Consider the following 1,153,433-nt stretch of genomic DNA (forward strand, 5'->3'; position numbering starts at 1 on the left):
GGGGCTCCTGAGGCAGCTCTTGGAGACCATAAAAACTAAGGAGGCTGTAGTCACGGGGGACCCAAACTACCCAGACATCTGCTGGGAGACGCAGACAGCAAAGTCCCACCGTTCTCACAGGTTTCTATCCTGTGTACAGGACCTCCACCTGACGCAGGAGGTACATGGTCCCACTAGGGGGAATGCCTTACTGGACCTGGTATTGGAAACGGGGGATGACATGGTAGGGGACCTACAGATCAGTGGTCACCTGGGGGACAGTGATCACCAAATAATAGAATTTATCATAAGACGTCGAGTGGGTAAGGTAACTAGTAGGGTGAAAGTGCTAGACTTTAGGAAAGTTGATTTCAATGAACTCAGGTGATTAGTCAAGGATGCACTGCAGAGTAGGAGTTTTGAAGAGATGGGAGCCCAGGAAGGGTGTCTGTGCCTTAAGGGAATGATCCTTCGGGCACAGAGGGAGATGATCTCGATGTGAGGAAAAAGAGGGAAAGGGGCCAGAAAGCTTCCCTGGCTGACCAGAGAAATCCAGAGCAGCCTACGGGCTAAAAGGGGAGCATATAAAAAGTGGAAACAGGGAGAGATTACCAAAGAGGAGTATACCTCCTCTGCTCACACTTGTAGGGAGGCAGTTAGATGGGCCAAAGCTACCATGGAGCTGAGGATGGCATCCCAAGTTAAGGATAACAAGAAATTGTTTTTTAGATATATAGGGAGTAAAAGGAAGGCCCAGGAATAGGACCCCTACTAAATGGGCAGAAACAATTGGTGACGAACGGGGGGGACAAGGCTGAACTCCTCAACGAGTTCTTTGCCTCAGTGTTCCTAAGTGAGGGGCAGGACAAGGCTCTCACTGGGATTGTAGAGAGGCAGCAGCAAGGTGCCAGACTACCATGTGTAGACCCTGAGATGGTGCAGAGTCACTTCGAGGAACTGGATGCGTTTAAGACGGCAGGCCCAGATGAACTCCATCTGAGGGTACTGAAGGCACTGGCTGACGTCATTGCACAGCCACTGGCGGGAATATTTGAACACTTGTGGTGCACGGGCCAGGTCCCGGAGGACTGGAAAAGGGCCAATGTGGTCCCCATTTTCAAGAAGGGGAGGAAGGAGGACCCGGGCAACTATAGACCAGTCAGTCTCACCTCCATCCTTGGCAGTCTTTGAAAAAATTATCAAGGCTCACATTTGCGAGAGCCCGGCAGGAAAAATTATGCTGAGGGGAAACCAGCACGGGTTCATAGCAGGCAGATCATGGCTGACTAATCTAGTCTCTTTTTATGACCAGGTTACAAAATGCCTGGATGAAGGAGTAGGGGTTGACATCATATACTTAGACTTCAGGAAGGCCTTTGATACGGTATCCCACACCATACTGGTGCACAAGTTAAGAGGCTGTGACTTGGATGACTACACAGTCCGGTGGGTGGCGAATTGGCTAGAGGGTCACACCCAGAGAGTCATAGTGGTTGGGTTGGTATCGACCTGGAAGGGTGTGGGCAGTGGAGTCCTGCAGGGCTTGGTCCTAGGACCGATACTCTTCAATGTCTTCATCAGCGACTTGGACGAGGGAGTGAAGTGTACTCTGTCCAAGTTTGTGGATGACACAAAAACGTGGGGAGAAGTGGACATGCTGGAGGGCAGGGAACAACTACAAGCAGACCTGGACAGGTTGGACAAATGGGCAGAAAACAACAGAATGCAGTTCAACAAGGAGAAATGCAAAGTGCTGCACCTTGGGAGGAAAAATGTCCAGCATACCTACCGCCTAGGAAATGACCTGCTTGGTGGCACGGAAGTGGAAAGGGATCTTGGAGTCCTAGTGGACTCCAAGATGAACATGAGTCGTCAGTATGACGAAACCATCAGAAAAGCTAATGTCACTTTATCATGCATCAGCAGATGCATGACGAACAGATCCAAGGAGGTGATACTTCCCCTCTATCGGGCGCCGGTCAGACTGCAGTTGGAATACTGCATTCAATTTTGGGCACCACACTTCAAGAGAGATGTGGATAACCTGGAGAGGGTCCAGAGAAGGGCCACTCTTATGGTTAAGGGCTTGCAGGCCAAGCCCTATGAGTAGAGACTGGGGCACCTGGACCTCTTCAGCCTCCGCAAGAGAAGGTTGAGAGGCGACCTTGTGGCTGCCTATAAGTTCATCACGGGGGCACAGAAGGGAATTGGTGAGGTTTTATTCACCAAGACACCCCCGGGGGTTACAAGAAATAATGGCCACAAGCTAGCAGAGAGCAGATTTAGACTAGACATTAGGAAGAACTTCTTCACAGTTCGAGTGGCCAAGGTCTGGAATGGGCTCCCAAGGGAGGTGGTACTCTCCCCTACCCTAGGGGTCTTCAAGAGGAGGTTAGATAGGCATCTAGCTGTGGTCATCTAGACCCAGCACTCTTTCCTGCCTATGCAGGGGGTCGGACTCAATGATCTATTGAGGTCCCTTCCGACCCTAACATCTATGAATCTATGAATAAGACAACTTTTAAGATGAACTGTGGCTTCTGCATTCTCCTGGACTCACTGAATTTGAGGCATTTGCAAATGCCTCTTTCATTTAGCTGACCAGGGTATTGCACCCTGTCTAATCAGATAGGATTCTCACTGGATGTGATTGTGTCTTCCTGAGGGCTGGATCCCCCGAAGTGCTGTGTATTTTTCCTGGGATTCAACAAAGTGCTTAAGTATGTGCCTAAATACTTTTCTGGATTAAATCCAGAGTGACCAACACTGTACTGTAGAACCAGGCCTTAAAGGCCCACAGGTTCCACTCTCTCAGTGGTTCCCCAATGAACACCAGACCAACTCAGGATTTCAGACTTCATATTCAAAGGCTTTGCTGGGATTGATGAATGGAGACCAGCCTGTTCTACTTGATTATGACCCACCACAAACCCATGTGGCCTCAGGGCATTATATTGATCACAAGAATAAGACTCTCATTCTCAGTCTGAACTTCTCTTAATGCAATCTAATCCATCTACTGAAAAAAAAAATTATTCAAAAACATTTATATGAGTAAAAGAAGGAAAGAAATGGAAGGGAGTTTTGAAAAAAGTAGACACAAGACAAAAAGTAAAATAAATAGCTAATTTGTAAAATGAGACCAAAGATGATTAGCATCCTGGAATGCAAATAGTAAACAGCAACATAAACAAGAACAAAGCATTATTTTCTACGAAATTTTTATCTTGTGTTCATTGCCAGTGTTAAGAAAATGTCAATAGATTGCTCACTTACACTCTTCATTTTTATAAGTATATTTTTAAATTTCTTCTGTGTTTGTATGTGCTGTAATTTAGCCAAACTCACTTTTTTTCTCTCCCAGAAATAATGTGTCCTTTGTTGAGGGGGAGTGAGGGCAGTAAAGCCAGAGAGGAACTTGTGTTCTTCCAGGCTTTCTGTAAGTTAGCATATTAAACAGTTTCTTGTATCCCTAAAGACAGCAAAAAGTGCTGCTTCGGGCCTGGCCTGGTTAGTAGGGTTGTGTTCCCTGGCATGCTGTGAAGTTGTTCTTCAGGCTAGAATGAAAGGCCTTTTCTTGCAGATTCCATATTCCTGTCAAGCCTGTGTAGTTCACTGGTAATAATACAGTGCAAATGTGTTCCAGCAAATATGCCTCTGTGTTTTAGTTTGCTTTCTTCGGCATAACTGGAGAGATCAGACTGTAAGATGAAACATAAATCCATTTTTGTTGGCTTGACTCCTCTGTATATTATGACAAGTGAATTATTGTAGGCTTTGCAGGAATACATTATGGGCTATACTGTGGCCATGTGAGCCTGTGGAGAACTGGAGGAAGTGGGCTATTTAGCAACTATGCAGGCCAAGCAGTCTTGCCAGGAAGCAGTATGTGTAAAATGAAATATCTTCAGGGGCACTGGGACAAACTTGCTGTGCAGTGACATTTGAGCTCCTCAGCTCTGGCCTTGCAGTGCTGTCTGGAATGTGGGCCCTGAGTGCATGCAACTGGTCAGCCAAGCCATACCTCTTTTAGCCTGTGACACACTGCCAGCAGCCCTGCTGTCTGTCACATATTGAGTGCAGAGATCCATATCACGGCTGACTTGCATAGAAGCAGTTGGAGAAGGAAGAGCATACTCTTCCTTCCACTCATGCTTTTCAGTCCTGGGCAGGGGCAGAGATGCACTGGTCTTTTTGGGGCATCATTGTATACTGCATCTTTTACTACCCAGTCATCTGATGCAAAATGGAAATACAGATCCTGATTTTTGTTCCTCTAATAATCTTAGGCAGGGCTGGTAACAATATCTCTTGTTAAGGTTGCTCGACACTTCCCTCTAGAACAGTGATTCTCAACCAGGTGCCTTGAGATCTTTCCAAGGGTGTCCTGGGATGCTATGAGATGTCAGCACTGTTAGAAGTGCAAACATGATTCATGAGGTAAATCCAGAGATTTCAGCTAAGACTCTATAGTGTCAAAAATATTTTGACCTGTTGTAGCTTTTCTGAGTTCTTTGCAACAGAAAAGAAAACCTCTATTACTTTTCCCTAGTCAAAAAATGACTGAAAATCAAGAGCCAGCATTTTCTGAGGGGCGCCTTGAGACTAATGAGGGGTACCTCAAATCTAAAAAGGTTGAGAACCACTGCTCTAGAAGACCCCACTTTCATTTTCCGGCACATTTTCCACACTTAAACATTCAGGCTAACATTGTCCTTGCAAGATGTTTGCCTTGGAAAATATTGCCCAAAATAGTTCAGCCATTTAAGAGAACAAAACTAGGAAAAGATTCATTGTTTTTAATACTAGATAACCCCCTCCCTACTGGCCTTGTCTTTGGAACGCTCAAATACTCCAGACTTTGGAGCAGGGACTAGAAATTGGGGTGGAGAGAGGTTACCTTTTAGGCAGGGATACAGTCCTCTGGGAAAATTCAATCAAATTCTGCCAAGTTGCAAGCCTTTGAAAAATCACAGATTGCACATGTTGAGACAACACTTGCTAGAATTTAACAGATAAAAGTTCTGCAGCACACTTGAGACTGTAATGATATCCAGTGCTGAACAGTCTGTGCAGGTGCTATCCCCAAAGAGCAACTGAACATGCTCCAGCTTGGAGTTATGGAGACATGGTCAGCAACTCCCACCCGCTGGGGTTAGGGGTAGAACTGGATAATGGAACTGAGCCCATTTTTCCAGCGCTCTCATTAACCTCAGGGCAGTATGGAAGAGGAAACTGTGCAACTCAAAAGCAGATGGGAGATAGATTTCAGGGGGGGTTTCAACCTTTCTAAGGAGTGTACCCCTTCTGGTGGGTACCCCTTCTGGAGTGTACCACCTTCCAGACCTGGAGGGGAGAGGGGAGTGCTGATGGCCAGCCAGACGCGAAACCAGAGGGGCACAGCAGCGCAGGGAAGTGGTGCGGAGTGGTGGATGGCAGTGGCGGGGGGTGGGGAGCTCACATGTGGCAGCCACCATTGCCATTCACCACTCTGCGCCACTGCTGCGTGCCTCTTCTTTGCACCACCTTGCATAACCCCTGGGGCCATCTAAGTACCCCCCCGGGGTACGCGTACCCTTGGTTGACAACCCCTGAGCTAGGGCAGTGGTCTTACACTTAGACACAAGGCACCCCTTATTAGACCCAAGGCATCCCTTGAAAAATGTCAGCTCTTACTTTTCACTCATATTATGACTACAGAAAAATAATGGAGCAATTTTTGTATTGCAAAGGACTCAGACCACAACAGATCAGAATGTTTTAAATGCTATGAATTCTGATTTGAAATCTCCGGGTTTATCTTGTGACTCATATTTGCACATCTAATAGTTCTAATATTGTGAGGTACCCTTGAAAGTACCTGAGGGAACCCCAAGGTGCCAAGGCACCATAGTTAAAAATCCCTGATCTAGGGTATTCTGGGAGGAGGACTGGGGGACTAGTTTGAGATATGGAGCCTGCTGGCAGAAGGCATCCAGTCTCAACTGATGGAATGGAAACTATTTCTGTGAGCCAGAGTGGTAATAGAGAGAGGAAAAGAGACACGGTTAGGAGTGGGAGGTTAAATGCGGGGCCAGGAGGAGACTGGGACTGGAGACTGGAAGGGCAGGGGAAAGAACATGCTGTAGAGCAGGGAAAGATCTGAGAAGGAGCAGGGGAGAACTGACTGGGCAAAGAACTGGGGCCAGGATATTGAGATTGGATGAGAAGGCTAAGGAGGAAGACTGGTAATAAGAACAAGGGCAAATGCGGCATGTGATGAGGGAAGAATGTGCCTGGCAGGCACAGAAGAAGAAGAGAGAGATTAGGAAATGGAGAAGGCAGCTGGGACCGGAAGGACTTAGGAAACACAGAGGAAAGAGCCAGGGAGTGAGCAGGTGAGGGGAGACTTGGAACGGTTAGGCATAGAAGCCTGTAGCCAGGAGAGAGGAGGGTCTAGGATGGGGAGTCTGAAGGAGTGAGGTGAGGACTTACTGGGCAAAGAGACAGAGGTTAGGACCACAGAAAATCTGTGCATTCAGGACAGGCCCCTTCAGAACCTGAAACGTAACCACCAGTAATTGAGTCTCACTTGCTATTGAGATTGGCTATCCTTGAGTCTCTCTTCTTGCTATTAAGCAAATATCTGTGAAACCAAAAGACAAAAGGTCACATCTTCCTCTAGTGCTACACATAGAAGACAACATATTACTGCTGCTGAACCTGTTAGCTCAAGTGACAGAGCTATAGGTGTTCCAAACTTGCTGATGAAGCATAAAGGTATCAAATGATGCCACTTGATGGCATTTTGAGTTGGCTTGCCTCTTTTAAAAATTTAGGAAATTAGATGCAAACTGTGTTAAAAGAACATGATTGTAGTTGCAATATTAACTATTCCAAAGTTAGTAAGCGCCTGTTTTCACTTGGAGCCTATTGACCTTAGTGGAACTCTGCATGCAATAGCTTGGCTTTACAGGTATGATTTCTGACATAAAGTTTTCACTATTGCTGCTTACAATGACCAAGCACTCTGAGCTCCAGAGTGGCTTTCAGATCGAACATGAAGCTTCTGCTACAAAACCAGAAACCCTACCATTTGGCTTAAAGGAGAATCTTCTTTACAAATACAGAGCCATCAAATCCACATACATTTTTTACAAATCACAGAAAAATTCAAGATCCCAGCCTCCCTGAATCTGGCAGTCCAAATCTATCTGTCTCCATTATAGGAACACATTGAATTTGCTGTTTGGAGTTTGGATGAAAAGCAATATATAATATTTAGGTATTATTATTTTATTATAGTACTGCTCCATAGGTAGCCATAAAAGTATGGGAGCCAAGTTATTTATATTGGTGCTGCTGTCATGAGTAGCATGACAACTGTCTTGCTTTTCTTAGTTCCTTTTGCACACCTGGCAAGTCCAGGAACTGAAACATAATGTCTTTGATTTACTTGGCTTACTACCAAGAGCTCATAAAAAGACAATGACGTATCCTACAGTGCTTTGTTCATACCAACGTTTGAGCCAACAGCAGGGATAATGGATTACATATCCAGCTGACAGCAGGGGGAATGGAACAGATATCTGTAAGAGGTCTCTTTTCTCTGTACTTCTATAATTCAGTTAATCTCTATCCATGTAGAACTATTTTGTTTGCTTTCATTATTAACCAGAAAGACACTGATGTGACAGTGTACAAACCCATGTGCAAAGGATGGCACAGCATATGTATGTACAATTTATGGGATGTGCTGAGATGGAACAAAAGCTTGAACATGTGGAAAAGTTCCATCACGCACTCTCACTTAAGCTCTTCTGTGAGATTGACTACACCAGGACTGTTTCTTTTCATTCTTATGACACACAGACATGGAGATATATATTTAAAACTGGTACATTTAATTAATTTCCACTTCATAATCCCCCAGAGCCTCTTCTGCACAAGTGCGGTGTGCTAAAACTCTCAATTCAGTGTTAAATTTCACTCTGTGGTTGTACTGCTATCTAGTTGCATGACTCTGTCAGGTCTCAGGCTTTGGGACGTGTCTTCCCTTCTAGCCTCCACTGTTCCTGTTTCAAATAATGAGTATTTAATATATCTTAACTGCTCTCTCCCTCTCCTCGCTGCATCTTATCTGGAGTCCAAGCACTCAGAAATGCTGAGGAATGCTCTCTGCTGCTTCTGCAGTGCGTCCTCTAAATGGACTGGTGCCCCAGTGCAGAAATATTAACTGGCTGCTTGAGAGCAAGACCAGACCAGCATGCTGAGTGATGATGTCAGCAGCACCTAGGTGAAACTGTCTGCTGGTGAATGGAGCCTTGGGCCAGCATGTTGCTTGCAAGTCCACAGGGTCTTGTTGACCTGAGTTAGAACTGATGCCAAACCCTTTCTTATAGTTCTATTTTTCTCCTTTTTCCAAAGCTGAGGAATGAAAATTCAGCTTGTTTTGCATAATTCTCCAGCAGTAAATTACCAGTTTTCTTAACTCCAAGTTTTGATGACTCAAGTCTGTTGCCCTCTCCTTTTTTAGCACAGGACTGAATTACCTGATGGTTTTCAATATCACTTTTTTTTAAGGATTGCCATGTCTTGCTCTGACATATGGTTTTTACTTTAAACATAAAATGCTGCTCAATAGGCAGCTGGTGAGGTCCCAGAACACATGCTATTTCAAAACACAAAATCCTAGAAGACATTAATTCCCAATAGAAAGGTTCCTTACATGCAGCTGTAGAATAGCTGTAAAGTTTTGGGGGAAAAAAATCAGCTAGCATGGTGAGATCATTAAAGTAATTTTGATTAGTTTCTTGTGTCTGACTGCAGAATATCCCAAACAATGACTTATGAAGTTTTTCTTAAAATTGTATCTATATGTACTTAAACAAGTAATAATAATTAATGAGTCAGAGGAAGAATTGGGGAAAGTGTCTCTATATTGCCACTGCTCTCTCTCAACTAGATTATTTGGACAGAATTTGAAACAAATAGGTTACAGCAAGGTAAATGGTTTGACAAGAGGTTTGGTCCACAGTTTGAAATCTGGGTTGAAGCAAAAAATATGTTTGTTAAATAGGAAAGTAAGAAATTTAAAGCTAGCAAAGTAACCAAAAACATGCCCATAATTGTCTCTGATTTTTATCCCCCTTGAGTGCTGCAGGAGAATGTATGTATTGTGAAATAAAGGGAAAATATGTTTGTTCCTCAGCAAAGGAACTGCAATTGTATCAGGCTAATATAGTTTATTGTTGTACACACACACTCATTTTTTCCTGAGGGAAATCTGTCCTACTGCTGCTTATTCATAGATTCATAGATGTTAGGGTCGGAAGGGACCTCAATAGATCATCGAGTCCGACCCCCTGCATAGGCAGGAAAGAGTGCTGGGTCTAGATGACCCCAGCTAGATGCTTATCTAACCTCCTCTTGAAGACCTCCAGGGTAGGGGAGAGCACCACCTCCCTTGGGAGCCCATTCCAGACCTTGGCCACCCTAACTGTGAAGAAGTTCTTCCTAATGTCCAATCTAAATCTGCTCTCTGCTAGCTTGTGGCCATTATTTCTTGTAATCCCCGGGGGCGCCTTGGTGAATAAAAACTCACCAATTCCCTTCTGTGCCCCCGTGATGAACTTATAGGCAGCCACAAGGTCGCCTCTCAACCTTCTCTTGCGGAGGCTGAAAAGGTCCAGTTTCTCTAGTCTCTCCTCGTAGGGCTTGGTCTGTAGGCCCTTAACCATACAAGTGGCCCTTCTCTGGACCCTCTCCAGGTTATCTGCATCCTTCTTGAAGTGTGGCGCCCAGAATTGCACACAGTACTCCAACTGCGGTCTGACCAGTGCCCGATAGAGGGGAAGTATCACCTCCTTGGACCTATTCGTCATGCATCTGCTGATGCACGATAAAGTGCCATTGGCTTTTTTGATGGCTTCGTCACACTAGACGAAGCCATCAAAAGCCATCAAAAGCCATCAAAAGCCATCAATAGGTATGGTACAAGCCATTTTTTGATGGCTTGTACCATACCTATTGCCCATTCTCTGAAGTCCACTTCTCTTTACTACTAGGTAATTTGCAAGTCATTTAGCCAACATTTGTGCACTTAAGGATGAAGATTTAGCTTCTGAGAACTCAATGTTGATATTCACAACAGTGTATGTTGGCAATTGACCATCCTATAAGATCTGGGACGTGTGGACTGTGGGCTTTTGTAGTAATGAAGTTGTTTATTCAGCTGAACAAATTTCTATTTAAATTTTTAAACTAATGAGGGATAAATAAGACCATTTATGGAAAGTGTGGTTTTAACTGTGTCTTTTTTTCTATTCCATTTGTAAATAAAAACATGCTCTTTGGATGGTAAACATCACAACATTTATAGTGTATTATTTTGCTGTAAAGTTTCCTATGGACACTAATGCCTGTGCTCAGTATAAAAACCAGGTCCCACATAGAAGCAAAGGCACTCAGCATCATTTTTATAGAGAAGAATGCTCACAAGGATCAAATAGACCACTCTAGTGGCATCCACTCATTTCAGCTGTGTATGAGACATGATTTCAAAAACTGATGTAGCTACAATCAAGGGAAATTTTCAACTCTGTTCCACTACTTTGACATCACTTGGGCATTGGAAAGTAGTGAAAAACTAGAAGACTTTCCCTTGATCTCACAGACTGTCTGGCATGTCTCTCTCCTTAAGGCTCTGATGCAGAAGTATATACTTTATTAACTCACATACCACATGTACCTTTTTCCCAAAAATCAGCCCCCCCAAATTGGAATGAGTGTCTTAAGCAAAGAAAATTATTTTCTGACCATGGTAGAAGCACTGTGCTTTGATTCATGCTTCACAATGCAGCAGCAAGGGCTTTCCTATTCAGGCAGCTGAGGGAGTCAGTTGACTTAATGGTTCATTGTTCTTCACTCCAGAAGTGTTAACCAGTGTCTCTCCTTTTTAATGGTCTCGATGTTCCACTAATCAAGGTAACCTTTCTTAGGGCAGTGTTCTGTTTGCTAGCTGCTCATGATTTCTCATCTTCTGTTTCAAATCCCTGGAAACTGTTTAGGTCTTTTCACAATCATAGGTCTAGCCATAGAGACTAATCTTTAGCAGCAGCTAGGGTTTCAGCTTTTAGTTTATCAGGAAAGGGAGGGTGAGTCGGCTGAAGATTAGACTCTGTCCCTGTTGTATGCATCCATAACTCTGGAAAATTCTTTTTTCCTTCCTTCTACCTTCCCAAAAAGTAGGTGTGTGTCTTTGAGGGCATATTGGGGGTGTCTTTGAGGGCATATTGGGGGTGTATTTGAGGGCATATTGGGGGTGTATTTGAGGGCATATTGTGAGTACACAGTGGGTGCATCTGCACAAGACAACGAGCAGTAGACTAATTCTATTGTACATTAGCATGGCATGGCAAAAGCTGTGCTAATGTGCAGTAGAATTAGTCTACTGGGCATTAAGCATCACAAAAAGATTGTGCGTTGGTGCTACTGCGCAGTAGCAGTTACTATGCATTTAGTTAAGACCACATATTAGAGGTACTAAAAATGCTCAGTAACAACAACACATTAATGCATGTGTAGATGTACTCAATGTGTTGTAGATAAGTAAATCACTTTGTTGCATATATGTCCTGTTGGATTCTATCCCCAAGTTGTACTGGGGCAAGGACATTGTGTCACAGAACTATGGCATGTTGCCTCCTAACATCCCTTTTTTTGGTCTCTCTTTTGGGCTGCCCTGGTTTAAGAAATGACATCAGCTTTTGCTGTGTGCTGTCCTAGGCTCAGGTATATCCATGTATGCTTCTAATCAGGTCCCCCTTGGGTTTTCACAACCTGACAGGTGGCAACCAGCACTACTGTTTCTTTCCTTCTCGTGATATAGCAGGCAACCAGAGGGGGTGCTGCTGGGAGATGGTTCTGACAAGACTGATTGTAGCACTTCAGTTTAAAAATGGAGGATACACTTTTGATTTTTGAGTAAATTTATTCCATCTTAGCAATACATGACCCTGAAGTCACTGACTGGACCAGAGGCGTATCGTGACACCTGAGCACCCTGGGCAGCAGCACTGCACAGGGCAGCTTTGTTGGCTGCCCTGCTGGTGGCACAGCTATGGCTGGCCTGACAGTGCAGCTGCTTTTGCTTTTTTTGTCACTGTCACTATTATTTCTTTGTCACTGTATGCAGTACTTACACCACTGGTTCTCAGCCTTTTTTAGACTCAAGTCAACCCCTGAAAAATGCCAGCTCTTAGTTTTCACTAATTTTTTTACTACAGAAAAATAATAGACCAAGTCTTCTGTTGCAAAGAACTCAGAAAGATCACAACAGGTCAGAATGCTTTTAACATTATGGATTCCTCTGTGAAAACTGAGCTTATCATGTGAAATGTGTTTATACACCTAACAGTGCTAACATTGTGTAGCACCTTGGGACACCCTTGAAAGGATCTTAAGACACCCCAGGGTGACATATCACCCTGGTTGAGAATCGCCTTCATTTTTGCTTTGTCATATTTACATTTTGAGTAGAGATTGGAAAAGAAGACGATCATCATGGGCACAGTGACATTTCGACAACCCAAATGAAAAGATTCAAGGATGAGTTTTCTGCCTCTGTTCCTAACTGGATTCTAGAACTTCCCAGCTCCTCCTATTAGACAAGAGAATGTCAGTGTTTTGAAAGATTTGAATCTCACTGGTCAATATGAGGGGGAAGAGGCAGTAAAACTGGCCGGGTAGTTCTTGTCTCTTGTAGAGAAAAGCTGGTTCTTTGTCATGTGACAACAAACATTGCTTTTTGTTAATTCATTGAAGGCTGCAAATACACTTTATGGGATAGTATTTTTTAAGATTAGATGTAGACAAATAAAACTTCAGTTTTCCATAGAGGAACAAACCAAATCATGTTTTTTATAATGCTTCAGGTCTTGATAAATTTGATAGTTAAGTTTCTGATTAGCAGGGCCAGTGTTTTTCTTTAAAATCTCTGCCATAAAGTATCATGTAGTAATTAAAATTGTAGCACTTGTTCCTTCTCTCTTATACAGGTTCCCTTGCTTTACGCTGTGCATGCGTTCCTGGAAAATGGTACATAACTCAAATTCACACAAAGGGAACCAACTTTACAATGTAACAAATAGGGATACATTCTAAGACCTCGACTGTACTGACCCCCAAACCCATTTCTACCACTTTTCCAAGCCAATTTTGATACTCACCAACAGCAGATAGTACACACAAACACAGGGTGGTGGTGGATGTTTAGTTGGTGTGAAGAGAGGGTGGTGAAGGGTGTTAGTATTAGTGAAGGTCTCTTGCACTTTGATGGACCAGGGAGAGGGGTAGGAGATAAGCTAGTGGGATGCTTAGAAGCCATAATGGGGTGGGGTGGCAACTACAGGAACACGTGTCACAGAGAACGAGCAAGGAGCAAAGATCCACACAGGGGACTATATTTTGGTGCGTGTCACTCCCACAGTGCATTGCACAAAGCAGCTGACTGCGGGCTTCCACCACACTGATTTCATAAGAGTGAATTTACCTCACAGATAACAAATTGTTGGTATAAAAAGGGTCACAGCACATGAATTCACACATACAGAACCTGCACAGAGTGAGGGAAACCTGTATTACATTTTTGCAGAGGCAAAAGAATTAAATTTTGAAAGCTTAGAGGAAAAAGTACCAACCATGTTGGACTGGATACAAACTGGTGTTTGAAAATTGTAAATATGACATTGAGGCCATAAAACATTATACGATTTTTTAATACAGAAGGTTTTAAAAAAACCTAATTATTTTACTTAAGTTTTACAAGCTTTACATGCACCTAAAAAAAGGGGTGTGAAAAATCACAGGTATCTGCTTTCAATAAAACAAACCAGGAAATTTGCAATAAAATCTTAAAAATATGCATGCACAGCAAGTGCTGATATCAACAATGATGTTAAAATACAATAAAAACTTGCACTGTTGTGCAGAAGTTACGTACATCTAGAATACAGCCCTTGGAAATGCTTTGCTACCTATTGCTAGCTCATGCAATAAAGAGTTTCTTTAAATAAGGGACCAACGTCACGTTGCGATTCATATCATTGAACTGCATGGGCACAGAGGTTCTCTTGTATTTCATTTTTATTATAATTGTGCTTACCCAAGGGCAAATCTTCCTGAAATCATCAATACAACAATAGCCTGGTTTATCTTATTCAGTGTAGGTGTTGCCCCTTCAGTCAGTAGCATTATACCAGCAAGCAATTTAGCGTTTTAGTCACTGAGAAAATGCCTTTGTCCCGTTATGAGATGTTGAATTTGTTGGTAAGATCGGGAAGAGCAACTTTGTACTTTCTGTACAGCTCATGGATGTGTTAATTTAGAACTGTTTGCAAACTGACTCTCAATGGTGGAGAGTGGGTTCACAGCTTCAGTGTTAAGTGTGAAACAGTTACAAGGAAATGCTGTTATTTTCAGTGCACAATAACAAACTCGCTTAGGGCCACTTTTCCTTTCAGTTAATGGAAAGACTCCTGTTTCAGAGGAATGGCCATGGGTTTGGGCACCCTCCCATTAGCTCTTGGGTGCTGGGGAAAGGATGGAGCAAAGAGAAGAAGTAACTTGGACCAACAGATTTTTAAGGAAGATAGCAAATGGGTTCAGTAGTTTTAAGAGGGAAAGAGTCTTTTCCTTGACATGAGTGATCCATTTGGCTTGTTTGTCTCAGCCTTTGGATCACTTCTATGGGGCTGCTTTCTGATAGCATGTTTTGCCTTTTCTTTTTTTTTGTTACCTGAATTATTTGCTAATTACTTGGACCCTTACAAGATTGGATAAATCATATGTGCAGACAGGAAACTCCCCATCATCCTTTGATTCCATGCATCCTCCTCCTCAGTTCCTCCTGGGTTTAAGAACAAACGTTTACATTCTCAAGTAACATTTAATAACTGTTTGGTATTAAAAATGGATTGAAAACCACCACTGATGTACCGTATTTTCTGCAGTGATATATGCTCCCATTTTTTTTAATGAATCTTTATCCCAGTATATGGAATATTGGCCTATCTCTAGTCCTCAGACACTGTAAACCCACCTGTGATCCCCATTTCTTTTCCTCATGAGTGCCAAAGACAACCTGCATAATGGGTTACACAGTGAAGTAGCATTTTAGTTGTCTTTCTACTGCTATGCTGCTAGTAAATGTGTGTCCCAAACAGGCAGCCTAGGAAATTGTTACTGTGGTCAAGGGGGCTCTGTGTATGGTTACCATACAAGAAAATGCCCAGGGTCTCTTTCCTGTTGGTGAAAAATGGATTTCATCATGATACAATTCAAAAGTTTTCAGGGAAAAGATGATTACACTCTACGAACGAAAGGTCCCAAACTAGAGTGAGAGGCCTTGTATTTCCGGTATCCCTTGATGGTACATTTGAAACTTTCCATGCCACTGAGTTAGCAAACTGGAATATAATGGTGCTCATTGCACAGATTTTGCTGTGCAGGTTGCAACAAATTTGTTTTGTCTTTTCCTTAAAAACTTTAAAATCTAACCATTAATCTTTTGGAAGAATCAGAGTTGCTTTACAGAGGCTTTCTCTAAGAGCAGCAGGCAGGAAAGTGTAAATGGAACAGCTGTAAATGATTCCACCATGAAACAGGTCTTGGCAAGAATCTGAAGTTTACATATGGTCTGCAGTTCCCTTCTCTGTGAAGAATTCAGTCTTTCTCTATGCACTTGGTCCACGTAGCTTTAGAAGCCCACAATGCACATTCAAAAGGAAATAATGTTTTTTTAAAAAAAGCAGTCCATTTTTTAAAACTTTCATCTGATAAGTCCAACAATCTATTAATGAATATTTATTCCAGCTGACTAAAAAGCGGGCACTTTTCAAAGTCAGCTAGCAGGGAATTAATGAGTAATAAATCAGGGAGTTAATAATGAGAAACAAATACACTTGATTTTTATATTAGAAAGTGTAGGTAAGACATTATCAGAAAATAAAAGTCTTAGATTAGAGTAGGCCTACATCTCCAACCTCTTCTGTTTCATATTTCTTACTCCCCCAGTCCTTCTGCTTTGCAAGTGATGCCATTTTCAACACCCCCTTCATATCTTCCCACTAACACCTGCCTTTTCTATCTGTCCCATTCCCTGTGCATGAAATACCTCCTGTGACGACAGCAATCACAATGACCTTAGATCAAGAGGCCAGCTGTAATAGAACTGAAGTCCTGTGATCTGTAATTCTATGACTTTGGGGGAAAACCCAGAACCTTTTACCCGAAGTTATCCCAGGGACCTGTATGGACTGGGAACCTTGTTTTGAGAAGGACAGTTTTGTTGCTGTGTTTCAGAGTAAAGCAGGGCTGCCTGAGATTCCTCAAAGTTCTTTGCTGAAATTATTTGCATCTATAGAAGGACTGGTGTGAACAGCTAGGAAACTCAAACTAATCTATGTGAAGAGAGGGGGTCTGTTTTTGGCATGTTTTTCAGTCAAGCACCTGCCCTGGGCACTGACTTAGAGAGATCACCACAATGCGCCCCCCTTCCCCTCCCCGCCAGAGTCTTTGCTATGGCAGGCACAGCCCAGCCACAGAAGCTGGGTAGCCCTGTGCCCAGTGGTGTATAGGCTGGGGAGGGGCTGAGCAGAATCACTCCTCCCTAGGATTTGTGCTGTGAGGGATGCAGCTCTTCATCCAGTAGCATTAGGTGGAAGGTGGGAGCTAGTGATCAAGGCACTGGGGCAGCCCTTGGGGAGTCTGCAACAGAGGGCTGTTGCAACACCACAGGCTGCAGCAGGTATGTGGGGAGTTTGCTCTCTAACTTCAGCAGCAGTTGCCACCAGGCTGCAGAGAGCTGGAACAGGTAGGAGACACCGCTACCCACCTTCGCTCTCCAATACTAGGGAACTGCTGGACTCACTATACCTCTGTATCACATGTTGGTAGGCCTAAATTAAGGGAAAGAACTAGTTTCTTGAACACGCTGCAGGTTATGAATGTAACAGCAAGTCAACCTCTGTACTACAGTACCTATTTAAGCCTAAAGTCTAAGCCAGCATTCTTGCCTCATTTGAGTCCCTTCTGAAGAGAAAGTGTTGCCATTAGTATGAGTGAACTGATTTAAAATGGTAAACGAACATGAAGAAGCCCATATGATCTATGTAAGTCACGATCAGATTCCTGTAACATTGTCCTCCCTTCTTGTTTGTTCTTTTACAATTATGTAGACAGGAGAGTGAATTCTTTCTTTCTTCCTTGAGGGAAAATGAGGAAAATGTGAGAACATTTTCTGACATCTGAAAGTTAAAGAATATTAATTTTTGAAGTATTCTGGCCTTTACTTGTGGCATAAGTTGCTGTGGCAGACTGGGTTATAGAAAAAGATCAAAGAAACACCTTGATACTGTGTAGCTGTAATGGTAGCTGTACTACTTAGTCCTCTACCATGCATTGAAACGTTTTCCCTTGCCTCTCTTCCTGGGTTTCCTGTATCATGTATTGATGGAATAATAACTACTGTATTTCACTGTGTATAAGTTGAGTTTTGAAGCCTAATTTTTAACTCTTAAAATTCAACCTCAACCTATACACCATATCACTGTGCCTTGCAAGTGGCAATGAGTTCAGCATTTGACGTATATGTGATAAAGAAAAGAAAGAAAAATGACCAAACGCCAAACGTAGGAGCAAGTTGTGCTCATGGCGTGGGGGAAGTAGTGGGTGCGGCCTGACAGTGGCGGCCCTGGCCCGTGCTGATTGGCAGAGGGCGGGGGAATGCAGCTCGTTCAAAAAGGTGAGCGCGCCAAAAGAAGGGATGGATCCACGCATCAGTTTAGAGAGGCCTTTCCAGGATCCTGTGTCCACGAAATCCCTTCCCCTCAGACACCCCCATCACAACTGGGTATACCATCCGAATGTGTTTGGAGCTCTCAAGTCACCAGCGAGTTTAATGGTGAAACAGCTGTTAATAAGTTTTTTTTCTGCCTAAACTGTGAGTAAAGCATTTACTTATCTCACCGCCTCCTTGGTGTTTTTCTGTCGATGGAAGGAGAGACAGAAGAGGGAGGAATAAGGCCCTGAAAGCCTTTTGTCCCCGGCCTGTTCGCATAGTCTGGGTCCAACCACCCATTATCAGGTTGAACATGGCGTCACGAACAGGGTCCCCGGGGCAAAGGGGGAACAAAGGAGATGTTGATGAGTTAATCAGGCATTGCCCATGGGGAAACCATCACCGGCCCCCGACCATGAACGCCGATGATGTACGGGCCCATGTGACGTATCATCAAGCTGGGCAGGACGGAAAGATGGGAGGCTATGTTTCCATCTGCCCGACCGAGGGTAGCGAGGAGCCGCTTAAAGAATGGGTCGTATCCGGCCTCAGCCCCGCAGCCTTAGGATGCCTCCTTTCCAGTCCCGCGGTTCTTTACCACCCGCCTGACAAAAGACCAGAGGCATTACTTAGCCGTGTCAAGCCCGCAGGCACAGATGACCGTACTCCCGCAAAAGAGTATGCTAGATGCATCCAGTACCTAAAAGAGGGGAGCGGCTGCAAAATCCCTCCCGATAAATTCAAATGCCCCGATCTCAATCCCGGAGGTGCCAAAGATGAAATTCTAATGGCACTCCGTGAGAGTCTTGAGACCGATGGACAGGATGCCACAGGGTGGACAGGGCAAAAGTGGAATAAGGGAAAAATGATTAATATCCTGTTTCACTCGGTGACCACCTTGCTACGACATGCAATGAACCAAGCCAGTATAATAGATATGCTGACTAGAACGGCCGCACAGCAGAGTGCCGCACAGCCCGAGCCACCGCTTAAAGATGGCGCCGTGGGTAAAGAAGAGGGCATGGCCAAAGAGTCCCGGGCGGGAAACCCCGATGTTAGAGAAACCCCGTCGGCCCCGCCCGAGGAACCGCCTCTGTACACCATTCCGCCGGAGCTATGCTCCGCCCTCCCCGCCGACGCAGGCGCACCCATTCTACATGCAAACCCTGTAGCCTTAGTGAAAACTGTCATCAATGGCATGGGAACCCGCACCCTCACTACCTTCCGCACGCGCACCAGAGGGGAACTCCAAGAGCTGACAAGAGATACCTGACTAAATCCGGGTGAAACACTGGCAATATGGCTAGGATGACTGATATTAGAGCACGGGTCATATTTGGTAGACCCAGAGAAGTGTGCTATCCTAATGCGCCAACCCGCATGGAGTGGAGGAGCGTGTAGCGACACGACTCAAGTACTGCGCAATCAGGCTTGGCCAATCCCATTGTGTGCTGCCGCGGTCCCAGCGCTGTTGAACCGAGCTCACGCTTGGCATGCGGATCCGCCTGATGATCCATCACCCGCACAGCTCCTGTATGCAATAGCAGGAGCCAGTTACTTAACCTGGGATGCCAGACGGTATCCACTGACCCTGACTCCACACCAGGCAAACAGTGTTTGGCCGCATCGTTGGTGTAACGATCCTGGCAAGGTCCCTGTATCCACGTCAGCAGTGGAGGCCTGCGTTGAGATTTATGGAGGTATGAATACACTCATGTTCTGCTTGTTATTACACCCACTGGTAGGGGGGCTGATAGGGAACATTCTAAGTAGTCTGGGAAAGCTCACCACAGCGCGCAAAGTAGAATCCAAGCCCACCCTGCCAGCAGTGGTACAGGCGGTGGGAGTGTGGAAAGCAATGCCTAGAAAACCCCGAACTGATCGTTCACCGTGTGGACGACCGCTGGACCGAACACTTAAAGAGCGTGCTATGTTTGGCTTTCTGCTAAGCAAAAGCGGTCTGACAAAGAATCAGCTTCATGGGTTAGGGGATGAGGGACAAAAAACACTGGCGCTGAACCTAGGCTTTAAGCTAAAAGAGCAGGAGCCAGACAGAGAAAAAAATGAGTAGCGGCCATCGATACGGGCGACGAAAGCCGACCCACTAATGACGAACGCCCGTACGCAACTTATGATGTGAGCGCAACTGCAGACTCTACCCCTATCCCTACATACTTTTTGCTAGACACAGGAGCTCAAGTAAATGTGTTGAGATCTGAAACACCCCATGTTAAGACATCCAAAGTCATCTTTGTACAAGGTCTAAACGCCATGACATCTGCGCCCACGGTCAAGTTCTGAATCAACAAAAGGGTACTGCATGGAGTCTTAGGGGGCATAAATATCTTGGGTATCCCTGCAATAAAGGTGTTAGCTTTAAAGAATGCCATATACCTAGCACTCCCGTTGACTGTGGCATCAGGTGAAAAACACCAGCCAGTGCTAGCAAACCCTACACCCTGGCGGTACCAGCCAATCCTGATTTGCACTGACCTGCAGTCCCAAATCCGAAACCTCTTAGCTGACTTGTGCAAGCGAGAGTGCATTCAGCCTGTAAAATCCTCCACCTACCTTTTGGCCGGATGGGGAATCCCTAAACCAGGAAAGCCGACAGAAGCTCGTCCAGTGGTGGACTACCGACAAGCGAATCGTCGCAGTAAACCGCTCCAAATGCCCGCCGCACAAACCATCTCAGACATCCTCGATGGCATGACCAAAATACAGAGGGGCGGAGAATGGTTTGCTACCACATTAGACTTAAAGGACATGTTTTATTCAATCCCTATACATGACCCGCAAGGAATCCTTAATATGTGTGTAGGTGGACAAATATTTTCCTGGAAGGTTTGTCCACAAGGTTATTGCAACGCACCAGCCTTAGCAGTCACAGCGATGAATGGGACGATCGACAGCTTTGTTCGTCCCCGCCCAAAGACCGCAGACGTTCACATCTGGACCTATGTCGATGATGTTGCCATCATGGGGCACGACTGTGCCGCGGTCCGCGCCACCATTGCGGACCTAAAGGACCACTTGAGCAACCAAGGATGGACAGTAAACCTGGCTAAGTCCATGAGTGAGCCATCCTCAGACATTACGTTTTTGGGGACACGATTTACAGGACAATGGCGATTGGGGACAGCACACAATGCTACCCCTGAGTTGTCCTCACTTTGGCCGACCACGCAGACAGACTTTCAAGGCCTGCTAGGCCAGCTAAATTGGTTCCGCAATTTTATGACGCCAGTGCATTTAAAAGTTATCCAGCGTCTGCAACACCAAATTCGCAAGAAAACACGACGCAGAGTCCCATGGAGTGAGAGTGACCAAGCCACATTGGAAAAGGTTATGACAATGGTTAAAAAGATGCGTCTGATCGCACCCCCCACCGGCAGTCTCCTGAAAATTCATGTAGGCTACACCACGGAGCATATCTGGCTTACAGCCAATGACAACAAAACAGGGGAACTTGCGTACACTGTTCACCGCACACTCAAAAGCCACCAACATCGGTATGGTTATTTAGGGAAGGTTATGCTCGCGGCTCAACTAGGGGAACACCTCGCGGCGAGCCCAGGTGTACTTGTTGCACCGGCGGCACCACGCTAGGATTGCTTAATCCTAGCAGAATCCACCCAGAATATCAGGGCACGGAGAAAACTTGGAGCGCCCTGGTCCTTCGTCACCAGTATCACTGGTCGGCGTGGCAAGTCGCTGATGGAGAACTGATTCCAGCCGCTGAAGAGGATGACCCCATTGTATTGCAATTGTATGGGATCACATCCCCGGCATGGATAGCCTCAGATGGTACATCCTGTGATGGCGGAAGATATGGATACTACTGTGACCCTTGTTACGATTATGAGCTCAAAATGTCCCATCCAGGAGAGTCAGTTCAAGCATCTGAACTACGAGGTTTTCAGCTAGCTCTTGAACACGCTTACTGTCACCACGACGGGACGCTTCCGGTACCTGTCATAGCCATAGACTCAGAATATATATACAGGATTGTTACCGGAAAGGCACAAGTTACAGAACACATAACCCTCTGGGACGATGTCAAGACCATTTTATCGCATTTCTCTGTTCGCCCCTTAATTAAGAACACGCGCTCTCACCAACCTGATATGGACCCCATACATGCCATCATAGATCAGCTACTGGCACGCCGAGGATCCATAGATGAAAAGGACATACCCCAGTTACATGTCACTGACGTTATAGACACCGACCCCTTTCTCTCTTGGCTCCACGAACATTGGGGACACCTCGGAGCAAAAAGAGCGCAAGCTCGTTGGAGGGAACAAGGCAACAAAGGACCAAGCGTAGAACAGTGGAAGAAAATAATCCAAGCCCGCTTTGCCTGTGCACGAGAAAAACCGGTGCACCACAAGCACCAAAAGGGTGTCTATGATCCAGCGCACTTTGCTCCAGGGAAGGTGTGGCAAGTGGACCTGCTTGGGCCACTCCCAGGAGCCAAGGCATCGAACAAGGGGCTAGTAATTGTAGACCTGGGAACCCATCAAATCCTCGTCCTCCCCACGAGGAAGACCACTGCTCCCCTGATTCAAGGATGTCTACAGCTTGCTTTCGCCCATTGGCAAGTGCCCCACATCATACACTCTGATGGAGGACCACCCTTCAACTCCAAAGGCTTAGAATGGTTCGCGGTAGAGCATAACGTTCAGTGGCATCACCATTTACCCTATCACCCGCAATCCAATGGCGTCGTGGAGCGCCAAATAGGATTATACAAGGAACAGTTAAGGCTGAGGGAAAACGGATCGTTCAAGAACTGGACCAAGTACAACAATGATGTATTAATTGCCATGAATGCCACTAAAGCTTTATGGGATGAACGCACTCCGGTGCCACGTCTGCCTTGGAAGCCATGTTACTCATCCCAAGAAACAGTATGGCTAACCATTCCCACAGCTACTAGTAAACGCCCAACTCCAGCTCCCGGTGTTGTACTTAAACCCGGCGAGTACCTGAACACCTATTTTGTCTCCCTTGAAACAGTCTCACCCGTATGCACCATCTTGGCCCATCATAATGGGCTAAGTCGACGCAGCACAGTTTAGTACATATTATTAATGAATCCCAAGTTTTGTTTTTCAGCCCGAAATGGCATGAAGTCGCCGGTGCATAACGTAGTGTGAAACTCGTCGCCGCAAGTGAATCTATTGGCGACAGCCCCGGCAAAAACGTCGTGCTGCATCCGGACAGACACAGTTGGACTTACCCTTGATATCGTTGTTTAATGTTTTATTATGTATTTGTATTAAATGTTGTATTTTGACTTTGTATATATATATATATATATAAGGAAGGAAGTTTTCGAGCCTAAACATGTTTGAGATTGGGATTTGGTCAAGGGGGCATGTGATAAAGAAAAGAAAGAAAAATGACCAAACGCCAAACGTAGGAGCAAGTCGTGCTCATGGCGTGGGGGAAGTAGTGGGCACGGTCTGACAGCGGCGGCCCGCGCTGATTGGCAGGGGGCGGGGGAATGCAGCTCGTTTAAAAAGGCGAGCGCGCCAAAAGAAGGGATGGATCCACGCATCAGTTTGGAGAGGCCTGATCACCCTTTCCAGGATCCTGCATCCACGAAATCCCTTCCCCCCAGACGCCCCCATCACAAATGGGTATACCATCCGAATGTATTTGGAGCTCTCGAGTCACCAGCGAGTTTAATGGTGAAACAGCTGTTAAGAAGTTTTTTTTCTGCCTAAACTGTGAGTAAAGCATTTACTTATCTCACCGCCTCCTTGGTGTTTTTCTGTTGACAGAAGGAGAGACAGAAGAGGGAGGAATAAGGCCCCAAAACCCTTTTGTCCTCGGCCTGTTCGCATAGTCTAGGTCCAACCACCCATTATCAGGTTGAACAGTATACTGTCCCCTGAGCACCCTCACTGCGGGCTGGGCACCTGGAGGGTGGACATATGCCATAGTGTCACTCGCAGGGGACGGGCCTGGGTTCAGTGCTCAGCTGGCATGTCCCCATCCCCTGTGAGTGGTGCAGCCTGGGCTGTACCAGATGAGTGCTGAGCCCAGCACTGCTTGCAGGGTGTGGGGCTGGCCCTGTCTGCTGCGAGCTGACTTATGTAAGCTTGTATTCCCCTGACTTTTTCTTGTCTTCCCCTGTTGCCTTTCTGTCACATCTGTTGGACATGTGGTATGGTCTTTGAGGCTCATGTACCTCTCACAGCTTCATTAAATTTTGTGAAACAGAGCCTGAGCTTGGGGATACCATCACGTTTCTTTTAAAACAGGGGTTGCCAAACTGTGGTACGTGTGGTCCTGGGGATATGCAAGACATCTCTGTGGGTATGCAGGAAAAATTGTGTAATGGCAGATTTAATTTTCATTATAATAATTGGCATTTAAGGGGTTAAATTATAAAACATATGCTGGTAGGGGTATGTGGGCAGCTGGTAAATCTGGAAGTGGGTACGCAATACGAAAAAGTTTGGGAACCTCTGTTTTAAAAAGCAGTGTTTAGTCTGGCATTTTCTGATGATTGAATAAGCAGGTGTGTGGAGTTTGCTGGCAGATGGAGGTGGTTTATGATGGAATCAGAAGGGGATGAGTCTCAGGTGCATTTTTATAGAGAAGAAGTGGTAAGTTATATAACATTATTTTCAGCATGTTTTGTTCAATAATATTCTTCCTCAATATAATGTGACTAGCCATTTTATAATTATGTTGACTTGATATTTGCAGATCTCCCTTTCATCCAAGGATCATAAATCATTCAATACACCTATTACAAACTAGATATGGAATTTACTTCATCTGTCACAGAGCTCATCACTGAAGCACAGTCAATGCTGGGGTGGGACAGAGTATCCTTAATAGGATGCAACAGCACTGTATACAATTCTGGAACAGAAACTGAAGAATTTTAACCCATTTCGATTAAGGGGGAGTCTTTCAGTAAACAGAATATGAGTCTACTTGAATTTAGCCTTGATTACAATTACAAAAAGTTCCATTATAGTTTGAAAACCCATGGATGGTCCAACTTTGGCTTTAAGAAATGGCCAAACTACCTGACCAGTTATCAAGTTAAAATGCCATTGCCATGTTTATATTAGTTGATTATGATCTGTCAATATATTTGATTAATATTGATAGTGGATATTGCAGCTTTTTCTGGCCTTCAGAAAAATTGCACAAGTCAACTTGATTAGCAGTTGCCACATTTGCCTGATTATGGCATGATTCACATGGTGTAATTCAGAAACAGCTCACATTCCTACAACAGAACTAGCTAGATACGTGTGAAAATGCATTAAACTAGCATTTAGCTTTCAAAAACAGAAGTGATCAGACAGTGCATTTTAGTTGATAAAAGGAGACATGGCACACACTGAGCAGTTTGCACTTACACCTGAATTCAGATATGGATTCTTTATAATTTTATTCTATTCTACATAGGTTCTTATATCATGCTTATGACTGAAATAATAGTGCATTAAGCAATGGGGCTAACATCTATCATATGTTTGTTCTTTCATCCTCTCCATATGAGAGCTGTGCAATGGAATGTCATGTTTTGGTGGGACACTAGCTTTTGTACTTTTTCTCTTAACTTTTGAGGGACACCTTTATTTTGGGGAACTGTACATTTACTACAAAATCCAGAATGAAATTTAGTGGTTCATACATTTGTCTAGTTAAAGCTTTAAGTAGTTTTTTCTATCAAGTTCAGGAGGGAAAGTTTCTTGGAAAGGTCCAGAATATGTTATGGAAACCACCAGATATATTGTCCCCTGTGGAGGGCCCTACTATTCTTTTATTGCATCTATTACACAAAGATGAGCTCAAAACAAGTTTTCTATGTGCTGTTATTAAAACAAAACAAAGCAATCAGGATTCCTACAGTGAACAGACAACTGTAGCCAGAATTTGAACCCAAATAAAAATAAATTGAGCTCTAGTAAAGCTTAATGCTAATGTCTGAGCTAATCCTGAAGGTTCACAAGCCTAATGGTCTGGTATTTTTTCTTGTGTGCCTTGCATTGTATCTTTTTCGTAACAAATTTGGAGACTCCTGAAGCCTTTAGTTTATCTCAGGGGTAGGCTATATTTTTGACTAGAGTGCCAAAAAAACCACAATGTCTACCTTGTAAGGTGCCAGAGTGCTGGCAGGCCAGAAAAACAAAACTGGTACAGGGGGTACATGGCAGGATACACTGCATATTAATATCATTCACAATAATAAATATGGCTTTTTTACAGTAAATACCATGTTTTCTAAAAATTCTAAACCTGGTGAGAATAAATAAAACTTCATATACTACCTATGTTCTTGTGTATTCTTTTTTTCTTAAGTATGTTGTGATGGGAGAGACTTTTGACCTTTAACAACTTTATTTCACAAAAGATCAGGTACAGAAAGCAAAAAACCATCGAACCACACCAAAGAGAAACCATTCCAGGACATTCAGAACATCACACCGTGACAAACACCTTCGTAGTAATACACATCATGTCTAACATGCTATATATAAGTGCCAACTAATGGATGGCGACCGCCGCTCAGCCTCAGACCCAGACTGATTAAAGGGAGTTCATGGGACTGCTACCCGGTTTCACTTGCCTAGGGTGTCTACATGGTCGGAACTTTTAAAGCCGTCTCTTCTCCCAACCTGAACATGCCATATATATAGCCCTCGAGAAACGAACAATTCCACCCTTCCCTGTCCCATAGTACACATACAAAAACCTTCAACATTTCACCCCGAGAAAATAAACAAAAGCAGCCTGGTGAGGGCCCAGGGCACGGCACAAGCTGGAAGCCACAGTCCGCCACCGCGCCCGCCTGGTCGCCCAGACCGGTCAAGACATCAGAGCACATATTTGAGACGGCCGTCCTCCACATGGCACAGCGCTCCCTCAAGGGCCCAGAGTGCCTCGAAGGCGGGCACCCCCCGCTGGAGCACAGCGTGCTCAAACTCCAGCGAGAGGCGCGCCAGCACTAGGAGGCCGAAGAGCCGCGGGGCATCGTCTGAGCCGGTGCCGGCAAGCCAGTTACGGCAGCTCTTGAGGACGGCCATCTTGGCCTGGCCCAGCAAGAAGTTGGCCAGGCAGATGGCGCCCCACTCGGCCGCCCGGTACGGGTAGGAGCATACGTAGGTGGTTTCTGAGAGGCTCCTGCCCAGCGCCCGCAGCGGCGGCTCAAGGGTGGCAAAGAGCGGCCACAGGCGGGGACAGTCCAGGAAGGCGTGAAAGAGATCCTCCTCCACGCCCCCAGGGCAGAAGGGGCAGGCCGTCAAAGCAGCTGGGTCAAAGTGGGACGCAAACGTGCCAGTGGCTAGGATGCCATGCAGCAACCACCACTGCAGGTCGCCAGTCTTCTTGGCAGTTGGTGGCTTATACAATGTGCGCCACGCTGGGTGGGCCGGTGGGGAAGCTGGTTGCCCCAGGCGCCGTCGCCATGGTGTATCGGGGCGGCCCGCCAGCACCTGAGCGTGGCGGACGCAAACCACCCAGGCATACAAGCTTCTAAGTGATAGAGAAGCAAAGGGACAACCCGTGTCACTATCGGGAGGCATGGGGAGCCTCAACAGAGTGCCCTGCCCACTGGCCAACTCCGCGGCCACAGCCGGGGTGACCAGCAGCGGAGGGAAAGCCTCACTCGCGGCATCCGTGGCCCGTGGGATCTGGCGTGCCCGGAGATGTTTGTCCAAAGCGGCTGCCGCTGGTGGCGGGAGGGTGGCGCGGATGTCACGCAGGAGATGACCCATGGTGCGGACGGAGCGCATGCCCAGCCGTGCGGCCAGTGCCTCAAGCAAGAGCCAGGTTGACCGAGCGGGGTCAAGGAGATGGTACAGGTGGAGGACACGCGCCTGGATGAGGGTGGCTGTGAGGCTGGCAGAGGCCAGGCTCGGCACAGAGCACGACAGGGCTGAGTTGTGCACCAGAGGCTCCCCCAGCAGCTGCGGGAAACACAGGGTCCAGGCTTGAGGCTGGAGGTGGAAGGTGGCCTGCCAGGCTCGTACCACACTGCGGTAAAAGGCCAGAAGCACCGCCCAGTTCAGGAGCGTGGGGGTCAGCAGAAAGAGCTCCCGGTCAAAGCCAAGGGCGCCGACCCTCTGCAGGAACCGGCACGCCAGTTGTTGCCAGGGCAGGTGCTCCTCGCTGTAAAGCAGTCACTGAAGGGCCTGCAGGCGGAAGGCTGCCACCCTGCTCGCCAGGTCAACCAGACCCTGGCCCCCCTCGGCAACAGGTAGGTGAATGACGGCTTGCGGGAGCCAGTGGCGCCCATCCCAGAAGTCTACCAGGTTGCGCTGGAGTCTCTCAAGTAGATCCGGTGGGGGGTCGAGCATGGCGCACCGGTGCCACAAGGTCGCTGCCGCCAGGTTGTTGATGACGAGGACACGCCCCTGGTAGGAAAGGCTGGGCAGGCGCCAGCGCCACTGCTGCAGGTGGGCCTCCACCCCCTCCTCGAGATTGTCCCAGTTGCGCGCCATGAAGGTTGGTGGCCCCAGGAACACGCCCAAGACCTTGAGGCCCTCGTGGCGCCAGGTGAGGCCCCCCGGCAAATCTGGGGGGAAGAAAGAAAAAAAAAGGAGGGAAGAGAAAGAGAGGAGAGAAAAAAGAAAAAGAGAAAGAGGAAAGGAGGAAGAGAAAAAGAAAAGGAGATAAAAGAGAGGGGGAGAGGAAAAAGAGAAAAAGAGAAGAGAAAGAGAAAAAAGAAGAGAGAAAAGAGAAAGAAAAAAGGAAAAGAGGGGAGAGAAGAAAAAAGAAGAAAAGAAAAAAGAGAGAGAGAAAAAGAGGAGAGAGAAAGAAAGAGAAGAGAGAAAAAAAGTAAAAAGAGAAAGGGTGTGTTCCTTGCTGTCCACATCTCCCACTGCTACTGGCTGCAGCATGGACCTGCTGGTCCAGGGCAGTGTCCGGAAGAAGGCAACAACACCCCAGCAGCAGCCGCCACGGTCGGGGTGCTTGGGCCTCCCTAACGATCCTGGAGTGGGGAGAGCCCAGGCCCAGGGCTGGGAGGAAGGGCCTGGCCAGGGGTTGGGCAGACAGATGCCCCATCCCACCTGGGCGAGGGCAGCACTGAGTGCTGGGGCTAGGTGCTCAGGGCAGGGCTTAGGCAGGGGGGAGATGCTGTGGGCAGGCCGGCCCTGCCAGGCACTTGAGAAGGCAGCAGCTGAAGGAGACCGGGGCTGGATAGGGAACATGAGCTGCCCTGGGGCTCTGCAGACTCAGGCCACAGTGGGCAGGTGGGCAGGGACACCCAGCAGCACCCAAGGTGGGGCCTGGCCCACACAGCTCCACAGGAATGAGCTGCAGCTGCCCTGCCTGCAAGGGGATACTGCCTGGTGCAGTACAGTGGGCTTAGGTGGCTCCCAACTTGGCCTCCCTGTGTGCTGGGCAAAGAGTGAGCAGGGTAGAGCCATCCCCCAGTGTGGGGAACAGGTGCCACGGGCAGTGCTTGGGGCTCAGCTGCCCAGGAGCCTCCAGTGCCATGGCCCTCCGTAGTGCCTGCCTGGGCTTCAGCCCTGCCCCTGCCTGTCCCAGGTGCCTGCAGTGGTTCGGTTTGGGATTGAGAGAGAGGTCGGGGTGAAAAGGTAAGAAAGGCTTATTGATCTAACAAAGATGTAATTACGCAAAGCTTAACAACACAACAAAGGCATACAGTAAATCTCCGAGTTGGCAACTTATCGGCAGCCCCCTTTTATGCCTGGGATATGACAAGCCTCTTGAAATCCAGCGAAGTCAGGCGTCCCCAATCTACGCTGTCCAAAGGGGTACCGGGAAGGACCCTAGTATTCAGTCTTTGAGCTTCTCAGGAACCACTGCTCCGCTGAATCTAGGTCTGCGGCTTATCTTTCACAATGATAGCTTCCTTTACCATGCCAATTTCCTTCAGCTAGTTTCCGGATGCACTAGCAAATTTATAGATTTTTTTTGAGCTAGCTGTTGGCTTGCAGCCAATTATTGTTCTATACTGCAAACTTTCCTTATATGACCAACCAATAGCAGTACAAGCCTTTGTGTTTTCCTTATATGATTAATTTTAGCTGCGCCATCGCTAATGAAGCTGGCTTTAAACTATGGCAAAATGCATTAATAAAATACAGGAAATGGCTTCCTTTTACACTCTTTCTTCTAGCTATAAGCATTCCGCAATGCATAGATAAGCAGCAGAAAACCAGGTTTAACCCCAGGATGCCTCAGCAAGCACTCTTTTAATCAGACACTATTTGTTGTCGAGAGATATGACCAAGTCATTACCACAACTCCCACCCACAGCTCCACTCCAGGGGCCAGGCCCAGGGAGGAGGGGGGTGCAGCCTGGGCCAGGGGGTGGGGTCACTGTCCCTGCCTGTGTTCTTCTGACTCCACCCCTGCTGCCTGCCATGGAGCCAGGACACGTGGCTGCTCCAGAGAGCCTGAAGTAGCAACTTAAAAAAAAAAGGTTTTAAAACAATTTCCTCACACACTTCCTGGTGTGCCGAGGTAAAAGTCTCCATGTGCCACTAACTGGCACGCAAGCTGGGCATTGCTTATCCCTGGTCTATCTGTTCAAAGGGCAGTTCTTCACCACAGGGCACACCACTTCTGCAGGGCTTCACTAATCTTTTCCATACTGTGAGCTCACAGCTAGCTCAGTTGGTTCTCCTGAATTAAGACCCAGAAACTTTTGAGGAGTTACCCATAAGCACTTCAAAGGAAGTTTTGATTTGTAGGGCTTCATAGGAAGCTTCACTGGATTCAGGACAAGGGGTTTCAAAACACACCTGGCATCTGGGGAGGACTGTTTGCAACTGCCTATGAAAATCAGCTTTGTTGAAACTCTGGAAACAGGGCATATGAGTTCAGCTCCTCAGCAGGTCTTTAGCTCATGGCCTTCTGATTGTCAAGGGATGCCATTCTCCAAAGATATGATAGATGCAATATAGACTGTACAATAATTATCAACATACCCAATGGTTGGAAAGAAAATATTCCAAGTTTGGTAAATGTGCGTGTACCAGGGGTGCAGACAGAAGAGCAGCTCCCAGCTATAACTCAGAAGGTTTTCTGCCACGTGTTCTGAGTTACAACATTACCACAGACCAAACAGAAGTTCAGTGTTGGGTCCAGGGGGAGGGGAATCTACCTACCAGCTTAGAGCCTGCAGCCAGGTTCCCATAGCAACAGACAGGCTCTCTTTCAGTGCTCACTGTTTTCAGAATGGGAGGGGGGAAAGACAGTGGAGGGAGCTCGTTCTTGGGGCTCAAATACCTGGGGGTGGGGGGGGCTCCAATACATCTGCCCCACCCTCCAAGGTGAGACTGAAAAAACCCCAGACTGCACTTCCTCCTTCCCCTTTCCCCCCTCCCATTCTGAAAACAGTGACAGGCTGGGAGCTCTGCAGATGCAAGTTACAGAAGACGCTACATTTTGAAAGGTTTTTATCTAATACCTCATGTAATGAAGGGTCTGATTTTCACTTAATCATCCCTTTTTAAGCTGTTTGCAGTCGTGCACTTCTGTTTGGTCACAGCTATAAACTGCTTTCTGTGACCAGATCGGATAAAAATTGTCACTTGTGTCTAAACCTTCAATGTATTGTGGGATCAGTACTGATCTTACTGAGAGAACTGGCAAATCTACAATCAGTTTCAGTAGGACCCAGATCTGGCCCTATATAAAGCTGATGCAGAAGAATATCTTATGCATAAGGGGTTCAAATACTTTCTTCAACCCTTGAACAGTTGCATTCAAATGCTTAAAGGGTCATGCTTGGCTGCACAAGCCATAGATTATCCATTTTTTTCACTAAAATTAAATATTAGCACAAAAACGTATCCATAAGGAAAATTTTTAAATGTCCTTCCGTCCTTAATAGACTTGTGCCCTGATGATTTGGACCTTAGCCTGAGTTTAAAGGTAACACAGTACAAAACACTGATTCTATAGTTGGTCTGGAAGGCCTCACACTGACACATCACCACTGAGTAGTAAGCATATGGCAATGCAAGGACATGTTTACAAACTTCATTTACCAAAGAATACAAAATCCTGTTAACAGAAATCAACCTCCCCCTCTGCTTCACTGTCTCTCCAAAATAAGTTGTTACTGAAATTTTTCTCCAACAAAACAGAGTGAAATCATTGCAATGTCAGATCCTTGGCAGTAAGGAAGTCCAGGACACAGGCATGTTAGGTTTTGTCTGTGTACTACAGCCTGGGGTTGCTGCCTCATGAGCTAGCATTCTAATTAGGAGAGAGGCTGGAAGTCTAATACCAACTCCATTTCAAAATCATTCTATGTTACAAGGCACAGTACAACATCATGATGTGTTCTGAGCACAGAGGTGGTTAGTCAGCAAGTCCATTCATTGTATCTGACAAAGCAGTTTGTTGCCTATGAAAGCTCATTCTCCTCTGAACTAAATATCAGTTGCCACCCTGCCAGTTACAGAACAACATTTCTGAGCCACCAAGGGAGATAACAAACAGTCTACTATTACTGAAACTGCCTGTTACTGTAATGAAAAAATCATTAATGCTTTCTGCATCAGATGTGCTGTTCCTAAATGAGCATTCTAATTAGTTGCTTTTGTTTTAAGGGAAGTGGAAAGCCTCCATGGGTATTATGGGACCTGGTGTGTGTCTGAAAGAGCATACTTTTCTTCTGTTTAAGGTTTCATACACAATCTACCATAGAAAGCATGGTAGAAATAATTATTCTGTTGAATTGGTAAAGTAGCGTGGCCAGCAAGCCAATAACAGGAAATGTTTGTGGAGTTGCTTGTTAAAGAGGTAAATTTTAAGGTTAAAGAAAAGTTTTAAGAGTCCTGTCTGTGTTGCTGGCAGCCTGTTTCCAGACACAGATTTAGCCAGTTAGCATACTGTTTACAATACATCTGGCAAGTACATCAGGGGAGAAGAGGAAAAAAACCCCCAACTTTAATGTACCTATGCACAAAACTGATTCTTCATTTCTCTTTTCAAAGAGAACTAGATCCTCAGCTTGTGTACAGTGGGGAAGTCCATTCGTTTTCCTGGAGTATGATTATAATTAACACTATTTGAGGATGTCTCCCAAAGATTACCCATGTTTGAATATTCTGGAAACCATGGAGTATGAGCATTCTTTTCAAACAACAGAGGTAGTAGCCTGGTAATGATGACTTCCTACAGTGGATGCCACAGCAGGGACTGCAGTGAAATTGGGATTTAAACTGGCTTTAATTCAGAGGCAGCCCATCTTTTCAATCCAGTGATGGATGCTTTCAATGGGGAACTATGAAGAGCAACTTTGGAAGGGAGCATCAAATGTATCAGAGTGACTGGCACTGTCTATTTTTCTATTTCCGTTTCCACTCCAGCCTGGTAGAACCTCACAATAAATAACATACATGAGGATTTCATTCTACAAAAGGCTGTCTCATTTGAACAGTGATTATGTTGTTCTGTAATTGATAAATACTGGCAGATTATAAGCAATGGGGATCAGCCTGTTGCAGAACTGAAGTTAAATGAGTTCTGCAAATAGGAATTTAAAAATCATGAGCCAGACTAAATCACTGGATGAAAGAAGGATAAAAATCAGGTGGCACTGAACCACATATTAACTGAGCTGGGATCCTGAGAGCTTTAATAATAACTATATGTTGCTATATGCTCCATAGAAAGTATCTGATTTAAGCTTTTAATCAGTAAACACAAATAAGGATAGAAATATGTAAATGGCTACTTGAGTTACATTGACTTTGTTTATATGTGCAATGTCCCTGCCCAGTGGTTTGTTCCAAACATAAATTCATGCTGAGTATTTTAAATCCTCCCACCTGCTGAGTGGTAGCAAATTGTTGGATGTCTACTAGATACTTTGCAGACACAGGGGCTGGAGCACACATGTACGATTTAAAAAAAACAAACAACTTTATTACAAATTGTGAAGGCAATTAAAAAACTGTCTCACTGAGCAAACCCCTCAGGTTAATAAGTCAATGGTTGCTACAACTGTTGATGAAGACAGCTAAAAAGAGAAGGTTTTAGTGTGCAAGTACTATAGTATTTTATATAGATTGTGTGAGGACACAATCCCCTTAGAAAATGGCAAACATATTTCTATGATATTATCATTTTTATTATTAAATATTAGTCACTTTTATAATACATACATGTGCTATAAAAACTGGAGGCCTACTGCCAGGAAAAGGCATGTAAAATGCACTAAGAGCTAAACCAGGAGGCCCAATAAGAAGGCCATAAACTATAAACTACCAAGTAATTCACATAATGCATATAACAAAAAATCCAATAGAACCTATTTAGTAAGAAATTTTGAAAAGAACCTGTAAAAAAAGTATTAGAATATAGAAAAATTTACAGCCCTGGAAAGCTCTAATTTTGGACATCTGCACAAAACTAAAAATGGCTAAAATAGCCCTAAAAATGGAATTTATAAACACCAAAAATAATAAAACAAAAGTCCCCCCCTCAAAAAAAACAAGCAAACAAACAAAAAAGAACCCCAGAAGCCTTTGCTCAGTGTTATGAGGAAGACTCTTTGAAGTACAGGTAGTCCTTGGACTTAGGACACTATTGGTTTCTGAAAACCGTGTCTTAAGTTAAAAGTTTGTAACTCAGAACCGATTTTTCTATAGGAGCAATGTTATAAATGGGGGATTGGTTCCTGAAACAAGGCCTGATACCCTATTTTCACCAAAAATAACCCGGAATGTTGTACTCAATCAATTATAGATGAGTAATATAGCTACATTAATGTATTTCTATTGTAAATAGCAATCATATTGATTTGGAAGGACTTCTTTGAGGTGACTTTGCTGGACTTTTTGAAGGGTTCTTGGCTGGAGTCTTCTCAGGAGTCTTGGCTACAGGATTTTCTGGAGTCTTGTCTGCTTTCTTAAAGAAAGTGTCCAAGGAAGTTTGGACAATGTTCTCCAGGGAGAACTTGTTCACTGGTGTGGCATCACGCTGAATCAAGCGTTGTAAAGTCGAAACTGATGTCAGAAAGTCAAAACAGGGTGTCAATTTATAAATGTTGTAAGTGTTGTTTGTTGTAACTTGAAACATCTTAAGTCGAGGACTGCCTGTAGTTGTTATGAATCTATGAAATTCACAATGATTAGCACAATCCTTATCTTTCAAACTTATGCTTCTGCTGATCCCCACTGGCTTCAGGATTGCACTCTGGGCACTTATACATGTGATAGGGTTTTAGTTCTCAGGGTTTTATTCTGTGCTCCCTAAATTGAAATGGTGGGTTTTTAATCAAAACCCACCGTTTCAATTTTCCATCATGTTATGGTCAGGTGACTGATCCTATTTTTTTTTGTGTGTCAGAGCCAGAGCCTGCCTGCAGCTGGGGTGGAGCTGCTGGTGGGCCAAGTGGCCCCTGAATTGTAGGAGGCTCTGGTCCTTCCCTCTGTGGTAGCAGTGCCCCACCGGGGCCTCCCAGGCAGGCTGCTGGCAGGCTGGGTGCTGTTCTAGCTCGGAGGCAGCACGTGGCTTGATCCAACCAGTCCCCAAGTCTGCCCAGGGAGCAGTGGCTGGTGGGCTTCCAGCAGGCAGGCTTGAGGAACAGTTGGATCAGGCTAAGTGCTGCCTCTGAGCTGGGGCAGCACCCAACCTGCTAGCAGACCATTCCTGAGAGGTGCCATCACTGCAGAGGGAAGGACCTGGGCTCCTTGCAGCTCAGGGACCACTCATCCCACCGGCAGCTCATCCCCCAGCCATAGGAGAGGTGGACAGGCTTTGCTGAAAAAGAAAAGGATTGGGCCCCTCACTGCTATTGCCTTCAGCAGGTTCTTGCAACTGCCAGGATGGTGGGGGGCCACCTGGGAATGGGCTGGCTTGCCCCTGCAGCAGCATGGGAAAGTGGCAGGAGGATGGCTGGGTTTGCTGGTGGCCAGAGAAGGCAGCATGGATGGCACATGGGGCGCTAGAAGCCTGGGTGGGCTTGGAGAAACATTGGATTGGGTGCCTCTGAGTTGGGGCAGCACCCGGCCGGCAAGCAGGCCACCCAGGCTTCCAACACTCTGTGCACCATCCCCACTGCCTTCTCCCACTCCCAGCAAACCCAGCCACCCTCCTGCTACCTTCCAACACTGCCCCAGGCGCAAGCCAGCCTGTTCCTAGGTGGCCCCTGGTGTCTTGGCAGTTGCAGGAGCCTGCTAAAGGCAGAAGCAGTGAGGGGCCCAATCTTTTTTTTCTGCAGAGCCTGCCTGCCTCTCCCATGGTTGGGGGGTGAGCTGACAGCTTCATCATTGTAATTTGCAATGTTGCAAACTAAACTACATTGGGATGTAGTTTCGTTTGCAATGATGTAAACTCATTTTAAACCCCCAAAACTCTTGCATGTGTACAGAGTGATGCCATTAAGCCACACAAAGTGATATTTTCGTCATGTGTACATGGTAATTATGTGAAGTGTAGAAGTGCCCTCTGTGATTAAGGATGTCAAAATGCTTTACAGCAGGGTTAGTATTGTCATTTCACAGCTGTGGGCAGTGAGGCATGGCGGGGTGGGGAGGGAATGCTAAGCAACTTTCCCAAGGTATTGGTAAGTCAAAGGCAGAGCTGGGAAGGGAGCCCAGGTTTCCTGACTTCTATTTGTCCCTCCAGAATGTTGTGTGTTAGCTTTTTTAAAGGGTCACTGGGTAGGCTTAGCAAGACTTCCATCATGTTTTAGCAGTGGGATTTGTTGTAAGAACAGCAGTATGTATTTTAACTAACATCCACTTTTAATTGTGCAACAAGAATGATCCAAGGACAATGTTATAACAACAACAACAACAACAACAACAACAAAGTTGGCTAAGGAAGTTGTGGGATCTGATACGCTGGAGGTTTTCAAAAGAGGCTGGACAGGCATCTGTCAGGGGTGGATAAGGAACAGCAAATCCTGCATTGCGCAGGGTGTCAAACTAGATGACCTTGAGGTTCCTTCCAGCCTTAGGATTCTGTGATAACATGTTCTTTTCTTTCTGCAAGTGCTGGATGATCACCCAAGCTCTGAAAATCCTGAGAGCTTTAAGGTTTATCAGTGTGTGCACCCAAAATGATAATAGAAAAGCAACAAGAAATGATGCCAACTTAATTTACATAATCTGTATTCCACAAACTCTTCTTCACGAATCAAAATTTTTCTTGCCAGTAAATTATAGCACTAGAGAGTGGGCCAACACCAGCGTATTGTGGCATAAAGATGAATCTGAAATAAGAGAGCTCCTGGATAATGAGAACTGTGGCTAAAAGGTATGCTGCATTTTAGTCTTGAAGACTAACAATCACAGATACTAAATTCTTACATTTATCCGGCACATCCAGATGAGCACACATGCACTTTGCAGCAGCTCAAATCTGTTTGAGGTGCTGCAAACCACATGCAGCACACATGCAAGCATTCACTGTGCTGCTAGTTGGAACACAGGCCAAAATTTGATACCAGAAGGCACACGTGGCAGCAGCATGTGCCACCAGAACTGGAACCTGGCCATCCAGAGCCATGCTCTGGCTGACAGCCAGGCTCCATGCAGTGAGATCGACACCACTGCTGCCCTGGGAGCCAGGTAAGGCTGCTGGGGTCAGCACTTGTGCTGGCCCCAGCCTCCCCTACTGCCCCTCGGACAAGTTGCCCTGAACCAAACCTCATATGCAGGGACATGTGCAGTGGCAAAAAGCAGTGCCACAAATTTGTGCTGCTGCTATTTTTGACACGGCAAACACACACCCTGCATGTGGGAACTCAGGTGGCCATCACAGAGGACATTCCAGTTTTCTTCTACTCTGTCCTCTACTGATATGAAACCAGACGCCTTTATGTCCTCTATTTTTCTCTTGAAGACAAAAGTAGAGGACATAAAGGCTTCCGGTTTCATATCGATAGAGGACAGAGGACAACCGGACTGTCCTCTATTGGCCACCCTAGTGGGGATGTACCTATCAGATTTAAAACACTGTTTGCCATGTGACCTGCCTTTATCAGCAGGCCCTGTAATGGTATGTAGCAGACTGCATCTGAATCTGGGTCCAGGTATCCTGTGTAAAGAATAATTGATATGTATCCTTCTCCTAAAGGGCCTTTTGGGATCCAACAGCTGCTTTGTTAGGGGTCCTTGGAGGCCACCCCCTGAAGGCTGGCGTAGGAGAGAAAAACAGGAAGTTTTATTCATCTTACTTTCTCAGTTTTCCAAGTGACAATCTCCAGCTGTTTACATCAGCTTTGTTTGCTGAAAAAGGACTCTGTAGAGAATCGTAAGTCACAATCTTCCTTTAAAGTAGCCCTTTGTTGAATTATGTTGTCATTTTTTTTATTCCGGAGTCATCTCTCTCTTTTCTTCTTTTCCCAAAACAAACATTTCTTACTCAGCTTCCTTTTTCTCTGCAAGAAAACAAACAAACAACACCCCCCACCCCAAGTGAAGAAAGGGAGACTGGGAGGAAGTAAGTTTGTTTATGTCCAAGACTAGAAATGTGAATATGTAATACCAAACTTTGAGACTGTGTCACATGTGACAAGTGAAAACTCACTGGCAACGTCTGTTGGCCAGTGGTGAAACAGTGGTCAATATGGGAGGAAGTCTTCCAGTTTTTCTAAAATGAGCAGCATCTCACAGACAATTCCCAGATGCAGACTGCACCCATCAGTATTCTGAAGCTACTGGGCAAGATTTTCATGTGGTATTAGTTGCATCTTATTTATTCGTATTCCAGGGAACCGTAACTTCTGTTCCTGAGTGGAAAAATCACGTAGATTCTTCTGTACAGACCCTGGCTGCATTTTTACTGGTTTCCTTTGCTATGGGACTAGAGCAAGCAGAGATTAGGGCCAGAAACTACTTGTATTGCTGGGCCTTTTCTAGTAGTCCTGGTCCCTTGAGCCCATGAAATTATGGGCTACTGATTGGTTCTCTTTGTGACACTCTGAGGGAAATGGTTAATAAGGTTGTTTCTTCCTCTATCTATCTCTTTCCTCATATTTTATGAATCATGTGGCATGTGTGGTAGAGCACCTAGAAGGAAGGGTAAGGAACTACTTTTCCCTTTTGTATATTCACTCCCACCACACATTTTCTTTACACTGCCGCAGAAAGTGAGAAAGCATATGATCGTTATAGGCAACAATACATCCGTATTTAATTCTCCAGTATTAGATTATAACTTTCCTTGTTTATGACTTCAAAGGGAGCCCTGAATTTATAGTTAATGGTAGTATTTGGTCTTTAATGCATCATCCTGTATTTTAATATATCTTAGGATAACATTTATCTTTACTATACAATGCTGTATATATGTACACAGCAGGTACAGATACAATGCAAGGATTTATGCATCAGACTTTTGTTCATATTATAAATGGTTCAGCTAGCACCACCTATTATTTCCTGATACTTGCTATTATAGTATCTTATAATTCTGCTAAATGTCACCATTTGGGCTGGGTTTGCTTAAGGTTGATGATTTTTTCTTCCTAAAATGTGTCAGCCAAAACTGCTCAGCCATTGTTAAGAATAACGCTAAGGAAAATAAGATCTAAGGAAAACAATTTTTGAAGAACTATACTCGGAGCAATTCTGGGTTTCTCTGGTTTGAAGGGGGTGGGGGATAGAAGGGCTTTGTGTAAGGGCATGTCTTTTGCCATCACTACAAAAGTCTACCCAAATTTGGCCAAATAATAAATCTATGAAAAATTTCAGTTTGTGCATGCTCAGTTAATCATACTCAGTGGAGATTTATTTGAACTTAGGAGCATGTTTTAGTATCCTACAGATCCTAGTGCTGACTCTAGTTCATGTGGACTTTCCCCACAGAGTGACTGAGGAAGCTTCAGACAAGGGCTACAGGCACCAGGCTAGATTTTGCCTGTAAGTTCTGCTCCCAGCTACTCATTGCCAGTTCTCTTGATTCTACATTGTATCTTCCAATATTTGATGCTTTTCACGAAGCCTCAGCTGTTGGATTTACTTGATTATTCAAGCATCTCAGACTTAATTAAAAAAAAAATGGGTGGCATCTTCATTCCTCACACCTGGAGGATTACACCTGGGAGATTTCTCTGGGGCAGAGACAGTGGAAGCCTCCCAGGACCCTGATATCCAATAACTCCTTTACAAGCCTAAGAATGGGGACTGTGCTGGAGAAACCCAACAGAGAAACCAGCGGAGTGTCTAAGGTTAGAAACAAGAGTGCTGTGGCATTATTGGGCCTGGGACATGCAATTATTCATAGTCTATCAAGGTATGTTCACTTTTAAAAACTCAATAGAAAAATAATAGACTAACCTCAACAATGGTTTGCTTTTGCAAAAGTCATGCTGCAGAATCCAGATCTCTCTCAGCGTAGTGAGCTCTGACACATTCAGTCTTTCCACTGTCATGTTGGACAGAAACCAAAAACTAAGTACCTGGAAAAATAAATACATGCTTAAGAATGTTTGTTTTTAGTCTGTGAGTGCTTTTGGCAGGCATGTTTCTTGCTATTCCTGCTTTCACATTTTATTGGCTCTCTGCTGATGTAAACAAATCTGAAAGGGGGAAAGAATTAAGACTAACTAATAAGCATGCAAGCTACAGAAAGGAAATGAAGATGAATAGCTAGTGACCTTGTTCTTTTCATGATCTTTGTTATAAGTTAACAATGGATTTTTCAACTGATAAAATGGTTTTGTTATATCAGATCCCAGTGGTGGAAGTAAACAGTAAAGTAGACATGTATTCCAATAAATTTGGGAGGCCAATGCATGCCCAGCAGTCCGTGCGTCCTGTCTGTTTTTCTGTATGTTGGAGTCATCTGCAGTAATTTTAAGAGCAGACTTTGGTTAATTGGCCTTTTGGGTGAAATTGAAAGATCTCAGGCCTTTGATGACTGTGCTTGATTCTGAAATAGAGAAAGTGGGAGTGAGAGCCCTTAAGCCAAAATGCTATCAAAAGTGGATTTTCACCTCCCAAACTGCATTACAGCTGATTTCCACTGTGTTATGTGGAGACATTACGGCATCTTGTGCACTTTATCTAGATCTTATTCTCCAGCTGTTGTAACAGTATTTTCTTGTTCTATGTTGAACTAAGACCATAGTCAGATTTATGTCACACTCTGGCCAACAGAATGATAATTAAAAAGTTTGGCACCAGATGCTGATATCAGTTATGCTCATGTCAATCTAGAGTAATTCCACTGATTTTGGTAGTTACTTTAGCTTTTATACTATTTTGCAAAAAAGGTCAAGGGATAGATTATTGTCCATTAATATAATTTAGTAATAGTTCAGGCAATGTGTTGTGCAGTGTTGTCAAAGCAGTTTCTCTCTAGACTTCCAAAGCTTTTGAGAATTCAACTGCTCCCAGGATTGTGGCTAGACCACAAAGACACAGGGGGCGCATCTACATGAGATGCTACATTGGCATAGCGATAAGCTACAGTGATGTAGCATTGGCAGGCACAACCTGTAATGCCGAAGCTACTGCACAGTAGGGTTGGAAATGATCCATGCACCACTGGGACCACACAGTAATGGTGGTTACTGCACAGTTGTTAGCACTTGCTGGCAAAGCAAACCAAACTCTGACGTGCATCTACCGATGCATCTCAGGCAAAACCAGGGATGTCATCCTTCCGTTTTACTCAGCCTTGGTGAGGCCACAGCTGGAGTACTGCATCTAGTTTTGGGGCCCCCACTTCAGGAGGGATGTGGAGAAGCTTGAGAGAGCAGAGGACAGCCACTCGTATGATCCAAGACCTGGAGGGCAGGCCATATGAGGAGAGGCTGAGGGATTTGGGACTCTTCAGTCTGGAAAAAAGGCAGCTCAGGAGGGACTTGGTAGCAGCCTACAATTATATAAGAGGGGTACATCAGGACCTTGGAGAACAGCTGTTCACCAGAGCTCCCCAAGGGATAACAAGGTCTAATGGCCATAAACTTCAGGAAGGCTGATTTAGACTAGACATAAGAAAAAAGTTATTTACAGTGCGAGTGTCCAGGATCTGGAACAGACTCCCCCCAGAGATGGTGCAAGCACCTACTCTAGGCTCTTTCAAAAAACAGCTGGATATGTTTCTTGCTGGATTCACTTGATCCCAGCTGACTTCCTGCCTATGGCGGGGGGGGCGGGGCTGGACTTGATGATCTCTTGAGGTCCCTTCCAGCCCCTAATGTCTGTGAATCTATGAAATCTGAACATGAACATAACTTACACAGCTGATATTAAATGACAGTTTGTTTTTAGTAAAATAATTCCACTTTCGTTTTTGGACTGACAGTATGCAAAACAACACATTTAAGTAATATTGTACTTTTAGCACCTTTTCTTTATTTGTATACATTCTGGGCTCTCTTGCTACTTTCACAGCCAATCCTATTTAGATAAGGCCCCAAGTGCTATAAAATTATGAAATGTTCTGTCTAGATAACTCACTTCATTCTGTTGCTGGATATCTGTTTCAAAACATCATAGGAAGAGGAGCCTCCAAAATCCTGCCAAATGTCTATATTTCTGTTTTTATTCAACTACATGATGTGAAAAGCTTAGGGCTTTATACTGCGAGAAGGAACTCATTGGCTTTAACGTGAATGGGGCTTTTCAGAATTGGATGTATTAATAGTAACAATAAAACCAAAATGTTTTCTGTGCCAGTAAGAAAGAAAAAAGTAATTGGATGAATATAAAGCAACTGAGAATAATATGGAGCTAGAAAAGTACACTAAAATTCTTTTAAATGTGCACTAAGGAATTTGCATGTTAAAATATATGACAAATGCAATTGCTTAAAGTCTTTATCACTTTTATTATTTTGCTAGTAGTACCTTATACAGATCTGTTGGCTAGCCTCATTCTTGCACTGTAGAGGTGCATATGCCAAGAAGAGCTGGCCAAGAATGAATTCTGCAGAACAACTTATTTTCATTCACAGGGAACATTCAGCCTATCCGTGATTTGATGATTCATGTGTGAATGTGAATTACTCTTCCAAAGACTATTACTATGTGTTCAATATTCTTTAGCAAAAGCACCACTAAACACTTCTTAAATAGTGTCTCATGCCTGAGAAAAAAAGCAAAAAAAGAAAATAATCTTAGAATAATAGTACAGGAAAGAAAACCTAGTAATTACAAGAACTGAATGTCAGTATTTATTATTTATATTGTGGTAGCCCAAAAAGGCCAGGGCTGTGTTGTGCTAGGCATTATACAAACATAACAAATATTCATAAGAACTACATTGCAGTTTATTAGTTTGAAGCATTTTGAATGAAAACCAAAGTTGAAGTTAATTAATACATTGTTTAATGAATGTCATAAAAATCCTATTATATGAACAAGTCTGTTCAAATGGCATTGAAGCACTATAATGAAATGTATTTTATAACCATCTGAATAAATATCTAGTTGGGGAAATCTGCTATTTATACATGTATGTGATCCCAAAATCCCTGTTTCATTCCATAACTGAAATGCTGAGAACCCCACATCAAGTTTTACCACCTACTTAGTCGTCATTATATATTTGCCAAAAAACTACATCAAAAAGACATTATTAAGGCTGCAATTATACACTCAAAAGTCAAGAAGTTCCAGATTAAAGATGCACCTGTGACCTTAATTCAACCCCCATTTATGTATGCATTGTGATGCACTCCTTAATTAACATGACTGGAGAACTTCTCACCAAGTCCGTGCCTTGGAATAAATAGGTGATGCTAAATGAATGATCTGCTGAACAATATTTTGCTTTAACTGAATTTTTGAATGTGTGCCCTTCTGCAGACTTTGAAACTGAATTCTTCGTTTTTGTATGGGCTTTCTGTGTGGTATCAGTCACTGTCCTATCTGAATGCTTTATCAATACTAATTTATCTTCCCTAATTCCTGTAAGGTTAGGTAGTGGTTATACATCCATTTTGCAGAAGACAAAATGAGGTTTAGAGAGAATAAATTCTAAAAAAGCATTGATATACCATTTTTTAAATGCTTAGGAGCCAATTTTTCAGATGGCTTAGCAATATGTTATGTAACACTTGTATACACCCCTCCTCCCCCTTCGCATTGACTGCAGTTGAGTTAGTAAGTGCTCAGTATTCCAGCATATCCTACCCAGAATCACAGTTTGTGCAGTCTGAAAATGTGGAACATTAGTGACCATATGTGAAAAAGTGTAGTGCCAAGTGACTTGACTAAGGGCACTGTCTTGGAGAACAGTATTGAGCTGTTCTGCACGAGGGTGTAGTTACATGTTATAATTATCACATGCTAATTCTAAGGGATGTTAGTGGTATTTAAGTTAGCATATGATGTGAGCAGTTGCACGTACAGGATTAATACTCTCTAACATGCACAGGTCAGACCTGCAGCTAGAGAGCTGCCGAGTCTGCTGCATGCCTGCTCTGCTTGCTAGCTCTCTAGCAGAGCATAGACTCCAGGATTGGCCTCTCACTAGCCTGGATCAGGCCCAGGGTTCGAATTACACTCTGACTCTTGGGGCGGGGTGGGGGGGGTCTGTGGTGGTGGCAGCCAGAAGTCGGAAGGAGCCACCACCTAAGCTGCTTAGAAAAGGTGTGGGGTGGGCTGGAGGCTCTTGTCTCTTCTGGGGGTGGGGAGCTCAGCTCCCCCCCCAGCTCCCCTGTATTTCAAACCCTGATCAGGTCCATATCACCACAACTGACCTGGATTGGGCTCACATCCCCCTAGCTAGGCCCTGCAACTGCCAGCAGCTCCCTGCAGGGGAAGGGAGAGAGGACAGGGAGGAGCGAGAGGGCAGGTAAGATGCTGCTGGGCAGCTGTGGGGCCTGGCAGAGGTGACATGAGCCTGAACCAGGCACACCAGAAGCTGCTGGGTCCACCCACAGCTGCCTGGCAGCTACCTGGTCACCTGCCCCTCTGATAGATAGACTAAGGACCTGGCAGCGGAAGCATGGGTTTAATCCAGGTATGCATGGAGCTGCTCAGTAGCTCCCTGCCCAACTGCTTCCCCACTCCCTGCTGCCTCCCTTTTCCCCTGTCCCCACTTCCTTCCCCTTCCCTCAGCTCTTCTCACTCCAACATCTTGTCCTCTGCCTCTTTTTCCAGACTGTCCCAGGTCCCAGTCCTTCTGAGGCTTCTCATTTATTTTAAGCTTCACATTTCACTCATTTACTGGTTTATTGTTCTAGGTCGGTGGTTACTAAGCGGTCAATCGGGATCAACTGGTGGATCCTGGAGCCTCTTGAAGTCAATCCTGGGCTGTGGGGACTGAGTGTGTGCATGCATGTGCGTGCGTGCACCCTGCCCCCCCCAGCCCAGCAGGTCAGTCGGTGGGGGAGGGAAGGGGCGGAGATCTGGGGGGCATGTGCAATGGGGCTCAGAGTGCAAAGCCCAGTCTGCTGTGCACAGATCAGGGGGGCATGTGCCCCCCCCCATGCAGGGCTGCACCAGCTCAGAGATAGGGCCTGCCCCAGCCCCACTTCCTACACTTCTGGGGCAAGGTGAGCATCAGAGCCATGAGTGGCTCATCCAGAGGGTGTGGGGACACATGGCCTGAGAGGGCATAGGGGGGTGCATGCCCCTGGATCTGCATTCAGGGTGGGACATGGTGGACTGGGGCTGGAGCAGCACCGGGGTCTTCCTGGCTGGGCTGTGCTCAGGCCAGGCGGTTGCAGCAGCAGTGCTGGGAGCAGGGCCATGGGGGGGGGGGGTTTAGCCCCCTCAACCCCCACTCCCAGTGCTGCCACTGAGCATAGCATGGGTCAGGCCCAGCAGGAACAGACTGGTGCAGCCTTCCTCTGCCATGGGGGAGGGCAGGCTGCAGCTGTGGGCTGGAAGGCTGTGCTGGGCTGTTCCCACTGGGTCTGGCCAATGCTGTGCTGACCAGCACTGGGAATGGGGGTTGGCATGGCTACACCCCTCCCTGTGGCCCCACTCCCAGCACCACCCAGCCTTAGTGGAGCCCAGCCAGGAACAGCCCGGCCCACCCTGCCGCCTGCCCCACCCTCCCCACAACCCTCTGTCTCCTGCTCCCCCCAGCTGTGCAGGGATTGCCCATTCCTCACCACTGCTGGGGGAGGGGGCAAATCGAGGCCCCAGTAGTGAGGGAAGGAATGGGGCTAGGGCTGGTGCCTCGATCTGTCCCATCCCCCCCACAGCCCTTTCCTCTACCTCAGAGTAGTGCCAGTGAGTGAAGTGCTGCCCAGCCTATAGGTATGATGTGAGATTCTTTCTACTGAAGTGGAGCACCTTGCATTTCTCTATGTTGAAGGTCACCAGGATTATATCTGCCCACCTTGCGAGCCTATCTAGGTCAGTCTGTATCCCCAGTCTATTCTCCAATGTAACCGTGCTTCCCCATAGTTTGGTGGGGCAGTCTGCTTAGCAGTCCACTTCTGACACTTGTATGTCTGAGAATGAACCCTTAAGTGGTCTATGCAGTTCTTTGCTATCATATAGTCTTTCATCAGTCACTGTTATCTTACTCATTTGATATTTGTCCAAACTTACAAAAATATACATGAAGAGCTAGAAACAGTTATGAGGTTATGAAATAACTAATGGAGTTTTATAATCTTCTCTTGTAACCTTCTGATGTATTTAATAACCTTCAGGGCATTTTGTAAGAGTCCTTCATTTTCCAGGGCATTTCCAGTAAGCATGGAAGGTTGATTGGGATTAGAGAGGATGATAGGGAAATGGTGTAGTCTTTTTAGAGATTATTTTAAAATGTCTTTTGAACATGTAGGTGTGATCATTGCCCCTGTTCTAACTTAAGTTGTATCTAGAAAAGCCCTGGTGTAAGCAATGTGTAAATCACTTTTATGTTTACTGTTACCAAAGACCTCCTAACTGCAGACTGCCTGTGTGATATTTTTACATTTGCATATTAGATGCATTTAATAAGTAACTTTAGGAAAACTACATTGTGAATTAGCCCCTGTTTTTCACAGAAAGTCATTCCAGTCACTGAATTCATTACTAAACCAACAGCTCTCATCAGCAATGAGAATAAATTGGTTCTCTAGCAAAGGTGGGAGGTCTGATGCAGCAGGCTGCTAATTGTGATTCTCCTACTGCTGCCATTTCTTTTGCTTCACTGTCCTCTCTTGGTGCCAATGAATGTTCTTGTGATAAAGCCTAGGGGTATGTGGTGCCCAGAGGGTGGCTGTTAGTGCATATGTGATAAAAGGGGAACCCGACATTGTATCACTAGGTGTTAAACTGGTAAGTATAAAAGTTATTGCTGTATTACAAATATATGTGGGTAGGTTGCTGTGGAAGATTCAGATAGTCTCAGATAGAGGCATTCTGTACAGAGCTTGCCATTTTAGCAAGAGATTGACTAACCCAAGGAACTCAAAATGTTGAAACAATGCATTCCCAGTCAGTTCATAATTACAGTTGCTAAAGGAAAATAGAGATGTACTCGAAAACATTGCTCTCAAGTGATTGAAATAATTGGATTTACTGTAGCTAAAGTGCTTGAAAAATTAACCTCTCTTAATGTAGGATAATACAGAAGAGCCAGATGCCAAATGCTCCGTTAACTCCTGCACGTTTTTAACTCCTAGTGACTACTGACTCTCTCACAGAATCTGCCTATAAGCTATGCTACATTTGCAAAACCAAAGAATGAGGGGAATATATATCATTTATTATTATTATACAATGCAGTAGATATGTGCACAGCAGGTACAGATACAATGCAAGGATTTATGCATCAGACTTTTGTTCATATAATAAGTGGTTCAGCTAGCACCACCTATTATTTCCTGCTACTTGCTATTATAGTATCTTATAAATCTGCTAAATGTCGCCATTTGGGCTGGGTTTGCTTAAGGTTGGTTGATGATTTTTTTCTTCCTAAAGAATCCCTGGATATATATATCCAGCAAGGAAAACATTTCCCAGCTATTATATAGCAGCTGTCAATTCACATAATCTGTCAGCTTCAAATTCTGTTGATTATTTGGATAGATTCAAATGATGAAATATGTACCTGTAAGTGGCTCTGAATCCCAGCTTTTCTGAACAGAGCAGGTTTAGGGTGGAGTGTTTGTTTTAGTACATCACTGAGAACTGTCAATTTCTATGTGTGGACACACATCCATATTTACCCCAAGACAAAGGTTTTCTGATCTAAACCCATCTCTGATTTAATGTTTAAAGTTCAGTAAATGCAAAAAATGATTGAAACAGCAGAGGGCAGCAAGAGACAAAGAAGGTGATTTAAAAAATAAGGTCAAATTCCATTTTCTGACTCTTGCTTTTATAAACGTTTAAATGTAGTTGTTCAAAAAATCTCCATAAATTCTTGCATGTTTTTCATACCCCCAGAGTTCTGTATCACAGTTTAACTAAACTTGATAAACTGTAGGTATAGGCTGGATTTAACCTTGGTGTGATTGTCAAAATGCTAAGAGGGAGTTTGGCTTACTATGCCCCTTGTCTCAGCATAAAAGGAAGATGGATTAGAAAATAAACTGTGTTGAATTTTTTAAATATATAGATATGCTTAGCTCAGTTACAAAGACAACATATGGCATCTTATCATGCTTCTTATAAGGAGCTGAACAAAACTTAAATTAGCTGTGGTTAGCATTCACCACACAGCAACATGTATTATTTCAAGTTTGACCTAATCATTTCTTATGCAGTCATGCAAGTTGATGAATTACATTATAATACTTTGAAAAATTCTGAAAAGAAATTAGTGTTTTGAATATGTATTCCAATAATAATATCAAGCTCCACTGGGATTTTGAGGTTTTAATAAGAAAGATTTTATATTTTTTTTCAAGCATATCTCATTATCCTTAGAAACTGGCATTCCATTATTTCTCTAGGCACAGATCAGATACAGCACAGAAGAAGCAAGTTTCCCTATTTTCCTGACAATATATGCTTTTATCCTGATTTGGAAGGAAAATCTCTATTTGGGATGAGAATTTTCATACCCCATTCAACATTATTCTCTTTGCTGACATTGCTGACTAAATCGACACTAATAATATATAGTTATAAATGTTTTTAAATAAGAATATCTGTTCCCTAATAGACTGAATGACTTTTTTTTCTGCTCTACAACATTAATAAGTGTCTCTAGGCAACTAACTTGTCTTCTTTCTCATCTAAAATGTGCCTAATGCACTATTGGTGATAAATAGATAGTAGGGCTTTGCGAAGTTCTGACGGGTGTTTTGTTTTGACTCGTTTTGAGCCTGAAACAGCAAAATCAAAATGAAATGAAGGGCTTCGAAACAGCCTTGAAATGAAATGAGGCCAGTTGAAACGTTTTGAAAGTTTTGGAACGTTTTGAATTTCGAAGCAGCCAGCCAGGTGGTGGGAGACAGGGGAGAGCCAGGGCTGCGCTCCCTGCTGCGCAGCCCTGGCTCTCCCCACCTCCTGCTGCCAGATGTGCTTTGTGGGGCTGGTAGAGCCAATGGGAGCACAGCGCTGGCTCTGTTGGCCTTCTTCCACTGGGCTGTGCTCCGATCAGCTTCGTCAGCCCCATGGAGCTCAGCCCAGTGGCAAAAGCCGAGCAGAGCTGGCACTGCACTCCACCTCCTGGCACTGGGCTGAGATCCACAGGGCTGTGAGCCACTGGGAACTGAGCTCGGTAGTGGGGAAGTGCCTCCCACCACCGGGCTCAGTTCCCAGCCGATGGCAGTGCTGGGGAACTCAGCTGGGCTGAAGGAAGCCCCTCCTGCAGCCTGGCTGAGTTCCCAGCCCATCCTAGCACTGAGGAACTCAGGTGGGCTGGAGAAAGCCCCTTCTAGTTCATTAAATACAGTGCTTGAATACAATTTCCTGTATTGAGCTCCACTAATCTGCATCACACTATAAGTGTGGACAGCCACAGTTTACAAACAAAAGGTTGTTTTTTCATTGAACTTAATGGCTGCCGATGCATGTGCTCTTTCATGTTCTAATTAGAATGCATCAAGGCAGACTCAATTAATTGAGTCTGCTCCACGTTCTAATTAGAACACTGCAGCATTACCTCAGCCACATGTATTAAGCCCCCACACATTTTTAAATGGCCATGAGGAAGCTTTATCTAAACCTTGTTGAATGAGGTTTAGATAAAGCATCCCACAGCCATTTTTAAATACGTAGGGGCTTAATACACCTGACAGTGGGGTGTTTTAATTAGAGTGGCTGTCCAGGAACTGCTTTAATTAAAGCATGCCCTCCCCCTCCCCCCCTTGCCCCCCGCCCAAGCACATGTATATTTGTACAAAATATTAGAATATATATTTTTACAAAAAAAAAATCTATTACTATATATATATATATATATATATATATATATATATATATATATCACGGTGATTATACCATACTATACATATACAGATATTCCTGTCATAATATCTGCACTGCACCCTCACGTTCCCGCATGTCCACGCATCTGCATGTCCATCACCATCACCTTTGCTCATCACAATGATGCAGCCTCACCCCTAGCCCCTCTTCCTCCTCCCCCCGCAACTCTTGTCTGTTTCCCAGTCCTTTCACTCATCACTATTATTGTTGTCATGCTTGTCTTCTTCTCTCTCATTGACTCCGCTGCTGCCATTTCAGTACTGAGAAAGTTGGGTACAAGATTAAACTGGGAAAAAACAAATGCTTATTTCAAATTAGGAGCTGTCATCCTTTCATTTGAGACTAGATATCATTTTAAAAAGGTAAAGATAGTTATAGATCTAAATCTAGATAGATAGGTATAGGGGGTGTTATGTACCTCTGATGGATAAAATACAAGGAGAAAATAAACAATGGAACTCAAGGGTACCACCAAGTTTCATGGATGTTTCTTAAGAGAGAATTTGACCTTATAAGTTCCATGAAATTGAATGCACTCTAATATTTTGCAACTTGGCTGCAAAATACTCACATTTTTTTGCCATACTTTTCTTTTACAACTTTTTTCCATTAAAATGATGTCTTACCAAATAATTTCCAGGCTTGTTTGCTTACTGAAGTATCTCTGCATGGTGAAAGACCCTGCATGGCTGTTAGTGAGATGGAAAAACTGTCCTCTGCCCTTGCCTCGAGACATAACAATATAATATCATTCCACACTACTAACTGCTTACAAAATGTTCCTTTCTCTTGCTGTTCATGGCATGGATTACAGATTACTGGCTAACATTTGTCTTCTCACCTGAGGCAGGAGTCTGCTGCTTGGTAAATCTCCAGAACATGTCACCCAGACTTCAAAACATACCCCTCAGCTAGAAAATCCCTTTCTCCGTCTGGAATGTAACAGTGATTGATTTCTTACCCAGATGAGTAACTCCAAAATGAATTAAGAATTTGACTTTCTTTCCCTTTAGGAACCATGTGGAATAGGTGTTTTAATAACCACCCCTTTGTGTCAGCCTAGCATTATAAACAAGTTAAGTTTCTCTCGGTAATTGTGTCCACCACTTCCAAGCTGTATTATATTAAATACTGAAAGCTGCATTAGAACAGTGTGAAAGGTCAGGATGAAAGCCTGCTAAAGCAAGAGCATTCAGATTTAAGAGTCCTGCTCTGACTTAAGAGTACCACTCAAGATGGAATGTCAAAGATCATTTGCTTTTCTGGGGCCTCCTGAGAAAGTGAGATTATCAAACTCTTGTACAGGAGATTGAGGTTCACTCATTAAGTGGGCTTGACCAAGTCACCTGGATCAAGATTTGATGAAGTACCTATTCATTCTGATTGCCTTTGTCTTGCAGTGCTTCATTTCAAATACCCAGAGGAGTGGATTTTGAGAGGGGCTGATCAAAAGGAGCTCAGAGCCTCTGAAAATCAGGTCTAGCAAGTTCGTAATCTTCCCAATCAAGGCCGAAAATCCTTTCCCGAAACCAGCTCCCCTAGCCCATATACTGGGTTTTTGCCAAAGCCACAACCTGTCTTCAAGTGAGGTAAATTGAGTTCTGCAATTCAATTAGCCCTGTGGTTTTTCTGCTGCAGTTTGGTAATGTCATTAGAACAAAGATTTCAAAACATCAGAACAACAAGAAGCCTGTTTTTCACATAAACCATTCACCTTTAAAAAATTAACCTTCCTAGGTTAAATTAAAAGAATTAACCTAACCTTCTGCCACAAGCCCTGACTGCCTGAACCTTCCTAGGTGTAATTTTTAATGGTTCCCAGATTTGCAGTATTGAGTACATTAGAAATGCATGAGAGAATGAACCAAGTCCTGCTCACTTGAACACAAGAGGGGCCAAACAAGAATTTTTTCTGCCCTGAGTCCCAAACCTCTTTCAACCAGTATAACAGCTTTGGTAAAGCTTCAGTTGATGCCAATTCTATGCTATGTCTGGGTCCCACACATTGGATTCATATGCTCTTGAACTTCCTTTGGTCTGAATAGACATTGTCACTGTCTACTTCTTTGGCTCTCTGGACATAGATCAAGTTTAATTGAAAGGCATTCAGCCAATTACTTTTCTGTAAATTCTATGCCACATCACACTGTTAGCAATGTTCCCCTCTGTACTCTCCAATGTGGCATGCATTAGACTTCATCTGCTTTTGTAGTGACAGGTTTGAAACTAAGGCTGGTCCCCTGCGCTGCATGCAGTGTGCGCAGCCACTCCAGCCCCACGTGCTGCTGCAATTCCATTCCTTTCCGTGAAAGATTAAACTCTGGTGCCACACAGAGCACAGAGGAGTCCAAGATGCCAATAGTGGCCAAAGGCTCTTGCAGTACCAAGCTACTGATGAGAAAATATGCCCAGAAAATTCCAGCAGGTGAACCATGCCCTGTATTATAGAGTAAAGTAAACAGTGTCTGTGGTCACTGCCAGCCTGATCTCAGGCAAAAATGCCTTCCTGACCCCAAATAAAGAGCAAGACATGCCCACCTGGCATTGAAAGCAGAGAAATGGTTCTCACCCCCTCCCTTTGCCATGTCCCATCGTGCAGATGTTGCCAAGCTACATGTAACTGTTGTACATTGGTGAAAGCAATTTCTCTTTGACCTCTGCAAGTGACCAACTGAAGCCCTGAAACATGGATTTGTTTTTAATGTTTGGCTTAATGCAGAGCTGTGGCTGTTATGAACATCCTGAGGCAATCCTGTTTTTCCCCATCCCTCTGGAGGGAAAGGAGTAAATAGGATGATAGAGGGTGTGTCTACATGTTGCCACATGGTGATGGTGCTATGGTGCTGTGCTTTTGGCGCAGTACAGGTGGTTACTGCACTGTATGCACAGTGCATGCTTGGATTTCACTGCTACATCGCTGTAGTGGCATGCTATACCAGGGGAGCATGCTGTTCTGGTAACATAGCTGCTGATCACACGTAGACCCACGTGATCGCTACATCCACCTCTGGATCCAGGCGGCGGGGCTATTCTCTCTATTCCTGGGAAAATGCTAGAGAAAATAATCAACGAACACATTTGTGCAGGCCCAGCAAGGGAAAGGATGCTGAGGGGAAACCAGCATGGGTTTGTCACAGGTAGATCCTGCCTGACAAACCTTGTAGCCCTCTATGACCAGGTCATGCACTGCCTGGATGTGGGAACAGAGGCTGATGTCATCTTCCTGGACTTTAGGAAGGTCTTCGACACAGTTTCACACCCTATCCTCATTGGGAAGCTAGCAGGCTGTGGAGTGGATGCCTACATGGTCAGGTGCGTGGCCAACTGGCTTAGGGACCGCACCCAGAGAATGGTGGTGGACGGTTCCTTCTCGGCCTGAAGGGAGGTGGGCAGTGGGGTCCCGCAGGGTTCAGTCCTTGGACCGATATTATTCAATATCTTCATCAGAGATTTGGACAAGGGCGTGGAGAGCACCCTCTCCTAGTTTGCTGATGATACCAAGTTATGGGGGAAAGTTAGTACACTGGAGGGGAGGGAGCAGATTCAGGCTGACCTGGACAGGTTGGATCAATGGGCAGAGAGAAATAGGTTGCAATTTAATAAAGATAAATGTAAGGTATTCCACCTGGGATGGAGGAACCCACAGCACACCTATAGATTAGGGAGTGTCCTTCTCAGCAGCTCAGAGGCAGAGAGGGATCTTGGAGTCATAATTGACTCCAAGATGAACATGAGCTGGCAGTGTAACGAGGCCATCAACAAGGCCAATCACACCTTGTCGTGCATTAGCAGGTGCATGACTAATAGACCAAAGGAGGTGATGCTCCCCCTCTATGCAGCACTGGTCAGGCCGCAGTTGGAGTACTGTGTCCAGTTTTGGGCTCTGCACTTCAAGAGGGACGCGGGGAATCTCGAGAGGGTCCAGAGGAGGGCCACTCGCATGATTAGTGGCCTTCGTGATAGACCCTACGGGGGGAGGTTGAGAGAGCTGAATCTCTTCAGCCTTCACAAGAGACGGCTGAGGGGAAATCTTGTGGCCGCCAATGAATTTATTAGGGGAGGTCAATGCGAAATAGGGGAAGCGCTGTTTACTAAGGCACCCCAGGGAGTGACTAGGAATAATGGGTGTAAACTAGTTGAGAGTGGATTTAGGTTAGATATTAGGAAGAAATTTTTCACAGTAAGGATGGCCAGGATCTGGAATGGGCTTCCAAGAGAGGTGGTGCTATCACCTAGCTTGGAGGTCTTCAAGAGGAGGCTAGATAGTCACCTGGCTGGGGTCATCTGACCTCGGTCCTCTTTCCTGCCAGGGGGAGGGGGTTGGACACGATGATCCATTGTGGTCCCTTCTGACTCTACAATCTGTGAATCTATGAATTGCCGGAGCACTCCATACAGTGACATAGCACATCACTACACCACCATAGAGCGATATGTAGACGCGCCCATAGAGTCACAAATTCCAAGCTGGAAGTAACCACTTCTCCAACTTAACCTCTGCACAAACACATCTTAGATTTCTTTTAGAAGCTGGATTTAAAAGATACCTAGTATTATTTTACAGACAGTTAAAAATCATGTTTCCAATCACACTTTCTAGTAATTTGTTCTAGTCTTGAACTACTCTCACAGCTAGGAAAGTTTCTCATTTCCAGGTTGAAGTTGTCTCAATTTAAATGACATCCCTTACATTGTGTTATGCCAGATCAGCCAGTTTCGAAGGTTCTCCCATCCCCCACCCACCTCCACAATGGTTTCACAGTCCTTTCACACAAATCCCCTGAAGCCTCACATCATAAAGCTTGTTTTCCAACTCTCCTCCTTGAGGCATGAGCAAAAGAACTGGACATATTATCCTAGTCATGGCTGGATTAATGTGGTGTGGAAGCAAGATCCCTTCTCTCCTTCTACTTGACAGTTCCCTTTTCATTTTATTCATCGCATTGTACCAAAAACTGATGTGGGAGCAGTTAGCTACAATGACACCCAGTTTCTTCTCTGGCCATGTCTACGCAATAAATGGACCACACCCCAGAGTGGTGTCTTCAGACAACCTGTGCTCCAAGCAGGCTGTTTCCACATGATGCTGCAAGTGGGTTAATTAGTATGGGGGCAAGCTATTTTTTTGCCAGTGTCAGCCAGCAGAGCTAATTAGCCCACTGAAGCAGTGTGCAGATGCCACTGCACTTTTTTGGCCTTGCAGATAGTCTACATGCAGGATGCTTAAGGATGCTATTCTGGAGCATAGTAAGTTCACCATATTAGACATGGCTCCTGAGTCCCTGTTTTTCAAGACAGCCCCCAATCCTGTAAGGAGTGTCCTTGTTCTTGGTTGCTTTGCATTTGCTTGTATTAAAGTGCATTTGGTTGGATTCTGACCATTCAGGAGGCAGTTCTAATAACAATGTAATAATCATTGTCTATCTTATTTGCTGCCTAACAACCTTTGCTTCACTTGCAAACTTTACCAGCAAAGGCAGTGTACCATTGTCTAGACCAGTGGTGCTCACGGATTTTGCCCCATGGGCCAGATGAATGGCACTGGGTCAGGCCCTGCACCAACCTTGCCTGGCTGGGATTGGGCTCAGGGATCCCATGCTGCCCCTGTCAAGTCCCCATGTGCCAGGGTCAGGCCCCATGCTGTACTGCTTACCAGATCTAGCCTGTAGGGCTCCCCATACATCCTTTTGATACCCTGCAGGCTAGATGACAGTGCCAGGGGCTGGATTTAGCCCTCATACTACAGTTTAAATACCCCTGGTCTAGACTGTTTGTAAAATATTAAACCACAGTAGGCCTAGGACTGATCCCTGTGGGAACTTTCTAGAAATGGCCCCACTCACTAATATTTCCCCATTAACAACTACATTTTGAGATCTCAGTGTGCCCTGTTAATTCCTTATACCTTTTCTAAGAAATGGTATAGAAAGGTTTGCGGCAATACATTCTATAGTCTATACACGCTATATTAAGTAACAGATTTCAGTATAGGTTCAACGGAATGAAAATTGCCTAACTTGGACTCCTAAAGTAGATACTCAGTAGTTTGAAACATTACCCCAGTAGTCAATTAAAATTCTGGAAAGAGAGTGGACTTGCTTCTAAGGCCACTGGTTCTACTGTATTACTGGGTATCTTCTTTGAAGGGAAGCCTTTCTTTCTTAGCTTTTATCTTGAGTAGATCTGAAGTCTTCAGGACAAAAGATGAAAAAATAGATGATGTTGTATTGCTTGCATTCCTTTATCCTCTATTATTATTCCAAGCAGTACCTCAGATAAAGGCAATTTAATTAACAAAAAGAGGTAAATGGAAAGGTAACTCAGAGAATCAATTGGACCTAGAACATATTCACCAACTGCTATAAAAAGGTGCAGACAGAAGTTACAATTTTTGCCCAATGTAGCCCCTGAAAATGCTCTACAGCCATGACCAAACAGAAGTTCACAGCTGCAAAGTGCTTTAAAAGGGCCCAGTCCCACAAAAATCTGAACCCTTGTTGCATGAGATTCAGATGAAAACGTTTCAAAACATTACATCTTCTGTAACTTGTGGCTGCGCTGCCTCAGCCTCAGAGCTGTTTTCAGAACGGGAGAGGGGAAAGGGAGCAGAGGGAGTTTGGTCTGGGGTTTTTCCAGTGGGCACTAGAGATTGGGATGGGGGAGCTCCAATCCAACCACCCCACCCTCCTGCCCTGGCTGGGGAACCCCTGGAATGAGCTCCTTTTCCCCCTTGCCGTTCTGCAAACAGTGCCTGACTGGGAGAGAGGACGGGGTGCTACGGGGAACCTGCTGCAGGCTGTTTTTCTTAGAGTTAGAGGCAGGGTAAGCCCAGGCCTAAAATAACTGGTTCATCTCTCTCTCTTTTTTTCCCTAGGGGATGTTTTACAATTATCAGGTGTTAGGGGCCTCTTTTTTTAACTTACCCAACACTAACAATTGCCAGCATGTAATAACAACTAGCTGGAGGGAGATAGCACAGTTCTTCTCTGCTTTGCTGAATCCAGTCTTGGGGCAGATTAATAGCAGCTGAATAGGCTGAAAAAGGTGGTGGCAGAATATTCAGCTGGGCACCAAGGAGAGCTGCAATGTGGTTTGCTCTGCAAATTGATACTGGAGAATAGCTCCATCTTGCTAAGTACACAGTCATAACTGTTCATGGTGGTTTTACAAAGCAAGTAAACATCAAGTCTCCATTTCAGAGAACTGGCAAGAAAGTAACCAGACGAAGAAAAGCATAGGGAGATTGTGATGGCAATGCTTCTATCCAGCAAACCACTTACATCTGTGCACAAACTGACTTCAGCAGATATACAGATGTGTTTAATGTTACCCATGAACTTATGCTCGGTGCCAGTGTGAGAATATGGTCCCTTAGAACAACATGTATTTTTGTAATTAAGGCTCAAAGCAGTTATATAACACATACATGTATTACTCTGATTTCTAATGATTACAAATCCAAAATAAAATAATTCACAGTCAAAATATGATTGTGTTTGACTTAAAGTGAGAAGCAGCCTTGAGTAAGTCTCCTTGAAAAATTATAAGAATTTGACGGACAAACAGAGTGCCAATGCCACAACCGGAATAAAATAATGTAGACGTACACATAATAAACTACAATAGGAAATAAATAAATATAGAACTACCGTATACAAGCATCAAAGCCAAGGCTGGCCAGAGCCTGAAATAGAATGCTGATCTATTTTTCTCCTTATTTATTTAATGTTGCTTAAACGAAATTGTAGGATTGCATAACCCATCCTTTGAAGACAAAGTCTTGAGACTGAAAAACATGTATGTAACAACACATTTGCTAAATTGGTTGGTTGCACAATCTCTTTATTAGCTTCATTGCTCTGTGACTCCTTTTTCCTTAGTTGCACTGAAGCAGGGAGACTTTATAGTAAGTAGCATAGTGCTTATTAATTTGTTGTGTGTTAAGACTAAGGTTGGTACGTGTTCAGCCTCCTTCAAAATTCACTGGTTAGCCCCTTTGAAAATCCCTACCTTATTTGACATGCCAGGAAATGGTTCCAATATGATAGTCCACAGCCCGTTAGCTCAAATTGTGAAGTTAGGATGGTTCAGTTAGTGACTTTTCATACCACTTGATTTACTCTAGTATCCCTGTTTCTTGAAGGCAGTACATGCATTTTTCAGCTCAAACAAGAGTAACTTGAGAAAGGGAAATGGAGCAGAGATCATATTTAACTACTTGAGTGAGCTAGTAGAGTTTCCTCCAGTAGCCTTGCTTGAAAAGCTCTGATAATACATAATGGAACCAATGTGTTAGATGACATACATGATGAAAAATACTTATGTTTGTTCTGCATTGTGTACTTCCTGAATTTGATTACAAGTCTGTGGGAACAGGTCATACTTACCTCAGCCCTTCTATTACAGGAGAACATGATTGGGCTGCCAAATGTTATTTTATCATTAGGTCACTGGATCAAATGTTGTCCCAGGTGGTTAGTACTTAAAATTGTTACCATTAGTTTTGTCTTTAATGTTGAGTAGTCATTTGCAAAAGGAGCATGTGGTTTCTCTCTGATTTTTAGTTCACAAGAATCCACATCACAAAAATGCCCACCATAGGTAGCCAGTTGGTAAAAAGTATGAAGACATGGGTAAAACACACCTTGTCCCATGAGGTGTGGTCTTCTCAGGGTGTTGTTCCTTTTTCAGAAGCCTTACAAGAAAGTTCTGTGCCCTGGGCAGCAGTGGTGGCAAGGGCAGTGGTGGGGCTAGTGGCAGCAACAACTTCATTCTTGTGCCTCCTCAAAGCCAGCGTCCAGGCCTTATGTGCAGATTACCCACACATAGTTACAATACTCAGAACCTTGCACTTTCTTCTGCCAACAACACTGCACCTCTCCTGAGCAATATATTTACTTTAATTACTTATTTTTCCTTCTATTTTTAAATAAAAAGGTTGCAGAACAAGTAACCTACTGCATAGCAAGAGGGAGATCCTCAACTGGCATTAATTGTCATAGCTTCAGTGGAGTTAAAACAGTTTATACCTGCTAAGGATCTGATCTCAGGCAATTAGACTACTGAAAATATAGTCTCATAAAAAGATTACATGATGACAATTAATTGTTACATTAGTTCCTGGGTAGAGGTGCTTGATTATACTAGTTGATACCTAAATTAAAGATGTGGAGGTCACTCATAGATGAGAACAAGTGTAAACTAATCTAGCTCTTGTTCTCCAGTGTTTGCAGAAAAAGAGATGTTATTCAAATTGCCAATTGCTCAAATCACAAGTGAGACTCTGAAAAGGGGCATAAGACAGAATGCCTCGTGTATTGCTTACATGAGTTAGACATAGAGGTTCGGACACACCGTTTATACAAACACACAGAAGTCATCATACGCATCATTATACACCGGCATACACATACACAAAACAACCATTCTATCCACATGTGCACCAGATATAGTTACCAGCAATAGTTGCTCAATATCAGCCCAGGGTGGCCAACCTGAGCTTATTGAGTATATGATGATGATTTGAAGATAGCAGATTTGAAGATAACAACTGGAGCGGGGTGAACAGATGCATCTGTGCTCTGATGAAACAGCAGTAGAGAAAGAGACTCACCCAACTTGGCATTTTTTAAGTGTTCTTTTATAGGGATTGGCATCCTTTGTTTCAGTGCTTTGGGATTTTTCCATATCCAGCTTCTGGTTTTGTGGTTGTTCTTTTGTCTTCAGCTTATCTCAGCCTTGGAGTGTTCTTGCTGCCCATCTGGCAGGATAGGTGCATTCCTTCTCCTCGTTATCTTCTTTGTGCCCTAGGCCTAAAAGGGATTCTTCAGCCATTCATTAATTAGTTTACTGACTGGTAACTTACATTTGGTGCCTTGTTGCTTACATAAACAGTTATATCTTCTTCTCCTGTCTCTATGCCATTCTCTTACCATTCACCCTTTTACACACACTCATACATAAAGGCTATGCAGAGTTCATTCACTTATGTCAAGCAGAAGGATACAAAACGGAGTTTTCAAGTTGCTTACAGGACAAGACAAACATGGTTACAGTTCACTATTATTACATTCTATGTTAACATCAGCTACATTAGTTCAGATCATGCTACAGAGATGCATCTTCATTTTAAAACAACACTGTTTGAAAAGAATCTCTCTTCTTTCCTCATTCTATAACCCACAACTCCATAGAAGGGGCACTATGTTTAGAGATCTACCATCTTGAATAAGTATTGTATAAATAAATATTACAAACTTGTTTATATAAGATATGCTGACCTCCCCTCTCCCATTGCTAGTCCATCATTTTGCCATGGAAACCAAGGGAGTTTTATACAATCATATTTTATGAGAGATTACTTCAGAAAATCTGAGATGTGAAGCTGAAGCACAAGCCTAGCTTTCCTGCAGACTTCAAAGACCACAGAGAAAGTCTTTGAGTATTTGCTCATCTGTTTTATATTCATGACTAAAGCTGATGGACGAAAAGAAACCGCTTAGTAAACTGTAGCCACAAAAACAATCACTGCTTCTTATGCTATCACAAACTTTTAATAATTAGTCCCTAAAAGCCAGCTTAATATGATGGAAATAGATGGATAATTAATGTATTTAGACCTCTGACAGATTGAAAGTTTTGGTCATGTGTCAGCCTGCTTTTTTGGACTTTGATTCTTCACATGTATTATAGCTGTAATTGCTGAAGTAACTTTTTATGGGAACTGACGCAAGTATGGAACTGAGACATCCCTAAGCATTCAGATTTCATGTATTCATCAAGACAGATCACACATGCAGATATATTCGTGTAACCGGTGTTGGTTATTATATAGCAAAACAATGCATAGGATTATTGTTTTGAAGATTTTTGGGCTAAGTACAGAAGTTCAGAAAGCCTGAGGCAAAATCGATTCAAACTTCACAGGTTTTTCTAAGATGCATAGGTTGAACCGATAGCAAGCTGAACTGATGTTCAGTGTTTGGGTAGCAAGGACAGGCAGAAGCCTGCACTGGCCAAGGCCAGGAGCTGGGTGATGCTCCTAAGGCTGCTGGACCTAGCTCAGCCATACCTCAGGCCTGATTGTCTGTTGGCTCTACTCTCCACTGCTTATAAGAGGTGTGTGGGAGGGTGCCCAGCAGCTAACCTCTCCTCAGCCCCCACCTTTGAAGGAGGGGAAAGCCACCCCCAGGCTGGCACTGCCCCCACCTCCAGCCAGGGTCTGCACAGTGTGGGGAAAGCCCTCACTGGGGGAATTTTCACCTTGCGGCAGCCAGAGCTAAGCAAAGATTGCCCCAGTCCTGTTCATTCATCAGCCAGAGGCCTCTGAGGCAGTTGTGGGGGAAGGTGGAAATGCTTCTACCTGGCCTGGCACCAGACCCCCACCAGGGGTCTCCAGGGTATAGGGGAAAGCCCCACTGGAAGGGCTTTTTGCCTTGCTGCAGCTGGAGCCAGGCTGGGGTCACCACACCCTAGCCGCCTCCTCAGCCAGAGGCTTCAGAGGCAAGAGTTGGGGGTGGGAATGTGCTCCCCTGGCCTGGCACAGGACCTTCATCCAGGGTCTCCCCTACATGGGTGGGGAAGCCCTTACTGGGGGACTTTTTGGCCTCTCACTCGCAGCCAGGCTGGGATCACCCTAGCCCTACCCACACCTCAGCCAGCACCAGGGAGCGGTGGTGGCTGGAAATGCACCCCCACCACCCGGCACCAGACCCCCACCCAGAGACAGCCGAGCATGGGGTAAAGTCCCCACTTTAAAGTCTTTTTAAGAGTGATAGTGATCACTTTACAGTCTTTACTGTAAGATCTTTTCACGCTCCCCCCCTCTGCCTTCCCCCGGCACAGCTCAGAGCTGGGCTGAAATTACCCTAGCCCCTACCTCAGAGGCCTCTGGCTAAGGAGGGGCAGGGTTGAGGTGATCCCAGCCTGTCTACAACTGTGGTGGGGCAAGCCCCACAAGCCAGGTAGTTCCCAGGTGGGGGTTGGGTGCCAGGCTGGGGTGGGCTATGTTCCCACCCTCCATGTCCCACTCAGAAACCAACAGCTAAGAATGGGGTGGGGCTAGGGCATGGGTGACTGGTGCCTCCTGCGTCTGGGGGGTACCAAATTGCTGACAGGGAGGTGGCCCCCAGGTGCCAATCACCGACTGGGGGAGGGGGTCTCCCAGTGACCAATCACTGACCAGGGGGGAGGCGGTCCCCCAGCACCCGATTGCCAAGCCAGCTGCAAAACCGGAAGTGCACTTCTGGATGCACTTTCGGTTTTGCGGCTGGAGCTTCCAAGGGGTGCACAGCTGATCTCAGGGGGTGCACATGCACCTGTGTGCACCCCCTACACATCACCAATGGGCTAGGGTGATCCCAGCCCAGATCTAAGTGCAGTAGAATGAAAAGCACCCCAGTGGGAGCTTTCCCCCTGCTTGAGGGAGACCCTGGGTGTGGGTGTAGAGCTGGCCTTTCCACTCTTCCACCCCGCCTGAGAGGCCTCCAGCTGAGGAGTGGGGGGCTGGAGCAATTTCAGCTGGCTCCAGCTACACGGAAGCAAGCCCTGCATGCCAGGCAGACCCAGGGTGGGTGTCTACTGCCAGGCCAGGAGGGTGCATTCCCACTCCCCACCCCTGCCTCAGAGGCCTCCAGCTGAGGCATGGGTGGGGCTGGGGTGATGCAAGCCTAGCTCCAGCTGTGACAGGGTGCCAGCGGACCCTGGATGGGGATCCAGTGCTGGTCCAGGGATGGGGGCTGTTCCCTCCCCCACCCCAGTATCAGAGACTCATAGCTGAGGAGGGGGTGGGACTGGGGCAATCCCAGCCCAGATCTAGCTGCAGTGGGATAAATAGCCATCTTCTCAGTGGGTACTTATACCCACTCTGGGCAGACCCAACTGTGGAGCCAGTGCCAAGGGAAGGGGGTGTGGGGTGTTTCCCTGTCAGATGCAGATGGCTGGGTAGAGGGTGGGCCTAAGCCTATCCCAGCCTGGTTCACTGGGTTGCAGGGAGGGTAGGGAAAAAGGGCCTACTCCACCAGGGCTTTTTCTCTCATTGCTTTACTGACAGGGCTGGGGGCCCTAGGGAGTTCATTCCTCTGCCCAGCCTGCATCCTAGTGGGCTGACAGGCAGGAAGTAGGCTGGGGAGCAGAGGCTTTACTGTCTCAGCTCTGACAGCTGGGGTGAGGCCAGCCCATCTCCACTAGAGCAGACAGCATAGCCCGAGACAGCAAAGCATCCTGATATCCTGGGGGACTGAAGTTAACTTGAATTGGGAGGGGATCTGGGACAAAAGTTCAATAAACCAGTTTGATCGTAATCAGTCAAGTCTGATACTACATCCAACCAGGTTTATCTTAAATGGGTTTCAGCCATTTTGAAAGTGGTTTACGTGCACTGAACTTCTGTACTGTTACGTGGTTAAACCAGTTTCTGATCACTTAAACTGCTTTATGCATAACTTCTGTCCCTAGCCTTGTAGACTGAGGAAGACTGGAATCTACCTTTTGTTTTCTGTATTTATTATTTGTGCAAAATCCAAACAAGGGGTCCTAGTACCTTGAAATCTACTTTCAATGGCCACGAAGGAGACCAAAAAAAATTGGGTGCTTAGAAAAAATATTGATTAAACAGTATTGTACTGTTTGTGAGCAGGTAAGACAGGCATGTATTGCCTACTCCACACATTCTTGCTTATATCTCACGGGATGGGCATCTTAAAATATGCAGGGAAGGGAGCAATCAGAAACAGACATGGTGACCAGCGCCCTAAGAAATCGGCTGACCATTCTGCAGCATAAATTGATCAGAAAAAGATATAACGTGAAACTGTCGATGCAAATAATCAAAGCGGTCTTATGGGAAATCTACTGCAACTTTCTGGTATTGTTCAAGGGACATAGAAAGGTCTTTGAAAAACCATTTTGGTGAGAGACAAGTTTAATGAACCTGTTGCTCTTGTTTAGTCCAGTAGACTTAGAAATATCTTCGGTAGCCAGCAGGGAGAGTGTGGGGTCTTGGGGGTCTTGCTGACATGGTTGCCCTCCAAAACTAAGGGCTTGTTTACACCACCTCAATGCCATGTCTGGAAACTCCACCATGAAGCAAACCCTATCCAATTGCTCCCACTCAATGTTGTCCACATCCCTCTTGAAATGGGGTGCCCAGAACCGGACACAGTACTCCAGCTGCTGCCTGACCAGTGTTGCGTAAAGGGGGAGGATCACCTCCTTGGCCCTACTTGAGATGCACCTGTGGATACACGATAAGGTCTGGTTAGCTCTGCCGACCGTGACCTCGCATTGTCAGCCCATGTTCATCTTGGAGTCAATGATGACTCCAAGATCCCTTTGCCTCTGTGCTCTCAAGAAGGAAGTTTCCCATCTTATAAGTGTACTGCCGGTTACTACTGCCCAAGTGCAGCACACTGCACTTGTCAGTATTGAAACGCATCCTATTTTTGTTAGCCCACCCCTGCAACCTATCCAGGTCTTGCTGCAGTCTTTCCCTCTCTGCTAACGTGCCCACCTCACCCCAAATTTTGGTATCATCAGCAAATTTGAACAGGTTGCTTTTCACCCCGTCGTCCATATCGCTGATAAAGAAATTGAACAGCGCGGGCCCAAGGACCCAGCCCTGGGGGACTCCGCTGCCCACCTCCCCCCAGGTTGACTATGACCCGTCCACCACCACCCTCTGAGTATGACCCTTCAGCCAATTCACAATACATCTGATCGTGTAGGCATTGATGCCATAGTCACCTAGTTTTTTAATGAGGATGGGGTGGTCGACAGTGTCAAAGGCCTTGCTGAAGTCCAGAAAGACTACACCCACGGCAACACCTGCATCCATTGCGTTTGTGACCTGATTGTAAAAGGCAATCAGGTTGGTCTGACATGACCTGCCCCTAATGAAACCATGCTGGTTGCCCTTGAGCATCATCCCCGATGCCGGCCCATCACAGATGTGCTCCTTGATGATCTTCTCACAGAGTTTCCCCAGGATTGAGGTAAGACTGATGGGCCTATAGTTGCCCGGGTCCTCCCTCCTCCCTTTTTTAAAGATGAGGACCACATTGGCTATCCTCCAATCATCTGGCACCTGGCCCGAGCACCACGAGCACTCGTAAAGCCGTCCCAAGGGCCCTGCAATAACCCCTGCTAGCTCCCTCAACACACTGGGGTGGAGAGCATCTGGACCTGCTGATTTGAACACGTCAGCCCCTCCAGAAGCACTCTAACCCGGTCCTCCTCAACCTTAGGTCTTGAGGCATTCCCTTTGAGTCCATCTTGAATCACGGTGGGGGAGTCCCAGTCCCTGCACAAGAAAATGGAGGTGAAGAATTTGTTAAAGAGGTCTGCCTTCTCCTCTGGCGCAACCACCAGATTGCCCAGCGTATCTTGCATGGGCCTCACATTTCCCGGCGCCTTCTTCATCCTCCCTATATATTTGAAAAAGGACTTATTATTTTTGACCTGCATAGATTGAACTGATAACCAATAGGGCTGTGAGAGGCTTCCATTCCTTATTTGATTCGGTGGAGATTTGGCCCAATTCAGTGGCTGAATCCCTGAATCCAAATTGAATCAGAGGACCCTATAATCTCTCTTAATTGAATCAGAACCCTTTGAGTCGATTTGGAGAGATTCGGAAAGAATCAGCGATTCGGACATAGATGCAGCTTTAAATATTTTTTCTACATACCTTTATGTAGCAGCCAGCTCACGAACACTGTGATGCTGGGGCACATGGAAGGTCCCACAGAAGCACGGGGCGGGGGTCCCCAGCGTGTTTGGCAGCAGACCTGGAAGTGGACCACCAGCACTTCTGGTCCACTTCCACATCTGCCAGGGAGCATGCAGGGCCCCCCTCCCACCCCTCCCCCCTGTCTCTCCCTGACTAGGCGACTGGTGCCTCCTGGGTCTGGGTTACCACCTGGGGTCCCCCTGCGGCTGATCACTGAGCCGTGGGGCCATAGGGGGGCCCCCCTGTGTGCTCCCCAGCAGACCCAGGAGTGTACCAGAAGTACTTCCAGTCCACTTCCGGGTTTACTGCTGAGCACATGGAGGGCCCCTGCACTCCTGTGGAGCACTCCACGCACTGCAGCATAGCAGCATTCACAAGCCATGCTGGTACCTCGAGGTATGTAGAAAAAACATTTAAAGCTGTGTCTATGGCCTAATTGCTGATTCAGTTGAACTGGTGTTGTCAACTGTTGTGCTGAAGATGGTAGAGATTTACAAATTTACTTGGCTTCCTGCAGGTTATTCACATCTGTGACATAACTAACATTATAGCTGAGTTTAAGAAAAGGGGGTTTCCAAACTGCATTAGAGGCCCATAGTATACATTCCTGTTAACTACAAGGGGCATTTGCTCCTTTGGTCATCAGGGTGGAGCACAGGGAAAAGTTCTTACATATAAATGTCAGATGCATGCTGGCAAGGTGCATGATGCCAAACAGGTAAAATTCTAAACAGATAAATGATCTTATTTCCTCCCAATGGTATTGCTATCAATGGGAGCCAGATGCCTATAATTATTTTGGGAGAACCCCATCCCCCATCTCCTCCTGACATGGCTTATGAAGTTCTACCTTAAGAACCTGGGGCTATATATATCATTCAATTAGCAGTTGCAGAAATGTGGTGAAGTATACATGTAGAAGGCTGAAGGCATTACCATGCTGCCCCCAAAATCATACCAAACACAGTACATTGTATTGTGCCCTGCAATATCCTGCACAGCAGCTGTAAAACTAGATGTAAATATTTTCACATGGAGTTGGCACTTGAACACTGATGGACTCCTGATCTGATTCCCGTAACTAGAAAGTGCTCCCATAAGAAACACAGGCAACAGGTTAAAGGAGATTAGGGAAATTAGGGATGCTGCATATGTTCACATTTGTGTCATGTATGGTAGATCTAATGAGCAATTGCCTCCTAAGTCATGTGTTACTTCAGGGTTACCAGTTTGTAACAGGACTTGGAATTGCCTTTTGTAATTATTTTCTAGATCTCTAGATGAAGGGGCTGCTGATGTGCATGAGGCTTTGTGTACCCTGCTGGAGGGTAAAGGGTTGATTTGTCTGCTTATTATATGTCAGCATTATAAAAGTGGCTTCCTATGTTAGCTGTCATAGAAAGTGGTTGTGGGCTAGTATTGCAGTGGATTGTGTAGATTCCTATGTCTGTCTTTACACTTCAGCAGAATCTTTTTTGCAAGTCCCAAGCTCCCCCTACTTCTTATAATTGGGTGATTGGCAGCAACAGGTTAAAAAAGTTCCCAGACATGAACAAAGATAACCTTCAGAGAGCAAGCAATAAATAAGTTGGTATTAAAACAATGGTATGATGTGCAAACTGAACCAGACAAGACCAACCAGCCAAGTCAACTAAGAAAAATAAGCAATCTGAAGTGCACTTTATGAAATGACTGGAAGTTGCATGAGGGATAATGATACAGGCTGTCTGCACCCTCTTACCCCTTCTGACCTTGTTCTCTTCCCTTCCTGACTTTTCTTGCCCATGTGGTATGGTTCAGGGAATGGGCTACCCATGTTCTGCCAAGGGTATGTTCATGAGTTCCATCTCCTATAGTTCACTGCAACATGTGTGTGCAGCTGGGGGATCAGGGACCAAAGAGCTCCTGACCATATTAGAAACTCAGACATCTGGCACTGGTGTGAAGACACATGTGTGTTTGGGTGTCTATAGTCATGGTTGCCAAATGTACGTAACTTTGCATACAGTCTGTAAAAAAACAAGCCTAAAAATGCCAATCCATAAAACAAAATGGAACAGTTCATAAAAATCTAAGAACCCCTAAGATTGATTGAAAATCATCAGAATGAGACTGGAGGCAACCTTGATGCACAGACAGAGCAGAGCAGAGTAGCACCACTTGGTGTCTGAGAAGAAGCTCAGCACCCTGCACAGAGCATTCTCTCGGGGCTTTGTAGCCCATCACACCCTCCCTTGCCTCCCATGTGCTGCTGCTACAACTGGTTGCCTGCTTGTAAAATTGCTGGGTCACAGGTAGGCAGACAGTAGTTTTTCTTTGGGGATCCATGCTGGGATGGCAGGGTGAGGTCAGCAAGGCTAAGGCTGGTGGGGGAGGGGAGCAGCAGAGTGTGGGATGTGGTCAGAGGGACTAGGGTGTGGGAATGAATAGGGAACCCCTGGTATGCAGAGTAACAGGGAGCTAGAGGCTCCCATTACTTTAAAGGGAGAAGCAGTCACAGGGAAGTCCCCAGGTTAGGGAGAAACACTGTCCATTATGGACAGGCTGCAGGGAGTAGGCAACCAGGGATCCATAGGCTACAGGTGCCTAGTGCAGAGCTAGTGGCCCACCAATAGGACAGTAGGGCAGAGAAACGTTTGGGCAGGGAAAGCACTGCTAAGGCAGCTAGAGTAGCAGCCATAAGCTGTCCTGGAGGCTAGCCATCAGGCCCAAAATGGAAACTCCTGTGGGTGACTGGGGAGTCACCTGACAGGAAGGGGTGGGGATTTGGAGGCGCATAAAGCCAGTGCCTGGGACCAGGTAGGGAGTCTAGCCCTGCACATGGCAGAGAGAGGAGCTGCTGAGCAAAATGACTGCAGGTGACAGAATGATTGATACCTGAGCTGAAAGTAAACAGGTGTAGTTTGCAGAGAGGTTTGGTTCTAGCATAGGGATTTTTAGATAGATGGGCTTGTAGTTTTGGTTAAACTGTAAGGACCAGGAATGGCTATAAGGAGTGATGAGGAGCCCACAGTAGGGTGCCTGAGGGGAGCACCATAATTTAAGTCACAAGAGTGCCCATGGGGCATACGGGTGTTTTGAGCCCTGCCAGGGGCCAGGCTAGGGCTGGAGCCTGATGGAAGTGAAAACAAGGACCAGGGGCCCATGGCCCAAGAGGAGCAAAAACCAGGGTCAAGAGCTCATAGCATGAGAGGAGCAAGACAGGCACTAGAGCCCTTAATCCAAGACCCAGTGAAGTGGGCCTAGATTAAGGGGCCCAGCTATAAAAAGGGGTGGACATTTTGAAGGTGGAGGCCCCAACAAGGGTGTGGAGGTCTGAGGATGACTGACATTGTACTGAGGGTTAAGTGCCCCACAGAAGTGATAACTGGTAACATCTGCGAGGTATGGGTGTAGATGCAGGGGTGGAAGGAGCCATGAATAGCTCTTCTGGTAACCCGTGTCCTGGAGCATGGACAATGTCAGGAGGGCCCTATGTAGCACTTAAGGGCAGGACTGAGGGCATCAGGATCTAGGAGGGACCCATTAACCAAAATGTAGATAAGGGCTCACTCTGGGACACTGGGGGAAGCCTTTCTTTTCATAAAAAATAGTTCCATGAAAGCATGGCAGGTGAGAGGAAAGGGAGGCTACCCATAGAGCCAGAATAAGGAATGAGCTGTGTGGCCACCAGGGGGTTCAGTCCTGTTGCATGCAGGTAGCATGGTGTAAAACCATTGCTGTAGGTGTAGCAGAGTTGTCATCCCCCAAAAACTTTTTTTTTATTGACTATCTGCAGACTTTTTACTGACATCCAAACTTTTTTTTACTGTGGTTGATGTTAAGCCTCAAAATTTGAACAAGGCCCTTGTCCAGAGCCTGGTAGAAAAGTTACATTTACATTATATGAAACATATATCAGTAAAAATGTTTGGTTGACAACAAAAAGTTTGCAGATTCTTAGTAAAAAAATGTGTCTTGCATTGGCAACCCTGTCTACAGTGCTGTATAGGGGCCTGGACCACCAATTATTGCCTTGTGTAGGTGCCTAGTCCAGTCCTGTGTCCCTGTAGTGATGGCAAGTAAGGTCTGCAGAGGTATCCAATAGAGGTGCATCAGTCCCATATCAGATCAGTACCAATATGAGGAAAATTGAGAGCATCAGCAATTGGCTTTTTCTGTCTGATGTGACCGATAAATGCCTCGTGCATGTGCGCAGCCACAGCACAGCATACAGGCAGCCAGGAGCACAGCCTGGCAATGTGGAGAGCAGCTGGGTCGATGTTGTAGGGGGAGGAAGGGGCATGGTGGAGGGCAGACCGAAGCCCCAGTGGTGAGGGAGGGAGTGGGTCTGTCACAGGGCCAGGGGCAGGCACTGCACAACCGGGCAGGGTCAGGCATGGGACTGCTCCATGGCTCATCTGGGGGGCATGGAGGTGGGGCAGCTCCTGCCGCTGCGTGCACCCCAGGAGGGCATGGGGGCACGTGCACAGGGCGAGGGTGAGTTGCCACTGCAGGCTGGTGCTAGGGATGTGCCAGGCTCTTCCCAGAGAGGGGCTGATCCGGCTGTCTTTGGGGTAGGTGGTGGTGGTACTGAGAGCAGGGGTTGGGGGGCTGCAGCCACCCCAAAATTTGCTGTAGGCCCCCTCCCAGTGCCGAGTGCAACCTGGCTTAGCCCCCTGCTGGGAAGAGCCTGGCACAGCCCCAGCCCCAGTACACAGCAGCAGCTCGCCCTTGCCCCATATGCAGATCAGAGGGCATGTGCCTCCATTCCTTCCCGGGGTGCATGCAGTGGTGGGAGCTGCCACCCCCCACACCCTCCATATGAGCTGTGGCTCTGTCCCATGCCCCGCCCCACCCCAGCTGGGCAGCCCCAGCCCCAGCATCAGCCCCACTCCCTCCTTCACTCGTGGCCTCGATCTGCACCCCCCCCCACCCCACACTCCTTCCCTCCACCTCCCCCTTCCCCACAACAGACTTACCAGCCAGACACCACTCTCCATGCTGTGGGGCTGCATATCAGAATTGGATTGGTATCGGCTGATATGGCTCATTAAAAATCCGCTATTGGTATCAGCCCAAAAAATCTCTATCAGTGCACCCCTAGTATCCAGGAAGGCCCTATAGTGACTGTACTGAGGTCTGCAGTCTTGTGCATCTGATTATGCACAAATGTACCTTTTAACTGCTTTAAAAGGAGAAGGTAAGCCATGCCTAGTATAAGGGTGCTGAACAGGAGCGAATATTCACGAAAAGTACACAGAGATTTATCAAATGTATTGATTACCAGTGATAGTGCTAAAAGCTATTACAATGTCATTGTTATGTCTGTATGATACTGTAACCAAACTTCATTAAGTATTTCTTTACAAAAAGCTGGTAGTGTGTCTTTGTACACATATAGATGAAAAATATTTATTCATTTTCAAGAAACAAGTGTCACATATTCAGGAAAAGGCAATTAGATCTTTCTTTTCTGCAGGCATGATTCCTTCCTTTTTAATTTGAAGCAGAGCTAATAACCACATTCTCCACAATAAAAATAGCTCCTGAATAACATTGGCATGAACACACACTCAGTCAGATGCTTGTTAATTTGCTGAAAGAATATGGAGAACAAGAGGAACAACAACTGTAAGTGACAAGAGGGGGAAGAATGTTACTCTACAACATAATGTGACTTTCCCTGCCACAAGCTGTTTCTCTGGAAGATTTGGTAACTTCAGTACTGTTGACCTGGAAAATCTGCTGTGGGGCTTTGACCCCAAGCACGTTAAGGAAGTACTGGACCAATAGAATGTAAACATTTTAGTTGCCTAACAGAAACTTTGGGATACATTGTGCAAAGTAAGAGGCATGTAAATTAGTATAAAATTACATTCATAAGCAAATTAGCAAAGAAGCTTATACCAAAGTCATCCTGTGAGACAGATGGTTGTGCAGTCAAATTCAAAGTATAAGAATCTCTTTAAAAAAAGAAATGTGTGAAGCCGTATTAAAATATAATTTTTAAAAACCTTGCTCTGCTGATGTATTTTTTGTTGTGTAATTCTGTGGGGCTATTGCTGACATTTTTTGGTTTCGTCTGGTTCTTTAGAAATCCTGTTTTCACTTATGCAGAGGTAAATCTAAAGATGTGCTGCTGAAGTCAAGAGAATGACGTCAGTAGCGCTCTGAACAAAATGGGAATTTTTTGGTCATAATAAATACAGATGAGGGGGAGGACTGAAGAGGGGAAATACTTTTTTTTTTTTTTTTTAATGAAGTCATAGCTGTTTAAATGTGGACAGATTCGCATTTAATGGGTTCCAGATGGATGTACCATTCTGGACTCTTCCCTGGACACAAGGGATGGAGGAGGTGTGAGGCTGATTAACTGCTTTGCAGTCTATTCCATAACTGCACCTATAGTCAAGTATTGGAAAAGACACATATGTCAGTGCTCACACACAGACAGCAGATCATATAGAAGTGTAAGATGGTGCACATTTATGGCATCATTATAGCCCAGTAAGCTGACACAACGAACAGTATGTAATATAAAATGATTAGTTGGGTGAGAAATCAGAGGAGGACATAACTAGAGAAGGACTTGGAGTGAATCCTGCAGCTGATTGTTTTATGAAGCATCTACAGATCTTCTGAACAATAGCAAGGATAGTATGGGAAAGATGTGGAGCTGAGGAATCTGAGCAGTAGTATTCTCCTCTTGCTCTAAGCTAAATCTGCCTGTTGCATCCTTTCCCTTGTTATCAAAGTGATTATTAGCAGTTAAACAATAATTTTAGCTGTGTTTTCTTTCCAGGTTTGGCTGTTCCTACTGTCTACCTTGTATGTCTCCTCCTTCCTTTGGTATCCAGGGAGGAGTTAAAAAGCCACCCCTGCCACATTTAATAAGCAGGAAGCTATTAGCATTAGCATCTTTTAGCACCCAACAGCTTGGGTTAATAAAGAAATTCTGCTTTTCTGTTACAAAAAGGTGTGCCTAAAATGTAAAAGCTGAAGAATATGAGGGAGGGAGAGTATTCAGTTTCTTAAACAGATTGAAGAGTTTGCAAAACGCAGGAACATCTTAACAAAAAAATACAGCCAAGAAGCAAATCCATAGCCTCTCCAAGGGCTAGATCCTACAGATCTTATATGAACAGAATTTCCATTGAACTGGAATGGTCAACAAGAGGATTAAATATGGATGAGATAGTCTGACAAGGGTGGCAGGGTTGCTAAAGATTAATTTTGTATGTGAACACATATATGTAAGAGGTAGGGCTGGTCCCTGGGATTGTATAGGCATAATGATTCTTTATACTTGACATAATTGTACATTTCATAGATTTCATAGACATTAGCGCTGTAAGGGACCTTGTGAGATCATTGGGTCCAGCCCCCTGCCTAAGGGGCAGGAAGTCAGCTGGGGTCAGATCACCCCAACAAGATAAGCATCCAAGCCTTTCTTAAAGGTATCCAGAGTAAGTGCTTGCACCACTTTTGTGGGGAGTCTATTCCAGACTCTGGAGACTCGGATGGTAAAGAAGTTTTTCCTTATGTCCAGTCTAAAATGGTCTTCCAGAAGTTTGGACTGTTAGACCTTGTCTTCCCTTGGGGTGCCCTGGTGAACAAACATTCTCCCAGTTCCTGATGCACACCCCTTATGTACTTATAGGCTTCCACCAAGTCACCCCTGAGCCTTCGCTTCTCCAGGCTGAGTGTCCCATGCCTCTCAACCTCTTTTCATAAGGCCTGCTCTCTTGACCTCTAATCATGCGCGTGGCTCTCCTCTGGACTCTCTCAAGCTTCTTCACATCCTTTCTAAAGTGTGGAGCCCAGAATTGCGGCCTCACCAAGGCCGAGTGAAGTGGGAGGATGACTTTCTGGGTCTTGCTTGAGATGCATTGGTAGATGCAAGCCAAAGTTCTGTTTGCTTCGCCAGCTGCGGCATCATGTTGGTGGCTCATGTTCATCTTGTGGTCAATCGTGACCCCCAAGTCTCTCTTGGTTGTGGTGCTAGTGAGTGTAGCACTGCCGAGCCTAAATGTATGATGTGGGTATTTTTTTCCGAGGTGGAACAGCTGGCATTTCTCCATGTTAAAGGTCATCAGGTTTATATCTGCCCACCTTGTGAGCCTGTCCAGGTTGGCCTGAATTGCCAGCCTATCCTCTAGCATGACTGCACTTCCTCATAATTTGGTGTCATCTGCCAATTTAGCCAGTCTGCTTCTTACACCCGAATATGAACAACATGTAACTTAATATTACTTATTTCTGTAAAATATAATGGAACAGATTATATATGAAAGAATCGGTACCAAGCCCAGCTCTATTGTGTAATTTGCTCTAACTGACATTGAGAGGGGCAGGTGGGAGGTGGTTTCACCATTGGGCTTTCAGGGAAATGTGCCTCAGCCCAGAAGCTAGTGAACCAATTGCAAATTTGGTGAAAACTATCTTGTCTTAATAGGATTTACACCAGCCATGAATTTGATCAAATCTTTCTATGTAAATAAGTACATATATAAACGTAGTTTTGTCACTCACTATTGAAGAGGCTTCTGTGAGAATTTCAAAACTTCACAATGGACTGAGATATGAATAGTCTTGAACATCCACTTGTGCTTTCAAATGTATACCTCTTTTCCCTTTTTTTTCCCAGCAAAGCTGGTATTAACTTGCATCTCACCTACAGTAAATGCAGCAATTAACTCAGTCATGGCATGTTTCAAAGAACATGTTGTATCGAGCTTGACCATTAAAATATCAGAATTATTAAGTTCACATCCACTTATGCAAGCAATACAAAGCCTTGAAGAAAGAATGGTTATTAAAAGCTAGTTTTATATGGTTTCCATGGTGACTGTTATTGCTAATGGTACAAAAGGCTTAGATGTGTTTTTATTTAGGATCATCTTTAAGTGTGCTTATATTGTTTAGGCATGCTGTAAGTTGTAATTTGTCCCAAATGACCAATTATACATCTTAAATCAACATGGCAGTATTGTTCCGATTATTTCAGTAGACCACCAAAATAGTTGTAAACTTGTTGCTAATTATTTGTTTGTCCAGACCTAACATACCTATTATCCAAAAGGGGAAATAATTCTACTAACTTGTGTCACATGTAATCTACAGTTGAAGCCACAATTTTTTACCTGAGTTGCCTTCCAGAATATATTTTGGCCTCATATCTTAACAAGATTCAGAATTTTATGAAGAAGCACCTAAACTTCAAGACAGTGAAAGAGTTTCCCAGGCAACCATGTGTCATATGTTTTCATACACTGTTAAAGGGGGAAAAAACAGTGCTCACAACCATGCAGTTCACTTGTACATAAGTCTTCCTAAAAATGAATGGAAAATGCAGCTGCTTTGAGTTCATCAATAATAAACGGCTTTAGGTAATAATGTTTCTACTCATTCCATAGTTATGTAGTATAATGAAGATGAGGATTGCCTCAGTGACATGCTGCAATTCTGGAGTCTGGACTTTGAGGCTCCTAGAACTTACTACATCTGTTACAGCAATTCACAGTTGAGTGCATGATAAAAACCTTTCAGTGTATCACCATTGGGTATTTGAACAGGTTCTCATCATGCTTGCCTCTTAAAGCCAATACAGCACTTTAGCATGAACTTAACTTTAAATGTAAATAATCTCATTTGCTTCAATGGATGTGCTTGATTGCACAGGCTAAATGCTTTCCTAAGGTATTAGTCCCTATTGGCAAAGCTGGGATACCATTAGTAAAGTTTATCTTTCTCCCCATATCAGAAGCCAACATGTTGTACCTGCTACAGCTGTTCCTGGTGTGTCAAAAACTAGGTTACATTATTACTGTGAGTCACAGGTCTGACTTAAAAGTAGAGGATCTGGGGTCTTGATCCTTCTAAGTTGCTCACAGCTTGCATTTTTGACTGACTTGCTATCCTGCAAAACCAGACACTTGATGGTCAGGATTTATCCAAGGTTTTCAGTCTTCAGTCTGAAACACCGCTAAATTAAAAATGGGCCCAACAGAATTTTTAAGTTGTTCTTCAGCTGTGAAGTAGAAATGCTACAGATAGGAAGTCTTTCCACAGCTCCACTCCAAGAAAAGCACTGAGCATGAGCATGTGTAAAACTGATCTTTGTTTATGAACTCTGGCTCCGAGGCAGTGGGTGTTCAAGGCAAACTTCTGTGCTAGACTCCTCTCTATTGCTATTCCTCTTACAGACTGCTCCTACACCATTTTCCTGCTGTAACTGGGAGATGCCTGCTGGTTTTTTTGTATAATTCCCTGTGTACTTTGGATAGCCACAAAATAGGACTGAGGAGATTGTATTCTGAATTAAAAAACACTCCTGGGTGCCTTTTTCTTTTTCAGAGAAAAAAAAAAATAGTAGGCACTTTCTAACAGAAATGAGGGACAAATCTTGCTTCTCCTTGTATGATATATAAAGTGCAGCTGCTACGAAGGGGCTGACGGAAAATTAGTGCTCTGTGATAGTTCAGTACCTGTTAGCACTAAGGAAGGGCTGAAGATAATCTAGTCATGGCCCCTCTGGGTCATCCCTCAGGGAGAGTGCAGGGGCTCCTGTGTAGATAGGAAGTTTTTGTTTTATTTTGTTCCAACCTAGTTTGGTGCTTGTACTGACCCCTTGGCCAATGCTCAGTTTATTCAGGCTTTATGTAAGGGAACATAGTGGCTAGGGACAGAAGTTACACATAAATTGGTTTAAGTGATCAGAAACTGGTTTAAATTGGTAACAGAACAGAAGTTCAGTGTACACAAACCAGTTTCAAAGTGGCTGAAATGTGTTTAAGATGAACTTAGTTGAATGTAGTAGCAGACTTAACTGATTTGGGTCAAACTGATTTATGGAACTTCTGTCCCAGATCCCTTCCTGGTTCAAGTTAAATCAGAGCCCCCAGCATCCTGGCATGCCTTTTGGCCCCGGGCTGAGCTGTGCTGTCTGCTCCAGAAAGCAGGCTAGCCCCACCACTCTGCTCTTTAGCTGGAGCAAGGGTGGGGCTGTGGCCAGACACCAGCTGGCATGGCACCCTAAGGCACAGGGGCAGGGAAGGGTTTATTCCCCTCCCCTCCTTTCTTTCCCCAGGGGACCACAGCCAGGGTCTGCCTGGCCAGGGTGAGCAGCCCCTGTCAGGGCCTGCCCCCACTACTCCGGCAGCAGGGGTAGGGGCATGGCTAGAGCCAGCTGGCATGGCCTTGCCATCCTCCTGCCTCACCTGGGGCTGGGGCTGCGGGGATGAGCCAGGCAGGCCCGCAGGCATGGAGGTGCTTGCCTGGGCTGCACCACAGGGGCAAAGCCCTTCCCAGCTGGCTGTGGCTTGGGCTGAGACTGTGAGAGCTGTGCTTCTGGATTGCTCCCAGCTCCCTGTACCCAGGCCAAGCCGAGCTGTCATAGAGTCACAGCTGGCTGGGAAGGAGCTAATTAGGCAACTCCACAGTAAACATTTTGTGTAGATGCAGCCTGTGGGGAAGGGAGAGGGAGAGAAAATAACATTTGACTACTTCATGTTCTCATGATATATATGCAGGGGTGGGATTCAGGGCGTTGCAGGGGTGGGATGCAGGGGATTGCAGTGGTGCAGTCATATTACCTCCCTTTGATTCCTGGTCTACCCAAAGCTTGTTGTGTTGTTAAATATAATAGGTGACATAGCAAATTAATGAACATTGCAATAAATTTATATTTGTTTTTGCTTCAATCTTGAACTGCAAATATATCTAGGCCCTTAGACTATTAGTGAAACCTATAGGTTCTTTTTACCTGGAGAAAAATGTACATTGTGTTATATGTGATGATGCATCACATCATCTGCACGCTCCCCTTTTCAAAATCTTAGATCCTCCCATGTATGCATGTCAATTCACATGTTTATCAGGATGAAAGGTCTTTTTCTGTGTTAAGATGTAAGCCAGACTCCCATAATGCTCCATCACTTGTATTAGCTAAACTTTGTCTAACTTTGAGGTTTGCAAACTCCATTTACAAAGTGCTCAATAAAGGGTTGCTCTTTTGTACCAGTCATGGATTATTTGTTTGGTTTTGGATTTTTGTATTTCCACCTTCTAGATTAGTAAATGGATGCCAGTACTAATGATTTGTGTGTCTGGTACTTTGGCATTTTTGTACTTCTGCTTTTAAAATAAGCTGATGGCAATTAGTAAATTGATGGGAAGCTGATGGGTATTATATATATATGGATTATATGTGTAGTATTATTTGTATATCTATGTATATCTATATCTATATATATCTATATATGGTGCTTTATACACTCCTTTGCAACTGTGAATGGTGTGTTAAATTCTCAATCCTAACTCTCTTCTTGTCAACTGTAGCACTTCCAAAAACTGAAAATCGGTATCATATACTTTACATATCTAACTAGTTATAATCTTAATAGCCCTAATCAAATAAATTAAGTTATGTCAAATTAGTCTTGTTGGGCTTAATGCATATTAAAAAGAGTTAAGTCAACAAGTTCATTGCCTACTCGGTCATGATAGCAGAACCATTGTGCTTACATACCTATACAAGATGCTGAAAGATTTACCCAAATCAGCTTTGCTTTAGTAAAGTGCTTATATTTTGCATAGTAAATACCACATTTTCTTGCATATACACCTTGTTTTTGAAAAGCAGAATGACAAAAATATATGTATTTTGGAGTTATGGCTGCATAGAGAAGGGACAAAACCTAATCTTCAGTTGACCCACCTTCCCTTGTCTGCTTAACTAAAGCTGAAACCCTAGCTGCTGATAATGACAGGTCTCCATGGGTAGGCATTGATTTTGAAGAGCTAAAGAGTCCCTAGGGCTGTGAAATAGGAGAGAGATCAGGAGCAGCTAGCAGACAGAAAAATTCCCTGAAAAAGGTTGGCCTAATAAGTGCTATAGAGACCATTAAAAGGAGAAACAATCATTAACTCCTTTGGAGTGAAGAACAAGAAGAGTAATGTCACCACTGTTGCAGTGTAGAGCAGGAATCAAAGCAGGATGCCTCTATGCTGGGCAGAAAATCAGCTTCCCTGCTTAATGCATACACATCCATTTTGGGAGGGCTGGCTTGGCAGGAGGCAGGATGCATGTCATATGTGAGAAAACACACTAAATATATCTATTTGGTGGGCAGCCATTAAGAAAGAAAAGACTGCATTTCTTTTCATGGTTAGATAGATCTGCTGATTGGTTGAGGTGTCCCAGTTCCTCTTTGCTGGTTCCTTTGGGATGTTGTACTTCTATCACCCACCATTGCAGGGGTAGGGTTTCATATCCAAAATTCTAATAACAGTAGCAACATTACTTCAAGGGATGTTTGAAGACAAAAGGAGCAGTCTTTGGACTCTCTCCAGTTCTTGAATCTTCATCCAGCTATGAAGCTTTGTGGATCAGAAGACTTGTGATGCCAAGCATGGGAGCCAGTGCTTTTAATAGTTGGCTGGGTGGGGAAGTTCTGAGCAGCCAGAGAAATATTTTATGAGTTTTTAAATTATTTTTTCTTTAAACAAAACAAGACACTTAATATGTGCTTATGAAACCATTCTTTGGAGTCTTTGCACTAGTTTGATTGACCAAAAGACTTCTCAGTGTTGTGTCTATCCAATATTCAATTTGACAGTATTTTCTCATATTTGAGGGTGTATGGTATAAGACATGTATCTTGCCTTTGGCAGGCAGAAGGTTGGAAAATATTTTTCTAGAATCATGGCTGACTTTGTGGCATAGAGTAAGTCCTTTTGCAAACACAGAGAGTCCTGTAAGTGTGGCATCCCAGTAGACAGTCTGGGTGAGGCAGCAGGAATTGCTTGCTGTGGTAGGATAACAACAAGGCAGATCCAAATTTGATGTACATTCTCAACTTTCCTCACTTTAGTATCTATTCTAACATTCATTTTGATTAAGGGAAAGGAAAAAAATACTGGACTGTAAACAGTTTGTACTTAAACTCTTGGTCTTATGTTTTTTCCTAAGCCAATAAACAATATTCAGTAATGCATATATATAATATATTCACACACAAGGAATGTTTGCTAAGACAAGGAAATTTGGCTCAGCAATTATTCAATGTGATGTAGAGTCATGTGTCTGTGGTCTGCAGAATGGGGTATAAATAAAGGTAGCTCATGTAGTATAGAAGGTAAACCCTGCCTCCTGGCTTTTGCTAGACACCATTTGCTGCAGCCCTCCTCCCCCCACGGAAGAGCTGGCATTGCTGGTGGCTGGCGGTCTGCCCATGCTTCATGACTGGGGCTGAGGCTGCAGAGTTGTCAGGGCAGGTATTGGCCTGGGCTCCCTGAGCTGTTGGTGGAGGCTACAGGTGAGGAGCTCAGTGGGGAGCTCAGTGGGACAGGCTGCTGGTGCCCTGAGGAGCCCTCCTCCAATGACATATCACCAAGGATACCAGGCCAGGACAAGGGCTTGGGCAGGCCACTTAAGCTGCTGTACACAGCACGGATCTCTGTCAGTTGCCGAATAAAGGGCATGAACTTGCAAGCACTCCCCAACTGATGATTGTGGTTGGTAATGGTGACCCACTGGGCCCATAAGGTGTGGCCTTTATGCGGCACTGTCATGCCAACTGGTCATGCCTGCATTCCTGCATCTGGCCTGGTAGCCCCTCATACACCTGGGTGTTGGAGCACCCACCTCCTGCAAACTTGCACTGTACCTCTTCCTTGCCTCGCAGTGCCAAAAGTCGCCAATCTCCTCCAAGGATCTGCTGGGGCCCCGGGTGGCTAGCATGGTTGTGGGCAATGATGAGGCCATCAGGGCTCCTATACTAGCTCTCCAGGTGTCTGCACAGCTGTCCCTGTTCTGCTGGGCCTGGGCAGCTGCCTGCAGCACCCTGCGGAGGGGCACGTCTCAGGACTGGGAGCTGCATGGCAAAGCAATGTCCCACAGCACCTGAAGGCTCCTTGCAGGCTGCTGGAGGTGGGCTGCAGGCAGATGGAGCTGGTCCTGGTAGCCAGGAGCTGGCTGCAGCTGGGCCTGGGTGCTGGCAGGCCTGTCAGGAGCCTGTAGAACTGGACAGCATGGGCCTGGCAGGATTGTGGCACTGTGGTGCCAGACAGTGTGCCAGAGTGCAGACAGGTTGGTGCAGATGGCCTGTGTTCTGCATAGGGGGACATAGGTGCCTGGAGTGGCCTCAGGCTTCTTTAACATGTCCCAGGGCTCAAAATGCCTGCAGGCTTTTAAGGGTCTTGAGGCTGGGGCTAGAACTGGCCCAGCCCTGGGGCCGGAGAGGCTCCCAGCCCCAGAGCCCTGGGGCTAGCCTCAGGCTGGCCCCCAATGGCAGGGCTGACTGGGGGCAAACCTACTCCTGTCTGGTGCCTACATGTGCATTATTGCACAGTAACTACTCTCAAGTAAATTTGCTACTTGCATTTGAAGGTACCAAATTTACTCGTGAGTAACATCATTTACTACACAGTAAGCATATGCATGTGTAGATGTATGCGCTTACTGTGCAGTAAACTACTCTACTATGCAGTAAAGCATCTCATGTAGACACACCTCAGTCAGTACTTAGAAAACCCAAGGGTTATTTGCTATAGGGCAGTAATTTTCAGCCTATAGTCTGTGGACTCCCAGGGGTCTGCAGACTATGTCTAAGGGTCTGTGGAAGATGACTATGATCAATCAAAAGCATATGAATACCCACACTTACAATTCAAAGGGGCCTGCATCTTCATTCAAAATTTTCAAAAGAGTCTGCACCTCCATTTGAAAATTTTTATGGGTCCACAAATGAAAAAAAGTTGAAAACCACTGCTATAGGGTTCTATAGCAGTGCTGCTGCTTCTCAGGGTCTAACCTATCCACAAATTTGGGGTTAGGCAGGAATGTTTCCTAAGTAAGATTGGCACAGGCTGTGGTGATTTTTGCCTTTCTGTGTAGTATGCATTATGACCCTTTTCCTAGAGATACAGTTCGCTGGAAGGTAGACTTGCACCTTATCAACTAACCAAAGTAGGTTGTATCTCTGTCTCTCTCTCTCTCATATATATATCTATATATCATAAGCTTTCATAAGCTGAAACTTACTGTACTGCTTTCAGATGCTGTGAAAGATGTGCAACAAGCAGTGTACAAGAAGAAGAGAAAGAACAGAATTCAAAAGACAAGGGGGAGGGAGAGAGATAGGGGAAAGGGGGCAGTGTTGGAGAGGCAAACAAACAAGCAGTAAAACCACAAGAAGAAAGGGTGCCTAGACACATGCAGCAAGGCTGCTCCAATGTACTCTAATTACAGAGCATCAGAGCAGACTCGATTAATTGAGTCTGCTGGAGTATGGTAATTACTGCACTCCAGCAGATTCCAGTCACATGTATCAGTGTCCCTGCACTAAAGCTCACTAAACAAGTTTTAGTTAAAGCACCCCCACTGCCATTTTTCAGCACAAGGATGCTGATACATGGGATGCTCCAGGCACTTTAATTAGAGCAGCTTTCAGAGCTGCTCTAATTAAAGTGCTTCCCCTCCCTCCCCACTTCCCTTCCTCCCAGAGCATGTGTATAAACGCCCAAAGGTGTCACAAAAGATCATCCTGGTAACGGGATAAAAATCCATAGTTTCCTATTATAACCATACTTAACACAATACAGTCTGTGGATGATTTGTTGTTCTGCGATTTCCTGTTCAAATCTGTTTTTATAAGTTTGCTAAGAACAGCCACCTTCTGGTCAGCAATGGAGTGTCCAGGGATGTTCTGCCACAGGCCTGTGTTTTTCTGCACCTGATGTCAGAGCGGTATTCACTCATTCTGTCACATAGGGATCACCCCATCTGTCTGATGTAGACAGCAGAGGGGCACTATAAGCAGATGTGAAGTTGCAAGTGAATGAACCTCAGATGTTATAATTCATGTTATTTGGTCTAGTGATGGTGTGGTCTGTATTGATGTTGCAACAGACCCAGATCTCATGTGGGTCCATTGCAAGGCTTGGTACCTCAGTGAGACTGGGAGTCCCGTTGCTTGAGAGATGCTGCTTGAGCTTTGGGGGCTGCAAGCTTGTCTACTGTGACTACTTTGAGACTGCCATCCTTTTCCAAGAGGAGGTTATTAATGATGTGTCTAAGGTGTGCAAGCTGAGGCTGTAGGTGACAATCAGAGGGACTCGGTTGCCCTTGTCCTAGCCTTGTTCCAGGCTTTGTTGATTTGAGTAGCTACAATTTTGGGGTTTTATTGTAATTGTAGGAATTCCTGCTCTGGCTCCTTAAGGTGTGCATCCCGATCAGAGCAGACAGATGCAACTTACAGCCTAGCTTTGGACAAGGGATCTAGCAGTGTGCTTACGGTGAAAACCGGTCATGTGAAGGTAGTTGTGACAGTTGGTTGGGTGCCAATACAATGTGGCATATCTCTTCCTTTTCCTAGAGTCTTCTGAGCATATATTAACCAATCACTACTTTGCCATTACAGTAACATGGCATTGGGAGAGGCCTCATTTCCCCTGTGTTTACCTTTGTCATGTTATATGATGGTTCTTGGTGTTTTGACTACTGTGTCTTGCAGTGGTGTGTGAGGGGTTGAAGTGGTGAGTTTAGGGATTCCTTGGGTTCAGGATTGCCTGCAAACACAGGGGCTCAGGAGGCTCCTTCCAGTCCTACATTTCTAGGGTTTTTTCTTTTTTTTAGTTAAAAAATCGCATCATTTCCACTGTGATTCTTTCATCCTTGTCGCCAAGGGAAAGGATTGCCGTAAGGAGGTCATAGTAACTGTAGCTGTAGAAACTTGGCATATTTTAATAACCAGTGCTTTGTAATTAATTTAAAATTACACAGGAACTCTTTTAATTGAGCACAGAAACAAAGTGCTGTTAGCTTGTTTACATAATACAATATGTACCACAGTTTCCTTGAATTAGACTTTCCTTGGAAATACACCAGTGCACGATTATAAATAGCAGAGGCAAGTTTAATGACATGCCCTTGTTCCCTTACTGTCTCCACAATAACAACTTATGTTTTGTATTGCCATGTTTTTATGACCACTTCAAACAAAATATTGTAAGAATCTCCAAGCATAATTTTTATCCTTGGGATTTTGATCTTATGCAGCTTTCATTATTGGCTAACATTGTGACTGTTGTAACTCAGTGCATAGAATGATAAAAGCAAACAGCAGAGCAAACTCACACAGCTGTTTTTGTCTTTTTATTGCTTCAAAGATTTGCCATGTCAATTGTTTCAAATGCATTTTTTTGGAAATGCTCTACTTATCTTTTTTTATATTTGAAGTATCTGTTCCTTTCTTCTGCTTTTGCTTGAGGACCTTTAAGCTATTTGAAAGACCCGAGCCACATCTCTCCCTCCCATAATCAAACAGAGGATTGGAAAGAGCTGCAGTTTAAGGAATATGCTACTCAAAGCCCCCCAAAACTTGCTACATTTCTAAAGCAAAATAGAAGGAAGAAAAGATCTGGTATTTTGACTTCAGTGAATCCAGGATTTCATTCCTAATTACATATTGATCTTGCAAGCATATGTGTGCTGACTTAACTTTGAACATTTGAGGAGTATCATGGCTAAATGTCTGCAGAACTCTAACTTCCTAACCATGCAACTGGATCCACAAAGGAAGAATGCTGCACTTATTAACTTAAATGGGACACTATACAAATGTAGGGTTCCTCCTGCATGAATCATTCAACGTGGATAAGAAGTCATTCAAACCTACTCTTCCATTAACTAGCAGATGGACATTTTGTGCTGAAACCTACCTCAGAGAAATCAGAGGCCCCATCTACACGTTACATTTAAGACATGATTAACCAGTTTATCAAGTTTTAAGTTGTCACCCAGCCACATGTTCAGCCAATTAATAGTGTGATAAAAGAAGGAATAAGCCACAAAGTTATTTCATAACATGTGTAATAACTTTGTGGCTCCTTACTATCATGCCGTTAACTGAATGTGTGGCCAGAGGCCCCTCTGGCTGGGAGCGCAATCAGCTGATGGGAGCTTCCAGCCAGGGAGCTCACGTGCACCTCAGAGCCTTGGAGCTCACAGCTGATAGGGCTTCCAGCCACAAGGGGTGCCTTAGGCACCTTTTGGCTAGTGACAGAAGTTACACATAAACCAGTTTAAGTGATCAGGAACCAGTTTAAACCTGTAACAGAACAGAAGCACAGTGCATTTAAACTGCTTTCAAAATGGCTGAAACTGATTTAAGATAAACCTGGATGAATGTAGTATTAGATTTAACAGATTAAGGCCAAACTGGTTTATAGAAATTCTGTGCCAGGTCCTCTCCCTGTTCAACTTGACTCACAGTTCTCCAGCATCCTAGGATATTGTGCAGCCTTGGGGTGCTGTCTGCTCCAGAAAAGCAGGACTGGCCCAGCCCCTAGCTGTCAGTGGAGGCTTTTCCATATCCCCAGGAGCCAGGCAGATTTCTCCTGCCCCACCCCCTTCTCAGTAGGGGAAATCAGCCCAGCTCCCAGCTGGGGTGGAGGGAATAAAGGCCCCACTGCAGGTAGAGCCCAGCTGGGAGTCCAGAGCTGGGTGGCGGAGCACTGTTTCTCCCCTGCACTCCTCCCCAGCCAACTTGCCAGCTGGGGAGGGGCATGGCCGGGTGATCACCCCAGCTGTAGGCACCTACTCCATGGGTACTCCAGGGCTCAAGCATCCACTGAAAAAAATTAGTGTGTGCTTAGCACCCATGACCTATGGTTGTTTTGGTTTTACATGTTAGAACTCTGTGTCTGCTTGCAGACATTTAAGAAAAAGTGGGGGGAGGGCTTACGGGAAGAAGCAAGGCATTGCTTAAACCTGGCTCTGCAGCATCTATAAAGATCAGATGCTTCAGGGGGGCTTTTGGGTGCTTTTAGCTAAATCTGCTTCAATCAGCTTTAAGATAAAAGCACCAAAAAAAGCTTGCAGTGGGGGCTTTACTCATCCCTGCCTGAGCAGGGAGCCAGGGCCATCACCTGACCATGCTGCCTCCTTGACCAGCAGACAGGTTGAGGAGGGAGTGGGAAGGGGGGAATAGTCCCCACTGCAGGCTCCCTGCCCACCCCACTACTCCCTTAGCCAGCCTGCCTGCCAAGAAGGGGGACATAGCTGGGTGATCAGCCCAGCTCCCTACTCCAGGGAGGAGGGGGGAGAGGGAAGAGTGAGAGAAATGCCCAGCTGGGGGCTTCTCCCCTCCCTCGTTCCTCAGCACTTGGGAGATCATGGCTGGGGGTCTGGTGGGGGGGGGGGGGTCCCCCCCACACCCCTTTCTCAGCTAGACGGAGGCTGAAGAAGGGGCATGGTTGGGGGAATCGCCCATCTCCCGGCTCTCTGCAACAGCTGGCATGCTGGGAGGTGTGCTCTAATTAGGGTGGCCATTCATCTGGTTTTATAGAGGACAGTCTGGTTTTCTGCTACTTTGTTCTCTGTCCTCTTTTGATACGAAACAGGCCGCCTTTATGTCGTCTATTTTTCTCTTGAGACACCCAACCTTTCAACCTATAATTAAACTTTAGATTCTTTGTTTCAATCGGTTAATATATTTGTCATTTAATTAATCCTGTGTTTGTATTGGTCCTGCAAATGCCAACAAAGATCCTATTTGTCATGCTTCCTAATGATGTCCTTACGTTACGGCTGCTGCTTGCCGCAATTAAACATTTGTTTTCAGAATCAGTTTGACATCACCCTTCATTCAAAATGCCCAAGCAAACAACGTCCTTCAACTCAGAATGGTCAAAAGAACATGATTTCATAGCGAAAAGCAGAAAGGGTGAATATCACGCCTTCTGTACCCTGTGCCGCTGTGATAGCTATGTCAGCAGCCATGGAAAGGGAGCTCTACATCAGCACATTTTGTCAGAAAAGCACAAACTGAACATTTAACTTTTTGGTAGTCTTTATAGATGTGGTTATTATGAATTAGCACTAAATTTAGTTTTAAAAAAATCACTATGCACTAAATGCAACTGTCCTCTATTCTTGAGGTACTAGGATGGCCACTCTAGCTCTAGTGCCCCCTGGCACCTGGCATGTGCCACTGCAGGGGTCTGGCTGCCTTTCAGGTTTGAAAAGTGAATGTCAGTCCACTTTCTTATCGGTTCAATCTAGGCAGTTTACAGAAACCTGCAAAGGCTGAATCAATTCAGCCTCAGGATTTTTGACTGTCTGTTCTTATCCTTAAAGTGGTGCTGCTTGGCTTTTTTTCAAATTTAAATTCAGATCATTTTGGGAATGTTGCTGCATTTTGTCAAAACAATGAGATTTCATTTTTATTTACATACAGGTCTCTTCACGTTGCCAGAGTGGCATAAAGGGAAATTATTGTAAATGAGAACTGGGCCAGATGCTTTTAATTTGATGCCAGTTTTTCAAATGGGCATATGGTGCTCCCAGCACCTTGTGCAAGTAAGCCATAAGACAATACTCCTTAAGTAAACATAGAAAATCTCTTCAGTATAGGAAAAAATGAATTCAAGGAACCTACAGTCTTTGTGATCACTAATTTATGAAAAAATATGCTCTTAAGAAACTGAAGTAATTTATTTGTCTGTTTTAGTAATGCTGCAAAGACTGGTGACAACTGAACTAACTGATGGTTTTAGTTTACATTAAGCTATCCAGTTGATTGAGAGAGTCATTGGTTGGGGCTTGTTTGTTTGTTTTGTCTAGTGAGCAGAACAGGTAACATAAAAATATTAGTGATTTTTGTGAATGTTTTATTATTTTGGTAACAACTAATTTGGTCTTTGGCTGTTCCCAGATGTGTGCCTGTCCTGTCCTTGTTATAGGGATAAAAAGGCTCATTGTTGCTGCTGGCAGAAGAGATTATGTTTATACACATACAATTTTCAGATTATACTTCCACATATTCAGTTTGCTGAATGGTTATGATGTTCTTAGAGAATTATGGAAAATAGAACTTCTGAAGCATGAGATTGGTTTTGTTAAAGGGACAGTATCACGAGTTTACAGCTGTTGAACTACCTTGAAATGTCAAAATCTGATTTGGAAGTCTTCTGGATTCTAATGTAAAATCTCTAGAAGTAGATCCTCAGACAGTATCAGCTGCCCTAACACTACTGTAGTCAGTGGGACTTTAACAATTTATACCATCTGCAGATTTGTCCCCTAAGCTACAAACCTACTATAAAGCTTTTGAAATATTCTAAAGCAATTTGAGGAACTCACTCTTTCCAGGAGGAATCCAAAGTAGCAGTCAAAATGTAGCAGAAGCTGAGCAAAGCCTCTGTTTTGGTGTTTAGACTGACCACAGTGTTCAAACTTTATTAGAGCATAGGTCAGCAACCTTTCCGGTACCGGCAGTGGGCTGAATCAGTGCAGCTCAGTCCATCTCAGGTTCCATGCAGCTGGCAGTTGATGGAAGCAGCCACTAGATGACACAAGCATGTTTGGCAGGCAGGATAAAATCTCAGGGGCCGTAGGTTGCTGACCCCTGCATAAAGTATATTTCTGGGTGTACTGGAAAATCTTAAACAAAAATATTCTTTCATTTACTGTTTCTTCACTTATTTATTTCACTAAGTTATTCCATAGCAATGTCTCCTGCTATTCCAGGATTGGTTGTCTCTCAGAAAGACTGACATTTGTGCCATGCTGTGAAGTGTTATATGAAATGTGATCTTACATTAACAATGCATCTCAAGAGCTACAAAATCCTGCAATATAATATTTTTGGTAGTTGAATCTTGTAAAAGAGGATATTTAAATAAAGAAGTTGACATCCTGATCTACAATGAACAGACTGTTAAAGATACCACAATTTTCATCGCCAGAACTAACTACACTATGGCTTACAAATTTTATGAGTCAATTTATGGCTTTTTTTTGTATATACCTTGTGTAGTTAAGTCTCTACAGTAGTTTCCAATGTGACAAACTTGATTCTGCCTCTGACAGTTGCAGTTAAATTAGTTTAATTCTGTTTTAGAGAAAGGGGAGCAATAATTTTATAGCAGTGAAATAGAGCATGTAATTAACAGAAACCTACAGCATATAAAACAATGGTAGACAAGAAATACAGTTTTTATTGTAAACAATAAAATACTAGCCAAAAGCCCTTAACACAGTAATAGCTTTCTGCCCTTAGCAACAGCTCAGAGCCCTTCAACACCTGTCATATAAGCAAATCTTATATTACAGTTCCTAGACATGGTTAAACAGTGATGCAGAGAGGTAAAGGACTTTAGCCCTAAACAATTAAATCTGTGACCCTTGGAATGAAGCATCCCTATACAGTGCATGGGGGAGAGTTAATTATCTTTAAATAAAATCCAAAATAGTCAGCACCCTCAGCACAGACAACAGGGAAGTACTGAAGACCAGGGTGAAACAAATCCCTGCAGACAGAATGGTCCCTCTCTCCATTTTAGATTCACAGCCAGAACCTTCTACTGAATCATAGTATCATAGAGTTGGAGGGGACCTCCGGAGTCATCTGGTCCATCCTCCCGCATAATGCAAGAATAAAACCCCTAAATCATTAGTGCTGTGTGAGGCTTCGGTCACTGATTCAATTCAGCGGAGATTCAGCCTGATTCAGCAGCCAAAACTCCGAATCTGAATCAAATCAGGAGACCCTTTAATCTCTCTGAATCAGATCAGTACCCTCCAAATCAATTTGGAGAGATTCGATGATTTGGACATAGACACAGCTTTAAATGTTTTTTCTACATACCTCAAGGTACCAGGCGGCTTCTGAACGCTGAGATGGTGGAGCAGATGGAGCACTTCCAGTTCACTTCCAGGTCCACCGCCAAGCATGCGGGCAGCCCCCCTCCCTCTTCCCCCCACCGCGCTTCTGTGAGACGCTTCATCTGCCCCACCATCTCAGCATTCACAAACCATGCCTGGTACATTGAGATATGTAGAAAAAACATTTAAAGCTGCGTCTATGGCCAAATTGCTTATTCTCCCCAGTTAGCCTCCCCTAGCTACTCTACTGATATGTGTTTGCCTACTGACTCAGGTGGCTAAGTCAGAGGAAGTCCCAGTTTCTGGATCCCAGTCAAGATTAGGTGTGAACCAGGCTTTGAGCTGTTCATCCCCATCAAATTTGAACCACTTCTGCAACAATACAACTTCTAGTTACTTAGGCCACCTATGGGGTGCCCCAGGGTCACTTGCAGCTGAACTGGCATTTTCAAGATTACAATTCTGGACTCTGGCAGTATTTAAACACTTAAATCTCATTTTAGATGTTTAGATCTGGCCATAAGTGACTTATCCAAGAGCATTCACTGATTCAATACAAAAGCAAAGTATCACACAAGATTCTTTGTGCAATCTCTAATTGTTGAACATTATTCTTCTAACTTCTGCTTTATAGTAAACATGAAGTATGGGCTCTTCTATAGTGTTTAGGGTTGACCTAACAGTGTTCCTCTGAAGTTAGTCAAGTCAGTGGTAAACCCTTTTAAAAAATCTCATTCATATTGTATACATGAAATAGGAAATTCTGTCTGAGACTTTTTTTTCCACATTTTTAAAGATCTTATTACAGATTTTGACTCCAATATAAATAATTATGAGGGGTCCTGATTTCTCTTTTCTTGAATATTCACATTTTAAGTGCTTCTTGAATAAGATGGCAAGTTCTCTGGTGAATTTCATTTTGCTGTTCATCTGAATGCATAATTTTGTACTAAGGTTTATTCCCATAACAAAGTAAAATGTTTTAAATTCATGCCACTGCCTCTTTTGATTAATATTTTAATTCCAGTGTTTCTACCAGAATCTAAAACCAAAATAAGAACACATTTCAGAACATTCTGTAGGTAAGGGCTCCCTGCTCAAACTTCAAATTCAACGCAATTCATAACTCTTCAAAATATTTATTTATTCCTTATTCAGACAGCTTGCCTTCTGTAATTTCAGTTAGAGAGCTGTCTGGGTGAAGAAAACAGCTACTAAAGTATCAACTTTGCTGAATCTGTGAGAGTTGATTGGTTATATACATTGTAACAATCTCTAAGGAATCCTTAAAAGAACCCTAGCACTGAGGTTAAAAGATACTGTGGGCAGCTGACTCTAGTGTAGGTAGAATGCCTGCATGCTTATCTGTAAAAAATAGATTTTGAGGTTATAAATGTAAATACATTGCATTTTAAGAAAATGCTTTATATAGTATCTGAAGGATTTCATAGATTTCATAGACATTAGGGCTGGAAGGGGCCTCGGAAGATCATCGAGTCCAGCCCCCTGCCCAAAGGGCAGGAAGTCAGCTGGGGTCATAGGATCCCAGCAAGATAAGCATCCAGTTTCATCTTGAAGGTGTTCAATGAAGGCGCTTGAACAACCTCCGGTGGCAGGCTGTTCCAGACCTTGGGGGCTCGGACAGTAAAGAAATTCTTCCTTATGTCCAGCCTGAAACGGTCTTGTAGTAGTTTATGACCATTCGACCTAGTCGTCATCCCTTGGGGCGCTCTGGTGAACAAACGTTCCCCCAGATACTGGTGGTCACCCCTGATAAACTTATAGGTGGCCATCAGATCACCCCTGAGCCTACGCTTTTCCAGGCTAAAGAGCCCCAGGGCTCTCAGCCTGTCATCGTAGGGTCTGCTTCCCTGACCTCTGATCATGCACATGGCTCTTCTCTGGACTCTCTCAAGCTTCTCCACATCCTTTTTGAATTGTGGAGCCCAAAACTGAACGCAGTACTCCAGCTGCGGCCTCACCAAGGCTAAGTACAAGGGGAGAATGATGTCCCGGGATTTGCTTGAGAAGCATCTATGGATGCAAGCCAGCGTTTTGGTCGCTTTACTAGCCGCAGCATCGCATTGCAGGCTCATGTTCATCTTGTGGTCAATGATGACCCCCAAGTCTCTTTCTTGCATAGTGCTAGCCAGCATAGCACTGCCGAGCCTATAGGGATGCTGCGGGTTTTTCTTCCCAAGGTGGAGAACCTTGCATTTATCGGCGTTGAACACCATCAGATTCTCATCCGCCCACTTGCTGAGCCTGTCCAGGTCAGCCTGGATCACCCGCCTGTCTTCTGGTGTGGATGCTTTGCCCCAAAGTTTGGTGTCATCGGCAAACTTGGCCAGTCCGCTTCTGACTCCAGTGTCCACATCATTAATGAAGATGTTGAACAATATGGGTCCAAGGACAGAGCCTTGGGGGACCCCACTGGTCACAGGACACCATGATGAGTGACTTCCATCAATTACTACCCTCTGGGAGCCAATTTTCCAGCCAGTGGATCGTGGAGGACCCAAGGAAACAATTGTCCAGTTTCACCAAGAGGTGATCATGGGATACCAGATCAAAGGCTTTTTTGAAGTCAAGATATATGATATCAATCTCTTCTCCCTTGTCCAGGTGATAGGTCACCTGGTTCTAGAAGGAAATGAGATTGGTCAAGCAAGACCTACCCATAACAAACCTGTGCTGGCTATCCCTTCAGATGTTGGCATCAGCCAGTCCATTAAGGATGGCCTCTTTAATAAACTTTTTTAAGATCTTCCCCGGGATAGAAGTCAGGCTGATGGGCCTATAGTTAGCCGGATCCACTTTCCTCCCTTTCTTGAAGATAGGCACCACATTGGCCTTCTTCCAGTCTTTGGGCACTACACCAGAGAGCCAAGAGTTTTCAAAGATCCATGCTAGAGGCTGGGCTATGATGCTCGCCAGCCCCTTGAGTACCCTGGGGTGAAGATTGTCAGGGCCGGCTGACTTGAAGGTATCCAGCTTCTCAAGATGTTCCTTCACGAGGTTAGCATTAATGGAGGGCAGGGGATCACCCTCTCCCGGACTTCCCTGTCCCGTAGCAGGCATGGGCGTCCCATGGGACTGATGAAAGACCAACGCGAAGTACCCATTTAATAGGTTGGCTTTTTCCTGGGCGTCAGTTGTCAGTTGCCCCATCTGGTTTAGCAGGGGTCCAATGTTGCCCCTGCTTTTCCTCCGGCTCCCCACATATCTGAAAAAGGACTTTTTATTGTCCTTGATGCTCGAAGCTAGTTGGAGTTCAGTTGCAGCCTTGGCTTTCCTGGTATGCTCCCTACAGAACCGGACCAGTGCAGAATAATCCTCCTTGGAGGAGACTCCCAACCTCCATCCTTTGTAGGCCTTTCTTTTTAGCCTCAGGAGGTCTGCTAGGTCCCTGGAGAGCCAGGGGGGCTGCTGTGCCTGCTTGCTGCCTTTCCTCCGAGATGGAATAGACTTAGTTTGTGCATTGAGGATCCCTCCCTTGAGGAGCAACCACTCTTCTTGCATTCCCCTCTCCCTGGGGTCATGGTCCCTTAGGGCCTTACTGACAAGCCTCCTGAGCTTGTCAAAGTCGGCTTTCCTGAAGACAAGGACTTCCGTGTTGCTGACTGACTTGCCAGCTTTTCAGCGGATGGTGAAGGTGATCAGCTCGTGGTCGCTGTCACCCAGCTTCCCATCAATCACTAGGTCGCCGACTAGGTCATCCCCAGTAGCCAGTACCAGGTCGAGCAGTGCTTTGCCTCTCGTTGGCCCATAGACTTCTTGAGTCAGGTAGAGGTCATCCATGCACGAGAGGAAGCTTTGCGACCGCTTGGATTTTGCTGAGTGATCCTCCCACGAGATATCCGGGTAATTGAAGTCACCCATAACAACCATGGTCCTGGAGCATGCGGCCTCAGCCAGTTCCTGGGCAAACTCCTGGTCAAGCTCAGGACTTTGGATGGGAGGTCTGTAGTAGACTCCCACCATTGTGTCCCCTGTGCCATGTTCCCCAAAGATTTTAACCCAGAGGGTCTCCAGTCGTCCACCCTGGTTGCCAATATCGGCTTGCAGGGACGTGTAGCTTTCCTTAACATAGAGAGCTACACCCCGCCCCTTTTGTCTACATGATCCCTCCTGTACAGGGTATAGCCATCTATACCTGTGGTCCAGTCATGGGTGGAGTCCCACCAGGTCTCCGTTATCCCTATGACATCATAATTATTTGCATTGAGCAGGAGGATGAGCTCCTCCTGCTTATTCCCCAAGCTCCTGGCATTTGTGTACAGGCAGGCAAGTGTCCCCTGGGGGGCTCCTTCCTTGCCCACAGATTTTACCAGGGCTGGGGCAGGGGTGGGATCCCTGAAGCGCCTTGACCTGCTGGCTTTGCAAGGATTGCTCAGTGGGCCAACAGTGGCGGTAGTCCCCTCCGCCCCCCAGTGGGCTTAGTTTAAAGCCCAGTGGAGCAGGTCAGCCAGTCTGGCTGAGAAGAGCCTCCTCCCTAGGGGAGAGAGGTGGAGGCCATCTTTTCCCAGCAGCTCGCTGCCTCTCTCACCAAAGAGCGGGCTGTGGTCATGAAAGCCAAAGCCTTCCCGACGACACCAGTGCCGCAGTCTTTGGTTGACCATGTGGATCCTCCTCTTCCTCCTCAGCCCATAGCCTGAGACTGGGAGGATCGACAAGAACACCACCTGTGCCCCCAGACCGTTTAGCCCCGCTCCCAAGTTCCTGTAGCGCCTCATGACCTGGCTGGGAGCGCTCTGAGCCATGTCATTGGTGCCCACATGAATAAGAAGCATGGGATAGTGGTCTGTGGGTTGGAGGAGCTTTGGGATCCTCTCTGCAATGTCCCGGATGCGGGCCCACGGGAAGCAGCAGACTGCCCAGGCTAAGGGGTCGGGGTGGCAGATTGGCCCCTCCGTCCCCCTCAGGAGAGAGTCTCCCACAACAAACACCTTACGTTTTGTCTTGGGGAGAGCAGGGGTGGGAGCTGCAGTTGGGCCCATGTTGCCTGCGGGAGCTGGCAACTCAGCAGGCTCTGCTGGAGCAGCAAGAGGTGCGTACCTGTTGCTCAGCTCTGGTGGGGCAGGGGCCTTGGTGCGGCGGGCCTTAGGGCCCTTGACCACCTTGGTCCATGCCCCTGGCTGGACACAGCGGGAGGTCCCGGAGTCCTCCTTTGGCCTGGGGGGAGACTGTGGTCTACCCTCCGCCTCCCAGGGGAGAAGGGCCTGGCAGTAGGAGTCTATCTCCTGCTCGCAGTCCCTGATGGCACGCAGTCTCTGGACTGTGGCCTGGAGCTCCTCCAGCTGGTGCACCAGAGACCCCAAAAGGGAGCAGACCCCACAAGGGGAGGTAACCATGCTCCCAGGCCCCAGAGCCTGAAAAAGGGACAGGCAGCCCCCGCAGCCGAGAGCCAGGGGCTCCGTCTGCGTGGAGCCCGGAACCAGGGCCTCCGTCTGGGTGGCCGTCTCTGAGGTGCCAGAGGGGGGGGCCGCGGAGCCCGAGGGGACCCTCAGGGTGCGGCGCGTGCCCATCTGTGTCATGCCTTTGGGAGGCTGGCTGCAGCTGTGATTGTCTACCCTGGGGGGTGCGCAGGCAGGGTCTTGGGCCCTCCCATGAGCCCTCCCGTGCAAACTCCGCGCTAACTCGCGCCGGCAGAGAAGCATGCCTGTTTGCGCAGCCTGTTCGCATGGCTCCCTGGGGGGCTGGGCAAAGTAGGGGCCTGGGCGGGGCTTGACCCAGCCCAGCTCCACTCAGCCACCTCCTCCCACTCACTAAGGAGTTAGCCCCCTCTCTCCATGGGCCCCGCTTACCTCCGGCTGTGCTGGGGGTCGGCAGGGGGCTCCGCGGCTGCTGGAGGGTTTCTGGGGGGCTTTGTGGGAGCGGGGGCGCAGCGGGCTTTCACCCACACATCTCTCACCGCTTCCGAGCCTAACTGAAGGAAAATAGTTTTAGGCTCAATTTCAGGCAAATAAATGTGTAATGATTTCATAGAGTTAGGATTCCATGCCTTTTAAGAAATCCAATAAGGGGAGTTAACATCACTGTTTTACCATCTAGGAACACGTATAGCATGACTTGTGCTGTAACCACAAGCATATGGAAAGTGGTGACAGTAGAAGCAAAGAGCACATGATCAGTAAACATGAACCAGTAAACATATTCTAGGGATCAGTGGGTTTTCAATGCTATACTACTGTCAGATGATCTTTGAAGGAGAAGAGATCAGGTTGGAGGATAGCCTATATGTAGACGTTCTACCTTTAGAATAGAATCATAGGAAAGTAGGGCTGGAAGGTCACCTAGTTTAGCCCCCTGCTCAAGGCAAGATCATCTCTGATTAAAACATTCCAGGCAACTACCTGTCAACCTGATTTAGAAAATTTCCAGGGGTGGAGATTCCACAATTTCTCTAGGTAGTCTGTTCCAATGCTTTGATCACCCTCATAGTTAGAAAATTCCTTCTGATCTTCAGCCTAAATTTCCCCTGCTGCAGCATGAAGCCATTGTCCCTCATCCTGTCCTCAGAGCCACTCTAATTAAAACATCCCCCCTCATTCCTGGAGCACATGTATAAATGCCCAAAGATGTTAAACAATAATGGACCCAGGAAAGACCCCTGGAGAACCCCACATGATACTGCCTCACAGTTAGACACTGAACCATTGATAACTATTCATCAAGCATGATGATCCAACCAATGATGTATCCACCTTGTGGTACTTTTGTTCAGTCCATATTTCCTTAGCTTGTTAATGAGAATGTTGTGGTAGACAGTGTCGAAAGCCTTAATAAAGTCAAGATATGGCAAAATGACTGTTTTCCCATCATCCACAGTGCCTATCACCTCATCAAAGAAAGAAATTAGGTTGGCCAGACATGATTGGCTCCTGGTGAATACATGCTGGCTGTTCCTAATCACCTTGTTCTCTCCTATGTGCCTCACTGTAGATTCCTGGAGGACCTGCTCCATGATCTCTCCAGGTATCGAGGTCAGGCTGACTGTTCTCTGGATTCTCCTTCTTCCCTTTCTTAAAGATAGGCACTATATTTAACCTTTTCCAATCATCCAGGACCTCAACTGACCTCCATAAATAGATTCAAAACTTTCTTGACAGTTGCTGTGGTGTTGTTTTTTTCTTTTAGCTGACATGGGTTTGGGTGGATTTCTCACCCACAAGGAATATTTTTGTGGTTTGTCACGACTGCAAGGCTGTAGGCACTAAACAGCATGAAAAATAGCACTAACACATTTGTTTTGAAGAAAGACAAAGCATAAAAATTACAATGAGTTTGCAATTGCAAACAGATGTTATAAAAAAGGGGAAAAAAGATCAATTTTGTGGCTTTTCAAAATTGATATTTTTCACTGAAAGGATAATTACAAGGAAATTTCTTTCTTGACATTTAGGCTGGAATTAAGAGAGCAATTTCGTAAAAACTTCTTATGTATCTTTGGTGTAATTATATTAAAATCAAGAGAGGTGTACTGACTTACCGTTCTTTCTCAATAAAACTTTTTTTTTAAATGTAATAGTTAAATAGAACCCAAAAATACTATATTGAAATTAAAGTTTTTAAAAACTTTGGAAAGAATAAAAATTCCCTGACAATCTCCACTGGAATTAAACCACCATGCATCTGCACACCATTCTGTCTCTTGTATGCCACATAGTATTACATCCAATTTTTTGTTGAACCATGCTCTACATGTTATGTATATTAAGGTTTGACAGGTAAGTAGCAATATAAACAATTAAATATGGAATGGGTTTCAGTTGGTTTCTTGGGAAATGGCTTTGTTTTAATCTTAATATTATAAAATTTTAGATGGCTGAAGTCAGAGAGGCGACCCCCCTCACTTGCCTTTTCCACTGCCTAGCTGATCACTTAAGTTATGCAGGAGTCCACTTTCCATTATAGTGTCAAGTAGGGTTGCAATGACAGGTATGCCAGACTACAGAAATATTATCCTACTTGTCACAGTATGACAACACTTCTGTTCATGTTTAATGCTTAGGATTTCCTTCTTTGACTCAAAATGGGTATTGGAGTTTGGCATTGAACAATGTTTTCATTTCTTTTTTCAGATATCCCAACAATAACTTGTGCTCTAGAAAATCTAGAAAATCTGCAATGTATCATGCCCACCACCTGGAAACTTTTCTCAAGCAAAATATTTACATTGATCCAAAATTAATTCTAAGAGCAGAAGGAACTTGACAGTTGGATTTGTCTTTGAACACATGTATATCCCACAGGCTGGCCTGGATAGGCTTGGAAGGTGGGCGGATCAAAACCTGATAATGTTCAACACTGAGAAGTGTAAGGTGCTCCACCTGGGGAGAAACAACCCTCAACAAGCTTACAGGCTCAGCAGTGCTACACTTACCAGCACCAAAACCAAAAGAAACCTGGGGGGTCTTGACAAACCATAGAATGAGCATGAGCCACCAATGCAATACCATAGGCAGAAAAGCAAACAAAACACTGGCATGCATCTACCGATGTATCTCAAACGAAACTAAGGATGTCATCCTTCTTCTTTTCTCAGTCTTGGTGAGGCTGCAGCTGGAGTACTGTGTCCATTTCTGGGCACCACTTTTCAGGAAAGATCTGGAGAGGATTGAGAGAGTCCAAAGAATTACTACACACGTTTAGATGTATGAAGAGCAGGCCATATGATGAGAGGCTGAGAGACATGGGTCTGTTCAGCGTGAGAAAGAGAAGACTCAGAAGGGACTTGGTGGCACCTTATAAGTATATAAGGGATGCATGTCAGGGACTGGGAGAACATTTGTTCACCAGGGCTCCCCAGGAGAAGACTAGGACTAACGGTCATAAATTGCTAGAAGACCAATTTAAATTAGACATAAGGAAAAACTTCTTTACAACTCAAGTGTCCAGGGTCTGGAATAGACTTCCCCCAGATATGGTACACTCTAGGGCTGTACAAAGCTTCAGTCGCTGATTTGATTTGGTGGAGATTCGGCCTGATTTGGTGGCCGAATCTCTGAATCCGAATCGAATTAGGAGACCCTTTAATCTCTCCGAATTGAATCAGAACCCCCTGAATTGATTTGGAGAGATTTGGAACGATTCGATGATTTGGACATAGACACAGCTTTAAATATTTTTTCTACATACTCTAGGTACCAGGCAGCTCATGAATGCTGAGATGGTGGGGTGGATGGAGCATCCCACAGGAGTTCGGGGTGTTCCCAGCACACTTGGCAGCAGACCTGGAAGTGGACCAGAAGCATTTCTGGTCCACTTCTGGGTTCTCTGGGGAGTGCGTAGGGGGCCGCCCTGCCCCCCAGCTCAGTGACTGGTGCCTTCTGGGTCTGGGAGTGCACTTGGGGTCCCCCCACAGCTGATCACTGAGCTGGGAGAGCGGGGGGGACTTGTGCACCCGGCAGTGGATCTGGAAGTGGACTGGAAGTACTTCTGGTCTATTTCTGGGTTCACCACCAAGCACGCGGGGACCCCCTGTGTTCCTGTGGGACGCTTCATCCACCCCACCATCGCAGGGTTCATGAGCCATGCCTGGTACCTCAAGGTATGTAGAAAAAACATTTAAAGCTATGTCTATGGCTGAAGTGCTGATTCTATTAATCAGCATCAAATCTTCAGATTTGGATTTGGCTGAATCAAATCGGGACAGTGATCCAAATCAACAAATCAAATCACTGTCCCCAATTCGAGCCAAATCCGAATTGAATACAGCCCATTTCGCACACCCCTAATACAATTACCTACTCTGGATATCTTAAAAAATTGTCTGGGTGCTCACCTATCTGAGGTCATCTGACCTCAGCAGTCTTTCCTGCCCAAGTGAAGGGGGGCTGGACCTGATGATCTTGAGAAGTCCCTTCCAGCCCCTAACATAGCTGAATCTATAATTTTATTTTTCACAAAACTCCTTGATTTGTTGTTTGTACCATTTTTCTGGGCACTGTGTAATCTTGTAGAAAGACATGATCCTTGTTTCAGAGCTCTTATAACCTACACTTGTTTGATTTGCAGTTATTAAAAGGGACCTGCTAATTCTCACCCTTGATTCTTACATAAAAGCCCTTTGAGTTTGTGGCTCCTACTGTTTCCATCTCCCATTATTTTTTCATTTTTGCTCTCCACTGCTTCCATGAGCTTTAGCACTCATTATTTTTCTATGCCTCTTGTCAACTCCAATACTTCGTTCACTTTACAAATCTTCAGCCTTCCTCACTCTACTCTCTCCATCCCCTTGCCACCCCCCACAACCCTTGCTGGCAGGCCCTTCCTTTCTTTGGCCAATCTTACCCCTGCCCTACCTTTCCATTCCCTCACTCCCAATCTCTCTGAAAAGGCCACCTAGCTCTAAAAAGATAACCACCATCCATGTCCTCTTTATCTCTTGCTCCTCCCATAACTCAGGACTTGCTGACACACGTTTCTCTTCTCTTGCATTGCCTTTGAGCTGTTCTCTATCACAGTGGCTTCTCTTTGAATGCTCTCTGTCACTTGCAGTCTGCTCTCATTTGTTTTCTCTCTCTAGAACACCACTTCATCAAACATGGTTCTCTTCTCTCTTTCTGTGACTCATCACCTCACTGACACCCCCATACTCTCTCTCCTCTGACTTTGATGCATGGCTCTATCTCTTTAGCAAACTCTACCCTTATCCTCTGGGTAACACTGAGGACTATATTGTACCAAATTTTAAAAAACTGTTTTTGAAAGGGTGTCAGAGGACATAAGAGTCAATCTGCATTATAAACATCAACAAACTTCCTCAGTTGAATTATAGTCTCATTTGGCTTTATCCAAAGAAGTTAGAGATGAAAAAGACCAGGTCAGAATATGTGGCCTAACCTTACTAGTCCACAATTATATCTTTGAATGTTTTTACTGGTTTTAGATATCTCACTTAATTACTTCCGTAGACTATTCCATAACCCAGCAGATCTATTTATCAGGAGAGATTTCATAGCATTTAGTTAAGTTGAATTACTATGGACAGTTCATACTAAGGATCTATTGGCTTGTTTGTTTGTTGGGGGGGTTGTTTCTTTGTTCGTATGAGTGTAGCACATTGGGGTCTCAGGGGCAGCCATGATGCCCCCTGGTGGCTCTGCAACTGTGCTCCACTCTGACTCTAGGGTGTCCTCCCTTCTGTCTCGCCCACATGCCTTGATGTAATTATGCAACTAAAAGGGAGGCTTCCCACAGGCCTTAGCATGAGCCCTAGGCCAGCCAAATCCCCACTGGGGTGCCATTGCACCCCACTGGTCTTGACTACGCCCTCAGGCTCAGTGGGCCCACACAGCCTCACTGTGCCTCTACAGGGCACCTACAGCCTTAAGGGCTAATTGGGTGTCTCTGTTCCTCCCCTACACTATGCCCCAAGCCATGGGGGTGTCACTGTTCCATCAAGCTGTCCTGTTGGGGCTTTGGCCTCCTCAGTCTTTGCCCCTTTTCTCTAGCTGAGCCTTCCAGCCTGGGCCCACCACATTGGACCTGGCTTTGAGGCACCAGCTCTAATCTTGCTCTTTTGGGCACCTGGCCCCTGTCCACTGGGCCCCTGGCTCCTGTTTGCATCCCTATTGGGTGCTGGGAACCTGGCCCCTGTCTGGGCTCTGTGGCCCCTGCTCTGTCCTGCTGTGGGCTCAGCACTTCCTCGGACTTTGAGCCTGCCTTAGCTCTTCTTTGATCCACATGGTAGATGTTGCAAATGAAAGAAATGTTAAGACCTTGTCCATTGGTGAAGGGTCCTGTATTAGATAGGAAGGGGAGATAACCAGAAAATACAGTAAAATTTTCAAATAAACTTAAATTGTAAAATGCGCAGAGAGAAACAAGTACCACTTTATTCATGTTAGGGTGGGTTGTCCTGGCCCCCGTCAGAGCACCATCTGTTTTAGATTAAAGCTGAAAGACTTTCTCTAAAATGATGTTCATGCATAGGGTTCACAGCTGCAGAAATAACCAAGTTTTTTTGTGTTTGGTCCATCCAAAGAGATGCTTACCTAAGATATTTTTAAATTAATTTATTTGCAATGCTGGTGAACTCAAATAGGTTCTCTTCTGATCCTAACAATTGATAATATTACAGCTAACATCAGATTTTGCCACTCAGCAATGTCAGAAAGGGGGCCGACATGAGTCTGCCTAGCTGTCTGACTGCCTACAAAAATGTCCTCTACAATACAACTGGAATGCATTTTCCTTTAGCTTTTAAACTTCTCATTGTAAAATTATTAGTGGCCTCATCAGATTAGCTAGTGCAAGGAGCCCCCAGAGTAGAAAGGCAAATCATCTGCCTTCATAACAACTTGTGCATCTTTCCTGCTAAAGGAAGATATGATATGAGAACAAGTTACCTTCTAGCCTTTTCTATTATATAAAACAAAAAACAGGTGCTTGATCAATAATTTATGATTAAGCATTTGACTTGAACTAAAAGGCATAAGTAGAGGGATACAGAGCAACATTAGTTCATTATCACTCAAAAATGTAGCTCAAGGTAGCCACGTTATAATTTTCTGATATAGATATTAGTTTTGCAGTGGAAAGGTGCCATTGTCTTGCACAGTTGTCCTAGGCTGTCCCTTGGAGCTTACTATCTAATAACCATCAGAAAAAAAACTGATTTTACAAAATCCCAGGGGAGGACAAGAAATAATGGGCACAATTTTATTGAAGATTGCTTCAGGCTAGACATAAGAAAAAACTTCTTTACAAGTCGAGTGCTGAAGGTTTGGAACAGTCTACCCCCATAAGTGGTACAGTCATCCACCCTGGCAATCTTCAAAAAACATCTTGATGCCCATCTTGCTAAGGTCATCTGATCCCAGCAGTCTTTCCTGTCCAAGTGAAGGGGGTCTGGACCTGATGATCTGTAAGGTTCCTTCCAGCCCCTAACAACTATGAAACTATTACTACTACAGTGGGTCAGCCCTGCTCAAACTGATTTCAATGCCATGACTCAGGCCATGTCCAGAAAAGCACGGACATTCGATTCCCTGGGGACAACTGGGGGCATCTTGTGCCACTGCTAGCTGTCCTTGGGGAACATGCATGCCATGCGCCCTCTGGCATGTGGCAGGTTACCTTGGGTGGTATAGAGGAGGGTGGGTCCAGCAACTGTGCTCAGCCTTACCTGGGGCCCTGGGGGCAGGGAAAGGTGCAGCTATGTCACTCCTGCAGCTGGGAGCCTGGCTGGCAGCCGTAGCGTGGCTCTGGCCAGCTAGGCTCTGGTTTTGGGTGGTGCGTGCTGCCTCCATGTGCACCACCCTGCTTTTTTTTGTGCAGGATTTTTGATCCCAGGATCTACTGGAGTCAGCCCCCCTCCACACACACATGCTGTAAGGTAGCAGTGCAGGAAACACCTGAATGCGCGGTGTATTGTGCTGCAGACAGGTCTGCAGCACCACATACGGCATGGCTGCACTCTTCAGGCTGCAGCCTCACTGAGCCATAAGGCCCATCTTGCTGAAGACAGATGTGAACATGGGGTAGTGCCCCTAGTCCAATATTGATTTAAAAAAAATTAAATCCTGCCCATTAGAACAGGAACCCACTACTCAGATGTCATCTAGTTGCTTGACTTCAATATTTGATTGCCTGTATTTCTCTCCTTCAAACCTTGATCAGCTCAAATTGGTTCTGCTCAAATTGCTAGTCTGAGCTGTTGTCCCTGGGAGGAGGTACCCTGACAGACCTACCATTGTATGCTGACCCTGTGAACTGATAGCAAGATTTTCTGCTTTGGAGTACTCTAGTTTGAAAAAAGTGCCAGGTGCAGCTTTTCATTTAACTAATGTAAGTCATACCAATTTAAAAGAATGACTTGGTTGTACCACAAGTTTTTTTTAATACATTTATTTCTGTTTTCCTAAGAAGACTCTGCTAGCTTTGGTTTTCAATTTAGGACTCAGAAAATTTACTCCTTTACTAAAATAGTTACCTTAGATCTGAGAGTTTTCTGTTGTATTTTGTATCTGCTGAACTGAGGATAAGTTTATTTCTACACTAAATATTCACATGAAGACCTTTTTTCTTTTCTCAGGCTTAAAATGTTTTCACCTGGAGCAAAGGCAATGTTTGGATGCCTAAAAAACTAAATATTTTACAGTAGCTTAAAGTGACTGTGGCATTGTACAGGTCCCCCCACCCTTCCCCCCAAGTTTCTCCCACTATCAGTAATAAAATATTCTAATACATCTATGATCTCTTTACTGCAACCATCCATTTTGTCTTTATTAGGAAGGAGGAGAAAGGCCCAGTCCATTTCTGCAAAGCTTTAAGCTTGTAAGTAACTTTATGCATGTGAGCAGTCCCACTGAAATTACTCAAACCACTTGTGATTACAGTTTAAGCATGGTAGAAGTGTTTGCAGGATCCGGGCCAACAACGTAAAAACAAGTAACACCAACAATACTCTGAGCTCATTATGGAGATCTCAGATAGTTTGCTTGCATGGGAGAGTCAATCATGAGTTCACAGGGCTTTCCAACTCTGCAGCAGGGAACCTAGAAGCCCTGAGAACCCCTGTCACAGAGCCAAGAGCCTGGAAGTCTTGAAGTGGTCTTCAGGCTCCACTGCACAGCTGTTGAACTCCATGGCTCCCAGACTCCTTAGCCTATCAGCTGCTCTGTTGGTTTGATTCCCACTGCATGAAGAACCAGCTATCCCAAGAACTTAAAAGTCCTAGGACAGTCAGCCTCATAGGGCTGCCCTAGAGCCACACGCCCTAGAAACGTGGCCTTCCAAGCTGCTGCCTTTTCAAGAAACATTTCAGTTCTGGCAAACCAGTCTTTTCAAGCAAAATCACATTCCTATCAAGCTCTCAGTTGTGAAGGAAAAGTAACAATAGAACAGATATATGTATGTGACCGATGCAATTGTTTAGGTATTTGTCATTCTTGTCAGGTGTATGAATGTGTAGATGTATTTCAAGTGAAAAATAATTTCAAAAATAGAAAAATAGAATTTTAAAACAGTATCTAGGGAACTAACTTGTGGGCTGATTCTGGTAAGGTCAGTGGAAGAAACTCCTGACTTCAGTGAGAGCTAAATGATGCTAAAATGATGCTAAAATGTTGAATCCATCATCCACATATCCACCTCTCTTCATACTCTCATCTTCAACATGTTCTTCCAACATACATTTCCATACTTCTTTCTTGCTAATTAAAGAGAAAAGCAATATGAGAAAGATAGTGGATTCTTTTAACACCACAAATGACGTCAGTAAATCACCCACTTAATTTCTAGACATTACCCAATAATGCCCAGTATTAATTTTTTTTCTTAACTTACACTGTACTTTACCTGTAATGATCTTGAACTTTGATGTGTTGTAGGACAAAATAGGTTCGATCATCATCATTCTTTTTCTCTCTTCTTTCCTTGGTATTTCTTTCTTCCTAATAAGAAACATGCATAGCTTATTACCCATTATTTCCCATTTTCTACTATAAGGGTTAATCCTTCTATGGTTCCAAAACTATTCTCAGGACAATTACTTATACTTCAGATGTGATTATATTTGTTTCCTATGCATTATTAAGCTTTATTATAAGAATTCCACTAACTGGGCATATCTATATGAGACATTTACTGCAGTTGCCTAATTAGCTCCACATTAAACATCTCAGTGTCTACACATGCAGGGCTATTAAGCTGGAGTAAACTAATAAATTCTGCAGCAGGGTAGTACTTGTAAATACAAGTACTATACTGTTGCAGAGTTTTTTACTTCATAGGACCAGATGTAGAGGCTGACATGACTGGCTGGGGCATGAGAGTGCTTCACTGCACCTCCACAGCATGTTGAATTGGGCTGGGGTAGCTCTGGGCTAGCAAGCTGACCCCATGGACCTCCTGCCATCTAGGTCTCCTGTGAACTGGCTCAATGTGCTGTGGTCCCAGGTGCATGTGTAAATGTGGCATCCAGGAGCAATACATTCCAACATGATCTGCGCCAGAGCCTACTGTGTCACGTTAATATGCACATGTAGACACGCCTATTGTCTAATTTATTTCTTCCTAGGCTTGTTTTTCATAGAATTAAGAAAAATATGTATTTGAACAGTTATTCTGTTGAGCTGGAATTTTGAATCTTCAATCAATAAAATCATTTAGAAATCAAGCCTTGCTTGCTTGACCCCATCATATGATAAGCATTAATTTAAGAATCGGTTCAGAAAAATGTGTTATTAAAATGAATGAGTGAATGATCTTCAGTGATAAAATCAGTATAAGATTAGATCAGGATAAAGGCAGGGACCAAATCACTATCCAGTAACCAGGAGTGTCAAAGACAGTGTTGAAGGTACCTACTCCAGTAACAAAGGAAAGATAGGATACAGTTTAATATGGATTTAATCATGAAAAGGAAAATCAGATCATGGCATACATAATGCAACTTTTCCCAGTACACACAGACAAACACTCAAGCAAAGTACCTGGACCTGTTTTATCTATCCACTCCAGTGCTATAGTGTTGCCTTGCAGACATGGGCCATATCCAGACATGCAGGCACATGCAGTTTATGGTGCCACAAACTGCACATATGAAGCATTAAAACATGCCCCACACTGCAAATTTGCAGCCTGGGGACAAAATTTGCTACCAGAATTTCCTGGTAGCAAAAAAAAAAAAGCACCAGGGAAAAAAAGCCATACATAGCACATGAAAATAGTGTGTGCTGGAACAACAGAGGCTTGGTCCTCCAGTGAGATGCTCTGGCTGCTACCCAGAGAAACTCTACTACTTCATTTGTGCTCCTGCTGCTCCAGCATGCTGGAGGCAGGGAGGAGCTGGGCAATGGCAGTTTGCCTAAAATGAGACAGTTTATTCCACAACAAAGCACATGTGCAGGGGCATGTACTGAGCACAAAGTAGTGGCACAAATTTCTGCCACTAGTATTTTTGCTGCTGTAAGTTTGTGCCCCTGCATGTCTGGACACAGCCATCAAATACAAGCAGAAATACCTGATCTACTTTTAAACCAGGTATCTCTGGTACTGTGTACAATGTAGCTGTGATTGCATCACCTGAGTATTTACTTAATTTTCAAATGCAGCTATGCAGCTTAGCATTCACTAGTTAGCAGCCAGATAGAAAGACCTGATTCTTTGAAAGAAATTCTGAAGTTATGATCTTTGTAACTGTGTGAATTTTGACAGTTGTCCACCACTTGTCTCAAATCAGTTTCCTGTTCTCAACAGACTTGAGTCCCACTTTGTTGAGTGGTGCTGTATTGTTCATGTATTGTTGGTTGTCCAAGAATTATATAACAATTTAGGAAGTCTACTGAGCTACACAGCAGCCATGACTGATGAATTTCTGTAATGCATGGACTGTCTGTCACTAGTTGCCAAAGACATGTTTTCAGAGGGCAGAGGAAAAACAGAATATAGTGGGCATCTGAAGGTCTTGATACACGTGCAAGTGACTTATCCAAAAGTGGATTCAACTGCATCTGATTTAGATGCATTCCCATGTCTAGGGGGGTGATATATGTACATTTGGTTGTGTGTTGTTATGTATCTCATAGCACCACTGGATGGCGCTTACACGCCATGATGTTTTTTACAAAGTAGATTCATGTACTTTGAATTCTCATGCTTCAAGTGGCGCTGTTCTAGACAGAAAATATATCTATTTAATTTTAATTTAGCTGTAATTACTTAGCTGTAATTTAAATACTCCAAAAGCTTAAATATTTAAATACCTTAAATAAGTAAATGAATATTAAAAGCTTAAATATTTAAGATTTAAATAGTTAACTTTAATAGCTTAGCTTTAATTTAGCTGTAATTAATAATATATATGTATGTCTGTCTGTCTGTATGTATAGAAAATAAATTAAAGCTTTCCTCTCTGTAAAGAATAACATTTATTTGCTTGCTATTCTGAGCCTGGTTTCTTCTTGGGGGAGGGACAGTTAAGGGGTTAAATCCCACCACTGTTTGTGGTCAAGGGGCTACTTGACTTCACAGTGGTACCAATTACCAAGTTGATTGCTCACTAATTGTTCCTATGTGCTAGACCACTGGTTCCCAACCACTGGGCCCGTGGCCCAGTGCTGGGCTGCAAAGGGTTGGCTGCTGGGTCATGGCATAGTGGGGCAGCCCCAGAAGGGAGGCAGCCAGCTCTGTGCACCCTGTCCCGTTCCCACCACCATGGCCATGCCCGGTGAGGCACTGCCCACGCAGCAGGTACTAGGGCCCACACAGCAGGTACCAAGGCCCGCGCCAGGCTGGGCAGGACCCCCCAGCCCCACCTGCGGCTGGGAGCAGGGGGATGCAGGCAGGGAAATGCCTGGGGCAGAGGGTGGGGAGGAGGCTCTGCTGCTTGCTTCTAGAGAAGGCAGTGGAGCCCCTTCTTCCTAGGCAGCCCCACCTGGGTCCTGCTGGGCCACCTTCTGCACAGCCCGCTCCCTGCAGGGTCCCCCAGTGCCCATGGCTGTGGTGCTCCAACCTGATCCAATCCTTACAACCCCCCCCCCCCACATAAAAAATAAATGTAAATATGTAAATGAAATATCAATGTGTAAATTAGATACCCAATCTGCCAAAATTCTTCGAGTGAGTTTGCCGGTCTGCAGTATAAAAAAGGTTGGGAACCACTGTGCTAGACTTCCAGGTTCTATCCATTTGCTTGTGAAATTTAAAAGCTGTGTGGATATTCTTATTTTGCCTATAACAACTGTATTTCTAGTTATCATAAGGGTAAAATTATAGCAGGTTAACATGTGGGTAAATTTAACAGGGCATAATGCATAGGACCATGAAATCTCAGCCACCTCTTCATTGTAGCTTAGCTGAAAAAATGCTTTAGGGCCTCAGGGGGTCACACTGCACAAACTGCCAGCACAGACTGAAGGGCCTGAGCAAGGCTGGGGGGCCCTAGGGCTCGAGTGTGAGCTCCCAGCCCCCAGCCACCCTCCTGGACCCTAACACCCATGCTGCCCTCACAGGTCCCCAGCAGCTTGGTGCCTGGCTCCCGCCCTGGCTGTTAGTCACACACCTCACTTGCCACATTCCTCAAACCATGAAAGGCATATAGAAATGAACTACATGAACAGGGATATTAATTAGAACATCTGCTGAACAGGGAGTGCTTTCCCTCAGGCCCAGCCAAACTGGGGGAGGAGGGGAGAGGATGGGACCCAGGACCTGAGAGAGCTTCCCCAGGGTTGGGGTGAGATTTTTAAAGCTACCCCAGGTGACCTACGGGGTTTGTCCTCAGACCCAGCTCCGAAGTCCCAGTGGCCCTTGCATTCAGCTCCTTCATGCCACCAGTCTGCCCAGCACCTGTCTCAGAGCTGGCTCTAGGTAAGTGAACTTTACCCTAAGAGCAGAAGTGAAAACTGCTCAGGCGTTGCCCCTTCCCAGAACGGCCAGTCCAGCCCACATGGCTCTAACCCCTCTTGGGGTGCTTTGTCTCACATGTGAAGCGAGTCTGCCAGTTCTCAGCCTTAGCAAGCAGGTGGCCCTGGCCACTGAAATATATTGCCTCTTGCATGATTCCTGGAATACCACAGCTATAACATCAATCTAACATTACCATAACTTGCGTAATTACATTATACAGACATGAATTCTCTTTCAATTTCAAATGCAAATTCTCTTCCTCAGTTTCCCGTCCTAAATAACCCTGTGGTATTGCTGTGTTGTACAGGCAAATACAGTTGTACTGAGTAAAGCTCAATGTTACTCAGAAGCTCATTTTGAGGCTTAATTCTGTCTACAAAATGCTTTGAAATCCCTTGTATTTTACACTTCTGGGGTGCATGTCGCCGCTATTCACTGAATCAGACTAGAAAACAATAGAGATTAATTATGCAGGAAATCTATATACTTTTCTTCCTATCAAAATATTAATTCCTCACACTGCACACTACACAAAAAAGATATTAAGACAAAATTCCTTCATTAGGAGTGCTTATGCTTCCAGCAACCTACATCATTTTTACCCCTAAAAAAAAACAACAACCCCCCCCCCCCGCAGTCTTTTGCTACAACTTAAAGGGAGCTCATGCTATGATTGTTTCTTTACAGAGCTAAAAGCTTGTTTTTTCTTACCTTAACATTTCCTTCACTGAACCTAACATGGACTCTGACTTTTTTATTAGTATAATAAATGGAAGTTTTTCCCCTTCCATTGCTGAGACCATAACAATCTTGAATTATATCTGTATACATACTTGAATTTTCAGCGTTGGTACAGTGCTGGTAGCAATAGAACTGTCTCTATTTGGAGGACCCAAGTTTGCAGAACTTGCCATGATTCCTGGCAGAGAACTAGCAGTTTCAATACATGTCACACTCCAGCTTAAGTTTGGTCTTTAAACATACCAACCCCCACCGCCCTCACCCCACCCCAAGAGTGATTGCTTGGAGGATGAGAAGGAAAGCTCCTAGAACAATGCATTGCCCATCCCACTATTGTATATGTCAAGCAGCTACTTTCACTGTTGGCAAATACCAAGGTTAGGGTTACCATATGTCCGGGTTTTCCCAAACGTGTCCTCTTTTTTGGTCCCCTGTCCTCCTGTCCAGGTGGGTTTTTAAAATGCAAGCAAATGTCTGGGTTTTTGCTCTGCCTCTGGCTTTTCCTAGGTACTTCCAGTTTGGCTGCTTGGGGCTAGGAGCAGCAGGGCGAGGCGATTGGCTGTTGGGGGATCATGCACTGCACACAGGCCCTTTCAAGCTGTTTGCAGGTAAGAGAGCCAGAGAGAGAGAGAGAGAGAGAGAGCATGCACTTGGGAGCTGTGTGGGCAGCAGGGCTGAGGGGGCAGGGGGCTGTGGGTCAGAGTGAGGGGCACTGGCAGGGCTGGGGGGCACAGGAGCCTGCAGGTCAGGAGCAAGGGACACCACCAGGGCTGGGGGGTGGAGTAGAGTGGGTCAGGAGTGAGAGTCAGCAGGAGGGCTGGGGGGGCTGTGGCTTAGAAGTGAGGGGTAGGGGCAGCACATGGGCATATCACTACCCTCCCATCATATACCCCTTTACCCTCTCTACCCCTCCCCACTGCCCCCTCTCTCCCCTGCTCCCTCCTTCCCCATGCTCTCCCCGCCCTGCCCCCCAACAGGTACCCTCTTTTTTGATACTGGAAATATGATAACCCTAACCAAGGTGATAGCTGAGCAGTTTATACGAACAGCAACAGAGCTAGTAGGCAGGACACTGCTGTGCCCACTATCAAGCTAATTTCATATCAAGCCATGGCTACCTCGGGCTGATCATAGCCTTAATCAAGTTGGAAGAGAGGGAGATGGAAGTTGAAGAGGCAGAACTGGAGTTACTCGAGTTAATGAACCCTTGGGCTCTGGTATCACTAAGTTTAGGAGCTGACAAAATTTTCTGGCTGGTTACTCCATACTGTTAAAATTGGCAGGCATATACCGCCTCCAATGCCATAGCTGCAGGCTTCCCCAGCTCCCCACCCCCTCTCAAATTTCCTATCACATGCCATGATTGCAGGCAGAGGACTAGGAATTTCATTACACATGTCCCCTTACTCCTATTCAGCATGTCCCTGCTTGTGCTTCTGAGGAGCCCTATTGGACACAGCATCATAGCATGAGCTTATGTTTGTGGATTATCTGTGAGAAGCTGCCACACCACAGCTTTCCTAGCTCAGAATGCCCTCCTCTTGCAAGTATAGCTGGCATTGTTCATGCCTTCTGTTATGCCATGCTGAAATGCATGTTGTGTTTGACTGTGTCCTGCTTTACCAAGTGACCCAGATCAGTCTGGACCAGTGACCCCCACCCCAACCTGAAGACGTACACTTTGCTATATAAAGCACTAATAGATCTCTAACACCCAGACCTGTATGTTTACACTGAGGCACTGGAATTATAAATCATCCTCTGTTTTAAGAAGCACCTTCCTCTGAGCCCCTGAGGACACTGTATGAAGTGAAGGACTTGTAGTTCTGCCATTATTTGACTTGCTCACACTGTTCAAATCAAAGTTAATGGAAGCAATTGTGTTGCCTAGAAACATGCAAATGCACACACGCATGTGCACATGCACACAAACACACCCCCCACAAGCTCCTGGGCTCTATTACCATCTCTGTCACAGGCTTACAGTGTGCCCTCCAGTAAGTCTCTTCCCTGGGATACATCAGCTCATGAAACAAACCTCTCAATAGGATAGGTCCTGCATCTCAGAAATGTCACATAGAAGAGGAAAGCCTGAAGGTGACAATCCTGGTCAGGTTCCATGGTGCTAAGCATTAAACTTGTGCCTTCAGAGACGCTTCCTGCTCTCCTGAGGATTTGGTACAGGGCTTTAGTGATCCTGAGATGAAGGATGATATAGAAGGGCAGAACCAAGGGTAGATTATAGACCATTAGGTTAGCAGAGTAGGAGGCCGTTAGAACTTCTGGCACAGTCATGGGCAGGAATTAATTCAGTTCACAAAGCAGCAGTGAATATCTCATTCGTCTACAATACTTTCCAACTCAGTGCTTAATAGAATGGGAGAAGTTCTCCTCCTCTGGTGCTAACTCAAGCACTGAGGGAAAGGGACGTTCCCAGCACATTGGGGTCAAGATGCAAGCAAACAGAGCAATCAGATCCCAATTCACATGATTTTAGCAGCTATACCAAACTCCTCCATGTCGTTCAGAGGATTGGAAAGACACCTGCTTTCACCACATTGTAATTTCATTTAAAAAAAAGACTGATTAGTCCCCCCACACCCACACTCCATCTCTGTTTCTTCACATCCTGGCCTAGACAGAGACAGCCCTTGGTCTGCGGAACAAATGGCATTTCTTTTTTTGGAAGATCTGAGTTTGCAGACCTTTCTGGCAGAGAACTAGCAGCTTCAGCACATGCTTATGCTTGGGCTATAAATGTGCCACCCATGGAGGATGAGAGGTAAATCGATTAGCTCCAAGAGGCTACTTTAATTTTCAAGTTGGCAAATACCAAGATGATAATTGTATACTTTGCAATTCCAGCAACAGAACCTGCTTTATCTATTAACTTCACTCAAACCCACCTGCAACAAGGAAGTGTGGACATAAGAAATTACAGACTCTGGAACTACACCTGGTGGACAAACCATATAACTCTCAACGTAGACAGACCCTAAATCACAGTTGCATGACAGACATTACAAAACCAGTCACAGAACCTGGTTCAACTACATCTGATTCAGCTAAACTACATCCATCAACCTGTAGATATCACATGAGGATCAGGCCCCTAAACGAGATTTAACCCCATGCATATGTATCATGTTATGGGTTGTAACACATTATCGGGTTGTAAAGTGTAATGTCTATCATGGCTTTCCAAGTAGAACAAAAAAACTGCATGTGGCTAATTCAAAATCAGGCTTCAACAATTCAATTCTGCATGAAATGAGGGAGCAACATGAAAAATGCAGCATTGATTTAGAATGGTTTCCAGCAGATGCTCTCTGTCATCTGTTAGTTATCAGACTAACACTTCCTGCACCTGGGACATTTTATTCTATATTTCATGACTCAGTACAGGAAAGATGCAAAAGGAAACAGACTTTAATGAGTAGCTGGATGGCATATCTACCTACAGTGCACATGGAACATGACATAGACAAAAGTCTGGCAAAATGGACATTTTAGGTAAAAATCCAAAAAATGGTACAGATATCCCAGAGTATGAAGTCATCTAAAAACTGGTGGGGAGCTAGACAGGGACAATATATTGAAATATATACTTTTTATTTTGGCACAGGAGGATGGGGGAAAATCTGTCTAATTGTTTGCAGCTGTGAATGTTAAAAAAAATTTATAAGGCTTAAATGATAACTCCAGTCTCCCAAATTACTAGCTCTTTTGGACAAGGTTTATGTGAAATCAGTAGTTTTTAACAGCTAGTCCTGTGACCCTACCAGTCTGGTCTCATAAAGCTTCATTGTACTGTTCAGAGTAGCATATAATCACTACCATACATCTGGAAACCATGTGTAAAGAGTAAAAGAAATGGTAGAGTGGAGAATTCACTGTGCACAGAGGAGGTTATTTCAAGTTTCTTTCTTGCTGTGTGTTCAAATGGGATGAAATAGAAGCAAGGAGTGAACTGATACTTAAAGGTGTCAGCAGTTTTGTTTTTTTGTGGTTTTTTTTAACTGCAGTCTGTATCTATACAGTCAAACTGGGAATGCAATTCTTTGTGTCTGAGAAATTAAATCAAGCAATTTATACTGTGAACAATTTACAACAGAGCATCATTATTTTCTTGACAGTAAGACTTAGATTGCAATTCTAGACACCATATGATCAGGAACTTTTAAAAAGCCCCCTCAGAAAATATCAAATGGGTATATAAACTCTGGGATGTATTATCTTATCAGGGCCAGAGAGAAAACAAACAAGGCCAGCTGTAGGTTTTGTGAAGGCCCATCCATCTCCCTAGTTGCACATGATAACCAAATGCATGTAAAGTCTCCCACACGTTTAAATACACCTTCCTGTTTGCAATCTCTTTTAGATAATGGTAACCCCTTTGAGCCCCTATAAGGTTCTCTGCTTCAGTTTACCCTCCCTGCATGAATCAGGAAGCCAGATGTAGAGACAAAATGCATTTTTTCCAAGGGAGAAGCAGGGAACAAGAAGTTGAAGAATAATAGTTTTTTTCTGATCAATCTATGTGGAATCAGCTGGGGAGCCGTTTGTGGCTCTGAATCAGGTGCATGTAGTCTGAAGACCCCAGAAGAATGTGACTGCAGGTGATTACACAGGCTGTCTGCCTGTACAACTTACATTCCTGCCTGCAGAAGGGATGGAACAAAGGATGAGGAAAATAATTGGGATAGAACATAAAATTAAATGAACAGGCAGGACTCATTAAGATCTGTCTAGTGAATCTAGTTACTGCCTCCTGCAGCCTACTGTCCATTATGTTAAGTCAGTTGAAATTGTTTCTCATAATCAGGTATCTATCTGATTCTTAAGTCTCTTAAAACACAAAAAGGCATTTTCTGAATAAAATGTTTTGATGTTCTTTACCTGACTCCATCCTATTGTTAGTCAGATACAAAACTGTATATTTGCAATAAAACATATACTCCCTTGCTGTCTAAAAGCTGATGTTGATTTAAAGTTTCTCCAACCATTTGGAGAAAAATGTAAAGAACCACTTCAGTGAATCCCAACTACAAGATAATCTGGAAATAGTTAAGGTACTGGAAACAGATTGTCATTATTATTATTAATATACAGTGTATGTACTACAAAACAAAATGTAGTACATGCTCTCTTCTGTGGTGTTAGTTACTGGTTCTTCATTGCTTACCTTGGTGGCACTGAGGATTACATCAAAACTTAAAGCCCAGTTTGGGTTCTTCTGACTAAATATCTCCTGCCGCAGATGCTTTGCCATTTCAGTGGTAACCTGGAAAACAACAATCTTGTAGTCTCCGTAAATGACACTTCTGTTGGCAGTAGCTACCATTGCCCCCTACCAACCTCCCAAGTTGCACTGCACAGTCTTTGGCAGAAGTTGAAATCTAATAATTTTAGAAAACAGTTTCTGGCCCTTGTGCTTTATACGGCACAAAATTTAATCATCACTTCTGTAAATCCTGATGAAGGCTCCATAGACCATCTGTTTATCATCACGCTCAAACTTGTTTTAAACAACCCCCATGAACTGAAATGTCCTTCTGATAGACACAGAATAGAATTGTACATGAAAATACTGAGTGTACATTAATTTAAAAATAATTAAATAATTAAAATAAATTGGTCAGTTAAGACAGAAGAGTGCCTAATAACAGTGGTGATATGTACAGGTTTCACTGTCTCCTTAAGAGGAAATTAAAAACATTATAAATATTTATTTTTTGAACCACTAAACTGCTCATTGGACTTTTGATTAAAATTTAAGGTTTGACAAATATGTCTGTAAACTAAAAAGTTTTTACTCAGGAAAAAAACTACCATTAACATGACTTCAATAGAACTTTAAGTTTTAAAAGTTAAGCACATGCTTAAATACTTTGCTGGGTTGGGTCACTAATTTTTCCTGACATATTTACTGCATTATCTAACCATTCTCCATCTACTCCTCAATCTAAAATATATTTTTAATAATACTGATCAGTAGAAACTGTAATGAAAATAGTTAAACTACAGCACCTTGTGAATATTTTAGATTTTTTTATTTATTGCAGTGTTCTACAAATATTCCTAGGAGTAGAAAATAAAGCACTAGAAAGCAGCTAGGGCTGAAAGGAGAGCAAAGGGCAAAGTAGAATGTCATTCATTCTAAAAATTTGCAGGCACAAAACAAAACAAAACACAATTGTCAAGTTGTATGTGTATAGTCTAATCCCCAGACAACATTAATCACCCAGCATGAATTAAACCTGGTACCCAGTGAGGCATGGTATGTAATTTCTTTTTTAAAAATTCTTATGACCCATACTGCTGCTCTTGGACTCTACATGGTAGGAAGGTAGGAATAAGATAGGAAGCATGTGTTTTGCCCTCTATGGATTCATTCCAGAACCTTGAAATAGTCTTCATTGTTAGTACACATAAGCAAGAGCTGCTTACAAAACAAAAACATTCAGAAAAAGGAAAATCATGACATAGAGTAGATCTGCTAGAAGCCTCGCTAAAAAGCAGAGTATAGCACCTTCCTTGTCTCCTGAATGAAAAAACAGAATAGGCATGCATTTGTGAAACAGAATAATCAGTATCGTTCTTAGAATCTGTCAGAACTTTTCCAGTGATGTGTTTATATTTTAATTGGTGAAAATATCTGTTTAATAAATAAATATCTGTTTAATTTTAATTGAAATGTGTTGTGGAGATGAACCAATTTTGATGACATCTTATTCTGAAAAAAAAATCAAACTGAATGAAGCTCATTATTATTATTATTATGGTAAAATGTTCCATTTTGACATAGTCCAAATGAATACTTTGATTTTTCACTTAGAAATGACTTTCGCCTCAAGGGTTTAATTAAAAAAATTAGGAAAACTCAGAATATCTCTTTTTATCTGAATTAAACATTTTGCTTGGAAACAAATGTGTTTCCACATATTCATTCAAGTTAAATGTCATTGCTTTTATTTTTAATCTGATTTAAAACAAAACCAAATGTGAAACCTCAAAGTTCAAAGAATAGAAATCCTGGGTTTCAGTCAGTTCTATTCTTGGATTGGTATCTGATTTATTGTTCTGAAATTTCTGTGGGATGTCACAATGAGAGCAGGACAGTATAAGGAAGGATATAGTGATCTAAAATCCACAAACTTGTGTTCTTCAAGGGCCTGTGTACATTCTCACTTGAGGGAGTCAATACTACGTGGCAACTCCTACAACTGTGAATGTGCAGAGGTGACTCAAAAAGCATTTAAAATTTGAAATAGCAGAGAAGAGGATGCAGTAAATTTCCAGGCAAGAGAGTGGGGAGTTTAAAAAGGAAAGGCTATAGACAATATGGAAATCCCTATAACTTATTTGGAGATGTGAAATATGCTGGGACAGATAAAGATTCCTTGGACAGAATCTGGGATTCCAGCATGTGAACTAATAGTTAGAAATAACTAGGGGTGCACCGATGGAGATTTTTTGGGCTGATACCAATTGCCAATTTTAACAAGCCATATCAGCTGATACTGATCCGATTCAGATATGTAGCCAGGCAGCTTGGACAGCAGCATCTGCTGGTAAGTCTGTTGTGGGGGAAGGGGGTAGATTGAGGCCCCACAGTGAGGGAGGGATTGGGGTTGGAGCTGGGGCAGGGGTAGGCGCTGCACAGCCGAGGTGGGGCATGGTATGAAGCTGTGAGCGGCTAACCTGGGTGTGCAAGGAGGGGGGTGCTCCTGCTGCTGCACGCACCCCAGGAGGGTATGGGGGGCATATGCCCCCAGATCTGCACACATGGTGAGGGTGAGCTGCCGCTGCAGGCTGGGGCTGGGGCAGTGCTGAGCTCACACTGGGCTGGGCTTCACTAGGGGCAGGTGATGGCAACGCTGGGAAGAGGGCTATGCGGGGGGGGGAGGGGGTTGCAGCCACCCCAAAATTTGGCATAGCCCCCCAACCCCTCCTCCCAACCCCTCCTCCCAGTGCCACTGTCGCCCTCCCCAAATGCAGCCCCAGCCCAACCCCCGCACCAGGAAGAGCCCAGTGCTGTCCCTGGCCCCAGCACACAGCAGCAGACTGCCCTCACCCCATGCGCAGATCCAGGGGCACATGCCCCCCATGCCCTTACGGGGTACATGCAGTGGTGGGAGCCATTCCCCCTCAACACCCCGTGGACAAGACACTCACAGCTCCATCCCGTGCCCTACCCTGGCTGTGCAGCACCTGCCCCAGCCCTAGCCCCACTCCCTCCCTCACCATGGGGGCTTTGATCTGCCCACCCCCCCCTTCCCTCACAACAGACTTACCAGCCAGACACGGTGGCTACTCCACACTGCCGGGCTGCGCTCCTGGCCACCTGCATGCTGTTCTGCATCTGCACGCATGCACAGGGAATTTGTTAGCCACATTATTGGCCACATCAGCCAAAAAAAAGATTGCCGATACTGTCAATTTTCCTTATATCAGTGCCGATCTGATATGGGACCGATGTATTGGTGTACATCTAGAAATAACCTGTCTGGCTGTTGACCTTCTATTAGCAAGTGCCAGTTACAATTTATCTATGAAACTTGCTCCTCAGTAAAAAGTTCCATCTTCACCACAAGAGTTTTAACTATGCCACCCCGAAAGTAGCATTCACAGTGCTCCACCGTCTATCTCCTACAGACAGGATTGCATAACATTCTTGTCAGCTCTCCTCTCATGAGACCCTACAGTGAATGAGTGGACAAAGTCTGGCCTGTGGGCTGGATGGCGCTCACAGTGGACTTCATTTCCCAGTAGCCCCTGTGTGCATTGCTGCAGCTGGTTTCCATTTAGACCCCAGGAGTGGTGGGGCTATGACAGTGCAGGGCCAGGGTTACCATGGAGACTGCCCCCAGCAATGCTGGCAGGGCACGTGGCTGAGTGGGGAGCTGCTCTGCAGCAGTGACAGCATGGTCTGGAGATAGCGGATCGCAGCTCTGCCTCAGCTCCAGCCTGCTCTGTCACAGATGCAAGATCCCAGCCCCAGCCCCGGCGCAGCTCCCCATCCAGCCATGCACCATGCCAGTGCTGCTGGGGCCCGTCTTCATGGAAACTGTGGCACTGCACTGTCATATCCTTGCCACTCCTGGGGTCTCCATGGGAACCAGCCATAGCAGGAGATGCTGGGAAATGGAGTCCAGCCACCTGCCATATTGGCCATTTTGCCCACTCCTGCTATAGTGGCTTTGTCAGGAAGGAAAGAATCTACCTGAGAAAGGGACAGTCACTTTGCCTTTACCTCCCTCTTCCCATCCTTGAACTTTGACCTCAGATATTTTTTGTTTCTAATTCAAGGTGAACCTTTAAGTATTGTTTTTTAAAATATCATTCTGGTAGCAGTGTTGACAGAAAAGGACAAAAATCAGAAAAAGTGTAGTGCACTTTTACTCTGAGGGCTAAGTTACCATATGAGAGCTCTTGTTTACCACGGGGGCATGAACAGGTACCAGAGCAGCTGATAGGTATCAAGACCCTACTCACTTTTGCTCTGCAGGACCTTGTTTGTGGGCTTATATCCAGTTTTTCAGTGCTAATTTAAGAATAAATTTAAACTAAGTTTAAATATGAAAGAAGCAATGAGAAAAATAGGTTTTGTCATATCCCAGCACAGACACAGTGCTAGTATAATGTTTCCCTTTCCATTACCCAAAGCAAAATATTTAATTTTCTGTGGGTCTGCTCCTGATATTCTTACAGTCCAGGCCTCAAATTCCTGTAACTGGGAGTTACACACAGAGAAACAACTTGGCATGAGGCTCTTGTTTGTCTATAATTTCCTGTTTTGTTTTGCTTTCCTTATCAGAGACAAAATGGACGACTTCCTCAGCCACCCTGTATCAGTGCAGCTCCCTTTACATTTTTGTTTGCCCAGATCTTCATCTTGTATAAAGTAGCTTAGATTAGCTTCTTTTGGCCAGTTCTTCAGCTGGTGTTAACTGGCACATCTCTATTGCAGGCCAGGTATGAATTTTAAATTACCTCCCCTTCCGTTTACATTGGGTTGCACCATCACATTGATCCAAACCTCTCAACTTGTGGGGTCCTGAACATCCAGATCTGGACCTAAATCAAAATTCTGTGGCTTGAGTCCATCTCTCAGTGAAATACAACTCTCTGTTATGAATTGCTTTTCCCTGTATAAATTTTCTGATTTAATTTATGATTCTAGTATTCCAAGTACTTCTCTAAAAGTTTTGACGTGCAGCATCTCTCTTATGAAGCACCAACCCCTCTAGTTGGGCAATGTATATTTTGGAGCTTTGAAGCAGAAACTATTTGACTTTTCCTAGACAACAGATAAATATGGCATCAGAACTACAATTTTTCTTTCTGCCAAGCCAGTGAAGTTAAAACTTTCTAACCTCTGTGAAAAGATCAATGTTTCTTTGCTGTTTTTGCAAAGCCCTATTAAACAAAAAGCAACAGCAACAAAAAATATTGCTAATATTGTTTAATAAAAACCAGAACATGGCAGCAGAAAACATACTGAGAATGACTGTGGATTAGATGAGAGGAGGAAAGAGGAGAGATTTAAGACCTGTCATTTATACAATCAAAAGAAGGAATGTTTAAAGTTTGGGCTTGAAGAAGAGTCTAATAGAAATATATGAAAAAGTTAAGTGACATACAATAAGACCTCCAAGTATAACTACTTTCAGCACTGATAGTACAATGGGAGGGAGTCACAGATTTTCAGAAGAAACAATTCAGATTATACCACAGCAGGGGAAAATATTCTGAGAATACTGAAAATATAGAAAACCCATTTGACAAAAACTGAATTTTTTTGTAAGAGAAAAATATCCGTTAGTGTAAAAGGGGAAGTCAACAAGGTGGCTGCTGCCTGGGCTGCCCCTCCCCCCAGTTAAAACACCCCTCATTGTCCAGAAAAGCAACTGGATGCTGTCTCATTGGTGGAATTGTGAATCTAAATACAAATCTAAATGGGAGTACAGGCAGGAAGAAAAACAGCTGTTTCTGAAAGAAGGAATGAAAGAAGTTAGTTGAAGTGACCCAGGCAGCCATTTAGAACCAGACACCTCAGAAATGAAAACTGTCACCCTCAGTGGTGAAATTCTCCTGTATCCAAGATCAGTGCTTTAACTGCCGAGCTATTGGCTATTCAGGGATGGGTGAATCAGCTGCTCTTTTTTGCCTTCAGACTGCACCCCATACACACGACACCCACAAAGTTCTTGGATTTATCCCGATGTGGAATGCAAGCATGTTTTAAATATCAAAGTTTGGTGGGATGGGAGAGCCATTTGCCACTCAGCTCTAAACAGCAGTAAACCACTATACCTGTTCTTTCTCCTCCATCTCGTTCTACCTCTCGCTCCATACCAAGGATGACCCGGGGGAATTATACTGACTTCAGGCTGTTTCTCTGAAGCACAATAGAAAGGTAAACACGCAGCTTTGAATGTGTCCAACTTGAAGCTGTTTAGGCAATAAAGTATGTTTCTCCTTAACACATTACATAGAAGACCTTTTACCTACACAAACATGCTTTTAATTAATTTACACAGTTAATTCAACCAGAGGGTAAGAAAAACAGGATGAAAGAAATTATTTCAGCTTCAAAGAATGTACAGTTGCAGTAACAACAAAAGAAACGGGATATCAAGAAGAGGGGGCTTCCAATAAAGAATTCTTCTTGTGGGTGCTCTCTATGGATTTTTATGGGCACTTAAATAATTCTGTCCTTACATTTTTCTATTCCCCGGATTTAGAGAAATAATTGTTCTTTTTTTTTGTTAGTTTGACTGAGTTTAACATCCATCTAATCATCTGACCCACTCGTCCTAGCATTTATTTCTTGCTGTATTATTAATTCTGCTAGGTTGTTTGTGCTATAACTGGTCCTACTTCATATTAATGTGTGGCCATTTGTCTTTTTGGGGGGATTTTTTACCATTTTATTGCTTTTATTATTTTATTGCTTTTATTGCTACTTTTATTGCTACTTAATCATTCTTATCTTTGCCTCTGACCTTTATCATGCCATGCATGCACTGCCTCTTTCTTTTTACTCACCTACTAGCCTTTTACAGTCTGTCATCACACCAGGGGGCTCAGACAGAACTGACAATTTTCTCTATATGAAAGTGGTCTACAGCTGAGACCAAACAGAAGTGTATGGCTGCAAAGCACTTTAAAAGGCCCCAATCCCACAAAAAACTGAAGATGTTTCAAAACATAGCATCTTCTGTAACTTGTGTCTGTGCTGCCTCCCAACCTCAGTGCTATTTGCACAAAGGAAGTGGGGAAAGGGAGAGAAGGGAGTTCAATCTGAGTTTTTTTCAGCTGGTGCTGGAGAATGGGGCAGCCGGATTGGAGTCCCTTCCTCAGATTGGGGGGCTCCATGCCACCCAACTCACCCTCTAGCATCAGCTGGGGAACCCCTAGAATGAGCTCCCTTTGCTCCCTTCCCCCCCTCCCATTCTGAAAACAGCACCTGGGCTGGGAGGGAGGAGGGGTTATTACTAGGGGAAAACCAGCTGCAGGCTCAGTGAAGCTGGATTCCCCAACCCTCCCTGCCTCTGCCTCCCACTGGGACCGAACAGTGAACTTCTGTTTGGTTTGGGGATCACTGGAACTCATAATGCTTTGCAGGAAGCATTCTGAGTTACAGCAGAGAGCTGCTCATCTTGTTCTTATTTCTCACTTCTTTCTGTACTTGCCCTACTCACTTTGCTTCCCTCTAATCTACCAGACACACTGCAGCTGTAACATTATCTTTTTAGCTTCCTGAACCAGGCCACAGTCCTCCTTGATTCTAGATATTTCAAAGCTATTGTGTAAGTTGTAAACAGTCGCTCTCCAGTTTTGGATCACAGACACTTGTCAGTAGAAAAAGGAGAAATGTTACAGGTCAGGATTTAGGAACATTGGTAAAACTATGTAAGAAGCTTCCGTGGCGCCTGCTTGTACCACGTCTGACTCTTCCCAGTGCCCTGGGTCCATTTATTTCATTAGCACTTAAAACCTCTCTCACATATTTATAAACCTTCATTGGGTGTTTCTAAGAGACACATATTATATAACCAGCCTTGAAATAACTCCACCAAGATATGTTTATAAATGTAGGTTTTAGCCTCACTGAAAAGTTTAGAATCTCCTTTTGAATGACATAAGTTTATATTAAGATAGATATACAAAATTAAAGAACAGGCTCATGCAAGAAGTACTATTCTTGCCTGAAGTAAAACTTCAGAAGTAAAGTAAACACTGAGTGGTATAATTAGGAAAGGATTCTTAACACAGTGCTTTCCTTTAGGTTCAAACTATGTCCTGAATAGAAGCTTATTGACAAATATCACATCTTTTATCACTTGTTTGCCTCCCTCCACACTACATCCCTGCCCCTCCTCCCCCCCTGCCACCCAGAGATAAGCAAATGTCATTAAGATTCACATATGTATACTGAATTATATTAACACCATGGACGTAAAGTTTTAAGGGGCTCCAAACAGTTTTATCTAATTTCCTTTTGCTCATCTATAAATACAGGTTTTGATCAGTGTTCTGAAGAGTTGTTTAATGCAGTGGGTGACAAATGGTCTAAATTTAAAGTACAGAAGCAGTCAGTTCAAATAGCCAGCGCCTTCTACCGGAAGAGTAAATAGGCAAGGTGAAGGCGAGGATGAGGATGATACCTGTTATTGCTGACTTTCATCCCTGAGCAAGTGCAGGGGCATTTGTAAATGTACTGCCATGTGGACACCAGTAGCAGAATAGATCAGGATTTTTTCCAATGAAACAGGTTTTTAAAATGAAAAACGTTGATTCCCTAAAACCAAAGTTGTTTACAGGAAAAATATGCGACAGCTTTTACAGGAATAGAATTTTTGGTTAATATGAGAGAGAGAGAGGAACTGAGACATGTCAAAATAGTGACCACCAATCACATGGTGGTAAAAGCACTTGTTGGAGATTCAGGTGACCATGCTTTAAATTCCTGTTTTGCCTGATTTGGCTAAGGGACTCACACCTCAGTCTTACACATCACAAATAAATGCCCTAAAGCTAGACTGCTGGCTAGTCTAGGATGGGTTGAACAGGGACTTGAATCTGGGTCTTCTGCATCCCAGGTGAGTGCTTTAACAACTGAGATATTGGTTATTCAGAGGTGGGTGAGTCAGTCACTTTCTTTTTCAGACTTCACCCCAGACAAATACGACAACCTCAAGGGTCTTGGATATATCCTGATGCAGAATGCAAATATTTTTTAAATAACAAACTTTTGTGGGGTGGGACAGCTATTTGTCACTCAGCTCCAAGAAACAGTAAACCATTATGCCCTTCATTTCTCCATCTTGTTTTTCCTCTCCCCACATAGGAAATAGGACTCAGGGGAGTTATACAGATTCCAGGTTGCATTTTTCTGAGGCACAACCTGGTAACACCCTGAGTGAGTACAACTTGTGTGTTCCCTTTGCTCAAGGCTGTGCCTAAAGTGACAAAATAGCCCTGGCATTGTTGTAAGTGGTTATTGCACAGATTTTCCAACACGGCAGCACAGACATTAAAACAAATGGTTCCAGGAGTTACTCCACTGTGCCAAAACAAAATTGTGAATTTCCTCATCTTCATAAGCCTTTTATCCCACTCATAACATTCTTTCATCACCCTTTTTCATTCTAGATTTTCCCTTTGGTTAAACAGCTTCAGAAATTTGAACTACCAGATGATGTTATGCAACTCATTTTTATCTGCCTGTTTCTCAACTGCTCCAGAAAGTCAAATCCTGCAACGGGCAAAGAGATCATTACAACTTAGAGTTTCTAGACAGCTACCCTTGCATTGACTCTTACGATTAAATAGAAACACTGCTCCTTGAAGGAAGTGAATCCATTGCGAGCAGGTCATCCTATTATGGCCTTAGGAGGACACATTGATAGGCATATTATATAAATAAAGGTATGCTCCTTATCTTCTAATCTAAACACTGGATTTCATAATTCTTAAGGGTCAGATTCTGCCACTGTTAACCCATTGATTATGTTGGACATAACATGGCTTAAGGATCCTCACAGCAGGAGTCAGTCTGGCAGAATTTGACTCTGATCCAGCTCTTCAAAGCTATGTAGGCACTATTCCCATCGATCTGGGATTTACCTAGGATCCCATTGATCTGGGCACCTGATAGAAGGATTGGGTGCTAAATTAAATCAAGAGCACAACTAATTGTTTGATTCCTTGGTGAGTAGAAATAAATAAAGGGGGTTGAAAAAGACATCCACAGACAAGAAGCATGGTAAGTGTCATGTGCCCCCATGTAAAGCATAATATAAGAGGCAATTTGCAGCACTTTTTTGTTAGCCACTTTGTATTTGTATTAGTTTTTTAAGATATGCCTAATATTTAAAGATTTAGTACTGTAGTGTATTGTCTCATATGTCACATGCCCCCGAATAAATTATGTACCTTTTATTTGGGAAGACAGAGTGAAGAAAAAAAATTGCCAGAGTCAGGGCTGAATCCTGACTGAAGGGGATCCTGATCTTTGCTGCTCAGTCAAAAGCTACAGTTCTAACCCCCTCACAGCCACTGACATACTGGAATGAAGAATGCACTCCGCAGCATCACAGTTAGTTTTAACTGTTTCACAGCTGCTACCAAGTTGGCAGCAGCTGCAAGAGGGTCAAAACCAACTGTAATGCTACAAAGTGCACTCTGCCCCTTCCTCTGCAGCCATTTCAGAGTCGCTATGTTTCTATTCCAGTGCAGAAATCAGCTTTTCTGCTTAAGAGATGCATCCCAGTTTTGGTGGGAGTGAGTGAGAGAGGTGATTTTTGGGAAAGGATGCATCTGGCATGCAAGTAAATATAATATTTGGTGGGTTGTGATTGGAAAGGCACTATGGTGTTTCTAAAGGAGAGTTGCCCAAAAATGAGGGGGAAAGAAAACAGAAATTAGTCAAGGAATTCAAACAAACATGTGGTCCCAGCGCAGGGGAGAAAGAGGGAGAATGTTTTGACAGTAGCATTCTGGATAGGAAGGGTGAAAGAGATGATAGTGACACATGTAGGCAGATTATTCCCTAGTGGGTGCAGAACAGTAAAGACAGTAAAACCTGAGTTGAGTGCAATTCTGAGCCTCCCACAGAGATCTCTAAAGACTTGCTTTTGAAGAATAAGCAGAAATAAAATCCAGGGAAGCACTATAGCAACAATCTCCAGGGATACTGTGGCAAATCTGAAACACGTTGATCCAGACAAATTACAAACCACAGAGTGGGATGACAGATATGGAGACAGTTTGTGAAAAGCCAAACATGAGTACCTAGTAATACCTATGGTATGCAAATACAGCACATCTGCACCAGAACCAAACAAAGCTTTTTTTTAAAAATGAGCTATTGCATTCCATAGAAATGGGTATAACAAAAGAACGTGGATTCATAGAAATGCCAATAAACAAGAAAGTGCACAGCATGTGCGAGGGATAAGCAGGTTGGTATGACCATCTTAGTAAAATGAAAGGGACAGAACTAGTCAGAAAGCTTAAACTAAAACAAGTGTTCAGTGGTTTATAAATAGAAAATACATTACATCCAGCTATTAAAACAATGTCATTATGTGCAAAGCAAGTTACATCATATTTTGATTTGACTCTTGTAGAAATGGTTCAATGTTATTGCATTCATGTTGGTGGGGTGGAAAACAGGACTAGAAAAGAAAGGTCATATCTACACTATGTTAGACCACTGGAGAGTACTGTCATAGAGACACATCTCACTCATCAACATATCAAGCACTATGGAAAAAAAGGCCAGCCTTTAAAGCAGTGTTGGGCACCTAGGAGCCCCAGATGCTTAGGGCCCCCCTAGATGCCTAGGGAGACCCTCTCATACCTAGGTTCAGTCTTACCAGGTACATGATTAGTATGCCTCAATTTTGACCCAGTTCTCATTCACTCACTGGCAGGTCACAGTGAGCAATATAAAGCAAAAAAGATTACTTATTTGTATATACTAAAATATGCAAATAAATGTGCAAATAAGTCATCTTATTTACTTTATATTGCTCACTAACTTTCTAGTAGTGAGTGAGAACTAGGTCACACACCTCCACAGGAACAGCACCAGGAGGGAAATTGGTTGGAGGCCCCCCCCCCAATCCTCTTTATGTCTAGGGCCCCAAAACATCATAATCCATCTCTGAGCAAGATGCAGATTCAGAGCCTGAGAGCAGCACTTAGTACTCCCTGGGTGAATGACGAAAAAGGACGTGTTGCATTTTTTTCAGCAAGAGCAATTGAAGATGGTATGTTTTCATGACTCTGGTTCCTGGATGTCTATGTGGTATAGACACCCAAACAGATAGCAGAGAGGGAGTCAGAAATGATATAGAGACAGGCACTACTTAGTTTTGTTCTCTTTACCATTGACTACTTTTGTAGCCTTGGGCAAATCACTCCTCATACATCTACTTCAAACATTGTGTCTACTTCAAATGTTTTCTGTAACTTCCATAATTCATATTGGTATTTGAAGAATTCCTAGTTAGCATTGGTACACTGATTAAACATGTGAAGTGTTGTAGTACTAAGTACTAGGTGACACAGTGGCTGTATCAAGATAAGATTCTACTGTGCATTTATTTAGTACTTGTATAAACAAATACTAAATAAATGCACAGTATTCAGAGTTACTGTGCAGTGGTGTGATGCTACTGTGCAGTAGTGTCGCATCATAGTTTTTGCCATGCAATGCTACTGCATAGCAGTATCAGGCTACTGTGTAGTTAGCATCTTGTGTAGATGCTCCCAGTTTGTTTATGTGAATCAGAATAAACTTTTCCATTATATATGGCTTTTTCGTCACTTTGTATTTAGCCTATACTGCTCATGGGTCTCCTGTTTATTTTCCTCTGAGCTTTCCAGTTGTGTGCAATTCCTGACTAACATGTATATACTTAAATGTTCTACTGCAGCATAGATGTAGGTCAAGAGTGGATATCTTTACTTATGTTGAGCAGTATCTGACTCCATGAGTTAAGTCATGGCAGGAATTAGCATTTTTTGTGAGGCAAAGGATCAGAATTTGGTTCCTAGAGTCTAATCCTACTGTGGCAAATGGTCTCTCCTTGCTGATAGTGAGTTTCAAATTCCTGCTTCTTGCATTAGGGTGGAGAAATCTCATACAAACTTCGGTGAAGCAGAAATTTACCCCCCAAAATCACATCATTCAACCTTGCCATTAAATAAACATTCCAGTGGCCCATGCATCAGCCCTTCATCTGGGATCATCTTTCCCTTGGGGTCTGGCTTATTCTTGGATGAGATTCAGGCTCAAGGACAGCCAAGGCCAACAGGTCACTGTCTGCCCATTCCTCACCATGAATCTCAGTCTCAGCATGCCATCTTCCTGCAGCAAGATGCACCTTCTCTGTCCATACATTGCTTTTGTAATGCATTCCCATCATCCAATCAAAGAAAACCTTGCATCAAGAAGTATAAGTGAGATTTCCATCCAGCTCTCTAGCTCACAAGAGGTCAACTCTCATAACCCATTTGATCAGCAATGCAGAAGCAGGACCGTCTTCCGCAGCACTGTGTCTTGCAGGGCTCCACAAATCCACCTGAGTAAAACTCTACTAAAGTGCAATTACTTCCTAATCAGATGGCAAGTAGTAATTCATCTTGTATATAATTCATCTTGTATATATTCTCATGATTAATTCTATCAAAAATTAGGAGCAATTTCCCTTAATCTGAATGCAGGTTATCCAAAAGTTAAAGACAGAACCAAAAAGGTTATTAGACACCTAAATCCTATTTATGTACTTACACTCCCATTTATTCCAATTTCTGATGATTTGAATTAAACAAGAGCTAGGCACCTAATAACTTTTTGACCTTGGGGCATGTTTACAGCACCCCCTGGATGCAAAGCAGTGAAGAATCATCCATGCACTCTGTGTGCGCCAGATCCCAGAAACGAACATCTTAGAGCAGTACTGAGCACATCTCAATGAGCATTTGCGCCACGCTTTTTGGATTGGATCACAATGCCAAGAGCCTCTGAAGACTTTTTTAAGGTCCACAAAGCACATAAAAATCCCCTTCCTTCCCCTTCCTTCTCTAAGACACATCCCCTTCCCTCCCATTTCCCCATCCCTGCCAGCTCAGAGGCACATCCCCTCCTCTCCTCTTTTCCCCTCATCACCCACCTGCTGCTACTGCTTTCCTTGCTATCCTGGGGCCAGGAAAGCTTAAAAGCTGGTCCTGTGCTCCAGCCAGGCTGCTCAGGGTGGGCTTAACTGGGAACATTGACAGCAGCAGAGGCAATGGGAAGGGGAGATTTTCTGTACCCTGCTCCTGCGGAGACTGGGCAGGGTGGTGGAACCTTCCCCCAGCCCATCTCTGCTGCTACAATGATCTCTGTCCCAGCTTAGACAGCTACCTTCTAGCCTAGCTGGGGTGAGTAGGAGAATCACTGAAACTTCCTCCACCTTGGGGACAGCTTGGAAAGCAGTGGCAGCAAACACGGAAGGAAAGGGAAAAGGATGTGCCTCTGAGCACAAAGGACAGTTCTTAACTGCTTTGGAAACTTTGAACAAGTTCCGAGAGGCTCCAGGCATGTTCTGCCCACATCCAGAGCATGGAACACAGGGAATAAGACTGGGAGTGGTTCATGTAGCCACCCCTACAGCATGGGTAGCTGCTCCTCCACCCCACTTCACCAAATCCTGGCTCCACCCTGGGCATGCTTGAGGCAGAAAACCAATGAGTGACAGTGGGTGCCCAATTAATTCCTCATTTTAGGGAGTTGGCACATGCAGAACAGGAGTTGGGTCAGCAAATCAGAAAAGGTCTCCCTCCAGTTGGCTTCTTCATCATCTGTATCAAAAAGTTGTTCCCAATATAATTGAAGAACTTGTTGACATCTTTCTGCACTGTTATGTTACCAATCCTGCAGGTACCTTGGTAGTTAAAGTCCTTCATCCACACCAGGCTCTATGATTTGCTTGCTTTAGTTAGCTGTATAAAGAAATGTCATCTACCTCCTTTTTCTAATTTTATAGTCTGTAATAGACATGCATCATAATGTCATTTTTGCTATTTTCCCATTTTAACTTAAGGAGAGAAAAAGGTCTACCTCCCACTTCATTCTGGACCTCAGAACAAATGGATATCTTTAATCTACAAAGCAACACCTATCTTTCCCCAAACAAGGTATACCTCTCTATGTAACTGTTTCAGTCATGTGTGTCAAGTCATGCCAATTAACCCATACTTTCTTCTTTCTTATTCCCCATTATTCTTACATTAGTATGTAAGACTGTTAGATGACTTGCTGATTGTACTCTACTAGTAATTTCCTTCTTATGTTTCCTTAAGATTCCACATATTTCTTCTTCTTGCTAGGCCCTTGTTTAGGTCACTTGCTCTTTACTTACCATGTGCTTTTGTCTCCATCCGTCTTTCTTCCCTATTGAAACTAGTTTAAAGCCCTTCTTACAAGGTTAGCAAATCTGTATCTGTTTTGATATCTATTTGATATAATTTTCTTTAAAACCAAATATACTATATAATCTGATATCTTGGCTGTTACCATACTGTCTTGATACCATTTCTATTGCATGCTATGTTTTTCAACTTTAGATGTTTGTAAAATGTGTTTATAGAGTTGAAAAAAATGGAATATTATAAGTTAATTTCCCCATAACTTCACTATCTACAGAAGTAAGCACTTGCTCCCTTATTTCTGAATAGATGTCCTCTTCATTTCTATCTTTTGAAATATTATTGATACGAATCTCCACGGTGAACAGAAGAGACCGGTCCAGGAAAGCACATGGTACTGAAATTTTAAAATGTGCTTAAATTGGAGTCAGTGGGAATTATCTTCCTATTCACTGGGACAGAATTTTCAAAGGCATCTATGAGCTACTAACAAATTCAAGAAACAATTATACACAGAGGGCAAGTAATACAGATACTGCATTCTTAGCAGCAGCTCTCAGATAGCTAAGATAGAACCTTTAACCTTTTACTTGAAAGAGGTTTTTGGTTGTTTACCAAAACAAAACGGAGACCATAAAAGCTAAAGAGGTGGTAGTCATGGGACGGAGACCATAAAAGCTAAAGAGGCGGTAGTCATGGGTCGGAGACCATAAAAGCTAAAGAGGCGGTAGTCATGGGAGACCTAAACTACCTGGACATCTGCTGGGAGTCACAGACAGCAAAGTCCCACCGCTCACGCAGGTTTCTAACCTGTGTACAGGACCTCCATCTGACACAGGAGGTACACGGTCCCACTAGGGGGAATACCATACTGGATCTGGTATTGGCAACGGGGGATGACATGGTAGGGGACCTCCAGATCGGTAGCCATCTGGGGGACAGTGATCACCTAATAATAGAATTCACCATAAGACGTCGAGTGGGTAAGGTAACTAGCAGGGTGAAAGTGCTAGACTTTAGGAAAGTTGATTTCAATGAACTCAGGCGATTAGTCAAGGATGCACTGCAGAGTAGGAGTTTTGAAGTGATGGGAGCCCAAGAAGGGTGGCTGTGCCTTAAGGAAACGATCCTTCGGGCACAAAGCAAGACGATCCCCGAGTGAGGCAAAAGAGGGAAAGGGGCCAGGAGGCTTCCCTGGCTGACCACAGAAATCCAGGGCAGCCTAAGGGCCAAAAGGGGAGCACATAAAAAGTGGAAACAGGGAGAGATCACCAAAGACGAATATACCTCATCTGCTCGTGCTTGTAGGGAGGCAGTTAGGCGGGCCAAAGCTACCATGGAGCTGAGGATGGCAACCCAAGTAAAAGACAACAAGAAATTGTTTTTTAGATATATTGGGAGTAAAAGGAAGACCCAGGAAGGAATAGGACCCCTGCTAAATGGGCAGAAACAATTGGTGACGGACAGAGGGGACAAAGCTGAACTCCTCAACGAGTTCTTTGCCTCAGTGTTCCTAAGCGAGGGGCACGACAAGTCTCTCACTGGGGTTGTAGAGAGGCAGCAGCAAGGCGCCAGACTTCCATGCGTAGACCCTGAGATGGTGCAGAGTCACTTGGAAGAACTGGATGCCTTTAAGTCGGCAGACCTGGATGAGCTCCATCCGAGGGTGCTGAAGGCACTGGCCGACATCGTTGCAGAGCCACTGGCGGGAATATTTGAAAGCTCGTGGCGCACGGGCCAAGTCCCGGAGGACTGGAAAAGGGCCAATGTGGTCCCCATTTTCAAAAAGGGGAGGAAGGAGGACCCGGGCAACTATAGGCCAGTCAGTCTCACCTCCATCCTTGGCAAAGTCTTTGAAAAAATTATCAAGTCTCACATTTGTGAGAGCCCGGCAGGACAAATTATGCTGAGGGGAAACCAGCACGGGTTCATGGCAGGCAGATCGTGCCTGACCAATCTAGTCTCTTTTTATGACCAGGTTACAAAATGCCTGGACGCAGGAGGAGGGGTGAATGTCGTATACTTAGACTTCAGGAAGGCCTTCGATACGGTATCCCACCCCATACTGGTGAACAAGTTAAGAGGCTGTGACTTGGATGACTACACAGTCAGGTGGGTGGCGAATTGGCTGGAGGGTCGCACCCAGAAAGTCGTGGTAGATGGGTCGGTTTCGACCTGGAAGGGTGTGGGCAGTGGGGTCCCGCAGGGCTCGGTCCTTGGACCGATACTCTTTAATGTCTTCATCAGTGACTTGGACGAGGGAGTGAAATGTACTCTGTCCAAGTTTGCAGATGACACAAAGCTATGGGGAGATGTGGACATGCCAGAGGGCAGGGAACAGCTGCAAGCAGACCTGGACAGGTTGGACAAGTGGGCAGAAAACAACAGGATGCAGTTCAACAAGGAGAAATGCAAAGTGCTGCACCTAGGGAGGAAAAATGTCCAGCACATCTACAGCCTAGGAAATAACCTGCTGGGTGGCACGGAAGTGGAAAGGGATCTTGGAGTCCTAGTGGACTCCAAGATGAACATGAGTCGGCAGTGTGACAAAGCCATGAAAAAAGCCAGTGGCACTTTATCGTGCATCAGCAGATGCATGACGAATAGGTCCAAGGAGGTGATACTTCCCCTCTATCGGGCGCTTGTCAGACCACAGTTGGAGTACTGCGTGCAATTCTGGGCGCCACACTTCAAGAAGGATGCGGATAACCTGGAGAGGGTCCAGAGAAGGGCCACTCGTATGGTTAAGGGCCTACAGACCAAGCCCTACGAGGAGAGGCTAGAGAAACTGGACCTTTTCAGCCTCTGCAAGAGAAGGTTGAGAGGAGACCTTGTGGCTGCCTATAAGTTCATCACGGGGGCACAGAAGGGAATTGGTGAGTATTTATTCACCAAGGCGCCCCCGGGGGTTACAAGAAATAATGGCCACAAGCTAGCAGAGAGCAGATTTAGATTGGACATTAGGAAGAACTTCTTCACAGTTAGAGTGGCCAAGGTCTGGAACGGGCTCCCAAGGGAGGTGGTGCTCTCCCCTACCCTGGGGGTCTTCAAGAGGAGGTTAGATGAGTATCTAGCTGGGGTCATCTAGACCCAGTACTCTTTCCTGCTTATGCAGGGGGTCGGACTCGATGATCTATTGAGGTCCCTTCCGATCCTAACATCTATGAATCTATGAAAAGGTATTTATAAATTTTGCATGGCTGCACATGTTAAGGAGATCAGTAGGTATCTGGATCTGTCTTCTCTTAGAAGAAATTCTACAAGCCATTTTATAGCAAACAGGAAAGGGGAATTGGATTTTTTTTACCATGTTATTGATTGCCAAAAAGTTTTTATGGATAAACTTCTGAAGAGTTTCTTTACATAAATGAATGCTCCATTTTTTTTTTTTTTTTTGTGTAGATGTGATATCTTTTAATTGACCAACTGATTAGTTGGATAAAAGTTCTTGGCCACTCATGTGATCTAATAAAGATATCACATCTACTCACAAAACCTTGCCTGCCTATATCCTTAGACCAACACGGCTACACCCAAACCCCCCAAAAATTGTTGTAACTTTTATGTCTGAAACTGGAACCATATATATTTAAGAGCAAAAGAATCAATGGAAGAATGTGGCACTATATTTTTTACATTTGGTGTAAATTGGCAATGTCCCACTGACTTCATTGGAGAGATATCAAAACAGTCTGGTTGACAAATTTACTCCTTAATGGCTGTTAAAGCAATCCAGTTAAAGTCTGAACTTGCTCCCTTTCTGACAATCTACCATATACATGGGCACATCTGAAGATGTGGATTTGTGGAGGACTGCAAAATTTATAACATAAATTGGGTTATAAATAAAATTGGGAGATCATGGCTTCCACAGGAGAATCCACAAAGATGCACAGTGCAAACCCAATTGCAGAATATGGAATTACAGAATTATTATTTTTAAAACCATTTCTAATCCAGGAATTTTTTCTAGGAAATGATCTTTAGCCTGATTTAAAGAAAAATTTGCAGATACTTATTTTGCGCACAGAATGAAGAATGAGAACACTCACTGTATATACACCGATACCAAATCAGCCACCAGTAAATAGCCATCTTCCTGATAAAGCACCTAAAGAAATACTGCTTTTATTCTTTAGCTGTTTTTTATCATTCATTCATTCATTCATTCATTCATTCATTCATTCATTCATTATTTTAATATCCTTCCTAGTTTATACACAGAAAGGTTTAATCCAAGTTCTCACTTAAAAAAAATTCAGAGAGGCCTCTCAATAAAAGTACACATTTTATAATAGCTTGTTTTCTTCTATGTAAAGTATAGTTATGGCCTGAAAAACAACTGTTTAAGAACTGCGCGCCCAACAACTATATGTTGTTCCTTGTGTTGTAGAGCAAAACAAACTCTTAATCCTGAACGGCCCATGCAAGTATGGAAAAACCAGTGGTGTTCTGCTAGATCAGTGGTACTCATGCTCAACCTTTTAGTACACTGGGCCAGATGGGTAATGCCCAGTCCCTCTGTAAGCCAAATACAGCTGGTAGACCCAATCTAGTACCCAGAGCAGGCATGACAAGGCCCCATATGGCTTTGCTGAGGGGGATGGGGTGCAGCCCAGCCCCAATCTAGCCATGCGGGGAAAGGGGGCTTGGCCTGGACCTAACCCAGCCCCACAGGGAGAAGGGAGTGTGACTTGACCCTGCAGGCTGAAGGGGGCATAGCCTGGACCCATAGGGTTAGGGACAAAGGGGGGCATGGATTGGTTCCAAACCAGTTGTGCATAGGGAAGTGGCCCAGTCCCAATCAGCTGTGTGGAGGAAGGGTTGTGATTTGGCTCTGACACACCCTGTGGAGCTTGGGATCTTGACCCCAGGGAGGAGTGGCAGTATTAACAGCAACTGCTTCTCTGCCATCAAATATCCTGACTCTTGGGGAGCCCCACAGGCCAGATTCCAAGTCTCTGTGGGTTATATTTGGCCCACGGCTTGGAGATTGAGTGCCCCTGTGCTAGATGAACAAACAACATTTTAATAGTTGACACTTGCATATAGTGATCTCAAAACACTTTAGAAAAGCCCTTAATCACTTTTATTATTGTTCTACAGATGGAAGATAGATATACAGAACACTTAAATAGTTAGCCTTAAATGACAAAGTGACCTAGTGGTATTCCTGGGAATAGTACTCAAGTCTCCTGACATACTCATTATTCCTTGTTCTAAACAGTAGATGACAATGTTGGTGTTAAAAATGTCACCTCCTATAATAAATTTCAACCAGACTGAGGTCTTGCTGTTGCTTAAGTTATAAACTCCTGAATTTAGGAATGTACAATGGAAATATTGGCACAAAGTTTTATATCTTTTTATGGGCTTTCAACCTATTACTTAATTGCAAGGTTTAGTACTCCTCGTATAGTAGACTATTAAGTTAATCTTTTATTTGCTTTGATCAGTCATCTTGGGGGAAAAAAATAATTTCATTTGACTGCATTGTCAGTCAAGATACAATCAGAATCTAAAAAGATATCTACAACTGGAGTTGTCTGCAATGAAGTTTCATTTGTAAAATATAAAGATTCCAGGTTGAGCTCAAACTTAGAGTTTTGTTTTTTAAACTGTACAAAGTTGAAAAAAAAATGATTGAGAGAGAAAAACTATAGAATCCAAGTGACAATTTTCTAAACCACAATTACATTCTAACCAACTGCAATATTTTATAGACTCATATAACAATTGAGTAAAGTCACATTTTTGTCAGTCTTGAACTCAATCCTTCTCTTGCTTAAGTACATAGAAATTGTTTCACTGGCCTCAGAGAAGTGAGTCCACCACCACCACCACCTTCTTCCTATAGGCCTGATCCAACCTTTGAAATTCACCAAGTAGGAGTGGGCCTTTTGGAAATATAATCTAAAACATACTTTTCTGTTAGAAAAATGGAACCTAAGATTGCATCTTTCACTTAAATTAGGTCATTCTTATTTAAATAAGTTAATAAAAAGCAAAAACATTCAAAATAATTAAAATATATTGAAAGATATTATCCAATTTTGTTCTACAGTGAAATTAATATTGCATTTCTGAAAAGAGATGCTCCTGAAGGAAGCATAATTTCCTAGTGAAATGTTGGAAATCTGCAATGTTGACCGTATGCTGGAATTTATTTTCTTCCTATTTGTATTCCTATACTGAAGGAACCATTTAATAACTGGTATTTGGCTCTATGACCTGTACTTTCCAAAACAGGCTTTTGGCATCACAAACCTAATGGGGTATTTAGAATAAAATCTTCATTCTATCTAAACTAAAATATCTGTCTTAGAAGCATTTACATTTATCACAATAATAGTTCTGTTTGTACTGCATACTCAGCTGAGCTATGAGACTAGCACTTTAAATATAGTATCTTTATCTGTCGCATTATGCCTGTAAACCTTCAGCTGGTTCAAGCTGGTTGAAGGCTGCTGCTTTAGCCCACTTGGATAGCTATTTTTATTTACATTGCCATGGTTTATAACAGTAATGGCCTGCAGGTTCAAGTGTCATGGTATTGTTTAGTGATTAGAGCATGGTTTTGGGAATTAGCATCCTAATTCTGGGAATTAGGTTCTAATGCAACCTTTGTCATTGACTCAGCATATGACCCAGGGCGAGTAATTTATACTGACTGCTTCAGTTTCACCACTGATAAAATATTTATTCACTTCATGGATGTAAGGTGTGATTAATTAATAGCTGTAAAGTGTTTTGAGGCTTTGTAAAGAAATACAATGTGTGGTACAAATTCAGTGCGCCTCTGGAGGTACCCATAATGCCCCTCAGTAGCGTAAAGGGGGAGAACTGTGTCCAACCATGCTGCCATGGAAATCTACTTTAATTCCAATTTCTTAGTTTTAACATGGAGATCAGGCTTTGGTGCTCAATACTTTTTTCCTGCTCCAAAAGCAACAGCAGCCACTATCTTTTTCAAATTTAACAAATGAAATACTGACTACATAATTTGCTGGCATCTATAAAACACAGCATATACAGTCAAAACAGAAAGTTTTGCTCCTTTGTATGTTGCTATGGAAATGCATACAAAAGACTCTTGCAGAGGACATTTTTAGTAGTTAGTTTAAAGGTTGATGATTTATGTGATAATGAAGAAAGACTTATAAAATAACCAGAGATCAATTTCAGTTTAACTATTCAGCTTTCAAATTTTTCATCAATGGAGAAAAGAAAATGGCCAGCAAAATGTAGCACCCAAAGTTAGAAGTAATTTGCATGTGCCATTATGTTAGAAAAGCAAAAATATTCCATCAGAACAGGAAAAGATTTGTGTGTTTTGTGAAGTTTTAGTGTATTTATACTGATGTCTCCTCAGCTTTCCCTGTCCCCGAAGCCAAAAGAGATTCTATCACCAAGTACATTCTTTTTTAGATTTAGCAGCTTGACTTGCATGAGAGGTTAGAGCTCAGCAAAAATGAATGGGGTGGGGGGGAGAGGTAAACAAACAAAAACCCCACTGACCTCCAAAACCAATTGCTCCATGGTAAGCTGAACTCCTCTTTCAAGTGATGTTTCTTGATTAATCTTAGTTCTTTTATCCTTTTCACACCCAGGTTGTCTGGAAGTTGTTTGTTATGAAATATGAGGCAGAAATGATATAGGCTAGGTGCAGACATTCAAAAAGCCCAAGGCAGAATCATTCTAAGTTATGCTGTGGCAGACCAATGGGGAGGAGGAGAGGGGAGGGGCCTGGTCCCTGGGTGTCAGCCTATGTGACCAGGGCCGGCCCATCCTATCTATGGAACCTGTGGCCGTGGGGGGCCCCAAAGAGCTGGCATTGGTGGCTGTGTTTGTTGTGTAACTTGCCTGCCTGCTCCATGGGTTGGGTGTTTACTTACCTGTTTTGGGAGGAAATTCCGGCTACTACCCCTCCCCCCATGTGTGCCAGGACTTTCATTTCCTTCCTGGCCAAAGCAGAAAACCAAACAGGGCCAGGGCGGGAGACTTTAAGTATTGCTATGAGAAGGGGTGGGGGGGCACAAATGCAAGCATTAGCCCCTGGGTGCTGGAGACTCACGTTACATCACTGAAGTTGTATGATTTTCTGTAAGTAGTGTAGTTTAGATCAGTAGTGAACAGAACACACATTTGCCCTTGACATAGAGGAGGTGGGAGGGGCAAATATTAGACTGGGCTCTGCCATTTTTAAATGAGTCTGTGTGCTCCAAACTTCTGTTCTGTTACAAGTATAGGTCAGTTTCCAATCACTTACACTGGTAAAAATGTAATGTCTGTACGTGGCCAAAAATGTTTATGACCTGCCAAACATCATATTCTGCCAGGGTTCAGGTTATCTTGGCTCACACTGATTGTATTTTCAATGCAAAAATATTCAGCCAGTCATGAGATCCCATAGCCAGTTCTGGCAATGCAGTGGGATATACCCTGCTCACATTTACACTAGTGAAAACCCACTGAAGTCAGGGGAGGTTGCACTGCATAAGAGAACAGAATGCAGCCTACTTGCTTGCATCAAATAAACTTTGAATAAGCACAGGGGTCAATAAATAAACAGCATCATTTGGAGGTTTGGGATGTGAGGTTTGTTTTGGGCTAATCTTTAATATAAACACTTTCAAGACTGCTATATATATTTTGCCTATTGATGTTGTGAAATGCATCTTAGGAAAGTACAGCAGGTTGTATCTAGGGTTGTGTGAAGCAGGTCCTATTTGATTTAGATTCAGCCTGAATTGGGGACAGTGATTTGATTTGTTGATTTGGATCACTGTCCCTGATTCGATTCAGCCAAATCCAAATTTGAAGATTTGATGCTGATTCGGAGAATCAGCAATTTGGCCATAGACACAGCTTTCAATGTTTTTTCTACATACCTTGAGGTACCAGAATGGCTTGTGAATGCTGTGATGCTGGGGTGCATGGAGCGTTCCACAGGAGTGCAGGGGTGCTCCATGTGCTCGGTGGCGAGCCCAGAAGTGGACCAGAAGTATTTCTGATCCAATGCCGGGTCCGTTGGGGAGCGTGCAGGGGGCCCCCCATGCCCCTTTGGCTCAGCGATCAGCCATGGGGGGACCCTGGGTGCCCCCCCAGACCCAGGAGGCACTAGTTGCCTAGCCAGGGGGATATGCGAGGGCCCCCTGCATGCTCCCCGGCGGACACAGAAGTGCTTCTGGTCCACATCCGGGTCTGCTGCCAAGCGCACTGGGGACACTCCACATGCTTCTGTGGGATACTCCATGCACCCCAGCATCACAAGGTTCATGAGCCGCCTGCTACCTAAAGGCATGTAGAAAAAACATTTAAAGCTGCGTCTATGTCTGAATCACCGATTCTTTCCTAATCTCTCCGAATCTACTTAGAGGGTTCCGATTTGATTCAGAGAGATTATAGGGTCCTCCGATTTGATTTGGATTCAGAGATTCAGCCACTGAATCAGGCCGAATCGAATCGGGACCAAAACTTCGCACAGCCCTAGTTGTATCTGAGAGGTGGGAATGATGCACTGAGAACACCTTGAAAGAGGATGAAAAAGGTATTTTCAACATGAACTAGCCTGATATCAAAATCTATTTGCCAGCGATAAAATGTACTGTACTGGATATATAAGACTTTGGGTTTCCCTGTAACTATAGTGGTTCTGTTTTGATGATTACTCATTTGTGCAATGCAGATTGAAAAACGCTATTGTTATAATGCAATTGGATGTGCAAAGGTTTCAAGAACAACCTGTAGAAATCATGAACTGACAACAGAGCATCGAGTAGAATTCTAATTAGCCCTGAAGAATATTCTGAAGTGCAAGGATACATGCCAAGAGGCATGCGCCTTAAGTAGTCATCCATCAGTTCTTTCACTACTTCATCAAGTATGTCTTGAACCTTAAAGACAGAATATTTAGTTGTGAAAGTCTGACTAACAAATAGAAGCAGATGATTATTTTGCAGTGATAAAGAAGAAATCTTTTATGTTCAGAGACTCTTGTGAGTATATCATCCTTCATCTTATGTTTGTCTGCCATTTTTTCTTCAGTTTTAGACAAGTTGACCTAAAAAATGAACAAATATCATATTTATCCTAACTTTATTCATTTACACTAGGTACAGACAGTGCACATAAGCTAGTATAAATGATTGGAAACCTGTCTACATCTGTAACAGAAAAGAAATTCAGCACACACAGACTGGCTTGAAACTGGCAGAACCTGGTTTAAGAAAGACCTGGATGGATGTAGTATTAGACTTAATTATTTTAGATTAGAGAGGTATATTGAATTTCTGTCCCAGATCCCATAGCAAATCTCCTTAATTTGCTGTCCTCCAGCATCCTCTCACGGTCGCATGCTAGCCTCAGCTGGTGCTCATCTGCTTGGTGAGCACTGGGCCAGCCCCACCCCCAGGTTGTCACAGACAAGAGCCAGAAAAGTCTGTCTCCTGCCTGCATGGCAAGGTGGGGGGATGGGAGGAACAGAGCCCCCCTGCCACATGGACCTGGCCACACACCAGCACAGCAGAGTGGGGGCCCACATAGTGCAGTGGAGGTCTCAATTCCCCCACCCCTCCCCAACCTTCTTGACAGCTGCGGGCAGGAGCCATGGCTTAAAGCCATATACTGTCTGCAGCACTAGGAATTGGGGGTAGGCAGGTGGGGATCAGAGACCCTGCCATGTCCCCCCCCCCCCCAGCTTGCGGTGTCAGGGCTGGGAGGTGTTGGTCCTGGTCTGTGTAATGTGGGGGGCTCTGCTCCCCCCATCCCTGGTTCCCAGCACACAGCTCCAAGCCATGGCTCCTGGCTGCAGCTGTCAGGAGGATAGGGTGGGGGGCAGGGGAAAAGAATGGAGCCCCCCACCATACAGGCCCAGCCCTGAGCTAGCACCACCCCCCTGGTTCCCAGCATGGGGGAGAGACAGCTGTACGGCTCCAGCGCTGGCATCCCAGACCCAAGTCAGCATAGCTGGGGTGGCGCTGCACAGTGGGGGCCCCTGTTCCTCCCCTCAGCCTGCTTCTGGAAGTCAACAGTTGGTTGGGGGGGGCTGCGCTGCCCAGTCAGTGGTGACTGGCTTCTCAGCCAGTAGGCTGCTGGGAAACAAGTGAGAGCGACCCAAGCCTGCTGGCCTCCTCCAGTACAAGCTGCTGCTGTGCCCTAGTGATGAACATGAGTTCTCTTCACTCCTGAACTAATCTAGGGTGCTTAGAAAAAGCTGCAAAAGTTAGTGCAAATCTGCCTTGGGCTTTTCGAAACTCTGTACCTTGCCTTAGCTTCCATCTATCATTTCTCCTGAAACAATGCACCTTACTAATGATGAACCCAAACTCCAAAATTTATCAATGGATGCAGATCTGAATCTGAGCTCTCTGAAAGTATTCAGATAACTGTTTTGATTCAAAGCCATCTCTAATCTGAAGCATCTCAAATAGAATCAAAGGCAGGGGTTGCTCATATTGCACAAAATAAAAATGGCACTAGAAATTCGAAGCACAAACCATTTTCATGTCTTGTAGTTGATAGGGCTCAGCACCAACTGTCAAGGACTCTCCGATATAAGGCCTTAGCTTCTTCTCCCTTTCTATATAAAGCTCCCCCCTGTACAACAATATAAAATTAATTATACAGGTTTGCTTCACTTTATCAAAAGTATCAAAATGGGTCTTCCTGTTGTTTATCTTAAATGGTTCTTTTCTTTCCATTTTAATAAAGAACCAATAGTCTGTCTATAGCTAGCTCTGGTACTAGAAGTGGTCTAGCTGCATTAGCATAGCACTCCAATGAGGCTAATATACCCTGCTTCTCAGAGTATATTTACCCTTCTCAGCAGGCATAATTAGTCTGGGCAGAGCACTTGACTAATGCAGCTAGACTGTTTCCAGAACGAGTTACCTCATTCAGAGCTAACTTGTCTAGCTCTACAAGGCACTGAATTGTGCTGTACTGAATTACCCTAGGTGTCATTGTATTTATAGAGTAAACAAAATAATAAATTAATCTAAATCCAAACACTTGTTCCTGCTAAAATATCTATTACCAGCTTTTGGAAAAAAATAGTTGTTCTTTTCCAAAAGTTGTTCAATATTTTTGGAAAAGAATACAAAACATTGCCAGTGCCAAATGGAAATAGATCATATAATCATGAAAGTCAGAGAAGGAAAACTAGTTATTAGATCATTCAATCCGTTCTCCTGCCAATCTAGAACATCTCACTTTAATACGCCTTCTAGCATTTTGTTCAGTACCAAGCAGTGGGTTTTTTGTGAAATTATTGTATAATTAGCTGACATATTTCATTGTACTGTCACATTGGGCACATCTACACAAGATACTTTACTGCACACTAGACTAATCTAATGTGCAGTAAAGAATTACCACCACAGGCACCAACTTTTATGTTTACTGGAGCAGGGCCTAAAATGATGGGCATATGGCAAGTTTTACGCATTTCAAGTGACAGCCCTCTCGAGGGGGGCCAGGGTCCTCAGGCCCCCCCATGTACTCAGCACCATGATTACCATGTGTACAGCAATTACTGCACAGATTAGTCTGATGTGCCATTTTATAGTACCTGTGGATACAGGTACCGAAAATTGCTACATTAAACTAATGCACCAAAGTTCATGTGTGGACATGGACTGGATTGCTCTTAGTCATCTTAGGCAGTGGGGGGCCACAGGGAGCAAGGAGAACTCTCGGTTCGGTGGGATGCTGGCTACCAGCCACATGGAGATCAGGACCTGTTCTGATCTCCATGGGTCAGGGAGAGCTGTCCTGGCTGCCAGGCAGCTGCCTCCCAGCCATGTGGAGATCAGAACCCAGCAGCAGCTGGGACAACTTTCCCCAACCCTGCAGAGGTCAGGACCAGCCCCCCATGCCTCCTGCTAGCTCAGAGCTCCCCCTGGCTGCTGCAGTCAGGGCAGAGCAAAGCAGAAGCAACCCTAGACTGAATTGTTCCTGTTGGGATCAAATTTGTTCCCGACAGGTTCACATTCAGGTGCATGTAGAGGCACCATTTAATGCATCTGAATTTTCTGTGCAGAAAATTCAGGTGCATTAATTGCACATGTGTACATGCCCACTGAGGCCAAAATCATCTTCTTACCAGGATAATTTTATAAAATCTATGCACAGGGTGTGGCTGTGGGATTGTGCCATTGTTATTCAGTCAAGACCTATCAAAAAACCATAAGGTTTTAGGAAAGCCTTCAACAAATGTAACACCACAATTTTTATTTCAAAAAAGAAAAATCAAGTGTCTATTTACCTGAGGTTCTGGACTCTGGCCTCTAGTTCAGGCAGATTTTCCACTGTGGAGTGAATTCGACTCTGGAGAGTACCTTTATTTTCCCTGTCTTGATAAGACACTTTAAACAATCAAAAGCACAAAATAAACTATTAGAGGGACTTTAACCTTCTGCACTGTCATAAAAATGTGCACACAGTGGTTTCTCAGAAGTTCAGCCATGAGATTCTTTAAAAAAATTATCTGAATTCACTGTTTGTTAAATATACCAGTTTAGTAGCCCTTAAGACTTACAACCTTTACTCATAGACATTAATCTACTGAAGTTTCATCATATTATAAAGGTATAGCAGCTGTGACATAGAGGGACCATTTCTGGAGGGGAAGAGACTCTCTAAACTAAGATTGGTGCTTCTGCTGAGGCTGTAAATAAACATGCCAATCAGGACCCATTGTGGCAGGATTTTTGAAAGTTTTAATCTCATCTGTTGGGAAACTGGACTGACTGATGCATTATTTCATCTAAGGTAAAAATATAACCAGGGATAATAGTAGCTTGTAGAAACCTGTGGCCTGTGCTGCATTTTACCTGGCAGAGTAGAGGTGAAGATTCTTTAATCCATTACAAATCCCTGGAGTCATCCAGACCCTATAACCTAACAACTTGATAGTGACTTATGCATATATTCAAAAGGTGATTACAAAGTTGCTCAGTCTGAGCCCTATTCTACCATGCAAGGGAGTATGAAGCATACCACTCTCCTTGCGTTCCTGGAGCCTGTGTGGGAGACAGCAGGGGCTATTGGGCTACTCCTCTCACCCAGTTTCCTACTTCTGCTCCTGGGGCAGTCTCTGAAGTGACTTTGACTCCAGCGTGCTGGTTTTGTTCACTAAAAGCATTACAAAAAGGGAAGCAACTATGTAAGTCAAAGGCTAGAAACAGCTGATCAGGAGTCTTCTGTTAAAATGCATTTCTGTTGGAAATTGCAGTTTTAGTTTTTTAGAAATTTTCTGCTGGGAAATTTAATATTGTTTTTTAAAAATTTATTTTTTCCTTTGATAAAACAGAATGAATTATTGTGTTTGAGGTTGGTTTGACCTAAATTGGAATATTTCCTTTTGTTTTGTAACTGACCTACAACATTTTTTTTCCAAATCAGTTCCACAAAGCATTAAACTGCATTTCCCTAGCAGCTCCCTGGGAGCTTTTAACTTTCCCTGGGCCAGCCAATTATCCTCATCAGCTGGCCCAGTCTTTCTAAGCAGGCCTGCAATTATTTTCTTACTGCCTGCAGCTGGGCTGTAGCCCTTGAGGCATGTAGTGCTACAATGGGTTAAAGAGGAGGGGAGATGCAGTATCCTTACTCCCTTGTGCAGGTGTGCAATCTGAGTCTCTACCTTTCCTTTTATTATTCACTTGTCTCAACTGAGTAATATTGAGCCAGATTCTGCCCTTAGTTGCAACCTCATGGCAATGGGACTTATGATAGCTGAGAGCAACTAAGGCTCTGGTCCTGCAGGTAAGTAGACATATGGTAGCTTCAGCAGGACACTGCACATGAGCAAGATACTTCACATGTTTGAAGCACATGCACATTTGTTTGCAGGATGTGGACTTAAACAGGTATTATTTACAACATTCATATGCAGAATAAACAGCAGAAGAAAACTATTAATCCAGAAATCTCAGTCAGACTCAACATATTTGGTGTTACAGGCTGTACATAGGAAGATATAATGCAATGCAGTGTGAGTGATACCATACCTTTGCCAAACATTTTCTTTTCTAACTGTAATTTCTTAAGCACTTTCTCCAGCTGAACTTTTTCTTCATTCAGCTTTCTGAAAAGCCAAGGCAAATTACAATTTCTACCATTCTTAAGAAGTTGCATTTTATTGAACACTTTCATTAAGTTGTGTGGATACAATAATGGTACTTTTCCGTTACCATTTCTAGATTGACACAGATTGACTTAAGGGGTATTTACCATAACCAATCACCTACCAGTTCTGGGTGAAGAGAGTAACATTTTTTTTTTCATTTTTTTATAGGTTTTTACTGTGTAGGTGCCTGCTACTGTCAGACTTCCAACCCCTTTAGAGTCTGTTTCGAAGGGTAAAAGCAAGATTAAGAACACCAGATCTTTGGCTCAAATGATTTCTTCTATCAGGATGCCAGTAACAGACTACTCAGACTTCTTAAAGGATCAAACTATTTTCCTGGATTAGTGTGTGACCCATTTCTGCACTTACTAACTGTGGGAAGAAAGCTTAAACTTTCTCTGCTGGCCTGGGCAAATATGCTTTCTTACAAAAAGAACTTAGTCTTTTCTTGAAAAAAAATTAAGCTGATACAATTTTCTATATAGAAGTCACATAACATGTAGGTAGAGATGGTAAAGAATAAACTTCTGGGAATTTCAATATATATTAGTAAATACTTTCAGAAGTAACCTTACAGAAAGTTTGAATAAATGATTGGTGTTATTACTTTTTCATTTCATCCCTTTGTTTTTTCATCTCGTGTTGTTGTACACTTCTCCTGGCCAAGATGTTGTCAATCATTCTTTGCCTCGGGTATGACAGTACAGCATTTAACTGGCTTCCTAAAGGGGTGAGAAAAGCATGAGTAATTTTACAGGTAGTACCCTTTTTAATAGTGTAGGCCTGATCATATATTCCTTATGCACCTGAAAACTCCTGTTGACTTTACTGAGAATGTTGAGTGCACAGAGAATGCAGGATTTGACTCTTAATATAATCTGTTTACAAGCCTATATGAAAAATATAATCCAACCCCAATTTTAATTTCACTTTCACACATGTAAATCAGGAATAACTCTGTGGAAAGTCAGTGGATCAGCACAAATGGATTGCTTTCAAGTCCTATACTGCTATGCTGAATAAACACAGAAAAGAATGTAGCATTCCTCATGCTCAGAAACTTATATTAAAATTAACCATTTATTCCAGAAGTGTAACAAGAGGGTTATCCACCCTATATAGTAGTGGCAGCATAGGCACTAGTGATAGCTCCATTCTTGTACCCCTCTCTAAACTGTTCCAAAAGGCCTTGTCCCAAATTTTCTATTGCATTATCCTGTTCTTATTGGGTTGCTTTTGTTGTTGCTAAAAGGTTATTCTTAAAATCTTTCCAGCTGTCAAAGATCATATTTGGGGGTCAGGCTAGATGATCTGATCAGGTCCCTCCTGACCCTAGTTACTATGAAACTATACTGTAGGCAATAGAGTAGATAATGAGGTAACAGCTCATCATTTCAGGAAAAACTGGAACATTTTCAAGGGTGACCTCCTAATGAGTATTATTTAAATGAAATTCCATAGACAAATTATGAAAAAAAATCTAAGCAGAGAATATAGTGGACTGGATATTTCTGTGAAAATAACCATCAAATCTGAACTGGTACCTTTACAAAAAGCAATAATTAGCTGCTTGAGTTCAAGAAGGAACTTCCCCCCATAAGCCAGTTATTCTGGGGTTTGTTTCTTTCTTCCCCTGACACTTCTAGGGCTGACCAGTGTAGGAAACCACACGCTGGAAGGAAGAGATGATTGGCTGATCTGATATGACAGCTTCTATGTTGGGTTTCCTGTTATTCTTCGCTCTTTCCCATGACTCTGAGTGGGGTCAGGATTGGGCCATATTGCTTGGAAGGAAATCTACCACTCACCCTTCAGTAACTGCTCAGAGTACATTTGCCTCATAGACTGTATTCCTGCAGGTCCATAGAGCTTTCTCATCTCTTTGTAAAGTTCTGTTCCCCTCAAGTGCTTGTCAACTATCTTTTCAGTCTGTGAATCTTCACTGATGGAAGATGTGCTGTATTTATGAAAGTAAGGCACCTTAAAAAAATCATAAAATCCCTGTTTTCTTCCCCTTGTGTTACCAATTTGCCAGATTTCTAGTTTGCATCTGTTTCTTAGGACAAGGAATGGTCTTTGTGTGTTTTGTAACAGCACTGAGCTCGTTGCTTAACAAAATACATTCAGCTAGCAACAACTGCTTTATGTAATGATGTCAGGGTTTGGGTTTCTTGTATAAATAAAGGAAGGTATGATAATATAACAACAACACCCATCCCTGGCAATGAAGCAAGCTTTACATGGGCACACAACCGGAGATCTCAGCCCAGCTCTACATTTTACTGTAGCTTAACCTCAGAATAGTTCCCTGAGGAAAAGACTTATTTTTATTTCATAGATGAAAACAATCAAGACAAGGAGAGATTGCATTATTAGCCCAATGTGGCAAAGAAATGACACATAGGCAGAACTGAAATTAGAGATGACAGATTCTCAATTCTGAGCCTGACACTTAGGTTAAGGCCCTGTGAATCCATGTATTAGAATTTGAGTGGCTTCCAGGGAGTGTGCCTATGATCTCTGAGCACTTAGAAAACTTATTGAAGTTGCCCCTAAATACCAGAATCAATTCAATACTGCTTTGTTGATTGAGGGCTGAAATGGCAGAAGCCATTATCCAAATCACAAACCTATATGGCAAACCTGGAAGTAGGTGCTGAGCCAGATGGTCTGAGAGGGTTCCTTTTGGCATCTGAATGTAAACTCAGAGGGCTGGTTGGTGTTGGAAGAGCTGTGTTTGTGTAAGAATCACAAAACACTCAGACACAGCACAAAGAAGGATGAGGAGGCTAGAGAAAGTCAAGGCAACAGCTATGTTGTAACATGGCATTTGAAAAAAAAAAAAAAAGCTAAAATATAGCTTTTATGGGCAATGTGTTGGGATTGTGAAAACGAAAACAATTTGCTTCCTATTGCGCTCAGGAAAACAGGACATTGTGTCATTCTTTTCAAGCATTTGTGATTTTAAGGAAATACCTGACTTCAGGATATCCACCTAGAGGAAACAACCCTCAGCACCAAAGCTAACAGCTTAAATCACATTATGTATGAATGGAACTCTCATATGTGTGTAAGAGTTGTCAAAACTGAAGAATCCCAAAATCATTTTTAAGCTACTATATACAACTAGAACTCATTCATCCAGGTAAATCATGTAGATGGAATTTCAAGTTAAATAAGCAACATCTGAATGCATGTCTGCAAATATAGTTCACTTTCAGGTGGTGTTTTTGGATAATATTTGCTTTGGATAAACAGAATTCCCTGTCTCTGTGGGGTGGGGGATGGCTGCTAACTCTTGAAAGCCAGAACAACTGATTAAATATAATAGGGGAATGTAATCCCTGAATGGGTCTCTCCTCTCAGTATATTGCCATAACAGGATTAATACAGTAAACCAAGCTTGATTATTCTGTTACTACATGCATACTTACTTATACTCTTGCTGAAACAAGGAATTATGGAATACTGCCTATTCTTGTGATGCAATGTTAAGATTTTGTTGGTGGAGAAAAGGGTGATACAATAATTTAAGAGAGAGAGGCTAAGGAGGGAGGGTTAGAAATGATGGGGGATAAGGTCTCTCCTTCCAGCTGTCTAAAAGAACAAATCTTTTTCCTTCAGAACTAAGAAGGAACAACAAATTTTGATTCCCTTTGGAGGTAGTTCATGGAGGATTCAAGGACTGTATGCCACAAGGATTAATTGGACCTAGCTATGTCTTCGAATGATAACAGACTAAAGAAGTGATGTGCAATGTACTGTGGATAAGTAAACTTTCAGGTTATGCAAAAGTTAAGTGTTGAAGAAGAGTGCATATGCTGAAGTGATATGCTGACTGAAGTTCTGTACTAACTGCTATAGTGTACACATTTCTTCATTTCTTTTATCCTCCCTTATGTTAACAATGGAATCAGTGCTCGAGTACATAAACTATTGATGTAAACGACAGTAATGAGAGTCCTGGTTACCTTTAGGGTTTGATTTGCCAGCAAAGCCAATTTAGAGGCAGCTCGAAACCCAGCATGGTTTTGTAGTTGTTGGTCTAACCCACTGCCCAAGCCATTCATTCCCGAGCAGGAATTAAGAGTCAATATTATGATAACTTTACAGGATCACAGAATACTTTTGCTGGTTTCAAAATATAAATAGAAACACCCAGAACTGGGATTAACCACATGAGTTCCACCTAGAATTTCCTTTAGGGTGCCTGTAAGGTCATCAGCTATTTCAAAGAATAGACAGACTCCCATACTCAAATCTTGGAAAGTAAAAGTCATCTTAGTGCAAACTCACTGCCTTGACTGATCCTGGGAGAGAGAAGCTGTTTCTTAGACAGCCAGGGATCAAGTTATATAGGGTTATATTGCACAAAATCAACACCTTGAATGGCATCCAGAAGGGAATAAGGTCATCAATGCAGCTGATGAGAAACTGGTGAAACATGTTCCTCCTGGCTAACCCTACTTAACTGAAAGCCAACCACATTCTGTGCAAGCCATGAGATATATTAAGGCTTAGATTGATATTTATACAGCTGATTAGGTTTCTATGATTTTGTTCAGCTTAAAGTGTGGGAAAAAAATTAAAATTAATTTCATCTTCAACTTTGAAGATGAAAAATGCCACGTGATCATTAAATTAACTAGTGATTAAAAGTATGATTACATATAAGCTCTTGAGTGGCATTTTCAAGCAGCAGGGCTAACTTTCATTTCATTTTCATCTAATTACAATTTGAAATCTATTTCAATGCTTAGTGTTGCACATAATAGCATAATATGCTAACACATAAGACCTACAATTCCCTATACTTAAAACCTTGTATTGTCCTTGTAAGCAGTATTGTGCCAGCTTTCTATTCTCATTTATCCTCATCTGAAGCTGTAAGTATATACATAGAAACTCCAGATTTACATAGATGTAACTGAGTTTAGTCTTTATCAAATACATTGCGTGCTGGTTTAATATCTGTATTCTAGAGCAGAGTGGGAACTGGATTTTCTGTTTTGAAGGAAGCTGCCATCTCAGGCTCTGCTATTCTGAGAAGAAACAAAAAAAAAGAAACATTTGAAATTTCTGCCAAACAAAATTCTGAATAAAATTGTTGGGTTGAGCAAAGCTTTTCATTTTTCTAAACTTGAAATGTTCCACTCCAATTTTAACCTCTTTGTTTGAAATTGATGGTGATTTGGGTACTCCACTCTATGGTATGGCTTACCAATTTTTTATATCTGGGTCAGATTGTAAATTCAGATTCAAATGGGAGGCTTGATTGCTGCCTTTTATCTCCATATTAAACCACATGAGGTACACAGGCAAACATTCTGCATTTGGCACAAGGTTAACAAGGTAGCCTTGTTTAGCTAGAATAATTTTCCATTTAAATTGAGCACCTAGGACAGAAATGACTGCTATTGAGGGCAAACCAGTTTTTCAAGTCCAAACCCTGGTGGTGGTAGCTAAGCAACAAATCACCAGCTGGGACATTTTTATCACCTGACAAGGCTGATCTGAGAGTCACCTGCCAAAGGGGACTGGATGTTAAAAAAACCCAGAGAGAATGAGAGAGAGAATATTTTGCTGACCCTTGGAGAGAAAGAAGGGAAAAGTTTGGAGAATGGGGAGTGAGGGGTGGAAGGAGAAAAAGAGAGTTACCATGATTCAGAGGAGAAGCCAAGCACAGGAGTGGGGATTCGGGATTCCTCAGATGACTTTAAAGGGCTCTAAAGAGGCTGGGAAAGTGAGACAGAAATGCATGCAGGTGTTCTTTGTTTTGTCCAGATCTGCACACTACTTATGCTAACTAAAGTAAAATGCTGAGGTTTTGAAACCATCAGAAATCCTGTATGTTGGTTTTCTGTAGTGTGCCCCTGAAAAAAATGAACCATGAACCCCCAGTACCCAAAAGGTGGCATTTGGGGGAAAGGTGTCACTGGGGAATCTGGGGATCAACAATGGTTTGGGGAGCTAAGGCAGCTGGCTTTAAATAGTGGTGGCCACTGGCCAACCCTTCTGGCAGCTGTGCCACAAGTTAAGCCCTTGTCCCTCCCCCAGTGCTGCTCTGATCCCTGATAGACTTTGCACCCCAGGGCACTGGCATGGAGGCAGGGGGCCTTTAGCTATGATCACATGGACTGGTGCTGCTGCAAAAGGAGGTGTCACCGCCAACTGCCAGGTTAACCCATCCCTGGCCCCACAACTGCCAGTGTTATGGCAAGCAAGGATTCAAAACCCTGAATTAGCAGAGCCAGGAAGAACCTGGCTCTTGGTGTTGACACTTGACACCTCTCCAGCAGTGCCCTGCCCCTGCTTAGCTCCACAGAGCTGTCCACTCCCTGCCTCTGTGCAACACCTCCCTGGACTGAGCACCCAGGACTACTCGCACAGCAGCAGCCTGTGCCACTTGTGGCACCCGTACTGTGGGTTGGCCACCCCTGGGCTAAGAGGTTTGATTTCTGTCCTGGAATTGCGGGGTAGATTTGCACCTTATAGACTAACCAAAGTAGTGCGCCAGAGAGGCTAAGGGAAGCGATTCAGTTGCCACCTACACAGTCCAAGAGAAGTTTAAACTGCCTCGACTCAAATACAGCAGCCCAAGAAAAGGAGCGCGCAGAGGGGGGAGTGAGCTTTACCAGGGCTGTGAGACAAGACTATGTTATGAAATATACCATTTACAACAACAGAAATTCATGTTGTAACAGACTGTTGAAATGCTCTGTTCCAAAAAGGCCAGAATAAAAAATTAGTAGAATATTTATTCCATTTTCACTACACAAAATTTAGCCAAAACCAATACTTTCTGCCAAATGTTTTGCTTTGGATGAATAAGCATTTTCCAAACAAAAAAAATGTTCCATCAGAAAATTTCTGACTAGCTCTATTAGGTTGACTAGATATTCTTTAACAGTTAGACGCGTTACAGTATTTCCACAAAAATATACCTTCAGCTGAAAATATAAAGGCAGTAAAAATAGCTCACAGAGATTTCTTCTATTTAGATCAACCTCTGACAATTATGGTTTTCTCAAACAACTATTTTACATGACCACATCCAAAAAGATCACTTGAATGATAAAACCACTCCCCACACTGAAAGAAAAAATGTGAAAATGCAACAACAGGACAAAGTGGCATTGCCGTCTGTGCAAACAGCACAATGATTTAGACATTTTACCTTATGTTTATGTTCCAAGGTTGAGGACGCTAAAGAAAACTAGGGATGCTGCTTAAAATAATGGTAGTTCCTTCACATATCCCCAGCTACGGTTTAACTGGATGGTGTTTAGTTAATAGTTTTAGTTGCTAAGGGTGTGTACTGTAACTTGCATTTTGTAAGTGTCCTCATGGTCCTATTGCCTGGCAGTATTTATTATGATATATTATATTTTCAATACCATCCAGTTTTGCAAAGAAATTAGATGTGACCACAAGGCTCTTAGCAAACATGTTCCTCATGTCATAACCCAGTGATTTTGGTGCCTTGGCACTATGGAGTTTTCTTGTCACATGAGAGCCTCTTGCACAGCGAGGGTTTTGCTGCATAGAGAACCCGCGTGCAAGAGAGAGTTCCCGCCAATTTGCAGCTGTCTTTGCAGGATGCATTTTCCCTTTGCAGCACAGGAATGCACAGTGCAAAGAGTTCCCACTATTAGAATGCAAATTTGTGTCCCGCTATTGGCTAGTGCTAAATTATTCACACGTGGCGGCCGGTAATTGGCTTGCTGGCTGTTTAAAAATTAGCGCGACTTCCACCCAAGTCGAAGAGCTTTGAGCACGCTACAGAGTGCCTCAAAAGAGATCCGACTTGCGGCTAGCTGGTCGATAGACTGATCACCTATCGATCCTTCTTCCCGTCGCCGAACACAATCCCAGACATACCCTTTTCCCGCCGGCTTGAGTTACGGACGGATTTGCTGGCTTTGGCCTCGCCAGCTGGAGCAACTCACATTGTTGTCCAGACGACCGAACAGTTTCCGTCGCAGCCACCCGCGATGTAAGTAAAGTTTTTACAACCATTAAGCCTTGTCAGCCTCTCCATTCACCAGCCCACCCTGACGAACGAGTAATTTCTGAATCACCTCAAGTCGGCTCAGCCTGGCCGAGACACCTCAAAGTTCTGTGTGTCTTTTTATGTCTAATGTATGATATGTTAAGTCAGAGTGAGATATTTAGCTGATGATACTAATATTTTTCTTAACACCCTTTTATTTTTATCAAAATTAGATATTTCCAGCAGATTATTGTTTCCCAAGTGCACGGGAAACAACCAGCCTAATATATAATATTATATCCAAAGATAAGAAGACCATTTTGGCTGAATGTCACATTGGATATTACCTTTGGATAAATTAATTTCTCTTGTGAGGACAATTCTACCAATCTCAACAGAGATGTGTCCACAAAAAGCAGAAGTGATCTTGTCCACAGATTATCCTGTGTAGATCACTTGGTTCTTCTGCATTACATTCTACGAATTTTACATGTTAAAAATAACTAAAAGGAATTTGATTTTACTCATCTTCCATATTTAAATATCTAAATATGCTTATATATTTAAAAGCTTGCTTTCTAAGAAAAAAAAGGATTGTAATTCAAGATTTTTGTCTTCAAAAGAATTACATGTCTTAGATGTGCAATTCTTTGATGTTTTGTTGTGCCATTAATCTGGTAGCATGTTAGCTATAAATTTAACATATAGTCTGACACCTATTTTGATTTTGCTTCTCTTTGGAATCCCGACAGAACAAGAATTCATTTAGACAAGGCTAGAAACTCCAGATTTGGCTTTGCCTGACAGCATAGAAAGTAAAGTGTTTGCTAATGTATAATTTTGAGAAAGAGAGAAGGCTGAGGGGATCTTCCACTTTGACATGGTTTCAGACTCCATGCGCAAACATTTCCCTGCACTACTAGTCCCATATAAATCCCATACCTAAGATTGGATTCTAGTTGTTCTGCTGATCAAATGTGAAGACAATTCTTACTGCTTTTCCTCCTGTTCAGTTTTAGCTCTTCTCATTAACTTTGGGAAGGTCAACTGTGTGATTTGAATAGGTACTGTTAGGTTATGGAACGATATGCATATTTCATCAAAAAGACTGAAGTGCTGCATACAAAGATCATTTCCTAAAACATTTCAAACGCAGCAAACTCAAATGATGAAATATTCTCTCTCAAGCGCATCATGTAAAAGGCAACAAACAGTTCTACCGAAGAGGAAAAGCCCCACATGTCAGACGCTTTCATAATTCTGCATTCAGAAACATGTCATATACTAAATAAGTCTATTTACATAACCAGTGTGCTCATACTGAATTGAGAGCAAGCTCTCAAGCCTCATTAGAGAGAAATAGGATCAGATTTTTTTTTATTTAAATATACATACAAAAGCCTCTGCAAAACAACCCAAAAGAATTGGTTGAGGGAATTCATTTTATTTACAATGTAAACATGTTAACACAGGAAAAAAGATTGTTTTCTTGGTTACTCCTTTGATATCAAACATAGATATGCATTACAGTTCTGTGGATGTTGTAGGTTTTAAATACATGTAAAAACAACTATAAAACATGACTGTTACATATAAATACAGATCATAACTGTATTTTTGTATACTGTATGCTCAGTAGATAACATACACATATGTAATATTTCACCTTGCTCAGTATTTTAAAGCTGGATCATAAATCAATGTTAATAATATTAACATTTCTTGCTCCATTCATAACTTAGATACCAAAGTGGATATTGTGCATGGAAATTATTGAAATAGCTTATTTTGACTGCATCCCTTAGGAAAGAAAAGAACCAGAAACAAGGAACACAGTTAAAACCTTCTGTTTTCTTGTCTTCGGTCAAACTGACCATTCCACAACTAATACCTCTAATACTGGAATTAATGACATGAAGGCAATCACAAAGCATAACAAAAGAAAGCATGATCAGTCTTGAATCAGCATGAAAAATTTATATGGGTGAAACAGATAAAGGAAAAAATGGCCATTATTAAACATATCCTGTAAAGACCCCTCCTGGTTATAAAAAAGGACTTCTTACACTCTAGAAATGTTTAATGCTGAAAAATGGTTTTCTTTGAGTTTGAGCTGCTGAATTTTATAATGAATCATGAGACAGAATACCTAAATGTGTCCCCTCATGCAGATGTTCCAAATATTACCTCAATTTTCAGCAGCAGCTTGGCAAGTTTCCCTTTTTTAAAATTTTTATATTATTTATTGCACTCATAGTGCTACAATAAATAATTCTTATATTCACTACTTCAAAATCAGACTGAAGTTGCCTCCCCCCACAATCTGAATGGTGTTGTGGAGGAAAACGGGCTTTATATCCAGATATCCACAGGGGCAGGTCCTTGAGCTCTGAGCTCACCAGCTGGTTGGCTCAAGCTGTGGCTGCAGACCCTGATTTTACATAGCTCTATAGCCCAAGGGGCAGTGGCCATGTGTAGGGGGTGCACAGGGGTGCACGTGCACTCCCTGACAGAGCTGGCACACCCCCTGACCAGCCGCACTCCCCACTTAGGTGCTGGGCAGGGGGGGCAGGCAGAAGCGCCAGTGCCCACCCTGCGAGCACTGGCCAGTGAGTGGGAGCGCTGGATGTAGCGCTGCGGCCACTTCCAGAAGCACTGTGGCCGCTTCTGGGAGCAGTGCGGCTGCTTCCCGGTTGGTGAGTTCTGCCGCAAGGTAAAATAGAAGCCAAATTGCAAAATGCAGGTCTGTGAACATGCAAATATGTGACAGTGAGGATCTGAGGGATTGGGAGACAATAGGTGTGAGACAGGTTGGGGGGGAGGGAAGGAGGACTGTAGAACTGGTGACAGAATATAGCTAGTAAAATGCAGACAGGTTACTTGGGGTTATCGGATGGCAGGCTGGTTATAGTGGAACCCTCAGATCATCACTGCCACGTAATTGCATTTTCACAGACCTGCATATTGCGATTTGGTTTCTGTTCTACTCAGGAGAGCACACAGACACCAACAGACTCACCCTATGCCTGAAGAAGGGTGCTTGTGCCCGAAAACTTGCAAAGAACAATTTTTCCAACTATTTAGTTGGTCTAATAAAAGATATCACATTTACCCAAAGAACCTTGTCAGCCTATGTCCTTAGACCAACACAGCTACAACCAAAAATCCCAAAGAATGATAGTAACTCTAAGACTGTGAATAAAGGGAAATATGTTTGGTCTCAGATCTAATTGCTCAGACAAATCCAGTAAGCAAACCTCCTGGGGGAAAAGAATCATTAATGTGTAAAAAACACTTAGGATTAGCCCAGATGGCCACAACAGGAGGGTGAATGCCTTCTGACAAGTATCCTGACCTTGTATGCAAAGGTGGTATGTTAATCTAATAGGTTCCTGTATCCAGAAATAACTCAAATTATTTCTTTGAAGTACTGTGTGTTAACTGGAAGAAAATTTAAAAGGCTATCTGTCAGAGCTTCTTCAGCAACATTTAGAAGTTAGGTGCTATGTTAAATCATGAAGAAAAATACCAGTATGTAGTTGAAGCTGTTATAAATGAGAGACATTATGGTCTTTTCACTGCCCAAAAACAAAGGACATTATCCAAAATGGTACTAAGATTGTTCTAAGCAATATTATAAACAATGGACATATGCTCAGACAAGAAGAAAGAGCTTTATTGGCATGGTATGTAGGGCGTGTTATACTAATCCAAAGATAGCATGGACACTGACCTAAAAAAAATGTCGTGTCTTTGACAATCTTTTACCACAAGACTTCTCTTACCCAGTTATCTCTTGTCTCTGTGTGTACAGACGGCTTGGGGAGGAATGTGCAGAGGACAGAACCACTGCCAAGTACAAGGGACAATGACAGTTGTAGTTCCTTAGCTTAAAACATTAAAAACTGCCAGGTGCTCAGATACAATGGCAACCCGGAGCCATTATACATATGATCAAGTAATTTTTAGGTAGATAGGGGGAGAAGAGTGGCAAGTGTAACTTGGGAGGAAAGGTATTAATGTATATGGGAAAAATAAGTAAACATTTCTGTGGAGTTGATTTTTTAAATGGTGGCTATTTGTAGCTGTCTGGAATATTCAGTCCCTTATGGATTGGCAGATGTGGGGGGGAAATATAATTTGATTGATTCTACCACCGAACATATGATCAGTCTAAAGACTGACTTTAAGTTTAAAAGCTAAATGTGAGTAATACTTCTAATATGTGTGTATTAAGCATAATCAATACTTATTTTATACATAAATTCATACCGTGTATTATTCACATTTTGATTCTAGACTTGAAACCATCTTTTGACTCACTAGGAGAATCACAGACGTACAACTCAAATGTTACTGTGTGCTATATTTCACAGACAATTCTCTAGATAGAGAATTTTTTTTACAAACTTTATTTCAGAGGCAAAGGCAAAGTGTTTGATTGAAGTTTCACAAGATTGACATTATTGCTTAAAGTGCTTGGGTTGATTACATTAAAAATCAAAGTACATATCAATTAAAACATAAGGCTAAATAATATTAGCTACACAAATTATTATAGAAATAAAGTAAATAGCATGGTTACAGAGAAATAAAAAAGCAAATAAATTAAAAAATTACACTGACAAAAGATACTAGAATATAGCAGGTATAAAGACAAAAATCCTTAAAACTTCTAAACGCATAAATTATAAAAGATAGTGCCCAAACTCTTTGGCCACAAAACAGCAAACAAGACACCAGGCATTAAGAGCCTGTTGCTGAGAAGTGCTGAATAATTGGGAGGTGCAAGTTTTCAGCAGCTCTCAGGATCAGGCCCCAAACACACAATACTGTAACATGAATACAAATGAGAATGCAATGCAATGCAATGCAATCTCTGAGGACAAAAGCCACATGTAGTCAAATGCTAGAACCTATTATAATATATAACAGAAATTCCAGTTACGTTTTAGTTCAGGTATGCCTGCACCAGGTAAGAAGATGCTAGGGAATACTGCCATGAAAACATGCCCCACCCACTCAGTTCTACTCCGTGCATACATACAGCTAAAAACTAGCATGTAGCTGCTTTCTGACACATGCTTAGGGTTAACCTAGAGCCACTCTGAATTTTAGGTGTGCTCTATTCTAGTAGCAGCTATGCAATTTTTTTCAACATGTGGTACATACAGAACAAGAGCAAGTTGGTGGGGCATTTTCAGAGCAGTGCTCCCAAACATGCTCCAGCACTGTGTAGACATGTTACTGTCTTTACTGAATTCAGTGCATAAGAGACACTTGTTGCTTTTTCTTGCTGCAGCTGCTAAAGGAATCAGACTTGAAAATGTTATTTTATTGAAATACACTTGAAATCCATTGAAATGGCATGGGTGGCTGGGATGGTTGTGGGTGTTTTATTTTCAGCTAAATATCCTGCTTTCATTAACCTACTTCTTCTCTAAGCCCTTCTTCTATTGCCAACTACTATTCTCCAGAAATAAAATACTGACAGCTTATTCTATGACATATAAAAGTTCAGTTTTGAGCTTACCCTCTATGATAACTGATTACAGAGTGTACTAAAAAGCTTCCTTAGGCTTAGTGGAATAGAACCAAAAGTGTTCTTTCCTATAAATAAGAACATTGCAATAACACATATTAATATACAACTAACAAGAAAAGTGTTACACAGAAAATGGATCTCATGCAATGGCATGTGACACAAATAATGAACTTCAGTTATCTTTTGACTTAATCTAGGCAAAGCTCAATACACTAAGAACTGACACTGCATAGGAGCACAAAATGTTGTTGAACATCTGTGCTACAATTTCTCTTTTATCCCCACTCTCCTCAGTTGTTGGCTAGAAAAGCTTTGATTGTCCCAGATTTTTTCAAGTCTTTCCTGATGGGTTGGAATTATGTATATAAAAACATGTGGAAAAGGCATTATGCATTTATTAGCAGCTGAGTATCTTGGCCTCCATCCAGCAAAACACTTAAGAATGTGCTTGACTTAAACCAAGCAGTGTTTCCACTGACATCTGCCTAAAATAGCGCATGGTTAAGCAAGCCAGGATCAAGGTGTTTTGGTGTCTTGTAGGACTAGTTTTGAACCAAGGATAATAAAAAAAAAATGAAGTTATGATTTTATAATCACCAGTCAAAACAAGGATTCCCTGTTTTAACTGGTGCTAAAACAAAATTAGTATCAGCATCCTGTACTTTACAGTCTTTACAAGGCTGATGTCAGGCTATTGATTTTTGGACTTGTATCAAAGTTTTAAATCTTTTCTTGAGCTAACATAAACTTTCTGATTTAACATCCCTGCAGCATGTTCATAAAAATCCTTTGGGTCTCTACTAATGTATCACAAAAATGTTGATAGACACTTTGTTTTATTCATTTTTCATAAAATGTGAAAAATCCTATCATAATAATGTTACTGTCAACTAGCATACTGTAACTATCTATATTTATTATCCACCATTAGTCTTGTCTTGTATCCAGAGAAATTAAAAAATTAGCAGATGTAGAATCCTAGATTTTATTTTGTAAATATTGCTTCAGTATTCAGAATTTAACTAAATAAAAATATTTTTCAGTAAAGTAAATCCAAATATCTAAAGCATTTCCCAAAATTTAGCTCCACTTTAAATCATCTCTAAATGCAAAACTGTTTTTCATACATACATGAACCCTAAATATTCAAGTTATACATTGGTGGTGGTGGTATATTTTAAAGTTTAACAAAGCTGCTAGAACGCGTTTGTGAGAAAATTGCAAAGTACAGAACATGTGTCTTACTAGTTAACTTTGATTTAGAAAGTGCATTTATTCACAACTAGAGTATAGTCTCAATCACCAGGCAAGTTGTAGATATATTAATTATACAGAAAGATATGAATGTTCATTAAAATTCCATTACAGAAGACAGTTTTACTCACTTCAGCAACTAATGCAACTCCATGGACATCAATGGAGAAGGATCTCATTGACTTCAAAGACAACTAACAAGCTTTATTAGGCCAACCCAAAACTAGTATTTGTCTTCTTTGTTGAAAGATAGACATTTGTATCTCACTGGGCACATGTATACATGCAATTAGTGCGCCTGAATAAACTCCAGCACAGTTCACATCAGAATTAATTGCTCCTGGACGCACCATTTGCACAGGTGCCTGAGACTGCAGCATGCTGTGCTGGAGTAGCTGAGCCCCAGCTGGCAGGGGGTCCCAGGGGTCAGCCTGCCAGCCTGGGGCTGCTCTGGCCCAACTCAACCTGTTGTGGAGGGGCTGGCTGGAGTAGAAGGGTGCTTCACTGTGGGGCTAACTGACAGGCAGGCCCAATGCTGAAGCACCCTCATGTCTCAGCCAGCCCTGTCAGTGTCTATACATGCATTGTAGAGGAGTAAATAACTCCATTATAGGATAATACTTGTATCAGGCAGTACTATCCTATGGCAGAGTTAACTAGTTTACTCTGCCCTAATACCAATGCACTTGTAGCCACTGACATTTTACTGTGGAGCTAATTAGGCAACTGCATAATAAATGTCTTATGTAGATACACCCTTTGTGAATAAAAGAAAGAAGTGTCTATAACTTTTTTAACCTAATTTCCCAATCTTTACTTGTATGAGAGCTCCTATTAGAACACTGGGATTACCATATAAATAAAGGCCGTAAGGCTGCATTGTGGGTCTGCTCTCTCTAACAGCATGAGAAATAGTTTACACATTTACAGATGAAAAATCCACGTTTGTTTTTTTCCCCTCCACTGTAAAGTGCTGTTTCCTTATGTTACAAAATGGCCAGTGATCATTTCAAATAAGCTTCAAACCATGTTATATCAAAGGCTAATATTGCATGTTCACTATAAAGTAATAAAAAATAATTTCACATTCACAGTAGTCGTGTAATGCCAGGAAGGTTTTTCACTCTCATAAAAGAAATGGAGATTCAAGATTCAACAGTATTTTAAACAATATATCTAAAAAAAAAAAAAAGAAAAGATTCAGCCATAAAATTGCAGTCAGCCATCTCAAAAGAAACTACTAAGAACAAGAATTTCTACTACATACATATTTACATACATACATACAAAGTGAAAATAAGTCAAAGTAAATACTGTGAAATGATGACAGTTTCCACGGGTACTGAACTCTCCTATAGGGCCAAATCCTTCTTCTAAAGATAATGGGAGCTTTACCATTGACTTCACTGGGAACAGGATTTGACCCTTAGGGTAAGTCTCCATTGTTTCCTCAGGAACACCAGTGAGAAGCATGACCCACCCACCTACTCCTGCTGTGCAGGTGCCAAACCCAGAAATGAGACAATGGAGCCACTGCAAGTGCACTCCTGAGCTCTCTTGTCTTACAGTGGTGAGAGATGCTCCCATTTCTGAGGCTGTTGTGCAGAGCAAAAGCAGGTGGGTAGGATATGGCTTTTGGCAGCACTCCTGAGAGTGCCTCAGAAGCAGTAGAGACCTTCTTTGATTTGGGTCAGCTATCTGATATAAAAGGTTAACACATCATCAATCCCTTCTCAGACCCTACTGAAATCTCCATCTTTCCTCCTTCCTAGCTAAGTATTTCTAGTATTACTTGCAGAGTGATTTAACAGCTAGAACATGATGACTTCCAGCCAGCTTTGAAAATGCAAAACAATTAACAGTCACACAATACCTCTTGATAGCTCTGAAATCATGTTTTCACCTGAACCTGTCTAAGATATCCTGGCGATCAAGATGTTGACAAACATAACTATTGATGCTGCATGTAGTTAACCTATCACTACAAGTATGAATTATTAATTATATTATTTTAAAGGTGCTCTAAATTGTAAAAGCATGGTCCCCATCCTAGCAGGTGTCAAGCATCTACAGATCCCACCGATGCCAACTGAAGCTGTTGGTACTCAGCATGCTATGGGATCAATGTTATAGACCATGCCAGCAGCATCACTTAACTAGGTTGTGAAATTGTAGCCCTGATTTATGAGACATGTTTTGTGCAAACAATATTGGAAGATCTGCAAATTCAGCTATGCAAACAAAGCATCATATTGTTCCTTTTAGCAGAAAGATAAGATCATTCTTTATACAAGTACCTCAGCTGTGTCATATACAGAAGAACTTCTCTCTCACTTTTCCCCACAAAACACTCAGCGCCTTTCTAGGCCTTGGAATCAAAAACTGTCAATCACCTCATCTGTACTATTTCATGAAAAAAAGAAGACCAGGTGCATAGTATTATTTTGTTCCACTGTGATTTAAATCTCTTTATATGGATTTTAGTCTTGAGGTTACCCATTTAAAGTTTTAATAACCCAAGATTAAAGGATTTGGGAAGAATATCTTTCTAGCAGTGGAAGGTAATGTGACAAAATCCCTTCTACACTGAACACTGGTAACTACATTTTAGTATCTGTTCAAAGGAATGCTTTTTAATTTGACACTTCAAAGCCATTTAGAAAGTTTAAACAATTTGCCCTACATATAATGCACACATCCATAGAAAAAGTGATTCCAGCTCAGTTGTATTTAACAGATGACCTCAAATCCTGTTATCTGTAAATATTAGTCCATATAAATTCTACTAAGATCTGACTGCAATTAACTCTTGAGTCAGACTAAAGAAACCCAAAGCGCTGCATGTCAAATTGAATGGTTATAGTTAAAAACACATCAACTATTTAGTAGGAGACATGGTAGGTAATTGTTCAACCATACAAGATGTAGTCTATTAAGATGTGGTCAGTTAACAGTGCTGATCAGTTTCTCCACTTGCAGCATTTTCACAGTTCTCCAAGTCATTCTCGTGACTGATAGAATAAAATATAACCAGATTCTGAATTTTTTGATATATCAGAGGTCAGACCATAGAATTCTTCAATAGCTTGAGCATCTATTTTCTGCAAAAATAGACAGAGGTTTTTTTAAATACTCACTGGGAACAAAATACTAAGCATAGATTAAATTGATCTCAAAATGCAAAAACAATTGTGTAATTATATGCCTTAGGGTAATGAATAGCAAGCTTTGTTAGCAATTCACAAAGTACAAACTTTTTTTTAATGGCTTAGAAGCCAAATTCTTCTAGCTTCAATCACTGAAGTCAATGGCACTGCTTGTTTGAGTAAACCGAGTGGGGTGTGCCTCTAGGTAGAGAAGCATTCTTTACATAAATGGAGATTCTTTCCTTGCTAGACAATAGCAAACATAGGTACAAAGAGTAAATATGATTTAAGGTTTCTATAAAAGTAAGGGGAGAATAATCCTAAACACATTGAACTTTGGTTTTCTCCAGAGGTACTCTAATTCTTCCTTTTTTTCCCAGTTTTTTCAAGTTACTGCAATTCAAAATTTGCCATCTTTACTGACATTTAGGCCTACAAGTTGTACCACTGAAATCAATGGACTATTTAAGAAGTTAAATACTGGCTGTCAGTAGAGATGAGGCAAAAATTGGCTCAAAGCAGATATGGACATTGTTCCTTGCAGAGTTCGTTAGTCAGCCAGAGAGATCACTATACAGTGTCAGGATGTGCTCCCTCCTTCCAGACAATGTGTGTGATACTGATCTCACAATACTCCATTGATTCTAATGGATTTGTTCCTGACTTATATTGGTGTGAAATCAGAATGAGGCCCCTAGCCCTGGGAGCATACTGAAGTTATTTTGTAGTGTTTGCTTAGCACTGTACTGCACTGCACTAAGTATGGGCCACCTTCTGTTCTAATTTACCCCCAAGTAAATCCAAAGTGAATGAAGAAGCCAGCCTTACTTTAGTGATGTAATAACTTTTTTTTTCTCAATTTAAAATCCCATAACTTTGAAATCTGAAAACTGACACCAATGTTGCAGTCCATGCTAATTCAAAACAGCCAAACACTGCAACATTCGTTTCTAGCCCTCAGCTAAGTGCAGACATTGGGCGGGAGAGGCAGGGCTGGGGGTTAGATTGGGTTAAAAAGGGCCACCCAAACTAAAAGTTTGCACAGGTGTAGACTTTACACTTACACTTGATCTCAATGATTGGAAATCAATCTAAACCTGTAATAGTACAGAAGTTCTGCACACATAGACAGCAGGCCTGTGCAAAGAGAAATATTCGATTCGGATTTGGATCTGGCTGATTCACAGGACAATGATTCAATTCAGAGATTTGGATCACTGTCCCAAATCAATTCTGCACTGATTCAGAGAGATTCGGTGATTCAGCCGTAGACTACAATGGGGAATCACTGAAATACCTATAACTTTGTCATTTGGGGGCAGATTTGGATGAAAACAGTAGGGATTGTAGCCCCTTCTGAGGACATGAAGCCTGTCAAGTTTCAAGGACATAGATGGAGGGGTTTCTGGGAAACTGCACCTCAAGATGCTGAAAGCAAAACTCGTGTCATGTGTGTATGTTAAGGCAGATTTGGATGAAAACAGCAGGGATGGTAGCCCTTTCTGACGGCATGAGGCCTGCTCGGTTTCAAGGAGATAGGTGCAGGGGTTTCTGGGAAACTGCACCTCAAGGTGCTGACAAGCAAAACTTGTGACATGGGCGAGTGTGTGTGTTAAGGCACAGCAGGATGGAAACAGCAGGTATGGTAGCCTGTAACAGGGGGCCCAATGCTCAGGTAGAAACAGCTCACAAAAGGGACAGAAAGGCTGCAGACAGAGGCTGATGTGCTGTTTCTATGTCCTTCCCCCAGAGCACTGTGACTGGAAGGGGACTCAAAGAAAGATCACAGTCACTGGCCAGCTACAGATATCAGTCCCGTCCTCCCCCCCCCCCCCCCCCAAAGACTGCCTTCCGAATTGCCAAATCTCCAAATCTTTTTCCGAATTGATTTGGAGGCTCAAAATTGATTGGGGTTGTCTCTCAATTCAATTTGGATTTGGTGATTTGACCTCCAAATAGGGCCAAATCTTCTCTGAATTGTATCAGTGACCGAAGCTTTGCACACCCCTAATAGAAAGGTCTAAAAATGATGGAACATGGTCTAAGATAGATTGATGTACACACAAACTTAATTGATCTAGGTTACACTAGTTCATGGAACTTCAGTATAGTTACCTGTGCAGCCTCATGACTGGTAAAGTCCAGCTGCTGGCCCCAGTCCCAGGGCTGTGCTTTTCATACCTGTCGCCCTGGCACCAGGCTATTTTTAGTCCCCCAGCCCTTTGCCATGTCCCCACATAGACCAGCCAGCCCCCGCATTCCAGAGGTCACTCCCCGTGCCAGTTTTATCAATGCTGCTGCCAGGAGCTGACCAAAGTATCAGTAGGGAGAGGGGTGGGAGGTACAAAGTTGCAGGTTCCCTGGGGAGGATGTTGGGGGGCTAAACATAGCCTATGGTTCCTCTCAAGCTCCCTCACAGACCCTGTGAGCCCCTATGATCCTCCTAACCCTCCTGGACTCCACCAACAACCTCATGGACCCCATTTACCCCAGCTGATCCCACCTGCCCCCAATCCTTCCTGTGGATCCTGCTTGTGCCCTGATTCTTCTGCAGATATTGCCTGTCTGCCACCCCTTCAATCACTCCTATGGACATAGCCTGCCTCCCTCCACCCCCACAATCGCTCCCGTGGATCCTGCCTACCCTCCCCACCCCCCAATTGCTCCTGTGGACATCATTTGTTCCACACCAATCACTCCTGCAGATCCTGCCTGCCCTCCTCACTTCCCCTACTTGGTCCTGCAGATGCCACCTGCCCCCCACCCCCCAATCACTCCCACATATGCCATCTGCTCCCCATACCCACAATTGCTCCTGTGGATCCTGCCTGTTCCCTCCCCCCCCCAAATGCTCCCATAGATCCTGCCTGCTCCCCACAACCCCCTGATTGCTTCCATGGATCCTGCCTGTTCCCCCACATCCCTTCCACATACCCCCAATCTCCCCCAAACCTGTTTGCCCCTCCAACCACCCCCCAGTACCACTCCATCCTGACTAACCTTAGATCAAGTGGCCATTTTTAACATGATCTAACCCGCCCCCCTAACCTCCCAGAATGTCTGCACTTAGCCATAGGTTTTAATGTATTTTAACTTGACTTGATTAGATTTAGAAAACCATTCAAAAATAAAATAAATATCTGGTCTAAAAACATTTTATGTTTATCTGAGAGAAAATAAACACTGTTAACATCAATGGGAGTTGTTCTCAAGTAACCATTTCAGGTTTAATCCTTTTGTTCATAATCTTACTTTTTAATAGAGATGAACCCGAACCAAAACTACATCACAACACACTCTGCCTTTTTACAGAATTACAATCTAAACCCAGATCAAGGTCAGAATTTAATGGATGAAATGTAATAGTGTGAAGTCAAGCACACAGGAATGAATAACAAGAATTGCTACTATACTCTTGGAGGCTTATGAGTTGAAAACAGAAGTAGAGAAACAAAGACGAGGGGATTTTAGTCAATAGCACACTGAGTGTGAGCAGTCAGTGCAATGTGGACAGAAAATGGATAAGTGAACAAGTGTATTGCTAATAGTCATAATCAACATTAGCATACTGACCTCTACAATGTCATCATCAAACAAAAGCCAAAATCCATGACTTTTTACAATGGTAATATAATGACCACGATTAGGTCCACTAAAAAAAAAAAAATTAAAGCATCAGGGTATATCATGATAAGTGATATGTTGAAAAATACATATTTTGATTGAAGTTTCTTATGAGATAACCCATATTCCTAAGCAATCATGTCATCCTCCTTTCCTTTTTATTGAAATGTCTAAAGTGAATCAGTTAACTGAAAATCCAGTGTCCTCTTACTATTGACATTATAGTAGTTTACATATCTACTTCAAAAGTATTTGGCAGTTTGTTGGTGGCAGGCAGAAACTATTGCAAATATTTTCAAAAACTCTGAATAAAATTTAAATAAAAAAAAAGCTGGTTGATATTATATATAAAAATAAAAATAATTATCTCCTACTGGATGCCAAAGGCAGGCAATAGCTCACTTTTCAATTGGTTCACTAAGCTTCTTCCTTATTCTCCATGCTTGGCAATCTCCAACTCTTGTAGTCCCCAGTTATAGCTACCTTTCTTCATTCAAACCATTCTTCTTTCAGTGCTAACCAATCCTTAAAATTAGTCAGATTTCTAAACCACTTCTAAGCCACTTAGTAAAAAAAAAAGTATATATAAAATCTCTCCTGCTAAAATTTAACTATACTCTCTATATGTGTTTCTAACCTTGGTGGCCTTGGGAATGGAGAAACAGAGCCAGATTCTAATTTTAGGTATGCTCACATAAACCTATTTAAATTAGACTGGATTTGTCCCAGCTTAACTGAAAAAAATCTGAGTGAAGCCAGAACATTATTCCCCATGGTTTTGGGCTGGCTTGTAATTATATATATGTATTTTACATACAGTGTGTTTCATAATAATTCACTTTTACATAACCTAAAATAGACCACAAACATGCAAACAGATTTACCAGGCAGATTCTTATTCCCCTATGTTTTCTGATATCATAGTGACTCAGCACAGATCAAACCCAAAGCCAAAATTCTGGATATGCCTGTACAGTATTGGCAAAGAAATTAGGCAATGCCTTCATACATAATTTCTCCTGTCTCATTTCTATAGACCACAGGTACTAGTTTAAAAAAACCCGCCCTGGAAACAGAATTTTAGTCCTGGGAAACATTTTTCATTTCAGATTCTTTTGTAGAAAAAGTTGGAATCTGGAAGTTTTTAAAAGACTTATTGGACACATCTACACATGTGCTTTAATGCACAGTAGCCTATTTTACTGTTCAGTAGAGCCACATCAAAACCCATACTAATATGCTAATGTGCAGTAAAATAGGCTACTGCACATTAAGCATCACTAAAAAAAGCAAGCACTTTCGCTACTGCACATTAGGGCAGCCTAATGTGCATTTATTTACTACCTTACATTAGAGGTACTAAATTAATGTGCAGTAGAAAAAGTACATTAATGAACGTGTAGATGCGCCCATTGTATTTAAGCCAATCTTGTGACTTTACGGAAATTTCTTCTGAAAGCTTCTCGTGGACATCACTTTTGATATAATAATAATTTAGGGTATACTCAAATGCACTTTACCTGCCACAGTGAACAACAACAGCCACCAAGTCATACATGCGATCCAAGTTGATAGCATCTCCAGATGTGTTGAAGAGACGCAGCTCCAGAGGAAATACCACACGGTAAGACAGCTTAGTATATCTGTGTAGCTGTTCCATGTATTTGAACCTCTTAAGGTGCAATGCAAGGATCATTGGAAGCTTTTTTACTCTCATCCTATGAAATTATTAGTAATGGTCTTAGAGTGTATATCATGAAACTCTAATAATTTCAGTGCTATTCCTACCTCAGTCTTACAATTAAACATACACAGAATTTTCTGGGGAATGGTGTTTAGGTCTAAGACATTTGGCTCCACCTCTTAAGTTTCAAAGTCCGTTGCCCAGGAGAGGTATGGGAAGAATTAAAGACACCTGTGCACAAGGAGGCCTGTATTCAGGATGCCAAACTCAGGCTTGAGATAAGCACAAATAAGTGGGAATAAATGGGAGCTGTGCTGTCTCACATCAGAATCACATTGGATTCTATGAAAGTGTGGGCATAAAGCTGCAACAGCCCAAGTGCCAGTTGTATCAAAGAGGTGGTAAAATCCCTCCTCTCAAAAATGATCCAAAGGAAAAAGTGGTATTTCACATCAGAGGCAGTTTACTTGAACAGGGGTTAAATTGCACTGATCTTTACCCACCTTTTCTGGGCCTCTTGTTTACTGCAGCAAGTTTCACAGTAGTATTTCTGTTCGCTACATAATGTTTCTGTGTTGCTGAAATCCCTGCAAACAAAGAGAATGCTTAGATCTTAAGATTTCTTAACATTCTTCCTTTAATGGCATGCTTACACTGATCAAACTAAAAACAAATTAGACACAGTGCATGAAATCCTGCCTTTGCTGAAGTCAATGGGAGTTTTATCCAGTTTCTAAAACATGTATATTATAAACTTTTATCATATACATTATAACATATTCTGATGCAGCAAAGCATTCAGGCCCTGATTTCCAAAGAATCTTCTTGGTCTCTGTGACAGAATCTACAACCTTTCATTAGCCACCTAAGCTCCCCATGAGTGGGGAGAATTAGGCATTTCAGAATGGAATCCATAAAAAAAGGCACGCTGGGTAGGGAGCCACCCAAACTACCGAATATGAAATGGCAAGGACCAGGGGAATATTAAACCCTACCTCTATCTGGGGCTTTGATTTTTTACTCTAGCCCTCCTAGGAGGTGCCTCCTGTCACTCAGGATGCACAATCCTGAACCTTCTCCTTGAGTTGGGCTCCTAAGTCCCAGGGGTCCCTCTTTACTTTTAAAGACAGGAAGACCCAGTGCTGTTGCTCCCCTTTTGTGCACCTTCACTTCCTGCCACTACATGTTTGCTGAACTCAATCTGGTAGGCATGATCTAAGAATACTTTCTTGATTAAGCCCCTCAGGTGATATATGCAGAAACATACCCAGTTTTTTAATGGCAGTGAGTTTTAATGTGAGACACAGCTTTTGAGCTAACATCCATCTGTGTCCAGAAACACAGCTCTCAATACCTGGGAAACCATATTGTAAAAAACTGAAGTGCAAACCAATGGATTTTAGGCACCTATAGGATTAGGCTACATCTAAAAAAGGAGTTTTGAGGACTGCAGTTGTGGCATTAGCCACCCAAGTACTACTTAAACCCTTTCATCTAGGCCTTAACAGCACCTATACACATGATGGATGTCTGCTCTGACGTGAGCTAATTAGCACGTCGAAGCAGACTCGAGTCTGCTGGAGCATCTTAATTAATGCGCTCCAGCAGCTTGTGTGTCACTTCTATTCAGCGTCCCTGCACTTCAAAATGGCTGTGGTGACACCTGAACTAAAGCTTATCAAACATGCTTTAGTTCAAGTGCCCCTGCCACCATTTTGAAGCATGGGACACTGAATACACGTGACACTGTGGGTGCTTTAATTAGAGCAGCTCTCAGAGCTGCTCTAATTAAAGCGCCCACCCCTCCACCCCAAAGCACGTGTATAGACACCCTAAATGTGTACTTAATTTATATGAGTATACCCTTTGACTATCTGTGTTTAAACATCAGGATGTTCTAAAGTATTTGCTGGACTAGGAGCAAATGGGTAGTATCTCAAGTCAGGGAGCTATGAGAGTATTAAGAGGTTTTGGTGCCATTATCCTCACTTTCGCTATTATTTTACCAAATGAGGAATAGTATTTTATGGAGTAGTATTTTATGGAAATTTAGCACTTAAATGCAAATATCTCCTTCTGGGATTCCAGCAAGATTTGTATGCATAAGGATTGCAAGAGTGGGGAAAGGTATTTCCAACCACTGCTATACTATTTTCAAGACACTTTTAACACTTTCTTTTAATCTTTTCATTAAATGGAGAAAGATTTGATTGAATTATATTTATATTATTTTCAGTACTAGTCTTATTTAGAACTTCCCATAGTTCTTTTTTGTGAGCTCTGTCCAGCAGTCAAAACATCCATCTGTGTCCAGAAGATGGACAAGCTTGCAGGTGTTATTTATTTAAGTGCCCAATAAAAATAGGAACATATTTAGCGGGGGAAAAAAATTTTGTTTAAAAAGACTGTAGCTAGAAGTCAGGATCAAAAGCAGCGAGTCAAATGGTCTTTACAACTCCTTGAGGAAATAAAAATAATTGACGCATAATTTATTTTGTTGTTAGAGGAATTTTTCTCTTGCAGTTTGCCAGATCTTTTACCCAGTGGAAGAGAATTATGTTGCAGACTTGTATTCTTAGGAATGCTTGTAGTGAAAACATTTTAATCTGAAGAAGTGAAAAACATATTTTACTGAAATATTGCCCCTAGCAATATTTCTATTTTAGTCTGTTTTTCAACACTGTATTCATATTGTAAAGATGCACCAAAGTGATTATTTTCATAAAAGATAGCCAGGTAAGCATAGTAAAATAATAAGAGTTCATGTTCCCTATAGACAAAGACTGCAGAGTCATTTATGTCCATTTTCTAATGAAGGGTACTGTATTAAAAAGGGCAGGAAAAATCCAGATTCCAGCTTTATTTATACTTATTAAACAGAGATTTTTCTTTGTTTAAAAGGCCATCTCAAAAGATAGTGGTTGCTTATTCTCTGCCTTGCACATTTTGTAAGTAGCAATCTGCAGCTACCTTCAAAAAAAGATTTGTATGATTTTGATCCTGTTTTATTCCTGAAATGGAAGATGGAGAAGATTCTTAAATTGTGTAGTTGTTACCTGTAGATGGCTTTGTACTATAAAGTAATGTATGTATGGGACTGGCTATTAGGAAGGATCTCTGAAGAAATACTGAATGCTGAAGGAGAACTCATGGAGGTCAGTTGAGGTCCCAAATGACTGAAAAGTGCAAAGATAGTGCACATCTTTAAGAAACAGAAAAAGGAGAATTTCGGGAAATATAGACCGGTCAACCTGACTTCAGTACCTGAAAAGATCATGGAGCAGGTCTTCAAGGAATCTATTATGATGCATGTAAGGGGAACAAGGTGATCTGGAACAGCCAGCATGGATTAATCAAGAGTAAGTCATGCCTGACTAACCTAATTTCTTTCTATGACAAGGTGATAGGCTATGTGGATGTGGGGAGAACAGTAGATATGATGTAGTTTTTGACTTCAGCAAGGCTTTGGAGACTTTCTCCCACAACTTCTACATTAACAAGCTAAGGACAATCCTGTCTTGAGCAGGCAGCTGCACTATACATGATCTAATGAGGTCCCCTCCCAACCTACTTGGCAAGATTATCTGACCATAGGAATCTCAGGTTCAAAATGTACCCTTTTTAAAAAAAGAACTGCTAGAATGCTCCCTTGGAAAAGAGAGCCCTTTTTAAGCAAGAAATGTTTTCTTAGCTTAGCAATTAAACTTATTACACTGATGGTGAGATGTTCTGAAGGTGTGGATCACTACAAAATCCTATGATAGGATGATACTGAGAGAACAACCCTAAATCTAAAGGTTTTTAAAATGAAATATTAACTGCCAAGATGTTGGCAGTAGTTCTCTGTGGAATGGATCACTTCTGTTTGGTTCAGGAAGTTGTTCACTCCTCACTGCTCTCTTTCTGCTCAATTTTAGTTTGTGTGCAACGTTAAGGAGGTCTCCCTTAAACTCTGAAGATTTTTTTAAAATGTATTTTTAAAAGTTCAAAAGTAATTCTAGAGCCTAAAAGTAAATTTTGGTCTGTTGATATCATTGGATTAAGCAAAACATAGTGTTTAAATACAGATATTGATTTATACGACTCAGTGCCAAGACTCAAGATATTTAAAATCCACCCAGTACAACCAGCCCTTCTAAACATGGCATTTAAAATGCAACTTTCAGGGATAATAGTTAAAAAGTTGTCAGATTCTGTTGTACTACAGCTTTGCTACAGAATGGGAACTTGCAAATAAACAGGATTACTTTTCGCCTTTAATTGCAGAATAATACACAAAGCAACAGATTTTTTTTTTTTTTAATCGCTTGTGTCTAGGAGCTAGGCTGCCCGTTTAGCACAACAGATGCTTCAATTTTGGTACACGCATAAGTTTTAACCAGCAAAGTGCTTGAGCACTAAAGTTGAGCAAAAATCCCAAAGAATCCAACTGTTATTCTGAAGGATCTTTTTCTTCTCTCTCCTGCACTCATGGTAAGATACCAAACAGTAAAATATATTCTTATTCGGTATTCCACTGTTATACGAATATCCTATTTAGTCTCGTCTACTGCTGCTCAGAAATACCTTGTTAAAAATGCTAATAATAGCTTTTATTTTGTCTCTCCTAGACTAGCAGAACTTAGCAGAGTTGAGTAGAAATATCAAATCTATTTATGAAACTACCATTCATTTACCTTAGACAGTGAGTAATTGATGTGTTTTGCTCCACATCAACAGAAAGGTCAAGAAAATCTTCATCTTTGCTACTAACCTGTAACAAAAACCATATATGTAAAATATACACAGTAAGAAGACACATTCTAAATGTATCAGAAACTTAAGTACATAGTTTACACTTGGAACAATTATTACAGATGTAAATAGCAAAAAACTAACTCATTGTAATCTCTTCTGAAAAAGATGTCTGGGTTTATACAAGTATATTCACTGTATTGGTAAACCCATTCACCCGGTTTTTATACCAACCAGTTCTGTGTCTGGCACCTTTTCCATACGCTGATCATACTCAAGTGACCACTACATCTGCTCATATGGCTTCTCAGCACCATATTTCTGTAGCAGCCAATTTTCAGTTAATTTATGACCTTTAGATGCTCATCCAAGAAGCAGCAAAATGAAAAATAGATTTAAATTTAAAATACAAGTTGTTGCTTCTACATGCTCCTAAACTTCTTTTTTATTGTTCTAGGATTAGTTTAAAAAAACCCACAAAAATAATTTTGTCAGTTTTGACTGAGGCTCAGATCACATCACAACTTTCTTAAAATATGTAAAATATGCTGCATTATATGCATAAATTATAATCCTGCATAGGCATTACACAGTTGCGGATAACAATGCAATGATACTATGTAGGTTTGTGTAAAGTGAGAATAAACATGAATGAAAAAAGTATTCAATAAGGCAAAGCCTGTGTAATTTAGCTTTTTCTCATCTTTATTGACAAGTGAGGAAGTAAGCATTCTTGTACCAAGTATTTAATCTTTTGTCTACAGCTGGTCAGAAAATCTTTGGTGGAGGAGTTTTCCATTGGAAGAAACCTGTCAAGATGTAAACTATAAAGTCGTGTTTATTTCAATGAATGATGTTCAGGAAGAAAAGATGGAGAAAGCGATTCTGACTATATTGAAATGTTTTGATATTTTCAGAAAAAAACCCTATTTTTTTGAGGGAGATCTCCAAAATATAGAAAGGTGGTTATGTACTAGGTAGTGTTGAGGTGATGTTGTTACTGTGATGGTCCAGGGAATTTGTGAGGGGCAAGAATTAACATATTTTATTGGACCAACTGTATGGTTGGAATAGGCCATGCAGTGGTCCAAGAATTCTTGTCATGTGCTAGGCAGCTCTGAAAGAAACTGAGTTTGCAGCAGGATTACCCTACAAGCTGATTTTGGCTACTTTTGTAAAAAACAGTCTTGTTTATACAAACAGCGCACACAGACAGAACATTCTGAACTGCTGGGAGTGGCATCTGGAATAACTAGAGATGGGACTGAAAAGCAAAATTCAAAGACAGACTTGGATCCAAACTTTTCCAAAGTTGGAGAGGAACAGAATTCAATATTCTAGAATAAATGCCAGAGTTGGTTCTGAGCCATGGAACTCTGATTCAGATCCCCAAAATTCAAGGCATTACAGAATCAATGTTCTACTTTGGACCCATCTTTGCACCCTCAACCCTACTGACATGGTGAATCTAGCCCAGCTCAGCCCAGGACCTGCACACTGATTGTGAAGAATTTTGATCCAACTGAAGATGCATAGAGTTACGAAATATATCCAAATACAATGAACTGCACCTCTTCAAACAAAAGTCTCCAAGATGCAATTGCATCCTAAATACATACATAGGAAACCACAAAACTGGCAACATCTTAGGGCAGTGTAAACATTGAGCTAGAATTCAAAAGATAGAACATCAAAACTTCAGAGAACATTGTGTCTCTGCAGCTGGAATGAAGAGTAAATCAAGTCCTGTTTGGCTTACCAAATGTTAAGAACAAGAGTAGGCATCAAACCATTCACAGGGTTTAGTGCCTGGTCTTGTTGGCATGAAAGTAAGTAGGAATTTTGCCAATTGTTTCAATAGGTGCAGTACCAAACATTCAGAGAAAGTGTAGGGGAGACTTCCAGTCTGGATCCAGGGAACAGTATATTGTAAAGTGAACGGAAAACTGGATTCTATCTACATTGTTAACAAGTGATAATATGAGAGCTGGTATCTGAATATTTATACTACAACAGAGATAAATGTACATCTATTAATCTGTTCTGCTGCTTTCCAAAGATTGAGACCAACAATACACAAAGATTCCATCATACAAGCTAGAAAATACATTCTTCCTGCAGCCTTGAGAAGCTACAGGATCAATCTTCCTACCACAGCAGTCTTAATGAGCAAATTTTCCTACTGCTGAATCACTAGGACATTACACATATGGCATTTTGCAGTTCTGCAAAAGTTGGCTTTAGTGGCCACATTCAGATGAGCACGGCCATTTGTTTCCTCAGGGACGAGTGCCATTGCTACTTGTCCCCAGGGAATGCCTGTGCCATGTGCAGCCTATCGCATAGCAGGTTACCTTGGATGGGGTAGGGGAAGATGGGGCCAGCAACTGTGCTGACCCAAGCAGCCTTACCTGGGCTTCTGGGGGCCTTGGGGAGCTGCAGCCATGGCACTCTTGCAGCTGGGAGCCTGGCTGGCAGCCAGAGCATGGCTCCAGCAGGCCAGGCTCCAGTTTTGGGCAGCGCACGCTACTGCCACATGCACTACCCTGCTTTTTTAAGGCATGGGTTTTTTTGACCCCAGGTTCTCCCAGGGCCAACCCCCACCCATGCTCAAGGTAGCAGCACAGGGAATGCCTGCAGGTGTGGCATGTGTCACCACAGACCCGTTTGTGCGCGCCACATACTGCACGTCCGCACTTGCCTGGGAACAGCCAGTGGGAGCTTGCCTGAGTAAGCAATGAATGTACGTGCTCTGCAGAATTTAATGAAGTGAGCTCATGTTCACCAAAGCTTTGATTTAGTTAGTTTATAAGGTGCAAATATACCTTGCTTTCTACCTGACTTCAGATTAACACAACTAAGTACCTCCCTCCGCTCTTGTAGGATTTGGCCATACCAGTCTAAAAGGAGACTGTCAACTTTTAAAAAAATCACCTTTTATTTTGGGGGGGATTTTTTAAACTTGTGATTCTTACTAGTATTATTATAAGTGAAACAGATTAGAGCAGAACAAGCTTTTTTCCCAGATGTTTCCAGTCTAATTTCCCGATTATTTCCTAATTTTTCCAGTCTGGTTTCCAGATTCTGATCCACTTATCTCCACACTACTTCCCCAGTGCTTCTGGGTAGCTGTTTGCAAACATGACCTTCCCACCTACTTTTACTCTGTACATGCCAAACCTGGAAATAAAGCTGTGGTGATGGCAACTGAACACAGAGATGTTGAGAGCAGTAGAAGGGGATGGAGGACCACCATTCACCGCCATTACATTTTCAAGTTTGTTTCATGCAGAGCCAAAACAGATGGGAGCGGTGTAACTGGCAACGGCACCCTGGGAGCGTCAGATAGCAATTTAAACAAACCCTTGAGCATGCTGAGTAGCAACTTACTCTCCACTTCCTGTGGGATTTTGGTGGAGAACTGTGCTATCTTGTGATTGGGAGGGATCAGATTTGGTGCTGTGTACATCTGGCAGCACCAGTGAATAATCTATTTTCATTGTTCCCTCTTGCATTCATTTTCCCCTGTTGTTTATGGGGTCCTCACATACAACAGTAGCCGAGACAGCAAAATTTATTAAAATAGGAAAATGTGACTAAAAAACCACAAAAACTGGCAGGGGGTGTACAATCAGGTGTGGTGCTGGAACTATCTTGTACTCATTTTTCAAACATATGAGACTTCAAGTTGAAAGCGTCCTTTAAAACACTGAATAAAATAACACAATACAATCCATCTGTGCTAATGACATTCCTAGGATGAATTAACACAACTTAATCTCCACTTTGCCACTTGTGAGTTATGCAGTTATCCCTAACTTATGGAATAACAAGGCAAATTCATTGCCCATGGCTGCAGCATTCTTATCTGTTTTATTTATAAATATGGTAGGTGATAACAGGAAGCACCAGATCAGCTAATGAGGTATCTAACTATAAAGATATATATTTATGATTGCAAGGTTTGGGGCAGGGTAGCCAAGTTATGCTTATAAAAATATACTTTTAGAAAAGAATATACTCACTTCAAGAAGTAAAGAAAATACAGGAATATTCACATTTCTCAGGTGGCTGAATAGATTCACATATTTTATACATATATTTATCTATATGTGTAAAAACAATGTGTAAGAACAACCACCCCAATGCTTACGGTTTCACAGTTCAAACATCTAGTTTCGTTAGTCAGTGTTCCCTGAAAAATCTCATGCACCCAGGTGAGTTCTTGTTTATTGTTCTCTTCAGTTTCATTCATGTTGCCATTTTTTAATTTTCCATTTTGCTTTTCCTGCTTCTTCTCCTCCTGTAGGATGTCTGCAATGGTGTTTAGCAAGTAATTTAAAAATTCGTGTGCATCTTGCTGCATGTAGTTGTCAAAGAGATCTGCAAAAGACAAAGTCATATGATTGTGCCCATCTCCAAATAGTTTTTTTCCGTGCAGAAATGAATATGCCTAAATTCAGATTTTCTTCCCAAATATGCTTGCCAATTCAACAAGGCACATAAAACATACATAACTAAAGCAGATAAGTAGCCCTACCAATTTCAACAGAACTAGTCAGACGCTTAAAATTAGGTACGTATGAAGTATGTTACTGGATTGAGACCTAGGTTTAATAGAGCTATTTTTATTTTATGTACCGCTTTCATATTGCAATCTTGGAGGTACACTGCTCCTGAAGACACTTTCTGAATCATCTTGTCTGCCAGTAAAAGTCAATACATAATGAGCCACTTTGCCCCCACTTACAAGAAACATGTGGGAGGCATCCCTGAAGAAAAGTCTAAGAAGATCCAGTTGCAGAATGTCCACCAATACTTTTTTTCCTACTGGGGGCTTGGATATCCCCCATCTCCTCTTTCTGATGAAGCAGGTATTTCAGTTCCCCAAATAGTTGTATTTTTATCCCTTTAATGCCATTCTTACCAAGGCACATGCGGCTGTCCATCAGGCATGGGGCTATAGATATATAGACCATTTTCCTTCGTATCGTCTGTGGGGCCGTCACCCACACTGATACGGCTCCTAAGCAGAATTAAACCGTGTTATCAAGAACTCTCCTATTCTCACAAGCCCTTACACACTGAACAGAGTAGTTGCTTAAAATGGAGTACACACCTCTTACCAACAAATAAGGTCCAGTCCTCAGTGAAACTGGATTACTGCCACTACTTCTGGGAATGAGGGGAAGCAGCAGATGTAGCTTTCTCTATGCATATACATACACCACCAATGCCTGTGGTGTTTTGTACTAACAGTGTTCACAGACGTAATGTTCACACTTTTCCCACCTCCCCACAATATCCCTTTCTGTGATCCCTGACAGAAAACCCCTGCAGAGAGGTGCTTGATACAGGTCCCTCTATCTCCCCACTCATGGCTTACGCTAGGTTGCTATAGTCTTGCCCTTACTGTAATAAAAACTTCTTAGACAATCTATGTGCCCATGGAAGATTACAAACTGGGTATATTTTTCATAGATTTCATAGACATTAGGGCTGGAAGGGACCTCGGAAGATCATTGAGTCCAGCCCCCTGCCCAAAGGGCAGGAAGTCAGCTGGGGTCATAGGATCCCAGCAAAATAAGCATCCAGTTTCATCTTGAAGGTGTTCAATGAAGGCGCTTGAACAACCTCCGGTGGCAGGCTGTTCCAGACCTTGGGGGCTCGGACAGTAAAGAAATTCTTCCTTATGTCCAGCCTGAAACCATCTTGTAGTAGTTTGTGACCATTTGACCTCGTCATCCCTTGGGGCGCTCTGGTGAACAAACGTTCCCCCAGATACTGGTGGTCACCCCGAAAAATTGTAGGTGGCCATCAGATCACCCCTGAGCCTGCGCTTTTCCAGGTTAAAGAGCCCCAGGGCTCTCAGCCTGTCATCGTAGGGTCTGCTTCCCTGACCTCTGATCATGCGCGTGGCTCTTCTCTGGACTCTCTCAAGCTTCTCCACATCCTTTTTGAATTGTGGAGCCCAAAACTGGACGCAGTACTCCAGCTGCGGCCTCACTAAGGCCGAGTACAAGGGGAGAATGACGTCCCGGGATTTGCTTGAGAAGCATCTATGGATGCAAGCCAGCGTTTTGGTAGCTTTACTAGCCGCAGCATCGCATTGCAGGCTCATGTTCATCTTGTGGTCAATGATGACCCCCAAGTCTCTTTCTTCCATAGTGCTAGCCAACATAGCACTGCCGAGCCTATAAGGATGCTGCGGGTTTTTTTTCCCCAAGGTGGATAAACCTTGCATTTATCGGCGTTGAACACCATCAGATTCTCGTCCGCCCACTTGCTGAGCCTGTCCAGGTCAGCCTGGATCATCCGCCTGTCTTCTGGTGTGGATGCTTTGCCCCAAAGTTTGGTGTCATCTGCGAACTTGGCCAGTCCGCTTCTGACTCCAGTGTCCACATCATTAATGAAGATGTTGAACAGTATGGGTCCAAGGACAGAGCCCTGGGGGACCCCACTGGTCACCGGACACCACGATGAGTGACTTCCATCAATTACTACCCTCTGGGTCCGACCCTGGAGCCAATTTTCCAGCCAGTGGATCGTGGAGGACCCAAGGTGACAATTGGCCAGTTTCTCCAAGAGACGATCATGGGACACCAGATCGAAGGCTTTTTTGAAGTCAAGATATATGACATCAATCTCTTCTCCCTTGTCCAGGTGATAGGTCACCTGGTCATAGAAGGAAATTAGATTGGTCAAGCAAGACCTACCCACAACAAACCCGTGCTGGCTATCCCTTCAGATGTTGGCGTCGGCCAGTCCATTAAGGATGGCCTCCTTAATAAACTTTTCTAAGATCTTCCCTGGGACAGAAGTCAGGCTGATGGACCTATAGTTAGTCGGATCCACTTTCCTCCCTTTCTTGACGATAGGCACCACATTGGCCTTCTTCCAGTCTTCGGGCACTACACCAGAGCGCCAAGAGTTTTCAAAGATCCATGCTAGAGGCTGGGCTATGATGCTCGCCAGCTCCTTGAGTACCCTGGGATGAAGATTGTCAGGGCTGGCTGACTTGAAGGTATCCAGCTTCTCAAGATGTTCCTTCATGAAGTCAGCATTAATGGAGAGCAGGGGATCACCCTCACCCGGACTTCCCTGTCCCGTAGCGGGCATGGGCGTCCCATGGGGCTGATGAAAGACTGATGCAAAGTACCTATTTAATAGGTTGGCTTTTTCCTGGATGTCAGTTGTCAGTTGCCCCACCTGGTTCAGCTAGGGTCCAACGTTGCCCCTGCTTTTCCTCCGGCTCCCCACATATCTGAAAAAGGACTTTTTATTGTCCTTGATGCTCAAAGCTAGCTGGAGTTCAGTTGCAGCCTTGGCTTTCCTGGTCAGCTCCCTACAGGACCGGACCAGTGCAGAATAATCCTCCTTGGAGGTGACTCCCATCCTCCATCCTTTGTAGGCCTTTCTTTTTAGCCTCAGGAGGTCTGCTAGGTCCCTGGCGAGCCAGGGGGGCTGCTGTGCCCTCTTGCTGCCTTTCCTCCGAGATGGAATATACTTAGTTTGTGCACTGAGGATCCCTCCCTTGAGGAGCAACCACTCTTCTTGAACTCCCCTCTCCCTGTGGTCACAGTCCCTTAGGGCCTCACTGACAAGCCTCCTGAGCTTGTCAAAGTCGGCTTTCCTGAAGTCAAGGACTTGCGTGTTGCTGACTGACTTGCCAGCTTTTCGGCGGATGGTGAAGGTGATCAGCTCGTGGTCGCTGTCACCCAGCTTCCCATCGATCACTAGGTTGCCGACTAGGTCATCCCCAGTAGCCAGTACCAGGTCGAGCAGCGCTTTGCCTCTCTTTGGCCCATAGACTTCTTGAGTCAGGTAGAGGTCATCCACGCACAAGAGGAAGCTCTGCGACTGCTCAGATTTTGCTGAGCGATCCTCCCACGAGATGTCCGGGTAATTGAAGTCACCCATGACAACCATGGTCCTGGAGCAAGCTGCCTCAGCCAGTTCCTGGGCAAACTCCTGGTCAAGCTCAGGACTTTGGGTGGGAGGTCTGTAACAGACTCCCACCATTGTGTCCCCTGTGCCGTGTTCCCCACGGATTTTAACCCAGAGGGTCTCCAGCCGTCCACCCTGGTCGCCAATATCGGCTTGCAGGGACGCATAGCTTTCCTTAACATAGAGAGCTACACCCCCGCCCCTTTTCTCTACACGATCCCTCCTGTACAGGGTATAGCCATCTATCCCCGTGGTCCAGTCATGGATGGAGTCCCACCAGGTCTCCGTTATCCCTATGACATCGTAATTGTTTGCACTGAGCAGGAGGATGAGCTCCTCCTGCTTATTCCCCAGGCTCCTGGCATTAGTGTACAGGCAGGCAAGTGCCCCCTGCGGAGGCTCCTTCCTTGCCCACAGATTTTACCAGGGCTGGGGCCAGGGTGGGCTCCCTTGAGTGCCGTGATCCGCTGGCTTTACAAGGATTGCTCAGCGGGCCAGCAGTGGCGGTAGTCCCCCCGTCCCTCAACGGGCTTAGTTTAAAGCCCGGTGGAGCAGGTCATCAAATATTATATTACATGCACATATATACATGCTGTGAGTATGTAGATACACACACGTGCACACAAAATAATTCATATCTAAGAAGCAGAAAGTACTAAAAGCTTATTAGATATCTAACTGAATATTTGATTAATTTAGCCACACTGGTGATTCTTTTCACCAATTTCACCTATTACATGAATTCCTAAAAAGTTTCACTCACCATTCTCCTTTCGTAACCTTGAAATGAACTTTTTTGGTGGAATCACTCCAACTTTCTTCTTCTGAGTGGCAATACTGTGGAAAAGGTCTGCCAGGCAAGTCAAGAGATTTTCCTTCTTTTTCTGTTGGGCTTTGTATGCCAGCACATTCTCCCTAAATGGCCGGCAAAAATACAATGCCTGCAGCACGGAGTTACAGTAGCAGGTGTTCCCAAACTGCCAAAGTAAAAGCAAAAAAACCCTTAATCCTTGTGCAACGGAACAATCTAGTTACTTGATTGTGTCCCTTGTAGCAGACCACCCTAATGACCACACAGCTATCGATATAGGTCCCACACCTTGTATTGACAGCCACTCAGGAAAAACAAAGTATAAATGTGACTATTATTTATCTGACTAGTACTGGAAATGAAAGCTTAAAATGTAAAGAAAATCTTAAAGTATTAACTGCAGTAGGAATATCTTTGGTAATCATTCCCATAAACTAGTATGTTCTCAAGGGGCCCCAAATCAGTAGTAAATTCCCACTGATACTGATGCAAACAGTACTTGCTTGAGTCTCATTTATGTATTAGTTAGGCTGTTAAAAAAAACAACTTTTGGAATGGTCTGGTCTTCAGAATTGTAACTGGTCTGAAGTATTTGATACAGCTACAACTCACTTTAGGTACGTTAGCCAAAATTCTCCCTGGAACAAACTGAACCCCACAGCAGTGTTAAAAAGGAAGTATATGAAATTAAAACTGCATCAAAACAACAAAAGAATCTTTATGGTCCTCAAAACTATGGTTCACTATAAAACAGTACATGGTTCACCTTACTGAAATGGTACTTACATTGACCAATCCAAAGTAATGTTCATTGATTGGAAACTGCTCTGGGCCAATGTCTTTTTCCAGAGCAGAGGCATTGGTGCCCTAAAAGAGAGGGGAAAAAAAGCCAATTATTCTCCATTTCAAATTGAAATTCCAAAATAAAAGTGTAGACTAATAAAATAGAAACATCATCTCTTCCCATGAACATGATTAATCAAGCTAAAAGAGATCTTAAGGATGAACAGGGGCTTAGGCTAGCAAGAATATCTGAAAATCTTAGGTCTGGTCTGGCTTAATTGAGCTAGAAAACTCAGCAACGGTTGATGTGAGGTGAATTGGATGGTGGTCCATGATCAGAACTACCATGCATACAGAAATTCATAGAACTCAGGAAAACGCAGAAGAAGCAATTTCCTTTAGTTATTTTCAAGAGTAAAGTAAGTAAATAAAAAGCAGAGTGCATCACCCCACCTCTTTGATGCAGGGAGTTGCAACTGATGAACAAGAAGTTCCCTGCTATCCTTACCGATTAATTTATCATCAAAAAGCCCAGCTTCTTTCTTAGCTCTATTAAATAAGAAAAATAAAACAAAAATTCCAATATTTAAGAACAGAAGGGACCATTAAATTATGTAATCTGACCTTCTGCATAACACAGATCATCAAATTCCATCCCATGAACCCTGCATCAAACCCATTACTTCTGGCTGAACTGCAGCATATCTTTATGAAAAACAGATGGTCTTGATCTAAAAAGATCAGAGTCTGGAGAATCTACCAAATCCCTAGGTAAATTGTTCTAGTGGTTAACTGCTTTCAGTTTTAAAAATCTGGAACTTATTTCAAAGTTGAATTTGTCTGGCTGCAGGTTCCAGTCACTGGATCTGGTTATGATTTGCCTTCTACATTCAGCATCTTTATAATATAAGAAGTGTTCTGCCCATGTGCAGATACAGGCTGTGATGAAGTCTTTTCAACCTTATCTTTCAAATTTATTCTGTAGGTGTGAAGCACATTTTCTAATAATTATTGTAGTGCTTTTCTGAAGCCTTTCCAATTTGTCAACATCCTTAGTAAATTGTGGGCATCAGTACTGGATGCAGTTTTCCAACTCTTGTCTCACTATGCCACATATAATGGTATTGGTCTGTAATGCTTAACTGTTCTTAGCATTAGTTACCAATCTACCAATTTCTTTCACCTGAAAATTTTTACCAGAAGTGATTTTAGATAACTGAAATGATTTTTGAAAACCCTGAGCTAAGAATAGATTCCTGTGGAGTGCCCACTAAGCCTGCCCTCATTGGATGATAACTTTTCCTTCACAATTACTTTTTGGACCAGGCCATTCTATCCAGTCCGTGGGGCCCTTAAAATATTTAGAAAATTAATATTTATCTGCCCTTGGCTGCCTGTCACGTGGCCCTCAGTGGCTTGCCAAAACTCAGTAAGCGGCCCTCCTCCCAAAAGAATTGCACAGCCCTGTTTTGGATCTAATCAATGAGCTTCATCAGTTTCATAGGCTGTTATTAGCCAAATTCTTATAGTGTGTTAAGATACTGTATATCCATCACTTCCAACAAACAAGCTGTATATTAAGATTGGTTGACAGATCTGTTTGTCATGAAATTAAGTTGATTGGCACTAATTATGTGATCATTCTTTAATTCCTTACTGATTGCACTCCAAAGCAGGTTTTCTATAGTTTTACAAAGGGTCAATGTCAGGCTAACCTGGCTATACGTACTCAGGCTTTCCTCTTATCCTTTAAAAATATTTGCACAATATTACTTCTCTTCCAGTGCTCTATGGTGTTCCAAGATTTGTTTGAAACAAACAACTTTGGCAGTAGGAGCACCTGAGCCCAAACCTTCAAGCCTGTTGGTTATAGGATTCTGTGGTTTTGAGGCTATTCCCCCCATAATAAATAGATGGTTCCGCCCCATAAATCTAATCTACTTTTTCTTACTTCTGCCACCAGTTTTGCCATACTGGATTATCATCTCCTGTCACTCACTGAAAATTGTATCTAAGTGAGTTGAATCAGCTATATGAAAATTGGCACAGCTGCTATTGGAGACTTTTCAGGCTTTAAAAGACAACTTATTTGGAGTCAGTAGCTTCCGTAAAGCTTCACGTACTTAACTTCTCATACTTCTTATTAGATCACCCCTCCTCATTACACATGCACATAATTTCCAAACTACAAGTATGTGTTTAAATACTGTTGCTAATTCCTGGACATGCCATGTGAAAACAAAATCCTTCATTTTCTGCAAGCCACACGAGGCTCAGTCCTCCAGTTCACATAACCAGATTGTGGACTTAGAAATGAGAAAGGATAAAGGCTTTCAGGGATAGGCTGAGGTCCCTTAATTATCATCACCCTTGCCCTAGCAGAAGTTAAAACAATAGGGGATTTACTCTAACTTCTGACAATGGAGGACCAGGAGTAGCAGAGATTCACCCAACCCTACCCCATCCTTAACATGCTCTGGTCCTCTATCCAGAACTCATAGTCAGCCAAACAAAGAAAAATGTCCATACAGTGCGACTGTAGGCCTACATTTCAATGGAAGTGACATGCACCACATGAAGATTAGTTCTTTTGCTGGCTATAACAGGCTTACCAAAGACTCTGAGACTCAAAGTAAAAAACAGCTATTGCTGGATGGAAGAAATTAAGCTGCTTTGTTGCACCTCCAATCCAACCTTCAAATATTCTGCACAGGGCACTGTTTCTGATGTTGGTGTTGCCAGATCTTGTAGGGTGCTAAAGGGCATTTCAGGAGACGATCCATGGTTTGCTTCTTCTGCCAAATACATTTGTTAGTTGCATAGAGGCCCCATGATTTCATGAGAAAGTTGCATTGTCCGAGATCCACTTTCGATCTGTTCAGGCTTTGCCATGTGTGCCATTTGCAGTTGGAGCCAGATGTTAACTCCTCACTGGGGTTAATTCCTCGCCAGCTCCATTCAACAGCTTTGTTGCCTAGTTTCTACCATTCTTTTTTGCCAGAGGGCAGTTCTGACTGATTCTGGTGATGTGGTTAATGGTGTGATAGAGGACAAAAAGCTATTTCTCGATGAGAGATGATGGTGCACTGGTTGATGTCCATATAGCAGGTGGCGGTAGTCTGACTCTTATACCTGACAATCAATATTGCCCGCTACTTTCCTCCTGCTATAAGGGGGCTATGCCAGCACGATGCCAGATAGCGCATATAAGCAGGGGACAGGGGTGGGTTTTCAGCCACCTATTATTATAATTCTGCATGTATCATTTAGAGTGGTGTCAATATGTTTACTGTGACTTGAGCGTCCCCAGGCGGTGCAGGCATATACAGCCACAGCCACAGAGAAACAAAGTGATAAGGTAGATGGATGTGCTCCCCATTTGGAATTTGCAAGCTTATGCAGAATGTTGTTTTGTGTGTTGACCTGGGCTTTGGTATTTAATATGTGCTTTTTGTAACAAAGTACAGTAAAAGCTACGCTATCCGGCATTTTACAAGCTGGCATGCTCCATTAACTGGCATGCCGGCTTGAAAGATAAAATGAAACTGGAAGTGCCCACTGAGGCACTTCTGGTTTCTCTGAGCCCCCACGGCCCTGGGCAAAGCAGCCTGTGCTGCTGAGCCCCCATGGCCCAGGGGCATAACAGTCTGCACGAGGCTGTGCAGGGCCCGCCTCCCTGTCCTGTGGGGCCCGTGGGACGGACGGCGATGCCATGGGAGGGGCGGAGGGACGCCCCAGACATGGAAGGAGAAGCGGCGGCCGGGGCCACTCAATTAGCCGGCATATTTTGTTATCTGGCATCCCCCATTCCCGGGGGATGCCAAATAACTGAGCTTTTGCTGTATACAGTCCAGTGTTACCCCTAAGTAGACCAAGCGTTTCTTGGTCGAGACTCTAGTCATCCGGGTGATATTCAGGTGTTGTTCTGTATCCCGGTTCCTCAGATGGAAAGTGCAGATTTGGGTTTTGCTTGGGTTGGGTTCGAGATAATTATTTAGGTAATAATCTGACATCTCATTCAGTGCCCTCTCCAGTATCTTCTGCTGTGTGGACAGACTCTCAGCATAGATGAAACACTGACATTCGACAGGAAGTAGCTGATCATTAACATAGATGTTGAATAAAAGTAGGGTGAACACACTGCCTCGTGGTATGGTAAGCCATTCTTTTGGGAGCACCTTTGTAGCAAAATCCCCCTGTTTTTCCTTTTTTTTTTTAATTTTAAAATGCATTCCCTCCCCTTACCAACCATTTCTGACTTTTTCTCTCCCTCTCTATTCCTTATAGATAGGTATAAATGAGCTCAGACTTAGGATAAGCTTTAAACATTTTTATTTTGGTAGCAAGTTTTTGGTTTTGGATATCCCCTGTTGTATACTGTATTATTATTAGGTTTGTATTGATTTTTACTGTTGTATATTGTATTATTATCATTTTCATATTGATTTTTATTGTTTCATATGGATATTGTATGGTTTAGGCCTGTGTTTGTAAGTGAACCAAAGTCATGTCAAGTTTCCATTTTATATGTCAAGCCTCCATCTTCTGTCCTCTGCCTGGGCATCCCCTGTGTTGCAACTGTATGAGTCACGTATCCCTCCCACGTAAATTGGTTCCCGGATGAATGTGTGTGATTGGGAATGATTGAAATACAATGGTAGCAGGCCTCTACTGAATAGCCTGTAATGACTGGGCCATCACCTCACATTGATTCACCCAGGAACCATGGACCTCACCCAGGAACAGAGACAAGACCAGTATTTGAAAGACAAAAGACTCTGCAGAACCAGCAACTCTCACCACTACAGACACCCGAAACTGCACATCCCTGCATGGAGCACACATGCTCAGTATGCCAGGGGCTGACCCTTGCCTGGGCATGCCTCCTGTCACTAGGGTCATACAAGGTCTGCCTCTATAAAAAGGGGCAGTGAAGACAGACCCAGTGGGATGCCCTCTCCATCTGGACCAGCACCATGCCACACCACCTATCCACCCAGAGGCCCTGCCAGCGCCCCCCCTCTGGACAACACCTACTGGACAAGGACCCCTTTCCAGCCTGGATAAGTAGATATTACCTGCACACCTCCTCCTACAATTTGGGCTCTTTCTCTCTCTCTGTCCTTCTCTCTCCTCCTGGACTTCAGTGGACTTCAGCCCCTGCATCAAGCCTCTCTAACCCCTGCTGCCATTGTGTGTGCATGCGTGTGTGTGTGTGGGTGCAAGGGAAGCAATTTGACATTGTGTCACCACCTCCCTTGTTCAATAAAACCACTGTCATTTGCAACCCCGAGTTTGGTCATGTTTTACTGAATCCCAGTTCCTCCCTTATCTTAAATTCTAGCTTCATTCTCTCTCTCTCAGCTCTAGCCCCCAACCCTCTCCACTAGTTTCCTGATCTCCTCTCAATTCCTACTGCCTTTTCCCTGCAACTTTCTGCTGCCTTTCTCTGCTTTCCTGCTGCCCTGCCACCTGCTGCTTTTCCTGTGATTTTCTGCTGTCCGTCTCTCTGTTTTCAGGCTTCCCCCGCACCTTCTGTAATCTTCCCCCCTCCCCTGCAGCTTCCCAGCTCCTCTTAGCTATCCTGCAGTTTTCTCCAGCAGCTGGAGCCTTTCTCCAGCTTCCAGCACCTACTGCCACTCCCTGCAACTTCTCTAGCTGCCCCAGAGCCATCCTCTGGCTCCCCACACCCAGATCCCTCTTTAACATCCATACTTTCCCTTAGTCCCATTTTCCCTGTCCCCATCTACCTTTTCAGCTCCCCCGTAGCTCTGGCTCCAGTTCCAGACTCTGTGCTGGCATGCTTCCCTGTTCTGCAGGCTTTGGGCATTGTCTTTTAATCAATTAACCTAAAGTTAGCCCCGAGCCTCAGTTCCTCAGCCCAGGCCCCTCTAGTCTAACCCTTCTAATCCTGGTCCTGGTGACTTTAATTTCCAGCAACTTTTACTCCCTACACTTCTACTTCCTTACCTTAACCTTTCCCCAGGTATCCCAAGTACACCAAGCACATACATACATACACATCACAATACCCAACTTACGAACTCACTTGTGAGTCAAGCCATTTCTCCTTGTCAACAAGGAGAAATGCAAAGTGCTGCACCTAGGGAGGAAAAATGTCCAGCATACCTACTGCCTAGGAAATGACCTGCTGGGTGGCACAGAAGTGGAAAGGGATCTTGGAGTCGTAGTGGACTCCAAGATGAACATGAGTCGGCAGTGTGACGAAGCCATCAAAAAAGCCAATGGCACTTTATCGTGCATCAGCAGATGCATGACAAATAGGTCCAAGGAGGTGATACTTCCCCTCTATCGGGCACTGGTCAGACCGCAGTTGGAGTACTGCGTGCAATTCTGGGTGCCGCACTTCAAGAGGGATGCGGATAACCTGGAGAGGGTGCAGAGAAGGGCCACTCATATGGTTAAGGGCCTGCAGACCAAGCCCTATGAGGAGAGACTAGAGAACCTGGACCTTTTCAGCCTCCGCAAGAGAAGGTTGAGAGGCGACCTTGTGGCTGCCTATAAGTTCATCACGGGGGCACAGAAGGGAATTGGTGAGTTTTTATTCACCAAGGCGCCCCCGGGGATTACAAGAAATAATGGCCACAAGCTAGCAGAGAGCAGATTTAGATTGGACATTAGGAAGAACTTCTTCACAGTTAGGGTGGCCAAGGTCTGGAATGGGCTCCCAAGGGAGGTGGTGCTCTCCCCTACCCTGGAGGTCTTCAAGAGGAGGTTAGATAAGCATCTAGCTGGGGTCATCTAGACCCAGCACTCTTTCCTGCCTATGCAGGGGGTCGGACTCGATGATCTATTGAGGTCCCTTCCGACCCTAACATCTATGAATCTATGTATAGGTGGGTGGTATGTGTGTAAATTAGTGAATGCACATATATATACATATATAGATATCATTGTGTGTGTGTGTGTGTGTGTGTGTGTGTGTGTGGTATATGAATTAGTAATCCACATGTGTATTGAACGTGCAGGTGTTGGTAACTGGTAACTGATTCTGTTTAAATTTGGTGTGTGTAGCATGTATGGGCTTAAACTGGTGATAGGTGTGCATGAATCTAAACTAGTTATTTTGAACATGCGTGTATCTGAGTTGCTAGCGTGAGAATGTGTGCATCTGTGTGTGTGTATATACATATATATATGGCATTGTGTGCATGATATACGAATTAGTGATCTGTGTCTAACTTTTGGGGTGTATAGTGTATGTGCTTGAATTGGTAATAGGTATGCATGTGCCTAGGCTGGTTTGAATGTGTATGTGCCTGAGCTGGTAGTGTGCATGTGTATGCACCTAATTGATTTGTGTGTTTGAATATGTTCAATTGTGTTACACCCTCCTATCTAACAGCGCAATATTCAGATCCTGAGAGTTGGCCTGACCCCTCAGGGCAATACCATCTATTTTTCTGGCCATTTAGTTCCATGTAGAATATATACTAAACTAAAATATGCAAAAGGCTAGCAGGAAAGCAAACTGTCAGTCTTAAAACTTTGACTGATAAAATAAAACGTTCCCATGGCATAAATAAAGGTTCAACAAGGACAAATGCAAAGTCCTGCACTTAGGACAGAACAATCCCATGCACCAGTAGAGGCTGGGGGCTGACTGGCTGGGTAGCAGCTCTGCAGAAAAGGACCTGGGGTTACAATGGACAATAAGCTGAATATGAGCCAGCAGTGTGCCCTTGTTGCCAAGAAGGCTAACGGCATACTGGGCTACATTGGTAGGTGTGTTGCCAGCAGGTCCAAAGAAGTGATTATACCCCTCTATTCAGCACTGGTGAGGCCACATGTGGAGTACTGTGTTCAGTCCCCCGCCCCCAATACAGAAAGGATGTGGACAAATTAGACAGTCCAGCAGAGGGCAACAAAAATGGTTAGGGGGCCAGGGCACATGACTTCTGAGGCCAGACTCAGGGAACTGAGAAGACTGAGGTGGGATTTAATAGCAGCGTTCAGCTACTTAAAGGGTGATTCCAAAGAGAATGGAACTAGACTGTTCTCTCTCTGTCTTTGGAGGTTTTTAAGACCCAGCTAGACAAAGCTTTGGCTGAGATGATCTAGTTGGGGATGGTTCTGCTTTGAGCAGGGGGGTGGAGTAGATGACCTCTTGAGGTCCCTTCCAACCCTCATTTTCTATGATTCTGTATGGGAGTTTAATGTTCTGAACCAAACTGTATTCATCTTGATAAATTACTCCTATAGTATTCAGATCTAATCACAGATATAAAGGTTCAAAGAAAGAAAACTAGCAATTTACATTCATCTGATTGACCAATAGAAGATGTAACATTCGCCTGCATGTGACTGCCATGAAAATCAGCCTTCCTGTCACAAGATGAGTCAGATAATTTTTGTCAGTTTTTGCAGTAAGTTTCTTAGCACTAAAAATGTCAAAGGGTCTCAGTTGTGGTCTTAAAGAGTAGTATTTCACTTTTATAACTCACCCTACATGGAGGGTGGGTATGTCATTAGACATATGCTATAAATTGGTTAATATGGTGTTTAACATTTTTATGTAATTAAAATGGTCTGTGTTGTGTCTTCACTAGGAGTTTTGGAGAAATGTCCTGTTAATGTTAATAGCAATTCAGTTCCAGTCAAAGCAGCAATGGGAAGCTCATGCTATAAGGAGACCCTACATGGCCTGACAGAAGTCCAGGTTTTTGAGATGGTAATTTCCTTATGGCTGAGGTTAGCTAGGTTCAAGACTTTAAAAAAAGAAGAAGAAAAAGAAGACGAAAGAAAAGGAGAAAGTATGATAAAGGAGTTATGGTAGTCAGAACTCTGGACAGGAAGAATTGGTGAAGCATAGCAACTGTCTATATAGTCTGCACTCTAAATTAGCCCTGGTCCCATTGAAGTTAATGGAAGTTTTGCCACTGGCTTCAATAGAGTACAGGTTTCACCTTCAATATTTTTAAAATGTACTGATTATTAAAAGAAAAGATATAGCTTGGGCCTCTTGCCAAGTTTGTGTCAGTCTCAGTTAAGAAAGGACTTCTGCAATGCAATTGTTCCTGCTGAGGGTGCTTTTGATTCAAACTTACCCAATGAGGAACTTTTTCTCGTGTTGTTTTGCCTATAGCCCTGATACGATTGAGTTTGCAGAAGTTAATTTCAACTACAAATTCTGATAACATAGTTAAAAGTTTTACTTGATTATTGCACTTATGGACCATGTAAAACAAAATAACAGCAGACTGACTACTATGCGTTCTCAAATCTATTGTTGAAGTAATTAAATTAAACCTCTAATTTGTTTTTGGGTATGCACAAACTACCCGGATAAAATCTCGTAATACATTACTGTGATTAAATAAGATTAGATTATAAACTTTGGGGTTTAGAGAATACTTTCTTTGTCTGCAAATACCTAGAATACTTTTGAGGGCTATATAAACTTTTAATAGAATAGAAAATGAGGATTGGAAGGAACCTCAGGAGGTCATCTTAGTCCAACCTCCTGCTCGAAGCAGAACCATCCCCAACTAGATCATCCCAGCCAAGACTTTGTCTAGCTAGATCTTAAAAACCTCCAAGGATGGAGATTCCACCATTTCTCTGGGTAACCTGTTCCAGTGCTTTACTATCCTCCTAGTAAAGGAGGGAAGTAAAGAGACGAGGAGTGAAATGTACTCTGTCCAAGTTTGCAGATGACACAAAGCTATGGGGAGAAGTGGACATGCCGGAGGGCAGGGAACAGCTGCAAGCAGACCTGGACAGCTTAGACAAGTGGGCAGAAAACAACAGAATGCAGTTCAACAAGGAGAAATGCAAAGTGCTGCACCTAGGGAGGAAAAATGTCCAGCACACCTACAGCCTAGGGAATGACCTGCTGGGTGGCACAGAAGTGGAAAGGGATCTTGGAGTCCTAGTGGACTCTAAGATGAACATGAGTCGGCAGTGTGATGAAGCCATCAGAAAAGCCAATGGCACTTTATCGTGCATCAGCAGATGCATGATGAATAGGTCCAAGGAGGTGATACTTCCCCTCTATCGGGCACTGGTCAGACCGCAGTTGGAGTACTGCGTGCAATTCTGGGCGCCGCACTTCAAGAGGGATGCGGATAACCTGGAGAGGGTGCAGAGAAGGGCCACTCGTATGGTTAAGGGCCTGCAGACCAAGCCCTATGAGGAGAGACTAGGGAAACTGGACCTTTTCAGCCTCCGCAAGAGAAGGTTGAGAGGCGACCTTGTGGCTGCCTATAAGTTCATCACGGGGGCACAGAAGGGAATTGGTGAGGTTTTACTCACCAAGGCGCCCCCGGGGGTTACAAGAAATAATGGCCACAAGCTAGCAGAGAGCAGATTTAGATTGGACATTAGGAAGACCTTCTTCACAGTTCAAGTGGCCAAGGTCTGGAACGGGCTCCCAAGGGAGGTGGTGCTCTCCCCTACCCTGGGGGTCTTCAAGAGGAGGTTAGATAAGCATCTAGATGGGTTCATCTAGACCCAGCACTCTTTCCTGCCTATGCAGGGGGTCGGACTCGATGATCTATTGAGGTCCCTTCCGACCCTAACATCTATGAATCTATGAATCTAATGAGACAGTTCTTCCTAATATCTAACCTAAACTTCCCTTGCTGCAACTTGAGACTGTTGCTCCTTGTTCTGCCATCTGCCACCACTGAGAACAGTCTAGCTCCATCCTCTTTGGAACCACGCTTTAAGTAGTTGAACGCTACTATTAAATCCCCCCTCAGTCTTCTCAGTTCCATGAGCCTGTCCTCAGAAGTCATGTGCCCCAGCTCCCTAACCATTTTTGGTGCCCTGTGCTGGACTCTCTCCAATTTTTCCACATCCTTTCTGTAGTGGGGAGGGTCCAAAACTGATTCCAGTATTCCAGATGTGTTCTCACCAGTGCTGAATAGAAGGGAATAATCATTTCCTTCAATCCGCTGGCAATGCACCTACTAATGCATCCCGGTATGCTGTTAGCTTTCTTCACAACAAGGGAACACTGTTAAATCATATCCAGCTTATTGTCCACTGTAACGGGTCCTTTTCTGCAGAGCTGCTGCTTAGCCAGTCTTTAGCGGTACTGGCATGGCACTGTTCTGTCCTAATTGCAGGACTTTGCACTTGTCCTTATTGAACCTCATGAGATTTCTTTTGGTCCAGTCCTCCAATTTGTTGAGGTCTCTGAATCCTAACCCTACCCTCCAGCCTATTGACTACTGCCCCCAGCTTGGTGTCACCAGCAAATATGCTGAGGGTGCACTCCATTCCATCAGCCAGGTCATTGATGAAAATATTGAACAAAACCAGCCCCAGGACCAAACCCTGGAGCTCTCCACTTGATACTGGCTGCCAGCTAGACATTGAGCCATTGACTACCACCCTCAGAGCCCAATGATCCAGCCAGGTTTCTATCCACCTTACATTTATCCAACCCATACTTCCTTTGCTTGCTTGCAAGAATGTTATAGGAGACTGTATCAAAAGCCTTGCAAAAGTCATGTTCACTGTTCTCCCTGCATCCACAAAGCCAGTCATTTAATCACAGAAGGAAATAAGGTTGGTCAGGTATGACTTGCCCTTGGTGAATCCTAATCATCTTCTCCTCCAAGTGCTTAGATATGGATTCCTTGAGGACCTGCTCCATGATTTTCCAGGGACTACGGTGAGGCCGACTGGTCTGTAGTTCCATGGATCCTGCTCTTCCCCTTTCTTAAAGAAGGACACTAGATTTGCCTTTTTCCAATCATCCTGGACCTCTCCCAATTGCCATGAATTTTCAAGGATGATGGCCAATAGCTCTGCAATCACAGTGGCCAACTCCCTCAACACTCTCAGGTGCATCACATCCAACCCCATGGACTTGCATACGTCCAGTTTCCTAAATAGATCCTAACCTGCTTTTTCACCACTGTTGGCTATTCACCTCCTCTCCAAACTGTGCTGCCAGGTGCAGTATTCTGACAGCTGACCTTTCTTGTGAAGACTGAGGTGAAAAAGGCATTGGGTACTTTTGCCTTTTCTGCATCTGTCACTAGGTTGCCTCCCACATTTAGCAGAGGACCTACACTTTATCTGAGCTTCCTTTTGTTCCTCACATACTTGTAGACACCTTCCTTGTCCTTGTTTTCCCTTCACATTCTGTGCTAACTGCAACTCTAATTGTGCTTTGGCTTTCCTGATTTTATCCCTGCATGCCTAAGCAATCCTCTTATACTCCTCCCTAGTCATTTGTCCAAGTTTCTACTTATTGTAAGTTTCCTTTTTATGTTTTACCTCAATGAAGAGTTCCCTGCTAAGCCAAGCTGGTCTTCTACCACACTTGCTAGTTTTCCTGTGTGTTGGGATGGTTCATTCCTGTGCCCTCATTAAGGTTTCTATAAAATACAACCAGCTCTCCTGGACTCCTTTCCCCCTCATACTGGCCTCCCAGAGGATCCTACCCATCAGTTCCCATAGCGAGTCAAAGTCTCCCAAGTTGCGATCCACTACTACATCCCCCTGTTCTTGAGCAGCAGGTCAAGAAGAACATGGCCCCTAGATGGCTTCTTCAACACTTACACCAGGAAGTTATCCCCAACACTTTCCAAAAACTTCCTGGATTGCCTGTGCACTGCTATATTGCCCTCCCAGCAGATATCAAGGTGACTGAAGTCCCCCATGAGAACCCTCATCCTTCTAGTCTGGTGGTCTATAGCAGACACCTGCTGTTGACCAATATTTTAAAAATCACCAGCCTCTGTTCAGGGTCAGGTGCAACCAAAGACCAAACATGACCCATCCATTCAATTGCAGGGGGCTTTTATTGATTCACAGTAGCAGTATGTGATGATTAACAAGGAAGGCTCTCACCACACACTGGGCTTCTAGGAATACTTGCAGGAGGCAGATGCCTGGCCAGTATGCTGATTGCCGATCTGTGGTCTTTGGTAATCTCAAATGCAGGCTGATGCCAGGAGAGAAAGCACACACCCTTTGTTTTCCACTCCAAGTTTATACCCTTAATTCATGCCATCTGTCTCGCACTGGTGTTCGATCATTGATGTGTTAAGTCTGATGCACCTTGTCAGCCAATAAGGGGACTGTTCAAATGTGCTGAACTTGTTATTCACACAAAGTGCCAACAAAACAATGTTGTTATGTCTAGCTGCACCTTTAGCTTGATGGAATGCATGAGAAGTTCCATCTGGGGCCCATTACTGTCTGGGAAAGATACTCCTTCCACCTGCATCCTCCTTATCTTTGGAATCACTCCTATCAGGTTTCCACGAGGAACCTTTCCACTGTTAGTGATCTCATTCTTTTGGGCATTCCTAAATACTATCCTTTGACAAGCACTTGACATACTTAAGTCAAGCAATATATATTACTTATACATGCATATATGTTCTGTCAGGTAGCATATAGTGATATTTCAGTAGTGAATAATAACACATTACCTACATATATGTATACTGAAGAGTAAATAGGTCTAAACCCAAAATTCAGCCAACACCTATCACAAAATCACCATTGTTGCTCTCCCTTTTGACCCTAACCCAGAGACTTTTAGCAGGGTTTCATACTGTAGCTCTGGGCAATCATATAGCTCTTTTATATAAAAAGCAACTCCTCCTCCTCTTTTCCCCTGTCTGTCATTCCCAAAATGTTGTACCCATTCATGACAGTACTCTAGTCATGCAAACTATCCCACCAACTCTCTGTTATTCCACTCGTGTCATAGTTCAGGACTGTGCAAGGACTCCCAATTCTTCCCGCTTGTTTTCCAGGCTCCATGCATTCATGTAGAAACACTTGAGGGAACTAGCCAATTGCCCTACTGTCTCAGGAAGAATGAAAATGCCTCCCTTATTGCCTCCTCCTGTTTGTGCTTCCTCCAGGTCACCCACTTCTCCACTTACCTCAGGGCTTTGGTTTCCATCCCCTGGTGAACCAGTTTCAAGTCCTCCTCACTAGGTTAGCGAGCCTGTCTGCAAAGATGCTCTTCCCTCTCTTCATCAGATGGATCATGTCTCTTCCTAGCAATCCTTCTTCTTGGAATAATATCCCAGAGTTGAAGCCAAAGCCCTGCTGGTGACAACATCTGCACAACCATGCATTGATCTGCAGGATGTGTCTGCTCCTGCCTGGGCCCTTCCCCTGACTGGAAGGATCAAGAACATCACCTGAGCCCCAGTCCCCTTCACTCTTTCACCCAGAGCCCTGTAGTCACTTTTGATCTGCTCAGGGTCTCCCCTGGCAGTATCACTAATGCCCATGTGGATGAGAAGCATGAGGTAATAGTCAGAGGGCTGGATAAGTCTCTGTAACCCCTCAGTGACATCTCCGATCTGGGTTCCAGGCAAGCAGCAGACCTCCCAAGACAATAGGTCAGGCCGGAAGATGGATGCCTCCATCCCCCACAGAAGATGGTCTCCAACCACCACCACCTATCACTTCCTCTTGGTTGCAGTGCTCTTGATCCTTCCAACCTTGGGGATGCCTGGCCTCCTCTACCAATGGAACATGCTCCTCCTCTTCTGTTGCTAGGGCTCCATATCTGTTCTCCAAGCAACTACTACACATGGAGAGGAACGCTTCTGCTTGCTGCCAGAGGTCACAAGCTTCCAGCTTCCACCTTCCTGGGAGTCCATGTCCTCTTTCTTCTCTAGCACTGCCTTTGGCATTCCTTCCTCCACAGTCCTAGAGGTCTGTTTCAGCATCCAATCTATGAAGGATGGCAGAGGATACTTTGAAGCCTTGCCATCTCCTCCTGTAGTTTTCTTGCCTGCTCCCTGAGGGATTTTACCAGGAAGCACCGCAGCACTCCATCATCTGGCCATCACTGGAAGGAACCTGAAAGCCACAGTCTCCACAGTGCCAAACCAGGACCTTGGTGGAAGCCTCGATGGTTAGTGATCCTGCCTGGAAAGACACCTCACAGGTGCAAGCAGAGGAAGAGTTGACAGTGGCAGTGGCTCTGGCATTACAACATCCTCCAGCCATTTCTCTGGGTCTCTTCATACACTGCATCCCTCTTCCTGTCCCTCTTCCAAGCAGACCCTCCCTAGCAAAATCCCCTGTAAACTGGTCTGTTCACTGCTCCTTGGTCCTGAAAGGTTCCTTTTTCCCTGCTTTCTTTCATCAAGCTTACAGTGAAGAAAGGTGAGAATTTTTAGGCAAACTCCCTAGCAAACTTCCCTTTGCTCAGGACTCTGGTTAAGCAAGGGACTTAAGTATTGGTCTAATGCCTGAGTTTTAGCTACTTACATTAAATATAAATAGATTAGCTATTTTTAATTAAAAGAAAGAGTTTACCTTAAAGGCTCCCCTTCTAAGAGCAGGGTGGCCAACTAATCTGCAAACTGCCCTGTGAACTGCTTGCAAACTGCTGTTTGCTGTCCCTGTTTGTTGAAGTTGTTTTGCCTCATCCAATTTAATCATAGTCTTCACTTTATCTATTATAGCCCTATAATGCGGTTGGCTATCCCCATTATGAAGGTGCATAGAGAAGCACCACTGCATCTTTGACAGAGGGTTCTTTAATCTACACCTCTTCCAGCTCAGTCCCCTAAGGACTATAAGAGTGAGTGAGCCAGGCCACAGGAATCAATTCTGGTTGTGGAGGCAGGAGCTCCTAGCACAGGAAGTAGTACTAGATAGCTCCCAGTGGGAACAGAGGAGTAACTGTAACTGAGTGGTCTAAAGCAGTGTTTCTCAATCTGTGGGTCGCATCCCAAAAGTGGGTTGCAAAAAGATTTTAAAAGGTTGTGGGGAAAGCTAAGGGAAACACTGCAAGGCTGCATGGAGCTGGCACACAGCAAGGGGGTGTAGTGAGCATGCAGCAGGACAGCTAAAGCAGTGGGAAAGAGAGGGAGGCGACTGGATGCAGCAGATGGAGAGAAGGGCGGGGACAGAAAGAGAGGGGGAGAGAGAGAGAGAGAGAGAGACTCTGTGGGTTGGGGACTGAGAGTATGGGTGACGGCAAGCTGATAGTTATGCTAATGGGTCCCAGTGTGAAAAAGGTTGAGAACCACTGGTCTAAAGAATGCAGAGGACTGAGCTAGGAAGTGGTCCAGGGGATTTTGTAGAGCTGTGAGAGAAGTATGGCCTACTGGGCAATCCTCATAGCTATTTAGGCTCCTGAACTAGGATCTGGTGGAAGGGGTTGGCCCAAGTTCCTTCTATTTCATTCACATCTAACAAAAGGAATCTTTATATTGTTAACAAGTGGAACCTGAAAAGGAAGTGACCGTGTTAGCAGTGCTAACCACATGGGAATGTTCAACAGACAGGACAGGTGAGCATTATCGCCAAGAGGACAGTCTATGTGTAAACTACCCAGAGACTGCATAGTAAGGAGATCCTACCTTCCAGTCTTTTGTGCAATACTGTCTAATTATAAAATTATGTGTATGCCCTTTGATAGAACAATGTGTCTGCTACCTTCAAGGCACAGCTTGTCTTCTGCCATTGGATGGTGCAGTCTAGGTGAGAACTAAATAATTAATAAGGACTCTCAAAAACAATATTAAGAACTGAATTCCACTGAGAGAAATATATTCAAAGGTTCCCTTAACTTAAATGGCAAAGGATAGATTAGAAGACTTTACAAGATTCATGTCTGATTAATGATCAAGAAAAGATATAATTGACCAGTCATGACAAAAAAAAATTCTATTAAAGAATATAATTACAAAGTAGCTGTTTGGAAAATCTAAGCCAATGCACTTTAGTTAAAATAAATAGAACATGGATACAGGCGGTCCTCGACTTAGTTTTGCACTTGCAACGTTTATAAATTGACACCCTGTTTCAACTTTCTGACATCAGTTTCAACTTTACAACGCTTGAGCCGATGTGACACCACGCCAGCGAACAAGTTCGTTATGTCACCCATCTCACTGGAGACCATCTGTCCAGACTTCCTTGGACACTTTCTTTAAGAAAGGAGACAAGACTCCAGAAAAACCTGCAGCCAGGACTCCTGAGAAGGCTCCAGCCAAGAGCCCTTCAAAAAGTCCAACCAAGAGCCCTTCAAAAAGTCCAGCAAAGTCACCTCAAAGAAGTCCTTCCAAATCAACGTGATTGCTATTTACAATATAAATACATTAATATAGCTATATTACTCATCTATAATGAGTACTTTTGGTGAAAATAGGGTATCAGGCCTAGGTTCAGGAAACAATCCCCCACTTATAACATTGTTTCTTATGATAAAACTGGCTCCAAGTTACAACATTTCTCCTAAAGACGTGGTTTTCAGGAACCAATTGTGTCTTAAGTCTGAGGACTGCCTGTATTCAATAAAAGCTAGAAAAATATATGCAATACATGAGAACAGATAAGACATGATTTTACTGTGAGACAACTATCAGAAAGACCAATGCATCTTTAGGCCCTAATGCTACAAATATGTACATGCTTAGTTGTAAGTATATATGCAGTTCCACTGAAGCCAATCCAAGAGAAAAACTAAAAGTATCCCAAAGCTAACTACAGAGGACCCCCAAAATAGACATTCTTCTGAGAAATTAATACAGTAGATCTGTTATCAAAGTATGAATGACCAGGCACCAATATAAGAGAAAATGAGGAGTAAAAACAGGACTGCAGGGCATAAGATGGGGAAAGGAAAATTTAAAAAAATGGTTAGAAAGGCATATATAGAAATGAACTATGAAAACAAAAATTTAACAAATATATAATTTCATAGATTTCATAGACATTAGGGCTGGAAGGGACCTCGGAAGATCATCGAGTCCAGCCCCCTGCCCAAAGGGCAGGAAGTCAGCTGGGGTCATAGGATCCCAGCAAGATAAGCATCCAGTTTCATCTTGAAGGTGTTCAATGAAGGCGCTTGAACAACCTCCGGTGGCAGGCTGTTCCAGACCTTGGGGGCTCGGACAGTAAAGAAATTCTTCCTTATGTCCAGCCTGAAACCATCTTGTAGTAGTTTGTGACCATTTGACCTCGTCATCCCTTGGGGTGCTCTGGTGAACAAACGTTCCCCCAGATACTGGTGGTCACCCCTGATAAACTTGTAGGTGGCCATCAGATCACCCCTGAGCCTGCGCTTTTCCAGGCTAAAGAGCCCCAGGGCTCTCAGCCTGTCATCGTAGGGTCTGCTTCCCTGACCTCTGATCACGCGCGTGGCTCTTCTCTGGACTCTCTCAAGCTTCTCCACATCCTTTTTGAACTGTGGAGCCCAAAACTGGACGCAGTACTCCAGCGCGGCCTCACTAAGGCCAAGTACAGGGGGAGAATGACGTCCCGGGATTTGCTTGAGAAGCATCTATGGATGCAAGCCAGCATTTTGGTCGCTTTACTAGCCGCAGCATCGCATTGCAGGCTCATGTTCATCTTGTGGTCAGTGATGACCCCCAAGTCTCTTTCTTCCATAGTGCTAGCCAAAATAGCACTGCCGAGCCTATAAGGATGCTGCGGGTTTTTTTTCCCAATGTGGAGTACTTTGCATTTATCGGCGTTGAACACCATCAGATTCTCGTCCGCCCACTTGCTGAGCCTGTCCAGGTCAGCCTGGATCATCCGCCTGTCTTCTGGTGTGGATGCTTTGCCCCAAAGTTTGGTGTCATCTGCGAACTTGGCCAGTCCGCTTCTGACTCCAGTGTCCACATCATTAATGAAGATGTTGAACAGTATGGGTCCAAGGACAGAGCCCTGGGGGACCCCACTGGTCACCGGACACCACGATGAGTGACTTCCATCAATTACTACCCTCTGGGTCCGACCCCGGAGCCAATTTTCCAGCCAGTGGATCGTGGAGGACCCAAGGTGACAATTGGCCAGTTTCTCCAAGAGACGATCATGGGACACCAGATCGAAGGCTTTTTTGAAGTCAAGATATATGACATCAATCTCTTCTCCCTTGTCCAGGTGATAGGTCACCTGGTCATAGAAGGAAATGAGATTGGTCAAGCAAGACCTACCCGCAACAAACCCGTGCTGGCTATCCCTTCAGATGTTGGCGTCGGCCAGTCCATTAAGGATGGCCTCCTTAATAAACTTTTCTAAGATCTTCCCCGGGATAGAAGTCAGGCTGATGGGCCTATAGTTAGCCGGATCCACTTTCCTCCCTTTCTTGAAGATAGGCACCACATTGGCCTTCTTCCAGTCTTCGGGCACTACACCAGAGCGCCAAGAGTTTTCAAAGATCCGCACTAGAGGCTGGGCTATGATGCTCGCCAGCTCCTTGAGTACCCTGGGATGAAGATTGTCAGGGCCGGCTGACTTGAAGGTATCCAGCTTCTCAAGATGTTCCTTCACGAAGTCAGCATTAATGGAGGGCAGGGGATCACCCTCACCCGGACTTCCCGGCCCTGTAGCAGGCATGGGCGTCCCATGGGGCTGATGAAAGACCGACGCGAAGTACCTATTTAATAGGCTGGCTTTTTCCTGGGCGTCAGTTGTCAGTTGCCCCATCTGGTTCAGCAGGGGTCCAACGTTGCCCCTGCTTTTCCTCCGGCTCCCCATGTATCTGAAAAAGGACTTTTTATTGTCCTTGATGCTCAAAGCTAGCTGGAGTTCAGTTGCAGCCTTGGCTTTCCTGGTCAGCTCCCTACAGGACCGGACCAGTGCAGAATAATCCTCCTTGGAGGTGACTCCCATCCTCCATCCTTTGTAGGCCTTTCTTTTTAGCCTCAGGAGGTCTGCTAGGTCCCTGGAGAGCCAGGGGGGCTGCTGTGCCCTCTTGCTGCCTTTCCTCCGAGATGGAATAGACTTAGTTTGTGCATTGAGGATCGCTCCCTTGAGGAGCAACCACTCTTCTTGAACTCCCCTCTCCCTGTGGTCACAGTCCCTTAGGGCCTCACTGACAAGCCTCCTGAGCTTGTCAAAGTCGGCTTTCCTGAAGTCAAGGACTTGCGTGTTGCTGACTGACTTGCCAGATTTTCGGCGGATGGTGAAGGTGATCAGCTCGTGGTCGCTGTCACCCAGCTTCCCATCAATCACTAGGTCGCCGACTAGGTCATCCCCAGTAGCCAGTACCAGGTCGAGCAGTGCTTTGCCTCTCATTGGCCCATAGACTTCTTGAGTCAGGTAGAGGTCATCCACGCACGAGAGGAAGCTCTGCAACCGCTCAGATTTTGCTGAGCGATCCTCCCACGAGATGTCCGGGTAATTGAAGTCACCCATGACAACCATGGTCCTGGAGCAAGCTGCCTCAGCCAGTTCCTGGGCAAACTCCTGGTCAAGCTCAGGACTTTGGGTGGGAGGTCTGTAACAGACTCCCACCATTGTGTCCCCTGTGCCGTGTTCCCCACGGATTTTAACCCAGAGGGTCTCCAGCCGTCCACCCTGGTCGCCAATATCGGCTTGCAGGGACGCATAGCTTTCCTTAACATAGAGAGCTACACCCCCGCCCCTTTTCTCTACACGATCCTTCCTGTACAGGGTATAGCCATCTATCCCCATGGTCCAGTCATGGGTGGAGTCCCACCAGGTCTCCGTTATCCCTATGACATCGTAATTGTTTGCACTGAGCAGGAGAATGAGTTCCTCCTGCTTATTCCCCAGGCTCCTGGCATTAGTGTACAGGCAGGCAAGCGCCCCCTGGAGGGCTCCTTCCTTGCCCACAGTTTTTACCAGGGCTGGGGCTGGGGTGGGCTCCCTTGAGTGCCGTGATCCGCTGGCTTTGCAAGGATTGCTCAGTGGGCCAGCAGTGGCGGTAGTCCCCCCGTCCCCCAGCGGGCTTAGTTTAAAGCCCGGTGGAGCAAGTCAGCCAGTCTGGCTGAGAAGAGCCTCCTCCCTAGGGGAGAGAGGTGGAGGCCATCTCTTCCCAGCAGCTCGCTGCCTCTCTCGCCAAAGAGCGGGCTGTGGTCATGAAAGCCAAAGCCTTCCTGACAACACCAGTGCCGCAGTCTTTGGTTGACCACATAGATCCTCCTGTCCCTTCTCAGCCCATAGCCTGAGACTGGGAGGATCGACAAGAACACCACCTGTGCCCCCAGACCCTTAAGCCCCGCTCCCAAATCCCTGTAGCGCCTCATGATCTGGCTGGGAGTGCTCCGAGCCGTGTCATTGGTGCCCACATGAATAAGGAGCATAGGATAGTGGTCTGTGGGTTTAAGGAGCTTGGGGATCCTCTCCGCAATGTCCCGGATGAGGGCCCACAGGAAGCAGCAGACTGCCCGGGCTAAGGGGTCGGGGTGGCAGATTGGCCCCTCCGTCCCCCTCAGGAGGGAGTCTCCCACAACAAACACCTTACGTTTTGTCTTGGGGAGAGCAGGGGCGGGAGCTGCAGTTAGGCCCATGTTGCCTGTGGGGGCCGGCAACTCAGCACGCTCTGCTGGGGCAGCAAGAGGTGCATACCTGTTGCTCAGTTCTGGTGGGGGAGGGGCCTTGGTGCGGTGGGCCTTAGGGCCCTTGACCACCTTGGTCCATGCCCCTGGCTGGACACAGTGGGAGGTCCCGGAGTCCTCCTTTGGCGTGGAGGGAGACTGTGATCTACCCTCTGCCTCCCGGGGGAGAAGGGCCTGGCAGTAGGAGTCTATCTCCTGCTCGCAGTCCCTGATGGCATGCAGTCTCTGGACTGAGGCCTGGAGCTCCTCCAGCTGGCGCACCAGAGACCCCAAAAGGGAGCAGACCCCGCAAGGGGAGGTCGCCATGCTCCCAGGCCCCAGAGCCTGAAAAAGGGACAGGCAGCCCCCGCAGCCGAGAGCCAGGGGCTCCGTCTGCGTGGAGCCCGGAACCAGGGGCTCCGTCTGGGTGGCCGTCTCTGAGGTGCTGGGGGGGGGGGGCCGCGGAGCCCGAGGGGACCCTCGGGGTGCGGCGCATGCCCATCCGTGTCATGCCTCTGGTAGGCTGGCTACGGCTGGGGCTGTCTACCCTGGGGGGTGCGCAGGCAGGGTCCGGGGCCCTCCCGCGCAAACTCCGCACTAACTCACGCGCTGGCAAAGAAGCGCGCCTGTTTGCGCAGCCTGTTCGCGTGGCTCCCTGGGGGGCTGGGCGAAGTAGGGGCCTGGGCGGGGCTTGACCCGGCCCGGCTCCACTCAGCAGCCGCCGCCTCCCACACACACACTAAGGGGTTAGCCCCCTCTCTCCAAGGGCCCCGCTTACCCCGGCTGTGCTGGGGGTCAGCGGGGGGCTCCGCGGCTGCTGGAGGGTTTCTGGGGGGCTTCGGGGGAGCGGGGGCGCAACGAGCTTTTACCCACGTGTCTCTCGCTGCTCCCGCGTCTAACTGGGCTTTTTCCCAGTCGGCGGGCCCTTTTAAACTGCGCGCATGTGCAGTGGGCCTGCCATCGAGGAAGCTGCTCTTAGGGCAATAAGGGGGCCCTGCCCGGGATTTGGGGGACCCTGCCCTACTGAAGGGAGGCAGGTGAGTACCCCCCCTCCTCTCTCTCTGTCCCTGGGGGGCTGGGCCAAGTAGGGGCCTGGGCAGGGCTTGACCCGACCGGCTCCACTCAGCCGCCACCTCCCACACACACTAAGGGGTTAGCCCCCTCTCTCCACGGGCCCCGCTTACCCCGGCTGTGCTGGGGGTCAGCGGGGGGCTCCGCGGCTGCTGGAGGGTTTCTGGGGGGCTTCGGGGGAGCGGGGGTGCAGCGAGCTTTCACCCGCGCGTCTCTCGCCGCTCCCGCGTCTAGCCTTTCATTGACTTCTGGTCTAAGGACCAGAGGTCAATGAAAGAAAACCAGGGGTCCACTCAGAACTAAAGATCAGCTGTGGCTGGAAATTAAACAATATTTTTGTTTTAGTATTCAGGGAAAGCGAGAGAAACATGCTAGAAATAGAGACATTTCCTGGGGGAAGAAACTGAAAACTTAAAGCAAACTCAGAGCGACACCAGAGTCACTAAAAGAGAAATCAGAGTAAAAATAGAAATGACTTCAGGCCAGAAACCCTGTGTCCCAGAATTTTGAAAGTGGTAGCATGTGGGGTAGAAGAAAAAAGAGAGACTGACCTAGCTCTCTCTGTGAGGCAGATCAGCCAGGCCAGCAAAGGACAATGCTATGCAATTAGAGGGAGAGGGCACAGTGGTGTATAAAATCAGATCTCCTCTGTGACCAGAGCCAACATGAGTGAGAAGGGGCATGAAGAGAAGTAAAACACTTGACATAACCAGTTCCTTTTGACAGACACACAAAACAGCACTGTCTCCAAACTTTGCTCTTGCCTCTACTCAGTGGCAAACTACTTTCATCAGTCATTGGCCAGTGTGACAGAGCACCTTTGGGTGCCTGTCACTTTAAGGGCCAGAGCAGGTATCAGGACAGGCAGCAGGTGTGAGCTGGAGTGACGAGCTGGTCACACGACTGCAGGAGGGTCTTGGGATTGGAGGAGGGGGCTGAGCAACCTCCACTTTAGATCCAGGTCCTCAGGGCTGAGGCAGCAGTCTGCTGCTGGCAGCTGGAAAGACACCACCTGACTGAGCAGCTGCTCAGGAACACCTTGGAGGTAAGGGCAGGAGCTATGGGGATGGCAGGAGGCTCTTGGTCCTGGTTATGACTGAAAACTACACCCTGCTGGAGAAAGATGGCCTGATGGCACTGCCTGCAGTGGGGCAGTTTCCCAGAAATGCCAGGCCATTTCCAATGAAAAAGGGTAGGGACACCTTATAGTAGAGCGGAGTGGGACGAAGCACACCTAGAGAGAGGCACCCAAGTCCATGTGGTGTAAGACCCCAAGGCCCCAGTGAAGGGGATAGAAGTGTGTGGCTCAGGGAGATGCTAATGGCTGAGTTCAGCCCAGCGTGAGGCTTAAGGCCGGTGGCCATGTAGAATGCATTGCAGCGCCTGAAGGGCTGCATGTGGACCAACCGGAGAGTAAGTAGGGAAGCCTTAAGATCACAGTCACAGAGTAGGGTGGGTTGAGAGTGGCCCGGTGAGGCGCAATATGAAAGAGGCTCTGTAAGAGGGGGCGGAGTGCAAGAGTAGAATGCTAGAGGCCCAACAAGGGACAGAGTTTAGCTTGGCTCTGGACCGGTGCTATAACCTATGGATTCCATCTGCGAGGCATGGGATACAGTAAAGGAAGGTTGGAGCCATATACAAACCCCTTGGCACTGGGCTATTAAATGGGCAGCCTCCCGCTTATTGCATCAGGTTTAGTCCAACAAGTTGTGGCAAGCGACACAGGGAAGACTGCCCTAGACAGAGGGGAGGCCGGTATGGCGACCAGCCATAAGTAGGCTCCTTTTGTCATAGCCAGCAACTGTTATAGTTGTCTGAGCATGGGCAGAGGCAAACTGAGGCTTATATCAGCTGAGCAAGCTGATAACAGAATTCTTGTCCCAGGAGAAATTTCAATATTTCAAAATTTTTGCACCCCAAATTTGGATGAAAATTTAAAACTTTAGATTTTTTTGTGAGATGCTGCAAAGAAATGTCCTGTCAATTTCATTAAAAAAGCTTTGTTTAGGCAGTCCAGGTGTTTCATGTTAACTTTTATTATAATATATACAAAATAAAAAAGTAAAAATGACCAAGTTGAAATGTTTCAATTATGTCCTATTAAATATTTGAACAAAATAAAGTTCATTGAATCAGCTTGTCTGATCAAAATATGTTCCAGTGGAAAACTGTTGACCATCTCTACAGCTGACCTGTTTATTTGAGATTAACCCCTTTGCGAAACTGAAGAGGAAGTCACAAGGTTCAAGAAATAAGAGAAATAGGAATAAGAAATAAGAGACCAGAAGTCTCCCTGGTCCACTACCATATGCAGCAAAGCTGTCTCCTAAGCAACTACCTCTGGCTTGGCCCCTTATGTTTCAAGAGGCTTCCCAGTTCTCTCCATAAAACCTTGTTGCCTCTGAGCCCCACAGAAATGGATTCAGTGGTTTCCTCTCCCTGATTCCATTTCCCCTTTCCTGCCTTCCTGCTTCTTGATGCAGTACATTCATAGGGGACACTTATCATTACAAGCAATGGAACTTTTAGCACCAGTGCCTAAAGGGTGAGAAAGGGCCACAGGCTGAAAAAGAAAAGATGTTTTGCTGTCTATAGACCTTATACAAAATTCAGTTTCTCCTAGGAGAGTTGCTGCTCTCCCAGGAGAAACCGCAAGTGCAGAAGTGTTCACATTATTTGTCACAGAGTAAAAGTCTCCATTCCAAGAGAAAAATAACCTAAGAAACAACCAGGGTTAAATCACTCCCAGTAAAGTTTCTTATGAGAGCACTAATATATGTAAATCCCATGCTTCTCTAAGAAGAACACATAATTCTCCAGCATTCCCTTTCACCCCCACCCCAGGAGACAGCGTATCACTTGCTGGACTCCTGCTCCCCTTCACTATCCCTACACTGAGCTGCAGGAAAACACAAGTTGATCATGGGCAGTCTGGTTCAGCCAACCAGAGCTGCCCTATGCACTGCTGCCATCTATCAGCAGGCAGACTAAGGGAGCAGTCTGAAATGTGCATGCTGAGATGTGTATGCTGAGATGAGCAGCCAGAAGGAGCCTGTGTACACAGCCTCAGCACCAAATATGGTGCCTATAATGGAACAGAAACTGAAGGAGAAAAAGGAAGGCTTGTAAGTGTCCATAAGAGAGAGAGGGGGAAAAAAAAAAAATCACAATAGGCAGAGCAGGGAAGGAAAACTGGTCATAGTAGAAAGGCATAGAGAGGAAAGTTACTGAAGGGACTGACTGAAAGTATTCCATGTGTCCATTAAATGAGGTTGACACTCCTCTTCTAGAATGATGTATCAGTCACAAAATAGGAATGCTGAAACAGAGACAGTTGACTAGAATCAGTATAAAACATAGTTTGCTTGGGTTTTTTTCCCCTCAGTAGCATTCTAACCGTACCAGACTTTTTTATTTCATAATCTCCAAATTATCTCCCTAGTTCAAATGAAGGAAGTAGAGGCAACAATAAGTTTTTTTAAAAAAATCTGTGCCAAAGACAAGGCCAAGAAATTAAAATGCAATTGCCTAAAATTAAGCACTTGCTAAGGGTGATTTGATGTCTCACAAATAAATGAGAAATGGAGCTCTCATTGGAATTAATACATATTTTAGTTTATCATTAAAATAATATCTACATATTTCATTTCAAAGTTTTATTAATAGGTATTGAAAAGGAATGAGAAAACAAGATGCTTCATTATTTGTACTCTCATTTATAGAGGAAGAATTTAGAATGCTAGCCCTATTAGTATACAAGGAATTTGTCCATCTCAGAACCATGAGAATTCATAACCAAAAATATTATCCACAATCCAAAAGGGTCATAGCCAATATTGAAAAGATATTAACTTAAAAAAAATAATTTAATCTCTAAAAGTATTCAGATCATTAGATCAATCCTTTTAATAGTTAAATATTTTAATGAAAAGGAACCTATAAAACCACCAGTTTCTAACCAGTTCATTTATTGAATGCATGCCATAAGCACAAAGGCAGTCATGTAAAGTGAGCAAAAATCCTTTGTTGCGTATTTCCCAAGAAACAGATGCTTTAGCCATTTTAAAGTGGTTAGTGATTTGCAGTGTCTTAGTACTCAACCTGATATACCTTAAGAAGCATGATTTTCTCAAAATATCAAGTGATCATCTCCTAAAGATGAAGCCCTTGTAAAACGTGATACGTTGGATACTCAAAGCTACTAGTTGCTTTTAAAAGTACTAGTCCAGTTGCTCTTGGTCCTCCATACCATCAATGGCTTCAGAATATTTGCCAAACTACAACTTAGTATTTCACACAAACATTTTTTCTATGTCCCCAGACACATTCTTTTTCTTCTTGGACTGGTGATGCCCAAATCTTATTTGAAGCCATATGCAATATTTTCACCTGGCTAAATTCCATCATCGGATATGCCTATTTAGCCCAAGTGCAGGTAGCACAAAAGAGACTGGAGGCTGGTTATAAGATTTAAAATTACTATGCTGGTTATTATAGTTATTATATAGTCATTATAGTTCCTTTCTTTTAAGGATCTATCCAACACTACAGCATACATTATCAGAACAGCAGCCTCCTCATCATAGAAAGAGTATGCCCAGAAACATACGTATAATTTAAGCTTTGAAAGTGGAAAACAGCCACACTTCTTTTCCAGTAGCATCCAGATACTATAGTGGTAAGTACCTTAAATGTACATAATAATAATAATAATAATATCAGTAGTAAAACAACCAAAGATAATTTTATTTCTTCTGGCTAAGTAAAGTTCCTCAGACGAAACAAGTCATGCAGAAATGACAAGTATAGAAATGAAGCATTCTTAAGACCACAGTTTTAAGATGGGAGCCAACACTGTGCTCGCAACTATATTTTTATATTTAAAAGTTAACAGTATTTTTTAAAAATCTACTGAGCAATAACTACAAACAGGGTGCATCTACATGTACACTTTACTGTAGAGCTGAGTAATTAACTCTGCAATAATATGTCACTGTCTACATGTGTGCTCTTATTAGGGCAGAGTACATTAATTAACTCCATTTTGTAAGATAGTACTGTCCTATGGCAGAATTACTTAGTGCATCGAAATGCATGTGCAGATGGTGACCAGGGCTGGCTGGGGCATGAGGGTGCTACAGGGCGGGGGCTGCCTGCCGGCTAGCCCCACACTGTAGCACCTTTGTGCCTCAGCCAGCCCCTCTGCAGCATGATTAACTGGGAGGCTGACCCCCTGGAGCTCCTGCCAGCTGGGGCTGCCCTACCCCAGCTCAATGTGCTATGGTCCTGGGCGCACGTGTAAATGCAGCGCCTGGAAGCAATAAACTACAGCACAAACTGTACCAGGGTTTTACTGCATGCTAGTTGCACATGTAGATGCACCTACAGTTAGTTTATTGCCTGGGCATGTGATATGCTCTCTGGCAGTTTTCCTTGTAAGTAGAAATTTCCAAAAATCAAGTGTTATTAAGAATATTAACATATTCTATAATATTAACATATACTTTGTTCTGTAATATTAACAGACCATACATACTGGTATGTTCCCATACCAGCTTAAGCTCATAGTACTAAATTCTGCACTTCAAGTACAGTAGTGCTGCAAGGAGAAAAATTGGGCACATAGGGTGCCTGTACACAAGCGTGGAGGCTGCTCCGATGCACTGATTAACTGAGTCTGCTGGAGTGTGGCAATTACTATGCTCCAGCAGCCTCCTGCATCTCATGTATCACTGTCTCTGAACTTCAAAATGGAGGTGGGGGCGCTTGAACTAAAACTCATCTAATGAGCTTTAGTTCAAGTGCTCCCACCTCCATCTTGAAGCATGGGGATGCTGATACATGAGATAGTGCGGTGCTTTAATTAGAACGGCTCTCAGAGCAGCCCCACCCACTCTTAGAATACCTGTAAAAGTGCCCTAAATCTTTATAGAAATAGAAATCTATATTTCCAGATTCTGACAGATTTTAAATCTGCTTCTGTGGCCCTTCATTTAAAAGAATCTTTAGTTGGGCCCCCAAAATAAATGTTGGGTTCTTTTTTATTTGACTTTGTGGATTTGGAGCCTTTTGTATTTTCCAGCTCTCCTCCACAAATACGAAGGCTAAGCACTTTTTATGAAGAATAAAAGCTAAGATTTTCATGTATTCACAAAATTCCTGGAGTTGAGGTTACAAGACAAACACCAATAATTATGAGCCTTATGGTAAAATCGGAAGAGAAGTTGGCAACACTATAACTGTGAAACACAACCAAATTAACTTGTTCTTTTTTAAACAGTGTAATTTTTATTCAATTGATATCTGTACATCTTACAAGATTATCAAATAACTGCTTCCGCTACAATATATGAGATGTGATGCATTGAATCAAAGATCATAACAAATTTAATTATGTTAACACTGTGCTGTTGATTAAACTGGCACAGATTATCTTGCAACAGTGATCAAACTATTTCAGACTTCATTGAAAGGGGATATTAATGTGTTTGTATCAGTAAAACACTAAAAGGCGTTTTTTTCCCCTTGTTCAGAGGACAACTGGTCCTAAAAGATCTTATTTGTTCTTTATATACAGTAATATAAAATAATTTTTAAAAAGATCAGAAAGTGTTCATACACTCAACAGTAATATTCTTTATGCTCAAACTGCAACATGCATTTAGCTCCAAGCCCTAGCCTGAATCAGAAGATCATCAAAGAAATGAACTGCCAAGGATTTCAGTAAGTTACCACTCCATTCTAGCAGTCTTACTTCCCAATGAAGATTGCAATGTGTATTTAATACTGATAAAATATGAACAAGATCAAATGCTGAAAGTCCCTAATTTTGCCTGGACTTCCTTCTAGGGGTACCTTTTAGGACTGAGTATCATCTAGAAAAAAGTTTTTCTTTTTTAAGCAATACTGGTAATTACCTATTTATACCACCTGACATGGGTCAAAAAACTGTGCAGACATCTATTTATGAAATCTCAGTAACTGTAAGACTTTTAAGACAGGCTTGGATCCTCATCCTACATGTACTCTAAGGTTGTTTACACAGGTGTTCCACTAGGACATTAAACTGTACAAAACCAGGCATAGTAGAAGGGTCTTGCACTTCACCTTCCCATAATAATTTTTTGTAATTGTGTGGAGAGAACTGGGAACTAGGAAAACAAAGGTCCTTCTTTGGTCTGGTCTGGAAGTTGTGGATTTGCATTTTAATAGGAAGGCAGCTACTCCTGACTTATTCTCTTTTGCCCATTAAATGTACTGGACTAGTATTTTTCAAACAAATGTAAAGTGTTCTCCCTCACATCATTGTTTTCTGTTTTGGCCTCCTCTCAAAGAGGTCACAGCCTTACCCTTGCATCAGGAGAGCAGAATTACAATTTGAGATACTATATCCTCAGACAGTCAATTAAACAACAGGCATTCTTTGCTTGAGTAAACCTGTTAGATCCAGCCAGTTTCACCCAGCTAATCCTCATCTTATTTGCTTTCTTCAGAACACAGTATCTACCAAAGAAAAATATGTGTAATTAATAAAAGACTACCATCCAAAATATGTAAGCACTGTGACAAGCAATGCCTGCTTTTGAAGAACTAGTACTTTTTTTCATTTCAGATTATATAAATATAAAAATAAGCAAGGTGATATTTTGTGTCTGCTAGTGTTTGGGAGACAGATGCATGCCTTCATATCTTAGATGAAAGGAGAAATGAGAAGGATAGAAAGAAGAGGAGGGCAGATATTTTAGGTTTCTTTTAAATACAAAATCAATTCCAAGATACTTTAGGTAGTTAATTCTTAGACCAATGGTGCTCAGCCTCTGGCCTGTGGGGTTCCCATGGGTCTGGAAATTTGGCAGCGTGGGGATAGTGGTAGCATTAATTGTTGCTCCCCTGCTGCCAAATTTCTGGATCTGTGGGGAGCCCTGCAGCTTGAACAACTTGGCCCTGCCTGCTACATCATACCAGTCCACAGTGGGATCACTCTCCAGGTGATACAGTGTGTGAAGTTGGACTAGCATACAGCCAGATGCAGCACGTGTGGTTAAGAGGGCTCATAGCTAAATTCATTTTGAGAGGTTGGGCCCGTGCATGGCCAGATCTGGCATGTAGGGTTGGACCAGCATGTGACCTAATCTGGCACTTGGCCGTATCCAGCACATGGAGTTGGGCTGGCAGGCAGCCAGATCCAACTTGTGGACTGGCTCATGCCATTAATTTGGCCTGCAGACAGAGGGCTGAGCACCACTGTCTTAGACCAAAGACTTGTGTCCAGCCTTTCAAGCACTGAGTTATGGTCTGAGATCATGACCTAGGAAAAAATAATTCTGGCTGTAAGTCATACTAGCAGATCTTTAGGGACGTCTTAAATCAAACTAGTAGTGCCAGACTTCCTTATCCTCCTCCACAATGCAGCATTTACATTTTTAATGCCTTTTGTTTTAATGCATTCATTTCTTGCCTTCCTTGTTTCTGCATTTACTATAAATAGCAACAAAGAAATAAGACTGAAATAAACCTGCTGGTCATCAAATACAGTCCTTTGCTATCACAGGCAACCCTGTCACACAATCCCTTTCATAGATTGGGATTAATAGACTGTGAGGGGCTAGAAGGGACCTTGCAAGATCATTTGTCCAGCCCCACTCTACTAGGCAGGAAAGACAACTGGGGTTGGGTGGCCTCAAGCAAGGTGACCGTCCAGTCTCCTCTTGAAGATTTCCATGGTAGATGACTGCAAAGGTACTAAAGCCCAGTCTTAAAAGCAGTTAGGTATTTTCCTTCCCCCTTGCATCAATGAGAAGGCTGTTCCATAACCTACTTGTTCTAATGGTTGTGAACCTTCTAATTCACAGCCTAACTTTATTCATGGCTAGAATAAACCCATTTGTGCTGCCAACATTGTCCTATAGCTGAAAGAGCTCTTCTCCCTCCTTGTTTACTTCCCCAGTATATTTATAGAAAATAGATTTTATAGACATTACAGCTGGAAGGGACCTCGTGCGATCATCGGGTCCAGCCCCCCGCACAAGGGGCAGGAGGTCAGCTGGGGTCAAATGATCCCAGCATGATACTCATCCAAGCATTTCTTAAAAGTGTCCAGAGGAGGTTCTTGCTCCACTTCTGTGGGGAGTCTATTCCAGGCTCTGGGGACTTGGATGGTAAAACAGTCTTCCAGCAGTTTGTGACCATTAGACCTTGTCTTCCCTTGATGTGCCCTGGTGAACAGATTTTCTCCCAGTTCCTGATACATACCCCTTATATACTTATAGGGAGGGCCAGCCCACAATTTTTGGGCCCCCCCTACAAGATATAGTGTTTGGGGCCCCGACACGAAGAATCCGGCAGCAGACGGGGGGGGGGGGGAGGGAGGCAGATGTGATGCCAGCGGCGGTGGCAATGTGGAGTGGTGGCAATCGTCCACCTCCCCTGCTACAGCACTGATTAGTAATGTTCACGGCCACAGGGGGACCCTTGGCTGTGGGGCCCCCTGAGGCCGCAGGTTCCACAGGGTAGGATGGGCCAGACCTGCTTATAGGCTGCTACCAAGTCACCCTTGAGCCTTCACTTCTCCAGGCTGAAAAGTCCCATGCCTCTCAGCCTGTTCTCATAAGGTCTACCCTCTTCTCCTCTAATCATGTGCATGGCTCTCCTCTAGACTCTCTCAAGCTTTTCCACATCCTTTCTAAAGTGCAGAGCCCAGAATTGGATGCAGTATTCTAGCTGCGGCCTCATGAAGGCCAAGTAAAGTGGAAGGATGACTTCCTAAGTCTTGCTTGAGATGCATTGGTAGATGCAAGCCAGTTTTGTTTGCTTTGCCAGCTGTGGCATTGCATTGGTGGCTCATGTTCATCTTGAGGTCATTCATGACCCCCAAATCTCTTTCAGTCGTGGTGCTAGTGAGTGTAGTACACAGTTATATCCACACACAGCCTTTGTTTTACAAGGCTAAGCAAGCGAAGATCTTTTAGTTTCCTCTCACTAAATAGGTTCTCCATTCCAGTGATCATCATAGTAGCCCTTCTCTGCACCTGTTGCAGTTTGAATTCCTCCTTCTTGAACATGGGTGACCAGAATTGTACAAATTATTCTAGATGAGATCTTACCAGTCCCTTGAACAATGGCACTAATGCTTTCTCCTTTGTACTGGTAGTGCCTCTGCTAATGACATCCTTATTTGTATTACTCTTTCTCCACCTTACTATTTTGTTTTCTTCTTTTTGGGAGTCTTTTAGATCTCTTGGCTCCCCCTGCAACAGAGTATGTATCACAGAAGTCATCTTATTTAGGGTTGACCTAGGTTCCTCTAGGGTCCACTGATATAGCTCCTTCGAGCAGCTATGCTCATTTTCAGAGGTCCAGTAACTAGAGCATCACCAACTCTTATAGTATTTTATGTCTTTCTTAAATTCTCTTCGCTTCCTGGAATGCTGCAAGAATCTCAGCTTTCTTTTTTTCCCAAAAGAGGTTCTAACCTCTGTGGCTATAGTGGTCAAAGCTTGTAAACAGAACTAGAATCACCCAAAGATGCAAAAAGCAGAATACAACAATCCCAATATTCATTTCCTTTTAAAAACCATTATTTTTGCATCAAGCTTATGACATGTAGATATCTGAATTGTAGTATTTTTACACTTTGTGTTACCCATGCTGAATACAAATGCATCCTTTCCTCAAAGGCTGAGTCTGCTCCTTCCACATTCTTGTCACCCAGGACACCAGGAAGAGAGTAAGGAACCAAACTTAGTCCTGAAGTATGAGTTGTTCTCACTTGTTCTGTTCTTGTTCCCCCTTTTCTGTTTGACTGCTTCATTGCCCTCTTTAATTCCTCCATTATATTAAAATGCTACTTTTGCAGATGTCTATTGATAGTAGTAAGAGCAGCACTAGCCTGAATTAATGCAGGCCTAGTTCAGTTTTGTGTGATGCCCTCCTAGACCCCGAGGGAGAAATATTATGCAAAAGCTTGTCTATATGGAAAAATCTGGGCACGTGTTATGAAAACAGAGGTTTCTTAAGGCTGCATGCCAATGTTAAATCTTTGTAACCAGCTATCAATCTCCAGCTTCCCTTCATGTGATGCTTTGTTATGCATTTTTATGGTGATCACATCCACCATTCATCAACAATATAAACTGAACGCTGCCTATAGGGTAAGGTAAGTAAATCCAGGTTTTTCTCCCCCAATACCGCATGGTTTCCTAAATATTTCTTTGCAATATGCTTGCCTCTTGTCCCATGTGGTTAAAAAAAATAAGTGCAATAAAAACTTTAGAAAAATCACATAATATTGGAGAGGAAAGGTAAGAACCCAGATTATCTTACCCCAGGGATTCTCAACCTTTTTCATAGTATGATCCAAGTCCAGTCCTCCAGTAATACACCTCAGCACAGGTGCTTCAAAGGTGGTAGTGAGGACCTGGTAGAACTGTGGGTGGGGTGCTCCTGGCATCCAAGAATGACTGGTTGCAAGCAAACCCACTTCAGTGGAAGACTGGACCCAGACTGAGAGCAGGCTCACAACCCTCATCCCCCTTGAACAACTGCTGGTGGCCCCCATGGAGGTCACAACTCAGAGGTTGAGAACCACTGCCTTACCCTATAGGTAGGCTCCATTCTCCAGTGCTGATGAATGGTAGGTGTGACATCACCAGCAAAGGGTATGCTGGGGCACCACATGGAGGGAAGCTGGCGACTGCAAGTAACTGCTCTTGAAGAACCTGAAAACAAGGGGGAAAAGCATAAACTAAAACAACAAAGTGCTGGAATGTGCACTTGCCCTATTTGTTTTGGACATTTAACACTTCCTCCTGACATGGATTTATTTTGTTTGACTGCTTTCATTCTAGAATTACTGAATAAATCGCTCGCCAGAAAGTCTTAGAGCCCCCAGATAACAAACATCTTAAAAATCCACAGGCAACGTGGCCTAATAAACCAGCCTTGACAGTCACAGTGTCAAAATGAAAAGTATACTTGAATGTACACTGCACAACCCTCCCTGTCCTCGAGCAGTGGGGCTGCGGGGGGCAAGGACCCAACAAAACAGAGACAAAATGTTCCTGTTTAAATGCACTTTTGGGATCTTTTAGAAGACCATGGGAAAGGTGACGTGTTTCAAAATGCACTACAAGGATCATATGGGGCTGAAAGCAATGCCCATTTGCATCCACTGAAATCCCAGCTGGGTGGGGGTTTGGAAATGCCTTACAGGGGGTAGACTAAGCAGGCGGACCTGGACCCGCAGCTAAGATTTTAAAGCTGGTGCCCAAGTCCATAATGAGGTGCTTAAAGAAGCACCTGGATTTGGTGAAACAATTGAGTGTGGGTGACTGCAGCGCGGGGGGGCGGCTGTTTGGGAAATGAAGCTGCCTACTCTAGGAGCCTACCCAGGGATTTAGGATCCTGACTCGGGCCTCTTTCTTGGAGGTCCTGGCGCCAGGGGCAGGGGGCAGCGAGAGGCAGCCCCCTCCCCCGGGGCATTGGGGGCGGAGTTGGAACCCTTCGGCCGCCCGCCCCCTCCCGGCCCGGCCGTGCGGGTACTCACCATATTACAGATGGAGGCGATGTTTCTGACAGTCATGAGTCTAAAGGTTGCAGCGATCGCCCACCGCCATCTTTACCAGGGGAAAACAGAAGGGCTCATGGCTGGGGGCAGCAGGAGCAGCACCAGAGCCCCCGGGCAGGCGGCGGCGGGCGGCGGAGCATGGGCTGCCGGCCTGCCTCTGCCCTCCCCGCGGCGGCTCCTCGGAGCAGCCGATTCAGCAGCACTGCACGGCCGGCCGCAGCAGCCCCCGCCCCCGCCCCCGCCCGGCGGCCCGGTTCCCTCGCTCCATCGCGGCACGGCGCAGCTTAGCGCAGAGCCCGCGGCAGCGCTGACAGCTCCGGGCAGCGCGGCGCGACTGGCATCCGCGCCTGCCAACCCGCCGCCCGGGCTGCTCGTGCGGCAGCCAATGGCGAGGCGGGGAGGACGGGCAGGTGCCGCCCCCGAGCCTTGCGGGCGGCGGGGCGGGGCGGGGCGGGCTCTTGGCCTGGCCGCAGCTAATCGCCTTCGCGGCTCCTGCGGGGGTGGGGGCGGGGCGGGGTCCCGGCGGCGGCCTAATGAAGCCGCAGGGTTTTGTTGTGTATGAAACAGCGTGAGGTGTCGGGAGCTTTCCAGACCCCACCACGGACTGCCCTGCGCTGCGCTGTCCCCTGCTTCCCAGACACACCTGAAGGTCCCTGGGGACTGTGCCTCCGCACGTGGGGCCGAAGAAATAAGGACTGGGCGTTGGCGCTGCCATAGCACCTCCTGCCCCGGGGTCAGAGCTAGGGCGGCCATTTGTCCCGTTTCATAGAAGTGGTCCGGTTTTCTGGTCCTCCGTCCTCTATTGATATGAAACTGGATGCCTTTATATCCTCTATTTTTCACCAGTTGGCACCCCCTGCCCCCCGTAGTGCCCTGCAGGAGCTTGCCACTCAATGCCACCACGCCCCGCCACGGCTGCTTGCAGGGGCTCAGGGTGCCCCCCAGCTTCAGGAGGCACACGACATTCGTGGTGGGCCTCAGTGCAAGTGTCCTCTTTTCTTGAGATACCTTAATGGCCACCCTAATCAGAGCACTTGCCAACCATCAGTGAACTGAGGCCCACAACATACTGGGAACATGACTATGCTGCTCCCGTACGGCACGACAAAGACTTGTGTTGAGACACAATGCGCTCACACTTTCTCCCCAGAAATGGTGGGTGATGGCCCAGGACACCATGGTCAATGGGGTGCCACACACACACATGTGAGCAGTAGGAGCCCTCACAGCAGCACTTCCCCTGTCCCACCCCGCCCTGGCAGGAGGAGCAGTGCCCAGTCTAGCCTTCCCACCACCTCCCTTCCACCTCCAGCTGTTGCTCAGGTAGGGTGGCCATCATAAAGGACATTTCGGTTTTCTGCTACTCTATTGATACGAAATGACCAAATCGTTGATTATCCAAATTAGCATAAAATCTTAGGATTCGGTTAAATCTAATCAGGGACAGTGATCCGAATCAACTAATTGAATTGCTGTCCCTGATTCAGGCCAAATCCGAATCGATTTGAATTTGGCCTGTTTCACACACCCCTAGTACTAGGCACTTGCCTTGCTGGCACACACCCAGTTCTGCATTAAGGCAACCACTTTACCCCCAGAGAATTAAACACTGCAAGAATAACTATACGGGGCAAAAGACATGTTTTTCTCTTCATCTCCCTCTCCCTCATTTCCTCCTCCTCCCTCCTCAAAGCCTGAAAGCTAATTTGGGTATACTTTTGACCACAGTAGGATTCTAGACAATAGCAGCTTCACTGTGCTGGGGCCTGAACCCACAGCATTTAGGTAGGCAAAACACCCTAAAATCAATGGAACCTGTTTTTTTCCAGAATAAGGTCAGGTCTGCGATCATTAATAAAAGATCAAGAGGACTGAAAATGAAATGTTACCAGCAGAATGCTGTTATTTGGTTTTAGTAATATATGTTGCTGGCCACAGGCCACTTCATAGTGAACGAATGCCAATATTACAAAAGTCACCATCCAAATCGACACTAATTTGGTCTGCTGACAGTTTCAGTGGAGAGGCCAAGGACTGAGATACTGTGGAGACGAACTACTGTCTTATCCCTAGTAGCCTGAATTCATCGTTACTAATCAGAGTAAACACATGTTAATGCCATGGTGGGGGAGTGGGGGAACCAGATGTTAAGTTCCACCTGTATGTTTACCAGAGCTATTAAGCCAGGTCCCCCAATAAGTACAAAATTTACTTTATATAAAACTCAAATAAACACAGAAGCAAATTTGTCTTTCATCCTCCATTGACTTCATGGAATTACACACGGATGAATTCAATCCTGTGAATTGAATTTCATTAGACCTAGATTCTCAGCTGCACCAGAGCTATGCCTAACCCAGCTAAGGGGAAGCTGGTGGGAATCAAGAGGTGACATTACACACCTCTCCACTTGGCTGCTGGATCAGTCAGGGCCTGGAATAGACTCCAATGTGCATGAGAAGCCAACTAGTAGCTCTAAATCATACAGATGAGCCACATAGGTATCATTTTATCAGCCACTGATCATTAGAGTGCTATGCCTTTTGCTGTCCCTAGCCTGCTTCAAACATGTCACTTTCCTTTCGTAAGGAACAGACGGCAAAGACCTGAGTGCTGGCTTTATACTGTAAAGGGATTCCTACGACATTGACAGTGCCCCACTGCCACTTTCAAGACCTCTTTCAATTAGTGGAGCATCACGAGGATTCGATCCAGGCTAATAATCTGGCCCTAATATTATTTTAGCTCACTTTTTTAGTTCATAATGTGTACATGTGAAGGCATGCAATAATTGCAAATGCAACACTGATTACTGCAAACATCAAGTCAAGACAGAAGGTAAGACTTTAAAAACAATCTTTAAAAGTCTTGAAAAAATAGCTATCATGGAATAATCAGCACACAACATTTAGTTATTATTTGATTTTTCTACTGATATAAGTGACTAGCAGCATTGTAAAACTCCTCATTTAGCTTTTAACATTAAAAATAAATACCACATGTATCAATCATGAGGTACCGAAATAGTTCATGTTTCTCCCAATCAAAATGGTTTGTGTTAGCGGTGCATTTCAGGAATAGGAATAAGAAAGAAATGAATCTGAAACAGTTCAAAGTAATTGTATTGAGATGAGACCAAGTAAATCTGGTCTCATCTCAATACAATCTCTGGTCTTTATTTGCAAGTAAATCAAGAAACATGAAAAAATACTTCTTTAAATCTTAAACATTTTAACATTAAAAAAGCCAAAGTCTGTCTGTCCATAACGCTTTATTCACACTCTGATTGACTATGGAAACAGGCAATCAGAGTGCTCCAATCATGGGGGAGCACTGCCATGATTCCAAAGCTGCGCTGAGGCCTGGACAGAGGGTGGGGGAACCAAAGCCAGCAGCGCTCCCTGCAAGCGGCACCAAGGACTGGACAGGCGGTGGGGGAGCCGAGGCCAACAGCACTGGCCTCAGCTCCCCCATCCTGCTCCCTGGAAGAGGCAGAATAGTGGCAGCATGGGGTGTTAGGTGGCAGCACTCCATCCCAGCCCCCTCCCCCTTGTCATTCTTGATGGGCAATTGGCTAGTTTCATATAAAAGTGATGATGAGATTAGGGAAAAGACGACTGGAAGGAAAGATACAACAATGGATAAGACAATGTAGAAACAACTTTATAGAATGCCAAGTAGTGCCATAGAAAAAAATATTTAGTAGCAGAATTATGGATTGATTCAACAGTCTACAGCCTGAAAGAATGCTGTGAAATGTTTGTAGTTTATCAAGAAAGGATACCAAAATAGTTTGTTTGGCACTGGGTAATTTACAAGGTTTGATTGGCATCTGTGCCCGCCTCCGCTCTATTGTACGCTTCCGCGCCACCTTTGCCCGAGCAGCTGATCTTGCTTGCCAGGGACCTACGTGCAGACCGCAGAGGGCACCTCGGCTGTCTTCAGGGTGACCTCCTAACTCACCTGCCACGACTCTGAGTGGTTCTTTAGTGTGGGGGGGGGTCCCCTTTGAGGGTGCCTCGAGTCCTCACGCATCTTGGCGGGCGTTCACGGGGCTCCAACCTCCCCTACACCCAATGTGCCACCCTTAGAGACGGGCCTCTGAGTCTTTTTGCGGCTATCCCCCTACTGGTGTCTTCCCTGGTCTCTGCGTTGCCTCTCGACGATGACCACCCAGGGCCCTGGCTGAACCTCGGTGGGAGGGTCTGGAGACCCTCAGCTTTTGGGCTTGTCTTCTCCAGTGCCCTTAGCCCTCTGTGTCTGCTGGCAGTAGCCGCCAGTGCGTTCTTGCGTGGCTCCTCTCTACCCCTTTGATGGGGTCCTAGCCACCCTCGCCTGGTGCTAAGGACTCCACTAATCTACCCTCAAAAGGGGACCAAGATAGACGAGCCCTAAAAGGGAACACTATCAATGTCTTGATCCTAAACCCCTTTGCCCTAAAACACCCGACGTGAAACAAAAATGAACAAAACCAACACCGTGACCACCAGAGAGGTGTGACAGAAAAGAAAGAAGGGAGGGAGAGTGCTAAAGGAAACGGAGCACCCACAGTGAGAGCTCCATACACCCTTAGCCCCCAACGCCCCTAGGCTAGGGAGCCCTTTGGGTCGAGACCCGTGCTTTCACCCCAGCCGGGGTCTGCCTCTCCTCCTCCAAGCTCCGTCTCTGACCGGGAGCTGCAGCCCCCATTGCCTCTGATTAGGGCTCTCACACCGGCTCTCCCAGTGGTCACTGCGGGTCTCTCCGCTGGCTCCTTCGATCCCTGCTGGGCTTCTCCGGCTCAGGGTTCCCCACAGCTCTTGCTGCAGCCGCTACCGTTGCCGGCCTCCCTGCCGGCGTCCTCAATCCCCACCTGTCTTCCCCGGCTCGGGGATCCTTTGCAGCTCCTGTTGCCTCCACCGCTGCAGCAGCTGCTGCCACTGCCAGCTGCAGTGGCTGGATGCCTTCTGCCCGGTGGTTCCCCACCAGTCCTCCACTCCTTGGCGTCCACCCAGCGCCTTTGGAGCCACTTTTTATCTCCGCCGGGTGGCGTCTCCTTGTGATGTCACCTGGTCACAGCTGGATAAGGGCGCGGCTGACAAACTGCGTGGGCAGTTTCCCACTGCACGTTTCCTCGCTCCTCCCGGCCTCTACAACAGGTATGTTGTTGTTTTCTTTTCTTTTTACTTTGGCCTGGGGTTTCCTGTGAACACGGCTTCCCCCTCTCCTGGTCCTGTGCCCCTAGGACAGCATCTACTCAAAAATAAGTTGAAAATAAACTGAATTAGGCTATAAGAATGGTTTACTACCATTTTCTAATGCAAGGGTCTTTTTCCCCTATGCAAAATTTTGTTCATTCATTCTCATTTGTCTTAATGAAAGAAAGATATCACAATAGGTACTTATGGACTAGATAATGCTCTTGGTAAAGGAGTGTAAGAAGAATGAATGGATTTTGCAGTTCATTAAAAACGAAAGTGAAAAAATGGTTTGATGTTTGCAAAAGCCATTTAACTGCAACTGTATTCCAATACTATGGGTATTATTCCTATTTTACAACAAAAGTAGTAACTCAGACTGTAAAAAGGAAAATGGTAAGCAGTATTTTTCTTGCTTCTGGAGATTTTGAATGTTTCATGGTACAGCCTTTTTGGGTTTCCCCATTATTTCATGTTGGGGTAAGATTTTCAGGCCACCTACTTGAGCTTGAGGCTAAACTTTTCTTAATTATCTGGAGGAACAGTCTGTTGAATGTTTTTGGACACACATTTTTTTTTATAAGATTTCACTCTTAATTGGTGGAAGGATAATTTCTGGGACCTAGGAGATGCCAGACTAGATCAGACCAATAGTTCATCCAGTCCTTTTCTTGGGACAGTACCAAATAGTTCAGCAAAAACATCCAAAACACTCAGGTGACAATTTATTAGCATTTAGTCATCTAAGTGGCCATTGAGTATAATAGCCTGGATGAAATAGAATCTGGATGACCAAATAGTAACAGAACTTCACCGCCAGTGGACAATTTTGCCATATGGAAAGTTTCTTCAGACTTACCCTCATTTAGAGATTGTCTTATATGCTGCAACATTAAGGGCCATATCCTATTCCATCTTTTGGACATCTAAGTGCACTTAGGCTTCTAAGTATCTAAAATGGGTATGTGGGTCCTCTTTCTCTTTATTGGGTTGTTTTTTGTTTTTGTTTTGTTTTTTGGGGGGGAGGGGAGGGACAAGGGCATGGACTCACAACACTTACAATGGTTTAAATGAAGTTTATACCTCAAGTAGACAGGTATACATGCCCACTAGCCTGGTTTAAATCAGCCTGGAACATTTCAAAAGTATACCTAACAAATCAAATTCTACTTTGAACTGGTTCACTGTGTTTAGTGTTATGTGAACACCAAACTTTCTACAGCATGGGTCTGGTCTGTCCTCCAGGCACCCCACACCACCTTACTTCTTCCCCCAACACATAGGGTGCCTATACACGTTCCAACACATTCTGATTAGAACGTGTTGGAGCAGACTTAATTGATCAAATCTGCTGGAGTGTGATGCAGCATCGTCTTGTGTATTCAGCATCCCGTGTTTCAAAATGCAGTGGGGTGCTTTAACTAAAGCCCCCACTGCCATTTTGAAACATGGGACACTGAATACACAAGATGTTACAGCCTTAATTAGAGCAGCTCCCAAGAGCCACTCTAATTAAAATGCCCCCTTCCCCCATGCCAGAGCATGTGTATAGGCACCCTTTTAACTGCCCACTGGTGTACAGCCAGAACTCTACTGCCCATTTTCTTTCTTCTGTTGGCACATTTTAATCCATGAGCTCCCTTGCACAGCTTGGTCAATAAAAGCTACCTAACAACCAGCTGTGCCCTCACTCCCTACTCTAGCACAGCCCCTCATCATGCTCCCTCCAACCCCGCTGCAGCCCCTAGGAACTCAAAAGCATGGGTTCAAACATTTCCCAACATGTCAGGCAAGCATACCTCAGACTTTGGTCTGTTGCAGTTTACTGAATTTTATTTAACTTGTATTTAGGAAATAAGGGAAAGCACAAAAGTGACAACACCCCTAGTCACAGTCAGGCACCCACTTTGAGACCCCTAAAGTGGAATATGATATGGGCCTAGGTTTGATCCAAAATCTCTAAAAGGCCTATCTAATGTAACTGTAGATATTCTCATTATATGTAAACTCTTACAGAAATGCTAAATTCAAGGCTTCCAATCAATGGTTAAAATTTTCTTTTCCAATATACAAGACATATTTCTAGCTGCAGTGCAGATCTTTACTGCATATTCTGTAATCATTCCCTGAATCAAACTTGCATTGACATCAGTGGGAATACTGCAAGAAGAATATGCAATAGCAAGATCTGAAATATGGTTCAGAGAGAATTTTGATTCCAGTGACTCTGTTTGTAAAATTGTAGGAAGGCTTTTCACACCACACTGATTTCAGGCTATAAGATTTTGTGGATTCACAAAAAAGGGAAATAATTCTGATGTTCATACTCCTCTAACTGAAGCGTACTTTGATTTCATTGTTCTTCAGTTACAAATACTTTTAAGGCAGGAAAGAAGCAAAGTAAATATAGTTGTTTAACTGGATTATAGGTTCTTTTCTTCTCTTTTCTCTTTTCTTTTCCACATCTATAGAATTTTGTTCTTGTGGTTTTTAGTGATAATATCTTTTTAATTACAAAGAAATGATGAGACCAGCAAACTCTAATTCCTAAGCAATATAGCAACTATACAAATAAACAACAGTGAACAATTGTTTACACTGTATTAAAATACAAAGCCCTGTCCTATCTTTCCATAATAAACAACTAACCCAGAGTTTCCCTTCAGAGTAAAATAAAGAGAAGTAAAACAAAGAACAATTTATAATACAACAGTGCTAACATAATTTTTGTTGAAAGGTCAAAAGAAACCTCTGAATTTCCTTTTATATCAATCTTGTTCACCTGATTATATATTTCAGCCCTTTTATTTTACTATATAAAATATGTTCCAATTGCAAATATCCTACCTGGCTCTTATTGGCTCTGGATTTCCAATATATTTTCAATATGATATTTTCAAAATACTTTACAAACACAGCTAATCTGATTAAGCCTCACAAGCAGCAAGGAAAGAGTTCTTTTATTTAAAAACATGAGAAAATATGAAACAGATAAGTTAGTCATTTGCCCAAAGTCACACAGGAAAGTCTGTGGCAGTAGCAGGAATAGATCCCAGAGTTCATGTACTACATTCACAAAACTCTTCTCCACCATAAACATTCTACTTAAGAGGATTTTTGTACATTTTACCTGACACAAAACATTGTTCAGAAATAAGCAAGCATCAGTCAGCCAGCTTTACTAAATATAGCTAAACAAGAATCAAAATAAGTATACTTAAAGGATCCAGTTCCAAACAGTTACAATAACATTTTATTCAGCAGCTAAAGCATATTTTGGGAGAGGTGGGAACATAGGCGGCAGATGGGGAAGGCTAAGAGGGCTTAGCCCCCTCAAATGTGGGGCAATGGTAGGGCCACAAGGCAGCCCGGCTGCAGGCTTCCAGGGGTGAGGGAGTGGGGCTAGGGCTGGGGGAAGGGCAGGCGCTCAGGGCAGGGTGTGGAACTGAAACCTGAGCAGCTCATAAGGGGCTGTGCCGCCTGCTGCTATGCATACCCCTGGAGGCATGGGGGGGCATGTGCCCCTGGATCTGTATGGGGCAGTGCAGGCTACAGATGTGGGCTGGGGCCTGGCTCTTCCCAGGAGGAAGAGGGGAGGTGGATTACGGTCGAGGCAGGTTGTGACAGCATTGGGAGAGGGCTGGGGTGGGGCTGCAGCCACCCCAAGATTTGGCATAGCCCCACCTGACCCCCCCTCCCAGCACCACTGCCACCCGCTGGGAAAAGCCCGCAACTGCCCCAGCCCAGCCCAACCCAAAAGGCACCCCTGCGCAGATCCAGGAGCATGCACCTCCCCATGCCTCCTGGGACACGTGCAGCAGCAGGAGCTGCTGCCCCACCCCGTGCCTCCCAGATAAGCCATGGCTCTGTCCCACCCGCTGCTGTGCAGGGCCGGGCAGGGCAGGTGCGGGGGTCCCAGGGGCTCCATCCCCTCCAGCCTGCTGGTGCAGCTGAGGATGGCCCCACTCTGGCTCACAGCTCCAGGCCCCCACCCCCCCAACCTGCGGGCAGTGCAGGGCCGGGGCCAGGGGCAGGGAAGCAGCTGGAGCCTGGGACAGGGCCAGCATGTCGCTGGGCAACACCACTCCCCCCCACAGCCTTTTCACCTCCTCCCACCCCTTCCCCCCACAGACTTTCCCCCCTGGGAAGGGGGGAGTGAGCGCACATGCTCAGCCCCCTCCCCCCGCATTATTTTCTTCCTCTGCCTATGGGTGGGAAACATGTATGTCATTGGACAAGAGTATAGGATGGACTGTTTAGAACAGTGGTCACCAACAGGTCGATCTTGATCAAACAGTCAATCTCAGAGCCTCTTGGGTTCAATCTGAGGCTGGAGGGGGGCAACTGACCGCATGCATGCATGAATGCACATGCGCACCCCACCCCCAGCCCAGCAGGTCAGTTCATGGAGGAGGGAACAGGCAGGAGCCAGATCAATGCCCCCGCAGTGAGGGACAGAATGCCACACGAGTGGGGCCTTGGCCGGGTGGTTGATAGGAGGATTGAGCCCAGGCAGCTCATCCAAGGGCATGGGGTGGGGAGAGGGGGGCTCACGCCACTGTGCGCAACTGACAGCACAGTTGGCCCCAGGGGGCACATGCCACCCCATCTGTGCACGGCAGAAGCAACTGCCATTGCAGGCTAGGCTTTGCACTGAGCCCCACTGCAGCCCGCCTGGGAGCAGCCTGATGCCACATGCGTCCAGCCACTGGGCGGGCAGGGGACGAGGTTCAGCCCAGCGACAGGACATGCATGGTGTGGGGGCGCTCCCAAGCCAGCTGCAGCAGGGCTTGGGGTGCAAAACCCAGCCCACAATGGCAGCTGCCTCCTCTGCACACAGATGGGGCAGGCATGTGCACTCCCTCAAATGCTGGGCAGTGCAGGGGGTTGCAGCAGCTATGAGGGAGGGAGTGGGGCTGGAGCAGGGCCAGGCCCTGCACAGTTGGGGCACGGGACACAACCACGAGTGGCTCATCTGGAGGGGTCCAGGCGGGGGGGGGGGGGGGGGGGGAGGAGGAGGGCCGGGCCACGCAGTCTGGGAGGGCATGTGGGGGGGGTGACCCTGCATCTGCACTCTGGCTGGGCAGGCTGCCACTGTGGCTAGGGCCAGGCTGCACTAGGCTGCAGTTGGACTGGGTGGCGGTGGCACTGGGAGTGAGGCTACAGGGGAGCTGCAGGCACCTGAAAATTTCCTAAAGGCCCCCCCGCCCAGCGCTACTGCTGCCACTCAGCCCAAGCACAGTACAGTCCAGCCCAGCCCCCACCATGAAGAGGTGGTGGCCCCAGCTACTAGTTCTCCCTGGCTGCAGATCTGGGAGGAGCTGAACAGGGTCTTTTTGCCCCAAGTGGCACAACTTGCCTCACACCAAAGTACATGTCCAGGCACGTGTGCTGAGGCAAAAGTCTCTGGCACAAATTCATACCGCTCCTATTTGAGCTGCTGTGAGTGTGTGGCAGAAGGCCACCTCTGTTTCTACCCAAAAACTCTGCTCTGTGACAATTTGGTTAAGATGGGCCCTGCAGAGGGTACACACCTTACCCTATCTCTTTAGGTAACCTGAGCTGGGTACATTACTGAGGGAGGGGGGAGCCTGCTCCCTTTGCCTACGTGACTAGCATCACGTACCTGGGTGAGGGGCTTGGGCTCCCTGGGGAGCTAGGAACTGCCAGTCTGCCCAGCAGCTAGTGATGCATTTCAAATTGGTTGGCTGACAGCCAATAGGTGCTGGCCTCCATTGGGCCAGGTAAATGAGGTCATAAGAGCTATACAAGTTAAAGACTGCCCAGGAAGAGGGGGAAGCAGTCATGAGGAAGACTCAAAGTGAGAGAAGAGCTGGACCATCTGAAACTTGCTTTCTCTCTCAAAACTCATGATCAAGGAACTGCCTGCCTCCCGAGGGAATCTCCACCTGCCTCTAGATGATACTTGTGAGTAAGCTACCTGAGATCTAACTAGATATATAGCTTGCAGTAACTCAGATGCGTGATCAAAGGCTACCCAGCCATGCCAGTTTGCTCTATGGGATTTCGCTGATATTGCTCTACCCTGTACCCTATTCCAACCCTACCCCTTTTAACCAATAAAGTTCTCCTTTGTACCTAGCATGGGAGACTTATTGGGTGTGGGTCTAGATTATGCCTTGGGGTCCCCTTGGTTCGGCTAAGGAAGACCACTACTTGTGCTTCTGACTGAGGGAAGCACCCCCAAGTGCTTGAAGTGAGTCAAGTACCCTCGAGGGCTACTAGGTCTGTGTTACCCAGGGGACGCAGAGCCAGAATCAAGCCCAGCCCTGGGTGGTGGCAGTTTTTACCCCAGGCTAGCGGGTGTGCTCCAGGAAGGGGGTCGACCAGACGTGAGGCACCCCTAGGGAGGGACTCGGATCCTGGAAGGTGATTGGGTGCAGTGAGGTGGGTGGGCCAATGCAGGAGCACCCCCTACTGGCCCACCACAGAGTGCACATGCCTGCATGTGTGGATGTGCCCTAGATGTCTCCTGTAAGTTGTCCATATCTCAGCTACATACAGCAAAGCGGGGATCACAACTGCTTGATAAATCATGAGCTCGTTTTTGGATCTGATGTCACAATTTTTGAAGACCCATTTCTTCAGACATCTAAAGGCTGCACTTGCACATTTGAGGCAATGTTGGATTTCTTTGTTGACGTCAGTCTTCTATGAGATGGCTTCCAAGGTATGGGAACTACTCAGTGTTCTCCAGTCTCACTATGGATGTGGATTACTGGAGATGGGGAGTGTTCATTAGGAGCTTGTTGGTGAAAGACCTTAGTTTTCTGAATGTTAAGCATCAGTCCCATTTTCTTGTATGCTTGAGTAAAGATGTCGAAGACTGCCTGAAGGCCTGCTTCCAAGTAAGCACACACTACAGCATCATCAGCATACTGGAGCTGAACGATTGAGGTCAGGATGGCCTTGGTTTTGTCTTGGAGTCACCCGAGATTAAACAACTTACCATTCATTCAGTAGTTTAGCTCCATTCCGGCTGAAAGCTTGTTGGTGGTCAGATGTAGCATCATGACAAGAAATACTGAGAGGAGTGCTGGAGCAATGACTCAGCCTCACTTAACTCCCATTTTAACCTCAAAGGAACCTGTGATAGATCCATTACTGAGAACCACCGCTCACATACTGTCATGGAGCAGGCAGAAAATGGTGACAAATTTTGGTGGGCATCTGTATTTCAAAAGGATCCTCCACAACACTTCTCAGCTGATGGAGTCAAAAGCTTTTGTGAGGTCCATGAAGGCCCTGTAGGGCAGCTTATGTTGTTCCCAGCATGTCTCCTGCAGCTGGTGAGCAGTGAAGATCATATCAGTTGTGCCTCTTGAGGCCCTCAACCCACACTGAGATTCCAGGAGGAGTTCTTCAGCAAGTCAAAGGAGATGGTTCAGGAGGGTTCTTTCAATGATTTTTCCTGTGGTGCACAGCACAGCAATCCCTCTGTAGTTTCCAGTCGGACTTGTCATTTTTTTTTTAAGATTGTCACAGTCATAGTCAGAGTGTTCCTGAAGCTGCCTGGGATTTCCTCATAATTCCAGATCCTTAAGATGAGGGCATGAAGCTGTGATGTGAGCTCCTCTCCCCGCTGCTTGAAGATTTCTGTGGGGATTCCATCTGCTCCAGATGTCTTGCCATTCTTCATCTGCTTGATGTCTTTCCTCATCTTGTCGTGGGCTGGAGGGATTCTGAGATTATCTCTAACCGGGTGTTGTGGGATGGAGTCGAGGACACTCTCATCAACAGTCTTAATTGAGAAGGTCCTCAAAATGCTCCTTCCAACGGGCACTGATGGCTCCCCTTTCCTTGATGAGGAGGCAGTTAGACGGGCCAAAGCTACCATGGAGCTGAGGATGGCATCCCAAGTAAAGGACAACAAGAAATTGTTTTTCAGATACATAGGGAGTAAAAGGAAGGCCCAAGGAGGAATAGGACCCCTGCTAAGTGGGCAGAAACAATTGGTGACGGACAGGGGGGACAAGGCTGAACTCCTCGACGAGTTCTTTGCCTCAGTGTTCCTAAGCGAGGGGAACGACAAGGCTCTCACTGGGGTTGTAGAGAGGCAGCAGCAAGGTGCCAGACTACCATGCGAAGACCGTGAGATGGTGCAGAGTCACTTGGAAGAACTGGATGCCTTTAAGTCAGCAGGCCCGGATGAACTCCATCCGAGGGTGCTGAAGGCACTGGCCGACATCATTGCAGAGCCACTGGCGGGAATATTTGAACACTCGTGGCGCATGGGCCAAGTCCCGGAGGACTGGAAAAGGGCCAATGTGGTCCCCATTTTCAAGAAGGGGAGGAAGGAGGACCCGGGCAACTATAGGCCAGTCAGTCTCACCTCCATCCTTGGCAAAATCTTGGCAATTATCAAGGCTCGGCAGAACAAATTATGCTGAGGGGAAACCAGCACAGGTTCGTAGCAGGCAGATCGTGCCTGACTAATCTAGTCTCTTTTTACGACCAGGTTACGAAACGCCTGGACACAGGAGGAGTGGGTGGATGTTGTATACTTAGACTTCAGGAAGGCCTTCGATACGGCATCCCACGCCATACTGGTGAACAAGTTAAGAGGCTGTGACTTGGATGACTACACAGTCTGGTGGGTGGCGAATTGGCTAGAGGGTCGCACCCAGAGAGTCGTGGTGGATGGGTCGGTTTCGACCTGGAAGGGTGTGGGCAGTGGGGTCCCACAGGGCTCAGTCCTTGGACCGATACTCTTTAATGTCTTCATCAGCGACTTGGACGAGGGAGTGAAGTGTACTCTGTCCAAGTTTGCAGATGACACAAAGCTATGGGGAGAAGTGGACATGCCGGAGGGCAGGGAACAGCTGCAAGCAGACCTGGACAGCTTAGACAAGTGGGCAGAAAACAAGAGAATGCAGTTCAACAAGGAGAAATGCAAAGTGCTGCACCTAGGGAGGAAAAATGTCCAGCACACCTACAGCCTAGGGAATGATCTGCTGGGTGGCACGGAAGTGGAAAGGGATCTTGGAGTCCTAATGGACTCCAAGATGAACATGAGTCGGCAGTGTGACGAAGCCATCAGAAAAGCCAATGGCACTTTATCGTGCATCAACAGATGCATGACGAGTAGGTCCAAGGAGGTGATACTTCCCCTCTATCGGGCGCTTGTCAGACCACAGTTGGAGTACTGCGTGCAATACTGGGTGCCGCACTTCAAGAGGGATGCGGATAACCTGGAGAGGGTCCAGAGAAGGGCCACTCGTATGGTTAAGGGCTTGCAGGCCAAGTCCTACGAGGAGAGACGGGGGCACCTGGACCTATTCAGCCTCCGCAAGAGAAGGTTGAGAGGCGACCTTGTGGCTGCCTATAAGTTCATCATGGGGGCACAGAAGGGAATTGGTGAGGTTTTATTCACCAAGGCGCCCCCGGGGGTTACAAGAAATAATGGCCACAGGCTAGCATAGAGCAGATTTAGATTGGACATTAGGAAGAACTTCTTCACAGTTCAAGTGGCCAAGGTCTGGAACGGGCTCCCAAGGGAGGTGGTGCTCTCCCCTACCCTGGGGGTCTTCAAGAGGAGGTTAGATAAGCATCTAGCTGGGGTCATCTAGACCCAGCACTCTTTCTTGCCTATGCAAGGGGTCGGACTCGATGATCTAGTGAGGTCCCTTCCGACCCTAACATCTATGAATCTATGAATCCTCCATCCTTAGGTCTTAAGGGGGTTGCTCATTCTCATGAATGTCATGAGACATTCATGAGAATAAGCATTATAAAGCTGCACTCAGTCAAAAGCAGTGGGCTTACCACAACTTGCGAGCTATAGGCAGTTTAGGGGAGTCAAGACAGGAACTCTAAAGCTGCAGAAAACTGCAAGCAGGTGAGCCGGAGCAAGCTGCAAAGAGAAAGAGGAATACAGGACACAGAGTTCTAGACAGCTAGTGAGGTAATGGCCACAGCATAGCTAAGTAGGCTACAGCAGAGCAGAGCCTACTTAGCATTGGAGCAGGCTGCAGCAGAGCGGAGGCTACTTAGGACTATTGGGCTAAGGATAAACCCCTGTCTCTGGTTGAAAGACCACGTGAGTGGAAGGGGAGCCCAAAGCATTAGAAGCCTGGTTTCTGGCCTAGAGAGATCAGCCTTGAAAGGAAAAGAGCTAGAGGGCCCTCTGAGAGCTGTAGGGAGAAGAGCTCTCTGGAGACCAACCTACTGACTCATGATCCACAGAAAAAGGAAGATACAGTGAGGAGCTGGTGGGAACCAGCTGACTGGGGACAAGAGTTTTCTGTGTTAGAGGAATGAAGTTATTTTGGGTTAAGGGCTAATTTATTTATTATGGCTGTTCTAGTGCCTCAAGACTTACTCTGGTATTCTGAGGGCAGACTCACAAATTTATACTTACTGACCATCAAGTCATGGCAGGTAAGGACAGGCCAGTATCCTGGTGGGAGCTGGAGCAAGAAATAGGATTAGTGGGGCTGCCAGAGGGCACTACAGTCCCTGTTTGGAAGTGGGTCCTGTTATAAAGGATTGTCCTTGGCTGTAAATAGGCAGTAATGGAGTGCTAACATGAGGGAAAGCCAAGACTTTTGAATAGCAACGACATGACCTTGGGGAGTAAAAATGAGCAAAGTATATTATCAGCAGCAGCAAGCCAACTCGCATATCAAGCAACACTGAAAATTTTGTCACAAAGGTATTTATTGCGCATAAGCCTTCATAACCATCTGCATCTGCACACCCACTATGCTTGATTCATCCATCCCTACTGTTCTCATCTTCTAGGAAACAGCAACAACAATGACCATTTCAAGCATCAGTTGAGAAGGAGAGGCACACTTCAGCATCCATTCACCTTTTTCCCCAAATGTAGATTTTTTTTCCCCTTGAAATAGGCATCTGATATTCTTCTACATTCCAAGTTAAATCAAAATGAGAAATTATGTATTTAGATAAATATGAGCCCGAATCCTTTACACCAAGGGTGTCAAACTCATCTGGCCCCACAGGCTGGATGAGTGGCATGGGACTAGGCCATGGGCTGGATGAAACATGCAGGGCTGGCCAGATAGAGCCCACGAAACACCCCCTCACCTCCCACCGCATGCTGGATCCAGTGAATGTGGCGCCCACTCCAGGTGGTCAGGGATGGGCACCACATGCAGTGTGAGTGCTATAGTCCCACACAGGCTAAAGCAAGTGCTGGATCTGGCATTCAGGAGACCTCCAGACCCTCTCCCCATCCCCCCACGTTGGATCCAACACCTGGTCTGGCCAGTTTGGGACTTATACTACTGCACATGATTCATGTCCTGGACTGGCCAGAGTTGGTGCCACATGCAACACAGTCCCAGATCAACTGAAATAGGCATCAAATGTGGAGTGTATCCCAGGCCCTGCATATGGAGCTGGTCTGGTGCATGCCACATAGGTCAGCTATTGGACCCCAGGGCAGCACTGGAGCCTAGATAAGGAGCTTATGTGGGCTGGATCCAGCCTGTGGGCTATATCTGTGACCTCCTACATTAGACCTTGTGTACAGTCATATCATACCATCAGTTTTAAGTATATTTCATAATTCATCATTTCAGTGGGACAGACTAGGTCCCAGCATTTAGTCCATAGGCCTACTGAAGTAGTGAGAATTCTTCTCAGTGACAGTAAAATTAAAAACAAAGGGGTAGTTCTCCTTTATGCGAAAAAAAAAAACCTAAGGGAGAGGGTCTAGACAAATGAAAAATCTGTTTTCTTTCAAGGAGTTCCTAACAGACTTTCCTTGGGATTTGGGCTTACCGAGAAATACTAGATTATCAGACCAGCTTCATGGCAGCCTGTAATCTCAACAGTCTTTCTCAAAGAGTCTTAAAAAAATAGCCATTTTCCATGACTCACAGAACACTTATCTGCTAGCTTTAATGCTTTCTTTCCAGCTAGTGCTAAAATTAGCAAGGCAAATTGCCATGTATTATAGGCACACTGCTATCTACTGTAGTTGAATATGATTCACAGAATCACACATCAGTGGTGGAAAATTTTGCCAGATTCAACTCTGAATTTTACCTTGATTGGCACAGAAATGACATTTCATGGTAGTGAAGAAATACTGATGGGCTTTTTCTTCTTTCCCTCAGATCCTGCTAACTTCATAAAGGAAACAAAACAAAATTATAGTGTCTAAGGTTTTTATCATTAAAATATAACAAGATTTTAAAAGTAAAGCTAAAATGAAATAGATTCAAGTTTTCATCTGTTACATATAACAAGGCCTGACTGAGCAGATGAAATGAGTTAACATTCTTAAGGCAGTAGCACTTATGGCATTTATTCCATGAACAGTCTGCTTTACAATCAGTTTGTTTCTCTATAATGCCCTAGGGGTGTGATTATCTTATAATATAACTACTCCTCTTCTACCTTTCTGCTTAATTACACTCTATAAACTTGTATTCCTTTTGTAAATTAGTAGCTTTATACATACAGTAACAAAGAAGCAGATTTCTATATGGAGTTACAGTTTAATCTGTTTATACAGAATTTATCTTTACTGGTACACAACTCAACTACAAATATTCCCTGACTGCTATGGGTTGGAAGCTTGTATATGGTTGCAGAAGTGGTGTCTTCACCAGATAGTTTAATAATCACCAAAGAAAAATAATTGGTGAATTATTGCCACTTGTTTTTCAGATATACAAAGTGCATTTCAAATAGGAAAAATGCTATGTACTGCTAATTATTAGGTATCTATCATGAAAAGATGACCAAAATGTTTAGAGTCATTGAGTTATACATTTTAAAAACAATGAAGAATAATTGAACAAAAATAACATATAACTACATTTCTAACAGAATTCCAATGCTATATTTGTCTCTAGAAAGGATATATCAATTTGGTTTGCCCTTTTCCTCTCCTGCAAAGTTATATTATTATTATTATTATCATCAACATGCGCTAATTGTAGTGAACATAAATTCTGGGAACGAATTAAAGAGGATATTGTGACTGTTACGTGGGCTACAAATGGAATCTGATCTATTTTGAGTGTGAATTTAAAATTACTTTTAAGTGTATGTAAATTGTGGTATACATTCACCAAATTATTTATGATTAAACCTGGAGCCCTAAACACTGGATCCCTCCATTTTAAGACCTCAACCCCCCCCCAAAATTATTCCACCTGGGCAGACCCCTGGTTGCATCTGTATGGGCACAGAAGCTGCTCATATGGAGTACCTTCCAGAATTGAGCCTAAATTTGAAATGAAGCCACAAATATACAATGGGTGGTGGTCCACTGGCTCGCACAGCATCTGAATGAGACCTGGGGGTCACGACCGATTGGAAGATGAATAAGCCAACCGTTGACGATAACACCAAAAGGGCAAACAAAACTCTGGTGTGCATCAGCCACTGTGTGGCCAGTGGATCCAGGTAGGTACTCTTCCCTCTCTACTCGGGGGCAAATCCAGAGTCAAGCAGCAGTTGAATGGAGGTTTTCAGGATCTAAATTTTGGATGTAGACATTTAAATTCCACTCTAATCCTTTTGTGAACCTGGGCTTTGGCTCCTACCTCCAGGCCTCAGGGGAATGCCTCTGTTGGTTTGGGTTCTGCCACAAACCCTCTCTGAGCCAGGCTCATCCTTTTTTGCAAAAGGCAGCTCTTTTTATCCAAGTGCTCGGGGTTACGTCACTCACACAGTGAGCAGAGGCAAGACCTCCATTTCTCTCTGAAATGGGATTTGAAGCCCATTGCCCAGTCAGTGGGGGCCGGCCTTTTTGGCGGGTGTCCCACAAATTAGCCTTGCATCCTGCGTACCTTGAACCCCTTCCTCTGCCAAAACTGCTTCTCTGTCCCCTGCGGCTTCCTGCCTCATCTGCTGGTGCTCCTCGTTCCTATCCTGCGGGGAGGCTCTGAACACCTCTGCCAGGTCAGGCTTCATACAAAATGCAACAGCAGCCGGTTTTCCCAAAACCCAACACGGTGCTGCCATGCTCTCAAGTGCCACCTGCCTTTGGGGCAGCGACCCCCGCAGGACAATGCCGCCGCTTGGCAGGCCCCGGGAAGACCCCCGGTTGGAGCAGGGGTCCAGTGCACCCAGCACCCAGCCCCCGGCTCAGCCGGCCCCAAAGCCCGCAGCGGCGTCCGAGCACGGCGGTTTCTCAGGGCTGCGCTGCCCGCCGGCCGGCCAGTGCCACCCAAGCCCCCGTGGTCCTCCGGCCCCGCCCCGCTCGGCGCCCGGCAGCTACAGCGCCTTCCGCCCCACCCCCACTCCGGCGCCGCGAATCACGCACTCCCTCCCCGCCAATAGCGATGCGGGCAGCCCCTTCCCCTCCCCTCCCCACCGGACGCGCGAAGTCTCGCGAGAACAGCGCTCTGCTATTTAAGTGCCGCGAAGGCCTAGTTTTAGCCTCTTCCCGTGGTCGTCCTGGGCGTACGCGGTAGGTGGTGTGGGGCTGGACGCGGCATCCTGGGGGGTGGCCTCGCCTCGCAGCGCGCCCTGGGGGCCACGTCGCCGCCCTCCCCCCCCCCAGTGTCACGAGGGTCCCCAAGGATGCCCCCGGCGGCTTCATCGGGATTCGCGTGCCCGCCCGCGGAGGTGGAGGCCCAGAGCCGGGCCTGCCTGAGGACCTGGCTGCTTCGTGCCCCCAGGTGGGGGAGGCAGGGAGAAATGCACCTTTGTAGAGGTGCTACCTCGGCCTTTGTTCTGGGCAGGAGCTGTGATGACCCGAGGTTCAGCGCTAGTTCAGGGTGTCTAACAGTGTGGAAGAGCTGCTTTCATGTTTCTTCTTTAGTCCTCTTTAAAAATGTATTTAAGTTTTCTTTTGCAATGTATTTCTCTCTAATGCTGAGATGCTGCCCTTCTGCACGTGGGGTTTGTTACAGGCTGTGAGACACTTTGCTCATCGATTAGCTGGTCACTGGCAGGAAATGGAATGGCTGCCTTTATTGTGGTGCCAGTGCTGTCAGATCCAGCAGTCATAACTGGGGATAAGTGCGGACTGCTTTGGAGCAGGTCTGCACATGGGATAAAGTTGGAAAAGCTTTTGAGTGGAACATGTTCTTCCTTGGGCACCCATGAAGCGGTTCTGAGGAAGAATCGCATGTTCAAAAGCTTGTTTCACCTTAGCCCAACTACACAGTCCAGTAAAGAAATCCTTTCCAGTGTGAAAGAACTAGATCTCATCAAAGATTCAAGTTCAATTCCAGTTAGTATTAAGACACGTTGTTCCTCCCTGTTTGAATGGCAGGGATTGGTAGCAAGTATTCTTCATAAGCTTGAGCCATGTGACTTAAAAGCTAGCCTGTTATTCATGGTTCAGTTTTATACAAGGAGTCTAAACTACAATGCTGAAATAAGGTCTTTGCTTTCACTAGGTAGATGTCTGTTTTAAATGTAAGCAGGTAGTTTTATATTGCTTTGGTTTTCTTCTGGAAGTTTGCATTTAAATCTTTTTAAGGCAGCATGGTTATGGGTTTTTACATCTTAATTTTTTTGCAGATAAATGGCCACACTTGAACATTTACCAAGGCACTTCATTCAAAATGTAAGACTGCTCCTCTGCCAGAAGGTAACAGATTCTGATGGAATGAGAATTGGCCATTTGCTTTGATTGTGACTTGGCAATAATTGATGTTTCATAAATAAAAGCACTTGAGATTTTTTTTAATTGGTAAGAATGAATGCCTTGTGGAAAGAGCTTATGTTGGGTAACATCCCCTTCAGCTTTGCCCTCTTAAGGCTGTCTGTGTCTTAAGTGGCCAACACAGAGGGGTATAGTAATCCTCTCTGAAACCCAGAGGTGAGCTTTAAAACTCTGCTTTGGATCCTGTCTGGAGGGACAAATATATGAAATCCATTACCTCTCCAGTTCTATATGTTAGTAACTGAAGACAGGGAAATTTACCGTGGAGCCTTATTATCTTAAGGCTCGTTGGTTTGAACTGTTAATGTTACCATATTTATTGGTCTTTTGCTTTAGCGTGTGACTTAAGATCACATTAAGTTTCTCTTTATTTCAGAGTTGTCAAGAAAGCATCTGCATTCATTAGATGCTGCAATGCGCTTCATGGGGTTTGTAGGATGCTTGACAGGAGAAAACTGCTGTCCATAGATGATGAATTTCTGGGTATGTAATGTAAATATGAGCATGTCACTTCCCCTGAATGACAACTTGAGCTAACTATTGTTTTTAACTTTTGCATGGTCCTCAATGTTTCAGAAGTTTTTTGTTTTTGAATAAATTATTCTTAAAACTGTGTCCCTGTTCTGCTTCTTTTCAGACATGGTTACTTGGATTATATTAAAGTTTCTCTTCATATTTCTTCCTGTATCTTTTCTTTCCATATAAAAGACAAGTGTGCGTATAGAGATTCTAGTAGAGATGGACCTGAGCCTCAAAGCATTCTAATAACATAAAAGCACAGGGAGAGAGAACTCAGAATTGAGATCTGGAAACCCACTAAAAATACCTGTTGGATGAAGACTAAATGTTTGGGGAGTTGAAGGAGGTTGCTTAACTTAAAGACCAATAGACCACCTGCAGAGTTGCTAGCTCAGAGATCCCTATTTTATAGTGCAACTCCTTAACTTGCCATGGGTACTGCTGTTGCTAAATAGAGTCCTGGAGCAGGAATGGCTAATCTGGCATAGGCAGCACAGCAGCATATTGGCAGTGGAGTGAGGGCCAAGTGGCACTCAAGAGGGTATGGGGCTAATATATGGCATGCCTATCATATGCATGCACCTTTTTGCCACCCCTGCTTGCTCTCTCTGGTATGTCCTTTTCAGCCCATCATAGTTTTCTTCCACCCCTGGTTTGCTTTTATTCTGAAAAACATCAGTAAAAGCTAAACAAAAGACACTATTGGAAATGGGAAGTTTTATAGATAACATCCAGTTTACTGCAGGATTTATAATGGGATCAAAATTGGGTACAAATCTTAGCTTGCTAAATCCTAAAAGGACTAATATTCAAAAATTTTCTTGCCTTCCAGTAAATTACGGTTGTGCTATGAATCAATTTGTTCTCTGCCCTTGTAATGTATCTTTGCAAGAAGCTGAGTAATTAGTTTTAAATCTGTATGCAGTTTTTGACATAACTGTCAAAGTTTTCCATATACATACTATGGCAGAGTTTTTAGTTTGATAGCCTTACATCAATAATTTCTGGTGCGAGAGTTAGTTGCTCCAGATTTTATCTCTGTTTGATTGATTAGTGTTTGGCCCCTACCACCACTCCCTGCCACCAGATTACCAAGCCTTGTGCAGTAGGATGTGGGCCAAATCCTACATCTGGCTTCTGGACCAACCTGGCACTGCTCACATAACTCTCAGGGCCAAAAGGTTGGGCACGTGCACATGGATGTGTACATGCATATGCATGTGAGTATCATGCTGTACACGCACCTTGGTATAAATCAAATGTGCCACCAACTTTTAATCTAGAAAAACTTGTGATTCCCAGGGCACAATTTCTGGGAAATGCTGTTCTACCAAGTATTTTGTGCAGTTCTCTATCCTGTTCAGACTGTTTTACTTCTCTGAAATACTTAAATTTTAACAAGGCTAGTGAGAATTTCTGGCTGTTGCAGCTGGCCTGACTCCACTGAATATTTAAATATATGCTTTATCAGGAGAAAATAAGCAAGCCCTACCCCAGAATCCAGTGGCTAGGGCACACCTGGGGAGTCAGATGACTGAGTTCACTTCTTTGCTCCAAATCAGGCAGTGTGTGGGTTCCCCACCTCCCAAGTTCAGTCTTAATCACTGGTGTATTTCCTTTCTGCTTTATGTGAAGCCTAATCTAGGAAGCTTGTTCTGAAAACACCTACTGGGTTCAGTCATAGAGGCATGGCAAATAAAAACACTGCTGAGGATCCCTACAGTGTTAAGGCACTAAAAGCATAAAATTTTCAAGCCTTAACTGACTTTGTATGCCCAGCAGCAGAAATGTAGGTACCCAGTGGGTATGTCTACATGTGTAATTCAGGTTTATTAAAGTGTACTCACCCCCTCCCAGGAGCAAATTGTACCTTACAGGAGCAGGCTAGTCCAGAGCTGCTTCAGCTCTACTTTCCTCCCCCTGCAGCAGTGAGGGAGAGCTTCAGGCTCCAGCCCTGTGTTTGGCGGGGGGCATGGGAGCTGGTCCCAAACCCCACATGGCTGGGAGAGCCATCCCTGCTCAGTGCAGACAGTGCCAGCTAGCCATGTGGCAGTTGGGAACCTCCGGGCCACCGGCATGCTTACTGATCAGCTGCTGATTGTCTGAACCCTCCCAACCTGTTATGCTTTCCTTTTTTTTTTTTTTTTAAACCGTACCAAAGGCTGTTGAGTTTGTGGAGGGAGCAGAATGGTGGTTGGGCAAAAGCAGGGGCTACATGGAGTTCTGCAAATGTTCTAAGCATACATGGCTTATGCAATGGATCCATGCCAGATTACTTGCAGAAAGGCAGTTTCTATGGTAGGTATACATGTATTCATATTTGCACTTATTAAATCTCTATTTATAATATGCTTAGACAAAAGCTTTTTACATCTTGCTTCTGAAACAGCTATTATTTTTTTTTTTATGCTTAAGTTACTGCTTCACTTTTTATTTGCAAAGGCTAGAGGCTGGCTGATATTCGCTGAAATGTACTGCTGTGAAGGCTTTTCTGTTTAGAGGCCTTTGATGTAAAGATCAGAGGTGATTCTTTCTCATCCACATGCCTTGATGTTTAAGTGCTACTGCTGTGATTCAGCAAACACTGCATGTGAAAAGTATTAATGTCTTCAGTATTACATGGTCATGTGAAAAATTGGTACAGGCTGAAAACAGTGATTTGCTACTTACAAATTGAGAATGGGCTTGTAAATACAAACTAATCTGGTAGCATCTTACGAGCAAATTTGGCTGTAACTTGTGGCTAAATTCATGACTAAATGTCAGTTACTTTAACTTGGTAAAGATTCATATTGTCAAGATTTTTACTGACCTCAGACAGGTGCCACTGGATGACATTCACACAGATTAACATGCACAAATCTGCAGTAAGTGAAAATTACAATAGTTCTGTCCCACACACATCTGTTTTAAGGACACCTTGGTAACTTAAGGGTAATTGATACCTTTCACATAGGCAAGTCAGCAGAATCATTACTGCAGGACCTATTTCTGTTTGTAGTTCCTTTGAATCAGATCATCCAATCATTGTAAGCAGGGTGAAGCCACAGCCATTTAAATTCCTAATCAATTTGATCTGCTTCTAGTTGTTGCAGGACAGTCTTACTTTGGCCACTAGATCTGAACAAATTCAAAGCAGTACTTTTTTTTTACTTCCTAGAAGTCCAAGTTTGGGACTCTAGAGCAATTTGGGTTAAAACAGGAGCAGCTGCTTCAAGCGCAGCACATCTAGGCAGGCCTCTGGCAACAAGAGGATTAGGTAAGTCATCAGGAAAAAATATACAAATGCCTCATGGCACTCACCAATACTGATCAGGCAGCTCATCCCATGTAAGCTGTCATGTTCCTACCCAGTCCTTGTGACAGTTCAGCAATGCAGACTGAAATCTGTGGCCCCTGCTCACTTGATAAGCCACCATGCCAAGCAGATTCCATGGAATGGAAGCATAAACAGGCCAGATGTGGAAGAAAAAGCAGATAAGTATTTTCTTGGCTCACCCTCTACTGTGAAAAAGCAGCTGTAATGGATGCAATTGTAGGTCACCTCTTACTCTGCTATCTAAGGTATTCAGAAAGAGAAAATGGCTGTTCAGACTGAAGATATCCTCTTCCCCCATGTTAGGGGTGGCCTCAGAAAGTATCTGTAATATTCAAAAAGTCCAATAGGGCATCATCTTAGAAAAGTAACTTCAAGTCTCAATTCTTCACTGGATAAGCACAGCAAGGTCTGAAGCTCATCCAGGTAGCCCTTCTCTGGATACAAGGTAATCCTCTATGAACATTGCAGCTGATCAATTTTGGGGAATGTTACAGGCGTTGCTTGGCAAAACACTTGATTTGGTGCAGATGGACCTCTTCCAACTACTTGACAGGCCTGGCTGAAGCTGCTGGATTTGCTGTTTCTCTTGATCAACGAACAAGAGTTTAACTTCTCTCCTGTCTGTCTACTTCTATAGCTCAAAATAGTGACATATTCAAAAGAGGAGTGAGTAATATTAATGATACCAAATATGGATATTTAAAAAACTGTTTAATCCTTTTTTTAACCTTAAATTCCTCAAGAGCATCTTATGGTAATCAGTTCCCTACAGTAATTATGCATTGCATGAAGAAATTTTAACTACCTTTTCCCTTAACTACCTTTTGCTTTTCCCACTGTTAGGTCTCACTGGAGTGAGATTTCCACCCCCAAACAGTTTCTCCTCACTCCAACAGTTTTTTTTGCAGTATGTGGGAAGCAGGTGGTTTAATTGCTGCTATGGCTGATAGCTGGCTCTGAATGACTCATCTTGAGCTCCAGGCTCCTCACAAAGGTGGGGAGCTTGGGGATATGGTTGTCTCTGACACAAGTCAGATCTCTTCATGCATTATGATAAAGATCTCAGAGAAATGACTAGCCCCCATCATCTATGACCTTCATATGTAAAATCTTTAATATGTTTTGCCTGCTGCAAGCTCTTTAGCCAGTTGCAAGAGTTAGATGATAACTTGACGGAGGATGCTGCTGAAGATACCTATAATCTTCTACCTTACCAAACCATCTTCTAGGCTAAGCACAGACATTTGGGGGCATTAGAGGGAACTTCAAGTCAGTTGAAAATGGCTGCCCAGTATCAGGTAAGTCAGGATGAGGTGGTGGAGGGTCAGCAGGCTGGAAGGGATGGGGGATCTGCTGCAGGGCGGAGAGACGTGATCTGTGACTGGGTCAGGGTGGGCAGGTGCAACCCATGGTGGACTCAAACTATCTGCAGCCCAGGCCTAGAGGTTGGGCCTGGCTTTTCCCCTTTGTTTCTTTTGATAGTCCTTTGCTCCAGCCAAGCTATGTGGTTGGGCCAGATGTAGCCATTAATTAACTTGGCTTCTTTTGGAGTTTGTCCTGCAGTTTTGTTTCAGCAGGCCATATAATCCAGCCCAGAAGTTTTGGGGTGCGTGCATGCTGGCTGGAGCCACAGTCACTCCCCGCATACACACTTAGCCTCTCTGTGGGAGCAAAGATCAGCATGCTACCACTTTGCCAGGAAAAATGGAGCCCCGTGCAAAGCAGAAGGATCTATGCTCTTCAGCAGCTCCCCATAGTGCAGTGAACCCAAGGAGAGGCTCAGAGGGGACTGGTGTGTGCCCCACCCCAGTCCATTGGTGAAGGGCAGGTATAGGGGTGCCTGTTGGGGAGCCCCAAGTCCCAGACTGCCTAGGTATGGGTGAAGTCCTCCCCCAAGAGGGTGCCACCTATAGACTTTGTAGTTAATAGTGTTTTTAAATTATATTTCATGGGGTTTTTTTTTTTTGTTTTGTTCTCTGTAATGTGGGTGTTTGTGTTGACCCTGCTTGTGGGGAGGGTTCTTTTTGTTTGTTTGTTTGTTTTTGTTTGGGATGCCCCAGCAAATTTAGTGTTCCCACTTGAACACTGAGCTTGAGCCACTGGTATAATTTATAAGGTACCCCAAAATGTGAACCTGGCTGTTTTTGCTGCCAACCGGTTTCCGGCAGAAGGATTACATTTGTTTTGGGTTTTTTGTTGGGTTTTTTGGTGGGGTTTCTTTTCATCTCACACTCTTTGTCATGATAGTGCCCCTCCTTCGAACACTGACAGCTCTCTGGTGATGATCAGAGCAGAAGTCACGAGTCAGTGTCTCAGACCAGGGAAACGGCCTCTCTTCCAAGATTACATGTCTTGGGATGAGTTGCCCTTTGAGAATGGGGTTGTTGTACAATCAGCTTTCAGAGATCCTCAGCTGGCTATGAAGTGGTGTGGAAACAAATGGTTATGTTGACACTATTCCTTTTGGTCTATTGTCTACATTTACTATGAGAGAGTGATCTGCCCACCTCTTTCCCCCCACAGCTGGAATACATTAGCTTTTGGTCTACCTTGGGGCTGAGAATGTGTAAAGGATCACAAGTAAGCTAAGAATCAAAATGCTGATCCAGAAGCAATTAATTATTTTGCCTATGTGATTTTAAAAAAAAAACAACAAAATCTCTAGATATTGACCTGTATGCTGTGACTGCTTTTTCTGTTACTTTGATGTAGTCCTATGACATGAGCCATCATACAAAGATCAGCTTCTCACTCCTTCCTGTCAGACCCTTATTGCATGCAAGGCAGGGAGGGCAGGTCCTGATTTCTGCCCTTCTCCCCACTTCCAACACACATTAAATACATCAAGGCCTATGTCTGGGTTAAAAAAAATAAAAACAAAAACTTAAAAGCCCCATAAATCAACACTAACTTGTATCCAATTTGAAAGGTGAAGCAGAACCAGAGCTACCTGCTGTTCTATAGAAATCTTTCATAAGAAGCAACTTAGAAACATTATTGCTATTGATCTCAGGTTTTTAACATCACACTCCCTCATTTTCTTGTGCTATTAATTTTTCTCCGATTTTTCTATGATTTTTATACATGCACTATAATTTCTCCAGCAGAATAAAATATCCAGGGAAATACAATCTGTTTCTGGGGGAAGAGAATTTGTTTCTCTATCCAGTAGAACTGGACCCAAGATGCCAAGTTCAGGTCCAGACTCCAACTCCCAAAATACAGAGCATTAGAGATACCAGGGTTAGCTCTAACACTCCAGGAGTAGACCCAGAGTAAAACTCTATTGACTAAATTTTTTTAAAAGCCCATTTACATAGTGAAGAACATTTAATTACACATTGGTGTGGTCTTGAAGTAATTAAAGCAGGAGAATTAAAAGAAGACTCCTTATTCCTCCCTGTTCTTTAAAAGCAAAGCCTATTTTCCACTTGAATGTTTTCTCATTTTTCCTACCCACTCAGTATTTATTGGAGTTTTTTTAGGAATATGAATATCTTAGGGTAATAAACAGAGGCATGTTGTAACTATCCCCAAAGCAAGCATTATAAAACCAGGAAATTCAAAGCTAAGGCAAAACATGTAAGAAATCCAAACCTGTGAAAGTATAGAAATAAATAGGTAAGGTACTCCAAAACTTTTTGTTTTGCCTCCTAGTAATTCCAGCAATTTTGATTAATACATGTTAGTATTTTGTGATCCCAGGCATGAGACATTGATGTCTGCAGAAAGTTTTTCTTCTTTTTCTATTTGACTTTACCATGTTGCCGCAGGGTTGTTTGGGCTGCTAATGAAATATGTGTCTTAGTGGAAGGAGGGAGAGAAAGAGACTGCTGCTGTTGTCAGTGTTCTGTGATTAATTTGCAGCTCTTAGTTTATGCAATGTATACACTTTGCTGTCTACATTTTGTAAGGCTTCTCAAACAAACTGCTCAATTTCTGTAGATTTCTGGGGGTAAAACATGTCTATAGAGAATTTGCCATAGAGTATTGAGGACATGAATGGCTTTACTTGCAGAGTGATAGGGTTGAAAGTTATTCTTTGCAAACTATGGACAGACTACTGTTCGGTGGCAGCTTTAATTATAAGGAAGTTACCATTTCTTCCTATTAGAGATGCACTGGATATAAAATTCATGTAGGTACAGTAACAGGTAAAGTAGGGGTGATACAATGTCTTTAATACTCCCAGTATCTACAATTCAGTAGCACCATATAAGCAATTAAAGGCTTACATGCAGCCCTTAGATCTAAGCTTTTATACTGGGGGTTCTCCAACTTTTTGGACTCGAGGCACTCTATAAGTTGTGAACTAAATGGCACCCAGTTTCAAAAACTAATTTATATGTTATGGTGCTTCTATCCTTGCAGAGAGGCCAGGCAGTACAGGTGGGGGATCATCCAGACAGGGACAAGCTTGAACCTGTGCTTGTCTGTTCTGATTATCTCCTTACAACTCATGGCATCCTTCAAATGATCTGATGGCAGCATAGGGTGCCCCAGCACCCCGATTGAGAATCGCTGTTTTTATACAGATGTGAACTTATGGACAGGGCACTTTGGTGTTTAGGCCATTATCACTTTATTTAATGGCTCAATTGGACCTTATTCCTGATCCTAACAATTGCACTCCCTATCATGCCACATGTGCATGGGATCAGATTCCAATGGTGCCATTACTGCTTACCAGTGCAGGGGGAGCCTTGCATGATCCTGCCCCTGTCCTGTACCAGCAAGTTGAAAGTGGGTGCCTGCAGCTGGGCATGAACTGTGGAGTGGTCTCGGGGTTGGGACCAACAATTATCTAATTGTTGTTCCCAAGCCCAGGACTGCACCAAAGTCTGGAACTGGCTCCAATTTGTCACACATTCAATTTAAGATGTGATGGAAACTAGCCACAAAAATACTACACGTTTTGTGGAATATTTTTGTGGCTTGTAAATGTGGCAGGTTACTATTTATGGCACAGTTAACAGAGTAATCACATCTTAGGTGTAACATTTGCCAAGGGGCTTAGGTTTTGTTTTTTACCTTGTTGCAAACAATCAGGAAAGTAGGGCAGGAGGTCATGTAGTCCAACCCGCAACTTCAAGGCAGGATCACCCCTAAACCATTCTAGCCAAGTATTTGTTTAACCTAGCCTTAAGTACTTTCAAGGATGGAAATTCCACAACCTTTCTGGGTAAGCTACTCTAATATTTAACCACTCTCATAGTGCGAAATGTCTTCCTTCTTTAAATTTCCCTTACTGCAATTTACAATAATTGCTCCTTGTCCTGTCCCTGTGGCCACAGAAGCTTATCATAATCTTTCTAAACACTTTCAGGTATTTGAAGACTTATCAGATCCCCTTCTATCTTCTGTTCTTCAAAATAGTCCCAGTTCTTTCACTTTTGTCCTTGTAAATCATGTTACCCAGACCTGTAATCATTTTTGTTTCCCTCCATTAAATTCTACTTTGTCTACATATTTTCTGAAGTACAGTGCGCACTTTACATTGTATTCTTCATCAGATGAACAAGGTGTTTGCTGCTTTGCGCCCAAATCATAGTATAAGAAGGGAATTCAGTTTTCTTGTTCATTTCTGAGGACCTCCAGTTAGATCTTACTGGTACATCATGTCAAGGTAACTTAAGACTTCCACAATTAAATTGTGGACCATGTATTCACCAGGAGCTAAACATCAAGAAAACAGCTCAAAGGCAGAATAAAACAACTCATAGGTAGATCCTCAGTTGGTCTGAACTGACATGCTTTTACTGGAGTTCAATGAAACTCTGCAGGTTTGGAGCAGCCCAGGATCTGACCTTTCTATCATGTGCTTGCAAACCTGACCACAGTACTTAGATTAGTATTTGCAACAATGTTAGGCACTTATGATTGTGGACACTGGAGTTCAGGGTGACTTGACTCTGCTCTCAAAAGAAATTCAAAATTCTTTTCACTGCAGAATGCCACTTGATATATCCTCCAGTGTTCTGAAGGCACACTGGTTATATAAAGTGGGTTATTTATAGTCTCTCACTCTCTTCTTGCTCGGAGAGAGCTGTTAATCTGAATTCATTTCTGATCCATTTTGGCAGCGTCATAGGTTCTAACTTGTTTTTCCCTTTATAGACTGTCATTTTTATTCTTCTGTATTGATAATTAATCTCTATTCTGTTACTGTGTTGCCTTAGTTCAATTCTGACTGTCAGGGAATTACTGTGTTTCTTCTGACCTGATCACTGGCAGTTTTTTTGTGTTAATTCAAAACACTATTCCCACTTCTTTCCTAATCGTTTTGTACTAATTATTCTATATTTGTCATCTTACCACCGCGCGCGCGCGCGCGTGTGTGTGTGTGTGTGTGTGTGTGTGTGTGTGAGAGAGAGAGGGGCTTGCATTTTGTATCTGAAATCTCTCTCCCTCTTCCCCAGCAGTTACAGGTGATGGAGTTCATGTCAGACCTTGACATTGTTTATCACGCTTTTATTAACTCAGGTTTTGAGTACACTTGGACTGCTTAAAAAGTTTTGCATTATCTTAAGTAGTATAAAACAGGTGATATCTTGCTGAAAAATAAGCTAAGTAGTAGGTAAAAAGACATTTTTGCCACATCGATTAAAAAATGTCTTTGTACCTACCACTTATCTTATTTTTATTCAAGAAAAATTTGAAAGGCAGATAAAAATAGATGGGGATGTGATCAGTAAAGTATGCTTGCCCAGGGCTTTGAAAGCATTTAGCAGCACTAGAGCTGTTCCATAGTTTCATAGTTGGTAGGGTCGGAAGGGACCTGAGCAGATCATCAAGTCCGACCCCCTGCCATGGCAGGAAAAAGCACTGCGGTCAAACAACCCCAGCAAGGTATTCGTCTAACCTCCTCTTAAAGACCCCCAGGGTAGGAGCCAGCACCACTTTGCTTGGAAGTTGGTTCCAGATCCTAGCCGCCCTGACAGTGAAGTAGCGCCTCCTGATGTCTAGGTTGGATCTACCCTCTGCCAGCTTGTGACCGTTATTTCTAGTCACTCCTGGTAGTGCTTGGGGGGAACAGGGACTCTCCCAATGCCTGCTGGTCCCCTCTGACTCATTTGTTGACGGCCACTAGATCCCCCCTCAGCCTTCTTTTGTGGAGGCTGAACAGGTTCAGGTCCCTCAGCCTCTCCCCATAGGGCCTGCCCTGCTGACCCCTGATCATGCGAGTGGTCCTCCTCTGGACCCGCTCCATGTTGTCCACATCCCTCCTAAAGTGTGGCGCACAGAACTGGATGCAGTACTCCAACTGCGGCCTGACCAGTGTCGCATAGAGGGGAAGCATCGCCTCCTTGGACCTGCTCAAGATGCATCTGTGGATGCATGACAAGGTGTGGTTGGCCTTCCTGACCGCATCCCCACACTACCGGCCCATGTTCATTTTGGCATCAATAATGACTCCAAGATCCTTTTCTGCCTCTGCACTGATGGGAAGGGAGTTCCCCAGTCTGTAGGTATGCTGCTGTGTTACCAGATTTGCCCATTACTTTGTGGTGTGCTCATTTATTAGGGATAGTTTCTAGGGTCTTGGTAATTCTGTCAATCTGCTGCTTGTGTTACTTGTGTTTCTATACAGAGCTCTATATCTCCCTTCTGCAAGTCATCACCCCCAGCAGAGCTATCTTGCAGGACTCGGTTTCAATGAGGCTGGGTTCCTCCAGTCACCAAATCAGTCATACACACAAACGCACACACAGATTAACGTGACATGCCTGACCTAGCCAGGTTGATCAGCATGGACAGGCTGATACCCTCATATGCCAAGAATCAGTTTGTCAGAGCAACAATAACCTGCAGTCGGACACAAGCACACAGGTAAGCAGAATCCCTCTGAATCTGGCTGCGTGTCCAGCTGACACCCTCATGGGCCAGCATTCAGTTCATTAGGGCACGTCTGAGCCAAACTGGGTTAATCGGCCTGTACAAGCTGATCCCCTTATGTGTTTCAAACTCAGCACGTCCCAATCTTTAGCCTCTTGATGAGCAGACCCCACAGTATTTTTGGGGTTCACAGGGACCTTTAGCTTAGGTAAAAGAAGTGTTGCTGCAGAGCAAGTAAGGAAGGAGAAGTAGAGAAGGAAAAATGTACCCAGTTACTACCAGTTCGGCTATAAAAGTTATTTATTGCTAAGTATATGAAATATATAATGGTACTAATAGTAATAGACATGCAAAGGAAAAACAAACACAAACCATTACAATACTACCCTGGTTTCACTAAGTATTTGGGGAAACTTAGCTCAAGCTTAACTAGTACAGTTCAGGTTCAGAAATTTATGCCTAGAGAGAAAAGAGAGAGAGATCGCTAGGATCTCACCAGTCCAAGGTACTCGGGTTGCAGAGCTGACAGGTAAAGTTCATAACACAATCCTTGAAGGGAGATTATATGTTTCTTCCAGCCTCTTGAGAAGAACAGCGGATGGTGTCAGCGCACACACTGCTGCTTTTTTTTTTTTTTACAGATTTTTATACCCTCAGTTCAGTTTCTTCAAAGCATTCTTAATAGTGTAAATCATTGTCTTTTCTATTGACAAGGGGTTATCTGGTTTGGAACACCTCAAGAAACTGATTGATAATCAGGAAACACGTAAGGTTAGGGAGTAACCAGATACTTGGGAGCCAGCTTGAAATTCCTATGGATAGCAGATATACTGATGGGATATCTCATGATTTCTTCAGAAACAATAGATAGCTTGTAGCATCAGGATTTTGGATTTTTACTTGTTGTGAACAAGCCTCAGCTTAGCATGACTTTTCCAGATCTTACTATAGTCTTTTAACAGACTTATGAACACCCCAATAATTGCCTTAACCTTTGGGCAGGAGGACTTCCACCAGTCATCCTGGGAAAAATATGACAACACTTGTGGTCAGGGTTCCAATGCGCTGGATGCTGTGATGAACCCCTTTACCATTGTTCAAATGTTGCCCATACCCCCTCGGACTTGGTCTCTTTGCCTCAGCATTCCCTAACTCGGCAACCAAGTTTTAGCCAATCAAGTTTAAATAGGCCTCCCATAGTGGGACTGGGGAATGTACGGCCCAAGATGCCTACTGAACTTTACTTCTGCTTAGAGGTGTGTGTGTGTGTGTGTGTGTGGAGGGGGGGGGGGAGTCCTTTGTAAATCCAGATTAGAACTGGTCTGATAAATGCTGAGCTGGGTGTGTGTAAACATGGGTTGATTAGCATTTGGAGCACAGATTCCCCATCATGCAGTGCTCCCCTGCTTCTCTGATCCCAGAATTCACTGCAGTCTCTGCGTCAGGCTTTCTGTTCTCCATCTCTCATGTAAATGAATGGTAATCTGGTTCCATCTCGGATGCAAATGAGACCTAGGGCAGTTGTTTCACTCTTGTCACCCTTATCTGGAGGGTCTTAGGTGTGTTTCTCACTGCATTAATCAGTTAATCAGTTTTGTTTAGGTGGTGGGGGGGGGGGCAGGATTCTTTGTGGGTCAGACAGATTGTGTCCTGTGCCAGGGTTCCCCAAGAACACACAGCTGAGAGGTAACAGCTGGTTCTTCCTCCCCAGATGCAGCACCTTGCACTTGTCCGTGTTGAAACCCATCCTGTTCTCATCCACCCACCCCTGTAACCTGTCTAGGTCCTATTGCAGCCTATTCTTCCCTTCTAGCATGCCCACATCCCCCCCGCATCCTAGCGGCGTCAGCAAATTTGAACAGGGTGCTTTTTACCCCCTCGTCCAAGTTGCTGATGAAGATGTTGAACAATGCGGGTCCGAGGACCGAGCCCTGGGGGACCCCACTGCCCACATCCCTCCAGGTCAAAAATGACCTATCCACCACCACTTTCTGGGTGCATCCCTCTAGCCAGTTAGTGACCCATTTGACTATGTCCCCTAGTTTTTTTAATGAGAATGGGATGAGAGACAGTGTTGAAGGCCTTCCTAAAGTCCAGAAAGACTACGTTCACCGCTACCCCTACGTCTAAGGATTTTGTGACCTGGTCATAGAAGGCTACCAGGTTGGTCTGACAGGACCTGTCTCTAATGAACCCATGTTGGTTGCGCCTAAGCATAACCTCCCCTGCTGGCCCCTCGTGGACATGTGCCAGGATAATTCTCTTAAAAAGCTTACCCAGGATCGAGGTAAACTGGCCTAGCTTACCCTAGTTTCCTGGGTCCTCCTTCCTTCCTTTTCTGAAAATGGGAACCATATTGCCCCTTTTTCAGTCCTCTGGCACCACACCAGAGCACCACGAGTGCTCATAAAGCCATGCCACAGGTCCCACAATGACCTCTGCTAATTCCCTCAGCACTCTGGGGTGGAGATCATCCAGTTTGCCCCAGCTGGCAGGGGGTATCCTCTTATCCATACCTGCTCCCAGGGGATGAAATAGCAAGTCATTGTGGCTTTTAACTAGCAGGATCTTGGCATATCAGTTGTTGACAGATTCAGAGATGAAGACCTCCTTGTCTCCATCAGCCCACTGGATGACAGTGGGACTAGTTTACTGTGCTAGTTTTTCAGATTCCTCCAGATCTGGCTGCCAGTCTGGGAAGCTTGGAGTCATGAGTAATGAAGATATTCTGGTCAGTGGTGCTGCCCACCGTGATCTTCTGTGCATGCTGTCCCACCATGCTTTTTCAACTTGTCCTGTCCCTAGATGAGTCCAGACCTGGTTCAGCCACAGGTGGGCAGGAACAATTCTGGTGCTTCTCTTGCCCCTGAGACAGTGAGGAAAGCAGCAGCTGCAGGTAGGAGGAAGGCATGAGGGAGGAAAGGGGAGAGGGGTTTTCACCTTCTTTAGGGACTTAAAGTCCCTGAAGGCTCTCCAGGGTGGTCTGCCTGCATCAGTTGGGGCGAAGAAGGCTGAGAGTAGGATTTGCAGCCACACCTAGAGTGTGGATTGCTGCTCCAGCACCCCACTGAGAAATCCTGGATTTGCCCCTGCCTTCCTTTGTTCCTGAATCCTAAGTCATTGGTAGTCTTTCATCTTGTGAGAGGGCCCATCATCAATATTTTGGCTGATGTAGTTGGATTGGCACATCAGAATTGTCAATGGCTTAATTTGGTATTAAATCATGAAGTCAAAGCAAAAAAATATGCTTAATTCCACTGTAAGATGGAATGTTTTCTATAAACCAGCATGAGTGCCTTTTAGCGAGTCTTAGTTCATGTGTTTGGTATTATTATTGGGAGTGGTCAGATTGGGCTGTTTAGACTGTCTTGTTTCTATAGTTTATTTGAATATGTTGGAAACAGATTTTGGAAAACTTTATTGTCATTCCTTTTTCTCTCTCTGGAATGGAACTGTTGTGTACAAGTTATGCCCACACGAACAAAAGAGAGCACATTGTATTATCATGTTGAGAATCAAATTGACCATGGATGTAATATTGTTTGTTTTTGCAAGATGGGCTTCATACAGTACATTTTGTGGAAAAATTTAATTATAGTGTAAAAGTGCTCTTGCAGCGTTGTGTTGTTAGTACCCCTAGTTTAAAAAAAAAAAAAAAAAAAAGGCACCTTGAATAAAGTTATTTAGTTGTATTTAAAATGCAGACAAAACTTAAAGGAAGAGCAATAAAAGAAGATCTGTCACAACTTGATGTCTTGAAGAAACTCCAAGAATATCTTAGAGAGGAGAAAGAAGGGCATTTAGATAATGCATTGTCACTGCAGAGGGAGATGCTACTATTCCAGTTTTATTTTTTGAGCTATAAAACTCCAATATAATAAGGTATACATTGGATTGTTTGAGTGATGCCAAAGAACAGAACCAGAAGGCAGTGGGCTGACATATTTCACATAGTGTAAAACCCATGAGCACTAGATTTGATTGCTCTTGGCTACTGAATTAATGAAGCATTTCACTAAATGCTGGAAACAGAATGTATTGCCCCCCAGGAACGTTACTCAAAAATTGGAATATGTAATGCAGAGTAAACAGCAAAAGTTCCTTGCTTTACAACTGGAGCCTCCCCCCCACAAAAAAAAATACAGGCAAGATTGCCTGTATCTAAATCCAGCATTTTATTCCACCCACAAGCTAATCATCTAATGTGAATTATAACATCACATTCATCTTATGTGGGTGATCAAAATTAATCTAGGACTACCGTATTTTTGTGCATATATCCTGCGGGGTATGCGCGATTTTACAAAAAAAATGGATGGGTGAGGGCTATCGACGGACTTTTTTCCCTCAGGGGCCAGGGCGCCTCCCCGCTGGGCCCGGGCAGGCTGGGCTGCGCTGCGCTGTCACCGCTGCTGGGGCTGGGGCAGGCTGCGCCGCCTCCCCTCTGGGCCCAGGCAGGCCAGGCTGCGCCACTGCTGCGGGGGCCCGGGCAGGCCAGGCTGCGCCACCTCCCTGTGTATATGCCACCGCAGGGAATACATGGGTGTGGTGTATACAAGGACTAACTTACGAAAATACAATTTTCCGCAGGTTATATGTGGGTGCGGCTTATACCTGTGGGCGGGCTATATGCACGAAAATATGGTAATTTGAAATTGTGTGCTGCAAAGAAAATGGTGTAGCTCATATGAGAATACAGATAAACATCAGATCTCTATTCTATTGATACCAGAGTTCCATATTTAAGAAACACCTTAAATACTAAAAATATATATAACAGCAAACCTTTTTTATACTGTTGGGTGTCAGTTCATTCAGCAGACAGTAAATTCTGTATTCAGCAACATTTCTGGGTCCAGAAATATACATCATGGATAACTGCAATGCAATAAAAAAAGCTATTAAAAAGTACAATCTTCATTAAGCAGTATGTTTATATATTTTCCTCTTTTGTTAAACTTCTCCAGAGCATCACATTTCCTTAGTCACATACAGGGATACTAACTACAGTCAGATCATCTAAAAATGCTTCTTTTAGTGTTTCCTGTTTGAGTTACGATTGAATAAAGTCAATAATTCTTAGCACAGAGTATCGCTTTCTAAGTTCACTTGATTTTTTTTTTTTTTTTTTTATCAAGGATTTTATCCCCATAAAAATTGTTTGCAGCCAATTATTCATTTACAGTAATTTCTGTTACTGTGGTTGGAATCAGCAGGGATAACAAACACTGCTTCTTGCCAAAGTGTTTGTGGAAAACAAAACAGTATCTTTGAGTTTCCAAATTATACTATTTTCTGGCTGGCTATGATATGTCCCTGTCTTATTAACTAGGAACAGTTGATTTCATAGGTTATGATTCTCCACTCTACATTCAACTACCTTTGGGATATGATGCACAATGTCCCTTGGGATATGATGCACAATGGGGATTTTATGAGAGTTAGAAATGCAAGTTTTTGGTCTATGATTTTTCTTAGGGAACTAATGCTGCATGGATGAAGCCTGAATAAACGATGAGTCCTTTTTAAGGGCTTTGCTTTCAGTGGGCACATCTACACATGCATATTAATGCAATTGTAATAAACTCCAGTGCTTATCGCACTGGAGTTTATTGCTCCCAGGTGTACATTTACACGTACACCTAGGATCACAGCATGCTGAGCAGGGCTGAAGTAACCCTGGCTGTTAGGAGGCCCAGGATCAGGCTGCCAGCCCAGGGCTGCTCCTCCCAGCTCACCGTGCTGCAGAGGAGCTGGCTGGGTCATGAGGATGCTTCAGCATGGGGCTAACTGGCAGGAGGGGGCAACCTCTACACATGTGGTGCTGCAGTTTTTTACTCTGCAGCAGGCTAATACTTGTATTTACAAGTACTATCCTGCTACAGATTAAGGGCACAGACAAAAGTGACAACTTTTGTCCAGTCTGGCCACAGAAAGCAGTTTATAGCCATGACTGAACACAAGTGCACTGCTGCAGACAGCTTGAAAAATGACCGATCAGGTGAAAATCTGACCCCTCATTGCATGAGGTATCAGATGAAGATGTTTCAAAATGTAGCATTTTCTGTAACTTATGTCTGCAAAGCTCCCAGCCTGTCACTGTTTTCAGAATGGGAGGGGGGGGAAAGGGAGTGGAGGGAGTTCAATCTGGGGATATTTCAGCCCCTCCCCGAGGATGGGGTGGGTGTACTGGAACCTCCCCTCCCAGGGGGCATGGGGCTCCAATTCACCCTCTCCACCATTCAATACCAGCTGGGCAGCTCCAAGAATGAGCTCCCTTCACTTCCTTCCCACCTCCCATTCTGAAAACAGTGAGCACTGGAAGAGAAACGTTACCATTGCTATGGGAGCCTGGCTGCAGGCTCCCAGCCCACAGCTAGATTCCCTTTCTCCCCTGGAATCAACAGTGAACTTCTGTTTGGTCTGGCGTAATGTTGTAACTTAGAATGCTTTCCAGAAAACGTCTGAGTTACAGCTGGGAGCTGCACTTCTGCCTACATCTGATATTAGTTTATTCCAGCTTAATAGGATGCATGTGTAGATATGCAACATTTACTGTGCAGCTAATTAGTTGTCTCATGTAGATGCACCCTGTGATGTCTAGGGGGTAGGATTAGAGTCAAGAATCCAGAGAAATGCAAGCGACTATTCTATAGGCAAAACAGTATGTGATTTCTCTTCCTTTCCTAGATTTCTCACTGGGCTTTCAAAGTGTTGGTAGTGTTGATTCTTGGGTATTTCAGCTTGCCTTTCTCATGTTTAAAAGATGTTGAACCATTTTTTTTTAATCTTGTGTGTTTATATGATATTGTATAAATCGGAGCATCTCCCTCTACCCACGCTTCTGTATTTAGCTTGTCACCTTACCCTACAAGTTCTCTGGGGCAAGGACTGGATCTGAACAGCAAGAAGATGCTTATTGAGACTGTAGGGATCTGGCATAGTGAAAATACTGAAGAATTAACTAAAAGATAACAAGATGCCACTTTTCACTAGTCCTACACAGATGGTTTGTGCTCTCAGGTCTTTCATAATGCTTCTGGTTGTGATAGTTTTCATAGTGTTTGATAGGCTGTTCTCTTTCAAAATGAAAACTACTCTGCACCCAAAGTAATTTAAGGTAGGGTTATCCCAGTTGTCAAATCAAATTTCAGTGCATAACACTTATGAGAGCTCAAGTCATTATCAGTTTTATTTGAAAATTGTAACTAGATTGAAAATTTGGAAATGTTTTGGTATGGCTGAAGGATTAATCACCTTTAAAAGGAAAAGGAACAAGCTGTTACAGGAGTTCTGTGACTGAGAAAATCTTACAAAGGGATTGTCATTATGGCACTTTTTTACTGTTTCTCAGTTCAGAAGTCAGTGCAAATGGATATGATTTCAGTTTCTACTTCTTCAGGACCTACTTCTGAGGTTGGCAACCATATTGACTATTTTCACAGGACACCACACAGTGGCAATAAAGAGTCCTATCAATTATTTCTAGACTGAGTTTTAAAACTAGAAATGCAGCATGAAAATGGAATCTTAGTAAGTTTAATTGGACCTGAGTTAAGATTTTAGAAACAGGTACTTGAAGTTCCTAACTAATTGTTAGATTGTGGCTGATCCTGTCTATAAGGGGAAATGGGCCAAAATACCTCTTTATTCCAAAGTACAAATTTGCTATACAGTAGGTGAGCTACAATGAGTAAAGAATGGAGAGAAGCCGCTGTGGGCAATTGCACCCTCCCCTTTGACAATGGAGTAGACGAGATGTGCACTGGGATGGAACCCAGTGGTTTGAATGCCTCTGGAGAGGTAATTTTATTCGAAGCATAGGAGCCATGCACCCAAACCCTGAATCGAAGGGGAGTATGAGGGTTGTTCTGAGAACTGACTGTCTTAGCTGTTCTGGGGGCTGTGCAACTGCTATCTCAAGCAAGGGCCTAATAACAAAACAGTGAATGAATATTAAGCAACCTGATTTTCATAAGCACAAAGAATCCAGTACAAGTTCAGGAACACAAAATTACTGCATTATGAAGGAAAATATTGTACTATTGAATGTAGTGTATGCAGTGTATACAAGAACATCTTCCTTTCATCCTGCCATTAAAAAGTAGTGGGTTTTACTTTGTTGAAAAACACAGTTATTTCTGTTGTTATTTCAGTAGAAACATCAAAACATCCTCACTACCTAGGAATGTGCCTGATTATTTTTAGATGTCCTTAATAAATAGGACACAGGACATCTTGAAGGTTTGTGTATGGTAATAAGGTCCTTCTTACCAGGAGAGTATTTATCTTACCAGGCTTACTGTTGTTTGAGGCAGCTTGACAGAAGCCTCATCAAATTCAAGAATAGAAACATCTTGGTGAAAATAATTATGTAGATTTTTGAGATCTAATGAGTCTTGTTTAAAAAAAAAAAAAAAAAGGAACATCTATAATATGAATTCTAAGACAGTGACCTTCCCTAGAAGAACTGTAACATTTTACATCATGGGCTTTAATTTTTTTTTTAAATCTAACTTTAGTGTTCTTCTGTTGTAATCGTTTGACAAAATGAGAATTAACTTTTATATCTCGGTGGAATGGTTGGCAATTCACTTAAACTATAACACAGATGTCTTTTATGACAGTGAGAAGTGTCAGTTAAGTGAAAAACTTTAGTAGCCATGGCTTAGGAGATTGGTTATGAAGCATAAGCCGAATCATTGGCCATAAATCCAGATGTGTTTAATCTATAGCCGTAGTCTTAGAGGATGACCTAATTTTAAAGGCACCATACAAAATAGCATGTTACGCTATTACAGACAAATCTAAGAAGTCCCTCTCAGTTGCCATAAGTCTGTATTTGCTTGTAACTGTACCTTCACAGAGCTTAACTGTTTCTACAGAAGTAGTTATGACAGCCTTGTTTCTTGCTACTGATAGCTGAGGAGGAAGAAAAGTGGCAGGGGAGAAAATGTAGAATAAGTAGCAAAAAGATTGATTATATCAATGATAGAAACCAAAATATTTTCATTTTTTTACTTTATCAAGTAAGAGAAGAGAAGAGCCTGATATTAATTACTATAAAATACTATAATGTTTTCTTTGGAAAATTAAGCATTTATAATGCTTGATTCCTTTTACTTTTAAAAGGCTTTGAGAAATACACAAATCAAATAGATTAAGGAAAATGCAACCCAAAGGGATATTTGGAAATAGTGTGTGATCCCACTTATGTCATATCTGAAAGTGATGTAGGTTCTCAAACCACCACTAATCTGATTTAGGATTAGTAGTGGATGACAACTTCTGTTTTGCAATGTGATATGGCAGTGAATTAAAACCAAAATCAAAACCAAAATTTCTCTTCTTTTGGGGGTCTGTATGCTCTGTACAGTCCTAGAGAGGTATCACATAATTTTCTATTCAGATGCAGAATAACAGGAAGTTTCAGGCAAAGACAGAGCAACAAAAATGATGAGGAGAATTTGATTTATGAAGGAACAGCAAGAGAACTATATGTCCCCACCAAAGTAATCATTTAGTCAAGACATGCAACTGCCTACAAACGCTTTAATGGTATAAATACTAGGAAGGGAAAAGGATTGTTTGAATTGGTACAAGTGAACTAGAGCAGGGAATAATGAAATGATAGGCTGAATGCCCCTCAGAACCATGACATCTACTTCACCATGGAATAGCTTTCCAAGGGAAATAGTAGAAGTTTTGTTACTTGGGACACTTAAAACTAGATTAGAATTTTGACCAAAATCTTGTAAGATTTTCCTTCTTTATGTAACATGGTTCCTAAAATCCTACTTTAGGTGCTCTAATCTCTGGACTCTTCCTCGTTCACTCTTTTGCCTGTTCTGTCTAGGCCAGTAGTTTTCAGCCATGTAGACTCAAGGCACCACTCAGGAAATACCAGCTCTTAGCTTTCACTTGTTTTTTGACAATGGAAAAACAGAGCAATTAATCTGTTGCAAAGAGCTCAGAAAGACCACAACAGGTCAGAATAGTTTTTCCTAATGAATTCCTATTTGAAATGTCTGGGTTATTCTTGTGAATCGGGTATTTTGCACACCTAACAGTGCTAATATTGTGTGATGCCTTAAAAGGATCTCATTGTCCCTCAGGGCACCCTGGTTGAGAATTACTAGTCTAGGCCTTTCTGAGGACTTCACTGCCATCTGGGCCAGATTGTTGAATACTATTGCTACTACTGTAGATACTTTTTATGGGGGAATCTCCTAATAACTTTCCCATTTAGGCAGGGGTATTTTCACTTAAATAGATGAGGGATCTAGTAGCCCTCCCTTCACATTACTCAGCTCTTGCTTGTAGTGTCACCAGGGCTGGTTTCACTTTATGCCCCCTCACACAGCTGAGGTCAGCTCTCTTCTAAAGTTAGTCAAGCTGAGAGCTTCTCAACTGGGGCTCCATGAAAATCAGAAAAGTTATGGAGGGGTGCCTTGAGACTAAAAATATTGAGAACCATTGCTCTAAATGGTCACCTAATAACTAATGTCAGCCTATTTTTAGGATTAGTGGGGATTTGACGTAGAGGCTGGTGTTTAATTAGACCATTCCTTTATTGTGTGTTTCTGCCCTGTGTGGATCAACTACCTGTGTGTATTGATACCGATTTCTACTCACTATGTTCTGCAAACCCTTAAACTTAGGGAAAGAAGTTACATCTCTATTCACAGAATCTTTTTTTTAAAAAAAAGGCTATCAGGTCACAAGACCCTGATCTTTTGCTGCCTGAATTCAAGGCACTTTATCATACTGCTTCGACAACTATTTTCCCTTCCATAAAACATCTCACTAATGGATGGAAAAACACTGAAGGCTTTCCTGCCTGCTACACCATGAGGGCAGAAGATTCAAAAACCTTAAAGTGTAACCTTAAAGATTATTTTTCAGTTGTAGCTGAAATATTGAAAGAAGAAAGTAAGAACTGAATGTGTATGTAAATCATCCTGCTGTATGTATATACAGCAGTTTGACCATCTACTGTCAAAATGGTCATATGTTGCATGAAATACTTAAATATTCACATAAACAAAGAGAATAATTCCATAGCTGTGTGCAGTCACCTGTGAAATGTGAATTCCACTCTGTGCTCCAGTGAATTTTATATACAAAGTCCAACAAATTTAATAGAATGCTTTATATCCCAATGGTTATCAATCCCTCATGTGGTACCTCAGGGTCAAGTGTTTGTGCTAAATTGGGATTAGGCTGGATTGGTATCTGGATCTCTTTCCCAAGTGGGTGTACAAACCACTGGAAATTTGGGCAGTTTTTTTGTTACGAGTAATTGAAACTCAGTCACCAACAATATTCCAATTGTTTGTTGATAAAGTTGGCATTCAACTTGATGGTGATGTGCCTAATGGTTGGTTTCTATGGATGATATCTGAAGAGCAAACTACAGTAGATGTCCAGAGACTGTGCATTCCTAAGTGAGGCTTTTTGCTTGTTTGATTCTAATGATGACAGTCGACTATGGAAGAAAATATGCACATTTGCAGTTAATGCGGAAAGGCAGAAGCAGAAATAAAACAGACTTTCAGAGGAAAATGTAACCATAAAAATAAGACAATGGTAGGATCATGAACATTAGATCTAAGTGATGCCACTGCCTGACTGTGTTTCTTCTGTGACACCCCCCCCCCCCCCCCCGAATGGCACCAGAAGTGATTTGGCTGCTGATACAGATGTTTTCAACATCTTTGCAGAAAGCACACTGGACATCATGTTCTGCCAGGGCTGTGAGATGCTTTTGGATAGGGTGGTAAACATAATTATTCTGACTAATAATCCAGAAAGGGCTCAACTGTGTGTAGCACCAGATTGAGAAAGGAGTGTTGTTGGCAATAGTTGTTGAGATTAGTTACCTAGTTTAGACAGGCGGTTGAAACATTGGGTGTGCTTGTTACTGAGGAAATGAAAAAATTAACACAAGTCCAGACCTACTCCTTATGTGTCTCTATTCAGGGACCTTGCTTTTTTGTCTTCCATGCTACCAAACAACCAGCTCTTGGATGCTGGGCACAAATTCCCTCTGAGCAAGCAAGTGGACTTCATTTTGCCTGACTTTTCTCCTGTCTGCTATAGAGAGCTCACAGAGCTGGTTTGGCACAGGTGCTGCGTGCAATGCACACTCCAAAATGACCCTGTGCTATTGGGCCACTCCATGCCCCATGCACACAAATGGGGTTGATCCAGAGATCCACAGGCTGGATCCAGCCTGTAGACCATATATTTGAACACTGGCTTTCCCTGGGTTACAGTATTGCCTGCCCTCCTATCAAAAATCTCCCATGTACAATGATTATTCTCCCTTGCCACTTTCCCAAGATGGACCCAGCCAAAATGAGGAAAAAGTGGCTCCTGGTGGTAAAGACCACTTGGGGGAGAGCCAGTGAGCTAAGAACTTACAGGTGTTCTTCAAAGCCTTTTATATGTTGCATTGTTTGTACACTTGAATTTGCATGTAAATTCACTTTGAATTTATATCCAGTTATAAATTCTTCTTGATATCAATTGCTCAGCAGTGGAATGTTCTATCAGAGTATCTTGGCAAGGTGAGAAGACAATCTGAATTGCAAAATCATTTCTGTTCACAATAGAGAATGTTTTTATTTGTAGACTTTGGATGAGAAAATTAGTTCCATTGTTTGCATTTCTAAGCAATTGCTGTTAAGGTAGACCGTGATCTATGAGTACAAGAATGCTGCCCCCTCCCTCATCACCCATTGGATCAGCACATTCTGTTGTGCACCTGTGCAATTTTTCTTGATAAGACTGATCTTGATTCTTTTACCATTTTGTGTGAAAGAATATGCATGTCAGCATGAAATCTGCAGTACAACAGTTTCATTGTATCACTAGATTAAGATATAAGCAATATATCAAAAGGAAAAACTGCTTCAGGTTTTTTCTTTGCAACTACAGTAGTATGTTCTGTGTATGTTGAGGGTGGGATGGTAGAATTGAGAGAGGCACCCAGATTGAAAAGTCTGGATTTGGATTTTGAATGCAACAGATCTCAGAACCTATAGAGGGGAAAAATGGCTGGGCACACATCTGATTCAGATTTGAGGCACACTTAAAATACATGTTTTGATTAGGGTTAAAAGGGAGACTCATTAATCTGATTAATTATTTGAAAATTAGTTTTCCTCCATAGCTCATAATACTTTTAACCATAAGAACCATCAGAACCAGTAGAACCATTAAGAAATTGCTAAACATTAATGTGCGATTAAGATGCATCAGTGGCATTTTGTGAAAAGCAGTTCTAAGTTTTCAACTTGGAGCCTTTTTCATGAAAACCGTGTGTTTCTTCTTCCTAATGAAATATAGTAGTTAATTCAAATATGAATCGGAGAGAGAGAAGCTCTGCTTGAGTTGCAAACATGCCAGCAAAGGCAAACGTACACGGCTTCTCCACACGGGCTACTTCCTGTATTGAAGCAGCGTGTCTGCTTCTGTAAGGTGTTACAGTGTGCGTCTACATGCGCTTTAATGCAGTTTTCCTTATGTGCATTACATTTAGTACCTCCAGTGTGAGGTACTAAATAAATGTGCAGTAGTGAAAATGCACACTTTTTAAATGATGCTTAATGCGCAGTAGCCTATTTTACTGAGTATTAGCATATTTGCATGTTTTTTTTATACAGCACTTTAATGAGCAGTAAAATAGGCTATTGTGCATTAAAGCACACATGTATATGTGCCCACAGAGAGGTTAATTACCACAGTTAATGACAATACCAGTTAGCTCACCCCCACGCTAAATAACCCACTTGCAGCACTGTGTAGACATAGCTACACTGCTTCCAATTCAGGAGGAAGTCTGCAGTATATCATGCTTGAGGGCCCTGCTACCAAGCGTAGGAAGTTTGCTATAGTTAATAGGAAACATTCTTATAATTTTATTAAGTATACCCAAAAGTAATTTATTTTTAAATATACTTAGCACTAAGGCCTCAGCTGAAGTTTGGGTCCCTTTCTGCCAGATTCTCTACATACTTGTAATGAGACAGTCTCCATCTTGAAGAATGCATAATATAAACACAACAGACCTAAAAGGGCAGCAGAAAAACTGTTCTTTCAGTATGGGTCATTATGGCTCTTGCTGCAGATACACATGCTCCTGCTGGAGTGATTAAAGTGCAGAGCAACTTTGACCCTCCCACCCTTCCCTATCGGAGCCTACAGGCCAGAACCCTTCTTTAATATTTTTGAGCTAACAGCAGGGGTGTGCAAAGCAGGCCGTATTTAATTCGGATTCAGATTTGGCCTGAATCGGGGACAGTGATTCAGTTAGTTGATTTAGATCACTGTCCCTGATTCGGTTAGGCCGAATCCAAATCTGAAGGTTCGATGCTGATTCAGAGAAATGGTGATTTGGACATGGACACAGCTTTAAAAGTTTTTTCTACATAACTCAAGGTACCGGCATGGCTTGTGAATGCTGCAATGCTGGGGTGGATGGAGATGTCCTACAGGAGAGCAGGGGGGAGAGGCCCTCCATATGCTTGGTGGCGAACTTGGAAGTGGATGTGGCACTTCCATGTCTGCCTGGGAGCGCCCCCCCACCCGACTCAGCGATCAGCTGCAGGGGAATCCCAGGTGCCCCCCCCCCCGACCCAGGAGGCACCAGTCACCAAGCCCATGGGGGAGGGGGGACCCTGTGCAGTCCCCAGTGGACCCAGAAGTGGACCAGAAGCGCTTCTAGTCCACTTCCAGGTCTGCTGCCGAGTGCGCTCGGGATTCCTCTGTGCTTCTGTGGGACATTCCATGTGCTTCAGCATTGCAGCATTCATGAGCTGCCTGCTACGTAGAGGTATGTGTGATTAAAAAAAAAAGAGAAAATATAAATGACCAAACGCCAAGCATGAGAGCAAGTTGTGCTCATGGCATGGGGGAAATAGTGGGCGCGGCCTGATAGATCGGCAGTCCTGGGCTGATTGGCAGGGGGCGGGCGGATGCAGCCCGTTTAAAAGAAAAAGCGCGCGCACCCATGCCATATCAGAGAGGCCTGATCACCCTCACTGGAGGTCCTGCGTCCACGAAATCCCTTCCCCCCTGGACGCCCCCATCACGACCGAATTAGAGCTCTCGAGTTAACAGTGAGTTTATTCTTGAAACTGCTGTAAAGGAAACCACCTATACGAAAGTGTGAGTAAAGCATTTATTTGTTATACCGCCTCCTTGGTGTTTTCTGTCGATGGAGAAAGAGACAGGAGAAGGAGGAACAAGGCCCCGTAACCCTTTCGTCCCTGGCCTGTTCGCGTAATACTTTTCTGGGTCCAACCACCCACCGTCAGGTTGGTCAGTATGTAGAAAAAACATTTAAAGCTGTGTCTATGCCCGAATCTCCAAATCTTTCCGAATCTCTCTGAATTGATTTGGATGATTCCAGTTTGATTCAGAGAAATTAAAGGGTCCTCTGATTCGATTCAGATTCGGACATTCAGCCACCAAACTGGGCCAAATCTCCGCTGAATCAAGTCAGGGACCAAAGCTTCACACAGCCCTAGCTAATAGCTATCTTGTGAAGAAATTCACCATTCCTCTATTTAGTTTTCATTTTTCACTTATATTTGGAGGCTCAAAGGAAAGAAGACAGCTCAGGAAGAGATCACCCTCCCCACTTCCTCCCTCCCTCCCTTTGTACACTGTCCCATACAGTGAGATTAAATGACACTTATTCTCTCTGGGCAAAAATACCTGCCTCTCAGGAGATGGTTTGATGGGATATGTAAAATTTTGTTCATGGGGGACAGCATGAATCTACAATGCAATACCTTTATGTTCAATAAATGTATAATATTGTCTTATACATACAAAGTGACAATAAAGAGAATCCATGGTGTAATTCATGCTTGAGTATGACTTAATGCAGCTGAATTCTTACCAATAAGATGTCAGGCCATCTCACGTTGAACATCTCCTAAAATAGTCGATACATTAGTATCAATTTGAGGGCACGGGGGACCATATTACTTGCTGACTTACTAAGCCCATTATAGAGGACATTATAATTATCCTTAGTAGTGGATTGCATGGCTGCTGCTAAGGTTTCTCAGTTGATTACCACTTAACAGTCAATAGCAGCAGATTTGCCAGTTAACTGGCCACAATTTGGAAGTCCCTATGTGTGGACTGCACTTTGGGAACCTTTTGCTTGATGGGTGTTAGTGTGTCCGTGGGGTACCGTCTGTTCCCCTGGTTCTCGCCTGCCATGACTTTGATCTTATTAAACAAAAGGGGAGGGAAGAGATGTCACTATGATCAATACCAGTGGAAAAACCATGCTTGGTCTATCTCATGATTTAGGTGCTTTTATTCTTTCTTTTACAGAGGACCAGATGGGAGGCAGCAGCTCATCCAGGCTGTTCCTCGGATCACCCGAGTGCTCCGAAGAGGATCCCCAGCGGCTCAATCTATACGGTAAGTGCCGGCAGATGTTTCACTGGCTTATGGCTGTGCCCGTAATCAATCCCAGCGGGGTTCCAGCTCTATACCAACTGCCCTATGTAGGGTGTCCCCCGTCTGCCTCTTATATGGGTCGCTCGCTGTAATCCCCTGTGTTCAGTCATTGCCCGCTCCAAATAATAAAGGAAAGGGAAAAAGATACAAAAGGTTTCTTTCTTCGCCCAGCATCTCAGCTCCCCGCTGCCAATTAACTCATTAGCAGCTCATTACAGGCGCTGCTCAGTCTCTTTGGCCGCGCTCTGTGCTGACCTGGATCCAGGAATCTCCCCTCAGTCGGGTTCACAGACCTCAGACCCAGCTCCCCCATCCCCTTGAGTTCTGGGTGATGGGCAAGGTCTCTTCTGGGGTCTAGGCTTGCCGACCCCCTTTTGCTTCAGCGTTGCCTCGCCGCATCCCTGTGTGGAACCACGGCTTCTCCCAGCATGGTGGCTCAGTTTTCCCCGGACTCACCACCACTCCTGTAGGCTCCTGGTAAGTAGCAAGAGTGGTTTGCCAGCCCCAGGCTCTGGAGTCACTCAGTCAGCGCTGGTCTTGTCGCAGATCCCTCCTTCGGATCCTTCCTCGTGGAAGTCCCCAGCAGCTCCTCTCTTCTCTCCTGGTGCCTGAAGGCATCTTTCCCAGGGCATCATCCTCATATCTCTGGATGCAGAGCCCCATTGGCTCACCACAGGTGTGGGGCGTCTCCCCGCCCTGCCCCCACCGGGGTATTATCATTGTCAGCTGCTGGAATTTTCTGAAGTAACAGGGCTCCAGTCGGGAACCATGTTACAATGGGTATTCAAGTTTTATCCACAGCTTGAGTACTGTATCAACAGTTTGAATACTGTGCCCAGTTCTGGTCCCCACACCTGAAAAAGGATATAGAAGAACTAGAGAAGGTAAACATAAGGGCAACAAAGATGATTAGCAGTATGGAGGGGCTCCCATATGAGGGGAAACTAAAGGGCATTTATACACATACTTTTTTGTCCCACGACACACTGGAGATCCGGCAGGTCACAGCAGACTCCGTCAAGTCTGCTCTGTATGTGAGCTGATGCGCACTGCGCCACTTTGCGTGCAGTTGTACAAGCGGCAAAATGCGCATCAGTGTACAGAAAATGGTAGTGGTATGCTTTTGAACTAAAACATTTCTGATGTGTTTTAGTTCAAAAGCACACCAACGCCATTTTCTCAGTGCTGATACGCATTTCACTGCTTATACAATTGCATGTGCTGCAGCGCTGGGTACTTTTAAAAGTGCCTGGTGTAAGCATGTGCACAAATGCCCAAAGAGGCTAGGCCTATTCAGTTTAGAAGAGATGCTTGAGGAGGGACATAATAAGGGTTTACAAAATACTAAATGGTGAAGAGAAAGTAAATAAGGATTTGTTATTTAACCTCTCTCACAATACAAGAACTCAGGGGTTGTAAAATGAAACTAGTAGGTAGTAAGTTTAAAACTAACAAAAGTAAGCTCTTTCACAACAGTATGTAATTAAGGTTTGGCACTCACTGCCACCAGATGCTGGGGAAACTGACAGTTGAGCTAGATTAAAAAAGTAATTGTAGACATTCTTGGAAGAAAGGTGCTATTGAGCATGGAAGTTAGGGATACAGCCTCCGAATTATAACTTCCTAGATCTTAAATGCTGGAGGCTGCAAGTGAGAAAGGAACAATGGAAAAGAAAAACCTTGGTCATACTAAACTCACCCTCCCTTTCAGCATCCAGTCTACCACTGTATGACAGGATACTGGGCAAGATGGACCTATGGCCTGACCCAGTAAGTGGCAATACTTACATTCTTATGTTCTTTTCCTTACTTAGGTAGTTGGCTGATCAAGGAAAGAACTTTCCAAGAGAACACTTAATACTTACATAATGTCTTTAAGAAATTTTTAACTAATTATTTTAATTAGATGTACAGTGACACCTAGAAGCTCCAGATAGGATTCTGTCCCACTCTTAATTGTTGAGTACCATCTCATCTGACTTCTGCACTGAGTTATATATCCATATAATTAAAGACCGTAGCATAACACGGGCACACAAGGGGAAGAATGTTCTTTTAACATAGCTTTTCTATTTTATAGAGTTTCATAGGTTTGAAAGAAATAAATTCCATCACGTGCATCTATAACACGAGTTATCAATAAAGGTCTTTTCCGGGCTTTTCAGATCAACAGCATAAATCTCTACTACTAGAGTTGAAAGAGCAGCTCTGTCAGCTGGTAGTTGTAGTAAGTTGTTATTCTCTCTGTAGACCACCCACTAGAGAAGGTTGTGACAAAAATGTTGCTGTGGTCCTACATAACTATTTCCTGGACAGCATTGGCAACACGTAGGGGGTACATGCGGGTGCACGAGCACCTGCGGAGATTGGCCATGGTCTCCCAGGGAGAAGCGCCGGTGGCTCTTCCAGTGGCACTTCCAACGGTGGCAGCGTTCAGTTGTTGGACGACCCCTCCGCCCCAGTCGACAATCAGCTGCTGTTGTCGCCCCAGTATTAGGAGGCACCAGTCACCCATGCTAGATAGCATTAGAATAACAGAAATCAGGATTCTTTGTCTGTCTCTGTCTCTGGTGGGGGAATGTTGTCTAGAGTTTAAAACAGGGAACTGATAAAAGCTGATTGGGAACTTTCCAGCAAAACAGTAGAAACTTTGTCTGTAGCTAGAAAAGTCCAATCTGTGCATTTTGTGAAATGTTTCATGAAAATATCTCTGGTTAAATTAGATTACAGGCAGGTTTTGATGGAAACCAACCCGGTCTTCTGGCAGACTTCTGTGAAGTTGAACTTCTATGACACCTAGCTCTGAGGCAGCTCCACCACGTGGTCTGTTCTGAGGTCGGAAACTCCAAGACCTTCAAGGTCCACAGCTCTGAACCAGCCCTGCTATAGTAGGGCTTTTAATCCTGAGTTTACTTGGGTTTGGTTCCTGGATCTACAGGACAAAGCTTGGAACTCCTTACAACCTTAGCTCGGACCAAGGCTTTAGGCTTCCTGGTTCCCTGCTGTGGAGTAAGGAGTCTAGGATCAGCTCCTACATCCATAGCAGGTAGCCTGGAAGCCCTCACCGCCTCAGTATATGCCACAAACGCTGGGACCTTGAAAGCTTCTGATTAAATGAGCAGTGAATGAACTGTCAATAATATCCATTTCACTCTGAGGGAGCATGTTTTGTTTAAAAAGCATTGTATATTCATGTTTTGATGCAACTCCCCCCCCCCCCCCCCCCGAATTTCCAGTTCATGAGAGAGCTTGAAAAATTATAATATATTTCTGTATCAGATCAACCCAGGCTTCAGTGTTTTGAAATTTTCCCCAGATGTGGAAATTCCAAGTGTCTGCCTTTTTCCTTAGTCCTGTTTGTTAACCAAGCCTTGCATTTGCATGCTAGTCTTTTATTGCTATATCTCAAAACATTTTGTAAAGGTTTATCTTCAATAATATTGCAGATGCCACAGCCATATTTATTCTGAGAAGCTGTGTGGATAGATGAATGAAACTTAAGTTTTCCATGTAATGGAACCTGGGTTCTCTAATCTTAGCTGTGCCTAAAGTAGCTCATTAGCTACTTACAAAAGCTTGTATTGGTTTTATCTATGTTCTGTGAATAGAAACAACTCTTCTATCTTCCAGGGATGTCAATCTGGCAACATCCACAAGTATTATCTTCACTTAGAAAAAGGTTTAAGGTCTAACTATTTTCAAATGACTCATCTTACTGCTTCTACTCTGTGTATAAAACTGTTTGTGTGTATGTAGACTAGGTACAGACGTTCAAAAAGCCTGAGGCATAATTGGTCTTGGTTACAAGGTTTTCTGTAAGTGGCATAGTTTAGATTAGTAGCGAACATAACACATATTGGCCTTTTGGTGGGGGGTGCAAATATTAGGAACAGGTTCCCCAATTTTTAAACCAGTCTGTGAGCGTGCCTACACATGCATTTACTCTGGCTTAAATTTCTTGCACAGTAAATTACTGTGCAGTAAGCAGGAGTGGGCCAGTTTCTACACATGCAGACCACCTGGGACTAAATTTAGTCCTAAATCAGAGTAGCCTGCCATGTGCCCCTGTGGCCACTGGGGGGAGCTTCAGCCTCCAGTCACATGGCTGCCAGCATTTGGGACTAGCTTTAGCCCCAAATTTAAGCCAGAAGAGATGGCCAGCCAGAAGTCCTGGGACTGGGCTCAGGCCAGGCCACTAGTGGCAGGGCAGACCCAGCAGGGAGGCCCTCTGGGTTACTGAACAGTAACGCATTACTGCACAGTAACTAATTGGGTCTAAATTTGATATATGCATGATGCAGGTATCAAATATACACTTAAGTTAGCATAAGTCACCATATTTACTGCACAGTACAGGCATGTACATGTAGCTGTGCACCCATACTGGGCAGTAATTTTGGTTACTGCGCATTAAATGCACACATGTAAATGCCCCCTGTGTGTGCCAAACTTCTGTTTTGTTATGGACATAAAACAGTTTCCAGTCACGTATACTGGCAAAAGTGTGATGTCTGTACATGGTCATATAGTTTGTTGCTTCTTGCTTTCTGCTTCCCTTCTGGAAACAATGACATCCTGTATCTCAAAAACAAAAAACAAAAAAACCTCTTTCACAATAGATATTTATCATTCAAAAAATCTACTTTGAAAAGGATAGAAAAGGGTGGCTTTTTTTAGAGAGGAGAGGGCTAAGTTAGAAAAGCTTGAATCAATTTAGGCAACCAGAATTTTTTTTTAAAACTATCACTGAATAATAATAAGTGTGTGATGTGTTTATTTTATATATATGCATGTCACAAACGCTGGGACCTTGAAAGCTACTGATTAAATGAGCAGTGAATAAACTGTCAAGAATATCCATTTCACTCTGAGGGAGCATATTTTGTTTAAAATTTTGTGTGATGTGTGTTTTTTATATATATATAATATAACACACATCACACACTTATTTATAGTATATATTTATAGTGAAATGGAGATAACTATGTCCAGCCTAATTATTAAACCTCCTAATGAATGAGTGTCAGCATGCTGGCAGCAATATTATGAAATAATTTAACACACTTATTCAAAACAAAACTGACAGAAACATTTCAAATTATTTCTGTTCAATCTTTCTCCCAGAACTATTACCCATTTTTGTAGCATGAAGCCAAAGAGATGACAGGTGAGGAGACAATAGAACACATTGTTTTACAGACTTTTTTTCTCCATATTATACAACTGTAAGTATCTGTTCCAAGCTAAATTTCTTTGCTGCCAGGATGCTCTCTTGTATGAAAGTGAATTTAAAAGAGTCCTGCTGTGAAATGCTCTCTGGGTCATGACCACTGTGGCCTCAAAATGTATAGCTCTGACTTGGATAAATCATATCCCCACAAATCTCTTGCCCAACACGCATACCACAATAGTTACAAGAGTTCAAAAAGATACAAGTAATGAAAGAAATCACAACAAAGTTTACATCCATGTGTGATGTATATGCCCTGCTGTTGGAAGAAATCTTGAGGTCATTTAAAAAAGTGGGAGGATCTATCATTACAGTGCACCTGGAAGACAGCGGATACCAAACACATCTCTCTCACTCTCACCTCCCCCCCCACCTCCTCTCCACCTTTAGGGGAAGGGGTGAGGTTGAGCCTCTGTCACAGACTACTGATACTATGAGATTTTCTCACAGATTGGAGGTTTCGTTTTTCCTAATTAGCAGTGGTGATCAGAGGAGTAGCTGTTCTGATACAAATTGAGATATTCAAGGAGAGAGCAGAATTGGATCCACTGAGTTTATGGCATGAAGCTGACCTTATTTTTAAATACAGATGTGCAACCCAGGTAGCTGCTGAGACCATGGTGAAACATTGTGTACCAATGTAGCCTTTGGGCTCCTAGCAAGTTACACAACTGTCCATAGGATAAAGCTTACATGGCCCTGCTTTGTGGGAGGGATGAACTTATAAAAAATTGTAGCATGAAAGATAATTAAGTCTCTGAGAATTTGGGAGATTATAATTGCTTAAAGAGATCATCAAGAGATTAGTTCTCCATTGCTCTAGGGCCCCTGTACCACAATGACAATAAGGTAGTGGATCTTCTCACTAGGGAATATGGCTAATAGAGGGGCTTCCCTGAAAGACATAAGGCTGGTATAGCTGACTGAATACCCTTCCTTCCAATACCTCCCTCCTCCCCCTGCTGTCCTGCCTCCGACCTAAGGATTGGGTTGAGGCCATGCCAAGAATAGGGACAAGGCTAGAATTCTGGTTTGCTCTGGCTAGTCTCAGCTGAGACAATGGCTCCAGGGGTGACCATTGTTACTGGGCCTAATGAACTGAATATAAATTCATTCAAAACACTGCTGTAAAGATCATTTCCCTCCCTTGTTGCTTTGACTGCATCAATCCTCTTTTGTGTGCTTCCACTGGTTTCTCCTTCTTTGCATCAAACACAAATGACTTCTCTTTGAAGGTACTTCATGACTTATCCCCCTCCTTTTTTTAGATGCTGCTGAGAAGTCAATTCCCACTTTTGCTTTGCCAGTCATGCCTGTGTTGATTGCTCTCTGGTCAGTTTTTCCAGCAATACCTCTAGTGTTTTTCACCCTTGTCACTTTGCTATTCTTTGTAAAACTGCTCTTTAAACTTTGTAGCTGTTGTAATGCCTACTAAAAGTTGGCAGCTTTTCATGTTCTTAATTGATTGTTGATGTCTCCTTTTTCCCCTTTCTGTTGGTAGTATCTCTATTTATTGCTTTAGGGCCTGGACACACAACATGTTAACACCAGGTTTGGTGCATTGATGTAAATTATACCAAAATCTAGGGCAGATAGAAGACCAATTATCTCAGGGTAGCTGTCCCAGTATGTGCAATGACGCTGCCTTGCTACAAGGTGGCAGAAGAACAGGCAATATTCTGTTGGCATTGAGTAAGTTACCTCAGGATAACTGTAAACATATCTACTAGAGGTGTATGAAGTGGGCCCTATTCGTTTCTGATTTGGCCTGAATTGGGGACAGTGATTCATTCATTGATTTGGATCACTGTTCCTGATTCAATTCAGCCGAATCAGCGACTCGGATATAGACACAGCTTTAACTGTTTTCTACATACCTCAAGGCACCAGCGAGGCCTGTGATTGCTGCAATGCTGGGCAGATAGAGCATCCTACAAGAGTGTGTGGGGGGGGGGGAGCCTCCACATGCTTGGCAGTGAACCCAGAAGTGGACCAGAAGTAATTCCAGTCCACTTCCGGGTCCGCTGGGGAGTGCATGCCTCCCCCCCGCTCATCAATTGGTTGCAGGGAGACCCTGGGTGTCCCCCCCGGACCTAGGAGGCACCAACTGCTAAGCCAGCAGGGGGGGGGGGGGGGGCGGGGGAGCCCTGTGCACTCTCCGGTGGACCTGGAAGTGGACTGGAAGTGCTTCTGGTCCACTTCTGGGTCTGCTGCCGAGTGTGCTGGGGAGACCCTGTGCTTCTGTGGGACACTCCGTGAGCCACAGCATCACAGCATTTACGAGCCGCCTGCTACCTAGAGGTACGTAGAAAAAACATTTAAAGCTGCTTCTGTGTCCGAATCTCTGAATCTTTCTGAATATCTCCACATGGATTCGGAGGGTTCTGATTTGGAGAGATTAAAGGGTTCTCTGATTTGATTTAATATTTGGAGATTCAGCCACCGAATTGGGACGAATCTCTGCCAAATCAAATCAGGGACCGAAGTTTCTTACAGCCCTAATATCTACACTGGTGTAACTTACATAGGTGTCTTTTTTTCTGGTGTAACTCTATATTGGATTCTAGTAAGTGACACCTGTGTAGGCTATACATTGTGTATCTGCTCCTTTTTAACATTGGTGTAAATTGCCTTTATACTAATGTGAACATGTTGTGTCCATGCCCTTAGGTTGAGAGTTCTTCGGGTCAGGAACCATTTGTTATGTGCTTTGTAAAGAGCTTTGTACAATAAGGCCCTGAACCTTGATTGTAGCACCTACATCTTACTGCAATACAAATAATATAATTAACATGCATTAAAACCCCTCTAGTTTGTGCCAGGGACTGACTTTGGAATCTGAATAAATGGAAAAGTTACTGAATCTGAATAATTGGAAAAGCTACATAAAAACACTTCTCTAATCTTCCTTTCCTTAACGTTCACTTGGCTGGAACAGACAACTGAGCCCAACAACAGACCCTTTAATTATATATGAGCTCATTCCTTTCCCTGGGTTACTAGTAATCCCCTTGGACATAGAAAAACCAACTGTAGCTTCAATGTACTTGTCACCATTAATGTTCTTTGTTTACTTTATAACCTTCGTTACCGAGACTGAGAGAAATATAAGGGGGTCAGTTTCTTTTATTTTGGGCTGTTTCACTTTCATGTTCTTAGTTCCAACATTTGGGAGCTTCAGCCACTACAAGGGAACAGTTATTTGTTTTAAAACAAAAGCTTTTAAAATTAAAAAAAAAAAAAAATTATATTGGGCTTAGGGTTTAATCTTTGGCCAAATATAATTTGGTACTGTCCCTTTAAAAGATCAAACTACAGCACACATCCTATACATTACGTACTGCTTCCCAGAGACTTGGCATGACAGTCGATATATATATATTCACTTTCCCATACCCTGAAGTTAAATAAACTTTTTTAAAACAAATGCTCCATTAGCTTCTGCCTATCAATCTTAATACATTAATTGGAGCTGTTTTAAGCCAGATAGATTCCCCCCACCCCTTTTTCTATTAAAATATTTACATTGTAATAACTCAGTGGACTTTTCTCTAAATGGAAAGCCTATAAGTGGGTGAAAGTATTTTAGAGCAGGGTGCGACTGAAGGGACATGACATGTTATTGAATTGAAAGCCCTAGAAGGTGAGGTCTGTGTAGTCATAAATTCCAGGAATGCGGATGTGACTCTCTGAATGTGTATATGAAGTTGACAGAGTTTGACAGCTACCATCTGTGAACAATAATGTATAGAAAAGCAAGACTGCATGATGCAGACTGGAATGTACCTATCAGACTCTAAGGACTATAACAATTTACTGCTCATTATCAGTGACCATGGTCATGATTAGCTTTAGGGTTTGGAATGAAACTTGGAAATTATGAGAACAAAGTTCTCCTTGTTAAAATAGAGTAATTAGCTTAATACATATGAGGAGTAAATGGGCAGGAGACTTCCTTTTTTTTTTTTTCTTCCCCTTTTATTAAGTGTTTACCATCTAAACTCTGCACAGGAGCACCAAAAGGCTACAGACTGAAAATGGACAGACTGTTACTCATTTTTGGAACCTCTTTAACAGAAAAAAAATGGCAATTTTGTAGTCTGGCTCTTTTATTAGTTCAGCAATTTTCTTGGGATCATACCATCTTTGCAGCAGAAGATATCAAATCAGTAATATGTTGATAAACGCACTTGTAGTACATTAGCTGATCAAAGTGGGGTTTTTTTGTCATTCTAATATTATGTTTGCTGGGAGCATTCTGGTCCAAAATAGTCTTGTTGAGTAAGAAGTTTTTGTAAGGATGGTCTCCATCCTAAGCTGATGAAGGGATACTTTCTATTTCCTCAGTTCCATATACTAGAGGCAAATATTTTTTTCTGATTAAGTTTTATTGAACCAACCGTATAGTTTGGAGAGCTATTGGACACCTGAGAGAGAGCACTTGATTCCCAAAAGTTTGTCCAACAGCTCTTGCAACTATACTGCTTGTCCAATAAAAATAGTTTAATGATATCTTTGCCTCTGACATTTTCTGGACTGTCACTGCTACAAAAACACTCCAACCCTACTACTTCCATAAAATAGAAATTCTTCCAGGTTTGCCTGCCAGATTTTTGCTACTTAGAGAGTGCTAGATACCATGGTGATGAGTGTAGCATGAACTGTAGGAAAATATACTCAATTTACAGCTAAGGTTTCTTAAGTACCCTTCCTACCAAAACATTTAAGGGCCAGCTTCTCAGCTCTTGTGAGTTGGCATACTTCCATTGAAGCCAATAGGTTTTCTACACCCACTGAGGGTCTAGAAATAACTGGCTAAGACAATATTCAAGTCATTCTCATGCTACTTATCTCTACCTTCACTGATCATCACACTCATTCTCATTCCTTCCCCCCCACAATATATTTCTATCTTATAAAACTACACTAACCCACAATCTACATGAGTCCCATAGTCAAACAGAAAAATCAAATTCACAATCCCACTTCCAACACCAAAGAACTGAAAAAATTATAGAGAAGACCTTTGACTCACAAATAGTTATTTTAAGATGTATGTAAGAAGGAGAGGAATAGCAGGCAATCCACTGAATAAGAAAGAGATACTGAGTTCTATTTTAATTGAAAGGGGAAAAAAAAGAAAGTTGGTTTACAAAGAATATGTGAAGAGGTAGGAAAAAATGTAGTAAACAGTATACGTGAGACTGAAGAAGGTGAAGATAGAAAAGATTGCGTGCTAATTCCTGTGTATGTTAGAGTATTTGTGTAAAACTGCATGTGTATGCATACCCACACATATACACACTTACATGTTTATGTGTATATGTATATATTTCCTGAGGAAAGGAAGGATGGTGCAGAGTAAAGACCCTGGACTCCAGATAAGCAGACTTTGACTCACTCAGGGAACTCATGGGTAGGATCCCCTGGGAAGCCAGACAGATTTCATAGACATTAGGGCTGGAAGGGACCTCGGAAGATCATCGAGTCCAGCCCCCCGCCTAAAGGGCAGGAAGTCAGCTGGGGTCATAGGATCCCAGCAAGATAAGCATCCAGTTTCATCTTGAAGGTGTTCAATGAAGGCGCTTGAACAACCTCCGGTGGCAGGCTGTTCCAGGCCTTGGGGGCTCGGACAGTAAAGAAATTCTTCCTTATGTCCAGCCTGAAACGATCTTGTAGTAGTTTGTGACCATTCGACCTCGTCATCCCTTGGGGCGCTTTGTTGAACAAACGTTCCCCCAGATACTGGTGGTCACCCCTGATAAACTTGTAGGTGGCCATCAGATCACCCCTGAGCCTGCGCTTTTCCAGGCTAAAGAGCCCCAGGGCTCTCAGCCTGTCATCGTAGGGTCTGCTTCCTTGACCTCTGATCATGCGCGTGGCTCTTCTCTGGACTCTCTCAAGCTTCTCCACATCCTTTTTGAATTGTGGAGCCCAAAACTGGACGCAGTACTCCAGCTGTGGCCTCACCAAAGCTGAGTACAATGGGAGAATGATGTCCCGGGATTTGCTTGAGAAGCATCTATGGATGCAAGCCAGCGTTTTGGTCACTTTACTAACCGTAGAATTGCATTGCAAGCTCATGTTCTTCTTGTGGTCAGTGATGACCCCCAAGTCTCTTCCTTCCATAGTACTAGCCAGCGTAGCACTGCCGAGCCTATAAGGATGCTGCAGGTTTTTTTTCCCAGTGTGGAGAACCTTGCATTTATCGGCGTTGAACACCATCAGATTCTCGTCCGCCCACTTGCTGAGCCTGTCCAGGTCAGCCTGGATCATCCGCCCGTCTTCTGGTGTGGATGCTTTGCCCCAAAGTTTGGTGTCATCTGCGAACTTGGCCAGTCCGCTTCTGACTCCAGTGTCCACATCATTAATGAAGATGTTGAACAGTATGGGTCCAAGGACAGAGCCCTGGGGGACCCCACTGGTCACCGGACACCACGATGAGTGACTTCCATCAATTACTACCCTCTGGGTCCGACCCCAGAGCCAATTTTCCAGCCAGTGGATCGTGGAGGACCCAAGGCGACAATTGGCCAGTTTCTCCAAGAGACGATCATGGGACACCAGATCGAAGGCTTTTTTGAAGTCAAGATATATGACATCAATCTCATCTCCCTTGTCCAGGTGATAGGTCACCTGGTCATAGAAGGAAATGAGATTGGTCAAGCAAGACCTACCCGCAACAAACCCGTGCTGGCTATCCCTTAAGATGTTGGCGTCGGCCAGTCCATTAAGGATGGCCTCCTTAATAAACTTTTCTAAGATCTTCCCTGGGACAGAAGTCAGGCTGATGGGCCTATAGTTAGCCGGATCCACTTTCCTCCCTTTCTTGAAGATAGGCACCACATTGGCCTTCTTCCAGTCTTCGGGCACTACACCAGAGCGCCAAGAGTTTTCAAAGATCCGTGCTAGAGGCTGGGCTATGATGCTCGCCAGCTCCTTGAGTACCCTGGGGTGAAGACTGTCAGGGCCGACTGACTTGAAGGTATCCAGCTTCTCAAGATGTTCCTTCACGAAGTCAGCATTAATGGAGGGCAGGGGATCACCCTCACCCGGACTTCCCAGCCGGAAGATGGGGAAAGGAGTCCAGCAGAGCTGGCTGTACTTTAAAGAAGCCTTAATGAGAGTGCAGGAACAAATGATCCCAATGTGCAGCAATACTAGCAAGTATGGCAGAAGACCATCTTGGCTTAGCAGGAAACTCTTCAGTAAACTAAATCACAAAAAGAAGCTTATAAGAAATGGAAGCTTGGACAAAGAACTAGGGAGGACTATAAGAGTATTGCGTGGGCATGCAGGGATGAAGTCAGGAAGAACAAAGTGTAATTGGAGTTGCAGCTAGCAAGGGATGTGAAGGGTAACAAGAAGGGTTTTTACAAGTATGTCAGTAACAAGAAGATCAGGCAAAGTACGGGTCCCTTACTGAATGTGGGAGGCAACCTAGTGACAAAGGATGCAGAATAGGCTGAAGTGCTCAATGCCTTTTTCACCTTAGTCTTCATAGGCAAGGTCAGCTACCAGACTACTATACCTGCAAGCACAGCTTGGGAGGAGGTGAGCAGGCAACAGTGGTGAAAGAACAGGTTAGGGACTATTTAGAAAAGCTGGACATATGCAAGTCTATGTGGCTGGATGGGATGCAACAGAGAGTTGTGAGGGAGTTGGCTGATATGATTGCAGAGCTGCTGGCCGTCATCTTTGATAACTCATGGTTATCACAGGCAAGTATGGCCTGGATGAATGGACTGTAAGGTGGATAGAAAACTGGCTGGACCATTGGGCTCAGAGGATAGTAATCAGTGCTTCACTGTCTAATTGGCAACTGGTATCAAGTGGAGTGCCACAGGGGTTGGTCCTGGAGCTGATTTTGTTTAATATCTTCATCAGTGACCTGGAAGATGGCATAGAGTGCATATATGTAAAGTGGGGTGTGATTTTAGTACGAGCTCTCTGCTGCCATGACTAGACTGCTTCTACTAGTTAGCTTGTTTAAGTGACTGTAATGTAGGCATACTGCAGTCACATCTCACTTTATTTTGATAACCGTTATAGGAATAGTGTTTAATGCAGCAAATTGCTTTATAACTTAACTCTCATGGCAGACCTGGTAGTCTTGAACAGCAAATGGAATGCAGGCTTCCTTTACAGCCCTGGTACTGTGCACTGGTACTGTTTTCGAAAGACCATATGAAGGAAGTGATGCAGGTTCAATTTATTTTCACATCTTTATTTCTTAGCTAGGAATCTCTGCAAGGATGCCAATTAGTGCAAATAGTGGGGTCCATTTGTTTATTCCTCATATGCTCTAATTTCTCTTGGAAAAGAATCATCCTTCTGTTTTGTATTTGTACAGTGCCAACACACTGTGACCCCAGTTTATGATTGGGCCTCCTATGTGTTACCACAGTACAAATAAATAATTATAAGCTACACAACAGCCATCAGCCAATACAAATGTTGGGTCTCTACTTTCTGGATCAGATTTGAGAAATGAACTCTCTAGGGATGAATGTTCCCTTTGGCTAGGTACAGAGAATCAAAAAGCCTGAGGCAGAATTGATTCAGTCTTTGCAGGTTAGTCTAAGCTCCACAGATTCAATTGAAACAGAAGTGAACAGACATTTACCTTTGATTCAGGTAATGCAGCCACAAGAATGCGGTGGCCCAGGCCAGAAGCCACTAGAAGGGTGCTAGAGCGTGCTTCTCTGCCTGTGTTCATTTCCTCTTCCTGATGCCCCTGATGTCTCTGATATTTGCAGTCCAGAGTTACAACAAAAGAACTCTGCAGGATTGCTCATCAGTTCTTCCTGCTTCCAGGTGCCTCTGGGATTTGTAGTCCACAGTTGCAGCCAGCAGTAAGCTTGAGTGAGTGAAAGGGTGTTTAACTCCCCCTCCCTAGCCCCAGACCCCATCTGGGGTTTGCTGGGGGGGGGAGGGGCAGTCCCACCACTGTAGACAGGGCTGCATCCGCAGCTAGGCTTCCGTCCCCCGTCCCCCCCACCTCTTTGTCAGTCTGCCCTCACTGCTTCAGCTAGGGAGCAGAGGGGTGGGGCCAGCCCTGCTCTCTGGACCAGACAGCACAGCCCAGCCCAGCCCAAGACTGGAAAGTACTTTAGGATGCTGGGGGACTGTGATTTACCTTGAACCAGAAAAGTTCAAGCTGATGATCAGCAGCTGATCAAGGTGCCGGAGGCAAAACCAGAAGTGCCACTGGCACTTCTTTCAGTGCTGCCAGCACTTCTTTAATCTCAGGGGGACACACCCTGGCCGGTGAGGGCCAATCTCAGGGTGGGCACATGCTCCCCCTTATACGTTGCCTATGTCCTGATGCCATCTTTAATATAGTTAGCACAGGTAATAATCAAAGTTAAGACAGAGCAGTGAGTTTTATTGACCCAAATACATAATCTGGTTGCTACACTGTTCTGAGGCCTATGCTGCTTTCTTTAGGACTTTGAAGAAATGTAATACATGAAACAGAGTGGGGTGCTGAGAAAATAGTCAATATATCATTGAACGAGCTCTGTGTAGAGGTGCACCAATTCATTGGTCCATATCAGATCAGCACTTATAAAAGGAAAATTTACATTTTTGGCAACTGGCTTTTTTTGGCTGATATGGCTGATAAAGTCCCTGATTAAATGCCGTGTGCATGCATACAGCCAGGAGGGCAGTCCAGCAACTTGGAGTGTAGCATCTGGCTGGTAAGTCTGTTAGGGGCAAGAGGCAGGGAAGGGAAGGGTGTGGGGGGTGCAGATTGAGGCTCATCTGGGGAGAGAGGGAGCAGCTCCCACCACTGTGTGCATCCCCCAGGTCTGTGTGCGGGGCAAGGGCAGGCTGCCGCTGTGGACTGGGCCTGGAGACTGTGCCAGGCTCTTCCCGGCAGGGGGCCTGAACCAAGGTTGTGCTTGGGGTGGACAGTGGCAGTGCTGGGAGGGGAGGATATGGCAAATGTTGTGGTGGATCTAGCCCCCTCCCCTCCCCCCCCCTCCGGGGCTCCTGCTTCCAGCGCTGCTGCTGCTTACCCTGCCTGGCCCAAGCACAGTCCCAACCCAGCCCAGCCCAGCCCCAACCCAGGAAGAGCCCAGTGCAGCCTGCGATCACACAGCAGCAGCTTGCCCTCACTTTTCAAACAGATCCAGGGGTACACACTCCCCCATGCTTCCCTCTGGGGTGCACACAGTGGCAGGACCCACCCCTCCTCCCCACCTCACCCTCTGCAACCCCTGGATGAGCTGAGACTCCATCCTGCACCCTGCCCCAGCCCCACTCTCCCCCTCACTGCAGGGACTTCAATCTGGCTCCCCCATACCCCTTCCCCCCCACAGACTTACCAACTGGACACTGCTCTCCAAGCTGCTGGGCTGCATATCGGCAATCAGATGGGTATTGGCCGATATGGCTGGTCAACAACTGGCCATCAGTATTGTACCAAAAAGTCTTTATTGGTGCACCCCAGTTAAATGTATTTTAGGATATCTGCAGAGGAAAGCAAAGGCATACCTCTGCATTCCCTTTAATATAGCCAGCAAGGGTACCAATAGTGGAAGAGAGCTTCAGAAGTGCTCAGTGGGTGCAGCTACACAAGATGTTTACTGCGCAATAGAATAATTAGCTGCACAATAAACATGGTGTGTCTACATATGCACGCCAATTAGGCTGGAGTAAACTAATTTACTCTGCAGTGGGATAGTACTTGTAGATCAGGGGTGGTCAAAATGTGGCCCAGGGGCCGAATGCAGCCCATCAGGCCATTCTGTCTGGCCCACAGGGTCCCTAAAAAATTTAGAAAATTAATATTTATCTGCCCTGGGCTGCCTGTCATGCAGCCCTCGATGGCTTGCCAAAACTCAGTAGGCTGCCCTCTGCCCAAAATAATTGCCTGCCCCTGTTGTAGATACAAGATACAAGTACTATCCCACTATGAAGTAAAAAACTGCAGCAGCACACTTGTAGATGCTCTCCTGGCTGGCTCAGGCATGAAGGTGCTTCACCGTAGGGGCTGCCTGCTGACTAGCTCCGCCCTGAAGCACCCTCATGCCCCAGCCAGCCACTCTTCAGCACACTCAGCCAGGGGAGCAGTCCTGGGTTGGCAGGTTGACTCCCTGAGCCCCTGGTAGCTGGGGCTGCTTCAACCTGGCTCAACATACTGCAGTCCTGGGTGCACGTCCAAATGGCAATAAACTCCAGAGTTTATTGCTCCTCATTAATTGAATATGCAGAAATGTCCAGCTTTCATTTAAATCTGCTGCCATTGAAATCAATGGTTAAATTTCCATTGATCTTCTCTTTGTTAGCTTTGTTTGCTTGATGTCGTGGAGTGTTTTTTCTTCCCACTGTAAGTCATCCACCTACTCGTGTCTGCACAAAGCTAGATGGAAAGCAGGGTTTAATATATTGTTGTGGGGATATTTTGTTTTATTGATTTTGAAGTTCATGTTTCATGTTAATGTTCCTTTTTTCTAAATATAATTAACTGAAACAACTGTTTTCTTTTGAGATCTGATATTCCAGTTGTTTGTACGTGCTAAAATGTGTGTGAACATGGACAGGTGTTTATAAAAGTGTGCATATGGACTTTCATTGTGCATAACTGAAGCATTTATAAAGGTGGCATTGCCCATCCTCAGATGTAATATAGTGCTTAATTTTCTAAGTGCTGTTGCTTATTTGAGGTTAATATACTCTGGAGCCATCCATGGGAGTTAAGTGTATACATTCAAGGGAAAAAACTGACTCTTATCAAGGGCTCTGAAAATGAAGAAATGATCAGTTGAAAATAAGGGCTGCATGAGATGTCTCTAGCTGGCAAGCCAACGTCAGTGACAGCATTCCTGAGGAGAGGGACACATACAAGCACACTGTCCTATTCCTAGACTCTGTTGGCTCCAGTCTCATTGCTGAGAAGGTAATTGAACTTGACCTTAATTCTGTTCTCCAAGCATTTTAGTGGTCTGGATCATTGTCAGTTTCAATCCCTTGCTGGTTCTCAAGAACAGTTAGCAGGGGAGAGAAAATGAATGGCACAAAATGTGTGTACTTGTCCATAAGCTTAACAAATTTAGTTCCTTGAACTGGTTATTATTGGGTTGCCTGGCATATGAGCTGGGATTTTAACAGCCTTTGTCTGGTAGAGTGGAATAGACTTCTAGTTGTCATATTTTAGGGCACAAAAGAGATATCTAAACGCATCATTTAATTTTTATTGTAATAATCGTCACCATTTTATAATATATTTAGGGTAACAAACATTCTTCCTTGTGTATTCATAGTGCCTCACATGGCAGAGCCCCAATTCTAACAGAGGTGTCTGAACACTCCCACTACAAACAGATTGTTATTTTCATTATAAATATTGACTCAGCCATAAGCGTAGTATCATTTCTATAACAAAAGAAAAGATGCTAAATTCATCAACAGGAAAATAGGCCAATACCTTTCAAGTTATAAGTGCTAATTAGTCATTATTTCATCTTTGTTCTAGCTGTATTTGGCATCACAGCAGCATGCACTGAACTGTTATATTTAGAGAAAATCTTTTATTTTTCAGTAAGCCAGGAGTCTGCTTATGCTAATTACACTCACAGCTGGGATGAGGACTCCTAGGAATTAAATTCCTCTTTAAGTTAGGAATTGGCAAGTTCCACCAGTTCTGATCCATGTTTAGATTTAAGGGAATAAAGCCTCTTCATTTCATGAGATGGTATTGATTGATTAATTTAGAACTCGGGGGGGAGGGTTCAGATGAAACAATTTAACAGTTGAGAATTTCTGAATAGTTTCAGTCTATTTGAATATGAATTTTTCACAGTTAGTAAAAGTTTAATCCACAACATTAGCATGATTCAAATTATTTATGGTTCCATATGAGCTTTATTTATTTTCTTATCATCATAATAGCCCAAGTACCCATAACAGTTCTTCAAAGTGCTTGGTGCTGGGTTCTATCATCTGGACTTTAAGCAAGGTGACTGATATTTGCCTTGTGTGGTATGTTCTTTCTCCTTCTAATCTCATTACAACTCTTTGGGTGTGTCCCTCCAGGTAGGGTTTACACCATTTTAGCAGTGTTGGAGTGATGTTATAGCCATAATGGTCTGGAAAATATGCAAGAGGCAAGGATTTTTGTGGGTGATCTATTTTATTGAACCAACCATTTTACCACATATTCTTGTACCCCACCATTTCTTTCAAGGAGGGCAGTAGGAACTCTTGCTTGTCAGTGTTGTGCTGTAGAGAGTTCCCAAAGGATGAGAATAGGTGATCTAAATAGTGTACCAAAAGCTGTTTCTATCCCATTTCTTGGCCTACATACAGATTATGCTAGGTCAAGATAATACTTTTCATTTGAGCTTCAAGTTAGCCTCTGGATAACTTTTATACAATATGGCTTGGGGGACCAGGTTTGAAACTAGATGGTTTTTTAGCTAGAACCCATGTAGGGAAGCTAACCAAGGGAAGGTTGATTGTACTACTGAATGTTTTAAGGATGGAGAGGAGATTCCTGCTCTGATTTAAGCATGTGGTACTGCAGTCAGGAGTGCCATCACTTATTCACAATTCTCTTTCCCCAGCTAGGAAGCGCAATCAGATTGGTAGGTCTTGAGCTGAGACTTTTTTACAGTGTCCAAAACTTCCTGAGGAGTGAATGTATGGAGCTGTGGAAATGCAGACAGAAAGTTTGTTAGCTCATTCTTAGCAACATACTACCTGAAAAACCTTTCCAGGTGTGCATGATGTTTGTGGTGAATAGAATGACAGTTCTTCACAGTATTGCTGCTCAGTTCTATTATGGGCACTTGGGCTTGGCAAACATAGCTTATTCCCTAATTACTTCTCTGGGTGAGAACTAGCAGATTCTGGTAGGAAGCCGGTAGGAAGGTTCTCTTGGTCTGTTAACCAGCCTAAGCATAATATTGGAAAATTGCTTTGCTTCAGCGTCTCTGTGTTTCTGCTATTATTTTTCACCACTGACACCTGAGCATCTGCCCCTCCCTCTCTGTTGCAGGGTGTCAGAAAACCAAAGAGATCTTTGTCAGCAATGAGAAAGGTAGGGTTAAATGAGAGCCTGAACACTGATGACTGAGATTCGTGTACGACGATAATTTGCCACACCCTTGACTCTTTGTCTTGCGAGTGCCATGCTCTGTTCTTAAATTTGCTTTGCAATTTCATGTTGTCCAAAAGTCAGTATGGTTACATCAGGATCACGGGTCTTGTTCAGTGGGTTTCACATGGGCTCTGACTGTTGCCTCATTCTAAAACCATAACTGGGTTGTATGTCCTTTTTATTGACATCTAATCTGAAGAGCAGGTCCAGGCTGTTTCCAGTTACACAGGTTGGATCAGAAAAGGTCTGTCAGGATCCTAGGGAGAGAAGTGAGAAGAATGTGTGGTTTTTATACTCTTAGTCTTGTCAATTTGAATGTTGACATTTCCCTGTACAGCAAGACTGGGGTGTTTTTATCACAACTGTCAAGTTGTGAGCTACTTTATGCATCCTTTATTCTGTGGTGGTTTGTAAATGAGCATAAGATCTATATTAGTTTTGGCCCTGGTTTCCACTGTTGGATGAGAGCATTTGAATGAACTTGTTGTCAGATTTTGTAACTTCTGTCACTGCTTTCCTCATCTTCCCAGCCCCCATATCTTTGGTTGGAATTCTGGTATGCAACATCCTGCAACAATGCTCCTCAGTGTATTAGGACAGCTATCTGTCTCTAAGTCTCCTATAACAACTCTTTACAGGGGTCCTGTGTTTCATTTCTCCGTGGTACTAGGTGCTCAGTTGTATTATAAAACAGTGTTGCATCTATACACTGAAGGCAAAAATCTTTCATTCATTTGAAAAGGCCAGATTGGGCCCGCTGAGATCCAAACATGAATTAGTTCTGATGCATAGAGAAGAGATGTAAGACTATGCCACCAAAGCATATTCTTCATTCTTCACACAGACGATCACCATGTGATTTTCACCCTTGCAGAGAAAGGGCAGAATTGGGACAGAAAAGCATGTGGTACGTGCACAGTACTATAAGTGAGGTGAGGGTGATGGGGGCAGCAGCATCGGATCATGACTTTGAGGGGGGTGCAGAAAAAACAGACACTACTGCTGCTAGCTGGCCACACTGCTATCACCAGCTGTTGGAAGCTGCTGCTGCCACATGTGCATTGCTGCCCAAGGTGCAGAATTGCCCTGTTGCTCCTTGGTGGGAGCATATTTCCCCCTTCATCTGGCCAAAAACATGTCCAAAGATGTGGGACCTCAGAGAGTGTGTCCCAGAATCTTCCATTGGACCAGCTCCTGTTGAAAACCAAGAGGAGGGTGCCAACAAGGACCAGAGCTACTCCAGGAAATATAAGGCACTGATAGAACTGATGTTTAGTTGCATGATCGGCCCCCTGAAAGTGCTTTACAGCCATGCCCTGACAGATGTATACAGCTGCAGAGTGCTTTAAAAGTGTAAAATCATGTAACAAATGAACCCTCATTACATGAGGGTTCAAATGAAGGCTCCAAAGTGGAGTGATATACTCCAAAGTGGAGTGCCTTCATTAACTTCTGTCAGTTCCTTCATGAGAGGAGGGATGAGCTGATACAGCCCAGCCCCACCCCAGTTTCTGTCTTCAGGATGGGAGAGGTAGAAGGGAGAGAATGAAACTCCATTTGGGGTTTACCCAGACTGTGCTGCAGGGTGGGGCAGGTGGATTGGAGGCCCCTCAGGGTGGGGCCCTCCAATTCACCTGCCCGCCTCCCCCCCCCCCCCCTCCAGCGTATGGTATGCAAACCTCAGACTGAGCTCCTTCCCCTTCCTTCTCCCTCTCCCTCTCCCATCCTGAAAGCAAAAGCATGGTGTGGGGTGAGGGGGAACAGGCTAGGGAGGAAAGGCTGAAGACATGCAACTGGCTCCAAAGTAGAGCTCAGTCTCCCCCAGACCCAACAGCAGATGTCTGTTGGATCAGGTGGATTGCTGTAACTCGTGGCACCTTTTTTTGAAGTGCTGAGAGTTACAGCAGAGAACTGCACATCTGTCAGTACCTATAGAGCAGGCATGGGCAAAATGTGGCCTGCGGGCCGGATGCGGCCCGCCAGGCCATTCTATCTGGCCCGCGGGACCCCTAAAATATTTAGAAAATTAATATTTATCTGCCCCTGGCTGCCTGTCATGCAGCCCTCGATGGCTTGCCCAAACTCAGCAAGCAGCCCTCTGCCCAAAATAATTGCCTGCCCCTGCTATAGAGCCTTCATAAGGAGTCCTTGTCCTCCCATAGATCCTCAGGTAATCAGAAAACTTGAGGTGTGGCTTTTCTATATGGGCAAACCCTTGTCTTTCTTAGTGGGGCAATGCAGGGTAACTATGTAATTTCATTTGAAGAAAGCCTCAAGCCTTCTACCCTTAGACAGAATGGTCTGGCCTAAAGCACGTGCTAAACATCTTCTGGTTTAAAGACAGCACATCACACAACCTGTTAAAAACACTTTGTAGCCATCAGTCTGAAAGCACTTTACAAGGATGGGTGAGCAGGATTATGCTTGTTATACAGATGGGAACAATTAGATACAAAATTGTTAAGCCTGCTTTTGATATAATTGAAAATTGGGCACACTGTGATGGAAAACCCAAATATGCAGTTTAATAATTATGAACAGCCAAAGGGATCCCAATAAAGGTTTTGTCACTTAAATGAATAGGGGATTTTATTTATGACCATGTTTATATGTACTTTTTGTTTCTCAATTACAAAAGCATAAAAAGAACATTATCAGTCTCAGATTGTGAATTGTGTGTTTCTGATTTTCCTGAGAACAGGAAATCAGCTGTTTGTACCAAATGCTCTATTTCTAATTTTATTTTTTTGCACAGCAAGTTTCCCTTTGGTGCAACTGATTGAAAATTGGGGATTCCAATGCTTTTATGCAGTCCTCTAACAAAGACTTTGGCAGGAAGTATAAAGTGTATTCCAGGGTAATGAGGCTGAGCTAAGCACTCATATGGTTCTTGTATCATTGTTTGGCATTCCTCATATTCTCACTGATCCCATTCTGGCTTTTCGGAGAAACACTCTGTATCATGAAACAGACTGTAAACTGGAACTTTGTGAAACAGCACATATTGTTTCCATTTGTCTACTCAAAGGACACTGTATATCTTTACCTGCAGTTTGTCTTCTCTTTGTAGTGTTCTGAATATTTCTGATCTCACAGAAGCTTGCATTAATTCTGTCTCCAAAGGACTCCAGTTACGTCTGCTCTTTCTTCCCAAAGGACCGCAAGGCATGGCACATCATTTGAATTTGGCAGGCAAACAAAAACCATTTGGAAACTATCAGGAATACAACTGCTACACAATTGAAAAGTCTTTCTGTGAATGACCACTCTGATTCAGAACATGCCCCCTAGCATTTCACAGCAATGCTCTTGTTTTTGAGAGCAAAACTGAATGATGAAGCCAAAAATAACCCTTACTGCATGGCCATTTTAAGATTGTAATAAAGGATTAGCTTTCTAGAAATGAAGTATTTATCCTTACATGATTTATGAGGAAATATAACTTGCACAGTAGTGTTATTTCAAATCTTGAGACATTTTAATGAGAGCCATCATGCTGACATTCCTAACCAGGGCCTACCAGCCCTACATGCCCCTACCCACTATCCCGTTTATGCAGCATACCCTCATTGCCCAGCAACAGCGTCACGTGACTCTATGGGCATTTGTACACATACTTTTTCATTCAGCGATGTGCTGGAGACTGGCCACTTCTGAGCAGACTCAGTTAATCAAGTCTGCTCTGCACGTGAGCTGATGCACACTGCACTGCGCCACTTGCAATTGTATAAGTGGCAAAGTGCACGTCAGCGCACAGAAAATGGCAGCAATGTGCTTTTGAACTTAAGCACCTCCAAGGTGTTTAAGTTCAAAAGCACACTACCACCATTTTCTTGGCACTGATACACATTTTGCCGGCAAGCATCACAGCTCCAGGTGCTTTTCAAAGTGCCCAGTACTGCAGTGCTTACATATGTAAGAATGCCCTACAAGCTCCAGCATGCGCACACCATTTTCAGCAACCAGACTTCTCTACCCCTTTGTTACTGCAAACTAAAAATGGCTTTTAGGTCCTAGCTAGGACAAAATAAGAAACACTTAACCAGTGGATTAAACACAGGATTGAGAAATAGAAACTCCTGTCTTCAGATCCAAGTTCTACCGTGGATTAGCTATAATAGTGTCTAGCATGTCACTTAACTTCCCTCTGAGTCTGTTCAAAAGTCTATTAAAATGGCTTCCACAGGTTTTGGAGCAGGTTCTTTATGGAGATTCTATCACTGTAAGAAAAAATATAGTGTCAAAATAATACTGCTCTATCCCAGTGCTATTATAATGCTCCACTAATAGGGCTCTGAGGATGTAATGTCTGAGATAGATGTGAAATAGCATAAGATCAATCTATGTGAAAAACCTACATATTGTAAGATGCAGACTCCAGGTTGGACCTGTCTTTTCTTGTGGCCTTTTAGTTCTCTGTATAGGTATATAAGTCTATAAGTAAGACACCTTATCATAATTTTCCCTTGTTCATGAGGGTTTCATTTTATTAAAAGCCAGTCAGGCCGTGTCCCACACTTTCAGCTGTTCTCCGCACTGCAAAGGAGCAGTGCTCGGGATGGGGGGGTGGGTTGATCCCTGGATATCCAGGGGTGAAAAAATACCCATGCAAAGAAAGAAAATCAGAGCACATATAAACAGAGCCTGGCCACCCAAAGCCAAGCTCCAGCTGCCAGCCAGGCTGTAAATAGTTGGATCACTGTTGCTGCAGCCTCAGGAGAACCCCAAATCCACAGGTAAGGCTGCTGGGGCCAGCTCAGTGCTGGCCCAAGCATCCCCTACCCCACCCAGGGTAACCTGCTGCTTGTTACAGGGCGTATGGCACAGGCATTCCCTGGTGACATCTAGCAGCAGCACAAGGTGTCCCAATGCTAGTTGTCCTGGGGAACTAAACATCCAAGTTGATGTACTTGGATTGGAAACTGGCTAATGTGGTCTCTATTTTTAAGAAGGGGAGGAAGGAGGACCCAAGTAATTATAGGCCTGTAAGCTTCACCTCGGTGCTCAGGAAGATCTTGGAGAGAATCATCAAGGAGCACATCTGTGGGTGGCCTGCAGGGGAGATCATGCTCAGGGGCAATCAGCGTGGGTTCACCAAAGGCAGGTCCTGCCAGACCAACCTGATTGCCTTTTACAACCAAGTAACTAAACCCTTGGATGATGGTGTCGCTGTGGACATAGTCTTTCTAGACTTTAAGAAGGCCTTTGACAATGTCTCTCACCCCATCCTCATCAACAAATTAAGTGACTGCAGCATTGATGCCTGCACAGTTGGATGGGTAAAAAATTAGCTGATGGGGCGCACCCAGAGAGTAGTGGTGGACGGGTTGTACTCAGCCTGGTGAGATGTGAGCAGTGGGGTACCCCAGGGCTCGGTCCTCGGGCCCGCACTGTTTAACATCTTCTTCAGCGACTTGGACGAGCGGGTGGAAAGCACACTGTCCAAGTTTGCTGATGACACTAAGATGTGGGGCGAGATGGACACAGTTGAAAGGAGAGAGAGGCTGCAACTAGATTTAGACAGACTACAAAAGTGGGCAGATGAGAATAGGATGGGGTTCAACGTAGACAAATGCAGGGTGCTGCACCTTGGGAGAAGGAATCCACAGCATACATACAGGCTGGGGAGTTCCCTTCTTGAAAGCACAGAGGCAGAAAGGGATCTTGGAGTCATTATTGACTCCAAGATGAACATGACCGCAGTCAGCAAGGCCAGTCATACCTTGTCATGCATCCAAAGGTGCATCTCAAGCTGGTCCAGAGAGGTGATACTTCCCCTCTATGTGACTTTGGTCAGACCGCAGTTGGAGTATTGTGTCCGGTACTGGGCACCGCACTTCAAAAGGGATGTGGCCAGCCTGGAGAGGGTTCAGAGAAGGGCCACCCGCTTGGTGAGAGGGCAGCAGGACAGGCCCTACGAGGAGAGACTGAAGAACCTGAACCTGTTCAGCCTCAGCAAGAGGAGGCTGAGGTGGGACCTGGTGGCTGCCTACAAGCTCATCAGGGGGGATCAACAGCAAATAGGCAGAGCTCTTTTCTCCCCAGCACCACCTGGGGTGACAAGGAACAATGGTCATAAGCTGATGGAGAATAGGTTTAGGTTAGAGATCAGAAGGCAATATTTTACAGTAAGGGTGGCCAAAATCTGGAACCAACTTCCCAGGGAAGTGGTCCTCGCCCCTACCTTGGGCAAATTTAAGAGGAGGTTGGATGATCACCTGTCTGGGGTCTTGTGAACCCAGCATTCATTCCTGCCTGTGGCAGGCGGTCAGGCTAGATGATCTGTTCAGGTCCCTCCTGACCCTAGCTACTATGAAACTACTATGTGAATGCAACGTTAGAGTTTTTCTTTACTCAACTTTTTCAATTACCCTCTTCAGATCTGCTGCCTTTCTCTCCTTCAGTACTTGACAAGTGTATCCCTGAAAATATTTTAGGACACTCTTTCAAATGCAGAGGAACCATCAGTCCCCAAAGTTTGCATCATTTATCTTTGTATTCATATTTTATTTACAACAACAGGACATGATAAATAGATATTCTGCTTATTTTTTAAATATCCTTGCTAACTGGGGACAGTTTGTTCCAGTGCAAGGAAAGTTCATAAATGGAGACATCATAGCTGAGTTTGCTGTAGAGTTGCCAGGTACTTTTTTAGACACAATTGCTTAATATAACTCACCAACAATATTTTCAGTTTGGCCAGTAAAAATATATGCTAACCAAAGAATTTAGAACAGTGACTTAAAAAAAAGCAGCATTGCTTTATAAAATGCTACATAGGAATTCAAATAAATGATGTTGTATTATAAGCATGCCTTTTTGTCTGTTTTCAAGTTGTACCCTGTTTTGGGTATTTTGAACTTGGAAGGATTTTATCTTGGGAGAGGAGAGGCAAGAATTTCTTAGGGTGATATCTTTTATTGGACCAGCTATGTAGTTGGGATAAAGACAGAAACACTTTCCAATGCAAAACAATATTTGTCAGATGCCGGGGGAGTGGGGGGCAAAGGATAATTTAATTTTTGCATTGTCTGCCTCAGGGGCGGGGGGCAGAACAAGACGGAGTGAAGATCCAGGGAGCCCACCCCCTTAGCATATGGTCTATGGGATGTGCAGCCCGCAGCTGTGCCAGACTTGGAGAGCCCTGATGTACATGGTGCCTTGTGGTAATTTGAAAACCTACGCATTTTGAAAAAAGGCTGATATAGCCATAAGTGCTGAAATAGAACTTGTTTCAAGCTGGGCCCTGGTTTGGGTTTTTTGATTTTGGAGTGGTTTTATCTTGGGAGAGGCTGCCTGTTAAGGTTTTATTCATTGCTGTGTGTTAATATAAATGTAAAATATTTTACTTCTCATTTAGAAATCTAATCATCAGTTTGTAATGTTTCAGCTATTTTAGATACCTGGGAGTGAGGCAGTGTGTGATTGTTTCTGAATTATGCTACCTAGATTTGGTAGCTGAGAGCATTGTGTTGTGGATGACATCTTATTCTACTGGATCATCCAGTTATTTTCACACAGTGTATTCCTCCTTGTGCTTAAGATGATTCAATAAAAATATTGGAAATAAATAAAGTGATGTTTCCATGTAGTTAGGAGCTCATACATGGTCATTTTTTATCCAAAAAATAGGGAAATAATAAAGGTTGTAGTTTTATTTGTTGAATTTCAGTGTTAGGCCAGTAAACCATATATTGGGCGTCCATGTATTGGGTGTCCAAGGCCTCTAGCAGATATGAAAATGATCGCACAGTCGGGATCTGACAAATGTTATGCCCAATCTCCAAAATTCTGCATTTTGCCATACCAGACATGGAAGGTAGGATGCATGGACTTTGGGATCAGGGATAAGATTCCTCAGCTCCCAATTGCCTGCATGTGGCGTAGAGCATCCAGCATGAGGTGTAAGGTTATACAGAATGACCTAATAGCAAAGTCATGAATAGAATCTATGAGTTCTGACTCCCACAGTGACTCTATACCCTACTTGAATCACTGGTGTGCACATAATAATTTTCATGGTATAGAAGAAAAAAGCAGTAAAGAATAGATGCTGAAATGAGGCTGTGTCATTTTTTAGCTTGCTTACCTGACTGTACTCCCAGGCATTTTATATGTTTTTTTTATTTTGGAGCTAGGATGGATGGTTTAAAGGTGAGGTCATCAAGCAAATAATTATGTGAGGAGTGGCCTGCAAGGAAAATAAGTGATTGAATATGGTATTTGAATATCTGGCTTATGATTGGCCCGATATTGTATTTCACATATAATCAATGAATAATAAGATGTCCACATCAGCCCAGAGGTGAATTGTACATGTGACCAAAAGTCCTAGATAGTCATTGAAATGTGAATCAGTATGTGCATAATGCTACATGTTCTGAATGTTTTGATCAGTCTAGAAATGACACTAAATGTGACACTTTTTTGTCTTTTAAATTAACTTTCTTATAATATATTCAAGTTAAAAGTTGAAAGGTGTTGTATCATGTAACAGTCTTTATTATGATGGAATTTATTAGGCAACAGTGGTAACTGAGATTAAGCACTAAAGTTTAAAAAAAAAGATTTATATTATATCAGTGTATCTTTAATGGCCCATGGTCTAGTTAGTAGCGATCTGGCCTGAGAGTCTTTTCTGTCCTCTGCTTCTGACCAGCCTTGTGACCTGGGTTAAGTTACTGGACTTTCTGTGCTTCTATTTCCTCCTTGTCAAAGCAGAACTAATATCACATTAATCTGTGAAGTTCATTGAGGTACATGGGATGGGAAGTGTGATGTAAAAGCTGAATCTATTCAGCAAACCATGGCATTGAATAATAAATAAATAAATATTATTCATTCTGACTGTTTATTCCATGCTGTTCTTTGTTCAAACGTAACTCTTAAATTAATATCTTATATGAATAATTATTTGATAGTATGTTTTAAAAAAAGGGATTTTTAAAAAAATAAACTAGGGGAAAAGGTGATATGAATTCACACCAGTTCTACAGTGATGTAATGCCATTGACAGAAGAATCAATCCTGATTTCCAGTGAGGCAAGCGAGATCAGAATTGTGCACAATTATTATCAGGAAAGGCTTTGGCGTAATTTATTAAATAGATGTTATTTGCATTTCCTAGACTGTGACATGCTGCAGCTTAATTCTTAGAATAGCTCTTAGGAAGACAAGTTTAATCATCTGTATTTTTTACTTTCTTCTTCTGTTTAAAAAAATATCCTTTCAAAGGCTGAAAAATGAAAAGTTCTCTGCCAACTCTTGTATTTATTTGCATACCACGTGCACTTTTCTCCTACAAATTTGGCCCTTCAAAATTGGGATGAGTATCCTAAGCAGAGAGGCTGATTCTGCTTCACCAGAATAGAAACAGAGAAGAATACTGGAGCATAGCATCTTGCTTCTGGCTCCTAAGATGGCTGCTGCTTCTCTGACTCAAGTGAGTGGAAGGGGTGGAGTCGTGTGTTAATCTTCTTACAGCCATAGATATTGGAGAGTACTCTAATTTGGGCCTGAAGGAGCAATTACGCTGGCTCAGGGGAAGTGAGCTGCTGCATGCAGTCTAATGTTTTGATGAGGCTTATACTTGGAAGTGGGCAACAAAGGACGCCTTCTCTTTCTTCCTGAGAAGTAGGGTAATCAGCTAGTTACCTCAGAGGTCTGTACACAAATGCATGGAGCCTGGGAAACGAGCAGGAAGAACTGGAAGTCCCCACAAAGTCACAGAACTATAACAAGATTGGAATAACAGAGACTTGGTGGGGTAGCTCTTTGTACATAGGAGGCAGAAGGCCAGGGCTAGAGGGACTTAGCCCTCCCGAATTTTTGTAGCCGCCGGTGACAGCAGTATCACCCACAGTACTCAGTGGTGCTCAGTGTGCAGCTGCTCCCCTGCTACCACATACAACACCAGCAGCGCTGGCCCTGCAACAGCCCTGCAGGAGGGAGGCACAGGGCTTAGGCATGGCTCAGCCCCCCCAAAATATTATCCTCTCTCCCCCCCCTCCAGCTTATCACATTGATCAGTCATTGGTGGGTATAAACTGTTCAGGAGGGACAGACAGGGGAAAAGAGGAGGAGGAGTTGTGCTTTATGTAAAAAAAGCTGTATGATTGCTCAGAGCTCCAGTATAAAACTAGAGACAGGCCTGTTGAAAGTCTCTGGGTTAAGATCAGATTCTGTGATCTGGGAACAGCACTTTATTATTTACAGGAACTTATAAAGAGCTATTTACAGTAAAATAAACTGTTTTGCTATGGTCCTTGCAAGGGTCTTGGGCTTATCCTTGTCCTGCCTCATCAGAAAGTTCCTGTTGCCTCACTCACTGTCTCCTGGGATGCCACACTTCCTGGGCACTTAGTCTATGTCACACAATTAGACTTAACTCTAGAAAACTATTTGTTTTTATCTTCTGCCTTATGAAAACAAGGTGTCTGTTGTAGCTGGGGTGTGTGGTCTGTAAGAAAATGCAATATATCCTTTCCTCTTTGGTAGGCATAGGCAGGATACTAGAAACTTCTTCCTCCTTGTGTGAAATATGATATGTAGATGACCTGACATATTAAGTCCATTAAAGCTTTGGAGTTTTAATGGAATTTCACTAGATGTTCTTAACCACAATGAATTAAGTTATAAAACTCCTTTGTTCTGACTTCTTCAAAGACTCTTAGGAATATATGGGTTTGGGGGGGACATTTATTTTTCAAAGATCCTGAATATTTTAGAGAGAAGGAAGATAGGAAGAAGAAAGTTAAAATAATGACAGAAAACATAGGACTGAGATTTCTTTTTATCTTCTATATCTCTTTTCTCTTTATCAAATTGACAATCTATCTAATACTTACTTGCTAAATAAAACACCCTTTTTAACAACAGTTAATTCCTTTCAAATGATACTAAAGCAGATTAATTTTTTTTTAACTCCTGCATCTTAAAAATATGAAATGTAATGTACTACAGCTAGCATAGGGCAAAAAATCTGAAGAAAATGAAGATGTTAATGACTGTGTGAAAACTTTATCTAACTAGCTAAACTGGTTCTAGCGAACAGCTGAAGTTATACCTTGAAACACTTAAATCCCACTTGGGACTGGACAGATTTACATTCCAGCTGAAATATTAATGGCTTTCACACCAAATTCTCTACAGAGATGCCCTGGCATACCAACCTTTGTGTTTTTGGTGCTTGGAATGTGTAATTCCTTCAGGAGCTGCATTCTTCTAAGTGTTACTTCTATTTTTGGACTGACTCCATTCTTTATCTAGAAAAATAGTGCACTTGTCAAACCATTTGAGACTATATGAGTCATGTCTCTACATGATAGCCCTGCATTGCCCTTCTTTGTTATGGTAGATTTGATCATAATCACGGGAGGATTTATATAATACAAACATCTTTGACAGAATCCAGTCTCGAGCTTCCTGTGTTTAATTCCTGTGCCTGTTAAACCATCTTCACAGTATGTTGTTGAAAATGTGATCATTATGAGTGTGTTGAAGGCTGTAGTAGCTTGTTTCTCACTTTTGCCAATAAAAATGACTGCCATTCCTTTGTCAACATTTGACTGCATATCTGTAGTCAACTCCCTGAATAATAATAATTGTAAGAATAGTAATGATTATCTTGAAACCCTGATGAATAGAAATTATTTAAGGCTGTTACACAACTTTGAAGCATCAGTGCTCACTGATTTCAGTATCTAAAACATCCCTCAACAGTATTGCTATCAAGTTAGATTATTGAATAGAGAGTTAAATAAGGACAGTAGGTCACTGTTGTATCCAAAACAACTGTGTCAGCCATGTTTAGCCTCAAATCCCTTCCATCTAGAATGTAGTAACATCTGTCCAGTAGGAATCATTTACCCCCAGTTACCTTAAAGTCCTAATTACCCTAATTTCTCTTTGCTTCACTGGCTTTGAGGATCCTTGAAATGTTTGGGTTGGTTAGTTAGTTAGTTTCCAGGATTAAAATCTAGTCATTTATTAGAACCAATCAGTGGTCATTCTGGTAATATTTTCTATACTGGTTAAAATTTTCCTAAGCTTCTAAGGCAGTTAGGCATCTCATTTCCTTCAAAATTAATAGAAGTTGGGTGCCCAATTCCCTTAGGCACATTTGAAAGTTTTGCTGCCAGAGCAGAAGCCAAGCTGCTTGCTGTGATTTATGTAGCACAGACCCACTGGTTCATCCCATCTATGATTTCCAGATACCTTCTGGAGCTCAGTGCTCAGTTTTGCTGCCATCACTGAGGCTGATTTGTTCTCCTCCCCTCCTGGGGGTATTGTACATATATATATAACATTCATTCATATATATATATATATCACATATATAATGTTTGTTGACCAGTAAGGCATAGCTCCAGACAGGGACTTTGGTACCTTCCACCCAGTGAAATCTTTTGCTTTCAGTTTGGCACTCGGGGTCTTTGCAGAGTTCATGGAGTGCCTAAGAAAAGCAGACAACATGTTGAGCTTTGTTAGCTAGCAGGAGGGAGGGAAGGAGGAGAACTGCTGAGGAGAAAAGTGGGATTTAAATGTCAGAGAGTTAAAACCCTAAGACAAGATGCCTTTTTTCACATAAAAAGGGGCTGGAAGGAATGATTGTGGTCTCATTTTACTTAACAGTCAACTCGTTAGCATCCCTCCCCTGGGCTGTGAGACCTAGACCTATCTTCTGCCCGATTGGAAAGAGGAAATTTGACCCCGGTCTCCCATCTTCTACCAGAGCTCCCTCACAGCTGAAGCAGAGGACATTCTAGGGTGTGGCATTCAATTTCTTCAGTTAGAGCTGCTTCGCTTTGTATAAGGGGCTTAATGATTCATTTGAACAGACAGGCTGCAGAGATGACCTTTGCTTGAAAGATGTAGTAGGGCTCACAGACTTAGTAGGGTTCACAGAAACCTGGTGGTACCCTACCTATGACTGGGCGGTGGGCATTTGGGGGTACACCCTATATAGAAGAGACAGGACAGAGAAGAAAGGTGGGGGGGTTGCGCTCTATGTCAAAGAGCACCTCACATCATCAAGGATTAGCTTCGGGTTAGAGGAGAGTCGGGCAGAGACACTATGGGTCAAACTACATGGGGGGGCGTGGTGAAAGGAACCTTATGGTGGGTGTCTACTACAGACCACCCAACCAGGGGGAAGAGCTGGACCAGGACTTCTCCAGTCAGCTTATGGAGGTGGTTAGGTCAAGGGATGTTATTGTCATGGGTGCCCTAAACTACCCAGACATTTGCTGGGAGGAGCAGACAGCCAGGTCTCACCACTCGCATAGGTTCCTGGCTGTATTACAGGACCTTCACCTTATCCAGGAAATGCACAGCCCCACTAGGGGTAATGCCTTGCTGGACCTGTTCCTGGCCACGGGGGATGACCTGGTGAGGGGACTGCAGGTCCTTGACCACCTGGGCAATAGCGATCATCACCTGCTTGATTTCACTATCCAACGCAGGGTGTCTAGGGCTCACACCAAGGCTAAAGCCCTTGACTTCAGAAGGGGCAAGTTCAATGAGCTTAGGAGACTAGTGGGGGAGGCACTAAGGGCCCAGAAAGTAGAGGACATGGGAGCCCATGAGGGATGGTCGTACTTTAAGGGGGCGATGCTCCAGGCCCAAAGGATAACAGTCCCTGAGAGAAGCAAGGTGGGTAAGAGTGCTCAGAACCCCCCTTGGCTCAGCAAGGGTATTCAGCAATGTCTGAGGACTAAAAGGGAGACGTACAGCCAGTGGAAGGGAGGAGCTATCACCAAGGAGGAGTACTCCTCCTCGGCCCGGGAGTGTAGGAGAGCTATTAGGAAGGCCAAGGCAGAGATGGAACTCAGGCTAGCGTCCAGGATTAAGGACAACAAAAAGTCCTTTTTCAAGTACATTGGGAGCAAGAAGAGGGCACCAGGCAATGTAGGGCCCCTGAAAGACACAAACAGTAATCTGGTAGCCACGCCAGACAAGAAAGCTGATATTTTTAACAGTTTCTTTGCCTCTGTTTTCCTAAACAGGGACTGGGATATCCCACCTACCAGAGGTAGGGACAATCTTGGGGATAGCTCTATCAAGCCTTCAGTCAGCGCAGATGTAGTTAGGGATCTTCTGGAAGGGCTAGGCATTTTTAAATCTGCAGGTCCAGATGCCCTCCACCCAAGGGTGTTGAGGGAGTTGGCAGGGGTCATCGCAGAGTCTTTGGCCCAGCTGTATGAGCATTCGTGGTCATCTGGCCAAGTGCCAGGGGATTGGAAACTGGCTAATGTGGTCCCTATTTTTAAGAAGGGGAGGAAGGAGGACCCAAGTAATTATAGGCCTGTAAACCTCACCTTGGTGCTCGGGAAGCTCTTGGAGAGGATCATCAAGGAGCATATCTGTGGGGGGCCTGCAGGGGAGATCATGCTCAGGGGCAATCAGCGTGGGTTCACCAAAGGCAGGTCCTGCCAGACCAACCTGATTGCCTTTTACAACCAAGTAACTAAATCCTTGGATGATAGTGTCACCATGGACATAGTCTTTCTAGACTTTAAGAAGGCCTTTGACATCGTCTGTCACCCCATCCTCATCAATAAATTAAGTGACTGTGGCATTGATGCCTGCACAGTTGGATGGGTAAAAAATTGGCTGATGGGGCGCACCCAGAGAGTAGTGGTGGACGGGTTGTACTCAACCTGGCGAGATGTGAGCAGTGGGGTACCCCAGGGCTCGGTTCTCGGGCCTGCACTGTTTAACATCTTCTTCAGCGACTTGGACGAGGGGGTGGAAGGCACACTGTCCAAGTTTGCTGATGACACTAAGATGTGGGGCGAGGTGGACACACTTGTAGGGAGAGAGAGACTGCAGCTAGATTTAGACAGACTACAAAAGTGGGCAGATGAGAATAGGATGGGGTTCAACGTAGACAAATGCAGGGTGCTGCACCTTGGGAGAAGGAATCCACAGCATACATACAGGCTGGGGAGTTCCCTTCTTGAAAGCACAGAGGCAGAAAGGGATCTTGGAGTCATTATTGACTCCAAGATGAACATGAGCTGCCAATGCCAGACTGCAGCCAGCAAGGCCAGCCATACCTTGTCATGCATCCAAAGGTGCATCTCAAGCTGGTCCAGAGAGGTGATACTCCCCCTCTATGTGACTTTGGTCAGACCGCAGTTGGAGTACTGTGTCCAGTACTGGGTGCCGCAATTCAAAAGGGATGTGGCCAGCTTGGAGAGGGTTCAGAGAAGGGCCACCTGCTTGGTGAGAGGGCAGCAGGACAGGCCCTACGAGGAGAGACTGAAGAACCTGAACCTGTTCAGCCTCAGCAAGAGGAGGCTGAGGTGGGACCTGGTGGCTGCCTACAAGCTCATCAGGGAGGATCAACAGCAAATAGGCAGAGCTCTTTTCTCCCCAGCACCACCTGGGGTGACAAGGAACAATGGTCATAAGCTGATGGAGAACAGGTTTAGGTTAGAGATCAGAAGGCAATATTTTACAGTAAGGGTGGCCAAAATCTGGAACCAACTTCCCAGGGAAGTGGTCCTCGCCCCTACCTTGGGCAAATTCAAGAGGAGGTTGGATGATCACCTGTCTGGGGTCTTGTGAACCCAGCATTCATTCCTGCCTGTGGCAGGCGGTCAGGCTAGATGATCTGTTCAGGTCCCTCCTGACCCTAGCTACTATGAAACTATGTGTCTTCCAGTTCCTGCTCCAGTGAAGTATTCGACTTCTCTGGCAGTGCTCAAGCACACTGTGCTGCTCTATGAAAGCCATCTCTTTAAGAGTGCAAGAGTGTAGCCATGTCTATCCACCCATCAGACAGACTATTTAGCACTGCTGAGAGGCCATGCCAATTAACCTGCCACTGTGATAAATTAGCTTGACTGTATAGATGGGCCTACACTGCTTCCTGTTTGAGGGGCAGCCAGTGTAAAGCAGCCCCTCATGTTTGAGGGCATGAGCAGATCTAGAATGTTGAAAAGGGGGATGCACATGGTGAAGTGCATCATCACGTGTCAACACATATTTTTCTCCAATTAAAAATAAACTAGAAGCTTTACTAACATGCTACAGGCCTACAGCTGTGTTATTCAAGTTTAAGCTTGAAGGAAAAACATAACTTCATTGAAATGAGTTAAAAACAATCTATAGACTTGTGAAATAGGAGCTTTGTTACCAGGAGCATCTAACAGACAGCAGAATTGCAGAACAAATGATAGTTTGGTGGAACATCAAGACCATTAAAAAGAAGAAAGGGTTGTTAACACCTGTAGAATGAAGAGTTTAGAGGGGGTCAGATAGATGATAATGAGTCATGACATCAATTGAGTCCCTCAGCTCTGCCTGACTAGAAATGCTGAGGCCACTGCCCAGCAGTAAGTTTTAAACTTTGGGTGGAGCAGGAGTGAAAGGGGGGTGCAAGTGCACCACTTCTGGATCCACCCCTAATTGAGAGCACCACTGCCAGGAATGGCAAAGGTATGGTGTCAACATAGCCATCCCCGAAGTTAGGCAGTGTCTGACTGGGCTCTAAGGATCTCTGTGGTGTCTAAATGTTGCAGTCTGGATCCCTTTGATCTATCCCTAAGATACTCCTTTGAGAGCTCCCTAGGAAAGCCCCTGAGGAAATCAATAACTTTGTATTCAGTACGGAGTTTGAATAATGCATTGAACCACAAATTGAGTGATGGGGGTAAAAAGAAGTATAGAATAAATTCTAGTTCCTCTCAGGCACTGGTGCTCACATGGTGCTGCACCTGTTTGGAGCCAAGGGCCAGTCCACAGGCTAGATCAGACCCCGTGCACCAGTCTGCTACCAGATTGGGCCTGTGCTGCCTTCCTCAGGCCCATGTGCCTGGATCAGGGTCTGCACTGCCAGACTGGGGCCCAGTGTTGCCTCCCTCAGCTCTGCAGTGCCTCCCTGGAGCCTGCATTGATAGATCAGGGCGCTGTGCTGCCCCCCTGAGGTTCTGTACTACCTCCTTAGAGTCTGCAGCACTGGATAGAAGCCCTGCGCAACTGGATCAGGACTCCACTCAACCCTGCACTGCAGGTTCGGTCTCACACTGCCTCCAGCCAGCCTATGTGCCTAGTTTGGACCCCAGGCCACCTCTGTGCACTGATCCAGCATGCTATCTAGCCCCCAGGGCTCTCCACAGGGGTGCACATGGTGCCACTGCTCCTCTGTCACCAAATTTTGGACCCCTGTCAGCTGGAAGGCATGGATCTGCAGGCCATACTTGGTCCATGGGCTGGAGATTGAGCACCCCTGGTTTAAAGGATTTAGGTGTCTAACTTCCACCTTTTGAGATTCTGGACCTAACAAATTACCTTTCCTCATAAGTGGGGCTGAGTTCCAGTTGTACAAATAACCTTAGTTTTGGCATTTCCTAACTTCTGAGTGTTTGACTTTGAAACCATGTTATTCTTTTAGCACATTCAGTGACATATAGAAATAATTATTTTCAATTGCATCCGTCCTTCTAAGAAAAGGCAGCCTATGATAAAAGCCTAAGGAAAGGTGATATTGTTGTGACCTTTTGATAAGGAACTGTTTTACTAAAGTGATTGTGAAAAAGTAAAATCCCCTTGTTGCATTTTTTTTAGCTTGCATTATTCCATTTCTTGATGCCTTTCCTTTTAGAGAACAAGAGGTTTCTAAGATAGTGGAAATTCAGACATATCATGTGTCTGAATTTCCTCCTTATGTATGTGCACAGAAATTCTTTTGAACATGAAAGTAACTGCCTTTAGCAGGACAACTTGGATGAGAGAGAACTTCAGGAGAGGTGCATGGTCAGATGCGGGACCATGACTGGGATTTGTATGGGTCAAAGTACTCAAAAGTTTGCTGAGCCTAGATAGTTCTTCTGGCTGGCATGGTTAAGGCACTCCAGTTTTTGTAGCCAGGGACACATGGGGCAGTGATGCAGCTAACATCACATCCAGCTGCCTTTTAACTCCCTAGCTTTCTTTCCAGCTGCATTGAGGTGGGTCAGCCCACAATGCAAGTCCAAGATGAGGCCTTTGGAGCCACAAAATGATATGTTAATTGCTCTGCCCCTGCATTTCTTCTTTGCAAGGGAGCCTAAGGGAACTGAATGAGGTTGGGCTTCCACCAGCCTGTGGGCAGGTCTGCAAAAGAACAGGAGTTTGTTGGTGCTGCTGTTCCAACATCTCAGTGCTGGTGAAAGCCCTTGTGTAGATGCAGGTATGCTGGTATGAATATCTATATGCATTGCCCAAGAGATCCTTTTTTTGCTTGGAGAACTTTTATGAATTCTACCAGCTAACATGCTGTTTGATAGTATAAGCAGTGTCTACACCAGGAGGATTTTTCTATTAGAGCTATAGTTAAGCCTGCAAAACTTTTCTGTGATATACAAAGCTCCTCTGAAAATCCCAGCCTACATGAAACCAGAGGAGATGAAAAGAGTTAATGGACAGCATTTTAATACTACAGCCGTGGCCATTAGGAGAGTGTTGAAAATAGAGCCCGTGACATTTCTAAAATGGAAGATGGATTTTATATTTTTCTCAGAGAAATCTTCCTACCTGAGTAAACCTGGATCTATTCAAGAAGAGTCTTATCATCAACTTTATTATCACCAGACTTCCCATGCTTATTCAGTAAGCTTGTACTATAAGCTTGTTTGACCAGATGGTCTTTCCAAGAACAGCTACTTGCAAAGTGAAGCCACAGACCAATACAATAAAATAAGAAAAGCAGCAGGGCTTTTCTTCATAGGAAGGAAAAACTTTCCTTAACTCTTTTTGGCTCAGGGTTTGCAAGTTACATAAGGAGGAAAAGAAATAACACAGGAGCTTAAGAGAAGATAAAATCAGATTAAAATGCAGACTAATGTAATTGCAGAACATTAGTCAGTCTTTCTGGTGGAAAGAGAAAAATGTCTGCTATTGTGCTGCTATAGAAACCAAGTAGGGTATGTGGATGGGTGAGAGTGAGTGTGTGTGTTTCTCCCCTCCCCCCTCTGTCTTGGAATGGAGATTCTATCTTCATAAGCTTGTACTTATAAGCTTGGTTGACCGGATTATTTTTCCCTGTACAAAGAAAAGTTGTTTTCCCAGTATTTAATTTCTTCTACTGTCTCAGTTCCCTCCCTCTTTTGTCCTGTCTCTAATGAGTAATGCATGCCTTTGTCAAAGGAGGAGGTAAACTAGTGGCACTGGCCATGATTTAACTGCTTTCCTCCGTGTTTGCTTCACCCAGATTTACATGACGAAAGCTTGGAACATGTGTACTGTGCCAGGAGGGCACTGGACCCTTTTATTGTTTTTATTTGTATATGACTGTACAGATGGTCAGTGATGCTGGGGAAAGTAAATACTTATCTGAAATGAACGCATACATTGTCTGGGTTTCTGAACAGTGCCCAAACAACTTGTCTTATATTTTTAAGACGTACGTTCAGAGTTAAATGCCCTACACATTGAAAAAAGAGAAAAGGCAGAATCAAACCAATGCCAGGCCTGCCTTCTGCTTTGTACTGCTGCTAAATTGTCTTTATCCAGAGAACTGCCTGTGAACTGTGGCTTTCTGAACAACAGCATGAGAGCATTAAAAAGATCCTATATTACATGGAGTTCATAGGAATAGAATTGCTAGAATGGGATCAGACGCATCAGATATCTAGTGTGATATCATGTCTCTGGCTGTGGCCAGAATCAGACACTTCAGAGGAGGGCATAAGAAACCTTGCATTAGCAGGTTTAACAGGTACCCCCACATTAGGTCTCTTTCTAATCCATGAAGATTGGTCTCGCCCCAGAAGAATAAGGATCAATAGCACTTCTGGAATATGCATCTGACTATGCTAGTTGCCCATTAAAATCCAATCCCTTTCTGAATCTTGCTAAGCCTTTGGCCCCATGGCTTCCTGTGGCAGTGAATTCTATAGTTCAACTCTGTTGTGTGAAAAAGTCTTTTCTTTTTAATATGTTTTTAATTTTACATCTTTAATTGCATTGAACCTTCGCTGGTTCCTGTGTTATGAAACAGAATGAACACAAGCTCTTGATTTGCCTTCCTTCTCCCATTTATTATATTATAGTTACACATTTTCTCTTCTCAAGCTCCTTTCTATAGTAAACAATTCCCTATGTCTTGGGATCTTTTAGTTTTATGTCTTGTGAAAGTTTATCTAAGCCCCTAATCATACTCTTCATCTACCTCTGTGGGTGGTGTGGGTACTAAGGGCATCTTTACACATGTTCTGGGGTGGAGGGGGGGGCACTTTAATTAGAGTGGCTCTGAGAGCCGTTCTAATTAAAGTCCCTGCAGTGTCACACGTATTCAGCATCCCATGCTTCAAAACGGTGGTGGGGGCACTTTAAGTAAAGTTTGTTTTTATGTGTTAGTTAAACCGCCCTTGCTATCATTTTAAAACATGGGGATGCTGAATGCACATGATGCGGAGGCTGCTGGAGTATGCTAATTAGCACGTTTCAGCAGACTCGATTAATTGAGTCTGCTCTGACACGTGCTAATTATAACATGTCAGCAGACATCTGGAATGTGTATAGGTGCCCTAAGGTGCATGGTTGACAGTCCAGAGGTTGCAGCATGGCCCTGTCAGATTCCAGTTGATCTGTGAATTCTGCTAAATACTTTGTTGCAAGGACATGGAAAAGGGAAGGAGCTCTCTACTTCTGCAATGTCCTTTTGGAGATGGATTTCCTAGTACTGAAAATATTGTTCTAGATAAGACCTCACTACTGATTTATATAATGGCATTATATAGTTGCATATTTCAGCAATGTAGAACTAGAAGGATTCTTGGGTTATTGAAGCCTAACCCCTGCAACTATGTCATACCCATCCAAAGAGGGTGTGAAAGTAATTAATGAAAATATTGAATAAGATTGATTTTTGTGTAACTCCACTAGTGACCTTCCTCCAACCCAGTCTTTCTCCATTCAACATGACCTGTTGCCATTTCTCCTTTAGCCAGAGCCTCATCCATTTTACAGTTTTTGTTTTCCAGTTAAATGAATAATTTCCCATTTGGCACTTTATCAAACATTTTACAGAACTCCAGATGGATTCGGTGTGATGCACTTGCTTCATCTAAAAAAATGAGTTTTCTTATCAAGTTACTGCCACTCCGTCTACTTTTGCGAAACCCCTGTTGCATCCCTTTGTTCCATTTACCAACATACCTTCAGTTATCTCTCCTTCAAAATGTTGTCGAAAGCCCTGAATACTGATGAAACCAGAATAATGAGTTTATAATTGCCTGGGTCACTTTTTTTCCCCTCTCTTAAGGATGGGGTACTATTTTTCCTAATCTGAAATCATCTAGTACCACCCCCAGCTTGATAGGTTTATTAAAGAAACATTCCAAGAGATCTGTGACTTCATATGCCGGTTCTTTCAGAACGCTGTGGTGGAGATTATCTGGTTCATTTGGCTTGAGGGCGTTGAGTTCTCTGAGTTTGTCTCAGCATCTTTTTGTCCCCACATTTAGTATCATTATCTTTATTGAAAACTGAAGCAAAGTAGTTACTTAATCTTGGGGGCTTGATCCTTAATCTCTACCACATCCTTACTGCATAGGAGGCCTGCTTCTTTCCCATTCTCTCTTTGTTTATATGGCGGAGGAACCTTTGCTATTGGTTTTAATTTCCTTTACTAGGTCTAACTTGGTTTGGGTTTTGGCAGTTTTGCAGTCTATCATATCAGACAGACAGTGCTACCTTACCACCTTTTATCTTTTATTTGTCGTATCTGCATAGTGTATGCCCTTCAATATTTGTGGGCCTGTCATGATTGCAATTACATCCTGTTTTAATTACCATCACAATATATATTTTGCACCAGCAATTCTTTGGTTGAAGTCAGAGGTGTGAACCAGGGTTTGCAGATTTGAGGAAGCTGACGGGCTGCTGCGGTCCCCGAACAGGGGTCAGCAAGACTAAAGTTAACATGCAACTGGAATATTGCTGGAATGCTCTAATGAGGCACACACCATGTGCAAATGTGGAGGAAACTTTCAGACTAGAGAACATATACTGGCCTGCCCACGTATGGGGGAACCATGCACCAACAAGGATCACACTAAGGCTACAGAGTGATAGCATGTGCCCATTTTTGGATTCAAATTTGAACATGGTGACCGGGCACAAGCCGAAGACAACCGGCTGCTCTAGTTCTTCTATACTGATGCTCAGGCTCCTTGCATTACTACATGTCAGTTCTCTTAATTGAAATATTTGTCTTTTCACTAGGGGTGTTACCTACCTGACTCTCATCAACATTGGTACTTTTCTTGTTCTCTGTCCTGCAACCTTCTGATATTCCTTTAGCCGAGTGATTTTCAACTAGGGTGGTATGGCAGTCCGGAGTGCTGTGAGATCCTTGCAAGGGTTTCACAAAATACCACTCAATATTAGCACTTCAGGGTGTGCAAACACCTACACGATTCACAAGATAAACCCAGAGATTTCAAATCGGAATCCAGTGCATCAAAAACATTTCCCTGTTGTGAGAATAATTTAACGTCGTCTTTCTGAGTCTTGGCTCTATTTTTCTGTTGCCAAGAAACAAGCGGAAAGCTAAGAGCTGGTATTTTCTGAGGGGTGCCTTGACTCTACTGAGGGTGCCTTGATGTGAAAAAGGTTAAGAACCACTGCTTTAGCCAGTGCTTGTTTATCTGATTTTCCCCTTCCTATGTATTAAAACTGGGTGTGGAGATTATACAACTCTCAGTCAATTCCCTCTCTTCCCTTTATTTCTTGGCTTTAAACCCTGTCAGTTGTGCCAGCCTTAGTCCTAGGATAACGTCCCAGGTACTCGGGGTGAGGGGAAGTCCATCCATCAAGAGTCTTCTTCCATGAATGTTTCCCAATGGTAGGAACCTTTCTTTTAGTACCAGTCCTCAAGCCATTTGTCGTTCACAGATTATTCTCCATCCCATTCTTCACACAGCCTAACATCTTGCTTCCTTTTTGAAGGCAGCCACACTTTGAGTCTTTCTGTAGCTACCTGTAAGACCAGGACTCTTTGGTGTGGGTATACAGAATTCCCTTGGCACCTTAAGATTATGGAAACAGCTGTGCTAGTTTGCTCCGACATATGTTATACTATGCTTCGTTCTCCTGAAGTTTTTACAGTCATCCACTTGTTCCTATTGAGCTCTGCTGGGCGAGGATTTTTGGAGCTGGATATACTTGCACATATGGAGGACAAGCCCCAGCCAGGTGCTATGGGGAGCTGGATAGCATCTGATGTAGAGAACTTGGGTTCATAAACGCGTGTGCGCCATCTTAGTCAGCTCATAAGGGTGCATCTCTGCCCTGCTTTCTGAGACGACGACAGAGCCAAGCGTGTGGCAGCCCTGGCTCAGGTCCAAATGCTCCAGTGGACGGGCGAGTACAATTTTAGGTGGCTTGTGTGGAGTTTGGCTCCAACACCCTCCTGGGGCAGCACCGTCTTCACACGTCAGGGCTGTCCAACAGCAGCCCAAGTGTGACCTGCTCGGGGGCATGTTGCGGTACTGCTGCTGCCAGGGCAGGTGCAGTCTTTGGGCAGCCCGTCCCTCCTCTGGCTCCTGTCTGCTGCCCCCTGGGGGCTGAGGGCGAGGCCGGACTGTGAGGGGAGGTGTGGTGGTGGGGCAGGCGCCTATGCGGTGGGTGGCCCCGGGCTTGATGCGGCCAGTGACAGACCGGGGAGGGTGGCAGCGCTGCCCGCGCCCCCTCCCCAGTCAACGGCTGGCGGGTAGCAGCTGCTGGAGCCGTTGTGGGCGTGGCCACGCCACCCCCGGGCGCTGGGACCGGCCAATGGTGCGGGGGGGGCGTGGCCGGCGGCCCGGACGCGGGTAGGGATTGGCGGAGGGGGTGGGGCCCGCGGGCGGCCGCAGACAAGAGCGGCGGCGCGGACTGCGGCAGGACAGAGCGCAGGGACGCGGCGGCCGCGCGATGCGACTGATCCAGAGCATGTGCACGATCGCCGAGTGCCCGCCTGACTGCTGCCCCGCTGCCCGCCCGCGCCTCGTCAAGATCGCGGTGCTGGGCGCCAGCGGCGTGGGCAAGACCGGTGAGGGAGGGCGGCCGGGGCGGGTGACCGGGGCCGCGGGGGGTTGACACGGGGGACTAACGGCCGTCTCCTTGCCCCGCAGCGCTAGTGGTGCGGTTCCTCACGCGGCGCTTCATCGGCGACTACGAGCGAAACGCGGGTGAGACCCCCCGCCCCGGCCCCACGCTGTCCCCGAGCCTAGCCCCGGCCCGACCGAGTGCGGGGGACCGCCGGGGGTCCCCTGCTCCAGACAAGCCCCGGCCCCGGCGCCCGCTCTTGACCCCGACGCAAAGCCCACGTGAAGATGCTGCCTCCTCCTTTCCCGGGCGCTGGGAAACTGCTGGCCCTCATCTTGGCCCGAGGGTGTCTGTCATGGGGCTGCGTGGCCACTGGCTTGGCTTGTGGGGCGGGTGGCCACGCAGCCCCCATCCGCTGCGGCTGATAAACCTCTTCACCCCTGACAAATGTTAGTGGCTGCATCTCCCCTTGGGCTGCGAGCGCAGTGATGCCTGCGCCCCTTGTTAACAACTGCTGGTGAAGAGCAGCGTTGGGAAGCCTCCTTCTCTTCAGTCTCAGTCGAGGAGCAGAAGAGTGCTGGCTGCCACATGCAGGAGGATGCATATTATGGCAGGAAAGCAAGAGTCCCAACATATTAAGTCGAGTGCAGTGTTTGAGGAGACTCAAACCAGTGAATAAAAGGAGCAGAGATGTCTCCATCTAGGAAATGGTTGTTTGAGGTCTGTTCTGGTTTTTACAATAATGAATCAAAGCTAAAAGGTCAGCTGCAAGGAAGCTGAAAAATATCCTTGGAGAAGAGCCTTTCTCAAGTGTAGAAGGGCTGACAGATGAGGACATTGCTTTCCTGTCATAAGTTGCTCCACCTTATCTTTGTTTAGGCAATTTTGAAATGCAGTGTTAGCTTTTTTAATTTTAAGAGACTTAGGACTAAGCTCAAAAACAAATCCATGTAAAACTAGCTCTAGAGGGGTCTGGTGACACTGTGTACAAAGACAACTCACCCCAATTCTGTCAAAGATGGGCCAGATCTTAGTGCTGTTGTTCATATATTGTGCTAGTGATAAACTTTCTGTTTTACTGCATTGTTATTGAAAGGGGGGGTCCCTTCTCCCTATTCTCTCAAGGAATTGTTGTCTGTCTAGATGGCTGTGATCATATTGTAATGAAATATTTGCTGTTGTCAGGTAATCTTTACAGCAGACAGATCCAACTAGATGGAGAGACCCTTGCTATTCAAGTGCAAGACACACCAGGAATTCAGGTAAGAAACATATCTGTGCATCCCTTCGACTAGTGAAAAATAAGTCTAATTTTTATATCCGTTTTAACCAGAGGAGTAGTTCAGCCAGTTACCAGGCTTTCTACACACCATTAAAATCAAGTACTTCACAGTGGGAGAGGTGATAACCCAGCTTATAAACAGCCAAAACTTGTATGTATAGTACATTGCCAGGAAAAGTAACAACCCACTATTCTGTTATACTTGAAGAGCTGCAGGTTTGTGGGGGATCCAGCCAGGATTAATCTACAATATTCATTCGAATGTGTTCAGAACACTGGCTAAAAGGAACATGGTATTTTTGTGCCGATATGAAACGCACTCTAGAAATCTGGTACGAAAAACTTCCTTGATACTGTCAAAGAAATGGTGGGGTTTTGCAGATCTGCACAATATAAACTAAAACCCCGTAGTATTGTGGCTGTAGTCTTTACAGTGCTATAAATTTTGTACCACAAAGTTTGAATGTATAGACCTGAATAACATTGCATTTTTGCCTTTTTGAACTGGGCAGCTCTCCAGGTCTAAATGCTTCCAGCTCCTATCTCTGCTTCCCTAGACTTGCTGTCTAGCCAGTTAATTTCCCATTCTGTGGAGCTACAAAGTCCTGCTCTGCTTGCAGAACTGCTCCGGTCAATTTTCCACTTGAGTGTGGCAAACTCCAGCTTTATGTTCCAGCTTTTTGCAGCTGGAACAACATAGTTCAAGGGCAAAGAAAATAGAGCTTGATTTATTTATTTTTGTCATCTGAACTACAAGCATGTTGGATAATGCATTTGATTTTAGTTGACTAAATTTTAAAGATAGAAAAAATGTATCATATCAATCTAATATATTCAAATTCCTCTTTTAGATCCACGAACACACTCCAGATTGTAATGAACAGTTGAACAGGTGCATTCGATGGGCAGATGCTGTTGTGATTGTCTTCTCCATCACAGATTATAAGAGCTATGAACTGCTTAGTTACCTGCACCAGCACATTCGACAGTTGCATCCAGGAAACACTATCCCTGTTGTCATTGTAGCAAACAAAGCTGATCTCTTGCATATTAAAGAAGTAGAGCCACAGCATGGACTTCAATTGGCCAATGTGCTGGGTTGTGCTTTTTATGAGGTGTCTGTCAGTGAAAACTATAATGATGTCTTCAATGCCTTCCATGTCCTCTGTAAAGAAGTTAGTAAACAACAAATAACAAGCACCCCTGAGAGAAGAAGAACCTCTCTCATACCAAGGCCAAAGTCTCCCAACATGCAGGATCTGAAGAGAAGATTCAAGCAAGCTTTGTCTGCTAAAGTGAGGACTGTTACTTCTGTTTGAAAGTAAAGCTTGGTGGGCTTTTGTCTTCCCACCAGTCGGTCTTTAAGGTCCAGCTGTGGAAGGTTAACCACTGGCACTGTAGAGTCCAAGGAACATGAATGAAAGAAGCAAGGTTCAGATGTTCTTTTGAATCACTGTAGAAATAAGACGTTAAAGGAGGAAAGAAGTTGAAGCAAGCTTGAACGAGCTCCTGAAATGGTTCTTGATCTAAGTGGTAGAACACATATATCTTTGTTTTGAAACAGAACTTTTCAATGAATAAAACAATCTTGTCTGTCTCTCCTGTGGTGGGACAAGCTTGGCTTGATGTTTTGTATGACCATGTATCCCTTGAACTGTAACTCAACCATAGATGGGTGACAGAGAAATCCTCATGAATTTTTTTTTTAAAGCTTACTGATTTGGAAGTAACCACTTACCTTAGCTTGTTTTCAGAAGTGAATGAGGGACGGCATGACATGGCTCTCTGTGTTCTTATTGTGCAGTACAGTCTTACCCATGTATTTTAAAGCACAAATACAAACTTGCTTTGTGAAGTAAGTGTTAAATGAGTGGATGTGACTGGGTTTCATGACTGTAAACAGTGCTACTCTTTTTACTAACTATGTTAACGACAGCTTGACTGGACTTTTTGTACACAGATCTGTAATGCGCAGGGTGTAAACGTACTTTTATTACAATAACTTGTTTTTTACTGTATGAAAAATACTGTTCAGATTCACTTTCAAATGTGCTCAACTGATAAAGCACTGTGGCTTTCCCATCCAAGTGCTGAATGATAGCCCTTAACTGCCAGTTGAAATTTTTAATTTCCCTTGCTCTTTTTTCTATGGACCAGACATAGAAAGAGCCCTTGTTTATGGATTCAGTTTGTAGATGATAAACATTGCTGGTTCTGGGCAATGAAGCTGAGTTTGTTGTCAGCTGAGACCCTACTCTTTACACACATGGCAGACTTACACATTTTTACTTTGAGCCAGTGGAGTTTGAGTTCATGGTCGAAAGGCCTTATACAAATGCACTTTAAAAAACAGTTGTACTTTTGCTTAAACTGTAATTTATTTATTTTGTGTACAACTGCTCCTTACATGGAGCAGACTCTTCACTCCTACAGTCTGTTTCAGTATTAAATTGTTTTTTGAAATCCATAATTTCTCATGTGGGTGTTTGTTTTAGAACAGTTGTAAACAATCAATGAAACTTGGAGATAAGCAGTACTTCATTAATATCTATTGTTTTCTCACAACTTATGTGATATGTGCCAAACACTCTTTAAGAACAGCAGTAGGAATGTTGAATGCATCACTGTGTAAAGGACTTGGGTAGAGTTTAGATTATGGGATGGTTTGGAAAGGGATCATCCTGCCTCAGGCAGGCAGTTGGACTAGATGACCTCTGGAGGGTCCTTCCAGCCCTTCTTCTCTATACAGTTCCATGACTTAGGTTTGCTTTAGCATAAGCACCCTCGCTTTGACCGGGGCGGGGGGGCGAGAAATTAAGTCCGACTTTTCTGTGTCCTACATTGTTCCCTCCAAAGGCCTTTTGTACTAGAACTCAGGTCCATCATTTTCCTGTTCTGGGATAAAGTCCTAATAGCAATGGGGAGAGCAGGCTAGATATGATTATCAGAGATAATCTATATTTACATTGTCTCATGTGACTTCAGCCTCTTAAACTGTAATAACTAGCACTACAGTTTTGCCTAGCAAGCAAAACAACAGGGAAGTTTAGTACAGTAAATTACAAACCTCACTCTTCCACTGACAGATGAGGCTGGCTTGCTGAGACATGCCCCCCAAAGAAGGTACTTACGTTTTGACTGGAATGAATGGTGTGTAGCATTCATTATTATCAGCGCACATCTGTACCATCTAAACTGTTAGAGCTGACCTCCTGCGTACTGGTTACTGGCTGGCTTAAGGCTAGATCTGAAATGGGGACTTTAGACACTATAGTATTTCCTCTCTCAATATACAGGTAGATGTGTGGTTGTCTGAGAATAAAATCCATAAAAACCAGCACGCTGAGCAGGGACCCATTTAAGCCAGCCAGTAGGAAGTGCTGAAGAGAGGAGGTTCACAGCTTGAAACCACTGCCTAGAGTTAAGTGCCTAAGCTTTCAGCCCATCGTGGTTCCTTGTTCTTTCAAGACAGTAGTAGTGGTGTGCATCTCTATCACCACTATTGTAGAAGTGGCTATGGGTCCTTAGTGCTGTCAGGTGTGCTCAAGGCATATCTACCAGTTTAGACCTATCAGGGGTCTTAGGCACAGCTATAGTTAGTTTGGAGATCATGAATGGCCATAGGCAAGATACCTAGATGCTCAGCTAAAATGGGAGGGAGCAGGGGATGCTTCTGGTTGTAACCGCTAAATCAACTAAATGCTTTGTGAATTCCACCCTTAATCCTGAGGCATTTAAACTGGCAAATACTCTGCCTTCTTTTCTTTGAGGGTTACTGTCCTTCATTTTCTTGAGACATCAACATTCTCTTCGCCCCAGTTAACACAGTGGGATACAGTAACCACACACATCCAACCAATTTCCAGTCATTTACATATTACATGTACATGGCTACCCTGACCCAAGCTGCTACACATCTTGTGGCTGACATCTTGACAAGCTACCTTTGGCAGCTAAGCCTCCAACCCAAAGTAGTTATCTGAAAGAAAAAAAATGTAGTAGCCACTCTTGAGAAGGCCCAACCCCATCTAATTCCCAAAGTAAATTAAGTACATTCCAGTTGACATTTATTCCTGAGCCCATCAAGTGCAACATGTTAGTTGACTGCACTTCACATCTGCAGTAAGATGTACAATTATAGCAGCCTAAATGGGTAAATCTGAGCCAATAAATTACTCTCGGTCTTGGTTGACCTTCACTAGCTGCCTTATCCTGGAGCGTCAACTGTATTGTGCTTACCTCAGGGAAGGCTCCCTCTTGGAAAATGTATCAAATACAAGCCACAGTTGCACCTAACATATACAATGTTCTGTTCCAATCCAAGTTGTATGCATTGGTGCTGACTTTCTCTTCTCTGACTCAGATTGGGCTCAAAGAGCCAAGCTTTCTTTAGCAGTACATAGATACCCAGTGCCTGCTCCCAGAACAACTAAGTTCATACTGGTATCATTATGACTATTGAAACCTCCCATCAGGACCAAATATTGCTTAGCCTATCCTTGGGACAGCCTTTTGTGATACAGGAGGCTTATGTCACCCTTCTGTGCTTTCTGTGTCAAGTTATTCATCTTCAGTTTAGGCACAGTTACAAATCACTGGATTATGCATCCTAAATTCAGTTTTCTGCTGTCTTCACTGTGACAATTACCTGATCAACCAGAAGCATTGTCTGAGCTTCTCCTGCTGACTGGACGGAGTTTAGCATTCCCTTGAATGCTGTAGCACATCTTGCGCTCTTCTGCTTACACAAAAGTTAGGGTTAGCCATGGCTTGAGGTTGGCACTGACAGTTTGCATCTCGTCTGTCTGTATCCGCCATGAGGACTTCCACATTAGAATTGGTTCCCTGCCCTCTCTTATGGCCTTGATAACTAATGCAACCAGAAATCACACTAACCTTCCACAAGGGACCACTCACATTTGCAAATTCAAGCTAAAAGGACTAGGTTTCACCAGCTGCTTGAACAGCAGTAGAGTATCTTTGTTGCTTCCCGTTTCTTCATCTCTAGCTACTGGCTGCTGGACTGCTGTCCCTGATGCTGAATCAGAGTGGCCCTGTCCTGTTGTTGCAGATGTACTTGGCCAGCATGAACTGGCAAGGTTGCACAAGAGGTGGATGTGGAAGACCAGTCATTACTTCAGTATGAGGTACTGACAGAACAACACAGAGTTCAGGAATTTCTAGCCCCAGTGTCTATTTAAGCCCTACTCTCCTCTAACATAGGTGACCAGTAAGAAGCATGAGAACATTTGGCTAAGCCAGGAAGGAAAGGGAATGGTGGAGAAAGGATCTATTACAACTGCAACAGCTTCCCTAGACTAGTAAGGCATTCCCTGACCTGACATCATTTGAGGAAGCTAACAGCGAGGAGGCCACAGAAAATGGAGAAATTACTGTCCACAAAGCAGAGTAAATAAACAAACCACAAAGCCCCTCTGAAAGTGTGGAAAGCAGGGAAAAGAGTTGCAGGGGTCTGAGGTCCGTGGAGGGTGCTCCTCCCTGGAAACAGGCTGAGGAAGGAGTAGCTTCTGGAATAATCTGCAGAGCACATAGGGAGAGGTTTCTCAGAGGAACAACACGGGCAAGCATGGGGAGATCTAGGATTTTGAAAAGGAAGTGCGGATGGTGTGGTGCATCATCACATATAACACAGCACACATTTTCTCCAGGTAAGAAGAAATTAGAAGCTTTGCTAATATGCTAGGAGCTTAGGGCTCTATTGTTCAGTTTAAGATTGAAGCAAAAACAAATATAACTTTATCGGAACATGTATTAATTTGCAATATCACATGTATAAAAAACCCACACCAAATAGGCAAAAATAATCAAAAGATGGTTCCTTAGTCCTGCAGTCATTAGAATTAAATGGACATCTCTTTCAGAGTCATACAAACAAGCTCTAACCTTCTTGTGAATCTTGACAGTTCATTTAAAGCTTTGCTGAAAGTTACTTCCACATCTGAGTTAATATTCACCTGAGTTCATGTTTCCATACTTGAGAGAATGCTTTTTGCTAGAGCTAAAAATAGTCTTCAGGGCTGTGAAATAGGAGCTACATTACCAGGAGTAGTTAGTAGATAGCAGAATTGCAGAAAGAACAGCTTGACTAGTGGAACTTCAAGGCCATTAAAAAGGAGAGGGGGTCACTAACACCTGTGGAATGAGGCATTTAAAAGGAATCAGGTAAATAATAATGAGCCACAAAGTCAAGTGATTCCCTCACTGCTGCCTGAATAGAAATGCTGCTGCCACTACCAGGCAGCAGGTTTTAAATTTTGGCTAGATTAGGAATCCAAGGGGGTGCAAATGTACCACTCCTTCCACTGGATCCACCCCTGCAGGCAGATGATGCTATTTCTCCCTGAGTGACCCCTCCCTGTGCACTTTATGCTCCTTGAAGCCTTCCTTATACATAGGGTTTGACCTAACCCTGTTTTCTTACATACAACCACCTAAACATCATGGCTGAAAAATGGGCCATGAGTGGGTGCTGTGCTTTCTGGCTTGCCCTCAAGTATATCCCTATACACCAGCTGGGGGGAAGCAAAGGGAGAGGGCTATGATCAAACAATTTCCAAAACATCTATATTCTGATCAGAAGCACAAAGCGGAAGAAAATGAAATGTAACCATGGAGACTGGCTGCTTGCCTTTATTTCTCAACCTTGCATAGTCCCACAGAATTCTAAAGCTTTCAACATTACATACTTTGCTTTGACATGTTAGTTTCCCATCAAATACAGAATCAAGTTATATATCACAATTTCACAATATTTTCTCTCTCACTAAAGGCAACTTCATCCATGCTGTATAATCAAGTTTGGTTCCATATTAGCCACTGAAGTGTATTTATACCAAAATGGAGATTTTTCAGAAAAAAGATGTATTTAACAGACCTCACCCTAGCTAAGAGTGTAAAGGTAAAAGAGCTAGTTTCTGTTTAATTCCTAAGGCATGACAATGAATGCTAAAGTAGGCACACACTTCACTGGATGGAGAGGGGAGTTAAATGTGCCCTTCAAATATAATTTCTGTGTCAAATGTAGACTTAGCATCTGTGGGATGGACCAACTGGCATACCAATGACGTATCTTTCTGACTGCATCGTTTTATGTTATATTTATAAAAGTTCAGTACTGAACAACTGTATCCCTAGCAACCAATGCTTTTTTCATTCTAGGATTATATCAAAGTCTTAAAAAGAAAAATTACATAACTCAGTTTTGTTGAAGGCTGTTGCCTAATCTTAAATAAAGAGCAAAAGCTTTCTAACCACATTGTTGAGAAACAGAACTTAAAACAGGTTTTACTTTTGGCATTCCAGCCCCTTTATGAATGACGTGTTATTTATTTAATGTGCTTGAAATAAGCATTAATACAGTGAAACATCTAATCATCACAGTCCAAATGCTAGCCTGTGTAAAATCCTACAGAGGAGTATGCCATCAAAGACATTGACTTTTCTCAGGGCCTGTGGGTGGGCAAACAATGGGAAACCAGGAATTTGTGAGAATACTGGCCACGTGCCTCACCAGCTTGGATTATGGTGGCGCTCCCTAGTAGGACTGTCCTCTGTTGCTCCCTGGTCAACTGTAGACCTATCAGTGGGCTGGCAGCTGGTGTGCCATTCAGGGCTGCACTCTGTGATCCCTCAGTTGGGTTGAAGCAAGATGAGATAATGCTGCATAAGGCACATGTTTTGCAGGAGAACATGGCCCACAGAACTAGATTTTGCTATCCCTGCTCTCACTGAGTGATGTCTCAGGGAGCAACATAGGACAGCTTCAATCAATCCCACTGAAATTAATGCCACAGCTCCTGGAGTAAAGTACTGCTCAGTGAAGGGGAAGCTGGCTGAATCTGGCCCTCTGTGGTTTTCCACAGCCTCCCCTTTTCTGGGACTTTTTTATAGGCAGCCATCTCTTCTCCTCACAATGCAAAAGGCAAGGTCCCAGTTAGCACATGGGGTTCAGAACAGAAGTACAGTCTCATCAAGGAGGGAGGAACTGAATGCTAGCTTGATGTCACAGAAGAAGTAAGAGGCTTTTAAGTACTCCTATAGGCCATAGAAGTCCCATTGCAACCAGCTCTCCATTCACTTTGCATAGTTTTCAATTACAGCTGCAAATTAGTTTTCAGGTATTTTCATTTTTGGAAGACCATCAGAAAGAACAACAGACAAGAGGTTTGGTACTTTCAGCGAAGGCAAATCATTTATCTCTTCCGCAGATCCACACACTTCAGATGCCAATGTCTGGCTGGAGATGGTCTGCTGCAAATAACAACTCTGGAATGTGAAGTGGTGTCAGGAGAGTTGAGGAGAGCACAATTACCTGAAGACAGAAAAAATAAATATACAATTAGGGAAACTAATCCTGACTGCAACTGCAACAAGAGGAATAAACATGCAGGCTCCACTTGCAGAACAACTGAAAAGTTACTGGTCTCTTACGTTCATGGTGAGACAACAATGCAGCTTGCCCAAAGCTACTGTCTACTCAGCTAATAATAATACTTAAAGTCAAAGTCAGTGGATAGTAGGCAACTGTTGATACTTCTAGATCATGGTATATGAGCAAGAGGTTACTAGCACCTTTGACATGTACATCTAGGCAGGAGTATGGGGGAGCGGAGATGGCCGAGACCTTCCATCCCCACTTTACACCATTGAGACAGAGGCCAGAGTCTGGATGTTTGGTGCCCTGATGGCTGTAGTTGTGTGCACGTCCTGGAATCGAAGCCAGGTCTCCTACATGGCAGACAAAGATTCTACCACTGAACAGCAACAGTGGGTCTGTCAGTAGGAACATAGTGACTAACACAGTACTTTTAAAGCATGTATACTTTGATTCATTCTTACCCGCCCCTCATCCTGGGTAACACAGGGATTTGTTGTGACTGCCACTGGGTTGATTTGTGAAACTCAACCAGCAGTTTCCCCTGCCACAGCACTGAATGTTGTCAACAATTGACTCCAAGTTGCTGCTTTGTTTAAGCTAAGGTGAGTATTACAGAAAGTGCGGTCTGCCTGCTGTGGCTTGTCAATGAACTCTCCTCAGCATTCAGAAACTTGCTACTTGAGTCCAGCATTTCCACCAGCAGGGTCAGGGCTCAATCAAAAGATAATTGAGATGATCATTTTTACTCTTCACATGAGAAAAATGTGACTCCAGTGAAAAAGTGTCATTCATTACACCTCTTAAGCAGTGAAGAAAGACATTGGTTATTGGACACAACATATATTTATTTCCCAAAAGAAAATGAGCATGTGGGTCCCTAATGTAATTTCATTAGCAACTTCAGGCTTGTCTACAGCATGCAGGGTAATGTGCAGTAAGTGATATGTGAATGTACTGCTCACTGACTACTCTATAATAACCTTGCGTGCAGACCCAACTCAGCATAGTGCTAACTATGGTTAGAGTCAAAGCAAGATCTGAGAATAACCTCCATTACACGCAGCAAGGTATGTGGGATAAATACTATCGTTTTAAAACAGAAAAGCTGGAGAGAAGTTATCTTACTCGGTACACTTGAAAATATGTGTTTGCAATATAAAATTAGGGATATTTGAATTAGAAAAATCCCAAGAAAGGAAACAACAATAGCTGCAACTCAAACTCAAATACCAATAGCAGTGAGCATATCTGGGTCTACTTCCTGGCATATTTAATCATATTTAATCACTCTTCATATGAGGTACAAAGCACAAGGAACAAATATGTTACTGGAATATCTGAGAACTACAGCAGATTTGAGAGAGAGAGAGTTAAATTCATGTACCCCAGATCCCAGTAGTACTACACTTAAGCTTTCCTGCTCCTTTTCATTTGCCTTTTCTCTTTACATATAATGAAAGGAATTTGACTTTAAATTACTACAGACTTCTTTTGTACTATCAAACTTCCTCTCTGTGTCCTCCTACACAAACTGCAGCAAATTGACACTGATTATCTCTTTTGCTTCCTATTGCTAAACCGTCTCTATAATTTGCAGGTGCCAAAGGCTGCTGCTTCTTTCCTAATGTTGCAGGAATCAAAGTACAGCATAGTCTGTGCTCCCTCTGCTACAGATCCAACTTAATTCTGAAAAATATGAAGGGACACATTACTAATGTTTTCAGTCTGTGAATCTACAAGGCCAAACACTGCCAGCTGCTGCCAGTTCAAAGCAGTTTAACTATAGTTCTGGCAAAATGAAATTATCAGTGTAAATGTGTCAATATTTTATGCTAAAGTAAGTTCCTGCCTTTCAACATTTACAATGCTATCAATAGAGGGTTTAGAAATGGATGGAGAGCATTCAGTGCTCTGTTCCTGTGAGGAATAGATGATCCAGCTTTTTGTGCAACTGCCCAAAATATAAAGGACTATCTTTTCTCCGTGCAAGGAGATTGAATTCTCATTGCACATCCTCCCCTGGTTTAAAATCTGTTTCCTTATCTGTGGTGCTTTAATTGAGGGATACATTTCTTCTTAACAGCCAAGACAAAGTGGCCGGAGGGTCGCTATGCAAGATCCACTGCACGGTAGTGAAGAGTTCCTAGGAAACAAAGAGAAGGGCAGGAGAAGATGTGTGTAAATAATGAAAAAAATTCTGGAAAAGAAGCCAGTGATTTGGTGAATGAATCAGCCCACAATGAAAATACAGTGGCAGTGTTGGATGACACTGAATAGCTGGCTTTCAGGAATACACAAGGAAGCTGGATGGACAAGCTGTTGAGTTTGCCTATGCTGCTCAGACACAATGATGTAGGCAGCAATTGTAGGGGGAACACTAATGTATTTAGCAAAATCTTGTTCCTAAAGTTAATGGCAAAACTTTTATTCATTTCAGAGGGGGCCGAGTTTTCTGCCAATGCTTCAGAGTCACTAAAGAACACACACTAACCACACTGGAATGATGGTCATGGTTGTCATGGATAATTATCAGGGATCCTGGTTTTCCATGATAAAAAAAATACAATTTCTCTGACAAAACCCACAATATCTGTGGTTAAAAAGAAAGGCCCTGTACTCCCCGCCCCACTGCCCCCTGGCCCTGCTCATGTCCCTCACTCTTCCCCCGCCTCCAGCTCCCTGGCCCTGCTTGTGCCGCTCACTCCCCCACACAGCCTCCCAGCCCTGTTGGTGCCCCTTGCCTGCCACCCACAGCCCTGCCAGAAGGGGCCCCAGCTGCCAGGGCTACAGGGACAGGGACCCAGGTCCACATCTCCCTGCCCCCAACACAAGGCAGTGGCTTCTACAGGGAGCGGAGCCTGGCCCTCCCCCCCACCCCATAGCCTGCCTGTTCGAGGCAGGGGGCACCAGTTTCCCCACCACTATGTGCACTCTTGGAGGCAGGGAGGACCTGTGCCCCCCAGATCTGTAAGTGGGGTGGGGGTGGGCTGCCTGCCACGGGCTTGGGCTTCCACCCTGCTGTCCTTACCTGGGGCCTCTGCAGCCCAACAGATGCGACCCAGCGCTGCAGGGCACAGTGGAGCCATGCAGGAAAGCTGCTTGCTTCTGCGAGCTCTGTGCTGCCCTGGCGATGCATCCCTGTCTGTCTGGCAGCAGTGAGGGGCACAACCCTGCACTTCTGCCCCCACTGCAGCCATGTGCACGAAGGATGCATTACCAGGGCAATGCAAAGCTTGCAGTGGCAAGCAGCTTCCCCACATGGCCTGCTCTGCCCTGCAGCACCAGGACACACCTGCCAGGCTGTGGAGGCCCCAGGGGAGGGCAGCAGGGTGGGAGCCCAAGCCTGCAGCAGGCAGCCTACCCTGCTCCTGCCCTGCACACAGATCTGGGGGGCATGGGTCCCCCCTGTGTCCCAGGAGTGCATGAAGTGTCAGGGAAGCCAGCTCCTCCCCCCAACCCCCTGACAAGCTGCTCATGGCCATGTCCCACTCCCCACCGGGGCACTGTGGCTGTGCATTGCAGCCTTGGACCTCAAGCCCCACACACCCCCTGGCTGGGCAGCAGCCCCAGCCCTGCCCAACTCCCTCCCTATGGAGGCCTCAATCCTCCCCGCATTTACCTGTGGGAGCTGCTCTCCAGGCTGCCTGGCGGCCATGTGCATATACATGCACATGGCATCCCCTGCCCTCCTCCAGCTCCTTCCCAGACCCTTGCAGGCTGGAACTCTGCCAGCCTGCAGAGATCTCATTGCAAAACTGCAAAAACCAGTGTTGGCACAGGAGGTGGCACAGAAGCATCCACTTCTACTCTTTTCAACTTTCAAGAAATTAAGAAAATGCAAAGTCATTCTCGTCCCCTCTTTTTCTTTCTCCCTCTTTCTGCTTTAGAAACCTTCAGATTTATCAATCTGGAATAGCGAAGGACTAGTACCTGCAAGGAAGTGGGAAGGAGAGCCATTTAGCTCCATCCTAAAGCCAGTAATATCATTATTTTCCTTCGTGTTTCTTACTCAGAGGAGATGAATCAAACATTTGCTTAATTGCTCTAAAATATATACGTGCTCATGTGGATGGAAACATGTTTCCTATCTCTGTATTTAATTCTCATTTGCCTAAACTGTCTCCAAGCAACTGCTTGAATAATCAGTGTCTGCTGCCAGATTTTTTTGTGGTTGTATAAAATTCTTTATTTTTATATTTATAATTCAGTTCCTATTGAAAAAGAAGTGCCAATAATTAATGCAAGCGGCCGTGCTTTGTTTCAGTGGAATGGAACTGGGAGGCCAATTCATTTTGCCCTGATGTCTGCAGCTGTTTGCCTGAACATCACAAAAACAGTTCTGTTAAATGCTGGCTGGTGGTAGACAAATGCCTGGCTCTTTGAAATGAGAATAATCCCAAACAGGTGGCACATATTCACAGCTGAACTGGAGAAATCCAGGTAAATCCAACTAATGCAGAAATCTTTTATATGACAGACTCAAACAACCACTTCTTTTCCTCTCTCATTTTCCCCCTCAGGACTGTCCTCCCCCCTTGAGCCCTTTAACCCCAAATGTAATGATTTTGTACAAAGGGCAAGTGGCAGTAAAAGCCCCAAATTCTTTGGGAATCTGCCTCAGAGGGTGACCTGCCACCAGGGTCAAACCAAACCAAAGCAACACCAGATTCCATGTCACTGCTGTCAAGCTTCAATCCCCTTTCGAAAATTAGCCCCAAAGTCTCACTGCATAGTTTTCAACTGCCTCACTCGTTAACTCTGTGCTTATCTTTCAAGGTATATTAATGTATCTAGAGTCTGGATTAATTTGTCCATCACTATGTCACAATTCAATCCCTGTGCTGGATGGCAAAGAGTTTGATTCATTGTGTCAAGGAGATAAGTGAGAGGCTAACAGGAGAGAAACATGCTATCGGATGACAAATTGTTGCTAGAAAGGGTGTTTAATTTTATAGGCTACTGCTTGAGTCCCTGATTCAAAGATGCTGCTAAAGCAGGGGAAACACATTGTCAACACAGAGGCTCCTCAGCCTCCCTTGGCTCTCTTCTGTGAAAGACTTTCCTAGTAAGAACTATGCCTTGCATGAATTAAAACATGAGAGTTTCCAGTCAGTCTTTGGGACAGCATATATTTATGACACAGATGGTTATAGAGTGTTTCTCTGCATCCTTCTTGCAGCTCTGAGGAGCACCCTCCATGTCTGCTGCACCCAGAAGAAAACAGTTGCTCCCGTACACGTTCCTCCAAAATTAACCACAGTTATTCATACCTTAGACTGTGCCAGAAATGGCTTGTCCCCTCTTCTACAATGGGGTGACAGTGGTCATGACCAGGAAGGGCAGGGACTAGCCACGGGGACTCAGTTGAGAACTCACCACAGGGAGCCCTGCTTTCCCTGTATTTTATGACAGCTTCTTTCTTCTTCTTCATAGACACCCCAGCTGACCCCAAACTTTTTGGAGAATGAATGGCATTTTGGGTGCAGGGACACACTAGCAGAAGGGAGGAGAAGAGGCGAATCTGGGAGCTGCTTTGGAGAATTAAACAATTGGAGTGTTCTATAATATTTGACATAGGTTGCCCAGGTGTCTACTTACTGGCTTTATTCCCAACTACTGAGCTGTAAATTCTTCAGGGGAGGGCCCCTTTTCTACTCTGAAGGAGAGGATGGTGGACATATTGTCAGCTTCACTAAAGCAGAATGAACTGAGTAGGGAGGGTAGAAATTTTAGCCAAGCAGGTTGGGGTAAACTTCTTACAGAGTGTCCAGGGATGTGATGTCCACATGGAGCAGCTGTGACCTGGGTTTTAAGGAACTATGGTGGTTCCTACTGAGTAAATGGCAAAGAAGCCACTTATCTAGCATCAACAAATGAAAGGCTAGGATGTAATCCTACTTCCGTGGGAAATCATAGCTATTCAAACATGACTGGTAGGCCTTTAGGGCCATCATCTTTTCACATTTTGAGGCCCTTCTTCCCTACCCTTTTCTTTCTGTTTGTCTGAGAAGCCCCAAGCATTTTGAAAAGACAATCTATCACCGGTGCTGATCTCTTTGGTGGGGTCATTCCTGGCAGTCCGGCTCACCTCTGTGGATTCTGCATAGAGAACCAATGCTTGTTCATAGACAACTACAAAATCTGAGACTTCACTAAAGAGCCTTTGAAAAAATATGGATGTTGCTAAACCCAAACCATACTAAACCATAAACTTTTAGAAAGTGTGCATTTGAAAGTTCCTTGCTTGCTGCTGCTTCATGGTAAATACTGTTGTCAATGTCTATGTCTACACCTATATCTGGCATAGTATGAATTCAGAACCACAGCAGTATTCAACATTACCAGAAGCATTTTTTGTTAGTCTAAATCAGGGTTATCCAACTTCTGAGTGAGTGGGGGTCATAGGCCCTCTGGCCACTCACAGCACACTCGTTGGGCCATCTGCCATGCCACACTGCATGGGCACACCCCCACTGCACCATGGAGCAAGTACCCCTCCACTTCACTGTGCCAGTGCCCCTGCCCCATGGTGAATGCCCTCCCACCACATGGTACCAGCGCCCTCATGCCCAATATGCTGCTCCATGTTTCCCTCCCCTCTGTCACATGGTGGGTGCCCATCCCTGTTGTACCATGATGGCAAACCCATGCCATACAGAGTTCCTGGGCATTCCAAGTCTTCTGGCTGTGAGCTCCTTTGATTGTGTTGCCCCGCCCTCAGAGGCAGGGGTAGGCAGTGGGAGCTGGAAGAGGGAGCCTGGAGACACTACCAGCAGCAACTGTAGCAGTGCGGGAAGCAGTGCCCGGACCAGGAACCCAGAGACCACAGCTTAACCCCTTGGGGCCACATGCAGTCTATGGGCCAGCAGTTGGACAGCCCTGGTCTAAATGTCTTCTTGATCAAATAGGAATCATACCACTTTACCTGGACACTGGGTTTGCGTGCTGATATAAGGTCCTTCAGCATTTTGACCTCAGAGACTGTCACACCACCAACCATATAAAAAATCAAGAGAGGATGATCACCAGGGTGAGGACGATTCACCTGTAATGGTAATAGAAAGCCTTATTCATAATGCTTCAATTTATTCTGGAACATGCATGTTCTTGGCTACAAGCTGCACATGGGGTAGTATTAACAGCATACTGCACTGGCTATTTATGGTAGGTCAAGACAGACTTGATAGACAAGACAGATTTTTTTGTAACTACTGATTAAAAGGAAGCTCAGAAATTAATTTTACAACTCTTAATTTCTGTAGAAGCTCAGTTGAAACTTAATAGGATGCTGTCCTGTTAAAAGTCATTGGCCTGATTTTCAGAGGTGTAGGGAAATCACAGATTTATTAAAGCCAAGGGGAGCTGGGTAAGCACATAGCAAATCTGAAAAAAATGGACCAGTGGTTTTCAAAGGAACAAATGCATTCACTTGTTTTACCTAAGATCAGGAAAATAGATTTAGACTAATTATTCTTTTACAATTCATTCAATGAAAATAAAGTAGTTCCATCTGCTTTTGTTTAAAATAGGCTTCTAGCTGGGTTTCCTTTGATGGTCTCCTGCACTGGAATAATGCTTCAATGTTTGGGCAGCAACTACTGTAGGAAAAAGTCAGTCCAATCAAAATGCTATTTTCATTTTAAAATAATTAAAATGATGTAAATACTTTTCTTCATGTTAGATTTTGTAAAGTGTATATATTTTTAAGGTATGTAACCCAGGAACCTAAACTCTTTGGCATTATCTTTAACAAATTCTCTTGGTTCAATTAACTTATTTTTGTTACTCTTTGGATCCGACAGAATGTCTCCACTAACATTAGACTGGGTCATACCCAACAGATCATTTGGAGGCAACATCAATGGAACCATTACAACTAGTCTCATTATAGTGTATCACACTCAAAACTTTGGGCTCTGAGGCCCATATTTTGCACATTTTAGACTCTGCTCCTTTATATTTTTCCTGCTTTATTTTCATCCTTTATGTTTTTATTGTTATTTGTTCTACAAAATGGAAGTGGTAACCCATGGCTGGGTGGAGCCTGGGTCTTTTCCTTTCACCACCATGTCATCTCTCTTTGAAGCCTGTTGCTACAGGCCCCTGGAGTATATCTCCTCATCCATTCTTTATTGTGGCTACCCTATATTTAGGCCTGGGGCAGTTGTTTATCTTGCAGCCAGTCCAGTTCATGCTTTCCCTTCCAGAGCTGACAGGCAGTCTTCAGCAGAGGCTTTTCCCTTTGAAGCAGGCAAGAGGGATTGCGAGCACTCTCTCTTGCCAAGCAAGCTGGCATTTGATTATGCCATGGTCTCTGTCAAATGTTGCTCCCAGCTGCAGAGGTCTTGAATTCTTCAGGATTTTGGGATCAGGGTAGGGGTGCACAGATATGAGATTTTGGGGAGGTGACACCAATAGCCAATTTTTAAGGGGGCATATTGGCCAATACTGATCCAATTTCTGATACTAGCCCAGCAGCTTGAAGAGTTGTCCAGCTGGTAAGTCTGTCGTGGTAGAGGGGAAGGGGATAGGGAAGGGGTGTGGAGGGGGTGCAGATCAAGGTTCCTGTGGTGAGGGAAGAGTGAAGCTGTGGTAGGGGGCTGGGGCAGGCACTGCCCAGCTGGGGCAGGGCAGGGCATGGGATGGAGCTGCGGCTTGTCTGGGGGATGTGGAGAGGGAGGGAGTGGCTCCTGCTGCTATGTGCACCCCAGAAGAGCGGGGGGGGGGGGCACGTGCCCCGGATGTGCACAGGGCAGGGGAGGCAGCAGCGGAGGGCTGCGCTGGGCTCTTCCCAGAGGGGCCTGGTTCAGGCTGCACTTGGGGTGGGTGGTAGTGGCTCTGGGAGGGGGCTCCAGGGGGGCTGCAGCCACACCAAAATTCACCATAGCCCCCCCCACCCCATAGTCCCCCCACCCAGTGCTGCTGCTGCCCACCTCAAGCACAGCCCTGGCCCAATAACCCCCCCCCACCCCCCAAACATGCTGGGAAGAGCCCAGCACAGCCCTAGCCTGCAGCTGCAGTCCACCCTGCCACAGCCCATGCAGATCTGGGGCACCCACCCACCCATGCCCTTCTGGGGTGTGCGCAGCTGCGGGAGCCGCCCCTCTCCCCAAGCAGCACCTGCCCTTGCCTGAGCCCCACTGCCTTCCTCACCACAGGGGCCTTGATCTGTCCCCTTACACCCCTTCCCTCCTCACTCCCCTTCCACCACAACAGACTTACCAGCTGCACGCAGCTCTCCAAGCTGCTGGGCTGTGCTCCAAGCTGCCTACATGTTGCGCTGTGGCTGCATGCATACACAGGCATTTATCAGCCCAATTATTGGCCACATCAGGCCAATTTCTGATACAGTCAATTTTCTTTATATCAGTGGCAATCCGATATCAGACTGATGTATAGGTGCACCTCTAGATCAGGGCAGCTAATCTGCATACAATGAGTACTTAAATTCAGTATTTTGTATGACATATGCTCTCCTAACTATCCTTCATTCATCCATCTGCCACCTGGGAGTAGAAATACGATTATGACAAACTCATGCATTCCCCCAAATTAAACACTGCTTACAGTTTCTTTCCAATTAAAACAACAAATCCATATACCATTTGAATCAATACATTACTCCCTTATTTCCTTTACACATGCTTTTGGTTTACATAATTTCCCATTAAAAAGCAGTCACTACGATATGTTTTATTTAAACATATTAACTACAGAAAAAAAACAAAATTAATTCTCATAAAAAATGCTGTGATGAGCTCCAGTAAAATCTAAATATTTATGTAAAAAGTAGGTCAGAGAAGATTATAATTAGCCCAGTTACTAAGTACTACAGTGTTACATGTAACACTTATAGCATACAGATGACACAAGCTAAAGAGAAAACTGCTCACAAATATGGTAAATGTGAATATATCTGTGTATGTCCTTAGACCAACATGGCTACAACCTACACCCCTGTAATACTGGTCATAATGCATTTGTGCTAGGGTACTCCTATGTAAAACAGGAACCAATGGATTCAAGCTTACAGGAACCAATAGATTTAAGCTATCAGTAATAAGATGAGATATGAATAACTACTGTTAAGCTAGTTTCCACAGTAACCTAAATCATTCTGTTCTATTTTGGTGCTGGAAGTGATCAAAGACATACAGACTTGAAGAATTTAAACTTTAGATACTTACCTTTGAAAAACATCTCTCTTTCTTAAGAATTTTATCAAATGAGTAATCTCACTGTAAATATGTACATATAAAATTAGAAGCATTGTAAGATTATTTAACATTATGTAAAAAATGTTAATTAGAGAACATATGTTTTCAAGGTTATACTGAATGAGAGAATGTCTTGAAAAATCATTTCCTTTAGCCAAAATAAGCCTGTCTCCAAACACATGGTGCATATATAAAACTTATTACTTTTCAGAAGACTGAAGTTCAAACCACAAATTCCAGAAATGCATATTAAAAATACTATTAGGCTTGAAAGCTCCAAATTAAATTAAAGTTCCAATGAAAAGCATTTGAGAACCTGTAATTTTGTTATGTTATGTACAAGTGTTTTGGAGGAGGACAATGGTTTGGGTACAAAATACTTGGAATGTAGGTTTCTGCCAAGATTTTTCTGTTTGATAATGCAACCACCCAAGGCTCTTGCTTTTGAAGAGACTGGCTCCATGTAGCTAAATATGACTCAGTTCTGTGATACCGAAGAGCTGAAATTAACTGTAACAAAAAGCTGCATACACTCTTTTGTGTCTATAAACTAGTCCTGGTTAAATTGTAGAAGTTTCTTTTCCTCCACAATAGTGCAAACAATTTTTCACTCATCTATTTCAGGTGATTTTCAAGTACTCAGAATCTCATATAAGCAAAATGTCACTGCCCCACAAATATTCTGCAGATCTTAAATTCACTCCCAGCTCAAAAAATTCTGTGATGGATAAGTTCTGTCCATTCTAAAAGTCATGAGAAATTACCAGGGTACCTGTCCTTGGCAATTTTGGTAGGCAGAGAAAACACAAGAAAAGAGAGAGCCAAATACAAAGTCTCCCTCTCCCTGTCAGGAAGATACAATATGTTGTGAGATGGTGACTAATGCAACTGGGATATCCACTCTGGCACCACCTCAGTTCTGTTACAAGGCCAGTCGAACGTTGGGCTACCATATGTCTAGGGCAGTCTGCCCTCATTTTTCTGCCATGTCTTGCTGTTACATTAATTGTTGTAAAGTATGGGAGGCTGCTCATTACATGCCCCAATGCCTAGGGAATGACACACGGCTCCTATTTCCCCTACACCGTGTCCCATACCTCACAGATGGCACATTGCCTCACACTATGACCCATGCTCCAAAGTCTCACATATGACTCTCACTCTGCACTGGAGCTTGCAGTCTTTGTGCCCTCATACAAGGCTCCAAACTCATGCTTCCTTACTGGGGCTCATTCACTCCCACCCCTTCGCTGGGGTTACTCCTCTGCCCTCTCATTGGGGCACCAACTCGCAACCCCTCCCTGGGGCTAACTCCTTGTACTGCTTGTGGAGCTGGCCTATACAGAGAACTTCAGGTTGCCCTTGCAGCCCTACTCTGTGTGCCCCCAGTGCAGCCCTTTAGGTTACCCCCTGCAACCCTACTCTGCACCAATACTGCACAACCCTTCAGGCTGCCATTGAGGCCTTACTCTATGTGGCCCATTTTCTCACTACGCTCCCCTCACAGGGGCCAACACTCTACCCTCTCACTGGGGCCAACTCCTTGCCCCCTCCTTGGGGCCTCGGGGTCTTACAGCCCACGGGCTCAGGTGTCCAAAGATATGCCTGACTCCACTGCTTCCCTACTACCCACTAAGTTGTGGGGGCTGGGGCTATAAGGTGCCCCTTACATGCCTTTCACTGGGGAGGCAACTGGCATGGCACTTCCTAGGGAACACCCCACCATGGGTGGACCTACCATGCTATCCTACCCCAGCAACATGTAGTTTTCGGTTATGCCCCAGGACCAGGAGCCTCCTACCATCCCCATAGTTCCTTAAGGAACCTCTAAGGATGTTCTGAGTAGCTGCTCAGCTGGGTGGTGTTCTTCCAGCTGCAAACAGCAGACTGCTGGCTCAGCCCTGAGGGCCTGAGTTAAAATGGAGGCTGCTCAGCCTTCTCCTCCAATCACATGGCCCTTCTGTGGTCATTTGAGTGCCTCATCAGAGCTGGCCTGCACCTGCCAGCTGCCCTGTTGCCTGCTCTAAGCCCTTAGAGTGGCAGGCACCAAAGGTGATCTGCCACAAGGTTACAGTGTGCCTTCATGGAAAGCTATTTTGATTTGACTGAATTATAAGGATTTAAAAGACATTTTTCATGCAGACGCCCTAGTTTGGCTAATGTTAGGATGCTTTTACACTCATGATCACCCAGCATTCTCTTGGTACTCTAGAAATGACCTTTGCAACATGTAGATGAATTTGAATTTTTAAAAGTTCAAATTATGAAACACATAGAGCTGTATTACATAAACATACAAACACATATAGATACATATTTATTAAAATAATTAACCCTTCATTTTCCTGAGCATCAGTTTTGTACATTTATTGGAAAGGCAGAAATTCTGGGCAACTAGGTTCTTCTTGGGTTGTTGGTTGTAGCTGTGTTGGTTTAAAGACACAGACAGGCAAGAGTCTCCCACTGTCTGTCTAAGGACACAGGCAGAGTCTCTCATTGCCTGAAGAAGGATGTTTGCACCCGAAAGCTTGCAAATAACTTTTTCCAACTATTTAGTTGGTTTAATAAAAGATATCACACCTACCCAAAGAATCTTGTCTGCCTAGGTTGTTCTTGTAAAGATGTTTGTGTCAGTGATAGACAAATGTATGTAGCATTGATTGTTAAACTGTGGGCAGGAAAAGCCTTTATATTTGAACTTGGAATGGTGACTTTACCTTCATGAACATGCTGAATCCAGTTTTTAGGAGATCGGTGAGGCCTGCAGACATGTGTTCAATATCAACAGGATCAGGTCGATCGGAATTAAATATCTCCTCCACTACCTGCTTCAGTAGCGGCTTGTAAGTGGCCTGCAAAAATACAGTTATTCTTAGTGCACTGTTTCCATTAATGTGGGGAGGAAGCTTTTGTCCCAGAAAGGAAACTAATTAGAGACTTCTTCAAATAAGACCAAAGTAACATCTTAAAATAAGACCAAAGATACACTTATGTACACTTGTATTCATACATATGTATATCTACATCTATCTGTTCTATTTTTTATTTTTAACACATTTTTAAGAAAGGTCTACAAAGTCTAAATAAAAGTCTGTTTATAGCAGAAAAAGTAAACAGACCTAGTATATAGCTGAAACAATACATTTATTTTGTGATAGTCCACATTCTGTTTGTGTTCCATGAATAAAGGGAGGGAAGAAAGAAAACATGAAGGTTTTGGGAAGAAAAGGTAAACTGATGGCCAAAGTGCTATGCCACTTGTATCAAAGGAGAGTGCATGTAGGAGCTTAGGGTGCAGACAGAAGTGCAGCTCCTTGCTGTAACTGAGAATGCTGTAACTGAGGAAGCCCTCTGAGTTGTGATAATCACCTGGACCAAACAGAAGTTCACTGTTGGTTCCAGGGGGAGGGGAACTGACTGCCAGCCTGCAGTCAGTTTCTCCTAGCAAAGGCCCCTCCTCCCTCCCAGCCTGCACTGTTTTCAGAATGGAGGTGAAGAGAAAGGGAGCAGAGGGAGCTCATTCTAGGGGTTCCCCAGCTGGGGCTGGAGGGTGGGGTGGGTGGACTGGAACTCCTCCCATCTCAGGGGGGTTCCATTCCACTCATCCCACCCTCTAGCAGAGGCATAAAAAAACCCAGAACAAACTCCCTTGCTCCCTTTCCCCCCTCCCGATCTGAAAACAGCAGCAGGCTGGGAGGTAGCCCAGACAGAGGTTACTGAAGATGCTGTTTTGAAATGCCTTCATCTGAACCCTCATGCAATGAGAGTTCATATTTTTGTAGTATCGGGTGCTTTTAAAGGGCTTTGCAACTGTGCACTTCTGCTTGGTCATGTCTGTAGAATGCTTTCAGGGGCCAGATCAGGCAAAAATTGACATTTCTGTCTGTGCCCTTAGATTTCCTGCAAATCCCAGACTCTTAGGGTATTGCAGAGAGGGCACAGCAAGGTGGCCATCTCCTGTAGCTCTTTTCAAATCCAGATGCCATCATTCCAGAGAGAAGCATGATTTTGTTGATAATTAAGCTAGAAATAAGTTCTGCCTTGTTTATTTTAGCACACTAATGTCCACGATGTAATGACAGCTAGAGAAGGGCAGATCATATTATGGGTGGATAACAAGCAGGGCTGTCCCAGGGGAGGGTGGGGCTGGGTGCGAATTGGGGCAACTGACCATCAGCGCCTTCTTCGCATCCAGGGTGTGTAGAATCAGGGTGGGGCCCCACATGGGCTGATTTGCCCCAGGCCCCATGCTCTGCTCGGGTTGGCTCTGATAACAAGTCCTAGTTTTAGCTCAGACAGAGCTATAAGAAGAGAAATGAATCTCTAAACTTTGTCTTAGGAGGCGGGCACTCCTGCTGCCTAACTCAACAGGAGAAGCAGGGTCATGGATAGGCAATCTGGAGCCTTAAATGCATTGTGACATGCAGCCTCCTGTGTTTCTGCTCTCCAGGTCTGGCTGGGCAAGTGGGGAGATCACATCGCCCCTTGTCCTGTGCCATTAAGGGTGGGACAAAGGGTGATGTTTGTTTCACCCAATGAAATTAATCAGCTGTGTCACAATACAATGTGGCACAGCTGATTCACTTGGCGAAGTCTGCTTCTTGCCAAAGATGGGAAGTGATCCACAGGGAGAGAAGTAGGCAACAGCATAACTAAAGGGAGTTAGGCATGGGAGAGTGATCAGGGCACTAAGGCACAACTTAGGCCCACTGCTCTCCCAGCTGCTGCATTGCCACAGGCTGTGGCCTAGCTGTGGCCACTGTCCCATGCATTGCTGCTACCCAGGGTGCAAAACTGCTCAGTTACACCTATGGCAGTAGGTTCACATTTGGACTTCTGATAAGCTGTTGGCTTGGATACTGTCCACACAATGCTCTGCAATTGTGTCCTCAGCCATTCTGTGGTATTGTGTCCAATTCTCCCCTTAATCACATCAGAATAGGTAAGAGGAGGGTTTTTTTTGTGTTACGGACTGGTGTGAACTGGTAAAAGACTTGAGCCAGCAAACTCTTTTCATAGTATTCAAAACAGCAACCAGGTGATAATTTTTAGCATCCATCAACCTGGGTGAATTTGAATGGGTGATCAAGAACTGAAAGATTTCCACTACAAAGCACTTGAACCATACAGCCATTAAAAAAAAAAAGGCTTTTAACGTTACTAAAGATATTAGGGACCCTGAGGGACAAACCCTTTTTACTGAAATCCTAACTGACTTGGTATTTGCTTTAGGATTTTCATACTTCTGGCAAAGGCTTAAAACATTAAAATAAATAACTGTAGTAGTTTCATGAATGAGTGCAATGATCTTAGAAAATTAGCTCATTTCAAATTTAATATATTGTATTCCCTTACTGTGCTACTCCAGGGGTGTCACATCTCTAATTTTCTTACAAGGCTAATGGGTGATTTCAGTCATGCTGTGTAAAGGATGAATGAAAGAGGTATTGTTTATGACAAATATAGAAACAGAAAGGAAATAAAAATCTAACTGTTCAACTATACAACTCGGAAAATGAAATTTTCTACAGTAATCATGGTAATAAAAAGAGAAAATTTCTGTCCAATACAATGGAATACATACAATTACATGAAAGCAGAATTATACAACTCTAGCCCTCCCCACAGCATATGTGCATACATTTTAATTAAACCAACAAAGCAAAATACAACAGACATTAGCTGCAATTTCTTTGTGTTGTAGAACACTCCCAAACTTGTGTCAAAGCTAGACACGCAATAAACTTATATCTGAAACACTATTCACGAAGTTGAAGTTTTGTGGTATAAAATCTGTTTAATATCCACATAATGCCCCAGATGAAGAACAGAAAAAAGACCCTTAAAATGAAATATTTGGAGCAGAGATCAAAAGCAATGTCAGGCAAAGAACCTACTGCATGAAATTTAAGGATAATAGGATCTGACTATAGTCATGACGACATTCATAGGCCATAGGTTTTAAAAAGAGATTTCTTGTTTCGGGTGACTAACTACCCAGGCTCTGAAAATCAGGCCCCTTCAGCATGTCTCATGTTGGCCTCCCAAAAAACTGAGAAACATGAAGTCACTTGACAGTTTGCCAACAATTTTACAATACTTTTCAAATCTTAATGTACATTGCTATATTAAAATTGCATTAACAAAATCTCTAAATGCCTACCCTAATTACCAACCTGGATATTTTAAAACGTTGCTTTTTTAAAAAATTACAATAGCAGCCAAACATAAAGCCTGATTGTGGAATTTTGTGGCATGTGACTATGAGATTAACTGATTGGCTTACTTTAGCATAAACATGAATTTCTTTTATAATGGACATTCATAATTGTAAAAGTCTTTGTAAAAGTTTCCTAGAAACTGTTGAGATCAGTATATTACTGCTCAGAAACATACCCATGCTAACAAAATTTTAAAGAAATATGGTTCAAACATCAGAGCAGAGTCACAGTTTGGTGAGCCCGGACATTGGTGACTTTGTATATGGACAGATGCTCAATTCCATGCTGCAAATTTCACGGAAAATTTTAAATGCTGAAATTTGCAGTCCTGCAAAAACTTGGAAAAGTGTGTGTCTGGGGGTGGGGGATGGAGACACACAAGTATTCTAGTCTTCTGTCTGGAGAGCAACAGGCTACCTCAAAGGCGAGCTCTCCTGCCAGGGAGCTGCTCTTTCAATCCTATGACAGACAGACAGTCTGCCTCTTCCTCTCACCCCCTGCACACCTCCCAATCTCCCTTCCTGTACACAGCTCCAGGTCTGGAGCAAGGGAGTAGGAGGCAATGCATCTGTCTGGTGGAGATGGTCATCTATGGGAGAATGGCCCCCCTCTGTGCACCTCTCTGGGTCACCCAGACGTGGTACTTGGGTTGGAAGCAGAGGTAGCTGTGTGGAAATACCCCTCGTCTGTGTGCAGACCGGGGAACCTGAGAGATGCAACATACTTAAGTAGCCCTCCAGCTCTTGCCACTTGTCATGTGAGGGAACCATTTTTTTGTCTCACCCCAGCTCCCTACAGTGGGTGGGCTCCTCACTGACAGACAAGGGGAGGAGCCTTCAATGAGCTGCGTAGCCCTTAAGAGCACTCACTGGTTACAGCAGCGGTCCACAACCTTTCTGGACTCAAGGCACCCTTCCATAATTGTTGTGAATTGAGTGGCACCCAATTTAAAAAATGAACTGATATATTCCAGTACTTCCCTCCTTGCAGAGGGGCTGGGTAGTGGGGGTAGATAATCAAGAAGGCAATGACAAGCCTGAGCCTTCACTTATCTGATCATCTCCTCAAACCTTTTTTATCTCCTCAGACCCTGTACACCCTTCAAAGTTTCTGGTGGCACCCCAAGGTACTGTGGCACCCTGGTTGAGAATCACTGGGTTCTGAATCAGCTCCTATGAATGGTTCCTCAAGCTACATTCCCCTCCCAAAATGGAACCATTTTCCCATTTTAAAAGGAGAGGGACCTGGGTCCCTGCCCCTCGTACTCTTGTAGCAGCAGTTGTGGTTTTGCATTAAGATCTGTCTGACAAATGATCTGGACAGAGGAACTTGTATCCATCTGTAGAGGGTTTCCAGGAGAAGACAGAGCTGGATCGTTTGTCCCCCAGCCATTCCACATGATCTCTTCCCATCTCCCTCCTGCAGGATGCTGGCTACCTTCAACATTTCCAGCTGCAAAAGGCTAATAAACCTCTAACTGCCACACAAGACATTCCAAAACTTGGCCCCAGTTAAAAGCAAGCTATACCTAAAAGTGCACCCTATCTTGCCAGAAACATTTTAGGACTTTCCATTCCATTCCCAATGACTTGCACAGGACAGCTAATAAAAATATTTCTGATTTTATGCATTTTTAGAAATCATATTGGTCATAAATGTCAGAGGACACTTCATTAACTTTCCAGTAATATTTTGTAATGCTTGAGTTTCCATTTCTGCTTAATTGTATTATAGAAACTGCATCCTTTTGCTGGGCTGCAGCAAAGTCTGAAGTTTGGGAGAATTCTTTCCGGACAAAGATCAGGGTCAAACTTAAATAGTCTTTTAAAAACTGATTACAACATGATCTTCCCCTATGGCAACTGCCCATTTCTAACTAAAACAGATATGCACTTTGGAAAATAAACAGCTGTGGTCCTGATGACCCAAACCAGGAAAGAAAATTACATTCGTTTCAGTAAACAGAAACTGTATTAGCAGCCAGTTCTGCAGAGGGAGAATGGCCTCTTGCCATTGTGAAAATGAGACAGAAGGTAGATTGAAACCAAGCCCTTGGTATACATAAAGGCATGTTGTTTCAATATGTAATGATGGATCCCAGCCCGGTAGATTTGAGTTAGCTCAACCATGTACATGGAACATATACAATATTGCAACACTGCTGTCTGAATCCTGAGGTCTTTACTCATGAAAATTCCCATCAACCTCAATGGGGATTTGTCTGAGGCAGGACTGCAGATTTCGGGAAACTCCTGGTAATTAAATCATTTCTGAAACCTCTTGTAAAAATATTCCATAGGGCAGAAAAATAAGTTTTGTATACCTACATGAGTAAAATGCACCTTATTTGGAAAGGTATGCTTCTGACTGTGCTGAACAACATACTAGAGATGAGGGGAAAAATATCTACTTGCCTGGTGGATGTTGCTTCCTGGGATATGTACAGAATTAAACTGTTTCATATGCATTCGAGCTCTTGATACATCCCAGAGGGACTTAAAGATACTGTCCACTGCAGCCATGGCTTTCTCAAATGTCAGGGTCTGAGCTGAATCGCAGCCTGAAATAATACAGAAATGCAGGGCTGTGTGAGCAAAGGTCTTTCAACTGTTTTGATAATGAGTTGTGAGAAAAGGATGGTAAGGAGGAAATTTTTAATTAGTTTAATATTTTTAGACTTTAGAAACCAACATGTACATACAGCATGCTCTTGGCATGGAACAGTAAGCAGCCATGAATCCTCTCAGAGAGCAAATAAAGGCAAAAATGCACAATAAATACACTTTGAATCATAAAATAATTTAACTGAAATACTGTGAATTTGGGGCTCTGCAGCAGGCAGAAAAAGTGCATATGTCAGCAGTTTTGAAAGGTATAAATCTGCCCTAAAAGCACCTCCTTCATTTTCCAGCATGGCGTAACACATCCTTGAAAGGAAGTCCACTCCTGTCTCAGGACCTAAACACTTTCCTGCAATCCCGTGACCGGGAATGCCTTTCTTACCTGAGCTAGAAAACTTTGTGGCAAACACTATGAACTAAGAATGCCAAGGAGAAACTGGAAGGTGCAGTGTTTTTTAAACAGCAATACATTCCACAAGATGCAGAATTACTATATATTGCTGGAATTCGTTTGCCCAAAGAAGCTCCACTAAGGTGCAAAGCTTGAATTACACTGAGGTCTTTCTTTTTAATCTACACTTCTCTGGATCTCCACCAGCAGGAGGCTTAAATGATTTCCACAGGCTATATACAATATTCGTGACTTGCTAAAGAAGGAGTCTAGTCTTTGGCTCTAATCACTCCATCATATAGGTTGTACTGCTAAGATGACTGGAAACAGGGTTTTCTGAACAAAAAGTCACTCTGCCCAAGAACTGATCACAATAAAGAATTACAGTAAAAGCTGTGTTAACTGGCATTTTACTAACTGGAATATTCTATTAACTGAAATTTCCAATATCCCCCAATACAAATCCTCACTTTACCAACCAGAATCTTTGCTGAGTCTATCTGGCATGCGTATGCGCATCAAGTATTTGCACTACAAATATGGCACTGTCTTCCTTACAATGCTCAGATAACCGGAATTTGTAGATAATCAGCACCCCCTTATGCCACTCATGCCAGATAACAAAGCTTTTACTGTACTACATAATTTTTTTTTATATTACCAGTTCACTTGTGCTTCCAAATACCTGCATAACCTTATTTCTGCCTTTGCTTCTGCTCTCCTTTCCTACCACTGCCATCTTCCAACAGTAATGGATGAAGACAGTATAATAGGCCTCATTCCCAACAATACCCAGTACATTGTCTTTTTGTACAATGTGATCCACAAATGCCAAACCTTTTGTCTGAATAGGCTTTCACTGGTGTAACTAGGGCTCTGTGTGGGTATAAAGGCCTGCGTATAAGAGTCAGATTGAAGGAACAAGCCCTTAGACTGGAAATTCGTTAGGACCGTGTCTTGCAACTGTGCCTAAAAACACTAAATCAGGTTTAGAAATATTCTTCCCCACAACTGGAGATGTAGCCAACCTTTCTATAGAGCAATAACAGACCAGAAAAAAACAAAATTCTGCAGATTCACAGAGATGTTCTATTAATAAATCAGCTTGCATGAGACAGATGTGCATAGACAAGAAAAACATTTTGGCCATCCATCTTGTAATTGGAAGGTGTTCCCAGTTCCTGTTCATTAACAAATTAGGGCCTACAGCCTTCATCCCAAGGACAGTTACATACCCATAACTTTACTTAAGAAATCCTATGAAATTAATGGGACTGCTCACACGGATATGGTTGTGTGTATGCATGTAGAGAAATGGGGCTTAGCAGATTATAAAATGAAATCAATCATATACAATTTGTGTTGAATATACAACACAAATAAAGAAAACACCTCAATACTTTCAATCTACTATCTGGTAGCTATGGCAAATTTAGGCATTAACAGCAGCGAGTACAATAAATTAATTTAAGATTTTAAATGGTCAATAGCTTTTGAGTCAATCTTCCCTGGAAGTAAAATAAAGGTACTAATACTTTGAAAGAGCTACTTGATCCTTATCTAGCAATGTGGAGATTGTATAGGCTAACTAGTTAATATTTATAAAATGCTCTAGAGATGAAAAGCATGTTGCAAGAGCTAAGTAACATTTTACATTACCAGATGGCCCTTCTTCACTGTCTTCAGTCACATAAGAGCTGAGCTTTCTCTTTGTATGTACACATCAGATGGAAGATTTGTTCCTGTTTGCATAAAGAATTATTTTTCTTTTTGCTTTTTTCAACACGTTATTGGAAGAAAGCCACTGCTGTTGGCCAGAGTGAGCCTTGCTTTGTTAAGCAAATTCAGGTGAGGTAAAATCACATCAATGAGAGTTGGATGTCTTTGCTTTGAGCATTTTTCTTTCCTCCTCCCTCCCCACCCCCCATTCTTGTTTTTGTCATTTAAAAGCTCTTTGTCTTATCTTGTCAATTATTTTCCTCTTTTACAGAAAGAGATTTTTTTATTTGATCTTCTCTCCATTGTTGACAGATCTTTTCCTTTTTTTAGTGCTTCAAAACCAGACTTTTGTCAAGGAGTTTTAAACCAATCTATCACTTTCCATTTGTTCTGAAATGTGAAGACCAATTGCTGAGGACCACTGTCTCGCTTTTCGTGCAGTCATTCATCCCTATACAAAGCAGGTATTAAATGCCATGGCAAGCGTCAGAGAACAGATACGTCTGATTTGGCAGTGTGTTGGTTACATCTTCACTGCACAGGTTTTTAATGAGTACACAAGGTACAAGGTGATGAGAATCAGACCTTAGATGTATTTATTACCATGAATACATAATCCTCTTTTGCTGTATTAGCCAGCCATAGTCCTAAGCAATTTAGTTGGTGCTCTTCTGTTTTTACTGCCTCTTTTGTTTTTATTATTTTTAGCCACAGCCCTCTGTGTTCATTCGTTTAAGTTTCGTGAGTATTGCATTGCTCTTTCTACAAGTACCCATACTACATCTTGTTTCATTTTCTCTGTTGAGACCAGATTGCAGTTGAACCATTTTTTGGACAAATGTATGCTGTTCCACTACTCAATTAACTACCAAAAACTAATTTCTTAGGAAATATTACTTTTACATATTGTCAGAAACCTGTGCATGGGGGAACCCTGGAGCCCCGAGTTTCTTCCCACTGTGCTGCCACTCACCACAATGAACAAACTGAAGTTGCCCTAAAATAACTTCTTATCCTATCACATCATTTCCTTTGCCCTTACACAGGACTCTGCAGCTGCAGTGATGGATCTTTGCTGGCCCTTGATTGTTCTTTTAGGTGCCCCCTCTCCATTAAGAGAGTCAACCTGGAGTATCACTTGGCCAGAAATTATTTTTTCTGCTGGCAATCAGTAACGAGTCAAACAGCAAAAGGATTTATTACATAGGATGAAAGAGTTATGCAAACAAAACAGACTAAAGGTTTGGAGCCAGAAAATAAAACAAATATAAATTCTTACCCTCTCATCTGGCTACCTCAGCCCACCATGAAAGTCCTTGCCAGGGCTCTAGAGACTGACTTTCCTGTTGACTCTGCCAGTCCAGGTGAATGGCACAGAGAGCCCCCAAAGCATGAGATCGAAAGACAAATAATATAGTCTAGGTAGACTCTAAAAAGCCCGCAAGCCATACCCCAATTAGCATTCTTTTAATGCTCATAAGTCACCAGAATCCTACATGATGGCTAGAAAATTATATTTAGAGATCACTGTTGGGAACTGGCTTGTAGATAAAGTAGACATGCATTAGAACAATGGACCAGGGGAATGGCAAGGGTTAATTGGTTTTTAGAAGCCAGTTAGTAATAAAGTTTCTTTCAAGGCAGATACCATGTCTGAGGCCAGTGGATAAGCAGCCATAAACAGTCTGGGAAATTTGAACTGTGTACACAAAACTTGAAATAAGGTGGCATTAAGTCACAATGATCAACTGCAGAGCCCTTGGGATTTTCAGTTTTGGTGGATGCACCAAATTAGGAGGCTGGGGCATGCCTAAATTAAGACACCGGTAAATGATCAAATTAAGATATGATGGTTTTGTTGGAACAAGGGAATATGCTGACAGAACAGAATGTGGACAGTATGATGACCACAGAAAACCCAATCAACGATTTTGGGGAATGAAGAGTCATCAGAACAAAAATACAAAAGGAGGGATTTCAGTGTAGCAAAGGGTCCCCTAGGGGGAAACCTGAGGCCACCATAGACAGAGAGCACACTACCAGCCCATCTCATCGACCCCACTAGATGGGGGGTGTGGGCCTTGGCCTTCAACCTCCAGGCTCCTGACATCTTATATTAAAAAAAGAACCTCAGTGTAAAGCTCATGTATTGGCAAGATATACCATCCTTCTGTGACAGCCCTAGAACTGGTAGGTATAGAATCGGGGGGGGGGGGGGGGGCAGTATTTTGTTTGCCCTGCCTGCATTATTCTTATCTGCTATCACTGTGTATCAGTAAAATTTACTTATTATTGAAAGCAAAAAATTGTGGTTGGTCTGAAGGTTTGGGTCTACTTGAAACAAGGCATCTGGATGACAAATTCAATGCCAAAACTCCAGAATGTCTGGGGTACTTGGAGTCCTGATGGCTTGATGTACCATTATTCCCAGATGCCTTTGTTATTGTACAGTTGATTGCCCCCATCATAGTTTCATAGTTGGTAGGGTTGGAAGGGACCTGAGCAGATCATCAAATTCGACCCCCTGCCATGGCAGGAAAGAGTACTGGGGTCAAACGCCCGGGCAAGGTGTTCATCCAGCCTCCTTTTAAAGACCCCCAGGGTAGGAGCCAGCACCACTTCTCTTGGAAGTTGGTTCCAGATCCTAGCTGTCCTGACAGTGAAGTAGCGCCTCCTGATATCTAGCCTGAATCCACCCTCTGCCAGCTTGTGACCATTATTTCTAGTCACTCTTGGTAGTGCTTGGGGGAACAGGGACTCCCCCAATGCCTGCTGGTACCCCCTGACTAGTTTGTAAATGGCCACTAGATCCCCCCTCAGCCTTCTCTTGTAGAGGCTGAACAGGTTCAGGTCCCTTAGCCTCTCCTCATAGGGCCTGCCCTGCTAACCTCTGATCATGCGGGTGGCCCTCCTCTGGACCATGTTTTTCACATCCCTCCTGAAGTGCAGTGTCCAGAACTGGATGCAGTACTCCAACTGCGGCCTGACCAGTGTTGTATAGAGGGGGAGGATCACCTCCTTGGACCTGCTTGAGATGCATCTGTGGATGCATGACAAGGTGCGGTTGGCCTTCCTAACTGCGTCCCCACACTGTCGGCCCATGTTCATTTTGGCATCAATAATGACTCCAAGATCCTTTTCTGCCTCTGCACTGACGAGAAGGGAGTTCCCCAGTCTGTAGGTATGCTGCTGGTTCTTCCTCCCCAGGTGCAGTACCCTGCACCTGTCCATGTTGAAACCCATCCTGTTCTCACAGGTGGACAATGCCCAGGGGTGCCCAGTCTACCAGTGGTCACTTCTTTCTGTTGTTGAGATTAGCAACTGTCCTGGCCCTAGAGCACAATGGCAGGGGATAATTAGCAGTTCTGTCCACTCTCTGAATTCCCTAGCTAAACCATAACCCAAAATATTAAGATATACATAGTCAGTGTAGCAATATCCATGCAGTGATAATAATAACATAAGTAGACAAAGCATAACATGAACATGTTAGAGACCACATATACAATATCATTACAATAAAACACAAGAAAACAATTATGACATGCAAACCCCAAAACAACAGGGTTTGTGATATGCATATGCATGACTTTACAGTTTTTGTTAACAGATTCTGTATATTAAGGTCAGAGAGGACAACTAGACCATCCAGTTTCAAATGCTGTATAAGATGGATCTTACAATTTCATCCAGTTACTCATTTATTAATATTAATAATTTGTGTTTTGATTAAAGAAACCTTCCAAGAAAGGCATTCAGCCTTAATGGAAGACTTCAAGCCACCTCCGTTGGTAGTTTTTTTCCAATAATTAGTAACACATACTGTTAAAAAAGTGTTTTTTTCTAACATGATGTTTATATAGCTTCAATTTCTATCCATTTTAAATATGGGATTTTAAAAAGACCTTACTCTATATATTATTTTTAGCATAAATTGGCATGTAATATCTAGGACAAACTGGTTTAAAATTAAAAAGAAACATTAATTTTTATAATGCAGTTCTGATCCAGGAAAGGAAATAAGGAGTCACTTTGTCTTTTGATTTACGCCTAGACATTTTTAGATTCCATAAATTCAGCCAAGAGGAGGAATGAGCGCAGACTGCAACACCAAGAAAACTTTATATTAGAAAAATGGTTTATATACACATAATTTATTCCGTGGAGTTCAAAAAGAGAATCTAGCTGATAATTATTCTGCTATTCTGTTAAGTCCAGTTGATAACAAGTATTTATTCTGTTGTCTTGCTATATACTACCCTGAGATTTTCTGGCAAGTGTGGCATATAAATCTAATAAATAAATCTTTTAGTGACCATTTGGATTTCATACAAAATTGCTTTTTTCCTTCTCTAACTTTTCCCTCTCATAATTCCTATTTCTTTTCATATTCAAACTTCTATGACATAGTGCATGGGCATGTATAGATTATGAACTATTACAAATTCCCCTTGGACGGGATACAGTCAATTATAACAATGAATTAAAGTAAACAGGATTACAATGACTCAAAGGTGAGCAGTTAAGAAAGCAGTTTTTCCTTAAATTCTTTTAAACTGTTGGATGTGACCATTTTTATCTGTCATCTCTCACAGATTCTATACAACAGTCCCTTACCATTCAGTGTATTAAGTGTTAAAACTGTTTTCTTGTAAACCAGAATAACAGACATCCAAAACTCCAGTACCATACAGATTAGAGAGTTATAAAGAAATAATAATAAAATTGAACTACAGAGATGATTAAAGAGGTTGGAAGCACTTCAAGAAAGCATGAAGTAAAGGCTGGAAGAAAAAAAAAAGGATAAAGTAAACCTGGTATTTACCAGGTTTGAGATCCAGTTCTGAGTTGAGATCTAAACTTCAGTTTTGGGGCATGTTCTTTGTTTCGACAGAGAGGAACTTTCAACTGGTTTTGGAATTCCGCCCTCCCCACCCCAGTGACGATCTCTGTAACAATCTCCAGGCTCATGCAAGTTGTAACGTCAGTTGTAGTGGGGATGATTTGGAGGGTGACACTAGGAAGCTCAGTGTGTTTGGAGAATTTCACAGTAGCTCTGAGCTCCCACTGCACCATGTTTGCAAGCAGCAGCAAGTTCCAAGTTCTTGCAATCTAAATGAAGTCCTTTTATTATTGCACAGAGCTCTGTTCATGAAACAATCTGAAAACATTTATCTGTCATGCCTTTCTCCACTTGCGTTTTTGGTTGCTCATGCACCAGGGGCAAGAAGAAGCTCCTCTTAAGGCTCCTCTGTCCATCAGAAAAGTGGCTGTTCTGGGTCTCTGTTGACTTGAAAGCCCATGTGCCTGTGGAAGTCATAACCTTCTTTTGTCTATTTGGCAGCTTGACAGCTACATTCTTCTTTTTAATATATTGTAAATATAAAATTAAGTTTTTCACTCTCCCATGCTAGAATTAATTAACCCCCCCTCCAGATTCCTTATATTCTGTTATATATTAGCACTACCATAGTAAGTTTGCAAAAGGAGAGCAACTTTGCCCTGATTTGGCTCTGAAAAACAACAGAAGCAGTGTGATAGAAATAACATACACCTACAAGTCACCCCTATTCACACCTTTCATGTCAATGGGAGTTGTGTGTACATGTGGTGAAGAAAACTGAACCTTTACACTCTAGCTTGCTGATGTCACTGAGAAATATGTTCCTTTTTACAACTGTGAAGAGGTGGAATATATTAGCTGAGGCACAGCTCGGGTGTAAATTAATTAATTAAAATAACCCTTCCTGATACCAATTTTTCACTGACAATTGAATGTAATTAAGAGTGCATTCCAAACTGATTTCTTTGTGCCCGGAATACATTACCTGTGAAGGATGGAGTTGAAATGAGTATCTACTACCTGGAATTTTTTACATTTCTTTATATTTCTTTATTATTGGCAAATATAAAATGGGCCTGCTTGTGAAAATTAGAAAACCTCCAGTAGCCAACTTCGAGCACTTTTAAAAATCCCTATTGTATTAAGCACAGTGAGGCCTAATTCTGGCAGGCACAGGACCTACTCACATACCTCTGAATTCAACAAGATTTGAGGGGGAGGGCAGAACCTCACAGACTACATTGCGTACAGGACTGCCCCACTGGTCCACATCCTTGACCTACTGTTTAACTTTGGCAATCAGAGGTAGTGGCTTTCTTCTTCAGTAAAACCCTGGCCTTTCCTTCACGATTAGCAATGCTAGAACTGATGGATTTCCACAAAAATCAAACCATACTATATTTTTCTAGTTTCCTAAAAACACCAAAAACATACTTTAGAGGACAATACAAAACAGATCTGTATTGTGAACCTGTCAGCCTTTTCACTAGTTCTTTAAGGAGATCAGTGCAACACTACTTCATTTTCCTCTGCTGTAATACAACAGCCACTGAGAAATTATGGAAGATCTTGGGAGGATAAGAAAATCACCATTACTGTATTTCCTTGAATTTAAGTTGACCCCCTCATAATTAGACTCTATATATGGAAAATTTATACATTTGTTATAATTTTCCAGGTACAGAATCTAATTATTGGGGAGCTGTCTTAAATTCACTTCCCTCCTGATGCTACAGCAAGGGAAGCAGTGGCTGGGGGGGTGGGGGGGAGGGGTCAGGCACTTGCCCTCTGACTCCCCCCCACTTCTTCCCCTTGCAGCCTTCCTGCCCACCCCTGCATCAGAACCCAGCCCCATCCCCAGCCTCTGCTCCTCCCCTACCACTTCCCAAAATCTCTGCCCCTTTCCCTTGCTGTCCAGTCTCTGTCCCTTCCCCTTCTCACCTCTGTTGCACTTTACTGTCAGACACTGCTCCTGCTCTGTTTCCTCCCAGAGCACAACACATGGAAGCACAGACCCTGCTCACCATGCAGAAGTGTCAGTGCTGCTGACTGGTCAGACAGGGGAGAGAGTTTTCATGTACTCCATGCCTGGAAGGGAATCCAGCCGGAGCCTGAGCTGAGCTATGCCTGACAGTAAGGGGGAGGGCGGTCAGAGGGAGACTGGGGGGGGGGGGGAGCAGAAGCTGCAGAGGGCAAGTGGAGGGGGAGGGCAGGAGGAGGCTGCTCTGGGCCTAACTCTGGCCCCGACCCTGACTCAGGGCCAGAGTCAGAGCCACAGCAGGTACCTGCCCCCCTCCTCCTTCCTGCTTTGCATACAAATCTAAGATGAGGGGCTTTTTCCCCTCATGCTGCTTGGGAGGAAAAAAACCTCCTTGTCTTAGATTCGAGTAAATACATTGTGTTTTTTTTACTGTACTTTGTGTCAATTGGTAAGTATTACAGATACTATAAACAAACATTTATTTTTTTCTAAAGCAGTACTTTATTACATCTTGAAATGAAGTCTATGTTCCTTCTGAGACACATCCTTAATTAACATAATGCTGCTTGCAGAGGTACAAGGGAAAAAAAAGACTACAGTTTATGAATTCACTGTAGTTTGCCTTGTAGGCTCATTGCAAGCAACACCAAAGCATAGTACATTTATCAAAATGGTGATTGGTGAACTTGAAGACCACCTCTGTAAGGACATCCACAACTTCCCCTTGAAACCATGCTACTGAGTTGGTGGGAAGATTCAGCTGTTCTAAAGCGGCAAGTAAATGGTGGGTTGAAATAAAACCTTTCGCTCAAATCAAATAATCCCAGCACCATGATCTCACTGTGCATGCTACTATTTCGTATATGTGCAGTTAGCTCACTTGCACTGTTCTGTATCAGTAAGAAATGGAGAAAAAACCGAAAAGGGTAAGTGCCTTCAGGGAAAAGCAAGACACTGAGCACAGTGCCACTTTTTAACTCACTTTTTAAAAATTCTGCATTATGCCTTTTTTCCCTAGCAAATAAATATAAAATAAAATGTATGTGCCCATGCCCATATATTCCATAATAGTCTTATTATACACACACATACACATACACACAAAAGATGCTATGAAAATAAATAGGTATATAAATTGATAAATCTACACTATACAGACTATATCCTTATATTTATTTTCTAGGAAATAAGAGGCATAATAAGTAGAACAAAAGCAGCATTCATAGTCTTATCTATCATCTTTACTCCAGATGGATCCCAATATACTTCACCATCATAGTATGTATGCCTATTAGTAAGAAAATATTAGAGGTCTGATGCTATGTTGCTCCTAAGTGATTTACTTGTATAAGGAATGTGATATGAACATGTGGTACAGAAAATGTTTCCATGGAAATGTTGGTGGTAAGTGGTTGTTGCTGCTACCAGGGATTGCTGTAAATGGGTATTGACTGTATACATCAGATGGAAGAACTAAATCTCTCCATACTGGGAGAAAAGTTGTTTATCAATGGATAATGACATTGCAGGTCAGGGCTGGAAGTGAAAAATATTATTACCATATTTCTCCATTACTATACATACTGCCCCCACTAAGACGTGGGGGGAAGTGGGCATGATAGAAGGGAGGAATAGGCTGCAATCGGACCTAGACAGGTTACAGGGGTGGGCGGCTGAGAACAGGATGGGTTTCAACACGGACAAGTGCAGGGTACTGCACCTGGGGAGGAAGAACCAGCAGCATACCTACAGACTGGGGAACTCCCTTCTCATCAGTGCAGAGGCAGAAAAGGATCTTGGAGTCATTATTGATGCCAAAATGAACATGGGCCAACAGTGTGGGGACACGGTCAGGAAGGCCAACCACACCTTGTCATGCATCCACAGATGCATCTCAAGCAAGTCCAAGGAGGTGATCCTCCCAGTCTATACAGCACTGGTCAGGCCGCAGTTGGAGTACTGCATCCAGTTCTGGGTGCTGCACTTCAGGAGGGATGTGGACAACATGGAGAGGGTCCAGAGGAGGGCCACTCACGTGATTAGGAATCAGCAGGGCAGGCCCTATGAGGAGAGGCTAAGGGACCTGAACCTGTTCAGCCTCCACAAGAGAAGGCTGAGGGGGGATCTAGTGGCCGTTAACAAACTAGTCAGAGGGGACCAGCAGGCATTGGGAGAGTCCCTGTTCCCCCGAGCACTCCCAGGAGTGACAAGAAATAATGGTCACAAGCTGGCAGAGGGTAGATTCAGGCTAGATATTAGGAGGCACTATTTCACTGTCAGGGCGGCTAGGATCTGGAACCAACTTCCAAGAGAAGTGGTGCTGGCTCCTACCCTGGGGGTCTTTAAGAGGAGGCTAGATGAACAACTTGCCGGGGTCGTTTGACCCCAGTACTCTTTCCTGCCATGGCAGGGGGTTGGACTTGATGATCTGTCAAGGTCCCTTCCGACCCTACAAACTATGAAACTATATAGGACACACATCTTATTTTGGGAAGACAGAATGAAGAAAAATGATTTTTCCAGTCAAAGCTGAATGCTGACTGCAGAGGATCCTGTCTGTAGTGGCCGTGGCAGGGTTAACATTGTAGTTCTGACCCTGAAAGGTTTATTCTTTCCTTCTACCAGCCTCAGGTATGTAGACAGCAAGTACAGCAGTCACCTTGCACCAGTGTCTCCATGCTTCTATTCTTCCATGCGTCTATTGCAGCAAAAATAATTAAGTTCTCTACCTAGGACATACACCCCAAATTTTGAAGGGTTAATTTTTGGGTACATGTGCTATGAGAGTAAAAACAGTATATCCCAATTGCAACTGCAAAAAAAATTAAAAGATCAGAATTTAATTGCCTAAATTTGAGCTAAATGAATTAAGTGTTTAGAAAGGGGTCTGCTTAACAGCCCTGGAGAACAAAGTTATTCCATTACTCCCAGAGCATATAGGCAATGTAAGTGTAAACTCTTGCACACCGCTCACCAATCTATTTCATCTCTACTTCTAGCTTCATGCTAATGACCTAGGTCTTAGCTTCTGTGCTAAAACTGTCCACAATGCCAACAGTGGTAGTAATTTTTGTATGGTTGACAGCAAACTAAGGCCTACTAACTCACTGTACACCAGCCAGTTAATCTTGAATTGGCAAAGGATGAGCCAAGGCCAAGTTGAGCTGGATTCAGCTGGGGCTTGCTTTTCTTAACGGTGCCTGGAACTTATACTATAGCAACATGTGAGGTGACAAAGGAAAGCAGGGAAAAGAGGAGGATTTTTCTAAATAACATTTAGCTGTCAAAGGTAAACTATCAAATTCCATGCATACAGCCATTAGAAAATAAGAATTACAGCTGTAAGAGGATGCAGATCAACAGTGTCTTCTTATCCAATACTTATATAGTATTGGAGTGACACTTTTGCTGTGATTGTCCAGGAATTGTGTAAGAGGCAACTATGCAGTTGGTCCACTAAAAGATATCACCCTAAGAAATCATCCTTGCCTATCCAATATTAAGAAACAGGGGTAAATCCTGATCCAAAAGAAGTCAATGCAAGTTTTGATGAAACAGCTTGCTGTATGCTGTTTGAACAAGAATACTGGAAAAAACCCTCAACCATTCATATTGATAATAATTTGCTCCTATATAAAACCACAGATAGTGAAGCTGAGGCTAAAACTTCTAAATGGTACAGGAGGGGTGAACTCCACTGTCAGAACAGGAATTCAGAGTTCCTGATCTGTGCCAACATAATTTCTTTCCCAACAACTGAGACAGATGAATGACATTTAAACAACAAAATACTGCAGCTGGTAAGAAAACAGATAAAAATTGGGTGGGTAAAGAAAGGAAAGAAATCCAGGCGACAGCTAGGATGGAACACTAGAACAAGAAGGAAACATGAGAACAAAAGATATAATATAGAAATGAAAAAGGATTTTTTATATAATTTTTTTTCTCTAGATTATAAGTGAACATTTGGTATAAGCATGTTTGAAACCCAAAGTGTGCGTCCAGGCTTATTTATAAAATTCCAGCTGAATTACAACTTTAGAAGAAATCAAAAGGATCATCTAAAAAGCCATACCACAGAAGGTCAGCTCCACACTTGTATAAATGTCATTTTCCAGACCGGCTGGCACACAGAGAATGAAAACAAAGTAACATGCAGACTCCCTCCCCCCCCACACACACGCATGCACGCACGCTCTGGAACAGCAGACAGTATCAAGCCTATCAAGCCATTCAAATGGAGGCATGATTGTGGTTTCTGTAACTGAAGAAAAGGACAATGAGGCAAACCTGAAGTGTTGCCAAAACAAACACAGCGGGTTTGTGGATCAATAGTATGAGCTGCAAAGGTGCCATTAGTGGCTTATTTTTATCACAGTTCACACTTGCCATTTGAGGCTGAGACCAAGATTTAAAAACAAAAATAAACCCCAAATGAATTAAACTTGGGCCCCAAAATCTGTATTTAGGCACCTCAATAAGCAAACTAGTTTCCAGTGTTCATGGCTATACCATCTCCGTATTACCTAGGCTTAAGATCACTGCTGCAAAGTGTGCCTAGTCCACTTGCTCCTGTTCCAAGTGCACTAAATCCTAACGGAGGCAACGAAACCACCTTTGACTCCTGTACCACTTGGACTTGCGCTTTCAGGTGTGTTTACAGGCACCTGTTCAATGTGGCTCTAAGGTGGCTACACTGCCTCACTGCTGGGATTTGGAGGGGGCTGGGAGCAGGCAGGATGCATTACAAGCATGGCTCCAGTGGCTTTATTTGGCTCCAGTTAAATAAGCCACACCCATAGGGTAGGGACAGACATTCACAAAGCCTGAGCCTGAATTGGTTCAGTCTTTGCAGGTTAGTCTGCTAGGCTGAGTAGGCTGAACCAGTTTGTAACTACACAGACATCCTCTCTGGACTGAAGAAATGCAGGCACATGCCTGCAGTGGCTCAGGCTAGAAGCCAGCAGGTTCTAGAGCAGCCCTCCCTTCTCTTCCAGAGTGCTGAGCTGATGGGGATGTGGCCAGGCCCCTGCAGGACACTCTGATTAGGGAGGGGTCCCCCATCCCTCACTGTTGATAACAGAGCATTTAGTTACACAGCAGGGAGTTTCAAAGGGAGTTGTTAGCATTTATCAGCCCATCAGAAAACTGTCACAACCCAAGGGTGTAATTTTTGTTTTGTGTGTGCTTTGGCGCCACTGAATTATTTTCCCGCCAATTTGTAGCTTTCTTTGCAGTGTGCATTTCTTCTTTGCAGTTAAGAAATGCTTGTTGCAAAGAGTTCCCGCCATTTGTATTATAATTTGAGCCCCATTATTGGCTTGCGTGAAATTATTCACATGTGGCGGCTAGTGATTGGCTTGCTAGCCGTATAAAAAGCTTGAGTGGTTTCCGCCCAAGTTGGAGGACTCCATGAACACCAGGAGGAGGGATCTTCACGCTGTGTGAAGATCTTTAAGCGCTGCGGAGCCTATCGGACCCAGCGCATTTAAAGCAGGCAACAGAGGTCTGATCAGCCTCTAGCCTCTCCCCGTCGCCGTTCGCAATCCTCGACGTATCCCTCTCCCTGCGCGCAAAAGGATCCACGGAGCCTTAACAACTCCGTGGGAGAGACCCGAGCTTGTCGTAGTCCTCAAATGAGGATTTAATCGGAGCTGTGCCTGGGAAACTGTCCAGCCTACACCGCGACCATCTTCGGTGTAAGTAAACAATCTTGAATCAACCACTAAGCGTCCGTGACTAATTCTAGCGCGTCGCCTGCTTTCTCCGACCCAGCGTGCCCGGGCTGCTGGCCACAGCCCGTGCGGCTTGAAAAAGGGCCCAGATCGCCCCCGGCCCGCACAAAAACAATGCCTCTCTCATTAGTTCAAGCTCTTCTTAAATAGCTTTTTCCAGGAAAGGAACTGCCTTTGTCCTGTTTCCCATAGCACGGATCATAGCCAGCATGTGGCATGCTAGCTAATGCTGAGAGTTATCTGGGTAAGGTAGAGGGGAGGGGAGAATCCCTGCTTGAGCAGGGAAGGGGGGGTGGGAGCAGGAGGAAGACAGGTAGATGCCGCTGTACCTGTATTCTCTGCTGGAGCTCGAGCCAGGGACCAGAGGGGCAGGGCTAGCCCTACTGGGCTGGAGAAGAGAGCAGAGCCCCACCTAGAGTTGCAAAGCATCTGGGATGCTGGGGGACTCTGTTTTAAGTTCGACCAGGAAGGGGTCTGGAACAGACATTGCATAAACTACTTTGGCCCAAATCAGTTAAGTCTGATACTACATTCAACCAGATTTATTTCAAACTAGTTTCAGCCATTTTCAAACTGGTGTATGTGCACTGAACATCTGTTCTGTTACAGGTTTAAACCAGTTTCTGATCACTTAAACCAGTTTATGTGTAATGTGTGTCCCTAGCCACAGCATTAAGACTGAGCCGCCCCACCCACTTCCCTGGAAATGCCTGGCATGTCTACGCTGGAGTACTTGGCTGGAGCGTGGCCTCTAGTTCAGTGGGATAGTTACTGAGGTGCTTAAATTTCAATTTAGGAACCTAACTTTGGGGGGCTGTTTTTTAAAATTTTCATTGGAACTTTGCCTCTAGGACACCAGAATTTTACAGCTAAGTTTTTTTTCCCTTTTGCCTTTATAAAAGTTCATATACCATGTTATATTAGCTTTAATGAATTAATGACAACCTCTGTACTGATGGCTTTTATATTACAGGAGATTAAACCTGCAGTTCAGTGAACACTTACAGAACAGACTACAGAGTTTACTGGGATAAATCACAAAAAAAGGAATTGCACAAGGAACTGCAGTTACGATCAAATGTGCTTTCTAAAGAAAATTAATGCAAGATATTAATTAAGGAACAAATGAGTTATTCTCTCAGGTAGTCCATATCTTAATTATAAAGCTCAGCCTTTTAGAACCTATACTGCAGCCCTTTAGAATATTCATAAGGCAGCTGTGGCAAATGCTTTACGTCTTTATTAAGAGTTTTCTCAATTATACTGTTACAGGGTCAGTAAACCTCTATGTTCTGCAAAGGTTTATAAACCCCTATGAAATCATACAGGGATTTCCAATTTCTAAGCCCATGGAAGCCACATGCAGGTTAGCCACAGGTTTACATGCTGTGCACACTCCCCCCCCCCACTGCTCCATGTGCCTGTGGCCACCCCCAACATCACTGCCCTGCAGAGGCCCTATTGCCTCTCCTCTCCCACTGATTCACCCTTATCTCATGGTGCTGTCTCAGTGCCCCTGCCGCTGCCCCTTGGGGTGGAGGCAGGAAGCTGCAGCCAGAGGAAGAAGAGGGAGCCTGGAATGTCCGGCTGCTGTTGCAGCTGGAGCAATGCAGGGAGTGGTGGGCAGGCAGGAGCCTGGGCAGCAGGGAGGAGAGGCAGGGGGCTATAATTTATCCCTTCACAGGCCTCACGTGGCCCTCAGACCACCAGTTAGACAGCCTCGAAATAGTACATGCTACATTCTGCATATTCAGACTTTCTTGGTCTTTTACAGTCTATTCTCAACCATTCTCATTTTCCTGAAACCTCTGGTTTTCTGTCTGCTAAGTGCATGGCAAACACACGCCCCTGTTAGTATAGTCTTTCAAGGACTCTCCCATCACAAATGAATTTTCCATTAATAGTCTGTATTGAAGGTACAGCTGACTCATTTCCTTCTCTTAGACTAGCTGTCCGACTTGTTAGTTATGAATGGCTCATCCCTGGCCTGACCATGTAATTTTGCCAACAGTTTACATTGTTTGAGTATTGGATAAGTGAACAGAGTAGTTTTGCACATGGTCAGTGAACATGATGCTAGGAAAATTCTGGAAGGAGCTCACCTTTTGATCTCAGTGACGTATGGACTTAATTAGAGTGAAAGAGCATGCACAGTTATACAATCATTTTCCAGTGAACATGAGGCTATCAATATGGATACATTCATTTTGAGGTGTGAAGAACTGTGATTCAGGTGCATGATGATTGACAAATGACCGATGGTCCTCTGGAGAGAATGACTGGCTCATAAATGATTGACAGTAGTAGAGTGACGTGAAGTTAAGAGGAGCTCACACCTGTGAGCTGTGTGCAATTAAGACTGTGCAAGTAGAGGGTTGATTGGGAGTGGTGTGAGTGTGGTCTTCTAGTTGTATTGGTGTATATGTGAGGGAATCTGAGAGAAGTGTTTGATCTATGTGCTGGGTTTTGACTGTTTGTTGTTAGAGAGAGATTATTGGTGTCTGAGCAGATTAAGTGTTGCTCCAAGGAGGATTGTTGGTTGTAGCCATGTTGGTCTAAGGACAAAGGCAGGCAAGGTTCTTTGGGTAGATGTGATATCTTTTATTAGACCAACTAAATAGTTGGAAAAAAGTTCTTTGCAAGGTTTTGGGCATAAACACCCTCCTTCAGACAATGGGAGACTTTGCTAATGTTATGAGTTCTCCAAGGCGGAAAAGAAGCTAAAGTAAACAAGAAGTCTGTGAAGATGTACACTAGTGGAAGTTTGGAAGACAAAAGGTAGAGAGAGGAGTGGGGGAGGAAGGGGAGGGGAAAGTGTGAAGGAAAACAAGTGGTCAGCTAACAGGCAGTTACCTGGTGTGTTAGATGTCAGGCAGGTTGTAACGTGCCATAAAACCAATGTCTATATTAAATCCATGATTTTTTGTATCCAGTAGATTTATGATGTGAAGTTCATAGGCTTGTCTACAAAAGGTGTTTTGTAAGTTCCCTTTGAGAATTAGAACTGAGAGACTGGAGAGGGAGTGATTGTCTTGTGAGAAGTGGACTCCCACAGGTAACTGGCCATTTTGGTGCATTGGATGAGATTTATAGCGCTGCTTTGAGGAAAGAGCATTGTTGGTTGAGTGGACCTCAGCCCAGGTGACCATCAAACCCTGTCAACTCTGAGGGTAAAGTATTGCCCACCCCTTTGATCCTTGGAGTGCTCAGTGTCCTGAGGGGAACTGCAGCCAGGGCTCCATTGAGCTGACAATTTCTGTGAAGCCACCATGTGGTCAAGGAGTCCACTTTACTCTCTGTTTGTTGTCTCCATTGGTTATCCCTCCCATTGCTGTTTTGTTGCCTGCTGCTGTATATATGTTCCATAACCTATTGTTTGCATTATCTGTTTAATAATATAGTCCAGTTGTTTTGAAACTTACCATTGAGTCTGTGATTTCTATATGCAATTTTCAGACACTAGGTGGGGCTGGGCGGTAAACCAAGACCTAGTGGAAAACTCCGCAAGTCCCCAATGCCGTAATTATTTGAACTTGGGCTTCAAGGATTAAGAACCCTCATTTCTGCCACCTTTTTAATTCCAAATTCTAATTAGTGTATAGACTTGATTAAATTGTACAAGAGATTCACAGCTCTTCAGACTCACCTTCAAAAAGGTATCCAGACTGTTTAAGTGTCCTAAGGAAAACAAATTACATCTGCAGAAGGGAGAGAGGTCCTATACAGCAGGAAAGATTACTATCCTAAAAAAGAAACCTATTGGTAGAAAGGAGGAAGAGTCACGGCCTTACAACTGCCCTTCCAAATTTATCCTCTCTGGGGTTTTAAGTACAAACCCTTGGACCCCATGGCCCTACCATCCAGATGATAGTTGTCCGATATCCAGTTACTACAGTTATTAGTACAGCACTGTACATCATATGTGGTAAAGAAAATGTTATGTTATGGGGAAAAAAGTGTTAAAGCATTATTTCTTAGCAACTATGTTTCAGACATCTCAATAAGAGACATGCTGCAGATCTATCTAATCCTTGTACTGCAGCATCGTAACAGTAGGGAAAATTCATAATAGATTTTTTAAATTGAAGTTTATGCATGACAACGTCCTACCCACTTCACCTCAAAAATAATTTAGAAACGTGCCAAGATGTTCAAGTTTTTAGTGGGTTTTTTAGATTTGGGGTGGCTTATATGAAATACCTTATAGGAGCCTGATTTTCATTCAACTCTTTGCACTCCTTTGTAAAAATCAAGACCACTCTCTCTCAACTTAAAATCCATTATTTTAAACAAATTAGTTTCCTTACCTCTGTTAATAATACCGTAGATTTTTAAAACAGATAAAATAATACTGCAATCCAGTTTATTTTGTGTGTACTTCTTATGTCTCTCAGTCCAAACAAACAATTAAAACTAATGTATTCTATTTTACTTTTGCTCATAGTCAGTTTTACTTTCCCATTCTCCAACCTGCAAGGGTTGAACTGCAAATGACAGGGAATGCTTATTTTTAAAATAAATGTATGCTTGGAATGTTAAAAAAATGTATGAAATCATATCTACAAGGGTTTGATTTTTTAAAAGCTTCTACAGGCTGGAATGATGCATGCAAAGCTGATAGGCCTTCCTTCAAAATCTACAGATCTGGGCCAAATTTGAATATATAGTGTCCTTTAATTGAGGAAAATAGAGTTGTGAAACATATAGCATATGTATAGCAAACCTGGGATGAAGTTGTTGTTTTCTCACAATAAAAATTAATCATTGTTATCAAGTAATGAAATAAAAACAATATTCTCAGCATGAATGGAAACATAATGACATTTTAATGTTATGCACTATTATCTGCCAAAAAGCCCTCTCTACCCAATGTGCTACACAACAGGTGAAAAGCCATCTGAAAATTGACAAGGATAATAGGCACTTAGGCTGCATTCAACAGGATTTACTTAATGACAGATAATAATTGTAATTTTGGATGAGTTTTTTTTCTCATTCAGATTAATAAAATTATGGCACGTGCCTGAAATACATTTTTTGCCTTTGGTTTGTGACAAGGCTGCAACTGCTTTCCTTGTTTCTTTTCTATTTTTTCAAAGTATATATGACATATTACTTGTATTCTAAAATTAAAAAAAAAAAGTCTGCATGAAGGAACAATGTAAAAGGATTCTTCAAACACTAGAAGGTCATTCTACAGGAGAGATAACATGAGCATACTACAGAACTTCATTAACATTACCATGTTCTTCTCTACTGTTATGACAATTCTTATATTGACAGTGGATAAAAAAATAATATGTTGCAACATGTTTACAAAGTTTATCACATTGGCTAGAGACAGGAGTTACACATAAACCAGTTTAAGTGATCAGAAACTGGGTTAAACCTGTAACAGAATAGAAGTTCAGTGCACACAAATGAGTTTCAAAATGGCTGAAACTAGTTTAAGATAAACCTGGTTAAATGGAGCATCAGACTTAGCTGATTTGGGTCAACCCAGTTTATGAAGTTTCTGTCTCAGAGCCCTTCCTGGTTTAAGTTAAATCACAGTAACCCAGAATCCCAGTACACTTTGCAGCCCTGGGCTGGGCTATGCTGTCTGCTCCAGACAGCAGGGCTGGCCCCATCTCTCTGTGCCCTATATGGAGCAGTGGGGGCTGGCTGACAAGGGGTGGGGGAAAGCCTAGCTGGGAATGTAGATCAATCTACAGGGTGAGAGAGGGGATGACAGGCAACTGCCCCCCAGGCAAACCCTGGCTTGGGTCTGGGTCTGGGAGGGGAGTTAAACACTCCTTCCCTTGCACAAATTTATTACTGGCTGCAACAGTGGACTATCAATTCCAGAGGCACCTGGAAGCAGGGAGAGGAAGCAATGAGCAACCCTGCAGAGTCCTGCTGCTGTAATTCTGAACTGAAAATCTCAGAGGCCTTGGGGGCAGCAGGAAGAGGAAGTGAACAGGCAGCCAGACAGCCATGCTCCAGCTCTCCTCGCTTCTGGCCTGAGCCACTGCAGGCATATGGCTGCATTTTCTGAATCAAAGGGAAATGACTGTTCACTTCTGTTTCAATTTAATCGGTGCAGTTTAGACTAACTTGCAAAGACTGAATTGATTCAGCCTCAGGCTTTTTGACTCTCTGTACCTAGCCATCAAGAAACAGGACTGTCAAATAAACAAAAACCTCACAAATTATAATAATGCAACATCCTGAACTTACTGTATGAAAAAAATGTCAAATAATATAGTTGGAATATTGCTGTAGCTATCATATTTCAGGAAAAGTATAAGGAAAGGATTTTATATCTTTTATTGAACGAAGTGTGTAGTTGGGAGAGAAGTTTGACAAGCTTTTAAGCAGTGGTGATGCATAGGGTGTGCACGGGGGTGCACATGCACCCCCTGAGAGTGCTGCTGCACACCCTGACAGGCAGTGTTCCCCGCCTAGGTGATGGGCAGGGGGAGCAGGCGAAAGCACTGGTGGCCCTCCTGAGCGCCAGCCAGGGCTCCAGAAGCAATTCCCACAGTCCCCCTGCGGCTGATCACACCAACCCGCAAGTGCTGTGTCACCGGGGGGAGCCCTGGTCAATGTGTTTGGCCATGGGAGAGACCCCCGCCCTGTTTGGCACCATTGGCCATGGGGGGACCCCTCCCCTCCACTGGTGCCATTGGCCGCGGGGGGTGCCCCTCAATCATTGACTGGCTGCTGGTGGGGCAAGTGCCACCCCGACTCAGGAGGCACCAACCGCCTATGCTTTTGAACACAAACCAGAGACCTGGGGGAGGGTGCTTTGTGTTGTCCAATAAAAGATATCATGAGAGACAGTCAGTCCAGAAAAAGATATTATCAAAAAACAAAACAAAATAATTCCCCCTCATCTTTACCTCTTATGAGTAATAATATTATGATTTTTGGTATGCCTTTATTTACTTTTCTGTTAGTACCCTACCACTAAGCAGGGATAAAATGAAAAAATAATAGCCAAATTTATGATGATTAAAACAGAACAAGAATATGCTTGACATTTATAGAGACTGAATCTTCAAAAGTGATATGAACAGGGATTCTAGTGATATTTAAATGTTATAGTTTACCTTTGTTCTTCTGGGAAAAATTCTACTGTCAGATCTGTACATGCTGATTTCTGAGGTGCACATTGGGAAAGCATTCAGGAACATGCTTAAGCCCAGACATTAACTCTTTAATAAAAAGCATAAACCGCTATTCCAATGTTCCTGTCAATTGCAGTACTTTCATGAACTGAACGTGTGACATGATCCTTAGACCTCAGATAACCAATGAGATGAATGCAGGCATGGTCATGTTAGCAGAAAGTACTGCCAACTTTGGCTAAGTACAGACAGTCAAAAAGCCGGAGGCTGAATTGCTTCAGTCTTCACAGGTTAGTCAAAGATGCATAGATTGAACTGTTAAGCAAGTGTACAGACACCCATTTTGATTTTGGAAATGCAGCCACATGCCTGCAGTGGCTCAGGCCAGTAGCCAGTGGGTGCTAGAGCACACCTTTCTGCTCAGCTGCAGCAGACAGCTTGAGCCTGTAAGGGGTGGTTTGTGGAGGAGATGCAAAGCATCCTGGGATGCTAAGGGACTCTGAGTTAACTAGAATTTGGAGGGGATCCGGAACAGAAGTTCAATAAACCCATTTAATCAGTTAAGTCTGATACTACATCCATCCAGGTTTATCTTAAACTGGTTTTGGCAATTTTGAAAATGGTTTACATGCACTGAACTTCTGTTGTGTTACAAATTTGAACCAGTTTCTAATCGCTTATGGCTGTTTATGTGTAACTTCTGTCCCTAGCCTTCCAGTATATCTTGAAGTCAGTGTGGCTCCATACAGGTACAGAGCCAGTCTGTGTGCATCTCATTGCTAGATTATGGCTTTACTCTTTCTGTCCTACAGTTGCCTAACAATAAAGCAGGGATAATATTATGTCCATTTTTTCCTGTCATCTTATCTATCTAGGTTGCAACTCTTGCAGGCAGAATCTATCTCATACAATTGATCTCTACAGCATCCAACAAAATGAGGCTCTCATCGCAGTTGGAAGCTATTAAGTACCTGTGTTATACAAATAAATAACACCACCACTAGTACTTGAGAACTAGGAAAGTTAAGCAAGGGTGACCCATAATCAAATATCATGATATGAAGCATAAGCTGATTACTAGAGGAAGTCAAGATGGAAACTCCTTCCTCCTGACTTACACATGCACTGCACCACACAATAACAACATGCTTTGTAACAGCGGAGACAAAAAAAGGTTTGCCTTATTTTAAACACCCCCCCCCCCCCCCCCCCAGGTATCAGTCACTGGGCTAGGTGGCCTAATTATTTGATATAGCAGAGTTTGTAATATATAACATGTAGCTTTGATCAGAATTTTAACATGCTATCTTTCCCTCCCGCTCCTTTTTTAATATATAAAATCACAGAGGGTTCATTTTCTTACAGCAGCCCAGTCAAAGAACTGAGAAACATTGCATCTGATAGCCTGAAAATGAAGGTTAGCTTAAAATAAACAGAATAATTCCTGGGGGGAAAAATATTGTAAAATTTATGGCAGAGGACTGCATTGTATAACACAACCTACCTGGCCTACATTAGTGCATTGCATTCTCCTCCAATTGCTGGTCCACCCAAAGTTTAAAACCACTTTGGGTTTTAAACCCAAAGTTTGCCTGGTAGTGGCAGCAGCATTTCTAGTCAGGCAGTGCCAAGGCAGTCAACTGACTTCATGGCTCATTATGATCTGCTTGATCCTTATTACACTCTTCGTTTCATGGGTGTTAACAACCTTGTTTTCTTTTTAATGGTCTTGATGTTCCACCAGTCAAGCTAGCCTTTTTTCAGCCATTTTGCTGTCTGTTAGGTGCTCCTGGTAATAAAGCTCCTATTTCACAGCCCTACAGGTTGTTTTTACCTCATTCCAAGGAAGTTATATTTGTTTATGCTTCAATCTTAAACTGAATAATACAGCCCTAGGCCCTTAGCATGTTAGTAAAGTTTCTAGTTTATTATTTCCTAGAGAAAAATATGTATTGTTTTATATATGAGCTCACCATCTATATTCTCCTTTTCAAAATTCCTGATTCACCCATTAGATATGGATACTAATATGAATATTAATTCTATACCCAGAGTTCTTCACGCTAAAACCTTTAACTGTATTTTAACTGTCATCTAGGACAGGGGTGTCAAACACATGGCCCATGGGCCAGATTTGGCCTGCTGAGTGGCTTCAACCATCCTGCCAGGCTACTAAGGGCCAGGGAATTTGGAGGCATGCCTAGTTGTAGATGAGGCCTGCTGCAGAATGTGAGGCCCTGTGGCCCCAGTTAGACTTGGCCTTTGTAGTCGGGGTCAAGCAGCTGTGCAGGTATAGGCTTCAGCTGCCCTGTGGCTGCTTTCACTACCTCTGTCAGGCCCATGGTTACTTGTTTCACTACTGCTGCAGCTGCCACTGTATGTTCCATGCTGGATCCAATCTGTGAGAAGCCAGACCCTCAGTCCAGATCTGGTTCAGGACACAAAAAGTGAATTTGACTTCCCTGATCTAGTACATAATAAAACACATGCAACCAAAGCCAAATGTGCCTTGTTGGATCAAGAACTTTAGCACGGAAGAGCTCTATATTCCTCTTATGGCGGCTTTCAGTCCTCAGCTGCTCCAGTTTTGCACCCCTGGCTTCAGTGATGCTGGATGAGTTAACAGAGAGCAGAATCTACTGTGCTGCATCTTCCAGATTCTGAACAAAGACCATAACCAATTATCTCAAGCCCCTATATTCCATGTCATTTGCTACTATATTTCATTCAGAAGGAGAACTCTTCTCCAATTAGTCCTCATTCTAATTTTTTCAGGGAAAAATTATTTCTACTTTTTGGTCTAGAAGAGTCACAGCAAATAGCAGGACAGGTGATGGTTAAAGTAAAGAGAACATGTGGGGATTGAGAACAGCAGTTTGTATTAGTGGTTGGATAAAATGTACTTTCCCTTCTGCACACTCCACCTACACGAGAGGTAAAAATCTGCCATACTTTCCCTTCTGCAAACAACACCTACTCAAGAGACAAAAATCTGTCCTCAGTGAGATGAGATTGATCTGTTGAACGAATGACCTAGTAACACTATGATTTGTCATTCTCTTCTGTGTGGTATGCAGGAGGAACTGATCACAATTTTATAACTGCCTACTTAAAAATCACAGCACTGTGCACACGGATTCAGAATGTCTGAGCCATCTTTTAAAGCTATGAATCATGAGCAATTAGCTCCTAGTGTAAAAGAAAGCTGTCACCAAAGCAGAGCTGTCACAAAGCAGAGTTATTAAAGAGCTTTGAAAATAGGTAAAGAAGTAGATGATAATTTTGCCCAGAGTGTGGGCAATTGTGTGATCTGAAGCAAAAAATAACACCTCTGATGAGAAAAGGCTTACTTTTTGGAAGTGCTTGCTCTTACCTATGCAAGTCCTGAATCTCATGAACATGTCCATTTGGGAACCTCATTACATTTGAATCAAAAGTACAACAGATAAAATCTTATGAACCATTCCCTTGTCACTCTGTTTGGGGAGATATTTATAATGGCTAGATCACTTGCTGTGCACATACCTAATTTAAATGGATCCCTTTGGAATAACAGGGTTCTCCCTTCCCACAGCATATTAAGCTTCATATAAAGCTTATGAGCCAATTCATACAACAGTACTGATGAAAGCTTGAACTTAGCAAGGAACGTAAGCACATGCTTAACTTCAAACATGTGAACAGTCAATGTGACCTTGGCTAGGGAGAGACATTCAAAAAACCTGAACCTGAATTGATTCAATCTTTGCAGGTTAGTCTAACCTGCATTGATTGAACTGATTTGCAGGTGAACAAACATTCACTTTTATTCTGGAAATACAGGTACATGCCTGCAGTGGCTCAGGCTAGAAGCTGGGGGATGCTAGAGCGAGCCCTCCCTTCCCTTCCTCAGCAGCCACAAGGGCGGAGGAAGCTGACCTGGGAGGCACAGCCAGGCCCTGGCAGGCCACAAAGTTTGACTGCGGAGGGGTTTAAACCCCACCCTGGCTTGCAGGGACCCCAACCAGGCTGTGCCTGGAGGGGGAGGGAAGAAGCAGCCCTTGCCAGGCTTGTCCCTGGCTGCAGAAAGGGGCCAGAGGGGGATTAAACTCCCCTGTCTCCCCTCTTGGGCACAGGGACCCCAGCTGGGGTCTGCCCAGCTTTCCTCCCTGCTTGCATGGTGGGGGGGCCTAGCCAGTGCCCACTGCATGGCTTTGCCCCGTGCTGGGGCTATGGGGCTCAGCCAGGCTGGCCCACAGGTGCTATTGAGGCACACAGGCGAGCTGGGTTGTGGGGACCGGGCCCTTGGCTCAGGCTGGGGGGCATGGGCAGTGGGTGGCTGCGGGGTGGGCTGCCTGGGCCAGCTCTGGTGGGCCTGGAGCCTGGCGGCCACCTGCTGCGGGGGCTCACAGCCCCTGCTACATCCCTGTCCTGTGCAGCACCCACCAGCTGCAGCTGCACCACAGGCTGTGTGCTGTCCAGGGCCAGCAGGGCTCTTCTCCCTTCCTTATCCCCCAGCTGCTGCTGCCACCTCCGTGCAGCTCTGGGTGGGCAGGTGGAGGCTTTAACCTTGTGGCTTCTGCCCAGTGCATGGAGCTCTGGCTGATTTCCACATGCCCCCTCTGCAGGGGATGCTCATCACACCGGGCAGGCAGAAAGCAGCTGGAGCTGGGCAGAAGCTGCTGGGCTAAAGCATCCACCTGCTCACCCAGAGCCGCATGGCAGGGCAGCAGCAGGAGCCATGGCTGGAGGTGAGGGGAGCAGAACAGCCTTGCTGAGACCAGCCACCATGCACCTTCCCCTTGCCTCTAGTGGGTAGCCCCCCTCCTCCTCCCCCTCCCACCCCCGCCATGCTGCGGGAGGCAGTGGGTTGCTTCAGCCCAGAGCACGGAGCTCTGGCTCCAGTTCCAACTGCCTTTCTCCACCCGCCAGATGCAATGAGCAGCCCCTGTGGGGGAAGCGGGTGGAAAGCAGCTGCAGCTGGAGTCAGATCTCCATGCCCTCCCGCCCGGCAGCACCCAGTGAGGTGGGGCTTTTTTTTAAAGCACTGGGAGCTGTGGCCAGGCAGGGTAGCCGGGAGGTGGGGGAGCAGGCAGGGGATGGGGCCTGGCAGGGGTCCCCCCATGGTCCCCTCCCTCCTCCCTACTTACCAGCTCTGAGTCTGGCTCCAGCTCTCTGCTGCAGCAGGCAGGGAATGCCTGAATCGTCGAAGCTCTCTGAATCTTTTCTGAATCGATTCGGAAAGCTTTGAATTGATTCAGACCTTTTTATTAGTCCCTTGATTTGATTCAGATTTGAAGATTCAGCCACTGAATCAGGCTGAATCTCCTCCAAATCAAATCAGCACCTGAAGCTTCGCACAGCCCTACTAACCACTGTAGCTTGTCTATGTTCCTCCCAACTACACACTAGTTCAATAAAATGCATCATCCATAAAAAACCTTGCCTCCAGCAGGTTATTATCATTTGGTGGACTTACAAACCAACTTATCCTGGGAATACTAATCAGATACAGCTACAGAATAATGTATTTTCAAGTAGACTTGACTTGAACAACAATAATAGGAAATGCCCATGATCTTTCATCATCTTAATTTACTGCAAATTGTTAATGCTTCTAGGAAAAAACAAAAAGAAAAATGAAAAACACTCATAATGCCACAGTCAGATTTCAACACCTGTTTATATGCGCTCTTGGAGAGAGATGGCCAAAATGATTTCTGCTTCAATCACATTACAAAAGCAGAGAGTTGTTTTCATCAAATTATATTTGCATAGCTTTGAGAGGGCACGTACAGGTTCAATGCTAACATGATTTTTTCTAATTATGTGTTTCAGAAAAATGAATGATAATAAAAACAAAAAACAAAAAAGGTTCTGGCTTTTTAAGGTCATAGGAAAACCTGGGATGTACTGTTTACTGGCTTCAGTGGACTGCACAGGTTAAACCCAGGGAAAACTTGATCCTAAACTATAAATGCTCTGGTGGAGGGTTGTCATTAACAGTATGTTTGCACAATGCTTGGCATAAAAAGAATTAATAACAATATTACCAATAATGATGTGTCTTAATTAGCCTTGGATAAATGCATGAAAATATAGTCAAGTCATAGTTTTTCATCATTTTTTTTAACCAGTTAAGGCATAACAGATTAAAAAAATATTGATGAAGAACTATGACATGACTATATTTTCATGTATTTATCCAAGGCTAATTAAAGCAGGGGCAGGCAAAATGCGGCTCGCAGGCGAGATGCCATTCTATCTGGCCCGCGAGGCCCCTAAAAAATTTAGAAAATTAATATTTATCTGCCCCTGGCTGCCTGTCATGCAACCCTCAATGGCTTGCCAAAACTCAGTAAGCAGCCCTCCGCCTGAAATAATTGCTCGCCCCTGAATTAAAGTCATAGGGAGTTATAGGCACTCCCAGAGAATGGAATTACAGTTGACTGTCAGGTGTACAGAGTACTCGCTTTGACTTTACAAGTGCTGTTAGTGCTCTTACCTTATGGCTAAGTACAAACAATTAAAAAGCCTAAGGTGGAGTCCAATTTTCACTTAGGAAAGGCAGGCGAAGGTCTCCAGTGGCTCAGGCCAGAAGGCAGGAGGTACTTGAGCATGCCTCTCAGCCTGCCAGCCATTGCTGAACCTAGCCCAGCCAAATAGGGCCATCTCTGAATGGCTACCCAGCTCACCCCCCCCAAACCCTGCCACAGGGTTCCCTTGAGCTGGGCCCACACCTACACAGCTGGATATAGGGGCCTAGGGGGAGCCCCATGCCTCAAGGAGCTTCCCCCAGCCCAGGGCTGCCCTGTCTTGAGGGAAGCCACATGCCAAGGGGAATGCCTCCCCCACTTCCTTAGGTGGGAGGGAGTCAGCATTCTCCTTGGCTCCCTGGGGCAGCCCTGAGCCTGGGGGAACACCCTGAGGTGCTGGGCTCCCCTTGTACTTCTATGCTTGGCTGTGCAGGCAGGCACGTAGCCCAGGACAATGTTCCCTCCCTCCCACCTGCAGCAGCAACAGTAGAGCCAAGGCATACAGGGGAGGAAGAGGAGTGTTCCCCTTGGTGTGGGGCTGCCATGGGGGCAAGACAGCTCTGGGTCAGGTGACCCTGGGTCAAGCTGGGGGAAGCCCCCCGAGGCACAGCACTCCACCCATATCCCCATGCCCAGCTGTGTGTGGAGGCACTTGGCCCGCAGAATCCTTTCCCTTTCTGCCTGCAGCAGCAGCAGAGCCAAGTCACCCAGCCATGTGGGAGAGGGGGAGGATGGGGGTTCCCTTCTGCTCCCTGTGGCAGGGCAGACCAGGCGTTGATGGCTGAGGCTGGGTTGGGGGGGAGGAGGGAGCTCTGTTCCACCTCCCCCCGAACTGCCCTGCAGGGCTGACAGGTGCAGGCAGGGCACAGGCTGGGAAGCAGAGGCAGAGGCTTTGCTGTCTCAGCTCTGTGACAGTCCAGGGGTGGGGCCAGCTAGGTGCTGGGCTGGAGCAGTGGAGTGTGAGCCATGTTTCAGTGGGGTGCTGTGACAGAGGGCGGGGGGGTGGGGCACAAAGCATTCTGGGATGCTGGGGGACAGCGAGGTACCTTAAGTCAGGAGGGGATCTAGGACTGAAGTTTGATAGACTGGTTTAACCTAAATCAGTTAAGTCTGATATTATGTCCATCCAGGTCTATCATAAACCAGGTTTGGCCACTTTGAAAGTGGTTTATGCGCACTGAACTTCTGTCCTGTTACAGATTTAAACTGGTTTCTGATCACTTATACCAATTTATGTGTAATGTCTGTCCCTAGCCTCAGTCAACTGAACTTTATTTCTTTTACATTGGTTCACCATTGTCTAATTATGATCTAATGATTTAGTGCAGTATTAATGATGCTTATTTCCTCTCTGTGATGTGTTTCCCTACTTCTCTACCCCTAGAACAAGCACACAGAAGAGAACAAATACATTGATATTCTAAAGTACTTGGCTCCATTCTTCCCATCTTCCCCTCTGGCTGAGAGACCATTGAGACCGCAGAGGGAACAGCGCCAAGAAACAGCAGAGACTCGCCGCTGGTGAATAAACCTGTCTCCAGCCTGTGTAGTTGGTTTTTCCAGCAGTGCCGCCCCTAGACTATGCTGCACAGCAGGAGCACTACTGACTTCTGACTGCATTGGGTACCGGCTGGGTGCATCTACACAAGATGCTTACTGTGCATTAGTGTGTCACGGCAGAAACAGTGCTAATAGCCTACTGTGCAGTGTTATTAGGCTAATGTGCAGTAAATGTCACTAAATAACCGTGTGCCAGCGCTACTGCACAGTAACTCTAGGTACTGCGCACTTAGTCAGTACTTTATAAAGGAAGCTCTAAACTAAGTATGGAGTATCTAAGGTGCATTAATGAATGTCTAGACCGGGGGCGGCAACCCCTGGCATGCGTGCTGAGCATTGCACGTGAGGCCATTTTGCTCAGCATGCCACAGCCAGCCCCGGCTCTGGGTAGCTGCTGCCAGCGACGGAGCCGAGGCTGCTCCCAGCAGGGCTTGCAGCGTCCCAGCTGCCTGCCAGGAGCAACCTGGGCTCCCGGCTGGCAGCAGCTCTCCAGAGCTGGGGCTGGCTGCACCCGGGAGGCTCCAAACAGCTGTGCCGGGCTCCCGCATCAGCTCCTCACCGGGGTGTGCAGGTGTGCGTGGGAGCGGGCAGTGGGGGAGGGGCCTGAGGCAGCGAAGCCTTGGTTTCTCCCCCTGCTCCTGTCATGGAGGTGGTGGCAGGATTCCGGAGCCCGGTGCAGCTGTTTGCAGCCAGTCTGGACTCTGGGCAGCTGCAGCAAGCAGCGGGCAGGCTGCAAACAGCTGCGGAGGGCTCCAAAGCTCCAGCATCAGCTCTGTGCTGGCGGCGGCTGGATGGGCACTTCAGGGTGGGTTGCGCTGCCCCGCTGTACGGCTGTGGGGCAGGGGCTTTGGGTGGGGGCAAGGGACACAAGCAGGGCATCCTGCCATGTACCCCTTGCCCTCATTTTGTTTTTCTGCCATGCCGGCACCTTCCGAGGTATGCATTGTGGTGTTTTTCGGCATGCTGGCCAAAAAACATTGCCTACCCCTGGTCTAGACACACCCAGTGACTGCTAGCACACTGTTCCTTATGATAGGCTGATAGAGCATGCTGGGAATGTGATATTGCCCTAAGTACGTACTTACAGCTTTGCTGCTCCTTTTTTCCCCTGCATTTTAATTTGCAGAAAGAAGCATGCAAAGTGGAAGTAACTGCTTCCTGACCATGCCACTACTTTTCTGGCTTGCACAGACTTCCTGCAGGCGACTCCTGCACAGTGAATTTTCTGCAATGTTTTTCTGCCTGTAGCATGCAGGAGGAGAAAAGTACTAGCATCTGTACATGTCTGTTTTCCAAGTTCTCTTATTGGGCCTATCATATGGTTTCGAAGTGTCTTTGTTTTGCAGGATTTTGTCATCCTTTATTTGTATTGTAAAGCCTACCAGTGAAAATGAGACTCTTTTATACTGAAGGTTTCCTTAAGGGATGTAGACTGAAACAAACAAAACAAAGGATGTATAATTAGTGATGCACCAGGATGCTGGGATATTGTAGAATCTATTTAAAATTATTAATGTTGTTGCTCTTATTATTTGTAATGCAGCAGCACATAGTCTCGATCATGGACTTAGGCCAAAGAAGTAGTATTGAGATTTGGCTCTGTTCTAACTCACACTGTGTGACTGAACTATGCTTTCCCACAACAGTATCTGGCAAAAACATTTAGTTTTAGACTATTTTACTTTTTGAAGCAACATTGAAAACATTACTTGACATTCTGTACTGATAAAAAAAATTGACCTAAACAAATCTTCAGCATATTTGACATCTCATATGAAAGCACAGTGCATTTCATAGCATCTTCTTTGAATGGGTATTTGATGGGAGTGTAGTGATTCCGTTGGAAACAGCTCAGCACAGGTTATGTGTAAATAAATGTGTGTTTCTGTTACATGATTAATCTATTCAGTCAGTTTGACATTCTGAATACTAAAAAACTCCCTCTTTTATAGCTGAAGAACTAAGTCTTCAAAAGTCTCAAGGATGAGGGACTAAAGCTTTTATTTTAGCTCCTCAGTTAGGTGACTCACCAACAGGAAAACCAGGCTGTAAATTCAGGCATATATGAGGTACTAACAAATATCTGGAACTCCCTCACTGGCTAATAAAGTAAGTGGTGGAAATAATTTGGGACCAATGGTATTGCACTGACATGGTTTCACTCCTTCTTAGATTACATTGAGAGAGTTGAGGGGCATAACCACCATTTCTTCTAGGGGCCACATTTGTTGTTAACAGGAGATCTAGCAGTAGGCCCTGCTCCTCTGGATTATTGCTAAGGCCTGCATCATTACTTTAGTGTTCTTCTCTGGCTTTTTACCTGAATACGTTGGTAGATTTTACTAGGTAAAATGTTGTTTACTTCAATGTTTTACAATTTGATTAGGTTTTCTTGTCTTCCTGTAGGGACCATTTAATTTGATTTAGTAGATATTTTATTTTTATGCATTCCCTAATCAGATTTTATACTTAAAACATAAAACCTAGAAAGATTACATTTATTATTTCTCTGAAACCATGTTAATTTGGGACAGATTCTTCTCTCACTACAGTGCACGATTCCCCATTGATTCCCACTGGGCTAAGCAAGTATAACTGGAAGCAGAACACGACTCTGCAACCTTGCCTTAGAACAAATTCTTGGAAAACTAAAGGAATCATTGAATATATATCTTCATATTGTCTGTTTCTAGTACAACAGGAAGGAATGAGAAATGTGATGGGAGAAAAGCAGCAGTTCTCTGCCTCTGACATACAAAGAGAGATAACTGACAGCTTGCGGACGAGTTCATGGAAGAGATAATCACTTCAGACGTCAATTCACTCCTGTGCAGAAGACTAGCAGGAAGCCTGTGCGCCATATAAATCTCACTCAAACCTTGAGTATTTGGTGCAGGTGAGATGTACCTGGCAAAACCTGTTGTGCCCGAATAGGAAATATGGTACAACAGCATGCAGGGCTTACCAAATGAGGAGTCATGATGTTACCACCAAGCTTCTGACTTGACATCTTGATATTGCAGTACTAGGTTACAATTCAGCACACTCACAGTGCTTCCTGAGGCTTCATTAGACAAATGCTTACAGCAAGCAGCAAAACTATTCTTTATCCTATTTTAATGAATGGGCATTTGGATTATATACTGAATTAAATAGAGGTGTTTTATATGCTACACAGTCAGTCTTTGGATTAGCAAGCAGAATAGATCTCTGTTGAAAAATAACATATGTATTAGGGTAATTTGTAATATGTAATTAGGTATTATGTCATTATGCATTAGAAAGTGTAAAAGCCAGCATGCATGAGATGAATGTTATTCTTGTTTAAATCAGTTATTATTAGAAAAATGATTAGGACAGTGATTCTCAACCAGAGTGCCAGGGCACCCTTTGGTGCTGCAGGATCCTTTGTAGGGTGCCTCAGGAAGTGAGAAGAGACAACTAAGGTGTGAGGAGATAAGCACATAAAGAGCAGACTTAGGCTCTCCCTGCCTGGAGGTTCTTCTTTTCCTACTGCCTGGCCCCTCTGCAAGGAGGTAAGTACTGTAATAAATAAATTAGTTTTTAAAATTGGGTGCCACTCAAATAACAGCAGCTATGGAAAGGTACCTTGAATCTAAAGATTAGGACAAAAGGTACCATTCTGCTCCTTGGGTATATTCAAAACTAGAGATGCATTATCTATGGGCACAAATAGATTGTGATACTGAACTCATCACTGTAAAAGCAGCACAGACATGGAGGAGTGAACTGGATTCTATTCTGCTTTATACATCAGGAGCAGACATACAAGTAAACTTTATGGTTCTTTACTGCTTGTAATATTGTACTCATTAACTGTTTTATGTAGCCCCTCTTCACAGCAGTAACATAGTTCTATACTGAGCTCAAAACCCAAGTGGAGCCTGAAAAACTAATGACTGCAGAAAAGCAAAATAGTCACTGCATGGCAACATGGGCAAGGAACAAGTGAAAGGGGAAGTGGGAATGGACTGAACTGAAAGGGAACAATTAGACTGGGAAAAGTTACTGGATTTACTCAAGAGTCATCCTTGGGATAAATTATACTAAGTATTTTCATTAATGATGTTGGCACAAATTGTAGGAGCATAATAGTGAAATTTGCTGATGATAGCAAATTGGGAGGCATTGCCAATATGAGCATAGATGTGGTCTGCTGTGTCAGTGTGAAGTAAGGCAGAAGGTAGGGCAAGGAGACACCTTAGAGACTAACCGTTTGCCAACCACTGTCAATTGGTTAGTTGCTAATTACTGCCAATACGGAGGAAGATTGCAATAGCTAAAGGAAAAACTAAAGAACCTTAAGGACTAGAGTAATGGAAATGGGATGAAATTCAATAGTATGTGGGGCAAAGTTATGCACCTAGGGACTAGGAACAAGAATTTCTTTTACAAGCTGACAATTCAACAGCTGTATACAAAAAAGAAGAAAAAAACCTGAGTGTATAAGTTAATCACAGGAATGCTAGGATATGATGATGTGCAGTGGCCATGCAAAAGGCAAATCCAATCCTACACCAAATCAGGCAAGGTATTTCCAGGCAAGAATGTTATGAGTTATGTATAACAGCATAACTTATGCTGTTATATAAGGTACTGGTGAGACTGTTTTGGAATGCTGCATATAATTCTGGACACCCATATCCAAGAAAGATTAACTGAAAGTGGAGGAGATACAGAGAACTACTGAGATGAGCAGATGAATGGGAAACTGATTTTAAGAGGAGATTAAACCTGCTGGCCTTATTTAGGCTAGGAAAATGAAAGCCGATAGGTAACACCAGGACCGGAAATTAGAGGATGGTTTTACACCATTGCAGCAGAGAGGGGCAGAACAGCATTCTAGATGGGAGTAGAAGAGGCAAGTGACCTAACTAAGGAAAATCTTGATATGCTTATGAATGGGGAAGGAAAGGGGATGCTTGAGCCTGAGTAGATAAGGAGACTGGGACTTGGCACTGGGATATAACATGGTTGCCTATGACAACAAAGGAGTGGATGTGATGATGTCTAAGATCCCTTCCAGACCTATATCCTCAGGAAGATATCAAAAGATACCCTTTTTCAAACAATTACTGTGGATAAGGAACCATAATTTCAGCCTTCTAACTTTGTAAAAATGTTGCCACAAATGCTTGTAGAGGGTTCTTGCAATTAAAGGAGTAAAAAAGTGCTATAGCATTTAAGAATCTGGTTCAAACTAGCTTCAGGCTGCTGCTGATCAGTTTTGTCAAATACGTGTTTTTAAACTGACAAGCTATCACATGAATAGCAATGAAACGGGTAGTCTGATAGTTTTACAATCCTTTAATAACAAACTGGTGAATGTTGGAAACTGGCTTCTAATAGAAATGAAAATATTTTTCCCCATATAAAGTTATTTCAATTCTTCTTCCCATCAAAATGTAAATATAATCACTTGGGTAAGTTGCTTTGCTCTTGGAAATGGCTGGGAGGAAAAATAAATCCACCAGAGAGTTCTCTTACTTCACTAGAACGTCATAGAATCATAGAAAATGAGGGTTGGAAGGGACTTCAAGAAGTGTTATCTAGTCCAACCCCTTGGCTCAAGCAGAGCCATCCCCAGCTATATCATCCCAGCCAAAGTTTTGTCTACCCAGGCCAAACGGCTTTGGTTAGAAAAGAAGTGTAAAAAAGGATTGCCAAACAGTGATGGTACAAAAAGTCTAGGCTGAAAGGAAAGCAAGAGGCTTAAAACTTTTCCTGTGTATTATGTTTCTAGCAGACAAAGAGAAACAAGAAGTCCACTTGTCTGAATATATTGGCAAATGTCTGATGCTATTTGATCTGTGATACATTCTCACAGAGAAGTTTTTTCATCAGATAGTCCTGCAAAGCATTAAAAAGGAAATGCACCAGCTCAAAGCATTTAGAAAAGTTGGAATGAGGGGGAAAATAAAGCAAGCTGACCCAGCATGTTAGGAGTAATGCCAAAGGGTAAGAAGTTGAAGTTAAAAAAACTGTGACACGGATGACCCAGATAGCTGGGAGCAATGTGGATTTAGCAGTCTAAGTTCCTGGACTTGAAGGAATACCTCATATTGTACCAAACTGACCACCTCTGACCTCTGGTTGAAGCTGATGGAGAATTACATGCAGCCCTTTCTCACCAAAGGGAAAGTTAACCCCTGGCAGAGGTTTTGAGAACCAAGGGACCGTGATCTTGGATGTTCTGAGATGGGGTCAGACACAGTAACCTCACTGGGAAGGGCGCTGGAATGGAGACAGGCGGCTGGAGACTCCAGTTGCACAGAGCTCAGGCACGACTCCCCTTGTCACTGTCACTCTGTCTCCCCAGTGGGAATGAGGCTGATGAAGGGAGCCCCGCCTCCACTTTATGTGGCTAGAGCCTCCAAGCCCACCAGGTATGCCTGTAGGTGTGCCCGCCTAGCTCCCACCCCTGTTCTCCTGTACTCAGCACAACCCCTTTCTCCCTTCCTTCCTCCTGCTCTGCCCAGGGCACCAAAATAGCTAGGTATACCTCTGTTCAGAGGACTTCATTTCTCATAAGACAGAAGGGGGAAATGGCATAAACTGCTCAAAATACATTCTAGTATTTCACTGTAAGTAGGGCTGGTAACTTGACAGGTTGGTTGACAATTTGATTAGAAAACTATTTTCAGTTGTGTGCAATTTTGACAAAGGTTAACTGTTTGGACTGGCTTTGTCATGCTGTGTTACCTACCACAGCCTGATTTTCCTTTCTGGAAAGTTTCAGCCAAAATGGACAGCCATTTCTGAGATTGATGCTAGGGAAAATTCATACCATAATTTCTTGCATACAACATGAAATCAGGGTGCATGTTTACACAGAGAAGCTGTTTTCTTGTCTGGAAAAGCCACCCTGAAAACACTGTGCATGCCATTCAGTTCCCAAGATGACCGCTGCATATGTCTGGCTCAGCAAGCAGAAGGGGTAGAGTCCTATGTTAACAGCCTGACAGCCATGGCTATTGGCTGAGCATTGTAGCTTGCACCTGAGGCAGCAAGCAAGCTGCTGGTAGTATCCCAATGATATGGAAACAATACTTGTTTACAGGAACATGTACAGGAAAGAGCTACTTACAGGAAAGAAGTAAGAACCCTTGCAAGAGTCTGGGACCTAACCTTGGATGACACAGAGTAAGTCATCCTGGAAAAAGAGTGTGCCTAGGAAGTGTGGCATCCCAGGAGACAGTCTTGGGTGAGATAGCAGACAGCAGTAACTTCCCACTGCCAGCTACCTCACCTAGACTGTTTCCTGGGATGCCACACTTCTTGAACGCTCTTTGTTCCCAGGAGAACTCACTTGATATCACAACTGTCAGCCATGATTCTGGAAAAATCTTCTGTTCTGTATTCTGCCTTCCAAAAAATGAGGTGTGCGTTTTATTTGGGGGTGTGTTGCATGTTAGAAAATATGGGATGTGTTGGTTTGCCACATTCAGAAAATCTAACCTCCCTCCACCCCAATTCCTTTGAACTGAGACTCAGTCAAGCATCTGGTCTCATCAGAAAATTAATCCATTTACATACCTAGCTCAACGTATCTAGACTATTAAAGAAAATAAGCTGTGTAAAGACACAAAGCCCATGTAGAATAGGGAAAATAGAAAGCTTATTTCCATTGTTTTCAATGTTTAATAAGTTATGTAACTACAAACAATTTTTCTTTGCTCATCAACAAATATGTGATGCTGTGAAAGCACAATCAGGGCTTACAAGGAAATTAACTATGCTGTCTACATAATATATTTTTCCTCTTACCAGGTTAGGCTCACAAATTTCAACATCTTGTTTTTATAAGAAGACTCAAGAAAATTCCTCATACTTGAAATGTCCCAATCAAACTCTTTGCATTTACCAGGAATGCAAACAAAATGACATGGCCTTAGCAGAAACCATTCACTTAAGGCCTTTTTTTTACAAACAAAGCACAATAAACATATGGAAAGAATTACAGAAAAGAGGGTCAATGGAACAATAAGAATGAACTAGTTCAACAAGAGGAAGAGAATTATTAAAATAAAACTGTTGGAAAAGAAGAAAATAGATGAATGCAGAATTGGGTCACAGTTGAAGAAAACACAATGAGGCTTTTCCTCCTTTGGCAATTTAAAAAAATTGTCTTACCAAAGTTTTAAGAGTAGTAACTGCAACTATGCATATTCATTACATAACGCAATCATTTTTATGTCCTATACAAGGACAATGATTTTTATACTGGTCCATTTTTGTGGAAGGTCATAGCCTCTACACAGTTTGGTGGGCAAAAAACAAAAGCATTTTAAAAAAAGTTAAAATCTTAGAAACTTGAAACACACGGGATTACTTTTTAGCTGAGATACAGGCTCACCTATCTGTAACAGTTTAAGGGGCGGGTTCTGTCAATAGTTACCACCAGGACCACTACTAGTACCACTGAAGCCAGTCCCCAGCATAAGCTAGAGCATCCCCGCCAACTTGTTTAACTTTTGTTGTCTTCAGTGACTCCCTATGGGGCTATCTGGCAAGCCAGAAAAATCAGAGGGCACTGGCCTCAAGCCATGCTTGGGGTCTTCTCTGTCTTTGTATCAGAGGTCACAAAGGGGGTCAATGAAAAGCTTTTCTGTTGTGGAGGGAGGTGTGTAAGGCCAGAGAGCAGGGAGTGCGATGCTGAGCAGTGGAGAATCTTACCAGAGACTCAAAAGACCCTGGCTATGGCTGTGGTGCAGTCCCCTTTCACGCCGGGGGCTGCCACTGTTGCTGCATGGGCGTACCACACTCTAGTAGTGGCTACTACTGTTAGCACTGTACAGATGCCCTGCATACCAGTGGCTGTTCCTGCTGCATAGACTCCCTCAGGCCAACATTTGGGTACCTCTTCTAAATCAGCACCTGGGCCTGGGGCCCTGCTTGTCCATCCCTAGTTATGCCACTACTGGCAGCCTTATGCCACTGGGAATTCTTCTCATGTTGGAGGATATTAGATGGGGAAAACAGCGGTTTGCTTGACTGCCCACAGTACTCAAGTACAAAGCCTGCAGGAAAATCCAGAATTATGGACGCTGAGTCCTAAGCAATCCAAACAGGATGAAGACTCAAAATCTTCAAAGTTCTGCGTGCCTCTGACTCCTTTTGATGTTAGTGCAGTACTTTAGTTGATAACTTGCCAGGCTTCCAATCCAGTGGAAATAGATTCTTAAAAATATTATGCCCTATATAAACAGAGACACAGAGGACCCTATAGCAGAATACTTGTTGGATATTGTGAACTCAGTCACTCATGGATATTAATTTTGATGAGTTGGCAGTCTTTATGAGCCTGTAAATTGCTATAAGAATGTTATTTTTCATGTGAAAAGATCCATGCAATGCTAAAACAAAAAGGTTGTTAAAAAAAAGCAACAACAAATTGGTTATGTTACTGTTATAAGAAATTTAACAGCAGATCTGGGCCACAGTTTATGATCCCATAGGTTTGAGGCTTGCCAGGGCCAAGGCTTTTGTCCAAATAAACTAGCATCAGAAAATCTTGTGTAGGGAAAGAATAGGTTACAGAATATTTAATTGAGACAGATATATCCAAAACAGCAGGCTGGGTGAAGAAACTAGCTGAAGTGATCTCTGAACCACTGGCCATTCCTTTCACAAACTCATGGAGGAAAAGCAAAGGTTCCTAAAGACAAAGAAAGTAGACTGAAACTTGACAAACTTCACAAGTAGACTGAAACTTCACAAAGAAAGTAGACTGAAACTTGCCTCCCATGCTGGGCAGCCACACAATAGGGCTGTGATCCTGGCTGTGTATCTGAGTGTGCGCCCCCGCCCTGCTACAGCAGTTCAGTGCCTGTGGCCGGGCTGCCCTGTGGCCATACTTGCTGCCCTGTGTTTGGGGAGCTGAGCCCCGGTACCCCCTACCTTCCACCGCCTATGTCTATGAGGTTTTTTGTGGTCCAAATCTGGCCTGGGGTGCCCAGTAGGTTTGACACCTCTGACCTATAATATAATAAAGATGATTAGGAACAGCCAAAGTGAGCTTCTGAAGAACAAAGTGTGGCTGAGTAGATAAGGGAGAAGTAGTGAATGTGGTACAGCTTGACTCTAGTAAGGCTTTTGACTTTGTCCCATATGACATCCTCACAAGGAATTGACTGAAATATGGTCAAGCTATAGTCACTATAAAGTGGGTAAACACTAGGTTAAAAAAATATCACTCAAGATAATTTACTGCCAAACTGGGACATTTCAAGTGGGCCCACAGAGATCCACCCTGGGCCCAGTTCTATTCAATATTTTGATGAGTGACTTGCATAATAGGCTTGAGAGCATGCTTAAACAATTTGTGAATGATGTCACTTGAGAGGACAGGATCAGAGTATAAAATGATCTTGGCAGTTGGAGAGATTGTTTTAAATGAAATAAAGAAAAGTGCAGAGTGCTATACTGAGGAAGGAAAAGTCAAACATGCAAATACAAAATAGGGAACAACTGGCTAGACAGCAGTATAACAGAAAAGGATTTAGGGCTATAGTGTATCACTAACTTAAATGAGTAGAACTCTGAAGCCTTTACAAAAAGGCAAATCTTGTTTTGGACATGTATTAACAGGGATGCCACTTATAAGACATGGAGATCTATCAGGCCAGCATGCAGGGTTGGATATAATGCGTGCCCTTAAAACAGGCATGCGAGGCTGGATCTGGCATGAGGCCCTACATCTGGTGCGCCAGATCCAGCATGTGGCCCCAGATCTGGCATGCCATATCAAGCCAGTGCGTGGAGTGAGGCCATAGCCCGACCCAGTGTGCGGTCCCAGATACAGCATACAGGGTCATACCCAGAGTGCAGCTGCAGACCCAGCATACCAGATTAATTGCTCACCTGCCCTGAAAGGTGAGAAGTTTTTTTTCAAGCTCTCTGTAACAACCGGGACAGGTATTATATTCAGAGGCGTGTATATGAGAGAAAATACAGTAATCAGTTGTTCATTGGGTAAAGAAGAAATCAGTTTAATTTTCAGCAAAAAAGATTTAGACTGGGTATATGGAGTAAGCGTTCCAAGTGCAAAGGTTCTGAAACACTGGAACAGTCTACTTAGTGATTTAAGGAATGCATCTGGTACATTTATTTGGGTTAAAACCAGGTGTTTGGGCTCCCTAGCCCTCAACTTGCAGCTTTCCATACCATCACATTTACTCCAGGGGAAGGCCATGTGGAAACAGCCTGATGCAGCTACAATATGACTTTCAACACTGAAATGCGTGAGGGAGTCAGTAAGGGTGGAGTTTCCAGAAGCAGACACTAGTGACCTAACTCTGCTTCCATTGAAGATCAAGAGTTTAACCACTAACTTCAATGAAAGCGGGGTTAAGCCAGCATTAAGCACTGATAATCCTATTTTAAGTTTATCACTATAGACCAGAAACTGCTGGAGGTACATCTTATATGCAGTGTTTTCTGGGCTACAAGTCATAAAAATATCTCTCTTCCATGTTAGCAAAATCTCTCTTCAGACTTGTGGCATCTTTACATTCTGAACCACTAGGTTTATTTTATTCACTCAGAAAATTCTCTGCTGTATGTACAGACACACTGAATATGCTCAGAATTAGCAAGTGTTATATCCGGTGTGGCATCCTGACTGGCTTGTTGGGCTTCTTTCTTTCAATCTAATCATCCTTGTCACCAGGTTTATTTAACCAATTTCCTGTGCACTCATTCCAAGAATGAGATGAATAAAATATGCAGTAAATATTATGAAAATGGTAGTGGGTCAAATTTTTCTATCAGGTACATCAGTATTGACCAGAATAACTGTCAAGAATTATACTGAGGTAACTACACAGTTCTTACTCTATTTATGAACATTTTTAAAAAGAAAAACATTCTTTTTTCTATTATATTCTTCTGTATAGGTGATGTTATTTGAAGACATTGATTATACCTTAATTTAAACAATATAGAGCATCTGGTTGGTTCACAACTCACTTCATTTACAGCAATTGTCAAATTAAGGGTGAGTCATTCATCTGCATGCTGTGGTTTTTACTTCAAAGGCTGCCATGTCTCCAATCAGCTGGAGCTCATAAGTTACCCTGCACAGCTGAGAAAAAAGAGGTGTCCTATGAAATAAAAATTGCAGCTAACAGCTGGAGTCCTTCTGTGGTCCTGCTCAACTTCCCTGCAGCTGTGTACACATCCAGTTACTTTAAAAACCCTCATCTTTGCTGGGGAATTTGGAAACTAACCCCATGAAGTATCCATGTTCCACTGCATCACTAGGGTGGTACCAACATTTCCCAAGTTATTGTATAAAAAAATCTATTCAGGGATGATTTAAATTATAGCATATACAAGTAAGATATTATCATTTTATTAATTTGAGATGGGACTCAAGTCCATTTTCAGTCCAGTTGGGATCCTTAGACTTTCCCAGTGAAGATCATATCTTAGCACATAGTACACATCTCACGGACCACCTCCATTTTGTTCACAATCACATATCACTATGATAACTAGTAAATACCATTAGGGAAACCATTTAATTCAGCTTTAACCATCTTCTAATGAAACACAACAGCTATATAAGCAAGGAAGAACCAACACCATGCAGCCATACAACTCTCTGTAGACTGCAAGCAAGATCTCTCTGGACCATCAGTTTGAGGAGAGATGTCCTACAGCACTTCTAAGGCCCTTCCTCCCTCTGATTAAATCTCACTTGGTGAATATATAGAGTAACATCCTTCAAATCACAAGAGCTCTTTCTAGGCCTCCTACAGACATCTGAGAGATTGCTATGCTAATCAACGTAACAGATTACCACTTTACATCAAGAAATAAAGGTATCTAGCATATGAATCAACAAGAAACAACAGTGATTTCAAACAAAATAACAATAAAAAACACATTTTCACAAACCTACCTAGAAAAAGCCTAAATGGTTATTGCATATTGACATTTGTAGGGACCATGCTTTTTGTTGCATGTGAGCAAGCCTCATCTTACTGTGGCTTTTTGCTGTCTGATGTTTTAATGTATAGCCCTAAAGAAAACAGATGAACTGAAAAGTATTTAGGTCTTGGAAGCCTAAGTCTCAGTAAAAGTCAATGAGACTTAAAATATTACTCTTAGATAATTATTCTTAGATATTACTCTCAGGTTCTGATACCATGACCCATAGTACTGTACTTTGCAGAGTAAAATGGTACCCAATGTGAGTAAGGCTATTAAAATGTGGCTAATCAAGTTCATCACCCCAAGGTTCCTCTAGACAGAAATGCCTTGAAACTTTTAACTACTACACAGCTAGTATCAGCATCAAAATACAGGTACAGAAATGGAGCTGTAATGCACAGCTAAAACGCTCTTAGCTGTGCATTACTTCAATGTGAAGAGAGTTGCGCAACTCTTCAATGAGTTTTTTGCCTCTGTATTCCTGAACTCAGATCAGGACAAATCTCCCAACTGGATCATAGACACGCATAAAGGGGAAACCAGCCCACCAACTGTTAGCACTGACTTAGTGAATTTCATAGATTTCATAGACACTAGGGCTGGAAGGGACCCCAGAGGATCCAGCCCCCTGCCCTGGGGGCAGGAAGTCAGCAGGGATCATAGGATCCCAGCAAGATAAACATCCAAATGTCTCTTGAAGGTGTTCAAAGTGGGTGCTTGAACCACCTCCAGTGGCAGTCTATTCCAAACCTTGGGGGCTCGGACAGTAAAGAAGTTCTTTCTTATGTCCAGCCTGAATTGGTCATGGAGGAGTTAATAACCATTTGACTTTGTCATCCCTTGGGGGGCTCTGGTGAACAGATGTTCCCCCAGATCCTGATGAGCACCCCTGATAAATTTGTAGGTGGCCACCAGATCACCTCTGAGCCTGAGCTTTTCCAGGCTGAATAGCCCGATGGCTCTCAGCCTCTCATCATAAGGTCTGTTTTCCTGACCTCTGATCATGCTGTCCTCTGCACTCTCTCAAGCTTCTCCACATCCTTTTTTGAATTGTGGAGCCCAAAACTGGATGCAGTACTCCAGCTGCGGCCCCACCAAGGCTGAGTACAAGGGGAGAAAGACGTCCCGGGATTTGCTTGAGAAGCATCTATGGATGCAAGCCAGTGTTTTGTTTGCTTTACTAGCTGCAGCATCACACTGAAGGCTCATGTTCATCTTGTGGTCAATCATGGCCCCCAAGTCCCTTTCATCTGTCATGCTAACCAGCGTAGCACTGCCGAGCCTGTAAGCATGCTGCAGGTTTTTCCTCCCAAGGTGGAGAACCTTGCATTTTTTGGTGTTAAACACCATCAGGTTCTCATCCGCACATTTCACGAGCCTGTCAAGATCTGCCTGGATCACCCTCCTGTCCTCAGGTATGGATGCTTTACCCCAAAGTTTGGTGTCGTCGGCTAATTTGGCCATCCCACTGCTAATACCAATACCTACATCATTGATGAAGATGTTAAAAAGTATAGGTCCAAGGACAGAGCCTTGAGGGACCCCACTGGTCACTGTGCACCACGACGATTGACTTCCGTCAACCACCACCCTCTGGGTCCTACCGTGGAGCCAATTCCCCAGCCAGTGGATCGTGGTGAAGTTGAGGCCACAGTTAGCCAGTTTTGCCAAGAGGTGATCATGGGATACCAGATTGAAGGCTTTTTTCAAGTTGAGATATATGACATCAATCTTTTTCCCCTTGTCCAGGTGATAGGTCACCTGGTCATAAAAAAATTATGAGATTGGTCAAGCAAGACCTACCCAGAACAAACCCATGCTGGCTATTGCTCAGGATGTTGCTGTCAGCTAGTCTGTTAAGGATGGCCTCCTTGATCATCTTTTCCAAGACCTTCCCCGGGACAAAGGTCAGGCTGATGGGCCTGTAGTTTGCTGGATCCACTTTTCTCCCTTTCTTGAAGATAGGCACCACATTGGCCTTCTTCCAATCATCGGGCACTTCACCAGAGTGCCAGGAGTTCTCAAAGATCCATGCCAGGGGCTGAGCTATGATGCTTGCCAGCTCCTTGAGTACCCTCGGGTGTAAACCGTCAGGGCCGGCTAACTTGAAGGTATCCGGCCTCTCAAGGTGTTCCTTCACAAGGTCAGTTTTGATGGAGGGTAAGGAATCTCCGTCACCCGGGCCTACCTGTCCCACAGTGGGCAGGGGCATCCCATGGGACTGGTGAAAAACTGATGCAAAGTACCCATTTAGCAAGTTTGCTTTTTCCTGGGCATCAGTTGTCAGTTGTCCCATCTGGTTTTGCAGGGATCCAATGTTGCCCTTGATTTTCCTCCAGCTCCCCACATACCTAAAAATGGACTTTTTATTGTTCTTGATATTTGTAGCCAGCTGGAGTTCCGTCGCAGCCTTGGTTCACAGCTTTCCTGGTTCGCTCTCTGCAGGTCCGGGCCAGAGCAGAGTATTCCTTTTTGGTGGTGGTTCCATAGATTCATAGATTCACAGATTCATAGATGTTAGGGTCGGAAGGGACCTCAATAGATCATCGAGTCCAACCCCCTGCATAAGCAGGAAAGAGTGCTGGGTCTAGATGACCCCAGCTAGATACTCATCTAACCTCCTCTTGAAGACCCCCAGGGTAGGGGAGAGCACCTTGGGAGCCCGTTCCAGACCTTGGCCACTCGAACTGTGAAGAAGTTCTTCCTAATGTCCAGTCTAAATCTGCTCTCTGCTAGCTTGTGGCCATTGTTTCTTGTAACCCCCGGGGGCGCCTTGGTGAATAAATCCTCACCAATTCCCTTCTGTGCCCCCGTGATGAACTTATAGGCAGCCACAAGGTCGCCTCTCAACCTTCTCTTGCGGAGGCTGAAAAGATCCAGTTTCTCTAGTCTCTCCTCGTAAGGCTATTCTGCAGGCCCTTGACCATACGAGTTGCCCTTCTCTGGACCCTCTCCAGGTTATCTGCATCCTTCTTGAAGTCCTCCATCCTTTGTAAGTCTTCCTTTTAAGATGCAGGAGGTCCGCTAGTTCCCTGAAGAGACACTTGGTCTCCAAGTGGCTGGATGTGTTTAAAATCAGCAGGCCCGAATGATTTCCATCCAAAGATGCTGAAGGAATTGGCTAGTGTCATAGCAGAGCCACTGGTACAGCTGTTTGAGCACTCTTGGTGCTCAGGTCAGGTCCCAGAGGGTCAATGTGGTTCCTATTTTCAAGAAGGGGAGGAAGGAGGATCTGGGTAACTATAGACTGGTTATTATCATCTCTATCATCGGGAAAACCTTTGAAAAAAAATTATTAAGGATCACATTTGTGGGAGTCCAGCAGGGAATGCAATGCTAAAGGACAACCAGCAGGATTTGTAGCAGGTAGGTCTTGCCTGACTAACTTTGTTTCTTTTTATGACCAGGTCACAAAATGCTTAGATTCAGGAATCGAGGTGGATGTCATCTACTTGGATTTTAAGAAGGCCTTCGATACAGTATCTCATTATATTCTCACAGATAAACTGAGTGACTGTGACATAGATGATTACATGGTCAGGTGGGTGGCAAATTGGCTTAGGGGTCACACTCAGAAAGTGGTGGTGGATCAGTATTGGCCTGGAACGATGTGGGCGGTGGAGTCCCACAAGGCTCGGCCCTTGGACTGGTGCTGTCTTCATAGTCTTCATCAGTGACTTGGATGAGGGTGTGGAAAGAACTCTGTCCACGTTTGCAGATAATACCAAATTATGGGGTAAAGTTAACACAGCAAAGGGTAGGGAACAAAGCCAGGTGGATCTGGACAGATTGGAAGGATGGGCAGAATAGAATAGGATGCAGTTCAATAAGGACAAGTGCAAGGTGCGGCACCTAGGGAGAAGGAATCATCAACACGCTTACAGGCTGGAGGAGGACCTTCTCAGGAGCACAGCAGCAGGAAGGGATCTCGGAGTCACTGTTGACTCCAAGATGAACATGAGTTGTCAATCTGATGAAATGATCAGAAAAGCTAACCGCACTTTATCATGCATTAGCAGATGCATGACAAACGGGTCCAAGGAGGTGATACTTCCCCTTTATGTGGCATTGGTCAGGCCACAGTTGGAGTACTGCATCCAGTTTTGCGCGCCACACTTCAAGAGGGATGTGGATAACCTCAAGAGGGTTCAGAGAAGGGCCACTCGTATGGTTAAGGGCCTGCAGGCAAAGCCCTATGAGGAGAGATTGACAGCCCTGGATTTCTTCAGCCTTCGCAAGAGAAGGCTGAGAGGTGATCTTGTGGCTGCCTACAAATTCATCAGTGGGGGACAGCAAGGGATAGGAGACGCTCTGTTTAGCAGGGCACCCCTTGATTCATAGATTCATAGATGTTAGGGTCAGAAGGGACCTCAATAGATCATCGAGTCCGACCCCCTGCATAAGCAGGACAGAATGCTGGGTCTAGATGACCCCAGCTAGATACTCATCTAACCTCCTCTTGAAGACCCCCAGGGTAGGGGAGAGCACCACCTCCCTTGGGAGCCCATTCCAGACCCTGGCCACTCGAACTGTGAAGAAGTTCTTCCTAATGTCCAATCTAAATCTGCTCTCTGCTAGCTTGTGGCCATTATTTCTTGTAACCCCCGGGGGCGCATTGGTGAATAAATACTCACCAATTCCCTTCTGTGCCCCTGTGATGAACTTATAGGCGGCCACAAGGTCGCCTCTCAACCTTCTCTTGCGGAGGCTGAAAAGGTCCAGTTTCTCTAATCTCTCCTCGCAGGGCTTGGTCTGCAGGCCCTTAACCATACGAGTGGCCCTTCTCTGGACCCTCTCCAGGTTATCCGCATCCCTCTTGAATTGCGGCGCCCAGAATTGCACGCAGTACTCCAACTGCGGTCTGACCAGCGCCCGATAGAGGGGAAGTATCACCTCCTTGGACCTATTCGTCATGCATCTGCTGATGCACGATAAAGTGCCATTGGCTTTTTTGATGGCTTCATCACACTGCCGACTCATGTTCATCTTGGAGTCCACTACGACTCCAAGATCCCTTTCCACTTCCGTGCCACCCAGCAGGTCATTCCCTAGGCTGTAGGTGTGCTGGACATTTTTCCTCCCTAGGTGCAGCACTTTGCATTTCTCCTTGTTGAACTGCATTCTGTTGTTTTCTGCCCACTTGTCCAACCTGTCCAGATCTGCTTGCAGCTGTTCCCTGCCCTCCGGCGTGTCTACATCTCCCCATAGCTTTGTGTCATCTGCAAACTTGGACAGAGTACATTTCACTCCCTCGTCCAAGTCACTGATGAAGACATTAAAGAGTATCGGTCCAAGGACCGAGCCCTGCGGGACCCCACTGCCCACACCCTTCCAGGTCGAAACCGACCCATCCACCACGACTCTCTGGGTGCGACCCTCCAGCCAATTCACCACCCACCGGACTGTGTAGTCATCCAAGTCACAGCCTCTTAATTTGTTCACCAGTATGGGGTGGGATACTGTATCGAAGGCCTTCCTGAAGTCTAAGTATACGACATCCACCCCTCCTCCTGTGTCCAGGCGTTTCGTAACCTGGTCATAAAAAGAAACTAGATTGGTCAGGCACGATCTGCCTGCCACGAACCCGTGCTGATTTCCCCTCAGCATAATTTGTCCTGCCGGGCTCTCACAAATGTGAGCCTTGATAATTTTTTCAAAGACTTTGCCAAGGACGGAGGTGAGACTGACTGGCCTATAATTGCCCGGGTCCTCCTTCCTCCCCTTTTTGAAAATGGGGACCACGTTGGCCCTTTTCCAGTCCTCCGGGACTTGGCCCGTGCACCACGAGCATTCAAATATTCCCGCCAGTGGCTCTGCAATGATGTCGGCCAGTGCCTTCAGCACCCTCGGATGGAGCTCATCTGGGCCTGCCGACTTAAAGGCATCCAGTTCTTCCAAGTGACTCTGCACCATCTCAGGGTCTACGCATGGAAGTCTGGCACCTTGGTGCTGCCTCTCTACAACCCCAGTGAGAGACTTGTCGTGCCCCTCACTTAGGAACACTGAGGCAAAGAACTCGTTGAGGAGTTCAGCCTTGTCCCCCCTGTCTGTCACCAATTGTTTCTGCCCATTTAGCAGGGGTCCTATTCCTCCCTGGGCCTTCCTTTTACTCCCTATATATCTAAAAAACAATTTCTTGTTGTCTTTTACTTGGGTTGCCATCCTCAGCTCCATGGTAGCTTTGGCCTGTCTAACTGCCTCCCTGCAAGCAGGAGCAGAGGAGGTATATTCATCTTTGGTGATCTCTCCCTGTTTCCACTTTTTTTGTGCTCCCCTTTTGTCCCTTAGGGTGCCCTGGATTTCTCTGGTCAGCCAGGGAAGCCTCCTGGCCTCTTTCCCTCTTTTGCCTCGCTCGGGGATCGTCTTGCTTTGTGCCCGAAGGATCATTTCCTTAAGTCACAGCCACCCTTCTTGGGCTTCCATTTCTTCAAATCTCCTACTCTGCAGTGCGTCCTTGACTAATCGCCTGAGTTCACTGAAATCAGCTTTCCTAAAGTCTAGCACTTTTACCCTACTAGTTGCCTTACCCAGTCGACGTCTTATGGTGTATTCTATTATTAGGTGAACACTGTCCCCCAGAAGGCTACCAATCTGGAGGTCCGCTACCATGTCATGTCCCGTTGCCAATACCAGATCCAGTATGGCATTCCCCCTAGTGGGACCATGTACCTCCTGTGTCAGGTAGAGGTCCTGTACACAGGTTAGAAACCTGCGTTGGAGTAACTAGGAACAATGGCCACAAACTGAGGGAGAGCAGATTTAGGTTAGACAGTAGGAAGAACTTCTTTACAGTAAGGGTTGCCAAAATCTGGAAAGTGCTTCCAAGAGAGGTGGTGCTCTCCCCTACCTTGGTGGTCTTTAAGGGGAGGCTAGACATGCACCTGGCTGGGGTCGTATGACCCCAGCACTCTTTACTGCCCAGGACAGAGGGTCAGACTCGAGGATCTGCTAAGGCCCCTTCTGACCAAATATCTACGAAATACCATTGCAATACAGATAAGAGAGATAGGTTGATCAGAAGAAAAGAAAAGTTAATTTAGTTGAAAGCAAAGAACTACAAGTCTGAAATGAAGCCTGTAATTTTTTAAATACGGTCTGAGAATGATAAAGTATCATTAGTTACTGAGAAGCAAAATAGATCAGAAGTAAATGTTCTGATTGATGGAAATAGGAAAGGGAAGAAAGTATTAACAGAATGATCTTGGAAATGAGTAAATGGGTCCATTGTAGACTTGTCCCTTAAGCATACATACACCAAAGAAGGATTTATCCCAAGGCACTGTTAATGGGTTAACACTAAATTTTGGACAGCACTCAATGCCAAAAATTTTTCAGCCTCATGCTCTGTATTCATTTTTTCTTTGAACTCACATAAAATTCTCTGTTCTGTGTTTTCTCAAAGCTTCCTTCCAGTAGGACTAACGAAAGTCAGCCAGATCAGGTAGACACACCTAGGCTAGGAACAGACATTCAAAAAGTCTGAGCCTGAATTGATTCAATCTTTGTAGGTTAGTCTAACCTGGCTAGGCTAAATCAGTTTTGTAACAAGACAGACATCCCAGAAATGGAGGCACATGCCTGCAGTGGCTCAGACTAGAAGCTGGGGGGCACTAGAGAAGCCCTCCCTTTCTTCCATACCCTTCCTTCCATAGCACTGAGCTGAGGCGGGGCATGGCCAGGCCCTGGCAGGACGCTCTGATTAGCCCAGGGTATTGATAACAAGTGTTTATCGCCCCTAACTCAGTGTTTATCACCCCATTAAGAAAACAGCAGAGGGACATTACCAGCTACCAGTTCATTCTGCCTGTTGATTCAGCATGGACCGTAGCCAGCATGTGGCCTGCCAGCTAATACACAGATACCTCTCCGCAAGGCAGAGGAGAGGGTGGAATTCCTGATTAGTAGGGAGTGGTGAGGGGGAGAGGGGCAGCAGTCCGCAGTCTCTGGAGCTGCAGTCAGGGAGCAGAGGAGAGGGGTCAGCCCTGCTGTGGAACAGAGAGCCCTGCCCAGCCCAGAGAGCATGCTGGGATGCTGAAGGAGTCTGATTTATCTTAAACCAGCAAGGGGTCTGGGAAAGACATTGCATAAACCGGTTTGACCCAAATCAGTTAAGTCTGATACTACATTCAACTAGGTTAATCTCAAACCAGTTTCAGCCATTTTCAAACTGGTTTATGTGCACTGTACATCTGTTCTGTTACAGGTTTAAACCAGTTTCTGATCACTTAAACCAGTTTGTGTGTAATGTCTGTTCCTAGCCCTGGAGTGTGACATATTAGCAGGCTTATGCCTGTATGGCTGAAATCACCATACACAAATACATCTACACTGCACAGCCTGTTCTTCACACTTGTGACTGCCTTATAGACCTCTGTGTGGGGTTTAATGCTGAGCCAGGTAGCTTTAACTCCAGCAGAAGTTCCTCCATAACTTATACAGTGCACCTACACAAGCAGCCAATACCAGGATGATCCTAAGAGATCTGTGTTGTCATAGAGGACCCCAGTGGATCTAATCATTTCACAAGGTTCCGACTTTGCTGCAAATGCTCTAGAAGTCAGGAAGTTAAGGAGCTCATTTCTCTGAATTTCTCTGGACTCTATAAATGCATAGATTGACATTCCACCCCTACCACATCTCAAGGCATGAGGAGAGCTCTAGGTGAATATATATTGCAAAGTTGCTTATATCTGCTATTCATTCCAGACAGGTTTTTTTCCATAGTAGAATACATGGCCAGTAATATTGGAGTGATGCTGTTGCCATGACAGACCAGGAAACTTGAGGCTGGTACTGACAAAAATCTTTTTCTCTCACATATATGGTCCAGTGATGTCTCAACATTTAGCCAGCTTTCTGAAACCTTAGAGATATGTCTTTATTAAAATGAGAAATTTCTGTATGTTTCTCTTCAATTGCTTTTCTTAGTCTTCCACATTTCAGGGTTGAGTGCTGATGTGGAAAATCAGGTATGTATGTATGTAAACCACCAACAAGCTAACACCCACCAGACCGCAAAGCATTTACAAACCCATATAGCAGAATGGAAGTAAAATACAATAACGAATTCTGAAAGAGTTGGCCAGCAGAACTTTCTAATTCAGAACTGGTTTCTAGAAATACTTTTTCTTCAAGAAATACACATCCTTGAATATTTGACATTTTAGCTGAAGCAAGCAGTTCAGTTCCTCCATCTGCTCCCAATCCTGAGACTTGCGCTGAATTGTACCATTGGGTTTTTAACTCTTGCAAGTACAGATGATCCCAAGCTTTCACATCAGATGAAGGAGAATAAAGGAGGAAGAACAAAGAGCTGAGGGTACCCCGAGAGGTCATAGTCACCAATTTCCTCTTTGACATCATACTCCTGTGGTGAATGGGTCTTTTTCAAACTTTCCCTCATAAAAACCTGCAGATTTTTTAAAACATTTTTCTTTCTGGCATTGTTCCTACTCAAAGGCAGGAGCTGAGGTTTCCTTTCTCAAATAGTTGATCCCTAATATCCACTTGAATCTCAGAAGATTGGTGAGGAAGTTGCATGAGGATGCTTTTGCTCTGCTACTCAGTTCTACTGACTACAGGCTAGCCCAGGAGGCTCTACCCCCTACAGTTACTGTTGACATCCCATTACTGGAGTGACCTGGCCTCATCATTTTGGGGGTTTTTTGTCTGGACTGCTTTTAGGGAGAGGAATCTGGGGGAATTTCCTCCTGTATGCACTCTGCTCCCACTTCCTTGCTCCCTGAGAAGTGGGAACATGAGAGAATCAACATGAAGGCGCTTCGCCTGGCTGGAAGGAAAGGAACAGAAACTGCAGAGGCAGAGCTCTCCTCATGCATGTGCAGGCAGGAGCAGGGGTGCTTTTAACTAGAATGGAAGGATGTGTATTTACTTACTCGCTCAACTGTACGTGATCAGAGAACCATTACAGCATCATTGCTATTCTGTGTAACCACGCTTTCAATTAGTGTCTGGTGTCAGGGGTCAAAGCTGGGCATGAAACCATTTCACGTGAAGTGCAGCAGCTTTCTATGCATTTAACTTTGCTAACGTGGTGATAAGACAATTCTCATTACACAGTAACTAGCAAATGACAATTTATGTAACTCCAGTGTTTACTGGATACAGATAGGTGAACTCAGGAAAGGACAGATTTTTGCTTTGATGGTCTAGGAACTATTAGATGATACCGTTACTCCAGATAAATATGCTATGTGATTCTAGGGGTTTAGGTTGCAGCCGTGTTGGTCTAAGGACATAGGCAGACAAGGTTCCTTGGGTGAATCTGATATCTTTTATTAGACCAACCCAAATGGTTGAAGAATAGTTATTAAGCAAGCTTTCGGGTTCAAAAACCCTTCGTCAGGCTAAGGAAGTTTCAGCAGTTGGTGTGTGCTCTTCCTGGATGGAATGAAAGTAAAGAAGCCAGTGGCTGGGCTGGTATTCACTGACTGCCTGTCTTGTATGCAGACCAGCCCAGCTGCTGCCTTTACTTTTCATTCCATCCAGGAAGAGCACACACCAACTGCTGAAACTTCCTTAGCCTGACAAAGGGTTTTGAACCCGAAAGCTTGCTTAATAACTATTCTCCAACCATTTGGGTTGGTCTAATAAAAGATATCAGATTCACCCAAGGAACCTTGTCTGCCTGTACAATTCTAGCATCTCATGTGAGCTTAGATTTAAACACAAGTTACTACTGCTTTTTATTTTTTGCATTCCTCAGAAGTAAAAAGCACTCTATCTATTACAATAAATACAACAAAAATGTCAATGTAAGTAATGGCATTCATGAGTTGCAGTCCATTAAGCAAAGTTAGATTTCATTTACAGTCTCTATAAAATGGGGACCTCTACTTAAAGATATAAAATGGAGTCTTTAAAAGAATCTGCCCCATTACTGATGGAAATGAACCATACTTCCAGAAAAGCTTATAATTAAATTAAAAGTACCTTGTTAAAAAAGATTTCTATCCAGTTTTGGTATCAAAATGCTCTTCTACTGCCCTCTGCTGTTCAAGACTGAACCTGCTATTAAAAATTAACTGGACAGGCAAACCATGCCACTTAATAGTTTCCGCCTCTGTGAAATTCTAACAGAGTAGAGAGAGCACTAATTTTTTTTTGCTGCAAGGAAAATCAAGTCAGGTTAATCAGGGTGAGACCTATAGGTGTTGAACTTATTTAGCAACCTTTAGGTAAAAATATAGTGCCTGGTCCCCATGAACATTTATAATGGAATGAACAAATCACACAGTTACCCCAGTGTAAGTAAACCATCCTTTTTCAGTAAGGACAAAGCTGTGGAATATAACTTTCTCAAATCACTTTTCAAACTGGAAATCCTAGTCAGATGATTTGAAATGTACTCCATAATAAAAAAATGGATTCTTCTTACTCTGTCAATATGTTCATTTTGTGTGCTCAGTTTTACACTTTACTTTAGGGACAAATAGTAAAGTTTTTATACAGTGCCAGTCATCTAGACCTAAAACACTTCAGGAAGGCTAAACCTAGTTCTTACCTGATTACTTCATTATCAGTGGAATGTTCCTAATTTCCAACTGCTGAGCCATTAGAGTGACCCCAAATTATGTGCTTAGTTATGCCACATTTCATGGAATTGCAACTCTATTGCTTTCACTGGATTGTAGAGATGAAATTCTAGCATAATATGGGAGCAACAGGTTTGAACAAAGCAACACAGCAGTGGACCTGAGGAAGGTACAATGGAGATCCACAAACCAGAAAGAATTCAGCTTGACTAAGGAGGATCGCTTCCAGATGCAGGACCTATGCTCCTCTCTCAAACTGAATTTGCAAGAGAGACAGGATATATAACATCTTTCTACTCGTGAAGTGGACAAGTTGACTGTGAAAGTTACCAAAAGAGGAATTTATTACAAAGTCCTGGAAAAATTGTTTCTTGCATATTCCATTAATTTAGATAATGTTTTGGTATGATTTTCTCAGCCCCTCTCAACCCCACACATACCCCTTTTACCAACACAGATTAGCAATGTTTTTAAAGACATAGCATCTCTGACACAAATTCCAGTGAGAATAGGGAAAGAGTGGATTTGCTATAATGACAGCTGTCATTAACTCTAATAGTTTAGGAGGTCTTCATTTTAGTGTAAAAACTTGCTAGGATCTCCCCAATCACTTGAAACATCTGCCTTTACTTTGTAACTGCATCTTCACCTATAGCTCCACAAGGAGTAAAATTATTATGTCTAGACTGTGCAATGAACACTGTACTATTAAGTAATCTCGGCTGGCAAAATTCATAGTGTAATACACACACTCTTCAGTGTCTTTTTTTCTGCAATGAGAACAGTGACCTCTACTGTTTAGTGCAAGGCATACTGTTTAGAAAAGCTATCACCACAATTGATGAGCTTTTTCCTTTCAAATTTGTTAGGTAAAAAAGAAGCATAAACTTACATTAATGCACTTCCTGTGATATGGAAAAAGGAGGAGAAAAGACTGCTCATTCAAAATATTTGCATTTTATTTAGGCAGAAAATCTAGAAATTTTGGTGTACTTGAATACTACTAATATATCCCAGGGAGGTGATTCCATTATAAATGGAATTCTTCTGTTAAAGCAATGAGGTGATTATCTAAAAGACCCCTAGCAAAACAATGAGACACTTATTCCCTAATGTAATGTAATGATTTTTCATAAGAATTGCAACCATGCCAGGATCTTTTCACAGAAGAGAAAGAACTGGTCCTCAGTTTAAATCCATTTTGAGAATCATAAACAGCTTGTTGACAGAGGTCAACATCCACAGGGGAGTTCATAGTTGATTAGTTCTTCTCCACAGAGCCTTACAGCCTCTTGGATTCATAGTATGAGGAGAGGATGTAAGACAGAGACGTTCCAAACTAATCAGAAACAATTTAAGAAGATTGTGTTGCATCTGCCAAGTTCCTCAAAAAACAGGAAACTAAAATAACCATGAATTCTATAGCAGCTTTCACTGCTTTTGGTGTCTGATCTGTCTGGATTTGGGACAGTCAGCAATTTCCCAGTATCAAATCCTATCAAACTGGCATCCATAGTTACTAATTCAATAAAAATGTTACTTAGGTAACATGAAATTTCACGTGAAGTCTTATAGGAGTCTGTCCTGGGCCCAGTGCTGCTCAACATGCTTATTAATGATTTTGATCCTGGAATAGAGAGCTTCATGATGACATGAAACTGGGAAGGACTGCAAGGTCCAATGCTGACAAATACAAGGTGCTACATCTTGGGAAGAATAATCAAAAATATACAGGCGAATTAATGCACGGGCCAGCTGGGCCCGTACCCAGGGACCCTGCTTGCAGCTTGCTTCTCATCAGCAGGGAGGCAAAAGCCGCAGTTTTAAACTTAACGCTGTTTATGTCTCCACATTGGTCTGCAGCAAGCACCTGGGCCACCAGGGCCCCTCAGCCAATCAGCAGCATGGAGACAAAAACAGCACCAACTTTAAAGCAGCAACTTTGCAGCCCCTCCACCAATCAGTGGTGGGGGAACCTACAAGATTAAAGGTGCTGCTGCGCACATGGCCAGGAGCACAGCTCAGCAGCCATCTCCCTGCTGCTAAGTCTAATGTGGGAGAAGGCATGTGGGAGAGAGAAGGGGCATGAGGGGTGCAGATTGAGGAACCCACAGTGAGGGAGTGGGGCAGGGGCAGGCACTACCCAGCCAGGGAATGTCACCCCAGGAGCAGGACAGACCCATGTCCTGTCATCCGGGAAGCGTGGGGGTGCCTTCCTGCCGCTGTGAGCACCCCCAGGGGAGGCATGGGGGGTATGTGCCCCCCCTGGATTTTTCGGCAGGCTGCCCACTGTGGGCTAAGAGCCAGGGGCTGTGGTGGTCTCTTTCTGGTGTGAGGGCTGGGCCAGGGCTACACTCAGAGCAGGTGGGGGTTGGGACGGCAGTGGCAGCACTGTGAGAGGTGGCTACAGGGGGGCTACAGGGAATTTTGGGGGCAACAGGGGGCTCCCTAGGGAAAGGCAGCACAGCACAGTGCCCTGAGCAGGGATCGTGGTGGTGGTGGGGGGGGGGGGGTTTGGGCCTTTAGCCACCCCAAAATCCCCCGTAGCCCCCTGCCCCATAGCCACTGCTCCCAGTGCCGCCATCACCCATCCCACCCCCACCCATCATGATCACAGCTTCCCCCACTAGGAAGAGGCTGATACAGCCCCTGACCCTGCAGTGGGCAGCCTGCCCTGGCCCTGAACACAAATCCAGGGGGGGCACATACCCCCCATGCCTCCCTCAGGGGTGCATGCAGCAGTGGGGAGCCACCCCCCCCTCCCCACAGATAAGCCGCCTGCAGCTCTGCCTCACCTGGGGTGCCATTCACCACCCTGCCCGGGCAGCCCCATCCCTGCCCTACTCCCTCCCTCACCGTGGGGGCCTCGATCTGCCCCCCTCCCCCACAACTGTTCTCTCTCCCACAGACTTACCAGCAGGGTGCTGCTCTCCAAGCTGCCCAGTTGCATTTCTGGTTGTGTGCATGGTGACTGTTCTCATTTATTGGTGACATTATTGGCTATATCAGCCAATAAAAGCCAATAGCCGATAAGGCTAATTTTCCTTTTATTGGTACCGATTCAATATGCCACTGAAATATCAGTGCAACTCTAGAGGGGGCCCCCCCAATTTTGTATTTGCCCAGGGCCCCAATAACTCTTAATCTGCCTTTGCAAAAATACAAATAGAAAATGGGTGACACTCAGCTAGCTGGCAGCACTACAGAGAAGGATCTAGGAATCTTGGTGGATCACAACCTCAACATGAGCCTGCAGGGCAATGCAGCTGCACAAAAGGTGAATGTGGGTTTGTAATACATCAATACATCTCTGTGTCTGTATTTTGTTCTCTCCTGGCCTCATTTTTTTGTTATGTTCTCTACTCTGGATTTTCTGTGCCCTCTCTCTGGTACCCTGCACACCCACCTTTTCATTTTCATCCTTATCCTCCCTCCCAGTTAATCTTGTCTTCATCCCTTCTTTTCTATTACTCAATCTCTCTTTCTCTTCCTTCCCACATTTCCTTGCTGCTGATTAACTTTATAAGAATCTGCAAATACTCCAACATTAAGAAAACAGCTACAAAAAAATCCCTGACCAGGCCACAAGTGCACTAGTTAAATGTAGCATCAGTGTTAAAGGCAGTCATTTAAAATCCTTTAAATCAGATTGTTGGACAAGGGTCAAAATGTGAGATGTCCTTTAATATATGGGTTACTCTGTGGCTCATGAATATGTTCTTCTGTAATCAACTGACCTTAAGAAACAAATATTTGCAATGCAAATATCATATATATATATATGGCAGCTCAGTTTCTATGTTAATATTTTTCTGTATTTTGTATAATATATAACATATAACTATATAATATTAAGATAAGAAGTGAACTGCCTGTGTGTATAAATACTTGGAAATATTTTTATTTAATATTATGATATACTATATTATTACATTATATATTCTTTAAAATGCTGGCAATTTAATTAAAAAATATACTGGTAGTTCATGACATAAGAAGGGTTGTGATATTAGCAGTAGTAATGGAAAGGTGCCGGCGCTCTGTAGACAGTCTGCACACACGTGTGAAATATCTTACTGAAGTACTTAGTGGCGGTGCTAGGAGGGGTTTGGGAGCTACGGCCACCCCTCCAAGCCCTGGTGTCACGGCTCGCCCCACAGTCTGCAGCAGTTCTGCCCGCCCCACTCCTGCCCTTGCCCACAGTGCAGCCCCCCTGCCGGGAATAGACTTGTGCTCCTGGGACAACATGACAATGGGTGCTGCACCATGAAGGTCACTCCCCCCTCACTGCTTCAACCTCAGTGGCAGGGGTGCAGCAGAGACCAGCCAGCATGGCCCCCTTTGACAATGAGGGCATGTAGGGGGGTTATTCCCCCCTCTCTCCAGCGTCTGGCAGAGGAGGAGAAGGAGATTATTCCACGGCCCACCCCACGCTGGGAGTGATCGGCAGAGATGGTGGTCAGGGATAGCAGACCCCAACTGTAGTCCCCTAGGGGCAAAGGGGAAAGAGGGGGGAAAACACCCCCTCCCTGCCCTCTTTGTCTCAGGAAGCCATGCTGGCTGGAATCTGGCCATGCTCCCGTGCCCTGCAGCAGTGAGTGCCAGGTGGACCCCAGCTTGGGTCCATGCTGGTGGGACAGAGAGGTGGGGAATTAAGCCCCCTCCCTGGCCAGTTCACTTGAGGCTACTGGTGAGGCTGGCCACGACCCCCATCACAGCTTCCTTGCAGCCATGGACAGGCTCTAGCACCCCCCTGGCTTCTGGTCTGAGCCACTGAAAGCACGTGCCTGCATTTCCTGAGTTAAAAGTGAATGTCTATTCACTTGCAAATTGATTCAATCTAGGTAGGTTAGACTAACCTGCAAAGACTGAATCAATTCAGGCTTTTTGAATGTCTTTTTGAATGTCTGTCCCTAGCCGAAGAGGCCTGTTTACATTCCAAAGACCCCTCTGCAATTGCAGTTGTTCTGTCAAGTAGTAATTTCTGAGACAGAAATTTCTCTCCGATTTATTGTCAAAAGTGAATAATTTTGGAGCGTAGGAATAAAAACATTTCAGCCCCTTCTGGGAATAATGACAGTTGAAATACTTTTAAGACTCTAAAAATTTTACTATTTTTTTAACAGCCTTAGCATTTGGTAGAGGGAAGGAAACTTCAGATTAGGTAGAACTGTTACAGTGGTCTAGTCAAGCTACATTTTAATTTGGCCAAATCATGAGAATTCTTAAAATGCACAGTCTATACACACAGTTCCATTTTAACAACATAAAAGTACTTAAAGAAGTCACAACAGCTTGGACTTTGACAACAACTTATATCCAAGGATTTCAGAGTACACTAAACATTAATAATTGCATTAGCTTAGAATCTCATATGAGTCTATTATTATTTATGTCACACAGCTTACAAAAATGAATCAAGACAGACACTTATTTTAACCACAAGAATAGGCTACCTCCTTGATGGCTTGCCCTTCACATTATCTATGTGAATGAAACAAGTTTCAATCCCCTTTATTCTGAATTCTTGCTGAATTAACATTGAACACCTCATTGCTGAAGCCCCTCCCTCCCCCTTTAGTATTAGCAACTGTTTTTTTTTTACTTCCTAAATTCTACAGTTCTAAGGTTAATAATGTTTTCAGGTCAACAGACAGATATAGATCTGGACAAAAGAGAAACTAAGATCTAAGGTTTGGTTCACAGCCTGTGTGACCTGAGGCAGAGAAAACCTGGTGGTAGTAAGTTCCTCTGGAAGGTAGTGGCACCTATTTACAACCCTGTAACTTCATTCCAACAAGAGGAAAGCATGCTCAGAAAGTAGGGGTTACTCCTTGGAGAGACGTTCAGCTGTAGATGAGAGCAGCTCTATGGGGGAGGGCAGCATGACACAGTCTTGATGGCCAAAACCTTGTAATCTGCTCTCACTGCTCCAGGGGGTTGGAGAAGACCAGTGTTTGCTACAACTTCTTACCATGCATCACTTCCATCTACAGAAAATAACTACAGGAAACATTTTATTACATCTGGTCTTTTGTGATGTCTGTCTGTCCACACACACACACACACACACACACACACTTTCTTCACATATTTGTAAGGCATGTTTCATGCTCATTTTTAGGGAACTCTTTACCCCTCTGATGGAAGTTGGGTGGGAATGGGGGGAGTACAGAAAGAGACTGACTAATTGAGACCAGTGTTCAGCAAGCAAATATCTATGAATTATTACATTGCTGACCCTCACAGCAATGCAGATGCTGGGGTTTGCCAAGAACAAATTAGACCGTTTCCACATGTTACTTCTCCTCAGAAAAAAAAACTCTTTCTGGACAGCAGGAACAAGATGCTATGCCAATGCTAAGAAAAAACAAAAACCAAAGATTACGATTCCCTTCTCAAAGTCTCATCTGGAAAGTTTTAGCTTTTATCAAAATGAAGATATGACTAAATATTTTTAAAAACCACAGTCATTTCAAAGGCTTGAAAATGGAACACTACATTTCCGCCAAGAAGATTGGCTTTGTATTCCCATTGCTACATGTCAAATACATGGACTCTGGAAATTCCTCAAGCCATGGAGCAAGAGGAGCTCATCCCTACCTAGGGGACTTATCTTCCCATTTCCTTTTTCATGTACAGCTAACTTCCCATCTATGAATAAGGTGCAAGAGGGCAAAGGAACTGGAATGCCTTCCTTCCTTCCAAAGCAGGCACAAAACTTAGTACCTTAATATGATAAATCTGAAACCAAAAAGGCAGTTCAAACAATTTAATCTGATGGATGCTCTGAAAGCACTTTTACATGGTTAAAATAAATTAGTCAAAACTTTTTTTTCTCTTGAAGTGTGCTTTTTAACAGGATGCAGCAACTGGCACCAGTAATGCTACCCAAGATTTTCAAAGATGGGTGTCAAAAGTTAGGTTCTTCAATCCCTATTAAGGATCTGGAGTGAGATACCTGATTGCCAGGCAAGGCAAGTGCCCATAACTCTCAATGAAAACTGAAGGGCATACCTTCACTGTTGAGTTAGTTTGTGTCATAACTTGATAATCACCACTAACTTGAATTCTATCCATCAGTGAACTATGAAACCCCTTACCACAAGTACAATAGGGCTTTCTGCAGGCCTTTTAGGACATACAGGCAAAATCTTGAGTAAATTAAACTAGTCAACTGCTGCCTATATTGCTCTGCCCAGTGGTTCTCAACAGGGGTCCTATGGCAGCCTGGTGTTTCATGAGATCCTTCTGAGGGTGCAAAGGGGAGTGAGGAGATAAGCATTTGCTTTCCTCCTGCTGGCCCCTATGAAAGGAGATAAGCACAGTCTCATCTCTTTCTGGCTCCAGTGCAAGGAGGTAGTGTGTGGGAACCATGGTCTTTCTCAAAAATCATTTAAGATTATTTGGCACAATAAGAAGTCATTCGGAGAAAGGACTTATCTCTGCTCATATTAAAAGGTTCATCCTAAACTTAAAACTAAAGGTTTTACTGTTGAAACAAACACTTGTTGACTGCAGCTAAATGACATCCTTCATTTAATTGCTGGTTTCACTCTCTCTCTAAATAGCCAAGTAACATTTTAGGATTAAGTTTGTTCAGGGCGCATATAGATCATTGCCAATGCTATAACCAACTCCAAACATTCAGAAATCGTGGGTCAGGCTCCAAAAAACCTTGAGACTGATATAAAAATCATCAAGTATATGAATTATAAAATTTGGGGGTTTTTGACCTTAGAGTGCTGCAAAATTTGGGGTTCATGACTTCAATATTTCCCCCATAGCCCTGAGGATTAGAGGGAAAGAAAGATTTTAGCTGCTTTAAAAAAGGGATAGGTACCTGTTGCGTAGGCGTATGCATTAGTGGCTCTGATCTAAGGCAGGGGTATAAAAGTCATCTGGCCCTGTGGACCACAGGAGTCATGCAGGGCCCATCTGCAGGCTGGATGAATGGTACAGGGCCAGACCTGTGGGCCCATATCCCACTCCCATGCCAAATCAAGCATCTGCATGGTCATCTGTGGGACCTGCACTGCACATGGCACCTGCTCTGGCCAGTCTACACTACAAGTGGCACCCATGTAAGGCCAGTCCAGGATGCGTGCCACAAGCAGTGTTTGCTCCAGATAGCCTGGGGCCTGCAAGACACATGGGTCCCAGACTGGCTGGAGTGAGATCTGCATGCAGCACGTGTCCTGGATCAGCTGGGGCAGGTGCCACCTACACCGTGTCTCTCGGACCAGCTGGAGCAGAAGCTGAATATGTGTGCTTCTGGGGCTTGGCAAGTGAAGCTGGTCCAGTGTGAGCTGCTGGGCGCAGGGGCAGCACAGAAGACAGTGCTCTGTATGCTAGATCTGGCCTGTGGGCCATATCTTTTGACACTCCTGATCTAAGGTAGCTATGGCCAGCCATTCATCTACAGTACTACAAAGTGCCTCAAAGATGCACTCTCAAGGCAGGGGGCAGGCAGTCAAGGATCAGAAATTGCTACCAGCACCACCACCATTGCAGGAACAGCAGCTCTTCCCAGTGTTCCCATGGGTGCTGTGGCAACAGAAAAAGCTGCCGTGACTGCCGTAGGAATAGGAGTTCTTCCTGGTGTTCCTGCAGGGTGGTGATATCTCGCTACTGCTGCAGAAAAAGCAGCTCTCATGCTGCCCTCCATGGCAGGGGCAGAAGGTCCCATCAGAACTCTTTAAGACTTCACTGCATCTGCACAAATTGTCAGGGAGCTAGTCGCTCCCCCTATGTCCCACATCCAAGGAGCACTGAGGTGCTGGGGGCCCTAGAGACCCCTGTAGCACTACATGTAATTAAACAACCATTACATGTAGTGCTACAAAACACAGTGCTACAGAGAAGTTCCTGTTTCCAACATTTCCTTTTCCATAGTGCTTGGGCCACATTTGTAACACTACAAACCACCTGCAAGCCTGTATGATCACACTTTGAAATGCTACAAATTAAGTGCGTGTGAAACGGGCCGTATTCAATTTGGATTCGGCTTGAATCAGGGACAGTGATTTGATTCATTGATTTGGATCACTGTCCCCAATTCAATTCAGCCGAATCCAAATCTGAAGATTCAATGCTGATTCAGAGAATCAGTGATTCTGCCATAGACACAGCTTTAAATGTTTTTTCTACATACCTCAAGGTCCCAGGTGTGGCTCGTGAACACTGTGATGCTGGGGTGGATGGAATGTCTCACAGGAGTGTGGGACCCCCCCCTGCATGCTAGGCGGTAAACCCGGAAGTGGACTGGAAGTACTTCCGGTCCACTTCTGGGTCCGCCACTGAGTGCGCAGGAGGGGCCCTCACACCCCCCCCCCCCCCCCGCTCAGCAATTGGCTGCGGAGGGACCCCAGGTGCCCCCCCCCGCCCCCGACCCAGGACGCACCTGTCGCCGAGCCAGGGGGGTTTGGGAGGGCACAGGGGGGCCCCCCTGAGCGCTCCCTGGCAGACCTGGAAGTGGACCGGAGGTACTTCTGGTCCACTTCCAGGTCTGCTGCTGAGCATGCTGGGGACCCCCTTGCACTCCTGTGGGATGCTCCATCCACCCCACCATTACAGCGTTCATGAGCCACCTGGTACCTAGAGGTACGTAGAAGAAAACATTTAAAGCTGTGTCCATGTCCAAATAGTCAAATATTTCCAAACTGATTTGGAGTGATTAAAAGGTCTCCTGATTCAATTTGGATATGGAGATTTGGCCACTGAATTGGGTTGAATCTTTGCCAAACTGAATCAGTGACTGAAGGTTTGCACAGCCCTACTACAAATGCAATGATTGTTCATGCCTTAGCTAGACTCAAGGCACCCCTCAGATAATACCAGCTCTTAGCTTTTACTTTTTTTTTTACTACAGAAAAATAATAAAGCAATTGTTCTGTTGCAAAGCACTCAGAAAGATAACAACAGATCGGAATGTTTTGACACCCTGGATTCCTATTCAAAATGTCTGGGTTTACCATGTGAATCATACGTGTACACCTAACAGTCCTAATATTTCATGGCACCCTGTGGTACTTCTGAAAGGATCTTGTGGTACCCTAGTTGAGAATCACTGCCTTAACTTTATGTCTGCATGATCTTGTAGCAATATAAGTTAGCTAAATGGTCCTAACTTTGACCATGAATGAAGCAGGATTAAAGTTGGAGGGATTCTGCTACACCTTTATTGCTACAGAATAGTGGTCCTAAACCTTGCAGCTCCTGGGGTTGGATGAGTGGCATGTGGCTGGTCTAAGGGCCAGATCTCTCACAGGGTCAGCATATTGAGTCGGGCCCCATGCCATCCCAATCAAGCTCTGCACTGCCTTGGACCAGCCAGTGCCACAGTATGGCTAAGTACAGACAATCAAAAAACCCGAGGCTGAATCGATTCAGTCTTTGCAGTGCAGCCCAGGTAACTTGGGTATATACTCCCCTTCTCCAACTGAAGGGGATTGTTAGCTGGCAAGTGTGCGGGGGGGGAGCACTGCAGACTGCTCAGTTTCCCTCTGTCTCTATAGAACCAGGTCAGGACAGTCAGGGGACTTAACTATATACAAATTTATTTACATTATCACAAGGGAAAGGAACATGGATATAAACATATGTACTATATATATATATATATGAGATATCTAAACCAGTAATATAAACAATACCCTCTGCGTCAATGACATAAAACCTTATACCAGTGCTCCAGATACAGGTAAGTATCTGATCTGAAACAGATAAACCCCAAAATAAACATAAATAGCCAACAGATAGCCTATAGATAAGTATAGGTGAACAATAAATAAGCCACAAATAAATACAAATAAACAACAGGTGAAATAATAGTAACAGCGGGTCCCAGCAGAGCCCTAGGACTCTACTTATCTACTAATTTACAAACATGAGCGTTCACAAAATGTAAGGCATGCCATCACACCACTTATGGCACAGGAACCCCAAAGATAAACTTAATCCCAAGGGGAAACCCCAATGCCCTTGGGCTTTTCCCAAGCCCTACAAGGAAGCTGGTAACTTCAGGGGGGCTCTCCCAGTGGGACCTCCACTTTTAGGAGCCCTTAACTAACTATGGGGGGACTCCCCCTCTCCTGTGGGAATCCTTGTTTCCCTGCAACTCATGGTTTCCAGGGCTGGAAGGTGGCCCTCGTCCTCTGCACTAAGCTGCTGTCTCGCCTGCAGTGGGTTTGGCGGGGGGGCGCTGTCCCCTGGAACAGGGCTCCTCTATGCAGGGCTTCTGGGGCCTCTGGCTCGGCCCTATCTGCTGGCTCAGTAGCCCGAGCACTGTCTGGCTCCCTGAACTCAACCTTTTGTTATGGGTCGGAGGCCTGGGCTGCCTTGTGCAGCTCCAGGCTCAGTCCGCTCCCGGACCCTCCGTGCAGCTGCCTCCTGCTCCCAGCCTCATTCCAGGGGTTGAGTATCTAAGCTGCCCAATGCTCCAAAGGTCCTACTCCATGCACCAGCCTGTGTAGTGTCTCTGGCCACATGCCAGAGGTTGTAGAACCCAGCTATCTCACGCAGCTCCCAGGGTCTGGACGCCATGCGCTGTGCTGCACACCGAGAGTCTAGCTGCTGGAGCTGTCTGCTGTTCCCTGCCAATGGAAGTCTTCACGAGCACTTCTGGGCTACTGCTTCGCCCTGCTGAGCAGCTCTCCTCAGCTCTTTTAAGACCTGCTCTTCTATCTTCTCTGTCCCGGATGTGTTTTCATGCTGGGCCTGCAGCTCCTTTTATACTGCCCAGGGCTCCGCCCCTGAAGTCTTCCGGACCTGAGTGTTGCAGTCTACAATCAGGTCTGAGGGTGGGGAGGAACTCCTCTCCCCCTCCCCTCAGGAAAGGGGCATGACTTCACTCCTCTTGCTGCCTCCTGATTTTTGGATGGACTCCATCAATCAAAACAGCAAGATTTCAAGCCTGGGACTCAACCCAAGCTCCAAAAGGCAAGCCTGCTACGGCAGGTTAGTCTAAACTCTGCAAATTAAACCAATCAGCAAATGAACAGGCATGCACTTTTGATTCAGAAAATGCAGCCACATGCCTGCAGTGGCTCATTCCAGAAGCCAGGGACACTAGAGCACACCGTCCAGCCACTGCCAAAGGGAAGGGAAGACAGGAGCCCCCCAAGGCTCTCGCCCCCCAAGGCTCTCACCCCCTCCCTGCTCCAGAGGAGGGGGTGTGGCCAGGCCCCAACCCAGGGCTAGCACACTGGAGGGTGGCACTTTAAATCTCCTCCCTGGTCCTCCAGATGGGACTCCAGCCTGGGTCTGTGGGGGGCTGGGGGGGCAGTGCCTGCCAGGCTTCTGCCCCTTCCTCCCACTCGAGGGAGGGGGGGAACTGCTGCCAGACTGAGGGGAGAGGGAGGGGGAGGTAGTAGCATTGAATTCATAAAAGCTTGAACAAGAATGATCCTTTCTCTGAAGCAAGCCTGTATTGAACACAACACTTTGCAACTTCAAGCACACAACAAAACAACCCAAAACCTTCACCCAAGCTAAGATACAGCCCAGTAAAACACAGTAAGAGTTCACACAGATTAGCGTAGCTTAAAATGAAATGTAATAAACCAAAAAGACAAGAGAACGCCTTGCATAAGTCTTACATAATCCTGAGGGCAGAGTATCTCCTTACAGCCAGGTATTCAGAAAGTCCTTGCACAGGTATTCCAGTCTCCCACCTTTTACAGGTTCTGCTTTATAATGTAAATGTAGTTCTCTACTTTCTTTGGTCACACCAGCTCAAGCAGTCAGGGACCCTCTCCTGTTCCTTCCTCTCCGACACATATATGTGATAATTGTGTTAGGTCTTTGCCAACACCTCCCACCTTTCAGTCTGGTCCTGCAGGACTTGGCATCAGCCTGCTGAGCTGGGAACCAGGTGTGGGGGAGGGGGATTAAAGCCCTCCCAGAGCCCAGCTAGGGTCTGCCTGGGGGGATGGTACCAGTCCTTCTCAGGCTGTTGCCTGCCTGCGCCCCATGCAAGCAGAGAGCAGGAGGTGTGGGCAGCACACTGAGCTGTGGAAGGGGGATTAACAGCTCTCCTAGGCTCCAGATGGGGTTTGCCTGGGGGGCAGTCCCTCTCAGGGTATTGCTCTGCCATGCCCCATGCCCCCACCCCCCTCCACTGTAGCGGGGATAGGTCTGGTAGGGGCTGCTCCACTGCCTCCCCTTTCAAGCAGACCTGGCTGTGGTCCCCACGTGGGTTTCCCATCCCCACCCCTTTATCAGCCAGCCTTCACTGCTCTGGCTAGACAGGAGAGGGGTGGGGCCAGCCCTGCTCTCTAGAGCAGACAGCCCAGCCCAGCCCAGCCCAGGGCTGAAAAGCATGCTGGGATGCTGGGGACTCTAATTTAACTTAAACCAGGAAGGGTCTGAGACAGAAGTTCCATTAACTGGTTGGATTTCAATCAGTTAAGTATGATACTACATTCAACCAGGTTTATCTTAAACCAGTTTTGGCCATTTTGAAACTGGTTTATGTGCACTGAACCTTTGTTCTGTTACAGGTTTAAACCTGTTTCTGATCACTTAAACAGGTTTATGCATAACATCTGTCCCTAGCCCTTCTGGCTCACATGCCTCCCCACGGGTCTAGAAATTTGGCAGCAGGGAATAACAATTAAGGCTACCACCATTCCCCCAGTGCCAAATTTCCAGTACCCTGGGGAGCCCAGCAGACACAGCTTTACAGGCCAGATGTGTTTTTTGCACCAGGGGTTGAGCACCCCTGTTATAGAATCATACAGACATAACAACTGCATCATAACAACTTATATAAGTATCCTTTGACAATGATACAGTTGTTATGTTTGCCCATACCCTTATGTTTTTCTTTTTAATGAAAGCTGATTCTCAGGTAATACTCTGAATGTACCAGCTCGAGTCCTAAGAAAAATACCAAATAGTGTCAGACTTGGCAACAGTGCCTGTATAAGTGCAACAGAACAGAGATGAACATGACTGGGAGAGCAGGAGAAGCCAACTCTGCACAAATGAGAGTGCTGCTAAATAGCCACCAAGTAATAATTGCTTCTACCTTGCAATGGGATGAATGCCTAAAGATGGCAGGGAGTTAAGTGCCTCACTTGCATGCTGAGGAACACACTTAAACATGTTCTCTTAGACATCTTATTCTCACCCCTCCTTTTTCCTTCTTACCTCTCACCATTTAGGCAAGGCTGTGGTTGTGGAAAGGACTGAAGAGTTATGAATTGTCCTATGGTTGACTATGCTCAGGGTAGGACTTTGTGTCTAAACACAGTCTTTATATGCACTAGCTCTAGAGCACAACTACTTTGCACCCCTCACTGTACATGGCACAGCACTTTTTGGAATGATGGCCTAAGTGTACTTTCAGGAAAGAAAAGCCTGCAAGATTTTTGTGGCATGTAGGATAATCTCTTTTCTCTTAGTGGTAAATCTGCCACTATTCAATTCCACTCCATAAATGTAAAACATATGACTATAAAGTAAGGGAAAGCATTGCTGCAGCTTTAGCATCACAAACCATCAGACCCTCTTGAATTTTTGCACTGTGAGAGCCTTACCTATGACTTTCTGACCTATCTGCAAGTTAGGATATCACCATGACAAATGTTAGCCACCATTCTCTGAAAATGCATTTTGCCAGGGCCTCACTTGACATGGATTAGCAGATGCACAACCTCGCTTCAATGTCCATTGCCCTCGTCCTGTTTCTAGCCTCTCTTTTTGTTTCCTCTCCATCTCTCTATTTCCTATCTGTACTTTTTATATTTTGAATTTTCTCTGCTTTATATTTCTCTCCCTCTCTGCTCTCTTCCTATTCTTTCTCTTCCCTGTCTTGCTTTTCGTGCTCTCCTCACAGTGGGTTCCCACCCTGAAGAGAAGCTCTTTCTCGAGAGCTGCTGCTGTTATAGTCCAAAGACTGACAGATAATGCTTAACAGAAATTTGTTACGAACAAAACTGTAACCACGATGTTCCTATCACTAGTGGCTCAATTCAACTTGAACTCAGGGCACTTAGTGAGGAGCTCTGTGGACCTGAGCCATGAGTCTCCTTGTACTTCAACTGAATGCTAAAGGATTGAAGAAGAGAAATAGTTAGTTCTATTCAGACCCTACAGACCTGTGCATCTGAGGTGTGCCCTGGGACAGCTATATGTAGGCAACAGCAAGGAAGTCAGGAAAGACAAGTTGCTTTAAAGGAAGGGACCATAGAATGCAGTAAGCAGCCAGATGCAGCCAAGGTCATCTAACTTTTTCTACCCTTTATGGCTTCTTTTCTCAGCCTATGCCTCCCCTTTCTTCACGTGGATATGGGAACTTCTCTTCCAATTTGGAAGTACTTTAAAAGGTACATTAGTTAATGTACAGTTGTCTTTAAGAGCCAACATATTTGTTTTGTCAGGATGCAGAGTCCACACACTCTGCTATTATTGCTATTTCATTATAATAGTGTCCGAAGACCTCAACTAGATTTGCAGGATTCATTGTGGTAGGTATGGTACAGGTGTACAGGGGGAAATGTCCCTATTTCTAGGAGCAGACTTACATTACCTTATGAAGAGTTCATCACCCAGATAAATCTATAGTAATTAGATGTCTGTCCTAATTTACATGGTTGTCATTTTTCACTGTATTTTTACACTTGTGTTCATTAGGCAAAAAGGTCTTATCTTGTTCCTGTTGAAGTGAGTGGGAGCTTTGCCATGGATGTTAGTGGTAGCTGGATCAGGGCCAATATGTTAGCCACTCTCCGCTTGCCCTTAAGTCATTTTCAAACAATACGTCTTTGATTAGGTGTCAAGCCTGAGGGGTCTTAGTTATCTTCCAGCCCTCTCCTTTATATCTCCGGTATCTATGGATTCTATAGTGTAGGCAGGAAGTATGTGAACAGAGGGGCCTTAATCATGAAATGTATTCTTCTTTTCTAGCTATATCCTTTCTCAAAGGGAGTTTGTTACAAATTCCTTTGGGAATAGGGGGAAACAATTAAAGGAAATTACTTGTGTTTAAAGAAAAGCTAAGGGAAAGAAATAAATTAAATTCAATTACAGAAGATTAGAATTAGAAACATCAGTGCTGTAAACGTATAGGGAAAAGTTCACTAGGATACTGGAACAATATTTGTTTATCATAATGGATAGGGCTGTGATATAAGCTAGAAGAGTTGATCTAGAACCATTTTTTTCAAAATTTCAAGGAGTTTCCTAGTAGAAGGAAGTAAATAAGAGGAAGGGGGATACTTTTTATTTCAGTAAATACATACTTTAACAAGTCAAAAATAGTTTTGACTGGTTAAGTATCACTCTGTACTTCCAAATGGATACTTTGGTTCCCCTTTAATTAGTGAATCTGATAGTTACAGTGTTCTATAAAGAGAACCCATACTTAGATTTTAGTTCCTAGCCACAGAAGGAAAATTCAGCAATAATGGTATGGTCCGGGTTTGCACATGACTTGGGTAAAGGATGAAAAGACTACAGGAGACAACGAGTCTGACTCTCAACTCCAAAACAAGATCTTGTCCAACCCACCTCCTGTAAATAAAGCCCTTGGGATTGAAGCAGTATGGAACGAAAGAAAATGTGTATACAGGAATACAGAGAAAGGCAAATCAATTTATACACTACTAGCTAGAGCACATTACAAGGTACACATCCCAGAATTTTTTTGGCCAGTTGCCTTAATCTCCCTTATGAGGTAGATCAGAATGTCATTCTGACTTCACAGAATTTCTGTATGCTGTTGACAACTTGACAAATACAGTAGGTCAGGGGTGGGCAATTATTTTGGGCAGAGGGCCACTTGCTGAGTTTTGGCAAGCCATCAATGGCCACATGACAGATAAATATTAATTTTCTAAATTTTTTGGGGGCCCTGCAGGCCGGACAGAATGGCCTGGCAGGCCACATCTGGCCTGCGGGCTATATTTTGCCCACCCCTGCATTACGTAGTGAAGAGTCTTGGAAAAAGGTAGGCTCTAAAAAGAGATGTTGAGCATAAAGCACAATACTAATGTATTCTAGTCTTTGATTAAACAGGTAAATATTTTCTTAAATAAATATAATATAATCATATTCATAATGTCAGAATTGGCTCTAAAATTAAGATGGTTCTAATACAGAACAACATCTAAGGATGATTTACAAAGTTAAAGTATGCCAGCTTTGAATCAAAATGTCTTTGGTATTTTTGATCATGGCATATTACCAAAGTTTGTACGAACAATGCTGAAGCATTTTACTGATCAAAGTGTGAAATCACATGCAACCTTTAAATGTGCATGTTATATCAATCTAGGCAAGTCTGTTGGAGTTTTCATGTCACAATACATTCAAAGGAAACAGGAGATGTAACACAGGACTCCAAGGCTAAGTACAAACAGTCAAAAAACCCAAGGCTGAATTGGTTCAGTCTTTGCAGGTTAGTCTGAGCTGCACAGATTAAATTGAAACAGAAGTGAACAGCCATTTACCTTTGATTCAGGAAATGCAGCCAGATGCCTGCAGTGGCTCAGGCCAGAAGCCAGGAAGCGCTAGAGCATGGCTGTCTGGCTGTGTGTTCACTTCCTATTCCTGCTGCCCCTAAAGTCTCTGGGATTTGTAGTCCAGAATTACAGCAGCAGAACTCTGTTGGCTTGCACATCACTTCCTCTTCCTGCTCCCAGGTGTCTCTTGGATTTGTAGTCCACAGGTGCAGCTAGCAGCAAGTTTGTGCTTAACCCCACTCCCTTGCCCCAGACCCCAGCCAGGGTTTGCCTGGGGGTCAGTTGCTCCCGCACACCTGCAGACTGGGCTGCATCCCCAGTCAGGTTTGCCCCCCCTACTCCCTTGTCAGCCAGCCCTCACTGCTCCAGCTAGGAAGCAGAGGGGTAAGGTCAGCCCTGCTCTCTGGAGCAGACAGCACAGCACAGCAAAGCCCAGCCCAGGGCTGCAAAGCATGCTGGGGGACTGTGATTTAACTTGAACCAGAAAGAATTCTGGGACAGAAGTTTGATAAACCAGTTTGACCCAAATTAGTTAAGTCTAATACTACATTTAACCAGATGTAACTTAAACCAATTTTGGCCATTTTGAAACTGGTTTATGTGCACTGAGCTTCTGTTCTGTTACAGGTTTAAACCAGTTTCTGATCACTTAAACTGGTTTATGTATAACTTCTGTCCCTAGCCCAAGGGGCAAAACAACTGCCTGTTCAAAACAAAAATGGAGTCTAGTGGTAGTGAGATATGCTACAACATGGGGATCAGATTTCAAAATTTAAACATATCTCTCTCAAGCAAGTTTTAGGAATAATAACCAACCTGTCTCTCAGGAAAGTATGATCATTGGGATTCAGATGGTTCAAAAGATTTTGTCTTCAGTTGAGAGGACTGAAAGCTAAACTATAAGTGATCAATGTAGCTCTTACAGTGACTGTTAAAGATAATTTTCAAAGCAAAGACATTTAAAGAGCATACATGGAAAGCTATTAATTGAATTCTGGACACTGCTGTTCAACCCTTACCTTGCTACTCTATAAAAACAAATACCTTGTAAATAAAAGGTGTTTGTGGTTCCCTTGGCCATGGTTTTATAAATCACCATCTTCTGGCTAAAATTTACCCAGCCACAGAAGAGTTCATATCTACTGTTTTATTTACAGGTAGCCATGAAGCTGCATATTAAGAAAAATGTGCATACTGCACATGGAAGGCTCCATACCAACTTAACACCTATCAGCACAGGGGAGGCTGTGTGAGATAAGTGTAGGGGAAGACAACAGAATCTGTGCTTAACTGGACTTGGTGCCAGCATTAGAGACTTCATGGTGGAATAGTGGCTGTAAGGGACAATGTTGAAGCCTCATGGCCGCATACAGTTTGGAAGGATGGATGTATTCCACCAATACCCATGGAATTCTCCATGCACAGCCAGAGGAATCAGAGTGGGCCCACATGCTTTTCATTCAAAGAGGGTTATGTGACCTAATGAACTGGCCATAGGATTGCAAGAAATCAGCTCCTGAGCTCTAATCCCAGCTGTGCTATTAACTCACTGTGTGGCCTTGGGCAAGTCAATTAACCCCTCTGTCTCTCAATGTCTCCATCTGCAAACAAAGGCAGTACTTGCCCATCTCAGAGAGGTGCTCTGAGCATTAGGTAGTTAATATCTGTAGAGCACCTTGAAGAAACACAATTACTATTAACCCTGATACTCCTTGCACTGATGCTACCTTATACCACTTCTGCAATGTAAAAGTCCCTTAAACATAATTTACATTCATTTTAAGGCCAATTTACATTGGCCAGAGCAGCATTTCCCAACCTTTTCCATCCCACGGCACAGTTACATAAATAAAAATAAATTGCGGCACCCTGCCCCCAGGAGATAATATGGCCACCACCGCCATCCATCGCTCCACACTGCTGCCGGTCCGCGAAGCAGGGAGGGAAGGGAGTGGCATATGGCACTGTTTCATTTATTAATTTATTTGTGTGACTTTTTCAAAATTCCACAGCACACCTGTTCGTGTCTGATAGCACACCAATGTGCCACAGCACACCGGTTGGAAAACACTGGACCAGAGCACGTAAAAGCATTTTGGTGTGAATGAGAATCAGATTCCCTTAGTTTTAAGCATTATTCTTAGAGAGGTATGTACCAAATAGACTTTAATCTTTTATTTCTTTTTGGAAAGGCTTGGGAATACTGTGGTGGGTTTGTCATTTAGCCAAATTGATTTTTTTTTCTGATAGTTTTAAAATAGTTTAAATTTTGATATGGAAGCATATGAATTTGGCTCATACTGAATAATCACTACATTTGAGATATGAATAATACTGGACACAGCCAACTATAGTGCAGACAGGAGTTATATACAATTTAGCAACAAACAATCTGCAGAAACCAAGCTATTCCTTTCCAAGGACTGACAATCAGAGTGAATAGTCTATTTGGGATGGCTGCAACTGAGAAGTTCATTTCATTGGTGACCTCATCCCAATCTGAACCCAGCTTTCTGGAAAGGTGGAGCTAAGGTTTTATTTAACCCTTTTTTATCAATGAATCCTTTCAATATGGGACTCAGTTATTATAACCATTTATTAGACAGTAAAAGAAAAGTGGAGAGAGAAAAAAAGTGTAGATAGGCTCTAACAATGAAGCTGTACAAAGAAGTAAGCACACACATCTAAAGAAATAAAGAAGTGGTTGCTAATAAGAGGTCTAGGTATTAAGGTGCCAGAAGAATATACTACTGAATGTCACCATGTCCATTAGATTGTTTTACTAAACGTGATAGCTAGTTTAAAATATTTAATTATAATCAGACCCTCTTGTAACACAACAGGAATGTTTTTTTCTTTATTTCTATACTTCATTCTGAAGCTTAACAATTTGATGTGTCTGTATAAGCTACAGGCCAGTATACACATTATCATGCAAATTCCCCTGCTTTCCCTAGTTTTAAACTGGATACAACCATATGACCACATTTGCTGAGAACAAAACCCAAGTACAGTACTATGTTAAATTAATCAAGACCTTATTAACTTATTAGTACAGCAGCTGAGAATAAATAGAGCAATGAATCCACCAAGAGATCCTTGTCTATTCAGAATGAGTAGCTGTCCATGTCAATGATCCATCTCCTTGGAATCATCACTTCCAGTTAACCAGAAGAATGAGGCTAAAACATCCTTAAAAAGAACACTATTTTGGAAAGTTATCATCTAGGTCTAGACCTACTTTTAATAAATACTGTATGAGTTAACTCAAGTCTTCGCATTCCTTTTCTAGCAAAGTTAACAGTTCATTTCTTTGGTTTCATCTCTAATGACTTCATTTCAGAAATCAGAACAAGCACACAAAATACCTTCAGGAAAATGAAACTATACACAAGGTTTCCAGAGCCGGTCTTGAAGCAACACCCATGAAGCAGTTCAACAGGAACACATTTTACCAGAGCACAAAAATGTTTGACTCTATATTTAACATTTTGAAATAATCTGTGACTCTTTACATTTCATTTGTCCCAAGATGGAGGAATGGGGAGGAGAGAGGGACTATAATTTTACATGTTCGCTGTTTTGACAATTACAACAATTCAGTTTCTATTACCACAGCAGTATTGTTATACACCATGCTTGCAATAAAACCTTCACACTAAATTTCTGTGCACCGTATGAATTTCACTACATCTTTACATAAAAAAATCCTCAGGTTCCTTTAATAATACCAGCAAATAGTTCCAGCTTTCCACAGCTGCAGAAGTCTGCCTCCCCAAAGGCTTGCAGTGGTACAACTCATGCTTCCAATCAAAACAGTGACAGAGTGGACATGATTTACAGTCTACAGGGGCTTGATTATGGAATAGTACACTACTGAGCAAATATTAAACAACTATGGAGAATTTTTAATGTGCAATACTTTCTATCTTCACAACAAAAACAAGCCAAAAACAATTTCCTGCCCAAAAGCTAGGAGAAATGGGAGCCTGTATTTAAGATTTCTCTTCCTCTGCTGTGGAGGTTTCAACCAGCAACTTTCACCCATAACTGAGCCTGGCTCCTTAAACAGCTTTATCGTTATAATTTTAAATAGAAACCATCTGCACTTTTACACCAAAGGCAATGCAATAGTTAGGCTGTAACAAGGAACAATATTTGTAAGGTCAGCAGCAGACTAAAAATGTCTCAGGTAGAACTAGCAGAGTTTTTCTTACTGAATTACTGGGGATTAAGAAATGAAAGGAGCAATCAGAAAAGTGAAAGTTTAATTTTAAAAAAGCAGTAATCTCCTGTGGAGGTACCACTTCCATTTCTACATGCAAGCTGAATGTCTCGATAGACTTTTTTTTCCCTGTCAGTGCTAAGAACGCTATTATGCGAGTCATTTTGTTTGTGGCCCTTAAAGGCAAACCTAAAGACGAACACATTTGGAAACTATGTGCAAAATATTTGTAAGTATGATCTTCCTAGGAAAAAAGTTTAAAGATTGCTTTAGATTATACATGATCTTAGCCCAAAAGGCCGAGAAGTGATTACACTTAATCTTAGCCAAAATACTACATTACATACTCAGGAAGAACAATTTTTAACAAGTCTAATTTACTGTAATAAAATATCTTTCAGTTCAAAGTAATTGGTAAAATTTTAGCATCTTAAACTGGAGCTGTATGTTCCAAGTTACTTTTTTTCTTTACATATGTATAATTTGCATGCATAATTATATAATTGCATTTTGGGAAAGTCAACTGTCTGCAACAAAATATTCTTATAATAAAACTGTATCTTAAAGATTTCTGGATTGCTAGCCATTCTCTGTCACATTAATTGGACTGACAAACTGAAAAAATACAACAACCTAAGAATCAATATTACTGAAACCTTCTCACTTGCACATGCCTGGTGATTTTAACTTTCATAATTATGGTAGCTATGAGAAAACCACAATGATGCTGCAGTGATTCACCACTTGACAGAGATTTCAAGCCACAAATACAAACTGTACATGATGACTTTTATGAGCTGCAGAGCCTAACTATCAAGGGACATGTCTATCAATGAAATATTAAGCAACTGCAGTTACCCTCATTATAAAATTACAGGGAAGTGTTTGACAAAACAAGAAGCAATGCTGAACCTCTGAGCTGAAATTCTAATGCCAAATATACTTTTCAAATCTGGTATTATCACATATGCTACAGATTAGATAGAATTGTTAAGGCTATTTGTCTGGTCTACAGTTAATCTAATGTTTCTTTTTTTTTTCTTCTTTTAAGAAACTAATTTTGAAAGAGATTTTCCACCTACTTTTCTGACTCCTGTTCTCAAAAAGCAGAATCAACCTCTATTGAATTATTTAATTTGGTTTAGTTTTTAGTCTCCAGAGATGAAGCAGTATGCTTCCAGCCTTTACTATGAGCTTATTTCAGTTATACAGTAAAAACATGTCTGCATTTATGGAGTTAATCGTCATCTTATTAATTTTACTCAGACTATTTTTTTTTTCAAGAGAAGCCTAATGAAAACCATGTTTATGTGCTCAAAGGCACAGAGGAAATTCATTACTCTGAGGAATAACACACTCCACAAGTGAAATGAAAGTAATCTTATTTATGACAGGAAGAGGCCTTCACTAGACTGAACTCCACCACACTTGGACTGATAGGAGCAGAATGAAAGAAGCTGCAAATTCAGGAATCAATTTCAAGTGAAAGCCTCCTCTCAGCAATAAACACGTTGGCTATTTAGTTTTGAAAACATTAAAATCCTTAAAAGGAAAATGAAGTACCTACCCACTGTTGTACCTACTACACTTATTTACCAAAACATGCTTATGAACACAACCCAACCCACCAGTGAAGTGCTAAATAAGGATGTATTCATTCATCTCTGACTTCTTTTCTCCACTTTAACGTAGGCATTTCTCTTCTCCAATATCACTGTGAATACTTCATGTCAGTATTCGCAATGATACATGTCTGTCTTGACATCCAAGTTCCCTCATTACCAGAGTTTGAATCAGTTTAATAGCATGGCTGTGGAATGTTAAAATTTACAGCTTTTGCCATTTTAAATTCTCTTTGGGTTGCTTTACATTTTTTTTTGGTGGAGGAGGTCTCAAACCTGTGGTTAACTCCGTTTAGGCAGATGAGCAGCCTTAAGGAGCTCTGTGTGGATGCAGCGGCTCATCTGTGTGAAACAAGTTGTAAGACTACGGCCTTGATTTGAAAAATCAGCTTGATTTTGAAAGTCTCCAGGACCTATACATGAGTCCAAAATAGGCAACTTTTTAAACAGCAGAGGGGGAAGGACTCCCTCAGTACAATGCACTCTCTACCCAGCCCCCCATGCCTAAATATGAGAAAGGTCTGGCATCTGTTTTTACTTAAGTGTATTTCTGTAACACATAAATAAAAAACAGTTAAAATGTATATAATGTTAGATTAAAAATTTTTAAATTAAATATAATTTTAGATGCTATTGGAAAAATAGAGACAGACAGCATGCTAAGTACTATCACTACAACTGTTTCTGAAGAATAATAGGTAATCTTTCTTATTTTTGAACAAAATGAGAAATGAAATGTTAGCATCTTTAAGTCGGACTGTGTGGGTTTTTACAATGTACTTTAAAATAGTGCTTTTATTCACAATGAAGTTGCACAGTGAGACAGATCTAACGCATCTGTATGTGCCTGCCATTTGTCTATCTGACAACATGTGTTTTACATTCCTTTTTTTAAGTCATTCTGTCTGAAAAGGAAAAGAAAGGGAAAATATTTATGGTTTTCATTTAGCAGTGAGATACTTTGTCCACAAGAAGGCACTGTGGGATAATAAATAAAAGTACAGTGCCATGTTCTTTGAGGCAACTGTTATTCATTCTCACTGACTTCTTGGCTCACTGAAAATAGTATGGGTTTATTTAACAACATGAAGGACAGCTGCCCTTGTTGAAGTGCAGATGTTTGGCCAGTTTAAGTTTAGAAGCTTGACCACTGTTTGAGATCAGCTCTTTAGCCTTGTATAAGGAAGCATCTGATACTGCTGCAGACCTGCCCTTACAGCGGCATTATTTCACTAGAGAAAAGAAATAAAAAAGATAAAGTTTACATATATAGAAATTTATTTGGCTTGTCCTTTTCTATATTCCCTCTGCAATATCCCTTTATAGATCATGTGTGCATTTAAATATGCTGTTTCTTCTTTTGTAATCCAGATTCTTCTCCTGCTTGATCCCACAACAGAATTTTAATCCCTTGTTTGCAACAGTTACAACCTGTTGTTATGGAAAGAAATATAAGCAAATTTAACTTTATGAACACTTCTGGATCAAATCTGAATAGAAAATATAGGCAGAGAGCAAACTCATTTTAAAAAGACTGATGACTACTGAAGAAAATATGTCATACAGTATAATGTGTGTATATATTGAATATATATTAAATATTTTAAATTACAGAAATAGGTGAAACATTATCTGAGTTTTAATTCTGAAATGTCTGAAGGCTGCTCCCAGCATGAACAGCTTTTTAAAATCTTATCCTGTATTTTACTTTTACTGAAGCTTTCTCAATGCTTTCCTCTAGATTTGAGCCTGTTGACCAGCAGAGTAAGATTAAAAAAAACTCCTTCCCATTAGACAAATGATTTATCTACTGACAGAGATAAGTAAGAAATTCTAGGCAGTGGAAGAGAACAGTGGCAGTAAAGTTTTCTTTTAGTTAAATTTTATCCTTCTTAGAAAATGAGCATGAAAGAGAATGAGAAACAGCTCTAAAATGGAGGAATGTCAATGTCCTGTCTGGCATCTGAACATCTTAAATTGTCAGAAGGAGCACAGCATGGTCCAAAATTCCTCTTGGGCATAGCAAATGGATATTATGGAACAATGGTACACATGAGAGAAGTGCAGCCTTGACAGACCTCCTTCTAGGAGGACTGCAGGGCTAGTGAGACTACCCTGGCTTCTCTGCTAAGTACAGACATTGAAAAAGCCTGAGCCTGAATTGATTCAATCATTGCAGGTTAGTCTAACCTGCATAGATTGAACCAATTTGCAAGTGAACAGACATTCACTTTTGATTCTGGAAATGCAGTCACATGCCTGTAGTGGCTCAGGCTAGAAGCTGGGGGGCACTTGAGTGAGTCCTCTCTTTCTTTCAGCAGGAGCTGCAAGGCTGGAGGGAAGCTGACCTGGGGAGGGGGATGTGGCCAGGCCCTGGCAGGCTGCTGAGTACAACTGGGAAGGGGTTTAAACCTCCACCCTGGCCTGCAGGGACCTCTACCAGGTTGTGCCTGGAAAGGTAAAGGGGAAGCAGCCCTTGCCAGGCTTGTTCCCAAGGAGGGGGGCGTGGCCAGACACGGGCTAGGGCAGTGCCTCAGGCAAAGGGTGGGCAGGAAGGAGGATTAAACTTCCCTGTCTGCTCTTGGGCACAGGGAGCCCAGCTGGGATCTGCCTGGCTTTCTGCCCCAGTGGCCACTTATGAAGCTGAAGCAGTGAGGACTAGGTGACAAAGGGGAGAGGGGGGCAAGCAAGCCCAGCTGGGGATGCAGCCCAGTATACAGTGGGGGGTACTGCCCCCCCCAGTCAAACCTCAGCTGGGGTCTGGGCCTAGGGAGGGGGGTTAAACACCCCTTCCCCTGCTCAAACTTATGGCTGGCTGCAACTGTGGACCAGAAATACCAGAGGCACCTGGAAGCAGGAAGAGGAAGTGATGAGCAACCTTGCAAAGTACTGCTGCTGTAATTCTGGATGGCAAATCCCAAAGACTTTGGGAGCAACAGGAAGAGGAAGTGAACACACAACCAGAGAGCCATGCTATATTACCCCCTGGTTTCTGGCGTGAGACACTGTAGGCACATGGCTGCATTTCCTGAATCAAAGGTAAATATCTGCTCACTTTTGTTTCAATTTAATCTTTGCAGTTTACACTAACCTGCAAAGACTGAATTGATTCAGCCTACGGCTTTTTGATTGTCTGTACTTGGCCATTAAGTTTACAATAAATAAATATGTGGATATAAACATTTCTCTGGAGCTTTGCCACTTTAAATGATACAGAAATAGGGATATAGGAAGAATTTCCAAGAACTGGCAGTTACTACAAACAAGCAAGCTAGTTTTACTTTTTAGGTGCCAATCTTCCAACTAGATCCAATTTTGGATTAGGACTCATTTGTAAAATAAGTTGATTAAGAAGCAGTCAATCTTCATAGCCATAATCCATACAGAAAAAACCTTCATGGACCCACTGTGAGGTTGAGGAGACAGGGACAGTGACTTATAGGATCTAGGTCCCAATCAGGGCCTCTGAATGCTACCAGAATGTTAATAATGAACAGCAGCAATGAAACCAATAGGAATAAATTGAGTGATGCATGTGAAAGTAAATGAAGGGTGATTACACATTTGTGTTAACACTGCAAAGAAATATCCAAGCAAAATGTGATGTAGTACATGTGTCAGTGGAGTGCTCCACCCAGAGCAAATAGCTATACTGATTCTAAGACATGAGCCAGTATCTTTGTACCAGACTTTACTGTACTGTGCAGACACAACAGCTTGTTTGGAGCTAGCCAGGGGACTTATACAGGCTGTTATTCTCCCTAGTAGAAATACACTTAGATTTTTAACCATATCCAGCTTTAATCATGTGCAATCTTCAGGAGACCCAGGTAAGGACTTAGGGTTTATATAGAACTATGTATATATTTATGAGTCTGGATTTTTGGTCCACTAAATCCACTTGGTGCAGCATAAATGGTCAGAGATCTCCCCAGTTTCTGGGGAAATAACTGCTAGTGGGAAGTCGGCCAAGGCAGCTCTACCACATCTTTAATCCCATTTGGGGTTAGGTCATGCTGCAGTGGAATGAAATTCCCTTCTCAAAGTATCCCTGCTCTACTCAGCTTTAGGGAAGAATCTAGCCCATTAATTTTCTTTTTCCCCTCCTTGGCAAGGGACAGAAGTTACACATAAACGGGTTTAAATGATCAGAAACTGGCCTCAAAACCAGTTTTAAAATGGCTGAAACTGGTTTAAGATAAACCTGGTTGAATGTAGTATCAGACTTAACTGATTTGGGTGAAACCGGTTTATGAAACTTCTGTTCCAGACTCCTTCCTGGTTCAAGTTAAATCACAGTCCCCCAGCATGCTTTGCAGCCCTAGGTTGTGCTGTGTGCTCCAGAGAGCAGGGCTAGCCCTGCCCCTCTGGTCCTTAGCTGGAGCAGTGAGGGCTGGCTGACAAGGGGGCATGTGGGGGGGCAAGCCTGGCTGGGGATACAGCCTGGTCTGTGGGGTGGGATGGAGGGGGCCGTCCCCCCAGGCCAACCCCAGCTAGGGTCTAGGGCCAGGGAGTGGGGTTAGACACCCCTTCCCCTGCTCAAACATACTGCTGGCTGCTATTGTGGACTACAAATCCCAGAGGCACCTGGAAGCAGGAAGAAGAAATGATGAGCAACCCTGCAGAGTCCTGCTGCTGTGATTTTTGGACTGCAAATTCCAGAGACCTAACGAGCAGCAGGAAGAGGAAGCGAACACAAAACTCATACTCGCTACATGCCAGAGAGCCGTGCTCTAGTGCCTGACCCCTCCGCCCGGCTTCTGGCCTGAGCCACTGTGCAGGCATGTGGCTGTACTTCCTGAATCAAAGGTATGTCTGTTCACTTCTTTTTTAATTTAATCTGTGCATTTTAGACTAACCTGCAAAGACTAAATCAATTCAGCCTCTGGCTTTTTGACTGTCTGTACTTAACTTTAAGTGTCTCTCCTTATTGCTGACTGCAATTGACAAATGCTTCAGCATTCAGAGGTTCCATTTGTTGCAGCTTCTCTAGCCACATATAGCTCATGCAGATGGTACCAATGGGAGTCCCTGGCACACTTTTGGGTAACAACTATATCCTTCCCAACCAGAAATAAATCTATCCATTCTCTGACAAACAGATTGCATTTATAGCGTTTATAGTTAGAGAGGAGTTTCCTTTAAATAGATTTCTGTACTATCTGTGCTGAAGATCATATATAAACCTTCTAGGAATATTCAGGAAATATAAATATAACAAAACTTATGCCAGCCTGACCTTAGTCATTAATAAGTATGCATAGCATATGTTCATACATGACTCTTAGATTGTACATGTACAATCAAATTAACCTTTTGGACTGCTGGCATTTGGAGCATAATTTACCACAACTGGTTTTCAAAAGCATATGCTGCGCTTTCCCCAGTGCTGCTAGTATTACAGAAATGCTATCCTATAAAATCAAATACAGTGATAACAGCTCTGATAAGAGTTAAATGCTTCATCTTTCACTACATATAGGTTAACATTTCTGGATACTAAACAGTAAGCTAATTACCGTTGTGTAGTTATAATTGTTTTTATTTCTTGTTTTGTTTCTATTTCTTTTATAGAAAATATTTTCATTTAAAATCTTCTCTCAAAAATGTTCCAGAAATATTCAGGGGGTGGGGTGGAGCCAAGAAGAGCTTAGCATCTTTCCCCAACCATTAGTCTAAATCAGTGGTTTTTAACCTTTTTTCATTTGTGGACTCCTCGAGAGTTTTGCATGGAGGTGTAGACACCTTTGATTTGTAAGTATTCACATACTTTTTATTGATCATAATCATCTTTTGTGGACCCCTTAAATATAATCTGTAGAGCCCCAGGGGTCCATTGACCACAGGTTGAATACCACTGGTTTAAATTAAAATCATAGATTTTCACTAGCATCATTGCTAAGTTCCCTACAGCTGGTCCCACACCATTTGTGATTATTACTTCAATGAGGTGTGCAGTTCAAAGGCTAAAAGGCCAGTCTTATAAGCCTTCATCTTATTTTTATTGCCCTGCTAACCAAGTAAGAGTATCAAGCCCATGGTCTGGTGAGTCAAGATGCAGCCTCTCTTCACACAACAGAGACATGGTACATGGGCTATGAGTATCCAATGCAGGAATTAACATGCAATCTCCTTTCTAAATGCATCTAGTAATAGCAGTAGGGTGACCAGCAATTATTTTGAACCAGACACCTCATTTTTAAACAGGCTTTTCTTTATTAAAGCAATAAGTGGGATATACGTTAGTGTTGGTTCTCTAGAAATATGGGGCATTTATACACGTACTCTGGGAGTGTGGGGGGAGGGGAGCACTTTAATTAGAGTAGCTCCGAGAGCTGCTTTAATTAAAGCGCCTGGAGCTTCATGTGTATCAGTGTCCCCACACTGAAAAATGGCAGCAGGGGCACTTTAACGAAAGCTCTTTGAATGAACTTTGTTTAAAGTGCCCTCACTGCCATTTTTCAGCACAGGGACACTGAGACACATGATGCTGGAGTCTGCTGGAACATGGTAACTACCATGCTCCGGCAGACTGCTCTGACATGCTATAATTACAGGGCATTGGATCTGCCTTGCTGCATGTGTATACATGCCTGTGTATTTTAAATGACACTCTAAGGGCTTTCAGCAGACATAGGTTGTTACTCACTGGTGTTAATTCTCATTACCTGAACCAAAAAGTTCCTCTGAAAAAAGTATTCATGGAGCCTGGGCTGACTGTAAAAATACCTATCAATAACACCTGCAATTGTAGGACTAGATTTACCAGTGCTGACAGAGGGAGGTGTAAATTATACCTGCATCACCAAAGCCCTCTGCACCATAGAGCAATTCAATCTAACAGTAAAGTGTTGCTGCTGTCTCTATTGAGGTTTATCTTAGTTCTGTTTAGCTTGCAGCTGAGAATGCATTTTACTTTGTAGCACGCAAAAAAGTATACTAGACAAATTGGGTCAAATCCAGGAGTGATGTAATAGGTGATCTAAGTTACATGCTATTAAGCCAATATACTATGTAGGCTGAGGGGCTTCTATTATGAATTGGTATCATTTTGTCACCAGTCTAATTTAAGATTAAATAGAAAAGTGCAACTTTGTCTTACAGTTTCTGATACTGTCCTGTTGTTTATTATTCCTGCTTCCACTTCACTTCTGCTTTCTCTTCTGTTCTCTTGACAATCCAATTTACATATTAACTAGACATGATCTTTCTGAGTTTGGAACAGTGTATCTAGTAGTCATTTACTATTTTTTTTAAATGACATGTTTAAATGCTGCCAAATGATATTTCTAGATATTTCTTGTGACAAGTCACAGTCAATTTCTGCTCCAGTTTTCAACTCCACTTGACTTAGCAAAGTTGCATGGACATAGCTGAGAATTTGGCCTTCAAAAGGGATGCCCTAATATGTATTTATTTATTTATATGTAGGACTATTTTAATGTATTGATGGACTGGGCACATCATACTGATGGTGAGTTCTTTAAGGTGAATATACCATATTTACTGGATTCCAAGATGAGGTTTTCCCCCCATTTCACTTGGGGGGAAAAACCCCCCATCTTGAAATTGAGTATGAGAAGGTAGATGGACAGGCATCTGCTATGGCTTCATCTCTGGCCCCTAACTGGAAGTAGGGAGAAGAGGGGTAGTAGATGTGAGGCTATGGGAGGGGGAGAAGCAGTGGGGGAAGTGAGGGAGGTGGGCAAGTGGTGGCGGGGACAGGCATCGGGGGCAGGATGTGGGGGGCAAGGGCTTTGCCTCCCCCCCCCACTGCCTGCCCTGACACTATGTCACCGTCTGCCCCCCTGCCACTACATTCCCCCTGCAGTGGGGCGGGGAGGTGTAATTTAAGATTACCCTCCAATAATTAGATTCTATAGATGGGAAATTATATCAAATTTATAAATTTTCCATGTATAGAATCTAATAATTGGGTGAGGGGGTTTCTTAAATGGTTGTCTTGGATTTGGGAAAATAGAGTAGTTGTCTTTGCTTTACCTGGATTAGCATTTTTTCTTAGACCAATAGTGCTTTCTTGTCACAAAAGTGAAAAACTAACTTATTTATGAAGAAATGATAGAATTAGTTACAAAAAAACAGCTATAGAAGTTCCCAATATTCCTCATTCATTCAAACTGAACAGTACTTTCTTTAATACAAACTATGTCAGCAGACACACAAAATATATGTTTCTGGAGTCTAGTTTTTCTATTATAGTTGATGTTTCATTTTAAAATAAATTGGCAATAGTTCTAACTCCAGCATATGTACACATTGAGTATATTTTTCAAAATAAACTGCAATTTTTATTTAGTAATCTTTAAGGCCAAACTGAAAGTGTGGCTCTAAACATTTAGCTTGTTGATGTCATAATTATTCTAAAATAATTATTTTAATGTACTACCACAACTCTTTGTTTCATCATACACAAGTGTATCAGTTAACAAGTGTATCTGTTACAAATGCAATGGGGTATATAATACTTTGCATTTCCCTTTCAATTCATGTTTTTCTCCTTTTTGACATGTGCCAAAATAAAAGTATTTTCTTTTCAAAATAATGTGGCACTGTTTGATAAGAAGGTGATTTTTTATCCTAGGCATTTGGTGGTGTTTGAGAAAGGTGCAGAAATCAAAGGTGCATGTGCATATATCCATATGCCCCAGTGCAAATTTGCAATGGCACATTCTACTGATTTGTTTTGAGGAAGACAGGTGTGTTCTAAGGCTATAAGGAATGAGAAGTTGGACTCAAGTACTACAGAAAAATGAATACTCAAGTACTGTAAAGAACAGTTCAAAAGGAAGATATAGTGTTTATGCTTTTTTCATTTTGACAAAAGAAGCAAAAAAGTAGCAAAATAAGCTTTGCCTCCTGTAAGAATAGAAATCTCCCACAAGAGAATTTGTTTCATTAAATTATAATCTCTTTCCATTGCTATAAACCAGCACAATCTTGTTTTGATTAAACAAAACAAACATTACCAAGATATGAAATGGGTAGTCTGTTTTTTCCATTGGGAATTATTAGGCTGCTCTCAGATGTTCATTAAAAAATGCAATGGAATTTGATTTCCAATCCCAATCCCAACAACTGCACCTCCTCCCATGTCACACATGCATGACAGGATGCACAATTTTTGGATCAGTGATTAGATCCCAATCATTCCCTACTTGCCAGTGTATGGGGGGCCCAGGATCATGATTCCTGGGAGCAAGTTGAAAGCAGGGAGTGGAAAATCATGATTGTCAGCTGGCTCCACAATCTCACCAGGAATCTGATGCATACCTATAACTGGCCAACAATCAACTGATCCTTGGACAGAAGTGACCAAGCTCAGTAGCAGCCTTAGCGGAGGACAAACCATGTGACTGCCCAGGGCGCCACACTTTAGAGGGCCCCAACATTTTGAACCTAGAATATAGCTCAATATTAAAAAACTCTTTCTTTGTATTATCAATATTGTATTAAGATACTTTTGTTGCAGTTTCATGGATAAGGCAACGTGAAATTGAAATTGAAAATGTCTGACTTGCTTATAGGTTATCACAATTAAGCCTCTAAAGGGCCCCAAATGACTCTCTTGCCCAGGACCCCAACAACCCTAAGGCCACCACTGCCATACTTGGACTAGTTCAAACCCTGGTATGGACCCAGATCCAACTGACAATCAGGTGATTGCTGGGTGGCGAGGACTGCACTGGGGCTGGTTAAAGACCTCAGAGCAGTCCTAACCCTGCCACATGTTCAATTTCGGCACAATGGAAACACCCACAAAAATATTTTTTAAAATGTAATATTTTTACATTATGTAAAATATTACAGGGGACTCTAGGTTGGCAGCAAGGGAAAGCAGCAGGACCAGGGTGTTGTGGGTTGGGAGTAAGGGGCACTGGCAGGTCTGGGTAGGCTATGGCTTGGGAGTGAGGGGCAGGGGCAGGGCACTGACATGTCAGGGCTGCTCAGCACCACAAAGCAGTGGGTGGGAAGGGGGGGGGGGAACAACACAACAGCTGCATCTGGACCCACATCTTGGGGAGTGAAAGGGGCAGGGGGAGCTCTGATTTTTCCATGATAAAAGACCAAAATCAAACACCAAAATGAATTGGGGATTTTTAAACAGAGAAAACCAGAATCTCTAGTGATAATGGCAGTTTGGTTTCTGAATGGAATTCAGAAAAAAACAGGATAACAATGACCTCAGCTACTTCATAGAAAAAGTGAAGCAGAAAAGCATGTCTTCAAGTCATAATATTTAAAGTACTGGCCCACTGAAGCGAGCTGTGATTGTTTGCTGAACATGGTCATCATTGATTTCAGAAGCACAAGAGAATGCTCAGCTCCATGAAAAACCTGACAGGGTTTCTCCATTCATTTTTCTTTTTATTGAGAAAACTGGTGCTTTAATCTCTCTCCTTCCAGTTCTCCAAATATTGTCAAGTATCCTGCATCTCAAGGGTGCCTCTATTTTAAATTGATCTCTCCATTTTCTTCCATTAACTGACTAGAATGGGAGTAGTGCCTAGGGGTCAGCAATATGCACTGCTCCATTGTTTAGCCAGGATGGGGATAAACAGATTGATTTTCACCAAGAATGATGCAACCAAAGCTACTCTCCTCCAAAAGCTAGTTAAAATCAGGAAGCAAAAGCCTGACGATCTCCAGAATAAAGCCATTATGTTTCTGTGCCCTACTCAGAACTCTTCAGTTCATTGTCAGTAACAAGGCAGACAAGGTTCCTTGGGTGAATTTGATATCTTTTATTAGACCAACCCAAGTGGTTGGAGAATAGTTATTAAGCAAGCTTTCGGGTTCAAAAACCCTTTGTCAGGCTCAGGAAGCTTCAGCAGTTGGTGTGTGCTCTTCCTGGATGGAATGAAAAGTAAAGAAGCCAGGGGCTGGGCTGGGCTGGGCTGGGGAGTCAGGTGCCAGGCAGATTATAATGCATCAAAAATCCAATGTCTATGTTTAGTCCATGATCTCTAGTATCCAGCAGGTTGATGAAATGGAGCTCATAGGCTCGTCTCTGGGAAGTGTTGTGTAAATTTCCCTTGAGGATCAGGACCGAGAGTTTGGAGAGAGTGGCCCTCCTGTGAGAAATGTGCCCCCACTGGTAATTGAGTGTTTCTGTCTTTGATGGATTTCCGGTGTGCATTCATTCTGGTGCGCAGATGTTGTTTGGTCTCTCCTACATATCTTTCATCAGGGCATTTGGTGCATTGGATGAGGTATATTACATTTCTGGAGGTGCAGCTGCAAGATCCTGGGATGCTGATGGCTCTGTTGTGGGGTGTAGTAATAGTGGGGGTGGTGGAGATGAGTTGGCAGGTTTTGCATTTCTTGTCCTGGCACGGTCTGGATCCTTTTGGTGTGTTCTGGGCTTGAGGAAGTTTGCTTCTGGTGATGAGGTTGGCGAGGTTCGGTGCTTGTCTGAAGGCTAGGATGGGTGGCTCTGGGAAGATCTTTTTAAGAATAGGGTCTTTTTCTAATATGGGTTGCAATTTTTTGAGGATTTTCCGTACAGGTTCAAGGGAGGGGTGATACGTCATGACCAGAGGTGTGCGATTTGTGGGTGTTTTTCTTCTGTACTGCAGCAGTTCTTCACGTGGTATCCAGGTGGCTCTTTCAAACGTGCGATCTACCTCTCTGGAGGAGTGTCCTTGCTGGGTGAAAGCCTTTTTAAGATTGGTGAGGTGGCGATCCCGGGTTTTCTCTTCTCTAGAGCCACCTGGATACCACGTGAAGAACTGCTGCAGTACAGAAGAAAAACACCCACAAATCGCACACTGCTGGTCATGACGTATCACCCCTCCCTTGAACCTGTACGGAAAATCCTCAAAAAATTGCAACCCATATTAGAAAAAGACCCTATTCTTAAAAAGATCTTCCCAGAGCCACCCATCCTAGCCTTCAGACAAGCACCGAACCTCGCCAACCTCATCACCAGAAGCAAACTTCCTCAAGCCCAGAACACACCAAAAGGATCCAGACCGTGCCAGGACAAGAAATGCAAAACCTGCCAACTCATCTCCACCACCCCCACTATTACTACACCCCACAACAGAGCCATCAGCATCCCAGGATCTTACAGCTGCACCTCCAGAAATGTAATATACCTCATCCAATGCACCAAATGCCCTGATGAAAGATATGTAGGAGAGACCAAACAACATCTGCGCACCAGAATGAACGCACACCGGAAATCCATCAAAGACAGAAACACTCAATTACCGGTGGGGGCACATTTCTCACAGGAGGGCCACTCTCTCTCCAATCTCTCGGTCCTCATCCTCAAGGGAAACTTACACAACACTTCCCAGAGACGAGCCTATAAGCTCCATTTCATCAACCTGCTGGATACTAGAGATCATGGACTAAACATAGACATTGGATTTTTGATACATTACAATCTGCCTGGCAACTGACTCCCCAGCCCAGCCCAGCCCCTGGCTTCTTTACTTTTCATTCCATCCAGGAAGAGCACACACCAACTGCTGAAGCTTCCTGAGCCTGACGAAGGGTTTTTGAACCCGAAAGCTTGCATAATAACTATTCTCCAACCATTTGGGTTGGTCTAATAAAAGATATCAAATTCACCCAAGGAACCTTGTCTGCCTATGTCCTTAGACCAACACGGCTACAACCCAAACCCCTGCAACATTGTCAGTAACAACAAATTCTGAATCCAACTAATCTAACATATAGTAATAAAACTTAGAATACTCAAAGATAATTGTTTTATACAAAGTTTTGCTCCAAGTGTTTTAAACAGGTTAAAAATGGGAAGTTTTCAGATGACAAGGCAATTTCTGAAATATTCTCAATGCAAAACATTTCAGAAATAGTTTGATGCCTGGCAATGAGAATTAAGGCAGGGTCTCTGGAAAAACTCTAGCTGGTTCAGAATGTCATAGTCTTCCAAGTCCATTAATGCAGAGCTAAATTCCTGCTCTCCATCCAAAAAGCCTCCATGCACAGGCCCTGAATTACCTCAAGCTTTCCTCCCCCACTCTGAGTTAAGAGTTCCTATGAGATTACTAGAGCTGTGCTCATCAGAAGAAGAGAAACTGCTTGCAACTAGAATGAAACGGATACTCCAGCAGATACTCCAGCGGAGGGACCCGGCGCAGCTGAGCCGGATCCGGAGGGGAAGCCCCCCGGGTCCCATATAGCTGAGCCGGTAGGGAGCCGCGCTCCCGAGCCGCGCAGCGCGAACAGAGCGCGCAAACAGGGAGGGCTAGGAAGGGGACTGTCCCCCCAGGCCAGGGGGCACCCCCGGGGCTAACCCTTGGGGGAGCAGGCTCCTGTGGCAGCGGATCCCCCCAGCGGGGGAGCGTAGAGGCAGAACTGCCGGCAGGCACTTCCGGGTAGACCGGGGCGTCTGATTGGCCGTTGGAGCGGGGCGGGTAATTCAAACCGCGGGCTTTAAAGCCACGGAGTGACGTAGTTCCCAGCACTCGGGAACCAGCAGCGGGAAGGAGAGGAGGCAGCACACGTGTGTCCCGCACGCACGTGTGCCCTTCTTACCAACCAACTGACCGGAGGCGGCGGCGGCGGCAGCAGCAACAACAGAGGAATCAGCAGCGGGGGCAGCAGCAGCTGATCCCCCGAAGGTAAGTGGGGCGGAGGGACCCGGCGCAGCTGAGCCGGATCCGGAGGGGAAGCCCCCCGGGTCCCATATAGCTGAGCCGGTAGGGAGCCGTGCTCCCGAGCCGCGCAGCGCGAACAGAGCGCGCAAACAGGCGCGCTCTGTAAGAGCACGCCGGCGTTTGCGCGGGCGTTCGCGCCGGAGGGCGGGCCAGGAGGGCCAGGAGTGGGACTCCTGTAGGGGTAGGGCGTAGACACCGTGCAGGTCTACAAACAGCAGCTTGTAGAATGGTGTCTATGAGGAGTACTGCTAGGGCCTCTGCCCAGGGGGACAAGGCTACCCGGGGCAGGTCTGAGGCCTCCACCCAGACCGAGCCCATGGGGGAGCCGGTGTCCCCCTACCTCCTGGCCTGTGGGGTATCCCCAGCAGGGCCGGGGGGAGCAGAGATTGGGGGCCCCCACACCTGTCCAGCAGGTGCCCGTCTTAGGGCCCTGGAGGCGCAGGTGAGGGAGCTCCGGGAGGAGGTTAGCAGGCTGAGGGGGATCAGGGAGGCGGAGGATGAAATTGACAGTTATTTCTTTTCCCTGCAGGCCCAGGCACCAAAGGAAGAAGCACCCCGGGGAATACCCTCCACAGCAGAGTGGCAGACGGTCACAGCCAGGACCGGAGCGGCACGCAGAGAACCGGTACCAGCTTCTCCAGTCCGACTGGTGAACAGGTACGAGGCCCTGGCGACCCTGCAGGAGATGGAAGGGGAGGAGGACACCCTTGGGCAAGAAGAAACACCACGTTCTTCACACCCCAAACAGATCAAGAGATCCACGATGACCCAGAGGAAGAGGCGACGTGTGCTCGTCATAGGAGACTCCATCCTGAGAGGTACGGAAGGACCCATCTGTCGCCAGGACCCCTCGGCACGAGAGGTATGCTGCCTCCCTGGAGCAAAGATTCGGGATGTGACGGAGGTAATCCAGGCCAGGATCAAGCCCACCGATTATTACCCCATGGTCCTAGTCCATGTGGGTACTAATGATGCGGCCAGGAGAACCCCCGATCACTTGATGGCGGACTACTGTGCTCTGGGCAGCGTGCTGAAGGAGTTCGGTGCCCAGGTGGTTTTCTCTTCCATCCTACCAGTGACCGGACGAGGAAGACGGCAGGAGAACTGCATCCGAGAGACCAACTGGCGGCTTCGGCAGTGGTGTCTCGAGGCAGGCTTCGGCTTCCTGGACCATGACCCGCACATCACGACGAGGGACATGCTCAGCTGGGATGGGCTTCACCTGTCCCCCAAAGGTAAGCGTGCGTTTTCTTCTAGGTTGGCGGATCTCCTCCGGCGGGCTTTAAACTAGGCTCGTCGGGGGGAGGGGAGTACGAGGGCAGGGGAAGCTGTGGACCACCAAACCATGTGGCACCCACAAGGACAGCCCAGCCTGAAGAAGGAGAACATTGGGAACCTGAAAGCCATGGGGAGGCCAACACAACAGAACAGGTAAGGAACAAGAAGGTAAGAAACAATGGGCCCCATGGGACTGGGAGCGGGGGGGCAGCAAAGGCGCCAGTCGCAGGGCTCAAGTGCCTATATACTAATGCTAGGAGCATGGGGAACAAGCAGGATGAACTAGCGCTCCTGCTTGCACTAAACACCTATGACTTAGTGGGGCTAACAGAGACCTGGTGGGATTCATCCCATGACTGGGCGGTACATATTGAGGGCTATAGATTGTACAGAAAGGACAGGTCGGGGAAGAAAGGGGGGGGGGTTGCACTTTATGTCAGTGAGCAATATACATCAACCCTCATCAAGACAGAATCCGAGGCTGAGGAAGTAGAAGGACTGTGGGTTAGGCTACATGGGGGGCAAGGAGAAAGGGATTTGGTGGTAGGGGTCTGTTACAGACCCCCACACCAAGGGGAAGAAATAGATGCGGGGCTCCTGAGGCAACTCTCGGAGACCATAAAAGCTAAAGAGGCGGTAGTCATGGGGGACCTAAACTACCCGGACATCTGCTGGGAGACGCAGACAGCAAGGTCCCATCGCTCACGCAGGTTTCTAACTTGTGTACAGGACCTCCACCTGACACAGGAGGTGTATGGTCCCACTAGGGGGAATGCCATACTGGATCTGGTATTGGCAACGGGAGATGACATGATAGGGGACCTCCAAATCGGTAGCTATCTGGGAGACAGTGATCACCTTATGATAGAATTCAACATAAGACGGCGAGTGGGTAAGGTAACTAGTAGGGTGAAAGTGCTAGACTTTAGGAAAGCTGATCTCATTGCACTCAGGCGATTAGTCAAGGAAGCACTGCAGAGTAGGAGTTTTGATGGGATGGGTGCCCAAGAAGGGTGGCTGTGCCTAAAGGAAACGATCCTTTGGGCACAAAGCAAGACGATCCCCGAGCGAGGCAAAAGAGGGAAAGGGGCCAGGAGGCTTCCATGGCTGACCAGAGAAATCCAGGGCAGCCTAAGGGCCAAAAGGGGAGCACATAAAAAGTGGAAACAGGGTGAGATCACTAAAGATGAATATACCTCCTCTGCTCGTGCTTGTAGGGAGGCAGTTAGGCAGGCCAAAGCTACCATGGAGCTGAGGATGGCAACCCAAGTAAAGGACAACAAGAAATTGTTTTTTAGATATATTGGGAGTAAAAGGAAGGCCCAGGGAGGAATAGGACCCCTGCTAAATGGGCAGAAGCAATTGGTGACAGATAGAGGGGACAAGGCTGAACTCCTCAACGAGTTCTTTGCCTCAGTGTTCCTAAGCGAGGGGCACGACAAGTCTCTCACTGGGGTTGTAGAGAGGCAGCAGCAAGGCGCCAGACTTCCATGCGTAGATCCTGAGGTGGTGCAGAGTCATTTGGAAGAACTGGATGCCTTTAAGTCGGCAGGCCCAGATGGGCTCCATCCGAGGGTGCTGAAGGCACTGGCCGACATCATTGCAGAGCCACTGGCGGGAATATTCGAATGCTCGTGGCGCACGGGCCAAGTCCCGGAGGACTGGAAAAGGGCTAACGTGGTCCCCATTTTCAAAAAGGGGAGGAAGGAGGACCCGGGCAACTATAGGCCGGTCAGTCTCACCTCCATCCTTGGTAAAGTATTTGAAAAAATTATCAAGGCTCACATTTGTGAGAGCCCGGCAGGGCAAATTATGCTGAGGGGAAACCAGCATGGGTTTGTGGCGGGCAGATCGTGCCTGACCAACCTAGTCTCTTTCTATGACCAGGTTACAAAACGCCTGGACACAGGAGGAGGGGTGGATGTCGTATACCTGGACTTCAGGAAGGCCTTCGATACGGTATCCCACCCCATACTGGTGAACAAATTAAGAGGCTGTGATGTGGATGACTGCACAGTTCGGTGGGTGGTGAATTGGCTAGAGGGTCGCACCCAAAGAGTCGTGGTAGATGGGTCGGTCTCGACCTGGAAGGGTGTGGGCAGTGGGGTCCCGCAGGGTTCGGTCCTTGGACCGATACTCTTTAATGTCTTCATCAGCAACTTGGACGTGGGAGTGAAATGTACTCTGTCCAAGTTTGCAGATGACACAAAGCTATGGGGAGAAGTGGACACGCCGGAGGGCAGGGAACAGCTGCAGGCAGACCTGGATAGGTTGGACAAGTGGGCAGAAAACAACAGGATGCAGTTCAACAAGGAGAAATGCAAAGTGCTGCACCTAGGGAGGAAAAATGTCCAGCACACCTACAGCCTAGGGAATGACCTGCTGGGTGGCACGGAGGTGGAAAGGGATCTTGGAGTCCTAGTGGACTCCAAGTTGAACATGAGCCGGCAGTGTGATGAAGCCATCAGAAAAGCCAATGGCACTTTATCGTGCATCAGCAGATGCATGACGAATAGGTCCAAGGAGGTGATACTTCCCCTCTATCGGGCGCTGGTCAGACCGCAGTTGGAGTACTGCGTGCAATTCTGGGCGCCACACTTCAAGAAGGATGCGGATAACCTGGAGAGGGTACAGCGAAGGGCAACTCGTATGGTCAAGGGCCTGCAGACCAAGCCCTACGAGGAGAGACTAGAGAAACTGGACCTTTTCAGCCTCCGCAAGAGAAGGTTGAGAGGCGACCTTGTGGCTGCCTATAAGTTCATCACGGGGGCACAGAAGGGAATTGGTGAGGATTTATTCACCAAGGCGCCCCCGGGGGTTACAAGAAACAATGGCCACAAGCTAGCAGAGAGCAGATTTAGACTGGACATTAGGAAGAACTTCTTCACAGTTCGAGTGGCCAAGGTCTGGAACGGGCTCCCAAGGGAGGTGGTGCTCTCCCCTACCCTGGGGGTCTTCAAGAGGAGGTTAGACGAGTATCTAGCTGGGGTCATTTAGACCCAGCACTCTTTCCTGCTTATGCAGGGGGTCGGACTTGATGATCTATTGAGGTCCCTTCCGACCCTAACATCTATGAATCTATAGGGCCTTCCCAGGAGCCAGGCCCAGGGTGTTGAATTCCATTTCAAAGGAGTTGAGGGGCAAGAATGTCCACAGTCAGGGTGAAATCCAAAAAGCTAAACCTACAGATTATCCAAAATCAAAATTAAGATTCCATAAAGAAAATAAACCCAAAACTTGAAATGTGTTTGGTCCCAATAAGTGGACAATAGGACAGCACTTCTGCCCAGTAACTACCTGTCTTGACAATCCCTTGGCTGAAGCCCAGATCTCAGACAGTGAGAGACCTTAGGTATTTAGTTATCTTGGAACAATTTCAAGGCAGTCTCCTTGGGAGCAGGCATGCTTGAGTAGACCCAGCTATCCTAAGAGAACAGAAGCTGCTTGATGCATTGAAGGGTATTTAGACACTGAAGCTGCAGTGTCTTGCAGACATTAAACCCCGCCCCCCAAAAAACTGGCACTTTAAACTTCACGCTGTCCCATGCTGAGACAATAGAGGCAGTGCATTAGTTGCAATCAGCTTGCAACAGCTCGCCCTGTATAAATCAGGTGCTTTAGTGGGGCTTTTTTGGCACTTTTCTCTAATAGCTGATTGATTACACTTTAGATAAATGTGCCAAAAAGCTCCGCTGAAGTGCACAAGCTATACACTTGCTGCAGAGCTGGATCGAAGTAATGTGCTGCTGCTTCCGGTAAAATGCATTTTTGGGGGGTATTTAATATCTGCATGCAGCCTGAGATGCTAAAGGGGCTGTAGGATCTGGGCTGCTGTATGTGTGACTGAGAATGCTACAGAGAGAAAATGCCTGGGATCAAGGAACTCCAGCTGAGCCCCAAATTAGATCTGTCCAGGCTTTCTGAGCATCTGCCACTTGCTTCATTCTGGGATTTAAAAAGTTAAACCCTTGAACAAGTCTGGCCTCTGTGGGGCTCTCTTCACAGCTTCTGAACTGTGTCTGAGAGCGGTGTGGGAATGGTACCTATTTGTGCACAGGTGTATGTGAGAGCAAGCAAAAAACCTGAATGGGGAAAAAAGACAATGAAAGGAATGAGACGATAGCAACAGCTCTTCATTCTGTCACTATATAAAGGCCTAGTCTACAACCGCTAAGAAACGTGACGACTACTAGCATGTTAAGTTAATAGCTCCTCTGGGGCCAGCCCTACTCCTGGAGAAGTTAAGTGGAAAAAACTCTCGCTTAAATGAATGGGAGCAGGGAGCAGTCCCCATTTTGTTATATACTGCAAGTAAGTTTGAACTGTAAGTGGACGAACAGTAGTTTTCCCATCTCTTTCGGTTTGTTTGCCCCTCTGTCACGCAAAGAAATTTTTATGAACGTTCCTCTGTAAAAGTCATTTGCTAAGTGGAAGAATTTCTCATTTTCTTCCTCAAAGAAGAATACAAAACAAAACAAGAAACCAGCCATGTTTCCTCTGTGCTCTCAGTTATTTTCCTTGTTTTAAACTGCACAAAATGCATTCTTCCACATGGCTGCACTGTGACACAAAATAACCAATTGTTGTCTTTGACCTAATGCTTAGTTTAGACATCTGAAACAAAGGCATTTACGATCCTGAGTATTATGCATGCTACACAATGGTTATGTAGCCAGTATTGTTTTACTTTTGTCTGTTTGTAACAAGCTATGGGATATATTCCCTGGTGGAGGTAGTGGGCCAACTGTGGAGCAAAATTAAATTAAGGCAAGAAGCACTGGGAATGTTTGTTTGTGTCTGGGTCAAGAACTGTTGCAATAAGATCTCACATTTCATGGACAGTCAGTGCCAGGTCAGTTTACACAGGGGAATGTCAAACACACCCAATAAAACAGTATTTTCCAATGAAACTCTTGTATTTAATTGCTCTGAAGAGTTTCTTGAGATTTCTCATGGAAGAGACTTTCTAGAAAATATGAAACCATTCAATGTTTCTTGTAAAATAAACCAATGGGCAAAGTTTCAAAGTCAGTCTTACTGCTTTATGGTAGCAGTTTGCACTGCCTACCTTGTACTGTACTCTATTTGTGAGGATTTTCCAGGTATAATCTTCAGACATTTAAAAAAGTCCATACTGTAAAAATTCCAGATTGAAAAATTAGTAAAGCTGGGAAATTGGACACTTTATTTTGCATGCTTGCCATAAACTTCATGACCAAGATAGTAGAGCTCCTAAATCTTTATTTAGCTATATAAATCACAGTTTTCTGGGTGTGTTTGAAATTTGAAATACTAATACATCTCCTATAGATAAAAAATAAAGTTAGAAAATCTTCCCCTTTCATACCATTGTTGCATTAAAAATCTGCCCTTTCCTGTGTGAGATTAGGTAGGTTAGTTTATAAATCTGAAAAAAAAACCAGAGTAGATTTACAGTGGACATCAATCAGAATCAAGGTTACATTTCAAAGAAATCCAAGTGTATCAGGTAAGATACAAACAGTTAAGGTGCCCAAACTTTAACTCTTTCTGGTGGTCTCCTCATGTAATAAAAACATTGTTGGAGCACCTAAGTGCTTGTGATTCCCGATTAGTGGACTCATCGTGTTGCTACTAGGCAAGGCTAAGGTATTTGTGTGCTTTTGCTGTGTATTTCTTACCTGAATATATCTGACTGTCTCTGAAGTGAAACCTGAACTCTGAATTTCCTGATTATAATCCCTATTCTAGAAAATTATGCCATCCCTCTAATATTTTTCTACCTCTAAATTAGTGATACTTGTCTCGGACGGCCAGAGCCGACTCGAGGTGATTTTAGAAATTACTCGTTTGCTGGGCGGGCTGGTGAATGGAGAGGCAGACAAAGCTTAGTGGTTGCAAAAACTTTACTTACGCTGCTTGTAGCCGCAACGCAGGTGGTCCGGTCATTTGAACAACTATGTGAGTTGCTCCAGCTGGCAAGGCTCAGGCCAGCTAATCCGTCCACAAATTAAGCCGGCGGGGAAAGGGTACGTCGAGGATTGCGCTCGGCGACGGGGAGAAGAATCGATAAGTGATCAGTCTATCGATCAGCTTAGCTGCAAGTCAGATCTCTTTAGAGGCACTCTGCAGCGTGCTCAAAGTTCTCCGACTTGGGCGGAAGTCGCACGAAATTTTAAATGGCTAGCAAGCCAATTACTAGCCGCCACGTAGGAATAATTTAGAACTGGCCAATAGCGGGACACAAATTTGCATTCAAATGGCGGGAACTCTCTTGCACCGGGGTTTTTCTGTTGCAACAAAAACCCTTTGCTGTGTAAGAGGCTCTCATGTGGCGGGAAAATTCCATCGTGCCGAGGCACCAAAATCACTGGGTTGTGACAATACTATGCTCATAGTCAAGTCCATTTTACTGTAGCTTTAGCTCTTAAGAAGTAAAAAGCAAACTAGTCAACAATTATGTTAATGAGTCTGGTACTAACTCATAAGGGAGGTAGGGAAAATCCAGCCCCTGTGTCCCAATATCTTGAGGGTTTTAGAAATCCCCCTGCCACTTTCTGGCACTGTTTCTCAAGAAAACTTTCAATTGAAGCCCAAATTATTATGCTGCAAAGAATCTTTAAAGAGTAGCAACAAGTGGGTGGTTACTATACCAGAAAGAGTTCATGACTACAGTCCCATCTCCTCCATACCACAGACTCATTACAACCTAATTTCTTCAAATTTAATCTATACAAAAAATTCAGTTGATTTAAAATATGACATAACAAGGAAAAGACTGACATAGATGCTAAAATTCTTAAAGAATCCCAAATCTGAATTTAATTTAATGTATAACCAAATCAAGGAGATACCTGTCAGTTTTCAGAAAACTAATCCAAAGGAAAACGGGTGTTAGTTTGGAGACGGTATACTATTTCCCTCCCATGCACAGCAATGAGGTGAAATTAAGCTGAACAAAGAGTTTTGCTTCAAGTGCAAACCAGAATGCACAAGTAAATATAGAAACCTTACCATAATTGTTTACAATTATATTAAATTCCATTAATATCCCATCTTCTTTTCCTGCTTCCCTTAGTAACCACTTGCTCCTCTATCTAGTCCATGTCTTAGCTTCACTCTGAACTATTCTGTAAGCATTTTCAACCATTTCACAAAGCTCCATCATAGCTCTCTATCTGCACTCTAATTGAGAATCAAATGGCCATGGATATGCCTTCCATTACAATTTCAGTCCCTCCCCAAAGCAGAGTTACTACTTTCAGACTAATTTCAGGCTCTGACTCTCTCTTAAGGATATCAGGAAAAATTACCAATTCACTTATTTAATCCTTTAGTATCATTCCCATGAGTTGTAATATTCTGAGAAAGGAGCAACTGGATTCCAGAACTCAGACTTGGAGACATGGGCTGAGCACAGAATGCCTAATGCAACTCTGCATAGGAAGCTTACAGGAATTTGGTGGCCCAGCAACTAAAGAAACACACTTTTCTTGTACAGGACCCTAAGGCTAGGGACCAACATTACACATACACCGGTTTAGGTGATCAGAAACTGGTTTGAACTTATAGCAGAACAGATGTTCACTGCACATAAACCAGTTTGAGAGTGGCTGAAACCAGTTTGAGATAAACCTGGTTGAATGTAGTATCAGACTTAACTGATCTGGCTCAAACTGGTTTATGCAATGTCTGTGCCAGACCCCTTGCTGGTTTAAGATAAACCAGACACCCCCAGAATCCCCTCATGCTCTCTGGGCTGGGCGGGGCTCTCTGCTCCACAGTAGGGCTGGCCCCTCCCCTCTGCTCCCTGGCTGGACCTCAGCAGAGACTGCAGGCTGCTCCCTTCCTCCCCCTGACCACTCCCTGCTAAAGCAGGAATTCCCTACTGCCCTCTGCCTTGCTGAGGAGGTGTCTGTGTATTAGCTAGCAGACCACGTGCTGGCTACGTATGGTGCTGAATCAACAGGCAGAATCAATAAGTAGCTGGTAATGTCCTTCTTTTCTTAATTGGGTGATAAACACTGTTATCAATTCCCTGCTGGGCTAATATGCCTCCCCTCCGCTCCATACTGTAAAAGGAAGGGTGGGCTGCTCTAATGCCCCCCAGCTTCTAGCCTGAGCCACTGCAGGCATGTGCATTTCTGGGATGTCTGTCCAGTTACAAAACTGATTTAGCCTATCCAGGTTAGACTAATCTGTAAAGATTGACTCAATTCAGGCTCAGGCTTTCTGAATGTCTGTCCCTAGGCTAAGAGTCCAAGAGTACTGCACCACCCAGGGTGACCTGTTACTCCATCACAAGAAGATGCTATAAAGTTGTTTAAAAACCAGTACCTATCTCAATCTGCACTTCTTCTGAGAAACCAAAAAGGTTTTCCTTTAATTTGACTACTATAGAAAGCAGGAGCCATATAGGAATTTATACTTAAAAAATTAACGTAAGGTAATTTGAGGAAAATATAATTGCTATGCTGTTAGAAAATATCCAGCAATTTAGGTTTATATTGTTCTAACCTTATTGCTTCCCAAGTTCATTGCTCATAATTACACATGCTTATAATTCCTCAATTTCTATAATTCCAATTAATGATCTAAAATTTTATTGCTGTTATAGGTAAATATCTGCTAGTGCTGGGGTGGCCAACTTGTGACAAGTGCCACAAGTAGCATGGGCAGCCTCTATGCGTTGGGCAGAGCAGATTGAGGAAGGGAGAGGCAGCACAGTGGCTGATGCAGCTGGTAGCAGAAAGCAAAGTAGAAGATTAGGCAAGAAGCACAGGGCAGGAAGCAGAAAGCAACCCGGCACTTTGGTGCAGAAAGGAGAGCAGCAGGTTCAGTAGGGGAAAATGGATGCAAAAGGCACTTGGGGAGGGTCTGGTGCTAATCTGTGGAATGCCTGGGAAAAAGGATTTGCCCTCATTGTGCTATTGTTGTCATCATAAACTCTGTTTCAAAGGTTCATAACATAGTTGTAGCAGTTCAAGTGGCTGATGACTGGAATCCAACGCAACCTAGGAATATGCTGGATGAAATCTCGGTTTGTTGAAGTCCAAAGGAGATTTGCCATTGAACTTCAATGGGATAAGGATTTCACCCATTACCTTTAGGCATCCTGAGAAAAACAAAAGCAAAACAAAAGCAAAACCAAAGAAAGAGCTTAATATATATTTTGGTTGTTTTAAATGTTAAAGGGATATAAATTTTAGTTAACTTTATTTAAATTCTGTGTTGTACTTGCATAATTCACAATTAAAAAAAAGAAATCTGTGGTATGATTAGTCTGTATAATGATGGACAAACTATATTCACTCCTCTAGATAAAAAAAACTACTGAGATTTACTAATCAGCCACATAACATGTGTGGAATATTTTTTAACATTTCATAAGCAGTTTAACATGTGGTCTTAAAGTTACACATGTATGCCAGCTGCACTGACACAAAAATAAACTTCAGAGCTCGAAGGGCCCATTTCAAGATATATTTTAGGTCAATATTCTGCAAACTAAGAGCTTGAGCCTGTTGTTGTTAGTCAGGCAAGACTCTCATTGACCTCAACAGCTGCAGCCAGAAGTGGGTAATGCATCCCAGCAAGCCTCTGATGTAGAGAAGTTTCAGCATCAGGCGAATGAGCCATTGGCTTCCATGATGAATACAAACCACCAGAAGAAATTGTGAGAAGCAATGGACTACTACAGTTCCAGTTTTGAAGGGGGAAAAGGAAAAGCAGCTTATTCTATGCTCAGTAAAAGTGTGTGGTTGGCTAGAGGGGCGTGAGTGGGGCAGACGGGCTGTAGAGAAGGGAGACAAGACCTTACAGTATTTAGATTTATTTAGGTAAGTGAACTGTAAGTTGTTGGGGTTTACACTTTACTACAGCATATGGTTTCCTCTCCATGCTACAGGGTTGGTTTTTTTTAAATAAAAAAAACTGTATTTAAACATGGTTCCAGTTAGTCCAGTTAATTAAGACAGGGTTTTTGTCCCTTGCTAAGCAGTGCTATGTAGTCCCTTATTGTTTAAATCTATGATATGGTTTTATAACATGATTGCTCCACGGCTCTTAGAAAGTATCCCGATTAATTCTTGTCTAAAGCAGAATTCCTGATGCGTTGCTTCTGAGCACATTTCTGTCTTTAATGTGGCAAAGGATCAACAAAACTTAGAATTTCAAATTCAGATAAATGAATTTCCTTTTCAGCATTTGTTTAAGGCAGTATCCAATAGTAGCATTACAAATAACAATACCTAGCCAATAATGCTGCCAAACTCAGTGGTTAGTATAAATCAGTTCAAGCTGCTGTTGAAAAAGAGAACAAAAGGACTGCCAACCAGGGGAACCTAGCAAAGAAGGAAATGTATAGAATTATTTGAGGAAAGGTTGAGCCAACACAATATGAAGGGAAGTTACAGAGAGAAGTTACATCAGGAGACATTAACTGCAGTATTCTAGGTCAGGTGCCAGATCTCTGTATGTCCACTGATTCATCTGTAGGAAGGGGGATAGGGATAAAAGTAGCATTTTGACAGCACCTTTCTGCTCTCTTTCTCCTAGTTGCTGTTGGACCAAGTCAGGGCAGTCTCAAATTTATGTTAATGTGGCCCCATGGACAGCAGCTAGGAAGGAAGGGATTAGTCTACCAGCCAGAATTGCTGAAGCACATTCAGCAGAATCCTATTTCAGTTTATTTGCCCAAATGGCACGTATTCAGCCATGTAACTGCTTGGCCTCTTGGGCAGCCAAGAGATGGAAATATATGGGGCCAGGAGGAGGAGAAAAAGCCAGAGGGCAGATGGCTTTGAGAGATGGATGCTGTCCTGGATAAGAAGGGGCCTGGCTGCTAGCTTGGCCACTTGCTCCCAGTGGGGTAGAAATTTTCCCTCTGCTCTTCATCCATTTTATCCAAAGAACATTAAATATAAGGGGCAGTGGCCCAACTTCAAGATGAGAGCTGGGAAAAGGAGAATTGGAGGATATGTGACCTGTGGCTGGGTGTTTAGAGCACTGCTAGGAAACAGGAGAGATGTAGGTTCCAAGCCCCTTGTGCAAGGGTGACCTAAAATCTAGGTCTTTCACTTCCCATGAGTGCCCTAAACAATGGGTAACAACATGAAAAATTTGCCTCTCCATTTCCCTCTACTTAACAGGTTTTTGCCCTGCTATAGTTTCAGCACTTGCACTCACACAGGTATGCACATATAAAATAGAATACCTGCCCAAGTGGAGTGTAGCCTACTGAACACGCACAGATGCCACGCAGAGGCTTACAGGTCCACACTGCACATGAAATAGGTTCACTATCTGTGCCTAAGGGCCAGAAATGACTGTCACACAGTTGAGCAACTGCCATTTGGGCATGCAAAATGAAACAGGATTCTGACCATTATGCTCTGGTTACTCCTTTCCCTGCCCCTGTTTTATGCTGAGTATCTGCGTTGTGTCACCCTGTCACCTGCTGAGCCTCCTCCTACGACAGAAATCTTTTGCTGCCTAGTGTAGCTTTGAGCAATAATTCAGGACTAGCCTATTTCCCCACACTGTTTTAAAACAGAAACAATATAGAGCCAGATCCTTAGTGGTTTCAAGCATCACAACTCAGCTGAAATAAATTGGAGACCAAGGCAAGTCCCAGATCTTGGTGCCTCAAAAACAACTGACTGCACAGTCAATTCAAATGTCCATTTGGAGACAAAGTCTTCATAATTATAAATGTATGGAGACTATTCATTCAGACAGCACTAATTACAGAAAAACTCCTGTTAGTGCATCTCTAGGAAGAACATCAGCAAAGCTATTCTAAAATAAATCTTCAATAGGACATCTGAATAAAAGATTACTACCATATTTTAGACAGGAATGTCGCACATCCCAGAAAAAAAAATCTTGAAATCATATTTTTATCTGAATGCCAGTCTCACCACTTGTACCAACATAAATTAATATAAACAAAGTGAAGTCTAGTCCACTCCAGTGCATGATATGTATTGCAATAATATCTGCCTTTTGTTTTCATTTACAGGTCGGAAAAGGTTCATAAACTCTGCCTTTCTTATTAAAGACATGTAAAATTCTAATTTCTTCAATGAAAGATTTTTTTTCATATCGTGTGTGTATTATCTTTACTTTTTTCATCATTATTATGATAAATGAAGACAATGAGATTTTCTTATACACTTTCTAAATTTCCATGATGATTCTGCAAGGTTTCTTCATTTCTATCAGGCACAAGATGCCCACAAGTGATCAGAAACTGGTTTAAATCTGTAACAGGAGAGAAGTTCAGTGTACATAAACCAGTTTCAAAATGGCCAAAACCAGTTTGAGAAAAACTTGGTTGAATATAGTATCAGACTTAACTGCTTGAGGTCAAATCTGTTTATAGAACTTCTGTCCCAGACCCCTTTCTGGTTTAAGTTAAGCCAGAGTCCCCCAGCATCCCAGCAGTCCTGGGCTGGCCCTCCCCTCTGCTGTCTAGCTTTAGCAGGGGCAGGGGTGTGGCCAGGTGCCGCCCCCTGTGAAGCCAAGGGGACAGGGAAGGAGTTTATTCCCCACTTCCTCCCTGTCCCACCAGCACAGACCCCAGCTGGGATCTGGCAGACAGGGGCACAGCAGCCTCACTCACTGCTGAAGTGGCGGGGGCTATGGCCAACCCCTGCAGTAGCATCCAGTGAATGGGGAACAGAGGGGGGTTTAATTCCCCCGTCCCTCCCCTGTCCCACCAGTGTGCCGGGGTTTGCTTGGCTGGCGTGGAACAGCCTGTGGCAGGGCTCTTCCCCCTGCTGCTGCAATGGAAGGGGTGGGGGCAAAGCCAGACACTGGCATGGAATGGCCCCCTGAGGCGAAGGGGGCAGGGAGGGGGTTTATTCTCCCCTCCGTCCCCTACCCCACCAGAGGAACTGAGCCAAGGTCTGCCTGGCCAGGGTGCAGCAGCCCCTGTCAAGCATTTCACACCCCACCCACCTCTGGAGTGTCAGGGGGCATGGCCAACCCTGGAAACAGCCCCCAGCAGGTTTAATTCCTCCCCTTCCTGCCCTGTCCCACTGGCATGGACCCGACCCAGGGTCTGCCTGGCTGGGACAGAGCAGCCTATGTCAGGGCCTCTCCCCGCTCGCTGCTATAGTGGCACAGGTGGAGACATGGCCAAATGTTGACTGGCATGGCCCCTTGAGAAGCAGGCAGGCAGGGGTTTATTTCCCCCTCCCTCTCTTCTCTTCTAGGGAACCTCAGCTGGGGTCTGTCTGGCCAGGCACAAATAGCAGAGGCAGCAGCTGGAACTGGTAGATCCCAGCTGCAGTCCCCTGGGAGGAGAGGGGATGGAGGGGGGAATAAACCCCCTCCCTGCCCCCTTCGCCTCAGGGGGCCATGCTGGGCCAGCATCTGGCTGCTGCAGTAGCCGGGGGAGGGATGTGAGGGAGAGGGGACCCTGACATGGGCTGCTCTGCCCTGGTCAGGCAGACCCTGGCTCAGGTCTATGTCAGTAGGACAGGAGGGGAATTAAACTGCCCTCCAACCCCGCATTCGCTGGAGGCTGCTTGCCAGCAGCAAGCAGGGTGAAATGACTGACAGGGGCTGCTGTGCACCTGCCTGGCAGACTCCAGTTGGGGTCCATGCTGGAGGGAAAGAGGGGGAGGAAATTAAACTCTCCTCTCTCCCCCACTTGCTTGAAGCTGCTGCCAGGACTGGCCATGCTCCTCCACCACTTGAGCAGTGAGGGGGGAGGGTGGGAAATGCCTGGCAGGGACTGCTTCTCCCTTCTTTCTCCAGACACACCTGGCTGGGGTCCCTTCAGGGAGTTTAAACCCCTCCTCAATCATACTCATCCTGCCAAGGCCTGGCTACACCTCCCCCCACCCCAGCTTACTTTCCCTCTAGCCGAGAGCTCGTTTTAGTGCCCCCCCGGGCTTCTGGCCTGAGCCACTGCAAGTATGTGCCTGCATTTCCAGAATCAAAAATGAATGTCTATTCACTTGCAAATCAGTTCAATCTACACAGGTTACACTAACCTGCAAAGATTAAACTGATTCTGGCTCAGGCTTTTTGAATGTCTGTACTTAGCCATAATGCCTAAGTTCATTTAAACAATGAAGACAGCTTCTTATTCTTAAGTCTCATTTAATTTTAAAACGTGCATAAGATATTTCATTCTCTTATATAACAACTACACTGTACCTCGTGAAGAAAGAAATACTGTTCAGAGTTAATAGAGAATGGCCAATCATCTATGTCCTCTGGAGTACCAGGTCTGTTGCTCCAGGAATGGAGATAAGACTGGTCGATAATGAACATCTACTTGAATGAAGATTGATCCAGAGGCATGACTTCTCTCCTGTTCTGTGTCAGGAAGGATAAGACTTCCAATGGACCTTTCTAGTGTATATGTTTGGGGGGCTGGGGGAACAACACAGCCAGACTTCACCTTTATTGCCACCAAAAGAAAATCCATATTAGGGAGCACTGGAAAAGGCTTGGCAGAACATGTGCACAGCAAGGCACTGATTACAGAGATAAGAGACAAAAGATGCCATCATAGACCAAATAATGAATATGCAACTGAACAAGCCAAGTGATTTGTTAGAAGCTTGGGATAAACCACATGCAAATATATCATTTTTGTGCATCTCCAAGGAATGTTCAGTATTTGTGTTTCCCGTATTTCTTTAAGTTCCAGAAACAAATCAGTGCACATTTAGGAATTGCGCCTAGTCTCCTCATTTCCCTAACTCCAAAACACTTCCATTGCCATACTACCGTGATACCAAGAAAAGCACCATTATCTTCTCTGAATGAAGCCTCATCCATTTACCCTCTTATTCCTCATAATTTTCTCAGTTTGCATATAGCATATTTGCTTCCCTGCTTTCTCAATTAAGTTTCTTTCTCCAAAGCACAGAATAAAAGCCACCAGATAATATTAGCACGTGGTATATGAAAGCTCAATTTTTCTGTTTAGCATATACATCATTAAAATTTTCCTCTCAGAGTTTATACATTTTCACAGCCTCAGATTTGCATCCATAGAAAGCCCACAATGACTTTTCCTCTATATTTGCAAACCAAGGTTTTGCCAATTATTTAGTGTTTTTAGAAGATCAGGAACAAGCACTGTTTAGCTTTCACTGAATTGAGAGAGCATTTGAGTATTATTGTACAGTATATACTCTCAGCTGCTTTTTTTTCTGGCTCTCAGACGTTCAGATTTTTACAGCCACATTTGGCAGAAGTGTCATTCTTGCTAGAACTGATCAGACTCCAGAATCCAATCCACCCCTTTGTGGTGAGAAAACTGCGGCTATTTTGGTCAGAGCAAGGAAGAAATGAGCTTAAAGCTCTCTAGTCTATGGAAAATGTGTGCCAAAGTGCTTTTGAAAGAGACTTATTCAACCTAGCTTTCTCTCAGATTTTTTAGGAAGGGACGTCTCAGATAATTCCAATATGTAAATGCCAAGGAAACAGTAAGAGAGATTTACTTCACTTTTTATTAATGTACAAGAAAGCAAAGAAGGAGGTTCACAGTTCACTATGTCACATCCGTATCTGATTCCATTATGTGGAGGCAAAGTCTGGAGAAATGATATCATGCTTTTCTTCATTCAAGTAGAAGGAGGAATACCATTTATTTATTTAAACTGTAGAGCCCCACACAGCTAAGCAAACAGGTAGTAGTAGCAGCCTCAGAAGCAGGCTCAAACAGCACAAACAACACAGGATGGTTAAATGCACTCTTATGAATAGTTTTCTATGATAACATGTAGGGCTGTTGCAACTGAAGAATTTTTTTGAGAGCCTCTCCTATACGTACTTCACAAGTGCTCAGATACACATACGTATTTTCAACCCTGAGATTACAGATCATAAAGAAAAGCTGGGATAGCCCTAACAAAAAAATGAAACGTAAGATGTTTGTCAGTTTTTTCAGTCTTCTGGACTTTGGTGGAGTAGAAGCTAGAATTGTAGTCAAGAAGACGATGGTAATGTTCTGTTGAACCAGAGTCTTCGGAGGACCTTCTTCCAGTACAGGGAAAACAGGCTGATGTAGAACATTCATGGGTGTCATTAATATGTCTCACCAAGGTGGTTGAGGTCTTAGAGAGTCAGGAAAGCGAGTCCCCTTTTTAGGTGTCTGTTGATCTAAATGGCAAGACTTCTTGCCCTTACCTTTGACAGCTGCTTGGTAATCTTTGCTTAATTTGCTTGGCAACATTTCCCTTCATTGCTTCAGACAAATAATGTTGATGGCCTACCTCTGAACCATGCAACTTGATGGACTCGGTTTCTAAGTGAGCCATCACAAGCTAGTGTTAATTTTGGAAAATCTGTTTAAATCAACAACTTTAAAATATTTGCTGTTTTGCATGCCAAGAAAATTGAAGTTGGTTATTCCCACCCCCAACTCCAAAATATCAAAAATCTATACATATAAGACCACTTACAAGGAAGTTGGCACAATTATTTGGGTAAAAAACTTTTTAAATGACATCACGTCATCAATTTACAGAAGGTAGAACATAAAGATTCTATAACAATAGCTGACTGAAGGAGAATCTTAGCAAAGATCAGTCACTGAGTATTTAAACAACAGCAAGATTAAAAATAAATTTCAAAAAATTTACAATCCATTTAGTCATCCTCCTGGCAAGTAAAGCAATTTACTGTAATCTTTCTATTTTAGAACAGGGCTATAAATCAAACAGATTAACTTCCAGAATTTTCATCTCGAAAGAGAAAAGCTACTTTTGAAGCCCATCAAGATGAAACCCAATTTAAAACTTTGAATTTAAAAACTGAATATAGAAATAAGTATATAAATACTTATTATGTATTTTCTATGGCTGTCAAATGATTAAACATTTGTATCACAATTAGTTGCGCAATTAAAAAAACTAGTCACAATTAATTGTGATTTTAATTGCACACTAAAACCTCAAAATTATGCACAGAAAAACTCAAAATTATGCAGGTACTTTGTATGGTTGAGGTGGGGGGGGCAGTGGGTATGTCTGTGAGGTCTGGAGCCCAGTGAAGGGGTGGTCCTTGTACACCGTGGCAAGATGTGGGGCACTATGGGTCCGGAGTGATGGCTGGGGGGCTATGGTTTGGTAGTGAGGAGCGGACACATGCAGACAGACAGACACAGACACAGACAGTGTCCAGCACATAAGTCTGTGGAGAAGGAGGGGTGGGGGGGCAGATCTAGGCCCCCATGGTGATGGACGGAGTGGGGCAGGGGCAAGGGTGAATGGGGCTCTGTGGCCAGGGCAGGTCATAGGACATACCTGCAGGTGGCTCATCCAAGGGCGTGAGGGGGAGGCTCCTGGCTGCTATGTACTCCTGGGGGAGGCATGGGGGGCATATACCCCCCTGATTTGTGCATGAGGCGGAAGCGGGCTGCCTGCTGTTGTCTGGGGCTTTGCACCCTGTTGCCTTTGCCCCAGGAGCCACGTGCTTGCCATGCTGCATGTCCCCTGCCTGCCCAGCATCGGGAGGCAAATGCTGTTGTGTGGCTCCCAGAGCAAAGGCATCAGGGCGCAGAGCACCAGCCCGCAATGGGTAGCCTGCCTCTACCCCACACACAACTCTGGGGGGCATGTGCCCCCCATGCCTCCCCTGGGGATGCATGCAGCAGCAGGGAGTTGTGCTCCCCTGCACTCCTGAACAAGCCTCCTGCTGCTCTGTCCTATGACCTGCCCTCACCCCAGAGCCCCACTCAACACAGCCCCTGCCCTTGTTCCTGCCCCACTCCCTCCCAGTCGCCCATGTTAGATAACAACCTATTTCCTTTTAATTTTTTTGCCCTCTCAAATTGTATGGGCATCCCTTGGTTTGTGGACTGTGACGAAAGCAAGACACAAGCATGAGTTGACATTCTAAGAGACTAAACATTATGGCAGATAAAGATGATATTGGTAAATTCATAGATTCATAGATTCTAGGGTCGGAAGGGACCTCAATAGATCATTGAGTCTGACCCCCTACATAGGCAGGAAAGAGTGCTGGGTCTAGATGACCCCAGCTAGATGCCTATCTAACCTCCTCTTGAAAACCCCCAGGGTAGGGGAGAGCACCACCTCCCTTGGGAGCCCATTCCAGACCTTGGCCACTCGAACTGTGAAGAAGTTCTTCCTAATGTCCAATCTAAATCTGCTCTCTGCTAGCTTGTGGCCATTATTTCTTGTAACCCCCAGGGGCGCCTTGGTGAATAAAACCTCACCAATTCCCTTCTGTGCCACCGTGATAGGCAGCCACAAGGTTGCCTCTCAACCTTCTCTTGCGGAGGCTGAAGAGGTCCAGGTGCCCCAGTCTCTCCTCATAGGGCTTGGCCTGCAAGCCCTTAACCATACGAGTGGCCCTTCTCTGGACCCTCTCCAGGTTATCCACATCCCTCTTGAAGTGTGGCGCCCAAAATTGAATGCAGTATTCCAACTGCGGTCTGACCAGCGCCCGATAGAGGGGAAGTATCACCTCCTTGGATCTGTTCGTCATGCATCTGTTGATGCACAATAAAGTGCCATTAGCTTTTCTGATGGCTTCGTCACACTGATGTCTCATGTTCATCTTGGAGTCCACTAGGACTCCAAGATCCCTTTCTGCTTCCGTTCCACCAAGTAGGTCATTTCCTAGGCAGTAGGTATGCTGGACATTTTTCCTCCCTAGGTGCAGCACCTTGCATTTCTCCTTGTTGAATTGCATTCTGTTGTTTTCTGCCCATTTGTCCAACCTGTCCAGGTCTGCTTGTAGTTGTTCCCTGCCCTCCGGCGTGTCTACTTCTCCCCACATTTTTGTGTCATCCGCAAACTTAGACAGAGTACATTTCACTCCCTCGTCCAAGTCGCTGATGAAGACATCAAAGATTATCGGTCCTAAGACCAAGCCCTGCGGGACCACACTGCCCACACCCTTCCAGGTCAATATCGACCCATCCACTACGACTCTCCGGGTGTGACCCTCCAGCCAATTCGCCACCCACCAGACTGTGTAGTCATCCAAGTCACAGCCTCTTAACTTGTTCACCAGTATGGGGTGGGATACCATATCAAAGGCCTTCCTGAAGTCTAAGTATATGACGTCAACCCCTACTCCTGCGTCCAGGCGTTTTGTAACCTGGTCATAAAAAGAGACTAGATTGGTCAGGCATGATCTACCTGCTACAAACCCGTGCTGGTTTCCCCTCAGCATAATTTTTCCTGCCGGGCTCTCGCAAATGTGAGCCTTGATAATTTTTTCAAAGACTTTGCCAAGGATGGAGGTGAGACTGACAGGCCTATAGTTGCCCGGGTCCTTCTTCCTCCCCGACTTGAAAATGGGGACCACATTGGCCCTTTTCCAGTCCTCCGGGACCTGGCCCGTGCGCCATGAGAGTTCAAATATTACCACCAGTGGCTGTGCAATGATGTCAGCCTGTGCCTTCAGTACCCTCGGATGGAGCTCATCCGGGCCTGCTGACTTAAACACATCCAGTTCCTCCAAGTGACTCTGCACCATCTCAGGGTCTCCGCATGGTAGTCTGGCGCCCTGCTGCTGCCTCTCCACAATCCCAGTGAGAGACTTGTCTTGCCCCTCACTTTGGAATACTGAGGCAAAGAACTCATTAAGGAGTTCAGCCTTGTCCCCCCTGTCCATCACCAATTGCTTCTGCCCATTTAGTAGGGGTCCTATTCCACCCTGGGCTTTCCTTTTATTCCCTATATAGCTGAAAAACAGTTTCTTGTTATCCTTAACTTGGGATGCCATCCTCAGCTCCATGGTAGCTTTGGCCCGTCTACCTGCCTCCCTACAAGCGCGAGCAGAGGAGGTATACTCCTCTTTGGTAATCTCTCCCCATTTCCACTTTTTATATGCTCCCCTTTTAGCCCGTAGGCTGCTCTGGATCTCTCTGGTCAGCCAGGGAAGCTTTCTGGCCCCTTTCCCTCTTTTTCCTCGCATCGGGATCGTCTCCCCCTGTGCCTGAAGGATCATTTCCTTAACGAAATTGTAAGAAGCAATAGAAAATTATAGTAAATCTATTCTCTTCTCCTTTTGCTGAGAGTATGAGCCTATCAATTGCCAACAATTCTCGATCTGGTGGTATCCCCAGCTACTGTTAGACAATCACATCATCAAAATTCCTATCAAGGCCTTTTTACAGCTTCACCTGGCTGAGAGAGTGTCACTGCTTCTTCTGTATGAGAGCTTTGCTAATGTCATCCATCTTTGTCACTGAAGACAAGTACTACAGTCTTCTACATGGGGCTACATTTTCATAGCTTCATAGTTGGTAGGGTCGGAAGGGACCTAAGCAGATCATCTAGTCCGACTCCCTGCCATGGGCAGGAAAGGATGCTGGGGTCAAATGACCCCAGCTAGGTGGCTGTCTAGCTCTTTGCTGTCTCATCCTGGCTCCAGGACCCCTGCTGTCCTTTCTTCATAGTGTCTGGACCAACTTGAACATAAAGATGGGAGAGTGCCTCCAGCTCAACCTAGCCTAAAACCTGCTAGTTACTGCATTCACATGGGAGGTGGAAAATGTGGGTGTGAATCTGGCAGGCTGAGAAAGGCAATGCATCAAGGTTTCCCATTTTAAATGAAGCTGAAAACTGATGGCAGTGCAGAATGTTTCAGGTCATTCATTAAGCAGTATAAAGACTAGAAACCTCACACAACAGTAACCTGAGGTCTGCACGTGTTGCCTGGTGGTATCCAACTGGAGTTTAAAGTGTTCATTTTGACAGAAAAAGCCCTTAATGGCTTAAGATTTGCTCACTTGAGAAACCGTCTCCTTTTCCCATGTCGCATTTCAAAAGCTATGGTCACTAGAGTCACCTGAGGTGGAGCTCATTCAGTATGAGAGAGAGGAAAAGATGCTGACAGGGCAGCTTCCTTCTTTCTTTGGTCTGGGATAGCACAAATTTATTGGCTTTCAGAACAGACTGCAAATACCATTATTTACCCAATCTTTTGAGGAAAGATGAGAAAAATAAAGGGCTTTGTATAAGACGAGGAAGTGGTAGTGTTTGTTTTCACCACAAATTGTTCTTTTAGGGTTTGGGTGAAAGGAAGCTGTTGATTTTGACTTGTTCAGTATTTCATTTTATTTTTAGCATATGCCTACAGCCTATAATTTGGGATAAGCATTTTAGGTGTGTGCTACATACAAATACCCAGACCAAAATATAAGCATCCTGCTTATGTTATATGCTTCTCTCATGCCCCTCCATAGATCATTAGCATTTACTGGCTCTCTCTCCCTAGCAGGTATTGGAAGAGATGGGATTTCAAGTCACTCCTTTATGTTGTAATTGAGAAAGGACAAGTCTAAATAACTTTAAGGACAAGGGAAAGTTTCAAGAACTTTCAGAGTGAAGCTGGGATTCCTGGCAGAAAGATGGCCACACTGTACTAAATAGGAACAGAATCTGATATGGCATACAATGATGCCTAACAGCTCCAGATGTGTTTGTATGGTAAAAATCCAGTTAAAATTTGTTGATATTACAATCCGACTTAGAGTCCTATAGCCATGTGGAATAATTTTCACAGGGTTTCTTGGTTTGGCCTGACATGTCTAAGTGAGCATGGAGGTAGAGTACAGGAGGTTTTCCTACTTGGACAGTATCCAGTTGCCCACAATTAAAAATAACATTTTAAACTTGTGTTTGAAGAATGATTAAAGGATTACATTAAGCTCTGGAGGGGCTGTGTGTGCATGAGACAGGACAGAAGATGGTGACCAAGGAATTTATGTAAGGGGAGATAGAATAATCCAGTGGTCAGGAAACTGAACTAGGAATCAGGATTCTTGAGTTTTATTCCCAGCATTACCATGTGATCTCTGTGACCTTGGACATGTTAAAGCCACTCTGAGTCTGTATCTATCAATCATTTTCATCCATCTTTGGTGTTTCGAGATATAAGGGTGAAAAATGCTATTATAAAAGTATAGATTTCCAAAGGACTGGATCTGGCCAAGGGCGTTATATATTTGGTATTCACTGGGTGTGTCTACACCTTCATGAATGTGCAGTAGTTACTGCACATTTAGTTTAGTACTTGCTTAATGAAGTCCTAACTAAATGTGTGGTAACTACAGTTACTACTCAGTAGTGCCGGTGCATGGTTTTTTTGTGACACTTACTGTGTAGTAGCCTAATAACACTGTGCAGTAGAGTATTAGCATAGCTTCTGACTGGCACACTACTGTGCAGTAAGTGTCTCGTATAAATGCACCCACTGTGGGCCTGACCAAAGTCCAATGAAGTCAAACATCACTAACTCCAATGAACTCTGGATCAGGCCTCAGTATTAGACTGCTTTATCATGCAGGAGAGCTGCATACTCTATCTTTCCATAGTTTGTGTTTTTACTGATATAAATAAACTGGGGATTAGAATAATGGAGGAGCTTGCCATATTTAATGCATGACCCAGCTTTTGAACATTACCAACATATGTAGTAAAAGAAAACACACATGTTCTTGGAAATGTGAGCTGTACCCTGAAGGAAACAAAAACATTTCCAATACCTATAAATCTTAAAAACAGAACCACCCTGGCAGCAAAGAAACCACACAAGCAAAGTACAGCTCAGTAAATATCTGCATTATCCACAGAAAAAGAGCCAGCCAGGTCATACAGTCCTGGTTAGAAATGTGCGGTACTTATTGGAACCACAACAGATAGAAGCAATTGTTAACTTTATATATGCTAGAAAGTTGAAGAATATCCCATTTATACTGGTAAGACTAAAGAGAAATGAATTTTTTGTGGCTGCTAAGGGCTCTGCTTAGTAAAGTGTACCTATCTGTTTGCACCACTTTTAGAGACACTTCAATGATAACAGCAAGTGTGGTGTGAAAAACAGATCACCATCTGGAGAACCACTACCATTTTGGAAGCTTTTTCAGTGGTTCATTCTTAGCCCTTGTACTTAGCTAAAGGGAACAACTACTGACAAGTACAGCCTAAGATGTTTTTATCTATGGTCTTCTAAACCTGGCGCAGTCACCAAATTCTTTTGCCAGATTTTGACACAAAGCACTTTCCAAAACCATCCTCTCCAGACTTTACAGCATGTTGTCAATGCAAATGCAAATGCAAAAGAAAAAATAACTAAAACTGACATGTCTATGGAAACAGCATTACAAATGTTGCCACAGTAAAACTCTGTACTTTAATTGCTTGACTTCTTTCAGACATAACCAACAAACCTAGATCGAATCTATTCAGTGACCTGAAGCAAATCCCAAAGGGAACTCAAGTCTACATATCACCAGACTGGCTTTAGAGCATTTAAAATGTCTGGCTGTCTCCACCTCATGGGAAAGCTAGCATGCAATCTGAATTCTCTGCTACTTTCAGAGAAAAAGCTCTTCTACCTCAAGGATGAGCTCATTAGTAGGTCAATGTACAGAACCTTGTAATAGACAATTCTATCGTACAAGGTCTAAAGTGTTGCTTACATGTTCTCTTTAAATATTTATACCAAATTAATAGGCAGTTGTCTACATAAAAATCATATTTCTGTCATTTCTTAACCTATGTTCATAGGTAAGATATTGGAGAAAACATATTTTCTCTACTTTTCCAGTTTGTTGTGTCCAGTAAAGATAAGAAAGGGACTAGAAAGACGACAGAAGACAGGAAAAGGAAATAAAGCGGGGGGAAGAAGGACTTGGGAAGGAATGGAGAAAAGTGTGAAGGGGAGAAGAAAGAAAAGATAATAATGGGGGCAGCGGTCAAAATATGGACACATGAAAGTGCGGGAAAAGTGAGGCTGAGAATAGAAAAGAGCTCTAGACATGGACCTCTGGACATGGCTAACTACAGTAGAAAGGATATTGTTTCCAATCAATCCATCCGAGTTGCCTCAAATTATTTGCCTAAGTAAGGAATTACAACTTAAGATGCATTCCACCAGTGATTCTTTGTTCATTACCTCTTACATCAAGGGTGCCAAATTCAGCCCCATAGGCTGGATGAGGGTTGTTGGGCTGGCTTGCAGGCTAGACAGAACCAACCCCTTGAGCAGTGCCTGTGGTGCTGGGTCTATCCTATGTGGTCCATGCACCATCCCCAGGATTAACTGTGCACATGGCACATAGGGCTCACATGGCATGTGTGTGGCACACAGTACATGGGTTGGACAGACCTAATGTTGAAGGCAGCACAGGGGGTTGGTTCAGGGTGCCACATGCAGCCCATGCCCTGGACCCCTTTGCCAAATGCAGCACCAGGTCCAGCCCATTCACTGTAGTTAGTGTGTGCCCCATGCAGCACAGGGGACTGCCACAGGGTGTGTGCTGCATGCGGTACCCTGCCGTACCAGCCTTATATGCTGACTCTGGCATGGTGTGATCCGGACTGGCCTTAGAGCCATTGTGCAGGACCAGCCCAGTGGGGAGCTGTACGCAGCAGGTGCCCTGGACCAACCCTGTGCTGTGTGCAAGGCACATGGCGTTGGGTCCTGCCCATGCACCACATGCAGCATGCGGGGCTGGGGCCAGAGTGTGGGCTGGTCCAGTGACCCACAGGCTAGATCCAGTCATGGGTCATATGTCTGACACCCTTGTACTGGATATTTTCCTCTCACAAACTTACTTTCCTTTATGATCTATTTGGTCATAAATACCTTTAAAACCTATTTGTCAAGTCTCCACCTCGCTCAAATTACTCCTAAAAATCCTCTTCAGCATCACTGTTCACATTAGTGTCTTGTACATTCAAACATCTTTAAACACTAAGCTATTTGGTTGAATAAGGTGACTAACCAAATTAAAATATGCCTCTGTCTGCCTCTCTCCTCCCAAATCCCTCTCAACTCTTTCAAGTTCTCATTTTTAGAACAAAATATTTTTCCTTTACCTTTTGATATTTTGCCAACACTCCTCCTCCCCCAAGTAACATACATGTCTAAGCTAGTAACTAGTATGTGTAAAACAATTTATGAGTGGGCTTTATTCAAGTATTCTCCATGCTGGGTGCATCTGTGCATGTCATTAATCTGAAGCAATAAACTCTGGAGCAGTCTAAGCTGGAGTAAACTACTACTCATGGATGCAGCATCTACACATGTGTCCATGACAGCAGCAATTTGAGCCAAGGCAGAGCAGTTTATGACAAGGTTGCTCACCCCTGGGCTCCAGGTGGTGGTGCCAGGCAGCAGAGAGGCTGGCTGGGGCACAAGGGTGCTGATAGTGCGGAGCCATGTGGCTAGGTGGCAGACAGGAGTCTGGCCCCTGGCAGACTGGGTGCAATTTATGCCTGCGGTCAGCATCTACATGCACATTTAATCACAGTAAATTATCCCAGGATAAGACAGTACTGTTCCTGACAGTACTATTTTACTGTGGTGTATATTAGTTTACAATGGCCTAATAACCTCACATGTGTAGATGGTGACACTTTATTCCACAGCTAATTAATCTACTCCACAGTAAAGCACATGTATAGCCCTGGCCGCTCTTTTTTAAGCATACAGACAGGTGTAACAAACTTTCTGGTATCAAAGAATACTGATCCAAGCCAAGATAATGCATCTACAGGATCACCTGCCTGATTCTGCAGTGACGCAAGTGTAATGAAACTGCTCCAACTTTAACTTTGCTTCAGTCAGCAACAGAAGTTATGGTGATTTTCCTGACTTGTATCACTACAGGATCATGCAGACACACAGATTGTAACAGCTGCTGTGCACTCGTGGCAGCAGCTTCCCTTCTGAAACAGCTTAAACGTATATTTATCCATACTCTTAGATCAATGGTTCTAAAAATTTTCAGATCAAGGTACCCTTTTGTTAGACTCAAGCCACTCCTCCAAAAATGCTAGTTCTTAGCTGTGAAAATGACTTACCCAATGGAGTCGGGAGGCAGCGGGACGCCATGCCGGGAGACGAATGCAGTAAAAGTGAAACTGCGGTGGGCGGAGCTGCTGCGGGCAATGATCGAAGAATGGCCCCTGTGTCAGCCTGGGCACCCAGCACCAGGATAAAAGGCCCGGCGGAAGAACAGCGGGGGGGACTGGAAGTGAAGTCCTGAGAGATACCCCCCCCCAAGTATTGATGAAGCTGTCTCCCTTTGAGTTGATTTTTGGCCACAGGCCTGTTGCAGGAAGTGAGAGAGGACTGGGAGAGCTTGGGACAGCTGGGAGTTGGTGTCCACCGACTTAACGAAGAACAACGCTGCCTAGTTAAAGCGGCTAGTGGCAAGATTCAAAGAAGTATTTGACGAGAGCCCCAGAAGAGCATGAGGGGTACAACATGAAATTAATATGACAAAAAGGGTTGTTGTATGAGAAAGATGGTGGCCCATTTCACATCACCTGCGAGAGGAAGTGCAGCAGGAGCTATGAAAGATGTGGGCACAGGGGGTCACGCAGCCTTTGGAGAAGCCTGATGCTCATAGTACCGAAAGGTGATGGAACACTCCGAATATGCATTGACTTTACGAAAGTTAATGAGATTGCCAGATTCAATGCTTTTCCTATGCTGCATGTGGCAGAATTATTGGAACGGATAGGGCGGGCTCGGTATATCTCCACAATTGACATGGTGAAGGGCTACTGGCAAATTCCCATGGTGAAGAGTGACCAGCAAAAAACGGCCTTTGGCACCCCAAGGACTACTCGAATTCACAAGAATGCCGTTTGGCCTGCGTGGAGCCATGGCCACATTCCAACGACTTATGGACCACACGCTCGCTCCACATACTATGTATGCCGCTGCATACATCGATGATGTCGTGATCTACTCGTAAACATGGGAGCAACACCACTGTCATGTAGGCGTGATATTACAGGAAATACGCCGGACGGGGATGACGATCAACCCAATAAAATGCGACTCGGAAGTACAAGAGACCAATTATCTTGGGTTCAGAGTAGGCCAGGGTATTAAATGCCCTCTGGCTAGTTAAGTGGAAATAATAAAAAAGTACCCCCCTCCTCAGACAAAATGTCAGATGCAAACTTTTCTTGGCCTAGCCAATTATTATAGGAGCTTTATTCCCCACTTTGCGGAGAAGGCAGCAACACTGACAGATGCTATAAGGGGAAAAATACAGGGTCCCATTTGTTAGACTCCTGAGATGGGAAAGGATTTTGAGGATGTCAAAAAGGCCCTATGCAGTAATGTCCTTGTCATAATGCTTGATTTTTCTAAAACTTTTGTCCTGCAGACAGATGCTTCCGATACGACTGTAGGTGCAGTACTGTCAGGAGTAAGAAGGCATAGAACGCCTGATTGCCTATGCTACTTGGAAGCTAAACACCGCTGAAACCAGGTACTCAACTATTGAAAGAGAATGTCTGGCCATAAAATGGGCAGTGAATTATTTTAAGTATTACTTGATGGGGCAAGAGTTTGAATTAGTGACCATTCATGCTCCCTTACAGTGGCTGAGCAAATTCAAACAGGACAATGCCCGGATCATGTGGTGGGCATTGTCATTGCAACCTTTCCAATTTAGGGTTAATTACAGGCTGGGAACAGCTAACTAAGTTGCTGATTTCCTATCAAGGTTTAATGACACAGGGAAGATACAGACGGATCAACCTGAAAAGTCCAGCAAGAACAGGGATGGACAAGATATCAATGACAGGATGCCCCAAGGCAACTTAAATGGGGGGATACATGAAAATGACTTACCCGATGGAGTTGGGAGGTGGTGGGATGCCGCACTGGGAGACGAAAGCAGCAAAAACGAAACTGTGGTGGGCGGAGCTGCCGTGGACGACAATTGAAGAGAAAAAAATGGATGAACCAGAAGGAACTAGGAACGGCTCCCACGTCAGTCTGGGCACATTTTATGTGTGCCTGCCGGGGTCGATTGGCTGGCCAGACACCCAGGGCCAGGATAAAAGGCCCGGCAGAAGAACAGCGGGGGGACCGGAAGTGAAGTCCCCCACTGGTCCCGAGGGACTGGAACACACCAGCGGTCTCAGAAAGGGGACCTGGTGGGCACACCAGGAGGGGGTCATCTCCAAGATCCACAGCCAGTGTGAGCCAGGGGAGCCACCCATGGAGCCAGAGTGGGCCTCGACTGGTGACGATGAAGATTGGAGTCCTCTGGGACCCAGCGACACCTTAAGATGGACGCAGCCAACGAGCAGCAAAGACCCAGTCCAAGAAAGGGACAATGCACCGGGGAATAGGACGGTGCCAAGGATGCATGACACCTAGCCAGAAAAAGGGGACTGCAGGAGACACTTGGGGAAGGAACAGCACCAACTGACTGCGGCCATCAGATCCTGCGAGCTCAAGCATTAAAGAAAATCCTGGACATCACCCTCAACGACATGAGTGGTACCATCCTGGTTGGCAGTAGGTGGGATGTTGGGGAGGTGGAGCCCCACACAAAAGGAGTGGAGAAAGCAACCACGGGAAGGCACCAGGGTGGCAGGACCAAACATTGTTCTCCCAATTCAACCAAACTAATCATCAAAGACATGACAGACGAGGCCCCTGGGAACCGCCCCAAAGTTGCTTGGTGACCAGAATGTCCGCCCCAAAAAGCCACAGCGAGGTTCCCTACCCATCACGTCCAGGGGAGAGGCACGGGAAGCTACATTAGCTTTACTCATTTTTTGACTATGGAAAAATATTGGAGCAATTCTTCTACTAAAAAGACCTCAGAATAACCAGAATAGGTCAAAATGTTTTTGACACTATGGATTCATATATGAAACTTCTGGGTTTATCTTGTGAATTGTGTGTAGCTGTTTACAACTCTTAAAAGGATCTCACAGCTTCCCATTTGACCATCACTGCCTTAGACAGTGAAAATATTGGTAGTGTAATGTTCAAAGTGACAAAATGTACTTTGCTTTCCATTGCATGGTTCAGTGCAATTCTGATGATCAAAATGTCATAGTAGGGAGCAGATACCAAATGGGTAAGAAAGGAACAGGGGCTGGCTGATGAGACCCAGTTACAGATTACTAGGAGTTTCCAAAGCATATAGAGCAAAAGCTTGCTAATATTTACACAGAATTACTTCACTTTACTTACAAGCATGTTACTTTTAAAGTATCCATATTACCATAATCCATGCTTTAAGCCATTTTATAATACTTTCTCAGTTAGTGCTCAGTCCCTTCACAAAGTATCCCATTTTGTCTGTTTCAAATTATCTTGATCCTTTTCTAGTATGAACTATGATAGTCTACCTCCTTTATACTACTACTCTGTTTACAGGACTCTGAAGCGTCTTGCAATGGGTATAAAAACACAATTTCCATTTTGTCCCTATAACTTTGGCATCTACAAAGAACATTGAGTATTTGTTATAATTTCTTACTCAAGTCTCTTTATTTTAAATACGTTTCTTACAAAGGATATTCTTTAAAGTACTGATAATTTTAAATATTCCTAACGATTCTAACATTACTAATTATTGGTAATAATTATGGTAATAATGATAATTATAATCAATTATTGGTAACTGATAATAATTCTAAAGTATCAATAATTCTATAAATGTGTAAGTGCCAAATTCAGATGTTTACAACATTTGATTTACAAACCTCTTGAATAAAAACAACATGTGGTTTTCATTAGTTTTTCTGCTACTGTATTTATTTAGCTACTCTCGTAAGAGTAAAATTCAACAGGAGAACAGGAAGTAGAACAAAGTCAGGCAGCATATCATGAGAAATTGATTTCTATCTGATAATGAGTACTTTTTATACCACCATCACTTCATATATGAAAACCTCCCAGTGGTCAAAACACTGATTGGTACTTTAATTTTAAAGTTTGCACGCAGAGAATTTTAAAAAGAGTGTAAGAACAACCCCAAAAAGAAACTATTGTATGTTTTTGACAGCTCTGTAGTTTTAATAACAACTAGCAGCAAATGCAACATCAAGTGAAATTCGGTGATGAATCTTCATGGAGAAATCATGTTATAACCAATCAAACTTAGCTATTTGTGGTTAGAGCCATTTAATTACTTGGGGGTGTTGTCTAGTCAGTCAGTCATTATGACAAGATTGACTGCCATTGACATTATGGTAATGGATCATTTCTGCCTATGGCAATTTTCATATTTTATACAAAATGAGACATAGCTATTGCACAAAACTTTTTCATTACATGACATTAAGCATTTCTGACAGGATCAGAAAAGCATGAACATAAATATAGATGTTCAGTTGACATAATTTTTAGAAAAATAAAATGTGAGTTTATAATTCAGATTGCATGATGGATTTTTGCTTATACATATGAATTTGCATAAGTGTATTTTTTATTTTCATAGATTCATAGATTCATAGATGTTAGGGTCGGAAGGGACCTCAGTAGATCATCGAGTCCGACCCCCTGCATAAGCAGGAAAGAGTGCTGGGTCTAGATGACCCCAGCTAGATACTCATCTAATTTTGATTTATTTAAAAATACCCTTATAAAGCTCTGGGCACATGTGCAAAATATTTTCTTTAAAAAACATGCACACTGCTCCAAGAACTAAAAGGAAAACCTTCCTGCCATCTCCTTGTCTCAAATTCATATTCTCCAACTACACCCTCACATTGTTGGTCAGTGCCAACTCCTGGAAGGAGAGAAGGTTTGCAATATGAGTGGATAGTCACCACCTAGGCAACTATTCTGGAATAAAGGGCTCTGTTCCAAAGCCTATCCAGCTTAACCCAGGAGGCACCTTATTTGATCAGAGCTGAAGAGGGAGGCAGCCAGAATCCAAATCACCTTGAGCTGACAGCCCCAAAATAACACTCTGACATTCAATTAGAGTGCAGATAGTGTTAATGGCAAATAGGGCTAGGGACAGACATTCAAAAAGCCTGAGCTTGAACTGATTCAATCTTTGCAGGTTAGTCTAACCTGCAGAGACTGAACTGATTTTCAAGTGGACAGACATTTACTTTTGATTCAGGAAATGCAGGCACTGGCTCAGGCCAGAAGCTGGAGGGTGCTAGACAAAGTCCTCCCTTCCCTTCCATAGTGTTGAGCTGGCCGGGAGGGGGGGGGGGGGGGAAGGAGGCATGGCCAGGCCCTGGCAGGATGCTACAATCAGGGAGGGCCTGCATCCTGGCCTGCACAGTCCCCAGCCAGGGTGTGCCTGGAGGGAGAAGGAGAAGCAGCCCGTGACAGGATTTTCCCCACTCGCTACTTAAGGGGTGGGAGAGTTGCCAGACCCTGGTCCCCAGTAGCAGTCTGGGGCAAAGGCAGGGTGGGCAGTGCATGCATCTGTTGATGATATTGAGCTTTTAATTCTTCCTCTCCCTACTTTTTCATACCTGCAGCAAACTGATGGAACTCACAAGTCCCATGCATTGCAGACCAGGTCATTTCTGACACCTCTCGTTGTCCCCTCTTGAACAGTGACAGATTGCAGCCTTTAAAGCAAGCAAGGCAGCAGCCAGCAGGGAGCTTATCAGAACACAAAGCTTAGCCCATCAAGAAAACAAAAGCCTTTCTCTCATTAGTTCAAGATCTACTTAAATAGCTTTTCCCAAGGCATTCGTAAGGAAAAACAGAGAGACACCACTACCAGCTGACCTGCTGATTAATTTCAAAAAGCCCTAAGCAGACACTGTTCTGTCTGCCTTTGTTCTGGTGAAACTGGAGACACATACACATAGACACCTCTCAGCATTAGCTAGCATGGGGGTGGCGTGGCCAGATGCTGGCCTGAGTCTGTGCCATTGGAATCCCTGCTGTGGCAAAGAAGGGATCCCTGCTTGAGCAGCAAGTGAGAGGAGGATGGGGCAGAGGGAAGCCAGGCAGACGCTGCTGTGCTTGTAGTCTCCACCTCCTTCTCAGCCAGCCGGAGCTCTGGTTAGGGAGGAGAGGAGAGGGGTCAGCCCCATTCTCTGGAGCACAGCCCAGCCCAGCCTAAGGCTGAAAAGCATGCTGGGAGACTATGATTTAACTTAACTAGGAAGGGATCTGGGATAGAAGTTCCATAAACCAGTTTGACCCAAATCATTTAAGTCTGATAGTACATTCAACCAGGTTTATTGTAAGCCAGTTTTGGCCATTGTGAAACTGATTTATGTTGACAGAACTTATGTTCTGTTACAGGTTTAAGCTAGTTTCTGATCACTTAAACCGGTTTATGTATAATTTCTGTCCCTTAGCCTAAGAGGGTAGCAGGAGAGGTCCTAGGGTGATGATGTGGATTTCAGTTTCTTGATCTGATTAATCCACTTATAACAAGATACAATGCATAAACAAAAATGCCCAGTTCTGTGAAATGCACTGACATGAGAAGAGGAAAATATCCCGTTTTACTGTAAGAACATCTTCAAGCTATCTTGCCTCATGGATAATACAATTATGAAAGAGTTTAGCTCTTAAGCATTGCCCAAGGCTTTGTCATCAAGTATCTACTTCTGTTTTATCCTTTCCCTATTATTTCCAAGTTTCAGTAAGATTACAAAGACAAAGGCAAAGCCACTGATTACTCTTATTATCAGAAAGTCTGAACAAATAGAAAATGTAGACTTCTTTAGAGAAAGACAGAGAGAATCTGGATCTGCAGGGAAAAGGTCAAAATTCTATGTGAAACCTTACTGAGTTTACATGAATAATATACTTTCAATATATAACCTGTGCATTTTAAAAGCTGCCAATTTAAGGGAAAAAAGTGTTCACTTCATTCAAAATTAATGTGCTAAAAGGCACTTTTTCTCCTGAAAGCTGGATTGTTATAGTATTATCTCAGGAGCTATAAACATCTGAATCCAAATTATATTCCCTCCATCTTCTTTTTTTTAGGAGGATGGGAAAATCTAGTGACTGAACAGTAAAAGTCTATTTTAATCTTTACAGAAGATACTATCATTGGCAAAAATAGAGAAAGGGAAAACTCTTCTTATAAACCCCAGTTTAACTTCAGACGGATGTACTGGGTACAAAGCCAGTGAAGTGATAAATAGCTTCTGGCAGCTCATTCTTCCTACCTTGAGTAGTATTACAGTTTATCATTGGTGTTGGCCATTCAGTACAGGAAATAGGGGAAGTAGTGTGGTGTTGTCTCAGTGTAAATTCACAGATACTTCATAGAACTCTTTGGCAAATATTCAGTATGTACTAAAAAGCATAAAAAGTGGCTTTATTTCAGGAGCAGATTCATCTCAAAAGGATCCGCTAGCAAATGCAGAGGAGGGGAAGGCTAGGCTTGGGCTAAGATAGCTAGTTTATTCACTTCTTCACAGTGCACAATAGCTTTACTGATTCATTCCACAAGTCATTTGCTAATTTTGCACCTTGGAAATGGTTATAGACTCACATGCAAATTAACAGCCTTTGCCATTCTAAGGCAAAGGCACACCAAATGACTGCTTTCCAAACCAAATCATAGCAAAAACATTTTCATGAAAGTCCTGCTATTTATAACAGGTTTTTTTCTGACAGTATTGCAATATATAGAACCTATTTTGCAACCATTACTTTCAGTAACTCTAAGTTACTCACAGAAGGTGTCTTCGTTGATGAAAAGGGATAATTTATGTAGGGCAACTCACCTAAGGTTTGTAGAATTACATCCTCAATAATCTGCCATGCTTTATCTTTGATTGAAAATAGAAATAAAAAAGATTCATAAAAGATAACTCTCTCTCATTTTTTTCTAAATTAGGTGTAAAAAAATCTGCAAATTCTTTGCAGTTAATCTACTAATAAAATGGAGTGGACTGAACATATTCTCTTTAACACCTGAAACTTTGTCCTTGACACTGAAGGTTTTCAGAGTGTTTCATTAATTTGATAAGCTAGGGAAAAATGGCTTCAAACTAACATTATGCTCCAAATTCAGGATCAGTATAATTTCACTGATATCAATGGTATTATGTCAGCACATACATACATTATGTGTAATGTATTAGGGACATACATTACACATAAACTGGCTTAAGTGATCAGAAATTGGTTTAAACCTATAACAGAACAGATATTCAGTGCACATAAACCAGTTTGAAAATGGCTGAAACCAGTTTGAGATAAACCTGGCTGAATGTAGTATCAGACTTAACTAATTTGGGTCAAACTGGTTTATGCAATGTCTGTCCCAGACCCCTTGCTGGTTTAAGATAAACCAGACTCCCCCAGCATCCCGGCATGCTCTCTGGGCTGTGCAGGGCTCTCTGCTCCAGCAGCAAGGCTGACCCTGCCCCTCAGCTCTCTAGCCAGATCAGAGACGGACCCTACCAGAGACACTGGCGGGTATGGCCCTGTTAAGGCGAAGTGTGCAAGGAGGGGGTTAATTTTTCCCTACTTCTCCTCTTCCCCCACCACAGTCAGGGTCAACCTGTCTGCCGGGGAGCAGAGGGGAGGGGGCTGCAGCAGTGGCCCGTGGCCCACTGCAAGAAAGGGATGGAGGGAGGAATTAACCCTTATCCCTGCCACCTTCACCTTAACGCGGCCATGCTGGGTTGGTTGTCCCACAGGGATGGGAGGGGAGCTCTGTTCCATGCAGGGGGGGACTTTTCCCCCTCCTCCTCCTCCTCCCAGGGTGGGGAGTAGGACTCTGTGAGGCGCTGGATGGGGACTCTTCTTCTTCCTCCCCTTCTCTCCCTGACCCTGCAGGGCTGGGAGCAGGGGAGGCTTTATGCGATGCTGCCCAGCCCTAGAGAGGGTGCAGGGGGAGGCTCTGTTCTGTGTTGGGGGGAACTTTTCCCCCTGGTCCTTCTCCCTTCGGAGGGGCAGCGGGAGCACAGAGCACAGCTGGGCAGGGTGTGGGTGTATGAGATATGAGGAAAAGTGGGGGGTGTAGGGACCCCCATGCACTCCCCCCCATGGCGTGCAGCCCCCACTGCCTGGCAGCAGCAGCAGGGGGGACATCAGCGTGTTCATGTCCAGCACAGGTGTGGCTCTGGCCAGCACTGTGCAGGGGGAGGGAGTGGAGCCTGCCTTACCCCCATGGCTCTGCTCCCTGAGCCTGAGCCTGCAGCTCCAGCCCCGCACTGGAGCCAGCTGTTTCCCGCTGCTCTCTGCTGTGCAGGTCCCACCACTGTGCTGGGACTGGAGGAAGTCCTGCCCCTGCTTCCCCACAGAGTCCAGTGTGGGGCTTCCTTATGTGAGTGCAGAGCTGCAGGCGGGGCATGGAGCCGCAATAGAGGCAGCCAGTGCTGTGCTGGGGGTGAGGAGCCCAGCCCCATGCAGCCTGCCCAGCCACTTCTATTCCTGCAGCTCCACACTTGTACCGGGATGCCCTGTGCTGAACTCTGTGGGGAAGCAGAGGCGGGACTCCCTCCACTCCTGGCAGAGTGTGGGACCTGCACAGCGGGGACTGGGGGAAGCAGCTGCCTCCAGTACAGGGCTGGAGCTGCAGGCTTAGGCTCAGGGAGCAGAGCCATGGGGATAAGGCAGGCTCCACTCCTTCGCCCCATGCAGCGCTGCCTGGAGCCATGCCTGTGCCAGGCACGAGCACCCTGACCTCCCTGCCTGCTGCTGCTGCTGCCAGGCAGCAGGGGCTGCACACCATGGGGGTGTGGGGGTCCCTACACCCCCCACCCTCCCTTACACCCCACATGCCCACACCCTGCCCAGCTGAGCTCTGCACTCCTGCTGCCCCTCTGGGGGCAGGAGGAAGAGGAGGAAGAGTCCCCCCCAGCATGGAACAGAGCCTCCCCCTGCCCTGGGGGGTTGGGGGGAGGATTGAGGGGAAGAGTCCCCCTCTGGGGCTGTGCAGCATCCCATAGAGCCTCCCCTCCCCACCTCGCAGCGATGGGAGAGAAGCAGGGGGAAGAGTCCCCCTTTGGGGGGGAGGGGGGACTCAGCCTCACAGAGCTCCCCTCCTCACCCCACCACAGGGAAGGGAGGAGGAAGGAGAAGAGCCCCCCCAGCACTAAACAGGGCCTCCCTCCCAGCCCCGCAGTGGTGGGGGAGAGGAAGGAGGGGGAACAGTTCACATTTGTGAGAGCCCTGCAGGAAAAATTATGCTGAGGGGAAACCAGCACGGGTTCGTGGCAGGCAGATCATGCCTGACCAATCTAGTATCTTTTTATGACCAGGTTGCAAAACGCCTGGACACAGGAGGAGGGGTGGATGTCGTATACTTAGACTTCAGGAAGGCCTTTGATACGGTATCCCACCCCATACTGGTGAACAAATTAAGAAGCTGTGACTTGGATGACTACACAGTCCGGTGGGTGGCGAATTGGCTGGAGGGTTGCACCCAGAGAGTCGTGGTAGATGGGTCAGTTTCAACCTGGAAGGGTGTGGGCAGTGGGGTCCCACAGGGCTCGGTCCTTGGACCAATACTCTTTAATGTCTTCATCAGTGACTTGGACGAGGGAGTCAAATGTACTCTGTCCAAGTTAACAGATGACACAAAGCTATGGGGAGAAGTGGACACACCGGAGGGCAGGGAACAGCTGCAAGGAGACCTGGAGAGGTTGGACAAGTGGGCAGAAAACAACAGAATGCAGCTCAACAAGGAGAAATGCAAAGTGCTGCACCTAGGGAGGAAAATTGTCCAGCATACCTACAGCCTAGGAAATGACCTGCTGGGTGGCACAGAAGTGGAAAGGGATCTTGGAGTCCTAGTGGACTCCAAGATGAACATGAGTCGGCAGTGTGACGAAGCCATCAAAAAAGCCAGTGGCACTTTATCATGCATCAGCAGATGCATGACGAATAGGTCCAAGGAGGTGATACTTCCCCTCTATCGGGCACTGGTCAGACCGCAGTTGGAGTACTGCGTGCAATTCTGGGCGCCACATTTCAAGAAGGATGCGGATAACCTGGAGAAGGTCCAGAGAAGGGCCACTCATATGGTTAAGGGCCTACAGACCAAGCCCTATGAGGAGAGACTAGAGAAACTGGACCTTTTCAGCCTCCGCAAGAGAAGGTTGAGAGGCAACCTTGTGGCTGCCTATAAGTTCATCATGGGGGCACAGAAGGGAATTGGTGAGTATTTATTCACCAATGCGCCCCCGGGGGTTACAAGAAATAATGGCCACAAGCTAGCAGAGAGCAGATTTAGATTGGACATTAGGAAGAACTTCTTCACAGTTCGAGTGGCCAAGGTCTGGAACAGGCTCCCAAGGGAGGTGGTGCTCTCCCCTACCCTGGGGGTCTTCAAGAGGAGGTTAGATGAGTATCTAGCTGGGGTCATCTAGACCCAGCACTCTTTCCTGCCTATGCAGGGGGTCGGACTCGATGATCTATTGAGGTCCCTTCCGACCCTAACATCTATGAATCTATGAATCTATGCCTGCATCTTCACTCGGGTATAATTCTAACTCCTTCCTAGTGTTACACTTCTGGTACTGTACGGCCCTATCATATCATGGATTTCATAGACATTAGGGCTGGAAGGGACCTCTGGAGATCATCGAGTCCAGCCCCAGGGGCCAGAAGTCAGACGGGTCAAAAGATCCCAGCAAGATAAACGTCCAAATGTCTCTTAAAGGAGTCCAGAGTAGGTGCTTGCATCACCTCTGGTGGCAGTCTGTTTCAGGCCTTGGGGGCTCAGACAGTAAAGAAGTTCTTCCTTATGTCCAGCCTGAAATGGTCTTAGAGGAGTTTGTGACCGTTCGACCTTGTCATCCCTTGGGGCACTCTGGTGAACAGGCGTTTTATTGCATTTGAATATGCAGGTCGTAACTTCTTCGCAATGTGAACTTCAGTGCTACTATCAGTACTGTCATAAGCTCTAAGCTAGGTTACCACAAAACTCTTCTAAAAGTCTAGAAGCTTCATCTAGGCAGAGAGAAGCAGTGTCAAACTAAGGGGGAAGGCTAAATTAAGTCCCAAACATCTGTGTTACACATTCTGCATTTGCTACTTATTCAGTTACAGTTGCAAATCAAGGTGTTAAACTCAATTTAAATTCTGCATAGCCTAAGACCTTGTTATTTGAAATGACACTTCATTCCCTCTCTTTCACATTAACTGAAATCAACTACAGGGCCACTGCCTGGAATTCTATTTCCCTCGGTCAGCAGAAGGGAATGCATAGTTGCAGGCCCTCATTTTGGAACTTGGTCGCTATGGCTGTCTATCAAGGCTGGACCTTGGCAAGGCTCAGATCAGGATATAAGGCTTTTTTGTTCAGCCAGCCCTGTGACTGAACAGTATTTCACTTTCTATTCTTTTTGCTGCTTTTGGGCCTGATCAATAATATACACCTTAGGCATCTAATTTAAGAGCAAGATTGTGAGGCAGTCTAGGGTTTCGCATGTTTTTTAATAATTACTGCTGGGTGCCAAGGTGCTTTTGTTGTAGAGAAGAAGATAGACATCAGCTAAATACATTAACACCACACAAAATAAACGGAATGAACTGGATTCAAAACTATAATAATAAAAGCCACATGTATACAAAAGTACCATGATATGAATCCATTTTAGGAATGTAGTAAGGAAAGGCAGTATAATCAAATCTTCTGGAAATATATAAACACAACAGTTTTGTAGCTGTGTAGAAAAGTACAAAGCAAGTATAAGACCCCCTAGTATAGCAAGGTAATAATGGAAACATTTAAGTAAAGAATAAGTAAAGGATAATTATCCTAGTTTCAGTGTACTAGTAAATCAGTGTTAGTCAGGAATGGCGGAGAAACCACTGCGGTAGTGTTAGGGTGATGCCGTAGCCATGATGGTCCAGGAAAAACGTGAGAAGCAATAATTTTATTGGATCAGCTGTATGGTTGGGAGGGATACAGACAGACTTTCTGGTACCAAGTACTCGTCCTCAATAGCAAGCCTTCAATAATAACCTCAAACTTTGGTTTTAAGGTTACATCAAGCCCTTCCAGGACTTAAAGTGAAGTCTGACTCTTAGGAAAACAAAGAACCTCCCCTCATCAATGCATTTATGATTATATTTCATCATTACTTCTCAACTGAAGTCTGGACTTGGGTACTTTTGGAAACACTCCATCTTTGAGGGAAGAAGAAGTTTTTCAATTTTTCTTTTACACACTGCAGCCATGCAAAGTTCCTCAGAGGTATATTAAGCATAGAAGATGGATTAAAAGACAAAATACAGTAAAACAGTTGAAGGTGCATGGTAAATGTATTTGTCATGTGAATGGAATTCATCACAAGGATAACATCTTTTCTGATATCCACAAGTGTGTGAATATAATTTATATAATTTCAAACATAATTGCATAGAAGCCTGACAGTTACAACTAGATGAAATATGTTATGTGAACAAAAGGTCATTGTTTTTAAGGTTTAAATTCATTTAGTTAATGACAGGCTGAATTTTTAGTTACAGGATATTAAAAAATGCCCAATAAACCAGTGGGTCTATACGGCTGCAAAGCCATAACCTGGGGGTATTTTTGAAGTAGGAGGGGTCAATTTTAAGTGCTCTTAAAAACCATAATCATAATGAAACTCCTAATCTGGAAATGTCTTTGCATAAAATTTATTATTCTCCCCAGATGGGGAGTTTCATCAATACTATAACCTTGAAGCGTGCACGTGAATGCAAACCCACACACACACACACTTTGAAACTTGGTATAATTTAAAATAATGGCTTCTCTTATCTGAACATATGGCATCCTTTCATTAAGTGTATCATACAGCCAAATTTTGAGACTACATGGGCTTCCTATTGTGAATATGTTGCAGATGTGCCCAGGATTAGAAAATATTTTTGCACTAGGGAAATGCCTCTAGCTAATAAGAGTATCACAACATTTTTTGAAAGTGGTAGCAAATTGCTCCATTCAATTGAAGTCAAACAGTAGAGGCAGTGTAATAAAAGAGCTGCAACACATAAACTATCAGTAGCTCAGTACAGAGCAACATATTGTACACTATGAGAAAGAAAGAAGCAACCCTTTCAATAAATCTAACATGCTATAATTCACAAATTTTGAAATGATGACAAGATTCCAAACTCAGAAAAAAGATACAGAGCCTCTCTTGGCTTCAAGAGCATCCACACATATTTCAGCTGAGTGTTTTGACTTCTAGATTTCAACAGAAATTAACATGGAAAAGCAGCAGAGTCATCCTAATCATATTTTACTGGTCCAAAAAGTTATTGGTTCCTCTTGCTGATGCACATGTTTGAAGAGGGCAAAAAATGTTTTCATTGGCTTGGAGACTGGAACTTGTAGTAGAGGAAGACAAAGAAAATATTTCACAGGCACACAAACCCCTGGTGCTCCTGTAACATTCAATAAAATCATGCAGGAGAACTGCACTGAAATGTTGTGTGCTGAGACTTCCTCATGGAAGTCATGGAGAGTTTTTGTCACAGACTTCAATGAGGCCAGGATTTTACTTTGCATTTCTTCAGCAACTTTATTTATTTGGTTTTTTGAAAGAGCATACTGATGCTCTCTGGTCTTCATTAGCAAAGTTAGCCAACAGGGTCACTGGCTGATCGACGTTTATTCTGCCTTTTTTCCTAATATTTCAGCAATTTGTTTCAGCAACACCTCTGCATGTGACAGTTATTAGAACACAAATCTATGTTAGATACTTGCTAGATCATCAAGTCCAGCAGTGGACTACTTGAGTCAGCTTGACAAATGGCCAGAGTTCAGAGTCTTTCCATAAATAATGACTTAGTCTTGTCAGTTGTTTTGGCCTCTGCTGTACAGTAATATGTTTTGAGAGCAGATGGAGCAGCTCTTGTCTGCCATTCTCTGTCTTTTGAACTTCCTGTTCAGTGGTATGGTTCTCATCAACATTGATTCTGCAAAGAACACCTACTTTATAAGGCTGAAATATTTTCTTAACCAGAAGGAAAATAGCTAAGTATTTTTGTGAGTTAAATGACTAAAAAAATAGAAGTCTGAGTGAAAGTTTTAACCAGGATATGAGCTTTTAATTGACTTCAATTAGGCCTCAGAAAAGCACAGGTCTGAATTTCATTATACACCATAAAAAAGCCTCTTTGCTATAAAACTGCCTTTTTTCTCATTTTTAACTCTTGCTCATATTAATGTCATTTCAGCCACTCCCATTATCAACTCCTATGAAAAATCTCCTAGCTCCTTCTGCCTTTTAATTTCTTGACCCAATTTTCAAAACAATCTCTAGAGCTGCTGCTGCAAAGTTTTCAAATGCATCAGTTTTCTTTCACCCAAGGTTGCATTTGTTGATTTATGCACATCAAACTTGCATGCACAAAGCTGCCCAATTTTTGCAAATGCATTTTGGGAGGCCACTTTGGAAATCTGTCTCTCTGCATCCACATGTTCTTAAAAATGAGAGAACTGATTTTATCATCTTCATTCAAGCAAAGCATAATGATTCCATTTATGATTTCTGTTGCTTATAAACAATTTCAAATGTGAGTGTCTAAACTCACATACAAAGGGAGAAGTGATGCCACAATGGCAAACTCCCCAACTCCCCCCAAACCTTTGCCAAATTGGTGCTGTATGCACTTCATGGGATTTAATGGCATTTGCCAAAGTGACAAAGGAGGCACATCCTCTTGTAACCCCTAATGGAAAGGAGATTCTGGATATGATTCCTACAGTAAGGAACAGCCCACACAGAATTGTATATGATGCCAACACACACACACACACACACACACACACACACACACACATACACCCCTCCCCCCCATTTGTGGGCCCAAAATACCACATGATTGTGCTACAGATCCTCTGGCTTCAATTAATCTGGAGGGCATACCTCTTGCCTAAACCACAGGGTAAAGAATACAATACAAACGAATGGACAGGTAGGCCTCCAACTTCATCCCTCTTCAGAGAAAAATCTGCCCAAGATATCACAAGTGTGGAGATTTCCTTTCAGTTTTTCCCCCATTCCAGTGTTTTGAGCTGTGGGAGAGCAGAGGTGAGCCCCTTATTCCCGTCTCACCCAGAACTTCCAACTCCGAATTACAAATATGCTTTGAATGAAGAACATCATTGCCCTGATAGTGTGAGCAAGGCAAACTACTGAGTGCTGACTGTATTCAGGAAGATGTTTTAGGCCTGCTCCTTCACCTTTGTCAGACTTAAAAGAGATCCAAATACAGTGGATTTTCACTGCAATGCTACCTCTAAGCATCCATTCTTGACTGATGTTAGAGCCACAATGTTACTAGGAGTTTTGTGTCAGCAAGTATGGCAAAGAGAAGAGGAAGTCTGTCAGTCTCTGCAACAATCCTGCAGACTTGTGTTCATTTTACTTTGCAATCACATGGAGCAAAATCTTTCTGGGAGGTTCCAATCAGAGCTTCTAGCTCCTGTTGAAGGAGCATCAAGGCCCAGTTAAATTCATAAGTACTGATGCCATGAGTTACCAAAGAAAATGTTTTGCCTTTTGGGCTAAGTACAAACACTTGGGTTAAACTGGGTTCAAATGGCTGCCCGATTTAAACTTAGCTTGTCCTGGTGCCAACCCTACACTTACAAACCCAGTCTCAGTGAGCAACAATCAGTCTAAAACTGTAACAGAACAGAAATTTCATGCACACAAACTGGTCTAAAAAATGCTGAACCCAGTTTATGATAAACCTGGATCTACTGTATATAGTACCAACTTTACTCAAGTTAGGTCAGCTGGTACATGGAACTTCTATACACTTTCCTTTCATAGGCCTGGAGATGGGAAAACCCAGCTGTTGGCCCCAGACCCGGTGCTACTCCTCCCCACTCCCTCTTGCTCTGGGCTATTTTTTGAACCTCTCTCCTCTCCAGACCAACCAGTCGTCTCAACCCCCATTCCACAAGCCGCTCTGCGTGCAGCCACTTTATCAGTGTTTGCAACTGTTGGAGCTGAGCAGTAAGTCTCAGTCAGAGGAGGTGCAGGAGGGATGGGTGTGTAGGTTTGCTGGGAGGAGACCCCATCCCAGGTGTGGGTCATACCTGTCCCCCACCCTTCATGGGTCGCACCTCCCCCCCCGTGCTAGTCCCCCATCCTGACTTACCTGATATTGGGCAGCCATTTTGATCTGATTTAACCTCCCCCTAACTCCCTGAATGTCTGTACTTAGCCATAATATGAGAGGTAAGGAGGGTAAAAGAAAGAGAATCTGTGCACAGATATGGAATCTGGCCACGCCAGTGTGTTCTCTTCTGACTTTTAGTGTTCCATTTTGCAATCTTAATGCTTTTGTAATAATGTAGAGCTTAACAAATATTTGCAAAATATGGTACAAAGTTAGAGGATCATCCAATTTTGATGTAAAATAGTTTTTCAGAAGGAAGTTTCCAAGGACGTGCAAATAGGCATGCACACAATGTTTGCAGCAGAACATGAAAATGTGGAAATTTGTGAAACCTGACTGGCTGAAAGTTTTCTTAAAGTTCATAAACCCAGGCCAATTAGTGAATTTGCATCAACATGAGATAAGGCTGAACCAGAACTTCATAACTGGATTTTCTTTTTTCAAATATCAAGGGGATTCTGAGAAAAATCACCTTTGTCTGAGATGAAGCAAAGAATATTCCAGACCAAAAAAGGTTGCAGGGTTTGAAAAACCATAAACATCTGAAAACAGCTTCATTATGGAAATGCTAGTAGAACCTGAAGGGAAGGGATAATGCTAAAAATCAGGTAACAGTAAGTTTACATGGGACTCAGCAAATTTTATGAAGTCTTTAAAATTAAAGACAATGTTCCACACATACTGCTATATTTATGAAAGCATATTTATGTTTAGTAATTTAAGTCTGATAAATAGCTAAAAAATTTCCTCTGCATTTTTTTTCAATGGTCTTGCTACCTACAGCAAGCTGCAAAGTACAGATTTTCACTGCATGTGCATTATACTCTTTTTACAATGCAGTGAAGTAGCTAGAGATTATGATAGTCATACTTTTTGGCCCTAATAAGAGAAATCTGTATGGAAAGCCCAACATTGCTTTGACAAACCCAGAGAAGCTTTTTGTGCATGCTGCACAAAATTATATGAAAGTATCTGTCTCGTCTGTGGGATGGCTCACTGGTTTCTTAGACAGAAGTAGCATAACCTAAGGTAGAATAAAGTTACATAGAATTGATGTGTGACAAATATGTATTTGCCTCAGGATTATTATTGCAAATGACTTTCTGGTTCCATCTAAAACACTGAAGTTTAGCATAAGGTTTGACAGATAAACTCTTCTACTTCAAATTCATAATTTTTTGGAAAAATGAAGATGCTCAAACTCACTGAAATAGCTTTGGCATTTCTAGTGTCAGACAAACAATGATTTCCTTATACCTCTCACTCAAGCTTCATTTGGGATTTAAATTTTTCAGTGAGTGTTGAGGAAAAAAGGCTAAATTTTCTGCTTTTCTACGATGAGGTCACGGAGTTACTATAAAGTGAGGGATAGTACACAGAACTTCCAGCAACAATAGCAGACCAGGGACTGAGCTGTGACTCAGAGTCACAACTATAACTCAAAGTCCTTGCTTTCCTCTTGCTCCAGAGGAAAAGTAACAGGATCACAGAAATATAGGCCTGGAAGGGTCTTCAGAAGGTCTAGTCCAAACCTCTGGACAAGGTAGGTCATTCCCACTGAATCCATCCAACAAACGCTCATGTAATCTGTACTTAAGAACTTCCAATGACAGAGGTTCCATAACCACAAAAAAAGGTTTGGAATAACTAGGGTCCCATCATTGTGACAAAAAAGGTCTTTGCATTAAAAAAAGGGAACAGAGTGATGGGCAAGGAAGGGGAAAAAGGGAAACACAGATGGAATATATTACTGTATTTGCCCAAATCCAAGAGGACTCTGAATTTAAGATGACCCTCCAATAATTAGATTCTATACATGAAAAATTATAACAAATTTATAATTTTTCCATTCATAGAGTCTAATTATTGGGAGGGGGTCATCTTAAATTCAGTCATCTTGGATTTCGGCAAATACAGTAATATATGCCCCTACCTGTCACTCTATTCTCTTTTTCTTATGAAAGGATATTCTAATGAAAATGATGGGACCCTAGTTATTCCAAACTTTTCTTTTTATCCACCCCTCAGAAAAATAGTCCTTAAACACCATCAATATTCCTTTCTGGCATGTATTTGGAAATACAATCGCTCAGAACTTTTGCCACCAGCATTCTCTCTGCCCCAACTAAAAGCATTTCAATGTGTCTGGAATATACACACCTATTAAATGGGGTCAAAATCCACAAGATAAAGGAAGACCCCAAAATTCTTTACTCTTACCTTTGTGGCAAATAAAATGGAGCTGTCACTGAATCTTCAGAGACTAGAAAGGAGATATGGGACGCTCTCACTTAACTGCCTGCAACTATTTTTGTTCTGTGAATAGATATATCAGTCTCTAGTTTCAAAGCCCTCCATAAACTTACATTAGGGATAGCTAGACAATGATCTTTTAATGCAAAACATTCTCATGGATATATTAAAGCTGGCCGTGTATCAACCAACAGACCTGGTAGAGCTGGACCACTTCCCCAGCACAGGAATGTTAGTTAGTTAGGTTTATTATTGATGTGAAGTCCTGCAGCGCTATTCAGTCATGTATATTGATTAAATGGACTCCATTACAGAGCTGTAAAGTTTTGATGGAAAAAAGTGTGTCTTGGGCTATGATCTACTTAACCTTGTTTGAAACAAAATAAATCCAACACTAAATGTGCATCTGAAGAAATATCTCAAAGTGGTATTTATCTTAAAATAGGTAAGTGGACAGTAACTATTTATATAGTAATGTGCTGCCCAGATGGAGATATCTGGATTTAAGATTTCTTCTGTTATCCCATGGTCAGAGATACTAGTCTCCACCCAAAATTGACATCATCATATACTTTCATCTTTCTTTTTAATTAGCCCTGCAGGAGAAAACACTTTTTTGTGATCCATTTCTCTAGTATTTCTATGTTGGAGCAATTCTTTTTGAACTACTTAATACATGGTTCCCCGACCCCATTAAGGCTTTTACACACTTGCAATGCAGATGCATGCTGCTCCCAAAATTTTGTGAAATTTACTTCAGGCCATCAATTAAGGAGCGCTTCTCTTGAAGCAACATGTCTATGTGACTATGTTGAAATTGTGGTTTGGAACAAGGGATCAGGGGTTCAGGTAGTTTTCTCATCAGTCCTCCAGTTGTGGGTCATGGGTACAGGAGGGATAGATGCATACAGGAAGTAAAAAGAACACTCTGGCATTGGTGCTACTGTGAGGGCTTCGGCTTCTTTGATCATGGCATGCCCCTCCAGGACTGCAGACTGTTGGGAATGGCTGACCTCCTGGATAGGGCTTTAAACTGAGACTGCCAGGGGATGGGGCATCAACCAGTAGCACAAGCCCGAAAAATGGCAACCTCAAAACCAGCATCCCAGGGTACAATAGGAAGCTTTCTCTGACACCGGCCAATGGACAGGTTATTCCACAGCTCACCCAAAAGCCTAGGACCTCAAATGGCAGGCTTAGTTGCCTGTACACTAATGCCAGAACATGGGAAACAAGCAGGAGGAACTGGCCCTCCTACTAACTAACAACCAATACAATCTCACAGGGATCACAGAGACCTGGTGGGACTCACCTATGACTGGACCAGAGGTATAGTGGGTACACCCTGTATAGGAGGGCTTGTGTTGGGAATTTGACCATAGGAGTTTATTACAGACTTCTAAACCAAGAAGAACAGCTCGACCAGGAATTCTCTGGAGAACTGGCAGAGGCTGCACGCTCTCAGAGCATGGTCGTCATGGGTGATTTCAACTACCCGAACATCTTGTGGGATGAGCACTCAGCTAGATCTGATAACTCACAAAGCTTCCTCACTTGCAGTGAGGAGCTCTATCTAACACAAGAAGTCTACAGGTCAACCAGGGGCAAGGCACTCCTAGATTTGTTTCTGGCCAAAGGGGACGATCTAATGAGTCACCTGAGGATCCAAGGGAAAATGCGTGAGTGACAATGACCATGAGATGATCACTTTCTCCATTCACCGTAAGTCAGGGAAATTGACCAGTAAAGTAGAAATCCTTGATTTTAGGAAAGGTGACTTCCACAAGTTTAGGGGATTGGGTGGTGAGGTCCTGTTGCACCATGGTCCGATGAGGAAGGGGGTACAAGAAGAGTGGTCATTCCTCAAGGAAGCAATCCTAAAAGCTCAAAGTAAGTCCATTTCCTTTTGTAGGAAAGGCAGCAAAAGGGCTGGGAGACCCCTTTGGCTCAACAGGGAAGTCACGGACCTCCTGAAATTATAACGAGAAGCCTACACATGATGGAAGTCAGGAATAACTACCAAAGAGGAGTACTCGGCAACAGCCTGCAATTGTAGGGAGCACATCAGGACAGCAAAAGCACAAACTGAATACAGACTGGCAACCAGAATCAAGGACAACAAAAAGTCCTTCTTTAGATATGTAGGATGTCAGAGAAAAGATAAGGGAAGCATAGGGCCCCTGATGAATGAAATAGGATGGCTAATCACTGACACTCAAGACAAAACTGAACTCCTGAATGATTACTTCATGTTGGAATTCCACTAGTCCAAGAGTGTTAGCCTGCTTGACAGGATATAGGATGATCATGGTGGAGGTAACTAGCCTCCCATAGTTGGCATATATCTTGTGCAGGACCACCTACAAAGACTAAATATATCTACAAGTCAGCAGGACCAGATGAACTATGCCCGAGGGTGCCAAAAGAACTGGCCGACGCCATTATGTGACCAATGGCAAAGTTATTTGAAGACTTGTGGCGCTTGGGAGAGGTCCCAGAATATTGGAAGAAGGCCAATGTGGTGCCTATTTTTAGGAAAGGGAGAAAGGAGGACCCAGGAAATTACAGGCCAACCAGTTTGACTTCAATCCATGGTAAATCCTGGAGAAAATTATTAGAGAATCCATTACAGACAGGCTAGCACAAGGCAGTATTCTGAAGGATAGCCAACATGGCTTTGTTACGGGCAAGTCATGCCAGACCAACCTCATTTTCTTCCATGATCAGGTTACCCGCCACCTGGATGGGGGAAATGAGGCTAATATCATATACCTGGACTTCAAAAAGGCCTTTGACCTGGTCTCCCATGAAGTCCTCATTAAAAAATTGGGAAAATGTGGCCTTGACTACTTTACGGTGCAGTGACTAGGTAACTGGCTCTGTGGTAGGACCCAGAGAGTACTGGTTGACAGAACTCCTGCAGCTGCCTGGAGCCCGTGCCCAGGCTGCCCTGTGGCTCATCTGCACTGCTACCAGTGCCTTGCTGGGCGGCCTGGAGGTGGCTGTGACAGTGACAGAGTGGAGCCACAGAGCATCCAAGGCACAGGCTCCATGCGGCTTTAGCAAGAAGGGCCCGGCTGCAGTGAGGAAGAAGGGCCATTTTTCCCTTGCACCAAGCAGGAGCTTCTGCCTGGTCGCTGCCACTGCTCAGTCTGGGTGGGCAGTCCAGAGCAGGCATGGGGCAGGCAGGAGTCGGGGCTGTGTCTGTGGGTTTTGGCTGGTTTGCTCTAGCTGGGGCAAGTTGGGGGTGGGCCAGGGTCAGAGCTGGAGCAGCGTGCTGTTGGCAGTGACAGGGAGGAGCCACAGGGTATGCAGGCTCCAGGCTGTTTGCTGGAGGGTGGGAAGGGTGCTGACCAGCCTGTGGCAGCTCCCTAGAATTGCTTATGTGGCCCGTGGGCCCAAATAATTGCTTACCCCTGGGTTAGACTATCTCTTCCCTTCCTGTTGAAACTGGATCATCATGAGGAAAGAAATGCAAGAATCATGGGGCAAGAAGAACAACAAGTACCATGGAGCCTAACTGTAGCCCAAAGAGAAGGACACTCTCACAGAAAGAAAGGAAAGCTCCCACTCCTGGAACTGCTTATGCAGTCATTGATAAAATGCTTAAGACTGCACTGGGATCTCTTAGTCAAGATGCAGTTCTCATACCTTATAAGGCTCTGACTTTCAAAGGTACATAAGGAAGTAAGGCACTAAACCCCCATTAAATTTCAGTGGGAGCAGGGCACCTAATTTGCCTTAGGGTTCTACTCCACATCTCTAGTCAGAAAAGCAACAGAATCAAATCAGTCAATTTTTTGCCAATAGCATCTCTTAAAATAAGATACCAAAAGAGCACTATTACATACAAATTAATCAACATCTACCATTTCTATTACAGACTTTTCTAAATTAAACTTGTTTTCTGTGATCTAGCTTTTCTTTTTTAAACATTAGTCACTGACGCTTAGTTTCTCTGACTAGCTTACTGTGCAACTGAAATCACATGCAAGTTAAGACTGAACAGACTTGCCTTTGAAGAGCCTCTTCAAAAGTGATCTAGCTGGCAGATACCGAAGAAGCAAGAGTATTTTAGATGTTAAAACAAACAAAAAGAAATCAACATCTCTGGAAAGTGGTATAAACTGGCAGATCGCTATCAAGAAAGAAGAAAGAAAGTTATCTAGACAGTATTAAAAGGGAGACTTGAGGATAGCTATCAAGAACAAACAATACAAGTTCTGTTGCAATATAAGCACGTTCTGTTCTAGGAGAAACATAAGGAAGAATGTCTTGCAGGGCAACAAACATTACCTCTTTTTGATACACTTGAAATATCTACAGTTCACAAGCTTAAAAAAAACTGCTGAAATGAAAGGTGGGAGGAAGTGAACACACATCCTAATAAAACAGATTTCAAAAATAGCCTTTTCCCTTCAGAACTTCCATGTCCAATTTTTAAAAACATGAAACAAGAAATGTATTTTTACTATGGTCCCTTTATCCTAACATTTAGGCTTTTTTGTACCAAGTTTATTTTTAATGTTACAGGGCCTGTTAGCATGACCAGTATTCAGATTGTGCAAAGTGGTTCTGCCAGTGCGAGAAACTGTAAGCAGACCAGAGGCAATTAAGACTACCGTTCTTTCAGAAGGATAAGACAGATTAATGGAAAGAATAATGTAATGCAAGGTCCATCCAAAGAATAAAAAATTAAAGTTATAGATATCTACATGTAGTGTCATGTACAAAGAATTTAGCTACCTAAATCCAAAATTGCAATGCTAAAACTCAAGTCATCATCTAGAGGTGCCTAAATTCTGTATGTACCTTGCTGTTTGACTTGAAAGTTTTTCAGAGGCCTGGTGTTACATCTCCATGCATGTCTAATCTTGGCAGGGATGAACAGCTTGGAGTCTTGCTCACAATTTGATATGGATCTCGAAATTAGGCATTTCTCCACCTCTGTCTCCTGAGTCAGTCAATCCGTAGAACTTGTGGCTAGGCCTCCACTGTCTTTTAAAATACAGGAGGCACTATTTTATCCAATAATGTTTAATATAAATTACAGAAACTGTCATGGAACTGGGGTCAAAATGAAGGAAGCTTCTTCCTTTTCCCATGGTCCTTATGATAAGGAGTTTAGCAGAATTTGCAGATTTTGATGCAATCTGAAAGGCCATGCCATAAGTGCTTCTGCTTTGGCCTCAAACTTGTGACCTCTTGCACTGTCAACAGTGTGCCTTAGCACCCATGCCAACCCAGCCCCACAGAACTCTTCCATCCCAGCTGAGTATCCTAACCACTGGGATACAGTCAGGCTCATAGTTTCATAGCTGGTAGGGTTGGAAGGGACCTAAGCAGATCATCTAGTCTGACCCCCTGTCATGGGCAGGAAAGGATGCTGGGGTCAAATGACCCCAGCTAGGTGGTTGTCTAGCTCTTTGCTGTCACATCTTGGCCCCAGGACCCCTGCTGTCCTTTCTTCATAGTGTCTGGACCAACTTGAACATAAAGATGGGAGAGTGCCTCCAGCTCAACCTAGCCTAAAACCTGCTAGTTACTGCATTCACATGGGAGGTGGAAAATGTGGGTGTGAATCTGGCAGGCTGAGAAGGGCACTGCATCAAGGTTTCCCACATCTAGGGTGAGTGCTCTAATGATCACCAGGGTACTACAGAAAAGACGGGAGGGCAACATCACACCACCACTACCACCAAGCGTAAGCCCTGCTAAATGTGGTTAAGAAAGGCTTAGGCACTTATCTTCAACTGAGAGTACTGAGCTGTGGATCTGAAGTGGACAGGACATATCTATGGAGCCCAGAGTGGGGCGCCAAAGCCCAGAGAGCAGCAGGATTTCAGACACAGCTGTGTCCTTGTATTTGTCCTCTTAGCTTGGCTGAGGCAGCTGCAAATAGATCTTGCTAGCTTTAAATGGCTCTTTTCTTAGCATGTTCATGGTTTTGGATCCCATTCTAAGGTGTCTAACACTCCTCAGACAAAGAGAACCTGTGTAGCTCATGTCAACTTCTGGATTTCACTCTATGAGTTAGACATTGTCAGCCTAATTTTTGGACATCTAAATCCTAGCCCTTAGTCATTTTGATAACAGCTCTGGAAAAAGGGTAGCAGAAAGTCTTCTCTCTCTCTCTAAATAAGGAGTGCCAAACTCATCTGGCTCTGCAGGTTGGATGAGTGGATTGGGGGCCAGAGCATGGGCCAGACTGGAAAATGGACATCCCTCCCTCCCCCCGTATCCAACACAAACATTGCCTACTCTGGGATACATGCGGCATCCCCACATCCTCCAGTGATCTGAGACCTGCACTACTCTACCCAGCCTGCGCTGCACAGAGCACCCCTCTAGCTGGTTTGGGGCCTGTGCTGAATGGGCTGCCTACAAGCACTGCATGCAGCACAGGCCTCAGATGAGCTGGGGTGGAGGGATGGGGGCACCACATGCAGTGCAGAACCCAGACTTGCTGGAAAGGCTGCTGTGTGCAGTGGCATTCCACACCACCTGGGGTGGGTGACAGGTGTAGCATGGATCCTGGAGTGGTTGTTGTGTGCAGCACATCTCCCAGGCCCTGTGCACAGGGCTAGTCTGGCATGAGCTGCATGGCTCAATTCAGACTTAGAGGTAGCACCGTGGGCCAGGTGATGGGGCTGTGCAGGCCAGATCTGGTTCACACGTCGTATCCTCGACACCCCTGCTCTTAACCCTCCCAGAGTAAGAACAGAGAAACACAGCTCTTAACTTCTGCATCACTCCTAACTGCCTACTGAGATGTATTGAGAAAACTGCCCTTCCAATTTTTCCATGCTTCTAGATGACAGAGGTCTGGGGTGGCTCCATTCTCTTGCCTGGGTGAAGGGAAGAGATTCTCTACTCCATTTCCTTACTTTCTCCTTCTCCCTGAGGCTACTGAGGGAGGGGAAAACACCATTCTTCCTTATCACACCTGTGTCTGGAAGAACAAAACTAAAATAGCCATACAGAGTATATTCACTCACTGAGTAAATCATTTGACTTTCTACTTTGTTTATGATTTTTAACTCATTATTTTATTTCTGAGTTTGGAAAAAATGTCAGAAATAAAAGAACACAGTTGGTTGGTTTGTTCTAAGGGAAATAATACTTGTATAGAACACTCACTCCACAAAAGAATATTACTATACCTAACTTTTATAGAAGAAGCAATAGACACAGAGAGGCGAGATGATTGGCACAAGGTTACGCAATAGGTTAATGAATGATCTGGGAATAAAATGCAAAATCTTTTGTCTCTTAGATTTGGTCCCTATCCACTGCATCATGTGCAGAGTAGCATGCCATTAGCTAGTTATGTATAGTCTGTACCAGAGAAATTAAAATTACCTTGGGAAATTTTAAATTATTTTAAGAGACTTATTCATAAACATAAGTCTAAATTAAAGTTAACTATAACTTACTGTTCTATAAACTATCAATGCACTTTAACTTTTGATATCCAAAAATGACAAACACCTAAACTCCTGAATAAGTGCCCCAGCCAAGAGATTTGTAAACAGTGCATAGGCGACCTGTGACACAAACCAGTTCTGAGGATTACAAGGAGAGAGGTCTCCTTTGAAGTGTCCAGTTGTGAAATATGGCACTTTTATTTCCATCTTATCATTACCACATCATCGCTTCTAATAGAATATAACTTACCCATATCTCCCATTAACTATTACTTATTATTTTCAGCTTGTTGAGTGATGATTTGGTTTTCACTCTACTAAAAGGGCAATACTTTAAAATCTGGAGCCTGCACAACTGATAAGTACAAACTTTCTACATACTTCATGTTGAGTATGTGGGCCCTGATCCTGGAAAATCTTCTCAGGCAAAGAGCTCACATTTATTTTGTGACAAATTATAGCAAACACATTCTAGCACTCTAGTTTGGGTATATTTTAAGATGTTTTCATGTATATTGTCTATGTTCTAAAACAGCCGCAACAAATTTTAGACCAATTTTGAAAATTGGTGCAAGAATTATTTTAATGATAGGTCCCCTATGATTACATTTAAGAAGTTAACATTCCAATCGCTCAGCAAGTCCTGCATCATATATAAATGCAAACATTTGACCACAGATTTCTGAATAATTAATTTTTTTTGTATTTCCCTTTATGTTCTCTTTTCTAAACTTCAGTAAATAATCCCAATTTATTTACATGGCCTCTTATTTTACTCCATTTCCAATGCCCCCAGTCATGTTCACATCTCTCACTATGATCTGTTTTTACAATGTCTTCTTTGAGATGAGGTAACCAAAGCTGAAACTCAGTATTCTAAACAAGGCTATTATATCAATATATAATGGTACTCTAAAATTTCTCTTGTGATTATCTGTCTTCTGCCATTTTGTTACCCAGTTTCTAGTGATATTAGACTCTTCTGGAGATTGTCATAATCCTCCTTCATACCTTAAGTATATAATACATGAATATTTTTTTAAAGTCAACAGAACTGATCTCTTAATATTCATCCCCTCTTCACAGATTCATAGATTCATAGATGCTAGGGTCAGAAGGGACCTCAATAGATCATCGAATCCGACCCTCTGCATAGGCAGGAAAGAGTGCTGGGTTCAGATAACCCCAGCTAGATGCTTATCTAACCTCCTCCTGAAGACCCCCAGGGTAGGGGAGAGCACCACCTCCCTTGGGAGCCCGTTCCAGACCTTGGCCACTCGAACTGTGAAGAAGTTCTTCCTAAATCTGCTCTCTGCTAGCTTGTGGCCATTATTTCTTGTAACCCCCAGGGGCGCCTTGGTGAATAAAACCTCACCAATTCCCTTCTGTGCCACCGTGATGAACTTATAGGCAGCCACAAGGTCGCCTCTCAACCTTCTCTTGCGGAGGCTGAAGAGGTCCAGGTGCCCCCGTCTCTCCTCGTAGGGCTTGGCCTGCAAGCCCTTAACCATACAAGTGGCCCTTCTCTGGACCATCCCCAGGTTATCCGCATCCCTCTTGAAGTGTGGTGCCCAAAACTGCACGCAGTATTGTAACTGCGGTCTGACCAGCGCCCAATAGAGGGGAAGTATCACCTCCTTGGATCTGTTCGTCATGCATCTGTTGATGCACGATAAAGTGCCATTAGCTTTTCTGATGGCTTCGTCACACTGATGTCTCATGTTCATCTTGGAGTCCACTAAGACTCCAAGATCCCTTTCCACTTCCATTCAACCAAACAGGTCATTCCCTAGGCAGTAGGTATGCTGGACATTTTTCCTCCCTAGGTGCAACACTTTGCATTTCTCCTTGTTTAACTGCATTCTGCTGTTTTCCGCCCATATGTCCAACCTCTCCAGGTCTGCTTGTAGTTGTTCCCTGCCCCCCGGCCTGTCCACTTCTCCCCACAGTTTTGTGTCATCCACGAACTTGGACAGAGTACACTTCACTCCCTTGTCCAAGTCGCTGATGAAGACATTGAAGAGTATCAGTCCAAGGATCGAGCCCTGCGGGACCCCACTGCCCACACCCTTCCAGGTCGATACCGACCCATCCACTATGACTCTCTGGGTGTGACCCTCCAGCCAATTCGCCACCCACCAGACTGTGTAGTCATCCAAGTCACAGCCTCCTAATTTGTTTATCAGTATGGTGTGGGATACCGTATCGAAGGCCTTCCTGAAGTCTAAGTATATGATGTCAACCCCTACTCCTGCATCCAGGCATTTTGTAACCTGGTCATAAAAAGAGACTAGATTAGTCAGGCATGATCTACCTGTTACGAACCTGTGCTGGTTTCCCCTCAGCATAATTTGTCCTGCCGGGCTCTCGCAAATGTGAGCCTTGATAATTTTTTCGAAGACTTTGCCAAGGATGGAGGTGAGACTGACTGGCCTATAGTTGCCCGAGTCCTCCTTCCTCCCCTTCTTGAAAATGGGGACCACATTGGCCCTTTTCCAGTCCTCCGGGACCTGGCCCGTGTGCCACTAGAGTTCAAATATTACCGCCAGTAGCTGTGCAATGACGTCAGCCAGATGGAGCTCATCCGGGCCTGCCGACTTAAAGGCATCCAGTTCCTCCAAGTGACTCTGTACCATCTCAGAGTCTACGCATGGTTGTCTGGTGCCTTGCTGCTGCCTCTCTACAATCCCAGTGAGAGCCTTGTCCTGCCCCTCACTTAGGAACACTGAGGCAAAGAACTCGTTGAGGAGTTCAGCCTTGTCCCCCCTGTCCGTCACCAATTGCTTATGCCCATTTAGTAGGGGTCCTATTCCTCCCTGGGCCTTCCTTTACTCCCTATATATCTAAAAAACAATTTTTTGTTATCCTTTACTTGGGATGCCATCCTCAGCTCCATGGTAGCTTTGGCCCATCTAACTGCCTCTCTACAAGTGCGAGCAGAGGAGGTATACTCCTCTTTGGTAATCTCTCCCTGTTTCCACTTTTTATATGCTCCCCTTTTAGTCCACAGGCTGCCCTGGATTTCTCTGGTCAGCCAAGGAAGCCTCCTGGCCCCTTTCCCTCTTTTTCCTTGCATTGGGATCGTCTCCCTCTGTGCCCGAAGGATCATTTCCTTAAGGCACAGCCACCCTTCCTGGGCTCCCATCTCTTCAAAACTCCTACTCTGCAGTGCGTCCTTGACTAATTGCCTGAGTTCACTGAAATCAGCTTTCCTAAAGTCTAGCACTTTCACCCTACTAGTTACCTTACCCACTCGACGTCTTATGGTGAATTCTATTATTTGGTGATCACTGTCCCCCAGGTGACTACCAATCTGTAGGTCCCCTTCCATATCATCCCCCATTGCCAATACCAGGTCCAGTAAGGCATTCCCCCTAGTGGGACCGTGTACCTCCTGCATCAGGTGGAGGTCCTGTACACAGGATAGGAACGTGCGTGAATGGTGGGACTTTGCTGTCTGTGTCTCCCAGCAGATGTCTGGGTAGTTTAGGTCCCCCATGACTACCGCCTCCTTAGTTTTTATGGTCTGTGAGAGTTGCCTCAGGAGCCCCGAGTCAAGTTCTTCCCCTTGGCGTGGGGGTCTGTAGCAGACCCCTACCACCAAATCCCTTTCTCCTTGCCCCCCATGTAACTTCAACAATGCTAGAATGATGTGATTAGTATTGAATCATCTCTGAAGAAAAAAGTTTTAAAAATATTTTATCAAGGACTATATTTGGATAGGATGATCAATGTTTATGAACACACTGCTTGATCTGCTCATATCAAACATCACATTCGTTACTTTATGGTCCTATCTTTGATACTTCCCTTTTTTGTTTTCCTGCGTAATAAAATAAGGTTTATGATTCCATTTTTTAAAGTGGGGTGTGAGATTGGCCATGCTCCATTTCTCTGTAGCTATTTTTAATAAGTTACATATTATTGTCAATTACTTCATTTTTAAATTCTTGAAGAAACCTTGGGCGAGTGCCATCCAGTAATTTTCTGCAGTTATAGTTCTGTACTTGATTTATAGTCTCTTTTACAAATACCATCCTTCTGTAGTGTCTAACCTTCATGACCTGTATAACTCCCAAGACAAAGATTGCACAAGTTGTGCCACAGGGTGAATAAGTACATTAGTTTAAAGTGTAAAGAAAAGTGGCTATCTATTTAAATTCAATTTTAATTATTTAAAAAAAAATGAACCTATTTAGAATTAGGGGGTAAAGTGACAGTAACCCCCTTTGAAAGCCCACATTCATTATAATATACTAAAATAATATAATTAAAAAACAAATATGCAAGCAGCATATGTTTGATATTGATGTTTTAAAGAATGTAAAACTAATTAACTAGTGAATATCACTGGCTGAAGCCCTTGGAACCAGAAGCTGTCAAAGTGTTTAATATCTTTGGACAGCAGTAGTTTCTTTTATAGATGCGGAGAGGATATATCTAAATAAAATTACATATAATATTTTATTGTTTTAATGTAGACATTTACATCAGTTCAATGGCTAGATTATTCAAAATTTGGCAATCAACTGGAAGTAAAAAAATATAGGAAATGGATAAGTTTTCCTATATAAAAATATAGGAAAACTTATTTTCCTCCTTTAATCTATGAAAAAAACTGAGGGAGAGAATGAGATTTTCTAGCTGTAAAATCCTGACTGATATTTATTTTGTTTATTAGATCAGTTTAAATGCATTCAGTACAGTTAAATTGGTTTTAATTACCATATTTTCTTACATACCACACTCCTCTCAAACAAGATACACACCTTGTTTTTGGAAAGGCAGAATATAAATAAAAGATTTTTCCAGAGTCATGGACTTGAGCTGGCTTTTTCATGGAAAGCCTATGCTGCAAAAAGCTGTTCCTTCTCTTTGGGACAGCAAGGAAGCAGGGGCAGAGTCCAGTGTTAACCCTTTCACAGGTGCTAATGAATTGGCAGGAGATCTGGGGTGCTTCTCCTCCTCCATGCTTTTGTTCTAGGGAAGAAAGTCAGGTTACTTGCTTAAGACACTCACCCCGATTTTGGAGGGCTAATTTTTGGGACAAGGTGTATGTGATATGTGAGCAAATATGGTAATTAATAAGAAAATTAAAGTCTGGCTGTGTATTTTTAATTGCAAACCACTTTTCATCCACAGAAAGCTTATAGCAGACAAAGTCTGCAGTCTAAGCTCCTGAGGCTGAAATGTAAAATAAATATCACATCTTATTGGTACATTTTATAGGTATGGGATAATTATAACTACAATAAAGAATGCTTGCTTCTGTATCACGTTGGACTAGGAATCCTAATGCTGAATTTGTGAGGACAGATATTAAAAACTACCGCAATACGTTTCAAAAATCAAAAGCAATTTGCTCTTATATAACAAGCATTCAGTAAAAAGCAATATATGGAAATGGTACACTAGGGAGATGACCTTCAAAAAAGCAGCATAACTTGGCTCTTAGATGGAAATATGGAAAGATGGAATATTGGATGCAAGATTAGACTGAAATGAATAAAGCTAAGATTAAAAAAATACAACTGTGTATTTGTAAACTAATTGGAGTAGGGGAAGAACAGGAAGATGTACAGACAGGGAAGGGAAAAAGGAGCAGGATTCCATATTAATTGTGACTGGCACATACAAATAAGAATTTGTGCTAAGAACTTAGGCTGCAAGATCAATTGAAAAATCTGGCCCTGACTGTTCTAATCAAAGTTGAGAATCCAAGGCCTTAGCCTGAACAACATAGCAAATTTCTCCAACCTACCACCCTGGATGCATCTCTTGGGCTGGATAGGGCATGCCTAAGATCTCTATCATTGTTTAAGGCTCTGGCCACTCCCTAGGACCTAAGTGGTTGGTTCAAAAGACCAGCCCACCCACTTCCCCTACTTAAGACTGGGGAAAGGAACAGGAAATGTTCAGGCAAATGGGTTTTTTCAGTTCCTTTGCTTAGCCCCTGGTCTCTTGGTTCTTGACTTAGCTTGCTGTGGGACTTGGCCTCAGTTTTTGACTTGGCCTGGGAATTCCAAGACCCCTAAAAACATTCAGAACCACTGGTATTAATGCTAGTACAATATTCCCTCAGGCATCATGTTAAAAGGTGATTGTTGTTTTTATTGCTATTTATGTTTGGTAACAAGGTGAAAATTGCCTTACTGCAGTTTGCCAAAGCTTCAGTTATACCCTCATTAATCCTCTACAGTACAAGAAAGACTGAATTAGTATTTCAGGGCAGATCCCCTGGCTGCCCTTGTCCCAGCACTGACACCATGTTTTCAAGTGGGGAAAAGGGAAAGAGAAACATTTACTCTGAAAGAACTGAAAGAGATGACAGAGAAAATGGTGAGATGAACCTCTACATGGGACAGTGCTCCAAGAAAAGCTTTCCTTCCTCTCCCACAAATACACTTCTGTACACAGATCTGGGGAATTACTTCCAGACCTGTAATATTCATTTTCACATCTATGCTAAAAGCACCATCTTTGATGCTTTGATAAACTGGGTTGATAAACAAACTAGTATTTGTTTTTATGCATCATCTTCACTTTGATCCCAAGCCATCAGCTTTACATTCCACGCCAAACAGGCATCCAGGAGCAAAAAATCCAGGCTTTGCAGCTTAACTTTCCCTTTGATAAGTCTGTGCTTTAAATGTTGTTGAAGATGTTACTGTGCATATTTATGCTATGCATACAGGGCCTACCTGTCTTGTAAGTGGAAACTTGACTTAGATTTCTACTTATACTGTGACTGCACGGGAATATTTTTCAATGACTCTGAAAATTGTATTGAAGGGCCTGCAGTTTTAGAAGATATTTTTATATGAAGTGAATCATGTTCATGAGCTTTCTGAGGAATAGTTCAGTCACTGATTAAAAGCGACTGAGAAAGGGATTTTCAAAACTGCCCAATATTCACCTACCTTTTCTTATACTGAAGTCAGTGGTAAAAACTGAGCATTTTTGAAAAATTCACCTACCCTAAACCATTCATCACATACCAAGTTGCAGTCAAACACAGAACCATCACCAGCACAGTATCTTAACAATGTAGCTAAAATGCAATATTATCAAGTACTCAATGTTAATCAGAGCCCAAGTTTTATACTGTTGCACCTACTGTAATGTATTGCATCTGGGACACACCAAAAGGAAAGTTATAAAATAGAGCTAAGAGTCCTTGGACACCTGAAAGCCACAACAGTTATTTTAGGTGCCCTTAACAATGGGTCTGTTTGGATTTACTGAAACTCAAAAGTAAGTTATGAAATCAGTGTCTGATGTATAAATAATATTTACCTTCTTTGTTAAGGTAATATGTTAATATCCCATAACAACAAATTGGAAAAGCCTACACACAAACACTGGAGTAACAAATTCTAATGTCTTATTCCTTTTTCAGACTTTTCCTTTGCTAAATCAAAAAAAGGTTATGTTTCAAAAGTAAGGCTACCTTCAAAAGCTTGGGCTATTCTCCATGGCAAAGCTAAAATGTAGCATCACAAAAATGGAAACATACCACCAATTATCACAAGTAAAATTTCACAATTTTACTGCTGTCAACCACAAGTGATTTTTTTTTCTATGATGTAAACAGAAAGCAAGAATGTCCCCAGCAAATTGTACTTTAGAGACTAATGGATGAAATATTTTCTACTGGTACTTTTCTGGTTAGAAAACCAGAAGTTACTCACTTAACAGTCACTCCTGAAAATCAATACTACATTTTGCCTATACACACACACAACTATACCAGGAGACATTCCTTGGTAGGTGTTTCACCAATGCATAGCATGTGCTATACCACTGTTGGTGGACATTTATAAAACAGCGTATTCTGTTTCATATATTTACTCATCCCAAGCATTTTCAGTCGCAGTAATTTTCTCTCTCTCTTAGCTATTTTACTTGCTATATTTTGAAACTAAATTGTTTACATGGGTATTAATTCATATAGTAAGTTTTATATATATGGTTTTATGGTCTTGTGTGCTAATATTATGGAAGTATTACAATGCTGTGCATTTTTAAACAACTTTTCTTTCCTCCTCTCTCTTCATGATGGATGTTTCTTGGAGTAATGAAACTGATTTATTAAGTTGCAGCCTACTTGTCTTTGGGTATATTTCTTTAAGATATTTGATTTAGTTTTTCTATTATCTTCTGCTTTTACTAATGGATCTAGTTCAAAACATATACAGTCCAAATATTATTGTTCCAATATAATTCAATAAAAAAGGTTTTAAACAAAGATCAAAATAGCTTTTACTCGAAAAATGAACCATTTGTCTAAAATTAAATATTAAAACCCAAGAATCTGTAAATATATTTTTTGTTTCTGGACAGCAAAATATTTACTTCATTGTTAATGTTGGCTTGGGATCTAGAATTAACCCCAGAACCTTTTACTAGATCATATTATTCATGACACTTGCCATGTGCTTGAAGACATTTGTTCATAAACACAGGGCCCAAGTCTTCCATCACATGCGTGCCGACATCTTCCACTGATTCCAGAGGAAATGGTGTGCTTCAAAATGCAGTCTGACCCATTTTGTTTTGTATAAACCTAGCTTTCATTTTGTAATCTCTTCTGGTTTGGACAGTTATTAATGGCATATATTAAGGACATGACCCAAAACATGCTGAAGTCGTAAAAGAATAACTATTGACTTTAGTGGGGTTTAGATTAAGGTTTAATAAACTGAAAGAGATTTTAAAAAATTGAATTAAAAATAGCAATATGCTTGGGGTCATATTAAATTCTTAAGGGTAGAGTAATCCTTAAATCACTTAATTGCCAATGTAGTAGTGTTAAGAATCCAGTAAAAAAACCTGTCATTTAAAGATGTGTTGTTTCCCTGATAAGGCCTATGACCTGGATAATATACAGAGGACAAATAATCCAATTAAGTAGAAACTGAAGGAAAATTATGTTTGTCACAATCTTTTAACACCATTAATAAGATTCTGAACAACTCTGTATAATAGGAAAAGTTATAGAGCTGTCAGTTTTAAGCTCTATATACAGACGAGAATAAATGAAGACAACCTGATTTGTGAAGAGTTAAAGGTTTTCCTGAAAATGCTCATAAAACCCCCAAACCATTTATGAGAATATATTTATAAAAGGACATAGTTTTTTACTTATATTTAATACATTAAAAAAGTGATGGAAACACTTCATTAGTGAGTTTTTTGGAGCTATTCAACCTTGTAAAAATACAAGAATAGGAAGAATTAGTCCCATCATTTAGAAATGACTATAAAAGCTATAAATTCAACACTTGTAGAGATAATCTTATGCTGTTGTTTTAAATAAAGAGCCAGACATCATTACTGTGACTGAAATTTACTTATATTTATTATTTTGAATTTTCCCCTTAATAAAAGTGTTTCCAAAAACCTTTAAATAATAGGAAAGCGAAATGGCTATGTGCTTTCTCCATGGTACTGAGTTTGTTTACAGAAGCTTTCTAGTGAACTGGATATTGAAACTTTTCCACCAATGTAAACTTATCCATGATAACTTACTTGCAGGTATTTTTCTATTATTTGCCAAACCCTGATAAAGAAATATTATTGATCAGAGTAACTGACCACGGTAAGTCAAACTGTGAAGCATTAATATTTGCAGGTAAATATAATCTTCAAACACTAAACCTAAATTCTCTTCTTCACAAAGCAGATCATTTGATACTGAATAAGAGTTAATCAATATATTTTTGATGGAATGATATGTTACAGAAATATGCTATTTCAAAGTTGAAATATTCTGCAAAGTTGTTTCAGATTCAACTCAGTTTTGTTTGGGAAGTTTGAAAGGAGTTAGGCACGCTTAGAAATTCTGTAGACTAGTAGTTAAATCACTGGCCTGCAACATGGAAGACTAGATTTAAGTCCAGAAATGTAAAACTGCTCTGTGTTGAATAGAGGAACAAAGATGTAAAATGGGTTTTCCATATCCCAGGCTATACATACACAGTTGAAAACCTCAGTGTTCTGTTAAAAATTTGATATTTCCATTTTCATGAATAGGTATAAGTTGGCTTTCATTCCAATAAAGAACAAAAGTAATTCCGAAACGTTGAAAGCTACCACATATGGCAAGTCTGACTCACCTATGATGGCACAACTCCTCCTTATGGGAACAAGAATTTTGAATTTTGTGCATGTAGGAGGAGGAGAATGACCTTGAAAAGACCAAAAGGCAATAATATAGCTTGAGATTTAGATACTCTGGTGTACAGCTCTGACGGCTCTGATTTATGTGATTTAACATTAGCCTTAGTTTACAGATAATAATCTTTCCATAATATCATTTGGAGAACAAGACTGACCTTCATTATTCGAGGCCTAGCATATATAGGGCTTTATATATACATTTTATATATACATAGCCATGTGTGCGTGTTCTTTACATACGTGTGTGTGTGTTTAAATATTTCCTTTTCATGCACTAAACAGAGGGGGTGTTGGAACAAAACGTTATACAGTACGTACCATAAAGCTAACTTCAATCTGAAGAATTATAATCATGCACACAATTTCTTAACTCCAAAACACTGGTTTGTAAAGCTCTGGGGCATTCCAAGTAATCTTTTCAGGAGTTTAAATGAGGTAGACAATAACAGACGATGATGGACAAACTTAAGTCTTTTGGAGCTTATTTTATCAGACTTAACTGATCAGCTTGTTCCTGGAAAATTAGCCTTCAGTAACCATTTAAAGGTACACTAGAAATCTGCCAAACTGCAGTTAGCTAATCTGCTCTGCTCAGACTTCATGCACAGAACGTAGCCTCTTCTCCTCACTTCTCAGCAATACCTGTAAGCCAAGTGCTATAGTGAAGACACCTTAATATTTATATGTTGCTACTTTTTCAAAATGTACTGCAAAACATTTACTATCGTACTGTATCAAAGAAAGTACAAGATTGTTTTAATTGTGCTCTTTCACTTGCTTTCCTAATTTTCAAAATGCTGTCATTTGCAATAAGTTTGTGTGCTGTAAGAATATGACAATACAGTTGTCTGTCCATTGTATTCTATCACAGCAAGACTGACAAATGAGTTTCCATTTAAAAAACAGTAAAAGACACTAAGGGATGTATTTAATCCATAGAGGAAGTCAGCAGGCACCCCAGGCAGGCACTCAAGAGCAGAAGTTAGCTCATAGTTGAAAGAGTAATAGGAAGGACTCTGAGTAATTAACAGGGCATAATGTGCTCTTTGTGTCAATAGTCAAAATATTCTGTTGCCCAAATTACTGAGAATGCAGGACTAGGGACAAATCTCTTAATTTTTTAATACTTTCAAAGACCGTGAATAATGCTTTCTCTGAAACAAAGTGTATTTTTTAATTTAAAAAATATATAAAATAGGATTTAAAAAATGTAGCAGCAATAGCATTAGAGAATTAATCCAATTGTATTAGTCAGTGAATCTCAACCAAAGTACCGTGAGATCCTGGTGTGCTGGCAAGATCCTTTTAAGAATGCCACAAGGTGCCTTGCAATATTAGCACTATGAGGTAGGCAAACACTTACACATGTTTCACAACATAAACCTAGAGGTTTCAAATAAGAATCCAGAGTGTCAAAACCATTCTGATCTGTTGTAGTTTCTGAGATCTCAGCAGAACTGGTGTATTATTTTTCTGTAGTCACACTAAGAACTGGCATTTTGCAAAGGCTTCAGTCTAAAACATGTTCAAAACCATTGGTATTAGTGCGTCCAATACTCTCAGACATCACATTAAAAGGTGATTGTTGTTTTTATTGCTATTTATGTTTGATAACAAGGTGCAAATTGCCTTACTGCAGTTTGACAAAGCTTCAGTTATACCCTCATTAACCCTCTACAGTCCAAGAGAGACTTAATTGGCATTTCAGGGCATTGGGGTTAATCTTCTCCCATTATATTTAATATCAGGTAACAGTAGACAGCTGAATAAAGTAGTTCTGATGTGTCAACGCAGAAAAGGGCAAATAGAAATTAAGACTTTTCTTGAATTCATCAATAATTTATTAAAATAAATTTAAGCCTGAATATAGAGACTATAACAGCAATGTTCCATAAAGCTTTATGGATAGCAATATCTAATTAAGGGTTATCATTAAATAAGAGCCTAGGCAGTATAACAGGCATTTATAGCTTTGTTTCTAGGGTTAGAGACAGACATTCAAAAAGCCTGAGCCTGAACTGATTCAATTTTTGCAGGTTAGTCTAACGGGCTAGGCTAAATCAGTTTGTAACGGCACAGACATCCCAGACATGCAGGCACATGCCTGCAGTGGCTCAGGCTAGAAGCCAGGGGGTTCTAGCGCAGCCCTCCCTTCCCTTTTATAGTGCTGAGCTGAGGCGGGGGTGGCCAGGCCCCTCCCCACCACAGGACGCTCTGATTAGGGAGAGTGTCCCCCCCTCTTTTGACCGGCCCAGCAGGGAATTGATAACACAGTGTTTATCACCCCTAACTCAGTGTTTATCACCCCATTAAGAAAACAATAGAGAGACATTACCAGCTACCTGTTGATTCTGCCTTTGTCCCGTCTGCCACAGTATGGAGCATAGCCAGCATGTGGTCTGCTAGCTAGGCAGAGGGCAGGGGGGAATTCCTGCTTAGCAGAGAGTGGTGAGGGGGAGGGTGGGAGCAGCTTGCAAGTCTCTGCCGAGCTCCAGCCAGGGAGCAGAGGGGAGGGGTCAGCTCTGCTGTGGAGCAGGGAGCCCTGCCCAGCCCAGACAGCATGCCGGGATGCTGGTTTAACTTAAACCAGCAAGGGGTCTGGGACAGAAATTGCATAAACCGGTTTGACCCAAATCAGTTAAGTCTGATAACTACATTCAACCAGATTTATTTCAAACTGGTTTCAGCCATTTTCAAACTGGTTTATGTGCGCTGAACATCTGTTGTGTTACAGGTTTGAACCAGTTTCAATCACTTAAACCGGTTTATGTGTAATGTCTGTCTCTAACCTAGAGGCATGTCTCTCAGTGGGAGGCAGGCTACTATCAAACCCCTATAATTTCAAAAAGAGTCAAAACCACAGTTTTATGAACAGTTATTGAATTTAATTCATAGCTGCAAAGACATTTAGAGACTTAGGACAAACAATCACCACCTGAAAATCAATCTTGAAGCAGCTGGAAAAGAAAATAATACTGCTTATTTTATATCAGTAATTTTATAACAGTAATTACCACCTCAAAATAAATCCACATGGTAAGTGAACAAAATAGTGTGTGTTAAAATAATCATGCAGTTACTATGACTAGGAGAAAATACATCTCCCTGAGATTAATTTTGCTTTAAGCCTGGGGTCTGCAAGACTGCCAATTGTTTTGATATACATTTTTTACCACTGAAGTATGCTTTTGCTTCGGAACTGTAGAGACCCAAAACGTGATGTAATCCCCACTGGAAGACTGACAAGGTTGAGATACTCCAACAACTCAGAGGACACATGGAATAGTTCGCAATCAGTGTAACTATGCTGTATATTATCCTGCAAGAGTCCAATAACAAACGAATGCACCAGATAATACTGCTTTGAGTAAATCGAGAATAGGATGTCATGAGGATTTTTATAAAGAAGAAATCATTCTCGAATGATAATTACTTATATTACGTGCCTTTCATAATCAGGGGGCCCTCACTGTAATGTAGTTAAAATGGTTTTATTTTACCATTCCAAATCTGATTATACTTCAAAATGAAGAACAGTAACTGTTAGTTCTGCAGTGTATTTAAAGAGAACCTCATACATTTAGGGTGTGGGGAAAAAACAGTTATTATTTTTATATCATCAAAGAAACATACATGGTTTGCCTGAAATGTTCATGGTCCCCTTCCTGAAATGTTCATGGTCCCCCTATTATTGAAACTTGTAGTTTGAATAAATGCTCTATGACTATTCCCAGTTTCTATTGGTTAGGCCCTATAATGAAGAGATGCAGTAAAATGAAATCAAAATCAAAAGAAAATTAAAGCTAATAGAAATCATTTTTTTGCAAAAATGATTTTCTGCAAAAATCAGCACTGTGATTTTCCTGCACATAAAAGCAATAGAAGAAACTTTGGGCTAGATCTAAGCAAGGATCTATCTATCTAGATACTTAAAAAATGACTCAGATTTTAAGCATGCAGGTCCAAAGACATCCCTATTCAATGACCATCTATTCATGGAAACATCTAGAAGTAATGAAATGCCTCCTCGTTTTTCCTGAAAGATCCCTGGGTGCCTACAGTTCTGCTGTTGTGCACATATGGAACAGCTCCATGTGAATGGCTCTGATCAGGCATAGCGCAGAAAGGCGAAGCACATAAGACAGGGTTTTAGATTCCACTCTGGAGGGTCAGATGCCCATACATTAGGCAATATAACATCTAATTATTATTATCCACCTAAGTCCTTTAATATACAAGTCCCCAAAGTACTTTCCAGTATGTGGCACTCTCAGATATACACCAAACTTCCCACCAGAACCAGTAAAGCAGTTAATGCAGTAGGAAGCACAGGTTTTGTGGCATGTAGCAACTCCTATCTGCAGCAATATTTTTAAAATACCCAAGACTCAATTCCTAGCCAACTGCCAAAAACATTGCAACCCCGGGAAAGTCAGCAAAGAAAGAATGGCTCAGTTGGTAGAACAGCAGGAGAAAATCCCAAGTTATGAACCATGCGAATGGGCAGTATAGTTCCCCAAGAAGAAAATACAAAATATTCATCCTAAGATTAAAAAAAATAAAAAAAAAACCCAAAAACCCCTTAGGAAATTACATTATGAATAATTAGCAGAAGGTAAGACTGGGTGGCACCTTAGAGAACTGGCTCAGAGAGGTATGAATTTTCACAGGCAGCAACCTAGTTTAGGTGCATCTGGAGTAAGCTGTTGCCTGTGAACCTCATGCTTCTTTGAACCAGTTAGTCTTTAATCAGACAGAGGGTAGGGCTGAGTACACCTTAGAGCAGCATTTTCCAGCCTTTTTGCACCACAGCACACTGGTCGTGGAGCGGAGGGGTGGCCAGCTGGACAGCGACAGGAGGGTGGGTGGGGGTGGTGCACGGCCAGCCAGATGGCATTTTGGGCTGGAGCCACGCCCCCCATCTGTGGGTCTGGTTGGACCCACGCTCCTCATCTGTCTGTGTCCATGGCAGCAGCAGGTGGGGGGCATGTCTCCAGCCAGGCAGGGAGCATGGCTCCAGCCCAAAATGTCATGGCACACTTGGATATGCTATGGCACACTGGTTGGGAAACACTGCCTTAGAGACTAACATGGCTAACCACCTCTCTACTCATTATAAACAAATGGGTCAAAAGAATATTAGCTATGTTGCAGAGTCAAGCACTCCAAAAGTTAGAAAATGACAGAGCTCAGGTTGCTCATGAAGCATGATTTCAATTCCCTGTGTAGATGTGTCACAATAAAGTATTCAATTGCCTGATTGTGCACTATTTTTTCTGGAGAACCCTTGCCTCATTCACAATGCCCAGGAAGCACAGTGCTCTGGAAAGGAATCAGACAGAACATAGAAGATGGAAGACATGGGGTGAACTCTGACAGAAAAGTGCAAAGAGAAAGGATGGTAGCACGGTTAATACAAATGAATGAAATGATAGAGGATTAGTTTCTGTCTCTACAACTGAATTCTCATGTGATGTTAGGCAAACAGTCTGAAGAAAATTTTCACAGAAGACTACTACGTTTTCCTCTTATTCTGGGTACCCAACTTGATATACTGAGAGTCTGATTTGCAGAAGTAGTCACAACATATACTGAGATCAAGGACTCTGAACTCAGGAAGCGCAATGAAGTTAGGCTCTGGGTTCTGAAATTGGGCATCCAAGATTAGTTGATAGAGGTGCACTGATACATCAGTTCAATATCAGATCAGCACTGATATAATGAAAATTGGCTGTATCAGAAATTGGCCTGATGTGGCCGACAATTTGGCCGGTAAATGCTTGTGTGCACGTGCAGCCGCAGCGCAGCACACAGGCAGTGAAGAGCACAGCCTGGCAGTGTGGAGAGCTGTTTGCAGCTGATAAGTCTGTTGTGGTATAAGGGGAGGGAGGAGGGAAGAGGAGAGAAGGGGCATGGTGAGGCAGATCAACGCCCCCTGTAGTGAGGGAGAGAGTGGGGCTGGGCCTAGGGTAGGCGCTGCCCAGTCGGGTCGGGGCACGATGGAGCCACGGCTCACCCAGGAGGATGGGATGGGGCGTGTGTCTCCTGGATCTGCGCAGGGCTGGGTGGGCAGATGCAGTTACGGGCTGGAGCTGGGGCTGCGCTAGGCTCTTTTCAGTGGGGGCTGGGCTGGGGTTGGGTGGCAATGGTGCTAGGAAGGGCCTACAGGGTGGGGGGGCTGTAGCCATCCCAAATTTCACCGTAGCCCACCCCAACCACCCTTCTCAGCACCACCATCCACCTGGCACAGCCCCGGCTCTTCCCAGCGTGTGGGTGGAGGCGGGGGTTAAGCCAGTGCTGCGCTGGGTGGGCAGCAGCAGTGCTGGAATGGGAAGCTGGGGTGGGGGGGGCTACAACAAAATTTGGGGTGGCTGCAGCCACCTCCCGTAGCCCCCTCCGAGTGCCACTGATGCCCGCTCCAAGCCCAGCCCCTGCCAAGAAAAGCCCAGCACAGCCCTGGCTCCAGCCCACAGTTGTATCCCGCCCATCCTGCCTCACACAGATTCAGGGGGCACATGCCCCCCACCCATCTCCTCTCAGGGTGTGCGCAGCAGCGGGAGCCACCCCCACTCCCCTCAGCACCTCTCGGATGAGCTGCAGCTCAGTCCTACGCCCTGCCCTGCCCAGCTGGGCAGCGTCTGTCCTTGCTCCAGCCCAATTCCCTCCCTCACCACGGGGGGTGTTGATCTGCCCCCCCTTGCCCCTTCCTTCCCCTCTCCCCTTCCACCACAACAGATTTACCGGCTAGATACAGCTGTATCGGAAATCGGATCAGTATCAGCCGATATGCCTTCTTAAAAATCGGCTATCCGTATCTGCCTCCAAAATTGCTATTGGTGCATCCCTATTAGTTGACATTTTTTCTTTTCTCCCTGTGCCTACATTCTGCATATGTAGAATGGAGATAGTAAACAATACTTCATCTCACAGGTATTTTGTCCAGATAATTCTTTACAAATGTAAAGTAATTTAAGTCTATGCAGTGCAAGGCACTGCAGTGTAAAGGCAACTTGAGATAGCTGTGCATGCATGAACTATGAAAACAGATCAGTCAGGGCCATATTAGCATACTAGCGTTAATAAACACTGTCATGCTAACACAGCTGTACTGCTTCCAGAGGCAATGTGTGCTGAGTTAGCTCAGGTATCTCCGCCCAGCACTACCTACAACAGTAGAGACTCCAGCTTGCAAAAGACTCCAGTAATATATTCACAACTGGCTCAGAGTACCTTGGCATGACACTGCATTGTGGCATGTCACCTATTCTACAATATTACAGTGACACCACCATCAAAAAGCCCAGGAGGAAATTAATAACTTTGTATATCACACAGATTTACATAATTATGTACATTACAAAAAATGTGCATGGTACTTTATAAAACACATGGATTAGGTCAGTGGTTCTCCACCTTTTCAGAATCCGGGTGCCCCTCCATAACTGTTTTGACAGGGGTGGTACTCCCAGTTGAGAATTACTGTTGTGCTCAACTTACGTCAGCGGTTCCCAACTGGGTGCTGCTGCTGCCAAGTAAAACTGTCCTGCAAGCCTACTGCACAGCCAGACCAGGAAGGGCTGTGGTATATGTGCATGCTCCTCCTACATTAGGGTTCTCTGAAAAACCTAAAGTAGGCAAGAGAACTGGCTCTTGTTGCAACCTTTCCCAGTTTGACCCTGCACAGTGTCTCCTAGAAACAGAGGCATGTGGGACAACTCCACTTATCCTGCATGTCTCTATTTCTGGGAGGAGCATTGTGGGGTAGGCAGCAGGAAAGAAGAGAGGGAAGTGAAGGGTGGTAAGAGTTGCAGCCCGAGCCAGGTTTCCAGCCTGCTTTAGGGTTATCAGAGGACATTAATACAAGAGATGCATGTGCATGCCGCACATGGGGCAGTTTTACCTGCCTGCAGTGGTGGCAGCAGCAGCCCAGTTGAGAACCACTGGATTAGACATATTACTGCACCACCTTCCTGTGTGAACTGGAGAGTGCAAATAGGAACATTTAAAAGCCTAAGCTGTTAATTAGAAAATCAGCTGGAGTGCAAGCTAATCAGCTGTGGATGACTGGACAAAAAAAGAGGACTTCAAGGGGAGACCTGAATAGGTTAAGCTTCAGTCTGAGGCCTCCAAGTTTTTTGGAGCCAAGCCTATAATGCACAGCTAATAAAATCACAGCTGGATGTAACACATATCCCCTTGTCTGATACAGAAGGTCCAACGTAACTGACAGATGAAAGGACAACAGCCAAATCCAGAGGCTGGAATCCAGAGTGTTGGAGAGGTCACAGAAACACTACTGCATGGGGATCAGGTGTCCTGCCTTCTCTGCTTGCTACGGGGCAGACTGCACCTTGGAGCCTTTCTCTGCCTTTTGGATTGTACCCCTTAGGCATCTTCCTATTTGAGTGGAATCACTAAATCGCCAGGCTGCCAGCCCTACATCTCCAGCTGGATTCGTGGTAAAAGTCCAACATGGTTTTGGCACTGGCAAGAGTTTCCCTTCAAGAATGTATTGCACTTTACAGGATATTGTTACACTCACATGGAAACAGCTACTTTAAAACAAATCATATTTCTTCATTTTTCAGACACAAAATACATACAGCAAAAATTAGAAATAACATACTACATGACTGCCTATATGCTCAGCTAACTCCATCTCTCAATTGGGAGAAACAAACTATTCTTAATCCCAGCACCTTTGTCTGTGTGCGATTTCATCAGCCTGCCAGTTTATGGTAGCCTACCCTAACTCACCTAACACCCTTCCTCCGCATTTCTTTTCTAGAGCCTCTAAGGTTTCAGGTCTCTTTTAATCCCGGACTTGGTCCTGAGGACAGCAAATCATTTCATCTTGTATGATGCATACATGTAATAACTTCCATCAGTGATGGTCCAGCCACCTTAACTGCTGTGATATGTACCTGAGTTTATTATCTTTGCCATTAAATCCATTGATTTAACTCTGTAGTAAGTAATCCACCATAACTAAACATACCAGGGCCTGTACCACTATCATAATCAGACATTTTCACTTTATCACTAAGAAATAATTAGACATTGTCACTTTATCACACTTTGAAGATCAGCACAGAGAAGGAAGAATCTTTTTTGCAATTGGATTGAACAGTCTCTAAAAAAGGCCCTAGAGTTCTGCCATTTTGGACATAGAAATAATTATACCTGAAATTTCTCTCTGGATAGCTCCTCTTGATCTACAGGCAACAGAGAGGCTTTGTGTTGAATCGTGTTTCTCAAACTATAATGTTTTAAGGATCCAAGGTTTAATTTCATACATATAGCATTCAAAATTTCCCACGTTACCTCTGAAAATTAACTCAAGCAAATCATAATTTTTAAACACGTATTATTGAAAATATACCTCTAATTGGCAAAACACTGCTAAACCATACAGCTTAGGATACACAAGAAAAATAATGTGGGTCTGAGATACTAAAACTAACATACACACGGAAGATAAAAGTGTGTACAAAGGAGGAGACTGCATAAAACATGGAGTGTGTGATCTTTACCCTCTTTCCTCACATTCAAAGACTTCCGGATTACTCAAACACACTGTTTACTCAAAAGCAGTACACCAAACATGTCTAACTAGTTATGACTGGCTATTGCCACTGATTAAGAGACAAACAGATCAGAATAATGTTTCTTTTAATGAAACAAGCAGAGAATTAAAAAAAAAAAGCTGGACATCTGCTTCAATCTTAACATAAGTAAGATGTGTTGCTTTCTAAAATTATGAAATACACAAACACAGAACTGTGTTATTTACATGAAGCTCTGGAGTATTAGTACTCCCCCTGTAACTTTGCAGAAATGTCACTTGCTGTGCGTGCCAAAAGCAAATCCAAGAAAAAAATTCCGGGCTGTGGTCTGTGAACTTTTACATTTTGACAAGCTCCAGCCCCAATACCCACAAAACAGAGTAAAAGGGTCGTGGCAAGATGTATTTTGACCTGAACCTTAACCAGTAGAAGCAATAGTTATGCAACTATAAACAGTTAAAACTAAACAGAACAAATGGGGAGAAAGGAGATACAGGAGCATCTACTCTATACTGAATTAGAGCAGGAGACAAGGAGGTTCACACTCTGTGATCCCAGATTTTAATGAGAGAGAGAGTATATATGAAAAGCAAAGTGTAAGAAAATAATTTCCATAAAGAAGAGCATTTTGTTCAATTTTTGGTATTAGTTCAGGCAATGAATAGTGACATTTTAATTATATTAAAACCCAGTAGTGAAATGACAGGTGGGGAGAGTGAGGCATGGACTCTGCTGAAGAGGAGGGCACCAAAATGGACCAGGATAGGCATCTTGCCCTCCTGTCTTCCCACTCCTCCCCACACTCTGCTCCTTCCCTGAAGAGGTTCCAGCTTCAGCAGCTGGGAGGGCAGAGAAGCAGTAGTTGTGTGTGGCCGGAGGTATGCTGCTGCTGCTGGGGGCCATGCCCCCCCCCCCTTTTTTTAGCCACCATAAACTGGTGTTTTCTTCGCTGTTCAACATGCATGTCAGGCAAGAAAACAAAGTGACATCTCCTGCAAGAGCAAATCTCCAGCTGCTGCTTTTGCACTGCCCCCCCTTACTGTCAGCTGAAGTTGGAGCACGGAAGATACAGGGGGTGAATGTGAGCGCCAGAGGAGAGCCAGTACTGCCCAGGGCAAGGTACTGGTCACTTATACCTTGATTAAAATCAATACCACATTTTATATATGGTACAGGGTATGCCCTATTCAAATGAGGAATAATAATTAAAATTGTCAGAAGAATGTAATGAACTAAGGAAAGTCAGTTAAAATCAGAGGTATACCATCAAGCCTGAGAGAGAGCACAAGGTACTAAAGCTTTTTAGCTTATTCACACAGTTCTGAAAGGGTTTAAGATCAATCCCAAAGCAGACATATTTTGTCCCTTGTATCTAATCTCAAATGCCGTTTTAAAAAAAAGTAGCATTGTCTCAAAAACATACATTTTCTTAATCTGTTGTAATTGAAAGTAGAATCTGGCCTTTACTCATTTTGTGTATGACAGCCACCATCTTGTCAAACACCCAGGGACTGAACTAGAGAGCTCCAGAGCTAACAGTATGAATTTCTACAGCTTGAGCTAAGGAGATGGGGCTTCCATTGGTATGGTGTGTATAAGACTGACAGCCTCCACAGTGAGAACACAGATGTAAACACAGTATGCTGTGACCAATCATTTGCTATAATTCAATGCTAGGCATACTGAAACCCCAAATGATTAATTAAATGATAACATATAACAGTAAAGATGAGCAAAATGTATATTAGCTTTTAAATACTCTTTTATAGGTCGTTTTCATTGTCTTTTCGACTTTATAGAAACTAAGGCAGAAACGGCCTTACACAATGAAAAGTGGTTATAATCAATCATTCAGGACATTTATTTGGCTTTGTGCATACCAATAATACACCACTATGACTCTGTTTTAAGTCTGTGCACAGCTGGTTCTTGCAATATTATATTTCAAACATACTATATTCATACTAAAATCCATACAGACTACTGCCCTGAAATAGTTGCAACAGCCCTAATTCAAAGGATAAAACTCATCCTTGTTATACTGGTGTTGAAAGCGCCAGAACACCATCAGGGGTAAACTTGAACCAGCAACTAGTCCTGGAAATTATTTCTGTATGCCTCAGAGGATGCAACGCTGTCTACACTCATACAGTTTTGAAAACAACTTGAAACAATCAAAAGCACAGTACAGAATCATTCAGCATGGCCATATGTAAGGCTCAGCATGTGCCGGAATTGCTGGTTCTGGACTTACATATTTAAAAGAATAGTTGAAGGATAAAAATATCTGGGAAATAATTAAGAACCTTGAAATTAGAAGGTACTGAAACTAATCAGACTAAAATTCAATGGTAAAGCATCTTAATATCTGTTTCAATGCATGAAAACAAAACCAACTGCTAAGATTTATATGGGTGGTAACCACTAAGAAGTAATTTCTATCCTATTATTATCTAACACCTCACTGTTTTTGCTTTGCCAGACTGGGTGTGCACTGAAAAATAGTATGAATTTACTCATATTTTAAAAATGAGTAAATTATACCCTGCCAAAATTTGAAGCTTTTGCAAGGAAGTGACATGTGTGGAAAGTGAAGGGGAAAGGAACTTCACTACATATTTGTATAAAAAGCTTTTAAAGATGCAGCTTTATTTTGAAAAACAGCTTTTGGTTCCATTCAACATTTTATTTAAACATGTAAATGATGTTAGAGTTTCCTTTAAATGCTATTAGATTTGCATGTTGAAAAATAATATAAATTGTTAATGAATATTGCACCATATCAGTTTCCTGTTTCAGTTGGCTGTCTTGTTATGTTGGCAGCAATTCAGGAGTCTGCAGAGCTGCAGGCAAATGTCTCATGTTAAAAAAAGAAAGAAAAGAAAAGAGAGAAAAAGGGGGAAAAAAGCTTCATGTTATAAACACTTCAATGAAAATTACCATCTAGTCTGCAGCCAACTCAGACCAGGTGCTGAAGACAGTATAAATAGGTAACATATGAAAGCAGAATAAAAATTGGGCTTCTACAGAGATTATGTTCCATGTAACAGTCTAAAAGCCAACTTGAAATCTGAACCAAGATCCCTCTTCTTGTACAAAGTCATCTAATTCTCTTACTTTTAACACCAATTAGTTTTTAATTCAGTCTTTTGCTATGAGCCACGTAACAAAATAATGTAAACTAAATGCTCTACTATGCATTGCTCAACAAATCCAAACAGCTGATACAGATAAAATGCGTCTCCCAGGTAAAGCACTAGAAAAATTCTTTAGCCCTCCTAAAGAAATTAAAGGCTAATTCTGAATCTGTCAAAGACCTCTCCCATTCCAAGACTATGGGGTTCTGTACTGGACATTCCTTCCTCTCTCATTTTCAAGATCAGAGTGTTGTTTCCTGATTACCATATATATTTAGTTCTAGGGAACAAAAGTCTGCATTCACAATGGAGCATGGTTATGGAATCCACTCAAACACGCTCAAATGATTAGAGGGATCATATACTATAACAACTGACACAGGCCTTGACCCTGCACTGTTCAAGTCAGTCAAAGTTTTTCACAACGACTTGAAAGGAAGAAGGATGAGGCCCTTAAAGGGGCTACTGCAGAAAGTTACTGGGATCTCAATGGGCTGTGTGGTCCTGCAGAGATGACAGGAGTCAAGAACTTTACATTTTGTTCTTGGCTTGTCTCTGATCTGATTCTACTACCCTACATCTCAGCATCCTTCTTCATAAAAATGGGCATGATAATCCTTAATCACAAAAATGTGTCATGCAGCTGGAGTGACTAATGCCTATAAGTTGTTCACTCTACTTGCTTTACATTGCCATGAAAGGATAAACCAAAATCCACAAAGAGTGAGAATGCCAGAAAAACTATTAAGACAAGCTCTCCAGTTCACCTGTAGACCCACAACTTAGCTATGCAGTAGCTTTGTTTTACATCTTTCAGATATACTGGGCAGGACGAATGATGGACATCCTGATACAAAATCAGATGCACCATCTTCTGGGTGTCTTTGATCATAAATATTTCCAGCTGGATTGTGTCCAGAGGGACTCACACAAATACTGAAAAGCTATCAGAAAGTTCATCTTCATGCTTGGTTTTGTGAATGTTCACTGCAAGGCACTAAAGGAGGTATTATAGGTGTTTGTAATATCAGCTGGTGTTGCAGCAAAAAAGCAGCATCCTGCACTGGGGTGTTGGCAGCTGAAAAGCATTTCAGTCTTTTAACAAAGTGGTCCTGTTGTATTTGGTTTTGCAGTAATAATCTCAACACCATGGCAGGACAAATTGCTTAGCAAGATCAACAAAGGCTATATTTTGATGTTTACTATAAAAGGAGAGAACATAGTTCCAGCAACCTCCACTATCTCCACTATCTCTACTCTATTGGTTGGTTTCATTGTCTGTTGGCCAAAAAACAATTTCTTAGCTATAGAAAAAAAGCTTCTTGTAATCTGGGACAGACTGTTCTATTTATAGTTTGATTATAGCCAGTCAATCACCAACATGTTTTCTATTTAATAAATCCATTATAATTTTAAGAGACATTAGAGTCGTACAATCATGAAACACCTACATTGACAGTTCCTCAACTTGTAATTACATCAGGATGCCTACTCAGAGAAAACCAAATGGTGTCTACAGCCATTTGCTATCACTGGAGAAACATTTATGCTATGGCTGTGAGGTGAGGAGAACAATGAAGAAAACCTGTCTGTAACTGAGCTCGTTGTGAGCATAATTTAGTAGAATATATATATCACTCAGATAAAATCACTCAGAAAAATATTTTATATAAAATTTATACATTTATACACACATACGTAATATAAAATGATATATTGCATAACACATTACAAAGTAAAATGTAATATATAATGTGTTTCTGGAATGCCAGAGATAGGTGGTAATCTGTATTTGGGAGAGTAACACACCTTGGAATTCAAAATGTTCTGCTGTTTGATGCTTTGAGGTATTCCCTCATCCTCTGTAACCACTCTGTAGACTTTTAAAATAAAGCAGTAAACCTTAAATGTGCTTTGAAACAGATCTGTATCCAGTAAACTCATCTACAAATGGACACCCACACATGCCCAAAATCAAGAAACAGTCTTTTATACCAGGGCCCTGAACTCTGGCCACTCAAAATTGCCCTAAAAAGATAGAATGGTCTAACACATTATTTTTATGTTCAGTTTTGTTTTTTTAAGGAAGCAATATGAATGCCTACCTCCAACAACAGACAGACAGACAAAATGGAAACTCTTGGGTAATAACTGGAAGACAGAAGGTCTAGGTAAGACTTTTTTCTGAGAGACAAATTCACAGTAGGATCAGAACTTTGAATTTCCTGATTGAAAAATGCTTGAAATCTCAAAAGCAAAAACATTAATAGATCTCCCTGCATTTCATTTTTTGAAATATGCTATTAAAGAAAACCATTAAAATGATGATTTAATTACACATCTGAGTGAAACTTTTTTTAATTTTGGGGGAAATACAAGTGTTTTCATAAAACTCACTGTAAGAAGTAACAATGTGGATTAAAGGATTAAATTCTGCCATGACTCTCTCACATGCACAGCAGTAATAAGAACTAATCAGAGAATAATAAAACTCAAAACACTTTAAAATTAAATATTGAAATTATTTCAAACTATTTTAAGATACCTTAATTAAAATTTTGACCAAAAATATATTCAATAACTTCTTCAGTGGAAACTGGGAAAATTCTCAAAATAAAGCAAATACAGCAACCCAGAAAAACTAAAAAAAACCTGTTGCTTGAAAAAGTCCTTTACCTAGTTAAAGAAATAGCTCAACATTTTCTGAGCAGCTTTACATGAGAATTATATGAAGTTACTCTCATATAAGTTTGCCATCCTTATATTAAGAAGCTGCATTTGAGTTTGAGGAATACTCATGGCCTAAGGTACTACTCAGAATGAAAACATATGACAAAGCTGCCCCTTTCTTCTACGAGTTCAGGTAGAAGCAGAACCACCAAAAGAGTAAGAAAAAATATAACTGAACTATATCTGTATAAAGTTGAAGACTAAAATCTGGTCCAGTTCCACAAACAGATATTGGTGTAGTCATGCTGATCTTTACCATACCGATCTTTTAAGCACCCAGATCTGGGAGTGGAATTCAAGACCCCCAAGTAAGTTACCTTACTTCCCCAAGCAGGGAATGAGTTAGGTATCTAAGGAATGGGATTCACTACTGCCAGCATGCTGAGGGGCAAGAGGGATGGAGTCAAACTGGCCGACAGGAAACACTCAGGAGTAGGATGTGACTGAAGTCTTGATCCTTCCGTGGATTTAAATATCTAGCTCAGCTCTCCTGGTAGATACCTTAAATTCTTCATTGGTGAGGCCACATCTGGAGTACTCTGTCCAGTTTTGGGCCCCCCACTACAGAAAGGATGTGGACAAGTTGAAGAGAGTCCAGCAGAGAGCAACGAAAATGGTTTGGGGGCTGGGGCACATGATTTATGAGAAGAGGCTGAGAGAACTGGGTTTATTTAGTCTGCAGAAGAGAAGACTGAGGGGGGATTTGACAGCAGCCTTTAACTACCTGAAAGGTGGTTCCAAAGAGGATGGAGCTAGATTGTTCTTAGTGGTAAGTCAGGTGGCAGACGACAGAACAAGGAGCAATGGTCTCAAGTTGTACCAAGGGAGATTTAAGTTGGATATTAGGAAAAACTCTCTCACTATGAGGGTGGTGAAACACTGGAACAGGTTACCTAGAGAGGTGGTGCAATCTCCATCCTTGGAGATTTTTAAGGCCTGGCCTGACAAAGCCCTGGCTGGAATGATTTAGTTGGGGCTAGTCCTACTTTGAGCAGGGGGTTGGACTAGATGACCTCCTGAGGTCCCTTCCAACCCTTATTTTCTATGATTCTAAATGAAAAGAGGATATATAGCCCAGTACCACTTCCCCAAATTTGGCATGTTTGTTCATTAGGTGTAGACAATTGGTGCTCTATTTTCTTTTAAAACATGGCCAGTGGAGGAGGAGGAAAGGGTAGTGATGGTTGTGCTACTGCTCACCTTATTATATAATAGTGTAGTGGAGATAGTATCCCCCCAGAAAGTTGGAGACTTGCGTTCTGGGCAGTCCTCAGCCTCCCACTTCCCAGGAGAGTGCCCCAATGCCCAAGCTATAGTTAAGGCGGGGATGAAGATAACTCTCCACTCATCCTGTTTAAGCTGAACTGCTCTTTGAACACAGCACAAGATTCACAAGGCTAGAGAGAGTAAGCAAGAATACATATGACTGTCACTTTTTGATGAGGGCACTCCCTTGTGGAAAGGGGATCCTGGATTCTGCTGTCTGCTCCCAACACTGTTCATGCATTTTATTCAATGACTCTTTTAATGCAAAAGTCACTGGGGAGGAAGAACTGGAATGCTCTCATGACAGTGCCATAAACTCTAGGCTACAAAATCTCACCTCTTCTTCCCTACTGTCTCTCATCCAATCCTACAACTCTTGCATTCCTTTCTAAAAAATGACCAGCCTGAACAGGTGGGATAGAGCATGAAGACTTGGGATCAGAGAAGGCATGGTTTTAACTACCTCCCTCTCAGTACTCCCACCTCCTCACAGCATGCCCACAGCGGGCCTTCAATGCCCTCCACCCTTCACAGAAACAAAGAGTTGGGTTGAAGGAGTTGCTTCAGTTGTCTGCAGTGCTCTTACCTGGGGAGACCAAACCTTTTCATCTACTCATGCTTGGCTTTCTACCTCCCTGGTTATACCACTGGTTCAGCCTCCCAGAAGCTCCAGCATTTGGTGCAATGAGTAACTCAGGAAAGGGTCACAGCAGTAACTTACCTCTTTGCCTCACCTTTGCAACTCCCTCCTGCTTCTGACTGCTGCCCCACTACACAACTCATCCTGCTTTTAGCTCGGCCCTTTCCCTTCCTAGCTCTGTGATTTACTATGGGTTCAAATCCTGTAGTAACACAACCACCTAGTGTATTATCCCTAGGTAGCAGCATCCCTTTACTGGATATGCTGGGAGATGAGCAGAGAAATGTTACCATGAGCAGACAATAGACGGGATAATTGTAGAAGAAAGGGGAGCTTGAATGGTGGAAGATCAAGGGTTGGCAACACCTGTGGAGTGAAGAGATTGGTAGAAAAACAAGTAGATAATAATTAGCCATGAAGCTAACTGACTCCTGCACTCCACCTGAAAAAAAAATGTCTCTGTTTCTGCCAGGCAGTTTGTTTTAAACTTTGAGTGGAGCAGCAATCAAAGGTTGTTGAAACTGCAGCACCACCCCCTGCCCAGTCCCCCAATCTGCCCCTGTCCACCTCTAATCAGATTTAATGTTAATGGCTTTGTCTTTCAATGTCTCTCACTTAGTAACTGACTGTAATAAAAGTTTGGTTACTGGAGCAGCAGTTCCCAGCCTGTTCCAGTACACAATACAAGGACATTAAAAAAAAAAAAGAGGGGGGCGAGTTCAGAATTAACAAATAGAAATACTTTTGCATACAACAGGTGATCAATGCAGGATGGTATCACAATGCAAAAAGGCATACCTATACAGCTGTTCATACTGCCTGCTTTGAAACACTATCCACAGATGTAAAAGTTAATGCTGAGAAAGCTTCTGAATTTATGCCAAATCTCCAACTGTTAGGGGTTAGGATGATACCTAAGGGGAGAGGAAAGGGAGGAGCAGATCATCTCACATTTGCCTACTATGGGGTTACCTGCACCTTCCTCCAGAGCATTTACTGCTGGCCAATTTCAGAAATAGCATATTGCAGTGGAGAGACCACAGGTCTGATACAGGATGGCAATTTTGGTGTTGAACAACAGAGAACAGGAGGCTTGTTCTTGAGACCCTGAGAGGCCCTGATTTCACAGGGAGGGGAGTTCATGATGAGTGGCTACTCCTTAATGAAGCAATCCTAGAAGCACAAGGGGAGTCCATCCCTACCCGTGGGAAAGGTGGTAAAAGGGCTCAACAGCTCCCTTGGCTCAATGGGGAACTCATGGACCTTCTACATCTAAAAAGAGAGGCATATAATGGATGAAAGACAGGAAACACCACTAAGGAGGAGTATTCTGCACTGGTCTGCACCTGCAGGAAGCGAACTAGAAAAGCCAAGGCTGCAACTGAACTTTATCTGGCTACACAAATCAAGGACAATAAAAAGTCCTTCTCCAGATATGTGGGGAGTTGAAAGGAAAACAAGGGCAATATTGGACCCCTGCTAAACCAGCTGGGGCAGCTGACTACCGACACCCAGGAAAAAGCCCATCTGCTTAATGATTACTTTGTGTCGGTTTTTCACCAGCCCAAAGGGACCATCCTGCTGAACATGATGCGGGATGACCAGGGTGAAGATGAATGTATGCCCACCATAGCATGGATCTTGTGAGGGGAGCATCTTGAGAGGCTGGACCCCCATAAAACAGCTGGTCTGGATAGGTTGCACCCAAAAGTGCTAAAGGAAATGGCAGACATCACAGTGCAGCCACTGGTGAAGATATTCAAGAACTCGTGGCGCTCAGGCAAAGTACCTGAAGATTGGAAGAGGGCCAATGTGGTACCCATCTTCAAGAAAGAGAGGAAAGAAGACCCAGGAAACTAGAGGTCAATCAGTTTGTTGAAAAAATTATTAAAGAAACCATTCTTGACAGGCTAACAGATGGCAACTTTCTGAGGGATAGCCAGCATGGGTTTGTTGCAGATAGGTTTTGCTTGACCAATCTCATTTCCTTCTATGACCAGGTGATGTATCACCTGGGCAAAAGGGAAGAGGTTGATATCATATATTTGGACTTTTAAAAAGCGTTTGACCTTGTGTCCCATGATGTCCTCATGGAAAAATTGGGCAACTGTGGCCTCAACTACCCCACAGTCTGATGGCTGGGGAACTGGCTCTGAGGTTGGACCTAGAGAGTGGTAGTTGATGGAACCGAATCAACATGGCACTCGGTGACTAGTGGCGCTCCCAAGGCTCCGTTCTTGGACTTGTACTCTTCAATGTCTTCATAAACGATCTGGACACTGGTGTCAAAAGTGGACTGGCCAAGTTTGTTGATGACACCAAACTGATGACACTTGAGGATAGGCTGGCAATTCAGGCTGATAGGCTTGCAAGGTGGGTGGCTGAAAACCTGTTGGCATTCAATATGTAGAAAGGTGCTCCACCTCGGGAATAAAAACCTGCATCACACTTATAGGATTTGCAATGCTACACTCGCTAGCACCATGACCGAAAGAGACTTGGGGGTCATGATTGACCACAAGATGAATATGAGCAGTGTGATACTGGAGCTGACAAAGTGAACAAAAGTTTGGCTTGCTTCTATAGATGCATCCCAAACAAGATCCAGGATGTCATCCTCCTGCTGTACTCAGCCTTGGGGAGGCTGCAGCTGGAGTATTGCATCCAATTCTGGGCTCCACAATTTAGAAAGGATGTGGAGAAGCTTGAAAGAGTCCAGAGGAGAGCCACACGCATGATCAGAGGGCAAGAGAACAGGCCTTATGAAGACAGACTGTGAGCTATGGGACTCTTTAGCCTGGAGAAGCGCAGGGTCAGGGGTGACTTGGTGGCAGCCTATAAGTACATAAGGGGTGTGCATCAGGATCTGGGGGAACACCTGTTCACCAGAGCACCCTAGGGGATAACAAGGTCCAACGGTCACAAACTCCTGCAAGACCGTTTTATGCTGGACATAAGATAAAACTTCTTTACTGTCCAAGCCCCCAAGGCCTGGAACAAGCTCCCTCAGGGGTGGTGCATGAACCTACTCTGGACACTTTCAAGAAACATTTGGACATGTATCTTGCTGGGATCCTTTGACCCTAGCTGACTTCCTGGCCCTTGGGCAGGGGGTTGGGACCTGATGATCTTACAAGGTCCCTTCCAGCCATGTCTATGAAATCTATGAAACGGCAAAATAAAATAAAATAAATCCCTACAATCAATACTCCATTGTGGCAGTAAAGAATTATGGGATTCGGTCAAAGGAAAAAACAATAAGCAGCTTTTGGGTGATGTGGAATTGGGTTGATGCAGCTGTGGTTGAGTGTGTGGAAGGAAAGTCTCATTAGGTGTCTTTTCATAACCCAATTACAGATTATACCCCACAATGTCAAAATTACTGCAATAGCTAGCTGGCTTCCCATTCAGCCTAACACAACTTCCAGTCAGCCTGCTGGTCTTTAAAACACTGCGTAAAGCTACATCTGTTCTCCAAGGTTTTCCTTTAGTGAACACAATTTCATATACTTTGGATTTTTGTGAAGATATTAGTTGTATTTTTGCATATGTTTTCAGTTGTGCAGAGCTCTGGATGTATACTTACAAATCTAAATAAAAAGATAAAATAATAAAATAAATAGTGTATTTTATATCCTATTTTTCACTAGTTGCCAAAAAAAAAGCTCTCTCTTGCAAACCATCATTTTATATTATAGTTTACAATGCTGTTTTGGTCTAATCTTTCCCCCCAACCCTGATTTCCAAGGTTTCTGCTGGAAACAGTGATGAGGAACATATGTCTGTTGTAAATTCAGCCATGAGATATCTCAGAGCTGTTACATTGTTTTATTATTCTATTATTAAGATACTTCACCACAAAATATATTATTTTACAGCTAAATCAAATGAAGCTGCATTCATATGTTTTCAAATGGGCACACTGTACAAAGCGCATCCAATTTGGTCATCTTACTGGGTAACCTTCCCCTTTTGCTTTTAGTTTCAGTAACAATGGGTACATACAGACATTCAGGGAGATTAGCTCACATTAAAAATGGCCACCCAATCTAATTTAGCTCACCCAGGTACAGATGTTACACTTAGAGTCCTAGTTAGGTGGATCTAAGTGTGAACTGTACAGAAGTTCAGGAAGTTTAGATTAGTCTAAAATTGGGCGACCAGATTTAAGCTAACCCTACCTAGGAGGTAGTCTAATTTAGATCAGGTCTGGTGATACCAATCTAACTGAATTTCTGTACAGTTCCCAGAGCAGACTTAGGGCTGGGAAAGCCCATCTGTTGGCCCTAGCCCTGGGGCTGTGCTTTTCCTACCCACTCCCCTGGCACTGAGCTATTTTTAGTCCCTCACTTCTTGCCCCACCCCCAGACAGACAACCCACCCCTGTAGACCAGACAGCCCCACCAAGCCTGCCAAATGCTCCCTTTCACAAGCTGCTCCTGGTGTCAGTTTTACTGGTGTTTGCTGGAAGCCGAGGAAGTAAGCTCAGGTAGGGGCAGGGGTGGGCAGGATGGGGGAAGATTGTTTGTCTAGAGGTGAGGTGGGATAGGGTGGGGTTGGGTGGGAGCTAAAAATAGCTCCTGGTCCGGGGTATGGCAGAGCTCTCTGTCCCCACAAACCCTTCCCCTGCAGATCCTGCTAGTTTCCTTGATCCCACCAAGCCCTCCTGGACCACACCAACCCACATAAAACCTGTTTGCCTCTTGGACCCACAATGGAACCCCCTTTGACTCTCTTGGAACCACACTAGCCACTCTGATTCCCCTGCAGAACCCACTTGCCCCCCCCCCCCATTTTCCCTGTGGACCCTGCTTGCCCCTAATCTCCCCATGGACCGCACTTGTCTCCCTCCCCGCAATTCCCCCTGTGGACCCTGCTTGCCCCTCCAGTCCTCTCCATGGACTCCGCTTGCCCCTCCAGTCCTCCTGGTGCCTTCCACAGACCTTGCTTGCCCTCTTGATCCCCTATTCCTCCCCACTAGCCGCCCCCTGCCTTCCAGAGCCTGCCTGCCCCCCACAATACTCTCCACCCATCTGACTTACTTGAGATTGGGTGGCCATTTTTAACTTGATCTTACTTCCATCTGACCTCCCCAAATGTCTGTATGTACCCAATAAAAAGGTGTTTTCAGCTTCTCCGATATAAGGTGTGGCAGGCCAGTAGGGGGCGCTCCTGTGTTGAGCCACCCACCTCACTGCGCCCGACCACCTTCCAGGCTCCGAGTGCCTCCCTGGGGGCACCTCACATGTGGCCAACCCCCTTCCTGGAGCACACCTGCTAGGCTGGGGGTTCCACTTCCACCACCCAGGGCTCTGGACTAATTCTGGCTCTGCGAACCCTGGGAAACACAGGCCTAGCCATCCAGGGTACTTGATTCACTTCAAGAAGTTGGGATGTTTCCCTCAGTCAGAAGCACAAGTAGTGGTCTCCCTTAGTCAGCCAAACCAAGGGGACCCCAAGGCATAATCTAGACCCACTCCCAATAAGTCTCCCACACTAGGTACAAAGGAGAACTTTATTGGTTACAAGGGGTAGGGTTAGAATAGGGTACAGGGTAGAGCAATATCAGAGAAATCCCATAGAGCAAACTCCCCTGGCTGGGTAGCCTTTGATCACGCATCTGAGTTACTGTAAGCTATATACCTAGTTAGATCTTAGGTAGCTTACTCACAAGTATCATCCAGAGACAGCTGGAGATTCCCTCTGGAGGCATACAGTTCCCTGATCATGAGTTTTGAGAGAGAGAGCCAGTTTCAGAGCTCTTCTCTGTCTCTGAGTCTCCCTCATGGCTGCTGTCCCCTCCTCCTGGGCAGTTCTTAACTTATATAGCCCTTGTGACCTCATTTACCTGGTCCAATAGAGGCCAGCACCTGTTGGCTGTCAGCCAACCAATTTGAAATACATCACTAGTTGCCGGGCAGACTGGCAGTCTCTAGCCCACCAGGGAGGAAGTCCTCACCCAGGTATCCCTCCCTCAGGAATGTATCCGGCTCAAGTTACCTAAACAGATAGGGTAAAGGTGTGTCTTCTCTGCTGGGGTCATCCTAATCAAATTGTCACAGGGCAGAGTATTTGGTGAGAAACAAAGGTGGCCTTCTGCCACATAAGGCATGACAAAAGACCAAAATATTCAACATTTTTCCATTTAAAATATGTTAAAGCAGAGTTGAGGCTGGAAGGTCAAGACATCAGAAGTTTGGAAGTTCCAGAGGTCTCATTTCTTTCACTATGTAACCTTACCTGAGGGATGCATCATAATATATTTTAAAGCAGAGGTGTCACACTCACCTGGGGTTCCTGGCCAGAACTGGACTGCAGGGCTCCTTGTGGGCCAGATCCAGACCAGGGTGTGACAGTTGCTGCAGCAGCCATGGCAGTAGCAGTGGTTGTGGTGAGAGGTCCAATGCCAGCAGTGGTAAGCTAGGCTTGCCACCAGCAGACACACCCAGTGGATTCAAAGGGCCTCATTCTGCAGCAGGCCCTGTTCCCCTCTGTGGGCCAGATCCAGCCCATAAACTGTATGTTTGATACCCATGTTTTAAAGTGTCCCCTTTAAGACATTCACTGAGGTATAACTGCACCACCACAATACAAGTTTTATATGGTTTTAATTTAATTTGGTAATATCTCAAAAAAAGCACTAGTGTAATTATTCCCATGAGTATATGCCATCTGTGTTAGAGGTTTCACTAGTTGCATCAAAGCAGTTATACAGGTAAAAATCTTCTACATGTAGATAGAGCCTATTGCTATTTAATACAGTTAAAGAATAGAAAATGTCCCATATTAAATTCACACATCTCTGTGGGAAGAATTCCTGACTTCTGATAACTTGATCTTTCACATTAATAAAGGACATGCCATTATTAGTAAAGGGCATCAACAACAGGCTTTAATACTAGGGTTATTCCTTTAAATTACCTTTTAAAAGGAAAGAGAAGTGAGGGGCATGAAACATGTAGATATATTAAGGCTGCAGAGCTTATAAACTCTGCAAGTGAAAGTGTAGACAAAGGAGAGTAGACTGGGAGTTTGGGCTGCAGATCAAAAACACAGCTAAGATTTGGGTTTTCATTCCAGCCTCATTCAAGCTGGAACCAGAAAGCAGGCATGGTACAGTTTTGGATTGAAACTAAAACCAAAATTTCAGATAGAGGTCTGAATCTGGAAAATTCAATGCAAAGCTCCAGAAAGTTAAAAGGGATTTTATTAACACATACCACGTACACTGTGCTTTTCATATGTCACTCCCAAAGTCATTCACAGAAAAATGGTATCATCACATAACTTTACACATTGGAAAACTGAGACATAAAGAAAGTAGGCAACTTTTCTAAGGTTACATAATAAGTCCATAGCACAGCCAGGAAGATAACACAGAAGTCATGACTGCCAGGGCTCTTCTCTGTCTACCCCTCTTTGATGTTACAAGGTTGTAGCTTTGGTCCTTTTTTATTTATAGGTTCCTCAACCATAAAGCTAGCTTTGCTGCACATTTAGGTGGCCTATACGTGCCACATATCTTCCACTATTTATTTATGTTGGACCTCATTGGCAGTATGCTCCGTAAGAACAACTTACTACTACTTGAGCTAGAGGACTAACTTTGTTAGGTGGCAACAGGAGCAGACTTAAGGAGTAATTGAGGTAAGGCAAGTCTGCTTCACTCTCCCTAATCTGAGAGCTGTAGGAACTCCAGTATCAGTTGGTGCCCTTCAAAACGGGAGGTTAGTGAGTCAAAGTGGCAATGGTACGGTTCTAATTCTGGTCTCCCAGGATCTGAATGTGTAAATGTGCAAAGTTCAACGTTTTCTTAACCATTCATTATGACAAAGCTTCAAATGAGAGACCAAGAATACACTTTTTTGTTTGGCCCATGACATGAGACAATTCCAAGATGGATTTACACAAGTTTAAGTTTTGCAGCCATTGATAAGCAAACCATTCCTCACCCTGCCTTCTTTTTAATGTAACATGAACTCAGGAGATGATAATGGGTATATCCCAGCTATAAATCATAGCCTGGATCCCCTGATGATATAAATGAGCCTAGCTACATTGACTTCAAGGAGACAAGTCAATTCATAGCAACTGAAAATCTAGCCCAATGCTCCCTTTCCAAAGTTGCTTTTGTATCTGTAAGTTAAATCTTCTTTCTGGTCAGTACAACAAAATGTTTGTGTCACCTACAGCTTGCTTTTATTCATTCTTCACTAGCTGAGCCAAGTGAACTGACATTTAATGAGATACAAAACCACAGACCTGCAAAAGGTCAAAAAGGCTTGCCAGCAAGCCGGCAATGGATCATGCTTAAGCTTCTACACTGCTAAACACACACGTGTGTGAGCACACATAGTGCCGAGCATTTCAACCACTTTTTTCAGGTAATAAAAATACTGGATAAGTGTACTAGAACTAATAAATGGACTAAGAAACAGTTCAGGCATCTCAAGTGGATATCCTTGTACTCTCATGATTTTTCTCCTAATTATATGTTTGTCATGTTATATAAATACAGGAAGATTGCACAGAATAATTGGCCTTGCATTACACCATTAACTAAGCTTTGTAATAATATCCTTTGCTTACAACATAAAGCTTTAATGTGAACTTTTAAATATCTTCGGCCAAATGCTAAAACCCTCCAAACTATTTGAGGCAAACAGAAAGCTAGAACACTAGGCGTTCAAATGAGTATGAAACAAATAATATAATTCTTCAGAATAGATGCAAAGGCTGTACCTCAGACACCGGCTTTGAACATTTTTTTCCCGAATGTGAACACAAAGAAGCCTGCACCCTCTCCCTCCCTCCTCTTTCTGTATTGAAACTGTCATTCATCACTTTTACTAATTTATCACCTTAAGTGTTGTGAAACTACAAACCCATAGATGCCCAACGTTGAAAAACAGGTCTGAAAATCTAGGTATTTAAAAATTATGCATGGCATTGCCTAGGAATTAGAACTTCTTAACTTAACATGTGAGGGGCAAGAATTCTTGGATTATCACATCAACAACATCACCTTGACACTACATAATATAATATGTTGAGAAGCACAATATGCTCACTGCTGTCCAATGTAGTCCAGTGAACTACACTGCTTTTCACTTGTGCAGACTGCACAGGGCAATGGGTGAAGTTTCTATTCAATCAAATAATTTTCTCCCACTGGTACTTAATAAAAGTAAACATTAACTAGCATAACGCTTCCCAATTTTCTCTCTCTCGTCATAATTAAAGCAACTATAAAATTGGCCTTAGGAAACATTCAAAACATTGACCATAGGAAAAGTGCAAACTGTGAAGATGGAGTGCTGCACAGCAGAGAGTGACCTGCACAGCACTCAGCAGTGAATACCACAAAAGTCATTTGGAAACCTCACAGAGCTCCCAAGACACTCAGCATACACTAAAAAACTGTGATAGAAATGGACTGCAAGAAATATGGAGTTATATTGTACATACATAATACACACACATACAATCAATGAACTGGAGCAGTGATTGCCAACCTTTTTATGGTGAAGATCACTTTTTGTAAGCAGAGGGCACCCCAGGATCTACTGCCCCCACCCTACCCCGCCCCCGCAGCCCCCGCCCTGCTCCTCCCCCTGGGCAAGCCACCCAGGCTCTGACTCTACCAACTCAGCCCAGCCCCGGCAGCAGGGGGAGTGGCTCAGCCCAGCCATGTGCGTCCTGCCGCTCCCAGTCGTGGAGCCTCTGACAGACTGAGATCACTGAGCTAAAGAGCATGATTTTAGGGATGAACAGAGATGCTGATCATATGCGTCTCCTGTTAATGAGCTTGCAAAAAGGAATGCTAAAGGCTTCCTTACATGAGAAAAAAGGTATTGTCATAATTGCTTATCTGATTTATGCTGGAACAACAACAGTATAGTTATACCAGAATGGAGGCCTTCACACAGTGTAAGATCCTTGGGGCAAGGACAATCTTTTTTGTGTGCTTACACAGAAGCTAGCACCCTGGGCTCTTGGCAACCAGGATTCCCAAGCTCTACCATAGTATATATAAAAAACTAAATAAATAATACTTGGTAACTTGATGGATGAATCCGTAATAGGTGGGCACTGATGCCCTCCTTCCACTTTGAAATACTACTTCTGTGCTGCAGCTCATTATTTTTAAAATCTGTAAGAATTTTTTTTAGGCATGCAACAATGGCAATTATAGGGTAGCACTGCCATCCCATTAGACTGTTCATCCGAAAAGGCCTTAGCATGCTATTTGTAAAGGCTAACATTCATGTTATTTCAGTAAAAAGCTCCATGTTTGTTTTAGACTCATTTCTTTTTACAGCAGACACAGCAGCTCTTAATATTCACAAAACAACCATAGTTCACTTAGCATATTTCCAGAATTAATTTTGACTTTCCAAGGTCAACTTTATACCAATCAATGAAGGAAAATTGTTGAAAAGATTACCTTATGAAAACACACAAACTTAACTAATCTTTAACAAAAAGAATAGAAGCATAAATCGTTCATCAGACTCAGCACAATTCAGGATAACCTGTCAGCATTTGGCATTTGTGCACAGCAGATCTACAGGAAATCCTTGTGCTTATTCACATACCCTAATCACCATTGACCAGTCAAGCTCTTCTCGGGCTTTCATTAGCTATATATTTCTTACCTACACATTTCCTCATTGCACTGAAAAAAACTCACCTGTTATTTTCTGCAACAAAGATGACAACTCTGGCTCATCACAAAAAGCCTGGACTAGTGCCTTTTTCACCTCTCCTTCAGCTTCATCCAGCGCTTTTCCAGCTCTAACTTCTCCAACCACAGAGTAAATGTACACCAGCAAGATAAGGAAGTCTTCACAATTATAGTCATCTTCTTTTCTGTTGTTATGAGACTTGATCATTGGCAGTAACTGGTTCAAAACACTGGGCATCTCTGACTCCCCAATATTCTGAAAACAGAGAAAAGATAACCTTAGTTTCACAAAAAAACAGGTCACTAACAGAACCAGAATGATTTTGTTGCCTACACGTGGGAACACACCTTCTGAATTTGTCTCGAAAGCCACTCACCAGTCCTCAAATAGATTGTTCCTGCTTCTTCCACAATGCCATCAAAAACCAAATTAAGTTGCTTATTCATTTACAACAAATCCACTTATTCTTTTCTCTATCATACCAGGCACTAACCCTTGTGGAGTAAGTGCTTAGTTTTACTGCTGCTCTTCTATTACATTATTTTCCTCATTGAGCCAAAGCTTTTAGCTCCATGGGCCAAGGATTATGCCCTCATCTCTCTATTGTGAGGTACCTAGTACATTCTTCAGGGTAAATGCAGAGTGACATACTTCCCAGCACAAGTAATGCTGACAGACATGGCTTTTTTTTTTTTTTTTTTTTAGCCTTTGCATTGCTAGTCTCTGTATATTTTCCAATATTGCTATGTCAGCAAAGAATTACTCCACATAATGCCCAAAAATATTTTTAAAAAGAACATTACTGAAGTTATAATATCAAGTATCCAAAAGTTAGGAAATATTGCCTGTGTCACTTTATTATGCCCCCTTCGCTGCATATATTCTATGCAACAGGCTTTAAATACATGACAGGGATCGTGGTTTTCTCTGTTTAAAAAATCACATATTCTCTGGGTTAAAAACCCCAAATCCACAATATAAATGAAAAGCAATTAAAATATGCAGGCAATATTTCCTAACATTTGGATGCATGATATTGTAACTTTAGTAATATTCTTTTAAAAAATATTTTTAAAGTGGTGTTTGCCAGAAGTGGAGGAAGTAAGCTCATGTTGGGGGAGGGGTGGGCAGGATGGGGGGGATGATATATATATGTATTAATCGAACGCAATGTTTTTAAAAAAAATATATTTACCTTTTTAAAACAATTTAGAAGCCTATCAGAGCCTCAATCACTATAATAAAATAAATGCTAAGTACTTATACATTTTGGCATTTGATTTTGGATTTTTTATCATGGAAAAAAATCAGAGCTCCCTTTACCCCCTTAGCTCACCAGGACACAGGTCCAGGCCCCTCATTCCCAAGCTATAGCCCCCCAGCCCTGCTGGTGCCCCTCACACCCCATCCACAGCCCCCCCAGCCATGCCGGAAAGAGCCCCAGCACTGCCGGTACCCCTCACTCCGCTGGGTCCACAGCCCCCTGCCCCTCGCAACAGCACCCGAGCCCTGGCTGCCACCCGTGGGAGGTGGCGGTTGCTGTAGTGGAGCAGAGCGCAGAGTCTGGTTCCCACTCCCCCATGGGTGGCACAGCTGTAGTAAAGCCCAGACTGGTGCAGGCTGTCTGTTGTGGGCTTGGGACTCCCTACCCTGCTGCCCTCCCTCAGGGGCCTCTGAGGCTCAGCAGATGAGAGCCGGTGCAGCAGGACAGAGTGGAACCAGGCATGGAAGCTCTTTGCCACTGCTGGGAGCTCTGTGCCTCCATAGTGAGACATCCCCTGCCTACCCGGCAGCAGCAAGGGCACAACTCTGCACCATCATCCTCGCTGCTGCCAGATGGGCAGGGGGCGTTTTTCCAGGGCAGCACGGGGCTTACAATGGGGCAAGGAGCTTCCCCACCCAGTCCCACTGTGCCCTGCAGGGAGGGCAGGGAGCCCAAGTTTGCAGTGTGCAGCCTGCACAGCACACAAATCTGAGGGGCACGTGCCCCCTTGCCCCCTGGAGTGCACACAATGGTGGGGAACCAGGTCCCCTGCAGCCCCCTGGAAAAGGTGCCAGTGGCTTCATTCTGCTCCCTGGCAGGGCCCTGTGGCTGCGCATTCCAGTCCCGGGCCTCAAGCCCTACTCACCGTCCAGCTGGGCAGCAGCCCCAGCCCTGCCCAACTCCCTCTCTCTCCCCCTATGGGGGCCTCAATCCCCCCTTCCCCCACTGCTAGACCTACCTGAAGAAGCTGGTCTCCAGGCTGCCTGGCAGCCATACACGTGTGAGCGAGCATGTGCACATGGCACCCCCTGCCTGACCACTCTTCTCCTATTCTCTCCAGCCCCTTGCAGGCTGGAACTCTGCCAGCCTACAGAGAGCTCTTTGTAAAAGTGGAAAATCTGCATATTTCTCCGTTAAAACAAAAAATCTGCGTTTTCCTCAGTTAAAAGGAAAAATCTACATTTTTTCCCCATTTTTCCATGAGAAACTGAAAACCGGAATCCCTGATGATCAATTTCTATTTTGCATAGGTCGGTCCCTTATTCAGTATCCAGAATAGAGAGTGGTCACTGTTTTTTTCATGTATGCCCCCTCCCCAGTCGGTCATTCACTCTGAAGGCAGGAGTAATCTGGACCGGGTCATGATTGACTACAGGGTTCTGGGGGCTGGGCTCAAGGGCGCAGGTAGTCTTCTCCTCAATTCTCCTGGTTGCAGACCACGGACCTAGGAGTGAAGGATGTGTCGAACAAGTGAACCAACAACTCCAGCGGTGGTGCTACCGAGAGGGCTTCAGTTTCTTCAACCAGAGTGCACACTTCAGGGAGAGAGGACCCCTAGGAAGGGACAGCATCCACTTCACACGGAGGGGTAAGTCCCTGTTTTTGGCCAGGATGGCCAATCTTCTAGATAGGGCTTTAAACTAAAAATTGCCAGGGCACAGGGAAGCACTGACTGGAGCATGCCCAGGGACCAGCACACAAGAAAGCTCTGAAGTTGGGGACACTAGGAGAGCCACTCTTGCAAGAGCTGAGGGAATGACTCTCCCTCAGCTTGACAGGAAATCGAGGGTCTCAACTGGAGGACTCAGGTGCCTGTACACTCATGCCAGGAGCATGGGGAACAAGCAAGAGGAGCTAGCCCTCCTATTCTCCAGTGGGCATTATGATCTAGTAGGGATCACAGAGACCTGGTGGGACACCTCATATGGTTGGAACGTAGTCATAGAGGGCTACACCCTGGACAGAAGGAACCGAGTAGGGAAGAAAGGTGGAGGTGTAGCTCTCTATGTGAGGGAGCAGTACTGCATGAGGGAGTGTGAGTACTATGTGAGGGAGCCATTACTTAACAACTCAGGACAGCTGGTTATACCGACACTCAGGAGAAAACTGAACTCCAGTATAACTACTTTACTTCAGTATTTCACTGGACTAAGGGGAAAATCATGCTAGATAAGTTTCAGAATGGGCATGGTGGGAATGACCGCCTTCCCACTGTTGACATTGAGCTAGTGCGTGATCAGTTAGAAAAGTTACACATTTATAAGTCAGCAGGACCGGATGAACTTCATCCAAGAGTGCTGAAGGAGCTGGCCAAAGTCATCATGGGACCTCTGGCGAAACTCTTTCAAAACTCGTGGTGTTCATGGGAGGTCCCTGAAGACTGGAAAATGGCCAATGTTGTGCCCATCTTCAAGAAGGGGAGGAAAGAGGACCTGGGCAACTATAAGCCAATTAGCTTAACTTCTATTCCAGAGAAAATCCTGGAAAAATTAATCAAGGAGTCTATGACTGATACGCTTGCAGAAGGTAGGATTCTGAACAACAGCCAACATGGCTTTGTCATCGGCAGGCTTTGTCTTACCAATCTCATCTCCTTCTCTGACCAGATAACTTGCCACCTGGATCAGAGAGAGGAGGTTGACTTTGTATACCAAGACTTCCAAAAGGCCTCTGATATGGTATCCCATGATGTTCTCACACAAAAATTGGAGGATTGTGGGCTTAACTGCTTGGCAGTGAGGTGGGTAGGAAGTTGGATGTGGGGCAGGACCCAGAGAGTTCTAATGAATGGATCTATGTCATCCTGGTGAGAAATGGCCAGTGGTGTCCCTCAGTGCTTGGTCCAGTGCTTTTCAACATCTTTATCAATGATTTGGATTTGGGGGTGAACAGCTCACTGACCAAGTTCGTGTATGACACCAAGTTATGGGGGAGCATGGTCACACTTGAAGACTGTGGCAGTGACTTGGTCATGTCTCTTGACAACAATAGTGTCTGCTTAAAAGAGTGCTTGCTGAGGCATCCTGTGACAGCTAAACCGACTTTCTGAGGGTTAAACCTGGTTTTCTGCTGCTTATCTATGTATTGCGGAATACTTATAGACAGAAGAAAGAGTGTAAAAGGACGCCGTTGTGGTTAGGTATTTCCTGTATTTTGTTAAATGTATTTTGCCATAGCTTAAAGCCAGCTTCATTAGTGATGGCGCAGCTAAAATTAATCATATAAGGAAAACGCAAAGGGTTGTACTGCTATTGGTTAGTCGTATAAGGAAAGTTTGTAGTATAGAACTATAATTGGCTGCAAGCCAACAGCTAGCTCAAAAAAATGTGTTTGCTGGTGCATCCGGAAATCGGTTGAAGGAAAGCGGTGTGGTAAAGGAAGCTATCATTGTGAAAGAGAAGCCGCAGACCTGGAATTCGGTGAGGCGGTGGTTCCTGAGAAGCTCAAAGACTGAATACTAGGGTCCTTCCCTCTACCCCTTTGGACAGCGTAGATTGGGGATGCCTGACTTTGCTGGATTTCAAGAGGCTTGTCGTATACCAGGCATAAAAGGGGATTGCCGATAAGTTGCCAACTCGGAGATTTACTGTTTGTATTTGTTGTGTTGTTAAGCTTTGCGTAATTACGTGTTTGTTAGATCAATAAACCTTTCTTATCTTTTTACCCCCGCCACTCTCTCAATCCCAAACCGACCCACTGCAGGCAGCTGGGACAGAAGACAGGCTGCAGATATAGGTAGACCTAGACAGGCTAGCAAGTTGGACAGATCGGAACCAGATGAAGCTCAATATTGAGAAATGTAAAGTGCTCCATCTGCGGACAAACAATCCCCAACATACTTACAGGCTCGGTGGCACCAATTTGACTAGCCCCATAACTAAAAGGGGCATAGAAGTAGTAATAGACCATAGTATGAACATGAGCTGTCAGTGCAATGCTGTAGCCAGTAGAGCAAACAATATTCTGGCATGCATCAACCGCTGCATCTCGTGCAAAACCAAGGAAGTGATTCTTCTGTTTTACTCAGCATTGGTGAGATTGCAGCTGGAGTACTACAGCCAGTTTTGGGTGCCCACTTCAACAAGGATGTGAAAAAGCTTGAGAGAGTCCAGAGAAGAGCCATTCATATGATCAGAGACTTACAAGACAAGCTATACAAGGAACGGCTGAGGGACTTGGGCCTCTTCAGCCTAAAAAAGAGAAGGCTGAGAAAGGACTTGGTAGCAGCTTACCATTACATGAGGGAATACATCAAGGGCTCAGTGAGCAACTGTTCACCAGGGCACCCTTGGGGAAAACGAGGAGTAATGGTCACAAACTCCTGGAAGACCGTTTCAGGCTTAACACTAGGAAGAACTTCTTCACAGTTAAGGTGTCCGGACTGTGTAATAAACTCCTCCCAGAGGTGGTCCAATCACCTACCCTAGAAATCTTCAAGAGGAGACTGGACAGTCACCTCGCTGGGGTCACCTGACCCTCAGTTGTCTTTCCAACTGGACCCGATGATCTTGCAAGGTCCTTTCCAGCCCCTTACAATTTATGAATCTAAGCTTATTAGTTTCCTCATGGCTTTTTTACATTTCTCCTCACAACAGTACCTAAGGGTCTTATAAAAGTTAATTAATATTTATCTTCAGAATACTCCTATGAAATGAGGGGGTAGCCTGACCTCTCTTTTATGAATCAGGAGCAAAGACAGAAGTTATAGGGTCAAAAGTTCCAACTGATTTTTGGTATCCAATTTGAACTATCCTTGGACCTGTTTTTTCAGAGCACTTTTAAAACGTTCAAAGCATGGTTCCCACTGGCTTCAAGCTGCAATTGAGAGTTCTCAGTGCCTCTGCAAATCTTCTCCCACAATTTCACATCAATCACTCAGAAAACAAGAAAGAGGGGGGCAACCTGGGAAATGTTTAGTTTAAAGCAACTCCCTCTGTCTTTCACAGAGACTCTGGCACAGGCCAGGATACAACAGCATATGCTAACTTCTCCAGGGTAGCATTCAACCTGCCTTAAGTAAGAAACCATCCTTTCTCTTCCTCCACTCCCCAGCTTCACCAAACACTTTCCCATTTCTGCAATTAATGAAGCGCAGGTCCCACAGACAACCAACTCCCTTACTGCATGCTCCAATTCATCCCCTCTGCAGGAATGAGGCAGGGGTCCTATGGGAAAACAGCATGAGATTGTAATTAAAGATGGTCTCATAATGTATACACATACAGAGGCTAAATCAAGGTCATACAGGAACTTGCATTCTGGATTTTCCTAATTTGACTATGCATTTGCTATCACTGCCCTTTCAAAATATAGCTTCTTATTTATAATTTCCTAAGTGTTAATAGAAGCAAGCTGAAAGAGAAAAAAATCCCATCATGTGGCATCACATATACACACCACCCTAATCCAGCAGCAGAGCTGATTCTGCCCACAGACTTCTGCCATTTGAGAGAAATTAACAGTAGTAAATTGTCACCCTTGATACAGGTCAGCAGAAGGGGATGGGACACATGCTGACAGTGGGTTTCAGAGGCATTTGCTGAAAGCAAGGTATTGTTGACTTGCCTGCCCAGAGGAATTTTCCATCTATTGACTCTGTGAAATCCTATGAAATACGAGCTTTCATTTCTACCCAGGAGAACTTTTATAATCTTTTCTCCAATGCCCGATGAAGGGTGTTTGTGCCTGAAAGCTTGCAATTAAAGACATTTTTTTGCAAGAATCTTGTTGGTCTAATAAGAGATATCACTTCTACCATGAGCCCAGGTATTGCTGAGACTCAGGAGTCTTAGGTTCTGTTCCAATACACTGGTAGGGATTATGTGCACAGACTCCTTGGTCTGTTCTGCCCAAGGTTGACTGTTTCTATCTTGTCTGCTCCACCTAGCCCTCTCCATCCCATGCCAGGCTTCCTGTCCCAGTTTAACTTTCCTTGACTACCCGGAGTAGGTCTGACTGCTCAAGCTTTTCATTCTAGTTTCAGCTTTCTTCCTACCCCAACTCCTTATCCAACATCTGCCTAACCCATCCATAGTCTCTCCTTCATCCCAGCTCCTTGCCACATCTGTTTTCACTGTCCCATCTCTCTTATTTTCCTCAATAATAGTTCTTACTCCTTGTCACCTTGTCCAGCCAGCCCCCGTCTGTCCCTTCCTCAATATTTCACCTCCAAACCAAATGGCTCAGCGGGCCCATTCCTAACTGGCAGCTATGCCAGCTTCCTGGGCTAATCAGTTTTAGCCTCCCGTACTGGTTGCCTTGATCAAGAAACCCCTGTCTTTCTCTTTTAGCCCCCATTCCTAGTGTCATTTCACAATTTTTTTCTATCTCTTCCTTAATTCCTAGTCACAGTTCCTCTCCCTCTGCCAGTCCCAGTTTCACTAGACTCCTCATGTGAATATACTCCTCTCTCTCTTCACTGCTTTGACTTTTGTCTGCTCTGCACCTGATTCAGACTGCTACAGTGCTGGCAGGGCAGGCTTTAATAGCAGAGGGGAGACATGGTTTCCTGCTCTCAGGTGTAATACAAGGCCCTGTCCTGGCACAGAGGATACAGAAGCAGCCATTACAGTGAAAGTCTTGCTTTGTCACTGTAGCCTGAATCTGAAGCATGCTTAGTTGGAGTGGCCTGAATGCAGGCCGATCATGTGTAGGAGCTGTCTCAGGGGATGGCAAATGTAGTCTGGTCAATTCTGGGAGTTATGAAAAGTGTGAGCATGCTCATTAATGGTAAAACCTGCAGAGATTTTAGTTGCCAAGCTTGAACACACTACAACTGTGATTTCTGAGAGATGTATTATTTGGCCAAATTTGGGCAGTTTTCAGAGGAATGCTAAATGGTACACTATGGACACAGAGGCCACCTCCCTGCCAAATCTTTCCCTTCTAACAAGGTGCATGCTACAGCTCTTCAAAGAAAGGTTCTAAAGATTTGAAACAAAATACTAAAACAAAAACATGGACACAACTTTGTACTTTTTCAAAGGCCTGTTTTTGGAAACAACTGAACCAATTTACGTGACATTTTCTGATTTCAGGTCATGCAGCACAATGGACAACCCCTGCTGCACAACAGCATTTCTCTGTGCACAGAGTCTCCAGATCCCATTAACCATGGACTCCCTCAGCCCTGCAGGCTGTTCCCAGGGGCAGAGGAAAGGCAACACAAGCTGGGGCAGGGACGAGAAGCTCAGAGATTCCAGCAGCAGCAGCAAGAGACCAATGGAAGGGGTAGCACCTGGATTGGGAGCCCGGGGGCTGAAGATTAACCTCTTGGGCCACATCCAGATGAGCAGGGCCATGTGGTTTGAGACACCACAAACCTCTTTGTGGTCTCACAAACAACAAATGGTGCATGCTAACCCATGCGCTGTGCTGCTAATTTGGAAATCCCAGTAGCAATAAAACAAAAAACAAAAAAACGGGGAAAAAAAGCAGTGCAAAGCACACCAAGCTAGCATGTGCCAGGACAAATGTGGATACAGGGGAGCAGGCAGCCCAGGGCTACCTGCTCCCCTGTCTCCAAACACTGTGGAGCCCCTGAGCTGAGGCATGCTGGACCGCTGCCAGCCATGGAGTGCAGTCTGCTATGAGACAGAGGAGCAGGCGCAAAGAGATGGGGGAAGGCTACCTGCTCTCCCATCTCCAGAGCTGCAGAGACCCTGCTGAAGCAGGCTGAGGAGCCCGCACACTGAGGCACACTCCAGCCAGCAAACGCCCCCTCCACCCCTACCCCTCATCCCCCACTGCAGCACATGGAGCCCTATCAGAGCAGCCCTGGGCTGGCAGGCTGACACCCTGGGTCCCCTGCTAGCCCAGACTGCCCTGACCAGGTTCCATATGGTGCCCAGGAAGAAACTGTGGAGCAATTTTCTCTAGAGTTTTTTGCTCCCAGGTGCACATTCAAATAGTGCACCCAGGAGCAAAAAACCACAGAGTAAATTGCTCTACAGTTTATTTCTGCACATTCTTTGCACATGCGGATGCCCCCTTGGGGGCCACATGTAGTCCATGGGCCATGATTTGGATACCCCTAGTCTACTTAACATTATCCATGCAGAGACTTTGTCCCATCTTTATCATGGGCCAAATTCACTTCCACACAGCAGATTACAGGGGGGTGGATATGAAAATACTGGTTGCGGCAACCTGGTTCTCTGCCCCAGCTTTATCATCTTCACTGCTTAGGAACTGATCATCCATGTATTAAAGAGACTGCCTGCTAGGCGAGCACAGCTGGAAGGCAGTGCGCTTTGCCCATGCTTCCTCTCTGTCCAGAAAGTTTGTCTATAGCCCTCATATCCATTGAGCTGAGTGGCTTAAGAGGCAGATACACCAGCTGCCAGGAATTTTCCTGGTAAGGAAAGGTGGGGATGGAAACTATCCCCAGTTTCTATAAGAACAGTGCAAAAGGGATGGGGTGGTCAGGGAATGGAGCCCTCCAGCGCTAAAATTATCCAATGATATTCTGAAGTTCAGATTGGCAGATGCAACAATCATTTTAACACTCTGCTATACTGTTTCAAATTCAGGGCCTGATTCTGCTGTCCTTATGCAGGTGGAATAGTGCATTATCTTCCAACCAATGAAATTTCTCAAAGACTAAGGTAGTATTCATTGTGAGGGGGGTTGGAAAAAGCTGCCCCTTACATGTGTTCCTATTTTGGCTGAAATGTAATACACTTTGACTGCAGCGCTTTGACCACTAAAAACATGACTGACAGGTAAAAAGCAGTTTATGTAACACTACACACTGTAATTTCTTAAGAACTAATGATATATAGAAAAATGTGCATCTGGGGTTAGGTTTCCTATTTAATTTAATATAACTAGCCTTTTGGAATACTCCATGCAATATGACTAATCAACAAGACTAAGTCTTTCTCCATTAAAAAAATAAAAGCAGGAAGTGTGAAGGAAGAATTTTTTTTTTTTTTTATTACTGAGCCCATCATTTTGTATAGTGAATCCTCTGCAACTGGCTAAGCAGTATTGACTTTTGCATCCAAGTTCTAAAAATAAATTTTAATTTAATCCTCTGTGTATGTGTGTTTGACAAGCAAACAAATGCTCAAGAAAATGGGACTTTTTACGGTGGAAAAAAATGTTTACCATATGGAAATACCAAATTGCCATTTTTAAAAGTATTTCAATATTTGATAGCCAGTGCAAATTCTGAAGTTCAACTGGGGAAACTTAACAGTGTAACAAAACAGAATATGAATAAATTGGAGCATTTTGCAATCTGTTTGCAGGAAGAGAACAATAACATTATATATAAATAAAAGGCCAGATCTAGAATAGGATCTGTTCAGCTCTGTGTAGACACTGTTGTCTATCAGGCGGATACTTCCATGAAGAGCCCAGTCCAATGCTGATTCTTACTCATTAGTTTTTAGCCTTAATTCTGTATCATTCTTTTTTTTTAAGTGATACAGTTTTGGAGATGATGTAATACATCTGAATACATGCATGTGCCAGTATAATTAAGTATAGAATATCATTTATCCCAAAATGGAACAAGAGAAGAAACAGAGTTGTAAACAGCCTCATGAAGAAAACTATTTGCAGTGAACAACAGAATCAAGGAACTACTAGTATGTACTTATAATTTGGAATTATTCTGGCATAGGTATAAGGGTGTGTCTTTGTTCTGGTTCATCTTAATCCAATGTGGTAAACTAGAATAAAACACATATATTCTGGAAGAAGAGCATGGAGTTATTCAGGAATAGATTCTGTAATTTAAAATTTATGCCCTATCATAATCTGAATTAACCTTCAAGTATAGACAAGCCCTAAATCACATACTCTTCAGCATTACCAATTTGGGCATTTTAAGGACATGCACTTATTTGCATGCACTCACTTTAAGTACATAAATTGTCCAATATGCATGTCATTTGCAGATGTGGATGGCCACACATAATAAAATGCCAACAACTTCTACTTGAGAATGCTCAAGGAAATCTAACATAAGTGTATATAAAATCACACACAAACTTCCCAAATATTTACTAAAATAAGGACATAAACTGAAAATTTAAATCAACACAAGCCCCCACTGCCACACTGCTACCTATCTAGACAGGAAAAAAAAATTAAATACAACAATAAATTGTTAAGTTCAAAACCGGCATTTGGTGATTTTGGGATATGAACTTTTTTGGAATTATTTTTCTTATCTCTAGGAAAGTGCTATAATGGATTTAAAACATAACTGCCAAGTTTAAGATGTTATTTTGTGTAAACAGGCCAGTTGGACTGTAACAGGCATGAAATAAGGGACAAGCCACCTTAGAGTAGAGCAGAGCAGAGCAGAGCACTACAGGGAGTTGGGAAATTTGCCTTAAACAAAACCCGCTAGTAGTTTGTCATTATCTAGATACCTCTAATGATTTAGGACCTCTCTGTGCCATGTTACAATCAATCAATTACACTGATTGAACAGCCCTAAAACACAAGTTTAAAAAATGTAACTACCCATGACCCAAATTTCCTGCTGGTTACATTGGCCTCAGGTTAGCCCCGTTAGTCTATCATCAAGGGAGCCAATAAAAATAATAAAAACAGGTCAATTCTGAGCTTTCCAAAGTCTCCATAAAAACATTAACACTGCTCATGTTGGCGCCAACTAAGAACCAAACTCCAGCACACGCACTCTGCAGTTGCAGTGTTTTGTAGTTTTAACACTATAACCAAATATTTTTCAAGATCAGAGAAAACTAGTGTTGGATGTCTTTGCTCTTCCATCCTTTTTCTCTACCCCTTCTTTTGCCCCTTCTATTGAAGCTTAAGCTTAGACATAATTTATTATTCTTAAGGGCAAACAAACTGATGTCAGTTTGCTGACTTCTGCAAAGAGCCTGTGTTTTGGCAGATTGGAGGATACAAGAGAAAGTAAATATATATTTTTTTCAGTTTTAAAATGGTAAACATGATACTGCACTTCAAAAGTTGTATTTAAATCTGACTCTAGGAATCTGAGAGAATGAAGTGTGTGTAATAATAATAAAAGGACAACAACTGGCCCTTTCTGCAGTACTTTTCAACTACAGATAATTATTGTATTAATTAAGCCTATAAATACCTTGAGTAGCAGGCATCATTTCACATCTTACATAGATTGAGAAATGTAATTGCATGTTTGCGAGGGGTGGGAGAGTAGAAGGTAGGAGTCTACAATGTACTTAAGTTAACATAAGTATATGAAGGAACTAAGAACTTAGAAACCCTAATTTCCACTGCACAGGTCCAACCAATAAGCAACACTGCTTCTCTAAGAGAACAGAGGAAAGCACATGCAAGAAAGTTTAATAAATTTTCTGTCAAAAAAGAGGGAGGAAAAAAAAGCTTATCTTGTCAAATTAGTTTGTATTACTAATACAAGAGGGTTTTAGTTTAAGACATAAAGAATTTTCAATCCTTTAAGTGGTTGCATGAAGCAGTGTCTGAAACTCATAGTCCCATAACAACAAACAGTTTATTGAAGAAAAAGGCATAGATGCAATTAGCAGAAAAGTTAGTGGAAACTCAGATCTCTCTTGTTGTACTCTCACTACAAAACCTGGTAATGTAACCCTCTATGAGATCTCAGCAGAAATTGTTACCCAAGGTTTTCATAACATGTACAAAATATATAGAACTGCTGAAACTAGATCAGGAAAAAAGCTTAGATCGTCCAATCCTATATCCTTATTAAGCCACACAGTTTTCATACATATGTTTTACCTATTAAAAAAGTTTTTATTCATGTTAATGACTGAGATGTGGGAGAAGAAGGTTACTGAGTAGTAAGATGACCAAAATCTGACTCAGCCTTTTCTATTTCCTCTTCTGAAAGAGTAGAAAATGGTGAGAAGTGACTTATTTTCCCAAATAAGACCTTTAAAATATTTTATATGAAATATGCTCCAAAGGCAAAAGTATTTCTTTCTTTCTTGACAAACTCTCAAATACCATGGTGCTAACTAAAGTACAAACAGACAAGTATCTGCTGTGCCCCATTTTCTAATGCAATAGTATATAATTTAGCATGTTTTACCTGGTTTTCAATTTGCTTTTACAAGAAACTAATGGCTGCTTTTAGCTTGGAAATGTGACAAGTTATGGAACCACAGAACTGAGTGTCAATACTAAAATTCAGAACTGCAAAAAATTTTAACTGCACTATTTAGAGGTTTGAGCCTCTAATTCTGAATAACATTTAATAGATCATCATTCTTCAGTTCATGACAGCAGACTTTATACGTAAAAACCAGTATGAACAGCTTTTGTCTGTGATCCATGTACCTTGAGTGGATGTTCTCAGTATGTGATAAATCTCTTATGAGCAAATGAAGCTTGGGTTACTGTGGCATACAACTCCATTGCTCCTCTTCCTTTTTACTTATACTCAGAATAGACACCTTTACAATCCCTCCCCTCTCTTGCCCGACTACACAAATGCATTCACACATGCCCACCACTCTACCAGGAGCCAGAAAGCCATGCTGTACAAAAAAAGAAACAGCTTGTACAATCGTAATTACTTTGGATACGTACATACGGATTGTGGAGGTGAAAGATCTTAGCTTGCTATGTGCAGCCTCTATCTCCAGTCAGGCATCTCAAGTCAAACAGAAATGAAGCTGATCTGTACTCTCTGAGGACTTCACTCATATGAAAAGCAATGGTAGCTGCACTGCTGAACCCTATGGAAATGTCCCTGCACAAAATCCGGACATCCAAATTGGCGTAGATCTCTGCCACTGACTGACAACCTGTTATGGAGCTCTTTAGAAAAAGTCATGCAGACATGGAGCAGAATGACACTGCCATCCCTGAACAACATCCAGACCCCTTTATCCATATGGAACCTCTTGTTATCACCTCCTTTCTCCCACTCCTATGACAGGTCAACAGAGGTTATGAAGTAGTAGAGCGGTTCCCAACCTGGTGCTTTCCCCTGGGAGGTGGGGAAGGCAGCCAGCTCCAGCACAAGGAGCTTTGCTTCCATGGCCAGCAAGTGTGGGGAGCACCAGCAATACCGACTGCCTGGTGAAGGATATGCTCCTTGCTGTGATGTGCAGCACTGGCCGGAGCCATACCCTGCCTGCTGCTGTGCTGAGTGCGGGGTGCCCCCCCCCAAATCATACCCCACATACCCACACCCTGTCCCCACAACCCCTCACATATACACAACCCCCCAATATCCCCTATACTTCCCTATATACACAGCCACATCCCCTCACAACCCCCAACACACTACCATACATACACACACCCCACACCCCACCAGCTGGTACTTAAGGTTGTATCATTTCAAATTGGTGGTATGCAATCTATCAGAGTTTGGGAACTGCTGAAGTAGTATCCTCAGCAATGATGAAGACCCTTCTGTGGTGTAATGTCGCTTGCTGCTTAAAGTTGATCAGCAGGTCATGACCAAAGACACACCCCAGATCTGTTTCCTACTCCCTTCACCCTATTTAATTACTTGAGATTTGACCTGCAGGCATGTAGACCCGCTTGTGAGGGAGTAATAGGCCTGTTCCCATCAAAACAAAGTCAGCATTTGCCCTGTAGAGAATGGTCCCTTGGTGACTACAATGAGTTATGTCTGGTGACTCAAGAAAAGAAATAATATTTAAAACATGATCTTATCAAGTAAATTATGTTTTTTCAAGATAAGACATAAGAAGCCATCACAGTTTATTATTTACATATATTTCTATAAATAAAATTATCTCGTTCCTCCTCTTGGTTTTAAATGGTCGGAAGGTACAGGGGAAGAAAGGGTTCTCTCTCTTTCTTTCATAAATATTGCTGTAATCCATATGGTACCCCTCAACCTGCCAAGCTCCAAATATGGGATACAAAATTATTCAATCAGGACTTTTAAAATAAGGATGAATTAATCTCTTTGGCTGAAGTCCTCTTCCTATACACTTTTTTATCAAGGTACTGCCTTACTGATATAAACTTTAAAGGAGGATATCACTCAATTTAATCCTAAATTTAATACTTCTGGATTTTATCAGAAGGATGAGGGAGGCAGAACTGAGGCTTACACATTCTCTCTCACCCCCAAAGCTTTTTACATCTGAGTAGCATTTCTTTAAGTGACCTCTTACCTGTAGCAGTATCCCCCCAAAATGAAATTTACCTCTAATATGAGCAGATATTAGGATAATCTTGACCTTGTTCTCACTTCTTGTAATGTTTGAGATTGAACAAAAGAGAATACAAGAGATCAGGCAGGGAAACAAACACACAAGTAGTAGAACAAAGTTCCCTGTCTCAACCCCAGATTTACAAAGGGGCAGGACTGGAAATCTGCTTGGGGAGGGAAAGAAAACAATTTAAATCCCAGCAGCTTTGGACAGAGAAGGAAAAGAGATGAGGCATTCAAGTGGTCCATAATGGCTGGAGAGCCGCAGGAGTATTGGGTGCTGCTAAAAGGCAGCCACATCCAGGTAGAAAGGCACGAATAATAACAGAGGGCATGTCTGCATGTTCATCAGTACACTGTAATTACAGCAAATTAAGTTTAGTACCTGTAATAACAGGTACTAACTTAATGCGCCGTAATCAGCGCTGCTGTATGTTAGCGCAGATGAATGGTTTTTTTGTGATACTTAATGTGCATTGAACTAAAGCTACTGCACATGAACACAGTTTTTCCCACCCATGTTAACGCACAGTAGAATTATTCCAATGCACATTAAGCGTCTTGTGTAGATGTGCCTAGTAAGGACAGAAATTACATTCATTCTGTGAGGCCGAGAATTGGGCTTGACAGTAGCATGCTTAACACCGCTGGTACTAAGAAGCACTTCTTTCTCTTATTTTTGGCCACATCTCTCTCACCTGATGAAGGATGGAAACTCACTCTCTGTGTATGGCATACACTCTCTGTGTATGGGCAGCACAAGAAGAAAAGTGGCAGAGTAAGGAAAAAATACTACTGGTGAGGAGCAGAGGAACAGCAAAAGATCAGAAGCTTGCTGTGTGATCCTCAAGCTCAGACTGTTTTCTCTGCCTATATTCTTAGTGCCCTCTCCCTAAAGACTGATCCTCCAAGCTGCCAAATCTGCTATCCCCAACCCTACTCCACCTAAGTGCGGAGACTGCTGGCCAATTATTCCATTAAATGCTGGCACTCAGGGTCCATGCCCTTAAAACTGCTGAGAATCAGGTATTCTTGCTTCCAGCAATCCCTCAAATGTGAAACTGTGGGTGGGTGTTTGCATGACAAACAGAGGTGAAGTTTTCTTTGTTAGTGTGCCAGCAGAGCAACATAGACCCTGTCTAGTGCTGCTGGCTTCTTTCTGTTCTCCTGCTTTCTCTATCCAGTGATATCATCCTTGTAAATCCTTTGTAGACATGAATTAACAGGATATGAGACGTCTTTGCAAGCCACAGATACAAGAACTAGTGGGATAAAGTTCTTCCATATGAAAATTTCAAACCGCCTGTTTAAATGTGAAAACAATAGTATTTTGGCCCATCACCAAACTCTTTAAATTGGGAAATGCTGCCTGGGCATTTGATGGGAGCTGTAATCTGGCCAACCTCCCTGTTTATACAACATAATGAGAGGAGGTGGCTACATTATACAAACCCATGGCCACTGCATGTTATAGATGTAATCTGCCCGGTGATGGGCCAGCCTATAGATGAGAAAGGGGACATGAGGAAACTGGATTACTCCTGCCACGGGCACACTACAGCTGCATGCATAGATCTCAGTATTTTAGTTTTGGTCAAACTATTTCATTTTTTTAGTCATTCAGCTTTTCAACAAAACATAATTTTCTGCACAAAAGCAGTTATTTTTCATTCTAATATATTCATTTAGTCAATGTTCTCTCAAGAAGAGCTTTAATAGTAAACTCAATTGGCTGAAAGAGCCTCAAACTGCTCTAATAGGTATAGTCCTAAAACTCATATCAAAAAAAGTAAATGAGAATCATCTTTATTAATAAACTATCCTTAATGTGGTTTATACTGCCTAAATTTTCCAGGTGAGATAAAAGGAGATTACAAAGTATCACCTACTCTTTGTAATAACCAAGCAGAATGATCCAGTTTTCAGCTGGTATAAATCAGTAGCGCTACACAGACTTCAATGGAGTTATGACAATTTATATCACTTGATGACCTTTCTTAGTGTAGCTACTTATATCTAATGCAGAAAAACACTGGATCTTTAAAGTTGCCATTTAACAAGGAAAACACCTTTACAATAAAGGGGGAAAAAAAACCCTGCCGTGCACACAATAAGAGGAGTATTTGAAACAAGCTCTCCCTCTCTTAAAATTTGTTTAAAGACAGGCAGAACTGTAATTTTAAACTAACAACAGACTTATGCTCTCTTCATGACCTGAAAAAAAATATTTTCACATTTGATTTTGCTGAGAACCATTTACAGAAGTATATTTCTTTTTTTTTTTTTAATTAACATTAATAGGCTGTAATGGGCTATTTTTTAGTAATATAATTAGTGTTTCCCTTTACTTCCTTTCTTTTTCTCGCCAATCCTCATTCTCCCTACCTTTCAGAACTCCCCTATTGTTTGAGTGGCAATTTCCTGCTTTCATTAAACTCGCATCATCTTCATTCATATCTTGTCTCTCGAGTTATTTCTGTCAGATTCAGTTGATTGCTTTACCATAATGGCAAGAGACTTACAAATGTATTCTACTAAAAAAAGACTAAATATCATTAGTTACCCAATAAAAAGACTCATAATAAATTTACAAATAATTAATCTGTAAGTGAAAAAAATAGGAAAATGAACCCATGTCAATAAGTTATGTTGTTTGCAAGCTACCGTATCATAAAACCCATTCTCTCCCTCTCTGTCACCCTTTTTGGAAACAATATACGTTTACAGTTGTGTTAAGAAATGTTAATGGGATCATTGGGGCCCAACTGCAACAGGATGTTAAAAAGGGGGGTATAACAAGTCTGAATTTTATTAGGAAAATCTTTGCTAGGATAAAAACAATTTTATTTCAAAAACTGCTTGTGCAACAGAAGAAAATCATCAGCTAAGGAGCAAATAATTATAATGGCTTTAGGTTCAATATGAAAGGTCAAAAACCTTTCACCAAGGGTTTCTAAAGGCATGCTCTGAATAACCTGGAATCTGCAAAGCAAGTAATTTTGTCAGAAACAATGTTGGAAGCTACACTTTTCAGCCCGGCTCGCCTCCCACCCCAGAATCCTGGGGCAAGTGGGCGTGGCCACAGAGGCATGTGGCTCTGGTCACCAGCATTTCAGTCCCTGGATGGGTGAGGGTCACCCCCTCATCCCCTCACGTGGCAAAAGCTAGATACTAGCTCAGTGGTTCATAGCTGGGGTGCTCTTAAAATCCAAAAAAATTATGAAAGAGTGACTTGGGCACAGGTGTTTAATAAATATTTGAATCCTGTATGTATTTGGAAAGAAGCATGATTTACTTGCACCATCTTATAAGTATCTTCCAGTTCATTAGTAACTGAGAAAGATGTTAGACATTATTTATGGATGAAGGAAGGCCTGGATGACCTACTTCCAGGAATCCTAAAAGTGATTGCTGGCCAATCTAATAAATCTTAGACTACTAGGGAAATATCAGCAGACATGAATGTAGTGCCAATATTCCAAAAAGGCAAGTGGGAGAAAATAGGTACCAGGCTGGTCAGATATCAGACTGGAGAGAACGGAATGGAAAAGCTAACAATTAAGAAAGGCAAAAGATAGACCATTAGCTATATTTTCTATCAATATATTCCTATCAATATGGTTGCATGAAAAATGAATCTTATTAAACAAGTCTGATTTAATTCTCTGGAAACTGATAAAGATAACTATGTAGATTTAATAGATTCTTGTAAGTTGTTTGACTTAGTACACATGACATTCTGTTTAAAAATAGCACTATACAATATCAAAGCACATGATAAGTAGCTAACTAACAATTTAGTCTCAAAATATAGCTTCTGTATGGACCACAATTGAATGGGGGGATTTCTATCAGGCTTCTTTAGGGATGGCAAAGAGATTGGCAAACGGTAAATAATGACAAGACAAAAATCATAAAGAATAAATTGGGTGGCTCGTGAACTGGATCTGTCCAAATAAAATGTATTCTCATTAGAGGTGTACTGATACATCAGTCCAATATCAGATCGGCACAGATATAAAGAAAATGGATTGTACTGGAAATTGGCCTGATGTGGCTGATAATTTGGCCGATAAATGCCTGTGCATGCATGCAGCTGCAGCGTGGCATGTAGGTGGTGAAGAGCCCATGCTGGCAGCTTGGAGAGCTGCTTTCAGCTGGTAGGTCTGCTGTGGTGGAAGGGGAGGGGGGAGGGAAGGGGCATGGGTGGGCAGATCAACACCCTCTGCTGTGAGAGAGGGAGTGGGGTAGAGGCTGGGGCAAGCACTACCCAGCCAGGGCAGGGTGGGCGCGGGATGGATCTGCAGCTCATTTGGGGGGCAAGAGACAGGGTGGCAGCAGCTCCTGCCACTGCGCGCACCCCAGAAGGGCATGGGGGGAGGGCATGTGCCCTCAGATCTATGCGGGAGGGGGTGGGGTGGACTGCAGCTGCAGGCCGGGGCTGAGGCTGCACTGGGCTTTTCCTGGTGTGTGGGGGCTGCATTCAGGGCTGTGCTCCCAGTGCTTGGGGGCTGGGCCAGGCTGTGCTTGGGGCAGATGGCAACGGCACTGAGAGGGGACTATGGGGGGTTGCTATGGCAAAATTTGAGATTGCTACAGCCCCCCCCCCCAAGCACCCTCCCAGCGCTGCTGCCACCTGTCCCAACCTCCCCCACCCCCCCAAACGACGTGCCGGGAAGAGCCCAGCACAGCCCTGGCCCCAGCCCGCAGCTGCAGCCCCCCGCACAGATTTGGGGGCACATGCTCCCTGTGCCCTCCCAGGATGCATGAAGCAGCGGAATCTGCCCCCCGCAACCTGCAACCCCCAGATGGAGCCACAGCTCCGTCCTGCGCCCCACCCTGTCCTGCCCCAGCTGAGCAGTGCCTGCCCCAGCCTCCACCCCACTCCCTCCCTCACCGCAGGGGCCTTAATCTGCTTCCCCATGACCCTTCCCATTCATCACAACAGACTTATCAGCTGCACGTAGCTGTATCAGAAATCGGATCAGTATTGGCTGATATACCTCCTTAAAAATCGGCTATCAGTATCGGCCCCCAAAATCTCTATTAATGCACCCCTAGTTTTAATAGAAAGAAATACATAGATACTTAGGAACAAGGACTGTAAGGCACCTATATAAAATGAGGCACCATATCCTGGAAATCAGCATCTCTGAAATGGATTCAGTGTTCAGCGTAGCACAGACAAGAAACTGTTCCTTCAAAAGTAAAGTAGCAAAAAACGCTAACATGATCTTCCTCAGCTATGTAAACAGGCAGGTAGGAACTAGATGCAGGGAAGCAAATTTGCCTCTGTACATGTCATTGTTGAACCCATGCTGGAATACTGCACACAGTTCTGGTGCCCCTATTTTAACAAAGATGGTGAAAAACTGGAAAGGGTTAATAAAAGAGATACAAGAAAGTTAAATGGCTGGAAGGAATGTCATATAGCAAAGTGTTCAATATTTTTATCAAAAAGGCAGCTGAGGTGATTTGATTGAAGAATGTACCTTTACCTGGACAAAATCCTGGGTACTAACTGATGACTATAAAATGATATTTAGAGATTTGCTTTTACGAACTGGCTTTTAGGTAGACTAGATTTGTATTAGAACAATGGCCCAGGGCAATGGCAAGGGTTGATTGGTTTCTAAAAGCCTGTTTGTGACATTTTCTTCAAGTGTCTGGAACCAGCAGACAAACAGACTGGGAAACTGAAGACATGTACAACACTGTTCAGTAACATGAGATAGGCTTGTCGCATTGGAACCAGGTCACAGTGACCAGCTGCAGACTATCTGGGATTTCAGGATTTGATAGGCAGACCAAATTAAGAGGCCAGGGCATGCCCAAATTAAGACACCGGTAAATGACCAAATTAAGATGTGTGCATGTGACAGGTTTGGGGAACAAATGAATATGTAGACAGAACAATGTGGACAGTATTATGACCATGAGGAAACTAATCAACAGTAAGTGGAAATGAAGAGTCATCAGAGGAAGGAAAGAATACAAAAGAAGTTATTTCAGAGTGGCAAAGGGTCCCCAAGGGAGGATCCTGAGTCCACCATGGACAGAGGGCACACCACCAACCTGTCTCACCCACCCCACTGGGCGGGATGCTTGGCCCTTGACCTCCAGGCTGCTGACATCTGACATTCAAGAAAGAACCACAGAATGAAGCTCACATACTGGCCAGATATACCTTCCCTCTGTGACAACCCTAGGACTGGTAGATATAGAATTGGGGGGGGGGGGGGGTTATTTTGTTTGCCTTGTCTACATTATTTTTATCTGCTATCACTATGTATCAATCAAATGTGCCTAATAGCAAATGGAAGAAGTTGTGGTTGGTCTGAGGGTTTGGGTCTGCCTGGAACAAGGTATCTGAGGACATTTATAGAAACTGGGGAAAAAATAAGAAAGCTCTTGAACACTACTACAGTTTTCCCCTTCTTTTTCTGTTACTGTCTCTTAATATCATAGACAATCAGATTGCATTCTGGGCAACTTGCCATTTGGAATCAGTTGAAGTCATCTTCCTTCAGCAAACTCTCAGTGATCTGTACATCTATCTTTTGAAATAAAGTTATGTTTTTTTCCATTTCTAACAAATGGGCAGATACTGTATGTGGCTTACACAATTCAGCATATGGAAATCTAAGATTGTGATAGATTAAGGACAGAAGACAAGAAAACAGAACATAATCTCACTGGCAACATGAAATAAAACACTAAACAGGAGAAGCATCTGGTGAATAAAAATAGAAGCCCTTTGGCACAGTATTTAACAGCAGTGAAAAAAAAAATTGTGGGCAGCACAAGGGAAATCATTTAAGAACTGCAAAAAGTACTAGGTAGGCCTGAAATATTAGATATGACTCTCAGCTGCAATGCACTAGTATTTATAAAAGACAGAGTCTTTATACATCATACATTGTGTGTCTTCCTCCTAGCTCTTCTTCCCTTGCAATTCAGGCATCTTACCCATATTGTTGCTTAGGAGGGCTGTGCGAAATTTCACCTGGTGTTTCATTTCAAAGTTGTTTCGATGCTATTCGAGCTCAAAACAGCGAAATCTAAATGAAACAAAAGCCTTTGAAACACCTTCAAAATGAAACAAGGGCAACTGAAACGTTTTGAAAGTTTTGAAACATTTTGAATTTTGAAGCCAGGCTTACTTGGCTTCAAAGCTGGTCCCAGCCGGCAGCAACAGCCTCTTGTCATCTGGCAGGCAGATTGGGGGCCCACCCCCCAGGAGGGCTGTGGGGCTGTGCCGGGGCAGATCCTTGCATGACCTAATTTTCCCTGGGCCCTGCACCCTCCTTGGGTCAGCTCTGGTGCAGGGCCCAGGGCAAATCAGCTCGTGCAGGGACCTGCCCCGATCCCATGCAGCCTGGATGAGAAGAAGCCGCCGTTGCCATTGGTGGCGGCGCCGGTGGCAGGGGGGGTTGCAAGTGGCTAGACATGAAGCTGGTGGTGGCAGCGTAGAGTTGCCATGGCCACTCCACCTGGCTCCACAGGGCCACCCAAAGCGTGGGGCCCAGGGCGGTCGCCCCAATTCGCACCCCCAGGGATGGCTCTGGCTGCTGTTGGCTGTAGCCAGCAGCAGCACCGATCTTCCCTGCATGGGCTGTGCCCAGCTGACAGCACCAGCCTCCTGTCATCCGGCAGGCAGATCCGGGGTCCACCTGCACCCCGGGAGGGCTGAGGGGGCTGTGCTGGACTCCTCCCAGCAGTGCAGGCACCCGATCTGTCTGCTGGATGGCTGGTTCTGCTGGCTGTGGCCAGTGGCAGCACTGATCTTCTTGGCACTGTGTGCAAGCTGCACCCAGCACTGATCCCAGCTGATGGCAGCAGCCTCCTATCATCCAGCAGACAGACTGGGGGCCTGCACCCCAAGGAAGAGTCTGGTACAGCCCTGCAGCCCTCCAGGAGGTACGGGTAAGCATCTGCTTTGCCTGCTGGATGACAGGACACTGGTCCTGCTGGCTTTGACCAGCTCTGGGTGCGGCCCATGCCAGGAAGATTGGTGCTGCTGCTGGCCCCAGCCAGCAGCACCAGTCTCCTGTCATCGGCAGGCAAATTGCAGGCCCGCCCGCACCCCCAGGAGGGCTAAGGGGGCTATGCTGGACTCCTCCTGGCGGTGCAGGCACCAATCTGCCTGCTGGATCACAGGAAGTTGGTGCTGCTGGCTGGGGCCAGCAGCAGCACTGAACTTTCCGGTGCTGAGTGTGGAGTAGCCTATGGGCATAATGTTGAAACAGCATCGAAACAGCGAAACAGTTCAGATGAAACGAAACGGAACAGCGCTTTCAAAATCAAATGAAACTAGAAATGAAACACTGTTCCATCAAAACAGAAGTCAAAGCGGAACATAGATTCATAGATGTTAGGATCGGAAGGGACCTCAATAGATCATCGAGTCCGACCCCCTGCATAAGCAGGAAAGAATGCTGGGTCTAGATGACCCCAGCTAGATGCTCATCTAACCTCCTCTTGAAGACCCCCAGGGTAGGGGAGAGCACCACCTCCCTTGGGAGCCCATTCCAGACCCTGGCCACTCGAACTGTGAAGAAGTTCTTCCTAATGTCCAATCTAAATCTGCTCTCTGCTAGCTTGTGGCCATTATTTCTTGTAACCCCCGGGGGCGCCTTGGTGAATAAATACTCATCAATTCCCTTCTGTGCCCCCGTGATGAACTTATAGGCAGCCACAAGGTTGCCTCTCAACCTTCTCTTGCGGAGGCTGAAAAGGTCCAGTTTCTCTAGTCTCTCCTCGTAGGGCTTGGACTGCAGGCCCTTAACCATACGAGTGGCCCTTCTCTGGACCCTCTCCAGGTTATCCGCATACCTCTTGAATTGCGGCGCCCAGAATTGCACGCAGTACTCCAACTGCGGTCTGACCAGCGCCCGATAGAGGGGAAGTATCACCTCCTTGGACCTATTCATCATGCATCTGCTGATGCACGATAAAGTGCCATTGGCTTTTTTGATGGCTTCGTCACACTGCCGACTCATGTTCATCTTGGAGTCCACTACGACTCCAAGATCCCTTTCCACTTCCGTGCCACCCAGCAGGTCATTCCCTAGGCTGTAGGTGTGCTGGACATTTTTCCTCCCTAGGTGCAGCACTTTGCATTTCTCCTTATTGAACTGCATTCTGTTGTTTTTTGCCCACTTGTCCAACCTGTCCAGATCTGCTTGCAGCTGTTCCCTGCCCTCCGGCGTGTCTACATCTCCCCATAGCTTTGTGTCATCTGCAAACTTGGACAGAGTACATTTGACTCCCTCGTCCAAGTCACTGATGAAGACATTAAAGAGTATTGGTCCAAGGACTGAACCCTGTGGGACCCCACTGCCCACACCCTTCCAGGTTGAAACCAACCCAATCCACCATGACTCTCTGGGTGCGACCCTCCAGCCAATTCGCCACCCACCGGACTGTGTAGTCATCCAAGTCACAGCCTCTTAACTTGTTCACCAGTATGGGGTGGGATACCGTATCGAAGGCCTTCCTGAAGTCTAAGTATATGACATCCATCCCTCCTCCTGTGTCCAGGACGGTGCTGTTTCGCACAGCCCTATTGCTTAGTACTTTCCCCTTCTTATTGCCTCTCCTCTCCATCCCTCCCTATCTGTTCACTTTTGGGAGATTTCTCATGGCAACTCAGTAAAACCTCCAGTGTTTTGGTGTTTTAGAACTGGTAACATTGCTCCAGAGTGACAAAGTGAAAAATTATGTTGACAAGAATGGATGAGTAATGGCTATTCTCAAGACAGGCTGCAAAAAAGATAGGTCCTGATTCCCTTGAGTTTACTAAAGCCGGTATCTGATCAGGCTTGCTGATAGGGGAACATTTGGTTATGGGTTATATTTGTTTGGTTTGGGAAGGGGCTTCACTTTTGGGCTGTCCAAGCAAGCTGGTGATTAAGAACTAATTCACCCATACAAGAAAATAGGCTTAGAGCACAACAAAGCTGTGGTCATTCATTGTTTTCATAGAATCACAGAAAATTTGGGTTGGAAGGGACCTCAGAAGCTCATCTTGTCCAACCCCCTGCTCAACGCAGGACCAGCTCCAACTAGATCATCTCAGCCAAGGCTTTGTTTAACCAGGTCTTAAAAACCTCCAAGGATGGAGAGTCCACAACCTCTCTGAGTAACCTGTTGCAATGTTTTACTACCCTCCTAGTGAGAAACTTTTTCCTAATATCAAACTTAAACTTCCCTTACTGCAACTTAAGACTGTTTCTCTTTGGTCTGTTATCTGCCATCACTGAGAACAGTCCATAAGGGTGCAGACAGAAGTGACAATTTTTGCCCAATCTGGCCACAGAAAGCAGTTTATAGCTGTGATCAAACACAAGTGCATACCTACAGACAGCTTTAAAAATGCTCGATTGGGTGAAAATCTGACCCCTCACTGCATGAGGTATCAGATAAAGATGTTTCAAAATGTAGTGTCTTTTGTAACTTGTGTCTGTGGTGTTCCCAGCCTGTCGCTGTTCTCAGAATGGGAGGGGATAAGGGAGTAGAGGGAGTTCAGTCTGGAGGGTTTTCAGCCTCCACCCTCCGAGGGTTGGGCAGTTGTATTGGACCACGTCATAGGTAGGAGGGGTGGGCTCCAATTCACCCATCCCATGCTGAAGCACCAGCTGGGGAGCCTCAAGAACAAGCTCCCTCCACCGCCTTTCCCCCCTCCCATTCTGAAAACAGCAAGCACTGGCAGAGAGGCTTGGCCTGGGCTGCAGGCTCTGAGGTAAAGTTGTAACTCAGAACGCTTTAAAAAATTGTTCCAAGTTACAGCTGGGAGCTGCACTTCTGTCTGTACCCTAACTCAGCAGTCTAGCTAGTTTTGATCATCACCATACCAAACTGTTTAATTTACTCATACTATGGTTCTAGTCTTTTCAACTGAAATACACCAACACTCTGCTTTTTTCTTGCCAATGTGTGACTGTTGTAACAAATATACCTAAGCAAATATACACAAAAAGCATGATTTCTTTTGTAGGTCTGCCATCTGATACTTGGGAGCTATACAGATATATATAGCTGTGGAGGCATTCACTCTTCAATACAGAAGAATCTTAGCATAAATCAGTTAAGTTACAACCTAACAAGACCTCTCAAGTCACTGCTTGAAGAGAAGAATGTGTAACTCTTAAAACAGAATTTGCCCTTTAGGTAAGTCATTACTCTCTCAAGGAGTACTGGCTCTAAGCTTTATGCCTCGTATACAGATCTGAGAAAGATGGAGAAGAGTTTCCCACCCCTCCCTCCATGTTCTTAAAAACATGCCAGGGAATTAAATGCAAAACCACCAAGAACCAAAGTGGAGAACCAGAAGAATGAACCATAACAACTGGAAATCAACATTCACTGTAGTTAGGAAACCCAGAGATGCACTTCTGGTACCAACTCAATTTCTGTACCTTTAAAAGTAAGCATTACTAGGAGCTTCCAAGAGGTGATGGTCATATGCCATTAAACCATTTAATATATATTCCTACATTTTACAAATATAGATTCAAGTTAATCATATCTATATATCTATCACTTACAAGTTAATCAACTTTGAAATTTTTAAAATACTTTGCAAAACACTTTGAATACGTACAAAACATACATACAAAACATATATAAGAACACTGTAGTTTAGTTTGCAAGAAACTATTGTTCTCTCCACAATCCTTGTTCAAACCACAGGAAGGAGACAGAATGGCAACATAAAGATATGTTAAAACCTCTAAAATTATCAATCCACAGTGCAGTGCCAAGGCAATTAATCAGTATAGTAAATGTTATCACAATGGAATACTGACATCTATAGCCTTTGTACAAGGCTTGCCATGCTTTAAACCGCATTCTAGCTTTCACTGTGATTAAAGGCAGATGTCACATACATACATCAGCAGTTTGTAACTTATTGAGCCCTTAGTCTATATTTTGTGAACAGAATCCTTCATCCACAGGACATCTTTATTGGTGGGTGCCCAGTCCAGTAGGATTTTCATCAGGCAAGGTATTTTCTTTCCCTTTCCCCAGGCTAGGAAAAATAAAACTACCTATAATATGTACCCATATTGCATTTCACCCTATGCTATGTATCAGGTTAAAGCCTCTATTTCTCTAAAAAGCTTTCTTTTACCATTAAGAGGTAATCAGTTTAGCAATGTTTGGGGGAGGGGAATCTAGAGATGTGTTACTATTTTTTTCTTTCTTGTTATACTGACATAGAAGAATGACAGCTCCAGTGGCTAGTGAGTTATAAATATAAACAAATGGACAATGGAGGTATTTTAAGTACAAATACTGGTTGCGAATGTAGGAGGGGCCTGGGGTATAACCTTGGAGATATCTTTTTTTCCTCCTCTTAGTCCAACACAATCCTTCTCTGGCCAAGGAACACCAGTTATTTTTCAAATACATGTTCAGTTATTTTTCAAATACATGTTTTGTTTTGTTTTTAATTGTTTAATGAGGCAGAAATCCTCATCTTTATATGGAGGAATACCTGCAGTGAAATGACTGCAAACTCCTGTTCTGGGCATGCCATGCTAACCAATACACTTGACTGCATTTGATGACACAGGTGACAATTAACTACAAGAACTATCAGTCTGCCTTTCAACCAGGGCATTCTACTGATATTTTATAACATGGGCCCCAAACTACTTCCTCAGCCAAAAGACAACCAAAATACATTTGTGTCATGATAATGGTAAAAGGTGGCAAATCCTTACACATTTCAATTCCTGTTTCAGTGGTTTTGTGTCCTCCCTGACATAGAACCTGATCCTTTGGTCTGCCTGAGCAACACTCTTAGGCACTGAAGACTGTTTTATGGCCAATCTTGAGGTTGGTTCCTTAGGGCCTATTTAAATAGTAACCCTTGAGCTTTTCCGCTGGATATTTCAACTGCCGGGGATTGCAAAAACACAATGGTGCTCCAGGCAAACTCCTTCCAAGTCCATTTTTCTAATATAGACAGAAAAAGGGGTAATTCATGGCAAGGTAATGGGAGAACAACCCAATGCTGGCTCCATGTGTCCCAGGGATTCTCTCACACTTGAGTGACTGCTTATGCCAGCATTTTGGCCCCTTGCTGTATCCAAACTAATGTGAAAAGGGTGCAGAATGGTTCCTGCTGTCCAGTAGTCTAAATCAGAGTGTACCTATTTCACTCATTCCAAAAATCTGAGGGTATACATAGTTCATTTATGCAAGAAGGGTCTTCTCATTTTCTTGTTTCTGTCTGCAGACCTGATAAAAGATTCACTTCATGTCATCTTAAATGAAAATCTTCAGTGGGATAGGATCTGTTCCAAACTACCTTTAAATTCTTTTTCTAAAAACTAAAATTCTTCCAGGAGTGTCCCTGGTCAGACCTTGATGAATGGGAATGTTTACACACGCAGAACTTAATAACAGCCAGATTTAGGTGAACACACATGTACAGGGTGTGCTCCATGTTAAAAAGTCATTTTTACCCACTGTTGCCACACCCTGGATTTTAAATACTAAAGTATTTTTTCTCCTTTTGGGCTAAGAAAGACAAGGAACCTGCTTCAGTAATCAGCTCCAGTCACAGCAGCTTGGGTCTACCGAGACTCGTGTATGACATCATTGTGTTTCTGCTCTCCCACTGTATAATGAGAATAATGCTACCTTAGACAGATTTTTAGGATAAATATATGAAGTCTGTGAGATGCTCTGATGCTATGACATTAAGGTCAAGCAAGTAGGACAGATTAACAGTGCAGGACATACATTCCTCTCTGAGAATAAGTCTATGCTGCAGTCACAGCAGTATAGTCTATGTCACCCAAGCTTGCTCTAAGGCTAGGTACAGACAGTCAAAAAGCCCAAGGCTGAATCGATTCAGTCTTTGCAGGTTAGTCAAAGCTGTACAGCTTGAACTGATTAGCAAATGGACACACTTTCACTTTTGATGCAGGAAGTGTAGCCATATGCCTAGTGGCTCAAGCCAGAAGCTTGGGGGGGAGGGAGGGGCCTAGAGCATGCCTCCCAGCCACTGCCAAAGGGTAGGGAAAAGAGACTTTTCCCCACTCCAGCTCAGAGTTAGCACACTGGGGTGGGGGTTTAAATCATCTCCCTGACCCACACGGGACTCCAGCCTGGGTCCATGGGAGGGGGAGGGGGGGAACACTGCCTGCCTGCCAGGTTTCTGCCCCCTGCCACTGCTTGAGGGAGGGGGACAGCTGCTGCCAGACTGTGGAGGGGGTGGGTGGAGAAAAAGGCAGTGGCACTGAATTCATGAAAGCTTGAATAAGAATAGTCCTTTCTCTGAAGCGAGCATGTGTTGAACACAACACTTTGCAACCTCAAGCACACGACAAAGCAACTAAAAACCATTGCCTAAGCCAAGATATAGCCCAGTAAAACACAGTGAGAGCACACACAGCATAGTCTAACTTAACTGGAATGTAATGAACCAAAAGACAAGACCTTGCCTAGGTATTCCAGTCTCCCACCTTTAACAGCTTCTGCTTTATAAAGTAAATGTGGTTCTCTGCTTTCTTTTGTCACCCTAGCTCAAGCTGCCTTCAATCCTCTCCTGTTCCCTTAGCTCCATCTTCAGCACATATATGTGATGATAGTGCCAGGTCTTTGCCAACACCTCCCACCTCTGCCTGGTCCTGCAGGGCTTGATTCTGTACTCACAGGTGGCAGGTGACCAAACCTTACAACCCAGGGGCAGGCAATTATTTTGGCTAGAGGTACACTTACACGTTTTGGAAAGCTGCTGAGGGTCACATGGGTAGCCCCACCCCTTGACAGGTGCCTCATTCCCTGTTTGCCACCTTGTGACTGGAAGTCCCACCCCCTAGCCCCTGATCTTTGCCACCAGAATTCCCTCCCCTTGCCCCTGGAACTGCTACTTTCAGCAACGGGGTTTGTCATCTTGGAACCAGAAAAATACTAAATTATATTCTAAAAATCGAACATCTACAACATTCATTAATTTGATTTAAAAAAATATTTTTGTCCTGACTTACATGTGTTTGTGTAGTGTACATAGAGGTGATTGCACAATAGCTTAAAATTCATAGATTCATAGATGTTAGGGTCGGAAGGGACCTCAATAGATCATCGAGTCCGACCCCCTGAATAAGCAGGAAAGAGTGCTGGGTCTAGATGACCCCAGCTAGATACTCATCTAACCTCCTCTTGAAGACCCCCAGGGTAGGGGAGAGCACCACCTCCCTTGGGAGTCCGTTCCAGACCCTGGCCACTCGAACTGTGAAGAAGTTCTTCCTAATGTCCAATCTAAATCTGCTCTCTGCTAGCTTGTGGTCATTGTTTCTTGTAACCCCCGGGGGCGCCTTGGTGAATAAATACTCACCAATTCCCTTCTGTGCCCCTGTGATGAACTTAAAGGCAGCCACAAGGTCACCTCTCAACCTTCTCTTGCGGAGGCTGAAAAGGTTCAGTTTCTCTAGTCTCTCCTCGTAGGGCTTGGTCTGCAGGCCCTTGACCATACAAGTTGCCCTTCTCTGGACCCTCTCCAGGTTATCCACATCCTTCTTGAAGTGTGGCGCCCAGAATTGCACGCAGTACTCCAACTGCGGTCTGACCAGCGCCCGATAGAGGGGAAGTATCATCTCCCTGGACCTATTCATCATGCATCTGCTGATGCACGATAAAGTGCCATTGGCTTTTCTGATGGCTTCGTCACACTGCCGGCTCATGTTCATCTTGGAGTCCACTACGACTCCAAGATCCCTTTCCACTTCCGTGCCACCCAGCAGGTCATTCCCTAGGCTGTAGGTGTGCTGGACATTCTTCCTCCCTAGGTGCAGCACTTTGCATTTCTCCTTGTTGAACTGCATCCTGTTGTTTTCTGCCCACTTGTCCAACCCATCCAGGTCTGCCTGCAGCTGTTCCCTGCCCTCCGGCATGTCCACTTCTCCCCATAGCTTTGTGTCATCTGCAAACTTGGACAGAGTACATTTGACTCCCTCGTCCAAGGCACTGATGAAGACATTAAAGAGTATTGGTCCAAGGACCGAGCCCTGCGGGACCCCACTGCCCACACTCTTCCAGGTCGAGACCGACCCATCCACCACGACTCTTTGGGTGCGAACCTCTAGCCAATTCGCCACCCACCGGACTGTGTAGTCATCCACATCACAGCCTCTTAACTTGTTCACCAGTATGGGGTGGGATACCGTATCGAAGGCCTTCCTGAAGTCTAAGTATATGACATCCACCCCTCCCCCTGTGTCCAGGCGTTTCGTAACCTGGTCATAGAAAGAGACTAGATTGGTCAGGCACGATCTGCCCGCCACAAACCCATGCTGGTTTCCCCTCAGCATAATTTGCCTTGCCGGGCTCTCACAAATGTGAGCCTTGATAATTTTTTCAAAGACTTTACCAAGGATGGAGGTGAGACTGACCCAAGGATGGAGGTGAGACTGACCCAAGGATGGAGGTGAGACTGACATGAAATGAAGTCTTATGCTTGTATATTGTGGGGGACTATGGGTGTGTAGGAATGTGGGCTGTTGGGGAGTGTATGGGTGTGTCTGTGGGGGGTTTGTTGAGGGGTGGATAGGTGTGGGTGTGGATATGTGGGGTATGAGGTTTGTGGGGAGCTGTGTGTGGGGGGAGGGGACTGAGATGTGTGAGGAGGTGTGGGTGCATGTGTATGGTAGGGTGTGTGTGTGGGACTCACCCTACAAACACACACACAGACGCACAGACACACACTCCCTCCCTCATTGTGCATGCGCGCACACACTCACTCACTCACTCACTCACTCATTGTTCTGTCTCTCTCTCTCCCCATCCCTCATTGCATGGACATGCTTCCCACTTCTGGCCCCAGGTTACTAGTGCAGGTCTCATGCTCCCGCAGTCTGGCAATGCAGCCAGGAGACATGTGGTACTGGAGTGGCCAGCGGGCAGGAAAGCGGATAAATGGCAGCTACAGGGTGGGGGGGAGTGGCAGTGAGAAGGCATGCAGGAGGGTAGCAATTGCTGGGTGGGAGTGCAGGGCCCAGGGCGGGGCAGCAGGAGCGAGAGGCCCAGGCTGGAAGGAGCTCTATGGAGCTGGGCCAGCTCCCCCTTCTCCCTCCTGGTGCAACCTGCTCGCTCCATAGAGCCCCTGCCAGTCAGGACCCTGGGCTCCTGCCACCCTGCTCAGAGTTCCCTGCTGGTGCTGGCCCCGAGATACCAGCGTGAGCCTTGTGCTCCTGCCCACACACCCGCTCACTGCCACTCCCCGCCGCCTGCCACCACACTCCAGTACCATGTGATTCCTGGCTTCATAGCCATGACTGCAGGATTCAGCAGGAGCTGGCCTGGCCCAGCCCCAAGGACTGGGGTGATCACCCGCAGTCCTCCACTGCTTCCCTCCCCACACTCTTATCTGAATTTCCCTCTTGGGTGGAGGGAGGCAGGAACAACCCCACAGTCCAAGGCCAGAAGCCTATGTGAGGCATGGGCTTCGGGCTGGGGCCAGGGAGGGAGGGGCAGGGCCGGGCAGGCCTTGCTGCTGCAGCTTCTGGGTCCTGCTGCCAGCTTCCCCTGGTCCTTGGTGCCTTGTAAGCTTTGAGAGGCAGCCAGTGGCAAATAAATATTCATTTTCTAAATTATTTAGGGGCCCTGCAGGCTGGATAGAATGGCCTGGTGGGCTGGATCTGGCCCACAGACCATATTTTGCCCGCCCCTGCTCCAGGCCCAGATCCCCAGCCTCTTCCCCCTCTCCCATTGCCTGGGGGAGCTGAAGGGAATTACACCCCCTTCCTTATCAACTGCTTGCCTGTCTCAGTCTCTGCCAGAGGTGGGTGGGGGTGGAGTCTGCTGTCTCTAGCCATTTTATAATGTAAATGTAGTTCTCTGCTTTCTTTGGTCACACTAACTCAAGCAGTCTGGGACCCTCTCCCACCGCTCATGCAGGTTTCTAACCTGTGTACAGGACCTCCATCTGATGCAGGAGGTACATGGTCCCACTAGGGGGAATACCATACTGGATCTGGTATTGGCAACGGGGGATGACATGATAGGGGACCTCCAGATCGGTAGCCATCTGGGGGACAGTGATCACCTAATAATAGAATACACCATAAGACGTCGAGTGGGTAAGGTAACTAGTAGGGTGAAAGTGCTAGACTTTAGGAAAGCTGATCTCAATGAACTCAGGCGATTAGTCAAGGACGCACTGCAGAGTAGGAGTTTTGAAGTGATGGGAGCCCAAGAAGGGTGGCTGTGCCTTAAGGAAACGATCCTTTGGGCACAAAGCAAGACGATCCCCGAGCGAGGCAAAAGAGGGAAAGGGGCCAGGAGGCTTCCCTGGCTGACCACAGAAATCCAGGGCAGCCTAAGGGCCAAAAGGGAAGCACATAAAAAGTGGAAACAGGGAGAGATCACCAAAGACGAATATACCTCCTCTGCTCGTGCTTGTAGGGACGCAGTTAGACGGGCCAAAGCTACCATGGAGCTGAGGATGGCAACCCAAGTAAAAGACAACAAGAAATTGTTTTTTAGATATATAGGGAGTAAAAGGAAGACCCAGGAAGGAATACGACCCCTGCTAAATGGGCAGAAGCAATTGGTGACGGACAGAGGGGACAAGGCTGAACTCCTCAACGAGTTCTTTGCCTTAGTGTTCCTAAGCGAGGGGCACGACAAGTCTCTCACTGGGGTTGTAGAGAGGCAGCAGCAAGGCGCCAGATTTCCATGAGTAGACCCTGAGATGGTGCAGAGTCACTTGGAAGAACTGGATGCCTTTAAGTCGGCAGGCCCGGATGAGCTCCATCCGAGGGTGCTGAAGGTACTGGCCGACGTCATTGCAGAGCCACTGGCGGGAATATTTGAAAGCTCGTGGCGCACGGGCCAAGTCCCGGAGGACTGGAAAAGGGCCAACGTAGTCCCCATTTTCAAAAAGGGGAGGAAGGAGGACCCAGGCAACTATAGGCCAGTCAGTCTCACCTCCAACCTTGGCAAAGTCTTTGAAAAAATTATCAAGGCTCACATTTGTGAGAGCCCGGCAGGACAAATTATGCTGAGGGGAAACCAGCACGGGTTCGTAGCAGGCAGATCGTGCCTGACCAATCTAGTCTCTTTTTATGACCAGGTTACGAAACGCCTAGACACAGGAGGAGGGGTGGATGTCGTATACTTAGACTTCAGGAAGGCCTTCGATACGGTATCCCACCCCATACTGGTGAACAAGTTAAGAGGCTGTGACTTGGATGACTACACAGTCCGGTGGGTGGCGAATTGGCTGGAGGGTCGCACCCAGAGAGTCGTGGTGGATGGGTCGGTCTTGACCTGGAAGGGTGTGGGCAGTGGGGTCCCGCAGGGTTCGGTCCTTGGACCGATACTCTTTAATGTCTTCATCAGTGACTTGGACGAGGGAGTCAAATGTACTCTGTCCAAGTTTGCAGATGACACAAAGCTATGGGGAGAAGTGGACACGCCGGAGGGCAGGGAACAGCTGCAGGCAGACCTGGATAGGTTGGACAAGTGGGCAGAAAACAACAGAATGCAGTTCAACAAGGAGAAATGCAAAGTGCTGCACCTAGGGAGGAAAATTGTCCAGCACACCTACAGCCTAGGGAATGTCCTGCTGGGTGGCACGGAAGTGGAAAGGGATCTTGGAGTCGTAGTGGACTCCAAGATGAACATGAGTCGGCAGTGTGACGAAGCCATCAAAAAAGCCAATGGCACTTTATCGTGCATCAGCAGATGCATGACGAATAGGTCCAAGGAGGTGATACTTCCCCTCTATTGGGCGCTGGTCAGACCGCAGTTGGAGTACTGCGTGCAATTCTGGGCGCCGCAATTCAAGAGGTATGCGGATAACCTGGAGAGGGTCCAGAGAAGGGCCACTCGTATGGTTAAGGGCCTGCAGACCAAGCCCTATGAGGAGAGACTAGAGAAACTGGACCTTTTCAGCCTCCGCAAGAGAAGGTTGAGAGGCAACCTTGTGGCTGCCTATAAGTTCATCACGGGGGCACAGAAGGGAATTGATGAGTATTTATTCACCAAGGCGTCCCCGGGGGTTACAAGAAATAATGGCCACAAGCTTGCAGAGAGCAGATTTAGATTGGACATTAGGAAGAACTTCTTCACAGTTCAAGTGGCCATGGTCTGGAATGGGCTCCCAAGGGAGGTGGTGCTCTCCCCTACCCTGGGGGTCTTCAAGAGGAGGTTAGATGAGCATCTAGCTGGGGTCATCTAGACCCAGCATTCTTTCCTGCTTATTAACAATACCAGAATGACACAGGAGAGACAAAAGCAGCATTCTTTATCCACCCTATATATATATATTATAGGTTGGCGAATTGGCGAATATCCTATAATATTGGATATATTGTACTTTCCTCACATACCACAACCCACCAAATATGACAGGTACCTTGTCCTTGGGAATGCAGAATGACATAAAAATATTTTTTCAGTCATGACCATACCGGGGGAGGGGGGGAGGGGGGAGAGAGAGAGAGAAAGCACGGACAGGGCCTAATCTTCACTTTACGCACCCTCCCTTCCCTGCTCAGTCAAAAACTGAAACTTGCAAAAATTGCACAGGTGCATTAAATTAGTTATTGGCCTGAAACATCATCTGAGTAGCCCTTCCAGTCTTAAACCATGATCTTTACAATCCCAACTCTTTTTAAAAATATACTGGAGTGAATATTCAGACTCAGCCATGTACTACTACAGGACACAATGAGAAAAGATTTCCCGCACTACTGTTTAAAAATATTGGCATCATAGAAAACTAAAGAAGTGATGTAAATATGGCCACAGCTACTGATCTCCTTAACTCTCCGCCCCCCCCCAAATAAACAACTCAAAAAAACTTTTTGTAAAAATAACAACTCTGCCAACAAATGATTAACTAAACTCATCTCAGAGCAATATACATTCTTCCTTCTCTGCAGGTTTTCTCCCACCTTGGTTAATGACAGTGTTTTCATATTCAACTAAATTACTGGTTGGTGGTCTGATGATTCTACACAAAGATATATTTTAATTAGTCAAAGCATTGAGGAAAGATTATTGTACAGATATTGGCAAATCTTCAAACACCAACACATGCTGTCCGTAGCATTCACAATGAAAAAGCTCTTAGAGAGATTTCGATAAAGATTTGCCTCCTGCTTGTAGCCCATATTTGCAATGTTTATATAAGTTGAGGATATAAATCTTTTTCAAATGAACCCCATCGTTTTTAAACCAGACTTCTTGTTATAAACTGCCTGTTTCCGTTTTGCCTGCCTAAGCAAGCAATGCAGAGCCTATTCTGGATAGACTGGAACTAATTTAATGTGCTCCAGGTTTAATCCCCCATCCTCCCAACTTTTACGGGTAGATTTTACACAGAGGATTACTGCTGACTTTAACAATGATTCATGTGATAAGTGGGTTTTGATTTGTTTTTCCACGTCAGAAAATATGCAACAGAAATGCCACCAAAATTATTTTAATGAAACAACATCCATTCCAAACAAAAAACAAGAGACACAAAAAGTTAAACTTTCACATGAAACACTCTCCTAGAGACCTACTAGGACTATGAGTTTGCCCAAGTGAATTCTTAGTCTTGTTTGTGGAAAGGAAAGAGTGTTGCTTGCAGACCGCTACATTTGGTTTGGGAGAAAGCCAACAAACATTCTATTACAGTGATACATTGTACCAGAGGACTCATGTTTGTTATTAACAATACCAGAATGACACAGGAGAGACAAAAGCAGCATTCTTTATCCACCCTGAAATTATGCCCTGCATTTTCCTCCAAAATATTAACATACAATTTGAAAGGCAAAATACATACACAAGTAAAATCAACTACAAGTAAGATATTACAAGAGTTTCATCATATTTATGTGCTAAGAATATGAATTATATGCTGGAACTTCAATAACGTGCCCAATGTGTTGGCTGCAATCACTGCTAGTCATTATTAATTTATTAGAAACTCTTTCAGTGTATGTCTGTTTATCATGTGCATCCCATTCTGTATGGAATGAGATCTCCTAAAACAGTGTTACACTAGGTGGCAGTATTGCAACATTTGATGACACACAACATGCAAAATGCACTTTGAAATAACCAAATTTCCTTCAATGCTAAATCTGAGCCCTGACATAGTAATTTATCTAAGCACAGCTAAGCTGCTGATAAATTACTAGTATGAATTAACTTATTTTCTTTTTACTTTATAGAAAGAAGACACAACCATTACAACTCAAAATAAAAAAGCAGACAAGTTTTTTTAAAGCGGAATTAAAATAATTATTTTCATTTTCTCATTAAAATATAGCAGAATGATGAAAGCAGAACTGATGGGTAATACTCAGCAATCATTTTCTGAAGTGCAGCGTTCTGTGGTTGTTTACAAAACAATTCAAATGCTTCCTATTCTTATTATAAATAAAAATTCCTGTTAGAAGAACAAGAAATCACTGCTTACTCCTTGTTTGAAATTTTAAAAAGTGTATTAACAGGCTGCATGTGCATTCAAAAGCCAGCACAGAGCAAACTTTTGCAATAAATGCAGCATTTTTTTTTATTTAGCTGAGCTTTACTTTTGAGCTGAGCTAGATGACTGTTGGCAGGAGTGTTAAGAAAAGAAACTAAAACTGCTTGTATTAGATGCACAGCCTTCAATGGGTTTTATTCCCTGTGGGTAAGCCAACTAAATTTCATTGCCAGGTCTTAACACTAGAATCAGTCCACTGAGGAGTCTCTATAATGGACAAAGGGTATATGTTACTCTAGAAACAGTAATTCTTAGTCTTCTTAATTTCTTTGGGGGAACTGGCTGATGGAATCTTTTTCCCAGTATCTGATTCCCTGAAGGTCACAGAAGAAACAGGAAAGAGAATGACTGATCATTTAACTATTAAATTAACAGTCTTAACCTCTCAAACTTTTAGTGCATGTGAACAAGTTGAAAAAGACAGGCAAAAACACACAGCAGAATGAACTAGATTTTAGAAGTTTCCTTTGACTGTTGGTTGCTCTTAATTTAGAAAACATTAATGACTGGCTTCTATATTATTTTGATATGTAAAAGAACAAACAGGCAACATTTTCATCCATACTCTGGAACAGTTGAATTCATTAATGTCTTTGTAAGGGCAAGGGACCTGTTCTTTTTTTTTGACAAAATACATACAGTTCTGTCACCAGCATTGTGTTTACCTTCTTGATTAATTTGCTGTGAGTTTTCCATTAACCAGTGATCTGTGAGTATGAATCAAGAAGATACCTGAAAGCTACCTCACTATTAATGGGGCACTAAAAATTGTTTTTCGGTACACTGATAGAATGCACACTTTTACCAGGCCCTAAATTTAACCTCTGAGTTTGAACCATCAAAATCCTAAAGAGAGGGGAAAGTTGCCACTTCAAACTACATGAAGTTATGATAAATCCATGACAGGAGGAAAGCTTCTAGCCCTCAGCAGCTAACCCCAACTTGAAATATCAAGCAAACTATAGATACACTTAAAATGCATAAGCTGAACTTAACCTAGGCCTCCTGGGAGAGTGCTCTGGCAGACCAAGTCCCAAGCAGTCTAAGAAGTTGTATTGCCTATGTAGATAAGACTGGTGACTTCCAAACCCAAGTCATGAGAAATGCCACTGATTTAAACAGGGACTATGAAAGACAAGTAGGTTGACCAAACCAGCTCAAACCAAACTCTACCCTCAAACTCTACCCTGGGAGCTATATATCAAGTGGATATACCATCAACAATACTGCTCTGGGGTAGATTGCTATGTTGTAGGTAACAACAGACAAATTACTCTCTCAGACAGTTTTCTTAGTTAATATTAGGGAATACCTGGCTTAATTCTACTAAGCAAAAGCTAGTCTCTGAAGTGTCACACAATTAATTCTCATCCTTAATTTGTTCATTATTCTACTGGCCATTAATCTAACAATTCAGGAGGGATGTGGACAGCATCAAGAGGATCCAAAGGAGGGCCACTCGCACGATCAGGGGGCAGCAGGGCAGACCCTACAAGGAGAGGCTACAGGACCAGAACCTGTTCAGCCTTCACAAGAGAAGGCTGAGAGGGGATCTGGTGGCCATCTATAAACTTACCAAGGGGGACCAGTGGGGAATGGGTGAGACCTTGTTCCCCCGAGCACTACCAGGAGTAACTAGGAATAATGGCCATAAGTTGACTGAGAGTAGGTTCATGCTGGACATCAGGAAGCAGTACTTCACAGTCAGGGCAGCTAGGATCTGGAACCAACTTCCAAGGGAAGTGGTGCTTGCTCCTACCCTGGGAGTCTTCAAAAGGAGGCTAGACAATCACCTAGCTGGGGTTGTTTGACCCCAGCATTCTTTCCTGCCACGGCAGGGGGTCGGATTTGATGATCTGCTCAGGTCCCTTCCGACTCTACCAACTATGAAACTATGAAAACACCCATAAACCAGAAGGAAAGGATTCTTGTTTCAAACCCATTCTTCCTGAGAAATTATCAGAAGTAACACCCATAACAATGGAGTCAGAACTAGACATTTCCAATCAGGTGTATGCTTCACCTTTACTACCCATCTTGTATCTGCCAACTGCCCATAGGAATCAAAGGACTCAAGCTATCACTTCTAATCCTTTGAGCCCCCCTGTTAATAGCCTTCAGACCCCTAATGTATGTCCCCAATAACCATAAAGCATCCTGCCGAGTGCTGCAGTTATCACAGCTGAACACCAGAAAAAAGACCGCCAGGGCAGGCTATGTAAACCTCTCTTACAGCCCAACTCTGCTCTAAACCCTCCTTTTAGTGTCTGAAAACCCACAACATATAAAACTGCTCAAATCAGGATCCCTAGTCCACATCCACAATTCTTACCTGCCCTATTCATCCATCATTCCCTTACTATTGTGCTCTCCTCCTTCTAACGCATTCATTTTGAGAAACATACAAATACTCAAAGCTCAACCCAATCTTCTACAGAGAAAGTGTGAACATGATCCATGTTGCAGAGGAATAAAAAATATTGTTTTTCTAACCCAAGAAATACCTCCTCCCCCCCGCCTTAGGTTCCATCTTTGTGACTCTCACTCTTTATGGAAAGTATTTTAAAATCCAGCTCTACTCTCTGCCACCGGGACAAGGAAGTGTATCAGTTAAATGGAGTGGAGTTCTATCATCTCGCCCTACTTCCCTCCTTTACTCTAAACTACCGTCAATACTGACCTTTTATAAACATTCTTCCAAAATGATAAGCTCTCAGCTCTTTAAAATTTTTTCCTGAAGTAACTTAGCCTTATCACATCCTCTCTGACTGAGGTGAAATAAACACATAAGCAGCAACAAAGGCCTGTCTTCAAGTTTACATAATTAGGCATCAAATCCTACATTTTTACTCCCTATAGCAACATCTACCCATTTCACTCCAAAATTCCTCTCAATATCTATCAGTGACATCACCATGCACAATTAAATACATTCTCACACCCAGCCTGGGTGTCTGAGTCCCAGCTGGTGCATCACACAAAAGGGACCACATCCTTTCCAGCAGCTGTGGGGGAAGGCTGCTGGTTTTAAAAAAATAATGCAACTGGGGTGCCAGATTGACAGCACTGTAAAGTGTGTAAAATGAAGGCCTTATAGAAGGGAGAAAGCAAACTTGGAAAAGAGCAGTGCTAACATGTAGACAGTATCTCAAACTTCATCCCTATCCTATACTCAGCCTTGGTCAATTTGGCATCTCAATTAGAGCTAAAAGAACTGGGCTGAGGTCTGCATCTTGTTTTAGACAGGCCACCATACAACTAGAATATGGCCATGACTTCTGGTCAGTTATAACCTTGGTAGATTTCTAACTCTGAAGGTGATGATCCTCTCTGAGGATCGTCACCTTGTCATGGTGGAGAGGCTTGTGTATTCCAATGACCCCGAGAACAATGCCATCTCGAGCTCACATTCTTGGTAGGGCCACCCAAGGTCAAGGGGGAGGTTCCAGATAAAGAATGATCCAAGAAGTCCTCAACAGTATAGCAAGGCTGTGGCCCCAATGGCTGTGAAGGTGGAAGAAGGCTGCAACAGAGAAGTGGCCCCAGTTGTTCTGGTTTGCCATGCCACTGAACCCAGCCACCAACTGCCAAGACCATGTGGGTCTGACTGTGCACCTGAGTCCCCATGCTAAACATGCCACACGGAAACTTCCATCAGGTCCAAAAGCCCTGTGGCGATGGAGAATTGGGGATGAGGGCAGGGCTGTGATACCTGGAGACCCCCAGCCAAGAATCTGCACAGGCATTGGATGCGTGATGGTCAGGCACCTGTGTTAGGACAGGGGTGTCCTTCAGCAGCTGCATCTGTGACTGAGCAGTCCTTTTTAGGATACTGTCTGCTCACCCTGATGGGGAAGGAACTAGAAAAGGTACCCCAAAAATAGGCTGTCCCATCTCTCCTGACTGAGAAACCACACCCAGCAGGATCACCATTCCTGGGGTTGAAATAAGGAAAAGCTAAATTTTGGAACCTGGAATGTGAGAACGCTCATCGACAACCCAAAGAGCGATCGCCCAGAAAGATGAACTGCCATCGTGGCTCAGGAGCTAGCGAGGCACAACATCATCATTGTTGCTCTCAGTGAAACCGGGCTTTCCAGGGAGGGACAGCTGAGGGAGCTGAGAGACAGCTGAGGGAGCTGAGGTCAGCAGAGGATACACCTTCTTCTGGAAAGGGAAACCAGACCACAACCCCCATATCCACAGAGTCAGTTTCGCCATCAGGAAAAAGATCGCTGATGTGCTCCCCAAATTCCCTTTGGGTGTCAATGAAAGGCTGATGACCCTTCACCTGCACATCAGCCAAAACCAACGTGTCACTGTCATCAGCGCATACGCTCCAACGCTGGATTCTGATGAGGAAATCAAGGAAAAGTTCTACTCCGATCTCAACAATGCCCTTGCCTCCATCCCCTGGGGTGACAAGGTCATTCTCCTGAGCGACTTCAATGCCCAGGTTGGACATGACCATGAAATCTGGAGTGGGACTACCAGCAAGAATGCCATGGGGAAGCCCAATGCCAATGGTATCCTGCTCCTGACTAAATGCAGCCAACACGGCCCGATCATTGTTCCCTTTAAGCTGCGCGCATGCGCAGCAGCGCACAAGTAAAAAACTTGCCACGCACAAACTTTTTAAGGCTGTGCACCTGCCCAGAGAGGAGCTGGGCGCAGAGTGTGGTGGAGGCACCGGGACCATCGTGGGACACTTACTGAAGGTAAGCTCCTCACTTCTCATGCAGGGCAGGCAGCAGCTCCTCCCTGAGGCGAGGCGAGGGCTGGAAAGGGCTCTGCCGGCTCCGGGGAACTGTTCCACACCCCTGTGTCACCTTGGGGAGTAAGGCGGCACATGGCATCAGGGCTGGGGAGTGGAGCAGCTCCCCAGAGCCAGCGAAGCTCACACCAGCCCCCAGCCCCAGCCCCCAGCCCTGACTTGCCTCATCTCAGGGAGGAGCCACTGCCTGCCCTGTGTGAGGAGTGAGGAGCTTACCTTTGGTAAGTGTCCCACGCTGGCCCTGGTGCCTCTGTTTCAGTTCTATCAACTGACTGCGTCCAGCCCATGGGACACTTACCAGCGGACCGCGCCCAAAGTGGCACGCCCATGGACCAAAGCGGCACGCCCACAGACTGCTACTCCCTAGAGGGAACATTGAGCCTGATCATGATAAACAGTCTTCCACCAGAAAGACTGGCTCAAAACCACGTGGAGGCATCAGAGGTCGAAGCACTGGCACCTCTTGGACTATGTCATTGTCCAAGGTAGAGACCTGAGGGACATGCTTGTCATGAGGGCCATGAAGGGATCTGAAGACTGCTGGGCAGACCACTGACTTGTGTGCTCAGTGCTGAACAACTGCTTGGCACCAAGACACTGGAATACCTAGAAGGCCACCCAAGAAGGCTGCACAGTGGGAGCAACTCAAGTCCACCGTCCAAGAGACCTGCGCTCAGACTGTTGGGTTCACATTGCGACAGAACCAGGACTGGTTTGATGCCAATGAATTTCAGATCCATGATCTCCTCGAGCAGAAGTGTGCAGCCTTCATTGCCTGGCAAAGCCATCCATGAAAGACGGTGAAAGACGGCAGCGTACCACCAGCTGAAGGCTGAGGTCCAGCGACGCATCCGTGACATGAAGAACAACTGGTGAATGAAGAAGGCGCGCGTGATCCAGGGCTATGCTGACCAGCATAACATGTGTAACTTCTTCCAGGCTACCAAGACAACCTACAGACCCCGTTCCATTATCAAAACCCTCTCTGATCACAGGATAGCTCACGGCTCCTCAAGGACAATGACATCATCTGTCTGTGTTGGAAAGAGTATTTTGAACTCCTCCTTAACTAGGAGTCCACCATATCAGAGGAGACTCTCCAAGCCGTCTTGCAACACCCTGTGGTGGATTCCTTTGGTAATTCACCAATCAACAGAGAGCTGAAGTGGGTCATCCATCAGATCAAAACCAACAAAGCCTACAGGCCAGATGGTATACTCACAGAGATCTACCATGCTGGTGGCTTCTGGCTCACATCACAACTCCACCAGCTTATCCTCCACCATTGGGACAAAGAGGACATCCCCAGGGATCTCAAGAATGCAACCATCGTGACCATCTACAAGAAAGGGGACAAATCTGACTGTGGGAACTATAGGGGGATTCCCCTCCTGTCCATTGCAGGTAAGATCCTGGCCTGCATCCTCCTGAACCGCCTTCATTCTGTTGCTGAGGAGATCCTTCTGGAAACTCAGTGCGGCTTCTGACCATCCTGTGGCACTGCGGACATGGTTTTTGTTGCTAGGCAAATCAAAGAAAAATGCCAGGAGCAAAAATAAGAACTGTTCCTTGCCTTCATTGACCTGACCAAGGTGTTCGATTCCTTAAATGGTGAAGGTCTGTGGACCATCCTCCAACACCTTGGCTGCCCACTGAAGTTTGTCACCATGCTGAGGCTCCTGCATGATGATACAACTGTCACTGTCCTAAGTGGAAGATCTGAAATTGACGCCTTCTGCATCCAGACTGGGGTCAAACAAGGTTGTGTGATAACCCCCACCCTGTTCATCATCTACCTGACCATCATCATCCACTTCATCCAAGATGATCTACCATCTGGCATCAGTATCCAGTATCAAGTGGATGGAAAGCTTTTCAATCTTGGGCGAATCTGGGCAAAAATGAAACTTACCACCAAGGACATCCACGGCCTTCAGTTTGTGGACAATTGCTGTGTGATGGCTCACTCTGCACAGGATGTGCAAGCGACCTTAGATCTTAGATCAACGCTTTGTATGAGAGAGTTGGCCTGTCCTTGAATGTCATCAAGATGAAGGTTCTCCACCAACCCTCCCCAGGCCAGCTATACTTCCCTCATGCTATCTGCATAGACGGGGAGGCTCTGGCGTACGTGGAGCACTTTCCATATCTCGGCAGCCACCTCTCTCAATGGCCTACCATTGATGAAGAAGTCCAGCACAGGGTCAACTGCACTACTGCCTCCTTCTTTAAGCTGCAACAATGTCTTTGAAAATGGAGACCTTCAGAAGTCAACAAAGGTCCTGGTTTACAAGGCTGTCATGCTGACCACCCTCCTCTACTGAAGTGAAAGCTGGACTGTCTACTGACACTACATTAACACCTTTAAGAGCTTTCACCAGCGGTGCTTGCATTGAATCCTGGGGATCAAATGGGAGGACAGCTGGACCAGTCCTCCATGAAGCTGCATCCACCCGAATCGAAGCCTTGCTTTTGAAAAATCAACTCCGATGGACAGGCCACTATGTCTGAATGTCCAAGAACCACCTCCCCTGCCAGATTCTCTTTCCCCAGCTCTCCGTTAGCCAATGCTCAAAGGGCAGCCAAAGGAAACTGTACAAAGACACACTCAAGGTCACACTCAAGCACGGAGGCATCGACACCAATGGCTGGGAGAAGCAAGCTGCTGACTGGTTGGTGTGGCGCCATCTTGTCCATTAAGGCATACACCACTTTGAGGTCCAATGACTTGATACTGAGGCAGAACAGTGGTGGTGGAGGAAGGAGAAGGAGACCAAGCCAGGGCTGTGAATTCCACTCCCCTGCGCAACATGTCCCCATTGCCGAAGAGTGTGTGCATCCAGAATTGGGATTTCTAACTTCTATAAAGTTCAATGACTGCTACATGTGCTGTAGTTCTTGGAATATTTAACATTCTAATATATCTGATATTTGTTGAGTAGGGCTGTTGTGAAGCTTCGGGTGCTGATTTGATTCGGAGGAGATTTGGCCCAATTTGGTGGCTGACACTCTGAATCTGAATTGAATCGGGAGACAAATAAAAAGGTCTGAATTGATTCGAAGCTCTCCGAATTGATATGGAAAAGATTCGGAGAGCTTTGGAGAGATTAAGACAGTCCCCACTCGCTGCTGCAGGGAGCTGGACCTGGACTCCGTGCTGATAAGCAGGGAGCAGGGGGGGCTGGAGGAGGCGGGAGGGGCTATGGAGGGACCCCTGCCAGGCCCCATCCCCTGCCTGCTCCCCCAGGCCCCCTGAGTGCCCTCCAACCCTCACCTGCTCTCCCAGCCCCGTCAATGGCTTCCCCGCCTGGTCCAAGTGTCCCGACTATTTAAAAAAAAGTCCTGCACTCATCGGCTGCTACAGCAGCTGTTGGGGCTTCTGGGGGCTTGTGGCAAAGCCCCCCACGCAGCACAGGGCACTGGGGGGCAGCAGGGATTGCCTCCCCACCTGGCAGAAGACGGTGAGTGCGGTGCTTTAAAAAAAAAAGTGCCAGGACACGGGGGCCGGGCGGGGCAGCCATTGACAGGGCTGGGAGAGTAGGTGGGGGATGGGGCCTGGTTGATTTAGAGATTTGGCCAATCAGCAGTGGCAGAATCTCAGAATCAGATTCACCTGAATCAATTTGGGACAGTGATTCAAATCACCAAAAGGAATCACTCTCCCCCGAATTGGCTGAATCTGAATCCGAAGCAAATACTAGCCAATTTGCACAGGCCTACTGTTGGGGCTCCTAACAAGCAATGGTGCTTGCTGACCTACATTTCTCAAATGTAGAACCAAAAGTTAACAAAACTACTTACCCAGCACCTTCTGCTTCATTTGCTACTGTGGTCAATATGAGGATGAAAATTGACAAGGTAGAGTTTGCCAGCCTGTAAGTACATTTTGCAGTTCCAACTTTTTTACTGTTGATGGGAGCTTCTGGTTTCAACACTAGTTTTACTACCTAGCATCTGACTTCAAGAACACAGCTTTCAAATAAAAGCTATCACCTGATGAATTCCCATGAACTGCCGCATCTTCCAGGATATCAAAGGATACCACCAATTTCCAACCTGTTACATGCAAACTTTGTCAGACCATAACAAAAAATGATCAGTTTTTGAAATGTAAAAGGCTAGTCAATTTCCTTGTCACTGTAAAATGCCTCTTTAAAGTATGCATTTTGATGTGTTTTTGTCTAATTTTTAAGAAACATAGGGGTGAAGGGTACCTTCCATTCCCGAGGAGACCATTTCATTCTTTCATATTCTTCTGTTTTCATGATAAACAGCCTTAGTGTAATTTGCTTCACACACAGGCAAGTTTGCCATATTGTTCAGCTAATGGCCCCTTTTTAAGTTATGAGATTCCAAATACCAAATTCTGGGTGTTTCACATTCAAATGCAAAACGTGTACCAGGCAGAACAAAGTTTTGGAACAAAGACTAAAACAATTATCTTCTCAACAAAACTTGTTAACATCTGCATCCTGAAAAATCTAAAGGCACAGTTTAGGAGAAAGAAAAAAATACATCTAACAAACAGCTCTGGGTTGGGGTGGGAAGAGAAAATTAGAAAGGTTATTTTGGAAAAAGACAAACAATTTTGGGTGAAAGTTGATTTTTATTTTGCCAACCACAACTTAAACTAAATTCAAATTTATTTTCCTTCATTCATTAAGGATAATTGATGAGGTTTTAAGATTTGGATAGTTGCCAGTTGGGAGAGAAAGGAAACTATTTATTCATCCCTAGCAATATTTTGCTGATTTTAATTTTATCCCTCTCCTTTCTGTTTATTTTATGACACTAAAGCCACGACTTTGTTTTCCTCAGGTATATAAACTCTCATCTGAAGTGCCTGCTGCTGAGTCATCCAGTAGAGGGCACCATGTAAACTTATAATGGGAAATCACTTACTTAAAACTAGGCTTGGCAGAATTGGTTTTAATTTTTTTAATAATTTTGATGGATAATGATGCTTATTGTTAAGCATTTAGGTCAATTTTTAGAGATTTAAATTAAATTAACAACGTAAAGATCCTCCACCCCTGAGGTGGCAAAAAAACCCAACAACCAAAACTTGTATATTTTCTAACTGGAGTGTCTCTCACCATGTACTAGTCTCACCAGTAGACTGCTTCACCTCTTTTTACAGTCTCTCTCTGGTTCTCTGCAGCTGAGTTGTCTCACTCAGGCATTAGGAACTTCCCACCACTGCTTCACACACCTTCCTCCATTGCCACCTCTTCTGGTGCGGTATGAATACTATTCCCCCTCTTTCCCCTCTGTGGGCTTCAGATAGAGATTTAAGTAACCTATTATCTCCTTCCACCCCCTTCTGGGAACCTGTGAATGAGCACCTAATTGTTTAATTGACAAGTCATTAGGCACTGACACATCAGTTCATATCGTATCAGCACCAATAAAAGGAAAACTGACATTATCAGCAATCAGCTTTTTTGGCTGATGTAGCCGATAATGTTGCCAATGCATGCCATGAGCAGCCGCAGTATGCATGCAGCCAGAAGCACAGCCTGGGAGCTTGGAGAGCAGAGTGCAGCTGGTAAGCCTGTTGGGGGAGAAGGGGTGGGGGAGGCAGGGCAGACTGAGGCCCCCTCAGTGAGGGAGGGAGTGGGGCTGGGGTAGGTGCTGCCCAGCCAGGGCGGGGCAGGATGGGGTACAGGATGGAGCCATGGCTTATTTAGGGGGCACGGGGAGGGGGGAGGTGGTTCCCGTCACTGCCTGCACCCTCAGGGGAGGCATGGGGGGCATGTGCCCCCTGATCTGCACACGGGGCAAGGGAGGGCTGGGAGTAGTACTGGGCTCTTCCCAGAGGGGGTGTGGGCCGGGGCTGCACTCGGGGTGGGCAGTGGCAGCTCTAGGAGGGGAAGACTACTGGGGCGGAAGGTTACAGCCCCCCCACCCCAAAATTCACCATAGCACCTCCGTAACTCCTTCCCAGTGCCACCGCCATCCACTCTGAGTGCAGCTCTAGCTCAGGGCCCCACCAGGAAGAGCCCTGCACCACTCCCGGCCCCAGCCCACAGCAACAGTCCTCCCTCACCCTGCACACAGATCCAGGGGGCATGTGCCCCCCCATGTCTCCCCAAAGGGTACACGCAGTGGCAGGAGCCACTCTCCCCACCCTCACACCCTCTGGACAAGCCGCAGCTCCATCCTGTGCCTGGCCCCACTCTGGCTGGGCAATGCCTGTCCCTGCCCCAGCCCCACTCCCTCCCTCATGACAAGGGCCTCAATCTACCCACCCCCACACCCCTTCCCTCCCCCCTGCCCCTTTCCCGCAACAAACTTACCAGCCGGACGCTGCTCTCCAAGCTGCCAGGCTGCATATTGGCAATCAGACCAGTATTGGCCGATAGGACTCGTTAATAATCAGACATTGGTAGTGTCCCAAAAAATATTTATTGGTGCACCCCTACTGCCCATTGTTTTCCTCTTTAAAGAGATCAGTCCTCTATACTCTGGCCTGCAACTCCCTTCTGTTCTTCTCCGTCTTTTCAATTATTAATGATGGAAATATTTTTTTCGTCGCCCTGTATGATGTGAACTTGCCACGTATTGACTTTTACCAATAAAAAACAAATCCTGCCAAGCCTACTTATAAGCAGTGCATACTTCACTTCTGAAACATATTTCACCCCCCAAGCAATAGGGACATTTTTGGCCTGTACAGTATATGAAGACCTAGAACAATTGGCACAATCACTTTTCCTTGCAGTAGAATTACATTTATTGAATCCTACCCCCCTCGTTTATTTATTTATTTTAAATAAGAAAATGTACTTTGCTTTGCCTTGCTATAAGGATTCTGACTTCAAATGTACATACATTTCTGATGCATGTTAACTGTGTCCAACTGGACTAGGGCAGATTTACATGCAATTACTGGTAGGAAAAATTGGAAAAAAGGAAACCAAAGCAATAAAGTGTTTGTGTTTGTTAATATAAACAAACCTTGTATTGCCATATGCTTCAAAATGAAACATACAGTATATTAACAGAGGATGATAACCAAAAACGATAATACCCACACAATAAGGCCGTGTTAAACTACCAGCCTTGACTTTTTGTTCTAAACAAAATGTTTACAGAAATGTTTGCTTGAATGTCCCAGGCTGGGATGTACATGAGCCACAGTGAAGTTTTGTGCATGAACTCTTCAACCTGAGAGGTTTAGCAGAAAAGCTCCTTTACAAGGCCTAATTAAAAGCAGGTTCGTCTCAGGGCCCTCATTCACTCTGGTTTTTATTTTGGCCTTCTCTCCATGTCAAAAGTCAAGTCCCAAAAGAGAAATGAAGTTCATTATTGAGTCAGGAGCATTTTTTCTGCTTTTTCATTCTAAAGTCTAACTAAACATGTTTTGGGTTTTAGTTTGGCATTCTGCACCTCCAAATAATATTTTATTTTATATGCACCTAAGGGTGAAATGTAAGAAGTCTTGACTTTGCCCTCCATAATGAATAATGTGTGAAAAGTACAGTGCAATCTCCCTCACATGCAACTGATTTGATATGGGGAACCAAATATTCTAAACAGATGGGGCACACACTGGAAATATTTTAGAGCCCAAAGGAACTCACAATAATATCATCATCATCATCATCAGGTAGCCTGGTAAACTTTTATGCAACCACATTATGAAAATACAATGTATCAAGCAGAATTCTGCTGTATAGATTTGTAACAAAATCTTTCAATTAAAAAAAATTCTTAGGTTTTGATTCTTGTAGTAAATAGCACTAATGCTGACAGTATCCCTATCAGTAGCATTACTAATTGGAGGCAGCAGCCTTAGTTGCTACCTTGGTTGGGGGAGGGCATAAAAAGGCACGAAGCAGGAGCAGGTGCTGCCCTAGGTGTGGAGTTCTGCTGCTACACCTCTGGTCCCTATTTTATACTTCCCTTAAATATTGTACTTAATTGTTACATCTCGTTTGCATTCCTTATTGCTGCCTTGACATTTCATACTATGGTAGCAGTTCTAATGGAATAGCAATTTCACAAGCTGAATTCTTATTTAGTGTCATTAATGGAAGAATTAAAAAACTAGAAAGAAACAAAATCAGTAGGAGGGAGGAAAGCATATGGATTACTATTAAAAAAACCCAAACTCCCCCCTCCCCACACAAACACACACAGAAGCAATATTTTTCTTCTCCATTCCTAGCCGCTTCACTCATACCTAATCTACTACATGTGGCAGAAGGAACATATCTCCCATGCTGCCTTAAATACCAGTATGGTCATTACAATCCAGTGTGATTTCAGGGAAACATCAAAGAAACATGGTCATTGACAGATGCAAGAAAGGAGGACTGACAATGAAGGAGTTAATCACTTCAACTTCTTCTGGCTATCTGTGGTAGTTTTGTAATTGCACAATAGTTGATTTAGACTTTAGCGTGCTTTGCTTGGAGCCAATAGCAGAGGCATACTCAAAAGCATGATATTTGTAGTATACATTTCCAAGAACAAAAACACAGTGGTGTTTTTCAAAAAGTCCCTGAATGTTCACCAGATGTGAAGCACATATGGCACTAGAACACGAGAGAATGTGACAATAAAATTTAATCAATTCAACATGCGACAGTAATCACACAAAGATGACATGCAAATGTTTTATAAACAAAAAAATATGTAAATTATTTTTAGTTCTTCAGGACACAAAAAAGGTCGCTTGGTCATACATGAATTAGTCTTTCCACCCTTCTTAGAGTCCATCTGCAGGAAATATGTTACACCCTCTGTAAGACAGCAGTTTATCAGAGTGTGCTTCTCACACAAGATATTAAATTCTTTCTTCATAATACACAGAAAAACTAATAAAGAAAGTAATCATTTGGCCTAATATCCTTCATGAAATTAGAGTCCTTTCTACTACCACATCCAGATAAGGTTGATGATAGAAACCAAAGTTATTTTGGTACTTATGAAGGACATCTGACTGACAGACATGGACATTTATATTCTTCCCTGATGCACAGAATGAGTACAGATGAGAAATAGCCCCTTAAATTTAGACACACTGCTCTGCCACCCATGAAGTTAAGAAGTCACTCATTCTCCATAAACAATCAGTTCTTAGAGGCCTAGCTGATGCTGGCAACTGAATGCAAATAAGTCACATCATGCAAACATCTGTCCAACTGGACACCTGAAATTTTATACAGGTAACCAAAAAGCCTTCAGATGATAACACCATTTGGGGTCCAAACTGATAGCCCTACTGAATTTACATGGAGTTCAAGATGATTTTTGATAGAGCAACAGCTACCAAATTAGGTGAATTATAGCCAAGAAGCTAAAGGTTCTGTATCCCATTAATAAACCTCTAAGCCTCCCCAAATTAATGCTAGTTTGTTTAGTGAGTATATCTGTGGTGACAGTTTCATATATTCAACCTGCTGCCAAATGAATCTAGATATGTATACCCACAATACAATGGTAAACACACAAATAATATAGTATCTAGTAGGGCTGGGCAAAGCTTTGATCCCAGATTCAATTCAGTGGGGATTTGGCCTGATTTGGTGGCTGAATCTCCAAATCCAAATAGAATCAAGAGACACTTGAATCTCTCCAAACCAAATTGGAATCCTCTGAATCGATTCGGTGATTCGGACATACACACAGCTTTAAATGTTTTTTCTACATACCTCTATATATCAGGCAGCTCACGAATGCTGAGATGCTGGGACAGATGGAGCATGCCACAGAAGCGCTTGGGGCTCCCCAATGTGCTCGGCTGCAGACCTGGAAATGGACCAGAAGCACTTCCAGTCCACTTCTGGGTCTGCCAGGGAGTGTTCAAGGGAGCCCTCTGCGCACCCCCCCGCTCAGCAACTGGTGCCTCCTGGGTCTGGGGGGGCACCCATGGTCCCCCCCGTGGCTGACTGCTGAGCAGCGGGGGGGGGGGGGGGGGTAGTGTGCGGTGGCACAGGATGTGTCCCCCCAGCCCGCTCCCCAGCAGACTTCCAGTCCACTTCCAGGTTCGCCACTAAGCATGCAGGGGACCCTCCCACACTCTGTGGGACGCTCCATCCACCCCAGTGTTGCAGTGTTCACAAGCTACGCCTGGTACCTCGAGATATGTAGAAAAAACATTTAAAGCTGTGTCTATGTCTGAATAACTGATTCAGGGACAGTGGTCTGAATCAATGAATCAAATCATTGTTCCCAATTCAGGCCAAATCTGAATCGAATACGGCCCGTTTTGCACACCTCTAGTATCTAGATTCGTTGATCTGCTTCAATTACAGATATTCATCTAATTAGCTAGTTGCTTTTTTCCTCTCTTATCTTGTATGTGCAGCTATTGCTACTTCCATAAAAGTACTGAAAAGAAAAGTAACAAAGTTTCAGCAACTTTTAACTGGAGTATCTATCTCCCATGTGTACACAAGTAAGTACCGCTTTGAACAATCCACTGTTTTCTTAAAGGAAAATAAATTCACACCCTACAATTCTGAAAGAAGACAAAGAATATAATAATTATTTCACTGTTACAGAACATACTGTTAATCCATTTATAGACCTGTGTGATAAAAAACCTATACCTCAAGGTGATAAGGGAGATTCTATTAATTTAAGAAAGACTTACCACACTTATGTACATACCACATGCACCTTTTCTCTCAAAATTAGTCATTGGAATGCATGTTTTAAGTCAGAAAGGCAATTTCCATGCTAGAATGGAGTCATGGGGATGCTACAATGGCTATTGGGGGTTGGATCCCTCCTGCTGCATGGGGAAGGGATGGAGTCTGATACTTGTCAAAAGCTAGTGTTACCCTGCTCAGCCAGAAGTTGCTGCCAATTTGGCAGCAGCTGTGACAATTACACCTCTAGCTTTTGGCTGAGCAGGAAAGAAAGGGTGAGTGAGACTGATGAGCAGACTCTGTCCTGGTTCCTTGTGGCCAGAATTTACACATGACTCTAGAATTTTTTTTTCTTCTTTCTGTCTTCCCAAAACAAGGTATGTGCCTTATCTGGCAGTGTGTGGTATGCCAAAAAATATGATGCATTGTAAACAGCATGGGAAGCAGACCCCCCGCCCCAGCAGATTATGGCTTCCCCTTATGGCTTTTCACAGAGAAATTCTTGACAAACATTGTTATGATTTACCATGGTAAAATCTAAATTTGGATAAATTCACAATCCATTGCAAAACATTAGTCCTTAATCTTACATAAAAAGTGGATATGACCGAAAATTTTAGATTCTCCCTAACTCCAATAAAAGATGCTTTTATAATTATTTTATTGGGTTTTTTTAAGAGATAGCTATCAAAAGAATAAAGACTGAAAGATTTACTGTCTGTAACCAATCAAAATAAGTACAAATCAAGTCACTTAGGGCCCAAAATTAAAACATTCACATCTCTGTTAATAGTCAACAAAGCAGCCTCACCAATCTTCTTCTTGCTATTTTTTACTATGCAGCATTTTATTATACCTATCATAAGAAAATCACTACTTAGAGAATCAACATTTTATGGTTAAAATGGGTCAATTTGATTTCCTAAATTAATATAAATAATTCATATCTCACTAAATGTAGGTACATTCTTTTAGGTCTGAGAGTCAAAATGTTGGTGCTGTACAATATTATTTTAAGGGGCTCATAAAAAATAATGAAGACATCACAAAAATAGAGGAATTCTTCAAGTCAATGTTTCTGTTGATATGTTTCTTTTCTCTATTAGAAATATCTAGGAAAATGAAGACAGATTAAGAATCCCTTTGGAGTTAATGATATGTATTTGAATGCCTTTCTACCTGAGCCTTAAGAACTATACTAATTTCTCAAGCCTTTAGAAAAAATATACAGACTATCAGAAAAGAATAGCTGAATTTAATATGGCCGTACCCTGACCTTTGCAGAATAAAATTCCATTTAGAGAGTTTCTCATCTCAGGCCCATTGTCTTTTCCATTCCTTTCATGTCCCCAATTAAAAAGGATTATGAAATTTTCCCCCTCTTTTGCTAATCAGACACTCCAACAAAGGCTCTTCACTCCATCCTTTACCTATGTTATACTCCAACAAAGGGTAAACCCAACATCATCTAAACATGTCTGAGGAATAAAAATGGTTTACAGGCTAAGTCATCTATTTTTCAGTAATTTATCACCAGATGTTTTAATTTGTTAAAAATTACAAGGTACTTATTCTTAGTAGTTTAATTTAGACTCCTATATGAGCTGGCTGTAAAGAATCAAAACAATCACTGTTTGTACGGAAGCCATGAGAATGTTGCTAACTTCACTGAGTTCCAAACTGCATGCGAGGATACAAATACTAGTCAATTATCTTCATGTTTTAAGAGATACGCAGCTACATAAAATAACTCTTGGCATTTCTTTAGAGTATATAAATTTGTATTGTCAGAGATTCATTTCATTTCAGGAACTAACATGGCTAATCACTATCTTAGGAAGATGCATAGAAACAAGCTGTACTTGTATTAAAAACACTAATCCACAGAATCAACTAAGGACAATTCCTGCAGAGGTGCCCCTGCATAGAAGCAAACCCCAGAGTGGGAGGAAATAAAACCTACCAACTGAGAGGACACCTGATTTTTTCTCTTCAAAACCTTTTCAGCTTTGTAATGGCCTAAAAGCATTCTTTCTGAAAAGCCAAATTAAAAAAAAATTAAGGCCTAATTTAAAAGCAGGTACTATGGCATACCAAATTTAGGCAGAGAAAGTATTAAGGCCCTAAACTAAGTCTTCCCCCCACCATATCTCCTCACTGTATGTTATATAGTATGCACTGATAAAAAAATTTTGGCCCAAAACCAATGGCCGATTACTACCAAGCCATATCAGCTGATACTGATCTGATTGCCGATATAAAGCCTGGCAGCTTGGAAAGCAGCGTCTCCACTGGTAAGTCTGCTGAGGGCAAAGAAGGGAAGGGGTGTGAGGGGTGCAGATTGAGGCCCCCAGAATGAGGGAGTGGGGCTGGAGCAGGCACTGCCCAGCCAGAGGGGTGGAACGTGGGACAGAACCATGAGCTGCTTGTCCAGGGGGCACAGGGAGGGGGGGGCCACACCCACTGCTGTGCACACCCCTGGGGGAGGCACAAAGGACATGTGCTCCCCAGATCTGCAAATGGGGTGAGGGCAGGCTGCTGCTGAGGGCTGGGGCCAGGGGTGGCATTTGGCTCTTCCTGGCAGGGGGTGGGGTTTGGGCCAGGGCTGCACTCAGCGCAGGCGGTGGTGCTAGGAGTGGGGGCTATGGCAAATTTTGACATGGTTGTAGCTCTCCCCCATTACCGCCCAGCCCAGTGCTGCCACTGCCTGCCCTGAGTGCAACCCTGACCCAACCCTTCTGCTGGGAAGAGCCCGGTGCCATCCTGCAGTGGGCAGCCCCCCCTCACCCTTGCCCTGAACACAGATCCAGGGGTCATGTGCTCCCCATGCCTCCCACGGGGTGTGTGCAGCAGCAGGAGCTTCTACCCCCCACAGCCTCCAACTGAGCTGCTCATGGCTCCATCCCAAGCCCTGCCCCACCCCAGCTGGGCAATGCCTGCCTCAGCCCCACTCCCTCCCTCATCATGAGGGCCTCGATCTGCCCCCCTTTCCCTCCCCCCTCCCCCTTCCATCCCACAAACTTACCAGCCAGTGGATGCTGTACTCCAAGCTGTCATATGCGTGCTACGGCTGCACGTGTGCACAAGGCATTTATCAGCGACACATCAACCAAAAATGCTGATTGTCGATAATGTTAATTTTCCTTTTTATTGGTGCCGATACGAGATGGACCAATGTATCAATGCACCTCTAATGTTATAATATGGCCTAAAGTAACTCTTAGACAGTTCTAAGTCATTCTGGGGCCACACTTACCCCACCAGGAGAATGGAGAATTGAGCTGTCATGCACCTGAGGTTTAGACTCTAGGGCAGTAATCATTTGCATAGCTCAGGGAAGCTCAGAGAGAACACCTGAATGTCTTTCATTAACTGACTCACTATAAAAAAGGCAGCTGCATTTCTAATATACGAACTTGTAAAGTGAAGAGAGTCTCTAAGGAAAGAAAGCTGCCAGAAGGAACTGCTCTCCATTTCCTCAGGAAGCTCAGAAACTCTTTACTTGGGCAGACCTGGGAATCAATCCCAAACCCTGTAGGTTCTTTTGGGAACCCAATCAATCCCAAACCCTGTTCAACAGAATGCCAGACTGTTATTAGAAGGATGGACATTTTTGTCTAGCTACTACTGAATAAAGCTTACCTAAATCCTAATAATTTACTCATCTCTGAGATGGAGGGTTTTCTTTTGTTTAAGACAAGGAAACTAGTTCTCTCTTACACGGAAGTGTGAGCTTGCCTCTTTTTTCTCTCTGTCCCTGCCCTGCCCAACAGGTCTATAGCCAGGCAAATGTATTTAATGTGACTTGACTTATTCACACTAAATGCAAGACCTGCTTAAAATCATTTTGGCCAAGATGCTTCAGGATAAAGATATTTTCTTAGTCTGTATATACTCAGACAGAGGTAAATCAAACTTGACTGAATTTTCCTGACTAAATTACACCACACAAATACCAGGATCTTTGTGGAGATGGTTTCAATACCCACAAAGGATGAAAATCTGGCAAAGCAGGACTGAAAACCAAACACACTTTTTAAGCTGTTTTTTTCTTTCTTTTCTTTTCAGAACTCCTCCTTCCACTGAATGCATAGTACAGGGCTAAAGAACAGAGCATACCATAAAACACATTTCTAGTCCTCTCTGAGTGCTTTCTCCAGTAAGAAGAAAAGGTCTGTTCTTACATTGAGTTGGCTAATGCAACTTCAAAACATAGTGAAGGCAAGGCAGTTTACACTTTTTCCATGAGCTAGCAAGTCAAGGTAATCCCTATGATCTCTCCACAGTCTAAGCTAATTAAACACAAAAGCTCCAAACTACCTGTCACTTAAGGATTTTTATCTCAAGTTAGCAAAAAGAAGTTAAGAATATCTCATTCTTAAATCAAGATAATTCTTTTAGGGTAAAAAAAAACACTGGTCCAAAGGATCCTAAGTACAAGAACAGCTATAGTGCAGAACTCCACCCTGAGCAAGAGAAGGCAGAGGGAGAGAGAGGCTGGTCAATTTAGGATTTCCAGGAGACAGCATATAGGGCTCTATGACTCAGGGAAGAGGGTAGAAGGCAGGGCAGAGTGGAGCCATAGGGCATTTGTACACGTGCTTGCACCACAGCATCAGGCACTTTTAAAAGCACCCAGTGCTGCAGCGCATACATTTGTATAAATGGCAAACTGCACGCCAGCGCTGAGAAAATGGCAGTAGCATGTGTTTTAACTAAAACATATCAAGGGTGTTTTCGTTCAAAAGCTCACTGCTATCATTTTCTGTGCGCTAACATGCATTTTGTTGCTTATTAGGGCTGTGTGAATCTTCGGTCCCTGATTCAATTTGGTGGAAATTCGGCCCGATTCGGTGGCTGAATCTCTGAATCCGAATCAAATCAGGAGACCCTTTAATCTCTCCGAACAGAACTGGAAGCCTCTGAATCAATTCAGAGCGATTTGGTGATTCGGACATAAACACAACTTTCTTTAAATGTTTTTTCTACATACCTTAAGGTACCAGGCGGCTCATCAATGGTGCAATGTTGGGACGGATGGAGCATGCCACGGGACCACAGGGGGCACATGGGGGGGCCCAGCATGCTCCCCAGCAGACCTGGAAATGGACTGGAAGTACTTCTGGTCCACTTCCAGGTTTGCTGCCGAGCACACAGGAGACCCGCCGCACTCCTGGGGATGCTCCATCCACCCCACCATCACAGCATTCACAAGCCGTGCCTGGTAACTCAAGATATGTAGAAAAAACATTAAAAGCTGCGTCTATGGCCAAATCACTGATTCTCCAAATTAGCATCAAATCTTCAGATTTGGTTTCGGCCGAATCGAATGAGGGACAGTGATCCAAAACAACTAATCGAATCACTGTCCCCCATTCAAGATGAATCCGAATCCAAATCGAATATGGTCCTTTTTGTACACCCCTACTACTTATACAACTGCATGTGATGCAGCGCAGTGAGCATCAGCTCACACGCGGAGCAGACTCAATTAATTGCGTCTGCTCTGACGCAGTGGATTTCTGGCACAATGGAGCAAAGGTATGTGTATAAATGTCCATAGAGACTGAGTGGTTCAAGGAGACATAAGCTTTTGTAAGCAGCAATCTACTCTGTCAGATGCTAGAGAAGAAGGTAGGACAGCTTAAGGGAAGCAGTGGGAAGCCTGAGAAATAGGAAGAATATAATGCTAATTGCCAATCCCATCTCAAATTCTGGACAACATTAAACCTTTCTTAGCAGTGCTTCTTCAGTTCAGTTACATATACCCAAGGATGTGACATCCCTAAGAGAAGGAAATAACCAAGTGTAATCTCCAAAAATATGAAAAACAAGGGAGCTTTATCTGAGAGGTTTGGAAATATAATTAGTCAAAAATTATTCCTAAGTGAAGTGCTGGCATTGAAAAAGTCAAATTGATATGCATGCCATAGAGCTTGGCAGTTACTGTATTTACTCATATATAAGACAACCCTGAATATAAGATGATCCCCCAATAACTAGATTCTACATATGGAAAATTTATAAATTTGTTTCAATTTTCCAGATACTAGTTTTAGCATGGGTACTCTATAATAACACTGTTAAGCAGCACTTTTGTACCAACATATACATAGTACAAACTATGCATGATATTAGTTCAAAGCAAAAGACTCATAATTTATCATATAGTTCATTGGGCTGGGCTGCAGCAGAGTCAACGGTGTTTCAAGCCAGGGTGACCCCACAGCTCAGCACTGTGTACTCTAGACACCTGCTACAATAGATCCATATACTAATTAGCACCCCCGCTCCACTCATTACTCAAATTGGGTGTTCTTGTCATGGGTCCTGGGATCCTCCAAAAATTTATATGCAGATAAGGTGAAGGCAAACTTGTCTGGCTCCATGTCATGGAGGCTGGGGCCACACTAAACATATGTGACAGACTGAGAGAGGGGTGGAGACAGAGGGAGCCTGGGTGAACTGTTTGGGGTCCCATTTAATGATGTTTGCTAGACATTTAAGACTGGTGAAGAAACCAGAATCACTGGATGTGGGAAAGAAAAGCACAGCTCAACTGTGAGAGTGAAGAGAAAGTGTAGATTTCATAGACATTAGGGGCTAGAAGGGACCTCATGAGATCATTGGGTCCAGCCTCCCGCTCGCCATAGGGGTGAAGTCAGCTGGGATCAAGTGACCCCACCAAGAAATAAATCCACCTGTTTTTTGAAGGACTCCAGAGTACATGCTTGCACCATCTCGGGGTGAGGGGGAGTTTGTTCCAGACCCTGGACACACGCACTGTAAAGAACTTTTTTCTTACATCTAGTCTAAATCAGCCTTCCTGAAGTTTATGGCCGTTAGACCTTGTTATCCTTTGGGGAGCTGTGGTGAACAGGTGTTCTCCCAGGTCCTGATGTACCCCTCTTATGTAATTGTAGGCTGCCACCAAGTCATAGAATCATAGAAGTAGGGTCAGAAGGGACCTTGTAGATCTTCAAGTCCGACCCTCTGCCTGGGCAGGAGGAAAACTAGGATCAAATGACCCCAGCCAGGTAGGCATCAAGCCTCTTCTTAAAGACCCCCAGGGTAGGACCCAGTACCACTTCCCTTGGAAGTTGGTTCCAGATCCTAGCTGCCCTAACTGTGAAGTAGTTCCTACGGATGTCTAATCTAAACCTACTCTCCAACAACTTGTGGCCGTTATTGCTTGTTATCCTGGGGGCTGCTAGGGGAAAAAAGGTCTCCCCCAAACCCTTCTGGTCCCCCCCTAGTGAGTTTATAGACAGTCACCAGGTCCCCCCTCAGCCTTCTCTTCTGAAAGCTGAACAGGTTCAGGTCCCGTAGCCTCTCATTGTAGGGTCTGCCCTGCTGTCCCCGGATCATGTGGGTGGCCCTCCTCTGACCCTCTCAATGTTGTCCACATCCCTCTTGAAGTGGGGTGCACAGAACTGGACACAGTACTCCAGCTGTGGCCTGACCAGTGTCACGTAGAGAGGGAGGATCACCTTCTTGGCCCTACTTGAGATGCACCTGTGGATGCCCGATAAGGTCCAGTTAGCCCTGCCGACCATGACCTCACATTGTCGGTCCATGTTCATCTTGGAGTCACTAATGACTCCAAGATCCCTTTCTGCCTCTGTGCTGTCAAGAAGGGAGTTTCCCATCTTATAAGTACTGCTGGTTACTACTGCCCAAGTGCAGTACCCTACACTTGTCAGTATTGAAACGCATCCTGTTTTTGTTAGCCCACCCCTGCAACCTATCCAGGTCTTGCTGCAGTCTTTCCCTCCCTACTAGCATGCCCACCTCACCCCAAATTTTGGTATCATCAGCACATGTAAACAGGTTGCTTTTCACCCCATCGTCCAAATCGCTGATAAAGAAATTGAACAGTGCGGGCCCAAGGACTGAGCCCTGGGGGACTCCGCTGCCCACTTTCCCCCAGGTCGAATATGACCCGTCCACCACCACCCTCTAAGTACGACCCTTCAGCCAATTTGCAATCCATCTGACTGTGTAGGCATCAATGCCACAGTCACCTGGTTTTTCAATGAGGATGGGGTGGTCGACAGTGTCAAAGGCCTTGCTGAAGTCCAGAAAGACTACATCCACGGCGACACCTGCATCTAATGCTTTTGTGACCTGATCATAAAAGGCAATCAGGTTGGTCTGACATGACCTGCCCCTAATGAAACCATGCTGGCTGCTCTTGAGCATCATCCCCAATGCCAGCCCATTACAGATGTGCTCCTTGATGATCTTCTCACAGAGTTTCCCCAGGATTGAGGTAAGACTGATGGGTCTACAGTTGCCTGGGTCCTCCCTCCTCCCTTTTTTAAAGATGGGGACAACATTGGCTATCTTCCAATCATCTGGCACCTGGCCCGAGCACCACGAGCGCTTGTAAAGCTGTGCCAAGGGCCCTGCAATAACCCCTGCTAGCTCCCTCAATACCCTGGGGTGGAGAGTATCTGGACCTGCTGATTTGAACATGTCCAGCCCCTCCAGAAGCACTCTAACCTGGTCCTCCTCAACCTTAGGTATGGAGGTGTTCCCCTCGAGTCCGTCTTGAATCACGGTGGGGGAGTCCTGGTCCCTGCACAGGAAAACGGAGGTGAAGAATTTGCTAAAGAGGTCTGCTTTCTCCTCTGGTGCAACCACCAAATTGCCCAGCGTATCTTGCAGGGGCCCCACATTTCCCTCTTGAGCCTTCTCTTCTCCAGACTGAAGAGTCCCAAGTCTTTCAGCCTTGTTTCATACGGCCTTCCCTCCAGGCCTTGGATCATATGAGTGGCTCTCCTCTGGACTCTCTGAAGCTTCTCCACATCCTTCCTGAAGTGGGGGGCCCAATACTGGATGCAGTACTTCAGCTGCGGTCTCAGCAGGGCTGAGTAAAGCAGGAGGATGACTTCCCTGGTTTTGCTTGAGAAGACACATGGTGTAGTGGCTCACATTGACTTGAAAAAGAGAGCAGGCACTAGTGTATATATCTTATTCAGATGGGCTGCAATAACCTATCCTTGTGATAAATTCCCATCATTATGTTTGCCCAATAAGGGCCACATTTTTACAGTCATACTCAGGGTTGGCTGCATTTGATCAACTTCATAGTTAGTTTCCATTAATTTTGGAAGCAGTTTATTGATAGACAGTGTATTTAATGAGGTTTCCTTGTATGCAAATGTAAGCTGAGGAGCTCTGTCCCTCATGCTGATTGGGGTAAACCCTCATCTTATATTCAATGTCACAGGGAGAGAAAAACTGAGGAGACTCCCGAGCCCATGAGGGGAACCCCAGGCCAGGAGCTGGGGGTGAAACAGGAAAAGAGAAAGTAAAGAAAAAAAAAAATTGCTCACCGCAGGACGGGAGGAGGAGCAAGGATGGCAGGGAAAGCCCACGCAAGGCGTTGATCGCACCTTAAGTCACTTGCGGCCAGCAAATGACGTCACTCCCAATCACCGGCTGGCGGAAATAAAAGGGCCGGCAGTGAGAAGGAGCAGGGCTGTGTGGGTGCCAGGAGAGGGCTTGGCCGGTGGTGTCAGCTGGAAGCACGGGACGCCAGAAGCAACTGCGCGTGCTGGCTGCGGAGGACTGGAGGAGCCCGGCGGCGAGTCAGCGCCCGAAGCCAGAACAACAGCTGCAGGCAAGCCAGGAGACGAACCGGTAGGAGCTCCCAGGGCGTGGGGAGGTCAACGGACCTGGGAAGACCCAGAGGGAAGGCAGCCACACTGGGAAGACCTGGAAAGAAGGGAGCCACGAGGAGGGGACCCAGAGAGAGGACTGCTGCTCTGGCAGGACCCAGAGAGAGGGCTGCGGGTCAGGGAAGACCCAGAGAGAGGGCGGCTGTGCTGCGGAGACCCAGAGAGAGGGCAGCTGATCCCAAGAGATCTAGGGAGAGGGTCACACTGGCGGGAAACTGGAGAGGGAGTAGCGTTAAACCTGGGTAGGTGGAGTGGGGCCACAGAGCTGGGCCATGTAGAGGAGGCTCTGTCACCAAGCGGAGGTGTAGAGGGGCTATCTGTGAGCCATAAGGAAGCCCAACAGGGGCGGGGTTATGCCTCTCTTGGGACTTATTAAGTTTATCTTTTGAGTTGTGAAGGGTGTTTTATGTTTCCCCATATTAGAAGGTGTGAGGTGGTGTGGAGGTAGGAAGACTGAGGGAGTGAGAGGTGGGCTCATTGTTTAAGTATTTAGGGGAGCATACGGTCAGTCACGGAAGCAACCAGGACCCGCCGGGCTGGGTAAAGGGCAAGGTGCAGGGGAGGAGGAGCCTCGCAGAAGACATCAAAGAAGCAGGTGACCGACGAGGGCGACCGCGCCGCACGAAGCCCCACCCACTGAAAGATTCAAAGTCGAGAAGGGGCACCTTGCGGCGCGTGGGAAGATCTCCCGTAAGGCCACCTGCAACGGCAAGGCAAGTACCAGCAAGCACTCGGATTAAGGAAGCCCGAGGTAAGATGCACTAGGCCCGGCGGGTGCATTCAAGTAAGTACAGTATTTGCTGTCTATACTTGGGGATTGTCACTGGTAGGTGTTGCAGGGCTTTGGCCCCTTCTTGACTGGTGCCTTGCTCCCCATTGACATCAGGTTGAGATCCAGATTTGGCACAACCTATGTGGTCTGGTAGCTGCTCCTACTCTTTTGCCATGCCTTAGATGTTTTATTTTTCTTGGGAGACAGTTCCTGATAGGTGCCCCATGGATCTCACACCTGGGTTTCTTTGTGGGATTCCAACTTTCCCTTTACCCCACCCTTACCACATCCATGGCCAAGGTGGACTCTGCTCTTCACAGGCCCTGCTCTTGGATGATCTGGTCTCATCCATGCCGTCCGCCTCCAAGGGTTAGTGATCTTCTGGCCGCCAGTCCTCTTAAGGCCGTCCTTCATCTACAGACTATGGCCTTGGCAACTAAACTTATCCCAGTCTTGGGTTAACTGTAAACTTAGGATCACAATGAACAGAAGAGGTTAGTGTCCGCTGATGGGTCCCTTGGATCTTGCCTCCTGGGCCCGTTGTCCTGCTTGGGGCCTCTGGGTTTCCCTCTGCCTAATAGTTGTCCAGGAGGTATGGCAGCTCCCTGCCAGGCCTCTGCCAGCAGTCTTGGGGGACCCTCCTTTGGGTCCCCACCCCTTCCCACCTTGGCCCCATCTGATCTGAGGCTGGGCTGTCTGTGTCACACCATCCTGTGCTGCCCGTGTCTCTCTCCCCGCACTCCACGGTTTTCCTGGCTCGTCTCTCTGGAGAGGCTCCTGGTTGAGCTGGAGTCTCTCCCTTAATGTGCTCTGCAGCACTCTGCGACCCTCTATCTGCTGCGCTGCCCGAGAGTGCCAGTGGCCCCTCCGTGCCACCCTCCACCGCATCTCCCAGGTCTCCCCTTGTAGCCCTGACTGCCCGTGCTGGCATCCCGGCGAGCTGGTTCTCCCCAGCGGCGCTCCCTGGCATCCCTCCACTCCCGGGGTTTGGTTTCCCTGAGTCGCCTGCCGGAATCTCCCCGCCGTTGCTTGGCTTTCCCCTTGGGCATACTCCAGAAGAGTCTTCGGCTGCCTTTTGAGCAGCTTGAGCCTCTCTCTGGCCACGCCCCCACGCCCCGCTGACTTGCAGGCTCAGGCAGCTACGAGACTGCCATGCTTGCTCTCCCCATTGCGGTGTCTCTCCCCAGCTGTCACTCCTTGATGCACCTATGGTGAGTATCAGACTGAGTTGGGGGGGCTTTCTCCTCCCCTCTTACAGGGACCAGGATACAGGGTTTCTGTAGACAAGCCTCACATGACAAAGTTAAATGTTTGCATCTTCATTTGTTGCATTATTAGTCATTGTTTCTATTAGAGTAGCAATTAAAGAACCCTACTATGGCTGGAATGCACTGTGCTGGGTACCATACACATACATAGGGAGGGAAAAATTGTTCTAATGAAGTCACAGTTTAATTAGACAAAGCAGACACCGGAAAGCTTGAGAAACATGAAGAGAAATGAAGCAACATGTCGATGCTTGCACAGAAGGTCAGTGGCAGGAGAACTGGACTCCTTTTCAGGGTTTTGACCCCCCAAATCTGGCCCCTAATTCACTACAGCTTGTTACTTCCCTAGCAATAGAAATACCTCTCAAAAATATAACAAAAAGAGAAAAACACAGAACAAACAGCCTTGTAATATTCTTGTAATTCAGTACTGGGAAAAAAAACTTCCAAAACAACTGGTCTGATGTCCTACATCAAAATGGGTCATTAAGATGGGAGTATTCCTGTGAGACTTCTGCTACTCATAGGCAAAAGGACCAGCCAAAGGAATGCTTTATAACTGTGTTTGCTTATATGTCACCACAAAGGCCACATCTAAAGGACAACATTTTATTTTATTTTTTTCCACAATATATATTTACAAGATGTAGCTGGCAAGGGGTTTAAAATCCTTCACATTGTTAGCTCTCAAGTATGTGCAAGTCCTTTTTCTGAATGTCTGGTAAGCCAAAACACTTGGGTGGTGCACTGGAGTTGTCCTTTGCATTTTCCAAAAAGTTTACGTACTTACAGCCACTTGCAAGGACTTATGGAAACCATTATTTTTATTCTAAGAGAAAGCAAGCTGAACTTATTCAATTATGTTTGCAACAATCTGTTTAAGAATTTAGGGATTTGGGATCAGATTGTGCCATTAGATTGACACCAAGTATTGCCTTGCTCATTATATACATGCTCTCAGTGGAATACCACAGAGAAAGATGCTTATGTGCTCTGAAAAAAGGCTGGCAAGGCCTGTATCTGTCAGCAAAATAAATTCACATAAAAAATTTAGTAGATTAATAGTATATTTAGAAAACAATGTGTGCTAAAGAAGTAAGTAGCAATTAATGGATTAGTAATACTCTTGGTATTGCCTCCCCACCTTGACACAAAAATCATACTTCTTTTATGTTTGATCCCTACTAGTGAAATCCTTCATTGTAAGTAAATAGTTGATATTATATCATGAAGAAGAGGAAGACATCAGAGGAGTACAGGTGACTGACAGAAACAGACAGACCTGTAACTCGTAACAGACATTCCATGAAGCTGATGAACAGTTCCAACAACCATGAATGACTGGTGATGTTACTAAATTGAATCTTACACAGTACTATTAAGAAAGCAAGCTAACTAAGCATCAATTGCCATATGATTTTAACATGCAATTAAAAACCTGGTAAGAAATACTTGCTAGATACTTAATCTTATTACAAAAAAAACAAACATTTTCTTAACAGTTGGCTCCCTAAACAATATTTTTATTTAATATGGTTCCATTATTTTATTTTTGGTACACAGAAAATTGATTTAACAGCTCCAATTACTTACTATATTTATTTTTCCCCAAAGCTTTTTAAATGTTATTGTTGCTCATTTAACAAAGATGGCTCTTTATTAGGTATTCACTTTAAAGGTTTTGTATGAATTTTATTTCAAAGCAAAGCACTTATTCTTTCAAAAATCCTCTCTTACATGTGAGCTAAACCACTGCATACTCTTCATTTTCTGGATAGGACTATAAACAATCTATTTCTACAGAGGAACAGAGACCCAACATCTGATTTTGTGATTGTTTCATAGGTGCCTAGTGAAAGGTATTTTCAATCTTTGTCAAGTTAGATTCAGAGATTCTTAAAATAACTTTATTTCCACATTATAATAAAAGAAAACAGCATTGTTTACATTCAAACAAAAATGGGATTAGTTTTCTAAATTAATTCATCTCAGCATATTTTTCCATCAAGTTGAGAAACAAAGTAAGGGGAGGGAGGGAACTCCTTTGCGGTGGTAAATTAATTCATGTAGCCTAGATTTTAATAAAAGACAAATGATTATTGCTGTGCAACCTGAGTCACATGAATCTGAGCAATTCACAAAACCTACTGAAGAAAAGTTTGTGAAATCAGGCCCTTTTATTGTATGTCATCTTGGGTGCCCAAAATAAAGGTCTGCAAAATATCTAGGTACTGAAAATTCATGCCACTGTCCATTTTTATTTCAGTATTACTTAAGGGTCTCAGCCACCTTGGGGCTCTACTTTTCTGGACTCTGTACAAACACATAGGAAGAAATTATTCTTATCCAAGGAACTTCAATCTAATTTAGCACAAGATGCAATGAGTGAGTGTAACAAGCCAGAAGATGAAACAAGAATGACAAGTGTGACAGAATCGCATGGGTTATGCTAACTGCATAATTTGCAAAGTTAAAATAAAGATGCATAGATAAAGAAAATATGTTAATGATACTAACAGTGTTGCAGAAACACCAGCAGACTGCATGCAAAATGATTTAAATGCATCTAACAAAGTTAAGCAACTTTGTCCTCTTTATTTCTGGGACTAGGCTGAATCAGTATGAGTTTCAGTATCCATATCTACCATATTTACTTGATTACAAGACAAGGTTTTTCCCTTGGCATAGGGAAAAAAGCCCCTCAGCTTATAATTGCATGTAAGGAAATCTCACTAAATACACTATCTATCATTAATCATCATCAATCCCTCACAGTCGAGGATGACTGTCTTCCCTGATGGCCATATCTATGGGTCTGAAGATGGTCAACAAGGCCCACTTGGCATTGACAGGTTCTACTGCAACTTGAGCTCATGTTTCCATGAGAGGTGGATGGTTCTGGATTCTTGGTTCAGTCTACAACATGCTGTTTCTGCCATTCCCGCTTTTCCATCTCCTGTTGTCATTGTAAGGTTTCAAAGTACTGAGATCCTTGCAGCAGACTCTTCCTCCATTTTGGGCAGTCCTGGGCGATAGTCTCCCATGAGCTGATGTAAATGTTGCATTTTTTCAAGATGGTCTTAAGGACATTATTGAAGCACTTACTCTCTTTTCCTCTTGAGTGTATGCCTACACTGAGCTGGAAGAATGAAACTTGCTTTGGGAGTCTGGAGGCAGACATCAGGATGATGTGGCTGGCCCAGTGAAGTTGATGTCATCACCTTAACAATCATTGCCTCGATGCTTGTGGTGCTTGCTTGAGAGAGGACACTAACGTTAGTGCATCTGTCTTCGCACTGGATTCAAAGGATCTTCCACAGGCAGCACTTCTTCAGCAACTTGAGGTGTCTTATGTACATTGTCCATATCTCAGGTCCGTACAGTAAGATAGGGATCACAACTGCTTGATAAAGCATGAGCCAGATTTTGAATCTGATGTTGTGATCTTCGGATACCCATTTCCTTAGGCATCCAAAGGCTGCACTTGCACATCTGAGGCAATGTTGTATTTGTTTAGTGATGTCAGCCTTCTGCAAGAGATGGCTTCCGAGGTACGGGAAATACTCAATATTCTCCAGAGTCTCATCATAAATCTGAATCGCTGGAGCTGGGGAGAGTTTATTAAGAGCTTGTTGATGGAGGACCTTAGTCTTCTGAATGTTAAGCATCCATCTTGTATGCCTCAGTAAAGACATCAACAATCGGCTGAAGGTCTGCTTCCAAATAAGCATGCACTAAAACATTATCAGCATACTGGAGCTTGATGATTGAGGTCAGGGTAGTCTTGGTTTTTGCTCTAAATCAGCTGAGATTGAATAGTTTACCATCCATTTAGTAGTTTAGCTCCACTCCGACTGAAAGCTTGCTGGTCAGATATAGCACGAAAATAAGGAATATTGAAAAGAGTGTTAAATCGATGATTCAGCCTTGCTTAACTCCAGTCTTAACCTCAAAAGGATCTGTGACAGATCTGTTACTGAGAACTACCACTTGCATAGCATTATATAGCAGGCAAAGAATGGTGACAAATTTTGGTGGGCATCCATACCTCAGAAGGATCCTCCACAGTGCTTCTCGGCTGACAGAATTGAAGGCTATCATGAGGTCAAAGAAGGCCATGTTTTAATTGCTTTTATTTTTAATGTAAGAGGCCAGGGAAGTCAGGTTTGTGTGCACTAGCCCTGCCTTCTAAAACTACAAAGTTCATAAGGGGACTGATGTTGTAAAAGAAAGCTGAGTAAAGCTGAGGGGTCAGTGCTCACCATGACTTTCAGAAAGTCTAAGGTGAAAGGATGCCCCAGCTCAGGAATCACAAGAAAAGGAGGAGAGGGGCTCTAGATAGGAGCTTTCTTAGGGGAGATGGTATTGAATTTCACTTTCCAACCATAAAGAACTAACTACTAGTTTCTTGAGCTAAGATCAAGTGGGTAAGGTCTTTGAGCTCACCTCAAAGTGGGACCCAATCACTTCAAGCCCAGCAGTAGTTTCAAATTACTTGTGGACTGGTGCTTCATACCTGATTCAACTGCCTGCTGCTTAATGGTACAGTCTCGTATGAGAAGCATGACAAGAGGTTCTCAAGATGCAGCTACAAATCAGAGACCCTCCTCCACATGCTATGCCCTTGCAAACTGCAGGCCAGAGTGTAGCCGCTCTACCACAATGCTGTCCAAGGCCAGCTGGTGAAAGTCATCCTGGCCTTAGCTGGGATCATGTCCATCAACTGCAACGTCCCAGGCTGCAAGAGTCAGCTATGTCCGTCATGGCCAATGAGAACAGGCACATTGTGATGCTTGATGTCACCATCCCCTTCAAGAACTGGTGGTGAGCCTTCGTTGAAGACTGTGAATGGAAGCTGACAAAGTACCAGTAGCTGGAGTCGGGGATATGAGATAGCCATCAAGGAGCTGATAGTCTAGGTGCTTAGAGCATGGGACTTGAACAATGAGAGTGTCTTGAGTGCCTGTTGAGTATCCTGCTGCTATGCCAAACTGATGAGATGCCTCATGGTGTCCAACACCATCAGAGAGTCAAGAAACATTGAGAAAATCATGGAGAGGCGCCGACACATGGACTCCACCACAGCACCAGCCAGAAGTGACTCAGAGGGGACAGCCTGACTGCCCCCGCCCCCCTTCCTCATATCAATGGATTATGACCTGACTGCCCCCCCCACCGGGCAAATGGATTATGACCCAGAATACTTATAACTGGACTCTCCCTCTCCCCCCTGCAACTGTACCCCGCATGCTGTTACTTGTACCTTTGTGTCCCTTAAAATCCAGCACTCTAATGATGTGGCATCCTTGAGTGAGATACTTTGTATTCTTTCTTCTCTGTAGCCATCCTGCCTTTTAACTCCCTTATGCCCCACCCTAACCCATCCCTGGACTAAGTAGGCTATATAGCAGGGGTCGGCAATCCCCGGCATGCGTGCCGAGCATGGCACGTAATGCCATTTTCCTTGGCACACACTGGGGCTGGGGAGGCAGCAGCTGTTTGCAGCCTCCTGAATGCTGCTGCCTGCTCCCCCCTGCTCTGCCATACTTCCGCTGTAGACAGGGGCAGCAGTGAGGGGCACAACCCTGCACTGCTGCCCACGTTGCTCCCACGCACACAGGGGAAGTGTGGCAGGGCAGCGGGGAGCTCGGAGCCTTCAGCTTTCTGCACCCCCTGCTGTGCCCTGCCATGCCAGGTCCCACATGCTGCTTTCCAGAAGTGGTAAGGGCAGCACAGTGGGGAGTATAGCTGGTATGTGCTGCCCCCCCGGAGCCCGGGGCTGGGTCTGGAAGGCAGCTGGGGCTGGGACTGGGGCAGAGAGGCAGCAGATGTTTGCAGCAGGCCCAGGTTCTGGGTAGCTGCTGACAGCCACAGAGCCCAGCCTGGGGGGCAGAAGCTTTGGGTGGGGGGCAAGCTTTGCGTGGGAGGCAAGGGTCATGAACAGGGCTGGGGGCAGGGGCTTTGGGTGGGGGGGCAAGGGGCAGCAGGGCATCCTGCCATGTACCCCCTGCCCTCATTTTGTTTTTCTGGCATGCTGGCACTCTGGCACCTTCCAAGGTAGGCACTGTGGGGTTTTTCAGCACTCTGGTCAAAAAACATTGCCTACCCCTGCTATACAGTATTCGTAGTATGCAATTTAGTCACCTCCCCCAGCACCCACCCTATACTATGTAGCCATCCTCATCCAGATATTTGTATTTCCTTCTGTTCCTTCAACCCTATAACCTTAACCCTCTTTGACGCTCACTAATAAAGTTAAAGTTATAGGGTGCAGCCTGTCCCTTGCACTCTAGGCATTTTGTGGCAACACAGTACTGTTTTTGCACTTTCCTCCTAGCTTGCTCCTCAGCCTTTCAGCTAGAAGCAAGTGAGACTAGGGGACATCTGAACTCCAAGGCTTCCAGGCTTGCAGCTTGCATGCAGGTTGCCTGCCATGGATTTGGGGAGTATCTGAAACCTTAGACTGATGGGTCTGGGAGGAAGGATACTTTCCTGGTGGTACAGCCACAAGAGAACTTGACCCTTGGGCTTTGCCCAAGTGAATTTGGGATTTGATACCAATTTGGCCCTAGTTTATACTAGATAAAAGTAGGTGCCAAAGTGCTGCTGAAAAGTGTGTTAATGAAACACCTATGCTACAACTTGCAGCCATTTCAAAAAAGGTAACGTATGTATCAATTCTGGATGAATCAAGACTCTGGGTACTGTATGCAAATTACTACAGATGGTAAGGGGGGAAGGGCTTCCAGGGCAAAAAGGCTGTGGAGAAGCAGAGAGCAAAGAGCTATCTGATCCCCCAGATTTATTTTCCCTGCTGTAACAGTGGGAAGGGGATATATTTAAGGCAAACCTCCAATAATTTGATTCTATACCAAGAACATTTCAATAAATTTATCATTTTTTCAATATATAGAATCTAATTATTGGGGGGTCATCTTATAAATCAAGGTCATATTCTATGCAAATAAATAGGGTATTACTGAATGCCAGAGGATGACCTCCCCAATCAATATGTGGATTCCTGAAGAACAGAATCATTCCATATGCATTTTCATGTTGACAGATTATTGATTCAACTGCAAGATGACTGCTACCTTCTAGTTTAATTCTACATCAAATCTCAAACAATGGTAACACTAAGACAACAAAACCGATTTTTTCTGAAGGTTTCACCCTAATGAGATATTAAAAGTCAATATACATTGATAAATCCTCTTAGTAATTACAAATTTTCTAAGACACAGCATGTTGGCTACCCAGATAATGGAAGTTTAAACTACTATGATCGGCCAATAGACAAGTATTAAGAAACTAGGTATGTATTGATTTGAATACTCATTAATTCCAAGAATCAGCCATACTGTACTAGTTTTAACTCGGGGAATACAGTTGTATTTTATTTCTATAGCTCCAGTAGCTGATCGATTTGTAGGGTCAAAGTCATGGTTTGGAGTGCTAGCAGAATTTGCAGGTATTACCTGACAGAGGTCATGACGTGAACACTTCTGCTGGCCAGCAGGACAGAATGATCAAGACAAACTGAAGATGTGAGACACCTGCTTTATGACCATCCCGCAGCACACAAAAGTCTAAAGTCATGCAGGAGCTTACTCACCTGCACCCATCCACTCAATGCCACCCTCAAGGAGACATGACTACAGATGTAGAACAAGAGGCTAAAGAAAATACCAGACAGCAAAGCAGTGGGCATTCTAATGACCAAGTCTTTGACACCAGGGACTGACAAACCATGGCAAAGGTGGTGATGTCTCAACTGCCTACATACTGGAGTTAGATATTCCAAGGAACTAATGAAGAAGTAGGCCTATACCAGGGGCGGGCAATTATTTCAGGTGGAGGGCTGCTTACCAAGTTGTGGCAAGCTGTCGAGGACTGCATGGGTAGCCCCACCCCCTGACAGGTGCCCTGCCCCTAGTCACCATCTTGGGACCAATATCCCAATATCTTGGGACCAATGTCCCAGGGCCAGCACCGGTGAGGCCCAGAGCAGGGCGCAGGCTGGCAGGGGTCTGCAAAGCCTGGCTGGGCTGCACCAGCAGGGAGAGGGCAAAGCTGGCCTGGCTCCATAGAGCCCCTGCCAGCCAGGACACTGTACCCCTGCCGCCCTGCTCTGGGCCCTGCTGGCTCTGGTCCTGGGACATGGATGCAGGCCCTGCTCCCACGCCTGCTCACTCCCAGTGCCCCCCCCCAGCCCCTTGGCACAGGCGGGGGGGGGAGGAGAGGCAGCCCGCAGCCCTGACCCCCTGCTCACGGACAGGGAAGGAGCTGGTGTGGAGTACAAGGAAAAGCGGCCCCTCACCCACCCCATGGCCAGTGCCCCATGCTGCAGCCGCTCACAACCTGTGTGGAGCTGCCTGTGCCTGCTCAGGACAGCCCTGCATGGGCTGCGAGCGGCCCCAGCAGGGAGCGCCAGGCATGGGGCAGGTGAGGGGCTGCTTTTCTCTGCACTCCACACCAGCTCCTTCCCTGCCCTTCCCCCCCACCCCGAGGTTCTGGCGCCGGGCCAGTCACATGGTCCCAGACCAGAAGCCCCTGCTAAGGCTTCTGGCTGGGGGGGGCAGGCCCGAGCAGGCTCTGCTGTTGTGGGAGCTCTCCAGGGCTTCCCCTGGGTCCTACTGACCTTGGTTCCTATCATCTTTGACAGGAACCAAGGACAGATAAATTTTAATTTTCTAAATTTTTTTAGGGGCCCCACAGTCTGGTTAGAATGGCCTTGTGGGTCGAATCTGGCCTGCAGGAAGTATTTTGCCCATCCCTGGCCTATACCATCAATTCAACTACCGGTAACTGCGGTACAGAGCCTCAGATTATGCAATACCTGCTGCAAAGTTTGCAATAAACATATACAATAAAAGATCTTGTAAGGTATACTAAATGAGCACAAGCATATGTAACAAAATGGTCAAATGTGTGTAGAAGCATGAGAAGAAAAAGCAGCAGCTCCAGTAGTCAAATCTGATACAAAATTATGTTTTTCCCCTCTAAAAGTACTAAAAATATTTTAAAAAATGCATGCTGACAAATTTAATAAGGGACCATTAAGACAACCTGTCCCACTGAACTGTGGGGTCAGATACTGATTCTATGGAATAATAATGAAATTCAAACATATTTTATTTATACATTCATAAATGTAAAAAAATTACACACATAATTTATTGAGAATCAATGCAATTGTATTTTTTAGATTGTCAAGACTTTTGACCCCAAATACTACATCTGAACCTTACACCTAAGCTCTGGAGTCCTATTGACAGCATGAATAGTGTCATGTGCTGAATCGTTAATACCATTTCCAGCACACTCTACTTTAACTTACATCCACTTAGATGCATTTAGGTCAGAATCTCATAGGCAGTTCTATACAGATGGAATTCTGTGCTCAGCATGCATTCTTTGCAAAACTAAGTCTTCAGTTTTCAAATTTCTTGGTAGAGAACTGTGTTCTCATTCATGTGTATAGATACCACATTATGTATTCCAAGTACTCCAAAACTACAACATGAATTACAGTATTAACTAGCTAAATGCTCAATTAGTCAGATTCAGCTTGATCATATGAAATCACACAGAATCTCAACACATCTTCACTTAAATGTTACTACTTTTAAAGTTAGCTTATATTTGCTATTGAAATACTAACTGTAAAGTAAAGCATTAAACTGTATTACAGTTTTTTTCCATTCTCTTTTTTTTTGAGCTTCTGCTGCGACATTCATGGAAGACAGAATGATGTCATTTTATTAACCTCATAACTTTCTTCCACCAGAGAAATAAAAACATTGGAATGACCACCTGGCATTATGTCTCTATTTCCCCGTCTTAAAATCATAAGTATGTAACTTCAGTTTTTCAAGCAGCTTCGAAGAAAAAAAAATCTGCTTTTCAACGAATTCTGTAACACCAATAAGGTTAACATGTACATGATAAGGTTTTTGCCCATGAACATACTGTAATCTGCTACCAACCTAGGTACTTGTAGAGCTCCCATCAGCACAATGTTTGCTAGCTAAGTACTTGACCTACTTATATGAGAAGAAACCATTAAAGCCTTAAAATACTTATGGTTAACAAAACAATATCATTCCCTCCCCCATGAAAGCCACAGTGCAAACTAAGGCAAAAAAGTGTGGAAAAAACTATAGTTTGCTGTTCACAGTAGAAAGTGTAAGCTATCTTTAAAGGTAGTAACCTTGAAGAACTGATGTTCAGCACATTCCACATTGTGCAGTCATTCTATACTTAACAGCATAGTAAGCAGGATATAGATGGCTCAGTACTTAGCAAGGAAATATTGCCATTATTTATTTCTATTCTTGAACACTTGGACTTAGTTAGACTTCTTGTGCTCTCTTTCTCAAAGCGCCAAGCTCCTTTGTGCCATTTCCGATTAATGAGGGGAGAAAGGGGAAGCAAACTTGTTGGCACCCACCAGTCTATTATTATTGGGAAATCAGGGGAGCATGCTGCACACACAGCAAGACTATCCACATCCCCAAAAGTCTATGAACTAACAAGTTACATAGTAGAAAATAGTTAAGGGCATTTTAGTTGGTACTTAGGGTTAATCACAATAAGTCTGCACATTTTATCCTTGTCAACATCAGATTTTCAGTATAATGAATTATTTAATTTTGTTAATGTGTTTTAAACCATGCTACTTGAGTTAAATATACAGAAGCTTGCAAACTGCATTAAATTATTCAGCATCAAGTAGCAAAAGCATCAGAAGAATTGGAATCAGATCCAAGGAGTACTGTACTCCTATTCTACGATCAAAGCAATTTCTGTGGACTTTTGTAGCACGTTACACAAAATGATGGCACTGCAGGTACAATTATTGTGTGTCCCATTTTACAGCAAAAAAACCAAACCAAACAAATGTTATATACAGTGATGTTGTGATAAAAAAGCTGGTGAAGTGAAGTTTGGTAGTATTTATTTAGGATTTCCTTGCTGTGGGCATTTGAGATTTAAATGTAAGGTTATTTCAGTTTAATAGTTCTGCTGTGCTGAATTTTACATTTCTAACCGTAAGTTTAGCCAAAGCTATTATAACAGAAGAGAATGACCTCATCCTAAAGAGGATACTCCCTTTCAAAAAAAATGTCAAAACAGCTGCTTGATTTCAGGATCTCTGGTCTGCCGTGAACTTCTGATAATAAAAAGTATGCTCTTTGTAAGAACTAACACAAAAATATAGCAATATAATGCGGGACAAGAGTTTTTTATTTTTTTCCCAGTTTCGTTTATTTTGCAAGCATTATGGGCACTGACCCCCCCAAAACAAACAAACAAACAAACAAACAAACAAACAAATAAATAAAAAATTGTACTTGACTGGAAGAGGAAAGGCATTAAGTTTGACCCAACTACCCAGTATTTGTATAGACTGGGTGCTTCAGCAGGGCTTTTTGGCATTTATCTAATAGCTGATCCAATCAGCTATTAGATAACAGCACCAAAAAGCCCCAATGAAGTGTGTGATCTGTATAGATATTGAGTGAGCCAGGTCAAACTAATGCGATACCTCTTCTGGGCATGTGCTATGCTCTGTGCAGCAGCATACAGAACTGAAAGTAAAGCCGTTTTTTTTCATGTCTGTAAACAGCCTATACTGTTAAATGGTATGGAAGATTTATGAGGATAACTAGGTATTGACAAAAGCCCCTCTTTTCAACTCAATTAATTCAAATCTCAGGTGAGAAATAGTGTTTTAAATCCACTTTACTAGAAATGAAATTGAAAAATAAAATCCGCATTAGATAAGTCTGGCTCAAGAGAAAGTATGAAGAATATCCTAGCCTGTCATACAAAAGCCAGTAGGTTACAGGTATATATTTAACTTGCTAGCCAACAGAAATGGTGCTAAGAATACAATGTTTTCAGTTCTTAAAATGTCACTGATTTTAAGCCAAAGTTTCAAGCCATACTACCTTTTTCTAAATGTTGCTCTAAATCTGAAATATAGCAAAAATTTTTTTTAAAATCTTTCTAGACTATATACCGTCTTCGCAGAAATTGTTCTATGTTACTCTAGAGAAAGATTCTACCAAACTTAAACTGAATAATCCTGAGCTCTCTGTTGACCCACTAAAATACCTGGGACTGCTCATACACTATGTAGCATGGATCATGTACTAACAGTACTATGTAGCATGAATCCGGGTGGTAGATCTTGGCCACTAATGCGTGTTTTAGAACAGTCAGCAGCAGAATGACAGAAGGGCACTGTCCATAAAAAAGGATGGAGCTAGATGGTCTTTTCAGAGATGTGACTAGGCTAGTAGTTTGCAGCAGGCCTGTACGAGTTATGCCACCCACTTTACTCTATTTGCTGCTACTGCTGGTGGGTATTTTTATGTTGAAATTAGAGACAGAATTTCCTGTTCCTGAAAGTGTGTTTTAAAAAAACCAACAAGCTAAATGTCACCTATTTCTGTCTGAATCCCTCACTGTGCACATTGTCTTAAGCTCTGTCAAGTGCTCTTCCTCTGTGTTTTGCATTTCATTTGCCTTTGCTGCTTAATATTGTAGAGAAATAATTATAAAGAGAACGAGGAATATGCCTGAACCCAGAATAAAGTTGGGACAGATAATATTTTCTTCCTCTTTCCCCCATATCTCCCTTAATTCCAAACCTTAACCTAAAAAGAAAGGAAGCAACAGAGGGGGAGTCATAGGCATCTCCATGGAAGTGCTTCACATTACCTCTCACCCAACTTACCAGCCTTATAGGAGGACTGGAAAGAGAACTCATATAGTGTAGCAGAAAGCCCCCTTTTCCTCTTGCCTGCATTTGCTCTCCCCTCTTTGGATACGTTTCTCTTTTTCTACCTTTTCTTCCTTCCTCTCTCTTTCACTTTAAGATAAGGAATTGTGTTTTAAAATTTGTGTGCGTGCATTTTGCATCTCCCCTTGTATTCTGGTATTTTTATCTATTTGTGTGCCGTGGCATTTGTAACTTATATTTTATACTCCTCACCTTTCAACTTTCAACTGAATGTGTTTAGTTTCAAAAGTAAATTATACATTGTAACAATGTTAACAAGGGCAGGAATCAAACTGCCCTTCCCTGTATCAGGCTGGCCCCTGAAAGAGCGAGTGAATCAGTGATTGAATGTGTAACGTGACTGAATGTGTAACATAGTAGCAGACAGTAATTAACACCTGGAAGCTGCAGATCAACCAAGGGAAGAACTCAATAGAAGACAATGTAACAACTGGGAAATCTCTAAACGTCACTGATCAAGGGCTAGAAGCCCTGGCCTGAGTTAATCAACGTCAGGGACCAACTTTTGCGCTGAATATCTCCAGATCGACCACTCCCAGAGCCCTATTCTAAATTCATCAACGGACTCCCAAACCTGCACATTCATGCGGACGACCCCTGGGGCTGACAGATGCCATCCAGTAGCCACCGAGGGGGGGGGAAGTCCCATGAGGGTCAATGACCCCTGGATTGGACAAACCTGAAAACTGGGGAGTCACCAAAGTCTGCCAGGGACAGATAAAAGGCAGTGAAAAGTGACCCTCAGTGGCGCCCTCTTGATCTCCAACTCGACCAGACCTGTCCAGCCAGAAGGACCAGCCGGTGACCCCCTTCTGGAGGATAACACCACGCTGAAAGAAGCCTCGACTGGCCATCGATGGCAGACTCCAGCGCTTGTAAAATAGGTATACCTGACTCTGTAGCTTGCTACTGTGTGTGTGTGTGTGTGTATGTGTGTGCATGTGTGTGTGTGTGGGGACCAGCCCCAAGGTTTATGATTTAACTCATTACAGTGTTTCAATCCACCTAATAAACTAGAATTTTAAGGATCCCGAGTTGGACATTTGTAGCGGACTCTCTTTGCTTTGCTTCTAAGATACGGTTTCAATTCCCAGTACTTACAATTCCTAGCACATACATATGTATAGCTATTCAAACCTGGTTGAGGCACTACCTGCAGTAAAAGCAGCATAAGAAGGAGGGCGTGGGGGGAAGTCCCCCTGACAGCGTCAGTAGTTATAAACTGTGATGTCGCAGGTATATTGCCGTAACGATGCACTCCCTCGTTATAGTGCATTGCTATGGCGATGCAGCGAGCAAAAATAACAGTGCTGCCAGCATGGTGCAGTATGGGCTGTTCCTGCACCATCATTAAGTACTTTCAAAAGAAAGAACTGTGACAGTGCAGTCTACTAAATGACAGTGCAGTACACCATAGGGGCACATGTAGATACACCAAGTATGCTTTACCTTGGTTTGACCCAGGAGCTTCATCTTTTTTCCCCATAAGAAATCTCATCAGACCCTGATTCTATTCTTTTAAGAAAACCAGCTTTCACAAACAACAGGGGCTAAATTCATCCCTGGAGTAAGCATAGAACTGCCTCAACTTTGTAGAGATTAAGAATTTACACCAAAGATGAGGTTGGCCTATAGATGTATGTACTTATGATGAAGACATAAGTACATGCCTAACCAAAGATACTGGAAACCTAAACATATCAGTTAAGCATTTTAATCCTTAAAAATAGGCTGCCCCTTCCCAGCATTTCTTAGAACAAAAGAAGTTGCAACAAAAAGTGATGACAATGAGGAATATAACTGGAGGAACAGATTAATAAATGAAATAGATGATCTTGTATAATGTTGTATGCCAGAAAAATGGTTTTCTGAAAAGCATGAAATGCTGAACAGAGAACCAGTGAGACTAGTCACGCAGATTCAATTAAGAGGGACATTCCAGCAGTCCATAAATTATTCCTTCTAGGAATCTGAAGATACTAACATTATTTGGTTCTTAAGCTATCTTCTTTGGTATCAGCTGAAGGATCTGGCACATACTGACCCATGAAAAATCTAGAGACAATTTGTAGGTCACAGCTAATTTATATTTTTCCATAATGCCATGTACAAATAACCTGTCTTTTTGTACACCCACTGATATATCCCTATTTCTATTGATGGAACACTGGCTCAATTTTAAATTTTAGGAACCATTATCAACTGTACAGGCCTGTGGCCAACAACTCTACCAGGTGAATTTCTGAATAGCCCAGTCCTTAGAAAAGGCTATGGCATCAACTCTTAAGTAGGACTGTTGTGTACAGCATTGTGTCAACTATACTGCATATTTACATTTTCAAACTCATAGAACCATAGAAAATTAGGATTGGAAGGGTCCCCAGGAGGTCATCTAGTCTAACCCCCTTTTCAAAATAAGACCAGCCCAAATACATCATTCCAGCCAAGGCTTTGTGTAGCCTGGTCTTAAAACCTCCAAGGATGGAGGTTCTACCACCTCTCTGGGTAACCTGTTGCAGTGCTTTACCACTCTCCTCATGAGAAAGTTGTCCTAATATCTAAGTTAAACTTCCCTTGGTGCATCTTGAGATCACTGGTCCTTATTCTGTTATCTGCCACCACTGAAAACAGACTAGCTCCATTTCCTTTAAAACCCCCCTTCAGGTACTTGAAGATTGCTATTAAATCCCCCCTCAGTCTTCTCTTCTGCAGACTAAATAAACGCAGTTCCCTCAACCTCTCCTCAGAAGTCATGTGCCCCAGCCCCCTCATCATTTTCACTGCCCTCCATTGGGCTCTCTCCAATTTCTGAACATCCTTTCTGTAGTGTGGGGCCCAAAACTGAACACAGTACTCCAGATGTGGCCTCACCAGTGTGGAATAGAGGGGAATAATTACTTCTTTCAATCTGCTGGCAACACTCCTACTAATGCAGCTCAGTATGCTGTTAAGCCATCTCTGTAACAAGGGCACACTGTTGGCTCATATTCAGCTCATTGTCCATTGTAACCCTCAGGTCCTTTTCTGCAGAGATGCTGCTTAGCAAGTCAACCCCCAGCCTGTACCAGTACATGGCATTGCTCCATCCTAAGGGCAGGACTTTGCACTTGTCCTTATTGAACCTCATGGGATTTACTTTGGACTAATCCTCCAATTTGTCTAGGTCTCTCTGAATCTTAGCCCTACTCTCCAGTGTATCAACTACTTCCCCCAGCTTGGTGTCATCTGCAAACTTGCTGAGGTTGCACTCCAACCCATCTTCTAGGCTGTTGATGAAGATACTAAACAAAACTGACTCCAGGACCAACCCCTGGGGCACTCCACTTGATACTGCCAGCTAGACATCAAGCCATTGATTACTACCCTTTGAGCCTCGCGATCCAGCTGCTTCTCTAACCAGAAAATGATGTGCAAGTTAAAAAAAAATTATAATAGTACCCCTGAAGTTTTCTGGCTCTCCTCGGAGATCTTTTCCAAAAAGTCCTTGTCAACAGACAGGAGGACAATCCATGTACTCCACAAAGATAACTATATTTTAGTCTCTCTCTCTCTCCAGAATAATGCAGCTATATTATGGATTGCGTAATTCAAAATAATTGTTGTTTGAACTACAGAAAATGAATACATGTTTAAACAGAACTTAGAGCCAAGGGCAAGAAAGTCTGGTTTGGCTGAAATGTTTATCTTATGACGCACTGAAGATAGTGGGTATAGTAAAAAATGGTTATGACAGCATTTGTTATACATTTTTTTTATGTAACATATATTTTAAAAGTGCTTGTGTTCTTAACTGTTTTTTTGATCCTGCTGAAAGAGATTGCCTAAAAAAGCTATATTGCTCTATATAAACAATACATGCTAAGATGCTAAGCTTGCATCTTTATTTTAGTTCTTAAACCTTACTGTTTTTAAGATGGAGCTTAGCAAATTTCAGAATGGAATTATATGACATGGTTGTCAAACAGCAGGAGACTGGATTGAATGACAGAGGAGCTCTCTTCCAGTTATATGCTCTATGCTCATAGATTAAAAAGTGAAGATGTAGGATAGTCTCAATTATACTTTATTCAAGACAAGCTACTTTATAGGATTATATATAGTATTAAATACTTCAAAGGCACAATTAATGTTGTATTCAAATGTTAAGAAAAGTGAATGGTTTGATAAGATGTTACCATGCACTTGTCCATGTAAATTAAGTTTTGGATTTATACTGTTTAGGATACATTTAAAATTTGTTGACTGTAATGCAATGGCAATCTACATGAACTGGCATTTTCAGAAAAAAGAAGCTGGATAAAAAGTCTTCATTACCAAAAAGGTGTTGTTCCTCCCTCCTCCTTTTTTTTGTTTTTGTATGTAGAAACAAAACAGGAGCTACTTGAGGTTGACAATACCCTGCCTTCCTTGCCAAGGGCTGATCTTGCTGAGCTACATCATGGTTACAATTTCAGAGATGTCTCCACTGGATCTTACAGTGAGATAGCTATCTTTAAGAATGTGAGTTAGCTAACAGTCTTTCTTGGTGTCCCAAGACACATTGTGACAACTTCCATTGATGCTGAATAGGATATACAGACTCAATGAAGTTTGTATTTTTAGCGAAGTCCTGCTCACAAGCTAAGCTGGATAGAGTCTACTGACTGTATCACCTGTTTTTAATTTTCATAACAGAAATTCAATTTGTGATTTAAACTACATGTTGGCAAGAGGGTGACAACTAGCAGCAGCTGGAAGATGTTGTGGCTGTATGGGTAACAGCAGTTGGTCAATCTCTTGTATGGTATTTTTGCTTCCTAACATCCCATCTATTCAGCAAATTGCCCAAGCTTACATTCACATAAAAATATGTCATTTATCTCTGGAAGTCATTTCTGAATTAGATTTTTCCATGATCAACCAAAAGCAATTAATATCCATTGTAAAACTCAATGATCCTAATTTGTATCCTACCTAAAAATATGTTAACACAGGGGCTTTCAACCTTTTTTAAGAAGTGTACCCCCTCTCTGCCCACCCCGGGCCCTGCTCCTGGGAAGCAATGGCACAGGGTGGTGGGTGGCGACACTCTGTCCTCGCCCACCCGTACCCCCTAGCCCCTTTTCTAAGTACAACCCCTGTGTTAACGTCTTGCAGTTTGCTATGCATATAATATTCCACACCCAATTCAGATAACTGTATGCATCTTCTCAAATGTTCAATTTACTGTGCATAAAATTATCATCTAAAAAAAAGTTTGGGATATGTTATTACAATCTATAATGTGACAATATAAATTTACATAAAAGTTAATTACAAAAAAAAGTGATAAAAAGCTTTAAAACTACCTATCTTACGACAGCATTCTTAATTTGATATAAAGTTAAATAGGTTCATTCAATAGCATACCTGCAAAAGTAACCTTTCAAAAGCTAGGAAGTTGTCCCATTTGGCATTCTTGGGATGTTTTAAAGTCTGGATTGTAGCTAGCACAAGCTGTAGAAGTCCACAATGGTTCTCAAGAGCTTTGAAATTATTTTTGAAAAGCTGGATGTAGGAGCTAAGCTGTTCTGGGGTGACTCTGCCTGTAAAAACAAACAAACAAACAGGACATATTACCAAATATTCCATGACCAGGAACAGCCAGGTTATAAAGCCTGATCCTGTCACAATCAATAGGAGCTTGAAGTTGCATTATGGTAGTATGTTTGGACTCCAACAGAAATCACTTCATTCTTGACCAAAGACTTCAGAGATAGAATATGGTGAATAGTTAACAGGATACAGAGGGGGTCCTTACTCCCCAGCTTGTAGGCCAGATCATCCTGTTGTGCCATGATATCCAGCCCACAGGCTTGATAAAAACTTGGCAGTATGGGAGTGCTGGCAGCACTAATGGCTGCTATCTGGCTGTCATATTTCCAAACTCATGCAAAGCCCCTGTGCACTGGATAGCATAGCCATACATGCTAACTGGGGCACTCAGGGCTGAGTGGAGGGGGTGTGAGATCCAATCCAGGCATGTAGAACTGCGGTTGTATGGGACCTGGTCTGGGCACACAGTGAGGGGCAGAGCTGTGACTGCATGGGACCTGATCCAAGCGCACAGGGCTGGTCGCGCAGGGTCAGTTCTGGGTAAACAGGAGCTTGTCAAGGCAGTGCAGAGCCAATCTGGGTGTGCAGGAGCTGCCCAAGGAAGCATGTGGCCAATCTGGGTGTGCAGGGGCTGGCTGGAGGCAACAGAAGGCCCAATCCAGCAGCATGGGCCCAGATGGAAGAGGTGCAGGCTGCAGCATTCAGGTTGCAGACCAGCCCTGCACCATTCATTCAGCTCAAGAGACCAAAAGAGTGAGCACCACTGGCATACAGTGATTATTGATAGTGGGTATTGGCAACCTGTAGCTTGGTCAGAAATTACATCCGGCTGCACAGCTGGGACATCAGCAGCAGTTCAGCAGTAGGGGAAGTGGCATTTGGGTCAAAAGCTTGTCTGTTACAATTCAGCAGCAGGACAACTAGCAGCAGCCAGATCATAAGCACTAATTTGGCCCTCCACTCCTAAAAGTGCTTTATAGCAATTGCCAACAAGAAGTGTAAGCTCACCTTCTGTCATTTGGATCTGCAGGTAAGCTACTATACCATGTGTCTCTCAAACACTATGTTTGTGAAAAGCAGAATGGAAACTTTAGTGACCACAAGTGGTTGGCTACTGAGCCATACATCATACCCATGACACTGCACCCTTTAGCTGCACAGTCCTTCCCCCATGCACCAGCACCCTGCTAGGACAGAGAGAAAAATGCAACATACTGAGTGCATTTACATGTGCACTTAACTGCACAGTTGACTAATTAGGTCTGCAATAAAGCATCAGCATCTACATGCGAGTCCCTATTAGGGCACAGTAAATAAACTAACTCCACTGTGGGATAGTACTGGCTGGGACTACAGCGAAGTTATTTAGTGCACCAAAACACATATGTAGACAGTGACTGGGGCTGGCTGGGATACAAGGGTGCTACAACATGGGCGCTGCCTGTTAGCTAGCTCTGCACTGTAGCATCTTCATGCCCCAGCCAGCTCCTCCATAGCACAATGAGCTGAGGTGAAGCAGCTTTGGGCTGGCAGGCTGAGCCCCGGGCTTCCTGCCAGCCAGGGCTCTTCCACCCCAGTTCAACATGCTGCAGTCCCAGGTGCATCTGTAAATGCTACACCCAGGCACAACAAACTCCACTGCAAACTGCACCAGAGTTTACTGCTTATTTCACATGTAGATACACTCACTGGGCACATCCACACATGTGGGCATGTGCACTTGCAGCAGCTCAAACCGTAGCGGCACAAATCTGTGCCAGAGATTTGTACCTCGGTATACATGCCTAAACATGTGCTTTGGTGTGGGGCAAATTGTGCCACTTGGGGCAAACTGACCCTGCTCAGCTCCTCCTGGATCTTCAGCTAGGGGGAGCTACAGCCTGTATAAAAAGCTGCCCTAGCGAGCAGTTCAGGGCTACTTGCCCTCAAGAGCTTCTGAGGCCCAGTCAGTTGGCATCTGGGAACACTAACCCCTTGTGCCAGCTGGACTTTGAGATGCTGCAACAGGCATGTGTCAGCTCATCTGGGCACGCCCACTGAGTCATCAACGCGAGGAGTAAGAGTGGGTTTTTTTGAGACATGCCCAAAAGCTTGTCTAACAATTTTTCCAACTATTCAGTTGGTCCAATAAAAGATATTACCAAAAACCTTGCATCTCATATATTTCCTGGACAATCACAGCTACAGCAACAGTCAAACTCTGAGTCACTTATGTCATTTCTCAAAATATTTCTCATAAGGAAATCCCCCTGGCTTTTCTCAGTTGGTGAATGCTAAAAAGATCACTGCAGAGCACCATGTGATACCCAGTAGTATATAAGTTTCTGCCCAGAAAGAGCAGAGTGAGATTCATCAAGCTGATCTAGCTACTAAATGTATATATGAAGAATTTTAATGATATACTTAATCCTAAAACAAATAATCATTTCATAAAGTATTAACCATATAAACCATGTCACTCAGTAAGCCTGTTTAAAGAATACCCAACCTTCCAAGTAGGTGCAAGGCAGGGGTGTCAAACACATCGCCTGCAGGCCAGACCTGGCCCAGAGAGCCTTGCCATCTGGCCCTCGGTGAAGCCCCTGGGTCTGATTGGTCACACATGGGGCATGGTGCATGCCTGGAGCACGGGGTCAGTCCGCAGGCCAGATCCCACACAACTCATTTGGCCCCTGGTACAAGAGAAGGACCTAGTACCCAGGGCTCATTATTATACTGTTAACTTTTGTTTTTCTTTTTGCACTCTATGAGGAAGGGCTATGATACCTGGTCTACACTAGGAAAATTACTCCTTGTTGAAAACAGGTGTCACCAAAGCTCAAAACTGAATTATGCTGAACACTACATGTTGAACTGGGTCTATGGACCAAGAAAACCATGTGTAGAACCATTTAATGATTTCCAGACATTTTCTTCAGCAAAGAGTAATCTTTCTAGCATAAGTCAGGCCAAAAAGTGGCTTTGCCTGGGAAGGTTTTATAAATGTTTATTTTATCATTACTATTTTCTTCATTTAAAAAGAAAAAAAGCTTTCTGCCTGCAACCACATTTTTTATTTTTTCATTTCATTAGTTTATGGGGCTATGCACTTCTTTTCTCCTCTTCAAAATAACATGAAAAAATGTCCTATTAACTTCACTGATTCTGGAGATACATTAGGAGAATTGTATCTTTAAAATATGGAAAGGCACTAAACAAAATAAAAAAATACAAACTTTTTATAGGAAATTTATCCGGAAGCATCAAAGAAAGAAGTCAGCAAATTAACACATAAATCAAGCTGACAATGCTTTAGAGGGACTAAGCTGACAAAAGGCTTCTACATTTCATCCACATAGGCTAAAACAGCAGCCACAGCCAGATGTGTTTTTAGACTAAACATTGGAGCATTTAGTCGTGTTTTATTTCCTTGAAAGCTGTGTCAGGCAGATTTACATGGTGATTTGAAAATGTCAGCCTATCATGCTTTACCCCATACCTTTGATAATAAATGCACTTTTACCCGTTAGACTTCATGATATATAGTAGCATATTCCAAATCTGATAACTTATTATAGGTGAGAAAATGAAACTGCAAGTTCTTACCTCTCAACAAAAATGGTCAAATGAAGAGCTTATCAAGATCTCTGATTTTAAATTTAGAAAAAGAATTGCATTTAATTCTCCAGTATTCCTTACACAAGTGAATCCAAATGTATTACTGGTCTGTCCCTTCAAGATCCACTCAACATTATTTTTGATAAACAAAAAATATCTCAGCAAGTATATTAAAAAGAAAGTTGTACAGCACACTACAGTCTAAGATGAGACTGGTAAGCATCCATTGACTTAAACTACACCAAGTTTCACCTTCAATAGTTACCACTATCATCATTTTGCTGGGCTGCTTTAATCTTCCTGATCTAACAACTGGGATAAGGAGTAGAACTCAAACCAAAAAAGTCTATACAGAAATCCTTTTTCCCAATCATCCAATGATCCAGCTAATGAAACTGCGAAATGGGAAGGAAAGGAGAGAGGATGGCTAAACCCAGCAATCAAGCTCTCTTCACTACATCCAAAGTCTTTGGAACACTCACTGCGGGAGAAACTCAGTATGAAAAGGTCCAGCACAAGACCTGTGGAGTAAACCCTATTTCTCAAACTGGGGTACACAAAGCTCTAGAGGGGACACAACAGGAAAAAATAATTAAATCCTTAAGCATACACTTTTCTCTATAAAGAAAGTCAGGAGAAAGATATCTAAGGCTAAGTACAGACATTCAAAAAGCCCGAAGCTGAATCAATTCAATCTTCGCAGGTTATTCTAAGCTGCGTAGATTGAACAGATAAGCAAGTGAACAGACATTCACTTTTGATTCTGGAAATGCAGCCACATGTCTGCAGTAGACCAGAAGAGAGGTGGGGGGATTGCTAGGGCACACCTCCTTACTTGGCTGGAGCAGACAGCTTGGGCCAAAGCCAGCCCACACACCCTGGGGGAAGGGGGTCTTGCAGGGGAGGTGCAAAATCCTGGGATGCTGGAGGACTGTGAGTTAACTTGAATCTGGATGGGATCTGGGACAGAAGTTCAATAAACCAATTTAACTTAAATCAGTTAAATTCAATATTACATCCATCCAGGTTTACGTTAAACCATTTTGGTCATTTTGAAATAAGTTTATGTGCACCGAACTTCTGTTGTGTTACAGATTTGAACCAGCTTCCGAACACTTATACCTGTTTGTGTGTCTGTAGCCTAAATGTTGAGTTTAAGGCTTTTTAAACATAGTATAACAGTTCATGTACTGTATTATGGGCTTGAACATGAAGGAATCTGTTGATTGCAAAAGACTGGCAAAGTCAACACATGCACTGGTACCTGGTTTCCAAAAACAGGAAATCCAATTATGTATTTCATAAGATTAAATTCCAATTACCATCCTAATTAAGCATCTTGATGCAGAACAGGAGCTCAACATATGTAACAAATAAGCAATATATTTACCATTTTCTACCACACTAAAACTGTAAAATTGGAAAGAATCTGAAAATACTAAACTAAAGAATTGCTTAAATATACCTAGGTTATAGTGTACCCTGCTAGAATGGAAAACAAGATGTTTCAAAGGCAGGTTAAAGGGTCAACCTTACTGCACAGTGACATGTTTTAATAGTTGCACCAGCCAATGAGAATGGACACTTCTTAAAAAAACCCTGAAGTACAAGTAAAAAAGTGTATTAAAAGAGACTGTTCTTCACTACAGTAAGTTATTTCTGATGAAAATTAATAATTAGATTAAATCCCAATCCAGCAGTAAAAATACTCTATGAAATTTAAGATTTCTTCAGAAAATACAAAATAATAAAGAAAGCTCAGCCTCAATCTATCTGCCTCTAAATATCTTTGAAGGAAAAAATAGTCATGCAATGTGCCCCAAAAGTTAACCAATACAGGTTCTATCAGAGCTCTGGGGAAATGCAAATCCAATGAGAGAAACCTTTTTGGCAACCGTTTCTGCTGTTTGAAGTGAAGAAGCACCAGATTGATAACTTCCACATCCAGCCATTTCACAAACAATACGAGACAAAGTAAGAAGCTGGTTAGCAAAAGCAAAAGCATTGAGAAATGGGGTTTTGCTGCAGTAGAGAATGAGTGGAAGAAAGGGACAGAAAGAAAAAATGGTGGCAAGGTAGGAGAGAATAGCAGCTATTACCTGAAAAAAAGAGAAGTTGACGATGGAGATAGCTAGGTACTGGTACCTGAAAAAAGAACAAGGAAGTGGCGAAAGAATAAACTCAGGATGCTCTGCGCGCAGAAGTTGAAATGGGACCAAAAAATAATAAAGAATGTTTTAGTGGAAGTCTATAGTAGGCTCCCAGGGTCAGGTTTGAGTGTGGACAAAAATCTATGTACTCTTATTAAATGAATACTCCCAGGAATTGTATCATTATGGGAAACTAACCTCCCATACACATTTCTTCATCAAAGAGCCTCTGGACTAATAAAAAGAGATGCTATTAGATTTGGTTTTGGTAAGAACTGAGGGTATTATTGAAAGCTGGCCCTACTAGCCTTGTAGGAAGTGCATTCAACTTAAATTAAAATGGAAGGATAAATAAAAATAGGTCTGCGAGTAAGACTTTCCATTTCAAAATTGCAGACTTTGAGAAATTAAGGGATCTAGTCAGTTGAATGCAAAAGCTCAGTGACTTGAATGTATAAGAAGCTTGGAATTTCTTTGAGCTTAAAATATAAAAATGATCTAGAACTTGTGACTCAATGCAATTTGAAGTAAAGGGAGATAGAACTTGTAGGGAAAGACATCAAGACCTACCTCTATGAACGAACTACCTCCAAAAGGATATTGATAGTAAACAGAGAACCATTAAATGATGGGTAAAAGGACAGATCATCCAAGAAAGCGACATGTAAGGATAAAGTAAGAATTCCCAGAAGCAGCTAGATTTTACACTGGAAATTAAAACAAATAGCAAGAAGTTCTATTACCATATACATTAAAAAATATACCAAGAAGTGGAGCTACCATGTAGTGAGAGGAGGTAAAGAATAAAGACAATCTAGGTATGGCCTCAACCCTAACAGATTATTTTGCCTCAGTTTTCAATAAAGATGCTGTTGTTGAACATATGAACAAAGGCTGGCTAACAGAAACAAGGGTAAGGAAATGGAAATGACCACATGCACAGTGGAAGCAAAATTCAGAATCTCAATGGACTCAAGTGGTACCAGATAACCTGTAACACAGAATTTTGAAAGAACTTGTACAAGAAATCACAGGTGTAGTAGCAAAGATGTTAATAACTCTATCCAGAATAGCAAATATAGTGCCTATATTTAAGAAAAGGGAGAAAAGTTGATCTAGGTAAACAATGATCCATTAGTATTCAAGGCTTTATTACACGTTTTGAAGGTAAAAGAAAAATGGAATTAAATGCAACATAGGTTCAAAGGTAGATCGTGCTACATATATCTGATATATTTGGTAAGATAACCTATTTTTGAAGCAAAGAAAACAAAGTAGAGATAATCTATCCATACTGTAGTGAGTTGCAAAATAATATCACCAGGGTATCAAACTCATCTGAACCTGTGAGCTAGATGAGGGGCAGAGGGCCAGCCCATAGGCCAGATCAGGCCCACAGACTGCCCCTCCCCATGCCAGAGCCAATGCACAGGGCCTATCTGGCATGGGTGCTGCAAACAGCACGCACTCCAGACTGGCCCCATTTGTGTGCTGGTTGAGGGGCATGGAGCTGGTCTGTAGGCCCAGTGCAGGTACTGCATGCAGTACTGAACCTGGACAAGTCACATGTGCAGCATGAATGCTGCCTGCAGTGGTGCAAGATTGGCTCTGGCACTTCATACAGCATGTAGGGCCAGGACCAATCTGAAATCTGATCAGTGTCCACTCATTCTTACCAGCTGTAGTGATTGGTTGGTTCGCAATACAATGTGGTAGTAATGCGACTGTTGCTAAACTTCACAGTGGTGTCCAAAAATGAATATGCTGGGAGAATCTTCAAGAGTCAGTTTGATGAAGAGTGGAAGTTGTTAAAGTCCTGACGGAATTTCTCTAAAGATTCTTACTGTATGTCCGATGAAGTTTTCATTGATGTACCTTAGCCTTACTAGGGGGGATGAGAGGGCACCTGTGGAGGAAGGGAACTTCAAGGTCTGTCACAAAGATATATGCATATATTTGGGGAGCTATGCATGTGCCGATGGTAGTGCTATTCATACAGGGAGTCTCCAGATAAGAAATAGTCATGTGAGGACAAAATAGGAGGATCCAATGGAAACAGAAGCAGCGTCATGTTGGTGTACAGAGGTGCGACATCACTGGTAGCTAATAGTGTTTGCTGGAAAATTGCCAATGGAACCTAGTTTCTTCAGGAAACCTGTGGTATCCTTCAGATAGCTGACAGCACTTGACTGTGAGCATTTGTCTACCTGGAAAGGTCAGAGAAGGCATTGTTACTTTCAGTGCCCCGATTTTTGCCTTTTCATAAGAGGTAGAGCAGTCATTACCCTTGGAGCAATTGCTTTTATTGTTGGAATACTTGTATGCATTTCTGATGATCCATATAAACAACTTCATCCTCAACTGTGAAGCTACAGTTTTGCTCACACCCCTCTGCAAAAAAATTATGTAAGCCTCAAGGTGGCTGGAATGAAAACGAACAACTTCTAACCAACTGTTCCGCCTTATCCTCAGTGAAGGTGGTATTGCAGACCCTTCACTTGGAGGTACTGATGAAACCATGCCTTGTGGATGAGACAGTCAGTAAAGACATTTTTACTCATTACACAGTTCCTTCTCCATTTTTCACTAAACTGAACAAATGTGCTAAGTGACATGCACTGCATTCAGAAACAGTGCACGTAATATTTCATTTCTATGTTTTTATCATACATACAACACTGTCAGGAACAAAAGCAGAAATTTTATAAAAAAGAGCCCCATGTTTCTGAATTTTTCCTACAACTGCCTGACTCACTAAGTTTACAGGGTTTGTTTGTTTGTTTTTTTTAAATGTGGTTGATTATAAGAGCCGTAAGTTCCTAGATAGTCTTCCCAGAGGCTGTGAAACAGTCTGTAAAAGAATAAACATGGCAGTGCTACAATATTCAACACACAGCAGCTTTGAGCATCTGTCGTCTTGTCTGCAAGACTGAACCCAAGAAAATCTTTCCAAAGTGTTAAGGTCATGTATATACCTTTGAAAATGTTTTCATATGTATATTTTTCATGACTGATCTCAAACAGAAACAGCACCATTGTTTTCCAAAGAGCTCAGACAAAGTAGAACATTTGCAGCGCAGAAAGCCCCTGTACAATAGCAAACTTTTCTACTGTGCACTTGTCCTTCAGTTGGCTGCATTTTGTACTTTATCCATTTTTCTACTGCAGATCCAACTGTTTGAAGCTACCATTTATATAACACACTCTTAAAATATCGGTCACTAACTCCTTTCATTTAAAATCCCCAAGGATACTGTATCAAGCCACCGCTCACATTAAATAGACCCTTCCTTCTCCTGAACATGTATATTTTTGACTTTGCTCACCCCTGCTGCAGTCATTTTGTGCTTTGTTTTCACTCCACAGGGCTTACCCACCTCCCTTCTTTAGTACAAATATCACTGCCTGAGTTACACTGCTACATGTACAAGCTTCTTGCAAGCTTCCAACAGCAAAACAACGAGATGGAGAGACCCAATGATTTCATTTGACTTCAAACATGACATGACCTAGCATTTTATATAAAATAAATAGGGACCTACTTAATTCGTAGTCAGACAAAGGAATTTTCATTGCTTGGTTGTAGCATGAAGAGCTGATTTCACAGGCATTTCCCAGTGGCTCCGCCCTTCACTGATGATTGGCAGAGACCCAAGGGAGGAGATAAGGGGGCGGCCACTGTTTTGGCTGCTGGCTGCCTTTGGTGTTGCCCCACAAGCCAGTGCCTCCCAGGCAGCCTGCAAGGCAGGAAAGACTACTGGCTCACACTATTTTTTCTTAAGTTGATTTTGCAGACAGTCATGGATTTCGCAATTTCTGTAAAATCTGCAAAATCACAAATTAAGTCTGTCCCTAGAAATAAAGGATCCACCAAATTACATGCATGTTTAACCTAATTGCAAAATCTCACAGTTCATTCAATTTCCAGGAATCACCTGACTGCCACAAAGCAATGGGCTTACTCCTAGTTATAGACTAGCTATTAACCCACTACAGATTCACTTGTAGTGGTGCCCTGACTACCTTTCCTTACTATGAAGATCAGTCCTCGATGCAAAGGCCTGAGGCACACAGATAGGAAAAGTGGGAGAAATTTGGAACTTTTCAAATTAAAAAAAATTTAGAGATATTGGTCACATGCAAGAATATGAAGAAACTAACAAAGTAGAAATGGACAACAGATGCACAGTTTTAAATTTGAATCTGAAATTGAAGCATCTTCAATCACGTCAAAATGCATAATTGACTTGTATAACAGAAGTCCAGTTCATATCTTGAAAGATGAACTAAAAACCTTGTGTGAAAAGCAAATCATGTTCCACAGGTTGATTTTTTCTGCCTAAGACAAGACTTAGGTAATGTCTTTTCTGATGTACATATAGGCATAATTTCAAGAAGGTGATTATTCTCCAAGACTGATTTAGTGCTAAAAGTGACATGTTTTTTAAATTCAGGATCCCAAAGGAGCAAGTTTTCCTTTGCACCGGGATTTATGGATAAATGAGGTGTCTGAAGAGCAAAGGTCAAAAATTTCAGTGAAAATACATATAATCCTTATTTTTGATACTCACACCTTGTTAATTGCCTCTATAGGGACAAAAAAACAAGTGAAGAGGGGAGTAAGTGTTGCAAGAAATAAAGTACTTAAGTGGACACTTTCATAGGGGCTCAGATCCTGCCAAATACACACATCTTTGAACTTTGTTCAGTTTTACAGAAGACATCTGAACTTTATTGGCCAAGTGCTGGTGTACATTTATGGAGGTCCATGTTCAAGGCAGGACAGAGCTGTGGATCATCAAATGAAATGTTCTCTCCACCCATTCTCTTATGAATACATAGCTACCTTGTCCAGTAGCTTGTCTCCAACAGTGTCTAGTGCCAGATACACTCTAGGAAGGTATAAACCTCATCTGGGAGAGGGATTATTTTTTGTAAAATTAATGAGACCAATTTAGGTCAAGTATTTTCTTGTAGGCAATGCAATTTCCAGATGTTGTTCATATTCAGGAATACATAAACATGCTTTTGCGTTTCCTAGGAAGCTTCAATTATGTCCTTTAACAACATGCATTGGTGGAAAAAAAAATTAGCATTTTGTGTTGATTTCAGAAGCCATCCTGCTCTTAGGTTGTTGAAGAAAGAAGAGTGCAAACTACCTTGTAATTATTTTAAAAGAGAAAGGTAGTCCAGGGCTGGGCTCTTGTCAGACCTTTGCTGAACAACCTCAACCTTTGCAAAAGTTTAGTTCTGGCTCTGAATGGTCCTGAATAATTTGGATAAAGCTTTTACAGTCTCATTTCTGGTAGAGTATGACTCAGACCTCCTCTGGACTCATGGGCAAACTATCAAATCCTTGATCACGTGTAAAGTTTTTTATTTGACTGTCATCTCCTTCAGATGGGGGATACAGCCAGAGGTAAATCACTGGGAGACAATAAAAAGTATGGTAGTTCTAAGCCAATACTACCTTCCTACTGGGAAACTCAGGTCAGAAGCAGTCTCTCAAATATGTCACAGGAAAGACATTAGAACAGTCATCGCACGGTAAACCTACCTTCCTTCAGAAAGGTTCCGACTGGCAGCAGTGTCGAGGGAGTTTTTGCCTCAGCCTACTCTATCCCCAAAGGGCCCAGAAAGATAACATGTTTTTATCCAGTATAATTGCATTACATCTGTGTAAAAACACCCCTACACAGGATAATTTCATACCAATCCAGTGGAAAAATTACTTTCAGAATAATCACCAGTTAAGGTGCAGTTTATCTGCATCCATCCCATGGCAGTCATTTGCAAAATGCAAGTGTAATAATGGCTACCATGCAAGTTACCTCTGGAGAGCACAGTCCATTTCTGACCCTGGTGTAGTTTCTACTGGATTACAAAAAACTGATGTAAACTATACCAGGGTATGTATACATCTGTCTATGCCCTTGGTAGGAGGGCATATATGCTCTTCTTCCTGCCCAGACCTCAGCCAAACTGTACTTTCCATTCTGAATGCAAGGCACAGGTGTCTGATAGGGCTGTGTGAAGCTTCAGTAGCCGATTTGATTTGGAGGAGATTTGGCCCGATTCAGGCTGAATCAGAAGCCTCCAAATCGATTCAGAGATTTGGGTGGTCCTTGCTCACCACCACAGAGAGCTGGACCTAGGCTCCATGCAAGTAAGTACGGAGCGGGGGGGAGTGGGGAGCTGGAGGAGGGGGCTGTACCAATATACTACCTGCTGCCTCCCCTGCCCCCAGTTATTTTGTTCTTTTCTGGAAACTTACTATATCTGTTATTTGATTTTTGTGATAACGAGATCAGAAATTACCAGGTTAATCAAAGTGGATGCATAGTTAAAATTCAAATGACAAAACAATGGTCAAGATTTTCAAATTCAAGTGCCTAAGTCTAGTGTCTGTGAACTTTGAATATTAAAGTGGCCTGATCAGCAAAATTTCTGTGCCCACTACCACTTCCTTTTTGACTGCCAAATCATATGTGTGAGAGAAGAGACATTTATAAGGTCAGATCACATGCCCATCAATCCAGCGTCCTGTCTAATGGTGGCAGACTGTTGACGCTGAGGGGGAGGGTGAACAGAGCACATCCAAAATTTTCCACCCCCTGCTCCCCTCCCATGGCAGTTTCCACATTCAGAGACTTAGGGATTTCTGATTCAGAGATTTCACCCTTTGTACCATATTAAGCACCTACTGATGGATCTTTCCTCCACCAACGTCCAATCCCTTTTTTAACTGGGTTAAACTATCAAGCCTCCACAAAACATCTTGTGGCAACAAGTTCTACAACTTAATTATATACAGTGTGAAAATGAACTTCCTTTATTTTTTAGTTTTAAATCTACTACCTAATTTATTTTTATCTTACGTTTCTAGTTCTAGTATTCTAATGTAATAAAGGACGTAGTCCATCGGTCTATCTGTCCATAATGCTCTTGGAGTACTGTGATTGGTTACTGAAACAACCTCCCCCCCCAGCCCTGCTCCTTGGAGGTGGCATCAGCAGGGGGGTGCTGGCAGAGGGGGACAGAGGGGAAAGCAGGGCAAGCTTCCCTCCCCCAGCTCCTGGGAGGTGGTGGCATGGGGGGGGTGGTTAGGGTTAGGAAGCTTCCCCTCTGTCCTTGCCCGCCACGTTCTTGACAGGCAATTCGCTAGTTTTGAAATGTTTTGGTAAACCTTCATCATCCTCTCTCAAGCATCTCTTTTTTTAAGCTGAAAACCCTATTCTATTAAGCCTCTCCTCACATGGAAGCTCCTTCATAAGCCTAATCATCCTTGCTGCCCTTCTCTGTACATGTTCTTTTATACCCTTTCCGAGGTGGGGAAAACCAAAACTGCACACGGGGTTCAAGATATGGATGCATCATAGCTTTATAAAGGGAACAATGGCACTTTTGATTTTGTTTATGATCTCCTTCTTTGTAATTCCTAACACCTTATTTGTCTTTTGACTGCTGCTGACAGAGATGCCAAGTAAGTGGGGGCCGCAAGGCTGTGGCCCCCCTCAGGAAGAGGGCTGTCTCTTGAAATATGTAAAACTTTCCACACGTCCATCATCTTAGGCCACCCTTGGCAAAAATAAAAGATGGCGCCTGTGGCTGCTGAACTCTGACATGTGGTTTTTGGAATTCTTGTAGACAGTTTGCCAAGATCTCTTTTCTGTGTGATAACAGTTAATGTACAGATCATCAAAGGGGAATGTAGATTTTGGGTTATTTCTCCCCATGTGCATCACTTCCCACTAATCAATACTGAATTTTATCTGCATTTTCTTTCACTTTCATTCAATTCGCAAGTTGTTTTTGTAGTTCTTTAGAGTTCCACTTTGGTGTTTGTCATGTTGAGTAGCAGCACAATTTCAGATTTGAACATCTTCAGGATTCCAGGGTGAATGTCATCAGGTCTTGGAGGTTTGTTACTGCTTAGGTTATCAATTTCCTCTAAAATATCCTTTACTGACTTCAGTTTGGGTCAATTCTGTGGATTTGTCCTCTTAGCATAACCATTCTTACCCTGGTGCTTCTTTAACAAAACTATACTGCTGCTGCTTCAGGAAGTAGTATGTATAGAGTTTACTCAAGTAAATTCTGGATGGTGCCGTTTTGTACTGACATAGCACTATACCGAGCAGCTAAGTAATATAGCTAGAGTAGCTAGATTAGTTCCTGTTTTGGCTAGATTACTTCTAGTTCCTGAAGTTGTGCATATCATTTTGCAGATGTTAAGATGGGCATCAGGATTAAAAAGCTTGTGAGCCACTGATATATAACATGGAATTTTTAACTTAATTATAATTTGCAGAACCCTCAGAGTCTGAACATTTAGCTGTTAATTCAACATTGGGTAGCTTTGTAGATCTGTCAAAAATAGCCTTCTAAATTGGGGTGTATGTCTTAAGTGGGGAAGCTGATTTTCTGCCATAAACAGAAGCAAGGGGGTGATGACTCTTGTTACTGTTTCTTTCCTTCTCTTTCCTCTACCCATCACACAGACAGAAGGGTAGACTCCAGCAGGGGCAGATTCAGGTAGGTGTACTGGTACAGTCACAACCTGCTTTGATTCTTACTGCATCCAAAGTTTAAAATCAACTGCCTGACAGAAGTAGTAACATTTCTATTCAGGCATCACTGAGGGAGCCAACTGACTTCATGAATCATTATAAATCTACCTGTTAACTGCTCTTCACTTTACAGGTGTTAACAATCCTCTCATTTTTAATGCATTTGATGTTCTACTAATCAAGCTATCCTTTGTTAGGGAATTCTCCTTTGTTAGCTACTCCAGGTCTTGTTCTTTCTATATCAAATCCTACAGACTTTTATTTCTTTTTCAAAATCCTTTATTTGTTCATGGGGTCCAGGCTTCAGCAACAGTTTCAGTTTTTGGCTTAGCACCCAGAGCTGCTTACAATCCAGCTGCAAAAGGGTTAAAACAGTACTCTCTGCCTGCATAGGAAAGAGAAGGTGAGTGAGTGGAAGATTAGGCTCAGTCTATGTTCTGTTCAGGCAACAATGGGGAAAAAATCTCCTTTTCTTCATTCTGCCCTTGCAAAAACCAGGTGTATCTTACTTGAGGGTGTGTGTGCTACGCGAGAAAATACGGCGTCTTCCATGTGTCAACCACATGGTAGAAACACTCCATGAGCATACACTTGATTATTCTGTTTGCACTTTCTGACATATTATTTATCTCATATACTTTTAAGTTTACAATACAGATTAGTAAACTGTTCTTTAATCATCATGACTATTGTCAATGGTTTATACACACTATTTAAACCACAAATTAGCTCCATTTGGTGCACTAGCAAAATGCAGATATCAGCTTCATCATACTGTCCATTTGTTACACAGCGAATTTTTCCATCTTACAAACAAGGGTAAAATAAAAGCAATGTTCAAAAGGATTTAACTTACTTTTGATGAACAAGCAAGGGAAAAAGAAAAATTTACTTTGTGTTTACAGTGTTATTGCATCTCTTTCAACACAGACCAGCACTTCTCTTCTGAATGTTGCACAACTATTTCCTAATCATTAAGCCCAGTGTCATCAACAGGTTTTGTTTAGAGGTATGCATACTTTGTTTCCATGTAGCACCACATTTTGTTTTCTGTTTTGTTGTTCACATATTTTGTTTTCTGTTTGAAGTTGGCTAGTGAGTAATCAGATTCTGGAAGAGGTCTCTGAGTCTTGAAGTAATTCATTTTGTCTCATGATTATATCATTTATTTGAATATACAAGCTACAGTTACTGCAATACAGCAAAGATTCCAGTCACTTAAAAATTAGTGTTTTTGGGTCCCTTCTGTAGCAAACCAATGGTAGTGATGTGAAAGCTTGTAGATAACAGTGCTTTTTAAAGTTAATTGTTCCTTCTGTTTGATTAATTTTAGTTTTATTTAGCTAGGGGAATTTTTAAAAATACTTTTGGCAGCAGTCAGGAAGTGTATAATTGGGTAATTATGCCAACATAATCCATATTCTGAATTACTTTTATATAAATATTCATTATACATATTTGTACTTTGTATTTTTCTCACAGGAGGTGGCTTGGTCACGTTTTGCCTCTCTACTGTCTGAAAATGAACGCCTGAGATTACCTTAATAAGTCATATGATGACCTAGATAGTTATTACCCTTTCATAAACACTGAAAAGTGTAATTTTAACATTAATACGTTGAAACTGCACACTTCTGATAATCTGTAATCATACCTGTCATTATTATTATTAGTAAGCAATCTACGTAAGTGTTCATGTACTCATCCCACCAAATCATTTTCTTCTCATTTTAATTCATTCAAAGAAAATGGTCTTAATGCATTTTAAAAAACATTAAAGCATATGAAATCATGCTGAAAGATCATGGATGTTCACTGGTATATTAAATTTCCCTGTAAAAAACAATTTTAAACAGTACATAAATGATGTAAAATAAGGGAAACTTACTGAAGGTCTACAGAATTTTATTTTATTTTATTAGTAGGCAAAGAGACTAAGATGAAGTTGATATGCAATGCAAACAGTGCATTATCAAAGAACAAGAATTAAAACATGGTATTTTTGTAGTATTCCTGCAAGATCAACACACTCCTGTTTTCTTTTACATTTTCAGAATTATCTTTAAACTATAATCAGAACCAGACATACAAAAGGGACTTAGCCGTGAGTTCAAGTTTAAGTGTTTGGGTTTTCTGTCTACACCAAAAATTTAGATTAAAAATGTGCTGTATCCAAAAGTTGCAGACACACAAAAAGACTATTGTCAGCAAACTCTCTTGTTAAAAGTAACAGTAAAGGTAGCCAAATATTACTGTATCCATGTGCCAACTATAATTTAATCAAAGATAACATACTACCAGCATATTACTCTGGTTTACATCACCGCATGGGATTCTGTCCCCCACATCCATCTGCTAACGTTTTTATAGCAGTAAAGTGCAAGGCAAATGAGCTATGAGACGCACTGCAACATGCCTTACAATTTCATTAGGGCTTGAACTGTTACCCACCTTATACCACTGAGAGAATACAGCATGGACTATACTGTTGAATGAAAAAAGGTAAGACTGAGCTATGGAGCAGAGAGCTTAATGCCCTCTGAAATAGTTTCCCCTACGATCTATTATTTCTGCAAAAATGCTAAGCTGCAGAATAAAACTACCATGCTACATTACATGCAGGTTATAATGCAAATTGTACATCTAGAAACTTGTGGAAAAATACATTTTCACAGATCATCTGAATATATGAAAATAGACCATAATAATATCTCCACTTCCAAGGAAAATGAACATAGAGAAATGACTATGAGAAAGCTTAAGAACAACTGAATGATGACTGGTCCTCTAGATATGATTGCCAAAGACAGTACCAATATCAACCTACAATTATAATAACTTTTTTAATATGAGGGGCCAAATTTTGCTCTTACTTTTGCTTCTAAAATGACATTCAGCCTATGTTGCTTTATAGAACCTCTAATTTTCAAAATTCATACCTTCCTAAAAAAACCAAACTGAACCATCTTAGCCTCTGATTCATTACCTCTGTCGAAGTGTTGTTGCTAAAAACCCATTTTGGTTCATATAATTTCACTTACAAATAAAATTCACATTACCCACCTAAACCTCCTTTGCTAAACTGGGTAATCCCTCTTTAATCACCTCCAATGACCGACATCGGTTTCCCCATTAACAGAACTCAATGGCATGGCTCATGGCTCTCTAAGGACTGGTTCAGGTGAAAGATGAACATTTTAAGGAACTTTTCAAATAGGAAAAGTAATTATACAGGTATTCTGATCAACATTCAAACTACGTACAAACATTCAAGAAGTCCAAGGCAGAATCAATCTAAGTTATGTGGTTTTCTGTAAGTGGCATAGTTTAGATTGGCTGTTAACAGAACACACATTTGCCCTTTTGGGGGGAAGGAGAGGAGGCAAACCTTATACCAGGTTCTGCCATTTTTAAACCAGTCTATTTATACCAAACTTCTGTTCTATTGCAGGTTAAATTGGTTTCCATTCACTTACCTGGGTAAAAGTGTAATGTCTGCACCTGGCCTCACTGTCTCAATGGAACAGGTTTTCAGATCCAATGCTGTATGTCAGCTATTGCTGACTTCAACATAAGGTTTCCATGAAAAAAAGTCTGCAAAGTACGGGCCAAAACTGGTGCTCTGCCTTCAAACAACATCTAATACTAGAATAATAGAATCATAGAAAATTAGGGTTGGAAGGGACCTTAGGAGGTCATCTAGTCCAACCCCCTGCTCAAGGCAGAACCGTCCCCAAGTAGATCATCCCACCAAAGCTTTGCCTAGCCAGGTCTTAAAAACCTCCAATGATGGAGATTCCACCAGCTCTCTAGGTAACCTGTTCCAGTGTTTTACTACCCTCCTACTGAGAAAATTCTTTTTAATATCTAACCTAAAAACTTGCCTTGCTGCAACTTGACACTGTTGCTCCTTGTTCTGTCATCTGCCACCAATGAGAACAGTTTAGCTCCATCCTCTTTGGAACTCCCCTTAAAGTAATTAAAGGCTGCTATTAAATCCCGACTCAGTCTTTTTTTTTTATAGATTAAATAGAGCCCAGTGCCCTCAGCCTCTCCTCATAAATCATGTACCCAAACCTCCTAACCATTTTTGTTGCCCTCCACTGGACTCTCTCCAATTTGACCACTTCCTTTCTGTAGTGTGGAGCCCAAAACTGAACACAATAGTTTAGATGTGGCCTCACCAGTGCTTAATAGAGGGGAATAATCACTTCCTTTGATCTGCTGGCAAAACTCCTACCTGTGGCTCATATTCATCTTATTATCCACTGTAACCCCCAGGGTCCTTTTCTGCAGACCTGCTGCCCAGCCAGTCAACCCCCAATCTGTATCAGTGCACGGGATTGTTTCATCCTAAGTGCAGGACTCTGCATTTGTCCTTGTTGAACCTCATGAGATTTCTTTTGGCCCAATCCTCCACTTTGCCTAGGTCACTCTGAATCCTAGCCCTATCCTCCAGCATATCTACTACTCCCCACAGCTTGGTGTTATCTGCAAACATGCTGAGGATGCACTCTATGCCATCTTCCAGGACGTTGATGAATCCATTGAACAAAACCAGCTCCAGGACCAGCCTCTGGGGCACTCCATTTGATACTGGCTGCCAACTAGACATTGAACCATTGGGTACTACCTTCTGAGCCTGATGTTCCAGCCAATATTCTATCCACCTTACAGTCCATTCATCCAGCCCATACTTTCTTATCTTGCCAGAGAGAATGCTGTGGGAGACCATATCAAAAGCCTTTCTAGAATCAAGGTACATCACATCCACTGGTCTCCCCGTGTCCACAGAGCCAGTCATCTCATCATAGAGGGCAATCAGGTTGGTCAGGCATGACTTGCCCTTGGTGAATCCATGCCGACTGTTACTAATCACCTTCTTCTACTCCAAGTGCTTAGAAATGAATTTCTTGAGGATTTTTCCATCTTTCCAGGGTCTGAGGCGAGGCTTACTGGTCTGTAGTTCCCTGGATCCTCCTTTTTCCCTGTCTTAAATATGGGCACTATGTTTGCATTTTTCCAATCATCTGGGACCTCTCCTGATCGCCAGGAGTTTTCAAAGATGATGGTCAGTAGCTTTGCAATCTCATCAGCCAAATCCCTCAGCACCCTCAGATGTATCCTATCCTGCCCCATATGTCCAGCTTTTCTAAATAGCCCCTGACCCATTCCTCCACCACTGTTGGCTGTTCACCTTTTCCCCAAACTGTGCTGCCTGGTGCAGTAGTCTGGGAGCTGACCTTGCCTGTGTAGACTGTATATACAAGTTTGCTTCCCCCATTCAGTAAGGGACGCAATGCTTTCCGTGATCTTCCTCTTGTTACCAACATACTTACAGAAACCCTTCTTGCTACCCTTCACATCCCTTGCTAGCTGCAGCTCCAGTTGCACTTTGGCCTTCCTGACTTCATCTCTGCATGCCCGAGCAATACTCTTATACTCCTTCCTATACATTTGTCCAAGTTTCCACTTCCTATAAGGTTCCTTTTTGTGATTTAGTTTACTGAAGAGTTCCCTGCTAAGCCAAGCTGGTCTGCTACCATACTTGCTAGTCTTTCTGCACATCGGCTTGGTTTGTTCCTGCAACTCTCATTAAGGCTTCTTTAAAGTACAGCCAGCTCTCCTGGACTCCTCTCCACCTTAGTTTGGCTTCCCTGGGGATCCTGCCCATGAGTTCCCTGAGCAAGTCAAAATCTGATTTTCTGAAGTCCAAGGTCCTTACTCTGCTACTCTCCATCCTTCCTTTTCTCAGGATCCAAAACTCAATCATCTTCTGGTCACTGCTGCTGAAGCTGCCATCTGCTACTAACACTCCCCACCAATTCATCCCTGTTTGTGAGCAGCAGGTCAAGAAGAGCATGGCCTCTAGTTGAACGCTTCAGCAGGCTGCACCAGGAAGTTGTCCCCAACACTCTCCAAAAACTTCCTGCATTGCTGTCCCAGCAGATGTCAGGATGATTGAAGTCTCCCATGAGACCCAGGGCTTGCAGTTGGGAAACTTCTGCTAGCTGTCTGAAGAAAGCCTCATCCACCATTTCCTCCTGATCTGGTGGTCTGTAGCAGACACTCACCACTACATCACCTTTGGTGCTCTCCCCTCTAACCTTAACCCAGAGACTTACAAAAGGCCTATCTCCAGTTCCATACTGGAGCTCTGAGCAATTATACAGCTCTTTTACATAAAGCACAACTCCTCCTCCACTTTTTCCCTGCGTGTCCTTCTTGTACAGTTTATAGCCATCCATGACAGTGCCCCAGTCATGCGAGTTATCCCACCAAGTCTCTGTTGTTCCAACCACATCATAGTTCCATGACTGTACAAGGACTTCCAGCTCTTCCTGCTTGTTTCTCAGGCTCCATGCATTTCTGTACAGGCACCTGAGGTAACTAGCTGATTACCCTGATTTCTCAGGAAGTATAAGAACATCTCCTCTGTTGCTCCCTCTTGCTTGCTCTTCTTCCAGGTCTCTCGGTTACCTCAGGGCTTAGGTCTCCATTTCCCCGCAAACCTAGTTTAAAGTCCTCCTCACCAGGTTTGCGAGCCTGTCTGCAAAGATGCTCTTCCCTCTCTTCATTAGGTAGATCCCATCTCTTCCCATCAATCCTTCTTCTTGGAACAACATCCCATAGTCAAAGGAGCCAAATCCCTGCTGGTGACACCACCTGCACAGTCAGGTATTCATCTGTAGGATGCACCTGTTCCTGCCCGAGGCCTCTCCCTTGACCAGAAGGCTCGAAGAGAACATGACCTAGGGTTGTTGTGTTTTTCCCTAGCCTAAAGAGAGCAAAGCCTACTGGACAAACATTTAGAGGAACAAAACAAATCCAAAATTAATTAAATGAAAATGAAAGACTTTGCATCAGCTGTTGCTTTTTCCCCCAACCAGCCATGACACTGAGCCATGATGCTACATAATCATTTTTTGATTTCTACAATTTGTTTTATAATCATTAGCAGAGACGACCATGGCAGCGTGTAGGGCCCGGGCAAATCAGCCTCTGCGGGGCCCGGATGTGGTGGCGGCTGGGGGTGGGGAGGGAGGGGTGTGGGCCTGGGGCAGTCGCCCTGACTAATCAGTCCATTTCCCCTCACAGGGACAGCCTTGATCGTTAGACATTACTACTTCCTTGTGACAAAGGTTGTGGACACAACTAACAACTGATCTGTTCCCACGTCACTGATTGGGAACTAGTTCACAAATGTGTGAAGTGCTGTGCCTCTGACACCACCCAAGTTCAATATATGTCAATAGCCAGCAAATAACCAAAACCTGCAGTGTGCTTACCTGATATTCAGAGGACAGTTGGAAAGGAGGAAGTGCTAGGACCCATTCTTTTTGGTTCCCAGGAGCTGGGGGAAGGAGCATAATGGGGCTACAATCAAATAGGCAATGAGGACCTGCCTGGTTATTAGAAAAATACCTTTTATTTAACAAGCCATGCAAGCAGGTGTCAACAAAAAAAACCAAAAGGGGGTCAAGTAGAGTTCTGGTTGCATACCAGAGCAGCCAATTGCAGAACTATGTATGTTGTAGGTGAGTAGCAATGCAGCATAAGACAATTGGAGGACCAACCTCACCAATGTCACAGAACACTTGAAAAAAAGAAAAGAAAATTAAATTAAAGAATTAAAGAATTTTTTTGGCAAATATCTTGTTGGTCTAATAAAAGATATAATTTCTGCTATGAGTCCTGATTGCCTTTTCCTCTAGACCAATACAGATACAACCTGGATACCTGACAGACTCCTGTCATGTCATATGATACCTGACTTGATGTTCATAAATAATGCTATTTCAGAGTGGACCAGTTCAAAATAGTACTTGATATTCCAGGTACACTTCTGAACCATTGCAAGCAGATTTAAATTAGTTTAACAGAATTTTCCAGAGAACTGATAGAGGCTGCATGTTCAAGGGACATGGTTGTCATGGATGACCTCAGCTACCCTGACATCTGCTGGAAGGAGCACTTGGCCAGATATGACTAGTCATGTAGGTTTTTTACTTGAGTGAAAGAACTTTATTTAGTACAGGAGGTAAAACAGGCTGACCAGGGGCAAGGCTTTGTTCAATTTGTATCTAGCCAAAGGGAATGACCTGGTGGGAGATCTAAGAATTGAGGGTAATCTGGGAGATGGTGATCATGATATGATAGAATTCACTATCCGTTGTAGGGCTGGGAAGTCAGCCAGTAGGGCAGAGGTGCTTGACTTCAGGAAGGCTGACTTCAATGAGTTTAGAAAAATAGTGGAAGAGAACCTATGGCAGGGGCGGACAATTATTTCGGGCAGAGGACCGCTTACTGAGTTTTGGCAAGCTGTTGAGGGCCACATGGATATCCCTGCCCCTTGACAGGTGCCACGCCCCCTGGCTGCTATCTTGTGACCAGAAGTCAGGCCCCCTAACCCCTGACCTTTGCCACCAGAAGTCCCTCCCCTTGCTCCCAGGAAGTACTCCTTTCAGCAAGGGGTAATGCCATCTCAAAACCAGAAAAATACCAAATTATATTCTAAAAAATATTTTTGTCCTGATTTACATGAGTTTGTGTAGTGTACATAGAGGTGACTACACAATAGCTTAAAATGAAGTCTTACTCTTGTATATTGTGGGGGTGTGAGAGGTGGGTATGTGAGGTACGGGGAAGGGTGTACGTGTGTCTGTGCATAGGTGGATAGGTGTGGGTATGGGGTGAAGGAGCATGTGGGTGTGTATGTGGATATGTGGGGTGTAGGTGGGTATGGGGTTTGTGGGGATCTGCATGTATGGCAGTGCAAGGGGGGGTGCGCATGTGTACGGTGGGGTGAGCGTGAGGGACTCACACTCTGTCCATTCCTCACTGCATGCACACACACACAGGGGAAATAGCAACTACAGGTGGGGGGGGGGGAGTGGCAGCAAGTGGGTGCATGGGAGCATAGCAACAGCTGGGTGGGAGCATGGGGCATGCGCCAGTGTCCCAGAGCCAGCACTGGCAGGGAACCAGAGCGGGGCAGCAGGAGCACGGGGTCTGGGCCGACAGGGGCTCTATGGAGCCAAGCCAGCGTCTCCCTCCCCAGCCCAGCCCAGCCCAGCCCAGCCCAGCTCCATAGAGCCCCTTCCAGCCTGGGCCCCGAGCTCCGGCACCATGTGGCTCCTGGCTGTATAGCCACAACCCACAGGACTCAGCAGAAGCTGGCCCAGCCTGACCCTGAGGACTAGGGTGATCACTCACAGTCCTCCCCTGCCTCCCTCATCCTCTTCTTATCTGAGTTTCCCTCTCTAGCGCAGGGAGGCAGAACCAGCCCCGCAGTTCCAGGATAGAAGGCATTGTGGGTTAGGCTACATGGGGGGCAAGGAGAAAGGGATTTGGTGGTAGAGGTCTGCTACAGACCCCCACACCAAGGGGAAGAAATAGATTCCGGGCTCCTGAGGCAACTCTCGGAGACCATAAAAGCTAAAGAGGCAGTAGTCATGGGGGACCTAAACTACCCGGACATCTGCTGGGAGACGCAGACAGCAAGGTCCCATCGCTCACGCAGGTTTCTAACCTGTGTACAGGACCTCCACCTGACACAGGAGGTGCATGGTCCCACTAGGGGGAATGCCATACTGGATCTGGTATTGGCAACAGGGGATGACATGATAGGGGACCTCCAGATCGGTAGCCATTTGGGAGACAGTGATCACCTAATAATAGAATTCAACATAAGACGGCGAGTGGGTAAGGTAACTAGTAGGGTGAAAGTGCTAGACTTTAGGAAAGCTGATCTCAATGCACTCAGGCGATTAGTCAAGGACGCACTGCAGAGTAGGAGTTTTGAAGGGATGGGAGCCCAAGAAGGGTGGCTGTGCCTTAAGGAAATGAACCTTCGGGCACAAAGCAAGACGATCCCCGAGCGAGGCAAAAGAGGGAAAGGGGCCAGGAGGCTTCCATGGCTGACCAGAGAAATCCAGGGCAGCCTAAGGGCCAAAAGGGGAGCACATAAAAAGTGGAAACAAGGTGAGATCACTAAAGATGAATATACCTCCTCTGCTCGTGCTTGTAGGGAGGCAGTTAGGCGGGCCAAAGCTACCATGGAGCTGAGGATGGTAACCCAAGTAAAAGACAACAAGAAATTGTTTTTTAGATATATTGGGAGTAAAAGGAAGGCCCAGGGAGGAATAGGACCCCTGCTAAATGGGCAGAAACAATTGGTGACAGATAGGGGGGACAAGGCTGAACTCCTCAACGAGTTCTTTGCCTCAGTGTTCCTAGGGGCACGACAAGTCTCTCACTGGGGTTGTAGAGAGGCAGCAGCAAGGCGCCAGAATTCCATACGTAGATCCTGAGGTGGTGCAGAGTCACTTGGAAGAACTGCATGCCTTTAAGTCGGCAGGCCCGGATGAGCTCCATCCGAGGGTGCTGAAGGCACTGGCCGACATCATTGCAGAGCCACTGGCGGGAATATTCGAACACTCGTGGCGCACGGGCCAAGACCCGGAGGACTGGTAAAGGGCCAACGTGGTCCCCATTTTCAAAAAGGGGAGGAAGGAGGACCCGGGCAACTATAGGCCAGTCAGTCTCACCTCCATCCTTGGTAAAGTCTTTGAAAAAATTATCAAGGCTCACATTTGTGAGAGCCCGGCAGGGCAAATTATGCTGAGGGGAAACCAGCACGGGTTTGTGGCGGGCAGATCGTGCCTGACCAATCTAGTCTCTTTTTATGACCAGGTTACAAAACGCCTGGACACAGGAGGAGGGGTGGATGTCGTATACTTAGACTTCAGGAAGGCCTTCGATACGGTATCCCACCCCATACTGGTGAACAAGTTAAGAGGCTGTGATGTGGATGACTACACGGTCTGGTGGGTGGCGAATTGGCTTGAGGGTCGCACCGAGTCGTGGTGGATGGGTCGGTCTCGACCTTGAAGTGTGTGGGCAGTGGGGTCCCGCAGGGCTCGGTCCTTGGACCGATACTCTTTAATGTCTTCATCAGTGACTTAGACGAGGGAGTCAAATGTACTCTGTCCAAGTTTGCAGATGACACAAAGCTATGGGGAGAAGTGGACATGCCGGAGGGCAGGGAACAGCTGCAGGCAGACCTGGATAGGTTGGACAAGTGGGCAGAAAACAACAGGATGCAGTTCAACAAGGAGAAATGCAAAGTGCTGCACCTAGGGAGGAAAAATGTCCAGCACACCTACAGCCTAGGGAATGACCTGCTGGGTGGCACAGAGGTGGAAAGGGATCTTGGAGTCCTAGTGGACTCCAAGAAGAACATGAGCCGGCAGTGTGACGAAGCCATCAGAAAAGCCAATGGCACTTTATCGTGCATCAGCAGATGCATGACGAATAGGTCCAAGGAGGTAATACTTCCCCTCTATCGGGCGCTGGTCAGACCGCAGTTGGAGTACTGCGTGCAATCCTGAGCGCCACACTTCAAGAAGGATGCAGATAACCTGGAGAGGGTCCAGAGAAGGGCAACTCGTATGGTCAAGGGCCTGCAGACCAAGCCCTACGAGGAGAGGCTAGAGAAACTGGACCTTTTCAGCCTCCGCAAGAGAAGGTTGAGAGGCGACCTTGTGGCTGCCTATAAGTTCATCACGGGGGCACAGAAGGGAATTGGTGAGGATTTATTCACCAAGGCGCCCCCGGGGGTTACAAGAAACAATGGCCACAAGCTAGCAGGGAGCAGATTTAGATTGGACATTAGGAAGAACTTCTTCACAGTTCGAGTGGCCAAGGTCTGGAACGGGCTCCCAAGGGAGGTGGTGCTCTCCTCTACACTGGGGGTCTTCAAGAGGAGGTTAGACGAGTATCTAGCTGGGGTCATCTAGACCCAGCACTCTTTCCTGCTTATGCAGGGGGTCGGACTCGATGATCTATTGAGGTCCCTTCCGACCCTAACATCTATGAATCTATAAGGCAGGGGCTTCCAGGTTGGCTGAGCCAGGCTGGCCTTGCTGCTGGGTCCTGCCAGCTTCCCCTGGGTCCTACTGCCCCTGGCTCCTGTCATCTTTGACAGACAGCCAGGGGCAAATAAATATTAATTTTTTAGGGGCCCTGTGGGCCAGATACAATGGCTTGGTGGACCAGATCCAGCTTGTGGGCTGTATTTTGCCTGGCCTGACCCTATGAATAGAGGGACTGGAGGGGAAGGAAGTTCAGGAGGGGTGGTCATTCCTCAAAGGAGCAATCCTCAGAGCACAGAAAAGTCCATTCCTGTAAGCAGGAAAGGTGGTAAAGAGGCCAGAAAGCCCTCTTGGCTTACCAAAGGAGTCAAAGGACTGCTTAAAAAAGAACAGGGAGGCTTACAGACAGTGGAAAGAAGGGGTAGTCACCAAGGCAGAATACACAAGTATAGCCCATATTGGGGGGAGAGGATAAGGCAGGCAGGGGTGGCAACCGAGATCAGGTTGGTGACCAAAATCAAGGACAATAAGAAGTCTTTCTTTAGGTATATATGGAGCAGGAGGAAGGCCAAGGGAAACGTGGGGCCCTTACAGAATGGGATGGGACAGTTGATAACGGACAGTCAGGAGAAAGTTGAACACTTTAATGAATACTTTGCATCAGGGTTCCTGCATATAAACGGTGGTTACTTGCCTAGTCAGCTAGTCAGATACTGGATGGATGCAGGGGAGGGAGGCGGGGGGGGGGGAGACAATTGCCAAACAATGATCAGTGTTGAACTGATGAGGGAACACTTAGAACGGCTGAATGTCTTCAAGTCAGAAGGACTGAATGGAATACAACCGACAGCGCAAAGGGAATTTGCTGGAGTCATTGTGGGACTGTTGGCAAAGGTATTTGAAGACTCATGGTGCTCAGGAAAGGTTCTGGAAGACTGGAAAAGGGCCAATCTTTAAGAAAGGGAGGAGGGAGTATTCATGAAACCATAGACCGGTCAGTTTGAGCTTGATACCAGGTAAAATTTTAGAAAAAATTATCAAGAAGTCCATTTGTGAGAGACTGGCAGAAGGCATGATGCCAAAGGATAGCCAACACGGTTTCATTACAGGCAGGTCATATCCAACCAATGTCATCTCCTTCTATGATCATGAAATGAACCATTTAGATGTGGGAGATGCAGTTGATGCCATATACTTGGATTTTAAAAAGGCTTTCAATATAGTCTCCCATGATGCTCTTATAAAAACACTTGGGGACTGTGGGCTGGCAGAATCCATGGTCAGGTGGGTTGGGAAATGGCTAAGGGGTCGAACCCAGACAGTGCTAGTAAACGGGTCTGTATCATCTTGGCGGGATGTGGCTAGTGGTGTCCTGCAGGGTTCAGTTCTTGGCCCCATGCTGTTCAACATCTTTATCAATGACTTAGATGATGATGTGGAAAGCAGGCTGGTCAAGTCTGCAGATGATACCAAGTTATGGGGAAGAGGAATCACGCTAGGGGATAGGATGCAGATCCAAGCAGACCTGGACAAGCTGGAAAGGTGGGTGAGATGGAACCACATGCAGTTCAATAAGGATAAATGCAGAGTGCTTCACCTGGGGAGAAGTAATCAGCAACATAAATATTGGTTAGGAGGAGATGCCCTGGTTGATCACAGAATGAACATGAGCTCCCAGTGCGACACTGTAGTTAACAGAGCTAATAGCATACTGGGATACGTTAGCCAATGTGTAGCAAGCAGGGCTAAGGAAGTGATACTTCCTCTCTACTCAGTGCTGGTGAGACCCCAGCTGGAGTACTGTGCCCAGTTCTGGGTGCTACACTTCAAAAAAAGATGTGGAGAATCTTGAAAGGGCCACAGGAATGATTAAGGTCCTGGAGGACAAACCTTATGAAGAAAGACTAAGGGATTTGGGACCGTTCAACCTGGGGAAGAGAAGACTGAGGGAGAACTTGGTGGCCATCTATAAGTATGTAAGGGGTGAATATTAGGATCTGGGAGAAAAACTGCTCACTAGGGTGCCCCAGGGGACAAGAGAAATGGTTATAAACTGTTAGAGGATGGTTTCAGGTTGGATGTAAGGAATAACGTCTTTAGAGTAAAGGTGACCAGAAACTGGAATAGACTTCCCAAAGAGGTGGTGCAGTCCCCAACCTTAGAAGTCTTCAACAGGAGATTGGACAGACACCTTGCTGGGATAAATTTGATCTCAGCAGTATTCCTGCACAGAGCATGGGGGTTAGACTCGATGATCTTTTGAGGTCCCTTCCAGCCCTTAATTCTATGATTCTATGAACAGGCTTGTCTAGCTATATGTTCAGGTTCAAACCACATTTAAACTGTTCTAAGTGTTATGTGTGTCCACACCAACTCCTACATTAGAAGTTAATTGAACCGTAGATTCTTCAGCCTATGAGACTACTATCCTGTATTTGTATGGTTAGTCTTATTTTTTCTTAGATGCCACCATAGTGAAATAAATGCAATTAATTAACTTTAAGATAACTGCAGGGAGTCCTCTTATCTTTCTTGCTTAATATTGTTGTCTGAGTAAATGGAAAGTCCCCATGATACTTTTCTCTGCAATGGGGGAGCATCTTGAGCATTTAGGACACATTATTCTTCAGTCTTCTGTAGAAGTGATATCAATCAGACATTTTTTTCCTTTCCTGGATGTATGTACCTGTCTTCAGGTTATTTCTCAGACCTTGCAATAGTCAGAATGTTGATTCTTTAAATCTTTTAATTTTCCCTGTGTTTTTTTCATTATGGAATCTCATAGTTCATTCATGATGAAACACTTTAACCATTGTGCACTAAACATAGATTTTGTGCTATCATAACAAAGCAGCATGTTTCCTCACAATGAAAGTCTCTACCTTTCATTTATTTTATGGTATAATCACTTGTAAATCTTGGTTTCCCAGTCCTAAATCACAATGTCACTGATCATAAAATATAAAATGGAAAAAATCTGGGACTACAATCTCCAGATAACTTAACATTACATATTTTTATGGAACAAAAGCAAAAGAGATATCACTACTTGAACTTCTTCAAGCAGTTCACTAAAACAAATAAAATAAATAAAAACAATAGCTTGAATCTGGATGAAGCTGATGGAAAAGCCTGACATAAACCATTTCTAAAATGGCTTCTACCTTACTTAAAAAGTGATTTTATTAAAAAACCTCATATGTCAAAGTGAAAGTGATAATAATTCTTCATGCTTCAGTCATTTGAACCTTATTTTAATCATGGATTTATTAAAGCAACGAATGATCCAGTCTAAAATTCCTGAAGTTATTGGGCTTTTATGTTATTGTTTTTTCAGATTTCCATGCACAGATTCTGAACTCTAAGTGCAATTTATTTTCATCAACATATGCAAAAATGGGCCTCTTAGCTCTTACACTCCTCTAGAGGGCACTCATTACTTATCAACATGCAGCACTGACTCAGGCATATATAACAACTAGACACACATACACACACAGAGAAAGAAATACAAAAATAAATAATATTTCTGCATTACAGGAGAAGCAAGAATTCTTGTGGATATCTTTTATTGGACCAACTGTATGGTTGGTATAGACAGAGGCAAGCTTTCAGATATCAGAGTACCCTTCCTAGGCTTCTGAGACAGAAGCAGACACAGCTGAGATATATTTTGAAACTAACCTCACTAATGAGAAAGGATAGCACTAAGAAGTTGTTTACCTTAATGGAGTCCTTTGAGAGGTGTCATCCTTTGTATGTACATTCCACCATACGTGCGCATGTCTCAAGCATTCAAAGCTTGAAGGTTTTTGGCTGACAGTATGCATAAAGGGTGGTGCACAGCTCCTGTACATCAGGTTTCTTTCAGTCAGACTACAAGTAAAGAGTTGGGGTTGGAAGGCAGGCCATGCTTATAGGCAAACACATCTCAGAAATCCTATTACTTTAAGATGAGTAACAATGTTCTCTTTTGAATAATCACATCTGCATGAACTTCCCATATTCCAGCATGTAACTTCATGCTGTGACCAGTCCTTCTCCAGTGATCTCCAGTCTTAGGAAAATGGAAATTAAAGAACTACCTTTCCTGAACATAGCAGCTGATCTGGAGGCTTCAGACATGGCATATTTAGTGAAGATTTACCTAGAAATAGCTAGGTTACAGGTGTCAACTACAAAGATGTTTCTGAACCATACTGCAGATGCTGCAGATTGCAGGTGCCTATGCAGAATGCCCCTAATCACTGTTGTTTTGTAGCCTGTCTTAACAGACAGAGAACAGGCTCTCTCCACTTGGAGAGTTTCAGGGTGGGGATTGCCATATCTTTCATCCATTTTGCTGGAAACAAGATGACTTGATAGCTTTAGCTCTTCAGCTCCAGAAGACAATCCAAGATTACATGTATAGATGCCTAAAAATGTGATGAGGGATGTTGTATGACACCAGCTGAAAATTCAGACAAATTGGTAGGTCTGCCTTGTAGAACTTTTCCTTATATTGACTGAAGTATCTATAACTAATAAATAGCAGGACTTCCCTATTCTTACACATATCCCATATCCAAGGCAAGAGGTGCAGTACTCTCTCTGCCCTGGGATTCCAGGTCTGAGAACACAGATAAACTCTTGGGGCCTTGAGAAGATGAGGACAAATGGCACATCTCAGTCAGGGCTCTTGGGACTACACTGCCTGGAGTGCATGAGAGATATGCCATGGGGATCAGAATGGACAGGAACTGTGTTATTCTAACCATAGTATTAGGAAGGGATGTTATGAATTGTTCTGGGCTAAAGCCTCTTCAGAACAGAAGACCTAACATTTGCCAGTTTGAAAGGCAAACCGACCTATCCCAGGATTAATCAAAATGATGTCCTGAAGGATGGAATCTGATCTGGCACTCATAGGTGTGGAAAGATTTGCTTGCTTCATTGTTCACCAGACTGTTCTGGAGGCCAGGACAGACAGTGGTGAGAGAACTGATATGGACTACACCAGTTAGTTCCACAGCTCAGAATCCTCTGTGCATGATGGGAGGGAGTTGGCTTTGCCCTCTCTGTAGGTGTAAAACAAAGCTGTGATATTGACCATCATAATCTGCGTAAATTCCCTGCGGATGTGGCCCCCCCAAAAGGATTCACAGGCTCGGAGAACACTAAACTCTGGAATACTGATATGTATCCTCATCTCTCAATGAAACCAGAAGCCTTGAACCTCTGTTCACCCAAATAAACTCTGCAACTTACTACATCCATCATAGCAACTCTGAAGAATAGGAGAAATCAGCTGGGTCCAAGACAATATGACAGCCTTCCTTTTTCTCTGGGATTAAGAAGAAATTTCAGTAAACTCTCTTCCCCAAGGCTGATGTAGAACTACTTCTATCCACCCCAGTGAAAGGAGCGAGGAGATTTCCTGTTGCAACAAAATCCTATGTGAGCAAGAACTACAGAAATTGAAATGTTGTCTAGACCCTGCTTCTCTGCAGCAACATAGGTCCATATCTGCATGAAGTGATCTCCAAATAGGGTGCTCATGATCTGGAATCCCTAAAGATGGTGCAAACCTACTGAAGCTCTGTCAAAATGCCCAATTTGTGGGAAAGGACGACTGAGTAGTCAAGGGTGGTTGACACAGTCTGTAGATACACTTTGCCCCTTCCTAAGAGAAAGTGGGAGCTATAAGAAAGCGGTCTGTGCTCTGTTTAAAGGTACTTAGGTAGACAACCTGGGAATGAAGCAGTGCTCTCAACTTTTTAGTGCCACATCTTGGGACTATACAACTCCATGCCCTGAAATGGCAGGTCTTCCACAACATTCTGGATTACAGAACCTATAGTCACCAAATGTTAGGTTCTTGTGGAAACAACCAACTCATCCAGGTGAGAGGATGAAGAAATTGGGAAACTGTCTCTGACTTCCATAAACTGGGTCATGGGTTTTGGAAGATCCTCCTTTTCTATCCTTTGTCTCTCAATGGCATCAGGGAAGTATACAAAGCTAGTGAACAGCTTCTATAATAAAAAGATCTGTCTCTGTATTCGCATCAATCCTATGGAGCCCACTGTCAATATGGCTACACTGTCCTTGGCAGGATAAAGATTTTAGAATCACGGAGGTTAGGATAAGTGACTCTTGAGGAGGATCTCTCACAGTCCAATACATGATGATTGCTTGCATTTCCTCTGAGATACTGAAGAGTACTGGAGGGATATCCTAGTAGACTAATAACAGGGTTGCTCTAAAAAACAGTTATCTTCAAAGTCCGATTAGGAGGCTGAGGAGATTGGCCACTGCCCCAAAGATTTTACAATCCTGAAAAAAAATATTATTGTAATCTGGGTTCAACAAGGACAAGTGCAAAGTCCTGCACTTAGGATGGAACAATCCCATGTTTGGGGGCTGACTGGCTGGGCAGCAGCTCTGCAGAAAAGGACCTGGGGTTTACAGTGTACAGTGTTTACAGTGTACAATCAGCTGAATATGAGCCAACAGTGTGCTATTGTTGCCAAGAAGGCTAACAGCATACTGGGATGCATTGGTAGGAGTGCTGCCAGCAGGTCAAGGGAGGTGATTACTCCCTCTAATTTAGCATTGGTGAGGCGTACTGTGTTCAGTTTTGGGCCCCCACTTTAGAAAGGATATGGACAAGGGAAGTTTAGGTTAGACATTAGGAAGAATTTTCTCACAAGGAGGGTAGCAAAACAGTGGAACCCAAAAAAGTTGTGAACTCTTCATCCTTGGAGGTTAAGACCCAGCAAGACAAAGCCTTGGGGATGAGCAAGGAGTTGGGGCAGGGGGTTGGACTAGATGACCTCCTGAGGTCCCTTCCAACCCTAATTTTCTATGATTTTCTATGACTCCATAAGTTGTACCAAATAACCTAGTGCCAAGACACAGCAAAAAGATCCTGGTACAAATGAATCTGATGGATCCAGCACAGACAGAGACAAGGAGGAGTGGAAAGACACACCGAGTCTTGTAATTCAAGCACATCCACTAGTATCATAAAGCTAGATAATGCCAAGGAATGTGCTCAGGCGAAGGCACGCACTGCCCCTTTTTGTCTAATGCCTAGGCAACTTTTTGAAGTAGCTCTAGTTTGGGCAGTAGTAGTGTTGCTGCTGACAGCTTTACAGATGTTTGCAGTGCTGTGGTCACCTCAGACTGGGTTGATACCAATAAGCCAGAGAACAGGGCAGCTTCTGTGGTGCCATGGACACTGACTCCTTCAGCTGATGCTTCATTGCAGAGTTAGTGGTTGTGTAGTGCATCTGATTTATTTTTTTTAAAATCATACAGCATGCTGCTGCTGGTATGGGGAACCAGCAGAGGAACCATCTGTTCCTAGAGGAGCCTTTAGTCAGGGTAATCTGTGATTATACCCTTAGGCTTTACCTCTCTGGTAACCTTCCTTCCTGATACAGCTGACAAAGATGACCTTTAAAAGAACTCACTGGCATTTTTAATCTTCCTTTCACTGTGCAGGAGCTCTAAATACAAAGAAGGACCACAGATTTTTTCCCAGAAGGTAAACCTGCAGACTTGTAGGTGTGGAAGGTGAAGAGCACTTCCCTGGAATATGGAATTCACCTAGGCAGACTTTCAACTTGGAGTGCCTACAACCCTGTAAGAAAGGGGAAGTATTTAAAGTTAGGTATCAAGGAGGCCATACCAAAGGAAGTAAAGGCATATTCTCTCTCAAGAGATTTCTCTCTTCTACTCTCCCTCTCTCTCTCTTATTAGGAGTGTGGGACGGGGAAGGGAATTTAATGAAAGCCACAAAGGAAACATTATTAACAACTAACTACAAGAAACAGCAACAACTAAGCTAGCAGGAAGACTGTGGTTAAGCAGACAGTGGAAATTCCATCTTGAGCCAAGAGGAGTGGAGGCATGAGAAATGCACACCACCCTCCATACCTTCATACACAAGGAAAGGCAGGGGCACAACTGCCCAATAGCCTCTGAACTCCAAACACACGAGGCACGTGTGTACTCACAGTGGAATGTGCATATGGGTAACACATCTTAGAGGAGAAAGCTATGTTACTAGAGAGGGGCCAGTGGGACAGGAAGGACACAGTGGATTTGGAAAGGCAGGCTTTACAGATTCTTGCTGGCTGTGTGTGCAAGTACATTTGCCTTTTGTTTAACAAAAAAACAAACAGAATAAAGCAGCTGCTCCTCTAGTGTCAGCAAACAAAAAAGAGGCATTTTTTTTATATGGGACCACAAAATGCTGGTGGGGGGGGAAGAAGGGGAGGAAGGTTCAAGATTATTATTTTAAGCATAAATCAGCCTCATAAATGATGCACTTGGAGCCAGAAAGCACAATATTGTTGTGAAAAAACAGATACAGTTTGCTTGATTACTTTGCTTTTCTCACACTTACATACTTTAGTTCTCTACTCACCATTTAAGGAAGTGCGTCATCTTTAAATTACTTTTCATAAATAAACAACATGTTATTTACCATGAGCTACCAGATGGAACTATATATTTATGGTATACAGAGGTATATATAAAGAAGTGGAATCTGTACACATTTAGCAATACAACAAAACCATTTATGAAGAAACAAGCCTGAAATCTAATGCATGTGGAGAATCATTTCCAGCTGAGATAGGAAAGTATGAGTATATTTATGCAAAGTACTGGCAAGATCACATTTGGAATATGGTGTACAGTTTCTGGTCACCTTTGCTCAAGAAAGATGAACTCAAAAATGGAACAGCTGCAGAGAAAGAATATGAATGAAATAAAACAAGGAATGAAAATGAGAGTACCGGAGAAGAGATTAGAAGAGCTTAGGATAGTTTAGGCTAGTAAAATGAAGGCTGAATGGATAGGAATGCTCTGTATAAATACATCAAGGCAGGTAAACACCATATGCTGAAAAGCACTAAAGTATACTTTTGGTACAAAAACAAATCGGTATAAATTGGCCTTAAATACATGTAGGCTAGAAATAAAAATAAAGATCCTAACCATCATAATTTGTGTTTCAGTGAGATTCTGGAACAGCTTAATACAAAAAGTGGAGGACTAAAAACCCCAATGATTTAAGGTACCACTTAATCAGTTCTTGAAAAGAAATCTCTTGTGGTGCCTGTAGTGGCAGAGTAGTAGACCTGATGACCCAGGAAGTTCTTTCCAGTCCCATGCTCCCATGTACATAAGTACATAATTGAAGGAAAAAAGAAATCATTTGAAAATAAACAGTTTTAATCGAAAGACCTCTAAAGATGTAACACTGAATTGCAACAGGCAAAAATCTATCAGTAACCAGAGATATGAACTATTAAGACAGTCAAGAAGGAAGAAGTTATTTTCAAATCATCACCTCCTTCAGATAAAAGGTGATTATGAATAACTTCCAATATATACACTGACATCCTCAAAAAATATCTTATCACCAATGTTGTCTTGTGGAATTTTGGAAAGGGGGGTCCTGTGGAGATTACTTCCCAAAAATTCCCTGACATGGGGTATAATAGAGGAGGGAATGATTTTCATAGATTCATAGATTCTAGAGTTGGAAGGGACCTCAGTGAGCCTTCTAGTCCGACCCCCTGCCCCTGGCAGGCAAGAAAAGGGTCACCAAACCTGGGGTCATGTGACCCCAGCCAGGTGCCTGTCCAGTCTCCTCTTGAAGACCCCCAAGGATAGAGCAAGTACCACCTCCCTTGGAAGCCCATTCCAGATCCTGGCAACCCTGACCATGAAGAATTTTTTTCTAATGTCCAGTCTAAACCTTCTCTCCAGTAGCTTATGGCCACTGTTCCTTGTTGTTCCAGGGGGTGCCCTGGTAAACAGATCGTCGCCTACTTCATGTTGCTCTCCCCTTACGAATTTGTACACCGCCACAAAGTCCCCTCTCAGCCTTCTCTTGGAGAGGCTGAAGAGGTTAAGATCCCATAGCCTTTTCTCATAGGGCCTTCCCTGTAGGCCTCTAATCAGATGAGTGGCTCTCTTTGGACTATCTCCAGGTTATCTGTATCCTGCTTGAACTGCAGCGTCCAGAACTGGACACGGTACTTCAGCTATGGCTTGACCAGTGCTGCATAGACAGGGAGAATCACCTCCCTGGACCTGTTTGTGAAGCACCTACAGATGCACGACAAGGTGAGATTGGCTCTGCCAACTACTTCATCACATTGACGACTCATGTTCATCCTGGAGTAAACAGTGACTCCAAGATCTTTCTGCCTCAGTGGTGCTGAGAAGGTCACCCCCCAGCCTATAGGTATGATGGCAGTTCTTTCGCCCTAGATGCAGCACTTTGCACTTGTCCTTATTGAATTGCATCCTGTTGCTCTCTGCCCACTTCCCCAACCTGTCTAGGTCAGCCTGGATCTGGCTCCTCCTCTCCAGGGTGTTAGCTTCACCCCATATTTTTGTGTCATCTGCAAATCTGTACAGGGTGCTTCCCACCCCCTCATCCAGATCACTGATGAAGATGTTGAACAGCACCGACCCCAGAACTAAGCCCTGGGGGACTCCAATGCGCACATCTTTCCAGGTTGACACCGACCCATTCACCACCACTCTCTCTGAGTGCGACCCTTGAGCCAGTTTGCTACCCAGTCTACCGTATAACCATCCAAGCCAAATCTCCTAAGTTTATTTATAAGGATGGTATGGAATACCGTGTCAAAGGCCTTCTTGAAGTCCAGGTAGATAACATTCACCTCAACTCCTGCATCTAAACATTTGGTGGCTTTGTTGTAAAAAGAAACTAGGTTAGTCAGCCAGGACCTGCCTGCTATAAACCCATGTTGGTTACCCCTCTGCATCACATTAGCCAGCGGGCTCCAGTGGATATGTTCCTTGATAATTTTTTCTAGGATTTTCCCAAAGATAGAGGTAAGGCTGACTGGCCTATAGTTCCCCGGATCCTCCTTCCTCCCCTTCTTAAATATTGGGGTGACATTGGCCCTCTTCCAATCCTCGGGGACCTGATCCAAGCACCATGAGTGCTCATATATCCTTGCCAGAGGTTCAGCTATGACACTCATTAATTCCATCATTACCCGTGGGTGGAGTCCCTCCGATCCCACTGATTTGAACACGTCCAGTCCCTCCAAGTGTCTTTTTACTATATCAGAACTGACTGCTGGTCACCCGATGCTCCCCTTGTTGGTGTCCGTGATGCATACTGAGGGTTCATCTAGATTTTTATTTAAGAAGACAGAGGCAAAAAACTCATTGAAGAGCTCTGCCTTGTCCCTGCTATCTGTCACTAAGCTCCACTGCTCATCCTGTAGGGGGCTATGCTACCCTGCACCCTCTTTTTGCTCCCAACATATCTAAAGAAAGACTTTTTATTGTCCTTAATCCCTGCCGCTAGCCTGAATTCTAGAGCTGCTTTGGCCTTCCTGACTGACGCCCTGCAGCCTCGGGCCAAAGAAATGTACTCCTCCTTGCTAGCTACCCCCTGCTTCCATTTCCAGTATGCTTCTTTTTTTGCCCTTAAGGTATCCTGGATGACCCTGGTTAGCCAAAGAGGCTTCCTGGCCCCTTTGCCGCCTTTCATCTGCCAAGGGATTGTCTCACTCTGAGCCCAAAGGATGGTTTCCTTGAGGAATGACCACCCATCCTGGACCCCCAAAGCATCTAGGCTCTTGGTTCCTAGTACCCTGCTAACCAGTTCCCTGAGCCTATTAAAGTCAGCCTTTTCAAAGTTTAGCACCTGTGTCCTGCTGGGTATAATGCCCGCCCTTCTCTGGATAGTGAATTTTATCATTTGGTGATCGCTGTCCCCTAGGTTGCCTTGAATCTGCAAGTTCCCCACCAGGTCATCCCCTGTGGCCAACACCAAGTTGAGCAAGGCGTTACCCCTGGTGGAACTCTTTACCTCCTGTGTTGGGTGGAGGTCCTGGATACAGGTTAAGAACTTGTGTGAGTGGTTAGATCTGGCTGACTGTTCCTCCCAGCATATGTCTGGGTAGTTAAGGTCCCCCATGAGTACCGTATCTCTAGACCATGGTTTTGCACCATTTATGATTATCTCCTTGCCACCTGAAGGGAGACAGGGAAGATCAGCCACATGCATCATCTATCACTCAAGAGCAGTGAGTGTCAAACATATGGCCCATAGGCTGGATATTGCCAATCAATGTGAATTGCCTGGCCCATCTTCTCCCAGAACCAGCATGGAGGACCAGAAGGCCTGAAAGCAAAATGCTTAGCACAAGCGCAAGCAACACTGTTTTGTGCCTTGATGTAACTAACTAAATGCCACTAACAGTGGCAAAATGGTTAGGACACCTGGCCAGCTGAATTCCCTGAATCCATCAGGTTTGCATAAAAATATCTATATTGACTGTTGGGGTCTGCTTAGAGAAGAAGTGTTGCATTTAAACCCTTGCTAAAATACTGGTATTGCTTGTGTGTCCAATAAATTAGGATTTGAAACTGGAAGAGTCTCAGTGATCAATTCATTTCCATTCACCCCACCCCATAACTAAATTTAATACAACAAACCAGGCGCAGGAAAACACTGACTTGTAGGGTTCACATCCCCTTGTCAACTTCACACTGCTGTGCAGGAGTTATCAGTATGAATTTACAGTTTCTCGTTAGCAGAGGCCATGGCTACTATGTGGGCCAAAAGCAGTAGAGCTGCGTGGTGGGCCAGTAGGGGGTGCTCCTACATTGAGCCACCCACCTCACTGCTCCTGGCCACCTTCCAGGCTCCGAGTGCCTCCCTGGGGGCGCCTCACATCTGGCTGATTCCCTTTGTGGAGCACACCCACTAGCCTGGGGGTAATGCTGCCACCACCCAGGGTCTGGACTGATCCTGGCCCTGTGCCCCCTGGGAAACACAGGCTTAGTAGTCCGTGAGGGTACTCAACCCACTACAAGAACTTGGGGTGCTTCCCTCAGTCTGAAGCACAAATAGTGGTCTCCCTTAGCCGAACCAAGGGGACCCCCAAGACATAGTCTAGACCCACTCGCAATAAGTCTCCCATGCTAGGTACAAAGGAGAACTTTATTGGTTACAAGGAGTAGGTCTGGAATAAGGTACATGGTAGAGTAATATCAGAGAAATCCCATAGACCAAACAGGGTGGCTGGGTAGCCTTTGATCACACATCTGAGTTACTGCAAGTTATATATCTAGTTAGATCTCAGGTAGCTTACTCACAAGTATCATCCAGCAGCAGGTAAGACTGCCTCTGGAGGCAGACAGTTCATTGATCATGAGTTTCAAGAGAGAGAGAGCAAATTTCAGATGGTCTAGCTTCTGAGTTTTACTCATGGCTACTGCCACTCCTCCTGGGCAGTCCTTAACTTACATAGCCCTTATGACCTCATTTACCTGGTCCAATGAAGCCCAGCATCTGTTGGCTGCCAGCCAACCAATTTGAAATGCATCACTGGTTGCCAGGTAGACTGGCATTGCTTAGAACAATAGGGAGCCTAAGCCCCCACCCAGGTATGTGATGCCAGTCACGTAGGCAGAGGGAGCCGGTTTCCCCATTCCCTCAGGAATGTATCCAACTCAGGGTTACCTAAAGAGATGGGATGTCTGCTCTCTTCTGTGACCATGTTAACCAAATTGTCACATAGCAGAGTTTTTGGGGAGAGACACAGGTGGCATTCTGCCACATGCTGTACCCTGATGGTGCCAAAGGCTGGCCAATAAGCACTGCTGATGGAGAGTACCAGTTAGGATGGCCATCAGTCAGAACTCCTTTAGCGGGTATGATTTGCAACAGAGTTGTAACATTATAAAGTAGCAATCTGGAAATGTTTTAAAGCAGGAATACAGACTTTCCTGAAGTTTATCTGACAGTACTGAGTCTCTGATAGTTTTGGCCTAATGCTGTTTCTAAAAGTAACATTTTAATATTTATTTATCATACCATTCAAGTATTATTTTTTTCTAAATGTCTTTGTCCTATTCTTTCTATGCATCAATTTCTAGCTATGGTTATTCTCCAACATTCTCCATCCCATTCCAAATTACCTCACTGGCTATTCCCTTCATATCACCAAAATTCAGGCTAGAACTTGTAACCAAAGTCAGTAAGTTTATTAGTTCAGTTCAGCCCTTAGTCTGGGGATTACAAAACTACTCAGAGAGAGTTGCCTATCATCTTTCCCAAAGTCTGATGCTTGACTAAACTGTTTAGGTTAGGTCACTCTTGCACTCTTTAAAAAATGAAAGCCTTAGCATTGAAAGTTGCATTCTGTACAGTTTAATAGAAACCTTCTCAGTTTCTTGCTTTCTCAATAATAAGAGTTTAGGTAACAGGAGATGGCCTTTGTTTCTGTTACTGTATTGGTGTTTCAACTTCTGTCAGTCACCTTGTCAATAAAAGGACACCATAAAGGAATCCAGACTCAGTCTAGATTTACTGTCCTCTGTTAACATTGTCCAGCAAGGCTGCTTTTGAAATCATAGAACATTTGCAGCAAGGTTTTTCTTACTGCCAGATGAAATCATGAAATGTCACAGTTAGACAATGACCACAACATGCATCAAATCAGCAACAGTGAAAGACGGGAAATCAAAATTAAAGAAAAAAAATGTATCTTCTATCCTGGAAGTTGGACTCTAAACCCTAAAACAGAATTTATAAAATCTAGCCAAATCTGAAAAGTGATTTGTAAATTCAAACAAGCACTGAACCTCGCTAACCTCATCACCAGAAGCCAACTTCCTACAGCCCAAAACACACCAAATGGATCCAGGTCATGCCATGACAAGACATGTAAAACCTGCCAAGAATATATCCAGTATGGAGATATCTTCACAATACAATACGTATCTCCATCAGGGCACCAAGTATATGGAGACACCAAGCAACAACTGTGCACCAGAATGAGCACACACCAAAAATCTATCAAAGACAAGAACAGAACACCACCTGTCTCCAATCTCTGAGGCCAGATCCTTAAAGGGAATTTACAAACCAATTTTCACAGACGAGCCTATGAACTGCATTTCATCAACCTCCTAGGTACAGAAAGTCATGGACTCAATATAGACATTGGAATTCTGACACGCTGCGACCTGCTAGACATCTGACTCCCCAGGTACCTTGCCACTTCTACCTGCACTGCTACATCCCCCTCCCCACCCCCACTGCAGCCTGTCCCTCACCCCCTGATGAATCCATTTCCATTTTCACTGACTGGCTTTCTTGCCTGCATTGCATGCTAGCCTCTGGCTTATTTACTATTCCTTCCATCCAGGAACAGCACGCACACACACCAACTGCAGGTGCTTCCTCAGACTGATGAAGGGTTTTTCAACCTGAAATCTGGCATCCCAGGTAGATAAGCTGAGCTCATCTGAAGCCTCAAAACTCCAATGCAACCAGCAAGCCTCAGGCCTGTCCAAGACGTGACAAGTCTGGGCTTTCCCCAGCCAGGACTGCATGCATGCGTGTGGTGGCTGGAGGTTATGGTGCCTCCTACCCATCTTTCACCAGGTGGATCCTCGGTCCTGGCATTTCCTGGGGCTGCCGCTTCGCCGGCAGTCCCACCAGGCCCCCCAACCCTGGCATAGTGCAGTTTTAGTGATCATGCCCAGGATCTCCTCCTTCCCCACAGCCTCAGCTCATACCTCGAAGTCTGTCCAAGCATGGGAGCTCAGCAGGAATATGTTCTTCCCCTGCTGGCTGGTGATGCAGTGAGTGCCACCTCCAGCTCTGAGAGTGGGGCATTAAATGGTTTTTAAAAAATGAAAAAGGGAAATAGGTATGGATGGAGTGAGGAGGGTGGCATTCAATCTGTCTACACCTGGAGATTGGGAAACCCCAGCAGCAGGAGGTTCACCTTGAGGAACACCAGCTGCTCCACCAATCCAGGATCCAAGCAAGTGTGGTGGGGTCACTACATGACCAGAAATGCTGAATATCCTTTCACTTGGAACACTGTTCAGTGGACAGGACAAGTGTTCCTGGGCAACCATGGCCACATCTGGCCACACCTGGCTGCAGCTTGTCCCGGGAGACCAAGGGGTTGCACAGCAGCAGCTCCATTTCCTCGGTGAGATAGGCAGCCACCAAGGCGCAAGCGTTACTTGCCTGATGATGGGGTCTGGTGCCTCTGGACCCCAGCATGGAAGCCATGCCCTTGGCCCACATTGGCAGCACCTGTGGTGGAGGAGGAGACTGGTTGGTGGATGGTATGCTAGCATGGGACAGTGGATCCCCCTCATCCACGTCCCCCTACCCCCACCCTTCTGCCTCCCTGACTCTCTTCACCAGCACCTCTGTCCACTGATCCAGGGTTTTGCTGCCACATACACTGATGCTCCCCTTCACCCTCAAGTCACACATGGCACCCAGCATGCGGACGGTACTGGATGCAAGGGATCAAGCCGTCTCCTGATGCCCTCACCAGTAACTGCATGTCTGGTGACAGCGGCCTGCCCCAGCCAGGAACATTGATCCCCTGGAAGCTCTCCATTTGGCTCTGAAGTTCCCTCACTACAGGGATCACCTGGCTAAGGGGTCATCAGCAGTGCTGAGGCTCTCGGTGGCCTCGAGGAAGGGCTTGAGGACCACCAAGATCTGGGAGATGGTATCCCACTCAGCTCTGTTCAGGGGGCTGCTGATCCCAATCTCCCTGAGCAAGGCCATCTTATGGATGGCCTTCGGTTGCTCCACTAGCCTCTCGAGCATCAGGTATGTGGAATTGCACCAAGTCTCCACATCCTGCATGATTTTGTGCTGTGGAATATTCAGCTCTGCTTGTCTGTCCCACAGCATCTTGAGCACCTTGATGCTCCGGTGGAAGCAGCCTGCCACCTTCCTGCATTTTGAAATGAGCTTGCTGGTGGTGCTGGTGCTGTCACCGGCAGCTCTGCCAGCACCCCACCTCCCCAAGGCGTGCCTGACAATGAGGTGGAACTTGTGTGACACACAGTGGATGCCAACAAGGTTGGCATCATGGACCGCCTTGACCATATTGGCCCCATTCGACTATGAACCCGTGGGTGAGCTTGCCCTGGTGAACGAGCCACCCCTGCACCAAGCGGTTCATGATCTCTGTTGCTATGTGGGACTCATCCATCACTTCGGCTTGAAGGAGAGCCCATTGACAGCCTGACTGGTCACAACAGTGCCCTGTGAGGGAGGCATGCATAATCTCCTCCCCGGCTGCTCCAGATGCCCAAGGTGAAGTGTAAGGCCACCTGCAGACCTGCCTTGTGCAGCTCCTCCCTCAAGTACTCCCTGCATGCCTCATACAAGGAAGGCACCACTGTCCAGCTGAAGGTGGTGTGCGTGGGCACTTGGCATGATGGGGCCACAAGCACTATAAGCCGCCTGAACCCTGGCCACTCAACTAAGGAGAAGGGCTGGCCATCCACAGCAAGCATCTCCCCAATGGTCTGGGTGATCTCACTCTTCTTTGCAACGCACTCCCCTTTCTGTCTGCCTTTCCCCCACTGTTCCACAGTGGCCTGCCTCTGCTTTGGGGTGATGGAAGCTTTGGAGTGACAGGGGGACTTCCCTTTGGGCATGCTCCCACTGGTTCCAGGCTGAGGAACAAAGGCAAGGGGGTGGTGCCTGAGGAGATGCATCAGCATCCCCGTGATGCTCGTGTTTTGTTCCCTTGCCCCAGCTGGTTTTGGCTCAGCAGTGCAGGCAGATAGCATATGTGGGATCATCTGCCAGCTCAGAATGATCCCAGACCACACTACCCACTTGTTTTGGGGTGTGGGTGCATGTGTAGATGCTGCCTTTCTCCCCTCAGAGGGGAGAGGCACAGCAACAGGAGGAGCAGACTCAGCTGAGCCACTTGCCTCCACAACCTCTACCTCAGCCTCCTCTGAAGTGCCTTCTAGGGAAGGAGACCTGGCTCTAGGGGAAACTTGCGGGGCATGGAGCATAAAGTTAGCCGATTCCCCCTCCTTCCCCAGAATTTCCCTTGCTAGGGCACTCAGCTCCAGCTCCAGCTCTTCCTTTGGCGCTAGAAGGCTGAGCATGTGAAGAGAAATGCAGGTGGAGGAGACTTTCATACTGGTGCTGCTGCTTGTTGTCATGGTGGTAGTGGGGAGGGGTGGGGTTATGGCTGGTGCTCTTGGGGGGGGATGCAGACTCAGGCACAGGCAGTGGCACTATTCCCCTCTCCTTGCTGCCTGTACAGGTAGGGGAACCCTCATGTCTGCTTGTTGTAGCAAAGAGGCTGCATCTCAGTTGGGGGGGGGGAGTGGGGGGAAGGAAAACGTATAGGTCTCCCTCTACCCCCTCTTCTGCCCCTCCTTGGAGGCTTGCCAGCTGCCTTTCCAGCACACTTCATGGTGTTTCATAGCGTCTTGTCTTTGCTTTGGTGTGCTCGAAAATCTGTCTCGTCTTCTGTAATGCTATCTGATTGATGTAATATATATGGATAAAATAATTGTATGTGTGTGTATTTATGTAATATATGTATATTATATTATTTATTTATGTAATAAATAAAATAAAAAGATATAAATGTATGTATGTGTTCCTATATAAATGATATATTATAATATGCAATATAATTGCTTCCCTGCATGGTGAATGGAATGCACGCTGAGAAAAAGCACGGATTTGAAAATAATCAAAATAGACTAACAAAAACAAAAAGGATTCTGGGGGAGGAATAAATTGAAAGGAATCAATTAATATAATTCTAATATTATAAACGCCTAAGTCTGTCTGTCTGTGACACTTTATTTGTGCTCTGATTGGCCAACAGGCAGGGAAGCGTTCTGATAGAAGGCAGCCTGCTGCCATGATGGTGGGGACACAGGTGACGGAGCGGGGTGGTGAGGCCAGTACAGCTGGTCTCACCCCACACCCCACCTTGCTCCCTGCAGGTAATGCGGAGGGGGGCAGGGAGTGGGCCCGGGCCCAACGCAGGGTGGGGTGGGGGAGGAGGAGCAGGTCCGAGCAGGGAAAAAGTTGGTCCACTGCAGTGGGGGGGGGAGGAAGGTGGAAGAGCGGGCCCGGCCTAACACAGCCACAGCAGCGGCTGGGGGAGGGAAGGAGTGGGCCTCCTCCCCAACTTGGGACCAGACCCACTCCTTTCCCCCCCCCCCCGTCAGTCCCGAGCCCATTCCTTCCATCCCCAAGTGGGCCTGATGCAGGGGGGAGGAGCAGGCGTGCCGTGGCATCAACAGTGATAGTGAGACCAGGGGAGGACTGGGCCCTGGGCCCGATGTGGGGGAGAGGCGAGGGACAGTGAGCCTGAGCCAGGGGAAAAGCCAACCCCCCGCAGCAGTACATGGGGGACAGTGGGCCTTGCTCGGCCCAGCCCGGCCCAGCCCAGCCCAACACTGTAGCTGCAGGGGGAGGGGAGGAGTGAGCCTTCTCCCCCCCGCCCCCCGTTAGGCCCAGGCCCACTGCTCCCCCACCCCAAGCCCCCTCCTCCCATCCCCCTGCCACCACCAGGTCGGTCTAGGCCCTCTGCTCCCCCCTGTCCTCCTGCCGCTGAAGCCCGGCTTCTTCCCACCACCAGGCCTGGTCCTCCCTCGCATCAGGCCTGGGCCCACTCCTCCCTTTTCCCCGCTGCTGTGGTGGGTAGGGGATCTGGACCCCAAGCAGCAGGAGGGAAGGGGGAGCAGGCCTGGATGGGTGGAGCCTGGGGCTCCATCCCTGCTCACTCCCCGCCCCCCCCATCATTCTTGATGGGCAATTGACTAGAAATAAAATAAAAGGGTAAAGAAAGCAAAAGATATTGATGAATCCCACTTGCTAGGCTAGCAAGTAGGAAATGAATGGTAGCCTTTGTTGTTTGATGCTGCTGAGCTGGAGCTGCTGGAAGATAGCTCAGTAACTAACCCCCAGGCAGAAAGCAGCTCAGTTCAAACAATGCTGCTTTTATGCTGTTTTTCCATCCCTCCCCCAGAGCACTGGGATTGGAAGGGAACTCAGGGAAGGATTACAATCACTGGCCAGCTACACAGTCAATATCAGACCAGTCCTTCCGCCCTCTCCTTACTTTCTGTCTCCTTGTAGGCAAGCCCAGCTCCGGCTTCAAAACCTGAAATGTTTTGAAACGTTTTGACTGCCCTCATTTCGTTTCAAGGCTGTTTCAAAGCCCTTTGTTTCATTTCAATTTGCTGTTTCAACTCGAAACAGTGATTGACATGAAACAGCCGGTGAAATTTCGCACAGCCCTAAAAGAAAGCTTACAAGAAGTGGACACTTGGACAAAATACTGGGGAGGAGTATAAGAGTATTGCTTGGGTATGAAGAGATGAAATCAGGAAGGCCAAACCACAACTGGAGGTGCAGATAGCAAGGGGCATGAAGGGTAACAAGAAGGGTTTCTGTTGGTCCTGGGGCCAGTTTTGTTCAATATCTTCATTAATGATGTGGAAGATGGGATGAGGTTCACCCTCAGTAAATTTGCCGATGACACCAAGGTGGGAGGGAGTAGTAGATACACTAGACGGCAAGGCTAGGATTCAGAGACCTAGGCAAATTGGAGGATTGGACCAAAAGAAATCTTATGATCACTGGTGACGTGTAGGGGGCGCACACGGGTGCACATGCACCCCTTGAGCTTGGCAACGCAACCCCTGCAAAAAAATGCTGCTGACAGTGCTGGCAGTGCCTGCAGGTAGTTGCCACTCGCCACCCCCACCCCCCTGCCCCCTCACCGCCGAGACTGCTGGCGGCATCTGCAGATGGTCTCTGATCACCTCTGGCCACCGCCGACTCTGCCAGCAGCATCTGCGAGTGGTCACTGACCAGCAGTTGGAACTCACCATCATCCCCTCCCCACTGCTGACAGTGCTGCACTCACCTGTGGGAGCTCACCACCGCCATGCTCCCATTGCCAACAGTGCTGCTGGGTACTGATGGTGCGAGCAACAGCTCTGCAGAAAAGGACCTGGGGGTTACAGTGGACAATAGGTTGAATGAGCCAACAGCATACCCTTGTAGCAAAGAAGGCTAACAGCATACTGGGCTGCATTAGTAGGAGTGTTACCAGCAGTTCGAGGGAAGTGATTATTTCCCTCTATTCGGTGAGGCCACACCTGGAGTACTATATCCAGTTTTGGGCTCCCCACTACAGAAATGATTTGCATAAATTTGAGAGTCCAGCAGAAGGCAATAAAATGGTTAGGTGGTTGGGGAACCTGACTTCTGAAAAGAGGTTGAGGGAACTCGGCTTGTCTGAAGACGAGAAGACAAGAGGTATTTAATAATGGCCTTCAACTACCTGAAGGGTGGTTGCAAAGAGAATGGGGCTAGACTGTTCTCAGTGGTGGCAGATGACAGAACAAGGAGCAATGGTCTCAAGTTGCAGCAAGGGAAGTTTACGTTAGATATTAGGAAAAACATTCTCAATAGGAGGGTAGTAAAGCACTGGAACAGGTTACCCAGGGAGGTTGTGGAATCTCCATCCTTAGAGGTTTTTAAGCCGTGGGTAGACAAAGCCTTGGCTGGGATAATATTGGTCCTGTTTTGAGCAGGGGGTTGGACTAGATGCCCTCCTGCGGTCCCTTCCAACCCTAGTTTTCACAATTCTATGATTGTATGAGAAGCAAATAAGAAGCATTCCCTCTCCCTAATCCAGTAGATCAAGAAAACATGTATTTTGGTTCCTAACAGAGGAGGAAGGCATAATTATTGATTTGGATTCTAGCTGGCCTTTTCAAGCCAATTCTTTGCCTAGTTCTCCATTGTGGTTCCCCAAGACCAACTTTTTCTTTGAACACAATTTATCTGAAAATCATCCAGATACTATTTGAATTGCTTTTGATAAGCATGTCTGAAGAATTTTCTAGCAAGTCAGCTGAAAAGGAATCTTGTATAGAGATATATTAAATGATAGAATCATATACATCTTAGATCTTTGGTGTGGTCAGCCTGCGGGGGAAGCTGCTGCATTTGGCAGCTGAGCCCTGGGGGTAAGGAATGGGAGTAAGATGCTGCTATGAGAGGTGTCAGTTGTCAGCAGCAAGAACAAGGCTAATGCTGCTTCCCTGGTTCTTCAGCCACTGCCAAATAGTAGGGCTTTGGATCCTCATCCACCACATAAAACTATGGTGGCTGGAGGATCAGGGAAGAATAAACCTGGCTTTTGGAAGTATACCTCTTACAACAGTGACCTGCCCCTGATCCACTCAGCCAGACAGGAGGCTTAAGCCCTCCACCTTCATTCCAGAACCCAGGGAATGAACTCTATCAGGTATGCCTTGAGAAAACAGAGATCAGAGCAGTACTTGGGAGGGGTTAACTTGTGTCACACTTGCCAAAGAAGTTGGTCACCACTGTTTTAAATCCAACTGCTGTTACTAGAAGTTTAAAAACAGGCCAAAATCCTTTTTGACATTTAGAGAGAGAAAAATCTAAAGACACCACATAGTCCAAAGAACTCTTACCCTTAACCTGAAAGCACAGCACAAATTCCAACATTCAGAAGACAAAACAACAAGCTATTAACAAATATTGGGGAGATACTGCCCTTATGGCCTAGAATGCTGACACAGCATAAACTTCAATAGCTAGAAGTTCCCAGAAAATTCTGCTAGTGCTGCTCTCCCCATCCTGCTGTACTTTCCTTGGTATTTACACTTTAAGGCTAAGTACAGACAGTCAAAAAGCCTGAGGCTGAATCAATTCAATCTTCGCAGGTTAGTCTAAGCTGTGAAGAATGAACCTATAAGCAAGTAAACAGACATTCACTTTTCATTACGGAAATGTAGCCACATGCCTGCAGTGGCTCAGGCCAGACGCCAGAGGGCACATCTCCCTGCTCGACTAGGGAAGACAGCTTGGGCCAAGACTAGCCCACCCACTCTGCCAGGGGGATTTGCAGAGGAGGTGCAGCATCCTGAGATGCTGGGGGCCTGTGAGTTAACTTGAATCTGGGAGAGATCTGGGACAGAAGTTCAATAAACCAATTTAACCTAAATCAGTTAAGTCTGAAACTAAATCCATCCAGGTTTATCTTAAACCAGTTTCAGTCATTTTGAAAGCAGTTTATGTACACTGAACTTTAGAGTTTCTGATCACTTATACCAGTTTATGTGAAGTTTCTGACCCTAGCCTAAAAGACAGTCTCCAGGAGCTCCCCAAATCTGTTGACAGCTTTGCCAAGAATAATGGCATTACAAAGCAATAAGAACTTGAGAGTCACACTCCACCAGCTGTCTCCCAAGCTCACAACTAAATGCTCAATGTTGCCTAGTCTCTGTCAAACATTAATCTCCACAAATACTGAAGAGATGGAATAAGGGATATCAATCCACTCTTCTCTTTCCCTCCCCTCGTCTGATTAGCCACTGCAGTTTGCTCAGCCTTAGCCTGGGGGTAGTTTTTGCAGGCAACTTATATGTTCTCTAAAATTAAAAATTTGTAATGGAAATATAGTTAGGCTCCTAAATGAAAACCACGACTCATTTTGCTCAGTTCAGCCATCTGAGACAGCAAAAGCTTCTCATCAGAAATTCTTAAATGAAAGCTCCAAAAGGATCTCAAAGCCTTCTCTGGATAGTGAGCACCTCACTGAAAAATAATGTTATTTGTGACACTGGTGGGGGAGGGTCCTTCCTGCAATAACTGAAAAGCAGTTTCCAAAGTGCATGAATACTTGCTTAACAAGCATTAAGGCATTAAGGTTCTTTGGGTAAATGTGTTATCTTTTATTAGACCAACTAAATAGTTGGAAAAATTGTTCTTTGCGAGCTTTTGAGCACAAACACCCTTCTTCAGGCATATTGAGTGTCTGCTGGTGAATTGTTAGCTCTCCTGGGTAGAAGTAACAAGCATACTTTTAAAGAACCAAATTTCGCCTTAAAAATTAAAATGAGACCAAAGAGTAATAGCTGCATACAAGTGAATGCTGACACCAGAGATGTCCCATGCCCAGGGGGTGGGTGCAAAAGCAGTGCTCAGGTAGGGAAAAGAGACTTCTCTCATAACATACAACCCCCTTCTTGGCTGCTGGAAGGGTAGAGGAAATGAAGCACTCAGCTGCCAGTAGATGGAAGGGAAATAGTTACAAAGACTCCCTTTCTTCTTCCACAGCTGGTTTCTTAAGCCCCCTCATTCTCCTTCTCTCCCAGAGTGGGAGGGCATGATGCAAAAGGTATCAGAAAAAGAAAAAAAAACTTCAACTGTGTTCCTCCAATGGACACTCTGCGCTCCATAAAACCAGGAAAAGAAAGGAAAAACACGCATACACACACGCGCGCACGCGCACACCCGCACGGAGGCAGGAAAGTAATTTGGTTTATTAGGCTAGGTAGGTATAGACATGTTAGAGCCCTAAACACAACAGCAGTTTTTCTTAACTTTTTCTGAAAATAAGAAAACAGTATAGAATATGGCTTAGTCTCCAAGACAGGACTCCCATGCTGCCAGCATCATATATGATGCAGTGTTTTTAGCCAGGTGGCCACTGCAGGAGGGCTCAAACACCACATGGATTTTTTTCCCCCCAAATGTAATTCATTCATCATTTCCAACAAAAATACAGCTTTTACATTCTGACACAGCTGGTCTTAGTAAAAAGGGTAAGTTAACTTCAAGCTGCAAAACGATGCCTCTGCAAAGTATGTTTGACAGGGCCTAAACATTTTTAAAGCGGCCCCTCTGAACATGGGGCATAACAGAGAATATTCCTAAGGAGCAGCAGACAACATGGAATCCATTAGAATTGATCACTATACACAGAGCCCAAACCATGTCCATGAAAACACAGACAAGGCACAGGATTTAGAGACTCAAAAGCTCCTTCATCTTCCTCTCAAACCTGTGTGGCCACACACTGGTATTATATTGGAGGCAGGCAGACGCTTGACTAAATAAAAGCATTTAACAGAGAAGAGCCTGATGAATTTGGCACTGCATACACCACAGACATAGTAGTTCTTTAAAAGCTCCAGTGGACAGCAGGCAGGTATAATTGAACAATTTCAGGTCTTACTAATATATAGAGAAAACTTCACATAATGTCAAGTGAAAAAATATCATTTCAGTTAAAAAAAAAAAAAAAAAAAGCAAAAAAAACCTGTCCTTTCCTTTGCATCATTGCCAAAACTATCAGAAAACGCATATTTCTTTGTAGCTATGAGCTGATAAAATGAATAAAAACTGATAACTCTACAGGCAAGTAGTAAACTGCAAATATGCACAAAGACTTAGTCATCTAAAACCAATCTTCAAATCCTTTGGGAGCTGAAAGGATATCAAAGTCCCAAGCAATATGGCCTCCAGAGAAACGTATTCATCGCCAACTCTGATACAGTCTGGGGAAAACCCCTTTGTCATTATGTTGGCTTCATCCTTCAGATGCTGGCTCACAACAGAACTTTCAAGAAAAGTCTCCGCTTAAATAATTAAGAGTTCGTACCACTAGACTGGGAAGAGAAAGTATTGATTTCTCTGCACCAGAAAGCAGTGAATGTGACTGATGGATTATGGGGTCTCAAAGTTTTTTTCTTCTTGAGGGTAAAACTGAATTTCAACATTATAGAAGTTCAAGTCTTTATCACACCGAGGTGATAAAGAATATTTGTTTATATGTATTCCCTGTGATACATCCTCCCCCCCCACACACAAATACATCATTAAGCAACACATCAGCCAAGAAATCAGTAAAGAACATTCCTACTTATCACGCCCTTCTTTTCAGCTCTGATAACAGCCCTCGCAGAGCTGTCATCTTCTCACTCTTCCAAAATATTTCAGCTTGCATTATACTGTTACATAGATGCAATATTTTTGGCTAATAGCCTAATAAATGTACATATTAGATATACTGTAAAGAACATATACATGAATTGACCTTGTATTTTTCACAGTTTCTGGGTTAACTGTACTTCTGACTCCTTCGTCATTTCCTACTCATGCCTCAGGTCTTTTGCTAATGGGGGTTTTAGGTTTCAGTCCTTTGCAAAAAACATGCAAAAACCGTGATATCAGGTGTAACTGACTCTCTCACCGGCAGAGAGTGTAACACCTGCAACTTTGCTTATTTTCCTGGCCAATGACAGGTTTAAGCAATGACCAAATACTTTGCTGCCATAATAAAAGCTGCAATTTAAGACAAAAACATTATGGGGTAAACTATCATAAAACATCAGCTCATATACATGTCTTTTGCTAGTCGGGCACCTAGTTTCGGCAGAGAGACTCTGAGGTGTCCAACATATGGCTTGTGAGCTGCATCCAGCCTGCAGAGCTTTGTTATCTGGCCTCTGTTGCTGCTCCTGGGTCTGAACTGACATGGACTGGCCCTGCAGGCAGGGCCTGGGATGCATGCTGCACATGGTGCCTGTTCCAGCTGGCCTGGGACCAGCACTCCATGTGGTGCTCACAGGCACCTCAATGCAGTACGGATCCCGGAGTGGCTGGAATTGGTGCTGTGTTTGGTACTACACGCTGTGTCCACTCGGGAACCTGTACCACATGCAATGTGGATTCCAGAATGGCCACCACAGGTGCTGGACCCAGCATGCGGGGGGAGGATTCCAAGGTCCATGGGCCCATTAGCCCAATCCAGTCCAAGGACCAGTCCCACAACACTCATCTGACCCACAGGGCCAGACGATTTTGACGATCTCATCTAAAGCCTCTGACAGTTTTACAGAAACTTTTCTACCTGGGGCACAGTCCCAGATCAAGTACAAGTGACCCACCTCCCTTAGTCAGGGCTGTCACTTTACATGGTCCACACTCTTTTGTGTTTTAAGTTCCCTAAACCAGGAAAGCCAATAAGATGCCATATTCACAGGAAATGAAGCTTTTAAAAAATTAATATCTGCATTAATCTAACACTGGGAGTTTGTATTACCTGCACCACCTGCTACCCAGTGACTTTATTCTTGATTAAATGGGTCAAGTAGAGGTTACATGAATCCTACAGGAACTACAGATGCACACAAAACCATAAAGATGTATGTAGCATTTATAACAGTGGTACAACAGTGTTGAGTGTTCCAATGGTCCCTACCTGTCACATATCAATATAACATACTCAAAATAGTCTAGAGAGTTTCATCCATTACAATAATTTTTTTTTAAATTTCATGGCTTTATCTTTTATGTTCCAAATAAATTTTACATATTTACTACTTGCATTTTACTAGTTTGTCTGTGCAGTGAGCACACCACACACAAAAACTGTTTAACTATAAAAACCTTTATATCCTACAGATAGTGTATTTCCACGTTCCAACCATACAGAGGTACTAAACAATATTTTTAGTTTTATACAAAGCTTCACAGAAAACTCAGTATAAATAAAAGAGATTGAGAAGTTCTATCAGTTCTCTTACTGGCTAAACTAACTGTTTGTCAAGAACAGAAGCCCAGAAGACTATTCTTTCTAAACGCTCTTCAAATTCTCATGCTTTATAAATAATCCAAAGACAAGAGGTAACACTAAGCTGTGTTTGTCTATGTTCATAATTTCCCTTGATGCAACTCTACAACTTTATAGGTTTCTGAATTCTTTTCAATTTTTCAAATTATTCCTGAACTCCAAAACAGGACAACATCATGCTTGAACAACAACCTCAGAGTTGTAAAAGAAACCTGACTACAGTAGGCCTAAGAGTTCAGGCCGTAGAGAATAAATCTAAGCATTTTAAAATGCCTGCAAGTGAAACAAGAGTGTATGAGGCGGCAGGATGTGGGGCAGGTGATACCTAACAGGGTTAGAGATGCATGATTTTTCATAGGTAACATGAGATTTTGTCAGATGCTGAGAGTGAAAATTCATCATCCACATTACAGCTACCTGGTAAAGGGTCTATACTGTAATGCTTACCCATACTCATCTTAATAGGCAAGTTTTCTCGGCTTGCAGCCTCCACTAGGTGTCTCCTAACTTCCATCACAGCTTCCTTGTGTTTGAGATTCATAAAGGACTCCCAGAGAGCTTTGGCAGCTGGATCACTTTAAAGAAAAGAGAGAAGGAAAAAAGAAAAATCACAGGATTACAATAAGCATGTTTTAAAAAGAGAAATAACTTTAAGACAACATTTACATTTCAAATTGCGTATCCATCCCAAGTAACATGTGAGGGGGGCAATACATATCCTGAAATAAAGACTCAGTTCTACAGTCACCCCCACCAGCAAACTTTTATATTAAAATGGTAATTTTATATTAGCAGCTCTGTAATTTGTAAGCAAATGATCTGTGCATTATAAATCATATACCATCATATTCACAGATTATCAACATAACTTAAAGCAAACAAGTCAGGCCAAAAGTAATTACTAAAATTCATTAAGGAAAACATTAGATATGCACTGAGTTTCTTTGAATAACACAAGCTCTGTGAAACACTGCACTACAACAGGACCCAAGCTCCTGAGTTTGGGTCTGGACTTTGATGCAAACATTCCCAAAGTTTGGAATGGTTACTTTAAACCACTGTTGCTTTGGATATTGTGAACTTCCCTTATATTTACATAATAAATGAAGAATTTGCAATAAAGTTCAATAGTCCTTATGGTTTTGGTATGCATGAAAGATTAAAATTATCTAGTCTATTATTTATCATAATAAAGCTAAGATACACAGCCTTTTATCTAGCTTATCCATACTCATTTCCTCCACAGCATTCTTCTCATCCAGGGCACTGCACTTTTTATCATGAATGAATCCAGTGTTTTCTCTGGAACAAAGTTGCTTTAGGCTACATCCACACATTTGGATTCATGGGCAGGGGAGGTGGAGGGGGAGGGGGCTGGAAGGGGAAAGGGGTTTGGTTTGTTTGTTGGTTTTGAAAACCTTCTTTCTCTCAGGAGATTTTTTTTCCTTCTGAATTTCCTCTGAAACTTATTGTAAGTTTATTAGTATGTCGGAATAACCATCTTTTTCTATGAAAGAATACTTAGAAAGATTTGATATGTGTATTGTAAAATTTGTACTGTATGACAGTAAATCTGATATCTGTATTGTACAGCATTTAAATCGGGTCTCCACTGAAATGTTCTGGCTATACTTAGTTCAACGTATAACCCCCCAGTTTGTGGGAGGGAAAGTTCCAAGTGGCTTCTCCCCCATGGTGACCTAGGAGGTCCAACATCCTATATATGGGATTGTATGGGTAGAGTGATGGTGGAAATTAAACTGCACGCTTCTCAACCAACCAGGACTGGTATGGGGATGTAATTTATGTATATGTAGATACAGAACATGTTTCATCCCTTTAGTATCCTCTAAAAAACCTTAGCTAAAGAACAGGGACATTTTTGGCATTAGAAGGGGTAACTACCCAGAGAAATAGTACATGATGCATTATTTTAGATGTTTAAATATTAGACCTGATAAAGCACTAGAAAAATATTTTGTAAACCCTAATCCCACATCAGCAGAGGGATTGGCCGGATGACCCATTTATGTTTTGGCTTCTAATATTTAGCATACTATTGCATCTCACAAAGTACTAAGCCTTTGGAAGCAGCTGCTTTCCAAGTTCACCAATACCAGCACTGAGCCAAGCAGCACAGGTCATTCCCCTCATTTGTGTACTCCACAAGCACTGTCACAGTGGCATCCACAAGCAGGGGATCAACTATTGATCCTTTACAAGGGAACATGTAGGGTTTTTTTTAATAACACTTCCACCAGAAATACAGGCAAAGTTATGCTGTGCTTCAAACACAACTTCCTTAAATCAAAGCACTGTTGTCTTGTGTGTATTTGCAAATTAAGAATATCTGATTCTTCAGGCTTAGTGCTTACAATTTCTTGCTTATCAAATGCAACTAAGCTGGCCATTACATCACCAGAGTATAATAGTGCATATTTTATTATATTTTTTTACCATGTCCACATGTAACAAAGGGCCCATGGCTCCTCTTACTTATAGGGAGGAAAATAGGGCCAAACCACGCTCAGGTAGTCAGGAGTGGAGCTAGCTGTAAAGGAACAGACAGCCAGAGCCCATAAATGGGAAGTACCTACTGCTGTGCTAGTTGCACAGTAATAGTACAATAGCAGAGTAACCTGGGGGAGCAGCAAGAAGCCTACTGCAGTGCTACCAGATTCCTGGCACTAGTACAAGGCAGAGTCTTGTGTGGGAGACAAGGCAAGACTACTGCTAGGTGTGCTGCTATAAGCTACCCTGAAGGTCAGTAAGCAAAGCTCAGTAGAGGGCACCTGCAGACAGCCCAGGGAGTCACCTGACCAGAAAGGAGCAGAGCTCTGGTAGCATAAGCCATGGCCAGAGCCTGAGCAGTCAGTCTAGTCCTGGAGGCTGAAGGGGAAGGAACTCTGCAGCAAGATGCCTGCTGATGACAGCTCGACAGAGAGCCCGTTACATCTGCGAGGCATGGGCATGGTGACAGGGAGATTGGAGCCATGATTAGCCCATAAGGCAATGTGTGCCCTTGGGGGCATGTGCAGGCCAAGAGCCCCCCCCCCCCCCCCCCCGGCAGGAAGAATTGATTGGAAACAGTGGGGTCCAAGATGGATCCATGGGTAAAGAGGACAGGTTATGGCTCACTAAGACCCTTAAGCAGCCTCTCTTTCCAAATTTTATTAACAAGACCCAGGTGTGGCAGGAAAGAGCAAAGTGAGGGTACCTTAGAGATTGAGCAGTGCAGGTGCCAAGTCACCATCAGCGGGATGCAACAGCTGCCCCTGGTGCACTGGTCCTGTTGCACCACACTAGCACATTCCACAATGCAGATAAGACCTTAATCAATTTTCCACATCATTTACAGAAGATTTTGACATTACAAAATGAAACCGTGCTATGACCAAGTCTCCTGACACACGTTATGTGAGGGACAGAGTTAAATCCCAAAATCTTGAATAAATTACAATTTACAACTGCGTCAGAGAGAGGAGCAGCCTTGTTTAGTTAAGCTTTCTGCTTTCAACCAAAAAAAGACAGCAGAAAGATACTGTGGTCCCCACTTCTCTCTTCAAACCCTTCACTACTTCTCCAATGTCCATCTCTTCCTTATGCCTAAACTAATCTACAGCACACAGGATAAGATGGCTCTCTGCAGCTTTTGCTCCAACCATTCCTGTCCATCTCCTGATAGGCTATTTGCTCTAACCACATCCATCCTTTTCACTCAACTATCCCCATCCTTTTTTCCTCCCTTTTCCTTTTAGCAAATCCCTTCCTGATTCATTATTGCCAGTGCCAAGTATACAAACATCATGAGTCAGGCCCAAAGCAGCAGGAAATTGGCTTTAAAAAAATCCAAGCAGTAATTGTTAAACAGATTTTAAGTCCCTGCCTTCTGGTTTTTTGATCCTTTTGTAGTTCATGTCTGTGAAAGAAAGCAGGAGGACATAAAGTCCAGAAAAATTATTACTACTAAGCTGAGCCTCATATAATCACATGATTCCAGGAGCAGGAGAGTCTCTGAGAAAACACTAAATATATTCAGACCAATAAGGAAAAAATGCATGTCTTGGGCACCCTTCCACAGCTTATAACACTGAACATGATTCAGAAAACACAACCCTCCAAAAATGTACATTCATTTAAATCAACTAGTCATGGAATTCATGACACATGCAACCCACTTTCCTATTTGCTCCACTTGGATGTTACATCCTCTTCCATAACCCTGAGGTGAGTTTTGTCTATTTGTGTTTAATGCTCTCCAGGATGGGTATACTGTGTTTATGCTGTTCCTAGCACAATGCACCCCCAACAATACTTGGGCTTCTAGACACTATGCAAACAATAAAAAGATCTACAAGATTTCTTTTAAACAAACTAAAAACACAGACTAAGGCTACTGATGAACCAGGATGTTAAAACAAAGCTCTTCTTTTTTTTTTAAAGCTTCTTCTCCTTCCTTTTGCCAGACTTTATTAAGTCCTACTGGCTTAAATGTGTAGGACTACCGAGGGTTGTTTTAATGTGCTGGAAATAGGAAAAGAACAAGTGTGGTAGAGCCCCAGAGGTGGCTAGGGTCTGATACAATCCTATGTGCCTAGAGCTCTGCACAAGGTACAATGACGTTTCTTCCCCTACTACATATGTACCTCCCTCCTCTATTATTATTATTTTGACATACATGTTTCCGGTTGGTTGGTTGGCAAAAAAAGACCAGAATGGTTAACAGCAGAGAAAAACACAAATATTTTATTACTATTTCTGAAGATATATCAAAAAGTGCATACCCAAGCCCTACATGTCATTATATAAATATTTAAAAGGGGGCACAGGGGACTGCAGGTCAGGAGTGAGGGGCTCCATCATGGTCTGGGGAGCAGGATCCTGTGGGTTGGGAGTGAGGTGCAGCAGCAGGGCTAGGGGGCTGTGGCGAGGCACGGGCATATCACCGCCCTCCCCCACAGTCATATACACCCCCCCCCCCGTCTATCCCCCCCACAGACGTCTTCTTTTTTTAAACTAAAAATATGGTAACCCCACTAAAATGCTGTTTTGGGGTGTTTTTAATAACTGCACGGAGCTTCAGTTCTCCAAATCATATATAGCTTTACATGTTAAAAGCAACAGCTGAAATTCCATTTACAAAGCTATTCTTGAGCTCATGCAGATTTTGGAGGAATAAAGAGTTTGATTTTCAAAGTTGCTAAAAGTACTGCATCTTCTCACACAGGACACACCCTCACACCTTGTTTTTGAAAGGCAGGATAAAGAGGGGGGGAAAAAAAGGACCTAGGGAACCCAGCCTGGGAGCCTGCTGATTCTGCTCCCAGTGTATCACTGCAGATTTTACTTTCAGTTTCACCTGTAAGAGACAGAACCTGAACTTATCATATTTCTTACATATGATGCACACTCCAATGTCCAACAGCTTGTTTTTGGGAAAGTGTACTGTATGCAAGAAAATGTGGTATGTTTTCATGCATAACATAGTGAAGCTGTCCAACTTCAGAATGATAAACATAGCAGTCTCTAAAACACTTACTGTATGAAAGAAAAATATGAAAGAAAAGTCTTTTCCATACCAACTGTCTAGGCTGGTGAAGTCCGTCTCCTGACCTGTCCCTATCCTGCCTAATAGGCCTGTGCAAAGCGGCTAGTATTCGCTTCAGATTTGGCCAATTCAAGGGACAATGATTTGATCTGGTGATTCAAATCACAATCTTGAATCGATTCGGGCCAAATCTGATATGGAGATTTGGCCACCGCTGAATCGGCTGAATCTCCAAATTGGCCCCATCCCCCACCCACTCTCCCAGCCCCACCTATGGTTGACCTGCCTGGCCCCAGCTCCCGGCTCTTTAAAAAAAAACCCTGCACTCACTGGTTGCTGCCAGGTGGGGGGGTAAGGGGGCGATCCCCACTGCCCCCCACTGCCACAAGCCCCCAGAAGTCCCAAGGCTGCTATAGCAGCCAGTGAATGCAGAGCTTAAAAAAAAAAAAAAAAGAGCCAGGAGCTGGGACTGGGTGGGACAGCCATGGGGGGTGGGGCTGGGAGAGCAGGCAGGGGTTGGGGAGTTCATGGCAGAGCCCCCCAATGCAGCATGGGGCAGTGGAGGGCAGTGGGTAATTCCACCCCCCCCCCCCCCGGTCTGGCAGCAGCCAGTGAGTTGGGGGCTTTTTTTTTTTTTTTTTTTTTAAAGAGCTGGGACCAGGCAGGGAAGCCATGGGGTGGGGGGTGGGGGGCACTCAGGGAGGCTGGGGGAGCAGACAGGGGATGGGACCTGGCACAGGTCCCCCCATGGTCCTCTCCCCCTCCTTTAGTCCCACCCCCTGCCCCCACTTACCAGCACGGAGTCTGGGTCCAGCTCCATGCGGCAGCGAGTGGGGACTGCCCAAATCTCCAAAGCTCTCTGAATCTTTTCCACATTGATTCGGAAAGGTTCGAATTGATTCAGGCCTTTTAAACTGGTCTCCTGATTTGATTCAGATTTGGCCGCCAAATCACATCAGCACCCAAAGCTTTGCACAACCCCACTGCCTAACAGGACACCTAGAAACATTAAAAGCAGCTTGCTAAGTTGTTTTAAATAGATGCATCTGGTTTCTCCACTTGTTTTCAGCAGTCCCTACCTTTCTGGGAAACCTTGCAAATACCAAGGTGAAATTATTTGGCTATTAAAAAGGTAAAGTTAGCAAACTTTACCCTCAAGTAAAGATTATTTTTATTAGCTGGTATTTTAACTGGCTTCACTTCCAAATGTGGAGTCCAACAAAAAACTAGCAGCAACAAGATCAAATATTAAAATCTTACTGCGAAAGAGAAAGAGATTGAGCAGAAGGAAGCTTTTACAAATAGAAATGTTATGCAACAAGAAAAAAGTGTAACGGAAAAAGTAGAGCACGTGCTAACATCTTCTTGACTAAAAGTTAATTTGTGCTATGTTTCATGGCTATAAAAATGAGAAGATACTTTTAAAGGTGGCAGGTGTCCCTAAAGCTGGGAAATTCAAACATTCTAGCATTTAAATTAATTTCACGATTAACCAAAAAAACCCTCACACAGATCTCTTACATCCTTTCAGCCTCATAAAAAACAATAGAGGGGAAAATCTGTACAGAGGAGGAGACAACATTTTTAGAGTCTTCTCTCTAAATTGTGAAATTTACAGATATTCACAGGCAACTGACATCCTGCTGGGAAAGGAGACTCCATCCAGACTCCACATAGCTTCAGCAATTAGCACCAAATGGCTCCTCAGGATTTTAAAAGGAGGTATTTGTAGATTAAATGATGCACTGTCAGTTAATAGCTTGGCATGGAGACCATCTCCTGTCTTTCTCCAGTGTTACTTCAATCTGAGAAAGCATTAGAAATCATAAAGTCAACTGGGACTTGCTAGAAACTAACAGGAAATGCTACTCATGAGATAAAATGTGTCTGTTTTAATTTATCAGAAAGTTGTTAAATAGTGAATCATGGGAATGATTCAGTACAGCAAAACACTGAGTAGAGGGGAAAAAATATATCCCAGGAGTCACCAATGCCTGATTTCTCAAACCAGAGTTGCCAATATACAGAATGTTTATTCATGGTATAAATCCAACTGACTCACAAATGATTTATTATTAATCACTTTATTATGACCACACTAACAAAAATCCAGTTATAAAAACAAGTGTAACATAAGGAACAAGTCAGAATCACAGAAATCCTAAAATACTGGAAACCTGACATTTATGCACTGTACACCACAATGCAAAATGCCAGAACTGATTGATGTGAAGAGGAACAAAAACATTCAGAAACTCAGCACTCAGCAGTAGCTTCCTCCTCTTCATCAAGCCTTCACTGCTGCTCCAAAGAATAGTTCAACAAGTCAGCTCCATTAGTTATCCAGAAAGTGTAAATGCAATGACTACTGGAGTAAGTAGGTTAAGTAAGATGTAGAGCATGGCTGTCCAACTGATAGCCCGTGAGCAGCAGGCTGTCGCTCCCCCTACCTCCAGTTTGTGCTGCCTGCCCCTGCCCTGTGGGATGTGACCATGCAGAAAAGGGAGGAGAAGGGACATGGGTGGGGAAGAGACACACAGTATGACATAGGACATAGGATGGGGGAGAAGGGGCCTGTGACTTGCTCTTTGGTACTTCTAGTGGGTGTGCAAGCCCTTCCTGGCACAGGGCATTTGGGTCCCTTCCACTTATAAATTTGGACAACCCTGGTGTAGAAAATGGGCTCTTCATTGTTTGTCAAAAAAAAAAAAAAGAAAAGAAAAGAAAAAAGTGAACATGATATTTTTCACTTGATCCAGCAAACCATATAAATACATGCTACAAGACTTCCACTGAATTCATAATTGTTAGAGCCTCTCTCTCAGTTAGGCATCCACTCTTGATTTAAAAACTGCCAGTAATGAAGATAACAAATAGAGTAAGACTCAGACTTGACATAGATAACACACTTTTGGATCAAGTCTCAAGTTCTGCATATCTGGATGCAATCATAAAGGATGGCAAAGGCACAAGTGAAGGATGACAAAGGCTAGGCAAACCTTATACAATGGTAAAAATGTTGAATGTAATGTGGACCAGTAGCCAGATTTCTAACAGAATAAAAACACGGTTGTTAAAAGAATTGACACATCCCATAGCAATATACAGCTCTGAAAGTTGGACATTTACAACGGAGTAAGGGAAGAAAAATTGCAAGCATTGGAAATTGTGTGCTATGGAAGGATACTGAAGGCTTCTGCGTGCAAAAAAGACGCAACAGATGGATGCTCAATAATGTTAGAACTAAACCTGAATTGATGCAAATGAAGTAAAAACAGAGGTATTCTGAGCACATTCTTAGAAAAGAACTTTGGGTGTCAGGGAAGAAAAAGAAGGGGTAACCAAGAAAGTGATGGGTACAAAACTGGACTGGATTACATGCACATATTATTTTTGGTCTATCTTTGTCCACTGAAGTAAAGAACCCTTTGGCATCAAATTTCATTTCCACAGGTGCATATCTGTGGACAGATCAAGTCACCTCCTTAACCTACTCTCTGTTAAACTGAATTTATAGATCTCTGCATGTCTTCATTATCAGGCTTTTGTGGAATCAGAAAAAATATATGCCTTAAACTTTGATTATTTTAGTTATAAGATGACATAACCGCTTTGTGTAAAATTGCTGGTTCTGTACCGTAGAACAAATAAGGGCAAGTGTTTGTTCTTTGTAACTCCTCTGCAACTGCTTCGCTCACCGCGGCCTTGAAGGTAGCAAAAAAAAGTATGTACAAAGTTAATTTCCAGGTGCAAGGAGGTTTGTGAACTAACCTCGCCTCCCCCATTAGTTCCCATCCTGATTACAGCAAAGAAATAATGAAGTAATATTATAGCCGCTTTTCATGCTAATTTCACTATATGATCACGTGAGTTGTAAGCAACTGTTAAAAAGTATATAAGCCTCCTGATTTTGCTCTTGGGGGGGGGGGGGGGGGAGGGGGGACCCCTTCCAAGTGCTTGGGAAATCCATGTCACTTTGAAACTCCCCTTACAGCTGTAGTTTCTTTTAAATAAAAGCTTCTGCTGACCTGACCCAAAAGTATGCTGCGTGTGTTTCCACGACACATTTTTCCCCTCAATACTTTAATCATTCTGAACCATTTCCAGTTTCTCAACATCCTTCACACATGGGCATCAGAGCAAAACATGGCATTCCAGGAATGGTCACACCAGACAAACAGAGATAATGCAACATCTCTGTTCCAACCTAATACTACCCAGTTCATATACACTTTAGCCCTTTGAGACACTGTGTCATAGTGGGAACTAATGTTCAGATAATTAACTACTACAATCCCCCAATTTTTTTCAGACTCTCTGCTTCCAAGGACAAAGTTCTTTAATTTGCAAATATTGCCTGTATTATTTGTTCCTAGATGCATGACTTCACATTTAAACATACTGCATGCAAATTTCTTGCAAATGCTCCTTTTACTAAGTTTGCAAGGTTATGTGTGTCAGTTAGCCTGTCCTCTTCAATATCTGCCCTTCTTCTAATCCTTGTCATCTTATACGTTATTGATAACGATTTTAACTTTTTTTTCAAGTCACTGATAAAAATATCAAAATGGCATATGACCAAAAAACAACTCAAGTGGATCCCCACTTGGAAACAACCACTGAATGATGACTGGCCATTGACCAACAGATTTAAATAACTGGCAGAGAAGTCTCAATATCTATTTAGTGTACACTGATGCAAACCCAACATATTCTGGATTATTAACATGTCATGCAGTACAGTCAAGTGCCCTACTGAACATCATGTTGATTAGTGTTAATAATAAAAAATGAAGGGAAAGTAATACAAGTCCTTTATCATCCATTTCATGCTTTTTGTCTGGAATTAGTGTTAGGCTAACAGGACTCTATTTACCTAGATCACCCAGGCTCCTATGGAGGCACTGCCTTCCTCAGAAGCAACGAACAATTGGGACGTGGGAAGTGTGTGTGTGTGTGTGTGTGTGTGTGTGTGTGTGTGTGTAAGGGTATTGCATGAAACACGTGAAAGACAGACCAGCAAGCAGAGTGGCAGTCACGTGGGTTCTCTCAGTCTGAGTAAGGCAATCTGAAGGTAAAAATCACAGGACAGATATTTGCATAAATGAGAAGCATTTGTTCCACTGGAAGTTAGTAACTTGTTAACACTGGTCGAGGCATCTCCATTGCAGAATATATATAATTTAATCATTTATCACACTTAGGGTTACATTTTTTTCCACTTAGGCACATCAGTAGACCTAGGACAAATCATATTCCACCCTGGTCAAGTCCTCCGGAAAAACTGTTAAATGCAACAGGTGGGTGGCTCCTCCTCCTGCTTGATACCATTTTGCGACTTTGTGTTATGGGTAAAATTATGGTGCATTACAAAAGTAGATGTATTCATGTATTTTTAGGGACTTGGAGGTGCAATAGACTCACACTTAGATATCTAAGGCTGCTTAGAAATAATTCATTAAAACTCCACTCAGCAAAACTCCACTAAATAGGTGGAACAGAAACTGGCCCTTACTGCATAAAAGCAAAAAACCGTGAGACGTTATAAAGATTCGGTGGTCACCAAGTTAGTAGAACTACTCTGCCTGATGTCTATATAGCTTTAACTCAGTTACTTACATATACTTTCACAACAAGAAAAAAGTCGCTACAGATTAAATCAGAGATTCATTAATTCTACACAGCTGCCAGGGACTAAGTGATTTCTAAGAAAGTGAACGTGTAGCCAATGATCCTTCACAGATGTGTTGCAATAACTCACACATTTGTTTAAAAGGAGGAAGCAACTTTCCCATTAAATGCCAAGTAGCTCAAAAAATAATAAAGTGATTGTTAGATTTGTCTTTTACTGCAACTGTCTTCTATAACCAGCAACGTATCTTTTGAATACTGATAAACTCTTATACTTCTAAGACTATGATAGGGCCTACAGTGTGGATGCTGTATAAAAGTGCTGAATAAAAGACATTGCATTGAGAGTCACAGTCCCCACCACTTTAAGGGGAGAGTAAGTTGTGCCAAATCTCTTTGCAATAGTATACATTCCCAGTTATGATGGCCAGCACATTTGTCAAGGATCTGATTACTCCCCACCTCAATCTGCAAGATCCCACACAACTGCACAGATACAAATGAATCACTTCTGTGGAACTTGCTTCCCTGATCAAATAACTGCCCATGATATGGGTAAGTAAAGCCCCCCTTGCTAGAGTCAGTACAGCAGCCAAGCCACAAATTGGCCCCAAGTGACCCAAGTGAAGTCTGTTACCTCATTTTCATGAAAGGAAATGACCAACTGCTCTGATAGAACTGAATTTGGCTCCAAAGATGAACAATTATTAGTGCTGTCACTTTCTGTGCTTCTTTTAAAAACACCTCTTCGGCATATGAGTGCTGGAAAGAAACTGTACAACTTACTAGGCACAAAAAAATTCACTAGAATGTATCCATCACAGTACCTGGCTGAGTAATTAAAAAAAGGAGAAAAACCCAAACATATTCAGTTTTAGATGAAGTATGACTTGGTGACCTCTCAAGGTACCTTCCAGCACTGCTCCTCTATGATTGTAATACCAAGTCCAACCCCCAGCTTGAGGCACAATGCCACTTAGCAAAACTATGCCGTACAAACAAATCTATTGTCTTACTTCTTAGCACAACTACACAGTCAACCCTGACAAAACCAGACATAATGTCTTAGTCCCCCTGCTTTACCTGTGGTAGACAACAGAGGCTGCTGAAAAGGTTGTTAAATGTACACTCAAGAGATCCCAGGAAGTGGGACATTCCCCATTCTACCCCTACAAGAGATCAGTCCATAGATACCTGATTTCAAGGTAAAATTCCTTCTAGACCCCATCTATAATACTAGATATCCAAAGTAATTAACAAACATTTCTTGCTTGTAAAATAATCAAAAGATAACTTTTAGCCATTAAAAAGGCTCTTATTATTTGAGCAAACTTCTAGTGTTGGAAATTTTCTCACTGATGACAAACCCACTTATGCTGGTTAAAAACAGCCTGTAGATTGCAGAAAGTTGAACCATCTTTCATTCTCCACTATCATAAAATCAACATAAAAAAGTTAATGCAGTCTCAGCATTGTGCTGGCAAAGTGCTGCAGATGGAACATCTGATAGTCCCACTCAGCTGGACTGTTAACTATAGTACAACATGGCAATGCATACAAGACTATTTTTAACAGCTTCCGCATCCCAATCATAAAATTATACAACATTATCCTCATCTGGATTAAGTGTGTTTAAATGCCCTCAATGCATGGATTTCTCCAAGATAATAAAATGCAAATTTAAATGCCAACATTAAAAGAATATAAATGTTTTCTTGAGTAATTTAAGATTTCCCCAGTTTCTTTCAAAACCCTAAAGCCGCTTGGTGTCTGTAATCTGCTATAGACTTAACTAGGGCTGTGTATTTTGGCACTGATTCAAAATGTAGAAGTTATTGTTTCATTTATGTGCCAAGAGGCCCATAGATAAAGAGCTAACTACAGGCTGATAACTATAGGCTTTACGTGGGCTATTTAGATGTATTTTCTTGTCCCTCACCAACTTTCTGCATCTACTCAAGGAAGACGGTCACATCAAGATGAAGTTATCTAATTAGCAAACTGTTAGCATAATTCGATAGACAGGGCTATCAATTCATTGAATATTTTGAGATTTCTGTATACCTCAGTTAAAAACGTACACATCTTTTCCATGTCTGAACTATGAGAAAAAATTTTGTTTAGCAATTTTTTATTTTTTTTACACAAGGAAATGAAATGTTTAAGCAATAACTACACAGTACAACATACAGATACGAACTGGTAAAAGAAGTCATACAAAAGTAATAGCCATATTGCAAAAAACTGAAAATGCTTTAAGCATTAGGCCAAGACAAAGCATGATTTTGGGCATTACAAATGAATTGTGAAATAGTAGCCTTTTCTAAAAAATGGCTTGGATGAAAACAGAAGTCCGGTAGGCCCAATATATGATAGGAAGAAATTAGAGAAGGAAAATTCAGCTGAATATCCAGAAAGATGAATATTCAGAAAAATTCCTCAGAGTGAGATCTATTAGACTGAAGAATCTCTCTTACAAAAAATACTGGAAGTGTACAAGTTTGGAACTTTTGAAACTAAACTCAACAAAATTCCACTAAATCTATTATAAAAGGAACACCCTGAAATTCGTAGGGAGTGAGTTAATGCAGATGACTGAAAACCTCCAAGGATGAAGATTCCACAACCTCTTTGGGTAACTTGTTCTAGTGCTTTACTACTCTCCTAGTGAGACAATTCTTCCTAATATCTAACCTAAACTTCCCTTGCTGCAACTTGAGTCCATTGCTTCTTGTTCTGTCAGCTGACACCACTGAGAACAGTCTATCTCCATCCTCTTTCAAACCCCACTTCAGGCAGTTGAAGGCTGCTATTAAATACCCTCTCAGTCTTCTCTTTTCTAAACTAAATAAGCCCAGTTCCCGCAGTCTTTCCCCACAAGTCATGTGCCCCAGCCCCCTCACCATTTTTCCTGCCCTCTACTGGACTCTCTCCAATTTGTCCACATCCTTTCTGTAGTGGGGGCCCCAAAACTGAACACAGAACTGTAGATGTGGCCTCACCAGTGCTGAATAGAGGGGAATAATCACTTCCCTTGACCCACTGGCAACACTCCTACCAATGCAGCTCAATATACCATTAGCCTTCTTGGCAACAAAGGTGCACTACTGCTGGCTCATTCAGCATATTGTCCACTTTAACCCCCAGGTCCTTTTCTGCAGAGGTGCTGCTCAGCCAGTCAGCCCCCAGCCTGTACTGGTGCATGAGATTCTTCCATCCTAAGTGCAAGACTTTGCCCTTGTCCTTGTTGAACCTCGTAAGATTTCTTTTGGCCCAATCCTCCAATTGCTCTAGGTCACTTTGAATCCTAGCCCTACCCTCCAGCATATCTACTACTCGCTCCAGCTTGGTGTCATCAGCAAACTTGCTGAGGGTGCACACTATACTGTCTCCCAGGTCAGTGATGAACATATTGGATAAATCCGGCCCCTGGACCTACCCCGGCACACTCTACTTGATACTGGCTGCTAACTAGACATTGAACCATTGCTTGCTACTCTCTGATCCTGATGCTTCAGCCAGTTTTCTATCCTCCGTACAGTCCATTCATCCAGCCTGTACTTCCTTAGCTTCCCTTTGAGAATGTTGTAGGAGACTATCAAAAGCCTTGCTAAAATCAAGGTATACCACATCCACTGTTCTCCCCACATCCACAGTCAGTCCCCTCGTCATAGAGGGCAATCAGGTTGGTCAGGCATGACTTGACCTTAGTGAATCCACGCTGACTGTTCCTAATCACCTTCTTCTCCTCCAAGTGCTTAGAAATGGATTCCTTGAGGACCTGATCATGATTTTTCCAAGGACTGAGGTGAGGCTGACTGGTCTGTAGTTCCCTGGATCCTCATTTTTCCCTTTCTTAAATATGGACACTATGTTTGCCCTTTTCCAATCACCCAGGACCTCTCCAAGTAGCCATGCATTTTCAAAGATGATGACTAGTGGCTCTGCAATTACATCAGCCAACTCCCTCAGCACCCTCGGGATTTGCAGTCAAGATATTTTCATGCTTTTACATGATCAAGCAAAGTTGGAAACTAAAGACAGTAGTTATACACAAAGAACAAGCATTTACTCCAATGACACCCTTGCCTTTGTACAAAAGTACAGTTTGGAAATCCAGCAAAGTTCCCCAAACAGAAACAGAATAGTCACATCTACGCTACAGACATAACTGGCAGAATTGAGGCTAAAACTAGGCACATTTTGCTGTAATAAGTCTGTATCTCTCTCTTCCTATGCCAGTAAAGCTTGTCAACTGCAGATGTTACCCAAGGTGGTATATTATTCTACCAAGCCAGAGGATACTGAACTTTACTACTAGAATATAGTGGTCAGAGCACTCTTTGGCACAGTGGTTTTCAACTGGGGTGCCACAACCATGGCCATAGCCACAGCCACCCCGGCCACATGAACTACCTTGTGTGCCACATGTGGAGTCAGACTGGGAAGTGACTGCATTAGGATTATCTGATACTTAATGCAAGTACTATAGGTGCACACGCTCCTGATGCAGCCCTTCCTGGTCCAATATCCAAGTGCTTCTCCTAGAACCAGAAGCGTATGGGACAATTTCACACAGTGGCAGCACAGCAACCTAGAGAGTTATCTGTATGTGTTGCTGTGTTTCCCCAAGCTGCTGTGCTGCCACTGCCACCAAGTACAACCATCCCAGTTCATCCTAGTTGACAACCACTAAGGTAAACTGAGGCGGTACAATAATGACTCTTGAGGTGCCTTTAACCTAAAAAGATTGAGATTCACTGCCTTAACAAGATGATAGATCTATCTACCAATCTGTGTGATTGTAGATTTCTGTTCAACAACGAATGGAAAAACAGACAAGGAGCTTAAGTGGTTGAGTCATAAGATGATTTTCTGTTCACTGACTTTAATAAAATTCATAGAAAATAAAATCCAGAGATAAAGGTGATTAAGTTATAGGAGACTATGCCTGCCAGGACTTTCTTAAGACATTCACAGTTGTAGACATAAGTTGGAAGAGTTAGCTGCAATAGGACAAAAGCAGTGCTGTAACAAATACTGTTTATGGTGATTAAAAAAATGAGTTTGCAGACAAGTTTGCATGGTAACTCTCCTTCGAAGAAAGTGAAATTATTACAAACATAAAATGGTAAAGATTTACCATACATTTGAAACATGACTACCTATAATAATGTATTTTAAATACATCTTCCTCTTTATTTATATCAAGAATGGAGTATGCAAATACACCAAACTGACTTCAGTCATTTGACTATAGAACTCGATTGTTATTTCAGCTCACCTGTTTCTGTTATACTCCAGTGCACCTGGAGGACAAACTGCAAAGAGTCATCTGGTATCAGAAAATTTCAAACACTGTAATTCATAGTTTTCTTGAATATTAACTTCTTAACAAACTACTGTGCACGCTATAAAATTAACCATTTAAAATGCAAGGACAATTCATCAATAATTTGTTGACTAATGTATATAGAAGCAAAGTTAAAGCATCTAATTTTTAAAAAATAAACTCCTCTCTGGATTCCCCCTACTTTTTTAAGAACAAATATTTAAGGTTCACAATCATACCTTGAAATACCCTTACCAAGGATGAAGTACTGGACACATTCATCTCAATTAAAGTTTGCCACTGATTTTTATGGAATCTGTACTTCCCCTTGAATCATGTTGTAAAAGTAGTTTATGCCCAACTTGAAAACTCCCTTTCTACACATTACTACTGTATATAATGAATTTAAATTTTAAGTATAGATCCAATCATACAGCTGCTGTCACAGTCAGACAGAAAGCAAAGATAAAGCCAAATATTTTATAGACATTTTGTAGATTAGTTAAAACCACAGTAATCCAAATAGTGTTAAAAATGTTTTTAAGTGGAAATGCCTTTAAGCATGTTTCCTAGATACTGTGAAATATCTAAGGTCCCATCTTTACTACACAGGTCTTTATACTGGAATGTTCTGTTACTTGTCTCAGAGTAAACTTAAATTCCTCAACTTTGAATCAGCAGACAAGGTTCTTTGGGTGAATCTGATATCTTTTATTAGACCAACTTAAATAGTTGGAAAACAATTATTAAGCAAGCTTTGAATCTTCTCTTTAGTTTCCCCAAATAATGTGCATAGCTACAGTAGGGTAGCAAAGACTGTTGAATGTCACTGAAAAAGAGAAAGGGGGATGTGAGGGGAATATATACTCACTGGATGGGGCCAATGACCTTTTCACAAGAACATAAAAACCTTCCTGCTTGTTTTTACACACACACACACACACACACACACACACACACACACACACTTTTTTTTAACAAGGAAGGCACAGATTTACCTCATTATAAGCAAAGTAGCCAGAGGCCACTCATAAACATTGATATATTTTTCCATGACAAACTTTACATGATGCTGAGAATGCATGACACCACGATCTCATTTCGGTCAGATAACAAGTATGCAAAAAATTATAGGGTTTTATGTTATTATGAGATAATTTTAAAAGTTACTACATTATTCTGGTTTGTGTAAAATATGGGGTTCAAATAAAACTGTGATCATTGTACTCCAAAATATATGTACTCCCAGTTATCTATGAAGCATGGGAGAATGTGATGACAAAGAAATCAAAAAAGTTCTTTCAAGGGCAACAAAGACAGAGATCCTGAAATGTCTTGGTTACCCAATATCCCTTTAAAGAACATCCACATTTAGTTCTTACTCCACAGATAACTGATAATGAAATAAACGGTGCTCCATTTGACCTCCTTTCACCTTCTAGACTAAAACAACAACAGAAACCCTTGATGGCTTAAATTATAAAAAGAAGTTTAGGTTTGATTCTGCCCATATCAAAGATGACCACAGGGGGAAAAATAATACAACACAAAGGTTTTTAGTTTGTTTGTTTGTATTTTTTTTTTAAGTTTCACCAAGTTCTTGACTTAACTCAGCTTAACTCTCAAATCTACATTACAGATGGATAAATTTATGAGGTGGAGTATATATCTAGTCTGTCTGCTGCGGTCAACCAATATTCTAAGTGAATTCACAACTTGCCAAACCCACCAGCAAAACCAGTATCTTTAGCTTTATCAAAGATTTCCTGCAACCCAGCATTCTGTAAACTTGCAAAGACAAACATCTCAACCACAATCCTACTTAACATTGATCTTAAAAAAGTGAACTCAGATGTACAAACACAAGGACTTCCTAGGCTTCAGAATGCCAGAAAGTTTAGGATGCATTTCAGGACTGGCAAAAAAAACAACTGAATTTCCTAGGCTGCATGAGATGTAACCCAGTTGTCTAAGGAATAATGTACCTGGAAAAGAAAACATTTCAACTCAGCTTATGGCATTCTTCAGCTTCAACTAGGGGCGCACTGATAAAGATTTTTTGGGCAGATACCAATGGCCAATTAACTAACAAGCCATATCAGCTGATACGGATCCAATTGCTGATATGCAGCCCGGCAGCTTGAAGAGCAGCATCCAGCTGGTAAGTCTGTTGGGGGGAACGGGGTGGGGGGAGGGAAGGGATGCGGGCGGACAGATCAAGACCCCCATGGTGAGGGAGGGAGTGGAGCTGGGGGAGGGGCAGCCGGTGTGGGATGGAGCTGCAAGAGGCTAATCCAGGGGGTGCAGAGTGACTCCTGCCACCACGCACACCCCCCGGACAGGCTTAGGCGGCGTGTGGGTGTCCCTCCATAGCTGGGACTATGGGTGTCCCTCTGTAACCTCCCTCCCAGTGCCACCACCACCCGCACCAAGTGCAGCCCCAGCCCAGCCCGCCCCCAGCCGCCGGAAAGAGCGCTGCACCGTCCCTGCCCTGACGCAGCAGCTCGTCCTCACCCTGCACACAGATCCAGGGGGCACATATCCTCTATGCCTGCCCCGGGGCTGTGTGCAGCAGTGGGAGCCCCCCACTAGCCACTCACGGCTCCATTCCACATCCCACACCAGCTGGGCAGCGTCTACCCTTGCTCCTACCCCACTCCCTCCCTCACTGTGTGGGGCCTCGATCTGCCCCCGCCATTGTTGCTTCCCTCCCCTCAGCTCCTTCACACCAACAGACTTACCACCCAGATGCTGCTCTCCAAGATGCTGAGCTGGCTACATGCACGCTGCGGCTGTATTTGTGCACGCAGCATTTATTGGCAATGTTATCAGCCACATCAGCCAAAAAAAGCTGATTACTGATAATGTCAATTTTCCTTTTATCCGTGCTGATACAAAAGAGACTGATGTATCATTGCACCTCTAGCTTCAACAGTAACAATGATAGTCAATAGAGTTAGTGTGCACCAACTCAAGGCAATAAAAATAACTAGAAAAAAATGGAAATAAAAATAACCTTGGGAAGATCATGCACATTTTAGCAGCAGTCAGACACATATGGCATGGCAACATCAGCTTTTAGAATGAAAGCAAAAAGAACTCATAATTTGTTATAAGTCTATGGTTCAATACCTTCCCAAATTCATCTTCATTCATCAATACCTTCCCAAATAAAAATGGGTAAGCAAAAAAAAGCATTTATATTCAGGCATAACACTTCAGTGTTCCAATCTGAGCCAAAAACATTAAAAGAGTTTACTTGGCAAAAAAGCATAAAAATCAGTATATACTGCTTGTTAGAGTTCCCAGAGAACATTTAAGTTTTATTTGTGATACAATTTATTGGTTTTGCTCTTTAAAAAGAGATACGAACAAAATTAAACAATCCCTTAAATAAATGGCATAATGAGGTGAAACACTAAAAAGTACAGTATTTCATTAAGTTAAACAAAACTAAAATTGAGCAGTCCAGTGAGTGTTTCTACAGTAATTTAGTGAATAAGGCACTCACCATCTTTCTGGACTGTTTAGTTTAGCAGTTCCCAAAACCATTAATATTCACTTGAACCTGTAAACTTCAAGGTCAACTAAAGGTAAAACATAAGGAAACCAGATGATGTAAAGCACTTGACTGGACTAAGTCGTGAGCCAATATGGAAGATTTTGTGGTCCTTTATTTTTTTCCCATCTCAGGAATATCAGAAGACCAGGAAGTTAACTATATACACTAGTGGTATGAGAATTCATAATTCAGTGCATCTAGAACACTGTTAGTGGTACCTTTTAATTATGTATATTAAGAAAGCTAATAAGAGTTCAAAAATGTGTTGGCGTTCTCAAGGAATTCTACCATCAGAACTACATGCAACAGGAACAAAAAATACAGATGAATAACAATAGCAAAAATATAAAATTAAGATGACAATGTCATTACCTTTTTTGCACATGTAAAACACAGTATGGATTTCTGGGACTGTGCAACCAACATAATAACCAGCATATGTCGAATGAGCAGTAGCTCCTTTCAAAAAGTAATTAAATGTGATCCTTTACCTGGAAAGGATGCCAAGCTTAAAAAAAATAAACTGAACAGGGCGGCATGAGAATCTGTCTACTTAAAAGCTAAAGAAAAATTAAGTTATTAAAAAGGAGACCATAATCTCCTTAAGGAGGGGACTGTCATCTATGAAGCATTGTATGGAGTGGAACACAAGAGGGACTCCCTTCTCTGTTAAGCCATTAATGTAACATCAATATAAATAAATACAAAAGTAAATTTAGTATGAAAAAATATCAGTTACAAGAAACACCACACTTATCTTATTTCTAATTTCATAGCATTTCAACTTTAGGCTCTTGGCTTGTATTCAGGGGAGATAAAGAAGGTGAAGTGCTTTCTTTGTTTACACATCCGAGGCCTCTTCTATCTGGAATGTAAGACCCATCTACTTTGCTCTCACTGAAGCAATTTGTAACTGCAGTACAACCTTATTATAACAATCCCTGTTTACAACAAACCTCTCCTTGTAACAATCACAGCAGCAGAAGCTGATTTTTTCATTACTGCAATGGACCAATCTGACAAACTTATTACTGCAAACATGCTCATTTAATAGAATTTTCTCCCAGCCATCTGTAAGGTTCAAATCTACCCTGCCTTCTGCCTAAACTTGAGACTTACACCGCTAACTACCTCTCTTTTCTCTCAGTCCCATAGAGGACTATTAAAATGAGGCTGTACTGCTTAAAGAACTGGCACATGCTTAAAGCTTCAGCTCTAAGCAGCATAATTTTTTTGTAGTGCATTATGCAAATACCCTCTGGCAGCTATAAAACTCCTTGACTAGTCTCTCTTTTGCAGTTGTCTTTGCACCTTCCGCAATGCCATTTCAGTGCAGAGAACACTATCTTTGAACTCATCCATTAAGCCGCTATCTTCTCATACTTTAAACCCTATGCCCTAGGTTGGATCTGGACCATGGGGCTCCTCCATGAGCCACTGTCTCTTGTGTTTTTATAAAACCCTCAGGATGTTTAGACTGCATGGAGTACTCCATAAAGAAAAGAGGATAACTAGGCAGGTCTTTCTAATACAAGAAATCTGACCAATGTGGAGGAAAAAAAAATCCTAAAAACAAGTGTGAGGTCAACTTTAGTTAGTGACAGCAGGGAATAAGATGCAAATCATAATTTGTACTTTGCATTATTCTTTAAAATGAGGTAACACAGAAAATACTATTCAAACTAGACCAATACTCCACAAGATTAGTTTTCTGTTCCTAACATTGGGCAGTACAATGTGTTTCAGAGTAACATGGAAAGACGATTATGGTAAACTTGGCTATATTTGTACTTTTGCCTTTGTCACACTGATGTCCTATATACGTACACACACACACACACACACACGCGCGCGCGCGCGCCAAAAGAGATTACCCCTTACACCTATGATGGAGGAGAAAGCAAAGGCTTTATTCCTCTGATGTTGACCTTTTCTTGAAGTCAGCCTGAAGGCTAAAGTTTGGTAAGTGTTAAGCAGCCTACCCTAAATATTAGGGCTGTGCAAAGCTTCAGTCGCTGATTCGATTTGGCGGAGATTCAGCCTGATTCAGTGGCCCAATTGCCAAATCCGAATTGAATCAGGAGACTCTTTAATCTCTCTGAATCAAATCAAAACCCTCTGAATTGATTTGGAGAGATTCAACACTTCGGACACAGATACAGTTTTAAATGTTTTTTATATATACCTAAAGGTGCCATGTCGCTCACGAACACTGAAATGCTGGGGCAGATGGAGCATCCCATGGGAGAGCAGGGGATCCCTAGCAAGCTCGGCAGCAGACTCAGAAATGGATCAGAAACACCTCCAATAAAAAAAATCTCCAAAAACATTGTCTCCTTTACTTAGGGGTATCACTTCAGTCCTGTCCAAGTTTCAACCAACTGCCTTTTATTCCAATGAAATGATTCTGTAAATGTTTTTAGACATGCATGCTGCAAGACAATCTTGTACAGAATGCCAGACTGAGTTATTACAGGAGTCAAGTTAATTGAAAGCTTCTGAGTGAGATTTTGTACAATACAAGGTATATCAGAACCCTTGCCAAAAAACTCTTTAAAAAGTGCGTTAAAGGAGTTACTTGTCACAGATTTCAATGTAGTTTCTGGACAAGGTACATGAATTATGTTAAAAATAAATTCTGATCCTTATGCCTGTGTCACTTGGGAATTCTATGTGTAACTTAATAGGTTATTTTAGAGTATTCTATTCTATGTTTTAAAGCTATTGCATAAGGTTAGTTTAAACAGAACCAATTCCAGTGAAAGAGTAGTTAGAAATGAGGTGCTGACAACTGAATCTGCATTCAGAGGTTGTATCAGAGTGCCAAATCCATTTTTACAGATGCACTGGTAGTTATCCAATAGATGTCTTTGAGGCATGTAAAACCAATATATTTGGGCTCAATTTTTTTTTTTTTGCAGCAGCAGAAGTGAATAACTGGAAATGTTAATGAAGCAGTTTTAAATGTTATTTTATTCCATTTGTGTCAAATAAAGAACAGAAATTCTGATTCAGTGGAATGCCAGGAATTCCCTTTCCCATGACTGTTTTCCATTTGCAAGGCTACCTTGCTGTACATGATCCTTTGATCTCTTTCTAGTCCTCTGGCCTTAAACCCAGACTTACTAAGTAACCTCCCAAGTAGGGATACATTCCATCAGGGACCAAGAAACTGGTCCAAGGATTTAATGTACAGGGATGGTTCTTCATCACACCAAGAAGGATGGATAATCTTTTCACTATATAACTTAACTACCACATTTTTGTGATACTAAACTGTTAATACAGTTAGATGTATTCTCTTTATTAAAATAGGCATCCTCAGCATATAGATTTAAATACTGCCTACCCACCAAAAGGGAGAATTAATCTCAGTCAAGCTTCACATAAAGCAAGTTTTATTTTATTGAATTTAAAGTACAAATGCAAAGATCCTCAGTTGATGTAAATCAGCCCATTTATGCCCCTCATCCCAGCTGAGGAGCTGACCCAGTGTACTTAAACTTTTTAATTTTCACAGTTCCTTTTTGTACTTCTACTTCTTACCCTCAGCACAAACCATCACCATGCCCAGGGTGTGTGGGCAGCAGATCACAGCTTTGCCTTGGCTCTGGACCACACTGTCACAGCCTCAAGATCCCAGCCCTGGAGCAGCTCCCCGCTCCCAGCCACATGCCCTGCCAGTGCTGCTGGGGCTGAGTTTCATGAAAACCCTGCCCCGCACTGTACAGCCCCACTGCTCCTGAGGTCTCCATGGAAACCAGCCATAGCAACATGGGCAGCGGCTGCTGGGAACTGGAGTCCAATGCGGGCCCGATTCAGCCCAAACTTTGCCCACCCCTCGCATAAGGTCATTTACTGTTCTGGAAAATCTCTTATGATGGACCATCTGGCTTACTTTCTACTACAAAATGAGTGAACCATGGAATTTTATCCTATCCCCAACATCTCTGGATTTTAAGCATAATTATTTAATACTGACAATCTATTTCAGGGAAGATATTTCCTAATGAGCAATTTTGTTCTTATGCCACCTCAACACTATCCACAGTTAAGAAAAAAAAAAGAGAGAGTAAAGGGGCTTCTGCAAGAGAAGGAGCAGGAATGGAGAGGATGCTGTCTCATATCCACTGTCGCCTCACTACAACAAAAGTTTAACCCATTTTATCACTACTTCTGCCGATCTGCTATCCCACTCAACAAGGCGCTGGCTTTGAACTATCATGGCAAGCGTGGTCCCTTCTAAACAGGTTCAGGACAGGCCAAGGCCCTTGAGCAGCCAACTTGCGCCACTGGGGCCTCAGTGCTAACCCATTGTGCACCTATGGAGAGATGTAAACAATGCTGTATGTCACTGAGGGGCACCCCCTCTACAAACTCAGAGGGGGATTAATAACTTTGAACTTGGCTAACAAGGAGGCTATTACTTGGTTTTGTGGATTTGCAGTCACTAAATAAATAAATAGATAACTGCTTATGGGATAAGTTTTTGAAGTGAAGACATAGCCTCATGTCAGTAACGCATCATAGATTCATAGATGTTAGGGTCGGAAGGGACCTCAATAGATCATCAAGTCCGACCCCCTGCATAAGCAGGAAAGAGTGCTGGGTCTAGATGACCCCAGCTAGATACTCGTCTAACCTCCTCTTGAAGACCGCCAGGGTAGGGGAGAGCACCACCTCCCTTGGGAACCCGTTCCAGACCTTGGCCACTCGAACTGTGAAGAAGTTCTTCCTAATGTCCAGTCTAAATCTGCTCTCTGCTAGCTTGTGGCCATTGTTTCTTGTAACCCCCGGGGGCGCCTTGGTGAATAAATCCTCACCAATTCCCTTCTGTGCCCCCGTGATGAACTTATAGGCAGCCACAAGGTCGCCTCTCAACCTTCTCTTGCGGAGGCTGAAAAGGTCCAGTTTCTCTAGTCTCTCCTCGTAGGGCTTGGTCTGCAGGCCCTTGACCATACGAGTTGCCCTTCGCTGTACCCTCTCCAGGTTATCCGCATCCTTCTTGAAGTGTGGCGCCCAGAATTGCAAGCAGTACTCCAACTGCGGTCTGACCAACGCCCTATAGAGGGGAAGTATCACCTCCCTGGACCTATTTGTCATGCATCTGCTGATGCATGATAAAGTGCCATTGGCTTTTCTGATGGCTTCATCACACTGCCGGCTCATGTTCAACTTGGAGTCCACTAGGACTCCAAGATCCCTTTCCACCTCTGTGCCACCCAGCAGGTCATTCCCTAGGCTGTAGGTGTGCTGGACATTTTTCCTCCCTAGGTGCAGCACTTTGCATTTCTCCTTGTTGAACTGCATCCTGTTGTTTTCTGCCCACTTGTCCAGCCTATCCAGGTCTGCCTGCAGCTGTTCCCTGCCCTCCGGCGTGTCCACTTCTCCCCATAGCTTTGTGTCATCTGCAAACTTGGACAGAGTACATTTCACTCCCACGTCCAAGTCGCTGATGAAGACATTAAAGAGTATCGGTCCAAGGACCGAACCCTGCGGGACCCCACTGCCCACACCCTTCCAGGTCGAGACCGACCCATCTACCACGACTCTTTGGGTGCAACCCTCTAGCCAATTCGCCACCCACCGGACTGTGCAGTCATCCACATCACAGCCTCTTAATTTGTTCACCAGTATGGGGTGGGATACCGTATCGAAGGCCTTGCTGAAGTCCAAATATACGACATCCACCCCTCCTCCTGTGTCCAGGCGTTTCGTAACCTGGTCATAGAAAGAGACTAGGTTGGTCAGGCACGATCTGCCCGCCACAAACCCATGCTGGTTTCCCCTCAGCATAATTTGTCCTGCCGGGCTCTCACAAATGTGAGCCTTGATAATTTTTTCAAATACTTTACCAAGGATGGAGGTGAGACTGACCGGCCTATAGTTGCCCGGGTCCTCCTTCCTCCCCTTTTTGAAAATGGGGACCACGTTAGCCCTTTTCCAGTCCTCCGGGACTTGGCCCGTGCGCCACGAGTGTTCAAATATTCCCGCCAGTGGCTCTGCAATGACGTCGGCCAGTGCCTTCAGCACCCTCGGATGGAGCCCATCCGGGCCTGCCGACTTAAAGGCATCCAGTTCTTCCAAGTGACTCTGCACCACCTCAGGATCTACGCATGGAAGTCTGGCGCCTTGCTGCTGCCTCTCTACAACCCCAGTGAGAGACTTGTCGTGCCCCTCGCTTAGGAACACTGAGGCAAAGAACTCGTTGAGGAGTTCAGCCTTGTCCCCCCTATCTGTCACCAATTGCTTCTGCCCATTTAGCAGGGGTCCTATTCCTCCCTGGGCCTTCCTTTTACTCCCTATATATCTAAAAAACAATTTCTTGTTGTCCTTTACTTGGGTTGCCATCCTCAGCTCCATGGTAGCTTTGGCCCGCCTAACTGCCTCCCTACAAGCACGAGCAGAGGAGGTATATTCATCTTTAGTGATCTCACCCTGTTTCCAATTTTTATGTGCTCCCCTTTTGGCCCTTAGGCTGCCCTGGATTTCTCTGGTCAGCCATGGAAGCCTCCTGGCCCCTTTCCCTCTTTTGCCTCGCTCGGGGATCGTCTTGTTTTGTGCCCAAAGGATCGTTTCCTTTAGGCACAGCCACCCTTCTTGGGCACCCATCCCATCAAAACTCCTACTCTGCAGTGCTTCCTTGACTAATCGCCTGAGTGCAATGAGATCAGCTTTCCTAAAGTCTAGCACTTTTACCCTACTAGTTACCTTACCCACTCGCAGTCTTATGTTGAATTCTATTATAAGGTGATCACTGTCTCCCAGATAGCTACCGATCTGGAGGTCCCCTATCATGTCATCTCCCGTTGCCAATACCAGATCCAGTATGGCATTCCCCCTAGTGGGACCATACACCTCCTGTGTCAGGTGGAGGTCCTGTACACAAGTTAGAAACCTGCGTGAGCGATGGGACCTTGCTGTCTGTGTCTCCCAGCAGATGTCCGGGTAGTTTAGGTCCCCCATGACTATCGCCTCTTTAGCTTTTATGGTCTCCGAGAGTTGCCTCAGGAGCCCCGCATCTATTTCTTCCCCTTGGTGTGGGGGTCTGTAACAGACCCCTACCACCAAATCCCTTTCTCCTTGCCCCCCATGTAGCCTAACCCACAATCCTTCTACTTCCTCAGCCTCGGATTCTGTCTTGATGAGGGTTGATGTATATTGCTCACTGACAAAGTGCAACCCCCCCCCCCTTTCTTCCCCGACCTGTCCTTTCTATACAATCTATAGCCCTCAATATGTACCGCCCAGTCATGGGATGAATCCCACCAGGTCTCTGTTAGCCCCACTAAGTCATAGGTGTTTAGTGCAAGCAGGAGCGCTAGTTCATCCTGCTTGTTCCCAATGCTCCTAGCATTAGTATACAGGCACTTGAGCCCTGTGACTGGCGCCTTTGCTGCCCCCCCGCTCCCAGTCCCATGGGGCCCATTGTTTCTTACCTTCTTGTTCCTTACCTGTTCTGTTGTGCTGGCCTCCCCATGGCTTTCAGGTTCCCAATTTTCTCCTTCTTCAGGCTGGGCTGTCCTTGTGGGTGCCACATGGTTTGGTGGTCCACAGCTTCCCCTGCCCTCGTACTCCCCTCCCCCCGATGAGCCTAGTTTAAAGCCCGCCGGAGGAGATCCTACAAGTTTCCTGTCAAGTTTCATTTCCTTTTCTTGAACTGGATACCTGGAGCTTGGGCTTAAAAAGTTGAGCAATGGGAGTGTTACATTCCATCATAATGTTGCTATTTTTCACAAGTAAAAATGGTTTAACACTTTTTTGTTATTAAAAACAGTTGAGGAACAACTTAAGCATGACCTGAAAAGTCTGCCCTCTCACAGCAAATAAAAATCCTTCCTGGTAAAATACCAAAGTTTTCCAGAGTTTATGCTTTCCTACTTCTCTAGGTAGCCTATTCTAATAGTCAGAAAGTTCCTTCTAAATTTCCTCTGCTGCAGCTGCAGCTTGAGGCCATTGCTCCTCATCATATCCCCTACAGCCAAAGAGAAAAGCCAAACTCCAACCTCCCTATAACCTCTCCAACCTCTTCAGGTATTTAAGGACCCTTTTCATATCCCCACTTCAGTATTCTCTTCTCCAGATGAAATAATTCTCTCTCTTTCAGCCTTTCCTCCTAGGGGATGCTTCTCAGGACTCTAATCGTCATTTTCTGTGAGGTGGGCTTCTTTCACTCTGTATACATCCTTCTTGAAATATGAGATCCAGAACTCTAGTTGAAACTGGACACAGTACTCTAAATGAAGCCTCACCAGTACTGAATACAGTAGATGAATCACTTCCCTGGATTTTCAAGCAACACACCTGTGAACACAACCTAGTATGCTGTTGCCCCATTTTTTGCAACAAGAGCACACTGTTAGCTCATATTCAGCTTTAACGCCCAGGTCTTTGTGGTATTACCATCTAGCCTAGGCTAGCTATTGCCCAGTCTGTACTGTGCATGCAGTTATTCCATCCTAAGTGCAGCACTTTGCACTGGCTGAATTTCACCCAACTGATTACAGACCATTTCTCCAATCTATCCAGGCTACTCTGGATCCTAGTCCTGCCCTCCAGAGCATCTTAAATTCCACCCAACTTGGTGTGTCATCCAAAATTTCCTAAACATACTCAACCCACTTGTCTAAATCATTAATGAACATGTTGAGCAATATCAGACCACATGCCAAACCCTGGGGACCTCCTGAAACAGCCTCCAAACTAGACATTGAGCCACCGAGGACAACTCACTCAGTATGATGATGCAACCAGTTATGTATCAACCTTACAGTATGTTCATCTAGTCTGCATTTCTTTAGCTTGTTAATAGCCTGTCTGGGAGACAGTGTCAAAAGCCTTGCTAAAGTCAAGGTATGCACCACATTCAATGCTCTCCATCCATCCATAGAGCCTTAATCGTAGAAAGAAATCAGGTTCATCAGGCATGACCTACTTTTGGCAAATCCCTGCTGAAATGTTCCTGTTCACCTTGGTCTCTTCTAGGTACTTCACAATAGATTTATTGAGGACCCACTCCACAATCTTCCCAGGCATCAAGGTCAAGATTGACTGGTCTGTAATACCACAGATCCTCCTTCTTCACTTTCCTAAAGATGGTCTCAATATTTGTCTTTTTCCAATCATCTGAGACCTACATAAATTTTCAAAGAGGATAGCCAATGGTTCAGAAATTGGTTCAGCCAATTCCTTCAGTACCCTAGAGTGTATCCTATCCAGCTCTGCTGACTTGAAAGCATTTAGTTTCTCCAAGCAATCACTAACCTGTTCTGCCACTACTCTAAGATACTCTACTCTAAGCTTGACTCCCTCCCTATCTGTGCTGTCAACTGTACTAGTCATCTGGTAGCTGTCTCTATCTGTGAAAACTTAAGTATAAAAAGGCATTATATACTTCAGCCTTTTCTGCATTATTTATAACTAGGCTGCCTTCTGCATTCCATAAGACACCTATAGCTTTTTTGGTCTTCCTCTTCTGACACACTTGGAGAATCCCTTTTTATTGCCTTTATGTCCCTTGACAGTTTCATCTCAAATCACGCCTTGACCTTCCTAAATTTTCTCCCTGCACTCTTATACTCTTCCCTAGTACTATGACCAAATGTGTACTTTTTGTAGCATTCTTTTTTGAGTTTTGACCTATTGAAAAGACTGCTGTCTAGTCAGGCTGGTATTGTGTTGCACTTCCCAGTCTTCTGTTGCATCAAGATAGCTTGCTCCTACACCATTAATACAGCCTCTTTAAAGCACAGCCAGATCTCCTGGATTCCTTTTCCCCTCAAAATATACCTCCCAGTATAAGCATCAGTCTGCTCCATTTTGGGAGAGCAGGAAAGGCAGACACTGAAGGTTTCAGTAGGAACATAAACCTCACAGAGCAGAGGCTGGTGGAGGGTTGGAAGGAAGTCCACAATCACTAGAATTCTCACAGATTCCATGAAGACCAGGGGGCATGTAGAATAGTAAGAAGGGGCATGGGAGGCCATGGGGTACAAGAATTAAAAATGTACCTTCTTCCTTCCAGCTGCTAGAAGGCTAGAAATTTCAAATTGAACAGAAGTTACAGAAGGTAGAACCCACCACATAGCTTAAGAAAGGTGGGGAAGTGCCCACATCTGGACATTGTCCCTGCCCAGGGGACCCCTTCATGTTCTGATAAAAGATTAGATTAGATGTTAGTGGTGGGGAGGGAGAAATAATATGGCTGTGTCTACACATCACTGTACAGTGCCACTGCTATGGTGCCATGCTTTAGTACTTCCTTTTGGAAGTACAGCGCACAGTTAAATACCAGGGGAGCACACCACTATGGCAACATAGCTGGCAATCACATGTAGACACACGTGATTGTTAAATCGCGGTAGCGCATTGGACAGCAATGTAGCACATGGTTAAAAAAAAGAGGACGAGTCTAATTACTGAATAGTATCCACATGTGCTAAGCACAGCACAGAACACAAGTATATCCCCATGAATACATTAGTTGAAAGAGACTGAAATGCAATTTGTACTCGCACTCTACTGTGGTACTTGAGTATAAGAGCCAGCTAATAATTCCTGGTATAATGTGCATTATCATTGTATCACTACATTTTGAAATGGAAGGGTACTTAATAATCAGCCAGAAATATTAACCAGATGGCCACATATGCTAAAATATAAGAACCGAGGCCAGCTGGAGGGGTTTTTATGTCTATTAAGTGTTCCTGCTCTGCAAACTCAAGAACCCCTAAACATTTTCTAAAAGAAAATATAGTTACCACACTTGGAAAATGACTATGGTCCAAGGAAAACATCCTAAACAATTCATATTAGAAATAGTTTTCACCCAGGGTTGCTACTAAGAAGGAAAAGGGATTTTAAAGAGAGATTTTCCATAGTTTTCAAAAAGAGTTGCTATAGTCTAGTTATACTAATATCAATATATATAAAACATGGTATCCTGTAAATAGATCCATTAGCTGTATATAATTTCTTCCTCTCTTTTTTAAATCAGAAATACATGTCCATCATATATCCAAAAGCGAAAGCATTAAGAGAGGAGCAAAAATACATTCCTAAACTTTTATTTCTTAACTTTTAAAAGTAAAATTAAGCATAAATAAAGATAAAGACTTATCAAAATCAGGCAGTGATTTTAAGTGCCTAATATGACATATTTTCAAGGAGTTCCAGTTTTTAGAAAGTGCTAAGAATATTTGCTTCAAGCAAACAAACAAAAAATCAATCTCCTTTAGGCATCTCAATTTGAGCACCTAAAAATCACTCAAAATCAGTTTCCTACCTTCAAACAAGCTGATTGAGAAAGGGTAGGAAAACATTTCCTTATGAATCCAACACACTTAATTTTGAGCAGAATGAATTACAGTTTGCAAAGTGAGCAGGCTTTCAATGGTTAGTTCAATGGCACAGTAATGGCAAGTTCTGACTAAATGAGGGAAACCAATTTACAGGAGAGAGAAAATTAAACAGCAACTTTCTCTACTGCTACTTGTAGCAAATAGCTAGAATTACAATGTATCCACCTCTGAGACAGCAATAATGTTAGACATTACCTATCTTGGAAAGACAAAGGAAGAAAGGCATAACCCACTACTGTTTATCCAAGAAAGAGAAACCAACACCCTCCAGGCTTCATGCCATTTTAAGTGCATTTATAGGCCATCCATCTACTGGACAAATTGCAAAAAAGGAACCTTTTCTGAGCAATCTGGATGAAAATCTTTTAAGATGTCTTTCACTCTTCTGCTTCTAGTTCACAGCAACAAGAGTGATGTTGAGGTTTATTTTAGGCTTCAATTTACCAAGAACAGAAGAAAACCCTTCATTTCATTTCTGAGGCTCTTAATTTATTCCACTTTCAAGATTAATTATGGGGATTTTTCCTGTTGATTTTCATGTTCATGACTAAATTCTAGGGGGAAATTTCTGGGATAGATTAAATATCATCTTAATTTAAGAAAAATAACATTATATTGCGACCCTCAGAATAACTATCTGTCCTGAACCATATTCCTTATGTTGATACCAGTTTTGACTGAAGGGGGATGGGGGTAAGGGGGTAGTAGAAAGAAGTCACTCTCAGAAAAAAAAGAAAATGATCCAACTGTATCCCATATATCCATTCATCAACATTATGAACTTAGCATAGCATTTTGGAGCCTTTAATGAAGATCTCTTCTCTAGGTGGATGCATCTTAAGCTACAGAGTTGCTGGAAAAGACAGTAAAAGGAGCTGAGTGGTTATGTGGATTCATCATAAGGTAATATAAATAAAATCCAACAGCCTGTTGTCCACTTTATCTTGAAAAAACAAAAAGACTGCTAGACTCAAATCATTCTGTAAAATTTTTCCTCTTTTGCCTTGCCTTCTATGTAACTTGAGGGCATAAATGAAATGTTTGTTTTGACTGATAGTCCACAGAAGCCAAAGGTAATAATTTTGTAAGTGGTGTGTTTCAGAGCTGAAAAAAATGGCTGTAGCTTTGAAGCTTTCTTTAAATAGACTGAAAGCACAGACAGTGTGTGTAGGGGGTACAGGAGCAGGGAAAGGAAAGGGAAGAACTTCAACCCATAGATGGCTGTTCACTTTGCTAGTACTTTGATTACTCAGGGTGCCAATCAACAGATGAGAGGGCAGGTCTTTAGTAAAGGCAAGAAATGAAGCTATAATCTGGGGATCTTCAATGCCAAAAAGTTATTTAGACCATGAACAACATCATAAAGGTTCACATATGGACCTAACCTAAGAATTTCTGTTCAGTATCCATGGGACATAAGAAGATGATGCCCTGAAAAAATCATCAGGGACAGGAAAACAGTGAGCAAGCACTGGCTCTAAGGCCTACCTGGAGCCATTAGGAGCAAAATAAAAGTAAACCTGCCAATTTAGTAAATGGAAATGGTGGTGGTGAGATACCACATTTCTAGCATTTTGGTTCCCTTTGATTAATCAAACGCTTTCTTCTGAAAAGCACCTCGCTGCTGAGTTGCTGAGCAGCAGGAGATACTGACAGAAATCCGAGAAGCATAAGAGACTCTGGACGGCCAAGAGTCCTGCTGCTGCAGTGAGGAACTTCGGTGACCCCTTTGCTCAACACATTGCTGACATTTTTGCCATTACTGCAGAGAAAAAAAAAATCCAATCTATGTGAATCCAATGCTTTCCATAAAACTTCAGTAAAAACTCTCTCTACCAGCTGCTGCTCAGCTAATCTAGAGAGGAGGGATGCCAAAAGAGTCATTATCTTGCCAGGAATTTGAGTACTCCTGAAGGAGAATTCAACAAAAAGGTGGAGCAGGACCCTGAGCTCCACTAAGTGCATCATCTGAAGCCTTCCAGCAGAGGGAGACGTCAAACAACCAAAGGAGTTACAAGATGAATCTTTATCTTCAAAGTTTGGGACAGAGACAGAAAATTCCAGTAGCACTAGACTGATTAAAAATAAAGTATGTACAAGGGATAAGAGAATAGGGACCAATGGAGAGCAGGAGAGATACTTTACAGTTAAAGGAGCTTTGGTAATCAACATTTGGTTTACTTTCCCCATGTCATTCAACTATCAATCAACAAATCCTGTTAGATATCACCACCTGATTTTCTTATTATAATAATCTAAGGGTAAAGGTTATCAGATGGAGAAACTTTATTCTAATCAGATGGAGAAACTAAATTCAGCAGCGGGCACTCGGGAACCAGTAGCAGGAAGGAGAGGATCCAGGCACACGTGTGTCCCGCACGCACGTGTAGCCCCTTTACTTACTTACTGACCGGGGGCAGAAGCAGCAGCAGCAGCAGCAGAGGAATCGGCAGCGGGGGCAGCAACCGCTGACCCCCCGAAGGTAAGTGTGGCGGAGGGACCCGGCACAGCTGAGCCAGATCTGGAGGGGAAGCCCCCCAGATCCTTATAGTTGAGCCAGTAGAGAGCCGCGCTCCCGAGCCACGCAGCACAAACAGAGCGTGCAAACAGGTGCGCTCTGTAAGAGCGTGCTGGCATTTGCGCCGGCGGGCGGGCAGGAAGGGCCAGGACGAAGACTCCTGTACGGGTAGGGCGTAGACACCACACAGATCTAACAAACAGCAGCTTATACAATGGTGTCGATGAGGAGTGCCGCTAGGGCCTCTGCCCGGGGGGGCCATGCCTTCCCGGGGCTGGTCTGAGGCCTTCACCCAGACTGAGCCCATGGGGGAGCTGGTGTCCACCTGCCTCCTGGCCTGCAGGGGATCCCCAGCAGGGCGGGGGGGAGGGGGCAGAGATTGGGGGCCCCCATACCTGTCCGGCAGGAGCCCGTCTTAAGGCTCTGGAGGCGCAGGTGAGGGAGCTCTGGGAGGAGGTTAGCAGGCTGAGGGGGATCAGGGAGGCGGAGGATGAAATTGACAGTTATTTCCTTTCCCTGCAGGACCAGACACCTAAGGAAGAAGCACCCCGGGGAGTGCCCTCTACAGCAGAGTGGCAGACGGTCACAGCCAGGACCGGAGCTGCTCGCAGTAAACCAGTACCAGTTCCTCCAGTCCGACTGGTGAACAGGTACGAGGCCCTGGCGACCCTGCAGGATATAGAAGGAGAGGAGGAAACCTCTGGGCAGGAACCAACGCCACATTCTCCACACTCCGAAAACATCAAGAGATCCAAGCAGACCCAGAGGAGGAGGCGTCGAGTGATCATCATAGGCGACTCCATCCTGAGAGGTACAGAAGGACCCATCTGTCGCCAGGACCCCTCAACACGAGAGGTCTACTGCCTGCCCGGAGCAAAGATTCGGGATGTGACGGGAATAATCCAGGCCAGGATTAAGCCCACTGATTACTACCCCATGGTCCTTGTGCATGTGGGTACTAATGATGCAGCCAGGAGAACCCCCGATCACCTGATGGCGGACTACTATGCTCTGGGTGGCGTGCTGAGGGAGATAGGTGCACAGGTGGTATTCTCTTCTGTCCTACCAGTGAGCGGACGTGGAAGACGGCATGAGAACTGCATTAGAGAGACCAACTGGCGGCTTCAGCAGTGGTGTCTCAAAGCAGGCTTCGGCTTCCTGGACAATGACCTGCAGATCACGAGGAGGGACATGCTCAGTTGGGATCGGCTTCACCTGTCCCCCAAATGTAAGCGTGTGTTCTCTTCTAGGTTGGTGGATCTCCTTCGGCGGGCTTTAAACTAGGCTCGTCGGGGGGAGGGGAAGATGAGGGCGGGGGAAGCCATAGACCACCAAACCACGTGGCACCCACAAGGACAACCCAGCCTGAAGTAGGAGAACATGGGGAACCTGCAATCCATGGGGCAGCCAGCAGTACAGCATAGGTAAGCAATAAGGGGCCCTTTGGGAATCGGAGCTGGGGGGCAAAAAAGGCACCAGTCACAGGGCTCAAGTGCCTCTATACTATTGGTAGGAGCATGGGGAACAAGCAGGATGAACTAGCACTCCTGCTTGCAGAAAACACCTACAACTTAGTAGGGCTACCTGAAACCTGGTGGGATTCTTCCCACGACTGAGCGGTACATATTGAGGGGTATAGGCTGTACAGAAAGGACAGGGTGGGGAAGAAAGGGGGAGGGGTTGCGCTCTATGTCAATGAGCAATATACTTCGACCCTCACCAAGACGGAATCGAAGGAGGAGAAAGTAGAAGGATTGTGGGTTAGGTTACATGGGGATCAAGGAGAAAGGGATTTGGTGGTAGGGGTCTGCTACAGACCCCCACACCAAGGGGAAGAACTAGATTCAGAGCTCCTGAGGCAGCTCTCAGAGACCATAAAAGCTAAGGAGGCGGTAGTCATGGGGGACCTAAACTACCCAGACATCTGCTGGGAGACACAGACAGCAAAGTCCCACCATTCACGCACGTTCCTATCCTGTGTACAGGACCTCCACCTGACGCAGGAGGTACACGGTCCCACTAGGGGGAATGCCTTACTGGACCTGATATTGGCAATGGGAGATGATATGGTAGGGGACCTACAGATTGGTAGTCACCTGGGGGACAGTGATCACCAAATAATAGAATTCACCATAAGATGTCGAGTGGGTAAGGTAACTAGTAGGGTGAAAGTGCTAGACTTTAGGAAAGCTGATTTCAATGAACTCAGGCGATTAGTCAAGGACGCACTGCAGAGTAGGAGTTTTGAAGAGATGGGAGCCCAGGAAGGGTGGCTGTGCCTTAAGGAAATGATCCTTTGGGCACAGAGGGAGACGATCCCAATGCGAGAAAAAAGAGGGAAAGGGGCCAGAAAGCTTCCCTGGCTGACCAGAGAAATCCAGGGGAGCCTGTGGACTAAAAGGGGAGCATATAAAAAGTGGAAACGGGGAGAGATTACCAAAGAGGAGTATACCTCCTCTGCTCGCACTTGTAGGGAGGCAGTTAGACGGGCCAAAGCTACCATGGAGCTGAGGATGGCATCCCAAGTAAAGGATAACAAAAAAATTGTTTTTTATATAGGGAGTAAAAGGAAGGCCCAGGGTGGAATAGGACCCCTACTAAATGGGCATAAGCAATTGTTGACAGACAGGGGGGACAAGGCTGAACTCCTCAACGAGTTCTTTGCCTCAGTGTTCCTAAGTGAGGGGCACGACAAGTCTCTCACTGGGGTTGTAGAGAAGCAGCAGCAAGGCACCAGACTGCCATGAGTAGACCCTGAGATGGTGCAGAGTCACTTGGAGGAACTGGATGCTTTTAAGTCAGCAGGCCCAGATGAGCTCCATCCAAGGGTACTGAAGGCACTGGCTGACATCATTGCACAGCCACTGGCAGGAATATTTGAACTCTCGTGGCGCATGGGCCAGGTCCCGGAGGACTGGAAAAGGGCCAACGTGGTCCCCATTTTCAAGAAGGGGAGGAAGGAGGACCCAGGCAACTATAGGCCAGTCAGTCTCACCTCCATCTTAGGCAGTCTTTGAAAAAATTATCAAGGCTCACATTTGTGAGAGCCCAGAAAGGCAAATTATGCTGAGGGGAAACCAGCACGGGTTCGTAGCAGGTAGATCATGCCTGACTAATCTAGTCTCTTTTTATGACCAGGTTACAAAACGCCTGGACGCAGGAGTAGGGGTTGATGTCGTATACTTAGACTTCAGGAAGGCCTTCGATACGGTATCCCACCCCATACTGGTGAACAAGTTAAGAGGCTGTGACTTGGATGACTACACAGTCCGGTGGGTGGCGAATTGGCTAGAGGGGCGCACCCAGAGAGTCGTAGTGGATGGGTCGGTATCGACCTGGAAGGGTGTGGGCAGTGGGGTCCTGCAGGGCTCGGTCCTTGGACCAATACTCTTCAATGTCTTCATCAGCGACTTGGACGAGGGAGTGAAGTGTACTCTGTCCAAGTTTGTGGATGACACAAAACTGTGGGGACAAGTGGACAGGCCAGGGGGCAGGGAACAACTACAAGCAGACCTGGAGAAGTTGGACATATGGGCAGAAAACAGCAGAATGCAATTCAACAAGGAGAAATGCAAAGTGTTGCACCTAGGGAGGAAAAATGTCCAGCATACCTACTGCCTAGGGAATGACCTGTTTGGTGGAATGGAAGTGGAAAGGGATCTTGGAGTCTTAGCGGACTCCAAGATGAACATGAGTCGGCAGTGTGACGAAGCCATCAGAAATGCTAATGGCACTTTATCATGCATCAGCAGATGCATGACAAACAGATCCAAGGAGGTGATACTTCCCCTCTATTTGGCGCTGGTCAGACCACAGTTGGAATACTGCGTGCAGTTTTGGGCGCCATACTTCAAGAGGGATGTGGATAACCTGGAGACGGTCCAGAGAAGGGCCACTCGTATGGTTAAGGGCTTGCAGGCCAAGCCCTGTGAGGAGAGACGGGGGCACCTGGACCTCTTCAGCCTCCGCAAGAGAAGGTTGAGAGGCGACCTTGTGGCTGCCTATAAGTTCATCACGGGGGCACAGAAGGGAATTGGTGAGGTTTTATTCACCAAGGTGCCCCTGGGGGTTACAAGAAATAATGGCCACAAGCTAGCAGAGAGCAGATTTAGGAAGAACTTCTTCACAGTTCGAGTGGCCAAGGTCTGGAACGGGCTCCCAAGGGAGGTGGTGCTCTCCCCTACCCTGGGGGTATTCAAGAGGAGGTTAGACAGGCATCTAGCTGTGGTTCATCTGAACCCAGCACTCTTTCCTGCCTATGCAGGGGGTCAGACTCGATGATCTATTGAGGTCCCTTCCGACCCTAGCATCTATGAATCTATGAATGTACGCAATGGAAATCCTCAGTTCATTCAAAAATAGGGAAGTTTTGCATTATTTCCTACTAGCTAAAAAAATCTTTTATATAAAAAGTCACAAAAGTGATTGTCTCATTTTCACAGTTCTTCCCTGATGGCAATGTCTAAACTGACATGACACAAAAGCAAATAATTCACATAATACATATATAATTTGTTAAAAGGTCTCTTAGAACAACAAAAACAAAAAAGATTTCAGTGCATCATTTAATCAGTTTCATAGCAATAATAAAAAAAAAAATAGGGATGGAATGAACCTCAGGAAGTCATCTAGTCCAATCCCCCACACAAAGCAGGATGACCCTTGCATAAACCGTTCCAGACAAGTGTTTATCCAACCTGTTCTAATAAACTGCCAAGGATGGTAATGTGTTCCAATGCTTAAACTTCCCTCATTGATAGAAGGTTCTTCCTAACAGCCAGTCTAAATTTTCTATGCTGCAATTTAAAACAATTACTTCTTGTACTGTCCCCTGCAGCCACAGAGAACAGTCTATCAACAGGCTATCACCATTCTCTTCGTAGTCACCTTCATGTATTTGAAAACTTATCAAATCCCCTCCTTGGTCTTCACTTCTGCAGACTAAATAGCCCCAGTTCTTCCAGTTTTTCCTCGTCTCATCTTCCTAGACCTCTTATAATTGTTTTTCCTCTCTTCCCAATTTTTTTTAGTTTTTCTTGAAGTGCAGTACCCAACACTGCACACAAGGTGAGGCCTCCCCAGTGCTGAATAGAGAGGAAAAAAATCCCTTCCCTTGCCTGGGAGTTGACGCTCCTGTTAATACAACCAGAATATTTTTGGCTTTTTTTTTCCTTCTGTCTGCCCCATGGCAACAAGAAACTGTTGGCTCCTATTCAGCAGCCAGTCATTACCTAGTTTTTGTTTGTGCATCTGACTGTTTCATCCTAAGTGAAGGACTTGCACTTGTCCTTACTAAATTTCAGTAGATTAATTTCAGACATTTTTACCAGTTTAAATAAAGGACAATCTGAATCTTTTTAATTTAAAGGAAATTGTCCTTCCAACATTAGTTCTTCATTAAGAAGAAGAAAGTACAATATATAAAACAACATTCTACTGTTGGAAATTAATGATAAACTTATTTCCATTAAAAAAAACCACTGACATAAATTTGAAATTTCTTTCATGCATCTTCCTTCTCTGGTCCAACATGAAATAACAATTAAGCCTTTCTTCTTGCATTATGTACAACTGGTGGATAATAACAGAAAGAGTAAAATACTGTGGTAGTTCCAAGACAATCTGTTTCATCCTTCCCCAAAAATACATTCAACTCAGTTTTGTGGATGATAATGACAAGTACTGTAATATACGGGGGAAAAACAAGGACAGGGAAAGAAAGGGCCTCAATACTTCATTACTAATGTAATCACTTGTGCTACAGGAGTAGTCAGAAACCCTGAGAAAACCCCTGAACCACTGCTTACAATCTAAATCATGGGTAGACAGCTTGGGGCATGCATGCCATAAGTGGCACAAGCAGCCTGTGTGTGGCCCACAGCAGATCAGGGAGGGGACAGACAGCACAGTGGTAGATAGGGTAGGGAACAGAAAGCAGAGCAGCAGATTGGGCAAGAGAAGGGAGCAGAGTGGCACTTGTGGAGGGTGGAGGGCTTAATTTGTGGCACATCAGCCAAAAAGTTGGCCACAATTGAGCTAAATAAACGAGACAAATGGCAGGAGGGGAAACAGTGATACAGAGATGAAGGAAGTTGACCAAGGTCATACGCAGGCCAATGGAACAGCGAGGATTGTGGCTCTGGTCTCTTCCTTCCCTCAAGGACTATTGTCAGTATGTTGACAGACTGCTCCATACCTGCACTCAGCTTACTCCCATTGGTATCTCGTGGGCACAGCATGACTATCACAGGATCCATGAGAACACAGATTTGATAAAAAAAAAGTTGAGTTTCTAGACTGTACCTTTTTCCCACTTTAAATTGGAATAATTTTAGTACTTTTTGAGATGTGAAAATTTAGTCACATTAAGATCATGCTATATATGATTGCAGGGAGAGGTCCCTTGAGACCATTTGGGTTAAGACACAAGGGGGCTCAGGAGAGGGGGACCTGATGGTAGAAATATACTATGGGCCTCCCTACCAAGAAGAGGAGAGCGATCAGGCATCCCCCAGGGAACTGACTGAGGCAGACAGCACTAAAGACCTGATTGTCATGGGTGATTTCAACTACTCTGACATCTGTTGGGAAGATCATTCAGCCAGCTCCAGCATGTCAACCAACTTCCTGGCAGCTATCGACGACCTATTCTTGACAGGCTGTGGAAGGGCCAACTAGGGGTAAAGCCACTCTGAACTAGTGCTGACCAAAGGGGAAGACATGGTAGGCAATCTAAAGATCAGAGGTACTCTGGGCAACAGTGACCATGACCTAACTGGGTTCGTCATCCACCAAAAGGCTCGGAATTCAGCCAGTAGAACAGAAGTCCTAGACTTCAGAAAGGCAGACTTTGGTAAGCTCAAGAGTCTAGTTAGAAAGGCCCTCCACAGCCAGCAACTGGATGATTTGGGAGTTCAGGATTGGTGGAGCTTCCTTAAGGGGGCAATTCTCACGGCTCAAAAAGAGACCATCCCCACGTACTCAAAAAGCGGAAAATGGACCAAAAGACCTGCTTGGCTCAACAGTGATATCAGGGAATTTTTGAAAAAGAAAAAAAGTGTCATCTAAACAACGGAAAAATGGTTCAGTATCCAGAGAGGAGTACAATCATATGGCCAGGGTCTGCAGTATGAGACGTGAAAAGCCAAGGCAGGAATGGAATTCAAGTTGGTAACCAAAATAAAGGACAACAAAAAGTCCTTCTATAGGAACATAGGGAGCAAGAAATAAAAATCAAGCTCCACTGTGGGACCCCTACTGAATTCGGGGGGGAGGCCACAGTTGATCCCCACGAAAAAGCAGAGCTCCTAAATACTTACTTCACATGTTGGTGTTCCTGAAATCAGACAGGAGCTGTTTACCTGTACAGAGACCCAGGGAATATGGGGAAGACAACAATCCACACAAAATCAGTCCTGAAAAGGTGAGGGTACTCTTACAACATCTGGACGTGTTCAAGTCTGCTGGGCCAGATGACCTGCATCCGAGAGTCCTGAAATAACTGGCAGAGCTCATAGCAGGGCCTCTGGCAAAGCTGTTCCAAGAGTCGTGGAACTCGGGAGTAGTCCCAAACAACTGGAAGAGGGCTAATGTGGTACCCATTTTTAAGAAAGGGAAGAGGGACAACCCTGCAAACTACAGACCTATCAGTCTAACCTCAGTCCTGGGAAAAATCTTTGAAAAAACTGTCAAGGAGGCCAAACACAAGCTTGTAACTGGTGGAGTATTAAGAAGCAACCAGCACGACTTTGTTGAGGGTAGGTCATGCCTAACAAACCTAGTGTCCTTTTATGACCAGGTAACTAACCAGCTGGACAAGGGACATGAGTTTGACATCATTTATCTAGACTTCAGCAAGGCCTTTGATACTGTTTCCCATGAGATCCTTTCATTTAAGCTGGAGGGTACTGGCCTAGATCAGTCTACAGTGAGGTGGGTTGGCAACTGGCTCAGAGGCTGATCCCAGAGAGTTATAACTGATGGGATGGCCTCATCCTGGAGGGCCATCTCCAGTGGTGTCCCCCAGGGATCAGTGCTAGGGACCATCCTCTTTAACATCTTTATCAATGATTTGTATGAGGGGGTGGAAAGTGCAATTATTAAATTTGCGGATGACACCAAACTGTGCGGAAATGCAGGCACATCTGAGGATAGGGCAAGGATCCAGGATGACCTTGACAGACTGGTCCTATGGGCCAAATACAATCAGATGAGGTTCAATAGGGACAAGTGCCAGGTCCTTCATCTGGGTAGGAAGAACCTTCACCACAACTATACAATGTGTCAACTGGCTAGTACTGTATCTGAAAGGGACCGGGGGGGGGGACAGTTGACCAGAAGATGAATATGAGCCAACAGTGCAATGAAGTCGCCAGCAGGGCAAATAGAACTCTGGTGTGTATCAGCCAATGTGTTGCAAACAGATCCAACGAGGTGCTCCTCCCCATCCATTTGACATTGGTGAGGCCACAGCTGGAGTACTGTGCCCAGTTCTGGGCACCGCAGTTCAGGAAGGATGTCGATAAGCTTGAAAGGGTACAGAGAAGGGGCACCCATATGATTAGGGGCCTGGAAGATAGACCCTATGAGGAAAGACTCCAGGAACTGGGTTTGTTCAGTCTGAGCAAGAGAAGACTGAGAGATGACTTGATAGCTGTCTACAGGTATGTCAAGGGTGAACACCAAGATCTAGGGGAGCAACTCTTCAGAAAGGCACCCCCAGGGAGGATGAGGACCAATGGGCACAAGCTAATTGAGGAAAAAATTAGGTAGGAGATTAGGAAAAACTTCTTTTCCATAAGAGTATCTAGAATCTGGAACATGCTTCCAGTAGAGGTGGTGCAGTCACCATCCTTGGAGGTGTTCAAGAGGAGGCTGGACAAGCACCTTGTTGAGCTTGTTTGAGCCCAATAACTTCCTGCCCATGGCAAGGGATTGGACTTGATGATCTTACAGGTCCCTTCCGGTCCTTTGATTCTATATCCAAAACAGAAACTCTACACAGGTCCAGCCCATCCTATACTGCGAAACCTGCAGTCACAGGTGTGTCCCCTCCCCTCCCCCCCCCCACTGCCACCAGCTTCACATCCGTCTGTTTACTACCACCCTCACCGCTGCCACCGGCTTCTTCGGCTGCTTGCTCCCCGCCCCCCCCCCCCCCCCCCCAGCCGCCACTGGCTTCTTTGAGGCAAGGGGCCCCAAAACTATTTCTTGCAGGAGGCCCCAAAAAATTGTGGGCCAGCCCTGACTCTACATGCTTGTAAGAGATAAATATGTGTGCACACCGTACATTCACCAGCCAATGATAATGATGTATCTCATGTTAGATAGAGTTTCCACTGTTCGTAGAATTTAGGGAAAGATTCTGCAAACATGTAGATTGACTGAAAAGTCCAACCAGTCCACGGGACACTATCGTAATGTTTCTATTGCTCTTTTTTTAGCTCCATATAAAAAACAAAAGAATGTTGCAGAGTACCATATTTTAAACATCTGGTCTTCACTTCAAGGTTTACTGAATCACACCCATCAACAAGATCACCACGTTCTGAGCTTGTTATTTTTACCAATGCAAATCCAGATGATTTAATGACTCCAATTGCTTTGTCAAAAGTGTCTAGACACCTCAGTTCTATTGCTCACGGAACTGCTTTAGCCATAGCAGTCCAAATGTTACATGCCTCACAGTATATTTTTCTTCTTTACGGACAAAATGTTTGCAATAAGTAGCTAATGGCCCATTTTATGTTGTATTAAAATGTTTATCTGTTGGATAAATGTCTGGTCTTTTTCTGAGCTCTATTTTACCACCAAAATTTATAAATAGGAGAAACTTACAAGCTTTCTAGTTTATGGGGGTGGACAGGCAGGAGAAAGAAAAACAAGCTGTGCTCAGGAAGCCCTTGATATGTGCATAACTAGGAAGCTGCAATGCACTAGCAAGATGCATATTGAAAACACATGACAAAATAAGGTTAAATAATAAAAATGGTACAGTTTAAAGAAATATTTTGCTCACATTACAGAATCATGTAATTCTGTATTTTGTTCGTATTCACCATGCTTCTGTGGTTAGAGTACTAGCTTAGGACCTCAGAGGCTTGTGTGCAAGTTCCTGCTCTATCAGACTTCTTAGGTAATCCCGAGTTAGTCAGTTATCTTCACTGTGCCTGGAATTCCACATCTATAAAACAGGGTAAACAGTACAGTCTGAATTTATTGCGAGGATAAATACACTTAAAACTGCAAAATGCTCATATTACAGTAGTGTGGGCCATAAGTACCCACAACAGAGATTTAAAAACAAAATGTCTAAATGGTTCACCAGTGAAAAAGGACTCCAGATATTCTTATGAAGTGGGGATAAACATACTTAGAGAACTGCCGTTGTGTTTAGATAAAAGAGGAAAGGGTAGCTGAAATGCCTGGAAAACACGAAAATGTCTCCACATGTTCTACAGCTCATCCAAATACAAGGAGGAACAAGTGGACTGCTGTCAATATGACTAACTATATCTACAATTTTGTTTCTATCATAATAGCATTTCACTCCTCCTGTACGCTGTTGACTTTAAAGAGCATGCATGGTTTGTCTGCTCTAGAAGACATGGATAAACACACAATACTGAACCAGGATAAATGTCTTTAGTTCTCTGTCCATAAACCATAACACCCTTTATACAAGAAAAGATGCTTGGGCTCTTTTCAACGTCTCTTGACTAACAATCAATTATGCTGGAGCTGCAATGTGTTATTAATTATATTAATGTAACAACTGCTCCTTCAACTTGTTATGCTCTTAATATTAATAAAAACTAAACATTTTTTTTAAAACCCTGTTCTTGAATTTTTTTCCCCTCGTCAAGAGATTGCCTTAAAAATACAGTATGATAAGAAGCACATGGAATTTATGTTTTCATCTAAATCTTTAAAAGAAGCCCATTATTTCCTTGGGTTTAAGAAAGAAGAACCCTGCTTTATTTTACTGCACTAGCCATAAATTATTCATTAATTCTGTTTGCTAGCTCTGTAAGTGAGCCCAGATGTTTCTACCAGAGAAGCATTCCTTAAATACAGAAAGCTGTGTAGAGAGAGCTGGCCTTTTTCCTCCTCCTCGCCCACTGCAAAATATTCAAATATTATCTTTAAATAACTTAAATATTTCAAAACTACTCTGAATATGGAAGTCTGCATCTGAAGTTTCATCATAGTCAGAAACTCTGTTCTCAAAACACTACATAGGAAGCCCTAAGTCCACCACTGAACCATCATATGCTGTATTACTAATCCTCTCTCTCAGAGGTGTTGCCACCCAGTAAACTAATTAGAAAATTTACATGCAGAGAAAGACTTGTTGCCATGCATTATTTACAAATAAATTGCAGTCCCAAGTTTTTACTTATGGACTAGTATTTCTAAGCCTGCTACCACTAGCAAAAGCCACTATGCTGAAAAGTGAGTTACCATCAACATAGGTTTGCCCTCTGGACAGGACTGTTGTCAGAGATCATAAATCCATCTCTATATTGGAAAAGTACTTCAGCATTTTAAACTAATCAAAATGATTCATGCTTAAGTTTATGAACTAAGAGTTAAGAGACAGTCATGTTTAAGTAGAGTGGAAAAACTGTGAGACTTCCATTTCAATGATATCACAGATTCTGGTTACCATATTTATTAGATTCCAAGACGAGCTTTTTTCTCCATTCAGCATGGGAGGGAGGGGGAGAAAGCCCTTTACCTTGGATTTGGAGTAGAAAGGAGGGAAGGGCAGGAGCAGGATGTGGCTACTGCAGCTGTGGCTAAAGCTCCAACCCAGGCTGCCACCTGCCACCTGCCCCTAAAGGCCTTTGCCCCCACTGTCTCTGCTCCCATAGCCTGCACCCAATGCCACTTACCCTCAGCTGCAGGGTAAGACCTCTGAATTCAGCCCTGCTCCAGTCTGGGGCATGGAGCACATTAGTGGCTCCAACCCCTGCCCAGCCATGCAGCAGCAGCGATAGAGGGTGCAGCCCCACTCTTGGCCCCAGCTCCAGCTCCAGAGCTGTTGCTGCTAGAAATGATGAAACGTGGCTGGAGCCACCACATGCCCCATGCCCCAGCTCAGAGTGGGGCCAGAACCAGAGATGAAACCATGACAAAAGATAACCCGCAGCAGTGGGTGGGGGCAGGGGGCAGTGGGCAAGGGGAAGGGGGCAGGCCATTTGACTCTCCCCCCCCCCCCCACCTGCTAACCTGCTGCTGGTTGTCTCCCTGCCTTCAGTAATTAGATTCTGTACATGGAAAATTATAACAAACATAATTTGTCCATGTACATAATCTAATTATTGGTGGTGGGGAGCATCTTAAATATGAAGTCACCTTGGATGTAGGTAAATACAAGGACTATCAATTAGTCATTGTTAATGGGAGCAATTAATGCATAAATTTGTTTTTGCATTAATTTTTTTAATGCACGTTAAATCACTGCTGGTGCTGGGGGAAAGTGTCCCCCATCCCTTGCTGCTGCCAGGCCATACACACGTGGCCAGCAAGCAGCCAGGCAGGGTCCTGGGAGCAGGCTCAGCAACTAGATACAGGTAAGTGTATGGAGGGGCAGAGGTTGGAGGGCCAGGTCTTGGGGACTCCCTAGAGTGCAAGTACACATGTGAGAGGGAACAGGTACCTGCCAGAGCAGGGAAAGCTATCCGGGCGCTGGGGCTGGGGCTGTGGCAGGACAGGGTGAGGCACGCTCCAACAGGGGAACGGGGCGGTGGCGGGGCCCTTTGAGGGCAGAGGGAAGTTCCATGGCCAGGCTGGGACAACGGCACAGGGGCTGGTGCCCGTGCTTGCAGGGGCTGGGCAGCCCCAGGAGACGCTGCTGAGAGGAGCTGGGGGCAGCAGGGGGCTGCAGGTCAAGAGTGCACGGCACCAGCAATTATAAATAATAAAATAAATTGGGATTCTATTATTGTTTAACTGTGTGATTAAAATTGTGATTAATCACGACTATTTTTTTAATCATTCAGCAGCTCTAGTAAATACAGTATTATGCATCTTAATTTGGTTCAGAAACACTAATCTTAGTTATCAACTATTTTTATACATTTAATGTTTTATGTCAGTAGGGAAAAACATCAACTGAAAGGGCCACTACACCCTTCTGATTTAGGGCTGTCAATGTTGAGAGTATGACATTCCTACAGCTGTTAGTAGTGCAGAGATAAAAATCTAATTGCATTTGTTATAAAAGCACCACCGGCTAACTAAAGGGTGCACAGAAAAAACAAACCCACTGTAAAACTTGTGGGTTCTGGAATATTCTTTATTAATGGCTGAGCAGAGACTAGTTGTTTTAAGTGTCTGTCTGCACAGCAAGATGAAAGTGTGATTATAGCATTGGTAAGTGTACCCTGGATACTTTGATCTAACCAGCCTAACTAACAATAACAGCAAAGATTTCCTAATGTGCACTAGCCGTCTAAAGCTAACCAGCCATGTGTGTTCTGGCTGCCGGACCACACTGTTCCATCCTCAGTCACCACCATTATCTACGTTAGTTTTAGTGAGTTCCAGTATGTTACAAACATCTTCATTTTGCTGCACAGATATATCTGTAGAGCCCAAAAAGACCACATCCTGGAGTACGGTTCTGATGATCAGCTGGCCACATGCAAAATGGCTGATTGAGATCCAGAAATAATTTCTGTCATCTAAGCCTGGGGTGTCAAAATTCATGCAGCCCTCTGGGCTGGACCTGGAGTGCAGCACCATGTCATGTTGCCTGAAGTCCTGCCCAGAGGGCTGGAAGTTCGATAGCATCAGCCTCAATTACTGCAGCTCCTGAAGCTACAGCAGCAGCTGCTTTCTTCTACCACCAAATTCCCAATCCCATGGGCAGCTCTCTAGGCCAGGTGACACTGTTCTGTGTTCCAGATCCAGCCTGCGGAGCTCTCCACAGGGCTGGAAATTTGGCGGTAGGATGAGCAATGGAAGCGTTAATTGTTATAACTCTGAGAACTGCAGCAATTAATGCTGTCACTGCTCACTCCACCACCAAATTTCCAACCCATGGAGCACCCCATGGGCCAGATGAGCTGGCCTGATGTCATCCCCTGATCTAAGCTAATCACTAGAACAGTAGCTTAGGATAAAGTTCACACAGTGAGTGTTTCCCTCTACATCGACTGAAGAAGATAATTGTTCAGTGCCTCAGAAGCTGGACTTAGCATTTAGCATATGAGACAAAAGAGGGTAATGGGTACAGCAGACCCCTAAAGAAAAAATAAATGCTGTATGCTGAAGTGAGAAAGACTGTCTAGTCCTTTCCAAAATCTCTGTGAGCCTTGGCTTCTCTCAGAAAAGCCTTGCCCCAACATGAAGAGGAGATAAGATTGAGAGGATAAAGCGCGTAACATCTGGCTCCCTTCAGGTGAACTTCCAGAGCACTCTGTTGAGTAGGACTGGTGTAGCTCTCCAAGATAAACAAGTAGTGAGATATTTATATATATTAGACATTTACACAGTCCATTTTGTAATGGAAGCTGAAGTAACACAACAGTTCAAATATATAACTACATTTAAACTTCAAATTTAAGTCAGAAGCATTATATAAACAAATATCTTTTTATATTTGTTTATATGGTGCTTCTGTTTAGGTCTTAGCTCTAATACATGCAGGCAAGTAAAACCAATGCTTAAAGCTATTTCTTTGAAACAACAAGAGTATTTAAAAGCATTACCACAGAGTGGAAAAACCCATAATGAGAGATTAGCTAAGTCCCATCTATGTCTAATGGTTCCCCTCCAGGTGGTGCATTTGAAGCCAGAGACAAAGCTGCAAGTCAGGTGGTAAACAGTTAAAAAGGCCAGCAAGCAGCAGTTTCACAGACCTACAAAAGCAGGAAGGTATAGAAAGCAGGACCTGGAGGGGTAGACAACCTGGCTGGAGGTCCCTGTAGACCAGGGGCAGACAATTATTTCAGGGCGAGGGCCACTTACTGAGTTTTGACAAGCCATCGAGGGCTGCGTGACAGGCAGCCAGAGGCAGATAAACATTAAATTTTCTAAATTTTTTAGGGGCCCCGCAGGCTGAATAGAATGGCCTGGCAGACCGCATCCAGCCCACAGGCTGCATTTTGCCCACCCCTGCTGTAGACAGAAACAGCAGCCTAATGAAGAAGAGGTTTTATGACTGCCAGGACCTGGATAACCATCTTTGAGTTTTATCTGGTAGTTCTGGTTTCAAAATTAGAGGTGCACTGATACATTGGTCCATATCGTATCAGCACCGATAAAAGGAAAATTTACATTAATTGGCAATTGGCTTTTTTTGGCTGATGTCTCTGATAAATGCTGCATGCATGCACACAGCCACAGCATGCACACAGCCAGCCCATGGAGAGCAGCGTCTGGCTGGTAAGTCTGTTGGGGAGGAATGGGTGTGGGGAGGTGGGGGCAGATTGAGGCCCCTGTGGTGAGGAAAGCAGTGGGACTAGGGCTGGGGCAGGCACTGCCCAACCATAGCAGGGCATGGCACAGGACAGAGCCACAAGAGGCTCATCTGGGGGGCACAGGGAGGGGTGGGGGGGGCAGTTCCTACCTCTACACTCACCCCAGGGGAACCACAGGGGGAGGTGTGCCCCCCGGATCTGTGCAAGGGGCAAGGGCAAGCTGGTGCTGCAGGCAGTGCCGGGCTCTTCCCAGCAGGGGAGCAGGGCCGGGGCTGCACTCAGGCTGAGTGGCAACAGCGCTGGGAGAAGGGGCTATGGGATGGGATATGGCAAATTCTGGGGTGGCCACTGCATCCTCTCCATACCTTCCCTCCCAGTGCCACTGTGGCCCACCCCAAGCACAGCCCCAGCCCAGCACTGCCCCCAGCCCAGCCTGCCCTTGCCAGCCTGCTCAAATCTGGGGGGTACATGCCTCCCATGGCTTCCCTGGGAGGGTGTAGCAGTGGGATCTGCCTCCCCCTGCCCCCTGTGCCCCACAGACAAGCCTCTTGTGGCTCCATCCCACACCCCATCCTGCCCCGGTTGGGCAGCACCTGCCCCACTCCCAGCCCCACTCCCTCCCTTACCATAGGGGTCTCGATCATCGTCCTCCCACCACCAAGACCTTTTCCCTGCAACAGACTTACCAGCCAGACACTGCTTTCCAAGCTGCCGGGCTGCATATCAGCAATCGGATCAGTATTGGCCGATATGGCTCATTAACAATAGGCCATTGGTATTGGCCCAAAAATCTTTATCAGTACACCCCTATTCAAAATCATAAACCTATCCGAGAGTAAAGGAACTGAAGCTTGACCCCAGCTAGGAGCTGTATTTGGCCCACATGCTTTTTTTGTGCATATATGTGAATGGATTAATACTGCAGAGTCCATTTCAACAGTGCTAAAACTAGGTAGAAATCTAGTATCAACTTCAACAAACGGTTTTGTTTTCTCTTTTTTCATTAAAGTCTAAATGCCTCCAACTTTAAAGAAAAAAATTAAAAGGCAGATTTACTTTGGTTGTGCCAAGCAGCCTGGTGCTATAATACTGCAACTGTCATCTGGAGTCTGCAGGGCAGTGAGTTCCACCATGTTAACCATCACATCATTCGCATGCCCAGGAAGTTTTGGAAGCACAGAGAGAACCTTCTCTGCCAGGTTGTCACCATGATGACCAACAGCTCCTGGGAAAAAGAAAAAAAAGTTACCATAAGTAACTTTCCTAGTTTTGATATATATACTGGCTGTCATCAGATTTCTTGAAAAGATAATTGCCATCTTTGTATTAATACAGACACTTTTTATGTTATTTACTATAAAAGGAGTGAATGTGTAGCCATCTAATGTTAGTTTACAAACATCTAAGAATTTCTGAAGGATTAAATTTTAAACACCATTTAACCCTACAATTTTTAAAAAGGTTTGGGGGTTTTGGTTTTGTTTTCAAACTAATTCTTTAACTAAAGAGAGGTGTTAAGCCATGGCAAGTCTTGCTATTTAAAAAGATAAAGCAACCAAAGACCCATCATGCTTTTCTTAGATAAGGTTAAGAATAATTAAATGACTATGCCTCCTGAAGCCCTTATTCAGACTCCCCTAGGCTATGTCTATATAGTAAACCAGGGTGCCTTGAAATCCTTTCAGGGGTGCCATCGGGTGCCATGCAATGTTAGCACTGTTAGATGTACAAACATAATTCACAAGATAAACCTAGAGATTTCAAACAGGAATCCATGATGTCAACAACATTCTGATGTACTGTGGTCCTAGTTCTTTGCAACAGAATTGCTCTACTATTTTTCTAAAATCAAATACAAATGAGTGAGAAGTAGAAGTAAGACCTGGCATTTTCCAAGGGGTGCTTGAAGCTGAACAAGGGATACCCTGAGTTTGAGAAGGTAAAGAACCAATCAGGGTAGGCAAAACTCAATTATTTACAACAAATAAGTTTAAAATCAGATTGTATTTAACTTTTGGGTTTTTTTTTAATTTCAATTATATTTACCATATTTTCGTGCATATATCCCACGGGGTATATGAGATTTTGCAAAAAAATGGATGGGTGCGGGCTATACAGGGATGCGGGCTATTGGAAGACTTTTTTTCCCCACGGGAGAGGCCGGGGCCAGGGTGGGCTGCGCCGCCTCCCTGCTGGGCCCGGGCAGGCTGGCCTGCGCCACCGCTGGTGCCGGTTGCGCCACCACAGGGGGCCGGGGCCAGGCTGCGCCACGCCGCCTCCCCGCTGGGCCTGGGCCGGCCAGGCTGTGCCGCTGCTGCTGCTGGGGCCAGGGCTGGCTGCGCCGTCTCCCAGCTGGGCCCAGGCAGGCTGGGCTGTGCCGCCGCTGCTGCTGGGGCCACCTGCACCGCCTCCCCGCTGGGCCCGGGCAGGCTGGGCTGCACCGCCACTGCTGCCAGGGCCAGGGCCGCCTGCGCCACCTCCCCGCTGGGCCCAGGCAGGCCGGGCTGTGCTACTGTCATGGGGGCCGGGACCAGGGCAGGCCAGGCTACATAGCCTCCCCACTGGGCCTGGGCAGGCTGGGCTGCACCGCCACTTTCATAGGGGCTGGGGTCAGGGTGGGCCAGGCTGCGTAGCCTCCCTGCTGGGCTCGGGCAGGCCGAGCTGTGCTGTCGCTGCTGGGGTGGGCCGGGCTGCGCCGCCTCCCCGTGTATACGCCGCTGCGGGGAATACACGGGTGCGGTGTATCCACGGGCTTATTTACAAAAATACAATTTTCTCCGGGTTATACGTGGGTGCAGCTTATACCCGTGGGCGGGGTATATGCGTGAAAATATGGTATGTTTTTCTTTCTAAAAATAAACCAGCTTAAAATGAAATTTCAATTTAATACGGCATAAACTAAGGTAGAAACTCAGTATAATTTATTAAAATAATTTTAATAAAATATGTTGAGTCAATGAGCTACTAAAAACTCAGGAGTTAAAGGCTGATCTTCTTCTAGGTAAGAATGGGCGGGGGGGAAGTATCTAACTTTTGAGGTCAAGCTTTAAAAATATGGCACAACATTTCATGCATTATGGGGTACAGGTTGTAACAGTGTTGGTCTAAGGACATAAGCAGACAAGGTTCTTTGGGTAAATCCAATATCTTTTATTAGACCAAGTCAATTAGTTGGAAAAAAATTTTCTTTGCAAGAATCTGCAGATGCTTCCTCAGCCTGACAAAGGGTATTTGTACCCAAAAGCTTTCAAAGAAGAATTTTTCTAACTAACTGACTTGGTCTAATAAAAGATATCAGATTTACCCAAAGAGCCCACAAGAGTCCATGGGTTTTAAATGCATCTCAACAGAAAAAGCTTCCAGGTGGGACTGGACCCCGGTGTGAGATGCAGGGGTGAAATCCAGTTGCACCCTTGAGAGCTGAAGACCCCCAGTGGGCCCTGACCTCCCCCCCCCAAAACCCCACCACCTGTGGAGCCAAGAGGTAAGTGGGGACTGCGGTGAGTGGCCAGCAGTTAGTGGCAGGGTGACAGCTGAGCAGAACTGAGGGTAACGCCCCACCCCCCACCTCCTACTTAGCCCAGCCCCCCAGGGAGCTGCACAAACAGTGTGTGCAAACAGAGCATGCTCTGGGGCCAGTGTGCAAGTTTACCACGGGAGAGCACGTGAAAGGGCACAAGGCCCCAGGCAACGAGACCAAAAACTCAGGTACTCTGCAATAGCCCAGACTACACCGTAAAATGGTGGGGACATGCCGTATCCTGAAGATTCCCACCTCTCCTCCTGCTGGAGCCCCCCTCCACTGAGGCCTCCACCCAGACAGAGGCTATGATGGGAGGCTATGATTTCAGCCTCCATGCAGATGGAGGCAATGATTCCAGGCTGTGGGGGCTACCTGGCATGGCTGCCAGCAACTGGGAATGGGAGCAAGGGCACCCCTGTTTTTTGGGATATGCTCCCTAGTGAGGTCTCTGGCGTAACAGATGAGGGAGCTCAAAGCAGAGGTGAGCAGGTTTTGCACCATCAGAGCCCATGAGCAGGAGATCAATGATTACTACCAGGCCCTTCACCAGGAGAACATAGAAAGAAGTGCACAGAAGCCCATCAACAGGAAGAAGGACAATGATGAGACTGACTGGAGTCCCCTCCTGGAGGGAAGACAGTAGTCTCCACCCAAGCTACACAGCACTAGGGATATTCCCCACCCCGGAACTGCACAACAAGTTTGTGCTTCTTACAGCTCCAGCAGTCATCAATGAAAGCACTGGCTTTGGAGGAAGGTAGGTAGCCAGCCCTCACAAAGAAAAGATGCAAGGTGGTTGTAGTGGGTGACTCCCTACTGAAGGGGACTGAGGGGGCGATCTGCCACCCTGACCCCATAACCCATGAGGTCTGCTGCCTTCCAAGCACTTACTTTCATCCACAACCCAGATGCATCTCAAAACTTGTCCACCCCTCTGACCACTACCCCATGCTCCTCATCCACATGGACACAAATGACACTGCCAGGAACAATCCTGGCCGGGTCATGAGAGACTACAGGGTTCTGGGGGCTGGGCTCAAGGGTTTGGGGGCATAGGTAGTTTTCCCCTCAGTCCTCTGGTTGTGGATCATGTGTACAGGAGGAATAGATACATAGAAGAAATAAACAGAAGGCTCTAGCAATGGTGCTACCACAGGGGCTTCAGCTTCTTCAACCATGGCATGCAGCTCATGGACCAAGGCCTGTTAGGAAAAGATGGCAGCCACCTCACACCAAAGGGGAAGAAGCTTTCCTCGGCTAGAACGGTGGACCTCCTAGATAGGGCTTTAAACTGAGATAACAGAGGGACGGACCATCAACTACTAGCACAAGCCCAAGAAATGGCAACCTTGAAAACAAGAATCCTAGGTTATAATAGGAAACATTCACCAACCCCAGCCAATGGACAGGTTATTCTACAGCTCAGCAGGAAGCCCAAGGCCTCCAATGGCAGGCTTAGTTGCCTGTACACTAACGCCAGAACCATGGGAAACAAGCAGGAGGAACTGGCCCTCCTGTTAACCAACAACCAATACAACGCCATAGGGATTACGGTGACCCGGTGGGACTCCACCTATGACTGGGCCACAGGCATAGTGGGATACACCCTGTATAGGAGGGATCATGTTGGGAACAAGGGTGGAAGAGTTGCTCTCTACATGAAGGAACATTATACCTCCCTAGAAGCAAAGATTGGAAACAAGCAAGGGCGACTTGAGACCCTCTGGGTCAAGATACAGGGAGAGCATGGGGAAGGGAATTTGACCGTAGGAATTTCTACAAACCTCCAAACCAAGAGGAAGAGATCAACTGGAAATTGCCTGGAGAATGGACAGAGGCTGCATGCTGTCAGAGCATGATCATAATGGGTGACTTCAACTACCCAGACATCTCATGGGATGAGCACTCAACAAGATCTGGTCACTCACAAAGCTTCTTCACTTGTACTGAGGAGCTCTATCTAGCTCAAGAAGCCTACGAGCCGACCAGGGGCAAGGCACTCCTAGGCTTGGTTCTGGCTAAAGGGAACGATCTAGTGAGCAACCTGAGGATCGAAGGGAAACCGGGTTTCAGTGACCATGAGAGGATCACTTCTTCCATCCACCATAAATCAGGAAAATCAGACAGTGGGGTAGAAATCTTTGATTTTAAGAAAGCTGACATCCACAAGCTGAGGAGATTGGTTGGTGAGGCCCTGCAGGACCAAGGTCCTATGAGGAAGGGAGTACAAGGAAAGTGGTTGTTCCTCAAGGAAGCGATCCTAAAAGCTCAAAGAAAGTTGATTCCCTTTCATAAGAAAGGCAGCAAAAGGGCAGGGAGACCCTCATGGCTCAATAGGAAAATCATGGACCTCCAGAAATCAAAATGAGAAGCCTACAAGTGATGGAAGTCAGAAATAGCTACCAAAGAGGAGTACATGGCTATAACCTGCACCTGTAGGGAGCCAATCAGGACAGCAAAAGTACAAACCAAATACAAATTGGCAACCAGAATCAGGGACAACAAAAAGTCCTTCTTTAGATTGGCAGGGAGTAGGAGAATAAATAAGGAAAGCATAGGACCCCTGATGCCTGATGAATAAAATGGGATGGCTGATAAGTGTCAGTTATGACAAAACTGAACTCCTGAATGAATACTTTACACCTGTATTCCACCAATCCAAAGATGTTAGCCTGCTTGACAGGATACAGGATGATCATGGTGGGGACAACCACCCTCCCATAGTTGGTGTAGATCTTGTGGGAGACCACCTACAAAGACTAAATATCTACAAGTCAGCAGGACCAGATTAACTATACCTGAGAGGGCTAAAAGAACTGGCCGACGTCACCACATAACCTATGGCCAAGTTATTTGAAGATTTGTGGCACTTGGGAGAGGTCCCAGAAGACTGGAAGAAGGCCAATGTTGTGCCTGTCTTTAAGAAAGGTAGAAAGGAAAACCCCGGGAGTTACAGGCCAATCAGTCTGATCTCAATCCCATGTAAAATCCTGGAAAAAATTATCAGAGTCCATAACTCACAGGCTAACAGAAAGTAATATTCTGATGGATAGCCAACATGGCTTCATTACTTACAGGTCATGCCAGACCAACCTCATCTCCTTCTACAATTGGGTAACTCACCACCTGGATAGGGGAAATGAAGTTGATGTCATATACTTGAATTTCAAAAAGGCCTTTGACCTGGTCTCCCATGATGTCTTCATGGTTAAATTGGAATAATGCTACCTTGAGTACTTTACAATCCAGTGGCTAGGTAACTGGATCTGTGGTAGGACCCAGAGAATACTGATAGGCAGGACTGAGTCATCATACCAGGAGGCGACTTGTGGCTTCCCTCAGGGCTCAGGACTCGGACCAGTGCTTTTCAACGTGTTTATCAATGATTCAGATATTAAAAGCAAACTGGCAAAGTTCACTGATAACACCAAACTATGGGGGAGCGTGGTCATGCTCCAAGACAGACTGGCACTACAAGCCAACCTGGACAGCCTCGCAAGATAGGCAGACCTCAAACTGATGTCGTTTTATACAGAGAAATGCAAAGTGCTCCATCTGGGGAGAGATAATCCACAACACACTTACAGGCCCAGCAGTGCTACACTTGCCAGCACCACAACTAAACAAGACCTGGGTGTCATGATAGACAACAAAATGAACATGAGCCACCAATGCGATGCCGTAGCTGGCAAAGCTAATCAAACCCTGCTGCGCATCTACCAAGGCATCTCAAGCAAGGCTAAAGATGTAATTCTCCCGTTCTGCTTAGCCTTGGTGAGATCGCAGATGGAGTACTCTGGCCAATTCTGGGTGCTGCATTTCAGAAAGGATGTGGAGAAGCTCAAGAGAGTCCAAAGGAAGGTCATGCACATGATTAGAGGCCTAGAAACCAGATCATATGAGGAGAGGCTGAAAGACTTGGGATTTTTCAGCCTGGAGAAGAGAAGACTCAGAGGGGACTTGGTGGCAGCCTATAAGTATATCAGGGAATTACATCAGGGACTAGGGGAGCAACTATTCAACAAGGCCTCCTAGGGGAGGACTAGAAATAATGGGCACAAGATGACTGAAGGTCACTTCAGATTAGACATAAGGAACAACTTCTTTACAAATCGAGTGCCAAGGGTTTAGAACAGGTTCCCCCCAGAGGTGGTACAGTCACCCATTCTGGTGATCTTCAAAAGGCATCTTGATGCCCATCTTGCTGGGGTCATCTTACCCCCAGTGGTCTTTCTTGCCCAAGTGCAGGGGGGCTGGACGGATGATCTGTAAGGTCCCTTCCAGCCCCTAACAACTATGAAACCTTGTCTTCATGCCTTAAGGGTACCCATAAAAAAACAGATGTCTATACTCCTGGATGTAAAGGATCAAAGTTAGCACAGGTGTTGGAACCTAATACTGCAACTGTAGCAAAGATGAAAAACTCAGAAGCAGGATGGATTTGATTTAAATTGCTGGTCAGGAAGCTTCAATTTAATCATTGTTTTCTACAAAAATTAATTCTTGCTGTTTGAAACAAACTTCATTAAAATATTCCCAAATAGGGTCTCTTTTACGGCCTGGCAAAACTGCTGCTGTGACAGGTTTTCCTTCTATCATAGCATTGCCTCACTAGATCTCAAATCAATGGAGAGGCTATACTCAGAAACGTACCCCTCAAGACTTCTGGAATATTCTGCTCAAAATGTTTCATTTTTGTTTCTACTGCTCCTCCTTCCTTGCATTTATATCCAGACTCCTCTTCCTTGCCCAGATCTACTCCATCCCCAACAATCCTCTGTTCATTTAACTTCTTGAAACATTACACTTTTAGAGAAAGGTAAGGGCTTGACTCTGTATACAAAAACTTGCAGACAAACAATAGGACTAATGGATAGGTAATCAGGTCTGTTATCTCTTATCTCCACATACTTCTGTTAACAAGGATGTTATCTCTGGGGACACAAATCCACAGTTTAAGACCTGAAACAAAGCATCACAAAGATGCTTAATGGGCTCTTCTAGACTGAGCACAGGGAAGTCCCATTGAGTAGAGTGGTTTTCTTTAATCTTTACAAATCTATAGAGGAGTCTCTGGGAACCTCATAAGATTGGGCCCCTAATATAGCCCATGGCCTGTTGTGACCTATTTATAAAAAACTTTTCTAAAAAAGTTACGTGAATATATTATCTCAAATAGAGATTATAACTTCTAATTATATACTATTCCATGATGTTCTCTTTCAGATCTAACACAGCTTAAATTAAAACTACCTTTATATGGGTTTATCTCTTTAAAGCATCTTAACAAAAAAAAAAAAGATTAAATAAAAAACTTAATTTAAATAAAAACATCTGAATTTTTTAAATAATTGATTTTTATCCACCCTGCTCAGAAGAAAATAATGAAGCAAGCCTGAAACTTATAACATATGGGTCCAGTGCACATTTGATGCATCTTTTAGCCAAAGATCCAAGTACCCCAGGAAAAAAAGGAATAAAGGAAAATGTTGAAATTGCAAAATACTTCCATCACAACCAGTTTGCTTCAGCTTCACGGAAGAGAGCTGGGGGAATCCAAGCTAATTCTCCCTGAAGACATATGGTGGAATTCAGTGTTTGACTGCTTTGAACTATTAATTAAAAAGTAGCCTAGTCCAATGATCATTTGTGAAGAAAATCATGACAAAATTGATGGAAGTCACAGAATAGTCAACACTGGACTAAAGAGAAATGTAGCAGATATGTCAAATACACTAAAAACCTTATTTCCAAAGCCTTGGACAAACTACAGAAAGATTGCTGCTGTATTGCAGATGCTGCTGAAATCTGGAAAGAACTTCAAGAAACATTAAAGCAAGAAACACCCAACAGCAAAGTTAACTGCAGGCAGTAAAGAAGTGGATGGATCAAGCATGTGCTCCATCTCATATTCTTGCCAATATTCTTAACACAAAGTACAAAAGTAGATACCTAAAAGCTGAAGAGGAAAATGTTGCTATGACATGGGCATCTATTAATCAGCCATCCATCATGCCAACCATAATAAATTTCAGGGCTAGTGATGAACCATTTAAGCAGTACATGCTGAATACATTTTAAAGAAAGTCACATCACTAAACTGGTGGAGGTGACTAGCAAAGAACCTGAAACCAGTTTGCTGAAGCACAAAACTAACCTTTATCAGCAGTAGCCTCTTTTGTAAGCACAGAAAGAATATTTTCTTTATTTGGACTTGTTCATTCAAAGCTGAGAAATCAGATGTTGAAAAAGCAGGAAAGCTCATTTCTGTTTATGAGCTTCTGCTAAATTCTCCAGTTTATGAATAAAAAGGGAGGGAGGAAGATGAGATGTATGGGAATGTCCAGAAAAGTGTGCATATGCAATTTACAGCATTGCAGACCCATCTGTGGTGCTGCAAACCACATGTGCCACATATGCAGGTGTTCGCCACGCTGCTAATTTGCAGTGCATTGGGGGGTTTTGACACTGGGAGATCCGCACTGAGCCTCCTCAACTAGAAACTTGAGAAGCATCTTTTGCATGGTGTTTAGGTTAATCATCGTTGTTGAGCAACAGTGCAAAATAATATCAAACCATTAGCTAGCCCATGTGGCTGCAAGTACACTGGTTCTAGTGTAGGTGCAGGGCAGCATGCTCAAGGGCACTGTCACTGATGGTGAAGGGTTTATCATACAGAGATAACCAATACAGAGCAACAGCTAGTAATACTAGATATTTCTGGCAAATTCTGCAGTCAGTCTGAAAAAGTTCTCCAAACGATACAAGCTACTGGCATGCCATTTTCAAGTTGATCTTCTCTTTAGGCAGGGGTGGCACTAATTGAAACAGATATCAAGTGACTAAAGAACCAAAAAGTTATGTATACTGGTCTACCCAACTTGAGGCAGTGGACGGCTCATTTTGAGGTCAGACTGCAGGACTGGCCACCATTCTCACAGGCTTAGGATCCCCCACATCTCATTGGTTGAGGGGTCCCAATGGTCCTGCCCCCAACACTTATTAGCTAAGAAGGCTGTCCTGAAAGGGCTGTCCATCATGTGCCCGCCCCCTCCCCCCACTGATTGGCTGAGAGGGCTGTCCATCATGAGGCCCCAAAATCGTGATTCAAGTAAGTCCCTAGTTATGTAGCAAAAAATGTAAATTATCCACCTTTCAAGAGAAACAAAATATCCCAGTTGATATACCAAGCAAAAACACATGGCTCCTGCCCCCCGGTTTCTTTCCATTTACTGATTATCTAAAAATGTGACCACATCATTAAGATTATAAGTAAAGCCTAAGCAGAAAAGCTTTGTTGAAAATTCATGAGAGAATCAGGAAGTGAGAGGAAATGGGATCTTCACTATCAGTGGTGCAATGAGAGTGGGGCATACAGTACAGGACAAGTGCCCCAGGGACCAACTTAGCAGAGAAGGGCTGCGGGTGAGTAGAACAAAAATAGCAGCTGCTGACAGAGCTGACTACCATAGCCACATGATTGCAATTGTGATTGTAGCAGCAACTGGAAGTTAGCCTGTGCCCTGGGCACCCAACTATATCCCAAAACTGCTGTTCCGTGCCTCTGATCCTGGGCTAAGACTTAAGTATTTACTTCAAGCAAGTTTAGTTACTATTAGATTTTGGCAAAATACTAGACATTGGTACTGGATCCTTCAACTTCTACCCTGCCTTCTCTCTCAGAAGTGACGGACAAGAAGGACAGGTGGAAGGGAGGCAGGGGGGCAGGGACCAGCCAGGGCCTTCCCTATGCTGCCTCTGCATGGATAAGGATCTCTTGGGGCCTCCTGTCTTCTGAACCACTTGTTCTCGATCTTCCTTCTGACTGCATCTAGAGAAAACAAGCATCAGGAGGAGCTGAGGTCTTATGAAGGGTGAGAAAGGGTATAAGCCAAAGGAACTAACCTCATATGATCTAAAGGATTTATGGGCCCCGGAGTCAAAAATAATGGATTGTTAGCGGTGCTCCTTATGAAATAAAAGAATGGTCTCAGTCTGGTTCAGGGTGGCTAGGTTTCCTCATCACAAACCACCTCACAGTTAGCATATGTTTTGACAATTTCAGCAGAAGTCAAAGAATGACAGATGAAAAAAGTTCAAACTCCATGCTGCTTACTTTTTGGCTGTGTCAGGGATAGACAAAACACAGATACCAACTGCGGGGTAGTTTTGTAATTGTGGACATCTGGCTTTCGTCAATCAGACTGAGGTCACCAACTCTTTGTACAAGGGATACTAAAAGTCATCCCCCACAACAACTGTCTTTCCAACCTGTACTGGATTTAGACCGCTCAGTGAGAGGTGAAAATATCTGTATTATATTAGCATCTCCCAGAGACATCTGGTCTCCAATAACTTGTATTTTTAACCTTCCCACTAAGAAGGGACCATGCTAGTAGTAACAAAGTGGCTACAAGCTATGACTGACAAATCTACAGAAGTGAAGAGAAGAAAAATCACAGCAAAAAACATTAAAAGTCTGTGTACAGAAAGCACCGTGTATTACTTGCACATGACAAGAGTAGGAGACTCAGTTTACTGCACTGACACACTTCATACTCAAAAATCCTTTTTACTAATTAACATTCCTCCAGCCCAACTCCAAGAGGCCAGAGAAGAACACTCAATATATCTTCCAGCTGTTTCTCCTCAGCCAACATCACCTCAACCTTTTCTAAGCAGAGCTTCAACTGAAGTTAGTTCTCATCTATGCTCTGGTCTCAGCAAGATACCAGGTAGGCCACTGACTGTTTTAGCTCCACATCATCAGATCCACCCAAAGAACCTTAAGGAAGAGCAAGACCCTCAGGCCAGAAACTCTTGAGGTTTCTTACTATCAACAGGAACATTGGCAATCTTCATTCAAACCCCACAGCCTCAGCTATGTTCTGGATGGAATACAGAAAACACTGAAAAATAATCTTCCTCCACTTTCCATAATCTCACAGCTCCTGGCCACTCTACATGTTAAACAAGAATTGAGACTATGAGACTAGATGAAACCTAAAGGGAAAACTGTTTATTATTGTGTTGGCCATCCTTACAGCAAAAAGAAAAAGAAAGTTACACAGACACAGTACCCCCACTGTAATCTCTGTACAGAGCAGAAGTTTCTCACGATCACTTATGTTCAAGGCAACCTACAGACCTAATAATATCAACATAGATGCTTGAGCTACATTCCAACAGCAGCATCAGGAAATGGTCTCATGAAGTCATAAGTGTTGTCACCAGTTTTAATTAAACTTAAAAATGAGAATGGGATTTTCAATAGAGTAGTAATTGGTCCAGTTGTCAAAGTGGTGGTTTCCTTGGTGGTTGCTCAAGAAACCAATCTACTCTCCTTCAAAAACGCATTCACAAACGTTGACTTCACTATTTACACAACCCCACTACAGAATAGATCATGACTGCAAGTTGTCAAACAAAGTTCTCCCATCACCTCTGAGAATGACACCGAGACAGAATAATCCTTTTTGTAACCTAAATACTTTTACTTGTTGCCCCAAAGGCAGGCACTGTAGTCTATATCTGCATAAAGTTTACTGCAAACTAAATCTGATAATGGGAAGGTGTGAAAGTTAGCCCCTTACCCCAAAATCTTGAATTATACCATCCCACCATTCAGAAGGTTGCCTAGCACCCATAAAAGTGTCCAAGGATCAGATATCAGTAACTAATTAATCATATCACACACAGTTTAAATTTACATTAGGAACTAAGGACTAAAAGGAGCCTCCTGGTCCATTAAGTCCAATATCTTGTGTTTGCACACAATCATTTACCCATGCAGTTCTAAAAATCATCTGCTCCAAAACTTTCACACACCATAACTGCAAGCACAAAACTAAAAACTTACCACAAGTAAAAATAAGGAGAGATGAGGCATTGCCAATGCCCCCTGCCACTGTAATGACAGAGACTTAAACGGCCCAGGATATAGCAACCTACAGCCCATGGACTAGATATAGCCTGCCAAGCAATTTCAGCACTCATGAACATCAAACACTGGTGGCGATTTGACAAAGGTATAATCTGCAGCATTCAGCTGCTGAGGAGTCAGCAGCAGCCTGAAGAAAGGATCATGCTCCATACTACCAAGTAAGATAAAAATCCCCACAATACTTGTCAATCTGACATAGGAGAAAATTCCTTCCTAACCCCAAATGTGGTGATCAGTGGGCACGTCTACACAAGCCATTAATGTGCAGTAATAAATTGTGGACCTTGCTGCTCCACAGTTTATTGCTCCCAAGCACATGGTTTACACCTGCACCCTGACTGCACCACACTGAGCTGAGACATAGCAGCCCCACCTGGCAGGAGGTCTGGGGGATCAACCTACCAGCCCGGTGCTGCTCCAGCTGGGCTCAATGTGCTGTGGAGGGGAAGACTGAGGCAAGAGGATGCTTTGATGCAGGGCTAGCTGGCACACAGTCCCCTGCACTGGAACATCCTCATGCCTCAGCTAGCCAGCGCAGAACCTACATGTGTGCTGCTCCACGTGAAAAAAAATTGTATTTGTAAGTCCTACCCTGCTGTAGAGTTTATTAGATTCATGAGTCTTAATAGTCTTAAACTAAGTCTATTCCATCTCGGAGGAAAGGCAGCAAGAGGGCACAGCAGCCCCCCTGGCTCTCCAGGGACCTAGCAGACCTCCTGAGGCTAAAAAGAAAGGCCTACAAAGGATGGAGGATGGGAGTCACCTCCAAGGAGGATTACTCTGCACTGGTCCGATCCTGTAGGGAGCAGACCAGGAAAGCCAAGGCTGCAACTGAACTCCAACTAGCTTTGAGCAACAAGGACAATAAAAAGTCCTTTTTCAGATATGTGGGGAGCCGGAGGAAAAGCAGGGGCAACATTGGACCCCTGCTGAACCAGATGGGGCAACTGACAACTGACGCCCAGGAAAAAGCCAACCTATTAAATAGGTACTTTGCGTCAGTCTTTCATCAGTCCCATGGGACGCCCATGCCTGCTACGGGACAGGGAAGTCCGGGTGAGGGTGATCCCCTGCCCTCCATTGATGCTGACTTCGTGAAGGAACATCTTGAGAAGCTGGATACCTTCAAGTCAGCCGGCCCTGACAATCTTCACCCCAGGGTACTCAAGGAGCTGGCGAGCATCATAGCCCAGCCTCTAGCGCGGATCTTTGAAAACTCTTGGCGCTCTGGTGTAGTGCCCGAAGACTGGAAGAAGGCCAATGTGGTGCCTATCTTCAAGAAAGGGAGGAAAGTGGATCCGGCTAACTATAGGCTCATCAGCCTGACTTCTATCCCGGGGAAGATCTTAGAAAAGTTTATTAAGGAGGCCATCCTTAATGGACTGGCCGACGCCAACATCTTAAGGGATAGCCAGCACCGGTTTGTTGTGGGTAGGTTTTGCTTGACCAATCTCATTTCCTTCTACAACCAGGTAACCTATCACCTGGACAAGGGAGAAGAGATTGATGTCATATATCTTGACTTCAAAAAAGCCTTCGATCTGGTTTCCCATGATCGCCTCTTGGAGAAACTGGCCAATTGTCGCCTTGGGTCCTCCACGATCCACTGGCTGGAAAATTGGCTCCGGGGTCAGACCCAGAGGGTAGTAATTGATGGAAGTCACTCATCATGGTGTCCTGTGACCAGTGGGGTCCCCCAAGGCTCTGTCCTTGGACCCATACTGTTCAACATCTTTATTAATGATGTGGACACTGGAGTCAGAAGTAGACTGGCCAAGTTCGCAGATGACACCAAACTTTGGGGCAAAGCATCCACACCAGAAGACAGGCGGGTGATCCAGGCTGACCTGGACAGGCTCAGCAAGTGGGCAGATGAGAATCTGATGGTGTTCAACACCGATAAATGCAAGGTTTTCCACCTTGGGAAGAAAAACCCGCAGCATCCTTATAGGCTCAGCAGTGCTATGTTGGCTAGCACTATGCAAGAAAGAGACTTGGGGGTCATCATTGACCACAAGATGAACATGAGCCTGCAGTGTGATGCTGCGGCTAGTAAAGCGACCAAAACGCTGGCTTGCATCCATAGATGCTTCTCAAGCAAATCCCGGGACATCATTCTCCCCTTGTACTTGGCCTTAGTGAGGCCGCAGCTGGAGTACTGCGTCCAGTTTTGGGCTCCACAATTCAAAAAGGATGTGGAGAAGCTTGAGAGAGTCCAGAGAAGAGCCACGCTCATGATCAGAGGTCAGGGAAGCAGACCCTACGATGACAGGCTGAGAGCCCTGGGGCTCTTTAGCCTGGAAAAGCGCAGGCTCAGGGGTGATCTGATGGCCACCGATAAGTTTATCAGGGGTGACCACCAGTATCTGGGGGAACGTTTGTTCACCAGAGCGCCCCAAGGGATGATGACTAGGTCAAATGGTCATAAACTACTTCAAGACTGTTTCAGGCTGGACATAAGAAAGAATTTCTTTACTGTCCGAGCCCCCAAGGTCTGGAACAGCCTGTCACCGGAGGTGGTTCAAGCGCCTACATTGAACACCTTCAAGAGCAAACTGGATGCTTATCTTGCTGGGATCCTATGACCCCAGCTGACTTCCTGCCCTTTGGGCAGGGGGCTGGACTCGAAGATCTTCCGAGGTCCCTTCCAGCCCTAATGTCTATGAAATCTATGAAATAGGGGTACACGTGTACCACTGATATGTTTACTGCACAGTTAATTAGTCAACCATGCAGTAAATATCTCAAGTAGATGCTCCCAGTTTGACCTTGGGCAAAAGAGCATGTCCTTTTCCCCCCTCCCCACCCTCAACCCGAGAACATGAGCAACCAGGATGCTTCAGTCAAAACCTATAGCTTTAAGCCATGTAGATGTTCTATTTGTGCCAGGAGAAAACCCTTAGTTCAAGGAATCTAGTTTAAGAGGGTTTAAGGAATCTGGGCTATATCTCTGGAAGAAAAATGGTTCTTCCAGGAAGTTTTTGGAGCGTGTTGTGGACAGCTTCCTGCTGCAAGTGCTGGACTGGCCAACTAGGGACCATGCTTTTCTTGACCTGCTGCTCACAAACAGGGAAGAATTGGTGGGAAATGTAGTAGTGGATGGCAACTTGGGCAGCAGTGACCATGAGATGATCGAGTTCAGGATCCTAAGGAAAGGAAGGAAGGAGAGCAGCAGAGTATGGACCCTGTTCTTCAGAAAAGCAGACTATGACTCACTGAGGGAACTCACGGGCAGGATCCCCTGGGAAGCCAGTCTGAGGGGGAGAGGAGTCCAGGAGAGTTGACTGTATTTTAAAGAAGCCTTAATGAGAGTGCAGGAACAAACCATTACGATGCAAAGGAAGACTAGCAAGTATGGCAGAAGACCAGCTTGGCTTAGCAGGGAACTCTTCAGGAAACTAACGCACAAAAAGGAAGCTTATAAGTGGAAATAAGAGTAACAAGAAGGGTTTCTACAAGTATGTTGGTAGCAAGGGGAAGATGAAAGAAAGCATATATATATCCCTTACCAAATTAAGGGAACCTAGTAACAGAGGATGCAGAAAAGACTGAAGTGCTCAATGTCTTTTTCGCCTCAGTCTTCACAGACAAGTTCAGTTCCCAGACTACTACAGTGGGCAGCGCAGCTTGGAGAGGAGGTGAGCAGCCAACAGTGGCAAAAGAACACGTTAGAGACAATTTAGAAAAGCTGGACATACACCAGTCCATGAGGCTGAGGGAGGTTGGCTGATCAAACTGCAGAGCCACTGGCCATCATCTTTGAAAACTCATGGTGATCAGGAGAGGTCCTGGATGATTGAAAAAAGGCAAGAATAGTGCCCATAGTTAAAAATGGGAAAAAGGAGGATCCAGGGAACTACAGGCCAATTGGCCTCACCTGGAAAAATCATGGAACAGATTCTCAAGGGATCTATTTCTAAGCACTTGAAGGAGAAGAAGGTGATTAGGAACAGTTAGCATGCATTCACCAAGGGCAAGTCATGCCTGATCAACCTGATTGCCTTCATGATGAGATGACTGGCTTTGTGGATGCAAGCATACCAGTGGATGTGGTATACCTTGATTATAGCAAGGGTTTTGACACAATCACTCACAACAGTCTCACAGGCAAGCTAAGGAAGTATGGGTTGGATGAATGGACTGTAAGGTAGATAGAAAACTGGCTGGAGCATCGGGCTCAGAGAGTAGTAATCCCTGGCTCAATGTCTAGTTAGCAGCCAGTATCAAGTGGAGTGCCCCGGGATTCAGTCCTGGGGCCAGCGTTGTTCAATATGTTCATTAATGACCTGAAAGATGGCACAGAATGCACCCTCAGCAAGTTTGCAGATCACACCAAGCTGGAGGGAATATGCTGGAGGGTAGGGCTAGGATTCAGAGTGACCTACAGAAATTGGAGGATTGGGTCAAAAGAAATGTCATGAGGTTCAACAAGGACAAGAGCAAAGTCCTGCACTTAGGGCAGAACAATCCCATGCACCAGTACAGGCTGGAGGCTGACTGGCTGGGCAGCAGTTCTGCAGAAAAGGACCTGCAGGTTACAGTGGACAATAAGCTGAATATGAGCCAGCAGTGCGCCCTTGTTGTCAAGAAGGCTAACGGCATACTGGGCTGCATTGGTAGGAGTGTTGTCAGCAGGTCAAGGGAAGTGATTATTCCCTTCTCTTCAGCACTGGCAAGGCCACATCTGGAGTACTGTGTTCAGTTTTGGGTCCCCCACTACAGAAAGGATGTAGACAAACTGGAGAGCCCAGCACAGGGCAACAAAAATGATGAGGGGGATGGGGCACATGACTTATAAAGACAGGCTGAGAGAACTGGGCTTATTTAGTCCAGAGAAAGAAGACTGAACCTGGATTTAATAGCAGCACTCAACTACCTGAAATTAAGTTTGAAAGGGCGGATCTAAACTGTTCTCAGTGATGGCAGATGACAGAACAAGGAGCAACGGTCTCAAGTTGCAGGACAGGCAATTTAGGTTAGATATTAGGAAGAATTTTCTTGCTAGGAAGATATTAAAACACTGGAACAGGTTACCCAGAGAGGTGTTAGAGTCTCCCATCCTTGAAGATTTTAAGACACAGCTAGACAAAGCTTTGGCTGGAATGATCTAGCTGGGGATGGTCCTGCTTTGAGCAGGGGGCTGAATTAAAAATTGGCAGTTCCCAATCTGTGGTATGGGTACCACCAATGGTATGCAGACAACCTGTCAGTGGTACATGTTAACAGATCTATTATAATTACTTTATATGATAAAAAATTGCTGGTGGTACTTACGGTTGTATCATTTTAAGATGGTGGTGTGCAATCTGTCAGAGTTTGGGAACCGCTTGCAATAGATGATCTCCTGAGGTCCCTTCCAACCCTAATATTCTATGATTATATGAGTACCTAATGAGGAATATTTTCCTCTACCTGACCCAAATTGAACGTTTGTAGATTCCTCTTGGGCGAGAAGGACACCCTACATCCCACAGCCCTCCACTCTCACTACCTACAAGGGACAGAGAGGGAAGAAGAGCATTAGCTCCTTGACAGACTAACAGGAGCCAGCTCACAAGAAGGGAGGCATTCTCCTGAGGCAGAAACCCTCTCGGAGCTCTGGGAAGTTTCTTGCTACAGGAAAAAAGAGCCCACCTGGTGTACACCTTCCATTCAAGCCAGAGGAGGGAAGTGAGAGGTGCATGTGGGGTTGTAGCCCTCCCAGAGCCCCAGGATGGTTCTAGGATAATTCCTCCCCTTCTCATCCCACCAATCAGCTTCAGGAGAATTGTCTGGTGAAACTGGAGTCATATAGGGAGCAAGGGACAGCTGTGCCACAGATGCAAGGCTCCCTGAGCATGGGCAGCCTTGTAGCTGCAGGAGATTCCAGGGGATAAGGAATAGGACTTGGGAAACCATGTTCCCAAGCCTACCTCCTCATCTTTGGGCTTTAAATGACACCCCACCACCCAGCTGAGCAACAGAGGGCAGGGATTGTAAAGCCACAGGAACTGGAAACAGGGCCAGGGAAGCCATCCCTGTCCTGGCAAAGAGCCCTGTAGACTTTAAATGCCACATGTGCCACCCAGCTGGGCAACACACTCAACAATTTAGAAGTCATGGAGCTGGGATCCAAGGTTGGGGAAGCTGTCCCCAGCCCCACTTTCCCATGCCTCCGACTTTAAATCACGCTGTATGCAGCTCATCTGGGGTTGCACATGAGGGGATTTAAAACCAGGAAGGGCTGTCCAGGTAGCAGAGAAAGCAAGCTGTCAAATAATGAGCTCCACCAAGGGCAGTGGTGACCCAAAGCATAGCCCTCAAGTGTCCTCTCACTGGAAAGCTTGCCTGCACACCTCTCCAGACGGGGGGCTACAGGAATGCCCGAACAGTCCAACTCTCAGCCTAATTTCCTACAAGTAGAAATGAACATCTGTAGGCAGCTTTTGTTATGTTCAATGTCCAATGCTTCAAAGGATGGGTAAAAAAAAATTCCTTCTGACAGACAGCAGTCAAATACCCTGAAGCATCAGATTACCAGACATCTACTACACTACAATAGGACTAACTCTATACCCCACCTTGGGGACTGCAAATACCTGAATCCATGTATCACTCATGCCAATTGTAGAACCAAGAACTCCTGATACTATCATAACTTCCTTTCCATAAATGTAAAGCAATTCAGATTCTTTGCCCTGCCTATTGCTGAGAAGACCATTTCAAAGTTTAGCCCTCCCACTGGAAGACTCCCAACTATTTCTGTGAACTAATTGTTCATTACCAGACTTAACTGACCTTGCTATAAGACAAAATACCAAAGGAATTTGCTTCTATTACATCTAAAATGAGAAAGAGACTTACTACTTTGGATCTTGGTTCTTCTTTGATCTGAACTGAATTAGCTAACATGTGAAGACAATTACTGTAGGGCTAGAGGCAGTATCAAACCAGGTCTCAGTAACAGACAAGGCCACCAACACTTCATCCATAGCATTTTGAGGCTGTGGGCATCTGCTAATCTTGTTACTTTGGGTAAAGTTGTTGGTAAGAGATTTAGAATAAATATCTAGCTGTTGGTTAATTTATTTGATAATTTCTTTGATGAAACATTCTTGGGAACTAATACATTAGCAGCACTGAAGACACTGGAGGAAGACAGTACACAGAGACCCTTGAAAGAAATAGAATTTTTGGCATGATGCTGGTAGTCTATACTAGTGTTTCTCAACATTTTAAGTAGCAAGTATCCCCTAACTTCTGAAAATTTTAATAAGTACCCCAACACTCAATTTTCTAGGAGATTTTATATTTACAGACTAATGTGTGTCATATGTTGGAAGAAGGGCTGTGTATATAAGGCAGTGATATGACAGATGTCTGATCTGGTGTGGGTAGGGTTGCTACCTTTTACACTAGGGGTGCACAACTCAAGTATGTACCTGGGTTAGAGGTGATGTTGGCCAAAGCTAGGAGGGCTGAACACAGTGCCACGCAAAGAGCAGCACACCAAATTACAGGGGAATTTAATTGTTTAAGTTGCACCAAATTTTTTGCCATAGTTTTGAGAGGAAAAGAAGGTGAGAGAGAGAGAGAGAGAGAGAGAGAGAGAGTGTTGGGGTACCCGCATACCCCCTGCCTGTGTCTCACATACCCCCAGGGGTACACATACCACAGGCTGAGAAACTATGGTCTATACCCTCTCAGGTAGAAGTTGCATAGAGCTGACCTTACAATGTTGGAGTTTATACAACAGTAGGCTGTGTAACAAACAGCATAGGCTTGTCAGAGACAGGGAGGCATGGTGCCTGTATATGAACAAAACAACTGGATACTTCAAGAGCTGGAAGCTACACGCCCCTCCCTATTTACAAGCAGAGAGAAGTGATGTTATAGAATTACAGAAGAGTAGGGTTGGAAGGGATCTCCAGAGGTCATCAAACCAACCCGCTGCTCAAAGCAGGATCATCCCTATCCAAACCAACCCATACAAGTCCTTTCCTAAACTATGCAATCAACCCTGCTATACAACTAAAAGGCATATTGACCAAAGACATCAGAAGAGCCTAACCTGCCACAAGTAAAACAGGAGAAGGAGGGATGTCAGCATCCTACTGTTGCAAGTGTTATTAAAATACCCTTGAGAGATCCATGGAAGAGGGCCACAATAGTCTGAAAGGCTACCTGTACCACAGAGCTGGTGGATGAAAGGAGGGAATGAAAAAATGGCTGGAACTAAGAGGAAAACCTCAGAGCCAGTAGTACTCAGCAGAGAACAGCACTCAGACCTCCTTCATCTCCCATCTCTCCCTGGTGGACTAGTACTAAAACAGGAAGGGTATTGGTATTGACACCATTCTTACTCATAATATTTTCCCAAATTAGATGTTTACTTTGATCATAAACTTGCTATACATTAGCTAGCTTTTTAGATCTGCTCTTCAGCTGTATGTTAGAATTCAGGTATCTTCTCAGAAGTGACATCCATTATCTGCAGGAGAAATAGAGTAGGGCGTTGTTATAGGAAAGTGTATTTAGTCTGACTTGAGACTTCCCTTGTAACTGTGCCACCTTTCTGCAGCAGTATATTATTCCATTTTCCCATACCCCCATGCTACATTTGGAATAACTTTCATTTTCCTTTTGTGACAAGTTTCCTCTGTCAAATTCCAACTCAAAAACATAAAAAACCCAAACACTATACACAAATGTTCTGCCTAGCCTTTCAATGACAAGTAAATTACTGGGGGAGAAATGACCAACATGTAATGCACAGGTCAGACTACAGTTGTCCCTTCATCAGCAATTTGTTAACTATACTTCAACTAGAGACTCCCACAGAAACTTTTTAGCCAGTGATAAATCACATAGGACCAAAAAAGGGTGGAAAAAGTGGCAAATGTGTGAAGGATGGGGAATATCTTTCTAATTTTTTTCTTGCTAATGAAAGACATATCCTTGTTTAGATTACTGCAGCTTTATGAAATTAGATTACTGCATCTTTTTTCAAGCATATGGAGCTCACAAGACTCCTTTCTGGTGTCTAAATCTTCAGGAACTATCACTACTGGTTATGTTCCAGTTCAAAGGTGCTATAACTATTTGAATTTGTCATCTAAAATTACCTCATCAGCTGGAACTAAGTGCAGCTGGAGCTGGTGGCACCTCAGGAAGCAAAACCTGTCCATCACCTCAGCAAATGGGTCCTTCATTTTAAAGCATTATCCAAACACCACTGAAGTCAATGGGAGTCTTTTCATCAACTTCAATGAACTTTGGATCAGGGCCTGTTCCATCTTAATTATACGGCTACTTTATTTTTTTGTGGTTAACCTTATCCAACTAGAGCCATCTGTAATTAGATTAAAAAGCAATATTAGGTGACTGGATTCTGCAAGACATGCAACCTTGTAGAAAGCCAGTGGGCTTTAGATATTTCTAGATCCCAGTTAGAATGTAAGCACAACCTTATATTAAGTCTGTGAACCCATACATCTGTTCTTTAATACATGCCACATGACAAGCAGAACTTCCAGCTCTCAGGCACTCATATGCAACTCATTGAGCTTGACAAGGTTCATGAGTTGTAGACGAGAGAAAAATGGGCTTTTTTACATTTTTTCAGCCTCAAATCTTTATGCCAAACTAGGACCAATGTATTCTCTACCTGTCCATCTATATATTAGCAAATTTACAACCCCTAAATCACCAACCCTTTGGCTCCACCAGTGATGATAAATGATGGAGAATATACTGTTCAAGATGCAAGTGTTTTTACCATCATATCACCTAATCACCACTGACTTCAATGAGAAATGAATACTTCAAAGCAAGAGCATTATTACAGCAGAAGTGTATTACTTGGGAGGCCAGATTTAGACACCTGGCCTGCATGATAAAAATCAAAGGATACATAAGTGCTCAGGACTTCCAAAATGAAAATCAGAATGCTTATTTTAAACTTCCTAAATACATATCTAAATGCTTTAAAGTACCCAAGCTTCAAACCATGGCCTGGCTTCATAATCAAGTGCATTAAAACTAATCTAAAGACAATGGACCCCCATACAGAGCTCTGAATCTGCTACTGCCTGCAAGCTCAGATAGCACTGGCTCATTCTTCTAGATCCAAAGGCCCTAAGTTTAGTGCCCACAGATGATCTGAGAAGCAGCTTTGTTACAAGTCGAGGCTAATATGGGAAGCCAGGGATCAGCCCAATGCTTGAACCTTTACTGTTTGGCATACAGGACCAGATCTGATACCTAGAAGACAGTAACAGACTCTTCTATATGGTATAAAGGAACAAACAACAAGCAGCAAAAACTTTAAAGTACCAGACAAATTTTAGTATGGATTTCTGTTTTAAATCCTTGGGTTTGTCATGTGAAGCACGCGTAGATATTTGCACACGTAACCATGTTAATATTGAGCCACATCCTTAAAAGGGTGTCGCAGCAATCCAGAGTGTAATAGCACCCTGGTTGAGAAGCACTGCTTTTGGGGAAAGGGGTTGTTTTTGGTTTTTTTTATAACTTCTACAGACATGTGCATATGCAGGAAATGATTCTCACTTCTCCACAACTTTCTAGTAATCAATATATCTACCGGCTAAGGTAGGACTGGTCCAGCAAGCACCTGAAACTGAAAAAGGTCCCCAAGTGTAGTTTAGTGACCACTCAAACCTGTGTACAAGCCTATTGAAGGCAAAAGAATCTGCAATAGCTTTCTAGTAGGTGTTACTCCTGCCTAAAGCTACCTGTTGTCAGGCTGTGACCCTGAACCTGGGGCTTTGCCCTGCCCAGGACAGCAGCTCACCCTGGTCTGCCACCTCCCCAGGAGAACCCTGGGGCAAACACAGGTAGCTCCATCTCAGCCTAGCTGCATGCCCATTCCCTGCCACCAGAGTGGCTAGTCAAGGTCAGCTAATCTCTTACCCCTTCCCATATAAACCCCTAACCCAGAAGGGGAAATTTCCAGGCAACAAAGAGCAACCTTGTACCTAGGCTGCTGCACTCTTGAATCATTCTGCTATGACTCTAATGGATTCTCTGAACACCTGGCCCAGCTAGCCTCTTAACCTCATGTTTTGCCTGATCCTCTGAATACCAGGCCTGGCTCTGGCCTGACCTCATGGATACCTGATCTGGCTAGCCCCACTTTACCCCATTCAGCCTGACCCTCTGGACCACCTACTTGGTTTCCCAGATAGATATCCTAGCTTTGGACCTCCTGACTTCTCCCAACTCAGACGACTCCCAGACCTGGCTGCCTACACCCCAGCATGACACTCATTCAGTGATACCTGTGTACCACCACATAGCCAAGCAAACTGTAGTTCTGGCAACAGTGACAAAATACAAGTCTCATACAGACAGTGGACACTCCCAGGACAAGAAAATAGCAACCATCGATCCACCTAGAACATGGTGTATGCACGACGGCCACCCAGACCTTCGATGCATATGCCTGGGCAGGAATTGTCAGAGGAGCGAAGGCTGCCCAGACCTTCCATCCTCCCTTTAGGCCACTGAGACAGAATCCAAAGACTAGACTGAGTCCAGTGTTTGGTGGCTCCATGGCTGTAGTTATATAAGTGTCTGGGAATCGAACCCAGGTCTCCTGTGTAGTTTCATAGTAGCTAGGGTCAGGAGGGACCTGAACAGATCATCTAGCCTGACCGCCTGCCACAGGCAGGAATGAATGCTGGGTTCACAAGACCCCAGACAGGTGATCATCTAACCTCTTTTTGAATTTACCCAAATTAGGGGCGAGGACCACTTCCCTAGGAAGTTGGTTCCAGATTCTGGCCACCCTTACTGTAAAATATTGCCTCCTGATCTCTAACCTAAACCTATTCTCCATCAGCTTATGACCATTGTTCCTTGTCATCCCAGGTGGTACTGGGGAGAAAAGGGCTCTTCTTATTTGCTGATGATCTCCCCTGATGAGTTTGTAGGCAGCCACCAGGTCCCCCCTCAGCCTCCTCTTGCCGAGGCTGAACAGGTTCAGGTCCCTCGGTCTCCTCATACGGCCTGTCCTGCTGCTCTCTCACCAAACAGGTGGCCCTACTCTGAACACTCTCCAGGCTGGCCATATCCTTTTTAAAGTGCGGTGCCCAGTACTGGATGCAGTACTCCAATTGCGGCCTGACCAATGTCGCATAGAGGGGGAGTATCACCTCTCTGGACCAGCTTGAGATGCATCTTTGGATGCATGACAAGGTACGGCTGGCCTTGCTGGCTACGGTCTGGCATTGGCAGCTCATGTTCATCTTGGAGTCAATAATGACTCCAAGATCCCTTTCTGCCTCTGCTTTCAAGAAGGGAACTCCCAGCCTGTATGTTTGCTGTGGATTCCTTCTCCCAAGGTGCAGCACCCTGCATTTATCTATGTTGAACCCCATCCTAGTCTCATCTGCCCACTTTTGTAGTCTGTCTAAATCTAGCTGCAGTCTCTCTCTGCCTTCAAGTGTGTCCACCTCGCCCCACATCTTAGTGTCATCAGCAAACTTGGACAATATGCTTTCAATCCCCTCGTCCAAGTCACTGATGAAGATGTTAAACAGCGCAGGCCCGAGGACTGAGCCTTGGGCGACCCCACTGCTCACATCTCGCCAGGTTGAGTACGACCCATCCACCACTACTCTCTGGGTGCGCCCCATTAGCCAGTTTTTTACCCATCCAACTGTGCAGGCATCAATGCCACAATCGCTTAATTTATTAATGAGAATGGGGTGAGAGACAGTGTCAAAGGCCTTCTTAAAGTCTAGAAAGACTACGTCCACAGCAACACCATCATCCAAGGATTTAGTTACCTGGTCATAAAAGGCAATCAGGTTGGTCTGGCAGGACCTGCCTTTGATGAACCCATGCTGGTTGCCCCTGAGCATGATCTCCCCTGCTGGCCCCCCACAGATGTTCTCCTTGATGATTTTCTCCAAGATCTTCCTGAGCACTGAGGTGAGGCTTACGGGCCTATAGTTACTTCCTTCCTCCCCTTCTTAAAAATGGGGACCACATTAGCTAATTTCCAATCCCCCGGCACCTGGCCAGATGAGCACGAATGCTCATACAGCCAGGCCAAGGGCTCCACGATGACCCCTGCCAGCTCCCTCAACACCAGATGCTACCACTGAAACACAGGGGACTCCAGACAAAAAACAACAGATTCTTGGTTAAGAATGGGGCCATTAAGACAAGTGATAAAAACTAACATATTTGCAGCTTTGTATTTTAAATTAACCTGTTCATCAGAAAGAAGAGAAGGTTGTACAAAAGTACTCTAGGAAGTATTTGGAAATGGGATTTTTGTGGATAGGTATGAAGATGAGCCACAACCTCAGCATGCTGCTTGTTACAAATATTACTAAACCAAAATTTAAAATGAGGCAATTTTCAGCACTACTTAGAAGCGACACACAAGTGTTTTACTTAAACTACAAGCTAAAAAGTGTTACAGGAGAATGGGTTGATAAGCCTGCCCTTCATCAATAAATTCAATATACAAGGACTGCAAAAGGTTCTCTAAGTTGCTTATCGCAGAGACAGGGAATTCTCACACAACCAGGAAAGACTTGATCTTACCAACAACAAAGAGGTAATGATTTCTATTGCAAGGAGAAGAAAGATTCAGAAGCAAAAATGTCTGAAGTTCATTTTCTAATCATACCAGATAAGCTCTAATAAAACAAATGGTTGAAAACCAGCATAAAGAAATAACCAGCATCAAAATAAGTGTTCTCTGCTATGAAATTGATTACACTAGCTGTGTTAAAAGTGCTAATATTCTGACATTTGTCAGGTGTGAATTTAGCAGAGAGACTTCCTGTTTCAGTAATCATTACTAAGACATACTATAGTAAAAACTATTTTTAAAGCTAGGAATGAATCCACTAGAAGCAATGGTATTGATTGGATGTGCTATGTCGGAAGCCATAGCGAACACCAGGAACTATTTTTGTACAATGAGGTTGGCTGGCTGTGACAAGGAAAAGCACTGATCCATTTAAGTTGCCTGGAGAAGTTTGAGTGTTTTTAATAAAGGGTTTGATATGGGCAAATAGTGGCCAGCAAAAAAGGTGGTGGTTGACAGTAATCTATTAAACTAAAAAGTTTGAAACCACTGGACTAAATGACCTTCTGGCCTTAAACCTCTATGGCTCATACTCTGAAGCATGGAGGCACTAAGGCATTCCTTAAAAATAAATCAATGAGAAATCACCATAATTTCCCTAATGTGCATTTCCCCCTAATTTTTTATGAAGTTTTCCAGCCTGAGGGAAACACCAACTATAGAGAATAATATCAACTGCCACACTTCAAATTTACCAATAGTTATAAGCAACTAAAATAGGGTTTATAACAGGGAGCGTCTGGCACTGTTAATAAACAGTGTTACCAATCCTACATATAGTAAACATAACAATGTGACCCAATGCAGAAAAACAGATCTTGTAGGTGTTGACTTCCCAAACAACATGCTGCAGATGAAAGGAAAATACCTTAACTCACGTCAATTTCACACCTACCACTCAGCAACTAGTGGACAGCCATGAAATGGATAACAGTGATAAAAGGACATATTAAAAGATAAAGAATATCCCCCCCGCCGCCACCATACACAAATGAATGTCCTATAAAAAAAAAAAAAAATCAGTGGTGTATCTTCATCTTAACATAAATGGGAATAACATGCTTAGAGAAGGGTAAAAAAAAAAGGACAGAGTTGAAAAAAAATTAGCTTGTCTTAGTTTAGTTATAAATAAAAATAGGAAACTACAGAGATTTATAACAGAGAATGTTACATAGAATGTTTGCTGCTATTTATTCTAAATCAGTGATTCCCAAATTTTGGGGGAAAACAGACCCCTGTCAACCTTCAAAATGTCATGGACCATCACATACCCTTAAACTTTCAGATGAAGCATAGGAAGAAAAGCAAACCATGGGCTGCTTGCCACAGTGATACACAAACTGCAGTTTGGAAAAAACTACCCTACATTAGGTAGGTCATCCAGCCTGTGGGCTCTCTCTCTGGCCAGACAATGCAACTCTGGATCTGGCCTGTGGGATCTGGCCTGGATCTCACTGTTGTTCCCAGAGGCATTCTGCCACTGCAGCCAGAAGCCAAGGACCTAGTGCTACTCCTTTCCCTACCGCCACAAAATATCCAGGTTTTTATTTGCCACTCAGCTTGCAAAGTCATGACAGAGGAAAAAGTGGCAGCAGCACTGATACCCCCGCATGCTGGCCTTTCCGACACTACACTTGTGGCAGCCACAGCGATAAGTCCCAAAGGCAATACCAGCCCACCAACTCATTTGAAGTTGACACCCTTGCTCTACATCAGGGATGTCAAACTCATCAGAGCCAGCCTGATCTAACATATAGGGCTGATGGGGTACACACTGCATGCTGTAATCTGAGACCTACAGCAGTATCATGGGCTGTGTATTTGATGTCCCTGCTCTACATAACACAAAACAGTGACAGGCCAAGCAGTTAAGTTAAAGGTAAATGTGAAACTCACACAGGAATTACTTTGTTCTTTTTTTAAAAATACTCACACAATTCTCATAAATCACTTATGAGACTCACTGCTACAAGACAGTGAAATAAATCTCTTAGTAGGACTGCAGAGTAATTAAATACTTATATAATTAAAGTAGAGTAATAGTTATACTACCTAGAGTACCAGGGTGGAATTTTTAAAATTGGTCCGAGTGGTTTAGGAACCCAGGCTCCATTGAAAGTCAAAGAACACAGAAGCAGTAACTTGGGAGGACCCTTCTAATACTGTCCTCTACATCTGCAGGCAATCATTTGTCCAATGGAAGCCCAAAAATGTCTTTTCCAACCTCTCTTACATACCACAAGTACAAAGTATTATAGTGGGAAAAAGCAAAGACAAACCTACAAAATGCCACAGGTAAAAAAAACCAAAACAAAAGAGGAGACAAAGGCCAAATAAGTCAAACAGGAGTTTAGCTCCTAATCGCTCATGGCTTTTTTTTTTTTTTTTTTTTTAAATATCACTACTTATGTAAGGAAAAGCATTATCTTGTTTCAGGATACAAGTCAACCAGTATTTTACTGAAAGTGGAAATAAACAACTCTTAAAAGGAAGATTATCATAACATTCTCTAATAAGGAAGTGGGTCATATGTGCCCACTTCCAAAACATCTAATAACAGCAACGGCAGGAGCCAGGCCCAGTTGCTATACTGGCACAGTGGGCGTAGGTCCACCAGGAAACTACAAGCCTCCCTCAGTTGTTAGAGGAAGGCCACTAACTATGTAACCACTAAATGCCTAGGACAAAGGACAAAAATCAGGGAGAGGAGTGAGTGTCAAATGTTCTAAGAGGGATATTGAGCAGAGAAAACCTATTAGCACCCACTGTGCCTGGAACATATATAAGGAGCTTATGGACACCACCCAGTGAAACTCTGCCTGGAGACATGCATGGATGAATGAAAGAAAAACAAGTCCCAGAGTCACCTGGGTCCCCTCCAGACCATACCTCCTTCCTGGCAGGATAGATGGATAGCTTGGCCAGGACCAGAAGGAGGTTGATCAGAAGGTCCTGAGGCTTTGTGGGGTTATGTACAAAAAATAAGAAACACAGGGAAAAGTGTGGGCAGAATCTTAATAATAAGCTCTTGGGGAAGCAGCAGAGGGGCTGCAGCCTTGTTCACCTGAGGCAGGCATGTGCCAGGATATCCCTCTGACTACAGAAGAGGCAGGTGTTGCAGAAGAGCCTGTGAAGCATACCAGATACATACCTATGCCAATGGCTCCGTGCAGGAGCCACTGACTTAGATCCCTGGAGGCTCATGACATTAAGGTGGAATACACACTGGTCCACCAGGGATTCTAGCCTTCAGCAAAAGTATCCTGCCATTTGGCTTGTGGGAGGAACATGAGGGTGGGATGGTGAATGATACAGAGCATGAGTGTGTAGAGCTGGTGACAATGGACTGTTCAGAAGCAGACTGGTTTGATGTCCCCCAGCCTACCAAGGTGGTGCAGTGGTACTGAACTTGATGGATTGGTAATCATATTCAACATGACAGCTGCCATCTCTGCTCTTTGGGAAAAGCCTTAGAATAGAGAGGAGTTATTTATGGAGTGGCAAAGTAGGATCTTATCCTTTTCCAGGGCTCTTCTCCACCACAAAATATAGGGTCCTGGTCTTTTCATAAGTCATCTTGCTGACATTTGTATGCACCTTGCTGGCAAGTTCTTCTGATCTTCTGTGTCTGCATTCAATATAATTTTTCAATATCTGCTAAGAATGTTCTCGCAATTCTATCAAGCCTTCAGTAACATGGCATTTATACATGGGTCCTTTTACCACCTCCATCACTAATATCTAGTTGTGCTGTAAGTAACGTTATTCATTCTCTAACTCATAGGGGAAGTTTTAGATGCATTATAGTATATTACTGCTATATTAACTATTTATAAAAAATAGTGTTTTTATATTACTGTTGTATTTTCTAAAATAATGTCAAGAAAAAAAATTCAGAAGCAGGTTGAACAGACACGTATTTGGCTGGGATGGTTTAATTAGAGCCAATCCTGTCTTGAGCAGAGGACTAGACTAGATGGCCTCATGACGTCTCTCACATCCCTACTTGCCTATAATCCTCAAGTCAGGAACGATCACATTCCTCAACCAAATTTTTGTGCTTTTATAAGCACTTTGCATCCAGAGATTCCAAATACTTTCCAGACCACAAAGTGAATCCCCTCCAAAGTTAAGATGTGGAACCTGAAACAGGACAAAGATTTCCTCCAAGTGAAACAGTACATACACCCAGAACTCTCGACTCCACTGTCAGCTCTCTATTTACAGCTGCGTTATGTATTTTAATGACCAGCACTGGGCCACAAAGGCCACATGTGTATGCATGCTACTCTGTATGCTAACTCTGAAATATATGGACCACCATCATAATGTGAATACCATCTACAAAGGACCCTGGGTCTCAACTGCTATGCCTGTCATCCCAGGCATTGTTCTTCTTACCAGTGAGATCCAGTGTTCTGTCTATGAAGATGACAGAAGCTCTGCCTTGGGCTGTTTTCCTCCGGTTCTTGGCCAGGGCATAATTTGCCAAATCCCCTGCAATGACCTTGCTCAGTGTACCAATGGCAAAGCTCTCCTCTCTCACGTCCAGGAACTCAAACAAGGCATTGAGGCCCGACACCAGCATCCGGATCTGAAGCTGCAGCTCAGTGGGAAGCAAGGCAAAGTCGAGGTCACTCAAGTTGCTGAGTTTTCTCTTCTCGGGCCTGGAGGAATTGAGGCAAGGCAGGTCCTCAGGCATCAGGGGGAAGAGAGAGGAAAAGGCAGGCATCACAAAGAGGTGCGCAGAGACAGGCGCCAGGAGCAGAGGCACGTGCAGCACCTCAGCCGTGTAGCCCAGGTTGCCCATCCACTGGCACATCTTCTCCTCAAACAGTTCGAAGGCAGCAGCCGCACCGCCCGTGTCGTGCTCGGCGCCACCACGCTGGGCCAGCAGGTGGGCGGCGGGGCTAGCGGCGGTGAACACCACGCAGTACTGGAAGCTGCTGAGGCTCAGCACATCGTGGATGGTGTCGGCCGTGCGGCCGCGCAGGAGCCCGCTCACCACGAACAGCGCCTTGGGCTGCCCCGGCCCGCCCGCCTCGAAGCTGGACAGTTCCTTCACCCTTAGCGCGCCGGCCGCCAGCAGCCGCGCCGCCCCGCCGCCGCCCCAGTGCAGGCTCTCGGCGCACGCCGCGTCCAGGAACACCACGGCCCGCCGCGCCTTGGCCAGCACCGGCTCCCAGGCCTGCCGGCAGAAGGACAGCACTGCCGCCGTCGATCCACTGCCGCCGCCAGCCATGACAGGCCGAGCGCAGAGCGCGCAGCCTCACGCACCGAGGCAACCCCCCAACCGGACGCTGACAGCAATAACACTACACACGTGCTGCAAGGCCGGCTGGGTGGCGCGGGAATATGACGCTGTGAACACTCTGCCGACTCTGATTGGCTGCGTGGAGGCGTGACGTAAGGAACTGTTCCAAGCGTTCCAGCAGCGCCGGAGCTCACCTGGGGGAGGGGGTGTAGCAGGTGCGCTGCGCATGCGCGGGCCACCTGCCTCAGAAGCACCGCCCACGGAAGTGACTTACAGTCAGAAGTCCCAGGCGCCGCTGCGTGGTTGCTGCTGCTTCCGGCCGGGTTCGGACTACAGGGCTTTCCACTACGACTGTGAGGCGCGCTGGGAGTTGTTATCACGTCTCGTGGACTCTCGGGGATCCATTCGCTCTCGCGAGTTGTGGCACAGAGGCGGCGAGGGAGCGGCTGGGCACGGTGCTGGCCCCGGCCGCTGCTGTTCTACGGGGTGGGGGAGCCGCACGCCTGGAGGGCGCTCCTTGCTAGGGACGCGGAAGCTTTTTAGTCCCATCCTAGCCTGAATTAGCACCTTCAAGTGGTTTTAAACACTGGTTTTGCCGCTCAAAGGGATGCCACGTCAGGGCAGGATTTTCCCTGATCTGCATGGTACCCAGCGCTTGTTCCATTCAGGGGTGGCCACTTTCCACGGGTACCCCCAAGTTGCAGTTCTCCAGTATCCCAGGATCTATCACATCCCCACCATTGAGTAAGGATAGAAGCCTGTCCTGGCTCACCAGACCCCACGTGGCAACTCGCAGCTACAGCTAGTCCTGCCCCTGCTTGCCAGGCTCCTCCTGACATGTCACAGCTGTGCAAGCTTGTGGGTTAAGATCAAGTGTAGTTCTGACCACCTTGAATAGCGTGTAGAAGAGGGTGGAGACCTATCCAATGCACTGCTAACAGGACTTCCTTCAAGAGTCTACTATAGCCTCCCAATGGGAGGATCTCAGCTATATGCCTATTTTCTGTAAATGGGAGATTTCTCCCAAGCTTGTTCCTTTGCCCTTTGGACTAAGGGCAAGCAGGACTCAGGGGCATCCCAGGTCCAAGATATCCAGGCTTGGGCCCTAATGCATAGGATGCTTGCCATGGATTTGGGAGTATCTGAAGCCCCAGGCTGAAGAGTCTGGGAAGGAAGTTACTTGCCAGTGGTAGTACTATGCAGACTTCAACAATTGAGTTCTTCTCAGGCAACAGAATTCAGAACTGATTTGTTGACGTGCTGCCTGTGGAGCCACCGGATTCAGAACTGATTTGGCTAATTTGGCCCGAGACACAACAACAACAACAAAAACCTCTGGGGGACAGCCAGAGGTTTCTAGACTAATGGTACGACTGCTCCAGACTCCACGGTAGCACTAACACCAATCAACATGTATGTGGTTCACAGGGTAAAGTGTAAAAAATTCTGTTTCTTTTTAAGGATGGGAATGATACATCTATAGTAGCTGAGTTCCCAGCTATAAAGAACACCTCTTGCAAAGTTCAGGCTCTGCAAAATGGCTTATTCCATGGGTGACTGGTGCCACCTTAGGGGGGCACATGCCTCCTCAGTGACCAGTAGGCAACCAGGAGGGTGGGGAGGGGGTCCTCACTGCAGCAAAACTTACCAACCAGTGAGTGGCTGCACTGGTCCCGAAAGCGGCCATGGCCAGCACTTGCAGGCGGGGCATTGGTGCTCCCACCTGCCCCCTGCCCATCACCTAAGCAGGGAGCGTGGCCGGTCAGGAGGCGCACCGGCACTCTCAGGGGGTGCACGAGCATCCCTCACACATTGCCGCTGGCTTATTCTCATGCAGTAGTTAGGAGTTTGCAAAAATAATGTTACTCAGGCTGCTTTTTTTGCCATCAGTTCTAGAGTTGCTTATTGGCTTCAAATCATTTGTTCCAGACCAGGAATCAAGTTGAATGCATTTATAGAAATCTGAAAAAGTGTTTAAACAGTGAGATGGCAAAATCTGCAGTTGACTAAAAATTATTTGGCTTAGTTGTAAGCAAAGTTTCTACAAAAGCCTGAAATAAATTAAGTCTGAGGTTGCTGACACAGCCTGTGGAGCTGGAGCGCTTTACTTGTTCCCAGCACAGAGGCCAGGTAGCTGGGAGCTGTACTCGCACCATTTTCCCTAGTCCCCCCAGTCCCCAGCTGTGGCTTGGCATGGGTTCCACTCCCAGCCAATGGGGAGCCATGCCAAGGCCAGGCAACTTCCAGCTGTGCCTCCAGTGCAGTGGGGGAGCAGGTGTTGGGAGAAGTGGTGGCAGTATGGGCACAGCTCCCAGCTGCTTGGCCCTAGTACAGGGAAAAGCCCTGCACCTTTGACACACTGCCAAAGCCACCTAAATTACATTGGACTGAAACTGAGTTGTTCCAGCTTGTGGCTTGTAAAACATTACGTGTTCCTGCCCTACACCAATGTCAGTGCCCAAAAGCTTGCTTAATAAATATTCTCCAACTATTTGGGTTGGTCTAATAAACGATATCAAATTCACCCAAGGAACCTTGTCTGCCTATGTCCTTAGACCAGCACGGCTACAACCTAAACCCCTGCAACATGGAAGATATCAAATCCAGGACACACTTCAGAAAAAAATTGTAGTAAAAATATAGTTTTGTTACATTGGTGCCTGTCTTCCATTCTAGGGAAGCTACTTGCTATAGGCAAGCAAGCTTTCCAGTTGCCTGGTGAGGAAATAGTGTAACAGCACCTACTGCAAGCAAGCTTCTTAGGGATAGCTACTTGTCTACCTTTCCTGGATACTGGTGCAACTTACATGTGTGTACAAAAACAATGTACATCACCCTGATGAAACTGCATTGCATGTCCAACTTACAGGCTTACTGTAAAATTACAATCTTATTTTTTTAATTTGTATATTTCTAGTTTCATATCCCCAGTTTACCTTTGAATTCCCTCAGGATTTGTAAGGTTACCATAACTAAAACATACTTAAGCTGATGTGTTTTTCACCTGTCCCTGTTTGAAAGTCCACATAGACCAAAAAATAAAAACACCTAACTGACTGACTACACAGGGGAAACAGTGATTGAATGTGTGCACTAAATGCCCCATTCTAAGGCACACTGCACAAGTGAATTTCTCTCACCTGAAGCACTGATAGTCAAAGTATGGTCAAATGTACCAAGTAAAAATGGGGTGGAGGGGAAAAAAAATCCCCTGACCCTCAGTTTAAAGTACTTAAAATGTGTATGTTCTTATTGTATGGGAAATCACAGCCTCAGTATTTTGAAGCACAAAACCACCTTTCCTCATTTTGACTGCATACTAAAATGGAATTACTACTTGCTGTGAAAATGATCTAGTTCCAGTGCGTGGTTAGCTCATTAACAAAAATGTACAATATAATCTCACTGCAGGATTTTTTGTCAGACAAGGCAAAATTTATTCAAGACTAAAGATGTGCCAACTATGAAGCTTTAAAATGAGGTTGATTCTGCAGGTGATTCATAGAACAAGCTCCCACACTGCAGTGAGCTTGATGGGTGACAGCTTCTATTTCAGTGTTTGCTGGGGTTCCAGATGGCAAAAACCTCCACTGCCATTTTGCTTGTACTTACAAGCAAAGCAAACTTTTTCTATAGTTGCCGACCCTTACAACTTTATAGTGCAGCATTTCGCAACCCAAAAGTGGGTCGTGAGAATGTATGAAAGGGATGTGAACAACCTTTAAAAATGGATTCTCCCTTAAGGGAGAAAAACATGGGAAACCGCAGCTTTTCCCTTGCAGGCTGGCAGAGCTTGGGGCTGCCCCACACAACGGGGGACTGATGCCTAGGAGTGGGGGGCACTGGGCCAGGACTGGCCATTGATGTTTACAAACAAGTCCTGGTACAAAAGCAGTTGAAACTCCTGTTATAGTGCCACTCAAGATGGCCACTGCTTTCCTACCCCACTTAGACATGAAAGGAAGGACTTCCACCAACAAAAACAGTTGCTAACTCCTCACTGCTTTTCCAAAGAACAGAGGCTGGAGGATAACCTCACTCCTGGTTCGGAGAGCGGAGAAGAAACTGGGCAGGGGGATGTGGGGAGCAGAAGGGACAAGGGCGGGGGGGCAGCAAAGGAGAAGGTGCGGTTGTTGAAAAGGAAATGAACGCGGAGCAAGGGGGAAGGGCCGCGGGGCAGCGCTCCCCAGCCGAGCGCTGGAGGCAGCCGGGCTCTAGCTGCCCTTCCTGGTGCCCGCCCGCCCGTTACTGGCGGCTTCAGCCCCGTGTGAGCTGGGCCCGGGGCGCCCGCAGGCTCTCTCCCGCCTTGAACCGGGGCGGGGGCACCCAGCCCCGGCTCCGCCAGAGCCCGCTGCCGAGCCGGGCCGCGCGGCTGAGGGGAGGGGGCAGAGGGAGGCCGGGCTAAGCGCCCAGGTGCCCGGCGGGCCGCGCCCACGCCCGCAGGCCGAGGCCTTGGCCGGGCTGGGCCGGGAGCTTTCCTGCGCGTCAGTCAGTGAGGCGGCGGCGGCGGCGGCGGGGGGAGGGGAGCCGAGCCGGGCCGGGCCGGGCCGGGCCGGGCGCTGCAGCGGCGCGGCCATGTCGGCGGGCGAGGTGGAGCGGCTGCCGGCCGAGCTGAGCGGCAGTGGCGGTGGCAGTGGCGGCAGCGGCGGCGGGGACGAGGAGGAGGAGTGGCTGTATGGCGGTACGGACCTTCCCTCCCCCCGCTCCCGGGCAGGCCGCGGCCTGGGCCACAGCAGGCCCCGCCGGAGGAGGCCGCGCGCCGGGAGCTGCTCGCCAGCGCCAGGCAGCAGCGACTGGCGGCGGCGCCCCCTCCCCGCGCTGCCCAATCCCCTTCTCCGGCCCAGCCTCCCGCGGACCCCGGCGCCCCCGCTCCCGCCCCCCCCCCCCGGGGCTGGGTCTGGGCGCGGAGCTGCACCTGCCGCTGCCCGCAGCTCGGGGCCCGCCGACGGGCACTGCTCCGGGCAGGGGCGGGCACGTGGCTGGGCAGGGGCTGCTTCACCCCCGGGTCGGGGTCGCTCCCTTCTTCTTCTTCGCCCCGCAGCAGCTGGGACACCCCCCCCCCCCCCACGGGGCGCCACGACCCTCGCGGCCCTGCGGGCCTTCCCCGTGCGCTGCTTGGGCTGTGCGAAATGGCTCCTTTTTCCTAGGCCACAGATGCTAGTTGCAAGTCAGCAGCTGCCCTAATTGTGCGCCGCCGGCCCCCCCCCTCCCCCTCCCCCGTGTAAACAGGTGCTGGGGCTGGCCAGGGAGGGATCCCGGTGTCTCTCTCCCACTCCCGACTTCTCTCCAAAGCCTGTCCCTTTGCAAAGAGCTGCAAGCTGTTTTAGGCCCTCGGGCCGTGGGACTGGAACCCAGCCACCCTGCTGTTGCTTTTTTCACACAGTTTGAATAAGAAGAAATGGTATAAAGAGGGTTGGACGTGGTTTAAAACCTGTCGAACGCTGGGTCACTCGCCTGCGCATAAGTGCTTTGTGGCTTCAAGCCCCTGTACTTCTGGGGTCTGTCCCTGTGGAACTCTGTTGGCTTCCAGAGGGCTCTGTGCGGGCGCTGACATCTACCCAGACAGCCACATCCAGATGTGTTACTTAATGGTGCACCAAAGGGGGACAAAGGAGGTATCAGTACCTACTGAGCACTGGAGTTGGGGTACAGCCTCTGAATTAGAGCTTCCTAGATCTTAAATGCTGGAGGCTACAAGTGAGGAAGAGTGGAAAAAAGCCCTGGTCATACATAGTTCACTCACCCTTTTGGCATCCACTCCCTGCCCCTGGGTGACGCAGGATACCTATGTCTGCTGCAGTAAATGGCAGTTCTTATGTTTTTATGAGATTGCTTAGTGCACAGTCATTTGATACAAACCCTTGTTTTCAACCCCATAGTTTTTCGCATGTTGTATTTTTTCAGACATAGATCTTACATACTGTATATATTTTTTTCTTTTGGTAGATGAAAATGAAGTGGAGCGACCAGAAGAAGAAAAGGCCAGGTGAGTGTGAGAACTGTGAACATGGAAACGTAGATGTACAAAAATGAAGTTTGTTTCAAATTCACACTTAGTTCTTGTGAAATTTCAGCCACTTGACTGTCTAACGCTGGTGCATTAGAACTTTTCCTTTGCATAATTTACGCAATCTGCTGACCCTTTTAATCTAAACAGTTTTACTGAAAAAATTGTGACAGATGACTGGGCGTTACTGTGAAAGTTAATTTTTACTTGTTAACTGCAGAGAGAACACTGTGGAATGGATCAACATATAGAATCATGGGTCTGAAAAGGACATCAGGGTTTATCTAGTCCAGTTCCCTGCACAAATGCAGCAGGTGCTGTCTCTAAACATTCCCAGAAAAATGCTTATTCAGCCTCTCCTTGAAAACTTCCAGTGAAGGAGATTCCAGTTTTCTTGGCGACTTGTTTCGTTGCCCATTGTTCTTAAGAATCTTTTTCAAAGGTTTAATTTGCCATACTGGAGTTTAAAACCCATTTCTACATTATTGATATTACTTTATTGTTTAGGAGTCCCAGTCATGGGTTAGGACCCTACAATGCCTGGCACTAAAAGCATAGAATACAAAGACAGGCTTGCTCCAAGCAGCTTACACCCAGAGCAGTAGGAAAGATAGAGGAAGGTGGGGAAGCACTAGAAAACAGTTAAACAAGGTCAATCATTTTGTTAAGCTGTAGAAATAGTTTATCTTCAGCATGCCATTACCAGCTCTTTTGGTAAACATTACAGTAAAGGAGAGTTATAAGATCGGATATGAAGGGCAATGAGATAGTTTTTTGGTTGTGCCCCTGCAAGGCACAAGGAGCATCATGGCAAAAAGTATGAAGGTGCTTGCTTGAAAATCTTAAGAAGTGTGCGCCAGAGGTTGACATCATGGACTCATTGGAGATGGGAGTTAGCCTTTCAGTGTTGAATGAGAAATGATAGAGAGGATAGGGTTAGGCTGTAAAGATGAGCCAACATTTTTGAAGAGTTGATGAAAGGGGAGCCAGTAGAGAGAGGTGACCTGATCAAGAGAATGAATTGGGACAGGGGTGTAAAACTCATCTGGCTTTGCTTGCTAGATCAGTGGTTCATGAGTCAGATGAATGGTGTAGGGCAAACCCCGCAAGTCAGATCCTGCCATGCTCCTGCGTTCCCTCCCCACGCACATTCTGCATCAGCATGTGCAGCACCTGCTTTGGCCAGTCTGGGACCACTGCACATTGTGCCCATGTAGAGCTTGTTTAGGATGCATACCAAATGTGGTACCTGCTCCAGTCAATCTGAGACCCACACTGCACCTGGTGCCTTCCCCAGAGCACAGCACAGTTCCTGGATTGGCTACAGCAGGCATCATGTGCAGAACATGTCCTGCATGCAGGGTCAGTCTAGTGCATGCAGCATGTCAGTCAGCACCAGAGCCAGGTCACTACTGGGGCTAAATCTGACCCATACTCACTCTTGAACTATGAAAATTATCAGCATGTTAAATTTGGATATTACTGGGACTAGAGATTATATTTGTCTTACCCGAAGAGAAGACTAAGTATAATCAAGATGTGGGAGGATGAGAGCCTTGAAAAGAATTTTAGCTGCATGGAAAAATAGTGAAGGTGCTATCATAGAGCTATTGTGCAGAAAGAAGCTGCAAGACTTGGGTCCCTGGCATATGTTCATTTAAACATGTGCTGAGACCTGAAGAATTTTGTCCTGGATCCCCCAAACCATGTGTCCTGTCATGCCAGATGTTCAAGATCTGCCATGGAAGGACACATGATTTCTGGGATCTGGGATAAAATTATTCTGATTCTATTGTGCACCCAGGGCCTTTAAGGCCATTCAGCACTGCCTGACATTAGACTTCTCTGGGCTGCATGGCCAACTTTAAATGTCCCAGCATGCAGAAGCCAATGGGTACCCCCATGCTTGCAAATTTAAAGCCAGTTGTGAAGTCTGACATAGGGCTGCATGGTGCAGCTTTAAATGTCCTGTGTCTAAGGAATGGGATAACTGCATGCTATTAAGTTTAAAGTCCTACCATGCAGCCCAGGATTGGGTTGCACTGTGCAGCCTTACCATGCCACAAATTCATGTGAAGTACGATATAAACCAGGCCCGGGATGTTCAGTATTAAATGTGGAACATTTGTGGGAAGTAGGCTGCTTTACGGCATGAAATTGTTTGAACATGTGGTTTGTTACAGTATCACTTGATTAACACCTTAATTGTGCAATAAGTGCAGCGTCTGTTTGGGGCCTTAAACATTTCATGTATGTGGGGGTGCAGCAATAGGGTTTCTATTTGAAGATGTGTCTGAGGTTGCAACTCAAAGTAACAGACATTGTGGTGATGCTATCCACGCTGATAGAAAATGAAGGTCAAAGGAAACAGTTGCGTTACTTTGGGCACCTAGTGCTCTAAAAGGAAGGAGAATGCCACATAGTGGATCATTGTAGGAGGCGTATCTACTGAAAATTTGCTAAGGAGCAGCATTTCAGTAGAGAAGCTATAGTGAAGTGCATGAACGGTGTGTGCCCCCAGCGGTTGGTGGGGCATGGCTGCGCTGGCCGCAGCAGCGGGGGGCCCAGCAGCAGTGAGCGGGGAGCTCTTGCAGACGCCGCTGGCACTGTTGGTGGAGGGAGGGGGGTAGCAAGTGCCAACCATGGGGCAGTGGCAGCCAGGGACTGCTGGCGGTGGGGTGGTGAGCAGTGACTGCCCGCAGGCACTGCCAACAGTGTTGGTGGCAGCTTTTTGCAGGGAGTGTACTGCCACGAACAGGGGGTGCACGTACACATTGCCTCTGGTGAAGTGAACTCAGTTTTCCATGTGTGCAGCTGCATTTTCAGTGCAGGTAAATACATGTGCAGTGAGCAAATAAAAGGCATGAGAATGATAAATGCGGTATTAAAAAGTAGTTTAAAAATTAGCCTACAGCTATTCATTTTTATCAGTTTTTGTTTGGTGTTTTTTCTTCATTTGATATTGATTAGCTTGTTCCTAAAGTAAGATTTGACATCTTGTAAAGGTAACTTTCACATTTTAAACCCTCAGTATAATTATCTAGTTTATTAATCTCGCTGCTGTTGATTTTTACTTCCACATACCATCCAGACAAGGAAAAATCTGTCCTTGCCTTTGCAACCTGAGGGCTTTTGTACACATGCTCTGGATTGGGTGCTTTTAATTGGAGCAGCTCAAGAGCCGCTCTAATGAAGTGCCCAAAGTGTCTCGTGTATCAGAGTCCTCATGATTAAAAATGGTGGTGGGAGTGCTTTAGTTAAATCACCCCCACTGCCATTTTTAAGCACGGGGCTGCTGATACATGAGACTCTGGAACCTGTTGGAACATGGGAATTACCATGTTCCAGCAGACTCGATTAATCAAGTAATTACAGCATGTCGGAGCAGTCTTGCTACTCATGTATAGGTGCCTAGAAGCCCCAGTCCTGCTCCCATTCTACTTGGTAGAAAAGCTCTGTTTGACTTTAGTAGGAGCAGGATGCAAACATGATGCTACTTTTAAATCCTCAGTCGGCATCTAGTTAACAGAGTTTGTATCACCTTAGAATACTGTTCAGTTGATATTAGGTAATCACGTAGAAATCCCTTAATTGGCAGGTATAGAAAAAACAGCTAAGTGTTTGGTTATGTTTCAAAATGCTGATCATGAATGCTCTTTCACTATTAACGTAAAGACATACATGAGTAACTAGTTTACATTTTCTATTTTAAGTGCTCCAACTCCTTCTGGAAAAGAAGAGGAGACTGCTGAAAACGGTGTAGTGAAAAAGGTAATTTTAAATACATATTACTAACAAATTATTGGGCAATCTGTTTTGCTTCACTTGGGATAACAATAACTTAACTGATGAAAAGCTTTAGTTTAGTGACTGATTTTTACACTTTTGTTTACTATATTGTCAATAGTTTACTATTTTTCATCTGTTTACTAATTTTACTTTTGGTTTCACCCAATAAGAATCAGAACCTGCTCTTACCATATTTCTTGCATTATTGGACACTTTCTTCTTTAGCCGCTGCTTTTTTGGGAAAAGGCATATGTTGAAGGCTAGAAACATAGTAATTTAGGAACTGCAGAACTTAAAAGCCTGACTTCTACAATATATGCATGTAGGGCACCTAATCATATCAGAATTGCCTGGATTGCCAAATTACTTTCTATAATCTTTCCCAGAACACTCTTAATAATACTAAAAGCATGACTGTGTATTTTTATGGAAGTTCCACAGATTCATTTTTGGAGAGACTTTATCTTTTAAAATGGGTCTTAATGATACCTAATTAGTGTTTAAAAATGTTCTGTGATTGTAAGGTGAAAAATATAATGTAAGCACTAAAAGCTTTGTGGCTGTTTCTCACTGTAAGTAGGTGGTATTCTTAATATTTTTTTGGATACAGAGAAGTAACTAGCTACTATTTTAAATTGGAGCATTAATGCTGACATTCAGTATTTAATTTCTGATGCTTTCTGCCCCCTGCCCTTCCAGTCCATCTTCAAGCAATTAGGCATTTTACATCTGTATCTTTTTTACAGAAGACAGTATAAACATGTCACTTTACATTTAAGAAAATAAGGTGCAAAATAGAAGAATAAGAATTTTCTACATAAAGTTCCCGCAGCAACCCCAAAAGTGTGCATAATGTTATAACTACTAGACTAACAGAAATAGAAAAGGCTAACTTATTTATGAACTGTTGATAATACTCAATCCATTAAGTTATTCAACATGTAATATTCATGTGGCAAAAGACAGAAAATTTTACTTTATTTAATAAAATATTAGGCTTGCTGAAAAATGTATCTAAATGTTGTTTGGACCAGTCATTTATTTATATGTGTATATAGTATATAATTTCTGCATGCACGCGTGTGTATATGTATGTGTATATGTATATGTATGTATATATCACTCTGTTTAATTTGTCATGGATGTATAATTAAAATGCTGAGAACATGGTCTTGCTTACCTTTGTTCTTTCCATAATAAGGAGGTGAGAGTAGAGATGAAGTATGATGAAATGGGTAGAGGGGAAAAAATCTTGAGTAGTTGAAACCAATTTTTTTCTCTTTTTTCCTCTCATTAAATTTTACAAAACCAGTTGATATTCACGATGCCTAACTTGGATTGACCCTGTACATCCAAAAGTTAGCAAGCATTGCTGTCTCAGTAGCTGAGCTTGCCTTTTTATTTAGGGCCCTTTGATGTAAAGGGATACATGCCATCTTGAAGCAAACAAGTGTTACATTAATTTAATCTGTATTTGTTTTTTCATCAGAGATATTGAGATTAATATCTGGGTCAAAGGTAAATATCTTAGCAAATATTTAATTGCACCTGTTCTTTAAGCAACATCTGTTCTTGTTGCAGAAGGTAACAGTGGCTGAGGATGACAGTGATAGTGACAGCGATGATGATGAGGATGATGTTCAGGTTACCATAGGAGATATTAAAACAGGAGCTCCCCAATATAGGTAAGTTATTTTTGGATGTTGAGGGAAACATTTAAGGTCTCAGAATATTAATTTACACCTTATAGGAAGTATGTAATTTGAAATAAGCAACTTTTAATTTATTCTTAGTATGCTTCTATTTAGCTGTTTAGCTGTTCCACCTAGTTACATTTTAAATGTGAATGATTTATCAAATTGATCTGAAAATAGATGCAAGAAAGAACCATCACTGGATTACATTTTCAGTTTCAGTTTTTGAACAGACAGTTGCACTGTAGGAACATGTGGAAGCTGAGAGTTTTAATTTAAATGAAAATGTTATAATTTTTATAATTGAATTACAAAGTGTTTTTAGATTCGTGTTTATATTATGATGACACTTCCTTTGGAGACTGTAAAGCATTAGGTGCAAAGAACATTTGTCATGTTTTTCTTTCCTCAGCTTGGTTTCCATTGGACAAGTTTCATAGTAAAAAGTTAATAGTTGGCATTCTTATAGACATTCTCAGAGAGATCTAATGAACTGATCAAATTAACTGTCTGTGGGCATAGTCCCTCGAGGTCAGGGTTCAAGCATGTTGTTGTGCTGTGAAGAAGAGTTTGTATTATTGCTCTTTGTCCTGTATTTTTTCTTCAACTCAGAAACAGGACTTAATCTTCATTTTCCGTTAACAGCAACTTTCAAGTTCATTTAAAATTATGGAGTATTACTTTCCAAGTGAGTTATGTGTTTGTGGAAAGCATTCTGAAGCAAAAGGTCCACTATAGGGTTGCTTCAGCAATCTGAATGTATTTATGCTCAGAAAGAATAGACCTAGAAGGATTTAATGTCATATTGCTGCTTGGCATAACAAGCCTGGGATATGTACATTATTATAGTCTTAACTACAGATCTATTACATACTGGGTGCGTCTACATGTGTGCTTTACTGTAGAGTTGACTGAAATCAGTGTTTCTCAACCTGTGGGTTGCGACCCAAAAGTGGGTTGCAAGAATATTTCAAAGGGTCGTGAGCAAGTGTCAGAAAAATGCATGAAAGCACAGGTTTCCCCTTGCAGGCTGGCAGTGTTCCAGCCTGCAAGGGGCTGCTTGGGGCATGGCCAGTGTGCAGCCAGGCAGGGTCATTGGAGGAACCCCAGCAGCTGGATGCAGGTAAGTGTGTGTTGAGCAGGGGTTGGAAGGCCAGGGCTTAGGGACTGTTGAGGCGAGGAGTGTGGGGCGGGGGGGTGTAGGCACCTGCCAGTACTGGGGGAAGGTGGCTGGGTGCTAAGGCTACAGGGGGGCCAGGGGGAGGCACCTGCCCCTTCAGTGGGGGAAGGGGCAGGGGGAAGCTGCATGGCTGGGCTGGTGACACCAGGGCTGGTGCCCATGCTTATGGGGGCAGGATGGCCAGGAGACACTGTTCAGGGGGCAGGAGGGGCTGTGATCAGGCTGTCTGGCATGACACGAGCCCTAGCCCAGGGCAGGTGTGCCACAAGCCTCCCCTTCTCCTCCCTCCAGCCTGTGCTGGGCCAGACTCGCTCCACTGCCGCCTGCATGAGCCAGAGCCACTGCACTCCTGCCTGAGTGGGATGGGGGCAGCTGCGGGCCCCCTGTGATAGGGCTGGGGTGGCAGGGGGCTGTGGCTTGGGAGTGAGGGGCCCCGGCATGGCTTTGGGGGGGGCAGGGGACTGTGAGTAAGGCACTGGTAGAGGCAGGGGGGTTTGTGTCAGGACAAGCCATCAATCTTGGCAAATGGATCCTGGTACAGAAAAGGTTGAGAACCACTGGGCTAATTCACTCTGCAGTAAAGCATCACTGTACACATGTGCTAGAATTAGAGCGCAGTGAATTAATTAACTCTGCTATAAGATAGTATTGTCCTTACTGCAGAGTAATTAAGTGCAATGAAACACGTTTAGATGGTGACTGGGGCTGGCTGGAGCATGCTAAAGTGAGAGGGCTGTCTGCTGCCTAGTACTTAAAGTACTCTCATGCCCCAGCCAGCCCCTCTGCCACCTACCGCCACTGCCTGGATCTTGGGGCTGACTCCCTGAACCTGCTGCCAGCCTGGGGATGCTGTGCCTCAGCTCAAAGTATTGCTGTCTTGGGCGTATATGTAGCATGGGAAGTCAGAAGAAAACTATACTGCCATTTTAGTTTTGTATTATTGTTGTGCAAATTAGTTTTATTTAGAGACAGAATTAGAATTTCAAGGAAGTTTTACTGTGAATTGTACCCTTCCTGTCACTTAGCATGACTGTTAGTTACCCCCATCGTGTATGGCCAAACACTATACTTGTACTGGTGAGACACATTTTGCACACATTCATATGGAACTTTGTTCTAAATGATGGCACTAATTCTGGATTTTTCAAGTGATGGCTTTCTGCACACACCATGTGGGCCAACTATAAGACTCAAGGGCAGCACCAAGGACCAGATACGAGAGTTCTGTAGGTCAAATCTGGCCTACAGGCCATATCTCCGACACCCCCAATGTAAAGCATTCTCGTACCCTAATCCCAGGAGATCCTTTGTATCTCTAAATAAGCCATTTAATTTTTAATTATTCTTCTGGTGTAATCCATTCTTTGGACTCTCATGACCATTACTTTTTGACTCGGGAAGAGTGACTGAGATGCACATCACAACTAGTCGTTAGTTGGAAAAGTTACTAAGCATAGAGAGGTATACCTTCATATTCCCAGGATGAGCTGTTTACTTGTACAGTGCCACCCATTTGGAGAGCTAGAGTTTTGGAATGGCAGTCAGGCTTGGGTCTATTTCTTGCTTCTGGCTATACGGAACTCTCATTTTTGAGAATTTTCTCTACCTAACTAAGTTTTGCTAATTTCTTAAAGCTATGGAACAGCACCTGTGAATCTCAACATTAAGACAGGAGGGCGAGTTTATGGATCTTCTGGTAAGAAAATTTATGTATTACGTTAATGGAAACTGTAACAAATGCAGTAATCTCTCTTGGTGGCATGTGTTCTGTGCTTTTAGTTACAGATTTCTTGTATTAAGTTTAATGGAATTAAGACATGTTAGTGAATTAGAAAAATATAAGATATTTAGGACTCTTAAGCCTGTCTGTTTTACTGATTACATCATTAGGTTCAGAATTAGGGTGATTTGGATTATAATGTCTAGTTGTATTATGTGTTATTTATTAGTAGAATTTAAGGTAAATATACTTTACAGTAGAATGTCACTGTAAAAACTAAGTTGGTTTATACTGCTATATAGGTACCCAAAGGAATAAGTTGTACTATTTTGGGTAACCTTGTGTTAATGTTTCTTTCTCAGCCCTCCAAAAAACTTTTTCCATCAGCAGTAAGTGAGGTATCATTACTTAACATGGTATAAATTAACAAGATTCATATATAACAAGGGTCTGATGATGTTTTACTATTGTCCTCTTTTACCAAATGGCAAACTTAGTTAGAAAACTGTTGGGAGAAGAGACCTGCCTCATGCATACCTATAAAGTAATTGTATATCTGCTTTTAATCATGAAAACGTTATATGGCAGAAATAAGTCTATTAGAGTTTGAGGTCCAGAGCGCTGGGTCACTCTCAGCTCTGGGTGCAGAGAAACAGTCCAAGACTGATCTTTGTTTTAACAATAGCGACTTTGAATTATTGATTGTAAGAAATGAATTATTGGTGCATTTGCATAAAGTTATTCCATTTCGTAATAAAAAATACTATTTATATCTGAGCTTTGGGTCAAGTTTTAAAAGGACTATGGGAGGTTCAAGTGTAGTGTAAAGGTTTGGTGTCATTTTAGGGAGACGGCAGGGCACAAAGTAGACATATGTGGAAGCCATATTGGCCATATGTGGGAAATGTATGACTCAGTTACAAGTCTACTAAAGGTGCACCGATACATTGGTCTGATATCGAATTGGCATCGATATAAAGAAAATTTTCTGTATTGAAAATCGGCCTGATGCGGCCAATAATTTGTCCGATAAATGCCCGTGGGTGCACGCAGCCACAGCGCAGCGCATAGGCAGTGAGGAGCACAGCCAGTAGTGTGGAGACTTGCATACAACTGGTAAGTCTGGTATGGTGGAGGGGGAAGGGGCATAAGGGAGCAGATCAAGGCCCTCACCATTAAGAGTTGGTGTGGAGTTGGGGCTGGGGCAGAGGCTGCCTAACCAAGGCTGGGGCAAACACAGGATGGAGGCGTGGCTCATAGGGGGGCAGGGGGGATGCAGTTCCTGCCACTGCGCACAGCTTGTCCAGTTCTTGTCTGGCAGCTCCCACTGCTGCTTCCACTAGTCATCCGGGAGGGCATTGGGAGGGGGGGCGCTGTGCCGGCCCCTCCCCCCCCCCCCCAAAGTCCTCCTGGAGGAGCAGTGGGAGCCACCAGATGAGCACTAGAGGAGCCATGCGCAGCATGGGAGCTGCCCCCCCCCCCCCCCCCCCCCAACAAGCCATGCCTCCATTCCACCCCAGCCCGCAGCTGCAGCCCACCCCACACTGCACAGATCAGGGGGGCACAGGCCCCCCAGACAAGCTGCTTGCAGCTCTGTCCCACACCCCTCCTGGCCCTGCCTGCCCCAGCCCCATTCCCTCCGTCACTGCAAGGGGTCTTGATCTGCCACCCTTCCCACTTCCCTCTCCTTCCACCACACAAGATGTACCAGCTTACCAAGCTAAAGAGCTGCATGTCGGAAATCGGATCGGTATTGGCCGATATGCCAATAGCCGATTTTTAAGGAGGCATAGACTCCAAAAATCTCTATTGGTGCACCCTTAAAGTCTACAAGTAGACAGATTTTAATGTTTTAGAGGGTAAACAACTTTGTGGACTAGCTGGATAAATCTGTACAAAGGGAGACAGGGTACTTTATTACCCATTGAAAACTCACCCTAAATTTGAACTTCTGTTCAAATAAACTCAGATGTATAGAACTACATTTTTGTGTGTATTTGCTGAACACTAATTAAATGGTTTACTCATGTAGTGTCTGAGCTTGTGTGTGGCTGCATTGCTGAATATTGCCTCAACAATTTGAAAAAGAACTTACCTGTAGCAGGATATCTATTTACTCACATAATTCTATGCTGTGTCCACAGCACTGCAGTGTTCTCTCTCTTCTCTCTTAACCTCTCCCTTTCTATCCTTCCCAGGCTTGTAATTATTTTCTGTCTACTTTCAGCTGGACTGCAGTCCCCGAGGCATGCAGTTTGCTACATATCCTCCCCGCCCCTCCCTGGGTTATGGGCCTGCAACAGGTTGGCGATTCTGCCCATCTCGGGCTCTGGCCTCAGCATTTATGGCTTTAGGCCATAGCCATTGCCTCCCTTGTACATTAGATGCTCTTGGTTCAACCCCAGCCCCCTCGGCATTCCTTGTCAGGCTGAAGCTGCTCTCGCCTCTGTTCAGCCCCCCTGACATTCTTTGCTTAGGGCGAAGCTGTTCTTGGGCACTGGCCAAGCCATAGTTGTCACCTTCCTCGGACATTAGCTGTTCTTGTTTCAATCCCAGCCTACTCCTCCTCCCCCCCCAGTGTCCTTTGCCCAGGTTGAGGCTGCTTTCAGCTCTGTTGAGCTCCCCCAGCTCCTGGTGTCCCTAACTCGGGGACGAGCTTCAGACCACCTCTGTTGCCTTTCTCATGCAGGCTTTGGCCCTCTTGGCTGCCGCCTGCCTGTAGTTTGAGCCCTGTCCCTGGCAGCAGCTCACATGCCCACCTGTTCTCCTGCACCCCGGCACCACTGTGGCTTAGGCCTTGCCCTTGGCAAGGCTTTCTAATGTGCCCCTCTGGCACCCTGTGTCTTCTTCCTCCCCTATTAGTCATGGTCATTCCTCCAGTGTTGAAGTTCATATTAGAATATAAACAAAACTTAAGCCTGCAGGCTGTTGCAACTAACTGAAACGCTGTTTTTGGACTAAAACCCAACCCAGCCCAGGTTGTGGCCTCACTCAGACCATCATTCCCTTGGCTCTCCAGGGAACTGGCGGACCTCCTGAGCCTTAAAAGGAAGACCTACATAGGATGGAGGACTGGAACTTCCACCAAGGAGGAATACTCTGCTCTGGTCCGGACTTGCAGAGAGCAAATCAGAAAAGCCAAGGCTGTGATGGAACTCCAGCTAGCTACAAATATCAAGGAAAATAAAAGGTCCTTTTTTAGATATGTGGAGAGCTGGAGAACAAGCAAGGACAACATTGGACCCCTGCTAAACCAGATGGGACAACTGACACCCAGGAAAAAGCGAACTTGCTAAATGGGTACTTTGCATCAGTTTTTCACCAGTCCCATGGCACGGCCCTGCCCACTATGGGTCAGGGAGGCCCAGGTGAGGGAGATTCCTTGCCCTCCATTGAAGCTGACCTTGTGAAGGAACACCTTGACAGGCTGGATACCTTCAAGTCAGCCAGCCCTGATGGGTTACACCCAAGGGTACTCAGGAAGCTGGCGAGCATCATAGTTCAGCCCCTGGCACACATCTTTGAGAGCTCTTGGCGCGCTGGTGAAGTGCCCGACAATTGGAAGAGGGCCAATGTCGTGCCCATCTTCAAGAAAGAGAGAAAAGTAGGTCCGGTGGACTACAGGCCCATCAGCCTGACCTCTATCCTGAGGAAGGTCTTAGGAAAGGTTACCAGGGAGACCATCCTTAACAGACTAGCTGAAGGCAATATCCTGAGGGATACCCAGCATGGGCTTGGTGCGGGTAGGTCTTGCTTGACCAATCTCATTTCCGTTTATGACCAGGTGACTTATCACCTGGACAAGGAGGAAGAGATTGATGTTGTATACCTCAACTTTAAAAAAGCCTTCAATCTGGTTTCCCATGATCACCTCTTGGCCAAACTGGCTAACTGCGGCCTTGACATCACCACTATCCGCTGGCTGGGCAACTGCCTCCGCGATAGGACCCAGAGGGTGGTGGTCGACAGGAGCCAATCGTCTTGGTGTGCTGTGACCAGTGGGGTCCCTCAAGGCTCTGTCCTAGGGCCCATACTATTTAACATCCACAATGATGTGGACATTGGTGTCAGAAGTGGACTGGCCAAGGTCGCTGACAACACCAAACTCTGGGGTAAAGCATCCACACCTGAGGATAGGAGGGTGATCCAGGCAGATCTGGACAGACTCATGAAATGGGCGGATGAGAACCGGATGGTGTTCAACACCGAAAAATGCAAGGTTCCCCACCTCAGGAGGAAAAACCTGCAGCATGCTTATAGGCTCGGTAGTGCTACACTGGTTAGCACTACAGATGAAAGGGACTTGGGGGTCATGATTGACCACAAGATGAACATGAGCCTTCAGTGTGATGCTGCGGCTAGTAAAGCAAGCAAAACGCTGGCTTGCATCCATAGATGCTTCTCAAGCAAATCCCGGGATGTCATTCTCCCACTGTACTTGGCCTTGGTGAGGCCGCAGCTGAAGTACTACGTCCAGTTTTGGGCTCCACAATTCAAAAAGGATGTGGAGAAGCTTGAGAGGGTGCAGAGGAGAGCCATGTGCATGATCAGAGGTCAGGAAAACAGACCTTATGATGAGAGGCTGAGAGCCATGGGGCTATTCAGCCTGGAAAAGCGCAGGCTCAGGGGTGATCTGATGGCCACCTATAAGTTTATCAGGGGTGCTCATCAGGATCTGGGGGAATGTCTGTTCACCAGAGCCCCCCAAGGGATGACAAGATCGAACGGTCACAAACTCCGCTGCAACCAATTCAGGCTGGACATAAGAAAGAACTTCTTCACTGTCCGAGCCCCCAAGGTTTGGAATAGACTGCTGCCGGAGGTGGTTCAAGCACCCACTTTGAACACCTTCAAGACACGTTTGGATGCTTATCTTGCTGGGATGCTATGATCCTTGCTGACTTCCTGCCCCTTGGGCAGGAGGCTGGACTCGATGATCCTCCGGGGTCACTTCCAGCCAAATGTCTATGAAATCATTCCTCTTAGTTCCCCCTGCTCCATGGGCCTGGTCTTATCTGCCTCTTACCCACAGTTCTCAGGGCAGGGCAGGTATCAGTCAGTTGCTCTCCTGCAGCCATCCTGCTCAGGAGTTCCTCTCCCTGCTGCCTGCAGGGCCAGACTGACTGCCCTGACTCCAGCCCTGAGCTCATATGGTTCCCAAGCCTGGCCCCTTCCAGTCAGGTGACTCCCCAGCCACCCCCAGGGCTTCCTTCCAAGCCCAAGTCCTACCCCAAAGTTCCTTAGGTCCCAAGGTGGTGGTAACCCCTCCCAGACCTCTAGCTGGCATTCTCTCTTTCTATCTTTATCCACATGGGCCTGCCACACAATAGTTGTCCATTAAACATGGTGATTGCTTGATAGGCTTCCATTGGATGTTTGGAGTTAACTGTTCCTATTCCTCGGCTTTCCTCCTTATTCTTCCATATATCAGCATACCTTGCAGTTCCTGCCAACTGTGGAACAGTTGTTTCAGTCTCTTCCAGCTGACCTGGAAGCACAGATTACTCGCAAACACGCTGGATCTGAGGCTGTCAGTCCTCGTGTCTACTGGCTTCAGTTCCTGTGGATGTTTCCCCCCAAACAATCTCTCATTTTTCCCTCCAGAAGTCCCACACCCCTTTTTATTTTACAAGGGGGTCCACTCTGAATGTGAGAATTCCACATTTCAGTCCAGGGGCATGGCCTTGCCCTGTGTCCACAACCCCCACACTTGAAACCACCCCTAATCCCTTTGGGCAGCCTACCTTTTGGCCTTGGGGTTCAATTAAATTTTCTCCTGGCCTGTGCCCAGGCCCAGACTCGGGTCTCTGGAGTTGGGCTGTCTGCTTTCTGGTAGGCCTTGCTTTTCTCTTGCCCTGAGTCCACCCTGTTGGATGCAGGCTTGGACTCTTGGTACTCAGTTGGATGGACCTGGCCCCTTTGTTGTTTCCTCTGTGGTCTCTTCCCCATCTCTCAACCCCACAATGCCCCCTCAAGGTATTTTTTCATCTCCCTCATTTTTGGCATCAGTGGACTCTACTACTGCCCTCTTTTCTCCAGGGTGTCTCTCCTATGGAGGCTGCCCCTGAAAATAGGCTTCTCTGTCATTCATGCCTCTCTCGCTCACCTCCAGCAGTACTACCTAAATCGCTTGGGTTTCTGCGACCCTTCCTTATGGGTGTGGTCTTATTGAGGATCTTCTCTTGGGTCTTGATCCTCCCCCAGATTGGCTGCTTCCCTATCTCACTTGAAAGGACTCGGGTTCTCTGCTCATTGTTGTGGGACTGTGGATGACCTCACTTTAGCCCTTTCCATCTCTGCTTCTAAGTGCAGGGCTTGGCTTTTTAAGGTTGTCACCTCTGTCTCTCCTCTTGCAAACGTGGCACTTGGTCTCCACCTGCTTTGCTAGTTTCTGCCTCTCCTCCTGAGATATCTCACACTGAGCAGCAAGTCTGGCCAGCTCCTTTCTCAGTTCTCGAGCTCCTGTTTGTGCTTAGCCTCTATTTCCCCCAATTTGAGGTCAAGGCACTCTAGTAACAGGTACCTCAGTACACTGCTTTCCCTCTGGCATCTTCATTCTGGAGTTCACTTTTTAAAGTCTCTCACCTTCTCTACTGCACGTAGTAGAATAGCTGTTTACTCGCAAGGTCTAAATTTTCCTGTGCACCTTTTCCTCAGAAGAAACACCACATGCATAAACCAGCAATCAGGAAACAAGCAAAAACATAGTCAACCAAGGGGTAACTTGCAACGTAGGGTCTTTTCCCAGACCCTTAGAGGATGATTCCAGCTCTGTGCTGTTTCCTCACCATCCCAGTGGCCCATCTTTCCTTCTGGAGGGGGAGTTCCCTGGCTCACTGCAGCAGCCTTTAGCTTCACAGCCCTTCTTATAACCCTCAAACCTTCTCATCCTTTTCCTGGAAGAGTCCCTGGCTTGGTCTTGCAGCTACTAGCCATGCAGCCCCTCCCCTCCCCCTTCTCTCCCTCTAGCTCCCTTCCCTGGGAGCCCTTTAACTCCTGTGGTGCCAGCCAGTTATCATCATCATCACCTGGCCCAGTCGGTCAAGGCAGGCTTGTAATTATTCGGCGACTGGACCTGATGATCTTCGAGGTCCCTTACAGCCCTAATGTCTATGAAATCTATTCTCTGTCTGCTTCCAGCTGGGCTGCAGCCCCTGAGGCCTGCAGCATGCTACACCCCTGTAATGGCTGAAGCAGTTTTCTAAAGAAACAGATTTAAAAGATATTATTCTTAAAAAACATTATTTGTTGAAGAATGAATTGCATTCACAAGGGAAACCTATAGCGTGTTGTACGTACCATCCATTCTGCATTCTCTCATCTCCAAAATTGTGTAGAATGAAGGCAGTGCAGATGGATGTTCAACCACAGCATTACAACTTTCATTTACTGCTATGACTTTCTAGGATAGGGCTGTCCAACTTTAAGCAGCCAGGGGCCACACCAGCACAGGGCATGGGTGCACCCCCTACCCTTCCTACTGCACTGTGCTACGTGGATGACCTTGCCAGCCATAGCACTCTAGTTGCTGGCTCCAGTATCCTGGGTTACAGGCTCCCCTGGCCTTGTGGGCTGCACAGTGCCTTGAAATAGGGACAGGAAGCTGAAGCTAGAGTTAGAAAGGGGAGTATGGAGGAGTGACAGCTGGGTGGGAGCTCTGGGGCTGCACATTAACCCCTTGTGAGCCTCATGCAGCCCACAGGTTGATAGTTAGACAGCCCATTATCCTGCTCTAGGATGTGGATAATGAACACAACATTTTGTGCGAAAAGCACAACTATTACACAGGTGAATTTGGTGAAAAGCCACTTAAAATTATGTGTACTTTGGCATAGATGCATTTAAAATATAAAAAGTTTTTAAAGTAGAAAACAAATGTATTTTATTTAGATTACTTATAATCTTTGAAAGAGTACTCTGTTTTGTAGTTGTCTCTAAAACACCTAGCACACCAGTGTGGTGTTATCTAACTAACATGTTATATAAACTGTTGATAATACTAAAATTGTAGTATGTCTTTATTAAAATTGAAAACTTAAACTCATTGTGTTGGATTAATTAAAATTCATGTTTAAAGACTTAAACTGTACTTTTTACGACTTTTCTTTTTAGGTGGAAAAGTTAAAGGGGTAGATCTTGATGCACCAGGAAGCATTAATGGTGTTCCACTTCTGGAAGTAGATTTAGATTCTTTTGAAGATAAACCTTGGAGAAAGCCAGGTAATATTTCTGATTGATATTTTTATATAACTGTGAGTTATCCGTCTTATCACACAATACTGTGCAAGTCAAATGAAATATAATTATTTAATAGATACTTTGAATAGCTTCTCTTCCTAATCACTCAGGATAGTGGTAAAATGCCCTACACATTTATAACTAAATTAACAGATAATTAATAAATTGCTATTCTGAGTGATCTTGGGAAATACCTAATTATTTCAGGTTGGTTGCCAAAGACTTCATGTCTGCATGGTCAAGAAACAATAAAGGAAAAAAGTGCAGGGTTCAGGGCTGGATGGCAGCCAGGGGCTGCATTCAGGCAGAGTGTAGGCCCAGGAGGCTGCTGCTGATGGCCGTGTCCACTAGAGTCAAGAAACCCTGAATTCTGTGGCAGACCGTGCTCCCCAGCTCTGCAGATTGAATCTGGCCCACAGGCCATGCAGAGGAATGAGATGGGTAACTCTCAAAATGACTGCATGTGCCTGTTGTGTTCTAGCCATAATTTTAGCTTTTTTCCCTCCTTTTTTATTTTTAATGCATTGTTTTTACATTGCTTTGAAAATGAAAATTGTCCACAAAAGAAGTACAAGACACACATTTCTTTTGATAATGCTTATGAGACTGAACTCTGCATAGTTTGAAACATAGTGTGCAACTTGCTCCACATACTTGAAGTGTACTCATTAGGATCTTGCAGATAGTTTAGTATTAAGGAAGTTGTATTCCCTAACAATACACCTTTGCTGTGATTTCTGATTTTATTGTTCTATAAACAAAAGCAAAAATAAAAATTAAAAAACATCTACGTGTGCTTAATTCTTAAATTTTGAACTCTTTGGTTTGAAGGTGCTGATCTCTCTGATTATTTCAACTATGGGTTTAATGAAGATACTTGGAAAGCTTACTGTGAAAAACAAAAGAGGATACGAATGGGTCTTGAAATTTTACCACTTACCTCAGCTTCAAATAAAATCATGGTAATTAATAACATTTATGTGGAATTCAGTAATAAGTAAATACTATCCCCCCCCAGTAAAGCTGATGTGATGTTATTTAGTTTTTGCTTTTCTGTCTGGTACAGTATCTTTGTTTAGGAGTTCAGTCACCTTTCTCTTTTGAAATCCAGAGTCTTTCTCCATCACTTCATTGACTATTTGTGTGGTTAATGGCACAGGCTAGTTAGTCAGGCTTGTAACCATGTGTTAGTCTGGTATTTTAATGGGCAATATGTTATTTAACTTAGGCCGAAGACAATATTATGGAAGTAACACCAGGTGCAGAGATTCAAGATGGCAGATACAATCTTTTTAAGGTGAATTTTAGTAAGCTTTTGTTAGTTGCTCTCAGTTTTGTTGAGTATTGCTACCCATACCACTACCAAGTGACAGAGATGAGATTGAAGTGGACACAGCTATTTTTCTAAGCTCTCATTTTACACTGGTGACTCAATTAATTTTACAAATTTGTTGATTAATAATATTGTTCTTGTTTTGTCATCACTGCTGCACTAACAAATGGCAGATGAAACTTCTTGCTTTGTCGTGGTTTTCTTTTTAGTTACAGTTTGTTTGTTCATGCAGATTAAATTCATGCAAATGTGCTTGGGAAGCTTTGTAAAGTATGGCATGATTTTTGTTTCTGCAGCCTTGTAGCTTTTACTTTGGTTTGTAATTTTCTTTCTTGGCGAGTCTAAGGTATGAAAATGAGTCTCAGTTTTTTCTGTTGTCTAATTTTAATTGGCTGTACTATACTTTCTGTCCATCTGATAGTCATCTGCAAGAGAATTACACTGTATTAGAAATAAAACAGTAGCTATCTGTATTTGTGTTTAGCATATTAGAGTGAAGGTTTAGCTTTCCCTTTTTTAAAACAGCTCTTTATTTCATATTCAGCCTTCTCATAGTATAAGTCTCTATATTGAACTATAGTACCAGTTATTTTATTTTATTTTTTATAATTTCTTATTTACTATCCAGGGTAAATCTCATTGAGCCCTTATTAAATTGGTTCAGAATTGTCAATTGCTATCCCTCTGCTGCAAGTTACTGCAGGAGAGACTCCAATTTGTAGCCAGGCATTTTTGGTTCTGTTTTTTCCTCTCTTCTATTGCTTCAGTATCCATGAGGGTAGGGGTATCAAACTCATCTGGTCCTCTGGGCCAGGTGAGTTGCATGGGACCAGTCTGTGGGCTAGATCAGACCCATGCTCATGCTGCACGTGGTGCTCATGGAGTGCACACTTTGACGCATCTGCGCCAACCCAGGATGCTGGCTTCAGGATGCGGTGACAGTCTGTGGGTATGATCTGGCCCCAGTGAGGCAAGCTCCGCATGCAGTGTGCAGGGCCCAGGCCAGCATGTGCCACATGCAGTGTGTGAGGTCAGGCCAAGACCCTGTACAGCCTGTGGGCCATATCTTTAACACCCGTGCATTAAGTTAGTGATCCTCAGACAGGATGCCGTGGCACCCTGGTGTGACTTGAGCATCTTTCAAGGGTGCCATGCAGTGTTAGCATTGTTAGGTGTCCAAACATGATTCACAAGATAAACCCAGAGATTTCAAATAGGAATTCATAGCATTAAAAATATTTTGACCTGTTGAAGTCTTTCTGAGTTCTTTGTAACAGAAGAATTGCAGTATTAATTTTTTCTTAGTAAAAAAAATCCAAACAAGTGAAATCTAAGTGCTGAAATTTTCTGAGGGGTGCCTTGGGCCTAAAAACATTAAGAACCACTGCACTACAGTGTCTTTGTTTTTCTGCCCCAGAGAGGATATAAGCTTCCGTAGTTTTTCCATTCTCCTTGCTTATCATGCTAGAGTTCAGGAAGGGATAAGGCAGTAGAAGGATGTGGTCTCCCATTGCAGCTGACTGTTAAAAGAGCAAAATCTTCTGATACTCCTAGTCTTTTCGGGGGGATAGTTAAGTTTTCCAACTTAAAAACTGCCTCAACTGAATTTGGGGCTTGAGGTTTGAAGCTCATCCCAGGGGGAAGAAATCTAGTCGCTCTTTGAGGTAAGTTTAATTTTTTTCCTGCAGGATTTTTAAATGTATGTTCATGCTCTGGGAAGGTAATTCATTAAAATTTGAACTTTTTTTTTTTAATGTGAGCTACTGTATATGTATGGTGGTATGTAGAAATGGTTATGTCAGTGTTTTGATGTTGGATTAATGCCAGAAAACTTATAATAAAATTTTTGGTTTAAAAGCTAAGATGGCCCCACTCCAAAAAGCGAAATGTACTACTAATTACTTGGAAATATCTCTACAGTGATTTCTACTTAAACTGGGACATACCAATTAGTTTTAAGAATCCTAAACTGTTCGTTTTTATTACTATTTACTAAAGCACTAAAACTGTTCTATATAACAAGGTAAATGAAGATATAGTCCATACCTTGAACAGCTTGCAGTCGAAGGGCCTTGTTTACCTTTTTGTACACAGGTGGACTGGTGGGCCTATGTGAAATTAGCATGTCACTTTGCTGATGAAAAGCTGAAATATCAGAGCATATGAAAAAGTGTACCACAGTTCAGCTAAAATCCAGATTTGTAAATATTTGTGTCTCAGCAGCTATCCAGTAACTTTTATTCATAAGTGGAACATTTATTTTTATGAATATTGAAAACTAGAGAGTAGAAGCTGTATTATGTAACAAAACACAGAATTGCAGAATCACAGGCTTGGTGGATAGCCTTGAGAGTCAGCTAATGTAACGCCTTCACAAATGCTGGATTTGCTGTTCCTGAACCAGACTGATGCTTATTTATCTCCTTCTTAAAAACGTCCAAAGAGGGAGGTTCCACAATGTTTGGAGATTAGTTTTATCCATGTTTCTATTATTCTTACAGTTAGGAAGTTTTTCCTGAAATTTCATCTAAATCTTTGCTGAAGCTGAAGTCCCTTCCCCTTTGTCTTGCCTTCTGTGGCAAGGGAAAACAATATTTCTCCATCTTTATGACAAATGTTTGAAAACTGCTACCATGTCATCCCTTACTATCATTACCAGATGGAAGCTAAACATAAGGGCTGCGCAAAGCTTCGGGTGCTGATTCAATTCAGAGGAGATTTGGTCCAATTCAGTGGCCGAATCTCTCAATCCGAATCGAATCAGGAGACCATTAAAAAGTTCTGAATTGATTTGGAGCTCTCCAAATCTTTTCCGAATTTATTCGGAGATCTTAGGAGATTGGAGCAGTACCCGCTTGCTGCCGCAGGGACCTGGACCCAGACTCCATGCAAGTAAGTAAGGGGTGGGGGCTGGAGGAGGGGGAAGGGGACCGGGGGGGGGAACTGCCGCCAGGCCCCATCTCCTGCCTGCTCCTCTAACACCGCCTCAAGGCTGCCCTGCCCAGACCCAGCTCCTGGTTCTTTAAAAAACAAAACAAAAGCCCCTATTCACCATCTGCTGCCTGGCAGAGGGGACTATCCCCACTGCCCCATGTTGTGGGGGGGGCTCTGCCACTAGCCCCTATCCCCTGCCTGCTCTCCCAGCCCCCTCCATGGCTGCCCCACCTGGCCCCAGCTCCCTGTTCTTTAAAAAAAAACACCCCTGCATTCACCAGCTGCTGCAATGGCCATCGGGGCTTCTAGAGGCTCGTGACAGAGCCCCCTCCCCCCCGCACACAGCATGGGTCAGTGAGGATTGCCCTTCCCCATCTGGCAGCAGCCAGTGAGTGCAGGCCTTTTTTTTAAGAGCTGATGCTGGGGCTGGGTGGGGTAGTCATGGGGATGGGGCTGGGAGAGCAGGTGGGGGATGGGGGCTCATGGCAGAGCCGCCCACACAGCAGGGGGGCAGTGGGGATCGCCCCGCCTACCTGACAGCAGCTGGTGATTGGGGGCTTTTTTTTTTTTTTAAGGAGCTGGGACACGGGCTGGGAGAGCAGGCGAGGGGTGGGGGCTCATGACAGGCTGGGACCAGGGTTGGGGGGAGGCAGGGGGCAGCCATTGACAGGGCTGGGAGAGCAGGTGGTGCATGGGGCCTATTTGATTTAGAGGTGCGACTGAATCTCCGAATTGGATTCGGCCAAATCGATTTGGGACAGTGATTCAAATCACCGAATCAAATCACTGTCCCCTGAATCAGCCGAATCTGAATCTGAAGTGAATACTAGCCACTTCGCACAGGCCTACTAAACATCCTGAGTTCCTTCAGCCTTTCCTCCATATTGCTTACTTTTGATCTCCTTTATCTTTGTAACTTGACGCATGTTCTTCAGTTTCCTTGTGTACAACTTAAAATGCTCAGACAGGACGCGCTACTGTAGCTGAGGCCTAACCAGCACTTCTTTTGTTTCTGTTTTTTAAGCTATATTCCTTTTTCAGAATTTAAAATTCTGGTTCTTAAGCCACTTCTTTTACTCATGCATTTTTTCCTGCAGGATTTTAAAGAAAGGCTATGCAGGTTTCTTTTTTTTTCTTGTGCAATTGATTCTACTTCTGTTGTTTTTTCAAAGGTGAAAGGTGTTAATATGTCCATTCTACTGCTGAATCACTTCTGTTTTGTTCTTCATGTTGGCATATTTACCCAATAAAACTGTATGTGTTTTCTGCATATATAATATGCTGCTATCGGCTGACAAGTTGGAAAAATAGGTATTGGAAGTACACCAAATGACACCAAATGTTCTGCACAGCTTTATTTAAAAAAAAAAAAACACAAACCCAAAATCTTGCAGTCTGCCTTTCCTAATTTCTTGCCCCTCACACCTATAAATGACAGTAGCTCCTTGGTCCAAGTATATAGATCATAGACCTGTATGTATTTGCATACCACATACCCCTGAATAAGACATACGTCTTGTTTTGGGAAGGCAGAATAAAGAAGAAAAGATTTTTTCCAGTCTCTTACCTATCATGGTGCTGGCTCACCCAGGGCTGAACTCTCCAGCTTCATGGCACAGGAGTGGAGTCACTTCCCTTCCCCCTATTTAATTACCAACAGGGCTTGTAAGATGGTTGAATTTTCTCTTGGCCCTTCAGTAGAGGGGGAGGGAGAATGGTGCTGAAGACTAGGAGTGTACCTCACTTCCTTGTAGCAGAAGAACTGAGCTCAGGGTGAGCAGGTGCTGAGCATAGTCCTAGCCTCCATTCTGGCTTGGAACTCAGGTTCCTTGTTTAGAACTTACACCATAATTATGGATGGCTTGTTTTCAGGGGGAAGGTATATGTGGTATGTGAATAAATAGAATCCTCTTGATGTGACACTGAAGTGAAGTGGTTATTTAGGTTTTAATGGCTTTCATTAAAATGGGTAAATGGATTGAGCTCACTTTTTTGCTTAGTTTTTTTTATCTATAAATTTCATAGACACTTAACTGGTTCACCTGATGAAGAATTTCTTTGCAAAAGACTTGTCACAAATAATTCCCAGCAAATAACATTCTTATAACATATGGAATTTAACTGCTTGCAGGAGTGCTAGTTTTAATTTTGTTGAAATTGTGCTCATGTGATCTGTTTTCTTTCAGTGTATGATGAGAAATAGCACTGTTCAACTTCTCATGTCAAGCTAATGTTGAAACATTTATTTAAAGGTCCAGCAGGGCAGAACTGGAAACATGGAAAAGGATGTGATACTGCAGCCAATCAAAGCTGATTTCACATCTCCTCCACCCCTTTTCAAATCAGGAATTCCAAACAGGTCAGTTGGAAAGTCTTGATTTTATAACTTGATGTAAAATGTTGGGGTTTTTTAAATTTTTTCTTGTTACCTATGTGTGCTTAAATATTGTGACCTGTTTGGGGGGAGGGGAGGAAACAAAACATGAGTACATTTCTTAATAATTGAAAAATAAAAGAAAGTGTGATCCTACTCATTTCTAGTCTACAACCAGCTCTGTGGGGGAAGCCTTTTGGTTTGTATAGTTCTATTCCTGTGCTACTTTAAAAAAAAAAAAAGTGGAGATTTGAGCACAGATGAAGAAAAAATAAGACAATGAAAGTCATAATGTTGAATATGTAGTACTGTTTATGTACAGTTAGACTGGCTATTTAAAAAGTATGTGTGAACCAGAAAAATGTCCTTTTGTACCTTCTCCCACCTGTTTTTTTTTTTCTCTAAATAAACAAAATTAAGGTTAGTAATGCTACAACTTAAAGAAGCTCAAAGGGCTCCTAGTACATATTCCCTTCCATGCCAGGTAGCTTTTGTTTTCATGCACTTAACTGAAGTTTGTATTCTTTCCTACAAACACAAGGGAATAACTTTGTTACTGAATTTTTATTTTTTATGATCTCTTGTTCCTCCCCCCTTCAATTTTAAGTTTTGTCATGTTTTGTAATTGACTCAATCCAAAAATAACCAAGTTCACGGTGCTTCTATTTTGTACTGGTAACCAAAACTGTCCTGGAAAGCGTTCTATTGGCCACTTGACAAACCTGAAGGTATTTTAGCATAGAATTGTAAGTAATTGGAGGAGAAATGTATTGGAATATGCAATTCTACTCCTTATCACTTCAAGGTTATTCTCTGCTGTTCGTTTTTAATAATTTGTCCATACTTATTTTAAATATTCAAGCCAGGAAGCATTCCTTAAGAGGCTATTTAGCAGCTATCTGTATCTCAGAGAGAAATAATTGCTTGATATTCAACCTAAATTTTTTCTCTCTCTTGTTTTTTGTTCTAGTACTCCTTGTACAGCCTAAGTAATTTCTCTTCCAGCATCCATTCTAGAAATTTTCTTCAGTGACACATCTTTCAAGCCTTTAATAATGCTTATCTTTCTTCTCTAAACTATATAGTCAGTCTGCTTTTGGTAATGAAATTCCCCAAACAGAACACAGTATCCTAGGATGATCCCTCTAGAACTGTATGCAGTTCCGCTGTTGCAACAAGATATGATTCCTTGTGTATACAGCTCATTATTGTATTGGTGTTTCAAATAGTTTAGATCACTTTAGTATACTGTTATGATACTAGGCTTTTAATTAAATATCCATGCAGACTAAAAATTGTAGAAAGTATTTATAGTGGCAGATGGAGATTGTACGGGCTTATGTGATAGTGCCTTGTTAGTTTATTGGGCCCGTTGTGTGAATATGTGTGTACATTGCTTTTTTTTTCCTTTTATTAGGAGGCTTTTAGGTATACTTTAGCTAGGGTAAATATCTCATGCTAGGCCTCTTCCTTTTTTCCAGTTTTGCCTGCCTACTTCATTGTCTGTCAAGCCACTTACCTGAAATTGAAGCTCCATTTCTTCCGAGTTTTTAGGGGTAGTAACGTCAGTCCATTGTTTTGTTAATCAGAGATTTTTTGGAGAGCTATGGACCGACATTACACATAAACTGGTTTAAGTGATCAGAAACTGGTTTAAACCTGTAACAGAACAGATATTCAGTGCACATAAACCAGTCTGAGAATAGTTGAAACTGGTTTGAGATAAACCTGGTTGAATGAAAGACACCAAACTATGAGGTGAGTTAAATAAACTAGAGGGCAGGTAGCGAATCCAGGCGGATTTGGATAGGCTGGGTAAGTGGGCAGAACAGAATAGGATGCAGTATAACAAAGATAAGTGCCATGTGTTGCATCTAGGGAGGAAGAAGCATCAACGCACATATACCCTAGAAGGTACTATACTGAGTAGCACAACTCTGAGATCCCTCTCTGCTGTTGTAGTTGATTCCAAAATGAACATAAGTCACCCATGTGATAAAGCAATAAGTAAAGCTTTACCGCATTCTTTCTTGCACAAATCGGTGCATCAAAAACAGGGCTAAGGAGGTGATACTTCCCCTCTACGGCATTGGTCAGGCCGCAGTTTTGGGCGCTGCACTTCAAGAGGGATGTTAGATAACCTGGAAAGGGTTCAGAGGAGGGCCACCCATCTCATTAAAGGACTACAAGAAAAACCCTAGGAGGACCAATTTGAAGGACCTGAATCTCTTCAGCCACCGTAAGAGAAGGCTGAGAGGTGATCTTGTGGCTGTCTACAAGCTCATCGGGGGGACAGCAGGAAATAAGGGATATGGTGTTTACCAGGGTGCCCATTGGGGTAACTAGAAGCAATGGCCACAGACTGAAGGAGAGTAAGTTTAAATTGGACATCAGGAAAAAAATTTTTAGTGAGAGTTGCCAAAATATGGAATATGCTTCCAAGGGAGGTGGTGCTGTCCCCTTCCTTGGAGCTATTTAAGAGGAGATTGGATAAACACCTGGCTGGGGTGTCCAGGGCAGGGGGTTGAACTCGACTATCTAATAGTTCCCTTCCGACCCTAAAATCTATTAATATAGTATCAGACTTAACTGATTTGACTCAAACCGGTTTATGCAATGTCTGTCCGAGACCCCTTGCTGGTTTAAGATAAACTAGACTCCCCCAGCATCCCGGCATGCTCTCTGCTCCACAGCAGAGCTGGCCCCTTGGCTCTGTTCCCTGGCTGGAGCTCCTACAGAAACTGCAGGCACAGCAGCATTTGTCTGGATTCCCCCTACCCCACCTTGCTGTTTACTGCTTAAGCAGGAATGCCTCCTCCCTCTCATCTCCCACAGCACAAACCGCAGCCCCATGGACCCTAGGCATGTGGTATATTAGCTAATGCTGACAGGTGTCTGTGTGTGTCTCCAGTTTTGCTAGGACAGGCAGACAGAACAGTGACCACTCAGGGCATTTTGGAGCTAATCAGCAGGTCAGCTGATAAGCTGTTTAAGAAGAGTTTGAACTAATGGAGAGAGGCTATTGTTTTGCTGATAATCATCGTTATCAGCCCCTTGCTTGCCTGTCAGTTTGCTGCAGATAGTGTAAAGAAGCAGGGAGGGAGATTGAAAAGCTCCATATCATCAACAGATGTATGTACTGCACACCCCTGCTTTGCCTCGGAGTACTAACTGGGGACTGGCAACCCTCCTGCCCCTTGAGCAGCCAGTGGGGAAAAGCCTGGGATGGCACAGTCAGGCCTCCCTAATCAGAGGTCCTGCTGGGGCCTGGCCATGCCCCCCCTCAGCTCAGTACAGTGCAAGGGAAGGGAGGGCTGCACTAGCACCCCCCAGCTTCTAGTATGAGCCACTGCACGCATGTGCCTGAATGTCCTCAGTCCAGAGAGAGTGTCTGTCCAGTTCAGCCTAGTCAGGGTAGACTAACCTGCAAAGATTGAATCAATTCAGGCTCAGGCTTTTTGAATGTCTGTCCCTAGCCTTTGAGACTTATTTCCTTCCTCAAGAAACTGAGGTTTCCTAATGCTTGTTTTCTTTAGGATAGTGTCAGCAACATTTTCTGATGGTGGGCTAAAATAACCCAGCTTGGGTCAAAGGCCAGTTGGCACTAGGACCCAGTCACCATTGCTTCTCCCTGCTGCCACTTCATTCTGCTGCCTAACAGTGGTGCAGCGTGGGCAAAAGTGCCTAGCCATGGGGTGGTATGATGCAGTGCTGGCAAAGCTCCCTGCCACCAAACCCCCACTCTGCAGCCTGGATTAAATAATTCCATGGGCCGATCTGGCCCTTGGGTCATAGGTTCCCAAACCCTGCTTTAGGGGAAAGCTGTTGGGAATCATACATGGTTGTCTTGCATAGTGGCAGAGCATTCATATTCATAGCCATTCATATTTTTTTGTCTATTCCATCCCATTCAGTACCTATTTAGAACAGGGGTTTGTGATGTGTTTCTGTCTATTCTGTATAAACCTGAGGGCTTTGGCACTGGTTACCTGTATTATGTCAGAAATCTGTGCATTGTTGTGATGTCATAAATTTAAGGCAGTTTCAGAGCAGGCACAGGTGAAGACTTCAAGTTGTTTCAGACCTGCATGACTGATTTGCCCCTGGAAGGCCTGGTGAACAGGGGCATGGCGAAGGTACCTGGGAGGGAGGCTTGTTACCTGGGAGGGAAGCTGCTTCCCCAGGGCTCTCTGGTCTGGCTGAAACTGATTCAGCAGCTCTGTGCTCAGTGGGGGGCCTCCAGGGCTTAAGCCCCAGAGGCCCTGCTCTCGGCGCAGGTGGGCCACACCAGAAAGAACCACAGAACCCTAGGGAAGCAGTTTCCTTGGGGCTCTTTGGTCTGGCTGAGCTGCAGCTACTCCTCACTGAACGCAAGGCCTGCTGGGCAGCCAGACCCTTGGGCCCAGGGAAGCATGTTTTCTGTGGCTCCTGGGTCTCACTGGAGCTGAGTGCAGAACTGCCAGGCAGGGAGACTCTGGAGCTCGGAAAAACATGCTTTCCTCGGCTTCTGGTACGGCATCTTGTTGTAGTTAAGCCAGTAGATCTACAATGAGTCCGGAGCCTCAATGTGGCAAAACCCTGGAGCCTGGGAAAGCATGCTTTCTCACAGCAGTTGAGCCAGAGCAGCCTGGTTGCACTAATCATGAAGGGGTAGGTGGGGAGGGGAGACCACTAGCCATCTCCATCTTGTAAACGTCTAGAGTGGCTGGACCATATGCGTTCTGGGATTGTGGAGGACTGCAAATTGATTGTTTTATCTCCTGGGAGCTGTCTAACAGTTCCCTGGAATGACTTGGGCAGAACTGATCAAGGATAAACCTCAGCTGGAATGGCTAACTTTAAAACATTTAGAAGATACTTATCACAGTTTAATACCTTTTAACTAATGTGTCTGCTCTCACTTTAAGTGCCTTTATGCCTGTTTTAAGGTAACCTGTGACAAAGCCTTTAGTTAAATCATTATAACTGCGTGCCTTTAAAATGGCAAAGTCACTCCTTTCAATAATTGATGTCAATTATTTTGGGCACAGTTCGTTTAAAGCAGTTTCTGCGCTAGAAAAATTTTATTTCTAAAAATTGCTCAGATGAAACTTTGAAAGAAACAAATTTATGGATTACTATGACTGGCAGAGATATGGTCAGTAAATTATGGTTGGATCACTTGCAGTGCTTACTTCTTTGATTAAGCTCTGTTTTTAGAATATAGTAGCAGTTGTATAATGATCATTATGCTACCACCTTCTTTGCCAACCATTTATATGTTATGAAAGTATTACTCTACTTTTTTGACAGCAAGTTAGTATTTTAATAAAAAAATGTATTAAATGTTCTAATGCTATACAATAAGAATTCTAGCTAGCTATGGGTTATTTGAGGTGGTAAGCTCACAGGTACAATCACTGTCTGTCACTTAAAAAAAAATCTCTTAAAGCACAAGGCACTAGCAGCTGTAATTTTTCTAATCATTATAAATTTGCTACCAACAATACTTTCATTGCAGTAGAACTCTTGCTAGCTTTTAACACTAACTGCTGTACAAAGGAGAGGTGAGGAATATGAGATTGAGATGTACAGATGTTCTGTTCCTGCTGGGAAAACTGTCAGTCTCCCGATAAAAACCATGAGTGTACAGATGTTCAAGCTTTTTCTCCCAGAGCAAAAATGGCTATTCTGGGAGAGAAATAAATTTACTCCAGCCAATTAAAAGTTGCTTCGAGGAGAGTTTCTCTGGGGAAAATAAATGTTAATATGCTTTCCCACAGGTTAAGTCATCGCGAGGACTAGGAGTAGTAGAGCCATAGGGAAAGGCTCCGCTCAGAGGAAGCTGCTCCCACTCCTTCCATAAACCAAGAGGGGAGGGGTGGAGCAGCTATGAGCTGCTCCTCTCCAGCTCTTTGCCCATCAGAGTCCCCCAGTATGAGAGATGGGTAGGAGTCTTTGCCTTGCCATCTGTTCAGTTTGCAGGCACCAGGAATGGCACTGCCAGGCATCTGCCTGATTCTCACTCTGGAGTCCCTAGAATGAGAAGTGGGCAGGAGTCTTTGCCCCACTGTTCCCTCCACTTGGCTTCTGGGCACCAAGAGGAGGGAACAGTGCTGCAAGCCTCCTGCCTGCTTTGCATACTGGAGTCCCTGGTATAGGAAGTGGGCTGGGGGCTCCAGAGTGAGAAGTGGGCTTTGCCCACTTCTCCAATCCCCTTGGAAATGGGAGGACTGGAGTAGCCCACACTTTCCCCTGACCATGATAATCCTAGTCTCGGGAAGGCCCAAGGAGCAAGGAAATTGGGTGGTTACAGGGTAAACTCTTGTACAGCTCCCTCTCTAGGAATCATTTCTAGCTGTGGAAATTTTCCATGGCAAGAAATGAACCCTTGTGCATGGCCTAAGTATAGAGAATGGGATTGGTGTGGGGTCATTAGGGTTTAGGAGCCAGGAACACAAGAAGAGCTTAAAGAACAAAAAAGTTAGAGACACAAGAAAAGAAAGACCTAGAAAATTTATCTCACCAGAAACAGCGCCTCTTCTCAGGCACAGACAAGCACTGCCTCCAGAAAAGCCAGTGCAGGCATCAGGAAATGGCAGGAACGATATGGGAGGGCCGGATCACCTGACATAAGGTAAGAGAAACAAACAAAAAAAGAAAAAATAGGGTGCAATCCTTCTTTAACATTTTAAATCCTTCCTCCCTTCCCCTGCCTCCTCTGCACCCCCCCACGCGCGCGCACACACACACACACACACAATGTTTTTGTCATAGGTGAGAAATTATCCCACTTATATCTTTGCAAATGTACCCTACTTAGAGCTGCTATGTGGCTTCTTGGATATACTCTTATGCCTAGATATTGCAGCACATATTTTCCTTCATTTGGGAGTTTGAGAACAGGTGGTAATCCTAGTATTTATGTGTGTGAAGCTAAAATTGAACATGATGATTTTTTAATTGTATTTAGTGTTTGTATCGGCTGTACATCCTAACACCCAAATAACTTTTTCTCCACGGTATATAATAGTAATGGTTATTTAGGAATATGTTAGCTGTTGTATCAGATGATTAAAAATAAAAACTCTACTACTAAATAAAAGATGAAAAACAAATACAAATAGTGGCGATGCATGGGGGGTACATATGCACCCCCTGAGAGTGCTAGTGTACCCCCTGACCAGTCATGCTCGCTGCTTAGGCGATAGGCAGAGGGGGCAGGCGGGAGCGCCAGTGCCCTCCCAGCAAGTGCCAGCCGATCGCTACAGCTGTTCCCAGAAGCGATCACAGCCACTCCCAGAAGTGGTGATCGGCCAAGAGGGGACCCTCCCTCCTGGTCAGCGGGACTGATCACAAGGGGGCAAGTGCCCCTCCCCTCTCTTCCCCCCCCCCCCCCCCGACTAAGGTGACACAGTCGCCCATGAATACAAATGTTTAATTTGAAAAAAAAATGGAAATGAGTGTACACAGCATGAATATTCCTGTATGGAAAATGTGTAATTCATTAGTCAAACTTGTTTTCCAAACTTCCTGGTGTGGAGGCAGGAGAGTTTTTGTTTTTATTTTATTTTATTTTATGTTTTATTTTTTTATTTTCAGCAAATTCCAGAACTTCTGCTAGATTTCCAAGTAGGCATTTATGTCTTTTGGTCTGTAGCATACTGAATTGATAGTAATGGAAAAGTTATCCTAAAACTTCCCAAGGTGGTTTTTGTTTGTTTGTTTGTTTTGTTTTTTAACCCAGTCAGTGATTTTAGGGGTATCACTTCTTTTCCAGGCTTTTGCAGTTGCAATTCATGCAGTCACTGGAAGATGTGATCAGTTCCCTGTAACACTTATATTGCTGAGTTCTCAGGAAAGTTCAGTAGGGCCAGGGGGTTATCTGATAGTTGATATACTGTTAGTTCCCTCACCATGTCTCCAACCTTTTTTCCAGAACAGCTTAATTCTGGCATGTGTAATGCCACATTTAGTAGAGTCCTTCCAACTGACGACACACCCTTCAAAATTTGCGTGTTTCTATACCATGTATACATTTAAAGTGGGGTGAAATGCTATTGATATAGCATTTTTTAGTAATTTTCTTTTATTACAAGGCAGCCAGATATGAGAGGACCACTTTTCCAGATGAGTTCCCCAAAATTCTTAATTAGTTACTGTCTATTCTAATTTTATTACTGAAAAAGAGAAAATGAGCTGTTATATGTCACAGTGGAACTCTCCATTAGGACAAAGATATTTTGCCATTTTGAAAGTCATTTGTCAGCATTCTCTGTTTTACAGTATTCCAAGAAATGTTCAATAAATGTCAATGAACATAGAAATGAGTAGGAAAAATATCTCTAATTCTGTGAATTAGCATAACAAGGGGTGAAATTTCAGAGATCTTAAAATATTTTGAATTAATATCTTTTCAATATGTGCAGAACAAACAACCCATATTTCTTTTTTTAATTGCTGTGTATAGTTAAACAAATAAATGCATTTGACAGTCTCAAATCTGCTGGTCTCAAAATAAATTCCTGACACTTGTGAAAAGAGAGTTAGATGCAGCCTAAAAAACATGCCTGTGGTGACAGCACAAGAAGAAACAAAGTATTATTTTATTAGGCAGTGGCTTCTAAAGTGTGCATTTGTATCTCAATTAGTAGTGAGTAGCTTAATAATTGGTCCCTGACATATTTTGTACCTATATCTTTGGAAAAGTTGAGTTTCTGTTAGTATATTTTATTGGTTATATTTTCATTTCTGGTAAAGATAGGAGTAGGTTATACCTGTTAAGAATTTCCAAACGGAGCTGCATCACATTTTTCCTTCCTTTTGTTGATTGAAAACTAAACAAATTCTGTTCACCATATGAAAAATGTGGTCCTTTGAATTCAATTCCTTGGAGAATAGTGATGGTGTGAATAAAAAGATGTATGAATAGCTGTTGTTTGGCTAGAGTGGAACCATTCACTGTTGCTGGATCATTCAGGTTATACAACAATTCCACTCATGTGCATGCATCCCACATCCATGACATTGGTCTACAGCAGGGGTGGGCAATTATGTCAGCTGGAGGGCTACTTACTGAGTTTTGATGAGCTGTGAAGTGCCACAATGGTAGCGCTGTCCCTTGACAGGTGCCCTGCCCCCTGGTCACCATTTTGGGACCAGAAGTCCTATCCCTAACTCCTGATTTTTGTCACCAGAAGGCCCTCCCTTTGCCCCTCAAAGTGCTCTTTCTGGAAGTTGGGGCGGGTGCCGTCTTGGAACAAAAAGAAAACAAATTTGGCTTGCATCCATAGATGCTTCTCAAGTAAATCTCAGGATGTCAGCACTCAGCCTTGGTGAGGCCACAGCTGGGGTACTGCATCCAATTCTGGGGTCCACAATTCAAGAAGGATGTGGAGAAGCTTGAGAGAATCCAGAGGAGAGCCACGCCACACGATCAGAGGGAAAGAGAATAGGCCTTATGAAGAGAGTCTGAGAGCCATGGGACTCTTCAGCCTGGAAAAGCGCAGGCTCAGGGGTGACCTAGTGGCAGCCTATAAGTACATAAGAGGCTTGCATCAGGATCTGGGGGAATGTCTGTTCAACATAGCTCCCCCAGGGACGACAAAGGACCAACGGTCACAACCTCCTCCGAGACCATTTTAGGCTGGGCATAAGGAAAAACTTCTTTACTCTCCAAGCCCCCAAAGCCTGGAATAGACTGCCTCCAGAGGTGGTGCAGGCACCTACTCTGAACTCTTTTAAGAAACATTTGGATGTTTATCTTGCTGGGATCCTTTGACACCCTAGCTGAGTTCCTGCCCCTGGTGCAGGGGGCTGGACTTGATCTTTTGAGGTACCTTCCAGCCCTAACGTCTGTGAAATCTATGAAATATACTAAAAATCAAACATCTGCTCTAACATATTTCAGTTTTATTTAAAAAAACTATTTTTGTCCTCATTTACATGCATTTATGTAGTATGTATATACAGGTGATTTGCATAATAGCTCAAAATAAAGGCTTATTCTTGTATACTGTGTGTAGGGTGTGGTGGGGGTGTGTGGATGGGTGGGGGTGTGAGATATGTTTGGATTGGTATGGGGTTCGTGGGGAGGTGAAGTGTGGCTCTTGGGGAGGTGTGGCTGTGTGTGGGGGTAGGGGGTGGAGTTTGTGGGGAGGGTGTGGGGAAGCTGTTCTGGGAGCCGCAAGTGGTGCCAGAAAGTGGGGCTAGGCCACCAGCTTTATTGTGCAGGACTCCCCATGCCTCGCATGTGGCTCTTGGGACTCAGCTAAAGCCATGCTCTGCAGGGGGAAAGGGGGAAAGCTCAGCACGATGAAGCTGGCAGCCTGGCCTCACTCCCTAGTGTCATGTGCAGCTCCTGATTCTTTGCTGGGAAGCAAGCGGCAGGGCTGAGCCAGCCTTTCTCCATTGCATGGAGCTCCCTGCCACTTCTAGCAGAGTCCCAGTTTCTGCACATGGTGGCAGGGAAGGCCGCCAGCTCCATCATTCCAGGAGCTGCACATGAGCCTCAGGGAGCCCTGCACAATGAAACTGGTCTGACCCAGGCTCCATGCTTCCACTGGGTGTGGGCCCTGCGCTCCAGGCTGCAACACTCCCACCGGCCTCTGCTCTGCACTTCTACCCAGCTGCAGCTTCCTCCACGCCTGCTGCCACCTCCCTCCCTGCTTCTTGGAGTACTGCAGTAGGGACACGAAGAGGAGCCACTGGAGGCGAGGGGAGCCAAGCAGTTCCCTGGGCAGTGGCAGCAGCGAACCCACCTGGAAGCTGTGCATTGGCCAGGGCTGCAGCTGTAGCTGGGGCCCTCCCACACACAAGGTTGGGAGCAAAGCACGCTTCCCCAGCAGGAGTAGTAAGGGCTTCACCCCAGGTGGAGTACAACGGGGCAGCCATGGGCTGGGTCAGATGTAGTTAATTGGTGGGTGCCTGACCACTGGCTGAATAAAATTGCCTGGTGGGCCGTATTTTGCCCAGCCTCGTCTACAGTGTCAGTGGAGCTGTCTTTGCATTCAAGTGCCATATGAACAAAACAGGCCCAGCTGCCTTTCAGTACTTTCCTCAGTGCTCAAGGCAGGAAGAGGCCTGGTGTAGTGTCTGCTTATTCTGTCTTAAATTAGATTGTAGTCATATACTTTTTCTTTTCCTTGTATAGTGTTTTTTGACCAAAAAAAATTCTCTAAGACATACCCTTAATATTGGCGTGCAAGATGCCATAGTTGAGTTAGTTGACTCAGTCTCTAGGATTTAAGCCTCCCTCTCTTGTAACTACTGTCCTTGGTGAGGGGCACATCCCTGACACTTGCTAAATTGTCCAGTTCTACTGGAGTGCTTGATGAAAGTCTCATTACAGTCTCAGATAAAATGACTGTTGAGCTTGAATAGTGGCTTCTCTGCTGGTGCTCCTGTGAGCAACGCTGCTTCTGTGCACTGCTAGGCTTATTCTTCGTCAAAGAAATTGCACCTTTCCATTACCAAGTTGGGTTTTTTGGTATTTTATCTTGCTATCAAAGTTGTTCTCAGTACCAAGTAATCTCATTGTGACTACGTTAGCCTCTTATCCCTTGTACAACTTAGGTCAGGTAGAGGTAGTTATTTTAGAATTCAAGGAAAGCTGTTTTTATTTCCATTTGTTTCTTCTGCCAAGAAGGGCATAGGGGTGTCCCATGGTAGACTTTGAACTTCTTGACATATTTATCCTTTGTTTCCAAATTGGGATGGTGACTTTGGCACCGTAGTTATCTTACCTACAGGACTGCTTTGTAGTGCTGAAACTGTGAAAGACCTAAAACATGTATGGATAAAATGAGCTTGGATCAGCAATAGAAATAAAAAGCAATAATGCAATGCCAAATGCAGTGCAATAACGTAATGCAATACACTATTATATTACATTGGTGAGTCTCAGCAGGGTGACATCCTGCTAAGGGTGCTGTGAGGTGTATGGTGTTTGCTCTCCACCCCCTCTTCACACCCCCAAACCATCCTGCCCTTGCATGAAGAGGTAAGCATTGTAATAATTCATTTCTACATGTGCTGCTTAATTCATAAATGTTACAGAGGCAGTGCTTTAGTCTAAAAAGATTGACAACTACTTCATTAGGTTATAAGAAAAGAAGGAAAAAAAAGCATAGGTTCATTACGTAATGGGGAGAAATTCTGATGTAGATGAGATCCCTTCTAGCTGTACGTTTCTTCCTGATGACCAATATATATCATATACTACCACTCCAACTAAAAAGACTGGGTAAAAACAGTAACTGTGATTCTTTGAGATGTATTTTTTGTATGACTTGTCTTCCTTTCTCACTTCTATGGAGTCCTTAACAGAATCCAGAGAAAGAAGTAGGCCATAGTTGTGCCTACTCAACTCTGTAGGACCTGGAGCAGGGGTATCAAAACTCACCCTGAGCCCCAGAGTGGAACCATGCAGCCAGCAGTTGCAGTCAGTTCATGGGGAGGCAGTGGCGCGGGTTCATCTTCAGGCTACACAGGCCTGGATCTTTGTCACCAAAGACCGTGTCCATTGGGGTCTAGGAACCCATAATTCTATGATATGCTATTCTGGTAGGTTGCCAGACTGCTACTGGTAATCACTTCTGATAGGTTGCCAGATTACCAGTGGGCTGGATGGAATAGTTCTGCATTCCCCTGGGATACTCCTGACCTAGAATAAGGAGTCAAGATGTGATTGGCTATACACCTCTATGTTTGTACCAAACTACAAATGCCAGAAACAGCCACAAAAAAAAAAAGTTTTCCAAATTCAGAAAATTTAATTTTGTTAGTAATATGGAGTATTTTGGTACATATAGTTGTGAACTGTCAGGCTGAGTTACTTTATTTTTCTTTGTAGACTGAAGAGCAAATAATTCAGGGAACACCTATGGCTTGTGCTTATACAGGCAGTCTAACTGAATGATTTGGCATTTGTATCTGTGAATCTGTGTCTACCAGTTCTTAATAGGTTTGATAGGGCTCTTGACAGGTGCCTTGCCCCCTGGTCACCATTTTGGGACCAGAAGTCCTGTCCTTAATAGGTTTGATAGGGCTCTGTTAGTCTCATGTTTACTGACCAGTAAATACAGGGCCATAGCAGAAAAAGCAGCAGAATCTAAACAGCAAAATTTCCAGTTTAAAATTGCCTTTAAGTTCTGCTGTTGTTCTAAATTTTTCAGTCTTTAAAATATTTAGTTACTAATAGCTGGATATTTAATCAGTAATAGAGTATTGACTTAAGTCATTTGGTATTATATTTCATTTTCCTTGATTTGATATCTTATAGTCTGTTCCTTTACTGCCATCATTTAAATGTTTTGTTAGAAGATTGTGCATTTCTCTTAAAACTGCATTCTCTAGTTTTTAGTTTTGGAATTTTGTACCAAAATGCAGAGTTGCTGAATTAGAGCAGCTCTAATTAAAGCGCTGCCCCCCAGCTTCCAGAGCACATGTAAAAGTTCCCGTGCCAGTTGCAGCTGGTGGGGCTAGCTTAGCAGTGCCTGCAGCTGGCTGTACAGAGCCCTTCAGCCCCTGCTCTTCTACATGATGCCCTTGAGCCCCAGCCTGGGGGCAGCTTCCTGAGCCTGTCCAGCAGGGCTGGGGACAAAGGTGGGAGCCTTCCTGGCTGCCCAGGGCTGGGTTGTCTCTGGGCCAGGCTCTCCTCCCTCTGCCCAGGGCAGGCCCACAGGACTATTCTAGGGCTGGAGTAACCAGGCCACTCCTCTGCAGCTGGGCCCCAGGTCCTGGGAGCTGGACTCCAGCAGGGAAAGGGCCCCTTCCTCTCCTGGTGCTGCCACTGCCAGGGGCATGGCAAGCACATGTGAGGAAAACTGAAGGGACTTAGCCCTGGGAAGAACAAGACCTGGCTGGGCTGAGGAGCTGGGGGACGGACCCCTGGGTACTGCAGGTTGAGTCATGTTGGGCTGGGTCAGGCAGCTAGGCCCACCTCTCCCTGCCCCAGTCATATCTTTGTGGCATTTGGCACCTTTTACCAGTGCCAGCCTGCAGTCTGTACCGTGCCAGCATTTGGGACACCGTGGCACTTGCTCCACTCTGCTCCAGCCCGGCCTGCCAGTGAGGAGGTAGAGGTGTGTCCAGGGTCACCCTGGCTCGCAGGAGGGAACCCAGGCATTCGGGGCCCTGCCCTGACGGTATAATTATCAAAAAAAAACCCCATCAGCTACAACTGCCAAAAAAAAGCCGGTAGCCAATAATGTCATTTTCCTTTTATTGGTGCTGATCCGATAGGCAGCCGATTATATCGGTGCACCTCTACTTGCAGGAAATTGCACTCAGCTGACATTGGGAATCCCAGTAGAGTCTAAGGGAGAAGATAGTCCCTTAGGTATGTAGGGTCCAGACCATTTCAGGGCTTATAGATAAAAATCAGCACCTTGAATTGCACCTGAAACGATATTGGAAGCCAGTGTGTTCTTGGTGACCCGTCGCTATCAGAAGGCAGGCCAAAATGAATAGACTGAGAAACTGACCTTTCCTAGTCCTTCAGAGATACTGAAACTGTCATCCCATCCCATGTTATGATAGTGTTGGAGTGATGTTATAGCTGTGTTGGTCCAGAAAATGGGAGGCAAGATTTTTTTGGGTGATTTATTTTTTATTGGACCAGCAGAGATCTCAGACAAGCTTCTGAGCAAAGGGTACCCATTGTCAGGTCTCCATAACAGTACCTTTGGCCCACAAGCTTGTCTAAGATCTCTCCCAGCTATGCAGCTAGTTCAATAAGAGATATCGCCCCAAAATATATCCCTTCCCATCCCATTCTCTTACTTCTATTTTAATTCTGGAAGCAATACTACTTAAGAAGGCTGAAGTTGATACCACATTTGATTGAAAGAGTGCTACTCCCAAACCTGAGTATTGTGGAACCAAGCATAGAAATACTTACATTAATATCTCAAGCTATGTGTACCCAAAACTAGTTAAGGGTTTATGCTCTGTAATAATCCTTTTTCATGTGAGATTTAGTCAATACATGACAGATGACCTTTAAAACCCAGGTTCAAACTGTTGGTGGAAGGGACCTTGCCAAAAATGGAATTAAAGCAATATTATAATATAAATCATAGGATCATAGCTTTTTAATATGATGCTTCACATTTTCTTTCTTTGAATTTAAATGCTTTGAGTATAATTGTTTTGACATTGTCATCTGCTTAGTGTTGTAGGAAGCATTCTATTCTTCAAGAGAAATCATTGTTGTTTTTGCATGTCACCAGTCTTTCAAAATTTGAAGTAAATAAGGCAAACTTTAAAAATAATTAAGTTGTGAAAAGTGAGAACTTTTTTTAAAAGTCTGTTTGTAGCTTGTCCATAACTCTTGAGGTGCTTCTATTAAAGGAGACAGTATTTCAGAGAGAACTGAAACTAAAATTGGTTTTCCAAGAAAAGTTACTGTGTCTAAATTTAGAGCATGCATTTTAGAGTCACCTTGTATATAGCCATTTGCACAGTTTCTTCTATATAATCTACACATTATAGACAGGTTAGTTTTTCTTTATTTTGTCTCAGAATAGAGAAGTAAAAATTGATTGTAAACCAAAAAATTGCAAAGTATGTAGTTGTTTGAAACAGTCTGGCAAATTGCAGGTTGACCATATTCTTTTATTCTACTGTGGGTAAACAAGACAGGTTAGTGGTGAAATAACATATAGGTAATCTGCTATGGGGAAGACTTCTTAATGTTTCCCTGATTTTACATACAAAGACGTTACTGATTATATTTAAATGAGAAATGGAAACAACACCCTTCTTCACAACAAAAAAAAAAAGCATACGTTTTTATTAGAAGGAAAATATTGCTAATACATAAAAGTAGTTATTAGTCAAAGGTCTGATCCTGCATTTGGCAAAATGGGTGTGCTTTGCTATGTGGTGAGCCTGTTGAAATCAGTATGATTTCATGCATGTTTGGCAGCCTACTTTTACACACTTAAGATGGGGGTCTAGTAACTCTCTCATGAAATTCCATTTCATTTAGCAGCGTTATTGGTATACAACAGTTAACTTTTTCAATATATACTGCCTTTTGCTTAAGGATGTTGAAGCCTTTTAAAAGTGAATGGTATTATTCTGTAACTGGTTGTTAGTATTTATCCGATACACCCCTCTCTAGCTCCCTTCCAGCAAAGCCAACGCATGCTCTGCTGACTTAGTGGTACAAGTGGATTATCTACTGGGATACAAGGGAAGTAATAGAAAATATATAAACAAGAGAGATGTGTAGGCAGAACTGTATCTTCCTGTTAATTTACTTTTAATAGAATTAAATCCACAAAGTGGCTGAGTGTTTGACGTTACTCAGTGTTTGGATTGATTTAGAATGGTATCTTAATTTAGAACAGTTTGGGAAGAGAGGCAGCTTCTCAAACCCATTTCCACATTTTGATAAGCTAAGGCAGAAAAGCATGGCTTGAATTAAATGGTTTCTCAGTCTGAGGCTAAACTAACAACTCAAGAGCATAACCCAGGTATCCTGGCTTCTAGTACTTTGTTGTATTTGACAGTGAGTCTAGATGATGCATGAGACCCAAAACAATGGGTGATTTCATGTGATATGTGCTGCAATATCTACAGTATGTACAGTAGAGTTGGCTAACACTTTTTATGAGTGCTTTGTTATTTACCTTGCCTTGTCCTTCTTTCCATCTTCTCTAGATCATTACAGGTTCCATTTCTGCAGCCCCAACACTAAATATCCTGTATTTTGTTAGTTGCATATCACACATGTATTTTTGTTAGCTTTTGCAGAAGTTCTGTTAAGATGCACTTTGTTTCATAATGTTTTACTGGTGCACTTAACTGCCATATCCCTGATTTTTTTAATTAAGGACAGAAACTTATACTCCATACCTCTTTAGGGATGGAAGGAGAGGATGGAAATAGTTATGCTTTAGAGAAGGCTATGCTTCCACTTCCCTTAATACTAAAGAAACAAGAAAGCTGAGGTGGTGAAATTCAATAAATGAAGTGTATCTTTAGTATCTAGCTTTATTTGAAATTTCAAATTCCTTGTAAATTGTATATAATAAAAGAGTTTATGGATGCAACTACTATTTGCCTTTGTTGTTTTCCTTATTCTAAGATCTGCGAGAAATTCTTGAGTATTATTTGGTTATTCTGTTTTGTACTGTGTTACAGGAGGTTGTCTGGTACCATAGATGTGATTGGACAGACTATCACTATCAGCAGAGTAGAAGGAAGACGACGTGCAAATGAAAACAGCAACATACAGGTTCCATACTGTGGATTTATGCATCCTCTCACTGACCAAGAAAAGGCTTTTCCTTCTTTCATTCCAACTTCTGATTTAAAAAGTTTATACTGTATTGAATAAATGATTTAAAAAGGAATAACCAAGGGAAAAGACAAATATTTAAATTAGCATGTTGCATTTAAGTCCAGTAAAATTTCTTTGCAGTGAAATCCAAACTGCATTGAAATATTTCATCTCACTTCAACATAAATAGGGACTACTTAGTAAAAAGAAACAGCAGTCCAACTTGGTCGTGATTTATGCTGCCAGAAGCCACACTGACTTGTTTAAGTCTGCATGGAATATAAACATAATTAAATGTAATAGTTGTCAGTTATATGGCAGTGTTATATTGAAAATTATACTCTTTACTCCTCCCCAAAAAGTAATACTGATATTAAGAGAGTTCTCACATTCTATTAGGTAACTTAAGAATCCTAAAAATTAACTGACTTGAAGGAATATGTGGCTTTCAATAAATAAAGGCACTTGAATAACATTCTTTCATTGTTTGACTAGCTCACACTATGTGCAATGAGGCATTTTGGTGCTGATTGTTCCAGACTAACTTCAAAAATCAATTTTAATTAGAGTTTTAATATTCTGTTTCCTTCATTGTATCACTACAGGGCAGTGTTAAAGCTTTCTAGATGCATTGACTGTATTTCCCTGTTTTGTCATCTTAGGATTTACTTTTAATGTAGTAGTTACAGTGCAGTTTTCACTCTTATGTTATTGATGAGTTTTCTCAACGCTAACTCCAATTTCATATACAATGTTGTTAAAGGAATTAAATATATTTTTCTTTTAAAAGTAAGTTTTGTTCATAGAAAATTTATTTTAAAATGTTCTTTACATACATATATAAGACAGCATCTTGTGCGTATGTATATTCTCTTCCCTCGTGATAACTGGAAAGAGAGAAAAACCTATGTTCCAAAACTTCTTTATGTAGCAATTGTAACTGTAGTTTGATATTTTACAGGTTCTTTCAGAACGATCTAATGCTGAAGTAGACAATTTTACCAAGCCACCTCCATTTTTCCCTCCAGGAGCTCCACCTACTCACCTTCCACCCCCCCCATTCCTCCCACCCCCTCCAACTGTCAGTACTGCTCCACCTCTGATTCCTCCACCAGGTAAATATTTTCATAATTGAAACAAGGAAGTAATATTTCAAATACTTATTTTTTAAACGAATTAAACATCTTTTAAAAGTCTTATTTGAAATGCTAAAATTTTATTCAGAACAGTTATTCTTTGTTCATAGCTGAAGTGGGAGTGGTAGGGTGGAAGTTTTCTTACACATTTATAGAGATGAAAGCAATATTTAAAATAGAAACATTTTGAATGTTGGGCCTTCCATCTCTGAAAGTCTCTCTTTAAACCTGGAGCCTTTGTGAATATTAGGCCCTTATTACCCTTACTGAGAGGTATATTTTAAAGAGGAGTTAGACTGAAAAGAGTTTGGAGAGGTGGATGCCAAAAGAGTTGCAGGGCTAGGTGAGGAAGCTCTTGAGCAGACAGACAGCTGAGTAGGAAGTCACTGCAGCAGGGGGAAAGAAATTGTTCTTCAGGAAAGAGACTGATTTAAAGTAAAGTAGAACTAGGAAATGCTCCTTTCTTTTCTTTCTTAACTTTCTTGCTTTTTGTCCACTGCTGAATAATTTTTCCTTCTATTCCTTTCCCTGACATTTCAGAGGACTTGCTCACCTGTCCCTTTGCTTCCTCTTCTGTTTGGTGCTTTTCTAGAAGTCTCTCTTCCAGTTCTCATTCTGTGTTCTGGCTTTTGTTAGTTTCTCAGTAGTTTGGGACCTTTTCATGGAAGACAAAGTCAGATTCCTTTCAGGTACTATTGAGCATTTTAAAACTATTCAGCATTTGTACACGTTTGCGCTGCAGCGCATCCAGTTGTATAAGCGGCGAAATGCGTGTCAGTGCTGAGGAAACGGTGGCGACACAGTTTTGACCCAAGACGCATCAAAGGTGTTTTAGTTCAAAAGCACGCCGCCACCATTTTTTGCTCAGTGACGCACATTTCACCACTTATACAACTATACGCGATGTAGTGCAATGCACATCAGCTCACGTGCAAATCTCCGGCGTGTCCTGGCATGAAAATATATGTGTATAAATGCCCATTAGCTCCTACTCTGGCCTGCATCAAAAAACCATGAAACCTGAGAATGTAGAACACTAAACGTGAAATCTGTCACTTGCCCTGGGTGGGGGGGTGGTGTTTAGGAAGGAGAGAGAGGACTACATAAAACTGTGGTATAGATATGCCCATATAGTCTCCAGTACTGTCCTTGGGCATTTATCAGTTTGTTTGTTTTTTGTGGTTAAAGACAGTACTAACCACACTTCAATTTCAAAATGACCTTTGCATTAAAACAGGGTGACCCAAGATGTGACCCATGGAGCTTTGGCATCCGGCTCATGGGATGTTCCCATAAGTCTGGAAATTTGGTGGTGTGGCAAGTGGTAGCAGCATTAATTGCTGCAATTTTTGGAGCCACTACAATTAAACACTGCCACCTCTTGTTCTGCTGCTAAATTTATGGACCCATGGGGAGCCTCTGCCTTCTGTATTTGGAGTGCGGAACTCAATCATCTTTCAAGCTTTCAGGGATGGAAATTTGGTGGAAGGGTGAACAGTGGCTGCCATGGTTCCAGGAGCAGCAGCAGTTAACACTGCTGCCACCAAATTTGAGCCCTGTGGGCGAGATTGTGATCCTCAGTCTAGGTCCAACCTCACAACCCAACCATGTGCCATTCATTCAGCCCATAGGGCTAGTTTAGTTGGGTGCCAGCACATTAAAATAATGCATATACAGTCTTTTGGAACAAGTTTGAAAGTAATTATCATTTTCATTATTGTGATGGGGAAGAGAAAAACGAATAAGTGTTGCATAAAATAAAATTGAGGCTGACCTCCCTTTTTACCTACTAAGAGAGATGATTCATATAGGTATACTGTAATGTTTTTTATAAAACCCTTCACCTTCATCAAGATTAAACATTAAATGAAATAAACACATGTTACAGATCTATCAGGCAGGTTTGGCTTTAGTGTCTTATGTTTTACAGACAGGTTTATGACATGCACTTGCTCAGAAAGTCTCCTTCTACATCCTCTCCTGCTTCGAGTAAATTTGAAAATAACCATTAAGAGCTGTGGCTTTGGTTCCTTCAAGCCTGTGTTTTAATTGTGCTGCTGCCAGCTCTTTATCTTCAAAGCTGTTACTAAAATAGAATTTGCCATCCCTCCTAGGTTCAGTGGAATAAAACCCCACTGTTGTTACCTAATATTAAACTGGGACTACTTGCCAGAAAATTTAAGTATTCCAAATATAAAACATCCTCCAGAAGCTCTTTGAAAAAGGATCTTGCTTTGAAGTTCTGTCTCTTGTACTTTATTCACTTACGCTCTTGTGATGCAAATGTCTTTTGAGGAAGTAGTACTGGCATTGTTCAAAAGACTGAACCTGGAAAGCTGTGATATACTCTAAGAAAAGTTATCTAATTGGCTGTGGCAAAAGGTGTTTCTTTAAGTGCTGGGCTAATTTAAATCTAATAGGGAAAAAATTATGGGTACTATATGATAAAGATTTTTAAGTTTACTTCCTTTTTCATTTTAATATTGTATGTAAAAAGTTGTGCTTTTATGTACTTATAGTTTTAAAAATATTTTTGAATTCTTTCATTATCATTCAAGCAGACCACATAATTTTACAGTATTTCTGAATATTAAAAAGATCACATTATGGCACTGTTCTCTAGTGACAAAGCACATTGAATACTGTATTTTCTCATATACCACATGTCCCCAAAGACGGACGCCTTGTTTTTTGGAAAGACAGAATGAAGAAAAAAGGATTTTTTCCAGATTTATGGCCTCACAGAGCGGGGACAGAAACTAATGTTCAGCTCACTCACCTTCCCTTTCCTGCTCAGGCAAAAGGTACATGTTTATCCTATTGTAGCTGAATTGTCAGCAACTCTTGGATGCTCAGCTGAAATTATAGCTGCTGGTGAAGACTGGGCTCCATAGGCAGATCTAAAAGTTTGAAAAGAGCAAAAAGCTATCTACAGGGATATAAAACAGGAGAATAAAGACCAGGATTAGCTAACAGACAACAAAATTGCCAAAGAAAGGATAGCTCAATTAATGGAATGAGGATTATTGGAGAGAGTAATGTTTAACACTTATTGGAGTAAATTAGCAGTAATCAGGTAGATTATAATGATCCATTAATTCAGTACTTAGTGATACCTAAATAGAATTGCCACTGAGGCTGCTGGGCAGTTGGTTTTAAACGTTGGGTAGAGCAGGAATTAAAGTGAGGTGCTGCTGCACCCCTGTAGCACCTCTCTCCCAGTCTGCCTCCTTGACTCTGCCCCTTCCTCCATGCAGCTGCTGGAGGGAACAGAGGGAAAGAAGCATCAACCACCTTATGACATGACATCTCCATGTTTCTATTCCTGCCAAAAACTTAGCTTTGTCACTTAAGACATGCACCCCAATTTTGGAAGGCTAGTTTTTGAGGGAAAGGTATGTGTGGATTGTGGTACTTGACAGGTTTGAGCTGAGTGGGTGAATTAAAGGCAGCGTTCTTGAACAGAATATTGTGAGTACAGGTATTCCTATGCTACAGAGTGTTTTTAGCAGGGTGATTTAACCAGGGTTGAAATGCTGTGTTACCATGTTGCTTCTGGTATGAGAGCTGGTTTGGGTGTCTCTGTTCAGAACTGTATTGTGACATGTACCCAACATTAGGTCACGTATATGGATATGTCCAGCCTATATATTCCAAAAGAACAAGTCAGTGCTTCAAAGCTGTCCTCTCTCAAAAGAAATCCTCGGCTGAAGATTTTGTCCTAAGAGTATTTTTCATATATTGGATTCATCAGAAGTGAACAACTGGAGAATGACCTTCCTGATTTATTATATTATGTATTTTTAACACTTGGTCCATTGTGGAGAAGATCTTTTTACCAATTTCCTGCTACCATGAAATAGGGATGAATTTCTATCTACTGCCATGTCTGTTCAGTTAAATATTTTAAGTGAAGTAGTCTTTAACCAATGACACTTCCTTTCTTTAAGTTAACAATCTGAAAGGTGATGTTTAATATCATAAATACTGAAAAGATCTAAATTAATTTTTATTAACTTTTCCAGCTTTGGCAATCAATTCAAATATCAGTATGTATAATTTTAGTATTCTTTATTTAGAGATATAAAAAGTTAATTTAATAAAACCTTAGGATTTTTAGTATGTCTCTGTAGAGTGTATGTCTTAAAGGGAAAGTCTTTTTGACCTTAAGTGCAGCATTTTAAATTTATGTATTTTCTTGATTATATAACTTAAACCTATGGGACTACTTTTTTTCCTAAAAAGTGTTTCCTGATGGTTTTTATAGCTAAAATACTGTATTGTATAGTGGGGGGGGGAAACCTGATACTTTCCTGAAACTTGAGAGAATGCACTGTTCTAGTGCAGTAATTGACAACGATGTGGAAATTTGAACATAACTACAAATGTTAAGGTAAAGAGATTAATTATATAAGTCAGAAAATTCTAGAAGTTAAGATTGCTGGAGCGTCCTGTCTATGAGATGTTGCTATTTCTGTAGACTTTACAGTATAGGTTCATAAAGCATTCTATATTTAAGCTTACATTTAACCAAGAAAAGTAAAATAGATATGTTCTCTGTATGTAACATACAGAGTTAATATTTCCATTCCTTTTTATCACTTGAATTTTCTAATTCATTTCCATGTTCTATCTCTGTGTTATACTAATATTGTCTAGCTTTATATGATTTTGTGGATTCCTAATAAGGGTGAGTGTAGGAAAAACACTAGTCCATTTAGACAGTGTAGAAGCTCTTCCAATTTCATTAGCAGATCTTGACGGTCTTTATCTCTGAAACTGATGAGTTGATATAATTTATTTCATATAAATTAACTAGTAAAGTAGTATTGTTAAGTATACTCTGTGTTGCGAAGGCTCACTTAAATTGTTTTGGATGATCACTTATGCTGCTACAGTGAATGCCTTTCTAGAAGCACAGTAGGGTCCAGTTAACACTATTTTAGCTGCTTTAACTTCTGAATTCTCTGACTGTTCTGGTACCTTTTTAAATCTTCAATTTGGATTCATTTGTACATACATGAGAAGTATGGGACATTATTTTAAAATAAATGTTTGGTGTATTGATTATTTGGATAATTGTTCAATTCAGTTTTTGAAATAGCTGTTGATGGAAAATGCATATTTTAAATTATCCCTAATTTTTTCAGTTTTTGTTTTTTGAGAATGTCCTTACTGTGTTAAGAATATTCACATCTGGAGTCTTGTAACAGTCTAACAAATTATTAGCAGATGTTTTCATATTGTAGTTGAGTATTTCAGACTTTGTGTTTTTATAATTCAAGGAACTTTCTGTAAATCCACTCATATTGAAATAACAAATCATCATCTTTCAAGCAGAACATTATATTCTGTTTTTAGTTATATTATAGACATTGGTTTTTGTTTTAAAACAAATATTAACTACACTGTCTTGCCCGTGGACTGTATTGAAGCAGTTCTTTAATACATTCAGCAAGGACGTGCAGGCTAAAGTTTTTGAATGTGTGTACCTGTAGTTGGACCCTTTATTTTTAGGCACCTAAGGAAAGTTAATTGACTTTCAGATATGGTGAGTACCTAACTCCTGCTGAAAGATATGTTGAGGGTTAGCTTGGTGATCTCAGTTAGAGGCATGAACTTCTAGACACTAAGTTTGAAAATTTTGACCTTGATATCTTAAGCTGTGGTACTGCAAAAAGTCCTCCCTTTTAAAGCTATAGAAATACTGTCAGAAGTAGAAAGAGGTAGTTAGCTATGTTTATGTGTAGTCAGGCAGAAGGCAGGATATAAGATGCACCTTGCAGACTAACTGAATTAGAGATGCATAAGCTTTTGTGAGCAAGAACTCACTTCATCAGAGAGCACTAGATGGAATCACAAACAGTCTGAAATATTCAGTATGGTACATCTGTACCCTGCCCCATGAGTAAGTGAGGTTTGCAGAATAAGGTGCTATGGGCCTAATCCAAAGCCCATTGAAGTCAATGGAAATCATTCTATTAAATTCAATGGACTTTAGACTGGAGCCCAACCAGAGTAATGTATTTGGTTGTAACTTAAGTTAGTTTTATGGGATATTTTAGTGTACATAATTAAACTTTGCTCCCAAAAATCACAATTTCTTTTTTTAATGCATTTTGAAAGCACAGAAACAGAACAAGTAATTTCTGCATGTGGCTGCTTTAGAGCAGTGTTTCTCAACCAGTGGGACGCAAAGGTTGTGTAGGTGGGACTTCAACTCATTGCCCAATTGAATCAGTTTTTTGCACTTCAAATAGTTAAATCAACAGCTATCTCGAACAGTGCAATTTGTGGAGTTTTGTTTTAATCATGGTGGGACCAGGGTTTTTTGACAAAATGGTTGGTGGGACATAAGGTGCAAAAGGTTGAGAACCACTGCTTTAGAGGAAACATGCTTACTGGTTGGCTGTAAAAGGAAAATGTTGATTTAAATTTTTTAACCATGCAGAATTAATAGATGTAGAATAGTATGGCATTAGTTGGAGACTTCGTAGAACTTCCTGCCTGCTGTAGTTGAAGTCAGTTCTTTCAACCCTAAGCAGTAAAATTCCATGATTCAACTACTCTTCTCCCTCCAAAAATCATGAGACTTAAATTTGTGCATTGTTGGAGGATTATTTGTTTTTTTTTTATTTTTGTAATTTATTAAGTGCACTTGAGGCATAGTTTGAAAAAAAAAAAAAAATCAACCTTGTTGTCAAGATTCGTGCTGGATTTTGGTTTTGTTGTTCTGATGGAATCTATAGCAATATCTCTTCCTATTTTGAGGGCATGGAAATGAGGTACTAATGCCTCTGTTTGTACATGGTGTGATGACATAACATTTACTGTATTTCCAGATAATGAACTCTAGTTATTACTAAAAATTGATTAGTTTTCCGTCTTTTTTCTTTAGGTATACCAATAACTGTGCCACCACCAGGTAAATTTATTTAGATATTTTCTGAAATGTTATTAAGAAATGTAGAACTTGAATGTAGAACACAAAGTTGCCTATGTTTCTTGTTTATATCAATAGGTCAGTCTATAAATACAGTGCTGTACATGAAGCTCTAGGCCCAGTTGTTTTTTGGCAAGATAGATGTGGAATAGTTTTAATATTCTTGAATATTCTGTATGTCAGTTACTTAAAATAGTTCATTTTTTGCTATTCCCCCCAATCCTTTCCTTTGCAAAGAAAAGATTTGTTTTAACAGCCAATTTGTGATGTTTTCCAATGTAATATTACAGGCTTTCCACCCCCTCCTGGAGGTCCACCACCTTCCCTTATACCAACAATAGAAAGGTAACCATTTTTAAAAATTTTCTCATAAAACAAAATCTCTCTCTCTTAACTATAACTTTATGGTTAAGAAAGTTATTTCAAGCATTTGTACAATATCCAAAGCTTTTATGTTGTTTATGTATAAAAGGCTTGTTGTTATTTTTTCCCCTCATCGGTGTTATACTCTAAGTATCAGGTTTTAATACAGTTTATATAGTTACGTATAAAATACTTCACTGTCATTTGATAGACCTATCAAAGTATATTGGTGCCAATATAGTACATCAAGCAGCTCTTCCATTAGTTAATATAACGATTATTCAAAGATTCTCAGGTTGCCCAAAGGCTTACCCAACTTAATCTTACCACTTTTTTTCTAAAACAAAATATGTATGACAAAAAGGTAGTCAAATTCGGGCCATCAAAGTCTAGAAAGTTCCTTAATTAAGTTGCAACACAATATGATGTCATAATATTTCACAACCATCCTTTGATGAAGTAAGATGTAGTCTCCATATTATATCTGAGAGTCAGTGGTTAAGGCCAAAATCATTGCATCTGTTAATTTTGGGTGCTGACTAGGACCTGACTAGATACTAGGACCTGATTTTTTTCAGAGCACTTAACATTCTTGTAGCACTTTTATATTATATTTAAAACTTTTAGTGACTTCAGTTGCAGTTGGGTGTTCATCCGTTCTGCAGATGAGGTGCACACAGGAACTACCTGTGACAAATCTGTTACATAAGAAATGTTGTTGAGATACAACATTAGCATCCCCTCCTTCAGAGAAAGGTTTAGCTACTAAACCACAGAACCAGCCCTTCTTTTCCTTTTCTCCCTTGCCCCTTTCACTGCCTAACTTCTGTAACAAGTGTGGTGGGGTCAGGCATACAACAGTTGAATAATAGCAAGCTTTGATTAATTTTTTGCATACAGAATATTGCAAGAGTTTGTGAAAACAATAGTAAGCATTCAATTACATGAAACTATATTAGCCTTCACTGAGCATTTTAATCCATAAACAGTACCTCTGCTATATGAATTAATGGGTCAGTTACTAGCAATTTATAGAATTATCTACTAGGTGGCCTAGCCACTAGAGTGCAATACTTTGTAATTGGTGTAAGAAAGGATGTGGGATGGGACCTAGAACTCTTGAGCTCTGCTCTGGAATTTGAGAGGTGTGTTCTTAAGTGGATAGAGTCTTCTGCCCTGTCTCCTCCAGCCTGTGCCCTTATACCCTATTATACTCCCATGAACATCAAGTTTACGTCTAAGAGAGTAGAGAATAATGGTAGACTTTAAAGTGCTCCTGTGCACACATCTACACATGAGCCTGTGTCATGAGCAAATTGAACCTGACAAGAGCAACAGCCAAGGGAAGCTCCAGGTTTCTCCATGTGCCAGTCCTGGCAGGGGACATGGGGGCTTAGCCCTGAGCTCTGGAGAGCAGAGGAAGCTATCCTGGCTCAGCGGGCAGGTCCATCCCAGCTGGGGGAGATGGGGCTGGCCCTAAGCCCCGGAATGGCAGGGGGAGCTGTCCTGGTTACAGGTACCAGAAAATGGTGCATTAGACTAATATACTGTGCAGTAATTGCTGCACACATATAGACGGTGATGCTTTACTGCGCATAAGATTAATCTAATGCAGGGGTGGGCAAAATGCGGTCTGTGGGCCACATGTGGCCTGCCAGCCCATTCTATCCGGCCCACGGGGCCCCTAAAAAATTTAGAAAATTAATATGCATCTGCCCCTGGCTGCCTGTCATGCGGCCCTCAATGGCTTGCCAAAACTCAGTATGTGGCCCTCCACCCAAAATAATTGCCCACCCCTGATCTAATGTGTAGTGTTGCACTGATAGAGATTTTGGGGGCTAATGCTGATAGCCAATTTTTAAGGAGGCATATTGGCCTATACTGATCCGACTTCTGATACACAGCCCTGCAGCTTGAAGAGCCGCGTCCAGCTGATAAGTCTGTTGTGGAAGGGAAGGTGGGGGGCAAATCAAGGCCCTTGCGGTGAGGGAGAAGGGTTGAGGGTGGGGTGGGCACTGTTCAGCCAGGGTGGGGCATGGGATAGAGCCATAACTCATCGGGGGTGCCTCTGGATCTGCGCAGGCAGGGTGGGCTGCTGCTGGGGGCTGGGGCTGCATGGGGGTGGGGGAAGGGGGGAGGGGGGTTGGGCTTGGGCTGCACTCGGGGTGGGTGGTGGTAGCACTGGGAGGGGAGATTGGGAGGGGCCACAGCAAATTTTGGGGTGACTTCAGCCCCCTCCCAGTGCCACTGCTTCTCACCCCAAGCGCAGCCTGGCCCAGCCTCCACCGGGAAAAGTCTGATCCCACCCTGGCCCCAGCCTATAGTTGCAGTCTGCCCTGCCCTGCCCCACACAGATCTGGGGGCACACACCCTTCCCCTGTGCCCTCCCATGGTGCATCCAGCAGTGGGAGCTGCCCTCCCTATGCCCCCTGAATGAGCTGCAGCTCCATCCTGTGCCCTGCCCCGACTGGGCAGTGCCTGCCCCAGCTACTGCCCTACCCCCAGTCCCACTCTTCCCTCACCGCAGGGGCTTTGATCTGCCCCCCCCATGCCTCTTTGTTCCCCCTTCCCCTTCTACCACAACAGACTTACCAGCTGCACGCAGCTCTTCAAACTGCAGGGCTACATATCGGCAATTGGATCGTTATCGGCCGATATGCCACTTTAAAAATTGGCTATCAGTATCAGCCCCCAAAATCTCTATCGGTGCACCCCTACTTAATGATTATGTCCTTTGCAGGTAGTGTAAGGGATCAAGGCTGGAGTGCAAGCATATGACTACCATACAGTTGGCTCTAGCTTTTTGCAGATTCCTTGAAATCGACCAGATTTAGGGGAGGTCCTCAAGCCTCTTTTGTGATGTATAGCACAGAAAAGCAAACTACCCACCCACCTTCCAGGATAGTGTTGTGAAATCTTTGAGGAAATCCTCTGATTTCCTCCAGTGTGTTTTAATACAGATGATTTGGGGTTTCATTTTATATGTTAGCGAAGTTCTTTTATTATGGCTCTGTTTTTAAAGAGAACAAAGCTAGTACAAAGTACTGTTTATGAAGGCCTGAGGAGTTTGTGCTTTTGGATTGTTATGGTTTTTAATTACTATTTTTTTTATTAATTTAGGGAATATTTTATAGAGGCTGTTCAGTATAGTATAATTTCTGTAAAAGAAAATTATCATTGATGGAGATGCAAGGTTTTAAAATAATCTTTACAAATATTTTAAAATATTCAGATATTTTATAAGGCTTTCATTATACAGTTGTTTAAAACCAAACTGATCCAATAGTTTTCTTACACTCTGAAGTTGCCTTTCAGCAAAAAAGTAGCACATAAGTAAATATGTTGAGTAAGGTGAAGATAATTAATTCAAGCTCTCTAGGAAGCAGTAAAACTTATCAAAGATGATTGGAAGTTGAATTAAGCTTTTTCTGCATATTGTCCTTTTCAGCCTTTCTATATTTTACCTATTTAAATTGGCTGCCATTGAAAGAAGTACATCATGAAAATGTGAAATTGATTCAGCAGAATATTTATAGAATGAGCCATTGAAGTTCACCTGTTTTTTATACATGTGTAAGAAAAAAAGAGATTCACTTATTTAACAGGAAGAGTATGAGGAAAGTTTCATTCATAGATTTGCTTGTTGCCAAGCATTTGGGCATGGAGTTTGATTGCTTTGCCAATTTTGTTGAATTTTCTTGGAATAGAAGCAATGTGTTGAATTGGGGAGAAAAAACAATGAAGACTAAACAGAGTGGATATCGTAATATAGAGCATCTCTTCAAGCAAGTTTTGAAAACGTTTTTTCTTGAAATATCAGCAACTTCTTGAAATAGAAATTATAAAGATAGAACAGAATAGTTTATATGTAATAGAGAACATTTGTTTTGGTGTGTTTTAGAAACAAATGTTAAAAATTGTGAGCGTTATATATTAATATGATTTTTAACATGGCTATTACAAAAAAATAATATAGATATATATATGACTTCTGTGTTGAATGCAATTGGTAATTAAATTGCTCTTTTAAATTAATGCTTTAAAAGGAGAATTTAAGTATGTCCTCTTTTAACATAGTTTGTTATAGTCAATTGTAAAAATTGTGAAGAATAAAATTAGGTATTATGCTCATGAATCGAGACAGTTTTAAAACAGGACCCTAATGCCTATTTACTGTTCAACAGTGGACATTCCTCTGGTTATGACGGTCGCTCTGCTCGTGCATTTCCATATGGTAATGGTGAGTATGTTGATCAGACTTGATGATTTTACTTAGGCTTTTTCAAAAATTGTTTAAAATAGTTGTAGTCTGATTTTAGTTAGGCCTCTTCTATGCTTGCACATGTAGCTCAAGCAGACGCAACTTGATATAATGCATGATCAGTACAATCATACCACCTGCCATGCCATACGCAATTGTGTGGATTGTGCATTAAATCCAATTACACCTTATTGCGAATGTAGGGGGAGCCCAATCCTGGGCTCCCCTGCATCTGGAAGAAGCAGGCTCCCACAGCTGGGAGCCCCTTTTCTGGGAGGGCTCCCAGGTGCAGGCACCACACACAGCCAGGACTGAGAGTCCTGCACCTGACAGGGCTCTTGGTCCCAGCTGTGCCACATCAGGTGTGGGACTTACACTCCCAGCTGTGTGTGTAGGCTCTGGGATTTAATGCATCTCTGAACCTTTGGGATCATGGCTGCCTCAGTACCCCAACCCTGAGTTTCAGCTGACAGGGCTTCCAGCCGCATGGACAGACCCTGTTTCATATGCAAATTAAAGCTTGAGAGCATCCAACTCTAAAGGTACTACATATTTTTGAGGTCTAACTTTATAGCTGGTTGGAGCTTTTTATCATGTGATAAGTACTTTGCACGTGTAACTGGTTTTAAGGTAATTGCATAATTAAGCAGTTAATTGCATGATACCTGTGACGTGTAGAGGGGGCCCTAATAATCTAAACCAGTCTTTTCACTGTTTACAATTTTCTCATAAAACTAAAGGTTGTATGTTATTTTAATCAACTAACTAGCAGCTTAGATTGGTTCCCCTGGTGATCATATGGTGCATATTTACTTATGTTCCTTTTATTTTAAAAAGTTAAAATAACTTAAATAAAAATAAACAATAAAATAGATTCTTTATTGTCTTTGTTTATTTCTTTTTTTATATTTGTATCAAACACTGGGAGATGCACTGTTTGTGTAAAAGACTGCATGTTCTCTAGCTAGGTTTTGCACAACAGATAAACAGACATTCTTTATATTACAGATATCTTCAAAATAAGCTTTGTTTACAAAACAGATTCAATGATGGAAGTCTGAAAGATGCATCTCTGCTGGTTGTTTTCCTGTTAGTTTTGAATATTGAAAAAAGTCCTTGAATCAGCTTGCTGTTCCCTCAATGCAAGAGGGTTGTAGTGCAAAGGATAATCCTTTATGGCTGCCACTCATATTCCATATGTGTGCGCCCTTTCAAGGCCAAGTTTATTTGAATATTACCAAAAAAACTACATTTAAAGAAAATTGACATTGAACAGAGAACTTTAGTGCTGGCATTTTCTAACTTCTGAGTGCTTCAGTTTGAAACTTCAGCATCTTTTAATCTGTAGTTTTCTAACTTTATAAAGAAAAAAAATGAGACAACGAGTTCCATCATCCATGCAAGGGGACTGGACCTGGTCCCTTCCAGCCCTTAACAATCTATGAATCAACACCCACATCATTTAAAAGAAGTATTAGAATCTGTAGATCAGTAGATTTCAAACATTTTGGACTCCAGGCACCCCTTTGGAAAATGCCAGTACTTAGCTTTCATTTTTCACTCATTTTTAGGAATCCGTAGTGACAAAAACATTGACTTTTGTGGTCTTTCTGAGTTCTTTGTAACAGAAGAATTGCTGTATTATTGTTCTGTAGTCAAAAAACAAGTGAAAAAGGCTAAGTATAGGCAGTAAAAAAAGCCTGAGGCAGAATCAATCTAATCCAGGGGCAGGCAATTATTTTGGGCAAAGGGCCACTTACTGAGTTTTGGCAAGCCATCGAGGGCTGCGTGACCGCCAGCCAGGGGCAGATAAATATTAATTTTCTAAATTTTTTTAGGGGCCCTGCAGGCCAGATAGAATGGCCTGGCAGGCCGCATGTGGGACGCATTTTGCCCACCCCGATCTAATCTGTGCAAGTTTCTCTAAGACAGTGGTTCCCAGACTGTGGGTTACAACATCAGCAAATGGGGTCATGAAAACCTGGATCCCTGTTTATCTATATGCTGCAGAAAAACACGGATTTTCTCCTTTAAAACAGAAAAACATGGGAAAACAGGTTTCCTCTTGCAGGCTGGCAGAGTTCCAACTTGCATGGGGCTGGGATGAGCGGGGAGGGCAGTTGGTGGCAGAGGTCACCATGTGCATGTGCACGTGCACATGCATGTGGCAGCCAAGCACTGGTGGAGAGCAGCTTCCACAGCTCCCTCCAGGTAAGTCTATGGGGGCAGGGAAGGTAGGGGGCACAGGCGACGTGTTACGGGGGGCAGGCAACACAATGGGGGCATGGGGAACCATAGACAACATGCCAGAGGGTGGCAGGGGGGCCAAGGCACCCTGGTCAGGCAGGGCATGTGCCTCCTGAGACTTCTGTGCTCACAGTCAGGTGTGGGGCTACAGGTGGGCTGCACCAGCTCCAGGTAGAAGCTGCCTCCGCAGCCCAGAGGGCGGGACCCAGTGCAGGAGGGAGCACCACGCCATCATGGCTACCAGGGTGAGGCATGGCAGCAACAATGGCATGGAGTTGTGTCCCTGCTGTTGCCAGATGTGCAGGGGGCACCTCAGCTTGGTGGCCATAGCAGTGCGGCACTCCCTTTTGCACTGGTCCTGCCCACTGGACCGCAGAGTCTGGAGGGAGGGCAGCAGGGTGGGAGCCCCGAGCCCACAGTGGGCACCCCACATCCTCCCTCATCCCATGGGCTCTGCTCCAGCTGTACTGCCCATGTGGGAAGGGACGTGGGGGGAGCTGGGTTCTGTGCTCTGCTCCAGATGCAGCAGCCTCTGCCTCCTGCAGGCAGCAACCAGGGTGGCCAGGGGGTTGCAGACCCTGGTCCTTTGACACCAGCAGGTCTGGGGGGCTGTGGGAGAGGAGTGAGGGGCACTGGCAGGGCTAGGGTATTGTGGGTGGAGAGTGAGGGGTCACGCTGAGGAACTGGGGTTATGCTGATGAAAAGTTTGGAAGCCACTGCTCTAAAAGTTTTCAAACTTTTTGCATCAGTGTACCCCCTGGCAGCTGGACACAGATCAATGTACCCCTGGCCACCAAGTTGGGGGGTGGCACACAGCCAGATGTGGAGTGGCAGCAGCTGGCATGTGCGAGCTTCCCCAGGCAGGCAGCAGCAGCGCAAGATGCTGCGTGGTGGCACTGTGTCCTTGCCTACACACGTGTACCCCCTAGTGCTGTTTCAGGTACCCCCATAACTTAATAACCCACATAACGTAATCCCACGTCAGATATATAGGAGGAGAAATTTCAACCAAAGGATTAAAGTTTGGCAAAGTTAGAAGCAACTAAAAACAGTTTTATGTTAGACAGCTTTTTCTCTACCTGTACTGCTTCTAAAATATATATTCACAAGAATAAACTTCCTCTTGACAGAACTCATAATGTCAACTGGTAGGCTTCGTTTATGTATTTATTGGTTACAAAAGTTAACCTATATCTATCCACTTTTGCTTCTACTTAGAAGGTTGTTTCTGGCCTTCAGGCTTGGTACCAATATCACACTGAACACACAAGATTCTCGTAGTGATAATCATTCCAACAGTGAATATTTACCATTTCTTAGGCAAAGTAAAAGCCAGAACACAGTCTCCATGTGTGGTTGTGGTGATCAAGAAGCAAGTGAGAAAAATCTAATGGAAAGTTAGAGGGGTATCTAATTGTGAATGGGCAGACCAGAATCGTAGTTTCAGGTAACAGATAACAGATGTTGGTCAAAGTTACTCTTGTAATAGAAGACAGATTTGAGGTGATAAGTGCTTGTGTCCAAGTATTTTTAACTGTCTCTTCAGTGTTAAATCTAGTTTCTAGATATTTTCCCCTCTGTTATTCATTTTAATGTGCATTGCAATCACTCTACCTCCAGTGAAGTCAAGCTGAAAATGACACTCCTGTGGAACTTGTGAATATTGCCCATTAGGTCAGTTGAAAGAGTTAATCAGAGAACATCTTTCTCTCTCCTTTCAGGCTGGTTTTCTCTGGAATGTATTAAGATTCAATTTCTGTTTTATTGTTTTGGAGAAGAAAAGTCTATTGGCAGATTATAACCCATAAATCCATCACTTGATTGCTTTACACAAAAGTTTTATTTCTGAAAGAGAAACTATTTTAACTCTTTCTAAAAATGTCAGATGTGTATGGATGACTGCTTCATTTGTGTGAAATGGTATGATTTGAGAGTAAATGAGGGATTTGATTTTACATCCCATTAAATGAAAGTACCTGGGGTTTGTTTTTTTTTCAATTAATTTGTTTTTAATTAATTAGGCCTGTTAAAATGTGTAAGCAAAAACTGTATCTGATAAATATCCTTGATTTTTTTTTTTTTTATAGTATATGTTCTGTTTGTGTTTATTAAATGTCTAAAATGTGCTGTAAGTTTTCACTGGGTATAACTCCAGTATTTTAAACAGGAAACTCATTTTTTTAAAAAAAATGCGTCTTGGACACTGTCTTTATTTCATAAATAGACCTCCTGGGCAAAACCCTGGTAATCGATACTTTTTGAGAGGTAGTTAGCCATGTTAGTTTCAAGTCAGGAAGAAGGCAGGTTAGATTTGCACCTCATAGACCAGTGTTTCTCAACCGTCTTTGACTTGAGGCAACCCTTGATAGATGCAAGGCACCACTCAGAAAATGTCAGCTCCTAATTTTCACTCTTTTATTTTTAACTGCAGAAAAATAATAGAGCAATTCTTCTGTTGCAAAGAACTCAGACCATAAAGGGCCAGGATGTTTTTAACACTATTTTGCACACTATGGCTTCCTTTTGAAATCTCTGGTTTATCTTGTGAATCATGTTTGATTCACACCTAACTGTGTTGATTGTATGGCACTGGTGTAGTATAAAGCAAACAGCCCTATTTAGCATCAGCCTCTGTTTAGAATTTAGGGGACTATAGTTTGAATGGCTTCACTGATTATAGTAGTATCAGTATGCACTACCTAGAATATGATGAAGAGTGAGGGCTTGTCTATATTTGGAGGTATACTAAAATGGGAATAAGTATGGATTTATAATTGTGGATTAAGCTATATTGGGGGGACTATTGTGAAATACTATATTTACTTAAATGTAAAACAACTTGGAATATAACAGTTGTCTTGTATTACATATAATTAGATTCTATGTATGAAAAACGTTTAAATTTGTTATGATTTTCCAAAGGTATAGGTTGTAGCCATGTTGATCTAAGGACATAGGCAGACAAGGTTCTTTGGGTAAATCTGATATCTTTTATTAGACTAACTAAATAGTTGGAAAAATTCTTCTTAGCAAGCTTTTGGATATAAATACCCTTCTTCAGGCTCAGGAAACATCTGCAGTTGGTGTGTGCTCTTCCTGGAGGGAGTTGGTGGAAGAGCACACACCAACTCCAAATGCTTTCTCAGCCTGGTGAATGGTATTTATACCTGAAAGCTTGATAAGAAAAATGTGTCCAACTATTTGAGTTGGTCTAATAAAAGATATTATAATTTTACAGGTATAGACTCTAATTATTGAAGATGTGCCTCAAATTTTGTTTCCTTCCCACTGCTATAGCAGGGAAAATAAGTCTGGGGGTTTAGGTGCCCCCTTGTCCTCTGCCCCTACAACTTCTTCCCCCTACAGTACCTCCCCTCCTTTACTGTCAGACCCTGCTCTCCCTAAGCACATGGAAGTGAGGGGCAAATTTGAAAACGCTGTCTTTGAAATAAATATGCCTGTAGTAATTTAGCTCCTCTAGAGTTAATGCATGTTACCTTTTTTGAGACTCTTGCAAGTTTTAGCACAGGTAAAAGTATATTTACCATTTCAGTAAATATACTTAATATTACCATTTTAGTAAATATACTTTTAAAGCTGCACTTTTGTATCTATTTTATATATAGTGAAACCTATGCATGATATTAGTCCAAAGTCAAAAGGCTCACGATTTACCATATAGTTCACTGCCCTGGGCCTCAGCAGAGTCAACAGTGTTTCAGATTATGGTAACCCTATAGTTCAACACTGCTCATTATCTGTGTACTCCAGGTACCCCCTACATGTATGTTTGGGGCCATATTTGGTGATTTTTGCCAGACATTTAAGGCTGGTGAAGAGACAGAAATAATTGGGAAAGAAAGTCATAGCTCAGCTGTGGGAGTGAAGAGGAAGTTGAAATGTGTTCAGTGTAGTAGCTCACTATGACTTGAAACAGACAGTGCTGAGGGGGACTGCGCACAATGTGCACCACCTTGTTCAGGTGGGCTATACTTGCCTATCCTTGTAGTAGGTTCCCATCAGGAAATACCATGACCATGAAGGTGGCAGGGGGCAGTACTCTAACCAAGTAGGTGCCTTACAAGTGGCTTTGTGTAGTGGAAGGTGCACCCTTGTCTGCTTGCAGACGGGACTCCCTGCGAGAGCCTCATAGTTAGCTACTCACTGCTCAGCTTCCAATGGGAGGATCTTGGCTACACACGGACTTTATGGAAATGGGAGACTCCTCCCTAGCTTGTTCCTGCTGCCATATGGCTGAGGGCAAGTGAAACTCAGGGGCTTCCGAACCCCAAGACTCTGGGCTTGGGTCTGCATGTAGGATGTCTGCCAAAAGTTTTGGAAGCATCTAAAGCCCCAGGCTGGGGTGGAGGATACTTGCTGGTAGCAGGGCCACATATGGTTTTTGGATGGTTAAAATGGATATGGACCTGATCTGGCTAATTTGACCGGAGCAAAAAAAAGTTCCTTAAAAAAAAAAAAAAAAGTAGGTTCCCATCAGTATGTTTGCTTGATATGGTCTTGTTCAGTATTGGCTGCATTTAATCAACTTCACAGTTTCTTTCCTTTACTAAGCACATGCTGCTTTTGGCCGCAGTTTAGAAAGACAATGTATTTAATGAAGTTTCTTTGTATGCAAATGTAAGACAGGGTACTTTATTCCCCATGCTAATTACTGGGAAAAACCTCCTCATATGTTCAAGTAAATACAGTATATGTTCATACAGGATTTAGCCATTCAGGAACAGTTATTCCAGAGTATTTCAGTAAATATCCAAGTTTAGACAAGCATTCACACTTAAATTCCTGGGTGCTTTTTCTGCTGTGTTCTCTGTTGCTGTTTCTCCTACTGTGAGCAGTCAAAGGAGGGATTCCATGACAGGGGACTGTCAGAATCAACAGAGCAGATGGTGTTAAATCATCAGTATACATCTCCTCTGATAGTCAGTCCTCTGAAATTTTAACGTTCTTTGTCAATTAACAGTTGGATTAGATTATCAGAATGACAGAGGGGCAGAATTATTTAGGAAGCAATAAAAAAAAATCTGATCTGAAAGTTTCAGTCTTTCTTCTCTTTGTGAAGAGAAGTATGAACCAATACTCCCAATGTATTGGTTCATCCCTGGATCACTAGAATATCATTTTTGGCCATGACGCCAGCTGTGTTCCCATCTCGGAATCATTCAGAATGTATAAACCGCAGCAATCATCTTCCAGGATTGCCATTCTGATACCATCATCTGTCTCTGTTCTTCCACTGCATCAAACCCAAGTTCCTTGTCTTTGTTTTTAAGGCTGTCCACCATGTAGCCTCACTCTATCATGCCTATTAAATTATTGTACTCTTGGCACACACCAGCCATTGTTCTGCCAATGAAGCAACTTTTATAGTTAACTTTCCTGCTTCTCCTGGAAGCACCTCTTGCTTTCTTTTGTGCCATTTGCTATTCATGAGAAAAACTCATCAGAATTTGGAAAGTTGCCTTTTTCCACTTTTTCCTGCTGTATCTGATTCTCTTAGATAGTTCCTTCAGATAGAAAAAGAGTGTCTGTAAACAAAGAATATATGTTCTGGAGACTATTGCTATTGTGGGTGATCAGTGGTATCCTTGGAATAAATCAGTCATTTATGAAAGAAACTTTTGGAAATGGAATTATGTTTTAATTTGATGTTTTATGGAAAAATGTTTCTATTCATTATTTAAAATTCCTTAAAGATATGGGCACATCTTACCTACACTTTTAGAAGCCCACCTGCTAGATTATTTTTAAGCTATCAAATTTTCAAAACAGTTTTTAATTTAACATTATACATCTTGCTTACTTATTGTTCTGGCTTGTATGTGCAGATAATCTTTGCCATATAATGTTCTTTCCCATATAAGTATTGCAAAAACAATTTCACACAGATTCACAGAAGTTTAGGGCTGGCAGAAACAACTTTTTTCTTGTACAAACTGGACACAATACTTGCTGTTTTAATACAACTTGGTACAACTTTATTTTTATGAAACTCTTCTCCAAAACTATTGCTTTATGTTAATTCCTTCTGCTGGAACTCTCAATTATCATACCTTTAGTTGTTGCTTCTCTCCATGTTACCAAAAAAAAAGTAAAATTTCATAACTTAAATTAAAATATTCTGTTGTCTAGTCTGTTCAAGCCCTGAAGACTATACATGCTTAGTTGACATCACGGCAAGTCAAGGAAATTAACAATCTTTAAAGACCAGCTGTTTCTTGCTATTTCTGGCTGCTTTCCTTAGAAGAATTTCAGTTTTGGCAGCGTAATAGACAAAAACACTATTGTTCTGGGATGTTGTTTCTGTTAACTGTTTGCTTCTTCTGTATTCCTGTAGTGGAATATTAGTTAATGTTCATTTTTTTTGTTAGATGTACAGCATTGTAGATCCTCTTGTGCTCTGGGTTATTTGAGTTTTCACTGGAAATAACATTTTAAGGAGGCAGTTCTTTTCCATCGCTCCACCATTTGCTCAGAGCATCTTTTTTTTTCCCCCCTTAGATCCGTTGACAAACCTTGGTCTTAAAATTATGCCAAAGCACTGCACTTCATGTATATCAAGCGGCATTCTAGACAGGAAAGACTGAAAATCCTTCTTCAGAATCCCACTGGCTCTCTTACTACTTATAACATGCAGTATTGATGCAACACTTCATTTTTCAAAGCTACATGCATTTGTTAACTTTGCCTACAACACCATGTGACTTACAAGGAAAGAAGTTGAGTCTTACTGTAACCTTGAGCAAATAATTTAACTGCAAAGGGATATGCTGGCAAAACATATTAGAACTGTAGAATTCTTAACCTCCAAACTTGCACTAAATCCACTAGCTAGTGCTGTAGTAAAATGAAGCAGTGACTCTTGAGCAATATGAGGCACTCCTGTTAATCCATTCTCTGAGGCAAAGTATTGTCAATGCAGAACATTATTATTGGACCATTAAGTCAGACCTTGAGTCATTTTAATCTTTTTTGGTGTCTTACCATTGTAGGAGAATTTTTTTGTATCAGACTTCTGGTTACATAAAAAAAACCCCCTGGATTGCTCAAGGGTGTTTATTTCTTTTAATGCATTAAAGTAGTCTGACTATCAATATTTCTTCTTAAAAACAAGTATATCATGTCTTCAAAAAGTCTCAGACCAAAGAGCATGAGATTTCATTTTCTGAAAATGTAACATGTTTTAACTGTAATAATAGTTTTGGTCAACATTTATCAGAAACATAACTTGAATAAATCTAAAATTATAGCCTTCTGTTTCCCCCAGCGAAGACATTTTATAATTGTATTTTGTCTCCAAACAGACTTTGAAAAAAAATGTTAAATAGGAAATTTAAAAAATAAAATATTTAAAGTAATGATCAAAAACATTTTATGCTTAACATCTAGTAGTAACTAACTTTATTTTGCACATTTCATTACTTCTGTGACTTTATTCAGCTTATATATCTTAAAGAAAAAAAAAGTTAGAAGGACTCTTTCTTCACACTTCTGAAGTGTACTTTCTGAGCCACAGTGTTTAAAAGCATGCATAATTCATGTTTGTCCTAGCTCTGATACTTCGTGTATGCTTTGTTTTTACAAAAGTAGAATAACTCTGATCGCATAATTGTGAATCTTTTTAGGATGTTTGTATAATTATTTTCCTTGTAATTAAGGCAGGCAGACATTTTTATTCTCCACAGTGCCTAATTGAACAAACAAAATATACTCTGCTTTTATACATCATGGAATTAATGTGCAGTTGACTTCCTGAGCCTTTGGATTGTTGTCATTAGAAACTTGTGGAGGAGGAATTGGAAAAAAACTGTGTGGGGTATACAAAAATTTCTGTCATTTCAAATGTGAATCATATTGCATTTTTCAAACCTTATCAGCTTTTGTTCTTTCTAATATTAGCATTTTTTTCTTTAGTCACCTTTCCGCACCTTGCAGGTTCTGCTCCTTCATGGCCTAGTCTTGTGGAAACCAGCAAGCAGTGGGATTATTATGCACGAAGGGAGAAAGAAAGGGAGCGAGAGAGAGACCGAGAAAGGGACCGGGATCGGGATCGTGATCGTGATAGGGAACGAGATCGGACCAGAGAGAGAGAGAGGGACCGAGATCATAGTCCAACTCCAAGTGTGTTCAACAGGTTAGTATAAATACTTGGCTGCAGTAGTCAAGACGTACATTTTTTGTGCATATCAAATAATGTGCTTTAGCATTTAAAGTCTTAGTGTGCAGCTAGATATTCTTAAGGGACAGGAAGGTGTGGTTCTCCTTCCTCTTTGTTTTCTGTTGGGAATTATACCAAAAAATTTCAGATGTAAAATAGAAGTGTCAAATCTTTTATTTAAATTATTTGAAGTGCAGAAAGCATCACAAAAGGATTTAGGGTTTATGCTTGACCTCCTTAGTTCCACAAACATTTGTAGAAGTATTAAATGAATCTTGGTTCTATCACTGTTACTTTGTAATTGGAATTCCTAATTCTCTGCCAAAAGCAATGTCCTGCAACAATTGACCCTAATTTGAAGCAGTGGTAGTACTGGCTACTAAAAGGGGGTTAGTTTTTTTGGTGGATTTTGTGATTAGTTCAGGATGAATAATGCTGTGCCTTTGCTATTTATTTGTTAATAAATTTTATTAACAGGTTTTACTCTTAAGGTCAAAAACGGTTTTTGTTTCCAAATTGCTAATTTTTATTGGGATTTTGACTCTCTAACAGTTTTTATTTTTAAGTGATTAAACTCAGATTCTGTTGAGACATTTGGTTTGTTTATGTGTAAAAACATAGAATGTATCAGGTTGAACTGGTGTGACAAGAACATGCCAGATGTCTACGGGCTTGCCAAGGTTACATATATTTACTTTTTTTTTGAGGAAGTTTGCTCATGCATTTCTGGCGCTTGTAAATTATTTTGCGGTAAATCATGTAACTTCAGTTAGTTTTATTTTTTTCACTTTCAAATTTTTACCGTGTGTGCGCATATGAGAGAGAGCACACAAGAGTGAGCACATGCTATTAAAGATGATTTGGGAGCTATCACTCTAATTGTCTTACGTTGTGGAGTGTGAGAAGAACACCAGGAGTCAGTGTTACCTTAGTTCAGACAGTTTGGCAGTGTTTTCTGTTAACTTTATCTATTGATACAGGCAAAAAAAAAAAAAGAATTGTGAAAGGCCCAAATTAGGTGCAAGAAATCTTTTTTTTTTTAATTTCATGCAGACACTGACATTGTGGCGGTGATGTCCTGTACTATGTGTATGTTTTATATTACAAATTACAAGGTCAGTTTTTAAGAACTTAAGACCAGTTTAAACATCTGTTTCTCAGGCAGCTTGAGTGAAGGCCAGAAAGAAGGCTGGTCATTCAAGGGTGCTTGAAATGAGCCTTAATGGCTTCCAGGCCTGGAGAAGTCTCTGTGCTTCTGCCAGAGTTATCAGTTAGGGAGGGGGAAGAGGAGACTTCATCTTTTTTTATGTGACTAAATTATCTACCATCTGCAGCAAAGCTGCTGCCACATGGCTGTGTAAGAAACCAAGAGGCCCTTAACTTGTTAAAAAAAAAAGTTGGCTTGTGAATAACAGAGAAGGTAGGAGAAGACTTAATGAAGACAGACCATGCAGACACAACAGTGTTGGGGGGTTTTTAAGGTTTATTTATAATTTCATTCAGTTTTTAAAAATGAAACCACCTATAGGGAGGAGGAGAAGAGGATGAACTATTTCAGGAAGCACAAAGATGTGTTTCTTTTATTTTAGGGACAAAGTACTTACCTGTGGTGTCATAGAGAAATAGGGCTAGAAGGGACCTCCAGAAGTCATCTAGTCCAACCCCCTGCTTGAGTCAGGATCATCCATATCCAAACTATCCCATACAACCATAATCTAAACCAGGGGTAGGCAATCCCTGGTATGGGTGCCAGAGTGTGGCTCACAAAGGCATTTTACTTGGTACACGGACAGCGGGAAAGGGGCTGGAGCTGCACTGCCACAACAAGGATTTGGGTCCCTTGCAGCTCTCCTGCTATATGCCCCTGGCATGCTAACATCTTACAATTTGAGGTTGCAGGTGTTTTTGGCATTCTGCCCAAAAACATTGCTGACCTTTGATCTAAGCTCTACAGAAGACTACCCTCAACCCTGACACAAAATAGGTCTAACACCCTAACCTACCACAAGTAAAGCAAGGTAACCACAGCAGCCAATGTCCTGCTTTTTTAAAATGTTGTCAGATAAACTTAAGAAGTCCCAGGCAGAGGGCCACCCCCCCACACACACAACAAAGGAAGGAAAAATTAATACAATTCATGTTGCTCTGACCATGGGATAAAATTCCTTCCTGACCCCAAATATGGCACTTGGTCTGACGCTAAGTGGAGGGACAAGACCCTGTAGTTAGGAACCCTCTTTCTTTGCTCCTAGCAGGACAGTCGGCACACCCGAGTTGAAGTCCCCAGCCTCAGCTGTAGCCAACACCCAGTGCCTCTCAGAAGGCTTAAAAACACCCTGACACACATAGCAGAAAAAAAATCGGGTGGGGCACAACCAGTAAAACCCAGAAGCATGGGAAATACCCATAGTAGAACATAGGCATAGCTACACCTAAATCATCCCCAACCAGTGGCTGTCCAACCTCTTCTTCAACACCTCCACTGATGAAGAGTCCACAGTTTCCCTAAGCAGTCTATTCCACTGCCTTGCTATTCTCACAGTGAAGAAGTTATTCTAAATTTACTTTGCTGCAACTTCAATCCATTAGTCCATGTCTTTATCCAGCAAGAGACAAAAGGTTCTTTCTCTCTTTTATGGCAGCCCTTCAGGTATTTGAAGACAGCTATTATGGCCCCTCTTAAGCAATGTTCCCTCTAAGGAGCAGCGGTCCATAAGCGTGCTGCCTTGGTCCGTGAGCGCATCGCCTCGGTCTGGTGTGGGACACTTACCAAAGGGGGCTGGGGCTGGGAGCCAGGGGCTGGAGGCCAGGAGCTGGAGCTGGAGCTGGAGGCTGAGGGCTGAAGCCGGGGCTGGGGGCCAGGGGCTGGAGCCGGGAGCCTGGCGCGGGCTCCTCCGGCTCCGGGGAAGTGCTCCGCTGCTCCACATCGGGGCCAGGGAGTGGAGCACTTCCCTGGAGCTGGCTCCGGGACATTGCTCCACTCCCCAGCCCTGACGCCATGTGCCTCCTCGCTCCCTGAGATGATGCAGGGGGAGCGGAGCAGTGTCCTGGAGCCGGTGGAGCCTCACTGGGGCAGGAAGCGGCTCCTCTGAGGTGAGGCAAGTCAGGGATGACAGCTGGAGCAGGGAGCTGGTGTGGACTCCGTCGGCTCCGGGGACGTGCTCCACTCCCTGGCCCGGATGGGTGGGAGTGGAGCACTTCCTCGGAGCCGGCAGAACCTGCGCCAGGCTCCCGCCCCAGTCTCTCCTGGTGTGCGGCCTTGAAAAGGCTGTGCGCGGCCACACTTCTAGTTTTGTGTAGCCGTGCATGCGCACACCTTAGAAGGAACCTTGATCTTAAGTGCCTTTTCTGCAAGCTGAACATGCCTAGCTCCTTCAGCCTGTCCTCATATGACTTGCCTTACAAGCCCCTTATCTTATTTGCCCACCTCTAGGACCTCTCTAACTTCTCCACATCCTTTTTAAAAATTTGAAGCCCGGAACTACACACACTACTCCAGATGAGGCCTAACCAGTGCCAAGTAGAGGTACTGTCACCTCCCATACAGCATTTCCTCTAAGCTGTGTGGCATGCTTGGCTGCACAGGCACACCTGGCAGTGCAGCATGAGTGCGCCTGCGTGGCCGCACACACCACACAACCTGCAGGACCAGCCATTTGTGCCATGGCCTGGGCTAAACACTCCCCACCACCACCACATAGACACACACAGACACCACCCCACCCCCCCCAAGTGACCCACCGTGGTCTGGACAAAACCCCTTGGTAGGCTGGATCTGGCTCTCGGGTCATATTTTGCATATCCCTGATATAGTTAGAAACCATGTGTAAAATCGTAAGAACTCCTTAGTTTGGAAGTGGGACATGCAGTACTTGTCTCTGTCCCTGGAAATTGCAGTCATATTGGTCTTGTAAAAAAGTGATTAGGGATTTTTAATTTTTTTTTAGTTTTATTTTTTTAAATGTATAACAACTTCTGGCTGAATACTGTGCCTTTTCTCTTGGATTGATAAGATGTAAGACCTCAAAGCCTATGGCTACATGGTATGAGGCAAAACCATGCAGAAATCAGCAAGCTAGATTTGCGCATGCTAGCTTGTTTATCTCTCCATAGCAGTCTTGCATTTTTATGGGCGGACCCCTGCTGTCCAATAAAGAGGAATTAAAAACCAATAGTAACAGTAACACTAATCCCCCTACCCCAGGGGTGGGCAATTATTTTGGTTGAAGGGTCGCTTAATGAGTTTCGGAGGGCCACAAGGGTAGCCCTGCCACTTGACAGGTGCTCCATCCCCTGGCCGCCATCTTGAGACCAGAAGCCTTGCCCCTCACCCCTGACTTTTGCCACTGGAAGTCCCTCCCCTTGCCCCCCAGAAATATCCCTTTTGGGTGGGGGGGGGTACCATTTTGGAACCAGAAAGAAACCCAATCATACACTGAAAGTCAAACACCTACTATAAAATATTTCATTTTATTACAAAAAATATTTTTGTCATGGTTTGCATTTGCAGAGTGTATATATAGGTGATTGCATAACAACTCAAAAATGAAGTCTTACTTTTGTATATTGGGTGGAGGGTGGTTGCTGTTCTAATGCTCTGTGTCTATATGGTGGGGTTCTGAGGGTATGGCTCTGTGTGTGTGGTGTGTATATATGCAGGAGGGTTGTGGGGGCAGGATGTGGGTGTGAGGAGGTGGGGACCCCCACAAACCGTGCCCCCCCCCCCCCCATAGTGCATCGGAGGCAGTAGCAGCAGGCGAGGGCACTCGAGGTGCTTGTGCCTGGTACAGGGGCTGGTGCCCAGCAGCACGCAGCTCTGGCCAGTGCTACATGGGGCAAGGAGCACAGCCAGGCTGGCCCATGCTATTACTCAGGGCTCTGTACGGCACACTTGCAGCTGCTGCATGTGCACGCCACCGAGGGAAGCCCCATGCGTTGGAGCCAGAGGCCTTCTCTGCCCCTTGCCATGCAGGTGCCAGGGCTCCCCTCCACTTCCAGTAGAGTCTTGGGATCTGGGCAAAAATGGGTGGGGAAGGCACGCGGCTCCAGCCTGTGGGGCTTCCCCCGGTGGTGCACAAGTGTGGGAGCTGCACATGCACCGCGCAGAGCCCCATGCAATAGAGGTAGGCTGGCCTGGCTGCACTCTTCACCCCAATGTGTAGCACTGACTGGCAGCAAGGGGCAGTGTGGCATGGGGGGAGTGTGTTGGGGGTCCCCACATGCGCCCACCCGAGCTTCATGCTCCTGCCACCCCCTGGGTGCGGGCTCCCTGCTGCCAGCCCCACCCCCACACTGCTGTCACCCAACTGCAGCTTTCCCCCACCCCCACTGCTGCCACTTCCCTACCTGCTTCCCAGAGCAAGCAGGATGCCAGAGAAGCCGAGCAGTGGCAGCAGCAGCCCCACCCAGAAGCTGTGTACTGGCTGAGCTGGGCCCTTCTGTGCGCCAGGGTTGGGGGCGGGGGGGTGTACATGTGGGCACCTTACTCTCACCCTAGTGGGCAGAAGGGCTGGGTCAGGTACAATTCATTGATGGGTGCCTGTGGGCCAAATGAAATTGTGGGGAGGGCCAGATGTAGCCCACAGGTCGTATTTTGCCAGCCCCTGCCCTACCCTGTTTTTCTAAACTCTGGTAAATAGATTTTCTAATGCTCTGGAGATGCACATTAGGTTGGGGTGTTGAAATAATTTGGACTGCTCTACTTCCACTGATAAGTGCCTTACCGTATAGCCACTAGCGTATTGTTCCTTTTAGGTTTACTTAGCCCTGTCTCTTGTACAGCATTTGCTAACCTGGGCTGCCCCTGCCCTCTGTGCTTGCAGTATAACATGTTTCTGAAGCAGGTTGATATTTGCAGAATTTTTCTGCTTAGTTTTGGCTTTGCTATGAGCTTTGACTTAACAAGGTTTGATTGGTCCTTTTTTTTATTCCCATCTGAATGCACGTGATAATAAATACTCTGTGGAACAGGGATTTTGTGAAGACTTTTTCACTTTCCAGCAGCCCATAGTAGAGTGGAAATTGAGGTAAACTCATCCATTTCAATTTTATTATGCTTCCACTACAGAAGGGAAGTGGTTACCAAGACACAGCACTTTGGGATTCAGCAGTATTCACTTTGTTAGAAACTGCTTCCACTTACCTGGTGGGATGTGGAGCACCTCAGAAGAACAAGTGTGTGCTGCTCATCCAACAAGTATTGTGATGAATCAGCCAGCTAGACTCATGTCCATTAGTCCCCAGGTTGGTCTTGGAAGAGTCCAATTTGAACCCCTGTCTGGTTCATATCTGTGTTTCTTGTTTTATCAATGTATTTTAGTAGAAGGGCTTTTTTTTTGAGAGAGAGACCTAGTGTGATGGTGCATATCCATTTGAATAAATGCTGTATTTCTTAGAGCTATAAAATGACTCACACAAGTTAATAGATTTATATCAAAATTATATGCTCCCCTGTCTTTGGTAATTCACATGTTTAAGATTTTGTGCCACAGAACTTTTTGAATCACTTCTGTGAGTTAACCAGTGGTAGCTACTGTGTTTTGACAGATTGTGGAGAAATGGATGACATTCCTTGGCTGCTTTTGTCATTTGTCTGCAGTATGTTACACTGCTGTGTAATATTTCTGGAATTTAGTATTCTGAACATTTAAAGGAAATACTTTGCCCAAGACTTAACTGACTGTTTCAGAGTATAATTAAAGACAACAGTGTGCAGGAACTTGATGAGATCCTGCAGTATCAGTTCAGGTGAATGACCCCTTTTCTTCCACCCCCAAAGTATATGTTTGTCTACCTTCTGTAGCACAAACAACTCCATTCGCTCCAGGGTTTCACTGCATCAAGATGTTGGAGGAATCTGCAACGCTGGGCTGAGTTGAGGGTAGCTCTTCCCCTGGAAGTTCTCCTCGCATCCATCCTGTTCAGTAGAACCTCATGCATTTTACTCCATAAAAACACAGTACTATTTTCTGGTAAATGTTGGCTCAGATTGAGAGCTGTGACATACTTACACCCAGGTGCTTCATCATTACACTGATGTAAACAAGGAATGGACACATGTTGCATATAGTCTTGCAGTGGTGTAACTTAATAGAGTGTAGAGTACACTTAACCTAGGAAATACCTCAGGGTAAACTGCACTGGTGAAAGCTGTTCTTCTGCATGTATCATGTCTGCCTCTACCCTAGAGTAGCTGTTTACTCACAGCTGTTGGAACATTAATGCCTCCTTTCTGGCAACTACACCAAGAAAGCTGATTATCTGTCCAGTTGGGACATATTGGCTTACATTGGTTTGGAAAACTGATGCATGTTTTACCAGTGTTAGCATGCCTTGTGTCCAGGATCAGAAAAGGTGAAACTTTGGTTCTTGTTTTAATGTAATGGCTTTGCAGTTCTTACACCTTTTACACCATGTCCTGGTTCAGAGAGCTTGGTCACGTCACTAGCATTTTCAGTCCAGGGTATTGTAGGGATCCTTAGCTTCCAAGTCATGGAGACCAGCTAGTAGTCATAGTTAGCTTATTTTCATTGAACAGCATAAGAATGAAACTCCAGCTATGAAACTGTATCCGTTTTTAATAATACAAGCAGAAGATATGAAGGATACATAGTAGTGGCAGCCTGCAAATATTAATTCTTTTTTTCTGTTGGATTAAAATCAGAAATATATACAGTAGGGTCACACTGACCTTATTTCATAGAATTCTTAACTGATACTTTGTGTCTTAAGGGATGCTGTCAGGCTGCATACTTAAGTGGAGAAGTTATTAACTCTTAACAAATATACAACAGTTTTCACTTTAGCATATTGTTGGGCCTCTGTATATGTAGTTTCTTCCTTAATGTTGTCTTGAAGTAGCAGTTGAAATGTACCAAAGATTTTGTTGAACATGTTCAAATTCTTTTCAACAGCTTAAGGGTGTTAAAACATACAGAAGGGTTGCTGATTAAAAAAATAAACAGAAGTCTGCAATTTGTTCTTTAAACACCTTTGTTTATACAGCGTGATCACAAAACCATACTATATCTTGATATCCAGCTGCAAGTTAAGTATATAAAGTGTCACTGCATGAGACAGCTCATAAAGTTTGAGTTACTGCTTAATAAGCTGTGCATATATTTAATGAGATGTTGAGATGCTATGAAATTCATTTTTCCTCTCTTCTGTAGGACACTTGTGTCAAAATACCAGCCCTTCAAAACCAGGGTTCTACCAATTCCAATATTCTGGCACTTAAATTAAGCGACATTAATGTCCTTTTACATACATTGTAGATGATAAACCTTGCCAAACATGTTAGTGTGTTTTGTCATTCATTTTATAAGTATTTATTTAAAGGATTTTTTTCACTAGGCTGCTTTAATATTTGTATGGGTTGTTGAAATATTTTCTTTTTCTAACCAGTGATGAAGAACGATACAGATATAGAGACTATGCAGAAAGAGGTTATGAGCGTCATAGAACAAGCAGAGAGAAAGAAGAACGACACAGAGAAAGGAGACATAGAGAAAAAGAAGAGACTAGACACAAGTCATCTCGAAGGTTTGCTCTTTAATAGAACATGGAAATAGACGTGACCAATTAAAGTATCATGAAAAGGTGGTAAATGCCTGAACGTACTGCAAATCTACCATATAAAAGAAGGACAGGTGTTGGTTTAAGGTAGTTGCATGTCTGGGCAATGTGTAACATCTTTCTGATATAGAACTAGAATAGTATTTTTACTATAAGGAGCAAAATATAGTGTGTGAAGGGAAACTAATATCCAGCAGCATTGCATAAAAACTTCAAACAAGGGCATGTGTTTAGGGGACTGATGAATGTTCAACATAACACTCTTTGCGCTGACAACATGGGTTAAGATTATAGCTTTTTCTTTTATGGGGAAGGTAGTAATAAGCAGTATCTGAATTAAGCGGGGTTACAGGAGCAGCAGCCCTGGGCACCTAATGGGGGTAGATGGGGTAAGAAAACAGCAGCCAGCTATGCCACCCACAGTTTAGCAGCTGCCATTGCCCCTTGCCCTGTCGCTACATAAAGCACAGAGCTGCCCAGTTATACCGCTGGTAATAACTTTTAAAACTCTCTATGGCAGGAGTGGCCAACCCACAGCACACATGCCACAAGTGGCATGGGCAGCCTCTGTATGTAGCGCATGGCAGATACGGAAATGAGTAGGGAACAGAGCAACAGGTAGGGCAGAGAGCAGAGCAACAGATCAGGCAGGGGAAGAGGATCAGACGGTGTGGAGCTCACCTTGTGGCATGCCTTTCTAAAAGGTTTGGCCCCTGTTGCTCTATGCAGTCACAGTAGGAACTTTGAAAGGTAACAAAAACGCATTTTAATTAGAAACATGAGAGAAAGATACTCCTTCATAATGCCTAGTTAAGTCTACAGGATAGATTCTTATAAACTGCTTAATCAAAAATGGAGTTTGATTAGGACATTGTTCTGTTCTGATGTCCATCTTTTTAAGTGCTGCACATGATGTCAGAACAACATGTATCAGTTGCCATGGAAGGATGCAAGAGGCAGGTTTTTCGTGCCTTCCATTTGAGGACCATTTTAATAGTGGAGGATCTATCTATGCCACTGCCTGAGCATTTTTCTTCTTAATTTTTTTAGTAACAGCAGGCGTCGTCATGACAGTGAAGAAGGGGACAGCCATAGAAGACATAAACACAAAAAATCCAAAAGAAGCAAAGAAGGCAAAGAAACCGGTAGTGAACCTGCCCCTGAACAAGAAAACACTGAAGCTGCCCCCGCAGAATAGGCACGTGTGATTTTTGCCTACTTGCATATATTAGTGCCAGAAATAGATTACTATAAATCTTGTTATTTTTCTGGGTATTAAAGAAATTTGCTCTTAATCTTGTTCTATTAGTTGAAACATAAGGTTAATTTGTTTTTTGGAAAATAAAAGAATGAATTTTTCATGTTAAGATCCATGGATTGAATTTGTTGTATGTTAAGATACTGTAAAGAAAGGTTTCCTGGGGTCAGAAGGGGGGCATGCTGTGTCAATACCATAATGGAACCTACTTCTCATTTCTCATCTTTCTCTTGTTCTTGAATGCAATGGAGGTTCTGAAAGTTCTCTTTCCCCCCAAGTTGAGTGGTTTGTATTTGTGATAGTGGGTACCGACACTAGCCAAACAATCTGGAATTGGAGTTGAAGAGTCTCTGAAGTTTAGCCTTTTCAGCTCCTTGTATAAACCAGGGATGTTCAACTTCCAACCCATAGGCCAGATCCAACCCACAGAACTGTCATCCAACCTGCAGGCCTCTCTGCAGGTCCAGAAACTTGGAAGCAGGGGGGAATGGTGGCAGTATTAATTGCCTCTCCTTTGCTGCCAAATTCTGGACCCATGGGGAGCCCCCCAGGCCAGCTGATGTGAACCTGTGCGCCTGATTGTACTAGAGCGCAGTTGGGCAGGCACGCAGCTGGGCTGGTGCATGGCTGCATCTGGCATGTTGGAGTTGCATCTGCCCCCACTCGTGGACCAAGTTGGACCAACCCCACTCGCCAAGTGTGTATGTAATCCAGCCCATATACCAACCCCACATCACTTGTCCGGCCTGTGGGTCTGCAAAGTTGGGCACCACTGATGTAAATAAGTCAATCTTTATTGTGCAACAAGAGAAGTCAGAGGCTCTTGAAAAGATGGTTGAGAATGGTTGCTCCGGAAAGTGTTGCAGAATATTTAACATGCAGTAAATATACACATTATTTTTAGTGCAGTTGGAGAGTATGTTTATCACAATCTTGTGTGTGTTTTTATAGTATAGTATGACAACCTATGACAACATTTTCTGATGTAAGAATGGGGGCAAGCAGATGAACTTAGTAGAAATCAAAAGCATTTATACCCAGCTGTCTGTCTTTGTGAATCCCACTTTCCAAGGAACAGCTGTAAAAATCCCAGTAAAGATTCATGATCTGATCCTTTTTCCTTTTTAGTTTAATGGGAAGGAGGTTCAGACTTCAAATTCTGCTAATTTCCACAGAGGCTAAGAATTGGTTAAACAATGGAAACAAACTAACATCTCATTTGGACTCCTTCCTTCCAGAACAGAGTTGACTGAGATGGGCAGCACAGTCTAGCAACATTTTTACTGCTTCTTCCTATGTGTATAATTAGAAGTCAATCCAGCAACAAAGAGAAACATATACTTATTTTTTAAGTTCATGATTATATCAAGCGGGAAGTCCTAGATAAGGAGCTAGCAATCTTTTTCAAGAATGGGCTGAAACAACCTGGCCCCAGTCTGGCATGGGCTAGGTGGTTTCAGCAGCACATGAGCAGTTGCAGGGGAGGCATTATCCAGAGCCACATGCTGGGAGCTTCACCACCAACAGCACTTCTCCCAGGTTGTGGGGTGAGTGCAGCTTCCAGCCAGAAGGAAGCTGCATTAGAGAAGTGGATCTGGAAGCTGCTTCCATGCCGCTGCCACTTCTCCCTGCCCTCCCAAGCAGCTCAGCCCTACTGCAGCTCTGCTCAGTCTGGAAGTTGCGCTCACATAGCAGCCTTGGAGGGGGTGGGAGAAGGGAAGGGGTAGGCAGGCACAAGTGGCAGCAGCATGGGAACAGCTTCCAGCTCTGGCATGGCTCTCTGTTAGCTGGAAGCTGTGCCCACACTGCAGCCTCATGGAAGCGGGAGACAGAAGTGGCAGTAGCTTGGGAAGATTCCAGCTCCCCAGCCCTGATGCAGCTCCTTGCTTGTCAGCTCCCGCAAAGACAGTCCTGCTGCTCGGTGGGCTGGATCCAGTGGCTACAAAGGCCAGATCTAGCACACGAGCCATATATTGCCAGCTCCTGTTCTAGGTGAGCTTCTGTTGAGCAGAAGCTTATGAGAGAATTATTTAGTTTTGGCTTTTGATGAAAACAATATGTCTACAAGCACACAGTTACAGTTGTTTTTAATAATTTTAGAAATAAGGTTTCATTCACAGTATTACATACTAAGAGACAATATTTGAAAGTTTTGAAAATACCAGCTTCATGCTGACAATGTAAAGGTACATTATTTAATCAAAGTGCTTTGTATGTGTTGGGTAAAAACCTTCACCTTATTTAATCATTAAAAAAATATTTCAACCGCTGTCATTTCAAGAGACTGCCAGGAATTTTCCACATAATGTGTTCATAATTTCTTTTATAAATGGAAAGTAGCAGGTGGGCAGGAGTTTCTGCTCTCACTAAAGATCTTTGATTATTATAATGAATCAAATATAAAAAATACAAACTTAAAAACAGAGCCTAGGGAAACAGAGCCTTGTGCCCTAATTTATCTTCAGTTCTTTCTAAAGGGTGTTTCTTTGACAGATGCCACTATTTTTGCAAGACTTGCCTTTTCTTGATGTGCAAATTGACAATTCACAATTTTATTTTACAAATATACATTTGATCAAAAAAAGTGCAGAGAAAAAACTTATGTCCATGTTAAGGAGCTTGTTTTCTGTGTCAAATCATTTGTTGACCTCTATGGATACATGTTTTATAAAAAAGTTCCAGGCCACGACACGATAGTAAGAGTAATTTTTCCTTTCAGTTCTTTGAGCATCCTTGCCAAACAGGCGTGCATCATTCCTGATGTACTTCTTCCGTTGACAGCAAGTAGGATATCACCACATCTGGAAAATTAAGGATGGAGATGAGATGTTAGTCGTAACACTCAAGAAGTGTTTATGAGATCAAGATCTTATCAATTAGGCAGCTGCTTTGGCTTATTCTGTATATTTGTTCACCATTTCTTCTCTGCCAAAAGGTTGGTAGTCACTAGGTAGGGCCAAAGAGTGGGCTTGAAATTTCTTCTTCTCTGAAGAAAAGTTAGTAAAAGACAACTTCAGTTCCAGCTATAATATTTGCATTTATTCTTTCCTGGCATTCATTCCTTTACAAATTAGACATTTGGAGGGAAATGAAAGATCTGAATGCACCAGTATGACCCACTTTCTCAGACAAAACTTAGTCTGAGAATTTTCAGGTCTTTAATTCTCTTATGTTTTTCTCTCTCTCACAGTTTGTATTATTAAGTTGTAAATGTGGAAAAAGTATATATTTTTTTTCAGTTTCAAATTACTATTCACTGGTGAATACTACACACAATGACACCCATCTCTGAACCAGTGTATGTACCTCTTGACACACTTGATAATATTCTGCAAGCAATGCATATTGTTAAAGCACAGTATTCCAGGTTCTCCTACCATGTCACAAAGAGCCCAATTCTTGTACTCCACTGACTTCAGTGGAAAGCTTTTATTGCACTTACATGATATTGAGCCCTCTTTGATTTCAGCAAGTACCTTGGCCTGTTTGAGTTAGTCTCAAGTTTTAACATATCCATGAAAACCTGTAGCCTCTCCAAGTTCTTGGGATAAAATATTTAAATGTCATCTTATAAGTTAGTTGTTGCCATACCTAATCCTTCCATCATTGTATGCTGGTGTTCCCCCAACAATAGATTTGATAAAAAACGGTTTGTTTCCAGTGTGTTCTTCATAACCTCCTACAATACTGAAGCCAAGACTTCCTGCTGTATTTCTCCGCAATACAATTTCTTTGCAGCTGTACAAATACCTGGAAGAAATTATTTTATTAATGCGTGTATCAGTACTGAAGCAAATTTAATTGTTAATGTGCTGTTAAGGATGCCTCTATCTTTTCATACGTTAGCAGTATATTTTGAGTACACCAAAAACATGAGAGCTCCTGAAATGATATTTTTTGGTACGTTGTTTTTAGTCGTACACTGCTGCTTTGAGTCTCTTGATTTCCATGAGTGGTCATTCCAAAACCACAAATATCTGCCTAGTATTTACTTTAAGATGGCAAAACCATATAGAACCTAAAAAAGGGAGGAACATAAAAATTTGTTTTAACTGAAAATCACAAAAAAGGAAAATATTTCAAAGGAGATTGGACTTTATTTAATATTGGTGAATTCTAACTTTAAAAAATCTTGAAGCTGTCTGCAGGAGTCAGTTTCCTTATTTGCCCTCCTCTAGAGAGAAACCTGCATCAAATCAACTGATCTATATGTAATATGTTTTCTTTTAGGACGTGCTTTGAAAAGAAATGAACCATGGAATAAGGGGTAGATATCAACTATAGTACATTTCAGAACCCAGAAGTTTTGGGTGCTTAGTAAGTGACATGGGGAGCTACAGTGAAAAATTGTATGGTGGCGTGTATTGACCTGGCAGTGAAGTTACAGAGCAATATCAAATGTTGAGAAGACGGCTTGTTTTAGTTAAAAGATTAGTGCAGTGGTTTTTGACCTAAAAAGTGAATAACCTTAATCTCCTCTGTATCCTTTGTCTGTGAGTTTGGCCTATTTTATACTACAATCCATTTGTTATATTACCTCTCAATATAATGTACAGCCCAAATATACCAACCTGATGCAGTGCTGAAGGAGATCAGTATGTTCAGTAAGCACTTAAGTTGGGCCATGTGTAGTGCTCAGCGTGGCTAAATCTTCCACTTATTTTAAGGCCAGGTTTTTTGTTAATTTTGCTAAGGGCTGTTATGAAACTAACACCTTTGAAAATACTGCAGTGTTAGAAGCTGTATTTCTGTTGCAGTTCAAAAGAAGAGTGCTGACATCTTTATTAGCTATGCAGCAATGCTAAATCTGGCCCCAGATATGGATAAAACTTTACCATCCGCTCTAAAAGTGGCAGACAAAGCTGAAAGTCTTGCTATTTTAAATGCGAAATGTGGTTTTGAAACAGGCTGGTTAACTTACTATACACACTCTAAGGCAATTACTCTCATTATGGCTGAGTTCACTGTATCAAAAAGCATTTTTCATTCTCATTGAGAAACAGCTGGCCCTTTTTCTGAAAAAAGGTAATATTAAAACTTTTAAATACAGAGTATGTGCTTTATAAAAAGAGGAGCTTAAGGTATATTTTTCTTGTAAAATAATATGCCTTTGCTGTGTTTCACAGCAGGATTTTACGGTAGTGCTAGATTAGTCCCCTAGGATCTACAAATATTCACCTGCTGCCAGGATGTTAGGTTTAGTATTTGCACAACAGTTCACTGGCTGTTAATGTAAAAAGCAGGTGAAACTTGGTTCTTCCCCCAAAGGCAGGATCTATTACTTTACCATCTGTGGGGTTTTTAGTATGCCGAATCACTTAAGAAAAACTCCAAAAACAAAACGAGAAAAACCCTAAGCTCAGGATTTGATGGTACTTACCAAGGTCATGGCCAAATGTTCTCAGGATTTAGCCATTATTAATATTAATACAGTCTTTTTAGTGACTGACAAGTGGAGTCAGGTAAATTTGCTGTATCTGAAAATTATTGTCTGAAGGAGGAAATTTGACATCCCTGTTAAGGACAATTTTGCAGTAAACTTTCCTGTCTTTTCAAAAATGTATAGGTTTTCTTTCACTCTCTGTCCTTACTATAATTATAATTACATTCTGTATAATTTTTACAAGGAACTAAGCTGCATGAATACGTTCTGTAAGACTACAAAGTTGTCACCATAAGACTATATATTAACTGACAACATGTATATTAAAAGATCTCATATTAGTTTAATGTGACTGATCTATTAAGCATCTAATTTTAGCTTTAGTATTAGTAACCCAATTGGGTTTCTATAAATTAGAGACTCAAAGTCCTACAAATCTGGGTTTCACATGTCAGACTGCTTTGTGTTCTTGCCCATTGCCCATAGACACTAGCTAAAATGAGAGTCCGATTCAATTTAGTTTTTATATTGCTATTTTTAGCTCTAGCATCTGTTCCCTATGGATGGATCAGGTAGGTCCACTTCTCTGTATGCTGCGGATAAGATAACTTTGGCAGTAATTGAGCATAACTCTGTGGACCTCACATTAAGCAGCAATACTATGCGCAGGACCTGGGTTTGCAAAGAAATGCATTGGTGAAATCTTCAGAATTTCTTTTTTCAAAAAATCAGAGCAAAGCACAGGAACAATACTTTCTAGGCTAAAGTATTTTTTTAAGTTTAGTTTACATCCATATGGGACAGCTCATTCTGAATGGGGTTAGGCTAATTTTTGGCTCTAATAAATGTGGGCTCATTAGTCAGGCAACATTTGTTCTAGATCACAGGGAAAGCATGTTAGTGGTTTGGCATCACTGTGCAGTTGATCAGCTGAGAGCAAATGTGCTGCATTTTGAGCGTTTGCTGTTCAATAGGGCAAAAAAAAATAGGGCCTACTCACTGTAACAGTTTACAACCTTAGGGGGGACACAAGTGTATCCCATGATGATTCAGCAACATTTCTCTGTGTGAAGTTATCATATTCTGAAAACCTGGCTGGGTTTGTGTGGAATCACAAAATGAGGAGTGTTGCAAATTACTTCAGGCAGGAGCTGATTAACTCAGTGGGATGTGTGGTTCTGTGCATCATGTGTCTTTAAATGAGCTCCCTGGGCAAAAGGCTGTCCTTTCCTGAATGTCTGAAAAGCATAGAGCATTGGGATTCCTACCACATATGACTAATGGGTGCCCATTTTGCTATCTGAGCAAATCCCTAGTTGAGATGAAGATAGGGATAGTCTGTGCAACTCAGGAGGCATGGCATGACAACTGGAGTCTCAGGCACCTGGGAAGACTTCTGCAGCTTAAGCTACATAAACTAGGACACTAGTGCTGCCTGGCAGCTGGGTTGTCTCTGCCTCAAAATGTGCTGGGAATACTCAAGGTGGAGGTTTTATTCCTGGCTTTGAGCTTGATATGTTTTGGTTCTTCCTACTTTAGTATCTGCACTTGTTGAGCTGTTCAGATATATCAGTAGTGGAGGCTAAACATTACCAAACTTAGAAATACCTGTGTTGCAGTGTACCTAAATGCACTGTTTAGACCAGTGATTCTCAACCAGGGGGTTACAGCACCATGGGGTATCTTGAGCTCCTTTCAAGGGTATTACACAATAACACAACGTTAGAACTATTAGGTTTATAGACAGGATTCACAGGATAAACCCAGAGATTTCAAATTGGAATTGACAGAGTTAAAACATGCTGACCTGCTCTGGCCTTTCTGAGTTCTTTGCAACAGAATTGTTCTTTAATTTTTCTGTAGTCAACAAATGAGTGAGAACTAAAAGCCAGCATTTTCCAAAGGCTGCCTTGAGCCCAGGGGATGCATTGAGTCTAAAAGGGTTGAGAGCCACTGGCTTAGATATATCTGTATTTACATATAGTCAATAGATACAATGCATTTCTTTCATTGCTGTAGCAAAACAGTAGCCATAAAAATGTTACAGCACCATCCTTGTTTCTGTAAGAAGTGTGATAAGAATCAGTAAGGCTTGATACATGTACAGAGGTAAGGAAGTAGGTAATGCTGTTATAGTTCTGGTAAGATATTTCCACATGTATGCAATGAAAAGCTTCCTGTATTACATGAAGGAGAAGTGTCCCAAATGGAGTGACATAGAATAAGACAGCAACTTCCTCCTGGTTTAATTTCTTTCTTCCAAAATGAAAAGGACTGTCATTTTCTTTTGTTGTGGTGCTTTTTAGCTGTTTTCCAAGTGTCAGCCAGAGCTGCTTAGTGCAGGGGAGCAGAATGGGGATCCTTGAGCTGAAAGGGAAAACTTTCACCTGTGCATTAGTAACCCAGTTAGACCAGAATGACCTGAAAAGCTGCAGCAGCCCCAGTGGCTGACACTGACAGGCCATGCTGATTGGTTATCCGTACATTAACTCGCAGGTGCAGGTAGCTTTATGCTTATCCAGATTATTTGTATGCAAACACACTAACGTACACCTTGGTGACAAGAAGCCTCTACTGAACCTCCCCCAATTGTGGGGCTTAAGGGTACCAATGCTGCTAGATGAGGGTGGGCAAACATCTAGCACAACAAGTGATTTTTCATCCAACCTGTGGACACCACCAATTAATTGTACCCTCCCCAGCCTTCATGCGGGGGAGGTCCCCGGCCCTGGCCAGCACGCCCAGCATCTGTGGGGGGGGGGGGGGGCGCTGCTGTCATTGCTGCACCTGCCAGGGGACCTGCTCAGCTTCCTTGGCCTCCAGCAGCTCCTCATGTCCCTGCTGCAGCACTTGCTCCAGACAGCAGGTAGGTAAACTGCAGTTGAGTGGGAATGTGGGGTGGGGCTGGTGAGAGCCTGGAGCCCGCACCCATTGGGGTGGCAGGAGTGCAGAGCTCGGGTAGGCAGGGTGTGGGTGTGCGTGGGATTTGTGGGGTGAGGCTTGTGCAGAGTGTGTGGGGTTTGTGAGGTGCAGCAGCAGGCCCTTGGGCCCTGTGCGGCTCCAGCCAGTTCCAGGAGCTGCACGTGGCTGCAAGGAGTGGAGCCAGGCTGGCCTGTCTCTATTGCGTGGAGGTCACATCAACTCCTAGGACTTGCACGCCACTGAGGGAAGCCCTGCACGATGGAACTGGCTGCCTTCCCTGCTATCTGCCACCATGTGTAGCCCACAAGCACCCTGAGGGCCTGCTGCTGCTACCACCACCAGTGGCAAGGGCTGTGTGCAATGTGGGGGGGGGGGGGGGTCCCCTCTCGCACCACACAAACCCCACACCTGCCACACAACCCTCTCATACACACCCACACCCCCCACAGCCATACCCCCCCCTTACATACACTCTCCCACACACAATATACAAGAATAAGACTATTTTTTAGCTATTATGCAATCATTGCTATACACGCAATGCAAACACAAATTAGGACAAAAATATTTAAAAAAATAAAATAAGTTATAATGGATGTTTGACTTTTAGTATATGATTTGGGGGTTTTTTTGTTTCCAAAATGGCAACTCCACCCTCCCCAGGAGTACTTCTGTGGGGTAGGTGGGTGCAAAAGGAAGGACTTCTGGTGGCAAAGGTCAGGGGTTAAGGGATGGGATGTCTGGTCCCAAGATGGCAACTGGGGGCAGGGCTACTCTGACCCTTGACAGCTCATTAGAACTCATTAAGTGGTCTTCCAGCCAAAATCATTGCCTACCCCGTGCTAGATACTACTATATTTGCTCAAATCCAAGATTTTTTTTTTTTCCTATTCAATACAGTGCTGGGTTGGGGAGAGACTGTGCAGTGGCAGGGGAGCTGCTTTGGCCCCAGCCCAGCCCAGCCCAACCTAGAGCTGGGCTGAGTTGGCTGGCCAGAGCTAGGGCTGGAGCTACTACTGCTACCTACCCCAGGCTGAAGCCAGAGACCGAGTCTCTGTACTGGGTAAGCAGTAGCAGGAAGAGGGCAAGTGGGGGCACTCAGCAGGGGGGCAGGTGCAGGCACTAATAGGGAGCAACTGGCAGGGGGGTAAATGATAGGGGTCAAGCAGCAGGAGGCAGGTACCAGGAGAGGGTGGGAGGAGGCAGCAGTGCCAGTGAGCAGACAAGGGGTAGAAGTCTGGCTGCCTACTCCCCTGTTGCTGTTTTCCCTACTATAGCAGTAGCCGGGCATATATTTAAGACAACCCTCCAATAATTAGATTCTATACATGGAAAATTGTAAAAAGTTTAAATGGAAAATTATAAGGAATTTAATTATTGGGGGTCATTCAAAGGTGTCTTGGGTTCAGGTAAACATGGTAACTACAGAAGTCTTTCTCTGTTATGGGCTCTCACTTCTTCAGGACCTAGAATCAAGTAGTTCCATGACACTCAAAGAGTTTCAAGAGGACAACAGCAAAAACTGATAAAACTGAACATGCACCAAATATGATCCATTTCTACCTTGTTCTGTATTTTTTATCCATTATAACACTTTGGCCCGGATTCTCAATCCAATAAAAGTGGCTTTGTTGCCATGGGACTGGACTGATTAGAGGGGTGTCTGAGAGAGCTGCTTACAGCAAGGCACAGTTCTCTGTGTAGTTCCTGAAACGGGGGAGCTCTCATCCAATTGCATGTGTTATACCTACTTTTACCACTGCCTCTGTGTGGTGTTGGATAACTCATATAACCTTTCACTCATAAGCTTTCACTTCACCTTCTAGATGAATTTAAGAGGACTCCAGTGAAATACTAATGTTTGTACATGTTAGGGTGATCTATAATGTATTTTCAAAGTACTGGTGTATTACTCAGAGCAGGGTAGGCTCAGAAATGTGGATAGAGAGAAGAGACATTATTACAAAGGAGAGAAAAAGGACTGCAAAAAGCTGGAAAAACTTCTCCCCAGATGCTGAACAACTTTTTTTTAATTGCTTTTGACCATATGCACTTCCTTCAGCAATTAACTGGGTCCATATTCCTCCGTAGCAACCAATCAAAACACACAAATAGGTTTGCAGGGCAAGCTACTTCAATAAATCTCATTCTCTCACATCTACCAAATATGCCCTCCACTCATTTAACAGCTCTGCTCTCAAAACTGGACAAATACTAGAAGCCCATGTGCATCTGTCTTATAACCACTACACAGTCTGTAGGTCTTATAACCATCTCACAGTCTTTCACGCTATGAAGTGAACAGATGAGTTAGCTATACGCTAAACAAATAATCAAATCTGGTCTCTCCGTCTTTTTTACAAATGTATTCAAAATTACCTTTCTCCTCTGTGAGCCCTTAAATGGGTGAAAGTTGCAGTTATTTTCTAATACCTGTGCTGTTAGAAATGCTATGGGAGATATAGAGATACAGAAAATATTTGGCTATTGGACAAGAACATCATAGAGTTAAGTAAACAAAAAATATACCAATTCAAAGTAAGGCACTTTGGAGACCTGACTAGGACAAAACATTCCTTCCATCATGCCTTCCCCCAAACAAATTCACGCTGACCTAAAATACTAAGGTGAGACAAAGCACAGCTGCTGAAGAGAAAGCATATAGCACACTTACAAGGAGACTGGATACTGAACATGTTCAAGTCTCTTAATGAGGGAAAAGTGTGGCTATCTTGGAAAGCAATAAAAACATTGTCAGAATAGCTGTTCTGAAGAAACAGGTATGGGGATGCTTGGAAAATCTGACACCTTGAAGCCCAAATACTGGACACAAGAATTCAGTTCATGGAGGACACTTTGCTGAAAAGAGATTCATTTCTTTCACATAAGCAAGGCTCTCTAGAACCTGAGGTTCGTTAGTCTGAATACCACTGAACCACTCATTTGCAGAATATGGTCTCTGGGGTAGGCTGAGTCTGAGAGAGTAGTATTCCCTACAGTAACAGACCCAACTTCATAGCCCCAGGGGGGGAGCCCCACAGACCAGTTTTTGAGTGTGGCGTTCCCAAAGCCACAACAATTAATTCTGCCTTCATCAGGTCCAGCCCATGGCCTGGCCCTGAACTCTGGGTCTGGCCCACAGGGCTGGAATTTGACACCCCTGATGTAGAGCAGGTCTGGTCCAAGGGGTGGTGGTGAAGAGAAGACTAGGTAATAGAATCAGACAAAGTGAATAGCCAGTAGCGGGGTGGGGAAGGGACCCAAAGGAAAGAAAGTGAAGGGAAGGAACAGTTCACAAACTGGTATAAGACTGGCGCAAACAGGAGAGGACAAAACATGATGTTGGTCTCAGTAACAACTCAGAGCAGCTTGGAGTCCCTGCTCTCCTGGAGGCAATCACTGCTGCATATTGTAAGTCTCTGGGCTTTGATTTTTTTGCTGGTTATAAGTATTGGAAATGTGCAATGCTGCACTAATATAGAACCTCTTTCCCATCCAAATCCCGCTCTGTGTCCTCGTGGCGTTTCACACAGATAGGGAACAAAGGACTTGGGGATCAGTCAGTTTGCCTAGGATCCTACTGACCCTAAGTGTTGGAAATTGTAAAGCTAAAGTGCCTGACACTTGCTGTTTGTGTTCTCCTCTAGCAGTGTGTTGTTGTTAAAATTGACTTGTAGCTTAAATCATCCACCCCCTATATTAAAGACTTTTTTTCTTGCCCAATACTTTGACCTTAAGGAAACCTATATTAACAGTGACTAATCAGAAGTGTATTTGAATTGGATCGGCTCCCAAGATGGCTTGGTAAATGCAGCAAGAGTTTAGAAAATATCTTTGCATTCCAACTGACCCCTTGAGATCTACTGGGGTGTGGTCCTTGCCAACAACATACTAGAAGGCCAATCAGGAAAGGTTAAATTCTCAGACTGCAGGGAAATGAGTTAATGTGTATTAATATGATACATGTCCTGGTGAGAGAACTTGCTGAAGGATTTCCAGATGTATAATGCAGACCCCAGAGAGTCAGGGCAAAAAGCAGAGGGTAACCAGTATTCACGTTAAGCAAGATTGAAGTATCCGATAACCTGTATTGTTAAGTGAGTAAATCCAAATCTGATGCTTGGGTGCTTACCCAAACAAGCAAGTACTAATAAGGATGAAATACACCTCTGTTACTGTCAATTCTAATCAGCTTTATTCTCTGTCTTTAATCTGAATTTAAGATAACTAGTGTACCAGTTCAGCATACTAATCCCCCCAGTCTTCAGGCACACTGTGGCCCTTTTCTGTGAGTTGCATTGCAGCTGGGGATATGATTACAATGAATTTCCTGTTTTCAGACTTGCTGATGTGGTGGGTAATTTTCCTTCAGAGGAAGGGGGTGGGACACTGCACGTGCAGCTTTGGAGCAGGAGCATAGTAAGCTCAGATGCTGCCTTAAGGTTCTTTTAGCCCCTAAATCAATGGTAGTATCTGATTGCTTGATAGTGAGCTGCATAGCTGCCCTTCACCATGACTGCAGCTGTCAGTGGGTGGCTAAAAAATGCTCACTAATGGAGGGTCCTCCATCAGTGTGGATGCTAAGACAAGTAAGCAGACTGTAATCACGGCTTAATTAGAATTGCAAAGTACATCCCATCACTGTGGAAACTGTAGGAGGAGAACTGCCAGCTGTACACAGGGGAGTTCTCAGAATCTGTCCACACAGCAAATGAAGGTGTGACTGTAGCACCCCCAAAGCAGATTTAACCTAGCTAGCTAGCTAGCATGGGAAAAAGCCTAGCTTGCTCTGAAGACACAGGAGTACTGGTTTCAGTACAGGCCAGCAGTCATCTCTTGTTTATACTATCACTTTTATTTTGCCATTCAGACAGCTAGCCTGTGGGGGCAGAAGAGTTAATATACACAGCAAAGAAAGGCAGACCTTGGCACTGGTGGAAGGGGTGTATGGGGTGGATCAAAAGAACTGCTGGATGAATGAAAACCAACCCACCCTCAAAAGTAACAAGCAACTGAAAACAGTCTAGCTCAGGGGTGGACAAAATATGCCCTGCGGGCCAGATCCAGCCCACCAACTGATTGTATCCTGCCCATGGGCATGCGACCACCAACTCATGGAATCTGGCGCGTAGGCACCTGGTTACTCCGGCTCCTGCCACCATGTGGTGCCATGCAGGTGGAGCTGTTTCCGCCACGCTGGGTGGATAGGTGGGACTACTTCCACCCAACTGTGGACCCAGGCAGATGCCCTGATCCCCAACCAGAACTTGCTAGCCACGTCCACAGCTGATGCCACCACCTGCCCAGGGCTGCTTCCGCCATGCTGGGCAGGTGGCAGAGTAAGCTGTGGATGGGTACAGCAGGTTACAGGTTGGGGTGGGAATTGGGGCATGCTACAGCTTCAGGAAAGAGGGAGAGAGAGGGCTGACTCTTGAGAGGACAGCAAACTCATTAATTGGCCCTCTGGCTAAGTTAAGTGCCCACTCCTGCTCTAGCTCCTACATCAAAGGGGACAATTCATTGGACCAGGTGTTCCTATCCAAAGAACAAATGGTACCTCACCCAGAATTGTCTTTACACCTTGTGGTCTCTCACCATCTATGTGGGAGCTAGTCACTTCTTGCCCTCGGTCTAAACTCAGAACCATGGGCAACTGGTACATCCTGAGTCTGGGGGCGGGGGTGGGGGGGCAGTCAGCGACTGGGGGTCCATCCCGTGGCCAATCCTGCCGACCTGCAACTGGCAGTGGTGTGCCGCTAGCACTTCCAGGCATAGGCGACTGGTAAGGGGTGCATGGGGGTGCACATGCCCCCCCGACAGGGCCGGTGCCCCCCCCGATAGCCAACACTGATGCTGTCGGTAGGGCTGGTGTCTCCCCTGCCAGGGCCACTGCTGTTGGCAGCTTCTGTGGGTGCCCTCCCAGATCCGGTAGGCACCAGTCACTCATGCTTTCAGGTCGGTGGGATCGGCTGCAGGGGGACCACTTCTCCTGGCGCGCTCCCCAGCTGGCGTGCTCAGACGGGGGGAGGGGGGCACCAGCACTCTTGCCTGCCCTACCTGCCCGGGAACACTTCTGTCAGGTGTGTATATGCACCCCTGTGCACCCCCTACGCATCACCACTGCTCAGAACCATGTCAACACAGGCCCAAGTCAGTGAAATAGAAGAGTCCAAGAACTTCGATTTGGCTTTCCTGTCTAGCCTTGCTGCAAGGGGAAAGAAGGATTGCAGATGACTCAATGAAGAGGAAAGAAGAATGAGCAATAATAAAGAATGGAATCTAGCATAATGCACAACTAGTGTGAACAAAGCAGAGCCAGGAAGCCATGTATGTCATAGAAACATAGCTGGTTTCACTCTTGCCTCTGCTGGAATGGGTCTACTTAGTGATGCCCATTAATGGGGAAAGGAGTGTTCTGAATTGCTCAAAAATAGTGTTGGGTTGAATTCTGCACTCCTTAAACTCAGTGGGAGCTCTGCTTCGTTTAAGAAAGATAAATTCAGCCTTTGCGTGACTTACGTGGCACATTATTGTGGCACATCTTCATTAAAAGCCCAAGTTCAGACAAATGTTGCACAATCACAGAATCATGTATACTGAAGATGTTCAAAATGCCGGCATGTGTGTCAGACAAACGACACGCTATGTGGCTTTTATTATTTTTACTAACGTTACAACACAGCTGCTTCCTGTATATTACAAATGAACTTTTTTCAGGCAGGGGCTGGGGTGAGAGGAGGTGATTCTGAGACATTCGCCAACTGCGTGTGCTTTTTAACATCTGGGCAAAGTCAAACAATTCAGCTGTATTTAACTAATAGAGGGGCTGTGCAGCTTGAAAGCAACAGCAGGGGTAGTTCTGGACTTTACAGGGTGGTCCAGAGAGATGAGATCCCCCACTCTAAATTCAATGAACCCCTGTGTTCAAACAAGTTTTTCCCTTCATTCCCTGAATGCCAGATCCATTTTCAAGAATAGGACTGCTCAGGCACTGCTCTTAAAGCATACCTACGTGTATATTTCTCATCTATTTAATACACAATTACAAAGGGGAGGTATTTAAAACAACAGTCCTTAACAAAGCCTGGATTTAATTAAAATGTTAGTACTATGAATCAGACCAAAACAAAGAAATGTCCAAGAAATATAAATCTTTCCTCCCACTTCCCTTTGACAAAAACATATAGTATTTGGACTTACCGTGGCAGCCCAAGCCACATAACCCAGGAAGGTGACCATTCGCTGCTCTCAGACATGTTCTCACTGGCATTGGGGAGTGCTACATTGCTGCTGTCCCCCTGAGCCTCACATGCTTTCATTTCCAGGGCTTTGAGCATTATGGAGGAGGTGGTGTTTTTCAACAGGGCTACTGCCTCGCTGCGGCTCACACCAGTCAGGTCAATTCCATTCACATTCAGCAAAATGTCACCTGAAGGCCAAGAGAGGGCTGATGAAAAGGGTGCAAATACTTTATGATTTTAATTTCTTATTTGAAACAGAAAGAGGACTAAGCATTTTAGGACTAAGCCAGCCCTGGGAGCTTCCTACCCATTTAAAATGTTTGTTAATATTAACGTGAAAGTAAAGAGAGGCACAATAACATTGAACATAGAGTAACATGAGGGTTAAAATCTTCCTTGAAGTTAAGATGGGCAATGGTATTTTGCTTTGTTTCTTAAATAATACATCTTCTTATACCCTGGATCACAGAAACAGCCTGATGTAACTGCAGAGGAGTATAAGGGCTGCTCTAAACTGTAATCGGTTATAGTGGCCCCATCCCATTCATTATGCACTGAAAGACTACCTTCCTGGCACATGGCTACACTGGGGAAGACCTGGATAGCATGCCTATGTGGAATCTGTGCCAGTCCAGATTTCCCCTACAATAAGGGAATCTTCAGCTGCATATTTAAGGCCATCCTAGTCCCCTCCGCACTCACAAGCAGCACAAATGGGACAGATCATGCCCTAAGGCACTAAAACTTGGATCTTCTCCAGGATGCAGACTACTTCTATGACCTCCACAAGCTAATCATGCCAGAGTTTTGCTGTCTCTAATATAGGGATAATGTGTAGGCTGCCTACTTTACAGGAGTCGTAAGATCTACAAAGTTCACCTCTAATTGATGCTATATTGTTATATTCAGGTATGTTTTCAATCTGAATTTCAAACATAGAGTTATGAGTGTGTAGGTTTTCTCCTTGAGATGTCCAGAACTGAGGACAGCAATTGTAGTAGAATTTCTACAATTTTTTAGCCACACCCCCATGAACCTCCAAGGTACCTCCACTTGAGTGTTCTTTTGCCCCAGGTATTTAATCCTCAGAGACAGGGGTTAGGCATTTAGGCTTCCAGCACACTGAATGTGGAGACCTAGGAGCCACCCAGGATTGACTAGTTGCTTAGCAGGGAGGAGGAATAGGACTCTGCTCTCTAACAGCCTACTGGCAAGAGCACTTGCTCAGGAAGTGGGAGAGCTGGGTTCCCAGAAACCCAAGCAGAATGGAAGCTTAGCAAGACAGGCAACACTCTACTGGGGGTTAGAGTAGATGATTTTCTGAGGTCCCTTCCAGACCTACTTTTCTATGATTTTGTGATCTTCTTGATTAACTTTATCAGCTTCTTTGGAGTTGGGAGAGTGTGTTACTCTCTCATTCACTTCAACGTGTCTCATTTCTACACTACTGGTACAGATGTAAGATGACACAGAGATGTTCCCACAGTGGCTGAAATAAGGTTCTTTTAAGGAGCTAACTGACACACTGTTCCTGAGGACTCCTATCTGCAAGTATCAGACAATTTCTATCAAGGAACCTGTCTTTTTAAAAACACCTCCAAGGCTTTTTGCTCCCTTCTATTTGACAGAAACCCACATGGGTACTGAACTCTACAGGACATGACAGCTTTTTGTGATTCTTGTATTCTTAAGCAGAGGGCTTTGCATTGACCCAATCCCACTGGCCTTACCTGTCTTTATCCTGCCATCTCTGTTGATGACTCCTCCAGGTTCAACACTTATCACATAGACAGGTAAATCCCATTCCCTGTTAGATGCTCCACCTGCGACAGTCATTCCTAGTGACTCTGTGTGATCTTTCCGCACAACCATGACCTTCTCATGACAGGTGACAGCATGAAGGACATTCTGTGGGGGCCAAAGAGCAGGCATAAGTGCAGCATAAATGTATAGCCCTCTGACAGCATTATCATTTATCATCTTTAATGGAAATTAACAGGCAGTTCTACAATGATCTCCAAGCACCTGACAGTCACTGAAGCTCACACCTTTCTGTGCAGGTGGCGAATATAAGTACAGGCAGTCCTCGGATTTATGACACAATTGGTTTGTGAAAACCGAGTCTTATGTCAAAACGTAATTCGGAACCGATTTTCCCATAGGAAACAATGTTATAAATAGGAGATTGGTTCCTGAACCAAGGCCCAATACCCTATTTTCACCAAAAATAACCCAGAATTTTGTACTCAATCAATTATACATGAGTAACATAGCTACTTTAATGTATTTATATTGTAAATAGCAACCATATTGATTTTGAAGGACTTCTGTGAGGTGACTTTTGCCAGACTTTTTGAAGGGTTCTTGGCTGGAGTCTTCTCAGGAGTCTTGGCTACAGGTTTTTCTGGAGTCTTGTCTGCTTTCTTAAAGAAAGCGTCCAAGGAAGTATGGAGAGATGTTATCCAGGGAAATGAGTGACACAGCAAACTTGTTCACTGGTGTGGGATCGCATCAGATCAAGCATTGTAAAGTTAAAACTGATGTCATAAAGTTGAAACAGGGTGTCAATTTATAAACGTTGTAAGTGTGAAACGTTGTAACTCGAAACGTCCTAAGGTGAGGACTGCCTGTAAATGCATTGTATAGGATTCTACAATGTTGGAGCTATAACCAAAGCATTCCACATTTGGGTGGATAAAGTCAGACACCTCGGCTAAGTATAGACAGTCAAAGGCTAGGGACAGAAATTACACATAAGTTGGTATAAGTGATTGGAAACTGGTTCAAATCTGTAGCACAACAGAAGTTCAGTGCATGTAAACCGCTTTCAAAATGGCTGAAACCAGTTTGAGATAAACCTGGATGGATGTAGTATCAGACTTAACTGATTTAGGTTAAATCAGTTTATTGAACTTCTGTCCCACATCGCCTCCAGATTCAAGTTAACTCACACTCCCCCAGAATCCCAGGATGCTTTTGACCTCTCCAGCAAACCCCTCCTTGCAGGGTGGGTGGGCTAGCCTTGGCCCAAGCTGTAAGCTCCAGACAAGCAGGGAGGCATGCTCTAGGGCCTCCATATATATATGCTTCCATAGAATGTTCTGGTAGAAATCGGAGGAGAGAATGTGAATTTAATTCAGAATAATAAGGACTTTTACTGTATGAAGTGCCAGCGGCTTCTGGAGTAATTCATTCATTGCTGATTTTAAAAGATCAAATCTCTGAGACGGCCATATGAAATTTATGAGGTCATTCATCTTTTTCTTACAATAGGAAAAGTTATCCACATGTTACTAAAGAAGTCATCCATATGTTGCCTCGTTTGTTTATGCTTCTTGGCTAAGCACAGACAGTTAAAAAGCCCAAGGCTGAATCAGTTCAATCTTCACAAATTAGTCTAAGCTGTGTAGATTGAACTGATAAGCAAGTGAACAGACATTCAATTTTCATTCTGGAAATGTTGCTACATGCCTGCAGTGGCCCAGGCTAGAAGCCAGGGAGCACTAGAACGTGCCTCCTGCTCAGCAGGAGCAGACAGCTTTGGCTAAGACTAGCCTGGTTACCCTGAAAGGTGGGGTTTGCAGGGGAGGTGAAAAGCAACCCAGGATGCTGGGGGACTGTAGGACAGAAGTTCAATAAACTGATTTAACCTAAATCAGTTGTCTGATACTACATCTATCCAGGTTTATCTGAAACCGGTTTTGGCCATTTTGAAAGCACTTTATGTGCACTGAACTTCTGTTGTGTTACAGATTTGAACCAGTTTCCGATCACTTAATGATAATTTCTTATATGTAATTTCTGTCCCTAGCCCTTAAATACAGGTGGCGCAAATAAGTATAAACATCAGATGTTGGAGGAACAAAAGGTAACAGGCTCTAGAATGTAACACTAGGGACAGAGCATCTTCCCAGTGTCCAGATAGAACTTCTTCTTCCTTCTGTAACCTGAATATGTCAGCACTCCCAATCCCTATGGAATACTTCATGCTTACAAAAGAAACAAGGACTGAGCAAAAACGATCTAGAGTGAAACATTACTGAACAACTTTAACTTCCCTAAATATTTCATATGCCTGGGATTTTCTCCCACCCTCTAAAGCAGGAGTAGCACAGCATTTCAAATGCATTAAGCCATACTAAAAAAAGATTTCGCCATTCACACACATGACCTCACACCCCTAATACGCAAAATAATCTATAAATCTCACCCATGGTTATGCAAATCTCATTCCAGCTACGTAAAATTCAAGCAAGACATTCCACTTCAACTCCCTGGCCAACAGCACAGAAAACAGAGCAGTCAAATCTATGCCTGTTTCGCAATAGCTAAAATGAACTGTGAGGAAAGACAGCACCAAGAGATTTGTGTGGAAGGAGGGATAAAGAGGGAACAACTCCAATGGGAAGCTTGCAGATAAATGGAAGATGGGCTCAAATATGCATATTATTAACAGAACTTTTCTTATGAAAGGCACGATTGGAATGACAAGACTATAATTACATAAATTCATCTCAAGAGTTCTCCAGTTATGCAATCAAACCAACAAAACAAAACAAAACAACTCCCAAATCATATTTCATGCATAAAATAAGTTGAGAAAACTGCAAATTGATGATGTTTCATTCCAAGAAAATAAAATAATGAAATTCCACTGAAAATGCTCCCTTCTTCATTCATGGGGACAGTAGTTGCAAAGATAGTAGTAGTTTTGGACACACTGTACCCTAGTACCTCTGACTGGAATGGAACAGAGTGTCAGAAAATTTGGTGTTATGGCTTTAGGAAGGGGATTTAATTCCTGCAAAACTTTGACATATTTTTTCATGTTAAACACACAAAGCTCTAATGACTAGAGACTAGAGAAACTGGACCTTTTCAGCCTCCGCAAGAGAAGGTTGAGAGGCGACCTTGTGGCTGCCTATAAGTTCATCACGGGGGCACAGAAGGGAATTGGTGAGGATTTATTCACCAAGGCGCCCCGGGGGTTACAAGAAACAATGGCCACAAGCTAGCAGAGAGCAGATTTAGACTGGACATTAGGAAGAACTTCTTCACAGTTCGAGTGGCCAAGGTCTGGAACGGGCTCCCAAGGGAGGTGGTGCTCTCCCCTACCCTGGGGGTCTTCAAGAGGAGGTTAGATGAGTATCTAGCTGGGGTCATCTAGACCCAGCACTCTTTCCTGCTTATGCAGGGGGTCGGACTCGATGATCTATTGAGGTCCCTTCCAACCCTAACATCTATGAATCTATGAATCTATGACTCCAACCCTGCTTCAACTTTTTATGTAAAGTTGTTCTTCCACCTTGATGATGGATTGATTTTTCACTGAAAATGGCCCATTATAAAGGAAACTAAGTACTAGTTTGCTACAGGAGGACAGTTGTTTTGTAGTAAAATAAAAAAGCTGTAATGAAATCATATTTTGGAACAAAATATTAATTATATCCTGTAATTCAAAGCATCCTTGTTATTTATGCTGTGCTCCTTCTGGCTCGGACATCTACATGTTACTGATAAAACACATTGTTTATGTTTTATTTCTGAAAAACAGCGTAGACATTATAAGCTTTTAAAAGCAATGCCCAGGAACAAATTGTCATATGTTACAGATCAATGAAGAATGATGAAAAAACGTCTTTTATACACACAGTATTCGGCAATATTCAGCTTCCCTTGAAGATTCCCTGCAGCATCTTATTTTTAACATGATCGTAGATGAGAATTTTGGAGGCTCAGCTGAGGGGAAGATAGCAATGAAAGGAAATGAAAGCCTTTCTAATAAACACATGTAGTGCTTTCATGGAGGTATTACTGATAATGAGTAAACCAGTTAAAAGGCCATGTTTATCAGTCAATACATTTTAATACATTCTCTTCTAAACAACTGCCCTTTTTCATCATTTTGAAATGACCTGGGAGGCCATGGCAGTGAAAACCTAACAGCTTGCATTGTTGTTTTTTTTTAAGTTTACTGTGAAATAAATATTTATAGCAGCTATCACAACCTCAAAGTCCTGACACGTGTCTCTCAGGCAATGGACACAGCTGAATCTACTTGGAAAAGATATACTACCTGAAGGCTAACCAACTAATACAGATACAGAATATTATGTCCCTGAGCAGCAAGGGCAATGGGTGCAGGTTTTATGGATTGGACAATGTATAATAAACAACAGGAGTCAGAAAGTAGTTATCATATAGAGACAAGTCATATATCAGAGGCCAGTGCTGTATCTCCACTGAAGTCAATGGCAAAACTCCCACTGACTTCAAAGGAGTGGGATCCAGCCTATTTATGTATTATAAACACTTTTTAATAGTTCTCTTTGCCATACTAAAGAGTGTTTCTGACATCTTCTTTATTCTGGGTCCAGGCAATGGCAATGACTCTGACTATATATTCCCTTTATCTTTATACACGGGAGAACAGCTTAAAAACAATTCTGGACATGAACAATCATATAGCTCACTATATGCAAAATTCACTCCCACCCCACTGAAGAGGGCATGGTAATCATAGATTGCCTTTCTACTTCATCACTGTTCTGCTGGCTGACCCGCTTTTTCTATTGGCATTGTTCTGAAAGAAATCTCTTTGCAGATGGAAGCAGGATGTCGTGAGGGCAAGGACTTGGCCAAAAAAAGTTCCTGAGCCATGATTCAATAAAGGAGAATGCTGAAGGCTGGAGTTTATTCTTGAAACTGAATAACATGGAAACTTGAAGGCAAAATTCAGCACCTATACTCTTCAGATATGCAGGGGAGAACAGAGACACAGACAGGAACTATGACACTAAAATTCACTCCTTGGAAGGAATGAAGGAAATAAATAAGCAGAAGAAAACCTTGGACTTCAAATCACTGATACTTAAAGTTAATTAACAATTTCTCTATTATAGCTACATTTAATATAGCAAGCTCACTGCGAGCAAGTAAAGAGTTTCAGCAAACCACGCTCCTAAAGGTAATTCCTTTGGTTTCAAACCACAATCAAGATGTACAGTAGATCTAAACAGAAGCACACACTGTTTTGGAGACTGCACAGATCTGCAAGCCCTGAATTAGGGTCTGGTTAAAAAAAACAAACAACCCCTTCTCTAATGGCAGCTCAAGCTGAATTTTAAAGACAGTGAATTAAAAGAGTGTGTGGAACAGAATTCAGGCTAAAGACAAAACAGCCCAGACTGATGCTCTCATAAATGACTGAAGAGCAAACACCACAAGAGTGAAGGTACTACAGTGAAGAATGATGGTTACTGCAAATAATCAACCCCATGGGTTTCATTGGCTACTTTTGAATGGTTTGGTCTACTGAATTCCTGCAAGGGGTCCTTCTCAGCAACAGCTAGATTCTAGTTACCTGGCATGAAAGCACCTGGATTCAGCTGAGGGAAACAGGAGCGCATGCACACCCAGAAGGCAGACAGAATCATGGTGGTTGCTCTACTTCTCAGAAAATTGAGAGCTAAACAGTGCCAGGGGTATGTGAGACAGGGTGAGCTGAGTGCTTGGAGAATTGCAGCAATCCCAGAAACATTCTCCATTACAGCCCCTTTCCCTCAGCCTTCCTATGATTCTCAAGACCAGAACTGAGTCTCAACTCTAACTATTCAGTACTCAGCATAAAGAAGTATTGCACTGTGCAGCTAGATAACCTATTTTTCTAACAAGAAATACCCAAATAATTATTCATTGTCAGTAGCTCAGAAACACCACAGAAGCTGCTACAGCAGCTCCTTAAGTGAAATTGCATTAGATGAGAATTAAAAAATAAAGAATCTGAGATCCCCTTTTGCTGTGCCAGGTGGAAACCAGTAGAAGTCATGTGGAGCTGGTGGGGCTACACAGCCTGTTCTCTTGGATTTTAATTACATAGCCACTGCAAAATCTTCACATCAGCCCAAAAATCATGTCAAAGCAACAAAGTAAGGGGCATTAGTCCCAGGGGGAGAGCTGCAGTAAAAACATAGTTTTTACTAAATTCCACAAGCCACCACAGCTTCCAAACAACTTCATATGAACTAAGAATTGCCTTCCTGCTGCTTCCTGTACAGGACAGGAAGACAGGGGCTCGAAGTTTGATATAGAATGGAAATCTCCAATGGGCAGAATTGTGAGAGAGGGACTCTGGACATAGCAGGTGCTCAGGAATCATACAGTAGCGATATAAGTTAATTGCTGTCACATTCAGAGATCTCCCTGAGGGACTTGAAATCATTATTTCATTAGCAAATAATGACTTGCAGATGCAATATCAGTTAGGCATTTTCTTATGGCAGGCTGGTAGCTGACTTGTGTCATCTCTGCTGTTCTGGACAGCACATATGGTTATAATCTCACTATAGCATGACAGAAGAATTATGTTTGTGAACTTTATACTAGAGGATGGGCCACAGGCATGAAGTATAATTTCTGATACTTATAACAGCATAAAATATGGGACCAACCTTTTCTCCTAGATGACCGCAGAATTGGATTATAAAGACACTGCTGGCTGCCTGGCAAGCAGGACTTATTCTAGCTGTCTCTGTACGCTGAGGGCTGTCTCTCTGAGCTTTGGATTATGCTCTAGCACAGATCACTTTCTAGGTATTCCTTCATATTTGCTGTCACCCAGCACGCACCCTTTGTACATCTCCCTCTGCCTATTCCCATTTCTCCTGACTTCCGTTAAGGGTGGTGGATAAGCTGTAGCTCTGCTTTCCATGTACTGCACTTTTAAGGTTTCTCTACAGAGGAACAACCAAGGAAAATTAATCTGAATTTAGAACAATGTAAATGTTAAAAGGGCACAAGTTGAACCTTCCATTGGATACATTTATTTATAATTAACTGGTTTTAATTCAGTTTTTTGTAACTTGCTTGGACAGCAAATTAAACTAAAATAAAGTAAAGCCACTTGTACTTAGAATGAGAACATCCATACAAGGGCTTAACGTGGTTTCAGTCAATGGTGCTCAAGGTTTTTTCCCTGCAGGCCAAATGAATGATGTGGAGGCAGTCTGCAGGGCAGATCAGGCCCCATGCCACCCCTATGTGCCACTCCTGCCCAGCTCCACATGCCAGGATCTTCCTCCCATGGGAGCCCCAGGTGTCAGGTGACACCACGCCAAGGGCCAGATTTGACCCACAGGCCGGGGGTTGAGCACCCCTGGTTTAAGTTCAAGTTACATATTTCGTTTTCACCCTCAAGAAGACAAATGCTTAAATGCCAGGATTCTACCTGCCTGGCTGCCCACCTACTTGATGGATAAACAATGCACTACTGCTGTCTCCTCCATGGAGACTGTATATGTCCTTTGTCATTTTCCTTACTCTAAAAATAACACCTGGTTCACAGAGCACTTTACAAACTAGGTAAGATAATTGTGTTTGTTTTGAAGATGGGAACAAATAGAGGTGAAGTACTTTCCCAAGGCTACTGAGCAGCTCAGTGCCAGAAACAGTGACAGGTCCCAGGCCATTGAGCCATCCTGCTTCTAATAATAATCTCTCATCTAAAATTAAACCTTCCACTGAATGTTCATGCCTTGTCCTACAAGTACTGGGAACCATAATGTTCATTAACACCTGAAAACATGTTCTTTTTACAAGGTCCTTGTTGGGTTGGTTTCTGTCCGTGTTGTGACCTATACTGAACTCATCCTGCATAAGGGAAACAGGGCACAGTACCTCCTCCATTTTGCTTAGTACAGGGATGGTTTGGTTAAATGTATGTTTCTTAAAACTGCATGGGTACTTCTGAGTCAAGTCAATACACATAACATCAAGTAACTTGTTACAAAGCAAGGGGTGGAAAGGGATGGAAGTAGTCTGGACCAAGTTCTGTGCGGATATATATGCAGTACATGCCCACTGGAGCCAATTCCTGCTGCTTTCTGCTCTCAGTTTTCTCCATATAATGCATGTGTAAAATGCTACAGGAGCAGAATGCTGGCTTTATATACCTAATTCTTGTGGATGTAACAAGATGCAAGGCTGAGGAAAATCATAGCAACTGTCTTCAGAGCTTGTAAGCTAGCTCTGAAGATGGTCAAGATACTGGAGGTACAGTTAAATATGTAGCCTCACATCTATTCTCTCGATAATGGTTATTCTAACAAATGAATGATGGGGCAGTATCAAAATGATCTTTAACCAGATGGTACAAATATGTTAAGTCCATCTAGGGAAGCTTCTTGGCTTCAGATGCTGTAAATTCATACAAGTTTCTTATTTTTATTAGAACACATTACATTTGGCAAGCTCAGAATAGTTTGTATACAGTTCAGTATATATGCATAAAGCTTTGTCCCATTATTATCCTTCAGTTTCCTCTTTCACCAAGTCTCCTCCACCCCCGCAAACTGAGTCAAGACAGAAGCACTTCCCAATGTATAAATAAAGATGACCACAGTTTTTATACATACATAGCACAACAAGATGTGCTTCTTTCGATGATACAGTCCAGAGACAACACCTAGAGACATTAAAACATTAGCCAACCTTCTCATCCCTCTTTCCCACAGAAGAAGCAGTAACTATAAGATAGATCCAGGCCTCACCTTGTTAGGATTGTTTTTGTCAGTGGGGCCGGACTGTGGGCTGCTGCTGTAATTCCACCCAGCCTCCTGCAAGATGTCAGGGGTCTGCTGTCTGGTCTGCCGTGAAACAATAAAGTGAACTCGCTTTTCACTGGCCTGCATGATGAGAGACAGATGTAAGTCCTGCTGTTATTCAGCTACAAAGCCAATCTTTTCAGCACTACAAGTTCACAAAGTGCAGGTCTCACTGAAGCTTGCTCTTAGTTTGATTTCCTTTTTAAGACAATTTTTGGATATTAGATTTTTCTCAATTGAACGACAATTCTTTTCTGTTCCTTTACACTTACTACTTAGTCATCACAAGAGGAAACAATAATTTTCAGCTCAATATAATACAGAACTAAAACTTGATCATTATCTCTCCACAAACCTATTGGCATTTACTCAGAATTGAAGTACTGAGGGCATCACTCTTGAGTTCTCTTTGATTTTTGCTGTAGACTTGAATAGACTTTTCCAAGTGGCCTGTGAATATTTAAAACAGCTAACTAATGTGATAGAAATGTGAGAAATGTATAATACTAGATCTACTATCATTTGATGGAAACTATGGAAGAGATACCGCTCTTCTCAAAGCACTGCCCTTGGCAGAAAGGACTAGTGGCTGAATCTGAGGTCAGTAGTTCTCAACAAACAAACCTACCTTAGTGAAGGGAGCTTATTATAATTTTGAACAGTAAAATACTAATGGATGCAGAATACAGGGAAGAAAGAAGCATTGGCAAATGCGGCAAGCCACAGGCCTGGGAACCTGGCACTCAAACTAATCCTGGGAGTACTACTAGCTGGTACAGTCCTGGAAGTCATGACATTTTTTGGCCTTTCTGTAAGATGGGGATTATAAAAGGGCACTGGGCGCATCTACATGTGACTCTACATTGCCATAGTGATGAACTACAGCGACGTAGCACTGGCGGGTACAAACCATGATACCACTGCTACATCGCTGTAGTGACAAGCTACCTTGCTATAGTGCATCACTACAGCAATGTAGCTGCTAATAATAACAGTGCACTGCTGGGACTGTGTAGTAATGGCTGTTACTGAGCCATTATTTAGTACTTCCTGAAGCAAGTACTAAATGATGGCACAGTAACAGCTGCACCATGGGGGTCACATGTAGATGCGCTCACTGTAGCTCTCACAGGTATCATGAAAATCTACACGTTTTGATTTGTACACTGCTTTGAAGATAAGAATGCCATTTTAGTACTATATTTTATTATTATGTAATGGTGTTGGACCAGAATGTGAGGACCAGTTCTCCATCCAGAGTAGACAGCAACATTTTGCTCTCAGCTGGACTCAGGCAATTCTACTGAAGTCAACCATGTTGTACTGGTATAACCAAAACCAGAATCCAGCTGAGTAAAATGATGTCTGGTGCTTGCCTGCCAAAAAATAAACTGATACAGTAAAGAAAAATGTAGTGGTAGCTTCAATTTTAGAGGTGTCCTGCTGTGTGGGAAAGGACAAATGTAACCCTAAAATCTCTAACCTCTTGCTCTTCAGGCTGAAAAAGCTAGATCTGTTGCAAATTTAGGAAACTCAGGGGCCTCCAGAGGAATCTTATGCATTTCGGCTCAGAACAGTGCTGTAAGGTTGAGCTTCCCTGTAAGAGTTTAATGAGGATAAAATAGCACAGACCTTTGGAACTCTAAGCAGGCTGCTCTGTTGGAACCATCTCTAAGGAGAGTTGAAACTGGAAAGGGATTTAAAATATAAAAGAAGATAGAAACCAAGTCCAGGCTCAATTCTTCTCTCAAAGTCCAATTTCTCTGTGAATTCAGTGGGAACTGAAGAGGCACCTGGGTTTTGTATTTTTACTGTTCCTTTGCTACAGTCTTGCTCAAGAGAATTTCCTGTGTGTTCAACAATGTTTAGATAAATCCTATAAGACTACTGGAAACAAGCAAATTTCCACTCTGAATTCTTCATACTTGGAGCAATGCTGCTTCTAACCAAGTCAAGAAAATCTTTGATGTTGAGATCAACAGAAAACATGCACTTCCCTGCAATCCTTAGGACTCCTTTGGGTTTCCCTTTATATGAGATTTTACCAATAGCATAAAAGTCATTCACACTCTCATAATGGATACATCTTACTTACATATACTCTCATACATATATATTCATATTATAAAGACTAAATTATTTGTTCCAAGTATTTATGCCCAACTCATCACTACAGTACCCTATTATTTGGAATCTGAATCCATGTGGCACCTGAGAGTGGAATCTGGATTCTCAGTTAAAAACATGCCAATCCCTAATCTGTGAAGATGTTTTTAAAAAACTATGAACATAAGGCTAAACTGCCTAACGACAGACCTCATGAAATCAGAACTGTGCTGCAAAACTTTTACACTAGATAGAATAGATCAGTGACCTATTCACTCACTCAGCTTGTCTCAAAATTGATTATTTACAAGAAGGTTGTCAATTTGATTAATCCCTTTTAGAATGACTAGGAAAATCTCAGTAAGGACATTACTATAAATGTTACATTCTCCAGGTCAGACCTGAAGAATGCCTTGCATTCAAGAGCTTGTCTAACTTTATTCCAACTATACAGTTGGACCACTAAAAGATATTGCCTCAAGATATTCGTATGCTTGCTTTTTTCTTCAGGTCACTAACTATGTCACTTATCATAAAGTCATGGAATTTTATGACATTATAAAAGAGACAAAATCAGCTTTTGTGTTAGCATTTTTCCATATAAAAACTATTAACATTTTTTGATTGGTCTATTAATAGTTGTTTCATCAGATCTCATTCTCCTGCTGGTCGAGAATCTAGGCTTTGGTCCAAGTGCACAAAGCACAAATTAGGGACTGTGGACCAATGGTGACTTACAAGTCATCTTTGCACTCTCCTGGTCCTAGTACTGTTTTATACAGGCTATTGTGCTAGCCCCTACAAGGCCAAGTTGGCCTCAGAGCTGCTGTAAATACACTGTGCTGCAACAGGCACAGTTATCATTTGTATTATGATATATCCCAATCACCACAGTTAAGGCTGCACTGGAACCCTGCACAATATAGCATCAGAGAAAGACCTTGCCCCAAAGAGTTTACTACATAAATGGGCAAGAAGCCAAAGATATAGTGGGCAGTTCTGAGTAACGTAGGGGATCCTAGAAATATCCCCTTTCTTTCAGCAACAGGAAGAGTAGGTTTCTCCAGAGATGTAACAATTATACAGGGATTAAATTATACCAGTATAAAATGTTCTGATTTACCTATTATATATGTCCACACTTTTTGGCTGAAGTAGAAGTAAAAAGCTGTAAGTTTAAACCAGGGGAGGCCAATTATTAGGGCCTTCAGGCCACATAGGTAGTTCTGGGGAGCTGCCATTGGCTGGTCAGCACCTCCCATCCCCCACAACAGCCCAGAGTCCACATGCCCTATGACTCCTCATTGCCAACAGTGCATAGCCACATCCCTGACCCCGGCCCATCCCATGTCCATGCCAGACTCACCCTGGCCAGAGTGGACCAGCTGGGACCCATATGCACAGCCCCAAACCCGGCCTCCCCGTGCCTGCTCCGAACTGCCCGCCCGTGCTCAGCAGCGGCAGCAGCCAGGCAGAAGCTGCTGCTCAACACAGGGGAAAAGCAGCCTCTCCCCCTTGGCGCTGCTGGGCCCTTCTTGCTGCAGCTGCCTGGAGCCCTTCCCTGCTGCTGTCACCACCACCTCTGGCCTGACCAGAAGGGCAGTGGTGGCTGTGGAGAGGAGCCACAAGGCAGCTTGGGTGAAGGCTCCAGGTGGCTGCAACAAGAAGGGACTGGCAGTGGCTAAGGAGAGGAGTCACTCTGCCTCCACACCAAGCAGTAGCTTCTGCCTGGCTACCACCACCACTGCTCAGCCTGGGCCCCTGAATCTGGAGCAGGTGCAGGTTGGGCCAGGTCAGGGCTGCACACATGGGTTGCAGCTGGTCCGGAGATGGTCTGCTCCACTGGGCTAAGTCCAGAGTGGGTGTCGGGTGGGGTTGGTGCTGTGCACGCAGGTCCCTACCAGTACCATGGGGTTGGGGCCAGCAGTGGTGGCAGTCAGAAGGAGCTGCTGCCACTACCTGGTCTTCTTAGAAAGGTAGTCTGGCTGCAGAGCACCCCTGCCCCACCATGTGCCTAGGGGTGATGGGACACGCCATAGCCCAGACGGTGCTTGGGCCAGGCAGGGCTGGGGGAACTACTGTGGGCTGGAAAAAGTCCCTCCATGGACCGGATCCAGCCTGCAGGACATATTTTGCCTACCCCTGGTTTAAACCAACTTCATTCATTTTGACATATGGCCTTGATCATTGGTGGTGAGACAAATGTGAAGGATCCAAAATTCAAAAATTGTATCTGATGTACAACCCTAATTATCACCTTTATATTTTCTTCATTTTGGCTTTTGTGAATGAGCTTATGAGAGCCAGACACCTAATCCACTGATTAACAACTACTTCATATATGCTAATATCTAAACTGCTAGGGCTAATGAATCAGACCTCTTTCACTTATCTGTTATTTAGAAGCCAAACGTAAAGATGCTCTACATAAACCTGATGTTCTCTCAGCTATATTAAGTGCAATGAGTCAGGACACTGAAGATATAGAACAGGATGATACAAGCTCATCTGCTAACACCACTAGAGACATATGGCACTTTGCAAATGTTAATTAAGGTTATGTATATTTATATTTTATTTTAAGCTTCATGCAATATGGATTTTTAGGCTTTTGCTGAACCTGAATGTCTCACATTTGGGTTTTGGAAATTGAAGAAATCAGAGACTGCAATATGTTGTGTAAAAAAATCCCAACATTACGTGTCTGTGGTCATGATATGATGGCTTGCCCCTGAAATAACATGGAAAAAAGTAAGATAAATCATAATTTATGAAGCAACATGACAAAAAGGAGAGAGTCTGGGAATTCAGTGCTTTATGAATCAAACTCACACCAGTGCACTAGAAGCCTGGCCTGCATGGAAACATGACTGACTCTTTGATGGGCCTGTTGTTTAAATTCCTGGAGGCTGGTGTGTGTTTCAGACGTGTGTATAAATAACAGACACTCTCTGGATTTAGTAAGATCTTTAGTTGTGTTTTTAAACATTTGTGTGAATGGTCTCATTATTCATTTTTTCCATCTCATCCCAGGGCTGTTTTCTGCTTATAAAGCATTATTGCTTTGTTTTGTAAGCATAAGGACATGTTCCAGGAATACTGATTTTCATGAAAGGTTTCATTTGAGACTTTGTTCTCTTCAGAGACCATTCCCCCTTTCCGTTCCCAGTCTACATAAGGAAACCCAGAACTTCAACAACTGATACTATTTAAGATGGCACACAAACACACTCCTCAGCCAGCATGTACTCTACTTGGATTAGAGCTACTGTGAAACATCTATCTCTAGGCACACACCCATCTCCACTACAGACTTTCAATGAACACTGATCCCTGGAGTCCATGAACTATGCTAAAAAATATGCCTGTTAAAACAGTACACTGAGCCGAATGCCAAGCCCATGTACCCTGGTTAAATAGGTATGCCTGAGGGGAAAACTGTTTTGCATTTATGCATGTAAAAATCTTTGCTACATAAACATTGTTTACCCCCTTCTAAACCAAGCAAACAGATTAAGCATGAGGAATGTCAGAAATAAAAGGTTTAGCAGTTGACTGAGTGGTTCTTCATTGTCTTGCTGGCTGCTTTGTGGATTTTTAAAAAGGAATTTGCAAGGATTAGGTCTGAAAAAAAGACAAAAAGGTCTTGGGAGGGGCAAATTTGGAGGGAAGTCAGGCAATGTAAGTTTGTTTTAATAACTTTTGCTAAGGGTGCCTTGGAGAGATGCCATTTTAATATTTTGTATAAAGCTAAATCAGTAAAACTGGATGAAATTGCTAGAATTCAGGTGCAGTTTCAATCTTGCCAATGTGCCTGGCTCTCTCTGGATTTAGGCCTATCTCTAGTGCCTCTAAGTGACTGTAAATGGGACGCAGCCATTGAGATTGAAGGTCAACAAATGTCCTCAATATTTTTCTCTGTTGGGCACAGAGCATGTGTTCATAGCAATGGAATCCTGAATCATCTTTGACAAAAGATGCATATTCTAAGGCTGCAGTCACTTCATGCCAGGCTGCCTATCCCAAGAATTGTAATTGTGACAAATGTCAGCAAAACTAGCATTCAAGGAGTTAAAAACCTTATTACATATAAACAAAATATGCAGAGATTAAAGTTAACGTTTAAGCTTTTTGAATGACCTTGAACATATAGCAGATGTCCATTAAGGCAGCCTTTTTATGGAGTATTTGGCTGGCATTAGCAAAATTTGGGCTCATTTTCACTTCATGAAATCAGTGAGATCACATAGGTGTCACCTGTCTGCAAACACTACCTGTGGGATGCTCCTTTAACCCCCCACAATATGTGTGGCTAGGGGTCTGGCAGGGGCATGGCACTGGGTAGAGAAAATGCTTTTTCACTCTAATTAAATGAAGCTGGGGTCAAGTCATCATGACAAACCTGTATCAGCTGGGCTGCGCTTTCTGGGCTGCCGTACCGATGATCGTGCCCATTAATAGCTAAAACCCGGTCATTCTCTTGAAGCTGTCCATCACGGGCAGCCACACCTCCTTCCAGCAAGTTGAAAATAAATACCCCAGGTTCATCTGCCTTGCGGACCAGTTTTATTCCCAGCTGCTCATCTGGGCTGCTTTTGCTTAGAACCACATGAAAACTGTCATCCCGGTTGTGAGCTTCAAAAGAAAGTCCATTGTTTCGGCATCGGTACCTCTGCTCTCTGAGTACTGTGAGTCGGAGCACTTGACAAGGCTGCTTCAGAATTGACATGGCATAGTTGTGAGGCACATTTTTGATGTCCATGCCATTTACCTAGAAGAGAGAATCATAAATCAATGGTGAAAAGACTGCCTAATCTGAACTGGCACTGTAGATAGCTCATCTATTTGCACAGATGCGTTCATGTTAAGTGCCATGCAGCATTGCAAGCTGTGTCACACAAAAGGCGAAGTTCCTATTACATAATATTATTCCCCTCAAGGATAGGATGCAGCATATGGACAATTGCTGTCTTTTTCTTTTCTCACTGACTGTCTCCAGACATGACTGTTATTTTTCAGTTTTATTACTACTCCTCCTCAGGCCTTCATATACCTTATCTTTATTCCACTAACTTCTGATTTGAAATCTTCTTCCCTGCTATCCTTCCTTTCACTCCCAGTAACTTGTCTGAAGTGCCCTTGTTCATTATCTCAAAACCACTATGGTTACAGTAGACAATCTGAATCTTTCATTTCCTACCTAATCAAAAAGCTGATCTGAACAGGGAAAACAAGCCGGCATAGTTTGGTCCACTTCTAGTCCAGATAGTTAGCTACAGCTGGACCTTAGGCTGATTTATTGCATCAGAGAACAAAGCTTTCCAAGTTTTAAAAAATGTTCTGGTTTTTCTTTTCTTTCAAGTAGCCACAAATGATAGAAATATAAACCAAGCCTGCAATTCTTGCTTTGCAAAACAGATGGGATATTTCACTACAAAATGAAAAATATTTGCCTAGTTTTAATTTGCCGTTGGGAAAAGCAAATCAGACAACAGTTTCTATGCAGTTTTACATTATGATGAGTGCTGCTAGACTGCAACAAAAATTATTCTCGGCATAGAGAATTGGCTTTGTTTGGTGGGTGGTTAATATTGTCACTCTAGGAAAGTCAATGCTGCAAATCCAAAAAAGTGAATACAGCTCATCTAGACATGAACAAGCTTGCTTTAAACTCACTAGACTTGGAAACCAATAAGTGCTATCAGCAGCAGAATGATATTCAACATGGACTACAGAGTTCACTCAGGACTCTTTGTAACTAGTTGGGTGGCTAGCACACCGGAGTGCTGCTATGGCTACTCTGCTCTTGGCACTCAAGCCAGTTAGTTTAAAGCTACCTGGGGTATGTCTATGTAAACTGCAATTCTACCACTGGACTGCAGTGTACACATATCCTAAATTCAGTGTCTGCTCAGCAGTTCTACAACTCTGTTGCACTGAGCTGGGACCAAAACAAAAGAAAAACAGAAACTTAAATTTCCATGATACCGGTTAAGTTTTTTCTTCTAGTTAACCTAGAACTGTTGTTTACTGGAGGATTTAAACAAGACAGTGGATTAATAAAACAAGCATCATTGACTACAAATGGCAAGTTTAATTTTGATCTTGCGAAATTCCTTTAATGACCATAAGAATAAAGGACTGTTAAGGCACTCCATAGCCATCAAATCTAGATCCCTGGATTCACAAGCAGCTGCTACCAAAAAATTCCCAAATTTTCCTGAATCACTTCAAACTCTCAACCATGAGGCATAAAAGCAGGAACACCCACCCCCACCCCACAGCGTGCTATAGATAAAAGCTAGGGAGACAAGGGCACCGCCAATGCTTTGCCATTGCAATGACAGAACTGGTTAATATGTGCTTCTACATCTGCTCAACCCCCAGCTGATAGAACAGATTCAACCCCCAGCACTAGGTTATCTGGCTTACAGGGCTCCTCATGGGTATGTGGGGTGCCCCATGGGCCACAGCACTGCATGCTAGATCAGGCTTACAGGGCAGCACTGGGTCCAATCCCAGGATGTGGGGCCAGGTGAAGGTAGTGCTGCAATTGGGCTCCAGGGGCCCTGGAGCCTGGCAACCAGCATGCAAAGCTGGGCAGAGGTGGTGAGGAGCCCTGTGGTCCAATCTAGGCACTCGGGGCCAGTGCAGGGCCTGATCCTGGTGTACAGGGTCAGATCCAGCCTGTGGACTGGCCCAGCATTATTCATGTGGCCTGTGGCACCTAAACATTGAGCACCACTGATATAGACTAATTGGTAAATGGAAAAAATCATATAATCTGAGGTCACAATTCTGCAAGGTGCTAAGTGTTTTTAGTTATCACTTATCAGTGACATTAATAGAAATTGAGAAAGCTCAGCAATTTACTGGTGGTGCTCTGTATTTCAAAGGATCAGCCCCTGTTAGATTACTGGCAAAGAAAACTTAACACAAATCTGCAGAACACAGTGTTGCTGGATATACTGTCTACCAGCAGCCAAAAGGTAGGCAGTATGAAGGAAGCAGCAAGACGGCTGTCAAGAGGTATGCCTCTGAGAAAGCCTTGGTGTTATATATTGTCGGTTTGTCTGCACTGCAGTTCAAATAATTATTTACAGCTCATATCTGTAACAGGACCCCTACCCCATTACTGAGAAGGGAGGCAGAGTCCTCGGGGTCAGCTGGTCAGACAAGCCCAGGCACAGAGCAAAAAGGGGGGATAAGACTGGAACAAGCACTTACCACTAGAGCCAGCAGCAGTGGCAAGGAGCCCTAAAGCTGCCTGAGATTGGCTAGGACAGAGATCACTGGTAAGAGCCCAGGAATGCAGGTGACCAGCAGGCACAAGGGCCAGAGAGACCTATAAATACAGGCCCTGCAGGCTGCACAGAAAACAAAATGCTTGCTGAGAACTAGCCAAAGGGTGCCTGCAGGACTGCTGACCTGCCTGGGAACTGCTGGCCAGACTGTGAAAGCCCCAAGTAGGGCCTAACCTGGGAGCTAGCTGTCCTGGATGCTTGCCTGCCTTTTGGGGGGTGGGGAGGGGAGATATTCCTGTGGGTTAAAGGGTTATTATGCTATTTTTTCTGCTGAGTGTTATTCAGTTACCCAGGAGGGGAGAGTTTTGATTGTAGCCAGGGGGCTTTTCTTTTGGTTATGGTTTACTGCCAATGGCTTGGGCTTGGGACTAAAGGGATGGTTTGGAGGTCCTATTGGTTCCCAAGAGGCACGTATCAGCCCTGAGCACTCCTGAAGGCAGGCTCAAGGTGTTGCGGGAAAGTGGCAGGTCCAGAGTGGGGTGCAGTGTAGGGGCCAGCGAGCCCAGAGTAGGGCAGTCCTGCAGTGGGCTAAGACAAGACTGGGAACCAAAAATCAGGTCTGGCCTAGTGGGCCTGGGCTGTGGGACCCAGCTGAGAGGAAAAAGGACTGAGGCCAGAGGGGCCAAGCCCTGGAAAACATATCTGAGTGCCCAGACATTAGCTAGCCCACAGACCAGGGGCTGGGACCTACTTTGGGACCCTCAGAGATAGCTTCGCTCAAATACAGAACACAACATCAAGTTGTGGCAGGTGAGAGGGGAGATATACTCAGAAGAGGAAACTGCGCAGGGTCTGGGCAACTATCAGGGGATGTTGCAGTCACCCCTCCTCTCTTCCCTTGGGATAGTGCCTTGTTATAATATCAACACATCTAAGTGAGCTTTAGACTAGCTAGTTGGGGTACTGATAGTGGTGTATTCTCTACAGCATTGAGTTCAACTCAGCTTACTTCCTCAGACAGCTACCCAGGATCCTGAAAGGGTTGCAGACTGAGGCTTTTGGGCCAGGGACAGAAGTTACATATAAACTGGCTTAAGATAAACCTTGTTCGATGTAGTATCAGATTTAACTGATTTAGGTTAAACCGGTTTATGGAACTTCTGTCCCAGATCCCTTCCTGGTTCAAGTTAACTCACAGTACCCCAGCATCCCATGATACTTTGCAGCCCTGGGCTATGCTGCCTGCTCCAAGTGGCATGCCTCTTGGAGCAGGAAAAGGGAAAGCCCCTATGGTGTGGGCTTTTTGACCCTCAGCAATCCTCCCCCTGCCCAGCTGCTGATTGCTTCAGTGGCTGCCACAGGTGGGAGGGAGAAGCAGTCCTCCTGGCCAGGTGCCTGCCCATGCAGCCCAGCATGGGAGCACTGGGAAGCCCCTTCCTTGCAGTGGGCTTCTCTCTACCCCAGCCCAGGGTCCTCCAGCTGGGGCAGCCGCAGGGAACTGATGGGAATTCGTCCCCTCCCGAACCCCAGAGCTGCTTGTTTTAGCCCCTGTGAAACTCAGGGATAGCTCTGGGCAGCCTCAGGGATTAGGCCCATAGAAATTTCAGCCAATTCTGTACTCATGTAACTGGAGATTGTACCAACTGAGAGTTAGCCCTCAATTGGAAACACTTCCTTAAAAATCCTGATTCTGGCTGGGTCACAGCCTCCTGTACTGCACTTCAGTCATCCCACCTCAGGCTAAAAGAGGAAGCCTGAAACACAAGGGAAAATAACCACACCAATCAATCAGTAAACTTCAGAAATGGTTTGATTCAAGATTTGAGCAAAGGTTATGGTCAGTTCTTATTTATCCATGTAGTTCATCCATCCTAATTCATTAAAGCAGTAATTCAGGAAAGCATCTGTATTCAGGGCAGCATTTAACCATGCATGGAAGTGATTTTCTGAATAATTGTCAATTTTGTAGAAAAAACTTCACAAAGTAGCAGTCTGCAGTGTAATTTCACATCTTTCCAAAATTATGTTGTTTTACAGACCTACACCTACACCCCCTAAGCCTGCTGTAGTATTTTACCTACATATCTTTTTGTTAAGATTTGTCCCTTCATCAAGCCTCCATAGTATAGTACCTTTAGTATCATGTCTCCTGGCAGCAATCTTGCATCTCTGGCAATCGCCCCATCTCGATAAATATGCTGTATAATAATGTGAACCAAAGGAGTCTCACTGCCTCCAACAATCCTAATGGCCAGATTTTCATTGGGATCAGTACGGTTGATCTTAATACTGGTAATTTCACCATCTGGGATCAGGTGATACAATCTGGGAAAACCTGAAATGCATATAAAAAGATATGTATTTGGAATAATAATTTTACATAAGTAAAACACTTAAAGCACACACAGCTTTGAGGCATCCACAGCAGATCCAGCTGGGTCAGACTTTATCAGTAGGTATGATTAATGGTAAAAGGGGAGGGAAGGATGCACATGTTATTTTAGGGATTTGAAATTATTTATTGATTAATACATGCAAGCTTTCATCTTTCTGCTATCAGTTCTTCTCTCTCTCCCTTCTACCATTATGTACTGGGACTCCTGCCAGTCTGCAGTATAGTACCCCAAAATACAACTAGGACCTTTATTGTGATCCAGGCAGATCAAATTTAAGAAAACTGCAGTAATGCGTTCAAGTATCTCAGGAGAACTAAATATGTTCTTTGCCTTAAAACATGCTCCCTTCCAGGCAGTCATTCTTTACTGGGCCAAGGACTATAGCATGGACATGTGTAACCACCACACCAAAGGCAGAGCAGGCTATCCTACAAACACTGGCCATCACATCATGATCCATCATAGGCTTTGTTTACTGGTGCATGTCAGTTTTCAGGGGCTGCCTGAGCAGTGTGTGTGACTGCTTTACTAACCTTGTGTTTCAGCACCGCAAAAGAAAATACCAGAGGGTGCTTGGCTCACAAAACCTGAGGAAGTATTTCCTCAAATCTCATCTGCGAATTAAAGGAGAACAAGATGCCCTGCAGTTTCTCTATAGAACCCATCCTACTTCACTGTACAGTGTTCAAGCATACTCACTGAATAGGAGCCCCAGGCTCCTTTCCCAATGTCGGTGTGCAAAGTCTTTGGGTGTCTGGAGGAAGAGCACATGGAAACTATGAATGAGGATGAGGTACATGCCAAACTTCTAGGACCTTCCAAACTCTGTGGGCTCAGCTACATATAAAAATGACTTTCTTCTAACCAAACCATCATATGTAATACAATGAAGGCTTGGTTTAAAACCTGATTGGGAAATGCAGGCATAAAAAGGTGTCTCTGCTTGGAATCCATTTAGCTGAAATGGCAGAAACAGCTGAAGCTATTAATAATGGCTGTGACTTTTCTACATTATTGCCTAGTGAGATGTTACTGCAGGCCTGTAAGTATGGGGCAAAACTAATAGACAGTTGCATGTCCCAGACTTTACAACATAGCTTTACCTCCCATCTACAGAAAAAACAATATGACAATATTCCCTGATACAGATCCCAGCTCAGCGTGGAATGTACATGCCAAATGTTAGATATCTGTATAGGCTCCCAGAAACAACAGTCTGCTCCTGTGTTTTGAGTCAGGTGTGTGCTTGAGTACATCTTTAATTGGCACTATACAGTGCAATGTAGAGAGAATGATTAATTTGGATTCAAGTAACAGGCAATTTATTTGAAGGGAAGAATGATATTTTTCTCTCCATGCCAGAATTTGAACGACATTTTCACTTGACTTATAAAAACACTAGGTAGCATATAACCATTTTGTCTCCCAAGCTGTAGTGAGCAGAATTTTGCTGTACCCAAGGAAGGCTGAGTGGTTGTTTCCTCTTTTTACCAATATTTCCTATATTTATGTTTCAAAGGGCATATCTCTCTTTATACCATGTATTGCTATCACTTCCTTTTCTTTAAGGAGTAGTAAACTTTCTGATAAAAATCCATCCTCAAATCATCTGAGTCTTAAGAGCCACTTAGCTATATTAGTCCCAAGTCAGGTAGAAGATAGGGGCATCAGCCTTTGTTGTCAACAGCCAGCTTTGTCAGATTCTATGAATGGATTTGCAGAAAGAAAGGGATTAAAATATACAAGCATTAAATATAAAGGAAGAGGACAGGGGGAGGAAGCAAAAGGTGGGTAGAAAAGATCTAAAAGAGCAGATGGCTGTGTCCAGACAAGCATGGCCGTGCAGTGTGTAGTGCCATGGACACATCTGCAGTGCCACGTACTGCATGTTCTGTTGTTGTCCATGCTGCAAGGGAGTAGGGGGGGGTTGACCTGGAGATATCCAAGGGTCAAAAAAACCCCGTGGAAAAAAAACAGAGCAGTGTACATGTCAGCAGTGTGCCGCCTGAAACCAGAGCCTGGCTGGCCAGAGATGGACTTGACTGCTGGCTAGGCTCCGTGTGGCAGGATCACTGCTGCTGCAGCTCTGGGATGCCCCCAGAATCCCAGGTAAAGCTGCTGGAGAAAGCCCAGTGCTGGCCCCAGCTTCCCCTACCCCACCCAGGGTAACTTGCCACACTCCAGAGCACTGGTAACGCATAGGGGGTGCACGCAGGTGCATGTGCACCCCCTGAGATCGGCCATGCACCCCCTGGAAGCACCAGCCGTGAGATCAGAAGCGCACTTCCAGTTTCACCGCTAGCTTGGCAATTGGCTGCTGGGGGACCCCCCTCTCCCTGGTCAGCCATCGGCCACTGGGGGACCCTCCCCCCCCGTAGGCAATCTGGTGCCCCCCCAGAGTCGGGAGGCACCGGTCACCCATGTTCCAGAGCGCATGTGGCACAGACATTCCCCAGGGACAACTAGCAGTGGCACAGGGTGCACCGCCTCTAGTTGTCCCTGGGAAACAAAACGTCCACAAGTATCTGGACACAGCCATTGAATACAAGCTGATGAAAGCTCATGTCTCTCTAAACCAGTTAGTCTCTAAGGTGCCCTACTTTTCCCTGAGTCTAAGAGAAACCAAAGGAGTTATCACAAGGAAATAATCCTTGGCTCAGTATTATTTTACAGGAATATCAGTATATATTAAATATATTAACCAATATTGAATATATTAACCTGTTAAACATCTTTTATTGATGCAAGTCCCCTGTACATGAGGGAAGCCATTTTGAATCTTTACCACATGGGATCTTTTGACCCTTTTTGAGAACTGTTATGAATACATGTAAAAATAAATATTTTTTTTACAATTATGGGTAAAAAATAATTTGTCACTGTTTCTTTCAATTATTCACTTTTAAAATAAAGAGGTGGTAGCAAAGAGTTTGCATATCCCTTGGACAGCCAGCTGCAGAACCCAGGTCTTAGTTTTCATGCACCCCATTTATCCCTCTCCCCTCTCTTACCCTCATATATATAATTAGCTCTGCTCCAGCCTTTTTAACCAGGTTTTCCAGAGTAGGAAAACCCCAGAGCATGCATGCCTGCCTTTATTCTTTTACATTTCCAGTTTTTACATATTGATGAACTGCGGAATCTAGAAAGAAGTAAACCTTCTGTCCTGTGCTTGGTGATTCTTGCAGATTTTTTCCTGCACGCCTGTATTTGTCTCCTCAGGAGTGATATGGAGTACTCTGAATCTGTCAATAATAATAAAACAGATATCTGGTTTACTTCTTCCTTAAGCAGTACTCCTTTGCTATAAGCCTGTAAAATTATTGATGTACCAGTGGCCCCACTGCAGTTACAAATGACATGGAAGAGATTATGGGATTATTTCCCTGGTTAAAATTTACCCACATCAATAAAGCTTTTTGTAGGAGCAGATTCTTGCTTTTTTTTTTTTTTTTTTAACTTTGCTTCCAGAATTTAAGCAAACTTTGATCAAGAGGTCATCAGTAGTCCCTCAGTACAAGGATGAGGCATCCAGTAAACAGGGACATCACAGGTGAGTGACAGAGGCAGCTAATCCAAATACTGCATGTTTGATTGCAGACATGGCAAACAACCCCAAGTTAGACTAACACCTATGCTCAGTTGGAAAGATGTAGGGTATTTAACTTGCATTAGCACTTTTGCCATAAGATTTTCCCATGAAATGTTAACCATGCTTGCCTATTTCTCCCCAAAGTTTATGCCCCTAAAGTCCCTAAAACCAGTTTCTTGTGAGAACTGGACTACAACTAAACAAAATTTGTAACAAGAAGATTGGAAATCCCAATCTACTGCTGCAATTTTGATTTCAAATTTGGTTTGGGTACTGTATTCTTGGCTTGGCTTATAAATTAGGTTTATAATGATTTGTGTAAGCCATTTTTCTTTCTTTGTACAAGTTTCTCTAGTTTTATGCTGTACATGCATTCCTGGAAAAGGGCACATAACTCAAATTTGCATAAAGGGAACCCACTTTACAATGTAACAAATAGGAAGACGTTCCAAGACCTCGACTGTACTGATCCCCAGACCCATTTCTACCACTCTTACAAGACAATTTTGGTACTCACCAACAGCAGACAGTACACACAAGCACAGGGAACAATCATAATGGGGGTGGCAACTACAGAAACATGTCGCAGACAACGAGCGAGGAGCATGGATCCACACGGGAGACTATATTTTGGTGCGTGTCACTCCCACAATCCACCGCACAAAGCAGCTGACTGCAGGCTTCCACCACACTGATTTCATAAGAGTGAATTTACCTCACATATGACCCTTTTTATACCAAAAATGTGTTATCACATAAGAGTAAATATGCACATACAGAACCTGCATAAAGTGAGGGAAACCTGTACAAGAAGTATCACAGGCATGTGCTTGAAAATGGTTTTCTAGTTCCCTAAAGCCACTAACCTTTCTTAGCTTTTTTGTACGGTACAAATTATTTTAGACATCTGCCAACGAAGTGGATACAAGCCATTAGGTGAATCCTATTTATTTCTATGGCTGTGGACAAGCACACCTTTTAACTGTTTTAAAAAGGAAGGGGAAGGTGATGCTCAGGGGATACACATCAGTTGGTACCATGTAACAGTTATGTCTGCATAGTACTGAAATGATAGGAGTCAACTAATGGCAATAACTTGAGCCCTGAATGAAACAAAGTTAAAGTTCCAATGGTTTTTACTATAACTGGAACATTACAGAATTATGTAGCTATAGCAGTTATATTATAATAGTCTTTGTCAGTAGTTTGATAATGATACAATTGTTATATTTGCTTACATCTATATTAAAGACACCACTTAAAATTAATTAAGAATGCCTACTATTACCTTTTGGAACCCTGTGCACTAAATATATACCTCCCTGTTAGCATCCAAGGTTACTAAAATTTTAAATCAGAGACTGGGCAGAAGCAAGTCATCTATTAAGCCGATGCCAGTTGCTCCCTCAGTGTTAAGCCGACTGCTGTGCACTACAAAGGTATGATTACAGACCTAAAATGCTGGTGACAAAACTTTGTCAAACTCCAGGTCCAACGCTCAATGACCTCCAAAGTAGAATCCTCTCCTCACTTAGGCCTAATAACACAAGGGTTTTTTCTGTCACCTAGAAGCTGTTGATAGGCCTACAGCTGATCACTAGGCATATAAAATTAGTTTATTTGGAATTTATGTTCCTTAGATTGTATCTTCCCTTCAGTGAATGGGGTTGTCATCTTGCTTATGATGAACTCCTGCTCTTTACATCAAACTGAAATAGCCAGACATGGAACAGGGAGTTCCACAGGGGTCATGGGTGACTGGTGCCACCTTAGTGTGTGTGTGGGGGTGCATGTGCAACCAGTCCTGCTGACTGCGGGGGGGGAGAGGGGGAAGGGGTGGTATCTCTCCTGGGCAAACGCGCAATGGCCGATCGCTGCAATCACTGCAGCTGCTTCCAGGAGTGACTGCAGCCGCTTCTGGGAGCAAACGCCAGCCAATCACTGCAGCTGCTCCCAGAAGCGGCTACAGCCACTCCCAGAAGCGGTCACAGCGATCTCAGTGATTGGCCGGCACTTGCAGGGGGCACTGGCACTCCTGCCTGCCCCTTCTGCCCATCGCCTAAGTGGTGAGTGTAGCTGGTCAGGGGGTGTGCCAGCACACTCAGGGGATGCACGTGAACCCTGGTACATCCCCTATGCATCACCACTGACAAGGGTGCACATAAACAAATTCACCATTTCCGTATCCATTATTGCTACCCAGAATATCTTACTGCTGCTCTATCCCATCTTGACCACAGGGGAAAAGTGCTTTGTGAGCCTGCATCCACAAAAGGTCACACTCTTGCCCTTAGCTCATTTGCACTGAGTCCCTTCTCTTAGGGCCCTAACTTCAAAACTTGGTGGCTTGTCTCCATGGTGGAAACATATAAGATCTACTACATATGTGGGATTTTCTTTAGCTGAGTGAGAAAGAGTAATATCTGTCTTTTACTGCAAATTGTCTTCCTCCTGAAACAACATGGTAGAACCCAGACCCCAGAAAACAAGGCCACATGAGGCAATTGGGAGTGAAAACATTTCAGAAAAAAAATCATAGATTTCAAAATTATTTTAAGGTAAACCCAATTAAGTTGCTTAAATGCTTTCATTAATTTACCACTTAGCTTAAATTATTTGAAACATTTTAACTTTTACCTTAAACTGAGTTTGACTGTCTGTGTTTTTTATGAAACCTGATTCTTTTTCTAGTAACGTTCTCTCTTGTGACTATCAAGTTGTTAGTTTTCTGCAGGACTGTTCACTTCTTTTTATTCTTCCACTCTTCCTAAAACCCAGCAGGTCCTGTTCCCCTTTGTTCTCACTGGGATTCCTTCATGAGAAACACTTCCCTGAGACCTCCAGGAAGAAAGCAATCAGATCACACAGGGTGCTGACAGACATGCAGGCCCACACTTTAACTCATGGCACTTCACATAAAGTACCATGATTTAGAGTGGCCCCCTAACGCAACAGATATCCACCTATTAGGTCAGATTGTGGGCAGGAGGGAAACTGAGTTTCACTTTGGAGCCAACTGAGCCTGAAGAGCCTGCCTGCAGCCTCTCTCTCTCAGCCTCACACCACGCGCCCAGGTCTGGTGCTGTCTTCAGGAAGGGAAGGGGAAGAAAGGAGGGGGAGTGAACTGTGGCCTGGGGTTTGCCCCTCCTGAGCAGGAGAGGGAGGGCTGGGGGGCCACAAGGGGAGGGGTCCAGTCCACCCCATGTCCCCCTCCAGCTCAGCCCATGCAAACTCCAGCCCTCAGCTCACTCAGCCTCCCCACTGCAGACAGCATTGGGGATAGGGCCAGGCTGCATCAGCCCAGCCCTAATTGCATGACAGAAGTTCCCAAAGATGCTCATCTGATCTGTCATTTGATGAGGGTTAATGTTTCACACAATCAACCACTTCTAAAGCATTCTCCAGCCATGCGTGTGTATCACAGCATGGCTACAGAATGCTTTCAGGGGGCTAATCACATGACAAATGTAACTTCTTTCTGCGCCCACACTTAAACTCAAATGCAGCCTACAACAACAGGTGAGTTTGTGCATATAGACAGCACCTAGAAAAACGAGGTCCTGGACCATGCCTGGGGTTCCCAGTCTCTAGCACAATTCAAATAATAAATAAATAATAAAACATAAATGATGCAAAGATTAACAAATGGTACAAAGACCTACTTGATGATCTGTTGAGGTCCCTTCCGACCCTAACATCAATGAATCTATGAATTTACATAAAGAATTCTGGGAACAAACATGCAATCTGCCTCTGCAATTTAGTGGCAATGGCACTTAGGTGGTAGAAGCCTGAGTTTTGAGCCCCATTCTCAAGAAAGCTTATGCATTTTACATTAGACTTTGATTGTTTTGAATAAAAAGATCCTGCAAACAGACTCTGGAATCTAGGATTCCTATTTCCAGGAAAGTTTCATTCTCACTGGGTTCCAGAGTCATTCTCCCTCTTGCCTACTGTCCTTCCAGCTCCATGACTTGCACTTCTGGGCTAGGGACAGAAATTACACATAAAATACTCTAAGTGATCAGAAACTGGTTTAAATCTGTAACAGAACAGAAGCTCAGTGCACATAAACCAGTTTCAAAATGACTGAAACTGGTTTAAGATAAACCTGATTGAATGTAGTGTGAGACTTAACTGATTTGGGTGAAACCAGTTTACGAAACTTCTGTCCCAGACCCCTTCCTGGTTCAAGTTAAATCACAGTCCCCCAGCATCCCAACATGCTTTCCAGTCCTGGGCTGGGCTGGGCTGTCTGCTCCAGAGAGCAGGTCTGGCTCTGCCCCTCTGCCCCCTAGCTGGAGCAGTGAGGGCTGCCTGACAAGGGGTGGGGTGGGGTGGGGTGGGGGCAAGCCCAGCTGGGGATGCAGCCCCATCTACAGTGGGGGGATTTCCCCCTCAGACAAACCCCAGCTGGGGTCTGGGGCCAGGGAGGGGGGTTAAACATCCCTTCCCCCAACTCAAACTTACTGCTGCCTGCAACTGTGGACTACAAATCCCAGAGGCACCTGGAAGAGGAAGTGATGAGCAACCCTGCAGAGTCCTGTTGCTGTGACTGTAGACTGCAAAAACCCGGAAACCTCAGGGGCAGCAGGAACAGGAGTGAACACAGCCAGAGGGCCATTGTCTAGTGCCCCCTGGCCTCTGGCCTGAGCCACTGCAGGCATGTGGCTACATTTCCTGTATCAAAGGTAAATGCCTGTTCACTTCTGTTTCAATTTAATCTGTACAGTTTAGACTAACCTGCAAAAACTGAATCTATTTAGCCTCAGGCTTTTTGACTGTCTGTACCTAGCCCTGGACTCAGTAGGAAGCATAAGCCTGATGGTTACATAACTCTTTTGGGAGGGTAAGGTGGACTCACCACTCAGGTTTCCTACTTGCTGAGGAAATGTTCTAAGCACTAAGTTATTGTTGAGAGTGGGACTCGGGGTTGCAAACTGCAAGTCAGTGGAAGTATTAAGGATAAAATTCTGGTTTGGGAATTCTGCTGAGTTAGCAAAACTCCACATTGCCCCAGTATGTCTGGGCACACAGGGTAAATTCAGTCTTGGGCAAAGTCCAGAGCACTAATTTAAACCCACTTGTAAGATATGAAATACAAGTTACTGCTGCTCTCTGATTTTTACCACAGGTACCCACCTCCAGAAGTAGGGCTAGACTTTCAAAAAGCCCAGCGACTGAAGGAACCTTACTTGCAGCATGAGTCAGGCATCTAAGCCTCAAAGAGGATAGGGGTTTCAGATACGTGTGCATGTCTACAGTTTCTTGCTGACTACCTCCAGGAGCTCCTGAGCTTTCTGGGTTGTCCAAGTGTCTACCTCTACCTACCTCTATTTTTTTCTATAGAGTCAAACCTGGTCAAATTGCATTGTTATTTTCAGGCACTTAAATCTCTCTATTAACTGGAGAGAGATCCTAGGTGCCTAAACCTAGTCAAATTAGATTGTTTTCGCAAGCCAAGATACCTAGGTTTTAGATAGCCCAACTCCCAAATGTAGGTGCCTCTGAGTTCAAACTGGATCAGGCCCTTTGAGATGGGCTCTTTGTTCCTCTGTATCTAGTGTAATCACCTGGGCAAAGAGGATGCAAAATGCAACCATTCTGATTTGACAGCATTTTACACTCATTTTCGCATGGGTGTCACTATCTGCACAGGGTAAAGAACGATGGGGAACTGGGCATTTTCCTTTTTAAAATGCTGATCTAATCAAACAGAAATATGCAATTGGATACCTGGTTTGGGAACAGAACTGATATTTTGTCCCATGTACCCATCATTGAAGTTCAAGGTGAAGTAATAATAAACTTCATTTAAACCATTCTCTTTCTAAAGCTGTTGTCACTTCCCCTCCGTGCAGCAGTGCTGGAGTCTCATATACAAGCACCACAAATACAATACATTTAGTTTAACATTTGAGTAGTGCTTTGAGCATGTCAAGTGCTAATTAATGTTTCCTCCACTTTCTTATCCTTACATTTGGTACATAGTAACTTGCCTCTTTTTCCCCCGTTATAAAGCTTGGTGTCCTTGCAGTGTTACCTGTCTGGCTATGACAACATACATGTGCTACCAAAAACTCAAATGCAAGTGATAGAATAATGATAATATTTTAAACAGATTCCTTTTAGGGATCTTCCAGATGCTTTATAAACATTAACAAAGCACCACAACCCCTGTAATATGGATGAGGTAATATCCAAATATCTTAGGGGAAAATAAAAATGCACACATTGATTAAATGAATTGATCAGTCGCAGAGGGAATTAGTGATAGAGCCAGCAACAGAATCAGGATGCCCAGTCTCCCAATCCCATGCCATGATTGTCTCTGCAGCAAGCCTTCTATTAGCAGAACATCCCCATTCAAATGTCATGCTTCTATAACCTGTCCCCCTGGGCTCACTATTGCATTTTCTTTTAAAGACAGAATAATGTTATATTTTAAAAACCACTTGTAAGATTTAAGACCTATGCAGCATGTCATGTGAAATAACTTGTTCATACCTTCACAGTATATAGCACAATACACAACAAAGCATTACCTTCTTCTGTGGCAACAGAGTTGCCATTATTTTCCCTCTCCCGGTCAGCCTGGTTTGCTACTGCACTTCCACTTTTTGTTCGTCGAAGAACGCTGAAAGCTTTATTTATTTTTTTAAAAGACCTGCTTCTTATAGTGGAACGTTCAAAGTGCTGAGCTGCAAGACAGAAAAAAACAGAGTGCAGCAACTTTGGGCTGAATGACATAAAAAACCATGTCTTGTCTATCACCTTAGGTATGTATGGAGGACACAAGTCATAGAAGTGGCAAAAGCATTCTGTAGTCTCCCCTTCCCTTCATCTTTGCACTTGGCTGCCTAAATTTTTCACCTGGCCCCATAGATATATCAGCCTTAATTCTAAGAATTGCTGTGCTACCTTTACCTACCTACACTGTAGAACATGGACTGACAATTTATGGCTCATGGACCAGGTCCAACCCATGAAACCACTGGATCTGGCCTGCAGACCCAGGGGGCTTTGGTGGCATTCTGGCAGTGCTGCTGACTGCTGTTCTACAAATCTTGAATCCCATCTATGAAGCTAGTCCTAAATATGGTGTTCACTTCTAGGGGGAGTGTGTGGTGGACTACATTATCCAAAGCTAAAGCATTGCCATGGAATGCCTAGTGGAAAACGCATGTTAAAGAAAGGGACAGTCCCCAGCAAATGAGCCGTTTATGTTCCACCAACCTGAAGGGATGCAACTGGGACTATTGCTAGGTCTTTCTATGAAGGCAGCTTATGACACTGCTGCAAACCCACCACAGTGCTCTTTCACCATTCACTCCCTTCCCTTCCCCTGCTCCCTCAAAAACAAACTACTGTTAATATTTTAATAGATATAAATAAGAACATGAGCCCAGAGGAGACAACTGGGCTTATCTAGTCTGACCTCCTGTAGTAAAATTAGAGTCACAATTAGAGAGGTGAAAAACCAGAAACAGATCCTAGTTTTAAACAGGCAAGACATAAGAACATTATTTTTTAATTTAAGCAAAACTAATAATGTGCTTATTTAATGAGGGAGGAGAAAAAAAAGAGTGAAACTGACTTGGCAAGGCAATATAAATGTATACAAATTTAAATACAAATCATGTATTTGTGTTTTTGCTGTGCCATAGACAGAATCAAGGCATTTGAATTACTCTGTATCTTTCAGTGCTATGCGTGTTGTGGCACAGAACTCCCCCAAACCAGATTTAACACCCAAAGATTCAGCTAATCTAGCAGGATTCAATTCTGTGCCACTAGCCTTGGATTCTGATGCTCAGTCTGCACCTTTCCTTCTGTTCTTCCACCACATGTCCTCAGAGCCAAAGCTTTGCTCTTTAGTTTTTATTTCAGCTAATTTTTAACTCATTATTTTTTAGATCTTTGTCCATTTTCCCAAGACAAGAAATGCATCACTAGCTCCGGCTCCCCACCCCTGCACCCCCCACCCCTCAACCATTGTTTCTGACTTTACCAATTCTTTTTCTTTGGCCAAACCTGATGTCAATATTTGGCCAAACTGTATTTTCAAATATGCCACTCCTTTGGAGGTGGTAGCATGCTAAGGAATGAAGAAACATGGAAATACTTTTTGGGCCCCCAAGTTAATCACATCTTAAATTGTAACCTGGCCACATGTTAAAGCAATCAATGGCATCATAAAATAAGGAATAAGCCACATGGTGACTTCCAAAAAAATGTGGAATAACTTTGTGGCTGGTTCCTGTCACAACATTAATTGAACGTGTCGCCCACAGCTGGGACCCCCATCAGCTGATCCAGGTTCCCAGCCACAGGGCACACCATGCGTTCCCATGGCTGGGAGCTCTGTCAACTGATCTAGGCTCCTAGATGTGGGGGTGTACCATGTTCTCTTGCAGCTGTGAGCCCTGACAGCTGATTCAGGGGTACCTCTGCACAGGCAAAGTGGCATGATACGACCTGATGCATGATCCCACAATCACGCCTCCTACCATGATGTGTTGATGATCATGCATCAGATCCCATCTGGCTTTACCTGCATGTCTGCCAGGGGTTTAGATGTCACTTTTTTAACCATGTGGTTCATTTTTAACAATGCCAACTTCCTTGAGTGACATAACCTTGGAATTTAGGGGGGAGTTTTAAATGATTTGTTTTCCTATGAAACCACTGTATCCACAAAACACTAGATCATTTCAAAATGTGCCCTTTTCATCCTAAATATAAACACTTTGACTAATGATTTTCTATGATTTGATTTTTCTATGATTCTGTTACAGAACATATACAGACAGTTTTCTCCTCTCTGATGGATTTTAAAAGCTTTCAGCAATATAAAGTTTACAGAGATGCATGCAGAGAAAGGCCTGTAGACTCCAAGAAAATCATTTTTTAGCTCTTACTTCTGTTTTGGTTGCTTCTATTGGGATCTCCAGAACTACTCCCCGACTGGCTGTCCTCAGAGATGGGGCTGAAGGCTGGATTAACTAGGCCTGGTTCATCTGTCATTAAGGCTATAGCTGCAGCTGCAGAGAGCTCTGGGCCAAGAGCCGCTACTGTTAAAGTGGAACTACAGTCTGGAGAGCCATCTTGCGAACGTCTCTTTCGTTCCTTTGTAAGGCCATAATGGGATGCTCCTTTACATCTAAGACAAAGCAAGAAGGGAGGTGGGAAAAAAGGAGATAACAGTAAAACTTGCATTTTGATATCTCCTGCTTACAAGCATTTGGTACTGAGGGACAGTTAACTGCATCAAGGTTAACTATTGCAATCAAACCATTTTACTGACCTATGAAATGCAGACACTGTGCAACATGGAAGATTGTCAGCCTTGTCCAGGTTTCACAGAATCAAAAAGGAGGAAATAGATGCCATCTTATAATTATCTATGTTATTATTTTACTTGAAAAGTCAACATCCAAGCAAGAGAAAATTTAGAGATATACTTGCTTGTAGACAGTTCTGGAGGGTCCAAAAGCAAAAGACAGACATAGCAGGTGGTTGATCAAATCAAAGACTAGAATCTATAATCTGCCCTTTGTCTTCTGCTAATGAAAGAGATCAGTGTGTGGCCTGAAAGCTTGTTTGTGAAATAAAATCCCACAAGCACAGTAGCTTACTGAATTCTGCCACATGGCAAAGATTTTCTGTAGAAGCTGTCACTCTGCTAGCACATCAACACCCTGCTGCACACACAGATGATCTCTCTCCCTTGCCTTCCTTTTGAATTTTTTGACAGCTTCTATTTCAAATTGGAGTCATGTTATCAATGAGAAAAACCCAGAACTTCAGATCCAAAATACCTCAAAACGTATGTACATTCAGACCTAGAACACCAGATGAAGTTAGCTTGACTTGTTCTGAAAGCCCCATTTTATGTTAGACGCAGTTATTTTTTTCAAGCTAATGCTGGTAATGTGATTTAAAACACACCTAATTGGTGTAATGTGGGGTTTTCAGTCCACATTGGTGTTATGTGAGGGTTTCAGATAAGCTACTGGCATTGAAAATACCCATCTTTTTCCTAGTCTAGATAAGGCCCAAGAGATAGTAAGTACTGCCCAGCTGGCATTATCCTGAGAGGCAAGGTGGGGAGATTTGTGGGTCACACCCAGAACAAAGCAGCAGTGAGTGGCATGCCCATGGAGGAAGTAATGGCACAGTTCTCAAGGCAACAGCTGTTCATTGGATCTCACTGGCACTTAGTATTTGCTGGTATCTACATCTAAGTTCAGAGCTCGACTGCTCTTACAAATAAAAACCCCAACCACAAATCCTAACCTTAGCAGCAACAAGATCCCTTCTAGGTCTAGTTCTACAAAATAAAAAAAAGAGAAGCCGAGGATAAGGCATCACGAGAGATAAAAATACAACCCATTTAATTGTACATAACCTATTTTCAGTGCCTACTGAGCCTTAAGATAGATTCTGTGTGACAGAACAAGCATCACACAGACAGTTGCTTTCAAACCCCTGGGGCTGCCTGACGAAAGCCACTGTGATAAACTGGAAGAGTCCCGAACTCCTAGTGATTTGATGCTTAATTAGAGTCACCAAAACCACTGTGGATAAATCACTCAGCACCTGGAACTTTTCACAAACAGCACCTCCACTCCGCCACTGCAACCATTAGAAATGCATTCATTAGAATGAATTCTGCCTTTTAATCACTGTCTCGTTACTGGTATTCTCTCTTCTTCATGGCGAAAGTTAACTGACGTCTTTCACATAAAAGCCATCTAGGATGAAATCATGGAAATTACTGGAGAAACCCTCAGGGACACAAAGTCTTTTGTAAAATGTGATACATACACAGCACAATGCATAATATATACAGTCCATAATGCTGATGTGCTGTGTGTCGGATAAGTTTAATGTACCAAAGGTCCAGGAAACAGATAGCTTGTGGACATGCTTCTTTGCATGCAAGTGAGAGGTCAAGCTACTCAGACAGGAGAAAGACAAGCCACAGAACATTTGGTGTCTATTTCAAATCAATTTTTTAAATTCAGTTTACTCTTAATTAGGGTGTTTGGTTTATTTGGTGAGAGAAGTAAAATGGCTCCTATAATAGTAAACTGTTTTTTCTCATTATCCTGACATTGGTTCTGTCGTCAACTCTGTCCTGAGCTTATAACTGCGTCAGTTTACTCAGTTTTTAGAGTTAAGTGACAAGTGAGGATATATTTGAATGGTCATTTGAACTGAAAAATTCTCTTTAGTGAAACTGTATTTGTGACCTATTGGCATCTGCCTGCTGTGGTTGTCGAAGAGGTTGAGCTGTAGTAATGCTAATCACTGGGAGGAGCATGTCAAAGCTTGAACATTCAAAAAGGATCTCCAACTGTGTGTTCAGTTGTAACATAAGGCTCTGCCCATGATCAGCTGCCTCTGCCATCAGAAATTTTGGCAGCAGAAGGCAGGTGCCAAAAAGTATGTATATGTGCAGCTCTGCCTAACAGCTGTGCACCATAGTATCCTGAGAAGAGACTGTAATAGCCAGCAAACATGAAAAAATATCAGCCTACAGGCATCTTCTGCCAGCTGGTAGATGGTGGAAAAAGCCATACTCTGCTCTACAGAGGTGATTTAACTCTGAACTCAGATCTGATGAAGAATGCCTTGCATTCAAAAGTTTGTCTTTTTTCTCAGCCATGCTGGGATAATAAATAAAGATATCACTCACAGGCCCAATAAAAAAATATAACCCACAAAAATCTTTGCTTCTCTCATAATTCCTGGACCATCACAGCTACATCACTCCAACACTGCTGCTGCTCTAGAATCTCTCTCAAGACGAGGCCTTAGACATTTATTTGATGTTGGTTAGTGACACAAATTATCCTGCTGGGCATGAATCAATGCTATGTCTGGCTACCTTGTATACATTTCAATGTTTGGATACTAACAAACAAAAGGAGACCACTTAGAACAGTGGTTTTCAATCAGGGTGAGCACAATCCTTTTAAGGGTATCACACAATATTAGCAGTATTGGGTAGGCAAATACAGGATTCACAAGACAAACCCAGAGATTTCAAATAGAAATCCATAGTATCAACACCATTCTGACTTGCTGTGGTTTTTCTGAATTCTTTGCAACAGAAGAACTGCTGTATTGTTTTTCCATAGTCAAAAACAAGGGAGGGCTAAGAGGGAAAGGAGCGGAGAGCTGTCTCTTCCCTGATCCAGCAGTCCTTTCTAGCAGACTGGCCTTTTCACATTGGCTTCCAGAAACTGGGCGCAGCTGTCCTTCTTTATTTCCTTGAGCTCGTGAGAGAATTACCTGGAGTTAACGTTTCCATTAACCAGTAAGCAGACACTGCCACTTTTGGTCAGGGAGCATCAGTATCATGAGACCCCCCCATTTTGGCCCTGAAAGATCTGTATCACTGCAACCAAGTTATACTTTCATGCTGGGTGAGTAGAAGAGATGTCAGGGAAGGGGACAGAAAAGGAATAATAAATATTAATTCAATTCAGTTTTATAAATAAAACACTAGAGTGGTTAGTAATGTAAGGAAGTCACAACAGGGAGCGATACAATTTAAAAAGAAGCAAGACCACACTAAACCTTAGCTAGAATTCTTAGAATATTTTGAATCTTTCTACCAAAGCTCTGTTAAACGTGTACATTATGGGCTTCAGCCCTGCAAATGGATCCAAAGGAACAGGCCCTTTTGGGGCCCATATAAAAAAAAGACATATAGGGCCACCCACACAAATCTTATTCCTGGATCAGTGCCAGATTGCTTTCTTAAAACAGTCTTCACTTTCTATAGTCATCTCTACTCACTGTTGTTTATTCTATGGAAAACAGCTAGTTAATAGGATCAATGAAACTATTTTCTTTTGGAAAACAACTTCTTCAGATGGTGAGATTTAATGTGGCTCACTGGAGAAGTTCCTCACTGGGGAAAGGGATGTAAGTTGAAAGATATCATATTCTTCTAATTCTACCAGAAACAGTTAAGAGAGAGAGAGATACAGCTCTTTAGGAGTGAACACTTAATTTGTACTCTAATTTACCGTGGCAGGCATAAATCTATAAAGCATAAGCATGCTCTGTATAGAATAACAGTGTCCCTTGAAGAAGAAGAAAAAAAATCTCAAATGTGTAATAAAGAGCATCTCTTCTCTTTCAAAGATCATTGTTTTATTTATGCTGACACTACTGTGATAACAGGAAACAGAATTAAGAAACACATGTTCCCCTAGCCATGAATAGAGGGTCCTGCTTAAGTGGCCTTATAATCATATTCATATAGATTCAGTTTTCTTTCTAAAAGGCTCAAAACAGAAATCCATGAAATAGCAACATACCAGTATTAATCACAATGAGAGAGGCAATTAGAAATCACCCCCCACCACCACCCCTGATTTATAGCTGGAAGAGGGGGATGGAAAGGAAAGTAGGACACCTGATTAGCATGAGCAAGTCATAAAGCAAACTGAACACTGACTTAGGCCAAGGTAAACTGCAGATTTATATCCCTACTCAGCTGCTCTGAACAGCAAGTACTCTTGTGATGTTATAGAGTAGGCCAACAATTTGAAGGCCAGAAATATGAGATAACACACATTGTCCTTTTACAGAACCATGGATTTTTGAAGCAGTACCATTTAATAAGTGTAATAGGGAACCTACAAAAAATTCAGAAACTGACTTCTGATTCTAGTAGACTCATTAGTAATTTAACCCTAGAACCAGGAGTCCAGAAGGCTAAATTGCATCTGCCATTTTTCTTAGAGCAGAAAAATTTATCTGTCTTCTGTCCTAATGACAAATGTGTTGAGGGAAGTGTGGAGACATAACTCTATCCTATGACCTCCAGCAGAACACAGCTCACAACAAAGCATAATGGGTCTCCACTGGCCTTGAAATCTAGGAAAACTTCCTGTCTCTTTTAGGTGAATTGTTCCCAGAAAGGGAGGGGGGGGGGGAAGAGGGGGGGCAGCACTGTAATAGTAGTTCCCATGTTTCTCCCGGCACTGGGGATGCAGTTTTGGTCAGCTACACAGGCAGCTCAAGACTGGAAGCTGGCAGAAACTCTTTAACCTTTCCCTGACACTACTTGGCTGCAGTCTTGTCTTCAGTAAATCCTAAGAACTGGAATCACAGGTTCAAAGGACAATGGCATGTTGATATTGGTCTTCCCCTTTTTAAACACAAGCTTTGCTGGAAATCAAGACCAACAGAAATATTTGTATTTTGAAAATTCTAGTGAAAACAGTAGTTTTTACTCAAAGACATAATTTCCCTTGCAATACTTGGAAGCTGTACTGCCCAAGGTAAGAGATAGGCAAAAAGTAAACAAGGACATAAATAAGGACAATTGAATTGGCAGTTCACTATTCTTTTACTTTTAATCAGGGTGGTAGATGGTGGTGGTGGCAGCGCAGGGGGGATTGCATGTGGCTTGCACATGGCAGCAGTGCAGGGTGGTGGATGGTGGTGGTGCTGCGGCAGCTCAGGGTGGTTTCATGCAGCAGTGGCGACGTGGAGTGGTGAATGTCAGCAGCATGGCAGCCACAGTGCGGTGCCAGTTAATAGAGTATTCCAGTTAGTAGAATGCCAGAAAACAGGGATTTTACTGTACATCCTTAAAACACTTACTGGGTGCATGTACATATGCAAAAGAGCTGGGAGCAGTTTACTCTTAAGTACACTACTCAAGAGTAAATGCTCCTGGGCATGTGTCTACATGTGCAGGGACATGGGAGCAGACTTGCTGCTCCTAGCACCAGACTGCTTTTGCTCTGTGCGGCCCTGCAGCTGGCCCCTGCAGCAGCCAGGTGGAGCTCTAGGTTGGGAAATAAGGATTTCCCAGTGTGGGCCCCATGACCACAGGGCTCAGGCTGGGAAACAGGGATCCCACAGCCTGGGCCACAAAACCATGGGAATCAGGCTGGAAGATAAGGATCTTTCAGCTCTGGTCCCATGATCATGTGGGACATTGTCCCCATGGGGGACATTGTCCCCACCTGGGCTCCAGTGGCAGAGCCTGCCCCAGCAGCAGACAGCTTCTGGGGGCAGGGAACAATCTCCTACTCCCTGCTGCCTGAGAGCACATTTGCTCCTGGTCAGAGGTCTACATGTGCCCTAATGCACAGTTACTAATCACAAGTAAATTTGCTACTTGTATTTGCAAATGTATTTGTGATTAGAGCTAATTACTGCACAGTAAGCATCTGCACATGTAGCTATGGATGCTTAATGTGCAGTTATTAGCTCTACTGTGCAGTAAAGCATCTCGTGCAGACGTACCCACCGATAATCCAAAAATCACTTCACTGCCTGAAAGAAGTGGGCATTCTTGAAAGCTGACAGATTCTGTCTGCTAGAAAAACTGTTACAGCTATTTTTCAAAGAAAAACTCAGGTAGTTTGTATAGCCCTAAGCCACAGCAACAGATCTGAAGGACCTCCCAGGAGAGGAACACAGCAAAATGTAAAGCAACCTCTGCAGCCTGAACACCAAAGGCCATAATCATGCCCCTATTTGCATTTAACATTTCTCTCTGCTGATATAAACCAAAGCTCATCCACATATAGATCAGGCTGAACCTGTAAACTCCCCAGTCTTCTAGAGGCAGCACAGTGAATTGAGTGTGGCATTGGAATTCGTGAATTCGTTTATTCCCAGTTCTGCAGATGATCCACCACCTGCCTTACGGGAGTTTGTGTAGCCTTTTAGCCTGTTTCTCAATTTATAAAATGGCAATAACAATACTTTCTTACCTCAGAATGGTTTTGCAATGATTAGTTAGGCAATACAATTTACATATAAGAAGCTTACATGAATCTGGCAATCATTTTCAGCCTGCTTCCTTGTTCCATGGTTTTAAAAGACCATGTCATGCTGCCAGCATTGTTTAGACTCACTCTAATCACTGGTTATAACTAGGAAGCTGACAACATATTTGTAAGGGAAGGATGGGCTTTTCTAGCTTGCAAAGCTTGCACTTCAAGATCCATTATTTCCAAACTCAGCCACAGAAAAGTTTGGTTTCATATCTAATGGTTTAACCAGAGTAGCCTGATTTTTGAAAGTGCTGAGTGAGTGTCTGAAGTTCCCATTAACTTCAGTGGAATTTGTCAATGTTGAGCAATTTTATTTAAGGGGCTCTAACTATGGGCTTGAGAACATAATGCACCTAGGTTTCAAAACTGTGGCCCAAGTCTCCTATACCATTTACAGTACTTCAGAGTTTTGCCATTTCGTTTGGACCTTGCCCCCCCATAGTTCACTTAATTTGTGGGAAACTCTCCAGTTTACTATTACTCATTCATATCTACATTACATCCATTTATCAATGCTCCTATAAAGAAGAGGCCTTTTAAAGACAACTTCTTAACCATAGATAGCAACACAGAGTTGTGATAAGGAAAGGGACCTCAGGTCAGCAGTTCAAAAGCTTGTGTCTAGATGAGAGACTCTGCAATATACCTAACTCTTCTTTGCTTCAAGTGTGCTATACTTATAGAACATTTTTACATCGCATGAACTGCTTTTCTGTCCAGGTGTTAAACATACTTTCCTATTACTTTTGCTTCTTATTGTCAAAAAGTGATCCTTGCTTTGGTACAAGTGTAACATGCATATAGTGTTTTTATTCTCTTTTGTTCTCTTGCATTTCTATGTTAAAACATTTATGAATAGGGGTCTATCCAACTTGAGGTGGCAGCCAGCCAATTTTGCAGGGAAATTGCAGGGTTGGCCACCATTTTCACAGGCTGATCATGGAGGCCCCCATGTCTCTGAATGGCTGAGGGGCCCCCGTGGTCCCACTCCTCATTGCTGATTGGCTGCAAGTGCTGTCTGTCATGCAGCCCTGCCCCTCACTGCTGATTGGTTGTGAGGGTGGTCCATCATGCAGCACCTCCCCTGGCCACCAATTGGTGTAGAGGGGTGAGGCCTCATGACAGGCAGCCCTGTTAGCCAATTGGCAGTGAGAGGCAGCAGCCATCTTGGTCTCCCCTTTGTGCTAGCAGCCCCTGTCGCCCCTTCCCCCACACAGCAGGCCACATGGCCAGGCTACAATGCCATGAGGATTTCTGGCTCCTTCTGAGGAGCCAGCAGTTTATGTTTTTTCCTCCTCAGATTTCACAGGCATTGCCTGATTTCATGGGCGATGTCAGATTTCGCAATTTCCACAAAATCTGTGAAATCCTGATTTTGGTAGGTCCCTATTTATGTCATGCCTACTTAAATGTTATTTGTTTTAGGTACATGAATTCAAGTCCCATAACCCTTTCCTTATAAGCTGATTCAGAAGTCCATTTATTGCTGTAATTAGCTTGGTCTGATTTTTTTTTCTATAGCTTCCCAGTTTATTTTTTAAAGAGACATCAACATTTAGCAAAATTTAGTGCAACCTTATTGATGGAGCCCAAAACTGCCTTGGGCTGTTCTGAAAAGATCCTGAGCACAAAATTTCCCTTTTAACAATGCTCTCAGCACTGTGCTACTGGTGGAACAAAATATTTAAAAAAAAAAATAGCGTGTCATTTAAGCATGTGAAAACTTGTATCCCTTCTGCAAGAGAGAATTCATTTACTGTTGGTTACCCAATCCACTTCTCACTTCGTGACTGCATTTTAAATACCATTCACCCAATTTTGTGAATACTGTGAATTATTCTGCAAAACAGAGACACTCAAGTTGCACTTAATTGCTTTTACTAAAGTAAACATTAAAAAACATAATGGGTGAAACTGAATTTAATTTAATCATTTTCAAAATCATCTTCAGGCCTTCTGTTAGCTTATTTGTCCTTGTCTTCTCACTTCCTGTTTAGAGACATAGTGGATCAACTCTTATCCTGTCCATTTAGGTGTCTAAATCCTATGGACATGTCCTTGTTCCACTCTGTTCAAAGCCTGGAAAAAATATTAATACAAATGTGGATGGGTTCTCTTTCTCCTTGCTGCTTTTTGTGACTTGGTTTAAGGCTAAGATGGAAGTTTGCTACAAGAGTAACATTTTTTCAAGGACTTGGGAAGGGTAGAATGGGATCAAACTTACGTGCCTAAATGCCATTAAAATGGCTAATAGGATTTGGCCCACAGTGGATGCATCTACATGTTCATTAATGCACCAAGTTACTGCATTTTCTCCCTGGCCCCAGCTGAGGAGTGGCCAGAGCCCCTCCTCTGTTGAAGCCCCCAGTCCTCATCTGTGTCCTGGTGTGGATAGAGTCCCCTTTTGCTGAAGCCTCCAGTGCCCAGCTGTAGCACCACGGTGAGTGTGTGCCTCCTAAGAGTAACATTAACGCTGTGACAGGTAAGCAGGAGCAACAATCAGATCACATAGGTGGTGCTGAAATCAGGATCTCACCCTGACATCGCTAGGGGACAAGGCACTGGCCAAAAAGGTGTCAAAGCCCTACAACACCTACCAATGACAGTGAGAATTACAGGAGAGCTCAGGGTGGGGAGTGGGCAGGGCTGAGCCCCCGATAAAAGGCGAAAGCTTCCCTGTAAGATTTGAAAATCATAACCGGGGGGGGGGGGGTGGGGGGGCGGCGGTCTCTGATCAGATTGCTCCTTCCAATGAACTGGTTTAATTTTTTTTGCAGACTCCCTCATAAGAGTCAAAGTGTAATTCAAACCCTGTGTAGCACATCATGGGCAGATGACAAAGCCCCCATACCTGACTGTGGCATAGAGCAAGCGAATCCTCCCTGCCATGGAATGCTGCTGAAGTCAGCTCTGGGGGCCTAATCTAAACCCTCTGCAGGCTGGATCTGGTCCACAGGCCACTGCTTCCTGATCTAAAGGAGCACACATACCTCCACCTGCAAAGCTACGCAAGTTATTATTTCATGTATGCATTTTTTGTATAACACAGGATGCCAGAAAATACCACAAAAGAGAAAGGCCAAAAGCCTTACTACATTTTCTCATTAAAAAAAAAAAAAGCCAATAACAAGATGGGGGGGGGGAGGGGAGGGGAGGGAGATGGAAAGCATTTGCCATCTCATTACAAATGGCTGGTATTAAGCACAAGGACTGACAGAAGCACTCATAAAATGTAAATCCAACTTCTTCCTCAAATTCCAAAGATTATGGGCAAGACAAGATAAAAGTCACATGAAGCAAACAAACAGTAATTGTTTCCTGTAATGTAATGCAAAAAATGCTCATTTTCATGTTGTGAGTTTTCATAGGAACAGGGAAAAAGAAAACCTTTTAGAGTTTTTAAAGAATTTTCATAGGAATTCAAAAATGTAGTTAGCATGAAAGATTCCCACTTAATAAATTATGACCTTGTGAGAGAACATTTTACCATATTTAAACATTTTTCTTAAAAAATAAAATGTGGTATTTTACTATTAGAATCATCATCATCATCATTATGAGCTTCAATCAAATAGTAATGGTCTATATACTATTTAGTAGCAGGTTCAAGCAGCATTTCATGTAACCTGAATTTAAAGGCCACACAGATTCAACCTCCTGTAAAAAAAAGTTGTAAATTGCTACCTGCTAGGGCTGTGCGAAACAGCAGCGTTCTGTTTTGACCAGCATTTCGATGGAACGGCGTTCTGTTTCGAATTTTGTTTAGATTCAAAACAGCTGTTCTGTTCCGTTCCATCAAAACAGTTTCGCCATTTCGACCCTGTTTCGATGTTTCGCCCATAGAATATAATGGGGAAGGTTGAAACAGCCTATAACTTTGTCATTTCTGGCCTAATTTGAATAAAACCTGCAGGCATGCTAGCCCATGCTGAGGCCACAAAGCCTGCCAAGTTTCAAGGAGATAGGTACAGAGGGGTTTGGGGGAAACTGCACCTCAAGCTGCGGACAAGCAAAACTCGTGACATGGATGATACTGTGTGTGTTAAGGCGCAGCAGGGTGAAAGCTGCAGGCCTGCTAGGTCCTGCTGAGGCCATGAAGCCTGCCAGCTCTCAAGGAGATAGGTGTAGGGGCTTCTGGGTTCTGGGGCCCTGCACCTGTGGCTGCTGACAGGCAAAACTTGTGTCACGAGTGCTTGTGGGACTGTGTCTGTCTTGGGGCAGAGGGGGTGAAAACTGCAGGACTGCTGGGCCCTGTCGTGGCCATGAAGCCTGCCAGCTGTTACGGAGACAGGTGCAGGTGGGTTCTGGGGCCCTGCACCCCTAGCTGCTGACATGCAAAACTCGTGATATAGGTGCCTGGCAGCAGTGCGGGAAGGCAGGCTCCACCCAAGAAAAGTAGTGAGCCTGAGCTTTTTTTTTTCCCTTGGCCTGCCTGAGCTGCATGGGTGCTTCCCTCCCCAGCTACGGTGCCCCTTGGGACTGCCTGAGCTGGGTGTGGGTGCCACCTGTGGGGAGGCCACCGCTTCTGCGGAGGGAAGCACCAGATCCCCTGCAGCCCAGGGACTGCTCTGCCTGCTAGCAGCTCATCCTCTCCACCGCCGGAGAGGCAGGTAAGTTTGGGTGTATGCACGACATGGGAGTTTAAAGGGCCCTAAATTGAGGCGGTGTTTTTAAAAACCCACTGCTTTAATTTAGGGCCCCCTGTTTCGTTTACACACACCCTAAGACAGCAGAGCTATCTTATTTTTCTTTCCTAAAAGAGCTACTTCTTTAAGAAGCTAATGCTTATAATTCAATGTGTGGATTCACTTTCTGTTTTTCCCCCCATGGTCATTAATACTTTGAGACACTGTACAGCATCAATGACAGTAATGCTATTCTCCCTTTACATTTTGGACATCAGTTTCAGGCTACAGGGATAGGTTTCTCCTCTCTCTTTCACTTCAGTGTAAATGTAGTTCTACTAGTATGGGTGTAGAGCTAGTTTGCAACAGAACTGAGGAAGCAAAATGCTTCTTCCTTCCCATAAATCAGCCTAACAATTATCCTCTGTATTAGTAATGCATATATTCACCACAGGAAGATTATTGGCTTTAAGTATATAATCAGGGTGATCTTGTAAGATCAACTGCTGGTAGTTTTAATCTGTGTAAATTTTTGTGGTGAAGAATTAAAGTTTGTATGATTAACCTAACAATATTAAACATGGTTTCCTGTGCGTTTGGTCTATTCAAGCTAACAGCAAGAAAGAAAGAGGGAGAGAGACAGGCTTAATTCTGCTACTTAATTTCAGGCAGGAACTCTGATATTATAATGAGGGGAAACCTGGCATGAGAGTGTGTTTTCAGAATAAGACACAGGATGTGAGAGTACTCAGGGTCGGAACTTTTGACATAGACTTTAGCTTCTTTTGATGGTCAATGGGATTTGAGGGGATTTAGCCATTTTCATATTGCAACCTCAATCTGGTTTACTCTACCAATCCTAAAACATGGTAAATGGGCTGTTTCTGGGATGTGCCGAGTTACACTCACCCCCCACCAACTTCAGCACAGCTTGACCTCAGTCAGGACTCTGCAATGGATGCATGCCTTACTTTGCAGCACTGGTCTTGCTGTACATGAGATACTTTAGAAATGAAATCAAGCCTAGGATTTTTCTAATGGATATGACATTTCAAGAAGGAAAACTGAAAACGTTAATTAAAAAATGTTCTGACCCCATAAAGTCTTGATGATGAAAAGCCTGTGTGTTTATTGATTATCAGTTGTCCCCAGTTGCTAGACTATTCTTATCTATGGATGATTAAATAGAGAAGATATGTATTGTAAATTAACTATGGGTATATTCCAAAAGGAGATAGCCTGGCATTTAGACAGTTTCATGTACTTAAATATTCCCCATTAACAGTTGTTGACTTCACATCTGGTTTCCAAGTCCTTCCAGAAACCTCCACGGACAAGAGAACTGGTATTTAGCAGGCAATTGTGACAATCAAATATATCTTAAAAAATGAAACAATAAACATAATATTTTCAGTAGCACCACACTTAATGGGGATGCAGGGGCATCCAAACTTCTGATGATTATTTTAACCAAGGAGTCCATCTTTGCCAAGATCTTATTATAGAACTTCAAATTTCTGAACTTACTTTTTTGCCCACTTCGAAAATAACTCATGTAAGGACTGACTGAAATTCTCCAAGTACTGCAATCATATGGCTCATAACTCGATTACATTCCACTCTACGGGTGCCATCCTGTTTTTCAGATTATACAGAGGAATACTTCGTGCATTGGTTGTTAAAAGGCTGTTAATTGCATGATGTGTTTTCCGTGATCGCTGTTCAGTATTTTGATCATTTGATTATATTTAACAGGTGTGACTAGTTTTCCGGAGTCTAAAGACTATCCTAGCATGATCATCTCCTCCCACATCATTACCTGTGCTTTGAAAACTTTATGCCATGTACAAAATATGCCTGCAAGAAGGAAAATGGGATTTGATCCATTATGAACAATTGCATAATACAGGGAAGGCTCTGTCAGTAGTAGTAGTACTAATTATATTGAGTAAGCATCCTGGATCTTTAGGAGAGTCTTGAATGTCACAGCTCTGTCTCTGATGGCACCCCAAAATGTCCAGGACTTTGCCCTGAATTTTAAACATTTGTCTCAGAATAGTGCCAATGTGTTGCTTTTGCTGAGAGGCTATCTCATGTTCGTGTCACTAATTAGCTCTGCCTCTTTGCATCATAAAGTAGCCTGTCCATAGCACTGCACCATGCTGGCTACAATACCCGGTATAGACTCCTTCCAGTTCTAGGAACAATTGAAATATCCAGCTCCCTAAAAACTAATATTTTTTAATATCAATGCAAAAAATAAATAAATAAAATCTACCAAACAAAAACTTTGAATGTACACATGCTTTATGTAAAAAATTTCCATACATTTACTCTGCTCTACTCAGATCAAAATGTCCTGTTGTAAGTTCTTATCAATATAAAACAATAATGTAAGGCTTCTGTTTTGCACCACGAGGAACTTTAAAAGCATCACAGCCAATTTCAGAGAGCTTCCAATCACTGCCTTGATTTTACTAACATGCATGCTGAAGCAATCTGAGATTTCTGACAACAGCCCCAGGCACTTTATTGAAAACAATGAACACAGTCTTTACACCTTTTTGTGCGATAAAGCATGGTGTTGACAGCTGCCCAGAAGTCTGGATATAGTGACACTTGCCTCTGACTGCAGTGACCCTAAGATCCTCCAAGGTCCCTTTTAGGTCAGATTAGCTAGCCATTGCTGGCATATTTTGACAATGGAAAAGTATCTGCTTCGTCCCAGATTAGAAAATGGTGTTATTCACATGCTTGCTCAAGTGGTAAAATATGAAGTGTTCAATCAGTCCTTCATGTGTGTTCTAAGTACTTGTGTGAGTGGGGAGCATAAAACACTAATGGGATATCATAAATTAAATATTTTACTGTAAAAAGTGTTTTCTTACCCCATTGGATGGGGCAAAACACAAGCATATGAACAAACAAGCAAAAAGCCGGAGTGATTTGTGAATCACAGTAACTTGTCCAAAACCTCAAAGAGACAGGGGCTCTTTGCAAGGGCAGGAGGAGTTGGGGGTGGGAAGTCAGTTGGGGGGAGCACAGAACATTCCCTTTCCTATTACATACATGAATATCAGCACTGGAATAAAAAGTAGATTCAAGTCATGTTACTCAATAAGCATTTCCTTGCATTGAGGATTCTAGCATACTCATCTATCTCTAGTAAAACACTAGCAGGGCCCTACACACTCCTGCTGTGTGCAGCACTGCAAGAGGATTTGGTTAAGTGCAATATTGTGAGGCAATTTTCAGAATGAGGATATTTCTTTTCCTAATGCCTGTTTGAAGGCACACATCTTTATTTTGTGATGATTTAATGAGATTAAAAACATCCACTAAAATATGCTAACATATACATGACCCACCATTTCAGTAAGGTATGTTAAAATAAAACACATATCACAAAATCATATTAAGAGTCAAAAAGTCCTTATTTGGCCACAGTACAAGCTTTGCTGATGTGTCATTTACAGTCCTATGAATCTCACATAGTAAGAAGCATATATTATAAAAATACTAAAATGTACTGCTTTGAGTTATTTTTAAAAAATAAAACCAGAGTTGCTGATAAGACCTTTTTCTGTAAGCACCAAGAGCATGATCCTGCCCAGAGGTCTAGAGGTAATGAAAGAACATGAGAGAGATTCCTTTCTCTTGAATATCAGAGCCACCTCTGTAAAAAATAGTCTTTTCAAAGGGCTCCAGCTTATGATGTGATTTGACTCTAGATGTGCATGGTTCAGGACACAGCTGACTAGGCAAGGGGCAGCCCTTGGTCCAGGGCACAGATGCCCGCCATCCTGGACAGTTGCAACAAATGCACTGGGACATTCAAAGCTGTGCAGCATGCAGGCTGCATAGAGCTCGTTTCAAGGGGCAAGAGGTGTTACATTCCATTAAGTATGGAACATCTTTGTGGCTGGTTTTCCATCTTAGTGAAGTATAAATTGTTTGTTGCAACTTACGGTGTGATTACTGTGTTAATCATGCCATAAATGTAATGCTTGCCAGGGGCCAAAGAATGATAATATTATCATCATACCTCATGGACAGGGAAATTGAAGTAGAGAAGTGAAATGATGTAGGGTCACACTGCAAAACAATGTCAGATCTGGGAATAAAATACAAGTATCTCTATTTCAACTCCAGCACCCAACTTGCTGTCATGCTAGTAAAGTCTAGACAGATACAATCAGGTTTAAATTTATGAATTAACAAGAAAAAATCTTTTATGTTTTACTAATTAGGAGTAAAATATACAATGGATTCACTGAAATTAGAAAGTAAAAAAAAAAACTTTCTTAGAAATTTTTTTTTAATGATCTTAGGGTGCAAAAAGATGTCATCTGACATCTCATTTGTGCTACCATAACTTTTATGGTGGCACACATGCTGAGCAAATAGATGTTGATATCCTTTGTTGCATCACATGAAAAGAAAGTCAGTAGCATAACAAAAGGTGGTAACAGACTCAGCTGCATTATTGTGGTGGATATCTATTACCTCTGTGGCCCTTTCCCCACTCAGCCAGATCTGGATTGGGTGGGAAAGGACTTTTCCCAGACCAGGGGCATGGGTGTGGCTGAGTGAGGAAAGTGGGATTTTTGGGTCTGTCTGGGTGACAAAAAGGGCTGCTTTCCCCATTCAGCCACATGTAAGCCCTGGGTCTGGCTGAGTGGGTAAAGCAGGGAGATCACACTGCTTCTTGTTCCACATCATTAAGGGCAGAGCAAGGGCAATGTGAGTTTTGTCCAGTGAAGCTGATCAGTTGTGCCACAACACATTGCAGCGCAGCTGATCCGCTTCATTCAGTGATATCTATTTCTAGCTTCAGTCTTCATAAAACTTGTTTTTGCCAAATTTCAGCTTTCAGCTTAAACTGCCCAGGTAGTTTCCTTTTATAGTCTTGATTAAAGCATGCATTGCTTAGCCCTGCAGTGGCATAACAGGGCAGCTTTGTACCTTGGGCAGCAGTGGCAGATGGGACAGTGTTGGCTTGTGGCAGCCAAATTTAAGAAAAGGATCATTATAAATAGGATGGTGATCAACTGCTCTCTGCGCCCACAGGGAAGAGAATAAGACAATAGGATTAAATTGAAACAAGGGAGATTTAAGTTAGATATTAGGAAAGAACTTTCTCACTAAGAGGAGGGTTAAGCTTTACAACAAGTTCCCTAGAGAGACTGTGGAGTCTCCATCACTGGAAGTTTTTAATTGACAAATAGACAAAGGTTACTCAGGGTAGTTTGGACAGAAACAATCCTGCTAGGGTGGCCACTAACACATCCCTAGAATACAGGATATCTTCTAGGTGGGGGGGGCAGGACCACTGCCCCCCTTGCCCAATCGGCAGTGAGGGGCAGGGCTGCCGCCTCCACAGCCAATTGCAGCAAGGGGTGGGGCTGCCACAAAAAGACCAGTTGTAATTAAATGAGCTCAAAAAGCCCCCTCACCTTTATAATAAAATGAGCACCTGCTCCACGCTTGGGAGCCAGGGGCACAGTGTGCCAGGACCTCCCCTCCCCCCCCATCAGCATTCAGCACAGACACTGGGCACCCAGGAATCTGCCCTGGCCACATTCTGGTCAGAGCTGGGCTGAGTGGGGTTGGTTGGTTTTTGGATGCCTGTGGCAGTGCAGCCATCTGCCTGGTAGGACCTTCCCACCCCAGGAGACAGACAGGTTTGCCTGTCCCAGGGAAGAAATAATGGCTTAATGAGCTGGCCCAGTCACCCAGGAGCCTGGAGGCCCCTCTGCTCAAAGCTCCCCCTCCCTGTGCAGCAGGACACCCCAGGGACTCACTGGGTTGCTCTATGGGTACGAAGATGGTGACCAGAGCCTCCTACCAGTCCCACCGGTGTTTCAGCAGATATAAATGCAGTGCTTCACCTTCCTGCTCTCAAAGCCGTTATCTTATACCAAGGCAGTGCAGGAGGGTGTTTGTGCAAACCAAATGCCAGGGCCTGGCAGTTCAGGTGCCCCTGGGGTCAGGGCCCACCTACACATGCCCAGCCAAGGGTTAGGGAGCTCAGACACGCAGCACGGCCTTGGCTCTCACTGTTCCTGCACGTGCACTGCTGCCACAGCACCTTGCGCAGGTGCAGAGTGACCAGCCCCTGGGATTCTCCACATCCCTCCCGTGCTCCCTGGCTGGCTCAGAGCCCTGCTCCCCCTGCACCACCCTACCTCCAGGCACAGCCAGAAGAATTGCAAGGACAAACGATTGACACGTATTTCTACCAAAGAACTGAAAAACAGGACATTTGCAGTCTGTTCCTCAGTCAGAAACAGACAGAGAACAAAGCATTTAAAAATAGGATAGTCTGGTATAAAATAGGACCAAAGGCCACCCTCGATCCTGCCTTGAGTAGGATGTTGGAGTAGATAACCTCCTGATGTGCCTTCCAGCCCAATTTTTCTATAAGTCCACAATTCAAAAATTAGCAGTTGAGAAACTGCCACTGGGCATTTAAGCCTGGACAGCTAGGTTTGAAGACTTGGATCCAGGGTGAGAACTGACCCCCTCAAAGTCACACTGTCTGGACATTTTCTGAGGCACAAGGCCTTCTACATGCAGTTCTAAGACAAGCCTCCTTTATCCTGTTGCTACTATAAAATGGATCTAGGTTGCTATTTTTTTTAAAAGGCAAGTGAGACACGCAAGATTTCAAACTGTGAATTCTTTCTGACAGGTTATGACATCTTGGTGACTCAGTCAGTCTATTAGCCTGAGGCCATACCATTTCAGGCTGCAATTTTGCTAGTGTCACAAGTTAAACAAATCTGGTTGTGGTTAGCTGTGATGGCAGACACTCAAGAAAAAACAAGGCATATAGGAAATGATGTTGGTTCTCTCTTGACGCATACACAAGAATACTTGCATTCAGCCTCCCTAAAACTGTGATCATCCCAGTCTTTCAGAAGTGAATAATCAGAAAATAAATTTACTCAAGGAATAAATGCAGAAAATAAACTCCAGCAACACATTCAGAACATGGCTCATCGGCTAATTTTTATAGGAGAGGAACTACTCAAGTCATGTAAACAGACTGTGACCCAAGGCCACCATCAGCAACAACAAAGAACTCCGGTGGGACATCTAGACTTGTGTCCAGCGGACTGCAACACACTGTGGCTATTGGATGTGCTGACAGACTGAATCCAGATATATTTAAAACAAATCCCACTTGCTTTCTGTAAATATTACCGTAACAGCCTGTCATTGCAGATGGCTAATCCACCCATACTGACCAGCTTTTCAATATGTGATACTCTTATATCTACAATAGGAAATGCTCTTCAGCTTCAAAATAATATCTCAGATATGAACACCGAGGATAAAAAAAGTTTTTAACCACAGGAGACAGACTAAACAAAAACAGTAATGCTTTCAAATATTTGTATTAGTAGTTGGGACATCAGATTCAGTCTTTGCGGTTGTTTACATGCCTTGGACAACTGGTTCAATTGGTTCTTGGTTTATCTATCTTCACCTGATTGTACCTTTAGTGGTACAGACAATATTAAATTGTTAGTGGTATAAGGTCTCTTCCTGGAAGGCAGGATGAAGATTCTCAGCAGTTCTTAAGTTTTGTTTATAAGGGTGGTATGTGGGGAAGGAGAAGGTGAAAAAGAAAAGAAATACCTAGCAACTTATGGCTTGAAATGGACCAAAAGCCCTTGCAACAAACTGTTTCCTGTTTACTTTTTTAAAGATTATTGGAGATGCTGCTACAGAATCATATTCAAGGACTGCTAAGAAGTTAGACCTTTGTTTATAGAAGACCTTTCAAACAGGAACAAAAACAGCTTTTTAACATATAATATTATTTACAAAGTGTTCGTCTCTGCCGGGGATTGACTATGAAAGCAATTGTGGAATAATACAATAGCCACAATAACTATTTCAAAGTAGTGATCTCTGTATAAGAAGAGTATTAGGATGAATCCTGCAAGAAGAGTATTAGGGTGACCATATGTCTCATTTTCATCAAGACAGTCTACTCCCCACCCCTGTTCTCTGGTGTGCTCAGCTGAGACTGGAGCTCACAGACAGCTGGGTGTGCTAGAGAGTGGGGGAAAGAGGGAGGCTAGGGAGGGAGTGTAGCACTGTAGTGTGTTGGAGGTTATCCTTTTTTGAAACTTGAGAAATATGGTCCCTGAAGAGGGTCCATTTGGAAAGCTATTCTAGGATAAGTTTAACATTTTAAATTCACATCTAACCCTGTTCCGGAATAACTTCCCTATGTGAACAAGCTCTCAGACTTGAGCAAACCCTTCTCCAAAAGGGCTCACAGCACTGACTAAAAACTAGTCAGTCTTCAGAGAAAAGATAGGGTGGAATCCTTCCTATGTCATTCCAACCTACTGCTCTATGTTCTCTAGAATAAGATGGGGTTAAATAGGGCCACAGTATCTATTAAAAGGTGAGTCACTCCTGTCTCTCAGTTCTGCACGGGGACCAACTGGAGAGCTGACTCATGGCACAGGTCTTCCACCAAAGTCTAGTTTCCCCAGATTATACTTCCCCAATTTACGCAATGAATGCCCTGGGGTTTTGGTTCAGGAATGTTCCTGATGAAGGGTAGGCTTCATTCCTTAGAATAGAGAACCTATTACTGCTTTCAGAACTGGGCTTGTAGGTCTTAGTCGCTATATCAAACGGACATCTACTTTGTGCAGTGGTATGAAAGCTGCCTCCACCAAGTTCTTTTACCCTTAAAACTCAGCCCAATTCAGTTACATAGGAAAGACCTTGAAAGCAATGCTGTCAAACTGAAAACTCCTTTTAGATTTAATTAAAAATATAAATAATTTACATGAATTATACTTGAACTTTCAAGTCCATGAAAGTATCTCCCCTTTGCTCCTGTCCACACTAGCCCATACTGGAGCATGAGCAATCAAGCCCAGAGGTATGAGTAACACAAGGCAGTGATACTGTGGGAAATTATGAAACAGTCTTTTTTTTCTCTCCTTTGCAATCTTGTCACCATTTATTAATCTTTAAAAACACCCCTTGCTGGTTCCTTAATTAATGGGGGAAAAAGGCTTTCAAATCAAAAGACTTTTTCAAACCCTGTACAAAAAGGAATAATCATCCGTAAAAAAGAGTCCTTCAGCCGTCACTCTCTAACATCTGAATCAGTGTCAAAGTCAGCCAGAAGGCAGTGTCTTCACCTATGTAACATACAGCTCTGGGATTTGGGAGAGGTGATCTCTTATTTCTCACCTTGCCATGGGCTCACTGTGTGACATTGAGAAGGTCACTTCAGTTTATAATTTTCCAAGGTGGCCTCCTCTAAGGCCCCCTCAGCCATTTAATTACCTGCTTAAATTTAGTGCCACTGGAGTTAACAGCACCACCTGTGTCCATGCACTCAAAAACATTCATAAATCTTTGAAGGCCTGCACTCATGTAGCAGAAAAGAATATGGCCAAGGAGCGGCAGTTTGGTCCAAGGGACAGGGCAGTGGTTTGGGACACCAGTGCTTCTGGCTTTCATCAACCTGCTGTGCTACCTTGGGACTTTACCCCTCTGGGTGTGACTACATTATAGTTGATGGAGTGGGTACATCTAATTTGGATTTACTCTAGGTATTGGGTTAATAATACCAGAGAAGATGTAGTGTTGTGGACTATAGTAAGGGCCCTAGCAATCTAAAATAAAACCAAGGATTTTGGGTAGGTTTGCACAACCTAAGCAGATGTGTGCGCTGCTGTCCTCATAATTATTAAAATACATACAAATCACATTAAAATTAGCACCACTCTGAGAGGCAGCATAGGGAGCCTACAGTAAAATCAGTGAATGACCCAAAGAAGTTGCATCCTAAATAACCTATCACACCCTCAATTACAGCAGACATGCACCCTTTATCACCCTATTATCCTTTACATCCTCTGTGTTATGGGCAGACCTAGGATTGTGAAAAGAGGAGTTCAGGAGATGTCATGCACCATCCCATAACACATTGCCCATTTTTCTCCAATTAAAAAGAAGCTAAAAGCTTAATTAATATGCTAGGGGTCCAGGGACATATTATTCAGTTTATGAGCCAAGCAAAAACAAATATGACTGACTGTGCAAGGCTGACTTCGGGCTCCAGGGCAGGCACCTGTGGGGAAGGGGGTACAGCTTTTATTCCCTAGTCTGGCCATAGACAGACCTGCTTCCTGTACCCCCAGACACGTGTCCTCTAGCCACTCCATCATGGCTCCAAACTAGCTCTCTCTGTCCTTTATGCATTGGCCCTGTCACCTCAATGCCCCCTCACTTCACTCTGTCCCCCATTATCACATATGTCCATGTTCAGCTGCATCCCATCGCATCCTAAACCCGATCAGACCCCACCATCCCCCACACACCTCACTGAGTCCTGCTCTGTCCCCTTCACTGCCCCCATGGATCCATGCACCCTGCAAGACTCACCCTACCACTCCCCAGTCCCTTTGAGCCTTCACCATTCCCCTCACACCCACTCAACACTTCCCTGCTGTTCCAACTATTCAAACCTCACTGCAGTCCTTCATAATCTCTGCCCCTTGTCACCCATAATCCTTTGTGTTTCCAAACCCCATTACACTCTATTTCAACTGACAGACCCCACCACCCTCCTCAGCCCCAAACCCCATCTACTCCTCACAGTTCTCAACCCCATACTGCTGCAGCCCCAGCCCCAGCCACTCCTCACCCCACACCACTGCAGCCCATGGACCCTCCTGCCCCCAAAAGCCCCTTGGTGCCCAATAGCCCCTCCTTGGTGCTATTGCCCCTTGGTGCCCCATCCAGCCCCTCATTGCTTCAGTATTCCCTTCCCTGCAAAAACCCTCCCAAACAGTTCCTCCCACCCTTCATGGCTCCTGACCATGAGTCAGGTGGAAGCAGGGCTGTAATAGCCCCTCTACTGTCCCCCTCTCCTCACAGCATGCCCATAGCTGGTGTTGGCTGCCCTACATCCTCCATATACCAAAACAATCATTTGAGGTTGGGGGAGGACTTGCTTCAGCTACTGGCAGCATCCAAACCTTGAGAGAGAATGAACCTCCTCATCCAGCCATGTCCAGCTTTATGGTACCCTGGTTGCACTATTGGTTCAGCCTCCCATAGCCTCTGCCATCTGCTGCAATTGATAACCCAGGAAATGGTCACTGCAGTAATTTGCCATTTTGCCTCACCTTTATTCCTTCCTCTGACTGCTGCACCACAGCACAGGTTAGCCTGCTTTCAGCCCTGCCCCTTCTGCTTCGATAATTTATTGTGGGTTTGTATCTCCTAGGAACAAAGCCACCTAGGACAGGTCCCTGGATAGCAGGGCACCTTCACTGGACATATTGGGGAATGACCAGAGAAATGTTACCAGGAGTAGGTAATAGGATAATTATAGAAGAAAGGTTAGCCTGAAGAGAGGAAGATCAAGAGGTTAACACATATGAAGTGACAAGATTAGCAGAAATCAAGTGGATAATAATGAGCCATAAAGTCAATCGACTCTCTCAACTCTCCGTAACCAGAAATTCAGCTGCCTCTGCCAGGCAGTTTGTTTTACACTTTCAGTGGAGCAGGAATCAAAGCGGGGTGCAACTGCACCCCCAACTCTCCACCTGGATCTGTCCCAGGTCATGTTTATTTAAGATGCAAGCTCTTTGGGTCATTCACTGATTTTTACTGTAGGCTCCCTATGCTGCCTCTCAGACTGGTGCTCTGATCTTACATATGGATTCTCTGTACTAATTCCATACAAATAATTATACCTGGAAAACACAAGACAAAACAACCCCCCTCCCCCAAAACACTCTAAAATTCCTAACTGTAAAAGCAGATTTTTCCAGGATATTCCAAGCACTTGCACCAAGAAGTATGGAACTGAGCAGAAATAAAATCCATACATTTTTGAATTCCTAATAGAGCTGTAGTTCAAGGTTTTGGCAGATTTATTTTGTCTGAGACAGATATGAGCCTAAGATATGGCTCCTGATCCACATCTAAATGTGTTGCCAAAGTTGATGTATGCTTAGACAGGGGTTCCAAAACAAGATCATTGCTCATCTGAATTTTTTTTTTTAACTTTAGCATTAACAATGCATCATTGATTTCCAAAACTTACAAGGGCAAGTACAATTTTTCTCCAATATTCATCTTTTAGAAGACCTTTTTAAAGGACTCCAAAGGAAGGGAGGACAATAACAAAAGGTTTATTGGCGCAAGGGATCATAGATGGAACAGCTGCTCTTTTTGGAAACAATGAAAAAGCAGTGTGATGAGAGGGATCATTACATTAACTCACACACGCTACAACAGATTACAAGTTAAAGCTTTACATACTGTACTTCCTTGCACATAACACACCCTGGATTAAAATATACACTTTGTTTTGGGAAAGGTAGAATGAAGAAAAAAAGATTTTTCCAGAGTTATGGCTGTGTATAGCAAGGCCAGAGCTAAAACCTCTGCAAGGCTATAAAACAGGAAGAGAGAGGCCAGGAGTAACTAGCAGATAACAAAGTTGCCAGAAGAAAAGGTTAGCTGGATTAGTGCAAGTCAAAACTGTTGCAAAGGAGAGACAATTGTTAGCACCTGTTTACTAAAGAATAATGAGCCATCAACAGGTACCCGATCATTCACTCTGGAGTGTCAAAATGAGCCACAGATGCTGCTAGTTATGTTACTCTCTTGTGTGCCATTGGCTACAAAAATGCTAGCTCAGTGAGCTGTCAAGCCTTGGGCAAATTTTTGAATTTGTCACTGGAGATAGAAAAACTTACAGGGTCTGAAGTTTCATGAAGCTCACAAACTGCTTTTGTATTTGTCTTTGCAGAATCTGGAACGCACGGAACTTTGTTTTGTAATTTAAACCCATTTACTCCGATGCCCTTGAGGAAAATTCTTTTTTTGTTTGTTTTTTCAAAAAAAGATTAATGTTACAGATAGAGAAACTAGTGGTATGAATCAGAGATAGAAGCAGCTTGTCCTAAAACCTTGCTTGAATATCTTCAATCCAGAGTACATGCATGTAAGTATACATATACACTCAAAAATGAATTTTGGAACAGTGCACCATGCAGATGGTGTGGTGCATCATCAGGATGTCCATTGTCCAACTCATTTGGCCCTGTGGCCTGAATTTGCACTGTGGGGCTTCTCACTACCCAAGTGACTCACCTCTGGCAGTGGGGTGGTGGCTTGTCAGGGCAGTGCAGCCACACTTGCAGCCCTAGTGTAGTTTCAGAACCCAGGGGGTGAATGCCAATGCTGCTTGGCTCCCCTTTTCCTCTGCCACTGAGTTTTATCACCATTGGCAATTGAAGACCCCAAATTCAGTGGAAGGCAAGGGGGTAGAGGGGTGAGCAGTAGCAATGTTCACCCCCTGGGTTTCAAAGCAGTGGCTCAGCCAGCCTGTGTGCAGTACAGAACTGAAGGGAAATGTCAGTGAACATCCCCATCCCCTCCTTAGATCCACTCCTGTATAGTTACCTGCACGCATTTACTCTGGTATCTCATTTACCCTGATGAAAATCAAACAATTCCACTAAAATCCAGGGAGTAATACAAGTGAGAAGAGAATCAGGCATGACAATACAACTTTCTTCACTTCTGGCACCATTTTTCATACTTACTCTTTGTTCCGTTTCATTTCTATCCCTTCCCTGCTCCATTTTTATACTGCTTTTTACTGTTCATCTTTAAAAAAAACAACAGCCTCTCCTAAAAGAGATACAGACTCAATAATATTGTAGTCACAGTTCTTAAATCTCAAAGCTCACATGGCTTTGAACTAAGGCAAACAGAGCTCACCCATCTTTAATTGTCAAACCAAAATAAATGACCATTAGTAAGGGCTAAGTTCTGCTGACGTGGTCAATTTGGCCATATATTTTTAAATCGGTCCAAATACTAGTCCAGGGTCCCTAGACCCCCTTCCTCCATACTACTGTCTAGTCTTTCAGAACAATTCCCTGTTAACCATGACTCACACTACTGTCAAGAATGGGCATCTTGGATCATTTCATCAGCAGCTTGTTGGAGAAGACGAGATTTTAAAGGCAGGGATGAGAAGTAAGGCTGAAAAGAGGGGGGGGAAATAGTGTCATTAAGGGAAAGAGAAAAGATTTCAGCAGTAGGATTTTGGATAGGTCGGAGTGAAAGAGGGAGCCAAAAACAAATAATTACAGGGGACAGAGATGATGGAACTTAGAAGACATATTTAAGAATACCAAAAAGAAGAATTTTGTACAACTTGTTTCAAACATGTATCTTCTCTCTAATTCAAAACATATATTAGGTATACGCTGCTGCCTGGTTTCCTATCCACAGGTGAAATCAGGAGGATTAGCTAATAGTTATGTAACACTGCAAAAAAGGTAAACACTTATTTAAAGGACAGATATTATTTTTGTAAGCACTGTTCTCCTTCAACAGAATGCATACAAATTGGGGTCTATCAATAAAGCAGAAACCTGTGAGCTTTCAGTGTGTATAAATGCAACACAAAGCACAGAATCTTCTTAGGATTTTTTTTTATTGCTTGTCAACACATGTATTGGACATTTGAGACAACTAAGGAAATATTACGAACAGAAAGAAATATCCATAACAACTAGTTGACATTAGCAAAAAACCAAAGAGCCTATCACAATTCTTTATAAAACCATTAAAAAAAACATGGCTTAAGTAAAACAAGCACCTTAGTATGCTATCTCAAAGCAAGCACAATCAGCATCAGCTAAAAGACCATTGTTGGCAGGTTGGCGCTGGGGGAGAAGCTATAAAAAGGGTCATTTGGTCTAAACTTCTCTTTATAAACATCCTTTGTTCATTCAGGTTACATTATTATTCAAGCTTAAATTCAGAAAAAGCCTGATTTGTGTAGCTTTACATTTATTTGCTGTCAGCTCTACATATTAAATGCAAGCTTAGATATATGCTATATATCTTATGAGATGTTCTCGCCTGTTTGGCTGTATTCTCATCTGATTTATTCTGAAGTCTAAGACTGTGACTGTAAGTGCCTTCAAATCTACAGATGCTTAGACCACTGGGGACACAAAACAAAAATGTGAAATGCAGCAACCATTACTGTCCAATTTCATTATGCTCATGCCTTGGAAGGCTAAAACAGGAATGTACTGGAATTCAATCTCTTCTGCTAGGAGAAATTGGAAGCAGAAAATACCATTAGAGAATACATGCATTCAAGCCCCTGGAAATGACGAAGATAAGCAAAATTTACATGCATGACACATTAAGACTGAAGACATTTGAGAAGTAGCACCAAAGAAAATATACACACAGCTTCTTGGTTTAGGACTTTGCAAATGAGAAGCTGGCAGATTGGGAAGCTGTCAACATAGATGGTTTAGCAACTGGTACAGAGCTGGAAGACCCTGTCCCATACCCCACCTACCATGAGAAGAGAGTTTGGCCACAATATTGTTGTATAGCAGCCTGAGTAGTCCCTCTTTAGTACACCAATTTGAACCAGCAACATACATTAATATAGTTACCTTTAGCATTTATACTCCCTACAGGGATTCCAATGTAAAATAATTACAGCAGTACAAACAGAAAAAACAATTGGCACTGTATGCATGCAATGATTGTGGAAGATAGTTGTAGTCCATCTCTTTTCATAAAGACTCTGGTGCTCTCTTAGCAGCTGTTCTTGTAACTTTTAATTGGATATTAATGTATTGGTGAGAGGCATGCCAGTAGTTTACACCAAAATTACTGGTGAGCCATCCTTTGGGGGATGACCAATGCAAGTCACAGCTGTTTGCAAAGCACTACTGGAGAACCAGTTCTATGAACAACTACTGTATTAAAACATATACTGTATTCAGTAGGCCCATCTACGTGTGCATTAATGTGTAGTAATTATGATGCATCGAGTTTAATACCTGTAATCGGAGCTACTGTGCAGTAGTACTAGTGCACGCTTTTTATGTGATGCTAACATATCAGTAGACTAATTCTACTGTGCTTTAGTGCATTAGCATGGCTTTCGCCATGATGCACTAATGCACGGTAGAATTAGTCTACTGAGCTTCTAGCATCTCATGTAGATGTGCCCAGTATGAGCTTTTCAGAGTGCAATTTAAGCTCATCAGTAAGAGGCTCTGGCATCTATTAAGAATAAGTGGAACAGCCTTGTTCATAAACTTCAGAACAAACACAGCACAGTGCACACTTTATTTTCTGTGAACCATGGAAACTAGAAATGGAAAAGTTCTATTTAAGCATACAGCCAAACTCCAATCTATACAACGTTCTGCCACATGGTACATTTTCCAGTATTTCATATAGTCTGGTTATAAGCATCACATGTAAGGAAGATCTGTTGAGAGACCTTTCTACCTCTCATTTGACTAGGGGAAGAAAGTAATAAAAACAACTGAATATCATGGATATTAACTTAATGTTAAAAACAATGTGTGAATGTAATGCTTATTGCATATGGGTTAAAGAAGGATTTTTTTTTAATACTATCAATTTCCAACACAGAACAAAAGGAGGTTGATGGTCTATTTCTGGTCAACTTTCCATTTTACTGAAGACAAATGGAGTCATGCTAACAAAAATTTAAAAAATATCTATACAGTGGTGAATCAGGATCGATACTTGCAATTTACATAACACAGACAATTGGTGGGGGAGGAAAGATATGGTGTGTAGATACGATGAATCAGAACATGAGAAGAAAAATCCAGTTTTGCTTAGAATGAACTAATCCACTAGCTGGCATACAGAACTTCCCCTCTCTGGAAGAATGTAAAATAATATATTGCAAATCCTGCCCATCCTTTCAGTGTGAGAAAGTTCTCTTGCTATGGGAGGATGAGGAAGGGGAGGATGACAACAATGAAAGAGAGAATATTTATTTGCCTCCAACAAATGATACAGTGCTAGGAGATCACTAACCATGGCATCAAATGATAATTAGAGCAGAGCTGAGTGAAAACAGGATAGTGCACCTGCAGTTATGAGGACTCAAGAGCCACTGATCCTTCAGACAAAGAATACTGTCTGGGGACTATCAGTCTTTGACTAGGGTGACAGACATGCGGTAACAATGTGCTCCTTAAGGATTTGGGACAGTAAAGGGAAGATATTTTCCTTTCCTATCTTGACTCTCAGGACTCTCCCATATGGACACTACTCGAGTGTCTAGGTCTTGGGGAAGGCAGAATATAACCTATCAATGAGATTTGATAGGCATTATTAGTAGAAACATTGGGTATTGTTATAAACATAATTTCATGCAACATACAGGAGAGTTTAAGTGTTAGAATCTTAGATACAGTTTGCTCCTTACACTTTGTAATAGGATGATTGATTGTAACATATATAGAATTTATGATATCTTGACGATGCTCCTTTTGAATATCACTTCTATAAATGATAGAAACTAAGACACCCCATCAGGATGCTACTGCACATGTTTATTCTATATTTTGAAATCACTTGACAATAGTAAGATGTACAGTATATTCCATGTGTAAACCAAGGAAGAACAAAGACTTGGAGGGTCCAGCTCATCTTTAGTGAGGTACAACTCCACCAAGGACAAGAATGAATTTGACCCTGAATGTCAAACCACTATTTCACATTTTTCTTTGGAGTACTATCTCAAATAGACTCAATCACCAGACTAAAAATCCTTTGGCGATTATAAAAAAGCCCCAAACCTCAAATTGCCACATTACATCTCATTTACTAATAAAAAAAGAAATTCTACTGCAGTGCCAGTTCCACAAAATGGATCAGATTTTGCCCTCATTAAGAAAAGTGGATCCCCAATTAACCCACACCTCAGAGATCATTAGGGTTACGCATGCTGCTGCATTCTTTATCTCTTGTGTTACTGGAAAGCCTCTTCCTATGTATCCTGTCTTGCAGGTGTCTTTGCACACATAGTCAGTCAGTCTTTAATACAATGGGAACAGCTTGGACACAATCACAAAACAAGATGCAGAAAATCAATTCTAATTTCTAAAAGATACAACTACTTATGGAGAAGGTTGCTAAACACAGCCAGCTACTCTTCAATGCTAAAATCCTGAAGGCAGATTCTACAATAAGGTCAGTAGTGCCAGCCAAAATTTCAACCCTCTGGTCTGCTTCACTACCGTAAAAGGTATATATCTTCTGGGGACCCGAGATGTTCATTCAGAGTAGGATGTACTTTGCCATGGGTACATAGTTATCTCCAAATAATGTATATTCCTGGTGTTGCAAGATAGTAGAATTTCACCAGATTCATAAGAGAAGGAGCTCGGAGTACAGTGATAAACTGGGTTAACTGTACTACAGAGGGGCTGTCAAAATCCAGCCTACTGAAACATATTACCAGTACAATTTACCATCAGAAGGGGTTTGGTCCTGAAATAGCATCCGCTGCTTGGTATCGTCTTGCCTGCCCCTTCTTGCCACTTTTTCTCTTACCACAAGCAACGCTTGATCTTTTTCTTTCTCTGGTTCCCTCCCCACAATCTCCAGTGAATTAGCCAGTAAGAGGTGGAATGCACATTCCCTTTGTGCACTGGTTATACAACACAGACATTTAATGCACTCTCAAGCAGCTCATGCAAAAATTAAACATAGCTGAGGCATAACTAATTCATGAAAAGAACCTTTCTGCCAGCTGCGATTACTGTATTACCTTTTCAGCTTGGTGAGGTTCAACTTTGGCAAGTTGCTCAGATGACAGCCTTGATTATGAAAATATTTACTTTAACTGACATTAGCTAATGTCAACCTTCCTTAAGACTATTAGAGGGGGTTGAAGTCAAACCAAAATATACCATATTGTCATTAACGACCAGATGTTGCCTTATAGGCGAGTGTATGCAGCCACAATGAAGTAAAGATGATTTTACATAGGAATCAAAGGGTAGAATTTTTCCTCAAAATTAGGGGTATAAAAAAAAAAAAAAAAATCACCAGATCTAGACCATGGGGCTCCTCATGGGCTCGGATCCAGTCTGGGGGAAATGGGGGCAGCTGCTGTGGCCCAGCAGCAGTGGGAGGTCTGGATATGACAAGGGGTCTGGAAGTGGCAGCAGTGGGTCCAGATATGCCAGTGGTGGTTTCAGACATGGCAGAAAGTCCAAGGATGGTAATGGTGGGTCCAGATGAGACAGGGGGTCTGGAGGCAGCCACAGCCAGCGGGACCAAAGGGCCCTGAATTTCACAGCAGGCCACACCCTCCAACTTCTAGTACCATGCTGGTAGTCCAACAAATTGGAAAGAGGCTTGTATCTGGCCTGTGGACCATATGTTTGACACTCCTGCTTTAAATTATAATAGATATGCCAACCTTCTTCATATGCAAAATTCCAAGGCAGAGATCTACATAAATCTTCAAAAGATCATAAAAAGGGCAGCTGTCCCCGGTAAGGTTAAAGACAAACTATATGCAGAAAGTTGGTTCAATGCACTGAAAACCAAAAGCTACGCTGTTTCAGCAACACCACTTAGCATTCTGTATCTACATGGCAGTGTGTGTGTGTGTGTGTGTGTGTGTGTGTGTGTGTGTGTGTGTGTGTGTGTGTGTGTACACACATGAGAAACCAATAGATACAGAGGCAGAAAGTGGAGTCACTTTGATATACAAGGTTTTTTTATACTAAGGAAGAGCCTGAAGATCAGATATACTGCTGTATGGCACTACAATATCCAAAAAGGGAGGTGTTCCTTCATTGACAAGAACTGTCATTGGTCAGTCACTGGCACAGGCTGGCTATTGATTTCACAAAAAAGCTTACTGAAACCAAGTGCTTATATATGAGCCTAATGATAGCACATGTATGTCCTTTTATATACGCTTGTATCTGTCCTCAGCAGCAGAGAGCTATTGAGGGGAATAAAAGGAGAAAAAGCAAGAAAAGAGAAAAGTAATTGAAGAATGGAGAGAAAGCGTGCACACGCAGTAATTCAGAGAGCAGTAGAGAGTAAATAAAGTTAAGGAAGCAGAAGAGATACTAAGCAGAGGCAAGGACTGGAAAGACACAGAAGGGTAAATGAAAGGGTAAGCAAAAAGACTGACAGAATAAGGTCAGACACCAGGTAGGGGTCATCACCTCAGGCTGGGGAAGTGACAGTAACTGCTGCTGAAAACACTGAGAGAGGTCCCAGAAGTTTGGTGAAAAAATAATTATAGTTAAGGTCTGCTGCTCTGGTAAATGGTTTGGGATGAAATAAAATGAAAAGCTGGGGACATCAAGGGCCTGTTGCTCTTCAGTCCTATGGTAGCTAGTCATGTTAGATGGCTGGGTTAGAATTGGGAGATGAAGAAAATATCCAGATGAGAAGATTAGAGACAGGAAATATCAAGAATCAGACAGGATGGTGAACGCTTTGCTTACACTTTAAAAATATTCCCACACATACTTACAACACCAGCTTACTAACACAGCCTTCTTTGTAAGGTCGTAGAGCAGTGATGCTCACAGTTTTTGCCCTGCAGGCCAATGAATGGCATGGAGCCAGTATGAGGGAATAAGGCCCTGGGCTACTCCTGAGCACTGGGATTGGGTCCTGGGGCCCCATGCAGCCTCTGTCCAGCCAGAGATTGATTCAGAGTTTTGTGTTGCCTTGTTCGACAAGCTTTAGCTAAAGCACTGCCACCACCATTTTGATGCAGGAGACTGCTGAAGCACAGTAATTGCCACACTCCAGCATACTTAATTAATCGAGTCTACTCCAACATGCTGGAATCACAGCGCGTCTGAGCAGACTCCCTGCTTGTGTATAGGCACTCTGTATGCTTAAACTTCATGAACCCAGTTAAATGCTGTGCTGGATTACGGCCAGAGTGACCGACACCTCTAATGGATCAAGCCCTGAGGCACCAATCTTTGAAACATTCTGGGCATGTACAGCACAGACCATAAGTAGTGGAATAGGTAGGCCTCCAGCCTGTAAACTAAGGATTTACCTTTTATGTGTATGTAGAAGAACTACCCATGCATGCAAAGTTACTTATGTACGTGAGATTTTGTTGGATCAAAGTCTAACCACCGCATTGGCAAATGAATACAGCAAAACAGAGGTTGAAAGCATGGCCCTCTGGGTTTATTTGACTGGAAAAATAACCCTTTATAGTGTGCTATGATTTTCAACCCTCATCTCTCACGATGTAAGGAATTCCTCCTCCTTCTAATATCTTGATCCAAACTGTGCTTACAATACATGAGACATGCCCAAGGAAACTGAAAGACAGCTGTGTTTGTTTCTTTTTTAATTTGATGAAAAAAGAAACTTCTGGAGGACTAATTTTTACTGGCAAATTCATAAAGCATGGAGTGTTGTTTTAAAAGCTAAGAGAAGAGTTTTATCCTATAAAAACAAAATGGGAAACTTGATCTAATTAATTTGATGAGATTATTCTTGACTGCTTCATGCTAAACCAAAAAAAAGTAGGAATTTTCAGTGCTACACAACAAATAGGTTAGACTGTGACTTCAGCTGATTTTTTAAAACAAATATTGAGATGCAAATTCATGGCAAACTTTGCAGATTAACAGCAATGCCTATGACTGGGTGTTGTTTAAGCATCACCACGAGGTACAGCTAGTGGCCCTCAGTCTGACACCTCTTATTTCAATCTTGAACCTCTGCTGAACATATGTACAATCAAACCTTCTGAAATTCATAGATGCATAGATTCATAGATGTTAGGGTCGGAAGGGACCTCAATAGATCATCGAGTCCGACCCCCTGCACAAGCAGGAAAGAGTGCTGGGTCTAGATGACCCCAGCTAGATGCTCATCTAACCTCCTCTTGAAGACCCCCAGGGTAGGGGAGAGCACCACCTCCCTTGGGAGCCCGTTCCAGACCCTAGCCACTCGAACTGTGAAGCAGTTCTTCCTAATGTCCAATCTAAATCTGCTCTCTGCTAGCTTGTGGCCATTATTTCTTGTAACCCCTGGGGGCGCCTTGGTGAATAAATACTCACCAATTCCCTTCTGTGCCCCCATGATGAACTTATAGGCGGCCACAAGGTCGCCTCTCAACCTTCTCTTGCGGAGGCTGAAAAGATCCAGGTAGAAATGACTGGTAGTTTTGGGGTTGGGTCCACTACGGACTAGGTGTAAACAGAAAAACTTATTCTTCTGCATGGCGGATGCCAGTTTCTTGGAAACACAGCAGAGTGGGGAGGGGGGATGGTAGAGGAAGGGGGACTGGCCTGGCCCACACCTGACCGGGATGGGGGGTGGGCCAGCCCCTATCTGGAAAGCAGCATAGCCTGGCCCCAAACCAACTGTGAAGGGAGAGGGAGTGTGGCTCAGCCCCAATCTGACTGGGTGGAAAGAGAGGGCATGGTCTGGCCTGGAACCGGCTGCACAGTGGGAAGGGGTGCAGGGAGAAGAGGGCAGCAGGGAAGGTGATAGTATTAACTGCCACTGCTCCCCCAGCACCAAATTTCCCAATCTGCGGTGAGCCCCACTGGCCAGGTTCCAAGGCTTCAAGGGTTGCACCTTAGGCTAGCAAGGGTACTGATGGTGAATTTGTGCAACCGACAAAACTTAAAAATATATATATACAAAAAATACAGTGGACACAATGTCCAGATAACCAGAAAAGCAACTTGTGGGCTTACAATTCATACAAATGATAAAACAAGACTGAAAACAGAATCTCCCTCCACTTGCTGATGTTACAGGGGCCCTTGAACCCTACCCACAGACCGCCGCACTATGTCCAACTGTGCAGTATCTAGCAGTAGCTAAGAATGTTTAACACTCAAAAACAAAGGAAAAATTATCACATCCAATTCTAAAACCAGTATGCTCTGTCTGCTGCCTTTCTGGATTATGTCAAAAGGGGAGAGACCCCAACTGTCAGTAGTATATGTGAAAACACCATCCGCTCCCTGACCTCGATGTTTTAATGGATGGTGTTAGCGATTATTGTTGTGGTATGATGGACAGAGGAAATAGATATACCCCTCCCATTACTGAAAACTGGAGAAGCACATCCCATTTCATACCTACAAGATAAAGAACAAGCACCTACAAGAAAAGCCACAAAAAATTAACATTTGTGTGGGTTACAGGGCAAATTATATTAAAGATGAATAACTGCTCTACATAGTTGCCCTTTATTTTCACGGTAGCTTTTAAGCAATGAACCAGAATTCCCCAAGAAAAAGCAGTGGGGCTATGTGCATGTGCTCTGATTAATCTCATCAGTTCATTTTCCTGGAAACGGGATGCCCAAGATGCTATTGTTTCTATTATAAGTGTTCATCTGTTCTGGTTTCAGCTTGATTTTCATGTGTCTACTTTGCTTGGCTGACTTCTTTTTAATAAACAAACATTCTCAACTGACATGCAATTAAATTAAAGCAGCATAGCTGTAATCTTCCAAACCAGATTTTTTAAATTATTTAAAAAAAGAACTGTATGGCATATAGAAATCTGAAATAGTGTTATAAAGAATCATGGAATTCTTAATAGCTGCCATTCATATCAAACAAGAATTTAAATAAGGGATTCTTGTTTCCTCAAAATGCTTCTATTTATGTGAAAGTACAGACAATACGTACACAAACATAACCCCTAAGTTAGAAGCATATTTAGTTACCACAATTATTATTTATTATTTTGGAAACATCCCCTTTACAAGCTCAATGTTGTTATTTTAGAATTCCTCGTCAGAATTAATCACTTTATTTAGTTACCTCAAACAACAAGCTATCTTTTTACATTTCATTTTACTTCAGACCCACATTTGCTAAACTGAAAATACATTCCTATGTAAACTATCATAAAATAAAATAAATATCTGTATTTATAAAGACCCTTTTCCCCCTGTAGAATTTAAGTGCTAATTATACTGTTCATGCTACAGAATATTTATTGGAATGTCAGTAATGTGTTTTTAGATAGCAGCAGATGTAAATGTAGACCATCATATTTAAATGTGCATTACGGAGAAAATAACATTCTGCTCTAGGCAAAAATACACACATGGGAAATTTCTTTCCTCTCCTAAGTGAATTATGTATGGTGAAAGGATTTTCAGCACTACATGTTATGCCATAGGCAAGCAGATTTGCACATTAATACATGTATTTTCTATATAAAAATATATGCAAATACAGTAAGCTACAAAAGGTGTAAAGCTAGGATGCCAGCGCTACCCCCATATCCTATCTATTTATAGAATAAAATTAGGCAGATTCAGAGGTGGGAAAAAAAGGAGACAACTAAAAACATCAGCCCAGAAAAGCAAAGTTGACAAGGAAAGAGAGATTCACTATCTTGCCTTAGCTGCTTCCACACTTCAAAAGTGGAAAGTGCTAGAGAAGTATTGCTATTATTAGTTCTTCAGGTCAGAGGCAGACAGTGCGTGGTATTGTTTTAAGCTGTTGCCGAGATGTTTTATAGTTTATATACATACAGGTATCGCATATTGAGAATTTTCCAGTTTAAGAAGACAATACACAGACACACACACACACACACACACACACACACACACAGAGACCATGACTGTGAGTACTCACAGCTCTGAGTACAGGAAGTGCAGATTGCCCACATTGTCTATGTAGTTTGCAGGACTTAGCCAAGGTAGAACCAATAACAGAAGAGCCTTCATTTTCAGTGCAAGGCTGGCACTGCTGCTAGGTTTCCTCCTTCCCACTTTCTCTCTTTCTGAGGATGGGACACAGAACTTCAAGCTTTTGTCAGCCAAGCCCTTTCTAAACGAGCCTTTCCATTTCAAAACAATGGTAGCCCATTATGAATCAAAATTAAATCCCTTAAACGAAGCTACGCTGAAAAATCATTGACCTGTAAGAGGATTACTTGATTTGATTCTCAGATGGGTGGATGTGAGGGTTTAGGGACAGCACAGCATGGTTGGCGAGACAGTGACTTATGCTGCAGAGCAGGATGATGCACAGGAAAGAGACCTGCCTCCTGCAGTATTCAGAGTGGTTCTTCAGAAGCAGCTGGTACATTTACATCATTGGCCAGAAGCAGATGGGGTAGGAGCTAAACTACATCAAGGAAGGGTCCAGTCTAGTAGTTTGTACATGGAGAGGGGCAGGGGGTGGGGAGGAGGAGGGAGCACTCCCGTGGAGTTCCTATGCAAACTATGTAAGAGGGTCACACCTTTTAAAAAAAATAAAACACCACAAAGGATCAGTGTATGTTCCCAAAAACACAAACACAGTCAGACATTTTTGTACAAATAGATTACGAACCAAGGACACACCTTCTGGGTGAAAAATGTACATATAAAAACTAGTTATCAATGAGCATCTTTTACATGAATGTCCATGCTGATTCCAATGAGACATTAAAGTTCCCTAATTAATTACATGCACAAACACACAACAAACTCACCTGGTTCCATCAATGACTTCATTTCTGATCAGGAGTGAGCTCTCTCTTTGAGAACAAGGATCAGTTTGAGATTGATTTATGCAAGAATAGAGCATTTGCTGGCTATTCTGATATTTCTAATTGGGTCCGTTGTGATTTATTCACCAAAAGCCATAGTCACATTTAGTTGAGATTTCAGACCACGGTTGGTCTAGTCCTCCACGGGCATCAGATTAATTTATTAGCAGAGTCACACACCTTCTCCCACCTATTGATTTACCAGTGTTAAAAAGAACACTGTCATTTCAATCTGCACTGTGCCTAGGCATTGCCAGACTCCTTGCCTGAAGAGCACGCTGCCCTTCTCGTCTCCTGCACTATTAAGAACTGGAAGTCAGATTGCAAGCAGGGTTTCTGCACCTCAGTAGACTGAATTAGTCAAATGCATGAATATTTCGAGTGATAATTGCCAGTTGGCTGTACTTTAACATACAGCACCCTGCCAGGTATCTACAAATACAGGGCTTGAAAATCCCCATGCGGGTGACTGTTTTAGAGGCAAGGAATCTCAGGAAGTCATTTAACCTACGTGAAAGATGCGTTGGTGTGATATGCCCCCTGGAAAAGCCCAAAGGTATGGATTTGGGATCAATCACCAAAACACCATCCACCAGAGAAGCCCTGCCCCCATTTGCACTTCTTCCTCCCTTGCCTGCTGCCACCTGGTAACTTGATCCCCACCCTCAGGAAGGGGGCAGGGGGAGGAAAATGTAACATGAAGTGGTGGGAGCTTCCTAATGATTTGGTTAGCCTACACTTGTACTGCCTTGGCCCACATGTTTCAAGGACTGAGGGGCAGATAGTACTAGACAGGGCACCATACAATAAGGCAACGCTCTCTTTCCAGTTCCAGCTCCTTAGGATGTGAAATTTTGTGGAGCTCAATCAGGCAGGATAGGAGAGGGATAGTAGTAGCTCACAGCTAAGTCAGTTCTTCCTCTTCCATTTGGACCAGGCCAGGATGGGGCAGAGGCTCATGCCTTCTTGCACTTAAAGAGCAGACTTAAAAAGGCCAGAGAAAAGGACATCTGGAAGCCTGACTTTCTAGCCCCATAGTTAGGGAGCCCACCTAGGGTTGAGTAGACTTAGGTTCAAGCCCCACCTCCAGAGATTGATAACCCACAGTATATTTTCTGCTTCAATTAATATATGGGCAATATTAAAATAAAGAAAAGGCAATCAAAGCCCCTCACGGTACTTACACAATATATGAGATACCTCAGCTCACAGAACTCAAAGAACATTTTGGATTACTAAATATACACTCTTGCTGTACAATTTACCAGGAGATATACTAATGGTACTATCCATAAGGACCTCAAGCTCGTTTGTTGTATTAAAAAGACAATAAAGTACTTAAAATAATTTAGCTAAATTCAACCCTGGTATAACCCCTTTGAAAACAGTGGATTTATGTCTGGACTGAATGTGATAAATATACATTTAAACTGACTGCCCATTATAAAACAGGAGTTTATTGGACTCCTTTCCAGTCACTGGTGCTCTCAGCCCCTCTCAAGGAAAAAAAAATGACATACCCATTTTGAAAATGCTGTTCAAGGTCACAACGCTGCAATATCTCTGAGCAGTGTTCTGTGAAAGGGCAGCTAACCATTAGCTTATCCAGGAGTTTATATACTAATATGCTGGACTTTCTGCAAGACTGAAGAATCACAGGTTTGCGATCCATGGGGCAAAAGTCTTTTTCCAGTAGGAAATTTGTAAGGCAGATTGTGCAGTAAGTATGACCACAAGGAGTGTCCAATGGCTGAAGCAAAGTTTGTAGGCAAATGTGGCATATTAGATCATCATCTACTTCTTCCGTGTAGCTGTACAAGTGGGGCTCTTCTGGTAAATGTGGTTGGCCACAGGTAATACATAAAGCTTGATGGCCATCTTCTATTTCTTCTGACGAGTCTTTCTGGCTCATAATCAGATGTGATGCAATTCAAAAGACAGCAGGTAAAAACTGTTCTCTATTTAGAAGAATATCAGCAAGTCCTGTGAACATCAAATCTGTAGGAAAAAGCCAAGGAATTATGTCTCAGGGTTGTTTTTTTTAATAACATTTCTATGATTTATCTGGATATTCTATATCTGGAAATAAAATGTTCCAGTGATTTTATAGAAAGATTTTACTTTAGGGCAGGAAAACAGCTAATCCTATAATTTATTTTCTATTTGGCTTTACTTCCCCATCTCTGCTATGAAAAAGATATTTATATAGGGAGTTCAAATAATGAGGGGAGAGGAGAACGTTGCTAGTATTTAAGAGTTAAAAACATCAAGCATATATAAAACTGCAGCTCTAAAAGTTAAGCTCTTCCAATATATCAGTTCAAAGCATGTAAGTCACCTGATTGTTTTTCCTACAGGAAAAAAAAAAATCTATCAGTAACAAAGTAGCATCATGTGAAGGCAAAGTAGTGTGAGGCTGCATGCAGAAATATCATTTAAAATAATGGTTACCTCCCTTGTCATTGGCCCAACACCGAATGGGACACTTTCGTATCTTGTAACCTACTCTAACATACGTATAGTTACACACTTCATTACCCATTCAGCAGGAGGGAGGAAGGGACACAGGTTTATAAAGAATTAAAGATTTAGAACTCCCACAAAAACAGGCTTCACCATGTCACACAAAATGAGAATGGGTTATTTTCTGAATAATTATGCCTCCATATCACCTCCCACATTTTTCTGCATTAATACGTTTTGATGAATATCCAGTCAAACATTGTCTCCCTTATGGAAGAGAAGAAAAGATATAGACAATATTATTGCCAAACCCACTGAGCAAGACTATTTTATTACATAGATGTAAAAGATGGATCTTGGGAGGGCAGAAAACATTTCTATTGAAATGTGTAGGGTATGACTGTAATCTGTCTTATATTGACTTTCCATGCAGTATGCCCACTGACTTCAGAAGAATTACTTCCATACAACACAAAGCCAGATAAGAACAGGCCTTTGTATTGTTATTAAAGTAATTAGTAGCTATAGTCCAGTTTCAAGAGAACAAGTGTCTTAACTAAATCTGGACACCCTACTGCAGTGGTTCCCAAACCGTGAGAAAATGGGGTCGCGACATTAGTGGTTGGGGTTGCAAGATTTCTGCACCCATGGCAGGGTGCTGGGCTGCAATGGGCCTGGACCAGCTCCAGGCAGAAGTTGCCTCTGCAGCCCAGCAGGTAGGACCCTGTGCAGGAGGGAGCGCTGCACTGTCATAGCCGCCAAGGTGAGGTGCAGCAGTGGTGGCGGCATGGAGTTCTGCTTCTACTGCTGCTGGGTGGGCAAGGGGCACCTTAGCTTGGCAGCCATGATGGCGTGGTGCGGCACTCCCTCTCATGCTGGGTCCTGCCCACTGGGCTGTGGAGCCCCCAGGGGGAGGGCAGCAGGGCAGGGAGCCCCAAGCCCACAGCAGGCAGCCTGCATTATTTCCTAGGCTTGTTTTCCTCATTGCCCAGAGGTCTCCTTCCTCTGGTGCTGGTTCTGCCTGCTGGGGTTTTTGTTGCCCAGTGAGCTACACCCTCATTCACCTCCCCACAGTGGCTGCCCTTCAGTCTAACTAGCTGCCTTCCTTTAAGGTGACAGGCCACCCTGTTACAGAGTCCCAAAAGCAACAAAGACTGAATGCCAAAAGGAAACTGCCTTCTTACCACTAGAAATGATGCCTCTCAGCTCAAGACTGAAACACATTGCTGTGGTGTTTGAGGAAGTCTGTAGCACTGCAGCTGTTTTACAACTAAAGGAGGTAAGTTTAGTTTCCAGGGCTGCCAGCCCACCTACCTCACAAACAGTAAAAATGGCAAACATGCACATGGATCTAATAAAAAGTATCACACCATTTATCACAGACAAATGCACATGCAAATACATTGCATCAAAGCTTATTGACCAAAACCAGAGATCATTAAAATCTATTTATACTAGGAGTGAAAGATGGAGTTTCCAGATATTGTACCAACACACACACAGACATTTCATTTATCATAAACAATGAGTTTCCTAACTACAAGCCAACATATTACATTTAATTTTGTGTTTAATTTTTAATACTGTGTTTTTGTTCTTAAATATTTTGAGGTTTTCCCTTGTACATAGACATACTATTAGCTCCTCCAAAAAGTCCATGCTATTTTAGACTGAGTATTCAAAAACGATGACATCAGAGAACAGGGATGTAAGAGTCTGAGGTCATGTCTATACCACCTTCAGGACAAGCCAAGGTATAGTGCCAAGAAGGTTCCACCTGTTCACATCAGCACTGAGTGTGCTCAAGCCTGCAAATCAGGCTGTGGAAATGATGGCTTAGAGCAGCCCTGTGTATGTGACTCAGCATTGCCCTCAGGCTCTTTGTCTCATTAGAACCTGAGCACAATGCTGAGGTGTATATTCAGGACCAAACCAAGATGCTTATGCAACCTAAATGGCAGGTTGGGGCACGTGCAAAATGGGGAGGGTCATGTTTCTTTCCCATGCTCCCAGGCATGCCCTGGAGGTGGTTTAAACCTGGCCTAAAAGTCCGGTGAGACTTTTCCATGTTCTGCAGCATGTAGGCCTCAAATTCAATATATTGCCCCTATTCAGCACAGTCCTTAAGAGCATAATAAAGGCCTGTTGAAATTCATGTGCTCATGTACATTCTTAGAGGCCACCATGGCTACAACCTATACCCCATTCTTAGATGCTGCATTCAATAGGGTAAGGGCTGTGTTGCGGGATTTATTGGGACCTTTATTTGGGGTGCAGACAGAAGTGACAATTTTTGCCTGATCTGGCCACAGAAAGCAGTCTATAGCCATGACCAAACACAAGTACATGGCTGCAAATAGCTTCCAGAATGGCCAATCTGGTGAAAATCTGACCCTTCATTACATGAGGGATCAGATAATGATGTTTCAAAATGTAGCATCTTCTGTAATTTACAACTGCAGAGCTCCCAGCCTGATATTGTTTTCAGAATGGGAGCAGGGAAAGGTAGCGGAGGGAGGAGTTCAGTCTGGGTGTTTCTCAGCGCTTCCCTGGAGGGTGGGGTGGGTGTATTGGAGTTCCCCCCACTCCAAGGTGGGCACTGGCTGTGGAGCCCTAAGAATGAGCTCCCTCTGCTGCCTTTCCCCCTCCCATTCTGAAAACAGCAGGCACTGACAGAGAGCGATGACCATTGCTATGGAAACCTCGCTGTAGGCTCCCAGCCCACAGCTAGATTCCCTTCCCCCCTGGAACCAACCTTGAACTTCTGTTTGGTCTGGAGTAATGTTGTAACTCAGAACACTTTGCAGAAAATGTTCTGAGTTACAGCTGAGAGCTGCACTTCTGTCTGTACCCTTGTTGCTGTTCAGAGCTACGAAAAAATTAGACAAATTGAGAGAAGTGGAGGAGATGGCAGGAAACTGACTACAAGGATCGATATGAAGAGCTGAGTTCATGAACAAAGCAACACCCAAGAGTCTGAGGCAGTCTGAGGGGGAACAGATGCGAGATAAGATTGATCAAACTTGGAGTATATCTACACGGCATAATGCAGTGCCATTTAGGCCCAAGCTAACTCGGAACAAGCAGGCTTGGATATGAGAAGCAGTGCAATTCCATTAGTGAGCGCTCTATCTGGATAACATAGTCCTGCTGAGAAGCAATGCTAAACAACTGAGGGGAGGGCCATGTTAATGCAGCTGCACCATTTCCGGTAGGGCTGTGCAAATCAGCACCATTTCATTTCAATTTCCGTTTCACCATTTCAAAGGGACAGTGTTTTGCTTTGCTGTTTCAAAGCACTGTTCCATTTCATTTTGTCAAAACTGTTTCAATGCTGTTGATGCATTTCAATGTTTCGCTCATAGGCTATAATGGGGAATCATAAAAATGCCTATAACATTATCATTTCTTGCCCGATTCAGATGAAAACTACAAGGATGATAGCTGCTTCTGAGGGCATGAAGCTTGCCAAGTTTCAAGGAGATAGGTGCAGGAAGTTTTGTGAACTTGCACCTCAAACTGTTCAAAGCAAAACTAGTATCACTTGCCAGCAGCAGCAGCATGCTGTCATCCTGCTCATAGATCCGGAGGCCTGCTTCCCCTGGAAGGAGTCTGGCACAGTCCTGCAGCCCTTCCAGGGGGCACGGCCCCTGGATCTGCATGTGGGATGACAGCAGGCTGCTGCTGCCAGCTGGGGCCAATGCCAGTACTGGGTTCTTCCCGGCGCTCGGCGCGGGTTGCACCAGGCAGACTAGGGAGCTGGCGTTGGCCCCAGCTGGCAGTAGCATCTTCTTGTCACCTGCATGCTCCACAGTTGGTGTGCAGAGCTTTAAAAAAAACAACCCCAAACCCCTGCACTCACTGGCCCTGGCAGTGACAACTGGGGCCTCTGGGCACTCATAGCAGAGTGCCCCCCGGTTCAATTCTCCAACTCCTGGTTCAATTCCCCAGCCCCCAGCTTGATTCCCCAGCCCCCAGCTCATTCCCCCACCTCTTCCTGTGGGGCTTGGGGCCCTAGATCTGTGCACCTGGTTTAGCAGGCTGCCACTGCAGGCTGGGGCCAGCGGCAGCACTGAAATCTTCCCGGTGCTTGGTATACACTGTGCCAAGCGGCTGCCGCTGGCCCCAGCCTGCAGCAGCAACTTGCTGAAACCCCGCTTGCAGATTGGGGGCCTGCACCCCCTGGGAAGAGCTGGGGAAATGACAGAGAGCTGGGGGAAGTGATTAGAGAGCTGGGGAATCAAACTGGGAGCTAGATGTAAATATCAGACAGTCCTTCCCCCTCCTTAATTTCTGTTTAGCCTCAAGCAAGTCTGGCTTCGAAACTCAAAACATTTTGAAAAACTTTCAAAATGTTTTAAGTGCCCTCGTTTTGTTTTGACGCTGTTTCAAAGCCTTTCGTTTAGTTTTGATTTTGCTGTTTTGAGCTCAAAATGCATTGAAATAGCTTCAAAACGAAACACCAGTTGAAATTTGGCACAGCCCCAGTTTCCAGTATGAAAGCTAGCACATTTAAGACTTGCCTCAGCTTTCTCTGCATGGCACTGAATTTTGCCCTATAGATCTACTGTGGGATAAAAAAAAAAGTTGAGTGCTGAAATTCATAATGAGCTGCCTAAATAAATAAACAAACCCATTTTCAAAAGGCCAGAAGTACCCAAACTAAGTGGACAGGATGACGTGATACTCAGAATTTCATAAAATCTGCCCTATTTGAGCCACGTATAATAGAGGGATTTAAAAGGTATTCATCTTTAGGAACTCCGTTAGAACATTTTGGCCAAAGTAGGTACCTGTGGATGCGTCTACATGAGACATTTACTGCGCAGTTGCCTAGTTAACTGTGCAGTAAATGTCTCAGCATTTACATGTGTGGCCCTATTAAGTCGTACACAACTAATAAACTCTGCAAATGGGTAAAAAAAAAATATAAGTGCTATCTTGCTCCAGAGTTTTTTTTGTGTGCACAACAGCACATGTGTAGATGCTGGTCTGGTTGGCTGGGGCATGAGGGTGCTTCAGTGCAGGGGCTACCTGCTAGCTAGCTCCTTGCTGCAGCACTCTTGTTCCCCAGCCAACCCCTCCACACCACACTGAGCCTGGTCAGAGCAGCCCTAGGCTGGCAAGCTGACCCCCCAGGCTCCCTGCCAGCTGGGACTGCTGTGACCCAGCTCAATGTGCTGCAACCCAAGCACATGTGCAGACATGCACCTGGCAGCAATAAGCTCTGGAGCTTATAGCTATGTGTTAATAGGTATGTATAGACATGTCCTATAAGTATTTGAAAGAAGAACACAGCAAAGGTAAAAGCAATAGTAGGAAAAAATAAGAAAGCTTTTTGAGAGCTAATTTCTATTATGGAGTTAACGAACCATAATAGCTTTTTAGAGCACTTAGGTTTCATTATGCTTATTCTGATAGACCTTCTTCCAAACTAAACATAAAGTTATAAAATCTGTAAGGTCTTAATTAGCACCCCAACTTGAAAATGTAAATTCCATTTGATGCTGTGCTAAAATGTTGTACTCTAGCCTCCAGCTTGATTTAATTTGCACAAACCTGTATGGAAATGCAGAGCTATGACAGAGTGCAGTGTTGTTTAAAACAAAGCAAAAATTAGTATTTTTATGTAAAGCTCTTAAACATATACTTAACTTTAACCTGCTAATAGTTCAATTGACACCAAGGTCATTTTAAGGAAAGATATTTATGAGACTGTTCATGTGCTTAAAATTGAGTACAGATTTAAATACTTTGCTATTATATTTAAATACTTTTCTATGGCCTTATTTTGCTAATCAGAATAATTACTACAAAATAATACTTCTTACCTGCAAGATTAAAATGCGTCTGAAAGATCTCTAGATAAGCTCTGGGCTTTCCATGTTCTTATGCCATAAAGCAAACAGACATCCTCTACAAAAAAAGGCAAAACGATACAATTTTATACCACATGAATCTAAGCCACTTTGGGGAATTTTTGTTGAGACAAGGGGCATGGATATCTGATTGCTTCGCCTTTGTGCTGCCATAGAAATTGTTATGGTGGCAGAAAGGTGATGTCTGTTTCCAGCTGGAGACTGGGGACTTTAAAAACAATACAACGAAATGAAAAAGAATAATAAAAAATTGACAAAATAAGAAAATTACTATTTTGCTTAATATAATGCCTTCATTGTTGAATTAACTCTGCTCCCAATTGGAACAGAATATTTACCATTGATTTCAATGGGAACAGAACTAGGCCAACACCTAGCATTGAAAAATCTCACAGTTAAATTGTTGATTGCAATTGATTAGGCCATATTCATTGAAACTAAGACTTCAATTTCTATTATTTAAAATCTGTTCGTTACAGAAAAATAGTACCTTTCACTGTGATCTTATCAGTTCACAACTTAGTCAGGAGCAGGTTAAATCTCCATTTAAATGACAGACCATGAGATACCATCCTCAGCCCATCTACACATGCTATTAATTTGAATTAGGCTTACTGCACAGAAAAAATACTGCACAGTAAGCCTACAGCACAGATTTGCTCCCAATGGGAGCAGCCCAGTACAGGGTTGATCCCACCCTGGTCTGCTGAGGGTGGCAAGGAATATGGGGCCAGGAGAGCTCTACCAGTTGCAGCGGCAGCTGTGTCCTGGCCTTGTACACATCGGGAAAGGTCCTGATGTGCATCGGCTGGGAGACCACTGCTGCTGCAGAGCACTCCCACCCTGTGCACATAGGGACAAGACCCATGTCTCCCAGACCATCCAATCCAACCCACCTCACCCTCTAGTGTAGGCTGGAAAAACCCCAGACAAAGCTCCCTTCCCTCCCTTCTTCCTTCTCCCATCCTGAAGACAGCACCAGAGCTGGGGAGGGAGGGAGGAAGAATGGGAACAGGGCTAGGGGAGAGAGGCTACAGATATGCAGTCGCTGCAAACTGGACCTCCCCCCCACCCGACCCACACTGAACAGTGAATGTCTGTAGCATTGGGGGGTGGGGTAGAGAGGAAATCGCTGTAACTCATGGTGCTTCCTGTGAAGAACCATGAGTTAGAGCAGGGAGCTATAATGTCTGTCAGTGCCATGTAATGCTTAGAAGTTAACATACATGGACCTGAGTAAATCTAATTTGGGGAGCAAATTCTAAGATCATGTGTACTATTAACTTAATGAAAATACTAGGGTCCTGCCAGATACCATGGTAATAAGTGAATTACCAATGAACTGGGTTAGCTAGAGTCATGTAATCCCATTTCTTAAAACAGACAAACAAAACAAAGAAGCAAACCCCAAGTAATTACTGGTTTTAGAACATATATGTTCACTAGCAAAGCTTTAGGACAGAATAAAGCTACCAAGCATCCTGGACTAGCTGATAAAGTCCTTTTTTTTTAAATTAAGAAAAAAAACCCCAAGGCATCTTGGCATCTCAAGGGAATTTTACAATTTAGGATTTTGTTTTGGTTTAAAATTTCTATCCTGGGTAAACATGTAGCACCTCACTATGATACCAGAAAGCCATATAGTGAAGCAGGTCTTGTTCCCTTTGGGTGTGCAACCTCATAAAACAGAAATATAGGTAGTTTAGTGTTATGCTAAGTATATGCCAAAAAGAGATTTATTTTGAGGCATAGCAGACTGGTGCATATTTAATGCTGAGCTGTCTGCACTCCTGGCTTGACTGGCCCCCTGACCTAGAAGAATCATAGCCAACTTAATAAGTGTGGTGTGTATATGTGCAAATACCAGTGTTGTACAGGGGTAGTGTTAACTTGGTTCCTAATCTTAGTAGCTTTAGATAAGAAGTGTACTATAAATGCATTTTTACCTGAGTACTTAATATCAAGCTTTATTACTTTTCATCTGGGTGCATGCACACATCCCATATAAATTGCCCTAACCAAGCAATCTAAATGGCTGGGTTTATAAGTGCTCTCAAAGAATTTTTTTTTTACAAATATCTAGTTGGTTTAATAAAAGATATCACCTCTGTTATGAGTTTTTATTTCTTTTGCCTCTAGACCAATACAGCTACAACCTGGATACCTGAGTCATGGTTTAAGTTGCTCTAAAAATGGCATGCCCTATCTAAAGTTAGTTCTTGTCAGACCTCTTCAGTAAGGGATTAACCCAACCTAAAATGGGTTAACCTGACCTAGTGAACACTTGTACCCATTCCTAGCATAGCCCAGGGGCAGGGAAAGCCCGGCCACTCTCCACAGCCCCATGGCTGTGCTGTTTTTACCTCCCTGACCCTGTTCAGGCTATTTTTACCTTCCCAACTAGCTCCCACCCAGACTGGGCAGCCCCCCATCCCATCCTTGGACTCTCCAGCCACCTCTGCAGATATACAAGCCCCACCTGGATCTGCCAGGACTACTCTCCGAGGCCTGTCAGCCCACCCTCTCTCCGATTTACTTGCCTTTGGCTGCCTGTATCTCCTCCTGGCAAGTGGTGAACACTTGCATGTAGCAACCTGGCTCACATTTAGGCAGCTCAAACTAAGCCACTAAAACCTAAGCCAGGTTCCGCAAACACTTGTTCTCACCCCCAATTTCCTTTCCTCAGTTCCACTGAAGCTTGTTGTACCTCTGCATGGACTCTTGTCACAAAAGCTGCCCTGTCTTTATGAAATTAGGGCTATGTCAAAAGCCAACAGCTATCTATCTAAGCAATACTGCCTGGAAATTAACTTTTTTGTTTCATGGTCATGACTGAATCTAAAACTTGTTGAATTACCAACTGCAAGCTATATCTAAAAAATATTAGGTGTCAACACACAAGGATTGCTTGCACTTCTAAAATGCCTCTTTACCAAAGAATTTCAAAATGCTTTGCAAAGATTTGTTAAGCTTCATCATGCCTCCTTGCCAGTAAGAAAATCTCACTCATGCTTAGAGATCAGGAAACTGAAGAAGGAGAAAACTGAGTGGCTTTTCTAAAGTCACACGGCAAGCTAAGTGTCAGAGGAAAGAACAGAACACCTGACCCCCGGTCTCTTACTCCCCACATGTTCCCTCTTTCCCATAAGAAATACCACATTAGTTTACCCGTTCCAAGTAAGTTCAACTGGAAATGGTGCTATAATTAAGTAGCTGTGCTTATTTTCACAACGCCAAAGAGAGATTTTGTTTCCTTAAGGCCACGTTCTGCAGCAATAAGATAGCTCCCACTGCAAACAAGTCTTTGTTGAGGCAGACCTCTGAAAGTGGCAATGTATTAGACAAAAATGACAAGCATTGCAAGGCAGATCTTTGTGGTAGATACTGCAGGCACCAGGCAGCAGTATGCCACAGAAATTACACATACACAGTGTCAAATTTGGGGGACATGCTACTGGCTACAATTCTTTAGCATACCCTTTATAAGCAGATTCAAAAAACAACATTGCATTGATTATGGAAGAAGTTTGTTACCTGCTATATTAGACAGTAGAATAAAAATGATAGAAATGGCTATAAGCAAAAGGATAAGAGAAGGTGGAAAAAATTCTGTCTTAATGTACACCTAAACATTCTTGGATTTCTAATTGGCCATCTATATGCATCTTCAGTGTTTATGAAGCAAACATTAATATTCGACTGTCACTGATTAGTAAGCATATCAATATAATACCTGAATCTTAGAAAATATTCCCAAAAATATTTGCAAAAGTCCAAAAAATCATTATGTTAACAAGAGCTACTTGAAAGTTACTAGGGAAAAAGGACTTAGTACAGGCAAGTACTTTGACCTGTGTTATAGTAAGTCAACTAGATAATCACAAAAAGTCGTTCCGGCATCAAAAAACCCCCAGACAAAACAAAACAAAACAAAACAAAACAAAAAACAAACAAAAGCCTCTTCTCAAGCTTAATCTCTGATCACTTTACATACACAAGAACCCTTATTAAATCACTGCACCTGTTCATGTGATAAGACAATTGTGATCTTGTTTTTAAATATTAGATTATATTTTATTATCAACCTATAGTTAGGGTGTGTAACCAATTTATCTAAAACTGTCCATGCAAAGAAGGAATTAGTTTCTAACAGTGTATTTATAATATTAATAAGTTGTCAGAGCAATGGACATAATTTATTTCATGTTCTTTTTTAAACTAGCATTATGCTGGTGTTAGAGTACTGTAATTGTTAATTTTCCTTGAGAAATGAGGATTTTTGCTTAAATTTAAGCAAAATTCCAATAAAAAGGCATTTTAAATTAGGCCCTAAACAATGCTGTGTACCTATTTTGTCTATTGTATTACTTATGTTTTAGCAATAATAATGATCAAGGAAAACTGCATGCGACAACCATGTGAAAACTAAGAATTGCAGTTGCATACCCAGTAGAATACCTCAACACTGTTTGTCATGAATTACATCCATTCCAGTGCTGTCCAAACTGTTAAATAACAAGGGAGCAGCCTTCCTAGTAGTAGCTCCTGTCATGTTCTACTGAATTCAAAGTGAATTCTACTGAATTCAGCACCTTTCATACTGAAGTATTTTACAGATTACATGCATACTCCACCACTGAATGGCAATACTTTTGGGCTGGACAAAAGCAATCACCTAGTATTTGGAATGTTCCACAAGAGTAGCAGCAAACCACACAGACTGACTGTAACAAGATCCTTCATAACCTCCATTCAGCTACTACTGCTGAAGAACATATTTTCCATGGTCTTGGCTGAAAAATGAAGATAGTAAATTACATGAAACTCCATTAATGAAATCAACTCTGCCTAGATTTTCAACCTTTGTTCCCAGAGACTGACAGAATAACTTAATCCTGATGCTTAGACCACTAAAATATTATTTCCATCAGATCTTGGAAGCACCATTTCTACTCTGTATTCTCACCATCTCTTTCTGCTTTTCTTTTTAAAATCTGCTTTCATCCAGAGAAGAGAATCAAATTGTATTCTCTTTCTTTCATACCTCACTAACAGAAACCCTTGCTGAAGTGAGGCCTATTATGGAGGTAGCTGAACTGCTAACTGAAGTGTATATGTCAAGGTAAGGATTCTGCACCTGAAGCGTATTCATTATTCCGCGAGATAATGACAAAGCATAGAGGAATTCAGCCTTTCAGTGCCTAGGATGTATTAACAAGGCTTGTATTAACAGGGCTGACTTAAAGGAAAAAATCATTTCACTCAGTAACTGAACAATACAGGTAAAAAGGCCCTTTTTCAGAGTGTCATTTCAGAATCCTTGCTAGCGGTAGCAGATCACTTTGCAGCGCTGCCAATAATCAAAGCCACACCCTAATTAACAGAAAAACCTAACAGCCAAGTACTGTGTGTGAACACAAAACTTCTAGACTGTAGGTCAAGCTTGAAGCTTAACAGAAAATCCACAGTGCTCCTTTATGTAAAGTAATTTAAAAACTCTGAACCAGTTTCATTGAAATATAGTATATTCCATGGCTCTCATTGAAATTTATAGAACAAACTAATTTTCAACAACATTTTTCCTTACTGTGTAAGCAAAACATCTGATCAGAACACATTGAAGCCTATTCTCTTCCCCTCCGTCACACACAATCCTAAACTTCAGATACAAAATTTCCAGCCCTGAGAGCAAGAATTAAACATTTCAGATCCAAAAGAATTTGACAAAAGTTGGAATGGAAAGAGGATTGGGTAGGAGGTATACAGAAATAGGGGACATAGCACAAGAGAATTAAAAGTTTCTTATTATCTCTATGTCAGGTATCCAGGTTGTAGCCATATTGGTCTAGAGGAAAAAGCAATCAGGACTTGTGGTAGAGGTGATATATTTTATTAGACCAACTAGATTTTTACCACAAAAAAAAAAAATATATATATATATATATATATACACACACATTTAAAAAATATTATTTCTAAATAGCAGATTAATAAATTATAATATAGATACTTTATATTAATATATAAATTATATTGATAATGTAATACATTGTAATAGATAATAAGTTAATTTTTAAATTTATGATCTCTATAGCAATTATTCAGATTACAATGACTATGAACATTAATAGACTTACCATGACAATTGTGGTACTTCTGATGAGATTCACAATGGTCAATAATTTGAAAATATCCTACCACTGGTATCAGATGTTTCCTAAGGTTTCCTACTTTCTGTATAGTTCAATAAAAGCAGTCTTTGACAGTCCTGTGACTGAACCACTATCTAAGATTACAAAGACAAGTTGTAGCAAAGCCAACAGGCACAGGCAAACTGCTTCACAAACGCATACTACCTATCCTAAATCAGCCAATCATATGGTCCAAATAAAATTATTGTGAGTAATCCTGATTGGTTCCCAGACTGCTTCCTAACATGTGCTCCCCTTAATTGGCATAATAAATGCCATCAACATTTCATACTCTATATTATACAATTATATTAATAGTTAGGTAACAGAAGTTGCATTACGCTGTCATTTGGCTGACTGCTCTAGCAGGCACTCGAACTTTATGGTCATGTTTTTGGCATGGCCAAATGACAGGATTTTATTTACTTTGGCCACCTACCTCTGAAGACAGTGAAAAGCCCCCCATTACAGAGACAGAAGGGAACCTGAAGGGTCATCTCTCCTTTCCTTAATCTCAGACAGATGCCTATCCAGCCTCTTCTTGAAAACCTCCCAGGAAAAGGTCTTTAAGATCTCTTCCTGGGACACTTCTTCCATTGTCCTGCATATCTTACAGTAGAATTATTTTTTTCTGAGTTTTGATTTAAATATGCTGGTTTGCTTTGGCGTAATGAAAGCTGCACCACATCCAGTTATGATAACTTGACAGAATCCATGTAGACGCAGTCCCCTTTACAGTCTGTGGTACCAATAATCCATCACAGAAATCCCTACAGTTATAGAATAAAGTGCTAAACTTAAAATAAAATGTATTTGTTTGCATCCCTGGATTTGTCACATGCATAAGCACTTGGGGGGGAGGGGAGGGGCGCGGCGGGCAGGGTGTGCTTTAATTCCACACACACAATATTTAACTCTAAAAGCCAGTTTTCTTTCCCCCGCTACCTGTGGCCAATCAGGCCTGGTAGGGGCTCATATTTTCAGATAAATTACACACCTGCAAGGAGGCATGCCCCAAGCACTCACTTGTTTTGTAGGTCACGAGGCATTAGGAAACACCTAATTTTTACGACGTGCAAAAGACCTGATCTCTAGTCTCCTTTGGAGAAGCCAGTGAATCCTAAAGCTGCTTCCCAGGCACTCCCACTAGCTGGAAAAGGATGGACTCCCAACTTTTTCCCTCACTCCCAAATGTCTGGTGGTGCAATGGGCCCTCAGGAAACTCCCAGGCTGTCTTCAGTAGGTGCCGTATTTACCCAAATAAAAGATGACCCTGAATTTAAGACAACCCCCAATAATTAGATTCTATACATGGAGAATTTATAAATTTATTATAGTTTTCTATGTATGTATTCTAATTATTGGAGGATCATCTCAAATTTATCCCCTCCCCCACACTACTGCAGGCAGTACAGGGAGAGGTGATGAGGAGGCAGGGAGTAGGGGAGGAAGTATGGGGCACATAGTAGGGCAGATGGTGGAGGGCAGTAATGAGGCAGGCAGTGGGGGGAGTAGTGGGGGACAGGTGGTAAAGGGCAGGCAGTGTGGAGGCAGTGCAGCAGGCAGTGAAAGAGTCAGGCAGCTTGCCCCTCTCCTATTTACTCCTGCATTGTGCATGCCTCCTGCAGACTAAGGCTCCTGATCCCTCTTCCCCTGTCCCCACCTCTTCCACTCTCCCCACCACTTCTGTCTCCTGCAGCCTTGGGTCTTGGCCCCCACTCCCATTTCCCTTCCCAAAGTCTCTACCCCTAAGCCTGCATCCCCACCCCTCATTATCTTGGCTCTGCACCAGCAGGCTTCATCCCTGCTGCAGACTGAGCATGGCTCCAGTCTGGCCCTGTAGCAAGGGTGTGGAGCCAGCACTGCTGCTCCAGGCCTGGCTAAAGGATGTGCTCTGTGCTTCATACTGCAGGGAGGATGGAGCTTGCCCGTGCAGAGCAAAGGTAACAAACAGTGTGGCAGAGGAGGGAGAAGAGGTAAGGCAGGGACACTGGGGGCAGTTGGGGCTTGAGTTTGTGGGGGAAGAGTGGAGGGGTAGGGTGCAGAGGCAGCAGGGGCAGGCAGCAGCTGTGGATTTGGCTCTCCCAACCCTGGGTTGGGGCTGGAGCCAAAGCTGCAACAGCTGCCTGCAACCCCTTGCCACCCTGTACTCGATTGTAGGGCGAGGGGCTTTCCCCCTATGTTAAAAGGGGGGGGAAAACCCTTGTCTTTTAATCAAGTAAATACAGTAAGTAGTGGGGAGAAGAAAGAGTCTGGGAGAAATAAGTGGATAAGGCAGTTTTGGTTATGAAGCTGGTGAGGAAGAAACAGCTAAATGGTGGTGGAAAGTGTGATCAACAAGTCCTTAACACCATTCTTTATGATCAACAAGACCATAACACCATGTTTTAGAAACGGGTTTGCTTGCTCTAAGTAAATAATTTTTGCTTCCTACAGTTTGAAAAATCTGGTTAGCTGTGCAAGAGGGTAAATCTCCGTAGCAGACCTTCCAGTCTGAGAACCAGTAATAAAGAAACAAATTACAAAACCCTCTTTAAAATATTATAATGTAGCTTTCCTCCATAATATGACATAAACAAAAATTTGATTTTGTGTGGCATAATATTTATGTTGGCAGTGGTTGAGAGTGACCTGCTTCACCCAGGGCTTTGTGACTTGGGAGTAATGCAGCCAATGCAAACTCACTGCACTAACAACTTTATACTCCTTTATTAAATTAACATTCTATACAGACATAAACCCCAAACCACTACATGAGCTATACCATCTGGATGAATGTATCCACCAAAGAAGTCTAAATTGAAATAGCTCCCTTTATTAATATTTTTCATAAATTATAGCCCTGCTTTATAGGAACTAATAAATGTTAAAAACCATTGGATAATTGGGAGGCTTAATATATTCCGCTGGCAAGCTGGGAGGAAAGTTGGTGGGTGGATAGCTTGACTCTGCTTTGGTCTTCATTTGGTTGTTGGCTTTAGGGAAGCCAGCTGGTTTCTTGATGATTGTGTTCCAGATTCCTGGAACCCAAGTCCAGGGAAAACTAGAGTAACTCCCAGGCAAACCTGAGAGGATGCTTGAGGATTTCAAATAGCTGTGTCTAGGAAGCCAGAGGTGTACTGCATGCTTGTATGCTAAACCAGACCCTCAGTGAAATGACCCTTCACACATCCAGTGGAATATTTTCCCAGCCAACACATAAACCATGCACACTGGTGAGGCAAATGTCCAGGCTCTACTTACTTCACCCATATATTAGAAGAATTACAGTATCTTACAAAGGTACTAAAAATAAAACAGATATTTAAAAGTCTTAACTTGAACACAGATTAACAATAATTCTTAATCGCTGTACAATCCTTTCTGTGGCTCCAAATTGATCAGCAGAGCATACTGGCAGTATTATATTTACATGGAGAATTGAGCCAGTATGACTGGGGCTATACATTGCAGGATAACAGTACACAGCACTGATGTGCTCATTCCCAGCTGAGGAAGAAACTATTCTGATCTACTCTCCTTTTCCAGTTTCAGACACTCCCTTTATAAGGCTCTCTCATCCCCAGTCAGTTCCTGTTGCAGTGATTCCTTTGGTTGGCTCTCTGCTGTGCTACCTTCAGAGGGTGGGACACAACATTGATCAGAGATGCTGCTGGAGTGGAACTAGGGTGGGGGAAGCACCATTGTACTGTGCCACAGAGGGTTGTTTAAAAACACAAAACAGCATACTGCAGGAATGCCACAATTAATCTCAGGACACAAACAAAGAGGGGAAGATGGGCAATAAGGTCCAATGGTGCCAGAAACTGCAGTAAATGGGAGAAAGATATATAGTGAAAGAAGAAGGGATATTGTATTTATGGTGAGAAGGACTTTGGAGAGAACACTCACATTCTCCCTTTCCCCATAGCCCTTGTCTCTCATTAGTAACTTGGAAGTAGAATGCACTTAAAACTATTCTTTAGGCTAGAGGATACATATTTATAAGCCTCTAAATTACCTAAGAACTTGTGTCACACTTTCAGACATTAGTTAAGGAGAAAAGGATCAGATCCAGAAAAGCGCTAAGGAGGGACAGAGGCACTGGAGTATAAGAATGTGATCTTCAAAAATTCAGCCTCAACCCTTACTTGTGTAACCCGGGCGGTACTCCAAGCGGTACCCCCTCTCCAATTGAAGGGATCAAAGCAGATGCACAAGCGCTGTGGGAGGTGTAGGGACTCTCCTCCCCCTATAGAGCAGAGCCAGGCCACCACTGGGGACTTAACCATATAAAACTTTTAATGAAAGAACAGTACTGGGAACATAACAGGCATAAACCAGGGGGTATAGGGGACACCACAATGCCTTGAGGGGGCAGGATTCAACAAAGGTTACACTTACAATCATTGACAAAAGACAGGGTTAACAAAGTATAAAACACCAACAGCAGAACAAACAATACTGGTTGGTGAAATATAAAAGGCACAAATACAAAATGTCAAAAAACAAGGAATATAGGGCCTAGGTACTGTGGGGGAGAACACAATGACCCTTTCCACTGCAACAAAGATTTATCACTGTTACTTCACTCACCCCAACTGGGACTTGAACTCAGACCACCCATGGGGAAGACAGAAACTCTACCATACAGCCAACAGTGACCTTTCAGGACACCTAGCCTCACATCGAGCTGCCTGGCCTCTTATTGGAGGAGCTGGAAGCAGAGCTGGGAACCTCTCAGGTCACTGCTCAGATCCTTGTTGGAGCTGGGGGAACCTCTCCTGCTGGCCACAGCCTCTCATAGGGGATCCTGGAGCCAGCGGGGAGCCTCTCCTGCCGGCCGCGCTGCTGAGGGTCCAACTGCCGCCTGCAGGTCCCACTCCTTCAGGCTCTTCTGGGGCAACTGCTCCCACCCCACTGGCCCAGCTCTTGCCCGCTCTTTGAAGCTCCTTCCTTGTGGTCCCTCGCTGGTATCCCCTGAGTCAGCGCGCTGCCCCTTTTATCCCCCTCCAGGTGACCCAAGGGGCCAATCAGGGGACACAGAGGGTGAGTCTCTGGGGCCTGATTGGTGAGGAAAGGGAATCCCAAGTCCTCCAGTCATCTTTTACCCCTTCAAAACCCCTGGGCTAAGTCACTGCCAGCTAGCCCGTCACACTTGCCCACAAGTTTGGGAGGAGAGGAGAGATCTAAGTTCCTGCTTCCTAGTGTTTATGCATTTTATCCAATGGCTGTCTCATGCAAAATGCGTAAGTAGTCTTGGACTAGAGAATAAAACCCAGAACTCCCTTACTGGGAAGCAAGGTCATCTGTAGGCTACAGTTATGCTCTGAGTTTTATCTGGCCCTGTGAATCTTGCATCACTTTTTACACAGCTTCAATGGGAAGCTCTTACCTGGTGGTTAAGGCACTCTTTAAACCTGGATTAGAAACACTTCCAGGCTGAGGATATTGAATCCACATCTCCTGGTTAGTTCCTAGAGAACAGCTGTAAATCGCTAGGGTACTAGAACAAAAAGTAAGCACTTCCTCCTCCAGCAGTTGTATTTTCAAAAGAGAACTGAGATACTTATCTGAATCTAAAAGAATAACTCATGCATCTGAGTGCAGGAAGGCAGTACAGGCTATGAATCTGAGTTTGACACAAACTCCTAATTGCAGGCCACAGTCCAGTCATGTACACACTTCAGCATTTCTTATTGGCTGGCGTAGACACCCTTCCCTCCTTTACCATGCTGGCTACTGTCAATCCCACTCCTAGGTGCCTACCACTTGTCATTCAGTCTATAAGGAACTTAGGTGCCCAACTCAGGTTTGCATGTTCTACTGTGAGAGCTAAGCCTAACTATAAGTAAGCTAAAACACGTATCGCCTCATCTCAGTCACTTTGTGAACCTGGTCCTTTGGAGCCTTAGGTGCCTCAACACTTTTGAAAAAGCGCACTCTGGCCCTGCTGAAATTTCTGAACTAGAGCTGACTCTTTTCTACATTTGCTACAATCAAACAATGAGAATGTTCTATCAGGTTCTAACATGAAATAACCATTATATAATATTTAATAATCTAACTATATAACAGAGAACATGTGATTGCTAATTGCAATAATACTGCAGTGGTGAGTGTGCTGCAGTTTAAAATCCATAAATGAAAGGGGCTGTGTGATGATATGGTGTAATTAAAGTGCTTTACAAACTATTTAGTTAATACTCACAACATCCCATGTGAACCCAGGTTTCCTCTGCCCATTCCACGGATTGGCTTGTTGAACCTCTGAGGGCTTAACTGACTTTTCCAGCATCACACAATGAATTCCTGGCAGGAAGGTACAGAACCAGGAGTTAGATTCCCAATCAGGCTGTGAATCTCAATTGGACATAGGCACCTAAGTGCAGGCAAGAGTTGTCATATACACCCTTCTTCATTTCTTATTAGCTAGCTTACACACCTTTACCCCTTCACCATACTGGCTACTAACTACATGTTTTTGGCCACATATTTTTTATATTGCATTATAACAGTGGAGACACATTCTGATATAGCAGCAGATACAGTAATCCTGGATCTCAGTAAGGAAAAAGAAAGATCTTTTTCTTTTAGGGCTAGATCTTCTGATGGTACATCTATCTGAGTAAAAAAGCATTCTGGGTGAGATCCTGACTCCATTGAAGTCAATGGCAAAACTATCACTGAATCTAGAATTTCACCCTCTGTGCCTAGGTTCTATTGGGATTACATCTACACTGCATTTGAAGGTACAGCGGAAGCACAGATAGAAATACCTGAGTTAACCCTAATCTAGCTAGCTCAGGTGCCAACAACAGTGAAGTAATGGCAAAAGAGGAGGCCCTGTCTGCATATTGCAGATGGCTGAACCCAGCAGACCTGTACAAGGCTTCACTGTTAGTGGTAGACAAGACAGGTAAATTAAAGCTAGCTCATGTATGTGAGCAGGTGCTGCAGTCTTCCCTCCAACTTCAATGTGGGCACAACCCTAGAGTTCATTAGTCCTGATTCTGCTGACAATGGGCAGTCACTGATATGACTACTGCTGGTGCCCAACTTGTGTACCTGCACACAAGTTTCACACTAGCTAGCAGGGCAGCTGTTGTAGCATGGAAAGTCAGCAGGAACTAGAAAACACACCTGAGAAGCATGTGACTTAACTACAGGTGCATTCTGTAATAGCAATCCATTCCCAATTTAAATACAGTTATTGGATCTCAAACATACTGCAGTCCATTGCTTAGAACTGGAAGGGGTTAGTGCAGGGGTGTCAAACTCAGGGCTGATCAACTCAGACAAAAAGGCAGCACTGGGGGCTGCGTGATGGGGCTTCATGGGCTGGATCCAGTTTGTGGGCCATATCTTTGACACACCTGAGTTAGCGAATGAGGAGGGAATGATTCTACTCATTCATTTAATCTCAAATGGAGACAGATTTTGCGGGGTTAGAGTGAAGGAGGGACTAGTTGAATTCAGTGTCAGATCTTACAGCTGGTCATTGCTAGTTGATAGTCAAGGAAAGAAATTATTGGAAGGACAAGCAAAAAAGTCTAGGTGTATCTAAGAAGCATAAAAGTGGTGTGTGCTAGTGATAGGCAGATTTATTCAGAAAAGGTGGGGAATTTAGTTCCAATAATTTTTTCCGTTGAGGGCTCTGGATAAGTTTCTGTATTTTTTTGCTGAAGGGAAACATAATATGCACCTCACCCACCTTTTCTTTCCAGAGGGCAAGCAGGTAAGTTTAGTAATTTTCTCATGAGACCTCTTCCACACCACTCATATACACATCATCCCTTTTATATTGTCTCTAACACTGACTCTCTTCAGAGATTTGACAAATAACCCATCCATCTGGCCCTTTATCTCATCTAGAAAATGGATTCAGCAGCACTCAGGCCCTGTCTTGCAGGATGTTGTGAATTTATATTTATAATACATTTCCAAAATGAAAAATAAGATGAGAGTGCTAAATATTGCAGCAGGAATTAATACAACAGCTAAAGTTAAAGCTGTATAAATGTTTCCATGGTATACCACTGTTTCCAGCAGTTTACGGATACTGGCAACAACACCAAGATCCCTGCTCTGTATATATAAATACTTATAAACTTTGATCACATGAATAGTCCCATAAGGGAACTGGACAATAAACCATTAAAAAACCAAACCAAACCAAACCAAACCAAACCAAACCAAACCACTCTTTAGGGTCTGATTCTGCCACACTTACTCATGTTGAGTAACATGTGTGAATACTGCCACAGAGAATGGAATGGGCCTACTCACTAAACTTGATTCATCACTGCCTTGCTCCAGATTGATGTCAGTGTAACTCCATTAAAAATACTCCATTTAACATGCAGTACTAATTAACATGCATGCTTTGCTCCTCACCATTAATACACTCATAACATTCTTTGTAATATGAAGAGGCTTAATACAGTCATGTTTTTTGTCAGTCAGTGCATGTGGGCAATTTGTGGGTGAAGAAAATAGTTACTTCTAAGGCTGTATTGGTGTCTCTTTCTAGGAACTGGTTCTGTGGGTGTGGACCCCAAGTTTGCTATAACTTAGTCTGGTGGTGAAAAAACAGCTAGGAGTTATGAGCTGATACTGTTCTGTTCTCTGTCAGCATATAACATGGAATAAGAGTGAAGCGTTTGCACCGACCAAGGTCTAACTCTTTTTTTCTCCTGTGAAGTTTAGACATTTACAGTAGCTCATATTTTTTCTTCTACATTTCCATACTCTCCTAAGTAGTTATAGTACAGTTAGATGACCTCAATGCATTGAACCTATGAAGAAACATGGTTACCGTAGAGTTCCTTAGTATTAAATTCTACTTGCAAAGTACTGCTGTAGTTCTGGCACTGTTAAGTATGTTAATGAATCTCTGCAGGCAAAACTGGCCTTAAAAGGTGGGCTGAAGAGGAAATCTAGAAGCAGTTTTTTAAAACATTAATATTTACACAGTACAAGTAGGCTATGAAAATCATTCAAGATAGGGAAGGGATGAGCTCCCATCATTCACAGTATTGAGCCAAATCTTTCCCTGTCAGTAAGAAATCTTGCAGGAGTCAGAGCAATGCACAGGAAAGCTTCAGAATTACTCTTAAAGGAATCTCCAGCCAAGCAGCATCTAGAATGCACTCATAAATCACTGTTTTTCTTTTGGTTTTGTTTTCAGAGGGGCATGTTTGGAGTAGTGCTGAGTTGAGTACAACCAAAGCTGGCTCCATCCACTTGGTGTAAATCATGTATTCATTTAAGGTTTTTACAGTCAGTATCCACAAATCACATATTTTGTTCTGATATCAGGTTGTGATTTTTAAAAAACAGTCAGACTTGAGTGTTCCAACAAAACAGACGGTGTATTCTGGGAAGATTCATACAATCATGTGCTGTTTTACACATCCCATTTTCTTTGTGCGAATATTTTGGTGAAACAATTATTTTTGCATTTCAAGCTAGTGCAAAATTTGAATGTTGTCATGCTTTCAGTGTGTGGGCATTTTCACCAAAAATGGGCTTATTTGTACCCCACAAAGAGGTTTGCCTACAGGGAGTTCACTGAAATTGATAGGCCTTTGGTCCATGTAATTGATAAGCCATATGGGGTCTACCTAAGCAAATCAGTCTGAAAGACTGGGGCTATATTAAAAGGTAGGCCATGTTTTCAAATTGTCCACGTCTGACAGTATCTCTTTGGATTGCACTCTCAGCAAGATAAGCCTTTTATTATTTGCCTTACTGCATAAAATGACTGCTTGATTTATTATGTATTATGTGCAATGCAATAATTGAATATTCTACAACTTAAGTGAGTATATCATGTCATCCCATATATGTACTGTTTTTGCATTTTGCACAAAAATTTTGTCTTGCAGGAGCGACTGGATACTTCAGACTTTTCACACAGACTATTTCAATTCACTTTTCTGATAAACAAGAACTAAATTGAGCCAGAAACATTTATTTTTCCAGCTCAATACTGCAATAAAGGCCTGCAGTAGTTAACGCCCAAACAAAACTCACAACCCTCTATGAAACAGTGTTCATTTAGTGAAATCGAGGAGGATTCCAAGTGAATAAAAGGAACTGGCAGGAGCAGCAGGAGTATTTTCAGGTGGCAAGCAAAGGCTAACTAATGGACTAGCTTTCCCAGCTTGTTTCAATTTATATTTTTGGAAAATAAATATAGGCTCAGAGTTTTTTGGGTGGATGAGTATAAAATAGTAAATTACTAACAGATTACTTCCTTAAAAAGAATTTTCCAACTCCAGTCTCAGGAAAGAAGTGGATTAGAGTATTTTAGCATAGAACCCCTCACAGGAAAGCATCTTTCCAAATACCTTACATAACCCAAGGATGAATCCTAACATTTCATTTACAGATTATTGCTTTTGGGGTTTTTTTCCAGTACAGATAACGTAAAGTGTTGTTCTTATAAACTATCATGCTAAGTACAGACAGTAAAAAAGCCTCAGGCTAAATCAATTCAATCTTCAAAGGTAGTCTAAGCTACGTAGATTGAAATGAAAAGCAAGTGAACAGACATTCACTTTTGATTCTGGAAATGCAGCAACATGCCTGCAGTGGCCCAAGCCAGAAGCCAAGGGGTGCTAAAGCATACCTTCTTACTTGGCTAGAGCAGACAGCTTGGACCAATGTTAGCCACCAACCCTGCAAGAGGGAGGCGGGTTGCAGGGGAAGTGCAAAGAATCCTGGGATATTGGGGGACTGTGAGTTAACTTGAATCTGGAGGGGATCTGGGACAGAAGTTCAGTAAACCGACTTAACCTAAATCATTTAAGTCTGATACTACATCCATCCAGGTTTACCTTAAACTGGTTTCAACCATTTTAAAGTGATTTATGTGAACTGAACTTCTGTTGTGTTACAGATTTGACCTGGTTTACTATCACTTATACCAGTTTATGTGTAATTTCTGTCCGTAGCCAGAGTTGTCTTGCTACCAGTAGTAACTGCAAGAACCTTACTAAGCAAACAGAAGGATCCCTAGGGAAAGGCTCCATTTTTACAAAGTATCCCACAGTGTAGTTACATGTAAAAACTGATTGGATGATATAGCTCCTACTGAGAACTTGTAAGACCAGATTTGCTATTTTTATTTATGGCTGAATAATTCTGCTAGACATTACTGTAAAGGAAAAGCATGAATTACATCTGTGTTCTGGATACTTTATTTATTTTTAATCGATTCTTATGGATGTTTAAGAAATCTTAGAGGTCAATCAACAAAACCTTTAAGTATTTGCTTAACCTTAGACACCTGCCTATGTCTCTTTGGCTCCAGGTACGTAAGTACTTTGCTGCATATGGATGATTTAAGTTTAAGTTTGTTTAACTGTATTGCTGAATTGGGCCTTAATATTTATATTCCAATATAATTTCAGGACCTGTGAACTCCTATACACATGCTCAGCTTTATGGACGTGAGCAGACGCACTGAAATGAATTCATTATCATGCAAAGGTATGTATCTGAATAAATGTTAACAGAATTGAGACAACTGTCTTTGCCTACAGTATTGCAGCTTGTGGAGGAAAACTTCAGCTGCTTTCAGTTAAAATTTGACTGTAAGACTAACCACATAGAAGACAGTTTGTGCCAAAAGACACCAATCCAAACTGAACTCGTTTTTTAAAAAGGCATTTAAAACCCTGAGACTGGGGGATAGGGCAAGGAAGAATATAGCCCTAATTTACACCAATGGCTTAATGAAATTGCATGAGATGTAAAATGGTGGGGGGAGGGGCAGGAGTGGGGGTGGGTTTACAGAAATTTGCAAACATGCAAACAATTTGTTGAAGCAGTTTTTGTTCAATAACTTTTTCTCCATACACATCAATTCACTTTTAATATTCTTCACCAAAGACTTAAGTTTTCTCAGGAAAAAGAAGAAACAAAACGAGACTAGCTAACAGAATTTAGTGAACTAAGTTTGCTACTATCCTTGGCAGCTAGACTAGTATTTTAAAACCAGTTAGGATAGAATGCAGTAACACTGCAATTAAGTTGCAAGGCCTTCTTTCTTTGAGAATGCATCAGGTTACAGAGGGACTGAACCATAAATGTATGCTGCAGTGAAAATTCACTGCTGTTTTGCTATGGTTTTACTTCATAGTTACAAAGGCCCACACTTAAAAGTTTTGTTTCTAAAAAAGTATAACGCTTGTTCACATGAGTATTTCCTTTCACATTTGCTTCTTCAAACAAGTGAGAGACAATTGAATAATAAAAAGTCAAAACAGAAGATGGTTTATACTTACCTCTCTGTCGTCCTGTGCCTTTGAGTCATATATGGGCTTGTGGGCTGTGACCAGCTTTCTGTAGGTAGAAATCAATGGACTTTAGCAGTTGAACATGCTGCCCAACAACAGAGCATTAAGACTCAATTTGATCTCTATAGGAAGAAAACTTTTATTGGTTGTGGCACACAAGGAAATGGGTGACATCACTAATGGTAGTAAAGAAAAGCCTCACTGCATAAACCTAAGTAATTTAAGGTTCAGCAAACCGCGCCCTACCTGTCATTTATCCTAGAGGCAGGGTGGCTGCACATACCTGCATGCACAGACTGCTTAAACAATTGTTTGCAGCTTTTCCTTTTCCTTTGAACATGCATTCAGCTGCATTTTGAGTTACATTTTCCCTTATTGTGTGACCTTCTTGCCACTAACTCTGAATCAGAGCTGAATTAAAAAGCCTAGAAATTGAATCAGTGGCAAATTATTTTGTCCCGAACTGGTCTGACACTGGCAAAGCTCGCTGAGATCTTTTGTGCCATTTTTAAAATTTCTTTACAGGGCAAAACATAAGACATGATAAGTTCTTAATTTGCAATACCCAGGTGTCAGGAACATCAGGTTGGGTAGGTTTGTTTTTTCCTGCTTTTTACTGAAACACCTCTGGGAGGATTGTGAGCACATTCATTGTGAAAGCCTAAACCTTAACTGCCAGGACAAGTGAGCTGACTTTAAACAAAGACTTCTCTTGTGCATAATGTTAGCCAGTCATTGTAATTACACAGGTGTTAGTAAAAACAAAGACTTTTTAATGAGTTTGAGTAGAAATCATTTCTGTTCCTCAACTTTCACTTCCTCAGCCTTGCAATGTGACCACTTCACTAATTCTCCAGTCATTATAGAGCTCTCAGACAGAGATTGTTCTAATAGAAAAAAAAAGCAGGAAATAAAGTGTAAAAATACCTCATAGACCTTTCAAGCCTTTTTTACATAACAAAGGTACAAAAAACCAAAACAAGCCCTCCCCTCGCTCCATACCCTCTTGTCCCCGCCTCCTCCCCCCCCCCACACAGCTATTCTGCAGGACACTTAATTTGCATGCCTCAGTTTATCTATGTATAAAATAGGATGGGTATCTTTTTACAGGTACATATTTTAATGCCTTTAAAACATTTCAGTATCTGCAGAAGAAAGGTGTAGTGTAGGAACTAAATATTTTTTTAAAAGATATTTTTTTCATGTCTTCATGACTCCATCAGCGATCTGGAATATGGCATAGAGTGCATCCTCAGCAAGTTTGCAGATGACACCAAGCTGGGGGGAGCAGTTGATACAATGGAGGGTAGGGCTAGGATTCAGAGTGACGTAGACAAATTGGAGGACTGAGCTGAAAGAAATCTCATGAGATACAACAAGGAGAAGTGCAAAGTCCTGCGCTTAGGACAGAACAATCCCATGCAGGCTAGGGACTGACTGGTTAAGCAGAAAATATATCTGCAGAAAATGACCTGGGGGATACAGTGGACAATAAGCTGAATATAAGCCAACAGTGTCCTTGTTGCAAAGGAGGCTCACAGTATACTGGGCTGCATTAGCAGGAGTGTTGCCAGCAGATCAAGGGCAGTGATTATTCTCCTCTATTCAGCACTGGTGAGACCACATTTGGAGTACTGTGTTCAGTTTTGGTTCCCCACTAGAGAAAGGATGTAGAGAATTTGGAAAGAATCCAGAGGAGGGCAGTGAAAATGTTTAGAGGACTTGGGCATGTGACATTTAAGGAGAAGCTGAGGGAACTGGGATTATTAGTCTGGAGAATAGAAGACTGAGGGGGGACTTAATAGCAGTCTTCAACTATCTGAAGGGTGGATACAAAGAGAATGGAGCTAGAGCAGTGGTTTTCAACCTTTTTTCATCTGCGGAACCCTAAAATATTTCAAATGGAGGTATAGACTCCTTTGAATTGTAAATGTGGGTATTCACATACTTTTGATTGATCATAGTAATCTTTTGCGGACTGCCTAGACATAGTCTCTGGACCCACAAGGGGCCAGGGACCACAGGTTGAAAACCACTGAGTTAGACTGTTCTGTGGTGATAGATGATAGAGCAAGGAGCAATATCTCAAGCTGCAGCATGGGAAGCTTCAGTTAGATATTAGGGGAAATGTTCTCATTAGGAGGGTAGTAAAGCATTGGAACAAGCTACCCAGAGAGGTTATAGAATCTCCATCCTTGAAGGTTTTTAAGACCCGGGTAGACAAAGCCCTGGCTGGGATGATCTAGTTGGGGATGGTCCTGCTATGAACAGGGGTTGGACTAGATGACCTCCTGAGGTCCCTTTCAACCCTAATTTTCTATGATTTATGAAGTAAAAGCACAATTACTTGAAGTTTTACTAATATGCTAGGGACATAGCACTATAATATTTAGCTTAAAATCAAAGCAAGAACACATATAATTATTGGAATGTGCACTAATTTGCTAGCTTCTATATAAAATTTAAAGAAAAACTAGGCAAAAATAGTTAAAATAGTCAAAAGATATTGTGTCATTAGTTCTGTAGTCACTATAGTTAAATGCATATCTTTGATTCAGATTCATAAAAACAAAATCTAGCCTTGAGTGTCTTGACAGTATCTCCAATACTTTACTGTCAGTTATTTCTACACCTGTGTTAATAATACCACACCTGAGTAAAGGTTTTTATCTAGTGCTAAAAACAAATTTGCAGGGCTATTAAATAGTCATTTCTGGTAATGTCTCTCTTCTAACAGACCATAAAACTGCAGAAGAAAGGATTGTTTGAATAATGAAACATCAAGACCTTTAAAAAGCATCATAGGCAACTGGTAAGGGGGTACATGGGGGTGCACATGCCCCCCCTTATGGGGCTGGTGCCTTCCCTGATGGCCGACACTAATGCTGTAGGCAGGGCTGGTGCCCCCCCATGACAGGGCCGCCTCCAGATTCAGGAGGCACCAGTCACTCATGAAATGGATAAATAGTTATTAACACCTGTGGAGTGGAAAAAGATAAGCAGGAATCAGGGAGATGACAATGAGCCACGAAGTCAATTGACTCTCTCAGCACTGGTTGAATAGAAATGTCACTGCCCTTCCCAACCAGTTGGTTTTAAAGTTTGGGTGGAGAAGAAATTGAGGGAGTAGAGGAGGGTGCAACTGAACCACTGCACCCCACTGGGTCTACCCCCATAAATATTTGTTTTTGAAATTGTTTCCATCAATCCCCTCAACAGAATGCAATAGTTGTATATTATCCAAATTCACAGAGATACTTTCCCCTTTCATTTTAACATTAGATTTCAAATGTGAAAAAGCTCTACACTTGTTCTGGGGGTGATGCATTTGGTCAGATGCCACTGACCAATAACAGCATATGAGTTGAGTAGTTTGTATGGTTCAGGTTTGAACCATATGAAAAGGCAGAAAATAAAAGCAATACCTGTATAGAAAGTGAACTCCTTAGGAGCAAATAGCTGACAGCGCCAGCCAACCATTTTTTGGGTCTCCCTGTAAGAAATAGTTTTGGGGCCCCCTACCCTGAAGAAGCCAGCAGCGGCGTTGACAGTGGGGGTGGGGGGAGGGGTGGTGAGTGGCTGGACGTGAAGCCAGTGGCAGTGAACAGCCGGACGTACACACGCACCCCCCATGAGAAAGTCTGAGTGGGGGAAGGAAAAGGGCCATGTGGGGGAGCGGCATTGCCTGGTGCTGCACCCCAGTCCCGGCCACCTCCCAGCCCCAGCCCTGGCTGCCTCCCAGCTCTGGCTGCACCGGCCTCAGCCCTAGCTGCCTTTTAGCCCTAGCCACACCAGTCCTGACCCTGGAAGCCTCCTAGCCACACTGGCCCTGGACCTGGTTGCCTCAGCTGCCTCCTGGCCCTGGCACCTGTCCCAACTGCCTCCCAGCTGCACTGGCCCAGGCCCCAGCTGCCTCCCCACACCGACTTTCTCCCCACCATGGCTTCTACCCCACCCTGGCCCTGGCTGCCTCCCCACACTGGCCAGGGGTGCCCAGAGCTGGGGCTGAGAGCGGGGTCAGCCTTGGCTGTACTGCCAGACTGGAGTGGATGGAGCCCCTGGGACCCCTGCGCCTGCCCTGCTGCACCCTGTGTCATCCCCAGGAAGAGCCAGTAGCTCCTCCAGAGGCACAGCACTGGGCAGCTAAGGAGGGGGACAGCACATAGCCCCCTTATCTTTGCATGGGTGAGGACAGGCTACAGCTGTGAGCTTGGCACAGCCCTATGTCTCTGTGCCTCACCACTTAGAGAGACGGGGCACAGGTGGTCATCTTGTCCATCCTCCCGGTCAGAGGTTGCAGTAGGCATCACAGCGCCTGCATCAGAGAGGTCAACCTGCGGCTCAGAAGTTGGTGCCATAGCGCAGGATTTGGTTTCCTGGACCACGACCCACACTTCCTGGCAAGGGACTTCCTGGGGTGTGATGGACTTCACCTCTCAGTGAAAGGTTAAAGTCTTTTCTCTAACAGGTTGGCTGATCCCTTACATCGGGCTTTAAACGAGCTCAGATGGGGGACAGGGAGGAAGAAGAAGGAGAACATCAGGAACCTGCAATCCATGGAACAGCCAGCAGAACAGCACAGGTAAGCAATAAGCAGGTAAGCAATAAGGGGCCCATTGGGCATCAGAGCCAGGGGGCAACAAAGGTGCCAGTCACAGGGCTCAAGTGCCTATACACCAACGCTAGGAGCATGGGGAACAAGTAGGATGAACTAGCACTCCTGCTTGCAGAAAACACTTATGACTTAGTCGGGTTAACAGAAACCTGGTGGCACTCTACCCATGACTGGGCAGTACACATTGAAGGCTATAAGCTGTACAGAAAGGATAGAGTGGGGAGGAGAGGGGGAGGGGTTGCGCTCTATGTCAATGAGTGTTATACATCGACCCTTATCAAAATGGAATTGGAGGAGGAGAATGTAGAAGGATTGTGGGTTAGGATACATGGAGTCAAGGGGAAAGAGATTTGGTGGTAGGGGTCTGTTACAGACCCCCACACCAAGGGGAAGAACTAGATTTGGAACTCCTGAGGCAGCTCTCAGAGACAATAAAGACTAGGGAGGCAGTAGTCATGGGGGACCTAAACTACCCTGACATCTGCTGGGAGACGCAGACAGCAAATTCCCACCGTTCACACAGGTTCCTATCCTGTGTACAGGACCTCTACCTGACACAGGAGGTACATGGTCCCACTAGCGGGAATGCCATACTGGACCTGGTATTGGCAACAGGGGATGACATGGTAGGGGACCTACAGATCAGCGGTCACTTGGGGGACAGTGATCACCAAATAATAGAATTCATCATAAGGCGTAGAGTGGGTAAGGTAACTAGTAGGGTGGAAGTGCTAGACTTTAGGAAGGCTGACTTCAGCAAACCCAGGCGTTTAGTCTATGACGCACTGCAGAGTAAGAGATTTGGCGAGATGGGAGCCCAGGAAGGGTGGCTGTGTCTTAAGGAAATGATCCTTCAGGCACAGAGGGAGACGATCTCAATGCAGGGGAAAGGGGGGAAAGGGGCCAAGAGGCTTCCCTGGCTGACCAGAGAAATCCAGAGCAGCCTAAGGGCAAAAAGGGGGGCATATAGGCAGTGGAAACAGGGACAGATTACTAAAGAGGAGTATACCTCCTCAGCTCACAGTTGTAGGGAGGCAGTTTGAAAGGCCAAAGCTACCATGGAGCTGAGGATGGCATCCCAAGTTAAGAATAACAAAATAATGTTTTTCAGATATATAGGGAGTAAAAGAAAGGCCCGGGGCAGAGTAGGACTGCTAGTGAATGGGCAAAACCAATTGGTGACAGACAGGGGGGACAAGGCTGAACTCCTCAATGAGTTCTTTGCCTCAGTGTTCCTAAATGAGGGGCAAGACAAGTCTCACAATGGTATTGTAGAGAGACAACAGCAGGGCACCAGACTACCAAGCGTTGACCCTGAGATATTGCGGAGTCACTTGGAAGAAGGATGCTGTCACGGCGGGGTCCTCGCGGAGGGCCGTGATCTCCTTGAGGTCCCTCGCCCCGTGTCAGGCCGGCCCAAGACACCCTCTAATTCTCGCCCGCCACGTCTTGTTGGTCAATATAATGTTGGGAGGCTGCCTTGTGTCTTCCCTGGGCATGGCTACTCGGGACCTCTGTCCCCGCGGTTCTTCCGGACCCCCTGGGGGTCTCCCGATACGGTGGGTGTTCCTCGGACACCCTAGCCTTATGGGCTATGCGTGGCTCCTACCAACCCCTAATACCACGCCCCAAGCCTCGCAGATGTAATGGACGTTGTCCGGTCTGTACGCCCGCTTCTCGGGCCTCCTCTTTACTGTGGCCCACTCTGGGCTCCCTCTCTCGTGCCCAGCCTCTTGCTGGGATTCCCGTCTAGCCCACTCTGGGCCTCCCCTGCTGGTGTGGTTCCGCTCAGGGACTCTTTAGCGGGCCTCCGGTCCTATGGGCCAACCGCATGGGCACCCTCTCTGACCCTGGCTCACCGCGCTGCTACTCCCTGTCTTCTCGGGGCAACCGCAGCGCCCTGCCTCAGTCTGAGGGGTGTTACTGCACTAGCCTGCGGCCGGGCTCGCTATGCCCGTCTCGGGCTTCTCGATATGGCCCCACTAGGGCTCCTCAGTAATGACGCTCCCCCTTCTCTGGGGCTCGCCGTGCCCACACTGGGCTACTCAATAACGTACAATGGCGCTCCCCCCTCTCTGGGGCTCGCCGTGCCCACTCTGGGCTACTCAATAATACCACCCCTTTCCTGGGGCCGGAGTCTATGTTCCCCCACACGCAATCCGGGGTCTAGGTCCCCGTCTGCAACCTACGGGTTGCGCCCGCGACCCAGTGGTCGCGCTCCTTGCCGCCAGTTGCTCACGCCCTGGCGTGCGAGCTGCGCCTTCCCTGGCGCTATGCAAATAATGCGCCCTCTTGGCGCTAGGGCACCCCACACTCTCTGGGGTCCCTGTGATTGAGGTCTCCTCCAACCCCTACAGCCTCACCCAAGCCTCCGGGTGTAATAACAGAGCCAAACAAACACAAGCCTCCTGGCTGTAACACAAACATAACTCCCCCTGGCTAAACCTTTAGTGCCCAATCCTCTCAGGGCTATCATGAGCTGTACTCGCTCGTCGGGCTTCTCCCCATCTCTCGGCGGAGTGAGCTCCTGCCTCTCCGGCTGCTGGCAGAGAACTGCCAGCCTGGCTTCGGCCCTGAGCTTTATAAGGGCCAGGCCCTGCCCCCTACAGGCAGCTGGCTCCGCTTGGTTGCTCTGGCAACCCACAGCTGTGCTCAATTAGCTCTGCCAGGGCTCTCTCCCTGGCAGTTTCTCCTCTCTAGGAGCAGGCACTAAGGTGCCCTGCGACAGATGCGTTTAAGTCGGCAGGCCCAGATGAGCTCCATTCGAGGGTACTGAAGGCACTGGCTGACGTCATTGCACAGCCACTGGCAAGAATATTTGAACACTTGTGGTGCACGGGCCAGGTCCCGGAGGACTGGAAAAGCGCCAATGTGGTCCCCATTTTCAAGAAGGGGAGGAAGGAGTATTCAGGCAACTATAGGCCAGTCAGTCTCACCTCCATCCTTGGCAAAGTCTTTGAAAAGATTATTAAGGCTCGTATATGCGAGAGCCCGGCAGGACAAATTATGCTGAGGGGAAACCAACACGGGTTCGTAGCAGGTAGATCATGCCTGACTAATCTAGTCTCTTTTTACGACCAGGTTACAAAACACCTCGACGCATGAGTAGGGGTTGACATCATCTACTTAGACTTCAGGAAGGCCTTTGATACGGTATCCCACCCCATACTGGTGAACAAGTTAAGAGGCTGTGACTTGGATGATTACACAGTCTGGTGGGTGGCAAATTGGCTAGAGGATTGTACCCAGAGAGTGGTGATGGATGGGTCGGTATTGACCTGGAAGGGTGTGGGCAGTGGGGTCCCGCAGGGCTCGGTCCTTGAACCAATACTCTTCAATGTCTTCATCAGTGACTTGGACGAGGGAGTGAAGTGTACTCTGTCCAAGTCTGCAGATGATACAAAACTGTGGGGAGAAGTGGACACACTGGAGGGCAGAGAACAACTACAGGCAGACCTGGACAGGTTGGACAAATGGGCAGAAAACAACAGAATGCAATTCAACAAGGAGAAATGCAAGGTGCTGCACCTAGGGAGGAAGAATGTCCAGCACACATACTGCCTAGGAAATGACCTGCTCAGTAGCACGGAAGCGGAAAGGGATCTTGGAGTCCTAGTGGACTCCAAGATGAGCATGAGTCGTCAGTGCGATGAAGTCATCAGAAAAGTTAACTGCACTTTGTCATGCATCAGCAGGTGCATGACAAATTTCATAGATTTCATAGATTTCAGAGACATTAGGGCTGGAAGGGACCTCGGAAGATCATCGAATCCAGCCCCCCGCCCAAAGGGCAGGACGTCAGCTGGGGTCATAGGATCCCAGCAAGATAAGCATCTAGTTTCATCTTGAAGGTGTTCAATGAAGGCGCTTGAACAACCTCCGGCGGCAGGCTGTTCCAGACCTTGGGGGCTCGGACAGTAAAGAAATTCTTCCTTATGTCCAGCCTGAAACGATCTTGTAGTAGTTTGTGACCATTCGTCCTCGTCATCCCTTGGGGCGCTCTGGTGAACAAACGTTCCCCTAGATACTGGTGATCACCCCTGATAAACTTGTAGGTGGCCATCAGATCACCCCTGAGCCTGCGCTTTTCCAGGCTAAAGAGCCCCAGGGCTCTCAGCCTGTCATCGTAGGGTCTGCTTCCCTGACCCCTGATCATGCGCGTGGCTCTTCTCTGGACTCTCTCAAGCTTCTCCACATCCTTTTTGAATTGTGGAGCCCAAAACTGGACGCAGTACTCCAGCTGCGGCCTCACTAAGGCCGAGTACAGGGGGAGAATGACGTCCCGGGATTTGCTTGAGAAGCATCTATGGATGCAAGCCAGCGTTTTGGTCGCTTTACTAGCCGCAGCATCGCATTGCAGGCTCATGTTCATCTTGTGGTCAATGATGACCCCCAAGTCTCTTTCTTCCATAGTGCTAACCAACATAGCACTGCCGAGCCTATAAGGATGCTGCGGGTTTTTCTTCCCAAGGTGAAGAACCTTGCATTTATCGGCGTTGAACACCATCAGATTCTCATCCGCCCACTTGCTGAGCCTGTCCAGGTCAGCCTGGATCACCCGCCTGTCTTCTGGCGTGGATGCTTTGCCCCAAAGTTTGGTGTCATCGGCGAACTTGGCCAGTCCGCTTCTGACTCCAGTGTCCACATCGTTAATGAAGATGTTGAACAGTATGGGTCCAAGGACAGAGCCCTGGGGGACCCCACTGGTCACAGGACACCACGATGAGTGACTTCCATCAATTACTACCCTCTGGGTCCAGCCCCGGAGCCAATTTTCCAGCCAGTGGATCGTGGGGGACCCAAGGCGACAATTGGCCAGTTTCTCCAAGAGACGATCATGGGACACCAGATCGAAGACTTTTTTGAAGTCAAGATATATGACATCAATCTCATCTCCCTTGTCCAGGTGATAGGTCACCTGGTCGTAGAAGGAAATGAGATTGGTCAAGCAAGACCTACCCGCAACAAACCCGTGCTGGCTATCCCTTAAGATGTTGGCGTCGGCCAGTCCATTAAGGATGGCCTCCTTAATAAACTTTTCTAAGATCTTCCCCGGGATAGAAGTCAGGCTAATGGGCCTATAGTTAGCCGGATCCACTTTCCTCCCTTTCTTGAAGATAGGCACCACGTTGGCCTTCTTCCAGTCTTCGGGCACTACACCAGAGCGCCAAGAGTTTTCAAAGATCCACGCTAGAGGCTGGGCTATGATGCTCGCCAGCTCCTTGAGTACCCTGGGGTGAAGATTGTCAGGGCCGGCTGACTTGAAGGTATCCAGCTTCTCAAGATGTTCCTTCACAAAGTCAGCATTAATGGAGGGCAGGGGATCACCCTCACCCGGACTTCCTGGCCCTGTAGCAGGCACAGGCGTCCCATGGGGCTGATGAAAGACCGACGCAAAGTACCTATTTAATAGGTTGGCTTTTTCCTGGGCGTCAGTTGTCAGTTGCCCCATCTGGTTCAGCAGGGGTCCAACGTTGCCCCTGCTTTTCCTCCGGCTCCCCACATATCTGAAAAAGGACTTTTTATTGTCCTTGATGCTCAAAGCTAGCTGGAGTTCAGTTGCAGCCTTGGCTTTCCTGGTCTGCTCCCTACAGGACCGGACCAGTGCAGAATAATCCTCCTTGGAGGTGACTCCCATCCTTCATCCTTTGTAGGCCTTTCTTTTAGCCTCAGGAGGTCTGCTAGGTCCCTGGAGAGCCAGGGGGGCTGCTGTGCCCTCTTGCTGCCTTTCCTCCGAGATGGAATAGACTTAGTTTGTGCATTGAGGATCGCTCCCTTGAGGAGCGACCACTCTTCTTGAACTCCCCTCTCCCTGCGGTCACAGTCCCTTAGGGCCTCACTGACAAACCTCCTGAGCTTGTCAAAGTCGGCTTTCCTGAAGTCAAGGACTTGCGTGTTGCTGACTGACTTGCCAGCTTTTCGGCGGATGGTGAAGGTGATCAGCTCGTGGTCGCTGTCACCCAGCTTCCCATCGATCACTAGGTCGCCGACTAGGTCCTCCCCAGTAGCCAGCACCAGGTCGAGCAGCGCTTTGCCTCTCGTTGGCCCATAGACTTCTTGAGTCAGGTAGAGGTCATCCACACACGAGAGGAAGCTCTGCGACCGCTCAGATTTTGCTGAGCGATCCTCCCACGAGATGTCTGGGTAATTGAAGTCACCCATGACAACCATGGTCCTGGAGCAAGCTGCCTCAGCCAGTTCCTGGGCAAACTCCTGGTCTAGCTCAGGACTTTGGGTGGGAGGTCTGTAATAGACTCCCACCATTGTGTCCCCTGTGCCATGTTCCCCACGGATTTTAACCCAGAGGGTCTCCAGCCGTCCACCCTGGTCGCCAATATCGGCTTGTAGGGACGCGTAGCTTTCCTTAACATAGAGAGCTACACCCCCGCCCCTTTTCTCTACACGATCCCTCCTGTACAGGGTATAGCCATCTATCCCCGTGGTCCAGTCATGGGTGGAGTCCCACCAGGTCTCCGTGATCCCTATGACATCGTAATTGTTTGCACTGAGCAGGAGGATGAGCTCCTCCTGCTTATTCCCCAAGCTCCTGGCATTTGTGTACAGGCAGGCAAGTGCCCCCTGGGGGGCTCCTTCCTTGCCCACAGATTTTACCAGGGCTGGGGCTGGGGCGGGCTCCCTTGAGTGCCATGATCCGCTGACTTTGCAAGGATTGTTCAGCCAAAATAGAGCCAAGGAGGTGATATTGCCCCTCTATAGGGTGCTGGTCAGACCACAATTGGAATACTGCATGCAGTTTTGGGCGCCACACTTCAAGAGGGATGTGGATAACCTGGAGAGGGTCCAGAGAAGGGCCACTCGTATGGTTAAGGGCTTGCAGACCAAGCCCTATGAGGAGATACTAGGGCACCTGGACCTCTTCAGCCTCCTCAAGAGAAGGTTGAGAGGTGACCTTGTGGCTGCCTATAAATTCATCATGGGGGCGCAGAAGGGAATTGGCGAGGCTCTACTCACGAAGGCGGCCCTGGGGGTCACAAGAAATAATGGCCATAAGCTAGCAGAGAGCAGATTTAGACTGGACATTAGGAGGAACTTCTTCACAGTTAGAGTGGCCAGGGTCTGAAACGGGCTCCCAAGGGAGGTGGTACTCTCCCCTACCCTGGGGGTCTTCAAGAGGAGGTTAGATGGGCATCTGGCTGGGGTCATCTGAACCCAGCACTCTTTCCTGCCTATGCAGGGTGTCGGACTCGATGATCTATTGAGGTCCCTTCCAACCCTAACATCTATGAATCTGTGAACCTGGCTGGGCTGGGGCCCAGTAATGGTGAATGGGGGCTGGGCTGGATCGTGGGACCCTTCCTACAGTGTGGGAGGGAGTGGGCCAGGGCCAGGGATGAATCATTCGCCCTTCCCCTACCCCACTGTCTCCTGCACTGCAGGGGTCTCAATCTGCCCTCCCCTCAAGCCCATGGAAATAAAAAAAACTAATTGAAAGAAACTTACCTGCCAGTGGCTGGTCTGGCTGCGAGTGTGCAGGGTAGCTCAGTGTGCCTGCCCCTCCACCCCTGCTGTAGGACCCTGTGGCCGGACTGCCCTGATGCAATGCCTGATGCTGCTCTTTTTGGTGGGGGCTGAGCCCCATTAGCCCCCAATTCTGCTGCCTCTGTGCAGGGGGCCTTTTAGCTGCAGGGCCCCCTATGGCCACAGGTTTCACAGTATAGGATGGGCCAACTGATAGCTGAACAACCTATACAAGATTGACCAAGATTTCAATATGAACAGCTAACCCCCTGTCCATACTCTGGCTTTCAAAATTAACTATTTCAGTAGGTTAAATATTACTCCCAAAATAAAATCATAAGGACTCAAAGGAGAAAGTGTCAGGCCAATAAATAATTTAAATAACTAAAATTGCTTACAGGTATGCTGAACTAACAATGACCAAGCATGAGCATTTATAAGAACAATGAAAGCAACTCTTGTTCTACTAGATTTTTTAGTGAAGGAAAACTAGTTAACTCCTTGAATCACTTCATGAATTGTCTTCAATTATCATAATAATTTTCCACTATGGAAAAAAGTGCTATTTGATTCAAACATTTTTAAAATAAACATTCCCATTTCATGTTGAAAACAATATGGGGCAGGGGAAGGAACACAAAAACAAACACAAACACAGGCATGCTGAAAAACCCAGCAATGTCTAATGTAGAGGTACGTGGCTAATGGATTTAGTTTATGTTCTTTGGATTCATTCAGTAAGAGTTTTATTCTTTCAAAACACTCTAAAAACAGGATTTCAGAGAGCCAATATAAAACTGTACCTAAATATTCAGTAAAAATCATTTGTTGCCAAAAATTTTTAAAAACAGTATGTTTAAGCATGTTGCATGTTTAACAGTAAGTTCATTCCTATTCAGTAAGGAATGTACTTAGATCACCCTTCAGCAAAAACAACGTATCATTGAACTACAAGGGATTTCCAGGGCCCTGGAGTCTGGTCTCAGCTCCTTATAAAGGCAACATATTAGACAATCCCAAACACACTTATTTAAACTCTATTTTAAAAGTAGTTAGATTTTTTTGCTCTACTAGGATTATTGAAAGGGTGTTTCAGAACCTTAAGTCACTGATGGTTAAAACCTTCTAATTTCTAGTCTAAGATTATTCACGACCAGTTTATAATACTCCTTTGTTCTTGTGTCATGGTGTTCTTTTATTTTTCTCTTCCTGGTGTTATTCCGTTCCTCTGAATGTATTTAACAGGGGGATCTGAATCTTTGCTTTGTTAGGCTAAAGAAGTCAAACTATTTCAGTGTCCTTTCTTTAGGCTCACAGTCCCCTAATCACCACAGTAGCTGGGTTTTTTTGGCATGTGTTTGATTTAATTGTTCTAGAATGTGGTTATCCAGACCTTTACATGGTATTCCAGATGAGATATTGCCAGTGCCTTTGAGAAGGCATTAATACTTCACTGTCTCTACTAAAAATACTTTGCCTGATGTGCTTGAGAGGTTTATTGAATCACAGAGCCCGTGACCCGTGCCTTTTTATGGGAGGTCCCATGTTAAATCTGTCTTTAATCTACTCAGGGCAAGGACACTAGGAACGTCTCTGAATTGGAAACTACCATTGAATAGTTTAAAGACTCACACAGGTGGTTCTTTCAATTGATTCAAGACTTCTTTGGATTTTCTTCATTAGCAACATAAACTAAAAACTGGGAATATTTTCCAGTTGGGACTCATTCTTCTGCACTAAAATAAGAGCAGAGTCTTGTGGGCCTCTATTTGGCAATGCACCAGTTAATGAAATTACACTATGTGAATTAGTAGTTTATGTGCTGTGTGCAAAAAAAGAGCTCAGTATTGTTTTATTTTGTTTAATTTTAATACATATTTGTCCAATTTGTCTCAATTGTCTGTGTATTATAATGAATGCTGGCAGATCCCATTTGATTTTAATGAGAGGCTTTTCTAAATGAAGGTATTCATAACTGCTGAAATTACTTACAGCATGACAGTATAATACACAGTCTGAAGTCAGTTTATGGTGTATTCATTGGCAGCATGTGGTAGGTGCTCAGCATAACATGAATTAATAGATTAGTCCACATGCTGGGCTATGTAGATCTGGCATGGAGCCAAGCTGTGAAGAATGCCCTGCATACAGTCATTTTCTTTTTGTTGGATAGCACATGCAATTCCAGCCTCCTGGATAAATTTCTGTAAGTGGCAATATTGGATTAATGCAGACAGAAAGATTAGCACTCCAGGTCCTGGAGTCATGGGATTACATCAAAATCCAAATATACCTTAAACTGCAAACATCTTGCATTCTATAGTTTTACACAGAACCTTGAAAATTTGCACTTCAAAAACAAGTTGCAGGGCTCCCAGTGCAATAGGCACACTAGAAGATTTTTTTTAATATGAATTACTTGGGAAATAAAGTTTCTTTTGTCATATGGTGGCTAAAATTGAAAGCCCATGGGTGCTTTCCATTTATTTCAATAGACGTTAGATCAAGTTTGAGTAAGTTGCAATGAGTTTTTTGTTGGTGTATGAAGTTTTATAATTTAGGATCTCATTCTTGATATGTTGCATCTTTAAACTTCTAGAAGTCTGCTGTCTGCAGAGACAGAAGGTATGTTCTGAGGTGGAATGGATATAGCACACTATAAAAGTGGCATGCTGTACTTTCTCATGGAGGTTGCAGTTTGTTTTGTGTTTTAGTGCTCCTATTGCGCTAAAATAAAAGTATCTAGAAATGGGATGGCTGTTTGTCATACACATTCACTCTAAACAATTTTCAAGTTATTTCTTTTTTCTGATATTATTTCAAGTTATGTGGGATATTTGCAAGAATTCTTCCTTCTGCAGAAGGGTGTGCAAAGAGTAGCAAAACCTAGCTTAACATGTAATATTTTATAAATCTAAACAAACAAAATTATCTAAATTCCTAGCCAGCTATGTGGATGAAGGGTTTATGGACTAATGGAATGAAAAAACAAACAAAAAACAGAGCTTGTGGGGACTGGGGGTGGGGGAAGGACTTATACATCATCTGCTCTGTGGAACCTATCCATGCACTTCCTCTTACCCTGCTAATGAAACCTAAACCAATTTGTATTGAGGTTTGTGTGAAGATGGGGAATTTTATGGAAGGCTTTAATGCAGTTTGATTTTTGATAGAGGAATCAATTGTCAGCTGATAGAAAGAATTTTTAAGTTAGTTGGACATATTTTAAGTTTTATAGTTGTTGGGTTTACATGAATAACTACATCTTCCATATGCAATAATTCAGAATATAAACATGCACAAAAGACAAACAACAGAAGTACAAATTCTCTTTGACTGTTATGAAAAGATAATGCTGCAGATAACATGCTTTGTATGCTCTCTCTCAGGAGAAAATGTTAAAAGTTAAAAGATTAATCTCATCTCTCAGCCCATTCATTAGTTAAATTGAAAAGCAAGCTTGTTACATAACCAATCCCATGACAATTGTATTCCTCTTTCAAGTTGACAGCACTGAAGGATTTCTAAGCAAAGAAGAGATCCATAGAGATGAAAACAGTTTAGAAATCTCTTTCCTATTCATTGGACCAATTGTCAAACTAACTGCTTTTTTCCCCCTAAATAGTATTTTACATGCATATAGCATGTACTAAAGATCTTAAGCACTTAAACAGCAGTGAATTTTGCCTTGCAACCTCCTACCACAGCAAGAAAACAAATACCATTCCCCTTTTACAAATAGGGAAGTGGGGACACAGAGGTTAAGGCCCAGATAATCAATTAACCACCTGGGTCAGGGGGTAGAATGAGTTAAAAGCCTATATTCTAGATACAGTGAGTGCGGGGAGTTACCTAAGAATGAGATTCACAACAACACTCGGTGGTCTGAACTAGGGAACACCTGAGTTAGTCAAAATCTGAATAGGGAGGTATGTGTGAAATCCTGTTTTTTTTCCTGGACTTATGTGCCTGTGTGATGGTGAAATTCACAGCCCCATACAGGTCCTGCATAGAGGTACCTAAATCATTCTGTTAGGTAGAAAGACTAGTTCACTCTTTTCTTTCAGCAAAAGTCCAATAAAGGAGGAAGAAGAAAGATGCTGCTGCCTACTTTTTATATAATAGCTGAGTGGTTACAAGACTTGCAGAGGAACTGGAAGACCTAGATTCAAACATATAATTTCCAAGAAAGTGCTGAAAACTATTAGGCTAGAGCAGGGGTAGGCAATGTTTTTTGACTGGAGTGCTGAAAACCCCCACAATGTCTACCTTGGAAGGTGCCGGAGTGCTAGCATGGCAGAAAAACAAAACGAGGGCAGGGAGTACATGGCAGGATGCACTGCATATTAGTATAGTTAATAATCATAAATGCTGCCCTTTTTTTTTTTTTTTTACAGTAAATACCAGATTTTCTAAAAATTGTAAACCTAGTGCCAATAAATAAAACTTCTGATACTCCCTTTGATCTTATGTATTTGTTTTATGTGGGTCCCCCACAACAGCCCCCCAGCCCTGCTCATGCCCCTTGCCCCTTACCCAAAGCCCCTGCCCCCAGCCCTGCTCATGCCCCTCACCCAAAACCCCTGCCCCCCCCAGTCCTGGCTCCGTGGCTATTAACAGCTAACCAGAGCCTGGGTCAGCTGCAGCCACCCCACCTGGGCCCTGGCCCTGGCCCCAGCTGCCTCCCAGCTCCAGATCGGGAAGGTAGCAGATGCCACCGATGCTCCCTGCTGTGCTGCCCTCCCCGCCGCTTCTGCGTGTGGAACCCTTACCCCCCAGCTGCAGGAGACGCAAACAGGCTCCATGGAAAAACAAAAACAAAGGATCAGGCCCCTTGCCATAACCGTGACAGAAGCCCCCAAATTGAAATGGTGGGTTTTTAATAATCAAAATTAAAAACCCACTGTTTCAATTTAGGGGACTACACCCCTGTCACGTATACAAGCACCCATAACCTTTAATTATATTATATTTGGATGGCTCATTTTACCAAGTAATTCAGGTGGCTCTGTATGATTATGCAGTCTTTATTGTTATTTACAACTCCACTACCTTTCTATCAGCCACAAATATTCTTAGAAGCAATTTAATATTTACTTCCACAGCTTTGCTTAAAATGTTTTTAGTGCTGGACCTAATACTGGTCTTTGTATTGGGCTATGTAATGACCAACTAGAAACATTTCCATTCAGTTCTGATTTCCAGTTGATGACTGTTTTTGCAGATCAGTCCATCTGGCAGTACTTAATCCATTCAGTATGTGCTCTATTGATATTGTAGATTGCTGAAGTTTAGTAGAATGTTATGGGTTTTACATCAGCCTTTTCCAAAGACTACTATATTTAGGCAGTGACCTTAACACCTAAACCATTAATCTTAGTAAAGGATGAAAACAATTTGTTAATACCTATATTTCATAAAACTGTGTTAATTAGCATTGATTCATTTAATATCTTTTCTTTCGCATTAACTGAACTTTTGTGTTATCTATTTCAATATTTCACTTGGAATTGATGTTAGGCTAACTTGTATATGTTATCAGAGTCATCCTACTTCCCCTGTCTGAGTACTGGCACAATATTACCAGTCTTCCATTCTTACAAAATTCTTCTAGTGTTCTAAGATTTATTAAAAACTGACAACAGCAAGCCATGGATTTAGGACTCCTTGGTAAAGTTTAGATAGGCCTGCTGGTTTATGAATAATCATCTCTATCAGATGTTATCTAACATTGTTCTACCATCATTTTCTTTTGTTCTTATCACCAATAAGAATTTTTGTTCCCTGTCACTTGTTGTCCAGACATCATATTTTCTTTAACACATTGTTTCAATTTGTTCATGACACAGTGAGTTTGAGTTTTTCCTACATGTATCTCCTTAGTCCCCCAAGATAGTAATTTTAATATCCTCTTCATTATTACAGGCAGTCTCTAGCTAAACAGATTTCTGCCCTTTGTTACATTATTTAAGCCCACTGACTTCTATAGTATTGCATATATTTTAAGTCAACACAGAATATTGCTCAAATATGTTAATTTTGTCCAAAATACAGATTTTTTTTTGACTTGTAGGATGCTGGCAAAGACTATTTGCATTACAGCTTAAGTAGTGGCATTGATTATTGCTGTTCTATGTCGGAATACTTGTTTTTGCAGGTGACTTTGTAGTTTAATTCAACAGATTCAATTGTAACAGTTCTGTTGGCATCATACAATAGTGAATGATATAGCTTTAATACAGACACAGTCTGCAGTATTATAAAACCACAGTACTCAGCTCCTCTTCAGCTAAAAAGTACTTTTTGAAAAGCTTCTACAGAAATGCAAACTTTTTTCATGCAACAGGAAGAAATGGGTTGCTATTTTGTGAGAAGACAGTCACCTATTTTTAATTCTTCTCAACGCAAAATACAAACCATTTTGGAGCAGACAAGACAGTCGCCTACTTAGTGCCCAAGGCAATTCTAGCCACCATACACACAGGCACCTGTGTTACATGGTTTTTTTGAAAGAGGAGATCAGGAATTATTTTTCCTAACTATGGTCCTGAACCAACACCACAGATTTCATGCACAGTGAAACAAGCCCTACAACAGGTGGGCCCAATTCTGTCTAGAGAAAGAAAAATTGGTAAGAATCTATAATGAATATTTAGCCTACATATATAAACTAGTAGTTTTCAAATGTGTAAATTCAAATGTTGTGGTCCATAATAGGTTTAAAAAAAAAAAGGCCCTGAGATGTCACATCGATGCATTGGTGTGGACTGATATATTCAAACTGCTGGACAGCCAACAGGACAGTATGCAAATGAAAGGGTCTGCACTTATCCATCAGTATGCATCAGAGCCTAGGACAAGTATGAGTCTCAAGAAGAAAAACAGTTATTACTGAAAAACTCTAAATGTTGTACAACGTAACTCAGCTTGCAAAGACCCAAAGGAAAACTGGCTGACACCTTATTTTACAATCTTCACTTCAGCAAAATGTTCATATATATTTCAGGTGAGACTGCCAGCTCTTTGGAGAAAGTATCAACTTTTTATGTATTTTGTATAGGTAGCATAAAAAAGTCTGTTGAAAGATTCTACAATACAGCCTCAATTACAACATAATGCCAGTCAGTTATTTTAAAACATGTTTGAAAGTAGTTTGCTATGTGCCATGTGTATGTGCTATTGGGCCTCCCTGCCTGGCCAGTGTCTTCCCATCCAGCTAGGAAGGTGTTGATGTTGCCTTCCCCGATCACCCTCTACTGTCAGGTTTTCTCACCTGCAATGACTTTTGTTTTTTCAGTGTTCGAGATTTGGTTCCACAGGGGAATTGCTCTCGTCCAGGAGGAGGAGTCTCTTTGTGGGACTCCATCTCCCCTGCTGAATATTTTTAGGGGATGGCCTCTTTTAGCCAATCCCTCTCTCCTCCCCCCACAATTAATTAGTGGCCACAAAAGAGAACTTCATGTATTGAAGTCCCCAAAACAGGAACCTGAGCCAGTTCTTAGTCCTCTATTGGGGCACTTCACCCTACTTGCCCCAACTCAGGGCCCTTTACTGTCCAGTCATAAATTTTCTTGAGGTATGTCTTAAATGTGTCCTTGTAGTATTTCCTCTGTCTACCATGACATTTCAGGCCATTACTAAACTGGGAGTAGAGCACTTGTTTTGGGAATTGAGAGTCAGGCATCCACATACAATGTCCAGTCCAGCAAAACAAAGTTGTTTAAGGAAAGCTACTTTGAGGTCAGTGGTGGGACGTTCAGAAGTTTAAGTCTTCTGCCACAGGTGTGTGTCTTTCTTGAACTGATGGTAGATCAGAGTCCATGAATTCTGCATGTAGGAACTGCCCCATCAGTCCAATGTAGACAGCAGAGAGGCATTGGAAATAGAAATGGTATATATGACATTGGTAGAGAAGCAGGTGAATAAACCCTGGATGTTATAATCTGTGTAGTTTGGTCCAGTGACGATGTGGTCTGTTAGTGAGGGGGCACAGCTGCCATACTGTTCCATTGCAAGGCTTGGTTCTTTGGTGAGAATAGGAATTAGATAGCTTTTTGCAAGAGAGACATTGTTTGAAGTTGGGGGGCTGGGAGGCCTGCCTGTAAGAAGGTTTAGACAAGGGCTGTGAGAAAATTCGGCAGCCCTTTCATTTTGGAGGTGTTTTGGCCCATTTCGGCACCTGAAACACCAAATCCAAAACAAAACAGAAGGCTCTGAAACATCTCCAAAATGAAACGAAACCATCTGAAATGTTTCAGAAAATTTTGGAGTTTTGGAGTCGGGCTTGCAGCCTGCTGTCATCCTGCGTGCAAATCCAGGGGCCCACACCCCCTAGGAGGAGTCTGGCGCAGCCCTGCTGCCCTCCCGGGGAGAGTAGGTCCCTGGATCTGCGTGTGGGATGACAGCAGGCTGCCACTGCCGGCTGGGGCTAATGTTGCGGGCTGTGCCAAGCACCGGTCCCAGCCGGCAGCAGGGCTAGTGCCAGAGTCCTCCTGAGGGCATGGGGCCCCAGATCTGTGTGTGGGATGACAGCATGCTGCCACTGCTGGCTGGGGCCAGTGGCAGCACCAATCTTCCTGGTGCTTGGTATGGGCTGCACTGAGCGCTGGTCCCAGCCAGGAGTAGCAGCCTGCTGTCACCCTGTGCACAGATGCAGGGCTTGTGCCCCCCGGGAGAAGTCTGGCACAGCCCTGCAGCCCTCCCGAGGCATGGGGGCCCCCAGATCTGCATGCAGGATGACAGCATGCTGCTGCTGCCAGCAAGTGTTATAAATTTTACTGTGAACAGTTTGAGGTGCAGTTTCACAGAAACCCCTGCACCTATCTCCGTGAAACTTGGCAGGCTTCATGCCCTCAGAAGAGGCTACCATCCCTGAAATTTCCATCTGAATCAGGCAAGAAATGACAAGGTATAGGCATTATAGTGATTCCCCATTATAGCCTATGGCTGAACCACTGAAACAGTGTTGAAACTCCAAAAAAGATTTGGCCGAATCAAAATAGAACAGTGATCCAAAATGCCGAAACGATTCACTGTCCCTCCAAAATGGCCGAATCTGAATTGAAACAGCCATTTCACACAGCCCCAGTTTGGATCAGCCTTGAGCATGGTATTGAACTAGATGGCATCCTGAGGTCCCTTTCTGATGCATTTTCCTATCATTCTCAGTCTATCTTGGTAAATTAACTCACTCAGTAAACATGGGATGGTGGATATCTTTCAATTAACCTTTCTTTTGTTTTGTTAAATGAGCTCATATAACAATTACCTAGGCAGAACTCCATTTACATGCAAATTAAAAGTTTACACTGGCAGTTCATTCATGCAAGGGCAAGTATATACATACAGGATAGGTAAGAACAGAATAAAAATTCATTAACATAAACATAGAAAAGTTTCTTGAACAACATCCATTGCAAGTAAGAAAATAGTGTACTTTGAAAACATCTCTCAGCACCTTGTCACACAGGGTGCTTAATGTATGTTTTATTTAGATTGCAGTAATCATTACCATGCTGTATTAAAAGTTAAAACATGCTCTGAGTAGTCACATGGTAATGTTTACTATACTCATTAAGTGTATCATGCAACATGGTGCTGGTTCTAGATTCCTGTGTGGTTTTCACTGTTTAAAAATTGTGAAACGCCCCAAATCCACCTCTGATTAAAACCCCCCAAATCCATGTTTCTTCATGATTAAAATGAAATGCCGCCATATATATAGGTATCAGTTGAACATAAAGTTCTATTGATATATTTATAATTTCAAAGCAATTTGGAAGCCTACCACTGCCTCAATCACTATAATAAAATAAATTATAAGTACCTATATATTTGGGGGTTTGATTTTGGGTTTTTATTATGGAAAACAAGAGTGCCCCCTGCCTGCTTCGCTCACCAGGATGTGGGTCCAGATACAGCTGAACTCCCCTACTGCCTTGCCGTGCTGAGAAGCCCTGATATGCTGGTGCGCTGCCCATGCCATTGCCCTTCAGTTTTAACCATGCTGGTGCTCTTCATTCCCTACCCACTGCCCCTTGGTCCTGCTGGTGCCTCTCACTCCCCACCTATAGCCCCCCACACTCCCTCAGCCCTCCCAGAGGAGGTCCCAGCTGCCAGGGCTATGGGGGGCAACCCCCTTCCCCCTGCAGCAGCACCTGAGACCCAGTTGCTGCCCACGGGGGGCAGTGGCTGCTGTAGTGGAGCAGAGCACAGAGCCCTGCTCCCTGTCTCCCATGAATGCCACAGGCAGAACTTGTAGAGAGGGGTGGGCGTGGGTTCCCATTGTGGGCTCAGGCAGGGGCTCCCTGTCACTGCATGCACTCTTGGGGTGGGGCATGGGGGGGCATGTGCCCCCCAGATTTGTGCATGGAACAGGTGTGAGCTGTGAGCTTGGGGCTCTCTGCCCTGCTGCCCTGCCTCTGGGGCCCAGCGGGAGGAACCTGGATCAACAGGGCAGAGTGGGGCTTGCTACCACCATCATAAGCTCTGTGCTGCCATGGCAAGGTGGCCTCCATGCTGTCACTCCCACTGATGCTGGGCGAGCAGGGGGAACCTTGCCATGGCAGCACGAGGCTCCTGGCAATGGTAGCATCAAGCTTCCCTGCCCCACTCTACTCTGCTACACCAGGTCCTGTCTGCTGGGCTGTGGAGGGCCAGGGGGGATGGCAGCAGGGTGGGGAACTTGAGCCTGCACTGGGCAGCCCACTGTGTGCACAAGTTTGGGGGGCACATGCCCCCACCCCAGGGAGTGCGCGCAGTGATGGGGAGTTGCTCCCCACCCCCCACCTCCTGGACAATCCACCCAGAGCTCAGTCCTGCTCCCGGCTGGGGTCCTGCAGCTGCGCATTCTGGCCCTGTGCCCCAAGCCCCATGCACCACCCAGACTGGGCAGCAAGCTCTGCCCAAAGCATGCCCAACTCCCTACCTCCCTTCCTCACTATGGGGGTCTCAATTACCCCCTCCCCCACTGGACTTACCTGTAGGAGCTGCTCTGCAGGCTGTATGGTGGCCATGTGCATGTGCGCATGTGCACATGCACATGGTGCTCTTGCCTGAACTTGGGTTGGGGTCAGAGTCAGACCCACAGCAGCTTCTTGCCATAGCTCCTCTTGCCATCTGCAGCTTCTGCCTCTGCCCTGTCCCCTTCCCCTGTCCCACCTAACTATCATATACAGCTTGGCTCCAGCTTGGACTGGGTTCCCTCCCAGGCACATAACACATTGAAACTCTGTCCCCTGCCTGGCCAATCAACAGTGCTGACACTGCTGCATGGCGTGGCAAGGACTGAGCTTCCACATGCTGTTCTTCAGGAGGGAACAGAGCCTGAGCAACATGTAATAGTAAAGGGGTTGAGGGGAAAAAAGGCAGAGACTGCAGCGAGCACGGGGGGAAGTGGCAGAGATTGTGAGAGGGGGGTGCAGAGGTTGTGTGGAGCTGGGAATAGGGGGGTGCCAGTGGTAGGGGTCAGGGCCTGGAAGGCAAGAGGAAAAGAAGGTAAGGGGGCCCCTAGCCACCCCCCAGCCACTATTTTCCTTGCTGCAGCAGTAGGAGGGGGATAAACTTAAAGATAACCCTCCAATAATTAGATTTTATATATGAACAATTATAATAAATTTATACATTTTCCACATATAGAATCTAATTACTGGGGGGTCACCTTAAATTCAGGGTCAATTTAGATTTGAGTAAATATGTTATATTTCAGAAGCTCCATTTTGTGCATATTTTAAAATTGGAATAAGAGTGGCTAAAATCAATTTTATGTATTCAAAACAAATTAATAGCGTCCACAAAAAAGACTGCATTGATTTAACTTAACGGTGCGCCTGGCATATATTACATATGCAAAACAATTAATGTGCTAAATGCACTGTAAATAGCAATGGTGCTATATATGCATTACATTTAAAGTGCCATAAAATGGCAAACCAGTCATAAAAATGTTCCACATATAATACAGAACATTTTTATGGATGGTTTTTATGGTGGTTAAAATTGAACTTGTGGCATGTCCGCACATGGGGACTGCCTCAGGCCAATGCCTGACAATCAGCTAGCCCACGGGTGGGCAATTATTTTGGGTGGAGGGCTGCTTAACATGTTTGAGGGCCACAAGGGTAGCCCTACCCCTTGACAGGTGCCCTGCCCCCGGTCACCATCTTGGGACTGGAAGTCTTGCTCCCTAACCCCTGACCTTTGCCACTGGAAGTCCCTCCCTTTGCCCCCAGAAGTACTCCTTTTAGGAAGAGGGTTTGCCATCTTGGAACCAGAAAAAAAATTATACAGTAAAAATCAAACATGGACAATAACATATTTTAATTTTTTTTATTTAAAAAAATAGTTTTGTCCTGGTTTGTGTGTTTGTGTGGTATATATAGAGGTGACCGCATAATAGCTCAAAATTAAGTCTTACTCTTTTATATTGTAGGGGAGTGTGGAGGGGGGGATATGGAGGGATGGTTATGGGGTTTGTGGGGGCTTGTACGTGTGTGTATGGATGGGTGTGTATGTGGGGGTGTGTGTAGATGTGGGTGGGAGGTATGGAGCATTTGTGGGGGGTAGTGTTTGTGGGGATGTGTAGTTGTGGTTGTGGGGACTGCAGGGCAGGGTTTGTGGATATGGTGAGGTGTGTATGGGACCCCGCCACGTGCTCCCCCCTGAACTGGTCAGCACCTACCTCTGCCCTGCAAAAGCCTGGCTGCACACTGCTACCACCACCAGCAGTGCGCAGCCCAAGCCCTGCCCCATGCCCACTCCGGGCTCACTCCCACTGGAGTGGATCAGCCAGAACCTGCACCCAACCCCAACCTAGCCCACCCTGCTCCTTCTCTGCACCACCTGCCCATGGCATGTGCTACCACCCCTGGACATGAAGCAGGGCTGGGATGGCTCCTTAGCTGTACTACCTATCTAGGCAGCCTAGGTGGGAGATAGCTCCTTCTGGCGGCTGCCATCACTGACGGCAGGACATGCCACAGCTAGATTGTGCTTGGGCCAAGGGCTGAGGGACCTGCCATGGTCTGGACAAAGACGCGCTGTGGGCTGGATCCAGCCCACAGGCCGCATTTTGCCCACCCTGAGCTAGCCAATCTCTAGCTGACTGTCTAAGCTGATGGTCAGCACCAGGCCCCAGGGCAGCCGTGGGTCACTAATCAGGTGTATGGCTGCCCTGCGAGCTCTTGACAGTCGGAGTGGAAGTGCTCCTTCCTGTGCCCAAACTCCCCTATGCCTGGCTATCCTGGTGGAGATGCCAAAGACAGGAGGTAGGCCAGGAGCCCTTGATCTCCTGCACATAGCAGCCCTGGCAGGGCTGCCAGCAGTTTCAGTCTTGGGATCTTTTCCTGATCTCAACAATCGCATGTCCAAATGCATGTAAGCAATTGCTGGGATCTGGGATCAGATCCTATTGTGCAATAATTTTAATGTACGCCAGTGGTCTGATTTACAAATTTACAAATTCAGTTAAAGTGAATTTGTACAAAATCTTTGGGTATACCAGGTCACAGATTCAGTGTACTTTCCTTTTAATCAGGGCATCAGAGCTCAAAATAAAGGTCTTCCTAAACATCAAAAATCCCTTCAGAAAACTAGAAAGACTGGATTTAATAATATTTGAAACAAAAAACAACTGAACAAACAACTTCTTGGTTTAGACCTTCTGTTCAAATGGGAAGCACCCAAGGGTGCTGAGGGAGTTGGCTGATGTGATTGCAGAGCCACTGGCCATCATCTTTGAAAAATCATGGTGAACAGGAAAAGCCCCAGATGATTGGGGAAAGGGCAAACATAGTGCCCATGTTTAAGAAAGGGAAAAAGGAGGATCCAGAAAACTATAGACCAGTCATCCTCACCTCAGTCCCTGGAAAAATCATGGAGCAGATCATCAAGGAATCCATTTCTAAGCACTTGGAGGAGAAGGTGATTAGGAACAGTCAGCATGGATTCACCGAGGGCAAGTCATGCCTGACCAACCTGATTGCTTTTTAGAATGACGTGACTGGCTCTATGGATGTGGGGACACCAGTGGATGTGGTGTACCTTGATTTTAGCAAGGCTTTTGATACGGTCTCCCACAACACTCTTGCATGGGCTAGATGAACGGACTATAAGGTGGATAGAAAACTGGCTGGAGCATCAGCCAGTTAAATATGATGGGGTAGTAAACAATGGCTCAATGTCTAGGTGGCAGCTGGTATCAAGTGGAGTGCCCCAGGGGTCAGTCTTGGGGCCTTTTTTATTCAATGTCTTCATCAATGACCTGGAAGATGGCATAGAGTGCAATTGCAGCGGAGGTTTTCCATTAACACTGTATACATTTTGAATTTTTTGGTTTTACTACAGATTCACCTAAAGAATCAGAAGCATTTCATACTATAAGGGCAGGAGTTTGGGTGTGGTAAATAATATGTACATTTCTGTATGTAGCTTTGCCAATGAACATCAAATCTAGAACTTAAGATGGCCAGAAAGAGAGATGTGACTAAAATCACTAAACTGGTATTTGTATTGAGTACAGGGCAGGAGGTGAGCTTAGGTCTCCAGAAGTTTAAAGAGATACCCTATCCTACAAGACCACCTACTCTTCGCTCTACTAACTAACCCATTAGGTTGTGATCAGAGCACGTCTCTCACTATTTACTTAAAGTGCACCGATTTCTATACATATTTTTAATCTAAGTTTTGAGCTAAAACAATCCATGTAATGCAGTCCTACTGACAAGATAAGCTTACAATAATGTTTTTTAGGGAAAATTACCATTTCTACTCAGGATACTGTCATATTGACAACGTTCCTTAGAAGATGGTTGCTGTCTGTATTTGGAGAAACTGTATGTTAACAATTTTCAAAATGCTGGTCTTGAATTTCAAAGCCTCCTTCTTGTAATAGCTAACAGAGAACTACTGTTGGAACACACTAGTTCCCTAACACCACACATTAAGTATGTTGATTTGTCGAGTGTGTAGAGACTGCAAACTCCCTTACATCCCTCTCCCTCCCAAAAAGTTTAGCAATGGACAATTATCTTTGATTTTGACATCTGAAGAGAGAATGCAAATGCCAGGAAGGAAGTTTTCAGAATCTGTATAAAAATACTCTACAAAAGACCTTCCAAAGGGAATATTACAACAGGATACAGAAAAGAGTAGTAGGAGAAGAATTTGAGGGGGAGATGCTTATACTGTAAATGAAAAGCACTTCTGAGAAAGAAAACAAGACATCAACCACAGCAGAATGACTTTTCCCTAACAGAAATATATATCATAATATGTTAGCTACTTAAAATAGATTTAGAGCATGCTAGTGAAGTACTTACGCATAGTTAATTTGTACCCCCCTGAGGTACCTGACTGGTTTACTTAGCACACGGAAGGTGAATGTGTGTTTGTGTGATTCCATCTAGGCCACCAAAACAGGGAAAAAGAGACCTGCATGGTGGAACTCTGAAATTATGTGAAGGGATTCCCTCCCATAGGCAGAACGCTTCCTGAACTACTAAAGAAAAAAATGAATGAATGACTATGAAATCTTGTTTCTCAGCTGCTCAGTTATGATAAACGTAACCTTGAATTACTGTGCTTTAGAGGCAGTGATTTGTTTAACATGCGTCAGTACCCCAAGAATAACAGTCTCAGATAATAGTAAGTAGAATGGCAAGCATAAAAGAAATGTTTTTTTTAATGTTTTCTTTGGTCTAATTTCAAAATCCCACCATTTCTTTGTTATGCAAAGCCAATATGCTCAGTACGGTAGAATATAGGTCATACATCAAAGAGTTTACAAACTAAGAAAAAGAATGGAAGGGATAGACCTGCAGAAGGAAACACAGAGGAACCTAGTGTTAACCAAACTGCAGTGTGCCTTTATTCAAAACTTAAAAATAATCAAGGAAAGAGCAAGCTCTATGGAAAGATTTAAATATGAAGGAGGTGGTGCCTTGCAAACGGGGTTAAAAATATCCTTACAGTTCTGGAACACAACCGACTGCTTTAAAGTTAAGCTTTGCTGTTATTGACAGGATGATCTCAGAGAAAGGTAGGGCCCCAAAAGATAAACAAAAAAATCTTGCTTAGTTTGTCGTTTATGCAAAATTATTGAACCAGCAGATCTTTGGATTCTTTCCATGCCCAAGAACCTTAGGACAAAATTGGAATCGACTTTCGTTGTTGTTGTAGTACATAAAAAGCTGCAGATTTGTAGTGGCTGAGTTCTGTTGGTTTGAACTGAGTTTATTGCAAAAGTTCACATGGGGTAAATCACAAACATAGGTATTGAAGGTATGATTGAAAATGTTCCTCTAATCTGAGAGGACAACCATAATACAAATTAAGATTGTGTCTTCACAGACTGTACTGAATGTCACTGGATACTAAGCCTAGAATACAAAATTCTAATGAGCAACTCTCACTAGCTATGCAATGTTGAATAATCTGAATGTAAGAAAGGCTACCTTGAGGAAAATAAAAAATAAGTTCTCTTACTGTTGAGAAAAGCCAATCTTTTGTTGTCTTTTAATGAAAAATCCAGAAGAAGCTACTTAAAATATAAGACCTGTCTAATATTTTTTGAAAAAAGCAGATCAACTACAAAGAACAACATTAATACATGTATTAATAATTTTGAGGAGTCAATATATTGCAAAAAGATTCTGATTAATCTAAACACAAAAAAATTAGTGAGACAGCTATGGCCAGCTGCACCTGCTGTCCTGGTCCCATGGTGTGCAGTGTGTAGGTGCCCAGCTGGGGACCCCTTAGGGGAGGAGCTGGAGCTGCTGATAGCTGCATCCCTCTAGTGGCTGGGCAGATCCAGCACCAATTTGCTGCTGGGTCACATCTACACCTGTATTACTGTGCAGTTATTAATCATGTTTAAATTTGCTACCTGCATTTGCAGGTAGCAAATTTAATCACAATTAGGGATTTTTAATGAGCAGTAAACATGTGCATGTGTAGATGTGCATGCTTCCTGTGCAGTAAACTAGGCAATGGTGCAGTAAAGCATCTCATGTAGACTTGCCCATGAAGTCACACTTTTCTTGCAATAAATTGCAATTCCTTGCTAAGCTGCTAGGTGGAAGGTGATGATGAATAGGGGTGTGTAGGAGGCAGCTCTAGTTAGAATAAGTGCAATAGAGAAAAAGAGGACAATAAAGCAGTATTGCATTTAATGTGTAGCCATCTATCTTCATTTTTGACAAACTATTAGATCAGACACAATATTTTTCCACAAAACTACTGAAAAACCAATGTAGAAGTAGTGTCAAACAGAGTATATCTCCTCTCCAAAGGCTTGAAAGAGAAGCTTCTCATAAAAAGAAGAGCTACCCCTTCGTGTGGCATTTCTGCAGAAAGTATTTACACCACAGATGTCTCTACTGCGACAGACTAGTTTGTATAGTGCAATATAATTTTTCATGATTATGAAGACAGAAGGGGATGAGGAAACAAAAATACCCACCCCACCTGCTTTTGGACCTCTTGCTTCCCAGATGAGTGCCCTAGGCACTAAGCTATAGGAGGGAAACAGGTTTCTGCACACACATAAATCTTTTATTTCCCTGAGGCTAAGTCCAATCAACATAGATTTTGGCCAATTCCATTTTTAAATTGCTGCATGTCCACATGAATTCCACTTATGTGCTCTGGGCTGCTACTAAATCATTCTCAGTCTGTGTGACTGAACTTTGTCATTCACATGTGCAGGGCTCCATGGCCAACAATAGATTTCCAATGTGTGTGTAAGTGGCATTTTTGGTGCATAGATGTGGTAGTGTAACAAGGGTGGAGGGACCAGGCAACTGCCAAGCCCTGATTTAGGGATGAATAGGCTGCTGTTGGCAGCTGCACAGTTGCAATCCCGCTGGTACTACAGCAGTAACCAGAAGTCAGGGGGAGGGGAGTACGAGGGCAGGGGAAGCTGTGGACCACCAAACCATGTGGCACCCACAAGGACAGCCCAGCCTGAAGAAGGAGAGCATTGGGAACCTGAAAGCCATGGGGAGGCCAGCACTACAGAACAGGTAAGGAACAAGAAGGTAAGAAGCAATGGGCCCCATGGGACTTGGAGCGGGGGGCAGCAAAGGCACCAGTCGCAGGGCTCAAGTGCCTATATACTAATGCTAGGAGCATGGGGAACAAGCAGGATGAACTAGCGCTCCTGCTTGCATTAAACACCTATGACTTAGTGGGGCTAACAGAGACCTGGTGGGATTCATCCCATGACTGGGCGGTACATATTGAGGGCTATAGATTGTATAGAAAGGACAGGTCGGGGAAGAAAGGGGGGGGGGGTTGCACTTTATGTCAGTGAGCAATACACATCAACCCTCATCAAGACAGAATCCGAGGTTGAGGAAGTAGAAGGATTGTGGGTTAGGCTACATGGGGGGCAAGGAGAAAGGGATTTGGTGGTAGGGGTCTGTTACAGACCCCCACACCAAGGGGAAGAAATAGATGCGGGGCTCCTGAGGCAACTCTCGGAGACCAAAAAAGCTAAAGAGGCAGTAGTCATGGGGGACCTAAACTACCCGGACATCTGCTGGGAGACGCAGACAGCAAGGTCCCATCACTCATGCAAGTTTCTAACTTGTGTACAGGACCTCCACCTAACACAGGAGGTGCATGGTCCTACTAGGGGGAATGCCATACTGGATCTGGTATTGGCAACGGCAGATGACATGATAGGGGACCTCCGGATCGGTAGCTATCTGGGAGACAGTGATCACCTTATAATAGAATTCAACATAAGACGGCGAGTGGGTAAGGTAACTAGTAGGGTGAAAGTGCTAGACTTTAGGAAAGCTGATCTCAATGCACTCAGGCGATTAGTCAAGGAAGCACTGCAGAGTAGGAGTTTTGATGGGATGGGTGCCCAAGAAGGGTGGCTGTGCCTAAAGGAAACGATCCTTCGGGCACAAAGCAAGACGATCCCCGAGCGAGGCAAAAGAGGGAAAGGGGCCAGGAGGCTTCCCTGGCTGACCAGAGAAATCCAGGGCAGCCTAAGGGCCAAAAGGGGAGCACATAAAAAGTGGAAACAGGGTGAGATCACTAAAGATGAATATACCTCCTCTGCTCGTGCTTGTAGGGAGGCTGTTAGGCGGGCCAAAACTACCATGGAGCTGAGGATGGCAACCCAAGTAAAGGACAACAAGAAATTGTTTTTTAGATATATTGGGAGTAAAAGGAAGGCCCAGGGAGGAATAGGACCGCTGCTAAATGGGCAGAAACAATTGGTGACAGATAGGGGGGACAAGGCTGAACTCCTCAACGAGTTCTTTGCCTAAGTGTTCCTAAGTGAGGGGCACGACAAGTCTCTCACTGGGGTTGTAGAGAGGCAGCAGCAAGGCGCCAGACTTCCATACGTAGATCCTGAGGTGGTGCAGAGTCATTTGGAAGAACTGGATGCCTTTAAGTCGGCAGGCCCAGATGGGCTCCATCCGAGGGTGCTGAAGGCACTGGCCGACATCATTGCAGAGCCACTGGTGGGAATATTCGAATGCTCGTGGCGCACGGGCCAAGTCCCGGAGGACTGGAAAAGGGCTAACGTGGTCCCCATTTTCAAAAAGGGGAGGAAGGAGGACCCGGGCAACTATAGGCTGGTCAGTCTCACCTCCATCCTTGGTAAAGTATTTGAAAAAATTATCAAGGCTCACATTTGTGAGAGCCCGGCAGGAAAAATTATGCTGAGGGGAAACCAGCATGGGTTTGTGGCGGGCAGATCGTGCCTGACCAACCTAGTCTCTTTCTATGACCAGGTTACAAAACGCCTGGACACAGGAGGAGGGGTGGATGTCGTATACTTAGACTTCAGGAAGGCCTTCGATACGGTATCCCACCCCATACTGGTGAACAAGTTAAGAGACTGTGATGTGGATGACTGCACAGTCCGGTGGGTGGCGAATTGGCTAGAGGGTCGCACCCAAAGAGTCGTGGTAGATGGGTTGGTCTCGACCTGGAAGGGTGTGGGCAGTGGGGTCCTGCAGGGTTCGGTCCTTGGACCGATACTCTTTAATGTCTTCATCAGTGACTTGGACGAGGGAGTCAAATGTACTCTGTCCAAGTTTGCAGATGACACAAAGCTATGGGGAGAAGTGGACACGCCGGAGGGCAGGGAACAGCTGCAGGCAGACCTGGATAGGTTGGACAAGTGGGCAGAAAACAACAGGATGCAGTTCAACAAGGAGAAATGCAAAGTGCTGCACCTAGGGAAGAAAAATGTCCAGCACACCTACAGCCTAGGGAATGACCTGCTGGGTGGCACAGAGGTGGAAAGGGATCTTGGAGTCCTAGTGGACTCCAAGATGAACATGAACCGGCAGTGTGACGAAGCCATCAGAAAAGCCAATGGCACTTTATCGTGCATCAGCAGATGCATGACAAATAGGTCCAGGGAGGTGATACTTCCCCTCTATAGGGCGTTGGTCAGACCGCAGTTGGAGTACTGTGTGCAATTCTGAGCGCCACACTTCAAGAAGGATGCGGATAACCTGGAGAGGGTGCAGCGAAGGGCAACTCGTATGGTCAAGGGCCTGCAGACCAAGCCCTACGAGGAGAGGCTAGAGAAACTGGACCTTTTCAGCCTCCGCAAGAGAAGGTTGAGAGGCGACCTTGTAGCTGCCTATAAGTTCATCACGGGGGCACAGAAGGGAATTGGTGAGGATTTATTCACCAAGGCGCCCCCGGGGGTTACAAGAAACAATGGCCACAAGCTAGTAGAGAGCAGATTTAGACTGGACATAAGGAAGAACTTCTTCACAGTTCGAGTGGCCAAGGTCTGGAACGGGCTCCCAAGGGAGGTGGTGCTCTCCCCTACCCTGGGGGCCTTCAAGAGGAGGTTAGACGAGTATCTAGCTGGGGTCATCTAGACCCAGCACTCTTTCCTGCTTATGCAGGGGGTCGGACTTGATGATCTATTGAGGTCCCTTCCGACCCTAACATCTATGAATCTATGAATCATTGCTGTCCCTGTGCCCTTGGTGCCCAGCCATTTTGCTATGCTGCTGCAGATGACCAAATCTGGCCACTTAAGGCCCCTCTCAACATTCAGGTAAAGGCATGATAGGATCTAATGCATGATCCACAAAAATCACACCTCCTTCTAGGCCACACATACATGGCAGGAGGCATGTTTGTGGGATCCAATCACACCTTATTGCTGGTGCAGAGGGAGCCCAGGATTGTGATCCCAGCCTCCCCATGTGCTGGCAAGTAGCAAGCTCCTATGGCCTGGAGCCCTGACAGCTATGAGTCCTGAAGCTGATGGAGCTTGCAGCTGCACCAGTGCACGGGGCGCTTCCACAGCTGTGAGCCCCACAAGCTGTTGGGACTCATAGCTGTGGCAGCCTATGGTGCACCCCCATGACTGGAAGCCCCATTAGCTAATAAGGCTGCCATCTGCAGGGGCCCATGTGGCCACACTTTCAATTAACGGTGTGATAAGAAAGAGCCACAAAGTTATTTCACATCTTTTGTGGAATAACTTTGTGGCTTATTCCTTGTTTTATCATGCCATTAATTGATCGAACATGTGGTTGGGTCACAATTTAAGATATGATTAACTGGTTAATCATGTGTTAAGTGTAACATGTAGATGGGACCTTGAATGACTAGGAAGGGAATAGAATGTCACCTTAATTACTTATGCATTTTGCAGGTTGGATTGAATTTGCGATTATGTCATGCTGAATGCTTCTGTCTACCATCAGAACTGTTTACATCCTTTACATCCTCCAAATATTAGCTGACATTAGCAATATCTTTACACCAGATGAAAAGCTAGTTAGGGAGTTCCTCATTTGCAGCAATAACAGATCATTACAAGGCTAGTTGGATAAGTAGTTTCGACCTTTCTTGATATTGCCCTTCCTAACTCATTTAGCTCCCCATAACGCACACCCATAAATTATAACTCATTCTAAATTTTAAGCCTGTGTTTTGCAAGGAGGCTTTGCAGCTTTCTGGTTTGGTTGCTGATGGCACTGAAAAGTGACCTTCAGTCCCCTTAACCTTAGAGCAATCAGATGGAGCTGATGGGAGTCTATACTATAAGTGCCAGGCTGCTCTGATGCACTGGAGTTCCAGTGCATGAGAGAAGACTCAATTACTGTGCTCCAGAAGGCTCCTGCATCTCACATATCAGCGTTCCTGTGCTTTAAAATGTTCAACAAGTTTTAGTTCAAGCGCCCCGGTTGCCATTTTTAAGTGCAGGGGTGCTGATTCATGAGACATGGTCGTGCTTTAAGGCACCTCCCCATCCACCCCCGGAGTATGTGTAAACATGCCCGATGTTTTCAGTACTCCTCAAAAATATATACCAATTTTGTCATTTTTTACTTAGGATTTAATCCAACTCTTGTTAAAGGTAATGAAAGCCATTCCCTGGCCTTTAATAGGCTTTGGGTTGGATACTTAGAAAGGCCCTAAATTTGACCTCCATAAAAACATTATAATATAGCAAAAGGTCTAAGTGTAAAATATTTTTAAAAATTATTAAAAGAAAAAAAAATAGCCTGCAGGCAGTCCGTCTCTGAGAAGTCAACAAGGCCTCCTTTCTTCCTATTCTAACAGCTTATGGGAATTTCCCAAAAATAATACCTTAGGCTTCTATGCTCACACTGCCGAGTCTATAGTACAAGTTAAATAATAAGCCTTTTGCCTGGCTATGATGCTGATATGGGAACAAGAAAAGTAATATCCCATTTCCTGGTACTCTTTTCCAAGCATGCATTGGGAGAAGGGCAGTTTTGTCTCTGTTTTAGGAGTTTGAGAGTTGAAGTATTCTACACTGAATATGGATAAGAGCCATGCTGAATATTACAAAGGTTTAAGAACATTTTCTGAAGGTAAAGAGGAAGCCAGAACATATGTTCTCTATCTTCAAGTTACTATAATATGACATGTTGCTTTTTCTTTCTTTCATCTATACTGGACGTTCTGAGCAATTATTTCTTTTGTGTCACAGTTATTACCACAGGCTTAGTGGCAGCTTGACAAAGGAGAGCCTGAGCATTAATTTAGAGTTACTAAAATAACATGCCGTTTAGAATTATCTGCCTTAAAGTACAACTGGTCCTGCCTCTGACCCTCCTCTGCTGTTATCTGTACTTTCTCCTGCTGAGTCAGATCTTCTCTGGACAAACTGGACTGAAGGATATTTTTTAGTTGACTTCAAAAGGATGCATGTCATCATTCTCTGGAATTACTTATGCCCAAGGACAAAGATGAAGTTGAAGGTAAAGTTACTCTAGTGATTCTCCCTTGCAGGCTAGACTGCAAATAAGCTGATTAATCCAGTGTGGGTCAACCTTTTTGGCAGGCATGCCATAAATTAGCCCCACACTCTCCCTGAATGCCACTCCCATCCTCTTCTCCTGCCCGATTGGCTGTTCTCCTTTTTACCTTGCCCTCTGCCCCTACTCAATCTGCTGCTCTGCTTTCTGTTTCCTCCCCTGCACTCCCTGCCTGATTTGCTGCTCCATTTACAGCTCCCTGTCTTAGCTGCTGCTGTGTTGCCTGTTCACTCCCTGCTCTGGTGCATGCCATGCATAGAAGCTGCTTGTGTCACTTGGGGCATATATGCTGCAGGTTGGCCACCCCTGAATTAATCTAGAAAAAGCATAAATAAAGAGAGGTGCTTTGTTTTACAGGTGATCCTTTTGTGTTACAAGGGCAACTTCCTTGATTTTAGTGGTCCCACAAATCATTGTGTCCCCCTAGACTCACCTGCCATGCCTTGATGGGAGAAAAGAAAAAAGAGTGTACTAAAAGGGACCCAACGACCCATGTACAATGACAAGTACCTGGCATGCTGACCTCTGTTGCAGGGCTCCACCACCCCTCATGACCTGTCCATCCTCAACCAACTCAAGTCCTGGAGACTTTACTTTTTTGGCAGCTGTGAATTTTTCACCCAGCTTACAACTTCAGGGGGTTTATTCTGCTGTCAGCCCTCTGCATCCTCAGTGGGGGGGTAGTCCTCTCCTACATCATGGTGTGACCTGTAGCTGGGTCCTCCGCAGTCCTTAGAGTTCCTTGCCACAGTTTCTTCCCTAAAACAAGGGCTGGTGTCACTCTCCTGTTACACACTGTGGCAGTGCACTGTTTGTGCCTGCCAATTTAAGAATATCAGTCAGGCTGTGGAGTAGCCAGCAGGTGGTCACCTGACTGCAGTCAGCTGCCTGATTCGAGGAGGGCTGGGAAGGGGGTGTATAAGTTCAGACCATGGGGGCAGAGCTGGCAGTTACATCTGAGGAGCCACATCTGTCAGCCTGAAGGCTGCAGCTCCTGGAACACCTGGAGGTTAGAGTAGAGATTGTGGAGATGGAGGAGGTTCCTGTTTGTCCTGGGTAAGACCTGAAACTTTACCCTGCTGGAGTTGGATGGTGTGGTAGGGCTGGCTGTAGTGGGGCAGTCTCTAAGAAATCTCACACCTATGCCACTCCAGTGAAAGGTGAGGATGGGATGCTGTAAAGCCTCAGCCCCCACTGCCTTGTGGGTCACCCTGTAGAGGGGGAAGGCTTGAGGCCAAGCTCTACCAGGAGGCATCTGAGGCCTAAGGGGTGAAATACCCAGAGAGTGAGTGTGTGGCCCAGTAAGGGGGCAGAGTGAGTGTGTGACCCAGAGATGGGTCAGAGTACAGTCCAGTGACATGAACCAGCCAGGGAAGTGGTCCAGTGAGGGGCTAAGAGGTCAAGGTCTACCTAGGGGGACCTGAGGTTTGTATAGGCCACAGGCTGAGTGCATCCCCGTGAGGGGCCAGGGGATTAGTAGTGGATTTGGATGCTATCTGTGAGGCATGGGACATGGCGTAGGGGTGGCTCAGAGTCGTGTAATTGGCCCAGAACACCAGGGCCACAAATGGACAACCTCCCGCATTTTTACATCAATTCATTTGACAGCAAAGGTGTGGCAGGTGAGAACAGGGCAGACTGCCCTAAACAGGGGACATCGATCTCTTAGGGTGCCCAGGGATCCCCCCCCCCCCCCCCATCTGCTACACACACCCTCCCTACTAACTCCCATGTCCCCTTTACTGGATAAAGGTCCTTTCTTACAGTATGTAGTCTCATCACCTTCTCACCTTCCGTCCTGTCTCCTGTAAGTCGCGGATGTTCTTCCTCCCGGCTATGGTACAGAAAGTCAGTCATCATGTTCTTCTGCCTAGGACAGTGCTCTACAGAAAAATAGAAGAGTTGGCAGGCCAAAGCCTACTGCATAATTCCTACGTGGTTCATTTTCATGGACTGCAGTCATTTAAGTGGGGCATGAGGTCTGTAATCAATATGAACTTCCTCCCCATTAGGTAGTATCTAAAAAGTTCTATGCCCCACTTTATAACCAAACACTCCCTCTCAATCATAGAGTAGTGTGTCTCTGCCCCGGTAAATTTGTGCCTAGCATAGGCTATAGGCCATTCTTCACCCTGCACCCGTTGAAATAGAACTGCCCCTAGAGTCACCTCAAAAGCATCGGTCTAGAGGAAAAAGTCTTCCTCAAAGTTTGGGGTATATAATAGTTCACTAATCCCAGAAAGGACCTCAACTGTTTTTGATTATGCGGTGGCTAATGGCTCCTTATAGCTGTGACTATCAGCTAAGGGTTTTATTCAGCCCTGTCCTACTTGAAACCCTAGGTACCGTGTTTCCCTTTGTCCCAGGGCACATTTCCTTTGGTTGGTAATAAGACCCACTGACTGTAATTCACTTAGGACTACCCTCAGATGGTGTTCATGTTGCTCCCAGTTTTCTGAAAAAATGATAATATCAATCTACATTTGGATAAGCTCACCATGGGATGACATCATAAGACCATGCTGCAGTAAGTTCCCCAGTAAGTTCCTTGCTGTGTTTTTTTCCTTAAAACAGGGGCCGGTGTCAGTTCCCTGTTACACTTTGCTTCGCCAATTCATTATTAAGAATTGGGTTTAGTTGGGTTTACAAAATATTGTGGTTTCTAGATAGTTTAGCTGAGGACAGATGAATCACATATAATTACATTTCCTAAGAACAGCTAAATGATAAACAAAGGGAAAAAAAAGTATGATAAAAACTGTAAAGGACTGAATTTTTCCTCTCCCACCATGTGCTGCACAAAAGATAGGCTTATGATATTGTTCTCATGCCAATAACATCTATGTAGACAGAAGTTTAAAGTTGTTTTATTTTAGACTAAAAGGCCTAATCTACAAGAGATGCTGACTGAGCAGTAGCTCGATACTACTGCGCAGTAGCTCGATACTACTGCGCAGTAGCGTTGCATGGCATGAAGTGTGATGCAACGCTACTACACAGTACTAATGAGCTACTCTGCAATCAGCATCACCAAAAAGCCATTCAGGGACACTACTGCGCAGTAACTCTGATTACTGTGCAATCATTTAGTACTTGTGTATGCAAGTATTAAATGACTGCACAGTAACAACTGCACAGTCGGCGTCTTGTGTAGATGTGGCCAAAGTGGTTAAACTTTTTTTTTTCCTAGCCAGCTGCATCTATAATTCCTGCTTATTAAAGAAGATTCAGAGCACAGCATGGTGGGCAGCACTCGCTCAGTTTAGGTTCTCCAGGTAAAAGATGCAAGTGGGAAACAATAGGAAAAGCAACTGTAGTTGGCTTCTTTAAAACCATATATAAATATTATGGGTGAGAACTGATCTCCTTAGTTTGATCCCACAATTGACCCATTCACTGGCAGTAGGCATCATGAGGAGGTGTTCCACTAAAGCAAGTTCTGTAGCCTTGGAGTATCATTCTCACCATGGGTGGAAAGTTTCAGTATAGCCATAGATTCTAAAACCACATTGAAATACCATTATAATGTAATTATACAATATAGGTACAATAGTCATGGAAAAGGAAAGTTCATAACAGCAAAAAACAGACTGTATTTAATTGGAGCAACATTTTGGAAAAGTATCTCAGCTTAAAAAAAATGTTCTGACTCTTATTTTTTATGGAGAATCCTGCTGTTCTTTTAGCTAAAAGGCAGATTTCATATTTTTTATTTATGTAATGCAGTATAATATTGATTTTACTATTTGTATTTATGTGTTTCCTTTGCTCACTGTCTATATACCCCTGTTTTCATATCATAGTGTGTCTATGCCAATAATAGGTAATTATGTTGCAAATTAAGTGTTTCTGGTATTTTCATGCTTGGTTCTTCTAATTTATTCTAACTAGGCACTTAGAAAGTAGGGCAGAGTCTCTGTGAAAAAATCTTCTTTGTTACAATATTGGCTAATGGTACTAACATTTTCTCTATAGGATCAATCATCATCAAACATAGCCTCTAATTACTCACCAAATATATCTTTATAGATGCATTTGTTCTTTTTCCTTCCCTACATATAGGAAATTGCATTTAAGGTATTTGCACAAACCTATTTATAAAAATAGCCCGGTCATGCATCTGGAAAATCCTGTGGCATGTACTAAAATTTTAGATTAAATTAATATGCTCTGGAAGTTCTCTCTCTAACTGAGCTCCCTTCACTCACAATACTTAATGTCACATGTTCATCAGGAATGTGTAAACAGCATTGTCTCAGAGCAGTGCAGCTGCCTTGTTGGGTTATGGGTACTGCTATGAGTCACTGGTATAGCTGGTTCCTCCCACAACAATGATGGATTTGAAGACTGGACCCTTGGGCTGCTGATGGAAGCCGAAGGAGAGTCAGCAAAGGGATAGGAACACAGAAGTAATGTGCTCACAACAGTATAATCTGTTGAGAGGGCTGCTGCATTCTACACTACCTGAAGTTTCTGTGCTACTCCCATCTTGAAACATAGGATTAAGTATATGCTGAATATTTACATCACTGTGCCCAGATCTTTATTATGGAGGAAAAGATAGGTCTTCTTAGGATCTTCCTAGCAAGCTGACAATAGAAGGAGATTGTTTTTTACCAATTATGCACTTGATTCACTAGGCTAAGTGAAGAGTCATATATAACTCTCAGGATCATACCACTTAGAAAACACATGGGTTAGATACCCTTCGTGGAAAGCAAGATCAAAATCTCACTTATTTCTTTCCCTTTTCATACTGGTTCATCTTTGGTCTTCTCTAGGTTTAAACTGTAGCTAGTTATTCCTCTTCCAAATGCAGACCATCCACAGAGATAAAGAAATCCCTGCAATAGTGTTTGATTATATATACACCATATAACCAATTTTTAATTTATATCTCATAACTAGGGACTTATCAAAAATTGAGATTTTGGGGGATTTCGTGGAAAACACAAAAGCCGGCATTGCCTGTGAAAGCGGGCAATGTCCACAAAATCCAGAGAGACAAATAAACAACAACAAACTTCTTGAAAATAAAATGCTGGCTCCCTAGAGGGAGCCAGAATTCCTCATGGTGTTACAGCCCAGCAGCGCAGTCCACCGGGAGGGAAAGGGGGAAATTTCCTTTTTGTTTTGCACGCATATTGTTGAATTTCTGAGTTTTATAGTAGCAATTTTCATCAAAGGATCTTGGCTAGGTAAAGATGCTTTTATTTTGAAATCAAGTCACCACCAGTCTCAGAAGAAAAGTACTAATGGAACTTGTTCCACAACCTCATAAAAACTTAGTAATTGAAAAAAGACTGGATTTTAGTGAGTGATAAATGTTACAGAAACTGAATGAAATGAAATGAAAAAAATCTAGGGACAGAGAAAGTCTGAAAAAAACAAGACATTTACTGAGTGTAAAGAACATATACAACATATTCTTTTTTTGCGCATGAAATAGCATAGATGCCTGTTTCTTTAAAACTGTATGAATTAAAAAAAGACTAGTTAACTTCTCAGAAACAGTTGGAAAGTTTGTGTACGTGCGTGTGGATATGCATGTGTACACACGTGTATGTAGTGTGTACGTATTTATAAATATGTAACTGTTTTGACTTTGAAATGGTCCATGACACTGAGCCCATAGTAATCCCATGTAGTATTGGTTCCCAAAACTGGTCATAGTTGTACCTGTCCAATTACAGTTAGATTATTAAGGGTGGTTATTTGACCTACTTATTAGCCCTGTCATCTTTTCAAAATATTTTCAATTTGGATTTTATGCTACCCACGTGGGGTACGGTGGCAGGGTGGGACGGTTACAACCTCCTGCTGGTGTCATTAGTTCAGACTACCCAGATATAGTAGTTTCCACAAGGAAGCAGAAACACTGCATTAATTTACTAATTAGCTGCTATTTGGCTTATAAATTAACACTTTGTGGGAAAGTCTTAATTCTGAAGGAGATGATAATGTACATAATTGCAATCAACAAGGAGGCTGCAAACTCAATGACCCCAGTTTCACTGTCTGAAGAAACATGTTTTAGCCAACTATTTAAACAAAGAGACCAATTTTGCCAAGAACTAATGCATGCTGACAGGTCAAGGAGAAATAAATTGAGTAATTCCTCTGTTTCCATCACATTTCAATAGTATTAACCAAATTTGGCACTTTTCCATGTAATTCAGCCAATTTGTGTTAGAAACCAGATTTGCCGCAACTGCATTTGAACTGTTTCACATCATTTTTAAATGGAATGCTTTGGCTAGTGAAAATATGACCAATGAGGTAGACAATAAGGGAAATGTTGTGGATACACTTTGATATCAATGCTCCACTGGGAAAAATGACAAGATATATATCTCTACCAATGGAGGACCTGTAGAACTCATATTCTTCATATATTTTGTTTTCTAGCACCCCTTCAAAGATGAGAACTTGCAAATAAACTGGGGGTATAAATAGCTCTTAAAAGCTACAACAAACACCTGGCACACCTCCACAGACATATTTTAAAGAGCTCTGCTTCTCTGATCAGGTGCGCAAGATTGTGGCTGTGCTTCAGCTGGGTGCATCTACATGTCCAAATGCTCTGGGGTGAGTGTACTCTAGAGTAATTTATTCTAGAATAAACCCACGCTAGGCAGGCATCTACACACATGGGGCAGTGGGAGCAGATTTGCTACTCATGGCAGCAGTTTGCTGGTGCTTTGGCCAGCCCTGCAGCAGCTAAGAGAAGCTCAAGGCTCTCCTTGGGTGGTAGCTCAGGGGCTGACAGGGAGCACAGGGGTTTCATCTTCGGAGCCTGGGTGGGGAGAATATCTCCCTGTCCTGGGCAGCAGGAAGCTCCCAGGCCCCGCTCCACCTGTCCTGGGCAGCAGGAAGCTCCCAGGCCCCACTCCACTAATTGCAATTGTGGATAATCATTTCCCTGCCTCTGTAATCATGGAGTGGGGACCAGGAGATAATCTCCCAGCTGCTGCTCCACAATCATGATCAGGAAGTGGGGGCTGGGAGCTGCCTGCTGCTGGAGTCAGGGGATACTGTCCCTGCCTGGGCTCTGGTGGTGGAGCCCATCCTGGCAGCAGGCAGCTCCTGGGGGCAGGGAGCAATCTCCTGTCCCCTGCTGCCTGGCTGACTGGGAGCACATTTGCTTCCATTTGACCATCTACATGTGCCATACAGTGCAGTAAGTAATTGTGAGTAAATTTGCTACTTATATTGATAGGTAGCAAATTTACTTCCCATTAGAACAAATTTCTGTGCAGTTAGCATCTGCATGTGTAGATGGTGATGCTTGCTACGCAGTAATTTGCTCTTATCTTGAGTAAAACATCTCATATAGACATGCCCATTGAGTGGTAAAGTGGTGACCTTTGAAGTAAAAGCTGCAGCAAGTATCTGAGCAACTCATTCTAATTCAACGGACTGCTGCTAAGAGGGTTGCAAAGCATCTGGGTATGAAAAATTGGGGTTCTGCTGTAACTCCTTTCTCTATAGTTCCTTGGTTTTGAGCTACCACTGTCACTTCACTGTATGCCTTGTTATAGTGGGCTTAGCACTGGCTTACATAAGGAAATTTCTTTTTACATAGGAAAATTTCTTTTTATAACCAGCAGTGCTTATAATGGTACTGGAATGCAGGCAGTCTACCCTACTGGTTAGTGGTAAAGGTCTGATGCTATATGGGAAAGCTAAAGACCAGGATGTAGGTGGTCTGGAACAGGTCACAAAAGCAGAGTAATGATCAGCCATGCAATGGGACAACCAGAAAGAGGCAACTTAGCCAAGCCCCAGGACAAAGGTACAACTGGACTCCTGAAGCCAAGTGAAATTCTTAAATATCTGGGAGCTAATCATGCAGACATACTGCAGATGCTAACACCTATTGTGTCATTAGCCACAGCTGTGGACAAGCTCTAGTCTGAGCTATCTGGGAGAAAGCCCAGAGATCCTGAGAAGGGCTGGAAGAGCTTGACTGATTTTTATACATGAATAACTCTCAACTGAGTGACAGCCATGTTTGAAGAGTCTGTTGTGCTAAGAATGGCAATCTGCCTGAATACAGAGGAAGTGTGTGCTGTCTGAGAGGAGAAAGAGTATAGTCATGAAGCCCCAGAATACAGACAAGGCAACTGGTAGCAACACAGCTTTGGGGCACACAGCCTGCACTTCATATTGTGCGGGCCGGGTCTGACCCCGGGCCCTTTTCGTCGCTCTGCACGCGGGCTGTGGCCAGCAGCCCGGGCAGGCCGGATCGGAGAGGGAGGTCGCCAAGCTAGAATTAGGCACAGACATGTAATGGTTGATTTTAAGATTGTTTTACTTACACCGAGATGGTCGTGGTGTAGGCTGAGAACTTGCTTGAGTTGCGGTTACAACAGAAAACACGAACACACGTGGAGGTTGCAAGGCTCCACGCAGACAGAACACGAACAATCACGTGGAGCTTGCTAGGCTCCACGCAGACAAACTCCGGATGTCCAGGACAAGCGCGCATTAAACTCGTCGTTACGTCTTATAGTAGGCTCCGTTTGAAGACGGGAAGAGATGGGCGGTGGATCAGGCCGCCAAACTCCTCTGAGTGACACACAGGGTTTCTATTACCCTGCCGCGCACACCCAGAGTCCCCACGAGATGGATGCGGAGTCCTCTTCAGCTTGGGCGGAAACTGCTCAAGCCTCTTATACGGCTAGCAGGCCAATCGCTAGCCGCCACGTGTGAATAATTTAGCACTAGCCAATTGCGGGGCACAAATTTGCATACGACGAGCGGGAAATCTTTGCACCGTGCATTTCTGTGTTGCAAAGGGAAATGCACCCTGCAAAGATCGCTGCAAAGTGGCAGGAACACTCCTTTGCACGCGGGTTCTCTGCGCAGCAGAACTCCTCCGTGCAATGAAGTTGCAAACCCACGGGGATAATTCTTAGTGCCAAAGCGCACACACAAAAAAAAAACAAAAAAAACAGACCTTTGGGTCATGACACATATGAGGTACTGTCCAAGCGTGTCGTGTGACATGCTTACATTGTACAAGCTTCCTCTCCCTAACATGACAAAGCTCAGCTCAGCATATAGGTTTGCCTGGACCCATTTTGTACTTCTGTGTCTCTGAAAATGGTTCAAATGCTTCCTGGGATAGAATGAAGTGGTCTCCAGTAGTGAAAACTCTACTATGCTTTGGTAAATGTTTTCCTATAAGGAAGACATTGTTTGGAGAGCCAGGAAGTGGATCTGTACAGTAGAAATAAATACAGATACAGTAAGCAGTCCAGTTAGGTAATCAGGTTTGAAAGAACTGATCGCTCAAGAGGAAGCTAACATTACAACAACTTGCTAAACCCATGCATATGAGACAGGAGGGAGCATCGCTTACCCTATATTTCTGAAGCAAAATGAAAACTTGTCACTAGCATGAACACGGTTTGCCCTTGGATGCTGGAGGGCATGGTGAATGCCCATAGGCAATGGTGTCGGTGGCAGGGGTATGGCGGTGGCAAGCTCCCACAGGCAGCCACGGTAGTGTTGGTGGCGGGGGCGGACTGAGCAGGGATCTCCCGTAGGCAGTCACAGCGATGTCAACGGGGGGAGAGAGAGTCTTTAACACCTACAGAATGAAGAGCTTAAAAGGGATCAGATAGCTGACTGTGACAGGGAGCTGTCTCAGGGGCATTTCAAAACATAGGCCTGCCCACCTGTCTATGGCAGTCTGCCCACCTGACTTGATATGCCTTTGATGAAAAATAAGTTGTTTGTAAGGTGGAAGGCTACCCACTTAATGCCCAATGCCAAAGGCATAATACATGGCTCCGACCTTCCCTTTACTGTGTCCCAGGCCTTGCAGATGGCATCACTATGTGGCTTTGGCCCCACACTGGGCCCCATTACATTCCAGTCTGGCATTCAGACCCTACTTGGACTCCCTCACAGTCAGGCGGTCTAATCTCCACCCTCATTTTGGGCTGCAAACTCCCTAGACCCCTTCCCCTCTCAGTAGTGGCCGCCCCGCTCTGGGATCTCTGGCCACATAGACCCTGGCCTTGCTTCTAGGCCAGTCAGAACTCCAGGCCCCTGGCTCTGGGCATCCTTCATGGCACTGTGGCCCTTTAACCGTTTTGGTCCTAACCGCAGCATTGACCAGTTGAGGGTTTCCTGGCTAGGTTTCTGAGTAGCTAGCCCTCTCCTGCTCATATGGGCTCCCCTTCTCAGCCCCTTCAAACTAGCTCATTCTACTTAGGTCAGGCTATGCACAGTCCTTCAGGCCTGCCCATGCAGACCCTACTCTACACAACCATACACCCCCTTACTGGGCCCCCTACTACGCTCTCTCACTGGGGCTCTTGGCTTTATACCACTTGGGTCTCAGGCCTGATGACATGCCTAGACCCTCACCTGTCCCTTCTACAGGGTAACCCACTAGGCTGTGGGGGCTGAGGCTATGTGGTGCCCCATACTCACCTTTCACCAGGGAAACACTGATGTAGCATTTTCTGGGGACCACCCTGCCACAGGCAGCCTCACCACACCATCCAACCCCAGCAGGGTGTAATTTTAGGTCATTCTCCAGGACCAGTAACCTCCTCCATCCCCATAGTTCCTACCCTGTCCTCCAGGTGTTCTGGGAGCAGCAGCTCCGGCAAGCAATGTTCTCTCTCTGGCTCCCTTCAGCAACTGCCAGCTCAGCCCTGAGGGCCTGCGTTTATATTGAAGCTGGTTAGCCTCATCCTTTAATCCAGGAGTCCTCCCACACTCACGTGACCACCTCATTAGGCTGTACTGCACCTGCCAGCTGCTCCACCGCCTGTTTAAACCTCTTAAAATGGCAGACACCAAAGGTGCCTGGCCACGATAATAATGAGCCATGAAGTCAAGTGACTTCCTCAGCACTGCCTACTTGAATTGCTGTTGTTGCTGTCAAGCAGTTGGTTTTAAATTAATTTAGGTGGACCAGGAATCAAAGTGCATCAAGTGCACTGCTCTTGCATCTGTCCCTGCTAACCATCCAGCAAGTGGTTAAAAGGGAGACACATCAGTTTTATGAATCCAGCTCTTCACTGACACTGGGTTTCTTACAAATCCTCAAAAATGAAACATTTCATTTCAAGTTGAATGAAATATTTCTTTCTAATCAAAACAAAAAAGTTTCATTTTTTTTGTTTTGGAAAGAAAAAAAGTTTGGATAATTTCAAACCAACATTTTGCTTTGATTTTTTTTCAGTTAGGTTGTGGGGGAAAAAATAAAGTAGAGGTGGGATCAGGGCCACTGAGGTCCATCAAAGAAGTACACAGAGGCTGTTGTAGCCCAGAGGCTAATAAGTGGGTGCAGAGCAGTACCACTGTCACTCACTCATCTGAAGTGGAAACTTCTTTCTATTGCAACTCCCTTCGAGGCTCCCCAGCACCAGCTTGATTAGCTATGCTGTGCACCTGGGAGAGGATCTGTACTTTCATTCAGAGCTATATAAACTGACTAGTTACCTCACAGATGCAATTACATTTCTATAAGCACTTTTGACAAGAGCACCTCTAATAATACTTAACCACTTCAAAGTACTGCACAAATACTATTAAGTCCTTGCTAATCTCTGAGGTGAGTAACTGAGCAGGCATCATGTCCAGGCTGCTGTCCTGCACAATTGACATGCTGTAACCAGTCCAACTTCACCTCCTCCTGGGGTTTGATGCTATTAGTGTAGATAATAATAATGAAGCATAAAGGTCACCTCAGACACCTCCACAAGCTCAGTTACCTTTAGGGTAACAGATGTAAACCTGCCTGATCATATCTAGATCTTCCCTATCTAGCAAGCCATACCTGCCTGCTTATATCCATCTGCCTCAGCTTTTGTCTCAACCAGGAAATCAGCCGTGGGAGCAAACATTGATTAACTGCAGTTGAAAAATATGTTAACATTTATATTTGCCAGACTCTAACACTTTTACAAGCATATTAACTAGTCATGGTGAACTCTAAGCTGTTATTTAAAACTTGTCTACACTTTACATTAACCCTTTCTCAGCAGGATCAACAGCTGCTAACACAAACACTATTGTGCTATCGTCATTGTCAGCTTTTAACATTTGAGAAAACTGACATTTTCCACTGCACTGCATATTAATGTACACCTACATATACAGTAGATGTAAAAATTCAGCCTTTCACTCTCACCTACACTTACTGGGCAAGGATCTCCATTTCTCCCAAACTGTAAATACACAGGATCAGGAAGTGGCAAGGAGCTGGCAGTTCTACCCAGACAGGTTCGACCCTTTATACTGGGTATAGTTCAGAGGGCTATTTCAGCGGGCTTGCCAATCCCTTTATATTGTATTTGAAGTGGCCAGAATGCAATGGCATAGCCAAAACTATTAATCAAGGATTCCTAGACACATATTCTAGCCCCCAGATCATCTTGACTCCTCGCAGAGAAGGATCAAAAGACCCAGATATATTTGTTTCCTGTTTGTTTTGTTTTGCTGCTTTTTTTTAACTAGGCACTGTCATACCATCTGAGTGCTTCACTTCAGATTTAAATGCAACAAATAACACTGTGTGAGTCACCTAAATGGATGATTTTGTAAGGTTAAATATAGATCATGCCTTGCTATGCTAATTAAAAACCCAGAGTACATAAGAGCCTTACACCAGACCCTGAAGATTGCCTACCTCAGCTCTGACAGAGCATTGCAAGAACTGAATTTTGCAAGGGCTAGCCATCTCCTTAGAATATCCTATTGCTAGCCCTGGGAAAATTAAATTGAGGGATAGCAAAAGTGCTAAAAAGGACATATGAGATGAAGGGGCACCCACAGCAAAACCATCTCATAGGCTCCCTCATAAAAATTCATTACTGTTCCCTTAGATTTGAAAAAGTCTCTGCATGAGGCAAAAATGACAGATGTGCCCTATTGCTGAGCACAGTATAAATAGAAGACATCTCCAAACGTTGCATCCCTGTGGAAGGGGTGGGCCCAAAGTGACCCTGAGCTGGACACTTTCCTGTATTTAACCTTTGGATCTAACTGTGCCAGCGCTAAGACAGCACCATTGCTACCCCGTCTCTTGGACCATCAGGGTGAGTCATGCATATCTACAAGAACTGCCTAGTAAGCAAGTCTGTCAACAGTCCCATCCTAGGCCATACTGTTTCTTTCACAGCATCTAATACATGTGGACTCCAGTTCTTCTCTCACAACAGTGTAAATTAGGTGTAATCTCAGAGAAATCAAAAAGGATACATGACTGTAAAACAGGTGCAAGATCAAAATTGGGCCCAGTGGATCATTTCAGGTCATATCCAGCCTATTTATGACATATCCAGCCTATTTATGGTATTTAAGAAAACCACCATTATGTTAGTACTATTTGAAAAAAAATGTCAAGAGTACTTGGAAGTCACCTGCTAAAGTCATTAGGACTTCCCACGATCTATCAACAAAATGAACCTGGAGGATTCTCCCATGTACTGACACAATCCTCAGGGTTCATATGTTAAGTCACAATGACTGTTGATCACAGATTGCCATGACATCCTGCAGAGGCTATTAGTGTTGTTCCTAAAATGACTCCCTCAACTGCAGAGCAGAATGAAGCTAATGTAAAACATGAGTGGCAGTGATCTTTGAAACGGGATTGTTTGGTGCATTACATAGTTGATTCCCTCATGCTTTCTTGGTTCTCCTCCTCCTGGCCCTCCTTTCTACTACATTTCTTTATCAGACTTTTTCTCTAAAACCCTCTGCGCTCTCCCATTACTGCTGTCTCCATACATATCCTATAGCTCAGGGATGGACAATTATTTGGGCTGCAGAGTCACTTAGGGAGCTTTGTTGAGCTGCTGCAGGCCAGGTCAGGCCCTCCCTCTCCCAAGCCACAACAGCTCACCAGAACTCCCTAAATGGTTCTGCCCTTGGCCTGGCCCTGCGCTATCACTGTCCTGTGATCCCCACCATGGCCTCCCCCCGCCTGCCTGCCCACCCCCTCCTAGATGCTGCTCCTCACTTGCCCATGGCCCCATCCCATCTGCCTGGTCATGAATGCCCTGCCCGTGTCCGTCCTGGGCTAGTCTCCACAGAGACCCTGCCCACCTGCTTTGTCTGGTGCCATGACAATGGGTGCCCAGGCAGCAGGGCTGGGTCTGGTGATGGTGGCGATACTGGCAGCAGCAGCTGGAATGAGCCATCGCTGCTGGGGTTTCTGGGAAGTGGAGTCCAGTTGCTGCACTGCCCCAGCCCCACGGCACGCCTAGGGGCCGTGGAACCAGCTGCTCATGCCATGGCCTGGGCTGCCTCCCATGCCGAGGCCAAGAGGGGCTGAAAGACCTGCCATGGGCTGGATAAAATACCTTGGTGGGATGGATCTTTTGGTGGGCTGTACTTTGCCCAACCCTGCTACAGCTTTTCTTCTCCCTCTTCCCTATGCATGCAGATCTCTTTCCCAGGAGCAGAAGACCTCAGATTGGGGGGAGACCAGAGCCAGTAACCGGATCTCATATCAACAGAGAGACGAGCAACATGGCTAGGGACAGTCAGGAAAACAGCTGACAAGAAAGAGATTCCTCCAAAAGAATATTTTGAGACCCTGGGGCTAATTGTGCTGTCCAGTAAATGACTCAATATTTCACTGCAATACTCTACTGCTAGACCTATTGTATCAACTATTCCCAAATATTTCTTAGATGCTTTTGTGATTAAAATATTACCTGACTTTAGAATGAGCTTTCTCTTTCTTTCTCTTTCAATCACTGACATGCTTTTCATTTGAAATATAAGTCCTTAATTGACCGTAATTGATCAGGAAAGGTCAATAAAAAAATATGTGCACATAATATTTAGAAATGTGTTTTCTTTTTCTTTTATGGGTTACAAAATGTTTACAGCTGTACAAAATTTATTCTGAGAAGACATTATTGAAACTGAAATACAATGCAAAGTGCCTCTAGCAATTGCATCTAATACACTGTAGAGTGTTCCTGAGGGGCCACTGACTTGAACAGCAACCTCCAAGACTCCTTAAAAATTAAAATGAATCATTTGCTTCTAAAATTCTTCTCCAGCCCTTGCAGCTGGAATAAAGGCGGCAGGGGTTGAAGAACACAAAAAACAGTAAGTGTTTTGTGCCTTCGTCAAATTATTAGAACACACTGATAGAACATCCTCAGTCATAACCTCTTTTGGTAGAAAATTTTGTATGAAAATAATTTCAGTGGATTTACCAAATATGTATATTGCCCTAATTACGTATGCATGTATCAGCAATTTTATTACCCCTCTTTCAATGGATATTGGCAATTCAAATGGCTGATCGATAATTACCTGGCCTATTCCCTGCCACTCTCTCCCTCAAATCACTTCTGAAAGGACAGGGTCTTGAAATGTAGGGTTGTCATAAAACAATTATAAAAAATGGTGAAGGACAACTAGAGAGAGATGGGCTCTAAAATTTGGGATTGTTTGGCTCCAGATGTATCATATTTTCTTGCATACCATGTGCAAATAAATCCCATACCTTGTTTTTGGAAGGTAGAATGTAGAAAAAGAAATTTTTCTAGAGTCATGGCCAACTGCATGAAGGAGCTTACTTTCCCTCATCCAACTCAATGGTTCCTTCAGGCACGAGCTACTGTGTTAAAAGCCAAAAGCTACTGCCAATTACTTAGTTGCTGTGAGAGGATTAGCACTGGACTCTGCCTGCTACTTGCTGATAGTGACAGAAGGGGCCTTTTTGCAGCCAATGTCTTCATGCTTCCATTTCTCCATGCTTCTTTTCCAGTCAAGAAAAATTAAAACCTCCCCACTTAAAACATGCCCCCAGTTTTGAAAGCCTGATTCTTTTGGGAAACCTGCAGGTAGATAGAATAAATTCAAACTTCATAATGAGTTGAGCCTGGATTCTGGATTCTAACCCCAGGACTTGTTTATATATATATATATATATATATATATATATATATATATATACACACACACACATACACACACACTGTATATATAATCTGAAGATCCCAGTGCAGTTAATCAGTTCAGTCAAAGATCAAAATTCAGTGAATTACCTTCTTATGTCAACCTGCCTGAGACAATTCAATCATACCAGATTTAGTGATGGAAGGGGTAGAGACACTAGGTCTGTGGGGTGTGGCCACAAGTCAAAGTGCATTTTTTCCTAGGACTGTATAATTATCACAGAGCTCATGCAGCCGAAAGCAGCATACTCTGCATACTCACTGATCCTGGAAAATAAGCATTCTACCGTCATATCAGACAATCTCTGGTGGGAGGAGGTCCCAAGGATGTGGAAGGTCTCCTGTGGCTACAACTTCGACAGCTCACTGTCTGAACCAATTTTGCCAAATATCCCACTTGAAGAGACTTAGCTCTAAATGCTGAGGCTTGGACTCTCTTTCTCTTGCTGACTGTTGACTGTTCTCCTACCATTTTATATTTGCTTACAAATGTCAAGGATAAGAATGCTGTTCTTTTTCATCCCTTTGACTCTTATTGTACCTTTGTAAATCAACCACTTAGATTCTAGGGTGTAAAACAGAGATCTAGAGATCATCTAGAGAGGACCTGAGAATTTGTATGGTGGGTTGGGGGGGGGTCGCTCAAAATGGTAGAAGGCATTTGTCATGATGTATAAGAAAAAATCTATTTAAAACTCACCATAGTATCTAAGCCCATCCCAAATTTGAATGCATATACATACACAACTAGCCAACTGCCCCAGGGGAGGATATGGGGGGAGCGGGTAGGGTTGGAGCGCTGCCACCTACCACCCTGCGCCACTGCCATCTCCCAGGAATGGAGGGGGGGAGGGAAGTTTGCACATGGTGGCCACCACCACCACCCACTGTCCCTGCTGCTGCTTCACGTCTGGCCATGTGCAACCCGCCCCTGCCTCCCACCGCTCCACGTCCAGTCCCCTCCCGGCCCCCCCACTGCCCTGCATCTGGCCCTGGGCAAACACAAAATTGTAGGTCATCACCCCCCTTGGGAGCTGGGCTGCGGTGGGGGCAGGGTCCCTTCCCCTCCTGGTGCTGGCGGGGAGGCTGGGGATTGGGGGACACATGCCCGCCTCTTCTCCCTGCCCCCCTCTCCTGCTATGGCCAAACATACACACACAGGCACATACATGCAGGTGTGCACACAGATGGGTGCAGACCTCTCTGCACATGGACATACAGACACAAACATACTCTCCCTGCCAGGAACACAGATACATGCACGCACGCACACACGCATATACACATGAACACAGATGGGCACACACTCTACTCATTCACTCTCTGTACATGGACACACAGACACAAACACACTCTCCCTCCTGCCATGAACACGAATCAAGAGATTGACCAGGAGTTCACCAGGGAATTGGCTGAGGCTGCATGCTCCCGGTCCATGGTTGTCATGGGGGACTTCAACTACCTGGACATCTTGTGGGAAAAGTGCTCAGCCAAATCTGAATGGTCACAAAGCTTCCTCACATGTGTGGATGAGCTCTATCTGACTCAGGAAGTCTATGGGCCAACAAGAGGCAAAGCGCTGCTTGACCTGGTACTGGCAACCGGGGATGACCTAATCAGTGACCTAACGATCAAAGGGAAGCTGGGTGACAGTGACCATGAGCTGATCACTTTCATCATCTGCTGAAAAGCTGTCAAGTCAGCCAACAGTACAGAGGTCCTCGACTTCAGGAGGGCTGGCTTTGACAGGGACCATGACCCCAAAGGGAGGGGAGTCCAGGAAGAGTGGTCGCTCCTCAAGGGAACGATCCTAGATGCACAAGATAAGGCTATTCCATCTCAGAGGAAAGGCAGCAAGAGGGCTCAGCAGTCCCCTTGGCTCTCCAGGGAACTGGTGGTCCTCCTGCGTCTAAAAAGACAGACCTACAAAGGATGGAGGATGGGATCCACCTCCAAGGAGAAATACTCTGCACTGGTCCAGACCTGCAGGGAGGAAACCAGGAAAGCCAAGGCTGCCATGGAACTCTAACTGGCCACAAATATCAAGGACAATAAAAAGTCCTTCTTTAGATATGTGGGGAACTGGAGGAAAAGCAAGGGCAACATTGGACCCCTGCTAAACCAAAAGGGGGAACTGACGACCGACACCCAGGAAAAAGCCAATTTGCTAAATGGGTACTTTGCATCAGTCTTTCACAAGTCCCATGGGATGCCCCTGCCCATTACAGGACGGGGATGCCTAAGTGAGGGTGGTTCCTTGCCCTCCATCAATGCCGGCCTTGTGAAGGAACAGCTTGAGAGGCTGGACACCTTCAAGTCAGTTGGCCCTGACAATTTACACCCCAGAGTACTCAAGGAGCTGGCTAGCATCATAGCTCAGCCCCTGGCACGGATCTTCGAGAGCTCCTGGTGCTCTGGTGAAGTGCCCGGTGATTGGAAGAAGGCCAATGTAATGCCTATCTTCAAGAAAGGGAGGAAAGTGGATCTGGCAAACTGCAGGTCCATCAGCCTGACCTCTATCTTGGGGAAGGTCTTAGAAAAAATCATCAAGGAGGCCATCCTTAACGGATTGTCGATGGCAACACCCTGAGGGACAGCCAGCATGGATTTGTTGTGGGTAGGTCATGCTTGACCAATCTCATTTCCTTCTATGACCTGGACAAGGGGGAAGAGATTGATGTCATATATCTTGACTTTAAAAAAGCCTTTGATCTGGTATCCCATGATCACCTTTTGGCAAAACTGGATAACTGTGGCCTCAGGTCCACCAGAATCCGTTGGCTGGGGAATGGGCTCTGGGGTCGGACCCAGAGGGTGGTGGTTAACGGAAGTCAATCGTCATGGTGCCCTTTGACCAGTGGGGTCCCTCAAGGCTCTGTCCTTGGACCTATTTTGTTCAACCTCTTCATTAATGATGTAGACATTGAAGTCAAAAGTGAACTGGCCAAGTTCACCAATGATACCAAACTTTGGGGTAAAGCATTCACACCTGAGGACAGGGAGATAATCCAGGCTGACCTTGACAGGCTTAGTAAATGGGCGGATGAGAACCTGATGGTGTTTAACATGGAAAAATGCAAGGTTCTCCACCTTGGGAGGAAAAACCTGCAGCATGTCTATAGGCTCGGCAGTGCTACGCTGGCTAGCACTATGGACGAGAGCAACTTGGGGGTCAGGATTGACCCCAAGATGAACATAAGCCTGCAATGTGATGCTGCAGCCAGTAAAGTGACCAAAACGCTGCCTTGCATCCATAGATGCTTCTCAAGCAAATCCCGGGACGTCATTCTCCCGTTGTACTTGGCCTTGGTGAAGCCGCAGCTGGAGTACCATGTCCAGTTTTGGGCTCCACAATTCAAAAAGGTTGTGGAGAAACTTGAGAGTGTCCAGAGGAGAGCCATGCGCATGATCAGAGGTCAGGAAAACAGACCTTATAACGAGGGGCTGAGAGCCATGAGACTTTTCAACCTGGAAAAGCCAGGCTCAGGGGCGACCTGATGGCCACCTATAAGTTTATAAGGGGTGTTCACCAGGACCTGAGGGAACATTTGTTCAACAGAGCACCCCAAGGGATTAGAAGGTCATATGGTTATAAACTTCTGCAAGACCATTTCAGGCTGGACATAAGGAAGAGCTTCTTTACTGTCCAAGCCCCCAGGCTCTGGAATGGCCTGCCACCAGAGGTGGTTCAAGCACCTACTTTGAACACCTTCAAGAGAAACCTGGATGTTTTTCTTGCTGGGATCCTATGACCCCAGCTGACTTCCTGCCCCTGGGGCAGGGGGCTAGATTCGATGATCTTCCAATGTCCCTTCCAGCCCTTATGTCTATGAAATCTATGAAATATATGAAACACAGACACACACATGCATGCACAGACACACACATGCACACACAGATACATGCATGCACACATGCAGGCGGGCATGCACTCTACTCACTCACTCTGCACATGGACATGCAGGCACAAACACACTCTCCCTGCCATGAACACAGACGCACACATGTACACATATGCACAGACGTGCACACACAGAGATGCACAGATGCACACATGCATACAGATAAGCACACATGCACAGAGATGCACACACATGCACTCACGCGTAGACACAGACATGTGCATGCACACAGAGACACAAACATACACACCCAGCCACATACCTTCCCCTCCCAGGACTTCCCCCTCCCCCACTCTCCATCACGCTGATGTAGCCCCCTCTCTTCCCTCCCCCACACATGCAGTCACCCACAGCTCCTTCTCGCTCGCCACCCCAGTGCCTGTTGTACTGACCAGGAGGGATCTGCTGACCAGGTGTGTTCCTGCAGCTTTGCACATGCATGGGGCCGGGCCAGTGGAACGCTGCACCTCTTGTGTGGGTAGCAGCACTGGGAGGGGTGGCTACAGGGAGCTAAGGTGAATTCTGGGGGTCTATGCCCTCTCCAGTGTTGCTGCCTGCCTTGCTGTGCAGCACAGCACAGTGCTCCTGCCCCCCCCCCCCAATCCCAGTGTGGCGCTATGCTGCACTCTGGCTGGCTCAGCTCCAGTCTACCCCCACAGCCCCACTGGGGGAGGGGCCCACTCCCAGCCTCAGAGAAGCAACTGCAAGAGCCAGGGTTTTAAACTTGGTACCACTTTTGTCTCCCTACTGGGAGACAGAAACATGACAAGTTTAAAACTGCGGCTTTCGCTTTCCTGCTGAGTGATCAGGATCCTGGCGCCTCAAATTGGTAGGTGCCCCTGGGCTCATGCCCAGCTGGTCCATTGGGGCCCCTGGGCTCATGCCCAGCTGGTCCATGCATTAATCTGCCTATGCCTTCCCCTGCCTCCCCTCCCTGCTCCACTCTCGCCCTTCCCCCCCCACCTATTCCTCCCTGCCAGCTGTTGTGGGGGCTGTGGCACTGTGACTCCCTCCCCCCCGCCCGCCTCCGCCTCCACCTCCTCCTCCGGAGCAGCGAGGCCTCCCCCATCTCCCTGCCTGAGGCAGTGGCAGCTCCCTTCCCCCACCCACCTCTGCCTCTGCCTACACCTCTCCAGCAGTGGGGCCTCCCCCTGCCTCCTTGCCTGAGACGGTACAACCTGTGCAGCCAATTGTCACTGACCCTCTCAGCGGCATATGCATAGTTGCCCAAAAGCATTATGGACAGACAGACACACAGAAAGATAGCCCTTTATTATACTGGAGTACCCAGTGAGATAGGGAGAAGCATAGAAGTCAGAGGCACAGAAGAATAGTTGACTTAGTAAGATCAGAAAGAGACAGAAGAAAATAGAATCAGGGTTTCTCAAATTACAGCTAAGTATCTTCACCACTGACCTCTTTGCTCTCTTGATTAATGAATTCTAAAAATGAATAGATAGTTATAATGATGCAGCCAACCTCTGATTTTAAGGAGTTAAAAAAATAATAAATACAAAAATTGAAATCTTATGGAGAACTGAAGTTTGAGTTAATATAGAAATACTGAACAGACTGATAAGGAAAACATTAAAAAAGATGCGTCTTACACAAAAACAGGCTTTTAATTTCAGGGCATATTTGTTACAATTATACATAGAAAGTGTTTGGAAATGCACAGCCAGAGAATAATTGCATCATGGAAAGATAGTTCCAGGATTCCAAGAGGACGGACAACCCAACCCAATGTAGATCAACTTCCCATTTGGTTCTCTTGAGCAAGTTTGAGCGCTTGTACACGTGATGGTGGGGCCATGCACATGTGACAAAAAGTGATGAGAAATCATAATTTGTCTAATATAATAGTGTCACTGTGTACATGTGCATGATTTTTTTCATGTTAAAATGTATTTGAGTGGCAACTCAGACCACCTTGGATGTATTTTCATTTGATTGGGGCAAATTGTCCCATTGTGGATAAAAAAAAAAAATCATGCATGCCAGGGCGTAGTGAGCTGATGGTGGGCTGTCACTGTTCTGTCACAGTGACAGAAGCTCCTAAATTGAAATGGTAGGTCGTAATTAAAAACCCACAAATTAAAAACCCACCGTTTCAATTTAGGGGAGCTGAAGCCCCCTTGTGTGTACAAGTACCCTTTAAGATCCTGCCTTTTGAGAATCAGGAAGATGTGAGAAGCCCCCCAACATCTGGCTTACCAAAAATCCTTGTGAGAAAAAAAATGTGATAACTGTCTAAGGCTCAGAGGCACAGCAAGCTCAATGAGCACCTGGGGCAAAGGGTGGTACATGGTATGCCAACCACTCTAGACCTGTCAGTGGGTGGGGTAGGTCATGCGTGAAGAGAAGACTCACCTTCCTGGAGATGGTGACAGCTGCTGCTGTAGTAGCATCACCTCCACTCTGGTGGCAGCAGCCCTATGATGAGACTATCTGGGAGCTGAACCCAATGTCCATTTAACTCCTTCCCCTCCATACATACATATATATTGGGAGCAGGTCTGCTTCTACATTGGCACAGACTCCCTGGTGGGAAGCACCATTCCACTCACCCCTCCGCCCCCATTCCACTTGCCCCCCACCCCAGATACACACTTGGTATGGTGCTACTCTGCTTTGGCAAAGACTCCTGGTGGGACAATTCTGGCACCTCCTCATAGTTGGTGCCTGGGGTTAGTGTCCCACTCACCCCACCCTAGTTACACTATTCTCAAGGCTGATAGAGGCTCTCCTCACATAAATGAACTCAAATCCAAATTGAATTAGTATGGGCATTTATGTAATTTTCTTTAACTGGTGGTCATTCTGTTCAAGGTCTCCCTGACATTTAGTTTTTTTGTCTGAACCAATAAGTTTTGATTCATCTCCCACACCACTTTTTCTGTCTCTAAGGTACATTCCAATGATGGAGAAGTATGTGTGTGAAAGTATTGTAGGATTGTTACTTACAGATTTTAGGACATTTTAAAAATAAGAATAAAACCCCACAATTTTACTTATGTTTCTTTTCCCCACTTAAAAAGGGAAACTGAACAATTAGATTATGTACCTCACCATGGTTATCTATTATTTGTACTAGGGCAATACCCATAGACTAACTAATACAAATTACTAGGTACTGTGGAAACACAAGAGGATGAGAAAAGGGAAATATGAATTCACTATATTTATGTAGATATGGGCCCCTGCCACATGCCCCCAGCTCTTACCACCAGTGGCGGTGGCAGCGTGAATCTTTAGCTGAGTCTCGGAACATGCATGTAGCAGCACGGAGCTGGCCCAGCTTGGCCTGGCCCGCCGGCACTCACCTTCCAGCTAGGCCAAGCTAGCTCTGTGTCAGCACATGAGGCTCCCAGCACTGCAAGCAGGAGCTGTGTGCCACTGGGCTGGCTCTATGCTTCCACGTGGGGTCTCCTGCACTCCAGTGAGAAGCCACTCATGGAGGCATGGAGCCAATCTGGCCTGGCTTGAAAATGCAGGGCTCCTGGCTGCAGTACTGGGAATCCCATGTGTTGCCATGGAGCTAACCCAGACTGCCCCAAAGGCACGCAGCTCCTGCCTGCAGTGCCAGGAGCCCCATGTGCTGGCACGGAGCTAGCCTAGTCTGGCCCGATGGCATGCAGCTCCTGCTTGCAGTGCTGGGAGTCGCATGGGGTGGTACCGTGCCTACCTGGCCCAATTACACGTGGCTTCCCATGGCTCCCACCTGGACTGCTGGGAGCCACGGGGAGTCTCCCACCATGGGACTGGGCTGGCTCTGTGCCTCCATGTGGAGCTCTCAGCTGGAGTGCTGCAGGCCCCATGGAAGCGGAGGCACAGAGCCAGCCCAGTCTTATGGAGCATGACTTCTGAAAGTCTGCACCTCCTGCTGGCTTTCAGAGGGGCAGCCACAGGCCTGTAATAATTGTCTTTTGGAAGGGCCCTGTGGGCTGGACAGAATGGCTTGGCAGGCTGCATCTGACCTGCAGGATGTATTTTGCCTTCCCCTGCTTTAACCTCCCTGGATATTCCTTTGCAGTATTTGACAGCAAAACTTTAAAAACAAACTTGAATGGGAAACTGCTGAACAAGAAATCATCCCTGGACTGCATTGTGTTAAGTATGGTCTAAAACAGTGATGTTCAACCTTTTGGCCCTGTAGGCCAGATGGGTAATGTGGGACCTGTCTGCAGGCTGAACTGGGACCTGAGATCTGACACTGACCCCTCTTACCTCCTGAGCACTGGGATTGGTTCCTGGGGTCCCTGCATGCTGGGATTGGGCCCCAGGAATCCAGAGGCATGCCCTCCCAGTCCCCTACATTGGGATTGGGTCATGGTGCCCAGTGCCATCCCCACCTGGTCTTGTATGCTGGAATCAGGTGTCAGATCCTTTGCATGGGGCCTGGGTGTCCCCATGAGCACAGAAATTTGGCAACAGTGACACTGCTTCCCTACTGCCAAATCTCCAGATCCATGGGGAACACCACAGGCTGAATGACAGTGCTGTGGGCCAGACCTGATCAACAAGCCAGAGGTTGAGCACCCCCAGTCCAAAGTGAGACTATGGATTCTTATCCCGTTACCTGGATTAGTTTTTATAAGTGCTAGGTCCCTCAGGCTATGTACAGACAGTCAAAAAGCCTGAGGCTGAATCAGTTCTGTCTTTGAGGGTTAGTCTAAATAACAGAGATTAAACTGAGAAGCAAGTGAACAGACATTCACTTTTGATTCAGAAAATATAGCCACATGCTTGCAGTGGATCAGGCCAGAAGACAGGGAATACTAAAGCATGGCTCCCAGCCTGTTAGCCACTGCCAAAGGGAAGGGATTGAAGCTCCAAGGCTTTCCCCCCATACCTGCTAAAACAGAGGGGGCATGGCTGGGCCCCAGCTTGGGGCTATCACACTGGAGGGTGAGGTTTAAATCCCCTCCCTGGCCCACACAGGACCCCAGCCCAGGTCTGCCTGGGCAGGGGGTCAGTGCCTGCCAGGCTTCTGCCCCACTCCCCCCAACCTCAAACACACAAACAAAGAACAACCAAAAATCTTTGCCTAAGCTAAGATACAGCCCAGTGAAACACAGTGAGAGCACACACAACTTAGTGCAGCTTAAAATGGAATATAAAAATAAACCAAAAAGACAAGAGAAAACCTTGCATAAGTCCTACCTAATCCTGAGGGCAGAGTCTCTCCTTACAGCCAGAATATTCAGAAAGACCCTCGTGGGGAATCAGCAGGTGGTTTAGATGTTGGAGTAGAAATCCCGCAGGCCTTATCTCTACTTGGGTTTTTACAGGCCAACTTGCACCCTCTTCTCTCCCTTAGGCAGTGGCGTACTGTGGGTCTCTGGCCCTGGGGGCCAATGCCTGCATTTGCACTCCCCCAAGCAGGGTGCAGAGCCCTCTCTCCTGTCCCATGTCAGTTCCACAGGGAAATTAACATTGCGGCACATTGGACACGGGGAGGGGCAGCAGTCAGAATTTCCGACTGGAACAGGTAAAGAAACCTACAATCCAATGGGCAGGTGGGTGGGCCACACACCAAATGCGGGAGATGCTGTGGCCTCTCCACCCAGCTCTGAAGGGCCTGGCTGGCACCCCCCACCCTAGACAGGCACCCAGGGGCCATGGCCACCTCCCCCCCATCAGTACGCCACTGCCCTTAGGTGCTGTGACATTGGTAGGCTTGTCACCCATACCAATTGGCAGGACTCTTATGCATTAAGTGTCTTTGGTATCTGTTTATGTATTCCAGTCCCCCACTTATATAATGTAAATGCAATCCTCTTCTTTCTTTGGTCACACCAGTCCAAGCAGTTTGGGACCCTCTCCTGTTCCCTTAGCAATGTCTTCAGCATATACATGTGATGATTGTGCCAGGTCTTTGTCAACACCTCCCAACTCTCATTCTGGTCCTGCAGGGCCTGGCCCTGTGCTCATGAGTGGCAAGGGACCAGTCCCTCCAGCCCCAGTTCTCCAGCCTCTTCCCCATCCCCTATGGCCTGGGAGAGCTGAGGGGAATTACTCCCCCTCCCTTATCAACTGCTTTCCTCAGTCTCTGCCAGAAGTGGGAGAGGGTGGAGTCTGCTGGTCTCCTGCCAGCCCCCTGCCAAGCAGACTCCAGCTGGGGTCCCATGCAGATGTGAGGGGGTTTAAACCCCCCCCTCCCCTCTAGCCAAGCCTGCCTACCCACACCCCCTGCCCCCCTGCCTGCCCAACCCCTGAGGATTCACTCTCTTGCCCACACACAGCATGTCAGTGAATGTGACTGCAGCTCTGTCCCAACAACTTTGCAATCTATAGCACCTTTGTTAAGAGAAACCCTTAGGGTTTTCAGTTAGACTGGAAGATCAGGTCACTATTGATGAGCTCTTATTCTAATTATAGGCAAAACAAAACTGTAAGGTTTGGCCTCCCTTTGTACAAGGGGGTGTTCCCTGGTCATTAGTGAGTAATTAAATTTAATTAATTGGCTACTAGTAGGATAATTTCAACATTTGCAACACGACTGGTGAACTTCAGGCACATACATAATGAACAGGACTGATTACCATTTCAGTGGTTAGAAGTGAACCGTATGACTATTGTGCCCCAGTTAACTGTTAGAATCTTCTGTCAACCTTTCTAAAAGGTCTCCTCTAAGGATCTCTTTTGACTGCAGAATTCTATGTAAGCAGCTACTTTATAATATTCATTTTAATTAACTACTTTTTATTCAGTTTGAACTACTGAATACAATGTAAATAGATGGGAAGGAAATGGAAACTGATCTTTGTAATAATAATTCTTGGGTGAACCTGTTTTGTTGATTTGTTTATCTTGAAACATCTAACTATACTAATAATTAGAGCTGAGTAGTTAATTTTTTTCATAGATATTCATTTGAAGAGAATATTCACATGGACACGATTATGAGCCATTCAGATTTTCTTTCTATGAAGTTTTGAGTGTGAGGGTCTTACTATTGACTGAGAGGAATATTTTTTTTCCACCATAAATGTTCAAATATTTATCAAAAGTGATTTTGGATTGAATGCTTCTTTATCAAACTCAGTAATCACATTAACTAGTGCAGCGTGTGTCCCAAATTACAAAATTAACAATCAAATATACAATATGCTGTGTCTTAGCTTGTTCTATTTCTGGTGCTTGACAAATGACTTGTATAATTAAGATGGCTGGCAATTCCAAGCTGTACACTTGATGGTAAGATTTGCAATCTGCAAACAAAGAATTATTTCCTGAAGAAAGAAAATGACTGAATTGGAAGATTTCATAATTCATTTGCTGCTAATTTAGATATAAAAAGGCAAAATTTAGTAAACTTCTTCATAGATTCATAGATTCATAGATGTTAGGGTCGGAAGGGACCTCAATAGATCATCGAGTCCGACCCCCTGCATAGGCAGGAAAGAGCGCTGGGTCTAGATGACCCCAGCTAGATGGTTATCCAACCTCCTCTTGAAGACCCCCAGGGTAGGGGAGAGCACCACCTCCCTTGGGAGCCCGTTCCAGACCTTGGCCACTCGAACTGTGAAGAAGTTTTTCCTAATGTCCAATCTAAATCTGTTCTCTGCTAGCTTGTGGCCATTATTTCTTGTAACCCCTGGGGGCGCCTTGGTGAATAAAACCTCACCAATTCCCTTCTGTGCCCCCCCGTGATGAAATTATAGGCAGCCACAAGGTCGCCTCTCAACCTTCTCTTGCGGAGGCTGAAAAGGTCCAGGTTCTCTAGTCTCTCCTCATAGGGCTTGGTCTGCAGGCCCTTAACCATACGAGTGGACCTTCTCTGGACCCTCTCCAGGTTATCCACATCCCTCTTGAAGTGCGGCGCTCAGAATTGCACACAGTACTCCAACTGCGGTCTGACCAGTGCCCGATAGAGGGGAAGTATCACCTCCTTGGATCTATTCGTCATGCATCTGCTGATGCATGATAAAGTGCCATTGGCTTTTCTGATGGCTTCGTCACACTGCCGGCTCATGTTCATCTTGGAGTCCACTAGGACTCCAAGATCCCTTTCCACTTCCGTGCCACCCAGCAGGTCATTTCCTAGGCAGTAGATGTGCTGGACATTTTTCCGCCCTAGGTGCAGCACTTTGCATTTCTCCTTGTTGAACTGCATTCTGTTGTTTTCTGCCCACTTGCCCAACCTGTCCAGGTCTGCTTGCAGCTGTTCCCTGCCCTCCGGCGTGTCCACTTCTCCCCATAGCTTTGTGTCATCTGCAAACTTGGACAGAGTACATTTCACTCCCTCGTCCAAGTCACTGATGAAGACATTAAAGAGTATCGGTGCAGTCAGTATGATTCATTAACCTGGTTCTATTAATAATAATATATTGCAATAACAAATCATGTACTATAGTCAAACATTTGCAGATGACAATTTATATATATTTACCCAAGCAAGTATTCTATGTTATATTGTATGATGCAACAAAAGCAAAAAACCCAAGGGGATTTACTTTGCCCTAAATTGAAGCAGTGGTAAAACCCCAAGGGCGTTTACTTTTTGTTTAAAAAAACCCCTTGGCAGATGCACAAGGGTTGGGCCTGACCCTTACCTGCCTCTCTGGTGGTGAAGAAGGGCGGGTGAGCTGTTGGCAGGCCGAGCAGTTCCTGAGCTTCTGGTGCTTCACCCTGCAGCAGCGGTGGTACCCCCCCAGGCAGCACCTGGCCCAAGCAGTCCTGGAGGGCACTGCAGTTGTGGTGGGAAGCATCGGGCCCCCACACAGCTCAGGCAGGCAGGCAGGCTCTGAGGAGAAAGAAAAAAAAAAAGATCATGCTCGCCACGTTTTTTTTCTTTCCTTCAGTGGAGCCTGCCTGCACAAGTTGCCGCTGGACTGCCTGCATGGGCTGCCTGCACAACCCCTGAGATGCATGGAGTCCAGTGCTTCCCTTTGTGGCAAACTAAACCACCTCAGAGATGTTTTATTTTGCTACATCCCAATGTCATTTAACTCGCATTATGTCACTGACATGTGCAAACAGCCGCCATTGAAGTGCATTACTCTGCTGACACACATGTTAACAGCTGCACCATTAAATCAGTGCAAAAGGGCAAAAGCTGCTTTAGAGGCCAATTTTGTGTCATGTACAAATGGCCTGTAAAACTAAGTATAGATCCAATTTAAATATCAATGACTATGGTGATGAAAGAAAGCTACGTACTCGTAAAAGCTGATACGTGAGATATTTTGTCCAGTAAAATGCCCCTTCTACTCTTCAACCCTTCCACTATCAACTGATAGTTACTGAGCACATCTATATGTGTGCATTTACTGCTCAGTAACCAAAATTACTCCATAGTATGGATGCACATATATATGCCTGTACTGTTCAGTAAATATGGTGAATTATGCCGACTTGAGTGTCAATTTGATACCTGAATCATGCAGATATCAAACTTACACCCAGTTAGTTACTGCTCAGGAATGCACATGTAGATGCCTTGCTGTGCAGTAACACTGTGCGTGGACTGACTTGGGACTAACTTTAGTCCCAAGTCAGTCCACACACAGTGTTAATGCACTTTAACCCCTGAACATGTAGATGATGGCTTATTCCCGTTTACTGCACAATAATTTACTGCGCAGTAAATTTAAACTGGTGAAATGCAATAAATTTAAGCTGGTGAAATGCATATGTAGACACGCCCACATATTCACAGACTGTTCATGACCAGAGTTAAAAGAGGCACAGAGAGAAACAAAAATTCTATTAAGATATTCTTTATGAAGAAAAATATTATGAGTGAATTTGCTACCACCAATTACTTATTAAAGTCCACAAAGGGAAAAAAAGAAGCTAAACTACTTAAATGATGGGGCATTTTAATCAGAATTGGCACATCTACATGAGCTGTTTCATAGATTTCATAGACATTAGGGCTGGAAGGGACTTTGCAAGATCATTGGGTCCAGTCCCCTGCCCAAGGGACTTGAAATCTGCTGGGGTCAAATTATCTCAGCAAGATAAGTATCTAAGTGAGTCTTAAATGTCTCCAGAGTAGGTGCTTGCACCACTTCTGAGGAGTCTGTTTCAGACTCTGGGGACTCAAGCGGTAAAGAAGTTTTTTCTTATGTCCAGCCTAAAACGGTCTTCCTGGAGTTTGTGACTGTTAGACCTTGTCTTCCCTTGGGGTGCCCTGGTGAACAGACATTCTCCCATTTTCCGGTGTACCCCCCTTATATACTTATAGGCTGCCACCAAGTCCACCCTGAGCCTTCACTTCTCCAGGCTGAAGAGTCACATGCCTCTCAACCTCTCCTCATAAGACTTGTTCTCTTGCCCTCTGATCATGTGCATGGCTCTCTTCTGGACTCTCCCAAGCTTCTCCACATCCTTCCTAAATTGTGGAGCCCAGAACTGGATGCAGTACTCCAGCTGCGGCCTCACCAAGGCTGAGTACAGCAGGAGGATGACTTTCTTGGTCTTCCTTGGTCTTACTGAGGAGTAGATTAATTAGCTCCACAGTAAACATCTCAGTCCCTACATGTGCTGGACAATCTGGCAGGGGTAAACTAGTAAACTCCACAGTGCGGTAATACTTGTAAATACAGGTAATGTCCTGCTGCAGAGTTTTTTACTGCTGCCCCAGCTAGCTGGGGCACAAGGGTACTTTAGTGTGTGGGCTGGTGGCAGGCTACACTGGAGCACCCTCATGCCCCAGGCTGCCCCTCTGCAGCATGTTAAGCTGGGCAAGAACAGCCCTGGGATGGCAGGCTGGCCCCTGGGCTCCCCTGCCATTTGGGGCAGTTACAGTGTCCCATGGCCATTTTAAAACATGTTGACTTCATACATGTGACACTGCATCATTTTAATTAATTTAATTAGACCCCTGGATTTTGCACTTAGGCTCAGACACTCTCATAATGGTTTCTTCTTTTATATAGACTCCTATTTATAACTGGTTTTGTAGAATTATTGAGTTAGCAGTTTTATGTCAACAAGAAACATTTTTTTGCTGGAAAGCCTAGAAAGTCTCCCTAACCCATAGCCTGGTAGTTAAGAGATACTCCTAGGAGGTGGAAGATGTGGGTTGGAACCCCTTCAGAATGAAGAGGGCATAGAATACAAATCTCCCATATCTAAGGCAAATGCTAAAACTATTAAGACAGGGCTGTTCAACTACAGGAAACAGCAGGAGCCTTACACTGTGGAGGCTGCATCAGTGTGAGCCATGGGCCCCTACCTTCAGCTGCCTGGTCATGGGCTCCCCATGGAAGCAGAAGGAGGGAGAGAGGGCCTGGAGTTCCCTCCTGCTGATGCAGCTGGAATGATATAGGGAGCTGTAGCCAGTTGGGAGCCTGAGGGCCCCATATTAACCTGTCACAGCTTGGACATTTCTCAATGAAGCAGTTAGGAAGTCCTGCACTAGGATATTACTTAAGAGGTAGGCACCAACATCATCTCCTCCTTGACTATAATTGGAAAGAAAGGAATGACACAGTCGTATATACCCAAAGCCACTAGCAGAAGTGCTAAAAGAACGCTATCTTTTTCCTACTAGCCTTTAGGGCTGTGCAAAGCTTTGGGTCCTGATTAAATTCAGAGGAGATTTGGCCCGATTCAGCGGCCAAATCTCTGAATTGAATCAGGAGACCAATAAAAAGGTCCAAATCAATTTGAAGCTCTCCAAATCAATTTAAAAAAGATTCAGAGAGCTTTGGAGAGATTTGGAGATTTGGGCAGTCCCTGCTTACTGCTGTAGGGAGCTGGACCTGGACTCCACGCCGGTAAATAGTGAGCGGGGAGAGGGAGGAGACCATGGGGGACCTCCACCAGGCCCCATCCCCTGCCTGCTCCCCCAGCCCCCATGAGCACCCCCTGACCCTGGGCTGCTCTCCCAGCCCCACCTCCCATGGCTGCCCTGCCCGACCCAGCTCCCAGTTCTTTAAAAAAAAAAAGCCCCCACTCACCGGATGCTGAAAGGGGGGATAATCCTCACTGCCCCCCACTGCTCCACACTGTGTGGGGGGGGGGCTCTTCCATGAGCCCCCATCCCCCGCCCGTTCTCCCAGCCCCATCGATAAATGCCATGCCCAGCCCCAGCTCCCAGTTCTTTAAAAAAAAAAAGCTCCCTACACTCACCGGCTGCTGCAGTGGCCATCAGGGCTTTTGGGGGCTGTGGGGGGCAGTGGGGATCACCCCCCCCACCTGGCAGCAGCCAATGCATGGGGGCTTTTTTTTTGTTTAAAGAGCCGGGAGCTGGGGCTGGGCGAGGCAGCCATGGGGAGGGCTGGGAGAATGAGTGGGGGGTGGGGGCTCGTGGCAGAGCCCCCCATGCAGAGTTGGCCAGCGGGGGGGCAGGGGGACTCTTCTCTTCCCCCTCCCACTTGGTAGCAGCTGGTGAGTGCCGGGATTTTTTTTAAAGAGTCGGGAGGCTGGGGCTGGTCGGGGCAGCCATTGACGGGGCTTGGAGAGAGAGTGGGGGATGGGGTCTATTTGATTCAGAGATTTGGCCGATTCATTGGTGGCTGAATCGATTCGGGACAGTGATTTGAATTACCAAATCGAATCACTGTCCCCCAAATCGGCCAATCCGAATCCAAAACGAATACTAGCCACTTCGTACAGGCCTACTAGTCTTGTACTTAGTTTGCCACACCTACATGGTACCTCTTAATAATTGGTGGAAAGAGCAACTATAATTTTGGAACACTTCTCCCACTAAAATCTCTTCAAAATGAAAGGCTATAGACAGATCTGTTCAGCTGGTGGAAAGTTACAGAAATAAACAGCATAAGACTTTTATCAAGTGAAGTAGTGACCAACTGGAGCTGTGTTATTCTTCAAACTGGCAAAACTTGGGAATGTCACAGAACAGATGCTCCTCAGCTCCAGTGTGGAAGGACAGATTGAGCTCCTCTAAGACAGTTGACAACCAAGAATGAAAACAGCCTGTCCTCTGACACTGGCCTCTCATTATTTTTAGCCCTTTCTCCCTCAGTGCTGCAGTGTAGGTGGGAATAAGGAATGGGGGAGAAACCAAACTTGGATACAAAAACAGATTGAAAAAAAATCACAATTATAATAGTAGCCTGCAAGCCAAGAGCAACAGGAAAACACAACACGCGCACACAGTACTGCAGCAATGCTAGCCTTGCAATGTGGGGTTAGATGTTCTCCAGTGCCTCCTGCAGATGTTACATAAACAAAATCTCCATTGAAGTGAGTTCATGACTTGGCTTAGAATTGCTTAGGGACTTCTCTCTTGTCTATGTGGGTTTCATTCATGTACCACACTGTACTGAGCATAACAGAAGCTGGGCTACTTCCTATTTTTTTACAGACAAAGTTCTTGGGGTAAATCTGATATATTTTATTAGACCAACTAAATAGTTGGAAAAAAATTTCTTAGCAAGCTTTTGGGTTTAAAAACCCTTTGTCAGGCTGAGGAAGCCTCTGCAGTTGGTGTGTGCTCTTCCTGGATGTAATGAATAGTAAGGAAGCCAGAGGCTGGCATGCATGCAAGACAGGCAGTCAGTGAAGATGTAAATTGAGGAGTCAGTGGGTGAGAGATAGGCTGAGGGGAAGGGGAGTGGGAAGAGGGATGAATGTAGCACGTAAATAATGGAGAGGTACCTGAGGAGTCAGATGTCAGGCAGGTTATAATATGTCATAAATCCAATGACTAAACTTAGTCCATGATTTTTTGTATCCAGGAAGTTAATGAAGTAAAATTTATAGGCTCGTCTGTGAAAGGTGTTTTGTAAATTCCCTTTGAGGATTAGAACTGAGAGACTGGAGAGAGAGTGGTTTTCTCATGAGAAATGTACCTTCACCGATAATTGGGCATTCTTGCTTTTAATAGATTTCCGGTGCGCATTCATTCTGGTGCGCAGTTGTTGTTTGGTCTCTCCTACATATTTTCCATCATGGCATTTGGTGCATCGGATGAGATATATTACATTTCTGGAGGTGCAGCTGTAAGATCCAAGAATGCTGATTGTTCTGTTTTTGGGTGTAGTAATTGTGGGGGTGGTGGAGATATGTTGGCAGGTTTTGCATGTCTTGTCATGGCATGGTCTGGATCCATTTGGTGTGTTTTGGGCCGTAGGAAGTTTGCTTCTGGCGATGAGGTTAGCAAGGTTTGGTGCTTGTTTGAAGGCTAGGATGGGTGGTTCTGAGAAGATCTCTTTAAGAATCGGGTCTACTTCTAGTATGGGTTGCAATTGTTTGAGGATTTTCCATATTTTTCCGTATTAATATTTTTTACCACATTTGTATAACTATTTCTTTGATGTCCCAGAAGGATTCTGTTACTCCCTCAGACCTTAAATAAATTCATTTTTTCATTCTTTACAAAATGGTGCAAATCAAAAACTACTTGCCCTGCAGCCAGATCATATGAGTGCAGTGTGCACGTCACCTCAAACACATTTCCCTTTTATGCAGCCAGGGAAAAAAAGTCGAAGTTGGGAACTAGGTTGCTTAAAACCTAATCTGTGGAGTATTGCTTTTGAATATAAATTATTTAAATTAAGGGCACAACATCCCAATGGCATGTGGTAGGATGAGCATGGTGTTGGGACCTGTAGGCTTTACTGTTGCTAAACAGACTTTGTCTTTTTGGCTATGGGCCAGAAACTGCCCTTACTCAGGATGCAGCGCTCCCATTGATAACAGTGGAAGTGCCATGCCCAGACCAAAGTTCATACCTAGTTAAGTGTGGTCAAATCCACTTAATGATTTGCTTAAATTTGCTTTGAAGAACTACCTACACAGGTGTGGTTTTAATTTTCTCTCCCTCCCCACAGTGAAGGGCAGGGGAGAAAAGGAGCTTCACTTTGACGGTTCTACAATATAGACAAAAAGCTTAGCAACTGAGGGATTTTTGATGAAGCTGGCTTTACTACCTTCCAGCCCATCCCAGTTAATTAACTGGAAAGGGGGTTTTGTAATGAAACAACATGATTTCTTCCCTCTTCCTTGGGGAGTCAGGGCACTTGCAGTCTTTACAAAAGCCAGTAGAGTTGGAAAATTTTGCTGGGTACCTATCTGCATCTTTAGGCACATAGGGTACAGACAGAAGTGCAGCTCCCCATTGTAACCCAGAATGCTTTGCAGGAAGTGTTCTGAGTTACAACGATCCCCTGGACCAAACCGAAGTTCACTGTTGGTTCCAGGGGGAAGGGGAATCTAACTCCTAGCTGCCAGCCTGCAGCCGTTTCCTCTGCCACTGGCCCCTCCTCTCTCCCAGCCTGTTTCTGTTTTCAGAATGGGAGGGGAAAAGGGAGCAGAGGGAGCTCATTCTAGGCATTCTCCAGCTGCTGCAGGAGGGCGGGGTGTGTAAATTGGTGCCCTCCCCACCTCCAATGAGGGCTGAAAAAACCCCAGACTGAACTCCCTCTGATCCCTTTCCCCGCTCCTGTTCTGAAAACAACTGGGATGCTGTCAGGCAGGTAGACAAGTTCCAGCAGATGCTGTTTTGAAATGTCTTCATCTGAACCTTCATCCAAGGAGGGTTCTGATTTTCACCTGACTGGCTATTTTTTAAGTGGTCTGCAGCCATGCACTTGTGTTTGGTCATAGCTAGAAACTGCTTTCTGTGGCCAGGTCAGGTGAAAATTGCCACTTCTCTCTGCACCCAGTCTGCACCCTTTTCAAAACCTGGCCCTCAGTGTCAGCTGAAGGAGCAATACACCAAGCACAGGAACTATGTGCTCCAGTTTTTTCATAAGACAATACAGAGTGCTGCCACTAGAGTGGCCCTTCATTTATTTTTGGGTAGTGTTTTGTTAGGGTAACTGGCAGATATAAATAAATAGTGTTTACCAGTGAAAAGTTTTTATAAGCTTGTTTCCTTGTTTCTATGGGTTACATTGGGCTGCATGATCCTGCTACGATCAGCATACTTAGGTTTTGGTTAAATATAGCAGCTGCAATAGCTGATCATATGGGCTTTCCCACCTCAATAAGAAAGGCAGAAACATATTTCTTAGCAGTGATGAGGGAGAAAGGGAATTCAGCTGACCTAGCATGACTGCATTATGCAGGTCATTCAACAGTCTCTGGGGCCAGGATCGCATGAGTAATTTCTTGTATAACCAATGCAAGGCAGACTCCAATTAGACTCTCAGAGTGGAGCAGCTAGACTTAGGCCACAGGAGAGCTGGGGGGGGGGGAAGGGGGGGAGAGAGGGAAACTGGTGCTGAGCACACACAAAATTCAAAAGGAACAAAGAAAAAAAACAAAACCACTTTGTAACCTATGTTTTATTACATACACAGACTTTAGCTAAGATTAAATTACCTATGCATTCTATAAGCAGATGTTTGGTTTAGTGTATAAATAACCCAGCCATACTGGTAAATTAAAGACAAAGACTGAGCACTGTACTATATGTAAGGCCTTTTACTTTTTGCAGTTCACGCCACATACAAATTTCCTCTTCAACTTGAGACCAAATTGATATTTATTTTTATATTTCATGATTTATGTAACCAGAAAGAAAGTTTCAGAAGCAGGATTCTTAGCACTGAAGGCAAGATCCTTTTCTGGTTTACAGCCATGTTGCTGCAGTGAAATCAGTGGAACTATGCTAGTTAACAGCAGCTCAGTTTCTGTCTCTTTTTGTTTAATGGCAGAGCTGAAGATCTGGTCTGTAGGTTTCTGGTGCAAAAGTGGTCTATAATTCAAAACAGATACATTTTACACAACTGTTCCTAAAACAATTCTTATTTGCTGGGGGGGGGGGAATTAGAAGAAAGTTGCAGAGTGTGACTTGAGAAATATTTTATTAGAATTTAAAAAATGTAATGTTTAGGATAATATTCAATACCCCTTTTGTAATTTACTCTATCTCTCTTTACTCCTACTTTACAAATGTGGAAACAGTTAACCACTCAGGAAGAGCAGTTTGTGAATTTGGAAACTTGCAGAATTCCCTTGCTTGATTCAGTACACATTAAAAAACAGGATTTTTTTATTATCAAATGAAGGACAAACATAATATACTGTGTGGTGAAATATGAAACAGATTTCTTTTTCCCCTCTTAGTCAGCTGGGGATTAAAATAGCTTTTGAAAATGCTTCATGTAACAATCAGACTGATGGCACAGTGCTGAACTAACAAACAAGGGAAGAGGCCTTCCTTATGGCTGGAACCTCTGCCTGATCCTGTTTCATACTATATCTAAAGAACACCAACTAGAGAACACCTTGATATATATGAGATCAAAATTATTTATCCCCCCTGTAGATTTATGGCCCAATGATTATCACAAAAAATAGTACTGTGATGAACTTGACACCCAAAATAAGATAAATCAGAAGTTTCTTGGGCCCTGTGAATTACCGAACATATTGATGTAATATTGTTTTATGTTTCATAGGATGAGCCTTACTGCATACTTTTGCATGGGATCAATGGTCTTCAGGAAATTTAAGGGGGATGCCATCATGAACGTGCTTTAATGCAGTTTGAGTCACATTTCTCTTTGTCTAATTTTGATCTGAACCATTTTTCTCAAAAACACAAATACTGTACTTTACCTCCTGCCCTGTGTTTAATACAAATACCAGTTTAGTAGTTTTAGTCACATCTCTTTTTCTGGCCATCTTAAACTCCAGGTCTGATGTTCATTGGCAAAGCTGAATACAGAAATTTACATATTATTTACCAGGCCCAAACTCCTGGTTTTATAGTATGAAATTCTTTTCATTCTTTAGGTGAATCTGTAATAAAACCAAAAAATTCAAAATGTATAGTGTTAATGGAAAACCTCCACAAGAAACATAATCATAGAAAATTAGGATTGGAAGGGACGTTAGGAGATCATCTAGTCCAAACCCCTGCTCAAAGTAGGACCATCCCCAGCCAGATCATCCCAGCCAAAGCTTTGTCTAGCCAGGTCTTAAAAACCTCAAAGGATGGAAGTTCCACCACCTCTCTGGGTAACTTGTTCCAGTGTTTTACTACCCTCCTAGTAAGAAAATTCTTCTTAATATCTAACCTAAACTTCCCTTGCTGCAACTTGAGACCTTTACTCCTTGTTCTGCTGTCATGTGCCCGGTGGCTTTGCAACTGCACCAGCTCCACCCTGAGGGCACCCTCTTGTTTTTCCTGCCACATCTTGATGGTAAAATAATGAATCAGGAGGCTGCCCAAGGGCCTTCGTGTGGCCCTGGTCCACTGAACCCCACAAGAACTCACTGGTCCTTGGGCCCTTTGCTGGACCTCACTCCAGTACCGTGCTGCACAAGGCATCTCGAGCCTTATGGGCTAAATGCATGGCTCCAAAACCTCTCCTACACCACACCCCATGCCTCACAGGTTTGACACGTATGTTATTCCCTCTGTCAGGGTCTTGGCCTCCTCCCCTTTAATCTAGCCAGTCCTTCTAGCCTAGGCCCACCACAACAGACCTGGCTTTGAGGCACTAGCTTTATCAGTTCCTTTCAATCACAGTGACCCCTACTAGCCCCAGCCTTGGGTTTATATGCTCCCAGGGCCCTGCTTCCCTTCAGTCAGCTGACCGCCTGCAGATGCTGGCTAATTACCTCATTAGTCAGTTGCTCAGGCAACCTTCAGCTGTGGTGCCCTTCATAGCTTGCAGGGCTTCCTGGCTAGGCTGCTTCTACTCTTAAAGGAGCAGGCACATCTTAATGCCCTTAAACACTGTCATCTGCCACCACTGAGAAGTCTAGCTCCATCCTCTTTTGAACCCCCTCCCCCCACCCTTTCAGGTAGTTGAAGGCTGCTATTAAATCCCCTCTCACTCTCCTCTTATCTAGACTAAATAAGTCCACAGCCCTCACTCTTTCCTCATAAGCCATGTCCTCCAACACCTGAAGCATTTTTGTTCCTCTCTGCTGGACTCTCTCCAATTTGTCCACATACTTTCTGTAGTGGGGGGCCCAAAACAGGACACAGTATTCCAGATGTGGCCTCACTGGTGCTGAATAGAGGGGAATAATCACTTCCCTTGACCTACTGGCAACATACCTACCAACACAGCCCAGTATGCCATTAGCCTTCTTGGCAATGAGGGCACACTGCTGGCTCATATTTAGCTTATTGTTCACTGTAACCCCCAGGTCCTTTTCTGCAGAGCTGCTGCCCAGCAAGTTAACTCCCACCTTGTACAGATGCACAGAATTATTCCGTCCTAAGTGCAGGACTTTGCACTTGTCCTTGTTGAACTTCATGAGATTTCTTTTAGCCCAATCCTCCAATTTGTCTAGGTTACTCTGAATCCTAGCCCTATCCCCCAGCATTATGTCCCATTGCTCTACTGCTCTCTTGTGCCATCCTCTCATAACTAGTCTTACTCATGCACAGTATTAAAAGCTGGAGCAAGGACACAGACAAGAACAATCTACAGTGTTCCTCGATCCTGCTACCTCAATCCTACCTTGAGCCTGCTGTCTCAGTGCTACCTTGATCCTGGTACACATCAACAACCATCCACTTTTGAATGGCTGTTGGTCTAGGCAGGTTTTTATTGTTTCTACAGAGGATTTTACAGTAGTTTTACCTGAAAGAGGCCTGCCACATGCACTAGGAGGTTAATAAGTAGAAATAATTTGATTTACCCTACAATAAGGCAAGGAGAAAGGTGGAAGCAACTCCAGCTAGAAAAAACACTCTTGTGTACTGTCAGAAGGAGTAGGCAGTTTTTGTGGATAGAAGAAAAAGACCTATGTTCAAAGACCTCCCCTCAAAGGATTCCAGGGTTGGTGGGAAAAGATCCTCCACTGAGGGATACCACTATAAGACTCAGCATAAATACAGCTAGGAAATAAGATATTTTTCTAGGCATGTGGAAGATGAAGCAGGAGAAAGAGCTGATGTACTAAGTGGGAAGGTTGAAAGCCTAGTAGGTGAGTGTAATCTCCTGTGCCTTTCACTAGTGTACCTCATTCTTATGGGTTTTTCCTACTTCAATGTTCCTTCAGAAATGGACAGCTTGTTACTAGGTTAGATGTCTTGGAAGGTCCCCCGGTGTTCTCACCTGCCATGTCTTTGCTGGAATAAATTTATTTATTGGGAGGAAGATGGTATGTCTCACCTTGCCTGACACTCTCCTTCAATCTTCCCATCCATCTTCCCATTTTGGGGTTCCACCTCCCCTACACCCCAACTAATGCCAACCAAGGATGTTATTTCCCAATTCTCTCGGTCTGGTCATGGTAAAGGTTTTTGTCTTGATCTTTTAGGTTAGATGTCTGGATGTCATCTCATCCAGATTTGGGGCCATATTATAATCAGCCTAGACTCTCTCCTGACCCTGGGTTACCTGGTTTTCTGGTGTATTCTTCCCTCTCTCTCATTTGTATCCACCACAGTCCAAGCGTCCATCTCTCTTTCTTTCCTCAGGTCCCCAGTTGGTCCATTCCTGTCCCGATATGTCTGGGATCCATGGTATAGTATCTGGTAAGAAGCTTATCCCTGCTGGCCTTAGCTTATTTCAAGAGCCCTCTCCTGGGGCTGCCACCACTTTCCCTTAGTGGGGCTATGCTCCACTCCGGGCTCCTCTGGGCCTACCAGAAGACTCACTTCTGGTCCTTCCCGTCTCTGGTCTGGCGGGGTTTCTATTCTTTCTTTGCAGGCCCAGACAGCAAATCGGCACTGGCACGCCAGTGTAAAGCGTGTCCATGCCAAGGCTGGAGCCAGTCCCGGCACCTCCTTGGCCTGTTGCCCCTTTTCCTCTTCATTCTTTGCTGCAGCATTTTTCCTTGCTGCAGCTCCACTTTTGCCATGCTTCCAGCTCATTGCGGCATCCCACTGGCTCTGCTCCTCTCGTTCTTCAGGTGAAGAGTAGAGCCGGCGCATCATCCCTGCCACAATGATGTGTTAAGGAAAGGTTTGTGGCTAGAGCTGCCAAGAAGTATCCTACCTATGCACTTCTACCACAGGCATTGTCCTCATCTGAAGAAAACCTTGCTAGCCACTAAGTAGTAAAAGTCTTAATGGGTGTGTCTACATGTGCAATTAATTAGACTGAATAAACTCCATCACAGTTTGAGTCAGAGTAAATTAATCTGGATATCACTGTCTACATGTGCGTTTAAGTGCAGTTATTTACTCCGCCATCAGATAGTCCTATCAGACACAAGTACTATCTGTCAGCACAGTAAATTAGTCTACACCAGCCTAATTGCCATGTATGTGTAGACAGTGATGCTTCACTATGCAGCAAATTAGTTAACTATGCAGTAAAACACACTTGTAGATACACCCACTGTGGTTTATAAAGCATACAGATCCTCAAAACTTTAAGACAGTTTTTATCTAATGTAATAACAAGCAACATTTTTTATGGTTTATAGCAGCAATAAATGAGAAGTATTTAAGTTGAAAACATCAAAGCATGCTGAAGTCAGGATTAGAAACACAGATAAAACAATAATATGAGAAAAATAGAGAAAAAAGATCCCTCTTTAGAATGAGTCAGCATTAGCTTAAATCAAAATATCTTAGTGCTCATTTATCCCTGATCTAAGGCACCAGATCCTAACACTAGCAACAGGAAAAGTGAGACATCAAATGGGAATTTATGCTAAACTTCATAAAAATATCACCTGAAGAAGGGCACATAGGCAGCTTACTGATATTAAACTCCCTCCCCCATGCAAAAACCCCCCAAACTAAACCAAACCAAACCAAACACATGCTTTACCAGAAGAAGCAGTGCATTCATTTGACCCAGCTCTGCAGTGTCTATATAGATTGGACACTTCAGTGCTTCAATCAGCTATTAGATAAAAAACACCAAAGAAGTTCCACTGAAGTGCCCAATCTATACAGATGTTGGTGAGCTGGGTCCAACTACTGCAATGCCTCTTTTGGGCATGTGCTCCTGCCACTTTAAGAAGCAGGCAGGCTAGTGCTGGGGAAGCCTGCAGATGTGGCCAGGGTTGATTATGGAGTCATCTGACCCTGGAGGAAGGCTGGGCTTAGGTAGGATATATGCCCAGACCTGAGTGAAGCCAGCAGCAACAGCTTGGAGCCTTCTGAGAGAATACCATTTCAGCAGGATGGTTACAGTTCCAGAAGGTCAACATGGAAGGTAACACCTAAAGCAGTCTGGAGGTTTGGAGAGGAACCCAGGGGAGGAGGAGGTTCCTAGGAACCAGGGAGGGGTCTGGAGCCCAGATTGAGGGGCTGAGAATGTGGGATCAGAGAGGGTCCAGGAACCCCAGAGGAGGGTGAAGTGGAAGAGAACATCAATGAGGATGCCATCTGCAAGGCATGGGGCATGATGTAGGGGAGGAATAGACCCATGCAATTAGCCCATAAGGCAGTGACCATGGGCACCTGGTGGTCACTTGAACAAGCAATTTGGGAAGCCCTGGAGCAGTCTTCCTCATAAAAGTAACAGATACCAAGGCATGGTGGGTGACTGAAGGGGTGATTGCCCCTCTGAAAGTGAGGGCTGCAGGGACTCCAGGGGCTTCATGGCCACCCTTGGCTAGAGGCACCCATCACGTTGGGCTCAGCCCAAGGGTGCACTGAGCTTAAAGTAAAGCACTGTTTTTGTTACTTTCTGTAAGCAGTCATTGTGCCCAAAAGACTGTCTAACATCTGTCCAAATTATGCAGTTGGCCCAAAAAAAGACCTCACCAAAAAAAAAAAAAAAAAAAAAAAAAAATCCAACAAAAAAATAAAAACACAAAACCAGAAACAAATAACAAATCTGACAACAAAAACCTTACTTCTTACAAAAAATGTCAGCTTTGGAAATATTCCAGCTATTTGGGTTACTTTGAAGTTGTGTTTTTATAGTTACGTATTCTGTAAAATGAACTGTCTTGTACACAGATATTTGCTTTTACCTGTGGAAATGTTCTGTGTTGATAAGCTAAAAACCATAACTGCACATAGATTAAATATGCACATAGATTAAATGTGCATTTAGATAGAACCAAATATATCAGCAGTCTTCAACCATCACATCCATATTAAATCTAAGGTTGCTTTATCAAATACCATTCACATAGCTACGAAACTTTACCCCGCAGGTGCTTAGCTTCCTCTAAAGCCATTGGGAGAAAAAAAAATATTTTTGTGGGTTTAGGAGTAGGTTACAACCCAAAATCATTTTACGCTTGTGCAAGATTACTATATTGTATATTACCAGCCTGGGACCTTCAGTACAAATGGACAAACCCAGATTATGTTAAAACAGGGTGGAGGATGGGGTAGGAGGTCCTGAGAGAAAGCCAGAGGGTTCTGGATTTGTCTGCTAGTTTAAGAATAGGTTATCTTGTGAAATTTCAGTCACTGAAAACAGATTTTAAGCTGAAATATTTAAAACTGTGTTTTGGGAGATTTCAAATCTTGGAAGGGATGAATTACAAAATGTACAACATAATTATGTTTGAAGCTACCATCTCTTAATTAAAACAACATACTTCTAAAAGCTCATTTTGGATAAAGTGCTTAATGCATTTGATAGATAGGATGTGTCTAGTGAATAAAAATTGGTATTTTTCTAATAATTAGACATTCAGATAAGTGAAAATTAAATAAAGTTGCAGTCTATTTTAGGGCTGTTCGATCAAGAACAAGAAAACAGAGAGGTTGTTGCCCAGTTTACTGAATGTCTTCCAGATTTTTGGCTGTTTGATAATATAAATGGTATGCTGATGTCCAGTGGAAGTTTTAATGTTTTATTCATTTAAAGTCAGCCAAGCCATTTTATAAAAGCTTGTGGAGGAAAGAAACCATTCATACCCTACTTTATCAGTGCCAAGGCAGATGTGCTATTTTTACCAGGAAATTCTTATAAAGCTGCAAACCTGAATTACCAAAGGAAAATGCAGTCTTAGGAGTGTTTAAAAATTATAATAATAGTCTAAACAACATTATGTCCAATGCCCTTTTTTAAAATAAACTTGTTTGATTAGAATATTTTCTTAATAGTAAGAGTACTTAATCTATTCAAAGGTGAAAAAACAGCACTAGTACATGCTTGTAGGGCAAAGTACTTCCTCACAAACAATTTGGGGGAATTGCAATAGTGAATATCTGGTATAAGGGCTTCAAATAAACAAACAAGCTCCAGTGATCCTATAATGGTAAAAATGCAGTATATTACTGGAGTAGAGAAATTAAACAAGGCTATTCCATGGAGATTCTGCTAACCACCCTCTTTGGTAGTCCACTAAATGACATCACCAACACCTATCACATATTATTATCCATTGCCCTAAGGGAGAATTGTGTATTAACTGGAGGTTTCTGCACTGGTAGGGGTTGTTTAAAGGTTTTGTTTAAAATACATGTGTTGCTCTGTGTTTACATTACAAAAGGGGAGGTCGAAAAAGTATACCTTGAATTTGCAGTAGTAAAGCTTTAGATGGTCCTTACTTCCTGTACTACTTCTTGTAGTCCCATATTTTCTCACATACAAAACCCCCAAATAAAAAACATGCTTTGTTTTTGAAGGCAGGAGGTAGGGGGGGGTGGGGAAAGATTTTTCCAGTGTCATGGCCAACTGCATGACAGAGTAAACCCTCCTAGAAACACTGAATTTCCAGAAAGGGTGGTACCAAGAACTTCCTGGTGCCAGCTGTCTCACTCAGACTGTCTGCTGGAATGCCATACCTCCTGGACACTCAGTGTTTCCAGGATGATTTACTCTATGTCATACAAGGTTAGGCCCCAGACCTCTGTAAGGACAATACCAAGACTGTTATTTCTTTACTGTAAGTAGTTCCTGATATAAGTTCCTGTACATAAAGTGTTGGTTCATAGCACAAGCCTTATCAAGAGAGCTCATTTGCTGTTTCAAGCATAAGCTACAGTGCTCAGCCAGTACCCATGGCTATGAGAGGGTTAGCACAGGACTCTGCCATCCTGGCAGTCATTTTAGCTTGCTCCTCTTCCAGTGAAAAAAACAACTTTATTAAAATGCACACACCAATTTGTGGGGGGATGATTTCAGGAGAAAGATGCATGTTGTATGTGAGACAATATGGTAGCTACTTTTAGTCTCAGATTGGTCTCTGAGAAACCTGTGCCTTCAGTACAGATGAATTTTGATCTGTAGTAGAAAATTTCAGGAGAAGAGCTCTTAAGCACAGTCTTCACCACAAAGTTTATACAGTCTTTTGGATATACTGGGTCCAGGCTAATGAATGACTTGAAGATAAGTTATGGGAAGCTTATTACGGTCAGGTCTGATGTGTTCTGGGAACCAGGGTTGCTTGCTGCAGTATTCTGTTGTATAAAGATCTGATTTTCCATTTTAGAAGTTGTATGAAAAATTGTAGAAGGCATTGAAAAGAGACACAATATAAAAGAGTAATTATCTTTTCAAAGAGATTTATAAAACTTAAAAAAATTGAGAGGTGACTTGATTACAATGTAGGGATGTATCTTCACAGGTAGAAAACATATGTGATTTCTCTATATATCCAAGGAAGGCCCCAGAAAAACCAATAGCTAAAAGCAGAAAACAGCCATATTTAAATTAGAAATCAGGAATGCACTTTCCCTTAGTGAGGGTGATTAGGTATTGGAACAAATCACCAACGGAGTGGTAAGGCAGGGTGGAAACTTGGGGCATTTTTACACATGGTCTGGAGGAGGGGTGTCAGGGTGCTTTAATTAGAGTGGCAGTTAGAGCTGCTCTAATTAAAGCACCCAGAGCATCTTGTGTATCAGTGTCCCCGCACTTCAAAATAGCTGTAGGGGTGCCTTAGCTAAAGCTTGTCGAATGAGCGTTAGTTAAAGCACCACCCCCACGCGCCCCCCTCCCCCCCCCATTTTGAAGTGCAGGGATGCTGATAAATGAGATGTGGAGGCTGGCCAGAGCATGCTAATTAGCATGCTCTAGCCAGCCTCGATTAATTGAGTCTTCTCTGATACACTGTAATTACAGCATGTTGGAGCCACCTCCCACTATGTGTACAGGCACCCTTGGAGGCTAAATGGTTCAAAGAGGCATGAGCTTTTGTAGGCAACAACCTACTTTGTCAGATGCTAATGTATGATGTAGGTTGTAGCCCAGGAAAGCTGTGCCTGACTTCAGACTAGCATGACCTCTCTGAACGAAATGTAATAGCCTACAATAAACAGGAGGTCAGACTACATGATGCAGTGGTCCCTTCTGAGATTAATTCTATTAGTCATCCACCAGCATGGGGCAGTGATGGTAAAAACCATTACTCATGAATGCTACTATGGGAAAGGCTGTGAGTGAGGAATTTAGGAGCAGGCCTCATCTGTGCTCTGAACTGACTAACTCTGAGCCTGTATCTTCCAACAAAGACTACAAAATGTTTTCTTTAACCCCAGCACCATAACTACTATCTTGTTTGGAGTTTAGTTTCAACCAGCTGTTCCTCATTTAACAACAATCTAGGTAGAATCCATTGATCTAAGATCCATCAATCAAAGCAGCTATGTGTAACATTTAGACTGGTAGGGTTAGAGTGATGTTGTACATGGGATTGTCCAGGAACTATGTGAGAGGCAAGGATCTTTGTGGGTGATATCTTTTATTGGACCAATTGATGAAGAATGCCTTGCATTTAAAAGCATGTCTAACTTTATTCCAACCATGCAGTTGGGCCAATAAAAGATATCACCCACAAAGATCCTTGCCTCTCATAGTATTTGGACTATCATTTGTGGAAATTGTTATTTCTAGTAACAAATAATGCCTTTAAGGCACTTTTCACCCCATAATCTTAAAGCACTATACAAGTAGCTAAACTGCACAACAGTCTTGTGATACAAATAAGGGGTTCAATACAAAGAAGTGAATACAGGTTCCATACAGGTAGTCTTCTCTGTTTCGCCACACACAGCAATGGTGCACAAGAGTTTACTACAGGAAATGAAGAACAGTGTCATAAGGCAGGTATTTAGGATGGCAGGTGGTAATTACCAGAACTATCAGATTTACTAGAATGATCAGGTTATTGGTTTAACATTTGTTTGCTTATAAAAAACACTTTGAAGCCCACATAGGCTTAAAGCTTCAGTTTGCTATCTACCTCATCCATCAGACAGTGGTTTGCTGAATGCATGCTGGGGGCACTGCTTCAGTACTGACTCAGAGGGAAGACCACTGTTAATTTCTGAATCACCAGCTCTTCTTCCTGGGGCATGTGGCTGTGCAACTGCAAGGTCTTCAAATCCTGTTGGCATTCACTGGGATTACAGCATGGAGTATCAGAGCTGCAACCAGACATCTTCCTTCTGGTTTTGCATTCATTTTTCCTATTGAACATTATGGGCTAGATTCTGTCCCCCATTGTACTCATGAAAGGTAAAGCCTTATGAAAAGTCTTTCTGAAATCTGTAAATATTTGTGCTGAAAGGGTGGTGGAAGCTCTCACTTTTAAATGTGTTGGCACGAAATGATAGCGGCAACATTGGGGTGAGAGAGTTGAGCTTCTGGCAGCACTAACAAGCTGGATTCCCAAACTGGGCTTTCTGAGGATTTGGCAGAACTCAGCTACATTTTTAAACAGTTACTGTAAGTGTAAATGTTATTTCATCCGCCCCCTCATACTCTATCCTCCTGGCCTGCCACCAGGCAACCACACCTACGCTTGTACTTCATTACAGCCGCATAGATAGACTATACTCTGTGTAGTTCAAAATCCATTATTAAAATAATACATTTGCAAATAAGTTGCCTTCCTTAGAAAGTTCCAGGCAGCGGAGAAGTAGTATAATAAGATCTACTGAGTTTGATGAGAATACAAGTCCTTTATTTAAATTACAGTAGGGAATTCACAGTACATGTGAACTGAGGCCCCCTTTTTACTGCTGTCAAATTTGGAAAGTCAATATAGTTCCTACACTGTAAGCCCTCGCCTTTTAACTTGTTCAACTATCCATACACTTCGAATATGAGATTTGGTATTTAGTCCATAAGCACTAGCGTCTGCCATTTTTTCTTTGTGACTCACTGCATGAAATCTTGGCCCATTTCAAGTCAAAGGCAATGCTCCCACTGACAGAAGAAGACATAATTTTGCTCATTCAGACTGACAGAAGAAAACATGATTTTGCTCATTCAGCCCTAAAGGCTAGGGATAGAAGTTGCACATAAACCAGTTTAAGTGATTGGAAATTGGTTTAAACCTGCAACAGAACACAAGTTCAGTACTTTCAAAATGGCCAAACCGGGTTTAAGATAAACCTGGATGGATGTATCTTCAGACATAACTGATTTAGGTTAAATCTGTTTATGGAACTTCTGTCCCAGAGTACCCCCTGCTTCAAGTTAATTCACAGTCTCTCTGCATCCCAGGGTGCTTTGCAGCTCTGGGCTGTGCTGCCTGCTTCAGCGGAGCAGGGCTTCCCCTCCGCTTCCATCTGTCACAGAGATAAGGCAGTAAAGCCTCAGCTTCCTGCCTGTGCCTGCCAGACAGAGGGCAGGGGAATGGACCCCCAGACCCCCCTAGCCTGCACATGCACAGTGCAAGAGGGAGGGAAAGCCCCTGCCATGAGGGCTTTTCATGCCCCTGCAGTCCTGTGAGCCAGGTTGGGAGCCCCTCAACCCTGCCCCCTCCCAGCCCCTGACCTATGAGAGGTGGAGAGTGGGGGAAAACACCTTCCAAGCTGAGATCTGTGTGGTGTTGGGGGGAAAGCGGGAGGTGGGGTTCCAGTGATCCCAGCCCAACTGGCTGGGCTGTGGTAGGGGTGAAAAGCCCCACAGTGGGGACTTTCCCAACCCCACACCACTCAAACCCCAGCTAGGGGAGGCTGATGTTGGGCTGGGGGGATATGTTCCCCCACTCCCCTGCCTCTCTCACGTGCAGGCCAGGGTAGGCAATGAGGCTTAGGTGATCCCAGCCCAGCTCACTTGGCTGTGGGGGGACAAAAAGCCCCTCCCCTTCCCCACTGGGGGCTTTCCCTTCCTGCCTTGTGCAGACCCCAGCCATGGGGGCTGGTGCTGGCCGGGGCTGGGGGGGTGGGGGGGTTATCCCCACCTCCACCTCTCAGTCAGGTGTGATCTGCAACTGCAGTGGGTTCAGCAGCCTTAGTGGCACCATGAGGAGTGGTGCATATGAGCACCGCCAGACTCTTGGCCTGGGCCAGTGCAGACTTCTGTCTGTCATGGGTACCTGAACACTGAACATCAGTTCAGTTTGTTATTGGTTCAATCTACACATCTTAGAAAAGCCTGCAATGATTGATTCAATTCCATCTCGGGCATTTTGAACTTCTGTACTTAACTAAGAAAGGCTTTCTGGGCATGTCTATATAAGAAGCTTTACTGTGCATTAGACTAATCTAATGCGCAGTAAAGCATCACTGTCTATACATATGCAGGACTTACTGCTCATTAGTCTAATGTGCTGCTTGCTGGTACCAATACATACATGTACTAGATAAATGGCTCATTTGCTAATGCACTGTAGTGCATGTGTAGACAATGGGTGTGTCTACACAAGACACTTTAGTCGTGTTTAGAACAAATTACTGTGCAGTAAGCATCACTGTCTGCAAGTGTAGATGCTTACTCTGCAGTAATTTGTTCTAATCATGAGTAAATTTGCTACCTTTAAAAACAAGTAGCAAATTTACTTGCAATTATTTACTGTGCAGTAATGCACGTGTATGTGTTGACCAGGAGAAAATGTACTCATGAGCAGTCCCCCCACCAGAGGGCCACCTGCAGCTCAGGCCCAGGGCACCAGGGCTGGGAGCTTCTCCAGCCCTAGGGCTGGGACGGCTCTTTGCAGCCCCAGGTTCTTAAAAGCCTGCAGGAATCCCGGGGCCCTGGGACTCTTGCAGGCAGCCTCTGGCCACTGTGCATCCCTGCAGAGGCTCCAGGCCAGATGCAGCAGCTTGTCTGCACCTTAGTGACACTCCCTGGCACTGCATTGCCACACGGCTGCCAGGTCCACACCATTGCACTGCACTGGATGCTGCAGCACCTGCCAGGCCCAGCAGCACCCTGGACCACCTGCATCCAGCCTCTGGCTGCTGGGTTCCACTCCAGCTGGCTCCAGGCCAGTCACAGCAGCCTGCCCAGACCCTGCCATTGGTCTGTGGCACACCCTTGCTATGTGCCTGCTTGTCCTGTGCTGTGACCCTGCACTGGGTACTGCACTTTCCTGCCCAGGCCTACCAGCACTGGGACTGCCATGCAGAGGCCCAGTGAGCCATTGAGGGAGCCATGCTGCTGTCCTCACTGGCAGCACACGCCTCCTCTGAGGGCCACAACTGGTCCCAGGAGGAGACCATGGACCTTGTGGCACTATGGGGAGAGGCTGGAGTCCTCAACCAGTTTGTGTGGAATGGGCCACACTTTTTCCCAGTACTTTTGCCACTATCTCTGCTAGTATATTTCCACTGAAGTCAGAGTTATGCCAGCAGGGAATCTGGGCCTTTGTATTTATGCCTTTGTCTGTGTTTCTGCAAGACATTGGATATGCATGAGAACAAGAAACTTAACTTTATTATTTGTCTTTCAAGCTGGTCTAAAAGGTTCATTATATCTTAATATAAAAGCAAGCAAAGGAATGATTTGTTATTAAGCACAATATTATTTTGTAACCAAAACTAACCTGATCTTCACAAATATACATAAAGATTAGCTAGCTTCTGTGTTGAATTAAAGCCAATGTGTGAACCTGACATCACATTCCGTAAAATATGGTCCTAAAATGATTTTTTTTTTAATACTATGGTATAATGATTTTTAAAGAAATTTTTATATTTTCTGAAAATAATTATTTCTAAGGCAATGCACCATTTCCCTCTTGCCTTTAAAGTACTTTTGGTGGCTATTTGTTCTGTTTATTTACCTGACTTTTGTTCTGTTTATTCACCTGAATTTTGATAAAAAAAATACTGAAATGGGCATTGTTTTTTATATTTATAAATGAGATGGGTTGCCATCTGTACACATTTCTGTGATAACTGTCTGAAACAAAATGGATCTGAATCAGGGTGAATTTAAATTCACTTAACTTTTGCATGCAAAGGATGAATTAGTTGTGCAACTAATTCAGCAAGGCCTTTAAAAAAAAGTTACCCTATTTTTCTCTTTTTTTAATCTCCATATGTCCTCTAAATTAAGAGGTTTTTTTAAAGTCACATTATATATCCAGCCATTTTATAACTTCAAACTGATACTTTAATGGAAATAAAGAAATGTTTTAAATGTATGAATATTGGCAATATCTTGGACTAGTAACATTTTCTGAGGCCCAGTATGAAATCAGGTTAGTTCTAACACTTTCAAATGGGAGTATCATCCACACAGATAAAAGAATCAGGTATTAAAATATTGAATGTACCATTTTGTTTTTGTCTTTCAGAGAAAGAAACACTGGCAGAAGGATATCCCGGAGACACAAACATGGAAATAAGTTATCTTTCTTTCCTTTTCAATCATTGTTTAGTCTCTTCAGTCACAAATGCCCCATCACAGTAAAGGGCACATAGAATCACTGTATTTGATTTAAGATGGGTGACTTGAAGTGAGGAGAGGTTTAAAAATATACAGCATTTAATCTGAGCCCCCAAGGTCTGGAATAGACTGCTGCCAGAGGTGGTTCAAGCAAGCCTTCAAGACCAATTTGAATGTTTATCTTGCTGGGATCCTATGACCCCTGCTCACTTACTGCCCCTGGGGCAGGGAGCTGGACTTGAAGATCTTCCAAGGTCCCCTCCAGCCCTAATGTCTATGAAATATGAAATAATAGTTGTTCCCAAAATGTATCAGTGTACTCTTGGCATCACTGACACATGAAATCTTCATGAAAAGGTTACAAACCTTGCTACTATTATGAATACTAGCCAAAACTGCCCCAGCCTGACAGGCTGGAAAAGCCCATTAGGATCAAAACAGATTTTATTGATCAACCTGAACAGAGTACTACACCCTGCTAGGGCAGCAAGTGTGAGCCACACAGAACTAGGCCCAATTTGAAAGGAAAATGGGCAAAAATTCTTTCAACATCAACACTTACTCCAACTTTTATGCCACTGCATAGGTATAGGGACAGATCCTATTTCACTTATGAGGCATCATAAGTTGGTGATATTTGCCTTTGCACTGTGTGCACAGTTGCTGGCCCATGCATATTTAAGTGCAGTCCTACTCCATCCTCCTCCAACCCCTCAAAAAGTATTACTTTGTAACACGCCATGTTAACTTTAAGATAAAGACACAAAGCAGTGAGAGGAGGACCCACTTGCCCTTTTGGATTTATGTTTTTCAGGGACTTGAGTGGCATGCAATAACCTCACAAATGGATACCCATTGTATCTAGAGCTATACAAATTACTGATTGGCAATGATGAATTAAAACAAACATTAAGGTCATGTTTTAAACATGATGATGAATCAAATGATGAATTAAAACAAACATCAAGGTCAACACAAAGCAAACACTTTTCATCGTTTTCACTTTTGGTTTGAACAATATGTTTTCGTCAATCAAACAGCTCTGATTTGAATGCTCAAGGGTTAATTTTTTTTAAAGGAATAAAACTGTGAATAAAAAATAATTTTGAATTAAAAGATCAAAAATGTTTCATTTGATTACTACTGTGGGCAGGGGTGGATCCTGAGGGGATGCAGTGGCATGGCTGCATGCTACTTTTAGATTGGACCAAACCATGGGAGCCTCCAGGGACTTCTAAAACTCCCTAGTGTAGGCAAAAACCCTCCCCCTCTTCCCCTTCCCCTTCCTGCTCAAAGGCACAGTCCCTCCCCATGCCTTTCCCTACCATCCTTGGGATGAAGAATTACCAGAGTCATTCCTGCCTGTTGTGCAGGGCTGGCCTCAGCTGGGGACAGGGACAACAGCAGCAGAGAGGGACATAGGCTTCCCTTGCCTGCATTTACTCCTGGACCCAGCAGGAATCTTATGACTTTCCCACCACACTATCCACTCCCCAGCTGAGTGTGGTGTAGGTGCTAAGGCACACAGTTGACAGCCAAGAAGTCGCAACTTCAAGGCCATAGCAAAAGCACTCATGGTGCAGCCTGTCAGTTTCCAACAAATCTGCTAAAACTGCAAATTCTGGTAAATACGTTGTCACAAGGAAAAAGGGAGGGAAGCTAACCTCTCAACCACTGCATAGCTCAGCTGGCTCTGGAGCTTCCCCACTCACAAGCAGTGGAGAAAGCAGCAGGGAGGGGGGCAAAGAGGGTAAAGAGGAGGGGAGGAGGTGTGCCTCTGAGTGGGAAGGGGAAAGGAAGGGGGATTTTTAGCTGTTTAATGGACTTTAAAAAATCTGCCTGCACTGGTAGGGGCAGAGGCAACTGGGAGGCTGGGAAATCCTGGATCCTCCCCTGATTGTGGATTTCACTCTTCTCCACACCCCCCTAAAACAAACAATTTGGTGAAACAGTATTACCAATATTATGGTATTGTTTATTCTGCCTATTTTTGACTGAAAAACGTATGACCAAAAATGTTTGCTCATCTCTATCTCTATTTGAGATTTATTACCGCATGTACGCACGTCTACTGTATTTACTTGCAAACCACTCACTGCAAATAAGATATGCACCTTTGTTTGGGAAGACAGAATGAAAGAAAAAAATGGTTTTTCCAGAGTCTCATCTGCCATCCCACCAACTCACCCCTGTTCCAGCCACTTGGAGCAGGGGTGGAGTCCCATCCCAAGGGTCACACTTCCTCCTCCAACTCCTCAGCCAACTATTGCCAATTGAGCATGGCTGTGAGAGGGTTAAACTTGTAGGTGTTAGCCATGCAGCAGAGGGGTGGGAAGTGGTGCTGAAGAGAGGACTCCATCCCTGCTCCAGTGGGCTGGAGGGTTCAGCCCTGAGTGAGCCAGTGCCAAGCACAGCCTCGTGACACTATTCCAGGGTGGAAATCAGTTAAGACATGCCCCTCAATTTTGGATGGCTTATTTTCAGGCAAAAGGCATGTATGGTATGAGAGTAAATGTGGTGTATAGATAAGCTATAGATAGATAATTATACATACATACATATATACATACACACACACACACACACACATGCTTACATATATTTATTTACTGTATATGTGAACATATGTATTTCATTTTCTTGTAATATATCCAGCAAAACTGAGTTTAGGATAAATGTTCCATATTTTCAACCCAATGAAACCTAATGAAGACTGCTATGTATTTGAAAGCTTGTCTAACTATATCCCAACCATACAATTGATCCAATAAAAAATATCACCCACAAAAATCCTTGCCTCTCCTATATTTTCAAAAAAGGAATTGCAAAAACTATGCATTAAAGAAAGCTGTCTGTACTTGAACTGCAGAAGGTACAAAGATCATTCAAAATGTGTCATGGTAAAAGACATCCACAGTTTTGCTGATGTCCAGAACAGAAATTCTTATTAATCCCCTCCCATAAAACTGATGTGGCTCTTATTGTGATGAAATGATAGTAATAAGATACTCATTCTTGAAAAGAACTTTTTGGTTTACATGACAGTTCATATTAACAAGGTCTGAGAGACAATCAGAAGCACATGTCTTATGTGGTAGAAGGAAAAAAAAATCAATATCAAGGCTATTCTAGTGTTTTTTAGCAGAGGATTCTGAAGTTTTATTTTCACAAACTAAATGATGCTGTATTTCTTTCTAACTTTTGGACACTGGTATTGTTTTCTCATGCAAATTTTGAAACTGTTAAGGCTGTCTATCAAATCACCCCGGGAGTGTCTACACGAGATGCTTAACTATGTAGTAGAGTAGTTTACTGCATAGTAAGCACGCGCATCTACACTTGTTTACTGTTCAATAAAACCCCTAATCGTGAGTACATTTGCTACCTGCATATGCAAATGAAATTTACATGCAATTAATTACTCCAGAGTAATGCACATGTAGACATGACCTGGGGGCAAGTTTGCTCCTGCATCAGCCCTGCCACTAGGTGGCCAGCCTGAGGCCAGTGCCAGGGCTCTGGGCTAGAGCCTCTCCTGCCCCAGGGCTGGGCTGCCTCTATGGCAGCCCCTGTCTCAGGCCTTTAAAAGCCTGTAGGCACTCAGAGCCATGGGCCATGCCAACATGGAGCCTGAGACCACTCCAGGGCCCTGTTTCCCCCTGGGCAGGCTGCAGGCCAGCTGCCCGAGCCTGCCTGTACCTGGGAACCACTGCCTGGCACCACTCTGCTGCGCAGTTGCCAAACCTGTGCCAATGAGGCCTTCAGGCTGCTCCAGGCTGCTGCAGGTTCTAGCCAGGCCTGCCAGCACCCAGGCCCAGCTGCAGGCAGCTTCTGGTTGCTGGGGCCAGCTCCACCAGCCCACAGGCCACCCCCAGCAGCCTGTCCTGAGCTTGCAGGTGCTGTGGGGCATTGCTTCTGCTGTGCAGCTGCCAGTCCCATGCCAGGCCCTTGTGCTGGGTGCTGCAGGCAGCTGTCAAGGCCTGGCAGCACAGGAAGAGCTGTGTGGGGGCCCAGAGAGCTGGTGCAGGATCCAAGATGGAGTCCTCCTTGCCTATGGCCATGCCCATGCCCACCATGGAGGGCCCAAACTGGTCATAGAAGGAGACTAGTGACCTCATGGTGCTGTGGGTGAGATGGAGGTGCAGTGCCATTTCGAGCAGGGAAGGCACTCCAATGCCCATGTCTACGAGGGGCTGTCAGCACAGATTTGGGAGTGCGTGCACAGCCAGTTGGCTCAGCAGTGCTGGATAAAGATTATCAGCTGGGGAGTGCCCGCAGGTCCTTGTCATTAATGCAGAAACTGACAGCCCCCCGTGCTGTCATAGCTCAAGTTCCTGTACCAGGTGTGCCTGGGGCACCATGGCCATTAGCAGAAGCAGGGTGTAGTGGATCAGGCACCCCTCAGTCCATGCAAACAGCTCCTCATGCACTGCCCAAGGCATGGGGGGTTGGGAGGCTGGCCCCGGGAAGCCTTGCTGGAGAGGCCCCCTGTGAGGAGGGCAGGGGCATGGCTAGTAGAGCTGTGCGAAGCTTCGGGTGGTGATTTGATTTGGAGAAGATTCGGCCCGATTCGGTGGCCGAATCTCTGAATCCAAATCGAATCAGGGGACCAATTAAAAGATCTGAATTGATTCAAAACTCTCTGAATCGTCAGAAAAGATCTGGAGAGCTTTGATGATTCAGGCAGTCTCGAGTGGCTGCAGCAGGGAGCTGTAGTTGGACACTGAGCTGATAAGTAGGGGGTGGAGGAGGGGGGATTGGGGGATGGGGGAGAGGACCATGAAGGGACCCCTGCCAGTCCCCAGCCCCTCCCTGATCTCCCAGCCCCCCTGACTGCTCCCCCAGCCCCCACCACGGCTGCCCTGCCTGCCCCAGTTCTTGGCCCTTTAAAGAAAAGCCCCGGTGCTCACCAGGTGCTGCTGGGTGGTGGGTGATCCCCGGTGCCCCCAACTGTCCCACACTTCATGGGGGGCTCTGCACAAGCCCCCCAACACACTCTCAGTCACCCAGCCCCCTCCACAGCTGCCCCGCCCGCAGCAGCTCTGACCCCTTAAGGAAAAAAAAAACCAAGAAAAGCCCCAGGACTCACTGTTCCTGTAGTGGCCTTGGGGCTTTGGGGGGCTCCTGCAGAGCCCTGCATATGGTGTGGGGCAGCAGGGGGCAGTGGGTATTGCCCCACCTACTGGCAGGAACAATGTTTTTTGGTTGTTTTTTTTTTCTTAAAGGGCCAGAGCTGCTGCGTGTGGGGCAGCCATGGGGGGGGGGACAGTGAGGAGGTGGGTCAGGGGGCTCGTAGAGTCCCCCATGAAGTGCGGGACACTGGGGGGTAATGGGGATTGCCACCCCCTGCCCGACAGCACCTGGTGAGTTGTGGCTTTTTTTTCCAAATGGCCAGGACCTGGGGTAGGTGGGGCAGCCATTGCCAGGCTGGGAGAGCAGATGGCAGATGAGCCTGGCTGATTCGGAGTTTCAGAGATTTGGCAGCAGCAGGCTGCCAAATCTCTGAATCAGATTCGTCCAAATTGATTTGGGACGGTGATTTGAATCACCAAATCAAATCATTGTCCCCTGGATTGGCCAAATCTGAAGCGAATACTAGCCACTTCGCACAGGCCTAATGGCCAGCTCCTCATCCCAGTCATATAGGAGACCTGCACAATCCGAACCATGGCACCATGGGCTGGATGTCAATGCAGCAGCGTGGTTGGCTTGCAAGAACAGGGTGGGGAGCAGGGTCTGGAGCTGTGGCAGCAGGTGCAGCCAGAAGCCTGTCCTGTCCTGTCCTGGGAATGGGCTGTGGGAGGCAGGCTGCCTGTGGCCAACACCCAGCAGCCTGCCAGCCCCTGAAGAGTGAGCAGGGATGGGGGGCTTGGCTGGAGGCCATCTGGGCCCAGGTCTGCGAGGCCAATTTACCATGGTCCCTGGCCACCTGTGAATGGCTGACCCCTGCTCTGAGGCTGGGTAGCACATGGCCCCCGTTACAGAGCATCTTATTTCTGAAATGTTGCAAACTCTCAAACAGGTTCTGTCTCATGGCTCTACAGGGCCTGCAGCTGCACATCGGGGAGAGGCCACCCTTGGCAGCTGAGATGCAGCCTCAGGGTCACCACCGACCACAGCTGGAGCCCTGTGGACGCTCTGACTCCATCAGAGGAGGACCCTGGACAACACCCTCCTCCTGGACTGCCTAGTCATGGTGTTGGAGGAATGCCTGGGGGATGTTCAAACCTGTTGGGCAGAGGACAGCCTGCCATGACATGTGGTGGGAGGAGAACACAGCCTGGCAGAAGAAATGGTAGGCGGAGGATGTCACCTGAACAGACAAGCATGACCGGTGCGAGGAAGCGCAGGACTGGGTGGACTGGGAGTTCTAGGCACAGCTCCTGGCTCTGGAAAATGAGCAGGTGGAGGCCCTGCAAGAACAGAACCCCATCCTGACATGGGCAGTGCAGGCCACAGATGATGTCTGCCAGGTGCTGGACACCATTCTGGCCCTAGTAGTTGTCTTTGTGCTGCCTGCTGACTTGCCCCTGACCCTAGCCCCACCTGCCCCTTGGCAGCCACCCACTGCCCAGCAGCAGGCCCCTTCCTGGGTCTAGGAGGAGGTCCTGTGCTAGCTGCCTGTTCCTGGCCTCTGCCCACTAGTTGCCCTCACCCCATGACCCACCACCCTGGGATGGCACACAAAGGACATTGAACAAATCTTCACAGAGAAGGTGTTTTATTGTTGATGGGTGGGGTGAGTGCTAGAAGGGCTCTGTTTGTTGGGAAGCGGGAGAAGATTGGCAGTAAATCTGTTCCTACTTCTCTGCATGTGCAGACACTTGCCTGGCACCATTTACTTGCAAGTAATTTATTCGCAAGCAAGCTGGTGCTGCATCAAATGCACCCTCCCATGCCTGAACAAAGTCTCATTTGGGAGGAAACTAGCATCTTTAGAAATCTGAAGAAACAGATTTTCTATCCATAAAGAATCTGTGTGAAATTTAAATAATAAAGAAGAGTGTTTTAAAAGAAAGGAACTTTAATTTAAAATTGGCTTTTGTGGATCCTTTGAATAATACTGCATGCTCTGAGGAAGATTAAATATTTATTTTTTTTAATTCAAGTTTTGTAACTGTTCTTACCAAGTGGAAGCTGATTTAATATAACCTTCCACATAGACACATGGTGACAAGATGAGTCCTAACAATCCCTACACAACTACACAATATTACACATCAATATTTATTGCTCATAAATAATGCTCAAGTGATTTGTGGTCTTGATTAATGTGCTGCAAAATATACTTCTGCTTGGCATGTACTGTTTTGCTCCTTTCACACATCAGCTTCTACTACCTATGCTGGTTTGCTGTTGTAGCATTCCTTTAAAAAAAAAAAAAAAAAAGGACAGATGTTTCTGATTTTCCTTTCCATGGAAGACACTGTAGAAATGTATGATGGAATTTGGCACTGAATACTGCTTGAAGCAATGTTGCCATATGTCCCAATCGCAAAACAACTACATACAATATATTCTTGCTGGAATGTATCCATTGTGATAAAATAAATCAGGAGTATTTTGCAACCTGTGGATCCTGTCCAGACTATAAAGAACCTTTCGTGATTTTTATTAAGAATCTGAATTTGATATGAACCATGTTCATTGATGAATGGAGATGCAAGACATTTAAGATAGTAATCTTAGAGAAATAGAGATTACATAGGTTTTGAAAAGTGATGCTTCTACTCATAGGATGATCACAGAAACAAGACATCTAAATATTGAGATCCTACTTTAAGTTTGAAAAATATCAATAAATATATTCATTTGCGAATAACTAAAGCATAAAGTATAAGGACTGTATAGGGGAGCCCAGGAGGTCACCTAGTCCAACCACCTGCTCAAAGCAGAACCATCTCCAACTCAATCATCCCAGCTGAGGCTTAAAAACCTCCAACGATGGAGATTCTACAATCTCTCTGGGAAACCTGTTCCAGTGCTTTACTACCCTCCTAGAGAGAATGTTTTTTCCAATATTTAACCTAAACTTCCCTTGCTGCAACTTGAGACCATTGCTTCTTGTTCTGTCATCTGCCACCGCTGAGACAAATCCAGCTCCATTCTTTTTGGAACAACCCTTTAGGTAGTTGAAGGCTGTTATCCCTCCTCGGCCTTCTCTTCTCCAGACTAGATAAGCCCAGTTCCCTCAGCCTTTCTTCAGAAATCACATTCCCCAGCCCTCCAAGCATTTTCCTTGCCCTCCAGGGGACTCTCTCCAATTTGTGCACAACCTTTTCTGTAGTGGTGCCCCCAAAACTGAACACGCTACTCCAGAAGTGGCCTCACCGGTGCCAAATAGAGGGGAATAATCAGTTTCTTTGATCTGCTGGCAATGCTCTTATTAATGCAGCTCAGTATGCTGTTAAGCCTTCTTTGCAACAAGGGCAAACTGTTGGCTCATATTCAGCTTATTGTCCACTGTAACTCCCAGGCCCTTTCATGCAGAGCTGCTACTTAACCAGTCAGTGCCAAGTCCATATCGGTGCATGGGATTGTTCCTCCTAAGCGCAGAACTTTGCTTTTGTCTTTGTTGAACCTCATGGGCCTATCCAGATGAGTGCAGACCATTGTTTCCCTGGGGACATGTAGCAGAGGCACACCTTGAGCCGCTGCTACTTGTCTCCAGGGAACGCCCATACTATGCATGCTCTGGCATGCAGCAGGTTATCCTGGGTGGGGTAGGGGAAGCTGGGGCCAGCAGCTGTGCTGGCTCCAGCAGCCTTACCTGGGGTCCTGGGGGCCTCCTAGGGCTTCAGCCATGACAGGAAGCCTGGCCACAGCTGGAGTGTGGCTCTGACCAGCCAGGCTCCAGTTTTGGGTGGCATGTGTTGCCACCACATACGACACCCCATTTTTTTTGGCATGGGTTTTTTTGACCCTGGGATCTCCACCCAGCTTCTTGTCATTTGCAAACTTGCTGAAAGTGCATTCCATCCCATCTTTCAGATCACTGAAGATATTGAACAAAACCAGTCCTAGGACTGACCCCCGAGGCACTTCACTTGATACCAGATGCCAAATATACATCGAGCCATGATTACTACCCTTTGAGCCCAGTGATCCAGCTAGTTTTCTATCCATCTTATAGTCCATTCATTCGGCCCATACTTCCTTAGCTTGCTTACAAGAATTATTGTGGCAGACCATATCAAAAGCCTTACAAAAGTCAAGGTACATCCACTGTTTTCCCCTCATCCACAGAGCTAGTCATCTCGTCATAGAAGGCAAACAGGTTGATCAGGCATGACTTGACCTTGGTGAATCCATGCTGACTGTTCCTAATCACCTTCTCCTCCTCCAAGTGTTTAGAAATGGATTCTTTGAGGACCTGCTCCACAATTTTTCCAGGGACTGAGGTGAGGCTGACTGGTCTGTAGTTCCCCAGATCCTCCTTCTTTCTCCTTCCTTTCTTTCCTCAGGATCCTGAACTCAGTCATCTCATGGTTGCTTCTGCCCAAGCTGCTATCCACTTCTACATTCCCCACTAATTCTTCCCTGTTTGTGAGCAGCAGATCAAGAAGAGCCTGGTCCCTAGTAGGCCTCTCCAACACTTGTACCAGGAAGTTGCCCCCAGCACTCTCCAAAAACTTCCTAGATTGCCTGTAATCCTCTTCTTATTTGCTACTGATGGATAATTCACCACAACCATCAGTAAATTAGCTGGTGAAGTAGTGTATTACTATTACTGTTAAAAATTGTCTCAGTTTATCTAGGTTCAACTTCCAGGCTTTGGAAATTATTAAGCCTTTACCTGATACACTGAAGAGCTCATAATCAAAGTTCTATTCTCTATGTAGACACTTATACACTATGAACAAGTTATTCCTAACCTTCTCTTCAATAAGGTAAATAGAGCTCTACTTACTTTAAGGCGCATTTTTAAATTTTAAATCAATCCTGCAGTTTTTGGTGAGGTTTCTCCCATTTATCAACAACATTCTTGTATTATGGGCCTGAGAACTGGACACAGAAGAGGTCACACCAGGGCCAGATACAGGGGTGAATATAATTTCCCCAGTCCTCTGCACAATTTCTTTTTTCCCCATATTTCTTTTCTTTTATACTGATTATAAATTTTTGGAGGTAGGGATGTTTCCAGATTATTTGTATATATAGAACCTAGTTCCAGGAATTGTGCTGGGTACCCATCTACATGCTATATATGTGTTACAAACCACACAATCCCACTTGCTCTCTATAATAGCACATGCATTCTATTCAAACCATACAAGCTTGTGGTAACACATGAAATTAGGGACATCAACAAGGAAGCACAGCTTACATAAACCATTTTATAACCCAAACAGCACTCAAAAGAAGTCAGCCACTATGCTTAGGCCAACATTACACTCAGAGGATCAGCTAATCACTCCCTGGCACTATCAAAAATAGTAATGTTAATATACTTAGAATTTATGTCATGCTTTCTGTCTTTGAAGCCTTTATGAACTATAGCAAATAAATCCTTGCATAAGCACTGTGATGAAAACATGCATTATTATTATTACTATAATTCCATTTTCTATTTCCTAGTCTTTAACAGCACAAGTTTACTATATGGTAGCATACACACACACACACACACACACAAATATCACATGCCATATTACTAATGCAGCCTCTTTAGTGCCATCCAGTATTTTGTTCCTGTCATGCTCTCTAATGATATTATCTGATAATATTCATTCATATATAATCAGCTCTCAGATTCTGTCTCTCCCGACCTCCCTTGTATGTCTCTCAGAGGAAAAAAGAGCCCCAACTACTCAATATCTGTGAAAGTCCATTGTTTATTCACTCCCAACCATGGCTCAGACTAGCATATGCCAGTGTACTAAACCACCCCATTTAATGACATCTATGTACCACAGCATTTTGCATTCTATGCTCCTTTTTCTCTGCATAAGTACAAATAAATGACCCTGGGCTATGGAAAGCTTCTTTCTCAAACCATCATAAAGTGCCAGACTTTTCCCCAACAAGACCAAGTAAAGCATTGTTCCGAACTTTAAGAATGCTGGGATGTAGACCTGTAGTGTTCAATCTATCTAGATCCATGGGCCAGATGAGTGGTATTGGGCTGGTCCGTGGGCTGGAATACAGTGGGGTTAGTGCATGGGCTTAGTCCATGAGCATGATCCGCCGTCGCGCAATCCCATGAATTGACCAATCCGGCATGCCTGGATCCAGCTGTGCTGGCTTAACAGCATGCAGGACACAATACCAAACCTGCAGGGCTCCCTATGGGGTCAGAAATTTGGCAGCAGTGGAGTGGGAATTGCTGTTACTGCTCCTCTGCTGCCAAATTTTCAGACCTATGTGGACCCCCAAGTGCTGGATGGCATGGCTCTGGAGGCAGATCCTGCCTGAGGGCCGGGGGTTGAGCCACCCAGTGTAGACCACTGAAAACTAAGAGATTGATTCCTGGTGAGCAGAACTCTGTTGAGTTTCCTATAGACACAATATTCTCAAGGTCTGCTGCATCAATACCATCATTAAGCAATATCTTCTTGGACTGATGTTGAACTGTGTCTTTACAAATGAGACAGAGCTCTTTGAAGGTACAGGGGTTGTGCTCTACTGTCAACTCCACTCTCCACATCCACACTACCTATCCATGACTGCCAAGAGACAAGCCCCATTCACACTCCATAAATAGGTTGCATAGACAACAGAGAAGGCCAGGAGGGTAACTAACTTCTGGGCTTGGGCATGTGCAGAGAGGAAGCAAGGCTAATTTCTCAGCAGCAGCCCCAGACCTGGCAGTGAAGCAATACAGACAGGACCAATATGTACTGTATAATCCAAAACATCATCTAGATATCCAACATTCCTATCTTGCTGCCAGTACTGGAGTATCTGAGACCCACATAACACTCCAATAACGTAATGAAGTGGCATGGCCTCCCATTTTACAGATGGACAATTAAGGCAAAGAGAGATCAAGTGTTTTGCCTCAAGTCACACATGAAGTCAGTGACAGGGCAGAGAATGGAACCAAGTCCCAGACTAGTTTTAGATACTGGATCATCCAGATGCCCTATGCAGACTAGTAATTTATTCCAGTCTGGGGCTAAGAGAACTCTGCTCATAAACAGCCACTCATTTATCCAAATTTGTAATGTTAAAAACACTCCCGTTAAAGATGAAGGAAAGATGAGCATTGACTTTAAGGAAATATTGATCAGAGCTATAAAACACCACAAATCTAGCTGTGATGTGTTTAGTACAGTTCACTCTCCCACGTGTTAGAGTACAAACATTTTATCTCTAACAAGATGGGCATGTTGTACTCATACACATAGATGTGGGGATGACATTCACATGTGTACTGGCACATGGTCTTCATGAGTCGAAATACATGATTGACTGATAGGTGTCTCAGAGAATGTACACATTGTACATCAGACAAATATTTATCATATAGGCTCATTCAAGTGGCTTCATTACAGTGTTGTGCACTTCCACATGTCATACCCCAGCATTCTTATGTGCCTTTTTGCACATGCTTCAGCATCTGTATTACCCAGGTATGGTACTTTGTCTATGATGGTATATAATTGAGTCTATGAGCAGTCTAACAGGTCTACAGTTTAAGATGATTCATTAAATTCCAGTAGGGTGAGTTAATTATGGTAGTTGCACAATATCTTCAAGGGCAGAGCAACAATTGCTGCTAGGTACCCTTGCAGGAATGATGTTTCATGCTATGCTTAGTATGCTGTGAAAGTCATGGGAAAGACAGCCTGTATGTCTTTCATATGCCAGACTCTATCTGTCTCCACTCTGCACTACTTGTGTCTGTGTGGTACATAACAGACAGGATTAGTACAGCACATAAAAGAATTATATTTTACTACATATATACACTGGTTACATGTGATATCAGAAACTAAAGATAGAGAAGAACTGTTAGATCATTCAGTCATTTAGCCCATTAATGTAAGATCGTTCTTTATTATATATTTTCTAGGGTAGGTCAAGTAAAAGCAGTTCAAGGCAACAAGAACTTCCATCACTCCATGAGCCTGGGCAGAAGACAAGTTTACATTGGTGTAAAGGAGGAGCTGATATTTAGAGTTACGCTAATGTTACTTATTTGAATCTGGAAAACAAAAGAAAAAAATATAGGCAAACTAAACCAGGCACATGTAATTTGTCTATACCTTGGCCCAGAGCAGCTGCTTACTGAAGGCAAACAGGTCAGCTATCATCTTACATACAACTAAATGGAGATAAAGCATAGACTAGCTTGTTCAGAGAGACATGAGCTTTTGTAGGCTACAGCCTACTTTGTCAAATGCTATGAATGCTAGTCCATTTACAGCATTTGATGAAGTGGACTGTAGCCTAAGAAATCTCATGCTTCTCTGAATGGGTTAGTCCAGCGGTGCCTAATCTTTTGGTGTGGTGGATGGGATTAATGACACAGGGCCCATCTGCAGGCCCAATTGCACCCCGTGCGCCAGGATTAGGCCCCACACTGTTCCTGCTCAGCCTGCCATTGGATGGGGCCCCGTGCCACCTCCCTAGACCCTTCACCCCAAGATTGGAGCTAGTGCTGCCTCCTTGGGGCTCTGTCCCACCTCCCTCATCTCCATGCCTCCCTGGGGCTTCACACCATCTATGCCCCCTCCCTGGTGCTCCATGCCACCTCCCTCAGTTCCACACCATCTGTACTGTCTCCCTGAGGCTCTGTGCGGCTTGTGCTGCTTCCCTAGGGCTCCATGCTATCAGATCTGGGCCTTGCACTGCCTTTAGCCAGACACTGTGTGCCCAGATCAGGCCCCAGGCCACATCTATATGCTTGATACAGCATGCTATCCTGCCTGTGGGGCTCATCATATGTTCAGAAATTTGGCAGCAGGGGAGTGACAATTGCAGCCACTGTTTCCCTTCTGCCAGTTTTTGGATCCCTGGGGACCCTTGTGGGCCAGATGGTATGGTTTTATGGGCTACCTCTGGGCTGCAGGACAGGCATTAAGCATCCCTGAATTAGTCGGTAAGGTGCCACCCTGCCTTGCCTTCTGCCTAACTTCAGACTGACACTTCTAACTACCTCTCTCTACTTAATAGTGTGGTTCTATAATGGCCTCCTCCTGCATGCAGCTAACCTGGGATAGTTGTAGGTTTGTCCACTCTACATCTGGGCATAAATTTTATGGGTACAAAACCAAATGTAAATTATACCGGTATATGTATTGTACACACCAGTGTACAAAAACAAGTATATGATCTGCAGAATGTTTATGAACCAGTGTTTTAGGACACCGTGCACTTAGGGACTGATGCTTTATACAGAAAACAAGAATAAGAAAAATTTATCTCCAAAAGGAAAAAAAGAAACTGGAGAATGCAAGATTTTGCTTTCTTTCCTCCCTTACATTTTCATGCTTTCAGGGTGTTTGCATTGGGTTCTTGAGTTTTTTGCACTCCCACTGTCACTGCATATCTCATAAAGAGTAGGCCTCATGCATACTGCATTAAGCCCAAATCACATTATTATTCATTATTAATTATCTGCTAAGCACCAACCAAGGTGTAATCCCCAGAAAAAGATCCAAAATTTTCTTGCTTGCAAGATATTTAGATCACTTCTTATTTACAATCAGATGATGATTTCTCTATCCCCAGCCCATCAGAATATGACTTTCATGCATTTTTAAATCCTAAAATGGATGCTTTGCACTTTTGACCCACTGATTGTGAGCCCAGGGAGTGACTAGTTATTTTAAATGGATGAGTAAGTAACAGCCACATGATACAGCTGTATAATAATGAAGTGTAGGTGATTTTTCAGCTTCAATGATAAGTGCAAATAAGACATTAGGTAAACAGAAATAATGAAAAAATGGGTTTGAAGTCAGGAATAAATGATTCCTTATTGTAAGTAAAGACTGCTATGATACAAACTGAACTTAAGATACAATGTAGGATTTGAAGAGCTTTCCAGACTAGTAACTCAAACATGTAAAATAAATAAATAACAGATTCCTACAAGTCTCATAATTGTAAGGAACACTCACCCCAAGTTTTGTCAGGAATGTTTTCCTCAAAAAAGGGAATATGTTTTAATAAAAACATGAATTTCACTACCACATGCTGCACACGTCAGGATGCTAGAAATCTTTGAATTATAGTCTTTTTGCTTAGATGATTCATTTAATTGAAAACCTCTGCACAATGCTGTAGAGACTCAATGAAATAATATGTAATCCTGTTCAACGCATTGCAATGCAATCAGCAGCTCTCCACAATGACTACCTGTAAACACCGCTGGCGGTAAAGCTTTCGAGGTTATACAGTCATATTGACCACATTGCTTAGTCAACAGCCAGAACCCTTTCTGCAGACCACCCGTTTTTGTAATCAGTATACACTCCAGAGCAGCAAAGGATTTTTCAGAATTTGTCTGATCCCTTAATTTGTGTGGACAGAGCATATTAGTTTACTGATGAAAATGAGTCAAATGATGATGTCATTGATAGGGATCTTACATCAGTGACACTCCAAGTGAGGTCACTTGAGTTACTCACTGATGTTAAGGGAATTAATAAGTATAATCAGAAGTAACTGAACCAGAATCAGGAACAAGGTAAAATAAAGTCAACATACTTGGTCAGAGCTGTCTCTGAAAGAAAAGGATTTACACATGAATTAATCTATAGGATAAGATACCAGGCACTTGTTTTATTTATCTTTAGAAGTAAAGGTATACAGCCCAGCCTATAAGCAGTGAAGTATACGAACATTTAATAAACTGCTGATGGGTACACAGCAGTGGAGGGAACCAAAGAGCTTCCTCTGTCTGCAGCACCAAAAGGGGTATGGCTCTGATTTTAGCTCTTCTAGTTTTCCGATTTAAAATACCGGGATTTATCTAATACAGTTTTCCCAAGTTGTCATGTTACACACAATTAGTCAAAAACTGTAGAATTGTTTGGAGGGCCTTGCTTCAATCAGCCAAAAGCTCACATGACTAACTCCAATTATTCAGAAGCTTGCAAAATTGGGGCTATTTTTTCCTTCCAACATAGATTTGATGTAGAAAAAGGGATTTTCCATAGTACATTTAAGTATATTTAAAAAAGAGACAAAATCTGTTTCACCCAGCTGGGGTTGGGAATTTTTGTGTGCGCATTTTAGTAGACTATCCTCAAACCGCCACAAAACTAGAGGGGAAAAAGTTAGAGGAGTGTTTTGTGAGTCATTTGTCTTAATCCCATTCCATAGCCAAAGAAGGTTTGACATCAAGATAAGCTACTTGCTCATAAATCAAAGGAAAACAAGAAAACCTGAAAAAGATTATGCAGAATTTAGAAAGGGCAAAATGCAAAAGTGTCAAATTAGAACCACTGTTTTAATATGAAGGGATTTAACTGAAATGTTCAGTTCAATTAGCCTAATTTTATTATTGCTTTTCTACTGCCTGAGATGGGGTCTTGTCTAACAGAAGGAAAATGACTAACAGAATTACTAACAGATCATTTATCATACTTACTAAATTTTTAAAGAAAAATTTGAACAAAAAGGAGAAGTTGCCGAGATGCAATGATTTATAAATGGCTTACACTAGACTATAGAGATGACAATATTTCAAATGCTATTTGGGAGAACTTGAAAAGAGCAGAGGAATTTTAAATGGAGAAAAACATTGGGAAAGATGATCAGGATAAGGGAGTTATAGGATGGTTGGAGTTGGAGAACCACACTAAGAAGGGCTTGTGCTCCAGGCTGGTGCTGCACAGCAGGTGCACAGGGATCTTTAGTTCTAGGCCGGTCAGAAAAAGCTCTTTTAATCATTTTATTAAAATTTTGGGGAGGGGGGGCGGAATAAATTTTGGGTAAAAAATTAAAAATATCAAAATATTTCATCTCTGAATCATCTGTGACAACGTTTCAGAATCAGTTTTTAGCTTAAATATTTAAGGATTTGGCCTTATATTTCAGTGTTTGGTAAACAAAGCAATTTTTAGGTCATTTGAGTTTTGTATTGAAAAACTGTTCAGGGAAAGTAAGCATTTTGTTTAAAAAATAATGTAGTAAAAATCAATGGCACCACCACTTTTGATGGTTTCAATTTCTACATTGAAGCAAGGCTAAACGATAAAGAAAGAAACTTAACAAAGAATAGAGCAACCTACACATGTACACTCTTATATAGCACTAATTTATAGAGCTGCCTGTTTATGGACATAACAGAAGAAGGTGATTTTTACTGTTGCTAAGAGAAATTTCCGCCCGTAAAACTTCAGTAAAATGATAAAAGATTTATATCATTATCTTGTGTCTTCAGTTTATTGGGAGGTGCAATTACCAACTCTTATTTCCTTTGTTCAAAGGTGCTCTTGGGGCCATCTCTTCTATCTTGAACTTCAAAAGATCATAGTTACATTATTAATTTAGATACCAAGTGGTAGTGTAGCTCTGGCTCATCATCCTGCTTTATGAGGCTTCTAGAACTTTCATTGCACATATTTGCAAAACCCGATGAGGACCCAATGCATGTTACCCAGGATCCCAATCAACTGATATAGAAACTAAATACAGAATGCAATTTAAGTCTCATATCACTTATTTGATCAGGATCCTCAAACAAAATAAATAAACGCATGGTCTTCTGACACTTACAGCAACTTTAACCTGACGCCACAGTCCATATTAAAGCCTACAGAGAATATTTGCAGCAGAATTCCAGTCTGTAGTCCTGAAATAAACCAGGGGCTGAATTTCCATAGACAATCAATGTAAATCCTTTCTATTTTCTAGATGCTGCAAACACTATACTTTATTGGATCCCATGCATAACATAAATCGGGGTTACAGTCATGACATGTGGAAGTCCTTAACTTCCCATGTTTTGAAGCAGAAGGGCAGGTTTATACTTTTACAAAATTCTAGTGTAAAAAGACACATTATCATATCTGTGTTTCTAACTAGAAAGAGATGCATGCATGCATACATAGACAAATGCCCTCCTCCTCTCCCTTCCCCTCCGAACTTCTTCCACCTCAGGAGTACTGTTACTAGAGTGTCATACATAATGCCGGTTTAAAGGATTTTTTTTTGGAATCACTACGGTGACTTCACTTTGTTTATGCTAACCTGGTTAAGGTTTAGCTTTGTTCCAGGGGTAAATCTATGACAGAATTATGAACAATCCATTGTATCCAATGTTAAAATGTAAACCTCTCATATCTAAAACATCATTTATGTTGAAATGTGCAATTCAGTACAAGTAAAAGTTGATCTCTATTCAGATGTTTTATATCCTTCCTAAAAGTAGGACAGCTGTATTTATTTAAAACAGCAAGGGCCAGACTGTGACTCAGTTTTACATGGCCGGCGGGAGACACTGCCTGAAGTAGGCTCCCTGCATCTTGGCTAGGAGAAGCGGGAAGAGTAGTGTATGCACAAATCTCTTGATCCTCTTCTCTTCTGCATAACCAGGCAGGGTAAAGGGAGCAAGGAATGATTGAAGCAAAGGCTTTGCTCCTACAATATTCTAGCAATAGTAACACGTGGGGGAGAAGGGGGAGGGAAGGGAGGGGGGGAAGGGAGATGATTTGCTATTGGTCAGGAGAAGCAGATGATCATTTTGCTTAGGACAGTTAAAAAACAAGGACTCTCCCATGCTCATTTCCTTCTCTGAACGTCAAAGCTGCAAGAACCCTTGCCATGAGCCTTCTCTCCTTTTACCACAGCATCCCAACTTAAACATCACCACTGGGTACAATTATGGAAGCATTAGGAGCAATCTTGCCATGCCCACCCTCTCAGCTTAGCCATCACAGGTCACCTACAAGCCACCCAGCCCTAGTGAATGTGTACTCAGCCTGGTGGAAGTGTGGGAACTGAAACATGCTGAGGTTCTGATCCTGTAGCAACAGCTCCCCAACAATCACATTTTCTGCTCTCACCAGGCCCGGCCAGCTCTGCTGCCTAGTGTTCAGAGAAGATGGACCTTGGCAGCATCTCCTTGTGTGGTTCAGGTACCCACAGAAGAACAAAGAGATTGGCATGCCCTATTACCCTTCATGTGCATAGACTGGAATTCTGCCAGGAGGGGAATTTACCTACTTTTTCTTCTCCCACTGAATGTTCATGGCCGCACCAGCCAGAATCTGACCAACTGTGTTATGATCTCTACAAAGACTTGGTCTGGGCCTACATTTAGAGCAGTCTTCTAAAACCCTTTGTAAGGAACATGCAGTTAACCTTTTTTTAAAATGCCATTCTAGGTCTTTTCTATAAAGAATGGAGTGTTTATAATTGCAGTGATTCTTCAAATGTGTTAATAATATAGCACAGGACATTTCAGTACTGGTGCCCCAATGCTTCTGACAGAGGTGGTCACTAGGGTTGGAGGTTAAATCTGACTGCAAATAGAAGCTAAAATGCCTTTTTCTAAAAACAGCAGATAACCAGAACATGCTGATATGAATAAAAAATGTAGTGCAGAATACAGCAGGGAAGTACATGCTACATAAACAACTGTGCACTAAAAGAGATTGATATTTATGGACCCAAAACAATAGATTTTGTCAATTTTATATGACAGACCAACAACAGCTACTGTAATCTTGATCAGGATGTTATAGTTGGCAGGACAAAATAAAAATGAAAAACAAGACCAATAAATGACAAACCTACAGACATGTTTTTAGAGGACAGGTCACATAGGTCAGAATGATCTCTACAATTTGTTTTAGATGAAATCTTAATTAAATTAGTTCATAAAAATCTTTATCACACATGTGAGCTTGAAGCTATAATTTAGCCAGAAAAGCAAAGAACAGATGCAATGTGGACATTAGCCAAATTAAGAATGGAAAAGAATACTGGTTTAGCAGAGGATTCTCTAGTGCCGCTGGAGGGGGAAGACCACATTGTAAACAAAAAAAGAAAGAAAGAAAAAATCTTTCATTACACTAGCAACGTCTGCATTAGGTAAACAGTACCTAACAACTCAATTTGTTCTGAAGTACAGAAAAGAAAATCCCACAACACTGAATAATTTGTAATAGACAGTTTAAGACAAAATGATCTAAGAAAATAACCACAACATGTCCATGCACTGGAAAGCTTCTGAGCTGGATTTTTATGTAATCCATTCAGAATAATGAAAAATTTTGGCTGAGTCTCCAGAGCAAACAGTGTTCACCAGATTGCCTTGCAACATGAGATTCAGGAAATCATCAATCAGATGGAAGCGAATTACTCTGCGATTCTCTCCAGATGAGACGTTATCAGAAAAATGAATGTTCCTGCTTTTGAAAAAGAAAGGGCAGTTCAAATATCTAATCAAAGCATGTGTTGGTTTCATATCAACACTAGAATCTCACAGCACTTCTTTTCCATCTTCTCATCAGACTTTACCTCCTTTCTTTCCCTTGGAGGAATCTACAGATTTAAGTTTCCATCACTGTAGATGAAGACAATTCTACTCACAATAGTACTTTAGGGAAATTCATAGATTCATAGAAGTTAGAGGCTGGAAGGGACCTCAGAGATCATCAGGTCCAGCCCCCCTACTCAAGGCAGGAAAGACTGCTGAGGTCAGATGACTCCAGCAAGGTGTGCATCCGCCATCTTTTGAAGATCCCTAGGGAAGGTGACTGTACCACCTCTGGGGGGAGTCTGTTTCAAACTCTGGACACATGAACCATAAAGAAGCTTTTCCTAATGTCTAATCTGAAGTAATTCTCTATCAGTTTATGACCATTATTCCTAGACTTCCCCTGTGGTGCCTTGGTGCACAGGTGTTCTCCTAGCCCCTGATGTTTGCCCCTTATGTACTTTAAAGCTGCCACCATATCCCCTCTGAGTCTTGTCCTCCAGACTGAACAGTCCCATGTCCCTCAGCCTCTCCTCATATGGTCCGTTCTTCAGACCTCTAATCATTTATGTGGCCCTCCTTTTAACTCTTTTCCAGCTTCTCTACATCCCTCTTGAACTGTGGTGCCCAGAACTGGATACAGTATTCCAGCTGCTGCCTCGCTAATGCTGAGTAGAGCGGGAGGATGACATCCTTAGTATTGCTTGTGATGCATCAGCTGAGATGAGATCTTATTTGATGAAAAAAAAGTACAAACATGTAGGTTAACTTTAAATCCAGCTCAAGAACTTCAACCTGAAACGAAAACATTAAGGCCTAAATCTAACGGCTTTGTGATTGATAAAGAGGTACAAAATCATATGGATTAATAGATAATGCTGTGATTAAAGGAGGTGGTGAGGAGGAAGTAGAATTATTTTTAACTAAAGAAAAAAAAGACACACTTGCATACAAAGATGATTCTACAGAAGACTAAATGAATGCACAAATACAGCATAGAAACTGATTAAATTGACACGTGAAATGAACTAAATATTCATTCTTGCCTGCTATCTTCCTTTCCCTGCAACTTGACCACTGGATGTGATAGCTAACATTTGCACGAGACTCCAGAGTTTTTTTGTATGTAGCAGGCTCACCTTTCAGAGCTTGGTTTGAGTCCCAGGCTTGAGAACCTGCTGTTTTGATTGGTGGAGCCCATCCACCAATCAGGAGGCAGCATGAGAAATAAAGTCAAGTCCCTTTCCTAATGGGAGGGGGAGAAGAGCTCACCTGGACCTGATTGAAGCCTGTAAACTGTCAGGTCCAGAAGGCTTCGGGGGTGGAGCCCTGGATCGTATAAAAGGAGCTGCGTGCCCAACAGGAGGGCAGATGCTGTGAGGACTCAAGAAGAGTGGAGCCAAGAAAAGCCGGGGAGCTCTCCCCCAGTGGGCAATAGGCCCAAGACTCCTGAAGCTGCTACTGGAGGAGCAGCCTTGGGAGCAGTGTGAGACCACTCAGGCTGTTGACAGCACACAGGGATGGTGTGTGGAGACCCAGCCCTGGGAGTGGTGTGAGACTGCTTGGGCCCATCACGGTGCACGCTTTGGGGCACGGAGCCTAGGCTTTGGGAGCCGCAAGTAGTGGCTCGAGCCTGCAACCCTGGCAGGACCAGCGGGCCACACAGCGTGTGGGGCAGCGCATGGGGCAAACGCCTTGGGGCTGCAGTTAGGCAGCTCAGGCCCCATCTCTCAGCAAGCGGCCAGGTCCCGTGGTGCGCAGGGCAGTGCCTGGGCTCAAGCCTTGGGGACAGGGAGCAGCGGAGGCCGTTTGGGTTAGCCACCCAGTGTGAGGCCGGCCGGCTGAAGCTTGAAGGGCCCAGCCTGTGCTAAGAGAGCCGTTAATGCCGAGCCAGGGCACAGGGAAACGGTAGTGTTGCAGCGTGAGGCTCAGCACCCAGGAGCCAGCAGCAGTAGTGCAGCAGCTGAGAGGAGCTGAGCCCTTGGTGCCCAGAGTGGGGCACAGGGTGGAGAGGAACCCAGCAGCGCGGGAGAGGCCTGGAGAGGCGCTCCAGCAGAGGACACCCCATCAAGCTGTGCCTTGACCATCACCACCTGAGGGAGCGTGAGTCATTGGGCCCTTGGGTCCCACAGGGGAAAGACATTTGGGCAGGCAAACCCAGAGAAGGGGCTGGGTGAGCAGCCCCCCGCCTAGTCAAGGCCCTAAGGGGAGGGGCCCCTTGCACTTCCTGGACACCCCCCAAGGTACCCCATTGGAAGGAGGACTATCTCTTGCCATGGGTCAGGGGCTATATTAAGGAATAGATGATATTAAGATTATTCATGTTTGTGCCTTACATTTTGTAATTGAAATGTTGTACTGTGATGTTGTAAATAATGTTATTTAGGGTTTGACCCTGGTTATTGGTTAGTGTTCACTGTGTAAATATATGTATAGATATTTAGTTTTATGTTTATGTATATTATAACTTAATAAATTGTATAGAGTTAAGAACTTTTGGGCTTGAGCTAGCTCTATAGAGGAAAGAGGGATCTGCTTGAAATTCTGGCATTCCTCTCACAGCACCCCCTCCTGCCTACCCATCCCATTCAACTGAGAATAGGGCACACCCTTGGGTGCACCTGGGTTACATGTAATAAGTATCTGACATGCTGGAATGCTAACCAAAAAATGGAAATGTTTATTTCCCATCATAAGAAGAGATATGTTGGGGCTTCAAAGCTCAATGCCCTGTTACATGACATGGATCAAGATCCACTCTGTCCAGAGGTTAGAGTCCCATTTGCTATAATTTGATTCCTCCGAAGTGTCAGTGCTGTTCTGTTGATCACATCTAACTTGCCACAATTACCAAGATATTACTTGGTCCCCACTTAGGAATAGCCCCCTGAAGCCTGCTGGCTGCCATCTAGCATAGTTATACATTTGAGAATTTTTTAGAAAACTGGCTAATAAAACAGAACACCAATTGAACACCTATTTTTTTCCTTCCCTAGAACAATTATCCTGAGTGAATAATTATAACATTCTGTAGGACACTAAAGTGACATAGGACAACCTTTATTTTGGTAAATACAGGGTGTGTCTACATGTGCATTTGGTGTGGGATCAGTTTACTTGTGAGTAAATTAATCATAAGCAAGTGCTCCCAGGCAGGTGTCTACACATGCAGGGAAGCAGGAACAGATTTGCTGCTAATGGCAGCAAACTGCCCCTGCTTCCTGGGGCGCTGCAATAGGCCTATGCTGCCACCAGGGGAAGCTCTAGCCTCCCCCTGGATGCTAGCCCAGGGGCTGGGAGGGAGCACCATGCCAAGAGACTGCTGTCTCCTGGCTGGGGCTGGGACACTGCACCCTGCCCCCAGGGGCTCCCTGCTGCTGGGATAGGGACAATGTCCACCTGCTCTGGTAGCAGGAAGCTCCTGACCCCAGCTCCCTAGTTGGGGGAAGGGGAGTCCATCGATGAGGCAGCTAGCTCGATGCTACCTGCCCCACTGGTGGATTAGGGCAGGGAGCTGGAATCTTCCCTACCCTTGCAGCTCTTTCCAAGCCTTGTGTCTCAATTACCTGATTGGAGCATGGAGCTGGGACAGTTCCCAGCCCCTGCTCCGCAATTGTAGGGCAGGGGCTGGAGAGCCTGTTCCCCACTCAGCTCCACGACTGCAAAGCTGGGTGGAGAAAATGCCATGAGGGAACTGAAAACATTAGGTATTTCCTAGGATGCTGTCAGAGACTTTTTTTTGCATATCCAAATCCTTTTGAAATGTTGTCTTACTATGGTATAACATTTGAAAAAAAAAACCCACATTGAAAAAAATCAATGTTTGCATGTGCTCAGTTGAACTTTTAGAGGCTTTCTACTAGAATGTCGAATCATTCCATCTCCACCAAGCATGAGGTGTAGTCCTGTTAAACTTCAGCTCTGTCCTCAGTCAACACAAGCAGTAGCCACCCCTCAATCTACAAGATGGATTGCAAGGATGAGAGCAAGGAAAAGACCATGACTTATAGTTTTAGATCTTTCAGTGACTAATGTAATACAATTGGCTCTTCACAGGTCTCATTGAACAACAGCTCTTCATCTCAGTATAGGAACCAGCCAAGTATAATTCCTCCCATTTTGGAATGATAGAGATTGTTTAAGGTCACTTCCGGCAGAGCTGGAAATAGCTTGCTCTCTTCAATGTAACAAACATGACAGACTCTTGGCCACACTACCTTTCAGAGGGAATGTGCTAAAGCTTTGGTCCAATCTATGCTGTTTATTACCAATAGAAAAATACTCTTATCCAACACCAGTTGAACCAAGAAAACCTAACAGTCCACCGCTACCTAGAGCCTAGTCATGTAAACTACTGAGAAAGAATGTTCCACATAGATATCTAGTGGCTGTTTCACAGCTCATAGTTGCTTATTAGCGGCTGCTCTATGGCTGCATCCACACGAGTGCAGACGTTAGGTTCCCTGGGGACAAGTAGCAGTGGCACACCTTCAGCTGCAACTACTTGCCCCCAGGGAATGCCTGTGCCACAAGCACTTTGGTGTGCAGCAAGTTACCCTAGGGGTGGTGCAGGGGCTGGAGCCAGCACTGTGCTGGCCCCAGCAGCCTTACCTGGAGTCTGGGGTCCTCCTGGGGCTGCAGCAGCAGTGATCCTACCTGGTGGAACCTGGCTGGCAGACACAATGCGGCTCCGGGCAGCCCAGCTCCATTTTTAGTGGTACACGCTGTCCTGCATGCACTACTCCAGGTTATTTTTCCTCAGGTTCCTGGATATCCAGGGGTAAAAAAAAAATATGGAAAAAACCTGGAGCAGTGTGCCCTTGCAGCGTGGAGAACACCTGACTGCACACACCTGACAGCAGCAGCATCTAGGCTGGCAGAACACTGATTATTATTTTTGCTCCCCCAAACTCAGCAACTGGACCTAGTGCTCCCATTGCACCTGCTTAGCTACTCTCCTGCAAGTCCAGTAGATGGCAAGTACTGCAAGTCAAGTCTAGATTTAATATTGCCTATTGCAACTTCAAGCTGGCCCCTTTCTTCATATGCCTCACAATATATAACCTTTCATTACATGACCACAATTTATTCCTACAGGTTTCCTGCTTCAATCAGTGCACAAGAAGGAGAGAGACAATGAGACGCAATTGTAACCAGATCAAGGTGTTGTCTTATGGTTCTGCACTGGTCTGAAACCCAGGAGAGCTGGATTATATTTCTGCCTCTGACATAGAGTTCAACTCAAGGCTGGACAAGATTTTGTAATAGTACAAATACACAGGTGATCATGTAAATAATCAGTTTTTTGAGCTAAGCTGAAATATCCTGTCTTTGAGTCTTTGACTTGACATCATTCTTTTCACATAAAGATTTTTTGAATTTATAACTAGAGGATGACCTTTGATGTCTTCTTCTGGCAGTGTGCTGACCAACACTGTAGTCTGAAGTTGACAGAGCTGAAATAGAGACTGTTTACAGCATATGCATGCCTGTTTCTAACATGTATTGGGTATTTACGGCAAATAGAGCATTTATCAGAGTTATGGCGCACAAACCAATTCAAGAGGTGACTAACATATTTTAAACTTTGACTTCAATTTTTTCAGTGTATTACACAATTTCATTACACTGGAAAATGGCTTCAAAAATCAAAATGCCCCAGTGAATTCCACTGCCTGCCTAGAAAGTATGCGCTATACCCATGAACATACCCATGAAAGGTTGGCCCACAGCAGACCATTTCTGAAAGAAGATACATAATAGATATGAAAGTTTAAAAAATATATCCTTCAGTAGAAAAGTGATGGCATATTTTCTTCCTCCCCCTTTCTCCTCCCACTAATCTTATTGGCTGCATTGTGAAACTCCATAGTACAGGCTGTGTAGACCTGCGATGTGTCCTGCCTCAGGAGTACCAGTATTACAGCTCTTTCCATCTTCTATGGAGGTCACAGAGAAAGGCTGGAAGTTCCTCACACCCTTTTCACAACAGAGCTACTACTTCCAGGCAAAACAAAATGTAGTTCTGTGTGAACAGAGCTCTATATAACCCGTATTTTAAGGTGTTTGCTCTTCAGTAGCAGAGTATTGGTACTGCATGAATACCTGTGACACCTAGTGGTGACTGTTTGGAAGGGCTTAGAAAAATAAAGAAAGAGGAAGTAAAGCAAGAGAAGCAAATATAAAGGGAATAAATACCACTTAGTAAGGAATGCAGTTCCAAAAGGTAGGAAGAGGAAAACTCTAAGTAGTAGAAATTCTGATATGATTCTCAAAGGATGCGTTTCACTAAAAACAGTATAGCGGTTCATGCTTCCCTGGAAAGGAGTCAGAAATTACTTCCAGCTATGCTTCTCTGTGAACATACCAAGCATGTGTGCTTCACAAAAGGATCATGCAATGGGGAGAGAAGGGGGGCGGGCACAGGGAAGCACACATGTATACATATGCACACACATTATACCTTGAGAGGATGCAATATAGCCGTCACTCTGACACTGGGGCTAGGGACAGACATTCAAAAACCCTGAGCCTGAATTGATTCAATCTTTGCAGGTTAGTCTAACCTGGCTATGCTGAACTGGTTTTGTAACCAGACAGACATCCCAGAAATGCAGGCACATGCCTGTAGTGACTCAGGCTAGAAGCCGGGGGGTGCAGCCCTCCCTTCCCTTGCACAGAGATGAGTTGGGGCAGGGGGCATGGCTAGGCCCCAGCAGGATGCTGCGATTAGAGAGGGTTCCCTCCCCTCTGGAACAGCCCAGCAGGGAATGTACTTTAACTTAGTGTTTATCACCCCATTCAGAAAACAGAGGCACATTGCCAGCTACCTGTTGATTCTGCCTTTGTTCCGTCTGCCACAGCTTGGAGGTAGCCAGCATGGGGTCTGCTAGCTAATGCTGAGGTATCTGTGAGGGATGGGGAATGCCTGCTAAGCAAAGAGTGGCGGGGGGAGCAGAAGCCAGACAGACACCTGCAGAGACTGCCAAGCTGCAGCCAGGGAGCAGAGGGGAGGGGCCAGCCCTGCTGTGGAGCAGAAAGCCCTGCCCAGCCCAAAGAGCATGCCGGGATGCTGGGGGAGTCTGATTCAATTTAAACCAGCAAGGGGTCTGGGAAAGACATTGCATAAACTGTTTTGAGCCAAATCAGTTAGGCCTGATACTACATTCAACCAGATTTATCTCAAACTGGTTTCATCCATTCTCAGACTGGTTTAAGTGCACTGAACATCTGTTCTGTTACAGGTTTAAACCAGTTTCTGATCACTTAAACCAGTTTGTGTGTAATATCTGTCCCTAGCCTGGGTGTGAACTATGAGATCTGTGGTCAGGCATGCTTACTGACCTGCAGAGAATCCTTTGAACTCTCAGACAATTTCTCTACCAAGGAACTTAGAGCTGGTCTGACTGCAACAAAAAGAAGTTGCAGAGAAAGATGGAATCTCTCCAGACTTCTTTTACCACCCCCTTCTGATGGGTCAAAAGATGCTTCACTACCTATATTTAAACGTGATGGAGAGTGGCCAAATCCCTCAAATCTGGCATGAAGCAATGGTTATTGCTCTGCTGAAACCAGGGAAACCAGCCAGCAAAGTCAGGAGCTACAGGCCGATATCATTGCTTTGTACAACTTACAAACTACTGGAGTGGCTCATCCTCCAAAGGATTAGCCCAATAGCCAAGATGTCCATTCCTCAAGAACAAGCCAATTTTATGCCACGCTGAAGCTGCTGTGACGAAGTGCTTGCTCTCACCATGAACATTGAAGATGGTTTCCAGTGCAACCTTAAGACCAGTGCTGCATTCATTGACCTTCCTGCAGCATATGATCCTGTTTGGAAGCATGGTCTGTTGCTAAAACTGTCCTGTCTTCTTCCATGTGCCAGGCTGCTCTGCATTTTGTGGGCGTTTTTGGGCAATCAACAAATGCATGTCACCTCCGAGACAAAGTGAGTGGACCAAGAACCCTAAATAACGGCTCCCCAAAGGAAGGCATTCTTTCCCTGACCCTCTTCAACATATATGCAAGTGATATGCCTGCTATCTCTTCGAAGAAATTTGCATATGCAGATGACCTGGCACTAGCCACACAGGCAAGGACCTTCAAAGAAATTGAAGACATGCTGATGTTAGACCTGTCAATAATGGCAGAATATTTCTGTAAGTGGAGGCTGCGAACAAATCCAACTAAGTTCATCATCTCAGTGTTTCACCTCAACAACCACAAAGCACATGTTAATCTCAATGTCACCTCTTGCAGAGAAAATTACAACATGATCCAACTCCATCCTACCTAGGTATGACACTCAATCACACCTTACCCTTTCATAAGCATTTTCAAAAAAAATAGCTGTGAAGACTAAGAGTTGGGTGAAAATAGTGTGAAAACTCACTGGAATGAGCTGGGGTACCACTGTGGGAATACTCTGCATCTCTGCTATGGCACTGGTCTTCTCAACAACCAAGTACTGTTCACCTATCTGGGCTGCTAGCACTCATAACAAATCCATGGATGTCCAGTTAAATTCTGCAATGTGCGCTATCACCCTGAAATCTACATTCATTCAAAAGGTCCTAAGTCAGATCTGAACTGGGCATGGCCGCTGTGGTCACTTGATGCACAAATGGTGTATTAGGAGTCCTGCAGAATGTGACTGTGTGTGATGGAGTGACAGAAAAACCTGAGCTGGTGAGCGTGGCGATGGAGCAGGGAACCCATGTACTTATGTCTCTGATCCTGTATGCCTGGACACTACCATGCCTCAACACTTTTCAAGCTAGTGTTTCCTCCGGATTGGAGGAGGAAACCCTGCACCATCAGCTTTAAGCTAGCCCACAACTGCTTGTACTGGGGAGGACCAGAAGTAGGAAAGCTGCAGAGGGTAGCCAGGATCAGAAGTGGCAATCCTGGCTGAGAAAAGGGAACTGTCAGCAGTTGGGAGATGGAGAGAGGGCAGCCATCTCAACATCAACAACACTTGGGCAAACCCACCCATCAGAAACTAAAAGGGCAGCACCAGGAGCCAAGGCAGACAGGCTCCTTAGCTAGTAGCTGCAGAAGTGAGGTGAACAATGAATCCACAGACCAGACACCTTGCTGAGTGAGTCCTGATTTTTTTTTCCTTTTCTTCCTTTTTTTTGCCTTTCAGGGTTTTGTTTTTTTAATTGCCCAGGTCCCTCAGTGGAGGACCTAGTGCGGTAGGGAAGACACTGGGGCATGGAAGTCTCACTTGCTTAGGGAAGACAGGGCTCAGGATCTTCTTGGTATAGTATATCCTCCTGTACTCAGCCAGAGGGGTTCTTTTGGGGGGGGGGGGGGAGGGGGTGGCTTATGTGAAGCTAGAAACATGCTGTGGTTCTTTGAGCATCCTGGAAAGGGAGTGATATCAGAAACATATACAGGTGCTCTGGAGTGAGCTGGGTAGAGACTCTTTCTTTTCCCTTTTTTTTTCCTTTGCACTGTCATGCATCCCAGTTGAAGCCATTTCAGACTGTAACAAGCTTCAAGAGGCATTGGACTGAACCAGCAGACTCTGTAAGTCAGTGAGAGGTAGCTGACTGTCAAGAGGCTGGGTTGTTGAAGTTTTTGGTTGTGTTTGTTGCTTTCTTTTTTTTTTTTTTCTTTCTGTTTCCTGAGCACAGGACGGAAGTGCTGTGCATGGGCACTGGCCTTGGACTATCATAAATGTGAGACTAGGGAGCAGAGGTTACTCTGCTCAGTAGAGAGCCTGGGAACAGAGACCTCTGCCCCACAAGCTGATAGCAACACAAGCTGATTGTAATGGTGTGGCAAGGGCAGGGGGTGTAGTAGAAAGAGGAGCCCCCAGAAAATCTGACAGAAGACCACAGGGATTGTGCTGATCTGTATGCTCTTCCTCCTACTGATCAAGTGTTTCATCAAGTTGTGGTGAGCGAGAACTCTAGAGTGCAATACAACAGGAACTATGGATAAAGACATCCTTGGATTGTTCTACCGATGGCACAGCTGAACTGAACACGAAAGAGGCACAGGCCACAGCCATATCATGTGAGCCCTGGATACTGTGGCGACCCTGAACAAACTATGGATCATATAACAACACTGTGCCCTGTATACAAATTTGACGGTGACATTGCAGAGATACATTCCCTTTCCTCAAGGACATTAGACTGGTTAACTAACCTTAAACTGAACTTAAAATTGTTACTCCAAGTCAGTCATATGAAAGAAGATTGACCTGCAGCCAAAGCCACAAAAATAGGCTATATATTAGGACATAGGAGATGTATGTGGGGTAGGCATGCTGTGATTCACTCTAGCGCTCACTAGTGCGGTCCTTTGATAGGATAGTGGAGGTAGGTCTACAGGACGTATGTTGTTCCTGTTTTCTTAACAGATTCTGACAACTTTTCTGTCTTGCTCTATGATATATGATAAGATCTGCAAGGCTGCTGACCAACCATTTTGGGCCAATTTCCTTACAAGCTGATTCCAGATCAGTTACAGATGGGTTGTTTTCATGCCAATTTTGTTGAACATTTGAAATTATTTTATATCATCCAGAAGATTGCTTTGTTACTTTGGAAAAAAGCAGTGTCCATTTTACCCTGCCAAGTGGTGTGAAAGTTCCTAGCATAAGAATCACTAGTTAACAAGAGTAACTTGTGAAATGTCTATTTACTTGGCATTTCTCAGCCATTTGCTCAGATGAGGGCATGCACTTTGTCAATAAACAAACAAACAAACAAACATACATACATTTTTTTTTAAATCAAGCAATGCTTGTCATAAGAGCATAAGATATATTGTACAATAATTTTGCTATTCTGTTCTAATTATGCTTTAATGATCATAAAAAGAACGGTAGACTTTTATAATCAAATATTTTATTTAAATGTAACTCTTAAGCCATTATTAAAGCAGAACCAGAAGACAATTACATTTTCCTCTTATCTTGTCACACTGCCAGTATCACAGAATGTATTGCCTTTTAACAAAAAAGGTCAGTCCCAGAAAAGGTTCAGGAATTCCCATTTTATTTGAAAATATTTTTCATGCTTCAAGTTCTGAACCTCACGGAAGTACAGGAAGAAAACATCTAAGGGAACAGAATTGCAGTAGACCCTTACTAATCCTTTTAATAGGGATGGCTGTGTATGTATTTGAAACTAGTCAAACATTATGTGTTTGACATAAAATTTAAATTCAAATGCTAGATGGATCATACTCCACTTAGGAAAAACTGTTTCTAAAGAGTATAGAGAGGGGAAAAGAAAAATCCTAATGAAACGATACCACGGCCTACATGTTCTTCAGTGAGTGGGGCTCGTGGGAGAGTTCTTTTAGCACAGACTTCCCTTTAGCCAGAAAGCCATTTCCAAAAATGAATCATCCATAAAAACAGAGATTTAAGTTACAGAAAAATGCCTTGCAATCTCACTAGCACTGCAAATGCAGAAACAATTGCTGACGTTTGGAAAAAACCCAATCCCGCAACTTTTATCCATCCCCAGTTTCTTTCTTTCCTTGTCATCATCTTTCCTCCATTTCTTTTTGGGATTGTCAAGACCCTTGTCACATGTCCATTACTGGATTTTACTATTATTATTATTTTGGTGACAAAAAGCTGAAATCACTTCTGGCGTCACTTTGAAATCTTTACCTACTTTCAAAATGACATTGCTGGGTTCTTTTTTTTTCCTTGCTGTATGTTAATTTTGTCTTGTAACTCCCTAGGCAGCTAGAAAAAGGGCAGTCTATGATGCACCAACCCTAATTCCATTATTTTATCCAAGTTATCATCTGGCCATTCATGGATAGAATTGCCACATTACTGCTCATCAGTGCATTGCCCCTTTTTCCTTGATTGATGATTTGATCATGGGTTGAATTCAAAACAACATTCTTCCATTCAGTTTTGGAATAGCATATTGTTGGGTTGGCTCCCATGACAGGCTGTTAAAAATGCCTTTGTACAGTTGGATGTTTCAGGCAAACCTTTGTTGAAGAGGTTTTGTTCCTAAACTTAATCCCTGGTGCCTCAGTTCATGCTGCTGTAAATAAAGACTATGATATGGTATGCTAGGAGGCACAGCCTTTAATCCTAAGAGATGCTGCCTCAGACACAGCTATCTTAGGAACAGTTCCTCTTTGCTTCCTTCTTGCTCCAGTGATCTGGGAGAAAGTTATAAAATGTGGCATGATAGCCAGCACAGGATGGGGTACTGCAGAAGTGGAGCCAAGGCTCAGCCCATTCCCTACCCATCTCTTTGCCAGAAAGTCCGCCCTTCCTTCTCATGCTCATCTGGCCAATTGTCCATCTTCCCAGTTATAATTCAGCCTCAAGGCTTTCCCATATAGGAACTTCCTGATAAACCAGTTTTATGGGCTGATGGTAAAGTTTCCATCACCTGTAACTTAGCAAAGAAATACTTGGCCAAAGCTAACAAGTCATTTTTGGCTGTTCTTGTTTATTTGGTGAGGGAAGGGTACCAGATTTTATAAAGCAGCATATAATAATGCCATATTTATTTAAATAGTTCAAGGAAAAGTTTTGTGATTTGTATATTTTGCTGTAGTATTTAAATACAGAAACACAATCACATTTGTTCATTCAGTGCATGTGAGGAAAAGGAAACCAATTATGAACTAAAAGCAAAATAAACCTATTAGACTTCTGTCCAAGTTAATGAAAGTTAATGCAGTACAAAACAAATATGAGACATTCAAATTCATTTTTTTTTAATTTACTTAATGGTTCAAGTTGTTATTATGAGGAGAAAACCATTTTAATTTTATCTTGATGGCATCCCTTCCACCAGTTTAGTATCCATGTTCTGGACTGGACTCTTGAAAGCTGACATATGATTTTCTATCTTAAGACTGTTCAGGAATCCCTTCACTGCAGTATCAGAATGCCGATCCTTGACAAGGCAGTAATAATTTAAGGGAGGCACATGAATAGTTTAATTTTAGATAGAAATGAAGTAACCAAATGCAAACATTTTCAGGCTTGTGCGCTTAAAATTAGGTACCTACACACACATTTGCGTACATACCTAATTCACTACATTTCAATAAAAAATCCAAAAATTGCTTGGATCAACCCAAAATGAAATTTGTTAAAACATTTTTGATTAAATGAAATATTTTCTTTTGGGCCAAATGTAAAATTTATTTGACTCAAAGAATTTCAATTTTGAGCATTTTTAGAAAAAATGCAAGGATATTTGGAAGTGAAAAGCTGCTTCTTTTTTTTAAAAAAAATTATGAACTAATCCAACTTATCAAAAATAGACATAAAGACAGATATTTATCTTGTATCGCTAGTTCTCCCTTAAGTCAATGTCCACAGGCATCTGAAGAGCTGTTTCAAATAAGAAAAATCATAACATTTAATTCTGAGGCTATCAAAAGTGAATTAATATAATTTTAGTCATTTTTCACCCACATTTGAAAATAGAAGTCTCAATGCTAAATGTGTAGCTACTTGTTCCAAAGTTCCCTAGTTAATGTATTTTGCTGATATTCTTTCCCATTACTGTTTTTCTTTCCTCCTTTCATTCCTCTCACACTAGCCCTTGAGGGTGGTTTAAACATAGTATTATCACGGAACAAAATACATAGCAGCACTTTGGAAAGTTTGACAAACTGGAATACATGTTTAGATTTCCTGACTCAGAGACAATACTGAAGGGAGAGGAATCTGGCCAGCTTCCTGGAGATGGATTACTATCGATTTTGCTTTAAATTCAGTAGGGGTTCTGGACACTTTGTTAATATTTACATAGTAACAGTTAAAGAAGAACAAATCACTTTTTAACCCTTGTGCTGTAATTAAAGACCATATGCAGCATGTAAACGTTTTCTAGCTTTACTAAACTGACTCACACTACCTTACCTTTTCTCTCTCTCATGTCAGCACATTAGATCTCTTATGGAAAACATGTTCTTACAGCTTTCCTTTCTGTGTGAGGATTAATTAACTGGATGCATGGCATTTAGGAAGACTAATGTGAAACTCAAGAGGCTCACAGTCTCTGGGGAGATGACTGGGATAGTCAGAGAGCTCCTGCATAGTCTGGAATTTACTTTGCACTGAATAGCTTTGGAATTAACAATATTAACCTGCCAGAGTTTTATAACTGATCAAAGTAGTATGCTAGCATTTTTTGTTTGGGTTTACTGTATTGTTTCTCACCATTTTTACTGGTTGCTACATCTGAACTTTTAGAGAACTCTATTAGTCTTCATTTTCTCTGTGTCTTCAGTTTCTCCATATAGAGCTCCCTCCCTTGACTTCTGGTCATTTCCCTCCCCCCGCTCCCTTCCCCATTTACAGCTTCTGCTCTGGCCCTCCTCCTGCATTCCCATGAATTTTCCCCAACTCTCTTTCTCCTCTTCTTTGCTGCTTCTGGCATCTCTCTTAATGCAGTTCCATCTTCATACCTCTTCTCCCCCCCCCCCCCCCCGATAAGTCGTTCCCTCTCCATTATCCTTCTGTGTCTGATTTTGATAACCTCATTTCCAGTTGCTATTCCTCCCATTTGTTAAGAATTTCATAAAGACACGGGAGGAGTATTGGAAGAATAATGTGAGCCACAAATAAGGCTATTGTGGAAATGGATAAGTTTCCACATGCCAATTACGTCATTACCCCAATGTATAATCTGTAAAGTGAAGGGAATATTTATACAATTTATTCTTACTAATCATTCTGAGTCTTCTTTATCCTTGGGATTTTGTTAAGATGATACTATAGACCATGGTTTTCAAAATAAGTTTGGAGAGAGTCCTCTAGTCCAGTCCCCCTCACAGATGCAGGTTGCACTGTATGTAAACCATCCCAAATAAAGGCCTATTCAGCCTCTTCCTGAAAACTTCCAATGACGGACAGCTAGGTAGAACATCCCATTGTTCTGCCAGACTTACATAAGAACTGCCATTTTCTCAGTCAAACCACAGGTCCATCTTACCCAGTATCCTGTATCCCACCACGGCACAGAATGGATGCTGAGAGGGAGGGTGAACTGGGTATAACCAGAGTTTTTCCTCTGTCCCTCTCTCACTTGCAGCCTCCAGCATTTAAGGTCTAGGAAGTGCTGAGTCAGAGGCTCTACCCTTAGCTCCTGTACTCAATAGATAATGATGTAGCTTTCCTTCAAGAATTTGTCCAATCCCTTTTTGAATCTGGTTAAACTGTCAGGTTCTACAATGCCTCGGGGCAATAAGTTCCACACTTTAATTACACACCGTGTGAAAATAACTTCCTTTTGTTAGTTTTTACTTAGCTTCATTTTATGACCCCTAGTTCTTGTATTGTGAGAGGTAGTGAATCCTTATTTACTTTCTCGTTGCCATTTTGTATTTCCTTATCATGTCACCCCTCAAGTATCTCTTTGAGAAACTAAATAAGCCTAGCCTCTTCAGTTTCTCCTCATGTGGAAGGCCTCCACACCACTAATCATCCTTGCTGCCCTTTTCTTTACCTTCTCTAGTTCTTCTATATCCTTTTTGAGGTGTGGGGACCAGAACTGGGCACAGTATTCAAAGTGTGGATACATCATACATTTATAAAGGGACATAATTACATTTTCTATTTTGTTTATAATTACCTTTTAATAATTCTTAACATTTTCTTTGTCTTTTTGATGGCTTCTGGGCACCAAATGAATATTTTTAGCATACTGTCCACAATGATTCCCAAATCTTTTTTTTATGTGGTAACAGGTAATGCAGAACCATTTTAGTGTAGGTATACTTCAGGTTATTTTTGCCCAGGTGCATCCCTTTACACTTACCTATACTGAATTTCATGTCAGTGAGTTGTCCATTTGCTAGACAATCAAACAGGGAGCTGGGGAATTGAACCAGGGGCTGGAGAATTGAGCCGGTTTGATTCCCCAGCCCCCAGCTCGATTTGGCTGGGAGCTGGGGCAGCTCTGCATGTCAGCCAGAGCCCAGCAGTGCTCAGACCCAATGGCTCCAGCTCCCAGGCAGTGGGAGGAGCCCTGCTGAGCCATGCTGCACCTGCGCCATAGGGCAGCTGCCACATGGATGCCAGGTGGGGGGAGGCGATCCCTGCTGCCCCCCACTGTGGGGGGGGGGTCTGCCATCAGCGCCCAGAGGTCCTGATCCCTTTTCCTGCAGCCAGTGAGTGCAGGGCTTTTTCTTTTTTTTTTTTTAGTGCCCGGAGGCTGGGGCTGGGCAGGGGATGGGGCTGGACATGGCAGCCATGGGAACTTCTCCCATGGCTCTCCCTAGCTGATCTGAATCACCGAATCTTCATGAATCAACGCTGAATCTTCTGAAGCTGATTCGGCCAAATCAATTCAGGACAGTGATCCGAACCTCCGAATTAAATCGTTGTCCTCCGAATCGGCCGAATCCAAATCCAAATCAAATACTTCCACATTCACATAGGCCTACTGTTTATTACTTTCCATCCCCAAAACTAACCATTTATACTCACTCTTTGTTTGCTGTCTTTAAACAAATTTCTAATCCACAAGTGGATTTTCCCTGTAATCCCATTACTACCTAATTTAATTAAGAACCTTTGATAGGGGACCTTGTCAAAGGCTTTTTGCAAATCCAGACACACACTGTCAATTGGATCACCCTTATCTCCCGGGATGGTAGTGTACAGACAAACTTTGTCTAAGTCAGTTTCCATTCTGGGTAATATTTTCTTTCATTTTTTGTGACAGAATCATCCCTTAAAGAGTAAATGCTAATAACGTGTTCAAAATCTATTCATTTATTTTTTAAAAAGTGATGGATTCACTTTTGTTAAGACCTACTTTATCTCTGCTAGAAGTTTACACTCATGACACTGAGATAGCCTAAAATATATTACTTATATACCCTAAACCTTATAAAGCTAACCCTCACAAAAATTCAGAGCAATGCTTTCTGCCTATGTAACTCTTCTGAAATCAAAGTTCTTCTAGCAGAGAATAAAGGTAAATTCAGATACCTATATAATGCAAGTCATAACACATAGATCACACGTAGAATGAGGAGACTTAGGTTTGGATCCTATACTACCTAAGTGCAGTCCCATTTCGTACCGAGTCCCTGAACAAAAGTTGACATGAATACTTCTGTAATGAGTCTTAAAACTGCAATGAAGATTAAGTTACAGAAAGAGCAAGGAGGAGGAGGAGGAGCAGAAGAACCCACCCATATTCAGCAGAGTAGAATCAGATCACACATTAGGTCTGTTATATTGCTTCCATTGTAATTCAGAGCATTGTCAGGACTCACGTTTCTACTCTGCTTTTATCAGATGAAGAAGAGCTGTGGGCATCCACCACCACCCTAAGCCTATTCACCTCCAGCATGTGGAACAATAATGGCAAGGGGCATCTCCAAGGCAGTGTCTAATTCATTTCCAGGTTTGGCATATGTGCAGAGGAAATGGAGGGACAGGGTCTGTTTCTTAGCAGTGCTCTGAAGAAAGCTGTAGAAGCTCTATAGACCCACTTTTAGACATTAACAGGATGGACTTACTTTATTCAATTGTCCTGAGGAGATGTATCATCCAAACATTTACTAGGATTTTTTTTCCCCAAAGATGAAAGTTCAGGCAGTCTTCGAGTTACAATGTTTCGAGTTACAACATTTCACACTTACAATGTTTATAAATTGACACCCTGTTTCAACTTTATGACATCAGTTTCAACTTTACAACGCTTGATCCGATGCGATGCCACACCAGCAAACAAGTTCGCTGTGTCACCCATCTCCCTGGAGAACATCTGTCCATACTTCCTTGGACGCTTTCTTTAAGAAAGCGGACAAGACTCCAGAGAAAACCTGCAGCCAGGACTCCTGAGAAGGCTCCAGCCAAGAACCCTTCAAAAAGTCCAACCAAGAGCCCTTCAAAAAGTTCAGCAAAGTCACCTCAAAAAAGTCCTTCCAATCAATATGATTGCTATTTACAATATAAATACATTAATGCAGCTATATTACTCATCTATAATTGATCAAGTACAAAATTCTGGGGTATTTTTGGTGAAATCTCCCATTTATAACATTGTTTCTTATGAGAAAATTGGTTCCGAGTTACAACATTTCAACTTAAGACGTGGTTTCAGGAACCAATTTTGTTGTAAGTCCAAGGACTGCTTGTATTTTTGTAAATTGTGCTATATGCATACCATTGTCTAGATAGCAATCATAAGAATTCATAAATTACTGCACTGCCCAGAGGTACTGACATTGTGGAAATATTTTTGGCAGTAAATGTCAAGCTCTTCTAGTGTAATAAGAAAAAAAATGAGAGAATATTTTTTAAAAAGGGTTTAGGAGGTAGTATGTATTTTTTAAAGGGGGGCAAGGTTATCTTGGATTTATAACTTTTATAAATATTTATGTAAGGTGCTAAAAAGCAGTGTCTCCCTTGCTGAAAACTATTTGGACAAGCAGGCTTATAGCTTTCCTCTATCTGTAAACAGCACAGCAGCATCCTAAACAGATTAATAGGGGTATCAGTACAAGTAAAATATTTATGTAGACTACATGGATTGAAAAGGTATTCTAAGGAGAACATTGTGACCACAAATTATAAAAGATGCTGTAGTATCCTGTCTGCAGGGGAACAGCCTACCTTAATGCTATCATTTGTTTAGAATGAAAAACTAGTATGAATTAATCCATTATTTCCTGATAGCTAAGATGTTTTGCCTCTGTTAGAATTCAGTCTTAGATATTTTACATTGTGCCAATCACCATAATACAGAGGTAGCAATAAAGGAGGTTTGCAAAGAGCAGTTTAGCCTAATTTCCCATGCAGTACATTTGGGGGTAGTTATTAAACAATCATGCTGCTGTTCTACTGTATTTTGATTTTGTAATTATGATTAAGTAACTATTGGTCAAATACGTTATTCTGCTGCTTGGTGCAGAGTAGGATAAAATAGAGCCAGAAACAACAAGTCAAAGTACCTGGTGGCAAAAGCTTGTCATAGCATCCAGCCCTTCCCTTCCGCCACCGGGGAGTTCAATCCCACAGCATGTTCCCTCTCTTAAAGTAAACAGCGTAACTTAAACAATCAGTGTATCGTGCAATTGCTGTTGTTTCTATTCTGGGATATGATTATGCTTCCTCCTTGTCAACAATGTGATATAGCATTAGTTTGTTATCATAACAAAAATATGTAATAGCCATTTTATCCTAAAGATCTGATTACACAGAAATCTAAACTTTATGAGGGTTTTCTGGGATATACACAACTTCATAAAACTGAAGGAAAGTCAATAACTACTCTAAAACTGATAGATATATGAACATTATAAAATAAACAGAGTTTAAATGGTCAGTTAAAAATAAATCTGCGATGTAATTATTTGCTTTTACACCATACCTGTGATGAAGGAACTTCAGAAAGGTTTGGAAATTTGGTTCCATCCCAATGAACTCCCCAAGTCATGAGTTTGTCCTAATGTTAACCAGATTTTTCTGAACATTTTGTACAAGTTGGCCTTCATTTTAGACACAGTGAAACTAAAGAAGTATAATTCGTTTTAGCATAATTTATAGCTAAAAATGTGCATGTCAACTTTCCATACAACGAGCTTTCAACATTTTCAAGTTTCTTTTGTTCTATTGTTACTGACCACATTCCCAGCAGAAATAAAGTCTTTCAGAATAGACATGGGGGAGAAGCAGCCAAGATGTTTAGTAGGCACAGCTGTATTGCCTCGAGTGCTAGACAAGTAGCTTTCTTTGAATGAGCAGTGCAAAAAATCATCTTTTGTTGCTGCTGCTTCTTCTTTTATTTATTTATTTATTTTTTTACTAAGTATTTGTCTCCTACTGTGGTGGAAGCTAAATATAAATTAAACAGTGAGTTCTTACTCCATTTTACGTCAGTTAAATGACACCAGTCTCACAAGAAAGAAATCTAGGTTCTACACTACTTCCCTCCCACATCCAAAAACCCTGCAAAATTTGATGCTTACTACATGTCTGACCAAGAACTTTATAATACATCAATGCAAACTACTTGAATCAACCATTTTCAAACCTTAGAAGAGCTTGGTCCAGCTCAGAATTTGGTTAATTTGGGTCTACCTCTGGTACCAGGAGACAGGGCACTACATTGCTAGAACTACAGGGGTGCAAACATGGGAAGAACAATCCTACACCATGCAGGTAGAAATTATTCAGCTTACCTGTTCAATAATGCCCATAATCTTCCTTTTTTAGGTCCGATTTTTCAATTGGGAGTTGTCATAGGCAGAAACAAAATGTCTCCAACAGCAATAAAGAGACGAGACTGGAATTCCCTGGCAAACTGGGGCACTTACAGGAATCTGCATACACAGTAAGACTCTTTACGTGCTTCTTCACCAAGCTGACAACTTCAGTCTCAGTACGCAGACCTTTATCTTCTCTGCTGTCATTTTGCTCCCATGTTGCATTGAAACTTCAGAAGATGGGAGAACATACATAATGATAAAGTGTTGTTAGAGGGGGATGATATTTCTATAGAAATACATGACGGGCTGGCTGGCAGTGACCTAGCCCAGGGGTTTTGAAAGGGCAAAAGATGATTGGAGGACTTGGGATTCCCTATCCTCACCAATCAGGCCCCAGAGACTCACCCTTCATGTCCCCTGATTGGCCCCTTGGGTCACCTGGAGGGGCATCACAGCCGACTCAGGGAAGAGACCAGCGAGGGACCATGAGGAAGGAGCTTCAAAGAGCTGAGCCAGCGGGGCAGAAGCAGTTGACCCGGAAAAGCCTGAAGGAGCAGGACCTGCAGGCAGCAGTTGGACCCTCAGCAGCACAGCATGTGGCTGGCAGGAGAGGCTTCCTGCTGGGCTCCAGGATCCCTTACAAGAGGCTGTGGCCAGCAGGAGAGGCTTCCCACTTCAGCAAGGATCTGAGCAGCGACCTGAGGGGTTCCTAGCTCAGCTTCCAGCTCCTCCAAGCAGAGACCAGGCAGCTTGACATGAGGCTGGGGCTTCAGGCAGGTCAAGAGCCCTAGTAGCTTGAAATAGCACCAGCACTGGTAGCTGTGTGGCAGTGTTCCTGCCTACCATATGGGAGATACAAGTTCAAGTCCCAGCTCTGGTGATTTGGAGTGAGTGAGCTAACAAGGAGATGTTCTTCTTGCAGTGGAAAGGGACCATTGTGTTTTCCCCCTTTCTCCCCCTCCAGGTACCTAGGCCCTATATTCCTTGTCATTGACATTTTGTATTTTGTGCCTTTTTATATTTCCCGAACCAGTATTGTTTGTTCTGCTGTTTGTGTTTTATAATTTTGTTAACCCCGTCTTTTGTCAATGATTGTAAGCGTCTAACCTTTGTTGAAGACTGCTCCTTGGGGCATTGTAGTGTCCACTATACCCCCTGATTATGCCTGTTATGTTCCCAGTATTGTTCCCTCATTAAAAGGTACATGGTTAAGTCCCCATTGGTGGTCTGGCTTTGCTCTATAGGGGGAGGAGAGTCCCTACAACTCCCACAGTGCTTGTGCACCTGCTTTGATTTCTTCAATTAGAGAGGGGGTACCTTTTGGAGTACCGCCTGGGTTACATACAAAAAGACAATAAGCTTGCTGCCAAGAAGTATGTCATTTTGGCAATGCAATCACCTAGCAAAGCTCTTTGATCACCTAATAAGGGTGCTCAGGGCATCACCAGACAGACTGGAAGGTTTAAAAGCACAGGAGTTTTTGCATATACTTCTGTTGGCCATTTCTGGGAGCTTAGGCTTACTACATCAGGGACCTAATGAGGCTGGTAATTTGTGGGAGGAGACTTCTTTAATACAAATGGAGCTCCAGAGACTCCTAGGGGGAGGGGGAGATAGAGCGAGGGGTACTGCATTTAAGAAGCTGGTTAATTTCTAATGGTCTAGACTCATGTGCTTTGTCTGATAAGTAAAGCAACAGCATATCTAGAAAATCTCTTTGTTCCCATTTATCATGAGCCTCTTGGCACATTGAAATAATAAAACAGACAGCCCGAGAGCTTGTGATTGATTTGAATGAATTTCAGGTCAACAGAATCTGATGAACTTCATCTCAGGCACTGAAGGGACAGACAATCATATTTGCCAAGCAGTGGGAGACAGACAAGGTAACAGACAACTAGAAATTTGGGGGGAGGGAAGGAGGGGGATGCTCTCCCCAGTAGAGAGTCAAGAAGACCTAATATTGGCCAGCTGGTTTATCAACCAGAGTAGGGGTGCTTGTGAGAGCCTCAGGCAGGCTAGGCCATTAGCCCAGGCTGGGCTGCCTGTTAGGGCCCCTGACAGAGGCAGTAGTATAGACTGCCAGGAAGGAAATTTTCCCCTCCTGGTGTCAGAATTTTCCTTTGTCTTCCTTGGAAACAATGCAAGTGGGCTGCAGCCAAGGCTGGGAATTTTGGCTGTGGTGTGCCCATGCTCCTAAGTCCTAGCAGTTCCTGTTGGAAGATCTCACCTCTCTGCTCAAAGTCAGACCGATCACATTTGGGACCAGGAAGGAATTTTACCTTGTGATCAGATTGGTACAGACTGTGGAGGGTTTTGTCTCCTTCTATAATGACTGTAACAGGAATGATGTCAGGATTGCCGTGCTCTACCCTACTGCCTCCTTTACTGTGTCAAGTTGTCTTCTTGCACCCTCCGATTCTCGCATGCCACGTCTTGGATGTTACGAATTTTTATAGGGAGGCTACCTTCAGTCCTCTTGGTCACGGTCCTCCTGTCTATGGTTGTGCCCTGCGCCCAAGCCTTAAGGGCTATGCATGGCTCCTACCACCCCAGTACCATGCCCCAAGCCTCGCAGATGTAAAAGGGACTTTGTTCTGTCCCTCTCTCTCTTTCTCTTCACGCCCTCTTTAGTGCTCGGCCTCCTCCGTACGCTGCCCCGTCTCTCAGGGCCTCCTCCATACGCTGCCCCCTTCTCCCGGGTTCACCACGCCCGCACTGGGGCTTCTCCATAGTGCCCCCTCTCTGGGGCTCGCCACGCCCACACTAGGGCTCCTCAACTGCCCCTCTCTGGGGCTAGGGTCTGTACCCCTGCACAGTGCCCTCACTGGGGCCCTCACTCTGCCGTGAGGCCTCCTCCATCCCCTTATAGCCTCACCCAAACCACCGGTGTAAACAAACAAAACAAACACAAGCCCCTAGGCCATAACTGAACTTAACGCCACCCGGCTGTAATCACGTTACTAAAACGTCCCAGAGCTGCCCTCCTTAACCCTGCTTTGAGCAGTACCTGCAGTTCTCACATCCTTGCTCAGGGAGCTCTTTCTGCCTTGGCTGCTGGTAGGAAACTGCCTCTGGCCTCCTGCCTGTGCTTTATATAGGGGCCAGGCCCTGCCCCTTCCTTCATCTGGCTAGGCAGGTGTAAGCCATTAGCTCCCTTTGGTTGCCTTGGCAACTGGCACCTGAAGAGTCTTCCTGGCTCTCTCAGTAGCAGGCACCTTAGTGTCTTGCTACAATGACTTATGCAGCAGTAAACACGGAAAGCCCTCATCCCTCTGCTTTAACTGTGGCAGATTAGGGGGCCCGCGGTGTTTTGGGGCAAAATGCCTTGTAGCTGTGCAACAGGGCTATTTGCTATTCTAGGAATAGATTAGACAAGCATTTGTATGGGATGGTTTGATTAGGGATAATCCTTCCCTAAGCAGAGGGTTGGGCTATATGACTTCTAAGGTCCCTTTCAGCTCTACTTTTCTATAATTCTTTGATTAAACTGTAGATTCTGGGAAACCTACATTTGGAGTCTGTGAATGGGCAATTAGACCATGGATACAAGCTCACAAGAGAAGATGCTAGACAGAGGATATACACAGGAGGGGATGGGGGAGAGGGGGTAGCAGGAAAGAGAGAAAGAGAGAGAGAGTGCCAATGAGCGAGCCCAAAGGCAGGGACAGTATCGATGCTTTGTTCAAACTCCAGACACTGAAACCGGCTGGGGATCAGCAGCTGGATTCTAGGGCTATGTGAAGCTTTGGATGCTGATTTGATTTGGTGGCCAATTCTCTGAATCTGAATCTAATCAGGGGACCAATTAAAAGGTCCAAATCAATTCAAAGCTCTCCAAATCAATTTGGAAAAGATTCAGACAGCTTCAGCAATTCAGGCAGTCTTCGCTGGCTGCAGCAGAGAGCTGGACTTGGACTCCATGCTAGTAAGTAGGGGCTGGAGAAGGGGGGAAGGGACCATGGGCGGGTCCCTGCCAGGCCCCATCCCTTGCCTGCTCCCCCAGTCCCCGCCCCTTTAGTGCCCCTGACCCCTGCCCACTCTCCCAGCCCCCCCATGGCTGCCCTGCCCACCCCAGCTCCTGGTTGTTTAAAAAAAAGCCCCTACTCACTGGCTGCTGCCAGGTGGGGGGTTGATCTACACTGTCCCCCACTACCCCATGCTGCATGAGGGGCTCTGCCATGAGCCCCCCCGACCCCTGCCTGCTCTCCCAGCCTCCCCCATGGCTGCCCTGCCCACCCCAGCTCCCAGCCCTTTAAAAAAAACCCAACAACAAAAAACCTTGACTCACCAGTTGCTGCAGCCACCTTGGGGCTTCTGGTGGCTTGTGGCAGAGCTCCCCATACAGTGTGGGGCAGCAGATTGCCCCCTCTGCCTGGCAGGAGCCAGTGAGTCAGGGCTTTTGTTGTTTCTTTTTAAGGGCCAGAAGCTGGGGAGGGCGGGGGTGGGGGAGAGTGGCAGAGTTCACCATGTGGCACAGGGCAGTGGGGATCATGCCCCCCCCTGGCAGTAGCCAGTGAGTGGGGGCTTTTTGGTTTCAAAGAGCTGGGAGCTGGGACCAGGCGGGGCCGGGAGAGTGTGCAGGGGATGGGGCCTGTTTGATTTGGAGATTCAGCTGATTCAGCAGCAGCCAAATCAATTCAGGGCAGTGATTCAAATCACTGAATCAAATCACTGTCCCCGGTATCAGCTGAATCCAAAGCGAATACTAGCTGCTTTGCACAGTCCTACTGGATTTCCTGGGAACAATCTGATGAGCAGTCTGTAGAGATACTCAACCAATCAGAAAGTGACTGAAGAGGAAAAAAGCAGGGCATGGACAAGGTCTGCAGATGTTCCCTTTTTCTGTTCGCTTGCTCCAATGCCAGAAACTGGGCAAATGGGATTCCCTAGACATGGCAGCACCGACTCATTTGGAAGGAATCATGAAATTTCAAATGATTAGAAAGATCTTCCCAAATGGATAATGTTTATCAGGAAGAAGTTCTTCTAAAATGGCATCTTGGAAGGTAATCTGCAATTGCTGCTTCCTGATCAAGAATCAGCGTAGGTAGAATTCTGTTAGTTTTGTATATTCTGACCAATCATTTGCACTACACATTTTTCACAAGATTTTTTTCTACTTTGCTGCATATAGACAAGGGTCTCAAAAACATCCATTTAGTGACGAACACTGCTCCAAAAGTAAATCTTCTCTTATCCCCACCATAGCATTCCCACTTATCCCACTTCATGCCATTTGGTGTTAAAAAAAAAAAGTATAATTAAAATATCTGACCACTGCCACAATAGATGCAAAGAAACCTCAACTCCTTCTGTACCTTGCTACTCCAATCTGCCACGAAGAAGCCTCATGTAACACCCTTTCTGCTAATCTAAACATTAAGCAGGGTTTCCAGCTGGTTTTGAATATTTTCAGCTGTGTGTACATGCAGGAAATGTGTACCTTGGATTGAAGCCATTTTTATAGTATATACTCCTGGCAGGCAGGAACTGTGCTATCCTCTCTCATAACCAAAGTAGACAGAAAGATAAAGATCAGCAATCCCAATCCTGGTCTGTTTCATTGAGTGCCAATTACAGCTGTGAAAAACTTAACAGTTTCAGCAGGCCTTTTTGGCTTCAGTTTGCATGGATTCCCACCACAAGTTCCATGATCCAACAGCTCCCCAAAGCTCAAAGCCAAAATACCATCAAAAACTCAGTTTTACATGATCACAGATTGAGGCTATGAATCCTCACCTGGGATAGGAAAGATAAATGGGTTCATGTGAGACTCTGCTCAGACCTGTGAAACTGGGCTAAGTTTGAGGTATTTGTAAAAGTAACATACATAGGGATGATGTTCAATACATAGTTCTAGGATAGCTCAGGGATTCAGAGCTTCTGAGAACTAAATAGGAACTTAAAGAGGCAGAGCAGGAAAAGGAAATCTTTCTTTCACTTGAATTCAGAAATCTTGGCTTTTTGGAGAGCTTTCCACTAAGTAATAATGTATGTATGTACTTACACTGTTAATTTTTGGGTATTATAGGTTATTCAGAATATCATTCACTATTACAGCTTCCACCCTATGGCTGTGGTTGTTTAAAGGTTCACACTCGTAACTAACAGTATTAGGCTGATTTTTTCCAAATCTTACTTGAGGATATCTAGGAACTACTCGAGAGACACTTTCAAAAGAAGTTTCACAAACAAAGTTGTCCTAGTCAATTTTTTTACTATGCCTGTGTGCGCTTGGTTGAAGATTTTTATCATCCTGCATCATAACTTACTGAATTAGCAGCCCTGCATGTCTACTGGTATCTCCTCTGACTGCTCACTCAAATTGAATCAAAGGATACAAGATATGCTAGACTGCTGGCCTACTATGATATGAAATAATCAACATTCCCTAGTATAGGCAGACAGGTAAGACACAAATGCTTAAAAAAATAATAAACTAAACCAAAGTTAGATCAATCTTAGAAAAAGGCTAAAAATATTGATCGCTACTTTTGTTAACCAAATCAGAGACTCGGGTTACTAACAGATGTTAAAAAGAAAGTGATCACACAGGAGGCATGATTGGGGGAAATCGAACAGATTTTATTACTCTGTGTTGCTGGTGCAGGGGGAGCCCAGGGTTCATGAGCTGGGGCTCCCCCTGAAGCAGCAATCTTCGCTACCATTGGCTGGGAGCCCTATCAGTTGGTTGCAGCTCCCAGCCCCAGGGGCACACCATACTTAAATCTCCAATCAGCTGACAGAACTCCCAGTCCCAGGACCATATGGTCGCACCCACAGCTGGGAGCTTGTGGTGCACCCCCGCAGCTGAGAGTGCTGATCAGCTAACAGGGCTCCCATCTGTGAGGATACCTGGTGCTCCCCCATGGCTGGGAGCCACATCAATGATCAGAGCTCTCAGGTGCAGAGGAGCGGGGCACCCTGTGCTCCCATAGCTGGGAGATCCATCAGGTGATGAGGGCTCCCAACCAAGAGAGCTCATTGTGCTCCTCCAGCTGGGAGTCCCAATCAGCTGACTAGTGCTCCCAGCACACTCCTGTGTGTTCCCAAGACTAGAACCACTGGACACACACTCAATTAAAGGCATGATAGGAACCAGCAAAGTTATTACACATATTTATTGTAATAACTTTGCCATTTATTCCTGGTTTTATCACACCATTAATTGAATATGCGGATAGGTCACTACTTAAGACATGAGTGTGTACTACAATGAATGCTATACTGATGGATTAATTTAAGCAATTACATAGAACAGGACAGAAGAGAAACAGTAACAGAAAAAGTAACCAGGGGAGAGGGTAGCTGATTTTTTGGGAGAAAATGCTTCTTTTTTGCTTCAATTAAAAATAAGAACAAAATCTTAATTATATAAAGGAAGCTTGAAACCCCACTCAAAACAGGAAAGAAAGGATGATTTGGGGAGATTACTATACCTTTTTCTAGCTGAAGTAAATATCTTTGTTACCAGGGTTTTTTTATAATTCCACTATTTATATAGGTGGGAAAACAAATATTTACTGATAGTTGTAGCACGTAAGTTTACATAATGAATAAATATTTGGAATGAATGGTTCTGCGGCGTTCTGCTGCTTTGTCATTTTTATCTTGCAAGCTAAAGCACTGCTGTGGGGCAAAGAAAACAACAATTCAAAGTTAGTTATAAAGGTTGGTAACCTTTTATTTTAGCATGTGGTTTAAGATGGAATGGTGTGCCCCAAAGTGAGAAAAAGAAAAAACTGCATAATTGGGGGCGGGGGGGGGGGGGGGAAGAGGGCTCTTTCTAACAAGACTTTGAGCTTGAAATACAATTGTAATAAAAGTTGCAGGAAATCCAGTTACATGAATGCCAAAGTTTTTCCATTATACTAAGCCAACTTTAATACAGCTCCATCTAGGTAACATGAGAGAAACACTCAGATCCTTGCTATGACTACTGTGTCTTGATGCCTGCACACTCATTATCCAGTTTTCAGTGTAGTGCAACTTAGCAGGACTTCTAAAAATAGACCCTTGGCTCTGCACTTACACACAGGAACATTGACTTAAACATCCAATTACAGGTACCCACATTAGATGTTTTAGTCAACAGGATGGCTGTACTGGATGAAGGGTAAATATATGAATGTGCATTATACATACACAGTACACTGTGAGCTTTTCTATACTTCTTCCAGCAGCTTTTATGCAGTAACTTCACGGCAAAATATGAATTATGCTCCATTATATCTTAATTATCTCAGCACCTATGAATGGAACTTATTATGGAGCCCCGAGAACTAGGATAAAAAGTAAAAAGCAAGTCTCTTCAATTCTCCTGCTGCTTCCCCTGGGAAACACACACTTTGATAAACTTTGAGGAAAACACTTCCCAAAGCTCAGTGTGGTAGGTTTTCTCAAAATTGAGACATTCAGTAGAAATCAGCAGTTCATATTCATTGGGGGTGCATCTACATGTTCATTAACGTACCTTAGTTACTGTGCATTAAGTTTAGTACTTGGTTAACCAAATACTAAATGCACAGTAACTTGTGCTATTGCACTGGTGCATGGGTTTTTAGTGATGTTTACTGTGCAGTACCCTAATACTACTGAGCAGTAGTGTATTAGCACAGTTTTTTCCTGGCATGCTACTACACAGTATTATTATACTACTGTGCAGTTAGTATCTTGTATAGATGTGCCCTGGATAATGCAATTCTGGCATCACAAATAGGCTAGGGGGCACAAGTGACTTATAGCCTACAACTGCTCTATGGAAATACAGAACTTTAGATTCCCAGTGAGGCACTGCAAACCTCAGCCTATATTTTTTCTCTATATCTACTTTTCTGCTTTCTCATGTCCCTTTGGATGCATACCATTGATACTCTCTAGCTTCCTGGTGGTGATAAGAGTGTAACAGAGGCAATCTGTATTTATGGTTTGACAGAGGTACCTGAAAGATTGAAGTCAAAGAAAAATGGGGGCAGGCAAGGACCATAAAAATGACCTCTAGAACTAAGACAAGTCAGGACTTGGATAAGGGCAAGCCACGATAAGAGCCAGAGCTTTTAAGTATTAAGCTAGTATTTAGCATTTTTCAGAAAGCTTTCGAACTTCTTGCTAATATTATTAATTAATGCACCAGTACATTAATATTTAGGGTCTGCTGATAATAAAACCTAACCATGTTCTTAGAGATTTAGGCTATATGTTAGATAATTTTAAGAGGAAAAATGTTTTCTAAGGAAGTTAGGACACTGTCTAGTAAGTTTCTCTCTTTTTTCCTCCAGACTAAACCAGCACGCATCAACTGGCCGTGTTTTTTGTACTACAGCTACGTAGTTGAGAATACTCTTCACACTCCTGATTATCTATTTTGTGGTTCCAGAGGAACATACATCTTTAATAGGATCATGAAGAAAGAAATGTTCTGAGTAACAGCCTGGGCCCAGTCCTTACAAAGTTTTAATACCAAGGCCAATTTGACCTGGGGCTTTGCACAGCCCACATAACACACAGAGAACTAAGGGAACAGGACTTACAGGCTGAATAAGAGCAATTCACTATGTCACGGAATGAACCCTCAAGCCATACATACATTTCAGTTAATTAGGAATGCAGCATTTAACCCCTGGCAATATTGGTTGAAGACCCAAGTACAAATCGTATCCTGTCAGATAGTTGCTACATCAGTATAGTTCAGCTGCTGAGCAAGCCATAAGATGGAAGGTGTGATTAGTAGCAGTAGGTATTTGAGTATCCAGCAGCAGTGAGCATCTAAAAAGCCTTACAGCTAATTATCATGATACTTTACCTACTTAATCAATGAACAAGTTTGGTGGTATGAAGGATTTCTTACAGTATATTAATGTAAGTCTAGACAAGCAATCATTTCTAGGGCATACTGGATATAAATGTGGGCAGGAAAACACATAGTGGTACATCATGTATGGAACAAATATCATTCCTACTATGCTGCAATGCAACATGCTTTCTTCTCTTACATTTTATACCTTTTTCAGGAGAAATGACAAATGCAAGCCTTGTTTATTCTAAAGCACCGTCAGGTGAATGACAGAACAAAGCACTGACAAACCTTGTCTTTATGGGCAGTGTCATTCCTTTTCTCTGTCAGATCCAATGTACACTCACTCATCTTACCGTGGGTTTGATCTTCACTAACAAATAGCAAATAATGTTACTGTACTTCACAGAAATCAGGGACCCCACATGTTGTGACAGGTGAAATGCAAGCTATACAATGAGTCACAAAAACTACCTGTGTAATTCTGTAGTCATGAGATGCAAAGGTGTGCCCTCTGAAAAATAACCTATGAAATCACCTGGTTTGAAAATGAAGGCAAAAGGGATAGAGACTGAATACATAATTATGATTAAGTTATCAACATTTTATCTCTTTTCCTTATTTTATTTACAATAAAATTAATAAGCTTACTAAACCATTATTTTAAATTACTTACATAGTTCTTCATTAAATTCCTTCCCTAAAAATGTAGCTTGGGACCACTGCATTGTGAATATGCAACAGTGAATATTTCCATGGTTTGGGGTCTGTGCTCCAAACTGAGTAGGCTTAGTTAATCTCCCAATGCTAAATTTGAATTTCAAATATAATATATTTACTTTCAGTAAATATTTTAGCTTTTAAGTTCCAGAATTGTGAGTCTGGGAGTACAGATTAAATAAAAGGAGCCTAATTTGTGCATTCAATTTGTGCATGCATGAATACAAAATCACAGCTATGCAAGTAATTTCATATTCTGCATATATAGATACAATCCTTTTGCATGCAATTAATAGCCATGCTTTGTACTTGGCCCTGTTACGACAGTTTGCCTCCAGAGACCTCAAAGCACTTTATATGGAATGATATCATTTTCTCGATTTTACAGATGGGGAAATTAAAGTGAAAGAGTTAAAGCCACTTGCTCAGAGTAGTGCTGGTTAGCAGCAGAGCTGGAAACAGAACCCAGAGCTCCTATTTTCATAGAATTTCATAGATATTAGGGTTGGAAGGGACCTTGTAAGATCATCAGGTCCAGCTCCCAGCCCAAGGGGCAGGAAGTCAGCTAGGGTCAAAGGACCCCAGCAGGATAAGCATCCAAATGTTTTTTGAAAGCGTCCAGAGTAGGTGTTTGCACCACCTCTGGGGGGAGTCTGTTCCAGGCCTTGGGGGTTCGGACAGTAAAGAAGTTTTTCCTTATGCCTAAAATGGTCTTGCAGAAGTGTGTGACTGTTAGACCTTGTCATCCCCTGGGGTGCTCTGGTGAACAGGTGTTCCCCCAGATCCTGATGCACACCCCTTATGCACTTATAGGCTGCCAGCAAGTCACCCCTGAGCCTGTGCTTCTCCACACTGAAGAGTCCCATGGCTTGCAGCCACTCTTCATGAGGCCTGTTTTCTTGCCCTCTGATCATGCGCGTGGCTCTCCTCAGGACTCTCTCAAGCTTCTCCACATCCTTCCTAAATTGTGGAGCCCAGAATTGGATGCAGTACTCCAGCTGTGGCCTCACCAAGGCTGAGTACAGTGGGAGGTCAATTTCCTGGATCTTGCTTGAGATGCATTGGTAGATGCAAGCCAGAGTTTTGTTTGCTTTGCCAGCTGCGGTATCGCATTGGTCGCTCATGTTCAACTTGTGGTCAGTCATGACCCCCAAGTCTCTTTCAGTCATGGTGCTAGCGAGTGTAGCATTGCCGAGCCTATAGGTGCAATGCGAGTTTTTATTCCTGAGGTGGAGCACCTTGCATTTCTCCATATTGAGTGCCATCAGGTTTTCCTCCACCCACCTTGCAAACCTATCAAGGTTGGCCTGGATCAGCCTATCCTCAAGTGTAGACACTTCCCAAAAGTTTGATGTCGTCAGTGAACTTAGCCAGCCCACTTTTGACACCAGTGTCCAGATTGTTTATGAAGACATTAATGAGTACAGATCTGAGAATAGAGCCTTGGGGGGCACCACTAGTCACTGAGTGCCATGTTGATTCGGTTCCATCAGCTACTGCTCTCTGGGTCTGACCTCAGAGCCAGTTCCCCAGCCATCGGACTGTGGGATAGTCGAGGTCACAATTGCCCAATTTTTCCATGAGGACATTGTGGGACACAAGGTCAAATACTTTTTTAAAGTCCAAATATATGATATCAACCTCTTCCCTTTGTTCAGGTGATATGTCACCTGGTCATAGAAAGAAATGAGATTGGTCAAGCAAGACCTACCCACAACAAACCTGTCCTGGCTATCCCTCAGAATGTTGCCTTCTGTTAGCCTGTCAAGAAGGATTTCTTTGATAACTTTTTCCAAAATCTTTCCAGGGATTGAGGTCAAACTGGTTGGCCTACAGTTTCCCAGGTCTTCTTTCCTCCCTTTCTTGAAGATGGGCACCACATTGGCCCTCTTCCAATCTTCAGGCACTTTGCCTGAGCACCACAAGTTCTCAAATATCCAAATAGCCAGTGGCTGTGCTATGATGTATGCCAGTTCCTTTAGCACTCTTGGGTGCAATCTATGTGGACCAGCCGATTTGTGGGGGTCCAGATTCTCAAGATGCTCCCTCACAAGATCCATGCCAATGATGGGCATATATTCAACCTCACCCTGATCATTCTGCATCATGTTAGGCAGGGTGGTCCCTTTGGGCTGGTGAAAAACCAATGCAAAGTAATCCTTAAACAGATTGGCTTTTTCCTGGGTGTCAGTAGTCAGCTGCCCCAGCTGATTAAGCAGGGGTCCAATGTTGCCCTTGTTTTTCTTTCAACTCCCCACATATCTGAAGAAGGACTTTTTATTGTCCTTAATTTGTGTAGCCAGTTGAAGTTCAGTTGCAGCTTTGGCTTTCCTAGTTCGCTCCCTGCAGGTGCGCACCAGTGCAGAATACTCCTCCTTAGTAGTGTTTCCTGTCTTCCATCCTTTATAAGCCTCTCTTGTTAGATGTAGGAAGTCCATGAGTTCCCTGTTTAGCCATGGGGGTTATCAAACCCTTTTACCACCTTTCCTAGGAGTTGGGATGGACTCCCCTTCAGCTTCTAGGATCACTTCCTTAAGGAGCAACCACTCATCATGAACTCCCCTCCCTGTGAAATCATGGCCTCTCAGGGCCTCAAAAACATGCCTCCTGAGCTTCTGAAAGTCAGCTTTCCTAAAGTCAAGGACTACTGCATCGCTGGCTAACTTGCAAGGTTTGCAATGGATAGTGAAAGTGATCAACTCGTAGTCACTGTCACCCAGCTTCCCTTTGCCTCTTAGGTCATGGATTAAATCATCCCCTTTGGCCAGTACCAGGTCCAGCAGTGCTTTACCTCTTGTTGGCCCATAAACTTCTTGAGACAGGTAGAGCTCATCCAAGCAAGTAAGGAAGCTTTGAGACTGATCGGATTTGGCTGAGGGCTCTTCCCATGAGATGTCTGGGTAGTTGAAGTCTCCCATGAGAACCATGCACCAAGAGCATGCAGCCTCAACCAGTTCCCTGGTGAATTTTGGTCAAGCTCTTGTTCCTAGTTTGGAGGTCTGCAATAGACTCCCATTATATCCCCTTCACTACGTTCCCCTCATATTCTAACCCAGAGGGTCTCCAGCCATCCTTCTTGGGTACCAATCTCAGCTTGTAGGGGCATGTAGCTCTCCTTCACATAGAGAGCTACACCCCCACCCATTTTTTCAGCACAATCCCTCCTGTACAGGGTGTAGCCATTTATACCCGTAGTCCTAGCATAAGAGGAGTCATACCAGTTCTCCGTTATCCCTATGAGATCGTAGTAATTTTTGTTTAGCAGAAGGACCAGTTCCTCCTGTTTATTCCACAAACTCCTAGCATTGGTGTACAGGAAAATAAGTATGCCTTTGGAGGCCCTAGGCTTCCTTGTACTCATGGAAAAGCTCTGTTCCTGGGCTGGGGTAGGAGTAGATTCCCTTGAGCATCCTAACCTGCTGATTTTGCAGTTGATGCTTGGTAAGCTTGTGCTGGTGGTTGTCTACCCATCCCCTGGCAAGTTTAGTTTAAAGCCCAGTCGAGCAGGTCAGTCATTATGGGTGAGAAGAGCTTCTTCCCCAGTGGAGTGAGGTGGAAGCTGTCTCTTCCCAACAGACTGCTGCCTCTCTCTCTGAACAGCAGACTGTGGTTGTAGTAGCCAAAAATTTCAATTTTTAAAATTGCTCATTTCAACAGTCTTCTTTTCTCCCATCTTTCACCCTTATTCACCAGTGTCACTCAGAGTCACCAGCTCAGGAACAGCCCTGGGAAAGATTTTGCCTCAAACACATAATTCTCTCTGGGGTAGGGCTGATGAGGCATAGTATGTACTTCTGGCTCATATTAACAATAAATCACTACTCCCCACACAACTGGCTCAGCCATTCTGAGCAGTGCATTGTGGGGGAGGGAAGGGATTAATCAGGAGCTTATGATTATGAAGTACAGTAGCACCAATATTTTGCTGCAAGACATTATGATCAAATTAATCCCGTTTTTGCAAAGCTTTGTTCTATTTCGTGATAAAGAAGGAAAATAACATTCATGTTGTGCCTGGCATGGATAGCAGCTGTAGACAATAAACTAGATCCATATGTACAACTGTGTGTCATCACATGCATATATGCCACCCTAAAAAAACCCTTCATGCTCCCACATTTTTGTCTTGTGTTTCATCCCTGGCCCACCCAGAACAATCTTAATATGTAATCCTGCATTAAGAATGGATTGCCTTCACCTTACAAATAAATAAAAATCTGTTCCCCAAAATTCCAATAAGCAAAAAACTTTTTCCACACAATCCCACCCACAGCAAAATGTGTTTTTCCTTACAGCTTAGAGGCGAAACTCAGAAATCTGTGTCTATTGAAGAGACAAGTTCTTGCTCTCAGTTGCTGGGAGTAAAATTTCTTGAACAGCCTAATGGACCTTGAGATAATAAAATTATTACTGATGGGAAATGGAATGTAAACTGATACCTGGATCACACATTGCTACTTTGAAAAATGGCATGACAATAAGTAACCATTTCTTTAATTTTTTAGTAAGAAACGCAGAAGAAAGTATTGAGGAAGGTTTGATCAGGCAAGTATGCTCATGCTGAGCAACTCTTGAAGGAAATCAGTGGAAGTAACGGAAGATGCAATATTCCCTTTAGGTTTGTTATTTTTAACTAGTATTTTTCACTGACCACAAAAAACTGCATTATTAAATTAATTAAAATATGAATATGACAAAAAAATTCTGTCTTCTTGAAGTGATACTACACATGGAATAACCTCAAAAGGGCAAATTCTAAGTCACTCAAGTCAGTGAAATGATTCACATGACAGCTTCACCTGGCTATGCTTCAGTCCACGCAGTACCCAACAGGGAGCAATAAAAAAGTCCACTATAAGCCACCTTTATTTCTCCTCAAGCTTTGGGAAAAGTGAGGTCTACTCTGGCCCTGAATGTTGGGAAATTGTTAAGTAGGGAAGGAAGGAGGAGGTGGGCACAGAAGAAGACTGAACTAGCTAAATTAGCTCTAGACTACTTAGAGACTTTCCCAATGGCAGCAGGAATGTGAAGCCTAGTTTGTATACTGGAGGCAGCTTTATGGCCCAGTTGTGCCAGCAGAGAGGCCCAAAGGCTATATGGTGAACAAGAATAAGGCTTACTGGCCATGTCTACATGAGACACTACTGCACAGTGGTTACTTGTATAAACAAGTACTAAATAAATACACAGTAACCTGAGTTACTGAACAGTAGCACTAGCAAACACCTTTTTGTGACCTACTTGTGCAGTAGCATTGCATCACAGTTTTTGCCAGGCGATACTACTGTGCAGTAGTATCAGGCTACTGCACAGTTAGTGTCTCATGTAGACACACCCACTGAATACAATTCTATTCTACTTTTCTTTAAGGTCACCATCTCTTAAAAACAACCAATTTTTGTTGATTTCTTAAATTGGAACTTGACATTATAGGGAAATAAGGCTGGAAGGGACCTCACAAGGTCATTTACTGCACCCCCCTGGTCAAGGCAGGATTGTTCCCGACTAAATCATCCCTATCAAGTGTCTGCTCTTGAAAACTTCCAAGGATGGAGATTCTCTAGGTAGCCTGTTCCAGTGCTTGACCACCCTCATACTCATAGAAAATTCCCTCTGATCTTCAACCTAAATTTACTCTGCTGCAGCTTGAGGCCATTGCTCCTAGTTTTGTCTCCTATGGCCACAGATCGCCTTTCAGGTATTTGAAGACTATTATCAAATCTCTGTCTTCTTCTCTGCAGATTAAATAACCTTAGTTCTTTCAACTTTTCATTGTAAGTCTTGCTTTCTAGCCCCATAATAATTTTTGTCACTGTGCTGGACTCCTTCCAAACTGTCCACATAGTTCTTGAATGATACTGGACACATTACTGCAGGTGGGGCCTAACCAGTGCCGAATACAGCAAAGAATCACTTCCCTTGATTTGCAAATAACAGTCCTATTAATACAATCCGGCATGGTGTCAGCTTTTTTTCTGCAACAAGAGCACACTGTTATCTCATATTTAGCCTATGGTTCACTGTAATTCCCAGATCCTTCTGTGTAACACCGCAGCCTAGTCAATTATTCCTCAGTCTGTATTTGTGCATGCAATTATTCCATCTTAAAGTGCAGGACTTTGCACTTGTCCTTGTTGAATTTTATTGGATTGATTACAGACTACTCTTCCTGTCTATAAAGGTAAATTTGAATCCTAGCCTTGCCCTCTAGAGCATCTGCAACTCACTCAACTTGGTAACTTGGTGTCATCTGTAAATTTGCTAAGCATACCGTCAATCCTATCATTGAAATTATTAATGAAGATGTCGAACTGTTCCAGACCCAGGACAGACCCCTGGGGAACCCCACTTCATACCTCCTTCCAGCTAGACATCAAGCCACTACTCACTGAGCACAGTGATCCAACCAGCAATTTATACACATTGCAGTACTTTAATCTAGTGTGCATTTTTTTAGCTTGTTAATGAGAATGTTGTGGGATACAGTATTGAAAGCTGTACTAAAGTCAAGTTACATCACATCCACCACTCTCCCCCAATCCACAGAGCCTGTCACCTTATCACAGAAGGAAATCAGGTTAGTCAGGCATAACTTGCTCTTGGTAAATCCATGATAGCTCTTCCTGACCACCTTGTTTTCCTCTAGGTGCTCCATAATAGACTACTTGAGGATCTGCTCCATGATCTTTCCAGGTACTGAGATCAGGCTAGGTGGTGTGTAATTCTCCAGATCCTTTCTCCCCTTTCTTAAAAATAGGCACTATAGTTGCTCTTTCCAGCCATCTGCTGTTGGCTCTGGATTTAGGATCCAGATGTCTCGTTCTTGGCAGGGGGACCCACTCCCCGCAAACCAACCACAACCTTCCCATTTGATTACAGACAAATGTATTCATACACAGTGTAGCAGCCTTTGAAAAATGGACCCACCTGAACAGAATGGGAAGAGCTGCCTGGCAGAGAGACAGAGTTTGTTTCAGAGGGGACACTGTAGGCTCTGAGGGCAAGTGAAGCTGTTTGGGAGCAGCCCTGTTGGAAGTGGGAGGGGTGATGTAACCCCAGCAAAGTTTGAAAGAGAGCCATTAGAAAAAGCCTGGGAAGGGCCATGAGCTGGGATTGGCTGAGAGGCTTGGATAAAAGGGGGAGCAGTTTTTCCTGTGGGGGGGGGGACAAGAGAGAGAGAGGGGGCTGAAGGACAGGTTGGAGACCGGATTGAGAGTCTCAGTGCAGTGGTCCCTCGGAGAGCCCCTGAGAGAGGCCTGCAGGAGCAGAGTGGAGAAGCTGCAACGGCAGGAGCAGGCAGGGACGGCTGGTGTGGAGAACCCAAGTCTGAAGAGACCTGACTGCAGCTGGTGTGGCTGGGTGAGCACAGCAGAGCCGGGGTGGGAACTGCCAGAGTCTGCCCTAGTTTCCCTGATGGGTGAGGGGCCCCAGGGGCAGGCAAAGCCCAGGGAGGGGCTGCATTTGCCGGGGCTGTGAGGCTGTGTGGGGCAGGAGGGTTGCTATAGCCTGCAGCCCAGACACTGCTCACAGCAGAGCCAGGGAAGGGGGGCAAAGGCAGGGGAAGGCTGTCTTGCAGGAACTGCAGAGGAGCCACTGCTTGCTGCTCAGAGACCCCAGGAGCACGGAGGCGGACACCAGTGCCAGGGAGCATCCACAGACCACGTGCAGGGACACAGACAGTCCCGCTCCCTGAGATACCCTGCCAGGGGCAGTGCACACGGCATCCCCAGTACACTGTGTGCAACTGAGAGACTGTGTAAATAAGTTCTTGAGGGTTTATTAGACAGTATATCCATGTGCTTATTTAATGATTATTTGTTATGATGTAAATAATTAAATCTTGTAAATAGTTTGAGAACTGTCTGCAAGGGTGCTTGATTGTAAGGGGAGGCTCTCCACTCGGGGGCACTGCAGCAGCTTCCGAGGGGGGCTGGGCAGGGCTACTGGCTACTGGGTACCCCAGGATCCCATTATTCAGGTGAGGGTGCATGTAGTGTCGCGCCCAGGGTTACAACAGTGATAACAGAAAAGAAATAATACAAACAATCAAGCAATTCTATATATCTACCAATTCTAGGGCTATTATCAGAGTCAAGAAACATCTGTCCAGGATGCAGGGTTCACTGTAAGGCTCTCTCTTAGGTGTCATTTGTCAGCAACCTGGAGGTGAGATGTCGAAGCCCATTGCCCCCACAGTGGGGTGGATAAGACAGGCTGGTGGTGTGCCCTCTGTCCATGGTGGTCTCAGGAACCCCTCCCGGGGAGTGGGGATGGGAATGGGGACACCTCTCAGGGAGGGGGATGAGTGGGAGGAGAACCCCTTTGTTACTCTCAAGTCTCTGCTTTTGTATTCTCCTTCCCTCCTGATGACTCTTGATCTATGGCTGTCACTGATTGGTCTCTGTGTTCATCACACTATCCACGTTCTGTTCTGTCAGCATATTCCAAGCATCACATGCACACCCTTCCCAAAACAAGAATTTCAGACCCTCTCTTTGGCCGTGCGAGCTGGTACCACCTTATTTTATATTATGGAACAGTGTGGTACATGTCCCCAGTTTCTCAGACTATGTGTGTATTTATTGACCTTGCAGTGTTAGACAGTCTGTCTGCTTCTGAAGGCTGAGAAAACTGTGAGAGAGACCTAGGCTTCAGAGCTGTGTGGAATGGCATCATGCCATTTTCACTTGTGCTTCGACTTTTTGATGGAACAGCGTTTTGTTTTGAATTTTGTTTCAATTCAAAACCACTGTTCCGTTTCATTTAATCAAAACAGTGACACTGTTTCAAGGCTGTTTCGACGTTTCACCCATAGTGAATGGTAATGGTGAAGCTCAAAACAGCCACTCTCATCCCATCCAGCAGGCAGATCAGGGGCCCGCAACCCCGGGAGGGCTGCAGGGACCGTGGCAATCCTCCCAGGGTTGTGGGTCCCTGATCTGCCTGTCAGATGAGGGAGGGAAGCTGGATGCTGCCACCTGGGACCGGCGTCAGCATGATGCCAGTCCCAGGCAGCAGCACCTGGCTTCTTTCATCCGACAGATGGATAGGGGACTGCAACCCCAGCAGGGCTGCAGGGGCTGTGCGATTGGGCTCAGTTCCCTTCTCCAGCCCGATTGAGCTGGGGAAGGGAACTGAGCCTGATCACTCAGTTCTCTTCCACAGTGCTGTGATCGATCGGGCAGGGGAAGGGAACTGAGCCTGATCATTTGAGTCCTCACCTCAATGCTGCAATCCATTGGGCTGGGGAAGGGAACTGAGCCTGATTGCTCAATTCCCCTCCCCAGCACATGATGGGGCTGGAGAAGGGAACTCAACCCAGCCGAGCTGAGTTCTCCTCCCCAGCACTAGGCTCAGTTCCCTTCCCCGGCCTGATAGATTGCAGTGCAGGGGAGGGGAACTAAGTGATTGGGCTCAGTTTCCTTCCCCAGCATGATCGATCACAGCACTGGGGAGGGGAACCGAGTGATCAGGCTCAGTTCTCTTCCCCAGCCTGATCCTAGCACTGGGGAGGGGAACTCAGCCGGGCTGCTTTGAAACTCAAAACGTTTCAAAACTTTTAAAATGTTTCGACTGCCCTACTACTGTTCGTCTCCTTTCCTATCTTTGCTGACAATTAGGGTATAAAAAATTACACTGTAAATATACAAAGACCCTCACAGAGAGCTTAAATGATTTGACCAGGTGCAAATAGAAACTCAGTGACTGAGTTGGAACAATACTTAGGTTTCTTGACTACTGATTTCCTGCTGTAACCATTGAGACATCCCAGAGATTTGACCCTTTGAAAACAATGTCTGCTCTTCAGAAAAGGTGCGTTTTTCACAGGAACTCATGTATTTTACAGGGAATTCATCCTGCCCTGCAGGTGGAATTTTAAAGGGCTAGACCTCTAAGTACTTTGATGGCTCTAAGTATTTTCTTCCTGCTCAGGAGACCTGTTGGCAGGTTTTTAGTAGACCTGCAACCTATTATGTCTTTAGACTTGGGCTTCTTGCCATAGCTGGAAGTCTGTCCTTGTTTAATATTAGTCTTTTCCATTTGAATTAGAGGAGATTGGAAGTACTGTCAAGAAGGAAAAGTGCTTTAGCTCACTGGATTGGTCTTTTGACAGAGAAAAGTGAAGAAAGCATGTTATTTTAATTCTGACGGACAGAAACAAGCCTTCAGCTCACACAAAAAGATATAATTCTTGGGTCAGACATGAGATGCATTTACAACAAGACCAAAGCTTAGTAGTCCTATGCTACACAGTCTGATTTCAGCAAAGGTTGAGCACTGTAACATCTAAAAGAAAAAGTGAACAAATTTTTAAATAATAAAGGTTTTGAAAGATATTTGAATATACTAGTTAAATGTGCATGATATCTAAACTTAACTTTTGTTTTTTGAATGTGCTGATGGCAATTACTTCATAGTTTTACTTTTATGTTCATAAATATATTCAGTGCTGACCAGCATGGCAACATTCTTACCCATAACAGTGGCTTGAGTATTTTTATTTCTGGCTCCACCTGGATAAATACAGCGGGTTCAATACCTTAAGTTAGGGAGCCAGCCAACACTATTTCATCACTGCCCCGCAGGAAGCACAGGGCAGGATTTTGCCTCAAAAGGCTCCCTTGCTGGATGCAGTCTACTTCTCCCATTACAGCTGTACCACTCAAAGGACTGTGGTGGCAGGAACAAATCCCTGAACTCAATGGAAGTGTATATATCTCTTGAATTTGCTTCATGACTGCTGTAGAGGGGAAACACTTTCTGTCCTCTTCTCCCATCTGCCATATTACCAACCACAATTAGTCAATGATTGATTACGTTCCCCCAAAATAGACATTCAAAAAAATTAGCATTTGCTTTCTGTTCAGGGGTTTTCAAGCTTGTTGCCACAAATATTAGGGCCAGAAGCTTTCATTTGTGAGTGTGTTGGGGAGAGGTGGAAGGGAATTCACACACAAATCACAAGACTTTGTGATTGGGGTTTTAGAAAAATGTCAAACATAGCAAAATCTTATCTACTTCAGAACCAGCCAGATCCCAGCTGTATGTCATTGAACTCAGAAACAGATATGAAAGGCCTGAAAAGATTTAAAGATACAAACAAACAATTTTAAAGCTGCATGAAAAGACAGAAAAAAACAAATGACACTTCCTTTTCAAGCAGTGAAGTTCTGAATATTATAGAAGATATTTTCAGGATATACTGATCTCTATTCTTTGAAGTGAAACACAATATCTGAGCCTATTTATCCTCCTATAATTCCTACTTCAGTAGCTATGCCCTGCATTATGGACAACTAAGGGGGAAAAAACCCTTGTTTTCAAGCAAAACAACAGTACTGTTAGGATATTTCCAAGATCAAGCAACCTAATTATAGAAAATGGCACGGGTAAACAAAATATATGCTAGAAGTGCTATACTACCATTAGATGAATTAGAGATGATGTTTTGGCTCTGAGGCTTCCTCTGAGCATCTCATCCAGGCTTTGCCATTCATGTCACCTTATATTATGTGACATGATGCCACGTGATATGGCTGGTACAGCCTGACAGATGCACATAATAATCATGCAACTGTTCTTCCAGCAACTGGCAAAATCAGTTCCCACCAAACACCATACTGAAGTAAATTGGGGCTCATAGAAAAAAAAATACAGTGTGCGTGTGCATCCAAAACTTTTTGCAAATGAATAATCCTACAGGTTAGGCATTCCTCCACAGTGGGGACAAAACACAAATGACTCTCATGCAATAACCACTAAGAGAAACATCCTTGTTACCAAACTGTCAAGTCACCAAGCAAAAGGAAAAGGGTCTACTTACTAGGCCTGTGCGAAGCAGCTAGTATTTGCTTCAGATTTGGATTTAGCCGATTTGGGGGACAGTGATTTGATTTGGTAAATCGAATCAATGTCCCGAATCAATTTGGCTGAATCTGATTCAAAGATGTGACCACCGCCGAAAAAAACCCAAAACAAAATAAAATAAAAAGCCCACATTCACTGGCTGCTGCCAGGCAGGGGGGTGGGGAAGCAATCCCCGCTGCCCCACTGCCCCATGCTATGTGCAGGGCTCTGCCATGATCCCCCTGACCCCTGCCTGCTCTCCCAGCCCCAGCTCCCAGCCCTTAAAAAACCCCCCCAAAAACTGCACTCATTGGCTTCTGCTAGGTAGGGGGGCAATTCCCACTTCCCCCCACTGTCCTACGCTGCATGGGGGACTTTGCTATGAGCCCCCAGAAGCCCTGAGGCTGCTGCAGCTGCCAGTAAGTGGGGGCTTTTTTTTTTTTTTTTTTTTAAAGGACCAGGAGCTGGGGCTGAGAGAGCAGGCGGGGGTTGGGGGCTTGTGGCAGAGCCCCCTACACAGTACAGGGCAGTGGGGGGCAGTGGGGATCACCCCCACCTGCCTGGCAGCAGTTGGTGAGTGGGGGCTTTTTTTCAAAGAGCCAGAAGCTGGGGCCAGGTGGAGCAGCCGTGGGGAGGGGGCTGGGGGAGCAGGCAGGGGATGGGGACTGGCAGGCATCCCCCCATGGTGCCCTCCCTCCTCCGCCCCCTATTTACCAGCATGCAGTCCAGGTCCAGCTCCCTGCTGCAGTAAGCAGGGACTGTCCAAATCACCGAAGCTCTCCGAATCTTTTCCAGATTAATTAGGAGAACTTTGAATCAATTCGGACCTTTTCATTGGTGTCCTGATTCAATTCGGATTCGGAGATTTGGCCACTGAATTGGGCCAAATCTTCTCTGAATCGAATCTGCACCCAAAGCTTCATACAGACTTACTATTTACTGTAACTAGAATTTAGTACAGTCTTTTTTTACCACGACTCACAAAAATCTCACTGTAACAACTAATTCTCTCTCCAGCCTTCAAATCAGAAAGCAGGTAACTTAATTTCAGGTATCTTCCTCCCTCCCTCAAAAAAAAACATGTTTAAATCCAGAAGGCATGTTTAAATCAGAGGTAACAGCTTCTGACCAGAGGTGAGCCCTACATCCTCAGAGCTCAGACCAATTTATATATTCACACCCACAGTTCACTCACTGAAACCTTTTCCAGATCGAATGTGGCATCATTACCCCATAAGCTAAATAAATCAATGCATATTAAATGAGAGGTGACCTTAAAACCTTTCTATGCTTTGTGTTTATTTTATCAAAATTCCTCCTTTCATTAGTTTAAACAAATATACTTTTCAATAGTAATAATCCTATGGAAATGCTACTGTCATTAAGCAACATTACATCAGCAAACATTTCTATAGGTACTACAAATCCTTTTTTTCTCCATATGGTAATGCTTTCAGAAATATAAACACATAAGTACCTTTTACATGATAACTGGTGATGCTACCAGTGTGACCTATTGCAGGTGCTTAATAACTTCCTTAATATAAAACCATAGTTTCATTTGCTTATAATTTTGCTATACCTTTGGAACTGAAGTGTCAGATCAAATGTCTGATTCAGGCTGCATGCTTCTGGAAAATTTCAACCCAAATCCTCTGGCCATTTCCAAGAATAAATACTTTGTTTTGCTTGTGTTGCAGAAGGCTGGCACATTTTTTTCTAGAGTTCTAGAGTCCTTCGGAGGGAGCTTGAAACCTGATATTGCGAGGCAATCCTGTCAAAACATGCCTTTTATTGTGCCTGTGAAAGTGTGCAATTAGTTCACACGCATTTAGAAACTCACTAGATTTTATCATCTAAATTCCCTAAGGATGCTATCCATACTTGACATGCACCAGAACTATTATGCTCTCAGTAACTCTGCTAGGTTCCACAGCTGAGGAAAAAGCTGATTGATTCAAATGCAGAAGGAACAAGATTTAAAACTGCAGACAGGGGGACTAGATTGGTACAAAAGGCTGGAGACAGAGATTGGGACTGGCAGTTAGTGTAGATGGGGAAGGAACTGGGAGTTTATGTAAGCAAGAAAAGCAGGATTGCTACCTAGTTAGCATGAGTATAACTAGGGCTGTGCAAAACACCATCGTTTCATTTCAACATCCGTTTTGCCATTTCAAAGGGACAGTGTTTTGTTTTGTTGTTTCATTTTGTTTTGAAGCACTGTCCCATTTTGTTTCATCGAAACTGTTTAGCTATTTTGACTAGTTTTGACGTTTTGCCCATAGGCTATAATGGGGAATCATGAAAATGCCTAAAACTTTGTCATTTCTTGCCTGATTTTGATGAAAATTGCAGTTATGGCAGCCCCTTCTGAGGGAATGAAGCCTGCACACCAGATGAGAGGAGGCTGCCGCTGCCGTCTTGGACCAGCGCTAGGTGCACCCCACACCCAGCACCAGAGAAGATTGCTGCCGCCGCCTGGTTTCTTACCTTCATCTGGTAATGACTCCCCTCATTTGGCACGCAGATCCGGGGGCTTGCACCCCCAGGAAGAGTCTGGCACAGCCCGGCACCCCTCCCAGGGGGCAGCAGCAATCTTCTCTGGTGCTGAGTGCAGCCCGTGCCCAGCACTGGTCCCAGGTGGGAGAGACAGCCTACTGTCATCTGGGGTGCAGATTTGGGGGCTCACACCCCCGGGAGGGCTGCCAGGCTGTGCTGGATATGAGAAGGGTCAGGCTGCCACCTGGGACTGGTGCTGGGTGCAGCCCGCCCCCAGTGCAAGGGAAGATTGCTGCTGCTGCCAGCCCCAGGTGGCAACAGCAGCCTCCTTTCATCCAGTGCACAGATCGAGGGGCTCACACCCCTATGAAGAGTCCAGCGCAGCCCCACAGCCCTCCCGTGGGTGCAGGCCTTTGGATCTGCACACTGGATGAGAGGAAGCTGCTACTGTCGGTGCTGAAGCCAAGTAAGGCCGACTTCAAAACTCGAAAAGTTTTGAAACTTTCAAAACGTTTTGAGTACACTTTTTTCATTTTGAAGCTGTTTTGAAGCCTTTTGTTTCATTTTGATTTCACTGTTTCAAGCTCGAAACGTGTTGAAACACCTTCTAAATGAAACACCCAGCGAAATTTCGCACAGCCCTAATAAATATAAATTTGTTTCTCCCACAAGGTTTTCAGTGGACACTCCTTGTTCAATTTTGATATGTCTCTATCTACCAGAAGATGATTCAGCTGGTTTAACATTCAAATGAAATACAGGCTTCTAAGGCTGACCTTGCTTTCTGTCAAGTGCTTGTATTCCCTAGGTATCACAAGTTGCTTAACTTACCACACCTGACTTAGACTGACAATGCCAACCCCTTGCTGAGCATGTGGCTGTCTTACATTTTACCACAATGAAGGCTGCTCCAGTGGCAGCTGTGAAGAGTCAGCAGATTGAGGGAAGGTGGCCTCCATGAAGGAAGGCCAACTGTGTATCATCTATGCATTACTGGTATTTGATATCTCATGATTTCCATGTGAAACTGTTAGATGGATATTGCTCAGTGGAAAGAACAGAACCTGTAAGCATCCTGGAGATCAAGAGCTCTTGCTTATCTCGCTCTTTAGAAGAACTTGGAAGCTATTCCCATTAACCCAGCCCTAATGGCTAGGAGAGCAGTATCCCATGACCAGAAATTTCAAATGGCAGCAATGACCAACATTACTTTTTCTTACCTTCCTCTAGCCAGAATAATTTCTCTTCCTGTGCTCTGGTTTTCTGTTGCCTGAAGATTAACCTACTGCAATCTACTCTACAGATGTTTAACTTCCTACATAAACTTAGAATCTGAATCTATACTGAAAGAAACAAGGTGGAATTTTTTTGTCAAGAGCATGTAAAACTAATACTCTGGGACCTAAGCTGGCTTCCCTAGGAAAACCTAGTTGCATTTCTCTTGAGATCATTCCACAAAACCCTAATGGCCTCTAAGAGTCAGCTTCTCTTCCCAGATTGGCTTAAGCTGTGACAGTACAGAACTTGTACAGTTGAAGAGGGAGGTAACTGCTACCAGGGCCCTTCATGGGCACAGGAACTTAGAGTCATTAATGTAGGGCTTTTATACCACAGATGTAGATCTAAATAAAATACTGCAGGTTGCTCAAGCAAGCCCATGCTATGCCTCCTTGAACTTCCCTGCATCAGTAGCAAGTAGGGGTGTGTGAAGTGGGCCCTATTTGATTAGGATTCGGCCTGAATCAGGGACAGTGATTCAATTCATTGATTCAGATCACTGTCCTTGATTTGATTTGGCTGAATCCGAATCTGAAGATTCAATGCTGATTTGGAGAATCAGCGATTCGGACATAGACACAGTTTTAAATGTTTTTTCTACATACCTCAGGGTACCAGTGTGTCTTATGATCACTGCGATGCTGGGGTGGATAAAGCGTTCCACAGGAGTGTGTGTGTGGGAGTGCCCTCCACATGCTCAATGGTGAACCCAGAAGTGGACTGGAAGAACACCCCCCCCCCCCCCGCTCAGTGATAGGTGTCCCCACCCCCAGACCCAGGAGGCATCAGTTGCTAAGCTGGGGGGATGCAGGGGGTGGGGGGATTCGGTCACTGAATCGGACTGAATCTCCGCCGAATCGAATTAGAGACTGAAGCTTCACACAGCCCTCCTAGCAAGTCTGTCCAGGAAGCAAGTTGGTTCTCAGCAACTCCTCTGCCAGGCTGCTTTGGAGGAGTGCCCCTCACACCATCTTGAGTACCAGTTCCACTGCTTACAGCAGAACCTGCCTTTCTTTCCACTCTGCCTTTCTTCATGTGTAGGGTGACCGTATGTCCTGGTTTAGCCAGATTTAGGAGGCTGTCTCAGCATCCCAGCCATTGGAGCAAATTGAATCAAAAGCCCTGGATTGGTGAGAACCCACCTGAACTGCCTGGCTCCTGACTCAGAAGCTGGCCATGTACAGGCAGTTTTGTGCCAATCTGGGACTTCTGCTTCAATTTTCTCAAAGGAGCCCAGCCAATTAACTGCTCCCTGGATCAGGACCCCACTGGGCTGTGAATGGAGTTGCTTGCACAGTAGAGTCAGGGTCAGGGGAGGGGTGCGTGTGTGTATTTGTTGTCACAACCCAATGATTTTAGTGCCTTGGCACGGTGGAATTTTCCCGCCACATGAGAGTCTCTGTGCACAGCAAAAGTTTTCTGTTGCAACAGAAAACTCCGGTGCAAGAGAGTTCCCGCCATTCGTATGCAAATTTGTGTCCCACTATTGGCCAGTTCTAAATTATTCCTACGTGGCGGCTAGCGATTGGCTTGTTAGCCGTATAAAATTCTGTGCAACTTCCGCCCAAGTTGGAGAACTTTGAGCACGCTGCAGAGTGACTTTGAAGAGTCCTGACTCGTGGCTGAGCTAATTGATAGTCTGATCAACTATCGATTTTCTCCCCATCGCCGAGCGCCATCCTTCGACGTATCCTTTTCCCTGCCGGCCTGGTTTGCGTACGGATTCGCTGGCCTGAGTCTTGCCAGCTGGAGCAACTCGTGTGATTATTTAAGCGACCGGACCACCTGCATCGCGGCTACTAGCGGCGTAAGTAAAGCCTTTTTGCAACCAATACGCTTTGTCTGCCTCTCCATTCACCAGCCCACCCAACTACCGAGCAATTTCTAGATCACCTTGAGTCGGCTCCGGCCGTCTGAGACATGGCAACGAGGATGGGATTTGAGGGAACGGTGATGGAGACGAACCTAATTGGGTGCTGCCCTTGGCGCACCGGGATCTGCCGCGTAGAGAATGCAAATGATCTATGGGCGCATATCGCCTACCACCAGGCGGTAGAAGGGGATGAACGAAATATTGACGGCTACTTCTCCGTAAAGAAAGAAGAAGCGGTCATAAAAGAGTGGAGAACAAAGCTATCCCTTGGGGAGTTTGGGTGTATAATGGGGAGCGACCGGGTCTACTATCGACCCCCGGAGGAAACATCGACCATATCCCTAGCTGGGGTGAAGGCGCGGAAGGCAGAAAAGCTGACCCCCGCTCAGGAGTTTGCTCAATGCACCCGATACCTGAGGGAAGGAGGGGAGCCCACCCCAACGGACTGGTTCAACTGTCCGGATTTGGTGCCTGGGTCACGGGGTCATGAGCTTCTCGTTCAGCTCCGGGAGGACCTGGAGACCAAGGGCCGTCACGTGCCCAGATGGGGTTTAACTAAATGGAAGAAGGGAAAAATGATGAATGTGTTGTTCCGTACAGTAGCGGGTCTACTAAGGGAATATGCAAATTTAGAGGTTCAACTGCATACGGCGGGCAAGGAGTCGCTGGAGCGGATGGCAGAGAACTCCAGAGCGACGTTTATCAATAGTGCCGGCCGCATGATGCCGTTGATAGAAAATGGCGCCGAAAGAAACGCGAGCCATCCGGAGAACCCGGAAAAGAGGGGTGGAGCTTCGAGAGAACTGGCGGGGATCCGCCTAGCAACCCCACCCCTTGAGGTGACGTTGTTCCCAACGGCCCCGCCTCCTTGCCACGGGGAGGGGGCAATGGGAGGAGGGATGTATCCAACGCTCCCACCTGATGAATTTAACTCTCTCTCTGCCGCAGCTCACCAGATAGCTGTAATGAAGCGTGTTGCGGATGAAGAAGGTACCACGCATACCACTGTTACCTCTCGCACACGCACCCGACCAGAAATACAGGAACTTTGCAGAGAATCTAAAATAAAACCAGAAGAGACTTTGGCCATGTGGCTGGGGTGACTAATAGTAGAATTCGGATCTGACATCTTAGACAAGGAAGAAGCAAGTGCCCTGACCTGACAAGCGGCGTGGAGTGGAGGGCGTGCTACTGATCTGAACGTGGTTACGGACAGTACACACTGGCCCATCCCACTCCTGGCGCTTGTAGTGGGACAGGTAACCCACAAATTCCACGCCTGGCATGAGGGTCACCCGCAGAAGGCCACTGCGGAACAACTTCTCTTGGCCATAATTGGGGTGTCATATCTTTCATGGAGCCCAAGAGTGAATCCGATGGAGCTAACGGCAGCCCAACGCAAAGAGAGATGGGCTCATCGCTACTTATCAGACCCTGGAGCAATTCCAACACCTCTGGAAGCTATAGACGCCTGTGTAGAGGTATATGGAGGGACAAATGCTGTTACGCTCCGACTCTTTCTGAACCCGATGGCGGGTCAGCCGGTAGGAAATCTCTTAGGCCATCTCCCACGACTGCAGGAGCTCATGAAACAAAGTGAAGAAACTCCTACTGATGTAAAAGACCAATCTTCGGCGTACCCAGTCGAAACACCGAGACCAAGACGGCAAGAACTTAACCCCCGGCGAGAGCTATGGTGGTCACCTCAAAGAACTTTGGAGGAAAGGAATATGTTCGGATTCCTCCTCGGCCACTCCGGACTTACAAAGCAGTAGTTGCGTATTTTGGGAGAAAGGAGCCAACGTCGTCTAGCTGACACGTTGAGATTCAAATTCGGGGACCAACCAAAAAACGTGTAATGGCCGTCGGCTCCGCCGGCGGCATCGTCCAGCTCAGACCTGACCCCACTGACCCTCGTCCTTATGCCGAACTTACTGTTTATGACCCTGCTGATCCATCTGACCAACAACAAGTACTCTTCCTCCTCGATACTGGAGCTCAGGTTAATGTAATTACCTCAACGATACCCCACCAGAAGACCACCAAAATGATCAAGGTACAAGGGCTCAATGCTATTGCAGTCACAACAAAAGTTAAATTCTTAGTCCAAGGTCATCGATACGCTCTAGAGGCCATGCTAGGGGGCATCAACATTCTAGGAATCCCGGGGATAAAAGCGCTTGACCTTAAAGAACAAGTGCTACAAGCATTACCCATTATTATCCCAGAACAGGATTGGCATCGACCAACACTTCGAAATATCTCTACCTGGCGGTATCGACCCATCCCAACCAAGGGTCCCCTAAAAAAGTCCCTTACTGACCTCCTGCGGTGACTCAAGCAACGAGGTTGTATTAAAACCGTAACTGCTAGCACCTACCTGTCACCAGGATGGGGAGTCACGAAACCTGGAAAGCCCAATGAAGCCCAGCTAGTTGTCGATTATAGGGAGGTCAACAAAAGATGTCAAGTACTTCAACAACCTAACCCTTCTACTCTACCACAATGCATGTTTGAGATGGCTCAATTCCAGCAAAGTAAGTTGGTCGGGGTCACACTGGATTTGAAAAACATGTTCTTTTCCATCCTGATAACTGACCCTGAAGGAATACTAAATATGTGCATTGATGGCACTATGTACAGATGGACGGTTTGCCTGCAGGGGTATCGTAACGCTCCGTCACTGGCTACTGGTGCCATGAACAATACCCTAAAGAATTTTCAAGCCTCACATTCTCTTCCCCCAGAGGAGGAATTAAGAATCTGGAGTTATGTTGATGATATTGCTATCATGGGTCGTGATAGTTCCGTAGTTACTAGTATAGTCAACCAACTAGTCGCTCACCTTCAAAGTGAGGGATGGACGATCAACGAGGAAAAGTCATGCCTACATCCTGTAGATGACATCACGTTCCTCGGCACCCGATATATTGGCTCCATCCGCCACGGAATCTCACATGATGGTCCTAACATCGATCCATTAAAGACATTCCTCCCTGTTACTAAGAGACACTTCCAACAGCTTTTAGGTCATTTGAACTGGTACCGGCCTTATGTTGAACCTAGTCATTTGGCACTCCTCACTAAGTTGCAGCGACAGATCCGTGACAAATCCCGAAAATCCACGCCTTGGATGGAAGGAGATCAGCGGAACCTGCTTCGCCTGCTAGCCATGGTTAAAAACACACAGCTCCATGCCATCGATCTGGGTGAGCCATTAACCGTAACCCTTGGGTTCACCATAAACCACGTGTGGGCTGTTGTGCACAACCCTCGCAATAAGCTAGTATACACTGCCCATAAAATGCTTCAGGCGGCGCAACATCGGTATGGAACTGTAGGGAAAATCCTCCTAGCTGGACAACTAGTGGAGCCATTAGCAACGGGGCATGGGACACTATGCGCTCCCGGTGCCACATTGTTACCCTTGCTGGATGCGGAAAAAGTCGACCCGCATTTTCAGGGGGAGACTAAAACGTGGAATACGTTGGTGCTTACCCACCATTACAACTGGCACTGCTGGAAGTTTGAAGATATGACGCCTAATCCTAGCCCAGGAGATGAGGAAAAGGTCCCTACACTGTATGGAACCTCTGCCCTGGCATGGATGGCTTCAGATGGAACCTCCCGACATGGCGGAGGCTGTGGGTACTATTGCAAGGCTTGTCATGATAAGGAAATATTTCAAGCCTACCCAGATGACAACTCGGCCCAAAAATGTGAATTGTTAGGATTCCTCAAGGTACTGGAGCATTGTCTGACACATCATGACGATACGCTCCCCATTCCAATTATCGCGATCGACTCGCAGTACATTTACAAAATTCTTACTGGTACAGCCTTTCCTACCAAAAATTTGGATGATTGGCAAGACATCTGGAAAACGTTAACTAAATTTGCACAGCTCCCGTTGGTTAGGCACACTAAGTCACACCGTCCAGACACAGACCCAGTGCATGAGGTCATCGATAAACGCTTAGAAGACCCACTTTGGACTGACGTAGTGTTACCTATTACCACTAACTCTGGTACTGAAGTAAGTCCGTTCCTTACGTGGCTTCATGAAAATTGGGGTCACCCGGGACTGCGAGCTTGCCATCAACGTTGGCGCCAAACCATTACGGAGCCGGCCTCGTATGGAGCTCGGCGCAATTGGGAAAAGGTGGCTCAGGCCTGTAAGATATGTGCTAAGGAGAAGTGTCATAGAACCAAACATCAGCTCGGCGCGTTCGACTCTACGCAGTTCCAGGCAGGAAAAGTCTGGCAGGTAGATCTGCTAGGACCCCTCCCAGGGTCTAAGCCGCCAAATAAAGGATTAGTCATTGTCGACTTGGGAACAAGACAGTTACAAGTCATTCCCTTACGGAAAAGCAATGCCACTGCTGTTGTATCTGCTTTAACTGCTGTATTTGCCACCTGGCAACCTCCTCATGAGATTCAGTCTGATGGGGGACCCCCTTTTAACTCTAACGCTCTAGACAAATTTGCTCGTCTTCACAATGTAGCATGGCATCTCCATCTGCCGTACCACCCGCAGTCCAATGGCGTTGTAGAAAGACATATAGGCCTGTACAAAGAACAACTTCGTCTCAGAGGAGGAGGGACGTTTAAAAACTGGACTAAATTCAGTCATGATGTTCTCATCTCACTGAACACCGCAAAACTGTTATGGGATGAAGCTAATGTCAAGAAACCTCTACCTTGGGAACCTAAGTTCCAACCAGATGAGTTAGTGTGGGTCTCAATACCGCACCCCCACCAAGCTCACCCACAAGTTCACAAAGGAACAGTTCTATGATCAGGACAGTACCCTAATACCTATTCTGTCCTATTGGAGGAGAAGCCCAATCGTCCCCCTATTATCATTCATCACAACCGGATGACTCATCGTTCCGACGTTCACCTAGTATCTTTATAGTAAATTCAATTACGATTCTCTTTTGTTTTGTTTTGTTGTTGTTTTCTTTCTTTACAGGCCTAACCTCAACAAAGCAGTAATCTACAACTGCTCGATTGTGAGATCCACCGAGCTCCCAACTATGGTTCCTTCGAGTCAACATAGTGACGGCCATGGAGAGGGCACCGAGGCAGCAAATGTCCGTCAGGTCAGAGCTCGCTCTGGTGCTGCTTCTCTCTCATTTCTGTTGCAGTGTATTAGTTAGACCTGTTGTTGATCCATATGTAACAGCAGTTTGGGGGAAGAATGTCACATTAAAATGTATGATTGACATAAATGAAATCATAATACAAGTTTCATGGGAAAAGATATATGATAAAAGTGCACAAACTATTGTTGTGTATCATCCCGAATATGGGGTCTTTGTTCAAAGAAAATACCAAGGGAGGGTGTTATCTAGAAGTTCTTCGCCCATTGATGCAACAATTAGTTTGCATAATGTGAGTTTCTATGATGAAGGAAAGTATATATGCAAAGTAACTACATTCCCACTGGGAAATACACAATCTTTAACAATTGTAACTGTACTTGTTGAGCCCACTGTAAGTTTTACCAAGGGGCTAAATTCTCTAATAGATGATGGAAAGTGGGCAGTGGCAGCCATCTGTACAGCAGCCACTGGGAAACCCACTGCAAATATAAGTTGGGAAGGAGACTTTGCTAAAATGGAGTGTAGTTCAATTTCCTTTCCAAATAGAACGGTAACAGTTATAAGCCAATATAAGATCATTCCCACTAAATTTGCGAGGGGAAGGCGTATAACTTGTATTGTGAAACACCCAGCTTTAAACCAGGAAATGAGACACTCTCACGTCCTAGACATCCAATATGCCCCTGAAGTATCAATAACTGGTTATGACGGAAATTGGGTTTTTGGCAGAAAGAATGCTCAGCTTAAGTGTAATGCTAATTCTAATCCGCCACCTCTAAAGTTTACCTGGGCCAGATTAGATGGACAATGGCCTAAAGGCTTACTGTCTGTAAACAATACTCTGCATTTCAATAGCCCACTAACCCACAATCATGACGGGACTTATATTTGTAGGGTAACAAATTCCATTGGTCAAAGAAGCAATCAACAAACTATCCATATATTAGATCCTTCTATTATTACTACACGATCACCCACGGTTTCATGGTATCCTTCGACTAACAGCATTACAGGTTTAGCGTCAGCATTAACCTTAACAGTAATGCAGGGACGCAGTTGGGGTACCATCTTTGGTAGTGCAGTAGTTGTAAGTCTCTTTCTAGTACTGGGAAGTATTTTAATTGTCATTGTCTGTTATGGGAGAAGACGGACGTTACGCGACGAGTACTTCGTTATGAACCGCATTTCACTAGCTAATAAGAAGGAGGAGTCCCAAACAGATGTTCTCCCATCAGATGATGACCAATAGTTGTTGCTGTATTTTGTAGTTTGTTAAAAAGACTGGTCTGGAAAAATTGTTTGTTTATATATATATATATATATTTGTTGGTTGCTTAAGCTTTGTAAGGCCAGTGAGTCCCTAGATGAAAATTCCTTATAACATGCTCATGTGTCTAAAATTCCAGTTGTGCCGTTGGCAAGGGGGCATGTCACAACCCAATGATTTTAGTGCCTCAGCACGGTGGAATTTTCCCGCCACATGAGAGTCTCTGTGCACAGCAAAAGTTTTCTGTTGCAACAGAAAACTCTGGTGCAAGAGAGTTCCCGCCATTCGTATGCAAATTTGTGTCCCACTATTGGCCAGTTCTAAATTATTCCTACGTGGCGGCTAGCGATTGGCTTGTTAGCCGTATAAAATTCTGTGCGACTTCCGCCCAAGTCAGGGAACTTTGAGCACGCTGCAGAGTGACTTTGAAGAGTCCTGACTTGTGGCTGAGCTAATCGATAGTCTGATCAACTATCAATTTTCTCCCCGTCGCCGAGCACCATCCTTCGACGTACCCTTTTCCCTGCCGGCTTGGTTCGTGTACGGATTCGCTGGCCTGAGTCTTGCCAGCTGGAGCAACTCGTGTGATTATTTAAGCGACCGGACCACCTGCATCGCGGCTACTAGCGGCGTAAGTAAAGCCTTTTTGCAACCAATACGCTTTGTCTGCCTCTCCATTCACCAGCCCGCCCAACTACCGAGCAATTTCTAGATCACCTCAAGTCGGCTCCTGCCATCTGAGACATTTGTGTGTGTGCGCATGCACATGTGCACATGTGTGCACCAGCACCCCCCGGCACCCCATACCCCTATCCCTGATTTCCTGACCCCATCCCAGATTTGCCTCAAATTATTATGGTCACCCTACTAATATTGTGGCAGGTGGCCAGTAGAGCAGCTTGTGGATCACACCTGAGCCTGCTGTGAGAGGGACCACTCTTCAGGCAACCTCTCAAAGCAATGAGCTCCCTGCACCTGCTGTCTCTCATTCAGGCCCCCAGCTCTCATAATCATGAGACTTTTCATTCCTCTGCATCAGCCAAACCAGAGGAGAGCATGAGCTGTGCTGCCATCAGGCATTCCCCTGGCACCACAGCCTGTGCCTTCTTAACAGCCTGACCTGGGACTTCAGTTCTGCATTGTACAAGAAGGGATAGCACAGACTCCATATCACGACAAAGCTCTCAGGGCAGTTAAAGCATGATTCCTCATTACCCTCTGACACCAACTGGAGCACAGCCGTTTCAAGTTGAGTCTAGCCACCCTTGGTAAATGCTGTGCTTGTCCTTAGCCAGGAGGGGATAGTCAACTGAAGGTGTAGCATGAGGCAACTGAGCAAATTAAGCTACAATCCCTATGACAGCATTAGGTGACTACAATCCCAACACACACCTTCTTCAGTTGTAATGCAAACAGAACAGTCTTGGAACTATCCCAATCCCCAGCTCCTGTTAGACGTGAATTTGGCTGCTGTGATCCATGCAATGGAAATACCCTTTATGAATGGACATTGTCAATAGTGCATGCTTTGTGTTGCACCAAAGACTAGCAGATTGTTAGGCACAAAGATGCTAACCCTATTACAAAGCAATGGTGCAGGGTAAAATACAGTTCTTCAGAACTGGCAGTTTACTGACAAATTCTTGGTTATGGAAGACCACACAAATTCTAAATACGGAACAGTGATGTAATACACTTTAAGGAATTGCCAGGTTTGAAAAGTTGCTTACATTAGATTGTATATAGTTTGCCTCATAAAAGGACAATCAAATATAGCAACAGTTTAATAATATATGTATTAAGTATACAACAGCAATTTTTTGTGTTCTTCATTGGTCCTTTTAATCATTTCCAGGTTAAGGAAAAGCATTAGTCTGAAAAATACTGAGATGATTTTATGGCATCCTTATATAGTAAGGCTGAGTGAACTATTATTACAAATTATTATTTTTATTATTATTATTAGTAAACTTCTTATAATTCTTGTTACTCTCCTTCAGATTTTCTGAAGTTTGACTACAATATTTTAAGTGTGGTGCCCAAAACTAGGCCTGTTACTCCAGCTGTGGCCTTGTCAAATGCCAAGTAGAATAGAGCTCTCATGTCCTCCATACTATACATCTCATAATGCTATTTGCTCTTTTTGTAAAAAAGATTACAGGGTTAAATACTGATGTTGGATACTAATTGGTTTTTCATATTTAACTCCTAGAGTATAATATCATGTGGGACCTATTAAATCATCTGGTCTGACCTTTTAATTTCACTTATGAACAAAGTGAAGCCAGCCATTAGAAATAAAAAAAAAATAAAAACAGACAGAGGGGGGAAACAGCTAGCAGTCATCATACATTATATGCCCAGTAACTTTTGCTTGGTTAAAGTTTATCCTTCAGAAAGACATCTTGGGCTGAACTACAGAATGCCAAGTGAAGGAAAACCCATCACTTCCCTTTGTGTTTTGTTGTGGTTAGTTACATTTCTAACTTCTTTGTTTTATTTTCAATGTGAATTTGTCTGGCTTTAGGTTTCAGACATTAGTTCTTGTGATGCCTTTTTTGGTTTGATTAGAAAGCTCTTTAGTATACAGTATTTCCCCGCCCCTCCCTGGAAAGTACTTATATACTGCAATCAACCACCTCTTTTCTTTTTCTTGGAAAAACTAAGAGCACCAAACTTTCTCATTCTCTCACTATCAGGCATTTTCTAGAAAAAAACCACAATTATTGGCAGTAAATAAGGAATTAAAGGATAAGATTTAATAACTGATGGTGCATATGCATGTGCTTATGGGTGAAGGGGGTCATTTTAATTAGAACAGTTCATGGAGAGGTGCTCCAATTAAAATGCTGCTGTGTTACGTGTATTAAGCCCCCATGCATTTAAAAATGGCTGTAGAACTCTTTAACTAAAGCTCATTTCAACAAGTTTTAGTTAAAGCACCCTGGTGGCCATTTTTAACCCCACAGGGACTTATACACATTATGCAATGTCAATGCTAGAGAGTTTTAATTAGAAGGTGGAGCAGAGTTGATCAATCATGTGTATAAGCACCCTGAATTCCCACAGTAGCCGTTCCTTTATTTTTCCAAAAGTGAAGTCAGGCTTACTATCTTATAATTAACCAGCTCACCCCACTTACCCATTTTTGTTTTTTCTTAATATTGGCGCAACATTAGCACTCTTCCCATCTTCTGGAATTTCTTGGGTATTCCAAGACTACCTAAAAAGAAGCACAAACAAGCCAAACATCTCCTCAGACAGCTCTTTTAGAATTCCTAGATGCAAGTTATCTGGGACTGATTTTAAAATGTTTCTCCATGGTAAATATTATTTAACATCCCCTTAGTTACTAATGGATTGGAAAGTACTTCATCATCTTCATGTGATATATATTTATATAATCATGCTTCTTTCCAAATACAAAAATAAATATTTATTGAATTCTTCTGCCTTTTCTGATTTATTATTGACAATCTTGCCATCGCCCTTTTGTTCCTCGTATACTTAACAACTCCTAATTGTCCTCAGCTCTGCCAAGTGTAGGTTGTTCTTTGTCTTTCACTTCCTTCATCAGTTTCCATACCTCATAACTTATAATGTATGCTGGCTGCTATTTCTCCCTTTTCCCTGTATTTTATATTACTTTTTTTGAATTGCTGGCTTTAATTTGTCACTGAACCAGGACAGACTTCAGCCAAAGTTCTCTTCTTTCTTTATTATAGATTGTGGATTTTTGCCCATTTGATATTCTTCCTACAGAACTTCCAGTTTTCATTCACATTTTCCTTTCTGTTTTTTGCCTTCCAGTACATGCCACTCAGGAAATGCAAATCCAATTCCATGTCCATCTGCATATCTAGGCCCATCTGCATTGCTAATTACCTGCGTAAAACTAGCCCCAAGTGCCTATGTGGTTTTTCAAAATAGGGCTTAAGAGTTTAAAAGGTAGGTCCCCAAAATAGTTTAGTTACTGCAGGTCACTTAAGGCTGGACTCACAAAGGATGCCTGTAGACATGCTGAGAAGCTGCTCCGATGTGCTGTAATTACAGCACAACAGAGCAGGCTTAATTAATTGAGTCTACAGTAGTGTGTTAATTAGCACACTCCAGCCAGCCTCTGTCTCTTATGTATCAGCATCTCAGAGCTTCAAAATGGTGGCAGGGGCGCTTTAACTAAAGTTTGTTCAATAAGCTTTAGTTAAAGCACCCCTGCTGCCATTTTGAAGCACAGGGACGCTGATACATGAATTGCCCCTCCTTCCCCGAGCATGTGTAAAAACACCCCAAAAGACTTAGTAAAATTTCCAAGTCACCAAATTGCTACTGTGTGTGTCCAGAGCGACCTAAAACCTAATGGTGCTCAGTGGCTGGGCTTCCAAGTCCTGAGTTAGATATTTAAAAACCTGAGAGTGGCAGGATTTTAGATCTAAACCCCCTCCTCAGTCTTTCCCTTAGGTAGCTCTCTGCTCAGTGTACTTGCTTTATGGGTCTAATTCCTATGTGACTAAGGGCCAAGTCGCACATTATACTTAGAATGTATTCACTGCACTTAAAATGAGAGTGCCTATATGTTCTATCAGTAAAACGCATGCTAGTGTGATCATATCATAGCAAAATTATTCTTCCCATGGAAAGTTGTATCTTCAGATCATTTTAAGTAGAAAGTTCTCCTATCATTAGACAGCTGCCTGGAGATGATATGAGTTCAGGATTCTGGTATATTGCAGGGCCTGTGACTGGCAATCAGGCAGTTCTCAGTCCTAGCTGCAGCATAGCACCAGATCCAGTATGAGCCTGCCAGTGCAAGAGATCCAGTTTACCTTATGGTCCAGCAGCAGGTATGGATCCAGAATTAGGAATAGCACCCTCTCGGGGGCTTGGCTCCCTGGACCCCTCTACACCTGCTGCCAGCAGCAGGTACCCAGGTTGCTTTAGCACATGAATGATGCATGCCTCCGGAAGCTGGGGAGTGCATGGCGCCTGCCCGCAGATGGCAGCAGTGGTGGTAGCATGGTGGTGATGAGTGGGGAGCTCCTGCAGGTGGCCACAGTGATGTCAGCGGTGGGGGGGTGGGGTGGTGAGCATTGACTGGTGGTCAGCAACCACCCGCAGATGCCACCATCAATGTTGGCCACCATAGATCACTGACTGCCCACACATGACACCTCTGGTGGCGATGGTGAGGGGAAGGCAGGGTGGCAAGTGCCTGCAGGCATTGCCAGCAGTGGCTGATTGCAGGGGGCGCACTGCCAATCTCAGGGCATGCACATGCACCCACTATGCATTGCCAATGCCTCAGCATGCCAGAGGCCAGCACTCCTGGGCTAAGCAGTATTGAACACGTGGTGGGAATGTCATGGGCTCCAGGCACGGGGGTTGCCCTCATGGGTGGACATGCAAACTTCAGTACCTGGTACAACCAGCTGCAGCCCTGCCCAAGGTGGGCTGAGATCGTAGTAAGCATTACTGTGCAAATGATCAGAACATGTTCTGACTTTTAATACAGCACAACAAGGTTTACTGGCTGCCTATACACGTATTCAGAGGTGGGGGAGGGCATTTTAATTACAGTGGTTCCCAGAGAGCTGCTCTAATTAAAACAGCACACCATCATATATATTAACCCCCCCCTACCCCCCCATTTCAAAATGGCCACGGGATGCATTAACTAAAGCTCATTTGACAAGCTTTAGTTAAAGCAACCCTGAGGCCATTTTGAAACACAGGGGGTGGGGCTTAATACATGTGACACTGAGGCGATGCTAGAGCATTTTAATTAGAATGTGGAGCAGACTTGCCTAATTAAGTCTGCTTGTTCGTGTTCTAATTAGAATGACAACATCTATAGGCAGGCACTATGATCTGAATAAAACATATATGACATGCCCCATGCAACAAGGCCCTAAGTGTCTCCATGCTTTATATGGGCACATGCTCATGTTTGTGAATTTCACAAAGTTACAAGGTACCTAAAATGTAGGTGCTAGTATTATGCTCAGCAAGGTAACATTTTGTGTCCTTTTGTAGATCTAGTTCACAGGCAATTTACTTGATGAAGATGTTATCCAGTGTCTCAAATGGTCTATGGGAGGCTCATAACTGGAGCTAGTGGTTTTCCCCAACAAATTATTTAATGAGTCATGGTATGGTCAAGCAGTTTAGAGAAATACATAAGTCACTGGTTTCTAGTAAGATGTAAAATCTCAAAGATGACATCATTTTAATCAAAATTTCCTTGATTGTGCAATGAGAACTGTTTTGTAACATCTAACTAACAGTTTTAAAATATGTTATGTTTCACTCCTTTGCTGCCAGACCAGCTGCTACAGAAACAACTGTCAAGAAGGCAAGTGGAACTCTGCTGAGGCTTAACTTACAGAAAAGCAGTAGCAGTTTAGAAAAAAAGCATCTTAAGTGGCTAAGTGTTAGGGTTGTGCAAAATTTCACCGGCCATTTCATTTCAACACTGTTTCAACTCATTTCAAGGTCAAAACAGCAAAATCGAAATGAAACAAAGGACTTCGAAATAGCCTAAAAAAAAACCGAGGCTAGTCAAAATGTTTTGAAAGTCAAAACATTTCGATCATAGCACTGGGGGTGGATCCATAGCGCTGGAGATGGATCCAGCACCAGGGATGGGAAGTCAGCCGAGCTGGGCTGACTCCCTGCCCTCGGTGGATCTAGTGAAACGTCAAAACAGAGTTGAAACAGCCTGTTTCGATGAAGCAAAATGGAACAGCTGTTTCAAATTGAAATGAAATTCGATACAAAATGTTGAAACCTCGAAATTCAAGGTGAAATGGAACGGTGCAGTTTCGCACAGCCCTATTAAGTGTCATATTCTGTATGCATAAGAAGCTTTTTTCTTAAATACACTTACAATGCCAGATTGTCGTGGCAGATGATGTATCTTCTGGTTTCACAGCTACATGCATCTAAATTATTTTAATGCAAGCTGTATGTCCTGGAATGCTCCAGAGATCCATGTACATGGAAGCTAAGAAACACAATTATTCAATCTATGTAGCTAAATTAGACTCCTACTTTCATATTTTGGTACTTAAAATTTTATTTAAAAGCATCTGCAGTTAGGAACCTAACTAGAGGCATCCACTGAAAAAATCCAGGCTAAAATTTTATCTAGAAATCATTTCCTTAAAAAATTAATGTTTTATTTAGTCATAGCTACAAGTATCATGAAAATACTTCACAGTGATAAAGTATGACAGTGATCGGTGCTTTCAAGATATGTAAATTAGGATAATATTAATTTGATAGGTAGAATGAAATTATGGCTATTTCAATGGACTCAAGAGTGCACCAACAGATAGGACAGAGTGAGCATGGATATAAAAGTGTCATGGTAGGAGGGATGTACTGGATTATCCTCCAGTATTTTGGAATGAAGTCTTTTGACTGAGCATGGAATATTGTGTACCAAAATACCAGGACAAACCTAACTCTGGTTCAGTGCCATTCGTTGAACCATTGAATGGCTCAGTTATTTCTGAGAATGAGGTTAGGGAAACAATATATTGTTTTGCCCACATTAAACATTCTTGCAATTTTTTGGCTAAGAAATTCTAGGTCTTTCATGATTTGCAGCAGGATATTGGAATTTGGCATAGTGGATATCAACCAAATTTGCCCAGGTTATATAAATCCTTGAAAAAAAAATACAGGCCACATGTTTTATAGATATTTATTCAAGATTGGCAATTAAATTCTCCAAACAGTTTCATCTGCATTGAACATAATCTTTTCAGGCTGAGTAGGACTTTCACTGCAATTGGTGCTTTCAGCTTTAATTGGCACTGGGTAAAGATACTGAGAAAAAGTGGACTGTGTCCCTTATCTTTAAATACTCCCCCTTTTGCTGCGCAGGTAATGTGAAGGAAGAAACAAGATTTGGAAGTAGGGGATTAAATGGAAAAAGGATTTAATTAGGACAAGGAGTCTGGGGGAGGAAATGGGACTAGCTAGATAAAGAGATTAGGACTGGCAGTCAGGGGTGGCAGGTGAGGGGTAGGATTTAGATTGGAAGTAGGAGGAGCCTGGATGAGGAGAAATTGGATGAGATAGGAAATTGGGGCACATAGGTAAATTTACCTGTGCAAGATCAGCCGGCTGGACATTAGCAGAGATAACAAAAACCCATATCTCCTGAATCCCAATCTAGTGCTCCAGCTGCTGAGCCACAGTGTCTCTGGGAGGATACTGAATTGAAAATAATTGACTCAATAAATTCTCAAAACAAGATTAGAGATTTTTTTAAGATAAATATTATTTTAGGTACATTAAGCATGACTGATATTAAATTGGCTACCAATATCAAATAATGCTGTTAGTACACAATAGATTTAGACTCAAAGACCTCATCCAGATGATTGTGCACGTGTACTTTGTGGTTCCTCATAGGTTTTTGAGATACTGTGGAAGTCCTGGTGTCTAAAAAGAAGCAGAAAAAAAAAAAAAGATAAAGCAGCGTAGCACGCTTGACTGTAGCATGCGCCACCCAAAACTGGAGCCTGGCTGGCCAGAGCCACACTCCAGCTGTCAGCCAGGCTCTGCATGAACAGACTGCCACTGGTGCAGCCCCAGGAAGCCCCCAGGACTCCAGGTAAAGCTGCTGGGGCCAGCCCAGCTGCTGGTCCCAGCCTCCCCTGCCCCACCAGGGACAATCTGCTGTGTGCCAGAGCATGCGTGCAGGAGCATTCCCTAGGGACAAGTAGCAGCAGCACAATTATGTGCCACTGCTATTTGTGCTTGGGGAAATGCATATGCACGCTTGTCTGAACACACCCAAAGGGTTAGCAGGAATCTCAGTGATCCTCCACTTCAGCCCCTTGCAGAATGTGATATTTCTATTATCCCAGACAGATGCCTATCTAGCCTTTTCTTGAAAATCTCCAAAAAAGAGATTTTTCTGACATTTAATAGGAATCTGCTTTGCTTCTGTTTAAACCTACTGCTTTGTGTCTTACTCTTGGCAGCAATGGTGAACAGTTGTTCTCCCTCTTTTTTATGGCACCTTTTCAAATATTTGAAAACACATCCCAGCCTTAATATCCTTTTCACCAAACTAAATATACCTAGGCCTCTCAACTTCTCTTAGACAGCTTGCATTCCAACCTCTTTATCATCTTTGTCACTCTCCTCTACATGATCAATTTCCTTGGTTAATTAAATTCCTTTTTTCTGACTTTAAAATGTGGGGAACAGAAAATCCAGCAGAAAGCCCTTAGGTTCCTCTGCCATATTCCCATAGAGAAATGGGAGGCTAAAGGCACCTAAAGGAAAGAAGACCACATTTGCCAACTCAGAAGACATGCCCATGTAAGTGCTGGGCCCATGTATGGTCTGGCTGTCATATTTGGATTTTGAGCACTATCCTAGTTGTCTACCACTACTATTAACACTCACCTCTCGATATCATCAGTGAATTTTCAAAGTATAAATCAGGGGTGGGTAATTATTTGGGCCCATGAGCCACATGGGCAGTTTTAGGGAGCTGTTGTGGGCTGGTCAGCACCACCCCCACAACAGCCCGGAGCTGGTGTGCCCTGCAGTTCCTCACCACCACCACTGCCCAAGCACAGCCCCGTTCCCAGCCCTGCCCCACCCCGTACCTGCTCCAGACTTGCCCCAACTGGAGTGGACGAGCTTCAGACCAGCTGGGACCTGCACACAGAGCCCTGACCCCAGCCTGCCCCATGCCTGTTCCAGATCAGCCCACCCATGATGAACAGCAGCCACAGCCGGCCAGAAGCTGCTGCTGGGGATAGGGAAAAGAGGCCAGTGCCCTGTTCCTCCTGCCAGGCTATTCTTGCTGCAGCCACCTGGAGCCCACACCTGAGCTGCCCTGTGGCTCCTCTCCACTGCCACTGCTGCTCTGCTGGACAGTCTGGAGGCAGCACTAGTGGTGGTGGTGACAGCGGTGAAGAGGAACCATAAAGCAGCCCAGGCCTGGGCTTTGGGCGGGTGCAGCAAGAAGGGCCTGGCAGTGGCAAGGGGGAGGTGACTGCTTTTCACAGGTGCCCAGCAGCAGCTTCTGCCCAGCCACCACTGCTGCCACCCATCATGGGCATAGGGCTGGCTATGGTTGGTGTTGTTCACGTGGGTCCTAGCTGGTCCAGAGCTAGTCTACTTTGTTCAGGGCAGGTCTGAAGTGGGTGCGGGATGGGCCAGGGCCAAAATTGGGGCTGTGTGCAGGGGTCCCCACTAGTCCCCATGGGGCCGGGGCCAGAGTCCAGCCACAGAGCCACCCCAGCCCCGCTGTGCACCAGGTGGGCAGTAGGACATGCCCTGGGCTGGACAGCGCCTGGGCCAGGCAGTACCAAGGGACCTGCTGTGGGTAGAACAAAGTCCAGGGGCTGGATCCAGCTCATGGGCCGTATTTTGCCCACCCCTGGTATAAATTGATGACCAACTTGGGTAAAGAAAAAACATATTGCTTGCGTAGTTATGAATTTTGCTCCTCTCCCCAAGAATCTGCTGCTCTCAGAAATAGCACACCAGGCCAGTCAGTTCAAACCAGAATTCTTATGCATAATTCTTAAATTACGTTCTTGTTTTGCTGACAGAAATGAACAGTGCATAGCAAGAGGGACAATAAGGGACTTCTAATAAAGATAATGTGTATCCCTGACTCTGCATACATCTACATATATCTGCATAGAATGTACAGTCCATATTTCCTTTTGGGGGTTCTTCTCAGATGCCATTATAGCACCAGCAAGTAAGTGCTTCTAGAAGGCAACATGCCTAGAAATACTGACAAAGAACATGCTCTGCTCTGTACGCAGTGATGCTGAACTTGCCTAAGGTCACAGCCATCATTTTCCTAAATTAAAATGACTGGCTAGAATGCTTTTCAGAGACCTGCTTGTTAGTCCACTTAGGGCATTGCTGCTGAGCAACACGAGGCCCTTTTTCTGTCAGCATGCTGCTCCCAAACAATGCTAGCTTATGTTCTTATCAACATATAAAGAGATTCCAGAGGCCTCATGTTTTTCTCAGATGCTAACAAGTAATTTCTATCAACTTTTCTGGCATTTTAGCTTTGATTATATCCAATTCATTTTCCAGAGCCAATGAGTGAGCCATGAAGGGCAAGTTGCAAAACATTATGCAACTTTCTTTGTACTACTGAAGGCTGTCTGGATTGCATCCTGCTATCTCCCTTCATCAGTTAGGACTGGACTTTCCCAGCACACTATATAACAAGGGCAGGCAAAGTCCAGCCCACAGGCTGGATCCCGCTGGCAGTAGACTCCATTTCCCAGCAGCCCCTGCCCGCATGGCTGGGGCTGGTTTCCATGGAGACCCCAGCAGCAGCCAAGCTGAGATAGAGGGGGCTAGCGTTTCTGTGGAGACTGGCCCAGCAGTGCTGGGAGGGTGCATAGCAGGGTGAGAAGCTGCTCCAGGGCTGGGCTGGGATCTTGCAGCAGTGACAGCATGGTCCAGAGCCAGGGCAGAGCCACAATCTGCAGCCTGCATGCTTCAGGCAGAGGCGTTCAGACAGCAGGTCACGGCTCTGTCCTGGCTCCTTGCAGCAGTGACAGCATGGTCCAGACCTGGGGCAGAGCTGTGAACTGCTGCCTGCATATCCCTGCCTGGAGTATGCAGGCTGCAGATAGCGGCTCTGCCCCAGCTCCGGACCATGCCATCTCCTCTGCAAGATCCCAACCTGGTCCTGGCGCAGCTCCTTGCCCTGCTGCATACCCTGCCAGGGCTGCTGGGGCCAGTCTCCATGGAAACGAAGGCCCCCTGCTATCAGAGCGTGGCTGCTACTGGGGTCTCTATGGAAAACAGCCCTACCTATGCGAGCAGGAGCTGCTGGGAAATGGAGTTTGACCACTGGCCAGATCTGCCATTTTGCTCACCACTGCTATATAACCATTCAGGATCTCTCCTTATCCTGCTTTCTTGGTTACTTCAAACCATACAAAATTATTCTTGGTTATTCAGGCTGTTTATATCTTCAGGGATTTTTACTGCCACATGTTACCTGGGGTAACTCTATTTTTACATTCTTCTCTTTTGATCCACTGGCTCTTTAATATGTCCTTTGGCTACTGTTCAGTATATCCTATTGAACCCTTCAGGTCTCAGCTATTACTAGTTGTTTGCCAAGTGTCAGACATTTTTTAATGTATTTATTTTATGCATCAACCACATACTTGGCCCTGCACAAGACAAAAAAAGGTCAGCTCTGACTTGAGTTAGCATCCTGAATGCCCAAACCAGACTTCTGTAGAGGTTTCCCCTGACATCCATCTGCAATACTAATATTAAAGGCTCCATAAATTTAGCACTGATATCTGATATTGGTAGCCAATTTAATATCAGTCATGCCTAATGTACCTAAAATAATATTTAGCTTAAAAAAAATCTCTAATCTTGTTTTGAGAATGTATTTAGTCAATTATTTTCACTTCAGAATCCTCCCAGAGACAGGGTGGCTTGGTGGTCAGAGCACTAATAATAATTAAAAATTATCAGCCTGTGATGATGCACAAGGATTCAAAAAGAGGTGACTAAAATATAATAATGAAAATCCAAGCATCAGTTTGGATAAGCCATCTTTAACTCACTACTTTTGAATAAACACATCATGTTAATCTATTATTAAATGGAAAAATTCCAAAACAAGACAGAAATATTAAAGCATGACTTCCCTGGCAGAAAGACAGAGTGAATTCTAACAAGGATCTAATACAAAGCCAAAACTTTGTCTCTGCTACAATTTTTAATCTACTACAGTTAAACCAGTGCTAGACTCTCTGGGGATAAACTTCAGAGCTGTGTAAGAATGGCTTACTATGGCATAGTTAAACCTGTTCATAATTGATTTATCTTGGTTTAATACGCCACACTTAAGATGAAATAAGAGTATTCTGATATGGTCTTGCAACAGTTTAACTATACTGATTTAAACTGACATCTTAAATTATACTAGTTCAAACTTTCATGCAAATAAATCCAAGAGTGACTTCTTATGTCAGAAGTTACTCCACAGTGTAAATATTCTCAGTTACTTTTGGACAGCATCATAGTAATAGTTTCCAACCTAGTGTTGAGAATCCTATGAGTGACCAGTGGATCAACCAAAGTGAAAGACAAATAAATCAACATAAATGACCTTTCAGAAGGAAGATTGAAACCAGACAACCAATTACTCCCAAAAGTGATTTTGAAACTGAATTACACTGTATATCCTATATATTTTTCCACATATAGTGTTTAGGTATGTAAAATATTGACTTTGGGCAGCCCACCAAAAGAGTACAGACTTTGTACTAGTGCTGCTGTTTTAATTAATGTAGTGACATGATGAATATAATTCATTTTGTTGTCTACAAAAAGTCAATAATTTTTTCTTCAAATAGCTATAACATACATGCTGAGGAAAAATTCAAACTCAGCTGCATCAGCAGCAAAATTGGAAATGAACTTCTGGTATGGAGTTGAAATAAGAAAGGCTAATAGTTTTAAAAATAATTTTATTTTTACAGTTGTACAGAAGTGCAAAAAAACCCTACTACCTGGATATTATTTATCTGAAGCCCAGTAGATCTCAAAAGATACTATACACTATCTGTGCAAACAGTGAAAAACCTTGTCCCTAACCCAAAGAGACCACAATCTAAAAAGGTTATAAACATACATAAAGGCCAGGTGCAGACATTACACTTTTTATGGTTTAGGTGATTGGAAACCAGTTGTGATGAGAGTGCCTACACATGGCTGGTCAACCATATCGGCCTGCCACTTCATCTAGGGCTGTCTGCCTTGTCTCGCCTGCCATGACTTGTTGGGATCCCTGTTGTAATAAGTGTGAGGCTGCCCATTTAATACCCCAATGCCAAGGGGTTTACAGACAGCTCCAACCTTCCCTTACCATGTCCCATACCTCACGGATGGCATCATAAGTTGATAATAGCAGTTCAGGGCCGGGCTAAACTCTGCCCCTTGTTGGACCTGTAGCATTCTCTCTTGCACTCCACCCCCTCTCACAGGGCCTCATTTATACTGCCCTTCACTGGGCCACTCTCAACTCACCCTACTCCATGACTCCACAACCTTCAGGCTTGGCTACTCACTCTCCAGCTAGCCCACACACAGCTTTTCAGGTGCCTCTGTGCACCCTACTCTACACAGTCACCAGCCTTGAGCCTCACACTGGGCTGAACTCAGCCACTAGCTCATTTCCAAGCCACATACTTCTGCCCCCCCTCGTTAGGTTCTCAGGGCCTTACATGCCCTGAGCTCAGGGGCCTCACTCTAGGTGTGTCTGGCCCCACTCTGGAGGGGAGGAAGAGGAGACAGCTATACTCTTGCGGCTGCAGAAAAGCAGCTTCACCCAGGAATTTGGTGCTGGTTCCAGGGGTGGAAATCCTGTGAGCCCTGTCCAGAGCCAATTTGGTACAGGGTCCTGGCCTAAGATGTGAGGGGGTGGGACACTCTGTGTCCCGCCAACATGGCTGAGAATGTAGGGTATGCCAGTGGCATTGCCTTCCCCCAGCAACTCACAAGCCCTGCTTCTCCATGGCCTCTGTCCTGTCTTGGGTGGACCCCCAGACCAGACAAAGCTTGGGGAACCCTCTGTTTGCCTCCCTCTGATGGCTGCCTGCAGCTGCCAGCTGCCTGAAAGTTGACTGGGCAGCAGGGGGAGGCATGTGCCTTACAGTCAATGAGGGATGGCCCAGCCATTTGGCTGTGCTTGGTTGTCCTTGGCAATGTCCAGCACTCTGGGAGGTGTGTGAGGGTGCCCACAACCTTTTGGCATCTGCCAATGCAGGCATCTTCCTGCCTCGCCCAGCTGATGAGTGAATGTTCATTCTGTTCAGCTTAGAGAAACCTGTGTAGATTGGATAGATTCCGCCTTGGGCTTTTTGACTGTCTGTACTTAACCAAAAGCTATATGAAGGCACTGAATGTCTGGACTCAGTCTGGCCTTTGGACTCTGTCTCGATGGGTTAAGGAGGGGATGGTAAGTTTAAGGCTGCCTCTTGCCTAGGTGTATGCACTAGAGATCTTGGTATGATGGTCACATAGACCTCTTGGATGTGTCCACACATGCAAGCATGTGCATTTGCAGCAGCTCAAATAGAAGTGGTGCAAATTTGAGCCAGGGCTTTTTGCCTCAGTGCACGTGCTCAGACATGCACTTTGTTGTGGAGCAAATTGTGCCACTTGGGGCAAAATAACCCTGCCTGGCTCCTCCCAGATCTGCAGCCAGGGGAGCTAGAGGCCAGGGCCAGCACCTGTGCTGTCCCCAGCAGTATAAAAAGCTGCCCTGTCCTGGCCCCATCAGTACAAAAAGCTGCCCTGGCAAGTAGCTGAGGGCTACTTGCTCTCAGGAGTTCCTGAGGCCTGGCCAATTGGTATCTGGGGACACTACCCCTTGTTCCAGCTGGACTGCTGCAGCAGCATCCCAAATCCATTTTTAATAATATCCCAAAATCCATGTTCTTCCACAATTAAAACAAAAGGCCACTCTACACACACACACACACACACACACATCTATAGAGAGAGAGGGAGTGATTAGTCGGGCAATGCTTAATTGGTATATTGACAGTGTTAAAGCAATTTGGAAGCCTACCAGTTTTTCTATCATCATGATAAAATAAATTCTAAATACCTATATGTGTTGATGTGTGCTTTTGGTTTTCTTTGCACATGATGGGTGTGTGATGGGAGGATGTGGTGTTTGCAGGAAGGGGGTGGGAAAGGGTGTGGGGGAAGGCAGGTGGGTGTGTGAGTAGGTGTGGAGCAATTGCTGGGGGGGACTGTGGGTGTGGGGGACCTTGTGGGGGGGCTCAGGAGGGGTGGTTCCCCTGACCCCCACAGTGTACAGTCCCCCCACATAGCACATGGAATGCCCCCCCCCACAGGGCTCCAGCTCCCCCCTGGAAGGCCATAGGCCCCCCTGCATAGGGATAGGGTCCCAGGCACCCTGCAGGGCCACAGCCCCCCCCTGCACAGGGTCTCAGGCACCCTGCAGGGCCACAGCCCCTCCACAAAGTGTTCCAGGCACCTTGCAGGGCCCATAACTTACCTCCTGCAGCAGCGGCGGGAGTGGAACACTCTGAGCCCACTGCTGCCAGCTCCCAGCTCTCGGGGACTGTGTGCCAAGCCCAGCCAGGTCCTGCTGGCCTTAGGGCTGTTCTGCCACCCAGCTGGGCTGGACCCATGGCATCAGGATCCAGCACAGTGCACGGGGACTGTGTGCCGAGCCCAGCTGGGGCCTGCCAGCCCTGAGGCCACTCTGCCACCTGGTCGAGTTGGTCCTATGATGGCAGGACCCACCACTGTGCATGGGGACCACATGCCAAGCTCAGCCAGGTCCTGCTGGCCCTGGGACCACTTGTGTTGCCTGGCCAGGCCAGTCCTGTGGCACGTAGGGACTGTGTGCTGCAGGACCAACCTGGCCGGGTGGCAGAGCAGCCCCAGGGCCAGCAGGACCTGGCTGGGCTCCACTGTGCCTGTGGGGTAGTGGCGTGTGATGAGACCCTGTGCAGCTCGCTATTCCAACTTTGCACCGGAGCAGGTTACATGGCTCTGGAGGCATGGCTCCTGTGCACACCTCCCGAAGCCATGCGACCCGCTCCGGTGCAAAGCTGGACTAGCGAGCCGCACCAGTCTGGGCCTGGTCCCTCCACATGCTGCCAGCTTCATCATGGCTGCTCCCGCCACTCGCCTCAAGCAGTCCTGGGGACATCCCTCCCACCACTCCCTACACCCCCCCCCGACATCCCCCGCAACTCTACATAGCCCCAACAAACCCCTCCACTCCCAACACCCCCCCTAACATCTCCCTGCCATCCCTCAGACGCACTCACACCCACCCCCATAAACTCCCCCACCCCCATTCCCTAACTCACCTTGGACATCACCAGGGGCAGCAGGAGCACCAAAGAGATGCTTCGGCTGAAACCAGAGCATCTCTTCTGGAGGACTGACTTCTGTTTCCTCCAGGGACTGTGCTTTGCTCTGCTGTTCTCTGGAGCAGTTTTTTTTTTTACCCCGGTGGTCTAATTTTGTCCCCAGGGGTCAAATTTGCAATGTGGGGAACATTTTCTCATTCCCATACATGCCTCTTGATCCATCTCAAAGGGGTTTGAGACACAGCAAGAGGCATGTGCGCACTCATCTGGATGTGCCCCTTGTGTGTATACCATGATCCAGAGCATTGACATTTGCCAAGTAATATGAAGGGTGAAGAAAAGGAGTGCAATCTTTTTTTAGTTTTAGCTTTTGTATTTACATGCATTTTGGCCACATTGCATTTAAGTAATAAACCACGTAAACATTAACTATAAGAGGGAGCTTGGAAGACATGTAAACAAAAAACAAATATTGAATGGTGTTGTTCAGATTCTGGAGTGTGGCTGACATGTCAGGTGTATGAGTGTAAGGTGTGATCCTTCTGTAATTTTGTGCCACTGTATTTGATTTGAGCAAAGTGAGGGCTGTTCTAACTTATACCACCAGCAAATGTCTGTAAGAGCAAAATGTGTAGCAGGAATTGGCATTCAGTAGGACTATGCAAACCTGTTTTCTCTCATCATACACTCTGGTTTTCCTGCTGGGATGACTGCAGTAAACAAAACTGGTAAAGGGTACCTTCACTGATTGTATACCACTGGAGGATCATCTTTATGCTCAAGTGATCTTTCCTGGACTGTCTACTTTAACTTTAGAGCCATTTTGTGCTAGCAACACAACATAAGTGTCCATGCCAAACCACACCAGAGAATCTGGCAATACTTTATGGACTGAATCAAGTGAAAATATTTTATGGGTAAAATTAATAGAGCAATAAAAATTACTTCATCATCCAGGCATCCAGTGCCATTCCCTAGAAGTAATTCCTGTTGATTACTAATCCTGCTGCTGATGATTCAGAAACAGAATTGGCTGAAATTTTCTTCTTAGTAGACAAACATGTAATTACTGGGGTTTGGTAGTAACTAATAACACCCTCTTTTAAATTATAATAATAAATTTTATAGGACATTGTTAAAAAGTTAAAACAGGACCTTATTGCAATAGAGACATTGGTCTAGATTATGCTTATGTCAGTTCTGGAATTCTGAAACACTAAAAAACAGTTTCCTATATTAGGGCCTAGAGTGAGCAGTTAATTTATTGCAATAGTACTTTAAATGCCCATTATTAGCTATGTATTTGGGACAGGCCATTTCCTGAATCTTCATTTACTGCTATAATACTTCAGCACTAAATCACATTTTAGGTTTTTGTTTGCATGTTATTTGGGAGAGTTTCTGCATGTCAAGGTATATTGCTTTGTTAGGGAACACAAAGGGAGAGAAGAAAGCGAGCCCATTGTTTTGATGAAGATAATGTATTAGAAATTATATACTAGACAAGTGCAGTGGATAATCATATGTAGATACAGATACGTGTTTGTGTGTGCACATACTTTTTTGCAATAATTACTTAGTTTGTATAAAGTTGTTCTATTCTCACCAATAAAGAATATGCATTTTTTGTATTCTGCAAAAGGATTTGCAACAGGAAAAAATATATAAAATAATATTCTAGTAGATGTATGTACCAAAAGAAAACAGACTACCTAATGGCTTTTACAGGAATTCTTTAACAAATATATTGTCTCCTGAACCTGAATATTTCCTTGAAATTTCATTTAAATAAGACCTTTTGGATAGCTTGGATAAAGGCATGTTAGATTTGTTCTGTTTCAAATGCCTTAGCTTGTTCTAACTTTTAGAGTCCTCATTTTTTGGAGAGTCAGGGACTACAACTTGTTTCAATAATGAAGCCAAAATGTGCTTTTGCTTTGTAAACTTGGTACTGGTTTCTATGTAAGATACACACTGGACAGATCTCAAATAAAGGTCTCTTCCAGCAGAAGGTCAGATACTTGGTGCCTTTTCCATATGTTCTGAACCATTTTGCTGACTGCTCTGTTGTTGAAAAGGAGCTTTGAGAAACTGTTGAGTCCTTGTTGCACATCTGGAAATGTTGATGGTCAGTTAAGATTTTAAAGCATTATAGTCATTCTCCACAGCAAAATTCAACATACCTTGAAGGCAAAAGCAGCAATTTCCAAATGCTCATGACACATTCCAGTGGCCTTTTGAAATACAAAAAGAATGGATTTAAGCAAATGTAACAAATGACCTTTTTACCCTCTGAAGTCCCCAGCTTGCTACTGCCAGTGCCAAATGTTTTACACTGCTGTCACAACAAGACACTTTTTTGCATTGATTAAAAATTGTCAGTATGATCTATACCCTGGGGCTTAATTGACAAAAAGCAAAGTGACACGTAAACATCAGGAGGCAAGAAGAAAACTACGTAGGTCTTTAAGAACTTGAAGGCAAATGGATAAAGCAAAACAAATTAGTAGTCTACTTGGGTAGAAAATGTAGTGCTTTTTAAAAATGAGAATATCTATGGAGACAAAATCTCTATTCACCTTTTCCATCCATGGCTCCTACAAAGTTTTCTTTCATTTTATAAAGTATTATATATTTATTCAATTGTCAAGAATACATAGAGATATTTATCCCATTGCCTAGAATAGGCACATTGCTACACCCCAAAATTCATTATGTGGCTACAAAAATGCGAGTCCAAGTTTTGCAAGGTTCACTGTGTACTTGCAAATGCAGGAAGATGGACCCTTAATTACTATATGATAGATCCCTCTATCTCAGTGGCTTGGTCATCTGTATCAAATGCTTTCCTTGAGGAAATGTTCTTATGCCTTTCCATGTTAAACTTTTACTAAAATGTTAATTATAAATTAAAATTTAATCTAAAGAATCCTGAGAATATATGATGATTACAACTTTACATTTGATGAGCTATTAATGGAATTTAAAAAAATGTAATTTATATTTTTAAATAATCAATTTGTAGAAAATAGCATAGGAAATGACCAATACTAGAAAGAGAAATATTTTTAAACACTACTTCCAATCTCCATAGAACATCCAGTTCCTCAACAGAACATCTTTGAACACATACAATTACTGCTGCCATTCCTTCGGGGCCAGGACAGGTTGTTCTCATGAAAGCTCTCAAAGGCTAAGTACAGTCAGTCAAAAAGCCTGAGGCTGAATTGATTCAATCTTCACAGGTTAATCCAAACTGCTTAGATTGAACCAATAAGCAAGTGAACAGACATTCACTTTTGATTCTGGAAATGCAGCTACATGCCTGCAATGGCCAGAGCCAGAAGCCAGGGGGTGCTAGAGTATGCTTTCTTGCTTTGCTGGAGCAAACAGCTTAGGCCAAAGCTAGCCTTTCCACCCTGCCAGGGCAGGGGGTAGGGGAAGGGGACTGCAGGGGAGGTGCAAAACATGCTCAGATGCTGGGGGACTATGAGTTAACTTGAATCTGGAGGGGATCTGGGACAGAATTTCAATAAACCAACTTAACCTAAATCAGTTAAGTCTGGTACTACGTGCATCTAGGTTTATCTTAAACCTGTTTTGGCCATTTTGAAAGTGGTTTATGTGCAACGTTTGTTGCGTTACAGATTTGAATCGGTTTCTGATTACTTATACAGTTTGTGTGTAATTTCTGTCTCTAGCCAAAGAAGTGAATGAGGTTACAGATGCAAGTGACCATTCCTCAAGAAGCAAAAACTCCTTATCTGGCCCTTGACAGTTAGTCACTACCTGGGACTCTCTCTCTTCTCCACATTCATAGCCCTACACACTATTTTTATTCATTGCTATACCTGCTTCCTTCAGACCTTATGCCTTGCGTTCAGAAGCTTATCTAACTTTATTCCACCAGTCCTGTTGGTCCAATAAAAGTTATCACCCACAAAAATCCTTGCTTCTCACTATCATCAGGTCATATTAGATTAAATATATTTATACAACACCCCTTCTCCCCAAATATACTATATATTGATCTAGCCTATATATTGATATATATTGACTATATATTGATTTCAGTCCTCTAATAAGGCTACTTTAGGTAATATTTTACCTTTTTCATGTGCTAAGACCAGTCACTAATGTGAGTGCAGCTGGTGGAGATACGCATGAGCTAGCTTTAAACTGGCTTGTTTGGGTATTGCCAGCAGGGTAGCTGTGGTAACCAGGGTCTCAGGATGGGCTAACTGCCTGAATATTCACTCAGCTTTTGGAGTTTGTGCAACCCAGTTTTTGCAGCCTAGGCTGAGTTTTATGCTACCAGAGTTACTCTGCCAACACATGAGATAGTTAGTCTGAAGTTAGGTCAGGCATATCTACTTGAGCTGTTATTTCAGGTGATTATTTTTTTTACAAGGTATTTTATAACAGGCTTAACTATGGCCCTGTTTAAACAACATTGAAAAAGGGGCCACATTCCTTAAGTCATTGTTTCTATATCAAAGACTAGAAGATCTCAGTCAGAGTGGTGCTGAGAGGCTCTTTCCAAAATTTAACATAATACAGAATTTTCTTGTTAATTTTTCAGTGACTATCCAATACATGTATCATGAGTCTGGGCTGAATTCAAACTATTCAGCCTCTGACTCCTGTGCTGATCCATCACTGATTTCCTGAAAGTCAAATACCTCCAGGGTTAACATTTGGGAGCCACCCTTGTACTGAAGCTCCCACTGTCCGCACACAAGAAGAAAAGTTGTCAGGTACATGCTTGAGAATTAAACATATTGTCATATATGGTTGCAGGGATTTCCTTATTATGAAGGATTTGAACACATCAGAAGGAATAATGATTACTATTAATCATACTGGAGTCAACATGTAATGTCCTTGATGACAGTATGAACAAACTGCAACTGTGCTGACTCAGTGCTTGTTAATACATTACACTGAGGAATGATTTTCTCACATTTACTTTGCACCTGAGAGCAAAGGCTAATTTTGCCTGAGTAATGACTACAGGATGGTGCCCTTCACTGATAAAAACCCCATCCCTCAACTCCAGCAGCTGCCAGCATATTTTTCTACCAACATGAGTTAGAAGGTTGTTAGCTTAGTGACTAGGTATGCAGCGGAGGGAGGGGAGAGGAAATCATAAGTTCCAGTTCCTCCTTTTCAGAACTATTTCTGTATTTTATCCACTGTATTGTTAAAAAAATTACAATAACTAAGTTGCAGAGCCAGGAACACATCTCCTGAGCCCCAGCCTAGTATGATCTCTACCACAAGAAAATCCTTCCTCAGTACTGTGTATAAATAAACTACATCATACAATATATAAAAGACATTCATTTTAACAACACTAAGACCCTTATTCTGATCTCAGAATCAGGTCTTAAGTATGAAAACAGCTCCAGTACCAACACTACTTTTTGCAATTTAGCCAGGGGTTAATAAACAGGGAACAAAGCTGAACCCTTCATGCTCAATATATTTCAAGCAAATATGAGCACAAATTGCATCACAATTCCTTGTTTCTCCTAATACAAGATGGTTCATTCACTTCATTACCAGGGAGCTATACTTAGGTTTGATACTTTCCCATTCAAATCAATGGGAGTTTTGTCTTTAACCTGAATACGAGCAGGATTTTGCACATTCTGAACCTGTACTTTTCAAGGGAAGTCTGTACGACTCGTACAGAATATTGTGCCTGCTTCCTGTTCCACTTTTCAGTCTGACAGTATTATATACATTTAGATTTTATTTTAGCTTGGCTTTAGACACAACATCCAACGCCTGCAGGCATTTGATAATTAAAACTCCTACTAAATGCCAAAGCTGTAATACCTTGAAACAAAGATGAATCAGTGCATTTGTTAATTTGACTATTTAGCACATTACCCCTTCCAGATGGGAAAAGAAACTTTTTAAGTTGTTTCTGAGCAAGAAACTTGTCTGGCTCTGGATTCACAATAGCTATTAATGAAATGCTTCATAGATGTATTACTGAAAAATTATGAACCATTTTTGGGGGTAGCTGTCAAAACATTCACCCTTGGGCCAGGATGCATTAGTCAGTCTGGTTTGAAAACAGACTGACTGTAGCTGTTTTCTAAAGCAGCTCTGAACGAACTTCAGAAACAGCTGCTGTATGTCACAGCCGAAGCCTTTAGCACTGAAGAAATGTTGCATATGAAGTAACACCTGTCAGACACCATGCTATATCTCAGACCGCACCTGCTATATACCTAACTTTCTATGATTCTATGACTTTGGAGCTAATGTCAGGTAATGGACATGCTGTACAGATTATATACTTAAAATGTTATTTAAAAGGATATTTCTGGAGAAAAAGCTCAATCCAAATTTCAGTTGCAGAAATCAAGCTTTTGGTCCAAAAATACAGAGGCCTGTGGAACCCTTTACACTCCTCCACTATATGTAATATTGGTGCTAGGACAGAGAGTAGCCTCTAGGAATTTGCTGCTCCTCTTTCCCTGCTGGTGAAGAAGGCATGGGCAGAGCTGTGGCTCCAATATATTCCCAAGGCAGCACAGATAACCAGCGCACCAAGGAGACTCACTCTGTGCCATACACCTGGCACGTTCCTTCCATCACACCTGCCAGAGCAGGAAGGAAAACAGGAAGCAGATATGACTCAGTCACAAGCAGTTTCCTGTGCTGTCTCTTACACAGGTCTGGTAATAAAGCCTCATTTTAACTCTCCCATCTCTCTCAGGGTATATGCAGACATTACACTCAGCTCGATCTAAATGGGGTCATGTTCTGCTCAGGCAATTTAGGTCTGGCAAATAATAGCTGGCTCAATGTAATTTACTTCACCCTCAGGAAGTACACGACGTATATCAGGCTAACCTGTGCCTGACTTAGCTGAATGTATGTTAAGAAAGCCCAGCCGCTCACCGAACCCCACGCGTGAGCTTTTCCTCCCTCCACCCCATCCTGACTGGGCTATTTTTAGCCCTCCCACCCACACTCCCAGATGGTTGGTCTCCCTGTGGACCTGACAGCCCTCATTCTGATCCCACCAACCTTGCCCAGAGCCCCCCAGCCTACCCCTACTGCAGACCTGCTTAGCCCCCCTGCCCTCGATCTCACCCCGACAGACTTGCATTGCATTACCAGCATGGTTCCTGGCACCAGCAAACATGTGCACAAGCTGGGACCTGATCTAAGAGCAGTACATTCCTAGAGGCTGTCCATCCCCTCCAGAGGTGCCTTCCAGCCCTACTATTTTAGGATTTTATGATTAGCATGACTTCATCTCCACCTTTACCAGTCCCGTGTGTGTGTTTCCTCTCTTTGCCAACAGGGAATGGGATTGTGGGGAGGGAAAATCTAGACTGTGAGCCCAATTTTGTGCTCACCCTGACTGACAAAACCTTCAGTTTTCCCCTGACAGTTTCTACATTGCAGTTGCTCATTGCCCATACAAAACATCTGAAACACACTAGGCATTTAATAATTTGGGACCCTGCTATGTTAAACCGAGTTTAATAACTAGGGGTACTTTACTGTTGAGCTGAGGGGCAAAGAAAAAGAGAGAGCTTCTGGGGATAGCACCACATTGTTCTGAGGTTCCTGGAAGATGAACCTTGGCTCCAAAGCCCTTTAACAGATCCTAAGAAGTCTATGATTAGAGAAAGATTTAGAATGAGAAAGATGATGACACTTTCTCTGAGAAGCTGAGAATACCCAAACACATAAGTACCCTATCCAGAGTATGCTTTTGTGGGTTATGACTCATTAGCCTCATTACTCTCCATTACACAGATATTCTATGGGGAGAGGGGGAGTAGTTAAAAAAAAGTTATTTTTCAGGGGTTTATTTGCAAAATGGTTATTTGAATTTTCAAAAGATTTCTCTGGCTGTATTCTTTTGTATTTATTTCCTATGAATATTTAAGTAAAAATGCTTGAATAGGCAACAAATTATACAGTTAAACACTGTACATTTAGAATGATACATTCAGATATGCTATTTGATAAAGTGCTCCTTATTAAATAAGTTGTCCAAATTGGGAAAGGGAAATCATATCATGCAACTTATTCAGCTAAGCAACACAGCAAAAAACAAATGTTTACAGTGGTTGAGAGCCAGGAACTATTATTCATTTGACATTTCCATATATTTAAAATAATGAAACTTTCTCAATTTGTTTATCTACAATTCCCAAAGCCAAAAACATAGAAAAATTGATTGCACTGCTAATTACAAATGACTTGTCCAACTCTAGTTAGACTCTCAGATCTGGACCAGCACATCTATCTACGTTATTCTAAATTGCCCATTACTGCAGTATCTGAATGCCTTTCAAACTATTAAGGTGAGTATATGTAGGGCTTGTGGGCTTGTTCACAATGAACATGTCTACATGAGATTCTAGATCGCCTTAGCAATGAGCTATGACAACATAACTCATCGCTATGATGTAGTGTGGGCAGGCACAAACTGTAATGCTGACGCTATGCTGCTGTAGTGGCAAGCTATGTCACCGTAGCATCTAAAAATAACCGTGTGCTGCTGGGACTATGCAGTACCAGTGTGTACTGTGCAATCATTTAGTACTCGCTAAATGTCTGTGCAGTACCAAATGTGCAGTATGGGGCACATGTAGATGTGCTCAATGTGTATGGACTTTGATACAATGGGTATTCTTGTTTGCCTTTTGCTGTCAAGACATCTCTGGTTCTTGAACACACACAGCTTACTTTTGGATGTAACACATCCATAGTTCCAGTGGAAAATAACTGTCCTGGAAGCTCATAGTCATGTAGACTGAGGTGGTCTTTGGCATAGTTCAAGGGTGCTCAACCCCTAGCCTGGGGGCCAGATCCAGCCCTCAGCATGAGATCATGCAGTCCACAGACCTCACCAGGAGTCTAAAAATTTGGTGGTGAAGGAGCACTGCCACTGCTCCCCTGCTCTCAAATTTCCTATGGAGAGCCCTGTGGGCTGGGGAGCATGGCCCTGTGTGCTGGACTGAGCATGAAGGGCAGTGCTGGGCCTGATTCTGGCACATAGGCTAGGCAGGGATGATGTGTGACCCCAGGCCCAATCCTGGCATGCAGAGTCCTGATCCTAGTTTGTGAGGCTGGGCAGGGGCAGTGTGAGGCCCTAGCACCTCATCTTAGCATGCAAGACTGGACCACAGAAGGCAGAAGTGGGGTCCCTATCCTGGTGTACATGGCTGGGTAGGGGTGGGGTGGGGTGGGGTGGGGTGGGGCCCCAGGGTCTGATCTTAGTATGTGGGGGGCAGTGCAGGGCCCAATCTGACCCATAGATTGGCCCTGTGCTACTCATCTGGCCCCACCTGACCAGAAGATTGAACACCACTGGCATGGTTGATTGGGTCACTCTGATAAAGCGCTTCGAGGAGAATGGAATCCTTGAGTCATTCTGTGTATTCTTCAGGAAGCCAGTGAAAGAGTACATCTCCAGTGTACCATGCTTTCATATGCCTACTGTGGAGTAAGCAGGCTACTGTGCTTTGAACTAAGTGAAGCTTTTTAAGGCCAACAGTTTCATTTCTAGGCACATTCCACTATAGTAATCAAACACACAAGTTGTGTATCTCTGTGACAGCCATAAATTGAAATGAACATTTTATGGGACCATAGCTATAGCATTTGACCATCCAGAGGGTGGTAACGAGGAGCCTAAGTAAACTCAAAGGATGTGAACAATTTTGACAACCAAACGCAAAACCTCTTAATGGATGGAAATGCTACAAGAAGTGAAAGAGCTTCGAAATATTTGCCTTTCCCTGAGAGCCCTAGTTCTTTTCTTAACTGAATTCAGCTTCAGCCAACTACTCCTTATCCAACTACTGATTGCCCCATGTAAGCTGGACAATCATGAGTATTTGCTGATATTTTAGTGATGACCATGACCTTTGTGAAAGTGATGTAGAGCCAGTGTATCATCTATGTGCTGCTGATATATTAGCTCATGTTATTTCAAAGCTTCTCTGGATTGATTCCTATGAAATTGATACTGGATGGGACAAGAGAACAGATAGATCCCTATAGCTAACGTTCTGTGTAATAAGGAGCAGGTGCCCATCTTGTAAAGGTGTGGACTGAAGCTAGTTTAGTACTATCATATTAGTATCACATTAAAGTTATGGTCCACTAAAACCAGGACATATGAGATTCTTAAGTATAGTACAACTTTCTCTAAGGAAGCTTTTAGAAAAATCAAATTGTTTCACTCAGTCAATTCAGCAGGCAGATAAATTTGAATCAATCAGGACTAGAAAGTTTTTCAGAAATAGGTATTATGTTTTTGATTATTATAAAAATGCCTATGCAACATATTAGAATAAACCCACTTCAAAATGTGATTTCATGCCAAACTGAGGTATTCACTACTTGAACACTTGAATAAACCTAACCCTCAGGAAGCTTGATATGAGAATTCATCTATTCCTTCAGGACTGTGCTCCCTGTTTCTGTTACTCCTTTGCTGTAATATGCATAAACATGAATGAAATATTACCTGTTTTGGTTGTATGTTTTTGCCATTCCAGCCAGTGAAGTAGCAGTGACCCTGTAGCTTTCTTGCATTGTTCCCATAGTGGAGAGTGTTAGTGCTAGAATGTTAACCATACCCAACCATTCTTCATTTCTGATTTCTCTTCTCTGAGCAGATAAGAATGACCTAAGGCCTCTTAGTGTGTTTTACATCAAAGGTTGATGAAGAGTTCTGACAGCCTGGATGTCAGTGCTGTAAATAAACCATTAATCACACTGCCATTCCAGGGACCAAACTTTTCCCAAAGGGCATGAACCTTCTTCAGGTCACTAATATAAACCACATCTTTTCTAACTCAGTGGGGAATTAGTTGGGTACTAGTAATGTCAGTGCTTTCAAGGTGGGCTTGCTCCATGTCAGGGTGATACTCTATTACTTTCCTTTTAGTGGAGAGGTCATTGTTATGGTTCCACTGGATTATAAATGGTCAATTAACAGGGATGTAGTTGCAGTGAATTAAATAACTTAAGGAACATCTTGGTGGAGTTTACTCTGAACTGTAGCAAGGTCAGTATCCAGCTAAATATTTTGCATTAGTATCATGTACTAAATAAAGGCCTAATATTGGACTATAGAAGAAACAACAGCATACATTATTTGGCTATGGAACAAAACATTGTGGTTCTGGCAGACAGAGCCTAAAGTTTAATGCAGTGAACAGGGGAAATTTGTCTAGTGTTAAAACAGAATGTGGTTTTAAAATATATTTCAAACAACCCTGTCATCAACATTCTTTATAACATTATACAATATATAAGACTGTAACATACTCTTAGATATAACCAGCAGAAGAGAAAAATTCAATCTCATATTACTGTCAAATAATATATTACATGGGTAAAAACAACAGTTGTTCCCATCTGAACTTCAGGCTCCAACAGTATTAGGGGTTAACCATGTTGAATACAGATGAGTAATCAGCCACATTAGCCTGAAGTTAAGGAGAAGGCAGGGAAGGATGGTACCTTAAAGAACAACCCAAATAGAGGCATAAGCTTTCACAGGCTACAGCCTATTTTGTCTGATATCTGATGAAATAAGCTGCATCCTACAAAAGCCTATACTTCTCTCAACAAGTTAGTCTATAAGTTACCCTGCTTTCTGCCATGCTAAAGACTGTTCTGACACAGTGATTTTTTGCATTGTAGATGGATTCATTATGCTACTAGTTAAACTCCAGCAGTGGTCAACCTTCTGCTAAACCCAGTGGCTAGGGACAGAAGTTACATATAAACCAGTTTAAGTAATCAGAAACTGGTTTAAACCTGTAACAGAACAGAAGCTCAGTGCACATAAGCCAATTTCAAAATGGATAAGACTGGTTTGAGAGAAACCTGATTGAATGTAGTACCAGACTTAACTGATTTGGATCAAACCAGTTAGTGAAATTTCTGTCCCAGATCCCTTCCTGGTTCAAGTTAAATCATAGTACCCCAGCATCTCAGCATGCTTTCCAGCCCTGGGCTGGGCAGGGCTGGGCTGTCTGCTCCAGAGAAAAGGGCTGGCCCTGCTCCTCTGTTTCCTAGCTGGAGCAGTGAGGGCTGGCTGACAAGGGGGCCAGGGGGGTGGCAGGGGGGGGTGGCAAGCAGCCCAGTCTGCAAGGGGGGACCACCCCCCAGGCAAACCCAAGCTGGGGGCTGGGATCAGGGAGGGGAGTTAAACACCCCTCCCCCTGCTCAATCTTACTGCTGGCTGCAACTGTGGACTACAAATCCCAGAGGTACCTGGAAGCAGGAAGAGAAAGTGATGAGCAACTCTGCAGAGTCCTGCTACTGTAATTCTGGACTGAAAATCACAGAGACTTTGAGGGCAGCAGGAAGAGGAAGTGAACATACAGCCAGAGAACTGTGCTCTAGTGCTCCCTGGCTTCTGGCCTGAGCCATTGCAGGCATGTGGCTGCATTTCCTGAATCAAAGGTAAAACTCTATGTTAATTTCTGTTTCAATTTAATCTGTGCAGTTTAGACTAATCTGCAAAGACTTAGTTGATTCAGCCTCTGACTTTTTGACTGCTTGTACTTATCCAGTGAGAACTCGGAATTAAGGATGAAGGGGAGATGCTTAAGAGTTGGCTATACCTCCCCAACCAGGAGGCTGCAGAAGGCTGGTTTAGCTGTAGATACAGTTTAGAGCAGCCCTCAATCTGGAGATGTCAAGAATATTCTAAATTCTGCCTTGTCTAGAATGGCCACAAGAGGACACTCACCAGCTGAAGACTGTTTCAGTTATACCCCTAACACAACTACACACCTTATCTCCCAGGCTTGGGAGGGGAGCAGTACAAAGGTGGCTGAAGTAGCTTTATAGTATCAGGGGAATCTTAATTTTGCTGTTTAAGACTGGGCATCTTGTTAAAGTTTTGCAGCATGGTTTATGTGCTTTGTACAAAGCACAATTCTGAAACTGAAAAAAAAAATTCTAAACTGTATTTACGCAACAGGAAGAGTAGCGAGAGGTGAAGGGATGGCATAAAATAGTTTTGACTAATACAATTCACTGCCCCTCTGGGAACTCTTTGGATACTCTGAAAGGGTTCCCACCAGCACATTGACTTTAATCAACTTAACTGGCCATGCTAGTTTTAGGACTTACAAGTGAAATTTAATCTCCTACAACCTGACCTTTTAAGTACTTTAAAGTCAGACACTTCTGTTAAATTAAGTGGGTGCTGAACTGGATCTGGATAAACAACACTGACTGACTAGCTACTGTCTGAGCACATACTCTACCCAGAACATAATATGATTATTCTGTTCAGAACTGGGTGCCAGATATTACAAGCCTGAGGTTCTGTCTAATCTAGAAATATAACTAAACTACTAATGACTCTGGGGACCAAATCCTAACACTACTGTCCTTTTTCTGGTTAAACCATAATTGCTATGGGGATTAAAGCTTTGAACATCTCCCAAATAACCTTTGGCCTACTAATAGTAACTTTAAATACATATTTAAAAAATCTGGAAACATTATTATAGAGGTCCAGCTCTCTTGTCTGGCAATTTAACCAGGGCTAGAAACTTATTTCAATATTGCACTGGAACTTTTTGAAAGGGAAAAGAGGGAATAAACATACATAAATAATTACATATTCTCTTAATTAAAACTAAAAAAACCCCCAGGATATACGATAATGCTATTTAATAGCTTCTGTTGCAAAAAACAAAAGTGAATATGTGAAAGCAACATCTTCACCAAAACCCTAAATGGATTAGGGGACCCTATTCTAATATCCCTCAAAGTCACATTTTTGACCTGAGCCTCCCATGTGTTCTCCTGGGAGGGGATGAACTCCTTCTGGTTCAGTTAAGAGGAGCTAGGCTGAGCTTTTCTAAGCTGTGAGTCATAGTTTCACATACATTGTGAAACTCCTGTTGTTTAGTAGAACATGCATTTCATTTTGGTATCATAACAATTTTCTTTAAAATATAATGGTAGTTATAAAGTGATTTTGTAGCTGTGATGATCCAAGAATAATGTAAGAAGCAAGGTTTTCTTAGGGTGATCATTTTTATTTGATCATCTGTGTAGTTGGGATAGAGTTAAACAAGCTTTTGAATGCAAGACATTCTTCATCAGGCCTGTCTAACTCTATCCCAACTATACAGTTGATCTAATAAAAGATATGACCATAAGAAATCCCTGCCTCTTCAAAATATTCTCTTTTCAGGGGTTCATACCCTGGCCATAGAAAAATGTTTTGAACTGGAACTCAACCTACAGGCTTCCAATCCAGCTTGGAAGCAATTCTTTTATTTTGACATTTCCTAAACATCACTTCAGCCCTTGTAAAATAATGAGCATAAAAACAGATACCAACTGGTTTAAGATGCTGGGTTTTGTCTGTTTATATAAAAAGACTTTGATTCTTTTAAAAGTATTTGTTCTGGAGGAGATTAGTACATAATATAAGGAATGAGCTTTTTACAGTTTGGAAACAGATTTCAACTAATCAAAGAATAAGGTTTTTAGAACTGAATTTGTAGCGAAGAAAAACATCTGACAACAGTTTTCACCACACGGAGTTAATGCTAGATACAGCAGCTGGGGCACTGAAACAATATTAGAGCTCTTTCACTCTGTCAGGTCTATCTTTTGTGTATGAAGAATTTGCAAGACACATGTGACTATGAAAATGATACGTAACAGACTGCTCAAAAGCTAAAGATGGACAAACTTCATCTGAACTGAACTGCACCATAACAAGACTTCAAGTGGTCTGGGATGCCCAGGGTCACAGACCCTGTTAAATAAAGAGAAAACTCAAAAAGAAGTGAATCTATTGCACAGGCTATATACAAACACTTTCCGCTAAAATCATATCTTTTTTCCTTTCCAAACTTCTTCACCACATAGTGGCTCCCTACCCAGTTCCTTCTTTCTTCCTTTAGATGTAGGAGCTCTCCAGCTCTATTCATCCTGCCATCTTTCTGTTAAAACACCCAGCTCACCTACATCAGTTCCTTTTCTGCTCAAAACAACTGCTTTTCTTCCTTTCTTCTAGACCATAGAGGCTGCAACTTTAAAACTTCATGTGTGCTATGGCACAATGAAGACTGAGGGGGACTCTTGACAAGAGAACCCTCTTGTATCTAAGCAGCAAAGGTAACTTTGCATCCCAGGGACTGTGAAGATATTCATGTTTCCAGGGGGAGCCCAACACTTTACAAGATTCACTGAAGTTGAGGGTGAGGACAAAAAAGACTCTCTTGGGGAAAGTGAGCTGGCAGTGTTTTGGTACACTGGAAGCTGAAGGTTTTGTTCAAGTTGGTGGTTGCAGAGAAAAGAATATGAAAGGAAGAGGAAAGAAAGGGACATATTAGGGAGGTGATTGTGAGAAGGAAGGCAGCCAGGGGCTGTGGAGGGACTATAGAGCTGTCTGTGTAAGAAGAGAGAAGAGCTGAGGGTCTCTTCTAGGCTAGGGACACAAGTTACAAATAAGCTGGTATAAGTGATCAGAAACTGGTTCAAATCTGTACACAACAGAAATTCAGGGTACATAAACCACATTCGAGATGACTGAAACCAGTTTAAGATATATCTTGATGGATGCAGTGAGACCTAACTGATTTAGATTAAATCAGTTTATTGAAATTCTGTGCCAGATCCCCTCCAGATTCAAATTAACTCAGTCCCCTAGTATCCCAGGATGATTTGCATTTGTACTGCAAACCCCACCCTGCCTAGCAGGGTAGGTAGACTAGCCTTGGCCCAAGCTGCCTGATCCAGCAGAGCAAGGCAGCATATTCTAGCACCCACCAGCAGGCCACTGTAGGCATGTGGCTGAATTTCTGGAATCAAAAGTGAATGCCTGTTCTCTTGCTTATCAGTCAGTTTACATGGCTTAGACTAACCTGCAAAGACTGAATCGATTCAGCCTTGGGCTTTTGGATTGTCTGTGCTTAGCCCTAAAGTAGAACAGAAAGAAAATCATCTGACAAGAAAGAGATGGAGCTAAGTTTAGAAAGCAGGGAAGCTAAGATAAACTTTTGATAAGCATGAAATTTTAGATGCGTGCCTGCAGATTACCTCTAAGCCTTTTAAAGGCTCAGACATCAATAATAAAAAATAAGCATTCAAAGCTCTTCACTAGAGTCAAGAGGAAAATTATTACACATATTTATAGTTAAGTGAATGCAAGCTAGTGTTCATAGAATAATAGAAAATTAGGGCTGGAAGGGACCTCAGGAGGTCATCTTGTTCAACCTCCTGCTCAAGGCAGGACTATCCCCAACTAGACAGTCTCAGCCAAAGTTTCGTCTAGCTGGATCTTAAAAGCTTCCAAGGATGGAGAGTCCATAACCTCTCTGTGTAACCTGTTTCAGTGCTTTATTACCCTCCTAGTGAGAAAATTCTTCCTAAAATCTAACCTATGGATGGGCAAAATATGGTCCATGGGCCAAATTTGGCCCCTGGAGGGGCTTTGTCCAGCCCATGGGAGGTCCCTCAGTCTTGCCTTGCTGAAGCACCACCTGGCCATGGCACATCCTGCTAGATGGGCAAGCCTGAAGCTGGCATGGGAAAACATGGGGTTGGGGCTGTGCGTGCTGGTCCCTGCCACTACCATGGAGCTGGGGCCAGTGGCAGCAGCTGGAAAGAGACACCTGAGCCCCACTGCATGCCCAAGGGTAGCAGGATAAGCCACAATCAGGCGGTGTGGGTGTGGGGCATGCTGGGGCCGTGCGCTGTTGGCGGTGGAAGGGAGGTGTCACAGGGTGCCCTCTCTTCCACCAGGGTGGGTGTGCTCAGGGGGGTGTTCACTGAGGCTCCCATGCATACCTCACATACCCTCAAACCCCTCCCCCACAAACCCCACAACCACACCCTCTCCCACACACAATCACACACCCCACACACCTGTGTGCTTCTGGGCAGAGCTCCACTCAGTGCTACACCCCCCCCACCACACACATACACCCACACACACACACACACACACACACACACACACACAGCCACCCTACCCCTCCACACCCCCCACACCCCCACCACAAACCCCATATCCACCCACCCACATCCACACTCACAGCTCCCCACAAACCTCATACCCACCCCACATACCTCCCCTCCCCACACCCCTCCAGACCCCACACAATATACAAGAGTAAGACTTCATTTTGAGCTATTATGCAGTCACTTCTATATATACAGCACAAAAACACAAATAAGGACAAAATATATATTTTTTTAATTAAATTAAAATATATTATTATGGATGTTTGATTTTTAGTATATATATATTTTTTTTGGATCTAAGATGGCAAACCCTCTTCCCAAAAGAAGTACTTCTAGGGGAAAGGGGAGGGATTCCTGGTGGCAAAGATCAGAGATTAGGGGCAGGACTGCTGATCCCAAGCTGGTGACTAGGTGGCAGGGCATTTGCCAAGGGGCAGGGCTTCCCATGCGGCATTTGACAGCTCACCAAAATATGTTAAGAAGCCCTCCAGCCAAAATAATTGCCCACCCCTGATCTAACCTAAATTCCCTTGCTGCAACTTGAGACTATTGCTCCTTGTTCTGTCATCTGCCACCACTGAGAACAATCCAGCTCCATCCTCTTTCAAACCTCTTGTCAGGTAGTTGAAGGCTGCTATTAAATCCCCCCTCAGTCTTCCCTTCTCTAGACTAAAGAAACCCAGTTCCCTCAGCTTCTCCTTATAAGTCCTGTGCTCCAGCCCCCTCACCATTTTTGTTGCCCTGCACTGGATTCTCCAGTTTGTCCACATACATTCTGTAGCGGGGGGCCCAAAACTGAACACAGTACTCCAGATGTGCTCTCACCAGTGCTCAATAGAGAGGAATAATCACTTTCCTTGACCTACTGGCAACACTCTTACCAATGCAGCCCAGTATGCCGTTAGCCTTCTTTGCAACAAGGGAACATTGTTGGCTCATATTCAGCTTATTGTCCACCGTAACCCTCAGGTCCTTTTCTGCAGAGCTGCTGCCCAGCCAGTCAGCCCCCAGCCTGTACTGGTGCATGGGACTGTTCCATCTGAAGTGCAAGACTTTTTCCTTGTCCTTGTTGAACCTCATGAGATTTCTTTTGGCCCAATCCTCCAATTTGTCTAGGTCTCTCTGAAACCTACCTTCCAGCATATCTACTACTCCCCCCAACTTGGTGTCATCTGCAAACTAGCTAGAGGGTTCACTCTGTGCCATCTTCCAGGTTGCTGATGAGGACACTGAACAAAACTAGCCCTAGGACCAACCCCTGGAGCACTGCATTTTATACCAGCTGCCAACTAGATACTGAGCCATTGCTGACTACCTTTTGAGCCTGATGCTCCAGCCAGTTCTCTATCCACCTTACAGTCTATTCATCCAGCCTGTACTTCCTTAGCTTGCCTGCTGGAATGCTGTGGGAGACCATATCAAAAGCCTTGCTAAAATCAAGGTACACCACATCCACTGGTCTCCCCATGTCCATAGAGCCAGTCATATCTTAAAAGGCAATCAGATTAGGCAGGCATGTCTTGCCCTTGGTGAATTCACGCTGACTGTTCCTAATCACCTTCTTCTCCTCCAAGTGCTTAGGATCTACTCCATGATTTTTCCAGAGATTGAGGTGAGGCTGACTGGTCTGTAGTTCCTTGGATCCTCTTTTTCCCTTTGTTAAATATAGGCATTTTTTTTGCTCTTTTCCCATCATCTGTGACCTCTCCTAATTGCCATGAGTTTTCAAAGATGAGGGCCAGGGGCTCTGCAATCTCATCAGCCAACTCCCTCGGCACCTCGGGTGCATCCCATCCAGCCCCATGGACTTGTACACATCCAGCTTTTCTAAGTAGTCTCTAACCTGTTCTTTCACCACTGAGGGCTGCTCACCTCTTTCCCAAACTGTGCTGCCTGGTGCAGTAGTCTGGGAGCTGACCTTGCATGTGAAGACCAAGGTGAAAAAAGCATTGAGCACTTCAGCCTTGTCTGCATCCTCTGTCACAAGGTTGCCTCCCCCATTCGATAAGAGACCCACACTTTCCCTGATCCTCCTCTTGCTCCCAACATATTTGTAGAAACCATTCTTGTTCCCCTTCACATCCCAACTCCAATTGTGCTTTGGCATTCCTGACTTCATCCCTGTATGCCTGAGCAATGTTCTTATACTCCTCCCTAGTTATTTGTCCAAGTTTCCACTTACAAGATTCCTTTTTGTGATTTAGTTTACTGAAGAGATTGTTGCTAAGACCAGCTGGTTTTCTGCCATACTTGCTAGTCTTCCTGTGCATTGGGATGGTTTATTCCTGCACTTTTAGTAAGGTTTCTTTAAAGAACAACCAACTCTCTTGGACTCCTGTCCCTCTTAGTCTGGCTTCCCAGGGGATCTGCCCATGAGTTTCCTGACTGAGTTGAAGTCTACCTTTCTGAAGTCCAAGGCCCTTACTCTGCTGCTTTTCATCCTTCCTTTTCTCAGTATCCTGAACTCAATCATCACTGCTGCCCAAGTTGCCATCCACTACTACATTTCCCCTTAATTAATCCCTGTTTGTGAGCATCAGGTCAAGAAGAAAATGGCTGCTCCAACACTTGCACCAGGAAGTTGTCCCCAATGCTCTCCAAAAACTTCCTGGATTGCCTGGATTATTCCTGGATTATTGGATGGCTTCATGTCACTGAGAGAAGAGGACACAGACATATACCACTTCGGACAAAATTTCTCTCTCAAATTACAAGTTTAGGTGCCAATCCTACAAATATTTATGCACATGAATTACTTTAAGAATGTGAGGAAAATTATACAAATTTGTAACACAGGATTGCAGGATTAGGGCCCAAGTCAATAGGCCCATACTAGACAAGAAGATAATTTTCCCCAACAAGGTTGAGAGTCTTGCTATTGTTAGCTTAATTCCAATCTTTAATATTACTGAAGGCAAAAACCAATTTAAGACAAAATTTTCCCCCTTTTTATATTATAGATTCATAGATGCTAGGGTTGGAAGGGACCTCAATAGATCATCGAGTCCGACCCCCTGCATAGGCAGGAAAGAGTGCTGGGTTCAGATGACCCCAGCTAGATGCTTATCTAACCTCCTCTTGAAGACCCCCAGGGTAGGGGAGAGCACCACCTCCCTTGGGAGCCCATTTCAGACTTTGGCCACTCTAACTGTGAAGAAGTTCTTCCTAATGTCTAGTCTAAATCTGCTCTCCCCTAGCTTGTGGCCATTATTTCTTGTAACCCCCGGGGGCGCCTTGGTGAATAAAACCTCACCAATTCCCTTCTGTGCCCCTGTGATGAACTTATAGGCAGCCACAAGGTCGCCTCTCAACCTTCTCTTGTGGAGGCTGAAGAGGTCCAGGTGCCCCAGTCTCTCCTCATAGGACTTGGCCTGCAAGCCCTTAACCATACGAGTGGCCCTTCCCTGGACCCTCTCCAGATTATCCACATCCCTCTTGAAGTGTGGCACCAAAAACTGCACGCAGTATTCCAACTGCGGTCTGACCAGCGCCCGATAGAGGGGAAGTATCACCTCCTTGGATCTGTTCGTCATGCATCTGCTGATGCACGATAAAGTGCCATTAGCTTTTCTGATGGCTTTGTCACACTGCTGACATTTTCATCTTGGAGTCCACTAGGACTCCAAGATCCCTTTCCACTTCCGTGCCACAAGGCAGGTCATTTCCTAGGCAGTAGGTATTCTGGACATTTTTCCTCCCTAGGTACAACACTTTGCATTTCTCTTTCTTGAATTGCATTCTGTTGTTTTCCGCCCACATGTCCAACCTGTCCAGGTCTGCTTGCAGCTGTTCCCTGCCCTCCGGTGTGTCCACTTCTCCCCACAGTTTTGTGTCATCCGCAAACTTGGATAGAGTACACTTCACTCCCTCGTCCAAGTCGCTGATGAAGACATTGAAGAGTATCGGTCCAAGGACCGAGCCCTGCGGGACCCCACTGCCCACACCCTTCCAGGTCGATACCGACCCATCCACTACGACTCTCTGGGTGCGACCCTCTAGCCAATTCGCCACCCACCGGACTGTGTAGTCATCCAAGTCACAGCCTCTTAACTTGTTTACCAGTATGGTGTGGGATACCATATCGAAGGCCTTCCTGAAGTCTAAGCATACAACATCCACCCCTACTCCTGCGTCCAGGCGTTTTGTAACCTGGTCATAAAAAGAGACTAGATTAGTCAGGCATGATCTGCCTGCTATGAACCTGTGCTGGTTTCCCCTCAGCATAATTTGTCCTGCCGGGCTCTCGCAAATGTGAGCCTTGATAATTTTTTCGAAGACTTTGCCTAGGATGGAGGTGAGACTGACTGGTCTATAGTTGCCCGGGTCCTCCTTCCTCCCCTTCTTGAAAATGGGGACCACATTGGCCCTTTTCCAGTCCTCCGGGACCTGGCCCGTGCACCACGAGCGTTCAAATATTCCTGCCAGTGGCTGTGCAATGACGTCAGCCAGTGCCTTCAGTACCCTCGGATGGAGCTCATCTGGGCCTGCCGACTTAAACGCATCCAGTTCCTCCAAGTGACTCTGCACCATCTCAAGGTCTACGCATGGCAGTCAGGTGCCTTGCTGCTGCCTCTCTACAATCCCAGTGAGAGCCTTGTCCTGCCCCTCACTTAGGAACACTGAGGCAAAGAACTCATTGAGGAGTTCAGCCTTGTCCCCCCTGTCCATCACCATTTGCTTCTGCCCATTTAGTAGGGGTCCTATTCCACCCTGGGCCTTCCTTTTATTCCCTATATATCTAAAAAACAAATTTTTGTTATCCTTTACTTGGGATGCCATCCTCAGCTCCATGGTAGCTTTGGCCTGTCTAACAGCCTCCCTACAAGTGCGAGCAGAGGAGGTATACTCCTCTTTGGTAATCTCTCCCCGTTTCCACTTTTTATATGCTCCCCTTTTAGTCTGCAGGCTGCTCTGGATTTCTCTGGTCAGCCAAGGAAGCCTCCTGGCCCCTTTCCCTCTTTTTCCTCACATCAGGATCGTCTCCCTCTGTGCCCGAAGGATCATTTCCTTAAGGCACAGTCACCCTTCCTGAGCTCCCATCTCTTCAAAACTCCTACTCTGCAGTGCGTCCTTGACTAATCGCCTGAGTTCATTGAAATCAGCTTTCCTAAAGTCTAGCACTTTCACCCTACTAGTTACCTTACCCACTCGACGTCTTATGGTGAATTCTATTATTTGGTGATCACTGTCCCCCAGGTGACTACCAATCTGTAGGTCCCCTACCATATCATCCCCCGTTGCCAATACCAGGTCCAGTAAGGCATTCCCCCTAATGGGACCATGTACCTCCTGCATCAGGTGGAGGTCCTGTACGCAGGATAGGAACATGCGTGAACATTGGGACTTTGCTGTCTGTCTCCCAGCAGATGTCTGGGTAGTTTAGGTCCCCCATGACTACTGCCTCCTTAGCTTTTATGGTCTCTGAGAGCTGCCTCAGGAGCCCCAAATCTAGTTCTTCCCCTTGGTGTGGGGGTCTGTAGCAGACTCCTACCACCAAATCCCTTTCTCCTTGCCCCCCATGTAACTTAACCCACAATCCTTCTACTTTCTCCTCCTTTGATTCCGTCTTGATGAGGGTCGAAGTATATTGCTCATTGACATAGAGCGCAACCCCTCCCCCTTTCTTCCCCACCCTGTCCTTTCTGTACAGCCTATACCCCACAATATGTACCGCCCAGTCATGGGAAGAATCCCACCAGGTTTCAGGTAGCCCTACTAAGTCGTAGGTGTTTTCTGCAAGCAGGAGTGCTAGTTCATCCTGTTTGCTCCCCATGCTCCTAGCATTAGTATATAGGCACTTGAGCCCTGTGACTGGCACCTTTGCTGCCCCCCAGCTCTGATTCCCAAAGGACCCCTTATTGCTTACCTGCTTACTGCTTATCTGTGCTGTATTGTTGGCCGCCCCATGGATTGCAGGTTCCCAATGTTCTCCTTCTTCAGGCTGGGCTGTCCTTATGGGTGCCACATGGTTTGGTGGTCCACGGCTTTCCCCGCCCTCATCTTCCCCTCCCCCCGATGAGCCTAGTTTAAAGCCCGCCGGAGGAGATCAGCCAACCTAGAAGAGAACACACGCTTACCTTTGGGGGACAGGTGAAGCCGATCCCAACTGAGCACGTCCCTCGTCGTGATGTGCAGGTCATTGTCCAGGAAGCCAAAGCCTGCCTCGAGACACCATTGCCCAAGGCACCAATTGGTCTCTCTAATGTGGTTCTCGTGCCGTCTTCCACGTCCGTTCACTGGTAGGACAGAAGAGAATACCACCTGTGCACCGATCTCCCTCAGCACACTGCCCAGAGCATGGTAGTCCGTCATCTGGTGATCGGGGCTTCTCCTGGCCGCATCATTAGCACCCACATGGACTAGGACCATGGAGTAGTAATTATGGTGCCTTATCAGTAATTTTATTACCCTGTCAATCCTTCTCCCCTAGAATAGAATTTTCATTAGCTTAAACCCATGGTGCTCAAAGTTTTGGCCCTGTGGGCCAGAGGAAGGGCATAGGGCTGGTCTATGGGCCAGATCAGGTCCAATGCTGCCCCTGTGCACCAGGATTGGACTCTGGGACCCCACACTGCCCCCACCCAGCCCCCAATACCACAATTAGTCTCTGCATGACCAAACCAGTACACAGGGCCATGCTCATGCAGCACAAATTCATGGGGAGCTCTGCAAGGCAAATTTCATGCCACAAGAGGCTGGATCTAGTTTGTGGGCTGGCAGTTGAGCACCCATGGATTAAACTTAATCTCTGTCCTTAAAATCCTTTCACTATACAATTATACATTATTTGCAAACAAGTAAATATTCATAATTAATTAATCAATAAATTAATTTTGTCTGGTGTATCCTTTTCTTGTTGGCCATTGAGTCTCTGTAACACATCATCAAGGAAGTGGCTGACAGGAACAAGAATTATCCAGTTGACATAATGAGCAAGTTTTATTAAAATGAACCTGAAAGCTTTTGTACTTTAGAATCACAGAATCACAGAAAATTAGGGTTGGAAGGGACCTCAGGAGGTCATCTAGTCCAACTAGAGAAATGCTTTGATTTAAGAAGTCAGAGACAGAGAGAAGGTGTCAGCAGACAGGTTTGAAGGTCTCTGGGACTTATCAAGGGCTTTCAGAGTTGATTTTTGTTTCATTGTTTGGTTTCTACTCATTTTGGTTTCTTTGAGGTGCTTAGACCAAATATATTGACATAAGTTCTAATTTTACCCATGCTGCCTAAGCGAGTTTAATACAAACATTGAAATTGGTCAGTGTTCTCAGGGATTTAACAGCAAACCTCAAAAACCTTAAAGAGAAGGTGACTTTAGAAATAGCCCTTACATTTATTGTTTGTGGATAGAACCTAAAAATATCAAGCATCAAATTTTGCAAAAAAAGTTGTGCTTTTTGTTTAAATCAGGTTGAAATGTGTTTTGTGCTTAATAAAAGTGTTCCTTCCATAAAATATCATGGATTTTGTTCAGTAGAGATTGGTCAGAATCAGGACTTCAGATCTAAATATCCCTGACATGTGGCTAAGAGGAAGCTACTATTAATTATATATGTAGATTTATGCAAAATAAAATAGATTTCAGGAACCATTGTTGTACATTAAAATGTGTTTTAAATGTTATGAAGCAAAGATTACAAAAATAAATCAAATACTACCCCCAGATCAGGAAAAGGAAAAACCGTAGACAGTCTAGCCACAGATCCTTGCCTTTCCTGAACAATTCTTAGCTTGATCTTTATTAATATCTGGATAAAGAGGTGGGGCTTGAAACAAGCTCTAGCAATAGATTTGGATTATTTTAGATTGAGCAACTGGGGAGTGCCTGCTAGATTTGCAATTGATCTTTATCAGGAGATTGGATTCTGCAACTGTCAAATGATCGTGACTTCATTAAATGAAACCCAGGAAATGTTTCCCCCAAACTGAAGACGTGAGCCTTTACTGAAGACTTCTGTAAATCCATTTCAACTTTCACTCTTCAAACTACAGACACTTCTGGTTGCCCTGTAGTGCAGAGTTTAGTTAGACTGATTTTTCAAAATAAGAAAACTGCCATTTTGTGTCTTAGTGGAACTGGGGTTGGGGGGAAAGGGAGAACTACACATATTCATACATTTTTGAAAGAGGTTTACAATTCAAATTTCCATTTTAATTTTTTATTAACATAACCTAACCATCCACAGCCCAACCATAAAAAACCCTATTGTAAGTGTTCATAGGATGTGACCTGAGAGCCAGAGGCAGGCCATAAAATTCCATTACTTAGCCTAAGACACTCACCTATAAATAAAAATGCAGTCAATGGAGACTACAGATCCGAATATACATTGGTGCCAAACATAGGTGGATTAACACATGGGCCAGTAGGGCCGGGATCCAGGGGCCTCTGCTAATCAGGGGCCCCCGGATGCCACGGTCCCTTCCTCCCCACCTCTCCCCGCCTCAATGCCTGGGTTTTCATGGAAAGGCAGGTTTCCCCTTGCAGCTGGGCAGCAGTCTAGCCTGCAAGGGGTCCTGCTTGGGGCATGGCTTATAACACAGCTGGGCAGCACCTCTGCTGGTAAGCCTAATGGAGGGGCAGAGATGTGGGGGGGAGGGGCAGATCAAGGCCTGTGTGGTGAGGGAGTGAGTGGGGCAGGGGCTCGTCTGCAGCTAGGGTCCCAGGGCCAGGGCGGGAGCACTGCAAGATGTAGGCCGCGGGGCCATGTGAGCAAGGCTGTGCCTTGGTACTGATCCACAGTGAGCATCAGGCCAGCAGTCACTGCTGCTGGACCATGGTGCCGGGCAGCAGGCACACCTAGTCACACTGGAAAAGGAGCTGAAGAAGGAGTTGCCTCTGTACTCTGCTGCTGTGCTCCTGTACCCTGGGTTCTGCTTCCCCCTGCCCCTGCGCACTGCATCCTGGGGAAGCCTCTAGGCTGGGGGCACAGCGCAGACCTCAGAGGGATTGGCGGGGAGGGGGTAAGAGAAGGGGGTAAATCCTGTGAGGGGAAAGCCTGTGTGTGTGTGTGTGTGTGTGTGTGTGTGTGTGTGTGTGTGTGTGTGTGTGTGTGTGTTATGGCAGGGAGAGTGTGTTTGTGTCTGTGTCCATGTACAGAGAATGAGTGGGAGTAGAATGTGTCTTGTCTGTGTTCATGGCAGGGGGAGAGTGAAAGAGTGCGTGTGTGCGTACGCTCTGGCCATGACAGGTGAGGGGGATGGGGAACAGGGAGAAGAGGCAGGCATGTGTGCCCCCCCCAACCCGGCATGGCCTACGCAGCCTCCCCCACCAGCACCAGGAGGGGAAGGCACCCCTCCCGCTGCTGCAGCCCTGCTCCCACGGGGGAGGGAGGGTAGGAGGAGGCCTCCAATTTTCTGTTTCAGGGTCCTAATAAACCTTAATCCACCTCTAGTGCCAAACTGCAAAAATTGAGGTGAGCAACCTAATGCTGTGATCCATGAATTGCATGGGCAAACCTTTGCATTAAACATACAGGGTCCGCCATCCATACCATTTTACACAGAATAGCTGTATCCCCTGAGGATCTTGGTCAATAAAATCTTCAAATGATGTGGGACCATGATATTTTCTATGTGAAATGATTAGAAGAGAGGTAATCTAGGGCTCTCTGCAAAAATAACAATGCAGTATGGAAATCCTAAGGAAAGTAAAAAATAGTTTTAGCTGTTTTAATAATTTTCTTATTGTTTTAATTTCAAGGTCCGTTGAAGAAGAAAACCTGCTACAATGTTTCAGAACACACGCTCAGCTCCATCAGAACATAGGCATTACTGGCACCTCCAATGTGCTTTTGGTTGTTAATATTTTTGTTACTATTTGTTAAAAACTAAAGTGTACTCAGGATTGTATAAGACACAATGTCCAAATTTTATGTCCCAAAGAATCTGCAATCTAAGCAAAACTCTGTATATGAAAGCATGCATGCCATGGATTTTATATGGGTAATATTATAAATGGGCTTATATCTTTTTTAAACTAATGAACAGAATACTAAATGTGAGAAACAATAGAAACTGGACATCAAATTGCAGGCACATCACCCCTCCCGCCCCCAAACAAAGCCAAATGAGTGTCTGCTCAGGAATTAGAATTTTTTGATGGATTGGTTTCACTGGGCACTGTTTTGGGTTGAGGTGAATGGTGCCCGTGCATGTGTGTATGAGAGGAAAGCAAAGACAACACAACATACAGATAGAAGAGTAGCCAAAAAAACAAAGAAGCAGTGGTAGCCTTGAGAGCTTCTGAGTTAAGTGTTGGCTAAAAGAGGATTGGAGGTGTAGGATGGTGAATAGCTAGATGTCACTTGATTCCTCCTGTGTTCAGGAATCGGGACTCTGTGCATTCCTTGTAAACAGGATAGAATCAAAGATACTGATTCTATTATCCGTTTCTCCTCCCAACTAGTACCAACCTGCAAGACCCTGAATTTTTGGCTAGTTGCTCAAGTCCAGGGGGGCAACAGGATCAACAACATGGCAATTTCCATCTTGCAGAAGCCAGAAATATCCAAATTGAAATTAAAAAAATAATTGTGCATATTGGATATTTAGGTACACTGTATATGTTCTTGGTATGATCAGGATTTACATTTTAAAATGATGTATTAACCTTATCAAAACTATTCCATGAAAAGTAAAACATCACAGCTTCTAAGAGATCAAGTGTGATTTTTAAAAGAAAAAGCTCATTAATCCCTATGGACATCAGTGGCACAGGTGTTCCTAATTCATTTAGTCATTTTGAAAACTTCATCTTTCTTTTCTAATTAAAAGCATTGTATGTATTGATGAAGGCTGGGATTTTCAAGGGTGATTAAATGATGTAGGTGTTCAACTCCAATTGTATTTCACACATCAGACAGATACAAACATTTGAATACAAACATTGATCCTTTGTGGTATTCAGTGCAAGTCGCATTATTGTAGCATTATTTTTCTTCTTTAAGAAATGGCTAAGTTGGTTTTGGTTGTGAAAGCAGTGTTTTGACTGCTAGATGTTTTCTTTTGATCCTCACACCATAAGCTCTCTGCACTAACTCTGTTGCCATTTTGGAGAAATTTGTTAACTTCACCCAATATCCCATATGTTTACAGTTTCCTACCCTATACTGAATGAAAAATGGGTATACAAAGCCATAGGCTTGACCTAAAGTGACCTAACACATGATTGTCTACATCCCAGTTCATGGGTGAGAGCCTGTGTTGACTTCCATGGTCTTCAGCACAGTTTGTAATTGATTTCCATTTGACCTGCAGTGTTTAATTTTGTTCACTAAGGGGCTCCCAGATTACCTTTGTTATCTGTTTGTTAGCTGGTCAGATCAGCCTACCACATGCGCACACAGATCCACAGGGGGTCTCAGACAGCTGTCGCTTTAGTGAGGGACCACCAAGTGCCATCTCAGTGGCTGTCTGTTTTTAAATCGGAGGGTAACCTTTTATTCTCTATCATAGGGAGGCACAATAAAGTTTTGAAAAGAATTCCTGGAACTGTGGTCTTTGTTTTGGAATCAGAATTTAACGTCAAGCTGTTCATTTTAAAGCCACATGAAAGAAATTATTTCTAATTAACAGCAAATTTGTCTTCTTCCTTTTGTTTGACAAGTATTTATAAAAACTACTTCTCTTTTATTTTCAGGACAGAAAGCAGTTTGACAGTTGAGCAGACTTCAGAGCAGTAACACCTGTGTTATGATTTTCAATGTGTATGTTTAAACGGTGCCACAAATATAATAAAAGCAAAGAATATAAATCACACAATTAGTAGGAACTCTAAAATAATTGACAAGTGTCGCAGGGCACCTCGGTGCCCCTGCTCCTAGAGTGGAGAAACTGCCAGGGAGCAAGTGAGCGCGCCCTGGCCTGACATGACGAGCCCAGCTGAGGCTGGCTCAGGTAATGAGCGCAGCTGCGGGTTGCCGGAGCAACCAAGGGGAACCAGCTGCCTGTAGGGGGCAGGGCCTGGCCCTTATAAAGCTCAGGGCTGAAGCCAGGCTGGCAGTTCTCTGCCAGCAGCCGGAGAGGCAGGAGCTTACTCAGCCAAGCTATGGGGAGAAGTCTGAGGGGCAAGTACAGCTCATGATAGCCCTGAGAGGATTGGGCACTAAAGGTTTAGCCAGGGGGCTTTATGTTTGTGTTACAGCCAGGAGGCTTGTGTTTGTTTGGCTCTGTTATTACACCCGGAGGTTTGGGTGAGGCTGTAGGGGTTGGAGGAGGCCTCAATCACAGGGACCCCAGAGAGTGTGGGGTGCCCTAGCGCCAAGAGGGCGCATTATTTTCATAGCGCCAGGGAAGGCACAGCTCGCATGCCAGCGCGTGAGCAACTGGCGGCGAGGAGCGCGGCCAGTGGGTCGCGGGCGCAACTCATAGGTTGTGGACGGGGACCTAGACCCCGGATTGCATGTGGGGGAACATAGACCCTGGCCCCAGGAAAGGGACAGTATTATTGAGTAGCCCAGAGTGGGCACGGCGAGCCCCAAAGAGGGGGAGCGCCATACTGAGGAGCTCTAGAGAGAGGGGCAATTACTGAGAAGCCCGAGACAGGCATAGCGAGCCCGGCCACAGGCTAGTGTGGTAACACCCCTCAGACTGAGGCAGGGCGCTGCGGTTGCCCCGAGAAGACAGGGAGTAGCAGCGCGGTGAGCCAGGGTCAGAGAGGGTGCCCATGCGGTTGGCCCATAGGACCGGAGGCCCGCTAGAGAGTCCCTGAGCAGAACCACACCGGCAGGGGAGGCCCAGAGCGGGCTAGACGAGAGTCCTAGCAAGAGGCTGGGCACGAGAGAGGGAGCCCAGAGTGGGCCACAGTAAAGAGGAGGCCCGAGAAGCGGGCGTACAGACCGGACAACGTCTGTTACATCTGCGAGGCTTGGGGCATGGTATTAGGGGTTGGTAGGAGCCACGCATAGCCCATAAGGCTGGGGTGCTTGGGTAGCGCCCATTGTACGGGGAGACCCACAAGGGGTCCAGGAGCTTACGTGCCCGAGGAAACACAAGGTAGCCTCCCTATTACATATTCCATCAAGACGTGGCGGGCGAGAATGGAGGGTGCCCTCGGGCCGAAGTAGCGCGTTGAGAGGGCCTCAAGGAGATCACGGTCCTCCGCGAAGACCCCCGCCGTGACAACAAGTCTTAGCAAGTCTCTAGGTATATTTCCTTCTGTATTGCAGAAATTTGTTTTACCACCTGCACATTAAAGAGATCCATTTTTTCAGTACACACTTGGAGGTTTATTCTTAATAATGACTATATGCATATTGTCAAAAGTAACTTATAATGAATCAAAAATTTCAGCCAATCAAGACAAAGAAGTACTTTATAGACTTACATTAGTGATTTATAGGTTATTTTCAGTAACTATGCACTAGATACACTTATATTCTGAATCACTGCTGATACAAGAATTCACTATCAGTAACTGCATAAGAAATATGTCCACCTCCATTTACTACTACCTGAAATACTTCTATTTTTGAAAAACCAGCAAACATTACATAGTCAATTATCCTAAAAATATTAGATATTTCAGACTACCACCATTACACACTTGAGGATGTTTCCGGTTATCTTGGTAATGATGATATATCGTCCTAAATTCTCTGGCCTCAGATTTTGTTTGGCCTGGCGCACAGTTAACTGGCCTATAAACAGGAAGCACATTAAAGTTATCATCTAAATAAACTCTAGTGTATATACTTTACAACAAGGTTAATGAGTAGGAAGTTGGCCAAAAGAGGAAATATTTACATGCAACAAAACAGATTTTATGAGAATCAAAACTTTTGATATTATGGTGTTCAATATTGGCTAAAGCCAGAATAATGAAATCCTACCTGTCAAATGAAAATCTGCAGTTAACCATTACATATATTTTTTCATAAGAACAAACACACACTCCTACAGAGTTAATCTTTCTGTAGCTCCACTGAAAGTGTAGAGGTACTGGTAGGGTTATCATTCAATACATTTGCAATTGAGCGTTATGCTACTTGTTCTCTATCTGACCATTTTTATATATGGTATACGTGGTTGGCAAGATTGTCACGAACATAAGAAATATCATAAATGGGGGCCAAAAAATAGCTGAAAGTATCTGCTTTAGGACAGGCTGAAAATTCATGTCAAATTGTCAGGTTTTTGTCCTTCTTCCAAAAACACCTGGGAGGGTCTAATTTTTAGTCTTAGGCTGTAGTTCCTGACAGAAAAAAAATGTTCAAATAAGCAATGTTATTTTACTTTAGTTCTCACGTGGGGGTTTATTCCATCCAGATGTTACTGCTCATACCACTGCCTTCATTTAGAGCAACACTTCATGGAATACCTAGCCTTTAAGTCACTCTTACTTTAATTCACCATTTCATTTTTTTAAAAAAGACTGTGTTTGACATAAAACACTAGTTGCTTTCACAATTGTGGCTTCTCCATCTTTGGCAGACTGTCCATTTATTCCATCCTCTTCTAATGGAACTTCTGGAACCACTTAAAGTCCATTAATATACAACAAGTTGCAAGCAAAACTGGTACTTGAGTGAATTAATGCAGTTGGGAAGACAGAAGACTGCCTGTTTCATGAGAAAGTAAGTACATCATAATCTAGTAGTTACACTTTTCAGACAAATGTATTTCCAAAATTTTCTACAGGTATTGATGCTGAAATCACTGTTTAGTACCTTTTACATGTCATATCTCTTTTTTCCTGTGTTAGATTTTTTGCTTTATAAAACAAATTATTTGTCAGCATGTAACTAATTCCCGAAAATGAGGCAACACAGCCACCTTACAGAGGGCCTGAACATGCGCTGGTAAGCATGTCTAGGACAAAGAGCTTCAGAGTGACTCTGTGTGTGCTCAATAGCACTCTATCAGGCACCTATATTGGACTCATTTTTAAGAGCTGGTACATGTGACTGAGGTGCAAGAGTGAGCTTATTTCATGGTGGCATTTCCAAACATGGCACAGAGTTAGTTTAGACATGTTAAAATGCATTTAATAAAAAAATTAGTTACAGTCTATATATATATATAAGGCCAATATGTATATATGTATATATTTATATGTATTTATTTATAATAAAGTCCTGTGCACATACAGTACATGCAAAGACTAATGTATTATATTATTTTTATTATATATAATTAGTTGCTCATTTTCTTGTATTGTTTTCATGAAAGCCAGAAATAAACTATTGCTATGACAGATTTTGTGTTCAAATATACAAGCGAAGCTCCACACACTTCATGAAGTGATTCTGATTTACACCAGATGAGCCCAGATTTTCTTGGCTTGAGTTTTAAACCAAAAAAACCCAAACTAGCCCCAAACCATTATTTATAGTTAAGCTGCTTCAAAATAGCAGATTTCTTTTCAATCTTTCTTTAATTTCTGTCCCTAAATGTGCTGTTGAAAAATTGAATGATTCATCTGGAAATCAAAGGAGGTGGATTCCTGTATTAAACAAGAACATTACATTTGAAATTGTAATGGGGAGAAAAATTTGGAATAAATGCTTCAGATGTTCATTTTATATTTAAAACAATTGGAATATACAGTTAAAAATGAGTCACAATTTGCATAAATTAAACACCTAAGCTCAGAAAAAAAACACTGAATATTAGAAAGCCTAATCATATACCAAAATGATTTTGGATATATAATTATGTTAATTGCTGCCTAGGAGGAGTGGCAGCATTCTGTTACTCCTGCCTGACATTGTGGTCCAGAATCTGAACTTCTTGAGACCAACAGAATTCCTTCAGGTTTACACTAAAGAACCTGAGACAGAAATTGATGTAAATAAATGTATTTCTCATCATATGATTCTCTGACCAGGTAACTCACCACCTGGACATGACAGACTAGACTGACATTGTATACCTAGATGTGGCAGGGCACTGTTGGTGCCTGTCACTTTAAGAGCTCAGCCAAGCAGCCAGCAGGTGCTTAATTGCAGTGGCCATTTCAGATCTCTGGCCGCCTATATAAACAGAGCAGTATGCTGCTGGTAGGCCAGGCAGATACACTGTCTGGCTGCAAGGCTATTACAGAAACATCCTGGAGGTAAGGGAGGAGCTTAAGGGGATGGTTTGGAGGCTCCTGGTCCTGGGCATGACCTAAAACTGCATCCCGCCAGGAGTGCGTGGCCTGGTTGGGGCTCTCAGTGGTGCCCTCAGAAATGCCAGGCCAGTTACCACCCTGATGAAAGGCAAGGAGGGGTGCTTTAACTCCAGCCCCCACCTGCGGGTAGGCTTTGGAGGCAGTAGTGGGGCTAGGCATGGCTGCAGCCATCTGAGCTGATGAGCGGGGTGTAAGACCCCAGGGAGCTAGTGTTATGGGGCGGGCACAGCTGCAGTCACCTGACACCATGAGGGGGGTGTAAGACCTCGGGGAGTGAGTGTAGTGGGGCCAGGTATGGCAAATGGAGTGCCACGTGAGCCTATGGGATGGTTGACCCTGAGGCCCTGAGAGAGGGTGGCATAGTGAGGCCCTAGGGAAGAGGGTTGAGTAGGGCTGAGGGTCAGCCTGAAGGGCAGCACACGGGCCCAACCCCAGAAGTAGGAGTCATTTAAGAGCCCAGGGTGGGGTGTGGTGCAGAGGCCCTAGAGAGGGCATGGTAGGATCCCTGTGGTAGGAACCCCATGTGAGGGGAGTAGGCCAAGGTATGTTTTTGGACGCCTGAAGCTGCAGTTTGGGCCAGAGGCCAAGTAAGGGGGCTCAGTCAGAGAGATAGGGGTGAGTCCTGACCCCAGTAATTCCTCCACCACTGGGAGGCCATTGAACGAGCCTTAGTTAAAGTTCCCCCATCGCCATTTTTCAGCACAGGGATGCTGGTACATGTGATGCTGGAGTCTGATGGAGTGTGGTAATTACCATGCTCCAGCAGATTCCAGCATCATGTGTATCAGTGTGAGAGAATGGAGCCCCCCTCCCCACCCCCCACCACAAGACCCGGGCAAGCAAGCTCTGTTCCCCTACCTAAGCCTCCTGACAACTGCAGCCATAAGTTGCAGCATGGGGCTGCCCAGCCTAGCTTTTCACTGTGCTGGGAACTGGGCAGGAGAGAAACAGAATGACCTGCCTTGCGGGCTCCACCCAGCTTGCTGGCTTGGGTCTTAGGTGGGACTGGGGTCAGGCTCATGCAGCTGGGGGGCTCCATTCCTCCAACCACCTCCCCCTCCCCCCCCCCGGTTCCTGGCACAGGGAAAAGCTGCATGTGGGTCAAAGCCGCAGCTGTCAGGAGGCTGGGGTGGAGGGAAACACCTGCCACACAGGCCCTGCCCATCCTCTACAAGACCTGAGCCAGCAAGCTGTGGGGAAGCCACATAGCAATGGGGCTCTGTTCCCCTCCCCATCATACCCAGCCATGTAGGGAGGAAACCGAGCCTTTTCTTTCTCCTCTCTGTGACAGCCCAGGGGTGGGGCTGGGCCAGTGCAGTGCTGAAGCTAGCACACCACCCTATGAGGGGTCCCTGGGATGCCAGGGGTTTGTGACCTAATTTGAGTCATGAAGGGATCCAGTGTAGACATTCAATAAAGTGCTCAAACCTAAAGTGCTTTAGTGCTTACCACATACATCCAGAGTTATCTTAGATAGGCATTCACCATTTTTTAAGTGCTGTATGTGAAGTTAACATGTGTTTGGTTATGGCTATAGAACACTTTCTGTGTGATTATTATGCAAGAAGTGTAACATCTATACCTAGCTTTGATTTCCTTTAAATGTCCTATAGGTGTCGCAGATTCTCACTCTATTTCTTGCTTTTGGAGTGGTAAGCTAAAAGATGATGTAACCAAGTAGAATCAGTGATGCAGTGCAATCCACTAATTATTCAAGGAAGTAAAAAAAATTCCAGCAATTGTTTGTTTTGTGTTTAGGAACATTATATATCTGGCACTAACTATCTTCTTTGGGAACTCATGGAGGTCAGGTGAAATCCTGGATGGTTAGAAAAAAAGGCAAACGCAGTACCCATCTTTTCAAAAAAGGAGGAGGATCTGGAGAATAATGGGCCACTCGATACCTAAAAAGAACATGGAGCAGGCTAATGTGAAGCACCTAAAAGAAAACAGGTGATCAGGACTAGATGAATGCACATTTTACAAATTTTATTCATGTGCTGGCCATTTGTAACATATCTATATTTCATTATTAAACATATCTACAGTTACATTTGTGAATATTTAATTTTGTGGAACTAGCTTTTTGACCCTTTCTTGGTTCCCAGAATCCCTTTGGGGTCAATAAGAACAAAACACTGTTCTCAGACCTGTACTGAATAGAAACAATGGGTGCCTATACATGTGCAAAGGATGGGGAGGGGGAGTGTTTTATTTACAGCAGCTCTCAGGAGCCACTCTAATTAAAATGCCCACAACATCTCATGTATTTAGCATCCCACGTTTCAAAACAGCAGTGGGGGGACTTTAACTAAAGCTTGTTGAATGACCTTTAGTTAAAGTGTCTCTGCCGCCATTTTGAAATGCAGGATGCTGAGCACGTGAGATGCTGCAGCATGATGGAGTATTTTGATTAGAACTCTGCAGCAGACCTGATTAATAGACTAATCGAGTCTGCTCCAACACATTCTAATCAGAGATGTGTAAAAGTGCCCAATAAGCCCTATTTCTTATACCAGTTTTATACTTCCTGGACTTTGGTGGAGTTACTCCTGACTGACACTGGTATAAAATCAAGGCCAGAACATACTATAGTCGAGCTGATCAAAGAGTAAAATCTACTTGTTGCTCATTTAAATAGCTCTTCCTTACTTTCTATTGAAAAAATAACACCACAAAATTTGATGGGATTTTTTCCCACCCAGGTTAGCTAGAGCCAGATTGGAATGCAGGAGAGGAAACCTTTATTTTTATAAGAATGATCTATAAATTAGACTAGGTCTTTACAATCCTAACCTATGTCCTTACTATTTGGGATTTCCCCCCCATATTATAGACTGCAGCTCATCCATAATGAGGTTCAGGCATTATTTTAATGACCGATAAACTAGGGACAGAAATTACACACAAACTGGTCTAAGGGATCAGAAACCGCTTCAAATCTGTAATACAACAGCAGTTCAGTGCACATAAGCTGCTTTCAAAATGGGTGAAACTGGTTTAAGATGAACCTGTATGGGTGTAGTATAAGACTTAACTGATTTAAGGTTAAATCGATGTATTGAACTTCTGTCCCAGATCCCCTCCAGATTCAAGTTAACTCACAGTCCCCACAGCAGCCCAGGCTGCTTTGCATGTCCCTTGCAAACCTTGTTTTGCATGGTGGGCAGGCTAGCCTTGCTGTCTGCTCCAGCTGGCTAGGGAGGCATGCTCTAGCCCCTCTGGCTTCTTGCATGGGCCACTGCAGGCATGTGGCTGCATTTCTAAATCAAAAGTGAATGTCTGTTCACTTGCTTATCAGTTCAATCTACACATCTTACACTAACCTGCAAAAATTGAATCAATTCAGCCTCTGGCTTTTTGACTGTCTGTACTTAGACACAGAGAGGAGAAATAACTGAAAGCTCAAAATAGAAATACATGACTTATCATAAGGAAAAAAAACAGAACACATATATGCTCCTCCTCATTCCCTGTAGGGGCAAATGGATTCCCTTCCAATACCAAAATGCTCAGGTCTGTTCTGAGTTAACAGGAACCACCTGCAGTTAATTACAACTAGATAAAAGAAGTATTCTTCTTCTACTCTAAATTCTTTCTCCCCAGGACTCAGTTCTTTATACTCCGGCCTATGCAAAAAGAAGACTGCTCTTTAAATGTAATTCATTTCATGATGGGAACCTACATTTTTCTGCCATGTTTCAGTTCTGCATTAAAGCTGCAAGACCAGGTACCAAAGGATTAACTTTGTGTTCTTGATTTTATTTATGTAATGCATTATAGTAGTGACGATCCATGTAGAAAAAAGAAAAATTGTCCCTGGCAGCTACTATATTAGAGCTTAAAGAATCCATTTTTATTACCAGCTTTCTCATTCCATAGATGCACCATCTCTATTTTCATGTAGAAATAGTATTCCATTCAAATATAGAAAAGAATACTCTCTTCATTATTTGTAATCTGACTGACCCTTCATGTTGGCCCTGGAAGCACTTTTTTCTACTTTAAAGGGCAAATCAAAATATGGATGACATAGTATCAGAGCAGAAGACAATATTTCTTTAATCAAAATAAAAGCTATTGCATAGCTTTCAGTGCAAATGATAGTTCAAGCTTTAGCTTTTTAGTCAAGCTTTATCCTTTTAGTCACTTGACCCCAGCACTCTTTCCTGCCCAGAGGAGGGGGTCAGACTTGATGATCTAATAGGTCCCCTTCAAGCCTAGAAATCTATAAAATCTATCTAAGGGTAGCCAACCCCTGGCACGTGTGCCACAAGGTGCAAAGATGACTACTAGGCCCATTACTTGAAATGCTGATGAATATTGTTTTCATATTACTGTAGCAGACTTACCTTTTGAGCTCCGGATGAGTCCTGGCCTTAAGATTCTGCAATTCTGATTGGTGGAGCCCATCCACCAATCAGTGGCAAGCCAGGGTAAGCAAGGCCATGCCCTTTCCCTGAAGGGAGGGAGCAAGGAGCAGTTTGGACCTGTTTCGAGACTGCCAGGTCCGGAGAATTTTGGGGGTGGAGCTCTTGCAGCATATAAAAGGAGAGTGTGCTCGGCATGCTGGAAGAGAGAGATACAGTGAGGAATGGTGAAGAGAGAGGAGCCCCAGAGATGATCATCCTTGGGGCCCCGCCTGGGCCTAGACAGTGCGTGGTGCTCAGGCTCTAAGAGCCTCTTGAGGCAGCTTGAGCCTGAGAACCCAGCAAGCGGCTGGGTAGGCAGTGCATGGATCAGCACAGTGAGAGGCAGCCCTGGAAGCCGCTTGAGGCTGTTCAGGCCCCATATGGTGCACAGGTTGGCACGTGGAGAACTGGCCCTGGGAGCAGCTTGAGGTTGCTCAAGTTAGCCTTGCCTCTAGGCTGAGTAACCAGAGCCCCGCAGTGTGGTTTTGCATTAAACTAAGAGAGCCCCGGTGCCCAAAGCAGGGCCCAGGAAAGGGAAGAACCCCCAGTGTGAGGCTGGGGAACCTGAGCCAGTAAGGGCTTGGCTCCCATGGGAGTGCCCTGGGTGCCCAGTGTGGGGCACCAGGCCATCGAGAGGAGCTGGAATCACTGCTGGAGAGAAGCCCTCATGGGACTCGGCACCAGGGGACAAGCCTCGGCTGTTTCAGAGCAGGAGCGGGAGTTGCTGGGGAAGCAGGTCCCGCAGGGGGAGCAGGCTTGGGAGAGGAAGGTCTGCAGCCTCCACCCTCCTCCATTGTGGGAAGGGGCATGTCCACATCCTGAGGCCCCAAAGGGGAGGGGCTCCAGGGAACACCCTGTGTGGTGCTGAGTATATATTTGTGATTGTTGTTGTTTTGTACTGTAAAGGTTAATATAGTTATAGGTACTCCTTAAGGGAGTTTATATGGGTTTATCTGTCTTCATTGCCTATATGTGTTCATTATCTATTATCAGAACTTACTTGTATTGTTGCCTGTATATGTCTATGGTATTGCTACCTCAACCTACCTGGGTTAATCCAAGTTGATGTTTGTATGTGTTTATTGTGTTGATGCCTTGACTTACCTGTTCCAAAGTGTTGATGCTTATTCTGTGCAGGGGGGCTAATTATTGCATATGCTGTGGATCAGCAAATTTATGTGTTTGCAGTCCCTCGAAGTGGCACAATATTGCAGGTTATTGTATATGGTGTCACATACTAATTTTACTGTAAAGATATAATGTTTCTTATTCATATTTATTTATTGTAGCAATAAATTTGTATATAGTTAAGCACTTGGTCTTGGCCTGGCTCTGTAGAGAGGAGAGGAAACTGCTTCCAGGTGGCAGGCCCCTCTCTCCACACTCTTGCCTGACCACCCCATCCCTTCCACTGGAGGACAGGGCACACCCTTGGGTGTACCCAGGCTACATTACTCATTAGCTTTACTGAAGTCCATTGCTGAACTACCTGACAGAACGATCCTTCAAACTAAAGCTCAGTGTATCCCATATGTAGAGATCTACCCAAATCAAGGAAGGAGGTGGCCAATCTTGCGGGCAGATCACCAGGCCAGCTACCATTTTCATGGGCTTATGGCAGCGCTCCCTCCCACCCCCACATGCCTCTGATTAGCTGAGGGGCCCTGGTGGCCCTGCCTCTCACTGCTGATTTGCTGAGACAGCTGTCCATCATTCAGCCCCACCCCTCTCCACCAATCAGTGGCAAGAGGTGGGGGTAGCATCCATCCTGGCTACTCCTCTTCATGCCAGCAGCCCCCCCCTCCTCCCTTCCCCTGGTGGACTATGCAGCTGGCCACAATGGGATGCAGGTGGGCTGTGCAGCTGGCCACAGTGGCTACAAAGACTACTGGCTCCCACTGGGGAGCCAGCATTTTATTTTTAGTACTTTTTTTTTTTCTTTGTGGATTTTGCAAAATCCATGAACTCGCAAATTGAGTAGGTCCCTACCCATATGCTGTACGGTACCTCTTAATGGCTTCTTAACAGTAACATAATCAAAATGTGAAATATAGCTGGTGTTTCATGCAGATCAAATTACATTATACTGGGTGAGTCTACACGTGCTATTAATGCACAGCAGCAAACTCTGGTGCATTATTGCTCCCAGGCACTGCATTTGAATGTGCACCCAGGACCACAGCTTGTTGAGCCATGTTGGAGCAGCCCCAGGAAAACAGGAGAGTGCATCTTCCAGACAATAGCACAAGGACTATGATATTACTCTTATATTTTGAACCAGGCACTTGGACACTGCAAACATAGAATCCAGAAGAAAGGTGACCAAATCAATTTAGTTTTAAAGACATTGTTCTTGTTCCTATTCAACTCCCTCTCTATCACTTATTTCCTTATAGTCCTCCAAGTTTCTCTTCCTTCATTATCTCATTAACCTTATTCTCCATTTAGCTGCAGCTATCTGGGGGAATCTGCCAGTGATGCAGACCCATTGTAGCATCCCTAGAACATTTTGGGGGCTCAACCAGATGTGACCAAAAACAAGAGGCATTGCTTAAGCAGCCCAACAGTCTGGTGACAGAATGCCTCTCTGGAGACCCTCAGGCACTAGGGTGAGTTAAAATAGCCCTGAATGGGCATGAAAAATATCATTAAGTGAAGAGAGATGTGGGGAATGCTGAATGAACTCAGACTGAGAAATTAAACCAGAAATGGAAAGAGAGAGGTGGCCAGCAGAGAAATTCAAAGTGAGCATGACTTGGTCAGTTAAGTGGTGAGAAAATGATCACATTAGGCAGCCTTCTGGGTGAACTTGACAGATAACCACAAGATCGCATGATAAGTGCCAGCCATCCTTGCCAGGAAACTCCAAACAAAAAAAAATAAAAATAAAAACAAAGATCTATCTGAGCTTAGTAGTCTGTCAGGCTGATGTGATTAAGGTATACTGGTTTCAATAGTCAGCAGCACATGAGGGAATGATGTAGCTACTAGCTAGCATTACATCTGGCTATCTTTAATTAGCAAGCCTGAATAACGAAATAGCCATTACAGCTGGGTGACAGCTTTGAGCCTGGGCCCAGGACAGGGCTCAAACTTGTTCCTCTGGAACCATAGCACAACAGTTTACCTGCTCTGGCAGAAGCTTCAAATTTTCTAAATTAATTACATGTCTCACATCTTCCTCCTGGAAAAATAGCTTTGGACAATTTGAAATAATAATGCTTAAACAACCAAACAAGAGCTAAGTCAGCTAAAGTCAGTGCTTTAAAACTATTTTAGACACGCTGAATAAGTTTTCCCCTCTTCTTTTA

General features: G+C 43.9%; 6 protein-coding genes, 3 long non-coding RNA genes and 1 other non-coding gene across 29 annotated transcripts; 5 read left to right on the plus strand and 5 right to left on the minus strand.

Annotated features, from left to right (window-relative positions):
* Positions 1–101,848: 101,848 nt before the first annotated feature.
* Positions 101,849–152,418, minus strand: LOC109281587 (uncharacterized). 3 transcript variants are annotated; one of them, XM_059721734.1, is made up of 7 exons: positions 152,284–152,418; positions 145,714–145,828; positions 143,244–143,343; positions 141,475–141,574; positions 114,729–114,827; positions 104,750–104,844; positions 101,849–104,604 (listed from the first exon to the last, which is right to left on the minus strand). In XM_059721734.1, coding segments are annotated over exons 2-7 (501 nt in total). In that variant the 5' UTR covers positions 145,715–145,828; positions 152,284–152,418; the 3' UTR covers positions 101,849–104,498. The 3 variants fall into 3 exon arrangements, with proteins under 3 accessions (XP_059577717.1, XP_059577718.1, XP_059577719.1); XM_059721735.1 differs by lacking the exons at positions 141,475–141,574; positions 143,244–143,343; positions 145,714–145,828; positions 152,284–152,418 and adding an exon at positions 137,495–137,782; XM_059721736.1 differs by lacking the exons at positions 141,475–141,574; positions 143,244–143,343; positions 145,714–145,828; positions 152,284–152,418 and adding an exon at positions 120,863–120,942.
* Positions 152,419–154,523: 2,105 nt separating this feature from the next.
* Positions 154,524–217,860, minus strand: USP46 (ubiquitin specific peptidase 46). 2 transcript variants are annotated; one of them, XM_014594903.3, is made up of 10 exons: positions 217,500–217,860; positions 216,551–216,672; positions 182,631–182,711; positions 181,797–182,010; positions 177,240–177,469; positions 173,029–173,105; positions 168,856–168,939; positions 168,189–168,386; positions 166,618–166,696; positions 154,524–162,999 (listed from the first exon to the last, which is right to left on the minus strand). In XM_014594903.3, the coding sequence occupies exons 2-10, from the start codon at positions 216,629–216,631 to the stop codon at positions 162,898–162,900; spliced, it is 1,146 nt and encodes a 381-aa protein (XP_014450389.1). In that variant the 5' UTR covers positions 216,632–216,672; positions 217,500–217,860; the 3' UTR covers positions 154,524–162,897. The 2 variants fall into 2 exon arrangements, with proteins under 2 accessions (XP_014450389.1, XP_014450390.1); XM_014594904.3 differs by lacking the exon at positions 216,551–216,672.
* Positions 217,861–221,160: 3,300 nt separating this feature from the next.
* On the minus strand, positions 221,161–236,903 carry LOC102573633 (uncharacterized). The gene is made up of 3 exons (XR_362841.4): positions 236,494–236,903; positions 234,737–234,817; positions 221,161–222,752 (listed from the first exon to the last, which is right to left on the minus strand). It is a non-coding gene; the product is annotated as an uncharacterized LOC102573633 (long non-coding RNA).
* A 108-nt stretch (positions 236,904–237,011) lies between these two features.
* Positions 237,012–238,937, plus strand: LOC106738595 (uncharacterized). 2 transcript variants are annotated; one of them, XR_001371688.3, is made up of 3 exons: positions 237,012–237,116; positions 238,178–238,247; positions 238,699–238,937. It is a non-coding gene; the product is annotated as an uncharacterized LOC106738595 (long non-coding RNA). The 2 variants fall into 2 exon arrangements; XR_002088255.2 differs by lacking the exon at positions 237,012–237,116 and adding an exon at positions 237,123–237,327.
* On the plus strand, positions 238,405–238,523 carry LOC132248943 (small nucleolar RNA SNORA26). The gene has a single exon (XR_009460414.1). It is a non-coding gene; the product is annotated as a small nucleolar RNA SNORA26 (small nucleolar RNA).
* A 27,422-nt stretch (positions 238,938–266,359) lies between the features above and the next one.
* Positions 266,360–313,597, plus strand: RASL11B (RAS like family 11 member B). Of its 3 annotated transcripts, none has more exons than XM_019481237.2 (4): positions 266,360–266,445; positions 309,932–309,988; positions 311,031–311,107; positions 311,979–313,597. In XM_019481237.2, exons 1-4 carry the CDS (start codon positions 266,364–266,366, stop codon positions 312,444–312,446), a joined length of 684 nt encoding a protein of 227 aa, XP_019336782.1. In that variant the 5' UTR covers positions 266,360–266,363; the 3' UTR covers positions 312,447–313,597. The 3 variants fall into 3 exon arrangements, with proteins under 3 accessions (XP_019336782.1, XP_059577730.1, XP_006261314.1); XM_006261252.3 differs by lacking the exon at positions 266,360–266,445 and adding an exon at positions 309,694–309,849; XM_059721747.1 differs by lacking the exons at positions 266,360–266,445; positions 309,932–309,988 and adding an exon at positions 309,693–309,849.
* A 4,155-nt stretch (positions 313,598–317,752) lies between these two features.
* Positions 317,753–740,654, minus strand: SCFD2 (sec1 family domain containing 2). The gene is made up of 9 exons (XM_014594977.3): positions 739,635–740,654; positions 709,212–709,380; positions 659,221–659,348; positions 605,117–605,292; positions 521,893–522,142; positions 338,378–338,523; positions 332,460–332,594; positions 326,451–326,570; positions 317,753–319,459 (listed from the first exon to the last, which is right to left on the minus strand). The coding sequence occupies exons 1-9, from the start codon at positions 740,473–740,475 to the stop codon at positions 319,367–319,369; spliced, it is 2,058 nt and encodes a 685-aa protein (XP_014450463.1). The 5' UTR covers positions 740,476–740,654; the 3' UTR covers positions 317,753–319,366.
* A 4,358-nt stretch (positions 740,655–745,012) lies between these two features.
* On the plus strand, positions 745,013–820,098 carry FIP1L1 (factor interacting with PAPOLA and CPSF1). 10 transcript variants are annotated; one of them, XM_059721738.1, is made up of 19 exons: positions 745,014–745,168; positions 746,434–746,473; positions 750,208–750,265; positions 751,865–751,968; positions 754,792–754,853; positions 762,990–763,097; positions 763,947–764,077; positions 769,635–769,741; positions 776,265–776,372; positions 786,890–786,983; positions 787,990–788,143; positions 790,840–790,968; positions 792,190–792,213; positions 795,063–795,089; positions 795,398–795,452; positions 799,655–799,710; positions 809,932–810,130; positions 818,561–818,698; positions 819,782–820,098. In XM_059721738.1, the coding sequence occupies exons 1-19, from the start codon at positions 745,063–745,065 to the stop codon at positions 819,927–819,929; spliced, it is 1,848 nt and encodes a 615-aa protein (XP_059577721.1). In that variant the 5' UTR covers positions 745,014–745,062; the 3' UTR covers positions 819,930–820,098. The 10 variants fall into 10 exon arrangements, with proteins under 10 accessions (XP_059577729.1, XP_059577721.1, XP_059577723.1 ...); XM_019477769.2 differs by having other exon boundaries at positions 745,016–745,168; positions 809,911–810,130; XM_059721740.1 differs by lacking the exon at positions 776,265–776,372 and having other exon boundaries at positions 809,911–810,130.
* A 1,961-nt stretch (positions 820,099–822,059) lies between these two features.
* On the minus strand, positions 822,060–934,276 carry LNX1 (ligand of numb-protein X 1). Of its 5 annotated transcripts, XM_019481238.2 has the most exons (14): positions 934,145–934,276; positions 928,060–928,160; positions 915,631–915,715; positions 908,857–909,334; positions 870,396–870,637; positions 868,020–868,175; positions 861,041–861,127; positions 857,619–857,821; positions 852,645–853,013; positions 846,083–846,217; positions 837,266–837,443; positions 835,495–835,723; positions 823,581–823,739; positions 822,060–822,790 (listed from the first exon to the last, which is right to left on the minus strand). In XM_019481238.2, exons 4-14 carry the CDS (start codon positions 909,246–909,248, stop codon positions 822,655–822,657), a joined length of 2,286 nt encoding a protein of 761 aa, XP_019336783.1. In that variant the 5' UTR covers positions 909,249–909,334; positions 915,631–915,715; positions 928,060–928,160; positions 934,145–934,276; the 3' UTR covers positions 822,060–822,654. The 5 variants fall into 5 exon arrangements, with proteins under 5 accessions (XP_019336783.1, XP_019336784.1, XP_006277490.1 ...); XM_019481239.2 differs by lacking the exon at positions 915,631–915,715; XM_006277428.4 differs by lacking the exon at positions 861,041–861,127.
* A 34,675-nt stretch (positions 934,277–968,951) lies between these two features.
* On the plus strand, positions 968,952–984,360 carry LOC132248549 (uncharacterized). The gene is made up of 2 exons (XR_009459770.1): positions 968,952–969,484; positions 983,961–984,360. It is a non-coding gene; the product is annotated as an uncharacterized LOC132248549 (long non-coding RNA).
* The last annotated feature ends 169,073 nt before the right edge of the window (positions 984,361–1,153,433 follow it).

Source organism: Alligator mississippiensis, chromosome 2 (genome assembly GCF_030867095.1).
Source record: "Alligator mississippiensis isolate rAllMis1 chromosome 2, rAllMis1, whole genome shotgun sequence".
In the NCBI taxonomy this organism is placed as follows: domain Eukaryota; kingdom Metazoa; phylum Chordata; order Crocodylia; family Alligatoridae; genus Alligator; species Alligator mississippiensis.

Excerpts from the sequence above, each read along its gene's own strand:
- LOC109281587 (XM_059721734.1), bottom strand. Across the intron at positions 141,575-143,243 it reads GCCAGAGTCCAGAACCTCAG|GGGGGAGCTTTATATAGAAA; the intron begins GTAAATAGACAC and ends ATTGTTGTACAG. Across the intron at positions 104,605-104,749 it reads AAAGTTCAAGATCATTACAG|CAAGAAAGAAGTATGGAAAT; the intron begins GTAAAGTACAGT and ends CTCTTTAATTAG.
- SCFD2 (XM_014594977.3), bottom strand. The coding sequence starts at position 740,475 with ATGGCTGGCGGCGGCAGTGGATCGACGGCGGCAGTGCTGTCCTTCTGC. Across the intron at positions 605,293-659,220 it reads GCCTATTAAGATGAGTATGG|GCAGAGTCACCCCAGAACAG; the intron begins GTAAGCATTACA and ends TTGTTTTTACAG. Across the intron at positions 332,595-338,377 it reads CAGGAAGCAACATCCACCAG|GCCACTTACAAGCCGCTACT; the intron begins GCAAGTAGATAT and ends GTATTTTTGCAG.
- RASL11B (XM_006261252.3), top strand. The coding sequence starts at position 309,732 with ATGCGACTGATCCAGAGCATGTGCACGATCGCCGAGTGCCCGCCTGAC. Across the intron at positions 309,850-309,931 it reads CAGCGGCGTGGGCAAGACCG|CGCTAGTGGTGCGGTTCCTC; the intron begins GTGAGGGAGGGC and ends CTTGCCCCGCAG. Across the intron at positions 309,989-311,030 it reads CGACTACGAGCGAAACGCGG|GTAATCTTTACAGCAGACAG; the intron begins GTGAGACCCCCC and ends TGCTGTTGTCAG.
- USP46 (XM_014594903.3), bottom strand. The coding sequence starts at position 216,631 with ATGTGGTGCCCCAGCATACCCTTTGCTGGTGATGTCACACCTACCATT. Across the intron at positions 182,011-182,630 it reads ATTACTTTGGATTGGTCAAT|TTTGGGAACACCTGCTACTG; the intron begins GTAAGTACCATT and ends TTACTTTGGCAG. Across the intron at positions 168,940-173,028 it reads TCAATTACTCACTGTCTAAG|GGATTTCAGCAACACAGAAA; the intron begins GTAAATGAATGG and ends CTTTGTTTGCAG.
- FIP1L1 (XM_019477769.2), top strand. The coding sequence starts at position 745,063 with ATGTCGGCGGGCGAGGTGGAGCGGCTGCCGGCCGAGCTGAGCGGCAGT. Across the intron at positions 764,078-769,634 it reads CAGCTTCAAATAAAATCATG|GTCCAGCAGGGCAGAACTGG; the intron begins GTAATTAATAAC and ends ATTTATTTAAAG. Across the intron at positions 788,144-790,839 it reads ACCTCTGATTCCTCCACCAG|ACGGACGCCTTGTTTTTTGG; the intron begins GTAAATATTTTC and ends ATGTCCCCAAAG.
- LNX1 (XM_019481239.2), bottom strand. The coding sequence starts at position 909,248 with ATGAGCCAGAAAGACTCGTCAGAAGAAATAGAAGATGGCCATCAAGCT. Across the intron at positions 861,128-868,019 it reads CTCTGTTGCCACAGAAGAAG|ATTCAGAGTACTCCATATCA; the intron begins GTAATGCTTTGT and ends TATTATTGACAG. Across the intron at positions 822,791-823,580 it reads TACAATGATGGAAGGATTAG|ATGTGGTGATATCCTACTTG; the intron begins GTATGGCAACAA and ends TTAATTTTCCAG.